Source organism: Pongo pygmaeus, chromosome 12, assembly GCF_028885625.2.
Source record: "Pongo pygmaeus isolate AG05252 chromosome 12, NHGRI_mPonPyg2-v2.0_pri, whole genome shotgun sequence".
NCBI lineage: Eukaryota > Metazoa > Chordata > Mammalia > Primates > Hominidae > Pongo > Pongo pygmaeus.
In genome coordinates this window covers 100,967,197-102,082,620 of record NC_072385.2, presented here as the reverse complement: position 1 = coordinate 102,082,620, position 1,115,424 = coordinate 100,967,197, and the positions used below count along the sequence as shown (strand labels likewise).

Below are 1,115,424 nucleotides of genomic sequence, written 5' to 3'. Positions count from 1 at the left end.
GATGCAAGTACCCCTGTGGCCACCACCACTGGGACTGTGCTGGGTCAGACCTGAAGCCAGCAATGCACTGGACCTTGTCCAAGGCTCTTTCCTTAAGGGTGGTAAGATCCCCCCAGGCTCCAGGTGTGTCCACAGATGCTGTTTGCGAGCAAAGGATTGGAGCGAAAAACTTTAGAAATTTATCTAACGTTCTATTCTACTGCAGCTAAGCTGGTACTCAAACCACAATAGAAAGTTCTTTGCTTTCCACAGAGGAAGCTTTCCCTGTGGCCATCACTACTACCAGTCCACAGGGGGTTCTGCCAGGCCACAGCTGATGTTTGTTTTAAGCCCAAGGGCTCCTCTGTCGGCTTGGGGTGAATGCTCCCAAGCCTGGAACACACCTTTCAGGGCAGTAGGCTCCCCTCTGACCCAGGGCAGGTCCAGAAATGGTGTCCACCTATAAAGACATACAGTCTTTAATAAAAGCTTTTATCAAACAGGAGTCTTTCACCATAGCCACCACAGCTGGGAATGTGCTGAGTCACCCCTTAAGTCAGCACATCTCAGAGCCCAATGCCCACAGTGTGGTCCCTGGGTATCACTGCTGGCTATTCAGGGCCCAAGGGCTCCTTAGTCAGCAGGTGATTAATCCTGCCAGGACTAGGTCCTTCCCTTCAAGGCAGCAGGTTCTTTTGCACCAGTGTGTGTCTCAAAATGTCATCTGGAAAGTAGGGCCTGGAATGAGGGCCTCAGGACTCTGCCCAGTGGCCTATCCTATGGTGGCTGAGCTGATATCCAAGATGCAAGGCATCGTCCTCTTAACTCTTCACTTTCCTATCCTTAAGCAGAAGAAAGGAGTCACTTTTGTTGCTGTCAGCACAAGTTCTCCCTTAGCCACGTCAGCTGATGTCTCCCTAGGTTACATGCCACCCAAGTCCACTGGCTCTAAGCCTGGGCTAGCACTAGGAGTTGCCTAGCAATTGCAGTCTTTGTGTTCTAAACTGCCTTTCAAGTTTACCTAGAACCCCCAGGGCACTTCAACCCACACTCCTAGAAATTCAAGTTCTGATCACTGGAATGGGCAGTTCCCCTCTGGCTAAGGGTGGTCCCAATGCTCTCTCCATGCACAGGCATTTGCTGAGCCCAGCATAGCTTTATTCTCCACTGTGACAGGTAGCACTAAGTTCAATGTAAAGTCCTCCAATTGCTGCACTCTCCCTCCCCAAAATGCACAGATTCTCTGTGCTGAGGAGATGAGATGGGGATGTGAGACGTGTGGCATTGGCAATTTAAGACAACTGTCTCTCCTGCCCTCGTCAATGACTCTTTCAGTGATATGAAGTTAAAGTATGGTACTCTGATTGCTCACCTGATATTTACTTCTTGTGATGGTGTTTTTCTCTATAGTTGTTAAATTTGGTGTTCCAGTGGTTGGGGGCAAGTGGTGTAGGCTTCTATTCCACCATCTTGCCACCATGCATCTAACTTTTTAAGTAACTCTCAAACTGGTTTACAAAGTGATTGTACCATTTTACATTTCTACCGGCAGTATATGAGATACTTAGTTCCTCCACATTCTCACCAACACTTGGTATGGTCAATCGTTTTAATTTTAATCATTTTTATAGGTATATAGTAGTATCTCATTGCAGTTTTTAATTTGCATTTCCCTAATGAGTAATGATATTGGGCAGCTTTTCATGCAATTACTTGTCACCTACATATCTTCTTTGGAGAAATGTCTGTTCAAATCTTTAGCCCGTATTTTAATTGGGTTATTTTTCTTATTGTTGAGTTTCAAGTGTTCAAGTCCTTTATCAAATATATTCTTGCCAAAGATTTTATCTCAATATGTGGCTTGTCTTTTCATTCTCTTAATAGTGTCTCTGAAAAATAGAAATTTTAAATTTTGATGAAGTCTAATTTATCAATTCATCCTTTTATTGGTTATGATTTTGGTGGGGTTTTTTTGTTTGTTTGTTTTTGAGACAGGATCTCACTCTTGCCCAGGCTGGAATGCAGTGGCACAATCTTGGCTCACTGCAACATCTGCCTCCCGGGTTCAGGCAATTATCGTGCCTCAGCCTCCCAAGTAGCTGGAGCTACAGGTGCATGCCACCACTTCCAGCTAATTTTTATATTTTTAGTAGAGACAGGGTTTCACCATGTTGGCCAGGCTAGTCTCCAACTCCTGACCTCAAGTGATCCACCTGCCTCGGCTTCCCAAATTGCTGGGATTATAGGTGTGAGCCACCATGCCTGGCCAATTTTGGTGTTTTATCTAAGAAATATCTGCTGAACCAAAGGTTACAAAGGTTTTCTCCCATGTTTTCTTCTAAGAGTTTAGGTTTTACATTGACATATATGATCTATTTTGAGTTAGTTTTTGTATATGTTGCATGGCATCAATCCAAGTTCTTTTATATACATATAGATAGAGATATGGATATCCAATTGTTCTGGCACCATTTGTTGAAAAAATCTACCCTGTTCCCATTGCATTACCTTTGTACCACTGTAAAAAAGTCATTGTCCATGTGTAGGTCTATTTCAGAGTTATCTATTCTGCTTCTTTAGTGTAATTGTCTATCTTCATGCCAATACCACCATGTTTTGATTATTATATTTTAATAATAATGGTTAAAATCCAATAGTATAGCCTTTCAACTTTGTTCTGTTTTTTTTCTTCTTCTTCTTCTTAAGTTGTGGTAGTTATTCTAGGTCCTTGGCATTCCCATACCAGCTTGCCAGTTCCCATTTTTTTTTAAGTCTGCTGAGATTTTGATTGGGATTATGTTGAATCTATAAATCAATGTGAGGAGAACTGATACCTTAAAAATATTGAGTCTTCCAGCCCATGCATAAGGTATATATCTTCATTTATTGAAGTTTTCTTTAACTTCTTTCAGCAACATTTTGTAGTTTCCAGTGTACAGATACATCTTTCATATATTTGGTCAGATTTATCCCTAAATATAATTTTTGATGCTTCTGTAAATGATATTTCTGTTTTAATTTCAATTTGCTGGTATATGAAAATATAATTTCCTATTTGAGAATTCAATGTATCTAAATATTCCATGTATATTAAAATTATTAAAATTTGGCAAGGAGTTTGGTGTGGAGTAACTTACAAAGCTAGTAATAAGATGCTCTTTGAAAAATACCAATCTAGGTAACAGAGAATTGTGCTATCATGTCATGTATCAGCCTCTTGAATACCCCCAAGTATTGCACTTGCTTGACTCACTTTGTGTCTTAGTCGGTTTTGTGCTGCTATAACAAAATACTCAAGACTGAGTCATTTATAAAGAAAAGAAATTTATTTCTCACAATTTGAAAGCTGAGAAGTCCAAGATAGGCATGGCATTTGGTCTGGTGAAGGACTTCTTGCCAAGTTCCCACATGGCTGAATATGGAAGGGCAAGCTGCATGAAGCCTTAATCCCATTGAGGGAGGCGTTCTCATGGCCTCATCACTTCTTAAATGCCACACCTCTGTGTCACATTGGCAACACCTGAATTTTGGAGGGGACGTATTCAACCCATAGAACCTTGTCTTCCAAGATTTAAGTAAATTGGCTCAAACCTACACGCCGTATATATTAGGTAACTTGGCATCCCTGAATATCTCTGGACAAATATCTCTAGGTGCTTGGAATCGGAGGTGGGAGGACGGGCAGGGGTGGTTACTTTTCAAAGCTGAGTTTCTGCTTTCACTAAATTCTTAGCAACTGTTCTTCATTGCATTTTCTACTTTGTATCAAGCTGATGGATCCTTCCTAATCCCCCTACTTTCAGGAACACTATCAACTCAAGACTGAAGGTCTAGGGCCATAGAGGGGGGTTGCAGAGCCAACAAAAACAAAAAATGAGGTTTAGACATCCCTGCTACTAAAAATGTTATCGACCATGCCTTTTCACAAGAAAGGTTCACTGGTTGTCTCTTGTATTCAACCTATATCTTCTTGTGTTTCTCAAGCCCCTTTGCCTCTTCATTGACTCGTCTTCTCTCCTGACTCACCCTAACCTCAACTATCTTTTTGTCTCACTTCTAAACTAGACAGGGCATGTATTCAAGATCAGTGTTTCTATAGTCATAATAGCTCATCAAAGGCAGTTTCTGATGTTTCTCCCCCCTAAGCATAACTTTGTCACCAGCACTGATTCTACAGGCCACCTTTTTCTATTACAGTTTGAAGGATACTAGAGCCACACTTCTCTATCTTCCATTCTTTTATTGGTATTATTATTATTATTATTATTATTATTATTTTAAAGACAGGGGACTTGCTCTGTCACCCAAGTTGGACTGGAGTGATGCAACCATAGCTCACTGTAACTTTGAACTCCTGGGCTCAAGTGATCTCCTGCTTCAGCCTCCCAAGTGGCTGGAACTACAGGCACATGCCACCACACTGGCTCTCATTCTCTTTCACCCTGATGTCTCCTGTATGCATCTCAAACGTTGCCTCTCTTCCCACATTCAACTTCCCCTCAGAGGAAGAATGTGATAAGGTCATTTGGTCCCTATCCTATATGGAGAGTCCCTATTAGGTGTCTTTTTCCTCAGGTACCTAATCCTCACTCATTCATCCTGGCCAAGGTCAAAACTCATAATCCACAATCCATAAAGAACTTCCCATTTTTCTCAAAAGGGGAGAGAGGGAAGAACCAGAAAGATTAACAGAAGCATAGAATTATATTGTTTATTGGCACGTTTTGGATAATTTAGTGTCTAAGTACCTTTAAGAAAAAGACAATGAGAGCCTAGGGAACATAGTGAGATCCTGTCTCTGCAAAAAAAATAAAAAAAATTAGCCAGGCACGGTGTCACACACCTTTAGTCCCAGCTACTGAAGAGGCTGAAGTAGGAGAGAGAGAGAGAGAGGGAGGGAGGGAGGGAGAGAGAGAGAGAACAATGCGGCAATGAGGACAGAGAGGTTAAGTAACATGTTCCAGGTCACACAGGAATTGGCAGAATATTGACCAGGACCAGGGTCTCATCACTCCATATCCACCCACAATGCCAGCCACCTGATAAACCAGTAGCTTTCATACTTCTTAAAACCACAACTCAGAGTAAGAAACATATTTTACATTAGAACATAGTGTGCACACACACACACACAGACACACACACATATATATCCCTTACTACACATGTGCGTATAAATAGGGTGTATGTATATGTGTATAGAAAGTGCCTTATAAATTACAAGCTGTTTACATGTGGTAGCTCATTTAATCCTCACAACATTCTGTAAGGTTATTAATATCTCGATTTTACAAATGAGTAACTTGAAGTGCTTAGTGACTTGTCCAAAGACAAGTAACCAGACCAGGATTTGAATACAGGCCCTGTGGCTCCAGAACCCATGCCCTTACTCACTTCACACACTGTCTCTCATGTTTTACATATGGACTAATATGTTTATGTATATACATGTGTGTGTATTGATGCATAAAATACTTACCTTTACTTTGTGTGGTGCACTCTATTTTCTATTTTATTGCACTTTTTAAAATTTACTGCAAACCACTAATTTTATATATAACCCATATTTTTAAAACACTTGAAAAACACTGCTATACTAACCAGGCTAGATTTCCTTTTTAGATTTTCTTTTTAGAAAAGAAGGATGCAAAGTTTAAAGACAGCTATAAATTGGTTATTAACTAAAAGGAAGAAAGCTCCAAGTTTCTGTCTCATAGGAAGACAGTTATCTATCACTTCAGAGAAAAGATGGAGAAATTACTCTTGTATAGTATTAGTAATATCTCTGCAACTCAGACATGGAGAAACCATTCTCTAAACCTCAAGTTCACCATAATAGCACAGCCATCACATTTATTATTATTCATTTGAAATATTTTTTCAAGTTTATTTTTTATTATACTTTAAGCTCTAAGATACATGTGCAAAACGTGCAGGTTTGTTACATAGGTATACATGTGCCATGGTGGTTTGTGGCACCCATCAACCCGTCATCTACATTAGGTATTTCTCCTAATGCTATCCCTCCCCTTGTCCCCCACGCCCTGACAGACCCCCGTGTGTGATGTTTCCCTCCCTGTGTCCACGTGTTCTCATTGTTCAAGTCCCACTTGTGAGTAAGAACATGTGAGGTTTGGTTTTCTGTTCTTGTTTTAGTTTGCTGAGAATGATGGTTTCCACCTTCATCCATGTCCCTGCAAAGGACATGAACTCATTCTTCTTTATGGCTGTGTAGTATTCAATAGTGTATAAGTGCCACATTTTCTTTATCCAGTCTATCATTGATGGGCATTTGGGTTGGTTCTAAGTCTTTGCTATTGTGGATAGTGCTGCAATAAACATATATGGGCATGTGTCTTTATAGTAGCATGATCTATAGTCCTTTGGATATATACCCAGTAATGGGATTGCTGGGTCAAATGCTATTTCTAGTTCTAGATCCTTGAGGAATCGCCACACTGTCTTCCACAATGGTTGAACTAATTTACACTCCCACCAACAGTGTAAAAGCGTTCCTATTTCTCCACATCCTCTCCAGCATCTGTTGTTTCCTGAGTTTTTAATGATCGCCGTTCTAACTGGCATGAGATGGTATCTCATTGTGGTTTTCATTTGCATTTCTGTAATGACCAGTGATGATGAGCTTTTTTTCATGTTTGTTGGCCACATAAATGTCTTCTTTTGAAAAATGTCTGTTCATATCCTTCACCCACTTTTTGATGGGGTTGTTTTCTTCTTGTAAATTTGTTTAGGCTCCTTGTAGATTCTGGATATTAGCCCTTTGTCAGATGGGTAGATTGCAAACTTTATCATGTAAATTTTATAATCTACATGATAGAATTTATATCAGTCTGATTTAGCCCATGATTACACTATAAACTCACTGAATAGATTCTACTGGAATAGACATCTTTTTATGTTATGGTGTCTGTATCATCATTTATATCTACTACTGCCACTAACATTAGCAATAATAGTCATTACAGTAGTTATATCATACAATTATAATAGTTATTATTATACACATGTATGTATATCTATCTCTACATGTATAAAGGTAAGTCTTAGTTGCCTATAAAGGTCTGGTTTTGTCCTTGCCCAAGAGATTTTCATAAGTGCAACCCAAAAACAGATCATGCAAGTTAACACTATCTTTCTGATACTCTCAGTAGGCATTTACAGAGCTGCTTCTACAGGTTGAATATCCTTTATCTGAAATGTTTGGGACCAGACATGTTTCAAATTTTGAATTTTTTTCAGATTATGGAATTTGCATAGACATAATGAGATATCCTGGGGATGGGATCCAAGACTAAACATAAAATTCATTCATGTTTTATATATACCTAATACATATAACCTGAAGGTAATTTTACATAATATTCTTAATAATTTTGTGCATGAAACAAAGTTTAGACTGCTTTTTAACTGTGACCTGTCACATGAGGTCTGGTGTGGAATTTCCTACTTGTGGTGTCATGTCATTGCTCAAACACTTTCAGATTTTGGAGCATTTCAATTTTTGGATTAAGGATTGTCAACTTTACTATTGCTTATGTCACTGAAGTAAAACTTGAAAATGTTAAAACTCCCCTTTTAATTTCTTGAGTCAGCCTGCAATCAAACCTTTGTAATTAAACCCTAAAAGAACCTGTTGAAATTATTCCAGACTAGTTCTTCTAAACCAGTTTTTACTCTCCTTTTCAAATGTCTAGTATATAATGGATTCTCAATGAATGTGATAGAGATATAACAGCTTAGTTCACATGCAAAATCATGAGAAAACCTATGAAAAACTTAAGGTCTATACCCAAAGAATGCTATATCAGGTATTATCCCACTCAGACCAAATATTCACCTATTAAATGATTGATAGTCTGTGTTAAGGAAGTTTAGAGGCTTTTTTTCATATTCACTCTAAGATTATCACTGTATACTATGAAATACATAGGATTGGCTGGGCACAGTGGTTCACGCCTGTAATCTCAGCACTTTGGGAGGTCAAGGTGAGTGGATCACTTGAGGCCAGGAGTTCAAGACTAGCCTGGCCAACATGATGAAACCCTGTCTCTACTAAAAAAAAAAAAAAATAGAAAAATTAGCTGGGCGTGGTGGCATACGACTGTAATCCTAGCTACTTGGGAGGCTGTGACACGAGAATTCCTTGAATCTGGGAGGCAGAGGTTATAGTGAGCCAACATCGCACCACTACACTCCATCCTGGGCTATAGAGACTCTGTCTCAAAAAAAAAAAAAAGAAAGAAAGAAAAAAGAAATACATAGGATTGTGTTTACTACACTGTGGATTAATCCCATTTTGGGATTGGGTCATAAACAGTATTTAAACAAGCTCAATCAGTTCATTCTGTTTCATTTAAGAGCAAATTATCTTTTCAAAAAATTGAGACTTCAGAGCAACTCAAGAATTCTGGGAAAAATCTTCCTCTCTCTACCTGTGTTGTTTGCCAACTGTACAGAATAATAATATTTTACATTTTAGTAAGCTGCTTTTCAAAATACACATTTTTCAGATGTCATTCTGATGACCCTATGGAGTAGGTAAAACAAATATTATCATCATCTACACAGCTAATAAGTAGTAAAGACAGGATTCAAACACAATTCTTCCTAGAAAATGACTCCAAGACTTAGAGCATAGATATGAGAAAAACGCTGGCATCCTAGACAAAGGTGAGATTAGTCTTAATTTCCATGCTGAGTCTATGGAGATGGCCGTAGACCAGTGGGGTAGGCAGCTCTTATTTTTAATAGATTGCAAGCTTTAAAAGATCATCAGTGTATGGTGTCCTAAGCCAGCACACTGTTATATCCTTTTGCAGTTTTAGAATTCTGACTTTCCCAGATCTGCTTAAGTATCTTTCTATTCTAAGCCAGTTCAACTTGGACACCTTCTAAATAAAATCAGAGTAGGCATTTTGTGCACTTCACGATTTGAAGCACAATGCTGACACCTAGTGTATTGACTGATTTTCTTTTCCTTCCCTCCCTCCCTTTTCTTTTTTTTTTTTCGAGACAGAGTTTCACTTTTGTTGCCCAGGCTGGAGTGCAATGGCACAATCTTGGCTAATCGCAACCTCCACCTCCCGGGTTCAAGCAATTCTCCTGCCTCAGCCTCCCGAGTAGCTGGGATTACAGGCATGCGCCACCATGCCTAGATAATTTTGTATTTTTGGTAGAGATGAGGTTTTTCCATGTTGGTCAGGCCAGTCTTGAACTCCTGACCTCAGGTGATCCACCCACCTCGGCCTCCCAAAAAGTTGGTATTACAGGCATGAGCCACCACACCCAGCTCCCTTTTTCTTTAAAGAATGGCTATTATAGTTTAATAATAGTAAAAATTTATTGAAAACTTGACAGGTTAGCATGTTAAGTATCATGCTAAGCACTTTAAATGTATCATCTCATTTACCTTCTTCAACTATGAACAATGTTTTATCATCATCTCTACTTCACAAACAAGGGAAAAGAAGCTTAAAAAGTTAAGTCAAATTTTATTACTGCAAAAGATGGAATTCAAATCCAGATCAGCTTGACTCTGGAGCCGAAGCTCTGAATCACTATTTATAAAGGAATCAAGTAGGACTGTGTTATGAAATAGGTTAGTTTATTTCTGTTCACTTGGAGGACATTTGCACACACTTCCTTCAAGACTACAGGTAAGCATTCAGGTAGAAAAGATGACAAATCTGCCCAGGTGCAGTGGCTCACGCCTGTAATCCCAGCACTTTGGGAGGCCAAGGCAGGTGGATCATTTGAGGTCAGGAGTTCAAGACTAGCCTGGCCAACATGGTGAAATGCCATCTGTACTACAAATACAAAAATTAGCCAGGTGTGGCTGTGCACGCCTGTAATCCCAGCTACTCAGGAGGCTGAGGCAGGAGACTCACTTGAACCCAGGAGGTGGAGATTGCGGTGAGCCAAGATCATGCCACTGCACTCCAGCCTGGACGACAGGTAAGATTCTGTCTAGAAAAAAAAAAAAAGAAAACACCAAAGAAAGAAAACCTAACAAATCTCACGTCTGCAGCTTTAAACCATGTGTCCTCTTGATTTTGTCTCTTTCTATGGCAAGATGTTAGCCCTAGAGTTATCCAATCCAAGTCTTTTACCTTCTCATTCTCCCTTTGAAGGCAGAGAGCAATCTCACTGAGTCTTCCAGGTCTGTTCCGGTAATGTCTTGGTATTTTAAAAACAACTGTTATCCTGTGAGCAATATATATTATAGTGTAGTTCTTCATGTGGTGAGCCTATCTTTCCTCAAATTATCTATTTGCGCTTCTAGATTAAATGCTCCAAGAAAGCACAGCTTGTGCCTTTCCCTTTTTTTTTTTTTTTTGAGACAGAGTCTTACTCTGTCGCCCAGGCTGGAGTGCAGTGGCGCAATCTCAGCTCACTGCAAGCTCCACCTCCCGGGTTCACACCGTTCTCCTGCCTCAGCCTCCCAAGTACCTGGGATTACAGGCGCCCGCCACCACGCCTGGCTATTTTTTTTTGTATTTTTAGTAGATGGGGTTTCACTGCATTAACCAGGATGGTCTTGATCTCCTGACCTCGTGATCCGTCCGCCTCGGCCTCCCAAAGTGCTGGGATTACAGGCGTGAGCCACCGTGCCCGGCCGCCTTTCCCATTTTTGAAGACAAAACACATGACATATAGTGGGTACTCAATAATGTGTTAAATACACTAATTAAAGACTGAGAATCTGTATTAGTTTTCTGAAGTTATTTTCTTTGCATCTTTTACTTAGAATACAAGTGTGAGTTCAGTTGCTTAATGCCTAGTGCCAAGAAGACTATGGTTGTTGAGTTCACTCCCCAAGTGGGCTTCTCAGATTCTGTGTGTGAAAAAAAAAAAAAAAAAAACATGGTCCCCTGATAGTATCTCCATTGTCTCCATCAAAGGGTTTTGTTTGTTTTTTTCTTTGAGACGCCACCTCACTCTGTCATCCAGGCTGGAGTGCAGTGGCATGATCTGGGCTCACTGCAACCTCCACCTCCTAGGCTCAAGCAATCCTCCCACCTCAGCCTCCTGAGTAGCTAGGACCCAGGCATGCGCCACCACGTCCAGCTAATTTTTGTATTTTTAGTAGAGATGGGGTTTTGTCATGTTGGCCAGGCTGGTCTTGAACTCCTGAGCTCAAGCGATCCACCCGCCTCAGCTTCCCAAAGTGCTGGGATTGCAGGCGTGAGCTACCATGCCCAGCCCCAAGGGCTCTTTTAAGAGAGACTTTTATTTCCCTTTATTCTTCTTCTACACCCTCACAGTGCCATTGTTTTATAATTTGATGTTAAAATCTATCAACTGCAGTGGGAATAAAACAGTTAAGATAGAAATAATACATAAAAGAGGTAACAAATGCAGTTCATGCTTTTAGTTCACTTGACAAAGCATGATTCAGCTGCTTTGAGGGATTCCTATTTAATTTTCTTGGGTCAGCTTGTAATTAAACCTTAAAAGAACCTGTCAAGGCCAGGCACAGTGGCTCATGCCTGTAATCCCAGCATTTTGGGAAGCCGGGGCGGATGGATCACTTGAGGTCAGGAGTTCCAGATCAGCCTGGCCAACATGGTGAAACCTCGTCTCCACTAAAAATACAAAAATTAGCCAGGTGTGGTGGTGCATGCCTGTAATCCCAGGCATGAGAATCACTTGAACCCCGGTAGTGGAGGTTGCAGTGAGTCCAGATCTCACCACCGCACTCCAGGAGGGGTGACACTGCAAGGCTCGTCTCAAAAAAAAAAAAAAAAAAAAAGAACTTGTCAAAACTATTCTAGACTAGTTGTTTTTGGTTTGTTTTTTGTTTTTTTTTGAGACAGAGTCTTGCTCTGTCGCCCAGGCTGGAGTGCAGTGGCACAATCTCGGCTCACTGCAACCTCCGCCTCCCGGGTTCAAGCGATTCTCCTCCCTCAGCCTCCCGAGTAGCTGGCACTACAGGTGCCCGCCACCATGCCTGGCTAATTTTTTGTACTTTTAGTAGAGACGGGATTTCACCATGTTAGCCAGGATGGTCTCGATCTCCTGATCTCATGATCCACCCACCTCGGCCTCCCAAAGCATTGGGATTACAGGCGTGAGCCACCACACCGGCTGACTAGTTCTTCTAGACTAGTTTTTACTCTCCATTTCCACTGGGTAGTATATAATGGATTCTCAATGAATGTGAACTTAATATTACAGAAACCAAAGGCTAACATTGATCAAATATTTGCCATAAGCAACTTCTTAGCTTGGCACAGCACACACAACTCATTTCACAATACAAAAATAAAACTGTTATTATTGTTTCAATTTTACAGATTATGACAGACTCGGAGAAATTAGGTAACTCCTCCAAGTTAGGCTCCAGGTTAATATCCGACTCTACAACCAACACTCTTCACAACTATGAATCCCAAGTCCAAAAATAAACTTTTACTCTTTTGGTTGAGAGAAGCCAAATCTTTTCTACGTGGTGTCACGCCTGGACTACAGTTCTCAAGACCCACTTGAAACTGGATTCAGGTAGTGTTGCCCTTTCAGCCTCAAAAATCTCTCCTCTCTATGCTAGATGCAGGGCATCCTACAGTCCCTCTCCTGGGAATCTCTGTAATAAATTAATTCAAACGAAAATGTATGTGGTTAATGCTGTGTTTGCTTGATTTATGGACCTTTTACATGAAGTAGGAAGATATTTAGAGTTGATTTAATACTGTATTATTTCTACAAAAGTTTGACAAGTCCATATTTAGAAATATGATCTCCTTTTACAGAAAATCAGGTATCACTGACGTACAGTCTGTTCCAAGGAAGTAAACTCCTTTGTCTGAAAACTGCCCATACTAAAGATATTTAATATCTGATGAGGTATTATAACATTAATTTCATCACACTCCCAACTGTACATTTTATAGTCACTTCAGTAGTTCTCAAGCTTCCTACAAACAGGAAGCTTACAAAGAGCTGGGATTCCCAGGCCATACTCAGAGAATTCTGATGCAATGGCTATGGTATTGGGCCTAGGAACCTACTGTTTAGTAAGCACCCTAGGTAATTCTGAACCACATTTTGAAAAATTGTATTTGAAATAAAAAATTCAAGTACATATTTTTAAAATATTCCACATTAATAACTCAAATAATATGGTCAAGAAGATGTAAATATTTAGGAAAACTAAGTGCATCATTGCCCTTTGGAACAGAGGCTGCTGTTTGTCACCTTGTTAAGTCTTTTGAAAGACTTGTCCATTTTTTTATCAAGCCATACAGCCAAGTTTGTATGCTCCCCAAGGCTTGGCAGAAACATTGGCCTAATTACGTATAAGTGACAAAAAATTAGAACAAAGATATCTTAAAATGGCTTTAAAAGATTAAAAAGCAAAAAAAGTAAAAAAGTCATTGCATAAAGATGCCTAATGCATCTTAAGGAATCTAAATTTGAGGGACATAGAAAAAGAGAGTAAAAGTCTCATTTTAAATCATGTCATTGAAACCTTGTGAGTCATGCATGTGCCTAACAATCTCTGCAGGCCCCGCAGCAGACTCAAATTCTCACATCTCAGTGATGAAACTTATCATTTTCCACTTTTTCATCAGATGCCCCACAAGGCAGCCATATATTATAGACAAAGGCTGGGGGGGGTATACAGCCAGATTAATTTAGGTGACATGTAGGTGGAATTAATTCATAAATCAACTCTTCAGGTAGAAATGCTAGGAGACTTCGAAGTAACAGTAGCAGATAGAAGAGAACTGACATCACAGGTAAAATTGATGGAACACATATTGGACACTGGGACATACAGTGGCTGATGTTATACAACAAAAGAATGTGATTGCTAAGAGGTTCCACCATGCCTTCCCTTTGGATCACCTTTGTTACCCAACATTTCTCAAACTTGCCTGATCATAACTCCTACCTGAGCAGGGTGGGAGGAAGAGGTGTTAAGTTCATATTCCCAGGCCCACCTTTGAGTGAAGAGAGGGCCTAGGAATCTATATTTCATGTAATTTTTAAAAACAGCATTCCATTTTACCTTGGTGTGTGAGAAGTTGCAGCAAATGTGGAACTAATTGGTTATAATCTTGACAACTGGTTTTCAGTTAAAAACTGGAAGGAAGACCTTAGAGATCCATCAAGCCTTGAACACTTCCCTTTGTGGCTTAAGAAGCGAAAACATGGAATATTATGCAGCTATAAAAAAGAATGAGTTCATGTCCTTTGCATGTACATGGATGAAGCTGGAAACCATCATTCTCGGCAAACTAAAACAGGAACAGAAAACCAAACACATGTTCTCACTAATAAATGGGACTTGAATAATGAGAACACATGGACACAAGGAGGGGAACATCACACACCAGGGCCTGTTGGGGGGTGCGCGGCAAGGGGAGGGATAGCATTAGGACAAATACCTAATGTAGATAATGGGTTGATGGGTGCAGCAAACCACCATGGCACATATATACCTATGTAACAAACCTGTAGGTTCTGCACATGTATCTTAGAACTTAAAGCATTTAAAAAAAAAAAAAAAAACCGCGAACACACAGAAACTCAGATCCACTGAACTTATTTGCCCTTTGCTATACACAAGCCACAGATGTTCTCAAAAAACCAGCACCTTCTCACTATATTCAAATTTCAGTGAAAAAATACACTGAATGTCTGATTCTGCATATTTCTGACATCTATTTATGATACAATAAAGACTAGTTTTTAAGAAACACTTTACTTTCCCATCATAACCAAATAATACATGTTCATTGAAGGAAATACAAATAAGCAAAAAAAAATTTTTTATTACCTATAACTCTACCATACTTGTTAACATCTTGTTAAATATATTTTCCTGTCCTTTACCTGTTTACATGTAAATAAGTGCCCATTTGGGGGAACAAAAATGAAATCATATTCTTCATACTGTTTTGTGCTATAGTTTCCTACTTATTAGTATGGTTGTCAGCATTTTCATATTATTTAATATTCTAGACCTTTATGGCAATATATTCTATTGCACAAATGTATCATTTATTTATCCATTCCTCTATTCTTAGACATTTAAAATGTCTTTTACAACTTCCTATAACAAGGTTTAGTAACAACCTTACAAAACATATATTTTAAAGTATCACAATTTCTTGGTGTCTAATCAAATATATCCACCAAAAAATGAATAAAAATAGTCGTTTAGCTCCCAAGCTATAGAATTCCAGTTCCTCCACTCTGCCCTCATATAACATGATCTTTCTACTCAGAAAGTCCACTAGTTAAGTTTCTTCAAACATCTTGCTCAGAAATTAACAAAGAAGCCAGGCACAGTGGCTTGTGCTGGTAATCCCAGCTACTCGGGAAGCTGAGGTGGGAGGATCACTTCAGCCAGGAGGTTGAGGCTGCAGTGAGCTACCACCCTGCTGCTGCACTCCAGCCTGAGCAACAGAGCAAGATCCTCCATCTTAAAAATAAATAAATAAATAAAATAAATAAAAAGAAAGAAGTCCAAATGTAGCAAAAGTCCAGGTCTACTGATGCCAGCCTGTATTATTATTACCCTTTTGACAGCTACATCATACTTGTGATGCTAAGTTAAGCATATTATTTTTTTAAATCACAAATCTTTTCATATGAGTTGCATTCAAACAAAGCTTATGCATTTATTTTTCACCTACAGGTGTGTGCACTGATTCTTCTTACACACACTTTTAATCATCCTTGTATCCATCTTCCTCATACCTATTCACTACCCTGGCAGAGCTCCAAGGGAAAAAGAGTATCTTAAGAAAGTCCTGACCTGAAGGATTTGATCACTTGCCTTCAGGTGACTGAGCATAAGGTACCAATACCAGTGTTCTTATGACAGTGCAGTATGTATTGACCATCACAAGAAGAAGCTGAGATAAACTGCTGCACCTCCTATTATGGTTTGCTGAGAAAGCAGTAGAACAAAACTAGCCAGCTTGCCCAGGTATTTGTGCTGAAAGACTGTGGGATTTTAGGTGCTCCCTGACTGTATCTCTTAAGCTGACAGGAATATAATAGATGAATAGTGGTACTAAATGTAGGCTGAACAACCCCTGGCACTGACCCTGAAAAGCAAAAATAAATTTTTTTTTAAAAATCAGCTTTATAGACGTATAATTTATGTAGAATAAAATTCATAAGTTGGGAGGATAGATGACTTCTGACAAAGATGGACAGTCGTGTAAGCATCACAAAAATGATATAGGGTATTTCTATTACCCCCAAAATTCCTCGCCACCTTGCCAGCGAATACTTTTTTTCTACCTGTGGCACCTAGTAACTACTAATCTGCTTTCTATCACTATAGTTTTGCCTTTTCAAAAACGTTGTGTAAGTAGAATTACACAGTAAGTAGCATTTTGAGGCTGACTTCTTTTACTTAGCAAAATTGTTTTGAGATTTATCCATGTTGTTGAGTGTATATTTTATCCTCTATATTATTAGTATTCCATTGTGAAGATGTACAAAAATTTGTTGATGCTTTCAACAGTTGATGTTTGAATTTCTTCCGGTTTGTGACTATTATAAGCTGCTATGAACATCTGTATACAGGTCTTGCTGTGATCATTTTCTCTTGGTTAAATATCTGCAAGTGGAAATGTTGGGTTGTGTAGTAAGGGTAACTTAATAAGAAAGTGTTAAAATGCAAAATAGCTCTACTATTTTATGTTCCCATCAGCTATCTATGATAGTTCCAGGTGCTTCACATTCTCACCATCATTTGGTATTACCAGTCATATCTTCCTGATACTGTCTGTTCAATTCTTTTACCCATTTATTTTATACTGTTGTCTTACTTTCTCAACAATTAGCTTTCTATTCCAGACACAAGTCCTTTATTGGATGTGTCTTTTGTAAATATTTTCTCCTAAGTCTGTGGCTCATTTTTTCTTCCTTTATTTTTTTGAGATGGAGTCTCACTGTTGCCCAGGCTGGAGTTCAGTGCCATGATCTCGGCCCACTACAACTTCCACCTCCCAGGTTCAAGTAGTTCTCCTGCCTCAGCCTCCCCAGTAGCTAGGATTACAGGTGCGCACCACCACGCCTGGCTAATTTTGTATTTTTAGTATAGACAGGGTTCCACCATGTTGGCCAGGCTGGTCTTGAACTCCTGACCTCAAGTGATCCACTCACCTCGGCCTTCCCAAAGTGCTGGGATTACAGGTGTGAGCCACCATGCCCAGGCCAGTTTTTCATTTTTTAAATGATATCTTTTAAAGATAAGTTTTTGGATGAAGTCCAATTTGTTTTTCATAGTGAATGCTTTTTATGTTCTATCTAAGAAATCTTTGCCTAACCAAGACAGAAGTTTTCTCTAAAATGTTTTATAGTTTTCACTGTAGCATTTAGATTTATATCAATTTTAGTATATAATGTGAGCTCAATTTTAGTATATAGTGTGGCCATCACAAGATGTTGAGATAAACCACTGCACCTCCTATCATGGTTTGCTGAGAAAGCAGTAGAACAAAACTAGCCAGATTGCCCAGATATTTGTGCTGAATATCTGCAGGATTTGAGGTACTCCCTGACTGTATCTCTCAAGCTGACAGGAAATAATAGATGAATAGTGGTACTAAATGTAGGCTGAACAACCCCTGGCACTGACCCTGAAAAGCAAAACTAAATTGTTTTTATAGTTTTTTAATTGTTTTTTATACTTTTATAAATTGTTTTTATAGTACGTTATACATTAAGTATAACATATATATATAAAGCTATATATGGCTGGGTGTGGTGGCTCGCCCCTGTAATCCCAGCACTTCGGAAGGCTGAGGCAGGAGGATCACTTGAAGTCAGATGTTCGAGACCAGCCTGGCCAACATGGTGATAACCCACCTCTACTTAAAAAAATAAAAATAAAAATAAAAAGTTAGCCAGGTGTGGTGGTGCATGCCTGTAATCCCAGCTACACTAGAGGCTGAGGCAGAAGAATCGCTTGAACCCAGAGGCAGAGGTTGCAGTGAGCTAAGATCATGCCACTGCACTCAACCTGTACGACACAGCAAGACTCCATCTAAAAAATGAATAAATAAAGCTATATATATGTATATATAAAGCTCAAGTTATTTTTTTCTTTTGCACATGAATGTCCAATTGATCCAGCAACAGTTATTGAAAAGACATCTGTTACCCCCATTAAATTGCCTTGGTACATTTATTGAAAACCAATTAAAGAGAAAGGTATAGGTCTTTTTCTAGACTCATTAATATATTCCACTAATCTATGTCTATCATTTTTTGTTTTTGTCTTTAGACAGGTTCTCACTCTGTTACCCAGGCTGGAGTACAGCAGTGCCATCATAGCTCATTGCAGCCTCGAACTCTTGACCTCAAGCAATCCTCCTACCTTGGTCTGCCAAAGAGCTGGAATTGTAAGTGTGAGTGTCTGTGATTGACCCCATGTCTATCCTTGTGGTAATACCACAGTGTCGACTAACGTAGTCTGAAAATCAAGTAATATAAGACCTCCATTCTTTGAAGTTAAAATTGTTTTGACAGCCAGGTGTGGTGGCTCACGCCTGTAATCTCAACACTTTGGGAGGCTGAGGCAGGAGGATGGCTTGAGGCCAGGAGTTCAAGATCAGCCTGGATGACACAGTGAGAACCCATGTCTCCAAAAACAAAAACAAAAAAATTTAAGTATCCAGATGGTGTGGTGCACACCTATAATCTTAGCTACTCAGGAGGCTCTAACCCATCTCTACAGGGAGGCAGAAGGATCACTTGAGCCCAAGAGTTCAAGGTTGCAGTGAGCTATGACTGCACTGCTGCGTACCAACCTGGGTGACAGAGTGGGCGCCTGTCTCCAAAATCAAAAAATAAAAAATAAAAAAATTTTAATAAATTTTAAAAAATATTTTGACTATTCGTTTTGATTTCTATATAAATGTTGGAACCACCCTGTCAATTTCTATTTTTAAGAACCTGCTAGGATATTGAGAATGCATTGAATCTATCATAAATGTGGGTAGAATAATATTTTATTGTCTTCCAATCCAGTAATATGCCAAATCTCCATTATTTCTGTCTTAACCACTAAGTATGACGTTAGCCGCAGGTTTTCTGTAGACATCCTTTATTGGGCTAAAGAAATTCCCTCTTATTTCTAGTTCAGGAAGAATACTGGTCTGTAGTTTCAATTTCTTGTAATAGGTTTTTCTGGGTTTTTGTTATCAGAGTAATGCTGGAATCATAAATTAAGTTGGGAAATGTCCCATCCTGTTCTATTTGATAAAAGAGTTTGTATAAACTTGGTATTCTCTCTTAATGTTTGGTAGAGTTTGCCATAGAACCCTTCTAGGCTAAGAATTTTTCCGGGTAAGAAGGTATTTAACAATTTCTTTTAAGAGATAAAAGGCTGTTTTCCAGTTCTGTATAATCTTGCATGACCTTTGGCACCTGTGTCTTTCAAAGAATTATCTATTTCATCTAAGTTGCCAAATGTATTGGTCTCATCTACGTATATTTTCTTATTATTTTGATACCTATAGAATTTGTGGTGATATCCCCTCATTCATTCCAGGTATTAGTTGTTTGAGCCTTCTCTCATTTTCTGGTGTAACTGGATAGGCATTTTTCAATTGCACTAATCTTTAACTAAATCAGCTTTGATTCCATTTATTTTGCTTTCTGTGTCATTAATTTCTGCTATTATCTTTGCATTCCATCTGCATAATTTGCTCATTTTCTAATTTCTGAGAGAAACTTAGATAATTAAAAATTTTTATTTCCTAAAATGAACATAGGCATTGCTTTAGCTACATCCCATGAATTTTTTTCTTTTCATTCATATTTCCTATTTGACTCATGGATTATTTTAAACTGTTTTTTGGCCAGGCACAGTGGCGCATGCCTGTAATCCCAGCACTTTGGGAGGCCAAGGTGGGTGGATCACCTGAGGTCAGGAATTCGAGACCAGCCTGGCCAACATGGCCCGTCTCTACTAAAAATACAAAGATTACCAGGTGTGGTGGCACACACCTATAGTCCCAGCTACTTGGGAGGCTGAGGCAAGAGAATTGCTTGAACTCAGGAGGCAGAGGTTGCAGTGAGCTGAGATTGCGACACGGCACTCCAGCCTGGGTGACTCCATCTCAAAAAATAATAATAAAATATGATTTTTACGGCTGGGCACAGTGGCTCACACCTGTAATCCCAGCACTTTGGGAGGTCAAAGCAGGCAGAACGCTTGAGCTCAGGAGGTTGAGACCAGCCTGGGAAACATGGGGAGACCCCATCTATACAATAAGTACAGAAATTAGCTGGGCATAGTGGTATATGCCTGTAGTCCCAGCTACTCAGGAGGGTGACTTGAGCCCAGCAGATCAAGGCTGCAGTGACCCATGATTGCATCACTACACTCCAGCCTGGGCAACACAGGGAGACCGTCTTGGGGGAAAAAAAGTTGTTTAACATCAGAATGTTAGACATTCATCCAGATAATTTTGTTATTAATTTTCATTATTTTGGTGTGATTACATAAAATACTTTAAATAATTTTGGCCTTCTTGAATTTGAGACTTGTTTTATGGCCCAGCATATTAGGTCTTTCTTCATGAACATTCCATGTAAGCTTGAAATGAATGTGTGTTCTATTGTTTGGCTAAACGAATTATGTCAATTAGATTAAGTTGTTAAAGTGTTCAGGGCTTCTAGACCCTAATTTTCTTTCAAATTATCAATTATAAGACTTTTGAAATATCCCACTGTGACTATAGATTTGTCTAATTCTCTTTTCCATTCTATCAGATTTTAATTTATGTGTTTTGAAGCCCTCTTATTAGGTATGTAAGAGTTAAAATTCTTATTTCCTCATGATGAGTTAATGAGATTGCCAACATGAAATGTCCTTCATTATTCCTGGTAATATTTGTTGATCTTGAATTATATTTTATGGAACTAATGTAGCCCCCTCTAGCTTTCTTTGGATTAATGTTGGCATATAATTAGGTATTCCTTTTTTATCCAATCTGATAATATCTACCTTTTGTGATGTTTAGACCATTTTCATAAATATAAATAAGGTTGGATTAAAATCTTACCTGCTTCCTTTTCTATTTTTGGATTCATTAAGTTCTGTCTTTTTAAAATTATTCCTGGCCAGGCGTGGTGGCTCACGCCTGTAATCCCAGCACTTTGGGAGGCCGGGCGGGGGGCGGGGGGAACAGATCACGAGGTCAGGAGTTCGAGACGAGCCTGACCAACATGGTGAAACCCCATCTCTACTAAAAATACAAAAAAATTAGCCTGGCGTGGTGGCGCATGCCTGTAATCCCAGCTACTTGGGAGGCTGAGGCAGGAGAATCGCTTGAACCTGGGAGGCAGAGGTTGCAATGAGCCGAGATCGTGCCATTGCACTCCAGCCTGGGCAACAAGAGTGAAACTCTGTCTCAAAAAAAAAAAAAAAAAAAAAAAAGATAATAATAATATACAGTAAATCTTCAAATAAGATTATGCTACTTCACATATGGCATTAAGAACATTGCAGGCCAGGCGCGGTGGCTCACGCCTGTAATCCCAACACTTTCGGAGGCTGAGGCAGGCGGATCATGAGATCAAGAGATCAAGACCATCCTGGCCAACATGGTGAAACCCTGTCTCTATTAAAAACACAAAAATTAGCTGGGCATGGTGGCGTGCACCTGCAGGGCTTTTTTTTCCCAGAGAGCAGTAAATTATGGCAAGAAGCCCCATGCCCAGCATGGTGCCAGAGAGATGGACTAAAGGGTCCAGATACAAAAGCTCACTCAGCTCAGCATAGTTAGGCAGCAAATAAGTTGATTTAGAATTGGCAGGAACACATCAGTGGATACAAAAAGCAATACAAATTCAGCAGATGGAGAGGCAAACATATGAGCAGGTATTTATAGAGAAAATGTCATATCCAAGGCCCAGCAGGGGCAAACAAGGACCAGACATACTTCTAACACTTAGCTGTTATGTCAATACTTTTGTATATTAGGTATCATGTAGAAAGAAAGAATGAATGGGACAGTCTCTGAGTTGACTGAGAACACTTTCTTGAGTTGACTGAGAAAACTTTGAATTGGCTATTTTTTCTAAAATAAGCCGACATCAGGAAAGAAAACCCAGATAAAAATTGAGTTTAGAAACCACAATAACAAAACTGTATACATGGTGGAATTCTACTTTAAAAAGATAGAAACACACACATCGTATGCTCAAAAAGTATTAACAGACCTACTGTACCAGCAAGATTAAAAAATAAAAATTTACAGTGATAATCTTTGGAGAATGAGACTATAAGTGACTTTTTTTCTATCCATTTAAAATAAAAACGTTATACTTGATTTCTTCCTGGAAGTTTTTTATTTTTATTTTAATGTATTTATGGGTTAGAATGTATTTATGGGTTAGAATATGGCCAAGGTGTGGATAAAATAAACTTCTGGGCTTACAGTATCAGCTAGCATTTGCCTGGTTGGTGGGGAAAGAAACAGTTTATTCTTAGTCTCAAAACCATCCTCCCTCCGCCGGCCCCAAGACGGAATCTCACTCTGTCGCCCAGGATGGAGTGGTGTGATCTCGGCTCACTGCAACCTCAGCTTCCCAGGTTCAAGTAATTCTCCTCTTTAGCCTCCAGAGTAGCTGGGGTTACAGGCGCACGGCACCATGCCCAGCTCATTTTTGTATTTGTAGTACAGAATGGCTTTCGCCATGTTGGCCAGGCTGGTCTGGCCTCAAGTGATCCGCCTGCCTCCGCCTCCCAAAGTGCTGGAATTACAGGCATGAGCCACCGTGCCCGGCTAATGCCTCAAAACTTTTTAATTTTTTTTCTCTTTATTTGACTTTTTTTGTGACTCTAGCCAAAGATAATGTCTCAAAACACTTGCTAAAGTGAATGCCTTGAATTAAATGGCCAAATGTTTACGTTCTCAGGAAGGAAAGGAGTATGGAGGGATTTGCAGGGGTCACCATTTCAAAGTATCCAGTACCAGACCACACTAAACCCGGCTAAAAGCATCAAGAGTAAGTCTTGTTTTATGCTCAGTCCATGTTCAGGGAAAAAACACAGTTATTATTGATTCTACTAAATGTCGAATGCAAGGCCAGCAACTATAGGAAGTATAAAAGCATTAAGCTTCTGTGTTGAGGAAATTTATAATCTAGTAGAGAAAATAACAGAGTACTAAAACTGCATGGGAAACAGGCTACAGAAATTCAGAGGAATATCAATTAAAGGAGGGTAGAGAAAGCAACAGAACTGGCAAATGATGTTTCAGGAATAATTTACCGTTCTCTGACACATATGGAAAGGCGAGGCATATGGAAAATAGGAGAGGAAAAAGTGGTATCTTCCTAGACAGCAAAATGAGGAAATATTGAACAGGAAATTTACCAGACTCACGAATTCCAAAAAGTTCAGGGAACAACTGAAATGATTGAAATGAACGTTGGTTTTGGAGCAAGTTAGGCTGGACTCAAATCCCAACTCTGCCTCCCTAATAGGTGAATGCCCTTGAATAAGATTACTCCCCGCTGAAATGTTTCTCCCAGTTTGTGACTTGTCTTCTCATTCTTGTCACTGTCTCTTGACATTGAGCATTAGTTGTAAATATTAATGAAGCCTAATTTCTTTCCTTTTTTTTAATGGATCAGCCTAACTGGCTGCTGAGCAGAAGCTCCCCTCAGTTCCTTGCTGTGTGGGCTTTCCCAACATGGTAATTTGCTTCATCAAAGCCAGCAAGGGAGAGAGTCTGCTAGCAAGAAGTGACATACCCATAATGATGATTAGAAGAAATTTACTCAAGGGGAAGGCATTACAAAATGTCATAAACATCAGGAGGCACAGGAGTCATCGGGGGTCATCTTAGAGGCATATTCTTTACACATTTTAAACAGACTAAGGTTTATTTCGGGGGACTGAGGGAACCTAGACCATCCAAGTTTTTGGCCATGAGTGTCTCCACAAGTATAGGAATTATTCTTGGTCAGAAATGGTTTCTAAGCCGTGAAAACATCTACCTAAAAATGGGATTATTGTAAGAATTAAATAACATAAAGTATAAGACTGAATCACACTAAGTTGCAGTTTGTATAAGTAAACAACAGTTAAATATCAGCAATTTCATATGGTTCTTAAAGAACATACAGTCTGTCATGTGGCAGGTACTCAATATTTGCTGAACTACACTACCTTATTCCATGAAGAAAATGAATTTCATTTAAAAAGAAAAATCTTACCAGAGGGCACCATGTTTTCTATACAGCTCTTAAAGATCTAAATTTATATACTGGCTCAGCCACTTATTAGTGGGGTGGCATCAAATCAGTTACTCAAACTTTCTAAAGTGTGTAAAGTGAGGATACTTTACACCTATTCTTTTTATGATTATTTTCAGGACTAAAACACTCTCCCAGAGTAGGTTATCAGATTGTAACTAGTATTAAGATTTGTAAGAAGTATGTGACATAAACCAATTAGAATAAAATCAAGAACACTAAACCAATTCTAAACTAAAACTTGAGGAAAATGCTGAGGTTGACAAAGAAGGTTCTCAAAACATATGAGCACAGTTGTACCAAATTTTCACAGTGGTCCTAAGGGATTCTAGTAGTTACCAAAAAAAAAATTTTAATTTTGCATTTTCAAAAGCTGTAGTTTTATATCACATCAGTTTTCACTGAACTGTCTAGGACTTTCACATATATAATCTCTAAGTATCTGTATAATTTGTATTGTATGTTACACGGCCTAAGCATCATCCATGAAGTTGACCACTCTGTTTATACATTTGAACTTAAGGTAATGATTCTAAAACTTTTATTCTGGGACATATTCTTTCTCGCTTTCCTCCCACACCCACAACATATATCACACAAAAGGGCTTGTGGTGTTACCTTTAATAATATATTCTACAATCCTACCTTGAGCTAAAAAAAAATTTGTAAAGATCACATAATCTCTGAAGAGTTTCCTGGGGAAGAATTTAGCTAAACAATTCCTGATGAACAGTGATCTCCCCTTTTCTTCACCAAAATTTCCCATGACTGTGTGATGTTATGTTCCTAAAGTTGCATAAGTTTTTTCCAAGGTCCAGACTCATTAATGTCTGTTTAAAACTATCTAATCTCTATCATCTATCTTTATATCTATCTATCTATCTATCTATCTAATGTCTGTTTAAAACTACCTAATCTCTATCATCTATCTTTATATCTATCTATCTATCTATCTATCTATCTATCTATCTATCTATCTATGTTTTTGTAGAGATGGGGTCTCACTTTGTTTTCCAGACTGGTCTCGAACTCCTGGCCTCAATCGATCCTCCCACCTCAGCCTCCTAAACTGTTGGTATTACAGGTTTAAGCCACTGCACTCAGCCTAAAACTATTGACCAACACAGAAAACAGCTCTTCACCATCACATAGAGCATGTTCCTTCTCAAATATAAAGATACAGTCAACTCTTTTAGATTCAACGTTTTTTACTTAACTTTTCCTCCAAATCCAATTTCCTCAAATTGACGTTCATGTCTGTCACTTACCTTGAACTTTTTCTCCTCTTTATGTTTGGGGTCCAAAATCAAGAACAATACTCTAGAAAGACTTACAATGATGAGTACAACGTGTGAGAATGCGGCAAAACACTGTTAGGATAAGCAATTCTCCTCCCCTCACATACTGTATGTATAATGCCGGATTATTACCCTCAGCAAGTACACGGCAGTAAGCAGAGTTTCTATTTCCAAGAGTTATTTATCATGAGAACTCACTGGTTTTCATGAATGAAAGTACATCATAGATAGAGATGACCAACCAATCATTAGTTTTTCAATAGTTTAGCAAATGCTGTTGGTCAACCATTCTACAGACCTAATTCATCCAAAAATAGTATTTAAAAAACAATGACTTTTTTCTTAAAAAGAGGGAAAAGACATTGGTTGAAAATAACAACAAAATGGAAGAAGCTGCAACCTTTCTGTTGACATCTGATTAAATAAACTCAGATTGAAGTTTTTTTTTTTAAGGCCTGCATAATTTGCCCTACTATAGACAAAGGAACCTCATTCAAGAAGAAACTAAAAAAAATTTTTTTTATTAACAGTTTGTTGGTGGCAAAGAAAACAATGTCTTTACATACATGTTTACAAAATATTTGCATAAAATAATTGTTTTCCTTTCCTTTTAAAGATTTTTTTTCATTTGGCAAAAGATTAAAACATTATTTACCACAAGCAATGAAACCCAGCACTTTTATATAAATGGTTTTATCTTCCCTTCACCCTTTTCCTTAAATTCAATACTCTTACAGGCTACCTAAATGGATAATGACATTTAGAAGGATGAACATGTAGTATGATTAATGGTAGAACTGTTGTGTTAGGCAATAATGCTAAAGTTATAAGTGCTACTTGAGAATATAAAGGATTTGGAGGATTTTTTAGGGGGTAGGAACATAAAGCATTCTAGAATATCACTACCCGGGGATAAAATGCCCAACACCATCCCTGCACTCAAATATGGGACTGCTAGGTCAGAGTATTCAATCAATTAAGCTATAGTCTCCCTTTTTAAGTCATGGCAAAGGATACTAGAGAATGAAGAGATTACTTGCTATCAGAAGCTAGAGACTTTATTAAGTCATGGCAAAGGATACTAGAGAATGAAGAGATTACTTGCTATCAGAAGCTACAGACTTAGAGCTAGCTTAAAAAGAGAAAACCCAAGTTCCTTTCAGGTAAGAAACGATTTGTCAAGACTATAAAAGCAGGCCTTTGTTATTGCTTCTAATACACAGAAGGGAAAATGCAAGAGAGAAAAGGAGGATGGAAACAGATTGGTGTCTTCTATCTTCATTAGTATCTTTTATCTTAGAGAAAATATCTTTTTAAATGATACCAGGTAATAAGTATTGCAGAATTTTAACCAGTAATACTACTATTGAAATATCTGTGCCCATTAACTTAAAACCGGGAGAGACAGGCAAGATATATCTTTGCATTTACTGCTATAGTTCCCAAATACACAGAGATCATTAAAATATATAGTATCTTTTCCCAGGGATAACCAATTTAATTTATGTTCAATAGTTTAGATTTTTTAAACGTATTTTGGCTATTCATATTTTTGTTTTATATATTCCCATTTATGAACCTCATTATTTTCATTTGACAGAACATTATTTTTCATTGAACATAACGAAATTCCCATGATCAAAAATTTCAATGTCTCTCTTTTTTTAAAACAACCCATCTGTTACTTTCTTGAGAGTGTTCCTCAGCTGATTTGCAAATAAGTACAAAACTTGGTAAAGGTCTGTAATTTTATTCTTTAATATTGAGCACTGCAAGCTCTGTTATGAGAGAAGTAAAGTATCCCCATCATAATACTTGTTCATCTTGGGCAGAAATACTAAAGTTTGTTGAAAATAACTCCACTTTCAAATATTACTTATCCTAAATTTGTAGAGACGGTGGTAGCAATGTTACCACTAAAAACAAGCGTCAGGGGTTGAGGAGGAAAAATTGGGTAGAAGCTGGCAAGAAAAGCTAAAGATTCTAACCGACAAGCTTTCTGTTACCAAGTATTATTGAAATTACTATAAAATTACTGCTAAAAAATATTTTTCTAAAGCCATTTTGTCACGTGAGTTGGGCACAGAAACCTCAAGCTATTATGTATGGACAAATGTTTCTTCGGTTTAAAAAGGTGAAATTCCAAGGAAAATCAAAAGAATATCTGGTTGTACCATATAAAAGCAGATATCACATATTGTACCAAAGTGCCTTTCTAGTAATAAACTAGTAATGACTTAAATACCACACATTTACCTACATTTCTATCATCTAAAAATTAATTTGTCTCCATTTAAAAAATAAGCATAAATGAATTGTGAAAATAAAGCTGTAAATAATGCAAAAATCTCTAAGTTACACATAAAATATAAATTAGAATTGGGCAATTTTGAATCTAATAATAGCTCTACTGTAAATACCTGAGTGAAACATGATATACTCAGTCCCCATACTGAGTCCCCAAACCTACATTTCAGCATAAATTCTTTTAGTACTAACAATTGGTTTAACTATCCCTAGTCAATAATGTAAACATTTAGTTAAAAATTGCTTGTTATTAAAAATAAATAAATGTGAAGATTTTTTAAATGGCACACACACACACACACACATCAGGGACTAGATTACCGCAAGGTATAGTATTTTTTCTAACACAAAAATAACAAAGAAAACCAGAAATTAGAAACTTACCTATAGCAATTATGGAGGTCTTTTTTAAATATAAATTTATAAACTATTTTAACTGTTAAAACACGCACCATGGTTTCATCCAAGTTAATTTTCTCTGACAAGTGTACCAAGTAGAGCTTCTAGGAATAGACTAACCTTGTTTGTTATTCATCAAAATAACAAATATCCACAGATACAACACTGTCAGCTGACATTAATAAAAGGAAGGAGGCACTTTTTAAACATAATAAAGATCTGGTTGTACTTCAATACTTAGTATAGAGGTATTGTATAAGTGGCCTGTGGTGATGAAATATTTGTAAAAGAATAGACTTTTTCAGGCTTGTTTTACAAGTTATCATAAGACTGTTCACATTTAATACATGGATTCAGCTTCCAGCTAAGACTTTAAGAGGAAATTCTATCTTAACACTCCTTATAGAAAATATTTAGTGTTCAGGCCGGGTGTGGTGGCTCATGCTTGTCTGTAATCCCCTGCCTTTGGGAGGCGGAGCGGGGCAGATCATTTTAGGCCAGGAGTTCCCTGGCCAATGTGGCAAAACCCCATGTCTACAAAAATTAGCCAGGCATGGTGGCACATGCCTATAGTCCCAGCTACTCGGGAGGCTGAGGCAGGTGAATCGCTTGAACCCAGGAGGCAGAGGTTGCAGTGAGCAGAGATTGCGCCACTGCACTCCAGCTTGGGCAACAGAGTGAGACTCCATCTCAAAAAAAAAAAAAAAAAAAAAAAAAAAGATTTAGTGTTCTGAGCTGGTTTTCTGAACACATTTTTTAAACTGTCTCTGGTTTTTACACAGATTTTCAATTTACCATACTGAGATATTTGAGATGTCAAGTAACTATGAATTTAGTAATAAATTAGGTAGTTATTTGGATATAACATGTCTAAAAAGCAACAAGATTAATTTTCGATAGTATAAGTGATATTAACAAAGTTACTTAGACTGTAAGTTTATTCCAATGTGCCACTGTGGCGCTTTGGGGTGGGGACATTTTAAAGCACATATGTCCCAGGAGAAAGGCAACTTAATTCTTTATAACTAACATATTCCTCCCTTAAACCTTATTATCCAATCTAATCACGCAGCTGATCTTTGACCATTTCTAACAAATACAACCTCAAAGGTCAAGAAATGTCCTGCCATATATTCAAGAGAACATAGCAGAACCTGAAGGTACAACGAGGTAACTAAATGGACTCTATCTACACCAATATATATCTATATACATAGATATATAGATATATATAATATAGAGAGCAAGATATGTTTAAAGATGTTACTTTATAACCAGGATAACTAATTATTATTATTATTTTTTTGAGACAGAGTCTCACACTGTTGCCCAGGCTGGAGTACAGTGGCGTGATTTTGATTCACTGCCAACTCTGCCTCCCAGGTTCAAGTGATTTTCCTGCCTCAGCCTCCCGAGTAGCTGGGATTACAGGTGCATGCCACAACAGCTGGCTAATTTTTGTATTTTTAGTAGAGACAGGGTTTTGTCATGTTGGCCAGGCTGGTCTTGAACTCCTCAGGTGATGTGCCCACCTCGGCCTCCCAAAGTGCTCAGATTACAGGCGTAAGCCACCGCGCCGAACCCAGGATAACTAATTAAATATATTCTTTAAATGATCTGTTGTTCTTATGGGAAAATGCTTGTGTACGCTAATCTTAGAGTGACTCTATAAATAGAGCTATAAGCTTCCTTAAATTTCATCTATGTTCCACCTCAAAAACCAAATAAATAAAAAATATACTTGAGACACTAAATCACAATTTTTACACAGGAAAAGAAATGAGAAAACTGATACACATTTCCCACATCAATTCTTAGAAAACATAAAAACCAGTATTTCCAATTTAAAAACATGCTATCAAAGCTGCAAGTAAGAAATGCAGACAAAAGCAACAAAAAATTCAAACAGAATACTCCATAGAGGAAACCAACTCAGAACTGACAGCATACCCTCCTCATTTTTTGAATTACAACAATGTAATCAATTTAGTGTAGAGCTTGTTCAATTTATAAATTCCATATTCCTTAATCTTTAATAAAATCACAAAAAGTTTTGCTTTAATAAAGATCACAGAATACTCTTTGATAAAATTATCCAGAAACTTAACTCATCCTTACAATCAATGTTAGGCAAGCCAAATCCTGCTCCCTGATGGTGAATAAGCAGGTCCTGGTAAGAAATGAGAAAGTTGGGTCCACTACCAAATAACCTACAATTTTGGTTGAATTAAATTCCATGTTTTAAATCAATTCAATGAAAATAGATAATCAGTTTTGTCCTTAAGTCACTTATATAACCACCCTATGGTTAAGTACTGTATGGTTATTAGAAATAAATCTTTCTACTAGATCTACTCTTTTAAAAAGTTAAATACTATACCATATTTTAAATACTCTACCATATTTAAAATACAAGTTGGTGGCTCATGCCTGTAATCCCAGCTTAAGGGAGGCGAGGTGGGTGGATCACTTGAGGCCAGGAGTTCAAGACCAGCCTGGCCAACATGACAAAACCCCATCTCTACTAAAAGCACAAAAATTAACTGGGCATGGTGGCGCACATCTGTAATCCCAGCTACTCTGTGTGCTAAGGCATGAGAATAGCTTCAACCTGGGAGGCAGAGGCTGCAGTGAGCCGAGATCACACCACTGCACTCCAGCATGGGTAATAGAGTAAGACTGTCTCAAAATAAATAAAATAAATCAGAAGAACTGAATGTTTATCCTATATCTGATACTAACTAGCTACATAAACAAAGTTATGAAATCTGCATGTGTCTCACATACTGTAACAGTAAAATTAAGGTAACAATGTCTGGCCTGTAATCCTTGAGATTAAGAGAGTGGGGGAAATGTTGTGAAACAGATTTAAAAATGTTAAAGTACAATACATTAAATAAATAAGGGGTTTTCATTCATGTCCTAAAAAGTCAAAGGTGGAAAGACCCTTAGAAGTAATATTATTCAATTCTAACTCACATTAATAAAGAAATAAACTCTAATCTAGAAAGGAAGAGTGATTCGTTCTAGCAAACCAGTAGCAACTCACCAGCAAAGTTGTAAACAGATTCTAGTCCAGAATTTCTAACACTCCATAAGTATCTTTTTACTTGAGAGTTGGCTGGACATGTCATTGGGCATGCAGCTAAAGCACATTTTATTTAACTTTTAAAAATTTTTCAACACCTTCAAGTAACGGTAAACACCATAGGACATTGCCAAATATGAGCTAGGAATCATGGGCCAACAGGTTCAATTGTACCAGATAACTTACATTACCATTTATTTCATTTAGCATCACATATAGAGCCTAGGAATATTGAATTCTACCCTACTTTAAAATTACTGAGGACAATGATTTCCATAATCATTGAAAATGAAAAAAGCCAATTAAAAGATGCTTCCAGTGAAAAGTTTTATGCTTTCCTGACCTTTAGAAAACACTTCACATGAAGATTATCTTTTGTTCTCCTTCCTTCAAAATTCAATTCATTGAAACTGAACAAACAGCAACTGAATATCTATTCTGTGCTAAATTCAAATTGATAATAATTTTTTTTTCTTGAGACAGTTCTCACTCTGTCACCCAGACTGGAGTCTGTGGTGATGCGATGTCAGTTCACAGCAACTTCCGCCTCTCGGGCTCAAGCAATCCTCTCACCTCAACCTCCTGAGTAGCTGAGAGTACAGGCGCATGCTACCACACCTGGCTCATTTTTTAATTTTAATTTTTATTTATTTATTTATTTATTTTTTGTAGAGACGAGGTCTCACTATATTGCTCAGGCTGGTCTCAAACTCCTGGACTCAAGCAGTCCTCCCACCTCAGCCTCCCAAAGTGCTGGGATTACAGGCATGAGCCACCGTGTCTGGCCAAATAAAAAATTTTAAATGAAAAAAAAATTCTCAGAAAAAAACTTTCATTTATAAAATAGTTAACAATACTTTTATTAAGTCAAATTCAAGTCTAAGGATTTAATGTTTAAAAACTCGCAAAACTTAGTATGATCTAATTTTTGTTTTCATCTTGTTTTACTACTTTCTACTAAAATGTAACATCACATTCACTAATTCAGAATATCATAGACAAACTTTTTCAGAAGTTTACAAAGACCAATTTAAAGATTAAAAATTTTAAATTTTATTAGATGTAGTCAAATTAAAAAATTTTTAAAGTTAAATAAAATGTGCTTTCGCTGCATGCCCAATGAATTCAATCCTGCTTATAGTTGCCTCTCTTGGCCTTCAATAGCTTAATAACGGTATTTAGATTATCTTTGGTTTCATTATTAGGATGACAGGGAAAAAATATGACTACATCTAATAAAATTACAAACTGAACTTTGCAGTGAGAAATGTTCATTTGAACATAATTTACAATTAATAATAAAAAACAACTGCATTATAGCATACCTTTCAAACTCAGACAAACTGGCTTTTAAAATTCTTTTCATTATTTTTATAGTGATTGCCAAAACTTTGCATTAGAATTAAATGCATGTGCGCGTGCACACACACACACACAGTACACACACGTACACACTAAATGTGATACATCCTGGATATAAACCACTCTGGAATAATCAGAGAACCCTAGAATAAATGACAAATCTGAAACTCCAAAGTTATTTACATAGTACTAATGAATACTTGAAGACAGGATGGGCAAACAAATCCATCCTCAACAGTGACTTTAAAGAGGTAGAGGTTCCAGTTATCAGCATTACTTGAGAGAGCTTTGTCAAAATGTATAGCATAACTACAGATAACAGTATGCCATACCACTCAGCTGTATGTACTGGTATGTGGTGGGGTACTAGAACAGGAAGTAGATAGGAAAATGTCTTATGTGACAGCTGCTCCAGGTTATCCTAATATTTTGACATTAATAGGTATAGAAAAACAGTCCTTCAAGTTCCTTTTCTGCCAGCTGATATGGCTGTGTTTTAAATTGAAAAAGCAGCTCTGTTTAATTGAGTCATTCATTCAAAGACCAACTTTATTTTAGGAAATGGTAGAACTCTGCCCTATATTTAAATGTTTTAACTAAAGCAGAATAGTTAATTATTCTAAGGTTCCCCCAGTAACTGGTGTACCAGTGTTACCCTAGTAACAATTAAGCAATAATCATCAATTTATAATCTCTGTGTTTAGTGTTAAATGATCAAAATCAATTTTGATTTAAAAATAACTTCTCAACAGTTTTATACAAATAAGTTCCATTTTATTTGTACACTATCTTTTTTTAGCTTGGTGATCATAATTACACATCTCCAGGTGATACTGATGTTGATAGTCCAGGGACCGTACTTCGATAATCACTGATCTAGCTTTTATCTGAATACTTCTAATGCTTTTATGAGGACAAAGTAAAATTCCCATTATTAGAAATTCTCATTATACAAGGCGAGTGGATCTCGAGCCCAGGAGTTTGAGACCAGCCTGGGCAACATGGTGAAACCCTGCCTTGAAAGAAAGAGACAGACAGAGAGAAAGGGGAGCGGGGGGAGATGGGGAGGGAGGAAGGGAGGGAGGGAGGGAGGGAAGAAGAAAAGAAAAGAGGGAAAAAGGAAGAAAGAAAGAAAAGAAAGGGAAAAAGGAGGAAAGAAAGAAAGAGGCTGGGCGCAGTGGCTCACACTTGTAATACTAGCACTTTGGGAGGCCAAGGCGGGCAGATCACCTGAGGTCAGGAGTTCAAGACCAGCCTGGCTAACAAGGCGAAACCCCGGTCTCTACTAAAAATACAAAAATTAGCCAGGTATGGTGGCAGGTGCCTGTAATCCCAGCTACTCAGGAGGCTGAGGCAGGAGAATTGCTTGAACCTGGGAGGCAGAGGTTGCAGTGAGCAGAGATCATGCCACTGCACTCCAGCCTGGGCAACAGAGGGAGACTGGGGGAGAGGTGGGGAAAGAGAGGGAGGGGAGGGGGAAGGGGACTGATAGGGAAGGGGGAGGGGAAGGGGAAGGGAGAGAAATGGGAGGGGAAAGGGAGGAAGGAAAAGGAAAGGAAGGAATTCTCATTAGAGAATATTCAACGTAAAACCAGAAGCTCCCATTTCTTATAATTTTTCTACCCAGAACAACACAGAACAAATACTGTTCTTTCTCATATATGAAGGTCACTCAATCTGAAGAAAACTCCCTATCTTTAAACTTACCTTCTCAAAAATAAGACTCACCAATTTCTTCAACCATATCTCACTCTCTAGACTATTGAAGCCTTTTATCATTCCTTATAGACACTATAGTTCTTAGTGTCCCCTTTAATACATGGCACTTACAGTTTAACACAATAAAAACATCTTAAATCTCAGTAACAGTGTACATGTGGCTTGTTAATCTACTAGTCAATATCAGCTTTGTAAGTACACTAGTTCTTTCAACAACTGTATTATAGCACTTCCCAAATGCCAGTCTATGGACTAATTAACTTGATAAATTTTTCAGTGATGCAGAGTAAATGAGAAAATACCAGTGCAGTAATTTTTTCATTAACTTAAAGTTACTCAAGTTAAATTACTCTATTACTCTGAGTTTAAGTCCTTCCTAAATACTGGGAGTCACTTTTAAAATAAAATGGTAATGGAAGATGGTAGTTGTCTTTTCAAAAGTCCTTACATGGCAAAATTAAGTTTTACATTTCACAGTCCTTTTTAAAAATGTTGGTCTAGTGTCCTAAAATACTCAGGTAAAAAGGTTCATCTGATCTAGCTTCTCCTATCATCTAGGTAGCCAAGCACTTAGAATAATTTAAAGAATGTGCAACAACCAATCACAAGCTCCACTGATCACTTTTTTGATTAGTTTATTGCAGCAAAGTAAACCTCCCAATGGGTTCCAGCAAATAAAAGGGCTTCAAAGTTATTCAACACTAATTTCCAAGACTTCTTAGTTTCCCATACCCATTTCCCACTTACCTTTATGATCCTAAATAACACTCCAACCAGTCAATCTGACTACATCAAATTAAGACAGGACTGTGATGGCAGAAACTTACCACCACTTTTTGCAGTTTAGATTATTTGTCAACTTTTGAACTACAAACGGCACCATCTATGACAGGAGACGGCAAATTATGGCCCACAGGCCAAATCCAGCTCACCATCTTTGTGTAAATAAACTTTTATTAGAACACATTCACATTCATTTGATTACACATTGTCTACGGTGGCTTTTGTGCTACAATTGCAGAGGAAAATAGTAAGGACAGACTATATGGCCTATGAAGCCCAAAATATTTACTATCTGGTCTTTTACAGAAACATGTACCAACCTGAAAACTAAGGGAATAAACTATTTGCTACCAAAGCAATATTTAAGATCTGTAACAATAACCATTTACTAGCTCAGAACACCAGCCATCTAAATGGGAATATCTAAATACTATCTTTATCCTACTCTGTATGAAGATTTGTTGCCCACCCAAGACAGAGCACTTACTTACCTGCTCAGTGAGCTAATCTTTAACATACATTTCTCAAGGATTCACTAGCGGAATAGTGAAGAATCCATGAATATGCTGCTCTGTGCAATCTAAGGTTAAAAAAAAAAAAGTTGCTACAAAACACTCAAAACTATATAATAAAGAAGCAACTGTATAGAGCTACATAAGAATTTCCTTTATATTTTAGATTCCAAATACAAAACTTTTAAAGGCACTTAAAGTAGAAAAGCTTAAGTTCAACATTTTAGGTAATATTAACTGCATTAAATAATGCAAATTAAATTTCCTTTTGTGTTAAATAACAAGACTTTCATTTCCATGTATGTGAAGTTGAAATCAAAAGATAGGATCTCTACATTATTCATGTAGCTATTAAAAATAAATGACACCAGAACCTCTAAAAAATAAAGTCACAATATCACAGTACTTTGAAACTAGAAAGCACTTAAGAGATCCCCTCCACATTTTACAAATCAGAACGTTTCAATATGACATGAAACACTTACGTTCAGAGAACTAATTAGTGGCAGAAATAGAACTAGAACCCAACACTCAATCATCAATTTGGAACTCTTTCTACTTCATGACCAGGTATGTTGATATTCTAGGAAAGTGTAGAGTGATGCTGAAATATTCTGCAGATTTGTTTGTTTGTTTAGAGGGTTTTGGGGGGCTCACTACATTGCCCAGGCTGGTCTCAAACTGTCAAGGGATCCTCCTGCCTCCACACTCAAAGTAGCTGGGACTACAGGTGCATACCATCGTGTCCAGCTTCTACAGTTTTAAAAGTGCAAGAACCATACTTGTACTATAGTCCACCCAACTTAGGCAACCCTCTTTTTAAAAATCAATCAACTATAAAATTATAGAAAGACAAAAATAATTAATTATAAAGCAACTCTTATTAGAATGGTCAAAGAAACAACCGATTATGTTGTTATGCTAACCAACTGTCAAAGATTAAAAAAATAATGATACTGGTGAAGAGGCAGAATGATGGGTACTCATACATTGTTAATTTAGTACAATCTTTCTAAAGGGTAATTTGGAAATATTTTAAAGAGCCTAAAAAGTTCTCACTGTCTAAACCACTTATTCCATGTACATGAGTATATCCTAAAGAAAGAGTCTAATATAGAGATCAAATTTTATAAACAAGGATGTCTATCCCACTATTATTTATAATGGTGAAAGATTAGAACAACCTAATATCCAAAGAGAGAAGTAGTTAAATTGTGGCATATTAATACAATAGAATATTAGGCAGCCATTTTTAAAAGTCACATTTTCAAAGACATGGGTAAATATTTATGAAGTCAGGTTATAAAAAACAGGGTACATAACTATATGGTCAGTATAATCTCAAGTTTGTTATTACACACACACACAAACACATGTATACACACTCATACACAGAAATAGCATAGACAAAGACTGAAAAGAAATACAGAAAAATATTAACAGGGTTATCTCTGGGTAGTGAGATTGCAGATAATTTTTTCTCTTCTTTATAACTTTTCAGTAATTTTCAAATTTTCTATAATAATCATGTATTAGTCTTATACTCAGAAAACATTATTTTAAAAATTCACTGTTGTCAATTTTAAAATTTTTATAGTTCATATTAACCAAGAAATAAATATTAATAGTACTCAAAAGTGTATCTAAATTATAGAAAATAAATCACTAATGTGTAAGAGTATAATTTCCACACATACATAGGTGGGTGACTTTGAATCTAAAAGGTAACATTATTTTATTTCACTCGAGTATAGAAAGTTGATATTTAATAAATAAGAAACATAAATCTTTAAATAAAATTGGTGCAAGGCATCTAAAAATTGTGCTACTCTGGCATAACACTGGAGATATAAACATTCTCTAATATAATGTAGACACTCAGTGTTAGGTTAAAATAGGTATAATGCAGTACATACATGGTGACTGAATTATTAACTGAATTATATCTTTTTTTTTTTTTTTGGCAAAAGTGACTAGAATTGGTCTATGCTAAAGAAAGAAAGTAATACAACACCATACCATTATTTTAGTTGGAAGAGCCGCACCAAAAATCATGACAAAAAAATTGTGTAACCATAAGAAAATCCAGTGGCTTGTTGTTGTTGATGATGTTAATGATCTCTTGCTAAAAATTCAAGTAAAAGAGTCAAACTGCTTAAAGCATTAAAAAAGCACAGCAGTGTAAGGTCTGCAATGATTTGAAAAACACTAAGAACACTCTTCAATGTTTCCTCATTTGCAGACTATCAAACATGATCTTTGAAGTCAAGGATTATATCTACGTTCTTTTACCAATCTTGAATATATATTCTGTTACAATATAGTAATGACACAAAGGGATGTCACAGACAAAAAGGCAAACTGCATGTAATTTAAAAAGTTAACTTTAAGATCATATGATTCTAATTTCTGATTTAAAAAATCATATAAATATATAAAATATAAAATACATCCTAATATATTTTTACATAAGAGCTGAGGTTTACCATTTTTAACAAAAATTCTGAGATGGAATTAATAAAAAACAATTTTCATATATACCACAGAGCAATAAGTTTAAATCAGACTATTTTGAGTTGTGTAGCCCTTTATTAGCAACTAAAATAGAAGGTATCTGTTGTACAACATGGGTAGTAATTGACTATAACTGGAGATTTATTATATTCTAATACAGATCATTTATAAATGCAATTTCTTTATTAAAAAGCTTCCACCTTTTTGTTTGTGTACAATTTGCAAAACTATTCTGAAAGCGGAATATATGTGCACAAGTCTGCAAAGAGTGCAAATTTAGGATATGGTAAATGCTTTACAAGTTACTTTCAAAAAACTGTCTGCCACAACTGAGCCTTTACATTGTCATCTTTTTTGATCAAAATATTTTGATGCCAGCCTTCCTTCCACTGCCCTAAACTATAAAGCATTTTTTAATGAGTTGAAATTAAGGAAGGACTACACCTACTAGAAAAAAAAGAGAAGAAAGTTCTATTAGTTTGAGGTTTCAGAATCCCCCCAAACCAGGACCAGTATCTTGGTAAAGGCTAGGCTGGGACCCCGGACAGAGTATGAGAATGTGCAGGTGGCATCCCTGAGGATTCAGAGCTTCAGTGGACCGTGAGTGCTCCAGCTGCATAACTCACTGAACTGTCTTGCCAGTTTCTACACTGGCTTGACTGGGCATAATTCAAAAACGAAAAACTCATATTCATTCCATTCTTCTGGAGCTCTGTGATAGCCTAGAAAAAAGAAAAATTTGGTTAGGATACACATCACATAAAAAAGTGGGCACTCAATGTGTTTGTGGTTTGACTTTGTCCACTTCACAGCTGAAGCCTAGATTATCTCTTTTGCTCTTTTGTTTCTTGAATTTCTCTTGTTGCATCATATTAAAATAGAAAAAAAAGAATTCCTTATCTTTCTCTCAAATAACTTCTAATCTTGTTTTTTGATAATTAAGTATCAGTCATCATTACCCTCCCTCTCCCTACAAATTAAAATCCAGATCTAAAAGGTATATACTAGGATTTTTACTTTAATTGTAGATTGGTTCAGCATTTACTTTATAATACAAATTTTATTTGATTCAATTTGATTTTAGGAAATTAGTACAGTTTATTCTATCTTCAATTTTCAAAAATTAGTTTAAGTTCTTGAAAAGCTTTTCTTTGAGTCAATCAATACAGCTTAGAAGAAAAACCCTTCTTAAAAACCCACAATATATTACCTTTCCAATCACATTAAAATAATACTGGACTTAAGGTCCTAACTTAGTCTATTCTGGACTACATTATCTTCTCCATTATTTCCCTGCCTCTCCAAATAAGCCCATTGTTACTTTCTCCTCCCATTCCTGAGTATACACTTTCTTCTTTCTTAATGAATGTCATATTTTCATTCAAGAAATTAATAGTTTTCATAATTAAAAGAAAAAAATGCTATTTCTTTTTCTAAAATCCAGCTAACTGAAACTTCTCTTACCATTCCTTAACTGAAATAAACATTATGTTTGTTTTAATGAGAAAAACACACATCATCTGTCTTGCTTTATTATATCGTGAACATTTAAAGTTTAAGAGCAGAATCTTCCACTTATTTTTTATAGAGTCTAGACCAGTAAATAAAACCAAAAAATTAATAAGACCATATCTCTTAAGAGGTCACTTTGGTTTGTATTTATAAAGAGCATATTGGAACTAAGAGTCAAGAGAAAATGTGGGTCTCTATTCTAAATAACTTTCTGTATTTAACAGAAAGTACTGAACTGTATTCCAATGATAAATAACTTTATTCAAGTAACCAAAAGCAATGGAACTCCAAATTATATTAAAGATACCAAAAAGAAACTTGACCATAGGTACATAAAACCAATGATGCCATCGTATCACAATGATAATGAGATATTTTGGAATATCATACGACCAAATGTTAAAAGTCAAGGCTTCCTAAGGATACTCACATTTAATAACACCCCAATGGGATGTCTTCCACATATAGTATTATGGTATTTCTTCAAGTAATTGCTAAAAGATACAGGGTCTAATTGTTCTATAATACTCATACCCTAAAAAAAAAAAAAAAACAAGAGGAAGAAAAAAATAAAAGAAGACAATATTTATTATTTCCTAATTATATTTTAAAACTGTTACTTAAACATAATTCTTCAATTAGAGAGAAAGAAAATAGATTAAATAAACCTTGTGAAACATCAAACTCGTTCATCAAAGCTATCACCATTATAGTCAACTCTCTATTAAAAGAAAACTTTTAATCCCCAGTTTATTTTCTCCAAACTCCGGGTATGTTTCTATACTACTTTAACCAGTTTTCATTTAGCTCACAATCCTCAAACATTTCATAATATTATATCTTTCTTCCATAGAAAGAATACACAAAAGTAAATCTGCTGTGAAAATTTGTGTATGAAACCTAAAATTTAATTTATTTTGTGGCTGTTTTCTCCATATCCATTATATTCTGCCTGCTATTGGCATGAAAAATCAAGAGATAATTTTAATTGAACTATTTCCATAACATATACTTAAATATCAACTGTGTAAGGTATTTTAAATCACCAGCATTAAATAATCTAGGTTTGTGGAAGAAAATGCCACAAACTAAGAAAAAAGTTAACATATTTTAATTAATTTAAAGCTGATAATAAAGGCAGGCTTAAGCAACACAGATCTCCTTTTTTTAGATGGAGTCTTGCTCCATCACCCAGGCTGGAGTGCAGTGGTGCGATCTCGGCTCACTGCAACCTCTGCCTCCTGGGTTCAAGCAATTTTCCTGCCTCAGCCTCCTGAGTAGCTGGGATTACAGACAACACACCACCACACCTAGCTAATTTTTGTATTTTTAGTAGAGACCAGGTTTCACCATGTTGGCCAGGCTGGTCTTGAACTCCTGACCTCAAGTGATCTGCCCACCTCAGCCTCCCAAAGTGCTGTGATTACAGGTATGAGTCACCGCACCCGGCCTACAACACAGATCTCTTATGAACAAGATTAATAATAAAGGAAAGCTTTTTATCTCTTTATTCTTTAAGCCAGAATGCCTTGTTTTCAACATCTTAATACAGAATAAAATTTGTTACACTATTGTTAAAACAACCACTATGACTTGAACATTAGTTTACACTAAATTCTACAATCTCCAAATACATTCAAATAACGTATTTACAACTCATTAATATAGAGCAACTTTAACTCACCAAGTCAGGGAAATAAATTATTGATTCTAGCTAATTATACATACACCAATTATATTATTTTCTTATTCAGTTAAAACACTTTATATTAAATAAACTGGATTCATACTCTGTGGGAGAAACGCAAATGGTGGTTTAACTAGGGACTTAACTGGTTATTCTTTGTTTTTGTTTTTGTTTTTATTTCACATTTTAACAAAACAGGTACAGTGTAAAAGCACCAAGAGTAATCAGATAAACATCCATTAAAAGTAAACGTCATCTGGAAAATGATAGTAATCAGTGGGTAACATAGAAATTTTACAGTGGCAGCATCAAAATTTAATTCTATAAAAAAACTTTCCTTCAGAATATTCAACTCCTTCACAAACATTATCAATATTCCATACACACACACACACACACACACACATACACACACACACATATATCTGAAACATAGACATATACATGTGCAATCAACTTTGAATTGCTTGCACATCAATTAGCCACTCTCAGATTGGTCCACAATCAGTTTGTAATGCTAAGTTGGTTGTCCCCTGCCAACCACAGGACTTCCAGGTCAACACTCTCCACCGACACTTGGTATATAAGCTCAGAGAAATACAAACTTAAAAGTTAAACCTAAGATGGGCCAGGTACAGTGGCTCATGCCTATAATCTCAGCACTTTGGGAGGCCGAGGCAGGTGGGTCACCTGAGGTCAGGAGTTTGAGACCAGCCTGGCCAACATGGTGAAACCCTATTTCCATTAAAAATACAAAAATTAGCCAGTCGTGGTGGCGCATGCCTATAATCCCAGCTACATGGGAGGCTGAGACAGGAGAATCGCTTGAACCTGGGAAGCAGAGGTTGCAGTGACCCGAGATTGTGCCACTGCACTCCAGCCTGGGCGACAGAGCAAGACTCCGTCTCAAAACACAAACACACACACACACACACACACACACACACACACAAAGTTAAACCTATATAAACTATATCATAATTCTGATGCCAAAAACATTACAGTACATTTCTAACCCAAGAATGGATTGTAGTAATGCAGAGATGGAATTATAAATCTCTTCCATAAATAATGGATGATCAAGATATAACTCCCCTAGAGATAAATGAACAGAGGCACAAAACAGGCAAAAGTCCTGATTCTAAATTTCTAATTGTAGGCTCTTTCTCACTGACTACTCTGATGTATTAAAGTATAACAAGACTCATATTAACAATTCTTTGAACACTTACATAGCTACAACTTGCATACACATTGTAGGTGAACTTTTAATGCTCCTGAATGAAGTCTATCTAGGACAGCTTACCTTAAATATAAATCCACTCATTAATAAATAATGTGACACTGAGATTCTAATGTACATTTTAATATTAAAATCTCAAAGCACATTCAGAACAAACATCACATTTATATACTGATATGAATTTAAACAGAAGAAAACTAATCACATTTCAGAAGACCAAGAATTCAAAGTAACTGGTCAAGAAAACCTAATATAGAAAAACAGGAGATTAAATGCAGAAGAAATACTACTAAGTAAACCGTTAAAAATGAAGATATACTGGTTAAATTACAAGAGAGAAAATACAAAATTGAGATGATGGGAGTTAAGAAATTAAATGTACAAAAATTTTAATTATTTAAAGTGGGCTATAAACTTACTAGTGTAAAAATTAATTCAATTATACTCAGCTGACACAAGTGATGGTTTAAGAGGTATGCCTCTTTATAAGGAAAGATGGGAAAACTAAGGCTTTTCTCATAAGTGAACCTCTCTAATTGAAAAATTCATGAAGTATGCAAACAAAAGCAATAATGATAAAATTTAGAAATTGAATATTATTAACTAATACAGGATACTGGCAAATACACTTTTAGATATACCTATGTTTTTATGTTAACAGCTATGAGATTACTATTAGGAAAATTCCAAAAGATAGAAATGCTAGTTCAATGCTGTCAGCAAAAGTCCAAGAAGATGAAAAAGAATATCCTTCCCCAATTATGCTGAATTAACTGTTTTATTTCTTAAAAGAGTAGAAGATATGATCAGTGAGTCTAAAGTCCAGGCAATGAGAGCTTCCTAAGGCCTAGTATAGTGAAAATTTGATTGTTTACATAAACTTAACCTAATGTGGAGGAGTGAAATGGGTCACTATACTACCCATTCAGCTCTAAGATATAAGGCAGACATTATAAACACCAAAAGCCCATCCATCAAGGATACAGGTTTCTGAGGAATTTAAGTTTCAGAAACAAATCCACAAATTGAAAGCTAACTAACTCCCTAAATTTAGGGGGTGAGCCAATCTATCATTGTGTTGACTCTTCAAGTAATCAGTGAATATTTGTGATGTCAAATTCCAAGTGGCAACCCTAAACTAAATAGGCAGTATTAACTGACAAAGCTCAGATTCAGGACTCTGATAAGACAACAAATTATCTTCCCTCTTTAAAAAAGTTTACCTACATTTAATAAAATGACAATCTAAAAATTATCACCCAGAAGGAAATCTCTCCCAAAAGTAACAAACACAAAGGAGTAGCAAAACATTTTAGAGGCACTTATGAAATAAAAACCAGAATCATATGTTTTAATTCCAACCACATAATTAACACCATATTATCGAATCATTAGATTTGTGGGTTTATAGTTTAAAGAATATACATTTATATTTGCAGATAAGTATATATTTAGTGATGTGGGGTAGGAAAAGGAAATATTCTAGTTTCTTTAAGAGGCATCAAGATAAAATAGTAACAGTGAAAGTTTTATGGAAAAAACTCACCTTAAAAATAGCAGTGCTAAGTAATGTACTAATAAATGGCTATCTTATAAGTGATGTTATAAAACTTACTAAGAAGCTATTGGCTTAGGTTCAAGAGAAAGAAGTATGAGGTGACAAAGGAACAATTTTCACTTTTAAAATAGTAGGAAGGAAGAAAAGTAGCTCACGTTCAAATTAAGTGAAGTAACTGATAAATTTAAAAGAAAAAGAAGTTATAACAGATGAATACAATGACATTTTCATATTATCCTTGCCGAATCATAATTTGCCAATGTCCATAATGAAACACTAGTCTACACCAAAAAAAGTAATATAATAAAAATGATAACCTATGACCATCTCATATGAATAACTATGACTAATATTTCAAGAAAGTAAAGTTTACAAGATCAGTATCTCCAACTAGGTTCTGCTTTAGTCACAGTAATTATTCACATTGCAAAGTACTAATTACCAAAAACATTGGTCTATAGCCAATAAAATTACAAGACTTTCAGAGTTTAGATATCCTATGCTACAGTTACATAGTTTTTCCCAACTACATTCGGTAATTTGTTCTCCTGTATTTTATGTGTTTTTTCACATAATTAATTTCTAAGATATTCAAGTGCTAGAAATATAAACATTTTGCAATAAGAATAGCTATTTTTCTTTTGCAACTTAGAAATGGTTTTATTTTCTAGCCTTGTAATAACTATATTTAGTAATAGTTTTCAGTTAAAAAGGACCAAAACTTAATTAACATGCTAATTTTGAACAGATGTAATCTAAAATTTTATACTTAGTTTCTTTTTACTCTATCAAACTTCCAAAATGTATATTATTGGAATTCAAAATTGTTAACATTTTTATAATGCTTATACAGAGAACCATCCAAGTACATTTTGTCTGAAAAGATCACATATGAAAACTAAGATATTGGTTCTCAAATGATTTAAATTATTTATAATACAAAATAATCTCTTAGAAAAGAAATATGCAAAAGTACATTCACCATCTGATTAATCAATTAAGACAATACAATATTTAAGTCTGCCTAACAGCAAGTGTACATATATATATAGGTAATATAAACACACCTAAGTTTATGTCTAGAGCTAACCATACATGGGTCTTATTATTTTGACCAATGTATTCTAACTCCCAGAATTGACTTGTAAGTTGAATCAACAGTATACTAATAAAATAGAACACTTATGAGCCATTTAAAAATTCTATATATAAATAAAAATATCTCAACAAATGGACCACAGAAATAAACTCCAAGTCCAAATGTTAAAATCAAATATTAAATTCAAGCATATTAATATGAAGCAAATACTCAATATTTATTCAGAAATCATATTCCAGGGTATTTAAATAAAATTTTTAAAATTATGTTCCAGCAATTTGGGATATCTAAAGTAAGATAAGTCAGATGCAAACTTAACTTAATATGAAGCAAATACTCAATATTTATTCAGAAATCATATTCCAGGGTATTTAAATAAAATTTTTAAAATTATGTTCCAGTAATTTGGGATATCTAAAGTAAGATAAGTCAAAGTCAACCTGGGCTAAGTGGTTCTACTGTACAATTTATTCTCTTTTTTCTTTTTTGAGACAGGGTCTCAGCAAATTTCAACAAAGTTCCACAAGTGAGTTCTGTTGTAATGACAAGGTTAATGATTACTATAGTAGGCAATCTCATCTCTGTCCTGGCTTTAATGATCTACTGAGACCTCCCAAACTTACATCTCTAGTCCGATTGAAAGCCTTCCTGAGCTCCAAACCAAAATAGTCAACCCATTAGCAAAGCCCTTTTGACTCTTATTTCTGAAAAGATCTGACCTCCATCCACTTCATTCTACCTCCACCAACATCACCACAGTCCAAGTTACTATCATCTCTCCCTCGAACTTCTGCCAATGGCCCATTGTTGCTACTTCCCTTTTTTTTTTTTTTTTTTTGTGAGACAGAGTCTCGGCTCTGTCCCCAGAGCTGGAGTGCAGTGGTGCGATCTCAGCTCGCTGTAACCTCCACCTACCGGGTTTAAGCAATTCTCCTGCCTCAGCCTCCCGAGTAGCTGGGACTACAGGCATGTACCACCATGCCCGGCTAATTTTTGTATTTTTAGGAGAAAGGTGGTTTCGTCATGTTGGCTAGGCTGGTCTCAAACTCCTGACCTCAAGTGATCTGCTCGCCTCAGCCCCCCAAACTGCTGGGATTACAGGCATGAGCCACCGCCCCCAGCCCCATTGTTGCTACTTCTGACCCTCCTGTGTAATCCATTTGCCACACAACTACCACAGTGACCTTAAAAATAATTCAAATTATATCATTTCACTTCCTATTGTAGTTATACAAAGTTCTTACCCTCAATTATTACCCTATATTATCAGCTCCCTGCCTCTTTTATACACACCACTCTTCTTACTCTTACACACCATACTCCCACAACACAGGCTTTTTCCTTTTCTTCTAACACACCAGCTTCTTTCCAATCTTAAGGTCTTTGCACTGGCAACTTCTCCTGTCTAAAATGCTCTTCCCGCTGATCTTTACTTGATTTGCTTTCTTATCATTCATAACTCACTTTAATTTTCATCCTCAAGGTAGTCTTTCTCAGACCACTCAATCCAAAACAGCCTCTAATCATTTACCATCATTTACCTTTTTAGGTATTTTCTGCACACATTACTACTTGAAACTAATTAATATATTTCCTTACCTTTTAAAATTAACATGTATCTCCTCCAATTAGAAGCTTTATGACAGCAAGAACCATGTTTGTTTACTGCTGTATCTCCACCAACGCCTCAGGATGTGTGTGTACTCAAAACTAATTGGCAAAATGAAAATCCAAATGTTTACCTAATTGACATCTCTACTTAGATGTCTTAAAGGCAACAGCAAACATAACATACCCCTAATAGAATTTATTATCTTCCTGCCCCCCTCAAAAACATTTTGGTCCTTATGGCCTAAATAAATAATGCAACCATCCAACCAGCGGCATAGCCAAAAATTTAGGAGTCATCCTTGACATTTCCTTGACCCCGCAAGCTCAATCCACCTCTAAGTCCCACCATCAATTTGTCTCCTAAATATACTGAATATAGACATTTCTGTCCCTCTCTTCTACCACCACCACCCCACCCACTGTCTGAATTACCATAGTTTCTCATCTGGACTACCTAACTGGTCTACACGTATCTCCTCCAGCCTCCTTCCAACCCATTTGCTACACTGCAGCCATATGATCTATTCAAATACAAAACCAACTTTATCACTTCCCTATGTAAGATCCTTCAAGATAGCTGTTCTAGAGTCTTCAAGTTTCATTTCTCACCACCCTCCCCCCATCCATTTATCCGTCACTCATTCAACAAATGTATATATTGCATGCCCACTGACAGGCACTGGGATGGAAAATGAACAAAGTCCCTGTTCTCATGAAGCTTATATAATCCAGTGAGGGAGATAACCCCAAGACAAATCAACAAACGAATAAGTCATGCAGTAACAAATACCTAGAATAAAAATACAGCAGGGTAAGGTCAATGAACAGCTGTTCATCCAAGGAGGCTAATGGAAAATGATGCATGCTTTTTGGCTGTCACAATAATTTGAAGATGCTATTGGGACTCAGTGGGATTCCAGGGATGCTGACACAAGACAGTTTCATACACAAAGACTGTTCTCCATCCATAAGACTACAGAATATCTACAGCCTTAATTATCTGTACATTAATTCCACTTCATATACAAACAGAAATAAGTTTTGCATTGATTTTAATATACAATGAGTTTCCCAGGAATAAAACTATCATGTAAAGTGAGGGAAGACTGTACTGGTTTTGTTTACAAGTTTACTAAGAATTGTTCACCATTTTGGAAAATCAAGTCACTAGCAATGGCACTTAGTAATTTCAGTCACTAATATATACATGTGTAAGTGTGTATTTGTAGCTGTTTTTACATTAATAATACTATTCATAAATATTTAAATACTTCATTGTACCTTCTAATTTAGTTGTGACTGGGCATTTACATTCTTAAATATATATTTATTATAAATTCCTTTTATTTCCTTTACATGTTACAGTTAGGAAAGTCATGTTTTTAAATTGCATACAGGAAGATTATATCCATTAATTTATTCATTTGAAAAATATGTATTGACCACCTACTTATATTCTAATCACTATTCTAGGCACTTTGTATACATCAGTGAACAAAACAAATATCCTGATTGACAGAAATGTAATTAAGTATTCAGTTTTTTAGAAGAAAAAGTGGAACAGGGTACGGTGAACTGGGAATGCTGCAAGGGTAGGATGTAGGATGCAAAATTAAATAGAGTAGTCAGAAGGCCCCACTGAGAAGGTAAGAGCTAAGCAAAACGGGCAAAAGCCCTAAGCTAGGCAGATACATGACATTATCAAGGCACAGTAAGGAGATTAGTGTGTCCACGGTAGAGTGAAGGAAGAGTAAAAGTAAGAAAATGGAGGGCTCTTAACATTTGGGGGCTGCAAATCATGTTGGTCCTTTTTGCCTACCCATTGTAAAGACACTGGCTTTTATTCTGACTGAAAGGGGGCAATTTTACAGGAGATATGGGGCAGAAGAGTAACATGATCTGATTTAGATTTTAAAATAATTGCTTTGGTTCCTACTTTAAGCCACCTGAGACTGAAGAATACCAGGGTAGGTCTAAGAAGACCAGTTAGGAAAGTGGAAGGATAGGACCACCATTATTTGAATTAAGAAAGTCTATGAGTAGAATAGGTAATCAGGAATTCCGTTTGGAATATGTTTAGTATGAGCTGTTTATAAGACATCCAAGTGGAAATTATGTATGGTGTTTGAGAACGTGGTTCTGGCAGGAGTTCTCTTACGTTTTTGGTGCAAAAAGCATTACTTTCATAAAATTTAGTACAAACTTGCTAAAGACCATGTCCAGGAAGACTTTATTTACTTTGAAAATTTTTAGTACTGAGGTGTCTTTCAAAATTATTTTCTGTATGGTTACCTAACCAAAAAAAGATAATTTTAATGACAGGGGAAAATTTACATGCATACCATTAATAATTTATATTTCACATATATACAGCCATTCCTCCTTATAGATTCTTTCCTAAATGAATAAAATGTAAGACAAGAAAGGTTAAACCGAGGAGAAACGAGAATCATATAGCTGATATAATCTTAAGTCAAATCTCTCCAAGACCTCAAATTAGGGATTAATGTTACTGGAAATTCTGAAGTAATCTCACAGTTTCCATCTTTAAAAACTCCTCCTGTGACTGTGTTTCCCTGGATCTCCCCATCTACCAAATCAGTTAACATTTAAACATTGTTCCTTTCTGTCATACTCAAACTAATAGAGAATAATTTTTCACATTTGGTTTTTGCCTCTTCATTCCAATTTAGATTCTAACCTGATTCCACTGAAACTGCTCTTGCAAGGTTCTTAATTCACCTCTGTGCAGCATTTGATACTCTTCCTCCCTCTTTGCTAAATAAAGCTCATCTTCTCTGTGATATTGCTCATTCTCAGTTCTCTCTAAGCAGAACTCTACTGGCTCTGCTTTATCTCCTCTTCCACTTAATGCTGGTATGTCCATCTGATCTAACTCCCCCTTTGTTCCTACTCCTTATACTCTCTCTGGAGATTGACTCTCTAAACAATGGCATTAACATCCTTTCTTCCCATCCACTCCTCATAGACCAATAATTTCAAAATGTTTATCTCCATCCAGACCTACCTTCATGTTCTAGACCAGTACTGTCCAATAAAAATATAATGCAGGCCATATATGTAATTTTAAAATTTATTGTAGCCATATTTACAAAATAAACAGGTAAAATTAATTTTAAGATATTTTATTAAACACAATCTGGCAGTATCATTTTATAATATAATCAAGATAGATTTCTGAGATATTTTTGTTCCTTTCATACATGTTCAAAATCCAGTGTATATTTTACACTTACAGTATATTTCAAGTTGTATAACCACACTTCAAGTACTCAATAAATACATGACTGGTGGCTACAGTATCAAAAAGTGCAGTTCTAAACATAACACAAAAGCCATGTATAAAACTGAACTCATCTTTTTCCTTAAATCTGTCCCTCTTATAGTCCCTGTATTAGTGAGTATCAGCATCTATGTACACATGGAAGCCAGAAATCATCCCGCATCCCACCATTCCCTTAACATGACACACCTAATTAATCCCTAAAGTCCTTTTCATTCTACCACCTACATGTCTCTCGGCTCTCTATATTGTAATGGCTTCTTTGTAAGTATGTCCAACCACTGGACTCCATTAAGTCACAGACTATGTTTTCTCTTCTTTATGTCCTCAATACTGCACAGAGTACCGGACGTATAGCAGATACCCATTAACCATTTGCTTTGACAATCAATCATTTGCTATATGGAGAAAGCCAGAAAAAGTTTTCTGAGGCAACTGAGAACTAAACCTCAGAATAAAAAGACTAGAAGTCAAAGGAGAGTTAATCAACTGAAATGAAAACATCAGGAAGCCAAAAGAGAAGGTAATACATTAAAATCCAAATAAAATTCTAAAGGTAAAAGTATTGGACAACAATTGGATTTAAAGTAGCAACTAAGGTAAGTTTAAATATGATAAACACACTAAGTAACCAAGTTTACATTCATTACATTTGGCTTTAATAAAATATACTACATGATATATTCTATTTATACATTCAAATCCAGATTCCTTACTAAAATATTTGATCTACTTTAGACCAAATAATCTTGTACTAAAACATATGCATAAGGCTTAACACATTGGTAGAGTTGATTTGAACAAACTGAAGACTTATAAGCTGACAGAATTTAAATTTAGAGACCATTTAGTCCAAGTCTATCTTCTTCCAGATAAGGAAATGAAAACTAGAGTATTAAAATAATCTGTCAATGATCATAGAGAGCAAGTTAGAGCTGTTCTGCTATATTTAGTACTATTTATGAGTAAATCCTAAAATTATTTGTGTTATTTAAAAAATTAAAATAAGTATCATCAGCTTAGACAACATGGCAAAACCCCGTCTCTAAAAAATAAAAATAAAAATAATTAGCCTGGCGTGGTGGTAAATGTCTATAGTCCCAGCTACTTGGGTGGCTGAAGTGGGAGGATTGTTTAAGCCCAGCAGGTTGAGGCTGCAGTGAGCTGTAATTGTGCCACTGCACTCCAGCCTGGGTGACAGAGGGAGACACTGTCTCACAAAAAAAAAAAAAAAAAAAAAAAGAAAAGAAAGAAAAGACGGAAAAGAAAAAATATTATGACTACCATAGCACTTCAAGAAAAAAAGACAGTAGGATCAATATCTATTGTACTCCTTAGCTAGGTAAGAATATAATTATATTTAAAAATTCTGTGTTTAGAACAACAAATTGAAATTCCTTTTAAGAAAAATCCAGGCCAGGTGCAGTGGCTCATGCCTGTAACCTCATCAGTTTGGGAAGCCAAGGAGGGTGGATCACTTGATCTCAAGAGTTCCAGACCAGTCTGGGCAACATGGCGAAACCTCGTCTCTACAAAAAACTACAAAAAAAAAATTAGCCAGGTGTGGTGGTATGCATCTGTGCTCCCGGCCACTCAGGAGACTGAGGTAGGAGGACTGCCTGAGCCTGGGAGGTTGAGGCAGCAGTGAGCCATGATGGTGCTACTACACTCCAGCCTAGGTGATAGAGTGAGAGCCTGTCTTAAAAAAAAAAAAAAACAGAAAAAGGGAAAAAATAAAAATCCAAATGGCCCAAAAACAAGATAATACACTAAGAATTCGTAAAAAGAGCAAAAAGACAAATGAAGAGAAAAAAACAAATTATTTGCATCTGTAAAAATAATTTTGTTTTCTTATGCTTTTTTTATAGCTCCTTTTAATAGATACCTGAAGGCTCCAGGCCATAAAGTTCAAGTCTTAATATGTGCCAAGTGCAGTGGCTCACGCCTGTAATCCCAGCACTCTGGGAGGCAGGAGGGTTGCTTGAAGCCAAGCGTTCAAAACTAGCCTGGGCAATAAAGCAAGACCTTGTCTCTACAAAAAAAGAAAAGAAAAGAAAAGAAGAAAGCTGGGTGCAGTGTCACATGCCTGTAATCCCAGGACTTTTGAGAGGCTGAGGCTGGCAGATCACTTCTGCTCAGGAGTCTGAGACCAGCCTGGGCAACATGGTGAAACCCTGTCTTTACAAAAAATACAAAAATTAGATGGGCTTGGTGGTAGGCGCCTGTGTCCCAGCTACTCGGGAGGTTGAGATGGGAGAATCTCTTGCGCCCGGGGAAGTAGAGGCTACAGTAAGCCAAGATCACACCACTGCACGCCAGCCTGGGCCACAGAGTGAGACCTTGTCTCTAAATAAATAAATAAATAAATAAATATTAGTTGGGTATGGTGGCATGTGCCTATAGTCCCAGCTACTCAGGAGGCTAAGGCAGGAGGATGGCTTAAGCCCAGGAATTCCAGGTTGCAGGGAGCTATGATGTGCCACTGCACTCCAGCCTTGGTAATGAGTCTCTGTCTCTTAAAAAAAGGAAAAAAGAAATGTCTTAATATGTATGCTTAAGATCAATGGGAAATGCAAATCAAAACAAAAATGAAATTAGATACATAAAAATCTGATTTACAGGATATTTTACAGAAATATATCAATGATGTGAGTTTACTATGTTTAAAATATTAATTCCATTGAATTTTAGATTTTGAGAGCTTCTAAAAATTTGAAGGAAAAAAAAGTAGATCCAAAATAAACATGCCGCTGTCAGGTCAAACTGCTGGTCCAAGGAAATAATAAAAATAAATTAACAAAACAAAACAAACATGCCTGAAATTTTAAATTTTAAAATAAAGTATATGTATAAATCCCTTCAGCATAGCAGACAAGATTCAAGTTAGCTACATTTTCCGTATATTGGAATTCCTGTATACTGTCATCGTAAGGCTATGATGTCTTTATTTCCAGAGGTAAAGGGGCAATAATTTAAAAAATAAAAGACTTTCAGTCTAAAATTTTCAGGTTATTTACTTCAAGTTTACATATAGCTCCTCCAACAGAATACAGATTTTTATTAGCTAATTCATAAAATCTTCATCATCACTTAAGAACAGTAATTTGGTCTGCTATCAAAACTAAAAATATGCTAAGTTATTTAATAAATTTTAAAAAACAACAATGCTGTTCAGAAGGAGTCAAAAGAAGGACTCAAAAGAAATATTTCAGGTAGTCGTGAAACAAATAGGAATTGGAGTCAAGGTATCCCCATCATCTGCTATGGTTATTACTGCTTAACAGTAAATAATGGTATTAGTATCCTATTGTCCCTAAAGCTAAAGTACCTCTCTAAAAAGTATTTTGAATCCGTATATATTATTCTTAAATATTCTCATTAATCAAACAAAATTATGATGACGGAAATTCCTACTAGAATAGGGATTATTCTTATAGTCAGTATTTATATGATGACACATTGCATTTTGTACATTTAAAGATAGGGAAAAATTATATTATTTCAACATGTTAAGTCTTGAATTACTAATCTGAAATTAAAGAAAAAGCCTTAGAGCATTAAAATCCCACACCTGAAAGACTTACCATTTTATCTAGATGTTCAATGGATCTATAAATCTCCCCCTGGGATTCATCATAGTAACTGTAACGGAACCTTTGACCTTGAAACAAATATCATGTACAAAATAAAATAGGGAAAAATTAGAAGCTAAAAAGAAAGCAAGCGCTTACCAAATAATTTCAGTTCTCATGAAAGGCAAAGCACAGCTTAAGCCTCTGAGAGAATCATTCCCAAGAGCCCTTGTACATAAAAATAAAAGGCGTATTTGGGAAGGTAATAAAGAAATGATATCACCAATGTTTTATGATGTTAAGAACTGTTTCAAATTGTAGAAACCTTAAAATCACCAGAAATACAAGATTAAGGAAACAAAATAGCTTAAAAGTTAGAAGCATTGTTAAACATTTTATCAGTCTATATTGGAAAGTAAACCCAAAGAATATTACTTAAGAATATTTGGTTTAAGAAAACTATCTTGGTATAACAAATCACTAAAAGCCTTAGCTTTTGCTGTACAAAGTTTTGATCTCCATTACAGGGAAAAAAAAAAAAAAAAAAACAAAAAAAAACATGAGGTCACAAATACTGTGACTTGTGTGACTTTTATGAAGCAAATTTTTTAAAAATTATCTCATTTTTGCATTACTTGGAAAAGGATCAATACAAGTGCCTTATGCAATGTGAACAGAATACACAAAAGGGTAAATATAATATAAATATAATAAATATTCCTACCCTGACATAAAATCTCAATAAGATTATAAGCATAGAACATTCAATGTTTTGGCTATTCTCCAAAGAACAGAGAGGGTAAAATGAAAGAAGCTTAAAGAGAAGACAGAAAACAAAAGTCTCAGAAAATAAATTCTGTTTCCTACTAGTTACATGAAAATCAAGTTAAAAATTTTCTTAACTAATTATGGGGAGTGTTACTCAACTGACTGCAACGTATTTCAGATACACCTAAATCTATCTTTCAGCAGTGCCTTTTTTCTAAGAACTCATTACTTTTGTATTTCCTTAATGTTAAAGATTGACCAAAATGCATTTCTAAAGGAATTAGACCATACAAATCAAGTACACACATCATGTGTCTTGTGCTTCATGTTTAGAGCAATATTGATATATCCAGTTACCATCCTCGCACCTGAAGACATGGAACTCTTCAGCTGGATAATTAAGATTTTTAAGTTTTCTGTTCATCTTACTAAAAAATTTATGTAAATGATGGGCAGTGCAAAATTATAAAACCCTCTTTGATGTACTTTTTCGAAAAACCACACATCACAGAACTGAAATACTTCATTCATTTGTTGATACCGATCACCTTTGATGGTCATCTTTCTAAAATATGTCATATTTCCTTAATGTTCACATTTTAACTTTTCGTATACAGTAATATAATTACTCAATGTAGCAGTCCTTATTCTCTCCCAAGAGCCATTATTCACTCAGTATTGCATCTTATAACTTAACTGATATCCTAGAATTGGGCAATAGGGTCTGAAATAATATCTGCTTCCTGAATAAAACAATAAAGATTACTGCATGTTACCTTAGCTATGAGATCAACTATAGTCTTTGAACTAAAAAAAAAAAATTCTTAAAACAATGAGAATTTATCGTTAATGCCTCTATATTGATAATTCATTAAACATTTCTTTTAAAATTTAGAGTAAGGTATAGCTTTATTTTTCTGTAAAGAATGTACATATTAGTACTTCATACATAACTAACAATGAGAATTATCTAATAACTATATAACTGACACTATTTTTCTTTTTTTTAAGATGGAGTCTCACCCTGTTGCCCAGGCTAGAGTGCAGTGGTGCAGTCTCGGCTCACTGCAACCTCTGCCTCCCGGGTTCAAGTGATTCTCCTGCCTCAACCTCCCGAGTAGCTGGGACTACAGGCATGTGCCACCACATCCAGCTAATTTTTGTATCTTTAGTAAAGATGGGGTTTCACCATGTTGGCCAGGCTGGTCTCAAACTCCTGACCTCAAGTGATCCACCTGACTTGGCCTCCCAAAGTGCTGGGATTACAGGCGTGAGCCACCGCGCCCAGCCTGACACTATTTTTCTCATTGCCAGGTGGCTGTGAGAAGGCTGCTCAGTGCCAAATCTAAAGTGCAGTTATAAAAATTTATCGATTCAATTCATTTGATACTAAATTTTTACTTCTATTTCAAAGTTATTTTGACAAAGCTGTCCAAAATCTTTCTGAAACAAATGAACACCTTAGACAAGAATATTCTGACTCACTCTCACTATAGTAAGAACAATATTCTTGGAGGAAATCAAGGTAGTATACACCTCAATTCTTTGAACCTGAACTGCTTTAGGTTTACACTAATACATTCTCTTTTCCCTGCTTCTGGAAATAGCTATTAGTTTTGGCTACTATCAGTAAGCCCTGAAACTGGGACATAATCTACAGCTACTCCCAGGTTCAGAGAAAAATGCATATACTTCATGATAGTCGTTTGCTACTCAAAAGTCTTTTCTGCTTAATTCCAAGTAAAGAGCTGTTCCAAATGGCTGAAGTTGGTCAACCCAGACTTAACAGTAAGTGAAAAGTCTATAATTTAAATTGCTATCTTGTTCATATGGACCATTTTCTATGTAACTTTCACTTTTTAAAAGCTGTTTCTGAAGGAAAAAAAGAGGAAATACTTTAAAATACTGGATTGGCATGGGATTTAATGAGAATGCAAAAATGCACAGAGAACCAATGGGAGTAAATGCTATCTACTTTTTGTTACTCTTTAGTAGCCACTTCATATTTAGTAACTGAAAAACTGACTATAAATATTTGAAGGACTCTAAAGAATGTTTCAATTAAGTAGCTAAATCCACACTACATATAACTACTACACTGAAAAAATATTTTAGTTGTAACAGCTCAAATTGTCTCATGGTAATTTTTTAAAATTATATAAACATTTAAAAATCACTTGAGCAATGTATTCTGGTCAATATACATACAGAAGGCATCTAATTTGAAGTAAATAGTTGCCATCATCATAGCCTATATGTATGTGTGTATTTACGTATGTTTGCATACACACACACAACTTTAGTCAATCATCACTTAGAAACTGAGTTTAAAATACCACTTTTTGGTTTTTATTATTTTAAAAGTGTCTCAAAATTTTATTTAATAATAAAGAAAATTATAGCACAAGCACAATAAACTGATCATAAATACACCTTTAACTAAAAATGTATTATTGACTTAAAATAAATTATAATTATATGTATCTCATGAGCAAATATATTTTATTTTTATAAGTTTTTGTGTTTCTGACATTCAGTAAAGGTTATGAATCTAAACTATAAACAAATACAATTGCCCATGTACCTGGAGAACTGGATTTTTGTACTTTATAAGTATGAATAAAGCATATCACATAGTAAGAGAAAATTACTTACCTGAAACTTATCCTTTCAGAAGGTACACTGGGAAAATGGATTCTTTGAGCCCCTGTTTCAACTCCAAGTATGAGCTTTCTAGCTTTAAGAGCCATTGACACTGCCCCTAGGGGCAGCACAAGCTTTGGAACTCCCCTAGTGAGTATGTCAGTAGTTTCTTCAGGTGCCTTCCCTCAGTTCTTTTCAAATTCAAAAGATGAGAGGAAAAATAACCCAAGAAAAAAATCCTGTAAAGCAGAAACCTTACTCTTTGAGGGAAGGAGGGTAGCTCATTTGTGAATCCATTCCAGAGCACGCTTTCTGAGAAAAAGAAATACAGGTAAGTAATTTTCCCATCTCCAAAGGTGACTGGTGATTAATGAGTGGATTCACAGAGTGTGGAGAATAAGCTCCAGGGATGTCTGTTTAACACACAACAATCAACCAATGAGGACAAACATAACAATGAATGGTACAAGAACCATTAAGTACCTTAAAACAAAAGGTAAAAGAATATTAAATACCTCAACATTAAGCTATGCACTGAACTGCAAAAATAAATAATGACCTTGGAAAGTTGATCTATAAAGCCCCCAAAAGATCAGTCGATAGATTTTCAGATACATAAAATAAAAGTTATACTGTCACACATTTACTTAATTACATTGTTTATATGTTAAACCACTTTCAAATATTTGAGTTAAACCTCACAACAACCTTGTGAGATAAATTATTAGGCCATTCTATACTAAGGACCCAACCTGGGGACATTCATAATTGAAATCACTACCAAAGAAAAAATGTATTTCATAAAGGAAATATTATGTAAGTAGCATCAAATAAGGTAATCTCTTTTAAAAGCTAAATACTATCATGTTTTCATTCTGAAGTCCTAGTTATAATGTATAATAAGTATTAGCCTTATCTCAACTCTGCAAAAAGTTAAAAACTAAATATGTAAAATCTGCATGTACAAATATTTGAGAAGACAAATATGATGACTTGGTTAAGGTATATTTTAAGAATTAGCTAACTTACACTCAAACCAATTTAACTATTTGGAAAATAGCAATAGCCTTATACCCAAGAGACTAACAGAAAGGAAGAGTATGCATGAATAATCACATTAATATACAGTAAAGAAGAAATCTGAATGTTATCAATTTCATAAATATTTAGGGGAATGCCACTTTTAATAAGTGGTATGTATTTATAAAAAGCTAGTTATGTAAACCAAAACAAATATAAATTTATGCATAAAAATTCAAAATTGCTGAAAAGACTATAGTAAACTTCTCATATTTAAAAAAATATATAATGTCGTAAATATTCACCAAGTAAAGTTATCTAAACTGATTTGAAAAACCACCACAAAAGGCAAATCAAATAAGCATGAGTCCACTTTTACTTTTTGTTTATTTTTTGTTAGAGATGAGGTCTCACTTGTTCTCCAGGCTAGATTCAAGTAATACTCCTGCCTCAGCCTCCCACATAGCTAGGACTATAGGCACAAACTACCATACCCGGTTCATGACTCCACTTTTGAAAAATCAATTTTCACTAAATCCAATTTCATTTAGAAACTTCTTAGAAGTTAAGTGAAAATTATGTTAATGAAAGCTGCCAACAATCTAAATTTAGAAACATAAATTTCAGGAAGGTCAAGAGAACACAAATATCAATCACATATATGAAGAAGGCCAAAACTGAAACTTGAGAAAACAGAATGAAAATTCTACTAACTGAAAAAATTAAAATAGGTCCAGACAAAATTCTCTCATACGGAGCCATCCTATAGGATATAGAACTTGATAAGCACAAAAAGTATTGGAACAATTTATTTAACCATGGTAAAGCACACAGACTAGTGGCAAATGTCTTTTCACTTAATCTACTTCCTGCTAGTAACAGAAAGGATGAAATGAGGTGAAACTATTTTAAGTGTTGCCTGAGAAATATAATCTGGCATTTCTATATGTACAAGACTAGTGATGCGATAAAAGGCAGGAACTGAAGTGCAGGGTTTCTTTTTGGGGAACTCAAATGAGGGGATTGAAAGAAGGGGGATAATGGAATCTCGGTTCCTGTCTCCCCCTTGGCTTACCTCAACTAGAAAGAAAACTTGAGAGTCCTTCAGTACGTCTACCTTTATTTCTCTAATGTCTCTTTTCAAGTCTAAATAAAAGCTACAAGGCATCTGAAAGATGAACATCTTTAAAGTAAAATAAATTTAAGAAAATAAATCATTTTTATAAAGAACATTGGCTAACAAATAAGGTCAACAAGAAAAATCTTTCCAATTTACAGACAGGAATCTGAAATGTCTCTATCACCAAGGTTTTCACTTCACTTTCTGCAAAAGGTAGGCACAATATAAAGAGAACCAATGACTAGAAATGAACAGTGTAGTCACTGCCAGTAATCTAATAATCAAAACAAATAAACTTCCACTGTGTGTAGCTGAGTAATTTTTCAAGTGTACTGTAATAATTTTTTTCCCAAAAAAAAATTCAGATATTTATAGTGTGTTAAGAGGAAACTCAATGAACCGTTTAAGACCTCTGCATGCGTGAGGAACTGAATCCCTCCTGTGAAATTTAGAAGTCAGTGTTATGATTGCTTCTATATGATAAAAATCAAGCTGTATAGTATCTCTTTAAAAAGAAAGAAAAACCATTAAGTATTACCTCCATGAGAAAAAGCTGAATTTTTGAGATGATAATATGGCACACTTACTAATTTAGGAAAGATACCCATCGCCACTACAGTATGAATGTGAGAAACATGAAACTTAATTATTTAGATAGCTTAACCCATAACTGGTCAATAATTCATAAAAACTTCAGTAAGCATGCAAAAGAGAAAATGTATCTCACTTTACAAGAATTACTGTGGTAGTGAAAAGACTATCAATTTTGGAATATTATCTATACCTTTCACTTATCCCCAGAACCCCAACATATTTCTCAGTAAGTAGTAGCACGGTGCTTTCCATAAGTACAAAGAAAACATTTAATGAGTATTATTAATGATGATGATACTAAAAAATGAACACTTGAAAAGCTCTACTACTTAAACACCAAACATAAATATAAAAAATGTTTTAGTCTCTGGATAATTCTTATAACTATTATTTATGAGTCTTTAAAATTTTTGAGCTCTTTTTTGTAACTATCACCTGGAAATCCTATCTTACAATTTAGATACTAAAATTTCCAAGAAATCAGGAGACAAAACAACCTCAATAATTTTCTAAGAATCTAGGTAGAAGGTAAAACAAATTTATTTTTCTCTCTCAGCCATTGTAGTTACATATAGCAGTGGACTAGGCTTTGGCTACTTTAGAATTCTTTATTAATGAGGTAAAAAGGATGATTCCACATAAAAGAGCAATATTGAGATGTTGTTTACTGACGTTTTATGTGAATTTATGTTACAGTTGCACAGGTTGCCAACCTAGTGAGAAAGCCCAGGTTCTAAAAAATAATATCAAGGGAACTAATTATGTAAATCAAGTGATTAATAAGAGCCTTAAAAATGAAGGAGGTATGGGCCACTTGCTTCAAGAATTTTAATTTTCAAAACATATAGACATGCTTTGTTACCAACACAAATTCACAATATTAAGGAAAATATGCTGTTTTGCAATAAGGATACTTAAGTTTTCAAGGTCACTTATTAAATTTCAAAATTCCACAGAAAGGAACTCCTTTTAAGCATCTACCTAGCCTTCAGATCTAAGTAGTATACTTATATCCATAAAATGTAACTTCTGCCAAAGGTAGCAAACCAGCTAACCAATCAAATCAGTAATTAAAGAACCCTGAATACGAAAAACAGATTTAAAAAAAGAAGAAGAACCCTGAGAGCTTCTCTGGGGGGTTGGAAAGGAAGTGCAACTACCTGCATATCCTAAAAATCTGGGTTTCCCAACCTCAGCACTGCTGACATTTTGGGCCTGGTAATTCTCTGATGTGGGAGCCATCCTGTGCCATTGTAGGATGTTTATTTAGCAGCTACCCTGGACTCTACTCATTAGATACCATTAGTATTGCCACCCTCCAAACCATATCCCAGTTGTGGTGATCAAAACTGTCTTCAGGAATTTTCAAATGCCCCTGAGAGTAAAATCACTCCTAGTTGAGGCTAAGTACCTTATGCAAAAAACTAATCTGTACTATTATGAAAGCTAGTTCTCTTGAACTGAGATCTCAACTTTGAAAAGGCCATTCAGAGATAGAAGCAAGAGAAGACACCAGCCCAAGCAGGCCAGATAAATGTTGAATCAATTCTGGCAATCAATGGGTAAGACATATAAAACGCCATGGCTCCCTATATTTCACTAAGGATGTTCTCCTGGCTATTCTAGCATTGTATCTTAAAAATTATGGTCTTACATTTTAGGTTTCCTTATAATCAAAGAAATAACTGATAAATGAACAGATATTGGCATCTTAAACCAATAAATTAATAGGTCAAAGAGATGTCCTAAAACGAACAAAACTTAGAAATATTCTGGGACAGTAATGGATAAAGGAAAGCAAACTGTATCCAAAGACTGTAGAAGCAACATTTACTATAAGAGGCATCCACAAACAGCTCACTTCTCTTACAATGTACTCACTGTGCAGCATCCTTACTCTTACTCACAATAATCAAAAAATCACTCAAGAGTCCTTACCCTTATAAAGCATTACCAATGATGACCACAGTGCTTAATAGCCAATATTTTATAATCTTTGGAGGGTAGCTTTAAACTGATGGCAATTGTGGGCAAAAACTAAGCACCAAAGGAAAAAAAAAAAACTAATTACAAAAAAGGAAATGTGGAAAAGGACTGGCACAGCACACAGTGCTCTTCTATATTCTAAAGAACATTGGATTTATCCACCAAAACTAACTTCAGAGAATCTACCATACACACCTACTTGGAAATGAGGTTAAAAGATCTTAACTCCCACTAAATAAGTGTCTAAACAAGGATGCCTTCACAGTGTGAATCCAATTATACCAGTCGCCTTTGGAAATGTACCCATAATCCACTATTGTAATCTGATCCTTTTTAAAGGATCAAAAGATTTTTTATTCACTTTTAAACATTGCTGCCAGAAGTAAAACTTTCCAAGGAAAGTGATAAAAAATTGAAAATCAGAGCTTGGAATGAAAAGATACCTTTAACCAGAAGTATATAACATCTACCATGATATGTTAAAATCTAGAACTTACCCCAATGGCAGAAATCAGAAGAAACCACAAAGAGATTACTAGGATCCGCTAGATATTTACTGAAGAGTTTTCCGAATTCCTGTTCTTTTGACTCACTCAGAGCTCCAACCAGTACAGGAATAATGGTAAACTCATCCTTATGGCTTAAAGAAAACAGAAAAAAAAAAATGTCATTTAAGATGCTTAAATGAAAGTAGTTTTCCAAATGTGTTGGCATTAGAAAGTGGAATATGTATTAATAGTGGTAAGGATAACATACGTAATATTATTGATGAATTCTTAAAATCCATAAATTAAATGTTTAAAGGGTACGAGGGTACGATTAAAAATATGAGTCATACAGAATACTAAAAATATCCATTTAATCTACAGAAATATATACTACTTCTTTACGTAAACAAAGCTATTTTACTACCAGATATAATAACATCTCAAAAAATAAAAACGAGCCCATCAGAAGAGCACCAACTCAATTCTTTTCAAGTACTCATCAAGGCTACAGTCATCTGCCAAACCCTTCTGTGATTATAAAAGAGCATTAAACTCTTCCTCACCTATTTTAATCCTATCCTATTATAAAAACCATCATTTCTGGCACTTGCTCTATAAACCTGCCAAGTGAGACCTACAAAACTTAATCTTGGCTCCCGTAAGATTTATCAACTGCACTTTTACACTGATCCTAATATTCAGATACAAGACAGTCTGAAATACAACTCAAATTTCATTGGCATCTAGAATAGACAAAGAATTAAAGGAAGTAAGTATTAATTTCTAGCAACAGAAAAAGACACCACACCCATCCACAATGTTTATGGCATATCCACAAGTCCCTTTTTCACTCTACAGATTGACAGATTTATGGAAAAGAAACAAAGTAGATTAATAAAGATTAACTATGATGAGCTATAGAAACAGATGTTCATTCAAAACCTTTTTTAAAAACGTTATTGTGAAATTTTACTTATATATATTCAATATTATTTATATTCTAAATGATCCCAGATTTGGTATTTTAGAAGCATGAATCATGTTTGTCTGATTTGTTCTCAACAGGACCTTTTTAAAAAAAAAAATCACCATTATAATAAATGCTTTTTAATATGATAATCTGGCACTTAACTGATGTAGGACAAACAAAATTCACAAAAGTTTTTAAAAATACTAAGTTTAAATAATCCCCAAATAAATGTTAGCCCAGCTGCATAAAGCTAAATTTAGGGCACCCAAGCACCTCCCCCATAAGGCCCCCTTACCCTGTCAATTGCGAAATAAACAGATCATACAGATCTCCAGTCCCTCTGCAATGCAGGGGCTTCTTGGGCAGAATCTGCATCTATGGAGTAAGAGAAAAAAAGGAAGCTGGCAGAGGAAGCTGCCACAGGATCTCTTTCTCTAACTGTTACCAGTTTGCTAAATAACTGCCTGACTGAATAGGGGCTCTTCAATTAGTTAAGACTGATTGTCAATTGAAAGAAATGAATTAATTATTCTAACCTCAACTACTACCTACATAAAAAAATACATTAAGATAATCAAAGTGTCTGTGAGTAATTATAATATGATTGGGAAGCAGTTATACAGAGTATAAAGAACAAGGAGAAACCAGAAGAAATGGGTTCAAGTGCCATCCCCACCACATACAAATGTTCAGAGCATAGGTAAGTTCCCGAATTGTAAATATATTTCCGTATCTGTAAAATGATCATAATTACAATACTTACTTCATAAAATTGTTATGAAGTGAAGAACACTATAGGAAAGGTACTTCGTCACAAGAGTTGGCTCACTCTGAATAAACAACACATGTCTACTCTCCACAAGAGCCATTAATCCCTTCAATTAACCTCAGTTTGAGCTTGCAAATCTATCTATAAGGAGGTATAAAACTCTGTCCTCTGTAGAAACCTAGGACTTGAATCGAGGCTCATTTATCCACCCCTCTGTCATCTCTCTTTTAAAAAATTACTTGTTCTCTATCTCCACAGACAAATACTCATGAATTAGAGAAAAGAGCATTTAGCTTTGAAATGTAATACTACTGGGATTTAAAATCCAAGTTCTGAAGTTGAACTTCCAGTGAAGGAATACAAAATCTCACCCCCAAAAAGCAATTATAAAACTAGATAAAAGCGTCAAAAACAACCATCTTTGTGCTATGGAAATCAACTAAAGGCAAAAACAATCAAGCAAACAAACAAAAACAATGAGAAGAGCATGTTCATGAAAAACTACAGAACTTCTTGGTAACAACAATGGAAACCTGGCATCTTACCAGGAGCTGCCTCCATCCCCTACCCTAGCTCCACTGAGGTATAAGTTCCATCAAGGAACCAGCACCTTCACTGCAAAAAGGGGATGACTTTGACTTGGAGCAGAGTGGAAAACCCACACTCAGTAGGAAACAGAAAAGCCTGCAGATTTCTTAGTCCGAGATTGCTGTTGTTGGGGTGAGCCAGAAACCTGAGGACTAGCTAGAAATTTAATAGACAGATCCTAGAAATGGCAAAGCCATAGAGAGACTTGATAAATTTTCCACATATCCTGAAGAGAGACCTATGCCCTCCACACAACACTGGCTGACTAGGAGGCTGCACGCATGTACAGGAGACTCCCATAACGTCCTAAGCTCCACACAGAACCCAGGCTAACTGAGAGACTGGCAGCGTATGCACGGGGGAAGCTGGAAACCTGAGAGACCTAGCTCTCCACACACGCCTGGCTAACAGAAAATCTGGGTACATGCACAGGGTCTTAGGCCTAAGACAACATAATAAAAAGTAAAAAAGACAAACATGAAAACAGACTATACTTAGCTGATTCTTTCTTTTAATTAGAAATGGGGTCTCACTATGCTGCCCAGGCTAGCTTCAAACTCTGAGCCCAAATAATCCTCCCTTCACAGCCTCCATACAATCTCCTAGCAGAGGGGACAGTCTTTCTGGCTCAAGGTGTTTAGGTACAGCCTTCAACCAATAATTAGCTAAGCACTAAATTAAGGAATTGCAGGTGGGAACCCTACAAAGCCAAGCTTAAAATTAAAAATTAAAAAGTTTTAAAAGCTGGGGACACACATAAGTGACCACACATAGTGGGAGAGACAGATTCTGAGGTTGAAGTCCATGAAAGTTCCTAATAAATAAATAAAAACAACCTGCAAGGGAAAAAAATGAATAAAAACCGAATCCAAAGTTACTATAACATACTACACAAAATGTCCAGTTCCAAAAGAAATTATAAGTCATGCAAAGAAACAGCAAACTATGACCCATATTCGGGGGGAAAAATAAGCAGCCAGCAGAAGTTGTATCTGAGTAAGAGCAGATATTGGATTTAGCAGACAAAAACTTCAAAAGAGTTATTATAAATCTATTCGAAGAATTACAGGAAGCCATGCTCAAAGTTATGATGACATAACTAAATAGGGAATATCAACAAAGAAATAAATGCAAACTATTAAAAAGAACCAAGTGGAAATTTTAGAGTTGAACAGTAACCAAAATAAAAAATTCAAATGAGTTCACCAGATGGTCTGAAGAGCAGATTTGATATTATATAGGAAACAGTCTGTGAAATTACAGATAAAGAAATTAACCAATCAGAACAGAGAAAAAGAACAGAGCATTGGAGACTTGTAAACAACATCAAGCATACCAGCATGTATATAATGGGAGCTCCAGAAAGGGAACAGTAAAAATATTACAAGAAATAACTGCTGAAAACGTTCCAAATTTCATGAAAAAACATTAACCTACAGATCTAAGAAATTCGACAAATCCAAAGTATGATAAGCACAAACAGATCCTCACCCAGATACTTCATAATCAAACAGCTGAAAACAAAACACAAGAAAAAAATCATTTTTTTTTTTTTTGAGACGGAGTCTTGCTGTCGCCCAGGCTGGAGTGCAGTGGCGCGATCTCGGCTCACTGCAGGCTCCGCCCCCCGGGGTTCACGCCATTCTCCTGCCTCAGCCTCCCGAGTAGCTGGACTACAGGCGCCCGCCACCTCGCCCGGCTAATTTTTTGTATTTTTGGTAGAGACGGGGTTTCACCGTGTTAGCCAGGATGGTCTCGATCTCCTGACCTCGTGATCTGCCCGCCTCGGCCTCCCAAAGTGCTGGGATTACAGGCCTGAGCCACCGCGCCCGGCAAGAAAAAAATCTTGAAAGCAGCCAGAAGAAAATAACTTCTAACATATAGGAGAGTTTTTAACAAATGGTACTAGGACAACTGCATATCCATACACCAAAATAAAAATAAAAATAATAATGAACTTGTCTCTTTGCCTCACACCATATGCAAAACTTAATTAAAATTGGTTCCTAGAACTGTTAAGAGCTAAAACTGTAACACTTCTAGAACAGGGGTTAGCAAACATTTTTGAAAGGGGTCATTAAGTATTTCAAGTTTTCTGGGCAATACAGTATAGCAACTACTCAACAGTTCAGGTAGACAGAAAGCAGGCATAGACAATATGTAAATACAGAAGTATGGCTATGTTTAAATAAAACTTTATTTACAAAAGTAGACTGTGGGCCAGATGGGGTTCACAGGCTATAATTTGCTGACTCTTGTTCAAGAAGAAAACAAAGGAAAAAATTTCTGTGACCTTGGAGGAGGCAAAGTTTTCTTAAATTTGATACCAGAAACAGAATCTATACAAGAAAAAAAGTTGATAACTGAATTTAACAAAATGAAAAACTTCTGCTCTTCATTAAGAAAATGAAAACTCAAGTCATACAACAGGAGATGATATTTGCAAATCATATATCTAATAAGGAATTTGTCTCCATAAATACTCTTATAACTCAATAAAACAATAAAACAATTTTTATTTTGCCCAAAATAAAAATTGGACAAAAATGTATGAATAGATATTTCACAAAAGAAGATACACAAATGGATAATCAGCACATAAAGTTGCTCAACAGTTTGTAGTTCTCCTTGAAGATGTCCTTCACATTCCTTGTAAGTTGGATTCCTAAGTATTTTATTCTCTTTGTAGCAATTGTGAATGGGAGTTCACTCATGATTTGGCTGTTTGTCTACTATTGGTGTATAGGAATGCTTGTGATTTTTGCACACTGATTTTGTATCCTGAGACTTCACTGAAGTTGCTTATCAGCTTAAGGAGATTTTAGGCAGAGACGATGGGATTTTCTAAATATACAATCATGTCATCTGCAAACAGAGACAATTTGACTTCCTCTCTTCCTATTTGAATACATTTTATTTCTTTCTGTTGCTTTATTGCACTGGACAGAATTTCTAATACTATGTTGAATAGGAGTGGTGAAAGAAGGCACACTTGTGCTGGTTTTCAAAGGGAATGTTTCCAGCTTTTGCCCATGCAGTATGATACTGGCTGTGGGTTTGTCATAAATAGCTCATTATTATGAGATACATTCCATCAATACCTAGTTTATTGAGAGATTTTAGCATGAAGTGGTGTTGAATTTTATCGAAGGCCTTTTCTGTATCTATTGAGACAATCATGTGGTTTTTGTCATTGGTTCCATTTATGTGATGGATTACATTTATCGATTTGCATATGTTGAACCAGCCTTGCATTCCAGGGATGAAGCCGACTTGATCTTGATGGATAAGCGTTTTGATGTGCTGCTGGATTTGGTTTGCCAGTATTTTATTGCAGATTTTTGCACTGATGTTCATCAGGGATATTGGCCTGAAATTTTCCTTTTTTGTGTCTCTGCCAGGTTTTAGTATCAGGATGATGCTGGCCTCATAAAATGAGTTAGGGAGGAACCCCTCTTTTTCCATTATTTGGAAAAGTTTCAGAAGGAATGGTACCAGCTCCTCTTTGTACCTCTGGTAGAATTCAGCTGTGAATCCATCTGGTCCTGGGCTTTTTGGTTGGTAGGCTATTAATTACTCCCTCAATTTCACAACTTGTTGTTGGTCTTTTCAGGGATTCGACTTCTTCCTGGTTTAGTCTTGGGAGGGTGTATGTGTCCAGGAATTTATCCATTTCTTCTAAATTTTCTAGTTTATTTGCGTAGAGGTATTTATAGTATTCCCTGTGACAGTTTGTATTTCTGTGGGATCAGTGGTGATATCCCCTTTATCATTTTTTATTGTGTCTCTTTGATTCTTCTCTCTTTTCTTCTTTATTAGTCTGGCTAGAGGTCTATCTATTTTGTTAATCTTTTGAAAAAAACAGCTCCTGGATTCACTGATTTTTTTGAAGGGTTTTTCGTGTCTCTGTCTCCTTCAGTTCTACTCTGATCTTAGTTATTTCCTGTCTTCTGCTAGCTTTTGAATTTGTTTCCTCTTGCTTCTCTAGTTCTTTTCATTGTGAGGTTAGGGTGTCGATTTTAGATCTTTCCCTCTTTCTCCTGTGGGCATTTAGTACTATAAATGTCCCTCTAAACACTGCTTTAGCTGTGTCCCAGAGATTCTGGTACATTGTGACTTTGTTCTCATTGGTTTCAAAGAACTTCTTTATTTCTGCCTTAATTTCGTTATTTACCCAGTAGTCATTCAGGAGTGGGTTGTTCAGTTTCCATGTAGTTGTGCGGTTTTGAGTGAGTTTCTTAATCCTAGGTTCTAATTTGACTGCACTGTGATCTGAGAGACTGTTATGATTTCTGTTGTTTTACAGTTGCTGAGGAGTGTTTTACTTCCAATTATGTGGTCAATTTTAGAATGAGTGCAATGTGGTGCTGAGAAGAATGCATATTCTGTTGACTTAGGGTAGAGAGTTCCCCAGATGTCTACTAGGTCTGCGTGGTCCAGAGCTGAGTTCAAGTCCTGAATATCCTTGTTAATTTTCTCTCTCACTGATCTATCTAATATTGATAGTGGGGCGGTAAGTCTCCGGCTATTGTTGCATGGGAGTTAAAGTCTCTTTGTAGGTCTCTAAGAACTTGCTTTATGAATCTGGGTGCTCCTGTATTGGGTACATATATATTTAGGATAGTTAACTCTTCTTGTTGCATTGATCCCTTTACCATTATGTAATGGCCTTCTTTGTCTTTTTTGATATTTGTTGGTTTAAAGTCTGTTTTATCAGAGACAAGGGAATAAGAGAGGACACAAACAAATGGAAAAACATTCCATGCTTATGGATAGGAAGAATCGATATTGTGAAAATAGCCTACCGCCCAAAGTAAGTTATAGATTCAATGCTATTCCCATCAAGCTACCATTGACTTTCTTCACAGAATTAGAAAAAACTACTTTAAATTTCATATGGAACCATAAAAGAGCCCGTATAGCCAAGACAATCCTAAGTAAAAAGAACAAAGCTGGAAGCATCACACTACCTGATTTCAAACTATACTGCAAGGCTACAGTAACCAACACAGCATGGTACTGGTACCAAAACAGATATATAGACCAATGGAACAGAACAGAGCCCTCAGAAATAATGCCACACATCTACAACCATCTGATCTTTGAAAAACCTGACAAAAACAAGCAATGGGGAAAGGATTCCCTACTTAATAAATGGTGTTGGGAAAACTGGCTAGCTATATGCAGAAAACTGAAACTGGACCCCTTCCTTACACCTTATACAAAAATTAACTCAAATGGATTAAAAACTTAAATGTAAGACCTAAAACCATAAAAACCCTAGAAGAAAACCTAGGCTATACCATTCAGGACATATGCATGGGCAAAGTCTTCAAGACTAAAACACCAAAACCAATAGCAATAGAAGCCAAAATTGACAAATGAGATCTAATCAAACTAAAGAGCTTCTGCACGGCAAAAGAAACTATCATCAGAGTGAACAGGCAACCTACAGAATGGGAGAAACTTTTGCAATCTATCCATCTGACAAAGGGCTAATATCTAGAATCTACAAAGAACTTAAACAAATTTACAAGAAAAAACAACCCCATCAAAAAGTGGGCTATGAACCCCATCAAAAAGTGGGATATGAACAGACGTGTCTCAAAAGAAGACATTTATGTGGCCAACAAATATATGAAAAAAAGCTCATCATCACTGGTCATTAGAGAAATGGAAATCAAAACCACAATGAGATACCATCTCACACCAGTTAGAATGGCAATCATTAAAAAGTCAGCAAACAACAGATGCTGGAGAGGATGTGGAGAAACACGAAAGCTTTTACACTGTTGATGAGAATGTGAATTAGTTCAACCATTGTGGAAGACAGTGTGGCGATTCCTCAAGGATCTAGAACCAGAAATACCACTTGACCCAGCAATCCCATTACTGGGTATATACCCAAAGGATTATAAATCATTCTATTATAAAGACACATGCACACTTATGTTTATAGTAGCACTGTTCACAACAGCAAAGACTTGGAACGAACCCAAATGTCTATCAATGATAGACTGGATTAAGAAAATGAGACACATATATACCATGGAATACTATGCAGCCATAAAAAAGGATTAGTTCACGTCCTTTGCAGGGACGTGGATGAAGCTGGAAACCATCATTGTCAGCAAACTAACACAGGAACAGAAAACCAAACACTGCATGTTCTCACTCATTAAGTGGGGCTTTAACAATGAGAACATATTGACACAGGGAGGGAAACATCACACACCGGGGCCTGTTGGAGAGTGGGGGACTAGGGGAGGGATAGCATTAGAAGAGATATCTAATGTAGATGATGGGCTGATGGGTGCAGCAAACCACCATGGCACATGTATAACTATGTAACAAACCTGCACGTTCTGCACTGTATCCCAGAATTTGAAGTACAATAATTAAAAAAAAAAAAGTTGCTCAACATCATTAGTCATTAAGGAGATGCAAATTAACAGCACAATGAGATTACACTAAATGTCCATCAGAATGGCTATAATCAAAAATACTGACAATAACAGATATTGGCCAGGATGTAAAGAAACTGCAAGCCTCATGCACTATTCCTAAAATATAAAATGATACAGTCACTTTGGAAAACACTTTGGTAGTTTCTGAAAGAATTAAAACATAGGCTTATCATATGACCCAACAGTTTCCTTTGACATAAAAATGTGTACAAGAATTTTTATGCCATTATTCATAATAGCCAAAAACTGGAAATGGTTCAATAGTTTATCAACTGGTAAATGGATAAAATGTGGTATAGTCATATAATGGAATAAGTATTTGGCAATAAAGAAGAATTAGCTGGGCGTGGTGGCTCATGCCTGTAACCCTAACATTCAGGGAAGCCAAGGTGGGCAGATCACTTTGAGCTCAGGAGTTCGAAACCAACCTGACCAACATGGCGAAACCCTGTCTCTACTAAAAACACAAAAATTAGCTGGGTGTGGTGGCACACGCTCGTCATCCCAGCTACTTGGGAGGCTGAGGCAGGAGAATCGCTTGAACCCGGGAGGTGGAGGTTGCAGTGAGCCAAGATCACACCACTGCACTCCAGCCTGAGTGACAGAGTGAGACTCCGTCTCAAAAAAAAAAAAAAAGAATTAACTACCAAGACATGTGACAACAGGGATGAATCTCAAAAACAGTATGCTAAGTGAAAAACAGACTACATTTTGTACAATTCCATTTATATGAAATTTCCAGAAAATGCAAATCTAGAAACAGAAAGCAAATCAGTAGTTGTCTGAGACTGAGAGTAGGAACAAGGATTGACCTCAAATGAACACCAGGTTTCTTCTTAGGGTGACGAAAATATGTCCTGGCTGGGTGTGGTGGCTCACGCCTGTAATCCCAACACTTTGGGAGGCTGAGGCGGGCAGATTGCCGAGGTCAGGACTTTGGGACCAGTCTGGCCAACATGGTGAAACCATGTCTCTACTAAAAATACAAAAAAATTAGGTGGGTGTGGTGGCGTGCACCTGTAATCCCAGCTACTCGGGAGGCTGAGGCAGGGGAATTGCTTGAACCAGGGAGGTAGAGGCTGCAGTGAGCCAAGATTGCACCACTGCACTCCAGCCTGGGTGACAGAGCAAGACTTCATCTCAAAAAAAAAAAGTTCTAAAACTAGATTGTGAGAATATTTACACAATTCTGTAAATTTACTAAAAAAACATTGAGTTGAGGCCTGGTGCTGTAGCACATGTTTGTAAGTCCCACCTACTCAGGAAGCTGAGGTGGGAGGATACTTTGAGCCCAGGAGTTCAGGAGTTCAAGTTCAGCCTTGACAACATAGCAAGACCCCTAATCTTAAAAAAATTTTTTTAGACCAGGTGTGGTGGCTCACACCTGTAATCCCAGCACTTTGGGAGGCAGAGGAGGGCGGATCACTTAAGGCCAGGAGTTAGAGACCAGCCTGGCCCACATGGTGAAACCCCATCTCTACTAAAAATAGTGATGTGTACCTGTAATCCCAGCTACTCAGGAGGCTGAGGCAGGAGAATCACTTGAACCTGGGAGGTGGAGGTTGCGCTGAGCCGAGATCATGCCACTGCACTCCAGCCTAGGCAACAGAGCAAGACTCTGCCTCAAAAAAAAAAAGTTAAATCATTGAACTCTTACATGAGTGAATTTTAGTGTGTAAATCATACCTGAGTAAAGCTGTTGTAGAAGAAAAAAAGAAAATCCATCCCTGCCACTCACAAGCTGCTACCTACAGCAGATTACTATCCTAAGCCTCAATTTTGCCATCTGAAAAAAACAGAAAAAAACAGAGTTAATAATACCTCACCAGGTTCTTGCTAATTCTTTAGTAACACAGAGGAACCTTTTAGCCCTTCTTTTTTTGTCTTATAGCTTAAACCATGCTGCAGGAAATTTATCAATCCAAGATAAAAGAGCTGAAATCCAAGAACCTCCCCCCACCTTTTTTGTTTATTTGTTTGTTTTGGTTTTTTTTGTTTAGACACAGGATCTTGCTCTGTCACCCAGGCGGGAGTGCATTGGTGCCATCACGGCTCACTGCAGCCTCAAACTCCTGGAGCCCCTCACTTTAAAACAAAAACAGAAACACTGTATTACCAATGCTCTTACTAAAACAGACTATGAAAATTCTAAATTCTAATTCTAACATAAAAAGATGAATTCTAATAAAAATAATACATGCGATAAGAAAACATTATAATTTAATTGAAAGTGGTTTATTAATTTGTGGTATATAAATAATTAAAATCTTAACATTTTAAATTTGTTTAAATATTAACAAATTTATGAAATATACAAATTAAATATTTACATATTTATGAAATATACAAATACTTATTTGCTTCATCTTCCCCTGCCATTAATTTGAACATTTCTCCTCTGTATAACATCGACAAATATGCAAATTTTCCTTCCTATACAAATTCTTCCAGTTTCCTAATGAGTCTAGAAGCAGTCCCACTATCTTAAGATGTGAGGAGAATTAAACCAACGGTAACAACTACAGTTAGCCAGTCAGAAGGGACAGGATCCTTATCCCTAAGGTGCCAAGGTTGTTGTCATAGTAATACCACTGTGATTTATTCTCCTCTCCCCTTTCAGTTTGAAAATACTCACAGAAAAAAATAAGGGGGGTCGGGGGGTACAAAAAGTTATGTGGGTAAATATAAAAAATCTTTAATATATTCTAATCTTCTCAAATGTCTTTTGCTACCTCCTCTTTATGCTTTTCGTGGTCATAGAAACTGAAACTATTCCATTACCACCAACAAAGAATGATTTCCTATTATTCCGGAGCTCATCCATGTTCTATACGTCTTAAAAATGCTCTTGCTGATAGGAGATAAGGTAACACTCAAAGGGAATCAACATACAGAAAAAGAGGAAACTGAGAAACATAAAGAAAAGTTACATTTGTTCTAAAAACCTCAGTAAATGCTCTAAAACCAAAAATAAAAAAATTTAACTGTAAGACATAAGCAGAAATATACAAATAACTGTAAATATAAAAGTCACAGAATAAGAAAACATTTGAAAAATGCCACTGCTCTTGTGACTGTCATTAAACTGGGCAGAGGAAGAGAATCTCTGGCTTCTTTTTATTCTATGTCCAGAGAGAAGCCATTCCATTCCTTAAAGACTACCTATATAAAAGCACATCTACTTTTCTCTATTTCTAACATTTGAAGACCTTCATTGAGGCCACAATCAGAAAGGAAAGTAAAAATCTTAAGATCCAGTGAAACCTAAGCTATAATAAAGGTTAAGATGGCATTTCAGAGAGTCAAAAATCCACAATGGCAATATGGTAGCCTGTAACTGGGAAAGAGGCATAGGAGCTTTACATGAGAGTTAACATAGCAGGCCTGATGCTACAATCTTTAGAAGGGCCTGTTTGTAAGACTGGTCCTTGGTTAGCATCTGTGAACTTGGTTTTTAGAATATTACTTATGTTGATAAGGCTGTTTTACCCACTTGGGACACTGGATTCTGCTATACCAGCTTGCTGAGATTGTTTGTAAACAATGTGATTACATACAGTAAACACTTTCCTTCTGAGAGCCTGGAATTTTGGTAGCTGTGGCTAGCTACACAGGCAGAATGCCTACATGACCAGTCTCCAATAAAAATCCTGGATTTTGAATGTTAAAGCAGCCTTCCTTGGGCAGAAATACTATGTACTTTCTATGCAGCCCACCTCTACAGAAGGAAGAACAGTAGACGCCTGCAACTGGATTCTAAAGCATGCAACCTAGATCCCTCACGTGTGCAGTTCACAATAGGGTTCACACTCCTATGACAACCTAATGCTGCCGCTGATCTCACAGGAGGCAGAACTCAGGTGGTAATGCACGCTGGCCCACCGTTCACGTCCTGTTGCACAGTCCAGTTCCTAACAGGCCACGGACCAATTGTGGACCCCTGCTCTAGAGAATCGCCAAATGTGAGGGTGGTTATGAAAGTTTCAAACAGGTGTTAAAGGCAAAGTGATATAAAAGAATCGTAACTGCAGTTTTAAAGAGTCCTATAAGGAAGAACTCTCATCTTTTTCTCTTGATCAAATTCACTTTCAGACCAAAGAGACATGCATATAGAATTTAAGCAGAATACTGTGATTCATGTAAGAAAAAATAAACTACAGAGATCCAGAAAACAGGCTGGGCGCAGTGGCTCATGCCTGTAATCCCAGCACTTTGGGAGGCCAAGGTGGGCAGATTTCTTGAGCCCAGGAGTTCAAGAAAAGCCTGGGCAACATGGCGAAAGCCCATCTCTACAAAAAATACAAAAATTGGCGAGGGGTGGGGGTGCACACCTGCAGTCCCAGCTATTTGGGAGGCTGAGGTGGGAGGATCACTTGAGCCTGGGAGGTAGAGGCTGTGGTGAGCTGTGAGCATGCCACTGGACTCCAGCCTGGGTAACAGAGTGAAATCCTGTCTCCAAAAAAGAAAAAAAAAAGATCCAGAAAACATCAGAGGCAAAGAACTGGGGAAAGAGGTAGAGGATAGGGGAAGAAGAAGGGTAAGCTAGCTGTCAATGACTTAACTAAAATTAACATTTAAGTCATTATAAACCTTTACTGTTTGATCAGTTAAATTAATGCAATGAGATTCCCAAAATTAATTTTTAAATCTTTCCAAATTTCCATTTAAATAGGCATGATGATAAGAAAGTTTTTCTAAGAAAGGGCATACTTCAGGTACTAGAGAGCCATTCTAAAGTCTATTTTTAAAACTCAACCATTTGAAGCTACTATGAAGCAACACAATTTTATAAACTGGCCTAGTTTGCTGTCAGAATCATAGAGAAATTCCTGTATGTTTTTAAAAACAAGTCAACATTTCCATACCCTACATTCTCTTAAACTTACACTCATTTCTGGCTTTACCATTTCTGATAATGGTAATATTATGAGGCCTTGAACTTCATATTCTCTTCAATTCATCTTAACTGTCACATAGGAACATTTCTATCTGCATAGAATTCTGTGATTCTAACCCTTAAACATGATTCTAACCCTCATGATTCTAACCCTTAAACATCTCCCACATCTGTTCGGTTTTGTTACCCCACCTGTCACTGCCTTGGTTCAAAGCCCCCATGATTTTTTTACTATACTATTTCTATTTATTTCTTCCAACTCAAATCCATCCTTCATATTGCCATCACACCATCAAGGAGAGCTATTCTTTTTTCTTTTTTGAGACGGAGTCTCACTCACACTGTCGCCCAGGCTGGAGTGCAATGGCGCGATCTCGGGCACTGCAACCTCTGCCTCCTGGGTTCACACGATTCTCCTGCCTCAGCCTCCTGAGTAGCTGGGATACAGGCACATACCCACATCCAGCTAATTTTTTTGTATCTTTAGTAGAGATGGGGTTTTACTATGTTGGCCAGACTTGTCTTGAACTCCTGACCTCGTGATCCGCCCGCCTCAGCCTCCCAAAGTGCTGGGATTACCGGCGTGAGCCACCGCACCCGGCCAAGGAGTGCTATTCTTTTTTTTTTTTTTTTTTGAGATAGAGTCTCTCCCTGTCACCCAGGCTGGAGTGCAATGGCACAATCTTGGCTCACTGCAACCTCCGCCTCCCAAGTTCAAGCGATTCTCCTTTCTCAACCTCCCAAGTAGCTTGGATTACAGGCACACGCCACCAAGCTTGGCTAAATTTCTGTATCTTTAGTAGAGATGGGGTTTCACCATGTTGGCCAGGATGGTCTTGAACTCCTGACCTCGTGATCGGCCCGCCTTGGCCTCCCAAAGTGCTGGGATTACAGGTGTAAGCCACCACGCCCGGCCTAGGAGTGCTATTCTTCTTCAGTCCCAATCATCGCTCCTTCCTTTGCTAAGAGCTTTTATTAGCTCTGTACCAGTCACAGAATAAAATACAAGTATTTTACAAAGACATTCAATTCCCTCCGTAATCTGGTTCGAATCTATTTTCAAATTCTCTAATTCTGCCCCTCTTACACTATATCTCTATAAGTCAGCTACTCAAATGCCTCCAGCCCCAGGTTGGTGTTACGTATGTGTGAAAAGGTAGAGAAGGTGTAAGATAATAGGGAATGGTAGGACCAATATCTAGCTATAAATATCTGTATAAAAAAATTTTTTTCTAACTATGCAACCCAGACAAAAAACATCCACAAACAGATCTCAGTTACTAGCCAAGCCTTTTACAACTCCTGCAAGTTAAGCCAAACAGTTTCCTGCTATTAAAAATAAGCCCTGGGCTTTCCTACTACTAAATACTTTGTATGTACATAACTCCCTTTCTCATTAAAACCTTATGCCTAATCCCATGAAAATTGTAGGCACCTTCAAAATCCATTCAAATGCCACCCCCTTAATGAAGCCTTTTCTGTGCTTCCCTAACTCAACTATTACTTTCCTCCCAAATCCCTACTCTCTGCTCCTGTAACTCTTTAATTATACTTAGTACACTTTGAATTATATTATAATCATTTATATTCATTTCTTATCTCTTCTACCAGGCTACAAGATGAGAAAACAAATAGGGTGTTTCCTTATTTTTGTATTCTCCATCCTTAAACATAGAGTAGTACAATTAGGTACATCTATTATATTTGAAAAATTCAGTTTAACCAAAATTTAAAAAATCTTAAAATGTTGACGGTAAATGTTATCTTAAAAACAACCCAATTTTTATAAAACATAACTAGTAAGTCCAGGCACAGTGGCTCACACCTGTAATCCCAGCATTTTAGGAGGCTGAGGCAGGCAGATTGCTTGAGCCCAGGAGTTCAAGACCAGCCTGGGCAACATGGCGAAACCCCCTCTACAAAAAATACAAAAATTAGCCAGGTGTGGTGTTGTGCACCTGTGTTCCCAGCTATTTGGGATGCTGAGGTAGGAAGATCACTTGAGCACAGGAGGTGGAGGTTGTGGTGAGCTGAGATCACACCACTGCACTCCAGCATGAGCAAGACCGTGTCTTTAAAAAACACACACACACATACACACACACACACATAGACACAACTAGTACAACTAGCAAACAGAAAGATGAAAAATTACCATTTGGGAGCCAAAATGAGTTTCATTAACCTATTTATTTACTCCCACATATAAAATGCATTATTCTTAATCTGTGGTAAAGAGACATCAGAAAAGAGTCTCTTATTCTGTGTATTCTTCAGAAGGAGGTAAAGTTAAGTGGTAAAAAAAATTCTTTTTACAACCACCACAAAATAGCAAATTTAAATAGTAAAATTAGAGCTATAAACTGGTATAATTTCTTTACATGGTACTTGGGTCATTCAATAATTTAGAGGAGTTTTCTTTAAAAAAAAAATGAAAGAAGCTCAGATTTGTAAATGTCTACCTTTTTTTCCTAAACATTCTTGACCCTTGACCCTCTCTTCCTAACTCCAGTCCTACCCACACACAGTGCTTAAAGTGACTGTCTACAGAATTCACTGAATCTTCCTTAAGAATGAAAACAGGTAGTGATATAAACAGGTGCTAGTTAAGATTTCAGGAAACTTCAGACTTCCTCCCATATGGTGAGAGTAAAAAAAAAACAATGAAAGAGATTTTCAGTTTCTAATCTAACATGTAAAGATTTTAGAAGGTATTACTCTTATCCTAACAGGAAAAAAAAAGGTGAACTAAAACCAATAACTCTTATCAGATCTATCTGAGAATTGAGGTGACAGAGCAAACCAATGCCCCAAAAACTGGAAGTATGGACAGAATCAGAGAATCTTAAACCACCCTTGGAGCTAATAGGAATACTTAAAGGGTAATGAACTAATTGCTGGAGACTAAATGTGGAGTACCCTGAGAGATACAAACTCCTGAGAGCCAAGGGATCAAGCTGTAGAAGGCTTTATGAAAGTTTTACTTCCAAGGGCCCCAACAAATACCTGCTTCACTGAGTATTCTGTTCTCTTTACAAAAATGCCTAACTGCAAGAGAAACTATTTTACCAGAGCCTAACAAAATTGGGCCTTACAAGAGTTTAACAGACTTGGAGTAAAAGTAATACCCAAATCCAGCCCCCTCCAGCCTTCTTGTCTGACCTAAAGTGGGGGAAAATCTGAGAAGAACTTGTTAAGTCACAGACCAGTGGCACAGGCTCACCAAAAGAATTACAACTGATCACAGAATTATAGAATGTGTCTCCTCTCCTCATCTTACCACTACATCAACAGGGCACCTGTGTAATAACAGGGGAAAGTAACTGAAAGAAATGCAGGACTCGGACCTCATCTAACAAGTCTCTTAACAAATTGGGTGTAGAAGGAACATACTTCAACATGATAAAGACCACATATGACAAACCCACAGCTAATATCACAATGAACAGGGAAAAACTGAAAGCCTTTCCACTAAGATCTGGAACAAGATAAGGATGCCCACTTTCACCACTCCTATTCAACATAGTACTGGAAGACCTAGCCAGAGCAATTAGTCAAGAGAAGAAATAAAGGACATCCAAATGTAAAGGAAAAAGTCAAATTATCCTTGTTTGCAGATGACATGGCCTTATATTTAGAAAAACCTGAAGTCTCCACCAAAAATCCTAAGATCTGATAAGCAAAATCAGTAAAGTTGCAGGATACAAAATCAACATAGAAAAATCAGTAGCATTTCTATATACAAACAGCAATCAAACTGAAAAAGAAATCAAGAAAGCAATCCCATTTACAATAACTACCAAAAACAAAACAAAATACCTAGGAATAAATTTAACCAAAGAAGTGTAAGAGCTATACCAGGAAAATTTTGAAACACTGATGAAAGGAATTGAAGAGGACATAAAAAACTGGACAGATATCCCATGTTCATGGATTGGAAGAATTAATATTGTTTAAATGTCCATACTACCCAACACAATTTAAATATTTAATGAAACCCCTATCAAAATACCAGTGACATTCTTCAAAGAAATTTTTTTAAAATCCTAAAATTTATAAAAGGTATAACACATATAAAATGGGAATAGCAGGAGAGAAAGAAATACAGTTATTACTGAGAAGTTTCCAAAATTAATAACAGACACCAAACCACAAATCCAGGAAGCTCAGAGAACTCCAAGAAGGATAAATACCAAGAAATTAACACTTAGGTATATTATATTAAAACTGCAAAAAACCAAAGACAAACAAAAGATCTTGAAAGAAACCAGAGGACAAAAACACTTTACTGATAGAGAAACATGGATAAAAATGATAAGAAACATAAAAATGATAAGAATTATGTAAGATTTCTCTTCAGAAACCATGCAAGAAGTGATAAAATAAAGTGCTGATAGCGAAAGAAAAACCCACTAATTCAGAATTCTATATCCAGGAAAAATTTCTTTCAAAATTAAGGAAGAAATAAAGCTTTTGTTAGTCTAACAAAAATTGAGGGAGTTTGTCAATTTAGACATTAGATCTGCCTTGCAAGAAATGTTAAACGAAGTCCTTTAGAGAAGAATAAGGATATAGGTCAGAAAACTGTATCCACATAAAGCAAGCAAGCAAGTACATTAGAGAAAGAACAAATGGGGGTAAAATAAAATATTTTATTTCATTTTTTTCTTGTTCTTAATCTAACAAATAATTTGTTCAAATTAATAAAGCAGCAATGTCTTTAGTGATTATAGCTTATGGATAAGTGAAAGAAATGACAGTAATGTCATAAGGGACAGGAGGGAGAAATTAGGAAGACCCTCAGATGATGCTTCTACTACCCATGAACCAGTATAGTGTTATTTGAAAGTTGTTAGCCGGGTGCAATGGGTCCTACCTGTAATCCTGTACTTTGGGAGGACAAGACAGGAGGATCACTTGAGCCCATGAGTTCAAGACCAGCCTGGGCAGGATAGTGAGACCCTGTCTCTACAAAAAATTTAAAAATTAGCCAGGCATGGTGGTGCATGTCTGTAGTCCCAGCTATTCGAGAGGCTGAGGTGGGAGGATCCCTTCAGCCCAGGAGGTGGAAGTGGCAGTAAGCCAAGATTGTGCACCCCTGCACTCCAGCCTAAATAAGAGTAAGAGCCTGTCTCAAAAAAATAAAAAATAAAGAAAGTTGTAAATTAGTTGTAAATGTATGCTGCAAACTCCATGGCAAAAACTAAAAGACAGTAATAAAAACAATATAAACATATATATGTATAAATGATATGTTGAGAGGAAAAAATTATAGTCATATAAAATGCACAATTAAAACCAGAGAAGGTAGGAAAAAAGTGGAAGACAAAAAAAAGGGGGGGAGAAGAAAGGCAATGATTAGAAAAGGATAATAAGTAAGGTACATATTAATTAAATATAGCAACAATCCTTCAGGAGGTGGAATGGACAAGCAAACTATGGTATATCCACAAAATGAAACATAAAATGAAATACTATTCAGTGATAAAGTGAAGTTACGAAGCTCTAAAAAGACATGGAGGAGTCTTGAAGGTATATTGTTAAATGAAAGCCAATTTGAAAGGCTATATACTGCATGATTCCCAACTGTAGTACATTCAAGAAAAGGCAAATCTATTAAGACAGTAAACTGATCAGTGGTTACTAGGCGCTCAGGGAGAGGGGAGAAGAAGGCAATGAATAGGTGAAGCACTGATTTTTAGGGCACTGAAACCATTCTGTATAGTATTATAACAACAGAGACATAATAGGCATTTGGTAAAAACCATAAGACTATCCAACACAAAGAGTGAATCCTAATTAAACTATGCACTTTAGTTAATATAATAATGTATCGATATTAGTTCATCAGTTGTAACAAATGTACCATACTAATTCAAGATGTTAAGAATAAGAAAAACTGCTTAGGTAGGAGTAGTATTTAATGCCATATAAAAGCATCTAATGTAGCATTCTCACTTAGGGAACTCAAAAATATCATCAATATGGATAAACATAACAGATGAACATAACTAGACCTTCCAGGCTGAAGTAATCCTCCCACCTCAGCCTCCCAAGTAGCTGGGACCACAGGTGTGCGCCACCTCATCCCGTTATTTTTTTTTACTTTTTGGAGAAAGGGGACTCACTTTGTTGCCCAGGCTGGTCTCGAACTCCTGGGTTCAAGAAATCCTCCTGCCTTAGCCTCCCAAAGTGCTGGGATTACAGGCCTCATGAGCAACCACGCCCAGCCTAATGCTGTTAATTTTGGAAGATACTAATTTTTTCTAGATGATTTCTATATATCCTAACTGAATCTTAATTGAACCTCCCTCAAGAGCAATTATAAAAAGCAATTATAGGCTGGGAGCGGTGGGTCACACCTATAATCCTAGCACTTTGGGAGGCCGAGGGTGGGTGGATCACTTGAGGTCAGGAGTTCAATACCAGCCTGGCTGACAGGGTGAAACCCTGTCTCTACTAAAAATACAAAAAAATTAGCTGGCGTGGTGGTGGGCGCCTGTAATCTCAGCTACTTGGGAGGCTGAGGCAGAAGAATCGCTTGAACCTGGGAGGTGGGGGTTGCAGCAGGCCAAGGTTGTGCTGTGCCACTGCACTCTAGCCTGGGCGACAGAGCAAGACTCTGCCTCAAGAAAAAAAAGTATTACAAAACTTAGCTGGGCATGGTGGCATGTGCCTGTAATCCCAGCCACTCAGGAGGCTGAGGCAGGAGAATCGCCTGAACCCAGGAGGTGGAGGTTGCAGCGAGCTGAGATCATGCCATTGCACTCCAGCCTGGAGGACAAGAATGAAACTCCGTCTCAAAAAAAAAAAAAAAGCAATTATAATAGTAAAATTTATTATGCATTTCAATATTAAAGATAATATATGGTGACATACAAAAGAAAGTAATCATAAGAAAAAAATGTTTTAATATATGCAAAAAAAACAGAACAAAGTGCATAAGATATGATCTCGTTTATATATTTTAACTCAAACATAAACATGTGTATGTATAAATTTTACATATATACACAAACTTACATATGCAAAAATATGTTAGTGTATACATAAAAACCTTTACTGGTAGTAAACACTGGCTGAGTAGAACCAGAATCTTCCACCATTCATTTTGTACTTCTTGATTCTATTTACGTTTTCCAACCATGCACGTATATTTTTTATGTCAGTAGAGTTAACTGAGCAATGAGATTGTAAGTCATTTTATGTTTTCTCCTTTAGACTACTATTTTTTAAAAAGCTCTAATGAATACAATTTTTTTTTTTTTTTATGAATACAATTTTTAAATCTATTAAAAACATACGGCCAGGCATGGTGGCTCATGCCTCTAATCCCAGCACTTTGGGAGGCCAAGGCGGGCGGATCACGAGGTCAAGAGATGGAGACCATCCTGGCCAACACGGTCTACTAAAAATACAAAAATTAGCTGGGCATGGTGGCAGGTGCCTGGAATCCCAACTACTTGGGAGGCTGAGGCAGGAGAATCACTTGAACCCAGGAGGCAGAGGAGGCAGTGAGCCATGATCGCGCCACTGCATTCCAGCCTGGTGACAGAGTGAGACTGTCTCAAAAAAAAAAGCAGAAATTTAAATAATATCTTAGACATCTATTTTTAAAAAAAATACAAAATGTGGTTTATAATAGTGAAAAATGGGGGGAAGCTTAAAAGCTAAATGGTCAAGAATTGATTAAAGCATTACAAGGATCTTTACTAGAAAGTCTCATGTATAGCCTATAAACTGGAGTAAAAAAATGACAGGGAAATACGTTCATGACAAGAAAAGCAGTTTAAAAAAGAGTATTTGTAGCCAAAGATGATTAAGAGGTTTTTATTTTTTGAAAATTAAAAAAAAATGTAATTTTTTTTTAAAAAAAAGAACATTTGATCCAGTTTTTGTAAAAATAATTAAAGTATTGAAAATGGCAAGACAGTTATTAATTCATTCAACAATCAATTACTGAAATCTTTTTGTGTACCCGGTACTGTGCTATGCATAGCAGATACGGTAAAGACTAGCTGCTCCAGGCAGAAAACAATATGGAACTACCATGGAAGGGACACAGACTTATATACAAATAATCCCTCAACTATTTAACCACAGTTTCTACAAATCCAATCACCAAAAATTCTTCCCACCTCTCAACGCTCAATGTCACTCCTCCCATCAAAAACAGCGTCCGTAGTTCCCTCTCCTTGAATTTAGCCTTATGATGCGGTTTGACCAGTAGAATGAGGCATAAGTGATGCTGTGCCAGTTCTAGACTTCGATATTAAGAGGGCTGGAAATTTCTACTTTTGCTCCATTGCTATCCTGCTAGAGAGGATTCACCACGTGAAAAGAGAAGTCCTGAAGCGTGAGTGTCAACAGGCAGAGATAGATGAGAACCAAGATGAAAACTGATGTGCCTCAAGAAGACAACCAGCACCACGGCCCAAGAGAGGAAGCTAGGGCATCTTGGAGTCTTTAGCCTAAGTCAAACTGCCTCAACTGGCAGCAGATGAAACAGAGACAAATTATCTCCACTGACCCTACCAAATTTCCAAACTATAGAATCGTAAGTGAAAAAAATACACATTTGTGGGACCTAAAAATCAAAACAATTGAATTCACAGATGTGGAGAGTAGAACAATGATTACCAGAGGCTGGGAAGAATAGTGGAGGGCTAGAGGGTAGGTGGGGATGGTTAATGGATACAAAACAAAATGAGTAAGAACTAGTATTTGGTAGCACAACAGGGTGACTATAGTCAATAACTCAACTGTACATTTTTAAGTAACTAAAAGAATATAATTGGATTGTCTGGAACACTAAGGATAAATGCTTGAAGTGATTAATATCCCATTCTCCATGATGTGATTATTTTACACTGCATGACCGTATCAAAACTTCTCATGTACCTCATCTATACACCATGTACCCACAAAAATTAAAAAATTTGTTTTTAATTTTTTTAAAAAAAGAAAAAAGTGCATACATTGAAGTGATTTGTTATGCTGCAATAGGTAACTAAGACATTACTTGGGAGGCTGAAGCAAGAAGCTCACTTGAGACCAGGAGGTCAAGATCAGCCTGAGGAATAAAGTAAGACCCCATCTCTTAAAAAAAAAGTTTTTAAAATTAGCCAGATATGGTAGTACGTACCTGTAGTGCCACTACTCTGAAAGCTGAGGTAGGAAGACCCCTTGAGCCTAGGAGTTCAAGGCTACAGTGAGTTATAATTGTGCCACTGCACTCCAGCTTGGGTGACAGAATGAGACCCTGTCTCTTTAAAAAAAAAAAAAAAAAAAAAAAAGAGGCCAAGCACAGTGGTTCATGCCTGTAATCCCATTGCTTTGGGAGGTTGAGGTGGGAAGATTGCTTGAGACCAGGAGGCAGAGGCTACAGTGAGCCATGATCATGCCACTGCACTCCAGCCTGGGCAACAGAGCTGAGACTCTTTCCCCCCACACCCCCTCTCCAAAAAAAGAGGAACCACACTCAAGGAGCCTCATTCACATCCTAACTTGATGGAGATCATAAGATAATAGATTTTGAGCCTAGGGTCATAGCAAATAAGACTTCTGAACATCCTGGGAGGGCTGGGTGTATATGACATGTTAAAGAGACATGAATTGTCCACCAGAGGAAGAACTGTAGTAGACTATCAGCAAAGACGGCTGTCAACAGTTTCTCTTATTCCTGTACACACATGCTACTCCTCCCATCAAGAGGAGCAATATATTGCTCTTTTCCTTAAATCTTGGCTGACACAGTGATCTTATTTGCTTCGAAAAACACAATTCACTGGAAATGTGCTATGTAGTTTCCAGCCTAGGACATAATAGGCCCAGAAACTTCTGGTTTTACTCTCTTGATCCAAAAACAGAAGGGGGAAAAAAAAAAAAAGAAGTCTAAAAGTCTAAGCTATTCTTCTAGAGAGTAGCACAAAAAAAAAAAAAAAAGTCCTACTTGAAGAACAAACAGGTCAGCTGGAGAAGAAATGAGGGGTCTCAACAGAGAGCCAGCACTAAGGCCCAAGACACAGGAGTGATGCTATCTGAGATACTGTAGCCCCATTTGAGCCACCTCAGTCAGTATCTTGTGGACCAGAGCAAGGCGTTCTCTGCCCCAATTCCTGGCCCCCAAATTTTAGGCAATAAACAGCTGTGATTTTAAGTCACAGTTTAAATCTAAGTTTTACTAAGTTACTTTTACTTAGTAAAAGATAACTAATATAGGTAATATTAAGTAAGAGTTTTTGTTACTTAATAATAAATAACTGACATAGGTAATGAGTCCAACTAATGCTACAAAGAAAAGACACAAAGTACTATCTAAGGGTCAATATTAGGGATCCTAATGTAATGTGGCAGTAGTTTATTTGACACTATTTAAAAGGGGGAATTATAAATAGGAATTTGGTTTGCTGGTTTTAGGTTTCTATTTTGCTAAATGTTCCACAATATACATGTTTTACTTTTAAAATAACAAGAAAAATGTTATTTTGTTATAACCTCCTTGAGGATATTGTCAGTTTATTGGTCTTATTGTTTTTTGGGTTTGTTTGTTTGTTTGTTTGAGACAGGGTCTCACTCTGTCACCTAGGCTGGAGTGCAGTGCCATAATCTTGGCTCACTGCAGTCTCAACCACCCAGGCTCAAGCAACCATCCCACCTCAGCCTCCCAAGTAGCTGGGACAACAAGCACCCGACACTACACACCGCTAATTTTTCTATTTTTACTAGAGACGGAGTTTTGCCACATTGCCCAGGCTAGTCTTGAACTTCTGGGCTCAAGTCATCTGCCCACCTCAGCCTCCCAAAGTGCTGGAATTACAGACAAGCGCCACTGCACCCAAAGTATTAGTATTTATTAAGTCTAAATTATATTTTCTCATGACAAAATATGCAAACACCTCAGTGAATAAAAATATTCAATTATCTTTTCCGGTTGAAGAAGAGAAAGTTCTGATTACAACAACAATTCAAGAAGTAATATATACGGTTTCACATTTCTGAAGAATTAGGATGTATTAAAAACCCTAAAATTATATTGCTTATAATGTAATATCACACTGATTTTTTGAAAATTCTTCAGATTTATATAATTCCTCATGGTTATCATTGTGAGCAGAAGCAGATAAAAGATTGAGAAAAGTAAATAATACTTTGAATACAGAATTAGAGTGGAAATAATCCAAAAAGACTGCAATAATGAACTAAACAAGAAAAACTAAACAGCAATAATTGAGAAGGCATACATATTTAGGGTTAAAAAGAAATAACCACACAAAAGTCTGAGAACAGAAAATAATCCATCTGAATATTATGAAAAGGCCTTGGGCTTTTGGCTGATCACAAGTACATTAGCCAACAGTAAGCTACATCAACATAAAAAATATAATGTTATCTTAGACTTTATTAGTACATTTAATTAATATTTACTGAGAGCCTACAGAGCATCATGTACTTTACTAAGAAAATATAATGAACAAATCCAGAAGGAATCATCTTACCATACTTAGAACTGCCAAACTAAATATGAAATATTAAGTCCATATATAGGAAATGGTTTTAAAAATTAGAGAAACCTACAAAAGAGAAGACCTCCTAATCCAAATGTTTCACTAAAAGAAGAAAATCCTTGAAATAATTTTTTTATTTTATCAAAATACATTAATAACCACTATGTGCTGGACACGTGCTAGGCGGTGGGGTATACAGTAGAGAACAAAATAGATATTGTCCCTGTCCTCGTTCGGCTCACAGTACAGTGAGTATCCCATCACAGGAAGACCTTTAGCAGGTACCATGTAACAGTCTGTCAAGCATACGATAAAAGAGATTCATGTACCTTGCACAAGGTTGAAATAAATGACCTCCAACATTAAATACAAGCCTAAAATTTTACGATTAATTATAGCATTATACCATAAAAGAATGTAATTATTATTCTGAGATAAAGAAATGTCGAATGAATAAAATACAAGCAAAGCAAGATATATACATACCCACAAACACTCACATACCCATGGGTTTTTTAATACTTCCATCTAATAAAACAATCATGTCAATTCGTATGTTCGGCCTTCATAGGCAAACTATTCAAAACCAACAATCCACCTTAAGACATTCTTGTCTCAATTTTTTATCTCATATCTTAATCTCCTTACCCTGATAATTATTAGGATTTACTAGTTTTAAATTACCAAAGAAATGAATGTCTATGATTTCCTGGGGATTTCTTATATCAATCAATATACCTTTCCATGGCTTTAGCTGTATAAGGCAAATGCATTTCAATACTGTGTTCATCTTCATCTGTCTGCAGAGACATGCGTTCAAACATTCCTGTCTTCCATAGTTCTCCGTAAACTAAAGAGATTTCAAAATACAGTAAAATAAATATATTAATATATATCCTTATCCTGTGAGATTCCACCCAGTAATACAAAACTACATGCTTTTTGGCAAGAGACAGAAACACCATATAATATTCTCATTTTTATTAAAACAAAACAAAACAATAGAAAGAAAGGAAAGGAAGGAGGGAGAGTAAGGAGAAAGAGAAAAAAACAACTAGTTTTTATGTAACAGGTAAAACAGTAATACATGTAAAGACTTACTCATCATTTGCATATGTTACATACTTATATAAAAAATGATAATTTAAATTCTTCATCAGTTCCTTTCATTATTTCTAAAATCACCTTCAGGTCTAGGCTTTTCCTTGACTTTAATCAGTACATGCCAGCAAGAACATAATTAGAATTCCTACTGAAATATGGAAAAACTACTAGTCTATTTAACTCATGAGGTCAAAAGCATAGTTTCTGAGTTTTGTTTTTTAATAAAATGTGTGGTATTACTTCACACCTCAGGTTTCTGCCATACCAAGAAGAGAAAATTCTCACTAATGCTATTTTCCTGAAAATTCAAAATTAAGCTTGTAGGATAGATCAAAATATAAATTCGCCACAATACCATCCCAACTTAAAAAGACCTAGTAATTCAGGCCTTTCTGATGAACTGTGCTTAAAATTGAATATTGTAGAACAAGAAAAAGATAAAAGTTAACATGTAAAAAGTATATATAAGAATATTTTTAGCATAGAATAGAACCAATTTTATAATTAGATCTTTAAATGGGTTTACCTGTATGTATCAAAGAAAGAAATAAATGGTTGTATGACCTCTTTTCTTGAAAAAATTCTCTATTTCTTCACTGGCAAGCTACTCAAAATTAAAATTTTCTGAATGCCCCAACAAGGTTTTAAAAGTAAAATGTGTTCCCTAAAACCCTCTCAGGAAGTAAGGTTAGAAATACTCATTTCATTAATAAGATGCATTAACAAACTGCTAATATTCTGTGATACCTAAAGCCTCAAATTATGAAAACTTATGCCAAAAATAAGAAAGAAGAATTTTTTCTTGCAAATGGACTCTTTTATTATTTATTTTTATATTTATTTATTTATTTTTGGAGACAGGGCTTCACCCTGTCACCCACGCCAGGCTGGAGTACAGCAAAATGATTCCAGCTCACTGAAACCTCTACCTCCTGAGCTCAAGCCATCCTCCTACCTCACTGCCCCACGCCCTCCCCCAACCTACAGCTACATGCCACCACGCCCAGCAGATTTTTGTATTTTTTTGTACAGATGGGGTTTTGCCACATTGCTCAGACTGGTCTCAAACTCCTGAGCTCAAGCAGTCTGCCCATCTCAGCCTCTCAAAGTGCTGGGATTTCAGACATGAACCACCACACTAGGCCTCGACTCTTTTATTCTATACAAGAAATTTTTGCAAAATTCTTTGAAACAATAGCACCCCTAACACACTTAAAAATATAATTTGAGGCCAGGTACAGTGGCTCACACTGATAATCCCAGCACTCTGGGAGGCCAAGATAGGAGAATTGCTTGAGACCATGAGTTCAAGATCAGCCTGGGCAACATAGCAAGACCCTACCTCTACAAAAAAAAAATATTTTTAATTAATTGGGTGTGGTGATGTGTGCCTGTAGTCTTAGCTACTTGGGAGGTTGAGGTAGGAGGATCACTTGAGCCCAGGAGTTTGAGGCTGCAGTGAACTATAATCATGCCACTGCACTCCAGCCTGGGCAACAGAGTGAGACCCCATCTCTAAAAACAAAAATATATATATATATGGGTCGGGGTGTGTGTGTGTGTGTTTATATATATACACACATATGGGCGTGTGTGTATATATATGCATATGTAAACATGCACACACACACACACGTGTGTCTGTGCACACGTGTGTGTGTGTGTGTGAATAATTTGACTAACTGAAAGAACATATATCCAGATCATGAAGGTGGTTACTTCTGGGAAGGTAAATTGGGTTCAGGATGAGCGAGAAATTCTGAATAAATTGTGGATGTTAAGTACATCAGTTAATTTCTTATACTATTCTTTATACTGTTCTATATTTTTAAAATTACTCCCCCCCAAAAGAAAAAATACCTTTATAAAATCAAAAGGTTTTTACTTTAGACATCTATTGTGTAAGAACTACTAAATAAAAATGTGACTCTGGACTCCTATGGAAAAAAATAAATCAACCAAAATTGCAGAGGCATGTTCAAAAATAAAATATATTTATCATTTATATAGCACCTTTCTTTCAGAGTCTCATAATTAAAGGCTCATTTTTTCCCATAAAAATCATTTGAAAGAAAATAAAGATATTATCAGCATTATCTATTTACAGTGAGAAAAGTGGCATTACATGGAAGTAAATTAACACGCCCAGAATCTTTTATGAAATTGGTATGGGTACTAATTTTTTGCCTCCTGGTACACTGAGTACATGCCATTTTTCTGAATATTAATGTAACCACTACAATCTGCACACTGGCGGATCTGACAGATTTCTGTTGCTAGCTGAAAAACACTAGTTGCCTTTTAGGGATATGGAAGAGTTTCTTTTTTTGCTGTTTTATGCAGATTAGTTATAACAAATTTTATTTTAAATATTGAGATATTACTTATGATACTCATAAGTTTTTTAATTAATTTACAAGTCCTGTTAAAAGAACATTAGCTATTTGAAAGCTATAATATTTCTGTATACTTACTCTTTTGGTCAATACGAAGGTCATACAGAGGTGTCCTATATATATCCACACTGGAAAGTGCACATCGAGAGAGGGGCACATGATGAGAAGGCCCAAGGATGAAAATTCTCCGGCTAGGAGATACACAACAAAAAAACACGGAACAATTGCACTTCTACACAGACCTTATTAAATAAAAGAGAAAAAAGTAATTCTTACAAATCACTTGTTTTCCTTCTTAATTACCAACTGTTAATGGCTGAACTGTGTTCCCCTCCAAAATTCACATGTTGAAGAACCAATCCCCAGTAGCACAGACTGTAGTGCTATTTAGAGATAAGGTCTTCAAAGAGGCGATTAAGTTCAAATGAGGCCATTAGGGTGGGGACCTAATCCAATGACTCTGGTGTCCTTATAGGAAAAAGAGGCACCAGAAGTATGCCTGCACAGAGATATGATCATGTCAGAAGGGGCAACAAGAGGGTGGTCATCTACAACAGGCCAAGGAGAAAGGCCTCAGGAGAAACCAACCCTGACAGAAACTTGATATTGAATTTCAAGCTTCCAGAATTGTTAAAAAATAAATTTGTGTTGTTTAAACCACCTAATCTGTGGTATTTTGTTATGACAGCCCTAGCAAACTAATAAACCTAATAATGACTTGCTCCTCAGTTAAGTTCAATTCCTTATTTCTGTCTTTGTTGGATGGCTTTTAAGAGAATCATATTCAATACTTGGAAATACCAGCTATCAATTAATACAGTAAACCAACCCACTATACATAAAATAATCTCTGTATTCTCAATGACAAGGATACAACAGGTATTCAGAAGCTGTATTTTATTAAATGGATTTTATGCATTTAAGCTATTAAAATTTCAAAATTCTAACACATTCTAAAATAACCTTCTAAGATCCACCATGATTTTAAAAAAATACATAATAGCATAAAATTCTAAATATCTATACAAAATATCCATTATAAAAAAGCATTCTGATAAAGTTATTTCCATATTTCTTCCATGGTAGGGTGAAAAAGGCATCTTGTTGAAAAGAATTCTATATAATAAGCTTTCTCTCTTCCCATTCAAGTAGAAGTCATTCTCAAAAACAAAGAAACTAGATTATGTGTTATTTGCACTGTAGTCTAAAGAAAAGAACTGAGCTGAAGTGTAGCTTAAATCTTTACAATCTCTTTATCTTGACATCAAGAGTAATGTTAATTTCCTCTCATTCTGTCAAATATCCAAACCTGCCCTACAATCTGAATTCCGAAACTATTAATTTTCTCTGTTCTCCAATATTCATATGAACCAACCTTCCCACATCACATACAAAACTTACAGACTCATAAAGCCAAAACTATGAGAAGAAAATATATGATATGCTATGTAGCTAGAAAAGTATTACTGATTGCTCAATTAATGAACAAAAGCTGAGAGATGAGCTAGTTCTTTTCTATCAAAAATTTGCAGGCCAGGGAATATGTGCTTTAGCAATGTATTTATTCTCATAAAATTCTATTACAGCTAAGAAAATTAACCAATTATTGGTTATATGTTACTTCATGAATTGCAGGGAGGAGATAAAGCTGTGGATATTAAGTTGTTCTGCTATGAAAAAAAAAAAAAAGTTGTGGGTAAGTGATTCTCAGTTTAGAGTCCCAAAACCTCCTTAAAACAGCACATACAGCAAACATAAGACTTCATCCACAGGCCATTTCTGGTCAGAAACAGATTATCCTTTTCTTTAACTTTTACTTTAAGTTCAAGGGTACCTGTACGGGTTTGTAATATAGGTAAATTACATGTTGCCAAGGTTTGGTGTACAGATTATTTGGACACCCAGGTAATAAACCTAGTATTCCATAAGTAGATTTTTTATCCTCATCCTCCTCCCACCTTCTACCCTCCAGTAGGTCTCGGTGTCTGTTGTTCTCTTCTTTATGTCCATAGGTACTCAATATTTAGCTTCTACTTGTGAGAACATGCAGTATTTGGTTTTCTGTTCCTATGGGAGTTTGCTTAGGATAATGGCCTCCAGCTCAATGTTGCTGCAAATGATATGATCTCATTCTTTTATAGAGCTGTGTAGTATTACATAGTGTATAAATGTACCACATTTTCTTTATCTAGTCTACCACTGATGGGCATTTATGTTGATTCCATGTCTTTACTATTGTGAACAGTGCTGCAGTGAACACATGTGTGCATATGTCTTTATTGCAGAACAATTTACATTCCTTCAGGTACATACCCAATAATGGGACTGCAGGGCCCAGAGTTACTTCTGTTTTAAGTTCTTTGAGAAATTGCCACACTGTTTTCCACAATGATTCAATCAATTTACACTCCTACCAACAATGTATAAACATTTATTCTTCACAACCTTGCCAGCATCTGTTAATTTTTTACTTTTCAATAACCGCCACTCTGACTATTATCAGGTGGTATCTCATTGTGGTTTTGATTTGCATCTCTCTAGTGATTAGTGATTATGATAATTTTTTCATATGCTTGTTGACCACGTATGTATCTTCTTTTGAAAAGTGTCTGTTCATGTCCTTTGCCCTCTTTTTAACTGGATTGTTTCTTGCTCGTTAATTTAAGTTCCTTATAGATGACAGAATCTTTCTACCTCTCTTCCTTCAATATGTAATTATTAGCACTGCTAATCCTCACTTCTTGTCATCACCTCTATCACCAATTCAAGAACCATTTCAAAAAAAAAAAGTCAAATCTATAGATTTATAAATGAAGAAAAACTAAAAGATAGCACTCTGGTCACCTATCTTAATAGCACATAAATAACATGACACTTTTTTTTAAATTAAAGGCTAATGTGGGCTATAGATAATGGTAACTCAGAAATGTTTAGGTAACCTGACTAGGGCCAGGTAGTATATGAACCAAGAATCAAATAATGAGAAAGGGCATTTTTCTGATTGAGGAAAACATGAAAAGACAGAGAGAAAGGATATTTAACATCAGAGCACTCCTGGAAAATCTGAAACACATAGTCAAAATATGAAGTGATTTTTAAAATAACAATCTAAATTCAAGGCATACATAAATTACCTAAGTAAGTGTAATAAGGTTCTAACAATAGCCAAAAGATACACTGCTCCAGAAATAAACACCAGAGGTCTGCTGGAAGCCTAATTAACTCTTCTGATACCTGACTACTTTCCTTGTTTGCCTTTTTGTCTGCCCCAATCTAGATGAAGGAAAAAAAGCCCCACCAATCTGAATTAACCAATTGTGTACTCTACAGATTCTTTCTGGTTTGGTAGAAAACTCGCCAATAGCCAAATCAAGTTCCATATTTGATTAAAAGAAATAATAAGAAAAAAAAGGTTTAAGTCCCCTCAATATAAAACCCTTAAAAGCAATATATCTAAAAACAAAACCAGAAAAAGCTAAATGTCATTGAAAGGAAAGTAAAACGGGGCATTTAAACCAGCAGTAATCTCAAAATGGGTCTCCTTGTTAGCTAAATGCTAACAAAAGAAAATGAATAGTGTACCTTGAAGTTCATGCATTTTCTTTGTTAGAATGCTAGATCCGTAAACACCAAGGCCACAGGAATATTTTGAAGAGAAATAAATAATAGAGGCATTAGAAGCAATGCCACTTTCTCTCCCTTTATTTGACTGCAAGGTGCTTTGTCTTTAAAGGCGTAACTTTTCAATATTAGCACATCATCGATACACAAGTTAAAAAAAAAAAAAAAACCTTTAACATGAAAAAATGGGGGGGAGGAGCAAGATCAGTAGGCATTCTCTTAGAAATAAATGTACTTCATATATAATAGCTATAATAGTGAATTCACATTTGCAACGATGGTCTGTGCAGCCAATGTATAAGCTGCCTGAGTGTGTACCCTCATGACTGTTTAATTCAGCTACTTAGTCCAAATAATGGAACATAAGTAATTTTGTAAAGGTGTTTCACAGGAAGTGAAGACATTTTAACCAAAGAATAAAATGTCATCTGGCCCCAAAAAGCACTCCTTTTTGCTCTTTTTCTGTCCTGCAAGGCTTGCTGAAAAATATGTATCAAAATCAAGTTACTACTACCTAAGGACATCCTGAATTCTGAGTTTTTAGAGTTTTAATAATAGTCAACTACCAATATGGAAAAGAACTAAAATGTATCATTTTTAAAATTCCTTAAACAGTCAAAGTGATTTTCTGGAAACATAGATCAAATCACTTTCCTTGCTTAAAGGCTTTCATGGCATTTCATGGTCACAGGATAAAATCTAGAATCCTTAAAATGGGCTCTACACTCTTAAATGCACTAGCAAATTAGCTATTACTCTTGCCCACCTTGATCATAATACTTGATGTATACTGGTCTTCTTGCAGTTCCTTGATAACACCAACAACTTTGCCTACTTCAAACTTTTCACCCATGCTATTGTTCCCCTTTGCTTGGCTAGCCTGGCTTAAAAAATGTGTTCCTCAGTTGGGTGCAGTGGCTCACGCCTGAAATTCCAGCACTTTGGGACGCTGAAGCAGGTGGATCATGAGGTCAGGAGATCAAGACCATCCTGGCTAACATGGTGAAACCCCATCTCTACTAAAAATACAAAAAATTAGCCAGGCGTGGTGGCACACACCTGTAATCCCAGCTACTCAGGAGGCTGAGGCAGGAGAATCATTTGAACCCGGAAGGCAGAGGTTGCAGTGAGCTGAGATTGCACCACTGCACCCCAGCCTGGGCGACAGAGCAAGACTCCGTCTCAAAAAAAAAAAAAAAATCTGTTCCCGGAGATACTTTCCCCAATACCTTTCCCACAATTTAAATCAAGTCACCCTCTTAAGATCTATCAAGTCACAATAGTTCTCAAACTGTGAACTCTGGATTCCTGGTTTTCCTCAAGACCCTATGCAACCGTCCATAAAATTAAAACTATTTTCATAAAAATGCAAGGAAGTTATTTACTTTTTTCATTTGCACTTATGGTGCAAAGGTGAGGGGAGCATAAAACCACTGGCCCATTAGAACAAAGATCAAAGCAGTATACTCAACATGCACTAGTAGTCCTATTTTTTAACCTTACACTAAGTTTAAAAGGGAGTTCCTAATTTCATTAAATATTGACTCTTGAGTAGGTATCTTTTTAATATTCTATATGACAAAATGTATTCAATCTGTGGTGATAAAACATTTCTGCTGCATATGGAAGTATGTCTCAGGAAAAAGCAGTTGTGTAGTTTTGAGTTGTAAGCTGAACCAGACATTTTCTTCATGGAACAAAATTTTTACTTCAAAAGACAACTGTAGATAAATTATGGCTATTCCAATTTAGGTAGCTGGCAGAAAATTTCCCCAAAGTGAATGGAAGTCAGGCACGGTGGTTCATGCCTGTAATCTCAGCACTTTGGGAGGCTGAGGTGGGAGGACAGCTTGAGGCCAGGAGTTCAAGACCAGCCTGAGCAACATAGTGAGACCACATCTCTACAAAAATAATTTTCAAAAAAATAGCCAGGCATGCTGGCACAGGCTGGCAGTCCTAGCTACTCAGAAGGCTGGAACAGGAGGATCACTTGAGCCTGGGAATTCAAAGCTGCGTGAGCTATGATCATGCCACTGACTCCAGCCTGGGTGACAGAGCGAGATCCTGTCTCAAAAGGGGAAAAAAAAAACAGAATCTAGTACTTTAAAGAAAATAATATACTTGTTGTCAATGATAAAATTGAGGTTTTCAAGTGAAAATTAGACTTTCATAAAACTTTTATCACTGTAAGCTTGATAGCCTCCAAAGAATTAATGATTTTTTCTGATAAAATACATGGTGACATTAAGAAATGTGATTTTTTTGCCAGGCACAGTGGCTCACGCATGTAATCCCAGCATTTTGGGAGGCCGAGGAGGGTGGATCACCTGAGGTCAGCAGTCTGAGACCAGTATGGCCAACATGGTGAAACTGTCTCTACTAAAAATACAAAAATTAGCAGGGCGTGGTGGCATATGCCTGTAATCCCACCTACTCGGGAGACTGAGGCAGGAGAATCCCTTGAACCCGGGAGGTGGAGGCTGCAGTGAGCTGAGATCGTGCCACTGCACTCCAGCTGGGCAACAAGCACGGAACTCTGCCTCAAAAAAAAAGAAAAATAAACAAAACAAAACAAAAAGTGATTTTTTAGTATCATATAATGAAATACCAGCATTGAAAATATCTGCATAACCCAATAAAAATTTTCCAAATGCTCCACACATGATGTTACAAAATCATGCAAGGGTAAAAGATCCATTCAAATTGTAAAATAGACAATGAATTTATACAAAGTACAAAAATTCGGCTGGGTGCGGTGGCTCACATCTATAATCCCCGCACTTTGGGAGGCCGAGGCAGGTCGATCACAAGGTCAAGAGATCGAGACCATCCTGGCCAACGTGGTGAAACCCTAAAAATTCAAAAATTAGCTGGGCGTGGTGGCGTGCACCTGTAGTCCCAGCTACTCGGGAGACTGAGGCAGGAGAATAACTTGAATCCGGGAGGTGGAGGTGGAGGTTGCGGTGAGCTGAGATAGCGCCACTGCACTCCAGCCTGGTGACAGAGCGAGACTTTGCCTCAAAAAAAAAAGTACAAAAATTGATTGATAGTAACTTCAGATTTCGCATTATAACTAACCTTTAAGAAAACACCATTTGTTGAGTTTTGGTGTAGTATTAAAGAAAAATATCCACAATTATCTGAAAAGGTAATTACACTACTCCTCTTCCTTTTCTAACTACATATCTGTGTGAGGTTTCTTCATATACGTCAACTAAAACAAATGATCACAACAGGGTGAATGCATAACCAGATATGAAAACATAGTTGTCTTTTATTAAGCCAAACATTAAAAGGAGATTTAATAACTAGTAAAAATGTAAGACATTTTTATATTTTGTTAAAAAAAAAGTAAAGCAATGCCACTTTTCCCACTATCTTCTATTAGAAAATGTATTTATTTCTCATTTTTAAAAATGTTATTTTTATTAACCTCTAATTTGTTTACTCTTTTAAATAATTTTTTAAGTATCTCATTTTCATTTTGAATGCATTCAACAAAGGTAGATGTGGTCTACATTTGGTGTCCTTAATAAGTTAAGGGTTCCTGAAACCAAGAAGTTTGAGAGCCACTGTATTTCACTTTCAGCTTTTTAATTAAATTTTTAGCTTTTAATAAGATATCTATATTCATTATCATATGCTTAATATCTATCTCACCTATCAATTTAGCAGCACAGGGCTAAAACCATGTCTGTTTTATTAATCACTGTGCCTCTAGCACTACCGCAATATCTGCATCATAGCAGTCACTTAATAAACTTTTAAAATAAATATGCTTTAATTTATTCATCCATTTCTCTTGGAAAGCAACACCGGAAAACCTTTGCTACCAATTCTTCATAAAACAGGCAAGTTTGTTTGTAAACAATCTTCGTTATCACCTCAAAAGCTGCCTTTCACACTCCCCATTAAGTTATCAACCCTGACAGTTACTGTGAAAAGAAAAATCTTGGCCAGAAACAGCGGCTCATGCCTGCAATCCCAACACTTTGGGAGGCCAAGGCAGGCAGATCACTTGTGGTCAGGTGTTCGAGACCAGCCTAGCCAACATGGTAAAACCTTGTCTCTACTAAAAATAAAAAAATTAGCCATGCCTGCCTGGTGGCATACACTTGTAATCCCAGCTACTTGGGAGGCTGAGGCAGGAGAATCACTTGAACTCAGGAGGCGGAGGTTGCAGTGAGCCGAGACTGCGCCACCGCACTCCAGCCTGGGTGACAAAGAGAGACTCCATCTCAAAAAAAAACAGAAGAAGAAAAAGAAAAATCTTATTAGACCCTGACCAGTCATATTATAAATCAAAGAATCATTCTGTCAGTTTAAGAATCATTAGTCCCCGCAACTTGTAATCATTTTTGCACAAATGCTTTTAAATTTTATATTTTTTACCGTAAAAATAATGTATCCATTTCTCATATAAGAAAACACATGCAAACTCTTGGCACCCGTTATAATAATTTATTTAACCTCATATAGTACATTCTCTTTTTTCCCAATTTTACACAATGTTATACCCTTTTTTTATTTAGTCAATGCACTATCGGAAACTTAGACTCTTTAAAAAACAATGCTGCTGTAGAAAACTTAACACATTTAACTTTTTCCATTTTGGGACTTATTAGGATAGAGCTTCCGAACGTGAATTTCTAAGCCAGTAACTAGATACATTTTCATGACTCTTACTATATATTATCAAATTGCTTTCCTAAAGTATTAACCCGATACAGTCCATTGAAATGCATTTTTTTATAAAAAACTAATTTTTCCATAATCTAGCCAGTTCTGGATTATAGGAATTACATAACTGTATTGTTCTTCAAACTGTTCATTTAAATTGGTACCTCACTACTGTTTTTATTTCCATTTTTTTTGAAAAATAAAACATATTTCCATTTTTATTTTTATTAATTACATTTACTTTTTGTAATTTCAGTTAATATTCTTTGATGACTTAGCCTCTAAGTACTATGATTTTTATTATTTTTGATACTATCCTTTGTCATTTTTTTTGCAAATATTTTTCCCATTGTGTTCATCACTTCCACTGGTTACATTATGACATGAGTTATTTTTTCATGTAATTTAATTTAATTATAATTTATCATGTTTTATACTCTTCCCAACAATGTCTCATAAACATTAAGACATATTGTGTTCCAAATTAGCTGTGGCTTGAAATTCCTCTCCAGATACGTTAATATCCTTATGTAACTAGTATTTACTTTGATGGATGGTGTTAGCAGAGGTTCTAAACCAATTTCTTTTTCCAAGCTGCTAGTCAGCATTCTATCATCAATTTTGGAATAATTTTTACCTGTTATTTGTAATGCCTTTTAAAATCATATTTGTACCCCCCATCCACTTTTAAATTCTGGAAAGTGACATGGTATCATTTACATTTTCAAAAGATGATCCTGGCTGAAATATAGAACGCAAATGGATTAATGTAGAAGGTAAGAATAGAAAGTGGTAGTATAGAATTTAATCTTTCTCATAAGGATGTTCTTTCTCTGCTTTCTCAAAGCACTCTAAAGACACTATAATTCCCAGACAGTGCCTCTTTCAAGAGAATTCAACTGTGACTGCCAATTACTAATTTTACACTTAGACCTTAAAATTTATTCATTCAGAATTCAATTATTATATACTAATTACAAAAAATAATTTGATCGGACTGGGCTCAGTGGCTCATGCCTGTAATCCCAGCACTTTGGGAGGCCGAGGTGGGCGGATCACCCGCAGTCAGGAGTTTGAAACCAGCCTGGCCAAAGCCAGGCGAAAGCCTGTCTCCACTAAAAATACAAAAAATTAACTCGGTGTGGTGGCATGCACCTGTAGTCCTAGCTACCTGGGAGGATGAGGCAGGAGAACTGACTGAACCTGGGGGCAGAAGTTGCAGTGAGCCAAGATTGCACCACTGCACTCCAGCATGGGTGACAGAGCCAGACTCTGTCTCAAAAATACTTAATTAATTAATTAAAATAAAATAATTTGATCACATAAGCCATCATTTGCCTCTCTTTCTACTCATCTTCTTAAATCTTCCTCTTCTTAGTCCTTGGCGCTCTTCCATTTTTTCCTCTTTCCTTTTGCCTTCTTTCTCACTTTCCATTAACCTATTTAACACATGCTTTCCACTTCTATGAACATAAACTCTATCTATACTCCTCTACAAATTCCTAAACCTAATTTAACTCTGGGGTGTCCCATCAGCACATGAATTTTATCAATAAAACTTCTGCCAAATAGAGAAGGTTTCAAAAAGAAAAGGCTGTTATATAAACTAACTTTTATTATAGCTGGTTTATAGGCCCAAGTCAAATGAAAGAAGCTTATAAAAAATATATATTTTTTTTTTGAAATGCAGTCTTGCTCTGTTGCCCAGCCAGAGTGAGGTGGCATGATCTCGGCTCACTGCAACCTCCGCCTTCCGGATTAAAGCGATTCCCCTGCCTAAGCCTCCTAAGTAGCTGGGACTACAGGCGTGTGCCACCACGCCTGGCAAATTTTTTTTTTTTTTTTTTTTTTTGTATTTTAGTAGAGACGGGGTTTCACCATATTGGCCAGGCTGGTCTCAAACTCCTGACCTCAGGTAATCGGCCCACCTCGGCCTCCCAAAGTGCTGGGATTACAGGTGTGAGCCACCAGGCCCAGACTAAAAAATCATTTCAATTTAACTTCTATTTGCTCTTATTCATGAAATTACTTATGATTATATATTAAACATGTATCAAGGAATAATTGTTAACAATGCTCCTCAAAACATCATAAATGAGACAGGGCTAGCCAAAACCTCACCAACTTAGAAATATTATTGCTTTATTTTTAGTAAAAACTTGCTAAAAATAATTTTCAATGAATTATAATACAATGTACAGAGAATGCTACATAAAAATTTGAAAGAACAGCTTTTTTGTTTTAAAACTTTGAATGAACTGCTCAAAGGCAAGTGGGCTGTGCATGATTTTCTTTACTAAACCATGGCTGCTACGAGCTATTTCTTTTGAATAACTATCCTACATCTCTACTAATTCAGACCTAACAATCAGTATTTGACAGAACTAAGATGATCACTTTACCTATCCACATAGCTTGTACATCTGGCAAAGAAGGGCCGGATATTGGTTCATATCTAGTAAATTAACTGTGTAAATAAAATGAGTGACTATTTCCAGCAAAACCTCTTGTAAGTTCACAAGTTTCTTACAGAGTAGTATACTATTAAAGGAGTCTCAAGTTCCCAGTAAGTTTTTTTTTTAAGCTAATTTCAGAGCTGTCATTGAATTATTAAGAGTTAATATGCCTCAAACACCATATTAAATTCACTGTCAGATTCTAAAATATTTCAAATACCTTATCCTGTCAACGAGAAATTATCCTTTCAGTAACCACAATTTTAACAAGTACAATAAAGAATTTTAAATTACAAAATGATTAAAACAGATCAGAGGGCTTTGCATTTTTCTTAAGAATGCTCATCTCTGGGTTTTCAAAGAAATATTAAAAAACAAAATATTTAACCTTCATAACTAAACATTTTACATGCCAAAGGGAAGGTAAAAATCAAATGTTCAAACAACAACAAAAAAGAAGTATTGAAGTTTTCAGTAACCTATATAAAGTATAGTAAAATTCATCAAAAGTCAAATCCCTCATGAAATTGAGTACATAATAACAATAAGTATAAAAAGCAAATTACTTCTGTAACAAAGCAATAAATTCTCAAGTTTCTCCGACTTAAAACAAAACTACATTACTTACGTAATAGACGGATCCACTTGTTTATAAGCATGGGCGGCACAAGACCCACAGTACGTATATCCTGCATGGCTACAAAACAAAATATTTTTAAACTTAATCATCAGATTCAAAATCAAGATATTCTAGAAAGAAAAACCTTGAAATAAATACAGTAACTATGGTAAACACAACAGAATTGAGAGCATATGTTAAATAACAATGTAGTTAATGATGCGACTTCTAGAAGAAATTAGGAAACACATGATCTATACTGTGTTCCAATTCTAAACTTTAAAAATACTTTGTAGTTTTTTTTTGTCTGAAAGACAAATTTAGAGGCGTTCAAGCTTTACTTGAAGTTGCTATGTAACACGATTATTGAGGTTGTTTTTTGTTTTTTGTTTTTGAGACAGAGTCTCACTTTGTCACCTAGGCTGCAATACAGTGGTGCAACCATGGCTCACTGCAGCCTCAACCTCCCAGGCTCAAGCAATCCTCTTGCCTCAGCTTTCTGAGTAGCTGAGACCATAGGCGCATGCCACCATATCTGGCTCATCTGTTATTTTTAACAGACCTGAGTTCTCTGTTGCTGAGGCTGGTCTTGAACTCCTGGGGTCAAGTGATCCTCCTGCCTTGGCCTTAAAAAGCACTGCAATTACAGGCATAAGCCACCACACTTGGCCTATAATTGAGTTTTTTTATACTCCTCTTCAGTAGCATTAGCAGACTATTACAGAAAAATGATAAACCAACAGAAGTCAAGTCAGACCAAAACAAATACCCTACAACTATTATAACAACTCACTTCCTTCTGTGTCTTTAGAGATAAAGATAAAGACAAAGATAATTATTCTCCTTTTCTCTCCATACTATTCTTCCCTTTCACACTCTGGTCTCTGAATTCAGTCAATTCTCTTATTACGCACAGAATGACTGTTTCCTGGTCTCAAAAGGTATATGAAAAAATAGAGATATATCCATACAATGGAATACTCTTCAGCAATAAAAAGAAGTGAACTACTGACACTCAAAATAATTATACTTTTTTTTAAGGGGGTAAAAATAAATATACTGAATGGAAGAAAGTCAAACAAAAATAGCTTATTCTGTGTGATTCCATTTAAATAAAATTCTAGAAAACAGCGAGGCATGGTGGCACATGCCTATAGTCCCAGCTACTCAAGAGGCTGAGGCAGGAGGATTGCTTAAGCCAAGTTCTATATTACCGTGAGCTATGATCATGCCCACACTCCAGCCTGGATGACAGAGCGAGATACCACCTCTTTAAAAAAAATAAATAAATAAATAAATAAATATATATATATATATATATATATATATATACATACACATACATAGAAAGGGGAAGAGAGGGGGAAAAAGAGGTACAGAAAGGAAGAATTATAAGTGAACACAAGGAAACTTTTGAGGGTGATGAATATGTTCGTTTTCTTGATTGTGATAGTTTTACCCTCATACATAGGTCAAACATCAAATTGTGTGCTTTAAATGTACACCAATCATATCACAACAAGGCTCTTTTTTAAAAATGGTCCTAATCTGAAGTAGCTTAAGATATGAATGGAGAAAATGAGACTCACAGCTGTCTACTACAGCAATACAAGATAGTAGTGGTGTTTAATTGGGAGCTCAGTAATATGGAACATACACTAAGCTCACTGAAATCAGTGAAGGCCTTAATTAATGGTAGTCACTCTAGCCCTATACCTCTGGTAAAGGAGCCTATCAAGTTGCCTCAAAACAGCAATATTCTCACAACCCAGTTCTGATCTTAGCCAGAAGGAAATTTAGTAGTCCTTTAGCTCAGCACACTCAGTTTTGATGTCATCCTGTGCTAATTTTGATACTAGAGCCTTATCAGGAGACCTATTTTATTCTGTTACAACTCCAATCTCTGAGTGCCTGAGACCTCACTACTCACTGCTTCAGATTCCTAACACCTGGTTCTTGATCTTAACTGGTTCTCTTACCAATTTAGAAGTATGCCATCTTGCCTGTCCATGTGGACCTTAAAACCAGCTGGTCTATCTGGATCTGCCCAGCTCTATCTCAAACCTTAGCAGCATCTCAGATATTCAACGCTCCCTAGAAATTTTGCTCTCAGTTGTCACTCATATACCATCCTTTCACTTCCTAATCCTTACACCTTAAACTGCTCCTTCCACCTTAGATCTGCTTTTCAGACTTTAGTTCCTCTTTGTCATTCTTAAATTTAAAGGCTCTAATCCCCAATCCATACTCTGATCTCTAAATCAACCTGTCTTTCTAGTCTGAGTCTCTCCCATTTCTACCAATCCTGTTCCTGACCAAGCTCAGTTCTTAACATCCAGAAAGCCTTCTTAGAAACACTGGATTCTTCCCATTACTGCACTCCACCTGGGTGACTGAGCAAGACTTTATTTCAAAATTAAAAAAAAAAAAACAAGAAAAGAAAGAATCATTGGATTCTTTATGTATGGCTAGGACAGAAATAATAAGAGTACAAAGGTAAGGACATTAAGGAAGGGCCTAAAGACTAAAGGAAGAACATGAGCAAATGTCCAAGTACATAAGTTGATGAGAAAATACAAGACAGGCCTGAGTAGAGGAAGAGAGTAATGATAAGCCAGAGTCAGGTAAGGGAATAGGGGCTTGACAAAACAAGATACTGAAAAATGCTGTGAGCTCTTGGGCAGAGGTGTGACAATATCAAACTGTTATTAGTCTAGTACTGAAAAGCACTGGCACAAACTAGCACTTAGAGGCAGGCGGGTGTTAATAGAAGCCCTCTTGAAAACTGTGGCAGTACTATACCCAAGCACAAGGTACTAATGTCATGGTCTGGAACTGTATCAGTGCTGGTGGGCAAAGAGAAGCAAATGTGATAGAGTCTAAAAAAGAAAAATTAACAAATCTCAGTGACCGAGCATGGGAGATGATGAAAAGGATAATGATAATAATAGTAACATTTACTGACTACTTACTATGTATCAGGCATCTTCTATGTACTTCAAAGTATTAAATCATTTAATCCCCACTCCAACTATATGAGGTAGGAATTATTATTATTCTCATTTTACAGATGAAGAAACTAAAATAGAGAGGTTAAGAAACTTGCTCAAGTTCACAGAGATAGCCAGTGACCAAGTCAGGACTTAAGCCAGGACTGCCTGGCTCTAGAATACATACTGTTACCCACTATAAGAGATCTTTACATGTTTGAAGGAAGAAAGGAAGGAGTCTGTGGCATAGGAAAAGCAATAAGCCTGAAAACGAGAATTCTTACAGAGCATATACCCTATAAAACTACACGAAAGGATGAAAGTTTTGAAAACACAATTAGCTAAGGTAAATACATGATTAATAACGGAATTCAGATTTCGTGGTTTCAGTCCACTCAGAAGCTGAAGACTTCCAAGTCTGCTTGAAGTAAAGACAAGACAGTTACAGGGAGAGAAGGAGAGTCTTAAGTTGAAAAGGTCTTAACTTCAAGGCTACACTGCAGAGTACTGAAAAAAAAAAAATCTGTCAGTGCACTGTGCCTCTTTACCCCACCACAAAGAACTCTACTTCATCAAAGGAGGAAGAAGATAATAATCAAAGAAGATAATTTCTTGTACTTTCCTTTATCCTCGCCCAGAAACATGGTAATGAAGAAAATCAGAATAATGACAATCAAATCACACTACAGATGCTCTTTTCCTAACCCTTCTCTTGCTAACAGAATCTACGATTCTACGTGTATGTGGAAACAACGTTTTATCAAGAGATCATTCATAATAAAGGAGGCTTCACTAAAGAAACGGCTAAAATTTTTTCTTTTGTGCATAACAGCCAAAACAATGAAAATTTAAGCTCTACAGATATTCTAATATGCACTGTAAAAGTGTGTCCCACTTAGTATTTTATTTTTTATTTTTATTTATTTATTATTTTTTTTTGAGACAGAGTCTCACTCTGTCACCCAGGCTGGAGTACAGTGGCCAGATCTCGGCTCAATGCAACCTCCACCTACCAGGTTCAAGCGATTCTCCTGCCTCAGCCTCCCGAGTAGCTGGGACTACAGGCATCCACCACCACACCTGGCTAATTTTCCTATTTTTAGTAGAGACGGGGTTTCACCATATTGGCCAGGCTGGTCTTGAACTCCTGACCTTGTGATCCACCTGCCTCGGCCTCCCAAAGTGCTGGGATTACAGGCATGAGCCACCACGCCTGGCCTGTCCCACTTAAGTCTTTTAAAAGCTCTTAAAGTCCTTAATGCAAAAAGCCATCCCCACTAGCTTCTCCAAGTCACTCTGATTCCCAACCTAACATATCATGAAGGCAAACACAAAATTATACTTAATACCTACAACATTTTATCAAGCTAAAACCTTGCCTCTAAAAATTGATCCTTCTTTTAACAGGGAGTGCTTTTGCTTCTCCCTTTGCTCCTACACAGTAGACCCTTTACATCGGAAAGTCCAGTTCCTGACACCAGAATTTCTGTTTTTCCCTGTGGAACTGCAATCAAGTGAGGACGCAAAGTCCATTCATTGCTCATGAACATTTACTGGTTAAGTGACAGTTTCCCACACAGCAACCTTCCAGTGTGGGTATAATTCAAATTCTTACCATAGAAAAATGACCAATTACTACAGGACATGGATTTTCACTTGTTCATTCTGAGACCTTCAAGGTCACAGGTGAATAGTATAAATTGTCAATGCCAAGAGTCTACCACACATTCTACATAAGGCTTTTCATCAAAGAGGATACAGGGAATAATAAAGGAATACTTAACTACGATGCAACAAAGTCAGGTCCAATAGTCCTAGTTCTACTTAATAGTAGCAAAATGCAAAATAAAAAGATTGAACTAGATGAAATGAGAAGACTGAACCAGACGAAATGGGAAGATCTCCTCCAACAATAGGAAAAGTCACAAGATCTACTTAAGCTAAGGTAAGATCTAAAAAGCTAGAAACTAAATTAGAAAACTCCTCTGAACAGATGGGATCAATTTGATTGACAACTGGCCCTATATAATTTGCAAATGCAGCAGCTTCCACATTGCCTCTCTCAATTTTATTTTGCTGTACCTAGTCTTTTATTCTTTTATTTTGTAGGCATTACTCAATGGCCCTCAAGATTCCTGTTTTAATTTAAAAAAATCAGTAGATAATTGTGCCCAAAAAAAGTCCAAGTTAGATAGTTATTATTCAGAATATTTTATTTTTACATAATAGAATCTCATAAATATTAAATAGTCTGAGCTAAGGAAAGTTATTAAAGTTATTGAAGTCAAATAAGAATGAACTAACCAGAATGTTGCATATCTAGATATTTTTTGTACTGTCATATAGGATTTGAGACTTTGACATGAATATCCTATGGCTTAGTACAAACAATAATTAGAGACAAATAAGCTGTGCATCCTCAGTAACTTGAAGAACTAAATAATGTATGAAGATTCATTGTCTCATGATATCCAGTGGTAGAGCACTGTACAGGTATGCTTCACTATATACAAACTTGTCTTCTATATACACGCTTTTTAGCATCTACATTTTTTAAACTAATTTTTATATTAAAAGTAATACATGCAAACAGTAAAAAAGTCAAACAATAAAGGGTACACAATGAAAAGTGAAAGTATCCTTTCTCCTATACTACTCCTACTAGGTTAACTAATATCAAGTCAAAGTCCTACTAGGTTAACTAATATCGAGTATTTTAAATGTATAAGGGGGGCTTCAATATTGAAAGTACCTGTTTTATAGTAAAAAAAATTAATGTTAACCAATTATTTGATTATGTTTTTATATTTAATAAGTTTCTTAAGTGATGCATATCTGTACAGCTTCATTCTAGGGGTTGCTGACATATTTCTGCATAGTGCAAGACAAGCAAGAAGATTGGTATGAAGATATCTGGAAGTCATGTAGAAAGGCTTTTCAGACTTTTAGCTCATGAGATCATTTCAATACTTATCTCTGGGACACATACTGTCTCCTACACATCAAGGTAAGGTAGTTCTGAAATCAACCACAGTACATTTCTAATCAAATTAATTTCCTTTAAATCCTCCAAATGTGCCTGCCTTATGTCACACAGATTAGAATTCATTAAGATAGAACAACCGTTGACAGGTCAATATTTATTCTTTAATGGTATTTATTCCATTTAATCTATATCAATATAAAAATGAACAATATTTTTAAGCACTTTCAAAAACTTGCCGTTTTCACACAGCCTAATTAGTAACAACTATATCCAGGTTCTGAGTTTATTTAAGGTTTCCATGATATGATTTATGCCTATAAAGGTAAAAAAAAAACTAAGAAGGCCAGGCACGGTGGCTCACACCTGTAATCCCAGCACTTTGGGAGGCCAAGGCGGGCGGATCACGAGGTCAGGAGATCGAGACCATCCTGGTTAACATGGTGAAACCACGTCTCTACTAAAAATGCAAAAAAAATTAGCCAGGCATGGTGGCAGGTGCCTGTAGTCCCAGCTACTCGGGAGGCTGAGGCAGGAGAATGGCGTGAACCCAGCAGGTGGAACTTGCAGTGAGCCGAGATCGCACCGCTGCACTCCAGCCTGGGCGACAGAGCAAGACTCCATCCCAAAATAAAAAAATAAATAAATAAAAAATAAGAAAAGCAAGTACTAGAGAGCTGACATTTATAAAACTTAAAGTAGGTTTTTGATTAATGTGATTTTTCTAATTATTAAATAGCATAAGACATAAGACCTTTTCATGCCATAGAACATTTTTTTTTTTTTTTTTTTTGAGACAGGGTCTCACTCCCATCACCCAGGCTGGGGTGCAGTGGTGCGATCTCAGCTCAGTGCAGCCCCAACCTCCCGGGCTCAAGCAATCCTCTCATCTCAGCTTCTGGAGTAGCTGGGGCTGCAGGCTCATGCCACCACACCCAGCTAATTTTTGTATTTTTTGTAGAGGGGGTTTCGCCATGTTGCCCAGGCTAGTCTCAAACGCCTGAGCTCAAGCTATCTTCTCACCTCAGGCTCCCAAAGTGCTGGGATTACAAGCATGAGCCACTGCACCCAGTAACAATGAAATATTTGTTTTCTACCTCAAAAAAAAAAAAGATAACCTTGGAAAGGAAAATAATTACTTCTGGAAACCATATAAGATAAAACTTGGCTATACTTAAAGTCTTCCTATGTTAACAAAATAGAAATTGCCTATGAATGCACATTTATATATGATTATTGTATGTTTACATTTATGTTTTTATGTTTATATGTTTATTATAACATTTATTATACGTTATATACAAAGTCAGTATGTAACAGAAACACACCAAGGCCAAAACTATTTTCAAATATCCATTTTAAAATCTGGGGTAACTTGGAAATCAACATATTTGTAATTTAGGCTAAAACATTCCATTTCCCAGGTTACTCCCAATTATTTCAATTTAAAATTAATTACAAAAAGGAAACAAGTCTGGCTACTTTTTTATGAATACTACTCAACTTAATTATATGTTGATTCAACTCAGCTCCCAAATTTAGAACAAGTTTTAACTGGAAAGGTAGCATACCATAATAGTCAAATACCAGCAAATTGATGAAATGAGAATGTCTCTCGTGAGTTACTATAAAGAAATTATTATTAATCCATTGTTTCTCACCTAATCAAGGATCTCACTTAGTTGAATGTCCCGTTATCCCTGCATCAATTTTTCTTCCTCTACTGACTCACTTCATATACAAACACTTTAAAATCTCACAAATGAAATAAAAATCCTCCTTACCATATAGATACTATCCTATTTCTCTGTTTTACAGCAAAATTCCTCAAAAAACTATCTATACTTACGTCTTCATCGCCCTCACCTCTCATTCTTTCCTGAACCTACTCCAATAACACTTTCATTTCCACCACCCCACAGAAACTTTTCTTCTCAAGGTCACCAGTGATTTCCACATTGCCAAATCCAATTATCAATCCTCAGTCCTCACTGGCAGCATTTGATACAGCTGATCACTTTCTCCCCCGACACATTTTTCATCCTTTGGCCTCTCAGAGACATCACTCACTCTTGATTTTCCTCCTTCCTCACTTATTCTCCCTTCATTATCTCCTTTGCAAATGTTCATCTTCATTCTAGCCTCTAAAAAGGTGGCTTGTCCAAGGGGCTAGTCCTTGAAACTCTTCTCCTGTTTATCTTTATTTTATTCCCTAGGCAACCATACCCTCTGTGATTATATATACTAATAAAGCCTTTATTTCTATCTCAAGTCTGGTCCCTCTTCTTTGTATTCCAGATTCATATAGCCAGCTGCCCATTCTAAATCTCCATTTGGATATCTAATAAGCACCTCAACATTAACAAGATCAAAACCAAAAACCTAGATTCTATACGAACACTTCAAAATCTACTCCATACTTCCACTTGTCTTCCCTTTATCAGTATAAAGGTAATTCCATCCTTCTAGTTTCACAGGACAAAACTTAAGAATCATTCAGTCATGATATTTTAAAACCATGTCTTTAAAAATATATTTAAAGACAGGGTATCTCACTGTTGCCCAAGCGGGAGTACAGTGGTGCAAACAGACCATAGCTCACTGTAGCCTCAAACCCCTGGGCTCAAGGGATCCTCCTGCCTCCATCTACCAAGTAGCTAGGACTACAGTTGCAACCCACCACACCCAGCTAATTTTTGTAGAGATGGAGTCTTGTTTTGTTGCCCAGGCTGATCTCAAACTCCTGGCCTCAAGCAATCCTCCTGCTTAGACCTCCCAAAGGGCTGGGATTACAGGCGTGAGCCACTGCCCCTAGCCAAGTGTCATTCTTGACTCTTCTTCTCTCTATCTTGTTGGTCCAACCTTTAAAACATATCCAGAATACACTACTTCTCATCATCTCCGCCTCAAGCCTCCAATCCAAGCCACTATGTCATCTCTTTTCTACAATTGTAATTGTAAAATAAGCCTCCTAAACTGGACTCCCTGTTCCCACACAATATAATATCCATACAGCAGCAAGAGTAATCCTTTTCAAACCTAAGTCAGATCATGTCATTCTACTGCTCAAAACTTGTCATGACTTGCCATATCACTCAGAATAAAAACCAAAGTCCTTATGACTACAAAGCCTCTTCATGATCTAGCCCTCTGCTGCCTATCTCATCTACCACTCTTCCCCTTATACTGCCACTCCAGCTGCACTGGCCTCCTTGCTTCTCCTCAAACACACTAAGCATACTCTTGTTCCAGAGCCTTTGTGCTCACTGTTCCTCAACCTGAAACCCTCTTCCCCCAGCTATCTGCACAGCTTGCTCTCTCACATCAGACTAAAATGTTACCTTACTAGGGAGTCCTTTTCTTACTAATCCTATATAAAACAGTAACTCCCTACCCATACTGTCACTCTCAATCCTCTATCTGCTTTATTTTTCTTCTTAGCACCCATCAGCACCTGACATAGAATATAATTATTTGTTTACTGCCTGTCTTCCCTAGTACCAAAATGCTAGTACCACAAGAGTAGCAATTTTGATTTACTCAAAATGCAGCACAAAGAAGAGCACTTGGCCTTTAGCCTGGTATGTAAATGACTAAATAAATAGTAGTAAGTCATTTGCTATAAGTTTTATAAAGATTAGTTCATTTAATCTTTTGTTAAAAGCGTTAAGGAAATACTATTATTATTCCACCTTTACCAATGAGGAGCTGAAATCCCAACAGATAAAAAAGTTGCATGTCATATAGCTTGTAAGTAGGAGTCAGGCTCCTGCACCCATTAAATGAGATCAAGTTAGATATACAAATAAGGCATTTAACAAAATATTTGGTATATAAAATGCCTACCATTAATAGTAGGGTCTTTATGTGTATTTACTATTTACTCATTTAATTCTGATATTAATTAAAAATGGTTATTATATATTGTCATCACTATTTACTATTTATCAGGGCACAAACCTTAACCCAATAGAAGTCACAAACAACATGCTATGAGACAAACGGCAAAGAGTAAACCTTCACTCTTCTCAGAAAAAATGTTACCATGTGTTTCAGACAATATGTTGTGAAGGTTAGCACTGGAAACCAAATCAAAATTAACTGAATTCATATCATACACGCACACATCATTAACTGTGTATGTGCTAGCTTGCAGTTCTAAAAAGCAAACTCTAAAATGCAAAGACAAAATAATCAGATTTTCTCAATTAAAAAAAGACACAATCTACTCCTCCTCAAAAATTAAGTTGCTGTTCCATGTTGCACCATACTATGCTTAATATATCTTTTTCATTGTAAATTAAAAATCACCGGGATTAAATTAGATCTCTTTAATATTTAAAATATAACTTATTCATTTATAGCAATGGCTACCGAAATTAGCAAGTTTACCTGATGTAAAAAAACCTTTTCTTTAAAAGTCAGTTTTATTATCAAAAATACATTTTGAAATTACTGCATCTGAGGAAATAAAGTAGCCAATTCTTTTTTTTTTCCTTTTTTTGAGATAGGGTCTCACTCTGTCACCCAGGCTGGAGTGTAGTGGCATGATTTGGCTCACCACAACCTCCGCCTCCCAAGCTTAAGCGATCCCCCACCTCAGAACCCCGCCACTGCCACCCCCAGTAGCTTAGCTGGGACTACAAGCGTACCATCACACCCAGCTAATTTTTGTATTTTTAGTAGAGATGGAGTCTCACCATGTTGCCCAGGCTGGTCTCAAACTCCTGGGCTCAAGCAATCCTCCCACGTTGGCCTCTCAAAGTGCTGGAATTACAGGCGTGAGCCACCACACCCAGCCAAAGTAGCCAATTCTTTTATCCTTAAGTTACAGTGAAAACCCACAAGAATTGTGAAAATTACTGAACACAATTTCTTCAGCTCAATATAGACTTTAGTTTTTAATTTTTAGTTCAATCTGTAGATACTCATTTACTAATAATAAACATACAAAAAAGATTTTAAGTAGACTCTTAAAACTTACGGTGCAGGCCAGGCGTGAGTGAGACCGAGGTGGGTGGATCATTTGAGGTCAGCAGTTTAAGACCAGCCTGGCCAACATGGTAAAACCCCGTCTCTACTAAAAATACAAAAATCGGCCAGGCGTGGTGGCACACGCCTGTAGTCCCAACTGCTTGGGAGGCTGAGGCAGGAGAGTCGCTTGAACCTGGGAGGCGGAGGTTGCAGTGAGCCGAGACCGTGCCACTGTACTTCAGCCTGGGCGACAGAGGGAGACTCCTCAAAAAACAAAACAAAAACAAAAACCAAAAAGACTTACGGGGCAATAATGGCTCTAGCAGGTCTTTTTGTAGACTGTACTTGTGAAAGCCAACCTTCTAGCTGTGCATTCAGCTGCGGTCCTATAAAAAGACAAAGACAAAATTAGAGTCAGCAAAGCAATGTACTACAGATAACCATATGTGGCATAAAGCCCTCACTGAACTTATGTGGGACTAAACTAGCTTAATGAGCAATAGGGTCATCAGTTGGGATGTTAATGTTTGAATTTACCAACTACACAGTCTCTAACAAGCCGTATGATAAGGCCAAATTCTGACTAAACAAAATTTGCTTTTATCGATTTACTTATTTACAGCTGTCTTCATTTCAGAGCAACACAATGTGATTTACAAGTTGAGGCAATATTTAAACAAAATAAAACAGGAAGCAGAAACTCTCAGTGTATGAAGAAGAAATAATTGAATATGTTATATAGAGCACCAAAATCTGCTCTACAGATTAATCACTGAAATGACATCCACAGAAGGTAATCACTTCCACACCCAATGATCTTTTCTTCCATCCCACTCCAGTCCCCTATTCTCATAATGAAATATCGATAACCAGTAACTACGGTATCTTAAAAATCTCAGTTTCAAGCATCTCAGCTCCTTTACTCAATATACTATACTTATTTTTCCAATTCACTACCAGAAACCTGTTAACTCCAACAGACCCTACAAATTTTTCCACTGTCCTTCGTCTCTCTTTACTTCTTACCTAGCCTGAGACTCAAAAATCCATCATCACAATCATTTCCTTGCCTGTGGCCTCACTCCTCTGCTCCTCTCTCCCTCCATCACAGTCAAAACATAGTTTAAAACCAACTTTCCACTTAACTCAGTACTTTTACCTGAATAGCTGAATGAGACTAAAGAGAAATACAACGATATAAACTTTAAAATAATAACCATAAATTTCAGCAGACCCCTGAAATGCTCAGAAATCCTATCACATTAACGTAGTGAATCTGCTCTCCTATCTTTAAGATAGAGAATTAACTCATGGCTTCTCTTTTCACCTTAAGCCTCAATACTTCCTTCATCCCCTTATCACTTCCAGAAGATAATAATCAGTGCTTTTCATTTTGTCAAGGAAAAACAATCAGAAGTTGGCCCAAGACTTTCCCAGTTTTAGCACTGGAATCGCTGCATTCTGAGAAACTGCTAAATCACAAGCAAACCTGGATGTTGGTCACCCTAAATTGAGAAGATAACTACTTCATCTTCCCACCACTTATTCTGCTTTCCCTCCTATTTCAACAAATTGCCCTTGTTCCTATCAAGAGCCAAACAGTATTTCTGTACTGGATCCCATTATTTTTTTCTTTCTCAAGGATTCTGCTCCCATAACTATTATAGGTCTCCTATACCAATTCTTCCCTTTTTTACTTTATCATTATTATTAGCATGCAAATGTGTCATACTAACACTGATTAATTTCCCTTCAACTACCTCTCCATTTCTTTGGTCCCCTTTACAACAAATTTTCTTGAAGAGTTGTCCTCATTTCCTTCCACTGCTTGCCATCCACTCTTTCTTTTAAAACTTTTAATCATTAAATATTTAAACATTACAAAAGAATCTAGGTAACAATATAACAAACACACACATACCCACTGCCTAAATAAATTAAATCTTAATATTCTACCTTATTTACTTAAGATTTTCCTTGGTTAAGAAATAAATTGATCCCTTGCTGATCCCTTTATACATCTCCCTCCTTAGAGGTAACCACTTCCTGATTTTGTGTTTATCATTCTATTCTACTTTCACTGTATATGTATCAATAAGCAATAAGTGGTATTGTTCTGCATGTTTTCAAATGTTGTATCAATATATTGTACATATCCTTCTGCAACTTGCTTTAGTAATTCAACATTGTTTTGAAAATTACTCAAGTTGATATATGTTGCCCTAAATCAATCATTTGCAAGGCTGTATAGTACTGCACTATACGAATATAGCAAAATTTATCTATTCACTTTCCTACTTACAAATACTTTGTTGCCAATGTTTCACTATTAATACATAATGCTACAAGTATCCTATGAACATGTGTTAACAGTTTCTCTAAAAGTAAAAGTGCTGAATCAGAGGGTGTACTCTTCTTCAACTCTACTACAGTATTGCTAACTTGCCCACTAAGGTAGCTGGATCAACTTATCCATCACATACAGGCAAATGAAACTTTAAAATAAGAGGCCTAATTCTACCTGCACTCCCCCACCCCCTTTTCTTAGAGGATTTTCTTTCAAAACCTGGTAAATTCTTTCTCTGCCTGCTTAGAGATGTACGTAAATCTTTGTAAAAACCTAGCCAGCAGCCCAAAACTGACTTTCTCAAGAACCTTATAACCATCTCTTTCAAATGAGATCATCAAGAGAGATGGCACCCTTATCTCCCAGTTTCTGTGGGAGGACAGGGTGCCTAACTTTGGCAGGCCATCTAGTTCCAAGTTGTAAAATTACATCCTGTCATAAAGATATGAGTTCATTTTTCCTTTAGAAAAAGCCAATTTGTTCACACAAAAGGTTGCTCCAATTACCAAGTGAATTTAGGATAAACTATGTGTGACAAATGATGGTATCAAGTCCTCTTACTTGAACACTATTTACTATTTATCTTGAGAACATGTATGTAATGGGTTGCATCCACTTGGCTAGATGTAAGGGTTAGCATTCTTTTGGTCTTTGCAATCTTTTAGCAGATTGCTTGTGATACACATGTCATTCTGGTTTAATACTTATTCAAAACTGAAATTGTTTCCTTTTTCTTCTACCTTTGAAGAGATGTTTTCTGGGGGAAGCAGATTTTGGTTTTAATTGTATTTCATCATTGCTAACACAAGTAATAGTTAAAGGTTCCCATTCCCATCGTTCCCAATATTTGATATTGTCAGAATTTTTCATTTTTGTCCATCTGGGTATGAAATGGTATGTATTCCTTGTTTTTATTTTTTATTTGTATTTCAATAACATGCACTGAAATTAAGCATCTACTGTCCTTCTGTATATATTTAGAATGCTACACATAAACAGGTCACGTTTAAAATGGACAGTAAATTTGTAAATTCCCAAAGTACAAAAAAAAGTCTGACTCAGTGATTAAACAATGGCGTTCATCTTAAAATTTGAATTTAAGAACAGTTACCAAAAAACTTATACAAAGTAATTTCATTATTAACTTAAGGAAAAATAAGTTACATGTCATATAATGACGTTTCAGTCAACAATGAACCGCATATTCCAGAGTGATCCAATAAGATGACAACACCAGGCCAGGCGCCGTGGCTCATGCCTGTAATCCCAGCACTTTGGGAGGCCAGCGTAGGTGGATCACCTGAGCTCAGTAGTTCAAGACCACCCTGGCCAACATGGTGACACCCCACCTCTACTAAAAATACAAAAAATTAACCAGGCATGGTGGGCCACGCCTGCAGTCCCAGCTACTTGGGAGGCTGAGGCACAGGAATCACTTGAGCCTGGGAGGCGGAGGTTGCAGAGATCACGCCCCTGAAGAGAGTGAGACTCCATTGCAAAAAAAAAAAGAAAAATTGCAATACGGTATTTTTACTCTACCTTTTCCCTTTTCTATGCTTACTATACACAAATATCATTTTGTTACAACTGCCTACAGTATTCCATACAGTAACATGCTGTATAGGTCTGTAGCCTAGGAACAACAGGCTATACCATCTAGCCTTGGTGTGTAGTAGGCTATACCATCTAGGTTGGCAAGTACACTGTTATGATGCTCAGACAACAACGAAATGGCCTAACCACTATTTCTCGAGTGCATCCCTGTGATTAAACAACACGACTGTATAACCCTAAAAACGTTCACAATGCAGGAAGTTTACAGAACCAATGTGAAAAACAGATAAAAGCAAGGAAAATATACCTGAATTCATCCACCCCACTGCCAACAACCTCATTGTTTTTAAGCACTAAACCAAGCTTTCATATGGCTACTTCTGTAAAAAGACCAATTTCTTCCCAAGGATGCTAAGGTAAGAGCCAAACTCCAAGTTTCTCACTTATCTTTGAATAAGATAATTAAGCATACCTATTTATTACGTATGATTGCTTAATTATCTATAAAGTGTCAAGTAAAAAGGTGAATCTGAGTTCTTTTACAGAGGCTAGCCGATACTTGGCAATCTGGTATCCTTGATACATGAAGGATGTAGAAATATGTGCTTTGGTTTTCAAATACCACTGGGTTTGAAGAAACACTGATAAATGGAAAAAGAAAAAGCATTGCTAAATCCTAGCAAAACTACTTAATGTTTGCGTGATCTTGCCCTTAAGAGGGATAAATGGGCATTTACTTTTTTGGATAAAATAGTAAAAGTAGGTTCCCAAAGAATTAAGCTGAAGTATTTCCTCAAGAAATAGATAATAAACAATGAGCTGTAGGAAATTCAGTAACACTTCTATTTAAATCCCACTTGACTCCAAGAATATTTTCCAAGTAAGTTTATTTGCATGGTGACAAAACCAGACACTAAATGCGCGCGCACACACACACACACACACCTGCTTTTCAAGAATTCCCTTGCAACTATTAGCAGAACCATTCTAAAATAAGCTAATGAACTAAGACAAATTGGTTTTCTATACTTCTCTATCGCTGTTTAGCCTGCTCCTCCTTACTCTAGACAAAAGTCATGTGTTCTCTTTTCAAATTTAATATGAATATGAACCACCTGAGAATCTTGTTGAAATGCTGATTCTGATCCTACAGTTATAGAGTAGGACTGAGATTCTGCATTTCTAATATGCTTCTCAGGTGATAGCAATATTGCTGGCCTATAGGCTATACTCCAGCAACCTGTCTAGATCAATGGTTGTCGTGGAATTCGCAAATCCATATGTATACTAAGTTTCCTCTAGAGATAAAATGAAGGTCTAGATAAAGAAAAGATCTATTTTAGATACCAGAACAAGCTGGTAAGAGAAACATTTCTCCACAAGGGAGCCTTCTGGTATTGCTCAAACTATTCTACATATGTAATTTAAAGAATGCCCAACTGCCACAACCTTTTTCCATTTTTTTAATAGATAATACCTGCCTATTAGCACAATAAACTCAATCCCACATGGTTGGGTATAAGGTAACAAGAAGCAACACATAAAAAGCCAAATAAAAGTAGGCTGTTGGCACCCAGTATTTCATGATTAATCATTCTGTGAAATATGTTGAAATCAAACTAAGAAATAAACTGATCTATGGTGAGAAATCTATAAATAATAAGATGAATAAGCCAGAGTTTTTTAAACAGTGGTTCCTGGATCTCTGATTTTCACAGGCCAATAAAATTACAAAAGAGGGCACAGTGGCTCACACTTGTAATCCCAGCATTTTGGGAGGCCGAAGCGGGTAGATCATTTGAGGTCAGCAGTTTGAGACTAGCCTGGTCAACGTGCCGAAACCCCATCTCTACTAAAAATACAAAATTTAGCCAGGCATAGTGGTGCACACCTGTAGTCCCAGCTACTCGGAAGGCTGAGGCAGGATTTTGAGATAATCTAAATCCTTTAAACTGAATAAATTAACCACATTTCATCAACTTCAAAATGCCATCAATAACCAGAATACACAAGGAGCTCAAACAACTCCACAGGAAAAAGCCTAATAATGGGATCAAAAATGGGCAAAAATCTTAATAGACATTTCTCAAAAGAAGATGTACAATGGCAAACAGGCATATGAAAAGGTGCTCAACATCACCGATGATCACAGAATGCAAATCAAAACTACACTGAGATATCATCTCACCCCAGTTAAAATGGCTTGTACCCAAAAGACAGGCAGTAACAAATGCTGGCAAAGAGATGGAAAAAAGGGAGCCCTTGTACACTGTTGGTGGGAATGTAAATTAGTACAACCACTATGGAGAACAGTTTGGAGGTTCCTCAAAAAATTGAAAATTGAGCTACCATAGGATCCAGCAATTTTCCTGCTGGGTATATACCCAAAAGAAAGGAAATCACTATATTGAAGAGATACCTGCACTCCTATGGTTGTTGCAGCACAGTTTACAATAGCTAAGATTGGATGCATCCTAAGTGTCCATCAACAGATGAATGGATAAAGAAACTGTGGTACATACACATAAGCCATAAAAAAGAATGAGATCCAGTCATCTGCAACAACATGGATAGAACTGGAGATCATTATGTTAAATGAAATAAGCCAGGCACCAGAAAGACAAACAATTGCATGTTCTCATTTATTTGTGGGATCTAAAAAAAACAACGGAACTCATGGACATAGTAGAAGGATGGTTACCAGAGGCTGGGAAGAGTATTGGAGGGTTGGATAGGAGGTGGAGATGGTTAATGGGTACAAAAAAAAACAGAAGGAAGGAACAGGAGTTACTGTTTGATAGCACAATAGGTTACCTACAGTCAGTAACTTAATTGCTCATTTTAAAATAATTTAGAGTATAATTGGATTGTTTGTAACTCAAAGGATAAATGATTGAGGGGATGGATACCCCATTCCCTTGCAACTATTAGCAGAACCATAATGTGCTTATTTCATATTGCATGCCTGTATCAAAACATCTCATGTACCTCCCATAAATATATATACCTACTATGTACCCGCAAAAAATAAAAATTAAAAATTAAAAAGATACCATCAATATTTGGGTGCACCATTATTTTAAGTACTACTAAGAAGGAAAAAAACCTCTCTCAAACTATGACATATGGTTTCTATTGCTTAGAATTATGTCATTTTACACTTATTGGCAGAGTTCTTTTAAACTTGTTCAGACATATATTATTGCCGGGCGCAGTGGCTCACGCCTGTAATCCCAACACTTTGAGAGGCCACGGCAGATGGATCACCTGAGGTCAGGAGTTTGAGACCAGCCTGGCCAACATGGCAAAACCCCATCTCTACCAAAAATACAAAAAGTAGCTGAGCGTGATGACAGGTGCCTGTAATTCCAGCTACTCAGGAGGCTGAGGCAGGAGAATCTCCTGAACCTGGAAGGCAGAGGTTGCAGTGAGCAGAGATCACAGCACTGAACTCCAGCCTGGGCGGCAGAGCAAGACTCTGTCAAAAAAAAAAAAAACCTATTAATGAACAAGCAATTAAAGGGTATTTCTTTGGCTGGGCACAGTGGCTCACAGCTGTAATCCCAGCACTTTAGGATGCCCAGGCAGGCAGATTACTTGAGGTCAGGAATTGAGACCAGCCTGGCCAACATGGTGAAACCCCATCTCTACTAAAAATACAAGAAAAAACTAGCCAGGCGTGGTGGCGCACACCTGTAATCCCAGATTTGGGAGGCTGAGGCATGAGAATCGCTTTAACCTGGGAAGCGGAGGTTGCAGTGAGCTGAGATAACATCACTGTACTCCAGCCTGGGTAACACAGTGAGACTCCATCTCAAAAAAAAAAAAAAAAAAAAAAAGAAAAGAAGAAAAATAAAACAATGGAAATAAAAAATTTAAAAAACAAAAAAATACTTATTCAGACAAATATTATCATATAACTCTTGTGCTTATAAAAAATACAAAAGCAAAATAAATAAGGTATTCTTAAAATTTTCCTCAACATTCACAATCTGATCATTAAATTGCATTTTACTCAGAGTCATCAGTAATCCTTGTTTTTCCATAGTATCACCCTTCATACCATTAAGAGAATTCATGATTCAACATTTTTTTAAAGTGTTTCTCTATTGCTTTGGGACTCTCTTCCAAGCTGCTGACATATATTGCCCAAGTCTCAATGCAGTCCCTTTCTTGATCTTACCAAAAGGTATCACTGAATGATGTAACAGACGGTTTCAGAAAACAACCCAGGGATGGTACACCTTCTGTAATTGGTATTTAACTAGTATGTTGACTGAAACATCAATGGGGTGACGTTGTGTAGTCAGTCATATCAGTAGGATTAACTACCAAACTCACATATGAACAGGCAGTGACAACTATTTTCCAAATGATAATTTTAAGTTGCCACTGATTGGAAAACACATCTCAATTTCAGAAATGAAAAAATGTGGGAAAACGTACATCTTAAAATTCATGAAATATATTACCACTATGAAAACTCCACTCACTATGATGTTCTGATATTCTTAATTTCAATGCAGAACAGTGAAAAATTCATCAAAAATCAGCATTTCGGAACCACTGCTTCTCACTACAATGAAAAGTGTTTCTGAGAAGCCTTACCAACCACAAAATCTCATTTAATGTTTTTTTTTTAATCTTTTTATTTTTTATTGAGACGGAGTCTCACTCTGTCACCCAGGCTGAAGTGCAGTGGCACGATCTCGGCTCACTGCAACCTCCACCTCCCAGGTTCAAGCTATTCTCCTGCCTCAGCCTCCTGAGTAGCTGGGATTATAGGCGCCTGCCACCACACCTGGCTAATTTTTGTACTTTAGTAGAGATGAGGTTTCACCATCTTGGCCAGGCTGGTCTTGAACTTTTGACCTCATGACCCAACCACCTCAGCATCCCAAAGTGCTGGGATTCCAGGCGTGAGCCACCACGCCCAGCCTCATTTGATTTTAAAAACAAATAACATTTCAGCAGCTTCCTCCAAATCCTTTCTCTCATTACTAATGCCCTACTATGATCACATACTTGGAATTTATTGCTATGCTTTTTACAAAATTCATATCCTATTTTTAGATATATCTCAAGGGATGTTGTTTGTTTTTATGTATCTGATAGGGCTCCTCACACAGAAAATAGCATGCCCTTGGTACAGCACCTTAGGGAGTGCAGGAATTGTCACGCCAAGTATGATCCAAAACCTATCCAGAGCAGTACTGTACCAAATCAAAACAAATTTTAAAAGTTAAAAATAAAATAAAAATCATACTGTGAAAAACACCGACTGTTCGCCTTTATATAAACCTCAAAGGTTAGGCCAAATCCAAATATCTTGGATTCCTTACTATCTACTAATTTATGTAAACATTTTAAGTATTTATTTACATTTTTGGCTACACTGTATTTCAGAATACAATAGCAGAGGGCAATTAACAACCCAATAAATAATCTTTAGTGTGTACCAACCACCTCTTAGATTTGGCCAACTGGAAATCACTTACTACTTTTCTGTCCGTTCATATATAGTCTCAAAATTTTCAGAGCTAAAACCAATTCCACTGGCATTTCATACCCAAAAGAGCTACAAATTTGGAGAATCACAGTATACTTCTTCCAGATCATTTACGAACACCTCATCTGAAAATGGGTTTAGCACTGATTCCTGTAACAGCCCATTAATTTGGATTCTCTCTTCCCACCCCTATTCACTGCTTATAAATCAATTTCCTAGCTCTGTCAAATGCCACTAAATACTTTGATAATATCTGATTATAGCATCTTATCTAAACTATTTTTAAGATCAAAATATTTATTTTTGCTTGCTATTTTTTCATTAGAAAAAAAGCATGCTCAGTACAGAAAATTTGAGGAATATGGATGAGGAGAACCACAATCCCATAATTACTAAAAAATCGCCAAAATTAATATTTTCCAAATTTCCTTCTAGTCTTTAAGATGATATATAATTCTGGAGCCTACTTTTATTTACATAACATTCTAGTATAAGCATTTCCCTGTATTATAAACTCTTCAAAGACACTGTATGATTAAATAATATTTCCTTGTGTGAATGGATCACTGTTTCCTTAAACACTAATATAAAATCATTGGGTTGTTTCCAATTTTTGTGTTATTACAAACAATTCTGTAATATGTATCTATACTTATAAAGCTTTTTCCATATTTAATATTATTTCTGGCCGGCACGGTGTCTCACACCTGTAATCCCAGCACTTTAGGAGGCCAAAGTGGGCGGATCATGAGGTCAGGAGTTCAAGACCAACCTGGCCAACATGGTGAAACCCCATCTCTACTGAAACTACGAAATTGACTGGGCGTGGTGGTCGCACACCTGTAATCCCAGCTACTCAGGAGGCTGAGGCGGGAGAATCGCTGGAACCCGGGAGGCAGAGGTTGCAGTGGGCTGAGATCATGCCATTGCACTCCAGCCTGGGCGATAGAGTGAAACTCGGTCTCAAAAAAAAAAAAACACAATTATTTCCTTTTGAGATTCTCAGAAATGGACTTACTATGTAAATCAGTATGAACTTTCATAAGATTTTTTTTTTCTTTTTTAGAGATGGAGACTCGCTCTGTCACCCAAGCTGGAGTGCAGAGGCACGATCTTGGCTCACTGCAACCTCCGCCTCCCGGGTTCAAGCGATTCTCCTGCCTCAGCCTCCCGAGTAGCTGAGATTACAGATGTGCACCACCATGTCCAGCTCATTTTTTGTATTTTTTAGTAGAGATGGGGTTTCATCATGTTGCTCTGGCTGGTCTTGAACTCCTGACCTCAAATGATCCGCCTGCCTTGGCGTCCCAAAGTGCTGGGATTACAGGTGTGAGCCACTGTGCCCGGCCCCTTTATAAGATTTTGATACATATATTCAAAATGTTATCCAAAACTGCATCCATTAAAAATGATGCATGACAAGGCCTACTTCGCCATAATCTCACTACTCTTCTTCAAATATTTTGAAAAATTAACTCATTTAACCCATGTTCCCATTTGCTAAAATTAAAATCTAATGTCCCACTCTTCATTGATATTTGGTATTTCAAAATAAATTAAATATTCTGATTTTTTAAAATCAAAGCCATCTTAAATTCTAAGACAAAAGTATTTTGACTTCTAAGATATTTATATGCTACTTGGGACACATATAGCCACAAGACTGTTGAGTCTTCTTGCCAGCCACAAGTTATCCATCACTAACACAGAGGGAACAACTAATATCTATCTATCAGTCTTCTCAGAAGACAAACCAATTTCAACACCAAGCTTACTGTGCTGCACTATGGTGTTATTTTAAATTACCCACAATCCTGAAAATGTTTACACACTCCTGCCTTTAAATCTTTTTAACTAATTGGGTATGATTTTTCATCCTTTTAGAAACCATAATTCTTGGCCAGGCTTTGTGGCTCATGCCTGTAATCCCAGCACTTTGGAAGGCCAAGGTGGGAGGATCACTTGAAGCCAGAAGTTCGTGACCAGCCTGGTCAACATAGTGAGACCCCTGTTTAACATACCAAGACCTTGTCTCTATTTTTGTAAAAATTAAATTTTTTAAAAAATCATAATTCTTACTCCTATAATAGTCAAAAAGTAGTCTACAGACCAGAATCACATAATGTGTTTATTTAAGAAAGATCCCAGCCAGGCACAGTGGCTCACACCTGTAATCCCAGCACTTTGGGAGGCTGAGGCAGGCGGATCATCTGAAGTCAGGAGTTCAAAATCAGCCTGACCAACATGGTGAAACTCCTTCTCTACTAAAAAGATAAAAAATTAGCTGAGCGTAGTGGCGCACGCTTGTAATCTCAGCTACTCAGGAGGCTGAGACAGGAGAATTGCTTGAACCCAGGAGGCGGAGGTTGCAGTAAGCTGAGATCGTGCCATTGCACTCCAGCCTGGGCAATAACAGCTAAACTCTGTCTTGAAAAAAAAAAAAAAAAAAGAAAGATCCCTAGGTTTTATCCCAGAGATGTGCCACTACAATCTCTGGGATGGCAACCAGGAATTTTTAACAACCTCTTCAGGAAACTCCGTTGCACATTAAAATGTGAGACTGGGCGCAGTGGCTCATGCCTGTAATCCCAGTACTTTGAAAGTCCAAAGAGGGAGGATCATTTGAGCTCAGGAGTTCAAGACCAGCCTGGGCAACATGGTGAAACCCCATCTCCACAAAAAAATACAAAAACTAGCCGGGTGTGGTGGCGCATGCCTGTAGTACTACTCCAGGGCTGAGGCAGGAAGATCGCTTGAGTCCAGGAGGTCAAATCTGCAGTGAGACCCTGTCTCAAAAAAAAAACAAAAAACAAACAAACAAATGAACGTGAGACCCACTGCCTTAAAGAAGTTTATTTGCACATGCTATATTCTCAGTGAATGCAGCTAAGACTCCTGGAAGGTTTATACCTGAGATTTTTCAGTGTAATTGAGAAATCACATAATCTATAAATTAGCAATAAATAAACACATTAATTTTACCTCCAAGCTACTTTGAAGCCTTAAGTAATCCCCTTGTTTCTTAGACTCACTTCAATTAATTCCTCTCCAGCTTTTCCAAATAACACTGATAAGGGAAGAAAATAAAACTCAGACTCTTAGACCCTAGGTGATACTTAAACTCAAAATTATCTTTTAAAATCTTCTGTTTTAGTCCAAAAATTCATGAGAATGTTCTAGTCTAATTGAAAAATATCCATGTTTATTTCTTTTTTGTGTGTGTGTGACAGAGTTTTGCTCTTGTTGCCCAGGCTGGAGTGCAATGGGGCGATCTCGGCTCACTGCAACCTCCACATTCAGGGTTCAAGTGATTCTCCTGCCTCAGCCTCCCCAGTAGCTGAGATTATAGGCATGCACCACTAGGCCCAACTAATTTTGTATTTTCAGTAAAGACAGGATTTTACCATGTTGGTCAGGCTTGTCTCAAACTCCTGACCTCAGGTGATCCACTAGCCTCAGCCTCCCAAGGTGCTGGTAATACAGGCGTGAGCCACCATGCTCGGCCATCCATGTTTATTTCAAAACTCCCCAATATTTCTCCATGCTCCTATTTCCAATTTAAATGAAGGCTTCAAAAACACCATGTTTACCCTCTGACAAAAGGGTCCAGTACTCTAATGAGGGAAATATAAATCTAGACCATAAAAAGCAACCACCTCAAGTGACACAAATGCTTGAAGTTGAGTCGACAGTACTTCCCTAAAACAGAGCTAAACAGAAATCATTATTTCCTTCCAAATTCAGCTAGCATATTTCTTTTTTCTTCATTTTTTGGAGTTTAATATTAGTCAGTAGTAGTAATCAGGATAATTCAGTACTCAAATCCTAAAACAAAAACATAATCTGTGGAAAAATAAAGTAAGTCTGCCTGACTGGAAAGAATCAGGACTAGGATAACACTTCCCACACAAGGTAGCACTTCTTATGCAATTTCTTTGGAAAAAAAAAAAAAAGAAGTTTCTTAGGAGAAAATGAAAAGTTAGAATTTTTATTTTTCATATATTTCTACCACAAAACAGATCTGTAAACATTAAGCACTGTCTCACCCTATTCAGTGTGATACAAATTTCCTTCTGTAAGAGCTTTCACTCACAGTTTGATCAGGAGAAGCAAATCAAGCCCAGTGGATGACACCATGTAAAATGTAGTAAGAGAGGCTGTAATGATTGCACATGGGTGAACTGACAGAACAAACAATCTGAAAATTGAATAGTCAAAAATAAACTAGTTAAATAAATTATGGCAGACTCATAAACCGGAATATTAAGCAACCAGAAAACAATGAAGCAAAATTTTATGAACCTCTATGGAACATCTTTTAATTGAGGGGGAAGAACAAGCATTATACACAACAGAAGGTACAATACGTTGCCATTTTTGTGTGTGCATATATATCATACATGATTATGTATTGGTTTGTATTTATGTAGAATATCTCTGGAGGAACACAAAAGAAATGTGTAGGCCAGGCACAGTGGCTCACGCCTCTAATCCCAGCACTTTGGGAGGCCGAGGCAGGCGGATCACAAGGTCAGGAGATTGAGACCATCCTGGCCAACATGGTGAAGCCCCATCTCCACTAAAAATACAAAAATTAGCTGGGTGTGGTAGCGCATGCCTGTAGTCCCAGCTACTCGGGAGGCTGAAGCAGGAGAATCACTTGAACCAGGGAGGTGGAGATTGCGGTGAACTGAAATCGTGCCATTGCACTCCAGCCTGGGCAACAAAAGCAAAACTCTGTCTCAAAAAAAAAAAAAAAAAAAAAAAAGAAAAGAAAGAAATGTGTAACAGTTACTGCCTCCTGAAAAGGGAACAAAGAGAGACACTTTGCTTTTCACTGTATACTCTTTCAGATCGTTTGTATTTTACACTACGTACATGTATTATCTATCAAAAAATTAAGTAATAAAAAATATGGTGCAATCATGTAACAGAATACTATGAAGTCATAAACAATGATGCTGTGGGATATGTTTACTGATGTGGAAAAAGGCCTCTGAATGCTAAACCTGGCTAAAAACAAATCATTGTTGAACCTAAGACAATAGCTACATTAACAATCTAGGTTAAAATGCATAAAACCAAACTTTTAAGAATTGTTATTTAACAAATAACATATAGTTTACAGTAATTAGACAAATGTGGGCCACTGTGACCAAGTTTCCCTATTAGCAAAAAGGAACTTCCTCCTTTTACTTTACTTTCCTAAGTACGATATCCATCACCAAATATCTGGTAGAAAGAAGCAGAGAACATGGAAATACTCTAGAAAAGAACCATCTAGAGAACAGTCAAGACATGAAACACCTTATTAATATCTTTCTTCATAATTCTTCTCTAATGAACAAAATTAACAGTTACAACAGTTTTATTTGTCTAGCAAGGGCTTGAGCTATTCTCCACTCTGACTTTGTCAGCATTTACAGATAATCTAGATAAGTTAAATTGCCTTCTGAAGTAATTAACTATAATGTGATACAATTTTTGGTTTTGCGCATTTGTTGTGGCATGTTGAGGTCTGTTTCCTTCTTTTACCAAGCACTAGTACTGCAAGTGCCAGCTCATCCATCTAAAAAGTTTCTGATTTAGCAACCATAAGATGCACAAAAAAGAATCCCAGCAACCTCTGCCCTTATAACTGGCCAAGAAACATGTCTACTGTTGACTGAGTGATGGGAAATGGGCATGCCAGGTTTCAGATGTGCAGGGGAATAAAAAAAGGTAATCAGATATAACACCCATCACAATAAAAGACTTTCCAGAGGGTTCTGATATTGATAAATTAGGGGGAAAACTAAGTTTGGAAACGAAAGGCACAGTCCATAAAAGTTGAGTTGTATGTGTGTATCCACTCTGCCAAACACTTTGCTTTTAAAGTTGTTGGTGCTTGAGCATGACTGAGGCTCTGACCTTTTCTGATATGATTTCCAGTTCATTCCCTTTGGAATGAACTGCCTGACGCTGAAGCAGATGTGTTAATGTAAAAAAGGTGCCTGGATTGAAGTGGTACCTCTCCAACTAACAGGAAATCATAACAGAAAAGGTCAGAGCCTGTCATGCCCAAGCACCAGCAACTTTAAAAGGATTCTACAATGCCATGGCACTTTCTTTTCAACCATAGTCCCCAAAAAACTTCTATTTAAGAAATAAGAACCTCCTCCTGCTCTTAGGCCAAATCAGCAAATGAATTAAGTAAATAACCAATCAACTAACCTCAATTTTGTAAAAACCACCATCCTCCAAACTGTGTGTGGTGTTTTGTTTTGTTTTGTTTCATTTTGTTTTGAGACAAGCTCTAGCTCTATCACCCTGGCCGGAGTGCAGTGGCACAATCTCAGCTCAGTGCAACCTCCGCCTCCCTGGCTCAAGCCATCCTTCTACCTCAGCCTCCTGAGTAGCTGGGACCACAGGTATGCTACACTACACCTGGTTAATTTTTTATTTTTGGTAAAGATGGGGTTTCACCATGTTGACCAAGCTGGTCTAAAACTTCTGGGCTCAACCAATCCATCTGCCTCAGCCTCACAAAGTGCTGGGATTACAGGCATGAGCCACCATGCCCAGCCCAAACTGTGTTAATCAAAGTTAGACTAGAACTGTGTGCCTAAATACATTGAAGGGGGATAAGAGAATCAATGATTATTAAAATGGGCCTAGATGAATAATAATACCAGTACCAATAACAAGATCAAGGAAGGCCATGAAGTTTGTTCTAAGATGAAGACTTTGATTTTGGACACACCAAAAGTTATAGGAGACAACAAGGCAACCAGGTGAAGATTCCCATTAGTAAGAGTAAGAGCCTTAAGTGCAGGAAAAGGGATCAAGAGATTTCAGAATCATTTAATTAAGGTGGTAAAGACAAAAGAATGCATAAGAGCCATCTGAACGTGAACTGACTGATGATGATGACAATAGAAATGTTAGAAAAAGTGAGTCCTGAGATACAGGTACTTGGGCATAGAAGTAAGAAGTTGGGCCAATAAGGAAGGGAAAAGAGGTGCAGCTCAAGAGATAAAGAGAAGATACAGTACAAGGAAAGCAAAGAGATGAGATCCTTCATGAAGATTAACAGAATCCAACTCTCTCTAATGAATAAGCACAATGAGAACTGAAAAAAAAAAAAAGCCAATCAATTGATTTTGGTGATTATGAGAAATTGGGAGCCTTTGAGCAGTTACTTTTCAGGGGTTGCAGGTAAAAGTTGCATTTACAAGTAGTTAACAGACAAGATGAGGTACAAGAAAATGGAGAAAGCAAATGAAAGCTACTCCAAAAAAAAATGAAGGTAGTTAAATTTCCTATTTCATCACCTCGAGGATCTCCCAATTTGAAGTCTACAGAACCTCAAATAAAATTCATTTACCTTATGAAACACAACCTTGGGCATCAGCAATTGTATTTTTATACCTCACAACAAAGAAAGCTATCTATTAATGTCACGGGAAAGTCAGTATTCAAGTATCTGACAACATGCTTCTGCAACTGCACTCAAATAACAAACAACCTGAATCTAAAAGTGCATTTTTTGAAAGATAAATGTTAATCATTTCTGGCCTGGTGTGGTGGCTCATGCCTATAATCCCAGCACTTTGGGAGTCCCAGGAGGGCGGATCACTTGAGGCCAGGAGTTCAAGACCAACCTCGCTAAAAATACAAAAATCAGCCGGGTGTGGCGGCGCATGCCTGTAGCCCCAGCTACATGGGAGGCTGAGGCATGAGAACTTCTTGGACCCAGGAGGCAGAAGTTGCAGTGAGTTGATATCACGCCACTGCACTGCAGCCTGGGTGATAGAGCAAGATCCTCTCTCAAAAAAAAAAAAAAAATTCTAAAATATTTTCTGCACATTCACATTAAACAATACAGGCTAAGAATCCTGGAGCTAGCACTACAGTACTCAAGCCATTATTTCAAATTAAAAAGGAGAATGATAATTAAAAATACTAGCATTTGGTGTTGGAAGCATAGCTTTTATCTAAGGACATCAAAGCAACTTTTGAACATCTATTAATTATAGCTTTCTAAACTATCCTGTTTACTGTAGCAAAACACAAGCATGAAAATAATTACACTGTACCCTGCTAACACACAAAATATGATTAAGAACTATTTGTAATTAATATTCAATAATTACAATAAATTAGGATATAATAACAAAAGTTACTTTGGATAAAGTACTTCAATATGAAAAGTAAAATCTTCTCTATTTATTTATTTATTTAGAGTCTCACTCTATTACCCAGGCTGGAGTGCAGTGGTGTGATCTCGGCTCACTGCAACCTCCACCTCCGGGGTTCAAGCAATTCTTGTGCCTCAGCCACCCAAGTAGCTGGGATTACAGGCACCCACCACCATACCCGGCTAATTTTTGTATTTTTAGTAGAGAAAGTGTTTCCCCATGTTGGTCAGACTGCTCTTGAGCTCCTGACCTCAAGTGATCTGCCCGCCTCAGCCTACCAAAGTGCTAGGATTACAGGTGTGAGCCACCAGGCCGGCCAAATCTTCTCAATTTAAATTTCAGTAACTGTCATCCAGAAAAATTCAGAAAACGACCAAATTTTTTTAGTCTATTAAGGAAAAAAGTTTGCTAAGCAAATACTATAAACAAAGTAACAAATATAAGAAAAGCATATTATTTTCAGCTAATTTAGATATATTTGATGTTAAATTCAAAAAGGAGGCAAGAGGCCAAGTGACTCACGCCTGTAATCCCAGCACTTTGGGAGGCCAAGGCGGACAGATCACTTGAGGTCAGGAGTTCGAGACCAGCCTGGCCAACATGGGGAATCCCCCTCTCTACTGAAAATACAAAAATTAGCTGGGTGTGGTGGCGAGTGCCTATAATCCCAGCTACTCAGGAGGCTGAGGCAGGAGAACTGCTTGAACCTGGGAGGCAGAGGTTGCAGTGAGCGAGATCACACCACTGCACTCTAGCCTGGTAAAAGGAAGGCTCCATCAAAAAAAAAAAAAAAAAAAGAGGCAACAATACGCCAGAAAAAAACTGCAATCTGGGAGGACATTAAAAAAACAAAATTTACAGTGTACCTACAATGTGTCAGGCACACTACTGGGTTCTTTAAAATATTTTATCTTGGGCCAGCCATGGTGGCTCACGCCTATAATCCCAGCACTTTGGGAGGCCTAGGCAGGCGAATTGCTTGAGCTCCAGATTTCAAGACCAGCCTGGGCAACATAGTGAGACTCTGTCTCTACAAAAAATTTAAAAAAAAAAAAAAAAAAAAAAAAACTACCTAGGCATGGTTACACACACCTATAGTCCCAGCTACTCAGGAGGCTGAGGTGGGAGGATCACTTGTGCCTGGGAGGCAGAGGGTGCAGTGAGCCAAGATCATGCTACCGTACTGCAGCCTGGGTGACAAAGTGAGACCCTGACTCAAAAAAAAAAAAAAAAAAGTTATCCTGGTTAACTGTCACAGTAATCCTATGACATAGTTATTATCTGTAGTTTATAAATAAACCAAAAAAAATCAAGTTTCCTCAAGGTCACATGACTAGTAAATGGCAATGCTAAGAATCTGAGCCATTTTAGTCTGGCTCTGAACTCCCACTATAGCATGCTGACGACTCTAAGACCAAGTCATCCCCAATAACTAGATCTGGCCCTCTATTTCCTTTTCTGTAAAAAAGAATGAAGAGGATAAACTCAATTGTGTCTGTAATTCTGTTGTTATACTAAGAGGTAAAATTGTTCAGGTTGATACAAAGAATGGCCAGGAATGGTGGTTTACACCTGTAATCCCACCATTCTGGGAGGCCGAGGCGAGAGGACTGAGTCCAGGAGGTCGAGACCAGCCTGGGCAACACAGTGGTGAAACCCCATCTCTACTAAAAACACAAAAAATTGGCTGAGTGTGGTGGCATGCACCTGTATCCCAGCTATTCAGAAGGCTGAGGTTGGAGAATCACCTGAGCCTAGGGAAGTCGAGGCTGCAGTGAGCCAAGATCATGCCACTGCACTCTAGCCTGAGCAACCAGAGTGAGACTCTGCCAAAAAAAACAAAAAGAAAAGAAACGAAGAGAGAGAGAGATAACTATAAGTCATGTGTATCCATTTTACTAGGTATGACTCTGTGCTATAAGTTTTAATTCTATGCTTCTCTCAAGCACTTTATCAGAAACAAACATCAATATGACAGTGACAGAGTGGACACCAAAAACCTCTTTCCCAAAAGTGAGAAAAGGCATCTAAAAATTAAGTATAAGATAATGTAATCACTTTTAAGAAATTACACCTTTCCAAATGAAAAAACACTAAAAGTAAAGCTTTGAAAAGTATGAACCTCAAAGTGTTTCCATCATCAAAAGTATCATCAAAGGGCATTCATTAATTGACAACAATATTTAGGGCAGGAAATGTACAAAATGAGCCTGGATGTGACAGTTAATTTTATGTGTTGACTTAACTGGACCAGAGGGTGCCCAGACATTTGGTCAAGCATTTTTCTGGATGTAACTGTGAGAGTATTTCTAGATAAGATTAACATTTCAATCAGTAGACTAAGTAAAGCAGATTATCCTCCCTAATGTGGGTAGGCCCCACCTCATCAGTTGAAGGCCTGCCTAAAACAAAAAGGTTGACCCTCCCCCAAGTAAGAGAGAACTAATTCCTCCTGACTAAGCCTTCAAGCAACAACATCAGATTTCTTCTGCCTTCAACTTCAAACTGAAATATTGGCTCTTCCTAGGTCTTGGGTCAACCAACCAATCCTCAGTCTCTAACTACACCATTAGCTCTCCCATTTCTTAGGGCTTCAGACTCAAAGTGAAACCGCACCGTCAGCTCTCCTGGGTCTCCAGCTTGCCGACTGCACATCTTGGCACTTGTCAGCCTCCATAATGGCATGAGTCAATTCCAAATAAATCTCTTTCTATTTTGAAGATAAACAGATCTACAGATAGGGATATAAATAGATATAGATACAAATATAGTTATAAAGGTGTAGACACACATACCCTACTGGTTCTGTTTCTCTGAAGGACACTGACTAATATTCCAAGAAGCAAGGAAAGCTAAAATATCTATGACAGCTGAAAACAAAATATTCCCCAGTTACTTTTGGACAATGGTAGGAAACAAATTCATTATTTGGAAAACTGGTAAATAAAAGAAAAAGGTCAAGCATTATTTATCCTTTTTCTATACGAACTGCGTAGGGTTTTTTGGCGGGTGACGGGGGTGTGACCAAATAGTCAAGGTTGGGAAGTATTCCTTTAGATAAGTATTATAGATAATAAATGAAGGTAGAAGGATAAAATATCACCACTTTGCAAGCCCTAATAAATCAATAGATAAAAACAATGTTCATGAATGGCTGCCAATAACACCACACCAAGAGAGTCAGGCATTCTCTGTTTCCTGACATAAAAACAAAAGGCCTGACTGATCAGTTCTCTAAATCTGTGCTGTTCAATACAGGAGTCACTAGCCACATACTGCTACTGGGTACTTGAAATGTGGCTAATACTGAGATGTGCTGTAAGTATAAAATACACACCAAATTTCTAAGATTCATACCAAAAAAAGAATGCAATATACTTCATTAATTTCGTTGATTATATGTTGAAATAATAACATTGTGGATATACTGGGTCAAATAAAAATATTATTCAAACTAATTTTACCGTTTCTTTTCACTTTTTAAAAAAGTATATATGGAAAAATTCAAATTATATATGGCTTAAGTTTATGGCTTACGTTATATTAGACAGTAATACTCTAAATCAAATTACCAAATTGTATAAAATACATGAGACAGAAAAATGTTGAACACCATCACAGTCTCCACGGTATGAGGATGTCTGAAAGTCAAAACCCAGTTTCTTTATACATACACATACATGTACACAAACACACACACAAACTTAGTTTTTTTTTTAATGCAAGAAGACGAGACAGTGAGATAGAGGTGAAATGTGTAGATTAAAGACTTAACAGACATACCAACTAATTAAAATGTATGGGGCCTTACATGAATCTCAAGCAGTTTAAAAAGAAATTATAAAAATCACCGAGTAGGCCGGGCACGGTGGCTCACACCTGTAATCCCAGAACTTTGGGAGGCCGAGGCGGGTGGATTACCTGAGGTCAGGAGTTCGAGACCAGCCTGACCAACATGGAGAAACCCCGTCTCTACTAAAAACACAAAAAAATTAGCCGGGTGTGGTGGCGCATGGCTGTAATCCCAGCTACTTGGGAGGCTGAGGCAAGAGAATCACTTGAACCTGGGAGGCGGAGGTTGTGGTGAGCCGAGATTCCGCCATTGCACTCTAGCCTGGGCAACAGCAGCGAAACTCTATCTCAAAAAACAAATAAATAAATAAATAATAAAAATAAAAATTAAAATTAAATAAAAATCACTGAGTAGACAGGAAGGAATTGTTGTTTTTACAGTGATAATAGTATTGTGGTTATGTTTTAACTTTTTACAAAATAGTTTCTTTTTTTATTTGTATTCCCTTCTTTTCACAGGTGTTGAAGTTTCTTTTAAAGCTATATACTGAAATGTCTGCAGATGAAATGACATGGTGAGGCTGGGTGCGGTGACTCACCCCTGTAATCCCAACACTTTGGGAGGTTGAGGTGGGTGGATCACTTGAAGTCAGGAATTTGAGACGAGTCTGGCCAACATAATGAAACCCTGTCTCTACTAAAAATACAAAATTAGTCGGGAGTGGTGGCACATGCTTATAATCCCAGCTACTTGGGAGGATGAGGCAGGAGAATCGCTTGAACCGGAGAGGCAGAGGTTTTAGTGAGCCGGGATCGCACCATTGCACTCCAGCCTGGGCAACAAGGGCAAAACTCCATCAAAAAAAGAAAGAAAGGAAAGAAAGGGAAGGAAGGGAAGAAAGGGAGGGAAAAAAGGGAGGGAAGGAAGGGAAGAGAAGGGAAGGGAAGGAGGGAAGGAGGGAAGGAGGGAAGGAGAGACGGAGGGAGGAAGGGAGGGAGGGAATGGTGAGTTCTGTGTCAAAGTAATGTGGTGGGAGAAACTAACGCTGGGAGGCAACTATAAAGGGGTACAGATGAAACAAGTCGGCCATAGGATAACAATCTTGTAAATGGGGTAAATGAGGGTTCATTACAGTGTTCTTTCCACTATTATAGAACCACAATTTTAGAGTTGGAAAGAATATTATAAATGAGAACAAAGTAAATGTAAGGGAAAGAAATGAAGATAAAGCCAGAAATACCTGGGTATGTGACCTAAACAAAACTCTTTTGAGTTTCAGTTTCCTCATCTATAAAAATGAGGATAAAAAGGAATGAGATTATGTCCTTTGCAGGGACATGGATGAAGCTGGACGCCATTATCCTCAGCAAACTAATGCAAGAACAGAAAACCAAACACTGCATGTTCTCACTTGTAAGTAGGAACTGAACAATGAGAACACATGGACACAGGGAGGGGAACACCACACACTGTGGCCTGTCAGGGGGTTGTGGGAGGGAGAGCATTAGGAAAAATAGCTAATGCATGCCAGGCTTAATACCGAGGTGATGGGTTGACAGGTGCAGCAAACCACCATGGCATACGTTTACAACAAACCTGCACATCCTACACATGTACCTTAGAACTTATAATAAAATAAAATTAAATTTTTTTAAATGAGGATAAAACACTTACTTTATATGGAGTGGTTAAGCATTAAATGGAATAACACATATTAAACATATGTTTGCTAAAAGCCAACTCTTTCCACCCTTTCCTAAAGTACTAAACAAACAAGAGCTCAACTGGCCCAATCTCCTCATTCAAAAAGTGAGAAAACTAGCAAAAATTCTCACAAGTCTACATGCAGTTAGCGCCTCTTTCCAAATACCATCCCTTCATTCCCACATAATACATTACAAAAATGGCTCTGTATACCTCCACTGTTTAAATAGAGACTTATTTTAGGATGAACAGAATTTTACTAAGTTCTCACTTACCAGCCAGTGTTAGTTACCACTACTGGTTATTCGGTGATCTGCCACCTTCTGAAAGACGAATAGTAAGTATGAACTCTGTCCTTAATAACTATTTGCCATTAAAACTAGGTCTGGCCAGGCGCGGTGGCTCACGCCTATAATCCTAGCCCTTTGGGAGGCCAAGGCAGGGGGATCACTTGAGGTCAGGAGTTCAAGACCATCCTGGCCAACATGAGGAAACCCCCTTTCTACCAAAAATAAAAAATTGGCCAGGCATGGTGGCACGCACCTGTAGTCCCAGCTACTTGGAAGGCTGAGGCAGGAAAATCACTTGAACTTCCGCTGAAGCGGAGGTGGCAGTGAGCCAAGATCGCACCACTGCACTCCAACCTGGGTAACAGAGCAAGACTCTGTCTCAAGAAAAAAATGAAAAAAATAAAAAGAGAGATAAAATAAAATCTTTGGAAATAATATTGTATTTATGTTGAAAACAACCTGAGTAAACACTGCCACATTTGTAAATGATGTACACCAACATGCTTTCAGTGATTATTCTGGGGTGTCAAATTACGAATACTTTCTTTCATCATCTCTATACGTTCAAGCTTTTTCTATAATAACCAAGTATTTTTATAATTTAAAAAAGCTTTGTATAAATATAGGATAATACAGGACTTTGTTCTATAAAGGACAGAAATAGTAATCCATACTAAACTGTTTTGTAGTTATTGACATAATTTCATTAAATAAAAATTGCTGTGTGAGAAATATTAATAGGTCCCAATCATTTACCAGTCAATAGTCAGTATTTTTTTTTTTTTTGGAGATGGAGTCTCGCTTTGTCGCCCAGGCTGGAGTGCAGTGGTGCCATCTCGGCTCACTGCAAGCTCCGCCTCCCTGGTTCACACCATTCTCCTGCCTCAGTCTCCCGAGCAGCTGGGATTACAGGCGCCCGCCACCACGCCCGGCTAATTTTTTTGTATTTTTTAGTAGAGACGGGGTTTCACCATATTAGCCAGGATGTCTCGATCTCCTGACCTAGTGATCCGCCCGCCTCAGCCTCCCAAAGTGCTGGGATTACAGGCCTGAGCCACCACTCCCGGCCAATAGTCAGTAACTATTTTTAATAAAAGTATAATTTTTTCTTTGAGACAGGGTCTTGCTGTGTCACCTGGCCTGGAGTGCAGTGGCATAATTACGACTCACTGCAGCCTTGACCTCCGGGCTCAAGCAATCCTCCCATGTCAGCCTTCTAAGTAGCTGGGGAATGCAGGCACACACCATCACACCTGGCTAATTATTTTTTGTAGAGACAAGGTTTCACGATGTTGCCCAAGCTGGTCTCAAACTCCTGGGCTCAAGTGATCCATCTAGCTTGGCCTCCAAAAGTGCTGGGACTACAGGGCATGAGCCACCATGCCCGGCCTAATAAACGTATAATTTCTTAGTAAAACTTAATAGATTTTTGAAAATGTGTGTTTGTGTTTAGTGGGAGGTTTTTTCCCCACTAAACAAAGATACGCATTTTTTTAAAATTGTTTATGTAAAGTACAGAAAGTAGTTATTGTGCAATTATTATGACCTCTATCTTCAAATATTATCTTGGAGAGTCATCTGAAGCCTTGGAAGAATGAGAGACTGACCAACATACTTAGATAATACGAATCAAAACTCACAATGATGGGTAAGCATTTTTCTGGAGAAAAAGAAAAATGGAAGTAAAAACTCACAATGGCCAACCAAAAGTCAGGAGTCCTACCTGTGTGTCTCAATCTGTAGTTCAAGAGCCAAACAGAACAGAATTAGCTGCTGTGCTTAATAAAAATTAAGACTCTCCAAAGGCTGACCCAGAAAGACTGAAGCAGAATTTCTGGGAGCATTCTCAAACCAATGAACATCTGTCTGAGCCAGTTTCCTCATCTATAAAAAAAGGAATGATGAAAATGCTTTGTAGGGGAAATATGGGAATAGGATGCATCTGCAGATCTGAGCTCCTTCTGGCTTCAACTAACACCAAGGGGCCCAAAGATGTCTACACCCAAGTGGGGCTGACTGCAAACACTTCCACCATGGAATGCTAGAACTATGTTCAGGAGCTCTCATGCTGATATCCTGACCCGGAATTCCCTAAATCCTGGACTATTTGCCACTACTAATAGTATGAGCAGATTTCCAGTATTATGGACACCTCCTGGTAGCAAACCCTCCAGTTAATTAATGTGCAGCCTCTGTTCTGTTAGTGACCAAACTACACAATGACAAGTCCCCCAAGAAGTGTCAGATTAATTACAAAGGAGGTCTCCTTTTCTTTCAATTGTTTCCCTGACAACAAAACTACTCTTCACTCCATATCCTTGCATTCCAATCTCCATGCTTTCCCAAAAATTCCTAACATATAAACTAAGTGTTCTATTTGTTTCACAATTCAATGTCTATTTTTTTTGTTTTCATTCAAATTTGTCATTGTTGTCCATCATAGATGGACATCACAGAATTTTAGATAGTAAATATGTTCTCTAAAGAGACATTTCCATTCCATTTTTAACTCTTTCTTCTCATAAACTAGAAAATACTTTAAAAGTCCTGATGCAGTTTACAGCATATTTATAAAATTGTTAATTTTAAAGTAAAAGTTTAAAAAATGGTTGATAAACTAAGAAGTTTAAAATACCAAACAAATAGGTAAGTAGACTACCGTATGTGCATAATATATATTATTAATACTAATAATGTGATTTTAAATAAATGATATGGACAAACCAATTTTCCCAATAATGTCTATTCCATACACAGGAAAATCTAGTCACTATATCCAGCTGGCCATTTGATAAATAAGACTATATTAAATACACAGGAAACTTTCGGGCAGGATTCCTAATCTCCAATATTTCAGCACCAAGTCTCATGTTAGACTTACTGGTAAGTGATTTAAGCAGGCTGCTTTATATATTATATACATGTATATACATGTGTGATATATGTGTATATATGTACACATTATACATGTGTGATACATGTGTGTATATATACACACATGTGTATATACACATATATATCACACATATATATGTATAATGATCTCATTTTTATAGACAGAAAAAAGTTTAAAAAAAGATTATATTAGGATAACAAGTGACTTATTTCAGCTTTATATTTATCTATACTTTCTAAATCTTTTCTAGGTGTGTGTGTGTGTGTGTGTGTGTTTGTGTTTAAGACAGGCTCTCTCTCTCTGTTGCCCAGGCTGGAGTGCAATGGCACAATTACTGTAACCTCAAACTCCTGGAAACAAGCAATCCTCCCACCTCAGCCTCCCAAGTACCTGGGACTACAGGCGTGCATCACTACACCCAACTAACTTTTTTTTTTTTTTAAGACAAGGGGTCTTGCTATATTGCCCAGTCTGGTCTCAAGCAATCCTCCCGCCTTGGCCCCCCAAAATGCTGGGATTATAGGCGTGAGCCACCGTGCCTGGCTGCGGTATTTTCTGAATTTTCTATAACGTACCTGAATTACTTTTGTAATAAATATAACACAAGTTCACTTTTCTCTTTTTTCTTGGCAGGGGATGGGGACAGAATCTTGCTCTGTTGCCCAGGCCAGAGTGCAGTGGTGCCATCTCGGCTCACAGTAACCTCCCCATCCCAGGTTCAAGCAAGTCTCCTGTCTCAGCCTCCTGAGTAGCTGGGATTACAGGCATGCACCATCACACCTTGCTAATTTTTGTATTTTTAGTAGAGATGGGGTTTCACCATGTTGGCCAGGCTGGTCTGAACTCCTGACCTCAAGCAATCCGCCACCTCGGCCTCCCAAAGTGCTGAGATTACAGGAATGAGCCACCGCACCCGGCCTCTCTTTCATAATTTTCAATAGCCCTCTCTCCAGAGGGACAATTCTGCCCCTGTGATCTCACAACACTTTTACATTTGCTACAGTAATCTTATTATGGTATTTGAAAATGTAGCTTGTTTAAAGGACATAATTCTAATTTAGTTGATCTCACCCTCGTTTATATTTTAGCCAACTACTCAAGCAGTTTCATGGTTTTTTATTGAATCAAACATTTATTAAACACCTATTCTATGTTAGACACTGTTATACAACCTGGCTTCCTGATGAGTCTCAGGTTTACTATCTGTTATCACCTTTTTCTTAACCAAACTGTATAGTTCTCATTGACACGCAAAATGCACTACCATTCCCACCAGGATGAAGCAAAAAAAAAAAAAAAATCACAAATGCATATGCAAAACACTTTTTATTAATACCACTGACCACTTTAACAACATTGCAGGTTCAAAGATATTCAGCCAGCACGGTGGCTCACGCCTGCAATCCCAGCACTTTGGGAGGCTGAGGTGGGGGGATCACTTGAGGTCAGGAGTTTGAGACCAGCCTGGCCAACATGCAAGCTCTACTAAAAATAGACCAATTAGCTGGACATGGTGGCAGGCACCTGAAATCCCAGCTACGTGGGAGGCTGAAACAGGAAAATCGCTTGAACCCAGAAGGTGGAGGTTGCAGTGAGCCAAGATCACACCACTGCACTCCAGCCTGGGTGACAGAGCGAGACTCCATCTCAAAATAAAACAAAGATATTTCACATAATTACCTACAAATTAGACCAAAAGAGTTTAACTCTCTCCAAAAGCCACCTTAATATTTTGCTGTTGCTACATTTTCAGACGTTTTAACTTACTCATTGATGCATTCATATGGATCTCTTACCATTTGCAGGATATGTTTGCTGTTAAATTATAAAGATTGCAGGCCCTCTTTCTTAGGCATAAACCTAACATAGGCACAGTCACCCAGAAAAATGTAAGCATAAACCTTTTTTTTGAAAAAGAGTCTTGCTCTGTTGCCCAAGCTGTTGTACAGTGGTGCAATCATAGCTTACTGCAGTCTCGACCTCCTGGGCTCAAGTGATCCTCCCAACTCAGCCTCCCAACTAGCTAGGACTACAGGCTTGCATCACCATGCCCAGATGATTTGGGTTTTTTTGTAGCCCAGGCTGGTCTTGCACTCCTGGACTCAAGAGATCCTCCTACTGTGGCCTCCCAAAGTGCTGGGATTATAGGCATGAGTCCCCGTGCCCAGCCTAAACCTTTTATTTTTTATTATTATTTTTAGAGACTGGGTCTTGCTATGTTGCCCAGGCTGAACTAGAACTCCTAGGCTCAAAAAAACCTTCCACCTCAGCCTTGCAAGTAGCTGGAACTACAGGCACAAAAACCTAATTTAAAGAAATACAACTAAGGCCGGGCAAGGTGGCTCACACCAGTAATCCCAGCACTTTGGGAGGCCGAGGTGGGAGGATTACCTGAGGTCAGGAGTTCAAGACCAGCCTGGCCAACATGGTAAAACTCCGTCTCTACTAAAAATATAAAACTTAGCCAGGCGTGGTGGCACACACCTATAATCCCAGCTACTCGGGAGGCTGAGGCAGGAGAATTGCTTGAGCCCGGGAGGCAGAGGTTGCAGTGAGCCAAGATCGTGCCACTGCACTCCAACCTGGCCGTCAGAGCGAGACTCTGTCTCAAAAAAAAAAAAAAAAAAAAACGAAAAGAAATATAACTAAAACCAAGCATGTGGAAGATTCAATAATATAAAATTATATCAAGTGCCTTATACTACAAGATTCAGAAAGGTGCAGACTAGGAACAGCACTACAAAAAATTATATGTGAAATACTTTTTTTTATAATAATCTCTCAAATGTTTCTATAACTGTTGTAGCAGAGAGATGGTCTGGTGGTCTGATGAACCTTTCTTTGAACTGATACACAGAAAATCCAGTACAAAGTAACTTTTGGATGTTGTATTACTCATTCGTTTTCAATTCCCCACCTTCTGAAGCAAGTGAAACAAAGTTGGCTGTGTCAAAAACATACCAAATTAAGAAATGATATAACAACAACAAAAAATTAAAAGCTCTACTTAAAAGCCAATTTAATAAAGACATTACCTTACAGAAAAGGATAAGAGAATAGTATGGGCCGAATGCAGTGGCTCACCCCTGTAATCCCAGCACTTTGGGAGGCTGAGGTGGGTGGATCACTTGAGGTCAGAAGTTCTAGACCAGCCTGCCCAACATGGTGAAACCCCTTCTCTACTAAACATACCAAAATTAGCCAGGCATAGTAGTGTGCACCTGTAGTCCCAGCTACTCAGGAGGCTGAGACAGGAGAACTGCTTGAGCCCAGAAGATGGAGGTTGCAGTGAGCCAAGATCGTGCTACTGCACTCCAGCCTAGGCGACAGAGTGAGACTCCATCTCAAAAAGAAAGCTAAGACAACCTACAGAATGGGAGGAAATACTTGCAAATCACATACAGGATTAATACCCAGAATATATACAGAACTCTTACAACTCAACAACAAAAGAGACAATCCAATTTTAAAAAGGGCATAGGACTTAAATAGACATTTCTCCAAGGAAGAAATACAATGACCAATAAGCACATGAAAAGATGATCATCCTCTTTAGCCATCATGGAAATGTAAATCAAACCACAATGAGCTACCACTTCATACCTACTAGGATGGCTATTTTTAAAAAAGGGAAAATGGCAAGTGACAGCTAAGAGACAGACTAGAATCCTCATATATCGCTGGTAGGACTCTAAAATGGTGCAGTCACTGTGGAAAAGTTGGTCGGTTCCTAAAGAAGTTGAACACAGAATTGCCACTGACCCACCAATTCCACTCTTAGGTATATATCTAAAAGAATTAAAAACAGGCTGGGCACAGTGGCTCATGCCTGTAATCCCAGCACTTTGGGAGGCCGAGGTGGGTAGATTACCTGAGGTCAGGAGTTCGAGACCAGCCTGGCCAACATGGTGAAACCCCGTCTCTACCAAAAATACAAAAATTAGCCGTGTGTGGTGGTGGGTGCCTGTAATCCCAGCTACTTGGGAGGCTGAGGCAAGAGAATTGCTTGAACCCGGGAGGCAGAGGTTGCAGTGAGCCAAGATCATGCCACTGCACTCCAGCCTCAGTGACAGAGCAAGACTCTGTCTCGGGAAGAAAAAAAAAAAAAAAAGAGTTAAAAGCAGGTATTTAAACAGAGATACCTGTACACAAATAGTGATGGCAGCACTATTCACAAAAGCCAAAAGGTGCAACAGTCTTTTGAAATGTCTGTCAGCAGATAAATGGATAAACAAAATTTGTTATATACATACAATAAAGTATTATTCAGTCATAAAAAAGAATGAAGTACTGATATATGCTACGATATGAATGAACCTTGAAAGTGCCATGCTAAGTGAAAGAAGCCAGACACAAGAAGTCACATACAGTACCATTTCATTTATGTAAAATATCCAAAATAGGTAAATCCATAGAGACAGAAAGCAGATTTGTGGTTTATGGGGGATAAGAGGAGGAAAAGGAGAGTGACTGCTTAATAGGGGTTTTCTTTTGGAGTTAGAAAAATGTTCTGAAACTTGATACACGTGGTAGTTGCACAACATTGTGAATGTATTAAATGTCAATGAAATACACACATTATAATTGCTAATTTGTATTATATGAATTTCACCTCAATAAAACCAACAAAGAAAAAAGACAATTTAGACAAATCTTCAGTTTACGGGAGTTCATAAGTATGATAAAAATAAAAAATTAGTTAAAGCAGAAACTGCTAATTGTTTCTCTCTTGCTCGCTCCCTCCCTCCCTCCCTCCCCCCTCCAATCTTTTGTAACAGTTTAATATCATGGATATTCACAAAACATGCTAACTTCCTCTGTAATACAAAAACAGAGGCACTTCCTTTATTCACCATGTTTTCGCCTGATAATCAACAAAGTTAGATCAATTTATGACATCATTTGCAGTTAATAATTTAAATGTGCAACACTTAATGCCAATTACTATAATATACTGGTTGGAAAATCACACTTTCAGTTTTACATTCAAAATATACTTATTTAAGAAAACCAAGGTACTTACCCCTGACAAGATGGTTTATGTAATGAATATTTAAGGTGTTATATACTTTTCCAATGACTCAAATTTGCTTCTAAGTAAAAATTAAAACATTTGCGGCCGGGCATGGTGACTCACGCCTGTAATCCCAGCATTCTTGGGGGGTTGAGGCAGGTGGATCACGAGGTCAACAGATGGAGACCATCCTGGCCAACATGGTGAAAACCTGTCTCTACTAAAAATACAAAAATTAGCCGGGAGTGGTGGTATGCGCCTGTAGTCCCAGCTACTTGGGACGCTGAGGAAGGAGAACCGCTTGAACCCGGGGGCGCCAGGGTTGGGGGGAGGCGCAGAGGTTGCAGTGAGCCAAGATCGCGCCATTGCACTCCAGCCTGGGCAACAAGAGCGAAAATACATCTCTAAAAATACCAAAAAACCAAACAAAAAAAAAAACTGGTAGTAAAATCATAAAAGTTCTAAGGGGTAATCTGCTGATTCTTTTCTTAAACCGTAAGAGAAATAACATGAAAATTTTTAAAAAATTGGTGGGGCGCAGCGGCTCATGCCTGTAATCCTTGCACTTTGAGAGACCAAGGCAAGTGGATCACCTGAGGTCAGGAGTTTGAGACCAGCTTGGCCAACATGATGAAACCCCATCTCTACTAAAAATACAAAAAATCAGCAGGACGTGGTGGCGGGCACCTGTAATCCCAGCTACTCGGGAGGCTGAGGCAGGAGAATCACTTGAAACTGGGAGGCAGAGGTTGCAGTGAGCCAAGATCATGCCACTGCACTCCAGCCTGGGTGACAAGAACAAAACTCCATCTCAAAAAAAAAAAACAAATAAATAAACAACGTTTATTCCTACTTAGTCTGCAAAAGGAAAGTAAAACTAATGTAAAAGAATTATTTAAAAAGAAATACACATGAACACCAGTTTGGTAAGTAGGATGACACCTAAATTATGTATTCTCCTGGGACAAAGCTCCTTTAGACAAAACTAGAGTTTGAAAAAAATTCTCATTTCCTGATCTTTGTGACAGTCAGGAGTCAGCCGGCAATATATAAACATTTTGGGACTTTTGGGGACCAGTTAAGTAAAAGCCCATACTCTCTTGAACCCATACTCTATCTCCTAGACACATGGAAGGTGCCACCCAGATCTCAAGAGTACAGCACTTAGCTTCTACATCCATTAGTGTGTACCTAGAAAAAAAGACAGTAGTGTCCTAGTTTCATTTCTTCCTAAGAAGCAGAACACTTTAATGATGAGCTAAGAAAGGAGTCTAAACTCTGATACATTTAAATGTGGCAAAAATCAAAAATGCTGAAAATGATGTCCAAATAAGCATTAGTGCTAACAAGTCATATTCCTAAAAATTACTAAAAAAATACACTCATATATTAAAAATATAGAGACAATTAAAAAAGAACCCACAATGTCCAGAGTTGGACTGTACATACAAATCACTTTCTCTTCAAGTGGCCCATAAATTATGAATATGAAATTTTAATTCCAACTAAGACTCTTAATATAGTAAATTTCCTTTTTCTTTTCTTTGCTTTTTTGAGACAGTCTGACTCTGTTACCCAGGCTGGAATACAGTGGCACAATCTCAGCTCACTGTAACCTCCATCTCCCAGATTCAAGTGATTCTTCTGCCTCAGCCTCCCGAGTAGCTAGGATTCCAGATGTGCACCACTATACCCAGCTAATTTAATTACAATTACTTTTAATAAACGTTTCCCTTGAGATTAGTACTCCACAGCTGAACAATGGATGAGGAAAAGATAAAGTATCAAATGGGGAAGCAAATTCTCACAGTTTAAAATTTTTAAATAGAGTTGGAAGTAGAAAAACAGTAACAGCACAAAAAAGCTAAACTTAAATGCTTTCTCCATGTACATTCCAAACTTAGAAAGTATAATTCACAACTATAAAGAATATATTTTCAGCCAGGCATGGTGGCTCACACCTGTAATCCCAGCACTTTGGAAAGCTGAGGAGGGCAGATGACTTGAGGCCAGGAGTTCGAAACCAGCCAGGCCAACATGGTGAAACTCCACCTCTACAAAAAATACAAAAATTAGCCAGGCGTGGTGGCACATGCCTGTAATCCCAGCTACTCAGGAGGCTGAGGCATGAAAATCACTTGAACCTGGGAGGCAGAGGTTGCAATGAGCTGAAATAACACCACTGGACTCCAGTCTGGGTGACAGAGCAAGACTGTCTCAAAAAAAAAAAAAAAGAAAGAATATATTTTCAGAACCAATATAAAGTAAGGATAATTAAATATCTCAACTGTCAAGAGAATATTCATTTCTAAAAATTCACATATTAATATGATTGTACATTTTTTGCTATTTTTGCTAATCAATACAAAATATAGTTTTTTTTCTTTTAGAGAGTCTTTCATTTCATGATGAAATTAAACACCAAAATATTTTAAGCAAGAATATATATTTTCAGATTATAAATGAGATTTATGAGACAGGATGAACAAAATGAAAATGTTAATTAAGCAACATTACTGAGACTGCATATATGGCTTATCCTCTTTACCAGCAAGCAATTATTGAGATCTTTGTGTATATGACACTAACTACAAAAAAGCACCAGCAACAGCCATTTCCATCAAAAGACCTATCTAGTTGGGTAAACAACTAAACAAAACAAGGTAGGATATACACAGCACCTAATGAAGGATTTAGAGTTCAGAAGAAGGAAAATGCTGGGAAGAAAAAGGGATAAACTAGAAAGCAGAAATAGAGAAGCAGAAGATGGCAGGGTATTTCAAACAGAAAGAAGCCATGAACAGAAGCACAGAAGTGGATATGACAAATTCAGTTCATGAAACAAAAACCTGCAGAGTTGAGAAAGGGAAAGCTGGAATAGCTGACCCCTTTAAAACCTAGGTTAAGCAGTTTGCTCATTTTCTGTATAGACAGTCAATGGGGAGCCACTGAAGGTTTAGGACTTCTCATGCTTGAAAAATGTTATTTACAAGAGTAACATTCAATCATGTGCACTGTATAGTTTAGGCAACATGCATGGCTAAAATCTTTAACCTTAAGTCACAATGATGTCTGCAGGAAAACAACATCTTTAATTTTACACATTAGAGAATTTTCTTAAAATTATCTTGCTTTTAATTTATTTATTTATTTATTTATTTTATTTATTTATTTTGAGAGAGGTTCTCACTCTGTCACCCAGGCTGGAGTACAGTGGCACAATCTCAGCTCACCACAACCTCTGCCTCCTAGGTACAAGCGATTCTCCTGCCTCAGCCTCCCAAGTAGCTGGGACTACAGGTGTGTGCCGCCACTGCCACCGCCACCATCACACCTGGCTAATTTCTGCATTTTGTGTTAGAGGCGGGATTTCACCATGTTGGCCAGGCTGGTCTCAAACTCTTGACCTCAAATGACCCACCCACCTCAGCCTCCCAAAATGCTGGGATTACAGGCATGAGCCACCATGCCCAGCATATCCTTGCTTTTATTTTACACTATGAAACTTCACAAAATAAAATATGTAGTATGAGTTAAATTATTTTCTAATATTTTATATTCAAATAAACATACATGGTTAATAATCTAGGATGTTGCTTTATTAAAACTTACGCTTTATTAAAACAAACAATATGACATGGTGATTAAGAGCTCCAACTGCAGAGTCAGCTGGTTGAAAAACCAGCACCAACTACATGACTTTGAACAACCCAAGATTCAGTTTCTTCATATCACTGCTGTATTAAAAGAGAAATGCAGCCAGGCACGGTGGCTCACACCTGTAATCCCAGCACTGTAGTAAGTCAAGGCGGGAGGATCATTTGAGGTCAGGAGTTCGAGACCAGCCTGGCCAACATGGTGAAACTCCATCTCTACTAAAAATACAAAAACTAGCTGGGCGTGGTGGTGGGCACCTGTAATCCCAGGTACTCAGGAGGCTGAGGCAGGAGAATCGCTTGAACCCGGGAGGAGGAGGTTGCAATGAGCCCGACATCCAGTCATTGCACTCCACCCTGAGCAAGACAGCAAGACTCTGTTTCAAAAAAAAAAAAAAGAGAGAGAAATGCAAGTGCAAATGCCTGGCATATAGCAAAGGTTCAAAAAATGTTGGCTATAATTATTAGAGAATCCAGAAACTTATGCTGGAGTGTAGTGACATGATCATCATAGCTCACTGGGCTTACACGATCCTCCCACCTCGGCTTCCCGAGTAGCTAGGACTACAGGCACCTGCCACCATGACCGGCTAGTTTTTTAATATTTGGTAGAGATGGCGACTTGCTATGTTGCCCATACCTGGCCTCAAGTGATCCTCCCACCTTGGCCTTCCAAAGTGCTGGGGCTGCAGGCTTAAGCCACCGTGCCTGGCCTAAAATGCATATTCTCATTTTGAGCAAAGCCCCAAACACTGGATACCATTAATTTGTCTCCTTGTTATTCAGTATCTTTTTTCTTTTGAAATATATTTTCCCAAGCAACATCTAATAATTTACTTCTATTATGGCCATCTTTACACATTAGGTATGTCTCAAAATTTTTTTCATAAGGCAATGTTTGCCTATGGAATCACATTTTCCCAGATTTTACCATTCTATGAAATGATTATCTATCCCCCCCAAAAAAAAGAGTCTTGATGTATTTCACACTGCTATAAAGATACCACTCAAGACTGGGTAATTTATAAAGAAAAGAGGTTTAATTGACTCACAGGTCCACATGGCTGGGGAGGCGGCAGAAGGTGAGGGCGAAGCAAGGACCTTCTTCATATGGCATCAAGAGAGAGAAAAGCCCAGAAGAGACTGCCATTTATAAAACCATCAGATCTTGTGAGAAATCCCTCACTACGATGAGAACAGCAGGGAGGAAACCAGACCTATGATCCAATCACCTCCCACCAGGTCTCTCCCTCAACACCTGGGGATTACAATTCAAGATAAGATTTGGGTGGGGACACAACGCTTAACTATATAACTTGATATTAAGATATTAACAATAATCACATATAGGAATCCTAACATTTAATGCAAGAGCTATCCCTAACATTCATTTTATTTTTCTTTGCTGTCTCTAAAAGTTAACTAATACTAAACTGATCTTTACATGAGGTTTCACACTTATTAATAATTACATATATTAAGTAAAATATATTTAATTCCTATTTTTCAGAAAATCATCAAAATTTGTGAATCTGCTATGGATAAACAGCAGTGGTGATAGCACAATGTCAATGTACTTAATGCCTTGAACTATACATTTAAAAATGGTTAATAAGGCAAATGTTATGTAATTTTAATCCCAATTTTTTAAAAATAAAAAATAAAGTATTAAAAAACTGTGAGTCTGAATTTTAAAAAACAAAAAGCAAGCTAAAAACACCATGGTACTGGAATGCCATGCCATTGCTTTAGTTGATGATTGTCAGAAAAACCATAATTTAAAGATAGATATTGATAACTTATAGTGTTGGCTCCTCTGAACTGTAGCAGGGGCTCGTTTGTACTTATTTTCTACTTCCCACAACTCCTTGTGAAATGTTACTATGTAATTAGTAAATAATTATTGATTGATATGTAGAAACTAGCCATTTATTAATATAACAGATAATGGACAAACTATAGATAGACTATATCCAAGTCCAAATCAGAAACTGTCTTAATTTAAAAAAAAAAAAAGAAACTGTCTTAACTCAGTTATCTAAAAACAGTACTTTTAAATTTAAAAAGAACAGAAACTAATGATTAAATTATACTGATGCCAAAGTTACATTAGCAAGGAAATTTTAAAATATTCTGCCAGGCATGGTGACTCACAACTGTAATCTCAATACTTTGAGGGGATGAGGCAGGAGGATTGCTTGAAGCCATGAGCTGGAGACCAGCCTGGGCAATAAAGCAAGACCCCCAACTCTACAAAAAAATTTAAAATTAGCTGGGTGTGGTGACAAACACCTGCATTCCCAGCTACTTGGAAGGCCAAGACAGGAGGATTGCTTGAACCCAGGAGTTGGAGGCTGCAATGAGCTATGATCACACCACTGCACTGCAGCAACTAGGTGACAGAATGAGACCCTGTCTATAAAAATAAATAATTTTTAGATTTTTTTATTTTTAAGTCATTGTTCTTCATTCAATGATTGCTCCATTATAACATTTTTAAATGCATGAGTCAAATTTCTTTATTTGAACTGTCATTTCACATGGCTTCCTATCATAATTAGAATAAAACACAAACTATTTTACCAATCCTATATAAGATTATATAGGATATAGTTTTAGCCTCCTTCTCCAACATTTTTCACTGTATTTCAGCCATACATTCCCTCTAAAAGGAAATCTCTCCCACTGAGAACGTCACGGCATTTGGGATGTCAATTTAACTTCTACCTGCACAGAAAAGCCACCTCTAAACCCATATCTATAGTAACTTCTAGTCACTTCTGCATTACTTGTTGACCACAGCCAAATGCAGAGGCAAGTAGTACCAAGCATAGTAATATAAGGCATAATATCACAGGACCCTTCCATCTAGCAACAGACAACTAAATCAGGAAGAGCCAGCAGCCAATACGGTAGTCTCAGTAGCAAGAGTTCTATACAAAGTAAACATGGTGACTAGATAAACTAATCAGTGTCCAACTCTTTCCCATCTCCCTCACACAGTTTAAATAGTCAATGGTACACCAATTCGGAAGAAACTGTCCTTGAATAACCTAATGTCAAAATAGTAGAGAAGAAGAGTTTATCAGAATCATATACAGAGTTTTAGAAGAAAATAGACAATCCCCATTACTAAAGAAGTCTGACTGATTGAACAGATCTGAAGGAGGGCCCCACAGACAATTCTTACTACAGTCTCTAGTTGAGAACCACAGCAGGAGTAGTTAAGAGTAGAGTAGTTAGAGCTCCCTGGTTTCCTCAGTGACTGCCCATTTCCTCAACCACTCTCTGTCTTTCTGACACCTTGTTATGGAGCAGTTGGGACTTTTATGTCACTTACCTTCCCATAATAAATCTCCACTACTTAAGGTAACTTAAACCTATCTCTCTGCCTTAAAACCTAAACAATATATTATCTGACTTGTGGCATGAAAGCCACGTATCCAGATGTTAAAAATAATCACCAAACAAATGTTCTTCCTTGCCACATTTGGCCTAATTTTTCTAAAACATTGTGATATTTATTAATCATATATTCAAACTTCAAATGAAACCACAAACAAGAACCAAGGGAGAAAAACATTTATTTGCCTTAACAAAATCAACATTTTAGTTAATACAAGGGAAACTCATGTATTTTACTCCCAAGAAAGTTCCCAAAAATTCAAGACTTAACTTCACTCAATTCCAATAAATTTATTTTCCAAACACCCAACCACAGGATCTTGTTTGAAAAGCAACAACCAGGGGGAAAGCAAGAGACTGCTACAAACAGGCATAATGACACCTAAAAGAAATTACCTATACATATACACGTTTTCAAAGAAAGAGACTTTTATGCATTTGTCAGACCCATATAACTGAAATCATAAATAATGAACTTTAATGTATGCAAGTTAACCAAACAAAAAAATTTACCAGTATGTCAGGATATCCTAGGATGAAATGTAGATAGTGACAAATGAATCTAACGGTATTACAAATACAAGATACAACTGGCCGGGTGCAGTGGCTCATGCCTGTAATCCCAACACTTTGGGAGACAGAGGTGGGTGGATCACAAGGTCAGGAGATCGAGACCATCCTGGCCAACATGGTGAAACCCCGTCTCTACTAAAAATACAAAAATTAGCTGGGCGTGGTGGTGGGTGCCTGTAATCCCAGCTACTCGGGAGGCTGAGTCAGGAGAATTGCTTGAACCCAGGAGGCGGAGGTTACAGTGAGCCAAGATCATGCCACTGCACTGCAGCCTGGTGACAGAGGAAGACTCTGTCTTCAAAAAAAAAAAAGGCCAGGCACGGTGGCTCATGCCTGTAATTCCAGCACTTTGGGAGGCCGAGGCGGGCGGATCACGAGGTCAGAAGTTTGAGACCAGCCTGACCAATGTGGTGAAACCCCGCCTCTACTAAAAATGCAAAAATTAGCTGGGCATGGAGGTGCACGCCTGTAATCCCAGCTACTCGGGAGGCTGGGGCAAGAGAATCGCTTGAACCCAGGAGGCGGAGGTTGCAGTGAGCGAGATCGCGCCACTGCTCTCCAGCCTGGGCGACAGGGCAAGACTCCGTCTCAAAAAAAAAAAAAAAAAAAAAAAAAAAAGATACGTATAAAGTTCAGGAACTTCCCAAAGTTACTTAACTTTGGGAAATGATGCTTTGATTAGAAATTGTAACGCTAAAGGCACAAAAGCTGTATAAAAACTTATACTCTAGCTGGTAAATTTGTTTCAAACAGAGGTATAGGTTAACAATTCTACACCTGCTTTTCATGTATACTGGCATTGAACAAATAGGTAAAATGAATAGTAGATGGTGGGTGGGAGCCAGGTTTCTCAATGTTGAGGAGGGAAGTTACAGATAAGTACAGGGAAAACAGTAAAACGAGCCCTGTGGTACTGGATTAGAGTTGGAGAAACGAGTACAAACTCATGTTAAGTTTAATATACATAGGCCAGGCGCAGTGGCTCACGCCTGTAATCCCAGCACTTTGGGAGGCGGAGGTGGGTGGATCACTTGATGCCAGGAGTTCAAGATCAGCCTCGCCAACATGGTGAAACCCCATCTCTACTAAAAAAAAAAAAAAAAAACACAAACCCACAAAAATTAGCTGGGTGTGGTGATGGTCGCCTGTAGTCCCAGGTACTCGAGAGGCTGAAGCAGGAGAATCGCTTGAACCCAGGAGGCGGAGGTTGCAGTGAGCCAAGATCGTGCCATTGCACTCCAGCCTGGGCAACAGAGCAAGACTCTGCCTAAAAAAAAATTTTTTAAAAGCTTAATATACATAAAAATGGATAGATACAGAAAGAAATATGCGTGTACATAAGTTACTATAAATAATTTCCTGTCTCTGTCCCCTGACAGGACTTAGAAGCAGTGACACCCAGTAGCCATTAACACATCCAATGCCCAAATCTTAGTTTCTTCTTTTTTTTTTTTTTCCTGAGACAGAGTTTCACTCTTGTTACCCAGGCCAGAGTGAGGGTGGCACAATCTCGGTTCACTGCGACATCCGCCTTCCGGGTTCAAGCGGTTCTCCTGCCTTAGCCTCCTGAGTAGCTGGGATTACAGGCATGCACCACCATACCCGACTAATTTTGTATTTTTAGTAGAGACGCAGTTTCTCCATGTTGGTCAGGCTGGTCTCGAACTCCTGACCGCAGGTGATCCGCCTGCCTCAGCCTCCCAAAATGCTGGGATTACAGGCGTGAGCCACTGCGCCCGGCCCCAAATCTTTGTTTCTAAATACCATTTCCCAATAAAAGAAAGCAAGACTCCTTGGAGAAATAGCACATTCTACCCACAGGGCAGGAAAATACAAGATGAGATTGAAGCATCTTGAAGAAAGCAAGAGAGTGCTTAAAAGTCCAAAGAATGGAACATGCCAAAAGGATTCAGGTACCAACCTAAAAATAATCCCAATAGCTAAGGCTGAAAAATTCTGAGCAACAAAATAGTGTGGGATTGGATTACCTTCCAAAGTACAAAATAAATATACATGAGTCCATACGGATATAAATAAGTTGAGTGGAGGAGGGGCAGAGACAAATCTTCCTTAGAGAAGAACTCAAGTAATGTATGTAGATATTTCCTCATCCAAAGTGTGGGTTGGACTTCAGCGACTCACATCCAAAGAACAGAATACGGAAAAAGGAAGATAGCAACTTTACAACAGAGAAACCTGGCAAACACTTACTACCTTAACCAAATGATCAAAGTTAACCTCACCAACATTAATTTAATGTAACCCCAATATACGATGAGGCCATTATACCTCTGTGGTATTCATCCCCAAAACCCATAACTCCAATCTAATTAAGAGGGGTGGGGAGGAAAAATCAGACAAATTCAAATGAAGGAACATTTCACAAAATGCCTGACAGTGTTTCTCAAAACTGTCTTGGTCATGAAAAACAAAGAAAAATTAACAATTTGTCACAGATCAGAGAAGACTAAAGACAGGCTCACTAAACACGATGTGGTAACCTGGATAAGATCCCAGAACAGAGAAAGGACATTAGTGGGCTGGGCACAGTGGCTCACACCTGTAATCTCAGCACTTTGGGAGGCCAAGGCGGGCGATTACGAGGTCAAGAGCCATCCTGGCTAACACAGTGAAACCCCGTCTCTACTAAAAACACAAACAAAAAAATTAGCGAGGCGTGGTGGCAGGCGCCTGTAGTCCTAGCCAGTCGGGAGGCTGAGGTAGGAGAATGGTGTGAACCCGGGAGGCAAAGCTTGCGGTGAGCCAAGATTGTGCCACTGCACTCCAGCCTGGGCGACAGAGCAAGACTCCATCTCAAACCAAAAAAGAAAAAGGAAAGAAAGGACATTAGTGTAAAAACAGGTGAAATCAAATAAAATAAAATCTGGAGTTAATTGTACTGACCAACTACTATTTTTAGTTTTAATAAATGTACCACTAAGAGTTAAGATGTTACTGTAAGATGTTAACAGTAGGGGAAAATGGGTGAGGAATATACAGAAATTCTGTACTATCTTTGTAACTTTTCAGTAAATCTAAAATCTTTCCAAACTAAAAGGTCATTAAAATAATAATAAACATGAATAGTACAGAAATCTGAGGTCATTTAAAGAGCAGGCAAATATCACCAAATTCCTCACTAAATCCTGACAGTGTCACTATTTTACAACACAGTAAAACATGGTCCCCACTGGTTTTTTAAGAAAATAAGAGATATGTATTCCCAAGTCCCTAAAATAAAAGCTATAAACGCTGAAAGTGTTTACCTAAAATAATTAACAAAATGATTCTTAGATAATTATAAACAGCAAGGATTTTAACCTTATTCATTTACACATTTACTTACTTATTTATTTATCGAGACGGAGTCTCGCTCTGTCACCAGGCTGGAGTGCAGTGGTGCAATCTTGGCTCATTGCAACCTCCACCTCCTGGGTTCAAGTGATTCTCTTGCCTCAGCCTCCAGAGTAGCTGGGATTACAGGCGAGCGTCACCATGCCCAGCTAATTTTTGTATTTTTAGTAGAGACAGGGTTTCACCATGTTGGCCAAGTTGGTTGTGAACTCCTGACCTCAAGTGATCCAGCCACCTAGGCCTCCCAAAGTGCTGGGATTACAGGCGTGAGCCACCACACCCGGCCTACGTACTTATTTCCCACCAAGAATTAGTGTTGCTCTCCTTTACATGGCTTTTAACAATTGTTTAGAATCACATTTATTCATTTATTAATAGAAAATGGTCATATTCCACAAGCAATTTCATACACCAGAAGCCCTCATATGTATGTAATGTTTAACTTAATAATCTAGCAGAACAAAGTTATTTATGCAAAATCTTTACTAATAAATATAACTGGCTTGGCCAGCCAGGCACAGTGGTTCAGACCTGTAATCCCAACACTTTAGGAGGCCAAGATGGGAGGACTGCTTGAGGCCAGGAGTTCAAGACCAGCCTGATCAACATGGCAAGAGCCCAACTCTATTAACTATATAAATATATATACTTATATAGCTTGTCTGTGAGTTATCTCAATAGATTATTCACAGTCAGTTACAGATTGAACTCCCTGTTCTATTCTTTCTTCCCTTCTCACTACTGCCTATTGTTTTTAAATTTAAAAATAATATAACTGTTGGCCAGCTGCGGTGGCTCACGCCTGTAATCCCAGCACTTTGGGAGGATGAGGCAGGCAGATCACGAGGTCAGGAGATCGAGACCATCCTGGCTAACACGGTGAAACCCGGTCTCTACTAAAAATACGAACAAAAAAATTAGCTGGGCGTGGTGGCAGGGGCCTGTAGTCCCAGCCAGTCAGGAGGCCGAGACAGGAGAATACAAACAAAAAAATTAGCCGGGCGTGGTGGCGGGGGCCTGTAGTCCCAGCCAGTCGGGAGGCTGAGACAAGAGAATGGCATCAACCCGGAAGGCGGAGCTTGCAGTGAGCCGAGGTCGCGCCACTGCACTGCAGCCTGGGCGAAAGTGCAAGACACTGTCTCAAAAAATAATAATAATAATAATATATAACTGTTACCTTCACTCATTATTTATTGTGTAACCAAAATAATTTTCTTTCATATATCGTTTTCACTCATTCATTCATCTATTTATAAACATATTTAATAAGTTTTGCAAAATACCTATTCAGTACGAGGACTATTTCTGATTATGAAGATAGAACAGTAAACAAGACAGGCAGGTCTACATTCTCATGGAGCATATATTCTAAAGGAGACAGGCAGACAGTAAGTAACAACTTAAGTAACTTCAAATTGTGATAAACACTATAAAAGAAACAAACAGTCAGGAAACAACAGGTGCTGGAGAGGATGTGGAGAAATAGGAACACTTTTACACTGTTGGTGGGACTGTAAACTAGTTCAACCCTTGTGGAAGTCAGTGTGGCAATTCCTCAGGGATCTAGAACTAGAAATTCCATTTGACTCAGCCATCCCATTACTGGGTATATACCCAAAGGACTATAAATCATGCTGCTATAAAGACACATGCACACGTATGTTTATTGCGGCATTATTCACAATAGCAAAGACTTGGAACCAACCCAAATGTCCAACAATGATAGACTGGATTAAGAAAATGTGGCACATATACACCATGGAATACTATGCAGCCATAAAAAATGATAAGTTCACGTCCTTTGTAGGGACATGGATGAAATTAGAAATCATCATTCTCAGTAAACTATCGCAAGAACAAAAAACCAAACACCGCATATTCTCACTCATAGGTGGGAATTGAACAATGAGAACACATGGACACAGGAAGGGGAACATCACACTTCGGGGACTGTTGTGGGGTGGGGGGAGGGGGGAGGGATAGCATTAGGAGATATACCTAATGCTAGATGACGAGTTGGTGGGTGCAGCGCACCAGCATGGCACATGTATACATATGTAACTTACCTGCACGTTGCGCACATGTACCATAGAGCCTAAAGTATAATAATAATAATAATAATAATAATAAAAAGAAAAAAAAGAAACAAACAGAAATATTTACTTCACTGCTATTCTATGTGCAGTAGAGGTAAACAGACTACTTCCAAAAAAACAGGAAAGGCACCTTTAAGTATGTGACAACTAAATTGTTATTTGAAGGATAAGAAAAGTCAACAAAAGAGCTGGGGAAAGAAATGTCTGGGAAGAGAGAATAGCAAATGCAATGGCCCTAAAGAGTGTAGCATGTTGCAACAATTAGAGAGAAAACAATGGCTGAAGTTTTCTGTTTTTGTTTGAGATAGGGTCTCACTCTGCCACCCAGGTTAGAGTGCACTGACAGGATCAAAGCTCACTGCAGCCTTGACTTACTGGGCTCATGCAATCCTCCCACCTCAGCCTCCCCAGCAACTGGGACTACAAGTGTGTACAATAACGCCTGGCTAATTTTTTACTTTTTCTAGAAATGGGGTCTATGTTGTCCTGGCTGGTCTCAAATGCCTGGCCTCAAACAATCCTCCCATCTCAGCCCCCCACACTGCTGGGATTACAGGTGTGAGCCACCTTGCCTGGACCAACGAATGTTTTGTTAATCCTAAAACACAGCAAACAAGGAGAATGACAAAAGACTAGGAAGGATAGGTAGGCACAGGCCAAATCACATGGGCTGAAATAAGAAGCTTACATACAATTAAAAAATCGTTAATGATTTTAACTAGTACAGTCACATTAACCAATATACATTTTTCAAAATTCTAAAACATACACTTGTAAATATAATACATAATGTAAGGCTAAATTTGTCATCATTCAATTTGGAAACCTGGTGTCAGACAAGTAACATTATAATCTAGTCATATTAGTCATTCAATCATTCATGAAGCATTTGGCCAGCTCCTGCCCTGTGCCAGATAGCTCTGGGTGTTGAAAATACAAAGATTATAGTGGTGATGTCACCTTCCACTTTGAGCAATAAATACAAAAATGATAATGATGACATCATCCTCTATTCTGAGCAATCTAGTTTTCTTCCTAAGGCCTCAAAGCTGTAGTTTTCTAACTCTGCTATATATTAAAACCACCTTCAGTGTATGGTAAAAAAAAAAAAAAAAAAAAAAAGCAGATAGGGTCCCAGCTAGCAGTAATTCTAATTCAGTAGGTTTCCAATCATCCTTCACCATACTTTGAGGTGAAGAACGAAAAATAAAATCACCTGTAATTTATAAATTACTTCATGATTCTTGAGAATCATGCCAAAATGAGCCACTGTAATTAATGGAAGGAGTATGCGCAGAGTGTGTTAGTAGGAAGGACTTGGAGGAGTCAGTATGTACAGAGAGATTAAGATTGATAACCAAGATTAAGATTAAGTTGATAAGAGTTCTTGGTTTCTTTTTTTGTTTTTCAATTGCCAAAAAAGAAGTAAGGATTTCTACATACCAGAAGTCTGCAGGACCTTTCAGAAGGTCCACCAGACCAAAACCACTTTGAGGATAATACTAAAATATTATTTGTTTCTTTCACTGTATTGGGATTTGCCCTGAAGTTTCAAAAGTAACATTGGGCCAGGCATGGTATCTCATGCCTGTAATCCCAGCACTTTGGGAGGCTGAAGCAGGAGGATCACTTGAGGTCAGGAGTTTGAGACCACCCTCGCCAACATGGTAAAACCCCGTCTCTACTGAAAATACAGAAATTAGCTGGGCGTGGTGGCACACGCCTGTAATCCCAGCTACTCAGGAGGCTGAGGTGGAAGAATCCCTTGAACCCAGGAGGCAGAGGTTGCAGTGAGCCAAGATGGGGCCACTGCACTCCAGCCTGGGCGACAAAGCAAGACTCTGTCTCGAAAAAAATAAAAAAAATTTAAAAAGTAACACTGGATAAAACTGCTGTTGTCTCATTAGCAGTAGCACCGAACTATAGTAGTCGTCGCTACATTCTTCATTACCACACACTCACCAAATTTTTTAAAACCAGTTTTACTTAAGAATGTCCTTGATATAGCTGCAAATATTACACATTAAATCTTTGCCCTTAAGTATACAACTTCTTAATATTCTGTGCACTTAAATGGGTAGAAAGATGGCTGTCTCAAGAAAAAGCATCTTATGAGAGTTGCAAGCTGAACTATGCTTTTTTACAGACCACCATTTCTCTTGAAAGAACAACTAGTTACTTACTCTTGGGTATCTGAAAGTTATTTCCTTGAAAATGAATAGTGGGCAGCCGGGCACGGTGGCTCACGCCTGTAATCCCAGCACTTTGAGAGGCCAAGGCAGGCGGATCACCTGAGGTCGGGAGTTTGAGACCAGCCTGACCAACATGCAGAAACCCCGTCTCTTCCAAAAATACAAAATTAGCCAGGCATGGTGGCATGCGCCTGGAATCCCAGCTACTCAGGAGGCTGAGGCAGGGGAATCGCTTGAACCCAGGAGGCAGAGGTTGTGGTGAGCCGAGCCAAAGGCTATGGTGAGCCAAGATCGCGCCATTGCACTCCAGCCTGGGCAACAAGAGCGAAACTCCGTCTCAAAAAAGAAAGAAAGAAAATGAATAGTGGGCTTGTCACATCAGGGAAAGTAACCAACAATATTAAACTTCGAAAAAATTCGAATTTTGCAAAACATGTTTCTACCACTATGGGCTTAACAACTTCCCAAGTCAAAAACACTTTTCTAAAGAGAATGGTGACGATATTAACAGGTGTGATTCTTTGACAACGAATAATGAAATGTGTAAACATTTAGAAGATCTGCATAACTCAATCAACAAATATTTTCCAAATGACTAATGCATGATGTTTAAAAATTCCTGCAAGGAAAAAAGATACAATCAAAGTGGTGGATAAACCAACTAGATTCATAGATCTTAATGAAAACACAACATGAAAACTTTACTGAGATGGTTTCAAATTCTATACCGCAATTAATCTTTAAGAAATTACCTTCAAAAGGTACATCTTGATTGTGTTGACTTTCACAGATATATTAAATATATGTAACTTATCAACTATATCTCAATAAAATGATTTTTTTAAAAAAGGAACTACCGCATGTTGAGTTTCAGTATAGCGTTAAATATGGCTATCCATAAGTATCTGGAAAGTCTATTAAATAATCTTGGCTGAGTGTGGTGGCTCACACCTGTAATCCCAGCACTTTGGGAAGCCGAGGTAGACAAGATCACTTGCACCCAGGAGATCAATACCAGCTTGGGCAACATGGTGAAACCCTGGCTCTACAAAAAATACAGAAATTAACCGGGCGTGGTGGCATACACCTATAGTGCCAGCTACTAGGAAAGTGAGTAGGAAGGATCGCTTGAGCCCAGGAGGTCAAGGCTGCAATGAGCCATGAGCATGCCACTGCACTCCAGCATGGACAACAGAGCAAGACCTTGTCTCAAAAAATTAAATAAAATACTCCTCCCTCTTCCAAATTTACATCTGGATGAGGCCAGATTTTCTCCATATGCTTCAAGCAAAACAACATATCACAACACTGAATGCAGTAGCAGATATGAGAATCCAGCTATTTTCTATTAAGCTAGACATTAAAGTTATTTGCAAAAATATAACAAATGCCACTCTTCTCATACTCTTCTTGTTCTGATAGTTATTTTCATTAAAAATGTCATTTATGTTAGCATGTAATGGGTTTATTATTGGTATTTTTAAATAAAAGTAAATAACTTTGTTTGGTTGGTTGGTTTTTGGTGTCTGGGGTTTTTTGGTTTCTTCTTTTTTTTGAGACAAGGTCTGGCTCTGTCACCCAGGCTCAAGCGCAGTGGCATGATCTCGGCTCACTACAAACTCTGCCTACCAGGCTCAAGCCATCTAATTTTTTTTTCTTTTTTTTTTGGTAGAGACAAATTTCGCCATGTTGCCCAGGCTGGTCTCGAACTGGTGAGCTCAAGTGATCTGCCCACTCAGCTCCCAAAGTGCTAAGATTACAGGTATGAGCAACCACGCCTAGCCAAAAGTAAGTAACTTTTATAGCTGCTCAGTTTTAGTTTCTAATTTGATATCTAATGATACACATAACCCACATAAATAAAAGCTCCTTAGGGTTATCAATAATTTTGAAGGATATAAAGAGATTCTGAGACTGACAAGGGACTAATACAAGAGCAAATGACATTTTGCTGAGACTAGCAAGAGAACAAATGACATATTATTTAGATATGTACTATATTGAATCACCTTAATGAATGTGTCATATCTTCCTCTGAAAAACCAGAATAAGGAGCCACCCAAAAAAGGTGGGTATCAAAAGCAAAATAATGACTATGTTATAACATGAAAAGATCTTCAATTATCAAATTTGTTAACTACAAAAAGGCCAAATATAAAATAACTATACAAGCTAGCTCTTGCTGAAAAAGAGAAAACGATGACTTATAGTCACATGTGTTTATATATGCATAAACAAACACTGGATAGACAGACACATTAGAGACTGATAAAAGCAACCACCTATAAGGGAAGGGGAACATCGAATACACAGGGACAATGCAGGAATGAGACTTCTCAATATTTTTGACTTTTAAAACACAGGAATGGGCCGGGCGCAGTGGCTCACCCCTGTAATCCCAGCACTTTGGGAGCCAAGGCGGGAGGATCATCTGAGGTCAGGAGGTCGAGACCAGCATGACCAACACGGAGAAACCCTGCCTCTACTAAAAATACAAAATTAGCTGGGTGTGGTGGCACATGCCTGTAATCCCAGCTACTCGGGAGACTAAGGCAGGAGAATCGTTTGAACCTGGGAGGTGGAGGTTGCAGTGAGCCAAGATCGCCCCATTGCATCCCAGCCTGGGCACCAAGAGCAAAACTCCATCTCAAAAAAAAAAAAAAAACACACACACAACACACAGGAATGTATACAAAAGTTTTTAATTTAAAATTTAATTTCAGTGTAAAATAATCCTAAACCAATATTAAGCCATAATTCAAACATATTTCCAATTTCTAAGTTGCTCTCATCTCAGAAAAACAAAAAATCTTACTCTTTTTATTGGCTCTGAGGCAAAACAGTGCTGTCAGCAACTAAACACTTGTACTAGAAGAGTAAGCACTGGTCAATCTGATTTCTAAGACACAGGAGGGAAATTTTTTTTTAAACCTATAAATGAATCCATCATCTATAGAAAAAACAAAATATTATTAAGTAATTAATAAGAAAATAGCCAGGTAAAATCAGCAGTTATTTTATTAACTCCCTTATACTTAAAAGTTGTCCTTTGCTTGAGCCTTCAGTCACAAGTAGCTCAACCTTCGCTTGCATCTCAGAGGAATATTCTGAAATTGTGAAAAGTTTCCAAATTTTATAGGAATATCAGCTTAACAAAAATTCTTAAATTATTTCTGTCACATTTCCTAATAGTCAACACAAAAAGGCACATTTCTTTCCACATGGATTAGTTGCTCTCCATAATTTCCAACAGAATTCTTAAGCCTAGGTCAGGGCTGAGGAAACAATCGGGAGGCCAAATCTGCTTCACCACCATTTTTTTATAGATCAAGTTTTATTGAAGCACAGCCAGTTATTCACTTATATATTAACTATAGCTGCTTTCACAATACAAGGGCAGAGTTGACCAGCTGCAAGGGCACAGATCATATGGCCCACAAAGCCTAAAATATTCACTATCTGATCCTTTACAGAGATAAGAGGTGTTATGGCAATAAACAAAAGTGGGTTCATATCTCAAATCTCATATTACAATACATTCCAAATGGATAAAAGACTGAAATGTCAAAAGTGAATTAATGGGCGGGGCACAGTGGCTCACACCTCTAATCCCAGCACTTTGGGAGGCCGAGGTGGGTGGATCACCTGAGGTCAGCAGTTCGAGACCAGCCTGGCCAACACGGCAAAACCCCATCTCTACTAAAAATACAAAAATTAGATGGGTGTGGTGGCGGGAGCCTGTAATCCCAGCTACTCGGGAAGCTGAGGCAGGAGAATCACTCGAACCCAGGAGATGGAGGTTGCAATGAGCCGAGATTGTGCCACTGCACTCCAGCCTGGGTGACAGAGTGAGACTCCGTCTCAAATTTAAAAAAAAAAAAAAGTGAATTAATAAAATAATAAGGAGCATTTATAGAGAATTAAATGGGGAACACCCAGATATGTCCAAAAAACACTAAAGATAATAAATATAAGCAATTAGAAGAAACAATTAACTAAAATACATATTTGAAAACTATGGAAAAAAATATCATCAGAAAATCAAAAGTCAAATGAGATACTGGGAAAAAAATGTTTTCAACTAATGTCACAGGAAATAAAGGTCAATTTTTCTACAAATAGTGGCACATGCTTCTAGTCCCAGCTATTCAGGAGGCAGATGCATGAGGATCACTGGAGCCAAGGAATTTGAGACTGCAGTGAGCTATGACTGTGCCACTGCATTCCAGCCTGGGCAACACAGTAAGACCCTGTCTCAAAAAAAAGAAAGAAAGATATGAAAACATGCTCAACCTCACTCACACTAAGAAAAATACAGGCTGATGCCTGTAATCCCAGTACTTTGGAAGACTGAGGTGGGCTGATCACCTGAGGTTGGGAGTTCAAGACCAACCTGGCCAACATGGTGAAACCCCATCTCTACTAAAAATACAAAAATTAGCCAGGCATGGTGGTACGTGTCTGCAGTCCCAGCTACTCAGGAGGCTGAGGCACAAGACATCACTTGAACCTGGGAGGTGGAGGTTGCAGTGAGCCGAGATTGCACCACTGCACTCCAACCTGGGTGACAGAGCCAGACTCTGTCTAAAAAAAAAATAATAATAATAATAATAATAGACATACGGCCAGGCACAGTGGCTCATGCCTATAATCCCAGCCTTTGGGAGTCCAAGGCAGGCGGATCACTTGAGCCCAGGAGTTGGAAACCAGACTGGGCAACATGGCAAAAACCTGTCTCTACCAAAAATACAAAAATTAGCTGGGCATGGTGGTGCACACCTGTAGTCCCAGCTACTCAGAAGGCTGAGGCAGGAGGATCAATTGAGCCCTGGAGGTCGAGGCTGCAGTGAGCTGTGATTGTGCCAAGGCACTCCTGCCTTGCGGTGGGGGTAGAGGTAGAGCAAGGGAGGGAGGGAGGAAAAGAGGGAGAGAGGAAGGGAGGAAGGGAGGGAGGAGGGAGGGAGGGAGAGAGGGAGGGAGGGAGGAAGGCAGGCAGGCAGGCAAACATGACCAATAAACAGGAAGAAAAATAATTCACTATACCCAGACCCAGAAATTATAGATTAAAAAAACAGCTATTGTAGAAATATTCAATATGCCCAAAAATCTAAATGACATGCACATATGAAAATAAGAGAATTGGCCAGGCACGGTGGCTCGCACCTGTAATCCCAGCACTTTGGGAGGCCGAGATGGGTGAATCACTTGAGATCAGGAGTTCAGGACCAGCCTGGCCAATATGGTGAAACCTCATCTCTACTAAAAATACAAAAATTAGCCGGGTGAGGTGGTGGGCGCCTGTAATCCCAGCTACTCGGGAGGCTGAGGCAGGCGGATCGCTTGAACCTGGGAGGTGGAAGTTGCAATGAGCCAAGATTGCACCACTGCACTCCAGCCTGGGCAAGAGTGAGATTTCATCTCAAAAAAAGAAAATAAGACAATCAAATGGAATACACAGATGAAAATTATAATATTTGATATAAAAGTTTCATTCATGGAATTAAAAGCAAAATTAGATACTGCAGAAGATCACTGAACTTGAGAACAAAGCAAAATAAATTATACAAAAGGAAACACAGAAAAAAGGGGGGAAACATTCTCAGTGAACTGTGGGAGAATATTAAGCTATCTAAGATATATGTGACTGGAGTGTCAGAAATACAAAAAGAGAAAAAAAAATACTCGAGAAGGTAATAATAAAGATGAAAAATTTCCAAATTTTCTTAAAACTATAATCCAGGCATCCAAGAATCATAGTTAGCCCCACGGGACAAATTCATAACTATTCAAAGATACATGATAACAGCAGGAAAATGGTAATAAGTAAGAAACTGTCAAGTGACCTGAAGAAAAGACACACTATATTCAGAGAAACAAATATAAAAAACATCATAGACTTCCAGAAGCTATGCTAAGCCAAAATACAATACAAAATTTATAAAGTGCTACAACACACCAAAAACTTAATACCTACCAAACTACCTTTCAATAAAGAAGGGCATAATGATAGAGTGAATTCATCAAGAAAACATATATTCCAATATGCACACCAAATAATATAAAATCAAAAATACATGAAACAGCCAGGCATGGTGGCTCATGCCTATAATCCTAGCACTTTCGGAGGGAGGAAGGGAGAGAGAGGGACAGAGAAAGAGAGAGGAAGAGAGTGAGAGAGAGAGACAGAGGGGGAGAGAGGGAGAAAAAGAGAGAGAAAGAAACAATGAATCAAGAAAACTAAAAGAGGCATGGCACGGTGGCTCACACCTGTAATCCCAGCACTTCGAGAGGCCAAGGCGGGCGGATCACTTGAGGTCAGAAGTTCGAGACCAGCCTGGACAACATGGTGAAACCCCATCTCTACTAAAAACAAAAATTAGCTGGGTGTGGTGGTGCACACCTGTAGTCCCAGCTGAGGGAGGCTAAGGCAGGAGAATCACTTGAACCTGGCAGGCAGAGGTTGCAGTGAGCTGAGATCGTGCCACTGCACTCCAGCCTGGGCAACAGAGCGACATCCTATCTCAAAAAAAAAGGAAACTAAAAGAAAAAATAAGACAAATCCCCATCTATAGATGGAAATTTCAACACTGCTCTTAAGAATTCATAGAAATAGTGAAAAGAAAATCAATAGGAATACAGAAGATTCAAATACAATAATCCAACTTAATCTAATTAACATTTATAGAGCATTCCACCCCACAACTACAGAAAACATACATACTCTTTAGGAGTCAAGGTCGTGCTCTGTCACCCATGCTGGAGTGCGGTCTTGTAATCATAGCTCAATGCAGCCTCGAACTCCTGGGCTCAAGCAATCATCCTGCCTCAGACTCCCAAATTGCTAGGATTACAGGTATGAACTACTATGCCCAGCAGAGAACACATATTACTTTCAAAGGAACATGGAACACTCACCAAGACTCAACACAGAACACTCACCAAGACAGATCTTGTAACGCACCACAAGTCTACTGTGAGCTGTCAGGACTCAAGGGAGAAAAACAGATGTAATAGTCCCTAAACTTATTTGACCATAAACCCTTTCTGCAAAAGGCATCTCCAGAGACTACTGTCTCCCAGAACATATTGAGGTCAGGGACCTCAATGAAAAAAATACTTGCGGTAATAACAAAGACAAAAAACTTCCAAATTTTCTGAAAATTATAACTCAGACATCCAAGAATCACAGTAAGCCCCAAACAGGATAAACTCAAAACTAATCAAAGGTACATGATAACAGCAGTAAAATGTAATAAGAAATCGTCAAGCAACCTGAAAAAAAGACACACTATATTCAGAGAAACAAATATTCAGAGAATATACACACTATATTCAGAAAAACACACTATATACAGAGAAACAAACCACCACGCCCAGCTAATTTTTATATTTTTAGTACAGATGGGGTTTCACCATGTTGGCCAGGCTGGTCTCAAACTTAATGCTTAATCTGTATTCCTTACAGATGTTGACCCATTTTCAACATCTCTTCCTTTCTCTCCTCCTGTGACTAACAAAATCAGGCAATCAATACAAATTTCCTTTCCTTGACCATCAGTCAGAATTAGTCAATCTTGTGAAGTATCTGAAAAAGTCCTAAAGCAGGAATAAGCTTGACATATTTGGGGAACAGCAAGGAGCCCAGAATGGCTGGAATAATGTGGTGAAAGGAAAAATGGTAGATAAAATGAGAAAGTTAAGCAGAGGTCATAGTATGTAAGACCTTGTAAGTTGTGGTAAGAAGTTGGAATGTGGTTATGTAATTGGGGGAAGGGAGGTTAAGAAAAGGATATTATCGAATCTACATTTTCAAAAAGATTTCTTTGCCTCTGTGTAAAGAACAGAATGGAAACTGGACAACCAGTAGGAAGCTCTCCCAGTAACATAAGAGATGGCTAAGACCAGAATGGCTTAGACCAGACTTACATGTATGTGTTTCACAGAAAAATGCCCAGGCAAATCTACATAAATTATGTTGAGATGTCTTCAACCTAAAGCTTTTTTTTGAGACAGAATCTCACTCTGTCACTCAAGCTGAAGTAGTGCAGTGGCATAATCACAGCTCACTGCAGCCTCAACCTCCCAGGCCCAAGCGATCATCCCACCTCAGCCTCCACAGTATATGGGACTATAGATAGGCATGTGCCAACCACACCTGGCTAATTTTTGTTATTTTTTGTAGAGACGGGGGTCTCACTATGTTGCTGGTCTTGAACTCCTGAGCTCAAGCAGTCCTCCCACCTCGGCCTCCCAAAGTGCTGGGATTACAGGCATGAGCCACCAAGCCTGGCCTGAAGTATTTTCTTTACTTGGCTCCCAGGATATCTCATTCTCCTCCTCATGAGATGCTTAATCTGTATTCCTTATAGGATCTCCCTCATCCCCCCAACCTCTTCATGTTGGAATGTTCTAAGGCTTGGTCACTGAACCTCTTTTGTCTAACTATTCTCATTCCCATGGTAATTTCATCCAGATACCTGGCTTTAAAAATCATTTATGGCTGGGCGCAGTGGCTCACGCCTGTAATCCCAGCACTTTGGGAGGACAAGGTGGGCAGATCATGAGGTCAGGAGTTCGAGACCAACCTGGCCGACACAGTGAAACCCCATCTCTACTAAAAATACAAAAATTCAGCTGGGCATGGTGATGGGCGCCTGTAATCCCAGCTACTCGGGAGGCTGAGACAGGAGAATCACTTGAACCTGGGAGGCGGACATTGCAGTGAGTAGAGATCATGCCATTGCACTCCAGCCCAGGAGACAGTGTGAGACTCCGTCTCAAAAAAAAAAAAAAAAAAAATCCTTTATATGATGCTAATCTCCACTTTTAAATCTCTAGTCTAGACCACTCCCCTAAACTACAGACTCATACATACACTTGACTGTACAGCGAACATCTCAAACTTAACAAAATTGAGCTCCTAACCTTCCCCCGCCAAACTTGTTCCTCTTAGGTCTTCCCTATCTCAGTATAATAGCAACTCCATCACTGCTATTGCTCAGGGATAAACCTTAAGAGATAACCATGACTCCTTTCTTTCTTTCACACCCCATACTTCAAGTATGTCAGCAAATCCTCTCAGCTCTATCTTCAAAATATATTCAACAACCAATCACTTCTCACCATCTCCACTGTTACTACTCAGTTCAAGCCACTATCATCTCACAGTTGGATTACTCCTTTCCTCCTAACTGGTCTCCCTGGTTCTGCCCTTGCCACTGCTTTCACCACTCCCCAACCTTCAACTATGCTCATCACAGCAGCCAAGTAATTATATTAAATCTAAATTAGATCATGCCATCAACTGCCCAAAACCTTCCAATGACCATCTGACTCAAGTAAAAGTCCTTTCTAGACTAGGCACAGTGGCTCATACCTGTAATCCCAGCACTCTGGGAGGCTGAGACAGGAAGATTGCTTCAGTCCACAAGTTTAAGACCAGCCTGAGCAATATAGTGAGACCCGCCCCCCCATCTCTACCAAAAATACAAAAATTTGCCAGGCACGCTGGTGCCTGCCTGGAGTCCCAGCTACTCAGGAGATTGAGGTGAGAAGATCGCTTGAGCACGGGAGGTTAAGGTTTCAATGAGCTATGATTGCACCACTGCACTCTAGCCTGGGCAACAGAGCAAGACCCTGTCTCAAAAAGTCTCCAGCCACCTCTTAACTCATATACTACTTCTCTGTTCCAGTTCACTTCATTTCAGCTGCAATGACCTTGCTTACTGTGTGTTCCTCAAATATTCCAGGCCTGCTCTAGCCTCAGAACCTTTGAATTTGCTGTACCCTCTGCCTAAAATCATCTATCCCCAGATAATGTACAATACAAGGCTTGTTCTTTCACCTACATCAGGCTTTTTCTTTTTTTTTTTTTTTTTGACAAATCCTCAATCTGTTACCCAGGCTGGAGCGTAGTGGTGCAAACATGGTTCACTGCAGCCTTAACCTCCTGGACTCAGGCAATCCTCCTGCCTCAGCCTCCTGTGTAGCTGGGACCACAAGCACACATCAGCACATCACTACAACCAGCTAATTTTTTTATTTTTTGTAGAGATGATAGTCTCACTTTTTTGTCCAGGCTGGTCTCCAACTCCTGGGTTCAAGCAATCCTCCCATCTCAGCCTCCCAAAGTGCTGGGATCACAGACCTGAGCCACAGCACCCAGCTCAAGTCTTTACTCAAATGTCATCTCAGTGAAGTCTTCCTTCTTTTTTTTTTTTTTGAGACGGAGTTTCACTCTTGTTGCCCAGGCTGGAGTGCAGTGACACGATCTCAGCACACTGCAACCTCCGCCTCCTAGGTTCAAGCGATTCTTCCACCTTAGCCTCCGGAATAGCTGGGATTACAGGCGCACCACCACCACACCCGGCTAATTTTTTGTATTTTTTTTTTTTTGAGGGGACGGAGTCTCGCTCTGTTGCCCAGACTGGAGTGCAGTGGTACGATCTCAGCTCACTGCAAGCTCCGCCTCCTGGATTCACTCCATTCTCTCACCTCAGCCTCCCGAGTAGCTGGGACTACAGGCGCCCGCCACCACGCCCGGCTAATTTTTTGTACTTTTAGTAGAGACGGGGTTTCACCGTGTTAGCCAGGATGGTCTCGATCTCCTGACCTCGTGATCCGCCTGCCTCGGCCTTCCAAAGTGCTGGGATTACAGGCGTGAGCCACCGTGCCCGGCCAATTTTTTGTATTTTTAGTAAAGACAGGGTTTCATCATGTTGGCCAGGCTGGTCTCAAACTCCTGACCTCAAGTGATCCACCCTCCTCGGCCTCCCAAAGTGCAGGGATTACAAGCGTGAGCCACCGCACCCGGCCGAAGTCTTCCCTTTCAATGTTACTTAATATTGCAGCCTCGACCCACAAGCCTTTAAACATTCCCTATGCACCAGCTGTGCTTTGTTACTCTCCATAGCACTTTCCTCTATCTAGCATACCATGTATTTTCTTTTTTTTTTCATGACATAGCCCTCAAGAGGTCCTGAGAACATGTACCCAATTTTCCTTACTTTATTCATCATCTGTCCCCCCAATTAAAATGTAAACTCCAGGAATTTTTGTCTGTTTCACCCCCTGCTATACACCTAGTCCCATCAGCAGTGCCTTTCACATAGCAGAAATTGATTCGTTCAATATTGAATTGCTGAATATTAAATAAAGCCTCTTCAGAAGTGCCACAAATTTTTATTTATTTATTTATTTTTGAGACAGGAGTCTCGCTCTGTCGCCCAGGCGGGAGTGCAGTGGCGCAATCTCGGCTCACTGCAAGCTCCGCCTCCCGGGTTCATGCCATTCTCCTGCCTCAGCCTCCCGTAGCTGGGACTACAGGCGCCCGTCACCACGCCAGGCTAATTTTTTTGTATTTTTAGTAGAGACGGGGTTTCACCGTGTTAGCCAGGATGGTCTCGATCTGCTGACCTCGTGATCCGCCCGCCTCGACCTCCCAAAGTGCTGGGATTACAGGCGTGAGCCATCTCACCCGGCAGAAGTGCCATAAATTTTGTTATGTCCAATTCAAATGTTAGGACTAGCCTAATTAAAATATACCAATTATTTTGTAATTATATATGTATTATATTTATATTATACTAAGCATTCGTTTTTAGTTATATGTTTATTATTTTTTAATGTACGATATTACTTGACAATTAAAAAGATGTTTACTGATTCCAAATAGTTCAACTTCTCACTCTGGCATAGCTATAAATGGAAAGAACAGTAGGCTTCAGCCAGAAGTCCTGGGTTCAAATCTTAGCTCTGCAGTTTACCAGTTACGATTCATGCAAGCCTCCTCCAAGTCTTAGTTTTTCTTCTTAACAGTAAGCTTTAGCCAGAAGTCCTGGGTTCAAAACCCAACTCTACTATTTACAAGTAATATGACTCAGAAGACGTAGCCTCCTCCAAGTCTTCGTTTCTCATCTATAAAATGGCAAGGTGAGGGTAGAATTAAAGACTTGCCTGCATTACCGACCCTATACCTAATCATAGGATTATTGTAACAATTAAAAATATACGGCCAGGCATGGTGGCTCACACCTGTAATCCCAGCACCTCGGGAGGCCGAGGCGGGCGGATCACGAGGTCAGGAGATCAAGACCATCCTGACCAACACAGTGAAACCCCGTCTCTACTAAAATACAAAAAATTAGTCGGGCGTGGTGGCACATGCCTGTAGACTCAGCTACTTGGGAGGCTGAGGCAGGGGAATCGCTTGAACCAGGAGGCAGAGCTTGCAGTGAGCTGAGATCTCGCCAGTGCCCTCCAGCCTGGGCGACACAGCGAGACTCTGTCTCAAAAAAAAAAAATATATATATATATATATACACACACACATATATATATACACACACATATATATACACACACATATATATGAGGAAATCCTTTATATAAGCCACAATATACATATATATATAATATACACGTATGAGTTAAATAATATACACATATACATAATATACATATATGAGTTAAATATTCATACTGTAGTTTGGGGAAAATGAAGTGGGACAGAGTAAGTTCAGTGTTTCGGGCAGCATATTTTCCATACCTTCCTGCCCCTAATACTAAACTCTAATTTTAGAGTCAGACTGGTTCTTCAACTTAATTGTTATACCTTAAACAAGTTACTCAACTTAGGTCATTGTTTCCACATCCATAAATGGAGATAATACCTACCTTGGAGGGTCCTTTTGAAGATTAGGGATTATATACATACATATGTAATATACCTATGAAATATACTTAATGAAAGTTTTTGTCATTTTCATCTTCTTTCAAATGGACAAAAACTCAAAAGCAGTTGACACGAACCATGCAGACAGAGAAGGAGATGATTTTGACTTGGAAACTGCATGTGAAAGGACAAGGAAACTGAAAACTAGAAGTAATCAGGCAATCACATCAACAGTTTGCCTGTTAAATTTGTTCTTTCCTTCGTGCCTTTCTGCAAGGTAAAATAATAGGATGGGATGCAAAGAAAAATCAGCATACAGAAAACAGTATTTAGTAACATAAAATAATTCACTTCGAAACTAAATTTTATTATATAGTCTTTCCAAAGAGAAATATTTTTATTATTCAGTTTTTCAATTTCCCACACACCAAGATGTATTATTTTGACACTCTATCTTTTTTTAATCCAATCAAACTTACAGCAAATATTTTACACTCCTAAACTTAAGGTACATGCCAAAAAAATTAAGCTGTAGTTTTCCAGCTATAGAACCCTGATATAATTTTATTAATTGTTTAAAAGCATAGTAGAATTAATGAAAATAAAAACTAAAACTGCATTTAAGATATATATCATAGAAATACTTCAAGAATGTTCTTTGAAATTATCAGATTTTGATATTTCCTCAATTCCATGACAGCCGTGATTGTAAGATGTACCATCAATAATATAACCACTATTTTCCAAGGGGAAAAAAGCAAAGAAATGTTCTATTTCTTAACACAGGGACTTGTTACATAGGGTATATGAAATCTGTGAATATCCACCAAGGTATATACTTGATTTGTATACTTTTTCAATATAGGTTTACTTCAACAAAAAAAATTTAATGTAATGTCCTGCTACTTCACAAACACAGCATACATATGCTCAAATCAACCAAATGAAGTATAGATCTAAATATGAAAGATAAAAAGAGAAAGCTCTTAGAAAAAAGCACAGGAGGGTAACTTCATGACATTCAGGTAGGTAGAGATTTCATAAACGGGAAACAAAAGCACTAACCAACTGATAAACTGGACTTCTTTAAAATTAAGAATTTGGCCAGGCATGATAGCTTATGCCTGTAATCCCAGCACTTTGGAAGGCCAAGGCAGGAGGACTGCTTGAGACCAGGAGTTTGAGACCAGCCTGGACAACAAAGTGAGACACCATCTCAACAAAAAATTTTAACAATTAGCCAAGCATGATGGCGCACACCTGTAGTTAGCTACCCAGGAAGCTGAGACAGGAGAATAGCTTGAGACCAGGAATTTGAGACCAGCCTCAACAAGAGTGAGACACCATCTCTACAAAAAATTTTAAAACATAGCCAGGCATGATAGTACATGCCTATAATCCTACTCGGGAAGCTGAGGCAGGGGGACGCTTGAGCCCAAGAGTTAGAGGCTGCAGTGAGTTGTGATCACACCATTGCCATCCAACTTGGGCAACAGAGCAAGACCCTGTCTCAAATAAATAAATAAGTAAATAAATAAGTAAAAGCTTTAATTCATTGACACACCAAGATTCTAAAAGGGCAGAAGATAGTTGCAATATGTATCTAACAAAGAAATGTAGCCAGAATAAGAACTAGAAGTCAATATGAAAAAAATAAACAGCCCAATAGAAAAAAAGGGCAAAAGATTTAACAGACACTTCACAAAAGCAGAAATCCAATGGCCAATAAACATGGGGTCCCTAACAAGAAAAAAATGCTCAACTTCATTAAGCATCAGGAAAATACGAATTAAAACTACACTACAATATCACTACATACCCTTCCAGAATAACTAAAAATAAAAAGACTGACAATACCAAGTGTTAGCAAAGATGAGAAGCAACTGGAGCTCTTACGCACTGCTGGTGGGAGTATAAATTTGTAAAACCAATTTGCAAAACTTTAGCAGAATCTACTAAAACTTATCACATGGGGCCAGGCACAGTGGCTCACACCTGTAATCCCAGTACTTTGGGAGGCTGAGGCGGGGGCGCAAATCACCTGAGGTCAGGAGTTCAAGACCAACCTGGCCAACATGGTGAAACCCCATCTCTACTAAAAACACAAAAATTAGCCGGGTGTGGTAGTGCATACCTGTAATCCCAGCTACTCGGGAGGCTGAGGCAGGAGAACTGCTTGAACCCGGGAGGCAGAGGTTGCAGTGAGCTGAGATCGTGCCACTGCACTCCAGCCTGGGCAACAGAGTTAGACTCCGTCTCAAAAAAAAAAAAAAAAATTACCATTTGCATAGACCATGATCTAATCACTCCACCCTAAGGCATATATCCATCAAAAATCACATGTACATTGACCAAAAAAAGGTATAAAAGTGTTCACAGCAGCAAAACTAAGAAACCCAAATGTCCATCAACAGAATAAACTGGAATTGTCACACAACAGAATGAACAAAGTACAATACAACATGCATTAATCTTACAAATGTAACACTGAGCAAAAGCTCAAAGGAGCCAGGTGCAGTGGCTCACACCTATAATCCCAACACTTAAGGAGGCTGAAGGAGGAAGACTGCTTGAGCCCAGGAAGTTGAGGCTGCAGTGTGCTATGATCGAGCCACGGCACTCTAGCCTGGGCGACAGAGAGACTCTGTCACCAAAAAAAAAAAAAAAAGAAGCTCAAAGAATACATACCATATAATTCCACTGATACAGAATTGGAAAACAGACAAAATTTTTCTATGTTCTTAAAATACAAGGAACATGGAATGGGGAAAGGGGCATTCGGTGGGAATTCCAGTACTGATGTGTTTCTTGAGTTGAATACTCATTATGTGAATGTACTTATTCATCTAGCTGAACTTGTTTAAAGTATGTCATACTTTAAAAATCTTACACTCACTGGATCCCTAACTGGCAGAACAGGATTGGTAATCCCTTCCTACCACCAAGATGCTTCATCTATACCATGATCAGAGACTTGAATGGCAGCAGTCTCACATCAGCCCCACCACTCTTCAGAATGTAAACATTTGTATCCCTGTCCATATATGCTACCAATACTTACCACTTGCTAATTATATGCCTACTATAGGCCAAGCACTTTCAACATTCAGTTAAATACTTATTGAGCATCTACTATGTACAAAACCTATGCTGAGTACTTCGGGTACAAAAAAATGAGTAAGGCATGGTACCTGCCTTACCTCATATACAGGTAACATCAAAAATCACGTTGGGGAGGCAAAGCACCAAGGTAGGTTTCTTGGAGGTGTTAACACTTGAGTCTTCAAAAGAGAAGTAGGAATTATCCCAACAAAGAATATTTCAACAGAGGGACCAGTTTGTGCAAGAGCACAGTGATAAGAAACAGCATGATGTATTTAAAGAAACAATGAACAACTATTAGATGTCACTTAAGGGGGTAAAACCAAAACTGGGTTGGGGTAGGGGAAAGCGGTCACAGAGATGGGAAGATGGCAAGTTATGAGGGGACTTAGACCTTAACCAAGAGGCAAGATAGATCAGTGAGGAAATGATCAAAGGAATGATTTGGCCAACATACTATTCAGGCAGCAGTACAGAAGATGGATTTAAACGGATAGGACTGGCAGAGGGAAGTCCAGTTCGGAGACAGTTGTAATTCTCCTGACAGAAGATAATAAGGGCCTAAAATAATGGAATGAAAGCGGTAGCAAATCTGGAGAAAACAGACTACATTTAGATTATGTTGCTGGTCCAGAGATCAAACTTTGACAACCACTAACCTACACTGGCTAGAGTTTGGCAAATTTTTTCTATGAAGAGCCAAAGAGTAAATACTTCAGACTTTGTGTGTCAAATACAGTCTCTACAGCATTTCATGTTTTTGTTTGTTTTTTAAACAACCCATTAAATATTAACAACCATTCTTAGCTACTGGACCTTACCAAAAAAACAAAAACAAAAAAAAAGGCTGCAGCTACATTTGCGGTATGGGCCACAGTTAGTTTGCTGATCCCCGCTACACACACATAAAGAAGTGAGAATGGGCTGGGTGTGGTGGCTCACGCCTGTAATCCCAGCACTTTGGGAGGCCAAGGCAGGCAGATCACAAGGTCAGGAGTTCAAGACCAGCCTGGCCAATATGGTGAAACCCCATCTCTACTAAAAATACAAAAATTAGCCAGGCGTGGTGGGCAGGGGCCTGCAGTCTCAGCAACTCAGGAGGCTGAGGCAGAGGGATCTCTTGAACCCGGGAGGTGGAGGCTGCAGTGAGCCAAGATCGTGCCATTGCACTCCACCTTGGGCAATAGAGCAAGATTCCATCTCAAAAAAAAAAGTGAGAATGAATCATCCTATGAGATTAATTTTCCTAAAATGCTATTTGCATCGTATTAGTCCCCTACTCAGAAACCTCCATTGGTCCTCACTCTCAACTGAGTAAGTCCAGTCCCAATGATGCCTAGCATTCATAGGCATCTGTACTCTAGGACCAGCCTACTACTCCAAGCTCATGAACTATGCCCCTGTGTACCTTCCATTCTTATTAAATTGAACTATTTACATTTACCTGCCTCTATATCTGTGTGGGGTTTCCCAATCCAATGTTCCTTCCTCCCTGCTCCAAACCTGTTCAAATACCCTTCCTTCAACGCATAATTCAAATCCTACCCCAAAATGATTCTACCCTCCTCAGTAGTCCTAAAAGCATATCTCAACTTACTTGATATTTATTTGCTGCCCTAAAAGTTATTACTTACTTCAAATAAACTGAAAATTCCTTGAGGGCAAGAAATAATTTATGTTACTCTCTATAAATGGATCTAGCATATAACAAGGGATAAACAAAAAGAAGATATATATGTGTGTATATATGTAATATTTATATATGTACACACACTTTTTTCTGAAATAGCTATATAACTAAAGCAAATGTGTTTTCACCCTTATTTACGTCGGTAATTAAACACATTAATTCTATGGACACAACTTGAATGCCGTAGGAACCACAGAATGACAATCCACAAACACCTCTCCATCTCCTATTACTCACACTTTTTTAGGACTAATATGCTAGAGAAATAACACAATACAAGTCCAATTTTTCCAACGGTCAATGTTATCAACGTAGGTACACTGACAAATATTAAAGACAGGCGTTACTAAACCCAGTCGAAGTTTACTTATCTGTAGTTGTACTTCATTTATTTTTAAAATACAAAATAAGCTTTTACAATTGAATTGCTTTAAATCTACCCTCAATTATTACTCAAGTTTAAAAAGTCCCACACTGACTCCCCCAAAAATTGTCACATATCTGGCCTTAATTTTAAGGTTCTCTGTGACAATGCACATTACCAAAAATGGCATTGATTTCACTCAAAATTTAGGGAAATAAGAATATACTTAGAATTTTTCAGAAAATAGTCCTCTTTAGTTCACTGTTGATAAATAGCAATAATCACAGAATGTTTTGAGCTGGATTAACGAATTCATCTTAGAATACCAAAGAAGTCTTTCCAAATCCAAGTGTAAGCTATGCCATGTAAGATTATCCAAAGAATTTTCAAGAATCTGTACAAATTCCTCCAGAATCACTTGCCCACATTCCAATGCAAACTACAACAAAAGTTTAAAACATTGAACTTCTGGCCTGGCACAGTGGCTCATGCCGGTAATCCCAGGACTTTGGGAGGCCCAGGCGGGCGGATCACGAAGTCGGGAGTTAGAGACCAGCACGGCCAACATGGTGAAACCTGTCTCTACTAAAAATACAAAAAATTAGCTGGGAGTGGTGGCGCGTGCCTGTAATCTCAGCTACTCAGGAGGCTGAGGCAGGAGAATCGCTTGAACTCAGGAGGCGGAGATTGCAGTGAGTCCAGATCGAGCCATTGTACTCCAGCCTGGGCGACAGAGCAAGACTCCGTCTAGAGAGGAAAAAACAAAAAACACTTCTCTACATGTTTCCCCATACGCTGAACAAGAATAATTTAACTAGCATTCTCAGGCTTTGAGGATGATTAGATGTTTATGAAGTACTTTAGGACCATGAATGGAAGCCACTGTAACCATAAAATGTCATATTTGCTTAATGCAAAACTATAGCTACCTGTTAGCTATAGCTGCAAATCCAATCCTCACCATTCTTTTGTGTCTCCCTAACACAGAAAATCTTCAGTGAGTCATGTATTTCAGTAAGGTACATGTATTTAATGAGCTAGTTTAGCAACCTCAGAGACATGAATTTTCTTCCAAACCTTTGCTTTCTCACAGGCCATGTCACTCTCCAAGCCAATTCTTTGCAAAGGGAAACATGAGCCGATTCACCTCGAGAAGTTAGGTCTAGTTATTGACAAGCCAATACCAAATGACTGAAGACTATGAGGAATCACAGTAGAACTTTCTTTGTTAACATACCAGAAATGTGACTCCTGAAAATAATCCCAGAAACAGGCATTCTAACAAGCGCTTTATTAAAGGGAAAGTCCCTACACTTTTACATAAAGAAGTCTAAAATGTTTTTAGACAGTGGAGACAGAAAACTCAACTCGCTCAAAGCTTAAACTTAATTCGTTAGGTAGTTCCAGCACCTGCCTGGTGTAGGGCGACCAGTGACTGGGGCGACTGCTCGAGAAAAGTGCTGATGCCATCTCCAGCTGCCCCTTTCGTGAATGACAGTAACAATGCAAACGCTGACAAAAAAGCTGGGAGTCCCCCCACCCCCAAGCCCCTACTTAGCAGTACTTCCACCCCAGCCCCAACATACAAAGTGACAAATCCCTGAAAGGCCCTCCTCTGACAGATCTCCCCATGCAGAGACCTCGTCTGTAGTCTGGTAACGTGTAAAAGTGCTACCCTTCACTCCCTGCAAGACAGCGGAGCCCCTTAAAGGTGCGGGAAAACGCTGCCTCCTTCTCCAGGACCAGAGGCACGGGGCGAGAAGACTTCCTCTCCGGCTGCGGGCCCGGGGGCTCGGGGGCAGACCAAGAGAACTCCCTCTGGGCGAGGGCACTCCCCGGACCGCCAGCGGGGAGGGCAGGGAAGACGGGAGAGGAAAGGAAAGGGTCCCTGGCTCGGCAAGAGGGCGGAGGGTCGCTGCCCTGCGGCGTGGAGAAGCGGGGCTCGGCGCCGGGCACACCGTCCTTCCCGGGGGTGGCAGCAGCCGGCCACACGCTCCTGCAAGCCAGAGGCGGCGACAAGTCGGCTCGGGTCCGGGAGCACGTTCCTTCCTCGAGCCTGGTCCTGAGGGAGGGCGCAGGCTGCCGAGGCGGCAACTCTCCCTCTCGCCCAACTCCGGCGAGCGTGAGGCCGGCCGGCCCCGGGCTGCCGGCGCGGGATGCCCGCCGCCCGGGTGGGGGAGGCGGCAAGGCCGGCCTCGGCTCGCTCCCTCCCCACGCGGTCCGCGCCCGGCGGCCCGTCCGCGCCCTCGTCCCCGCCCGCCGCCGCCGCGGGGCCGGGCCGCCGACCTCGGGCGGCCGGGCGTGGGGCCAGGCGGCGACGGCGGCGGGCGGGCCGGCGGCCTGGGGCCCTACCTGAGGCTGTGTACCAGCTCCCGGCGTGACTGGCTTCCCGGCAGACCACTCGGTTGGACATCTTGGTGCCTGTGCCGCCTATGGTGCACGAGGATGAATGAGGAGGCGGCGGCGGCGGCAGGAGCGGCTCCGCGAGGGGACGAGACACCGCGGGCCCAGCCCAGGAGGAGGCGGCAGCGGGGAGGGGATCAGCCCGGCCCAGGAGGAGGAGGAAGAAGAGGAGGCGGCGGCCCAGGAGGAGGAGATGGCAGCCGGGGCGGTGGCGGCGGCAGCAACAATCACCACAAACTCCGGCGACCGCCGGAAGATGGGGCCCACGGCGGCCTCACCGAAGCCCGGAAAGCCCTGGCCCCGGCCCCCGGCGTCCCCGCTGCTGCCCAGCCGGGGCTGGTTCCGCCGAGCCGCCCCCACGGCCCCCTCCCCTCCCAGCTGGCCTTCCCGAGCCACCGCGGGTGACCCCACCCCCGTGACTCCGCGCCCGCCCCCGCCCCCCACCCCCCGCGGGGCTCCCCGCACCCACCCCCACCCCCGGCAGGGCCCTCCAGCCCGGCCGCCCGTCGCCGGCCCCGCCCCGCTCCTCCTCCCGGCCGCGCGGCGAGGTTAACGGCGGAAACCGGACAGGCCTGACGGCATCTGGGGTCGGGCAGCCCCGCGAGGAGGCAGCGGCGGCTGCAGTTACGCGCACACAAAAGCCCAGGGCCGGGGCCTGAACCGGGGAAGGCAGACCCGGAGAAGAGCCAACGCTTCCTTACTCGCCACTCTAACGGGTCCTGCCCACTGAGCATGCCCAGCACCGCTGCCTAGCCCGCCGAGGAATCTCAACGTGCACGCTCCGCTCTCCGGGGTTTAGCGGCAGCAGAGGCTGGGAGCTGGGGGCAGGGCGCGGGGAGCAGGACGCAGCCGCAAGGCAAGCCCCCTCCCCCAGCCAACTTCCTCAAATGTAGAGCACCTAGGGCTCGCGGATGCGGCTTTCCACGAGGACAGTCCCGCGGGTATCCATCATATACAGGCATCTCTCATGGATTCGCACCCCCAAGGTCTCATTCCTAGGGTGGCACGCCGGGAAGTTCATCTGTAGAAGCAGGCGCGTGGTAAAGTGTGCCTGTGGTCATGCAAATGCTAGTTTTTGCTTCACAGGGTCACTCTTACCACCTAATGGTGGCTTTGACACTGTAACCATTTATCTTGTTTCATGTTGTATTTATGTAGGTGCATGTCATATCTCCCTAAGGTGTTTGATATAACTAGCCTCAGTTATCCTCAGCTGTAAAATGGGGACACTCAAGGAGTGTACCTAGGATTATAAGAGCTGTTGAATGTGAACAGCCTGACAGGGTAAGCCTGCAACAAATATTATTTTCACCTTTGTCATCTTATAAATCCCAGTATTCCACATAAATGTCAGGAACAAATAATTTTTTTACAATTGTATAAGAATCACAGCAAAGGAGGCTATCTTGGACCTCTGAGGAAGTGTTATTGTTACAAAGTACACCATTGCAAAAGTAGGAATATAGGAAGAGAAAGTTGCATACATCCAATGAAAGTTTTGGAGCAAACACTATAAAATATTTGTAACTGCATGGGCATAGTACCTCCTGCCTATAATCCCAGCACTTTGGGGGCCTGAGGCAGTAGGACTGCTTGAGGCCAGGAGTTCTAGACCAGCCTGGGGAACATAGGAGACCCTGTTTCTATAAATTTTTTATTTTTTAATTATCCGGGTGTGGTGGCTTCGCCCCTAGCTACTTGGTAGGCGGAGGAGGGAGGATCACTTGAGCCCAGGAGGTCGAGGCTACAGTGAGCCATGATCACGCCACCGCATTCCAACCTGGGCAACGTACGTAGCAAGACCCTGTCTCAAAAAAAAGAAAAAAAAATTATATCTGAGTTTCATACTAAACAAGCCCCTGACAGATTCCAGAGTAGATGACTGGCTGTCCAGTATTCAAGTTTACTTTTTAAAGTGCTATTCTGTTTCCTCTCCTCCTCCCACCTTCTCCAACTTTAGCGCCCAAGGATTTTGTGCAGTATCCCTGTCCTAAAGCCTAGTCAATTACTGGAACACTTCTGACTTTCATACCTTTTTCTAATTAGGCTAAAATCTCCACTGTATATTTGTTTACTCAAATTTTACCCTCTCCACCAACTTGCACAAAACATAATATGCAACAAAAAAAATGGACATACCATGTAGCCAAAACCTCTTTTTTTTTTTTTTTTTTTTGAGACAGACTCTCGCTCTGTCACCCAGGCTGGAGTGCAGTGGCTCGATCTCGGATCACTGCAACCTCCACCTCCCGAGTTCAAGCAATTCTCTTGCCTCAGCCTCCAGAGTAGCTGGGATTACGGGTGCCCACCACCATGCCCAGCTAATTTTTGTATTTTTAGTAGAGACGGGGTTTCACCATGTTGGCCAGGGTGGTCTTGAATTCCTAACCTCAGGTGATCCACCCACCTCGGCCTCCAAAGTGCTGGGATTACAGGCATGAGCCATCGCACCCGGCCGAAAGCTACTTTAGAGATAACAGAAAAAAGAAGGCTCGAGCTCAGATTACATGGTATTTACTGTTCTGACAGTACCAAAAGTCAGTGATCATTGATAAAATGGTAAACTTTTGTTGTAAGTTTCAAGAAAAGGAAACTGCCCTAAGTGCTTATATGATGATGGTTCTTATGGTTATTTATTGCTGATTTTGTTTCTACAGAAAAGAGGTGTGGGGTGTTGGGGGTGGGGGGTGGGGAGGGGATTGCATACAATTAAACAAAGAAAGCTTAGTATTTCAGGCCCTTCGAATTAGAAAGTCAGATTTGAGTCCTGGCCCTGTCACTCATCAGCTGTGTGACCATGGACATCTAGTAATTTAACCTTTTCTAGCCTCAGTGTTATCTGTCAAATGCAAACAGGAGTAATATCTAACTCATACGCTTGCTGTGAGAATTATTAAGGTATGTTAAAATGCTTCATAAGCTGTTCTTTATAAATATTTGTTCTTATTATTATCCTCTACTCCTAGCAACAATCATAGGTCTCATTCCAAACTAGTAATCTAATTTAAAATTCAGCTTTCTCCCTATTAAAATGCTCTACTGAAATTTTCTTGCTGGTCAAACTGAATAAAGACCACAATGCAATTGAACTGAAAGGTTAGCAGATAATTATGTTATCTCTAGGATGCTCTCAATATATGCCACAATTATTCCCCCTGTCCACCTTATTCTAGCTACCTTACTCAAGTATACCCTTGAAAGAGGTTGAAACTATTCATTTATTCACCTCCCCTAAATTAAGGAAAATTCATATAATGCAAAATACTTTGTATTTTAGGAGAAGCTTATCTGGCAATACTGTACAATTTTCATGTTATTATCAATAATTTCCATTATATCCACTAGTGATTTTGGTTTGACACTGCATAAGCATTATTCATAGTAGGGAGCAAGGAGGAAACTTTTATTAACAGATAATCCTTATGAAGCTCAGACTTCAAGAAATAAGAAGGCAGGCCGGGAGCGGTGGCTCCTGCCTGTAATCCCAGCACTTTGGGAGGCCAAGGCGGGCGGATCACGTGGTCAAGAGTTTGAGACCAGCCTGGCCAACAGGGCAAAACCCCGTCTCCACTAAAAATACAAAAATTAGCCAGGCGTGGTGGCAGGTGCCTGTAATCCCAACAACTCGGGAGGCTGAGGCAGGAGAATCACTTGAACCTGGGAGGCGGAGGTTGCTGTGAGCCAAGATCATGCCATTGCACTCCAGCCTAGGTGACAAGAGCAAGACTCTGAGAAAGAGAGAGAGAGAGAGAGACGGAGGGAGGAAGGGAAGGGAAGGAAGGCAGCATGTCCAATATTTACTGCAGCACTCAGTAGTAGCAAACGACTAGAAACAACCACAATATCCATCAATGTGAAACTTGTTAAACTGGGATATACATATGCACCCATTAAAAAGAATGAAGTGGCTGGGCACAGTGGCTCATGCCTGTAATCCCAGCACTTTGGAAGGCTGAGGCAGGAGGATCACTTGAGGCCAGGAGTTCGAGACCAGCCTGGACAACATAGCAAGACAAAAAAAAGCTAAAAATAAATTTTAAAACTTTGCCAGGCACAGTGGCGCTCGCCTATGGCCTCAGCTACTTGGGAGGCTGAAGTGGGAAGATTGCTTAAGCCCAGGAGTTTGAGACTGCAGTGAGCTATGATCACACCACTGCACTCCAGGCTGGGCAACAGAGTGAGATCCCATCTTTTTTTTTTTTTTTTTTTGAGACTGAGTCTCGCTCTGTTGCCCAGGCTGGAGTTCAGTGGCGCGATCTCGGCTCACTGCAAGCTCCGCCTCCCGGGTTCACGCCATTCTCCTGCCTCAGCGTCCCGCGTAGCTGGGACTACAGGCGCCCGCCACCACGCCCCACTAATTTTTTGTATTTTTAGTAGAGACAGGGTTTCACCATGTTAGCCAGGATGGTTTCGATCTCCTGACCTCATGATCCACCCTCCTCGGCCTCCCAAAGTGCTGAGGTTACAGGTGTGAGCCACCGTGCCTGGCCGAGACCCCATCTTTAAAAAAAAAAAAGAATGAAATAGCACTATATACTAGTATGGAAAGAGTTTCAAAAAAGTGAAAAAAGCAAATTACAGAATGTATAAAGTATGCTTCCATTTGTATAGAAATGAATACTTGTATTTTCATATACTTGCATATGCATGGAATACTTCTAGAAGGTAATAACTTCTAGAAGTAACTGGGTGGCTGAGGTGGAAGGACAGAAAAAGGATTTAACCTTTCCAATGTATATCTTTGTGTATCTTTTGTATTTTGTGTCATATACATATACTACATACCAAAAAAAAAAAAACCTCTATTTTTACATCTTTAGGCTTGATTTTGAATCTACATGGCAATATTAAACTGACCATTTTTAGATTCTACTTATCCACAACAGCTTTAGAAGCACCCTAACACTGAAAGCCCTATAGATCAGAAAAATATTTTACAATAGTAACACAGCATTTTGAACAAATCAAGAGAAGAGTTTAACACAGAGAGGGTCTTTTGATTTCAACTAAAACTGGTGTTCTAACCTAGTATCAGTCAACTTTGCCCCGTCTACCTTAGAAACCAAACATAATAAACAGTATTTATTAAATACTGTGTATCTGAACACTAGACTAAGTACATTAAATATTTAATAATTGCTGTAAGATAAAAATTTATTCATTTCCAATGTTTTGTAATACAATTTTTTACATAGAGCTTTTTTCCATATTTATTAATATTTAGGACTCTCAGAAATGGAATAACAGAGTCAAAAGATATAAGGAGCCAGGCACAGTGGCTCACACCTATAATCCCAAAATTTGGGGAGGCCAAGGCAGGAGAATCACTTCAGTTCAAGAGTTGAAGACCAGCCTGGGGCAACACAGCAAGATCTCATCTCTACTAAAAACAAATTAAACTGACATAGTAGCACGCCCCTGTAGTACCGCGCCCTGTAGTACCAGCTACTCGGGAGGCTGAGGCAGGAGGATTGCTTGAGCCCAGGAGTTCAAAGCTGCAGTGACCTATGATTGTGCCACTGCAATCCAGGCTGACAGAGCAAGACCCTGTCTTAAAAAAAAAAAAAAAAAAAATACAAAGCTTTGTCAAAGGCTGGCAAGGTTGATTTTGTTTTGAGACAGAGTCTTGCTCTGTTGCCCAGGGAGTGCATTGGCGCAATCTCGGCTCACTGCAGCCTCCACCGCCTCTCGGGATCCAGATCCAGCAATTCTCCTGCCTCAGCCTCCTGGGCAGCTGGGATTACAGGCATGCACCACCATGCCTGGCTAATTTTTGTATTTTTAGTAGAGATGGGATTTTACCATATTGGCCAGGCTGGTCTCGAACTCCTGACCTCTGGTGATCTGCCTGCCTCGGCCTTGCAAAGTGCTGGGATTACAAGTGTGAGCCACCGTGCCCGGCCAAAGGCTGGCAAGGTTTTTTAAAAAACAATTATTCATTACCAACTACCCCTTTTATCACTAGTGACCTATTTTCCACTATTTTATTACTTTTCTTCTTTGCTAATTTACACCCAGAGATTTTATTTTTTAATAAGTGGATTTTCTGTTATGGCCACTCACCGGTTTCATCTTTTGAGCCTCATTTTTCCAGTCTGATGATATGTCATCAGGCCTTCAATTGGTAATGCCATTTTGGAATCCAGTCCAGGAAAATACCTGGCTACAGTTTTGTATGCTCTTCCTAAAACGATTCTGTCGCTTCTAACAGGAAGTTATCTATCTTAAAATCCCACTGTACCTTCTCCTAAATGACATTTAAATAAAACTTCAATATTCTTCCTTTAGCTGCATCAGAACTAGGTAAATTGATCTTCTATCCAACCCACTCTCCTCCCTTTTTTTTTCAATTCAAGGTTTCTATTTCCTCCAGGAATCTATTCCTGATTCAATCTACTGATCCTCCCGACTAACCTACCCACCAACGTAATTCATGAACTCATTCTTAAGGGATACAGTAGGTTTTACTCAATTTTTATATTTATTTACTAAACAACATCTGCATTAAATGGTCAAAGGTTAGGAACTGTTTATATGATTTCCAGTTATATATAATATATGACACCAAAGTATAATAGTTTCTTTTTTGTTGTTGTTGTTTTTTTGAGACAGAGTGTCACTCTGTCACCCAGGCTGGAGTGCAATGGCACGATCTCGGTTCACTGAAGCCTCCGCCTCCCGGGTTCAAGCAATTCTCCTGCCTCAGCCCCCCGAGTAGCTGGGATTACAGGTGTCAACCACCACACCCGGCTAATTTTTGTATTTTTGGTAGAGACAGGGTTTCACCATGTTGGCCAGGCTGGTCTCAAACTCCTGACATCAGGTGATCCACCCACCTCGGCTTCCCAAAGTGTTGGGATTACAGGCGTGAGCCACGGCGCCCGGCCATATAGTAGTAACTTTCTAAACTGACTTCCATTTAACCAATTTATGAGAGTTTAAGTGATGCTCTCCATTACCTCAGTAAAATACACTGAATAATGCCCATGAATAAACTAAACTCCTAAAGCTACTGGGTTACACTCTTTAAGAAACTCTCAGCTGGGGGTGGTGGCTTACGCCTATAATCCCAGCACTTTGGGAGGCCGAGGCGGGCAGATCATCTGAGGTTAGGAGTTTGAGACCAGCCCAGCCAACATGGTGAAACCCAGTCTTTACTAAAAATACAAAAATTAGCCGGGCATGGTGGCAGGCATCTATAATCCCAGCTACTCGGGAGGCTGAGGCAGAAGCAGCTTGTACCCGGGAGGCGGAGGCTGCAGTAAGCCGAGATAATGCCATTGCACTCCAGCCTGGGCAAGAAGACCAAAACACCATCTCAAAAAAAAGAAAAAAGAAACTCTCACATTATGGCACTCTTTCTATATTTGTGTGTATGCCCAACAAGGATCAATTATGTTCTCCAACTTATTTATACCAGTTCTATTAGGTACTGCCATTACCTAATTTAATTAAACATTACATAAGCCAAAGAAATACAAATACCTAACACAAAAGGTGTGCTATGGTCTGAATGCTGTGTTCCCCCCAAATTCATATGTTGAAATCCTAACCACTAAGGCGATGGCATTATGAGTGGGGGATCTTTCAGAGGTAATTCAGTCATTTTATGAATGGATTAGTGGCCTTATAAGAGACCTCAGAGATCTAGCTAGTCCATGTCCACAATGTGAGGACAAAGCTAGAAGGTGCCATCTATGAACCAGAAAGTAGGCCCTCACTAGACAACTTTAATCTTGAACTTCCCAGATTCCAGAAGTGTGAGAAATAAATTGTTGTTTACAGGCCACCCAATCTATAGTATTTTGTTATAGCAGGCCAGAAGGACTAAGACACGATGTTTGTAGAAAAATTAGGTTGAATGTTTTAGAAAGATTAAATTAAAAAAAACTGTCAGAGGCAGACAAGATGAGTAAAGACTGATAAAACCAATCTAGCATTCTACAAATTAATTCTTAAATGTCTAAACCTTAAGATACTTTCAAAAAATTTGAAACTGAAATTTTTAGACCATGCATCATAGGTGTGCTTTGTGGAAGAAGGATGATACAGAATTACATGAAAGAACTCATACCCAAAGACAAGACTAAAATCAAAAAATTACCAAATTCATACAGAATATTTTTAAGTTTAAAAAAAAAATGTCGGCCAGGCACAGTGGCTCATGCCTGTAATCCCAGAACTTTGAGAGGCTTAGGCAGGTGGATCACGAGGTCAGGAAAGAAAGACCATCCTAGCTAACATGGTGAAACACCGTCTCTACTTAAAATATAAAAAATTAGCCGGGCATGGTGACACTCGCCTGTAGTCCCAGCTACTCAGGAGGCTGAGGCAGGAGAATCACTTGAACCCGGGAGGTGGAGGTTGCAGAGAGCACGCCATTGCACTCCAGCATGGGCGAGAGAGCGAGACTCCGTCTCAAAAAAAAAAAAAAATGTTTACAGCTAGGCATGGTGGCTCATTCCTGTAATCCCAGCACTTTGGGAGGCAAAGGCGGGCGATTGCTTGAGCCCAGGAGTTCAAGACAAGCCTGGGCAACATGGTGAAATCCTGTCTCTACGAAAAATACCAAAAAAGCAAATTAGCCAGACATGGTGGCAAGCACCTGTAGTCCCAGCTACTCAGGAGGCTGAGGTGGGAGGATCACTTGAGCCTAGGAGGTCAAGGCTGCAATGAGCCGAGATCATCCCACTACACTCCAACCTGGGTGATGGAGCAAGACTCTATCTCAAAAACAAACAAAAAAACTTTCTACAGTATGTATCATTTATGATTACCTACAGTGACTCACTTTTATTTATCTATTTATTTATTTTGAGACAGTCTCGCTCTATCGCCCAGGCTGGAGTGCAGTGGCACGATCTCAGCTCATTACAACCTCTGCTTCCAGGTTCAAGCGATTCTCCAGCCTCAGCCTCCTGAGTAGCTGGGACTACAGGCATGCACCACCGCACCCAGCTAATTGGTGACTCACTTTTTCATCTACTAGCTAGATCAGTGGGACTAGTTTTTCCATCAAAGAAAAATTTAGGCACACCTGAGAGGTAATAGGGTATTAAGCTAAAATTAGCCAGGTGTGGTGGTACATGCCTGTAGTCCTAGCTACTTAGGAGGCTAAGATGAGAGACTGGCTTGAGCCGAGGAGGCAGATTTCAGTGAGTCAAGATCATATCACTGCACTCCAGCCTGGGAAACACAGCCAGACGCTGTCTCAAAAAAATATATATACAGTATTGGCAGGGGGTGGTGGCTCACGCCTGTGAGCCACCATCCCAACACTTTGGAAGGCCGAGGCAGGTGGATTACTGGAGGTCAGGAGTTCGAGACCAGCCTGGCCAACATGGCAAAACCCGTCTCTACTAAAAATACAAAATTAGTTGGGTGTGGTGGTGTGCGCCTGTAATCCCAGCTACTAGGGAGGCTGAGGCAGGAGAATTGCTTGAACCCAGGAGGCAGAGGTTGCAGTGAGCCAAGATCATGCCATCACACTCCAGCCTGGGGAAAAAGAGCGAAACTCCGTCTCAAAAAAATATATATATATATACATATATATGTACACATATATATGTATATGTGTGTGTATATATATAAACATAAACATATACATATATTTGTACATATATGTATATGTAAAAACATATACATATATATATAATGTTAAGATGGGTTTGAATCCCTGCCAAAAACTTAATTCCTCTGTAACCTTAAGGAAATTATTCAAATGTTTCATCTATAAATGAAGTGTTAAACTAGCCGGGCATGGTGGTATGTGCCTGTAGTCCCACCTGCTCAGGAGGCTGATGCGAGAAGATGATTTGAGCCCAGGAGTAAGCTATGCTCTTACCACCGGGCTCCAGCCTGGGTGACAGAGCAAGACTCCGTCTCAAAAACAAATAGGCTGGGCACAGTGGCTCTCACAACTATAATCCCAGCACCGTGGGAAGTTCAGACAGGTAGATAGCTTGAGGCCAGGAGTTCGAGTTCAAGACTAGCCTGGTCAACACAGTGAGAACCCGTCTCTGCAAAAGCTTAAAATAAAAAAAAATTAGCCAGACTCAGCAGTATACCTATAGTCCTAGCTACTTGGAAGGCTAAGGCAAGAAGCTCACTTGAGCTTAGGGCTTCAAGGTTGCAGTGAGCTATGACCACGCCATTGCACTCCAACCTGGGTGACACAGCAAGACCTCATCTCTAAATAAATAAAGTATTAAAATTAAAATTAAACTTACCCCAAATTTTAAGGGGTGAGGAATATGTTTATGGCCTTGATGGTAGTTACGGTTTCAGTGATCTATAGTTATCTCCAAAGTAATCAAGTTGTATATATTAAATATATACAGCTTTTTGTTCAATTATACTCTGATAAAGTGATTTTTTAAGTAAAATTAAATAGGGATAAATTTTTTTAACTTAAATCCACCTCACAGGTTCAAGGATTAAATGACAACTCATGTAAATATTTAGCATGCTGCCTGGCACATAAATACTCAAGTAAGTATTATGTGGACTGGCAGGAAAAGACATTCCTTGCCAGGCACAGTGGCTCGCACCTGTAATCCCAGCACTTTGGGAGGTCAAGGCAGCCGGATCTCATGAGGTCAGGGGTTTGAGACCATCTGGGCAACATAGTGAGACCTCACCTCTTAAAAAAAAAAAAAAAAAAAAAAACATTGGCTGGGCGCGGTGGCTCACGCCTGTAATCCTAGCACGTTGGGAGGCCGAGGCAGACAGATTGCCTGAGCTCAGGAGTTCGCAACCAGCCTGGGCAACACGGTGAAACCCCCCTGTAAGAAAATACAAAAAATTAGCCGGGTGTGGTGGCGTGCGCCTGTAGTCCTAACTACTCGGGAGGCTGAGGCAGGAGAATTGCTTGAACCTGGGAGGCAGAGGTTGCAGTGAGCCACTGCACTCCAGCCTGGGCGACAGAGCAAGACTCCATCTAAAAAGCTTAATAAAAAGACGTTTCTACTCTCAGCCCTTACCACTAGGCCGAGTATTGCATATTTACACTTCCAAAACTAGAATATCTTCTGATCAGTCCTTAACCAGAGGTATCAGAATGCCTTAAACATTTTTGTCAGGCCGGACACGGTGGCTAACACCTATAATTCCAGCACTTTGGGAGGCTGAGGCGGGTGGATCACCTGAGGTCAGGAGTTCAAGACCAGCCTGGCCAACATGGTAAAACCCTATCTCTACTAAAACTACAAAAATTAGCCGGGCATGGTGGCACACACCTGTAATCCCAGCTACTGGGGGGTGCTGAGACAGGAGAATCGCTTGAACCCAGGAGGCGGAGGTTGCAGTGAGCTGAGATTGCGCCACTGCACTCCAGCCTGGGCAACCGAGCAAGACTCCATCTCAAAAAAAAAAAGCAACAACAAAAAAGGCTCTGTCCCATTGGGTCATGTTCACCAGGTGACAGCTTTAGAGGCCCCTTAACACATAAATAATACTTATATTATGTACAAAATTTGTATTTTTATATTGATTTTTATGTTTATATTGTTTATACTTATATTTATATTTGAAAAGTTCCCCCAAGTAGCTCTAATGAGAATCGTCAGTAAAGAACCACTGCTAGAAGATTATTGATCCCTTAATAAGATTACCCAATTATGGGCGTGGTGGCTCACGCCCATAATCCCAGCACTTTGGGAGGCTGAGGTGGGCAGATCACCCGAGGTCAGGAATTCGAGACCAGCCTGGCCACCATAGTGAAACTCCGTCTCTACTAAAAATACAAAAATTCGCTGGGGACAGTGGCATGCACCTGTAGTCTCAGCTACTCAGGAGGCTAACACAGGAGAATCACTTGAGCCTGGGAGCCAGAGGTTGCAGTGAGCCAAGATCACGCCATTGCACTCCAGCCTGGGTGACAGAGCGAGACCTTGTCTCAAAAGAAAAAAAATAATAATTATCCAATTACTACTCAAATGTTAAAAAAATCACTAAAAAGACTTGGGTGGATTAACTTATGAGTTAGTCAAATAACCAAAATAAATTTGATAGAATACTTATGAAAACTACTACATAAGAAGATCCCGGTATGTCCAGGTTTTTCCTATTCAAATATGTAGATTTGCAGATGTAAACCAAAAACACAGCACCTCCCATAAGTGTCAGTTCTACTAAAATAAGTATTTCCTGTATTAAAGAAAACTATAAGGCATACCTAATCAGCATTATTTATTTTTTTATTTTTTATTTATTTTTTTTTTTGAGACAGACTCTCACTCTGTCGCCCAGGCTGGAGTGCAGTGGCACGATCTCAGCTCATTGCAACCTCTGCCTCCCAGGTTTAAGCAAGTCTTCTGCCTCAGCCTCCCGAGTGGCTGGGACGACAGGCGCGTGCCACCACGCCTGGCTAATTTTTGTATTTTTAGTAGAGACAGGGTTTCACCATATTGGCCAGGATGGTCTCGAACTCCTGACCTTGTGATCCACCTGCCTCGGCCTCCCAAAGTGCTGGGATTACAGGCGTGAGCCACCGCGCGCAGCCAATCACATTAAATTTCTAACTTTGCAAAGGCCTTAACATGTTTAGCTTGGAGGCACACGACTTTAATAGGCTTCTAATGCAGGGTTTTTCAACTTTGGCACTGACATTTTAAGCTAGATAATTCTTGGGGAGGGAGAAGATGGGCATGCAGGCTGTCCTATTCATTGTTAAGATGTTTCAGCAGCATCTATACCCACTAGATGCCAGTAGAACCCCACCTAGCTGGGCACGGTGGCTCATGCCTGTAATCCCAGCACTTTGGGAGGCCAAGGCAGGTGGATCACAAGGTCAGGAGTTCAAGAACCCCACGTTATTCCAGTTGTGACAACCAAAATGTGTCCAGACATCAACAAATGTTCTCTGAGGAAGTGGGGGTGGGGAGAGATAATCATTCCTATTTGAGAACCACTGCTCTAGTGAATGTTTTTCCTGGCTCTCTTAAGGCAATTTCTCTATTTTCTGAGCTAGTAAGCTATCTCAATTTCTTCACAGGGGACAATGAGAATAGACCCCAAAAAGGACTGGCTGCTGCTTTTTATTGCAAAGAGAAGCAATGAAATTCAGCAACACATTGGTAGAACAGGATTTGAATTCCCATTCAAAAACTTACCAGCAGTGTTGTCTTGAGCATGTCACTTAACCTCTCCAAGTCTGTTTCCTCATCTGCAAAATGGGAATAATAATATCTACTTTGCAGAGCTGCTTATATCAGAGATCATTTAAGTAAAAATGTACTATGCCTGAAACTTAGTAGGAATGTAATAAATTATAGCTATTACTATAAATGCTGATAACATTAGAGGATATTGTATCCCCTTTGCAATGCTTTTATTAGTACTCCAACTTTATTGTACATTAGAATCACCTGTGATACTTGTTAAGCCATTGAAGATGCCCAGATCCCACCCTCAGAAAGGTCCAGAAACAATGCTGAAAAAAATTGGCTGAATTTTTTAAATTATACTTGACTGCTGTATTTTCTCTCTGTTGTAAAACTCTGCAGCATTTGAAGACAGAAGAAAAAGAGAAATTCATAAAACAATTCAGTCATGTAAAATATTTGTCATACAGAACAAAAACTACTTTAAAATAATGGTGTTTTGACAGTTTATTTTGAAGGTCATTTTAAAAACAAAGTTAAAGACAATCTGAGAAAAAATTGCACAGAATACACTCATTAAATAGGTATGGTTTATGGTGATTAAATCAAAATAAGGGAAATATGTTATCTTCTGCAATTCCAGAAATAGGTTCTGTTGTCCAGAAGGTTCTTATACATCCGAAAAGAGGGAATAATCATGGCAATTAAAGCTGCCTCTTAATCATGTAAATCTACAGTAGCAACTAAATTTTTCTGTTCTTCCCATTAAGTCAGTTTCGATCTTCAAACTGTGCCTTGTTTTTTAAAAGATAAGATGCTAGAAATTCAATGGGATTTGGTGGTCTGTAAGGGAAAAGAAATCCAAAGTTTAGAAATATATTTCCTAGATGTGTTAATTTAAACATATTGTTCCATAATGAAAACTCATCTTTTTAAGTTTAATTTTCATTTCACAGTCAAAGGACATTTGTAGTAAATAAAATAAATGAGATAAGCAAGCAAATTAATTAGCCAACAAAATAGTTTAATGAGACTGAAATTTTTGTATGGCTTAAATCTGGTTATGAACTCAATTTTAAAACATGTTTAAAAAATGTATTGACAATGGGATGATCATTACCCCAGAGAGAATAATGACTTGAAGGGGTCACATGGATGGCTTCTGAGATGCTGGCAGTATTCAGTTTCTTGATCTGACTGCAAGCTACACAGGTATGTTTAGTTTGTGAAAATTCATCAAGCTGTATACCTATGATATGTGTAATATTCTGTGTAATATCCTTCAATAAAAGAACAAAAATAATATAGGACAGTGGATGTAGCATCACTAAGACATGTAGATGAACTCAAGTGACTAGTCAAAGAAGTAACACTAATACAGATAAGTAGGTTATGTTTCTTTTCTGAAAGCTACTTCTTTCTTTCTTCAAATAATTTAAGTCAATAATTCTATTTAATACAACTACAGTACACCTAAGAAGATAAACACATTTATAAAACTAAGAGGAGATATTTGATATTAACACTTCTATGTAAATTATTCTTGCTGAGAATACAAGTCCAAAGTTGAAAAATTGGGGAGACATCTATTTTAAACTCTACTATGAAAAGGCATATTGAAAATGTGTTTACAATGATCTCAAAACATTCCCAGAGCACTTTAAACAGCCCTAAGAGCTGTCTACAAATAGACAAGATTTTTCACTTAGTATTTAGGGTTCACATGATGAATCACTTTACCAGAACTCTTTACTTAAAAAATGTATTTGGGGCCGGGCGCAGTGGCTCATGCCTGTAATCCCAGCATTTGGGAAGCCAAGGCGGGTGGATCATGAGGTCAGGAGTTCAAGACAATCCTGACCAACATGGTGAAACTCCCATCTCTACTAAAAATACAAAAATTAGCTGGCCATGGCGGTGCGCGCCTGTAATCCCAGCTACTCAGAAAGCTGAGGCAGGAGAATCACTTGAACCCAGGAGGTGGAGGTTGCAGTGAGCCGAGATCATGCCACTGTACTCCAGCCTGGGCGACAGAGCAAGATTCCGTCTCAAAAAAAAAATGTATTTGGCCGGGTACGGTGGCTCACGCCTGTAATCCTGGCACTTTAGGAGGCCAAGGCGGGCAGATCACGAGGTCAGGAGTTCGAGACCAGCCTGGCCAACACGGTGAAATCCTGTCTCCACTAAAAATACAAAAAATTAGCCGGGCGTGGTAGTACATGCCTGTAGTCCCAGCTACTCGAGAGGATGAGGCATGAGAATCACTTTAACCCCAAAGGCAGAGGTTGCAGTGAACCAAGATCGAGCCACTGCCCTCTAGCCTGCCGCAACAGAACAAGACTCCATCTTGGGAAAAAAAAAAAAAAAAACCATACTTGGGCTGGGGGGAGGGTGGGCAAACACCGTACTTGGGCTGGGCACAGTGGCTCACGCTCGTAATCCTCACACTTTGGGAGGCCAAGGCGGGCAGATAGCTTGAGCCCAAGAGTTCAAAATCAACCTAGGCAACATGACAAAACCCTGTCTCTACAGAAAATACAAAAAATCAGCCAGGCGTGGTGGCGCACACCTGTAGTCACAGCTACTCAGGAGGGTTAGGTGGAAAAATCGCTTGAGCCTGGGAGTTCGAGGCTTCAGTAAGCCATGATTGCTCCCACTGTATTCCAGCTGGGGCAACAGAGCAAGACTCCATGTCAAAAAAAAAAATTTGTGTTTTAACAAAAAATATATTTACTGGCCAGGTGCAGTGGCTCATGCCTGTCCAAGGAGGATCACTCCCAAGCCTGGGCAACATAGTAAGACCCCAACTCTTCAAAAAAGTTTAAAAATTAGCCTGGCATAGTGGCACACGCCTGTAGTCCCACCTACTCAGAAGGCTGAGGTGAGAGGATTGCTTAAGCCCAGAAGGCTGAAGCTGCAGTGAGTGGTGATCTTGCCACTGCACTCCAGCCTGGATGACAGAGCGAGACCTTGTCTCAAAAAAATTAACAATAAAAAAAATTTTTAATGTATTTACGAGCTTGAACTTAAAAATTTCTTCAAATGTTTTTCCAGCATTTAAAGTAATATTTGGAGGCCGAGCGTAATGGCTCATGCCTGTAATCCCAACACTTCAGGAGGCCGAGGCAGGCAGATCACCTGAAGTCAGGAGTTCCAGACCAGCCTGATCAACATGGTAAAACCACATCTCTACTAAAAATACAAAAATTAGCCAGGAATGATGGCAGGCGCCTGTAGTTCCAGCTACTCCGGAGGCTGAGGCAGGAGAATTTCTTGAACCAGGGAGGCAGAGGTTGCAGTGAGCTGACATCGTGCCACTGCACTCCACCCTGAGCAACATAGCATCCAGCCTGGGCAACATAGCAAGACTCTGTCTCAAAAAATAAATAAATAAATAAATACAGTAATATTTTAAATTTCTAATATATTTGTATTCCCTAGAAGAAAAACAAAAAAATAGAAAAGATATCCATTATTTTTTTCCTTTTTTCCCTTTTTTTTTTCTTAAGACTACTCAAGTGCAATAGTGAGAAGGGGGAAAAGAGTAGAATAGGGGAATAAGGGCTGGGCGCAGTGGCTCACGCCTATAATCCCAGCATTTTGGGAGGCCAATGAGGGTGGACCACCTGAGATCAGGAGTTAGAGACCAGCCTGGCCAACATGGTGAAACCCCGTCTCTACTGAAAATACAAAAATTAGCCACGTGTGGTGGCACACACCTGTAGTCCCAGGTATTCGGGAGGCTGAGGCAGGAAAATCATTTGAACTAAGAGTCAGAGACTGCAGTGACCCGAGACTGTGCCACTGCATTCGAGCCTGGGCAACAGAGACTCTGTCTCAAAAAAAAAAAAAAAAAAAAACCCGGCTGGGCACAGTGGATCACCTGAGGTCAGGAGTTCAAGACCAGCCTGGCCAACATGGTGAAACCCCATCTCTACTAAAAATACAAAAATTAGCTTTGTGTGCTAACAGGCACTTGTAATCCCAGCTACTCAGGAGGCTGAGGCAAGAGAACTGCTTGAACCCAGGAGGTGGAGGTTGCAGTGACCTGAGATCATGCCACTGCATTCCAGCCCCGGGTAACAAGAACAAAACTCTGTCTCAAAAAAAAAAAAAAAAGAATAGAATAAGGAGCTTGATCTGTAAGACTATCAACAATCGAGTTAACTCACTACCTTCAGACCAGCCAAGATGCCCATGTTTTTTTTTTTTTTTGAGACGGAGTCTCGCTCTGTCGCCCAGGCTGGACAGCAGTGGCGCAATCTCGGCTCACTGCAAGCTCCGCCTCCTGGGTTCACGCCATTCTCCTGCCTCAGCCTCCCGAGTAGCTGGGACTACAGGCACCTGCCACCACGCTCAGCTAATTTTTTGTGTTGTTAGTAGAGACGGGGTTTCACTGCATTAGCCAGGATGGTCTCGATCTCCTGACCTCGTGATCCGCCCACCTCGGCCTCCCAAAGTGCTGGGATTACAGGCGTGAGCCACCGCACCCGGCCCAAGATACCCATATTTTAATTGTTGATAGTAGAGCCAAGATATAGCTCAGTCATAAATGTAATTTACAAATATAGCCATCAAAAACAAATATTTACTGCTCATTCATATAGTTTTTATATAAACAAATTATCTATTCTAAGTTAATAACTCACTTTTACTATAAGAAAGGATATATTTCCTTTTTTTTTTTTTTGATGCAGGGTCTCACTCTGTCACCCAGGCTGGAGTGCAGTGGTGCGATCACAGCTCACTGCAGCCTCAAACTCCTGGGCCCAAGCCCAAGCAATCCTCCCACCTCGGCCTCCCAAGCAGTGTGGGCTAAGGCATACCCCACCACACCTGGCTGAGATGAGACATGGTTCCATCAAGTTCTTTATCAAGTTATGTCAGTTTGCTATTATAATGTTTATTATTATTCCTTGAATAAAAAATAATATGCACCTAATAAATGTTGACTAACTTGCAAAACCAATTTTCTTATTAGATTTGCTTACACAAAAAAGAATTTAGGTGAGAAATACTGGGGAAAACATGTTAAAGAAAGAGAAATAATTGTACTCTTGCTATTAAGAAAATTTAAGGCCAGGCTCAGTGGCTCACGCCTATAATCCCAGCACTTTGGGAGGCCGAGATGGGTGGATTACAAGGTCAAGAGATTGAGATCATTCTGGCCAATATGGTGAAACCCCATCACTACTAAAAATACAAAAACTAGCCAGGCGTGGTGGTGGGTGCCTGAGCTGCTCAGGAAGCTAAGGCAGAATCGCTTGAACTCATGAGGTGGAGGTTGCAGTGAGCCAAGATCATGCCACTGCACTCCAGCCTGGCGACAGAGTGAGACTCCAAACCCTGTCTCTACTAAAAATACAATAATCAGCCAGGCGTGGTGGCAGGTGCCTGTAATCCCAGCTAATCGGGAGACTGAGGTAGGAGAATCGCTTGAACCCGGCGAGGTGGAGGTTGCAGTGAGCCAGGGTTGCACCACTGCACTCCAGCCAGGGAGACAGAGCAAGACTCTGTCTCAAAAAATAATAATAATAATAATAGGCCAGGCGCAGTGGCTCATGCCTGTAATCCCAGCACTTTGGGAGGCTGAGGCGGGCAGATCACTTGAGGTTAGGACTTCAAGACCAGCCTGGCCAACACGGTGAAAACCCTTCTTTACTAAAAATACAAAAATTAGCCGAGCGTAGTGGCCCACGCCTATAGTCCCAGCTACCCAGGAGGCTGAGACACAAGAATCACTTGAAACCAGGAGGTAGAGGTTGCAGTGAACAGAGATCATACCACCGTCCTCCAGCCTGGGCAACAGAGCGAGATTCTGTCTCAAAATAACAATAATAATAATAAATTATAATCATGAAGACTATGGAGAGATACAGAAAAATGTTATGTCATAATAAATAAAAAGAAGATTCAAAAGTACATGTATATCATTATTACAAATCTTTACAAATATGCATATGATCTAAGACTGGTGGGAAAAAATTTAAATGTCTGAATTATGAGATTATGGCTGAGTACTTTCTTAAAAACTTTAACATCCATAAATCACACAGTAAAAAGTCGCTATACATAACTAATGATATTTCAGATAGGGGAATCTATTTTGCTTTCTTTACTAACTCCATTTGTGGACACAATTATCTTACCTTTCCTTTGCAAGCACAGCAAGTCCCTGTAATAAGATAGGCACAACTGTCTGATCCAGGTAGGCACGAGTTGGCAAAGACTGGAGATCTACCTTTTGCTTTGATGACTTTTCTGCATTAATCTTCTCATTTTCTACTATCCTCTAGTGAATTCAAAAAAACAGTGCATGAACATTTCAAATAACCAGGTTATTTTGAGTGCTAAACAAAACTAATGGAAATACGACACTAATGGAAAAGGCAAATCAATGACTAGAAAGATGGTACTAGACCACAAACTTCTCTGCCCAAAATAAATTCAGACCCATCTTTCAATCTCATTCAAGCTCTTCCTCTCCAAAAGCACCTATTATCTCATTCTTTTAATGTCATGTCTCAAGATCCTACTCTTTCTCCCTTTCCTTCTGACTTTGTAGGAGTAAATACAAATCCTTTTTCTCTTTTTCATGTGAGTATCTTCTTAGAGTGTGTTCCCAAAAAAAAATGGACATGACACCAAACAGCACCAAATCATAGTAAGAAAGCTGGTCACATCAGAGAGAGCAAGCTTCAGGGTCCAAGGCTTATACACTCAAGAGAATACAGCTAAAATTTATTACCATTGTCTTGTATTCACTGTTGTCATTTTTATGGTTACCCTCTATTTATCACAATGAGAATGTTTTTCCCTTTATGTTTCTTTTTTAAAGAAATATATACAGCCTGGACAACTGCAAAATCCAGTCTTTACCAAAAATACAAAAATCAGGCCTGGCACAGGGGCTCACGCCTGTAATCCCAGCACTTTGGGAGGCCGAGGCGGGTGGATCATGAGATCAGGAGATCAAGACCATCCTGGCTAACACAGTGAAACCCCATCTCTACTAAAAATACAAAAAATTCACCAGGCATGGTGGCAGGCGCCTGTAGTCCCAGTTACTCAGGAGGCTGAAGCAGGAGAATGGCGTGAACCCGGGAGGCGGAGCTTGCAGTGAGCCGAGATCGCGCCACTGCACTCCAGCCTGGGCAACAGAACGAGACTCAGTCTCAAAAAAAAAAAAAAAAATTATCCAGGCGTGGTAGTGCGTGCCTGTAGCCCCAGCTACTCAGGAGCCTGAGGTGGGAGGATCACTTGAGCCCAGGAGACGGAGGTTGCAGAGTGACGAGATCATGCCACTGCACTCTAGCCTGACCAACAAAGCAAGGCCCTATCTCTAAATAAATAAATAAATCCATGATTTTTAAAAATGAACAGGTTCAAGAAAATACATTATGTAAATAATAACCCCAAAATGAAGAGAATTATTAACAGAAAAAATCATTAATGTCACATTTAAATGAATGAAGTTTTCCCCATTCTGGCAGGTAACACTAAAAAACAATAATTATAATTAAAAATAAATGAAGTTTAAAAAATAACAAGTTATTTTTTAACAACAACTTCACAAGTTATATTTTCAACTTCACAACTTTTGGAGCTATCAAATAGATTTGACTGACATTCAGAGCATTAAAAAGTAACTTATTGCTTCCACCACACTCACATTTTTAAAACTAATGTATTAAAAAATTTTGCGGCCAGGCACGGTGGCTGACGCCTGTAAACCCAGCACTTTCGGAGGCCAAGGCAGGCTGACCACAAGGTCAGGAGTTCAAGACAGCCTGGCCAATATGGTGAAACCCCGTCTCTACTAATAATACAAAAATCAGGCGGGCGTGGTAGTGCGCACCTGTACTCCCAGCTACTCGGGAAGCTGAGGCAGAAGACTCGCTTGAACCCGGGAGGTGGAGGTTGCAATGAGCCGAGATCACACCACTACACTCCAGCCTGGGCGACAAAGACTCCGTCTCAAAAAAATAAATAAAAATAAAAATAAAAAATAAAAAAACTAGACGGGCATGGTGGTGCACACCTGTAATGCCAGCTACTTAAGAAGCTGAAACACGAAAATCACTTGTACCCAGGAGGCAGAGGTTGCAGTGAGCTGAGGTCATGCCACTGCACTCCAGCCTGGGTAACACAGCAAGATTCCGTCTCAAAAAGAAAAAACAAAGGCCGGGCACGGTGGCTCACACCTGTAATCCCAGCACTTTGGGAGGCCCAAGAGGGCGGATCACGCGGTCAGGTGTTCGATACCAGCCTGACCAACATGGTGGAACCCCGTCTCTACTAAAAATACAAAAATTAGCTGGGCGTAGTAGTGCGCACCTGTAATCCCACTTACTCAGGAGGCTGAGGCAGGAGAATCGCTTGATCCCGGGAGGCAGAGGTTGCAGTGAGCCAAGACTGCACCACTGCACTCCAGCCTGGGTGACAGAGCGAGACTCTGTCTCAAAAAAATAAAAAATAAAAAAATAAATGAAAGAGACAAAAAAAAATAAGAAATGGCTCTAAAAGGACAAAACAGTATTCTTAAGAGCACTTTCATTTAAATGAACTTTTGCTTCAATCATACTCAAACTAGATATAAAAGAGTCGACAAAGAAAAATTTTTCTACTTTTAATTTTATTTTGGTAAAAGTGAGAAAAAACCTTTAATCACATTATCTGTAACATATAGCATGGTTTCCAAAGACACTTCCCATAACTATGTCAGACAACTTCTGCTTATGATTTTTCAATCTAATTTTGGAATTAAAAGATAATTTTCTATTAAATACAAAGTTTTTTAATCTATAAAATACTATTCATTTGTCCATGGACTAAAAATTTTATTTTTCATTAGTAAATTTCAACAGATAATTAGCACACCATCATTTCAGAAATTCTAACTGAGCCTTTGTAAAAGTTCAGCTTTCCATTGCAGAAAACACTATACAACTTCATTATTTCTGAAAACTGACAGTATCATCTTGAATGAATTTTCATCCCCTAAATCAAAATCTCCTATGTTCAAAACTTCACATTGATCACAACAAAGACAATGCGGCAAACTTCAAAATCTCACAGTGTATTTCCTAAAAACAGTCCTAACTTCCAGTCACAGTATACGTATACAATAAAAACTACTCGGGGCCAGGCACAGTGGCTCACATCTGTAATCCCAGTACTTTGGGAAGCCAAGACAGGAGGACTGCTTGAGCACAGGAGTTTGAAACCAGCTTGAGCAACATAGTGAGACCCTGTTATCATTTTTTAAAAAATAATTTTAGGCCGGGCACAGTGGCTCACGCCTATAATCCCAGCACTTTAGGAGGCCGAGGCAGGTGGACCACGAGGTCAGGAGTTCGAGACCAGCCTGACCAATATGGTGAAACCCCGTCTCTACTAAAAATACAAAACTTATCTGGGCGTGGTGGCAGGCGCCTGTAATCCCAGCTATTCAGGAGGACGAAGCAGGAGAATTGCTTGAACCCTGGAGGCGGAGGTTGCAGTGAGCCAAGATTGCGCCACTGCACTGTAGCCTGGGCAACAGAGTGAGACTCCATCTCAAAAAAATAATAATAACTTTTTTTTAATTTTTGGCAGGGCGCGGAGGCTCATGCCTGTAATCCCAGTACTTTGGGAGGCCGAGGCAGGTGGATCACCTGAGGTCAGGAGTTCCAGACCAGCCTGCCCAACATGGTGAAACTCCGCCTCTACTAAAAATACAAAAATTAACCAGGCGTGGTGGCACGCACCTGTAATCCCAGGTACTCGGGAGGCTGAGGCAGGAGAATTGCTTGAACCTGGGAGATAGAGGTTGCAGTGAGCCGAGATCGCACCATTGCACTCCAGCCTGGGCGACAGAGAAAGGCTCTGTCTCAAAAAAGGAAAAACAATTTTAACTTGTGAGTTACATGACATTACAATGCCTACAATAGGAAAGCCAATAAGAAAGAGCAATGCGGCCGGGCGTGGTGGCTCACGCCTGTAATCCCAGCACTTTGGGAGGCCAAGGCAGGCGAATCATTTGGGGTTAGGAGTTCAAGAACAGCCTGACCAACATGGAGAAACCGCAACTCTATTAAAAATACAAAACTAGCCAGGCATGGTGGCACATGCCTGTAATCCCAGCTACTCGGGAGGCTAAGGCAGGAGAATCACTTGAACTTGGGAGGCAGAGGTTGCGGTGAGCCGAGATCGCACCACTGCACTCCAGCCCGGCAACAAGAGCAAAACTCCGTCTCAAAACAAACAAAAATAAAGAGCAATGCCTAAGCAACTCCTATAACTCCTGTAATAAATTTCTTAACCAAATCCTCCCGTTTATTTCATTTGAACATTTACAAATTATCTACTATGTGCCAATTGTGGTGCTCAATTTCACTTAAGTCAAAATCTTGAACTAACCTAAAAATAGATATATCCAAACTACCACAAACAAACAAGGAGCTGGTAAGACAGTGTAGAACAGTGATCACAAAAAGGGGAGAAATTAGGTGAGTACTATGACTGTCCCAGCTTATTGCTTTCTGCTTGGAGAACTTACAGGATGCAGTGTAGGGAGAGAGAACGTGAACAGAGCCTAGTAGTCTCCCTGAGTTGAGAAGACAGTTGAAAATTCTGGGAGACCAAAACAACTAAAATTTGCAAGGCAGAGCACTGAAGAGAAGAAAGGCGCATGAAGACAAGAACTACACAGAAAGAGACTAAAGATATTGCCTTCCAGTCTTCAGGTGAATACTTATCAATAGATGGATATAAGTCAACTACCCAAGGCCAGGGAAACAGCCATCTTGTGTTAGTCCATTTGCATTGCTATAAAGAAATACCTGAGGGTGGGTAATTTATAAAGAAAAGAGGTTTATTTGGCCACAGTTCTGCAAGCTACACAAGCATGGCGCCAGCATCTGCTTCTTGTGAGGGCTTCAGGGAGCAATGAATCGTGACAGAGAGGGAAGGGGAACTGGTGTGTCACATAACAAGAGAGGGAGCAAGAGAGAAAGGAGTAGGTGCCAGGCTCTTTTTAACAATCAGATCTCATGGTAACTAATAGAGTAAGAACTAACTCATTACCAAAAGATGGCACCATGCCATTCATGAGGTATTTGCCCCCATGACCCAAACACCTACCACTAGGCCCCACCTCCAACACTGGGGGTCACATTTCAACATGAGATTTGGAAGGGACAAATATCCAAACTATATTACACCAGGAGGAACAAACCTTGTAGCTCACACAGGCTGGAAACAGTTTGTGTTCCAGTGACAGAGGGGGAGAAAATCTCATAATACGCTGGCCGCAGTGACTCACACCTGTAATCCCAGCACTTTGGGAGGCCAAGGCAGGTGGATCACCTTAGGTCAGGAGTTTGAGACCATCCTGGCCAACATGGTAAAACCCCGTCTCTACTAAAAATACAAAAATTCGGCAGGCGTGGTGGCACATGCCTGTAATTCCAGCTACTTGGGAGGCTGAGGCAGGAGAGTCACTTGAACCCAGGAGGTGGAGGTTGCATTGACCCAAGATCGCGCCACTTCCAGCCTGGGCGACAAGAGCAAAACTCCATCTCAGAAAAGAAAAATAAAAAAAGGTAAATCGCTTGAACCCGGGAAGCAGAGGTTGCAGTGAGCCAAGAGCACGCCACTACACTCCAGCCTGGGCGACAGAGCGAGACTCCATCTCAAAAAAAAAAAAAAAAAAAAAAAAATTATAATGTATTCCTGCCAGGCATGGTGGCACACACCTCTAGTCCCAACTACTCAGGAGGCTGAAGTGGGAGGATCACTTAAGACCAGGAGTTTGAGGCTACAGTGAGCTATGATCATGCCACTGTACCCCAGCCTGGGTGAAAGAGCAAAACTCGGTCTTAAAAACAAAAATTAAATAAATAAATAAATAAATAAATAAACAAAAACATTTGGCCGGGCACGGTGGCTCACGCCTGTAATCCCAGCACTTTGGGAGGCCGAGGCGGGTGGATCACGAGGTCAGGAGATCAAGACCATCCTGGCCAACATGGTGAAACCTCATCTCCACTAAAATACAAAAAATTAGCCAGGTGTGGTGGCTCCCAGCTACTTGGGAGGCTGAGGCAGGGGAATTGCTTGAACCCAGGAGGCGGAGATTGTAGTGAGCCAAGATTGCGCCACTGCACACCAGCCTGGCGACAGAGCAAGACTTCATCTCATTGAAAAAAAAAAAAAACATTTATAATATATTCTATATGTTCACAATAGAAAAAAGCATAAGTAGGCCAGGTACAGTGGCTCACACCTGTAATCCCAGCACTTTGGGAGGCTGAGGCAGGCAGATTACTTAAGGCCAGCAGTTTGACAAACACAGTGAAACCCCGCCTCTACTAAAAATACAAAAATTAGCAGGGCACGGTAGCGGGTGCCTATAATCCCAGATACTTAGGAGGCTGAGACATGAGAATCACTTCAACCCGGAAGGCAGAGGTTACAGTAAGCCGAGATCACGCCATTGCACTCCAACCCGGCGACAGAGAAAGACTCAGTCTTGGAAAAAAAAAAAAAAAAAAAAAAAGAAAAGGAAAAAAGGATAAGTAAACTGATCTTTTTTTCTTTTCTGAGACAGGGTCTCACTCTGTCACCCACCCTGCAGTGCACTGGCATGATCCTGGTTCACTCCAGCCTTGGCCTCCCAGGCTCAAGCAATCCTCCCACCTCAGTCTCCTGAGTAGCTGGTACTATAGGCACACACCACCATACCCAGCTAATTTTTTTTTTTTAGATGGGGTCTCACTATGTTGCCTAGGCTGGTCTTAAACTCCTAGATTCAAGGAATCCTCCCACCTTGGCCTCCCAAAGGGCTGGGATTACAGGCATGAGTCACGTCCCATGGCAAAATATTTTTTTAAATAATGGCTGAAATTCTTCCAAATTTGATGAAAATTCTAAACCACAGATCCAAGAAGCTCAATGAATCCTAAGCAGAAGCATTAAAAGAAAAAAACTGGCCGGGCGCGGTGGCTCATGCCTGTAATCCCAGCACTCTGGGAGGCCAAGGTTGGCAGATCACGAGGTCAGGAGATCAAGACCATCCTGGCTAACATGGTGAAACCCAGTCTCTACTAAAAATACAAAAAAATTAGCCGGGCGTGGTGGTGGGTGCCTGTAGTCCCACCTACTCGGGAGGCTGAGGCAGGAGAATGGTGTGAACCCAGGAGACAGAGCTTGCAGTGAGCCGAGATTGCACCACTGCACTCTAGCCTGGGAGACAGAGCGAGACTCTGTCTCAAAAAAAAAGAAAAAAAACTACACCAAGACACACCACAACCAAATAACTTTAAAACACTGATATAAAGAAAATCTCACAAGTAGCAAGAGAGAAGACATTATTTATTGAGGAGCAAAGATAGGAACGATAGCAAGCTTCTTTTCAGAAACAATGTCTGCCAGAAGACTGTGAAGCAAATCTACAACTAGCAAAAATATCTTCTAAAAACAAGGGCAAAATAATGAGTTTTTCAGACATTCAGAAGCTGAATTTCTTACCAGCTGATGTGAACTACAAGAAATGTTCAAGGAAGCCCTTTGGGCAGGAGGAAAATGATACCTTTTGGAAAGATGAAAATCTAGACCTACACAAAAGAATGAAGATCTCCAGAAATGGTCAATATGTGGATAAATGTAAAATTCTCCTTTTTTTGTATTGTTTACATATCTTCAAAGTACATATCTTTTTTGCTTTTGAGACAAGTTCTCGCTGTCTCACTCAGGATGGTGTGCAGTGGTGCAATTAGGGCTCACTGCAGCTTCGGCCTCCCGGGCTCAAGTGATCCTCCCGCTTCAGCCTCCCAAGTAGCTGGGGACTGTAGGCACATACCGTCACACCCGGCTAATTTTTCTATTTTTTTGTAGAGACAGGGTTTGTAGGCTGGTTTCAAACTCCTGAGCTCAAGCAATTTACCAGCCACCATGCCCAGCCAACTTTTTTTTTTTTTTTTTTTTTTGAGACAGAGTCTCACTCTGTCACCCAGGCTGGAGTGCAGTGGCACAATCTCGGCTCACTGCAACCTCTGCCTCCGGGGTTCAAGCAATTCTCCTGCCTCAGCCTCCTGAGTAGCTGAGATTACAGGCGCTCGCCACCACGCCTGGCTAATTTTTGTATTTTTAGTAGAGACACGGTTTCACCATGTTGGCCAGGCTTGAATTCCTCACCTCAAGTGATCTACCCACCTCGGCCTCCCAAAGTGCTGGGATTACAAGCATGAGCCACCACGCCCAGCCTGTATGCTTTATTAAAAAAAAAACAAGACATGTGTGATTCAGTTTGAATAAATGGGAGTAACAGCATTTCTAAGCACAGTAATAATAGTAATAGCTGTTAATATTTTTTTAGCCTTGGCCAGGCGTGGTGGCTCACGCTTATAATCCCAGCACTTTGGGAGGCCAAGGTGGGCAGATCACGAGGTCAAGAGATAGAGACCATCTAGCTAACACAGTGAAACCCCGTCTCTACTAAAAAAAAAAAAAAATACAAAAAATTAGCCGGGCATGGTGGCAGGTGCCTGTAGTCCCAGCTACTCGGGAGGCTGAAGCACGAGTGAGCCGAGATCGCGCCACTGCACTCCAGCCTGGACGACAGATGGAGACTCCGTTTCAAAAAAAAAAAATATTCTAATATTTTACTATCTGCCACACACACTCTTAAGTAATTTGCCTGTATCTTCAGCCCCATAAGGCTCAGAGAAGTTCAGTAACTTGTTCAAGATCACCAGAAAGTATGTTGGGAGCTGTATTTTCAACCTAGGCAGGTTGAAATTTTTGCAGTAGAATTAAGTTGTATTGCTAATTTTCTTTTTTTTTTTTTTTTTTTTTTTTAACAAAGCCTCGCTCTATCACCCAGGATGGAGTGTGCAGTGGCATGATCTCGGCTCACTGCAACCTCCACCTCTCGGGTTCAAGCGATTCGAGATTCTCCTGCCTCAGCCTCCCGAGTAGCTGGGATTAGCAGAGACGAGGTTTCACCATGTTGGCGAGGCTGGTCTGGAACTCCCGACCTCAGGTGATCAGCTCGCCTTGGCCCTCAAAGTGCTGGAATTACAAGGGTGAGCCACCGCGTCCGGCCTTATTTGGGGGGGGGGGGGGGGCGGGGGGAGGGGAATACGGACAGGGTCACATGCTGACACCCAGGCTGGAGCGCAGTGGTGCAATCATAGCTCACTGCAGCCTCAACCTCCCCAGCTCCAGCAATCCTCTCACTTCAGCCCAGAAGTTACTGAACTCTAAAAAGAAATAAATATTTATTAAATGTTGACTCCACCAGCTCACTATTCTGCTACAAAGACCAACAGGTTTCCTAATTTTATTTTTTACATTTTTTTTTTTTTTTTTGAGACGGAGTCTCACTCTGCCGCCCAGGCTGTAGTGCAGTGGCGCGATCTCGGCTCACTGCAACCTCAGTCTTCCAGATTCAAGCGATTCTCTGGCCTCAGCCACCCGAACAGATAGGATTACAGTCATACACCATCATGCCCGGCTAATTTTTGTATTTTTAGTAGAGACGGGGTTTCACCATGTTGGTCAGGCTGGTCTGGAACTCCTGACCTCAGGTGATCCGCCAACCTTGGCGTCCCAAAGTGCTGGGATTACAGGCGTGGGCCATCGCGCCCGGCGAAGGGTTTCTTAACTTTAATATGCGGTTTTTAAGTAGCAACATCCCAAAAGATCGATTAAAAGCCACCAAGCAAAATGATTCAGACAGTATCCCTCAAGAATATATTTCGTAATAAAAGTTAAATCCTTTGACTCAAACCTAATTTGTACGTCTGTACACCAAGAAGCATTAGTACTGCTAATAAAACAAGCTACCCATAACTTGATACTATTCAGTTCACGATAACAAAGTTTTCCCTTGTGCATAGCAACCTAGTAAAAGCAGATCCCAAGTTTTCTCCAGTTCGCAAGAGACAACACAGATGAAGCATAGGAACTTGGCGAGTTACCTCAACGTTGTCTGTGAGACCGTACTCAGAGTGAGGATTTTCTGCAACCTAGAAAACAAAACACCGGTCACAGATATAAGTCCCCCCTTTCTCGCTGCCTCCCTGCACACCGCCACCCTGAATCCACGGCCTCCTGATACCTGCGTTTGTCCCTCCAGCATCTGCTCTGGCTCCATGGCGGACCCTGCAAGTCACAGTCCCCGGATACCAGTCTTGGAAAACAAGAAGAGCCGCGAGTTACCTAGGAGATTTCAACACGAAGACGCCAGGATGGAGTGCAGCCCAGCCCCCGACCCCGCCCCTCACCCCCACCTGGGCGCGGGAGCACCACAAGCAGTAGAGCAGCAGAGTGGGACAGTCCACGACTGGGCGCCTACATGGGGTCTGGAAACTCTACGACAGTCCCAAGTACCTAGAATAAGTGAGAAAGCGGGGGAAAGGGACCTGATTACCCGCGCCCAAGCCGTTCGTTCTTAAGAGCCCTGCACCGCGCCACCAGCTCCCAGCACAAACAGCTCCGGCCGTAAGTGACGGCTGTCGCACGACTGCCGCGCCTGCGCAGAACCTCCCGGCGGACAAGAGGCTGGGAGGCGCTCAGACCCGTCGTCAGTCCCCGAGGCTCTCTGCCGTCCGCGTGAGTCCTGGCCAAGGTCTGGCCTCGGAAGCTACGAGCTACAATCTTTCTTCATTCTACCCACCCACGAAGAGCGCCACCCCAGCTGCAGACGAAGTGACCAGCCCAGTTGGAAGGGGCTCGGCCGGATCAAACCTCGGTGCTTCCTCAAAGCATCTGCCGAAGCTCTTCCTCGACCAACTGAACTTCCTCACTGAGTGGTTCTTACTAGAAAATTATAAGCCCAGTTTGACAGTCTCTGAAAGAATGTCAGAGTTTTACTGTAAAGCCAAAGATGGGGGAAGAAGCAGTTTTGGGGGTTTCCTGATCAGCTTTTATTCAAGCCCTTAAATCTGTGAATTTGCGATGTTAATGCCACCTTACATTTGTATTAGATTAGCAGTATGCAACTGGCTTTCCAAACCGTGGTCCTACTGATAGTAATGTAGTTGTAAAACGTACATAGGATAATTTGCCTCCTACACAGTATGTAAATAGCAAAGAACATCTCTTTACTTGGATTTTTTAAAATTCCAATAAATTCAATTTATTTTAATGTAAACAAAAGTGATAACACGCAAACTTCCTGCCTTTGACACAATTCTATTTGTAATTGCACTTTGTAATATGAAAACTTGAAAACATTTGGAGTAAATGATGGCATAACAATATGGTGGAATATAAGCCATTAAAATTAAAAATTGTGACTACATATACAGAAATATGATATACCATTGAGTTTTACTTCCAGCTGGAGTTAGACTACAACTTAATATTGCTACTCTAAAAAATCACGGATACAGATCTAAAGTAAATAAAATTTGGTTAAGAGCTAGACATATAAGTAAGTTTTTAAAGTTTTGCAGTGTATACTTAAATAGTATTGTGATTGGTGACAGCTGTCATGTGGAACTTTGAAGATTTTTCATGTAATGCTGATGCAAACGTGTATGCATATGTGCAGGATGTATAAATTGCCTAGTAGATATATTAACTCAAATTAAGATTAAATGCTTTTCAAGAGTGTGAAATAAAAAGGGCATACATACAAGTAGAGAATGATTAGAGAATGATTGAGACTTTTTTTTTTTTTTTTTGAGACAGAGTCTCACTCTGTGGCCAGGCTGGAGTGCAGTGGCGTGATCCCGGCTCACTACAACCTCCGATTCCCTGGTTCAAGCGATTCCCCTGCCTCAGCTTCCTCCTGAGTAGCTGGGATTACAGGCACGCGCCACCACGCCTAGCTATTTTGTGTGTGTGGGCGTGTTTTGTTTTTGTTTTTGTTTCCAGACGGAGTCTCACTCTGTCGCCAGGCTAGAGTGCAGTGACCCTCTTTTTTTTTTATTTTTTTTTTGGCTCACTGCAACTTCCACCTCCCGGGTTCAAGCAATTCTCCTGCCTCAGCCTCCCAAGTAGCTGGGACTATAGACGCGCGCTACCACACCCAGCTAATTTTTGTATTTTTAGTAGGGACAGGGTTTCACCATGTTGGCCAGGATGGTCTCGATCTCTTGACCTCGTGATCCGCCTGCCTCGGACTCCCAAAGTGCTGGGATTACGGGCGTGAGACACCGCACCCGGCATATTTTTGTGTTTTTAATAGAGACAGGGTTTCACCATGTTGGTCAGGCTGGTCTCAAACTCCTGACCTCATGATCCGCCCACCTCAGCCTCCCAAAGTGCTGAGATAACAGGCATGAGCCACTGCGCCCAGCCCCTAATTTACATTTTCTAAGTACTGACAGTTTTGGTAAAGTAGTAAACTAGAAGAGCTCCTTCAGGGCAGGGGACCATGTCTTAGATACCTTTATACTTCACAACATGCTTAATACATTGTAGGTGCAGAATACATATTAAGTTGGGCTGGTTCATAGTCAAAATTTGATATTAATATATGCACTGATACTTCGAAAGCAAAAAGAGAAAAGACATAAAAATGTTTACTGAAGGGAGCAGCACAGAATAATTAGCTATCATCCAGGTTTCCATCTATCTAGGTAAGAGATACTGATGTGATTTACCAAAAAGCTTCACTGAAGTTTTTGCATTTAAAACTTACTAATTGATAGCGGGTCGTGATGCACATGCCTGTAGTTCCAGCTACTTGGAAGCTGAGGCAGGAGGATTGCTTGAGCCTGGGAGGTGGAGGCTGCAGTAAGCTGTGATGACAGACCAAGACCCTGTCTCAGAAAAAGAAATAGAGCTGGGTGTGATGGCTTACGCCTGTAATCCTAGTACTTTGGGAGGCCAAGGCCAGGAGTTCACAACGAATCTGACCAACATGGCAAGATCCCCGTCTGCAATTTTTTTTAATGATTAAAGAAATTATTTTTTAAACGAAGAAATAGGAAGTATAAAATTAATTGAAGATACTGCAGAATGCTGAGTTTTAATGTGAAATTATTCTAAAGATGACTTGGAAACATGATTGTAACAGAAATTTGCAGTAATGTGTACTGTCTGGAGAGGGGTAAATTAAAAGAATGAGAAGACAGCCTGGGCAATATAGTAAGAACTCGTCTCTACAAAAAAATTAAAAATCGTCTGAGTGTGGTGATGCATACCTGTAGTCCCAGCTACTCAGAGGCAAAGATTGGAGGATCACATGAACCCAGGGAGGTTGAGACATAAACTATAATCACACCACTGCACTCCAGCCTAGGCGACAGAGCAAGACCCTGTCTCAGAAGAAAATAGAAAATGAGAAGAACATTTAACTCTTATTTGGACTTCCACCAAATTTTGTTCAGGACTTCTTTCATCAGCTTCCTACACAGCCATTTATAGTACTTACCTCATTCTGCTTTATATTTTGCTTATGTGTAAACACAATTAGATTTTGAGTTGTTTAAAGGCAAAGACTTTATTCTTTTTTTTTTTTTTTTTTTTTGAGATAGAGTTTCACTCTGTCGTCCAGGCTGGAGTGCAGTGGCGTGATCTCAGCTCACTGCAAGCTCTGCCTCCTAGGTTCACGCCATTCTCCTGCCTCAGCCTCCCAAGTAGCTGGGACTACAGGTGCCTGCCACCACGCCTGGGTAATTTTTTGTATTTTTAGTAGAGATGGGGTTTCACTGTGTTAGCCAGGATGGTCTTGATCTCCTGACCTCGTGATCTGCGCATCTCGGCCTCCCAAAGTGCTGGGATTACAGGCATGAGCCACCGCGTCCGGCTATTCTTTATTTTTTTAATGATTCAAGGATTTATTAAGTCATACATACAAAAGATAGTGCTAATTGCATTACCAAAAGATTAATATAAAAACACTCCACAATTCTGCAACTGTCCATTTAAAACATTTTGTTCCTGACTGGGCGCGGTGGCTCATGCTTATAAGGCACTTGGGAGGCAGAGGCTAATGGATCACCTGAGGTCAGGAGTTCGAGACCAGCCTGGCCAATATGGTGAAACCTTGTCTCTACTAAAAATACAAAAAATTAGCTGGGTGTGGTGGCTCATGCCCATAATCTCAGCCACTCCGGAGGCTGAGGCAGGAGAATCCCGTGAGCCCGGGAGGCGGAGGTTGCGGTGAACCGAGATCATGCCACTGCACTTCAGTCTGGGCGACAGAGCAAGACTCCATCTCAAAAAAAAAAAAAAATTGTTCTAGTGGTTGAAAGGTCCAATGTTGTATTCTTGCCAGCGAGTTAAATTGTACAGAACAAGCCAGGCACAGTGGCTCCCATGTGGTAATCCCAACACCAAATCAGGTAAATTGTTTGAGTCCAGGAGTTTGAGACCAATCTGGAAAACATGGTGAAAACCCATCTCTACAGAAAAATACAAAAATTAGCCGGGTGTGGACCTGTAGTCCCAGCTACTTGGGACACTGAAGTGGGAAGATTGCATGAGCCCAGGAGGCGGAGGTTACAGTGAGCCAAGATCGCGCCATTGCACTCCAGCCTGGGCAACAGAGTGAGACCCTGTCTCAATTAAAAACATATATTTGTCCTACAGAAAATCATGAAGACTGCACAGTTTACAGAATCTTACAGACCCAAAGGGACATTGTCAGGCAAAACAACTACAGGAGGTGTGTATCCACGTGGGTGAGGTAAAGAGACGGTCAATATTAGTCAAATGACAGTGTCGGTAATCCAGCAACAGAGTGATGTTAAGAAAGTTCATAGTTTAATAACAATATCTAAAATATTTTGAAAACTGCAAAGCTGCAACACATGATTTTTACACCTAGTTACTACAAAACTCAGGAAAGTACTTACTAGCTTTGAATAAAGTAACACGGAAAGCACTTTTACTAAATTACAAAAAAAATTCTAACGCATTATCAGAAAGATTTTATAATACAAGGAGGCATATTGCTCAGTAAGAAAGGGCTCTATAAGAAAAGCAACGGCCAGGTGCGGTGGCTCACGCCTGTAATCCCAGCACTTTGGGAGGCCGAGGCGGGCAGATCACGGGGTCAAGAGATCGAGACCATCCTGGCTAACAAAAAATTAGCCGGGCATGGTGGCGGGTGCCTGTAGTCCCAGCTACTCAGGAGGCTGAGGCAGGAGAATGGCGTGAACCCAGGAGGCGGAGGTTGCAGTGAGCCGAGATTGTGTCACTGCACTCCAGCCTGGCGACAGAGTGAGACTCTGTCAAAAAAAAAAAAAAAAAAAAAATCACTATGAAATCAAAAAGACTCATCCAAAGAACTGAAATGTTACACCCAATCTATTGTGATATACAGTACCATGTTATGTCATGAACATGTGCTGATGAATTACTAGTGCTTTAAATGGCAATGTTTCATTAACCAGGCTGTTCTGCTTTACATATCTGAAAATTACTTACAAAGTATCTGTATCTCCTGGCCCAGTGCAGTGGCTCAGGCTGTAATCCTAGCATTTTGGGAGGCTGAGGCGGGTGGCCCACCAGAGGTCAGGAGTTCGAGACCAGCCTGGCCAACACAGCAAAACCCCGTCTCTACCAAAAATACGAAAGTTAGATGGCCATGGTGGCGTTCGCCTGTAATCCCAGCTACTCGGGAGACTTATGCAGGAGAATCACTTGAACCTGGGAGGCAGAGGTTGCAGTGAGCCAAGATCATGCCACCGCACTCCAGCCTGGGGGACAGAGGCGCCGTCTTAAATAAATAAATAATAAAACCTGGTTCCTTGTTTGCCATGTGGGATTAGGCAAATCTTTTAACTCCTCTGAGCTTCAGGGTTTTTGTTGTTGTTGTTGTTTGTTTTTGAGACGGAGTCTCACTCAATCACCCAGGCTGGAGTGCAGTGGCGCGATCTCGGCTCACTGCAATCTCCACCTCCCGGGTTCGAGCAATTCTCCTGTCTCAGCTTCCCAAGTAGCTGGGACTACAGGCACACACCACCGCAACCGGCATATTTTTGTATTTTTAATAGAGACAGGGTTCCACCATATTAATCAGGCTAATCTCAAACTCCTGACCTCAGGTGATCCACCTGCCTCGGCCTCCCAAAGTGCTGGCATTAAAGGCATGAGCCACCGTGCCCAGCCAAGCTTCAGGGTTTTTTTGCATGTAAAATTGGTATAATTTTTATTTCATAAGGAAGATCAAATGAAATAAGATAGAGGAAACTGAGCCAAGCGCAGTGGCTCATGCCTGTAATCCCAGCACTTTGGGAGGCCGAGGCAGGTGGATTGCTCGACTTCAGGAGTTCAAGACCAGCCTGGGCAACATGGGAAAAACCCATCTCTACTAAAAATATGAAAAATTGGATGGACATAGTAGTGCACGATTGTAGTCCCAGCTACTCAGGGGTGGAAGTGAGAGGATCGCTTGGGAGTCTAGGCTGCCCTGTTCACACCACTGTACTCTAGCCTGGGCAACACAGCGAGACCCTGTCTTGAGAAAAAAAAAAAAAATGAAACTGCTTTGTAAACTGAAGTTACACAAATGTAATTGAAATTCATTTTGTCTTATCTACATTACTTATCAAGCCACTTCATTAGCTTTTTTATTTTATTCATTTATTTATTTATTTTTGAGACAGGATCTCATTCTGTTGCCCAAGCTGGAATATAGTTGTGCAAACTTGGCTCACTGCAACCTTCACCTTCCAGGTTCAATCGATTCTCCTTCCTCAGCCTCTCAAGTAGCTGGGACTACAGGCGCATGCCACCACACCCAGCTGATTTTTGTATTTTTAGTAGAGAGGGGGTTTTCCCATGTTGGCCAGACTGATCTCAAACTCCTGGCCTCAAGCGATTTACCCACCTCGGCCTCCCAAAGTGCTGGGATTACAGCACTTTGTAAACCACCATGCCCGGCCCGTCATTAGCTTTTTACTTTGTTGTTTTAAAATAATTTGCAGGAAAGAAATTGTTCAGAAAAATTAAGAACTTGATCCAGCACCCACCCACACCCACCCATCCCTACCCCACCCCCCAACACTCACATACAAAAATGTATTTGCAAATAAATACCATAGAATTTATTGAGTGTAAATGGGCCCTCTGAGCACAATGTGTGGGGAGGGACACCCAACCACCTCTCAAGAAGACCTAGAAATATATGTTCCAGGTTAGGTAAGTCACTTTCCAGAGAAATAAGAGAAATATCTCTTTGTGGCTAATATTGGAAGGCAACTACTCTACCTGTAGCTCCCTTGTCTCTACTACCAAACAACATGCCCAACCAATCCTACCACCCATCTCAGAAATTTTGGTATATATGGCCAGGCGTGGTGGCTCACGCCTGTAATCCCAGCACTTTGGGAGGCGGAGGTGGGCGGATCACGAGATCAGGAGATCAAGACCATCTTGGCTAACACGGTGAAACCCCATTTCTATTAAAAATACAAAAAAAAAGTAGCCGGGAGTGGTGGCGGGCACCTGTAGTCCCAGCTACTTGGGAGGCTGAGGCAGGAGAATGGTGTGAACCTGGGACGCAGAGCTTGCAGTGAGTGAGATTGTGCCACTGCACTCCAGCCTGGGTGATAGAGCAAGACTCCATCTCAAAAAAAATAAATAAATAAATTTTGGTATATCAAGGAACATACCAAATGGGTTTTTGAAAGGCATGAATATAGTGTGTTCCTTTGATTTTTATGATACACAAGTGATCTCAACAATAAGAATAATAAAACCGGACGCGGTGGCTCACACCTATAATCCCATCGCTCTGGGAGGCCGAGACGGGTGGATCACCTGAGGTCAGGAGTTCCAGACCAGCGTGGCCAACATGGTGAAACCCTGTCTCTACTAAAAATACAAAAAAAAAAAATTGGCTGGGCGTGGCTGCATGCACCTGTAATACCAGTTGCTAAGGAGGCTGAGGCAGGAGAATCACTTGAACCTGGGAGGTGGAGGTTGCAGTGAGCCGAGATTGCAGCACTGCATTCCAGTCTGGGCAACAGAGCAAGACTACATCTCAAGGAAAAAAAAAAAAAAAAGAGAGAGGATAATAAGAATTAATGAAAAGGCAACCTTACTGGCATTTCAAATCCTTAAATTGCCAATTGTTTCTGCCACTTCTCATATGAGGTTACATTTAGATATTTTCCTAAAACGTCCTAATTTTCAGTCTTAATTTTTTAAATGTTTTTTCTATCTTTTTAGAGATGGGTTCTCCATACAATGTCCAGGCTGCAGTGCAATGACTATTCACAGGAGCAATCTTAGAACACTACAACCTGGAACTCCTGGCCTCAAGATATTCTCCTGCCTCAGTTTCGCAAATAGCTGGGACTATAGGTGCATGCCACAGTGGTGGTGATTTTCAGTTTTTAAATGTGTTGATTTTATACTTTCCTTTTCAATCCAAATTATTTATTATCACTTAAATTAATGTTCATAAATAGGTCATGGGTTATTAAGTGATAGGCAAAATACATAACTTTGATATCTCTTAATTTTAGGTTGCCCAAAGCCATTCCATATTAATTTAAATTGAAACCATTTCCCTTTTAAAAGACAAAGTCAGAGGCCAGGAACAGTGGCTCATGCCTCTGTAACCCTAGCACTTTGGGAGGCCAAGGTGGGAGAATTGCTTAAGCCCAATAGTTAGAGACCAGCCTGAGCACTATAGTGAGATCCCATGTCTTAAAAAAAAAAAAAAAAAAAAAGACAAAGTCAGACAGTAAAACGGAGATTAATAGTTATGCCACCTGGCCGGGCATGGTGGCTCATGCCTGTAATCCCAGCACTTTGGGAGGCCGAGGTGGGCGGATCACTGGAGGTCAGGAGTTCGAGAGCAACCTGGCCAACATGGTGAAACCCCGTCTCTACTTAAGCTACAAAAATTAGTTGGGCGTGGTGGCACACACCTGTAATCCCAGCTACTCGGGAGGCTGAGGCAGGAGAATCGCTAGAACCCAGGAGGTAGAGGTTGCAGTGAGCCACGATTGCATCACTGCACTCTAGCCTGGGCAACAGAGCAAAAACTCCGTCTCAAAAAAATTTTTTTTTAATGTTCTGCCATCCAATGTTAACACAAGACTGTTGTTTAAAATGTGTTCCCCTATAAGGCTGAGTCCAGTGGCTCATGCCTGTAATCTCAGCACTTTGAGAGGCCGAGGTGGGCAGGTCGCTTGAGGCCAGGAGCTCAAGACCAGCCTGGGCAACACGGCCCAGGAGTCAGAGACCAGCACGGGCCACAAAATGAGACTCCTTCTATACAAAAAATACAAAAAGTTATCTGGGCATGCTGGCACGGTCCTGTAGTCCTAGCTACTCGGGAGGCTGAGGTGGGAAGGTCACTTGAGCCCTGGGAGGTCAAGCCTGCAGTGAGCTGTCCTCACGCCACTGCACTCCAACCTGGGTGACAGAGTAAGACCCTGTCTCAAAAAAAAAAAAATGCCGGGCCTGGTGGCTCATGCTATAATCCTAGCACTTTGGGAGGCCGAGGCGGGTGGATCACATGAGGTCAGGAGTCTGAGACCAGCCTGGTCAACATGGTGAAACCCCATCTCTACTAAAAATACAAAAATTAGCCGACCATGGTGGCATGAGCCTGTAGTCTTAGCTACTCAGGAGGCTGAGGCAGGAGAATCGCTTGAGCCCGGGAGGCAGAGGTTTCAGTGAGCCGAGATTGCACCACTGCACGCCAGCCTGGGTGACAAGGCAAGACTCTCCAAAAATAAATAAACAAATAAAAATAAAATAAAAATAAATAAATACTTGATATCTATAATATCTATAATATATCTTGATATCTATAAGATCTCAATTGCCCAGATTTGAGCATTACACACTGTACACAAGTAAAGTATCAAAATATCACATATACCCCTCAGATATGTACAATATTATATATCAATAAATAGGATGAACTAAAATGAAATTTATTATTATTATTTTTAGAGATGGAGGAGTCTCGCTCTGTTGCCCAGGCTGGAGTGCAGTGGCGGCCATCTTGGCTCACTGCAACTTCCACTTCCCGGGTTCAAGCAATTCTCCTGCCTCAGCCTCCCGAGTAGCTGGGATTACAGGCGCACACCACCACGCCCGGCTAATTTTGTATTTTAGTAGAGACGGGGTTTTCACCATGTTGCCCAGGCTGGTCTTGAACTCCTGAGCTCAGGCAATCTGCCTGCCTCAGCCTCCCAAAGTGCTGGGATTACAGGCGTGAGCCACCGTACCCGGCCTATTATTTTTACTCTTTCTTCACAATCTGTTCCCAGAAATTTTTACTTTGATACAATAATTCTACTTCTAGAATTTTATCCTATGCAAATATGCAAAGATATAAATATATTTATTATACCTTTGCAAATATGCAAAGATATAAATATATTTGTTATACCATAGTTTTTATTTATATTTATGTATTTATTTATTTGAGAGGGAGTCTCGCTTTGTCACTCAGGCTGGAGTGTAGTGGCATGATCTATGCCCATTGCAACTTCCATCTTCCAGGTTCAAGCAATTCTCTCGCCTCAGCCTCCCAAGTAGCTGGGATTACAGGTGCATTCCACTATGCCTGGCTAATTTTGTATTTTTAGTAGAGATGGGGTTTCGCCATGTTGGCCAGGCTGGTCTCAAACTTCTGACCTCAACTGATTCACCTGCCTCAGCCTCCCAAAATGCTGGGATTACAGGTGTGAGCCACCTAGCCCGGACTATTTTTATTTTCTTAATTGACAAAAATTGTACATATTTATGGTGTACAGAATGATGTTTTGAAATACATATATGTTGAATAATGGCTAAATTAACCTAATTAACATATGTATTACCTCAAATATAATTTTTTGTGGTAAAAATACCTAAAATCTCTCTTAACAATTTTTAGGTATATAATACATTGTTATTAGCTATAGTCACCATGTTGTACCATAAATATATACCATAGATTTTAATAGAAAAAGATTAGGAATAGGTTAAATTGTATATCTCAATACAATGGAATACTGTGTAAGCATTGAAAAGAACAAGTAGATCAATAGATGAAAAGACATTTACAACATAATTTTATGTGAAAAATGGATCTTGTAAGAAAATCTTTTTTTTTTTTTTTTTTTTTTTGAGACGGAGTCTCACTCTTTTTGCCCAGGCTAAAGTGCAATGGCTCAATCTCAGCTCACTGCAACCTCTGCCTCCTGGGTTCAAGCCATTCTCCTGCCTCAGCCTCCTGAGTAGCTGGAATTACAGGTGCATGACACCACGCTGGCTAATTTTGTATTTTTAGTAGAGACAGAGTTTCACAATGTTGGCCAGGCTGGTCTCCAACTCCTGACCTCACGTGATCCGCCTGACTTGGCCTCCTAAAGTGCTGGGATTACAGGCATGAGTCACCACACCTGGCTAATTTTTTTGTATTTTTAGTAGAGACAGGGTTTGACCATGTTGGCCAGGCTGGTCTCAAACTCCTCACCTCAGGTGATCTACCTGCCTTGGCCTCCCAAAGTGCTGAAATTACAAGTGTGAGCCACCGCGCCAAGCCGAGATTATATTTTTGTACATATCTATTTGTATGTTCATAGAAAAAACTCTAAAATGATATATACCAAACTTTTTTTTTTTTTCTTTTTTGAGACACAGTTTCACCATGTTGCCAGGCTGGTCTCAAACTCCTGGGCTGATACAATCCACCCACCTCACCTTCCTAAAGTACTGGGATCACAGGTGTGTGCCACCAGTGCCTCGTCACACCAAAATACTAATAATGGTTAGCTGTGGAGAGGGAAAATGGGGAGCGGAAATCTGCTTTTTATAAAATTTAGATTGTTGAAACTGTTTTAAGCAAAAGCACAATTTGTTTTCAAATTAAAAGAGTAACAATATTTAGATAAATTTTCTTTAATTGGAAAATACGTAGTTTTTTTGTTTTGTTTTGTTTTTGTTTTGTTTTTTTTTTTTTGAGACGGAGTTTCTTTCTTGTTGCCCAGGCTAGAGTGCAATGGCGCGATCTCAGCTCACCGAAACCTCCGCCTCCCGGGTTCAAGCGATTCTCCTGCCTCAGTCTCCTGATTTGGGATTACAGGCCCGTGCCACTACACCAGACTAATTTTGTATTTTTAGTGGAGACGGAGTTTCTCCATGTTGGTCAGGCTGGTCAGAAACTCCCGACCTCAGGTGATCCGCCCGCCTCTGCCTCCCAAAGTGCTGGGATTACAGGCGTGAGCCACCGAGCCCAGCCAAATATGTAGATTTTTTAATTATAAGTAACACATAAATCAATGAGAATATTTATGTGAGTAATGGATCTAATTCATTGTATAATAGTATTAAAAAATATCTGGGCCGGGCGCGGTGGCTCATGCCTGTAATCCCAGCACTTTGGGACGCCAAGGCGGGCGGATCACGAGGTCAGGAAATCGAGACCGTCCTGGTTAACACAGTGAAACCCCGTCTCTACTAAAAATACAAAAAATTAGGTGGGCGTGTTGGTGGGCGCCTGTAGTCCCAGCTACTCGGGAGGCTGAGGCAGGAGAATGGCGTGAAGCCGAGAGGCGGAGCTTGCAGTGAGCCGAGATAGCGCCGCTGCACTCCAGCCTGGGCAACAGAGCGAGACTCCGTCTCAAAAAAAAAAAAAAAAAAAAAAAAAAAAATCAAATCTGGGCCGGGCGCAGTGGCTCACGCCTGTAATCCCAGCACTTTGGGAGGCCGAGGTGGGCAGATCACGAGGTCAGGAGTTCGAGACCTGCCTAACCAACATGGTGAAACCGCCCCGCCCACCACCCTCCCGCGCCCCCGCTCTACTGAAAATACAAAAAATTAGCTGGGTGTGGTGGCCGGCGCCTGTAATCCCAGCTACTCGGGAGGCTGAGGCAGGCGAATCGCTTGAACCCGGGAGGCGGAGCTTGCAGTGAGCCGAGATAGCGCCGCTGCACTCCAGCCTGGGCAACAGATCGAGACTCCGTCTCAAAAAAAAACAAAAAAAAACTCTGAGTTCAGTCTTTCTTCTTTCATTAAAGCATTTAGTAAGCATCTATTATTTGTTGAGATCTCATGGGGAGTGTGCAGAGAAGAGTTAACACAGCAAGCCTAAGACTGCTATCCTTGGAAAGGCCTGCTTGCAAAATTGGACCTTGGCTGCTAGTGTCTGAGAACTTTTTTTTTTTTTGAGACGGGGTCTTGCTCTGTTCCCCAGGCTGGAGTGCAATGGCCCAATTGCAGCTCACTGCAAGCTCCCCTTCCTGGGTTCACGCCATTCTCCTGCCTCAGCCTCCCCAGCAGCTGGGACTACAGGCGCCCGCCACCACGCCCGGCTATTTTTTTTGTATTTTTAGTAGAGACAGGGTTTCACCGTGTTAGCCAGGACAGTCTCAATCTCCTGACCTCATGACCCACCTGCCCCAGCCTCCCAAAGTGCTGGGATTACAGGCGTGAGCCACCGCGCCCATCCTGAGAACTTAAATAAGTTTCCCAGCACTTTGGGAGGCCGAGGCAGGTGGATCATGAGGTAAGGAGTTCAAGACCAGCCTGGCCAAGATGGTGAAACCCCATCTGTACTAAAAATACAAAAAAATTAGCCGGGCGTGGTGGCAGGCGCCTGTAATCCCAGCCACTCAGGAGGCTGAGGCAGGAGAATAGCTTGAACCCGGAAGGTGGAAGTTGCAGTGAGTCAAGATCGTGCCACTGCACTCCAGCTGGGGTGACAGAGTGAGACTCATCTCAAAAATAATAACAGTAATAGTTTCCTACAGTGATATAAAACTTTTCCTCCTTTTATTTATTTATTTATTTTTTTTGAGACAGTGTGTAACTCTGTTGCCCAGGTTGGAGTGAACTGGCATGATCTAGGCTCACTGCAGCCTCCACCTCCTGGGCTCAATCAATCCTCCCACCTCAGCCTCTCCAGCACCTGGGACTACACGCATGCCCCACAACACCTGGCTAATTTTTCTATCTTTTGTAGAGAAGTGGTTTTACCATGTTGCCCAGGCTGGTCTCAAACTCCTGGAATCAAGCGATCCACCCACCTCAGCCTCTCAAAGTTCTGGGATTACAGGTATAAGCCAAGGCGCCCAGCCAAAACTTTTCCTGAATAAGAGTAGCTCACTGTACCTAAGCTGTACAAACAATATGGTGTATGTTAAGCACCCGCCTTCCTTCTAGGAGTCTGGAATTTTGATAGGTGTTAGGCAGAGGGTGCCTATATGACTAGTCCCAACAAAAAGCCCAAGCACTGAGTTTCTGATGAGTGTTTCTGGAAGACCGCATTTTACCCACGTCCTCTGAACCTGTTGCTGGAGGAATTAAGCATATTCTTTGTTGACGCCACTGGGAGGACTCTTGGAAACTTGTTTGCACCTGGTTTCCTCCAGACTTTGTCCCATAAACCTTTCCTTTTGCTGATTTTGCTTTGTGTCCTTTTGCTGTACTAAATCATGCTGTCAGTATAAAATTAGCTGGGCACGGTGGCCGATGCCTGTAATCCCAGCATTTTGGGAGGCTGTGTCTAGCAGATCACTTGAGGTCAGGAGTTTGAGGCCAGCCTGACCAACATGCTGAAACCCTGTCTCTACTAAAAATACAAAAATTAGCCGGGCATGGTGATGCGTGCCTGTAGTTCCAGCTACTTGGGAGGCCAAGGCAGGAGGATGGCTTGAACCTGGGAGGCGGACGTTGCAGTGAGCGGAGATCGCGCCGTTGCACTCCAGCCTGGGTGACGGAGTGAAGCTCCATCTCAAAAAATAAATAAATACATTGAGTCCTGTGAGTACTCCCAGTGAAGTGAATCACCTAAGTGGAGGTGATGTTGAGGATCTTAAACTGTTGGGAAGTTTAGAGTAAATATAAATTGCAGTCCTTGCCCTCATAAACTTGTATTCTAGGTCAGCTACATCAGACATATACATGTGATTCATTTAAATAACAATACAAGATAGTAAGTGATTAAAGGTTAAGATGAATGACCCTAAAGTCTGAAGAAGTTCAGGCTGAGCATGGTGGCTCACACCCGTAATCTCAGCATTTTGGGAGGCTGAGGCAGGAGGATCACTTGAACTTAGGAGCTCTAGACCAGCCTCAGTAACGTCATGAGACCTCATCTCTACCAAAAACCAAAAAAAAAAAAAAAAAAAAAAAGTAGCCAGGCGTGGTGGCGAGTGCCTGTAGCCCCAGCTACTCGGGAGGCTGAGGTGACAGGATTGCTTGAACCCGGGAGGTAGAGGCTGCAGTGAGTTGTGATTGTGCTACTGCGCTCCAGCCTGGGTGACAGAGCGAGAGAGATCCTGTCTCAATTTTTTTTTTTTTTTGAGAGAGTCTCGCTCTGTCGCCAGGCTGGAGTGCAGGGGCACGATCTCGGCTCACTGCAACCTCTGCCTCCTGGGTTCAAGCCATTCTTCTGCCTCAGCCTCCCAAGTAATAGGTATCTTTTGAACAGTATTGAACCAACAATAAATTTTTAAGCAAAGCCTCAAAGGAAAAATCCTGTATGGGAGGGCTGGGGAACATGATACAAATGGAAACATTAACGAAGAGAGTAAGTGGAGAAACGTGTATCTGACAAGATAGAGGGTCTCAGAATAAAAGAGTCTTTTCTAAAACACTGCAGTTGCTAGCAACTACCTTTGAAAACAGACAACTCCTTTTATGTGTTCCAACATTTACCTGGTGCTAACATTTACTTTGCTTTTCATGCATGCTGGAGTCCAGTATAGATTTTTTTTTTTTTTTTTTTGAGACGGAGTTTCACTTTTGTTGCCCAGGGTGGAGTGCAATGGCACAGTCCCGGCTCACTGCAACCTCTGCCTCCCGGGTTCAAGTGATTCTCCTGCCTCAGCCTCCTGAGTAGCTGGGATTACAGGCATGTGCCACCATGCCCAGCTAATTTTGTATTTTTAGTAGAGATAGGGTTTCTCCATGTTGGTCAGGCTGGTCTCCAACTCTCGACCTCAGGTGATCCACCCACCTCGGCCTCCCAAAGTGCTGGGATTACAGGTGTGAGCCACCTCACCCAGCCCACTATAGATTTTCATGCGTGCTGGAGTCCACTATAAATATAGATATGTAAGATTATATTTATATACCTAAATATTTTATTTAGAAGGCCGACTGAATACACCCTCTGGTAATCTAGATTGCCATTCTAGGGCATTCATTTAAAGTTTCATACTAACTGACTCTGCTGTGTTTCCTTGGCATTATAGCTAATCCAACTGAGCAGTTCAGGTAACAGTTTATACTTACACCTACTATTTCAAAACCATGAGCTCATTCACATTTTCACTGAAGTAACAAATCTTCCATAAACTAGAAAATCTCAAACTGGTGACTCGGAGTTTTGGTTTTGTTTTTTTGTTGTTTTATTTTATTTTATTTTCGAGATGGAGTCTTGCTCTGTTGCCCAGGCTGGAATGCAATGGTGTGATCTCAGCTCACTGCAACCTCCACCTTTCGGGTTCAAGCAATCCTCCTGCCTCAATCTTCTGAGTAGCTGGGACTACAGGCATGAGCTGCCGCGCCTGGCCTGGTTTGTTTCTTTTTAAATTTTGAGGCCAGATGCAGTGGCCCATATCTGTGATCCCAGCACTTTGGGAGACCAAGGCAGGCCGATTACTTGAGGTCAGGAGTTCAAGACCAGCCAGGCCAACATGGTAAAACCATGTCGCTACTAAAAACACAAAAATTAGGCCGGGCACGGTGGCTCACATCTATAATCCCAGCACTTGGGAGGCCAAGGCGAGTGGATCACCTGAGGTCAGGAGGTCGAGACCAGCCTGGCCAACATGGTGAAACCCCGTCTCTATTAAAAATACAAAAATTAGCCGGGTGTGGTGGTGGGCACCTATAATCCCAGCTATTGGGGAGGCTGAGGCAGGAGAATCGCTTGAACCTGGGAGATGGAGGTTGCAGTGAGCCGAGATCGTGCCACTGTCCTCCAGCCTGGGCAATAAGAGCAAGACGCCATCTCAAAAATAAATAAATAAATAAATAAAAATACAAAAAGTAGCCGGGCTTTGTGGCAGGCACCTGTAGTCCCAGCTACTTAGGAGGCTGAGGCAGGAGAATTGCTTGAACCCAGGAGGCGGAGGTTGCAGTGAGCCAAGATTGTGCCACTGCGTCCCAGCCTGGGTGACAGAGCAAGACTCCGTCTCAAAAATAAATAAAATTTTGAGCTGGGCTTGAAAGCTGAGGCAGGAGGATCCCTTGAGCCCAGGAGTTTGAGACCCCAGTGAGCTATAATTCTGATAGTGCACTTCAGCCTGGCTGACAGAGGGAGACCATGTATCTAAAAAGAATAAAATAACAATGATTTTTGAGCCAATAACTCTTAGCCAATAGATTTCACATAAAAATTTAGAATTTTGGTTTCTCTTGAAAAATTTAAAAAATCTGGCAATGTTAAGCTTCACATTCCTGAAAGGGAAAAATCAGTGGAAGCTAGCTGGGTGCTGTGGCTCACACCTATAATCCCAGTGCTTTGGGAGGCTAGGGTAAGTGGATTGGTTGAGCCCAGGAGTTTGAGATCAGCCTGGCCAACACAGAAAAACCCCATTTCTACAAAACATACAAAAATTAGCTGGGCTATGGTGGTGTGCACTTGTGGTCCCAACTACTCAGGAGGCTGAGGCAGGAGGACCACTTGAGCCCTGGAGGTTGAGGGTGCAGTGAGCCATGATTGTGCCACTGCACTCCAGCCTGGACGACAGAGAGACATTGTCTCAAAAAGAAAAAAAAAATCAGCTCAGTGGGAGCTGAGTAACAGCTGTCCTGTTCAATTACAGGATGCAACTCTTTAGCTTCTCATAGTTTCCATCATTCACATCATACATGCATTTTTGCATGCCACACAACCCACACATGGAACCCATATATGTTATATGCCTGACCACTGTTGTTGCTATTGGAAGTTTTGGCCACTGCATTAAACTATAAACTCCATCTTATTAACCCTCACACCCCACTTATTGCCTGATGTATTGTCTGCTTCTTAATGTCTATTCATAGAACAAATGAATGAATAATATGTGCCACATTGTGGACTCAATTCAGAGAGATGACTAATCATTCACAATTATGTTTTTCCTTCTTAATACAGAGATTGGATAATAATTCCCCAATTGTTACTTCTCTCATCCCTCCCCTCCAACCATATCTTTTAATTTGTTTTTCTTATTTTAGGTTTTCTGCCTTTTTCAAAATCAGCCATTTCCTCACTGGACTCTACATGTGCCAATTTTTTTTTTTTTTTACTAATTTTTTTAGTTGAAAAGAGGTCCTTAATATCTGTCATTGGTCCATACTTCACATCTAGAATCTCTCGAATTGAAGGTTCGAAGAGTTCCTTAGAAGGCAAGCAGGGCCGAAATATCCAAAAAAAAACTATTTGATGGTAAGCACTGTGGTAAATAAATATGGGTTAAAGTGATAAAGTGACTGAATGCCTGGATTAGTTAGCACAGTACCTAGCTCCTTCTTTTTGTCCTTGTGAAACTGTCTCAGATTCCATTCAAGATTAAGTGTCCTGAAAGTTCTTACAATCTGAAAACTGGGAGGCTCTCACACTGTAGGTGGAATGGCTAGCAGGGTTGGGATCTCATCTAGGCACATTGTAAGACCAGGGTAATACTAAGACACTATTTTTTTTTCTTTCTTTACTTTTCTTCTTTTTTTTTAGAGACAGTGTCTCATTATGTAACCCAGGCTGGATTCCAATTCCTGAGCTCAAGTGATCCTCCTGAGTAGCTGGGACTTCAGGTGTGCACCACTGTGTCTGAAGGCACTGTTTTTTGTAGGGTTTTTTTTGACACAAATTTAGGAAGATGTTAATTCACAACAGTCTTGAGACTGAGATATAATTCCAAGGAGCAGAAGACGTGAGTTTAGAGCACTAAAAAATGAGATTCCAGTAGAGTCAGAAATCTGAAATGGCATTACAGATGTAAGAGACAAAAACAAAATGTATTGAGCTCTGTCATGTTGCAGGCATCATGATGGAGGTTTTAGATGTACTTTTTCATTTTGTAATTTTTATAGAGGAATTAACTAGAATAGCAACCCCAGTCCTACTAACTCTAAATCCCATATTTTTCACCATACAAAAAAAGAGCAAAAGTGCAGAAAACCACAGTCAATATTAAGTACAACCAGATAGCAGAGACTCAGTAAATGGGAGACCGGAGGCCCGAAACCCAACATGATGCCCATGAATGAAAGCCCATCACTTGTGCTTCAGGGGCTAACGATATACTTATTTCATAATTAAAATAGAAACAGACTATGTAAAAATATTATTCTTGAGATCCTAGATTTTTACCTTAAATTACTGAGGCAGTATGTGTAATTAACTAATATGTGATGTTGGGCAAAAAACAGACTCTTAGAGCCCCAAATTCTTTATTTTAAAAAACTGAGGCCAGACGAGGTGGCTCACACATGTAATCCCAGCACTGTGGGAGGCCAAAGCAGGCAGATCGCTTGAGCTTGAGCTTGGGAGTTTGAGATCAGCCTCGGCAACACAGTAAGACCTCATCTCTAAACAAAATACAAAAATTAGCCAAACATGGTGGTGTGCACCTGTGTTCCCAGCTACTCAGGAGGCTGAGGTGGAAGGATCACTTGAGCCCAAGAGGTTGAGGGTGCAGTGAGCCGTGATCTTGCCATTGCACTCTAACTCTAGTCTGGGTGACAGAGCGAGACTCTGTCTTGGGGGAAAACAAAAGAGACGATAATGCTTAATTGAAGTAGCAATATTTTAACAAGGCACTAAAAGTTCATCTGCTTAGTTCAGAATATGGGTTCGATAAATGTTAGCAAGTATTAGCAGTCATCATCATCACTGTCACTGCTGTTCTCTCCTTAAACTTAAGCATGTTTTTTGTTTTTTTGAGACAGAGTCTCACTCTGTCACCCAAGCTGGAGTGCAGTGGCATGATCTTGGCTCACTCCAACCTCTGCCTCCCAGGTTCAAGTGATTCTCCTGCCTCAGCCTCCCAAGTAGCTGGGACCACAGACACGTGCCACAACCACACTCAGATAATTTTTTGTATTTTTGGTAGAGGTGGGGTTTCACCATGTTGGCCAGGCTGGTCTTGAACTCCTGACCTCAAGTGATCCACCTGTCTCGGCCTCCCAAAGTGCTGGGATTACAGGAGTGAGCCACAGCATCCAGCCTTAAGCGCGTTAACTAAGTTTTTATAATTCAGCAAAATGGTTGGGAAATGCTGTCTTAAATGAGATGCTTAAGCTGCCATCTGACCATGAGGTAGAAGGAAATTCTACACATAATCACTGTGCTAAATTACTTGCAAAGATGGCCACAACAATTCCTCCTATCCTCATATATATGCCCCTTTGCAATGTGACTTTGCTACTTCTCTATCAAGATGTGGAGTTTATTTTCCCATATATTGCACTAGAGTTGGCCTTGTGACTTGCTTTGACAATGGAATGTAGTACAAATGACACTGTGCAACTTTGGATTTTAGGTTTCGAGAGAACTTACACCTTCCACTCACACTCTCTTGGAAACCAGATGCAATGTAAAGAAGTCAGGGCTATCCTGCTAGAGACATATATACCAGCTAATAGCCACAATCAACCTCTGAACATATGAATGAGGCTAGCTAGGCCATACAGCCATTCAGTCAAGCCATCAGATGACTACATCCACGGGAATGATCCACAGGCAAGGCCATCAGAAGAACCATCCAGCTGAACTTACCCCAAATTGCTGAGTCACAAAGTTGTGTGTAAATAAATGTCTGCTATCTTAAGCCAGTGAGTTTTGGAGTGGTATATTACATAGCATCAGAAATCTAACACAATCATTATGGTTGAATCGTTTTTCAAATTACTCATATTTATTAAATGAGTACCATAAGCAAGGTGTCAGGCTAGATGCAAAAAGTGAGGCAAAATGTATAAAGTGTGACCACTGCCTTCAGTAAGTTTACAATCTATATCAAGAGGTGATGAAGTGTTTAAATAAGCATACTGCAGGGCAATATAGTATAAGAGCCATAGACTAACACAACCATATTGTCATAACAACTGAAAAACAAGATCATTTCTGCTGGAGGTGATAATGGAATAATTTATCAAGAATATAACAGAGCTGGATGTGATGGCTCAGACCTGTAATCCCAGCACTTTGGGAGGCCAAGGCAGGTGGGTCACAAGGTCAGGAGTTCGAGACCATCCTGGCTAACACAGTGAACCCGTCTCTACTAAAAATACAAGAAATTAGCCGGGCATGGTGGCACGCGTCTGTAGTCGCAGCTACTCAGGAGGCTGAGGCAGGAGAACCGCTTGAACATGGGAGGCAGAGGTTGCAGTGAGCCGAGATCGTGCCATGGCATTTCAGCCTGGGTGACAGAGTGAGACTCAGTCTCAAAAAAAAAAAAAAAAAAAAAAGAATATAACATTAGAGGTAAGTCTTGAAGGACTTTGACAGTGGAAATAGGAGGAGAGGCCATTCTAAGTGAATGAAAAATGACAGGAGAGTAATTGTAGTCCTGGAAAAGAGCAAAGTAGGTACAGACCAATAGTCTATATTAGCTAGAGTATAGTGAAAGTGCAGAGGAAATGTTGGAGAACCATTCTTTATTCAAAAACTATCTTCCTCATGGCCAAGCATAGTGGCTCATGCCTGTAATCCCAGCATTTTGGGAGGTCAAGGTGAGCAGATCACTTGAGCTCAGGAATTCAAGACCATCTGGGGCAACATAGTGAGACCTCATCTCAACTAAAAAACAAAAAATTCAGACAGGTGCAGTGACTCACGCCTGTAATCCCAGAACTTTGGTAGGACGAGGCGGGCGGATCACAAGGTCAGGAGATCAAGACCCTCCCGGACAACATGGAGAAACCCCATCTCTATTAAAAATACAAAATTAGCTGGGCATGGTGGCACATCCCTGTAATCCCAGCTACTCGGGAGGCTGAGGCAGGAGAATCGCTTGAACCAGGGAGTCGGAGGTTGCAGTGAGCCGAGATTGCGCCACTGCACTCCAGTCTGGTGACAGAGCGAGACTCCATCTTAAAAAATAAATTAATTTAAAAAAAAGTTAACCCAGCACGGTGGTGCATGCCTGTAGTCCCAGTTACTCAGGAGGCTGAGGCAAGAGTGTGGTTCGAGCCAGGGAGGTCAAGGCTGCAGTGAGCTATGATGGCGCCACTGTACTCCAGCTTGGGTGACAGAGTGAGACCTTGTCTCAAAAACAAAAACAAAAAACCAACAAACCTCCTTGTTAGTATCATGGTGAGTAAAAAATAAAATAAAAATAGAAATAAACTGAACATGGTGGCTCATGCCTATAATCCTAGCACTTTGGAAGGCTGAAGTGGGAGGATTGCTTCAGGGCTGGAGTTCAAAACTTGCTTGGGCAATATGGTGAGAGAGACCTTGTCTCTACAAAAGAACTTTTAAAACAAAAAATAAATAATTAAAAAATATTTTTAAAAAAACAAAAAATAAAAAATAATCAAGTATCAACTTGATTCCAGGCACTGCTTACTACTCTAGTGTTATGCTGTAGATGTGGAAGCTGAATAACTCATCCAAGATCACCGAAAGTGATGGAACACAGATTTAAATGCAACTAGTCTGACTCCAGGACCATTTAACCATTTTACTATTGGGCCCTATCTTGGCTAAGTTAGAAAGTAAGTTACTTTCTTTAGTGATAAAGACCAGAGGGATAACAGGGAAGATAGTCACTTAAGAAAAAAAACTGGCACCAAACTAAATATCCATCAATAGTTGAACAGTAAAATAGGTTGTGGTAAATTCATATAATGGAATACTATATAACAGTGAAAATGTACCACAGTTATAGAAATCAACAGGGAGGAATTTCAACACTTAATTATTGAGTAGGTAGCCAGGCATAGCGGCTCATGCCTGTAATCCCAGCACTTTGGGAGACCAAGACAGGAGGATTACTTGAGCCCAGGGGTTCGAGACCAACCTGGGCAACAGTGAGACTCCATCTCTATTTTCTTAAAATAAAATAAATGAAATTTTAAAAATTTTGAGGAGGGAAAGCAAACAAGGGATACTTGAAATATGATTACATTTCCATAAAATCAAAGTGAGGCAAAATCATACAACACATTGTTTAGAAATACATAAATACACTGCAAACTAAAAATGAGACACTAGCATGATTAATATAAAATTCAGGATAGTGGCTTCCTCTAGAGGAAGAGACAAGACATTAAGATTAGGGAGGAGCTCACAGAGTGCTTTGAGGAGTTGGTTACATTCATTTTTCTTAAATGGAATGCTGCTTATTATTTTTCTTTAAATTGTACATTTAAATAATACACTTCTTGTTTACATGATATATGTATAAATGTAATTTTTTTTTTTTGAGATGGAGTTTCACTCTTGTTGCCCAGGCTGGAGTGCAATGGCACTATCTTGGCTCACTGCAACCTCCGCTTCCTGGGTTCAAGTGATTCTCCTGCCTCAGCCTCCCGAGTAGCTGGGATTACATGCATGCGCCACCACGCCCGGCTAATTTTGTATTTTTAATAGAGACAGGGTTTCTCCATGTTGGTCAGGCTGGTCTCGAACTCCTGACCTCAGGTGATCCGCCTGCCTTGGCCTCCCAAAGTGTTGGGATTACAGGTGTGAGCCACCGTGCCAGGCCCTGAATCAGATTTAAAAGAGGGCATTTCATTAAAAAGAATTTTTGTTGTTGTTTGCTTTTGAGACAGAGTCTCGCTCTGTTGCCCAGGCTGCAGTGCATTGGCATGATCTCTGCTCCCTGCAGCCTCAGCCTCCCAGGTTCAAGTGATTCTCCTGCCTCAGCCTCCCAGTAGTTGGGATTACAGGAATGCACCTGTCTAACTTTTGTATTTTTAGTATAGAGGGAGTTTTGCCATGTTAGCCAGGCTGGTCTTGAACTCCTGACCTCCGGTGATCTGCTCGCCTCGGCTCCCAAAGTTCTGGGATTATAGGCGTGAGCCACCGCACCCGGCCAAAAGAGGGCATTTCAGAATGAGGATCTAGCATAAGCACAGAGAAGGGGGAGCAATAAGAGGGAAACAGGTAGTAGGTCATTTTTGCAATAGCCTGTGACATTTGTAGGGCAGTATTGGCGGGGAATACTTTAGTAAAATTAGCTGGTGCTGTGGCTCATGCCTGTAATCCCAGCACTTTGGGAGGCCGAGGCGGGCAGATTGCTTGAGCCCAGGAATTCAAGACCAACGTGGGAAACATAGCAAGACGCTGTCTCAACAAAAAAGTAAAAAAATTAGCTGGGGGCGCAATGGGGTGGCTCATGCCTGTAATCCCAGCACTTTGGAAGGCTCAGGCAGGCGGATTGCTTGAGCCCAGGAGTTGGAGACCAGCCTGGGTAACATGATGAAACCCTGGCTCTATAAAGAATACAAAAATTAGTTGGGCCCAGTGGCGTGTGCCTGTGATCCCAGCTACTCGGGAGGCTGAGGTGGAAGGATCACCTGAGCCAGGGAGGTGGAGGTTGCAGTGAGTCATGTTGTTTGCGCCACTGTACCCCAGCCTGGGCAATAGAGTGAAACCCTGTCCAAAAAATAAAAAAATAAAGCTGTGGCAGAATGTGGAGATTCTTGGGAGCTGGAAGTTCTCATGGGGCATTTGTAAACCTCACATTGTAAATAACGGAGTCTTTCTATCAGTTTGGCTTCCTTAGTTTTAGAAAACAAGAAATAATTATGGCTAACTCAAGTAAAAAGAGAAAGAGAAGAGAAAAAAGACGTGGAGATAGGGAGAGAGAGGAAAAGACGTGGAGATAGAGAGGGAGAGAGAGGAAAAGACGAAAGGAAGGGGGAAAGGAGAGAGGAAGAGAGAAATAGAGAAACAGACTGATTAGTGTGTTGGATAGGTTACATAACCAAGTGACCAGTCAGGAACCCAGCAGCTCTGGGGGAGCTCAATGTGATGCGTTGATAAACCCGCTCTTAAGAGCACTCGATTCCAGTTACTTTCTATTCGGTGGGTCGCCAGCCAAGATTCCAGGTCCCAGGAGAGTCTAACTGACCTGGTGTTTGTTTCCACCTTTGCGGCCTGGGTTCTGTGCTTGCAGCTCATTAGAATACAGGGAGTAGAGACAAGCAGGTAGTTTCCCAAAGGAAGGGATGCTGAGTAGATTTAAAAAAAAAAAGTGTAGATTCTTCAGTAAACTATGGGATGTTTACTATGCAAAACTTAAGATTTCCCTTATTCAAATAAATTATCTTTCATGTTAGACATCTAAATATGCACTAATTTAGTTAAACCCCTGGGTTCGTTGATCTCATCACACTGAGCTAATATTTTTGTTGCTGTTGTTTGCAGTGACCTGAAGTTTCTACCTTCACAATTGCTTTCCTCTCAAATAATTCCCAGATTTTAAATTTTTATTTTATTTTTTCTGGAGACGGAGTCTCGCTCTGTCGCCCAGGCTGGAGTGCAGTGGCGCGATCTCAGCTCACTTGCAGCCTCTGCCTCCCGAGTTCAAGCGATTTTCCGGCCTCAGCCTTCCAACTAGCTGGGACTACAGGCGCGCGCCCCCACGCCCGGCTAATTTAATTCCCAGATTGATATCCATTGCTTCTGAGATGGGCCAATTATCCTTCGGAGAAGACTTAGGTCGCCTGGCAGAAAAAGATGAAAGAAATCTAAGAAAACGATGACACTGAGAGAGGAGCCTAGCGAACCAGCAGAGCGACCCCAAGCCGCAATTCCCCCTTGCGTGGATCGATTACCAAGGCTTCCTGGCAGGAGCTCTCGAGGGCTGCCGCGTGAGCCGAACTGCACATTGGGAACTGTAGTTGAGGGGGAAGGCCGAGAGGCGGGCGCCGCACACGGGTACATGGGCCCCGGTCAACAAAGACGCGCCGTGCGCGCGCGCGCGCTAGAGAAAAACAGGGGAAGACGTGCGCGTGCGCGGCCGCCGCTGGGAGCCACCAGGCGGCGGAGAGGACAGCGGCAGGAAGGGAGGGGCCCGAGCCACCGACTGCAGAAGGAGAAGGGGTTGTGCTCCTGGCCGAGGAAAGAGAAAGGGGCGGGGCCGGCGGGCAGCGTGCGGCGGTGCGGAGCTCTTGAGACCTACGGGCACACGGGGGTCTGTGGCCCCCGCCGTAGCAGTGGCTGCCGCCGTCGCTTGGTTCCCGTCGGTCTGCGGGAGGCGGGTTATGGCGGCGGCGGTAGTGAGAGCTGTGAATGAATTCTCCGGGTGGACGAGGGAAGAAGAAAGGCTCCGGCCGCGCCAGCAACCCGGTGCCTCCCAGGCCTCCGCCCCCTTGCCTGGCCCCCGCCCCTCCCGCCGCCGGGCCGGCCCCTCCGCCCGAGTCGCCGCATAAGCGAAACCTGTACTATTTCTCCTACCCGCTGTTTGTAGGCTTCGCGCTGCTGCGTTTGGTCGCCTTCCACCTGGGGCTCCTCTTCGTGTGGCTCTGCCAGCGCTTCTCCCGCGCCCTCATGGCAGCCAAGAGGAGCTCCGGGGCCGCGCCAGCACCGGCCTCGGCCTCGGCCCCGGCGCCGGTGCCGGGCGGCGAGGCCGAGCGCGTCCGAGTCTTCCACAAACAGGCCTTCGAGTACATCTCCATTGCCCTGCGCATCGATGAGGATGAGAAAGGTACCTAGGGCGCTGGGGGAGGGGGCGGCTGCGCCGGGAAGAAGGCGGTGGGGTCGCCGGGGGAGGGCAACACCTGCGTCCCTTTCCTGCGGGAGGGGACGGTGCACCCCCAGAATTGATATGCCCCGGGAGACTGGTTTCCCGTAGGTCAGAGCCTCATCTTCTAGTATTCTCAAAACCTCTCCCCTTTCAGGGCACCGTAGCTGTCGACTTTGTTTCAGACACCAGCCTTCCCCCACACTTCTGCATGACCCAAGTCACTGTGAGACACCCAGACGTGTTGATGACAGTGACATTTGTCCTAGAGTGAGCACACTGATCCTTTCTAGCACTATGAAGAGTGTGCAGCTTCCTCTGAACCAAGGTTTCCAAAAGGTTTTGATAGTGAAGAAGCAGTGCCTTGTTACTGGCTTTTAATGAAAGCAGAGTACTGTAGTGTCAGAAAAAAAGAACAAATGATGACAATTTTGGAAGAAATAGCTGCATATGACTGCAGTTGAATTTGCATCATTTTAATCAAGATAATCATTTTATCAGTACAACGATTCCTGAATACTTTTTCAATGAAGTTATATTTAGCATAAAACTTTTCCCCCGGTTGCTTTGATTTTAATTAAAACAGTATTCCAAAGTAGCCTTTAATTTCCAAGTTGAAATGTTTGATGAATGGATTGCATAAACTTAAACATACCACTTTACAATAAAACCTAAAACAACTATGTATGTTTCTGAATGAAAGCAAGGATACTACATCTTTCGGGTTTCTTTTAAGCTAACTTTTTTTTTTTTTTTTTTTTTGAGGCAGAGTCTCGCCCTGTCGCCCTGGCTGGAGTGCAATGGTGCAGTCGCGGCTCACTGCAACCTCCGACTCCCTGGTTCAGGCGATTCCTTTGCTTCAGCCTCCCGAGTAGCTGAGATTACAGGCACGCACCACCACGCCGGCTAATTTTTGTATTTTTAGTAGAGTGGGGATTTCACCATGTTGGCCAGGATGATCTCCATCTCCTGACCTCCTGATCGGCTCGCCTCGGCCTCCCAAAGTGCTGGTATTACAGGCATGAGCCACCGTGCCTGGCCTTAAGCTAACATTTTTTGTTATATGTGCCAGGCATTGTGCTATTAGCTTTGCATGTGTTATCTTTTTTCCTTTTTAAAAAAATAGCAACCATCCCAGACCATGAAAAGTGTTATTTAATCCTCACAATAACCTTGAGAGATGAAGGTATTATTGGTATCAGCATTTTAGAGATGAAGAAAATGAGGCTCAAAAGATAAAGCAGCTTATTCCAAACCTGTGCTAATAATGAAATTTGTTTTATGGAAAATAAGTGAAATTAGGAGAAGTCTAACTTTTACAATTCTCCCCTTTTATCCTTACTTCCAGTATGCTGAGATCTTGCTTCTCTCTCTGCCAAAAACACCCACTTTGCTACCACACCTCAATTAGATACTCACTTGCATTGTCCATTAGTGAAAACAGGAGCAATCTGCACTTCATTCATAGTGTCTCTCTCTACTACCAACTCCAAAAACTGTTCTAGAATTTCAATCGTGTTGAAACCTATTTCCTTTGTGGGGCCTGGGAGTGGGAAGTAGGATATAAGGAAAGAGGCAGGTATTCATTGTTTTGGACAGTAAGGAAAGAATGACGGTTAAGAGAGGTCAAGGAGGGTGTTAACATTTAAGAATACTATGTGTTTGTAGAAGGAAATTTTTTGTTAACTGCTCCATTCTTTTTTTTTTTTTTAATTTTTTTTTTTTGAGATGGAGTCTCCCTCTGTCACCCAGACTGGAGTGCAGTGGCGTGATCTCAGCTTACTGCAACCTCTGCCTCCCAGATGCAAGCGATTCTCCAGCCTCAGTCTCCCGAGTAGCTGGAACCACAGGTGCGCCCTACCACGGCTGGCTAATTTTTTGTATTTTTAGTAGAGACGGTATTTCACCATGTTGGCCAGATGGGTCACGAACTCCTGACCTCAGGTGATCCGCCTGCCTCGACCTTCCAAGTGCTTTGATTACAGGTGTCAGCCACTGCGCCCGCCCAGCAAGCTCCATTCTTTATCACCTCTTAAGAACATCCAGGATCCCTTGGGGAGAATGAAAACGGTTGCAAAGTTTTAGAATAGAGGAGCATGTTTAAGAGTAGATCATTTTTTGGGCCAGTCACGGTGGCTTACGCGTGTAATCCCAACACTTTGGGAGGCCGAGGAGGGTGGATCATGAGGTCAAGAGTTTGAGACCATCCTGGCCAACATGGTGAAATCCCGTCTCTAGTAAGAATACAAAAATTAGTGGGACATGGTGACACATGCCTGTAGTCCCAGCTACTCGGGAGGCTGAGGCAGGAGAATTGCTTGAACCTGGAAGGTGGAGGTTGCAGTGAGCCGAGATCATGCCACTACACTCCAGCCTGGGTGGCAGAGCAAGACTCCATCTTGGAAAAAAAAAAGTAGATCATTTTTTGCTGGGCACGGTGGCTCATGCCTGTAATTCCAGCACTTTGGGAGGCTCAGGTGGGTGGATCGCTTGAGCCCAGGAGTTTGAGACCAGCCTGGGCAACATAGTGAAACGAGGGGTCTTTGTGAAAAATACAAAAATTAGCTAGGCGCAGTGGCACATGCCTGTAGTCCCAGCTACTTGGGGGGCTGAGGTAGGAGGATCACTTGAGCTGAAATTGTTCAGGCTGCAGTGAGCCGAGATCGTGCAACTGCACTCCGAACTGGGTGACGGGAGTGAGACTGTCTCAAAAAAAAAACAACAAAAAAAAAACTGTTTTAATTGTTTTATTTAGGAGGAGAAAGTCAGAACATGGAAGGACATTTTATTTATTGATTGATTTTTGAGACGGAGTCTCGCTCAGTTGTCCAGGCTGGAGTGCAATGGTATGATCTTGGCTCACTGCAATCTTTGCCTCCCAGATTCAAGCGATTCTCCTGCCTCAGCCTCCTGAGCAGCTGGGATTACAGGTGTACGCCACCACACCCAGCTAATTTTTGTATTTTTAGTAGAGATGGTGTTCCACCATGTTGGCCAGGCTGGTTTCGAACTCCTGACCTCAAGTGAACCGCCCTCCTTGGCCTCCCAAAGTGCTGGGATTACAGGTGTGAGCCGCTGTGCCCCACTAAAAGGAAATTTTAGTTAACACTGTTGGTTGATTGGAGTTGGGAGGTAGGATAAAAGGAGAAATTAAGGAAAACCTAGGCATGAAAAATAAAAGACCCTGAGCTCTTAGATTTGAAGAAATAGCAGTTACATGTGAGGAATAAGTGGAAGAAATAGAATTCAGACCTCAGGTCTCAGGCTGGTGACTTAAATATTTGAGTATCACATATATGAATATATCTATTACACTTAAATCCTCCTAAACATTTGTATTTTTCAGTTGGATATATTAAATATATAAAAATAATTATTTTATTTAATTTATTTTAGAGACAGTGTTTCACTCTCTTACCCAAGCTGGAGTGGAATGTGATCATAGCTCACTGTAGCCTCAAGGCTCGTTCCTAGGCTCAAGTGATCCTCTTTTTTTTTTTTTTTTTTTTTTTTTTTGCTAGAGATAGGCTCTTGTTATGTTGGCCAGGCTGGAGAAATTTCAACAATATTTTCAGTGATCTGCGTAATGCATATTTCATACTCTTTCTACTGATAATGTTTCTGTTCACAACTTTTTCATTATATTTTGATTTTTTTTTCTTTTCTTTTTTTTTTTTTTTTTTTTTTTGAGACAGAGTCTCGCTTTGTCGCCCAGGCTAGAGTGCAGTGGTGCAATCTCAGCTCACTGCTAGCTCTGCCTCCTGGATTCATGCCATTCTCCTGCCTCAGCTTCCCGAGTAGCTGGGACTACAAGCGCCCGCCACCATGCCCAGCTAATTTTTTGTATTTTTAGTAGACACGGGGTTTCACCGTGTTAGCCAGGATGTTCTCGATCTCCTGACCTCGTGATCCGCCTGCCTCGGCCTCCCAAAGTGCTGGGATTACAGGCGTGAGCCACCGTGCCCGGTGCATATTTTGATTTCTAATGTGGACATCAGAATGGGCTGTTGACAGCTCTTTTTTTTTTTTTTTTGAGACAGAGTCTCGCTTCTTCACCCAGGCTGGAGTGCAATGGTGCGATCTCAGCTCACTGCAACCTCCACCTCCCAGGTTCAAGCGATTCTCCTGCCTCAGCCTCCCCAGTAACTAGGATTACAGGCATGTGCCACCCCACACCCGGCCAATTTTTGTATTTTTAGTAGAGACAGCATTTCGCCATGTTGGCCAGGCTGTTCTCAAGCTCCTGGCTTCAAGTGATCTGCTCGCCTTCGCCTCACAAACTGCTAGGATTACAGATGTGAGCCACCGTGCCCGGCCTGACAGGTCTTTAGTTTGATTTTAGTTCAACAACTGATGCCATAATATGCCAAATTAAATTAGTTCAGACTGAAACAGATTACTTACAGATTCATTTTCCTTTAAAAATGAAGTAAAACTTTAGCCCGATGTGGTGGCGGGTGTGTGTAATCCAAGCTACTCGGGAGGGTGAGGCAGGAGAATCGCTTGAACCCAGGAGGTGGAGGTTGCAGTGAGCTGAGATCTCACCATTGCACTCCTGCCTGAGTGAGAAGAGTGAGACTCCATCAAAAAAAAAAAAAAGGCTGGGTGTGGTGGCTCAAGCCGGGTGCAGTGGCCCGTGCCTGTAATCCCAGCACTTTGGGAGGCCGAGGCAGGCAGATCACTTATGGTCAGAAGTTCGCGACTAGCCTGGCCAACATATTAGTGAAACCCCATCTCTACTAAAAATACAAAAATTAGCTGGGCATACTGGTGCACACCTTTAGTCCCGGGTACTTGGGACGCTGAGGCAGGACAATTGCTTGCACTCCAGAGGTGGAGATTGCAATGGGCCAAGATCACGCCACTGCACTCCAGCCTGGGCGACAGAGCAAGACTCCATCTCTCAAAAAAAAAAGCTGAGTTTATATTGTTATGTTTCTTTTCTTAAATTTTTTCTTTAGGAGATTGAATATTTTTGTACTTTAGTCTTAATCCAGTGGTTGAAAGAGAGTGCACTTTTGAAGTCTGCCTCTTGGCCGTCCTTGACAACACAAACCTTAGTTCCAAGAGAATCTGATTCTTCCTCTTTCTCACTGCTCCAAAATATGTATGATCAAATAGAAACGAGTTGAATAGGCAGTCTCTTCAAAGGTTTCCTAACTCGGTGGTTAACTATTAAGGAGCTGGTGATATCATGCACTGCCATTCCCTTGGCAACATGACTTATCTTTTTTTTTCTTTTTTGAGACAGTCTCACTCTGTCACCCAGGCTGGGCAGTGGCGAGATCTCAGGTCACTGCAAGCTCCGCCTCCCAGGTTCACGCCATTCTCCTGCCTCAGCATCCCAAGTAGCTGGGACTACGGGCGCCCACCATCACGCCCAGCTAATTATTTTTGTATTTTATAGTAGAGATGGGGTTTCACCGTGTTAGCCAATACGGTCTCGATCTCCTGACCTCATGATCCACCTGCCTCGGCCTCCCAAAGTGTTGGGATAACAGGTGTGAGCCACCGCGCCTGGCCGACTTATCTTATGATTTAACTGAAAACCAATTTATTTGATTCAGTGAAATGGCGTCAAATTATAGTAGTGTTAATTAATTGAAATATTTGGTACCTTGAAATGTTAAATGCCAAATTAAATCTCATTTTAATGAAATCTTGTATAAATGTGGTTTATATGGTGACTATGTTTATTCTGAATTTTATTCTTATGGCATACTCAAAAAAAAAAAAATTTTTTTTTTTTTTTTTTTGAAATGGAGTCTCACTCTGTCGCCCACACTGGAGTGCAGTGGTGCAATCTCGGCTCACTGTAACCTCCACCTCCCAGGTTCAAGCAATTCTCCTGCCTCAGTCTCCCGAGTAGCTGGTACTACAGGCGCGCACCACTATGCCTGGCTAATATTTTTGTATTTTTAGGAGAGACAGGGTTTCACCATGTTGGTCAGGCTGATCTCGAACTCCTGACCTGAAGTGATCCGCCTGCCTCAGCCTCCCAAAGTGCTGGGATTACAGGTATGACCCACTGCACCCAACCCATACTCAAATTTGACACTGAATTTTCATAAGGGCCTTAATTTATCTGAAACCAAACTATTTCAAAAGAGAGAAATAGCACAGCAAATTCTATTGACTTAATAAAAGGATATGTGAGGTCTATTTATTAAAGCAAATATTAATTGGAGGCCAGTTAATTTGTACAGCTCTGCATTTTAGATATTTGAGAAATATTTACTTCCTCTCCAGTGAGATGTGTTAAAACATTTGTTATGTGATTAACGAATATGTGTACATATGTATATATGTGCATACACATTTTGAGACAGGGCCTCAGTCTGTTGTTCAGGCTGGAGTGCAATGACATGATCTTAGCTCACTGCAGCTTCAGCCTCCCAGGCTCAATCGATCCACCCACCTCAGCCTCCCTAGTAGCTGGGTCTACAGACGCATACCACCATGCTTGGCTAATTTGTAAATGTTTTGTAGAGATGGCGATCTTGCCATGTTGACTAAGTTGGTAAAAATTTTCTTTAGTTGTTGAACTTCCTTGGAAGACAGAAAACCTGTGATAGCCATTTTATATAAGGAGAAGCTGAAATTCAAAGAGTAGACTCATAGCAGAAACAAAAATAGAATTTAAGTGAATAGACTCAAAATATTGTACTTTTTACTTTATACTACAGGTTTTTATGTTGTAATGCTGGTAATGAGCTCCTTGGAATACTTGGAGGAAAAGAGAAGGTTGTAATAATGGTTCTTTGGATTAACTAGAACATAACATGTTCTGCATGGCTCCTGTGGGTAGACAAGCCTGAATCTCCTGGGTAACACAATGGTGGAGGTTCTTTAGGTGAGGTTTGATTTCTCAAGTATGTAGGACTAAACAGAAAAGGCCTAGTATGTTATATGAATGAGAGATCAAGTTTCTCAGGATATTGTAGGGCTAAAGGATCAGGCATCAAAGACAGAAATTGTCTAAATAAAATCTTTTTCTATTTATTCATAGTTTTAAAGGGCCAAAAGGTCAGGCATTGAAGACAGAAATTGTCTAAGTAAAATATTTTTCTATTCATAGTTTTAAGCTGTGTATATGTGCATGTGTGTATTTAAAATAACTTCGTCGATGAAAAGAGTCAAACTCTGTAAAATATTTGAAGAGATTTATTCTGAGCCAAATATGAGTGACCAGTGGCCCATGACACAGCCCCAGTAGATACTGAGAACATCTGTCCAAGGTGGTCAGGCTATAGCTTGATTTTATACACTTTAGGGAGACATAAGACGTCAGTTAAACATGTAAGATGTACATTGGTTCCATCTGGAAAGGCAGGAAAACTAGAAGTTGGGGAGGCTTCCAGGTCGTAGGCAGATTCAAAGATTTTCTGTTTGGCAATTGGTCAGAAGAGCTTATCTACAGTCCTGGAATCCATAGAAGGGAGTGTCTGGTTTAAAATAATAGGTTGTAGATACCAAGGTTTTTATTATACAGATGAAGCCTCCAGGTAGCAGGCTTCAGAGAGAATACGTTGTAAATGTTTCTTATGAGACTTGAAAAGGTGGCAGACTCTTAGTTAATTTTCTCCTGGTTCAGGTAAAAGACTTGGAAAGGGAAAGGATTCTCTACAGAATGTAAATTTTCCCCACAAGAGAAAGCTTTGCAGGGCCATTTCAGAATATGTCAAAGAAATATAATTTAGGGTAAAATACTTCAATTTCTTTTATTTATTTATTTATTTTTGAGACAGAGTCTCACTCTGTTGCCCAGGCTGGAGTGCAGTGGCGTGATCTCGGCTCACTGCAAGCTCCGCCTCCTGTGTTCACGCCGTTCTCCTGCCTCAGCCTCCCGAGTAGCTGGGACTATAAGCGCTGGCCACCATGCCTGGCTATTTTTTTGTATTTTTAGTAGAGACGGGGTTTCACCATGTTGGCCAGGATAGTCTCGATCTGTTGACCTCGTGATTCACCTGCCTCGGCCTCCCAAAGTGCTGGGATTACAGGCGTGAGCCACTGTGCCTGGCCTCAAAACACTTCAGTTTCTTTCATGGCCTGCTATCTGACGTGATGATGTACTAGAGTCAGGCTGGGAATTTGGCGTCTTACTGCTACAAAACATCTTAATATCTCTGTTTTAATGTTAATGCTGATCAGTTGTCCCTGAATTCCAAAGGGAAAAGGGTGTATGAGTCATGTCCAACCCCCACTTCTCATCATGGCCTGAACTAGTTTTTTAGGTTAACTTTGGAATGCCCTTGGCAAGGGGAGGGTCCATGAGTCTTAGAGTTTTATTTTTTGCTTACCAGTTTATAAAAAGTTAATGAAAATTATATTTCATAATTCTATATAATTCAATGTTGTACTTTATTTAAAACTCACGTATAAAATAGCTGTCCATATCTTTTCAGAAGATGAGGATGGAGGGTAGAAATCAGAAGTGTCAGATTTGGTAATTTTCTTATACTGCCGAAAACCTCTATACCTACCACTTTGAAAGGATTAATTTCAGACTTACTTTCTTTGGGCCTAATGATTCTACTTTAAGGTTTCCCTGATTAAACTAAGGAATAAATCTGATAAATGGACATTCAGATGATACCATACTTTTCCAAAAGATAACATTGCTTTTGATTACATATGCAATAAACATTTCACATTTTTTCTCGAGATTATTTACTGGCATCTGCACCAAAGACACAAAAAAGCAGCCACTGTGAAGGACTTTATCCCTTGTTCTGTTTTTAGCTGGTTTGTTGTTGTTGTATTTTTCCTCATGTTGAATACAGTTAAACCCTATTAAACTGGATTCCCAATATTACTGTTGTCCTGATGACAATTAAGAATAGTTAGTAAATGGATATTGAATCATTTTATTTTTTTAGTAGTGATGGGGTTTCGCTATGTTGGCCAGGTTGGTCTCGAACCCCTGGCCTCAAGTGATCTGCCTGCCTTGGCCTCTCAAAGTGTTAGGATTACAGGCGTGAGCCACTGCACCTGGCTGGATATTGAATTGTTGAAGAAGGGTGTTCCCTAACACTTCCTGCCTCTTTTCCGCTGTCTTACTCTCTCTGTTCCACCCAGTAGTAGTTGGGTTTTTGATGTCTGGCAAAGTATAGATTATCTACTCTTCTGTATTAGTTTTCTTCACGCTTTTTTTTTTTTAATTTTTTTAAAGCAAGATAGAGACAGGCTCTTGCCGTATTGCCCAGGCTGGTCTTGAACTCCTGAGCTCAAGTGATCCTCCCGTCTCACCCCATAAAGTGCGGAGATTACAGGCATGAGCCACCATGCCTGGCCAGTTTTCTTCAGTCTTGACCTATAATAGTTCTGCAAAGCCAGTGAAGCTGTTAATATGCTGACGTAGCCTTTTTTTTCCTCTCGTTTGTGAATTATTAACAATCGCTGATCTTACACATCATATACAATAAAACATCTTTGAACACAGTCACATCTCAGCAGCTCATTCTGGTTAATGAGGAAAGAAAAATGTCAAAATCTGTGATTTTCTTAGAGGTTATTAAATGTTTTACAGCTGTATAGATATTCTGTAGACTTGCTGTACTTACTTACATAACTTTTCTGCTCTTCTGCAGAGGGAGAGAATTAACTTCATAAGTGGGCTTTGTCAATGCCCTCCAGTCAACGATCTCCAGGAACAAACCTATCTATGGTTGAGCAAGTGGGGTTTATTACTCACTGTAGCCAGGGAGAACACACATATGTAATAACCATGGTATGTCATAGTAAAAGAGTGTTAGGAAGATCTTATAGGATTTGGGCTTGTTTATTTGGTGATTTTAAGGAATAATTCTATGAATAAATATCATAAAACCTATCTAGAAGAAAAGACTAGAATGAGGTCTAAAGCTGTAGTGGTTAAAAAGCAAAGGTCACTCATTAGCTGGAAAAGGGGAATATTTGGTATTTCATGGTTTAGACAGTGTTCAGTGTTCATGTTTTGTCTGTGTTTAGACATAATTGTAGAGTGGTCTTGTTCCACCGTGGTCACAGAGTGGCTTTATTTCATGCTGATATTCTGTAAGTGCCAGGTCAAATACCAAGGTGTAGCTGATAGTAGTAGGCCAGCTCCTGGATGTAATAAGCTGCTTTTCTCTTTCTCAGCTTTTTTTTTGTTTTTTGTTGAAATAGAGTCTCGCTCTGTGGCCCAGGCTGGAGTGCAGTGGGGCAATCTCAGCTCACTGCAACCTCTGCCTCCCGGATTCAAGCGACTCTCCTGCCTCAGCCTCCCAACTAGCTGGAATTACAGGTGCACGTCACTACACCCGGCTAATTTTTGTATTTTTAGTAGAGATGGGGTTTCGCCAGGTTGAGCAGGCTGGTCTCGAACTCCGAACCTCAAGCAATCCATCTGCCTCAGCCTCCCAAAGTGCTGAGATTACAGGCGTGAGCCACTGCACCTGGCCTCTTAGATTTGAGGGTCAAATTTTACCCTTTTTGAACTGTGGGGCTTCTTATCGAAATTGACATTTAAGTCCTGACCATATAGGATCTTGGGCAAGTTACTTAACTATGTATGCTGAGATGTTTTTTTAAATGCTTAGTGCTTGCACATAATAGGTACTCAGTAAATGAGAACTATTATTATAAAATCAATAGTACTTTTAAGATTAGAGCTAGAGGTTATGTTAGAACATTGTTAACTCTTCATACTAGTTTCTGTTACACTTTTTAGGATGCAGTAGCAGCATAAACGAGATTTGGGGAAGAATGAGAGGTATTTAAAGTGATATAGGCCGGGCGCGGTGGCTCACGCCTGTAATCCCAGCACTTTGGGAGGCTGAGGTGGGCAGATCACGAAGTCAGGAAATTGAGACCATCCTGGCTAACATGGTGAAACCCCGTCTCTACTAAAAATACAAAAACAAAATTAGCCGGGCATGGTAGTGGGCGCCTGTAATCCCAGCTATTCGGGAGGCTGAGGAAGGAGAATGGCGAGAACCTGGGAGGCAGAGCTTGCAGTGAGCTGAGATCATGCCACTGCACTCCAGCCTGGGTCACAGAGGGAGACTCTGTCTCAAAAAAAAAAAAAGTGATACAAAAATATTTGTGTTAATTGTGATGACAAAAAAATAATAATTAAAAAAAGAGATGGAAGTCTCTCCCTAATCTCACTCCTCATTTAGTGTCATGGCTTTTTTTTGAGACAAAGTCTTACTCTGTCGCCCAGGCTGGACTGCAGTGGTGCAATCTCAGCTCACTGCAGGCTCTGCCTCCCAGATTCAAGCAATTCTCCTGCCTCAGCCTCACGAGTAGATGGGACTACAGGCACATGGCACCATGCCCAGCTAATTTTTTGTGTAGTTTTTAGTAGAGACAGGGTTTCACTATGTTGGCCAGGCTGGTCTCGAACTCCTGAGCTCAAGTGATCCCTCCTCCTCGGCCTCCCAAAGTGCTGGGATTACAGGTGTGAGCCCTGCTCCCAGACTCCTGGCTTTTTTTTTTTTTAAATGAAAAATTCAAAACTTTTTTTTTTTTTTTTTTGAGACAGAGTCTCGCTCTGTCGCCCAGGCTGAAGTGCAGTGGTGTGATCTCGGCTCACTGCAACCTCTGCCTCCCAGGTTGAGGTGATTCTCCTGCCTGAACCTCTTGAACAGCTGAGATTACAGGTACGCGCCACCACGCCTGGCTAATTTTTGTATTTTTAATAGAGATGGGGTTTTGTCATGTTGTCCAGGCTGGCTTTGAACTCCTGGCCTCGTGTGATCCGCCTGCCTTGGCCTCCCAAAGTGCTAGGATTATAGGCGTGAGTCGCTGCACCTGGCCACAGAAATTTTTTGAAGAAGATAAATAAGGTGACATTTTTAAGGGTCAGAGAAAATGTCAAAAACTAGAATGATGTCTTTACGTAGGCTTTAAAACTTTCCAAATTAACAGGGAAAATAATTCTTTACCTTGAAAATAAATGTTTGCTAGTGAAAGCAAATATGATCTTTTTACTAAATGTTTTATTAAATTTTTTTTTCTTGTAGACACAGGGTCCTACTGTATTACCCAGGCTGGTCTTGAATGCCTGGCCTCAAGCAATCCTCCTACCTCAGTCTTCCAAAGTGCTGGGACTACAGACATGAGCCATCACACTGGGTCTTTTTTACCAAATTATAGTAGAAAGCACTCTTTCTGTAATAGTGAACTATGAGAGAATTAATCAGGGGTTGTTAGTAATTCATCCCTGAATTAATCAGTGATTATAATGCTTTGTGGTCCATGTAGTTTGCTGGGGATTAACACACCATGAAAGCCTACCAGGAGATTATTTTTTTTTTCTTTGAGAACAAGGGCCATAATCAGTAGTCCTTAAATGAAATGGACTATTCCCATTTCATTATATGTTGCCTAGGCTGGACTCAAACTCCTTGGCTTAAGTGATCTTCCCACTTCAGACTCTCAAGCAATTGGGACTATAGGTGTGTGCCACCATACCTGGCTTAATTGAGGTTTTGTTTGTTTTTTTTTTTTTTTTTGGTGACAGAGTCTCACTGTGTCGCCCAGGCTAGAGTGCAGTGGCACAATCTTGGCTCACTGCAACCTGTGTTTCCCAGGTTCAAGCGATTCTCCTGCCTCAGCCTCCCAAGTAGCTGGGATTACAGGCGCCTGCCACCATGCCTGGCTAATTTTTGTATTTTTAGTAGAGATGGGGTTTCACCATCTTGGCCAGGCTGGTCTCAAACTCCTGACCTCATGATCCACCCGCCTTGGCCTCCCAAAGTGCTGGGATGATAGGTGTGAGCCACTGTGCCCGGCTTTAATTGAGATTTTTAGGTATCTATCACTCTGCTAATTTTGTCACTTGCAAGTTGCCATCAGAAAATTGTAGGAAAATGGATATATTTGTTCCTTGGAATGGTTTGTGTGAGAATACTTCAGGATTAAATAGATAAATAAAACCGGTGGCCTTTGTATAACATCGATGAGCAAATGTCAGGAACATACAACTGTGCACACAGTTCAGGAGAAGGAGGATTTAAGTTAATCAACAAATTTACTAAGTATAATAAAGATACTATAAGTAGTGTTTCCATACCACTTTATTACTTAAAGTATCATCATATACCCTATTTTATATGATTTTTGCCACAACTCAGAGTTAGGTAAAAGAAATACTTTCTTTTCAGGTAAGGAGTCTGAAGCCCAGACAGATTAACTGACTTTTCCAAAATCATATTGCTATTAAATGAGGGAACAAGGACTTAAATCTTTGCCTTCTAACTCACATACTTGCAAACACATATCCTCTCACTCTACCCCAAGCTACCCATGTTTTGACCCTTCTTGTGGCAATCTGGGTCTCACTAATATTTGAAAGAAAATATACAGTAGATAATTTGCAAGTTAATCTGTTACGCATATCTCTTACCTCTATTTAAAGATGAATATCAGCATTTGTTGTTTCTACAGTAACATACTAGAAAATAATGCAGTCCAGGTGCAGTGGCTCACACCTGTAATCCTAGCACTTTTGGAAGTTGAGGCAGGAGGATCACTTGAGGCCAGGAGTTCGAGACTAGCCTGGGTATGCAAGACCCCATTTCTTTTTTACTGCAACCTCTGCCTCCCAGGTTCAAGCGATTCTCGTGCCTCAGCCTCCCAAGTAGCTTGAGATCACAGGCATGTGCCACCATGCCTGGCTAATTTTTGTATTTTTTGGTAGAGGTGGAGTTTCTGGCCAAGCTGGCCAGGCTGGTCTCAAACGCCTAGCCTCAAGTGATCTACCCTCCTCAGCCTCCCAAAGTGCTGGGATTACAGGGGTGAGCCACTGTGCCTGGCCCCATTTCTACAATTAAAAAATATTAGCCCAGTGTAGTGGTGCATGTCTCTAGTCCCAGCTACTCAGAAGGCTGAAGTGAAAGGATTGCTGGAGCCCAGAATTTCAAGGCTACAATGAGCTATGATGATGGCACTGCACTCCAGCTTGGGTGACAGAGTGAGACCCTGTCTCTAAAAAATGAAGTAAAATAGTGCACAAGTATAGAACTTGAAAATCTTCCTTAACCTTACCATAAGGGAAATGATTACTAATAAGTTTCTTAGCTTTTTGTACTTATATAAACATAAATATTCATCAGAGAAAAAAATATGCAAAACAATTTGCAATCTTTTTCACTTACCATGTTTTGGAGTTTTTTTCATTTCAATATATTTGATCTTCTTCGTGTTTTTTCAGTTTGTTTGTTTTTGTCACCCAGGTTGGAGTGAAGTGGTAAGAACATGGCTTATTGCAGCCTCAATCTCCTGCTCCCATTCAGCCCCTCAAGTAGCTGGGACTACAGGTGCATGTCACCATGCCCGGCTAATTTTTATTTTTATTTTGGTAGAGATGGGGTTTCACCATGTTGCCCAGGCTGATCTTGAATTCCTGGGCTCAAGTGACCCGCCCACCTCAGCCTCCCGAAGTGTTGAGATAACAGGTGTGAACCACCATGCTCTACCTCTTAGTCTTTACAATCTGCAAAACCTCATAAGTGGCTAATAGAGGAATATGGTAAAGCAAAGGGGGATATCACTGATTAGAACTGTGTTTTTAGGCTGGGTGCGGTGGCTTACGCCTGTAATCGCAACATTTTGGGAGGCTAAGTGGGAGTATCACTTGAGCCCGGGAGTTCGAGACCAGCCTGAGCAATATAATGAGAGAGCCTGTCTTTAGAAAAAAATTAATCAGGTGTGGTGGTGCACACCTGTGGTCCCAGCTATTCGAGAGGCTGAGGTGGGAGAATTGCTTAAGCCTGGGAGGCGGAGGTTGTAGTGAGATCATACCACTGATCTCTAGCATGGGTGACAGAGCGAGACCCAGTCAAAAAAAAAAAAAAAAAGGTATTTTTTCGTTTTTTTCCAACTCATGTACACCCACCACCTCACCCCTGCTTTTTTTTTTTTCTGACATTGGGTCTTGCTCTGTCACCCAGGCTAGAGTGCAGTAGCACAGTCTTGACTCACTGCAGCCTCCTATTCCTGGACTCAAGCAGTCCTCCCACCTCAGCCTCCCGAGTAGCTGGGACCACAGGCGTGCACCATCATGCCTGGCTAATTTTTGTATTTTGTGTAGAGATAGGGTTTCACCATGTGGTTCACCATCTCTAACTCCTGGGCTCAGTCAGTCCACTTTGCCTCGGCATGAGCCACTGTGTGCAGCCCACGTTTTTTATTAATGGATATTTGGATTGTTTCCATCTATTGTGAGTAATGTGGCTATGAACATTGGTGTAAATATCTGTTTAAGTCCCGGCTTTCAGTACTTTTGGATATACCTAGGAGTAGAATTACTGAATTATATGGTAACTTTGTGTTTAAATTTTTGAACTGCCAACCTGTTTTCCATAGGGGCTGCACCATTTTGCATTCCCACCAGCAGTGTACAAAGGTTCCAGTTTCTCCACATTTGTTATTTTTCATTTTTTAAAATAATAGTCATCCTAAAGGGTATGAAGTGGTATCTCGTTGTGATTTTGATTTGCATTTATTTTTCTAATGACTTATGATGCTCAGCATTTTGTCATGTGCTTATGTACCATTTGTGTATCTTCTTTGGAAAAATGTCTATTAATGTTCTTTTCCCATTTTTTAATTGGGTTGTTTTTATGTTTATCAATTTTGTAAACATTTTAAGCTCTGCATCATAACTACTCAACCCTGTCACATGGTAAGTATGACCCAGTAAAACTTTATGTACAAAAATAGGCAGCTTACTAGATTTAATCTTAGTCCATAATTTGCTAAGGCATGCCTTAGATAATGTAGTTACACTATTGGCTAATAATTTAGACTACAAGTGGTTGTAAGTTTCTTCCACCCAAATTCTTTCTTGATTTGATGTAGTCTGGTTGGTTGAATTTGAGTGTTATTTGGGGTGATAGAGTTAAAAGAGAAATGTCTATGAGAAACTAGGAACTGTTGGGAGCTAATGTTAAAGGATTTTGGAGGCCTTTTGTGCACTGGAGACCATTGGAAGATAGGATTTTCTGCTATAAATGTATCTAAAGGGTAATCAGTGTAAGTTATGGGCTGTAGTTTGCCAACCCCTACATTAAGGGATTGAAATAATTTGAATATGGGTTTCAGTTCTTGTATGGTCTGGCTCAGTTCTTTTTTTTTTTTTTTTTGAGATGGAGTCTCACTCTGTTGTCCAAGCTGTAATGCAATGGCACGATCTCAGCTCACTGCAACCTCCACCTCCTGGGTTCAAGTGATTCTCCTGCCTCAGCCTCCAGAGTAGCTAGGACTACAGGCACGTGCCACCACACCTGGCTAATTTTTTTTTTTTAAGACAGAGTTTCACTCTTGTCACCCAGCCTGGAATGCAATGGCACGATCTTGGCTCACCGCAGCCTCTGCCTCCCGGGTTCAAGTGATTCTCCTGCCTCAGCCTCCCAAATAGCTGAGGCAACAGGCATGCGCCACCAGGCCTAGCTAATTTTTCTATTTTTAGTAGAGATGGGGTTTCACCATCTTGGCCAGGCTTGTCTCGAACTCCTGACCCCAGGTGATCCGCCTGCCTCAGCCTTCCAAAGTGCTGGGATTACAGCCATGAGCCACCGCACCTGGCTGTAGTTCTCTTCTAATCTTACTATGGTAATCAAAATTTTAGTGCTGATGTTATAATCCAAGCCCAAATGGATATTCTTATACATTAAATGTTGGAATATCATGCTTGTTAAAAATCAGTTCTGCTGGGCACGGTGGCTCACGCCTGTTATCCTAGCACTTTGGGAGGCCGAGGCAGGTGGATCTCCTGAGATCAGGAGTTCGAGACCAGCCCAACCAACATGGAGAAACCCCATCTCTACTAAAAATACAAAATTAGCCGGGTGTGGTGGCACGTGCTACTTGGGAGGCTGAGGCAGAAGAATTGCTTGAACCTGTGAGGCGGAGGTTGCAGTGAGCTGTGATTGCACCATTGTACTCCAGCCTGGACAACAAGAGCGAAATTCCGTCTCAAAAAAAAAAAAAAAAAAAAAAGGCTGGGTGCAGTGGGTCAAGCCTGTTATCCCAGCACTTTGGGAGGCCGAGGCTGGCGGATCACGAGGTCAGGAGATCGAGACCATCCTGGCCAACATGGTGAAACCCTGTCTCTACTAAAAATACAAAAAAAAATTGGCTGGGCGTGGTGGCACACGCCTGTAGTCCCAGCTATTCAGGAGGCTGAGGCAAGAGAATCGCTTGAACCCAGGAGGTGGAGGTTGCAGTGAGCCGAGATTGCGCCAACGCACTCCAGCCTGGCGACAGAGTGAGACTCTGTCTCAAAAAAAAAAAAAAAAAAAAAATCAGATCTGTCCCTATGGTTTTATCTTCACTGCATGTAATATAAATGGAAGCATGTAGTATGTAGCCTTTTGTGTCTTGCTTCTCTCCCTTTGCATATTTTTGAGATTTATCCCTTTTCCTACATATGTCAGTAGTTTGTTTCTTTTTAGTGCTGAGTAGTATTCCATGTGTGGAGATACCACAATTTGTTACTCCATTCACTAAATGATTTGGGTTGTTTCCTGTTTTTTTTGTTGTTGTTGTTGTTGTTGTTTAATTTATTTTTTATTTATTTTTTTTGAGATGGAGTCTTGCTCTGTTGCCCAGGCTAGAGTGCAGTGGCACAATCACAGCTCACTGCAACCTCTCCCTCTCCGGTTCAAGTGATTCTCCTGCCTCAGCCTCCAGAGTAGCTGTGATTACAGGTGCCTGCCACCACAACCAGCTAATTTTTGTATTTTTAGTAGAGATGGGATTTCACCATGTTGGCCAGGCTGGTCTTGAACTCCGCCCTCCTTGGCCTCCCAAAATGCTGGGATTATAGGTGTGAGCCACCATGCCCATTCTCCTGTTTTTAACTTTTATGAATAAAGGTACTGTAAATTCATGTACAGGTCTTAGAAGTTTGCATTTTTCTTGGGTAAATATGTAGAAGAAGAGATTGTTAACTCATGTGGTAAATATATATTTAATGTCATAAGAAACTACCAAACTGTTTTTCCAACTGGGTACCATTTTGTTTCCTACCAGCAAACATAAATGAAAGGTCCATTACCCTTTGTCTTGTAATATTTTGGTATTTTTATGTTCTTTTGTTTTTTTGCCATTCAAAATTGGGGGCATTGTTGTATCTTTGGATTTTAATTTGTACTTCCCTAACAGCTAATGATGTGGAGCATCTTTTTATACGCTTACTTGCCAATTATGTCTCAATTCTTTGGCAATACTTATATTTGACTCTGCCTACTATATATATATAGAGTATATATATATTTTTATACTATATATAGAATATATATACATTTTTATACTATATATTTATATATATGTTATATATATATATATATATATTTTTTTTTTTTTTTTTTTTTTTTTTTTTTGAGATGAAGTCATACTCTGTTGACCAGGCTGGATGCAGTGGCATGATCTTGGCTTACCGCAACCTCAACCTCTGCCTCCCAGGTTCAAGCGATTCTCCTGCCTCAGCTTCCTGGGTAGCTGGGACTATAGACACATGCCACCATGCCCGGCTAATTTTTGTATTTTTAGTAGAGGTGGAGTTTCGCCATGTTGTCCAGGCTGGTCTTCAACTCCTGACCTCAGGTGATCCGCCTGCCTCAGCCTCCCAAAAGTAATGGGATGACAGGCATGACCCACCGTGCCCAGCTGGAATAAGCAATTTAAAAAGCAGTTTGTTGATTTCTGGTGAATAGAGAAAATGTGACAAACTATGACTCAATAGTTTTATTTCTTTTTTGTTTGTTTGTTTTTTTGAGACAGAGTCTTGCTCTGTCGCCCAGGCTGGCGTGCAGTGGCTCACTGCAAGCTCTGCTTCCCAGGTTCACGCCATTCTCCTGCCTCAGCCTCCGGAGTAGCTGGGACTACAGGCGCCCGCCACCATGCCTGGCTAATTTGTTTTTTGTATTTTTAGTAGAGACGGGGTTTCACTATGTTAGCCAGGATGGTCTCGATCTCCTGACCTCCTGATCCACCCGTCTTGGCCTCCCAAAGTGCTGGGATTACAGGCATGAGCCACCGCCCCTGGCCTACTTTTATTTCTTTTATTTCTTAAGCATATATCTTAAAGAAACTACAGGTATGCATTATTTCTTAAGCATATATCTTATGCATAATCTTAAGATAAGCATATATCTTAAGCATATATCTTATGCATAAATAAAATATGCTTTTATTTCTTAAGCATATATCTTAAAGAAACTACAGGTATGCATTAGGGGACAGGTAGAAGAATGTTTGAAATATTTGAAACAGCATTGTTTGAAATATTGAAAAACTGGAAACAACCTCAATATCTTAATAATAGAAAAAATGGTTGAGGCTGGGTGGTTCATGCCTGTAATCCCAGCACTTTTGGAGGCCGAGGCGGGCGGATCACCTGAGGTCGGGAGTTCAAGTCCAGCCTGGCCAACGTGGTGAAACCCTGTCTCTACTAAAAATACAAAAAATTAGGCAGGTGTGGTGGTGCACACCTGTAATCCCAGCTACTTGGGAGACTGAGGCACAAGAATCACTTGAGCCTGGGAAATGGAGGTTGTAGTGAGCCGAGATCATGCCTACTGCACTCCAGCCTGGGAGATAGAGTGAGACTCCTTCTCAAAAAAAAAGGAAAGAGCATGGGAATGGGAAGAGGCACTAAAAAAGGAACTTCTTTTGTATTTGTTACATTGTACTCATTTTGTTTTTAAAATGTTAAACCAAATATGACATTGTTAGCACTTTTGTTGCCACTCAGAATATAAATGCTATTACACTATTTTCTATAATTTTCCCTTTTTCAAATTAAAAAAAAAAATGTAAACAGGTGTTTTCTTTATGGAAAACCGGAAGGTGAGCATCCAAATAATTTTACTTAATTTATAACAAACTCTTAATGATTTCTTTTTCTTCTTCTTTTTTTTTTTGAGACAGGGTCTTGCTCTGTTGCTCAGGTTAGAGTGCAATGGTACAATCTGGTACAATCATATCTTAGTGCAACTTCTACCTCTTCAGCTCAAGTGACCTCTCTCCTCAGTCCCCCAAGTAGATGGGACCACAGATGTGTACCCCCAATCCTGATTAATTTTTAAATTTTTTGGTAGAGATAAAATCTCACCATGTTGCCCAAGCTGGGCTTGAGCTCCTGGGCTCAAGCAATCCTCCTGCCTTGGCCTCCCAAAGTGCTGGGATTATAGGCGTGAGCAAACTGTGCCCAGTCTTCATAAACTTTTCTTTACATGTCCTTATCAAGTACTTTTTGAGCACCTACTGTCAACCAGGCACAGTATGAAATACTGATAATTCTGTAACAAATAAGAAATTGACCTGTTTAAGGGGGTGAATCTGGTTAGTTATTTTCAGGGTGAAGAAACAGAAGAATCGGGGAGGTAGTACATACTCATAAGGAGACGGCATTTCTTAGTCACTTTGTGTGGTGTTTATAATAAGACTTCATCTGGCCAGGTGCGGTGGCTCGTGAGTGCCTGTAATCCCAGCACTTTGAGAAGCCGAGGTGGGAGGATCACAAGAAAGTCAAGAGATCGAGACCATCCTGACCAACATGGTGAAACCCCGTCTTTACTAAAAATACAAAAATTAGCTGGGTATGGTGGCACGTGCCTGTAACCCCAGCTACTCAGGAGGCTGAGGTAGGAGAATCGCTTGAACCAGGGAGTCGGAGGTTGCAGTGAACCAAGATGGCGCCACTGCACTCCAGCCTGGGCTACAGAGAGAGACTCCATCTCAAATAAATAAATAAATAAATAGACTTCATCTATTTCATCAGGAGTCATTGTATTATATTGATTTTGAAATTTCAAATAATAATAAGGAATAGTATGGAAATTTTTGTTTGATTAAATGGGGACATGAGACCAGGTGTGGTCACTCAAGCCTGTAATCCCAGCACTTTGGGAGACCAAAGCAGGAGGATTACTTGAGCCTAGGAGTTCAAGACCAGCCTGGGCAACATGGGAAGACCGTATCTCTACAAAAGAAATACACAAAAATTAGCTAAGTGTGGTGGCACATGCCTGTAGTTTTAGCTACTCGGGAGGCCAAGGGAAGAGGATCGATCACTTGAGCCCAGGAGTTGGAGGGTGCAGTGAGCTAGGATTGTGCCCCTGCACTCCAGTGTGGGTGACAGCAAGACTGTTCAAAAAAAAAAATGAGGCCGGGCGCGGTGGCTCACCTCTGTAATCTGAGCACTTTGAGAGGCCAAGGCGGGTGGATCACCTGAGTTCAAGATCAGCCTGGCCAACATGGTGAAAACCCCGTCTTTATACTTAAATTACAAAAATTAGCTGGGTGTGATGGTGCACACCTGTAACCCCAGCTACTCCAGAGGCTGAGACAGCAGAATCGCTTGAACCCGGGAGGTGGAGGTTGCAATGAGCCAAGATCACACCACTGCACTCTAGCCTAGGCGACAGAGCGAGACTCTGTCTCGAAAAGAAAAGAAAAAAAAGTCTAAGAAGTTAATTTTCATTCAGACAGATGTTCAAAAATAATAGAAATAAAACAAAAATTAAAATTAATTTTCAAATATAATGTGATTTGAGTATAACGATCACTTTACAGAAGTTATTCTACATACTTTTTGATTATGCTGAGTTTTTAGGTCCTTTTAAAGCTTAACTTGTATCAGGAATTAATGTTTTAAACTAGTTGTTGGGTTCAAAGAAAATAGAAATGTGTTATTAAATGCCACACTTGTAATCTCATATACCAGTTCTCATGATGCAATCAATTGTTAAATAAAAACTTCCTCTAGAGAGGAGGCACCCAACAATGAACACATTATATCAGATTTGAATATGAGATTAAACAATACTTTTTGTTTCATTGTTATTGAAATCATATTTGTATTTTTCAAAAGTATATATATTTAAAAATTCCTAAATAAAATGTCTTTTTGTAATACAGCATTTTAGTGGTTATAAGGATCAATACCATGAGCTGATAAGCAAAATAGGACTCACGGCCCTAAAATGTTGATAAACATCATGACCATATTCTCCATATTGGAGTTATATATACACATTACAATGATAAAAATACTAAGAAGTTATATAGTAATATTTCTCAGACTTACTTGTTTACAACCCAATTTTTGTGTATTATCTCTCAACAGCATGATTTGCAATATTTAGTGTACTCTTCATACGATCTATACAAATAATTTTTTATTTTAAAGCAGGACAGAAGGAGCAAGCTGTGGAATGGTATAAGAAAGGTATTGAAGAACTGGAAAAAGGAATAGCTGTTATAGTTACAGGACAAGGTAAGATTATATTTGTTTATAGCCATCCCAAATTATAATATATTCACATGATCGTCCAGATTTCAGATCTATTTATTTATGTATTTAATTTTCTTTCTTTTCTTTTCTTTTTCTTTTTTTTTTTTTTTTTGAGACAGGGTCTTGCCTCTGTTACCCAGGCTGGAGTGCAGTGATGTGATCATAGCTCACTGCAACCTCAAACTTCTGGGCTCAAGTGATCCTCCTGCCTCTGCTTCTCATGTAGCTGGGACCACAGGTGCACACTACCACACTTAGCTAATTATTATTACTATTTTTTGGGACAGAGTCTCACTTTGTTACCCAGGCTGTAGTGCAATGGTGCGATCTCGGCTCACTGCAATTTCCGCCTCCCGGATTCAGGCGATTCTCCTGCCTGAGCCTCCTGAGTAGCTGGGATTACAAGTGCGTGCCACCATGCCCAGCTAATTTTTGTATTTTTAGTGAAGATGGGGTTTCGCCATGTTGGCCAGGCTGGTTTTGAACTCCTGATCTCAAGTGATCTGCCCACTTCAGCCTCCCAAAGTGGTGGGAGTACAGGCATGAGCCACTGTGGGCCACACTTAGCTAATTAAAAAAAAATTTTTTGTAGAGACAGGGTCTCACTATGTTTCTGTGGCTGATCTTAAACTTCTGGCCTCAAGTGATCCTCCTGCCTCAGCTTTCCAAAGTTCTGGGATTATAGGCATGAGCCACTGTACCCAGCCAGATTGTATTTATCTTAATAAATGTATTTGGGCCAGGTGCAGTGGCTCATGCCTGTAATCCCAGCACTTTGGGAGGCCAAGGTGGGCGAGTCACCTGGTATCAGGAGTTCGAGACTAGCCTGATCAACATGGAGAAACCCTGTCTCTACTAAAAATTCAAAATTAGCCAGGCGTGGTGTCGCACACCTGTAATCCCAGCTACTTGGGAGGCTGAGGCAGGAGAATCGCTTGGACCCAGGAGGCGGAGGTTACGGTGAGCCAAGATCGCGCCATTGCACTCCAGCCTGGGCAACAAGAGTGAAACTCTGTCTCAGAAAGAAAGAAAAGAAAAACAGTATTTCATTGATTAAAAATGCCTTGTATTATACCAGTAAGAGTAAAAAACAATTTAATTAAAGTATGATATATGCTCTTTTCATCACTTAGAATTTTAATTTTAATTTTATTGAAGAAGCTGTTTTAGTTTTATTTAGACATAGATATAACAACAATATTAATATCTATGACCAAATTGGTACATGCATGGGCAATGAAAAACTAGATTGTGACTGCAGCCTGGTGGATAGCACTAGTAAGTTAGCATTGGTTGTAAAATGAATCCCAATTTCAAAGATTTTGAAACGTGGGGAAAAAATGTTTTAGACTCCATGAAATAAGACCTGAAATCTGTGAAATACCACAGTAGGTTGGAAACCATCATGAGAAACTGTAACTATTTTTTTTTTTTGTAGCTTTTATATGTATTCTTTGAGACAGGGTCTCACCCTGTTGCCCAGGCTGGAATGCTGTGATGTGGTCACCTCTCACTGCAATATCCACCTCCTGGGGCTGAAGTGATCCTCGCAACTCACCCTCCCATGCTCGGCTAATTTTTTTTTTTTTTTTTTTTTTAAAGTAGAGACCAGATCTCTTTATGTTGCCCAGGCTGGTCTTGAACTCCTGGGCTCAAGTGATTCTCCTGCTTTGTCTGCCCAAAGTGCTGGGATTACAGAAGTGAGCCACAACACCTGGCCTGAAGATAGTATTTTTAAAATTTCTTCTGTTTTCTTTCTTTTGGGTATATATTTTCTTCTTTTTTTTTTTTTTTTTTTAATTTCTGTATAAAGACTGTGACTCCCCATGAAAGTAGTTTGGGTGATAATTTATCTTGAAACAATATTAGTTGGGAAATGTAGATATTTTAATTAATTTTTTTCTTTTAGGTGAACAGTGTGAAAGAGCTAGACGCCTTCAAGCTAAAATGATGACTAATTTGGTTATGGCCAAGGACCGCTTACAACTTCTAGGTACCAATTAATGTATAATTTGATGTGGGATGTATTGGAAATGTGTGTTCAATGAAACTTTAATTTGTAGAAAGAAATAGATCAGTGATTGAAAATGTGGTCCAGGCTTTTTAACATAAAGAAAATGTATAACATATACAAAAACAGAAGAGCATAATGGACTTCTTTTTTTTTCTTTTTTTTTTTTTGAGACGGACTCTTGCTCTGTCGCCCAGGCTGGAGTGCAGTGGCGTGATCTTGGCTCACTGCAAGCTCCGCCTTCCAGGTTCACGCCATTCTCCTGCCTCAGCCTCCTGAGTAGCTGGGACTACAGGCACTCCCCACCACGCCCCGCTAATTTTTTTGTACCTTTAGTAGAGACGGGGTTTCACCATGTTAGCCAGAATGGTCTCGATCTCCTGACCTCGTGATCCACCCGCCTTGGCCTCCCAAAGTGCTGGGGTTACAGGCGTGAGCCAACGCGCCCCGCCGAGCATAATGAACTTCTAATTATTCTTCTCTCAGCTTTGGTAATTATCACCTCACTGTCAGTCTTGATTTATTTATACCAAGGGCTAGCAAACTGCAGCTGATGGGCCAGCCCAGCTCACTGCCTATTATTATAAATAATGTTTTATTGGCACACAGCCATTCCTTTCCTTTAGGTATTGTCTGTGGCTTTCATGCTACGGTGACAGAATTGAATAGTTAATACAGAGACAACACTGCCCTCAAACCCTAACATGTTTACTGTCTGGCCCTGAGAAAGCCTGCCATCTTCGCTTGACATCCCACTTCACTGTCCCCCAACTTCTTATTATTTTGAAACAAATTCTTGACTTTTTTTCCATTTATAAATATTTCATATTATACCTCTAAAAGATGAGGATGTCAAAATAAAATCACAGAAATACCATTATCGCACCTAAAAAGTAACTCCAAATTTCTTTTAACATTATCCAAAAAAACTGACCCCCCCAAAATGCTATTTCCAAATTTCTAATTTAATAATTTAATAATTTTTAATTTAATAATTTTTACTATTATTTAAAAAATTAATAATTTTTACTATTTTTAATAATTTGTTTGTATCAGGATCTTAAAAAGATCCATATGTCTCTTTTAATGTACAGGTGCATGTTTTTCATTTTCTTCCAGTTTATTTGTTGATGAAACCAGGTCTTTGTCACGTAGTATTTCCTACAGTCTGACTTTTGCTGCATGCGTCTTTTGTGGTATCTTTTAACATGTTCTTCTTTCCTCCCCCGTTAAATGATAGTTGGATATAGAACCTTGATCACATTGAAAGTTGATTTTTATTTTTTAATGATTAGACTACTTCCTAGGTGGTTGTGTTTGTGTGTGTTCAGCATTAGTTGTTCCATCTTGTGAGGTTAGCAGCAGTTAACTATGACTGATGCCCAGTGATACTTTAATTCTGTCGTTCTTTCAGCATTCATCAACTGTAATAGAAACTTTTACTTGTCTTCTGTTTGATGGCGTAGGTTTTAAAAATATATTAATAAGTTAAATCTACCACTCAAAAAAAGTAGAACAAAACCCACTACATATGAGTGACTCTACCATACATTGGTGGATGGAAATAGTAGATATTTGGTAAGCAAGTAAACCTTATTTATTTGTAGCCCTGTGACTTGGGGTAAGTTATTTTGCATGTCTGGGTCTTTTTTTATCTAATTTGTAATATGAAGCTATTATTATTATTATTATTATTATTATTTGAGATGGAGTCTTGCTTTGTTGCCCAGGCTGGAGTGCAGTGGTGCAATCTCGGCTCAATGCACCCTCCACCTCCTGGGTTCAAGCTATTCTCATGATTCAGTCTCCTGAGTAGCTGGGATTACAGGGGTCCACCACCACACCTAATTTTTGTATTTTTAGTAGGGTCGGGGTTTCACCATGTTGGCCAGGCTGGTCTCAAACTCCTGACTTCAAGTGATCTGTCCACCTCAGCCTCCTAAAGTGCTGGGATAGGCCGGGCACGGTGGCTCACACCTGTAATCCCAGCACTTTGGGAGGCCGAGGCGGGCGGATCACGAGGTCAGGAGATTGAGACCATCCTGGCTAACACGGCAAAACCCTGTCTCTACTAAAAAAAATACAAAAAATTAGCCGGAACACGGCGAAACCCCGTCTCTACTAAAAAAATACAAAAAATTAGCCAGGCGTGGTGGCGGGCGCCTGTAGTCTCAGCTACTTGGGAGGCTGAGGCAGGAGAATGGCGTGAACCCAGGAGGCGGAGCTTGCAGTGAGCCAAGATCATGCCACTGCACTCCAGGCTGGGTGAAAGAGCAAGACTGTGTCTCAAAAAAAAATAAATAAATAAAAATAATAATAATAAAGTGCTGGGATTACAGGCATGAGCCACCATGCCCAGCTGAAGCTAATATTATTAGCTAATAATAATATCTCATATTTTTGACCACTGAATTATTAAAGGAACCTAAACCATAGTAGTAAGTGCTTTAAAAATGTTGGTTTTTATTTATCTGTTTACCTGACTGTAATCACTTCCTTTGCTTAGGTAGAAAGATATATTCATATACACATACATATACATTTTATTCATTCTTTAATTCATTTACTCCTATATGGTCATTGTGTTTGTGGGATTTTTGCCTCCACATAGTTAAAAATGCAGCCGTTACTGCTTTCAAATGAGTAACAAGGTAGTGTTCCCTGGCTTCTGTGGCTGACAGGATTTGCCTTCTTCCTTGCTAAATGGAAGTTATTACTGTGTCAGATATAATTAAATAGTGTAGTAAAGTTTGTGGCAATAAAATGATGATTCTAATTGGTACTTTCTACATGTTTTATCTTTAAAGCTGTTCAGTGTATATATAAAGTATTGTATATATCATGCAGAATAAATTTGATTGTGGAGCATTTTGTAACATCTTTCAAAGTTAATAAGAGTTGGTTTTTATGTTTTGTTTGATGTTATGATATAGGACGTTAGAAGTATTAATATCAATTAGAGACTCATCTTTGAATGTGACTTTATACTTTATTTGTGTTAGTAGAGGAGAGAACAAAAAGAAGATATGTAATATAATATGAAACTAGGCATTTAAAGATTTAATGTTTTGGATATTTTAAAGTTGGTGTCTGTTTTCACCTTCAAATATGCTATTACCTATTTATGAAATATCTTACTTTAAAAGCGAGGAGTGGTAGATGGGAAAGGTGACATCGGCTGGGCGCGGTGGCTCACACCTGTAATCCCAGCACTTTGGGAGGCCAAGGCGGGCGGATCACCTGAGGTCAGGAGTTCAAGACCAGTCTGGTAACATGGTGAAACCTCGTCTCTACTAAAAATACAAAAAATTAGCCAGGCTGGTGGTGCGCACCTATAATCCCAGCTACTCAGGAGGCTGAGTCAGGAGAATGGCTTGAATCCAGAAAGTGGAGGTTGCAATGAGCCAAGATGGCACCACTGCACTCCAGACTGGGTGACAGAGAGAGACTCCGTCTCAAAAAAAAACAAAAAAAACAAAAAAACCACCGGGCACTGTGGCTCACGCCTGTAATCCCAGCACTTTGGGAGACTGAGGTGAGCAGATCACTTGAGGTCAGGAGTTCGAGACCAGCCTGGGTGCCTGGGCAACATAGTGAAACCCCGTCTCTGCTAAAAATACAAAAAATAGCCGGGCGTGGTGGCGGGCACCTGTAATCTCGCCTCCTTGGGAGGTTGAAGCAGGAGAATTGCTCGAGCCTGGGAGGCGGAGGTTGCAGTAAGCAGAGACCACACCACTGCACTGCAGCCTGGATGACAGAGTGAAACTTTGTCTCAAAACAAAAACAAACAAAAAAACCAAACCACCTCTTGTCCACTCCTAATTTCCCTTACTGTGTTTCACTTATTTTTTTCCCATATATTTATCACCTTCTAATAAACTGTGTAACTTATTTTTTATGTTTATTGTCTACTATCTGTCTTCTCCCTGTTGGAATATAAACTCTATGGAGGAGGGATCCTTATCTATATCCCAAGTGCCTACAACAGTGTCTAGCACATACTAGTTACCAAATAAATATTTGCTGAGTTAATAAGTTGTTTATAACCCTTGGCACTATACCTGATACAGTGTAGGGCCTTAATAAATGAATGTTAAATGAAGCTGTCTTAAAAAATATATATATATAACAGCCAGGTATACCAATTTGCTGACATCAAAATTAATCTTTTCATCTGTTGCAGGTTTTACAGTTAAGCTTTGCTCTAAGGTTCACTATCACGAAACCAAAAATAAATAATATATATGATCTTTTCCCATTTTTAACAGAGGCTACATCCTCTCAAACCAGTCTGTATTAGGAATTCCAAGGATCATTCTCTCCATTCTCCATCCTAATTAGATACCTATCTGACACCACATCTCTGAAAAGCTCCAATTTTTAACCAGCACATAATAAACAAATATGTTACTATTAATACACATTTGTACACAAGTCATTTTTATTGTCTTAGGTATATCCACTCCCAGACCTTTTGAGTTATTGAAAGACAGGAATATGTGATGTCACCTCTTTTTTCTTTTTTTTTGAGACAAAGTCTTGCCCTATCACCCAGGTCAGAGTGCAATGGCGCAATCTCGGCTCACTGCAACCTCTGCCTCCCGGGTTCAAGCGATTATCCTGCCTCATCCTCCTGAGTAGCTGGGATTACAGGTGGCCCTAGTTTGGGTTTTTGGTTTTAAACAGGATGGTCTCCTCTTTGAGAAGTTGCCATGAGTTAGCCATGATGATACCTGGGACAATAATAGTCCACAGAGAAGTAAGAGCCAATACAAAGCCTTAAGAGAATGTACCTGGTATGTTTGTGAAGCAGCAAAGAGGCCAGTGTGTCCCCGCAAGGAGATTATAGTAGAGATGAAGTCAGAGAACTCATGGGGAGAGGGATTGTCACAACACGCAGGGCTGTAAAGGCCACCATGAGGACTTGAGCTTTTACCGCCTGTGAAATGGGGAGCAGTTATAAAGATTTTTAAGAAAGCAGCCCGGTGCAGTGGCTCATGCCCGTAATCCCAGCTCTTTGGGAGGCTGAGGTGGGTGGATCACCTGAGGTCAGGAGTTCGAGACCAGCCTGGCCAACATGGCGAAACGTTGTCTTTACCAAAAATAGAAAAATTAGTTGCGTGTGGTGGGCATGCTTGTAATCCCAAATACTCGGGAGGCTGAGGCAGAAGAATCACTTGAAACTGGGAGGCAGAGGTTGCAGTGAGCCGAGATTGCGCCTACTGCCCTCCAGCCTGGGTAACAAAGCGAGACTCCGTCTCAAACAAAACCAGAAAAAAATATTTTTAGGAAAGGAATGAAGTACTCTGTCTTAAATTTTAGAAGGATCACTCTGGTTGCTATGTTGCATTATAGACTCTACAGGTAGAACCAGGGAGAGCAATTAGGATACTGTTACAGTAATCTAGGAGAAAAGTGATAGAGGCTTGCACCAGGGTAGTATCAGGAGAAAAGGTAACAAGTGGTTGGATTATGATTATACTTGAAGGTCGAACAACTAGATTTGCTGATAGATTGGATAAAATGGTCCTCTCTTTATGGATCTCATAATACAGTAGGAGAAACAGACACATAAATAGTCATCACTGCAGGATGGGGATTAGAAATATTTTATAAGGGTGTAAAAGGTGCTAAGAAAGCTTCCTTGTGTGACAAAGCTGGTTAAAAAAAGAAAAGAAAGCTTCCTAGAAGTGAAACCTGAAGTATACACTTAGATAAATGAATAAAAGTTACGAAAGAATGTGAGGGCTGGGCACAGTGGCTCATGCCTGTAATCCTAGCACTTTGGGAGGTTGAGTCGGGGGTATTGCTTGAGCCCAGGAGTTTGAAACCAGCCTGGACAACGTACTGAGACCCCATGTCTAAATTAAAAAAAAAAAAAAATAGCCAGGAGTGGTGATGTGCACCTGTAGTGCTAGTAGCTAGGGCTACTTACTTGGGAGGCTGAGGTAGGAGGATCGCTTGAGCTCAGGAGGTCGAGACTGCAGTGAGCCATGAGTACACCACTGCACTCTAGTCTGGGTGACAGAGTGAGACCCTATCTCAAAGAAAATAAAAAGAAAAGGAAAAGAATTTGAGAAAAGATATCTCAGGAAAACGTGATGGCATGAACAAATACTCAAAGGCGAGAAAAGCATGGTGAGTAGGGGAGGGTGCAGGTTGAGACATGAAGTTGGGATTGCCAAGGCATAAGAGGTATAGGCAGATCATGGATGGCCTGGTTTGTCATAGGAAGGAGCTTGGGCTCTTATCTGTGGGCAGTGGGAAGCCACTAAAGGGTTTTAAGTAGAAGAGTGTTATATGGTAAGATTTTCCTCTCCAGTAGATCACTCAGATGACTGTGAGGGTTGGATGTGAGGAGGTAAAGCAGCAAGGTTACTGCTTTAATTTAAATCATTGATTAATCTATACAATCCTAGTCATTCCAGAAAGAAACGTTAGTCCTTTAACAGAAGTGAATTGGGTCTGGGCGCGGTGGCTCACGCCTGTAATCCCAGTACTTTGGGAGCCCGAGGCGGGCGGATCACCTGAGGTCAGGAGTTTGAGACCAGTCTGGCCAACATGGGAAAACCTCATATCTACTAAAATTACAAAAATTAGCTGGGCGTGGGGGCACCCACCTGTAATCCCAGCTACTCGGGAGGCTGAGGCAGGAGACTCCCTTGAACCCGTAAGGCAGAGGTTGCCGTGAGCTGAGGTCGCACCACTGCACTCCAGCCTGGGCGACAGAGTGAGACTCCATCTCCCAAAAAAAAAAAAAAAAAAAAAAATCGGAGCAGATTCACAGAAGCTGTTTACTGTTATACTGTATGTGTCTATGACTCTGCCTCCAAGAAAAAATGAATTGGAGCAGGTTAACAGAAGCAATGTACTGTTACACTGTATGTGTCTGTTTCTACACATATAAATCTGAACTCTGTGTACACGAAAGGAAATCCTATAGCTTTTTATTCCTAGCTGTAAAAACTAAGAATATAATTTGTTTCTTTTTATTACATAATGAATAGTTCTGTTAACTTTTTGTTAAAATTTCATTGAGGAGAGTATTAATTCACATTTATGTACAAATGTCTACATTTATAAATCAGTGTATTTTCTGATTTATGCTTTTACTGAGATGAAGGGTTTCTGTCTCAGCATGGTCATTTAAAGAGTTTATCATTGAGAAAAATCAGATGACCAACCTTTTAGCTCAAAAAAAAAAAAAAAAACCCTCCGAGGTATATTGTATCAGCCAGTTCTAGGATACAAAAGCCATGCATTACTTTGTGTTTTGTGCAAAAAGGGTAGCTGCTATTTGACCTGTCCCAAAGGCATGTGTGGTTGTACCATAAACCAAGCATGGTACCTGTTTGTCAGACTTTAGAAGTGAAAGTTTAAGAGAGTTAATATATAGGTGCTGCATTTTTTCATGTATTCATTGACTTGCTGGTACAGAAGAAAAGAATCAATTATGATTCAGCACAATACTCCACTTGGGGAAGAGAGTGCAGCAGTAGTGTAGAGTGGCAGGGATCAAACTGCTACCTTCTCGGGCTTCAGTTGCTAGACTTAAGAGACCCAGATCTTGGGAGGGTTTTTTGTTGTTATTTGATGTGGGGGTAGGGTTGAAATACTCCCTTTTAATTGATTAATATGAAAAATAGGTAATGTAGACATATGTCACAAAATTTTAAAAAGTTTGAGTATGAAAAGCATCCATCCCGTTCTATGCCCCAGCTACCCATTTCCCCTCCCTAGAGGCAGCTGTTATTATCAGTTTCTCTGGGTCCTTTTTAGAGGTAATCTTTTTGTATGCAACTGTGCACATGTGTGTTTAAACAAATGGTAGGGTATTGTATATACATACAGTTACTGCAGTATGCTTATTTGACTTTGCTTTATTGCTTTTATTTTCTGCCTGACATATGTTAATGTGGCCAAATATGGCATTTCCCAGACACTCCTTATAGTTTCGTTCTGTGCTACTTTAAATGCTGTTCTCCTTTCCTGAAATGTCCTTTTTTTTTCTTCTTCTTTTTTTTTTTTTTTTTTGAGACAGAGTCTCGCTCTGTCACCCAGGCTGGAGTGCAGTGGCACAATCTCAGCTCACTGCAACCTCCACTCCCCGGTTTAAGCCATTCCCCTGCCTCAGCCTCCCGAGTAGTTGGGACTACAGGCGCGTGCCACCACGCCTGGCTAATTTTTTGTTTGTTTGTTTTCGTAGAGACGGGGTTTCACTGTGTTAGCCAGGATCGCCTCAATCTCCTGACCTCATGATCTGCCTGCCTCAGCCTCCCAAAGTGCTGAGATTACAGGCGTGAGCCACTGCGCCTGGCTGTCCTTTCTTTTAATCTTTTCAAATTCTAGCCAGTTCTTAGCCCACTTGCTCTGTAAAGCTTTTTCAGTGATCTTTCTTTTGTACTATGCAGTCTTTTAAAAAATATACAGTTTTATTATAAGTTGCCAATTATATTTAATAACTACCTAAATGGTAGAAACTGTGATTCATTTTTTAATCTCCATAGTGCCAGGAACTGTGGCTCATGCCTGTAATCTCCGCATTTGGGGAGGCTAAGGCGGGAGGATCGCTTAAGGCCAGGAGCTTGAGCCCAGCCTGTGGAACATATTGAGACCCTGTCTCTACAAAAAATAAATTAGCTGGGCACAGTGGTGTGTGTATGTAGTGTCAACTACTCAGGAGACTGAGGCAGAAGGATAACTTGAGCTCAGGGAGTTGAGGCCACAGTGAGCCATGATGGTGCCACTGTACTCCAGCCTGGGTGACAGAGCAAGACCAAGACCAATAATAATCTCCATGATATTTGTTTTGGATGTACTAGATATTCAGTAAATATTTTCTGGTGATGATAGTGATATCTAACTACCTCAGGTTACCTAACCTGAATAAGGCCTATTTTTAACATAGCCATTCACTTGTTAATTTCTGTTATTTTCCTGACTTCGTTTTTACTAATTATATTTTAAAACATAATTTTATGTAAATGCAAAAACTTTTTATCATGTAACAATCTGGTAACACCTTGAGTAATTTGTCATTTCACATGCACATTTTATTTGTTCATTATCGTTTTTCTTTTTGTTTATTTTTTCTTTGTTTTTTACCTTCTCTGTTGCATAGAGAAGATGCAACCAGTTTTGCCATTTTCCAAGTCACAAACGGACGTCTATAATGACAGTACTAACTTGGCATGCCGCAATGGACATCTCCAGTCAGGTGGGTTTAGGTTAACTAACATAAAATGATAAAGCTTGCATGCAAAATAAGAGTCTTACTTAACCTGATAATGTTGATTTGATTTTATAATGGTAGGTTTAATTGTTCATGTTTTCACAGGGCTATGTTGAAAATATAGTACCTTTATCATCATAGTATATAAATATGCAACAAATAAGGTATAGTCATTCTAAACTTGCTTTATTTGCATATTTTGCAACCTCTGATTTTTCAGATTATAAAATATGAAGGTGTACATTCCCGTAAGTGATTAAAATAATCTTTTTTTCTGTTGTGGCTTTTGTGTTTTTATACGGATAGCTATACTGATTTTTTTCATGAAATAGTGCTTTCTAAGACACATTTTAATTTTTTATGTATCAATTTTTATTGCATATCAATTTTCATATATAGTATATGTGAATGTTTTATAGTACTTGATAGAAGAAATTTGAAGCTTCACATAGTGAGGAGAAACATTACAGTATTATTTGCTATGGATTAACTCTGTTCTTCATAAACTTTTGGATATCAACTTCTACAGAAGATTAAATGTCTTTCTGTTTTGTTTTCTTTTGGTGGGGGACTCTCCATTTCTTAGGTTCTCTGACCTCTGAGCTAGCTTTTTATTTAATTAAAACTTTTTTTTAGTTGACAGATAATGTACATGTTCATGGGGTACACAGTGATGTTTTGATACATATAGTATATGGTGATTAGATCAAGGTAATTATCATTTCCATCATCCCAAACATTTATCATTCTTTGTGTTGGAAACATTCAGTATCTTCCTTCTAGCTATTTGAAATGATATAATATATTATATTGTTACCTATAATCATCCTGCAGTGGTGTAGAACAATGGAACTTACTCTTTCTATCTAGCTATACCTTTGTATCCTTTCCTTACCCTTCTCAGCCTCTAGTATCCTCTGTTCTACTTTTTATTTCTATGAGATTAACTTTTTAAAAATAATATTCTGTATATATATATAACACATTTTCTTTATTCGTCTGTTCTTGGACACCTAGGTTGATTCTGTATCTTGGCTGTTGTGAATAGTGCTGCAGTAAACATGGGGTGTAGATGTCTGTTTGATATAATGATTTTCTTTCCTTTGGATAAATTCCCAGTAGTGGGATTGGTGGGTCATATGGTAGTTGTATTTGTAGTTTTTGAGGAACCTCCATACTCTTCTCCATAGTAGCTGTACTAGTTTAGATTCCCAAAAGTACTGTATAAGAGTTCACTTTCTACACATCCTCACCAGCATTTGCTACTTTTTTTGTCTTTTTGATAATAGCCATCCTAACTGGGGTAAGATACCTTGTTGTGGTTTTGATTTGCATTTCCCTCATAATTAATGATGTTGAGCATTTTTTCATATCTTTGTTTTTGACAGTCCAGCTAGTTTTATTGGTGACTTTTTTCTTTTTTTTAGCAATAGTTTCATGTGCAGGGCTTAAATTATATTAAATATTACTTTGTTCAAATTATAGCGGAACAACCTTAGGTTAGGCTATAAAACAACTGCCTTCTTTTTCTTTTGGTGTAATAATTATATATATATTTTTTTAATTATACTTTAAGTTCTAGGGTACATGTGCACAACGTGCAGGTTTGTTACATATGTATACAAGGGCCATGTTGGTGTGCTGCACCCATTAACTTGTCATTTACATTAGGTATATCTCCTAATGCTATCCCTCCCCTCTCCCCTCATCCCACGACAAGCCCCAGTGTGTGATGTTCCCCACCTTGTGTCCAAGTATTCTCATTGTTCAATTCCCATCTATGAGTGAGAACATATGGTGTTTGGTTTTCTGTCCTTGTGATAGTTTGCTCAGAATGATGGTTTCCAACTTCATCCATGTCCCTACAAAGGACATGAACTCATCCTTTTTGATGGCTGCATAGTATTCCATGGTGTGTATGTGCCATATTTTCTTAATCCAGTCTAGCATTGATGGACATTTGCGTTGATTCCAAGTCTTTGCTATTGTGAATAGTGCCACAATAAACATACACGTGCATGTGTCTTTATAGCAGCATGATTTATAATCCTTTGGGTATATACCCAGTAATGGGATGGCTGGGTCAAATGGTATTTCTAGTTCTAGATCCTTGAGGAATCGCCACACTGTCTTCCACAATGGTTGAACTAGTTTACATTCCCATCAACAGTGTAAAAGTGTTCCTGTTTCTCCACATCCTCTCCAGCACCTGTTGTTTCCTGACTTTTTAATGATCGCCATTCTAACTGGTGTGAGATGGTATCTCATTGTGGTTTTGATTTGCATTTCTCTGATGGCCAGTGATGATGAGCATTTTTTTGTGTGTCTTTTGGCTGCATAAATGTCTTCTTTTGAGAAGTGTCTGTTCATATCCTTTGCCCACTTTTTGATGGGGTTGTTTGATTTTTTTCTTGTAAATTTGTTTAAGTTCTTTGTAGATTCTGGATATCAGCCATTTGTCAGATGGGTAGATTGCAAAAATTTTCTCCCATTCTATAGGTTGCCTGTTCACTCTGACGGTAGTTTCTTTTGCTGTGCAGAAGCTCTTTAGTTTAATGAGATCCCATTTGTCAATTTTGGCTTTTGTTGCCATTGCTTTTGGTGTTTTAGCCATGAAGTCCTTGCCCATGCCAGTGTCTTGAATAGTATTGCCTAGATTTTCTTCTAGGGTTTTTATAGTTTTAGAACTAACATTTAAGTCTTTAATCCATCTTGAATTAATTTTTGTATAAGGTGTAAGGACGGGATCCAGTTTCAGCTTTTTACATTTGGCTAGCCAGTTTTCCCAGCACCATTTATTAAATAGGAAATCCTTTCCCCATTTATTGTTTTTGTCAGGTTTTTCAAAGATCAGATGGTTGTAGATGTGTGGTATTATTTCTGAGGGCTCTGTTCTGTTCCACTGGTCTATATCTCTGTTTTGGTATCAGTACCATGCTGTTTTGATTACTGTAGCCTCGTAGTATAGTTTGAAGTCAGGTAGCGTGATGCCTCCAGCTTTGTTCTTTTGGCTTAGGATTGTCTTGGCAATGCAGGCTCTTTTTTTGGTTCCATATGAACTTTAAAGTAGTTTTTTCCAATTCTGTGAAGAAAGTCATTGGTAGCTTGATGGGGATGGCATTGAATCTATAAATTACCTTGGGCAGTGTGGCCATTTTCATGATATTGATTCTTCCTATCCATGAGCATGGAATGTTCTTCCATTTATCTGTGTCCTCTTTTATTTTGTTGAGCAGTGGTTTGTAGTTCTCCTTGAAGAGGTTCTTCACATCCCTTCTAAGTTGGATTCCTAGGTATTTTATTCTCTTTGAAGCAATTGTGAATAGGAGTTCACTCATGATTTGGCTCTCTGTTTGTCTGTTATTGGTGTATAGGAATGCTTGTGATTTTTGCACATTGATTTTGTATCCTGAGACTTTGCTGAAGTTGCTTATCAGCTTAAGGAGATTTTGGGCTGAGATGATGGGGTTTTCTAAATATACAATCATGTCATCTGCAAACAGGGACAATTTGACTTCCTCTTTTCCTAATTGAATACCCTTTATTTCTTTCTCCTGCCTGATTGCCTTGGCCAGAACTTCCAACACTTTGTTGAATAGGAGTGGTGAGAGAGGGCATCCCTGTCTTGTGCCAGCTTTCAAAGGGAATGCTTCCAGTTTTTGCCCATTCAGTATGATATTGGCTGTGGGTTTGTCATAAATAGCTCTTACTATTTTGAGATACATCCCATCAATACCTGTTTATTGAGAGTTTTTAGCATGAAGGGCTGTTGAATTTTGTTGAAGACCTTTTCTGCATCTATTGAGATAATCATGTGGTTTTTGTCTTTGGTTCTGTTTATATGATGGATTACGTTTATTGATTTGCGTATGTTGAACCAGCCTTGCATCCCAGGGATGAACCCAACTTGATCGTGTTGGATAAACTTTTTGATGTGCTGCTGGATTCAGTTTGCCAGTATTTTATTGAGGATTTTTGCGTTGATGTTCATCAGGGATATTGGTCTAAAATTCTCTTTGTTGTGTCTCTTGCCAGGCTTTGGTATCAGGATGACGCTGGCCTCATAAAATGAGTTAGGGAGGATTCCCTCTTTTTCTATTGATTGGAATCATTTCAGAAGGAATGGTACCAGCTCCTCTTTGTACCTCTGGTAGAATTCGGCTGTGAATCCTTCTGGTCCTGGACTTTTTTTGGTTAGTAGGCTATTAATTATTGCCTCAATTTCAGAGCCTGTTATTGGTCTATTCAGGGATTCAGCTTCTTCCTGGTTTAGTCTTGGGAGGCTGTATGTGTCCAGGAATTTATCCATTTCTTCTAGATTTTCTAGTTTATTTGAGTAGAGGTGTTTATAGTATTCTCTGATGGTAGTTTGCATTTCTGTGGGATCAGTGGGGATATGCCCTTTATCATTTCTTATTGCATCTATTTGATTCCTCTCTCTTTTCTTCTTTATTAGTCTTGGTAGCGGTCAATCAATTTTGTTGATCTTTTCGAAAAACCAGCTCCTGGATTCATTGATTATTTGAAAGGTTTTTTGTGTCTCTATCTCCTTCAGTTCTGCTCTGATCTTAGTTATTTCTTGCCTTCTGCTAGCTTTTGAATGTGTTTGCTCTTGCTTCTCTAGTTCTTTTAATGGTGATGTTAGGGTGTCAATTTTAGATCTTTCCTGTTTTCTCTTGTGATCATTTAGTGCTATAAATTTCCCTCTACACACTACTTTAGATGTGTCCAAAAGATTCTGATATGTTGTGTCTTTGTTCTCGTTGGTTTCAACGAACATCTTTATTTCTGCCTTCATTTCATTATGTACCCAGTAGTCATTCAGGAGCAGGTTGTTCAGTTTCCATGTAGTTGTGTGGTTTTGCGTGAGTTTCTTAATCCTGAGTTCTAGTTTGATTGCACTGTGGCCTGAGAGACAGTTTGTTATAATTTCTGTTCTTTTACATTTGCTGAGGAGTGCTTTACTTCCAACTATGTGTTCAATTTTGGAATAGGTGTGGTGTGGTGCTGAGAAAAATGTATATTCTGTTGATTTGGGGTTTAGAGTTCTGTAGATGTCTATTAGGTCCGCTTGGTGCAGAGCTGAGTTCAGTTCCTGGATCTGTCTTGTTGATCTGTCTAATATTGACAGTGGGGTGTTGAAGTCTCCCAATATTATTGTGTGGGAGTCTAAGTCTCTTTGTAGGTCTCTAGGGACTTGCTTTATGAATCTGGGTGCTCCTGTATTGGGTGCATATATATTTAGGATAGTTAGCTCTTCTTGTTGAATTGATCCCTTTAGCATTATGTGATGGCCTTCTTTGTCTCTTTTGGTCTTTGTTGGTTTATAGTCTGTTTTATCAGAGACTAGGATTGCAACCCCTGCTTTTTTTGTTTTCCATTTGCTTGGTAGATCTTCCTCCATCCCTTTATTTTGAGCCTATGTGTGTCTCTGCATGTGAGATGGGTCTCCTGAATACAGCACACTGGTGGGTCTTGACTGTTTATCCAGTTTGCTAGTCTTTGTCTTTTAATTGGAGCATTTAGCCCATTTACATTCAAGGTTAATATTGTTATGTGTGAATTTGATCCTGTCATTATGATGTTAGCTGGTTATTTTGCTCGTTAGTTGATGCAGTTTCTTCCTAGCCTTGATGGTCTTTACAATTTGGCATGTTTTTGCAGTGGCTTGTACCGGTTGTTCCTTTCCATGTTTAGTACTTCCTTCAGGAGCTCCTGTAAGGCAGGCCTGGTGGTGACAAAATCTGTCAGCATTTGCTTGTCTGTAAAGGATTTTATTTCTCCTTCACTTATAAAGCTTAGTTTGGCTGGATATGAAATTCTGTGTTGAAAATTCTTTTCTTTAAGAATGTTGAATATTGGCCCCCACTCTCTTCTGGCTTGTAGAGTTTCTGCCGAGAGATCAGCTGTTAGTCTGATGGGCTTCCCTTTGTGGGTAACCCGACCTTTCTCTCTGGCTGCCCTTAACATTTTTTCCTACATTTGAACTTTGGTGAATCTGACAATTATGTGTCGTGGAGTTGCTCTTCTCGAGTAGTATCTTTGTGGCATTCTCTGTATTTCCTGAATTTGAATGTTGGCCTGCCTTGCTAGGTTGGGGAAGTTCTCCTGGATAATATCTTGCAGAGTGTTTTCCAACTTGGTTCCATTCTCCCGTCACTTTCAGGTACACCAGTCAGACATAGATTTGGTCTTTTCACATAGTCCTATATTTCTTGGAGATTTTGTTCGTTTCCTTTTACTCTTTTTTCTCTAAACTTCTCTTCTTGCTTCATTTCATTCATTTGATCTTCAATCACTGATACCCTTTCTTCCACTTGATCGAATCGGCTACTGAAGCTTGTGCATGCATCACGTAGTTTTCGTGCCATGGTTTTCAGCTCCATCAGGCCATTTAAGGTCTTCTCCATGCTGTTTATTCTAGTTAGCCATTTGTCTAATCTTTTTTCAAGGTTTTTAGCTTCTTTGCAATGGTTTCGAACGTCCTCCTTTAGCTCGGAGAAGTTTGTTATTACCGATCGTCTGAGGCCTACTTCTGTCAGCTTGTCAAAGTTTTTCTCTGTCTAGCTTTGTTCCGTTGCTGGCGAGAAGCTGCGTTCCTTTGGAGGAGAAGAGGCGCTCTGAATTTTAGAATTTTCAGCTTTTCTGCTCTGGTTTCTCCCCATCTTTGTGGTTTTATCTACCTTTGGTCTTTGATGATGGTGACGTACAGATGGGGTTTTTGTGTGGATGTCCTTTCTGTTTGTTAGTTTTCCTTCTAACACTCAGGACCCTCAGCTGCAGGTGTGTTGGAGCTTGCTGGAGGTCCACTCCAGACCCTGTTTGCCTGGGTATCGCCAGCGGAGGCTGCAGAACAACAAATGTTGCTGCCTGATCCTTCCTCTGGAACCTTCGTCTCACAGGGGCACCCGGCTATATGAGGTGTCAGTCAGCCCATACGAGGAGGTGTCTCCCAGTTAGTCTACTTGGGGGTCAGAGACCCACTTGAGGAGGCAGTCTGTCCATTCTCCGATCTCAAACTCCATGCTGGGAGAACCACTACTCTCCTTAGAGCTGTCAGACAGGGACCTTTAAGTCTGCAGAAGTTTCTGCTGCCTTTTGTTCAGCTATCCCCTGTCCCCAGAGGTGGAGTCTACAGAGGCAGGCAGGCCTCCTTGAGCTGTGGTGGACTCCACCCAGTTCGAGCTTCCTGGCCGCTTTGTTTACCCACTCAAGCCTCAGCAATGGCAGACGACCCTCCTCCAGCCTCTCTGCCGCCTTGCAGTTCGATCTCAGCCTGCTGTGCTAGCAGTGAGTGAGGCTCCGTTGGCGTGGGACCCTCTGAGCCAGGCAGGGGATATAATCTCCTGGTGTGCCGTTTGGTAAGACCATTGGAAAAGCCAGTATTAGGGTGGGAGTCTCCCGATTTTCCAGGTAGCATCTGTCACGGCTTCCCTTGGCTAGGAGAGGGAATTCCCGAACCCCTTGCGCTTCCCGGGTGAGGCAATACCCCACACTGCTTCAGCTCACACTCTGTGGGCTGTACCCACTGTCCAACAATCCCCAGTGAGATGAACCCGCTACCTCAGTTGGAAATGCAGAAATCACCTGTCTTCTGCGTCACTCACACTGGGAGCTGCAGACTGGAGCTGTTCCTATTCAGCCATCTCGGAACCCTGCCTTCTTCATTCATATGTAATACAAAACTTCTAAGGTTTTAGTGGAGAAGAGATAGAGTAAAAGGATTTCTATGGACAGAAGAAACAGTTGGTCATCAACTCTTTCCCTTGTGGCTTCACATCTCCCCTAAGGACTTCTCATGTTGGTTTGGTCTTACAGTATAGTCAGTGGCAGTTTTCCTCTTCCCATTCCTTCCTATGTCTGATTTAAAATGCTGTTTCAAGTATCGATATAAGTATTTTGCCTGTTTCTTTTAGCATGGCTGTGAAGTGCTGACATTTTCAGAAGGCACTTACTGGAAAAAAAAAAAAAAAAAAAAAACAAAGAAATGTAAGAGTCCATCACACATAAATAGTTAAGTTTCTAAAATATGTATTTGAGATCCCAGTAATTCTACTAGGATAAATAGCAAAAATTCTCCAGCCCTGAAGAATTGGTCTGTTTTTCCTTTCCTTGTTATCTTGATTCTCTTTCATTTCATTTCACATGCTAGACCCCATCATGTTTTTCTGCTGCATTCCCCACCTCACCCTCCAAAGCAATGTTTTCTTCCTGCAGCCTGTTTGAAAAAATTGAACTTTGTCTTATTTCATATCCCTAGTACAAGTTGAATATCCCTAATATGAAATCTGAAATCCAAAATGCTCTAAAATTTAACTCTTTTTTTTTTTTTTTTTTTTTTTGAGACAAAGTCTTTCTCTGTCAGTTAGGCTGGAGTGCAGTGGTGCAATCTTGGCTCACTGCAACCTCCGCAGCCTCCCCCAACCCCGTCCCCGTGGGTTCAAGCGATTCTTCCACTTTAGCCTCCCAAGTGGCTGGGACTACAGGCACCTGCCACCACACCCAACTAATTTTTTGTATTTTTAGTAGAGATGAGGTTTCACCATGTTGGTCAAGCTGGTCTGAAACTCCTGACCTCAAGTGATCCACCTGCCCTGTCCTCCCGAAGTGTTGGGATTACAGTCATGAGCCACTGTGCCTAGCCAAATATCCAAAACTTTTTGAGCACTGACATGAGGCTCAAAGGAAATACTCACTGGAGTATTTTGCATTTTGGATTTTTGGGTTAAGGATGCTGAACCAGTAAGTATAATATAAACATTGAAAAATCCAAAAAAATGTAAAAACCCTAAGCAGTTCTGGTCCCAGGCATTTTGCATAAGGGATACTCAACCCATAATCTGTTCTTTTCTGTTTTCTGGTTGGAAGGGCATATATGTAATTTACACAGCATTGATGTTTAATACACAGTGAGTGCAAGTAGATCACTCAGACCTATTAATAGTTTATTAGTGTCGCTCACTTCTGGAACATTCTGTGATGTTTTACTTGGATGAGTTATTTCACCTCTCTTGGGAAATAGTCATACCAAAGTCTGCTTATTACTACAATGTGTTGTCTATTATACATTGTCCAATTTTCTACTCAAAATTACTAGACAGGCAAAGAAAAAGTAAAGTATAACCCTTACTCAAGAAAAAAAAGCAATCAGTAGAAACTGTGAGTGGGCCCAGATATAGGATTTAGCAGACAAAGACTTCAAAGCAGCTATTATAATATGTTTAAAGAATTGAAAGAAAATATGGCATCAATTATCAAACAGGAAATCTAAGTAGATGATATAAACTAGACAATAAAAATAATATTCTAAAGTTGAAAAGTGTAGTTACTGAAATTAAAAATTTACAGACAACAGCCTCAACAGCAGATTAGAGATAGCAAAAGAAAGATTCAGTGACTTTGAATGCAGCTCTGTAGAAATTACTAAATTGATGACTCTCACGTAGCAACCTTCACCTGTAGTTTGGTTTCATATACAATGTTTTAACTCTTTTTGCTATTTTTTTCTCTTACTTTCTATGATGGAAACATTTTGTGCTTTGATTTTAATGGGTATATCACAGTTATACACATCTGTACAAACTCATCAAATTGTATACTTTATTTATATATATATATTTTTTTGAGATACGGTCTGACTCTGTCTCCCAGGCTGGAGTACAGCTGAAATTAGTTGGGACTACAGGTGGGCACCACTGTGCCAGCTAATTTTTGTATTTTTGTGTAGAGATGGGGTTTCCCCATGTTGGCCAGTCTGGTCTCAAACTCCTGGGCTCAATCATTTCTGCCGCCTCAGACTCCCAGAGTGTTGGGATTATAGGTGTGAGCTGCTGAGCCTGGCTGGTATAGCCTTTTTTTTTTTTTTTTTTTTTTGTGACAGAGTCTCACTCTGTCGCCCAGGGTGGAGTGCAGTAGCACGATCTTGGCTCACTGCAACCTCTGCCTCCCGGGTTCAACCTATTCTCCTGCCTCAGCCTCCTGAGTAGCTGGGATTGCAGGTGCACGCCACCATACCCAGCTAATTTTTGTATTCTTAGTAGAAACAGAGTTTCACCATGTTGGCCAGGATGGTCTCGATCTCCTGACCTCGATCCACCCGCCTTGGCCTCCCACAGTGCTGGCATTACAGGCCTGAGCCACCATGCCTGGCTGTTGGTATACTTTAAATGGATATAATTCATTGCAGATTATACCTCAATAAATTTTTATTTAGTTTTTTGAGACTGAGTTGCTCTGTTGCCCAGGCTGGAGTGCAGTGGCATGATTTCAGCTCACTGCAACCTCTGCCTCCCGGGTTTAAGTGATTTTCCTGTCTCAGCCTCCCTGGTAGCTGGAATTACAGGTGTGTGCCACCATGATCAGATTATTTTTGTATTTTTAGTAAAGATGGGGTTTCACCATGTTGGCCAGGCTGGTCTCAAACTCCTGACCTCAGGTGATCCACCTGCCTCAGCCTCTCAAAGTGCTGGGATTACAGGTGTGAGCCACCACGCCTGGCCTTAATTTTTAAATACTGTAAGGCTTATAAAGAAAAGAATATTCCCTTTCTGTTTCTTTCCTCTCACGTAGCAACCTTCACCCTTAGTTTGGTTTCATATACAATGTTTTAACTCTTTTTGCTGTTTTTTCTCTTACTTTCTACTATATTTTCAAATACAATGCTTATATAACGATTCCTTTTTTTCTATCAGTTTTTGATATTTATTGACTCCTTATGGTCAAAGACTTAATTCCCTTCTGTCACTCTTCATATATTAATATAACTAGTATATATATGGTTTAGTTTTGATATAACTAAAAATAACTATATGTATATATAACTATATATGTATAAGCTATCTGTATATAGTTATATATGTATATATATACATATATAGTTATATATACATATTGTTAATTTTAGTTATATCAGAATAACTATATATATAGCTATATATGTATATATAAACTATATGTATATAGTTATATATGTATCTGTATATGTGTGTGTATATATATATAGTTGTGTTTTTTTTTTTTCCTTCTTTTTTTTTTTTGAGATGGAGTCTTGCCCTGTTGCCCAGGCTGGAATGCAGCGGTGCTATCTTGGCTTACTGCAACCTCTGCTTCCCAGGTTCAAGCAATTCTCCTGCTTCAGTCTCCCGAGTAGTTGGGATTACAGGCATGTGCCACCATGCCAGGCTAATTTTTTGTATCTTTAGTAGAAATGGGGTTTCACCATATTGGCCAGGCTGTTCTTAAACTCCTGACCTCGTGATCCACCCGCCTCGGCCTCCCAAAGTGCTGGGATTACAGGCGTGAGCCACCGTGCCTGGCCCCTATACATATATAGTTACATATACCTATAGTTATTTTTGGTTATATCAAAATAACTATATTATATGTAACTATATACATATAGTTATTTTTAGTAATATCAAAAAACCATAGCTAACATTTTTATGATTTAGCAAAATATTGTTTACCCTAAAGCCACGTATTACGTATTAATGATATTTTTTCCTTTTTGAGTTTTTCTTCCCCACAGGTTTTCTGATCTTTTTTTTTGTTCTCTAACTTTATATTATAGGTATATACTCCTTTCTCTGTTTAATTTGCTTTTTAAGTAGAAGACCTCCTTTAGTAGTTCTTTTAATGAATATCTGTGGTTAAACTCTTAGTCTTTCCAGTGTCTGAAATACCCTCATTTTAATGTGACAGGTCACTTTTCTCCCCTCAACATTTTAGACATACCTCATTTCCAACAAACATTTGTTACTTCTGATAGAGTGTCTGCTGTCATTCTCATACTTGTTCCTGTCTATATATAAAGTCTCAGAACTATATATTTTTAATATATATACATATATTTATTTATTTAAAAATGTATAATTAAGTTAGTAGTAGTAGTAGTAGTAGTAGTAGTAGTAGTAGTAGTAGTAGTAGTAGTAGTAGTTTTTTTTTTTTAGATGGAGCCTCCATCTCCCGGGTTCAATGATTCTCCTGCCTCAGCCTCCTGAGTAGCTGGGATTACAGGCACACACCACCATGCCTGGCTAATTTTTGTATTTTTAGTGGAGACGGGGTTTCACCATGTTGGCCAGGCTGGTCTTGAACTCCTGACCTCAGATGGTCCACCTGCTTTGGCCTCCCAAAGCGCTAGGATTACAGGCATGAACCACTGCGTCTGGCCTTAAGTTATTATTGACTATTGACACCCTGTTGCGCTATCAACTAGTAGGTCTTATTTATTCTAGAACCTCGTTTTAAGGTATCCTGAATGTGGCTTTTTTTTTTTTTTTTTTTTCCTAAGACGGAGTCTCACTCTGTTGCCCAGGCTGGAGTGCAATGGCGTGATCTTGGCTCACCGCAACCTCTGCCTCCTGGGTTCAAGCAATTCTCCTGCCTCAGCCTCCTGAGTAGCTGGGATTATAGGCTCACGCCACCACACCTGGCTAATTTTTGTATTTTTAGTAGAGACGGGGTTTCACCACATTGGTCAGGCTTGTCTCAAACTCCTGACCTTGTGATCCGCCCACCTTGGCCTCCGAAAGTTCTGGGATTACAGGCATAAGCCACCACACCCAGCCCAATGTGGATTTTGTTTTTTTTTTTTTACTTGAATTTTATTTATACTTCCTGATTTTATAATAGTTAACTTGTAGTACAAGTAAACTGGTTGTCTAAATAAATAAGCTGATTTCCTGTACTAGTTTAGAGTCTTTAGTTTTCTTAAACCATATTAAGAGATTTGATTACAAAAGTAAAATTGAGGCTTTTGTCTTTTTTTTTTTGGCCACTCTAATTTGCTGACTGACTTAACATTTGTCTTCACAGTAAACATTGTAAATAAACACTGATGTTTGTTGCATAGTATATAAAAATATTATTTAGGAGTGGTGAGATTTAAACATTTACAAACCTGTAATATATATAGTAGAGCAACACTGGACAAATAACCTTTTCATCTTAATCACAGGTGTTCTATAAATGTTCATTTGCATATATACAGCACATGTAATACTTGGCATATGTAAAAGCACATCTTTATACTCTTCCAATTAAAATTGATTATTATTATTATTATTTTCTTTTGGGATGGGGTTTCACCATGTTGGCCAGGCTGGTCTTGAACTCCCGACCTCAGGTGATCTGCCCGCCTCAGCCTCCCAAAATGCTGGGATTACAGGCGTGAGCTACCGCAGCCGGCGTAAAATTGATTAGTTTTTAAGACCCTCTTGCTGGGAACAGACTTTCATAGTATTTATAGTTATAATAGTTTGGAATCAAAGTAGTCGAGTGCTTTTTTTTCCTCTGTACATCCTATCCCTAATGCCTTTACTATATTTTGTTTCTTATTTGAGAGCTTTATTTGCTTCATAACTTTTTTTTTTTTTGAGACGGAGTTTCACTCTGTCACCCAGGCTGGAGTACAGTAGTGCAATCTCAGCTTACTGCAACCTCCATCTCCCGAGTTCAAGTGATTCTCCTGCCTCAGCCTCCGAAGTAGCTGGGATTACAGGCACCCACCACCACGTCTGGCTGATTTTTTGTATTTTTAGCAGAGACGAGCTTTCACCATGTTGGCCAGCTTGGTCTTGAACTACTGACGTCAGGTGATACGCCCACCTCGGTCTCCCAAAGTGCTGGGATTAAAGGCGTGAGCCATCGCGCCTGGCGCTTAACCTTTTTATATTGTCTTTCTGTTCCCCAAAATGAAGTAGTTTCTTCTTACAAATACTGTTTTTTTGTTTTGTTTTGTTTTGTTTTTATTTGAGATGGAGTCTCCCTCTGTCGCCAGGCTGGAGTGCAGTGGCACGATCTCGGCTCACTGCAACCTCTGACTCCTTGGTTCAAGCAATTCTCCTGCCTCAGCCTCCCAGGTAGCTGGGATTACAGGCACAAATACTGTTTTTAGTAAGAAAATTAGAATAGGGACAGGCACAATGGCTCATTCTTGTAATCCCAGCACTTTGGGAGGCCAAGGTGGGAGGAGTGCCTGAGCCCAGGAGTTTGAGACCAGCCTAGGCAACATAGTGAGTGAGACCCTGTTTCTATTAAAAAAAAATTTTTTTAATTAGTCCGGTCTGGTGGTGCACAACTGTTGTCCCAGCTACTTGGGAGTTTGAGATGGGAGGATGGATCACTTGAGCCCAGGAAGATTAAGGCCACAGTGAGCTGTGATCATGCCACTGCACTCCAGCCCAGGCCACAGGTTTCAAAAAAAGAGAGAAAATTCGAATATACGTTAGGGGGAAGAAACCTAATAACCATATTCCTGTCTACCTAGTGACCACCCCTGTGAAGACCCTGGTACATGTTCTCATTGAAATCTTATTTTGAAATATTTTTGAATTAAAAAAATATATTATTATCTTGGTTTTACAAATGTTTGCTTGTCTTTATGTTCAGCTACAATTTTCTAATCACAATGGTTTTACTTTTTCCTTGTCAGAAAGTGGAGCTGTTCCAAAAAGAAAAGACCCCTTAACACACACTAGTAATTCACTGCCTCGTTCAAAAACAGTTATGAAAACTGGATCTGCAGGCCTTTCAGGCCACCATAGAGCACCTAGTTACAGTGGTTTATCCATGGTTTCTGGAGTGAAACAGGGATCTGGTCCTGCTCCTACCACTCATAAGGTATGCTGGGACAGTAACTTTAATTGCTGTCTTTTTGCAAATAGAAAAATTTTTAAGATATTATGCCTGCTTAAGTTGATTATAAGTACTTTGTAATACTTTAGAGAATGGATAAGTTTCCATAAAGTTAATTTTTTTTTTTTTGAGACTCTTGTTTTCCAGGCTGGAGTGCAATGGTGCGATCTCGGCTCATTGCAACCTCCGCCTCCCAGGTTCAAGCGATTCTCCTGCCTCAGCTTCCCAAGTAGCTGGGATTACAGGCATGCACCACCACGTCCAGCTAATTTTGTATTTTTAGTAGAGACAGGGTTTCTCCATGTTGGTCAGGCTGGTCTCGAACTCCCAACCTCAGGTGATCCGCCTGCCTCAGCCTCCCAAAGTACTGGGATTACAGGCATGAGCCATCGTGCCCAAAGTTAATTTTTTTTTAAATCCACAGGGCAACGTGCTATAAAACTTTTTTTGGACCTCATTAGACATTTAATACCAAGTTTTGCTTACCCAGTCTGTTTTATATAATGCTGTATATTTCATTTTAAATTTATTTTTAAAATTATTTCAATCTGTGTAAATGTTTTATAGCAGTAACATACCTAGAGTTTTGTCATGATTCTAACAAAGGTTAAAATTTGTTTTTATTTTGTAAAAACTAAATCTCTGGATAAAATCCTCTATAACTGACTTAATGCCAAATATAGTTCTCTAGTGAATACAGTTTTACCTTCAGGTAAATAAATATACAATTTCTGGATTTTTATACCCTTTTTCCTATTTTTAAAGCTTGAATTCTGTGAACTTTAAGGTTAACTTATTTATGAAAAGTGTAAGTGTTAGTTTGTATTTTCATATTAAAATTTTGTATCCTTTAAGGGTACTCCGAAAACAAACAGGACAAATAAACCTTCTACCCCTACAACTGCTACTCGTAAGAAAAAAGACTTGAAGAATTTTAGGAATGTGGACAGCAACCTTGCTAACCTTATAATGAATGAAATTGTGGACAAGTAAGTTTTGCCATCTAAATGTTTTATTTTATAGTTTTTATGTTTTAATTTTACTTATAAAACGTGTCAGGAGTGAAACAGATAATAAATACCTTGTCTGGTTTACATACTTAATTTTTATGATAGTTTTCAATTATAAATGTAGAAAACCATTGCTTTACTGATTTAACTATAGTTTAACAGTTAACATAAAAATAACTATATGTCATAGGGCTTAGGCTTCATCTTGTAATAACTGGGCCCTGTTTGTATTGTAGAACTAACTGAGGTCTTGTTTCTTAGTGGAACAGCTGTTAAATTTGATGATATAGCTGGTCAAGACTTGGCAAAGCAAGCATTGCAAGAAATTGTTATTCTTCCTTCTCTGAGGCCTGAGGTAAGAACTTTATATTATCATTTTTCTATAATACCATCTGTTACTGAATCCATAGTAGTAGTAGTAAAGAAATATTTGAGCTGTACTAGAATAATTAATTCATATAAGGTAACAGTAGATTTAATGTTTTAAAAAAGATAAAACATTAACAATTGATGTTGAGAAGTTATTATAGAATAGGAAAATGGATATGAGTTCCTAATTTCCAATCCTTTTATATTTTTAGGAAAAGTGGGTAGTATGATATAACTTTGTTTTGTTTTGGAGACGGAGTCTCACTCATTGTGTCGCCCAGGCTGGAGTGCAGTGGCATGATCTTGGCTCACTGCAACCTCTGCCTCCCGGAATTCAAGTGATTCTCCTGCCTCAGCCTCCCAAGTAGCTGGGATTACAGGCATGTGCCACTACGCCCAGCTAATTTTTGTAATTTTAGTAGAGATGGGGTTTTTCTGTATTGGCCAGGCTGGTCTTTCATGCCTGATGTCAAGTTATCCACCCATTTCGGCCTCCCGAAGTGTTAGGATTACAAGTGTGAGCCACTACATCTGGCCAAATTTTGATACCAAGGTGAGAGAGATTTAAAATTAAGAGAAAGTACAAAAATTAGCCTAGTGTGGTGGCGCACACTTGTAATCCCAACTACTGGGGAGGCTGTGGCAGGAGAATTGCTTGAACCAGGAGGCAGAGGTTGCAGTGAGCCAAGACAGCACCACTGCACTCCAGCCTGGGCGACAGAGCGAGATGTCCTCTCAAAAACAAAATAGGCCGGGTGCAGTGGTTCACGCCTGTAATCCCAGCACTTTGGGAGGCTGAGGCGGGTAGATCACGAGGTCAAGAGATTGAGACCATCCTGGCCAATATGGTGAAACCCTGTCTTTACTAAAATTACAAAAATTAGCTGGGCTTGGTGGTGTGTAACCCCAGCTATTCAGGAGGCTGAGGCAGGAGAATCGCTTGAACCCAGGAGGCGGAGGTTGCAGTGAGCCGAGATCACGCCACTGCACTCCAGCCTGGACAGAGCGAGACTCTGTCTCAAAAAAATAAATAAAAATGTAAAAAGATAAATAAAAATAAATAAATAAATAAAATTAAGAGAAGGAAATCAGGCAGGTAGTGGCCCCTGACACAATGAGTTTTCCCAGAATTGGATTGCTTGGAAATGGAGCTCAAAAGAGTGTGGTAAACTCCATCGAAGGCTAAATACCAACATGACACACTAATAATAAGTACTTTATGGGAAAGTTTTTTTTTAATTATTTTTAAAAAGAGAGAAATTGTACTGGAGAATAATTTTTTTTTTTTTTTTTTTTTTTTTGAGATGGAGTTTTGCTCCTATTACCCAGGCTGGAGTGCAGTGGCTTGATCTTGGCTCACTGCAACCTCTGCCTTTGGGGTTCAAGTGATTCTCATGCCTCATCCTCCCGAGTAGCTGGGACTATAGGCATGCACCACCACACCTGGCTAATTTTTGTGTTTTTAGTAGAGACAGGGTTTTACCATGTTGGCCAGGCTGGTCTCAGACTCCTGGCCTCAGATGATCTGCCCACCTTGGCTTCCCAAAGTGCTGGGATTACAGGCAGAGGCCACTGTGCCTGGCCTGAAGAACAATTTTTTAAAGAATTACTTTTAAGGATATTAAGTCATCAAAGTAGATAGAGCCATTAAATGATGGGTAGAAACCTAATCTTCCATCCCATATTTTATGACTCATTAAGGAAGATAGGCAATCTTGCAGTTGATAATAAATATTTGGCTTTCCACACTTAGCACCGTTTTGAATTTTTCCAATTCACAGATGGTATATTTAGTGCTGTTCCAATAATATTGCAAAAAATAAATCTGAAGACTCACTTCTGGGTCACAGTTATTTCACTATTAACATTAAAATCTTATGGACCTACCTACAACATCTAGTGGAAATAAGTTGTGTGGCACATTGTGGTGGGTGCATTATTAAATAAATGTGCAAAGGTTTTATGGCTGTCTCAATTTTTCCATAGTCTGAGTCATTCACATACTGCCTTTATGGTGTTTATCACTTGTAAGTGAGTACCAACTGTACTAGAACTTACTGAATATTTTTCAAGTCTATTTTACTTATTACTCATTCTAAGTACATAAAATCACTGGTCTGATATGCTAGTTAGGTTTTCGCTAATACCCAGTAAAATAATTAGATAATTATTAAAATAGAAAGCATTTGTCATTATGTGAACTGGATTTATGTCGTGTACCACCTCAGGTCACACTTTGGGAAACGTAGCTTACGTATTGAGCTAACATTTTGCTGGAGTTATATAAGGTTAGTAAATGCTGTAGACTAAATATTGAAAAAAAAGCTTGCTTAAAGAGGATTTACATAATTATAGACCTGAAAAGGATCTTAGCAGTCTTTTGATCGATTCATTGATAAAGAAACTAGTCCTAAGAGCTAAAATGACTTGCTCAAGATTTTAGTTAAGTGGTAGACCTAGGAAATACCTTTCTAAGATTAGAGCTGCCTGGTTAGTGCTATAGCTGCCACCTAATTCTTATATTTATTTATTAAGGGACATGCTTTTTACGGTAGAAAAATATATCTAAAATTGTGAAGGTAATACCAAGGAAATATTTAGGCTAGACAAGAAAAGTCATTCAGCTTTTGCTTTACCCAGGCCTATAGAGAACATATCTAAAATAATAAGTAACATGTGAATTTGAATTTAGGCATATTTTCATGGTAGTGACATAATGTGCAATTAAGAAGCTATAATAATGTAATAATGCCAGTTGCAAGTTATTTCAAATAAAGTTGAATAACCTGACCTCAGGAGGGGCAGAAACCTTAGTAAACTTAGCAAATTGAGACCTAAGAAAGAGCAAGATCTGTGGTAGAGCCAGGTCTCAAGGTTTATATCCTGGTACAAACTTGTCTATACATCACCGCACCTGCCAAATGGAACTTTTTTTCCTTGTAGTTCAGATTTCCAAGAAAGGGAATATTATTGTCCTAGCTCAGCTTTTCACAATAGACTCACAAAATGAATCATGTTAAGCCTATGAATGGGTAAGACTTATCCCATAACACGCCTCCATTGTGTAAAAAAATCAGCTTTATTCCTAATTCCCCATAGTAGGAAGCTTGCATAGACCACAATAGAGACATTGTTAGATTATATCAAGAAGGTGAGTGGCAGGCATTCTTGAGTATACTGGAATTTTTATTTCATTGTAGAAACACAGAATCATAATTAGTCATCTAAAACTGGTTTTAAGGCGATAATACTAAAGATACTCACTTGAGATAGATTGTTCTCAGAATTACTTAAAATAAGTGCTTTAAATCTTGCTTATTCATGAAGCCATAGCCCTGGAAAGAGATATTGAAAAACTTCTCCATCTTCCTTCAATCCCATAGGACCATGTTTTTAATTGTATTTTAACATTAAACATTATTTTTGAAAGTTGCAAATATTAATCTTTGAAAAAAAACTCAAACTATATAGCAGAAAATAGAACATGCCCTCTCACCCAAAAGTAAGACTACATTTTAAAAGTGTATCACAGTGATCTGTCTAAATATTTTTCTCAAATATTTTACAAAGAAAGCGTATATTCTTCTGTCCTTATTTCATAGATCTCTTCCGTATCCTGTGCAGCTTGTCTATCATTTTGAGCTTTTGTATTTCTTATTTTGTTCTCCTGCTGCTTAAATGTGATTCTTTGAGATTTATAAAAGAATGTGATTGTTCTCCAGTTTTAAAAAGCTCTTCTCTATCTACTAAAATTTCCATGAATTTCTTCCTTTCTTTTTTTTTTTTTGATTGAGAGAGTCTCGCTGTGTTCTCCAGCGTGGCCTTAGGCTTAAGCGATCCTCCTGTCTCAGCCTCCCAAGTAGCTGAGATTACAGAAATTTCCATGAATTTCTAAATATGATGTTATCTTTCATATAAGCTTAAACATAAGCCTTTCTTCTTTCAAAAATATTAGAACTTACCTCTTTAAATAGTCTTATAGAGCCATTTCTTAATTTTTGTTTCCTTTTCGAATCTGTTAACTTGCATAACATAGTAAATGAACCCTTAGCTCCATAATACCACACACCTTCTACTCCTGTCCTCCCACTTTTTCTCACCCAGGCTGGAGTACAGTGAATATTTAGTGCTTTTAAATATTATTCATTACCAAGCCAAGTAGCGTACTATTTTTTCCTTGTACAGCCTTTTTTCCCCCTAAATAATTGTGTTATTTTTTCATTTGCTTCATTTTCATCTTATCGATTGATAATTCTTCTGTTCCATTTCAGTCTAATTTCCACATGGCGAAACCAATCTAAAAACCTGTTAACTCAGGTCTTTTTTTTTTTTCCAGAATACCCTTTCCTGGAACCACCTTCTTCTTTTCATTCAAGACCAAATGCTTTCCATGCCTGTGTCAAAGTGGTTGTTCTCTAATCTGTCTTTACTACCATCATAATTTCCTTTTCCTTTTTTCCTCTTTTTTATTATGTATCTCCTGTCTTTTAAATTCCATATTTTCCACTTTCATGATTTATTTTCTCATTTTGATGGCTATATCTTTCAGTAACTGAGAAAAGGTTTGTGTGAGGGAATATTTTGAGATGCTGTAGTTTTGAAAATATCTTTATTCTGCTGTTTTCTCTTATTAATAGTTTGACTGGATGTCAAGATTTCAATTGGGAACTATTTTCCATGAGTATTTTGAAGGCATTATCTATTGTCTTCTAGCTTCCAGTGCTACTTTGTAATTAGAGACAGGAGATCAGGAATCAGGATAGCATTGGACTTCTTATTTCTATTTCCCAAAGCTTTTTGGATCTTCTCTTTATTCTTCTCTTCTGATATTTTATAATGATGTGCTTGATGCATTTTCTTTTTCTTTTCTTCTTCCCTCTTGTACATTTCTTTCTTTCTTTTTTTTTGGCGGAGGGGGCAGTGGGGGAAGGAGTCTCACTCTTCTCGCCCAGGCTAGAGTGCAGTGGTGCAACCTCAGCTCACTGCAACCTCCACCTCTCGGGTTCAAGCGATTCTCCTGCCTCAGCCTCTCGAGTAGCTGGGATTACAGGCATCTGCCACCACACCCAGCTAATTTTTGTATTTTTAGTAGAGACAGGGTTTCAGGCTGATCTTGAACTCCTGACCTCAGGTGATCCGCCCTTCTCAGCCTCCCAAAGTGCTGGGATTAGAGGCATGAGCCACTGCGCCCAGCCCCTCTTGTACCTTTCTAGATATTCATCCTTCAATTCTGAGAAAGGTTCTATAATTCTTTAATTAAAAAAAATTTTTGTTGTTTCATCTTTCTCACTTTTTTTTTTTTTTAAGACAGAGTCTTGCTCTGTCACCCAGGCTGGAGTGCAGTGGTGCGATCTCAGCTCACTGCACCCTTTGCCTCCTGGGTTCGAGTGATTCTCCTGCCTCAGCCTCCCAAGCAGCTGGGATTACAGGTGCCCACCACCACCATGCCCGGCTGATTTTTGTATTTTTAGTAGAGACGGAGTTTCACCATGTTGGCCAGGCTGATTTCAAACTCCTGACCTCAGGTGATCTACCTGCTTTGGCCTCCCAGAGTGCCGGGATTACAGGCATGAGCCACTGTGCCCGGCCCTATTCTTATTTCATAGATGCAGTGTCTTCTTTTATGTCTCTGAGAGCTTTTGTCAAGTTTTCTTTTGTTTACTTTATTATCTGTTTCTTCCAGATTCCTCCTCTTTTCTTTTTGCCTTAAGCTTTTTCATATTGGAAGCTTCTCTCAAATGTCTGGTTATTCTGGTTGTCCACTTATATTATGTGGAACAATAAAAAAGTCGATTAGGACTCTATGCTGTAAGTAAGTAAATTGTTGATAGTGAGAGCCAATTAATCACAGGATGATCAAGCAGCAAGCCTCCTGTTTATTTGGGTTTCTCCAAATGGCTATAGCTGTGAATCTTTTTTTTCTGGGGTTATTTGGCTTCTCTAGAAAAGAATTTTCTAGTCTCTTGTCTGGAGAATACAAGCTTGACTATTGGTGTTCCAGAAAATGGGTGGGAAGAGAGGACTTTGTTTTCTGTTAGGTTGAGCCATGTGAAATTACTAGGTTTTGTTTTGTTTTTTGTTTTGTTTTGAGACAGAGTCTCACTCTGTTGCCCAGGCTGGAGTGCCTTGGCATGATCTTGGCTCACTGCGACCTCTGCCTCCCAGGTTCAAGCAATTCTCATGCCTCAGCCTCCCAAGTAGCTGGGATTATAGACATGCACCACCACGCCTGGCTAATTTTTGTATTTTTAGTAGAGAAGGGGTTTTGCCATGTTGACCAGTCTGGTCTTGAACTCCTGACCTCAGGTGATCCACCTGCCTTGGCCTCCCAAAGTGCTGGGATTACAGGTATGAGCCACCGCACCTGGGCTGAAGTTACTGGTTTTATAGGTCAAAAACAGTTGAGGGATAGGCATGGTGGCTTACACCTATAATCCCAGCAGTTTCAGAGGCCAAGGCAGGAAGACTGCTTAAGTCCAGGAGTTCGACACCAGCCTGGGCAATGTAGTGAGACCCCATCTGTATTAAAAAAAAAAATAGATGAATATCTTTGTTTGCAGATAACATGATTGCATATGTAGAAAATCCCAAAGAACCAACAAAAAGAGCTCCTAGAACTAATAAGTGATTATGACAAGGTGTAGAATACAAAGTTAATATACAAAGTCAATTGCTTTTTTATATACCAGCAGTGAACAACTGGAATTTGAAATTAAAACACAATACTGCCGGGCGCAGTGGCTCACACCTGTAATCCCAGCACTTTGGGAGGCCGAGGCGGGCAGATCACCTGATGTCAGGAGTTCAAGACCAGCCTGACCAATATGGTGAAACCCCCTCTTTACTAAAAATACAAAAATTAGCTGGGCATGGTGGCGGGTGCCTGTAATCTCAGCTATTCAGGAGGCTGAGGCAGGAGAATCGCTTGAACCCAGGAGGCAGAGGTTGCAGTGAGCCAAGATCGCACCATTGCACTCCAGCCTGGGGGACAGAGCAAGACTCCGTCTCAAAAAAAAAAAAAAAAACCACAATACCTTTCATATTAACACTAATAAAATGAAATACGTGTAGTTCTAACAAAGTTTGTTGTAGAAGATCTATATGAGAAGAATTATAGCACTCATGAAAGAAATCAAAGATCTAAGTAAACTGAGAGATATTCCATGTAAATGGACAGGGAGACTAAATATTATCGAGATGTCAGTTCTTCCCAAGTTCATATATCGATTCAGTGCAGTCCCAATCAAAACCCAGCCAGTTATTTTGTGGATAGTGGCAAACTAAAGTTGATATGAAAAGGCAAAAGACCTAGAACAGCCAACACAGTATTGAAGAAGAAAAAAGTCAGAGGACTGAAATTACCCAATTTCAAGACTTACTGTAAAGCTGCATTAATCAAGACAGCATGTCATTGGCAAAAGAATAGACAAATCAGTAGAACTGGACAGACAGCCTAGAAATCAACCCACACAGATAAAGTCAACTGATCTTTGGCAAAGGGACAAATACAATTCAGTGGAGAAAAGATAGCCTTTTCAACAAATGGTATAGGACAACTGGACATCCACATGCAAAAAAGTTAATTTAGACACAGACCTGACAACTTTCACAAAAATAAACTTAAATGGATCATAGACCTAAATGTAACATGCGAACTGAAACTTCTAGAGGATAACATAGGAGAAAATCTACGATAACATGAGAAAAATTTTTGGTTTGGCAGTGACTTCTGAGGTACAATACCAAAACAAGATCCTTGAAAAAAAAAATCAGTATGTTGAACTTTGTTTAAGTTATAAACTTCTGCTCTGTTAGGAGAATGAAAAGACATGCAGCAGAGTGGGAGACTTTACAAAATCCATTACTGATGAAGGACCAGTATCCAAAATATACAAAGAACTTTTAAAACTCAACAATAAGAAAATATACAACCCAGTTAATAAATGGGCAAAATATCTGAAATATCTGAACAGACACCTCACCAAGGAAGATAGATAGATGACAACAAGCATACGAATATATGCTCAACATCATGTCATTAGGGAAATTGCGCATTAAAACAACAACAAGATAGCCTACCACCCCTATTAGAATGGCTGAAATCTAAAACACTGACAACACCGAATTCTGGCAGGGATGTGGAGCAGCAGAAACTTTAATTCATTGCTGATGGAAATCTAAAATGGTAGAACCATTTTGGAAGATAGCTGGACAGTTTTTTACAGAACTAAAGACAGTTTGACAGTTTCTTACAAAACTCTTACCATATGGTCCAGCAGTTTTACTCCTTAGTATTTACCCAAATAAGTTTAAAATGTACATCCAATCAAAAAACTGCACATGAATATTTCTAGCAGCATTATTCATAGTTGCCAAAACTTGGAAGCAGCCAAGGCATCCATAAGTAGGTGAATGGATAAACAGACTTTGGTATATCATGTAATGGAGTATTATTCAGCAATAAAAAGAAATGATCTATCAAGCCACAAAAATATGTGGAGGAACCATAAATGCATATTGCTAAATGAAAGAAGCCAGTCTGAAGAGGCTACACTATAGGATTCTGACTATATGATGTTTTGGAAAAGGCAAAACTATGGAAACAGTAAATAGATCAGTGGTTGTCAGGGGAGGCAGGGAGAGATGAATAGGTGGAACATAGTGGATTTTTAAGGCAGTGAAACTGTTCTTTATGATAATCCAATGGTGGATACATGTCATTATAGCTTTGTCAAAACCCACAGAATGTAAAACATAAGACTGAACCCTAATGTAAAATATGGACTTCAGTTAATAATAATATATGAATATTTTTTCATTAGTTCTAACAAGTGTACTACACTAATATAAGATATTCAGAGTAGGAAATTGGAAAGGAATAAGAGGTTATATGGGAGCTCTGTACTTTCTGCTCAATTTTCTATAAACCTAAAATCACTAAAAAAAAAAAGTTTATTTTTATTTTTATTTTTTAAAAATTTTTTAATTTTTTGAGATGGAGTTTCACTCTTGTTGCCCAGGCTGGAGTACAATGGCACAATCTCGGCTCACTGAAACCTCCGCCTCCCAGGTTGAAGCGATTCTCATGCCTCAGCCTCCCGAGTAGCTGGGATTACAGGCATGTGCCACTATGCCCAGCTAATTTTGCAGTTTTAGTAGAGACGGCGTTTCTCCATGTTGGTCAGGCTGGTCTTGAACTCCTGATCTCAGGGGATCTGCCCACCTCAGCCTCCCAAAGTGCTGGGATTATAGGCGTGAGCCACTGCGCCCAGCAGAAGTTTTTTTTTTAAGTTGGATATTAGCCATTTCATATGATTCAACTTAAAAGTACATACACCTTCACTATTATTAAAATGTAGGTGAGATGTTTTCAGTCTGGAGCTCTACCCTTGACTCCTGCCAGCCTAGTGTCCTTGAGTCTGGAGACTCTGACTTATTTCTTTAGAGTATGAAACTCCTGCCTCCTGCTTTGGTGGTAGTTGGTACCTGCTTGACTGCCTTTGGTGGGGAGTTCCTCATACCAACTTTCAATCGGTTCCTGTGTTTGTTTATTTATTTATTTATTTATTTTTATTTATTTTTTTTGAGATGGAGTCTCGCTCTGTCGCCCGGGCTGGAGTGCAGTAGCACAATCTTGGCTCAATACAAGCTCCCCCTCCCGGGTTCACGCCATTTTCCTGCCTCAGCCTCCTGAGTAGCTGGGACGACAGGCACTTGCGACCATGCCCAGCTAATTTTTTTGTATTTTTAGTAGAGACGGGGTTTCATCGTGTTAGCCAGGATGGTCTTGATCTCCTGACCTCATGATCCGCCTGCCTCAGCCTCCCAAAGTGCTGGGATTACAGGCGTGAGCCACCGTGCCCGGCCAGTTCCTCTGTTTTTGACTGCCTACCTTACTACTGCTTTCTGTGGTGCCTGATACATCCAATTCCTGAACCTTCCCGGGATTTTTGTTCACGTCAGCGTGCTTCTTGTATCTAGGTATCCCTTCACAAGTAGGCATTTAGGTTTTAAGCTCTGCTAAATGATTTACCACACTTTATCAGTTCTCCATTTTGTGGAATTCATTGTGTTAATCTCCTTTTCTATTTTTGTTTGGAAGATTCATATATTTTTTATTCATTTAGTATTATTTTGGTGGGATTTCTAAGTAGAGAAACATACCTGTGTTCAATATGTTTTGTTTAAGCAGTCTGCTTTCATTTTTACCACTGAGGAGTTGGTTTTATTTCATTTTGTTTTTTTTTTTTTGAGACAGGGTCTCACTTTGTCAGCCAGGCTGGAGTACAGTGGCACAATCAAACTTACTGCACCTTTGGCCTCCCAAGCTCAAGTGATCCTCCTGCCTCAGCCTCCTGAATAGCTGGGAGCTCAGGCGATCCAGCACACCCAGCTAATTTTTTTTTTTTTTTTAATTTTTTGTAGAAGCAGAGTTTCCCTATGTTGCCAAAGCTGGTCTTGAACTGTTGGGCTCACGTAATCCTCCTGTCTTGGCCCCCTAAAGTCTGGGATTACAGGTGTGAGCCACCACATCCAGCTGTTTTTAATTATTACACTAATTTATGATTATGTGTTTCCTTTAAAGCTATGGGCAGCTCTGTTTGGGAAGATGCTACTGAAAAAAGGATGCTTTTTAGATGACAAAGAATACTTAAAATGTCTCTAGAATCATAGTTGCAAACTAAAGTATATATTTTTTAGTTGTTCACAGGGCTTAGAGCTCCTGCCAGAGGACTGTTACTCTTTGGTCCACCTGGGAATGGGAAGACAATGCTGGTAAGGGTTCTCTTCAAATTTGAGTTTTCTGTTGAGATATTTGGGATAATATGAAAAAAAGAAACTTTATCTTGTCCCTGAGTCTATTATTTATGACTTGCTTTTTGCTATTATACACTTTTGGTTTTTTTGTTTGTTTTATTTTTTTTGAGTGATCTTGGCTCACCGCAACCTCCGCCTCCTGGGTTCAAGTGATTTTCATGCCTCAGCCTCCCAAGTAGCTGGCATTACAGGCACACGCCACCACACCTGTCTAAGTTTTTTATTTTTGGCAGAGACAGGATTTCGCCATGTTGGCCAGGCTGGTCTCGAACTCCTGACCTCAAGCATTCCTCCTACCTGGGCCTCCTAAAGTGATGGGATTACAGGCATGAGCCACTGCACCTGGCTGATACACTTTTAAGTTTTTCAGCTACTTTTCAATGTAGAAGTAGATGGAAAACCATGTACGTTATCTTCAGTAGTGTGTTTTTGGTTGTTTAAATTTGACAGTATGATTGTCATTATTTTTTGTAAATTAAATTTTTACCTTGGAAGAGCTTACCTTACTATATTGAGTATCTTTCTAACCCCTGATTTTTGCTTCTACTATCATAATAACTTTATTTAAGTAATCAGTATGTTATAGCTTTTTTTTTTTTTTAAGTATTCTTTTGCCAGAAGTTTTTATCAGGCTCTGGATACCTCTTTCCTCTGCATAGTCCTCCTGGATGGAAAAAACAAAGAGGGAAAGAGTAACTTTTCCTTAGATGTTTGTCTTTCTCAAAGCAGTTATCTTTGTATATCTAAGAAGAGAGGAGAATAACACTGTCTCTCTTTTTTTTCAAATCTCTCTCTACTCATTCTCTCTCAGGAGGAGAGTAGAAAGAAGCACAGCTCTTCCTATAACCTGTCCTTATTACTGAGAAAGGAACACATTGATTGCCATGTATTGGGGATTGTATTATACCTTACATTTTTATTTTTATTTTTTATTAATTTTTTTTTTTTAGACAGAGTCTTACTCTATCACCCAAGCTGGAGTGCAGTGATGTGATCTCGGCTCACTACCATCTCTTCCTCCTGGGTTCAAGCAATTCTGCCACGTCAGCTTCCCGAGTAGCTGGGATTACAGGCATGCGCCACCACGCCTGACTAATTTTTGTATTTTTATTAGAGACGGGGTTTCACCGTGTTGGCCAGGCTGGTCTCAAACTCTTGGCCTCGAGTGATGCGCCTGCCTCGGCCTCCCAAAGTGCTGGGATTACAGGCATGAGCCACCACACCCGGCCTCATAGCTTACATTTTTAGAGAATCTTTTCTAGTACTTAAATCGGTAAATATGGTTATCTTTTAAATGTAATATATTGAACTAATTTAATATTTGCTCTTGTGATTTTTAAAGGCTAAAGCAGTAGCTGCAGAATCAAATGCAACCTTCTTTAATATAAGTGCTGCAAGTTTAACTTCAAAATACGTGAGTGCTCTGTTTCCAATATTGTTGTATTTTAAGTTATTGTCTAAATGTTACTGTGTTAACTAAATGGTAATAATACTTCATGAAAATATTTTTCTAGGAGTTTATTATTGTATCTTATTTACATATGATGAATATCAGTCTTCAGAGTAGAAAGTTATGTACATTTGTGTTGTCAAATACTGTATTAGTTTACTGGGCCATGTAATAAAATACCGTAAATTGGCTGGCTTAAACATCAGCAATTTATTGTCTCACAGTTGTGGAAGGTAGAAGTCCAAGATCAGTCAAAATGTTGGCAGGGTTGCTTCCTCCTGAGGGCTGTGAGGGAAAATGTATGTTGTGTGCCTCTCTCCTAGCTTCTGGTGGCTTGCTGGCAATCTTTTGTATTCCTTGGCTTGTAGATGCATCCCTCCTATCTCTGTCTTTATCTTCATGTGGCATTCTCCCTGTATCTGTCACCATGTCCAAATTTCCCCTGTGGATTAGGACCCACCCTAATGATCTCAATTTAAGTTTGTCATCAGCAACAATTCTATGTCCAAATAAGGTCACATTCATAGGTACTAGGGATAGGACTTCAACACGTTTTTGGAGAACACAGTTCAACCCATTAACAAATACTATCACTTTCCACTTAAGCTTCAAGTAAAGTGGATTTTATCTCAAGGAGCCACCAGATAGGAACACAGATCTGATGGCATAAACTGAGTATTTCTGGCCTTCTGATTCTGATCTAAAATATGACACAAGATTTTCCCTGTTTTATTTATTTATTTTTTTTGTAGTAGAGACACGGTCTTGCTATGTTGCCAGGCTACTTTCAAATTCCTGGGCTTAAGCAATCCTCCTACCTCGGACTCTCAAAGTGCTGGAATTACAAGTGTGAGCCACCACACTTGGCCAGTAGATTTTCCCTGCTTTCTTTTGATTGTTTATAATTTAGTTTTCTTTTTCCATTCACCCTCCGCTGACCCTATAGTATTATTCAAAGAAGTGTTCAGTCTAGTTTTGGGGTAGGGCAAGCATAACTACAGTGCTTAAAGAGAGTAATTTGTCTGGTGTGCAGAACTAGTGTGCAGATATAACTGGTACATTGCAAAACTGAAGTAGTTTCTGTCAAACCTCACACTGCTTTGTCTTTCTCCATCTCTCCCTTTCTCTTGGTTGCCCCCTCCCCCTCCCGATGATACCTTAGTCTCTGCTTGCCTTTATCAAAACCTTTACGATTGGCCAGGCACAGTGGCCCATGCCTGTAATCCTAGCATTTTGGGAGGCCGAGGCAGGAAGATCACCTGAGCCCAGAAGTTGGAGACCAGCCTAGGCAACATGGTGAAGCTCCATCTCTACCAAAAATAAAAAATTTAGCCAGGTGTGGTGGCAGGCACCTGTAGTCCCAGCTACTTGGGAAGCTGAGGCGAGAGGATCTCTTGAGCCTGAGAGGTTGAGGCTGCAGTGAACTGTGATCATGCCACTGCACTCCAGCCTGAGTGACAGTGTGAGACCCTGCCTCAAAGAAACAAAACAAGGGGGGGGCATGGTGTCTAACTCCTGTAATCCCAGTACTTTGGGAGACTGAGGCAGGAGGATTGCTTGAGGCCAGGAGTTCGATACCATCCTGGGCAACATAGTGAGACCCCCATCTCTACAAAAAATAAAAAATTTAGCTGGACATGCCAGCAAATACCTGGTCCCAGCGAATCAGGAGGCTGAGGTGGGAGAATCACTTGAGTTGAGGAGGTTGAGGTTGCATTGAGCCACGATCATGCCAATGCATTCCAACCTGGGCGTCAGAGCAAGACCACGTCTCAAAAACAAAACAAACTTTTATGGTTGAAAGTGTTTTGGCAACATACTTAAACTGAAATGTGAATCTCTGATGAAAGAACATGTTACCTGTAAAAGTTTGAAGTGTTGGCATTTGTTGCACTGAAATCCAGAGGTGAGGCCAGGCGGGTGGCTCATGCCTGTAATCCCAGCACTTTGGGAGGCCGAGGCTGGCAGATCACCTGAGGTCAGGAGTTCAAAACCAGCCTGGCCAACATTGCAAAACCCCGTCTCGACTAAAAATACAAAAATTAGCCAGACTTGGTGGTGTGCGCCTATAATCCCAGCTATTCGGGAGGCTGAGACACGAGAATTGCTCGAACCCAGGAGGCAGAGGTTGCAGTGAGCCGAGATGGCACCACTGCACTCCAGGCTGGGCAACTGAGTGAGACTCTGTCTCAAAAAAAAAAAAAAAAAAATCCAGAGGTGAATCCAGAGGTCATCATCACATGATATCCAGATAGCCTCTTTCCATGAGAGGCTCAAAGGATAATTTTACTGTCTACAGTTTTGCAGAGAGAGAAACTTGATTTTTTCAGTACACCAAGAGCAGATCTATGTCTTCGGAACAGACATGAGATCAGAATTGTCTAGCTGCTATGAACAACATGTTCTCTCCCTGTGCTTATAGACATGTATGGGAAACTTATTTGTAAGGTTGTATAATGAGCAGTGAGTTAAAGGCAAACTTGACATGTTGACCATAGTTGTTATGGCATTGGACTAAAGTAGCCTCCGTCACTATGATAGAGATAGCCTTGGTGTTGGACCCATAGTTTTTGAAGTCTGTTTGCTGAGACTCCCTCTTTTTTAGACAGTTCTTCAAATATTGTTATGCTTTTTCCTGTCATGGGATTCCTCTTCATGGAGTTTCCTTTCTCAGGAACACTATCTTCTCCTGGTTAATTTGTACTTATTCAGATACCAGTTGAAATGTTACAACCTTCCCTGACCCTCCAAACTATTCCCCCTTATTATTCTCCTAGCACCACTTGCACCTCATTTGCATACTCATTGGAGTTGCAATTCATATTCATTGATAGGATTATTTTAATTGTATCTGATATCACTGTCACCTCCACTAGAAGATGGTCTCCATGCGGGCAGAGACTATCACCATGTGTTCTTCACTTCGATTTTCAGTAGTTGGCTGTGAGTAGGTACTGAATAAATATTTGTGGAGTAATCATATGAGGTGTAGATATTATTCTCATACCTCTATTTTATTAATTAGGGAATTACAGAGTTCAGTGATCTGCTCAGGATCTCATAACCAGGAAGTGGGAAACTAGGATTTGAGCTCCAGTGAGTGTGGCCTTTCATTAAAAATATTACAGCAACCATTCTCTCTTTTTTTTTTTTTTTGAGATGGAGTCTTGCTCTGTCACCAGGCTGGAGTGCAGTGTCACGATCTCGGCTCACTGCAGCCTCCGCCTCCCGGATTCAAGCGATTCTCCTGCCTTAGCCTGCCAAGTAACTGGGACTACAGGCACCCACCACCACACCCAGCTAATTTTTGTATTTTAGTAGAGACGGGGTTTCACCATGTTGGCCAGGATGGTCTCAATCTCCTGACCTCGTGATCCGCCCGCATCTACCTCCCAAAGTGCTGGATTATAGGCGTAAGCCACCACACCCGGCCTACAGCAACCATTCTCTTTTATCCATACTTGTTTCAAGAGTACTCTGTTTCATCTTCATGTTTCCAGAAACAGCATAGCATTCATGATCTTAACCCCCAATTCTGATACTGCCTGAATATCTTGAAGTAAGTTTACTTTTAAGAAAGTTGAGGCTAAGTGTGGTGGCTCATGCCTGTAATCCCAGCACTTTGGGAGGCCAAGGCAGGTGGATCACTTGAGCTCAGGAGTTCAAGACCAGGCTGGGCAACATGGCGAAACCCTGTCTCTACCAGAAATACAAAAAATTAGTCGGGCCTGGTGGCGTGTGCCTGTGGTCCCAGCTGCTTGGGAGACTGAAGTGGGAGGATTTCTTGAGCCTGGGAGGTGGAGTTTGCTGTGAGCCGAGAGATCATGCCACTGCACTCCAGCCTGGGTGGCAGAGTGAGATCTCATCTCAAAAAAAGAAAAGAAAAAGAAAATTGAAATGTCTAGTCTATCATTTTGTCAGTTCTAGCTAATACAATTTTTTCCTTATGTCTAACTGAAATCTGCTTTTTCTAATTTTTACATACTTGATTTAGCAAAACTCAATCTTTTTTTTTCTATGAGACAGGCTTTCAAATATATAGGAACTTAATGTTATATCTGCTTCCCCCCCAGCCCCCAGAATAGTTACTATTTTAGTTGTCTTTCTATGGTCTCATGCCAGTTTGTCAGTCTGCCTAGATAAGAACTGAATATTTTACCTCAGATGTGACCTGACTTTGAAGACTTAAAAAGGAAGCATTGTGCCAGGAGCAGTGGCTCACACCTGTAATCCCAGCACTTTGGGAGGCCGAGGTGGGCGGGTCACCTGAGGTCAGGAGTTTGAGACCAGCCTGATCAACATGGAGAAACCCTGTCTCTACTAAAAATACAAAAGATGAGCCGGGCATTGTGGCACATGCCTGTAATCCCAGCTACTCGGGAGGCTGAGGCAGGAGAATCACTTGAGCCCAGGAGGCGGAGGTTGCAGTGAGCCGAGATTGCGCCATTCCACTCCAGCCTGGGCAACAAAAGTGAAACTCCATCTCAAAGAAAAAAAAAGAAGCAGCATTGTATAATATTATGTAGATGTTCTGTCTCATGATATATCCTGAGAAAGCTTTTGGTAGGAACTGCATCATAGTCATGGACAACATTTGTGTTATTAGAATATCTAGATTATTTTCCACAAAAAATCAGTTACATATGTATCTTAACATGTTGTATTATTGTTTAACCTTGTTTAGGGAATAACTTACATGTAGAAAAGTATTTATAGCAGAAGTATACAGCTGTATACAGCTCAGTGGATTACCACAAAGCGAATATACTTTCATAATCACCACCCAGGTCAAGAAATAAATTGTTACCTGTGGCCCTAAAATCCCTCCAGGCACTCCATCATCTTTATCCACTCACTCCTCTCCCTCAAAACCACTAGACTCCTAACATCATAGACAAAGCTAGCATGCCTTTGAACTTTATATAAATCTAATAATGTAGGATTTTGTGTGTATGTGTATTTGGCTTCTTTCATCAGCATTATATTTGTGAGATTTATCCAGGTTGTTGCAAGTAGTTGTAGTTGTGCTTTTTTACACAGATTTAATTTTTATATTTTTCTTATATGTTCAGACTGTTAACCTGCTTATTATTCAAAAACAAAACAAAACAAAAAACGAACATTCACATAGTTCTTGCCAGTTTACAGTGTTTTTCCACACAGTCTTCAAAATGTAAAGTTTGGTCTTCAGTACATCAGTATGCTGCTAGATTTAAATACTAGGAAAAAAAAATCAGAGAAGTTAATATTAACTGTCACCTCCACTAGAAGATGGTCTCCATGTGGGCAGTAATATTTCTCTTCTATTATTTGTGCTAATAAGTAAAATCTTCTGTAAGTTTCTTTAAATATTTTAATAAACCATAGTACTTAAAATGTTCTCAATATTCTAAAGTAGTTAAAAGTAACTATAAAATGGTACCTGTTTTCCTGATCACATTTTACTTCCTATGTGAAATTTTACAAGTCGTTATTCTACTTATTTATTAATTTATTTTTTGAGACAGGGTCTTGTTCTGTCGCCCAGGCTGGAGTACAGTGGCGTGATCATGGCTCATTGCAGCCTCAGCCTCCTGGGCTCAAGTGATCTTGCCACCTTAGCATCCCAACTAGCTGGGACTATAGGCACGTGCCACCATGCCCAGCTAATTTTAAAAAGTTCTGGGGGGCTGGATGCGGTGGCTCACGCCTGTAATCCCAGCACTTTGGGAGGCTGAGGCAGGCGAATCACAAGGTCAGGAGTTCGAGACCAGCCTGGCTAACATGGTGAAACCCTGTCTCTACTAAAAATACAAAAAATTAGTGGGGTGTGGTGGCAGGCGCCTGTAATCCCAATTACTCAGGAGGCTGAGGCAGGAGAGTTGCTTGAACCTGGGAGGCAGAGATTGCAGTGAGCCAAGACTCCATCTCAAAAAAAAATTTTTTTTTTGTAGCGACAAGGTGTCACTGTGTTGCCAGGGCTGGTCTCAAACTTCTGGGCTCAAATGTTCCTCCCATTTCGGCCTCCCAAAGTGCTAGGATCACAGGCATGAGTCACTGTGCCTGGTCTTCAAGTTGTTATTAAAGCATGTTTACCCACATTATGCACATGGTATAATGGAAAGTATTGTTGTGGAAGTTAGGAGATAGGGATTCTAGCCTAGCTTTTTATTTTTTTGGGACAAGGTCTCACTTTTTCGCCCCAGGCCGAAGTGCAGTGGTGCGATCTCGGCTCACTGCAACCTCCGACTCTCAGGTTTAAGCAATTCTCCCACCTCAGCCTCCCGAGTAGCTGGGATTTTCGGTATGCGCCCCAACGTCTGGCTAATTTTTGTATTTTTAGTAGACACAGGGTTTCACCATGTTGGCCAGGCTGTTCTTGAACTCCTGAACTCAGGTGATCCACCCACCTTGGCCTCCCAAAGTGCTGGGATTACAGGCATGAGCCACCGCACCCGGCCTCTAGCATAACTTTTACATCCTGAACTGGCCTTAAGAAAGTATAACTTTAGGCCTGTTTCATCTGTAAAATGTTAATGTCATAGGAGATGATCTTTTGAGATTTCTTTCAGCTCTGATAATTTTTTGTGTGTGTGTGTGAGACGGAGTCTTGCTCTGTTGCCCAGGCTGGAGTGCAGTGGTGCCATCTTGGCTCACTGCAAGCTCCACCTCCTGGGTTCACGCCATTCTCCTGCCTCAGCCTCCCGAGTAGCTGGGACTACAGGCACCCGCCACCACGCCTGGCTAATTTTTTGTATTTTTAGTAGAGGCGAGGTTTTACCGTGTTAGCCAGGATGGTCTCGATCTCCTGACCTCATGATCTGCCCGCCTCAGCCTCCCAAAGTGCTGGGATTACAGGTCTGAGCCGCCACGCCCGGCCCAGAATATTTGTTTTGATTATTCTAAATCTGGTGACATTTCTTTTGTTTTTAAGTTAAATCTTCAGTAAAAAGAATAAATGCCACCTAGAGGACAGAAAAATTTTTACAGTAGATTATCACAGACCTCATGACTCATTACTTTGGTGTATAAAATGGCCTTTGTATGGTGTCAGCACCTAGGAATGTCTCAAGGGGTGTTCATTGACCTTCTGGACTATCTGGAAATATTTTGATATTTATTGGCTGGGCGCGGTGGCTCACGCCTGTAATTCCAGCACTTCAGGAGGCCAAGTTAGGTGGATCACTTGAGGTCAGGAGTTTGAGATCAGCCTGGCCAACTAAGTTAGTTGACTATTTGTGAAATTTCCCTCTCCAAATAGGAAAGATATGATTGGAAACATTATTCAGAAGGAAGACGTTTTAAAGAAGGGCAAGCTTAAAGACTATCTAATGAATTTACCAATATGGTAAAACCCCGTCTTTACTAAAAATACAAAAATTAGCTAGGTGTGGTGGTGGGCGCCTGTAATCCCAGCTACCTGGGATGCTGAGGGATGAGAATCACTTGAACCCAGGAGGCAAAAGTCACAGTGAGCCGAGATTGCACCACTGCACTCCAGACTGGGCTATAGAGCAAAACTCTGTCTCAAAAAAAAAAGAAAAGAAATTTTGATATTTATGTGAGAATGACTTTTCACGGTGTTCTTAATAGCGCAAGTTTTGTTTAGGAGAGCACATTCCAACTTACTTGCTTCTATAAATATACCGTGTAATTTAGGGCTTAAAGAATATGTACAGTGTCTTTTTCTCTTCCCTAGTCTTCCCCTTTTCTCACTAGTTATATCCTTGACTGAATAGCTATTTCATTCTCAAGTCTTAGGAATGCAGGGTGAAGCAAAACAGATGAATTTTTAAAGCACTTACCAGGCTGTATGAAATCACAGTCTGTTGTCTAAAATTGTAAGGGACGGTTCAGTAGTACTCTCCCCTTTCTCAAACCAAATCTTTGGTTGTTTTAAGGAAGGGAAATTAAATTCCTGTGTGCTAGATTTTCAACATAAAATTTAAAAAACGGGAATAATGTTGCATTTTATGTGTATAACAGTATAATGCTTTGTTTTAGGTGGGAGAAGGAGAGAAATTGGTGAGGGCTCTTTTTGCTGTGGCTCGAGAACTTCAACCTTCTATAATTTTTATAGGTAAGAACGTATTTTCCAACTAAGTTATTGACTATTTGTGAAATTTCCCTCTCCAAATAGGAAAGATACGATTGGAAACATTATTCAGAAGGAAGAAGTTTTAAAGAAGGGCAAGCTTAAAGACTATCTAATGAATTTAATAGGACCCACTATATTAATAAGTAGTAAACTAGATTAATCTCAGATGACTCATATAGCTTGGTCTTTAATTAAAGTCTTATACTTGTATTTCCTCTAGATGAAGTTGATAGCCTTTTGTGTGAAAGAAGAGAAGGGGAGCACGATGCTAGTAGACGCCTAAAAACTGAATTTCTAATAGAATTTGATGGTGTAAGTGTTGATTATGATATTTTTAATGTGGCAGCATTTTAGTTATATATTTTCCTATTAAATGGCCAAGGTTAAAAATACAAATATCTTTATATTTGTTATTACTTTTCTAAATGAATTGAAAAAAGATTTTTTGCTTGTAGGTACAGTCTGCTGGAGATGACAGAGTACTTGTAATGGGTGCAACTAATAGGCCACAAGAGCTTGACGAGGCTGTTCTCAGGTAGGGAGATTTATATGGAAATACATGCATTTATTACAGACAATATTTACTCATGTGTCCATCTTACATATTATTTCCTTGCTCTCAGTTTTAAGACTAAATTCACTATTTTCTTCCAGTACTATCCCTAGCCTCTTGTTACCAACTACATAAGGATTTTGAGGTCAACAGCTTGATATCAGGAGAATTAGTCTAGTAAAGGTTTAGTTACGGTTTTAGGCAAATTGGTCAGTTCTTCTGGGTTGCATTAAATTATCTTTAAACTTCAAAATTGATTCTTACCGTCTTTTATTGGGCTTCATGAGAAGATGATCAAATCAGGGTTCATGGAAAATGTGTTTTCTGTTCTTGTGTGTTTGAGCCAGTTTATTCCCTTCATACTGGAAGGACGGTTTGGCTCAGCACAAAATTCTTGGGCATCCTTTCCCAAGGAATTTACAATATTGCTCCATTGTTTCTAGGATTGGCTGTAGTAGTGTAAAAGTCTGAATCCAAATTGATTTTTTAAAATTTGTAAATTAACTTGATTTTTTCTCTCTTTACTGGATGGGTTACGTGGGTATATTGCACCCAGGTAGTGAGCATAGGGTGCAGTAGGTAGTTTTTCAACCCACACCTCACTCCTTTCTTCCCCCAGGTAGTAGTCTGCAGTGTGTATTGTGCCCATGTTTATGTCCATGTGTACTCGATTTTTAGCTCCCACTTACGAGAACATGAGCTATTTGGTTTACTGTTCCCACGTTAATTGGCTTAGTATTAAGGCCTCCACCTCCATCCATGTTGCTGCAAAGGACATTATTTCATTATTTTTTATGGCTGCGTAGTACATAGTATTCCATGGTGTGTACATTCCACATTTTCTTTATCCAGTCCACCATTGATGGACACTTAGATTGGTTCTGTGTCTGCTGTCGTGAATAGTACAGCAATAAACATGAAATGCATGTCTTTTTGGTAAAATGATCTATTTTCCTTTGGGTATATACCCAGTAATGGGATTGCAGGGTCAAAGGTAGATCTGTTTTATGTTTTTTGAGAAATCTTCAAACTGCTTTCTACAATGACTGAACTGTACATTCCCACCAGCAGTACATATGCTCCACAACCTCACCAACATCTGTTATTTTTTTACTTTTTCCCGCCAATCTGTAGACAATATGGGATGTTTTTTGCCATTTTATTAATAGCCATTCTGACTGGTGTGAGATATCTCATTGTGATTTTGATTTGCATTTTTCTGATGGTTAGTGATGATGAGCATTTTTTCATGTTTGTTGTCCCCTCATATGTCTTTTGAGAAGTGTCTATTCATTTCCTTTTTACCCATTTTTTAATAGGGTTGTCTGTTTTTAGCTTGTTCAATTGTTTGAATTCCTTATAGATTCTGGATATCAGACCATTGTTAGATGCAGTTCTGTAGGTTGTCTGTTTACTCTGTTGATGGTTCTTTTTGCTGTGCAGAAGCTCTTTAATTAGGTCCCACTTGTCAATTTTTATTTTTGTTGCAGTTGTGTTTGGGGACTTAGCAAAAATTTTTTTCTGAGGCTGATGTCAAGAAGTGTATTTCCTAGTTTTCTTCTAGCATTTTTATACTTTGAGATCTTACATTTAAATCTTTAATCCACCTTGAGTTAACTTTTGTATATGGTGAAAAGTAAGGGTCCAGTTTCATTTTTCTACATATGGCTAGCCAGTAATCCCCATGCCATTTATTGAATAGGGAGTCCTTTTCCTCATTGCTTGTTTTTGTCAGTCTTATCAAAGATCAGATGGTTATAGGTGTATGGCTTTATTTCTCAATTTTCTATCCTGTTCCTTTGGTCTGTGTGTCTGTTTTTACACCAGAATTATGCTGTTTGGGCTGCTGTATAGTTCAGTTTAAAGTCAGGTAACGTGATACTTACAGCTTTGTTCTTTTTGCTTAGGATGCGTTGTCTATTTGGACTCTTTTTGGTTCCATATGAATTTTAGAATATTTTTTTCTAATTTTGTGAAAAATAACATTGATAGTTTGATAGAAATAGCATTGAATCTGTAAATTGCTTTGGGCAGTATGGTCATTTTACGACCAGAGAAATCAGGCAAGAGAAGGAAACAAAAGGCATCCAAATAGGAAAAGAAGTCATCATACTCTCTCTCTTCTTCACTGGCAATATGATTCCATACTTTGAAAACCCTAAAAATTCCGTCAAAGGGCTACTAGAACTGATAAATGATTTTACCCCAAGATTCAGGACACAAAATCAGTGTACAAAAAATTAGTACCATTTCTATACGCTAATAATGTCCAGGCTAAGAGTCAAATCAAGAACACAGTCCCATTTACAATAGCCACAAAGAAAATGAAATAATGGCTGGGCACGGTGGCTCATGCCTGTAATCCCAGCACTTTGGGAGGCTGAGGCAGGTGGATCACCTGAGGTCAGGAGTTCAAGACCAGCCTGACCAACATGATGAAACCCCGTCTCTACTAAAAATACAAAAAATTAGCCGGGCGTGGTGGTGGGCGCCTGTAATCCCATCTACTCGGGAGGCTGAGGCAGGAGAATCGCTTGAACCCAGGAGGCACAGGTTGCAGTGAGCCGAGATCATGCCACTGCACTGCAGCCTGGGTGTGAAAGAGCAAGAATCCGTTTCCAAAATTAAAAAAAAAAAAGAAAATGGAATACCTAGGAATACGGCTGATGAAGGAGGTGAAAGAATCTGTACGAGGAGAACTGTAAAGCACTGCTAAAATAAATCAGAGATGACACAAATAAATGGAAAAACACTCCATGCTCATGGATTGGAAGAATCAATATCGTTAAAATGGGAAATTTATCTTAAATTTTTTCCCTAGTTCATTTTTCTGTTTTCTTTTGCACATAAATTATGTGTTATGTTGCATCCTTTTGTTTTCCCTCTCTGTAATTTTCTTCTTAATCCTTTTAAACTCTTAGGTCTTTTGTAATTTTCTTCTTAACCCTTTTAAACTCTTAGGTCTTTTTGTTTTGTTCTGTTTTCCCAAGTCTGTTGCCTTTATTTCTTACTAGGTTAGTATCTAATCTCCTTTCTGCTATATCTTTTGTAACTCTTCTTTCCTTGGTGGTTTTCTATTCATTACTTTCCTGACATATGTTATTCTACTTTTCATCTTCTGTTTTATTTCTTTGAGCATCTGTATGTTATTTCCATAAGCTCTTACATTTCATTGGGCTCTTGTTTCATAGAAAACAATTTTTTTGGGAGGACAGACCACTTGAGGCCAAAAGTTTGAGACCAGCCTGGCCAACATAGTACAACCCTGTCTCTGCTAAAAATACAAAAAATTAGCTGGCTGTGGTCGCACACACCTGTAATCCCAGCTACTCAGGAGGCTGAGAATCACTTGAACCCAGGAGGCAGAGGTTGCAGTGAGCCAAGACGGCAGCACTGTACTCTAGCCTGGGGGACAGAGCAAGGCTCTGTCTCAAAAAAAAAAAAGAAAACAATTTTTTGGTCAGGCGTCATGGTGGGTCACACCTGTAATCCCAGCACTTTGGGAGGCCAGATCACTTGAGGCCAGGAATTCCAGACCAGCCTCACCAACGTGGCAAAACCACATATCTATAAAAAAAACTTAAGGATAAAAAAAATTAAATTATTTTATTTCGTGGAAAGATACTTGGTCATAATTTTAGTTTGCTCTATGGCACAATCTTCTCATGCATGTTGTTCATTTTATCTAGTTTATGTTTATTGTGTTTTGTTTGCTCTTTTTTGGGGGCAGGTTTTGTTGTTTTGTTTTTTGTTTTTTTTTAAAATGAGCCCTATCCTGGTTTTTCCTTTTTGCTTATTATTTTTCTTTGAATAAAAGGAGTTTTCTTGGAAAACCTAGTTTTGGAAGGATATTGTAGGGGAAGGGATAGGTATCTTGAGTAGTCCATGTATACACTAAACTAGCGTGCAGCCTCCCTCACTTACAGTGAAGCCCTACCTAATAATGAAGTATATGTGTGTGTAAATAAGAGATAGGGTTGATTTATTCTTCTACTAAAAAATATTGGTCACTGCAAGACATTGTCTTCCCGCCAGACTGTTAGATGCCTTCTTACAAAGATAATTCGTCTTAGAGTTTCTTTGTTCATTCTCACCTTCCTTGCCATTCCTATGCTATCAATTAGGGTTTACATGGTCTGCAGAGCCAGGCCTCATATGCTTGTTTAAATGTGGAGGGACTGGCCTTATTACCCTTTAGGGTGTGCTATCTCTTTTTGGGAGGAAAACTGTACTCTGACAGTCATGTCCATGATCTTTAGCGGCAGATCCTTTGTGTGTCTTCCTTTGTCAGTGTAATTTTCACTGCCCTAGGCAGTTCACCTTTATGTATTTTAGTTCCATAAATGTTACCTAGTTTGTTGATGAAGTGTATGTTTCTGTTTCTATTATCCTTGCTGATTTTAGTTTTTTTCAGATTCAAGAAGACAGGAGATCTACTTATATCAGATATTTTGTTTGTTTTAAAGCATTACTGCTATTAAAAACATATACATACATAAATGATTAATTCTAACAATACCGAATTAAGGATTTTAAACATGAACTAGTTTTAAAAGAGTAACAAAAATATTTTTACATTGATAACTACCAAAATGCATTCCAGTGCCTTGAATATTATATTTTATAAGCTTTTTCCTGTCATTTGCTGTTTCAGCTTTAAATTCAAAATTATATTTCTAAAAGTGCTGGATTTTTTTTTTTAGGCGTTTCATCAAACGGGTATATGTGTCTTTACCAAATGAGGAGGTATGTATCTGTGTCTGAATTTTTTTTGTTTTAGAGCAGAAAGAAGAACTACCATCTTGACAATATTAAGTCTTCCAATCCATGGTACAGCTACTTTGGAAAACAGTTTAGTGGCTTCTTAAAAAGATGTACATAAGCTTACTGTCAGACCCAGCAATTTCACTCCTAAGAATTTACCCAAGAGAAACAAAAATGTATGTCCACACAAAGACTTGTACAAGAATTTTTATAACAGCAATATTAATAATAGCCAGAACTACAAATGATCTAAAATGTTCATTTTGGTGAATAAACAAATGTGGTATATTCATTTAATGGATACTGTTATCCATTATACATGCTGCATACTCACTTCATATATTAAGTTTTATGAATGAAACTCCAAAACATTATAAGTGAAAGAAGCAAGATGATATATGTCGCATATCATATGATTCTGTTTATATGCAGAAAACGCAAATTTATTTTTTATTTATTTATTTTTTTGAGATGGAGTCTTGCTCTGTCGCTCAGGCTGGAGTGCAGTGGCGTGATCTCGGCTTACTGCATCCTTTACCTCCCGGGTTCAAGTGATTCTCCTGCCTCAGCCTCCCGAGTGGCTGGGACTGCAGGCATGTGCCACCACGCCTGGCTAATTTTTTGTATTTTTAGTAGAGACGGGTTTCACTGTGTTAGCCAGGATGGTCTTGATCTCCTGACCTCGTGATCTGCCCGCCTCAGCCTCCCAAAGTGCTGGGATTGATTACAGGCATGAGTCACCGCGCCCGGCCAGAAATCGCAAATTTCTAGAAACGTAAAGCAGATCAGTGGGTTGTCAGGGTGAGAGTTGGGAATGAGGATTAACTGCAAACAGGTATGAGTGAACTAAAAAGTGTTCTAAAACTGGATTGTGGTGATGATTGCACATCTCTATAAATGTATTAAAACTCATTGAATTATATACTTACAATGGGTGAAATTCATAGTAGATGAATTCATACCTCTATGAAACTGTTTTTTTGCAGCAAAATATTTATTGCTATGTTTTTATTCAAGTGTGGTGAATTATTGCTATGTTTTTATCCAGGTGTGGTGTCTCACGCCTATAATCCCAGCACTTTGGGAGGCTGAGATGGGAGGATCGCTTGAGCCAGGAATTCAAGACCAGCCTGGGCAACATAGGGAGACCCTGTCTCTACAAACAGTTTTTTAGAAATTAACCAGGCATGGTGGCACGTGCCTTTGGTCCCAATTACTCGGGAGGCTGAGATGGGAGGAGTGCTTGAACCCAGGATATTGAGGCTATAGTGAGCTATGATTGTGCCCTGCACTCCAGCCTGGGTAACAGCACCAGACCCTGTCTCAATATAAAAAAAGAAAAGAATCATTAATTCTGAAATTAGACTGAATGATCATTTTTTAATATTTTTCAGACAAGACTACTTTTGCTTAAAAATCTGTTATGTAAACAAGGAAGTCCATTGACCCAAAAAGAACTAGCACAACTTGCTAGGTGAGTAATTTGGATTTGGTTTATCTTACAGCTTTTATTTATTTTTTGTAAATAATTCTTTTTTTAGTTATTTAAAGTAATCTTAAGTATGAAATGAGTAATTCATTTATCAGAAGACTTTCTCTCATCCTTTACCTCCATTGCCTTTTTCTTACCTCTTATTCTTATATATATGTGGAATCTAAATTTCACTTACTATGTCCTCTGCAAGACATGACCTAAATATCTAATGATGATAGTATATTCTTTTTATAAATTTATTAAAACCTGTAAGTGGTATTAAAGTAATTTAAACATTTACACCCTGGGCAACATGGTAAAACCCCATCTCTACAAAAAATAAAATGAGTCAGGAATGGTGGCACATACCTGTAGTCCCAGCTACTTGGGAGGTTGAGGTGGGAGGATCGCTTCAGCCTAGGAGGTGGAATGGAGGTTGAGAGACAGTGAGACCCTGTCTCAAAAAAAATTTTAAACATTTCATATTGCACACTAACACAGATATTTTTATATAAACTTGTTCTTGGCATATGCTGAATACTTTTCAGCTCCTTTAATAATTTTATTTGATAATTTTAATAATTTTAATTTCAGCTATTTGAATAATCTTAAACTTTATGAACACTGTGAAGTAGAAACTGAGTATAGGAGATGCGCTCATGAATTTTATTCCCTGAAAAGTGTCATAAAGTAATTTAAAGTATTCAATGAATATGTGAGTATTGAATAATTTTAACAAGAACTCTGAGTTCCCAGATACCTATGACAAAAGAACAAATTACTTGGAAGTATCTTCTACTCCAGATCTTTCTGTCTATCCCCATATTAAAAAAAGTGTACATTGATTGTCCCTTATCCCATCAAGAGAGTGTTCTTTGCCAAGATAAACGCTAATTAGAGAAGTAATTGTGTTTATGTGTCAGTTGGCCACCAGTAGTTTGTAGATGTTACCTTTCCAGGTGACATGTTTACAATTTAATGAAGCCTCTGGAGATAGTATGCCTTAATCTAAAGGAATGGTTCTAATGATTAAAATTTGAGGCATTACTACATTTGTTTTCAACAAATGGGCCTTTCTATTCCCTTAAAATCAAACCCTCATAACTATGGGTTTGCTGACAAAGGGAAACTAGTTTTTACTGTTTTATTATATGGAGATTTTAAATCTGCAGAGATGAAAATAATTTGCTGTTTCAGCTGGGTGCGGTGGCTCACGCCTGTAATCCCAGTACTTTGGGAGGCTGTGGCGGGTGGATCACCTGAGGTCAGGAATTCGAGACCAGCCTGACCAACATGGTGAAACGCCATCTATACTAAATACAAAAAAAAAATTAGCCAGGTGCGGTGGCACATGCCTATAATCCCAGCTACCTGAGAGGCTGAGGTGGGAGAATCGCTTGAACCCAGGAGGTGGAGGTCACAGTGAGTCGAGATCATGCCATTGCACTCCAGCCTGGGCAACAAGAGCAAAACTCCGTCTCAAAAAAAAAAAAAAAGTGGGGGAAATAATTTGCTGTTTCTTCCTTCCCTTCCTCAGAATGACTGATGGATACTCAGGAAGTGACCTAACAGCTTTGGCTAAAGATGCAGCACTGGGTCCTATCCGAGGTAGGTATACAAGAGCTTAAAACATTTAGAACTATTTATTATATACCACCTTAGAAGTTTAAGAAGTCCAAAAAAATCTACCAAGAGATTTTTTTTCTTTTGGAGACAGGGTCTCACTGTCTTGCCCAGGCTGTAGTGCAGTGGCACAATCGTAGTTCACTGCAGCCTCGAACCCCCCAGGCTCAGGTGATTCTCCCACCCAGCCTTCCCAGTAGCTGAGACTATAGGCATGCACCATCATGCCCAGATAATTATTTTATTTTATTTTTTGTAGAGACAGGGTTTCACCATGTTGCGCAAGCTGGTCTTGAACTCCTGGGCTCAAGTGAGCAGCCTGCCTTGGCCTCCCAAAGTGCTGGGATTACAGGCATGAGCCACCATGCCCAGCCTTAAAACCATTCTTAGCTCACAGATCATACAAAAAACAGTCTATGAGCCAGTAGACTGTGACCCCTGTTCTAGGCAAGAGGTTTCATTTCTTGATAGTAAGTAAGCAGCAGAAAACTCAAAAAAAAAACTTTAAACAAAAAAGAATAATGTAAGGAAAATGTTCTTATCTGTTTTCTGGCTCTTCAATATTCTGACATCATTGGAAATTAATGTGTCTAAAGGAAATTATGTAAGGAAGTTTTCACTTTTTAAATTATATCTTTTGAGGAACTGCAGCAAAATATTTATTGCTATGTTTTTATTCAGGTTACTTGGTTGATTCTGAAATACCATGACCAATTCTTTTTAGGTTAGGTTAGGATAAACTCACACAGATATTTTCAGCTACATTTCCACAGCCAGCATGGGTAGTGGATGGTTGATGCTCTCAGGTGTGCACTCAGATTATTAGCTATGATGATAAAATAATCATAATAGCTCCATCCCTTTTCTCTCATTCAAGAAAGTACAATTGAATGTAGTTGTATGAGAAAGATGTTATCATAGTGTCTACTGTAATTTGCATTAAAAGCCTACATTATACAAAACCTTTTTGTTTTACTAGTTAAAAATTACCAGTAACACCTCCCGTAGTGAAATAGGGTACTGATTAAGAACTGCTACTTTGCAAAATAAAAAATGTAATCTTGAGAGTATATTTTGAAACTCTGGATGAACAAATTATCTTTCTGCTGGAGCTTAAATCTTGTTTAGATAGCGGATTTAGAAACAGTAGCTAATGCATAAATGAGTTGTATTTTCTTAGAACGTTTTGGCTGTTCTAAGGTAGACAAAATTTGGGTTTAAAAAAAGATTCGCATCCATTAAAGTACAGAAAATGGCCGGGTGCAGTGGCTCACGCCTATAATCCCAGCACTTTGGGAAGCCAAGGTGGGAGGATCGTGTGGGCCTAATAGTTTGAGACTAGACTGGGCAACATAGGGAGATTCTGTCTCTACAAAAAAACATAATAAAGTAACCGGGCCTGTTGGCATGCGCTTGTAATCCCAGGTACTCGGGAGGCTGAAGTAGGAGGATCACTTGAGCCTGGAAGGTCCAGGCAGCAGTGAACCATGGTCATGCCACTCACTGCACTCCAGCCTGGGTGGGTGACAGAGTGAGCTGCTGTCTTAAAAAGTAAATAAATAGGCCAGGCACGGTGGCTCACGCCTGTAATCCCAGCACTTTGGGAGGCTGAGATGGGTGGATCATGAAGTCAGGAGTTCGGGACCAGCTTGGCCAATATAGTGAAACCGCATCTCTACTGAAAATACAAAAATTAGCAAGGCGTGGTTGTGCGCGCTTGTAATCCCAGTTACTCAAGAGGCTGAGGCAGGAGTATCGCTTGAACCTGGGAGGCAAGGTTGCAGTAAGCCGAGCACTGCAGCCTGGGCAACAGAGCAAGACTCTGTCTCAAAAAAAAAAAAAAAAAAAGTAAATACATAAAGTGAGAGTAAAAACAAAAAAAGACTAATGCATTTTGTAAAGATCAAGTTGCATTCTTTTAAGTTCTCTTTCAAATTTGTGAACTATTGTTTTTGGGCAGTATGCAAGAAATTGAACACTTTCCAGTTATTCCTACGAAGGAATATTCTCTTCTAAGCATTTATAAATTGTATGTGCTCTCAAAGTTAACGTGTCTCTTTCTTTTAATATAATGATTTGTACTGAATAGATACATGTAGATCATTGTACTTGGTTTTGTCCTTCAACAATTTAAACTGCAAAATGTATATATTTTTAAGCGCCTGACTTTTATGTTTTACAGAACTAAAACCAGAACAGGTGAAGAATATGTCTGCCAGTGAGGTATAGTATTTTACAATGATATTTTCTTTGTCCTCTATATTGTAAGACATACATACATGAATGTGTGTGTGTGTGTGTGTGTGTGTGTTTTTGTTTTTTGTTTTTTTTTTTCTGAGACAGTCTGGCACGATATCGGCTCACTGCAACCTCCACTTCCTGGATTCAAGCTATTCTCCTGCCTCAGCCTCCTAAGTAGCTACAGTCATGTACCACCAAGCCCAGCTAATTTTTGTATTTTTAGTAGAGAGGGCGTTTCACCATATTGGCCAGTCTGGTCTCAGACTCGACCTCAAGTGATCCACCCAACTTGGCCTCCCAAAGTGCTGGAATTACAGGCTTGAGCTGCTGCATCTGGCTGTTTTTTTTGTTTGTTTGTTGGTTTTTTTTTGTTGTTTTTTGAGACGGAGTCTCACTCTGTCGCCCAGACTGGAGTGCAGTGGCACAATCTCGGCTCACTGCAAGCTCCGCCTCCCGGGTTCACGCCATTCTCCTGCCTCAGCCTCCCTAGTAGCTGGGACTACAGGCGCCCACCACCACACCTGGCTAATTTTTTGTACTTTTAGTAGAGACGGGGTTTCACTGTGTTAGCCAGGATGGTCTCTATCTCCTGATCTCATGATCTGCCTGCCTCAGCCTCCCAAAGTGTTGGGATTACAGGCATGAGCCACCATGCCCTGCCTTTTTTTTTTTTTTTTTTTTTTTTTTTTTTTGAGATACAGGGTCTTGCTCTGTTCCCAGGCTGGAGTGCAGTGGTGCAATCGTGGCTGACTGTAGCCTTGACCTCTTGGTCTCAAGCAGTCCTCTTGTCTCAAACTTTTTAGTAGCTGGGACTACAGGCAAGTGCCACAACACCCCACTAATTTTTAAATTTTCTGTAGAGATGGTGTCTCTCCCTGTTGCCCAGGGTGGCCTCAGACTCTTGGCCTCAAGTAATCCTCCTGCCTCAGCCTCTCAGAGTGCTTGGGACAAATTTTTTTTAATGGATTTTTCTAGTTGATTAGAAGCTAGAAAAAATTAACTTTGCTTCATTTCAAAATATGGAAACCTATGAAATAGTCTCAGTCAAATTTTTTTTTGGTAATAGACAAAACATATATACATAGACATTAAGTCATTTTCTATCAAATCATATTACGTAAATACCAACAGAAGAAAATTATAGGCCGGGTGCGGTGGCTGACGCCTGTAATCCCAGCACTTTGGGAAGCCGAGGTGGGCAGATCACTTGAGGTCAGGGGTTAAAGACCATCCTGGCCAACATGGCGAAACCCTGTCTCTATCAAAAATACAAAAAAATTAGGCTGGGGGCGGTGGCTCACACCTGTAATCCCAGCACTCTGGGAGGCCGAGGCGGGCGGATCACGAGGTCAGGAGATCGAGACCATCCTGGCTAACATGGTGAAACCCTGTCTCCACTAAAAAATACAAAAAAACTACCCAGTCGTGGTGGCAGGTGCCTGTATTCCCAGCTACTTGGGAGGCTGAGGCAGGAGAATGGCGTGAACCTGGGAGGTGGAGCTTGCAGTGAGCCGAGATCACGCCACTGCACTCCAGCCTGGGCGACAGAGCAAGACTCCGTCTCAAAAAAAAAAAAAAAAAAAAAAAATAGCTGGGCATGGTGGCATGTGCCTGTGGTCCTGGCTACTTGGGAAGCTGACGCAGGAGAATCACTTGAACTTGGCAGGCAGAGGTTGCAGTGAGCCAAGATTGCACCATTGCGCTCTAGCCTGGGCGACAGTGAGACCCTGTCTCAAAAAAAAAAAAAATTATATGAAACTTGTGGGGTTTTATACAATAAAAATAACCTATAACTATAGGTTAATCCTTTAAGAATGTTCTATTTGTTTTTCAATAATCTTTATTTTTTTAATTAATTAATTTTCTTTTTTTGAGAAGGACTCTCGCTCTGTCGCCCAGGCTGGAGTGCAGTGGCACGATCTTGGCTCACTGCAGCCTCCACCTCCCAGGTTCAAGCGATTCTCCTGCCTCAGCATCCTGCGTAGCTGGGATTACAGGCATGGGCCACCACGCCCGGCTAATTTTTTTTTTTTTTTTTTTTGTATTTTTAGTAGAGATGGGGTTTCACTATGTTGGCCAGGTGGGTCTCGAACTCCTGACCTCAGGCGATCGCCAGCCTCGGCCTCCCTAAGTGCTAGGATTACAGGCGTGAGCCACCGTGCCTGGCCAATTTATTACCGTTTCTTAATATGGAGGACCTCCTTATGAGATGCTGAAGCATTTCATTTGAAAAAAGTTGCATGTAAAATACAAAATTGGGTATGCAGAATGGTCATAACTCTGTGAGCAAAATTTTGAAATCAGGCTTGAATTACAGTCAGCCTTTCCTATCCGTGGATTCTGCATTCATGGATTCAGCCAACTGTAGATCAAAAATATTTGGGGAGAAAAAAGCATCTGTGTTGAACATGTACAGACTTTTATTCTTGTTATTATTCCCTAAACAATATAGTATAAAAACTATTTACATTGCGTTTACATTGTATTAGGTGTTATAAGTAATCTAGAGATGATTTAAAGTATACAGGAGGATTGTGTAGGTTGTATGCAAATACTGCACCATTTTATATACAGGACTTTAAGCGTTTGTGGATTTTGCTATCTATGGGGGAACCAATTTCCCAGAGATACCGAGGGACAGCTGTATATTTGTAACTTATTTTTTATTTCCCTAAGTTCAGCAGCTGTTGAGGGGACAGTGAACTGTTAACATAGATAATGAGTGTATTCAAGTACATTTTGGAGGTTTTTTTTTTTTTTTTCAGGCTTTTAGTTGCCTGTCGGATGAGGCATCATACGTGAATTTTTTTTTTAAAGAAAGCTTTTAGTTTTCTTTCTTTCTTTTTTTTTTTTTTTTTTTTTTTTTTTTGGTGAGATGGAGTCTTGCTCTGTTTCTAGGCTGGAGTGGAGTGCAGTGGTGTGATCTCAACTCACTGCAACCTCTGCCTACTGGGTTCAATTGATTCTTCTGCCTCAGCCTCCCGAGTAGCTGGGACTACAGGTGCATGCCACCACGCCCAGCTAATTTTTTTTTTTTTTGTATTTTTAGTAGAGACGGAGTTTCACCACGTTGGCCAGGATGGTCTTGATCTCCTGACCTTGGGATCCGCCCACCTTGGCCTCCCAAAGTGCTAGGGATTACAGGCGTGAGCCACCGCGCCTGGCTGAAAGCTTTTAGTTTTCTAACTTATTTAATTTAATTTCATTTATTTTTATTTTATTTTTTGGGACAGTGTCTCACTTGGTTGCCCAGGCTGGAGTGCAATGGTACAATCATGGCTCACTGCACCCTCTAGCTCCTGGGCTCAGGCGATCCTCCTGCCTCAGCCTTTTGAGTCACTGGGACTACAGGCATGTACCACCACACTCAGCTAATTTTTTAATTTTTTGTAGAGATGGGGTCTCACTATGTTGCCTAGGCTGGTCTCAGATTCCTCAAGCATTCCTCCCACTGCAACCTCCCAAAATGCTGGGATTACAGGTGTGAGCCACCGTGCCAGACTTGAAATTTTTAATCCCACACCTAAAAATATAATTTTGTCCACCATTTTTTAAAAGTCATAACATTATTTATTAAAAATTTAGATGGTAAAACTAAAAATTAAAGCTTAATAAAACTACTGAATGATTTACAAGGAAGAATATTACTGGTACCTTTTGTGAGCATCCCATTAATTATATATATTCAGGTTATATTGTTACAATATTTGGTTCTACTGTATACTTTTTTTTTTTTTTTTGAGACTGAGTTTCGCTCTTGTTGCCCAGGCTGGAGTGCAATGGTGCAATCTTGGCTCACTGTAACCTCCGCCTCCTGGGTTCAAGTGATTCTCCTGCCTCAGCCTCCCGAGTAGCTGGGATTACAGGCATGCGCCACTGTGCCTGGCTAATTTTGTGTTTTTGTAGAGACGGGGTTTCACTATGTTGGTCAGGCTGATCTGAAACTCCCAACCTCAGGAGATCCGCCCACTTCGGCCTCCCAAAGTGCTGGGATTACAGGTGTGAGCCACCACGCCTGGCTCTACTGTATACTTTCATTCAGTTGTTCCTTTTTAATCTAGTGGTTTTGGTATTAATAATTTGATAATGACCTTTAGCTGTTGTTGCTTACTTATGAGTGAATATTTATAAAGCACTTAAAGTAGCTGGCACGTAGTAAACACTATGTAAAGATCCATTAAATAACTTTAAAAAATATAAAACTGATAGTGGCATTTTATTATAGAGATTAAAGTAATCCATTCTGTCATTCCCATTTATGGGATGAGACGTAAACACAAGTAGTTTGCTCTCTAAAACTGTATACTAGAATTTTATATACCCATTATTTGGTGCAACTTTAATACCAAAGTGTATTGTCAGTTACCAGTGAATATATATATAAATTTAGATAAGAAAAACCCAACTTGGTCGCGCGCAGTGGCTCACGCCTGTAATCCTAGCACTTTGGGAGGCCGAGGCGGTTGGATCACCTGAGGTCATGAGTTCGAGACCAGCCTGGCCAACATGGTGAAACCCTGTCTCCACTAAAAATACAAAAATTAGCTGGGCGTGGTGGCACATGCCTGTAATCCCAGCTGCTCGGGAGGCTGAGGAAGGAGAATCACTTGAACCTGGGAGGTGGAGGTTGCAGTGAGCTGAGATCACACCACTGCACTCCAGTCTGTGCGACAGGAGCGAGGCTCCATGTCCAACAACAAAAAAAAAGAAAAACCCAACTTATCTTTTACAGTTTATAATAGTAGAAGTTCAAATAATTGGTTTGGAATTTCTGTGTTTTTAAAGGTTAGTACTAAAATTGTTGGTTATAAATTGGGGTACAATATACTTTGTTTTTTAAGTACCTTGTGTATCTAATTTAACTTTAACTCCTTTATTATTTTGTTTTGATAAGACAACTTTGCTACTTATTTCCCCCCTTAACTGAACCAACTACCAGCTGCTTTTTTCCTGTTGTATACATTAGTCTCTTATGTTAAAATATCATACAAGTTTCATGTATATACACATATCAAACTATAGACTTAAATTAGAATTACATCAACATCTTTTAAAACCTTAATTTCTGGCCAGGCGTGGTTGTTCATGCCTTTAATCCCAGCACTTTGGGAGGCTGAGGCCGTTGGATCCCTTGAGCTCAGGAATTCGAGACCAGCCTGGACAACATGGTGAAACCCTCATCTCTACAAAAGTTACAAAAAGTTAGCTGGGCGTGGTGGCGCACACCTATAGTCCTAGCTACTTGGGAGGATCTCTTAAGCCTGGAAGGCAGAGGTTGCAGTGAGCCGAGATCATGCCACTGCACTCCAGCCTGGGTAACAGTGAGACCCTGTCTCAAAACAAAAATATTAATTTCTATAACAAATAAATTTTATTTAGTAATATCATGTTTAATATCCATGTTACATTCATCATTCTTCTACACTTTGGCCTTTAGGAAGAGGCAGTGTGTGTTTTACAGTTAAACAGGAAACAAGCAGGGTTCATATAGTGCTTATGGGGTTTTCTTTGGTGGGGGGTTGCTGGGTTTTTGGGGGGTTTTTTTTTGAGACAGGGTATCACTCTGTCACCCAGGCTGAAGTGACATTGGCATGCTCATGGCTCACTGCAGCCTAACCTCCCAGACTCAAGTGATCCTCCCACCTCAGCTTCCCTAGTAGCTGAGACTACAGGCGTGCGCCACCATGCCTAGCTAAATTTTGTACATTTTGTAGAGATGAGGCTTTGCCATGTTACCCAGGCTGGTCTCTAACTCCTGGGCTCAAGTGATCCACTCGCTTCAGCCTCCCAAAGTTCTGGGATTACAGGTGTGAGCCACTGCAACCAGCCTATATTTTAACTATATGTTTTTTTCTTTTTGGCTAAAATTTTTCAGATTAGTTTACAAGTTACAAGTGTAGGTGATATCTCATGGAGATATCAAAGATGATATGAAGTTAGATTGGGTTTTTAAGAGTAATTTTTAAAATACAGATAAATACCAGTTGTTGAAGTTTTGTTTAAAGTTCTTTAACTTCTTATTTTTGGGCCAAAATACAGGTGTATGCTAGTAATGCTTTTTAACACAGGTCATTTATGCCAAACTGCATTTTGCCTTAATTTTTTTTTTTTTTTGAGAGGGAGTCTCGCTCGTTGCCCAAGCTGGAGTGCAATGGCATGATCTCGGCTCACTTACAACCTCCACCTCCCAGGTTCAAGCGATTCTCCTGCCTCAGCCTCCTGAGTAGCTGGGATTACAGGCACCCGCCTGGCTAATTTTTGTATGTTTAGTGGAGACGGGGTTTCACCATGTTGGCCAGGCTGGTCTCGAACTCCTGACCTCAGGTGATCCACCCGCCTTGGCCTCCCAAAGTGCTGGGATTACAGGTGTGAGCCACCGTGCTTGGCCAAAATTTTTATTAATTTTTCTATTGCCTGGACTCTGTGAACCTATCCATTTTGCCTTTTAAAAATACTCAGGTGTAAATATATATTCATTAACTCAGCATTGTTTTAATCTGTATTTCCAAAGGCAATTTAAAAGATCAGAAAATAAGACCAAATTAATATAAAAATGCATACTTTAGGTTGGGCACAGTGGCTCACGTCTGTAATCCCAGCACTTTGGGAGGCCAAGGTGGGCAGATCACCTGAGGTTAGGAGTTCAGGACCAACCTGGCTATCATGGCGAAACCCTGTCTCTACGAAAAATACAAAAATTAGCTGGGCATGGTGGCATGTGCCTGTAATCCCAGCTACTCAGGAGGCTGAGACAGAAGAATTGCTTGAACCTGGGAGGGGGAGGTTGCATATCTGAGTGGTGAAATTGTGATTCTTTTTTTCTCTTTGTCTATATTTTTGAACTTTTCTATAAATGATTGTGTTTTGTTTTTATATTGGAAAAATAGTATGCTTTCAAATGTTAATACCTATGAAACTAAACACATGTAATAAATACATTAGTATAGCATTTATTAAGGTTTCTTGTGTAGCAGATCAACATAGAAAATATATTTAAATGGCTGACATAATTTTCTAAGAATACATACACGTATATTTTTTATAACATTAATAAACAGCAGCATCATTACTTTAATCCATCATTTCATTAACCACTATATACCTGTTGATCATTTGTATTGTCATGTGCTTTTTAAAAATCTAGATGAGAAATATTCGATTATCTGACTTCACTGAATCCTTGAAAAAAATAAAACGCAGCGTCAGCCCTCAAACTTTAGAAGCATACATACGTTGGAACAAGGACTTTGGAGATACCACTGTTTAAGGAAATACCTTTGTAAACCTGCAGAACATTTTACTTAACAAAAGAGGAAACACAAGATCTTCAATGAACAGTCATCGGCTACAGAAACAGCCTAAGTTTACAGGACTTTTTAGAGTCTTACATATTTGTGCACCAAACTTGAAGATGAACCAGAAAACAAAACAAACTTAAACAAAATATACAATGCAAATGGAATTTTTTGTTGTTTAAGGCCTTGCCTTGATGGTCACAGTTACCCCAATGGACACTAAGTTAGAGCACAACAAAACCTGATTCTGGTCTTCTTTACCAATATAATCATAATGTAAATAATAATTTGTATATTGTGTTTCAGATGAAAGTATTCCAGAGATAGTGAATGGTAGAAGACACAAGAACATTTGGTTGTTTGTCTTCTGATGTTTTTTCTTAAAATAGTAATTTCTCCTACTTTTCTTTTCTACTGTTGTCTTAACTACGGGTGATTGGAATGCCAAACACTCTTATTTTCTTTTTTCGTTTTATAAATTCAGTGTGCCAAATGAAACTTTTTTCCTAAGTAACTGTAATAGGAAAAAGTTTATTTTGAGAGTTTCTTCTTCATAAATCTACAGACATTAAACAATTGTTGTGTTCTTTTTACCTTTTATTTTTCTATTACCTTGCTACCAAACAGTTTAGATAGCAATATAATAGCAACAAAGCAAATCTGGTAGAATAGAGAAGGTTTGAGTTACTCTGTCATATAACATGTAGATCAGTCTTCATGTGACCTGCAGTATTTTTTTTTCTAATGTATTTGTCAGAGATCTGTTGTAGACTGTTAACTTCTTCCTGATGGAATTTATTTTCTGCAAGAATTATTCTGATATTTAAGAGAGCCAATTTTAACTGCTGTGAAAATGTTTCCAGTGCAAGAGAAGGGAAATAACTAGGAACTAAGACATTTCTAATTTATTGCTTATTACTTTCTTAATGTTTACAGGATAATTATAAGCAAGTGGAACTACCATCTTTTATTCTTAATAATTATTAATCCCTTCAATGAAACTTTAAAAAAACTGAATTTTTATACATGGCATACATTTTTCTAGGTTCCTTCTGCTTGCTTTATTAACTCAAAAGTTCTAGTCTGTTGATCTGCCTTTTGTTCTCCCAAAATGTACAGTAATTCCATTTGTTTGTATAAATATGCCTGGATTTTCATTATAAAAATGTCATTGTAGGGAGTAGAGACTCATATCATGGCCTTTTAAATATTGTAATAAAGGCAAATAGATATTTGCCCTTAGTTTACTGGTTAAAAGTTTGTTTACAGAACTTTTCTCTGGTGCTTAAATGATGCTATGTAAAATGTCATGAGTGGAAAGAATATTTGTAGTAGTAACAAAAATTTTTCATTTAGGAAAGATTTCTTAGGTTTTGAAAGAATACATTAAAATAAAAAACTTGCCCCTACTAGGTAAGAACTTTATAATGAAGACATACATTCTTTTTAATTTTACTCTTGCTCTTGTTAAAGATTTGTTTGACTATAGAAGATACATGATTTCTGGGTTTTTTTTTTTTTTTTTTTTTTTTTTGAGACAGAGTTTCGCTCTTGTTGCCCAGGCTGGAGTGCAATGGCGCAATCTCAACTCACTGCAACCTCCGCCTCCCGGGTTCAAGTAATTCTTCTGCCTCAGCCTCCCGAGTAGCTGGGATTACAGGCATGCGCCACCACCCCAGCTAATTTTGTATTTTTAGTAGAGATGGGGTTTCTCCATGTTGGTCAGGCTGGTCTTGAACTCCCGACCTCAGGTGATCCGCCTGCCTCAGCCTCCCAAAGTGCTGGGATTACAGGCATAAGCCACTGCGCCCAGCCAGAAGATGCATGATTTCTTAGGATCATATGCTGTTTGTAGCCATAAGGTAAATCATGTCTCTTCAAATCATGACTTTGGAACTCCCTGAATAATAAAAATGAGAGTTGAGATAAATATGGGAAAAAAAAATTTTTTTAAGCCAGAGCTATGCATATGTTAGGTGATGGGTAGTATCCCCTTAAGGTCTCAAACATTACAGCATCAATTATGAAATACTGATAATGAAAGGTAGTAATGAAATATATATGATGAAAAGAATTGAGAAGTTCTAAATTAAGACATTTCAGTTAAGCTCATAAAAGTTACTGTTTTCATTTAAAAGGAGATTAACGTTATTGATACTTGGATAACTGGCTAATCATATTAAAGGACTATGTGGTTCCAGCTCAACTTTTAATATATTGTCTCCTTTAAAATTATCATGATTATAATTCTATTGGGAAAGATTTTTAGATAACAAAGATTTCAAATGTTAAAAGAGATAAAAGTCAGGTTAATACTATCTTAAACATTGAGTCAGGAAATCATTACTGTATAGAAGTTGCTTTCCTGATCAAGTCTGAACTTCAGCTAGTGCTAGAGAACTATTTTCTATGACTTAACTCTAACCAAGTTTTATTTTAAGCTGTTTCTTTGATAGAAGGGCCATGAAAATAGAGTAATGATATAGTAGGAGATAAGGGATTGGTTTGGTCTTTTTCAATAAAGATAGAAGTTGCTGAAGTTTTCTGAATTAATAATGACTTAGATTGTGACCTTTTAGATTCGGTGTTGAGCTCTGTATATTACTTCCTAAAAGATAATGCTTAAACATTAAGCATTAGTGTGCTCTTCATGTTAATATGGCAGAGTTTTGTAAACTAAATTAAAACTTACTGATATGTTGGACTTTGAGCCAAGGGAAAGAATGAGTACTATCTTTCCAGATATCTTAAGGGTAAAAGCTTATTCTAAGACAGTCTGTCCATTGAGAATATTAGATTTCTGACTTGCAAATATGTTTGTACTCCAGAAGAATTAGAGGAAAAGCAGATACTAGAATTCTAATTTAAGTACATATACAGCAGTCTTTGTTTATAGTGTAGAATTCTTTATATTTTGTACAAAAACTAATTCTTTTGGTAAAATGAACCATTTACAGTTCGGTTTTGGACTCTGAGTCAAAGGATTTTCCTTTAAATGCTTGTTTCAATTTTAGTCTGGTCTTTTGTACTTTTCTTCAGAAGAAATGAATTAAAGGGTACAGTTGCATAAAGTGGGTTTTTATCCTAATGTATTGGAAATAAATGATAAACTTTATTTTGTCTTTTTTACTTTAAAACTTGATATTTTAGGGGTTGCAGTCTGATAATGAAGGAGTTGTGTGTATTGGACTCTGTTAGTAACAGTTATAAACGTTTAACAAAATACAGAAAGCAATGATTGGGCGGCTCTGCAGAGCAATCAAAACAAGGTAGAAACTGCAAAGTCCTATATTGGAAGAGATTCAGGCTGGGTGCGGTGGCTCATGCCTGTTTGGGAGGCCAGTATGGGAGAATCGCTTACACCCAGGAATTCAAGACCAGCCTGGGGAATATAGGGAGACCCTGTTTCTGCCAAAAAAAAAAACAAAAAAAAAAACACTAAACTAAAAATTAGCCAGGTTTGGTGGCCTACACCTGTAGTCCCGGTTACTCAAGAGGCTAAGGTTAGAGGATCGCTTAAGCCCGGGAGGAGGAGGTTGCAGTGAGCCAAGATCACACCACTGCACACCAGCCCAGGTTACAGAGACCCTATCTCAAAAAATAAAAACTAAACAAGAGATTCACCTTAACCAGCTTTTACCCATAGGGCAATTTCCAGTTTGTGCAGTTCACTTGGATATAGAATTCAAGTAGAATGTGACAGTCTTGATAGGCTGAGGAATCATTTGGGACTTCTAGAACACCTGAAAATTAGAAATTTTGGGAAGGAGAGTGCCTCAGAAAGTAAGCTCTAAAATCTGCCTACATATTCCTTTCAAATCCTTGGTGGATTCCAAAATTGTGCTTGTGCAGTGTGATTATTTAAAGGAACCCAGGAGAAAGCAAGTTAAAGTCTAAAGAACTCAGCAGAGATTGCAGCTGCCCAAGGACAGAGAGTTTGAAATTCAAGTTCCACTAAGAAGGACTGAGTAAGTACTTGGTGTTTCCCATTGAACCCCCAAAATGCCATGCCTTAAGGAAGAATGACAGCATCCTAGAACTAAAGGCTGTGCTTTAGCACTAAGGATAAAATGGAAAGAAACTCACTGTAATGAAGCTTAAAATCAAATCTCACAGCATCAAGGTTATCCATTAGTAATTTAAAACCAGAACAAAACACAGCATTCTTAAGAAAACAATTCAGAGTCATCACAGCATATATCCAAAGCTCAGTACATAATAAACAGTTACTAAGCATAAGAAGAAAAATTATGTGATCCTTTTGACTCAACTTCCCTGATGGAAAAAAAAAAGTGGTCCATACCATACTCAACAGAAAATATATAGAAGCAGATGCACAAGTGACCTCTATGAGAGTGATTTTAAAATAGCGTTAAAATATGTTAAAAGAATTTACAAGAAGAGATCATGGGTGAATAGATTGGGAGTTTCAGCAGAAAAATAAGAATTAAAAACCCGAGAGAGGCCAGGCACCATGCCTCACGCCCGTAATCCCAGCACTTTGGGAGGCCAAGGCAGGTGGATCACCTAAGGTCAGGAGTTCGAGACCAGCCTGGCCAACATGGTGAAACTCAGTCTCTACTAAAAATACAAAATTAGCCTGGCATGGGTGGTGCATGCCCATAATCCTAGCTACTTGGGAGGCTGAAGCGGGAGAATCACTTGAACCCGGGAGGTAGAGGTTGCAGTGAACCAAGATCATGCCATTGCACTCCAGCCTGGGCAAGAAGAGCAAAACTCCATCTCAAAAAATAATAATAATAATTGGCTGGGCATGGTGGCTCACGCCTGTAATCCCAGCACTTTGGGAGGCCGAGACAGGCGGATCACAAGGTCAGGAGATTGAGACCATCCTAGCTAACATGGTGAAACCTCGTCTCTACTAAAAATGCAAAAAATTAGCCTGGCATGGTGGCGGGCGCCTGTAGTCCCAGCTGCTCGGGAGGCTGAAGCAGGAGAATGGCATGACCCCAGGAGGCGGAGCTTGCAGTGAGCCAAGATCGCGCCACTGCACTCCAGCCTGGGCAACCGTCTCAAAAATAATAATAATAATTAGAAAATAATAAAAACCTACTGGAAAGTCTTTGTAATGAAAACTACAGTATCTGAAATTAAAAATTTAAATGGATGGACTTAACAGTAAAATAGGCACAACAGGAAAGACTGAAAAAGACAAGCAAGTAAGTATCAAACCAAAGCACAGAGAGAAAGAAAAAAAAATAGCAGAGGTTTGAGACCTTTGGAACATTATCAGTTCCTGTAATTTGAAGTAGAGAAGGAAAGGAAGAGAATGGGGCAAGAGAAATCTTTGAAGCAATGATGCCTGAAATTTTCCCCAAAGTGTTGAAAGACATCAACGTACAGATCTCAGAAGTTCCCTGAACCCCCAAGCAGAATAAATACAACAAAGACTACATCTGGGTACATTACATTGCCCAAAAAAAAAAAAAAAAAAAAATCTTAAAAGCAACCAAGGTGGGGAGTGGGAAGGAATAGCATTACATTCAGATAAACAAGAGTGATGGCTAACCTCATCAGAAATGATGGAATTAAGAAAATGATGGAATGACATCTTTAAGGTGCAAAGATGAAACAAAGGTTAACTTAAAACTCTGTATCCAGTTAAAATATCCTTCAAGATGTTAAGGCAATGGCCAGGCTCAGTGGCTTATGCTTGTAATCCCAACACTCTGGGGGGCTGAGACAGGAGAATCCCTTGAGGCCATGAGTGACCAGCCTGGGCAACCTAGTGAGAACCCCATCAAAAAAATAAAATTAGCTGGGCATGGGCTGTGGTCGTGCTACTGCACTCCAGCCTGGGGGACAGAGTGAGTCCCTATCTCTTGAAAAACTTAAGACAAAATCTTTTCCAGAGGAAAACAGAATTTGTTGCTGGCAGACTGACTTTATACAGAATGCTTTAAGAAATTCTTCAGGCTGAAGTAAAATATAAATCTGAAGTGAAAAACGTAGTATCTGAAATTAAAATTTTCCTTGGATGGACTTATCAGTAAATGGATTTCCCAATGAGAACCTGTATCTCCAGGATGGAATTAAGAATTTTGAAATGATAAACATGTTGGTAAATAAGAAAGACATTTTTCTTTTTTATTTTTCTAAATATCATTGCTATTTAAAGCAAACAAAAATAGTATTGCAGTGTTTATAATATATGTATAAGTAAAATATAGGACAGAAATAGCATGAAGGGTCAGAGAGGGCAATAAATGTAATTATATTGAGATAATGTTACTACATTGTACACAAAATGAGATATCATTAGTGTAAGGTAGATTGTGATAAGAATGCATTTTGTAATCTCTCACCCCATCACTGGGGTGCAGTAGATCTAAAAAGCCATTAGAGAAGATAAAATGGGTCACTAAGAATTATGTGATTAGTCAAATGAAATCAAGGAAAGAAAAACAGCAAAGAACTGTAAGATAAAACAATGAGATGGTAGAGCTGAAATTAAGTAATGTCACTAAATTGCTTACCTTCCTCCTTCCTGAACTGTTGTAGATTTTTCAGGGGGTTGGGGGTTGTTTTTATTAGAGACAGAGTCTCTGTTGCCCCAGGCTGGACAGCAGTGGCGTAATCATACCTCCCTGTAGTCTCAAACTCCTGGGCTCAAGTGATCCTCCTGCCTCGGCCTCCCAAAGTGCCGGGATTACAGGCAGGCAGAGCCACCACACCCTGCTGGAACTATTGTTTTAAAGTCATTAGGTGGTTAAGCCCTCAAGACTATGTGCAAGTTTGATGATTCGTTAGGAGCACTCACAGGACTCAGCATATAGTCTTACTCCCAACAATGATTTATTAGAGCAAAAGGATATAAAGCAAATTCAGCAAAGGGAAAAAAGGAATTAAGTGAAGTCCAGAGGAAACCAAGCACCAGCTTCTAAGGGTTCTCTCTTTATGAAGTCACACAGATGTCACTCCAGCAACAAGTGACAGCATGTGAAAGTGTTACGCCTCACTGTTAGACATACTAAGCTTGTTAGGGAATAGAGGCTATCTCCCCTCAAATTCAAGTTCCCAGATGCCTGGCAAAGGCCAACCTTGCCAGCAGGCCTTTCTGGGGATAGCAGTCTCAGGCACGTGTTTGCACAGTGGTTCAGATCAATGTGCTTACATTGGGTAGAGGGGACCTATAGAAGCCCAAATTTGGGTGTCAGAGACCTAATAGGGTGAAGACAGTGTCTACAATGATGGACAGCTAGGTATGAGGTGTCAGGGACAGATTGAGGCAGTTATTCACATGGTGGATAGGGGCAACCTGGAATGAGGAATAAGATCAAGCACAGAAAGGAGTGTCCATATGGGGTAAGGGTGTCAGCAGAGATGGTAGATTGGTTGCACACCAAAGACTTGATTGAATAAAGTGAATATACTAACCACAGGATTAAATGAGCTAACACATAATCGTGCTTTTTTTTTTTTTTTTTTTTTGAGACAGTCTTGCACTGTCGCCTGGGCTGGAGTGCAATGGCACGATCTCGGCCGATTGCAACCTCTGCCTCCCAGGTCCAAGTGATTCTCCTGCCTCAGCCTCCTGAGTAGCTGGGATTACAGGCTCCTGCCACCACACCTGGCTATTTTCAATAGAGACGGGGTTTCACTTTGTTGGCCAGGCTAGTCTCAAAAACCTGACCTCGTGATCCACCCACCTTGGCCTCCCAAAGTGCTAGGATTACAGGCATGAGCCACTGTACCCAGCCTTTTTTTTTTTTTTTTTTTTTTTGAGATGGAGTCTCACTCTCACCCAGGCTCCATCTCAGCTCAGTGCAACCTCCGCCTCTTGGGTTCAAGCAATTCTCCTGCCTCAGCCTCCCGAGTAGCTGAGATTACAGGTGCCTGCCACCACACCCGGCTAAGTTTTGTATTTTTAGTAGAAACGGGGTTTTGCCATGTTGGCCAGGCTTCTCAAACTCTTGACCTCAAGTGATCTGCCTGCCTCCACCTCCCAAAGTGCTGGGATTACAGGCATAAGCCACTGTGCCTGGCCTCAAATTCTTAGAATACTGCCTACCACATATTGAATGCTCATTAAATCCTAGGTATAGGACAGGGGTGTTGGCTCATGCCTGTAATGCTAGCATTTTGGGAGGCTGAGGCAGGAGGATCACTTGAGCCCAGGAGTTCCAGACCAGCCTGGGCAACATAGCAAGACCTCTCCTCTACTAAAAAAGATTACTGCGGCTGCAGTGTGGAGAACAAATTGTAGATAGATGATAATACCTACGATTTTATTTATTTTTTATTTCTTATTTATTTTTTTGAGACGAAGTCTTGCACTGTTGCCCAGGCTGGAGAGCAGGGGCACGATCTCGGCTCACTGCAACCTTTGCCTCCCGGGTTCAAGCAATTCTCCTGCCTCGGCCTTCTTAGTAGCTGGGATTACAGGCGCCCGCCGCTATGCCCAGCTAATTTTTTGTATTTTTAGTACAGACAGGGTCTCACCATGTTGGCCAGGCTGGTCTCAAACTCCTGACCTCGTGATTCGCCCACCTAGGGCTCCCAAAGTGCTGGGATTACAGATGTGAGCACCACACCTACTCAGTTGTTCTGTATACCATTACATGTTCAGCATCCCTAATCCAACCATCTGAAATTAAAATGCTCCAAAATCAAAACTTTTTGATCTTCAACATGATGCCACAGTGGAAAATTCCACACCTGACCGCATGTGAAAAGTTGTAGTCAAAATTGTGTTTGATACACACACAATTTTTAAAACTGCATAAAGTTACCCTGAGGCTATGTGTATAAGGTGTATACGAAACATAAATGAATTTCAAGTTTAGACTCTGGCCCCTTCCCCAAGATAAGGAGCCAAAATCTGAAACAGTTCTGGTCCTAAGCATTTGGGATGAAGGATACTCAACCTGTACCCAGTTTTCTACACGACACTACTTATGAATATCTTTTAAAAATTTCTTTATCCCTACTTCTTTTCTGTCTTCCCTACCAGAATATAATTTTCACGAGACCAGTACCTGACAAACACACGTGCTACATATTCAATCTTTATCGAATGAATTTAATATTTTCCAAGTTTTCTCTAATTAACATTACTTCTATATTATTAATTTTATAGAGAATCCAAATAGCATTTTATTAAGCAGACCATTCAGTCGGTCCGAGTTCAAATTCTGCTACTACAGCAAACTATATGTAGGACTCAAGGCAAGTTTCTTTTTCTTTTGAGACGGAGTCTCGCGCTGTCGCCCAGGCTGGAGGGTAGTGGCGCGATCTCGGCTCACTGCAACCCCCGCCTCCTGGGTTCAAGCGATTCTCCTGCCTCAGCCTCCACAGTAGCTGGGATTACAAGCGCGCGCCACCACGCCCAGCTAATTTTTGCATTTTTAGTAGAGCCGGGGTTTCGCCATGTTGGCCAGGCTGGTCTCAAACTCCTGACCTCAAGTGATCCGCCTGCCTTGCCGCCGAAAGTGCTGGGATTACAGGAGTGAACCACCACGCCCGGCGAAGGCAAGTTTCTTAATCTTCTTTCCTCACTTGTAAAACTAGAATACTGTCTATTTTCATAAGGTTAAATCATACAGGTAAAAGCGCTTCATCACTCAACGAAATTTTTCCAACATAAGAAAAAGTCCTCGTTGCTCCTTGCCTTGCCCTTCACCTCAACGCTTCAGGTCCCGACCAATCCCTCGGAGAGCTCAGAAGGAGCCCTTCTAGCCGCCTACCGCCACGGAGTGCAGGGACAGCCGGGAAGGGGACGGAACCCGGAGGCCAGAGCACGCACTTCCTCCCACGCTTTCCTCACAGCCAATCGCCCACTGGTGCCCCACCCCTTCCGTTCTGGGAAAACTCGAGCACCCAGAACGGCTTCCGGCCGGAGCTGTGCAGCTCCTTATCATGGTGAGTTGGCTGTTGGGGTGAGGGTTTCGGCTGTAGCTGATTCGGTTTATCTTATTTGGTCCCGAAGCGGCCTTGAAATCCCTCAGCCACCCAGAGGAGGGGTCATTGGAGTTGAAGTCGGGCCCCTTTGGCAGGAGCGGCTGTCTCCCAAAATGTTCCCCTCAGAGTTCTGGCCCCTTTCGGTCCCTCACCTGTTCCGCAGGCGCTCACGATCTAGGCCCCGCTGCAGGCAGGGCTTTCAGCTCCTGGCGAGTTTCTGACTTCCCTCTGCCGAGATTTCTTTAATGTAATAAAAGTCTTTGCCAGCGTCAACAACTAGACCACCAACAAAAGATCTGAAAACAAGTCCACAGCAACAACTGTAATCGTGATTCTTAGACCAGTGGCGATAACGCCAGCAGAAAAAAAAGGTTAGTAATAGGGTTTTAAGGCAGACGCCTCACTCTGCAACTTGGCTTTACTAAATATTAAGTAGCCTGATTGCGGCAGCAAGTTTCATAAGCGCAATAACTACAGAAAGTCAAGGTGTTGGTAGGACATCTTATTGCTGCTTTATTTCTGGGTCTGTAGAAACTAATGGAAGACCCAGTAGACGTTATGGTTGTTGGGATATGGTGTTTTCTCTCAAATTTGTTAGAATTAGTCATTCTTTGCCTTTAGAGCTCGAATATATAGCTCTGAACTTTAAAGATAAGCAGTTGGTTGGGATTTCGAGTGTCCAAGTGGTGTGTGCCTTTTGAAAATGCATTTATTAGAAAAATTTATGGAGTGCTTATTGATAGCTTACGTATGAGAAAGAGACCACATTTCTGTGCCTAAGCTTTTGTCACTGTACTAAGTTTTTTACTTAAGTGGATATGGTCAGGAAAATGCCTTATTCACACACTTTATGTTTTGTAAATTTTCTGTAATCCTTTTGCACACAGAAAATGGGTAAAAGTTTACCCTTTTTGGCTGATGCTCAAATAGCCTTCAGTTACGCTCTTCTTCAAAACATTCACCATTGTGCAGCCTGTAGCCAGAGTTATATTTCTAAAATTTGACCACATCACTCCCTTACTCAAATTTTCTCCTTTTTTTTACTATAGCACTCAAGATAAAGTCTTGTTTAGCATGGCATACAAAGCCACTCATTATCAAGCTTCTTACTTTTACAGCCTCTTTTTTTGTTGTTGTTTTTGAGACGGAGTTCCGCTCTTGTTGCCCAGGCTGGAGTGCAATGGCGCGATCGCGGCTCACCACAACTTCCGCCTCCTGGGTTCAAGCGATTCTCCTGCCTCACCTTCCCGAGCAGCTGGGATTACAGGAATGCGCCACCACGCCTGGCTAATTTTGTATTTTTAGTAGAGACGGGGTTTCTCCATGTTGGTCAGGCTGATCGCGAACTCCTGACCTCAGGTGATCCTCACGCCTCTGCCTCCCAAAGTGCTGGGATTACAGGCGTGAGCCACGGTGCCCGGTCACAGCCTCTTTTTTTTTTTTTAATGCATACATGTTTGCAACATCCGTATTTCAGCCACAGTGAATAGCTTGCAAATCATGCTGTATGAATTGAGCCTTTGTACCTAATTTGCATATGCTCTTCCATCCCCAGAATTGTTCTCTGTCCTCTACCGGCTGTCCTTATCAGAATAACCCTTATATATCCTCAATTATTTTTCATGAGCCTTTCCCCCATGTTCCAGTATCCTGTTAGTTGCTTCTCCTTTGTGCTCTAGTGGTACCTTGTGCTTTTATACACACACACACACACACACACACACCAGTTATGTTACATAAAGCTGCACAAAACGAATACATACAATAGAAACTTGCCTATAATACTGATGATTTGAAGGGAGTTGAAGATAAAGGAATAAGAGACTTAAAATTCAGAGGTCTTTCAGATTATACACCTTCATTAACTCACAGCCCTAATTTAAGAAAGTAAAACTTGAATCTCTTGTGCTTTTTACCAGTAACATCTGTAATCCTTACAGACTATGTTAAAGTTGTGTATTATTTGTCTTTCTCACTTTTTAGACTGTAAGCTCATTGAGAGCAGGACCTATGTGTTTCACTCTAGTATTCCCAGAGCTCTTTGTACAGTGCCTGGCCCAGAGGAAGTTTTCAATAAACATCTGTTTCATAAGACACTGAAAACTTATGGCACTATATACCTTTATGCTTGAAACATTAGTATTAGTCATTCAGGGAAACAGTATTTAAGGTTTATTTTAAAGGATATTGAGAAAAGGTTTTGTGTTTATTAAGAACATGCTATGTGAAAACAGTACTTTCTTAGAAAATATAATGAAAAATACAAATAAAACGTCTGTTTTATAAAGCACTGAAAACCTATGGCACTATATCTTTATGCTTGAAACATTAGTATTAGTCATGCAGGGAAACAGTATTTAAGGTTTATTTTCTAAAATAAATATTTTAAAATAAGATAGTGAGAAAAAGGTTTTGTGTTTATTAACATGCTGTGTGAAAACAGTGCTTTCTTAGAAAATATAAATAATATATATAATATTAAAAATATAAGTATATAAAAACAAAATATAAAGAAAAATAGCCCTTGTCATTAGTGAAGTTACTAAAAAATTGCAAAGCAATGTAACAAGTTGAAGGCTTTACTTTGGTTAATGCAAAATAAGTGACATAAAAAACACTATAGTTTGGAATGATCTAGGAAGACTTCATTTAAGAAGTGAAACATGAAACTAAGTACTCTGTGCCCCACTCTAATACTCTTAATCTATTACTTGTTTGTCATTATATGAATAAGAGCTTGGGTTAGACAGATCTGGCCTTTTCACGCAAGAGTGGTCATGAGACAAAAGAGTAGACCAGTTTAACTGAAGTTGAGGGTTTCTATCTGGAGTAAGAGATAAGACTGGAAAGAAACAGGCTAAGTCATTGAAAACCTGGAAATTCAGGTTGTAAAGTTTGGAGTTTATTCTGATGGCAAAGGAGAGCCAATATAATTTTGGGAAGAGTGATATGACATTAGGATTTTTGTTTTATTTTCGTTGTCAGGATGGCATCAGAAGTGGCTTTCTGCCTCTTAGAAACCTTGTTGATTCTCTTAACCTGAAACTTAAAGTTGGCTAGGGTTAAACAGAAGATGTCCAAAATAACAGTATTAAGGAGAATTTTTTAAATCTTTGGAACCAAAATAACTCACACGTAATTCTTTAAGCAAAGAATATATATACATATGTACATACACAGATATATAATATTTATACATATGTACATTCATTTATTTATTTATTTATTTATTTAGAGATGGGGTCTGGCTCTGTTGCCCAGGCTGGAGTGAAGTGTGATCATGGCTCACTGCTTGACTTCCTGGGCTCACGTGATCCTTCCGCCTTGGTGTCCTGAGTAGCTGGGACTACAGGCATGTAACACCGTGCCTGGCTAATTTTTTTCTTTTCAATTTTTTTGTAGAGACAGGGTCTCAGTATTTATTTCCTAGGCTGGTCTTGAACTCCTGGGCTCAAATGATCCTCCTGACTCAGTCACCCAAAGTGGTGGAATTACAGGCGTGAGCCACCATGGCCAGCCAAGAAAAATATATATATATTTATTGGCTGGGCGCGGTGGCTTACGCCTATAATCCCAGCACTTTGGGAGGCCAAGGCGGGCAGATCACGAGGTCAGGAGATCAAGACCATCCTGGCTAACACGGTGAAACCCCGTCTCTACTAAAGATACAAAAAAAAATTAGCAGGGCGTGGTGGCAGGCACCTGTAGTCCCAGCTACTCCTTCGCCACAGGATGGGGCTGCAATAGAGTGAATATCGTGTTTGCCGTGTAGCCTATATTTAAAATCAGACTGTCCTCCTCAAAAGCAGCTGGAACTGAGGTTCAAGAGATGGATGTGACTGTGTATAGGGAGAGGCATACCATTTTTATTTTTAAAGTATCAACAGAAATCATGATTTCACATTAACAATACAAAGTTGCAAAAGCAAATGTGAATAATGAGCAGGTATTGATTTGGCCAGCTTTATAAATGTGTAACTTTTAAAACTGAGTTATTCATCTTTTTAAAAATAGTTTGTGGAAGCTCTTTGTGTATAGAGAAAATTGGCCTATTGTCTGTTATGAATTACAATTTTTTTTCAGTTTGACCTTCTTAAAGCTTTTTTCCCCCTTTAGGGTATTACATTCGCCCATGAAATTATATAGTAAAATCAATCAATTTTTTTCCTTTAGAGCTTCTTGGGTTTTATGCCCTATTAAGAAAGGCTTCCCCCAACTCCCAGATTATAAAATAATACATCTAGACTTTCTTCAGTCAAGTACTCTATAATTCTGGTTTTTTTTTTTTTTTTTTTTTTTTTTGAGACGGAGTCTCGCTGTGTCGCCCAGGCTGGAGTGCAGTGGCTCAATCTCGGCTCACTGCAAGCTCCGCCTCCCGGGTTCACGCCATTCTCCTGCCTCAGCCTCCTGAGTAGCTAGGACTACAGGCGCCCGCCACCGCACCCGGCTAATTTTTTGTATTTTTAATAGAGACGGGGTTTCACCGTGGTCTCGATCTCCTGACCTCGTGATCCGCCCGCCTCGGCCTCCCAAAGTGCTGGGATTACAGGCTTGAGCCACCGCACCCGGCCTCTGTATTTTATTTTTAAAAATAACAACAGAGTAAGGAGTATGGTAAGGGTGAAACATTACCTTGATCAAAATACCATTTATTGACTGGCTTATATTTTCTCCCACTGATATTGGATACTGCTTTTCTCATAAGTTAATTTCTCATATGTGTTTGAACTCTCCGTTCTGCTAAGGCTTTCCCATATGATTTCCTAAACTTGGGTGGTTAATCCCCTCTAGTTGCCACTTGGTCTCCTCTCTCATTGGTGAGCCCTATCTTTACTATCCCCAAACTGTATACTAGCAGGGGCCAGGGAGGCTAGCCAGGATGTCAGATACTTTGACTGAATGCCTAAGAGAGAATCTCAGGGGTTTTACTATAATAGTTTCCTGAACTTACTTTCTTTTTGAGACAGAGTCTCACTCTGTCACCCAGGCTAGAGTGCAGTGGCATGATCTTGGCTCACTGCAAACTCCACCTCCCAGGCTCAAGAGATTCTCATGCCTCAGCCTCCTGAGTAGCTGGTATTACAGGTGTGCACCACCACACCCAGCTAATTTTTATATTTTTAGTAGAGACGGTTTTTCCATGTTGGCCAGGCTGGTCTCAAACTCCTGGCCTCAAGTTATCCCTCTGCCTCGGCCTCCCAAAGTGCTGGGATTACAGGCATGAGCCCCAAGCACAACCACATATATAGCTTTAATTAGGTGAATTTTCAGTAGAAATTTCCAGTAGAGCTATTTGGCAAACTATGTCTTTTTCAGTTCAAGTTGCCTTATCCATTTAAAAATAAAGAGTGTGGTCTGGAGCTAAAAAGCCTGGGTTTGAATTTCTGCTCAGCCATTTACTAGCTCTGTGACTTTGGATGACTTACTAAAAGTTGTCTCCACCACATAGGTTTATTGTGAATATTAAATCCATAAATACACATAAAGTGTCTAGAATAAGTGCTTGGTGTATATTGAGTACTTAATAAATATTGGTTATTATTACCACTATCTCATACTATATCATAGGAACCACTATATCATATCATAGGAACTCTGAAGACGATTAAATACTTAAATGCTGATTTGTATATGTTTGTTTGAAAGGGGACAATTCATCTCTTTCGAAAACCACAAAGATCCTTTTTTGGCAAGTTGTTACGGGAATTTAGACTTGTAGCAGCTGACCGAAGGGTAAGTTATTCCTTAACCCCAATTTTAATTATTGCACAAACAACATTATAACATTGAAGAAAGATAATTTTTAAGGCCAATAGAAATCACTCCTGATCCCGCCACACTGTTTTCATTTTTCTATGTTGGAAAACTATTTTTTTAGTGTAAAATTGCAGTTGTTTGGTGTTAAATTGTTTTACTTTGGTAGGGAGCTTCTGTTAAAGTTTTGATTCTAATTCTGAAGTGTTTTAAAGAAAAATGGTTTTATGGTTGCTTTTTGTTATTAAGTTTTCAAAAAATTAAATGGATCCAGTCTAAAGCCATGTTTTCTCTTTTATTTATTTTTTTTGAGATGGAGTTTCACTCTTGTTGCCTAAGCTGGAGTGCAATGTCATGATCTTGGCTCACCGCAACCTCTGCCTCCCGGGTTCAAGCGATTCTCCTGCCTCAGTCTCCCAAGTAGCTGGGATTACAGGCATGGGCCACCACACCCGGCTAATTTTTTGTATTTTTAGTAGAGATGGGGTTTCACCATGTTGGTCAGGCTGATCTCGAACTCCCGACCTCAGGTGATCCGCCCGCCTCAGCCTCCCAAAGTGCTGGGATTACAGGCGTGAACCACCATGCCTGGCCCATGTTTTCTCATTTTTAATGTAGGGCAAGAAAAATATGTTTTGCGACTGTAAATAAAAAGATGTAATTGCCATCCTTTTAGGCCACCAATGTAAACCTTCTAGTTACTGTGTTTCATGCTTCTCATTGTTGTCTAAATGATAAACTCTCTGAGGGAAGTGACTGTCTCTATTTTGCTCACCTTTTTGTAGAAGTACAATACAAGCATTCAGTAAATATTTGGTGACTTTTAAGTAAAGCCAGCTTCAATGAAACAATAATAAGCAGTACCAATGGGCACTCCAATTGAAACTCTGCCATATTTTCACTATTTTTCAACTCCATTATCCTCATTTGCTTCCTTATCCAACTTAGATTCTATGCTTCATCATTATCATTTCCCTCCTTTTTGTTCTTTTTTTTGAGATGGAATCTTGCTAAATTATCCAGGCTGGTCTTGAACTCCTGGGCTCAAGGGATCCTCCTTCCTCAGCCTCTTGAGTAGCTGGGATTACAGGGGTACACCACCACTCCCAGCTAGTATCATTTTCTTTTATATGTTCTCAACTCTTTTGTGCTCCCCTTCCCTCTGTCTTAATTCTTGGAAAATCCTTAACCTTCATTAAGTTCACTTTCTTTCTACTCTGTACTTGCATCTAAGCAACTGAATGTAACCTGAGAGAAACAAAACCATGTGACTGGTCTCACTTTGAATTCATGATCAGACAGACCATTAGTGCTGCCTGTATTTCTTTCATTTTATATTTCCTTTGTTCATTCAATTTTCCAATTTCCTAGATGGCTGTTTCATACGATGTTCTTTCATTTCTATCCTCAAGCTTCTAATACCTTCTTCATCCTCACCCTAACCTGATGATCTTGCTTCCTGTTTCACCAAGGGAAAAGAAGTAATCAGAAGAAAACTTCTACATCCTATCATTAGCACATCAGCCATCACTCTGCCTTCCCTCCTATTTCTCTGGACAAGCTTTCAGTTCTCCTCTATAAAGCCAATCCTGTCACTTGTTGCCTACTGAAAGATGATGTCCCGATAATTGTTCTGTCTCTTGCATCGTTTTTCTTGCATCATGCATCATTCTCCTCTTTCTTGCATCGTAATTACATGTTATAAAGTTCCACTCTCAGGGCTGCTTCATTTCTCAGCTTCCTTTTATAGCAAACCTACTTGAAAGAATTATCAGTACACTGTGTTCACCTTCTCTTCTCCCCATCATTATTAAACACATACCAGTTAGGTACTTGTGCCCACTAATTCACATAAACAGCTTTTACAAGGTAACCAAAAACCTCTGTGTTGCCAAAATCAAGATTTTTCCTTATTTCTCACCTTACTTGGTTAATGTTGAACAGCCAAGGTCAGTACTTTTTTTTTTTTTTTTTTTTTCTGAGACAGAGTCACTCTGTCTCCCAGGCTGGAGTGCAGTGGCACAATCTCGTCTTACTGTAACCACTTCCCTGGTTCAAGCGATTCTCCTGCCTCAGCCTCCCAAGTAGGTGGAAATACAAGTGCCTGCCACCATGCCTGGCTGATTTTTTGTTTTAGTAGAGACGGGGTTTCACATTATTGACTAGGCTGATCTTGAACTCCTGACCTCCACCCGCCTCGACCTCCCAAAGTGCTGGGATTACAGGCGTGAGCCATTGCACCTGGACAAGATTAGTAACTTTTAGGAACATCATTGTGCACTTTATTCAGATTCACCAGTTGCTTATATTTGGCCCCATTTGCTTCATCATTGTCTCTATAATATGTACTTATAGAGACAAAATGATATGCATATGTATATATTTTTCTCAACTATTTGAGAATTTCTATGTCAGTATTTATTTTCTCTTAAACAACTCTCCTTCTGGAATTATTCTTTTAAACTTGTATACTATAATAACTTAGCTGATGACAATTTTGGTAGATGTAGAAAGTGTGACACAGACTTTTTGAAGGGAGTTATGTTTATTCCTTTGAATATCAGAGTATAAATTGTAGCAACTTGAACAGACCCCGTGAAATTTATCACTTCTGTACACATAAGAGTGATTTTTATTTTCACAGTCCTGGAAGATACTGCTCTTTGGTGTAATAAACTTGATATGTACTGGCTTCCTGCTTATGTGGTGCAGTTCTACTAATAGCATAGGTATGTCACCTTTGTATTTTTATGGAGTTGTTATTTTCACTTTTATTTTTCTCATTGGAAATAAAGGTATATCTTACATAGAATATATTATTCTGAAATGTATATAACTCAAATGATTTAAATAAGGGACTATATTTAAAACTTCCCTGTAAACTGTAAACTTTTGTTCATTTGTTAGGACTGTAATTTTTTTTTAAGTTTTTTTCCTTTTAAAATATATTTTAAAACAGAAATGGGTTCTCGCCATGTTGCCCAAGCTGGTCTCAAACTCCTGAGCTCAAACGATCTACCCACCTCAGCCTCCCAAAGTGCTGGGATTACAGGCGTAAGCCACAATGCCTGGCCATTTTCATTTTAAATAAGCTGTTATTTTTTTTAAATCATTAAATCTATTTGGATAATTTTTTTTTTTTTTTTTTTTGAGACGGAGTCTCACTCTGTCGCCAGGCTGGAGTGCAGTGGTGTGGTCTTGGCCCACTGCATCCTCCAACTCCCTAGTTCAAGCGATTCTCCTGCCTCAGCCTCCCAAGTAGCTGGGATTACAGGCACGTACCACCATACCTAGCAAATTTTTGTAGTTTTGGTAGAGACAGGGTTTCACCATGTTGGCCAGGATGATCTCGATCTCCTGACCTTATGATCCACCCGCCTCAGCCTCCCAAAGTGCTGGGATTACAGCTGTAAGCCACCGTGCCTGGCTGGAGATTTGTTTTTAATGTAATAGATTAAAACTTTAATTTATGCAGTTTGTAAGTTAGATTTTGAGGTTTCTTGGCTTTTCCTTAAAAAGGAAATTCTGTAATTTTTTTCTTGTATCTTAACTTTTTATGTTTTTTATTGCATTGTTCTTTTGTTCGGTTATTCAAGCAATACATTTGAAATAGTGCTGAGATTACAGAAGCAGGCAGAAAAATGGTAACAGGGCTTTTGAACGTTCATTGCTTCATTTTTCCTAATGGAGAAATCAGGTTGGGAAGTAAGCTTTTCTACCAACCAACTTTAGCTACATATATTTATCAAATTTACTAGATAACTGCCAATATATGAGGTTGGCCAGTGACTCAAAAGTTTTTTTGATAATGGATACCCCGGTAGAAATAATTTTGGTAACTTGCTGTATTTTTTTAGAGGGGTCAGTAATATTTTAATCATTTTTTTGTTGTTTTGCAGCTTTAACTGCCTATACTTACCTGACCATTTTTGATCTTTTTAGGTAAGTTTTTAGGAAATCTTAATGTTTTGGAGCCAATAAGGAACTTGGTAGAAATGTGGTATAGCCATACAATTCAGCAATAAAAACAGCAACTACTGGTATCGTACAAGAAAACAATAAAAACACTATGCTATGAAGACAGTCATAAAGGACCACATATTTTATGATTTTATTTATATGAAATGTCCATGGAGAGAATCTATGGAGAGAAAAATAGACTATGAAGAAGTTTTCTTTGCTTAAAAGAAACTAATCTACTAAATAAGTAAAATTATCAACATAGAACAAACACATAAACAACAATAATTAGAGACATAACAGTAATTAGAGGGCAGGTGGGGTGGCTCATGCCTGCAATTCCAGCACTTTGGGAGGCTGAGGCGGGTAGATCACTTGAGGTCAGGAGTTCGAGACCAGCCTGGCCAACATGGTGAAACCCCGTCTCTACTAAAAATACAAAATTAGCCAGGCATGGTGGCGTGTGCCTGTAGTCCCAGCTACTTGGGAGGGTGAGGCATAAGAAGTGCTTGGACCCAGGAGGCGGAGGTTGCAGTGAGCCGAGATTGTGCCACCACACTCCAGCCTGGGCAACGAGAGTGAAACTCAGTCTCAAAAAACAAAATATTTATAAATTTGATTATATTAAAGTTAAAAACTCTAAGTAGCAGATGTCACCATAAACAGAGAATAACCTGAGAAGATATTTGTAATTCATACCTCAAAGGGCTAATTTTGCTAACATTTAAAGGGCCCTACAATTTAAGACAAAGACCAAGAAAAAGAAAAGGAAGAAAAAAATTATAATTCATACAGAGGGTTTACAGAAAAGGAAATATAAATGACACTTATGAAAAGTTGCTTATCTTCACTAACAGTAAGAGAAATGCAAATTAAAATTACTCTGAGATGCTGTTTTGCCTGTCACGTTGGGAAAGCTTAAAAAATTTGAGTATACCTGTGTCGTTCAGTGTAATAGGGAAATGTGCTCTTTTGTTTTTTTAAAAATGGCTTTATTTGGCTGGGCTCAGTGGCTCACGCCTGTAACCCCAGCACTTTGGGAAGCTGAGGAGCGTGGATCACAAAGTCAGGAGTTCGAGACGAGCCTGGCCAATATGGTGAAACCCTGTCTCTACTAAAAATAACAAAAATTAGCCAGGCATGGTGGTGGGCATCTGTAGTCCCAGCTACTCGGGAGGCTGAGGCAGGACAAATTGCTTGAACCCGGGAGGCAGAGGTTGCAGTGAGCCGAGATTGCGGCACTGCACTCCAGCCTGGGCGACAGAGTGAGACTCCATCTCAAAAAAAAAAAAAAAAAAAGGCTTTATTGAGATATTTTAATTCATATGCCTTAAAATGACTTTTAGTCTCTTCATATATAGAGTTGTGCATTAATCACCGTAATCAACTTTACAATATTTTCTTTTTTTTTTTTTTTTTGAGACGAAATCTTACTCTGTCACCCAGGCTGGAGTGCAGTGGCATGATCTCAGCTCACTGCAACCTTCACCTCCCAGTTTCAAGCTATTCTCTTGCCTCAGCCTCCCAAGTAGCTGGGAATACAGTCATGCACCACCACGCCTGGCAAATTTTTGTATTTTTAGTGGAGACGGCGTGTCGCCGTGTTGGCCAGGCTGGTCTCGAACTCCTGACCTCAAGTGATCTGCCCACCTTGGCCTCCCAAAGTGTTGGGATTGCAGGCGTGAGCCACCACGCCTGACCTGCAATATTTTCCTTATCTCAAAAAGAGACCACTCCCCTTAGCTGTTACTCTCCAGTCATTCCATTCTCCCACTCATTCCATTCTCTTCTCCAGCCCTAGGCAACCACTAATCAGTTTTTTCTCTCGATAGATTTGCCTACTCTGGACATGTCATATAAGTGGAATCATACAATATACAGTCCTTTATGACTGTCTTCTTAGCACAATGCTTTTCTGTTTTGTTGTAGCATATATCAATAGTTACTCTTTCTTTTTTTTTTGAGTTAGGGTCTTACTCTGTCACCTAGGCTGGAGTGCAGTGGTGTGATCTTGGCTCAAGCGATTCTTTTGCCTCAGCCTCCCAAGTAGCTGGGACTACAGGCATGTACCACCATGCACGGCTAATTTTTTGTATTTTTATTAGAGCCGGGGTTTCACCATTTTGGCCAGGCTGGTCTCAAACTCCTGACCTCAAGTGGTCCACCCGCCTCGGCCTACCAAAGTGCTGGGATAACAGGCGTGAGCTACTGTGCCTGAGCAATAGGTATGTTTTCTTCTAAGAGTTTTATAGTTTTTGCTCTTACAATTAGGTCTTTGATTTTTTTTGTTGTTGTTTTTGTTTTTTTTAGATGGAGTCTCACTGTCACCCAGGCTGGAATGCATTGGCATGATCTTGGCTCACTGCAGCCTCAGCCTCCCAAAGTGCTGGGATTACAGGCATGAGCCACCACGCCCAATTAATTTTTGTATTTTTAGTAGAGACAGGGTTTTCCCATATTGAACAGGCTGGTCTCAAACTCCCAAACTCAAGTCATCTGCCTGCCTCCGCCTCCCAAAGTGCTAAGATTATGGGCGTGAGCCACTGTGCCCTTTGATCCATTTTGACTTATTTATTTATTTTTTTTTGAGATGGAATCTCCCTCTGTTGCCCAGGCTGGAGTGCAGTGGTGCGATCTCGGCTCACTACAATCTCCGCCTCCCAGGTTCACGCCATTCTCCTGCCTCAGCCTCCCGAGTAGCTGGGACTACAGGCACCCGCCACCACGCCCGGCTAATTTTTGGTATTTTTAGTAGAGACAGGGTTTCACCGTATTAGCCAGGATGGTCTCGATCTCCTGACCTTGTGATCCGCCCACCTCGGCCTCCCAAAGTGCTGGGATTACAGGTGTGAGCCACCGCACCCGGCCGAGTTAATTTTTTAAATGATGTGAGGTTGGGGGTTCAGATTCATTCTTTTGCATGTGGATAACCAGTTGTCCTATCATCATTTGTTGAAAAGACTACTTTCCCCATTGAATTGTCTTGGCACCCTTGTCAAAAACCAGTTCACGGGCCAAGTGTGGTGGCTCATGCCTGTAATCCCAGCATTTTGGGAGGCCAAGGCAGGTGGACCACCTGAGGTCAAGAGTTTGAGACCAGCCTGACTAATATGACAAAACCCCATCTCTACTAAAATACAAAAATTAGCCAGGCATGGTGCCATACACCTGTAGTCCCAGCTACTCAGGAGGCTGAGGCAGGAGAATCGCTTGAACCTGGGGGGCAGAGATTGCAGTGAGCGAGCCGGAATCGCGCCATTGCACTCCAGCATGGACAACAGAACCAGACTCCATCTCAAAAAACAAAACAACAACAACAAACACCAGTTCACTGTAAATGTGAATGTTTATTTTTGGATTCTCAGGTCTGTCACATTGATCTGTATGTCTGTCCTTTATGCCAGTACCATCAGTCTTGATTACTGCAGCTCTGTAGTAAGTTTTGAAATTGGAAAGTGTGAATATTCCAGCTTTGTTCTTTTTCAAGATTGTTTTGGCTAAACAGGCATTTTTTTTTTCTCAGGCTGGAGTGCAGTGGGTTGACCTCGGCTCACTGCGGTCTCAGCCTTTACCACCTAAGCTCAAATGATCCAGCTCAGCCTCCTGAGTGGATGGTACCACAGGCTTGTGCCACCACACCTGCCTAATTTTTTGATATTTTGTAGAAATGAGGTCTTCCTATGTTGCCCAGGCAAGTCTCAAATTTCTGGGCTCAAGTGATCCTCCTGCCTTTCCCTCCCAAAGTGTTGGGATTACAAACGTGAACTACCTGTCCCGGCTGGAAACAGGCATTTTTATACGTTGCTGGGGGGAATATAAATTGGTGCAGCATCTCAAGGGCAATTTGGCAATATCAATTAAATTTATAAATGCCCATAACCTTAAACGTAGCAGTTCCTTTTCTAGTAATTTATGCTGTAGATATATTCCTGTGGTTAAACATGAGTTGCATATGAGGTTATTGAGTCCAAAAGATTGGAAACAATCAGTATATGAATGATGAAATAATGGGGCATGTATACCCCATATTTTGGTACGTACATATCGTAGAATTCTCAAACTTGACCATACATCAGAATTACTTGGAAGGTCTTGTTAAAATACATGTTGCTTCATTTCCAGAGTTACTGATTCAGGAGGCCTAGGGTAGGACCCAAGAATTTGCATGTCTAGCAACAGATGAAACCGATCCTGCTGGGTATAGGGAACCCACTTATCTGTGTAATTAAATATTATGTAGCCTTAAACAATAAAGTCAAAGCATTTTATGGTTTAGAGGTCCTAATGAGGGGAAAAAGCAAGATACACAACAATGTATATAGTATGCTGCAATTTGTATTAAAAAGGGGGAAGAATAAGAATACACACATGTATACACATCCACACACCACACTCATTCATTTGCTTGTATTTGCGTAAATATACATAGGAAAGATAAACAAACTGATAATAATCGGTGTCTTTGAAGAGGAAGACTCTGGCAGGGAGACAAGTTTGAAATCTTCCCACTATGTATCTCTTTTGTAAATTTTGAATTTTAATTATATAAATAAAATGCCAATTTAAAAATAAATAAAAGCAGTTTAAATACGTTACCGCCAAAGAGTGGTGTCTCATGCCTGTAATCCCAGTGCTTTGGGAGGCTGAGGCAGGAGGACATTTGAGCCCAGGAGTTTGAGGCTGCAGAGAGCTATGATCTTAGCACTGTACTCCAGCCTCAGTGACAGAGAGGTACCCTATAGGCCAGGCACAGTGGTTCATGTCTGTAATCCCAGCACTTTGAGAAGCCAAGGTGAAAGGACCGCTTGAGCCCAGGAGTTCAAGACCAGCCTGGGCAATACAGTGAAATCTCTTCTCTACAAAAAAATTTAAAAATTAGCCGAGTGTGGTGGTACACACCTGTAATCCCAGCTACTCACTGAATAGTAGGCAGTAGGATCACTTGAGCCCAAAAGGTCAAGGCTGCAGTGAGCTATGATTGTACCACTGTACTCCAGTCTTGGGTCTTGGTGACAGACTGATACCCTGTCTCAAAAAAAAAAAAAAGGATTTTATTTATTTATTTTTGAGACAGGGTCTCATCCTGTCACCCAGGCTGGAGTGCAGTGGCACGATCTTGGCTCACTGCATGCAGCCTCCTCCGCCTCCCGGTCTCAAGCGATTCTCCTGTCTTAGTCTCCCGAGTAACTGGGATTACAGGCGCCCACCACCATGCCCGGCTAATTTTTGTATTTTTAGTAGAGATGGGGTTTCACCATGTTGGCCAGGCTGGTCTTGAACGCCTGACCTCAGGTGGTCCTCCCGCCTCAACCTCCCAAAGTGCTGGGATTACAGGCTTGAACCACTGTGCTCAGCCCATGCATATACTTTAAAAAGTTACTTTGGGGAATAGTTACTAATGTTACCAACCATATTTGATAACAATAAACTAATGGTAATAAAAATAGTAAAATTTTAAATCTAAAGTAATAATGTTTCCCTAATGTCTTAAGGTTCATAAGGAAAATCTTTTCATTTAATTTGAAGAAGTTTCTTTCTTTAGAGGCCCATAATCTGCCATATGAGTTAGCTATCGCTACATAACGTTTCAGATGAAAGGTGTGATTTAGATTCATTTAGAGCTTCACTAATATCCAAACACAGAAGAAAGTGGTTATCTGATTTTAGAATTTTAAGTGTTAATAAATGCTACTGTTTTACAAAGAGGTGTAGAAATATATTTTATTGGAGAACATTAATACCAAAGTGGTGTTATTAAACTATGGAAATTAAAATGATTTACGCATATAAATAAAATCAAACATATTGAATGATTTGTTAATAAATGGGTACTGATTTTTTAGATTTTTGTAGTAATGGGAAGTAAATTCGATCAGGGTACCATATTTCATCAAATATTAGATGCCAACAGTTTTAAGACAAATACTTATTTTATGTGTCCCCAAGAGAAAAGCTGCTAATTCAACTGTGATGTACTGTAAGACTAACCCTGATTTGAGGATTATTAAGATGTGAAGAAAATGTACTGCTTAAAATTGATGAACTATAGAAAAAGTTTCAGATTTTTATCCATTTTTAAGGGTAAAATTTTCAAAAGTTAATATTTAGACACTGAATTTTTCAGATTTCTTATTATTAACAAATCTTATCTATACAGTATTATTTACAAAGAAAAATTTTACAATTAATAATTGAAGCTTTGGCCAGGCGAGGTGGCTCACGCCTGTAATCCCAGCACTTTGGGAGGCCAAGGCTGGCAGATTCCCTGAGCTCAGGAGTTCGAAACCACCCTGGGCAACATGGTAAAAACCCATCTCTACTAAAATACCAAAAAATGAGTTGGGCATGGTGGCGCACTCTTGTAATCCCAGCTACTTGGAAAGCTGAGGTGGGAGAATCGCTTGAGCCCGAGAGGTAGAGGTTGCAGTGAGCCAGGATTGTGCCACTGCATTCCAACCTGGGCGACAAAGTGAGACTCCGTCTCAAAAAATAAATAAATAATAAATTAATGATTGAAGCTTCAATTGTATATTTCATTTTTCTTTTCTTTTCTTTTTTTTTTTTTTGAGACAGGATATTACTCTGTCACCCAGGCTGAGTACAGTGACATAGTCATGGCTCACTGCAGCTGCAATCTCCTGGGCTTAGGCGATCCTCCTACCTCAGCCTCTGGGGTAGCTGGGACTACAGGTGTTCACTACCACACCTGGCTAATTTTTGTATATTTTTGTGGTGACGGGGTCTCGACATGTTGCCTAGGCTGGTCTTGTACTCTTGGGCTTTCAAATGATCCACCTGCCCTGACCTCCCAAAGTGCTAGGATTACAGGCATGAGCCACCACGCCCGGCCTAATTGTATATTTCTGACTGCAGAAACTCATTTGGCTGCCTTTATGCGATGCAGTTTCAAAAATCATTCATCCATTCAAAACCAACCTAGATTATTTGCTTAACTTCAATGTAAATACCATATTCTTGCTGCGTACATGAATTGGAAGTGAGGTTAGCACACTATATGAACCCTGTCATGATTGTGAAGTACTCTCAAGGAGTTAGCCAGGGCTCTTTTGATTGCAGCCATCAGACTTCCACTGGAGCTATATTGGGGAAGCAAAGGTGTAGGATACTTAATTCTACAGATTCAGGGGTGTTAATGGAATCTGAGGGCAGAGGTTTAGCTGGGCCCCACTGTAAGAATCAAACTTCTCTTTATCTCTCATCTCTGTTCCCTGTACATGGACATGGTTGAGCTATTTTCTTCCTGTAGGTCAGCGTTCCCTACTCCCAAATTGAGGGATAGAAATACAAATACTACTCCAAATTTTCAAATGTGCATTTCCATCATTCAAGAAAGCAGCCAAATTAAGCCTGGAATGCCTTGGTTCCAGTTCCAAATCCTACTTCCAAATCCAGAGCAGCATTTTGTCGCAGCTTAGGTTACCTGCGTCAGGTGCCTATCTGTGGATGAGTCAGCTGTGGCCAGGGAGTAGGGTCATGTTAAGAACATACCAGTTCACAGCCAGGCACGATGCCTCACACCTGTAATCCCAGCACTTTGGGAGGCCGAGGTGGGTGGATCACAAGGTCAGGAGTTCCTGACCAGCCTGGCCAACATGGGGAAACCCCATCTCTACTAAAAATACAAAAATTAGCCGGGCATGGTGGTGCATGCCTGTAATCCCAGCTACTCAGGAGGCTGAGGCAGGAGAATCACTTGAACCCGGGAGGCAGAGGTTGCAGTGAGCCGAGATCGTGCCATTGCACTCCAGCCTGGGCGATAGAGTGAGACTCCATCTGAAAAAAGAACATACATCAGTTCCTGCTGTAATATAGATGGAGAAAAAAATGAAGGATAGTTAATAACTGAGAATTGAGGAATTGTGAGCTAGGGAGACAGACTGTTAGCTCCCTGCTTCATGGAGCCTTTCATATTTCCATTTAAGGATTACAAAATACTTTGATGTCTTCAAGATCCATGAGATAGGAGTATATTATAAGGATGGCTTTTTGGCCAGGCGCGGTGGCTCACGCCTGTAATCCCAGCACTTTGGGTGGCCAAGGCAGGTGGATCACTTGAGGCCGGGAGTTCAAGACCAGCCTGGCCAACATGGCGAAACCTCATCTCTACTAAAAAAATATATATAAAAATTAGCTGGGCATGGTGGTGCACGCCTGTAATCACAGCTACTTGGGAGGCTGAGGCAGGACAATCACTTGAACCCGGAAGGAAGAGGTTTCAGTGAGCCAAGATGGCACTACTGCACTCCAGCCTGGGCAACAGAGCGAGACTGTCTCAAAAAAAAAAAAAAAAAGGGATGCCTTTTATTAATCAGGTAACTAACATATTTAATTGGGTCTAACGCAGATAGTTGTTACCTCAATTTCATATATAACTTGTTTTAGAGTGAATCTACTATACTTGGAAAATGAACATAATTTTATCTCACTCAAAATGTTGTCAAGGTATTATTAATATTTATTTTAACTTTTAACAAAGATGAAATGAAGCGTATCAAAGTTAAAATTGATCATATGTGTCATTTTTTAGCATTTTCAGTTACTGAAACCATTTAGGGTGGATAACATTGTGTAGTGGAAGTATGAGTTTAGGTTCTACTTAACTGACTTGATGTATTATAACTTTATTCTGTTCCTTCACATGTTAAAATCTTCCAAGTATACCACATGTTCAGATGCTCACTGTGATTAGATGGTAAACTACTAGAATTAATTATCTTAATAAATTATTAAAATAATTTATTATTAATTTAGTCTGTGCAAACACAGATAACTTTCAACCACTTAGGAATTCTGAAAACTTAATTTATCTTCACATGTTCTCTTCTAGTTCTAATACTAAATTTATTTTTCTTTTTACTTAGTTTAATGACATGTTTAATAAGTTACTGGGTAACAATGAGGAAACCTAGCCCTGTCTATTCATTTGGGTAAGTTCAAATTATTTTATTTCCTGCTAACTTATGACTACTAAAATATTATTTATAGCAGACAATAAAGAGCTAGCTAGAGTATTTCTGGAAAATAAATGCTACGTACTTAGTGAAATGATGATCAGATAGTGAAAATAGATAGGCTGGGCACAGTGGCTCACGCCTGTAATCCCAGCACTTTGGGAGGCTGAGGCAGGCAGATCACCTGAGGTCAGGAGTTCGAGACCAGCCTGGCCAACATGGCAGACCCCTATCTCTACTAAAAATACAAAAATTAGCCAGGCGTGGTGGCATGCACCTGTAATTCCAGCTACCTGAGAGGCTGAGACAGGAGAATCGCTTGAACCCAGGAGGTGGAGGTTGCAGTGAGCCGAGATCGTGCCATTGCACTCCAGCCTGGGCAACAGAGCAAGACTCTGTCTCAAACAAAAGAAAATAGATAGAAAAGCATCTTCCAAGAAACATAAATATTTAAGGTATAAATCATATTAAAATAAAATGTTCACATTAGGTTTTTTATATTTTATAAAGCAAATATTTAAAAAAGTTCACATTAAGTTCTTTAATATTTTGGGAATTTATTTTAGCTAGAGCAAGTACAAAGGATTTTCATGTTAGTGTATCTTCTAGATGTTAAATAAATGTGATATAGTTTAATAATAGGCAGTGGTAAAGATGGATTTTCATCTGAAACTGGATTTGTGATAGCAATGGATCAACAAATAATTTGAGATTTGTTTCCATAATTTTAAAAATTACTGAGGCCAGATGTGGTGGCTCACGCCTGTAATCCTAGCACTTTGGTAGGTTGAGGCAGGAGGATTGCTTGAGTTAGAAGCCAGCCTGGGCAACATAGTGAGACCTGTCGCTACAAAAATTTTTTTTTAATTAGCTGGACATGGTGGTGTACACCTGTGGTCCCAGCTGCTTGGGAGGCTGAGGTGGGAGGATTGCTTAAGCCCAGGAGTTTGAGGCTGCAGTGAGCTATAATTGCATCACTGCATTACAGGTGGCAAGAGTAAGACCCTGTCTCAAAAAAAAAAAAAAAATTTACTGAAAGTTGAAAGGAAATAATCTTTTATATTAAAGGTTTAAAAATGTATTTAAACATGAGTTCCTTTTAGATTCTAGGAAACGACTTGAAAGAATTTTACTTCATTATTATTATTATTTTTTACCTGAAGAGGCATATCGACCAAGGAATTTTACTTTAGTAAAGAAACTTTTGGACCAAACTTAGTCTTCTTTTCCACCATACCATTCATTGGGACTATATTCTTTTGAACAAAATTAGGTTTTATTTACTTAAACAATTGGAAGAAGTAAACATAGAATTTTAATGCAAAATAAGGATTTTCATAAATCAATCATAAATCAAAATGAATTTTAAAAAAATATTTATTGTTTTTAATTTTATTTATTTTTTGAGACGGTTTCTCACTCTTTCACCCAGGCTGGAGTGCAGTGGTGTGATCTGGGCTCACTGCAGGCTCTGCCTTCTGGGTTCCAGCGATTCTTCTGCCTCAGCCTCCGGAGTACCTGGGATTACAGGCGTGTGCCACCACGCCTGGCTAAGTTTTTTTTTTTTGTATTTTTAGTAGAGATGGGGTTTCACCATGTTGGCCAGGCTGGTCTTGAACTCCTGACCTCAAATGATCCAGCTACCGCTGCCTCCCAAAGTGCTGGGATTACAGGTGTGATCCACCACACCTGGACTTTTTTTTTTTTTTTTTGACAGTTTTGCTGTGTTGCCTAGGCTGAAGTGCAGTGGTGTGATCTTGGCTTATTGCAACCTCCACCTACCAGATTCAAGCAATTCTCATGCCTCAACCTCCAGGGTATCTGGGATTACAGGTGTGCACCACCACACCCAGCTAATTTTTATGTTTTTAGTAGAGATGGAGTGTCACCATGTTGGCCAACCTGGTCTCCAGCTCCTGGTCTCAAAGTGCCAGGCCCAGCCTGTGTCACTGAAATTTGAGAGAGTTGCATTATCACTGTGATAATGAGTTGTAAGGTATAGATATATCCATATAAGGAAATTTGCCACTGCAAGTGACAGAAATCTAACTTAGTTTGGGGCCTGGTGCGGTGGCTCACGCCTATAATCCCAGGACTTCGGGAGGCCAAGGTGGGTGGATCACCTGAGGTCAGGAGTTTGAGAACAGGCTAGCCAACATGGCGAAACCCCATCTCTACTAAAAACACACACACAAAAATTAGCTGGGCGTGGTGGTGGGCACCTGTAATCCCAGCTGCTTGGGAGGCTGAGGCAGGAGAATCACTTGAACCTGGGAGGCAGAGGTTGCAGTGAGCCGAGATCGTGCCACTGCATGCCAGCCTGGGCAACGGAGCGAGACGCTGTCTCAAAAAAAAAAAAAAATTAGTTTGGGGAGTTGGATGCAGTGGCTCATGCCTGTAATCCCAGCATTTTGGGAGGCCCAGGTGGTCGATCACTTGAGTTTAGGAGTTTCAGACCATCCTGAGCAAAGAGCGAGACTCCGTCTCTACAAAAAAATACAAAAATATGCTGGGTGTGGTGGGGCGTGCCTGCATTCCCAGCTATTCAGGAGACTGAATTGGGAAGATGGCTTGAAGCTGGGAGGCAGAGGTTGCAGTGAGCTGAGACGGTGCCACCGCACTCCTGCCTGGGCGACAGAACCAGACCCTGTCTCCAAAAAAAAAAAGAAAAGAAAAAGAAAAATGAGTTTGGGGGAAAAAATGGGAGGACTTTTACAATTTATGTAACCAAACTGCTGTGGGAAGACAGTAACTGGCGCAGGCCCTAGACCACTGAGGACATTGTCATTTTTTTGCCTCCCAGGCCTGCTTTTCTCTGCATGTCCTGTTCAGTCTCTCAGACCACTTTTCTCCACCAATCTGGAATGATACTCCTAGCAAGACCTTAATTCACACCTTCTCACCTTCATCCGAGAGAGGAAATAATAAATTACTACTGTTAAAATAATATTTATGGTAGGCAATAAAGAGCTAGCTAGAGTATTTCTGGAAAATAAATGCTGCCTAGTTCAGAAAATCATGAGAACTGTTGCTTGGGCCAGCTTGCAACAGGCATCAGTCTTTATAGATCAGTTACTGTGGATAGAAGACAAGGTCATGTAAGGACGTGACGGCTCCCATTTTGGCTCACTTGCTTAGAGTGAACGGGAAAGAAAGGAGCAGTTAAGCAATAAAGTTAAACACTCAAATATATTTGCAATCGGTCACATAGCTGAAGTATCACATATATCTGGAGACTTCAAAATCCAGTTCTCTAGGCCTGAGAACTATCTAGAATTTCAGACTACCTTCTTGACAGCTTCACATGGATGTCTAATTGGTGTCTTAAACTTAGGAAAAAATTCTTGGTTTCTTCCCCAAAAACCTATTCCTTTGTAGTTTTCCCCATCTCAGTAAATACCATCAGCACTCTGTTGCTCAAACAAAAAATTCTGGGAATTTCTGTTGATTACTGTCTCTCATCACCCACATTTAATCTATTAGCAGATTAATTATGTCAAGGTAACCTACAAACACATCCAGAATTACCCCCAACCCCATTTCTATCTCCACTACTGCCATCCCAGACCAAGCTACTTTCATTTGCAGCCAGTGTTTTTCTTTTAAACCTATATCATATTATCCCTCTCCCCTTAAAACCATCCAGTTGTTTCCCATAATACTTAGAATAAAATCCTAACTCCTTTTTCTAATTTACAAAGCCCTTATATGATCAGGACCCTGCCTACTTTTCTTCAACTTAATCTTCTCATGGCCTCTATAGGATACTGACTTTCTTTTTGTTGTTTGAATGCTACTAACTCATTCCCATTTTAGAGCCTTTGTATAAGATCTGCCTGATATGCTCTTCACCTGATCTTTGCAAGGCTGGCTTCATCGTGTTATTCATATCTTAATATCACTAAATGCTAATTTCCATTAAGTGACTGAATGGCCCAATCAAAAATAGTCATCTGGTTAATCTCTTGTCACATCAGACTACTATAATTATCTGTACAGAATTTACCAAACAAAGTATTTGTTTTTCTGTCCCTACCCTTTAAAATGTAAATTTCAGAGCTGGGTGTGGTGGCTTATGCCTATAATCCCAGCACTTTGGGAGGCTGAGGTGGGAGGATCACCTCAGGTCAGGAGTTCGAGACCAGCCTAACCAACATGGTAAAACCTCATCTCTACTAAAAATACAAAAATTAGCCAGGTGTGGTGGTGCGAGCCTGTCGTCCCACCTACTCATGAGATTGAGGCAGGAGAATCACTTGAGACCGGGAGGCGGAGACTGCAGTGAGCCAAGATCGTGCCACTGTACTCCATCCTCTGTCTCAAAAAATAAAATAAAATAAGTAAATTTCATAGAAGTAAGGACCCTGTCTTGTTTTCTGTAATATCTTTGTGCAATTTGATGAATTTTAAGAAATGAATACATTTGTATAGTTACTATCTGGATCATGATATAAAACATTACAAGTCCCCCAAAACCTCCCTTCGTGTCCATTCAGACCCTACCAGAAGTAACTGGTAATCTGACCTCTAACATTGCATATTAGTTTTGCCTGTTTCTGAATATCCTTTAGATGGAATATAGTATGTACTATCTTGTTCATTCTTGTTCATTGCTGTCATATTCCATTATATGAATGTATCATAAATTGCTTAATTGTTAAGGACATTTAGATGACTTTCACTTTTTAGCTATTATAAATAAAACTACTTCTGAACATTCTTGTATATATCTTTTAGTGCACATGTGTACCCATTTATGTTGGGTATGTATCTTTGAGTGAAATTAGTTTGAATTTGCATGTTCATTATTAAAAAATAAGATAATACCAAACCGTTTTCCAGAGCAGTTTTACTAATTTATACTCCCACTGGTAGTGTTTGAGAGTTGCATTTGCTTCGTGTCCTTGCCAACAGTTGCTATTGTCTTTTTTTTTTTTTTCTTTTTTTTTTTTTGGAGGGAGCATCTCGCTTGGTTGCCCAGGCTGGAGTGCAGTGGTGCGACCTTGGCTCACTGCAACCTCCATCTCCCGGAGTTAAGCGATTCTTGTGCTTCAGCGTCCTGAGTAGCTGGGACTACAGGCATGCACCACCATGCCTGACTAATTTTTTTTATTTTTTTATTTTTAGTAGAAATGGGGTTCCACCATGTTGGCCAGGCTGGTCTTGAACTCCTGACCTCAAGTAATCCACCCACTTTGGCCTCCCAAAGTGCTGGGATTACAGGCATGAGCCACCGCACCCGGCCTTTTTTTTTTTTTTTTTTTTTTAAGGCAGGGTCTTACTCTGTCACCCATGTTGGAGTACAGTGGCATGATCATAGCTCATTGCAGCCTTCAATACCTGGGCTCAAGTGGCTCTCCTGCCTCAGCCTCCTGAGTTGCTAGGACTACAGGCACATCCCACCATGCCTGGCTAATTTTTAAAATATTTTTGGAGTCAGGGGTCTCACCATATTGCCCAGGCTGGTCTTGAACTGGCTTCAAGCGATCCTCCCACACCCCGAGTAGGTGAAATTACAGGTGTGGAGCCATCGTGCCCAGCTGTTATTGTCTTTTTTTATAAAGGCCATTCTGTGGTATGCAGTGGTATTTCATTGTGGTTTTAAGTTATTTTCCTTATGACTAATTGAGCACCTTTACATATGTTGATTAACCATTCAGATCACCTCTTTTTTAAAATGCTTGTTAAAATCTTTTAACAATTTCCCGTTTTTCTGTATTAATCTGTAACAGTTCTTTATATATAAGTATCTTCTCCTTCTCTTAGTTGCCCTTCTTTCTCTTAATGGTATCTTCTGATGAATAAAAGTTTTAAATTTTAGGCCGGGTGTGGTGGCTCACGCATGTAATCCTAGCACTTCGGGAGGGTGAGGTGGGCGGATCATTTGAGGTCAGGAATTGGAAACCAGCCTGACCAACATGGTGAAACCCCATCTCTACTAAAAATACTAAAATTAGCCACGCATGGTGGTGGGTGCCTGTAATCCCAGCTACTCAGGAGGCTGAGGCAGGAGAATCTCTTGAGCCCAGGAAGCGGAGGTTGCAGTGAGCCGATATCGCGTCATTGCTCTTCAGCCTGGGTGACAGAGTGAGACTCCGTCTCAAAAAAAAAAAAAAAAAAAGTTTTAAATTAAATTTATTTTTTTGGGTTGGTCCTTTTGTGTACTTGTTAAGAAATCTTGGCATACCCCCAGGTCATAAAGACACTTTGTTCTGTTATCACCTAGAAGCCTTACTGTTTGATTTTTCATATTTAATCCTACAATCCAGTTGGAATAGATTTTTTTGGTATGGTGTGAAGCAGGAGTAAAGGCAGTGGACTGCAGTGGCGCAATTCGGCTCACTCCAACCTCCATCTCCCAGGTTCAAGCAATTCTCGTGCCTCAGCCTCCCAGGCAGCTGGGATTACAGGCGCACCACCACGCCCAGCTAATTTTTTGTATTTTTAGTAGAGACAGGGTTTCGCCATGTTAGCCAGGCTGGTCTTGAACTCCTGGCCTCAAGTGATGTGCCTGCCTCGGCCTCACAAAGTGCTGGGATTGCATGTGTGAGCCACTGCGCGTGGCTCTTCTTTACTGCTTTTATGTGCCACCTTTTTCACAAATCAGATGACTATATGTATGTGTAGGTCTGTTTCTAGATTCTCTTTTCTGTACAATTTGGTGTATTTGTACTTGGATTAGTACTGCACTATGTCAATTATTACAGCTTTGAAATACCTATTGATATTGGTAGTATAAATTTTCCAGCTTCGTTCTTCTTCAAGGTTATCTTTGCTTTCTTTCACATTTTGCAGTTCCATATGCATTTTAATATCAGCTTCTCAACTTCCACAAATAACATTGGTGCATTTGCATACTGTTTTTTCCTGTTCTTTTTTATTTTTTCAGTAGCTGGAAAAAACACTTAATTTGTATTCTATCATAACCTACTTTTTTCACTCACCTTTTTCCATGTCAATAAATACTTTTTTTGTTTAACAATATATAATGTTCTATTGTTGATTCCAGCATTTTTCCTTTACAAATAACAATGTGATGTACGGTCTTAATTTTTTTGTCTTTTCTGTACCTCCATGATTATTTTCTTGAAAAATTTTAAGCATTTATACTTACCATAAATATTGAATACCATTAGACCATGTGTTGCAGGAAAAACTAAAACAACAGTTCCTGGCCTCTGGCTTATAGTCTAGGGATTATAAAATATACTCATAATTCACTGTAATTATGTATAGAAATGAGAGGCAGTATAATAAGTGGTTAAAATATGAATTCTAGAGTCAGAGTGTTTGAGTTTGAAAACCTTCTACTTGCTAGCTATATGACTCTAAACAGTTACTTTTCTTCTTCGTGTCCTAAATTTCTTATCTGTTTGGAAAAAAAAAAAAATGAGCCAAGTGTGGTGGCACATGCCTGTAGTCCCAGCTACTCGGGAGGCTGAGCAGCTGGGAGGATTACTTGAGCCTGGGAGTTCAGGGTCCAGCCTGGGCAACATAGCTAGACCCCCATCTCTTGTAAAAAAGAAAAAAGTGGATAAAGTAATTCTAATAAGGGGTTGGGAGGTTTAGATGAGGTAATATGTTAAGCACTCTGGTGTCTAACGCACAGTGGGTCAATTAAGTGCTATTATTATGATTGTGATTATTTCTAGAAAAATAAGGACTATAAGTGGGTCCTGGTAATTGTCTTTTTTTTTTTTTTTTTTTAATCATTTTAAAGTTTTTCTGGGAAGAGAAAGCCTCTGACATGGGCTGAAGGTGCTCTCTCTTCTGAGTCCTACGAATTGTACAAATAGGTACTCTTTGGAATCTGTGATTTTCATTGTTTATTATTATTCTAGAAACCCTAATCTGCTCTAACAGTGTTTGGCTCATAGTAGACAGCACATATGTGTATTAAGTGAGCAAATAAATGAATGTAAATGTGTTCTAGAGAGACTGGTTTGTGAATTGAAAGAATTGTGATGATCTAATTAATGTTTTGGTTTCAGGTTTGAAAGATTAGAAGTCCTGGCTGTATTTGCCTCCACAGTCTTGGCACAGTTGGGAGCTCTCTTTATATTAAAAGAAAGGTACATTTGTATATGATATTATTCTAAATCCCACCTGTGACACCTTTGGGAACATGAAATAAATCCGTCAGACACATTTGCTTTCAAGGGTATGAAAATTTAGATGAGCAGGGCTGGAGTTTTGATAGTACACTTTCTTTATGTTTCAGACTTTTTCTTCTGTTTCTTTTTTTTTTACTTCCTTCCTTAATGCTACTAAATTGAATCAGAAGTGGTTGTGAATGAAACAGATTCAGTCAGGCATGTTTGATGCTTATTACAAACCCATTGAAATAGGCTTGGCAGAGAAAGATTGACATTACATGTTAAGGATAATTTGTGAAAAAAGAAAACAACTAAAAAGGATAATTTGTGAGTCTCCTTGCCTCATGACTGCTAATAGTTAATAGTTGTAATATTAAAAGATTTTGTGAACTTTAAGGTGGGTTAATGATATATTTAATAAAGCTTTTTAACTTTATAATTTATAGGACTTATTTAATACATTTTTATTTCTTTTAGTGCAGAACGCTTTTTGGAACAGCCCGAGATACACACGTGAGATTTTATTTTCAATATATAATTTACTATTGATTCTTAATTATTAATTGATGTATTATTAAACAGTTGGCCAATGTCAGAGTTCAGACTGTAGCAACATAACGTTTTTGCTGGTATTTCACAAACAAAATTCCCTAATACCAAGACTCCATTTCTTTACTCTTAACAGTTCCCAAGTTCTAAATATTTTTATACTACACAGGAAGGCCTTTCTATCTTGGCTTCAGGCTTCTCATTATTTCCAGACCTAGGAAACACTAAGCCGGCTCCCCCTAGTCTTCTGTAATTTCAAATTTGACCTTCAAAATCTTGTCATAGCAACTATAGAAAAGAGAATTGGACCAGGCTCAGGGATTCAGTGTAATCCCAGCACTTTGGGAGGCTAAGGCAGGAGGATTGCTTGAGTCCAGGAGTTCAAGACCAACCTGGACAACAGAGTGAGACCCTGTCTCCAAAAAAAAGAAATGTATATATGTTTCATATGTATTGCAACTATGTGATTTTCATATACATATGAAAAGAGAATTGTATGTATCATATATATGAAAAAACAATTGTATTTCTCAACTGTATAGCTGCCAACTATATGGACCTTATCTATTCTGATCAGTTTAATTCCGCAAAGTCTGACTTGTCCAGTATATCGTAAAACAAATACCATCAATATTTATACAGATTTATAACAGCGTTTACCTGTAGGAAGATACTGTTAATGCTAAAAGTCCTCTCTTATCCTTTGTAAGATGGAGCAACAGTAGATGGGACATGGGTGATGGGGCTAGAAACGAAGTTCAGATTCTGTATCTGGAAACACCAAATCATTAAAGCAGACCACTTTACCTTCCCACCTCTTAGTCCCTCTACGTATTGAAATTACATACTGATAATACCAAGAACAAATTAAAGGTGAATGTTATCATTGTTCTTTTTAGGGGAAGATTATTAGTTGGTACTTTTGTGGCTCTTTCTTTCAACCTGTTCACGATGCTTTCTATTCGGAATAAACCTTTTGCTTATGTCTCAGAAGGTATGTTTTTTATTTACTATTAATTTAAAAGTCCAACTAATCTCTCATAAAAACAAGTCTTTTGTTTGTTTCATTCACTCAAATCAATGAGGAAGTATATTCTGAAGAGAAGAGAGAACTAGCCCAAATGTTCTCAAGTCTTTTTTAAGTGGAAAATTATAAAGCAAAATCTCATTAGTTCAAGCTTTAAAATAACAAATTATTTTAAAACAGGCAGGAGTGACCTGTAAATTAAATCATGTAGTGATGAAAAATTACATTTACCAAATAATGTGAGATTTTAAATGTGTAATCTATCTAAGAAAAGTCTATTGTAAGCATTTTAGAAGTATCAGTATACTTAGAATAGTTGATATGCTAATTGAAAATAATTGTATTCTGTTAATAAAGTAAGTTCCCAGGAACTTCTCTTTGGCAATGGTGGATGGGCATATATATTTGCAAGTAGCCAAACTTTATTTCTTTGGAAATATTCTTTTATTTTGAAGTGTTTACAACTTCAGACTGTTTTTTCACTTTTGCAGTCAAAATTATTTTCTTTTTTCAATAATTTAAGTGTTTTGGAATCCCACTAACCCACAAAAGAGTTAGCCACTAAGAGATGGAGAAGTGAGGTGAAAATAGAAATGGGATGTGTGCACAGACCCACACTTTGAAGTATAGAGAAGCACAGATAGGTGTGGATCTTTTTAGATCTCACTCTAGGACAGTCAAGAGAAGAAAGTTTTCTGAAATGCCCATTCAAGTTTAAACAACTTCATGAATGTTATGAAGATAAATTGTGTTTGTATGAGTTAAAGAAGTAGTGCATGAATTAGAAAATTAAATAATGATACTTAAGATCACCAGAATTTCTTGAAAAAAATTCATAATTTATAAAATACTATAACACTTACTCTAGAAATTTTTAAGATGGTGCAAAGATTTAGAAACACTATTTCCCTGTAAAGATCAGGAAGATACAAGAAGGAAATAAGACTACTGATAATCTTATGACCCACAGATAATATGTTAACATTTCTATGTTATTCATTCCACTTTTTTTATGCACACGTACATATAATTTTATGTGCTTACTTAGAATTGTATATATTACAATTTTATGCCTGGTTTTTTTTTTTTTTTTGAAATGGAGTCTCACTCTGTTGCCCAGGCTGGAGTGCAGTGGCGCAATCTTGGCTCACTGCAACCTCTGCCTCCTTGGTTCCAGGGGTTACAGGAATGTGCCACCACGCCTGGCTGATTTTCATATTTTTAGCAGAGACAGGATTTCCCCATGTTGGCCAGGCTGGTCTCGAACTCCTGACCTCAGGTGATCTGTCCATCTTGGCCTCCCACAGTGCTGGGATTACAGGTGTGAGCCACTGCGTCCGGCCATGTCTGGCTTTTTTGTTAGCATTATGTCTTCAGTATTGCTTCTCATTAAATACTCTTCGAATGTAAATGATTTTTTAATGCTTGCATAATATTGTTATGAATATTTTAAAATATTTTATACATTTCTAACTTTTCCTTTTATAAATAACTCTATAATCAGCCTCTTTAGATCAATTTTGTCTGAGTTTTTTATTCTTTCTGTAGGATAAATTCCCTGAGAAGGAATTATTTACTGGATTAAAAATACGGTATTTTTCAAAGGCTTTGTTGTATATTGCCAAATTTATTTCCAGAAAAGTTATCTAGTTTGTATTTGTATTATATTTTATTTTATTTATTTATTTATTTTTATTTATTTATTTTTTTATAGAGACAAAGTCCCCCTGTGTTACCCAGGCTGGTCTCAAACTCCTGGGCTCAAGCGGTCCTCTCACATCAACCTCCCAAAGTGCTGGGACAACAGGCATGAGCCACTGCTCCCAGCCTACTTTATATTTTCATTAGCTGGAAATGAAGGTTCCCAGAAACATCAAGATTTGTGACATTAGCTGGGCTTGGTAGCATGTGCCTCTAGTCCCAGCTACTCAGGAGGCTGAGGTGGTTGTATTGCTTGAGTTCAGGAGTTTGAGTCCAGCCTGGGAAACATAGCAAGACTCTGGCTTTAAAAAAAAATGAAGGCTGGGTGTGGTGGCTCACACCTGTAATCCCAGCAGTTTGGGAGACCAAGGCAGGCGGATCACAAGGTCAGCAGTTCGAGACCGGCCTGGCCAACATGGCAAAACTCTGTCTCTACTAAAAAATTATAAAAATTAGCCGGGCATGGTGGCAGGCGCCTGTGATCCCAGCTACTCGGGAGGCTGAGACAGGAGAATCCCTTGAACCTGGTAGGCGGAGGTTGCAGTGAGCCGAGATCACGTCATTGCACTCCTGCCTGGGTGACAGAAGTGAAACTCCATCTCAAAACAAAATAAAAGAAAAAAGTTTTGTGAAATTACTTGAAATTTGAGTGGAAAATAATATTAACTACTTTCTATATGCCAAGCACTGCTAAATACTTTACATAGAATAACCCATTTAATTCTAGCCAGGTAGGTACCCAGGTCCTCACCTGGCTTTTTTGAGAGTTGAGGGAATTAATTTGTATGTAGTTTGAATATCCCTTATCTGAAATGCTTGGGGCCAGAAGTGTTTCACATTTTAGGTTGTCGTAGATTTTGGAGTGTTTGCATTATATTTATGGATTGAGCATCCCAAACCTGAAAATTTTGAATTCGAAACGCTCCTATGAGCATTTCCTTTGAGTATCATGTTGGTGCTCAAAGTTGTGGATTTTTGGTTTTCAGATTTGGGATACTCAGCCTATACCTATGGCCCATTCTCAGCACACTAGTTAGGAAGCTCTGCTTAAAAGTATAAAGAACTGCCCGGTGCGGTGGCTTACACCTATAATCCCAGCACTTTGGGAGGCCGAGGCAGGTGGATCACCTGAGGTCAGGAGTTCAAGACCAGCCTGACCAACATGGTGAAACCCCGTCTCTACTAAAAATACAAAATTAGCCAGGTGTGGTGGCACGCACCTGTAATCCCAGCCACATGGGAGGCTGAGGCAGGAGAATTGCTTGAACGCAGGAGACAGAGGTTGCAGTGAGCCGAGATGGTACCACTGCACTCCAGCCTGGGCAAAAAGAGTGAAACTCCATCTCAAAAGAAAAAGTATAAAGAACCTTTAAAACTTTAAATTAATAGTAACAATGACATAAATTCCTTCAGGTCAACTGTATATTGTATAATAGTTGAAACTGCTTTTGACTTAGTGGCATAAGGGCATAAAAGGAAACATTTATAGATTTGAGGAGTAGCATGTTCTTTTGTAATGTTATTCAGTCACTGCCAAATTTATTTTTTTAAATTAAAGAACTCAAATATTTCGGGTAGTGGGTTTTTTTTCTTCTATATAGATAATTTAAGTATTTTCTTCTTAAAGCTGCTAGTACGAGCTGGCTTCAAGAGCATGTTGCAGATCTTAGTCGAAGGTAAGATGTTATGGAGTTTCATGATATGCATAATTTAAAGGAATACACAAGAAATGCATCTATCATGGGAACTTAAATTATTCATTGCTGAGGTTACTACATGAATCACACAGATCAAATTGTTATTCTCCCTTTACTTTTTAATTGACGATACAAAAGAGAACTTTATAAATGAAAGGGCTTTGTTCACAAATCCTCTTTGCTTTCTTTAAGAAGTACACTATGTGGTACCAAAATACAAGTTATCTTTTACAAGGCTGTCACCAGTTTTATGTGAGTTCTACTAATGGATACTCTTTTTGTTTTTTCTTAGCTTGTGTGGAATTATTCCAGGACTTAGCAGTATCTTCCTTCCCCGAATGAATCCATTTGTTTTGATTGATCTTGCTGGAGCATTTGCTCTTTGTATTACATATATGCTCATTGAAATTAAGTGAGTATTTTTTATTGTTGTCAAGTATGTTTTGATTTCTGGGGCCTTACTTTTAAGGGCATCAACAGGATGGATAGTGGTCAAGCTTCTAGCAGTTTTGCTTATGACCTGTGTAACTTAGATCACGTCTTTTCCTTAGGTGTCTTCATCCGAAAAATTAAGGGGATTGGGTTCAATAAGTATTTCTTACCACAATGTATAATGCAGACTGGAAAACAATTTAAATTCCCTACTGCTGACCTGATGAGTGAAACAGAAAAGAGAACAGTAAGAAAGAGATCTGAACCACCGCTGCTATTGCCGAGAGAGGGAGGAAAAGAGGACGTAGGTGTGAAACAATTTTTTAAAAATAAAGCCTTTTAGGAAATAGGCTTTACAGCTGCTTTAAGCTTAACATGTTATGGCATATGATTCTTTGGCTACTCATCTTTTAAATATTAGTCTTTACTAGAATTTGTCCTTATTGTTGTTGCTGTTTTATGTATTTTCCTTAAAAATCACATGCAAGTATTTGTTTTTGTTTGCTACTTCTGTGGGATTCCCAGATTTTTATTTCTAGCCCACATCTCTATTGAATTCCAAAAGGCGTATCTTCCTGACTTCTATATGTGTCTACTTTAACTGAACCTATTTTCCCTTAACTCTGAAACTGTTTTTTCTTCTATCTCCCATCTCAGTGAATGGGAGATACAAGAAAAATACTGTCATTTATGCCAATGCATTCTTATTTTAAATTGCATTAAAATATACATAATATAGAGTTGGCTTTTTTCTGAGATGGAGTTTCGCTCTTGGTGCCCAGGCTGGAGTGCAATGGCGTGATCTCAGCTCACTGCAGCTTCCACCTCCCGAGTTCAAGCAGTTCTCCTGCCTCAGCCTCCTGAGTAGCTGGGATTACAGGCACCTGCCACCACACCCGGCTAATTTTTGTATTTTTAATAGAGATGAGGTTTTGCCATGTTGGCCAGGCCGGTCTTGAACTCCTGACCTCAGGTGATCCACCTGCCTCGGTGGCTCATGACTGTAATCCCAACATAGAGTTTTTTATTTACATTGAGTGTACAATTTAGTGACATTGCATGCAACCATTACCACCATCCATCTCCAGAACCTTTTTCCTCCTTCCTTCCTTAAACTCCATGCTCATTAAACAGCTTTCCTTTTCCTCCTCCTCACAGCCCCTGGAAACCACCATTCTAATTTCTGTCTCTAGGAATTTGACTTATCTAAGTACTTCATAGAAATGAAATCATATAATATTTGTTCTTTTGTGTCTGCTTATTTCACTTAGCATAATGTCCTCAAGGTTCATCTATGTTGTAACATGTCAGAATTTCCTTCCTTTTTAATTGGAATGCTGAATCACATTTTCCAGTGCATAATGGGTAAACAACGCATTTTGTTTACTCATTTATCCATCAATGGATGTTTGAATTGGTTCCATTTCTTTGGCTATTGTGAATAATGCCACTGTGAACACGAGTGTACAAATATCTGAGTCCTTCCTTTCAGTTCTTGTGGGTATATACCCAGAAATGAAGTTACTGGGTCATGTGATATGATAATTCTGTATTTATCTAATTTATTTAATTTTTTATTTTTGTGGGCACATAGTAGGTATATATATTTATGGGGTACATGAGATATTTTGATACAGGCATACAGTGCATAATAATCACATCAGGGTAAATGGGGTATCCATCACCTCAAAGATGTATTTTTTCTTTGTGTTATAATCTAATTATGCTCTTGTTTATTTTAAAATGTACAATAAATTATTGTTGACTGTAGTAACCCTGTTTTGCTATCAAATAATAGATTTTATTTATTCTAACTATATTTTTATATCCATTAACCATCCCCCACATCCCCCCAATATTTTAGTTTTTTGAAGAACTCCAGTGCATCCTTAAATATCCACTTTTCCTCCCTCCTCCTCTCTCACCACTCCCTAAGCCATTTCTAATTCGTCTCCAAGCCTTGTGTAATTGTTTATTAATATTTATTTATTTGGCTGGGTGCAGTGACTTACACCTGTAGTCCCAGCACTTTGGGAAGCCGAGGCGGCCGGGTCGCCTGAAGTCAGGAGTTCAAGACCAGCCTGGCCAACGTGGCAAAACCCCGTCTCTGCTAAAAATACAAAAATTAGCTGGGCATGGTGATGCACACCTGTAATCCCAACCACCTGGGAGGCTGAAGCAGGAGAATCGCTTGAACCCAGGAAGTGGAGGAGGTTATATATATATGAGACATATATATACACACACACACACACACACACACACACATATATAAAATATATGTTGATATATATATAAAAACATATATATATGTTTATTTGTCCCCTCTTTCCCATTCTCATTGCTGCTGTCCCTATTAAGACCTTTATCATCATTTCTTTGGCCTAAGTAGAATAGCCTCTGGTCTTCTAGTTTTCATTCTCATCCATTGCTAGTTATCTTTTATTTTGTCACTAATGTGATCATTCAAAATTACTAGTTTGGACATAATATCTTCCTGTTTCAAAACCCTCCCCTTTGCATAGTTGCAAAAATTGAAGTTGTCAACACAGAGTCCTGTGTAATCAGGCCCCTACCAACCTTACTAACCATCCATCTATCTATTCCTGACCATTTGTGGTTTTATTGCTGGGTCGGGTTTTCATGCCCCTGCACATGCTGCTTTCACTTGCTCATCTTTGAAGTCTCTGCCCCACTGTCACCTTCTGGATTATCTCCACCCCAGGAGCCTTGTCACTCAATCTTTTGTGCGGCCATGGTACTCTGTAGACATTTCTGCCTTAGTGCCCAAAGTGCTTCATTATGTTTTTCACATGTGTATCTCCTGTTATTTCTAGGGCAAGGATTGTGTCTCATTCACATTTCTATTCCCAGCATGTGGGGAAAAGTAGAAAAGAGTACACAATCAGCTTGTAATTATTGGCATTTTGGTCTGTATTGTTGGTAGAACTTCAGCCAGTTTGAATTGCTGATGTTGACTACAGTGTTACCATAAAAAATTCCTGGAGAGTCTTACCTGGTGAAATTCCTGGGGAATTTGAAGTTTTATTGGAAATAATTATCGCTCACTGGAAACTTGATATAATTACTGATAGATTCCATTGGTCTTTCTGTATCAAAAATTACTAGTTGAGCGACGCACAGCCACAGCTGAGTGGCCGCCCTGCCCCTGCTTCCTTTCGCGTTTTCACTACATGTAGGTGGTTGTGGTCACTGTGCCCGGAGGGAGGCAGCAGTGGCCAGTAATGCCTGGGAAACTCCTCTGGGGGTACATTATGGAACTGGAAGCACCCTTGGAGGAGTCCGAGAGCCAGAAGAAGGAGAGGCAGAAGAGCTTTATGGATATCACAGTTTCGGCTAATGGATTATGGACCTGTACTTCCCTTATATGGTTGTTATGAAGATTTAAACAAGATAAGCTGAAAATACATTACACAGTGCTGGAGGGACAGAAGGAAGTCAAGGCACCATTATGACTCAGATGAGAAATCAGAAACAAGAGAAAATGGTGTTACAGATTACCTGGATGCTCCCAAGACCAAAAAAACTAAAATGAAAGAGGAGCTAAATGGAGACACTGAAGAAGGATTTAATAGACTTTCAGATGAATTCTGTAAATCTCATAAGTCAAGAAGAAAAGATCTACTGAATGAGATATTGATGAATATGAAAAAAAAAAAAGCAAGTATCATCCTTAGATAGTTCTACTCATAAATCAAGTGATAATAAACTAGAGGAGACCTTAATACGTGAACAGAAAGAAGGAACCTTCTCCAATTTTCGTATTTCTGAAGAGACTATAAAGCTTCTGAAAGGTTGAGGGGTAACATCTCTCTTTCCTGTTCAAGTTAAGACCTTTGGTCCTGTATATGAAGGAAAAGATTTAATAGCTCAACTACAGACGGGAACAGGAAAGAAAGACATTCTATTTTGCCATCGCTTTGATTGAAAGACTCCAAAGAAATCAAGAAACAGTTTTTTGTTTGTTTGTTTGTTTGTTTTTTGAGACGGAATCTCGCTCTGTCGCCCAGGCTAGATCTCGGCTCACTGCAAGCTCTACCGCCCGGGTTCACACCATTCTCCTGCCTCAGCCTCCTGAGTAGCTGGGACTTCAGGCGCCCGCCACCACCCCCGACTAATTTTTTTTATATTTTTAGTAGAGACGGGATTTCACCGTGTTAGCCAGGATGGTCTCAATCTCCTGACCTTGTGATCTGCCCATCTCGGCCTCCCAAAGTGCTGGGATTGCAGGCGTGAACCACTGTGCCCAGCTCCGATTAGATCTTTCTAAACTGTGCCATGTTGTGCTTGATGAAGTGGATCAAATGTTAGATTTAGGTTTTGCTGAACAAGTTGAAGATATTATTCATGAATTCTACAAAACTGATTCTGAAGACAATCCTCAGACTACTTTTTTCTGCAGCTTGCCCACAGTGGGTATGCAAAGTTGCAAAAAAATGTGTGAAATCCAGATATGAACAGATTGACGTTGTTGGAAAAATGACTCAAAAGGCTGCAGCTACTGTGGAACATTTGGCCATCCAGTGTCACTGGTCTCAGAGGCCCGCAGTTATTGGAGATGTCCTTCAAGTCTACAGTGGGTCTGAAGGGAGGGCTATTATTTTCTATGAGACCCAGAGGAGTGTAACTGAAATGACCATGAATCCACACCTAAAACAGAATGCCCAGTGTTTACATGGGGACATTGCACAGTCACAAAGAGAATTTACACTAAAAGGCTTCAGAGAAGGTAGTTTTAAAGTTTTGGTGGCAACCAACATGGCTGCCCGTGGTTTGGACATTCCTGAAGTTGACCTGGTGATTCAGAGTTCTCCTCCTTAGGATGTTGAGTCTATATCCATCGTTCTGGACACACAGGTAGAGCTGGACGGACAGGGATTTGTATATGTTTTTATCAACCAAGAGAAAGAGGTCAACTAAGATACGTGGAACAAAAAGCAGAAATTACTTTTAAATGTGTAGGTATTCCTTCTACAATGGATTTAGTTAAATCTGAAAGCATGGATGCCATAAGGTCTCTGGCTTCTGTTTCTTATACTGCTGTTGATTTTTTCCAACCATCAGCTCAGATACTGATAGAAGAGAAAGGGGTAGTGGATGCATTGGCTGCAGCTTTAGCCCACATTTCTGGTGCATCAAGCTTTGAACCACGATCTTTGATCATCTCTGATAAGGGATTTGTGACCATGACTCTGGAAAGTCTGGAGGAAATACAGGATGTCAGCTGTTCTTGGAAAGAACTTAACAGAAAGCTGAGTAGTCATGCAGTGTCTCAGATTACCAGAATGTGCCTCCTGAAAGGAAATGTGGGTGTTTGCTTTGATGTTCCCACAACTAAGTCAGAAAGGTTACAGGCAGAGTGGCATGATTCCGACTGGATATTCTCAGTGCCAGCCAAATTACCTGAAATTGAAGAATATTATGATGGAAACACATCTAATTCCAGACAGAGGAGTGGTTAGTCAAGTGGCCAGTCGGGCCGATCAAGTGGTCGATCTGGCAGCCGGTCAGTTAGACAGAGTCCACAAGGGAGTCGCTCAGGAAGTCGACGAGATGGTAGAAGATGAAGAGGGAATAGAAATTGATCAAGAAGTGGGAGCCACAAACGGAGTTTTGACTATTTGATAGTTAATCTACCAGTATGAACTTGCCTATTTCTGCCTAATCATGTACATTATCCACCAAAAATTAGGTCATCATAGTTGAGGTATGTGTCTGCTATTTGCAAAGAAATTGGTCATATTTTTTAAAAAAGTATTTCATAAGAATGGTTGTAAACAAATCTACTTAAGTTATACCTTTGAATTAAAAAACCTCTTTTTATTGTCTCTTTTCAAAAAAAAATTACTAGTTGAAGTTTTTTGTCTGTCTCAAGCAAATAAATATATTTCAGCTCTTTCTAGTTGACAGATAGTTTGACAAAAAAATGCCTGACGGGGAAATGTCCACATTTTTTTCATCATACCTCTTCCTACTAATTAACATAATTATTAGTTATTTTTCCACTAAATTTTGAAAGGAAAGAATTCTAAAAACTGGAGTTTTTTTCTTTGAAATGTTTCTTTGCAAGTAGTGGCCAATTGTGATAAAATTGTGTCCTGTTGCTCAGTCCTGTTGCTTTAGATAATTAATGTTCAGGAGATTTAATTGTAATATGCCCAGTGAGATATAAATTTAAAATTTAGAATTGTTTTTTCCTTTTAGTAATTATTTTGCCGTAGACACTGCCTCTGCTATAGCCATTGCCTTGATGACATTTGGCACTATGTATCCCATGAGTGTGTACAGTGGGAAAGTCTTACTCCAGGTAAGGTTCTTCTTCCAATGCGCGTGCTTAATATTAGCCATGTTCTTCTACCAGATTAAAAAGTTGTATGTGTTGTTCTACCAGATTGTGGAATTTTTATTTTTATTTTTTAATTTTAATTTTTTTTTTTTTTTTTTTAGAGACAGGGCCTTGCTCTGTCACCTAGACTGGAGTGCAGTGGTGGGATCTCGGGTCACTGCCACCTTGACCTCCCAGGCTCAAAGGACCCTCCCATCTCAGTCTCCTGAGCAGCGAGGACTACAGGCACACACCACCACACCCAGCTAATTTTTAAAAATATTTGTAGAGATGGGCTCTCACTATGTTGCCCAGGCTGATCTAAAACTCCTGGGCTTAAATAATCCTCTTGCCGTGGCCTCCCAAAGTGTTGGGACTATACGCGAGAGCCATTGTGCCCAGTCATAATTTTTAATTACAAAAAGTTTTTTGGCCAGGAGAGGTGGCTCACGCCTGTAATCTCAGCACTTTGGGAGGCCAAGGCGGGCAGATCACAAGGTCAGTAGTTCGAGACCAGCCTGGCCAACGTGGTGAAACCCTGTCTCTACTAAAAAAACACAAAAATTAGCTGGGCATGGTGGTGTGCGCCTGTAATCCCAGCTACTCGGGAGGCTGAGGCAGGAGAATTGCTTGAACCCGGGAGGCGGAGGTTGCACTGAGCTGACATTGTACCATTGCATCCAGCCTGGGCGACAGAGCAAGACTCCATCTCAAAAAAACAAAACAAAAATTTTTTTAATGCCCTCCCTTTAACAGTACAGATTGTGAAATTTTTAGTTACTGGAAGCCCCTGCTAGAAATGAAGTCAAACAATAATCTCTGAAATTCATATAGTAAGAACCTGATGAAAGTCCATTAGCCCATAAAATAGTCACAAATCTTCCTATATTTATAATGTGACAAAATCACAAATTTAAAACTATTATTATTTTTCAAGTGAAAACAATGTTACATAATTTTTTTTTTTTTTTTGAGACGGAGTCTCTCTCTCTTGCCCAGGCTGGAGTGCAGTGGCGCTACACTCAGGTCACTGCAACCTTCGCCTCCTGGGTTCAAGCGATTCTCCTACCTCAGCATCCCGAGTAGCAGGGACTACAGCAACGTGCCACCATGCCCGGCTAATTTTTGTATTTTTAGTAGAGCTGGGGTTTCACTACATTGACCAGGATGGTCTCAAATTCCTGACCTCAGGTGAGCCACCCGCCTTGGACCTCCTAAAGTGCTGGGATAACAGGCGTGAGCCACTGCGCCTGGCCTGAAATTTTTTTTAGATATTTATTTTTCCTCAGTAAATGCGCTTTGGCTTTTGTGTAATCCGGTTATGACTATTTTATTATTTCCTGCCACTGAATCAGTGAGACTTTAAAATTTCAAACTTAAAATTTTAAATGACACGTTGCTACTTACTGAAATGATAGGAACACCCTGAATATGAATAGAAAGGCAGTTTCCGGCCGGGCGTGGTGGCTCATGCCTATAATCCCAGCACTTTAGGAGGCCGAGGCGGTTGGATCACGAGGTCAGGAGATCAAGACCATCCTGGCTAACACGGTGAAACCCCATCTCTACTAAAAACACAAAAAATTAGCCGGGCATGGTGGCGAGTGCCTGTAGTCCCAGCTACTCAGGAGGCTGAGGCAGGAGAATGGCTTGAACCTGGGAGGTGGAGCTTGCAGTGAGCCAAGATCGCACCACTGCGCTCCAGCCTGGGCAACAGAGCGAGATTCCAAAAAAAGAAAGGCAGTTTCCGAGGGCTGGATGTGCATGTAAGCACTGTGGTTCCTTCTGTCTTACCCTTATGCCTTTTCCAAAACTTAGGGCAGTAGCTCCATCTCCAGAAACAATAAAAATAATAAGATAATAGTTGCATAGTGCTATGCCCTATACAAAATACAACCTTTGTAACCATTTCCCAAAGATTTTTTGTTGGTTGGTTGGTTGTTTAAGTGTTATTTATCTTTTTATTTTATCTTCAAGATAAAAAAACAGGTATGGGCCAGTTGATGATATTGCTCCACTAGTGGGGCCAGTTGAAACCTCTCATCTCTAAATCATGATAGGACACCAGTCAAAGCAAAGGCTGGCTTAAAATCCTTTTGGGGAGGGGGTTCAGGACCATTGTTCGCAAACATTTTTCCTTTCCCCGTTATTCATATTTTATTATATTTTTCCCCAGACAACACCACCCCATGTTATTGGTCAGTTGGACAAACTCATCAGAGAGGTAAGACGGAATAGTAAGTAAAATCATTTTATTTTATATCAGGGAATTGAAAAGGTGGAAACTTTTAATACTTTATTCAACTCTACCTAGAATTTTATTTGAGGGAAGTTCATGTTCTTCACAATAACATACTAGGAGCCATAATATAGTGGCAGATGTAGAAAAATATGAGGAATTGTTCAATTTGGCAATCAAATTCACTTGAAGTAAATGTGGAAGGTAATGGCCTAATGACCACCCTATTATAAATGCTGTGATTTTTATTTATTTTATTTAGTTATTTAGTTATTTTTTTTGAGACAGAGTGTTGCTCTGTTGCCAGGCTGGTGTGCAGTGGCGCAATCTCAGCTCACTGCAACCTCCACCTCCCGGGCTCAAGCGATTCTCCTTCCTCGGCCTCCTGAGTAGCTGATACTACAGGCGCGTGCCACCATGCCCAGCTAACTTTTTTTTTTTTCGAGACAGAGTCTTGCTCTGTCACCCAGGCTGGAGTGCAATGGCACCGTCTTGGCTCACTGAAACCTCCGTCCCCCAGGTTCAAACGATTCTCCTGCCTCAGCCTCCTGAGTAGCTGGGACTACAGATGCATGCCACCATACCCAGCTAATTTTTGTATTTTTAGTAGAGACAGGGTTTCACTATGTTGGCCAGGCTGGTCTTGAACTCCTGACGTTGTGATCCACCCGCCTCGGCCTCCCAAAGTGCTGGGATTACAGGCATGACCACAGTGCCTGGCCCGCCCAGCTAACTTTTGTTTTTTTTTTTTTTTTTGAGATGGAGTCTCGCTCTGTCGCCCCAGGCTGGAGTGCAGTGGCACAATCTTGGCTCACTGCAACCTCCGCCTCCCGGGTTCAAGTGATTCTTCTGCCTCAGCCTCCCAAGCAGTTGGGATTATAGGCGCCCACCACATGCCCGGCTAATTTTTGTATTTTTAGTAGAGACAGGGTTTCACCATCTTGACCAGGCTGGTCTTGAACTCCTGAACTCGTGATCCACCCACCTCGACCTCCCAAAGTGTTGGGGTTACAGGCATGAGCCACCACACCTGACCTAACTTTTGTATTTTTAGTAGAGACAGGGTTTCACCATGTTGGCCAAGATGGTCTCGATCTCTTGACCTCGTGATCCACCCGCCTCGGCCTCCCAGAATGCTGGGATTATAGGTGTGAGCCACCGTGCCCAGCCTGTTTTTTGTTTTTTTTGAGACTGAGTCTTGCTCTATCACCTAGGCTATAGTGCAGTGGCATGATCTCGGTTCAATGCAACCTCCGCCTCCTGGGTTCAAGCGATTCTCCTGCTTCAACCTCCTGAGTAGCTGGGATTACAGGCTCCCACCACCATGCCTGGCAAATTTTTGTATTTTTAGTAGAGCTGAGGTTTCACCATGTTGGCCAGGCTGTTCTCGAACTCCTGACCTCAAATGATCCGCCCCAAAATGCTGGGATTACAGGCATGAGCCACTGTGCCCAGCCTTTTGTTGTTTTTTTTAAATATATATATAAAAAGAGATGGGGTCTTGCTGTGTTGACCAGGCTGGTCTTGAACTCCTGCTCTCAAGCCATCCTCCCATCTTGGCCTTCCAAAGTGCTGGGATTACAGGCGTGAGCCACTGTGCCCGGTCAAATGCTGTGGTTTTTTGGTTTTTTTTTTTCCAGGTGGGACAGGGTCTTGCTCTGTCACCCGGTCTGGAGTGCAGTGCCGTGTTCTCTGCTCCCCACCCGCCAATTATACTTTTTTAGTAGAGGCAGGGTTTCGCCATGTTGGCCTGGCTGGACTCGAACTCCTGGCCTCAAGTGATCTGCCCACGTCAGCCTCCCAAAGTGCTGGAATTGCAGACATGAGCCACCGTGGCCAGCCTAGACTTTCTTTTAAGTTGTTACAAATTTCCACCTACTAACTAATGAAGAAATAAAATAATGAACTATTTTGATGTTGAAACTATTTTAAACCTTTGATTGTCAGTGTGATAGAGGCCACTTTTACCAATATAACTGGCTACTACTCTCAACTAGTGAAGCCTGGCCTTGAGTATGTGTCCTGTGCAACTATACCAGTGGGCTACACACTATATATATCTGGCCTTGGAATTTCTTCTAGACTCACATCCAAACAACATCCTGTGTTGTGCAGAGATTTGTTATAAGGGATTTCAGAGAAAGAAGTGATTGAGAAAACAAAAAAATTAAGTAAAAAATCTGATACCACAAAGTGCTAGATATAAATATATTCATATTGATATGAAAAGAACCATACACTGTTGAAGAAATTGGTGGGGGTAGGGGTTTAAAACTGAGCAGTGGGGACCTGATTCTAAAAGAATTGGGGCAAGCAAGAAACTAGGAAAGCAAGGTCTTGGGTCAGTATGGAACAAACAGGAATGGTATCTTGAATGGTCTGAGACTTCTCTTAGCTAATGAGTGTCCTTGTGCAGGATTTGGCTGTGTCATTCTTAAGTTTAAACTAAGTCCATAATGTGACTAAACTGCATTGGATATGTTAAGTACAGACAACTCTGATCACCTATTTCTGTTTTTGGTTAGGTATCTACCTTAGATGGAGTTTTAGAAGTCCGAAATGAACATTTTTGGACCCTAGGTTTTGGCTCATTGGTATGTTCTTTTATATATGACTTTAGTTCTAATTTAAAATATAGTCTTCCATTTTTAAAACTGAAAAAAAGTATTTCCTTAAAATTTTCATAGAGCGTTTGATTCCTAGTTATGTTAAGCAGAGTCTAAAATGTACATGAATTCAGTTACCTAACTGAGGGATTTTTTGTTGTTTAGAGACAGGGTCTCACTCTGTTGCCCAGGCTGGTGTCCAACTCCTGGCCTCAAGCAGTCCTCCCGCCTTAACCTCCCAAACAATAGAGGAATGTTTTTATTTTTTTTCCTTCAAACATGTTAATGATAATAATACAAGTGTCCAGATAAGACACTTTGTAGTCAGTGTAATTACCACATAAGAAAATGTTAAAAAAAAATTAAAAGTGCAATTGCTTTCTTTTTTAACTGTAGTTCTCATTTTGGAGAGTTTGCTGAATATTTTGAAGAACTACAGTAACACAACTTGCTTCAGCATAAAATTTCGTATTTTCTAATTCAGTTTGAACCTCAGTACCAGAGAGACTTTATTATGACACAGTTTTCCTCATACGTTAGGAATGATGAGGAAAATACAGAAAATGTAAAGCACTATAATATTATCATCTAAAGAAAACTGCTGTTGATATTTTGGTGTTCATACATTTATTTTCCTTAGAAAATGAGATCATGGGCTGGGCGCAGTAGCTCATGCCTGTAATACCAGCACTTTGGGAGGCCGAGGCGGGCAGATCACCTGAGGTTGGGAGTTTGAGACCAACTTGGCTAACATGGTGAAACCCCACCTCTGCTAAAAATACAAAATTAGCTGGGCATGGTGGTGTGGCACACGCCTGTAATTCCAGTTACTTGGGAGGCTGAGGCAGGAGAATCCCTTGAACCCGGGAGGCAGAGGTTGCAGTGAGCCAAGATCACGCCATTGCACTCTAGCCTGGGTGACAGAGTGAGACTCTGTCTCCAAAAAAAAAAAAAAAAAAAAAACAACAGAAAATGAGATCATGCTGTTTTATAATTAGCTCTTTTCATTTAATTAATTTATCATGAACAGTTTTCTATGTCATTAAATACTCTTCTACAGTATCATTTTAAAAAAAACAGATAGGGTTTGATTTTTCTAATATAACACAAATTTTATAGATAAACAGATCAAAGCTGGTCCAGCAGTTCAATGATGTTACCCACTTTGCAGTCTTTAGTTTCAGGCTATGCTTTTGTAGTGGGAAAATGGTTCCTTCACCTCCACCTTCCCCAGCTCTTTCCCTCTCTCATTATTTTGGATGTCTAAAACTTATTACAAGAAAAACTTGAGACTGTAACATCCCCTCCCTCCTTACTGGGAAGGTGCCAAGTGACCAAAGTGTCAAGAGACCAAAGAATGACTTGGACAGGTCCAGCACGGCCAGTAGGTGAGTTTATTAGGACTTACCTATGGGGCACTCCTGGGGAGCAGCAGGACAGCTTTAGAGATCTACCCACCTCCCATTTCTAAGCTGCTTTTAAGCTAATTTTCTCGCTCTTTGCCTGCTGTATGTGTGTAATGAGACTGTTTTCCTTGGTAGGGTCTCAGATGCTACCAAGGAAAATATATAAAATATATAAAATCTTTGGTTCTCAGGGTCGCTTGCTCCTCGACTGTGTACCATGGCTTTGGCTCACTGCCTGGCCTTCAGAGTTTGGGCAGCAGACATACACCCTCGAATAACCTAGTGGGGGACCCACCACACTACACTTCTTTAAATTCTTTAGAAGGGGCTGTTGGGAACAATATTCTCTAAATTCTTGAATGTTGAAAGCAGCTTGTGGACAGTATGATTAAAAATTAATTTGATTGGATATAAACTCTTCAGTACACATTTGTTTCAAGTTTCTTAAAAATACATTATCCCTTTTATTTCTGGCATGTAGCATTTCTGAGACAATGCCTAATGATAGTCTTAATTTTTTTCCTTTTATATGTCACTTGATCTTTTTGCCTGGATGCCCAAATGATTTTTTTTAAGTTCAGTACCTTTACTAGAATATGTCTTGGCATTGGTCATTCCGCATCAGTTATTTCAGATATGCAGTGCACCCTTTCTTCTTTTTTATTTTTATTTTTATTTTTTGAGACAGAGTCTCGCTCTGTCACCCAGGTGGGCATGCAGTAGTGCAATCTCGGCTCACTGCAGCCTCTGCCTCCAGGGTTCAAGCGATTCTCCTGCCTCAGCCTCCCGAGTAGCTGGGATTACAGGCATGCACCACCACGCCCAGCTAATTTTTGTTTTTTTTTTTAGTAGAGACGGGGTTTTACCATGTTGACCAAGCTGGTCTCAGACTCCTGACCTCAAGTGATCCTCCCACCTTGGCCTCCCAAAGTGTTGGGATTACAGGCGTGAGCTACTGCGCTCGGCCCACAGTGCACGCTTTCAATAATGCTGTTTCAAAAATAATTTCTTAAAACATCTAATTATATTTTGTAATATTTGTTCTATTTCTTTGGTTTTCTTTTGTGGAAACTTCTGTTATGTGCATGTTGAATATATTGGATCTTTGCCTTACTGTTATTTTCTCTCAAATTCTTATCTTTTAATTTCCTTTTGATTTGTTTTTTTAACCTTTTGTGTCTCTTAAAGTATACCTGTATGTTTCCTTGTTTGTATTTGTTCTGAGTAAGTCTTCATTTCTAAAGTGATCTTTTTTCTTGTAATACAATTGTCATCTCATTTCTAAGGTTTTCTAATTCTGATTTATGATCTTGTTTTATATCTTTTGATTGGTTTTTAAAAGGTAGGTTATAGTTTTTATCTGACATGTAGTTTTATCTGTCTGGTGATCTTTTATAATCTGTTTTATAGTCTCTTTTTCTTACATAACTTTGTGTGGGATTTGACCCTCTCTCCTTTTCTGTTGCTCATTTTTATGTGAAATTAGTTTTCCTGAACTTTAAAATTAGGAGTGGTTTAGGGTTGTGTGTACAAATTCATGGGTCTAGAGCTCCATCTTCTGATGATTTTGTGAAGAAAGTTTTTTATTCTGGCTCTGTTCCTCTCTGCCATTTTTACCCTTTTTTTTTTTTGAGACAGGGTCTCACTCTGTCGCCAGGCTAGGGTGAGTGCAATGGCGTGATCTCGGCTCACTGCAACCTCCGCCTCCCAGGTTCAAGCGATCCTTTCACCTCAGCCTCCCCAGTAGCTGGGACTACAGGTACATGCCACCATGCCCAGCTAATTTTTGAATTTTTTGGTAGAAACAGGGTTTCACCATGTTGACCAGGCTGGTCTCAAACTTCTGACCTCAGGTGATCTGCTCTTCTTGGCCTCCCAAAATGCTAAGATTACAGGAGTGAGCCACTGTGTCCAGCATTTTTTTTTTTTTTTTTTAAGGAGACAGCGTCCTGCCCTGTTACCCAGGCTGGAGTGAGTGGTACAGATATAGCTCACAGCAGTCTCAAATGTCTGTGCTCAAATGATCCTCCTACCTCAACCTTCCCAGTAGCTGGGATTACAGGTGCACACCACCATGCCCAGCTGATCTTTTTAATTTTTTTGTAGAAACTGAGTCTTGCTGTATTGCCTAGGCTGGTCTTGAACTCTTGGCCTTAAGCACTCCTACTGCCTTGGCCTCCCAAAGTGTTGGGATTACAGACACAAGCCACTGTGCCTGGCCCTGCCTTACATTTTTATCTGAACTTCTTCTGTCCTTTGTCTCAACTGTACTACTCAGTTTGGATTCTCTTGCCATTGTTTCTTTTTGATATGGGGCTTTTTTTTTTTTTGGAGGGGAGCTTTGCCTGGTTACTTTCGAGAACTCATAGGGCTCAGACTATTCCAGCCCTTATTGCAGACCCAGTGTATTTGCCCACTGTTGTAATGTGCAAAACTCCTCCCAGTTGCAGCTGCTTTTCTCATATTGGCTGTCCTAGATTTCCATTAAGTCTTGTTAGCCGCTTTGAGGATTTTAGGTCAGTCAGATGTGCTGTTGCTTCGTGCTGCACAGATTGTGTTACCTTGAAGGTCTTATACCTTGTATTTGAGTTTTCATAGGGGTACTGTGTTACTTTCTTTGTTTTAATGGAAACATTTGAGGCATTTCAAAAACTGCCACCACTGCTGCCATCTTGCAAGAATCCCAATATAATTTTAATTTTCTTAGTTTTACATTATCTAAATATGCCATAATTTATTTCATAAGTCCCTTAGTGAATATTTAGATTCTCTTCTATTTTTCCTATATTAACAGGTCTGGGATAAACTTTTTTTTTTTTTTTTTTTTTTTTTTGAGACGGAGTCTCACACTGTCGCCTGGGCTGGAGTGCAATGGCATGATCTTGGCTCACTGCAACCTCCACCTCCCGAGTTCAAGCAATTCTCCTGCCTCAGCCTCCCAAGTAGATAAAAACTAGAAAGAAGCTATCTGTGAAACTGCTTTGTGATGTGTAGATTCATCTCACAAGAGTTAAACCTTTTTATTGATTCAGGAGGTTGGAATCTCTCTTTTTGTAGAATCTGCGAAGAGACAGCCGGGATTACAGATGCCCGCCACCATGCCCCACGTCTGGCTAATTTTTTGGATTTTTAGTAGAGACAGGGTTTCACTGTGTTGGCCAGGCTGGTCTCGAACTCCTGATCTTGTGATCTGCCCACCTCGGCCTCCCAAAGTGCTGGGATTACAGGCATGAGGCACTGCGCCCAGCCTGGGATAAACATTTTTATGGGATAATCTTTGTAAATATCCATGATTATTTCTTAAGATTAATTTTTAGAAGTTTTTGTAAATCTGAAAATATTCACATTTTTTATGGCTTTTGATGCAAATTCCCAAATTGCCTTCTAGAATGCCTTTTAGAACTACACACTTTGAGTCTTATAGTTCATTTTCAACCATTCTTTCCTTTATTTTTTTAATTAATTTTTTAAAATATGGAACGCTTCATGAATTTGCATGTCATCTTTGCACAGAGGCCATGCTAATCTTCTCTGTATCGTTCCAATTTGAGTATATGTGCTGCCGAAGTGACCACTTAACCATTCTTTTAATTGCGTTAATGACATTGGATGGCTTATAAACACAAAGAATATAGTCATCAACTCAGAACTTGGCATCTAGAAACCACACCTATGAAGTCCCTGGTTAAGACCCAGGAATTTAATAAAACAAGCTTTTGAGCTGCTAAAAGTTAATATCACAAAAGCCACAGATGAACGCATGCACTGTAATTATAGGCGACTTTTCAAGTTCATACTCTGAAAATAGAGTTTCCTTATTTTAATTACTTTGATTTCCATATCAGACTGAAAGAGGATATGGCATCTTTAATACTTAGGTAGTGACAATTGTGAATGGTAGTGGCAAAGGAAAAGGGAAAAATCAGAGATGACTTGATTTCGAGACATGGCTTGTCTTAGCTAAAAGTAATAAACTAGAAGTCAAATTCAAGGAATATAGATATTTTCTCTGTCTCATGATTGACAATAACTCTCTTACTATTTTTCTGTATTTAGCGTTTCAAGTCATAGATTCAGATACATTGTTACTAAACAATTTGGCTAATTTATGTGCAGTTTATGTTTTGTAAGAATTTTTTTCTTTTTTGAAAATCTGTGTTTATTTAGAGACCGACATGGAGTGTCTGCTGGACATTTTATTTAATTTTATTTACTCTATTTTTTTGAGACTGGGTCTGGCTCTGTTGCCCAGCCTGGAGTGTAGTGGCATGATCTTGGCTCACTGCAACCTCTGCCTCATGGGCTCAAGCCATCCTCATGCCTCAGCCTCCCAAGTAGGTGTGACTATAGGCACGCACCACCACGCCCAGCTAATTTTTGTATTTTTTGTAGAGATGGGGTTTTGCCATGTTGTCCAGTCTGGTCTCAAACTCCTGAGCTCAAGCAATCCATCTACCTCAGCCTCACAAAGTGCTGGGATTACAGGCATGAGCTACCATGCCTGGCCATCTATGATATATTTTTATATATATATATATATTTTTTTAAGTTTTTATTAGGCAAATAGTACCCAATTGTTAAGAAAATAAAAACTTGTAACTAAGTCATAAAAAAGAGAGTAAATATCCTTAATAATTCTGCCATCTAGAGATAAATATTGTCATCCTTGATACTTGTCTCTATCCTTCTGTTTCTTTAACTTTTATTTTTCTTTGTTTGTGTCTTATTTTATTTTTTATTTATTGAGACAGGGTCTTGCTCTGTCACCCAGGCTAGAGTGCAGGGGTATAGTCATGGCTCACTGCAGCCTCAACCCTCTAGGCTCAAGCAGTCTTCCTGCCTCAGCCTTCCTCGTAGCTGGGACTGCATATGTGTGCCTGGCTAGTTTATTTTTTATAACGATAGAGTTGCTATGTGGCCCAGGCTGGTCTCGAACTCTTCCTTAAGCAATCCAACCTAGGTGCCCATCAGTCCTAGGTGTTATTGGGCACCTAGGTTGATGCCATGCCTTTGCTGTGTGAATAGTGCTGCGATGAACATCCAAGTACATGTGTCTTTTTGGTAGAAAGATTTATTTTCTTTTGGATATATACCCAGTTATGGGATTGCTGGGTCAAATGGTAGTTCTGTTTTAAGTTCTTTGAGAAATCTTCAAACTGCTTTTTAGAGTGGCTGAACTGATTTACATCCCCACCAACAATGTATAAACGTTCCCTTTTCTCTGCAGCCTCACCAGCATCTGTTGTTTTTTCACTTTTTAATAATAACCATTTGGCCGGGCGCGGTGGCTCATGCCTGTAATCCCAGCACTTTGGGAGGCTGAGGCAGGCAGATCACCTGAGGTCAGGAGTTCAAGACCAGCCTGGCCAACATAGCGAAATCCTGTCTTTACTAAAAATACTAAAATTAGCCGGGCATGGTGGCGTGGGCCTATAATCCCAGCTACTTGGGAGGCTGAGGCAGGAGAATTGCTTGAACCCGGGAGGTGGAGGTTGCTGTGAGCTGACATTGCACCACTGCACTCCAGCCTGGGCAAGAGAGCAAGACTCTGTCTCAAAATAAATAAATAAATAAATAATAATAATAATAATAGCCATTCTGACTAGTGTTGGATGGTATCTCATTGTGGTTTTGATTTGCATTTCTCTGCTGATTAGTCATGATGAGCATTTTTTTCATGCTTCTTGGCCACTTGTATGACTTCTTTTCAGAAGTATCTGTTCATGTTTTTTTCCCATTTTTTAATGGGGTTGTTTTTTGTTTGTTCAGTTTTTAAGTTCTATATAGATTCTGATATCAGACCTTTGTCTGATGCATACTCCCATTCTGTAGGTGTTTCTTGGTTGTCTCGCAAGATTCTTACAGTTTTGAGGTCTGTTTTTTTTTGAGATGAAGTCTAGCTCTGTCACCCAGGCTGGAGTGCAGTGGCATGATCTGAGCTCACTGCAACCTCTGCCTCCTGGGTTCAAGTGATTTTTCCTTGTCAGCCTCCCAGGTAGCTGCAACTACAGGTGTTTGCCGCCACACCCAGCTAATTTTTTTTTTTTTTTCATTTTTGTAGAAACAGGGTTTCACCATGTTGGTCAGGCTGGTCTTGAACTCCTGACCTCGGGTGATCTGTCTACCTCGGCCACCCAAAGTGCTGGGATTACAGGGCATGAGCCATAGCACCCTGCTGAGGTCTTAAATTGAAATCTTTAATCCTTCTTGAGTTAATCTTTTTATATGGTGAAAGTTAAGGTCCAGCTTCATTCTTCTGCATATGGCTAGCTAGCTATCCTAGTACCATTTATAGAATAGGTAGTCCTTTCCCCACTGCCTGTTTTTGTTGACTTTGTCAAAGATCAGATGGCTGTAGGTATGTGGCTTTATTTCTGGGTTCTCTATTCTGTTCCATTGGTCTATGTGTTTGTCTTTTTACCAGTACCATGCTGTTTTGGTTACTATAGCCTTATAGTTTGAATTCAGGTAATGTGATGCTTCCAGCTTTGTTCTTTCTGCTTAGAATTGCTTTGGCTATTTGGGCTCTTTTTTGGTTCCATATGTATTTTAAAATATTTTTTTCTACTTCTATGAAAAATGACATTGGTAGTTTGATAGTAATAGCATTGAATCTGTAGATTGCTTTGGACAATGTGGCCATTTTAATGATACTGATCTTCCAATCCATGAGCGTGGAATGTTTTTCCATTTGTTTGTATCATCTGTGATTTCTTTGAGCAGCGTTTCATAGTTCTCCTTGTAGAGATCTTTCACCTCCTTGGTTAGATGTATATCTAGGTATTTTATTTCTTTTGTGGATATTGTAAATGGGGTTGAAATCTTTTTTTTTTTTTTTCTTGATACAAGATCTCTCTGTCACCCAGGCTGGAGTGCAGTGGTGCAGCCACTGCAGCCTCGACCTCTCAGGTTCAATCAGTTCTCCCACTTCAGCCTCCTGAGTAGCTGAGTAGCTGGCACTACAGATGTGTGCCACCACACCCAGCTAATTTTTTTTATTTTTTGTAGAGATGGGGTTTCACCATGTTGCTCAGGCTGGGGGAGTGTGTGTGTGTGTGTGTTTGTGTTAATCAAAATAGGATCATTTGCTGATTATCTACTTTAAAAACATAATTTATGGACCGGGCATGGTGGCTCACGCCTATAATCCCAGCACTTTGGGAGGCTGAGGCAGGAGGATCGCTTGAACCTAGGAGTTCGAGACCAGCTTGGGCAACATGGTGAGACCTCATCTCTACAAAGAAAACAAAAAAACAAAACCAAAAAAAACCCATAATTTATGGTAAACACTTTTTCACGTTAACAAATATACTTCTAACTCTCATTGTAATGCCTGGTGCTCCCTATCCCTTAGAAGCCTTGATATCATCTTTGATGAGTCAATCTCCCTCATCCTTTACTTCCAGCTGGGTATCAAATCCTTCCATTTCTGCCCCTGGAATATGATATATCTGTCTGTCCCTCTCTGACCCCACTATTTTTGGCCTGGCTCAGCTCTCCTCTTCTGTTTTGTTTTGTTTTGTTTTGTTTTGAGACGGAGTCTTGTTTTCTTTCCCGGGCTGGAGTGCAGTGGCATGATCTCTGCTCCCTGCAACATCTGCCTCCTGAGTTCAAGTGATTCTCCTGCCTCAGCCTCCTGAGTAGTTGGGATTACAGGTGCATGCCACCATGCCCAGCTAATTTTTGTATTTTTAGTAGAGACAGGGTTTCGCCATGTTGGCCAGGCTGATCTCGAACTCCTGACCTCAGGTGATCTGCCTGCCTTGGCCTCCCAAAGTGCTGGGATTACAGGCATGAGCCACTGTACTTGGCAGCTCTCCTCATTTCTAATCTAGATTGTTGAAGTTTTTTTCCTACCTGATTTCCAGTCATCTATACCTACAATTTTTCTGAACTCTGATTATTTATTTCTGTTGGGTTGCTGATATTAAATCAAAATTCCTTATCATTTTAGAGTCCTCTGGTAGCCTCTTTTTAACCTTATTACCTACCTATCATTTTTCTTCCTTCCTTCTTCCCTTCTCTTTCCATGCTGGGAGTGCAATGGCGTGATCTCAGCTCACTGCAACCTCCACCTCCCAGGTTCAAGCAATTCTCCTGCCTCAGCCCCCTGAGCAGCTGGGATTATAGGCATGTACCACCACACCCGGCTAATTTTTGTATTTTTAGTAGAGGCGGGGTTTCACCATGTTGGTCAGGCTGGTCTCGATCTCCTGACGTCAGGGGTGATCCGCCCACCTCAGCCTCCCAAAGTGCTGGGATTACAGGCGTGAGCCACCGCACCCAGCCCCTTCCTCTGTTTCTCCTTCTTTCTTTCCTCTCTTCCTTCTCTCCCTCTCTTCTCTCTCCCTCCTCCTTCTTCTGCCCCCTGAAATACTTGGACTTCTTTTTTTTCTTTTTCAAGGTAGGATATCACTCTGTCACTCAGGCTGGAGTGCAGTGGTGCGATCTTGGCTCACTGCAACCTCCGCCTCCTGGGTTCAAGCTATTCTCCTTCCTTGGTCTGCCAAGTAGCTGGGATTACAGGCACACGCCACTATGCCTGGCTAATTTTTTGTATTTTTAGTGGAGTCGGGGTTTCACCATATTGGCCAGGCTGGTCTCGAACTCCTGACCTCAGGTAATCCACCCACGTAGGCCTCCCAAAGTGCTGGGATTACAGATGTGAGCCACTGCGCCCGGCCAGGACTTCTTTATACATTAGTATTATTGCTTATTCTTACCAAGTATGCCATACATTTTCATTGCTTTTCCCTCAGTGTGGAATGCCTCTCTACTTTTTGAAATTCTGTTTAGTCACCAACCCTAGATTAAATACCATCTTCTTTTGAAGTCCTCTTCAATTGGAATTAATACCTACCTTTTCGGCTCTTACATTTATTTTTCATATGTTTCATTTATATTCTTCCTTGTATTATAACATGCCTATCTTGTTCCTACATGGATATTTCTTTTTTTGTATTTTAAAGATTCACAAATTATTTAACTCATTACAATGATAATCACCAGCAAGTAGTCTTTAAGAAATATTAACATTAAGCGTTTTCTTTCAAAAAAAACTCCAGGAACTTACCAAATCATAAATAAAATGTTTTATCTAATGAAATTTTCGTTAGTATAATTCTAAGCAATCTCTTTGTTATGATTTTGCCCCTTTTAGGCTGGATCAGTGCATGTAAGAATTCGACGAGATGCCAATGAACAAATGGTTCTTGCTCATGTGACCAACAGGCTGTACACTCTAGTGTCTACTCTGACTGTTCAAATTTTCAAGGATGACTGGATTAGGCCTGCCTTATTGTCTGGGCCTGTTGCAGCCAATGTCCTAAACTTTTCAGATCATCACGTAATCCCAATGCCTCTTTTAAAGGGTACTGATGATTTGAACCCAGTTACATCAACTCCAGCTAAACCTAGTAGTCCACCTCCAGAATTTTCATTTAACACTCCTGGGAAAAATGTGAACCCAATTATTCTTCTAAACACACAAACAAGGCCTTATGGTTTTGGTCTCAATCATGGACACACACCTTACAGCAGCATGCTTAATCAAGGACTTGGAGTTCCAGGAATTGGAGCAACTCAAGGATTGAGGACTGGTTTTACAAATATACCAAGTAGATATGGAACTAATAATAGAATTGGACAACCAAGACCATGATAGACTCTAACTTATTTTTATGAGGAATATTGACTCCTTGGCTTCCAATTTATTTAGTAATCCAACTTTGCATTGACTGTTTAATCATTTACTCTAAATGTTAGATAATAGTAAGCTTGTTCACATTTCATGAAACCTATGAAACTATATTTTTGTAAAATTTATTTGTGACAGTGAAATCCTCATAAATGTTAAAGGCTTTAAATAGGCTTCCTTTAGAACATGTGTTTCTTTAAATTTGGATTTTGGTATCTTTGGTTTTGTAGTTGACTGCAGTGTGATGTGACCTTACCTTTATAAGAGCCACTTGATGGAATGGATCTGTCACATTACTAAGATACGATATTTCTTTTTTTTTCCGAGACGGAGTCTTGCTCTGCCACTGTGCCCAGCCAATACATTATTATTAACTTAGGGCTGTACTTTATTAAGGCTTCCTTAGTTTTTGTTTTGTTTTGTATTTTGAGATGGAGTCTCACTCTGTCGCCCAGGCTGGAATGCAGTGGCGTGATCTCAGCTCACTGCAACCTCTGCTTCCTGGGTTCAAATGATTCTCCTGCCTCAGCCTCCCGAGTAGCTGGGATTACAGGCACCTGCCACCACGCCCAGCTAATTTTTGTATTTTTAGTAAAGATGGGGGATTTCACCATGTTGGCCAGGCTGGTGTTGAACTCCTAACCTCATGATCCACCCACCTTAGCCTCCCAAAGTGCTGGGATTAGTTGTGAGCCACCAGGCCTGGCCGATGTTTTCTTTAGTGAGATTTATAAACATGCTTCTTGAATAATACACATTTTGGGAAAGGGAAAAATGTCTGTTCAAAAAGTAAAAGTCTCTTTTATAGCTTTTCCAAACTTAATTGCTAAATTTTTCTTTGAGGTTCTCCTGAATTATGTCTTACAAACTAAAAGCAAAAATTTTTAGCAGAAATTTTGGAATACATTCTATCTAGCACAATTTGAATTTTTAATTATCAAGATTTTTGTTAAAGTTTCTCTCCTTTAAAAATTTTAGTACATTTGTAAATAGTCCATGGTTCTCAGTGTTTTATTTTGATTAGGTGACTACCCAACTTTTGGTGATATGCAGTTAAAGAATCCTAATTTTCTATGTTACATTTAATCAAATACTGACATAATGAATTTATCTTTTCTGCCACATTTTCATTCATTCGCTTTTTAATTTCTTATTTTATTAACAAAATATATCAAATATATTACCAAAACACATGGAGTTCCATACATAACATGGAATTTGATGTCTTTTCAAGTTGCACAAAGAATTTGAGAATATATAATATAATTTTACCAAAGCATAATGGACCTTAGATTATAGAATACAGCATTGTTAGGTCTGCAGTGGGCAGTTTCTTTTTGTTTTGCTTTGTCAAAAATGGGAAATTGTTAACTGTGATGAAGTGTGAGAATTACATAGATTATGTTATTTTTTAGTTGTTTTCCAAATGCAGAGTTTAAGGACTTTCTAACATGGCTAGTATTACTTCCATAAAGTATAACAAGCAGCAGTCACACATGACCTAGGAGGGTTTTTTATTGTTTTATTTTATTATGCATTCCATAACAGTTTTAAAATGGGATTTTGAGAATGGACTTAACTTTCCTGGAATCCAGTGCTCCTGGAGATTTATGACTTTCCCAGCCATCAGCCAGCTATCTAGAGAAGATTTTTGTTTTTCTGGAATTTGCAACAGTTTCTTCAGTCAACTCATTCACTTTCAAATAGGAGCAGCACTTTGAAATCCTTTTTCTTCACTGTGGATTAAAAACATCCAAGAAGCCATCTCTGTCAAGCAGAATTGTCATCTGTGGTAATAAGTGACCATGTCCTAAATACCTTTTTCTTAGTGAGGAGTTGGTCATTGTCTTTGACATCTGCAACCCCTGTTCAGGCATGTTACCTGCTAAAGAAATACAGCCTATGCTACCTTGACTACTGGGGAAAATGATACTTTGTAAAATGTAATAAGGCAACCTGTTCCTTGGCCTTTATCTTATGTTTTCCAACTATTACTGTATCTGTTATTGGTCTACTATTACAGGATGATTCTTTTTCCTCCATTGATCTCAACTAAATGTGAATTAGGGTCATGCATGAAATCTGAACTGCCATGTCCTGAGTTATGGTTAAGAGGTATGTGCTGCCACCCCATGCATGTCTTCCCCGTCCCCATAGGATTTTAAAGTGTTCAGGTATCAGACACAGTTATGTGTGAGGTTTTATGCCTACTTCCTCAAAACCAATTCAGAGGCAACACCTGTGCATCTGTCCCACCAAAGGTGCTTTAATACCTACCTTCACTGTTTGAGAAAAGACACTCACAGTTGCCTGCGGTTTATGAAAGAATTGGCCCTACTTCCTGCATGTAAGATGTTACAGGGGACATTGGCCCATGCATTATTATATAGAGAAGTCTTATTTGCCAAGCTCTGACTAACTTCTGGATATGAAAATAAGGAACTCGCCCAGCATAGGCCTATAGGCAGCAGCCTTACTAGTAAATCTTGCCACAGAATCACTTGAAGCTAGACAGAGAAAGAAGTTCAATTTAAATATTTGTCCCATTGTTTGTGATTAAGATGTAAGCTCCGTGGAATGTAATTAACCCTGCTTTACGAAGTCACCGTATTATAATGGGAAAAACACTGCCTAGGAGGCAAGAGATCTGAATTCCAGTTCTGATGCTGCCACTGTGTAAGGAAGTAGTTTTATAACCCATGGGCAAATCATCTGAGCTTTCTCATCTGTAAAGTTAGAGAGAGGAATTAATTAGTTGATCTGTAAAATACCAGCTTCAAAACGTTCTGGCTAAATCTGTAGAATATGTGCCCAATTGCTAAACGGATGTTGTGCCCAGAATTTTATCTAGTGACTACCTCAACATACAGGCCAAGTGTTACCTACACCAACACCCAAGCCATTAATTTGAGGTGCCGTGAGAATAGGTGAACCACAGCCTAACACCATTTAGGTTTTTGTGTTTTTTTCAGGCTTGCCTCTACTTAAATATATTTAGATTGGAGAGTTTTCTTAGACTTCTTTCTTTGTAAGAAAGGGTTATTTGGGAAAGTGTTGGAAAAAAGATTAGGGCAGGGTACCCTTAGTTTATATAGGGTACAAAAGAATGCGAAACATCTTCCCTTTCTTCTTTAATCTCTGAAGTCATGTTTGGAATTACATATAATGTAGCAGGTACTCGAGAGGACCTGAATTTCAAGCCTCTGTTGTAGCTGTTTATAAACTTCCAAGTTTTGCTTGACTAAAGAATGCTGAACTTTTTTGGGAGTCTGATCTCCTTCTAATATCAGAAAGTGCTTTTTACATTCCAGATTGTTTGAATTAAACTGTTTGGATTAAAGAACATATATGGAGTTTCCTCTCTGATTTTAAATAATCTTTATTCAGTAGCTATTAATAATTTATCTCATATTCAGCGAATATTTGTTGAGAATATTGTTGAGAATCTGTTACATGCCAGGCACTATACTAAGTTAATATGCATTCAGTATACCAGTTGGTATGACCCAGACCAAAGGTAACACAAAGATGAATCAGAGTTCCTTCAAGGAGCCAATAATCCTAGCAGGAGAGCTAAGACACAAAACTGTTGCATGTTTTTAATCATCACATTAAACTTCTTTCCACTTCCTTATCTTCTTTGGCATCCTTTTGCAAGATTTTTTTTAACTACCAGGCTTAAAGTAATGAGGTCCCAGAGCACTTGCTGGCTTCAAGTACACTTTATTTAAGCAGTTACTAGTTTAAAAGCACCTTTAATAACACTGAGATCATCATCATCAAATTGCCACCCAACAAGCCTAGCTTCTTGCAGAAAAGTTAACTTGGATAACACATGGCCAAGTTTTCTGACTAGTGCTGCATCAGGTAGAAATTCTTTAGTACTAAAGTCAAAAAACACTAATTGCTTAAGATTCTCAAATACACCCATGAAGGCAAGCCATCCATCACTGCTCACACGATTTCCTGCCAAATTCAACTGCTGGAAGTTTTTCAGAGGGTTCTTTCCAAAAAATGCACCTGGGTAAAGAAATAAGTATATTAGTTGGAAGAAAAATATTTTTTTTAAAAAAGAAATAGGTTCTACATTTATTTTACATACTTTTTTTTCACTTTGAAATGGCCATGTTTGAACCAGTGCTTTGCCTCAGAAAGAAATTATTATGTAATTCTCTATAAAAATTACTATAATTCTCTATAAAAAATTATGTAATTCTCTATAGCTAGGGCAGTGATTGTGAATACGGTCTATTATATTTTTCCTAGAGTATAAGGGAATCTGATAAATAGTGATTCGTAGTGAGATAGCAACAATATATAAATGAATTGCATTTTTTTCCCTTTTCCTTACTCCTAGGAAATGGAAGGTTGCTTTAAAATTGATGTGTGAGAGATGCTATTAAATATTCAGTACTTGTTTTCGAAACTGGAGTCAATCTTTGGCAATATTAGGTCGTTTCCTCTTCTGAAAAAGTAAACACTACCTGTTGTTTCTTTGGGTATGTTCCTAACTGTAAACTTGAGTACGTGAGCCTCCTTCAGTATCTAAAGATTTGGGTGTTTTTTTTTACCTGTTTATGTATAACCCTCCCGAGCCTCTTCAGGAAGTTCCTCCATTCCTTACAGAATAGGGCACCTAAAGTATTTCCTACAGAGGATAGGTGGATATCCTGTCTTTCTGATACACAAAGAATGCACACATACACACACACATACATACAAAGGATGTGTGTGTGTGTGTGTGTGTGTGTGTATACACACACAAATAGTTTAGTGTTCATTCTTTATCCCATGTTACCAGTTTAGGTGGTACTGGAATCCAAATGAGTCTTGCAATAAGAAAAAATACCTTTCTTTCAGGTCATGTACCATTATACAGATTGGCCAGTATACAACATTAGGATTTCACAAAACTAGCTCTGTGTTAATTATGCATATTAAATTGTGCAAAGTGTTATCCCTACCCACCTACCTGGCCTTTTCTGGATGACTAAGTTCACCTTGAAGTACAGAGTGGACAGACAGGCAGACTGGACATGGGAACTCTGTTACATGTTTATACTCCAGAGTATCACACACAAATTGCAGAAGATGTATGCCTGGCTTATCAATCCACATTACTCGGCTCATCCGAGCTCATCTTAGTGTACCTCACCCAACTTTGGAGAGTTAATTTGTTGTATATTAAACTTGTATTTCTTGGGAGATGTGTAATATTAGATAATGTTCCAGAAACTGACCCTTTTAGAAATGAAGGTCCATGATTCAGTTTGGATTCCAAGTAGGAAAAGAGGTTTTAAAAGTTCCTTTCCATTGTCTCAGTGAGAAGACCACTAAAGAGTTCACGTTAAAGAAGGAAAGGTTCAGTGCCGTACAATCTTAAGGTAAGCAAGCAAAGACTAAAAGCTATCTGCTACCAGTAATGAGGGCTTAATGACAGAATTGGACAGTCTTGTCTGACCAGCTTACGTGGGTGAGGTCAACCTAGTTATGCACTGAAACTATACCCTTACCCACTTTCAGTAAAGGGGTTTACCAGCTCCATAGTGGGAGGAGATCTGTGAGTTTGGTGTCTGATGTCACTGCATGGCCTTGTGTAGTTTGTTCAGTGCAACTAAGTACATTCTAGAGTGTGTCCTTAGTCAATGTCAGCCATGCTTTCATCACCATCATAAGGTCTTGAGTTTTGAAAGCTCTTCAGGTTCTTCTTTACAGACACCTAAAGTGATTGACCCTGCCTGACCGTGGTCAAGATGCTAGTGGCTAAAGTGGGCAAATCCAGGTAAGGAGATGATTCACAGGGGTCTGCCTTCATGTCTCTTACCCATGGTCAGTGTCACTGACACCATCTTTGGGCCTTCTTTGCCACTTTTATTTATTTGAGAAGTGAGACAGAGGCCGGGTGCGGTGGCTCACACCTGTAATCCCAGCACTTTGGGAGGCCAAGGCGGGCGGATCACCTGAGGTCAGGAGTTTGAGACCAGCCTGACCAACATGGAGAAACCCCGTCTCTACTAAAAATACAAAATTAGCCAGGCGTGGTGGTGCATGCCTGTAATCCTAGCTATTCGGGAGGCTGAGGCAGGAGGATCACTTGAACCCAGGAGGCGGAGGTTGCGGTGAGCAGAGATCACACCATTGCACTCCAGCCTGGGTAACAAGAGTGAAACTCCATCTCAAAAAAAAAAAAAGAAGAAAAGTGAGACAGACTGCTAGTTGTTCCCAAAACTGACTCTCCTTATTCCATAGTTACAGAGTTTTATTTTGGCATATGGCGACTCATATCCCAGCCTCCCTTGCTGTTAGGTGTGGCTAAATTTTTGCCAAGGAAGTATAGGCAGAAGTGATGTGTGCAACTTCCATGTCACTTTTCCACTTTTCCCCTCTTCTACTAGGTTGAAATGATCACAGGGCAGTGACCTAGCTATGGCCATAAAGTCAAAAATAACACTCTAAGGAATAGAGGAGTAAAAAAAAAGTAGGGGTCTGGGCCTGAAAGACTGCACAGAGGAAAACCACCCCACCTGCCTGGACTGCTCATTTCTGGACTGTTACATGAGAGAGAATCAAGTTCTACCTTCTGTAAGCCATGGTATAGTTGGGTCTCTGTTATCGCAGCTTAGCCTGTGCCCAGCCCAAATAGTACATAGGTCCTCGCTTTCCCCTGCCTTCCACCTCCTCTGTTCCTTGGAGGATGGCTTTCTCCCTGCTCTCTCTTCCATCTCATGTTCATGTCCTTTCTGCCTTTGCCCCTTCTCCATATGCTTCCCAGCATGGCATGCACTCAGTCCAAATGCTGTTTGCCAGTTGTATGTCTATTTAAGGCTCCTTCCCCAAAGATCAACTTTTTTTCTCCTTCTCAGCTAGCAGAACATATTTTCACCACCTAAAAGGAATTTAAGAAGAATTTAAAGCCCATTCCACCCTCAGAGGGTGAGCAGTTTATACTGGTTATCTACTAAGGTATAAGGATCTTATCATCAATTTAAGAGAGTTTCTTAGATAATTATTGGAATGTGTGCTAGTGCAGGAACCAAGAACAAACAACATTTGTCATAAGCCAAGGGCATGCCTTTTGTTCATTTAATCTGCAGTGCTTATGTTATGAGGAGCAGACTAGATCCAAGAGAAACAGAATCCATGACATTTAGAGCCATAGGCTGTATGTGGGCTGTGGAGAGTGCAAATGGCTTGATTGGAATTCCAGGAAAAATCTCAAATGCCCTGGGTAAGAAGGGTTCTGATTCTTGGGGGTTCCTGTATCCCAAACACAACTCTCATTTGTGTTGTCCTATAGTTCACCTGAACCAGTACCAGAGCTCTCACTGTTTATTCATTCAGCAACATCTTTAGTGTTACTCTGTGCTGCTGATTATGCTGGGTGCTGGGGATATGTGCAAACGACAGACATGGTCCCTGTCTAAATGGGCTTACAAAATAGTGTGAAGACATGCATTATAAAGTAATTAGATGGGTGGTGGGTGCTATGGTAGGTCAGGGTACCCTGGGAGCACACAAAAGCAATAGGCTTTCCCACTCCACTTTGTTCCCAGAACACTTGCAATTGGGCTTATATGCTCCAGGAGGAAGACTGGAGGATTCTTCTTAGGAGAAATGGAACTGCCCCCCAGGAAAAGGCCCTACAAAGAAGGGGCCATTTTGCTTGCCCAATCACCCCCTAGTGAAGTTAGCCTATCAAAAAGTCACCTCCTCCCTTAGACACACAGAACTCCCTATCAACTTGTGTCTCACTCTAAAATGTGAAGAGGACAATACAGGATTATCAGACATTTGACAACAGCCTCGCACAAGGAAGACTGAGACTAAAAGCCAAACAACTCCCAAAGAAATCAGGCACTGTAGAAAACAAGAAAAATCAAACTCCAGAGACCTAAGTTTTTCAGAGATCCTAAGTTTTTCAGTAGACTGCATCTACTCAGCAACAATAAGATGTAAGAAAGAGCTTTTGGAAAATAAAATATGATAGCGGGATCTATACAGCAGAATGATTGGGCCCAGGATTTAACACAGAGCTTCTAGAACATGAATAGGGTCTGTGATGGCTTTTTTTTTTTTTTTTTTTTCTTTTTTTGAGACAGGTTCTGGCTCTGTTGCCCAGGCTGGAGTGCAGTGGTACGATCTCAGCTCACTGCAACCTCTGCCCCACTGGCTCAAGTAAGTGATCCTGCCAACTCAGCTGCCCGTGTAGCTGGGATTATAAGTATGTGCACTATGCCCAGCTAATTTTTGTATTTTCAGTAGAGACAGGGTTTCACCATGTTGGCCAGGCTAGTTTTGAACTCTTGACCTCAAGTGATCCACCCACCTCGGCCTCACAAAGTGCTGGGATTACAGGCATGAGCTCTCTTTGAGAACAGGCTGGATAGCAGAGTTCAGCTTCAAACATCCAAGTTGAAAGATGCCATTTAACAAAGGGTTTTGTTAGAGCAGGTGAAATTGGTCAGGCGTGGTGGCTCATGCCTGTAAGCCCAGCACTTTGGGAGGCCGAAGCAGGCAGATCACTTGAGGTCAGGAGTTTGAGACCAGCCTGGCCAACATGATGAAACCTCGTCTCTACTAAAAATACGAAAATTAACTGGTGTGGCGGCATGGACCTGTAATCCCAGCTAGTTGGGATGCTGAGGCATGAGAATCACTTGAGATTCGGAGAAGCGAATAGAGAACAGAGAATCCCGGGAAGTGGAGGTTGCAGTGAGCCAAGATCGCGCCACTGCCCTCCAGCCTGGAACAAAACAAACAAACAAAAAAACAGGTGAAATAGATACCTGAGCTAGCAATGATTTTTATGTTGTAGTCTCAGATTGCTGATGGGTAAGAAACAAAATTTTGGGAGTCAAGAGCAAAACATGGCAAAGCTTGGAGATCAAATGCAATCTCTGAGGAAGAAGAGCAGACAGTCTAGACCAAGCTTTAAGGAAAACTAGGAACATTTAGTATCTGGGTAGAGGAATCACCATTGAAAAGAAGACTGAGAAGTAGCCAAGGTGGCATGGAGGTCAAGAGAATGTTTTGAAAAGAAGGGAGTGCTCAGTGTCAACTCCTGCAGAGGAATCAAATAAATTAAACACTTCTGAAAGTGTCTATTGAAATTCAGCCACATGGAGGGGTGTGGAGAGTCAGATGCAATGAGTAGGAAGTAGCAGATGGTCAGGAAATGGAGATGTCATAAGGGTACATAAAATTTGTTTTAGAGCTTTTACCTTGAAGGAGAGGAGAGAGAGAATGATAACCAAAGGAGGAAGATAGGACTCAGGGAGAGTTTTATTTAAAATGGAAGAGATGTGAGCAACTTTAAAAACTGACAAGAGGGAGCCAGTAACAAGAGACACAATCAATAAAATGATGTCCCTGAACCGGAGTGAGGGCGAGGCTGGCATCTCAAGCACTGCTAAAGAGACTACGCTTAGGTGGGAGAAGAGAAACCTGCTATAAGCTCTACAGGAGAAGGAGAGAAAAAATAACAATCACATCCTCTGTGAAATAGGAGACGCTGAGTACTGATTGAAAAGAAAAAAGTGTGAAATAGTTTACGTACAGTGTTGAATACAGAAACACAGTAAGATTGCCAGGAAATATTAAGAGAGATTGTGTGTATTCACTGTTTTTTGTTTGTTAGTTTGTTTTGTCTCCCAGGCCGGAGTGCAGTGGTGCCATCCTGACCTCAGGTGACCCACCCGCCTTGGCCTCTCAAAGTGCTGGGATTACAAGTGTGAGCCACCGGGCCCAGCCCCTGCTATTTTTTTTTTTTTTTTTTTTTTTTTTTGGTAGAGTCTCACTCTCTCACCCAGGCTGGAGTGCAGTGGCGCGATCTTGGCTCACTGCAGCCTCCACCTTCTCAGTTCAAGAGAGTCTCCTGCCTCAGCCTCCCAAGTAGCTGGGATTACAGGCATGTGCCACCACACACAGCTAATTTTTTTCGTACTACATTTTTTAATTCATTCATTATTTGATGGACATTTGAGTTGTTTCCACTTTTGAGCTATTAAACATGCTATTACAAACATTAATATACACGTTTTTGTGTGGATATTGGTTTTCATTTATCTTGAGTACCTAGGAAAAGAGTTGCTGGGTCATATGACAACTCTATGTTTAGGTCATATGACAACTCTATGTTTAACATTTTGAACAACTTGCCAGAATGTTTTCCTCAGCAGCTGCATCATTTTACATTCTAACTACCAGCATATGAATTTCTCCATATCCTTGCCAACAACACTTGTTATTGTATGTCTTTTAATAAAAAATAATAACCATCCCTAGTGGGTCGCAGGTGGTGTCTCATTGTAGTTTTGGTTTACATTATTACCCTGATGGCTAATGATATTGATTATGTTTTCTGGTATTTATTTTGCTATTTAAATATCTTTCTTGGTGAAATGTCTGTTCAGATTCTTGCCCATTTTACAAATTGGGTTATTTGCATTTTTTATCAGTGAGTTGTAAGAGTTTTTTTTGTTTTGTTTTTTGTTTTTTTGAGACAGAGTCTCGCTCTGTCACCCAGGCTGGAGTGCAGTGGCACAATCTCGGCTCACTGCAACCTCCGCCTCCAGGATTCAAGCAATTCTTCTGCCTCAGCCTCCGGAGTAGCTGGGATTACAGGTATGTGCCACCACACCCGGCTAATTTTTTTGTATTTTTAGTAGAGACGGGATTTCACCATATTGGCCAGGCTGGTCTCGATCTCCTGACCTTGTGATCCACCTGCCTCAACCTCCCAAAGTGCTGGGATTACAGGTGTGAGCCACTGCGCCCGGCCATAAGAGTTTTTTTATATATTCAAGATAGAAGTCCTTTATCAGATAATGTGATCTGCAATTTTTTTTTCACCTTCCGTAGGTTGTATTTTCACTTTCCTTCTTTTTCTTTCTATTTTTTTTTTTTTTTTTTGCGGGGGGGAGGACTGGGTGTCACTCTGTCACCCAAGCTGCAATGCAATGGCATGATCACAGCTCGCTGCAGCCTCAACTTCCTGAACTCAAGCCATCCTCCCACCTTAGCCTCCCAGGTAGCTGGGACTACAGGCGTACGCTGCCACACCCAGCTAATTATTTGGAGATTGAGTTTTGCCATGTTGCTCAGACTGGGCTCGGACTCCTGGGCTCAAGCAATCTTCCCACTTCGGCCTCCCAGAGTGCTGGGATTACAGGCGTGAGCCACCACACCCAGCCTTAGTTTTGACCAAATGTCTTTTTTTCTGTTGCAGGAACTCATCCAGGATAGCACATTACGTTTCATTGTCATGTCTCTTTAGGTTCCTCATGCTTATGACGATTTCTCACAATCACCTTGTTTTTTATTTCCTTGACAGTTTCAAGGAATACTGGTCAGTTTTCTGTAGAAGTCCCTCAGGATTGTTTGATGTTTTTCTCATCATTAGATGGGGGATATGGATCTTTGGGGAGGAATATCATAGAGGTAAAGTACTAGTTTCGTCATGTCATATCTAGGTACATACTATCAACATGAATCACCACTGTTAATGTTGACCTTGTTCACCTGACTGAGGTAGTGTCAACAGCTTTCTCCACTGTAAAGTTACTCTTTTTTGCTGCCTTTTGCTGCATGCCACAAGTTTTGATATACAGCGTTTTCTTACCATTCACTTCTAAATATTTTCGTTGAAATTTGTCAGTATGAACTCGTATTTATCTCCCAAATTTTGCAGTTTTTCCCCAGTATCCTGAGTGTAGTTACAAAATTTTAAAAAGGGAAATTTAAGGACAATCCAGGCCTGGGGTTTTGTCAGGAAAGTATACCCCATCTACTGTATTTCATTTCATACCTCACATTCCACATCTCATGTTCTGCCTGCATCTCATTAGGTAGTCTTTCTTAAATTAGAGACTCCATCTCTCATTACACTCTTCATTTCACCGTTGCATCTATCACACACATCCATCACTCAAAGTCATTGCCTGAATTGACTCATGCTACTGTGGGCCATGAGAATTTCAGCTATTAAAGACAAGAACGTTTGCAGGGATGGAAGATGGAGTTGAAACTAGGTAGGAAGGCAAGTCAAAATAGAAAGGGCCTGAAAAATAGGTAGAAAGTAGCAGGATCAACAGACTGGAAGTCCCAGTGAAGTAAAAGAACTGGTGATTAGGAGTAGATAGAAATACAGGAGGTTATGGTTTGAGAATGGGATATCTGCATTTATTATTTTGCAGGTAGAACAATTTTAAGTGGCTTATCATAATCTAGTCATTGCATGCTCATAGAATGAATGGATGAAGGAGAGTGGAAGGGAAGGTCGTTGAAGAGGAAGGTCCATTAGCGGAGCATAGTGGCCTCTAGTCCCAGCTACTTGGGTGGTTGAGGAAGGAGGATCCCTTGAGCCCAGAAGTTCAAGGCTAGCGAGCTGTGATCACATCCCTGCACTCCAGCCTGGGCAACAGGGAGACCCTGTCTCAAAAGAAAGAAAGAGGGGTGGGGGAGGAAGGAAGGAAGGGAGGGAGGGAGGGAAGGAGGGGACGGGACATACTGCTTTCACTGTATCCCATAGGTTTCAGTATGTTGTGTTTACATTTTCATTTGTCTTAAGAAATTTTAAATAAATATATATGTATGTGTGTATATATATATATATATATATATATATTTTTTTTTTTTTTTTTTTTTTAAATTGTAGAGACAACATGTTACCATATTGCCCAGGCTGGTTTCAAACTTCTGGGCTCAAGCAGTCCTCCCGTCTTGGCCTCTCAAAGTGCTGGGATTATAGTCATGAGCCACCACACCCAGCCTATTTCAAGAAATTTTTCAGTTTCCTTCTGAATTTCTTCATTGGTACACTTGTCATTCCAGAGCATGTTGTTTAATTTCCATATGTTTGTATAGTTTCCAAAGTTCCTCTGGTTATTGGTTTCTAGTTTTATTCTATTATGGTCAGAGAAGATACTTGAATCAGATTTCAATTTTGGGGGATTTTTTAAGACTTATTTTGTGGCCTAACATGTGGTCTATCCTTGAGAATAATCCATGTGCTGAGGAGAAGAATGTGTATTCTGCAGCTGTTGGATGAAATGCTCTATAAATATATCATAGGTCCATTTGGTGTATAGTGCAGATTAAGTCTGATGTTTCTTTGTTGATTCTCTGTCTGGGAGATCTGTCCAATGCTGTATATGGGGTGTTGAGTCTCCAGCTATTGTTGTATTGGGTTCTATCTCTCTCTTTAGCTCTAACGATATTTGCTTTATATATCTATGTTCTCCAGTGTTGGGGACATATATAAGTGTGTATATATATATATATGTCTGTGTGAATATGGGGGGGGTGTGTGTGTGTGTGTGTGTATATATATATATATAAAATGATTATATCTTCTTACTGAATTGACTTTTTTTTTTTAAGAAACAGGGTCTTACTCTGTCACCCAGGCTGGAGTGCAGTGGCATGAGCATAGCTCACAACAACCTTAACCTCCTGGGCTTAAGGGATTGTCTCCCTCCTCAGCCTCCTAAATTGCTGGGACTACAGGCATGTGCCAACACGCCCAGCTAATTTTTTTTTTTTTTTTGAGACGGAGTTTCTCTCTGTCGCCCATGCTGGAGTGCAGTGGCATGATCTCGGCTCACTGCAAGCTCCGCCTCCCGGGTTCATGCCATTCTCCTGCCTCAGCCTCCTGAGTAGCTGGGCGCCTGGCTAATTTTTTGTGTAGTTAGTAGAGACAGGGTTTCACCATGTTAGCCAGGATGGTCTCGATCTCCTGACCCTGTGATCCACTCGCCTCGGCCTCCCAAAGTGCTGGGATTACAGGCATGAGCCACCACACCCGGCCTAATTCTTTAAAAAAGTATTTTGGCTCTTCCCTTTTGCGGCCATCACCGAAGCGGGAGCGGCCAAAATGAAGTTTAATCCCTTTGTGACTTCCGACCGAAGCAAGAATCGCAAAAGGCATTTCAATGCACCTTCCCACATTCGAAGGAAGATTATGTCTTCCCCTCTTTCCAAAGAGCTGAGACAAAAGTACAACGTGCGATCCATGCCCATCCGAAAGGATGATGAAGTTCAGGTTGTACGTGGACACTGTAAAGGTCAGCAAATTGGCAAAGTAGTCCAGGTTTACAGGAAGAAACATGTTATCTACATTGAACGGGTGCAGTGGGAAAAAGGCTAATGGCACAACTGTCCACGTAGGCATTCACCCCAGCAAGGTGGTTATCACTAGGCTAAAACTGGACAAAGACCGGAAAAAGATCCTTGAACGGAAAGCCAAATCTCGCCACGTAGGAAAGGAAAAGGTCAAATACAAGGAAGAAACAATTGAGAAGATGCAGGAATAAAGTAATCTTATATACAAGCTTTGATTAAAACTTGAAACAAAGAAAAAAAAAGTATTTTGTACAGATGGGGTCTGCCTATGTTGCTCAGGCTGCTCTTTAGCCCCTGGCCTCAAGCAATCCTCCCACCCCAGCCTCCCAAAGCACAGAGATTACAGGTGTAAGCTACTATGCCCGGTTCACAAATTCTTTTTTTAAAAAAACTGAAGGCCTGATGCAGCTCATGCCTGTAATCCCAGCACTTTGGGAGGCCGAGGCCGGTGGATCACTTGAGGTCAGGAGTTCGAGACCAGCCTAGCCAACATGGCAAAAGACAATCTCTACTAAAAATACAAAAATCAGCCGGGTGGTGGAGCATGCCTGTAATCCCAGCTACTCGGCTGAGGCTGAGGCAGGAGAATCACTTGAACCCAGGAGGCAGAGGTTGCAGTGAGCCAAGATCATGCCACTGTACTCCAGCCTGGGAGACAGAGCGAGACTCCGAGGTCTCAACAAATAAATAAAAATAAAGTCAAATTACCAATTATTGCCTAGCTCAGTTTTTATTTCATTAAGCACACCATCTCCTTCTCTGGTCTCAATGGCCAGCCTTGGGAGTGGACAAAGTAGGTAGCTACCTACTTAAAGATTTAAAGGATGCTAAAAGACCTCAACCTAAAAATGCCTCCCCAACATGAATTCTAAATCTATATATTCTTCAAGGGCCTCTTTGAAAAGACACATATTTTCCAACTCACTTAAGGTATGAGGTTACCTAAGAGAGCTTATTTATCAGCTAGCTAATTAGTCTGTCACAGAAGCCACCTGACTCTAATATAACCTAAAATAGAGGAAGGGCCTGAAAGAATGACACCAGGATGATGTGAGTTAATGGGTTGAGGGAGTGGATAGAAGTAAAGTTAGGAATTAAAGGAAGGAAAGATCCAGAACTTAAAGCACCATTAGGAAGGCACACCCTTGGGCAGCCTAAGGACTTAGGTACACATCTCCAGGAAAGAAGGTTCTAAAAAGAGCAGCGATGGGAGTTAATGTTTAATGGGTACAGAATTTTAGTTGGGGAAGATGAAGAAGCTTTGGAGATGGATGTTGTGATAGTGGCACAATAATATGAATGTACTTAATGCCACAAAGCTTTTACACTTAAAAACAGTTTAAATAGGGCCGGGTGCGGTGGCTCATGCCTTTAATCCCAGCACTTTGGGAGGCCAAGGCAGGCGGATCACAAGGTCAGGAGATCAAGACCATTCTGGCTAACACGGTGAAACCTTATCTCTACTAAAAATACAAAAAAAAAAAAAAAAAAAAATTAGCCAGGCGTGGTGGCGGGCGCCTGTGGTCCCAGCTACTCGGGAGGCTGAGGCAGGAGAATGGCATGAACCCGGGAGGCGGAGCGTGCAGCGAGCAAAGATCGCGCAACTGCACTCCAGCCTGGGTGACAGAGCAAGACTCCGTCTAAAAAAAAAACAAAAAACAAAAACAGTTTAATAAATTGTATGTTACGTAAACTAAACACATTTTAGACAATCTGTAAGAGAAATGAAGGCAATCGAGGCTGTTTTCACAAGTCCTTGGCTTTTGTATGATAGCCTCCAAGTTGAACCTGATGAGCCTGACCTCCTTGTATTAATATTTCCATATGCCGGATTGGAATAACTTGTGCAACCAGTGGGATATGTCAGAAGTGACCAGAAATGAGTGGGCTGCCATGTTGTGAGGACACTCACAGCCTGTGAAGAGGTCTAATGATGAGGAAGTGAGGCCTCCATCCAACAGTCAGTGTTAACTTGCCAACCATGTGAGAAGTTACCTTGGAAGGAGATCCTCCAGCAGCCCCTCTCATGAGAGAGGTCAAGCCAGAGCTAACCTACTAAACTCCCAAATTCCCGAACCACAGAAACTGTGAGATAATGGTTATTGCTTTAAGCCATTATGTTTTGAGGCCATATGTTATACAGAAATTGAAAACTAATACAGATAGTATGAGGGCTTCTTTCATCAACTGCCTGAGGTTGGTGGTGTCTTCAGTCATTTATATAGATCTATTTGTTTCTGGATAATATTACAGCTATTTGAAGATATTTTGTGGCTCTATTTAGATACAGCTACATTCACCTTTATATGTTTTGAATACCCAATAAGTAACTTGAAAATATTTCCTGATATTGGAGGGAGGGGCATTGCTGAATTTCAGAAAGTTAAGGCTAGTAAGAGCTATGACTAGTATAATACATCTTGTTGGATACTGTGAATGCTCTTCATTTAATTCTGTAGGTAAAGGGCTTACAACCTGAAGGAAGGCCAGTGTTTTAAGCCTTCTTACTCTAACATGAATGAATTCCTTAGACATATTTATATTTTTAAAAAAGAGGAAGCAAAATAAAATAAGGGGGCAAAATAAGCAAAGCCAACTTAAGAACTTTTTAAGGGCCAAATCCATTTATCTTGGCTCTGTATGTGTGTACCTACCTAAAATTCTAATCTCTGTATCTGTGAGTCTCCAGTTTTTCAACCCAAGCTTGACGAGTTGTGGGACCTCCTCCAAATGTTTCAACAGGCTGCTCAGGCTGCCTTGCACATCACAGCCCCAGGGCAGCATCAGCGCAGTGAGCTGTTCTAGCATGTTCAGCCTGTCAACTGGAAGAAACAAAGAGCAGTTCAGGGACTGGATGATCTCAAAACTGAGGAAGAACGAAGGGATGTTGGGGAAGGAATGATCTTTATGTTTGGTGGCTCTGCAGCCTACTCAATCTGTAATGAGAATCTACTTAATTTTTGGTTATTTTTTGGAAAGTATTCAAGCATATACAAACATTATGCAGAAGAATGTAATGAAACTGTATATACTAATAAGCCACCTTTCGAAAACATTAAATCATGGGCAATCTTGCTTAATCCTGACCTAATTCCTCCTGTATTATTCTAAAGCAAATCATGGACAATATGAATCAGTTATTTCCTTTTTTTTCTTTTAACCATAATCACGTATCACTATCACACCTAAAAAATCATATCACCAATTCCTTAAGCAAATTTGTCTTGCACATCAGCTACTCTTGACAGTTGCCTCCTCAAAGGAGGAAAGCAGGTGGGATCCCGCCTCAAAGTGCAGTGAGCATATGTAAACTGGTGACTTAAAAGACATGGGCCTGTGCTCCTTAAGGGCAGTTTAAGAAAGGCCTAAATGATTTTCCTAAGGAGGGTGCATCTAGTAAGGCACACATGGGTATAAAAGACCTCAGGACCCAGGCTATGTATTTTGACTACCCAGTACACATATTCGAGTATCTGATTTTGGCTGAATTGTCATTCTTACTCAGTTCATGTAGAGCTTCATTTCCGTCTTTTTCCAGGTAATTTTCTGATAAATCAAGAATGCTCAGTTTGACCAAATTGTGAAGATTCTGAGCTGGGGAAAAAAAGTAATCCAAAATAAAAAGATTTTCAGGTAAATATAAATGTATTTTGAAGTATCCTTAGAATAATTCTGAGTTCTTATCTTTTCTGCTAATGGTAATACAAACCATAACTTGCCTTGGTTATTTTAATTATTTCCAAAGGCACTGGCATAGGTGTAACCCCCAAATCCCATGGTTATGACCAAATGGGCAAATAGTCATTGGTCCTAAGTTCTGATTAATAAATTCCAGGTCACGTAGAGCCTAAAGCAGCATGGGATGTAGTTGTTATGTCATCATGGAAAAATCACTTGGTCTCTCTAAGCCTCAATGTCTTCCTCTATAGAATGAGGTAGTTGGACCAGATAAAATGTAAAGTTGCTTCAATTACAAAATGCCCTTAATCATGCAGGAGAAACAGGAACAACAACAACTAAAATGAAATGAGCTGGTTTTGTGTACCTCAACTTAGATGATTTTATTGACATAATAGTTGTGATGTTAATAATAAAAACATAGTAAAAAAATGGGTGAGAAAAAAAGAAAACAAATAGCAAAATGGCAGATTCAAATTTATCCATATCAACAATTACATTAAATCTTAATGGACTAAACACTCCAATTAAAAGGCAGAGATAATCAGATATTCAGAACTTTTTTTAAAGCAAGACCCAATTTTATGCTGTGTACAAAAGACGTATTTGAATGACAAAGACACAAATATGTTGAGGTAATGGAAAACTATTTTGCATGCAAACATTAATTATATAATGGTACCAGTCCAGCTAAGAATTGCTTAGTTCTTTTCTTCACATATTATCACTCTTGCTTAATCTAGCTGAAGTTTTTTCTGTCAGGGCTAGAAAAATCTCCTTTTTAAAAAAATCAGACAAGTTTTTCATGAATATGTAATCTTGTTATAATATTGGCTATTATTATTTTTAATCAATCATATGAGCCCTTTTCTTAAAGTATCTTCTGGGTTTTGTGCTCTACAATAAAAAACCTGCTGAACTTCTCTTTAAAAGAGTACATTTGCTATTTCCAGTTCTAAGCCTGTCTCTCCCCATCAGTAAGTAGAGAAATAAAGGCATGTGCTCATTGTTCTCATATTCCCAGTACTTATCTAGCCTTTTTCAACTGTGGGTTTCTCTAGCTGTAACTTTATATTAGTATACAAATGGCTTCCTTAGTTATCTTTAGAGACTCCCAGCAGTTATATAGTTTAACTTTAAAAAGATTATACCACTCTTTTCCAAAATCTAAATTTTAAAATATGTCTGAATTACACATGTATAGTTTATCCAGAAATATGCAGTAAGTTTCCCCATAGTTGATATGCATCCCTTTGGGAACTCAGAAGACTCAATTATCATATCAATGCATATTAACCTCACCTTAACAGGGCAATGGGTAGGAATTAGAGGCCTGAGATCACTTAAGAAAATCTTTATCTCTCACTTCTCAATCATTTATCCATTCATTTAAATGTTTATTAGGCAGTAAATTATATGACTGGTTGTGTGGCAAGTTTCAAGCACCTATTTCTTATTTTCTTCCTTTTCACTTTCTCTAAAAATTACATCTTCAATTATTCTGAAATTCTCTCCTATTATCCGTCAATAGTTGATTTTAATTCTAATATGGAGAAAAATCATTAAAAGCAATCTGCTTATTATCCAGAAGTTTTTATTATCTTTTCCAGTTTTCCTTAAAATTAAATTTCCATTTGAGACATTTAGTGTGAATTAGTATAATAGTATCACATGTTCTGTTATACTGTCCTCATTCAGTTAATGGAAGCAACAGTTACCTAGGATTTTCACTGCATTTGCAGACAAGCAGCAGGAGACTAATTGAATTTCTTCAAGGTCACAGGGTTCACTTGACAGAGACTTGACTATGTAATCCATTCCCTCTCCAATGTCAGACAAGTGGGTCAAACGAAATAAACACATCTTCTTCAGGTTTTTCAGGCCTTCAGCTGAAAAAAGAAAGGAATGCATTAGGATACCAAGTTAATTCGATTTAAGCATAGATTAATGAACTGAAAAGAAAGCAAAGAATAATTGTGCAGAGACCTTCCCATGTTCTTCCTGCAGCGACCTTAAGTTACAAAGAGTCAACGAGAGCTTTTTTTCTTTCAACTCTCACTTTCCAGTCTCTTGGACCACACAAAAATCACTTATATGGAGGTTATTCTCTTAGTAGCATGACAGAAACACTATAGTAAATTTGTAGTCTTTTTAATGGGCATCAATGTATACTCTTACCGTAATTCTTTACATGGATGAAGTCTTCTAGAGCACTCTCTTTTCAATCTTCTCAAAAATCTTAAACACTGGGGGGCTGAGTTCAGGGGGTTAGATGGGGACTTGGCTCCTTGGAGTGCTTCTAGTGCAACTGTCTACAGCCTCAAAAGCCTTGCCTGGGACTCATGATATGGGGCCTGCCTGAAGCTTTAGAATGAAGACCACATCCACTGCAGCATGTTTAACCAGAAGAAAGATTTACCTTATATCAACAGTACAATTGGAAACATTCTAAAATATCCCCCATTCTTAGGTCTAAAGCTAATGTGCAGTTTAGGATTGGTTAGGCCTCACTTTGTGTCATTAAAATATTGCCTTATCTTGATGGTACTGTAGCCTACAGGAAAGAAATATATGATTTTAATGAGCAGGCATGGTGGCTCACACCTGTAATCCCAGCACTATTGGAGGCAGTGATGGGCGGATCACCTGAGGTCAGGAGTTCGAGACCAGCCTGTCCAACATGGCGGAACCCCATCTCTACTAAAAATACAAAAATTAGCTGGGCGTGATGGTGCACACCTGTAATCTCAGCTACTTCGGAGGTTGAGGCATTAGAATCGCTTGAACCCAGGAGGCAGAGGTTGCAGTGAGCCGACATCTCGTCACTGCACTCCAGCCTGGGCGACAGAGCGAGACTCCGTCTCAAAAAAAAGAAAAGAAATAAAATATATGATTCTAATAATATCAATCTTGCAGAGCCTTCGGGAAGGTTGCAGATAATGTATGTAACATATTTAATGTGGTGCCTGGCACACAGTAAGTGCTCAATAAATGTTCATTGTTGTCATGGGAGTATATACAGGTTAGAGGTTGTGAGCATGAGCTTCACAGTCAGTTCCTGGATCCCCTACTTAATAATTATAAACTTGGGCAAGTTATTCAATCTTTTAGCTGAAGCTTTAGGGATCATTATATCTATGTACTAGGACTGTTGTGGGGATTCAATGGAATGAGGTATATAAAACTGCCGAGGCTAGTGTCTAATCTATAGCACAGTAACTCTTTAATAAAGAGTAAATTATTACTAATATAATTAGACTGGTTTAGTCAAGTTCACATTTTGATTCCTTAATAGCAGAAGCAGGCTATCCTAGAGAGGTACTTTTTGACCTCTTTCTACCAGTTGGTAAGATCTTGAGCAAGTCAATAAGCTATCTTAGGTTCCAGTGGAGTTTTCTGTGAAATGAATGAGTTGAATTAGATGCCCTCAATCCTCTTCCAGCTCTGATTTTCTGTGTAATTTATACACATGCAATAAATGTATATTGAACAGTGAATTAATTTGATTATTCTCACGTAGGCCATATAAGGAAAAGAAGTCAGCCATGTTTTGCCTTTGTTTTTGTTTTTGTTTCAAGATGGAGTCCCTCTCTGTCACCCAGGCTGGAGTGCAATGGAGCAACCTCAGCTCACTACAACCTCCTCCTCCTGAGTTCAAGTGATTATCCTTCCTCGGCCTCCCAAGTAGCTGGCATAACAGGTGCATACCACCATGCCCAGCTAATTTTTGTATTTTTAGTAGAGACAGGGTTTGACCATGTTGGCCAGGCTCATCTCGAACTCCTGAACTCAGGTGATCCATCCGCCTTGGCCTCCCAGAGTGCTGGAATTACAGGAGTGATCCACCGTGCCGAGGCTTCAGCCATGTTTTGATCATAGGCTAGAGTTGTCTTTTGGCAGGAAGCAGAATAAGAAAGAACAAGATGAAAGGAAGAGAGGAATATTTTAGTGAGGACTCAAGTAGGGAAAAAAAGAGCCAAAAAAAAAAAAAAAAAATTCCAACACATGAGAAAACAGGGACATTCAAGGAAAGCAGCTTTAACAGGAATCCTCCCTGGCCTGGAGGGCCTGGTTCCCTGTGGTAAGCCATGTGTTCTGCTTGTGTTCCTGAAGTTTCCTTTTCCTTTTCATTTTTTTGATTGGGGAAACACAACCTGCAGTGTAGAATGAAAGCATGCTTCCCCCAAAGTTTTCTTGATTCACATTGTTTCCTGTGTCCTATTTCATTTATGAAAATTTTTAACTATGAAACCATAGTATAAACTTTAAAATATTGTTTCTATGCAATTATGAAACTATACTATAAGCTTTAAAACATTGTTTCTATGCATTAAATAAAAACATAGCCAATAAGCCAGGGAGACAAAAGTTAAAAACATGTCATGGGCTCTCTTCCCAAAAGGGTTACCATCTAGTGTTGTACAATTTGAATAAACTGATGCTGAAGGATTGTAATGGCAGTAGGGAAAATGTCTAGGGAAACCAATGTAGCCAAAAGTACATAAAAACATCCTTGCCTTGTGCAGACAAAGCCAGTGTCAGAGCCTGAAGTTAACTCCTTTTATTATCAAACTTACATTAATACAAATATGAGAACAGAAATCTGACCTAGTTTTATAGCATCTTCTTCATTCATCTTAATGTTATCCATTATGAGCTTTGTAAGGTTCTTCAAATTACCCAAGCTGTCAGTCAGACCACCTGTCAAAAGAAAAAAGATTGGACTCTTTCAGCAGATATTTGCTATTTACTATGTCATTTACTATTACTGTCATTTTTGTTACCAATCAAAAGATTTTAATGATCACCCTGAGCCAAAAATGCTCATAAAATAGACATAAAAATATACTTTTTATAAGAGATGGGCATTGTACTTCACCGTAAGCATGTTCTCCAAATAATAGACTAGATACCAATTTCCCAGATAACAGGGAAATTTTTTTTTTTCTTTTTTATTTTTGAGACAGAGTCTTGCTCTGTCGCCCAGGCTAGAGTGCAGTGGTGCGATCTCGGCTCACTGCCAGCTGCACCTCCTGGGTTCACACCATTCTCCTGCCTCAGCCTCCCAAGTAGCTGGGACTACAGGCACCTGCCACCATGCCCGGCTAATTTTTTTTGTATTTTTAGTAGAGACGGGGTTTCACTATGTTAGCCAGGATGGTCTCGATCTCCTGACCTCGTGATCCGCCTGCCTCGGCCTCCCAAAGTGCTGGGATTACAAGTGTGAGCCACCGCGCCCGGCCGATAACAGGGAAATTTCTAAACACTTGGAAATTAAACAACACATTTTAAAATAATCATGCGTTAAAGAAGAAGTCTCAAGGAAAATTTGTTAATATTCTGAAAAATATAAAAATAAAAACAAAACTTCAAAATCTGCAGATCTCCCCTCACAAAGGGGTGAAAAGAAAAAAAATCTGCAGTTAACACAGTGCTTACAGGGACATTTACAGCATTGCATACTTATATTAGAAATGAGGAAAGGCCTCAAATCAATAACCTAGGCATACTACTTAAGAAATTACAGAAAAGAGAGCAAAATAAATGAAAGAAGAAAGAAAATAATAAAGATAAGGGTGGAAATCAAAATTATTATGCCTTTATTATAAAAATTAAAAACAGAGACAAGGTTTCACTGTGTTGCCCAGGCTGGTCTCGGACTCCTGAGCACAACTGATCCTTTGGCCTCAGCCTCCCAAAGTGCTAGGATTACAGGTGTGAGCCACCATGCCCAGCCCAGAAATCAAAATTATAAGCAGGTAAACAATAGAAAAATATCAATGAACCTAAAAGTTGGATCTTTGAAAAGATCAATAAAATTAAAAAATTTCTACCAAGGCTGACAAAGAAAAATAAGACACAAATTACCAATATCAGAAACAAAAAAGGGGATATCACTACACACACTGCAGATATTAAAAAGACAATTAGAGAATAATATAAACAAATCTACGCACATAAATTTGACAACATATATGAAATTGCCTAATTTTTTGAAAACCACAAACTACCAACACTCGTGATATGGAGTAGGTAACCGGAATAACCTTATAGCTATTAAAGAAATTGAATTTGTTATCTAAAATTTTCCAAAAAAGAAATCTGCAGGCACAGATATGTTCACTTGCAAATTCTGCCACACATTTATTTTCATTTTTTTCCTTCTTCAACTGCCTTCATATCTACCACACATTTAAAGAAGAAATAACACCGATTCTACACAATCACTTCCAGAAAATAGAAGTACAAAGAATAATTCCCAACTCATTTTATGAAGCCATCATTAACTTGATATGAAAACCAGAAAAAGACGTAGAAGAAAAAATTTTAGTCCAGGCACAGTGGCTCACTCCTATAATCCTCGTGCTTTGGGGAGCAGAGGTAGGAGGATCACTTGAGGCCAGGAGTTCGAGACCAGCCCGGGAAATATATCCAGACCCTATCCCTACAAAATATTTTTTAAATTACCCAGGTGTGGTGGCAGGTGTGAGTAGTCCTGGCTACTCAGGAGGCTGAGGCAAGAGAAACGCTTGAGCCCAGGAGTTCAAGATTGCAATGAACTGTGATCACATCACTGCACTCCAGCCTTGGTGACAGAATGAGACACTGTCTTTAATGAAAGAAAGAAAGAAAGAGAGAGAGAGAATAGAGAAAGAAAGGAGGGAGGGAAGGAGGGAAAAGAAAAGAAAGAAAATTGAGGCTGGGCGAGGTGGCTCACGCCTGTAATCCCAGCACTTTGGGAGGCCTAGGCAGGAAAATCTCTTGAGCACAGGAGTCCGAGACCAGCCTGAGCAACATAGTGAGAACTCATCTCTACAAAAAATTTAAAAATTAACCGTATGTGATAGTGCACACTTATGGTCCCAGCTAGTCAGGAGGCTGAGGTGGGTGGATCTGTTGAGCCCAGGAAGACAAGGCTACAGTGAGCTATGATCATGCCACTGCACTCCAGCCTGGGTGACAGAACAAGACCCTGCCTCAAAAATAATCTAAAAATAATTTAATAAAAACAATCCAACATCCATCCATGTAAAATTACATGATCATATAAATGGATACAGAAAACACATTTAGCACAATCCAACATCTATTCATGACAAAAAAAAAAAATTCTCAGCAGCTTGAGAAAAGACACCTACAAGAAGACTACATTTAACATTATACTTAAAGGTGAAAGTCTGAATGCTTTCTCCCTAAGGTCAGGAACAAGGCAAGATGTTCATTCATGTCACTATTCAACATTGTACTACAAGTCCTAGTCAGTGAAATAAGGCAAAAAAATAAAATAAAAGGAATACAGATTGGAAGGGAAGAATTTAAAATCATTATTTTCGAAGATAACATGATTGTCTATGATAAAAATGTCAAGGAATCTACAACACCCCCTTCTGCAAACCCCACAAAAAAAACCCTTCTAAAACTGGCTGGGTGCAGTGGCTCATACATATAATCCTAGCAGTTTGCGAGACTGCGGGGGAGGATCACTTGAGCCCAGGAGTTCAAGACTGGCCTCGGCAACATAGAGAGACCTCCTCTCTACAAAAAAGAAGGAGAAGGAGGAGGAGGAGGAGAGGGAGAGAGGGGGAGGGGGAAGCAGAGGGGAAGGGAGAGGAAGAAGAAGGAGGAGGAGGAGGAGGAGGAGGAGGAGGAAGAGGAGAAGGAGAAGGAGAAGGAGAAGAGAAAAAATTAGTGAGGTAGCGAGGTGTGGTGGCACATGTCAGTGGTCCCAGCTACTTAGGAGGCTGAGCATTATGTAGAAAATGGGATTATAGGCCGGGCACCGTGGCTCATGCCTGTAATCCCAGCAATTTGGATGGCTGAGGTGGGTGGATCACTTGAGGTCTGGCATTCGAGGCCAGCCTGGTCAACATGGTGAAACCCTGTCTCTATTAAAAAATACAAAAATTAGCCAGGCGTGTTATTGGGCGCCTGTAATCCCAGCTACTCAGGAGGCTGAGGTAAGAGAATCACTTGAACCTGAGAGGCAGAGTTTGCAGTGAGCCGAGATCACACCACTGCACTCCAGCCTGGGCGACAGAGTGAGACTCCTTCTAAAAAAAAAAAAAAAAAACAAACAGATGAATAGAGGTCATTATGGTAAGTGAAATAAGCCAGGCACAGAAAGACAGACATCACATATTCTCACTTATTTGTAGGATCTAAAAATCAAAACAATTGAACTCACAGAGAGAGAGTAGAAGGATGGTTACCAGAGGCTGGGAAGGGTAGTAGGGAGGAGGTGGAAATGGTTAATGGATACAAAAAAGTACTTAGAAGGGATAAATAAGATCTAGTATTTGATAGCACAACATAGTGTCTAAGTCAAAATAAGTTAATTGTATATTTAAAATAACTAACAGTACAATTGGATTGTTCTTAACACAAAACATAAATGGTTGAAGGGATGGATACCCCATTTTCCATGATGTGATTATTACACATTGCATGCCTGGATCAAAGCATCTCATGTACCCCATAAATATATATACCTACTATGTATCCACAAAAATGAAAAATAGAAAAAATTAACCTTATAGGGTTAAGGCATCTAAATGAGTTGATACACGAAATTTGCTTCAATAATATCTGTATGTGTTCAATAATGTTGGCTATCGTTATGTATACCTTTAAAAAATCAACAGGTTGGGGCCAGGTGTGGTGGCTCACACCTGTAATCCCAGCACTTTGGGAGGCCGAGGCGGGTGGATCACCTGAGGTTGGGAGTTTGAAACCAGCCTGGCCAACATGGTGAAACCCTGTCTGTACTAAAAATACAAAAATTAGCCAGGTGTGGTGGTGCACGCCTGTAATCCCAGCTACTTGGGATTCTGAGGCAGGAGACTTTCTTGAATCCAGGAGGTGGAGGTTGCAGTGAGCCAAGATTGTGCCACTGCACTCCAGCCTGGGCGACAGAGTGAGACCCTGTCTCAAAAAAAAAATAATTAAATAAAGTAAATAATTTTTTTAAATGGCAAACATTAACAAAGAATTCTAAACAACCATGTAGGCCAAATTCAGCACATAGGTGATCACTTTACAAAATCAGTATAAAAGAATAGTTGTCATGAGTAAATGGTGAGCTTCCTGACACAGAAGGTAGTCTAATACAGTCTTCGTGACATCCAGAATCTTACAGAAGGGATTCCCGCATTAGGGAGGAGGTTTCAAAGATTATCTGTACAAAAAATTCTAGAATCTTAAAATGATAGAAAATTTCTCTGTAGGGTGACAAGCAAGGCAGAGCTGGGTGGGAAATTGCTTGTGTTTGAAAACTAACCCCAGACTGCTACAGTTAAGTACAGCAAGATTCCTGCTTCCCATGGCTTCACACCACATAGCAGTTCCTGCTCTGGGCAACCAGGCTGGTCTACACAGATAGGGCAGACATTCTCCTTTAGTGTTATTTGGAATTTGGGGAAGTGTCCCCTTTACCCAGAAAGATTGCCCTTGCATATCTGTGTCTGAAATCTAAAATCTGAAATTTCATCATGTTAGACGATATTCCCCAAATCTTCTATCATTCTTTTTTTCTTTTCTTTTTGGAGATAGGGTCTTGCTCTGTTGCCCAGGCACTGGTATGATCATATCTTGCTGCAGCCTGAAAATTCCTGGGCTCAAGTGATCCTCCCACCTCAGCCTCTAGAGTATCTGGGATTACAGGCATGCACCATCACGCCCAGATGATTAATTTTTGGTAGAGACAGGGTCTTCCTATTGTGCCCAGGCTGATCTCAAGTAATCCTCCTGCCTTGGCCTCCCAAAGTGTTGGAATTACAGGTGTGAGTCACCTGGCCTGGCCCCAACCAAGTAAACAACAGTTAGGGTGGGAACGGAGCTGGGTATCTTCTACAATTTCCCAGATGAGAATCTTGTAACACAATTAGCTCCTAGCTCCTGCAGGTGATTAATTTACAGGCTGGATTTCCTCCAAGACTTGAAGTAGGGCAGGGTGCCACTTGGCAGGGAAGGACTGGGTATTGGGTAGAGATGGGGGTGCTCGCAGGAGAAGGATTTGCTGAAGACAAGCTTAACCTGCATATATATATTTTTTTAATTTTTTTTTTTTTGAGACAGAGTTTCACTCTTGTTGCCCAGGCTGGAGTACAATGATGGGATCTCAGCCCACCGCAACCTCCACCTCCCAGGTTCAAGTGATTCTCCTGCCTGAGCCTCCCAAGTAGCTGGGACTACAGGCATGTGCCACCACGCCTGGCTAATTTTGTGTTTTTAGTAGAGATGGGGTTTCTCCATGTTGGTCAGGCTGGTCTCGAACTCCCGACCTCAGGTGATCCACCTGCCTCAGCCTCCCAATATATTTTTTAATAAAAATATTTTAATATATTTATATTTTTAAGAAAAATAATTTTAATATATTTAAACACATACATATATGTATATATGTATGTATGTGTATATATCTATCTTTCCAATCAGACTACAGCTCTGGGAATCTTCCCTATGGCTGCCAATTTAACAGCTTTCCCCCAACATAGACCTCTCTCCACAGCCCTTCTACCTTCCTTTCAAGTCCTGACACCTGGTAGAAACTACTAGAAAATTTAAAACAAAACTAATAAAAATGAAATCATGTCTTTTGCAGCAACACTGATGGAACCGGAGGCCATTGTCTTAAGTGAAATAACTCAGAAACGGAAAATCAAATACCATATATACTCACTTACAAGTGGGAGCTAAATAATGTGTACACATGGAGATAGAAAGCAGAATAGACATGGAGACTTGGAAAGGTGGGAGGGTGACAGGGAAGCAATGGATGAGAAATAATCTGATAACGGTGGTTACACTAAAAGCTCAGATTTCACCACCAGGAAATATATTGATATAACAAAACTGCACTTGTACCCCCTATATCTATAAAAATAAATAATAAATAAATAAAGCAAAACTATATGACATCTAACATTTTCACAGTATTCCTGGCTAATATTTCCAGCCAGGCTTGATTATAGCTGTAAACTAAAAATCCTAAGCCCCCCCACCAACTGAATGCATCCCCTCTGGGCTAAGGGGACCCCAGAAAAAAACCTTAAACTAAGCTCCTGGCCATAACAGGATGGGAGGTCAAACACACATCATTATACTCCCTCTCTTGTATGGTTTGAACACAACTCATCAGCATTACTGTTAACACAGAGATCATAAGACTAACAGAACAGACTTTTTGTGGCAATAAAATACCAAGTTATAAAGAGGACATAAGACCATGCCAGGCAAAGGCTAAGTCATGCAGCTCTACACTTAAAGAATAAACTGTCCTAGGCTGGGCGTGGTGGCTCACACCTGTAATCCCAACAGTTTGGAAGGTGGAGGCAGTAGAATTGCTTGATCCCAGGAGTTCAAGACCAGCCTGGGCAACATAGTGAGACCTCATCTCTCCAAAAGAAATCAAACAATGAGGATCAATTGAGCCCAGGAGGTTGAGGCTGCAATGAGCTGTGATCGCACCACTGCACTCCCACCTGGGTGACAGAGCAAGACCCTACCTCGAAAAATAAAAAAAAAATTTAAAAAGAATAAACTGTGTCGTAACTGCCACAGATTTTTCTTCTTTGGTAGCTAAACAAGCATTGGTCTCAAGATAAGCAATATTGATAGTTGTGAATATTAAACAATTCGCAATTCATCCAGCTCACAAATGTTAACAATCCCTGTTCCATCTGCCATAACTACAGCTTTGATTGGAGAAGAGAGTGATTTCAGTAACTTTCTCCTGATCAGAGGACCACCAACCACAGACTGGTTCTGGCTGGTTTACAGAGATTGCGTACCTGCTTACCTTTGTGTTCTGAAAAGAACTTCTGAAGTATAGGCCTAATTGTAATACATTTAAATCATTTAAAGGGGTGTACAATCTTTTGGTTTCCCTGGGCCACATTGGAAGAAGAATTGTCTTGGGCTACACATAAAATACACTAATGCTAATGATAGCTGATGAGCTAAAAAAAAAAAAAAAATTTGCAAAAAAAAAACACCTCATAATGTTTTTTAAAAGTTTATGAATTTGTGCTGGGCCACATTCAAAGCCGTCTTGGGCCACATGCAGCCCGCGGGCTGCAGGTTGGATAAGCTTGATTTAAATGCTAAATCTCCACCCCAAAGTTTATATGGGTTGTATGTTACATGCATGTTTATTCAATATGCGTGTGTCAAGACCACCTTCATGAATATTCATAGCTCCTCCTGTAATCTGTTGAATATGTATGTTTAGCCAACCCATTCAACAGAAAGCGTCTACCCCAACCCCTCCTTCAAGGTGCCTGTCTCTGGTCTTGGTTGGAGGCATGTTTCTCAGCCTGTGGGATGGCCACCTTGCAGGCTGTAACCCTTTAGAAGAAATAAAGTCTCCTCTCTCCTTTTCCAAATTTATACACTGTTATTTTTTTTTAAGTGAACAAAGCACAAACCACTGATATTTACAATACCCGGCAGCTGTTGATTCTGTAGGTCATGAATACTCAAGGTTTTCAAGTTTGTTACAGATGTGATGTGCCGCTCATCTTCTATGGTGAGGGGACTGGCTTCCACCATGAGAGAACAAATGTTCTTACAGGTGCTGAGGACCAAACTGAGGCTTCCAGCCACACCGGCACATCTCTTTATTTGCAGCCTGAGGCTTGTGGCAGAGCTGAATATTTTCCCCAGATATTTGATATCTTGCTTATTCAACTTGCTGAAATCCCGGAGTGTGACCTCCAGAGTCCTGAATTCCTGCTTCCAGTTGAAGAACAAAGATACAGCCCTGCTGGGAATGTAGGTTTCTGGGGCCTCTTCCATGTGGATTCCGCCTGTGTCTTCTGCAGCCTTTTCCTGTGAAGCCATAGCTCCCCCATAAAAGTCCAGTTTAATGAAGTCTAGAGCACTTGCACAATTGGGCAAGTGTTCAAAGAAGTCAAATAAGTAATCGGGGATGTTCCCTGAGTTGATATATAAGCTTTTACCTTGAAAGAAAGCTTCAAATTCTTGGCTCAGGGCTGATTTGGATGTACTCTCTTGATATAAATGGATGCCACACTCTACAAAGGAATTGATGTTTATGGCTTTCAGAATTTCTTGCTCAGTGGTGTTTTTCACACTTTGCAAAGATTCCTGTCTCCAGAGAGGCCTCTTGGCGATTGAAAGCCCGAGAAGGCAGCCATGTTGATACACTGCTGCGAGGTGCTTCATAACAGCCCTGGTGGCTTCCACAGATGACCCACAGGTGTACCGGAGCAGGCTGCTATAAGTGGATGTAATGTCCGAAATGGAAACCATTTTCTGCAAGTAACCGTTCCCCTTGATCACCTCCTCTGGCTCACAAGACGTCAATAAACTGCTGAGTCTTCGTCCTGCTGTGTACTCCTGGAATGACTTGTGAAAGAATTTATACTTTGGCTTGAACCTTTGAGCTGTGTATTTACAGAGGAGCCCAGTTGTCAGCAGGACATCCTCATTCACGCTGGACACATCCTCCAGTTCGAAATCAAACTTGTGGGAGAACACACCCTCCAGAGCTAGGTCTCCACAGTGGTCCAGGCTCCGAACGAAGTCACTTGCAGCCACACCTTTATGTTTGTGTTTGTTTTTCTGTATCAACAGATCATAGAAGGTATGGAACAGCGTTGTTTGTGTGTGAGAATGGAACTCACTTTCACCCATCTGGATTGCACAAGTGATGACCACAAAGAGAGGGGTCTTCATGAGATTCCTCAAGCACCTGGATTTCTGAATTTGGAGCAACAAGCCTTCAGCAAGCTCCTTGATCAGCACTTCTCGGATGAGAGCCTGGGCACTGTCTTCTGTCATATCCCCCACCTCAGCAGTCAGGGCACCAAACTGCCGTATGTGCCTCAGGCACTCAGTGGTGGTGGTGACGATGACCATGTTCTTGAAGCGGTGGTTTTCCTTTATCAGGGCTTCGATTTCTGGGCAGTTCTGGGGCTTGAATTCATTGTAGCCATCAAGAAGGAAAAGAACCCTCTGCCGTAGCTTCAGCAGCATGGCCATGAATGTCTGCTTCCTGATTGTGCCAGGTATATCCAGGAGTTGCTCACAGAGGGTTTCAAAAAGTCCACCCTGGGCCCTGCTGAGACGGAGGAAGAAGACGAATTTGAACTTGGTCAGAGCCTTGCACTTTCCGGAGCCCCAGAGCATGGCAATTCGCTGCAGCAGAGTGGACTTCCCTTTGCCAGATTCCCCTTCAATGATGCAGGGGCTCTGAAGAGCCTGCAGGAGGCCATTCAGGGTCAGCTGCTCCACGCGATGATGGTGTTGGTCCTTCCTCCACAGGACAGGTTCTGTGAAGGTGCTTTTCAAGTTAAAAATAATGTCAATATCTTCACCAAGGGGATAGAAGTTCAGAAAAGATGGGGTATGGTACAAGTCCTTTAAATCCTGAGCCAAATCGTCCAAGTCTCCTTCTGATGTCTGATGAAAAAGACCTATTAGAGAAGAGGTGATGTTAAAGAGGACCCAATTCTGTGTCTCCTCAAAACCTAGAGTTCAGGAGGATGAATGGGGGGATGAGGCTGAGAATCTGCCATTGGTGAATGTAATGTCCTTTCCCAGTTCTGAGCTGGCACAAAGGGTTCTGTCTGCTCCCCCCTTTCCCCAGCATCCTTTACCCCACTCCCCTTTTTGCTTTCTGTTTCCTCCTTTCCACAACCAAATCTTATAGCAGCTGGTTGGAAAAGGGAGGAGCTTGTGTTTGGGTTAAGGAAAGTAAAGAATTGGGCAGAGAAAGATGGTTAGGGATAACTGTCAGCATATTAGGCCTTCACTCAAGTAAAATCTGTCGTGACCTTATTTACTAATTAAAAAAATAAAAACAATATTTTATGAAACATAGAATCATCGTCCTGTGTCAGTCAGGCTGTCTTTACCAGGAGGCCTGGACATGGAGTAGGTAGTTGGCTGGGCCTCTCTCCCATAGGTAGATCTCATCCAACCAGGGAATGCTGAGAACCACCGCTGCATTGGCAGCTTAACTAGTGTACTTATTGTCCAGTTTTATCTTGCAGTGAGACTATACTCAATCATTTATTCCCTGGCCCTGGGGTTATTTGTTTGGCTTCACCATCAATTGATCTACTATGAGTTTTTCTTAAAATCATCTAAGCTTTTCCTTAGCAGGAATCAAAGGCCACTGCCAGGTGATATGAAGAGAAGGAGAAGCAGAGGCTCTCGTATGGGGATGATGGATCTTTGTTATGGTCTATTGCAGAAACAGATGCAAAACTAACTGATACTTACTTTGTCCATTCAAGTCCTGAAATAGAGGATAGTTCCACTCCTCAAGGGATTTAAGAAAGAGGTTACAGGACTCTGAACCCTTTTTCAAAATCATGTGAATGATCCCTCTAGCAGCATCCTGCTCCACCTTCTCGCAGCAAATGATGTTTACTTCTTCGCAATTCAGAACATTCCATACAAATAGGTCATCTGTAATTTGCTTTATAACAGTCATTCCCATTCTTTGAATAAGGGCTTGGCTATTGTCCTTTATGAAATTCACTGAGGAGATGGGGAGAAATATACATATTTATTTATTTATATAAAATGTGCATATCCGGCCGGGCGTAGTGGCTCACGCCTGTAATCCCAGCACTTTGGGAGGCCGAGGCGGGTGGATCACAAGGTCAGGAGATCGAGACCATCCTGGCTAACACGGTGAAACCCCGTCTCTACTAAAAATACAAAAAATTAGCTGGGCACGGTGGCTGGTGCCTGTAGTCCCAGCTACTCGGGAGGCTGAGGCAGGAGAATAGCGCGAACCCAGGAGGCAGAGCTTGCAGTGAGCTGAGATAGCGCCACTGCACTCCGGCCTGGGCGAAAGAGCGAGACTCAGTCTAAAAAAAAAAAAAAAAAAAAAAAAAATTGTGCATATCAGCATCAGCATCTGTCTCCAGAGCATTAGGGCCATGCATTTTTTTCCTGTGGGCATCTCCTGAGTTATGGAGATGCCAAATACCTGAATTCCAGGCCTTCAAGAAATGCTCTGCAAAGCATTTTTTTTTTTTTGAGACAGAGTCTTGCTGTGTTGCCCAGGCTGGAGTGCAGTGACGCGATCTCGGCTCACTGCAAGCTCTGCCTCCTGGGTTCAAGCAATTCTCCTGCCTCAGCCTCCTGAGTAGCTGGGATTACAGGCACGCACCACCACGTCCGGCTAATTTCTGTATTATTTGTAGAGACGGGATTTCACCATTTTGGTCAGACTGGTCTCGAACTCCTGACCTTGTGATCCACCTGCCTTGGCCTCCCAAAGTGCTGGGATTACAGGCGTGAGCCACCGTGCCCGGCCTCTGCAAAGCATTTCTAACCCCAGAGTTACTGATGAGCAAGATGGTTTTGCTTTGGTGAAGAAGTAAGGTGAGTTATCTTGTCCCTCCGATATAAAGCAGTCCCCAGTGAGGTCGTAGTGGTAAGACCGTTGGCTTTAGAATAATGGCACTGGCCTAGGATCTGCCACTTGCTACCATCTGTGTGACCTTGGCAAGTCACTAAGCCTCTTTGAGTCTATTTCAATTACGTGCTGCTGGCTGGGCGCAGTGGCTCGCGCCTGTAATCCCAGCACTTTGGGAGGCCGAGGCGGGCGGATCGCCAGAGGTTGGGAGTTTGAGACCAGCCTGACCAACATGAAGAAACCCTGTCTCTACTGAAAATGCAAAATTAGCCAGGCGTGGTGGTACATGCCTGTAGTGTCAGCTACTCAGGAGGCTGAGGCAGGAGAATCTCTTGAACCTGGGAGGTGGAGGTTGCAGTGAGCCGAGATGGTGCCATTGCACTCCAGCCTGGGCAACAAGAGCAAAACTCCATCTCAAAAAAAAAAAAAAAAAAAAAAAGTATGTGCTGCTAAATGTTTCACAAACTGGCCCTCTGGAAGTAAAGGCCCTAATTTGTAGCATTCACCAATCCCCGTGGTATAAGTATTCCTACCGTGGCCTATTTCAAGCTAACAGCGTATGTTAACTGGCCAACAAAAATCCTGAAAATTCAATAATCAGGTTTCACATCACAGTAAGAACCAGCTCCAGCACACTGGGGATTCCTCATCTGTACAATGGTGTCAAGAACAGTATTTAACTTAGGAAGTTGTTACAATAATTCATGTATAGTATCTCATACAAAGTAATAACTCAATATATGTTAGCCTTTATTCAGGTGTCACCAGACAAAGGAAGAGCACATTGTATCTCCCACAGACTTTGGTCTTTTCTGAAGAGTATCACATCAAAACATTGGTTTTTATCCAATGTAAGCTCTTTCGCCTGGTCTTGAGGGTAGCTGTGTCCTTTTTGTGTCTGACTCTGCAAGGTCTAATTCTGAAATGTAGACCACACCGTACCCAGGCACTGTACCCACGCTATGTTTGTGACAGCTTGGAGAAATGTCTTCCTGGTTTTTAACTCTCGGACACCGTCTGCACTAGATTTCTTCCCGGGCTAGGCTAGTCCGGGTTTTTTTTTTTTTTTTTTTTTTCAGACGAAGTTTCACTCTTGCTGCCCAGGCTGGAGTGCAATGGCATGATCTCAGCTCACCGAAAACTCTGCCTCCCGGGTTCAAGCAATTCCCCTGCCTCAGCCTCCCAAGTAGCTGGGATTACAGGCATGCGCCACCACACCCAGCTAATTTTGTATGTTTAGTAGAGATGAGAGTTCTCTATGTTGGTCAGGCTGGTCTCGAACTCCCGACCTCAGGTGATCTGCCCGTCTCAGCCTCCCAAAGTGCTAGGATTACAGGCGTGAGCCACCACACCTGGCCGCTCCTGGCTTTCAAACCTGTGTCGACTGATCAGAGAGGGAATGCACTCCTCTCAAAGACCCTAGAACCTCTCTGGCCTGAAATGCACCATCAATCACTCCAAGCACCAGGACCCCACCCCAGCTGTCCTTTCTCACCACTGCAGAGCTCTACTGCTGACCTCAGCCGGAATATTCCCTGTCTACATGTCCTGCAAGAGAGTCCCATCTCTCTCCTTCTGGGTTCTCATCTGTTCTCTAGCTTCCACATCATCCCTACGGAAGTAACCTCTAAGTCTGTGTCCCATTGTGATCTTCAGTTTAGAGCTAAAGAAATACAGCCTCAGCCGGGCGCAGTGGCTCACGCCTGTAATCCCAGCACTTTGGAAGGCTGAGGTGGGCGGATTATCTGAGGTCGGGAGTTCGAGACTAGTCTGACCAACATGGAGAAACCCTGTCTCTACTAAAAATACAAAATTAGCCAGGCATGGTGGCACACGCCTGTAATCCCAGCTACTCAGGAGGCTGAGGCAGGCGAATCACTTGAACATGGGAGGCAGATGTTGCAGTGAGCTCAGATCGCGCCATTGTACTCCAGCCTGGGCAACAAGAGTAAAACTAAAAAAAAAAGAAATACAGCCCAGAAACGCTTAGAGACCCACACACACACAAGTTCACAGCCTAGCCTTCCTAAGACTACCTTTCTTCACCTATAAAATGAAGACACATTATTTAAAAGGCTGTAATTATTTAAAAGACTCATTATATTGAATAAGTCACATAACTCTCATACACAAAAATGTCTTAAAATTGGAAAAGTGGCTAGGCGTGATGGCTCACACCTGTAATCCCAGCATTTTGGGAGGCCGAGGTGGGTGGATCATGAGGTCGGAAGATCGAGATCATCCTGGCTAATATGGTGAAACCTCGTCTCTACTAAAAATACAAAAAATTAGCTGGGCACGGTGGCACGCGCCTGTGGTCCCAGCTACTCAGGAGGCTGAGGCAGAAGCATCGCTTGAACCCAGGAGGTGGAGGTTGCAGTGAGCCAAGATCACACCACTGCACTCCATCCTGGGCTACAGAGTGAGACTCCGTCTCACAAAAAAAAATTAAAATATATATATATATATATAAACAGTAAGATATTATTTTACTATGTTATATCTCCTTGTATGTAGACAATCATACTCCTTCCTTATCAAGTAATTAGGTGGAAAAAATGCTGCTCATTTATTCATTAATTATTCATTCTTTTCAGAATATCTCTTTGTCTAGACCAATGCTTTTCAATAGAACTTTCTGTGATAATGAACATGTTCTCTATCTGCATTATACAATATGGTAGTCATTAGCCACATGTGACTACTGAGTACTTGAAATCTGGCTACAGTGACTGTGCAACTGAAGTTTACATTTTATTTTATTTAAATTCACCTTTAAATAGCTACAGAGGGCTAGTGGCTGCTATTAATATACTAGATAGTGCAGGTCTACACCCAGTCATTTAAAGTGGAAGGAGCTACCTTTTGGTTGCCACTTAGATCTACACCATGTTTCTTCACAATGAGCTTGACATGTGTAGCTCTCTGCTGTCTGGCTGAACAGGTGATGAGAATTAACAGTTTAAAACATACACCTGGTCACTCTTTGTGTAAGTCCTATCCTATCTGTGGTTCTGCCTTTTATCACAGGTTACCATATTTGTAACTGAATTCCTACAACAACAGAAGAATATTTATTGGTAATTCCACATATGACTGGTCAGAGGAAGCCATGAACTGATTTTCCGTTTAACATCACCAGTATTTGGTAGCAGACTGTGTAACCAGGAAGATGTTATTTCTCATATACTTACTTGTTCTGAATGAAAGCTTCCCACCTTTCTATAACTCAATAGAAAATATTATTTCCAAATGGAAAGGTCAAAGGTGATCCCAATATTGTCCTCTTTTTTCTGTAAAACTACTCTTCATTCTGTAAAACAAACAAAACAGAACCAGAGACTATCAGGTGGAGGGGCTGGTGCAATTATCTAGGTAATGCCCCGCTTTTCATAGATGAGAAAATGGTGACCCAAACCAGATAAAAACTTGCTCAAAGCCCCTGGCTATTCATGGCCATGCCCTAAAGAGAACCCAGGCGTCTGCACTCCTGGCCTAGAGCTCTAAACTATGTTCAACTGGAACTTTGCCCTTCTCTTCAAAGTTTCTTCTCATTTCTGCTGTTCAGAGCCAAGAAGGCAACTTGGAATTAAATGTCAGAAGACAGTATAAGTGTCAACATGAATGGTGCAGAGGGTACGTTCTCTCCAGTATTTCTAGGAAAGAGTATATGAACTGGAATCATCCAGGGAGGAAGTTTTCATGGAGGAGACAGCACATGAACCAGGTCTTAAAGGATAACTAGGGCTGGGCGTGGTGGCTCACGCCTGTAATCCCTACACTTTGGGAGGCCGAGGCAGGCAGATCACCTGAGGTAGGGAGTTCGAGACCAGCCTGACCAACATGGTGAATCCCCGTCTCTATTAAAAATATAAAAATTAGCTGGGCGTGGTGGCACACGCCTGTAGTCCCAGCTGTTCGGGAGGCTGAGGCAGGAGAATCACTTGAGCCCGGGAGACGGAGGTTGCAGTGGGCCGAGATCGCGCCACTGCACCCCAGCCTGGCAGACAGAGCGAGACTCTGCCTCAAAAAGAAAAAAAAAATGGATAAGTAAGATGAGGCCAGGTAGTTGGGCTGGGGTGGAGGTGGAGGTGAGGATGTACAACGCCTTGCAGGTGAGAGGATGAGATCAGGGAGTATGCAAAGGGGAAAAGTTCTCTTGTCCTCTTCGCAGGGCGTGTGATGGGGGTGTGGCTCGCTTCTTCAGTGCCCGCTGCTCAAACCTCTAGGGGAGCATACAGATGGGCGGGCTGTGGGGTTCCAATCCCACGGCAGTGTCTAGTGGTGAATGTTTACAGCTCCTGAAGCCCCAGTGGGTGTGTGTTACAGGGTGCTCTTTTAGTTTAGCTGTCCGTAGGCGGCTTGTGTTAGCTCAATGCGACCCCTGCCTTATTGCAAGGACAGAGGGCTTTCTGTATTCCGGGGTTCTTGCCTTGGTGTACCGGAGGAATTGGATCACACGTGGTCTTGGAGAATGAGCGCAAGGTTTTATTGAGTGGAAGAAGCTCTCAGCAGATGGGGTTGCCAGAAGGGAGATGGTTTTTCCCCGGAGTCAGACCGCCACCAACTCTTCTCCAACCCTCCAGGCCAAACTCCGCGTCATTCCTCTGGTGGATGGCCCGCTGGCTCTTCTGCCAGCATTCTCCCTTCAACGTCCTCTCGATGTCCAGCTGCTTGTATCTTCTTCCGCCGATGTGTTCCTCTCGACGTCCAGGCGCTTGTGTGTCTGCCTGCAAGGGTCTCCGGGATTTTTATAAGCATAGGATGACGGTGTGGCAGGCCAGGGGGGTCTTGGGAAATGCAACATTTGGGCGCCAAGGCAGGAGTGCCTGTCCTCACCTAAGTCCGTGGGCACAGGCCTGGGGATGGAGCCCTTGCCAGGGACGCGCCCTTCTCTTCCCAGCACTTCCCTGCCCCCCTTCCCTATAAATATGAGTAATTGAGGAGACAGACAAAAGGAGTTATGCTTCCAAGGTACAAAGGCGAAAAACTATGGAAAGCCTTGTATGCCAAGATGAGGCATTTGTTCTTTATCCTATCAGCAACTGGGAGAGATTATGGTATGAGGAGTATGTTTAAAGTGATGTTTTAAGATAAGAAACGATTTCAATTTCCTGGTATGGTCCTGTCATTTCATCCTCCTAGATGCTTTAAAAGCAACTTCCTTTCTCCCTTTCCCCTCCACACACTCCGAAAAGCAGGTGCCCGGAAGCCTCTGAGACTGCTCTGTGTGCATTCCCAAACCAAGTCAGATGATTTACCCCGGCTCCTCATACACACATACACGACCCCCTGCATCAGGATGAAGATGCAAAGTCTGAATTAAAGACAGCATGAGAGGGCAGACAGGAAGAGAACTAGAATCACTGGGTGGAGAGAAACAAAATGGGAGCTATGTGAGTGTGATTGCGATATGTGAATGGAGTTGGTTTGGGAACTCATGTTATCCTAACATTAAAACTCTTTCTTTGAGACAGGGTCTCACTCTGTCACCCAGGCTGGAGTGCAGTGGCCCGATCATGGCTCACGGCATCCTTAACCTCCTGGGCTCAGGTGATCCTCCCACCTCAGCCTCCTGAGTAACTGGGACCACAGGTGTGTGCCACCATGCCTGGCTAATTTTTTTTTTTTTTAGAGATAGAGTTTTGCCATGTTGCCGAGGCTGGTCTCAAACTCCTGGGCTAAAGTGATCTGCCTGCCTCGGTCTCCCAAAATGCTGAGATCACAAGCATGAGCCACCGTGTCTGGCCATTACCCTAACATTTTATTATGAACATTTTCAAACATAGAGAAAATCCATCCCTCTATTCATTTATCAATCTATTTTACTTATTTTCTTGCACATTCAATATAAGTTGCAGACGTTAGTACATTTCTATGTCCATATAATTAACTAGAATTCAATATTGGTTTATTATTCTTTCTTAGGAAAAATTCACCTACAGTGAAAGCAGAGATCTTAACCGTACCCTTTGATGAGCTGAAAAATGCTACCTCAAACACCTATCAAGACAGAAAACATTGCCCTCTCCTTAGTATCCTACGCCCCTTCCCAGTCAAATTCCATCTCTGCCACACCCTCAAAGAAAATCACTATTCTGATTTTTTTAAACCGTAAATTAGCCTGTTGAAGAACTTCACATAAACGGAATCATACAGTATGTGCTACTCCTTTCATTCCACACAATGTCTGTGTAAGTCAATCATGCTGTTGCTTGTAGTATAAGTAGTTTGTAACATTTCATTGCTTAGTAGTATTCTACTGTATAAAATACTAGAGTGTATTGGCTGGGCACGGTGGCTCACGCCTGTAATCCCAGCACATTGGGAGGCCGAGGTGGGCGGATCACCTGAGGTCAGGAGTTCAAGACCAGCCTGGCCAACATGGCGAAACCCTGTCTCTACTAAAAATACAAAAACTACCCGGGCATGGTGGCTCATGCCTGTGATTCCAGCTACTTGGGAGGCTGAGGCAGGAGAATTGCTTGAACCCAGGAAGTGAAGGTTGCCCTGAGCCAAGATCGTGCCACCACACTCCAGCCTGGGCAACGACAAAAAAAAAAAAAAAAAACTAGAGTTTATTTATCTATTCTCCTGTTGATGGATGTTTGGGTTGTTTTCAGTTTGGGGCTATCATAAATACAGAACAATGAATAATTTTGTACAAGGGGGTCCTTCCCCACAAAAACTTCTCTAAGAATAGCTTACTTTGACTCTGATCTTTCTAATTTCACAAGCTCTTTGAATAAGGATCTCCTCAGTTTAAACTAGATGCTCACAGCCATGGCAAGTTTGCTGTGAATGTTCCTGTTGTGAGAGTGATAAGTGAGGGTAAGAAAGTCCTAGGTAAAGTTTCCTTTTTATAAAAAGCAGCCCCCAAATCATTTCTTTTCTAATAAAAAGCAGCCTGAAAAATTAAGCTGCAAGTATAGATAAGCTAAAAGCTTGCATTGGTAAATGCCAGTAGCTGTGCCCATAGAAAAAAGCCACCTGGGGGCCAGGCCTATTCAACATGGCGGATCCATCTTCCCTTTTCTTTTTCAACCATGTGTACAGTAGGAACAGACAACGTAGTGCCGGCCAGATAGAGACCCCATCTCCATAATAAAACATAAGGGTGGAATGGCCGGCTTCTTTGTGTGCTATGCAAACATTATACCTGTTCTGACCAATCTCTCAGTCCCTATGTATATCAGACACCACCTTCTCAAGTTCACCTATAAAACCCCATGCATTGGCTGGGCGCAGTGGCTCACCGCCTGTACTCCCAGCACTTTGGGAGGCCGAGGCAGGTGGATCACGAGGTCAGGAGATCGAGACCATCCTGGCTAACACAGTGAAACCCCGTCTCTACTAAAAAATTCAAAAAATTAGCCAGGCGTGGTGATGGGCGCCTGTAGTCCCAGCTACTCGGGAGGCTGAGGCAGGAGAATAGCATGAACCTGGGAGGCAGAGCTTGCAGTGAGCAGAGATCGCACCACTGCACTCCAGCCTGGGTGACAGAGCGAGGCTCCATCTGAAAAAACAAAACAAAACAAACAACAACAACAACAAAACCATGCATTTCACCACAAAACCACTCACTCAGGTTCCCCTCTCTCTCTACAGGAGAGAGAGCTATTCTCTTTTCTCTTTCTTTCGCCTATTAAGCCTCCACCTTTTTTTTTTTTTTGAGATGGAGCCTTGCTCTGTAGCCAGGCTGGAGTGCAGTGGTGCCACCTCAGCTCACGGCAACCTCTGCCATCTGGGTTCAAGCGATTCTCCTGCCTAAGCCTCCTGAGTAGCTGGGATTACAGGTGCATGCCTCTTCACCCAGCCAATTTTTGTATTTTTAGTAGAGATGAGGTTTCACCATGTTGGCCAGGATGGTCTCAATCTCCTGATCTTGTGATCTGCCCGCCTCGGCCTCCCAAAGTGCTGGGATTACAGGTGTGAGCCACCGTGCTTGGCCTAAACCTCCACTCTCAAACTCACTTCTTGTATGTCTGTGTCCTCGATTCCTTTGGCGTGAGACAACAAACATCAGGTATTTACCCCAGACAATGATGCTGCTTCAAAAGCATACCTATTTTCAGAAAATAAAATTTCCCTTTTATGTTAAAACTGATTCATTAACAATATAAAAAAAAAGTCATTGAAATTGGAGCAGCCAGGCACGGTGGCTCACGCTTGTAATCCCAGCACTTTGGGAGGCCGAGGCAGGTGGATCACGAGGTCAAGAGATCAAGACCATCCTGGCCAACACGGTGAAACCCCGTCTCTACTAAAAATACAAGAATTAGCCAGGCATGGTGGCAGGCGCCTGTACTCCCAGCTACTCGGGAGGCTGAGGCAGGAGAATCACTTGAACCAGGGAGGCGGAGGTTGCAGTGAGCCGAGATTGTGCCACTGCACTCCAGCCTGGTGACAGAGCGAGACTCTGTGTTAAAAAAAAAAGAAAAAGAAAGAAAGAAAAAGAAGAAAGAAAGAAAAAGAAAGAAAAGAAAAGAAATTGGGGCAGCTCAGGAGCTTAAGTAAGGGCACATTTTGGTGTCAGGATTACGTTCAAACTACAGCTCTACCACTGACACACTAAGAGTCCTCAATCAAGGGGTAGTGACTGGCACACAGGAAGGACTCAGTGAATGGCAGCAGCTGTAGATTCTTCTCTCCCTTTCTACTTCCCCAAAAAGGGGTGGGTTTGGGAAGAATCAGACCATCCCTGACTGGGTCAAAGTTTAAGTGAGAATAGAAAAAGAGGAAGAAGATAGAGGAAGGAGCTAAGACGTATAAAGTTTTTAATTGCTCTCAAGAACAAAATCAACCCATACACTGAAGCTCATGTAATTTTTCTCAGTTACCCACTGGCATAAAGAATAGGGCTGTGGACCAGGCGTGGTGGTTCACGCTTGTAATCCCAGTGCTTTGGGAGACCTAGGAGGGTGGATCACCTGAAGTCAGGAGTTTGAGACCAGCCTGGCCAACATGGTGAAACCCTGTCTTTGCTAAAAATACAAGAAATTAGCCAGGCGTGGAGGTGCACACCTGTAATCCCAGCTACTTGGGAAGCTGGGACAGGAGAGTTGCTTGAACCCAGGAGGTGGAGGTTTCAGTCATCCAAGATAGCACCATTGCACTCCAGTCTGGGTGACAGAGAGAGACTCCGTCTCAGAAAAAAAAAAAAAAGAATAGGACTGAGACCTGTGTACTCCCCTGGAATGTAGCTATGGCCCTGCAACCCCTCCCCGCAAGCTGTCCAGTGAATAACTGAATTAGGTGGAAGAAGTCCTTTCCCCACATTTGTACATTGGAAAATAATATATATTATATATATAATACATATAACACATATTATATATATAATACATATAACACATATTATATATAATATATATAACACATATATTATATATATAATATATATAACACATATATATAATATATATAACACATATATTATATATATCATATATATAACACATATATTATATATCATATATATAACACATATATATAATATATAACACATATATAATATATATAACACATATATCATATATATAATATATATAACACATATATCATATATATAATATATATAACACATATATCATATATATAATATATATAACACATATATCATATATATAATATATATAACACATATATCTATATATTATATATAACACATATATTATATATAATATATAACACATATATTATATATAATCTATATAACACATATATTATATATTATATATATAACACATATATTATATATAATATATATAACACATATATTATATATAATATATATAACACATATATTATATATTATATATAACACATATATTATATATAATATATCTAACACATATATATAATATATCTAACACATATATTATATATAATATATCTAACACATATATTATATATAATATATCTAACACATATATTATATATATAATATCTAACACATACATTATATATATTATATATAACACATATATTATATATATTATATATAACACATATATATAATATATAACACATATTATATATAATATATATAACACATATATTATATATAATATATATAACACATATATTATATATAATATATATAACACATATATTATATATAATATATATAACACATATATTATATATTATATATAACACATATATTATATATTATATATAAGACACATATTATATATTATATATATGACACATATTATATATATAATATATATGACACATATATTATATATAAATATATAACACATATATTATATATATATAACACATATATTATATATATAATATATATAACACATATATTATATATATAATATATATAACACATATATTATATATATTATATATAACACATATATTATATATAATATATATAACACATATATTATATATAATATATATAACACATATATTATATATATAATATATGTGACACATATATTATATATATATATATGCAGAGAGAGAGAGACAGAGAGAGAGAGATGGAGTCTCACTCTGTCTCCCAAGCTGGAGTGCAGTGGCACGATCTTGGCTCGCTGCAACCTTCGCCTTCCAGGTTCAAGCGATTCTCCAGCCTCAGCCTCCCGAGTAGCTGGGACTACAGGCGCACGCCACTATGCCTGGCTAATTTTTTGTATTTTAGTAGAGACGGGGTTTCACCATGTTGCCCAGTCTGGTCATGAACTCCTGAGCTCAGGCAATCTGCCTGCCTCGGCCTCCCAAAGTGCTGGGATTACAGGCATGAGCCACCGTGCCCGGCTGGAAAATAATATTTAGTACTAATTCTAAAATTGGCATTTTCTTACAAATGGTTACATGAGCTCCTCAGAGAACTGAAGTTTCTCTGGACCCATATAACCCACGTCTATGGGGTCATTCCCACACCTCACAGATAAAATAAGGGAAAGAGTACATATAATTAGGAGCAGACAGGAAGCACACGCAAATGGAAAATGTGTGTGGGCTTTGGCATTGCAGATCTGAATTCAAATCCTCACTCTGCACCTTATGAGGTAAGTATCCCTAGACATGTTACTTAGCCTTTCCAAATCTTGCTTTCCGAATCATGCATAATATCCACCTCCCTGAACTGTTGTGAAGATTAAACATGAAAGTAGTTGTGACAAAGATGGTCAGTGGTGTTATCTGTCTTCCTTTCTAGTAAAAAGGCTCTAGACTAGAATGTTCTTAGGTCTTTAATAGGCTTCAGCAATCTCACATGTTAATATTAGTGTTATGTGCTGAACTGGGCTTCCCCCAAATCCATATGTTGAAGCCCTGAACCTCAGAATGTGACTGTATTTGTAGACAGGGCCTTTAAAGAGGTCATTAAGCTCAAATGAGGCTGTTATGAGAAGAGGAAATTGGGACACACAAAGGGAGATACCAGGAATGTGCATACAGAGAGAAAAGGCCAAGGAGAGAGGCGTGGGGAGAAGCCAATCCTGCTGACACCTTGATCTCGGACTTGCAGCCTCCAGAACTGTGAGAATATAAATTTCTGTTGTGTAAGCCACCCAGTCTGTGGTATTTTAAACACATTAATACGACTAATATTATAAAAGTGTGTGAACAGTTAAGAAGTGTGCTGACCAGGTTCTATCCTAGTTTTGTAGACAATTAGCAGTGTGATGTAGGGCAGGACATTTAACTCCTCTCTACCACATTTTCCACTTCTCAAAGCCAGGCTGCAAGGATCAACTGAGATAATGTATGTAAAGACCCTATCACGAAATAGGTGTCCCATAAAGGGTGATTTCTTTCACTTCTGTCTCCAAATATCAGGTTTCTCATCAGTAACTTGGGACTGATGAGATGGATGGACTAAGTAGTCCACCTGGTTCCTTTCAGCTTTGATCGTCTGTGATTCTAACAACAGTCTTAGCAACAAGAGTGAGTTTCCTGGCCAGGCGCGGTGGCTCACACCTGTAATCCCAGCACTTTGGGAGGCCGAGGCGGGCAGATCACGAGATCAGGAGTCGAGACCAGTCTGACCCACATGGTGAAACCCTGTCTCTACTAAAAATACAAAAATTAGCTGGGGCGCGGTGCCGGGTGCCTGTAATCCCAGCTACTCAGGAGGCTGAGGCAGGAGAATTGCTTGAACCCAGGAGTCAGAGGTTGCAGTGAGCCAAGATTACGCCACTGCACTCCAGCCTGGGTGACAGAGCAAGACCCCGTCTCAAAAAAAAAAGAGTGAGTTTCCTTTCTGTAATGCCAAAAAGTGTTTCCAAAGTCCTTTCCATCTCACAGTAGTCCAAGGGGTACATGTAACCCTTGAATCTGATGAAGCCCCAGCAGACCCGATTAACCACCCCTAAAGGTTTCTTGGCAGGCAAAACCAGCCAGGCATGCAAACCACACTCGTCAGTGTTAAGGCTTTTGTACATCCCAGACACAAGCTTTAACTGAATGTAAACCCAGATTTTAATATTTGGGCCCCAGACCTTAAAAATCCCATTCTCTCTACCCACAGTACCTGGCTGAGCAATCCAATTGCCCTCTTCTTGGGGGACCAAGACATGTTTTTAAAATAAAGTTTCTTTGTATTTGCTTTCCGTTTCAGTGAGGCCTCGAGTTCTTGTAGACGAGATACCTTCTTGTTCTGTGAGAGGACAGTGTACAGAGAGGGGAACTGCTGAGCAGTTCCTTTTTTTTTTTTCAAAGCACAATAAAAGTGGTTTGGACACAAGTACTACCAGTTCAGAAAGGGAAGATGGGTGTAGGCAGGAGCAGCCAGGGAAGAAGTAGGACTTCAGAGTAAAAGATGCAAGAGCTAGAAATTCTGTCAAGAAAGGAATGACTCATTTGTTTCCTGTTTGTTCACAACATATGAATTCTATTGCTGTTGAGTTACTTATTCTATACCTTAAAATGAAACAAAGTCTTTTGAACATCCAACACAACATGTATTTTCTTTTCTTTTTCTTTATTCCTTTTTTTTTTTTTTTTTTTGAAACAGAGGAGTCTTGTTCTGTCACCCAGGCTGGAGTGCAGTGGCACATTCTCAGCTCACTGCAACCTCTGCCTCCCAGGTTCAAGCGTTCCTCCTGCCTCAGTCCTCCCAGTAGCTAAGACTACAGGCATGCACCACCATGCCCGGCTAATTTTTGTATTTTTAGTAGAGACAGGATTTCACCATGTTGGCCAGGCTGGTCTCGAACTCTTGACCTCAGGTAATCTGCCCACCTCAGCCTCCCAAAGTGCTGGGATTACAGGCGTGAACCACCAAGCCCAGCCCCAACATGTATTTTTAATGCTTAACCATGGGAGACAGAGCAGTAAATGAAATGAGCCAGCTTAGTTGGCTAAAGCACACTGCTACTGCATTCAAGGTCATGCTTACCCCTGTACCTTGAATCCCAGAGGACTTCCAGCAGATGTGCTCTCTCAGTCAGCAGGGTTCTGAGCAAGGTCACACAGGGCAAACAGATCACCAGTTTTGGTCCACTCCACCGATGACGCACGGGGACATCCTCCAGAGTATAAACAGCCAGGGGCTTGCACGCGCACACTCACATTGGACATTTGTGTTCACAGACCCCAGGAGGCCAGCTTATACTCAGCTGAGGACTGAAGAAATCTCTCTGCGCTTCTCTTGAGGATGACATTCTTGCTTACTCTTTCCTCTGTCTTTGCACAAGCTACCAGGAACATGTCTTTATGTTACATAACTTCTTATTTCAAAAAGAGCATTCTGACAGTAGCCTATCTGCCATAGAGGGATATCAAAGTTTCCCGGCAAATAAATGTCTACATCCTGGGTTTTCTAAGGGGGCATCAGTGTCAGTGTTTCCCAACTTGTGAGGTGGGTTTCTCTGAAGTGAGATTGAGGGCTACACTATCAGCTAGATTTTTACATTTTAATGAAGCCTATATATAAACATATGTTCAAGAGAAAAAACTGCAAAGACAGCCACCAAAACAGTAATGGTACTTATTGCTGGGGAATACAATTATAGGCAATTTTAAATTTCTTTCTTTGGCTTATCTGTATATTCTAATTTTATTTATTAACTAATTTATTTGTTTTTTATTTTATTTATTTATTTATTTATTTATTTATTTATTTGAGACAGAGTTTCGTTCTGTTGCCCAGGCTGGAGTGGAGTGCAGTGGCTCCATCTTGGCTCACTGCAACATCTGCCTTCCAGGCTCAAGCAATTCTTGTGCCTCAGCCTCTTGAGTAGCTGGGATTTCAGGTGTGGGCCACCACCACGGCTAATTTTTTGTATTTTTAGTAGAGACAGGGTTTTGCTATGTTGGCCAAGCTGGTCTTGAGCTCTTGGTCTCCAGTGATCCACCCGTGTTGTCTTCCTAAAGCAATGGGATTACAGGCGGGAGCCACCATGCCCAACCTGTATATTCTAATTCTTCATAGCAAACACCTATTACTTTTGTACTAATAAATTATGTAATATAGAATAAAAAGGGAAAATGTAGAAATATGGTTGTAGTAGGCTGAATAATGGCTACCCAAATATCCCAGATCCTAATCCCTGGGAACTGTAAATATTGTGTCTTTTCAGATGTGTTCCATTTAAGGCTCTGAAGATGGGGAGAGAATTTTGGATGATCCAGGTGGGCCCTTAATAATGGTCCTTATTAGAGAGAGCCAGAGGGAAATTTGAAACTGACAGGAGAAGTCAGTAAGACCATGAATGCGAGATTTGAGTAATACGGCTATGAGCCAAAAGATGCCAGTGGCCACCTGCAGCTGGAAGAGGCATAAATGGATTCTCCTCTAAAGCTCCCAGAAGGAGTGTGGCCCTGCTGACACCTTGATTTTAGCCCCATGATACTGATGTTGGACTGCTCCTCAGAACTGTGAAAGAATACATTTCTGTTGTTTTAAACCACCCAGTTTGTGATATTTTGTTACAGCAACCACAGTAGACTAATACAGTAGTATTTCATAGTAAAATAAGCAAAATTATATCCATATTTATTCAAGTACGTCTTCCAGGCTGCCTCACCAGTTTCCTTTGCGAGTGGATTTGCAGTCAGGTGTTTTCAGGGCATTTCAAATAGGTAATTAACTAGTAACTTCGGCATCCTATGTTCCAACAGTTATGTCCCCTGCCCTTATGCTCTTCCTCCCAGTCTCTCCCAATGCTTATTATCCTGGGAGTGTGGTAAAGTGGAAATGCCCAGAGCTCTGGAGCCAAATAGACCTGAGTTCAAGTCTGGGTTCCTCCCTGTGACTAATACAAGTCACTTTAGCTTCTTAGCGGTGCGAGGATGGTTCCCCAAGTTGCCCCAGGGTTGTTGTGAATATCAGCTGAGATGCCATCTGTGAAGTACCACATGGCACTAACTATTCTGTGACTTTAAGCATATGTAGCTACTCATGCTTTTCACTCCCAGTTTAATGCGGAGGGAAGGGAAAAGTCACGATACTTTTCTTCCTAGAGGCCTGTAACTCATAACTCCAAAAATAATTATTCCGGAATTCTGTTAGTCTTCTGCTTACATATTTAGTGGCAGAGAAGTCACTGGGCCAAATCAGGTGGGCAGCTTCCTAATATGCCTTAATAAAGAGGGGTCAATTTTTTTTGAGATGGATTCTCACTTTGTCACCCAGGCTGGAGAGCAGTGGCCGCAATCTCGGCTCACTGCAACCTCCACCTCCTGGGTTCAAGCGATTCTCCTGCCTCAGTCTCCCAAGTAGCTGGGATTACAGGCACACACCACTATGCACAGCTATTTTTTTTTTTTTTTTTTGACACAGTTTCATTCTTATCACCCAGGCTGGAGTGCAATGGTGTGATCTTGGCTCACTGCAGCCGCCGCCTCCTGGGTTCACGCCATTCTCCTGCTTCAGCCTCCCGAGCAGCTGTGCTTACAGACGTTTGACACCACGCCTGGCTAATTTTTGTATTTTTGTAGAGATGGGGTTTCACCATGTTGGCCAGGCTGGTCTCGAACTCCTGACCTCAGGTGATCTGCCCACCTCGGCCTCCCAAAGTGCTGGGATTACAGGTGTGAGCCACAGTGCCTGGCCAGGAGGGTTAAATCTTCTTGACTACCTCCTTTAGGAAATAGAAGTACATTGTGCCTATTATCCTCTGCCATATCTATATTTATATTATGTATAATATATTATTATCATTTATATATAAGTATATATTATACATATTACATATACATATATAAATATATCATTTATAAATATAAGTTATATAATATATTTACATATATTATATAAATAATATTTATATACAATATTATATAAATACATATTTATATACAATATTATATAAATACATATATTTATATGTAAGTATATAAATACAAATATTTATAAGTATATAAATATATATAATTCGCCATCCTCACCCCTTAAAATTGGACTAATAATTCAGATACTCTATGTAAAAGAGGCTTTGGTAGAATAAACTAAATGCTGGAGGACAGATTGACTCTCAAGGAGTCTGAAATCCTGTTCTAAAATTAACATTTGAAACAACTAGAGATATTTGGCAAGAAGAAGAAAGAATTTCAAGGAGGTTTGATAACTGTGTTATTTGTGGAGGCATGGCATAGGGAAGAGGGAACATGTTTCAGATGCCTATGACAAATGAAAATCATGTACAAGGAGTCAATTAATGATAAAATTACTTCTTTAGGGGAATTAGTCATGCTTTTTTTTTTGAGACAGAGTCTAACTCTGTCACCCAGGCTGGAGTGCAGTGGCATGATCTCAGTTCACTGCAATCTCCATCTCCCAGGTTCAAGCAATTCTCCTGCCTCAGCCTCCCGAGTAGCTGGGATTACAGGCATGCGCCACCATGCCTGGCTAATTTTTGTAATTTTTAGTAGAGACGGGTTTTTGCCTTGTTGGCCAGGCTGGTCTTAAACTCCTGGTGTAAAGCAATCTACCCGCCTCAGCCTCCCAAAGTGCTGGGATTACAGGCGTGAGCCACCACACATGGCCTCACCATTTTTTTAAGTGATTTGTGCCTTTTGTGTCCTATTTAAGACCTTTGTTATCCCAATGTGGCAAAGACTCCATCTGCAATCTTAATTCCCCTTTGCCATGTAACAAACATACATATTCATAGTGCTATGGTCTGCATGTTTATGTCCCCACAAAATTCATATGTTGAAATCCTCACCCCCAAAATATTAGGACGTAAGGCCTTTTGGGGGTGATTAGGTCATGGGTGAGAAGTCTTTATAAATGGGATTAGTGCTCTTATAAAAGAGGCCCAGGCCGGGCACGGTGGCTCAAGCCTGTAATCCCACCACTTTGGGAGGCCGAGGCGGGTGGATCACGAGGTCAGGAGATCGAGACCATCCTGGCTAACACAGCGAAACCCCGTCTCTACTAAAAATACAAAAAATTAGGTGGGCGTGGTGGCAGGCGCCTGTAGTCCCAGCTACTCGGGAGGCTGAGGCAGGAAAATGGTGTGCACCCGGGAGGCGGAGCTTGCAGTGAGCCGAGATTGTGCCACTGCACTCCAGCCTGGGCGACAGAGCAAGACTCTGTCTCAAAAAAAAAAAAAAAAAAAAAAAAGAGGCCCAACATGTAAGCCATAAATATATACACCAACTGTGTACCCATAAAAATTAAAAATTAGGCTACTCAAGAGGCTGAGGCAGGAGGATTGCTTGAGCCAAGGAGTTTGGGGTTATAGCGAGCTATGATTGTGCCACTGCACTCCAGTCTGACCAACAGAGCGAGGCACCCTGACTGGAAAAAAAAAAGAAAAAAAAAGGCCCGAGAGAGCCCCTCATCCCTTCCACCACGTGAGGATATAGTGACAAGATAGCCAACTATGAACCAGGAAATGAGCCACCAAATTTGCCACCACCTTGGTCTTAGACGTCCCAGCCTCCTTAACTGTGAGAAATAAATTTGTTGCTTACAAGCCATCCACTCTATGGTATTTTGTTATAGCAGCCCAAACAGACTAAGACATGTGGATTCTGGATTTTAGAATGTAGACATCTCTGGGGGGCCATTATGCTGCTTATCACATATACCCTTTATTAGAATGAGGAACTTGTGTTCCTAATTTGCTAAGTGTTTTTGTCATGACACATATTGTTTACTACGTGCCAACCACTCTAAGTGTTTTAAACATGTCATTTAACTCGCATCTATGAGATAATTATCACCCCTGCTTTACAGAGGAGTAACTTAGGCTTAAAGAAATTAACTTGCCTAGAGTAATATAGCAAAGTGGAAAAATAAGATTTGAACAGAAATATGTTAAAACCAAAGCTCAAACTTTTAGTAACTGTTGTTAAAATATACTGCAGATTGGATATTATTCACTTTCTGCATAAGGTCATTCACTTGTTTTTTTAACAGCTTTGTTGAGATATAATTCATATACCTTACAACTCATCCATTTAAAGTGTACAATTCAGTGGCTTATAGTATATTCACAGTGTTGTGCATCCATCACCATGATCAATTTTAGAACACTGACTGAGCAAAATGGCCCACTCCTATAATCCCAACATTCTGGGAGGCTGAGGTTGGGGGATTGCTTTAGCCCAGGAGTTCGAGACCAGCCTGGGCAATGTGGCAAAACCCCATCTCTACAAAAAATACAAAAATATTAGCCGGTCATAATGGCACGCGCCTGTAAGTCCCAGCCACTTGGGAGCCTGAGGTGGGAGGATCATTTCGGCCCGTGGAGTCTGAGGCTGAAGTGAGCCGTGATTGTGCCACTGCACTCCAGTCTGGATGACAGAGTGAGACCCTGTCTCAAAAAAAAATTTTTTTTAGAACATTTTTTGTTAGCCCCCAAAGAAAACCTGTCCTCCTTAGCTGTCGCCTTGATCTACTGTCTGTCTTTATGGACCTGCCTATTCTGGACATATCATATAAATGGAATAATAATATGTGGTCCTTTTTGATTGGCTTCTATCACTTAGCATAATGTTTTCAGGGTTCATCCAAATTTTAGTATGTATCAGTACTTCATTCATTTTTATTGCCAAATAATATTCCATTGTATGGATATACCAGTTTATTCACTTATCAACTGATAAACCTTTGAGTGGTTTCCACTTTTTGTCTATTATGAATATTGCTGCTATGAACATTAGTGTGCTTGTATCCACACGAATTTTTGTGTGGCCATATGTTTTCATTTCTCTAGGAGTGCAATTGCTAGATCTTATGGTACATATATGTTTAACCATTTGAGGAACTGCCAGACAGTGTTCTAAAACAGCAGCTACATTTTGTGTCACAAAGAGCAGTGTATAAGGGTTCCAATTTCTTCACATCCTTGCCAACACTTGTTATTTCTATCTTTTTAAAATTACAGCCATCTTAATGGGTGACATGCATCTCGTTGTGGTTTTGCATTCATTTATTCTTGTGTTTCTTCACTCCTCTAAAAAATAAGTGAGGTCGGGCGCAGTGGCTCATGCCTGTAACCCCAGCACTTTAGGAGGCTGAGGCAGGTGGATCACGAGGTCAGGAGTTCAAGACCAGCCTGATCAATATGTGAAACCCCATCTCTACTAAAAATACAAAAATTAGCCGGGTGTGGTGGCGCGTGCCTGTAGTCCCAGCTACTCGGCAGGCTGAGGCAGGAGAATCGCTTGAACCCAGGAGGTGGAGGTTGCAGTGAGCCAAGACTGTGGCACTGCACGCCAGCCTGGGTGACAGAGCAAGACTCTGTCTCAAAGATAAATAAATAAATAATAAGTTAGCAGATAAATAGCATAATGGCATATTTGTGATAAGTGCTAGGAAATACATAACTAGGGTACTATAATAGCGATTAATATGGTGGTCAAGGAAGCTAGGACGGTGACCTCACCTTATTTAAGCTGAGGTCTCATGGACGAATGGAACCAGCCCTGAAAGCGCAAAGGAACAACGTTCTAGTCAGAGAAGAGCAAACACAGAAGCCTTGAGGTGAGAAAGAGCTTAGCTAATTCTAAGAACTGAAAAAAGGCCAGGATGATTGATTACAAGCAGAAGAGCGGCATGAGATGAGGCTAGGGAAGCTGGCAGGAGAAGAGTTTAGATTTCACTCTAAAAGCAGTGGAAACCACTGAAAGTTTCTACACTGAGAGAGGAATAATGATGCTTGTGTTTTAAAGAATCACTTTAGCTGCTGCACTGTAAAACCAGTTAAGAAGTGATAGCTGTTTAGGTGAGATAATAGTAATTTCAATAAGAATAGTAGCCATAAAGATGAAGAGAAGTGCTCTCAAGTTCTATTTCAGAGACAGAACAAGCAAGATCGAAGGGGATTTGAGGTGAGTGAAAGGGAGGAGCCTGCAATGTAATTCAAATTTCTGGCTTTAACGACTAGGTGAATGAGGATACTATTTACCAAGATACAGAACCAACAAATTAAGAATGAATTGGCTGCCGGGCACGGTGGCTCACGCCTGTAATCCCAGCACTGTGGGAGGCCTAGGCGGGTGGATCACGAGGTCAGGAGTTCAAGACCAGCCTGGCCAAAATAGTGAAACTCCGTCTGTCCTAAAAATACAAAAAATTAGCAGAGCTCAGTGGCAGGTGCTTGTAATTCCAGCTACTCGGGAGGCTGAGGCATGAGAATCGCTTGAACTCAGTTGCAGTGAGCCGAGATCGTGGCACTGCACTCCAGCCTGGGCGACAGAGTGAGACTGTGTCTCAAAAAAAAATAAAAGAATGAATTGGCCAATGGTATGGCATACAATTCCTTATGTATTGACTCAACAATATGCTTAAATAAATCCTGGAAGCTTTCAATTCGGTTTTTCTGAGTTATTTCCCTTTCATCTAAGTGTGCACAACATCAAGTTCCTGGCTGTAAATATAATGTTAATCAAATGGGGTTTATTTACCTTCAAACTACAGTTTGTTACATTATATTTTTCTTTCACTAGTATCAATTCAAAACTGAAGACATTTCCTTTCATTCACGTCCAGTGTCTCTTCCACCCACTCAGGATTCTGTCCATTTTTCTAGTACTTAGAAATATCATCATTTAGTTAAAACAAATAACATGAAATTTAAAACAATAAAATATGTATCACCCATCAAATTGGCATGTTTTAAAAAACGGTTATATTCGGGCTGGGTGCGGTGGCTCACGCCAGTAATCCCAGCACTTTGGGAGGTCGAGGCAGGCAGACCACAAGGTCAGGAGATCAAGACTATCCTGACTAACATGGTGAAACCCCGTCTCTGCTAAAAATACAAAAAATGAGCTGGGCGTGGCGGCGGGCGCCTGTAGTCCCAGCTACTCGGGAGGCTGAGGCAGGAGAATGGCGTGAACGCGGGAGGCGGAGCTTGCAGTGAGCCGAGATCGCGCCACCGCACTCTCGCCTGGGCGACAGAGCGAGACTCCATCTCAAAGAAAAAGGTTATATTCAGTGTTAATAAGGGGAATGAGAGTAGGGAAAGAGATACTCCTACACTTGGCCAGTGGAGGCATAACTTGTTGGTACCTCTTGCAGGACAAGTTAGCAATGTGTATTTAAAAACCTGAGACATTTATTCCTCAGTTATTCCTCTTTAAAATTTGTATCCTAAGAAAATATATGTGAATATTTAAAAAGGTACAGCAACAAGGCTGTTCATCATGGTACTCTCTATAATTATAAAAAATTGGAAAGAAACTTAATGTCTAAAGATAAAGAGTTTGCTTTTACAAAAACTGTAATATATCCGTTATATGAAACAAAAGGCAACATTTAAAATGTTGTAGAAAAATATGATGCTGATTTCAAGAGTCTCTTAAAAAGAAGAAAAATATATAGTGACATTAGAAGATGCGTATGTTGGGCCGGGCGGAGTGGCTCACGCCTATAATCCCAGCACTTTGGGAGGCCAAGGCAGGCGGATCACTAGGTCAGGAGTTCGAGACCAGCCTGGCCAATATGGTGAAACCCCATCTCTACTAAAAATACAAAAATTAGCCTGGCATGGTGGCGCTAGTCACCAGTTGTAGTCCCAGCTACTTGGGAGGCTGAGGCAGAAGAATCACTTGAACTCTGGAGGCAGAGGTTGCAGTGAGCTAAGATCAAGCCAGTGTACTACAGCCTGAGCGACAGAGCAAGACTCCATCTCAGAAAAAAAGAAATGCTAATGTTGCTGGGCGCGGTGGCTCACGCTTGTAATCCCAGCGCTTTGGGAGGCCAAGGCAGGTGGATCATTTGAGGTCAGGAGTTCGAGACCAGCCTGGCCAATATGATGAAACCATGTCTCTACTAAAAATACAAAAATTAGCTGCACATGGTGGCGGGCGCCTGTAATTCCAGCTACTCGGGAGGCTGAGGCAGGAGAATTGTTTGAACCTGGGAGGCAGAAGTTGCAGTGAGCCGAGATCACGCCACTGCACTCCCACCTGGACGACAGAACAAGACTCCACCTCGGTGGATGGGGGGCGGGGAACAGGAAATTGCTAATGTTATAAAACAATGTGTATGTATAAAATGTATGTATAAAATGTATAAAACAATGTGCGGTGGCTCACGCCCGTAATCCCAGCACTTTGGGAGGCTGAGGCAGGCAGATCACGAGGTCAGGAGACTGAGACCATCCTGGCTAACACGGTGAAACCCCGTCTCTACCAAAAAATACAAAAAAATTAGCCAAGCATGGTGGCAGGTGCCTGTAATCCCAGCTACTCGAGAGGCTGAGGCAGGAGAATGGCGTGAACCCAGGAGGTGGAGCTTGCAGTGAGCCGAGATCGCGCCACTGCACTCCAGCCTGGGCGACAGAGTGAGACTGTCTCAAAAAAAAAAAAAAAAATGTGTATGAAAGAATATATATATTTTATGTATAAAATGCTTAGAAAATGGATTGTAAGGATTTATACCAAGATGTTAACAGTGGTTAACTCTATAGGTAATATAAGAGGGTGTTTTTGTACAATAAGTATGTATCAATTCTAAGACGAGAAAAAGTTATAGGCCAGGCGCGGTGGCTCACGCCTGTAATCCCAGCACTTTGGGAGGCTAAGGCAGGTGGATCACCTGAGGTCGGGAGTTTGAGACCAGCCTGACCAACATGCAGAAACCCCGTCTCTACTAAAAATACAAAATTAGCCGGGCATGGTGGCACATGCCTGTAATCCCAGCTACTCGGAAGGCTAAGGCAGGAGAATCGAGACTGTGCCATTGCACTCCAGCCTGGGCAACAAGAGCGAAACTCTGTCAAAAAAAGAAAAGAAAGAAAGAAAGAAGGAAGGGAGGGAGCGAGGCAGGGAGGGAGAGAGAGAGAGAAGGAAGGAAGGAAGGAAGGAAGGAGAGAGAAGTTATAAACATAAAAACAAAACAAAAGGAGCCATGGGTTTCCCACTTAGGTTTGAGGCATTTCAATGGTCATAGTTAAAGTCGCTTAGTATGAGTAAACTAGCCCACTTAAACAATATTTACAACATGAAAGTGAGATTGGCAAAATAAATATAGCATTTGTACCACTCCTTGAAAGTCAACAAACCCATTATTTAAAGAACCAAACAGGACATGAATTCCTGAAACAAGATTCCAGAAACAAGAATCATGGTCTGAAAATATCCTGAGCTTCCCAAAGTCTGGACTGAAAAAATGGATACCTAAAATGAGGATTATATTCTCAGTAACAGAATGATTAACGAGAGTGAAGCAGCACCAACATAAATAAATCAAAAACTGCTCTTTTGGCCAGGCGCAGTGGCTCAAGCCTGTAATCCCAGCACTTTGGAAGGCCGAGGTGGGCGGATCACCTGAGGTCAGAAGTTGGAGACCAGCCTAGCCAACATGGTGAAACCCCTCTCTACTAAAAATACAAAAATTAGCAGGGCGTGATGGCACATGCCTGTAATCCCAGCTACTTGGGAGGCTGAGGCAGGAGAATCTCTTGAACCTGGGAGGCAGAGGTTGCACTGAGTGGAGATCACGCCATTGCACTCAGCCTGGGCGACAGAGCGAGTCTCCCTCTCAAAACAAAACAAAACAGCTCTTTTACATTTTGTTGTGACTACTGCAAGTTAATTGCTAAGGTGTCAAATTCAGTTGACAACAAAAGCTGTGTAAAGTGACCCATTAACTTGTACAGAGGCAAAAAACAAGAAAAACCAACCCACAAAACAAAATTAGGCATTAAAGAGGGGAATAATGAACTCTGAAGAGTAGCAAAAAAACAATGAGGTTTTATAGCCTTGTGGTTGAGACTCTGGAATCAAATTACCGGGGTTCATGTGCTGGTTCTACCACTTAGTATCTCTGTGATCTTGAGCAAGTGGTTAACTTTTTTTCTGGTTCATGTTCCTTATTTGTAAGGTGGGAAAAATAACAGTACCTACTTCATGAGGTTGTCATGAGGATTAAATCAATTAATGTTAACCATTTACCACAGTGCCTGGCACAAAGTAAGTGCCATGCAAGTATTAGCTGTAAGTATTGTGTGTTACTTATTATTGTTACATATCTAATTGGAGTTTCAGAAAGAGGAGAGAGAAAATAGAGTAACAGAAAGGCTAGACGAGATAATAACTAAAAATTTAAAGAACTGAAGAAAGACAACGACCTTGAGGTTCAGGTTACCCAATTAATTTGAAGCAGTACGAACAAAAATTAATTCACACCAAACTTACTTCAGTATCCATACCCGGCATATAGAGAGGCAAAGAGATATTAAAAGTAACAAAAGAAGGCTGGGCACAGTGGCTTACGCCTGTAATCCCAACACTTTGGGAGGCAAAGGCGGGCAGATCACTTAAGGTCAGGAGTTCAAGACCAGCCTGACCAACATGCCAAAACCCTGTCTCTACTAAAAACACAAACATTAGCTGGGCGTGGTGGCAGGCGCCTGTAATCTCAGCTATTCAGGAGGCTGAGGCACGAGAATAGCTTGAACCCAGGAGGCGGAGGTGGCAGTAAGCTGAGATCAAGCCACTGTGCCACAGATCAAGACTGTCTCCAAAAAAAAAAAAAAAGTTACTTATAACTAATAAGAAAACAAAAATAAAAATAGAGGGTATAATTTCCAAACTAGTAAATGGAAAAAATAAAACGAGAGAAAATAATTGATGTAAAGAAATAAGAAAAAAAATCACAAAATTTAATTTAAAAGGCAGAACAAATGAAAAGCATAAAATGAAAAAAATAAATCCAATGTTTCCATGACTACAATGAATGTAAATGGACTCAAGGTTCAAGTTAAAAGGCTAAGATTTTAGAAAAAAACCCTACAAATCATTTAGAAAAAAACATGGAAAACTTTTCGAAAAAAAACAGTAGGACTGGGCGCAGTGACTCATGCATGTAATCCCAGCACTTTGGGAGGCAAAGGTGGGTGGGTCACCTGAGGTCAGGAGTTTGAGACCAGCCTGACCAACATGGTGAAACCCCGTCTCTACTAAAAAATAATTTAAAAAAAAGCGAGGCGTGGTGGCTCACGCCTGTAATCCCAGCACTTTGGGAGACCAAGGCAGGCGGATCGCAAGGTCAGGAGTTCAAGACCAGCCTGGCCAACATGGTGAAACCCCGTCTCTACTAAAAATACAAAGATTAGCCGGGCATGGTGGTGCACGCCTGTAATCCCAGCTACTCGAGAGGCTGGGGCAGGAGAATTGCTTGAACCTGGGAGGCAGAGGTTGCAGTGAGCCAAGATTGCGCCATTGCACTCCAGCCTGGGCAATAGAGACTCTGTCTCAAAAACACAAACAAACAAACAAACAAATTAGCCAAGCATGGTGGTGGGCACTTGTAGTCCCAACTACTCAGGAGGCTGAGGCAGGAGAATACCTCAAACCGGGGAAGCAGAGGTGGCAATGAGCCGAGATCACACTATTGCACTCCAGCCTGAACAACAGAGCGAGATTGTCTCAAAAAAAAAAAAGAATGAAAAGAAAAAAACAATAAAATGCTGTTTACAACAAGACATCTAGACTGTAAGGATATAGAAAGGTTAACATAAAAAGATGGGCGGATGGGAAAGAGGGTCTCCTTTCCTGATAATCCTATTTAAAATTGCAATTCATGCCATCTCCTTGCTGGCCAGTTCTTCCCGGATTGTCCCTTAAATGTTGGTTTTCCTGAGAGTTTCATTCTTGACACTTTTCTCTCACTCAGCACACTCTTCTTGGGCAATCTCACCCATATTAACAGAAGTAATTACCAACCATGCACTCATGACTATCATGCTATGATAGTTCAGAACCCTGCCTTGAGCACTGGATCTTTATAAGGCAAAGAATAACTAGATAGCTCAAGCTACATGTTCTTAAACTTATGATGCTCAAAACTTTTCCCTCCCACCAGACTAATGCCTCTTCTTCTATTTCTTCACTCGATTAATAGCAGTTTCAATCATCAAAGTAAGAAACATGAAGTCACCTTAGCCTCCTTTTCAGATTCTTCACTCTGAATCCCTTCCAACTAATCACTAAGTCCTGGGATTTTTAACCTTAATACCTCTAATATCACTTTCCTCTTTCCCATCCCCAGTGTTACAACTCTAGTCCAAGGCTTACTTTTTGGATGGAGTCTCGCTCTCTTGCCCAGGCTGGAGTGCAGTGGCCAAATTTTTTTTTTTTTTTTGAGGAGGTACGAAGTTTCGCTCTTGTTGCCCAGGTTGGAGTGCAATGGCGCAATCTGGCTCACCACAACCTCCGCCTCCCAGGTTCAAGCAATTCTTCTGCCTCAGCCTCCTGAGTAGCTGGGATTACAGGCATGCGCCACCACGCCCGGTTAATTTTGTATTTTTAGTAGAGACCAGATTTCTCCATGTTGGTCAGGCTGGTCTCAAACTCCCAATCTCAGGTGATCCGCCCACCTCTGCCTCCCAAAGTGCTGAGATTACAGGCGTGAGCCACCGCGCCTGGCCAACGATCTTGGCTCACTGCAAGCTCCACCTCCTGGGTTCAAGGGATTCTCCTGCCTCAGCCTCCTGAGTAGCTGGGACTACAGGCGCACACCACTATGCCTGGCTAATTTTTGTATTTTTAGTAGAGACGGGGTTTCATTCTGTTGGCCAGGCTGGTCTTGAACTCCTAATCTCAGGTGATCTGCCCGCCTCAGCCTCCCAAAGTGCTGGGATTACGGGCATAAGCCACTGTGCCTGGCCCAACGCTTACTTGTATATCTGATAAAGTCTTCATACAAGTCTCTGCTCTGCAAGTCAAAAATATCCATAGTATATTTTCAGTAATCATCCTAAGAGGTCTTTAATACTATGTCATAGTAATTCCTTTAACGGTCCTCCCATCATTTCCAGAAAAAGTCTAAATTCCATAGAATAGCATATGAAATATATATATACATATATACATATATGTATATATATATATTTTTTTTTTTTTTTTTTTTGAGATGGAGTCTCACTCTGTCGCCCAGGCTGGAGTGCAGTGGCACGATCTTGGCTCACTGCAACCTCCGCCCGCCCCGGTTCAAGTGATTGTCCTGCCTCAGCCTCCGGAGTAGCTGGGATTACAGGCACCTGCCACCACGCCCGGCTAATTTTTGTATTTTTAGTAGAGACGGGGTTTCACCATCTTGGCCAGGCTGGTCTTGAACTCCTGACCTCATGATCCACCTGCCTCAGCCTCCCAAAGTGTTGGGATTACAGGCGTGAGCCACCGCACCCGGCCATGAGATATTTCACAATCTCTTCTTTACCTATCTGTGGCAGGCTCATCTGTAGCCATTCTTTCCCATGAAAACTAAGCTCCAAGTAAACTTAATGACTTCCAGTTGCTCAAGTCCACTAAATGATCTCTGGAATGTTATGACCTGGGCTGCCAGCACTCATATCCCTTTGCTTTATTTTTACTCATGGCCCAAGGCCTGTAATCCCAGCCTTGGGTAGGCTGAGGCAGGAGGATTGCTTAAGGCCAGGAGTTCAAGACAAGTCTGAGCAATACAGCAAGACCTCTTCTCTACAAAAAATGTTTTAGAAAATTAGCCAAGCGACCAGGCACGGTGGCTCATGCCTGTAACCTGAGCACTTTGGGAGGCCGAGGCGGGTGGATCACAAGGTCAGGAGACCGAGACCATCCTGGCCAACATGGTGAAACCCTGACTCTACTAAAATTACAAAAATTAGCTAGGCGTGGTGGCGCTTGCCTGCAGTCCCAGCTACTTGGGTGGCTGAGGCAGGGGAATCGCTTGAACTCAGGAGGTGGAGGTTGCAGTGAGCCGAGATCGCGCCACTGCACTCCATCCTGGCGACAGAATGAGACTCCGTCTCAAAAAAAAAAAAAAAAAAAAATTAGCCAAGCATGGTGGCAGGGGGCTTGTAGTCCCAGCTACTTAGATAGCTGAGTTGGGAGGGCTGGCTGAGCCCAGGAGTGTGAGGTTACAAGGAGCTATTACTGCACCACTGCACTCCAGCCTGGGTAACAGAGCGACTTTGTCTCTAAAACAAACAAAACCACTACATTTACTCATCCTTTAAGTACCAACATGTTACCTCCTGTGAGACAATTTTCCAGAAATACCATTTAACACAGTAATAGACATGTCTCTCGATTGCTCTATTGCTGATCAATTGTGTATTTCTCCAAGTCGGCCTCCTAATATACCCCAACCCCTCTTTCTTCAAGTTGGAAGCCACATTTATGTAGCTTGAATATTAAAGTTACGTATGTAAACATTTAAAAGCAGGTGGGTTTGTAAACTTCGGCAAGCTTATCACCAGACAGGGCCTTCCAGTGAAAAGAGCACTTGACTAGAAATTAGGAGATTTAGGTACTGTCCTAAATCTGTTTCTGCCTTACTTTCTCTGGCCTCAGTTTCCTCCCTCATAAAGGAATGTATCTACAACCCTAGTCTCTCTGGGTGGCGATTTACGGCTTCTCTGCCTTTTATTTTCATTCTCCGATCCATCCCTCTTCATCTTACAGGTGAGGAAACTGCCACCCAGACATTATATATAACTTAGTCAAGATCCTACACTATTAATTAACGGCTAATGGCAATGGAATCTTGAGATCCCGTATGGAGACTGACCCATAAAACCTACCTAGTTCTAAAATTCTTTAACCCACCCACTTAACAAAAACGGAGGAAATAGGTAAACAAAACGCCAGGAAAGATGGCACTTAAAGGAATAAAAACACCCAAGGAGGAAAAAGAGTCCCGAGATTTTCACGAATTACAAGTGAACTTCCTTGATTCTGGGTAAACTTCCGGAATCAACAACAGGAAGACCCAATCAGAATCTTCCTCCGGGAGCCAATGGGAGAGCACATTACAAAGAGCCAATCCCAGCGCCGCTGTCACTGTTATGGTCCTGTCAGGGCGCCGGCGTCGTGGTGCTTGGGTGGTCGCCACCAAGAGGACTTTGGTGGGGCAGTCTTGGGGCAGTTCAGCGGCCCGCTGTGCCCGTCTCCGGCCTCGCTCCCAGCTTGCACGTCGAGACTCGTAGACCGCACCGTAGGGCGAGCGTGCGGGTCGGCGCCGCGGTCGCCTCGGGGTCTGGGCCCAGCCGCAGCCTCTTCTACCGCGGCCGGCTGGGAGGCGCCGCGAGATGCAGCCTCCGGGCCCGCCCCCGGCCTATGCCCCCACTAACGGGGACTTCACCTTTGTCTCCTCAGCAGACGCGGAAGGTGAGGCTGAGCCCCTGGAAGGGCTATCACCCGGAGGAAGCCAGGGCCCGACGCCGTAGGGTCTTGCTGGTGCCGAGGTGGTCGTGGCCGGGTGGGGACAGGCAGGAAGCTGACTGGTGACTGCAGCCCACCGCGCCTGCCGGGCCTTCCGAGAGGCCCCGAAGGACGGAGGGAGGAGTGTAGGGAGCTGCTTTTTAAAGCATCAAGTTACTCGGTCAGCCTCTAGCATTCCCCATACCGTCTGGTGGCTGGTTTTTCTGGGTGGCTTATTCTCTTCAAGTGGACCCACGATATCCTAAGGTTTTATTTCTGGAATTACTCGCCGTTACTCAGAAAAAGGACAGATTGGCCAAGGGAGATCTCAAAGAATGAGAAAAAGGAAGGAGGGCTGTTTTCTTCTGTTACGTATCAACAGATAACTTTTTTGGGGGGTCTGGGATCAGATTCGGCACTGCAAATACAAACTAAATGGTTTTTATTGAATTTGATGACTTGCCCGAGCCCCCGTTTTCCTCCCATTTTGTAATGTTTCACCTCAGTATTCAGAGAAATTGACCCAGGTATATTGGAAATTTAGTGTAAACCAACAATGTGTTTCCAGTAGCCTCTACAGATTTCCTTGTACTATTCTGAGGAAGAGATTGTGCTGGAGATACTTTCCCACAGCACAGGAGAATGTTTTCCTCCTTTTCTCAGTTCACTATCCAACTCATAACCTGGATATTATTCTGCTAGTCATTTTCAATTTTTTTTTTTTTTTTCTTGAGACGGAGTCTCGCTCTGTCGCCCAGGCTGGAGTGCAGTGGCACCATCTCGGCTCACTGCGAGCTCTGCCTCCCGGGTTCACGCCATTCTCCAGCCTCAGCCTCCTGTGTAGCTGGGACTACAGGCGGCCGCCACCACGCCCGGCTAATTTTTTTTTATTTATTTTTATTTTTTTAGTAGCGACGGGGTTTCATAGTGTTAGCCAGGGTGGTCTCGATCTCCTGATCTCGTGATCCATCCGCCTCGGCCTCCCAAAGTGCTGGGATTACAGGCGTGAGCTACCGCGCCCGGCCAAAAGAACCTAGATTTTCCTAAGAAATTTTATGGTGTGTCAGTATAGCTTGTTTTCCCTTTTGTTTTTCTTGTGCTGTTTGGCATTGTTTTTTAAAAATAGTACTGGTCATAATTTAAAATGTACAATAAAATTTTTGTCTATCAAAGGGAACATAGCTGAGACATTTATTTATTTTTTTCTCTTTTGTTCTTTTTTTTTTTTTTTTTTTTTTTGAGGTGTAGTCTCACTCTGTTGCCAGGCTGGAATGCAGTGGTTTGATCATAGCTTACTATAACCTCAAACTCCTGGGCTCCAGTGATCCTCCCGCTTCAGTCTCCTGAATAGCTGGAGACCGTCTGGTGGCTGGTTTTTCTGGGTGGCTTATTCTCTTCAAGTGGACCTACGAAACCCTAAGGTCTGCACCACCATGCCCACCTAATTTTTTTTTGTTTTTTTTTTTCTGAGGCGGAGTCCCACTCTGTCACCCAGGCTGGAGTGCAGTGGTGCAATCTCCGCTCACTGCAAGCTCCGCTTCCCGGGTTCACGCCATTCTCCTGCCTCAGCCTCCCGAGTAGCTGGAACTGCAGGCGCCCACCACCACGCCCAGCTAATTTTTTTGTATTTTTTTAGTAGAGACAGGGTTTCACTGTGTTAGCCAGGATGGTCTCGATCTCCTGACCTCGTGATCCGCCCAGCCAAATTTTTTTTTTTTTTTTTTTTTTTTTTTGAGACAGAGGCTCGGTCTGTCACCCGGGCTGGAGTGCGGTGGCGCAATCTCAGCTCACTGCAAGCTCCGCCTCCCGGGTTCACGCCATTCTCCTGCCTCAGCCTCCCGAATAGCTGGGACTACAGGCGCCCGCCACCACGCGCGGCAAATTTTTTTTGTGTTTTTAGTAGAGACGGGGTTTCACTGTGTTAGCCAGGATGGTCTCGATGTCTTGACCTCGTGATCCGCCCGCCTCGGCCTCCCAAAGTGCTGGGATTACAGGCGTGAGTCACCGCGCCCGGCCTAATTTTTAAACTTTTTGTAGATCTCACTAGGTTGCCTAGGCTTGTCTCAGATTCTTGGCCTCCCAAATTGCTGGGATTACAGATGTGAGCTACCAGCCGAGCCGTAAATTTCTTTTAAACTGAGATACAGCATCCCAAAATATTTCAATTTGTTTCATCTACATTTGGTAGCATGGTGCTTAGGGAGGAATATCAACTTTAATTTCCCAGGTTAAAAAAAATTGTTTAAGTATCAGAACATGATGTTTGTTCAAACTCATGTTTCCATGTATTTATTTTTTTCATTCCCCCTTCCCTCAGGAATTACTTTTCTTAAATATGCCTAAGAAATCTGACAGAATAATGTAAGTAGATAACCCATTGATTCCATATAGTAAGAAACCTGAAATAAGTAAAAATCCATGAAGTTTATTCAAACTTCTCCGTATTTCCTCAGGAGACATATAGGTCTGTATATCCAAGGAGCTATATGTATATGCATAATATCCTCACACAACGTTATATTGTATAGTTTAAATTTAGAGTATTGTAAGTATACTACTCATTTGATCTTTTTTTTTTTTTCCTTTTTTGAGACAGAGTTTCACTCCCCTCGCCTAGGGTGGAGTGCAGTGGCTTGATCTCAGCTCACTGCAATCAAGTGATTCTCCTGCCTCAGCCTCCTGAGTAGCTGGGATTACAGGTGTATGCCACCATGCCCGGTTAATTTTTGTATTTTTTGTAGAGACAGGGTTTCGCCATGTTTCACAGGCTGGTCTTGAACTCCTGGGCTCAAGTGATCCACCCACCTTGGCCTCCCAAAGTACTGGGATTACAGGCGTGAGCCACCACACCCAGCCTCATTTGTTCTTTATAAGACTCCCAGTGAGCTTTATTATTCCTGTATTCTATAAAGAAACTGAGGTGAGCTGGGTGTGGTGGCTCACACCTGTAATCCCAGCACTTTAGGCTGAGGTGGGCAGATGGCTTAAGTTTGAGAGTTTGATACCAGCCTGGGCAACATGGCAAAACCCCATCTCTACAGAACATACAAAAAATTACCCGGGCGTGGTGGCACGCACCTGCAATCCCAATCCCAGCTACCTAGGAGGCTGAGGCAGGAGAATCACTTGAACCTGGAAGACAGAGGTTGCAGTGAGCCAAGATCGCACCATCGCACTCCAGCCTGGGTGACAGGGCGAGACTCTGTCTCAAAAAAAAAAAAAAAAAAAAAAATTAGCCAACCATGGTAGTGCACACCTGTGGTCCCAGCTACCATGGGGTCAGCTACTCTGAGTCGCACTTGAGACCGGGAGGTCTAGGCTGCAGTGAGCTGTGATTGTGCCAGTGGGCTCCAGCCTAGGCAACAAAGCAAGACCCTGACTGAAAAAAAAAAAGAAAAAGAAAAAAAACTGAGGCTTAGAGAGGTTTAGCAACTTCCACATGATAGATCTGGAATTAAGAGCTAGTCTACAGCCAGGTGTGATAGCATGTGCCTGTAATCCCAGCTACTCAGGAGGCTGAAGCAAGGTGATTGCTTGAGCCCAGAAGTTTGAGGCCACCCAGGGGAACATAGTGAGACTCCATCTCAAAAAAACAAAACCAAAGAGCTAGTCTGCTATCTCCTTAAGTTTCTTTCTACTGTCTCTTACATTTTTCTAAATTGTGTATCTGAAGTATGGAAGAGTCCTGGATTTGCATCCTGGCTTTATCTATTACTGTCCATGTGATCTTGGGCAAGCTACGTACCTTTTTTTTTTTTTTTTTTTTTGAGAGGGAGTCTCGCCCTGTCGCTCAGGCTGGAGTGCAATGGTGCGATCTTGGCTCACTGCAACCTCTGCATCCCGGGTTCAAGCGATTCTCCTGCCTCAGCCTCCTAAGTAGCTGGGATTACAGACTCGCGCCACCACACCCAGCTAATGTTTTGTATCGTTAGTAGAGACGGGGTTTCACCACATTGGCCAAGCTGTTCTCGAACTCCTGACCTCATAATCCGCCCACCTCAGCTTCCCAAAGTGCTGGGATTACAGGTGTGAGCCACCGCGCCCAGCCAGTTTACCCTTTCTTAACCTCATTTTCCTAATATACAAATTGGGAATAAGAATACCCAAGTGCAGGCCAGGCGCGGTCGCTCACGCCTGTAATCCCAGAACTTTGGGAGGCCGAGGTGGGCGGATCACGAGGTCAGGAGATCAAGACCATCCTGGCTAACACGGTGAAACCCCATCTCTACTAAAAATACAAAAAAATTAGCCGGGCGTGGTGGCAGGCGCCTGTAGTCCCAGCTACTCTGGAGGCTGAGGCAGGAGAATGGTGTGAATCCGGGAGGCGGAGCTTGCAGTGAGCCGAGATCGCGCCACCGCACTCTCGCCTGGGTGACAGAGCGAGACTCCATCTCAAAAAAAAGAATACCCAAGTGCTCAAATATTTTGTAAATGTAAAGCATTTACTACTGTATCTGGCAGAGTTAAGTGTTCAACATGTGAGTAATGATGTTGCTGCTTGGGTTTCAGTGTTAACTGACCCCACACTTTTTTTTTTATTGTTTTCCAATATGAACATTTTACTGTACAACTGCAAGTCTTTTCCCTGGTTTCTACACGTCATATAAATTCTTGCTTCTCCCCTTCTTACACTGTTTTTCTAACCATGAGTATTTTCAACTTATAGATGTTTTCAGTGTATACCCTTCCTTCTAGATTCTGTCCAAATCCCTCATTCTTAATGATATCTATCCTTACTATTTGTCCACACTACCCTTTATTCTAAAATGTGCTTTGGTGTTTTGTCTCCATGTGTATGCAGATTCTGATCTTCATGCTTAGAATGTCTTTCTCCTCCTCGCCTCAAGTTAAAACCTAAGACTGAACTCAAATGCTCTTTCTTTGGTAAAACTTGCTTTAACTGTCCCTCACAAATGGAAACTTTCTAATATTTTCTATACCCCAGTACCTATGATAGAACCCATGGTATAAATATCACAAAAGAAATATTTGTTGAATAAATTATTTTTGCTTTCATTTATCTCATGTCTTTTTTTTTTTTTTGAGACAAGAGCCTCGCTGTGTTGCCCAGGCTGGAGTGCAATGGCGCAATCTTGGTTCATTGCAACCTCTGCCTCCCAGGTTCAAGCAATTCTCCTGCCGCAGCCTCCCAAGTAGCTGGGATTACAGGTGCCTGCCACCATGCTCGGCTAAATTTTGTATTTTTTTAGTAGAGACGGGGTTTTACCACGTTGGTTAGGCTGGTCTCAGACTCCTGACCTCAAGTGATGTGCCTGCCTCTGCCTTCCAAAGTGCTGGGATTGATTACAGGCGTGAGTCACCATGCCAGGCCTAATTATCACTTCTTAATTTAAGCTTTATTGTATTGTTTGCCCTTCCATCAATTAATTCATTCAATAAGCATGCACATTTGTTGATTGCCTACTATGGATCAGGCACTATTATAAGTACTGGGGATATATGTACCAAGACAAATGCCACCAAAAATCCCAAATAGTCTCTCCTTTCATAGATTTTATAAACATTAATCAAGTAATTACACAAATATATAATTATATATAGTGATAAATATCATGAAGGAAAAGTGGAGGGAACTATGAAAGGAACCTACATAGTCTAGTCTGCAGGATCAAGGAAAATTTGCTTAAGCAAGTGTAATGGTTTGGATTTGTGTCCCTGCCCAAATCTCATGTTGAATTGTAATCTTCAGTGTTGGAGGAGAGGCCTGGTAGGAGGTGCCTGGATCATGGGGGTGGACTTCCCCCTTGCTATTCTTGTCATAGTGAGTTCTCACAAGGTCTGGTTTTTTTAAAACGGTGTAGCACCTCCACTGTCTGTCTCTCCCTCCTCTGGCCGTGTAAAACTGCCTGCTTCCCCTTTGCAATCTGCTGTGATTGTAAGTTTCCTAAGGCATACCCAGCCATGCTTCCTGTAGAGCCTGTGGAACTGTGAGTCAAACCTCTTTTCTTTATAAATTACTCAGTCTCAGGTAGTTCTTTAGAGCAATGCAAGAATGGACTAATACAGCAAGTATATCTGAGAACTGAAGAATGGATGACATTTAATTATCTGAAGTTAGAGGAAACAGCCTGGCACAAGGTCCTTGAGACAAACAGAATCCAGGTTCATTCAAAGAAATGAGAGGCTTAGTGTGGCTAGGGTATAGAGTCCAGATTGGGAGGAGAGCAGGTAAGTGGGCCTGGATAAGAAGATAGGGCATGTAGAGATTATTGGACTTGAGCCAGAAAAGCAAATGGGGGAGGGAGATGAAGGATTCTAAACAGAAGAGTGAAATATTTGCATCTTAGAAAGAGTCTCCTGGGTACAGTGAAGAGTATGGATTGGAAGGAGACAAAAATGACTGAGGGGAGGGCAGTTCGTACACCATTATAATCATGCAGGCAGGAGTTGATGGTTTGCATGAGCTTGCTACTGGTGGTAGAAATGGTAAGTGGACAGATGTGGTTTAAAAATATTTAGAGGTAAAAGTGACAATTTAGTGGTGGTTTGGATGGAGAGGGAGCATGCAAATAAAGCAAACCATCAAGGATAAGCTTCTAGCTTACAATGCTGGATAGATTAGTAGTATCATTTAATGAAAAAAACGGAGGAAGACCTGAGATATCTCAGTTTTGGAATATTGAATTTTAGATGCCTTTGAGATAGATGCAAGGAAATGTTGACAATAGGTTATATAAATCTAGTGAAGAAAACTGGACTCAATATATTGCATTTCAACCTTGGCCTTCTTCAGTCTTTTTATCCCTATATAAAAATGATAATACCTACAGCTCACAATACAGTGATAAGTAAATTGTAGATAATTACTGTCAGTGTTCTTTTGAGTAAGTGATACTTTTCTGTCACTCTGTTATTGTGACCATTTAGCCTATTCTTTGTTTGAAATTCCCCCTTCCCAGAAAGGATGTCACCTCTAATACAAGTTAGTAATGTAGACAGAGGAATCTTTAGTTTTTCCTTTTTTTTTTTTTTTGGAGACGGAGTCTTGCTCTGTCACCCAGGCTAGAGTGCAGTGGTGTGATCTCGGCTCATTGCAACCTCCGCCTCCCAGGCTCAAGCAATTCTCCTGCCTCAGCCTCCCGAGTAGCTGGGATTACAGGCGCCCGCCACCGCACACGGCTAATTTTTGTATTTTTGGTGGAGATGGGGTTTCACCGTCTTGGCCAGGTTGGTCTCGAACTCTATGATTCCTACTTTATGAAAAATAATATCCATATAGGTCTAGTCTTATCACAAATATTTTCTATAAAATATGCTGGTGAAGTATGATATATAGTATGTAATGGGTGCAAGAATAACTTTTATTTCCTTTTTGAAAACTGAAAATGACATTTTAGCCAACCTTTCTTAGGGGAGTTAAACAAGGTTTACTTTTCTCATTAATTAATCTACTTACTTTCATGAGTTTTAAAACTCTTCAGGCATTACACAAATCTACAAATGTGATTAAATTGCATAGAACTATAAACACATATACACACACACAAATGAGTACATGTCAAACTGCTGAAATCTGAATAAGGTCTATGGATTGTACCAGTGTCAGTGTCCTGAATTTGATGGTTATGTGAGTTTATACTATTGGGAGAAACTGCGTAAAGGGTACATATGACCTCTCTTTTCTATTTTTGTAACTTTTTATGAATCTATAATTTTTCAAAATAATTTAAAGACATAAGACAAAAGAAATTTCATCTTTTTGTTAATCAGATAAATTACAGAATTTAATTATTTACAATATGAAAATTTACCTATAATATTTGATAGAAAAACTACTAAAACCATAAACCAGAACAACATGATTAAAAATATAACCTAAGACAAAAATTTATACAAGACTTTGAAAAAAACATTTTTTTTTGAGATGGAGTCGTGCTCTGTTGGCAGGCTGGAGTGCAGTGGCGCGATCTCGGCTCAGTGCAACCTCCACCTCCCGGGTTCAAGTGATTCTCCTGTGCCTCAGCCTCCCGAGTAGCTGGGACTACAGGCGCACGCCACCACACCCAGCTAATTTTTGCATTTTTAGTAGAGACAGGGTTTCACCACGTTGGCCAGGATGGTCTTGATCTCTTGACCTCGTGATCCGCCCACCTCGACTGGGATTACAGGCCTGAGCCACCACGCCCTGCCGAAAAAAACATTTTCTTACAGAGTAACGTGATCAAGCTCCAGTATAGGTCTAGCAGTTACAAAATTATGCACATGCATTAGTTTCTTGATTTCTTTCATAGGCCTATGTATACATTAAAATGGTATCCTTAGGCCAGGCACAGTGGCTCGTGTCTTTAATCCCAGCACTTTGGGAGGCCAAGGCAGGTGGATTACATGAGGCCAGGAGTTCAGGACCAGACTGGCCAACATATTGAAACCCCATCTCTACGAAAAATACAAAACTTAGCTGGGCGTGGTGGTGCACGCCTGTAATCCCAGCTACTCGAGAGGCTGAGGTAGTTGAATCGCTTGAACCTGGGAGGTGGAGATTGCAGTGAGTTATGATCATGCCACTGCACTCCAGCCTGGACAAGAGAGAGAGTCCGTCTCTAAAATAAATAAAATGGTATCCTTATAACTCAAATGAAATAATGAAATTTGTTAATATCTTTTAGTGCAAAAACATATGCTTGTTTTTGTTTCTGCTGCACAAATACACAACTCTGGGTCATACTGAAGCACACATAGACTTCATTTTCAAGTCTGAGATGAGATGAAACAAGATGATTTTTGTCCTTGCTCTTGTTGCTTATTAAATAAGGAAAAGCTTCTTTACATGTATAAAAATGTGTCAAGTGCCACAAAATGTTCATTGTTTATTGCAGGATACTCTTCTTTCACAGAAATCGGGAACTTGTCTAGGTGCGGATCAGTAGTAAATTTCATCTTTAGTGTACTATCACACGCACTGTGAGAATTTTTCAGATTCTCAGGCTGAGCAGAAGATTCAGAGAAAGGATCCCATGCCCAGTCATACATTTGAGTTGAAAGGGAAGAAAAATTCCTGTTAAATTTTGTTGTGTGGGTTTTCCAAAGGTGGCTTTCAATAAGACTTGAAATTTACTGATATTCTTCACTCTGAGCCAAAACAGCTGTAGAAACATTTTTAAAATTTCCTTTTACAATAGATTTTTTAAAAGATTGTTTCCTTTTAAATCCACTTTTATATTTATTATCCTTTACATTGTCTTTACTTAGAAAATGACAAAAATATTTTATATATGGTATAGTAAGGAGGAATTAACCTAAAATTCATGTTTTACTATCTGGACGACTATCCAAGAGCTGACAACCAAGCTAGCTCGTTCTTACTCTGGTTTAAATTAAATCAGCTATGCTCCTGGAGTGATTTTTAATTGTTTTTCTTGCTCTTTGACATCATTCTCCACTTGTTAATTTGATAACATGTTAAACTACTACCAATTTTTTGGACTTTCCTGTTCTTTCTCACTCACAATTATGTCTTGGGGGTCCTAGAGGAGGTGTCAAACTGCTATTGTTGGCATTCCTACATATGTCCTTGATATTTTTTCTACTTTACATGGAACAGAAAAAGTAATACAAAATTTGTAAGCTGAAGATGCCTTTTTGAGGTTCTTGCATCCATGCTATGACAAACTGCTAAACATGTACAGTTCTTGAGCACAACATTCCTTAGCACTATAATTTATATATCCTTTTTTGGTTTAGATTAAGGACTTAAGTGCAGTCCTTTCTAGAAACCAGGAAACAGTTGTTAAGGTCCTTTCCAGCCTTATAATTGCAAAACCTCTAATGTCACTGCTGTACTAATGATTTCTGGATCTAAATCTTCTTGTTAAATCAAGAAAAAACACTCTTGGCCTGGCGCGGTGGCTCACACCTGTATTCCCAGCACTTGGGGAAGGCCAGGGTGGGCGGATTATCTGAGGTCAGGAGTTCAAGACCAGCCTGGCCAACATGGCAAAACCCCATCTCTACTAAAAATACAAAAATTAGCCAGGCATGCTGGCACACGCCAGTAATCTCAGATACTCAGGAGGCCGAGGCAGGAGAATTACTTGAACCCAGGAGGTGGAGGTTGCAGTGAGCGATAGCAATAAATAAATAGATAAAAATTAGCTCGGCATGGTGGTGTGCACCTGTAATCCCAACTCAGGAGGCTGGGGCAGGAGAATGGCTTGAACCCAGGAGACGGAGGTTGCAGTGAGCCGAGATGATGCCACTGCACTCCAGCCTGGCAACAGAGTGAGGCTCTGATGCAAAAAAAAAAGAAGAAATAACACTCTTTGTATCTATTAGAAATAGACTTTTAAATTCCACCTCTCTCATTTCAACTTAGATAAAGAAGTAGCAAGCACTTATAAGAGAATATTTTCACTATGCAATTATATGATAACATGTACAGGGATTATTTTTAAACTTTAAGTGGTGAATTCAAATCTACTTATATTTTATCTCTGAGTGAGCTCCTTTATAAAAACTTTTTAGAATTATATAATGTTTAACCTGGAAAGAACTTTGAATAGGAAACTAGGGCCCAGAAAACATGAATGATTTGCTGTATTAGTTAGTAGCTAAGCTGGGACTTAGCTTCAGAATGTAAACGTTTGTCAAACTTAATTGCAGGAGTTGTCATAAGCTGACCAGGATGTGACTCATAGAGTATTGTGCAAATTAAGCTCTTTGTACTATATATGAAAAACGGTTTTTTGTTTTTTAAGGAAGCTAACTTTGGTATTGGTTGGACATGATCTCAAGAGAAGTATCTATCTGTGTTAGAGTATTCTGGTTTGCTGTTTCCAAAAGTATTTTTCTGAAATAATGCTATAAACATGTGACTTGCACCGACAGTATTGATGGTTGTTTATTAATGTATATTGTCTGGTCCTACAAATGTGCTTTTTCTTTTTAATCCCTATGTGATCTCAGGCAAATCCTTATCTATTTCCACTTTTTTAACTAGAAAAGATGGCATTAGTACTACCATGATTATCTGTAACCCCTGAGATACTGTGCAGACTCTACATGGAATTTATTTTTTAATGTTGATAACTGAATCTCTTCACCTCTTGTTAGAGCCGACCTAAAAAATAAAAACAAAAAGAAAACATAGCCTTTATTTATTTTTGCCAAAACTAAAGATGAATGATGTAATTATATGAAGGAAAGGGAAATTTTGGCTGAAATAACAGGGGACTCTTACTCATCAGACTTATCAAGAACTAAGCATTAATATATGAAACACTTAGCATAGATATGTTATGATTTAAATGAAAGACTATATGAATAAATAAATACATGAAAAGGTAGAGAAAAATTATCTACAAATTTTCCTTTAGCAAATAAATTGTCTAATAGTTTGTATATATACATATGTAATGCCTCTGAAAAGAATTTATTCAATTACTTTGTTCTGAGGCACATGATATGTGTAAGAATGAAGGAATCCAAAATGATGTCATGTAATATATTTTGCATATATTTTCCATGGAAATTTTAAGGAATTACTGTTGTTAAGTCTAGATTCTGGGACCAGTCTGGCTAATTAGCTGTGAAACCTTTTGTATGTTTTTTCACTTCTTTCATCTTTCATTTTATTCTTATAGAATAAATGATGGTTTTTAGATATCTATCAACTATAAAATTTGAAGATTATATGCAATAGCAGATGTTCTTAGAGATCTTCAAATGATAATTATTTTAGTTGAATATCTGCTCACTTTGGTTAAGATTCACATGTTGTGCCTTAGTTTATATAGTTTTGTCCTCTTTTCTCCTAAGATCTCAGTGGTTCAATAGCATCCCCAGATGTCAAATTAAATCTTGGTGGAGATTTTATCAAAGAATCTACAGCTACTACATTTCTGAGACAAAGAGGGTATGGCTGGCTTCTGGAAGTTGAAGATGATGATCCTGAAGATAACAAGCCACTCTTGTATGTAAAAATAATAATATATATTTTTTGGTTTTTAGAGCTAGTCTGTGGGATGATCATATTCTTTCTTGTTATTTAGAGAGAAAGCGTTAACCTTTTTTGGTCAAAAGCTATAGCGATTGTCAATTTTACTAGTAATTTAAAAAACTGAAATAATAATGAGAGAATATTTTTTAACCAATTAAAAGACAAAAATTAAAAGAATGGTAGTCGTGTATCTCACACACATGTATGTCCACTCCAGCTTACCTGAGTCTGTCAGCTATCTGAAGTAATCATGCAATTTAAAAAAGCAAGGCTCTTAGGTACTTGCTGTTGAAATTAAGGTTCGGACAAATTAAGATTTCCAAAAAGATTACCATTCCAAAATCTCTTCAATATAGAAATTCTAGAGCTGCCACTGGGAGGAGAGCTACATATAAAGAGGCTTTCACTTTCTTTTTTTTTTTTTTTTTTTTTGAGACGGAGTCTCGCTCTGTCGCCCAGGCTGGAGTGCTGTGGCGCGATCTCAGCTCACTGCAAGCTCCGCCTCCCAGGTTCACGCCATTCTCCTGCCTCAGCCTCTGGAGTAGCTGGGACTACAGGAGCCCGCCACCACGCCCGGCTAATTTTTTTGTATTTTTAGCAGAGACGGGGTTTCACCGTGTTAGCAAGGATGGTCTTGATTTCCTGGCCTCGTGATCCGCCCGCCTTGGCCTCCCAAAGTGCTGGGATTACAGGCGTGAGCCACCGCGCCCAGCCCCACTTTCTTTATAGTACCTGAAATTTTGTGGTTATCTGGAGAAAAAAGTAAAGAAATGAATAATTTTGAAAAGAAGAACCTATAGTTTTGTAAAATTGAGGCATTTCCAGATTCTTCTTTGTATTAATTATCAGTAGAGTAAGTACTGAAACATCCTATGTTTCTTAATGTTAATACACCATATATCGACCAGGCATAGTGGCCCACGCCAGTAATCCCAGCACTTTGGGAGGCTGAGGTGGGCGGATCACTTGAGATTAGGAGTTCAAGATGAGCCTGGCCAAAATGGCGAAACCCCATCTCTACTAAAAATACAAAAAAAAAAAAAAAAAAATTAGCCGGGCGTGGTGGCACAGGTCTGTAGTCCCAGCTGCTCGGGAGGCTGAGGCATGAGAATCACTTGAACCCAGGAGACGGAGGTTGCAGTGAGCCAAAATTGCGCCACCGCACTCCAGCCTGGGTGAAAAAGCAAGACTTTTGTCTCAAAAACAAACAAACCATATACCATCAAATCTAAGACACTATTGATTATAAGATGAAATTATTTTACATATTAATTAAACAGAAAAGTGCATAAGACAGCATAAAGCTGGGACATCAAAGGGCTATCTCTTTATTAGTGTAAGGAAGAATGAGAAATAACCCACAACACAAAGACAGCAAGGAAGTTTGCTTCAGTTTGGCAATGGATAAGATGTTGAAAGAAAGAATTTCCCCAGAGAATGTAAAACCCACACTGGTTCTCATATGGGTTTGCAATCTGAATTAGGCCCAAAAAGTCGGAAGCAGAAAATTTTACTTAAAAGTTTTCTTAAATTGATAGTGCTTCCAGGAGACTGGCAAAAGGAAAGGTAAATATTAGAAACACTTGGCATCACTCCAGGCTGACGATTCTAAGACACCAGTGATGGAGATATATCCCACATTTAGAGATGTTGGAATGTTAAAAATGTACACCTTGGAATTAGTGAAATGTGGCACTTCAAATGCAAATGTTTTGTTGACCTATGGAGATTATACTGTCTTATTTAAAGTTTTCTTAATTTTTTTTTGCAATTGTTTTAGTATTCAGAAATATGTGCCTTTTGAGAATTTTTATTTTAAAATTATAGGGAAGAATTGGACATCGATCTAAAGGATATTTACTACAAAATCCGATGTGTTTTGATGCCAATGCCATCACTTGGTTTTAACAGACAAGTGGTGAGAGACAATCCTGACTTTTGGGGTCCTCTGGCTGTTGTTCTTTTCTTTTCCATGATATCATTATATGGACAGTTTAGGGTAAGTACATCTTATTTTATACAAATTCTAAATATTTTGAGAGTTTCAAAAATTAAATATAATAAGATATTAACTGTAATATACCATATTATGTGTGAGAAATGCTTTACCCATTATTTCTCATTGGTTCATCCCTAAAACCGTTCCATAATTAAATAAATGACGAGTACCTTAGATTAATGCTTTCAAACTTTTCCACATCATGATTCACATAGAAAGTATTAGTATTTGTGGCCGGGTGTGGTGGCTCATGCCTGTAATCCCAGCACTTTGGGAGGCCGAGTTGGGCGGATCACGAGGTCAGGAGATTGAGACCATCCTGGCCAACATGGTGAAACCCTGTCTCTACTAAAACTACAAAAAAAGTATCTCGGTGTGGTGGTGCATGCCTGTAATCCCAGCTACTCGGGAAGCTGAGGCAGAAGAATCGCTTGAATCCGGGAGGTGGAGGTTGCAGTGAGCCAAGATCGCGCCACTGCACTCCAGGCTGGTGACAGAGTGAGACTCCATCTCAAAAAAAAAAAAAAGAAAAGAAAATATTAGTATTTGTATGGCACACTGGGGTAAATGGATAGAACCACTTCCAGCTGACCAGAAGTCACCAGAAGGGCTGCTCATGCACCTTCTGATTTTCCCAAGAGATGAACAGTTTGAAATGTAATACTCATATTCATATTTTCCTTTTATTCACTCATAATTCTGTTCTTAAAATGACCATTACTTTAAATGAATGATGAGAAGGATTCCATCAGTATTTGTTTTTATACTACTACTGGTATTTTAATCCCTTTGTCCTACTTTCAGATACTTTATCACCAAAACACAACATACATACATCACTCTCTCATCCCAAGTTTAAGGCTTTGAGGGGGTAAAAAGTTACTGTCTACCACAGGGATTTGGAAATGAATGAGTTTCTGATGGCTGCTCTAATAAACTGCTACAAGCTTAGTGGTTTTAAATAATACAGATTTATTATTTTACAGTTCTGGATGTTAGAAGTCCAAAATGAGTCTTAAAGGACTAAGATCAAAATGTCTACAGGGCTGGTTCCTGTGGAAGCTCCAGGGCAGAATCTGTTGCTTGTTTCTTTCACTTCCAGAGGCTGCCAGCATTCCTTGGCTTCTGGCTGCATCACTATGATCTCTGTTTCCATGATCACATTACCTTCCCCCTTCCCCTCTATTGTACTTAAGTCTCCCTCAGTTTCCATCTTTTTTTTTTTTTTTTTTTTTTTAAGACAGAGTTTCACTCTTGTTGCCCAGGCTGGAGTGCAATGGCACAGTCTCAGCTCACTGCACTCTCCGCCTCCCGGGTTCAAGTGATTCTTCTGCCTCAGCCTCCCAAATAGCTGGGATTACAGACATGTACCACCACCCCCAGCTAATTTTGTATTTTTAGTAGAGAGGGGGTTTCACCATGTTGGTCAGGCTGGTCTCAAACTCCTGACCTCAGGTGATCCACCTACCTTGGCCCCCCAAAATGCTGGGATTACAGGTGTGAACCACTGTGCCCAGCCTCAGTTTTCATCTTTTAAGGACAATTATTACTACATTTAGGGCCCATTAAGGTAATCCAGAATAATCTCTCCATCACAAGATACTTGATGCATTACTATACTAGTCCTATTAATATTTACACTAGATTAGTAGTTTATATCAGATATTATGTTAAAGTGTTGCAAAGACCATTGAAGAAGGTGAATGGGGACTCTTGTCTCCTACCTACCACTGGTTCTTCATCTAGAACATCTCTAATTGTATCTGTTTTGTATAATCTTTCATTTGAACAAAGGGTTCTAAGGTTAAAAACAGAAGATTACGGCTGGGCGTGGTGGCTCATGCCTACAGACCGAGGCGGATGGATCACGAGGTCAGGAGTTCAAGACCAGCCTGGCCAACATGGTGAAACCCCATCTCTCCTAAAAATACAAAAATTAGCTGGGCGTGGTGGTGGGCGCCTGTAATCCCAGCTACTCGGGAGGCTGAGGCAGAGAATTGCTTGAACCCGGGAGGTGGAGGTTGCATTGAGCCGAGATCACGCCACTGCACTCCAGCCTGGGCGACAGAGCGAGACTCAGTCTCAAAAAAAAAAAAGGAAAAAAAAAAAAACAGAAGATTACTATACCATCATAGAATGTCACTCATTTTGGATTTGCTTGATGTTTTCTCATGATTTGATTTGGATTATGCATTTTTGGCAAGAATATCACAGAAGTGACATTGTCCCGCTCTCTGTATACTAACAGGGAGTATCTGATACTGATATGTCTTACAACTGGTGATGTTAACCTTGATCACTTGGTTAGGTGATAGGGTAGTATCTGTTCAATTTCTCCAGTATAAAGTTACTATTTTTCTCTTTGTAATTAATAAATAGCTTATGGAGGTACTTTACAACTATGCAAATATCCTGTTTCTCATCTAACTGTAGCCTACTAATTTTAGCATCCATTGGTGGATCTTGCATGCAGTAATTATTACTATAATGTTTACAGAATGATGATTTTTCTGTTTCCCTCATTCATTTTATTTGAGTCATAATCCAGTACTGTCATAATTTATTTTATCGCTCAGATTTTTCAAGCTTTAACCATTGGGAGCTCCTTCAGCTTGCATTCTGTCTCGTTTCAACATATCCCATTCTTTTTTTGAGTACTTCCTTTCCTTCTTACTTCACACAGTGTTCTGGGCTAATCTTGTATTTTGCCTGCCCCAGCCTTGGAATCAACCATTCTTTTTTTTTTCCTTGAGATGGAGTTTCACTCTTGTCACTCAGGCTGGAGTGCAATGGTGCAATCTTGGCTCACCGCAACCTCTGCCTCCCAGGTTCAAGCAATTATCCAGCCTCAGCCTCCTGAATAACTGGGATTACAGGCATGCGCCACCATGCCTGGCTAATTTTGTATTTTTTTTTTAGTAGAGGCAGGGTTTCTCCATGTTGGTCAGGCTAGTCTTGAACTCCCAACCTCAGGTTATCTGCCTGCCTCAGCCTCCCAAAGTGCTGGAATGACAGGCGTGAGCCACTGTACCTGGCCAACCATTTCTTTAAGAAGTCCTACTTCCTTTAATTAGGAAATGATACTTAGAAACCAGTTTCTGGGGATGGTCATGGTGGCTCACTCCTGTAATCCCAGCACTTTGGGAGGCTGAAGTAGGAGGATCACTTGAGCTCAGGAGTTGGAGACCAGCCTGGGCAACATAGTGAGACCTGGTCTCTATTAAATAAATATGTCAATGAACAAATAACATAGCAAGACCTCGTCTCTATTAAATAAATACATAAATAATAAATAATAAAAGAAACCAGTATCTGGGCAATAAATGTGCTTATGTTGCTACTGGGGTATTATTTCTAGACCATTCCAGCAGACAGTTTCAAAATATAAATATATGTATGTATCATTACGCTAAGTTTGAGGAGTTAAAATTGTCTGAAATGGCTTCCATATTCCATTACTTGAATAAATATGTAATATAAATTTTAAAGACTTCCAGAGAAGATTGGTAACTTGCTTCAGAAATAAATTTTTCTTGTGGGATGCTGTAAGACAGGGGGTTGATAGTAAACACTTTTTTTTTTACGATAATCTTTTATCATAGATTTGGAAATACTGAGATTTCTTTAGGCAATTGATAATTGCTAAGATTTTAATTTGGATGTAAAATTGTATTACACATTGTATTCTTATTAAGTTTTGGAATAATACCTGAGAGCCCACATAACCTCTCTATGACCTGAAATTGGGCATGCTAAACTGTCATTTATGGCAGAGAATTGAGTTCCTGGAAAATTATCAGCTTATTTGGTATAAAAATATTAATTGCATGATTTTTCCCCCTAAGGTGGTCTCATGGATTATAACCATTTGGATATTTGGTTCACTAACAATTTTCTTACTGGCCAGAGTTCTTGGTGGAGAAGTAAGTAGTTTATTTTGAAAATAACCTTTCTTATTTATGGTGAGCTTAGTTTTTGATACTGCAGATATCATCATTAGCTATACAAGAAACTGTTTCTTGTCCCAGAATTGCTTTATGCTAGTTCCTTTAAGATGATCAGCATATTAGTATTGTGCTTACTCAATAAATGGTACAAGAAATAAGGAAAAAGAAAATATCCCATCCCATTTATGAAGTAATTGCAGCCTTTTAGGGAAGCATATAATTTATTTATTTTTTATTTATTTATTTGAAATGGAATCTTGCTTTGTCATCCTGCTGCAGTGCAGTGGGGCAATCTCGGCTTATTGCAACCTCTGCCTCCCGGGTTCAAGTGATTCTCCTGCCTTAGCCTCCCGAGTAGCTGGGATTACAAGCACCTGCCACCCTGCCCAACTAATTTTTGTATTTTTAGTAGAGATGGGGTTTCACCATGTTAGTCAAGGTGGTCTCGAACTCCCGATCTCAAGTGATCTGCCTCAGCCTCGCAAAGTGCTAGGATTACAGTTGTGAACCATTGTGTCCAGCCAGAATTTATTCTTACAGAGATTCTCAAACTTTTTGATCTTAGGTTGCCAAAGAGATTTGTAACAATAAACCAACTACATTTTAACATAAACAATACATTTAAAGAAAAATAACCATATTTTCCAAAACAAAAGAGTTAGAACAGTAGCATTATTTTACATTTTTGTAAGTAGCTTTAATGTCTGGCTGAATGGAAATTGGATTCTAATATATGCTTTTTCCATTCAATCTGTTAAGATATATTGTTTTGGCTAAAGTATCTGAAGAAAATAAGGCTTTATACAGGTATATAATTGAAAAGGGAGAGTATTTTAATAACCTTTTCAGATGATGGTGAATATTCTCTGATATCACACCAGAACTCAAGGGGGCTGGGCGCCGTGGCTCATACCTGAAGTCCCAGCACTTTGGGAGGCTGACGCAGGAGGATCACTTGTGCCCAGGAGTTCCAAGACCAGCCTGGGCAACATAGGGAGATCCTATCTCTTTAAAAATTATCCAGGCATAGTGGTGTGTGCCTGTGGTCCCAGCTACTAGGCACGGAGGCAGGAGACTTGCCTGAGGCTGAGGGGTTATGGCTGTGGTGAGCTGTGTTAGTGCCACTACACTCTAGCCTGGCTGACAGTGAAATCTTGTCTTAAAAATAAATAAATTAAATAAATAAGGAGTTTTGATCTGGGTGTGCTGGCGCATGCCTGTAGTCCCAGCTACTTGGGAGGCTGAGGCAGGAGGATCACTTGAGCCCAGGAGTAGTTTTTTTGTTTTTTGTTTTAGCCTGGCCAGTGTGGTGAAACCCCGTCTCTACTAAAAATACAAAAATTGCTGGGCACGGTAGCTCACGCCTGTCATTCCCAGCACTTTGGGAGGCCGAGGTGGGTGGATCACCTGAGGTTGGGAGTTTGAGACCAGCCTGTCCAACATGGAGAAACCCCATCTCTACTAAAAATACAAAATTAGCCGGATGTGGTGGTACATGCCTGCAATCCCAGCTACTCAGGAGGCTGAGGCAGGAGAATCGCTTGAACCCGGGAGGCGGAGGTTGCGGTGAGCCATGATCGCAACATTGCACTTTAGCCTGGGCAACAAGAGCGAAACTCCGTCTCAAAAAAAAATTAGCTGGGTGTGGTGGCACGCACCTGTAGTCCCAGCTACTCAGGAGGCCGAAGCAGAAGAATCTTTTGAACCTGGGAGGCAGAGGTTGCGGTGAGCCGAGATCGCGCCACTGCACTCCAGTCTGGGCGACAGAGGGAGACTCCATCTTAAAAAAAAAAAAGTTTCTTTTTTCCCTTCTATTTTCAGTTTCAGAAGTGAATGATATTAGAATATATATTCAATCGAGCATCTTAATAAAACTCTTGAATAAATTTAGAGTAACATCTGTGAAACCTTTTTACTCTGCATATGGAAATTTAAAATAATTCTAATAGACACTTAAAGTATATTTGTTTATATATTATTTCTTGTGTCCTAGACAAAACCTAGTATAATATTTATATGAAAATATATATCATTACTTTTTTTGGTAATTCAAGAATGTTGATGTAGGAGTTTAGGGGCCTAGATTTTAATTTGAACACTGACACCTTACTAGCTTTGCTTTCCTGAGCAAAGCACTGTTTCTAAGAATCAATTTCTTCACAATAGGGACAATAATGCCTATGTTTCATAGGGTTGTTATTTCACTTGCTCTCCACAGCATGTGAAGCCCTATCACAGAACTTGGCATAAAGTAGCCACTAAAAAATATTTTTCTCTTCAGTCTCTCCTGGCTACCTTCCCTTTCCTTCTGGTCTGCATTGGTAACATCTAGGTTCTCTAGACCTTGGATTTTTCATCTGAATGGGATGGTTGTAGTCCCTATAAATAATTCTACAATTTAAGGGAAGTAGTGACAAAACATAATGTAGAGATATACTGAAGATAGTATGAAACTCAAGAAAGAGGTAAATGCTGGAAATGTAGATTTGGATATTATCAGCAAATTTATTTTACTTGAAACCATGTTGGTTGGTGAGACTGCCCAGGAACATGGGAGACTATATGATATTTTGAAATAATGAGTATAATAGTTTATGATTTCTTCTTAATGCTCACATTTATTTGAATACAGCAAGGAATATATGGTGTTCAATTTTGATTAAAATGAGTGTCTTGATTTCAATGATATTTATTTGAAATTTTTAAAATTCACAGGTTGCATATGGCCAAGTCCTTGGAGTTATAGGATATTCATTACTTCCTCTCATTGTAATAGCCCCTATACTTTTGGTGGTTGGATCGTTTGAAGTGGTGTCTACACTTATAAAAGTAAGTTAAGGATTATGTATTACATAGTTTACTGTTTTCCAATGTCAAAAGTATACTAGGCCTCTAGCTAGGAATATTGTGATATAAAAGTCTTTATCAAACAGTTGGTAGTATTTTGGAAGTGACCTTCGTTACTGATTTTACCAGTTATATTTCTTTTATTTTTTTCCTTTTTAATCACCAGATATTACTGTTTGTCTGGGGGAAAAAACAAAGAGCAAATCAGGTTTCAGGATTTTATAGTCAGATTTTTTTTTCTTTTTTGGAGTCTCGCTCTGTCACCAAGGCTGGAGTGCCTCCCAGGTTCATGTGATTCTCCTGCCTCAGCCTCCCTAGTAGCTGGGACTACATGTGTGTGCCACCATGCCTGGCTAATTTTTTGTTTTTAGTAGAGATGGGGTTTCACCATGTTGGCCAGACTGGTCTTGAACTCCTGACCTCAGGTGATCTGCCTGCCTCGGCCTCCCAAAGTGCTGGGATTACAGGCATGAGCCACCACACCTGGCCTGGTCAGCATTTTTTTTTTTTTTTTGGAGACAGAGTCTTGCTCTGTCGCCCAGGCTGGAGTGCAGTGGCGTGATCTCAGCTCACTGTAACCTCCGCCTCCTGGGTTCAAGCCATTCTTCTGCCTCAGCCTGTCGTGTAGCTGGGACTACAGGTGCGCACCACCACACCTAGCTAATTTTTGTGTTTTTAGTAGAGATAGGGTTTCACCATATTGGCCAGGCTGGTCTCGAACTCCTGACCTTGTGATCCACCCGCCTCAGCCTCCCAAAGTGCTGGGATTACAAGCGTGAGCCACTGCTCCTGGCTGGTCAGCATTTTTTAAATGTTGGATTTAAAATTTATTTTCTATATTTATAATGTGAGTTCATCTGACGGATTTTGAGGGGGATATTTATTTAAAATGCCACTGGACATTTATTTAGTAACTGCTACTCCTGTTTGAATAGTAACTTTCCTGTCAAATATGATAGATGTGGTTCTACTAAATTGGATTTTCCGTAATGCGGAGATCTGGACTTCTTTGTGTTATTTATGTTAAATCAACATATGTACATACATTTAAAATATTTACTGATAAAAGTATTAATAGTAATGTAACTTAAACATTGGAATTTATTAATGTTGAACAACTTTGGGAAATAAATGACTGCTTTGACACATATATGTATATTACACAGTGAATATAATTTTGTTCTTTATGGAGAACAGAACTTCTAAAGACTGTGACTTTCAGAACTGCTGTTATGTAGCTTCCACATGAAAGTATTTGTTTTTAAGTAGCTGAGCCACTTGAAATTATTACTAATTTCAATATAAAAGAAATAATGATTCCTTTTAGAATTTGGAAACTATAAGCTGATACTAAGCATTGGGTATCAAAAGTGTGTGGTTTTTGGAACTAATCAGTTCTAAATTCAAACCCTGGTTCTGCCACTTACTTGCTGTCTGGTCTTCCAAGGTATCAACTTTTCTTACCCTCAATTTGTTCTTAACAATGGTAAACTTAACTATATTTTAGGGTTCATTACAAAGAGTTTATATATAATGCTGATCAGGCATGGTGTGTACTGCCTATAATCTCAGCACTTTGGGAGGCTGAGGCGGGTGGATTACTTGAGCTCAGGAGTTTGAGATCAAGCAGCCTGGGCAACGTGGCGAAACTCCATCTCTACAAAATTTAGCCAGGTGTGGTGGCGGGTACCTGTGGTCCCAGTTCCTTAGGAGGCTGACGTGGGAGGATTGCTTGGGCCCTTGAGGTCGTGGCTGTGGTGAGCCATGATTGCACCACTGCACTCCAGCCTGATGACAAAGTGAGACCCTGTCTCTGCCTAGTACAGTGCTTGGCACAGAGTAGGCACTCAAGCTGTTGTTATTACAAATATTATAAAATAGGCCAGGTATGGTGGCTTACTGTTGTAAATTCCAGCAGTTTGGCAGGCCGAGGCAGGTGGATCAGTTGAGCCCAGTTCGAGACTCAACCATTTCTCCAAAAATACAAAAATTAGCTGGGCATGGTGGCATGCACCTGTTAGTCCTAGCTATTCAGGAGGCTGAGATGGGAGGATTGCCTGAGCCCAAGAGGTCGAGGCTGCAGTGAGCGGTGATCGTGCCATTGTACTCCAGTGTAGGCGACAGTGAGACCTTGTCTCAATAAAAACCCAAATTATAATATTTTGAGATCATCTTTGTGTTTAAATACTTTAGAGACCAAAGATACCTTGTTTTCCTCTTCAGTATAACCCTAAAATCTTTTTTTGTAATTGGCATTATTAGAACTTAGTTTAAAGTCTTAACGTTGCAGCAGACATTTAATTATTCCTATTCCAGCCTTAGTAAACATACCACTCATTTACGATCATTTCCTGGTGTGTGTTTTTTCACTTGGGTTAAGCTTGTTTCTGAGACTACTCCCAAAATGGTTAAAACTATTGTTCTGTGGTCATTTTTAATCATATAGTTATCTTAAAGTTGGACCTTAATATTCTTTATACAACATATAAATGTATTATAAAATGGAAAACTCTTTTATATCATTAAAAATTTAGAGTAAAATTGTTTTTAAACTTCAGATTATTCTTTGCCAAAATTTTTTTCCTGATCACTTAATCTTCTGTGAGTAGTGAGCTATTTCACATTTCTTATTTCAGTCTGAGGTTTGTTGAGAAATATGATGCGAAACTAATCAGTAAACTCTAGCATTAGAGTATATAGTTTAAGTGCACTGATTTTATTTAACATTAAATCTCTGTAATACTTATCACTCTTTAACCATTTATAATGAAAAAAATCTAACCATGAAATACAAATGCAATTTGATCAAATTTTATTTTATATATTTCCCTGTACTTTTGTGTATGTTTGAATTATTTCGTAGGGTTACTTTTTTTTTTAAGTTCAACAAACCCAATGGAAAGCTGGACCAGACCAAATACATTTTTAATAAGTTTGCCAATATTTATTTTTTACCTGTATACCAGTGATTCTCAACTGAGGTTGATTTTGTCCCCCAGGGGACATTTGTCAACATCTGGAGGCATTTTTGAGGAGTGTTACTAGTATATAGTGCGTAGAGGGCAGGGATGCTGCTAACCATCCTACAATGCACAGGATAGCACCCCACAGCCAAGAAGTATGCAGCCTAAAATGTCAATATTGCAAGATTTAGAAACTCTGCCTTGTGCCAGGTCTGTTCCTATTAGAGTTTCCCTGATTTCCCTTGAAGTTTTTCCTTAATTTTATGCTATAAAATGTGTTAGGTGACTACATCAATAAGTATTGCATAAGTTTCCAGTAGAAATAATTTAAAAGTATGTATGTGTGTGATCCAAAAACTATAGTATACTTTATTTAAACTCCTGACAAAATGTGATCTTTTTATCTCCTTTTTATTCAACCCTGTATTTCCACCTATTCCTGGGAAAAAACTTAATAAATATTAAGACTTAATAAATATTGCATAAAACTTTTGCTTAATCGATTTTCTTATTTAGAAGGAAAAAAAGGAAAATTTCCTACTTTGCAGGAATTAGTTTTCTCACAGTAATTAGGTATAATAATAGTTTTTTCAAAAGTTGCCTAATCATAATCACCAGGGAACTTATTTAAAATACTGATAACTAGATCCTTCCCTTAGAAATTATAACTCAAAGAAAAAGAAATAAATAATAAGTTATAATTCAACAGAACTAGAGAGTCCCCCAAGTCTCTTTTTAATAGGCACCCCAAGTGATTCTTATGATTAGACAGGTTTGATAAGACCACATTTACGGAAGTCAAGGAGTAGAGCAAAGATGGACATTCTTAATAAGTTTTTAACATTTGTAACAAGTTTTACTATTTACCAAAATTGTTTGTTGATTTTTTAAAAATATTGTAAACACCATTTTTACTCTATGATATCCAAAAAGTTAATTGACTTGCTAATATGCTGCCTTTTGTCTTTTTTCCTTTTTTTAAAGCTGTTTGGTGTGTTTTGGGCTGCCTACAGTGCTGCTTCATTGTTAGTGGGTGAAGAATTCAAGACCAAAAAGCCTCTTCTGATTTATCCAATCTTTTTATTATACATTTATTTTTTGTCGTTATATACTGGTGTGTGATCCAAGTTGTACATGAATAGAAAAAGATTTGTGTGTAGGCTGGGAATTCTTGCTGAAGGAATTGGAGAAAACCTGTTGCTGGCAAAATTTTACATGTTCCAGATGGAAAGGGAAGTTTAAGTGCTTTTTAAAACAATTTTTTTTTTGTATTTAATTAAGCAATTGCAGTTATCTGGGATTTTTGGGTCAGAATTTTAAATTGTTTGATTCTCCATATTCCAGTGAATAAAATACAAAAGCATTGTGTTTTTAAGATTGTGTCGATATTCACCTAAAAACTTGTGCCAAAAGCACCTGGATTGGTAATTATATTTCACTTGAAGGGTAAATTTGACAATATCCTGATAATCAAAAGTGCAATTTTTTTCTTCAAAATGTTTTCTCCAGCATCACAGATCCTGCAGATATATATTTATATTTATACATATATATTTATGAAATAATTCTTACTCACAAAATATATTTCTGATAAACATTAAGATATTAAATCTGATGCACAAACTTTTTTTAATTTGGCCATTAATCTTTTTTATTTAAAAATTTAAATTTGTTGTTAAAATTGTATATAATTTTTAAAATCTCACACATGCTTCAATACTTCCTTGTTAAGAATTCTTAATAACTACTAAAACTGATTTTTAATAGTTGCTGATATATATTTGGTTTGTTTGGGTATACTTTTCAAAACCATTTTTGAATGTCCGAACATCTGATTTAAAGTTTCTGTTTATCTTTCTGACCAAAGGAGCAAGAGGTATAATGGATATGGCATTCATTAAAATCATTACTATGTACAAAAACAGTAATATTTACAGCATCAGTAAATATTTTTAAGTGGTACTTCTAAATCATAAAAGTTGCGGAAAGAGACCTTTAAAATCTTGTGGTCTTGAACAATGTTATATGAAGTAGAAAAAAATAAAATACTTCCCAGTTGTGTGTTTTGTTTTATAGCACCATGTCCTGTATTACTTGATATTTTCACAAGTATCAGGTACTCTCTAACAAATGTACAGTTTTTGCTAAGGGAAATATTAAGAAATTTTTATCAGTGAAATATTTGTTGCAAATAATTTCATAGGTTTTTAGATATACCTGTAGTTAATATTACTTTGTAAAGTAGGTAAATCATTTTATTTATGTCCATAAAATAGCAAATGTCTGTTAACTATTAGCAAATTATTGTATTATCCTTTCTGGTCTCACCTGGAAGAGTTTCCTGCTGTCCTCAGTATAACATGGCGACCTCTTGGTATGTATTTCTTTAGCAAACTTATCCATCAGGAAATATCCAGCACCTCTGAAGAAAACCTACAAATGAGCGTGTTATCAAGCCCACCCGTCTTCCTTTCCCCTAATCCCAAAAGGAAAGAAAGAAAAACTTATTTTAAGCTGCAGGAAAAAGTGTGGAGCACCTTTGAGCTAGAATAATGTAGAAAATTACATGTACTGATTTTTTAAAAAACAGATGAGAAGCAACAGAGGGATAGGACTTCTAGAAGTTAGTATAATATGAAGTAATCAGGAAATATCTATGCCTACAGAAGCAGCAACTGTAAGATAAACATTTGTTACACTTAAGAAATTGCTGAGGTTAATACTTTGTTATAATGGATTATAATATTTGACATTCATAGTGTTGACCCTGGAATCTTTCACAAAAAGTTTGGGGGTCAGGACCAGGAGGTAGAATTTTACAAGGCAATAAATGAAGGTATTTTAAGATCACCTCTATTAAAAAATGGTTTAATTTTTTAAAACTATCATTGCTTTAAGGTATGAATTTAAAAAATCACTTATATGGATCATGTTTACTCCTAATGATATAAGATAAAAGGTATTTTTGTTCTAAAAAGTATTTTAAAATAGCATTTAATCTTGGGAACTATCTTACTTAGGGTTTCTATAAATACAAATTACAATGTTTCAAACTCAACCAGTATCATTTTCGTGTGCTAATGAGCAAAGTAGTTAGAACAGATGGTCAGTTTAAAAACAGGATTTGTAGGCCAGGCACAGTGGCTCATGCCTGTAATCCCAGCACTTTGGGAGGCCAAAATGGATGAGCAGCTTGAGTCAGGAGTTTGAGACCAGCCTGGCCAACATGGCGAAACCCCGTCTCTACTAAAAATACAAAAATTAGCTGGGCTTGGTGGCAGGCGACTGTATAATCCCAGCTACTCAGGAGGCTGAGGCAGGGAGAATCGCTTGAACCCTTGGAGGTGGAGGTTGCAGTGAGCCAAGATTGTGTCATTGCACTCCAGCCTGGACAACAGAGCAAGACTCTCAAAAAAGAAACAAAAAAACCATGATTTGTAGGTGTGTGCAAGACACAGTACTGCTATGGCTAATAATGGTAAGATGACCCTAACAATGTCCTCTCCTTGAATTTTTATATAATAATATTTTCTGAGTCATAACTAATTTTTTAAATAATGATTTCCAACCTAATTATTAATTAGAATTTTGTTGTTGTTGTTTGAGATGGAGTCTCCCTCTGTTGCCCAAGCTGGAGTGCAATGGCATGATCTCGGCTCACTGCAAGCTCCGCCTCACGGGTTTGCACCATTCTCCTGCCTCAGCCTCCCAAGTAGCTGGGACTACAGGCACCCGCCACCACGCCTGGCTAATTTTTTGTATTTTTAGTAGAGATGGGGTTTCACCGTGTTAGCCAGGGTGGTCTCGATCTCCTGACCTTGTGATCCACCCGCCTTGGCTTCCCAAAGTGCTGGGATTACAGGCGTCAGCCACCGCACCAGGCCAGTTCATTGGAATTTTTAAAACAGGCTGGGCGTGGTGGCTCACGCCTGTAATCCCAGCAGTTTGGGAGGCCGAGGCAGGTGGATCACCTGAGGTCGGGAGTTTGAGACCAGCCTGACCAACATGGAGAAACCCCATCTCTACTAAGAATACAAAATTAGCCAGGCGTGGTGGTACATACCTGTAATCTCAGCTACTCGGGAAGCTGAGACAGGAGAATTGCTTGAACCCAGGAGGCAGAGGTTGCGGTGAGCTGAGATCGCGCTGTTGCACTCCAGCCTGGGCAACAGGAGTGAAACTCCATCTCAAGAAAAACACAAAATACAAAACAAAACAAAACAACAGAACTGGCCAGATAATCCTATGTCTCTTCTAGTTGTATGTGAGTAAATATGTGTGTTTTAAGTGTTAACGGGTTGTAGTACTCCTGATGAATGGTGATCCTCCAAAAAATAAGTAGGAGACATGCTTGCTTCTGTTTCAAGTTGACTGTAAAATAATTGAAATTTTGATTAAAAATCAAAGTCTGGCTGGGCGTGGTGGCTCACGCCTGTAATCCCAGCACTTTGGGAGGCTGAGGCAGATGGATCACAAGGTCAGGAGATCGAGACCATCCTGGCTAACACGGTGAAACCCCGGCTCTACTAAAAATACAAAAAATTAGCCGGGCATGGTGGCAGGCGCCTGTAGTCCCAGCTACTTGGGAGGCTGAGGCAGGAGAATCGCTTGAACCCGGGAGGCAGAGGTTGCAGTGAGCCAAGATCGTGCCACTGCACTCCAGCCTAGGTGACAGAGTGAGATTCTGTCTCAAAAAAAAAAAAAAAAAAAAAAAAAAAAAATCAAAGTCTATATAATTAAGCATTGTTTTTTAAAAAGTAGTTTAGGAAGATTTGTAAAGTTTATGAACCATTGTAAAACCTTATTTCTAAGGTCTGTAAGACAGTTTTATATGTAATAATGTGTCCATTTCCAGGAATTCCCCAAATACTCATATAGCCATTGAGCACCCCAATCCAAAATTCAGAATGCTCCAGATAAGAACATTTTTGAGTGCCGATGTGACACTTTAAAGGAAATGTTCATTGGAGCATTTTGCATTTCAGATTTTTGGATTAGGAAAGCTCAACCACTATGTATTTCTGCACATATTCCACAATCTGAAAAAGTCTGAAACCTGAGAAACTGGTCCCAAGCATTTTGGAAAGGGTATACTCAATCTGTATTAACATAGACTTCTAAATTAGTGAAAATTTGCATTGAATTAAAATATGAAGTAAATATTTTTGTTTAAATATTGTTTAAAATTTAGTCATTTAAAAATTTTTTGATGTAACAAAATATTGAATAAAATAATGCTTCTACAACTTAATAAAAATATTTTTCATAGTCAACAAAACTAGTTGAATACTTTTAAATATTCGTTTTTGTTAGTGCACATTTTAGCCAGTTTTAGGCTTTAGGGAATTGTGACCCTTTTTTTGTTTTTTTGGAGACGGAGTCTTGCTCTCTCGCCCAGGCTGGAGTGTGTGGCGCAATCTCAGCTCATTGCAACCTCTGATTCCTGGGTTCAAGCAATTCTCGTGTCTCAGCCTCCCTAGTAGCTAGGATTACCGGTGCCTGCCACCACGCCCAGCTAATTCTTTTTATTTTTAATGGAGACAGGGTTTCGCCATGTTGGCCAGGCTGGTCTTAAACTCCTGACCTCGGGTGATCCACCCGCCTTGACCTCCCAAAGTGCTGGGATTACAGGCTTAAGCCACCATGCCCGGCACTTTTGTTTTTAAAATAATATCTTAACTTTCATATGATTATTTCAGGCTGTGGTATGGCATTCTGAAACAAGTCTTAACAGAGCTAAAAATCACGCTTACTAGTTCTCTGCGCTGACATATGTACACAAAGTAATATTGTTTTATTATTCTCCTTCATAAATGGTTTCTTTAATTGAACCTTTGAGCCTTATACTATTTTTAAATTTCCCTTTAAAAATTGAATTATAGCCAGGCACGGTGGCTCATGCCTGTAATCCCAGAACTTTGGGAAGCCAAGGTAGGAGGATTGCTTGAACCCAGGAGCTGGAGACCAGCCTGGGCAAGATAGCGAGATCCTGCCTCTAAAAAAATCATAATAATACTTTAATTTAGAAAATACCCTGAATTAGAAGTGCTCCATTCCTTATTTGTATACAGCTGTTCCTCTGTATACGAAGGGATTTGGTACCAGAACCACTGCATACCAAATTCCACCCATACTCAAGTCCCACAGTCTTCCCTGCAGAATCCAAGTATACAAAAAGTAGGCCTATCATTTATATGGGTTTTGCATCCTGACAGTACTGTATTTTCAATCCTAGTTTGGGAAAAAAAAAATTGTTTGTATGCCTGGGTACAGTATCTCATACCTGTAATCCCAGCACATTGGAAGGCTGAGGCGGGAGGACTGTTTTGTGGCCAGGAGTTCAAAACCAGCCTGGTCAACATAGTAAGACCCCATCTCTACAAAAGAAAAATTAGCTGGGAATGTGGCACCTGCCTGTGGTCCCAGCTACTCAGGAGGCTGGGAGGCAGGAGGATTGCTTGAGCCTGGGAGGTTGAGGCTGCAGTGAGCCGTGATCACACCACTGCATGCCAGCCTGGGCGACAGAGTGAGACCCTGTCTCAAAAAAGAAAAAAAAATGTAAAAATTGCGTGTAAGTTGACCCGCACTATTCAAATTTGTGGTGTTCAAGGTTCAACTGTAATTTCCTAGCAGCATTTTGTGTGTTTGAGAATCTCTTGACACTCTTCAAGTAAATCCCTAAATTACAACTTTGACATCAAAAAAGCTAGACATTCTTACATTTTTTGCACTACAATACATCAAAACTCCCATGCTGATCGGTTGTGGGATCGTGCCTGTGAATAACCACTGCACTCCAGCCTGGGCAACATAGTAAGACCTTGTCTCTTAAAAAAAAATGCATTCTGAAGAAAGTTCTACTTATGAATATATTTTATTTATAACAAATTGGTGAAAATTTTAGACCAAACCATGTCTTTCTGGGTTGCAGTGACTAAAAAATGGTTAAGAGAATGTTCCCTATACAAGGCATATGTTATTAAACATGAAACTTAGGATTAGTTTTCTCCTTGAAAATTCTTTTGATATGCTGAGGTTGCAGTTTGGAGGTTACATTAGAGAAAGAATATAGGGAAGATGGCAGTAGTAAAACGTTTCCCTATTTTACATTTTATATGGGCAGTATCCTGGTTTCAACTTTCCTATTTTCAGCAAGATATATGCAACTTTTTACTTTGAAGATATTTGGTTTATAGTAGTCCATGCTATACTAATGCTGTTGCTGAGATAATGAAGTTAGATACTAATATGAAAAAGAATATTTGTGTAAAATATTTTGAAGTTGTAATTAGTGTATATACAAGTTAATACTTATGAAAAAAGGAAGCATTCCCACCTGTAATAATTTTGTTAACACTAGACTATCAGTAAATTAAGTTTATCAAGAATAAAAACCTTGGTTTTTCTGTAATATTTGCCACTGAGCAATTTTTATTAAAAACCAAACAAGTATTTACACAAGAGCAAGTGAAATTACACAAAATGATAATGGGGAGAAATTTCTCATCTGGTGATAAAGGGAAAAGATAATGTAAAAGCAGATTGCTGCTATTTGCATAATAAGCACTTGTTGAAGAATAAATGATTAAGTTCAATATTTTTGCTCTATTTTATACCTACTCACTTTGGTGGAATTAGTTCTCTATATAAAGTATCTTTTAAATAGTAAACACCATTTAATAATGAAACAACTCATATGTTTTGTAATCCTTATGGATAATTACTTCCTGTGATAATTATGGACTCTTCATGGAAAACATGAAATGCAGTGAGCCGAAATTGCGCCACTGCACTCCAGCCTGGGCGACAGAGCGAGACTCCGTCTCAAAAAAAAAAAAAAAAAAAATTTCAAAGGATTGTGCTAGTGGTGGCCTGAATAATAAAACATTGAGAAGAAACAGCATTTGAATTTGGCACCCTGAATGTGAAGGGACGATAGATATTAATCACATATTTATTAACCCCTTCCTGCATGAACCTAGTACTGTGCTGAGTGTAGGGATACAATAATACGCAAAAAAGACCCCTGATAGGCCGGGCGCAGTGGCTCACGCCTGCAATCCCAGCACTTTGGGAGGCCGAGGCGGGCGGATCACGAGGTCAGGAGATGAGACCATCCTGGCTAACACGGTGAAACCCCGTCTCTACTAAAAATACAAAAAATTAGCCGGGCGTGGTAGCAGGTGCCTATAGTCCCAGCTGCTCGGGAGGCTGAGGCAGGAGAATGGTGTGAACCCGGGAGGGGGAGCTTGCAGTGAGCCGAGATCGAGCCTGTCTCAAAAAAAAAAAGAAGACCCCCCACCCCCAATATACACACACCCTGACTTTAATGAGCTTATTTTGCTGGGGACTCAGCCAATTAATTTCACAAACTGTAAAACTATTGCAACAAATGAGAAAAAGAGGCCTGTGGTGGTAAGCAAGTATATAAAAGAAGCCTTCCTTGAAGCAACGATGCTTAAGCTGAAATCTTAGGGAAAAATAAAAGTTAACTAGGCAAAGAAGGTAGGGAAGACTCTTTCAGATAGAATCGCAGTTTGTGAGTGCGCTTGGGGAAAAAAATTAAAAAATATAAAAAGAAAACCAGTTTCAAGTTCAGTAGTTAATGAAATTGAACAGGTAAGTCAGCACCATACCTGACATTCTAGGCCATTCTTTCTTTGTCAGAGCTTTTTTGTTGAGATGGAGTCTCGCTGTGTCGCCCAGGCTGGAGTGCAGTGGTGCAATCTTGGCTCACTGCAACCTCTGCCTCCCAGGTTCAAGTGATTATCCTGCCTCAGCCTCCCAAGTAGCTGGGATTACAGGTGCCCATCACCACACCTGGCTAATTTTTTTGTTTTTAGTAAAGACAGGGTTTCTCCATGTTGGCCAAGCTGGTCTTGAACTCCCAACCTCAAGTGATCTGCCCATCCTTGGCCTCCCAAAGTGCTGGGATTACAGGCATGAGACACTGTGCCCAGCTTGTCAGAGCTTTTGAGTAGAAATACGGTGTAAGAAATGTGGTTTATTTTATTTTATTTTTTTAGACAAAGTCTTGCTCTGTTGCCAGGCTGGAGTGCAGTGGTGCGATCTTGGCTCACTGCAACCTCTGCCTTCTGGGTTCAAGCAATTCTCCTGCCTCAGCCTCCCAAGTAGCTGGGATTACAGGCACCCACTGCCACACTCGGCTAATTTTTGTATTTTTAGTAGAGACGGGATTTCACCATGTTGGTCTCGAACTGCTAACCTCAGGTGATCTGCCCACCTTGGCCTCCCAAAGTGCTGGGATTACAGGCATGAGCCACTGCGCCCAGCCAGAAATGTGCTTTTAATACTAAAGGCCAAGATATGCAATTATACTCTTGACATATATTCAACAGAAATGCATGTACATGTGCCATAAGAGACATATGTACAAGAATGTGCACAGTTAACATTATTCAAATAGACAAAAACAGAAACATGTCCATCAACACAGAATAGACAAATAAATTGGTATAATTATACAATGGAATCTTACGTAGCAATGAAAATAAATGAACTAAAGCCACATACAAAAACATGAAGAATTTCACAAGTATTATGTTGAGTGAAAGAGACAAAGAATTTGTACTGTATTACTTCATTTATATGAAGTTCAAACACAAGCAAAATTAAGCTATAGTGTTTAGGGATGCATACTGAAATACAGTCTTTTAAAACAGCTTTAGAATTCCTTGGCCAGGTGCAGTGGCTCACGCCTGTAATCCCAGCTCTTTGGGAGGCAGAGGCGGGCAGATCACCTGAGGTTGGGAGTTCGAGACCAGCCTGACCAACATGGAGAAACCCCGTCTCTACTAAAAATACAAAATTAGCTGGGCGTGGTGGCGCATGCCTGTAATCCCAGCTACTCTGGAGGCTGAGACAGGAGAATCTCTTGAACCTGGGAGGTGGAGATTGTGGTGAGCCGAGATGTCACCATTGCACTCCAGCCTGGGCAACAAGAGCAAAACTTCATCTCAAAAAAAAAAATAAATAAATAAATAAATAAGGCTCCAAGGGCTGTTGTGAGGGTTAAATGAACTAGATAATTAATGTAAAAAACATAGAATAGTTTTGGCATTCAACAAACATTGGCTGTTATTGTATTACCTATTAAAAATTTAAGTCATTTAGGTCAGTGAAACAGGAGGGTTTCCAGAATTATACCCAATTAATTATACATGGGAAGGTGATGAAGGTAGCATGTCAAATTGGTATAAAAAGATGGAATATTAAATAAGTGGGGATGCTGTATCAGATAGGAACATATTTGGTTGCAAGAAACAAAAATTCCTATGATTACTAGCTTCACTGTGAGTTTATTTTTTCACGTAATAAATCCAAGGTTACATAATCCATAACTGATACGGCAGTTTAACAGTGTTATTAAGAACTCAAGGTCCATTTATCGCTCTATTCTGCCATCTTTGGTGAGTAGCTTTCATCTTCATTGTCTCAGAAAAGTTATTTCACCTCTAAGTATTACATCTACATTTCAAGCAGGAAGAAGATGAAGCTTAAGAGACCAAATGGAGCATGTCAGTCAAAGGTGTCCTTATTTAAAATCTCTGGAAGCCCCACTCAGTGGCTTCCATCCATGTCTCATGGGACAGAACTGAATCACATAGCCACCCTTTGCTGTAAGAGAGTTGGGGAAAGTATTTTAAGCTGGGACATTCCAGCCCTGAGTGAAGTCAGAGATCTTTTAGGAAGAACGGATGCCAGGTAGGTAAATGGCAATGCCTGACAAAGACATGGTAGGTCAGTCTGAAAAATGTAAAGCTGGGCTGCGCGCGGTAGCTCATGCCTGTAATCCCAGCACTTTGGGAGGCCAAGGTGGGCGGATCATGAGGTCAGGAGATCGAGACCATCCTGGTTAACATGGTAAAACCCCGTCTCTACTAAAAATACAAAAAATTAGTCGGGCGTGGTGGCGGGCGCCTGTAGTCCCAGCTACTGAGGCAGGAGACTGGCGTGAACCCGGGAGGTGGAGATTGCAGTGAGCCGAGATCGCGCCACTGCACTCCAGCCTGGGTGACAAGGCAAGACTCCATCTCAAAAAAAAAAAAAAAAAAGAAAAATATAAAGCTGGATCTATACCTCACTCCTTATACCAAAGTACATTACCCTTGTATCAAATATTTTAAAAACTGGAATAAGCTTTTCATATGATCTTTGAGAAGATGGGGCTTTCAAAGCATTACATAAAACACAGAAGCCCTGGCTGGGCGCGGTGGCTCACGCCTGTAATCCCAGCTCTCAGGGAGGCAAGAGGCAGGAGGATAGCTTGAGCCCAGGCGTTCGAGACCTGCCTGGGCAATATAGCGAGACCCTGTTCTCCACAAAAAGGAAAAAAAAAAAAAAAAAGACCAAAAAAAAAAATAAGTGTAAAGCACAGAAGCCAAAGGAAAAGTGATCAAGACACTTGAAGACCTGTCATTTAAAATGATTCTACAGGAAGAAGATGAACTACAAATTGGGGAAAAATATTTGTAGGACTTACGTAGACAAAGGACTAATTTTCTTAATAACATTCATCAGTAAATTTAAATGGGCAAAGGAAATACATGGACAATCATATCATGTATGTAATATTAATATTTATAAATCAATAAAATGGGCTAGGGATATAAATCAGCAATTCAAGGGGAGGGTAAAAAGACCAACTAATATATGTAAAGATGCACAAATTCATTCATGATTAAATGTGAATTAACAACGTTGGCCTCTCAGATTCCCAAAACTTTAAAAGATTAATAATACCCAGTATTGGTTGGGATTATAAGCAGATATGATATTTCACTGATAGAGACCAGCATGACTGTCTCAATTGTTAAAATATTGAAATGCATCTGTGTCAATGGTAAATAGTATTATTGTAAGTACAACACTAAAATTAATAAATTGTGTAAATTCTAATATGGATTAATTTGTCTTTTGTGACAACTATTGATAACCTCTTTGTTGTAATGACACCTAAGAAACATTTGTAACATCTGCTAGCTTGGCCTGCATCTTGGTAAATAGTGTAGCTGCATTATATATTACCTATGAAGCATTCCTTGCTCTAACAGTTACTACTGCTTTTAAATACTTTTAGTCTAGTTTTTTTTTTTTTTCGAGACAGAGTCTCACTCTGTCGCCTGGGCTGGAGTGCAGTGATGTGATCTCGGCTCACTGCAACCTCCGCCTCCCGGGTTCAAGCGATTCTCCTACCTCAGCCTCCCGAGTAGCTGAGACTACAGGCTTGTGCCACCATGCCCGGCTAATTTTTGTATTTTTAGTAGAGACGGGGTTTCACCATGTTGGCCAGGTGGTCCTGTCTCTTGACCTCGTAATCTGCCCGCCTGGACCTCCCAAAGTGCTGGGATTACAGGCATGAGCCACCATGCCCGGCCTAGTCTAGTTTTTTATTTGGTTTTACTGTTAGTGCATTGTAATTCTTAGGTAAAAAGTAAGTAAAGTGGCTGGGCACAGTGGTTCATGCCTGTAATCCCAGCACTTTGGGAGGCCAAGGTACACCGATCATGAGGTCGGAGATTGAGACCATCCTGGCCAACATGGCGAAATCCCGTCTCTACTAAAATACAAAAAATTAGCCGGGCGTGGTGGTGTGCACCTGTAGTCCCAGCTACTCAAGAGGCTGAGGCAGAGAATTGCTTGAACCTGGGAGGCGGAGATTGCAGTGAGCCAAGATTGCGCCACTGCACTCCAGCTTGGCAACAGAGCAAGACTCCATCTCCAAAAAAATAAAAAAATAAAAAAGTAAAGCGTTTTCATATTTTAAAATTGAGGAATTTATAACAAATATTTTGAAAACGAACACCCCAAAACTATTTGACACTATTTTCTGTCAATGCTGAGTATATATACACCCTATAACCTGGCAACTCATATGTTTATCAAATCATGTATACAGTGCTGTGTAATGGAACTTTCTGCATTAATGGAAATATTCTATATTCTATGCTGTTCGTAAAGCCACTAGTCTCATGAGCACTTGAAATGTGGCTAATCCAACTGAGGAACTGATTTTCAATTTAATTTTACTTAAAGAGTCACATGTGGCTAATGGCTACTGTACCGACAGCAGTGAGTGTTCATAGCAGCACCATTCATAATTACAACCATTCATACCCCAAACTGGAAACCAACATAGACAAATTATGGTGTATTCACATAATACAATATGTGAAAGATGTATAGCTGCACATAAGAATATGAATGAATCTCACTTGCCCTGGCATGGTGGCTCATTTCTGTAATCCCAGCACTTGGGAAAGCCAAGGTGGGCAGATTGCTTACCCCAGGAGTTTGAGACCAGCTTGGGCAACATGGTGAAACCCCATCTCTACACATACAAAAAGGTTAGCCAGGCATGGTGGTGCATGCACCTGTGGTCCCAACTACTCGGGAGGCTGAGGTGGGAGGATCACCTGAGCCCGGGAGGTCGAGGCTGCAGTGAGCTGTGATCACACCACTGCACTACAGCCTGGGCCACATAGTGAGACCCTATCTCAAAAAAAAAAAAAAAAGCATATGGATGAATCTCAAAAACATAATATTGAACAGAAGACAGATACAAAAGAATATACTTTATGATTCTATTAATGTAAAGTACAAAAACAGGATGTTAGTTACCCTTGAGTGGGAAGGAAGTAACTGAAGGAGGGTACAGAGATTTGGGCTTCTAGGATGTTAGCATGTTCTATTTATTAATCTGATTGCTAGTTACATGGATGCAGTTAGTCTGAAAAATTTATCAAGCTGTAGACTTATGTACACCTTTCTGAATGGATATTGTGCTTGAATTGAAAGTTATAAGTTGGAGGTCGGATGCAGTGGCTCACACCTGTAATCCTAGCACTTTGGGAGGCTGAGGCTGGCAGATCACTTGAGGTCAAGACCAGCCTGGCCAACATAGTGAAACCTCATCCCTACAAAAAATACAGAAATTAGCCGGGCATGGTGGCACATGCCTGTAACGCCAGCTACTCGGGAGGCTGAGGCAGGAGAATCGCTTGAACCTGGGAGATGGAGGTGGTTGCAGTGAGCCAAGATTGCACCACTGCATTCCAGCTTGGGTGACATAGTAAGACCGCGTCTCAAAAACAGGGTATATGAGGCCAGCATCATCCTGATACCAAAGCCTGGCAGAGACACAACAAAAAAAGAGAATTTTAGACCAATATCCTTGATGAACATTGATGCAAAAATCCTCAATAAAATACTGGCAAACAGAATCCAGCAGCACATCAAAAAGCTTATCCACCATGATCAAGTGGGCTTCATCCCTGGGATGCAAGGCTGGTTCAATATACGCAAATCAATAAATGTAATCCAGCATATAAACAGAACCAAAGACAAAAACCACATGATTATCTCAATAGATGCAGAAAAGGCCTTTGACAAAATTCAACAACCCTTCATGCTAAAAACTCTCAATAAATTAGGAATTGATGGGACGTATCTCAAAATAATAAGAGCTATTTATGACAAACCCACAGCCGATATCATACTGAATGGGCAAAAACTGAAAGCATTCCCTTTGAAAACTGGCACAAGACAGGGATGCCCTCTCTCGCCACTTCTATTCAACATAGTGTTGGAAGTTCTGGCCAGGGCAATTAGGCAGGAGAAGGAAATCAAGGGTATTCAATTAGGAAAAGAGGAAGTCAAATTGTCCCTGTTTGCAGATGACATGATAGTATATCTAGAAAACCCCATTGTCTCAGCCCAAAATCTCCTTAAGCTGATAAGCAACTTCAGCAAAGTCTCAGGATACAAAATCAATGTGCAAAAATCACAAGCATTCTTATACATCAATAACAGACAAACAGAGAGCCAAATCATGAGTGAACTCCCATTCACAATTGCTTCAAAGAGAATAAAATACCTAGGAATCCAACTTACAAGGGATGTGAAAGACCTCTTCAAGGAGAACTACAAACCACTGCTCAAGGAAATAAAAGAGGATACAAACAAATGGAAGAACATTCCATGCTCATGGGTAGGAAGAATCAATATCATGAAAATGGCCATCCTTCCCAAGGTAATTTACAGATTCAATGCCATCCCCATCAAGCTACCAATGACTTTCTTCACAGAATTGGAAAAAACTACTTTAAAGTTCATATGGAACCAAAAAAGAGCCTGCATCGCCAAGTCAATCCTAAGCCAAAAGAACAAAGCTGGAGGCATCACGCTACCTGACTTCAAACTATACTACAAGGCTACAGTAACCAAAACAGCATGGTACTGGTACCAAAACAGAGATATAGATCAATGGAACAGAACAGAGCCGTCAGAAATAATGCCACATATCTACAACCATCTGATCTTTGACAAACCTGAGAAAAACAAGAAATGGGGAAAGGATTCCCTATTTAATAAATGGTGCTGGGAAAACTGGCTAGCCATATGTAGAAAGCTGAAACTGGATCCCTTCCTTACACCTTATACAAAAATCAATTCAAGATGGATTAAAGACTTAAATGTTAGACCTAAAACCATAAAAACCCTAGAAGAAAACCTAGGCAATACCATTCAGGACATAGGCATGGGCAAGGACTTCATGTCTAAAACACCAAAAGCAATGGCAACAAAAGCCAAAATTGACAAATGGGATCTAATTAAACTAAAGAGCTTCTGCACAGCAAAGGAAACTACCATCAGAGTGAACAGGCAACCTACAAAATGGGAGAAAATTTTCGCAACCTACTCATCTGACAAAGGGCTAATATCCAGAATCTACAATGAACTCCAACAAATTTACAAGAAAAAAACAAACAACCCCATCAAAAAGTGGGCGAAGGACATGAACAGACACTTCTCAAAAGAAGACATTTATGCAGCCAAAAGACACATGAAAAAATGCTCACCATCACTGGCCATCAGAGAAATGCAAATCAAAACCACAATGAGATACCATCTCACACCAGTTAGAATGGCGATCATTAAAAAGTCAGGAAACAACAGGTGCTGGAGAGGATGTGGAGAAATAGGAACACTTTTACACTGTTGGTGGGACTGTAAACTAGTTCAACGCTTGTGGAAGTCAGTGTGGCGATTCCTCAGGGATCTAGAACTAGAAATTCCATTCGACCCAGCCATCCCATTACTGGGTATATACCCAAAGGACTATAAATCATGCTGCTATAAAGACACATGCACACGTATGTTTATTGCCGCATTATTCACAAAAGCAAAGACTTGGAACCAACCCAAATGTCCAACAATGATAGACTGGATTAAGAAAATGTGGCACATCTACACCATGGAATACTATGCAGCCATAAGAAATGATGAGTTCATGTCCTTTGTAGGGACATGGATGAAATTGGAAATCATCATTCTCAGTAAACTATCGCAAGAACAAAAAACCAAACACCGCATATTCTCACTCATAGGTGGGAATTGAACAATGAGAACACATGGACACAGGAAGGGGAACATCACACTTCGGGGACTGTTGTGGGTTGGGGGGAGGGGGGAGGGATAACATTGGGAGATATACCTAATGCTAGATGACGAGTTGGTGGGTGCAGTGCACCAGCATGGCACATGTATACATATGTAACTTACTGCACATTGGGCACATGTACCATAAAACCTAAAGTATAATAATAATAATAATAATAATAATTACAATAAAAGAAAAAAAAAAAAAAAAAAAACAGGGTATAAGTTGGAAACACACAGAATGAAGTGTCAGCAAAGTGCTGATAAGTTTAGCGTTATTTTTAATGTTGTAAATGTTCATATTTTTATACTATGGAAGAACATGATAATGAACCATAGCTTGGATCATGTCTTGAAACATCCTGAAATCTCTTTTGATACTGTGCAAGAATTAATACAAATAAAACATGATTTTCATCTCTGAAATGAAAAACATGACATTGCGGCTGGGTGCAGTGGCTCACGCCTGTAATCCCAGCACTTTGGGAGGCAGAGGTGGGCAGATCACCTGAGGTCGGGAGTCTGAGACCAGCCTGACCAACATGGAGAAACCCCATCTCTACTAAAAATACAAAATTAGCCAGGCGTGGTGATGCATGCCTGTAATCCCAGCTACTTGGGAAGCTGAAGCAGGAGAATCGCTTGAACCCAGAAAGCGGAGGTTGCAGTGAGCTGAGATCGCACTATTGCACTCCAGCCTGGGCAACAAGAGCGAAACTCCGTCTCAAAAAAAAAGAAAGAAAAGAAAAAAGAAAAGAAAAACATGATATTGCAAGTGATGAAGTGAATGTTAAATGCTAGCAGTTATCAAAAATTGTGGTGTTGAAAGTGTTAAATGCGTTTTTCATCCAAAAAGCAATCATGTTCATTTAAAACTCATGCTTTAAACAAAGATTTGCAATCATCAGTGAGAAAATTAAGAGGATATATAAATGTTTCAACAATAAAGAATTTGAAATAGTGACTAAATAGCCTCCCAAAGTGCTAGGATTACAGGCATGAGCCACCTCATATGGCCAAAAATATTTTTAGAAATTTGGCCTTATGAAAATTATTTTAGCAAAATGTCAATACTTTGTTTAGGTTTTCAGGAGAATATGTTTTATTCATAAATGAATTTGACAAAAGCTAAAAGTGATTGAACATATAAAACTAAAAGCATGAAAAAAGCAATAATGATTTAAGGAAGTACAATATGGTATTTGAAATAAAATATAGAGCCAAATCCAAAGGAAGTTATTATTATCTAATAAAGTGTATGATAGCGTTTTGATATATTTCCTTTCTGTGATAGTTAATTTGTTTGTTTGTTTTTTTGAGACGGAGTCTCCCTTTTTCACCCAGTGCAGTGGCCTGATCGCAGCTCACTGCAAGCTCCACCTTCCCGGTTCATGCCATTCTCCTGCCTCAGCCTCCCCAGTAGCTGGGACTACAAGTGCCTGCCACCACGCCCGGCTAATTTTTTGTATTTTTAGTAGAGATGGGGTTTCACCGTGTTAGCCAGGATGGTCTCAATCTCCTGACCTTGTGATCCGCCCACCTCGGCCTCCCAAAGTACTGGGATTATAGGCGTGAGCCACCGCGCCCGGCCTTGTGATAGATAATTTTATGTGTAAACTTAACTGGGCCACGGATTGCCCATATATATGGTCAAACATTATTCTAGATATGTCTGTGAGAGCATTGTTGGATGAAATTAACATTCAAATTGGTGGCCGGGCGCGGTGGCTCACGCTTGTAATCCCAGCACTTTGGGAGGCCGAGGCGGGTGGATCACGAGGTCAGGAGATCAAGACCATCCTGACTAACACAGAGAAACCCCGTCTGTACTAAAAAATACAAAAAACATTAGCCGGGCATGGTGGCGGGCACCTGTAGTCCCAGCTACTCGGGAGGCTGGGGCAGGAGAATGGCGTGAACCCAGGAGGCGGAGCTTGCAGTGAGCAGAGATCGCACCGCTGCACTCCAGCCTGGGCAACAGAGCGAGACTCCGTCTCAAAACAAACAAACAAACAAAATTCAAATTGGTAGACAGAGTAGATTGGCCTCCCTAATGTGGGTGGCCCTAATCTAATCAGTTGAAGGCATAAATAAAACAAATAAAAAGCTAATTTACCTCCACGAGTAAGACAGAATGCCTCCTGCCTGACTGCCTTTGAGCTGATTTTTTTCCTACCTTCAGAGTAAACTGAAACATTAGCTCTTCCTGGATTTTGGACCTGTTGGTCTTCAGATTCACACTGAAGTTCTTGGGACTTGTCAGCCTCTATATTCAAGTAAGCCAATTCGGTATAATAAATCTCTTTCTTTGTTTATATATTCCATAGATTCTGTTTCCCTGGATTCACTTTGTCACTAATACACTTTCTATCCTTTTTTCCCTGGGCATAGTCTTAAAATATGGACATTTTTAGATGAGTGACTTTGGTACAATCTCATTGTAAGTATACTTTAGTGCATGTTGATTTTCAGAAACCTGTTTAAGAGAAAAATAGCTAATTTTAAAGTGAGATAACATGGATAGTCAAAATTATATTGCCCTAAGCATTAAAAATAACATAAAAATCTATAAAATTAGCCAGGCGTGGTGGCTCACACCTGTAATCCCAGCACTTTGGGAGGCTGAGGTGGATGGATCCCTTGAGGCCAGGAGTTTGAGACCAGCCTGGGCAACCTGGTGAAACCTCATCTCTACTAAAAATACAAACATTAGCCGGGTGTGGTGGCACACACCTGTAGTCCCAGCTACTTGGAAGGCTGAGGCAGGAGAATCACTTTAATGGGGGAGGTGGAGGGTGCAGTGAGCCGAGATCACACCACTGCACTCCAGCCTGGGCGACAGAGTGAGACTCTGTCTCCCAAAAAAAAAAAAGAAAGAAAATTTACCAAGGAGTAGAATTGCTGGGTCCTAGGCATGCACGTCAATATAAGTTGCCAAATTGCTCCAAAGTGAATACACCAACATCCCTCTTACTAGAAATTTCCTTTTGCTTGACCAATCCAATGACAATGCTTGGCATTCTCAGAATTCTTAACTTTTGCCAACATAATGGTATCTCATTGTGGTTTTGATGTCCCCAATTACCAATTAATTCGAGCATCTTTTTTTAAATTATTATTTAAAAAAATGTTTTTTCGAGACTGGGTCTCATTCTGTTGCCCAAGCTGGAGCACAGTGGTGTGTTTACACATCTGACAGCAACAGCTTAACTGAAGCATACCCGACCCTGTATGGCAGATGCGCCTGGCAGCAATAACAACCTAAGAAATTAGGGTTGCTATGTGGAGGTTGCTGGGGTGGAGGGTGCTAAGCAAAGGTGCTATATAAACTGCATGCTTTTTACAAGCAGTGGCAATTCTCCTGTCCAGCCCACTGCCGCTGCACTGTCCCTGTATGAAAGTTCCCCCTAGTTAAACCCTCTGTCTCCTTTGCTGGCTCTAGGTCTCTTTTTCAGCCTCTTGAACCTTGTGCTATCCCTACTGGAGTCAATAGGGGTCCAGCAGGACAGCATGACCATAACTCACCACACTATGGGCTCAAGCAGTCATCCCGCCTCAGCCTCCTACGTAGCTGGGACTACAGACTCATACCACCATGCCCAGCTAATTTTTTTTATTTTTTATTTTTTTGCAGAGACATGGTCTCACTATGTTGCTCAGGCTGGTCTCTAACTCCTGGGCTCAAATGATCCTCCTGCGTCAGCCTTCCGAAGTACTGGGATTGGCTGGGTGCGGTGGCTCACGCCTGTAATCCCAGCACTTTGGGAGGCTGAGGCAGGCGGATCACGAGGTCAGGAGATTGAGACCATCCTGGCTAACACAGTGAAACCGCATCTCTACTAAAAATACAAAAAAATTAGCAGGGCGTGGTGGCAGGCTCCTGTAGTCCCAGCTACTCGGGAGGCTGAGGCAAGAGAATGGCGTGAACCCCAGGGGGCGGAGCCTGCAGTGAGCCCAGATCTCATCACTGCACTCCAGCCTGGGCGACAGCGAGACTCCGTCTCAAAAAAAAAAAAAAAAAAAAACAAAGTGCTGGGCAAGAGCCACCATGCCCAGCCACATGAATTTTTTCATTTTCGTGATACCATTCCCAAAGTTAAGAATATATGTCTTAGGCCATGTGCAGTGGCTCACACCTGTAATCCCAGCACTTTGAGAGGCCGAGGCAGGTGGATCACCTGAGGTCAGGAGTTCGAGACCAGCCTGGCCAACATGGTGAAACCCTGTTTCTACTAAAAATACAAAAAAATTAGCCAGGTGTCATGGCACATGCTTGTAATTCCAGCTACTTGGGAGGCTGAGGCAGGAGAATGGCTTGAACCCAGGAGGCAGAGGTTGCGGTGAGCCAAGATCGTGCCATTGCACTCCAGCCTGGGCAACAAAAGTGAAACTCCATCTCAAAAAAAAAAAAAAAAAAGAAAGGAAAAAGAATATATGAATATATGTCTCAGGCCAGGTGCAGTGGATCATACCTGTAATCTCAGCACTTTGGGAGGCTGAGGCAGGCAGATCACTTGAGGTCAGGAGTTTGAGACCAGCCTGTCCAACATGGTGAAACACCATCTGTACTAAAAATACAAAAAATTATGTCTCATTTGTGTTCAGCTACTTCTTTCTGCTATTACAAAACCTTCCAAAGATAAATTCATACTGGTATCAGAGCAATGTAGTCTTCAGCAAGACAGCTGTTTTCCGTACAGATGGTATTAAAAACTTCCCAATATTTTACCATGAAGTATTTCTTAATTAATTTTAAAGTAATAAATTTTCTTTAGCCTTATCTAAAAATCCATGATCCTGTTTATCTTCCACTTAAAATAATATACCAATTCCCTTGCTTTGCATAAGTAGGTTGAAATTTGAATAAGCAGCAGGAGGTGGAGCCTCAGCTTAGCCTGAGGTGAACAATGAGCACATACAGTGGATTGCAGGGCAGACCCACCAGAAGCCTATTTCCTGAAAATAGACTGAAAATCCTTATAGGACTAAACTCATTCTTAGGGAATAGAGCCAGGCACAGCAAGTCTGGTGCAGTTGCAAACCTTTAGTCTTCCAAAGGGAAAAGCAATTCTGTGTGAAGTCTGTTACTTGGATTTTATATCCAGGCCAGCAGTACACCCTCAGCCCCTTCTTCTCTCCAGGTGGACCACGGACTAAGACATTAAGCTAAAGAACTCAATAGGATTCTTAGGTCATGTAGGATAAACTTCCTTCTCAACCCTTTTATCTTCAAATATTAATGCTAAGAGGGGAGCCTGGAGCTAGACTGCCCATCTTCCAATCTCAGCCTTACCACTTAACCAGGAGACCTTTGCCAAGTTATTTGCCAGGCAGCATTCTAAGCTCTTTTACGTATATTTAAAATTTTTAAATGTTTATTTTAGCTTAATTTCAGTCAGAAATTAACTTCTTCTGAGCCTCAAAACTGAGAACATGAGAACAATAAAAGTATTTACCTGAGGCCGGATGCGGTGGCTCACACCTGTAATCCCAGCACTTTGGGAGGCCGAGGCAGGTGGATCACGAAGTCAGGAGTTCAAGATCAGCCTGGCCAACATAGTGAAACCTTGTCTCTACTAAAAATACAAAAATTACACTTTGGGAGGCTGAGGCGGGTGGATCATCTGAGGTCAGGAGTTCGAGACCAGCCTGGCTAACATGGTGAAACCTCATCTCTACTAAAAATACAAAAAAGTAGCTGGGCGTGGTGGCACACACCTGTAATCCCAGCAACTCGGGAGGCTGAGGCAGGAGACTCACTTGAACCCGGGAGGCTGAGGTTGCAGTGAGCCGAGATCACACCATTGCACTCCAGCCTGGGCAACAAGAGCAAAACTCCATCTCAAATAAATAAATAAATAAATACAAAATACAAAAATTAGCCGGGCATGGTGGTGCATGCCTGTAGTCCCAGCTACTCAGGAGGCTGAGGCAGGAGAATCGCTTGAACCCGGGGGGCAGAGGGTGTGGTGAGCTGAGATCATGCCACTGCACTCAGGCTCGGGCAACAGAGCGAGATTCCGTCTCATAAAAAAGAAAAAATAATTACTTCGTAGGGTTGTAATGAAGACTAAATGTTAATGTATGTGTACTCATGCATGTGTGTCTGCACCTATGTATATAGGTGTAAAAATGTACAAATACATTTATTTCTCAGTTCTGTCCCCTCATAGGGCCCAGTAGCAATGAGAACAGGTAACATCCAGATCTTGGCTTCTAAATCCCTTCTCCCTTAAAAATAACCACGATTTGGACTGGCTCTAGCTCAGTATTCCTTTGACAAAAAACCGAGACTCCTTGAAGAAATGCTTAGTTCTAAGACTGGAGCAGGAAAAATACAAGATGAGCCTGGAACATCGCTTTGTGCCATGGCATAGGTCACAGAAGCCTATTTGAAGAGCCCCTCATTGGCCAAATCTGGGACCATTTGAACATCAAAATAAAAAATGAAGTCAAATAAATATATCCTATTGAGTAAAGAGCAAGACCACAGTGAGATGGATGGATGGATATATAGATAGAGCACATGAGAGTGAGTGACAGGAGATGTGGGAGGGGGTAGCAAATGTAGTAAAATGGTAACAATTGGTGAATCTGGGTGAAAAGTATCCAAGAGCTCTTTGTACTATTCTTGCAACTTTTCTGTCTGAAATTAAGCCAAAATAAAACAGTTAAATTTTTAAAATATATGTAAAAGAGCTTACAATGCTGCCTGGCACATAATAAGGAGTATATGTGTGTTTGCTGTTACTATATGGGTAACTTCCAACAAATGGTAGGTTGGAAGCCTAGGTTAGGTGAGGGTAAAGAAATTAAGGTACATGACATTTTCCTTAGATTTATCACAAGTCTCGGGACTTGTAATAGTTTAGTGTCTAATGTAGGCTGGATCTTTTTATTTTGAAAGAATCTAAAAGCATATGACCTTAAAGTGGAAAGTGAAAAATAGCTTTTTATTTGAAAAGAATGGAAAGATTTTGTGGGTAGATACAAGCATACCATCTGGTTAACTCAACAGAAATCCTAAGAGCTTAGATTTCTTTTTTCTTTCGTTTCTTTTTTTTTTTTTTTTTTTGAGACGGAGTCTCACTCTTGTCTCCCAAACTGGAGTGCAATGGCGTGATCTCGGCTCACTGCAAACTCCACCTCCCAAGTTCAAGCGATTCTCGTGCCTTAGCCTCCCAAGTACCTGGGATTATAGCTGTGCACCACCATGCCCGGCTAATTTTTGTATTTTTAGTAAAGACAGGGTTTCACCATGTTGGCTAGGCTGGTCTTGAACTCCTGACCTCAAGTGATCCACCTGCCGAAGTGCTAGGATTACAAGCGTGAGCCACCACTCCCGGCCAAGAGCTTAGATGTCATATTTTTATCAGCCACGTATGATTTAAGATAAACCACCATAACCTAAAAATACACAACTGTATTTATTCTGCAATTCATAAGTTATTTGGAAATGCCACTCAACTTAAAATCCCAATTATCTTTTCTGAGAATCAGACTCCATTGTAGTTTATATTTCTCAAGTTCAAATGTTCAAAGACATACAAGACAAATTCATCACATAAGAAATAGGCAAGGTTGGCATAGTAGTAGTATCTCTAAAATTAAATACACTTTAGTTCTTTAAAAATGTGATCACAATGATTCTCAACCAGGGACAGTTTTTACCCTTGGCAATTTTTTTTTTTTTTTTTTTTTTTTTGAGACGGAGTCTCGCTGTCTTGCCCAGGCTAGAGTGCAGTGACACGATCGCAGCTCACTGCAAGCTCCGCCTCCTGGGTTCACGCCATTCTCCTGTCCCAGCTTCCTGAGTAGCTGGGACTACAGGTGCCCGCCACCATGCCCAGCTAATTTTTTTGTATTTTTAGTAGAGACGGGGATTCACCATGTTAGCCAGGATGGTCTTGATCTCTTGACCTCGAGATCTGCCCACCTCAGCCTCCCAAAGTGCTGGGATTACAAGTGTGAGCCACCGTGCCCAGCCTACCCTTGGGACATTTCAAAATATCTGGAGACATTGTCACAACTGGGGAGGGAGGGTACGGGGGGAGGGGAGGTTACTGGCATCTAGTGGTAGAAATCAGGAAAGCTATAAATACCCTACAATGCTCAGGACAGCTCCCTACATCAAAGAACACTAAATGAACATATCTTCTAAAATTTCAAGCAGTGAAAGTACTACTAGGGATTGAATAATGCTTTTAGGCCTGTCTTTATACAGAGTATCACCATCTAGCCTAGTGCCTGGTACATAATATCTATTTAATTTTTACTAATTTAATTAATTAATGAAGAATTAATGCTACTCTTAGGCTGGGCACAGTGGCTCACACCTGTAATCCCAGCACTTTGGGAGGCCAAGGCAGGAGGATCACTTGAGGCCAGGAGTTTGAGACCAGCCTTGCCAACATGGCGAAACCCTGTCTCTACTAAAAAATACAAAAATTAGCTGGGCATGGTGGCACAAGACTGTATCCCAGCTACTCAGGAGGCTGAGGCAGGATAATCGCTTGAACCCGGGAGGTAGAGATTGCAGTGAGCCGAGATTGCGCCACTGCACTTCAGCCTGGGCAACAAAGCAAGATTCTGTCTCAAAAAAAAAAAAAAAAAAAAAAAAGAAAAGGAATTAATGCTACTCTTATTTTATGAGTATTTTTATTTTATGTTTTTCCCTTCATTTATATGTACCCTAAAACTGTACCAGAATCTGCTACTTGCTACCTTTGTCTCAAAATATGGCAAGGGAAGAACCTAGAGATAGATTTTTATATAAGAAAACACAGGCCAGAGCAGCTGGGATTACAGGCATGCACCACCACACCTGGCCTATTATATCTATTTTCTTTTTTGAGACAGTTTTGCTCTTGTTGCCCAGGCTGGAGTGCAATGGCGTGATCTCAGCTCACTGCAACCTCCATCCCCCGGGTTCAAGTGATTCTCTTGCCTCAGCCTCCCAAGTAGCTGGGATTACAGGTGTGTGCCACCACGCCCAGCTAATTTTTGTATTTTTGGTAGAAACAGGGTTTCATCATATTGGTCAGGCTGGTCTCGAACTCCTGACCTCAGGTAATCCGCCTCCCCTCAGCCTTCCAAAATGCTGGATTACAGGCATGAGCCACCGCATCCAGCCTCTATTTTCCTTTCTTTTCTTTCTTTTTGTTATTATTATTATTTTTTTTTTGAGACGGAGTCTGCTCTGTCGCCCAGGCTGGAGTGCAGTGGTGAGATCTTGGCTCACTGCAACCTTGCCTCCTGGGTTCAAGCAATTCCATGCCTCAGCTTCCTAGAGTAGCTGGGATTACAGGTATGCACCACTACACCTGGCCTATTATATCTATTTTCTTTTTTTTTTTTTGAGACTGAGTCTCACTCTGTTGGCCAGGCTGGAGTGCAGGGGTGCGGTCTTGGTTCACTGCAACCACCACCTCCCTGGCTCAAGTGATCCTCCTGCCTTATCCTCCCAAGTAGCTGGGATTACAAGCGTGAGCCACTACACCCGACCTATTATATCTATTTTCAGTTAACTTGGTCCTAATTTTTATTAGCTGTTTTAATCACACATAGTAAAAAATTAGCCAGTCTAGAAAGACATAATGAAATGCCACAGACCTCTCTTCATTCCTTCCATACTCCTCACCCTAGTGCTGCTTGGGGGCAAGTCATTTTATTTTTGTTTGCAGGTAGTCACTTTATAACTCTGAATAATATTTCTATGTTAATTTGTTTTGTTTTGTTTTGGAGACAAGGTCTCTAACTCTTCACTCTGTTGCAGTAGTGTGATCATGGTTCACTGAAGCCTCGAACTCCTGGGCTCAAGAGATCCTCCCACCTCAGCCTTCCCCGTAGCCAGAACTACAGATGCGTGCCACCACACCTGGCTAATTACAATTTTTTTTTTTTTTTTAATAAAAACGGAATCTTACTATGTTACCCAGGCTGGTTTCAAACTCCTGGCCTCGAGTCATCCTCCCGGCTCAGCCTCCCAAAGCACTGGGATTATAAATGTGAGCCACCACACCTAGCCTCCTATGTTAATATTTCTCCATGCATCAATTTTAGACCTGTATTTACTCCTACCATTGGAAGGTAAGGATTTAACTACCTAGGCCACTCTCTGTCCTCCCCAATTTATTTTATTTTATTTTTATATTTATTTATTTATTTATTTATTTTGAGATGGAGTCTGGCACTGTCGCCTGGGCTGGAGTGCAATGGTGGAATCTCAGCTTACTGCAACCTCCACCTCCCGGGTTCAAGTGATTCTCCTGCCTCAGCCTCCCAAGTAGCTGGGACTACAGGTGCCCACCACCATGCCCGGCTAATTTTTTGTACGTTTAGTAGAGATGGGGTTTCACTATGTTTGCCAGGCTGGTCTCAAACTCCTGACCTTGTGATCCACCCACCTCTGTCTCCCAAAGTGCTGGGATTACAGGCATGAGCCACCATGCCCGGCCTCCCCATTTTTAATAGTTATATTATCCTTAGGTATAATACTGAAAATTTTTATGACTTAAGATACTTAAACTCCTGCTTCTTGCTCATCAACTTTACAGCAGCTCTTGTCTACCCAGTATGTAAGATAAAGCCATTATCACTCCCTCCTTTCATTATCTTCTCCTCTTCTTCCACCCAACTTCTGTCAACTTCACTTTTGCTTTCTGTCTTTTCGTTTTATAACTTCAAGGTTAATGACAGCTACACCCTGTTCTGTAACTGTAAATAAATAGTCAGTGTTTTGTCTATAACTGATTCTAAACTTTGAACAGCAGTAAGCAGCATTTGCTTTATTATCACTATGTAAATATTACTCAAGGCAGACACAGGAGGCACACCAGGACATTTCCTCCTTCAGGGTCCACTTTTTGACACTTCTGTCACCTAAAAGAGAATATATCTTTCCTTAAATACTATCAATGTTAATAAAAAATGAATCCAGGAGGCTGGGCGCGGTGGCTCACACCTGTAATCCCAGCACTTTGAGAGGCCGAGTTGGGCGGATCACCTGAGGTCAGGAGTTCGAGACCAGCCTGACCAACATGGAGAAACCTCATATCTACTAAAAATACAAAATTAGCTGGGCGTGGTGGTGCATGCCTGTAATCCCAGCTACTCAGGAGGCTGAGGCAGGAGAATTGCTTGAACCCGGGATGCGGAGATAGAGGTGAGCCGAGATCATGCCACTGCACTCTAGCCTGGGCAACAAGAGTGAAACTCCGTCTCAAAAAAAAAAAAAAAAGAGAATCCAGGGTTGGGTGTGGTGGCTCACGCCTGTAATCCCAGCACTTTGGGAGGCCAGGGCAGGCGGATCACCTGAAGTCAGGAGTTTGAGACCAGCCTGGCCAATATGGTGAAACCCTGTCTCTACCAAAAATACAAAAATTAGCTGGGCGTGGTAGTGCACACCTGCAGTCCCAGCTACTCGGGAGGCTGAGGCACGAGAATCACTTGAACCCAGAAGGCAGAGGGTGCAGTGAGCCGAGATTGTGCCATTGCACTCCAGCCTGGGCGAGAGTGAGACTTTGTCTCAAAACAAAACAAAACAAAACAAAAAACGTGAAGCCAGATCTTAGTTTGTGTCATATCTGGACTGTGGCATTGTGAATTTTTTGGCTTTTCCTATAAATGTTAATCACCTTTCTTTTCCCTGCTGATAAGAAGAAATATGTGCCTCCTTTATCCATCTGCAACATGAAATCCATTCCATTCTCATTCTTGATTACATGCTCCTTGGAGTCCACTGACAATCTATGCACACAGATTGCTTTCCAGCTCTGCCACATCTTGACATTCCTCTTCACTGCATTCTTGGTTGGTTGCCATGTTTCTTGAATCCCATGTCTTCATCTTTCCTGATTTTTGCCTGAACACATCAATATGTTTTTACAAGGATTTCTTGTTTTCTATTTTAGAACATGTCCTTGATTCTCTTTTCTGAAAAAAAATTATGTGATATCCACCCATGTGAATTTCTTCTACTTTTAATGTTCTCCCCTTGTGAACTTATCTTCCAACTTTCTTCCTAGATTTCTTAGAAGAAAAGCACCAGTATTCTTCTTTAAAGGGTAGGCAAAGCTGGGCACAGTGGCTCACTCCTGCGATCCTAGCACTTTTGGAGGCCAAGGCAGACGGATTACTTGAGGTCAGGAGTTCGAGACCAGCCTGGCCAACATGGTGAAACCCCATCTCTACTAAAAATACAAGAACTAGCCAGGGGTGGCAGCGCATGCCTGTAGTCCCAGCTACTCAGGAGGCTAGGGGCAGGAGAATCGCTTGAACTGGGAGACAGAAGTTTCAGTGAGCTGAGATTGCACCACTGCACTCCATCCAGCCTGGGCAACAGAGTGACCCACCATGCCCGGCTCCTGGTAATGTTTTAACCATCTACATAGGAAGTTAGCCTCCAAGGTATTAGGCAAAAATCCAATCTTTAGAAACTGAGGCACAGCCAGGCATAGTGGCTCACACCTATAATCCCAGTACTTTGGGAGGCCAAGGCGGGCGGATCACGGGGTCAGGAGATCGAGACCATCCTGGCTAACATGGTGAAACCCCGTCGCTACTAAAAAAATACAAAAAATTAGCCAGACATTGTGGCGGGCGCCTGTGGTCCCAGCTACTGGGGAGGCTGAGGCAGAAGAATGGCGTGAACCCGGGAGGCAGAGCTTGCAGTGAGCCAAGATCGCTGCCACTGCACTCCAGCCTGGGCGACAGAGCGAGACCCTGTCTCAAAAAAAAAAAAAAAGAAGATAAAATAGAGGGAAAAAAAGATTCAGATTCAAGGAAAGAAAGAAATTGAGTCACTGGAGTAGAAACTCAGTTCCTGAAGGAAGGTTAAGCCAGATGCTGAGAAACTTAGAACAAAGGTCAAGTCAGGACAAACAGTAAAGCCAGAAGGCTCCTGAATTAGAGCTCTGCATACTTTATCAGCCTGGGACCAAGGTTGGGATCAGAGCGAAGGGCAGGCCAGGATCACTGCAGGGCGATTAGAATAACCTCAATTAGAACATGAGGCCTAGGTAGAATGTTTCACTATATAGATATAATTTTTCTCTGAAATCCTACTGAGTGTACCAGTCAGAGTTTGGTGCAAGAAACAGAAACCACTGGAAGTATTTTAAGCATGAAGGAATTTATTGTAGAGATGTATGCACTTAGAAAATCTTTGAAAGGGCCAAAGGAATAGATTCTAGGCAGGGCCTTTAGGAGTGAAACCTAGAACATTACTGAACCTGGCCGGGCGCGGTGGCTCACGCCTGTAATCCCAGCACTTTGGGAGGCTGAGGCGGGTGGATTACCTTAGGTCAGGAGTTTGAGACCAGCCTGGCCAACATGGTGAAACCCTGTCTCTACTAAAAATACCAAAAATTAGCTGGGCATGGTGGCAGGAACCTGTAATTCCAGCTACTCAGGAGGCTGAAGCAGAGAATTGCTTGAACCCAGGAGGTGGAGGTTGCAGTGAGCCGAGACAGCGACGCTGCACTCCAGCCTGGGCGACACAGCGAGACTCCATCTCAAAAATAAAAATAAAAGTAAAAAAAGAACAATACTGAACTGACTCACCACGGGAGCTGCCTCTGAGGCCACTACTTTGAGTGAGCTCAAGACCACAATATCATGGATGCATTCCAGGGTTCAATCCTGTTGCCACAGCAACTGCACCCAAACCCTCAGGAAGCTGGAAAAGGAACATTGAAGGAGGTGCTATAAAAAACAAAACCTCACATTTCCACGACCTCACCTGCAGTGGAAAGATAAGCAAAGGAACAGGAAAATAGCTTCCACCTCACTTATGTCTTCCAAATCTCAACCAAATATGTCTAATTGGTGGAAGCAATTCACATCCCAAACTGTACCTGCAAAGGAGCCAGAACTGTGGATTTTAGTCTTCTACTTCTGCAGTACAGGAAGCTATCGTGGAGGAGGGTAGAATGCAGGTTGAGGGAGCCAATTAATATTATCCACTAAAATAACATACAAATTTAAAGTGCAAAAAGATACACTGAGTAGGAACAGGAAAGACCACTGAAGGTATAGGCTAGAGGTCGGATGCCGTGCAGGGCTGTTAAATTCAAAATCAAACATTTTTCTATGACATTTATAATCACTGTGGTCTTGAGTTGCTTTTAACAGTCAGTACCAGACTGCGCCCTGGTGGCTCATGCCTGTAATTCCAGCACTTTGGGAGGCCAAGGCAGGCGGATCACTTGAGGTCATAAATTTGAGACCAGCCTGGCCAAGATGGCGAAACCCCATCTCTACTAAAAATACAAAAATTAGCCGGGCGTAGTGGCGCACACCTGTAGTCCCAACTACTCGGGAGACTGAGGCAGGAGAATTGCTTGAACCTGGGAGGCAGAGGTTGCAGTGAGCCGAGATTGTACCACTGCACTCCAGCCTGGGTGACAGAGTGAGACTCCATCTCAAAAAAAAAAAAAAAAGAATGAAGAACTTCGTACACTGATAAGGAAAGATGTAGAAACATTGAGCAAAAGAAGCAACGTGCAGATAACTATGTATGGTATACTTCCAATTGTGTAAAAATAAATAGAAGAGGCTGGACGTGGTGGCTCACGCCTGTAATCACAACACTTTGGGAGGCCGAGGTGGGTGGATCACTTGAGGTCAGGAGTTCGAGACCAGCCTGACCAACATGGAGAAACCCCATCTCTACTAAAAATACAAAATTAGCTGTGCGTGGTGGTTCACGCCTGTAATCCCAGCTACTCAGCAGGCTGAGGCAGGAGAATCACTTGAACCCGGGACACGGAGGTTGCGGTAAGCCGAGATGGTGCCATTGCACTCCAGCCTGGGCAACAGAGCTGTTCACACACACACACACACACACACACACACACACACACACACACACACAGAGTAATTGGGCTCTCTCTTTGCCTCTCAGTTCATTCTAGAAGACCTCAACCAACCAAAGGGAGGGTTTAAAGTGTGTGTGTGTGTGAACTTTTTATTTTGAAATAATTTTAGACTTACTCTAAAGTTGCAAAAATAATACAAAGAGTTCTTGAATACATATCACCCAGTTTCCCTGGTATTATCATATTACATAACTACAGTACATATATCAAAATCAGGAAATTAACATCTGTACAATACTATTAACTAAGTGATGTTCTTTTCAGTATGTCATAGCAGGGAGTATATGATGTCAATATGTAAAGTTTACTAACTAGAGTACAGAACTTGGTACAGTCCTTTTCTTCTTTAGCCTTACAGCACACAGTCACAATACTGTTTTCCAAAGTTACTTAGGTGTGGTTACATTATTTTTATTTATTTATTTATTTATTTGAGACAAGGCCTCACTCTGTTGCCCAAGCTAGAGTACAGTGGCATGATCATGACTCACTACAGCCTCAGTCTCCTGAATAGTTAGGATCACAAGTACATGCTACCATGCCAAGCTAATTGAAAAAAAATTTGGGGGCCAGGCGCAGTGGCTCACACCTGTAATCCCAGCATTTTGGGAAGCCAAGGCGGGCGGATTACGAGGTCAGGAGTTTGAGACCAGCCTGGCCAACATGGTGAAACCCCGTCTCTACTAAAAATACAAAAATTAGCCAGGTGCAGTGGTGGGCGCCTGTAATCCCAGCTACTCAGGAGGCTGAAGCAGGAGAATCGCTTGAACCCGGGAGGCGGAGGTTGCAGTGAGCTGAGATCGCACCATTACACTCCAGCCTGGCGACAGAGCGAGACTCCCACTCGGGAAAAGAAAAAAACCTGTAGAGGTGGAGTCTGACTGTGCTGCCCCCACCGATCTTAGACTCTTGGGCTCAAGCAATCCACCTGCCTCAACTTCCCAAAGTGCTGGGTTTACAGGCATGAGCCACTGCACCTGGCCTATGTTACAGTTAGGTTCACTTGTTATAATTTATATTCCATTTTAGGTTTATTTCATACCCTCATTGAAATTTTTAAATTTGTTTATTAAAGTTCTATTTTGTTTTATTATTTTATTTTATTTTATTTATTTTATTTTAATGAGAGATGGGGTCTTGCTATGTTGCCTAGGCTGACTTCAAACTCCTGGCCTGCAGTGATACTCTCTCTTCAGCTTCCCAAAGTGCTGGGATTACAGGCCCGAGCCACCATGCCCCGCCAAGTTGTGTTTTTAGACAAAGTATATTCTCTTTAGAATAAAGATTCTAGGCTGGGCGCGATGGCTCACGCTTGTAATCCCCGAACTTTGGGAGGCCGAGGCGGGCGGATCATGAGATCAGGAGATCGAGACCATCCTGGCTAACACAGTGAAACCCCGTCTCTACTAAAAAAACACAGAAAAATCACCCGGGCGCGGTGGCGGGCGCCTATAGCCCCAGCTATTCGGGGGCGGGGCGGGGGCGGGGAGGGGCGGGGCGGGGGCGGGGAGGGGCGGGGCGGGGGCGGGGAGGGGCGGGGCGGGGGCGGGGAGGGGCGGGGGGGGCGGGGGGGCGGGGGGGGCGGGGGGGCGGGGGGGCTGAGGCAAGAGAATGGCGAGAACCCGGGAGGCGGAGCTTGCAGTGGGCCGAGATCGCGCCACTGTACTCCAACCTGGGCGACAGAGAGACTCTATCTCAAAAAAATAATAATAATAATAAAAAAGAATAAAGATTCTATAGGCACTTCTTTTACAGCAGAGTTAAAAGAACCTGAGTTCTTTTGCCTGAGTTAGGCCCAAGGATGTAATTCATTCGTCCACACAAACTTTTTATTTTTATTTATTTTTATTTTTTTATTTTTGAGACAAGGTCTCGCTCTGTCGCCAGGCTGGAGTGCGGTGGCGCCATCTCGGCTCACTATAACCTCCACCTCCGGGGTTCAAGCGATTCTCCTGCCTCAGCCTCCCGAGTAGCTGGGACTACAGGCGCACGCCACCACGCCCAGTTAATTTTTGTGTTTTTAGTAGAGACAGGGTTTCACCATGTTGCCCAGGATGGTCTTGAGCTCCTGACCTCGTGATCTGCCCGCCTCGGTCTCCCAAAGTGCTGGGATTATAGGCGTGAGCCACCATGCCTGACATAAAGTTTATTTTTGAAACAGTTGAGAATTCTTTCCCAACATTTTAAAAATTTGGAGATTTTACATTTAATAAATCCAACCGACAGCTTTGCTTAAAAGAATCAGATCGATTTATGCTGGACCTGCCTTCGCATATGGTAACAACTCCAATTCAGTAGATCTGTTGCGTGACAAGGAAGTTCCCTTAGAGGCCTTCAGGGATTCTGCAACTGAGAGCTACTGCTCTGCTGTTAGAGGGGTACCGGGAAAAGACAGAACTAGAACCGGGGTCCTCAGACCTAAGCCTTCCTCTTACTACACCATGTTCCCTCTGAACATTAATACCAAATTAATAAAATTACACCTCTGAGGGGGAGTTCAGTGTAGTGGCTACAAGTCACACTATGAAGTCAGATAGGAGTTCAAAGTTCAAACCCTGACTTCTCCACTTACTAATGTCTGATTTTCCTTGTCCTTTTAACCCCTTGTTTAAATTCCTTAATCCCTTAGGATTTCAGGGGCATCAACCATAAAACAGGAAGTACCTTAAGGTTATTGTAAAGGATGTCTGAGACAATGTTCCTCCTTTAGTCTTCTCAAACTCTGTGCTATGGCAGGGTGCAGCGACTCACGCCTGCACTTTGGGAGGCCGAAGTGGGCAGATCACCTGAGGTCAGGAGTTCAAGACCAGCCTGGCCAATGATGAAACACCGTCTCTATTATTTAAAAAATAAATAAATAGACTGGGTGTGGTGGCTCACACCTGTAATCCCAGCACTTTGGGAGACTGAGGTGGGCGGATCACCTGAGGTCAGGAGTTCAAGACCAGCCTGTCCAACATGGCAAAACCCCATCTCTACTAAAAATACAAAAATTAGCCAGGCGCGGTTGTGGGCGCCTGTAATCTCAGCTATGTGGGAGGCTGAGGCAGGAGAATCGCTTGAACCCGGGAGGCAGAGGTTGCAATAAGCCGAGATTGCGCCATTGTACTCCAGCCTGGGCAACAGAGTGAGACCCTGTCTCAAAAATAAAATAAAAATAAAAAGTAGGCCAGGCGTGGTGGCTCACACATGTAATCCCAGCACTTTGGGAGGCCGAGGCGGGCGGATCACGAGGTCAGGAGATCGAGACCATCCTGGCTAACACAGTGAAACCCTGTCTTTACTAAAAATACAAAAAATTAGATGGGTATGGTTGCAGGCACCTGTAGTCCCAGCTACTTGGGAGGCTGAGGCAGGAGAATGGCATGAACCCGGGAAGCAGAGCTTGCAGTGAGCCGAGATCGCGCCACTGCACTCCAGCCTGGGCGACAGATTACGACTCCGTCTCAAATAAATAAATAAATAAACATAAAAAATAAAAATAAAAATAAAAAGTAGGCTGGGCCTGGTGGCTCACGCCTGTAATGTTAGTACTTTAGGAGGCCGAGGCGGGCAGATTGCCTGAGTTCAGGAGTTCGAGACCAGCCTGGGCAACACAGTGAAACCCTGTCTCTACTAAAATACAAAAAAATTAGCTGGGCGTGGCAACGTGTGCCTGTAGTCCCAGCTGCTCGGGAGGCTGAGGCAGGAGAATTTCTTGAACCCGGAAAGTGTAGGTTGCAGTGAGCCGAGATCATGCCACTGCACTCCAGCCTGGGCGACAGAGCAAGACTCCATCTCCAAAACAATAAATAAATAAACAATAAAAAAAAAATAAAAATAAAATATCACATTAAAATATAATTTACCTGGATTACGGAATATTTTTACAGCCCTTTAAAGTTTGCATCTGAGGTGAGTACCTTACTCCTCCCTCCCTAGTCCTGGCCCTACTTGCTGCCTTTAAATTTATTATTTGCACAGCAGCCAGAGCAAGCTCTTTGAAGGCAAATTGGATGATGTCACTCTATTATTAAATGGCTTTCTTTTGCACTTAATATAAAGTTGAAAATTCCTAGTGGCCCACACCTCTCAGTTCCCACATGAGCTGGCTCCTGCCCTCCTTCTGAACCTCATCTTGTGCCATTCTTCCCATTGCCTACTGAACTCCAGCTACACCAGCTGGAATAAGCCAAACAAATGCCCAGGACTTTCATAGAGAATATTCACTGCCTAGGATATTCTCTTTTCCAAGATATCCCCAAATGCTTTCCTCTTCAACTGGTATTTCCTTTTTTTTTAAACAGAGTCTTGCTCTGTTGCTCAGGCTGGAGTGGCATAATCTTGGCTTGCTGCAACCTCCACCTCCCAGGTTCAAGCCATTCTCCTGCCTCAGCCTCCCAAGTAGCTGGGATTACAGGCACCTGCCACCACACCCACCTAATTTTTAATATTTTTGGTAGAGATGGAGTTTCACCATGTTAGCCGGGCTGGTCTCAAACTCCTGACCTCAAATGATCTGCCGGCCTTGGCCTCCCAAAGCGCTGGGATTACAGGCGTGAGCCACTGCACCCGGCCTCAACTGGTATTTCCTTTTCAAGTTTTAAATGTTGGCTTGACTTCCACTTATGTTGAAAAGCCTGGCGTGACTCTCCGTTCTAAGGCAGTGTCCCTGTAACTTTTTCACAGCACTATACGTTTTTCCTCATACAGTTGTCACATTTGCAATCACATGTTTATTTTTCTGATGATTTGATTAACAACTGTCTGCTCACTTGATTGTAAACCCCAGGAGGGTTTATTTCTTTGTTTTATTTTTCTTGTCACCTTTGCTCTATTCCCAGTGTCTACTATATAGTAGGTGCTTAATAAATACATAACTGGCTAGGGGTAGTGGCTCATGCCTGACATCCTAGCACTTTGGGAGGCCAAGGCAGGAGGATCACTTGAAGCCAGGAGTTCGAGACCAGTCTGGGCAGCAAAGCAAGACCCTGTCTCTACAAAATAATAATAATAATAATAATAATAATAAAATAAAGTAAGTACATAACACAGGGACTGGGTCATAAAAAAATTCTCCATAAATGTTTGCAAAAATGTGATTAGAAATGTAAATGAGGTAGCATATGAAAGCAAGGAGGAAAGCAAATGAACTTTCCAAGCATTTTATTGAACTTCCAGTTAGTTACCACTGTTTTTTGTTTGTTTAGTCCATTACTCTGTCTTTAATCTCAGGCTGCAGTCTTGTGTTTACCCTTATCATAGCTATAGCTTCTGATTCTGATTAAGGTGTCTATTTTTAATCCAAAGTGGCCTGGTGATTTTTCTTCTGATTGCCTGAAAGCATCAAAGGTAAGTGAATCAGCTGGGCACAGTGGCTCATACTTGTAATCCCAGCACTTTGGGAGACCAAGGCAGATGGATCACTTGAGGTAGGGAGTTCGAGATAAGCCTGGCCAACATGGTGAAACCCCACCTCTACTAAAAATATAAACATTAGCTGGGCATGGTGGCGGGTGCCTGTAGTTCCAGCTACTTGAGAGGCTGAGGCAGGAGAATCGCTTGAACCTGGGAGGTGGAGGTTGCAGTGAGCAGAGATCGTGCCACTGCACTCCAGTCTGGGTGACAGATCGAGACTACATCTCAAAAAAAAAAAAAAAAGTAAGCGAATCACGTATTCAAGCCTTTCGACTAAACGCCATGTTGAAGCTTTTCTCCATAAATAATGGCTGCTCACACCAAAAAGGCACTAGACTTTTTCTTATAATTCTTCCATGTGAAATGAAGAAAGTGGAAGATGTTCAACATACTTTACTTTCTATGAATGTGGTTTGGCCAGGCAGGAAGAACTAAGCCCATGAAAGAATGGTGGGGTCCCTTGCTTTTGCTTCCTATCTTCCAGCTCTTTGCTTCTCAAAGTATGGTCTGGGCATCAGCAACATCAGCCTCAGAGCTGGGAACCTGTCAAAGGCAGAATATGAGGATTCCACTCCCAGAATCTATATTTTTACAAGATCCTAGGGCTTGAAAAATTTAAGAGCATGTGTTCTTGTAAAAACAAGTACTCACTGCAGAATGGAAAAAGACTATAGTCCAGGCGTTTCCAAACATGACTAGTATGAAAACTTCATAAGGTGCTTGTGTAAAAATAAAAATTCCTGTGTTACCCCTCCCAGGAAACTGTAATTTTATAGGTCTAGGGTGGGGCTCGAAAATGACTCTGAAGCTTCCAACACCTAAAATGACATTTGAAAACTGTTGTGTGTGTGTGTGTGTGTGTGCGCGCGTGTGAACCCCCATCACTATTTTTTTTATTGAATAAAAAAAAACTAAATACACAAAATTAAGGGCCACTCTGACCCTGAACAGGAGGACACACAATAAATTTATAGTATAATTTAAACATTACTGGCCGGTGCGGTGGCTCACGCCTGTAATCCCAGCACGCTGGGAGGCCAAGGCGGGCGGATCACAAGGTCAGGACATCAAGATCATCCTGGCTAACATGGTGAAACCCCGTCTCTACTAAAAATATAAAAAATTAGCCGGGCGTGGTGGCGGGTGCCTGTAGTCCCGGCTACTCGGGAGGCTGAGGCAGGAGAATGGCATGAACCCGGGAGACGGAGGTTAGTGAGCTGAGATTGCACCACTGCACTCCAGCCTGGGCTGGAGCAAGACTCCATCTCAAAAAAAAAAAAATTTAAACATTACTTATTTTTTATCATCAAAAATTATAAAAACCTGACAAGAACAGAAAATGTGTGTCATTGTAGGAGGAAAGAGGTGTTATTCAAAGCAGAAAGAAATGAGTTAAGTAATAAAGAAGTGACTCTAATCTACTTGAATGTAGAGACCATGTCTTAGTTAACTTTGTATCCCGGCACTGTGCCAGGCACTTGGTATTCAAAAGTTGTTTGTTCACTGAAGGATAATGATTCACACTTACATAGCGTCTATGTGCCAGGTTAAACCACATAATTCCTTTAATCTTACAGTAGCTTTAAGAGTTTTATATCATTGGTCTCTTTTACAGGTGAGGAAACTGAGGCACAGAATGGTTCAGATTATAATGATGGTGTCGAGGCTAAAGTAACTCCATCTTGGATGCTAATCCGCCATGTTGACTTCTGATTAATCCCTAGTTCTGGAAACCGTTGATTTTGTCCAGTTTTACAATTTAGCCTAGGAGGCAACACAGTTAGGAAGCTTCAGCAGCTTCCTCATTGTCACTAGAAAGTGACAAAACTGTACTGAAAAGTAATTCTTTTGAGGGAGTAGGAGAGAGATTATAAGTGTTTGATTTTATGTTTTCATTATGGTATATTTTAAATATTTCATGATTTTATTATTTCAAACACACAGAAAAGTTGAGAAACTTTTTGTAGTAAACATCTGTATACACACCTCTTAGATCCCATCATTAACATTTTACTATATTTGCTTTATCATTATCTACCCATTTCTATCCATCCCTCTATCCATCATCAGTCTCTCTTTTTTAATGCATTTCAAAGTAAATTCTAGCACACATCAGTTCATTCTTTTTTTTTTTTTTTTTTTGAGACAGAGTCTCACTTTGTTGCCCAGGCTGGAGTGCAGTGGCGCTGTCTTGGCTCACTGCAACCTCCGCCTCCTGGGTTCAAGCAATTCTTCTGCCTCAGCCTCCTGAGTAGGTGGGATTACAGGCGTGCACCACCATGCCCGGCTAATTTTTTTTTTTTTTTTTTTTTTTTGAGACGAAGTCTCGCTCTGTTGCCCAGGCTGGAGTGCAGTGGCGCTATCTCGGTTCACTGCAAGCTCTGCCTCCTGGGTTCAGGCCATTCTCCTGCCTCAGCTTCCCGAGTAGCTGGGACTCCAGGCACCTGTCACCACGCCAGGCTAATTTTTTTTTTTTTTTTTTGTATTTTTAGTACAGACTGGGTTTCACCCTGTTAACCAGGATGGTCTTGATCTCCTGACCTTGTGATCCACCCGCCTTGGCCTCCCAAAGTGCTAGGATTACAGGCATGAGCCACCGCGCCCGGCCACCCGGCTAATTTTTGTATTTTTTGTAGAGACGGGGTTTCACCATATTGGCCAGGCTGGTCTCAAACTCCTGACCTCATGATCCGCCTGCCACAGCCTCCCAAAGTGCTAGGTTTACAGGCGTGAGCCACCGTGCCCAGCCCAGTACATCCTTCAAAATGCTGCATCATGCCTATGAGATAATTCACTTGACTACTAATCTTTACACTATTTCATACACCTTCCATAAAAGGGGCAAGAAAACCATGAAGAGAACCAGAAATAAGAAAATATGGTCGGGTGCCATGACTCACGCCTGTAATCCCAGCACTTTGGGAGGCCATGCAGAGGCGGGTGGATCACCTGAGGTCAGGAGCTTGAGACCAGCCTGGCCAACATGGTGAAACCTCATCTCTACTAAAAATACAAAAATTAAACAGGCATGGTGGCACACGCCTGTAATCCCAGCTACTCAGGAGGCTGAGGTGGGAGAATTGCTTGACCCTAGGAGGTTGAGGTTGCGGTGAGCTGAGATCATGCCACTGGACTCCAGCCTGAGCAACAGAGAGAGACTACGGCTTAAAAATATATATATATATGGCTGGTTGTGGTGGTTCACGCCTGTAATCCCAGAACTTTGGGAGGCTGAGGCCGGTGGATCACTTGAGATAAGAGGTTCAAGACCAGCCTGGCCAACATGGTGAACCCGCCCCCCTCTACTAAAAATACAAAAGGTAGGCCGGGTGCGGTGGCTCACACCTGTAATCCCAGCACTTTGGGAGGCTGAGGCGGGTGGATCACGAGGTCAAGAGATAGTGACCATCCAGGCCAACATGGTGAAATGCATCTCTGCTAAAAATACAAAAATTAGCTGGGTGTCGTGGCGCATGACTGTAGTCTCAGCTACCCGGGAGGCTGAGGCAGGAGAATCGCTTGAACCCAGAGGTGGAGGTTACAGTGAGCCGAGATTGTGCCACTGCACTCCAGCCTGGTAACAGACCGAGACTCTGTCTCACAAATAAATAAATAAATAAATAAATAAATAATAAAAATTAGCTGGGCGTGGTGGCAGGCGCCTGTAATCCCAGGTATACTCAGGAGGCTAAGGCAGGAAAATTGCTTGAACCCAGGAGATGGAGGCTGCAGTGAGCTGAGATCGTGCCACTGCCCTCCAGCCTGGGTGACAGAGTGAAACTCTCTCTCAAAAAAAAATTAAAAATAAATAAATTAATTAATTAATTAAAGAAATGAGGCTAGGCGCAGTGGCTGATGCCTGTAATCCCAGCACTTTGGAAGGCCGAGGAGGGTGGATCACGAGGTCAGGAGATCAAGACTATCCTGGCTAACATAGTGAAACCCTGTCTCTACTAAAAATACAAAAAATTCTCCAGGAGTGGTGGCGGGCGCCTGTAGTCCCAGCTACTCCGGAGGCTGAGGCAGGAGAATGGCGTGAGGCCGGGAGGCAGAGCTTGCAGCGAGCCAAGATCGCAACACTGCACTCCAGCCTGGGTGACAGAGCGAGACTCCATCTCAAAAAAAAAAAGAAATGAGAAAATACGGTAAAAACATGTAAAAGAAGGAAGAGCAAGAAACACTGGCATATTTAAAGACGATTAACTTCAATTTCTGAAGTACAAAAAACCTTACACAAATCTAGTAAATTTATGGAAATTACTACAGAGGGTAATTTTTAAAAACAGTACCTTTTAGATCTATCTTAACTTCATGAAGTCTGATTCTTGGCACTAGATGTAATTTTGGAACTAACATGTTATTGTTCCCCTGGCAGCATTTCCCGTCTATAAATCATCATATTCACATCCCACATGTACATATCCTGTGACAGCCCTAGCTCTGGCCTCTTTCCAGGACACCAGGATACCACTAATGTGAAACACAACCGTATCTGGAAAAATTTGGAGAACTCTATTCCCCAGTGATGAGAAACAAATATGGACTGTGCACCTGTTTTCTCCTGTGGGTGAATATTTTAAAATCCTTTTTTAAAATATTGAGGTAAGGGCTGGGCGTGGTGGCTCCTGTCTGTAATCCCAACACTTTGGGAAGCCGAGGCAGGAGGATCACGGGTTCAGGAGATTGAGACCATCCTGGCCAACGTGGTTAAACTCCATCCCTACTAAAAAATACAAAAAATTAGCAGGGTGCGGTGGCATGCACCTGTAGTCCCAGCTACTCAGGAGGCTGAGGCAGGGGAATCTCTTGAACCTGGGAGGCAGAGGTTGCAGTGAGCCGAGATCATGCCACTGCACTCCAGCCTGGTAACAGAGCAAGACTCCATCTTAAAAAAAAGAAAAAAAAGAAAGAAAAAGAGGCTGGGTGCAGTGGCTCATGCTTGTAATCCCAGCACTTTGGGAGGCTGAGGTGGGCAGATCATGAGGTCAGGGGTTCGAGACCAGCCTGGCCAACACAGTGAAACCCCGTCTCTACTAAAAATACAAAAATTAGCTGGGCGTGGTGGTGGGCGCCTGTAATCCCAGCTACTCGGGAGGCTGAGGCAGGAGAATTGCTTGAACCCGGGAGGTGGAGGTTGCAGTGAGCCGAGATTGTGCCACTGCACTCCAGCCTGGGTGACAGAGCTAGACTCCATCTCAAAAAAAAAAAAAAAAAAAGGGCTGGGCGCAGTGGCTCACGCCTATAATCCCAGCACTTTGGGAGGCCGAGGTGGGCAGATCACGAGGTCAGGAGATCGAGACCATTCTGGCTAACATGGTGAAACCCCGTCTCTACTAAAAATACAAAAAATTAGCCAGGTGTCGTGGCAGGCGCCTGTAGTCCCAGCTACTGGGGAGGCTGAGGCAGGAGAATGGTGTGAACCTGGGAGGCGGAGCTTGCAGTGAGCTGAGATCGGCGCTACTGCACTCCAGCCTGGGCGACAGAGTGAGACTCCGTCTCAAAAAAAAAAAAAAAACAAACAAAAAAACCCCACAAAACTGGTGTAAAAAACACAGAACATAAAATTTATTATTTTAACCTTTAAAAAACTTAACAGACTGGCCAGGCGCAATGGTTCACACCTGTAATTCCAGCACTTTAGGAGGCTGAGGCTGGGGGATCGCTTGAGCCCAAGAATTCAAGACCAGCCTGGGCAACATTTTGAGACACCATCTCTACAAAACCCCAAAAAATTAGCTGGGTGTGGTGGCATGCACCTGTGGTCTCAGCTACTCAGGAGGCTGAGGTGGGAGGATCATTTGAGCCCAGGAGGAGGAGGTTGCAGTGAGCCAAGATTGCGCCACTGCACTATACCCTGGGTGACAGAGTGAGACCCTGTCTCAAAAAAATAAAATAAAACAAATAATAGACTTTCATTTTAAAAACAGTTTTAGATTTACAGAAAATCAGATAGTAGAATTTCCATATCCCCCTTCCCCTGCACTGCTTCTCGTATTATTAACATTTTGCATAAGTGTGGTATATTTTTTATAATAAATGAACCAAGACTGATACAAATAACTAACTAAAGTCTGATAGTTTACATGAAGATTCCCTCTTTGTGTTGTACAATTCTACTGGTTTCCACAAATGTATAAATGTTATGTATTCACCATTACAGTTTCACACAGAATAGTTTCAGCCTGAAAAATACTGTGTTCCACCCCTCTCCACTAACCCCAAACAGTTGGCAACCACTGATCTTTTTACAGTCTCCATAGTTTTGTCTTTTCTAAAATGCCATATAGTTAGAATCATACAGTATATAGCCTCTACAGATTGGTTTCTTTCATTAGGCAATATACGTTTAGTGTTCTTCCATGTCTTTTGTAGTTTGATAGCCCATTTCTTTTCTTTTCCTTTTCTTTTTATTTTTTGAGAAAGAATTTCACTCTGTCACCCAGGCTGGAGTACAGTGGCGGGACCTTGGCTCACCGCAACCTCTGCCTCCTGGGTTCAAGCAATTCTCCTGCCTCAGCCTCCCAAGTAGCTGGGATTACAGGTGCCTGCCACCATGCCTGACTAATTTTTTGTATTTTTAGTAGAGATGGGGTTTCACCATGTTGGCCAGGCTGGTCTCGAACTCCTGACCTCAGGTGACCTGTCTGCCTTGGCTTCCCAAAGTGCTAGGGATTTTATTTTTGAGGCAGGGCCTCACTCTGTCACCCAGTCTGGAGTGCAGTGGCATAATCATGGCTCACTCTAGCCTTGACCTCCCAGGCTCAGTGATCCTCCCTCCTCAGCCTCCCAAGTAGCTGGGACTACAGGCATGTGTCCCCACACCTGGCTAATTTTTGCATTTTTTTGCAGAGATGGGGTTTCACCATGTTGCTCAGGCTGGTCTCGAACTCCTAGGCTCAGGCCATCTGCCTGCCTTGACCTCCCAAAGTGCTAGGATTACAGACATGAGCCACCATGCCTGGCCCCCATTTATTTTTATCACTGAACACTTCCATTGGATGTACCACAGTTTGTTTATCAATTCATCTATTAAAGGGCATCTTAGTTGCTTCCAGTTTTGGGCAATTATGAATAAGCTGCTATAAATATTCATGTGCAGGTTCTGTGTGGACATAAGTTTTCAACTCAGTTGAGAAAATACCTAGGAGTGTGATTGCTGAATCATTTTGTAAGACTATGTTTAGCCTTGTAAAATACTGCCAAACTGTCTTCCGAAGTAATCTTACCATTTTGCATTCTTACCAGCAATGAATGAGAGTTCTTGTTGCTCCACATCCTTTTGAGTGTTTGGAATTGTCAGGTTTTTGGACTGTAGCCATTCTAAGTGGTGTGTAGAGGTACCATCTTAACCATTTTTAAGTGCACAGTTCAATGGCATTAAGTACATTCACATTGTTTTCCTATTGTCACCATCATCTATCCACAGAACTCTTTTCATTTTGCAAAACCAAAACTCTTACACCTATTAAACAATAATTCCCCATTTTCCCCCACCCTAACCACATTCTACATTGTGTCTTGGTTAATTTGACTACTCTAGGGACCTCATATAAGTTGAATCATACAGAATTTGTTCTTTTGTGTCTGCCTTACTTCATTTAGCCTAATATCCTCAAGGTGTATCCATGTTGTAGCATGTGTGAGAATTTCCTTCCTTTCTAAGGTTAATAATATTCTATCCCATGAATATTCCACATTTGGTTCCATCAGCCATCAATGGATACTTGGGTTGCTTTCACATGTTAGCTGTTACGAATAATGCTCCCATGAACATTGGTGTACAGATATCTCCTCAAGTTCCTACTTTCCATTTTTTTCAATATACACTCAGAAATGGAATTATTAGATCATATAGTAATTCTATTTTTAAGTTTTGGAAGAACTGTTATGCTGTTTTCCATAGTAGCTATACCATTTTACATTCCCTCCAATTGTGCACAAGGGTTCCAATTTTCCACATTACTATTTTCTTTTTGTTTTTTTCTTTTTTTTTTTGAGACAGAGTCTTACTCTGTCACCCAAGCTGGAGTGCAGTGGTGCGATCTCGGCTCACCACAACCTCTGCCTCCTAGGTTCAAGCGATTCTCGTGTCTCAGTTTCCCAAGTAGCTGGGATTACAGGTGCCCGCCACCATGCCCTGCTAATTTTTGTATTTTTAGTAGACAGGGTTTCTCCACGTTGCCCAGGCTAGTCTCAAACTCCTGACTTCAAGTGATCCACTGCCTTGGCCTCCCAAAGTGCTGGGATTACAGGTGGGAGCCGCCACACTTGGCCCACATTACCATTTTCTGTTTTGTTTTTTTTTTCTTCAATAGTACCCATTCTAATGAGTGTGTGAGGCGGTATCTCATTCTCATTGTGGCTTTGTCCTTAGGGTGAATTTTAATGATACATGTACTGGCTGTCAATACCAAGCCAGAGAGAAGGAATTCCCAAAGAGATCAACCTTTCTGTTATAAATCATTAGAATTTTATCATATTTTGCTTTGAGACAAAGCAAGTCCATCTGTAAACTTCAGCAAAGAGGTTAATTAATTTGGGTATTAGGGTGATGTGTTTTAATTTCTTTTTAGTTTAGAAATTTTAAAATTATCATTAATTTTTTTTTAGATTTAGAGATCCCCTTATTAACTTCAAACATTTGTATAGTGCAATGTTTCTTTTTTCTTTTTAAAATTTTTTTGATACAGGGTCTTGCTCTGTCTCCAGGCTGGAGTGCAGTGGTGCGATCATGGCTCACTGCAGCCTCAACTTCCTGGGCTGAAGTGATCCTCCCACCTCAGCCTCTAGAGTAGCTCTAGAGTAGCCACAGGCACATGCCACCACATCCAGCTAAGTTTTTGTGTGTGTGTGTATATATATATATATATATATATATATTTTTTTTTTTTTTTTTTTTTTTTTTTTTGAGACGGACTTTCACTCTTGTTGCCCAGGCTGGAATGCAATGGCACTATCTCGGCTCACCGCAACCTCTGCCTCCCAGGTTCAAGGGATTCTCCTACCTCAGCCTCCCGAGTAGCTGGGATTACAGGCATGCACCACCATACCCAGCTAATTTTGTGTTTTTAGTAGAGACGGGGTTTCTCCATGTTGGTTAGGCTGGTCTCAAACTCCTGACCTCAGGTGATCGCCTGCCTCCACCTCCTAAAGTTCTGGGATTATAGGCGTGAGCCACCATGCCTGGCCTTTGTATTTTTTAGTAGAGATAGGGTTTCACCATGTTGCCCAGGCTCTAACTCCTAGGCTCAAGTGATCCACCTGCCTTGGCCTCTCAAAGTGTTGGGATCACAGGTATGAGCAACCATTACCAGCCTAGTGCAATGTTTCCATATGGCTCAATAGTGTGCGTGTGCATATTGTGGGTTTTACAGCGTGGTATCAATGTGCCCAAATTCTGGCTCCCATGATATGACCTCAGCCACCCTTTCAGAGTCTTCCCTGGTATTTACAAGGGAATCTTCAGGGGGTGGTGCTTGTTCTTTAAGCTCCAAAATCAGTTGTGCTTTTTTCTCTCTGCTCCAGACACAGGCCTTCAGAGCCCTTTCCTACCACTCTGCCAATCACCATCAGCAGTTTTTCTTTTTAGGCCTCAGCACCTACTCTTCCTTCTAACTGCGTGACCCTCACCAGTACTCCACTAGGGGTGGAGAATGGGAGGTGAGAATCTCTGCTTGTTCTCTTTTTATGGTTTTTTTTTTTTTTTTTTTTTTTGTATTTTTAGTAGAGACGGGGTTTCACTGTATTTGCCAGAATGGTCTCCATCTCCTGACCTCGTGATCCGCCTACCTCAGCCTCCCAAAGTGCTGTGATTACAGTCATGAGCCACCGCACCTGGCTTTTATGTTTTTTAATTTTTTTTTTTGAGACAGAGTCTTGCTCTGTCGCCCAAGCTGGAGTGCAGTGGTGTGTGATCTTAGCTCACTGCAACCTCTGCTTCCCGGGTTCAAGCAATTCTCCTGCCTCAACCTCCTGAGTAGCTGGGATTACAGGCATGTGCCACCATGTCCAGCTAATTTTTGTATTTTTAGGAGAGACAGGGTTTCACCATGTTGGCCAGGCTGGTCTGGAACTCCTGACCTCGTGATCCGCCTGCCTGGGCCTCCCAAAGTGCCGAGATTACAGGTGTGAGCCACCGTGCCCGACTGCCCTCCCTCTCTTCCTTTTTTTTCTTTCTTTCTTTTCTTTTCTTTTCTTTTTTTTTTTTTTTTTGAGACGGAGTCTTGCTCTGTCACCCAGGCTGGAGTGCAGTGGTGCAATCTCAGCTCACTGCAAACTCCGCCTCCCAGGATCATGCCATTCTCCTGCCTCAGCCTCCCGAGTAGCTGGGACTACAGGTGCCTGCCACCACACCTGGCTAATTTTTTATATTTTTAGTAGAGACGGGGTTTCACTGTGTGAACCAGGATGGTCTTGATCTCCTGACCTTGTGATCTGCCCGCCTCGGCCTCCCAGAGTGCTGGGATTACAGGCGTGAGCCACTGTGCCTGGCCATCTTTCTTTTCTTTTCTTTTTTTTTTTTTTGAGATGGCGTCTTGCTCTGTCGCCCAGGCTGGAGAAATGAGTGTTGGATTTTTTTTTTCAAATGCTTTTCTGCTTCAATCAGACCTGCTTTCTGAGTCCATGTTTCTGATTTCAGCAAATTCCCCTTTCCGGAATGAGTGTCAATATGAAGGAATTTCTACTTCCCTTAAGGTGCTCACCACCTCTGCCCAAAATGGTTTGGCTGTGGTCCCTTAAAAGGCCATCACTTCAAAATAGACTAGCCATGAAAATCAGTACATTTCTCAATGTTGAGGGTATTTGCTCTCAAAACCATGTGCAGCAAGACATCAACAACACAGCTGATGGTGAATTTCACCCAGTCTTCCCCAATTCTATGTTTACAATCATTTATTTTTTATTTTTTGAGGCAGGGTCTCACTCTGCCACCAGGCTGAAGTGCAGTAGCATGACCACGTTTCCCTGAAGCCTCGACCTCCCAGGCTCAAACGATCCTCCAACCTCAGCCTCCTGAGTAGCTGGGACTACAGGCATGCACCACCATGTCCAAATAATTTTTTATTGTAAAGACAGGGTCTCGCTATGTTGCCCAAGCTGGTATTAAACTCCTGACCTCAAGTGATCCTCCTGCCTTGGCCTCCCAAAGTGCTGGGGTTACAGGTGTGAGTCACCACGCCTGGCCTTTACAAACACTTTATTTTTTTTAATTTTTTAAAATTTTATTTATTTATTTATATTTGAGATGGAGTCTAGCTCTGTCGCCCAGGCTGGAGTGCAGTGGCATGATCTCGGCTCACTGCAAGCTCCGCCTCCTGGGTTCATGCCATTCTCCTGCCTCAGCCTCCCAAGTAGCTGGGACTATAGGTGCCCGCCACCACGCCTGGCTAATTTTTTGTATTTTTTAGTAGAGACGAGGTTTCACCATGTTAGCCAGGATGGTCTCCATCTCCTGACCTCGTGATCCACCCGCCCTGGCCTCCCAGGAAGTGCTGGGATTACAGGCATGAGCCACCACGACTGGCCACGAATATGTATTTTTGTTTGAAAACTTGCTGAGACCTTAAAGACTACAGTTAAGAGATTCAGCACCCAGGCTCAGATTCCTTGAATTAAAGTGTTTGTAGGCCCAGGCTGGTCTCAAACTCCTGAGCTCAGGTGATCCACCTGCCTTGGCTTCCCAAAGTGCTGGGATTACAGGTGTGAGCCACGGCACCTGGCTAAGACCCTGTTTCAAAAAATAAAAATAAAAATAGGCCAGGTGCGGTGGCTCATGCCTGTAATCACAGCACTTTGGGAGGCCAAAGCGGGTGGATCACCTGAGGTCTGGAGTTCGAGACCAGCCTGGCCAACGTGGTGAAACCCCGTCTGTACTAAAATTACAAAAATCAGGCCAGGCGTGGTGGCTCACGCCTGTAATCCCAGCACTTTGGGAGGCTGAGGCGGGCAGATCATGAGGTCAAGAGATGGAGACCATCCTGGCCAACATGGTGAAACTCCGTCTCTACTAAAAAAAATACAAAACTTAGCTGGGTGTGGTGGCACGCCTGTAGTCCCAGCTACTAGGGAGGCTGAGACAGGAGAATCGCTTGAACCTGGAAGGTGGAGGTTGCAGTGAGCTGAGATCGTGCCGCTGCACTCCAGCCTGGCAACAGAGCGAGACTCTGTCTCGAAACAAAACAAAACAAAACAAAACAATCAGCAGGCATGGTGGCATGAGTTTATAATCCCTGCTACTCTGGAGGCTGAGGCAGGAGAAATCACCTGAACCCAGAAGGGGAGCTGAGATTATGCCAGTGCACTCCAGCCTGGGCAAAAAAGCAACACTCCATCTCAAAATAAATAAATAAATAGAAAAATTAATTAAAAAAATAGAAACAAATTAAAATGAGGGGCTTGACTTGCATTGGAGACTTATTCAGGGGGATCTTTTTTTTTTTTTTTGATGGAGTCTCACTCTGTTGCCTAGGCTGGAGTGCAATGGCACTATCTCGGTTCACTGCAGCATTCGCCTCCCAGGTTCAAGTGATTCTCCTGCCTCAGCCTCCTGAGTAGCTGGGATTACAGGCATGCACCACCATGCCTGGCTAATTTTTGTATTTTAATAGAGACAGGTTTTCATGATGTTGTTGGCCAGGATGGTCTCGAACTCCTCACCTTGCGGATCCACTCGTCTTGGCCTCTTAAAGTGCTGGGATTACAGGCCTGAGCCACCGAGCCCGGCTATTCAGGGGAATCTTTCAGATTAAAGAAAAAGATTGGCTAGATGGGATATTGAGAGATTAAAACTTTGAAATGGCAGTTTTTATGGTTTCTACTTATATCCTATTATTATTATTATTATTTTATTTTTATTTTTTGAGATGGAGTCTCGCTCTGTTTCCTAGGCTGAAGTGCAGTGGGGCGATCTCGGCTCATTGCAACCTCTGCCTCCCGGGTTCAAACGATTCTCATGCCGTAGTCTCCCAAGTAGCTGGAATTACAGGTGCCCAGCTAATTTCTGTGTTTTTAGTAGAGACGGGGTGTCTACTAAAAATACAAACCACTGAGCCCAGCTAAATTTTGTATTTTTAGTAGAGATGCGGTTTTGCTGTGTTGCCCAGGCTGGTCTTGAACTCCTGACCTCAGGTAATTCACCTGCCTCAGACTCCCAGAGTGCTTGAATTATGGGTGTGAGCCACCGTGTCTGGCCGCTACTTATATCCTAAAGATTTTTTTTTCTTGAGACAGAGTTTTGCTCTGTCACCCAGGCTGAAGTGCAGTGGCACAATCTTGGCTCACTGCAAGCTCCACCTCCCAGGTTCACACCATTCTCCTGCCTCAGCCTCCTGAGTAGCTGGGACTACAGGTACCCGCCACCACGCCCGGCTAATTTTTTTGTATTTTTAGTTGAGATGGGGTTTCACCGTGTTAGCCAGGATGGTCTCGAGCTGCTGACCTCGTGATCTGCCTGTCTCGGCCTCCCAAAGTGCTAGGATTACAGGCGTGAGCCTCTGCGCCCGGCTATATCCTAAAGATTTTATTTATTTTTATTTTGGAGACAGAGTCTCCTCTGTCACCCAGGCTTGCATGCAGTGGGGCCATCATGGCTCACTGCAACCTCTGCCTCCCGGGTTCAAGCAATTCTCCCGCCTCAGCCTCCCGAGGAGCTGGGATTACAGGCATGTGCCACCACACCCAGCTAATTTTTGTATTGTTAGTAGAGATGGGGTTTCACCATATTGGTCACGCTGGTCTTGAACTCCTGACCTCAGGTGATCCGCCTGCCTTAGTCTCCAAAAGTTCTGGGATTACAGACGTGAGCCACCACGCCCGGCCTATCCTAAAGATTTAAAAAACTGTTTTAGAATGACACCCCACTTATATTTAGATTTGGTTATTTACAGTCTTTCACCTCAAGGCCCTGAAGTTTTGAACAAGAGTGTTAAGTTAGGAGTACAAGTTCTCAAATCAAACTGCTGGAGTTCAAAATCCAGATTATTTCTACCCCAGCCCCAGAAACTGTGAGACCATGGAGAAGCCTTTTCACCTCTCTTGTGTTTCAATATTTATTTATTTTTTTGAGCTGGAGTCCCGCTCTGTCCCCCAGGCTGGAGTGCAGTGGCGCGATCTCGCCTCTTTGCAACCTCCACCTCCCGGGTTCAAGCGTTTCTTCTGCCTCAGCCTCCCCAGTAGTTGGGATTACAGGCGCCTGCCACCATTTCTGGCTAATTATTTTGTATTTTCTTCTTTTTTTTTTTTTTTTTTTTCAGATGGGGTCTTGCTCTGTGGCCAGGCTGGAGTGCAGTGGTACAATCTTGGCTCACTGCAACCTCTGCCTCAAGTTCAAGCGATTCTCCTGCCTCAGCCTCCAGAGTAGCTGGGACTACAGGCGCGTGCCACCATGCCCAGCTAACTTTTTGTAGTTTTAGTAGAGACAGGGTTTCACCATGTTGGCCGGGATGGTCTTGATCTCTTGACCTTGTGATCTGCCTGCCTTGGCCTCCCAAAGTGCTGGGATTACAGGCATGAGGCACTGCGCCCGGCCTATTTTGTATTTTCACTAGAGACAGAGTTTCACCGTTTTGACCAGGCTGGTCTCGAACATCTGACCTTAAGTAATCTGCCTGCCTCAACCTCCCAAAGTGCTGTGATTACAGGCGTGAGCCACCGTGCCTGGCCCTGTTTTTCAATTTTTACCATACTTTCAGAAGTACTCAGAACAAACCTAAATGACTAGGGCGAGAAATTTTATCATCTCCATTTGACACCTGGTGAAACAGTCTCAAAATGTATGACTAGCCGAAGTTCATAGAGGTGATCAATGATGCTACAGTATTGAAAATCAGATATTCATCCAGACTTTACTATGACAAAGATTCTTTGGCCAAACTTTAGTCAGACTTCTGAATCTTCTGCTAGGTCCATCTGTGCACTTCCTTGTAAAGTCCAGTTTTAGCAGAAAACTGAGCTAAGTCAGTTTAGCAAGAACCCCTCTTCCTCCATATCTGATCAGGCTCCTCATCCTCCACCATCTCCCAGGTGATGTCTGATCACTGTGGCCTGTCTTCAGCAAGAATCCTGTTAAACTGATTTGGCCAGAGTTTCACTTACCCCTGAGGTTTCCTCTTGGTAATTTTCTATCTACTGACCCCCTACATTGTTCCTTGGTGAATCAGATTCCTGAACCATTGCTCAAGACAAATCTCTGCCAAAGCTGGTAAGAACAGATGTGGATTCTTAAGGTATCAGTATACTCTGGCTGGGCTTGGTGGCTTGCACCTGTAATTCCAGCTACTTAGGAGGCTGAGGCAGGAGGATCACTTGAGCCCAGGAGTTTGAGGCTGCAGTGAGCTATGATCATGCCACTGACTCTGGCCTAGGTGACACGGCACGACGTTGTCTCTTAAAATGAGGAAAAAAAAAGGCCGGGCGTGGTGGCTCACGCCTGTAATCCCAGTACTTTGGGAGGCCGAGGCGGGTGGATCACGAGATCAGGAGACCGAGACCATGCTGGCTAACACGGTGAAACCCCATCTCTACTAAAAATACAAAAAATTAGCCAGGCGTAGTGGCGGGCGCCTATAATCCCAGCTACTCGGGAGGCTGAGGCAGGAGAATGGCATCAACCCGGGAGGCGGAGCCTGCAGTGAGCAGAGATCCGCCACTGCACTCCAGCCTGGGCTACTGAGGGAGACTTTGTCTCAAAAAAAAAAAAAAAAGGAAAAAAAGTATACTCTCTGAAACTATGTTACAGTCCCAGGCTTCTTTTGAAAGGCACCTTCTGGACTGGATGTTCTTTCTGGCTCTCTGTGAAGCCTCTGTATTCTCTCTATTGGATCTTGCTTCTCCCATGGGAAATTCTGTCACCTGAAACCCTTCTTCTCTGAAACCAGAAATCCCTACTGACTATATCCTTTGACAACTTTGTCCACCACTGCCAGATCCTTTCCCTTCTCACTCCAGCCCCACAGTCACTTGCACTTTAGGCTCCCTACCCTCCACTGGGGGCTCTGAAGGGACTGAGAGGACCCTCCAAATCAATCACTTGAGGCTGAAAAGAGAGAAAAAAATGAGACTGTTTTGAAACAGGGCAAATAAAAAAAAAAGTAAAAAGAATTTTCCACAAATATTAGTAAAAAGCTTTAGCCCTTACTAAGTAGGTAAACTCAACTTGTCCCATTTTCTTTTTTTTTTTCTGAGGCGGATTGTCGCTCTGTCGCCCAGGCTGGAGTGCAGTGGCACCAACTCTGCTCACTGCAACCTCCGCCTCCAGGGTTCAAGTGATTCTCCTGCCTCCGCCACCCTAGTAGCTGGGACTACAGGCGCCTGCCACCAGGCCTGGCTCATTTTTTTCTATTTTTAGTAGAGATGGAGTTTCACTATGTTGGCCAGGCTAGGCAAAGTGCTAGGATTACAGGTGTGAGTCACAGCACCCGGCCAAGTATTCCTATTTTTATGGCAATATAGTTATTTGCATAATTCTATAAAAATGTGTTCTCCTGTAACAAGACATAATTGGAGGCACTGGTTATATTAACCAGGTTTTGACTGGAATGTCATATTTTCAGATATGACCAGATGGTTTTAAGGAGCTATGGTTGACTTTATGGAGCCAATAAAGTCTTCGTTTGAAAAACTGGCCTGATTGTTCCCAAATTTACAGGTGAGTGGCCGGGCACGGGGGCTCACACCTGTAATCCCAGCACTTTGGGAGGCCAAGGCGGGTGGATCATGAGATCAGGAGTTCAATACCAACCTGGCCAAGACGATGAAACCCCGTCTCTACTAAAAATACGAAAAAAAAAAAAATTAGCCAGGCGTGGTGGTAGGCGCCTGTAATCCCAGCTATTCAGGAGGCTGAGGCAGAGAATTGCTTGAACCTAAGAGGCAGAGGTTGCAGTGAGCCGAGATCACGCCATTGCACTCCAGCCTGGGTGACGGAGTGAGACTCCGTCTCAATAAACAAACAAACAAACAAACAAAAAAAAGCCAAAAAAAAAAAAAAAAAAAAGAACCACAGATGAGTAAGGAATGTCACTCTCTGGCAGGCCCAGGAACTTCAGTGTATTTTAGGGACCCCCAAGAAGAGAGGAATACAGCCAAATCTCGAAGTGTTTCAGATGCAGCCTGATGGCTAATAGTTTAAGATGTAGTTGAGGTAATCCATGAAGATTTCCTGAAGGAAGTTCGCATGAATGTGAGAGGGCAATTAACTTTTATAATTGTTATTGAGCACCTGGTATATACTTGTCAGATGCTCTTCTACACATTTTACAAATGATTCTTAATCCTCACAACAGATCTTTGATTAGGTTTTTAAGGAAAACTAGTTCTTTCCAAAATAACCTAATGATCACAAAACATATAGAACATACAACTCTGCATCTTGACTATGGTACGTAGGTCTACATGTGATAAAATGACATTGAACTATAGACACTTCATACAACTATCAAATCCCTCCTTTTGAGATTGTACTAAAATTATGTAATATGCAACCATTGGGGGAAACTGGGTAAAGAGTAAATTGGATCTCTCTGTACTATCTTTGAGTAGTGTTTAGGTATTTTATAAAAATAATGTCCTACAGTTTGGGTTTGTCCAATCGTTTTCTCATAGTTAGATAGGGGTTATGGCTTTTGGAGAGAAAGACCACAGAGATCTGTAGTATATTTTCAACTGTAATCTATTTCAAAATGAAAAGTTAAAAAATTCTCCAAGGGGGGATGATTAGTAGATTGACTAGTCCTTTCTAGACCTCCAACACACCCCACCACACACTCACACAGACCCACACTCCTATTAATTCCCGTAACTCGGGTTGTTTGGAATGTGGATAGAGAAACTAAGCTTAACTATGCGCTTCCAGCACCTCGTATCTGGTACTTTTGTTCAACAGAAAGCCTTGGGAATGGGGAGGGCAGGCATGGTAAAAGGTACAGGTTTGGGAAGGTCGTTCGGTTCCTTCCAATCCAAAGGAGAGGCTTCTCAGACTTTATTCTCACATCAGAGACGTGGCCGAGACCCAGAGGTCCGCTTCCGGCCGCGGCCGAACAGCTGCACCGCGCGTACCGGGAACGGTCAGGGCGCAACTGGAACCGCTGCAAAAGGCCTCCGGGCGTACCGAACAGGTCGCAAGGGCGGGGGTCCCCACCTAGCGGAAATGCACGGAGGCCAACCCCTCCCCCTGCACCCGCGATGAGCGGGGTGGACTCGGCAGCCGCCACTCCCTAGGCTCACAGGAAGAAACCGGGACGTTGCGGACGCGGAGCTGGCCAGACCCGTGGCGCGTGGCACGCGCGAGCCCTCCCGCGCATGCTCCACCCGCCGGCCTCAAGCCCTTGCCCCGGGCCCCGCCTCCCTCCCTGCTTCTCCCCCTCCCCCGTCAGCCTCCCTCCGAGTTTGGCCCCTCCGGCCGGGCGATCGACGTTCCGCGTGCGTACGGGCGCCTGACTTCACTTCCGGCTAACGCGCTCCGCTTGCCCCCTGGCCCCGGATGGTGACTGGCGGTGGTGCTGCACCTCCCGGGACTGTCACTGAGCCGCTTCCCAGTGTGATTGTGCTGAGCGCAGGCCGGAAGATGGCGGCTGCGGCTGCGGCGGCCTCGGGCCCCGGCTGCTCCTCGGCGGCGGGGGCGGGGGCGGCCGGGGTCTCAGAGTGGCTGGTGCTGCGGGACGGCTGCATGCACTGCGACGCCGACGGGCTGCACAGCCTGTCCTATCACCCTGCGCTCAACGCCATCCTGGCCGTCACTAGCCGCGGGACCATCAAAGTCATCGACGGCACCTCGGGGGCCACACTGCAGGCCTCGGCGCTCAGTGGTGAGTCTGCCGCACGCCGGGCGGGCGCGAAGCCGGGGAAAGAAGCCGTCCAGCCCCGGGGCTCGGCCTCGCGACTCGGGGAAGCGAGGTGGCGAGAGGGCAGGGCTAGGGGTTCGGGCCCGGCCGTGAAGGGAGGCCCGGAAGCTGATGGAGGGGGACTTTAGGACTTGGCTTTTTCAGCGGCTGCAGCTGGGAGGAAAGACCGGCGAGTCAGGGAGTGGTGGGAGGGGAGTTGCCTTTCGGGCCTGGAGCGTCCGGTCTGGCTTGGTCCTCCGCGAGAGGTGAGGAGGCCTCGGAGCTTGACACCGGAGGAAGCGAGGCCCGGGTAGGCCCTGGAGAGGCTGTCGGTCCTGCGTCCGGTTAGATGAGAACGGAAGGCTGGAAGGGTTGACCCCGGGCGGAGAGGCTGGTGGCCGGAGGCGAGGGGCGGGGAGCGTCTGAGCCGGCACCCAAGCCCTCCCTTGTGGGAGAGGAGCCGGCGGTCTGCTGTTCTCAGGTCCCGCAGGTGCGGGGACAGACCGCGGGCTGTGAGCCCAGGGTGGGGGTGGGGGTGGGGGTGGGGGTGGGGGTGGGGGTGGGGTGGGCCGGGGTGGGGGTGGGGAGGGAAGTAGGCGGGCCAGCTGCCTGAACTGCTTGGTCGACGACTGTAGGACTCTGCGGACGCCGAAGACGACTAGACCTGGTCCCCTTGCTCGGGGCTTCCAACTTCTACGCCCCAGTGACGAGAAAGTCAGCACCTGTGATGTATAAAATAGATTCCTTTGGGTTTGTAACTTCAGGCCGTCTCTACTCTTTTTCCCACAGCGAGCCGAAAATTGGGATTTGAAGGTGTGTCTGAGTCTCACCATTGGAGGAGAGCACTTGTGGGTGGCGTAAACCTTGGTCCAGGGACGGGACTTTTAGATGCGTGAGGTGTATGCTCAGTGGACGGACTGGAGTGGTTTTGGAATGGTCTTGGCTGAGTTACATTTGGCGGAGATGACATTTCATTTGTGGTTAAATGATGGGTGGCTTAATTTGGATGTTGTAGGTTAAGATTGAAAAGTTAGTATATGAGTGAATTGGACTCCTGCATAGAGATATAATGTATACAACTGTCTGCGTTTAGCCAAGTGGAAGTGGTTATGTGGTCAACCAATTCACTTGTATTTTAACGTAGACAAACAAGGAAAAGTTTACTATGTGAGTAATAAGGCATTTGTAAGAGTAAATGGCAATTTAGGGATGCAAACGTGAAATTAGACATGTTAATTATTGTTGATGTGAGAGTTGTGAAAGAATTGGATTATGTATAGTTTCAGGTTATAAACCTGGAACATATCTAAGAGAAAGTTTTGGGAGGTGGGTTTGTAATTTTTTCTTTTCTTGGCTTAGGTAAATGATGGGGTGGCCCAGATGTAGCAGTGAACAGTTACTGCAACTTGGACATAATGGCTTGTCACTGTGTGTAAGAGGGAGATGCTCATTAGTAATTGGATGTCTTTCTTTTTAAAAGTCATTTAAAAATATTTCAAGTATGAAAAGGTATGAAGAGTAATTACAGTGAACACCATGCATCCCCAACTCAGGTTAAGAAATAAAACTTTACAAATAGAATTAAAATCTCAGCTGAATCTCTCCTGGACTGCATTCGTCCAATCCTCCCTCTTCATAAACGTTATCTTTAATTTGATTTTATCCTTTTCATACATGTCTACACTTTTTAGTACATGTTTCTATCTTGAAGATGTAGTATTTTTGTGATTTTTAACTTGGAATAAGTGGTATCATATGTACTAGGATTTCTAAAGAAAGTCATTAACAAAAGTATTCAAGTGTTTTGGATAGAAAGAGGAATTTTATGGGGTGCTTTTTATGTCTGGAGGCCATGTTTGAGAATAATAATGTGTGTCAGGATTTGTTGGTTGGGGAAATTGGACATATATTTATGTGCCTGTACATGAAAGGGAAGACAATATTCACTTTAGTGGTGGATTACTAAAGAGGAGGGTTTTAGGTGTATAACATGAAGGTGTAGGTAGATAAGTAAAACATAGCGTTGATTTGGGATAACAGGTTTTGTTGGGGCATTTGTTGATTAGAAGAGTTTGGGATTGGATACAATTGCAGGTCCCCATGCATGAAGATTGAGTATGTGAATTAAAATATGTAGAAGGGTTTATAGTGAACGGAATGAAGGATTACAGAAAAACTTTGAAAGTTAACAATGGATGCATTCTGAAACATTTTCATACATGAGAAGTGAAATTTCTTATTATTTGTAAAATTTATTTGTATTTGTAGAGATGGGGTTTTGCTGTGTTGCCCAGGCTGGTCTTGAACTTCTGGCCTCAAATGATCCTCCCACCTCAGCCTCTCAAAGTGCTGGTATTACAGGCATGAGCTGTCCCACCTGGCCAGAAGTTTGTTATTAATAATAGTTATCAGAGGTTGTATAGGGTCCTATTTGCCCCAGTTCAGATGATTGAGGAGGGAATGCTGCATTTTATGTTTTACTTGGAATCTGCAGGTATTTAGTAAGTTTGCTTTTAATGATTAATAGAGGGTGACAGCCCTATAAATAGAGTAGAGAGAAGATGCCAGTAGCGATCATGGTCCTAACATAATCCCTCTTTCCCGTTTATGGGCAATGGGCCACTTTCTTTTCTACCGCAGAGGAAAGACATCTGTGTCTGAGGGGATAAAGACTAGGTGATACAGTAATAGGTCTTATGGATGCCTGGGGTTCAGTTTATAGGGTTATGGGTTGCCTGTAGGTTTGAAGTTGAAGGATGGGAACAGGACTTGTATGTATATGTATTGAGTGGCAAAGACAGTGAATTTTTAACTGTGACTACTAGTATATGTCTTTATATTACCTGTATCTGATATAAAATGTTTATACAGTTTAACTGGATTAAGAGCTATCAGTATATACACAGGCTGGGTAAGTATTTGCTCCCTGTCATTATTTAAGAGTGAAGGTTTTTGAGGCGCTGAGCTGCACGATCTGGCCTTTACTAGTCTCTCTAGTCTTGTATCCTTATTTATAAGTTTTGTGAAATGGTCCATTTAATTCTCTTTCCTAACTACAGTAGTTTTGTTCTTTCTTGGAATGCACCAGTTCGCTCCAGTCATTTAGCTAAGTCTTAGTCATTTTCAAGACCTAGAGCGTATCTTAACTTCCTGATCCCTTTAGCCAGAAATGACTGAAGCCCTAAGCACACATTGTCCTATTAGTGTCCATTTTAGTAATCTGACAGCTTACTATTTTGTGGTATTTTTTCAACCATCTTGAACTATTTAAATTCCATTTCATTTAGCTTTTTGTAAATATATGAGGTCTGTCTCATATTTCAAGCTCCTTTTGGGGAGGTACTTTATTTGTTTATATATCCCTTCCCCAGGATGTCTAGTATACAGTGTGTGTGTATGTGTGTGTGTATGTATATATTTATTTATTATTATTGTTTCTTTGGCAGAGTGTCACTCTGTGGCCCAGGCTGGAGTGCAGTGATGCGATCTCGGCTCACTGTAACCTCTGCCTCCTGGGCTCAGGCGATCCTCCTGCCTCACCCTCCCGAATAGCTGGAATTACAGGTACACACCACCATACGTGGCTAATTTTTAAAAAAAAAAAATTTTTTTTTTAGTAGAGACAGGGTTTTACCATGTTGGCCAGGCTGGTCTCGAACTCGACCTCAAGTGATCTGCCCACCTTGGACTCCCAAAGTGTTGGGATTACAGGTGTGGGCCACTGTGCCCAGCCCTAATATATACAGTATAAACTCGAGTATTTTTGATTTGATGCATATATAACAATGAGTATATTAGTACTTCCTTATATACTAATTGCTAAATAAACACATTCCTTGACTTTTTTTTTTGTTTAAATATACGTTTCTTTTTTAGAGCAGTTTTAGGTTAACAACAAAAATTGAGCAGAAAGTACAGACAGTTCCCATATACCCTCTATCTCCATGCACATACAGCCTCCCACCCATCAGTATTCTGCACCAGAGTGGTATGTTACCATCCGTGAACTTAGCACTAACAGTCATCATCTCCCAAAGTCCATAGTTTACATTAGGATTTACTCTTGGTGTTGTACAATCTGTGGGTTTGGACAGTGTATAGTGACATGTATCCACCATTGTACTATCATAAAGAATAGTTTCACTACCCTAAAAATCCCCTGCTCTGCCTATTCATCCTTCCCTTCCTTTTCCCCCCAACTGTTCCCTCCCCTCTCCCTGCTGGCAACCACTGATCTTTTTACTGTCTTCATAGTGTTGCCTTATTCAGAATGTCATAGTTGTATTTGTACCGTTTGTAGACTTTTTAAATTGCCTTCTTTATCTATATGCATTTACAGTTCTTCCTTGTCTTTTCATGGCTTGATAGCTCATTCCTTTTTAGCGCTAAATAATATTCCATTGTCTGGATGTAGCACAGTTTATCCATTCACATACTGGAGGACATCTTGCTGGCTTCCATGTTTTGGCAATTATGAATAAACCTGCTGTAAACATGTGCAGGTTTTTGTGTAGACATAAGTTTTCAAATCATTTGGGTAAATACTAAGGAGCTCAATTGCTGGGTTGCATGTGAGAGTATGTTTACTTTTGTAAGAAACTGACAGACTCTTAGTGGTTGTGTACCATTTTGTATTCCCATCAGCAATGAATGTTCTACTTCCTCACCAGCATTTGGGGGTTTTATATTTTGGCCATTTTAGTAGTTGTGTAGTGGTATCTCCTTTTTTAAAATTGTAATTTCCTAATGACGTGATGTTGAGCATCTTTTCATGTGCTCATTTGTCTCTTTTTATATGTTTACTTGCTGACTTTGGTTTTTTTTTTTTGAGACAGAGTCTTGCTCTGTCGCCCAGGCTGGAGTGCAGTGGTGCGATCTTGGCTCACTGCAAGCTCTGCCTCCTGGGTTCATACCATTCTCCTGCCTCAGCCTCCCAACTAGCTGGGACTACAGGCGCCCGCCACCAGACCCGGCTAATTTTTTTTTTGTATTTTTAGTAGAGATGGGGTTTTACCATGTTAGCCAGGATGGTCTCGATCTCTTGACCTCGTGATCCGCCTGCCTTGGCCTCCCAAAGTGCTGGGATTACAGGCATGAGCTACCGCACCCGGCCTGACTTTGGGTTTTAAAAATAAAAAAGCTACACACCACTTGACCATACTGTTCATATTACTAGATATGTCCTTCACCCTAGCTATTGTTTGTTCATGAAATTTAGCATAATAGTTAGAAAGGAGCTTGGTTCTGGACACAGATAGCTTGGGTTAAGATCCCAGTGTCTTAAAAAAATTTTTTTTGAAAAATTCATCCCATTACACAGAATAATTTTTAAACACCTGTATAACCTTGACTAAATTATTTAATATTTCTGTTCTAGTTTCCTTATTTGCAAAATGAAGATAGTTGTACTAATTGTGAGGATTAAGTGGTTATGCATGTAAAGTGTTTGCAGCGGTGTACTTACCAGACAAGTGCCCCAAAAATGTCTTATCTACTTTAATTCTCTGTAAATATCTTGCTTTTGGCCTGGTGCTGTGGCTCATGCCTGGGGTCCCAGCACCTTGGGAGGCTGAGGCAGGAGGATCGCTTGAGCCCGGTAGTTGGAGACCAGCCTAGGCAACATAGTGAGACCTTGTCTCTAGAAAAAAATAAAAAAATTAGCTGGGCATGGTGGTGCACACCTGTAGTCCCAGATACCTGGGAGGCTGAGGTGGGAGGATTGCTTGAACCCGGGAGGTTGAGGCTTCAGCGAGCTGTGATTGTGCCAGCCTGGGCAACAGAGCAAGACTCTGTCTCAAACAAACAAACAAAAACAGCAAAACCTTGCTTTTTTTTTCTTTTTTACTTAAAGCTTTTTTATATTCAGTTTTTGAACTTAAACTGAACTTTGAACTTCCTAAGGTTTTTTTGTGATTTACCCCTTTCCACCATCCTGCAGAACCCATCTAGATTTTGCTTTTTTGTAAGAGTAAGATATTGTTAAGGTGTTCTCTTACTTAATTACTGAGGGTGATGATTTCTCTTACTTCCTGAAATAATGCCCCTCCCAAGTGTAGTACATTTTATACTGTTTGTCTTTTTTATAAGCTTTTTTGAGATTATGTGGAGAGAGCATATGCTTTATGTTAGGTAGTCCTGAATTTTGAATTTTAGTTCTTTTATGAACTCACTACTTAAACCTCCTGAACCTCAGCTTCCTCATCTGTAAATTAAGATTAATGTTTAATAGGATGGTGGGGAAGATTAAGTGGTCAAACACGTTAAAAGTGCCTAACAGTACATGACAAATGTGAAATAGGGGGTGCTCAGTGAATGCTAATTCCTTTGAGTCTCTTGGCTGCTTGGTCAATATTGCCACACTCCTCGCGATTACTTTAAAAAATGTTCACTAAATGTTTATACATAGAGGATAGGCAGATAACATTGAAATGTAGATGGAAATATAAATGTTTGTAACAAATATACAGTAATCTTTTGGATAAATATCTTTTAGTGTATTGGTGTGGCTAAATGTCAGAATGAAGTTAAGATAGTTGTATTACTAGTTCTGTGTGTATACAGATTTGTTTATGTAGTATATATACATAAGTAAGTGAAGGTATATGTTTGCGGGTATTAATCAATGGATATGGCAGTATATGGGTAGGAGAAAGTCATGTCTCTTTAGTTTCCGAAGTGAATTCCAGATCTGTGTTGCAGTGAAGAAGAAAAAACCTGCTCAATGTTTTTATTTTATTTAATTTATTTACTTATTGAGATGGAGTCTTGCTCTGTTGCCTAGGCTGGAGTGCAGTGGCGCAGTCTCTGCCTCCTGGGTTCAAGCGATTCTCCTGCCTCAGCCTCCTGAGTAGCTGGGATTACAGGTGTCCGCCACCATGCCCGGCTAATTTTTTTTCTATTTTTAGTAGAGATGAGGTTTCACCATGTTGGTCAGGCTGGTCTCGAACTCCTGACCTCGTGATCCGTCTGCTCTGGCCTCCCAAAGTGCTGGGATTGCTGGCGTGAGCCACTGCGCCCAGCCCTGCTCAGTGTTCTTAGACAAACACTCCAGTTTTACATTTCTTTGTATCTTTTTTCTTTTCCTATATAGATAGTGACTTTTTTTTTCACTAGGTTTTTAGAGTCAGTCCCTCAGTAATACAGATAATGACTTTGATTTGAGAAATTTGTATAGTGGTCATAAATAAGAGGAAGATCTTTGTACTTTACTGTAGCTTCAGTGAGGCTTAGATCGGGTGTTTGTTTTTTTTTTTCTTTCCTGATGTAAGAGCTTCTTGATCAAACTTCAGGCCCAGAGCTGCCTGCTCTGAGAAGTCATGGTGCCTGCATAGTCCTCAAGAAATAATTTTTTTTGGCTAAAATGTGCAGTCTCCCAGTGATAGAAACCGTAAATGATTCAAAACTGTTCTAATTCCTGGCTAACTTTGGTACATGCGGCATTCCTACTCTCAACTATTCTTTGAGAGATAAACATGATATAGAATTGGGATCTCAATAGTCCTAAAAGATAGTTGTCTTATGAATGCATCTGAGTTTTTATAAAAACTTAATTTAGCAGAATCTTTTTTGGGCTATGAATATGTACTTTGGCTCTGTTTCTGTTGACTGACTTTAGTGATATTAAGAAAGAATAGAATATTGGCTCTGGAGCCAGACCATTTAAGTTCCAGGTGTGACCTTATGCAAACTGCTTAACCTCTCTCTGTGCGTCATAATCAGTACTTAACTTACTGGGTTATTGTAAAGATTAAATAAACTGATACATACAGAATACTGCTTGACTCACCATAAGCAGTCAATAAATGTTTTTTTTTTTTTTGAGACGTAGTCTCGCCCTGTCGCCCAGGCTGGAGTGCGATGGCGTGATCTCAGCTCACTGTAACCTCCGCCTCTCGGGTTCAAGCGATTCTCCTGCCTCAGCCTCCTGAATAGTTGAGATTACAGGCGTGCGCTTCCACGCCCAGCTAATTTTTTGTATTTTTAGTAGAGACAGGGTTTCACCATGTTGACCAGGCTGGTCTCGAACTCCTGACCTCGTGATCCACCCGCCTTGGCCTCCCAAAGTGCTGGGATTACAGGTGTGAGCCACCGTGCCTGGCCCTACTTCTTGTTTTGGTGTCTTAAATTATATAGTTCAGTTCAACAAGTGTTTGTCTGCCTTATGTAGATAACAAGGTTAATTTGAACCACCTTGGCCATGATTCCCATATTTTAAAGTACAAGAACTCCCAGTTTAAGGTAAAAACTTAGGGCCCTATTATGATTGGAGCTTGGTTGCAGTATTAGTTAATTGAGAAAATATTGTAAAAAGCAACTGCTTTTAAGCAGTTTTATTTATTTATTTATTTTATTTTTTATTTTAATTTAATTTAATTTTTTTTTTTTTTTGAGATGAAGTCTTGCTCTGTTGCCCAGGCTGGAGTGCAGTGATGTGATCTTGGCTCACTGTAACCTCTGCCTCCTGGGTTCAAGTGATTCTCCTGCCTCAGCCTCCCAAGTAGCTGGGATTACAGGCGTGTGCCACCATGCCCAGGTAATTTTCGTATTTTTACTAGAGATGGGGTCAGGCTGGTCTTGGACTCCTGACCACAGGTGATCCACCTGCCTCGGTCTCCCAAAGTGCTGGGATTACAGGCATGAGCCACCATGCCCAGTCAGCAATTTTAATTATTAGACCTCTTTTACCTATGTATTTGAGAAAGAATACAACGTGAATGTTTTGGGCTTTCTTTCCCTGCTGGCTTAGCTTTAAGATTTTTGGGGAGGAGAGGAAACAGGTTAGTTAATGCTTTTCCATTTGCCCTCCAACTTCAAGAATTTTGTTGCTATTTTCTCTTCACTTGTTCTTTTTGTCTTTTTGGGTTTGTTCTATACCTTCTTTATTCCTTTACTGTTTTTTCAGTGGGATCTTGGGAGGGAGCAGAGGTAAATGTGAATGTATTATATATTTTTAAACTGAAAATCTCTAGTTGTAACTATACTTAAATTGTTAAACATTTAGTAGTCTGTCCTTAGGAATGTTGGCTATAACTATATATAGAACTTAAAAAAATAATAGATTTCTGTAATATAGTATGTAAGAACAGTGGGTACGCAAGCAGGAGTTACCTCTCTGATATGTGTGTTGTATTGCTGATGGCTTCATGAAAAGGGTGCCTTTGGCAAGATTCTTCTCTGAGATACCAACTTTAAAATGGGCTAATGGCCTGTAATCCCAGCACTTTGGGAGGCTTAGGTGGGAGGATTGTCTGAGGACAGGAGTTTGAGACCAGCCTGGGCAACATAGTGAGATCCTGTCTCTACAAAAAAATAAAAAATTAGTTGGGTGTGGTGGTGCATGCCTGTAGGCCCAGCCACTTGGGAGGCTGAAGCAGGAGTATCACTTGTGTCCAGCACTTCAGGCAGCAGTGAGCTGTGATTGTGCCACTGCACTCCAGCCTAGGGGAGAAAGGGGCTTTTAATACCCAGGCTGTTTCATCATCTGATAAGATAATGAACATAGAAATTTTTTGCAAACTGTAGAACTGTAGCACTTCAAATGTAAGGGATACAAAAAAGTTAAGATAAACTTGGGTGTAGAAGAGAAGATCATATAGAGATACAAATTGCAAAAAGAAGGAAATACAGACAGGAGATGATAGAGATACAAATAAAAAGAATACAGTAATTGCTTTATAAAACAGTCTGTGGCCTGGCATGGTGGCTCATGCCTGTAATCCCAGCACTTTGGGAGGCCAAGGCGGGTGGGTCACCTGAGGTAAGGAGTTCGAGACCAGCCTGACCAACATGGTGAAACTCTGTCTCTACTAAAAATACAAAATTGGCTTGGTGTGATGGTGCATGCCTGTAATCCCAGCTATTCGGGAGGCTGAGGCAGGAGAATCACTTGAACCTGGGAGGCAGAGGTTGCACTGAGCCGAGATTGCACCATTGCAATCCGGCCAGGGCAACAACAGTGAAACACCATCTCAAAAAAACACAAACCAAAAACAACAAAACAGTCTGTGGCTGGAACAGTGCTGTTAAAAAAAGTAATTATTAGGCTGGGCATGATGGCTCTCGCGTGTAATCCCAGCACTTGGGGGGCCAGGACAGGCAGATCAGTTCAGGAGTTTGAGACCAGCCTGGTCAACTTGGTGAAACCCCGTCTCTACTAAAAATACAAAAATTAGCTGGGTGTGGTGGTGTACACTTGTAATTCCAGCTACTCGGGAGGCTGAGGCAGGAGAATCGCTGGAACCCGGGAGGAAGAGGTTGCAGTCAGTCTAGATCACAGCACTGCACTCCAGTCTGGGCGAGAAGAGTGAGACTCTGTCTCCCTGCTGCCCCCACCTTCCCCCAAAAAGTAATTATCATCAGGTTTGAGTATGTTAAATCAGGGATGCATCTTAGAGGAGGTAAATATTATGTTTACTTTTTAGAGGAAGTGAATTTTTGAGTGGGGAAGATGGGAATGTCTTCAAGATTTATTGTGGGCACCAGGAATTTAAATCTTCATAATTTGTTTATGTACTTTTACTTTGATTTATGAAGTAGGAGAGACAGAAGACTGGGAGATGGCACAGGGCAGTGGTTCTCAACCTTTGTTGTTCATTTAGAATTGTCAGGGGAGCTTTTAAGAAAATACCTTGCTTGGGCCGCAGTATTCTGACTTAAGTGGCCTGGAGTGCAGCCCAGGCATACTGTTTTTTTTTTCTTCTTCTACTTAGAAGTGTGCCAGCCGGTTCTAATGTGCAGTTAGGTTTAGGAGTTCAAACTCCCTGGCCTGGCATGGTGGCTCATGCCTGTAATCCCAGCACTTTGGGAGGCCGAGGTGGATGGATCTCAAGGTCAGGAGTTGGAGACCAGCCTAGCCAACATGGTGAAACCCTGTCTCTACTAAAAATAAAAAAAATTAGCCGGGTGTGGTGGTGCGCCCCTGTAATCCCAGCTACTCAGGAGGCTGAGGCAGAAGAATCGCTTGAACCCAGGCGGCAGAGGTTGCAGTGAGCTGAAATCACAGCATCGCACTCCAGCCTAGGTGACATAGTGAGACACTGTCCCCCACACCAAATAAATAAATAAATAAAACAGGAGTTCAAACTCTCTAACTCTCTCGACTTTAGAGAACTTTGTTTAGTGTGTCTGGGATAAATGAGAGCTTCCCGCCGCCCCCCCTCCTTTTGAAACGGAGTCTCACTCTATCTCCCAGGCTGGAGTGCAGTGGTGTGATCTCAGCTCACTTCAACGTCTTCCTCCTGGGTTCAAATGATTCTCCTTCATCAGCTTCTTTAGCAGCTGGGATTACAGGTGTATACCACCATGCCCAACTAATTTTAGTACTTTTAATAGAGACAAGGTTTCACCGTGTTGGCCAGGCTGGTCTGGAACACCTGACCTCAAGTGACCTGCCCTCCTTGGCCCCCCAAAGTGCTGGGATTACAGGTGTGAGCCACCGTGTCATTACGGCATTAGTTACCTCTTGACATACTATAGTAATTAATGCCATAAGGAAATTTACACTGATATGAGGGTGATGGTATATTAAATTTGTGCTTTTAGGTAGTCTTGGGAAGGCCTCTTTGAGGTGGTGTTTGAGTAAAGATCTGCATGATGCAAGATAGCATCAGTGCAGATAACCAGGGGACATTTCGTTTGTCTGTTATATAATAGACAAAAACAGCTAGATAGATTTTCATATTTGGATGGAATTCGAGTTGGGCTGACTTAAAATGTAGGCTCTATAAGGAGTGATGAAGATGTCTGTGTGACGACCATTCAGGAGATATCTGGCATCTATATTAAACAGAAAACAGTAATTTCAAATATGAGCTCTAAATAGAAATTCACAGGGGCACACGTTCCAAACTGTAGGATTATTATATTGATTAGTAGCTGAGTTGCTTCTCACATTGGCACCTTTGTGCAGCAGTAGCAATTGATTTTTTTTTTTTTTTGAGATGGAGTCTGGCTCTGTTGCTCAGGCTGGAGTGCAGTAGTGTGATCTCGGCTCACTACAGCCTCCGCCTCCCGGGTTCAAGCGATTCTTCTGCTTCAGCCTCCCGAGTAGCTGGGACTACAGGCGCACACCACCATGCCTGGCTAATTTTTGTGTTTTTAGTAGAGACAGGGTTTCACCTTGGCCAGGCTGGTCTCGAACTCATGACCTCAAGTGATCCGCCCACCTCAGCTTCCCAAAGTGCTGGGATTATGGGCATGAGCCATCTCACCCGGCGCCATTGATTTACAGATGGTTAAGGGTTCTCTTGCCCAACATCAGCTGGGGAAGTTAGTCTTCAAATTTTACTTAACTATAGCAGTTTAGCCAGGTTGCACACCTGTAGTCCTAGCTACTTGGGAGACTGAGGTGAGAAGATTGCTTGAGACCAGGAGTTCCAGATTAGCCTGGGCAACACAGTGAGACCCTGTCTCTTAAAAAAAAAAATTATATATATATGTGTGTGTGTGTGTGTGTGTGTGTATATACATATACATATACACACACACAGAGAGAGAGAGAGAGAGAGAGAGAGGGCACGCACAGGTGTGCCAGGTCAGCATCCTAAAGGAATAATATAACTTATGTGTCCCAAGATGTTGAGAGATTTAACTATGATAAATCGAACAATGTGTATGAAGAAACCCCACAGCAAGTATCTTACAGGGAGTAGTAGGTCTTTAGAGATTGAGCCGTCTCCATGATAAATTTTTTGTGGTGATTATATTTTCAAAACAAATGATGTTAGATACTGAAGATTATAGCAAAATAAGAGTGGTCTGATGACACTTTTGGTTAATGTGAATGAAGAGAGTCATAACTTGGAACTCTTAATTCCAGTAATTTTGTATCTTTTGGAGAACCTCTTCTCTGCTTAAGTAGATGTTGGTTCTCTTGCCTGAAACAACGCTGTCCCTGCATTGTGTTTTATGTTGTGTTTTATCATGTGTTACCCTTTCTTCGTGGTGCAGTCACTGAACTTTCCCAAACTTGTTTTGCAGTGAGTTCTGCTTTATAGGAATACTCATTTTGGCTTTTAATACTATAGTGTTACTAACATTTTTTCTCTTATTAAATGATTTCATTTTTGGTTAATTATATCAAAAGCTTTGTGAGAACCTTACATTAATTTTGTACCTTTTTAAAAAATTTTAAAAATTCTTGTGGGTACATAGTAGGTGTATATATTTTTGGGTTACAGGAGATGTTCTGATACAGGCTTGTATCTTCTTTATTGACTTTGAATGATCTTTGCATATAGTACATTTTAATAGGCTGTTTTAAGCGTTGAAGTCTGATGAGATCTCAGTGGAAATGGAGTTTTACAGTGTATTGTCAGTTTGAAAAGATAATGTATTTCTTGTAACATTTTTGCAAGTTTTTTAGGGTTGTATACTATTTCTTAAAGTATTAGAATTGGTAACTAATTAAAAAAATTTCTTTCCTTTGAAATTTTCAATTTTGCCATCCTGGGCAACATGGCAAAACCCTGTCTCTACAAAAAAATACAGAAATTAGCCGGGCATGGTGTCACACACCTGTAGTCTCAGCTACTTGGGAGGCTGAGGGGGGAGGATTGCTTGAGCCTGGGAGGCAGAGGTTGCAGTGAGTCAAGATCGCGCCATTGCACTCCAGCCTGGGTTACAGAGTGAGACCCTGTCTCAAAAAAAAAAAAAAGGGAAATTTTCAATTTTAAAAGTGACATGCCTTATAGGATGTTAGATAGACTAAGGAAAAAGTAAGTACGTATAATTTCGTTACCTGGAGATGGGCATTGTTAACACTTTGGCATTTCTTTTTACTTTCTTCTATTATTATTTTTTTTTTGGAGACAGAGTCTCGCTCCGTTGCCCAGGCTGGAGTGCAGCGGTGCAGTCTCAGCTCACTGCAACCTCTGCCTTCTGGGTTCAAGCGATTCTCCTGCCTCAGCCTTCCGAGCAGCTGGGACTACAGGTTCATGCCGCCATGCCCGGCTAATTTTTTGTATTTTAGTAGAGACAAAATACAGGGGTTTCACCGTGTTAGTCAGGCTGCTCTCAAACTCCTGAGCTCAGGCAATCCGCCCGCCTTGGCCTCCCAAAGTGCTGGGATTACAGGCATGAGCCACCGTGCCTGGCCTCTTCTATTGCTTAATATATTTTTATAGAATTTGGATCATAGTGATGTGTTATGAACTACCCCCTCCTTAGTTAATAGCATAGTTAATAGGCTGTTGCCCCATGTGTATGTGTTTATTCTTTTTTTTTTTTTTTTGAGACAGAGTCTCACTCTGTCACCCAGGCTAGAGTGCAATGGCGCGATCTCGGCTCACTGCAACCTCCACCTCCCGGGTTCCAGTGATTCTCCTGCCTCAGCCTCCCGAGTAGCTGGGATTACAGGTGCCTGCCACCATGCCCGGTTATTTTTGTATTTTTAGTAGAGACGGGGTTTCACCAGGTTGGCCAGGCTGGTCTCGAACTCCTGACCTCAAGTGATCCACCCGCCTCGGCCTCTTGAAGTGCTGGGATTACAGGTGTGAAGGCATTGCGCTTGGGCGTGTTTATTCTTTTACAATATCATTGAAAAATTTTTATTTTTTATAGACTATAAAGTATAATTGCCTATTTTTTGTGTACTTGTAATACAGGTACACACATGCATAGATTGATGTAACCCACCATCACAGTCAGGATACAGACCAGTTTCAACATCTGAAAAAATTCCCTGTGGTATCACTTTGTAGTCACATCTTCCCTATACCACTAGTCTTTTGGGACCACTGATCTGTTCTCTATACTATGGAGTTTTGTGTTTTCTACATTGTTATTGAAATGTAATCATTCAGTATGTAACCTGTTGATACTAGCTGCTTGCACTTAGCATGATGCCCTTGAGATTCTCTCAAGTTTTTGCATGTATTAATAGTTCATTCCTTTTTTATTACTGGATAGTATTCCATTGTATTGATGTGTCATTATTTGTTTTGCCAGTCACTCTTTGAAATATGTTTGGGGCTGGGTGTGATGGCTTATTACTTCTGTAATCCCAGCACTTAGGGAGGCCTAGGTGGGCACATCACTTGAGACCAGGTTGGGCAACATGGCAAAACCTTGTATCTACAAAAAATACTAAAAATTAGCCAGACATCATGGTGTGCACCTGTAGTCCCAGCTACTTGGGAGGCGAAGGTGGGAGGATTACCTGAGCCCTGGAGGTCAAAGCTGTGGTGAGCAGTGATTTCGCCACTATATTCCAGCCTGAGTGACATAGTGAGACCTTGTCTCAAAAAAAAAAGACAAAGAAAAAGAAAAAAAACATTTGGGTGTTTTCAGTGTTTGATGATTATAAATAAAGCGACTATAAACTTCTGAGTACAGATTTTTGTGTGAACATAAGCTTTTATGTCTCCAGGGTAAATACACAGAAGTGGGATTACAGGGCCATTTGGTAAGTATGTGTTTAACTTTGTAAGAAACTGTCAAACCGGTGTGGCTGTACCATTTGTATTTCCTTTAGAAATGTATGAGAACTCCAGTTGTTCTGCATCTTTGCCAGAACTTCATACTATCTTTATGTTGTTAAGATATCTATACTGCCCCAATTTGCAGACTCATTGCAATTCCTATCAAAATCCCAATAACTTTTTTCTATTTCTGCAAAAAAAAAAAAAAAAAAAATCTGTTCTAAAATTCATATAGAATCTCAAGGGACCCTAAATATTTCAGTGTAATCTTGACAAAGAACATAGTTGGAAGATTAACACTTGATTTCAAAATTTAGTACGAAGCTACAGTAATCAAAATAGTAAAGTACCAGCATAAAGATGGACATATAGACTGATGGAATATAGAGCCCAGAAATAAACTATTGCATATATGGTCAAATGATTTTCAGCAAGGAGGCCAAGACCATTCATTGGGGGAAATGACAATCTTTTCAACAAATGATGCTGGGAAGACTGGATACTTACATGCAAAAAGTATAAAGTTGGACTTTAACACCATATACAAAATACAACAACAGAGAATAAGTGTTGGTGAGGATGTGGAGAAATTGGCACTCTTGTGCACTGCTGGTGGGAATATAAAATGGTGCAGCCATTATGGGAAATGGTGGAGTTTCCTCAGAAAATTAAGGAAAAAATAGAATTACCATATGATCGCTGTTCTGTTTCTGGGTGTGTACCTCAAAGAATTGAAAGCAGAGAATCAAGGAGATATTTGTACACCAGTGTTCATAGCAGCACTATTTGAAATAGCCAAAAGGCAGAAGCATCCTAAGTGTCTGTCCATTGATAGTTGAATGGATAAAAGGAAGGAAATTCTGACATAGGCTCTAATGTGGAGGAACCTTCAGGACATTATGCTAAGGGAAATAAGCCAGTCGCAAAAGGAAAAATACTATATGATTCCTTCCATTCGTGTGAGATACTTAGAGTAGTCAAATTCATGAAGACAGAAAGTAGCAAAGTGGTTGCCAGGCTTTGGGGAGAGGGGATAAAAGTCAGTTACTGTTTAAAGGGTACAGAGTTTCCCTTTATCCTGATGGATAAACAACAGCATGAATATACTTAATACCACTCAACTGTACACTTAAATGGTAAAATGGTAAATTTTATGTTTATTTTACCACAATTTAAAAAACTACATAATTGAAAAAATCCAGTGACCATGTTTATATAGTCATATCTCTTGACTCTATTTTGTTCCATTGAGCTATATGTCTGTCCTTTGCCAGTACCACACTTTCTTGCGGTACTGCCTTTTCAAATACATTTCAGTCAGTTTATTTATATGGCGCAATCATAGCTCACTGTAGCCTTGAACTCCTGGGCTCAAGTGATCCTCCCACCTCAGTGTCCGAGTAGCTAGAACTACAGGTGTGTGCCACTATGCCTGGCTAAATTTTTTAAATTTTTAAGATAGATACGGGGTCTGTCTCAGGCTGGTTTCAAACTCCTGGCTCAAGCGATCCTTCCGTGTAGGCCTCCCGAAGTGTTGTATTACGGGTGTGAGCCACCATGCTGACCCCACCTGGGATTTTGATTGAAATTCCGTTAAATCTGTAGATCCATTTGGGGAGTGTTGACGTTTTTACCAGATTGACTTGTTCAGTCCATGAACATGGTATTTATTTAGGCTTTTGATTTGTGTAATCAGCCTTTTATACTTTTAAGCATACATATACACCTTTTGTGTATATGTATGTCTAAGTATGTTTTAGAGCTATTGTAAACTGGTATTTTAAAAAATAAATTTCGGTTTTAGATTAATCAGTGCTAGTATAGAAAAGTATGATTGATTTTTATCTACATGGGTAATCGTATTTCTGTAAAAAGGGACAGTTTTATTTCTTTTTGATTTGTTTGCCTTTTATATCCTGTTTTTTTATTGCAGTGACTAGATCTTTTAGTATAGTATTGAATAGGAATGGTAAGAGCATACATCCTTGTCTTGTTCCTGATCTGTATGGGAAAGTATTCAGTCTTTTACCAATAAGTATGTTGACATGCCAGGCACAGTGGTGTGCTCCTGTAGTCCTAGCCACGCGGGAGGATTGCTTGAGCCCCAGGCGTTTGAGTTGCCCTGGACAACGTAGCGAGACCCTGTCTCTAAAAAAAAAAAAAAACCCCAAAAAACTCCAGACCTTGTGGTCTGCCCACCTCGGCCTCCCAAAGTGCTGAGATTACAGGCGTGAGCCACCATGCCGGGCCGAAAAAGCTGAATTGCTTGATATGTACCATAGACTGAGGTCTCCAGCTGTGGTTGCATGCCATTTCAGGCACAGGATTCATTTTGTAAACAGATGACATATATTTACCATATTGATAAGTGCAATATAGTGCCATAAATGTATTTTCTCTCTCTCTCTCTCTTTTTTTTTTTTTTTGCAATTCAGCTTTTTCTTGTAATCATATGACTTGTCCCTGCCTTTTGGGAACACTTCCAGCATCACTAGTGTTACCTTTTATGAGTTTCATGGTGTTGTTATTCAGGGTTTATGGTATTGCACTGAACCCGATGAAAATACATGAGATGGCTGGGTGCGGTGGCTTACGCCTGTAATCCCAGCTCTTTGGGAGGCCCAGGCGGGCAGATCGCGAGGTCAGGAGATCGAGACCATCCTGGCTAATACGGTGAAACCCCATCTTTACTAAAAATACAAAAAATTAGCCGGGTGAGGTGGCAGGCACCTGTAGTCCCAGCTACTCGGGAGGCTGAGGCAGGAGAATGGCATGAACCCGGGAGGCAGAGCTTGCAGTGAGCCGAGATCGTGCCATTGCACTCCAGCCTGGGGGACAGAGCAAGAGACTCCGTCTCAAAAAAAAAAAAAAAAAGGAAAAATACGTGAGAATCAGGAGAGATCACTTTTTACTGCGATTACCAATTAACAATTGAGAGATGAACTGCTCACCTCGATATGATTAGGGTCACATGGTGGTACTCATGACACTTGAACTCACTGCAATAGGAACAAAATTATCACAGTTTTATAATATATACTACAGTTAATTTTATGTAGTTATGATTTAATACTGTATTTTTTACATTTGTTTACATTTTTCTTGACTGGTACCATATACTATTTGTGTGCGTAAGTTTTGATAATTTTAACTTTATAGTAGATTTGTGTATATTTTATGTCAGTAAATGATCAAATAGACTAATATCTACGTATATTTTATGCATCAGTGACATACTGTTTTCTTAATTTTTTAGATATTTCTAGGCTATGTGTTTTGTCTGCATGTTTTTTAAATTGTCACAAATCTCTGAAATTTTTTTCAATATATGAATTGGAAAAAATTTATGTATGAGTGGTCTCATGCTGTTCAAACTTGTGTGGTTCAAGGGTTAGCTGGGTTTTCTTCTTATGCATACCTGTAATAAAGTTTAATTTAAAATGTAAGCATAGTGAGAGATTAACAACTAATAATAAAATAGAACAATTATAATATATTAGAAGTTATGTGAATGTGGTCTCTCTCAGAATATCTTATTGTACTATACTTAACTTTTGGACCTTTGATTGAAAATATCTTATTGTACTATACTTACCTGTTTTTGGACTTCTATTGACTGGGTAACTGAAACTGCACAAAGTGAAGGGCACTACTGTATCTAATAACTGTCCATGCTGTCTCTGTGCTTATTGAGTTTTGCAAAAAATGACATCCAGTAATTCATTTTTAAAAGTTTTGTTTTTGAACACTTTCATTTTGCACTTACAGAAAAATTGCAAGAATAGAATGTTACAAAGAACTTCCCTATATACCCTTTACCCAGCTCTACTAGTTTTAAACATTTTACTACATTTGCTTATTATTCCCTTATATATATGTGTGTGTGTGTGTGTGTATATATATACATCATATTTTTATTCCACTTGAGAGTTGGTTGCATATATCATGCTCATTTTCCCTATACTGTTGCTGTGTTTATTTCTCAGAACAATGATGTTCTTTTATAATAGCAATTTGGTTGTCAAATTTTGATAATTTCACATTGATGCTTTTATCTAATTTATGGTACATATTTGAATTTAATCCAGTTGGCCCAATAATGTTCTTTAGAGAAGTTTTTTCCAGCTTAAGATCCAATTCAGGATAATGTATTGTGTTTAGTCACTATGTGTAAAGATTTATTTTTAATAGACCATTGGCCTGAAAATCTTAAGTGTTGAATTTTTGTTCTTTTAACAGCTAAACCAGGTGGACAGGTGAAATGTCAGTATATTTCTGCTGTGGATAAAGTTATATTTGTGGATGATTATGCAGTAGGGTGTAGGAAGGACCTTAATGGAATCTTGTTGTTAGACACTGCTCTGCAAACTCCAGTTTCAAAGCAGGATGATGTGGTTCAGCTTGAATTACCCGTTACAGAGGTAAGTTGAAATAAGTATCAATGTGGTCCTCTACTTAATGTAATCTTAGACATATTAGATGTTAAATGAAATTAAGTCATCCTTTAAGGACGTTATTATATGTATTGCTATAAAAACAGAATTTACTTATTGAACACAACTTCATTTAAATATTAATACTCACCTTTTCTCTGCATAATTAATTCTTGTCGAAGTGGTATTTTTAGGTGTGAATGGTGCATCAGCACAGGTTAAACAGCTGTAACAGAGACCCAAAAAAACAATGGCTTAAACAGGATAGCTTGTTTCCAATAATAGTCCAGGGCTAAGTGTATGGCCAGCATTGCCAACCTCAACACTTGGGTTAGCTTGGGAGTTTAAGACAGCTGCTCTAGGTGTCATTATTTCCCAGTCACAGGGAAAGAGAGGGCAAGAGGCTAGAGGAGAGCACTCTGGCATCCCTCTCTTCTCTCCTTCCCTTTCCCTGTCCCTTAACCCCCAGCCCCCTCTCCTGCTTATTTGTTCTTGTTCTCTTTCTGCCTTTCACAACTCAAATACTCTCTCATATAGCCTCATATTTACCCCATGAGACAGAATTTAGTCACATGGCCAAGCTGAGAGGGAGACTGGGAAAGAGGTGGTTCTTTCTTTTTTTTTTTTTTAATATTTTAAAATGAGAGAGGAATAGACTCTGGTAAACACCAGTAATTTTTTTTTTTTGAGTCAGAGTCTTGCTCTGTCACCCAGGCTGGAGTGCAGTGGCTCGACCTTGGCTCACTGCAACCTTCATCTCCCGGGTTCAAGTGATTCTCTTGCCTCAGCCTCCCTAGTAGCTGGGATTACAGGCATGTGCCACCACACCCAGCTAATTTTTGTGTTTTTAGTAGAGATGGGTTTCACCATGTTGGCCAGACTGGTCTTGAGCTCCTGACTTCAATTGATCCGCCTGCCTCAGCCTCCCAAAGTGCTGGGATTACAGGCGCGAACCGCTGCACCCAGCCACACAACCAGTAATTTTTACTATGCATCATGTCTTTCAATAACTTGAGTTTTAAGTTTTAGCCATACATACTTTTCTGTAGTGTTAAATTTTCTTTACTTAATTTTTAAGTCTAGCCCAACTTAAATTCCTTTTGTGTGGGTTCATATCCTGCAGTTTGAAAGTACATTTTTCATAATTACTGGATTTTGCATCACCTTAAATAGAATGTAAAAGATTATGTTGTGTTCTCTAATAAAGTGAGATATTATTTCTGTGTTCATGCTGACTTGTTATGAAAGTTATCAAAAAAGTATGTCCAATAAAGTATATCCACTTAGATTTTACATTTAGTGTCATATAACAGTAGTCTATTATATGTTAATATTGAAAGCATGTTGCTGGAAGTTTGAGTTCCAAAAACAGAGAAGCTGTCTTTTTCTCATCAGAGTATTTGGGTCTGGAAGCATGTCTAAAATCTTTGGATAGAGAATTAATTAGTTCTACTTGATTCGAACAAATAGAAACTTTGAAAAACCGTTTGAAAAAATTGAACATATTTTCCTCCTAATTGAAGGAATATAAACCAGCTGATATCAGGATATATAATCAGCAGTGAAAAGACACTATCAAACTATGTTTAGGTTTAACAAACAATTAAAGAATTACAATAAAATAAATTAACTCTCAAGTCAGTGTTTTTCCTACTACAGTGAAATGCTGTTTAGCTTCTATCCCTTCCTCCACCTTGTTTGCTGTTAAATGTTTTTTTTCCTCTTTTTACTTTAATCACAGCTGTAACTGTTGTTCACATAATATTGTTTGTAGATCTTCCAGCATTCCAGGCTTCCTTTACTGCATCAGATTAGTTTGTCACTGTCTTCCCTAAAGTCTTAGGTTTGATTTGCTCAGTGTAGATATATTCTTTTCCTTATATTAACATATATCTTTATTACAGTAGTTCATTTTGAATATATGGATAACAATGCAAAGTGCTTTTTCATGTTACTTGCTGACTTAGTGTCCTCTATTATGACTTTGTGTAGCTTGAGTATTTAAAGCTCATTGGAGGACTTTAAGTTTGTCTCTTCAGATTTTTTCCTGTATTATTTTTGCTTATGGTTTCAGCTTGTCCATTTTTCTATCTTGATTTGGTTTATAATAACTACTTTGTGTTTAAACTTTACCATGTAGTACTTCTACACTGAATACATTGCTTTATCTCATTTAATTTTATAACAGCCTTTTAAATTACTGTTTAATTAAGTAGATTTGTTGAAAGGTAAGTTTAGTATAGTACCTGTCATAATCATTGCATATTAAAATATCTGAAAGAGGATCTGAATTTAATTTTTTGTTGTTCTTGCATTGAATTTTCTGTGATTTTTTTATTTTTTATTTTTTATTTAGGCACAGCAGCTCTTATCAGCGTGTTCAGAAAAGGTAGATATTTCTAGTACGGAGGGTTATGATTTGTTCATCACACAGCTCAAAGATGGTTTAAAAAATACATCTCATGAGACTGCAGCAAACCACAAAGTTGCTAAGGTAAGAAGTTAATAGATTGCCTCTTTTGGGGTTATATTACAATGGACACCTCCATTCTTTTGCTCTTTCCTTTCCTCTCCTTTTGGAAATGTTCTAATTCTAGATTTTTCTTTTAAAAAGCAGAATGTGCTTATAAGTCATCTTAAAGTTGAAACTGGCTGGGCACGGTGGCTCACACCTATAATCCCAGCTGAGGGAGGCTGAGGCGGGCAGATCGCCTGAGGTCAGGAGGTTGAGACCAGCCTGGCCAACATGGTGAAACCCCATCTCTACTAAAAATACTAAAATTAGCCAGGCGTGGTGGCAGGCACCTGTAATCCCCAGCTACTTGGAGGCTGAGGCATGAGAATCACTTGAACCCAGGAGGCAGAGGTTGCAGTTAGCTGAGATTGCAGAGATTGCGCCAATGCACTACAGCCTGGGGGAAAGAATGAGACTCTGTTGCCAAAAAAAAAAAAAAAGTTGAAACTTTGAAACTTCTTAATCGAAGCTTAACTTCAGTTTGTGGGAACTATTTTGCTTATTGTGTTTTCTAATGCTTCCTTAGATCTTTCTTAGTGCCTGACAGACCTGGAGTGGTCAAGAGGCTGATGAAAGAAGCTTCCTTGTTAGGTTGTGAGCTTGGATGCTTGGATAAGAATGGACTGTGTCTTTGGAAATTGAGCCATTTTGTGCTTTCTCTGAAATTTTTTGGCATACGGGGATGTATATGAGAGAGAATGCTTTCAATTAAATCGGGGATGTATATGAGAGAGAGTGCTTTCATTTAAATCCTTGGATATATTTTTATTAATTTCCTGCAGATTTTTCTTTTAAGACCTTTTCTAAGTTATACTGCTTATAAAACTTCCATATTATTGAAGGATATAAGGTAGAAGGTAAAAGCCATTTTCCTATAAGTAACTTGGGCATTTGCAAAGATTTTTCTCAAGTACAGTTGTAACTATACTAAAATATACTAATATTGTGTTGTGATATACCTTGCTTTTTTTCTTTTATTTTTTCTTTTGAGACTTTAGAGTTTTGCTCTCGTTTCCCAGGCTGCAGTGCAATGGCACAATCTCGGCTCACTGCAACCTCTGCCTCCCGGGTTCAAGTGATTCTCCTGCCTCAGTCTCCCGAGTAGCTGGGGTTACAGGCGTGCGCCCCCACGCCTGGCTAATTTTGTATTTTTTAGTAGAGACAGGGTTTTGCCATGTTGGTCAGGCAGGTCGCAAACTCCCGACCTCAGGTGATCTGCCTGCCTTAGCCTCCTAGAGTGCTGGGATTACAGGCGTGAGCCACTGCACCTGGCTCATTTTTTTTTTTGATTTGAGACAGAGTCTCGCTCTGTAACCTAGGCTGGAGTGCAGTGGTGTGATCTTAGCTCACTGCAACCTCCGCCTGGTGGGTTCAAGCTATTCTCCTGCCTCAGTCTCCCAAGTAGCTGGGATTATAGGCACATGCCACCATGCCCGGCTAATTTTTGTATTTTTAGTAGAAATGGGGTTTCACTGTGTTGGCCAGGCTTGTCTTCGAGCTCCTAACCTCGTGATTCGCCCATCTCGGCCTCCCAAAGTGTTGGGATTACAGGTGTGAGCCACCGTGCCTGGCCACCTTGCTTTTTTTCACTCAAGAATTTGTCTTGGATATCTTCTCATATCCTCAGAGATCATCTATGTTCTTCTTAATAGTTGCATTGAATTTTTTTTTTTGTAGATTTATCATGATTTTATTATACCTTACTCTATTGATGGGACATTTTATTTAGGAAAACAGAAACTGTTCTTTGAGTTTCAACAGAGATAGTTTATTGTAAGAAATTAACTGGTGTTTGAAAACTGAAAAAGTGAAAAGGAAATCCTGAGATAACAGAGATAACTATAGGAAGCAGTTTTCACTTAGGTCTCGAGGAACAAAGAGTAGAGATTAGGGGTTATCAGAACCTAAAACTTAGAGAATAGGCCCCGTGGATCTGGGACTAGGAACTGCTACCCAATTGGTAGCTCAGGAGCTTGGACGAGGGCCTTGCAAAACTGGGACTCAGATCTCTGAAGAGAGATGCTACTTGACTGATGGTAGTAACTCTGAGGGAGCTCTTTGAAACTGAATCTCGGAATGCTAAAACAGCCAAACCAAAACAAAATGCTGAAAACTGGAAGAATCAACTACTGCATCAGGTCCTTTGCTGAAACAGTACTGACGGCAATGGCCAGTTAATAAGAAGGAGCAAGTCTTTTTTCATCTTTCTTTCCAGTTTCCTTCTTGTGCTGTTGCTGGGAGAACCTAAAAACCAGGAAACTGGTTGAAAAGAGGAAATACAGTATGCAGAGTCCTAGCCCCAACCTGATAGAGCAGAGAATTAAAGGGTAGATTTGGAGCTCAGAGACAACAGTTTAATTAACTGCACAGTCTACCCCTTTGGCTACTCAGCATCTCCATTCACACTTTATATATTTGAATTTTCATGTAACAAAACTATTATGCTTTTTAAAAAATTTATTTTTATTTTTGGAGACGGAGTCTTGCGCTGTTGCCCAGGCTGGAGTGCAGTGGTGCGATCTTGGCTCACTGCAGCGTCCGCCTCCTGGGTTCAAGCAATTCTCCTGCCTCAGCCTCCTGAGCAGCTGGGATTACAGACGCGCGCCACCATGCCTGGCTACTTTTTGCATTTTTAATAGACATGGGGTTTCACCATGTTGGTCAGGCTGGTCTCGAACTCCTGACCTCATGATCCATCCACCTTGGCCTGCCAAAATGCTGGGGTTACAGGTGTGAGCCACCGCTCGTGGCCTAGTCCTCAGTTTATTTAATTTTTTAATTTAATTTTTTTTTCTTAGACGTAGTCTGTCTCTGTCACCTAGGCTGGAGTGCAGTGGTGTGATCTCGGCTCACTGCAACCTCCGCCTCCTGGGTTCAGGTGGTTCTCCTGCCTCAGCCTCCTGAGTAGCTGCGATTACAGGCGCGTGCCACCATGCCTGGCTAATTTTTGTGTTTTTAGTAGAGACAGGGTTTCACCATGTTGGTCAGGCTGGTCTTGAACTCCTGACCACGTGATCTGCCCACCTTGGCCTCCCAAAGTGGTGGGATTCCAGGCGTGAGCCACTGCGCCTGGCCTAGTCCTCAGTTTTTAATGGTAAAGAGGATATATTGGTCAAGAGGATGTATAATAGTCAAGAAGATATCTAATTTCTTTTTTTTCTATTACATATTCCTTATTAGCTCTGTCATCATTCAGCACCTCAACTGGTCAGGATTCTTTACGTACTGGAACAACCCATCTTCATTCCTGAAGAATCTGAATCCTCACTGGTTCTGTGTTTTTATATTATTTTATTTTTTGAGATGGAGTCTCACTTTGTCACCCAGGCCGGAGTGCAGTGATCTCAGCTCACTGCAACCTCCGCCTCCTGGGTTCAAGTCATTCTCCTGCCTCAGTCTCCCCAGTAGCTGGGACTATAGGCACGGGCTACCACACCTGGCTAATTTTTTGTATTTTAGTAGAGACGGGATTTCACCGTGTTGGCCAGGCTGGTCTCGAACTCCTGACCTCAGGTGATCCACCTGCCTTAGCCTCCCAAAGTGCTGGGATTACAGGTGTGAGCCACCAAGCCCGGCTGGTGCTGTATTTTCAGTTGTAATTGTTACTTCATCTTTACTGTTGGACTTGGAAGTACTAAGGGGGGCATCCTAGAGAATCTCCTGGGTTCTGCATAAGTTCTCCTTGTCCCTGTTACTTAGCATCAATCCAGGTTTCCCCTTGTCAGTTCCAGTCATACAAACTAGTAGAACTTCTTTGACTATTTATTCAGTGGCAAGAGGACCTCAAAGTTGCTGGGTAGCAATCTCAACACCCACTTCAATGGAAGTGTTGTTGTACTCCTGCTGGAACATTCCTCCCTTGGGAGTAAGACCTGTAGAGCTGAAAGCTTTAAAAAAAATCTGTGAATGGGTTTATTAAATATAATAGTGGGCATGCTCAGAGAAACTATATCATACATTTTTGGTTGATTGAAAGCATATGCTTCATCTTGTAAGGTAGAACTCCATAACCTTTCAGCATGTCTCTTTCAGTTAGCATTGAAAATGAGTCTTTAGTAGGCCATTGAGCTTTTCTGCCAGGCCGGCTTCATCAGGATGATACACAGTAAGACCAGTGGAAAAAGATTTTTTTTTTTTTTTTTTTGCTTTGAAATACTTTTCTTGATCAGAAGCAAAGTTTTCTACAATAGCGTGACATTCTGTCAGTCCACAGGCAATGGACTATATAATATTACAGCAGAAAACTATGGACAGAACAGGTAAATGCATACCCAGAATATATATTTGTTATGTTGAAGACAAATTGCTGCCTAGTCCATGACTAGGAATCCCATATAATCAACCTACCATCAGATAGCTGGCTGTTCCACCTGGGAAATGGCGTGATATTGGCCACCCAACTTTGGTAACTGCTGTTTGGCAGATTAGGCAATCAGCAACAGCTGTAGCCTGGTTAGTATTGGTACAGGGAAGTTTACATTTTTGGGCCTGTGCATAGCCTCCATATCGGTTGCCATGGTATTTTGCACACAGGTCCATTGAGCAAGCACTGGAGTGCCCATGGAGAGAGGCTTACTTCATGTATGTAATGTGTATAACTTCTCCCATTTCCTCTGAAATGCATGCCTTTTGGTCTGCATTGACATATTTCATACATATTTTTACCCTCTGAGAGTTCTATTCACAGACCTTGTTTTTGACCTCCTTGCTGCTAGTCTTCTAGTTCTGTTTCTTCCAAGTGCCTGACCATCTAGCTAACAAATTAGCAACTCTCTGTTAACTAGTGAGGATCTTTACTTCTAGCCAACTCTAAATCCATACAAGAACAGTCATATATACTGACTGAAGTTCTGTCTATTGAGAAGATTTACCTTCACCCCTCTCCTTGTGATTGGGGCTGTAATTCTGTAGCCATCCACTTCGGGGTAATACCAGCATATCATTGCAGAACCATCTGTAAATCAGGGCCAAGAGTATTTTCCCCTCATATTATTTCATCATAAGGAGTTCCCCATGAAGCTATTGATGTAGAACAAGGAGGAGACATTATAGTGGGAGTAGGTATTGAATTCTGAGCCACTTGTTTATTCAGTTTTTGCCTTTTGGACTTTGTCAAGACAGATCTTTTATAAAACACTTGAAGGATACTTGTTGCTTGTGCTCAATATTATGGTTGGTGTGTCAGATAACATTTGGACAGCTCTGAATTCGTTGGCATTAGTTTCGTAGATAGATATTAATCTCTATCTGGGACTAGTAAGGAACTAGGAGCTGTTTTTCAAAAGGAGAATGGTCATTTGCATGAGAGGGTGTGGCTTTGCTCCAAGACCCTAGCATTCTGCTGTGTGATTGTCCCAATGAGGTTGCCACAGGCTCCTTACAGCATCATTATTTGCTGTGGACTTCTAGTGTCAATGTCATTGAAAGTGCTCTTAAGGTAAAAGTGGCAGAGCATCTTGCAGTACAGTCTGGTCTTGTTGCAGAGTTTCTTGTTCTGCACCTTACTCAAAATTGGCAGCCTTATATATTTCTTGATACTTGGATTAGAGCACACATTCAAGTATGCTAAATATTGGCTCCCAAATCCAAGTAGGCCCACTAAGTACTGTGGCTTTTGTTTGTGTGGTTGGTGTTACAAGTTGGAGCAACTTGTCTTTCAGTCTGGAGGGAATATCCTGACATGACCAGACCTCTGGACCTCTGCAACTTAACCACGGTTGCAGAATCTTGAGTTTTTCTTACTCTTGTTCTCTGGTTTGCACCTTAGTAAGGCATTTAATTTCCTTGCTGTTTCCTTTTCATCTGGACCAATCAGCGTGCTGTCATGATGTAGTGGACCAGTATGTTGATCTGCAGGATGTTAGGATGATCAGGATTTCTAGAACGTGAGATGTGGTCTTAGGGAAAGACTGCAAAGATTTATTATTGTTCCTGCCAGGTTAAAGTGGACTTTTTGTATAGTCCTTAAAACTAAAGATAGAAAAATACTGGATAGAACTGTAACTATCTACCAGATATCAGGGGATTTGTTGATTTGCTTTAATAAAGATACCTCATCTGGAAAAGCAGCTGCAATGAAAGTCACCACCTGATAGTTTACCATCCACAGTCATTCTTCAAGATTCATTTACAACAGTCCAGTAAAGGGGACGAGGTCATTTGATTACCTCTGTATCTTTTAAGTCTCTCTCTCTCTCTTTTTTTTTTTCCAATACAGGGTCTTGCTCTGTCACTCAGGCTGGAGTACAGTGGTGTGATTTTGGCTTACTGTAGCCTTGCCCTCCTGGGCTCAAGTGATTTTCCCATCTCAAGGCTTCTGAGTAGCTGGGATGACAAGTGCATGCCATCACGCCTGGCTATTATTTTTTAGTAGAGATGAGATCTTGCTATGTTGACCAGGATGGTCTCAGACTTCTAGGCTCAAACGAACCTCCATCCTCAGTCTCAACAAAGTGCTAGTATTATAGGTATGAAGGCACTGTGCCCAGCCTCAAATCTTTTACAGTGGCATTAATCTAAAAAATTTCTTCAGGAATGTAGCATTGCTTTAGTTTAATATCTTTGTAGAGAAGGAAAGTTCTAAGGGCTTGTACTTGGTGTTTTCTATATTACTGGCCCACAGAGAAGAGCAGAGAGCTAATTTGGGCATTGTTTTCAGTTGCCTGTTTTATATTATGCATTCAGGAACCGGGGAAGTAACTATTATGCAATAAGGATTTACAGACCCATAGAACTCTCTGAGACAGCTTTGGGCCAAAACTTTATTAATCGCTTGACCATCCTACGTGCCCTCTTTCGTGGACCACAGTGATGTTTTAGGTCAGTTCAGTGCCATGTTTTTGTAATGCCTGAAAGATCTTTTCCCCCATGCACAGTCACTGTAGTGAATGCCCATAGGTCTTTTTGAGGGAAGATTTGGAGTATGATTCACAGTACTATGTATAGTTGGGGTATAGTAGGATCCTTTCTCAAGGGGAGTCATCCTCCCTTTCAATAAAAAGCTCTGATCTGTGAACAGATTAATTAGATCTAGAAGTTTTTATTCTCCCTCTTTTTTTTTTTTTTAGCAATTCAAGTCATATTTTTGTCCACAAGTTTTTCCAGTATTGTATAGATAAATAATAATTTACTAGGCTGCCTTGAGTGAACTAGACAAGAGTAGAAACCCTTCATGGGTGAACTGGAGACAGGATATAAAGATGAAATTACATTATAGACTTATTTCTCTGGGAGAATAGTACTTAGCATTTTTGTGGTCTAACTTCAGTAATTGTTGTAATATTAAATAATCATGGCTAACATTTATCAAATATTGCTGATGGGCGAAGCTGGGCTCAGAATCCAGATGTGTGACTATAAGGCCTATGTTTTTAGTTGCTATTGCTGGATTATGGTGACAACAGCAACAAAAACATGCATCTGCTAAGCTGAACTAAATCCTCATATACCCCAGTAATGGTAATTGTCTAAATATATTCTTATGGATGGAGGTATTTGAGTGCCTACTCTGTGCTTAACATTGTGCTGGATGAATAGGAAAAATGACAGATGATTTTAGTTGTCCTTAATTTTTGGTGATATATATAAGAACGTATGTTACTATCTGGTTCTGAACTGTCTTTTCCAGAATAGTTAGTTGAGGTTTCATTTAAAAAATTAAAAAATTTTCATAGACAAATAATAGTATATATTTATGGGGTATAATGTGATGTTGTAATATATGTATACATTATAGAAAGATTAAATTAAGCTAATTAACATATCTATCAACTCACCTACTTACCATTTCTTTGTGATGAGAATGTTTAAAATCTATTCTTTTAGCAATTTTGAAATATACAATACATGGGCCGGGCGCAATGGCTCATGCCTGTAATCCCAGCACTTTGGGAGGCCGAGGCGGGCAGATCATTAGATCAGGAGTTCGAGACCAGCCTGACCAACCTGGTGAAACCCTGTCTCTACTAAAAATACAAAAAAATTAGCTGGGGATGGTGGTGCATGCCTGTAATCCCAGCTACTCAAGGAGGCTGAGGCAGGAGAATCACTTGAACCCAGGAGGCAGAGGTTGCAGTGAGCTGAGATTGCGCCACTGTATTCCAGCCTGGCGACAGAGTAAGACAACGTCTCAAAAAAAAAAAAAAGAAATATACAATACATGATTAGTAACTGCAGTCACCACCAGATCACTAAAACTAATTCCTCCTAAGCTTCCCAAAGTGTTGGGATTACAGGCGTAAGCCACTGCACCTGGCCTTTACTGCACATTTTCTTTACCCAGTCACCCATTGATAGATACTTAGATTGGTTCCATATCTTGGCTTTTGTAAAATATTTTATTGTTTTTTTTATAACTGCAAGTTTCTGCTTTAAATGATAAACTAATGAAGAAAACTGACGAGTGTTCTTTATTTGATAATGGTTAAGTTATGATTTTGGTTAAAACTGTTGAGTACATTTTCCTTTGCTTATACTCCCATTTTCTTTCAGTGGGCCACAGTTACATTTCATCTTCCTCATCATGTGTTGAAGTCCATTGCCAGTGCCATTGTAAATGAACTCAAGAAAATAAATCAAAATGTTGCTGCCTTACCTGTGGCATCCTCAGTGATGGACAGATTGTCTTACCTCTTACCTAGTGCACGTCCGGAACTCGGAGTGGGGCCAGGCCGCTCTGTAGACAGGTATGAACCTTGCTAACAGAGAAAGGTGACAGTGAGGTAGAATTGATTAGTTTTTGCATTAAACAAGAATAACTAGAAAATCTGGTTATGATTTTTAAAAATTTCAAATTTCTAGCCTAATTTTGAAATTAAAAAAAATTCAATATGAATTAGAATCTGAAAACCAGATTTAAAGTAAACTACTACTTGAATTGCTATTTTTAAACACTATATTTTAGTACACTAAAGGTATTTGAAGGAATTATAAAGCCACATTTTGAAAATTCCAGTTTAGTACTTGCTTAGTAAATATTTTAGTCAAATTAAAATTACTATAATTATTCAATGAATAATAACTATTTTCCATTGATGACATTTTGTGACCTTTGAGATAAATTTTGCCTAATTTACCGTGCCCTAATGTGAGTATAAGGAAAGTGCTATCATTTTATAATGAAAAAAAATTTTTTTTTAAATAATAGGAATAATTTTGAGTTAACATTTTTTATGCTGCTCGCACTGGATTTAAACAGTATTACAAAAATCATACCTAAACCATCATTTTCTTTGGTAGAGGTTTTTTGAATGCCTATTTTGTTTAACTAATTAAAAAGCCAGTAACACATTCATTTAAAAACTTAAATGATTTGCTATATGAAATGACATTGAGGTTCTTACTAAAAGTACCGAGGTTTAGAAATGCTATACTGAAATATAATACCCAGCAATTTTGATTAGAATTTTGTTTGCCTTTTCATGTAGTATTTATTTATTTATTTTTGAGATGGAGTTTCACTCTTGTCGCCTAGGCTGGAGTGTAGTGGCGCGATCTCGGCTCACTGCAACCTCTGCCTCCCAGGTTCAAGAGATTCTCCTGCCTCAGCCTCCTGAGTAGCTGAAATTATAAGCGTCCACCACCATGCATGGCTGATTTTTTTTTTTTTTTTTTTTGAGATGGAGTTTCGTTCTTGTTGCCCAGGCTGGAGTGCAATGGCACGATCTCGGCTCACCGCAACCTCTGCCTCCCAGATTCAAGGGATTCTCCTTCCTCAGCCTCCTTAGTAGCTGGGATTACAGACATGTGCCACCATACCCGGCTAATTTTGTATTTTTAGTACAGACAGCGTTTCTCTGTGTTGGTCAGGCTGGTCTTGAACTCCCTACCTCAGGTGATCTGCCCGCCTTGGCCTCCCAAAGTGCTGGGATTACAGGCATGAGCCACTGCACCCAGCCAAATTTTCTTTTTTTATATTTTTGTTTTGAGATGGAGTCTTGCTCTCTTGCCCAGGCTGGAGTTCAGTGGCATGATCTTGGCTTACTGTGAGCTCTGCCTCCCATGTTCATGCCGTTCTCCTGCCTCAGCCTCCCGAGTAGCTGTGACTACAGGTGCCCGCCACCATGCCCAGCTAATTTTTTGTATTTTTAGTAGAGGTGGGGTTTCACCGTGTTAGCCAGGATGGTCTCGAGCTCCTGACCTTATGATCCGCCCACCTCGGCCGCCCAAAGTGCTGGGATTACAGGCGTGAGCCACTGCACCCGGCATGCCTGGCTCATTTTTTGTATTTTTAGTAGAGACAGGGTTTCACCATGTTGGCCACGCTGGTCTCGAACTCCTGACCTCAAGGTGATCTACCCATCTTGGCCTCCCAGAGTGCTGGGATTACAGGTGTGAGCCACTGTGCCCAGCTGTAGTATTTATATTTTTACATTTTCATTGGATGTGACTTGTAATTTCCTAAGCATCTTTCTGAAGTACATTTATAAATAGTATGTGCTGATGTTATCAAAGGCACTATTGAATAAATTCATTTTAAACTTTCTATTATTTTTAGTATGGCTCTTCTAGTTCAGTAGCAATATTTATTAATTTATCTTTTGGTAAACTGATTTCTGCTTAATCACTTACCCTCTTTTTGTTAGTTAAGTGATTTTGTTGTTACGTATATAACTTTTATTAGTTAACAATTGGGCCGAATTTTTATATTCTATAGTAGTAATCTCTTGGGCAACATGCAGACTATCATTTTTAATCAGATTATCTGGTGATATGTGCCATGGCTGTCATTAAAATATTCTTTGGGATATGTCTGAGATGGGAAAAAAAGAAAAATACGTAATTAGAACAAGTGCTTCTTGTCTGAGATCTGTGCCTATTTTGAGATTATAAAAGAGTCAGCTCTGCAGAGCTATTTTCTATGCAAACAGTTGCAGTGTTTCTAAAGAAATCAGTGCAAGCTGTGGTAAATGTTGTATTTTAGGAAATGCAGCCATTAGATGGGATATTCGATATTTTTAGAGGTGTTAAAAATGTCCCAAAATATTAATTTTGATACAGACTGTGGTGTTTGTTTCATTAAAAATCAATCTAGGAGCCTATGAAGGCTTTGATGAACTTAGGTCTATGGAAGGTTTGAGTTGGGGTCTATTGGATGCTACTGCTGTTTTGTTGGGTAATATAACAAAATGAGATAGGTGTTCTGTTCTAAGACTGATCCTAAAGACACATATAATGTGAAACTGAAAATGCTTTTCTAACCCAACAGCTATTTGTTTAAAAACTTGAATACAACTATGAGTAAACCTAAAGTTACTAGCAATTTTATAGAAAATCATGTGCTAATTTAAGTGAAGATTTTAGAAGAGTATTTTCCTGTTCTCTTTGTCATGACCTTTGCCACTTTTTCTTTCTGTTATCAGTTGTAATTTTATGTTAGGATGAATAAGCTTTGCTTATCAGTCCTTTCTTACTTAAAATCTTTTGGACTTTTCTAAAAGTTTACTATCATCCTTTAAAAAATTACTCTGGTACTTTCTGTTATAGTTTGACTCTTAGTGAGCTGATATATTTTAATATGAAAACATATGTAATCTACCCCTGGAATTGTTTATCAACTGCAGCCACCAATCAGGTTTTCTCCTTCCCTTTCTGTTTAAGGGAAATTCCCAAAAATTACCGTTTTTAGTTTAAAGTAAAAAATTGAACTTGATCATCAGACCATTTGCAGTTTTTGCTGATAACCCAGTAAAATTATTTTTTGCATTGTTAAATAGAAGTTTCACTGTGATTTGATGCTTAACTTCAATTACATAAAGTGTGTTTACTTTTAGATCACTGATGTATAGTGAAGCAAACAGACGGGAGACATTTACCTCATGGCCTCATGTAGGCTATAGGTGGGCACAACCAGATCCCATGGCTCAAGCTGGATTTTATCATCAGGTAAAAAAAGAATATAAAAAAATACTTTTCTCAGTATGCCTTTGTAGCCCTCAGCAAAATTATCACATTTTTTTTTACTTTTTCAGAAACTTATTTTGTGCAACTTGTATGCTTGCTTGTACGCATGTATGCTTGTTTTGTTTGCCCAGGCTGGAGTGCAGTGCCACAATGTTGGCTCACTGCAACCTCCGCCTCTCGGGTTCAAGTGATTCCTGTGCCTCAGCCTCCTTGAGTAGCTGGGATTACAGGTGTGCACCATCACTTACTGGCTAATTTTTGTATTTTTAGTAGAAATGGGGTTTCATCATGTTGCCAAGGCTGGTCTCAAACTCCTGACCTCAGGTGATCTGCCTGCCTCGGTCTCCCAAAGTGCTGGGATTACAGGCATGCCAGGCCAGGAAAAAAATTGTTTAAGCAATTAACTGAGTATTTTCCTTCAGATTAGATAAAACTTTTTTTAAAAACAATTATTTTTATTTTTTGTTTTTGAGACAGGGTCTCACTCTGTTGCCCAGGCTGGAGTACAGTGGCCTTATCACCACTCACTGCAGTCTCAACCTTCCCAGGCACAGGTAATCCGCCCACCTCAGCCTCCCTGAGTAGCTGAGACTACAGGTGTGTGCCACGGGGCCTGGCTAACTTTTGCACCAACCTAATTTTTTTTTTTTTTTTTTGTAGACACAGGGTTTCTGGTGTTGCCCAGACTGGTCTCGAACTCCTGCTCAAGTGATCTACGCACCTCATCCTCCCCAAAGTGTTGGGATTATAGGTGTGAGACACTGTGCTAGGCCATAATTTTTGAATAAAATCAACAAATAGTATTCTTCAGATTTGGTTTCTGACAAGTATTCTATTTTGATACATGTTTATTTCCAGTGTTTGACATCTGCATTCATAACACAGTAGTAGATGCTTAGGGTAATGCAATAAAAGCAGTTTTACAGTTTCAAAATTCTCATTTTAGTTGGGATACAAATTACCCATATACTAGATAACTACAGAAGCAGCATTACAGGTAGTGCATTGCAACTTGAATATCTGTGCATTAAAGAACTGATTAAGTTGCATAGGTAGAGGAAGAATTAGTCAAGAAAAACATAGTTTTGTGTAGGAAAAGAGGAGGGTATAAAGTGTAAGAATTAACATGATACAGAGGCATAAGAATGGGACATTATAAAAAGCTTTGCTGAATTAGAGGGAAGTTAAGAAAAATGATTTTAGCTAGATGTAATATGTTATTTAATAGGAAACTTAAACTGAGTGGTACAGACTGGCTTACCACTGTTTTACCACTGCTAAAAGAATCTAAGAAATCTAATACTTATATGTCAGTTTAAATAAAGCATGAACTTTATTTATTTATTTATTTGGGACAGGGTCTTGCTCTGTCACCCAAGTTGGAGTGCAGTGGCATGATCACAGCTCACTGCAGCGTCAGCTTCCAAACAGTTCTCCCACCTTAGCCCCTCAAGTAGCTGGGATTACAGGCATGTGCCACCATGCCCAGCTAATTCTGTTTATTTTTTGTAGAGATGAGATTTCACTATGTTGCCCAGGCTGGTTTCAAACTTCTGGGCTCAGGCAGTTTGCCTGCCTTAACCTTCTAAAGTATTGTGATTACAGGTGTAAGCCACTGTGCCTGGCCTAATTTAAGAATTCAAGTACATTTTGAAGTACGTTAAAGTAACTGTCATTTAGAATCTGAAGATTGATTATTCCTTCGTTATCTTCAAGTATTCTGAACATCTTTACTAAAATTAAACCAGAAAACTATATATATATATGTGTGAATATTTTATTCAAAGTTTGTCAGATTTCCTGTTACAGATAGGTAAGTTTGGACTGGCTAATATTAGAATCAGTGAAATAATTTCTCTAAACTAAGGATTAAACATGGACCATTTTTCTAGCAACTTATCTTTCTTTTAATTTGGTGTAATTTTCTAAGAGTCTCTGTTAAGTGATGCCTTGATTTTTTTTTTTTTCTTTCTCTTGAGTTATTGTTCATTATATTCTGTCTTTGCAGAAAGGTGAAATAATAGGTTTCCTAGAATCCTCTGATTCTAGGAAATGTTAAGGGCTGATTATTTGTAATCTTCTAAAATGTATAGTAAGTTTGCATCTATAAAGTAAATGTTCACAAATATTAATATTAGTTTTCAGGTATATTTCAGTTCAGGTTTTGAAAATATATACATATATATATAAATTGTGCCTGGCCCTTGAATTGAAATATATATAGCATTTTGTCCTATGTTGTATGAATTAGATTCCATATTATGTGAATTAGATTGACTACTTTGCTTTCCCTTTTTACTTGCCCTTCTTATATAGTTGTATGTGATTTAATATTTAATAATAAACCCATTGGCTGGTACAGTGGCTCACACTTGTAATCCCAGCACTTAGGGAGGCCAAGGCAGGAGGATCGCTTAAGCCCAGGAATTTGAGACCAGCCTGGATGCTGTAAGGAGACCGTGTCTCTACAAAAAAAAATAACAGAATTAGCTGGGTATTGTGAAACACTTCTGTAGTTCCAGCTGCTTGGGAGGCTGAGGTTGGAGGATCACTTGTGCCAACGAGTTCAGGGCTATAGTCAGCTATGATTGTGCCATTGCACTCCAGCCTGAGACTCTGTCTCTTTAAAAGAGACAGTTTTAAAGAGACTCTGTCTCTTTAAAAGAGACAGTTTTAAAGAGACTCTGTCTCTTTAAAAAACAATAAGAGGTCGGGTGCGGGGCTCACGCCTGTAATTCCAGCCCTCTGGGAGGCTGAGGGGGTGGATCACAGGGTTAGGAGATTGAGACCATCCTGGCTAACACGGTGAAACCCCATCTCTACTAAAAATACAAAAAAATTAGCTGGACGTGGTGGCAGGCGCCTGTAGTCCCAGCCACTCGGGAGGCTGAGGCAGGAGAACCGCTTGAACCCAGGGAGGCGGAGCTTGCAGTGAGCCGAGATTGTGCCACTGCACTCCAGCCTGGGTGACAGAGTGAGACTCCGTCTCAAAAACAACAACAACGACAACAACAACAGAAACAGTGTAAACCAGCCAGACTCTTTCTCTTATACTTAACGTTTCAGATACTTCAGTATAGCAATTAGAAAAGTACTAGATCAGGGATTTTGTATATGTGTACCTCTCTTTGATTTAGTGGTCATTTTCTGAATTTTCAAATAATGCAGGCAATTAATAAATATTTGGAGGTTTCAGTGTATTGTTGGACCTAATATTATAGGCTAATTTTCTTATTTTCAGTGTAGAATTTTACTTAAAATTATGAACTTTTAAAAATAACTTTTATTATAAAGCTATTTTAATAATGATTTACCTTTTCTGTCTCTTTTCTTTATAATTTTGCAGCCTGCCTCATCTGGAGATGATAGAGCCATGTGTTTTACTTGTAGTGTATGCCTCGTTTGTTGGGAACCTACTGATGAACCTTGGTGAGTCTTGATGTTTCTGGGCATAATAGGCTAAGTCAGTCATGTAAATAATGCTTCTAAATTTTACTTTTCTGTTTATGATATAATTTTTTGCCTTTTTGCTGCCTATATTTTTGTCATTGTCCTGAGAATGAGATAGCCCTGTCTGTACTCTGGCACACCACCTGGCATACAGTGTCTGTAAGTTTGACTTTCTAAAAATTGTACACGAGGGAAGTACCAAACAATAGAACCATGCTCTAACTGAAAATCGGAAAGCTGTGGTAAAGTGAACTCCAGTGTGAGCTTTAGCAGTTGAATCTTGGTCTGTTGAGAGCAGGTTGTCAGTAGAGAATCCATGGAGAGAGCCTTATAGTATACATTTCTAATTTTGAAGTAATTTTAGGGAGTCTTTGATGTCTCCGAATTTTAGTGCATGAAATTTTAGAACCTGGTTAAACATTAGAGATCATGTATTGAAACTTCATTTTTACAAATAACTATTCTGAGGTCTTATTAATAGAAATAATAGTATATTATTATAGCAAATATTTATATAAGATGGTATTTACTAGGTACCATTCTGAATACTTTATGTATTTTTAAATCATTTAATTTTCATGTTTCCCTGTGAAGTAGGTACTATTGTAATCTCCATTTTATAGGAGAGAACTAACTATGAATATTTTCCAGTTTAACCTTTACAGTCACTCTATGAGATGGGAGTTACTATCCCATTTTAAAATGAAAAGAATAAAATTTGCTGAAGAGCATATTCTTAGTGATAGAGCCAGGGTTTGGTTTTAGGATATGTTGCTTATTTTGTATGAAAATCAGTTTGAAGTCTCTGAATGTTAAATCAGCTGATGTGCATGGGGCAAACTTGCTAAAATGTATTGCAGTGTACCTATGGAGTTCAGACTGGAAAATACTGTATGAAAAATTCAAGTTGTATCTATCTGCAGGCAGAGAGTTGAATACAGTAGTCCCCCTTATTTGCAGGGCATGCATTCCAGGACCCATTGGATACCTGAAACAGCTGATGGTACTGGACCATATACATACTATATTTTTTTCCCTATACATCCATAACCTATGATAAAGTATAATTCATAAATTAAGCACAGGAAGAGATTAATAACAATAACTAATAAAATTGAACATTTTTTTTTCCTTCAGATGGAGTCTTGCTCTGTTGCCCAGACTGGAGTGCAGTGGCGCGATCTCGGCTCACTGCAACCTCTACCTCCCGGGTTCAGGCAATTCTCCTGCCTCAGCCTCCCGAGTAGCTGGGATTACAGGTGTGCACCACCACGCCCAGCTGATTTTTGTATTTTTAGTAGAGACGGGGTTTCACCACGTTTGCCAGGTTGGTCTCGAACTCCTGAGCTCAGGTGATCCACCCGCCTCGGCCTTCCGAAGTGCTGGGATTACAGGTGTGAGCCACTGCGCCTGGCCTAAAATTGAACAATTTTAACAATATACTGTAATAGAAGTTCTGTGACTGTGGTCAGTCTGTCTGTGTTTCTCTCTCTCAAAATATCTTACTGTACTGTACTCATCTATTTTGGGACCATGGTTGACCGTGAGTAACTGAAACCATAGAGAGTGAAGCTGTGGGCCAGGCATGGTGGCTCACGCCTGTAATCCCAGCACTTTGGGAGGCCGAGGCGGGTGGATCACCTGAGGTCAAGAGTTCAAGACCAGCCTGGCTAACATGGTGAAACCCCATCTCTACTAAAGATACGATAAATTATGTGGGCGTGGTGGTGTGCACCTGTAATTCCAGCTACTCGGGAGGGTGAGGCAGGAGAATCGCTTGAACTGGGGAGGCGGAGGTTGCAGTGAGCCGAGATTGTACCATTGCACTCCAGCTTGGGCAACAAGAGTGAAACTCCATCTCAAAAAAAAGAGTGACTAGCTGTGGATAAGAGGGGGACCTATTGTATGAGCAATTTTCAATTTAAGTTGAGTTTCTGTTTGGAATTGTCTTTCCCCATAAAGGCTATATTATATATATATATATATATATATATATATATATATATATATATACCATTTTAATGTGTATTTTTTAGGTCCCTAAGCAAATCCTAAAAAAGTTATTTAACCTATACCTGAAAAATTATACAGTATTATCAAATATTATCTTTGTAAATATTTTCTATGGAAAGTTGATTAAAATTTCCAACTTGGGCTACTCAAAACCCATGTTTTCTTGACATGGCCAGGGATTCAGGGAGTCTACCTCTTCTTTGCACCAGCATTTGGGATTCCTCAAACACTCAAGAAGTTGATTTGGTCTCTGAAGGCCTGGGGCAAGTCTTCCAAATGGGTAGAAGGGAAGAGGATTGATGGACGCTGGGGAACCTAGGCACCTTCTGAATTGTAAAGGGGAAAGGCAAAATTTGAAAGGGCGAATGGGACTCATATTTTGACTGTGTGAGTTGATAGAGTTACTTTGGAGGGAGGTTGAAGTTAAAAACATAAAAAAATGGACCATACCCTAGTAACTAGCAATTCCACTTCTATTTACGTATCCTAGGGAGTTAATTGCTTTTGTATGCACAGAGGCATAACGTGGATGGTCACTTCAGTTAAAAATCGGAATCCTTTTAAATGCCAATCAGGAGGGGAATAGCCAAATAGAATGTGATATGTTCATATAATAGACTGTGGTCCAACAGTTAAGGGGAATGAACAGTAAGATCTCTGTTAATCACCCTCAGTAACTTTCAGATATGTTCCTGTATCAAGAAATCTTTTGTATTAATAGAATGATAGATGATTGAATACATGATAAAATGTATATGTGTCATGTACAGTGACACCAATTGTTTAACAATTTAAGACCCTGTATTTTATTTTTAAAAATTTTTTTCATACATACTTCCACATCATATATTTTCTATATGTACATTTATGTATGTAAACTTATAAAAAATATTTTAGAAATGTATCACTTAAATTTATAATGGTGGTTTCCTGGAGGTGGGATTGGAAATTATTGGGATTAGGTTTTAAAATTGATGTGGGTCTTTAGCTTTATTTTATATAGCCGCGTGTAACTTGTATAAATAAAATTTTATTGAAAAAGTTAAAACTCAGGAAAGAGAGAGAGATGGAAAGGGGTAAAGTACACTAGATTTAGCTGGGAGGGAACCTGGCCCAAATGTCATTTGCTTGGAAGTGCACTGTAAAAGGATTTAGGAAAGACATCTGCATATTAAAAATTGCCCAGGATTTATAGATGGATTTGTATATGTAAGTTGTAGGTGCATTGTAAAAAGAAATACATACATTTTAGGGAGTAGCATGTTTTATGTGTAAAGTTCTTTCTTTGCCATGGAAATAAAACAATGAGTTTAAAAACAATGGTTCTTTAAGAAACATTTATTTTTAAAATTTTATTTATTTATTTATTTATTTTTTTGGAGACACAGTCTTACTTTGTCACCCAGGCTGGAGTGCAGTGGCGCGATCTTGGTTCACTGCAATGCCTGCCTCCCAGGTTCAAGAGAGTCTCGTGCCTCAGTTTCCCAGGTAGCTGGGACTACAGGTGTGTGCCACAATGCCTAGCTAATATATGTATTTTTAGTAGAGATGGGGTTTCCCCATGTTGGCCAGGCTGGTCTGGAACTCCTGACCTCAAGTGATGCACCCACCTCAGCCTCCCAAAGTGGTGGGATTACAGGCGTGAGCCACCACGCCCACCCTATTTTATTTTTTAGATACGGGGTCTTGCTATATTGTCCAGGCTGAAGTGCAATGGCTGTACACAGGTGTGATCATAGCTTACTGCAGCCTCATATTCTTGGGCTTAAGCAGTCCTCCTGTCTCAGCCTGCTGACTAACTGGGACTATATGCTTTACCATCACGCCTGACTCATGGTTTCTTATTTTGGTAGCAGGATCCTGACATTTCTAATGCCTTATAATTATAGCTAATAGAAATAAAAATAAGGAATAACCAGAAAGAAATATAAAGGAATCATAAAGTTGAGCAGATAGGTGCTAAGTTGATCCTGCTTACAATATTTGAGATAATTCTTAAAGTCATTATACCAGTCTTGATATGAGGTTCTAGTATTTTATATTTTAATTTAAATTTTTAAATTTTTTATTTTTTAGAGACAGGGTCTTGCTCTGTTGCTCAGGCTGGAGTGCAGTGGCACCATCTTAGCTCACTGCAGCCTTGAACTCCCAGGCTCAAGGGATCTTCCTACCTGAGTCTCCCGAGTAGCTGGGAATACAGGCACATGCTACCACACCCAGCTAATTATTTTTATTTTTATTTTTTGTAGCAATGAGGTCTCAGTATGTTGCCTAGGCTGGTCTCAATCTCCTGGCCTCAAGGATCCAACCACCTTGGCCCCCCGAAGTGCTGGGATTACAGGTGTGAGCCACGGTGCCCAACCTGTATTTTATATTTCTTAAACTTGTTATGTTTTTAATTTAACATTTCTTCTTGTTCAGTAAGCATTTATTTGAAAGAAGTAGTGTATAATTTATGAACTTTACATTCCTAAGGCTTTTAGGAAATAAATTTTATTTAAAAGTTATTTGTCTGATTTGATCCTATAGTGAATACATAAGGTATATTTGTGTGTTCTTAATATATATTATTTTATTCATACTAGAGATCTTTCTGCTTTCAGATCTTTTTTTTTTTTTTTGAGATGGAGTCTCGCTCTGTTGCCCAGGCTGGAGTGCAGTGGCGTGATCTCGGCTCACTGCAACCTCCGCCTCCTGGGTTCAAGCAGTTCTCCTGCCTCAGCCTCCTGAGTAGCTGGGATTACAGGCACCCACCGCCATGCCCAGCTAATTTTCGTATTTTTAGTAGAGATGGGGTTTCACCATGTTGGTCAGGCTGGCGTCGAACTCCTGACCTCATGATCCACCTGCCTCGGCCTCCCAAAGTGCTGGGATTACAGGCGTGAGCCACCACACCCGGCTGCTTTCAGATCTTTACTAAAAAACTTTTTAGTAAAATAATTTAGTAAAATATTTAGTAAAATAACTTTTTGTGTTATGAGTGGCATTTATCGAGTTTCAGCTGTATCATTTATAGTTGTGGCCCCTGATAGATATGGAGAGTTTTAAATTGAAACATAGTAGTTAATCATTCAAAGCTGTAGGGAACCAGTGTGAGGAAATAACAGGAGTTTAAACAATTTTGTAGTGTGTAATACAGCATTGTATTGGTTTTTCAGTTTTGTCTGAGATTGACTTTATAATCAGTTAAAGTGAGTAACAACTGCTATTGTTGAATGTTCGGACTATTGAATGTATGAATATTGTAAACGGTTGAACATGTTAGAGTGATCTTCATAAAACTGAATGATTTGGTTATATTAAGTCTTTAATGATGAATACTTTTAAGTTCAGTTAAAAAAAGATGATGATCCTGGAGTTCTGTTTTAATGTACAAACTGAACTGCTTTATTTTTAGTAAACTTTTCTTTTCTTAATCTATGTAAAGGTCTGAACACGAAAGACATTCCCCAAACTGCCCATTTGTGAAAGGTGAGCACACACAGAATGTGCCATTGTCAGTCACTCTTGCGACAAGTCCTGCACAGTTTCCTTGTACGGATGGAACTGACAGAATATCTTGCTTTGGGTCGGGGAGCTGCCCTCATTTTCTAGCTGCTGCAACTAAACGAGGAAAGATCTGCATATGGGATGTTTCCAAACTTATGAAGGTATGTTTGAATTTTGAAGTAACAAATTAGTAATTGAAAAAAGATCAGTTGTAAACTTAGGCTTTTCATTTGTTTAGGTGCACTTAAAGTTTGAAATTAATGCCTATGATCCAGCAATTGTACAACAGCTTATTCTATCAGGAGACCCAAGCTCAGGAGTTGATTCAAGGAGACCAACTTTGGCGTGGCTGGAGGACTCCTCTAGTTGCTCAGATATACCAAAATTGGAAGGAGATAGGTATGTGAGTTTGTTTTAGTAGTATTTAATAGATGTTAACATGTTTTCCTAAATTTTATATTCTCATAGTTCTAATAATTAAAGAGGAGGAAAAAAAAGTTATGCAGTTAAGAGATCAGAGAGTAAATGTTTGGTTACAAATCTGAAATCTGTGATTCTTGAAGAAAAATCTTCATTCAGAAACACCATAATTTATAAAATATGCTTAACTTTCTATCACAATCTATGTCAATTGGAAATAATTGCCACATTGAACAACAGATGATGAAAAGTCAACATTGAAAAGTCTAAATAATGAAATGAAATTCTATTGTAGTTTTACCTTCTACTAAATCTTTTCATGGAGCAGTTGAACTAGATGATTTCAGTTTCTGTTTTTTCATTAGCACCTCAAATTATGGCAGTGCTAATGAACAATAATAATGGGATGACCTGAGGTGAGGCAAGAGGATCTAATTGTTTAAAACAGTGTACCAGTAGTCAGCAGTGAGTTGAGATACCATAATTATTGCTATAGAAGTATTTTGGTAAAATTGCTGTTCTGGATTCTCCTTCACTCAACTTCTCTGAGAGATTCCTGATTTTTGTGGTGGGGTGGGAGAGTCAAAGTATCACCCTCCTTCACCCACTTGTTTCCTAAGAACCACTGTGGTTTTGACTGAACTGGGCTAGTAAGATTCTGTAGGTGGAGGGGAAGAAGATTCTGTAGGCAGCCATGTGAAATGGAGCTATTTAACTGAGATCAGATGTCTTGATAGACTGAGAATATCTGCCATTTCACTTCTAGGGGCTCCTTATGTTACTGACATGTGATAGGTGTTACTCTGTAGTCAGTGATTTATCATTTTACTTCACAACCCCTTTGGTGGGATGTACTTTCATTAAGGAGTAATGTAAAATTTTATTAATGGAAATTATTTCATTAATGGAATTAGTGGAAAATTTACAATATATGTGTTATTTCTGTCTAGTTCCTTTTGGTAATAGCATGTTGATTAAAGCCTTGTGGTTGTTCTATTAATATAAATCTCTCTGAAAGCTTAATGGGAAAGCAGCTTAACTGTTGTCTGAGTTTCTGACCATATTTTGCCAATAGGACTAGATATTAAGCATGCTTGATTTCTGTGATTTCTTAGAAGTTAGTGGAAAAGTAATAGAAGATAATGAAATTTATATGTCCTTCTAGGCACTTACTTTAATTTGAACTTTGTCTTGAAGTTGGGGATTAAAAATGGAATCAAAATATACTTCTAGGATTAGATACACCCATATACATATAGTCACACCCTCCTAGGTAAAATGTGCATTTTAGATAAACATGTATTCTGTATTATTAGTGGAAATACTCCTCAACATTATATAGGGTAATGTGCTTGAGTTGAGGTAATCTCTACTTGCTTTTAAGAAATTTACAATCTAGGGTCGAAGTTCAGTTTTCTCTGAAGAAAGTCTCAAACAAACAAATCATACAAAAACATTAAGTTGATGTGGTAGGAGGAAGCTGAAGAGGTGAAACTTCATCCCTAACCTTAAGCCCCCTCTCTTCACTTCCCCTCCCCAAGAAGTAGGAGCAGTCCTGTTGGAATTGATAGTGAATATAATGAGCCATGCTATCTCTGACTTTATGTGACACAAGATCCAATATATTTGGTTATAAAATATACTATGTGGGTTTCATTAGCTTGAAGAATAATTAATTAATTGGAAAAATCTAAGCTTATCCAAGAAGTTTAATTAGCAATATAGTTTGCTTAGAATAGTTTTTGTAAAATTTGTTTTTATTTCTTATTTACATTGAAGGACTAAGGAATTGTTTTTGACAGTTTTTTCTTAGAAGACAATATTTGTCTTCTGAATTAAGGAAGAAGATATGCTAATACATTTAATTTTAATGAATTAAGATTTCTTCTAGATGATTCACTTGTCATTTGTATATCAGGTCAAGTTGGTAAAAATTCCTTGAATGTAAATGAAATTATTTATGGGATTGCTGTAAACCAAGGTAACTCTTATAATATTAGTATGTCTGGTTTTCAGAAACACATATAATCTTAACTAAACATTTTTACTTTAACCATAATATTTATTTTGCATGTTTATTGCTTTGTAAAAGGTTTTGCAAAATGTAGAAGGCTTTAGTAAATACAGTGCCTATTATATAAATAGTGCATGCCTATTGCAGGAAAATGGGAAAATGCAGGAATGGAAATTGATGAAATATAGAATAGTCATAATCACACTATGGAATTATGGTAACATTTATATGTATTCTAGTTTCTTTTTAAAATGTATGTTTTTTTTTTTTTTTTTGGAGACAGAGTCTCACCCTGTCGCCCAGGTTAGAGTGCAGTGGTGCAATCTTGGCTCACTGCAACCTCTGCCTCCTGGGTTCAAACGATTTTTCTGCCTTAGCCTCCTGGAGTAGCTGGGACTACAGGTGCCCACCACCACTCCTGGCTAATTTTTTGTATTTTTAGTAGAGAAAGGGTTTCTCCATGTTGGCCAGGCTGTTCTCGAACTCCGGACCTCAGGTGATCCACCTGCCTTGGCCTCCCAGAGTGCTGGGATTACAGGCGTGAGCCACCACGCCCAGCTACATGTGATTTTTTAAAAAGTTTTATTGAAGTGTAATTTTCAAACCATAAAATTCATGTAAGTGTACGATTTAGTTATTTTATTCATATAATTTTTTTTCTTTTTTTTTGAGAGAGTCTTGCTGTTGCCCATGCTGGAGTGCAGTGGTGCGATCCTGGTTCACTGCAATCTCTGCCTCCCAAGTTCAAGTGATTCTTGTGCCTCAGTCTCCTGAGTAGCTGGGACTGACCCGCGCCACCATGCCCGGGTAAATTTTGTATTTTTAGTAGAGACAAGTTTCACCATGTTGGCCAGGCTGGTCTCAAACTCCTGGCCTCACGTGATCTGCTTGCTTCAGCCTCCCAAAGTGCTGGGATTATAGGTGTGAGCCACTGCACCTGGCCTTAGCCATAAAATATTTTTGTCACAAAATATTTTAAAAGAAGGTGATTTTACAAATATATATATATATAATTTTTTTCTTCTCTTGAAACAAGGTCTTGCTCTGTCACCCGGGCTCATGGCTCACTGCAGCCTTTACATCCTGGGCTCAAGACATCCTTCTACCTCAGCCTTCTAAGTAGCTGGGACTAAATGCATGTACCACCATGCCCAGCTAATTTTTTATTTTTTGTGGAAATGGGGTCTCACTATGTTGCCCAGGCTGGTCTCGAATTCCTGGGCTCAAGCAGTCCTCCCTCCTTGCCCTCCCAAAGTGCTGGGATTACAGGTGTGAGTCACTGCGCCTGTTCCCTGATTATATTTTGGAGAACTTTCAGAATAAAATATTCTTTACTAATTTAAAGCTTTTACCTGGCAACCCTCTTTGAAATACTAAGACACCTGAATTCCTTTAAAACATACTACTACTTAATTTTATTGTTCATCTTAGTACAGCAGGTTAATACTTGGTTATTTATTTTTCTTAATGTGCAGCCATTCTATACTTAAAACCTGTTTTCTTGGTTTGGACTTCTTCATTCTTGATAATTCCCAATTATTAATATGTCTTCTTGGGATTCATTTTTACACTTACCCTGTTTCTCTGAAACCAGCCAATTAGGCTAATGAATTAGCGGCTGATTTTAAACTTTTTTGCATTTTTTGCTTTTGTAAATTACAGCATTAAATTGGTTTGTGGGCAACTGTTATCACCTGAAAAAACGAAAACAGACAAACTTTTTCAAAAATATAAAAGTGAATTTCCCCCTAGCCGCCCCAAAATATTTCAAACATTGCCTTGGAGTGCAGTAATATCCTTAAGCATTTTCAATGCGGAATACCACTTCATATTCCGTAGAAAATAACATTGTAGGCCAGGCGCGGTGGCTTATGTCTGTAATCCCAGCACTTTGGGAGGCCGAGGCGGGTGGATCACAAGGTCAGCAGATAGAGGCAAGACTTTGTCTTGTCCTGATGACCCCCTATCTTCTGAGTTGTCATAGTTTTCCTATATGTAAAGGAGTTCTTAGCCTCTCCAAAACAAAATATAAAACAAAAATAAAATTGCATGTACATGTGAGTACACAAACATACACACGTGCTTAGGCTGTCCTGAATTCAGTAATAGAATAGTTCTTAATGTTTTACTACTGCAAGCTGGTGCTTGATTTTATTAGCTGCTGCTGTCTTTTATATTTTTGTTTGCCCAAACTGTCCTTAGTCACACAGTAGTCTTCAAATTCCTACAAATGTTATTATGGATTCTTAGAGGTTTCCACACCCTATTTCAGTTAGACATTTATTTAGTGATTTAAGAAGATTTTTGTCAGTGTTTATAATCAGTGATGATATCAAACTACTCTTTATATATCATTTAAGCCGATTTTAATTGTTTTTTATGTTTGAGATACGTAGTAGTGATTTTAACACTGTACTTTCAGGCTAGGCATAGTGGCTCATGCCTATAATTCCAGCACTTTGAGAGGTAGAGGTGGGAAGATTGCTTGAGTCCAAAGGTTCAAGACCAGCCTGGGCGACATGGTGAGACCCCGTCTCTGCAAAAATTCAAAAAAAAAGTAGCTGGGCATGGTGGCGTGTGCCTGTGGTCCCACCTACACGGGAGGCTGAGGCAGGAGCATTGGTTGAGGCCAGGAGGAGGTCAGGGCTGCAGTGAGCTGTGTTCCTGCCACTGTACTCCAGCCTGGATGACAGACTGAGACCCTGTCTCAATAAAAACCACAAAACCAACTGTTCTTTTTTCTTTGCTTTCTCATATGATGTATACTTTTTTTTGAAATTCAAATTGTTTACTTTGTTTTTTGATTTAAGTGATGATTTACTGGAGGATTCAGACAGTGAAGAGCATTCCAGATCAGATTCTGTGACAGGTATGTAAAAAGTATTAGATAATGTATTTAAAAAATTCTTTACACAGTTGTGTATACAGCTAACTACCACTTAATTCTGAATTTCTTAGCTAATGCTAACTCTAAATTTTTGCTAGTATACACAGAAGACTGAAATATTGTGTGTCAGAGATCTCAAATTAGTAGTATGTACATAGTGTTCCATATTTAAAATTTAAATGGTACCTATTTGAGCCAAAGGAATTACAGTGGATAGTTACATTAAAGTTTTGTTGCATATGTCAGGTAATTAAATGTTTTTATTTGTATAATGTATTCTGTTAACTAAAAGTAGTGTTTAAAGCTCTTTATTCATGTAGGTGAATAAAGAACTACATTTTAATGTGTGAAATTATAGACATTAAAACAACAAGTAAATGCTGCCTTACTAGCTTATAAAATATTAGGGCAAAATAATATACTTCGTATTTTAATGTTATTTTGTAGGAAAAGCTAATAGTATGTTTCAAAATAGTTTTACTATGTCAGAATTTAAATCCTAACTCTTCTAGTTAATATAGTCAGACTGCATTTCCTGATATATAGCATAGTGGTATTAAAGTCTGTTATTTAGAGTTTTAAGAATTAGGCTGGGCTTGGTGGCTTATGTCGCTAATCCCAGCACTTTGGGAGGCCACGGCAGGTGGATCACCTGAGATCACCTGAGACCAGCCTGGCCAACGTGGTGAAACCCCGTCTCTACTAAAAATAAAAAACAATTAGCCAGGCGTGGTGGCGCATGCCTATCCCAGCTACTCAGGAGGCTGAGGCAGGAGAATCGTTTGAACCCGGGAGGTGGAGATTAAGGTGAGCTGAGATTGTGCCATTGCACTCCAGCCTGGGCAACAAGAGAGAAACTCTGTTTCAAAAAAAAAGAATTAGATAAGATAAGTTCATATAAAGTGTGGTGCCTGGGAAGTACCCAGTATTTTTAAAAAGTGACTGTTATTAAATTGTGGCCATTGTTTAATGTCAGATGCTGTGTACTACGGACATATATAACTTAAATCTTTTTTAGAAGAGGAATGGATTTGTATATTACGGTTCAAAAAAATTATAGTTAGCATTTGGTAGTAAATATTCTTTATAATTTGTCATCAAATTTTTTTGAAAGGCACTAAATGGAACACTGGATAATTTTGGGTTAATCCTTAGCAGTCTTTTGAAGCGGTTCTAGCAATGAACAAAAAAAATCACCAAATAAGGCAGATAAATGCCCTTAAAAATGTACAAATGTGTAATTCGTTCTAGAAAAGTTAAAAATTGTTTTTTTTTTTTTTTTTAAAAAAAAACGTAGACCGAGGAAGCTAATGCTCTTTTCCTATTTTGTTCTTTTGCAAAAACATAAGAGGTTACCACTACATTTTGTTTGTTTGTTTGTTTCTTTTTTTTTTTTTTTTGAGACAGAGTCTTGCTCTGTTGCCCAGGCTGGAGTGCAGTGGTGTGATCTCAGCTCACTGCAGCCTCCGCCTCCCGAGTTCAAGGGATTCTCTTGCCTCAGCCTCGTGAGTAGTTGGGATTATAGGTGCCTGCCACCACACCTGGCTAATTTTTGTGTCTTTAGTAGAGATGGGGTTTCAACATGTTGGCCAGGATCGTCTTGAACTCCTGACCTCAGGTGATCTGCCCGCCTCGGCCTCATAAAGTGCTAGGATTACAGGCGTGAGCCACCGCGCCCGGCCAGACCTGGCTCTTTCTTTTGTTTTTTTGAGACGGAGTCTCCCTCTGTGGCCAGGCTGGTCTCGAACTGCTGACCTCAGTTGATCCACTTGCCTCAGCCTCCCAAAGTGCTGGGATTACAGATGTGAGCCACTGCGCCCGGCCAAGTTTTTGAACTCTTTCAAAAAATAACTCCTTGGTCTTGTTAAATTACTTAAACTGTGGACTTCGGTTTTTCCTTTGTAAAGTGTTTGCTGTTTTAAGTTATTTTTGATTGTCACTGGAACCTTTCCTTTGTGTGCCATAGTTTTGTTATTTTCCCTGGGTCTAAGGATCTCAGTACATGTTTTTGCAGTTATAATACTCGTATTTGGTCAATTTTCTTATCCTTTTTCTACCTTTATTCTTTTAATCTATGCCTGTTTGATTTTTCACACATTTTAAACATACTATAATCATGTTTACTTTAGCTCATAGTGTCTTGAAAATTATCATGTATTTTTGTTGACTACATATAACACTTCATTTAGGGGTTTAAAAATTGTCTTTATGTATTAAAAAGTAGCTATGGTAAGAGAAAATATCTTTCCAGTTCAAAATATTTAATTGCCTCATTTGAGGATTTGTAAGTAGCTTTTTCATTCACAGTAAAAGTATGTATCTTCTAAACGAATTTTGTTGTGTTGAAAGACCATTGGTGACTTTATGGAGGCTTATAGAGTAGTCATGTATATATATTTGATATTAATGATTGGTGTCTTCTCTTCCTGAAGTATCTAAAAAGTGATAAGGTACCATTTCAAACTTATCAGAGCATATCCAATTTGATGGAAATCACAGTTTTAAGTGATTTTCGTCAAACTGGATGATACGGTCTGAAGAATTATGAAATATATTTCTTTTCTGTTTTGTTTTTGTTTTTGAGATGGAGTCTCATTCTGTTGCCCAGGCTGGAGTGCAGTGGCACGGATCTTGGCTCACTGCAACCTCTGCCTCCTGGGTTCAAGCAATTCTACTGCCTCAGCCTCCCGAGTAGCTGGGATTAGAGGCGCCTACCACCACACCTAATTTTTGTATTTTTTTGTAGAGATAGGGCTTCACCATGTTGGCCAGGCTGGTCTTGAACTCCTGACCTCAAGTGATCCACTTCCCTCAGCCTCCCAAAGTGTTGGGATTACAGGTGTGAGCCACTGTGCCTGGCCTATTGAAATATATTTCTTAATTTCAAAAATGTGAGTGCAGATGAAGAGACATTTGTTTTTTAGTTGGAGGTTATGAGGTTTGAAGATATCTAAGAGGATTGCATAGAGAAAAGTTTGGTATTTGAACCACAGATCAGAATTAAGTATACATGGCTTCTTGTGAAGACTGAGAAGAATGTTTGGTAGGAAACTAAAGAAGGGTTCAAATTGAAATTTGAGTTTTAGAAGAGTGCCTAGATAAAACCTAATTGCTTACCTGAGGAAGTTTGGTTAACACTACCCAAATAAGCAGAATAGAGAAGGGTTTTTAAAATGATTGTCTGAAGAATATTATGCTGGTGCTCGTTTGTAGGTATTGTGTAAAAATCTATTTTGTGGCCTAGTAGGTTTTAGAAATTCTGAAATAGGTAGAGTTGACAAGTTTCTTTGCTGCAGGGCGTTTGTCAGTCATCAGTGTGCTTTGTCACCCTTCTGAGTAGAATGTGTAGTTTATGCTGCTTCCCACATGTTGAATAAATATTTGAGAAGCAGCAAAGTAATAATGCCACTTGTAATATTTTCCTTTTTAATAAAGTCTCACCTCACATACCATTTACTTTGAATATTGACTTAAATTTGTGTTAATATATGTAATTTATGGTTTATTTTGTCATAATATATACATAGACCAAAATTGTTTTTTCTTGGCAGTTTCCTACCATAGTTTAGAAAGAAAACATTTAAGTAAATTTGTCAGTTTAGTCCAGTTGAGCATCATCAGGATTTATTGTGGTATAGTACATGTTATAAAAATATCTCAGTTGATTGCGCCACTGCACTCCAGCCTGGGCGACAGAGCGAGACTCCGTCTCAAAAAAAAAACAAAAACCTCAGTCAGCCTTCAATTTCCAATCTGAATTGTAGAGAAAATATAAATGAATATTGAATGACAGAAAAAAGGCTGCATGTGACTATAGCCAAATGAGTATTTAAATAAGTGAACAGCTTCATTAATACAATTAAATCATGTTTATAATGAAAATTTTTTTCTGCTGTAGCTAGAAAATATTTCCGTTTTAGAGGGTAGTAGTCATGTTATGTGAAGTGACATCATCCCCAGATTATGGGAAATTCTAGATATGCCAGTGAGCATGTAGAAGAGATCATGAATAAAATAGTGTAAAATGGTGTAAACAGAGCTTTGAGTTACCCTAAGTGGTTCTTCATGAATCTCAGTTGCTTATTGCTCTACTTGGGCAACTTATTCTTTTTTTTTTTTTTGAGATAGAGTCTCGCTCTGTCGCCCAGGCTGGAGTGCAGTGGCGCGATCTCGGCTCACTGCAAGCTCCGCCTCCCGGGTTCACGCCATTCTCCTGCCTCAGCCTCCTGAGTAGCTGGGACTACAGGCGCCCGCCAGCACGCCCGGCTAAATTTTTGTATTTTTAATAGAGACGGGGTTTCGCTGTGTTAGCCAGGATGGTCTCGATCTCCTGACCTTGTGATCCACCCTCCTCGGCCTCCCAAAGTGCTGGGATTACAGGCGTGAGCCACCGCGCCCAGCCTATTTGGGTAACTTTCAAACCTTCATGGAGTCACCTTGAGTTCATTTTTTTTTTTTTTTTTTTAAAGACAGAATTTTGCTTTTTTGCCCAGGCTGGAGTGCAATGGCGTGATCTTGGCTCACTGCAACCTCCGCCTCCCGGGTTCAAATGATTCTCCTGCTTCACCCTCCCCAGTAGCTGGTATTACAGGCAATGCCACCATGCTTGGCTAATTTTGTATTTTTAGTAGAGACGGGAGTTCTGCCATGTTGACCAGTCTGGTCTCGAACTCCTGACCTCAGGTGATCCACCCTCCTCAGCCTGCCAAAGTGCTGGGATTACAGGTGTGAGCCTCCACGCCCAGCCTTGAGCACTTTTATATTTATTTCCTTTTCTCTGTTTTTCCAATCTAAATCATAAAGGCAATTTTATATATATATATATATATATGTGTATATATATATATTTTTTAATTTTTTGTATTTTCAAAAGTCACCTAGAGTGGTTTTTTCTTTTGAGACGGGATCTCACTCTGTCGTCCAGGCTGGAGTGCAGTGGCGTGATCTCAGCTCACTGCAACCTCTGCCTCCTGGGTTCAAGCAATTTCTCTTGCCTCAACCTCCTGAGCAGTGGGACTACAGGCATGTACCACCATGCCTGGCTACTTTTTGTGTTTTTGGTAGAGACGGGGTTTCACCATGTTGGAGAGGCTGTTCTCAAACTCCAGGGCTCAAGTGATCTGGCCTGCCTCGGCCTCCTAAAGTACTGGGATTACAGGCGTGGGCCACCGCGTCTGGCCTAACCTATAGTGGTCTTTATGTTATTATTGCTAATGATGTTGCTGCCTGACTGAAAGAAGTTTGTGCCATTGAGATAGAGACAGATCAGTGGAAAGAATTTTCAGTTTAGCGTCAAGAGATTATACTTGATTTGGGAGTTGACTGACATCTATTGTAAGATTTTCTTTCCTTTTTTTCTGTTTTCTGGAAACGGGGTTTTACTATGTTGCCGAGGCTGGTCTTGAACGGAACTCCTGATCTAAAAGGATCCTTCCACCTCAGCCTCCCAAATAGCTGGGATTACAGGCATGCACCACAACGCCTGGCTTTGTGATTAATATCACAGGTTTAAAGGTTGAGACTGAGAAACTCAGTCCTGTGTTTCATTATAGAAACTGAGTTCTGAGACTGTACTACTTTTAAGGGAATAGTTTAAAGAAGGCACAATAGAAAAAAGGTCGGCAGGGCATGGTGACTCACGTCTGTAATCCAAGCACTTTGGGAGGCCGAGGTGGGCAGATCACGAGGTCAGGAGTTCGACACTAGCCGTACCAACATGGTGAAAACCCATCTCTACTAAAAATACAAAAATTAGCCAGGTGTGGTGGCAGGTGCCTGTAATCCCAGCTACTCAGGAGGCTGAGGCAGGAGAACCTGGGTGGCGGAGGTTGCAATGAGCTGAGATTATGCCATTGCACTCCAGCCTGGGTGACAATAGTGAGACTTCGTCTCAAAAAAAAAAAAAAAAAAAAAAAAAAAGGCGAATAAGATGATATAATGTAGTTGTGTGACTTTAAATGAACTAAAAATTAGCAGATAATACAGAAGACACTGAATGTTTCACATAAAGATGATACAGTTTTGGAACTTTTTCTTCCTAGTTATTTATTTTTTTTCTAAACTGAGGTTAGAATTGTATTCTCTGACATTCCACTGATAATCAGCAGAGGATGGGGTGAGAGAGGGGAAATGGTGCTTATAACTCCTTCAGAGTGGTGAAAGAAAGGAAACTGAGATTACAATAATTTTTTAATGGATATTTTGCATAGTGCATAAATGACAGATGCATAAGTAGTATTCTGTCTTTGGTTTAGAATTGAAGTGCAGAAATTCTATTACTTTGATATTAATTTAAAGTTATGTATAAATAATATTTTTTAACTCTTTAATCACGTTACTTTTTTGAAAAAAGGTTTTGCTCACAAATTGCCAAGAGAATATATTTTGAATTGAAAAGACTTTTTTTTTTTTTTTTGGAGACAGTCTCACTCTTGTTGCCCAGACTAGAGAGTACAGTTGCGTGATCTAAGCTCACTGCAAGTTCTGTCTCCCAGGTTCAAGTGATTCTCGTGCCTCAGCCTCCTGAGTAGCTGGGACTATAGGCATGTGCTATCATGCCCGGCTAATTTTTTTTTTTTTTTTTTTTTTCTGGAGACATAGTCTCACTCTTGTTGCCCAGGCTGTGGTGCAATGGTGCGGTCTTGGCTCACCACAACCTCCGCCTTCTGGCTTCAAGCGATTTTCCAGCTCCAGCCTCCTGAGTAGCTAGGATTACAGGCATGCACCACCACACCCAGCTAATTTTGCATTTTTAGTAGAAATGGGGTTTCTCCGTGTTGGTCAGGCTGGTCTCAAACTCCTGACCTCAAGTGATCTGCCCACCTCAGCCTCCCAAAGTGCTGGGATTACAGGCACGAGCCATCGCGCCCAGCCTCTAATTTTTTGTATTTTTGGTAGAGACGGGGTTTTGCCGTGTTACCCAGGCTGGTCTCGAACTCCTGAGCTCAGGTAATCTGCCTACCTCAACCTCCCAAAGTGCTAGAATGACAGATGTGAGCCACCGTGCCTGGCCTAAGTTGAAAATAATACCTTTACGGTTTTTCTGAGTAAGCTCATCTTAGATTTGATTATGTTTAAAAAAAAAAAAAAAAAGAAACAAAACAACCTGGTATCTATGGGGGATTGGTTCCAGGACCCTCTCTAGATAATCAAAATCCAGATGTGCTCAAGTCCCTTGTATAAAATCGTATAGTTTTGCTTATAACCTATGCACATCTACATTTTCCTGTTACTTTAAATGATCTCTAGATTACTTATAATATCTAATGCAATGTAAATATTGAGTAAAAAGTTTTTATGCTCTATTGTTTATTGACAAAAAAGTTTGTACATGTTGTACATGTTTAGTAGAGATGCAACTATCCATTTAAAAAAAAAAAAAGTTTTCCGGCCAGGCGCGGTGGCTCATGCCTGTAATCCCAGCACTTTGGGAGGCCGAGGCGGGCGGATCACCTGAGGTCGGGAGTTTGAGACCAGCCTGACCAACATGGAGAAACCGCGTCTCTACTAAAAATAGAAAATTAGCTGGGTATGGCACAGCTATTCTTGTGGCTGAGGCAGGAGAATTGCTTGAACCTGGGAGGCGGAGGTTTTGGTGAGCCGAGATCACACCATTGCACTCCAGCCTAGGCAACAAGAGCAAAACTCCATCTCCAAAAAATAAATAAGTAAATAAAAAATGTTTTCCATCTGTAGTTAGTTGAATCCGTGGATGTAGAACCTGTGAATATGGAGGGCTGACTGCACTGTAAATTTTTTTAGGCCAGGTGTGGTGGCTAACGCCTGTAATCCCAGCACTTTGGGAGGCTGAGGTGGGCGGATCACCTGAGGTCAGGAGTTTGAGACCATCCTGGACAACATGGTGAAACCCAGGCTCTACTAAAAATAGAAAAATTAGCTGGGCGTGGTGGCGTGCACCTGTATTCCCAGCTACTTGGGAGGCTGAGGCACTAGAATCGCTTGAACTTGGGATGCAGAGGTTGTGGTGAGCCGAAATTGCACCACTGCACTCTAGCCTGGGTGACAGAGCAAGAATTTGTCTCAAAAATAAATAAATAAATAAATACTTTTACTTGTATATTCATAATGTACTGACTGGATGACTAGAAATGTATCTAATGAATATTGTTCCTTTTTAAAGGGCATACATCACAGAAGGAAGCCATGGAAGTAAGCCTTGATATAACAGCACTCAGCATTCTCCAACAGCCAGAAAAACTTCAGTGGGAGATTGTTGCAAATGTGCTTGAAGATACTGTTAAGGATCTTGAAGAACTTGGGGCAAATCCTTGTTTAACAAACTCTAAGAGTGAAAAGACAAAGGAAAAGCACCAGGAACAACACAACATTCCTTTTCCGTGTTTATTAGCTGGAGGTTTATTAACATACAAATCTCCTGCTACCTCACCCATTAGTAGTAATTCTCACAGGTCACTGGATGGTTTAAGCAGAACTCAGGGTGAAAGTATATCAGAACAAGGGTCAACTGACAATGAATCCTGCACTAATTCAGAACTAAATTCTCCTCTGGTAAGGAGGACTTTACCGGTTTTGCTTCTTTATAGCATCAAGGAATCTGATGAGAAAGCAGGAAAGATCTTTTCACAGATGAACAATATTATGAGTAAAAGTTTGCATGATGATGGTTTTACTGTTCCACAGATTATTGAAATGGAGCTGGATAGTCAGGAGCAGTTGTTATTGCAGGATCCTCCTGTGACTTACATTCAGCAATTTGCAGATGCAGCAGCCAACCTTACCTCTCCGGATTCTGAGAAGTGGAACTCTGTGTTTCCCAAGCCTGGGACTTTGGTTCAGTGCTTGAGGCTGCCAAAGTTTGCAGAGGAGGAGAATCTTTGTATAGACTCAATAACTCCTTGTGCTGACGGAATTCATTTGTTGGTAGGACTGCGGACATGCCCTGTTGAATCCTTGAGTGCAATAAATCAAGTAGAGGCCTTGAATAATTTAAATAAATTAAACTCTGCACTATGTAATAGACGGAAAGGTGAGCTGGAATCAAATCTTGCTGTAGTGAATGGTGCAAATATTAGTGTAATCCAACATGAATCACCAGCAGATGTACAGACTCCTTTGATAATTCAGCCTGAGCAGAGGAATGTTAGTGGTGGATATTTAGTGCTTTATAAAATGAATTATGCCACTCGGATAGTGACTTTAGAAGAGGAGCCAGTAAAAATACAACATATCAAAGATCCCCAGGACACAATTACCTCGCTCATTTTGCTTCCACCAGATATATTGGATAATCGAGAGGATGACTGTGAGGAACCTATTGAGGACATGCAGTTAACCTCAAAGAATGGTTTTGAGAGAGAAAAAACGTCTGACATTTCTACTCTTGGACACCTGGTAATAACCACTCAGGGAGGATATGTAAAAATACTAGATCTTTCAAACTTTGAAATTTTGGCCAAAGTGGAGCCTCCCAAAAAGGAGGGCACTGAGGAACAGGACACATTTGTTTCTGTGATTTACTGTTCTGGCACAGACAGGCTGTGTGCGTGCACCAAAGGTAAGTTGTTTGATTATGCTATAAATCTTATAAAATCCATGTATATATGGCATTTGTTTATGTGCATACCTAGTATGAATTTTAGGTTCAAATAGATGGAGAGGAATTAATTTTTTTGTAATGAAGTGGTAAATCCTTCTTTTTAAGCTGTTCTTAAAACTTTTTTCTACTGCCCTAGGTAAGGATTCTAACTGTAAATAAGTTAGTAAGTCACTTAGCAAGTATCTTCTGCTTTAACCTCAAGAAAATCATGTGTTTTTATTTCAGTGAGTCCCTGACTCTGCATCTGCTCAAATTTATGACCTTGGGCAAGTTACGTTAAATTCATTAAACCAGTTTTTATTTATTTATAAACTAGGATAAGAAAGTCTATTTCCTAGGCTTATTAGAATGAAATAATGTATGTAAAGTTTCTGGCACAGTTATTGGTCTTTATTTCCTTCTGAAATAAAAATACTTAGCAAACAATTTTTAGTTTTGCTAAATACACTTTTTTGTCTGATTTACTCCTGATCTTTGGCTAGTAGTGAATTCGTTTTGCAATTTTGAAGCACTATGTAGATTAAGATAGAGTGCAATTATTTTTTCTTTTTTTCTCCTTTCTTTTCCTTTTCCTTTCCCCTTTCCCCCTTTCTTTCCCCCTCCCCTCCTTTCTTTTCCTTTTTTTTTTGAGAGGAAGTTTCATTCTTGTTGCCCAAGCTGAAGTGCAATGGCCCAATCTCAGCTCACTGCAACATCCGCCTCCCAGGTTCAAGCAATTCTCCTGCCTCAGCCTCCCGAGTAGCTGGGATTACAGGCGCGTGGCACCATGCCCGGCTAATTTTTTGTATGTTTAGTAGAGACAGGGTTTCACCATGTTAGCCAGGCTGGTCTTGAACTCCTGACCTCAGGTGATCCACCCACCTCAGCCTCCCAAAGTGCTGGATTACAGGCATGAGCCACCATGCCAGGCCTTTTCTTTTCTTTCTCAGGGTCTCACTGTGTTGCCCAGGCTGGAGTGCAGTGGCATGATCTCAGCTCACTGCAGCCTCAACCTCCTGGGCACAAGCGGTCCTCTCGCCTTGGCCTCCTGAATAGCTGGGACTACAGTGCATAGCTGGGACTATGCACTACCATGTTCAGCTAATTTTTGTATTTTTTTGTAGAAATGGGATTTCGCCATGTTGCTCAGGCTGGTCTCAAACTCCTGAGTTCGAGTGATCTGCCTGCCTCGGCCTCCCAAAGTGCTGGGATTACAGGCGTGTGGCATTGTGCCTGGCCTATTTTTTTCTTTATATACATTTTAAGTTAGGGAGATAAAGCAGTTTTTGAAAAGGATTACTGACAATATCAGGCAAAATGAATAGTTCTATTGATTGTCTAGCAGAAATTTAGGACTAGGAGATAGTTGAAGCCTAAGTGACTATAACTAAGGTATGGCAGAGGAATTAGGATCTGAGCAGTTATGCATGCATCTCATCTGTGGTTCTGATAGTAATTAGACTGTTTTTCCTCTCTTTAAATAGATTTCAAGAGTTTAGCCAAGGAACATAATGGTGAATGTAGTGGTTAGATTGCCTTCTTTGAACTATATGTAGTGAAATTATTTTTTTATTTTTATTTTTTGTTTTTGAGACAGAGTCTCACCCTGTCAACAGGCTGGGGTGCAGTTATGCAATCTTTGGCTCACTGCAGCTTCTGCCTCCCAGGTTCAAGTGATTCTCCGGCCTTAGCCTCCAGAGTAGCTGGGACCACAGGTGCGCGTCACCACACTTGGCTAATTTTTGTATTTTTAGTAGTGATGAGGTTTCACTGTGTTGGCTAGTCTGGTCTCGAACTGCTGACCTCGAGCGATCCGTCTGCCTTGGCCTCCCAAAGTGATGGGGTTATAGGCATGATCCACTGCACCCAGTGAAATTTCTGTAATTTCTAGTGAAAGTATAATGGAAAAAAATCTTTGAATATCATAAAAATCCAACTAGATTAATTTAGAAAATGAGCAGTGTAGTCTGATAACTTTAGACTAATAAAACTTGGAATTACAGTTGAGAATTTCAGAATAACCCTTAAAATTCTGTGTGGTATCAGAGATAATTTGAATTTATTGATCGTATATGTGCCAGTTCATTGTTGTAAGAACTTTACCTGTGTTCATTTAGTCATCACACCAACTTTAATATACTATTATTGTCTCCATTTTGTAGATAAAGATACTGAAGGAAAGAAAGGTTAAGTAACTTATTAAGTAATAGAGCTAATAAATGTCAGAGCCAGCATTCAAACCTGGGAGTCTTTCATCAGAGCACTTTAAATGGCATTATACTGCCATAATACAACAAAAGATGAAGAATCTTACACTGAATTCTTTGCATTCTTTTAATCTGAAAGATTTAAAAATTGACAATTATTTAACTTGCTGTAGGTCATCCAAAATGGAGCTGGACTTGGAACTTAGGTGACATGGCACCCCGGTGCACATCTTTATAAGAAACTACTATTTTCCAGAAATGCAATAAGGGTTTTTAATGCTTTCAATTATTGGATGTGCTATGCTTTAGGTAACTCAGAAGAGAAATAGTATTTACACCTTAAATATTTAAGTTATTAAGTTTTTTAGCATTTAAATAAAAGTATTGGCCAGGTGTGGTGGTGCGTACCTGTAATCCCAGCTACTTGGGAGGCTGAGACAGGAGAATCACTTGAACCCAGGAGGAGAAGGTTGCAGTGGGCTGAGATCACGTCACTTCACTCCAGCCTAGGCGACTGAGCAAGACTCCATCTGAAACAAAACAAACAAACAAAAAAGTATTTAAAATAGATGGTGGTTTTCTTGGAGTTTGTACAGTCCGGAATTCCTAGAACATGATCTCATGTGATAGGGAATTTATCCAGATGATGAAAGATAAGAAAAACCTGAGAAGTTAGTTGCTTTCAAAATGATCTCCTAATTCTTCAGGGATTGACTGATGAAGGTGCATTTGAAAAGATAATAACAAAGGGGAAAGAAACGTTGATGTCTTAAAATGTATGTACATGTATGATTTTTAAAAAGCATCTCAGACTGAATCAAATGGATGTGACCCTGTCTTCTGAGTATATTCAAATAACATAAAACTCTTTTTCTTATGGAGAATCAAGTCTTTTCATAAAAATAAATCTATAGTTAATATATGTTTTAAGTTAATTTTATATAGGATTAATAATATACTAAATGTAGATTTGTTAAGCTATGTTTGATAATTCAGGAATAGAATATATACACACTACATATAAAATTTTGTAAAAGGCATAAAATAAAAAAGTGTGAATTTCAAAAATTTAGAGTTTAAAGTGAAAGATAAATTGGTATTCTGCTTGGTGCAAATACATTTAAAATCAATAGGAAAGACAAATGAGAAAGTAAGACTAAGATGTATCAGTGGAGTATAAGGATAGGGTGCAGTTATGATACCTGACAAAATATTAATGCTTAAAAATTAAAGTTTTTTAAAAGGCCACAATTAATAGGGAACATACCATGAAATATAACAATACTGAATATAAATATGACCCCAACAACATAAAGCCTATATACCTGTACTGATATTCAGAAGGAGAATAATAAGTTGAGCCATAATTGCTTTGAAAGTCTTTAATAATCTCACTATCTGGGATTATCAGACTGTATGGTCACATCCTTGTTTTGGTACTTGTTTCTTGTGTAAAACATTCCTTTAGTCTTCTGTTCCTGCTTTGCTAAGAGTTTCCAATAGGAATGAATGTCACATTTTGTCAAATACTTGTTTGCATCCATGGAGATCATTTGGTTGTTCTTTTTAGTTCAGTATGGTGAAATATATTGATTGACTTTTGGATATTAAATCAACTTTGCGTTCCTGGGATAAAACCCACTTGGTCATAATGCATTACCTTATATATTGTTGGATACAATTTGCTAAAATTTTGTTCATAATTTTTGCATATTGTTTATCAGGGATATTATATGTTCCTTGTAATCTTTCTTTTTTAGTTTTTGCTTTTTGTAATCTTTATCTGGTTTTGATATCAGTGTAATGCTTGCCTGATAGAATGAGTTGGGAAGTATTCTCTCTCCAATTTTGTGGTAAAGTTTGTGTAGAATTCGTCTTGTTTTTCCTTAAATATTTGGTAGAATTCACTAGTGAAGCTCTTTGGGCCCAGAGATTTTTTTTAGTGGGAAGATTTTGAATATACAAATTCAATTATGTTTATAGAGACTTCCTAAGGTTTTTTATTTTTTATTTTTTGTGAGTTCTGATAGTCTTTTTGTCAGTTTTTAACTTATGAAATTTTAGCGTAAAGAATTTCATAGTATTACCCACAATCCTTTTATTTACTTTTTATTTTTTTTGAGACAGAGTCTCGCTTTGTCACCCAGGCCGGAGTGCAGTGGTGCAGTTTTGGCTCACTGCAACCTCTGCCTCCTGGGTTCAAGTGATTCTCTCACCTCAGCCTCCCAAGTAGCTGGGACTACAGGTACACCACCATGCCTGGTTAATTTTTGTATTTTTAGTAGAGACGAGGTTTTGCTCTGTTGGCCAGGCTGGTCTTGAACTCCTGACCTCAAGTGATTCACCTGCATTGGCCTCCTAAAGTGCTGGAATTACAGGTGTGAGCTACCATGCCTGGCTCCTTACATTCCTTTTAATATTTGTAGACTCTTTAGTGATGTCACTGCTCTCATTTGTGATACTGATCGATGATTTGGTTTTTTTTTTCCTGCTTCATCTGTCTAGAGGTTTATCTGTTTTATTGATTTTTTTTTTTTCAGAACAACCTGCTTCTGATTTAAATGACATTTTTTTCTTTGTTATTTTTCTGTTTTCCCTTTTACTGGATTTCCATTTTAATGTTATTATTTCCTTCCTTCCGCTTGATTTGGGTTTATTTTGCTCTTCTCTAGTTTTTTTCTTTTCTTTTTTTTTTTTTTGACACAGAGTTTCACTCTGTCACCAGGCTGGAGTGCAGTGGCGCGATCTTGGCTCACTGCAACCTCTGCCTCCCAGATTCAAGTGATTCTCCTGCCTCAGCCTCCCGAGCAGCTGGGACTACAGGCCCGCGCCACCAAGCCCAGCTAATTTGTGTATTTTTGGAAGCCACAGGGTTTCACCATGTTGGCCAGGATGATACTGATCTCTTGACCTCGTGATCTGCCCGCCTCGACCTCCCAAAGTGCTGGGATAACAGGGCATGAGCCACCGCGCTGGCCTTCTTTAGTTTCTTAAAGTAGAAGCTTATTGGTTTGAGATCTTTTCTAATATAGGAAATTTAAAGCCATAAATATTTTTGGAAGCACTGTCTTAGTGATACCTCCAAAATTTTGATACATTGTGTTTTTCGTTTTTTTCATTTGGATCAAAATATGTTCTAATTTCCCTTGTGATTTCTTGTTTGGCCCAGAGGTTATTTAAAAGTGTTTTGTTTAGCCTCCAAATACTTGAGGTTTCTCTAGATTTCTTTCTGTTCTGGATCTCTAACTTATTTCCATTGCTGTCAGAGAATATAATTTATATGAAGTCAGTATTTTGAAATTTATTGAGACTTTTTCATGACCCAGCATCTGGTCTGTCCTGGAGAATGTTCTATGTGCACTTGAAAAGAATTTGTGTTGGGCACCCATGGGGTAGAGTGTCGTACAAATTTCACTTGTATACGTGTATGTTTTTGAGTTGTTAAAGTCTTCCTGATTTTATATTGAGCCTTCTTCTATCAATTTTGAGAGCAAGTATTGAAATCCCTAACTATGTTTTTGTTGAATTGTTCACTTTTAAGTCTGTTTTTGCTTCATTTGTCTTTTGGCTCTTTTGTTAGACTGTTTCATAATTGTTACATCTTTCTGATGTATTGGTCCTTTTGTCATTATGAAATATTCCTCTGTCTCTATTTTGTGTCATGCTAATAAAATCACTCTGGTTTTCTTATGGTTACAGTTTGCATTATGTATCTTTTCCACAATTTTACTTTCAACTAACTTGTGATTTTGAATCTGAAGTGGGTCTCTTAGATGCATATAATTAGGTCTTGCTTTTTTATACAGTTGGATAACCTGTGCCTTTTAAATTTGAATGACTTTACGCTTAAGGTAATTATTGCTATGGTTGCATTTATGTCTGCCATTTTGATTTTTTAAAATGTTTTTTACATTCCTTTGTTACTCCTTCACTGCATTCTTTTGTGTTGAATAAATATTTTTAGTGCACCATTTTAATCCCTCTGTTGATTTTTTTTTTAAGAAAAAAAATTTATATAACATTAGTGAAGAATAATTTGTTAGGGACACCCAGAGACCTACTGTCAAACCAAGAACTAAAGCAGTATGGGTATCTTGCATCTATGAATGTGTCCCTCCACCCCTCTCCCAAACTCTGCCCTTTTCCTGCAGATAACTGTTACTCAATAATTTTTATGTCTTTCCTTTTATAAAGAAAACTGGTTTTATGCTTCGGATGTGAATATTTCAACATATTTTATTGATGTTGCTTGTTTTTGCCCTTTATAAGAATGATACCAAACTCTAACTAGTTTTGGGGGACTTGATTTTCCTCTCTTATTATGTTTTAAGATTACCCATTTTGCTGCATGCCTTGTAGATCATTTAATTTTCACTTACACTTAGTACTCCAGTGTGCAAAAAACCCACAAATAATTTATCCATTTTCCTGTCAGTGGACATCTTGTTTATTTCTGTTTTTTCTGCTATAAACATCTTGTGTAAGTTCCTTGGTGCACATATGTGAGGGGCTCTCTATTCTTTTTTTTTTGAGACAGAGTCTCGCTCTGTTGCCAAGGCTGGAGTGCAGTGGCGCCGATCTCAGCTCACTGCAGCCTTCACCTCCCGGGTTCAAGTGATTCTCATGCCTCAGCCTCCCAAGGTTAGCTAGGATTACAGGCGTCTGGCTAATTTTTGTATTTTTACAAAACAGATGGGGTTTCCCCATATTGGCCAGGCTGGTCTCTAACTCCTGACCTTAAGTGCTCCACCTGCCTTGGCCTCCCAAAGTGATGAGATTACAGGCGTGACCCACTGTTGCCGGCCTGAGACTCTCAATTCTTAAGAGTAGAATTGTTGGGTCATGGGTTATAATCTTTTTTTTCTTTTTAATATATGTTAAATATACGTAATGAAGTTTACTATTTTAACTATTTTACAGCATATAATATAGTGGCTATAATATATTCACAATGTTGTATAACGACCAGTACTGATTTCCAGAACTTTCCCATCATCCTAAACAAAAACTCTGTAACCATTAAGCAGTAACTTCCCATTCATTCTACCCTCCGCCGCTGGTAACCTCAGTTCTACTTCTGTATGACTTTGCCTATTGTAGATACCTCATATAATTGGAATCATATATTTGTCCTTTTGTGTCTAGTTTCTTTCACTCAGCATATTTTTAATGTTTTTAATGTTCACCCATGTATCACATCTTTGTTCCTTTTTATGCCAAATAATATTCCATTACAGTAGGGCCCCTCCACCCCCCCCAGCCCCTGCCCGTTATCTGTGGTCAGCTTTGGTCTGGAAATATTAAATGGAAAATTTCAGAAACCAACAACTGATAATTATTAAATTACTCACCATTCTGAGTAGTGTAATAAAAATCTCTTCTTGTCCCACCCAGGACACAAATCATCATTTTGTCCAGCATCTCCATGCTGTATACACTACCTGTCTGTTAGTCACTTAGTAGCTGTCTTGGTTATCAGATTGTCTGTCACTGGTATCGCAGTGCTTGTGTTCAAGTAACCATTTTACTTAATAATGGCCCTAAAGTTCAAGAATAGTGATGCTAGCTATCGGATATGCCAAAGTGAAGCTGTTTTGAAGTTTTTTCTTTATGTTGAAAAGGTGAAAATTTTTGACTTGGAAAGAAAACAATTTTATGTGCAGGTTTCTAAGATTTATGGTAAGAACAAATCTTCTATTTGTGAAATTGTGAACAGTATATTGCTATCATTGTTCTATTTTGTTAGTTATTGTTCATCTCTTCCTGTGCCTAATTTATAAATTAATCATATGTGTGTGTGTATATATGAATATATATATATATATGAAAAAACAATATATATACATATTGGGTTTGATACTATCCACAGTTTCAGTCATCACTGCGAGGTCTTGGAACTGTGACTACTGTAAGGGGTGACTATTGTAACTCAGCATTTGGGTTGTTTCCACATTTTGGCTATTGTGAATAATGCCCCTATAAACATTGGTGTACAAATATTTGAGTCCCCGTTTTCAGTTGTTTTGGGTATATACCTAGGAGTGGAATTGTTGGGTCACATGGTAATTCTGTGTTCAACTTTTTTTTTTTTTTTTTTTTGAGATGGAGTTTCACGCTTGTTGCCCAGGCTGGAGTGCAGTGACGCGACCTCGGCTCACTGCAACCTTTGCCTCCCCAGCTCAAGTGAGTCTCCTGCCTCAGCCTCCCAAGTAGCTGGGATTAGGCACGCACCACCACGCCCGGCTATTTTTTGTATTTTTAGTAGAGACACTATTTTGCCATGTTGACCATGCTGGTCTCCAACTCCTGACCTCAGGTGATCCTCCCACCTCGCCCTCCCAAAGTGCTGGGATTACAGGTGTGAGTCACCACGTCTGGCCTATGTTTAACCTTTTGAGAATCACCAAGTTATTTTCCACAGAGTCTGCACCATTTTACATTTCCACAAGCAGTTTGGAAGGGTCCCAATTTTTCTACATCCTGGCCAACATTTGTTATTTTTGGTCTTTTTGATAATAGTCAACCTAGTGGTTGTGAAGTGGTATCTGTTGTGGTTTCGGTTTGCACTTTCCTAATGATTAGTGATGTTGAGCATTTCTTCATGTGTTTATTGGTGATTTGTATTTCTATAATAGACGTAGAAATGTCTATTCATGTCCTTGTCCACTTTTGAATTTTTTTTTTTTTTGGTTGAGTTGTAGGAACGTTTTTAGAAATTCAGGATTCATATCCTAATAGATATGATTTGCAAATACTTACTTTGTCACATTCTGTGTGTTTTCTTTTTACTTTCTTGATAGTGTCCTTTGATGCACAAAACATTGGCATTTTGAAAAAGTCCAGTTTATCTTTTTGTTGATAATCTTACGTTCAGACATCATTTTCCTGTTTTTCTTTAGTTTTTGTCCATTGTTCCCTTTAGCTAATTGGCTGTATAAAGAGAATTCATTTAACGTTTTTGACTAATAATTCCAATATCTGGGCTTTCTCAGGTATGCTTTCTGATAATTCTTCTTTTTCCTCCTGTAAATGGGCCATACTTTGCTATTTCTTTGAGTGCTTTGTAATTTTTTGTTGTAGTCAGAACTTTCTGAGTATTGTAATGTGGTACCTCTAGAAATCTTATTCTCTCACTCGGGGAGATTTTGCTTGTTTCCAGCTGCAGCCATCCATTTGTGACATTTTCAAACTATTTGTACAAAGGCTATAGAACCCTCTCCCCACTCTTATCCTTCCAAAAAAGAGTTCTATCTCTTTAAATCTTCCTGTAGATCCTGTTTCGGCTTTGTCCCCTTAAATCTTCTGGTGGCTGCTGCTTGGAGAAGCAGCTGCAGTCTCAGAAGGGTGAAACCCAGGCAAGAGTCTATTCTGGTCCCTTAGGGAACTGCTAGACCAACCAAAATGCCCAACCCTATATTTTGGGAAGAGAAGGTCCTTCCTGTCCGCCCTGGCACTAGCCAGCTGCTTCCAGCACATGTGCCACTTTCCCCCACAGCTGTGTCAGGGCTGAGGATGGAGGGGATGGTAGCTGGTAGGCCACCCTCTTACCAGGGATCAGTCTCCTCTGTTTGTTGTAGATATCCTGTTAGGTCCCATAGTTCTGAAATAGTTGATTCCAATCACACTTTCTAGTTCAGTGGTTGCTTTGGTGGAGGGACTGATCCCTAGAGCTTCCTACTCTGCCATTTGGCATGAAATCACTGGTCCCCGTGTTGATTCTGGTTTCTTTTTCTGATACTACTTTTTGTTGAGTTATATTTTGGTGGTTTAATTAATAATACAATCTACTTCAGAATAATACTTTATTCTAGTAAAATATGTAGGAACTTTGCTCTTATCTCTCCCTACCCCGTACATTACATTTAAGTATGTTATAAACCCAACAGAATGGCCGGGTGTGGTGGCTCACGCCTGTAATCCCAGCACTTTGGGAGGCCAAGGCAGGCAGATCACCTAAGGTCAGGAGTTCAAGACCAGCCTGGCCAACATGGCAAAACCCTGTCTCTACTAAAAATACAAAAATTAGCCGGGTGTGGTGGTGGGCACCTGTAATCGCAACTACTCAGGAGGCTGAGGCAGGGAGAATCACTTGAACCAGGGAGGCAGAGGTTGCAGTGAGCTGAGATCACGCCATTGTACTCCAGCCTGGGCAACAGAGCGAGACTCCGTCTTAAAACAAAAAACAAACAAAACCCAACAAAACATGTTACAATTATTTTATACAACCATTATCTTTTTTAAAAGTTGGCAAAGAAATGAGAAAAACATTTATTTATTATATTCACCTACTTACCATTTCTGTTCTTTATTTTTTCAGTGAACTTGAAGTTGCTTTCCTTCCTCTTAAAGGAGCTTTCTTTGGGGCTTTCTTTGTTACATATCATAAGGCAGGTTGCTAGCATAAAGTTCTCTCAGTCTTTGTTTTTCTGGAAATGTCTTCATTTCACATTCATTTTTGAGGATTAACGCTACGTAGAGAATCTGTTGACAGTTTCTTTTCTTTCTGTACTTTAAATGTCATTCCATTGCCTCTGGTCTCCACTGTTTCTCATAGTGATCTGTTAATTTGTGCTGTTGTTTTCATGTCTGATGAGTAATTTTTATCTCGCTGTCTTCATGATGTTCCCTTTGCCTTTGACTCTCAAGAGCTTATATATATGTGTGCTATTTCTTTATGTTTATCCTATTTCAGGGTCATTGAACTTGAGTGAATTTGTGGTTTTCTATCGGATTTGGTAAGTTTTTGCCCATTATTTTTTCAGGTGGAATTCTCTTCTTCATGGAATTCCCATTACATGTATGTTCTTAATATTTTATCTGTCCCATAGGTCTCCAAGCTTCTTTTAATTTTTATTTTATTTTTTTTGAGACAAAGTCTTGCTCTTGTAGCCCAGGCTGGAGTGCAGTGGCACGATCTCAGCTCACTGCAACCTCCGCCTCCCAGGTTCAAGCGATTCTCCTGCCTCAGCCTCCTGAGTAGCTCAGGGGATTATAGGCGCCTGCCACCACACCCGGCTAATTTTTGTATTTTTAGTAGAGATGGGGTTTCACCATGTTGGCCAGGCTGGTATCGAACTCCTGATCTCAGGTGATCTGCCCGCCTCTGTCTCCCAAAGTGCTGGGATTACGGGCGTGAGCCACTGCTCCCGGCCTTTAATTTTTTAAAAAATATTTTTATTTGTTGAGTCGTTTATACCATTATTTCCTCTAATCTCTATACCCCTGGTTTCCTCTTATTCTATAAAAATATTTACAATAGATCCTTGAAGTCTTTGCTAAATCTGAAGTCTGAGAAGACATTTTCAGGTGTGTGTGTGTGTGTGTGTGTGTTTTACATCTTGAATGTGGGTCTCTCTCTCTTTGCATGTCTTGTAATGTTTTATTTATTTACTGGACATTTAAAACAACACTATAGCAATCTGGATTCAGATCTCCCTATCTTTTGCCAGGTGGTTGTTGCTTTGTTTGTTGAATCTGTGAAATCTGAATCTGTGAAATCTCTTTTGTATTGTGCAGCTGCTGATTTCTGTCATTTATTCTGCCTAGTTTTAGTTTTTAAGACTTGTTTCTTATTTTGTTTCTTCTGTGGCAGCAGAGCTTAGTATTCAGCCAAAGATTGATAAGTGCAGTGTCCAAATACCTTTAGCCAGTAAGGCTGTGCTCAAGTGTGCCCTGGCCTTTATTTTCTGTTGTGCTTTCTCAGGTCTCTTTTGCATAGGCATAGAGGCTTAGTTGACTGAGGATGTAATAATGGCTTCGGCTCCCTCTGGTCTTTGCTGGACATGTGCACAGCCTCTGATCAAGGTGGGATTTGTGGAGAGTTTACCAGGCACCCTGTGCTTCTCTCACTACGTGTAATTCTGTGTTAAACCCCTGGTGTTTCTAGTGCTTTGCTTGCCCCAGACAGAATTGTGACCTCAAGTAGCAGACCTCCTTGTTTGTTTCCCACTGAAATCACCTCTTTAAACTGGAAGCTCTCCATCAATTGAGTCCCATCTGGAGATAGCAGTGAATGTGCTGGTTTTCACTGCTTACCTCACCCTCGTTAAATTACAGTTTTATCTAGCTTTATAGTTGCCTTTCAGGAAGGGGATTTATCATCTTCCTTCTTCTGCCATGCTGGAAGTGAATCTCCAAATTAGAATGTTAGAATATACTATTACCCATTAATTTTTTTGTCTTAATTAAAGCTAAATTTGCTGTCAGTTTTTTTCCTGTGACAGAGATTTTAAACTAGAAATTTGAGTTGCCTTCATTTCATTGTGAATGCTTTAAAAAATAAGAGTATTTGTTAAGTTTTGTTACTGTTGAGATTAAGAGATCTGGCTGTGGATTCCAGTATAGCTAGTGCCTCATCTGTAAAATGGCCACAGTAGTAGTTCTACCACAAGGGTTTTTGGTAAAGAGTAAATGAATTAATTAAAGCACTTAAAATACTGTCTCATAAAAGTAAGTACTAGATAAATACCTGTTTTCATGTATGTTTATGTATTTATCATTTTCTTCATAAAAATTTGGTTTCAATTTGTAATTCCTTGGCAATTAAATTTCTAAACTCTTGGAAATCACATTGGTAGCTTTCCTTATCTGCCTATGAAGTGACATTCAATTGTTTCCTAAGTAGTATTACATTTGAATATTTGAATGTTTATCCATTTTTTATGTATCTATGAAATTTACTACACTGTAGGTGGTGAGCTTCATTTTCTCCAAATTGGAGGAACCTGTGATGATATTGATGAAGCTGATATACTAGTGGATGGATCTCTTTCTAAAGGAATAGAACCATCTTCAGAAGGTTCCAAGCCTTTATCAAATCCTTCAAGTCCCGGCATTTCAGGTATGATATTAAATTTTTTAATGATTTTTAAAAAATGATTAGGTATTATTTATCATTTTTCTAGTTGTTGGAAGATGTAAACATTAAAGTAAGAAGTGATTCTCAACCTGTGTGGTATGTTACTCAATATTTGTGAGGTTATCTAAGAGGTTAAAACAAACATTTCAACCATTAATGAGCTTTTAGTCTAATTAGAGGAGGGAAAAATCATATAAAAGAGAATTCATTAAGTAAGAATAAAATTAGTAGACTGGCTCATATTATTAATATTACTACTGGAATTGAAAAGCTGAAAAAAGATACTGTCACTGAGTATATATTTAGGTGGTATATTCACACATACGTTGCCCCATCCTGAATCTCTTGATAGGTTTGTTTATATTTGTTTGTTGTTTTTGCCTTTTTTTCCCCATCCTTGACCCACATTGCCCTCCAGAGCTAATTTTTCAAAAGAAGTTTTGCTAGCATGCTACTCCCTGCCGAAAAATCATTATTTGCCTTGTAGACTTTTATGAAATCATTGTAGTCTGCTTCTCAATCTCCAGTTACTTGAGTTAACCAAGATGTCTTGGTTAAGTATACAACTTGGTATAAAAAGCTAAAATACTGAATATTCTCATATTTTATAGGTTATTGGTTGAATGGAGAAGATTTTTTATATAAAGTACAGAAAAATACTTTTTAGTAGAGGAAGGATGAATTTTGTAATGAAGAAATAAATAATGTAAAGAAAGGAGATTGACATGCTGTTAATATTTACAAACTAATCAGATTTAAAAGGGTGTAGACTTTGAGAAAAAGATGTGATTTGAATTAAACTTGTAATAATTTTATAGAACTGTCATTTTTTTCATTGTGAAAATACTCTAAACCTACCAGATTTTATATTTTAGTATTTCATTAATTTTTTAAAATGAGAACAACGGCTTCTCAGCGTTTTTTAATGTTATACATTTCACTGATGTGAGTGTATGTATAGCATTTGTAAAGAAACCTAATTAGTATGAAGCACGTTATTACTCTTATAATACTAGCATGTATGCAAGATTTTCTTAACTGCCACAGAAATAGAAAAAACAATTTAATTTTTCAGTTTGTAAGTATTTCTTTACCATATAGCTTTTGACTGTTTTAGTTTTTTATTCATATGTTATGTACTTGCTGATATCTAGCATTTTATTTTGTAAAAAACAGGGTCTAAAAGTTAATTATTGGTCTGATGTACATTGGCTTGCACTTTAGTAGCACTGCTTTTCTTGCCGTCCTTATTAGGGCTAAAGTTCAGTAAGCCCTTTTCTAACAGGTTGGGTTTGGGTTTCTTCAATAGCGAGTATTGTCTCTAATTTTAAATATTTAAGTTAGAATTTTCTTCTTTGCTATTATTTAGCCAGAGTTAGTTATCTTAGTTATATATAGATACCTGAGCCCACTTCATTAACTTTCAGAATATTTGGCAAGTGTTGCAATAGAAAACATAACCATGAATTAAAACTTCATTGTCTTCTTTTTTTTTTCTTTTACACCTATTTCAAATACTACTCTCACTAATGTTAAGGAGTTGATTTATTGGTGGACCAGCCATTCACCCTTGAAATCTTGACATCTCTAGTGGAGCTAACCCGCTTTGAGACTTTGACTCCAAGGTTTTCAGCGACTGTTCCTCCATGCTGGGTAGAAGTTCAACAAGAACAGCAGCAAAGGAGGCATCCTCAGCATTTGCATCAGCAACACCATGGTGATGCTGCTCAGCATACTCGAACTTGGAAACTACAGACCGACAGGTTAAAGATTTTCCCAAGATATTTAGTTTTAAGTTCATCTTGTATATTTGTTAGAGACAACTTAGAATTCCTAGGTATATTACTGTTTATCTTTTTTTTTTTTTTTTTTGAGACAGAGTCTCACTCTGTCACCCAGGCTGGAGTGCAGTGGCACAATCTCGGCTCACTGCAATCACTGCCTCCTGGGTTCAAGTGATTCTCCTGCCTCAGCCTCTCAAGTAGCTGGGACTACAGGCGCGCGTCACCACGTCCGGCTAATTTTTGTATTTTAGGTAGAGATGGGTTTCACTATGTTGGTCAGGCTGGTCTTGAACTCCTGATCTCAGGTGATCCACCCACCTCGGCCTCCCAAAGTGCTGGGATTATGGGCATGAGCCACCATGCCTAGCCTATTTGTCTTTTAAACTGTCTAAAAGATAAACAGTAATATACCTAGGAATTCTGTGTTGTCTCTAATAAATATTTAAGCTAATTTTTACACGTTGATGACTTTGTTCCTTCTGTTTGTCATATTGCTTTTGGAAATTGTTATATTCTTATTCTTAATTTTAGGATAAAATAATGAGAGTAATTTACTACTGTAATTAGTTTGGTCACTTAGTCCACAGATTTATTTAACAAATACTCAAATGCTTGTTTTGTATTTAATAAAAGCAGGCACTCTTATAGTCACTAGTAATATGGGTCTCATGGAATTTACCTCCTAATGGCAATAGAAAGTAAACAGATACATATACCATGCCATATGGGCATAAAAGCTATGAAGAATGTTAAAACAGAGTATGGCAATATTAGTTGTTGGATAGGTAATTGCATGTAAGTGTGAGAGAGTGAGAGAAAAAGAGAGACAATGTGTATGGTATTTTCAATATAAGGGGCCTAAGAAAGGCTTCCATGACAATAGAAATACAGAACCCTGAGGAGTATATTTTGTGAGTTCTAGGAAGAGAAATATGACCATTGTTGTTGGAGTGCTGTGAATATAAGGGAGAGTGGTAGGGAGGGAGATCCAAAGAGGTAGCTGGGTGCCAGTCATGGTCGCTCAAACCTGTAATCCTAGCACTTTGGGAAGCCAAGGCGGGTAAATCAGTTGAGGCCAGGAGTTTAAGACCAGCCTGGCCAACATGGTGAAACGCCGTCTCTACTAAAAATACAAAAAGTAGCTGGTGTGGTGGTGCGCACCTGTAATCCCAGCTACTCAGGAGGCTGAGGCAGAGAATTGCTTGATCCTGAGAGGCAGAGGCTGCAGTAAGCCAAGATTACGCTCCACTGCACTCCAGCCTGGGCTATAGAGCAAGACTCCATCTCAAAAAGAAAAAAAGAGGTAGAGGTACCTGGGAGCTGGATCATGAATGCCTTTATAAAAGGTCAGGCACGGTGGCTGACATCTGCAATCCTAGCATTTTGGGAGACTGACGCAGGAGGATCACTTGAGCCCAGGTGTTCAAGACCCACCTGGCCAATATAGGGAGACCTCGTCTCTATAAATAATAATAAAAAAATTAGCTTGACATGGTGGTATGTGCCTGTGGTCCCAGATACTTGGGAAACTGAGGTGGGAGAATCACTTGAGCCCAGGGAGTCGAGGCTGTAGTGAGCTGTGATTGTGCCACTGCACTCTGGCCTGGGTGGCAGAGTGAGACCCCATTTCGGGGGGGGAAGAAAAAAAGACTTTCATGCTACATGAGATGGGAAAGTGTTAGCAGGTTTGAATACAGGAGTGATGTGGTATAATTTATATTTTACAAAGATTACTTTGACTTTGTATTTAGAATGATGGTTGTGGTGGGGAGGGCAGTGATAGAATGGTTCTAGTTTGGTTGCTGTTGTGCTAATTCAGGAATGCTGATGGCAGCTTGGACCATTGTGATAGTGATGGAGGTAGTGAAAAGAGTGGTTAGATTCTGGATATAATTTGGAGGTACAAGGAATAGAATTTGCTGATGTATTGAACATACTGTGTGAGAGGGGAGAATAAAGGATAGCTTTCAGGTTTTGGCCTGAGTTCACTGAAAAATGAAGTTTCTGTTTACTGAGATTTGGAAGTGGGTTTTTTCATAATGAGTTTGAGATGTCTAGTAGACATTTGGATATGAGCCTTAAATTTAGTGGAGGAGTTTTGAGATTTTCATTTTCCAGCATATATATAGCATTTAAAACCCAAGAATGAGTATATATAAGAAATGCAATAAATTGTTATTTTGAAATGAAGATTCTGGGACCCTACTCATAGATCTAGGGTGGGTACCAGGAATTTGCAGGTAATTCACATTAAATCGTTCACACTTTGAGGAATAAGAATTTATTGGTATGTGCAAGTCTCAAGGCAGGTGTAGATTTCTAAAGTAAGATCATTCATTGCCCTTTGTTTAACCTTCTCCATTGGAGCTATTTTATCTCTTGATCCAATTGAGAAACACCAGATTTTGTTGGAAGCTGCAAAGCAAAAAGTAGGAAAGGTGACCTTAATGATAATATGGTTGTGGCTGAAGAAAGATTTTTGCTTTATTTAGCATTTTTCCCCTTATTTGACAGCAACAGCTGGGATGAACATGTATTTGAATTAGTACTACCTAAAGCTTGTATGGTTGGACATGTGGACTTCAAATTCGTTTTGAACTCAAACATCACCAATATTCCACAGATACAAGTGACACTGCTGAAAAATAAAGCTCCAGGATTAGGGAAAGTCAATGGTAAGAATGTATCAAAATTTATCGTTGAAGATTTTATTTTGTGGTTGATTTCTGAAAACTAATTTTCAACTTGGCTAAGTTTTGTGTCCCTTTCTGCCCCTCATTGCCATTTGCCTGCTCTACTTTTTGTGATTTTATTTAGAAAAGTAATTCAGAGAACATTTCAAAACTTTTCAGTGACCCAGTAATGTTCAGAATTGCATAAACTTGAATCATATAATTATGCTTTTTTGGAAGTGAGATTAGTTCTCTTGTAAATTAGTTTGACTTTTAGCATTACTAGCTTTATGTATTTCTTTTCCTAGGAGAAAACTTAATTGTGAATAGAACTGTTATGGAAGTTACTTTTAAGGTTATTAGTGAAGCCAGCCTTTCACGTAATGCTAAAAAATACACTCATTTTTATCTTTCTTACAAGTTCAGAATTTGTTGCACTGAGTTATTAAGGTAGATTATACACATTTAGCATGGTTAGAAACTAGGTGTTACTACTCAGTGTTTTCTCTTTAATAAGTTAAAGAGGCTGGGGATAATTTCACGGCAAAATGGCAACTTAACTCCAGTTTCAAACATTAAAACTTGAAAATTTTCCTTTTTGAAAAATTACATATACGTCTGGCACTCTCTGTCTGTGGGTTTCACATCCCAGGAGTCAACCAACCTCAGAAACAACCAATCATGGATTGAAAATACTATGGGGGGAAAAAATAAAAAAAATTACAACAATAAGAAAATATACAAATAAAAAGTAGTATTAGACCACATGTGGTGGCTCATGCCTATAATCCCAGCATTTTGAGAGGCCAAGGCAGGAGGATCACTTTAGCTCAGGAATTTGAGACCAGCCTGGGAAGTATAGCAAGCACATGTCTACAAAAATTTTTTTAAAAAATTAGTTGGGTGTGGTGGTGCACACCTGTGATGCTACTCAGGTGGCAGTACTCATGAGGCTGAGGCAGGAGGATCACTTGAGCCCAGGATTTGGAGGTTACAGTGAGCTATGACTGCACCACTGCACTCCAGCCTAGGTGACAGAGTGAGACTCATAAATAAATAGTATTTGCATGGCATTCACATTGTATTAGGTTTTATTAGTAAACTAAAGATGATTAAAAGTATACGGGAGGATATGAATAAGGTTATATACAAATATTATGCCATTTTATATAAGAGACTGGAACATCTGTGGATTTTGACATCTGTGGGGGTCCTGGAACTAATCCCCCACAGATACTGAGGGATGGATGATTATATGTGTGTCTGTGTATTTATGTGAGTCTGTGTGTATATGGATATGTTCATATGTGTTCAGCCTTTTGACAGATTTTGAATTAATTGGGTGGAGGACTCAGGATTTGTTAGTGTCAAAGCTCTGCAAGTGCTTGTACCATGCAGCCTAGGGTAAGAACTTTTAGTTTAGTTGCCAGCAGATTGTTTCTTTAGGCAAATATTTTATTACCATTAAAAGAGAGAAGAATGTATAAAACAATTGAATCAAAATTTTCCTCCAACCATTTTATAGCATCTGTGATGAAAATCACACAAGTTCCCAAGTTAACAGGAAATTTTAGATTTTTCAGGCACATAAATCATTGATATTAAAGAAAATTAAGCTTACTAATATTTTTATCCTCTAGAAACAGCAGTAGATAGGCAGATCACCTTTCCTTTGTCTCCAGCTCTTAACATTGAAGTGGAACAAAATGGGAAACCGTCCCTGGTTGATTTGAATGAAGAAATGCAGCACATGGATGTAGAGGAATCACAGTGTGAGTTAAATTATAGAGCTGTTGTCCATGACAGTAAAAGGAGTAGTGATCTGAATGCAACATGTTGGGCAAGATTTCCTTATGGCTTGCAAAAACTTGGTTTCAAGAACACAATTAAAAAATAACCTATAATTCTGCTTTGGCAATATGCTTTAACTTTCAGCTCATCTTTTGTGACCACAGCTGCGCTAATGCATTCTTGGTTTTTAATATCTTGGGATTTGAAATCAAGTCGTGGTTTATAATTTTTTTGAAAATAAAGGTGAACTGTAAAATAATATGGGAATGGAAAGCAACATAACAAATAATTGATTATAGTTCCTTAGCATGACAATTAATTCTTATTTTAACACATTCTAAGTATGATATTTTGTGTGGTGGTATTATATGTAAATGGGATATTTGCTTATTAAATATTACATTTTAAATGAATGAATCTAAAAGAAAAATATGTATTTTTCTTTTTAGGTCTTAGATTATGTCCATTTTTGGAGGATCATAAAGAAGACATTCTGTGTGGGCCAGTATGGCTTGCTAGTGGCCTTGATCTATCAGGGCATGCTGGAATGTTGACGTTAACAAGCCCCAAACTTGTTAAAGGTGAAGTAATATATTTTACAAAAGCAGAATTAATAATACCACAGTTGTAAAAAAGATGAAAAAAAAAACTGATCTCAAAAAAAATAAGATTGTTGTCTTTGGGACTTTCGTTCGAAATCTCATCAGTTTTCTGGTAGCTGAGGTCATTTCCTGTCGTAAAGTAACTATGGTTATCTGATCCTACTTTTTGTGTTTTAGAGGTCTCAGTGCTTTTTGAAAAAACGTTGAAGAAATGACTACAGGATGACTTAGTGTGACATAACAGAGCTCTTTTGAGTAAGCAGACATTATGTTCTGCCATTTTTACCCTTCCCATCACATCAGAGTCCCGTCTCTTCAGAGTTTTATTATATATTATTACAGTATCTTCCCTTAAAAGAGGTTTTTTGTTTGTTTTTGTTTTTTTGAGACAGTCTCATTCTGTCACCCAGGCTGGAGTGTAGTGGCGCGATCTTTGCTCACTGCAACCTCCACCTCCCAGGTTCAAGTGATTCTCTTGCTTCAGCTTTCCAAGTAGCAGGGATTACGCCCAGCTAATTTTTGTAGTTTTAGTAGAGATGGGGTTTCACCATGTTGGCCAAGCTGGTCTGGAACTCCTGACCTCAAATCATCGGCCCACCTTGGCCTCCCAAAGTGTTGGGATTACAGGCGTCAGCCACCGCACCTGGCCAAGAGAGGTTTTTGTTTTTTTTTTGGAGACAGAGTCTTGCTCTGTCACCCAGGTTGGAGTGCAGTGCTATGATCTCAGCTTGCTGCAACACCCACCTCCCAGGCTCAAGCAGTTCTCGTGCCTCAGCCTTCTGAGTAGCTGGGACTACAGGCATGTGCCACAACGCCTGGCTAATTTTTTGTTGTGTTAATGGAGGCGGGGTTTCATCATGTTGCCCAGGGTGGTCTCGAACTCTTGAGCCCAGCCAATCTGCCTGCCTCGGTCACCCAAAGTGTTAGGATTGCAGACGTGAGCCACCACTCCAGGCCAAAAGAGGATTTTTATTAGAAGAGCTTCGACAGTATCATATAAAATGATTTGAGTGTCATAAACAAATGCAGATTATAATGAATGTTTTAAGATAATAGGCTATCATGTTGATAATTTAGAAAAATCAGTAGTAGGACGTTTTCAGCTTTTGTATTCTGGGCGTGAATTTAAAAAAGCCAACACAAAATGACTAGTCCAATTGTTAAAGAAATTTGGGGTGGGGTGGGATGTAGAGATCCTTCTCCAACCCAAGAAAATAGCTGACCAACTATATATCAACTATTTACATTTGTGTACATTTGCTTCCTAATGTTTGTCCACATTCACACATAACCATTTAATTGCAGACATAGTACAGGTCAAGTATCCCTTATCTGAAATGCTTGGGACCAGAAGTGTTTCAGATTTCAGATTTTTTTTCTGGTTTTGGAATATTTGTGTTATACTTAACTAGTTCGGTATTCCTAATCCAAAAATCCAAAATATGAAATGTTCCAATGAGCATTTCCTTTTAGCATCATATCAGCTCTCAAAGAGTTTTGCATTTTGGAGCATTTTGGATTTTCAGATTAGGGATACTCAGCCTGTATATATGCAAGTTTTGTGCTTTCTTATTAGGTTTTCGAGATGTTATGTGTTAGGTTTCATGCTGGGATATAGTAGTGAACAAAAACTCATCTCAAATTGTTTAGATTATAAGTTTTGTTCAATGAGAGTGTGAATCTTAAATTTTTATGTGGAAATAGGAATATTGGTGTTTTTAAAAATTTTTTATTTTTAGAGACACAGTCTCCCTGTGTTGCCCAGGCTGGTCTCCAACTCCTGGGCTCAAGGGATCCCCCTACCTTGGCCTCCCAGAGTGTTAGGATTACAGGTGTGAGCCACCACGTCTGGTCAAAAATACTGATTTTGACAAAATGGAGTGTAGAATTACATGGCATGTGTTTGGAAAGTATTAATTTTCTTAGAATATACTAAGATATTTTTTTCCATAAAATTCTCCCCAACATCTTTGAAACTGAACAAGATAAGTGCTAAGTTTTTTTGGACGAGTAAAGGGGTAACGTTGGCCAAAGAAATTTTGAAACAGAATGTCAGATACCACAACATAGAGAATAGTACAGTAGTGTTAAGAAAAATGTAACAGTGTAGTGCTAGCACAGCAGGCAGGTAGCTAAGTAGAGTGATAGCATTTATAATCATGAAAGATTTAATACCTGGTAATGCAACAATAGACTGATAGTTTGCTGGCAGACGTAGTAATTTGATGATAATTAAGAAATGTATTTTATATATAGATTGTGTAGTATGATCCCAGTTTAGTTAATATCACATACTAGTGATAATAGTTATTTGAGTGTTGTTTTTTTTTTTCTTTTTGAGACGGAGTCTTGCTTGTCGCCCCGGCTGGAGTGCAATGGCGCCATCTTGGCTCACGGCAAGCTCCGCCTCCTGGGTTCACGCCATTCTCCTGCCTCAGCCTCCTGAGTAGCTGGGACTACAGGCGCCTGCCACCACGCCCCACTAATTTTTTTTGTATTTTTAGTAGAGACGGGGTTTCACTGTGTTAGCCAGGATGGTCTCGATCTCCTGACCTTGTGATCTGCCTGCCTCACCCTCCCAAAGTGCTGGGATTACAGGCGTGAGCCACCAGGCCCGGCCTATTTGAGTGCTTTCTTTGTGTCAAGCACAGTTAACAGTGGTTTAGTTAACTCTGAGGTAGGAACTATTAGTCTTATTTTACATTAGAAGAAACTGAGCCACAGAGAGGATAATTTGTCATGTGCCTAATAAATGGCAGAGCCATTATTCAAACCCAGATAGTGACACCAAAGCCTGCATGCACATTTTTAACTGTCATCACTATAATGCTATGTGTATATGTGCACATATATATGGATGTGTGTACATGTATGCATAAGAAGACTGGATGGATATACGTTCTGTAATTATCTGGATGATAGCTTAATGACAGTTGTGTGTGTGTGTGTGTGTGTAGTTTACAACATTTTTACCATTAAAATGAATAATATTGGGGAAAAAACATGCCAAATGTTTATCTCAGTTAGTCAAAGATAATGGTTTTATACTATTCATATCATTCCTTTGTTCGTTGTTTTTTGCTGACAGCATGTGAAGGTGGTTCAACTTTCTTCTGCTCAAACAGTATAATTTGAAAGTTCTGGCCTACTTTACTTTTTGTGGAGTTAGTTGTTGATCTTGTTCTATGAAGATGAAAAACAGTGGAATTTATTGGTGATTCAGTTATTTTCCCCATTCTACTCCACTTCTCTAGGTATGGCAGGAGGAAAATATCGTTCATTTTTAATCCATGTCAAGGCAGTGAATGAAAGAGGAACAGAAGAGATTTGTAATGGTGGTATGCGTCCTGTAGTAAGGCTTCCATCCCTAAAACACCACAGTAACAAGGGTTATTCACTTGCTTCACTTTTGGCTAAAGTTGCAGCAGGCAAGGTATGAAACTGTCATTTTGAATAATAACAATACAGTTTTAAACATTGTGGATCAGATTTAACACACTATTAGAAGTAGTGTGACCCTTCAGTGATGTTTTACTATACACTTGTTTTGTTTGTATTTTTTCTTTGGAGTGACTTAAATATATTTGGGAAGAAGAATGTTTTGAGTTAACTTTATTATTTCATTTTATTTATTTTAGAGTTTTGAGACGGGGTCTCACTCTTTCCCCTAGGCTGGAATGCAGTGGCGCAAACTCGGCTCACTGCAACCTCTGCCTCCCAGATTCAAGCCATCCTCCCACCTCAACTTCCCTAGTAGCTGGGATCACAGGCGTGTGCCACCACGCCCAGCTAATTTTTGTCTTTGTAGTAGCGACGGGGTTTCACCATACTGACCAGGCTGGTCTCAACTCCTAACCTCAGGTGATCTGCCCACCTTGGCCTCTCAAAGTGCTGGGCTTACAGGCATGAGCCACCGCACCCAGCCTGAATTAACTTTAGGCAAATTACCTAGCTTTTATAATGTATACTGAATAGGGAGTAATTGTTAGCAGATATTTCCCTTTATAATTATTTTAGACCATAATATTTATTTTGTTTGGTATTCTTTGTATGCCCTCTATTGGCAACTCGCAATCTTGTTTTTGGTGACTGTTTGGGAGTATACAGAAAGAGAAGTTGGGGAATAATTTTAAGACAGGTTCTAATCCTCATGGTTGATTTTCTGAAAGTAGCTGTGAACCGTGCAGCTGTTTACAATTGACTTATCTTGGATTTCCTGGAACTCAGGAAGGAGGTTTTGTTTATCATCATTATTTATAAGGAATCATACTGATACTGATCAGTAATACCAGTCATCTTACATATATATAGGTCTTCCAGTTTTTCAAGGATGTCTGTGTACTTTATCTGATGTAATCTTTGTTATAACTCTGAAGTAGGCATAGCAGGTTCTGTTACCTCCCTTTTTTAAATATTGAAAGTGAACCTTAGCGATTGGGGAGCCTGACATATCTCACGTAGTTATTTTATTTTATTGTATTTATTTATTTATTATTATTATTATTATTATTATTATTTTTGAGACAGAGTCTTGCTGTGTTGCCCAGGCTGGAGTGCAGTGATGTGATCTCAGCTCACTGCAGCCTCCACCCCCTGAGTTCAAGTGAATCTCTTGACTTAGCCTCCCAAGTAGCGGGATTAAAGGCACTTGCCACCATGCTTGGCTAACTTTTGTATTTTTTGGTAGAGATGGGGTTTCACTGTGTTGATCAGGCTGTTCTCGAACTCCTGAGTTCAAGTGATCTGTCTGCCTCGGCCTCCCAAAGCTCTGGGATTACAGGCCTGAGCCACCGCACCCAGCGGGAATTGGACTCAGGACTTTGGTTTTATCATCTGTAATCATTGGGTTATTGCCTTTAAAGTAGTGGCTGTGTCTTTCTTTTTTTCCCCTATTATAATTCTGGAGAAAATTAGTCATTTACTGAATATGATGGTACAAGCTATCATTTTAATTTGAGATTGATGTTTTGATGGCCACAATTCAGTTATCTTCCTTTATTTTATAACTTTAATAGTAAATGATTTTTAGTTTAGTTTATTTTTTAAAATTCATTATTATTTGTAATGTTTAGGAAAAATCGTCTAATGTTAAGAATGAAAATACAAGTGGCACCCGTAAATCTGAAAACCTCCGGGGCTGTGATTTACTTCAAGAGGTCTCAGTCACCATTCGAAGATTTAAGAAAACTTCAATTTCTAAGGAAAGGTAATTTCATTGCATTATCTTGCTATTCTTACAGTAATGAAAGTGCAAAACATACCAACACACACATACACAAATATAAAAATCTTTTACCTGAAAATTTTTTTTTGTCCGTTTTTCTTAAATAATTATAATCTTGATGAGAGTATGAGTTGTTTTTATACTTCATTGGTTTATCTCTATTGTGTGCACAGTGCTTGTTGTATAACAGGAATGGATGATAGTTATTAATTTGACACGTACTCGTCAGGCAAGGGAGCGTGTATCTATAGTCCCAGCTACTCAAGACGTCGGGGTAGGATGATCACTTGAACCCAGGAGTTTGAGTCCAGCCTGGACAACAGAGGGACACCAAATCTCTGGAGAAAAAAAACAAAACAAAAAGAAATTATACACATTCCATGTTACATTACAACACATTATTGTAAATGTAATTTTAAAAAAAAATTTCTACAAACGAAATACTTGACATATAGCTATTGATTGTTTTAAAATGTACTTGAGATGTTCATGATTTAAAATGAAATATTGCATTACCAGCCAGGTTGTGATAGCTTTAGTTGTTCTGTTTTGGTTGGTAATGTGTTTATATTTTCTTTTTTTGTAGAGTGCAACGATGTGCCATGTTACAGTTTTCAGAATTTCATGAGAAGCTTCTTAATACTCTTTGCAGAAAAACAGATGATGGCCAGATCACAGAACATGCCCAGAGCCTTGTGTTGGATACTCTCTGTTGGTTAGCTGGAGTTCATTCAAATGGACCTGGAAGGTTAATAATTAAAATTTTGCTTACCACTGTTGATTGCCATTTAGATGTTATGATTGCAAGTTCAGGATGAGTCTAAATGTCTGCTGTTGTTTTGCAGCTCAAAGGAAGGAAATGAGAGCCTACTTTCAAAAACACGAAAATGTCTGTCAGACATCGTACGTGTTTGCTTCTTTGAGGCAGGACGAAGTATAGCCCATAAGTGTGCCCGATTTCTAGCCTTGTGCATTAGGTTGGTATGTTTTTAAGTTGAAAGCGTACTTTCTAGGTACACCTGCAATTTAGTGGGTGATACCTTGTTTATAGTGTGATTTGATCCTTGTTTAATGTATGTATAATTTAAGAGAATTTCAAAAGTTGATGAACATTGTTGATAATCTTAACAAGAATTTTGGGTTTTTAGGGGAAATTGTCATGTTAAATAAGTCTATTTAACTTTTAAGAAAAGAAGTCTGCTGAGCTTCTCTGCCTGTTAGTAGCAGTTTGGAGAATTTGGCAACGGAACTTTTACACCCCTTTCACTCCTACTTTCCTTGGTTGTCTTTTCTTGCCCTAAAGTGTTTTCTCTGTTATGTAACAATCTTACCGACTTTTTTTTTGTAGCATTGTGCAGACCCTTTTTTTCTAAACCCTGAAACAAATTAGAACAGTCTGCCCTGATCCCCAGGGCGTGTGTCCCAAGACCCCTCCCCTCCCCAGTGGATACCTGAAACTGTAGCTAGTACTGAGCCATATATATAGTATTGTTTTTTCCTATATATACATACCTGCAGTAAAGTTTAATTTATAAACTAGGCATACTAAGAGATTAACAATAACTACTAATAAAATAGAACAGTTATAATAATATACTATGATAAAAGTTATATGAATGTGGTCTCTCAACATATCTTATTGTACTGTACTCACCTGTGTTTGGACCGCACTTGACCGTGTGTAACTGAAACTTTAGAAATTGAAACTGCATATACGGGTTCTTAATGTTTAAAGATTCCTACTTGCTACTGTATCTAGGAAGTGTCTAAGAGCTAATGGTCAGTATTGACTGTTGTAAAGATAATGGTTTAATGCATAAGAAAATATTTACAATGATTCTTAGTTATAATCAGTCCCCGCTATCTTTTGGTATTTTATATAGCTTTAAGGCAGGTTTTTCTTTTAATCGGTATAGAATACATTTTAAAGATTTTTAGGTACCACAGCAGGTTTGGGGTTGAATTTAGACCTTGAGTAATGTCTTTACAATTTTTCTTTTTAAAAATTTTTCAGTAATGGCAAATGTGACCCATGTCAACCAGCATTTGGATCTGTTCTTTTGAAGGCTTTACTTGATAATATGTCGTTTTTACCTGCAGCAGCAACTGGTGGTATGTAAAATTAATTTAATCACAAATAGTTATAGTCATATGGAGCATCTCATATGTATACTTAGGATTATTTCATAACTATTTTTTCTCTATTAAAGTTCACTTTTCTGTAGCTTATCTGTATTTTTTGAAGGGATCAATAGATTGTGGCTGGGTGGGCATATACTCCGTCAATAGTACTCCAAGGAAAAGGTTCATGGAGCAGTTACGTTAATATCAAGTCATCTCAATTCATAACTGTTTTTCTGTACTTCATTACAATCATTGAGTTGTTTGGTTGTTTACTGACTGTAACAGATCAGATGTCAGAAACTAGAATTCCAGCATGTGCCAGGGAGGTGACCTAAATAAGTAAAACGGTCCAGGTGTCATTGCACATGCATATGTTTTGTGTGATTGGTAGGGACTGTGGCAAACTGGAATTTCCTAAAAGGGGCCAGTGTTTTTTTTTGTTTTTTTTTTTTAAAGCACCTGAGGACTCTGTGGAAATGCCTTTGAAGAATGAATGTAATTGGAGGTAGAGAGTAGAATGATGGATACCAGAGTCTGGGAGGGTGAGTGGGATTTGAAGAGAGGTTGATAAATTAGTATGAATATATGGTTAGAAGAAATAAGTTCTAGTGTTTGATAGCATAGTAGGGTGACTGTAATTTGTGGTATATTTCAGAATAGTTAAAAGATTTAAAGATCTTTTATCTTCAAAATGCAGAGAGGTGACGGATATCCTAAATACCCTGATTTGATCATTGTGCATTGCATACATATTTCAAAACATCACATATACCCCCTATATATGTGCAATTATTATGTATCAAAAAAGAATGAATGTAGTTATCAAGTAGGAATTCATAAAGCAGTTCTCTAAAATAGCACATATATAAGGTAATGAAGATTTTTAAAGATTCTTACTGTTTTTGCTAGTACATGGTGTTACTGTGAAGGGCTACTAATTTGGTCTTTTAAGCCAAATTTTATGTATTGATAGACATTTTTCACCATCTATTTTATTAAAAAACAAACCATTCAGGCTGGGCACAGTGGCTGACACTTGTAATCCCAGCACTTTGGGAGGCCATGGAGGGAGGATTGCTTGAGGCCAGGAGTTTAAAAAAACAACCCATTCAACAAGTTACCTCAGTGAGTTATATATTTCATAAAGATTTCATCTTTGTGTTAAACAAAAAAAATGCTTGTTTAGAGTTGTTAAAAAGTTATATCATTTTCTTAATCTAGATAAAGCATGTTTATATTTACATTGAACATATTTTGGCTACAACCATTAACTATGGAGTAGAACATTTTGACTCAGTTGCTCATTACGATAGTCTCTAATGTTTAAAACCTTCTTAAGGATAATTTTAAAGTTAGGACGCTTAAGTTTTGGCATGTATGTAGCAGTTAATAAAAAAAAGTAAAAATACACTGTCATGATATCTTTTAAGCAATGTTGATCTGTACCTAACGCATTATAGAATAATTTTATTCCCCATTCATTTACTAAAATGGGCTGTTTGAAGCTTACTGCCATCCACTATTTTTAAAAGTTTAGTACAGAGAAACAGTATGTTGGTAAGGATGATTTGAAGGACCTGCAGTCTCCTCACTTTTTCAGCTATTTTGAAGTGTCCCTCAGAGGCATCTCACATTATTATACACCTAAATAAATACACATTATTATACACCTAAATGACTTTATAAAACTCTCCAGAAATATTTGAAATTCTTAGTGTAAGACTGTGCCTCAGTGTGTTGTTTATATTTTAAGTGTCCTCTTTGATCCCTCCAAGGAGTTATCTTTGTAAATTGCCCATAAGATTGTCTTTCCAGAAAAGGGAATATCTTTCTAGCAAAAGGAAGTATTCTGATAAATAGGTAATCTTAAATTCTCATTGTTAGAGGAAAAGGAGGAAAAAGAAACATTTATTTTGTTGTTGTTGTTTCCAGGTTCTGTCTATTGGTATTTTGTCTTACTGAATTATGTGAAAGATGAAGATCTGGCTGGGTGCAGTACAGCTTGTGCATCTTTGCTTACTGCAGTGTCCAGACAGTTACAGGACAGGCTAACACCAATGGAGGCTTTACTTCAGACAAGGTATTTTAGTATATCTAATGACTAATAATAGGCATCTCTGAGTATGATCCCGCTTTTGCAGAGAACTGTTATTTAATATATATATATATGCTGAAAACAGTCTTTTTCTTACAAAAATGTTTAGTTTATACCTTACTTTTTCCATATGATAATAGCCTGAGGTTTTACTTTCTTGTTTTCTCAGAAATTACTGTTTTGTTTTTTTTTTTTTTTTTTTTTTGGAGATGGTATTTTGTTCTTGTTGCCCAGGCTGGAGTGCAGTGGCATGATCTCGGCTCACCACAACCTCCGTCTCCCGGGTTCAAGCGATTCTCCTGCCTCAGCCTCCCGAGCAGCAGGGATTACAGGCATGCACCACCAGGCCTGGCTAATTTTGTATGTTTAGTAGAGACGGGGTTTCTCCATGTTGGTCAGGCTGTTCGTGAACTACCAACCTCAGTTGATCCGCCCGCCTCAGCCTCCCAAAGTGCTGGGATTACAGGCATGAGCCACCCTGCCTGGCCAGAAATTACTCTTTAACAGTTTGATAAATCCTTATGATGGTTATTCAGAGGGCTAATTTTATTTAATAATGAAAAGTGGTATTCCCTGCTAATGGAAGAAGAATGTAATGTGTCTGTTTCTCTGTGCACTTTATAGGTGGAATTATGTGAGTCACTTATTGTCCCATAACTAGTATTCTTCTACCTGCTACTTATATTTCAAAACTTTTAACATGATGAATTAAGCAATAGCAAAAGGTTAGATTTAAGTTCTTGCCTGATTGTCTACGTTTGAAGTAAGGCATTCCTTTATTTAGAGCAGTGATTTTATAATTTCCTAGGTTAGATGTTCTGATTTTGATGACATTTTACTCAAAGCCTTTGTACTTGAGGCTATGTCGTAGTGATTCAGGGGAGAGAATGGTGCCTGATATCCCTCGCTTCAATCTGCAGGTGGCAGTCTTAGTACCTTAGTTGCCAGCTTATTGGAATCACATTTGTTGAGTCTCTGGACAGTGTCTTTTAGAGTATAGATTGCAGGGAACATAGTTGAGATTCACTGAATTTGATGGGTCAAATCTAGTCAGCACTGTTAGTCAGACTGCTTTTAAAACTAAGTAAAGGTAATTTGTTAATTAGATGGCTGAAAGGAAAATTGTTAGTGCATTATTTTATTTTTCAGATATGGATTATATAGCTCACCATTTGATCCAGTCCTCTTTGATTTGGAGATGAGTGGCTCTTCTTGTAAAAATGTTTATAACAGCAGCATTGGTGTCCAGTCAGATGAAATTGATTTATCAGATGTCCTTTCAGGTAGTGATTTCTTTTATTAAAGGAAATTCTGAATGTTGTATCTTGGATTTAAGTTGCCATTTGACTTAATAGATTATAGTCATGATGTTTTGTCTTTAGAAAGCTAAAATTCCTTAGAACTTATCATATGAATTATTAAAATGTTTCCTAGAAGTTCTTAACTTCCTCTTTCCCTCTGAAGAAAATCCCAGTATATTAAAGTCATATTTGAAAGGGTTGTGACTTTAATTTTTTGTTTTTGTTAATGCATTTTATTTCAGTGTGATTTTAATGCTTATAAGAGACTATTTAAAATTTATTTGTTGTAGCCTTTTCAGTTTTATTTGATGTATCTTTGCTGCCTCTATAAAGTTAAAGAACATTTCCTATTTAAAAAATACAAAATTAGTAATATATACTTACTGTAATAAGTAAGGATGCACAAACAAAAGATAATTTTCTGCATCTGTCACTTTCTTGAGGTAAGCTTTGTATACATTACATATATCCTTTTATACTTTCTGAAGAATGTTTTTTGGATGTATGCATGACATTATTTGTATAATCTTTTTAAGTGCTAAAATTTGCGGTTTACTTTTGTTAGATAAAAGAGTGACTATTTCATTTTTTCCTTCCATCTAATTGCACTTATTGCAAATGTTGTTAGGATACAAAAATGTTAGAAAATTTGCAAACAGATAAAGGTAATAACCAGATACAAATAAATTTTGAGAGAGAAGTTCAATTTTATTGAAAAGTAACTTATGAGGTGTAATAAAAGCAAAATAAAAAAAAATCAAATACAAAAATATAAATGAAATGTAAAACGCCTCAACCCCAACCTTTCCACCCTCTTAGGTTACTATTGTTAACTGGATGTTTAGCTATTTAAACTTGTTTGCTACCCGTATTCGTTAATATAGTTTCTAATGAAAGATCATACTACACATACTGGTCTGTCACTTGCTTTTTAATTGCTTATGCTGCCTTGAATATATGTGTTATTGCTATTTGATGACTTAGGCTCTTGATTGCCTTACACGCATCTCACCATTTTCTGTCTTCTCTATCCAAGTGACGCATCAATTAGAACATTGCAATTTATGATTGAAACTAGTAGGAGAGACTAGAACTGGAGATACCGATGCCTTCAGTATACCAAAAGAAGCAGTGAAATCCGTTAGGGTGAAAGTGTAAGGGAAGGACTGTAAGGTTCATTCCAAGCTCTGAGGTCATCAGGTTTGCAAATGAGTAAAGAAGACTCAGAATAAGGGATTTAGAAATCATGATATGTCGGCCGGGCGCGGTGGCTCACGCCTGTAATCCCAGCACTTTGGGAGGCCGAGGTGGGCGGATCACGAGGTCAGGAGATCGAGACCATCCTGGCTAACACGGTGAAACCCCGTCTCTACTAAAAATGCAAAAAAATTAGCCAAACGTGGTGGCGGGCACCTGTAGTCCCAGCTACTCAGGAGGCTGAGGCAGGAGAATGGCATGAACCCGGGAGGCGGAGCTTACAGTGAGCCGAGATAGCGCCACTGCACTCCAGCCTGGGCGAAAGAGCGAGACTCCGCCTCAAAAAAAAAAAAGTCATGATGTGTCTCCACTTTAATGTTTCATCGTGTTGTTCCTCATTATTAGTCTCTGTACAGCATTTTTTGTTTTTGTTGTTAATGGCATCAGTGGCACAAGACAGAAATGTCAGTGTCATTCATGATACTTATATCTTTCTTATCACCCATATTGAGGATATCACCATATGGCACCTATTTTTCCACTAGTGTATGCAGTTGTTCCTCTCTATCCGTGGGGAATTGGTTCCAGGACTCCTCACAGACAACAAAATCTGTAGATACTCAAGTCCCTTATGAAAAATGATGTAGTGCAGTTTGTGTGTAACTTACACACATCCTGCTGTGTGCCTTAAATCATTTCTACATCACTTATAATACCTAATACGATGTTAATGCTACGTGAGTACTTGTTTTACTGTATTGTTTAGGGAATAATGACAAGAACAAAGGGCTGTAACAGACTCAGCCATTCATTTTTTTCCCCTGTATATTTTCTGTCTGTAGTTGGTTGAATCCATGGATGCCAAACCCACAGATACAGAGAGCTGAGTGTGTGTCAAGTTTGCTCACTCTCTTACCTCCCATGATCACAAGTTACAGTCATCTTGAACCCAGACTACAATAATAGCTTTCACACTGGTCTTCCTACATCTGTTCTTGCCTCACTTCAGTACATTCTCCACATTGCATTGAGTAGTATGATCTTTCAGTTACTTTACCTTTCTCCTTAGAATACTTTTCATGTCTTCCCATCTTCTGAAGTTCAAAGTTTCTAATACAGCATATAAAATCCTAAATGATTTGGCTTTCTTTTCCTTGCCACTTTATCTTGTGTCATTGCCCCGTTTAGTCTTCTTTGGCCCTGTGATTCTCAAAGTGTGTTTTATAGACCCCCAAAGAGTTCCTGAGATTATTAAGGGGATCTATATGGTCATAACTATTTTGATGATAGTAGAATGATGTTATTTGTCTTTTTGATTTCATTGACATTTTTATCGATTTTGAAAAAGCATGGTGTTATTCACTGTGCACTTGTAATAAAAATGTCAGTTTCATTTTAAAATGCCCTTGATGTTGCAGTAAAAATTATTAATTTTATTAAAATTTTAACCCATGAATACACATCTTTTATTCTGAGATGAATGATACATATGCATAGTGTACTTCTGTGGCGTGCCAAAGTACCATACTTGTTTCAGGGAAATGTGCAGTTGAGTTACAAGCTGAACTACTTGCTTGTTTCTTGGAATACCATTTTTATTTGCAGTAATGACTGACAGACAAACTACGCTCATTTACACTGCGTTATTTGACAGTTGTTTTTTGAAAAGTGAATGAGAAACATCTCCCATAGTGAGCTTGATAGCTTCCCAGTATGTAGACTTTTCTCATGGAATCTGATATTAGAGAGTGTAATTTTCCAATACTGGATAATGAAATGTGTCAGCATTTGGAATATTTGTATACAGTGGTGAACCAATATTTTCCAAATGATCAATGCATGATGTTTCACCATTATGCATGGGTAAAGTTCTTTAAAAGTATAAGATATATCAGTTGATCTTAATGTAACAGAGTTTGAGATGTTCATTGGTAAGATTTCAGATACCACATTGTAACCTTTAAGAAATTACCACTTGTCAAGTTTTTGAATATGCAAGTATTTTAAAATATTCTTTTTCCAACTACGTATTTGTGTTGGGCCAGATTTTTTCACTTACTTCTACTGAAACAACATATTATAACACGTCGAATACAGAGGCAGGTAGGAGAATCCAAGTATCCTCTGATACTTCACATTTTAAAGAGATTTTTAAATAGGTAAAACATTGTCACTTTTTCCATTAAATTATTTTTGCTTCAGAAAACAGTTTTCATCAAATTATGCTATTTTAACATTTAATGTGTTTATTATTAAATGAATTAATATTTAAATTTCACACCTTAAAATTTCTACTATGGTAAATACCAGTAAAACAATGGAAACAAAAGCTCTTCAGGGTGCTTAATATTTTAAAGATACGTAGAGGGATCTTAGAATTGAGAACTGTTCCTCTAGCCATACTGTTCTTTCAATTCCTTAAATGTGCCATGTTACTTTGCTGTGGGGTTTTCACTCATGTTCTTACTGCATGGCTTTTCTCCCACTTCAAGGGAGCAAATGTATGAAACTCTCTTATTCTTCCCATAAATCCCCTCATTTCGTCAGAGAAGCATTTTATTATCCCATGACTTAGGACTGATTGCCCCTTGACTTACTAGTCCTTTAAATTTCTCTTAAGTAAAACTTTGCAGCTTAAAAAAAAGTTAGGTTAATTCCTAATAACCACTAACATAGAATATAGTCTTCATGAGGACTGGGACTTACCTTTTATTCTTCTGTCTCCCAATTCTTGTATTGAGTAAGTGTGCAATAAGCATTTTTTGGAAGATGTGTCAGGCCCTATGCTGACCCCCAATAGGACATTGGAAAACAAGGTTATGACAGTTTATTCTTGTATTTGATAGTCCTTCAGCTGTTAATGACAGTTTTTATATCTCCCCATTCTTTTCATCTGTGAATTCTGTTTTGCTTTGTGATTTAAATAATTCTGTTTAAATGAGTGCTAATTCAAAAAAAAAAATTGGAAAGTAGTGAATATAATCCTTGCCTTCCCAAACTGCATACACAGTCCCTGTGAATTCATTTGTGTTCTTCCCTCTAGTCTTCTTGCTGTGGTTTTATTGGTCATATAGTTGTGGCTACATGGTTTTTTCTTTTAAAAACTACTTATGCTAGCTTAAACTATTTTTATGACTATGAAGTAGTGTGCCTCATTCTATAAAAATGATAATATGAACAAAATACAAGAGACAATGTGTAGATAAATCTTGTTAATATTTTGAAATGTTCATTCTTTGTTTTGTGTCTTATATTTATGCAGTTGACATCTTAGAATGTATTCTGATTTTACATATAGCCAACAGATTAGGTGATAGCTAATGTGAGTAGCTGATTTACTACTTTTTTCACCCCATTTGAGATTGAAATCAGTTGTTACTAAATGTAAGTTTCATGTTACAGGAAACTACCACTCATGTTTCTGTTAATTTGAAGAGCTACTAAGTTGCTTTTATCCAAATCTGCTTTTGTAGCAGGGAAACTGGTGCCTGCTGTTTTGTCAGTTTTCTTAATACCATGCCCATGATTCAAGCACTGTATAAGAGTTGTGTATTTATATGTTCTAATTAAAATTGAAGTTGCAGCTATAATTATTGTTATGACTATTGCTTTTTAAAAATTATCTTCACGTATTATAAAACTTATCTTTTGCCATTAGGAAATGGAAAGGTCAGTAGTTGCACAGCTGCTGAGGGTAGTTTCACATCTCTCACTGGACTTTTGGAAGTTGAACCTCTGCACTTTACTTGTGTGTCAACTAGTGATGGAACCAGAATAGAAAGGGATGATGCAAGTACGTTTACTGGTATATACCTTCTTTTATTATATACTTTATGCAGTAATAAAGTGATATTTATATATTTAAACATTAGTTCTAATTATGTAATTTTCATTGCTGTTACGTTAAGTGGAAATTTATTTGTGGGAGGGACATTTGGGGGAAATATAAATCGTTTTATATTCTTTCCTAAGTCAATTCACAGGGTTTTTTCCCCCTGTACCCACTTAGAACACTGTCTTAAATCATTCTGTTTTTATGTGTATGCACTTTCAGAAATTTTTTAATTTGAAAAATATCAATTATGGTGGATATGGAAGAGTAAAAATAGACTACATGTTTCTACTACTGAGTGATGTTTTTGAGAAGGTTGAGATGAGTAAAGAGGGCATACTGTTTTTCGAACTAGTTTAAAACAACCTTGAATATGTGAGGAACTATTTGGGTTTGTTGAATATGTGATGTTCTTGGTGTGTTAAATACCTTCACTTAAAAATTAAGTTTTTGACCATCAATCAGTGGAAACTTGTTTATTTTCTTTCTTGTTTTCTGTGATTTTTTTTCCTTCTCACATAGGAAGATTGGTATTTATTTACAGTTACTTCTATTGCAGCATAAATAATAGAAGTCTTTCAATTAAGATTGGTTTATGATTTTATATCTGTATTAGTCACTGAAGGGTTTGAATATTGTCTTAATGTGATTCTTCTGTTGATGGTTTTGTGTAATTGGGTACCATCTTAGTCTCCTCAACAGTTTAACAAAAAGCAAAAACGGTTTGCTAGAGAAGTCGTGAGAAATTTAATCTTAGCTGGTTCCAGAATAGCAAGAGGTTTTGAAAGGAATTTATCAGTTCTTTATTTGAGTGTCTTTTTGTTAGGAATTGCCTTATATATCCAATTGTGGAGGTAGCTACTAAGTGAAATTCACAGTTTATGTAGTGAATATGAGCTTTTTAGATAAAAACCTAATATTTCCTTTATATGGTGATTCTAGAAAGGTCAAAATTAGTTTGTATTTGTTTTCTTGGACTATATAGTCATTTTGTAGAAACTTTTACATTTACACTAGAATAGAAACATGCCATGACAAAAAGTTTGAACTTGCAGAAAATTATTTTATTATAAATCAGGACCTTTCGTGGAACTGTATTGAAATTAATTATCCTGGGCCTGGCGCGTGGCTCATGCCTATAATCCCAGCACTTTGGGAGGCCGAGGCGGGCGGGATCGAGACCATTCTGGCTAACACAGTGAAACTCCGTCTCTACTAAAAAATACAAAAAAAATTAGCTGGGCATGGTGGTGGTGCCTGTAGTCCCAGCTACTCAAGAGGCTGAGGCAGGAGAATGGCGTGAACCTGGGAGGCGGAGCTTGCAGTGAGCTGAGATCGTGCCACTGCATTCCAGCCTGGGCAAACAGCAAGACTCTGTCTCACAAAAAAAAAAAAAAAAAAAAAAAAAAAAATTAAGTATCCTGGTTTGAGACAAGCCTGGTCAACATGGCGAAACCCTGTCTTTACTAAAAACACAAAAAGTATGGCTGGGTGTGGTGGCAGGCGCCTGTAGTCCCAGCTACTTGGGAGGCTGAGGTACGAGAATTGCTTGAACCTGGGAGGCGGAGGTTGCAGTCAGCTGAGATTGTGCCACTGCACTCTAGCCTGGGTGACAGAGTGAGACTCTGTCTCAAAAGGAAAAAGAAAGTAAGTATCCTGGATTTTTATTTTATTTTACAAAAATTCATGTGTTTGCAAAAGGCACATAATTTTTAAAAGATAAAAGGTTAGGTTTGAAAAAGTTTTTATCCACACTCGCCACCCATTTTTCCCCCTGCAAAGCAAGCAATGGAACCAGTTTCTTGTCTTTACAGGGGTAGTCTATGTATATATATGCCATCACCTCTTTATTTCACCCAAAATGAAACTGCCTAAAGAGAGATTTTTATTAAATGTTGAGGCAGAGTGCTGACTAGTGATTATAAGGAGCTGAAAGATGATTGTAGTCTCTGAATCCTGTTTACTTTTTTGAAACATGTTAATATTAATATAATACCTATGCAGAAAAGTGCAGAAAATAATCGCATAGCTCGGCAGTTTATCATGATATACATTGTCTGTGTGATGACCAATAAGTAAAGAAAGAACATTTCCAGCACCCCAAAAGGTGTCTTCGTGACCACTTCCATTTGTTTCTTCCTCATTTTCTCCAGAAGCTAAACATCATCCTTTTAGAGTAGTTACTTCTTGGTTTTTGTTTATTTCTTTGAATAACCACTTAATGATACATTCTTGAACAGTGGTTGAGTAAGGTCTGTATAACATAGAATTGCACATGTATGTATATTTGGTTTGCCGTCTTTTTAATCCTATGATTATGACATTAATCTATATCATTGCATATAGACAGTCGGTTCTTTTTCATTGCTGTTTAGGATTCTGTTGTCCGAATACAACAAAATTTATGTATCCACTATTGGTTTGTATACTGCTGATAGACATTTGAGTTGTTTCATTGTGGAGCTAATAGTACTGATGGATATACTTTTGTCTTGAATATGAATGTGGAAGTTGATTCACTGCTTCATAGGGTATTCATATATTCAACTTCAGTAAGTAAGTAATCTTTTTGCTACTGGTTCCTATTTAAATACTGTGGAGTCAAATACTCAAGAGTATTGATCTTGCAAATTTGTTGAGAATTGTAGAGGGTCAAATTCTATAAATATTCCATCCATACTTAATAATGTTAACTCTGCACTTGTTGGTGAAGTGTACTCTATATATCCTTTTGGTCAAGTTTGCTAGTTGTGTTCTTCAAATTCTCTATTTTTATTGGTTATTTTACCTGTTTGTTTTTTAGTTAATGAGGCCAGTATGTTAAAAAATGGTAGATTTCTTTATTTTTTGTCATCAGTTTTTATACACTTTGAGACCAACATATACATTTAGAATGGTTGTGTCTTTCTTGGGAATTCTTCGATCATTATGAATTATCTTTTATTATTATTTTTTTGAGTTGGGGTCTTGCTATGTTGCCCAGGCTGGTCTTGGGCTCGAATGTCCCTCCTGCCCCTGTCTCGCAAGTACCTGGGATTGCAGGTACACACCACTGCACCTGGCATTAGTTATCTTTTTATCTTTAAGTTTGCTATTTCTCCGAGGATTTACCTCGTCTGATGTTTACTTAGCTAACACCAGCCTTCTTTGGCTGCTATTTGTATGGTATATATTTTTCCATCTTTTTACTTTCAACTTTTCAGTGTTTCCTTATGTTTTAGATATGCGTTTTATAAGTGGCATGTAGTTGCATTTATTAAAAATCCAGCCTGACATTTTTGTCTTTCAATGGAAGAATTTAATTCAGTTACATTTAATGTGATTAGTGATATATTCCTGTTTAAGTCTGCCGTGATTTTTTATATGTACTATTCTATTTCTCATTGTCCTGATGGTTGGTTACATGCTTCTTCTTCCTCCTTTTCTGTTTTTAGGGCTGATTATATTTTTTATTGGTCAATTTTTCCATTTTTTTCTTGAACCGTTCTTTTAGTAATTATATCATTGAGATCACAGTATGTACTCTGATTCCAGAAGTATATATTTTTTCCCATAATACGTTATTAATTCTCATAATCCAGAGTATATAGTCTGGATTCCAGAAGTATATATGAATTCCCATGATACATTATTATAATTTTTTATATTCAGTATTCACTTGGATTTACCTCATAATTCCATTTTCATTGATTTTTATTCCTTTGTCTTTGAGCTTTTATCTGGTATGATTTTTCTTAGGTCTGAAAAATACTCTTAAGATCTCTTTTTGTACTTATCTACTGATGACACATTCGATTAGGTTTTTTGGGAAAAAGTTCAAAGTTTTATGAATAATCAAATGAACAAACAACATAGCCATTATCCAAATTCCAATATCATTGTAATTTTTTCACATTTGTCTATTCTTTTTTTCTTTGCCAAAATACTTCAAAACAGATCTAATATCTGATAATTACCTAAATTAATTATAATTTATTGTGAAACCAGTGTTGTTGTAATCAATTAAATTAACAATCAGTTTTGTGGTGTCATCTGATTTTCAGTACATGATTAAACTTAATATAATATAGAATTCTATAGGGATTCTAAGTTACTATTTTTACTAGCGATTTAAAGGTAATCTTTCCTTGTCTTTTAGCTTAGTTTGTGTTTGTTAGAAGTCATCTGTCAGTCTTATTATTGCTTTTTAAAGGTCATTTCTCAAACTTTCTGAGATTGCCCTTTTGCCCTTTTTTTGCTTTCAGAATTTTTCTGTGATGTTCCTACATGTGGTTTCATTTGTGTTTATTCCGCTTCAGATTGATAGGACTTCCTGAATCTTTAGTTGATAGCTTCCTGAAGTTTTAGCTGATATCTTTCACAGCTTTAGGGAAATAGCCAGTTAACTCTTCAAATATTGCTTCTGCTCTATTTTGTCTCCTGTCTTTTTGAGTCTCCATTTTTATATATGTTGTATGTCATCATCATAACTGATAGAATTTTCAATTGTTCTATCTCTCCTTAGTTAATTATGGATATTTTCTTCTAATCCATCTTTTTTTTTATACTTGTTCTATCTTCTGCTATCTAATCATTTATGGGAAAACTACTCTGCTCCCACTTTACTGCAATGTTGCCTCTGTAGTAAGTATCTCATATATATATGGGTCTGTTTCTGTTTCATTGGTCATTTATTTGGCCTTTTGTTAATACTCTATTGCCTCTTTTTTTTTTTTTTTTTTTTTTTTTTTCTTGATATAGAGTGAGACGCTCTGTAGCCCAGGCTGAAGTGCAGTGGCTCAATCTTGGCTCACTGTAGCCTCACCTCCTGGGCTCAAGTGATTCTCCCACCTCAACCTCCTGATAGTTGGGATTATAGACATGCGCCACCATCAGTGAATTTTTTTATGTTTAGCATAAATGAGGTTTTGCCATGTTGGCTCAGCTGGTCTTGAACTCCTGATTTCAAGTGATTTGCCCGCCTTGGCCTCCCAAAATGCTGGGATTACAAGCATGAGCCACCGTGCCCAGCCTCTGTTGTCTTAGTGTAACTTTATGTTAAGTGTTTATATCTGATAGTAAAAATCTACCAACGTTCTTTTTAGGTAGGTTTTAAAAATTGATTTTCTAATTTTTTTTTTTAAATTAAACTCAACAATGTTATGCAGTTATCACCACTATCTAATTCTAGAACATTTCCATCACTACAGAAAGAAACCCTTCATCCATTAGCGTTTTCTCCCATTCTCCCCAAACCCTTCCAGTCACCTGGCAACCAGTAGATTGGAGTTACATCCATTTAGCCTGTATCAGTACATTACTCCTTTTTCTGGCTGAATATTCCATTTTGTTTAGGCATTCATCTATGGGTGAAGATTTCGGTGATTTTTCTTCTTTTTGGCTGTTATGTCTAATGCTGCTGTGAACATGTTTCTATAGGTTTTTGGTTTTTTTTTTTTTTGGGTCAATGTGTGTTTTCAGTTCTCTTGGGTATGTACCTACGATTACAGCCTACAAATATTCTTTTTCTTAAAGATTGTTGTTGCTATTCTAGGTCTTTTGTATTTCTGTTTGAATTTTAGACTTCGTTTGTCAATTTCTACACAAAATACTTGTTTTAAAAATTTAGGGCCTATATGTAAATCAGTTTAGGAGAATTGGCATCTTAATATTGACCTTTTAAATGCATTAACACGTGTGTGTGTGTGTGTGTTTCTGTCCCCTTAAATCCAGAATACACACTGGCGGTATATATTCTATAATATATTTAGGTCTTTGATTTCTCTTGGTTATGCTTTGTGGTTTTCAACATAGTTTTACATTTTTTTTTTTTAGATTCTTAGTTATATATTTAATTGTTATGTTGTTCTAAGTGATCTTCCTCTTAATCTTACATTCCATTCATTTGGTATTTGTGTATAAAACTATAATTGATTTGTATATATTACTGTCACATCTGGTGACAGTGCTATATTATTAATTTTAAAAGTAGTTTATAGATAGTTTGCAGTTTCTTGGAGAATTTTTAATATGTTGCAATCATGTTGTCTGTTAATAGTTTTACTTTTTTCTTTCTTATCATTTTATTGTTGTTTTTTCCTTGTGTTATTTTGTGCTTCCTAGGTCTTCCTATATGTTGTTGAATAGAAATGGTAATAGTAGTACTCATCCTGGTCTTGTTCAAATATATATTATATATATATATATATTTTTGAAATGGAGTCTCACTCTGTTGCCAGGCTGGAGTGCAATGGTGTGATCTCGGCTCACTGCAACCTCTGCCTCCCAGGTTCAAGTGATTCTCCTGCCTCAGCCTCCCGAGTAGCTGGGATTACAGGTGCCCACCACCACACCCAGCTAATTTTTGTAGTTTTAGTAGAGATGGGATTTTGCCATGTTGGTCAGGCTGGTCTCTAATTCCTGACCTCAGGTGATCCACCTGTCTTGGCCTCCCAAAGTGCTGGGATTGCAGGCATCAGCCACCGTTCCCGGCCCAGCCCTATATTTTTTTATAACTAGAGTTTTTGAGGCCCTTTGTAGTATAAAAATAGAAAAGGATATTGAAAACTCGGATTGTGCAAAAAATTTCTGATTAGTTCTATAGTATCAGGATGGCTTATTTTTCCTTGGATTGTTTACGTCTTCTGTTTGCTTGTAGTGATTCACTTAGTTTTCCCTGTGTTATTTGGGCATTAGATTTTAAAATCAGTTAAATGTAAATGTTCACAGTATTAAAAACCATATATATTACCCCAAAATACAAGCATGGTATGAATGATTTAGCAAGTCTAACAGTTTCCCCTTGACTGTTAGAATTAATAACTGTCGATTTGGTGTGGAACACTTGAAGGAGTAGATGAATTTTATTTTGGGACTACGCATGTTTTATGAGATGCAGTCCCTCCCCTCCCCTCCCCTCCCCTGCCCTCCCCTCCCCTCCCCTCCCCTCCCCTGCCCTCCCCTCCCCCACTCCATCACCCTCTCTCACTTCATCACCCAGACGAGTGCAGTGGCAGTATCTGAGCTCACTGCAGCCTACGCCTCCTGAGTTCAAGTGTTTCTCATGCCTCAGCCTCCTGAGTAGCTGGGATTACAGGCTTGTGCCACCATGCCTGGCTAATATGTGTGTGTGTGTGTGTGTTTAGTAGAGACAAGGTCTCACCATGTTGACCAAGCTGGTCTTGAACTACTTACCTCAAGTGATCCACCTACCTCAGCCTCCCAAAGTGTTAGGATTACAGGCGTGAGCCACCATGCCTAGCCAATTGCTCTTTGACCAAGCTTATAATGTTGAATTGGTGTCCACTAAATGAAGGGCACAGTATGACTGCACTGTAATCAGTGGTGGTTTTGTTTTTTTACATAAGGAAATTTAATTATGAGAGGATATGTACAGTTTTTGTTATTGGTATATTATGTATTTTAGCTTATTTTTTAATTTTATTAGAATACTGGCACAGTATAGCCGTTGTTTGCTTTTAAAAAGATGGGCTGTTAGATTGCCTGGATTTTCTCCTTTATCCATTACCTATGAGCAAATTACTTCCCTCAGCTTTAGTTTCATTATGTAGAAAATGGGATTATTTTAGTACCTCATATGTATAATAATAGCAACAAAAACTTTGCCTAGTTAATACTTAATACTTCTTGCCGAGATTAAATAAGCTGATGTAGCTTCCATGCGTAACACTATGCCCTTCATTGGCTTTGGCTTCACATACGCTTTGGTTCTGATCCTAGTTCTACTACTGTGAGTTTACAGGGTAATTTCTCTGAGCCTTCTTTACTTAATCAGCAAAAAAAAAAAAAAAAAGGGGGGAGGGGGGAATCATGATGCCTGGGCCATAAAGTTGCCCATAAAGTGAATTGTAGTTATTCTTTAAAACAATGCCACATGGTAATACATACTAAATATTTGCTATTCTTATAGCAGTTATCTTTTCCCCCAATGTAACTTTGTAGTAAAGGCCTGTTAGAAATATTTATGCTGTTATTAAACTTGGCAACTTCCTTTTTGTTTTGTGCTGACATATTGGATTAAGTTGTGAAATGAAGTTTTTAATCCCAGCTTTTCCAATATATTTCTCATAAATATTGGAAAACAATGCAGAAAGAATTATTTATAATGTTGTTTGAATAACAATGAAATGGAAAATCAAAGAAATCTCTTGTAGGATTTCATGGAACCTTTATTACTGATAATGTTCGTGGGTAAGAAGTGTGTGCTAGTTTTACTGTGTGTGGGATATGCCTCTCTCCATTTTGGTGTTCTGGGGTCCTTTTGGTAGGTGAAGTGGGGTGTGTTATTGCAGTAAGAAAACTTAGTAAAGCAGATTTATTTCTTATTCTCAAATTGTGTAATAAGATTACTTTCATTTTTAATGATCACTTTACTATAACAAAAATATTTGCAAACTCAAAAGTATACTGTCTCTGATTTTTCTTTGCTTTAAGAAGTCATTCCTCATTGCTGGGCTGGGCGTGGTGGCTCACACCTGTAATCCTAGCCTTTGGGAGGCCAAGGCTAGTGGATCACTTGAGGCCAGGAGTTCCAGACCAGCCTGGCCAATATGGCGAGACCCCATCTCTACTAAACATACAAAAATTAACCAAGCATGGTGGTGCACGCCTCTAATCCCAGCTACTCAGGAGGCTGAGGCACAAGAATCTCTTGAACTCAGAGGTGGAGGTTGCAGTGAACCAAGATCACGCCACTGCACTCCAGCCTGAGTGACGTAGTGAGACCCTGTCTCAAAAAAAAAAAAAAAGTCATTCCTGTATTTCTTAGATCTTGAGTGATAGTATTATCAATATACTTTATTTTACCATTAACGTTTCCTTATTTATACTTTCCAGATTTCTTTTTTAGAATGAAAATTAACTATAGTTCTAGCATCAAAATAGTGCCAAACTATTTGAACATGTTTTCTCTTTAACCTTTTCTTCATCCTGGTGTTTTTTGTTTTTGTTTTTACCCCTTGTCTTATGCCAGTGAGTTCCTTCGGGGTTACTCCTGCAGTAGGTGGACTATCATCTGGGACAGTTGGGGAAGCCTCGACAGCCCTGAGTTCAGCAGCCCAGGTAGCTTTGCAGTCTCTCTCTCATGCAATGGCTTCAGCCGAGCAACAGCTACAGGTGCTGCAAGAGAAACAGCAGCAGCTTTTGAAGCTTCAGCAACAGGTTGGAGACTATTTGGCTCTTTGTTCATGCTGTCTCTAAACTTCAAAAGCTGAAAAAGTACTTTAAAAATGACCATTGTTTTCATAAAGAAACGTAGGTTGACTGATCTGAGCTAATCATTTTCAACAAAAATTGAGGTAAAGTCTTTGTGATATTTGAATTGGTTAAAATTGTATGAATACATCTTATTTGATACAAATTTGAGGGAATATGATTGATATTTTTTGTGCAATCTTGAAGTAAATCCATTCTCTAAACACTCGATCAAAGAATATCCAGTAAATAGTAACTAGTAACTAGTACAGTTACTAGTTACTATTTATATGGAGTATAGTTCCTAAAACAAAAATTTATAGAACAGTTAAATTAATGTGACTTAAAATTCACTAATAATGACAGATGCTTCATAAATTTTATTGTGGCCTAAATTAGGGGTCTCCAATCCCTGGGCCATGGACCAGTACCAATAAATAGCCTTTTAGGAACTGGGCCGCACAGCAAGATGTGAGCGGTGGGCAAGCAAGCACCACCTGAGCTCCATCTCCTTTTAGATCAGCAGGGGCATTTGATTCTCATAGGAGCATGAACATTATTGTGAACTGTGTGTGTGAGGGATCTAGGTTGCATGTTCCTTATGAGAGTCTAATGCCTGATGATCTGAGGTGGAACAGTTTCATCCCAAAACCAGTCCCCTGCACCTCTGCCACATCTCCCCGCATCTGTGGAAAAAGTGTCTTCCATGAAACTGGTCCCTGGTCTCAAAAAGGTTGAGGACCGCTGGTTTAAATGAAATCTTTGGCAATTCCAGGTGACAAATCGTATTACATTAGTCAACATGAGAATTCACCTCCTTATAATATTTTGTTTTGAGCAGATATTCCTTATTTACATTAATTGTTCTGCTTCCTTTTCACCACTACCTTGAAAGAGTCCTAGTTCCCAAATGCACAGGAAATTTTGTGTTAAACATTTAAAGTGTATATAGCAAAGCAATGATCCATTTATATTGAGTCCAGTTTTGATTTAATTTCATCTTTAAGTATGATCAATTTAATCATGTTTATCTTCATAATATATGCCCATGTGGTATTCTGCCACAATTTAGGCAGGCAGGATTAGTCTATATATGTTGCTTTTACTTCTTTTGCAGAAAGCAAAGCTGGAAGCCAAGTTACATCAGACAACAGCTGCAGCAGCTGCAGCAGCATCAGCAGTAGGTCCTGTTCACAACTCTGTGCCTTCCAACCCAGTGGCTGCCCCTGGATTCTTCATTCATCCATCTGATGTTATTCCACCCACTCCAAAAACAACACCTCTTTTTATGACTCCACCACTCACTCCACCCAATGAAGCAGTTTCCGTTGTGATTAATGCCGAACTTGCACAGCTTTTCCCAGGCTCAGTCATTGATCCCCCAGCAGTCAGTCTTGCTGCACATAACAAAAATTCCAACAAGTCCAGAATGGTAAATTATGTTTTAAATAGGTGTTGGCTTAGATATTTAAAAATATGTTGAAATATACTCTAACTTTAGAAGGCAAAGTTTTTAATACCAACTTGATGTATCAAGTTATTTTCTTTTATAAAATATTACAGTACATACATTAAGAGAAGAAACTTATTAATTTGATATTATGGTTAGTAGTTTTTATAGAACTATAGTAATATCAGTATAAAGTTAGATTTTTTTTTTTTTCCTGCTCTAGAATCCACTTGGTTCTGGTCTAGCCCTTGCAATTTCTCATGCTTCACATTTTCTTCAACCTCCGCCTCACCAGTCCATTATTATAGAGCGAATGCATTCAGGTAATCTTTTACTTTCTTAAATTTTTTTTTTTTTTTTTTTTTGCTTAGTCTGCTGGCGTTTTAAAGACTCATTATTCTTCAGTTTGATTTTTTTTTTTTTGCAAATCGCATTTCCTCTTGGGTAAGTACATTTTATCAAGAATAAGCACTTACATGTTCAAGCTTTGTGCTCACCAGATTGCATAAAGAGTGCTGTTGAGTAGTGGATTTGATCTGTATATGAATCTTGCCTGCTGATATATTATTGACATAAATAATTTATTGTAGTTGGCCAAATCACCATTACACCAGAAATTACACTCAAAATATTCCTAAAACTAGCCTTCTTATAGTGGAACTCTTTCTTGAGAAGAGCAAACAGAACTACTGCTTACTGTAATAACTGGATAAGAATAATAACATATCCTAGGCTCTGAATAGTTTGAATGTTACCTGAGTTTGTCTTCTGCTTATATGCTACAGAACTGAGATTGGGATAGATGCTTTCAATCACAACATATTTGTGAATAAACTGTAGGCAACTTTTCTCTTAAAACAGTTGGTTTTAACTACCACCAACATTTGTGTGCTTTAGCGGCAGTAGAATTCAACAGAATCCTCAGGGAAGTAACATGGTTATAGTATACACTGTAGCATGTATCATTATATGAAGAATTAAATAATATTTGCGTTCTTGCAATGTGGTTGTTTGCTCTTTGTAAGAGGGAGTTTGAAAGCTAAAATAAAAGTCTTACCGTATTTTCTGCCCAACTAATTATTCATTGGTAACAACATAAGTGTTGATGACATTTAGAGTGGAAATTTGTTATTCTGCAGTCTTATGGGAGATGAGCAGTTGTTTACACTGTAGTTTGTTTTTTTATACATAGCAATGACTGTAGTACATAAGCCTCCTGAGGAGGATAACTATATTCTTTCTTTGTTTTTAATAATTTTTCTTTTTAGGGAAGTATTAGTAACTGCCTTGCTTTCTTTTAAACTAGCTCTGTCGAGAATAGCACTATTCCTAGAAGTTTAATTTAGTTGTTTTCCTTCACTATAAAATGTAGCTGGTAAAGTTACTAGCTGACCCACCCCAAAACAATAAAGAAGAAAAAGAATTATGACATTATTAATGATCTGCCTTCTGTTTTATTAATTGAACTTATTCTTGTAATATGGGTGAAATGAGGGATGTAAATCTGCTTTTTCTTTACCTATTTCATCTGGCATTGAGCTGAAGAGACTGGGATACGTCTATACTGGGAAAAAGCATTGTTTGAGATCCATTAGAGGACCTTCCCAAGGCCTTTTTCAGTGATAGTTTGATTATATATGATTGTAGTCCTGCTTTCACTTTGCATCTAAACCCCAATGAATGCAATATGCAACTTCACAGGAAGTTAAGCAGGGCTTAAGGAAACTAAATCAAATAATACTATTTGGTATTTAAATGCATCTAGTTGTGAAATTAAGAAAAAAAGTTGCCAATGGCTGATAGAAGAGCAGATTCATCCATTACAAAATTAACTAATATACTGCATTTGCTGATTTAATTTTTTAAAACTCTGATGTTTTAAAGAAGCTTGTTTGTATAGGGGTTGATTGCCTTAACTGCAACAGTAACAGTCTTACTGTTGTTTTTTTGTTTTGTTTTTTTTTTGTTGTTTTTTAAAGAGACAGGGGTGGCCAGGTGCGGTGGCTCACGCCTGTAATCCCAGCACTTTAGGAGGCCGAGGCGGGTGGATCACGAGGTCAGGAGATTGAGACCATCCTGGCTAACTTGGTGAAACCCTGTCTCTACTAAAACTACAAAAAATTAGCCGGGCATGGCGGGTGGGCGCCTGTAGTCCCAGCTACTTGGGATGCTGAGGCAGGAGAATGGCGTGAACCCAGGAAGCGGAGCTTGCAGTGACCAGAGATTGCGCCACTGCACTCCAGCCTGGGCGACAGAGCGAGACTCCGTCTCAAAAAAAAAAAAAAAAAAAAAAGAGGGGTTTCTCTGTATTGCCCAGTGTGGAGTACAGTGGCTATTCACAGGTGCAGTAGCAGTCTAGTATATTGCAGCCTGGAACTCCTCTGCTCAAGCAATTCTTCTGTCTCAGATCCCCCAGTAGCTGGGACTAGAGGCACCTGCCACTGTGTCCAGCTACTCTTAATTTTCTACTTATGTCTTGGGGTTCAAAACTAACACAACTGGGATTTCAGAAAATTTTTGAATCAATTGACAAGGCCATTTTTACATATTTACTTTTCCTCTTATTTGTAGTTTAGTGAGTTGATTTCATATTTTAAGATGAGTGCTCCAAACTATTTTTGAGTGTATCATTTGGTTAATTGATATATTTTTGGTCAACTGTTTCTTCTTTCTCTCATAGGAGCAAGGAGATTTGTGACCTTGGATTTTGGGAGGCCTATATTGTTGACTGATGTATTGATTCCCACTTGTGGAGACTTGGCCTCTTTGTCAATTGACATTTGGACATTAGGAGAAGAGGTGGATGGAAGGCGGTTGGTAGTGGCAACTGATATAAGCACCCATTCACTAATTCTTCATGACTTAATACCACCTCCCGTGTGCAGATTCATGAAGGTAAAGAACTTTAAGAAAGCAAATTGATACGCCTTCTATGTTTCTGACAAGTTATGAAAAATGAATACGTAATTAAAAAATATAACTATCTTTTTAAATACATTGCTCAGATTTTTATTGTGGCAGATGTGCATATATGTATATTTATAATTTTTCATTTCAGATCACTGTCATTGGACGTTATGGAAGTACAAATGCCAGAGCCAAAATCCCATTAGGATTTTACTATGGTCATACCTATATCTTGCCTTGGGAAAGTGAACTGAAGTTAATGCATGATCCTCTAAAGGGAGAGGGAGAATCTGCAAACCAGCCAGAAATTGACCAGCATTTAGCAATGATGGTTGCTCTACAGGAGGATATACAGTGCAGGTTAGTACAGAGTGCAAATTTTAATCTTATTGAAACTTTGTATTTTATATAATGTCTTGCTTATACTTCTGTCAAGAAATATCTTTTCATAGCTGTACAGATAAGAGCAAGAGGAAGTAGGAGATTAGCACGTTACAATAACTTAATGCATGAAAATATTGTGATTAATTAATGGGCTCCATTTATTAGTACCTATCAAGTGGGTAATTCTTTTTAATGGTTGTATGTTAACAGGTTTAAGAGATTTAATTCTTAGTATTTGTACATGTACATAAAGAGGACATTACAAGAATTACTTTGTTCAATCATTTTTTTTACTTCAGGTATAACTTGGCTTGTCATCGTCTGGAAACTCTTTTGCAAAGTATTGATCTTCCTCCTCTAAACAGTGCTAACAATGCACAGTACTTTTTACGAAAACCAGATAAGGCAGTTGAGGAAGACAGTAGGGTTTTTTCTGCTTATCAAGATTGTATTCAGCTACAGCTTCAACTAAATTTGGCTCATAATGCAGTGCAGAGGCTCAAAGTGGCGCTAGGTGCAAGCCGGAAGATGTTGAGTGAAACATCAAATCCAGAAGATTTAATTCAGACATCTTCCACAGAGCAGTTACGTACTATCATCAGATATTTACTGGACACTTTGCTCAGCCTGCTTCATGCTTCTAATGGTTTGTATTTGGCTTACATATTTTAAAGGCTGGGAATATACTTGATGTGATTTCGCTGCATGTTTTAGGATCTGTGTCAATATTTTCCATTGTAAATTTTGGTATTTTAAAAAATGTCAATATTTATGAAATGTCTCTTTAGGTTAATCCATTTCTCCCTGTTATTTTAAACATTTTTTAAATGAAGTTGTGTGTGTTTTTTTTGGGTTTCTGCTATTGACATGCACATCATTGTGCTACTGGGAAAGTATTAAGTATTGCATAGAAGTTCAACAGTGAAACTTTTCATAAATTGCTAACCTAATATAGAGCTATCATTTTCTAGCCAGGAGGTATTTTTGATCATTACACAAGCTCACACATTCACTGACACAGCCATCTAATACATCCAGCTCCATAGGCAAGAAATGTAATTTACTTAAGTGCTAAATATTTTTGTCTCCAAGTATCTAACAGATTTCTACATACAAGGAGTAAATACATTGCAAAATAAATAGAATATAATTATCTACTGATTACTAGAAAAGAGGAAAGTATATTTAGGCATGCTTATTTTAATATTATACAATACATTTAAATAGGAAAGTTTACTGTTTTCTTTCTTGTAATAGGACACTCTGTTCCTGCAGTTTTGCAGAGCACATTTCATGCCCAGGCCTGTGAAGAGCTCTTTAAACACTTGTGCATCAGTGGAACCCCAAAGATACGGTTACATACTGGTCTTCTGCTTGTTCAACTGTGTGGTGGTGAAAGATGGTGGGGTCAATTTCTTTCTAATGTCCTTCAGGAATTGTACAATTCAGAACAGCTTCTCATCTTTCCACAGGATAGGTAGGTCAGAAAATGTTGGAGGTATTTGTTATTAATGATTTGTACTTTTCACAGTTACTGGTTAGCTTTTGAAATCTTTGAAATGTGGATACTAAGTTGTGAATATGAAGCAGATCTCAGAGTTTGTGAAATGACCAGTGAAGAGCACCAGCACTATGTATCGAAGAAGATAATAAGTGATAATTAGGCTCTACTCTTTAGTTTTCTAATTGAACTTGTGGACTTCATAGATCTGTGTTTATAAGTATTTCTATTAGATTATGTTACTTTGTATGCTAAATGTGTTTGTTTGTGGCTAATAAAGTTCTCTCATTCACTAAGTGCTTGATTTCTTGTTAATAACAATAGTTATTCTAACTACTGTTTTCTAACAGTAGTTAGAAAAAAAACTAATTTTAACTTCATACCTCCAGATACAAATCTTGCTTTCCCAGTCTGAAATATGGTATGTTTTAAGAAAGCAAATATTCTCTCATTACTCTGTTAAATTTCTATGTAAATTATTTTAAAAATTGAATAATCGAATTGATTCTTATTCTTTTCTTTTTTGTTTGTTTTGTTTTTAGGGTCTTCATGTTACTTTCCTGCATTGGTCAAAGATCACTTAGTAATAGTGGAGTATTAGAAAGCTTACTTAATCTCCTGGATAATTTATTGTCACCTCTTCAGCCACAGTTACCCATGCATAGGAGGACAGAAGGTATTAAGAGAAAGCAGTGTTCTTTAGTAAAAACAATATTCCTGTAAATATTGCTTTTATAAAATATCTTCTCTGAAATACTTTAATATTACTTGCAGCACATTTAATATTTTTATGATGTAAGCTTTTAAGAATGAGCAACTCTCATGTGATTGACTGCCGTATAGTTAATACTTTTAAAATTTATTAGCTTTTCATTATTTGAACTTAGTATAGTATGTTTTTCCTGTACTATTATAACTAAAGTCAAACTCCCTTACATAAGTGTAAGCTTTAAGGCACAGTTGTTGTTCCAATCAACAATAATGAGTTTTGTTTGAGCAAATTTTTTTATAGGAATAAAAACATTAGAACACAGTTTAGTGCTATATGAATTATAAGTTGAGAGTTAGATGTTTTATTTCAGTTCCTGTGAATCTAAGAATAGTATCTTATACCTTGCTTTCTAGTTTATATATTCCATTTTGGATTCAGCCTACACTTAATCTGTTCTTATACCTTGAAGTCTTTGTCTTTCATTAAATTTGATATTCTACTCAGTTTCTGGCTGTTGGTGTCTATTTTTTAGACTTATTACATATAAATATTAGTGATGATATGATATGTTTTGGATTTATAGAATGTTTTGTTTCACTTATATTATCAGATCTAATTAGGAATCCTAAAGTCATCTGGATGTTTTTCCTTTACTGTCATCTCTCTCCAGGAGTACTAGATATTCCCATGATCAGTTGGGTTGTTATGCTGGTGTCCAGGTTGCTGGATTATGTGGCAACTGTTGAAGATGAAGCAGCAGCTGCAAAGAAACCTTTGAATGGTAAAGACAGGGAGAGGTTTCTGACAGGTATCAGAAGTTTATAATAATATGTTGGTGGGGATTTTGAGTGACTTCGCAGTTGTTCCAGAACTGGCTATTGGCCTGGAGCTACCAGCTGTATGTAATTTATGGAAAATACAAATGAACTTTACTGCAGTTCTGTTTAAAGATAACATTTATACTTGGTGGACTTTATAGACAGGCTCCTTTGTCTGGACATGACTTTTAGTTTCTAAATACAGCTATGACTTTTGCAAGGTGTCTTCCCTCAGGCTCATTTAAAGACTTTATAATAGCATGGATATAAATGAGTTATGAAAGGGAAATCAGAGAGTTTTTATTTTTTCTTAGTATGATGTGTCATTTCATTTAGCATTATTGGTATCTACTAATTAACTACAAATGGCCTGTATTTTTAAATACAGAAATTCTCAGATTTTGAGTTGTAAGCTTGCTTTATAGGTTCAAAGCACAGAAAAATTTAAAAATTAAAGGAAATCAACCTGCAAAATTATTTTATTACCCTCTTCCCAGTTAACAAGGCTTTTTATTTTTCTTTATTTTTATTTTTCCTCAGAGATTCTTGTTCTGAAAATAAGGGTTTTTAAATAAAGGATTTGAGATACCTGAATCCAGTATGTAAACCATGGAGATATGTAAGCCTACATATGCTTACATATGGCTTACATGTAGTATGTAAGCCATTGAAATCCATAAAATTTGGAATTCTGTACATTGTCAGGAACTCAGTATTTTTAAAAGTTCCCTTGAGATGTTATGGTGGAATCAGTTGTTTATAGTGCATATTATGTTTAGGAAGGTGATGGGGAATTCATATATATAAGGAATTTGCTTTATATTGATTTTTAAAAAATAATGTATATCTATGATTAGTTTACTCAGTTGTAGGATATAGAGGTAAGAAATACAATTAACATAAATAAAACTACATTCATATTGAGAAAGTCTTGTCTCGTTCTGTGGCCCAGGTTGAAGTTCAGTGGCACGATCTCAGCTCACTGCAACCCCCACCTCCTGGGTTCACAGGATTCTCCTGTCTCAGCCTCCCAAGTAGCTGGGATTATAGGCGTGTACCACCACGCCCGGCTAATTGTTTTGTATTTTTAGTAGAGACGAGGTTTCACCACGTTGGCCAGGCTGGTCTTGAACTCCTGACCTCAAGTGACCCACCTGCCTTGGCCTCCCAAAGTGCTGGGATTACAGATGTGAGCTACTGTGCCTGGCTGAGAAACAGTCTTGAAAAAAAGAAAAATATAAAATAAACTGTAATGTAATCTTGGAATATAACAGTATTGGGATTATGTTTATTTATACATGTGGATACTATGGAAACATTGGTGGAAGAGTTTTAGAGTTTGAAGAACTTGAACTAAGACTTGATAAATAGGTAGTAAAGAGAGAAAAATGTTTTTAGGATTAGGAAAAGATGTTTTGGGATTGGAGATGGGTAAAGTGTGGTATTGGGCCCAAATTGAATGAAACAGAATAGTCTGGACATATTCCAAAAAAGGAGAGTAAGTATAGGTAGACAGTTATGCGTTCTGAACAATTTAACCTTATTTTGGTAGTTATTAGTTAAATTATTGAGTATCCTTTTTTGTTTCCTGATTAAAAGCATCTGTGTTTGAAATAGGCAATAGTAGTATTTGTTGTTGAAATTGAATGACATCATCAAAGTTGTATAGAGATTAATCTTAATTGTGGAGGAAAATAGCTATTATCTAAATGAAAGATTGGAGACAGAGGGAACTCTGGTTTTAAAATGATTTAGGGTCTACATTAGATAATTAACAGTTATCCAATCTTTATAGAGTCGGATCTTCTAGCAATTTCTTTACAATGTTTTTCTTATTAAAACTGCTTTTCATGATTGGCACATGTATAACTGTGTTGTTTGTTTTCTGGGTAGGAAAGGTACTTTAAAATCACATTTAACAGAATTATTAATACAAGTTTTCCTTCGCCTGTAGGTAATCAGTGGAGTTTTATTAACAATAATCTACACACTCAGAGCTTAAATAGATCTTCTAAAGGCAGCAGTAGCCTTGATAGATTATATTCCAGAAAAATCAGAAAGCAGCTTGTTCATCATAAACAGGTAATTGTCAATATATTAAAAAATTTTTAACGTTTGAGAATATTGTTTTGGAGGTTACATGAGATAGATGTGCCATCAGATGCGAGGTATAACATTTAATGGGCTCTTAGCTTAGGAAAATTATCTAACACTTTTGGAGACTTCAATTTCCTTAATTGTTAAAATGACGACAATATATAGTTTACAGATTTTGTTGATGTTCCTTTAACATTTACTGTTATATATCTCTATTACTACTATTCTAAATGAGGTTGTCATTATCTTTTGCCTAGTCCAAAAACCTCTCTTCCTTTGTTCTGCTTTAATTCAATCCATTTTCCTTCATGTAATTCTCAGTGGCTTTTATTTGACCTTTGGATGAAGGTCAAACTCTTTAACATGGCTTCAGGATATTCATCTTCTGCCCCTCTATATAGCTTCCAGGTTTTAGTTTTGGTTTCTTTTTCCATTTCTTTTTTCTCCTTTTTTGTGTGTGTGTGTGTGTGTGTGTGTGTGTGTGTATTTTTTTTTTTTTTTTTTTTTTTTTTTTTTTTTTGAGACAGGGTCTCATTCTATTACCTAGGTTGGAGTGTAGTGGAACAATCATAGTTCACTGCAGTCTCCAAATTCCTGGGCTCAAGCAGTCCTCCCTCCTTAGCTTTCCGAGTAGCTGGGATTACAGCTGTGTGCCACAGTGCCAGGCTAATTTGTAAATTGTTTCTTGTAGAGATGGAGTCTTGCTTTGTTGCCCAGGCTGCTCTCAAACTCCTGGCTCTGGCGATTCTTCTACTTTGGCCTCCCAAAGTGTTGGGATTATAGGTCTGAGCCACTGTGTCTGGCCACAAAATATTTTTATTATTGCTTTAAGATGTAAGAAGATTCTATATGAAAATACTTAGCTCTGGCATGTTATGAAAGCTTTGGGCTTTTCAAATTTATTGTTTTATTTTTTATATTTTAAAACATTTTTGATTTATGGGCCTTTTTTTAAAGGTAGACTTGGCAATAAGTTTTTTGTTTTTCACTTCTAAGTTTTTCAACTATGAGCTAGTTCAATCCTTTGCAGGAAAAATGATGAGAAGCATTTTCCTCAATTAGCTTTTCTTTTTGAGACCTTTAACCAATTTTAGGTAGTAGTAATTTGTATCTTTTAATGTTTATACTCAGTGCATTTAATTAGGATACAAAACAAAACCTAGTGTGTCACTAAGTGAATATTTGTCTGTAAAATATCATTATTTGATTCTTCATTATGAATGACAGTATTGAGACAGTCGGCAAAACTTAAAAGGTGCCCTGAGGGATAATTGGTGGTCAGGTGTCAGTATTACTTCTCTGATTTTGATGGTTGTAACTGTGATTTGTAGAAGGTTTTTATTTCTAGGAATTATAAACGAAAGTAATCAGGGCGATTGGTCATCAGGTTACTAACTTACTGCCAAATGGCTTAGAAAACCAGTTGTATTTGTAGAATAATTAAAACTGGCTGTTTCAGAATAAATTAAAAATGATTTTTTTCTTGATTATGTTTCTTGCATGCGTTAATGGTAGAACTTTGGAAACTATTTTCTGAAAATACTGATTTGTAGAAATTCTCAGTTAATGTTTTAAAAATTGTGTACATGCTAGTTTTAATTTAGGATAGAGTTTTTTTCATCTATGGAGATAACAGCCAAGTGGATTTTTAAAAATAACATTAGTAATTTTTTTTTCCTGATACCAAAAACAGGTGTCAGGCAGGGCTCACTTTGGGAGGCTGAGGTGGGTGGATCAGTTGGCACCAGGAGTTCAAGACCGGCCTGGCCAATGTGGTGGCGTGTGCCTGTAGTCCCAGTTACTCAGGAGGATGAGGCAGGAGAATCACTTAAACCTGGGAGGCAGAGGTTGCAGTGAGCTGAGATCACACCACTAGTCCAGCCTGGGTGACAGCGAGAATGTCTCAAAAAAAAAAAAAAAAAAAAAAAGTGTCAATAGTAGTAATTTAGGAAGTGTTCTCTGAGAAGGAAGACTTAATAAGTTGCTAACTCAATTATTATTCATTTATAATTATGGCTATACCTTTCTAGTACTTTATATTTAAAGTAACTTTCTGTGTACACTGTGTACATTGCTGTATGGAGAACACAGTCAACAGATTGTAGGGTCTTTATGAACAGAGAGTTTTTTCTCTTCTTTGGTCTGTTTGTTCATTGTTGTCGACTGCTGATTGCCGTTGTTTAGGGATGGGGGAGATAGGGTAGGAGGGAAGTGTGGATATAGTTATAAAAGGATATGAGGGAACCTTGTGGTGGAATTGTTTGGTATTGACTGTTGTGGTGGATACATGAACACAATGTAGAAGTGTATCCAACTAAGTCCGTACACAGACAAACACAAATGAGTGCAACTAAAAGTGGAGAAATAAGGTTGGCGAATTCTGTCAGTGTCAATACCTTGTGATATTATCCTATAGTTTTTGCAAAATGTCATCATTAGAGAAAATTGGGTAAAGTGTACAAGAGATTTCTGTATTATTTCTTAATTTATTTATATATAGCTTAATTATTTCTTAAGCTACATTGTAGCAAGTAACTACAATGATCTCAATCCAAATTTTAATAAAAAATATAGACATACCAAAATGTGTATTACTCATGAGATTTCCATAAAAACAAAGCTAAGAAATAGTAAGCAATAAAATATTTTTCCCATTTATTTAATTAAAAATAAAGTTTTTTCTCTCTAGTAAAAAATATGTGTCGCTCAATTATGTTAGTGGCTTATATAAGAAAGTCTTCAGTTATTTCTTACTCCCATGGGTAAGGGAAATTTTAATGAAAACAGGGAGAGATCTTAAAGTCAGGATTTGAAATGATTTTTTAAAAAATTAGCAGAACAGTTAAAATTATACTACATCTTTCAACATAATGTGCATTCCATTAGTTTGATGTATGAATTCTGTGAGGAGTATAATAATTTTTTTGTTTTTAACGTTGTTAAAGATTAAGTTGTTTATTTGTTTTATAAAGCAACTTAACCTACTAAAAGCAAAGCAGAAGGCATTGGTAGAACAGATGGAAAAAGAAAAAATACAAAGTAACAAAGGATCGTCATATAAACTCCTGGTAGAACAAGCAAAACTAAAGCAGGCCACTTCAAAGGTATGATCTATACTTCTCAATATAGTTATGTCAGAAAAGTCAAGGAGTTATGATCTTTAATTACGATCAAGAAACTTAAATATATATTATTCTGCTTAACAGAGAAGCCAACCTACTCTGGACTTTTTTTTGGTGGGGTAGTTTAACTGAAGGAAATGTATGATAAATGTGGTATTTAAGTATTATTCTAATGTATTACCTTCAATGTGGATTGAGTTCCAGTAAATTGAAGATAAAGGACAGTGGAAAGTATAGTTTTGCTAATGTGGCATTGATAGAGCAGTTTATTTCCATTTTACAATACAAAATTATACAAGATGATTGCAAATATTATTGTATCAGCCTCACAAGTAAAATGTATATGTAAAGTGAAAAATGTGGCATTCTCTTTCCCCTTAGTATTGTTATTGGAATATTTTGGTGGCTGAGTTTAGAATTGAAACTTCTTTGGGTCCAGTGGTGCTCACAAGGCTCAAATGTAGTATGTCTTTTGTAAGTGAAAGTGAAGTTCAACTGATTTGTAAGTTTTAAAACCTTGATGTTTACTTTTTAAAATTTTGAGGGATACCGTGTATGTATCAAACAAGTTTGTAGTCTTTCTATAACGTGAAATTATGATTATTCCACCAGATTTTGAAGTAACTCGAATTAATATTTTGTACTTGATGTTATATTAGTTTTCTTTACCTTCAAGCTTTTACAAATGATGTTTAGGATGTTATGGTAATATTTATGTCATTAGATTTGACTTAATAATATATTATCTACAGTGAACGTCTGTAGAATTTCACTCTTCTGAAACTCTGTTATATATCTGATACTTTACTCCAAATAGGAAGTAAGGTATATTGGTCAGTTTAGCTTTTAATATTCTTACTTTAAAACTTACAGTGTATCTAAAAATTTTGCTCTTTAGAAGTTGTAATATGGAGTGAACATTTTCATTACATAAATCTATACTGAAAAAATTTTCATTAAGTAAACATTGATTTAAATACTATAAATTTTTGTGTGCAGCACTTTAAGGATTTAATTCGTTTACGTCGGACAGCAGAATGGTCCCGTTCTAATTTAGACACAGAAGTTACAACAACAAAAGAAAGTCCTGAGATAGAACCACTTCCATTTACTCTGGCCCATGAACGTTGTATCTCGGTAGTCCAGAAACTTGTTCTGTTTCTTCTCTCCATGGACTTTACATGTCATGCAGATCTCTTATTGTTTGTTTGTAAGGTATGTAAACTATAAGTATAGACTTACAGGGTTGGCCGGGTGCAGTGGCTCATGCCTGTAATCCCAGCACTTTGGGAGGCTGAGGTGGGTGGATTGTCTGAGTCTAGGAGTTCCATACCAGTGTGGGCAATGTGGCAAAACCCCATCTCTACAAAAAAAAAAAAATATATAGACTTATAGGATAATTAAAAACTAGCAAAGGATAATGTTTTTAGTCAATTTTGATTAAGAGAAATGATGCCTCTTTTGGTTTTGCTTTTTTGCAGTTAGTTTTTTTATTGGGTCTTAAAAGATGAAAAAAATTCTTTTCAAATTTTTTCTTAAGGAAACCTGATTTATATATAATTTATTTAAAACTTGATGGTTTGAAATGTAAGTAATGTGGATGTGTTTATCTCCAACCTGCCTTTCTTTATTAATTAAAATAGGAAATACACAAATAAGTGTCAAATTATATTAAAGAAGGACTTTTGGCTGGGTGTGGTGCTTCACACCTGTAATCCCAACACTTTGGGAGGTGGAGGGGCGGATCACAAGTTCAAGAGATCGAGACCATCATGGCCAACATGGTGAAACCCCATCCTTACTAAAAATACAAAAATTAGCTGGGTATGGTGGCATGCGCCTGTAGTCCCAGTTACTTGGGAGGCTGAGGCAGGAGAATTGCTTGAACCTGGGGGCGATGAGGTTGCAGTGACCCGAAATTGCGCCACTTCACACCAGCCTGGTGACAGATCGAGACTGTCTCAAAAAAATAAAAAAAGAAGGACTTTTAATGTCATGATTGCTTTTCTGTGGCATATGCACTGTTCATAGAGATTTAATTCTTAACTATACCATTAGATTTTAAACCAGATTTTAATATTTGATTCATGAAATTACATTCTTTTTTGCATTCCATCTCAAGCAACTTTTTTTGATACCAGACTCATACATCATTATTGAAACCTATTGTTCAGTGCTAAAGTATTGGTAGACTTCTGTTATTGTTTGAAAAAACATGTAATTGCTATTTAAGTGTATGATTTTATAAAATGTATTACAGGTTCTTGCACGCATTGCAAACGCCACGAGGCCAACTATTCATCTGTGTGAGATTGTGAACGAACCCCAGCTGGAAAGACTGCTGTTACTTTTGGTTGGAACTGACTTCAATAGAGGAGATATATCTTGGGGTGGTGCTTGGGCTCAGTATTCCTTAACTTGTATGCTACAAGATATTTTAGCAGGTGTGTTAGGATTTTTCTTCATAGAGTATGTCAAAATTACCTTGTCATTCCTCAACTAAGAATCTTCAAAGGGATCTTTAACCCCCAAAGGGATCTTTAACCCCCTAAAAGCATAAAGGTCTGTTTAATCGGTTTAATGTTATAGCGGTAGCAACCATTGAGAATTACTTTTGTATTTAAGTATGTTGATAGTCGTGATAAATGCAAGTCTTTAGAAAGGCGTTGGGTTGTTAAAGTGAATGAATATTGGAGCTAGCCTGCTTTATTATTAACATCAGTGGTATGCTGCTTACTGGGTGAGGAAATCGCTTTGCCTCAGTTTCTTCATATATAACATAAGGATAAGGATAATCTTTGTATAAGGTTGTTTTTATGAATAAGTGTGTTAATGTATGTAAAGTAATTAAAATAACTCTGTACATGTTATATGTTTACTGGATACTTGTCTCTAGCATTTGAAAGTAATGGAGTGAGTCCTAGCATTCCTTAGGTGGGTGGGAACTCATTTGCCTCAAGATTCTTTTATAGTTAGTAGAGCATTTATTCTGTCAGTGACTAAACTGGAGGAAAAAAATATGCTTTAATATGTTTCCGAAATCTGTATAAATTATTAAAACAGGACTATCCCCTTACATACAGGAGAACTACTGGCTCCAGTAGCCGCAGAAGCCATGGAGGAAGGAACAGTGGGTGATGATGTAGGTGCGACAGCTGGTGACTCTGATGACTCCCTTCAACAGTCCTCAGTTCAGTTGCTGGAAACTATAGATGAACCTTTGACACATGACGTAACAGGTAAATTTTTACATTATGTTTCTTCTTTATTCTATTAAATGGAAACGTTTCAAAATAAAGAAAGAGAAAAATAAAGTTGATTTTTATATTTTTCTATTAGTTCTTTGGCCTTATAAACTAGATCCATTATTTTCCTGGTAAATACATTTTATCTTGGTTCTCATTACAACAAAATGCTATCATTTCATAATATCCTAATTATGTTGATACAGTGTGATTTGGCAATGATGAAGAAAATGCAATGTAGAAAACATGTAAAGATACAAAGTGATGAAGACAGCAGTTTTAAAAGCTCTAATTCTTTAAGATCCAGCATGTGATTTTTTTTGGTGTATTTTTTTCTTACTTTTTCTTTTTTTTCCTGTTTAAAAAGTATCTTTATAAATTAGCATGCGTAATCCTTTATCATCTCCATACCCCTTACTTTTCAAAAATCTGTTTTGGGTACTAACCTGTATATGTCAGATGCTGCAGTCATTTTCAACCATTTGTCATTCCTTAATCTTATGTTTGCTCATGATTTTCTATTTTTTACTTGATATTCTCTTTATCTGGAGTAGATTTCCTGTGTGCACGATGAACACTTCATTATCCAAGGTTCACATAAAGCGTGCCTTTCTCTAAGAGGCTTTTTCTGTCATTCCCAGCAGAGTTGGGGACTTTGCCATCTGTACTTCCCTTGCGCTCTCAAATATCTCTGCTAGCACATATCATGTTGTAGTCAGTTTTAATTATAGTGCACCCCCACCTCTGAATTTCTCTTAATTTATTGGGTTGGAGAGTTTTATTAATCTTCATGTACTTATACTCAAACCCTCATACAGGCTGGCATTTACTAGGCATTCTATAAAGTTACATTGAATAAGAGGATGGGAATGATGGAAAAGTAAGAGTTATAAGGGGGTACTTATAAGGGTTATAAGAAAGCTACTTAAAAATTGGAGACATCTGAGAGAGAATAATTTCTAATTCATAACAGAAAAATAAGGTAAATGGCTTTTTTTTTTTTTTTTTTTTTTTGAGACGGAGTCTTGCTCTTGTCACCCAGGCTGGAGCACAATGGCGTGATCTCAGCTCACTGCAACCTCTGCCGCCTGGGTTCAAGCGATTCTCCTGCTTCAGCCCCTGGAATAGCTGGGAGTACAGGCAGCCAGCAACACACCCAGCTAATTTTTGTATTTTTTTGTAGAGACGGGGTTCTGCCATGTTGGCCAGGCTGGTCTCAAACTCCTGACCTTGTGATCTACCCGCCTCGGCCTCCCAAAGTGCTGGGATTACAGGTGGGAGCCACCATGCCTGGCTGGTAAATGGCATTCTTATAACTTCAGTCCTCTTTGCTTTTCTCTTTAATACTGGGTAACATTACCTGTAATAATGCATTACATGTTAGATGTAATGGAATGTATACTATTTAGTAATGTTGGTAATTATTTTAAATAGCAAAGTTTATGCAACTTACTTCAACAAGAGCTAATACTGTGGTCTTTTCTCTAGGAAAGCAAATATCAATGCATCTTTGTTTTTATTGTGTATTATGGAGCGAAATGTTTGCATACATAGTTTTTTTTTATTAGGTATATGTAACATGCAAGTAAAATAACTTTTTGTAACTAAAAGCATTATGTCATCTAAATTTTATGTGATACACTCCACCAGTAAGATCACTTTTAATTATTTGAAGGTGCACCTCCTCTGTCCTCTTTGGAAAAAGATAAAGAAATTGACCTTGAGTTACTTCAGGATCTAATGGAAGTTGACATTGATCCTTTAGATATTGATTTGGAAAAGGACCCTCTTGCAGCCAAGGTTTTTAAGGTATGATACATTAGAATATTCTTTGAAAGGAGGCCGGGCACAGTGGCTCATGCCTGTAATCCCAGCACTTTGGGAGGCCAAGGCGGGCAGATCACGAGGTCAAAAAATCGAGACCATCCTGGCCAACATAGTGAAACCCCGTCTCTACTAAAAATACAAAAAATCAGCCGGGCGTGGTGGCGGGCACCTGTAGTCCCAGCTACTTGGGAGGCTGAGGCAGGAGAATGGCATGAACCCTTGAGGCGGAGCTTGGAGTGAGCCGAGATCGTGCCACTGCACTCCAGCCTAGGTGACAGAGCGAGACTCTGTCTCAAAAAAAAAAAAAAAAATTCTTTGAAAGGGAAGTCTTCTGTCTCATACTTTTGGCTTAGTAATTACTTAAAAGAGGAAAATATACATACTTACCACTAATGCAACTCATTATTCACCATATTCAAAATCAAATTGCTATAGGTACTACTATTGTAGTTTAAAAAAATCAATGGAATAGTATAAAGAAAACTTACATTTTTATTAGTATAGCTACTCATAATTGTCATACAGTAATGAGAACTACATTTAAGTATACAAAAGTATAGTTATAGATCACCAACATTTCAGACAGCCATTCAAACTTCATCTGAGCTGCGTTCATTGCAGATTCTACTTGTATGTTAGCCTACTTCTTTTTTTTAAAGGAGAATCACCTGTAATGCTTTATGACGGTACAGTTCTTTGGTCCATAAGAGATTTTATTAGGGATGCTACTTTCAGTTTCTAAACATATAAGGTATTTTTAGATTTCGGCAGAAAGTGAGGAGAAAATTACTGGACCATTCTTATAAATCATTAAAATTATAAGGGGATTTGGGAAATTTAAAGGGTGGATAGAATATTTATTTTGTAGTTCTGTTTGGGTTTAGATAATGTAAATAACGTGTCATTCAGCCAAGAGGCAAAAATAAACCACAGTTTTTTTTTTCAATTCTTTTAAGCCAATAAGCAGTACATGGTATGATTATTGGGGTGCTGATTATGGGACCTACAATTACAACCCTTACATTGGAGGTCTGGGAATTCCTGTAGCAAAGCCACCAGCAAACACGGAGAAGAACGGATCACAGACAGTTAGCGTTTCAGTCTCTCAGGGTAAGTGTATGTTTATATTTTAAGGCATATGCTATTCTTAAAGCAAGTCTGTCATTTATGTATACTTTGTCCCTTGAGAAATTGAGCCTGGGTATATGCCAGTGGGTTATCACAGCTGTGCCGTGAGTACCATTCAGAGCTGTTTCTTTGTAGTCACTTTGGAGGAACTTCTATCTTTTTGGTTTTCTGTCAGAATAACACCTAGCAAGTGTTGTATGGGATTGGCAATGATTTTAATTAATTGTGCTGTATTTTAATTGTTGACTTTAATAGTAAACTTGTATTTTATTTATAAAGAGAATGAAACTACATTAAATAGTTAAGTATTATTTTTGCAGGTTTTTTTTGTTTTTGTTTTGAGACGGAGTCTTGCTCTGTTGCCCAGGCTGGGGTGTGGTGATGTGATCCCATCTCACTGCAACCGCTGCATCCCAGGTCCAGGGGCTTCTCTTGCCTCAGCCTCTTGAGTAGCTGGGAGTATAGGTGCATGCCACCAAGCCCAGCTATTTTTTGTATTTTTAGTAGAGACAGGGTTTCACCATGTTGGCCAGGCTGGTCTTGAACTCCTGACCTCAAATGATCTGCCTGCCTCGGCCTCCAAAAGTGCTTGGATTACAGGAGTGAGCCACCATGCCTGGCTTTATTTTTACACTTTTTTAGTCATGTAGAATATATGAGATGTGTTTAATTTTTTAATAAAATACATTTTTTCCCATTTCAACACTGCTCCTTCTGTTATAAAATATTTTTTAAAAATTTGAAACACACATTTACCAGAATGTTTCAAGTTCAATGCAGAGAATGTTTATTCTCTAGAACCATTTGAGAGTACATTGGTAATTTGATGTCATTTTTGTTTTGTTTTGTTTTAGAAATCAGGACATTCTTCCATATATACACATCAAGAAGTATATTCCCTCAAAATCAGGAAATTAACGTTACTGCTATCAAATACTGAGAGCCCGTTCAAATTATAGTGGTTATCAAAATAATGTTCCTTATGCACAAGAGCCCAGGGAAAGTAATGCATTGCATTTAATCGTCATGTCTCTTTAGTCTCATTCAGTCTGCAGTAGTTCCTCATAGTTGACCTTCATGACATTGATACTTTTGAAGATAGCAGGCCAGTTATTTTGTAGAATGGTCCTCAGTTTGTGTTTGTATGCTATTTCCTTGTGATTAGATTGAGTTAATGCATCTTCGAAGGAATATCCCACAAATAATGCTCCCCCCCCCCCCCCCCCACATTTCATTCAATTAGGGTGGCCCATGATTTTGATCTCTCTCACTATTGGTGATGTTAAGTTTAACCACTTGATGAATGAGTTGTCTGCTGGGCTTCTCCCTTGTAAAGTTACTCTTTTCCCCTCTGTAAAAATGTTTTGTTGTCGTTGGGTTTTTTGGGGGTACACACATGGTCTTGCTCTGTCACTCAGGCTGGAGTGTAATGGCATGATTTTCAGTTCCCTGCAGTCTCTGCCTCCTGGAATCAAGAAGCAGTTCTCCTACCCGAGTCTCTCAAGTAGCTGGGACTACAGACGTGCGCCACCACGCCTGGCTAATTTTTGTATTTTTGTAGACATGGGGTTTCGCCATTTTGACCAGGCTGTTCTCAAACTCCTGAGTTCAAGCAGTCCGCCCTCCTCAGCCTCCCAAATTGCTGGGCTTAAAGGTGTGAGCCACTGTGCCCGGCTGCTATAAAAAGTTTTTTGGGGGCTGGGGAGCAGAATGGTACTTGGAAACTATAACTATCCTGTTCCTCACAAAGTTTCTTTTTGAAAAAATTACTGGCCAGGTGCGGTAGCTCACGCCTGTAATCCCAGCACTTGGGAGGCTGAGGCGGGTGGATCACCTGAGGTCAAGAGTTTGGGACCAGCCTGGCCAACATGGTGAAACCCCATCTCTACTACAAATATAAAAAAATTAGCCGGACGTGGTGGCGGGCACCTGTAATCCTCGGGAGCTGAGGCTGAGGTAGGAGAATTGCTATAACCCTGGGGGCAGAGGTTGCAGTGAGCCAAGATCGTGCCACTGCAGTCCAGCCTGGACGATAGAGCAAGACTCCAACTCAAAAAAAAAAAGAAAAAGAAAGAAAGAAAAAATTACTATAATAATTTGTTTGTTCAGTTTTGAATGGACTCATGGTTGCCTTTTTTTATTCAGTGAATTATACCTTATTATCATTTTTTTAAATTGTGGAAAAATGTAAATAACATAAAATTCTTCTTTTTTATTTGTTGAGATAGGGTCTCACTATGTTGCCCAGGCTGATCTTGAACTCCTGGGTGAGCCCAGTCCTTCAACCTCAGCCTTTCAAGTAGCTGAGATTACAGCATGCTCTACCACACCTGGCAAATTTATTATTTTGACCATTTTTTGTGTGTGTATAGTTCACTGTTAATGAGTATATTCACAATATTGTCATCTGTTTTTTGATGTTCAGATTGTCTCAAATTTGACCGATAGGATCCCCCTTGAGATTTTCTCATCATTGTTTTAGCACTTCCTTGTTCTCTGGCAAAACGTGATAGCCCAGGCTCATCTTTTACTTTAATCTGCCCCATCCCGGGAATTAGTCACTTCTTAAAGGAGCATGGTATTTCAAAACCTTTTAAAGGAGAAATGTGGTTAACAAACCATGAATTCGTCATAGATATATGTGTTTCTATTTTGGGACTGTTTCCATTTCCTCGTGGTGGACAGAGCTAGGGAGTATGTGTTTATGTGTGCGTGTGAACACACACACTTGGCATCTATATTTCTGTATCTGTCTATCTATCTTGAATATGATGAATTCACATCAGTGTATCTGGATTTAATCTAACTCCATAGGGTTCATTTTAGCTTTCTTCTTTTCTGTATTTATAGCACTTTATTCTGACAGTGAGAAACCTGGTTCTCATTATCCTTAATGTCTTTGTTTCCATTATTGTTACTTCACTTATTTAATATTTCTGTCTCTGTATAACCAATCGCCTGTCTGCCCTCCTTTCCACAGATATTCTTCCCCTGCTGTGGCTCCGATACTGCATGTTAGGTGGCTGTTCTGTAAGAACACACTCCTCCTCATCCTCTCTTGGGTTCAGATGTCATCATTTTATTGTAGGAGGTAGGACATGAGTAATAATTGTCAATGTTTTCTTTTTTCTTTCAATTGCTTTTTGTAGCCCTGGATGCTCGCCTAGAAGTTGGACTTGAACAGCAAGCAGAACTCATGTTGAAAATGATGTCTACTCTGGAAGCAGATTCCATTTTACAGGCATTAACAAATACATCTCCTACGTGTAAGTAAAATTATCATTTTTAGAGTATTGCAGTGAATGATTCAGCTCTTCATCATTTTCAGGTGGATTCATCAAGGACAGATTTTTAAATTCCGTGATGTGAGTCTGAGGGGACTTAGTATGTAGCACTTTCCCGGCTCCCAGTTAGTAGCAAGTTGAAAACTAAGACAAAGGATTAACAAATGCAGGGAGTGTCATGCAAAATACCTCCATGTAATGCTCTCAGTTCAGTGCAGAAACCTCCATTGTGTTTTGTTTACTGTATTGTTCTAAGGTTAATAAAATTCCTACAGAAGCCTTTATACCTGCCTGTGAGTTCATTGCACTATTCCAAATTTATGATGAAGTAGATTTTTTGTAGTAACATCTTCATCATCCTTAAAGACTAGGATAGAGGATATAGTGTAGGATGACAGCCAAATAGGCCTGTTAACTGAAAGCCAGAATTGAGAGGATTTACTAACTAATAACCTACAGAAAAGAAAGGCCAACTTTTTCATAAAGGACTAATAGTAAATATTTTAGGCTTTGCTTGCCATATGGTGTGTATTGAAACTACTCAACTGACTTGGTTGCAGGAAAACAGCCATAGACAATATGTAAATGAATGGGTATGGCTGTGTTACAAGAAACAGGTAGCCTGCCAGAGCTGGCCATTACGTTATGGTTTGTTTTCCTTGATGAGGTCTACACAAGTCTGGAACTGGGTAGACCTCGGAGGAGTACAGTTGAAATAGCACGGTGTTTTTCAAGGACAGACTGGGGAGCTGTGCTTAGAAGAGGGTGCTGGTTTTTGTTTTCTTAGGCCTGCATATTGCTTCACCTTCTCTAGGTCAGAGTGAAGAAGGGGTAGAGATAGTAGAACCCAATAAAATTACAGATGCTTCTCTTATGGAGAGTTCACAACCCATTTCAATAGAGAAATTTGAGTTTTTATGTCTTCCTTATGTTAAATTGAATTCTTTCAGTCTGCAATCTTCATTTGTTTCTTGCTTTAGAAGGTATCAAAAGAAGGGAAAAAAGAAAAACAGAAGGAATGGTCTAGTGTTCTATAATCTTAGTATTGGTACACAAAATATTCTTGTATCTTATCTCCCAGGCAATATGGGGATCCCTTTTGTAGGGTCCAGTGTCTGCATGATTAGAGATAACTCGGTACTGCCCAAAGTAACCCTTTTCTTTGTTAGACATTTCTTATTTAAAACCACTTATTAGAATATCTTTTCGTAATTCTGAAAGGATATTTGAAAAAAAAAGAATAAAAAAGAAAATCTGTTTGAAATTGGTGTCTCCTCTTTATCTTTTGATTATCCTGCACACAGAGCTGTCTCTCTTTTTAGTATAATAATAAAATAAGGCTCTAAACATATGATAAAGCTGTTAGTGTCCTTGTATTTCTCTGGTTCCCATGAATATATTCTCATTTAATTAGTTTTGTGTGTAACCTGGGCATCAGAACTTCTGAAAGCTCCTCAGATGATTCTGATCTATAGTCAAGGTTAAAGATGAATGAACTAGAATCTAGATTATTCTAAAACTACCTTATCAATGATTAGTCAGGAGTCTTATTTCTTTCCCTTTACTTTCCCTCCTTTATTAATTGGAAAAAAAAATGCAAATAAAAATTGCTAGAAAAGTTCTTTGCCTTTTTTTATTGGTTGAGTCCTATGAATTTGGGAACTTCTCTCTTTGGTCATTGTCTTTTTTACTTTCAAGTAATGTTATAAAAACACGTTTTTCAAGTACTAAATATTGTTTTGAACCATTCTAAAGAATGCAGTTTTAATTTTTAAAAACAATTTAACCTATTTATACATATGAATAACCAATTAACACATATCCTGATACTTTATGTATAAAATTATACTTGTGTTTGATTTTCAGTATCACAGTCTCCCACTGGAACAGATGATTCACTTCTAGGGGGTTTACAAGCAGCAAACCAAACCAGCCAGCTTATTATACAGTTATCATCTGTCCCAATGTTAAATGTTTGTTTCAACAAACTTTTTTCCATGCTTCAAGTCCATCATGTTCAGGTATGACTTCAGGAGAAATGGTGTATTTTTACATATTATTATTAGCCTGGTAAAAGATGAAACTAATTGGGAAGTTCATTCTAATCCTGTCAGGGATGATTTCTTTATTATATTCAGTTGGAAGAATATTAGAAATACTTTGATTACCAAAGTAATCATAGTTTCTCAATGATGGACCATTGATAATTTTAATGATTTTAAGCTTCAGTACTTTAATTCCTACTACACATACACACACCTGTGATTTAGAGACTTGAATCACAGGGCATGGTGGCTTGAGTTTGTAGTCCTAGCTACTGAGGAGGCTGAGGCAGGAAGATTGCTTAAGGCCAGGAGTTCGAGACCAGCTTGGGCAACATAACACTAGATCCTGTCTCTAATAAAGTAAAAAAAATTAACCAGGTGCAGTAGCACATGCCTACAGTCCCAGCTACTCGGGAGGCTGAGGCGGGAGGATGGCTTGAGCCCAGGAGTTCAAGATATAGTAGACCTTGTCTCAAAGAAAAAAAAAAATGACTTGAATCACCTGTTTTAATTTAGAAGAATCTTTTTATGAGGTAATTTATAACTTTTAATTCAGGTAAATTTTGTTTCTTCAAGAATTTTAAGATGTGTTTGCTGATCAACTAATTTAATTAACTAGAAGATGCTTTTAAGTGTGAAGAAGTGTTTAATAGAAAAGGTTATTTACTCGTGACAAGAATTTAAACATAAGATTTTTGTTTAAATTGTATTTCATAATAGGTACATTTTTCTCCTGTTGATTTTCATTCTTTTTCAGTTGGAGTCACTTCTCCAATTGTGGCTCACACTGAGCCTGAATTCTAGTTCATCTGGAAACAAAGAAAATGGAGCAGACATATTTTTATATAATGCTAATAGGATACCTGTTATTTCATTAAATCAAGGTAAGATTTATTAGGAGAAAAATCATTATAGTCTAAATAGCAAGCTTAAAATGTAATTATTAGGTTAAAATATACCTAATCTTTGTCATTAGGGGTTATAACATTCTAGTGGGGAAAAAAACAATACTTTTTTAAAAAGATGCACTAACTTACTGATTAGCAGGAAAGATACAGGGAGACCTTGTGGAGAATAGAAGACTCTTACTCTCTGGTCTGTGGTATGCCTGTATGCAATTAAAATTTACAATGTTCTGTTACTCCTTTATATTTTCTTGAAGTTTTGTCTGATCTGTAAAAGCAGGTCGGTTTTTTATTTTTTTATTTTTTTTCATTTTTTAAAACTATGAGTTAGCCCCTGGAGGAGTTAGTCAGCTGGAGAAGGTTGTCAGTTTCCTGTAGAAGTTGTGTGTGTTTCTTGGCAAAATATGAGTGTGGGAATGGTGGTAGTAAAATAATACAACAGGAAAAGAATTAGCCTTCAGCTCTAGCTACAGGAATCTATTTTAGTTATATTTAAAGAAAAATAAAAATGAGAATCTGTTCCTGATGCTTTCTCCCTAGAGTGAGGCATCCTGTAGCTTGCTTGGCTCTTACACGGTGTATTTTCCAATGTTAGTGCCAGCTCCGCTGGGTCACGCACGGATTCTACTTATATCTGCACTGTCTCAGCACCAGCCATCCCTTCGTTAATTGATAGGTTTCCATCTCTTCGACTATATTATTATTATTATAAAATTTGTTTTCATCTGTTTTTAATTTTATTATGAAAAATATTAAATATATATAAAAAATAAAAGAGTAAAAAATAGTTATTCCTGGCTGGGCACAGTGGCTCACATCTGTAAAACCAGCACTTTGAGAGACCGAGGTGGGCAGATCCCTTGAGGGCAGGAGTTTTAGACCAGCCTGGCCAACATGGTGAAAAAAATACAAAAATTAGCCGGCTGTGTTGACGCGCACCTATAATACCAGTTTTTCCAGTATCCGTTACTGTTTTCAGTTGCCAGTTTTGTAGAGTGTGAGGATTTTTAGTAAATTGTATTGAAGTAGAAATGCCTGTAGTTTGGAAAGTACAACATACTGAGAGTGATAACATGTCATTTCAGGTGTAGTGGGCTGAGCTTTAAACCTTATCCTAAAATGTTACTGATTCTTAATGCATTAGTTGTATTTAATGAAGAATTCCTTTTATTTGCATGTTTTGAAGACACTAAAGAGCTGATTTAAAGAAATAGTGTCTTGTTTTTTAATTTATTCTTTTGACTTAATTCTTCATAAACATTGTTTTTCTGAAAAATATTTTTCCTTTCTCTTTTTTGCATAGCATCAATAACTAGCTTTCTCACAGTGTTAGCTTGGTATCCCAATACTTTGCTTCGGACATGGTGCCTTGTGCTTCATAGCCTAACACTCATGACAAACATGCAGCTTAATTGTAAGTTCATAAATTTATTCATTTAAATCTCTGACATGTACTTTAGTGTTCTACTATTGGATTCTTAAAACAAAATTTTCCAAGGAGTGGTATAATTGTCAAAGTAGTTGAGTTGGCCGGATGTGGTGGCTCACGCCTGTAAACCCAGCACTTTGGGAGGCCAACACGGGTGGATCACTTGAGGTCAGGAGCTCGAGAGCAGCCTGGCCAACATGATGAAACCTTATCTCTACTAAAAATACGAAAGTTAGCGGGCGCCTGTAGTCCCAGCTACTTGGGAGACTGACGCACGAAAATCACTTGAACCTGGAAGATGAAGTTTGCAGTGAGCTTAGATCACGCCACTGCACACCAGCCTAGGTGACAGAGTGAGACTCTGTCTCCAATAAAAGTGACTGAGTTTTTCTTTTAACATGTCTCTTCTGAGTTAGTTCTTATATATCCTTTGTGCTTGTTTACTTTGATAATATAGTCTCATATGTCTCGTTAAATGTTCAAATCATATTTTTACCTTTTAAAAACTTATTAAAAGAAAATTGATTGCTTTTAGAGTACCAAGGCAGGTTTTTACATTTCATCTAAGTTTTTATGTTATTCTTTTAAGATACCTTTGTACTTAAAAATGATTTATTCATTATTATATTCATAAACATGCATAACTAGATTCCTGGGTTTTGTTTAATAATTTAAATCATTGCTTAGCTTTAAAATGCTATTATCTTTTTTCATTTAGAATATATTTTCCAAAAATGAGATCAAAAGCATCACTATGATACTGAAGGTGGATTTCATGCAAAGGATATTTTATTCATCTCAGAAAACTGTTGTTACCTGTACGTTAGTTCACAGTTAACCTGTGTACAACTAACATGCAAAAAGGAATAATTTTGCTACAACTTATTTTAGAAAACTTGATTAAAGTTTACCTGAAAAGTAGATCTCTGACTGTTTCTGGAAGGGGGAGTTAGTTAGAATAGGCTTTCCAAATAAGAGTCAGGACCTAGTTATATCTTTTCTATTTGACTGTACTAAATAAGATGTACATTAAGCTCGAGGTGTTTTCAGAATCAGAAGGGGGCGGAGGAGATAGATGGTAGATAGAGAGGGAAGTCCTCCTTAGTCAATATAGTAGAAACTGAAACCCCTTTAATAAACTGTAATTACTAGGAATATATGAATTTTCCTTGGAACTAAAAGATGCTTTTAAATACTGCATTTCCATTATTTCATGGTCCATTTCTTAAGAGGTTTTTAAAAAATGTTTTATAGCTGGTTCCAGCAGTGCCATTGGAACTCAGGAGAGTACTGCTCATTTGTTGGTTTCAGATCCAAACCTAATTCATGTATTAGTGAAATTTCTTTCTGGCACCAGTCCACATGGAACAAATCAACACAGTCCACAGGTAATATGATGTTTAGCCTGGCATATGCCCAGACTATTCAATAAACAGTATTCGTAATGTAAAGCTATGTAACTTTTTTATTGCTAAAGTATTAATAGCCTTTTATGTATCAATATAATAAAAAGGTTTGTTATTTGTAATAATAGCTATACTGACACTAAATAATAGCAGGTGGTAAGTTAACCTCTTAGAACAGTGATACTAGGTTTTCATGTAGATACATATTTTTAGCATTAATTTTGGATAATTGGAAACATTCTGAGTACTGCAAAGGTAGAGAAGCATTTCAAAAATTTTGGAATCAAAATAAATTTTAATATGTCATATTTGATTACTTCTACTATCAAGATTATCAGTTCACCTTAATCATTTTATGATGTTAATGATTTTGGTTAGCAAAAAATAACAATATTGCTCAGGGCTTATAAACATTTTCTGTTTCACTGTAAATTTTCCTTTATATCAATTTAATTTCTTGTTATGTTGTACTGCTTCTGTGTAAATATTTGTACTTCATTATATTTCTTTTAAAGTAAAAATATATTTAGCATTTATAACATCTTTTAAAATCAAGGTTATTCAAGATTATCTTGCAAGTTTATCGTTTTAAAATTCTTGGATTTGCCATCAGATAAATTCTAATTTAGTTGTCCTCAACAGCCCAGTTTCCCCTATTAATTCATTTATTCAGTGTTTAGGAGGCTTCTGTGTGCTTGTTCTAGGTACTAGACATACAGTATTTACCAAGATCAAATATCTGCCTTCATAGAGCTTTAGTTAATATCTAATACTTAATATATTTTAATTTTACAGATCTTAATAAAATAAATGAGACAAGGAACAAGTAAGAGAGAAGAAACTAACTTACAGTTAGATTGGGACAGGGTTTTGGTAGGGGCAGAGACATGTTACCAAGTGATTATTGTACTTAAAGATTGATTGAATTTCAAACAGGAAGACTCCTCGGGATCACCAATTCTGACTTAATTATTTTACATGTAAGAAAACATGCATCAGCTACATTGCCCCAAATTACATAACTAGTTATCTGTATAGCTAGGTATCAGTGAACAAGGCATTGCAAAAAATAATATTTTCTTTCTGTTTTTGAATAAAAGAAAGGAAGAAATAACTTTTTAAAACTTCTTAAGTTATCGAAGATTGAGCTTTCCTACTGATATCTTGGTTTTATATAGGAAGTTCTGATAAGAAAGCTACGATTTGTATGCTCAGTATCAGAAATTAACTTTATTTAACTCTAAAATAGTTTGGAGGATTATATTGTATTTTATTTTTCCAGAACTCCACCAAGGTTTTATGAGTTGTTCAAGCCAAATTAGGATCAAATAAAATAATATGTAGAAGTGTTAGAGCACACTTCTACCTTAGTTTACTTAATGCAGTGTTCAGTATCATTTCTTTCATTGATGAATTAGAAGTTTGGGAAAGCAGCTTTTTTTTTTTTTTTTTTGACTTGGTATAAATTTATTTTTATTTAGTTTTTGTTTTGTTCTTCACTTAGCTTAATGCTTGCTTTGCTGGTTGTTAGAAACATGACCTTTTATGGATCATTTTACCTCTCTGCTCCTGAGTTATTTGATTTTGAAATGGGGTAATTAAGAAGGTTATTTGTGAAAATCTATGTTGAAGTTATTTATACTCTAAAAGCATTATAAAAGTATTTATTGTGTAATTCAGGTGAACTTTTTTTAGTATTCAGTTCAATAAACCTAATATAGTTGTGGTGTATAAACTATAATGAAAAAGTATTAACAGTATTTTTATTTGCAATTCAAAATAAATACATCAAGACCTAAAAAATTCATTTCCTGCTATCATTGTTAATACTTTTATTTTCCTCATATGAAAAGTTGCAGAGTATAGCTTTTGACTTTATACTTCATAATTTTTAAATGAATGATTTTTTGCATGTTACCAGTAAGCAGTTTTCAGTGAATATACATTTCTCTTCAGGTTGGTCCCACAGCTACACAAGCTATGCAAGAATTTCTTACTCGATTACAAGTGCATCTTTCTTCAACATGTCCTCAGATATTCAGTGAATTTTTGCTCAAGCTAATTCATATACTTTCAACTGAAAGGTAAATTTTTGTGTACTAATTTGTTCCTGATATAGAAGTAACATGTAATTCTCCAAATATACTTTTCTTTATCATTTGTTGGGAATTTATCTGTGAACAAATAAGCAGGAGAACAGTAGTAATTAAGGGGGAAGGATTTATTGGTGTGTTTCCTGATTGTTTCCATTTCATTTCATTATGGTTTTCCCAAGTCCTTCTACCTCTACTCTCTTTAATATAAAAGGAATACAGTTGACTTGCTTTTAATGGTTTTATAGATTAGTTATTATAAGCTTTTTAAAAGGTGAAATTTATTTTGAAGCTGTTTAAACTCTAAAGCTACCAGTGATTTTATATATAAGAAAACCTGAAAAATAGAGCTTATAAAAGAAAATTGTGTACTAATCTTGTGTAGAAATTCTAAATAAATTTATTAACAAAATCAGACTCCATGTTATAAGAATAAATTTTCACCATAATGGGTTGATTATTGTAATGCATGAATGCTTCAAGATCATATATCTCTTATTAATGTCATTTTTTATATTTATATTTCTTAAAATCCAACATTACTTTCTGATGAAAACTTTTGTGTTTTTTTTTTGTTTGTTTTGACTCGGAGTCTCGCTCTGTCGCCAGGCTGGAGTGCACTGGCGCAGTCTTGGCTCACTGCAACCTCCGCCTCCTGGGTTGAAGCGATTCTCGTGCCTCAGCCTCCCCAGTAGCTGGGATTACAGGCACGCACCACCACACCCAGCTAATTTTTGTATTTTTAGTAGAGACGGGGTTTCACTATGTTGGCCAGGATGGTCTCGATCTCCTGACCTCGTGATCCACCCACCTCAGCCTCCCAAAGTGCTGGGATTACAGGTGTGAGCCACTGTGCCTGGGCAAAAAGTTTTAATGAATTATAAAGTGTTATTTTGTTTTTGAAGTTACAATAAAACTGAGTATTTAAAAGAAAATCCCCATTAATATAAGGAATAGGTCTGGGCTCAGTGGCTCATGCCTGTAATCCCAGCACCTTGGGAGGCTGAGGCAGGGAGATCGCTTAAGCCCAGGAGTTTGAGAGCAGCCTGGGTCAGATGGTGGGATCCCTTCTCTAAAAAAAAAGAAAAAGAAAAAGAAATTAGCTAGGGTGTGGGTATACACCTGTAATCCCAGCTACTGTGGAGCCTGATGCAGGAGATTGATTGAACCAGTGAGCCCAGGAGGTGGAGGCTGCAGTGAGCCCTGATTGTGCCACTGCACTACAACCTGGGCGACAGAACAACACTCTTTCTCAAATAAATTAATGATCAGGAATAAGTCAGTAGTGACTATTGCCACTTTTTAATCTAATTTTATTCAAATAAACAATATTTATACACACTTTGTGAGGATTTTGTGAAATTTTGAATGACATAGTTAAAATCCCCCGAGGAGTAAAGATTAGTCGCCATTTGTTTAATTTTTCTTTTAACTAGGCTTTTTAATTTTAACGCTGCAGGCTTTAGCATAGTCCGATCCACAGAGTTCAGAACAGTGAAGATTTTCATACTAAACTTTTAATATATTTGCTGTAACATTTTCTAAAGGATTATTAATCTTGTTTGTAGTTTAGTCACATCTAATATTTAAGCAGAGATATTTTGAGGTTTATATGCCACAAAAACTGTTTAGGAATTTTCTCCACCTCACTTCACCGCACATATACCCTGTACATTTTTGTGGCCTAGTTTATTTAATAGGATCCACAAAGCTGTGGCCCAAGAAGGTTAGTTTATGTTTGTTTTTAATAAAGGCTCTGGTATTCTGTGAAAGATCCAGCAGCTCTTTAGTTAGATTAATGATATAATAATATACACTGAAAGAAATACTCTAGGTATAAAGAAGGCATTCAGTTTTATCAGATGAGTGTTTTGCAAATACTATCTATTGGTCTTTGGACTCTGTTTTCACTTTATTAAGTATCCTTCAAAAAGCAGAAGTTTTAAAATTCTAGATGTAACCTAAATTGTCAACTTCTACGTACCTTTTGTTGTTTCTTAAATACCCTCCTCACGCAAAGTCACACAGAATATTCTGTTTTCTTCTAGAAAGTTTACAATTTTATGTTTTATATTTAGGCTTGTTATTTTTTGCTTTCAGGATGAAGTTTTCTTTTTTTTTTTTTTCTTTTTTTTTTTTTTGCCTGTGGATGTCCAATTGTTCCTGTATCTTTGTTTCTTTTTTTGAGATGGAGTCTCTGTCACCCAGGCTGGAGTGCAGTGGTACGATCTCGGCTCACTGCAAGCTCCGCCTCCTGGGTTCACGCCATTCTCCCGCCTCAGCCTCCTGAGTAGCTGGGACTACAGGTGCCTGCCATCACGCCCTGCTAATTTTGTTTTTGTAGTTTTAGTAGAGACGGGGTTTCACCGTGTTAGCCAGGATGGTCTTGATCTCCTGACCTCGTGATCCGCCAGCCTCAGCCTGCCAAAGTGCTGGGATTACAGGCATGAGCCACCGCACCCCGCCTTCGTAGACCATTTTTTGAAAATACTTTCCTTTTTTCATTGGATTCCCTTTGTAGTTTTTCAAATATCAATGAATGATACTTGTTTTGATCTAATTCATGCACTTTTTTTTTTTGCGATAGCTTTGCTCTGTCACCCAGGATGGAGTGCTGTGGCGTGATCTTGACTCACTGCAACCTCCATCTCCTGGGTTCGTGCAATTCTCATACTTCAGCCTCCTGAGTAGCTGGGATTACAGACCCATCACCATGCCTGGCTAATTTTTGTATTTTCAGTAGAGACGGGGTTTTGCCATGTTGGCCAGGCTGGTCTCAAACTCCTGGCCTCAAGAGATCCACCTGCCTCCATTTCCCAAATTGCTGGGTTTACAATCGTGAGCCACCACACCCAGCCTCATTTGTTCATACAGTGTATTATATAGAATTTATGTTTTTGTCTATTTTTTATGCATTACCTCACTGTCTTAGTTCCCTTATAGTATTTTTTGAAATCTAGTAGTGTATTCTCTCCACCTTTGTTCTTTATTTTTAGAGTTATTTTGGCTGTTTTAATTCCATTCCTTTTCCTTATAAATTTTACCATCAGTGTATTGATTTTCTAGAAAAAAATCGTTTTGAGTGAGGTTGCATCATTCTGTAGATCAGTTTGGGCAGATGTATTGCTTGTTTAGCCGTATTGTCAGAGAATGCAGTTAGTTTTATTTCCTCCTTTCTTATGCATGTGTCTCATGGGTTCCCCTCTCCCCATCCAGTTGTACTTGTTCGGACTTCAAGTATGCTGTTGAGTACATATGGTAAAAGTTACTCTTCCTTCTTTTTCTCAATCGTAAGATCTTATGAAACATTGTCTTTCATAATTAGATATGTTACTAGCTGGAGCTCTTTTTTAGATACGTGATAGTAAGTTGAGGAAGTTTGTTTCTAACTTGCTAAGACATTAAAAAAATTATGAATGTCTCTGGATTTTGTTGGATGTTTCTCTGCATCTGTTGAAATGAACATAGGTTGTTTCTTCTTTTATCTGTTTATATGTTGAATTATATTGGTGTTTTCTAAAGAGATGAGATCTCACTATGTTGCCCAGGCTGGCTTTGAACTCCTGAGTTCAAGCAAGCTTTCAGTCTCATTCTGTTCTTAGCTGGCCCAATTGGCATATGCCACTACACCAAGTTTGATTTTTTTTGTTAAGTGCCAGTTAATGTGCATTCTCAGGATAGAGACCCTTGGTCATAACATATCAATCCATTTTATAACTTGCTGAATTTATTCTCTGGATTTATTTTGAAAGACGTTGTGTAATATGTGTATTGTCACTTAAATATTTGGTAGCATTTGCCATTGAAGCATCCTGTGGCTAGAGTTTTCTTTGCCCTCAAAAATTTCAGCTTATTTTCTAGGTCTTGGACTATTCAGGTTTTCTCTTCTTGAGTAAGCTTTGGTAATTATGTGAAGGAAGTTGTTCCTTTACATTGTTGTATTTGTTAGTGGAAATATATATGTATTAATGTTTATAGGATCTATAAGTTTCCTTCCTTTATTTCTGATGTTGGTAGTTTTTATCTTTTTTTGGGGTCATTCTGGCTAGAAGTTCATCAATATTATTTCAAAAAAAAGCAGTTTATAGATTATTTCTTCCTTTCTACTTTCTTTGAATTTAATTTGATCTTTCTGGCTTAGATAATTGATTTTAGACCTTTCTTTTCTAATACAAGCATTTGACAAAGTCAGAATTGGTCTATATAGATTATATAGACTACTTACATTTAATGTAATTATTGACATGCTGGATTAAAATTGATCATTTTGCTATTTTTCTATTTATTTCATCTATTTTTGATTCCTTTTAAGAAATCTTTTTCTGTTGACTTTTGAATTAAGCAACTTTTAAAATAATTCCATTTCCATTCTTATTTGTAACTGAATTTCTTATTTATTTATTTTTGAGACAGTGTGTGTTTGTTTTGTCGCACAAGTTGGAGCATAGTGGTGCGATCTTGGCTCTTTGCAACCTCCGCCTTCTGGGTTCACGTGATTTTCATGCCTTAACTTCCCGAATAGCTGGGATTACAGGCTTCTGCTATGCTACCACACACGGCTAATTTTTGTATATTTTGTAGACGGAGTTTCACCAGGTTGACCAGGCTAGTCTCGAACTCCTGAGCTCAAGCAGTCCACCCATGTCACTGGCATTATAGGCATGAGCCACTGTGCCCGGCCTATAACTGAAAATTTTTAATATTAGTTGTCCTAGTTTTACAAGATATACCTTTATTTAATCACATTCCACTTTAAAATATTATTCCACTCATGTATAATGCCAGAACTTAACAGTGTAGTTTCAGTTCCTTTCTTCCATCTTTTGTGACATAGTTGTCATGTTTTTACTGTTTATGCTATAAACACACAATACTGTGCAACCTTGTTTTTATTTTGTGTTTTTTTGCTTTAGGCAGTCTTTGTTTGTTTGTTTGTTTTTTGAAATAGACTTTCGCTCTGTCACCCAGGCGAGAGTGCAGTGGCGTGATCTCAACTCACTGCAACCTCCTCCTCCTGGGTTCATGCAATTCTCATGCTTCAGCCTCCTGAGTAGCTGGGATTACAGGCCTATCACCATGCCTGGCTAATTTTTGTATTTTCAGTAGAGATGGGTTTTCGCCATGTTGGCCAGGCTGGTCTCAAACTCAAAAGTATTCTTTTGCCTTAGTCTCCTGAGTAGCTGGAATTAACAGTCACATGCCATCATGCCCGGCTAATTTTTGTATTTTTAGTAACAATGAGGTTTCACCATGTTGGCCAGGCCGGTCTTGAACTTCTGGCCAAAAGTGATCTGCCCACCTGGGGCTCCCAAAGTGATGGGATTACAGGCATGAGCCACTGCACCTGGCCTAATTTACCTTTTTCTTGCTGTTAGACTTTTCAGCATTCTATATCTTAGGCATAAACAGAATTTGAAGAGCATTCAATTTTGATACTTGAGAATGATTTGATTGAATCTTAATTTTTATGTATCATTATCAGTAGGAAATGTTTACAGTAGCATTATTTGAGAATGGAAAAAATTAGAACTCATTTCATTATAAGAAGTGCCTTGTGATTTTGAAGTATTTTTGTCTGTAGCTTCAAAATCACTTCCGGATATACTTGTCCCTTAGTTTTGTATTTGGAAGGGAGGTTGTTTTTGAGTTTGTCTAAAATGGAGGCAAGAACAAGAATTCCAAAAGAGATGAAAACTATTAGCTACCTAATGAAATAGTGAATACCAAGAATTTGTTTAACTTTCTTGTACTGTGATAAGTTACTACTTTCAGAACTACTTAAAAGCGTTTAATTTTTAATCCTTTCTCTTGTTGTATCTCTCTCTCTCTCTCTCTCTCTCTTTTTCTGTCTCTCTCTCTCTCTGCAGGGGTGCTTTCCAGACCGGCCAAGGACCTCTCGATGCCCAAGTGAAGCTCTTAGAATTCACTCTGGAGCAGAATTTTGAAGTCGTTTCAGTTAGTACTATTTCTGCCGTGATAGAATCGGTTACATTTTTAGTGCACCACTATATCACTTGCTCAGACAAAGTAATGTCAAGAAGTGGATCAGATAGCTCCGTGGGTGCTCGAGCATGCTTTGGGGGACTCTTTGCCAATCTGATTCGTCCAGGTGATGCAAAAGCAGTTTGTGGCGAAATGACAAGAGATCAACTCATGTTTGATTTGTTAAAACTTGTTAACATTTTAGTGCAGCTGCCTCTTTCAGGCAATAGGGAATACAGTGCAAGAGTGTCTGTGACCACAAATACAACAGATAGTGTTTCAGATGAAGAAAAAGTCTCAGGAGGCAAAGATGGCAATGGAAGCAGTACCAGTGTTCAAGGATCGCCTGCATATGTTGCTGACTTAGTCTTAGCCAACCAACAAATTATGAGCCAGATTTTGTCTGCTCTGGGCCTGTGTAATAGCAGTGCCATGGCAATGATAATTGGTATGTATTGAGAATATTAATCTTACCATTGTCTCTGGTACTATAACTGTTTTTTTTTTAAAGCAATATATGGATTCATCTTCTTTTTACTTTATAGTGTAAAACTGCTTTAAGCTTTTCATGACTGATTTTTATTGGTGAGGACTTTTGTATGGGGCTTCAGTTAATGAATGAAAGTGAAATATTGAAAAATGTCATGTCAGTTTGGTTTGTTTTCTTTTTATTGGGATGCCTCCCAGGTTCAAGCAGTTCTCGTGCCTCAGCCACCCAAGTAGCTGGGACCATAGGTGCCTGCCACCACACCCGGCTAATTTTTTTTTTTTTTTTTACTCGGAGCCAGAGTCTTGCTTCCACGCTGGAGTACAATGGTGCGATCTCGACTCACTGTAAACTCCGCCTCCCAGATTCGAGTGATACTCTTGCCTCAGCCTACTGAGTAGCTGGGATTACAGGCGTGTGTGCCACCATGCCCCTGCTAGTTTTTTGTTTGTTTGTTTTTGTTTTTGTTTTTGTTTTTTGAGATGAAGTCTTGCTCTGTTGCCCAGGCTGAAGTGCAATGGTGTGATCTCGGTTCATTGCAACCTCCGCCCCCTTAGGTTCAAGCAATTCTCATGCCTCAGCCTCCCGAGTAGCTGGGATTACAGGCATGTGCCACCAGGCCTGGCTGATTTTTTGTATTTAGTAGAGATGGGGTTTTGCCATGTTGGGCAAGCTGGTCTCGAACTCCTGACCTCAGGTGATCTGACCACCTCAGCCTCCGAAAGTGCTAGGATTACAGGTGTGAGCCACTGCGCCCTGCCAATTTTTGTGTTTTTTTTTTTTTTTTTTTTTGGTAGAGACGGGATTTCACCATGTTAGCCAGGCTGGTCTTGAACTCTTATTTCATATCATTTTGTGTTAAAGACAAGTATTATTTGTTCACATTTGCTTTAAAAATAAAATGTAAAATTTTACTCATACTGTAACATTTTCTGTGACACATCAATGTTAAATTTATATTCTGTTGCTTAACTCTTTTACCTCTTTGAATGTTAATACATTACATTAAATTTTTAAAATAATTGAACATCTGTATACTGTGGCAAAATCCATTTCTAATATATTTTTGCCTGTTGGTATTTTTTTCTTTGTCAGTATATGGGAAACAGCCACATCTTCCTTTTGATTAGATTAAAAAGAATGGTTACATGCTGGTATCACTTATTTTTCTATTCATGTCCTCTCTTCTTGATGTATATAGCTAGTATGTAGAGTGATGTTCTCAGTCATATAACAGAACAACTTATTTTTATTGTTGGTGATATAGAGGTATCTCATGTAAGAAGATAGCCATAAACCGTGCTCTACTGAATATTGTCATTGATATTTTAATCTCTAGGAATCCATTCGGATTATGTGTAGAGGGTATAGACAGCTATTATGTATTCATTCTTCAGCAGTTTCGGAAAAAATGACTTTTCAGCTTCTATATTTTAATTATTATTTGTTTCACCATGTTGGCCAGGCTGGTTTTGAACTCCTGAAGTCAGGTGATCCACCTGCCTTGGCCTCCCAAAGTGTTGAGATTACAGGCGTGAGCCACTGTGCCTGGCTGGATATATATACTTTTAATGTGGAATCTTTTATTTTTCTTAGGAGCAAGTGGATTACATCTCACTAAACATGAAAACTTTCATGGTGGGTTGGATGCCATATCAGTTGGGGATGGATTATTTACCATACTGACAACCCTTAGTAAAAAAGCTTCTACAGTCCACATGATGCTGCAGCCAATTTTAACATACATGGCCTGTGGATATATGGGCAGACAAGTAAGTTCAAGCCAACAACAGTTGCAGTGATTCAAATAAATTTCTTGCAATGTAAGTGGAAAATTACAGGACAGAGATAAATAAGTATATTTATTATATATTGGACAATGAAAAGCATCAGTACAAGAGGGCTATGGATTATTAATAAAAGTTGGAGAATAAAGTTTCTTTGAAGTGGTATTTTCAGAGATGACCACAGTGATATAAGAGTAAAACATTTAATGTGTTCTTGAGTTTTAGATCTTTTAATATAGTCTCAAGAAGTTCTTCTCTTTTTCCTAAAAATAGCATAGTGTAATACAGAGGTGTTCTCCATAGATGTTATGTAAGAAGAAGTAATGTGAAATCTTTTGAAATTTATGTTGTGTATTCAGCCTTTTTTTTTTTTTCCATTAAAAGGGATTAGGCTAATTAAAGAAAATAGGTCACAAAATTTTTCCTTTTTGTATTTCATTTTTACAAATGAAATTATAGGAACCAGATTATTTTACTTTCTTGTCCATTTCCCATTTTGAAATGCAGATATTAGATAACAATTTCATATGTCTTTTATATAGCAGTGTATAATTATCATTTTTGTAAACATTTGTTGAATGTGTATATTTCTCTATTAGAAAATACAAAGGTACTTTAAATGGTTCAAATTTTAAATGAAATTGGTGTCTAAACGCATATTAAGGGAAAAGATAATAATGGATGAAGACACATGCCTTAAAAAATTCTCTGAGTTCAGGGAGATGGTTTTTTCTTATTCAGGTAAGATTTCTTATGTATTTTGGCAGACATTTTGTGTTTAGCATATTTAAGGCTGTCAGTTTACAAAAATTAACTAGGAAGGAATATTACATGCATTGAGTTTAGTTCTTATTCACAGGAATATATAAAGTCATAATATGCATATTTCATTTTTTAGGGCTCTCTTGCTACTTGCCAGTTATCTGAGCCATTATTGTGGTTCATTTTGAGAGTATTGGATACTAGTGATGCCTTGAAAGCATTTCATGATATGGGTAAGATAATGTTTCAATAACTATCATTTAAGTGTAGTTATGTGATAGTATGTTACATTTTCATTTTTATAGTCTTTTGTGGAAGTTTACTTTTGATGTTGAACCATCTGTCCTGAGATCGGTTTCATTTCATATTCTGTATAAATTTAGGTGGTGTTCAGCTCATATGCAATAATATGGTTACTAGTACAAGGGCTATTGTGAACACTGCAAGAAGTATGGTATCAACTATTATGAAATTTCTTGACTCTGGTCCAAATAAAGCTGTTGACAGCACATTGAAAACAAGAATACTAGCTTCTGAGCCTGACAATGCTGAAGGGATTCATAACTTTGCACCCCTCGGTAAGAAAAGTGTTACTAAATCTTACTTAATGTGAATTTATCTAGTTTATTAGCTGGTATGAAACAAAATTAGTTGAAGTCAGTTGATGATGTTATATATCGCTATTTTAATTACAGTTTATTTTAGAGGTAGTGGATATCTCGACATTCTACTTATGAGAGGGAATGCTTTTTTGTTTGTTTGTTTGTTTGTTTGTTTTGAGATGGAGTTTTGCTCTTGTTGCCCAAGCAGGAGTGCAATGGCGTGATCTCGGCTCACTGCAACCTCCGCCTCCTGGGTTCAAGCGATTCTCCTGCCTCAGCCTCCCGAGTAGCTGGGATTACAGGCACCTGCCACCACGCCCGGCTAATTTTTGTATTTTTAGTGGAGACAGGGTTTCACCATGTTGGCCAGGCTGGTCTCGAATGCCTGACCTCAGGTGATCCACCTGCCTTGGCCTCCCAAAGAGCTGGGATTACAGGCATGAGCCACCACACCTGGCCGAGAGGGAATGTTTTAACAGTTCTTTAGCAGTAAAGTTTGTTTTTATTTGTGAGTCTAAATAGAAGCACAATTTAAGAAACTAAATAGAGATTCTTCCGTAAGTTTTCTCTTTAAATGTTAATCAATTTTAAATCTCATTTTCCTTCTTAAAGTGGTACTGTGTTTTGTTTTGTTTTGAGAGAGTCTCACTCTCACCCAGGCTGGAGTGCAGTGGCATAGTGTCTCCCGGGTTCAGGCAATTCTTACGCCTCAGCCTCCTGAGTAGCTGAGATTACAGGCGTGTGCCACCACACTGGCTTTGTGTATGTGTGTGTGTGTGTGTGTGTTTAGTAGAGACAGGGTTTCACCGTGTTGTCCAGGCTGGTCTTGAACTCCTGGCCCCAAGTGATCCCTGACCTTGGCCTCCCAAAGTGTTAGGATCACAGGCATGAGCCACTGTGCCTGGCCTTAAAGTGGTACTATCTTTTTTAAAAGTTTTGAATTTAGGTATTTACTTTTTTATCTAGTTTACATAGTTTCTTTTAAATTTTTCTTTTTGTATTTCTAAATCATAGACATTGACATCTTAGAATAAAGATGATTATTTTGAAGGTGAAGGATATATTGGACATTGTTTTTTACTTAAAGAGTTTGAGGCCGGGCGCGGTGGCTCACGCCTGTAATCCCAGCACTTTGTGTGGCCGAGGCGGGTGGATCACGAGGTCAGGAGATCGAGACCGTCCCGGCTAACACGGTGAAACCCCGTCTCTACTAAAAATACAAAAAATTAGCCGGGTGTGGTTGCAGGCGCCTGTAGTCCCAGCTACTCGGGAGGCTGAGGCAGGAGAATGGCCTGAACCCGGGAGGTGGAGCTTGCAGTGAGCTGAGATCTCGCCACTGCACTCTAGCCTGGGCGACAGAGCAAGACTCCATCTCAAAAAAAAATAAATAAAATAAATAAATAAATAAAAAATAAAAAAAAGAGTTTGAAAATTATTGAGCTACGTTTATTACTGTGTCTTTAGTTTTCGTGTATCATATGAGTACAAAATAGACAGCAGTTAATAATGAACTTGTCACCTTTCCAGTTGACAGGATTTCCTAATGTTTTGTGAATACCTTTACAGTCATGCTTAGGATACTAAGTACATTACCAGCATCAATTGTTCATGTTTTCAATTAATTTTTCTAGTTTAATTTTATTTGTATAGATTTTAAAGCTTTATTAGGTTTCTTTTGCAAGTTCTTATTTTATGTAAAATATCTTCTCTAGGTACAATCACATCTAGCAGTCCTACTGCCCAACCAGCTGAAGTGCTATTGCAGTCCACACCTCCTCATAGAAGAGCTCGCTCTGCTGCTTGGTCCTACATCTTTCTTCCAGAGGAGGCTTGGTGTGACCTTACCATTCACCTTCCTGCAGCAGTGCTGCTTAAGGAGATACATATTCAGCCTCATCTTGCATCTCTTGCAAGTGAGTAATATTTTATAAAGAAGCATCATGAGAACAAACTTTAATTGAGAAATATTTGAAAATAAAAATATTTAGTAAGCAGAAATACACTTAGGTGTGATTACCAGAGAGTGTAACTTCTGAACAGTTTTTATTGAAATTATTAATACTACCAAGTCATTTTAGGGGAAATGACTGTTAACCTCAGACAAAAAGATTATGTGATGAAGTCTAAACAAATATGTTCCAGTTATATATTATTTTGCTTTCTCTTTTGTCTCATATTTACTAAGCTTCAGTATTAAACTGAAATGAGTTCATTACACACCCATTTTTTTTTTACCATGTTAGTTTTTTCAGTCCAGACCTCAGTCCTAGCCTTGTAATGTGAAATTAGCATAGATTTGTGTGCCTGCCCTCCAACTTCTTTAGAAGATAACTACCTTTTTGAATAATATATTTTGATTACTTCAGTGTGATTTTAAGATTCATACTGGGTTTATTGTAATATGTCAGTATGCTTGTAATATTGTATCATTCATTTGATGCATGTTCATTGAATACATTTTATTGAACTTTGTAAGGCAAATAATTCAAAACAACTTTTACAAAATATTATCACTTAAGAGCATGAACTCTTTCAAGTATTTATAAAGAATATGAAATACTCATTTGCTTTTTTTTTTTGAGGCAGGGTCTCACTCTGTTGCCCAGGCTGGAGTGCAGTTTTGATATCTCAGATCACTGTAGCCTTGACCTCTGAGGCTCAAATGATCCTTCCATCTCAGCCTCATGTATAGCTGGGACCACGGGCGTGTACCACCATGCCTGGCTAAATTTTTGTATTTTTTTGTAGAGACGGGGTTTTGTTATGATGCGTAGGCTACTTTCAAACGCCTGGGCTCAAGCGATCTACCCGCCTTGGCCTCCTAAAGTGCTGAGATTACAGGTGTGAGCTGCTGCACCCAGCCCATTTTGTGTTTTATATGGTTCACAAATGCTTTCAATATAGTTATAATTTTGCCAGAATTGTTTAAATTAATACACATGCTTACATTTATTGATTGATTCTCATTGCTATCAAATATCACTCAATAATTGCATGAGGAGCTGTGGGAAATTTTGTAGATTCCTGGCATCTTTGGAGAAAACAATTTTTTTCTACATATTTGCAAGATTAGACTGATATATCTTAATTACTTGTGGCATCCACACTCCTTAGATAAAAAACAGATAATATAAAGGTAGAAGGAAAATATGCTAATACACGGTGTTTTAGGATGTCAAAAATAACTATATTAAAAGGCAAATATAAGTCAGTGTAAGACTTAGGCTACCTCTAAAATTGGAAAGAGATTGCTTTTATTTGGAAAGCAAAGGAGTTGGTCATAAGTGGTGGCTTTTGAGGTTCAGCTGGATTTTGCATATGGGAATTGAAACAGGAAGCATATTATGAAGGGGGAACTCCTGTGAAAATTAATTGATTTAGGTGTTCCCTACTTAAGTATACTTGATTAAGAAATTTGGTTTTATTATTGGATTAGAGCAGAAGTTGAAAATATGTTGTGATACAGTGGAAATAACAGTCTTTAGAATCAAACATGGACTTGAATCTAAGATGTGACATTTCTTGTGGGAGCGTGGATTACTTAATCTCTTTTTGCTATGTCTGCTTGTGTAAAATGTAGGTAATACTTTCCTCAAAAGGTTTTGAAGTATAAATTTAAAAATTAATTTGACTGTCTAGTAATCAGTTTAAAGCTGGCATGTAATTCCTTCTTATTTTACCACTGAAATTAAAAATAAAACCAAGTTTCAAAAGTTTTAGTTGACATATATTTATTATATGGGGTTCCATGTTAAGCTAGAAATAAATAATTTTCCGATAGTTCATTGGGGACTCCTTAAATTTCAGCAAGAATTGATTTTTTAAAAAAAAATCCTGTGGATATTTGGTTTAATTTGAAAAGGAGGCTGGGCGCAGTGGGTCACACCTATAATCCCAACACTTTGGGAGGCTGAGGCAGGTGAATCACTTGAGGACAGGAGTTCAAGACCAGCCTGGCTAACATGGCAAAACCCTGTCTCTACCAAAAGTACAAAAATTACCTAGATGTAGTGGCACCTGCCCATAGTTCCAGCTACTCTGGAGGCTATGGCAGGAGAATCACTTGAACCTGGGAGGCGGAGGTTGCAGTGAGCTAAGATCGTGCCGTTGCACTCACTCCAGCCTGGACAACAGAGCAAGACTCTATCTCAGGAAAACAAAACAAATTTCTAAACTCAGCTGTGAGGTTAAACTCAATGTTTAAAAAATATCACAATCTAGTAGTAATAGAATAATTGGTAGATAAACAAGTTTTATTACATTTTTCCCCAAATTATTTAAAATAGTAAACCATAGCATATTAATCAAAGGTGGTTTCGTATTATTTGTGATAATTTTGAGTAAAGTAGAAATGATGACATAATTACCTATTTGGCTGGTTTTATTCATAGGGAGCATCAGGTACATGTGGATCACACATCTTTGGTTCCCCTTTATTTAGGTGAATATTAGACTGTTTAAGTATAATTTTTATTGTAGATCAAATATTTTGTGTTGAAAAGTAGCTCCAACATTAATTATGGTGAAAGTCATTGTCAAACTGTATTTTGTTGTATAAGTTTTCTTTTTACAAGTTCATGATGAATACAACTGTGAAAGCTGCTATTTTACTGGGATATTTTAATAAACTGTTCAATCTAGTTTACTTTGTCTTTTGTGATGATTCAATTTTCTCTTTTTATAGCCTGCCCTTCCTCAGTGTCTGTTGAAGTAAGTGCAGATGGGGTAAATATGCTACCTTTGTCCACTCCTGTTGTCACAAGTGGCCTCACCTACATAAAAATTCAGCTTGTAAAAGCCGAAGTAGCTTCTGCTGTTTGCCTTAGACTACATCGTCCACGGGATGCCAGCACATTAGGCCTTTCACAAATTAAATTACTGGGGCTCACTGCTTTTGGTACCACCTCTTCTGCGACAGTTAATAATCCATTCCTTCCATCTGAAGATCAGGTATCCAAAACAAGGTATGTTTTGTTTCCTGTTGTTTAAGAAAGCTTTCTGTCCTTTTTTGTTTTTGTTTTTGTTTTTTGGCAGGGTTGGGAGATAGGGGACTTAATTATTTTGTGGGTTTTTTCTTTTTTAGGTCTTAGGAAGGTCTTTGTTCCGTAGGTATCTGTATAATACAATTTTATTAGGTGTAATAGAGACAGTTTTGTGGAAACAGAATGCTGACACTGATTAAAATTAAGGTGTATATATGTTTAGTCTTTGAAATGATGATCTGTATGCTACATGTAGGTGTACATTCTAATTTTCTGGCTTGTAATTTTTTGTATCATACTCTGTTTCGGGAATTTGCGAATGCCTATGACCAGCCTATGACATCTGAACCATACCAACTGACCTTAGAAACAGGGACCTAGTCTTATATGGTAATTCCTAAATGTTAGTTAACAGAAGGATTATGTCTGAACCAAACTAACAAGGACCCGAATATATTTTTTAATCAACATTTTTCTGATAAATTTTGACAGCTGAATGTTTTATAGATGGATTTTATTGAAAACTTTGCCTGATAAAAATGAATTTAAGGCCTGGCTCAGTGGCTCACACCTGTAATTCCAGCACTTGGGGAGGCCAAGGCGGGTGGATGACGAGGTCAGGAGATCGAAACCATCCTAGCTAACAGGGTGAAACCCCGTCTCTACTAAAAATACCAAAAACTAGCTGGGCATGGCGGTGTGCTGCTCGGGAGGCTGAGGCAGGAGATTTGCTTGAACCCAGGAGGTAGAGGTTGCAGTGAGCCAAGATTCCGCCACTGCACTCCAGCCTGGGCGAGAGAGTGAAACTCTGTCTTTAAAAAAAAAAAAAGAATTTAGGATTTCTGTTTTCAAGGTGCTAAGACTACACAGTTTTAGAAGTCTATGATAGTAATCAGTTTATCAGTATATATAATTGCATGTAAAAGAAGGTTTCTGGATGATTTCCTAAAAAAGCAAACACGTGGTTTCTAAGTGCTATGAATACAAGTACTTTTGTATGTGATTTATCTTTCTGTTTGTTTTGAGACAGAGTCTGTCTCACCCTGTCGCCCAGGATGGAGTGCAGTGATGCAGTGATGCAGTGATGCAGTCTAGACTCACTGCAACTTCGCCTCCCGAGTTCAAACGATTCTCCTGCCCCACCCTCCTGAGTAGCTGGGATTACAGGCGCCCACCACCATGCCCAACTAATCTTTGTATTTTTAGTAGATAAGGGGTTTCACCAAGTTGGCCAGGATGGTCTCAAACTCCTGACCTTGTGATCTGCCTGCCTCGGTCTCCCAAAGTGCTGGGATTACAGGTGTGAGCCACCGTGCCCGGCCGTGATTTATCTTATAGGGGAAACTTACTGTCTGTTTACTAAATTTGCAGCATTCTAAAAAAACATGTCTTAGATTGGTTAATGCTATTTATGAAACACAATATGCTGATCTTTAAAAAGTTATGTTCTACCCCAAAGTGATTTGAGCAACTTATATTGATCATACAAGTCATTTTGTATTTTCAGTATTGGATGGTTACGGTTATTACATCATTGCCTTACTCACATAAGTGATCTAGAAGGAATGATGGCAAGTGCAGCTGCACCTACTGCTAATCTGCTGCAGACTTGTGCGGCCTTATTGATGTCACCTTACTGTGGAATGCATTCACCCAACATCGAGGTTGTGCTTGTAAAGATAGGACTGCAGTCTACTAGAATTGGCCTGAAGCTCATAGACATTCTCCTGAGAAATTGTGCAGCATCAGGCAGTGATCCTACAGGTGATAATTAACTTTGATATTTAAATGTTTACATGTCTGTAAAGTAACAGCAGTTGAACTGTGCGATCTTCGTGCTTAACTCTGTTTTGGGAATTATTTTTTCTTTTAGTTTATGTTTATCTCTTCTCTCTTCTCTGATGGAGTCTCACTCTGTTGCTCAGGCTGGAGTGCAGTGGTGCAATCTCGGCTCACTACAACCTCCACCTCCCTAGTAGCTGGGATTACTGGCATCTGCCACCACACCCGGCTAATTTTTGTATTTTTAGTAGAGATGGGGTTTCTCCATATTGATCAGGCTGGTTTTGAACTCCTGAGCTCAGGTGATTCACCCGCCTTGGCCTCCCAAAGTGCTGGGATTACAGGTGTGAACCACTGCACCCAGTCTAGTTTCATTATTTTTAGAGTTTGTTCTTTGTTGTTGGAATTTATGGAAGCCTCATTTTTAATGAATAACTTAATTAAATTAAGTAAATCTTCCCATGGTTAACTTGCTTATTTAGCAGACTTTTTCTTTGGATTCTTTGTTGCAAGATTTGAATAGTCCTTTACTTTTTGGAAGACTAAATGGACTCTCTTCTGACTCTACGATAGATATTCTTTACCAGCTTGGAACAACTCAGGATCCTGGTACAAAAGACAGGTATGATTTTATTTTTCATTTAATTAAGCACACACATGCACAGAATCATGCTATAGTAAATGTTTCTGACAGTTTTTCCTTAGATGTTCTCATAAAAGACAATACTGTGATATATTGTATGTTTACCATATGCCTCACAGGTTGTAACTTCCGCAAGTTTTCATGAACATTAGACATACATTTATATGTATTTGGACATACTTTAAGCAAATTTGAACTTAAATAGAATTCTTAGTTAATACTGCTTTTGAGGAATGGAATAAAACATATATTTTTAAGTTGGCTATGTGTGAAAGGAACCTTGTAAAGTGATGGTATCAGAGTCATACTATCTTAGGTAGTACTTAATACGTGTATATGAATGTAGGAATGTTGTGTCTGTAGTTGGTACTTCGACTGTTTTGATAATGGTTCTGTTTATTTATTATTGATTATCATATTCATTGAAATCTTTTCATTACTTTCTGCACTCTTTCTTGCTGTTTACAGAATGAAACAATATCATAACATGTAAATGACATTTGAACACGTTGGCTAAATATTTAGTGATTTTTTTCTTTTCTTTTCTTTTTTTTTTTTTTTTTACATTTAGGTAATTTTAAGGAGTTGTCCTAATGTCATTCTACCTTGATGTCTTTTACTTTCAAATTGATACCAACTTGAATTTTTGTTTGTTTTGTTTTGTTTTGTTTTGAGATGGAGTCTTGCTTATTGCCCAGGCTGGAGTGCAGTGGCGCAATCTTGGCTCACTGCAAGCTCCGCCTTCTGGGTTCATGCCATTCTCCTGCCTCAGCCTCCCGAGTAGCTGGGTCTACAGGCGTCCACCACTATGCCTGGCTGATTTTTTTTTTTCTTTGTATTTTTAGTAGAGACGGGGTTTTACCGTGTTAGCCAGGATGGTCTCAATCTCCTGACCTCATGATCCGCCCACCTCAGGCCTCCCAAAGTGCTGGGATTACAGGCATGAGCCACCGTGCCTGGCCAACTTGAAGTAGTTTTGAAACATATTTTTGTTGATAAATTTTTGAGCAAATATTTGGCATTCTTTGTTTTTATGTGTAGTATCCATATTAGAAAAACATAGATTTCTTCCTGATTTATGTTACTTTTTAATATTTTGATTATGTTTAAAATGAAGTCATTTGATGTTTTATTAATATCTTTATAAATTATTAAAATTATGGATTACATTTAAACATAGATTGCAATTGTTTTTGATAAAGTGAATAATAATTTGTGCCAAATTTGAATCATAATGGTTAGTAGTGGTTAAAATATATTTAAAATATCAGTGTTAAATATTTTTCCAGAACAGGTTACTTGAAATCTGTTAGGATTATTTAATTTTTAAATATTGTTGTGGCTTTTTAATAAGAAGAAAATTAAGCTTAATTCATTTTCTCTGCATAGTACTTTTTAAAACATGAATGTTTGTTATATAAAACTGACATTAATGACAAGGTTGTTAGACTGAGAAAAATGTCTTCCTTGTCTTCTGAATTCTCTTTATTCCCCATCATGTGAAATTGAAAGTCTTATCTTTCAGAATTAGTATTGTATACCTTCCTATCCCTGTTTCTTTTAGTCTGAAGCCAAGAATCTTATATTCTGAAATAGAAATTGAAGGAAAATAAACTAAATGTAAACACAGTGTTTTAAGAACTTGAGAAATCTAAAAGTCTTTTGCTCCCAGGTTGTGGTTCAAAGTTGGGTATATTTTACTGGTTCCCAGCTCCAGGGGGTTGGGATTAGTGGGGTTAGTTGACCTATAATCTTGTTATTAATGTTAGTTCTAAATGACAGATACCTGTATTTTTAAAAGTACTATGCAGAGAAAATAAATTAAGCTTAATTTCCATCTTATAAAAATTATACTTAAAAAAATATATGTAAGTATTGAGGGTGTATTCTGTTGTCAGAATGAATGAGTGTGGGTGGCTATTACTAGTATTTAATGCTAGGGTCCAGGGATATGAAACATGCTGTATTTCATGAGACTTTGCACAATGAAGAATTAGCCCCAGATCACTGTTCTAGTATGTTATCTCAAACCTTTTGATGGTTGAAATCAGTAAGGTTATTGGAAAATTGGAACTGGAACTAGTATGTCTTTGTTGCCAATAGATTTCCTTTTTTTCCTATTTTAGATTAAAATAATCAAAAACAGTTAGTATATTATTCTCATAAATACCCTACTCACCATGCAGAGATGGTATTTATCTATATGAAATGCCAATTGCGCTATAGTTGGTTATATGAATTCGTTTTCTTCGTTTAAGAATTCAGGCCTTGTTAAAATGGGTTAGTGATTCTGCAAGAGTGGCTGCTATGAAGAGAAGTGGCAGGATGAACTACATGTGTCCTAACTCCTCAACAATAGAGTATGGTCTTCTGATGCCATCTCCTTCTCATTTGCACTGTGTAGCAGCCATTCTGTGGCATAGTTATGAGCTGCTTGTAGAATATGACTTACCAGCACTCCTGGACCAAGAGCTCTTTGAGTAAGTATGATTTGTGAAGTCTTTTTTCCCCCCCCAGTACTAGATCAGTTAGTGTTCACTTGATAAAACAAAATATTTTACGTGTTTATTAGGAGAAACATAATATTTTGAAAGTAGCAAATATAATCAAGTATACTTTTGAAATGAATTGTCAAATATTAATTTATCTTTGTGTTTTAAGAAGATATGTTAGCAGTACTGCCTTCTTTTTTTTAACCTAAAATTATGCTTAATGTAGGTGTTGCTGTGGTTCATAGTGTTTATTCTCAGTTGCAAATTTTCCCACCAGATTATCTTTAATGTACAACTCTGGCAGGAAAGTACAGCTAGACAAGTTTGGGGCTGGGCGTGGTGGCTCACACCTGTAATCCCAGCACTTTGGAGGCCGAGGTGGGAAGATCGCTTGAGTCAGGAGTTCAAGACCAGCTTGGGCAACATGCAAAACGTCGTCTGTACAAAAATGCAGAAGTCAGAAAGCTGGGCACAGTGGCTCACGCCTGTAATCCCAGCACTTTGGGAGGCCGAGGTGGGCAGATCACGAGGTCAGGAGTTCGAGACCAGTCTGGCCAACATGGTGAAACCCTGTCTCTACTAAAAATAGAAAAACTAACCCGGCGTGGTGGCACGTGTCTGTAATCCCAGTTACTTGGGAGGCTGAGGCAGGAGGATCACTTGAACCTGGGAGGTGGAGGCTGCAGTGTGCCAAGATTGCACCATTGCACTCCAGCCTGGGCGACAAGAGCAAGACTCTGTCTCAAAAAAAAAAAAAAAGTCAGCCGGACACGGTGGTATGCACCTGTCATTCCAGCTACTTGGGAGGCTGAGGCACAAGAATTGTTTGAGTCTGCAGAAGTTGCAGTGAGCTGTGCTCACGCCACTGTACCCCAGCCTGGGCAACACAGCGAGACTCTGTCTCAAAAAAAATAACTTTGGGGAGCTGAGATGGGAGGATCACTTGAAACGAGGAGTTTGATGCCAGCCTGGCCAAAATAGAGAGACCAAATTTCTACAAAAAAATTAAAAATTAGCCAGGCATGGTGGCACGTTCCTCTAGCCCTAACTACTTGGGAGGCTGAGGTGGGAGGATCACTTGAACCCAGGAGTTAGAGGCCACATTGACCTATGATGATGGCAGCACTGGCACTGCAGCCAGGGCAACAGAGCAAGACGTCATCTCAAAAAAGAACAAAAATGTAAAGCTAGAAAATTTGAGACTTTTCTAGATTGTCCTTTTGACAAGTAGTTTTTATTTACCCACGTTTCTTCACCATATTTAGCTAAGTCTTTGCTGAACTTACTGATAGGTAACTATTAAGTCTGCAGCAGAATATATTTTTGAAGAGTTCCTGTGACACATAAAAAGTAGGCCTATTGTTCTCTAGTAGGTCATCATATTTGGCCTTAGCGGTTGGCATAATCCATGACTTAATTACTGAGCCTCACTGATAGTTTTTTATTTGCAAACATGAATTTAAGCCATTTGTCATGTGGAATTCAACGTAAACATTTGTTTGGCATGATCTTTTTTGTTTGTTTGTTTCTCTACATGACCTTTTTAGGTCACACAGAGAATGGTAGAACCATTTTAAAATAGCTTACTTGATTTTATGTACTCATTTACAAGTCTAACTCAACTTCCATTGTACCTACATTCTTCAATTTTAAATATAGATATGTGTATATATATATATATGCAGTCTTAAATCTTACAATGTTTTATTATTCAATGTCAAATGAAGTATATAATGTCAGAGTATAGATTGAAGTATAACAGGAATATTTGAAATAGTTTCTTCTAAAAATAAACTTGTATCATTAATATGATATCTTTTATTTTTCTAGGTTACTTTTTAATTGGTCCATGTCTCTTCCCTGCAATATGGTTTTGAAGAAAGCTGTTGACAGTCTACTTTGCTCAATGTGTCACGTACACCCAAACTATTTTTCTTTGCTCATGGGCTGGATGGGAATTACCCCTCCTCCAGTGCAGTGTCACCATAGACTGTCCATGACAGATGATAGCAAAAAGCAGGATCTTAGTTCATCTTTAACAGATGACTCTAAAAATGCACAAGCACCTCTCGCATTAACTGAATCACATTTGGCTACCCTTGCTTCCTCTTCTCAATCTCCTGAAGCTATTAAACAATTACTAGACTCAGGTTTGCCTTCTCTTCTTGTGAGGAGTCTGGCTAGTTTCTGCTTTAGCCACATTTCTAACTCAGAAAGCATTGCTCAGTCAATAGATATTTCCCAGGACAAACTCAGGCGCCATCATGTCCCACAACAATGTAATAAGATGCCTATCACGGCAGACCTAGTTGCTCCTATTCTTAGGTTTTTGACAGAAGTTGGCAGTAGCCATATTATGAAAGATTGGCTTGGTGGTTCTGAAGTCAATCCACTATGGACAGCACTTCTGTTTTTATTGTGTCACTCTGGGTCCACTTCTGGAAGCCATAATTTAGGTGCACAACAGACCAGTGCAAGATCAGCTTCTCTTTCTTCAGCTGCTACAACAGGATTGACTACTCAACAGCGCACAGCAATTGAGAATGCAACTGTTGCATTCTTTCTACAGTGCATTTCATGCCATCCTAATAATCAAAAGCTGATGGCACAGGTAAGACAAAAAATAACTTACATTTTAGTTGTTTTATTACATAAGAAAGGGCCATGTATAAAGGCCAGGTAATAATAAATTTAGTGAGGGTTGAGTGCTTTTAAGGATCTGAATTTATAAGGTACTGATATCTCCTTTCTCCACCTCAAAATATGCTGTCACTTGAATCACTTATTCTTTATAATGAGATGACTGGCAGATGCATTGGGAACCTAGCTAGATCATACAACCCTCATTTTAAAAAATTTCTGCAAACAAAAAGAAAAAGCCCCAAAAAAATTTCAGCTGCTGGAACAGTATTGACACTGATCACTGAGTACTGTATGTGCCTTGAGGTATTGTGTTTTTTTGTAACGAGATTGCCGTACTGATAATTTGCTTCTCTTTACATGGGCGTTAGATTAGGTTTCAGATAGGAGACTCCACATAAATCACATATAGAATGTGGAAGATAGGCCGGGTGTGGTGGCTCATGCCTGTAATCCCAGCACTTTGGGAGGCTGAGGCGGGCAGATTGCCTGAGGTCAGGAGTCCAAGACCAGTCTGGCCAACATGGTGAAACCCCATCTCTCCTAAAAATACAGAAAAATTAGCTGAGTGTGGTGGCATGCGCCTGGAATCCCAGCTACTTGGGAGGCTGAGGGGAATTGCTTGAACCAGAGAGGTGGAGGTTGCAGTGAGCTGAAATCTTACTACTGCACTCCAGCCTGGGCGACAAAGCAAGACTCTCTCAAAAAAAAAAAAAAATGTGGAAGATAATTTATCATACTGCACTCCAGTCGGGGCGACAGAGCGAGACTCCATCTCAAAAAAAAAAAAAAGTGGAAGACAATTTATCATATATTATGATAAATTATAATTTAATTTATTATAATAAATCCTGAAAGGTAGAATTATTTCAAGAGTAATTCTAGTTGGCTTTTTGCCAAATTTTGCTTTTGGTTACCTCATGTGACCTTGGGCATATTGGTTAATCTTATAAAATGGGGCTAGCAATACCTGCCTCAAGGATTTTTTGAGACAGTTAAATATTTTAATTTGTATAATGTACCTAGCATAGAGCCTATATGAGATACGGTAGACACTAGTAAATAACTTTTCTCCTTGTTATTTAATAGTGCTCATTCCAGTCAAACTTTAGTAGTACCTAGAAAAATAGATAATATAATTTTTATAAAATATTGAAGGAGTTAGTTTTATTAAGAAGAAGGGCAGGTCGGGTGCTGTGGCTTATAGCTATAATCCCAGCTGTTGCGGAAGGCAAGGCGGGTGGAACACTTGAGCTTAGAAGTTTGAGGCCAGTTTTGACAACATGGCAAAACCGCTTGTCTACCAAAAAAAGAAATCATAACCAAAATTAGCCGGGCATGGGGATATGTGCCTTTGGTCTCAGCTACTGGGGAGGCTTGAGGTAGGAGGATCACTTGAGCCTAGGAGGTTGAGGCTGTAGTGAGCTGAGATCACACCACTGCCCTCCAACCTGGGCGACAGAGCGAGACCCTGTCTCAACAAAAACCAAAACAAAACAGAGGAAGAAGAGAAAGATATTTTACTGCCTGTAGTAGTTAATTACTGGGAAAATATCTCTGCTAAATATGCATTAAAAGAAAATGCTTAAATTACCAACTTCACCCGAGGGCATGATTCTAGGTATTTGAAAATTCAGTTTGTGCTTCTGGGTAGCATGAACTCTTCGTGTCCCATTGATTTCTCTCTTGGTTTCTTATTAAGGCTTTATATACATTTTGGGGGTGAGGTGGGGCAGGATCTCTCTATGTTGCCCAGGCCTCTAGTGCGGTTGCACAATCACGGCTCACTGAAACTTTCGGGCTCAAGAAGTCCTGCCTCAGCCTCCCAAGTAGCTGGGACTGCTGGCACATGCCACCAAGCCCAGCTTTTTTTTTTTTGGTGGGAGGGTGGGTAGAGACGGAGTTTCACCACGTTGCCTAGGCTGGTCTGGAATTCCTGGGCTCAAATGATCTCTTAGTTTCCCAAAGTTCTGAGATTATCAGCATGACCTTGGCCTTGTTATATATTTTTAATATGCTTTTTCTCATAATTTTTATTTTAAGATAACCACACCAATATTGACTAAAGTTAATGGGAGTTCGTTATGCTAGGTATTCATTATGTGCAAACCATTTAGTACTAATTTTTTCTAACCCTGGATACGTTTCTTACGCTTTTATCTCCTTTGGTATTCATATATTTTAAGATAAAATCATTTCTTTCCTCCTTAAAAAAAAAAAACTTAACTACTAGACCCCCAGAGACATTTGTTCTTTAGTTGCTGATTTGATATGTTAAAATAAACTTATTAATTCATATTTTCTATTTCCTTTTTATCTTTCAAAATAAAAAGCTGCATATAAATCTTGCATTTAACTTTTTAAATATTTTGTCTTGCCAGGTTCTTTGTGAACTATTTCAGACATCTCCTCAAAGAGGGAACCTTCCAACATCTGGGAACATTTCAGGGTTTATTCGAAGATTATTTTTACAGTTGATGCTGGAAGATGAGAAAGTGACAATGTTTCTTCAGTCTCCATGTCCAGTGAGTATTTAACACTTAATCATTGGCTGTGTATAGATGTATTTTACAATTTCGTATCAGAGCCTGCAGTTATCTCCTATGTTCTAACTTCGAGTGTAGCAAAGTGAAACTAGCACAGCCTTTATACCTAATGACAGAACTTGACAGTTTCAGGATAGCACTCTCCCTCATGCCTAGGAATAACATAATTTTACCTTACCCTGAGAAGTATAGTTTGATTTGTGGAAAAAAATGAAAAAATAGTAGGTACAGAGTGATAATGCAAAAGTTGACCAACAAATCATGGCAAATATGCCATATCTAAATTAATTATATCTTATAGGATTTATTGAGTATTTTATTCTTAGATGCTTTTGAGATTATAACAATATGTATTCCAAAAAGTTACTTCCTGATTTCTTTGATTTCTTGATTTTCAGCTGTACAAAGGTAGAATTAATGCTACTAGCCACGTCATCCAGCATCCAATGTATGGAGCAGGCCACAAATTCCGTACTCTTCATTTGCCAGTCTCAACAACATTATCAGATGTTCTTGACAGAGTGTCAGGCAAGTCAGATTTAAGTATTAGTTTTTCTTTAACTTTATGTTTGATGTATATGGAGGTTTATTGTTTTTATAACTTTATTTTCTGCATCCACTTGGCAACCATTAATGACTAGGAAAGTTCAAGACATCTTTATAGTTTGAAGCATAAGAAGCCAGTCAAGTGGACAAAATATAAAATACATTTAGGCACCCCAAATTTTTTGGTTTAATGTGTCACAGTGACAAATGGGCAGCTAGAAATACAGACAAATAATTGATGACATGTTCTCACAATAAACCATCTGGTCATTTTATACTAGATTAATTGCAGGATATTAGGTTGAATAGCAAGATTCTAATTAATAAACATTTACCAAATTGAAGATGGTGATCAGTGATCAAGACATAAATGGAGTAGGTAGAATTGACTGGTCACCTTATTGTTTATTGTAGTCAATGAAGAAAGCAGAGAGAACATTTTCCCCTAGGTTCTTGCCTGTATTTTACAGGATGATACCTTTAAACAACATATGGGATACTTCTTTAAAAAGCAGTTTTTGATGGCAAAGGCATAGCAACTTTTTATTTTATTTATTTATTTAGTTTTGAGAGGGGGGTCTCTGTCACCCAGGCTGGAGTGCAGTGGAACGATCTTGGCTCACCACAACCTCTGCCTCCCACGTTCAAGCAATTCTCCTGCCTCAGCCTCCTGAGTAGCTGGCATTACAGGCATGTGCCACCACGCCCAGCTAATTTTTTCGTATGTTTAGTAGAGACTGAGTTTCACCATGTTGGCCAGGCTGGTCTCGAACTCCTAACCTCAAGTGATCTGCCCGCCTCGGCCTCCCAAATTGCTGGGATTACAGGTGTGAGCTACCACATCTGGCCCATATCAACTTTAGATAGTTGGAGTGTATTGCCGCTCTGAAATTCTGGTTAATCAGTGAGTGAATTTGTTGAGCATCTGCAAAGTGCAAGCACTATAATTTGTCCTAAGATTATAAACATGAACAAGACACACATTCCACCCCACAAGATAGTTGTGATCTTATGTCTGTTGTCAACTTCTAAGATAAACTAGAAATGTCTGTTTGCATTATAACATGAATATAAGAAGGTATATTTCTGTCTGTATACATAAGAAGGGACCTAAGTTTTTAATGGAAGCTGTGAACTGAAGCAAGAATAGGAGTATCTAAGAAAAAAGTTGGAAATGTCTATCAGTTAAAAATACAAATCTAAAGCCCAGAGTAAAAGAGAGAGTTGAAGAGATTTGGGAGTTGTTACCACACATAGATGGTAAGTGAAACCATGTGAATGGATATAATCATTATAGGTAGGAAAGATTGTTTTCTGCTTCACAATCGCTGTCTAATATGCATATGCATAAAATCATAATTCTTTCCTACCATTTTACAACTATACAATAGGTTGTTAGCATACTATTATAAATATTAAAAAAACTTATTTGAAAATGACTGCGTTATCTGTTACAGAGAAACTTCTTTGAAAATTTGATGTTAGAGGTTATTTTCTATCAGTTTCCTGAAATTGTCCATTCTACATGATGAAGAAAAATGAAAATTAAAAGTTAAATAAATGGGCCGGGCTTGTTGGCTCACACCTGTAATCCTAGCACTTTGCGAGGCCAAGGCAGGTGGATCACCTTAGGTCAGGAGTTTGAGACCAGCCCTGCCAAGATGGGAAAACACGTCTCTACTAAAAATACAAAAATTAGTTGGGCATGATGGCGCGCACCTGTAGTCCCGGCTATTTGGGGGACTGAGGTAGGAGAATCACTTGAACCCTAGAGGTGGAGGTTACGGTGAGCCGAGATTACACCACTGCACTCCAGCCTGGACGACAGAGCGAGACTCTCTCAAAACACATACAAACAAAATTAAATAAATGAAGAAAGTGGGGAAGAGCACTGCAGCTCAGTTATTGATGTTGATATTTCATATGTTTAACTTGAAGTGCAAAAGTAGACATTCTAATACAAAATAACTGAAAATTGAACGTTTTAATTAGTCTTTACTGTGGAAGAATGCTATTCTAAAACATTCTAGCATTCAAAATATTTTACAAAATAGTTTTCTGTATTGCACAAAAATAAAAGCTAATCGCTTTGGAAGTACATGACCTCAAAAGTTATATATGCTGAATGTAACCTATTTGGTGATTTTTTTTGGTTCTTTAAAGTGGATTTATACTCTTTAGCCATATTTTCTGATATATTTACTTGTATGTTTATATTAGATCAACATGTATAAGAATAAGTAATTCAGAAGTATTGCCTCAGTAAATTTACCTGCTATCTATAGCTTTTGACAGTATACTTTCTTTTTTTTGTTTGAGATGGAGTCTTTCTATGCATTACTTGAGCCCATGAGTTCCAGACCACCTGGGCAACATAGCAAGACCTCATCTCAAAAAAAAAAAAAAAAAAAGCAAAGACAACAAGAGAATATTAAAACTAGCCAAAAAGGAAGTGACCTATTATTTTTTCTCTCTCTCTGTTTTTTTTTTTTGTTTTTTGTTTTTTTTTTGAGACGGAGTCTCACTCTGTCTGCCAGGCTGTGCAGTGGCCTCCCAGGTTCAAGCAATTCTCCTGCCTCAGTCTTCAGAGTAGCTGGGATTATAGGCACGCGCCACCACACTCGGCTAATTTTTGTATTTTTTTTTTGTAGTAGAGATGGGGTTTTGTCATATTGGCCATGCTGATGTCGAACTCCTGACCTCAAGTGATCTGCCTTCCTCAGCCTCCCAAAGTGCTGAGATTACAGGCATGAGCCACCACATCAGGCCGACAATATTACTTTCAAATAATAACCTTTATGTATCAGTCTGTTTGCTTTTACAAATTTCTGTCACTGATTTTAAGCAATATGATGATTGTGTGCCTTACAATTTTTTCTTCACATTTCTTATGATTAGAGTTTGTTGAGTTTCTTGAATCTGTGTGTTTTAGATTTCACTAAATTTGGAAATATTTTGGCAATTATTTCTTCAATAATTGCCTCCCCTTTTTTTGTAATTACAGTTACTTATTAGGCTATGTGAAGTTGTTTGACACCTCCCCAAATCTGTGTTTCCTCTTTTACCCCCATCATTTTTTTTTTCTCTATTTTTAAATTTTGGATAATTTCCTGTGTCTGATCTGTTAGACGTTTTGTATCTCCTTGTCCTTACTTAAAGTGTATAGGTTTTCTTCAACTTTCTTGAACATAGTAGTCTGTTTGCATTATTCTTCTCTTCCTTATGGATTGTATGTTCTCACTTCTTTATTTGCCTGGAGAATTTTCTTGGATGCCAGACAATGTAAATTTTACTTTTTGGGGTGCTGAATATTTTGTATTCTAATATATATATTTTATTTTTTCATGAAATGTAATGACATTATTTGAAAACAATTTGTTGCTTTTAGGCTTGCTTTTAATCTTTGTAAGTAGGATCAGAGCAGCTTTTAATCTAAGGCAAGACACTGTAATTACTGGTAATTTTTATAAACCAATGTTGTCTAGTTTGGTAACTGTTAAGCACATGAAATGAGACTAAGAAACTAAATTTTTAGATTGAATTTTTAATTTTAATGAATTTTACCTTTAAATATGTACCTCATTAGAATAGAATTAAGGTACCAGGTTTGAAAATGCGGTTGTAAATCCCATTTGACCCCACTATTAAGGCTCTGTCCTTATGAGTACTCTGTTAGGAATTCACTAGATGTCTAAGAGCACAAAGCATTTTATTCCCTGAAACCCTGGGGTTGCTTGCCCTGCTACTTTTCGGTAGTACCTTTCCTGGCCTTCAGTGGTTTGTTCACATATGTTCGTCAGTACATGTTGAAGTCTTGAAGACCCTATATAGATCTCTGGAGTTCTAGGGATCTCCAGATCTCTAGATGCAAATCTGCATAGATGCAAATCTTTTCTTCCTGGATTTCTGGCTCTTACATCCTCATTCTAGGGTGACAACTAGGTTGTGCTGAGCTGTGGCCTAGGAATTCTTTTCCAGACAGCTCACACAATCCTAGGGGTCACCTCATTGGTTTCCACTCACCCAGGCATCACTGCCCTGCCCTGTCTGATGCTCAGTGTCTGAAAAGTATTGTTAATATATATTTCTAGTTAAGGTTATTTCAGGTGGGAGATGAACCTGATCCTTATAATTCCAGAAGTGGAATTCTAAAACAGAGCAGCTTTTTGCATACATTCAAGTACAGAGAAAAAAATAAAATAGAAATTTGTATTAAAAAATAAAAAAGTAAATTAATATTAGAAACCAGAACATTTTTAAAAGGAAGTTGACAAATTTTTTTTAAGTGTTTGCTTTTGAAATAAGGGTAGTAAATGAAAATTGGCTAAACTTCTAATTGCACTAAGTAAATTATTACCTAATATTCTTTATGTGCTTTTCTTACCTGATTATGCTATGAATTAATTTTGTGAATTTCTTATTATTTAAATGTTTCACTCTGACCTGTGTCAGTATGTTTGCCATTTTTAGTTGCTTGCTTGTTTTTGTTAGAAAGTAAAATGTATTGTTGCACCATGCATTTGTAATGTGTATAAAATTTTTTACTTCACAAAACTGTGTATAGGCAATTAGCAATTAGTATTAAGAAGTTGTATAAATTGAAATCACTTTCATATACTAAAAACTATAAAATGAGAGTTATTACAAAAGATGTTGTTTATTGTTTTATTGTCTCAACCTTTTTAACATAAAAGACTGGGTCATAATTGTGCTAAATTAGGGAAGTAAAAAGAGAATCGAGCTAGATGCAATGGCTCATGCCTGTAATCCCAGCACTTTAGTAGGCTGAGGCAGGCAGATGGCTTGAGCCCAGGATTTCGACAACAGTCTGCGCAACACGGCGAAACCTCGTCTCTCCTAAAAATACAGAAATTCATGGCATGTGCCTGTGGTCTCTGTTACTTGTGAGGCTGAGGTGAGATGATCACTTGAGCCTGGGATGTTGAGGTTGCAGTGAACTGCGATTACACCACTGCACTCCAGCTTGGGCAACAAAGCGAGACCTTGTCTAAAAAAAAAAAGAGAATTGGAGACTTGATAACAGTTATATAGTGAAAAAAATTAAAATTTCAAATCAATTCATTCAGCCTATAAATTTCTTAATAAATAAATCACATTATATGATCACCCATTTATTTTGTAGTTTTTAGTGGTGTGCTGTATGCCACAGTAATGAAAGAAATATTCAGAGTAATAACTATCTATGAAAGCCCTTAATACTCATTTTTTAAAGTGAAACACATTAAATTTTAAAACATAATACTTTGTTGTCTAAGATTCCTGTTTTTGTCCTGAATAAAAATCAACAGAACAGGAAATCTGTTACAGAAATTTGTTCTTTTATACTTTCATTTGTAGTATAAGCAGAAGGCTAGTTTAATGCTATAGACTGAATCTTGAGCTTGAGTCCCATATTTGCCATATACAGATTATATCAGTAGCCTTTCTAAGGCTGTTTCTTCATTTTGAAAATAACATTCAGTTGTATTGTGAGGACTGAATTAGATGCAGTTGCCAAGCACATTGAACTTTGGCTAAAATAAAGCAAGTTTTCATGCTACTGGTTTTTCATTGTTTCTGGAGGTGGTACCATTAAAATATTGTATATAATACTTTATAGAGATTAGAACTTAAATATTCTGGCTTAAGTACAGTGGTGAGTCTTCTTCATCAATGTCAGTAAAGATTGGGTATCAGGCCTTTTACCTCATACATTTCTCCTAATTTCTTTATATTGCCTTAGTATTAAGCATAATATTATCTTGCATAATCTTCCTCTGAAATATTTATTACTTCCCTTCTTAATGATTTGGAAAAGCAGTGTATTTTAGATAATATCTTCTTACAGATACTCCAAGTATCACAGCTAAATTAATTAGTGAACAAAAAGATGACAAAGAAAAGAAAAACCATGAAGAGAAAGAAAAAGTTAAAGCGGAAAATGGATTTCAAGACAATTACAGTGTTGTTGTTGCCTCTGGTATGCTTTCTGTGTTTTATAATCTTGATTTTGTTTGGGTTTCTATAAAATATTAGAATTTTAGTTACAGGAAATTTATGTAATACAGTGTACTAATATAAACAGCTGACTCGTAATGATGTTTTAATACTAGATTTTTATCTTTTTATTTTTATTTTTTTTCACTTTCCACTAAATGGATTGTCATCTGTATTTCAGAGATTATAGCAGCTAGCTACAGTTTTTACTTTTTAGGAAAATAGTTACAGATGCAATGCCAAAATTATTTATTTATTGTCATGAAGGACGAATAGAATAGGGAGATTAGATATTGGATTAGAAGGAACATTTCTGTCTTTTGATATTAGCTAGAATGCATGCCTTATTAAAATATTTTAGAAACACTGTTTTCCTTCATATTAGTGTGTTGACTATGTAGAATCTTACTGATCCTTTTCTTTTAGGGCTGAAGTCTCAATCTAAACGTGCTGTGTCAGCTACACCACCTCGACCACCATCCAGGAGGGGGAGGACAATACCTGATAAAATAGGAAGTACTTCAGGAGCAGAGGCTGCCAACAAAATAATTACTGTCCCAGTGTTTCACCTGTTTCACAAACTCTTGGCAGGTAATATTGCACAATGAATAAACATCAAAGAAATTTTAGTAGCCTTAAAACTATGTAAATCAGAGGTGCAATCACCAAAATCATTCTAATCAGGTGCCATTGATGAGATCAGTGAGTTAGTGAGACTTCTTCCATACAGTTCCTCCGAAGAGAAATGAGAGCAAAGAAGGAGTAATCTATTACATATCCTTTTTAACACTATCAAGTTATTTCTACTTTACTGGTTTTCTAAGTTTTTCTGTCAGTGTGCCATGAAATGATTGATGAAATAAACATTTAGAGAGTTCATGACAAGTTATTTAGGAAACACCGTGGGGCAAATTTGTAGGACTAGTTCAAGCAGTAGAACTCTTAGACCACTCGTAGTTAAGCCATATGTTCTTCCCAGATAAAACACATTTATTGAGCACTATCCTGTCTGTTGTTCAAGGTGATAACAGGTTGAGCATCCCTAATCCAAAAATTCAGTATCTGATACTTTTTGAGTGCTGACATGACAAGTGGAAAATTCCACATCCGACCTCATATGACGGTTGCAGTCTAAACACAGGCACACAACACACAGATTTTTCAGTGTCCACAAGAGGAAAAAGACCTTCCAGCCCCCTTCAGATATTTTTTGAGCATGCCCGATTCCTCCCTACATATCCACAGTGGGTAACAAAACTGCAAATGTGCATGCCAGACGTGCCAACAGCAGGTTTCCCACAATGCCCCACATGATGCCAAGATGTGTGTGCATTACTGTGTTTTTTTGCTCTGTGGTGTTGGAAATTTCAAAAAGGCCCCAGATACCCTTATGGGTCACAGTGATAAAAAAAAGGAAGTATTTATGTTTATCTGTAGCACAGAAAAACAAGCTATTGGAGAAACTGGACAGCAATGTAAGTGTGAAACGTCTTTCAAGAGAGTATGGTGTTGGAATGACCACCATACATGACCTGAACAAACAGAAAGATAAACCGTTGATTTTCTGTGCTGCAAATGGTGAATAGAGGTTAATGAAAAATAGAAGAAGCACTCCATAAAGCTAAAAATGAAGATATTGATTGTGTATTGAAATAGTGAATCCATCAGTGTTGGCAGTGAACACGTGCCTCTTAATGGTATGCTGATCATGAAACAAGTAACGATCTATCGTGATGAACTGAATGTTGAAAGGAACTGTGAATATTCAACACACTGGTTGCAGAAGTTTAAGAGAAGATATGACATTACATTTTTAAAGATTTGTGGTGATAAAGCATCTGATGATCATGAAGCAATGGAGAAGTTCGTTGATAAATTTGCCAAAGTCATTGCTGATGAAAATCTGCCAGAACAGTTTATAATGCTGATGAAATATATCACTGTTCTGGTGTTATTGTCTCAAAAAGACACTGGGCTACAGTTGATGGGACAGCCCCTCCAGGAATTAAGGATACCAAGGACAGAATAACTGTCCTGGGATGTGCTAATGCAACTGTCATACATAAGTACAAACACGCTCAGATAGGCAAAACCTTTCACACTTGTTGTTTTCAAGGAGTGAATTTCTTACCAGTCCATGGTTACGCTGACACAAAAGTATGGATCACCACAGACATCTTTTCTGATTGGTTTCACAAACACTTTGTACCAGTGGCTTGTATGTACTGCCCATAAGCTAGACTGGATGATGTAGGAGTTTTTTATTCCTTGATATCACCCAATTCATCCTCCAGCTAAAATTCTCAAAACTAATGTTTATGCTGTGTACTTTCCCTCAAGTGTGACTTCATTAATTCAGCCATGTGACCAGGGTATCTTTAGATCAATGAACAGAAAATATAAATCCACTTTCTTGAACAGCATGCTGGCAGTAGTGAACAGAGGCATGGGTGCAGAAAATTTTCAAATGGAGTTTAGTATAAAGAATGCCATATATGTTGTTGCCAATACTTGGAACACAGTGACAAAGACACAGTTGTGCATGCTGCCTGGCACAACCTCTGGCCTGCAACTGTGTTTGGTGATAATGATGAACTGTGTGTGACTTTGAAGGATTCTGTGTGTCAAGTGAAAAAAAATGATGTCTGACCTCCTTACATACGTAAAAAATAATACCTTCAGAGTTCAGCAGTAAGCTGGAAGAAGTAGATGTCAAAGAAGTTTTGAACTTTGATAATAATGCTTCAGTTATTCATTCATTGACTGGTGGTAAAATAGTGGAAATGGTTTTGAATCAGGGTTATGATAGTGATGAAGAAGGTCAAGTTAACACCACAGAAAAGGTGCTTATAGAAGAAGACATGGTGAAAATGTATGGTGGGCATATTGAAGGATTAGAGCAGCGTGCATTAACAACAGAATGAAAAACCGTGTCCGTTTTTAAAACTGAAGAGAGACTTCTGAGCTAAAAACCATGTTAATGAGGCAGATGACTCCGCAAGAAGCATTTTTAAAAGCCTTCCAGCAGAATGTCTCTTCATCCTCCATAGGATCCACTTCCTGGTCCCTCACCTGCTTCCGATGTTTCTTCTTACCTAAAAAACACAGTTTATAGTAACCTTTTAATAAAAACACAGCATCATAGGTGAAGACTGAAAGTCTGCTGTTGTTTGTGGCTGCTTTTCCCTTTTTTTTTTTTTTTTTGAGACGTAGTTTCACTCTCGTTGCCCAGGCTGGAGTGCAGTGGCGTGATCTCGGCTCACTGCAACCTCCACCTCCTGGGTTCAAGCAGTTCTCCTGCCTCAGCCTCCCGAGTAGCTGGGATTACAGGCGACCGCCACCACATCTGGCTAATTTTTGTATATTTGATAGAGACGGGGTTTCACCACGTTGACCAGGCTGGTCTTGAACTTCTGGCCTTAGGTGATCCACCTGCCTTGGCCTCCCAAAGTGCTGGGATTGCAGGCATGAGCCACTTCCCCCGGCTCTGTGGTTGGTTTTGTTTAATAGCTGAAACAGGTATCCTGATGATGCTACTATGCTGCTTAGTTGCCCTGACACATTATTTTTTCAGTGTTAATGGTATGTCATATTTTTACTGTTAAGTACTTAATGTGTGAATAAATGTAAGAAAACAATTGCCTATTGGTAGCGTGTAGATTAAGAGTCAAGAATGATAACTGTTGTTGACATGGGTGGCTGAGATAGTGACACCTTTGCTTTCTGATGGTTCAGGGTACACAAACTTTATTACAGGCATAAAATTATCAAAAATACTGTATAAAATTACCTTAAGGCTATGTATATAAGGGATGTGTGTATGTGTGTATACACACAAAAATAAATTTTGTGTTTCCACTTGGATCCCCTCCCTAAGATAACTCATTGTATACATGCAAATATTAGAAAATGCAAAAAAAAAAAAAAATCTGAAACAGTTCTAGTCTCAAGCATTTTGGATGAGGGATACCCATCCTCTATTTTATCACCATTTTCATGCTGTATTAAAATGAAATTGCCAACTCAGTTCAAAGGAATTTTTCTTCTTAGCTTTACATTGTTGATTCATGGTGGAGGTCAACAAACTATTGACTGGTGGGTTGGATACCTTTGTCCAGGGAGGTCCTTGTGACATATCTCATGGCCCATTACCTAGGTGATGTGAGTCATGCCTTCTGCCTGGAATAAAGTTTTGTTGGAATGCAGCTATGCCCATTTACTAGTGTATTGTCCATAGCTGCTTCTCTGCTACAACGTAGATTAGCAGTTGTAACAGAGACCATATGGCCCCCCTAGCTTAAAGTATTTATTAGCTGTCCTTTTATAGAAAAAAATGGCCCACATCAGATTTATGGAAATGTCTGTTCCTTTGTTTACGTTTTGCCCATGACTTTTTAACACTTTTACAGACATTATTGTTCATTATTATATGTCAGAAATAAACTCACTTTTTGTAAACTTTCCAATGGCTGTTGAATTTTTTAATTGTTTTGAAATTGGTTTCAGAATCAAACTCTTGCCTGTAATTTAGTAAAAGCAGATAATAATTAAACCAAGTAAATGTTTCTTTCTTGGTTTCCAGATTTAACTTAGTTATATCATTTTAGGCCAGCCATTGCCAGCTGAAATGACACTTGCCCAGCTTTTAACTCTCCTATATGACCGAAAACTTCCTCAGGGTTACCGCTCAATAGATCTGACTGTTAAATTGGGATCAAGAGTTATAACAGACCCCAGTCTATCAAAAACAGATTCTTATAAAAGACTACACCCTGAAAAAGGTATGTATGTAATACTACTTTAAATTACAGACTGTCATACAAAGAGGCAGAGATTTCTATAGCTAATGACTTAATTGACTTGCGTTTTTATTATATCAACATAAGATATAATTTTTTTATGACTGAATTTTTGTAAATATAAAAAATGGCCATTATTTCATTTGGAAACTAAGTTGCATTATTTCTAATAACATCATTTGTTTTATGAGCGCATGTACTTTAATTTCTGATATTTCTGTGAGAGCTATGTGAATTGTCGTTTTATAATAAAAATGAGAAACTCAACTTACAACTTAGTTATAATTTATATTGAGTGGCATTTCTTGCATATAAACATGTTTTCTCATATAATTGGGATCACATATTTTTGGTTTTTACTTATATATTCCATTAATTTTTTTTTTTTTTTTGAAACAGAGTCTTACTCTGTCTCCCAGGTCGGAGTGCAGAGGCGCGATCTCAGTTCACTGCAACCTCCGCCTCCCGAGTTCAAGTGATTTTCCTGCCTCAGCCTCCTGAGAAGCTGGGATTACAGGCACCCACCACCATGCCTGGCTAATTTTTGTATTTTTTGTGGAGACAAGGTTTCACCATGTTGGCCAGGCTAGTCTGTAACTCCTGACCTCAACTGATCTGCCTGCTTCAGCCTCACAAAGTGCTGGGATATAGGCATGAGCCACCGCCCCCGGCCCTTATATTCCATTAAATATTTTTGAATATCCATTTTTGAATTGGCTATTTTCTCATACAAATGTAAGAAGATTTATTTGTTCCCCAATCATTGAAACATTGTGGTTGTTTCCAATTTTTTACTCCTATAAATGCTATATAAGTAGTTTTCATAGTGTGAGTATGGTATGAACTTATTTAAACTTTCCATCTTTCTCATAACTAAAATTCAGTCTTTAGTTATTGGTCTTTTGTATTCTTCAGCAAATTTTGGTACATTTTCTTTGCCCAGTTTTTCAGCACGATTATTTCTCTCTTTTGTTTTAATGTTTAAAGGGTCTGGTTACGTGACCTTTTGGTTTTCTTTGGTGAGTAATTCAGAGTTAAACTAATACGGTATAATTTTTTGTTTTCAGTAAGAGAAGTCTTTGTCATTAATTTTTCTTAATAGGATACTTTAGAGCATATTATTTGCTATGAGAACTTTGAGAAATCATTTATTTTAACATAGGATATAAGTTACAAGTATACCCTAAAGGACATTGCTTCTCAAACTTCAGTATGCTTACAAATGACTGGCGTCATACTGTTAAAATGGAGATTCTTCATTTCAAACTAGCTTGCAGGTGATGCTCATGCTACTAGTCCATGAACCATTCTTCCAATAACAAGACTAAAGAAGGTAGTATCAGAAGTCATTTAAAGGTCATTGTAGCGTCTAGCCCTAATACAGCTATATCTAAATAAATGATGTTTTGTGCTCTTTTTTGAGTAGCAAGAAAGCATTAATACCTGCTTTTGTAAATGAAAGAATATTATAAAAATATACCCTTTCTTACCTATTCAGTTATTTGTAATTTATTGTCTAGATCATGGAGACTTACTTGCTAGCTGTCCAGAAGATGAGGCTCTCACTCCAGGTGATGAATGCATGGATGGGATATTGGATGAATCTTTGCTTGAAACCTGTCCAATTCAGTCACCATTACAAGTTTTTGCAGGAATGGGTGGACTGGCTCTTATTGCTGAAAGACTACCCATGCTATATCCAGAAGTAATTCAACAGGTAAGATAAGATTTCCTAATCGAGTATATCATTCCATAGCTAAGTCCTTCATTCTTTTTAATGTTTGTTTTTTAATGTACTTGGATTAATTTTGTAGAAATACCCTTTGCTTTATATTTTTTGAACATTATATAACTCTTTCAATGGTCAGTCTGTACAGAGCTTCATGACCTTTAGTAGGTATGGAAGAAATGTTGAAGATCAAGCACATTTGCCAAACTTACTACACTGTAGCATTTATCTTGATTTCATGGTTGTAACACTAGCATTCTCTTTTCTATGCTGCTTTAAGTGTGATATTTATTAGAGATATTATTGGAAATAGGAGAAGTAAAATAGCAGTGTATACTGCCACCAATATATGTCTTTTTGTTTACCTTTTATTCCTGTTTCAGGTGCCATTTCCATTTTTGGTGGTTTAAAAACATGACCTATTCCCATGTTCATTTACCAAACTGTCAGTGTCTGTGCTTTCCATGCTCTTGTATCAATCAGTAGGAAGTTTGGTGCATGGAGAATTGTAAAAACAAAACTTTATGTTTGTTGAATGAAGTAGGGTAATTATTCTCTTTGATTTCATGTCACGCACACGCTCGCACGTGTGTGTGTGTGTGTGTGTGTGTGGTTATTTTGGTATAGTAGCTCTAGACTCTATTATAGTTTCCTGAGCTGCTGTACCAAAATACCACAAACAGGCTGGCTTAAAACAACTGAAATTTATTCTCAACAGTTGAGGAGGCTGTAAGTCTGAAATCAAGATATCAGCAGGGCCATGCTCCCTCTGAATTCAAGCTGTAGGGAAGACTCCTTCCTTGTTTCTTCCTGGCTTCTACTGGTTGCCAGTAGTTCTTGCCGTTCATTGGTTTGTAGCTGAATCACTTTAATTTCTGCCTACGTCGTCATATGGCCATCTTTCCTGTGTGTCCTTGTATCTCTCTCTCCTTATAAGGACACCAGTCATTTAATGTAGGGTCCTGCAAACCATTATTTCCTCATCTTAACTTGATTACATCTGCAAAGGCCCCATTTCCAAATAAGGTCACCTTCATAGGTGCTAGGGGTTAGGACTTGAACATATCTTGGGAGGACAAAATGCAACCCACAATAATACTTATTCATGTTATTGCTTACCTACTATTCAAAAATATATGATAAGATGATATAACTATTTTATAAGGTGATTGACACAGAATGAGTAAAATTTTCTTACTAGACAATGACATAATTACGCAAAAGTCTGAAGCAGAAAAGACCCCAACATTTTCAGCATTATTATTGCTCAACATAAATGATTTTTTTCTAATTTAGTATTCAGTGTGGTTCACTATATTGATTAGTAACTGGAAATGGGGTCCTGGTAATACATACCTAAGAATGTGAAAGTGACTTTAGAATTGGGTACTTGGCAGAGTATGGAATAATTTTGAGTAGCATGATTTAAAAAAAAAATCTAGATTACCTTGAACAGATTGTTAGATAAAATGTGGATGATAAAGCTTCTGCCAGTGAGGGCCCAGAAGGAAGTAAGGATCATAGGGGAGAAAACGTACAGTGTCTTAGAGAATATCTGAATTGTCATAAGCAGACTTGGTAGACATACGGGTGTTTAAAGTGCTGACAAGGAGGTTTAGAAGGAAATGAGGAACATGTTACCAGAACCTGAAGGAAAAGGGATCTTTGTCATATAGAAGCGGAACTATTAACTCATTTGTGTCCTAAATATAGAAAGCAGCACTTGCATGTAATGAACTTGGATATTTAGCTGAGATTTCCACACAAAGTGGTGAAGGTACAACCTGTTTTTTTCTTGCTGCTTATAGTGAAATGTGCGAGGAAAGATATAAATTGAGAGAAGAACTGTTGAAAAACAAGCAATCAATGCTTGTCAAGTTGTGAAATTACCTATCGAGATCACAGAAGGTGCTAAAATTTAGAGATTCGCTATCAGAAAAGCATGCTCCAAAGTATAAGCCAAGGGTGAGGCTGGACAACCTTTTGCTAGTGCCTTAGAAACATCAAAAGTCAGAGTATTCAGTCACATAGAGTGCTCTTTGAAGAGATTAGGCATGTAACTCATGGATCTCCTCAGCCGTTTAAGCATAAGCCAGGAATAGAGGATATGATGTGGTGATGGAAGCACCCAAGAGCCATGGAACGTAAGTAGCCTCTGGAAGCTGGAAAAGGTGAGGAACTGTTATTTCCTAAGAGCCTGCAGAAGGAATGCATCCTTTGATTTTAGTCCCATAAGACCTATTTTGGATTTCTGACTTCTGGAATTTTAAAATAATAAATTTGTGCTCTTCCGAGCCACTGAGTTTGTGGCAGTGTGTTATAGCAGCAGTAGAAAACTAATACAGAGTTTGGTCTATAATTGTAATGCCTTTGTCTGGTTTTGGTGTCAGGATAATACTAGCTATATGGGATGGGTTGAGAATTTCTAATATATCAAATTAAGGACACTGTTAGGTGTGTTTAATAAGAGACACTGGCCAGGCATGGTGTAATCCCAGCCTGGAATCCTGTAATCACACTTGTAATCCCAGCGCTTTGGGAGGCCAAGGCAGGAGGGTCACCTGAGGTCAGGAGTTCGAGATTAGCCTGGCCAACATGTTGAAACCCCGTCTCTACTAAAAATAGAAAAATTAGCCCCGTGTGGTAGTGGGCGCCTGTAATCCCAGCCGTTCAGGAGGCTGAGGCAAGAGAATTGCTTGAACCCGGGAGGTGGAGGTTGCAGTGAGCCGAGATGGCTTCATTGCACTCCAGCCTGGGTGACAAGAATGAAACTCCATCTCAAAAAAAAAAAAAAAAAGAGACACTGCAGATTGCAACAGTAGTGAACTGGAAGATGTATCAAAAGAAATCCTTCGGCTTGGCACGGCAGCTAATGCCTGTAATCCCAGCACTTTGGGAGGCTGAGGCAGGTGGATCACCTCAGGTCAGGAGTTCGAGATCAGCCTGGCCAACATGGTGAAACCCCATCTCTACTAAAAGTACAAAAATTAGCTGGGCGTGGTGGTGGACGCTTGTAATCCCAGCTACTCGGGAGGCTGAGGCAGGAGAATTGCTTGAACCCGGGAGGCGGAGGCTGCAGTGAGCCGAGATCGCACAACTGCACTCCAGCCTGGGTGACAGAGCAAGACTCTGTCTCAAAAAAAAAAGAAATCGTTCAAACAGAAGCATAGAAAGTGTAAGGAATGAGAAGAACATAAGAGCTGTATGGACTGAAGTGAAAAATTCTAACATACATGAATTTATAGTCCCAGAAAAAGAGTTAGTTGAAACATGGACAGAACAGTATTGAGAAGAAGAAAAATTTCCCAAATAGATGTAAAACTTAAATCTCAATTCAACATGTAAGAAACTGTTAGCTTCATGCAGGATACGCATGCCTGGAACTGTCATGGTAAAAGTGGTTAAAAACAAAGACAGCTGGCCACTGCGGTGCATCCCTGAAATTCCAGCTACTCAGGAGACTGAAGCGGGAGGATTACTTGAGCCCACGGGTTCCAGACCACCTGGGCAACATAACAAGACCGCATACCCCCAAAAAAGCAAAAAAAAAAAAAAAAAAAAAGATAATGAGAGAATATTAAAACAAGCTATAAAGGAAGTGACGAAGTGACCTATATTTTCAAAACAGCAGCAATAACACTAACAACTGGCCTTTCAACAGAAACCATATGAGCCAGGGAATTACAACTTTATTTTATTATATTTTTTAAATTTTTTTATTTAAGTTTTAGGGTACATGTGCAAAATGTGCAGGTTTGTTACATATGTATACATGTGCTATGTTGGTGTGCTGCACCCATTAACTCGTCATTTAGCATTAGGTGTATCTCCTAATGCTATCCCTCTCCCCTCCCCCCACCCCACAACAGGCCCTGGTGTGTGATGTTCCCCTTCCTGTGTCCATGTGTTCTCATTGTTCAATTCCCACCTATGAGTGAGAACATGTGGTGTTTGGTTTTCTGTCCTTGCGATAGTTTGCTGAGAATGATGGTTTCCAGCTTCATCCATGTCCCTACAAAGTACATGAACTCATCATTTTTTATGGCTGCATAGTATTCCATGGTGTATATGTGCCACATTTTCTTAATCCAGTCTATCATTGTTGGACATTTGGGTTGGTTCCAAGTCTTTGCTATTGTGAATAGTGCCGCAATAAACATACCTGTGCATGTGTCTTTATAGCAGCATGATTTATAATCCTTTGGGTATATACCCAGTAATGGGATGGCTGGGTCAAATGGTATTTCTAGTTCTAGATCCCTGAGGAGTTGCCACACTGACTTCCACAATGGTTGAACTAGTTTACAGTCCCACCAACAATGTAAAAATGTTCCTATTTCTCCACATCCTCTCCAGCACCTGTTGTTTCCTGACTTTTTAATGATTGCCATTCTAACTGGTGTGAGATGGTATCTCATTGTGGTTTTGATTTGCATTTCTCTGATGGCCAGTGATGGTGAGCATTTTTTCATGTGTCTTTTGGCTGCACAAATGTCTTCTTTTGAGAAGCATCCGTTCATATCCTTCGCCTGCTTTTTGATGGAGTTGTTTTTTCCTTGTAAATTTGTTTGAGTTCATTGTAGATTCTGGATATTAGCCCTTTGTCAGATGAGTAGATTGCAAAAATTTTCTCCTATTTTGTAGGTTGCCTGTTCACTCTGATGGTAGTTTCTTTTGTTGTGCAGAAGCTCTTTAGTTTAATTAGATCCCATTTGTCAATTTTGGCTTTTGTTGCCATTGCTTTTGGTGTTTTAGACATGAAGTCCTTGCCCATGCCTATGTCCTGAATGGTATTGCCTAGGTTTTCTTCTAGGGTTTTTATGGTTTTAGGTCTAACGTTTAAGTCTTTAATGCATCTTGAATTAATTTTTGTATAAGTTATAAAGAAGGCATCCAGTTTCAGCTTTCTACATATGGCTAGCCAATTTTCCCAGCACCATTTATTAAATAGGGAATCCTTTCCCCATTTCTTGTTTTTCTCAGGTTTGTCAAAGATCAGATGGTTGTAGATGTGTGGCATTATTTCTGAGGGCTCTGTTCTGTTCCATTGGTCTATATGTCTGTTTTGGTACCAGTACCATGCTGTTTTGGTGATTGTAGGCTTGTAGTATAGTTTGAAGTCAGGTAGCATGATGCCTCCAGCTTTGTTCTTTTGGCTTAGGATTGACTTGGCAATGCGGGCTCTTTTTTGGTTCCTTGTGAACTTTAAAGTAGTTTTTTCCAATTCTGTGAAGAAAGTCATTGGTAGCTTGATGGGGATGGCATTGAATCTATAAATTACCTTGGGCAGTATAGCCATTTTCACGATATTGATTCTTCCTACGCATGAGCATGGAATGTTCTTCCATTTGTTTGTATGCTCTTTTATTTCCTTGAGCAGTGGTTTGTAGTTCTCCTTGAAGAGGTCTTTCACATCCCTTGTAAGTTGGATTCCTAGGTATTGTATTTTCTTTGAAGCAATTGTGAATGGGAGTTCACTCATGATTTGGCTCTCTGTTTGTCTGTTACTGGTGTATAAGAATGCTTGTGATTTTTACACACTGATTTTGTATCCTGAGACTTTGCTGAAGTTGCCTGTCAGCTTAAGGAGATTTTTGGCTGAGACAATGGGGTTTTCTAGATATACAATCTGTAACACCCCATTGTCAACATTAGACAGATCAGCGAGACAGAAAGTTAACAAGGATATCCAGGAATTGAACTCAGCTCTGCATCAAGCAGACCTAATAGAAATCAACAGAATATACATTCTTTTCAGCACCACACCACACCTATTCCAAAATTGACCACATAGTTGAAAGTAAAGCACTCCTCAGCAAATGTAAAAGAACAGAAGTAATAACAAACTGTCTCTCAGACCACAGTGCAATCAAACTAGAACTCAGGATTAAGAAACTCACTACAACTTAAAATGGTAGAAAACAACAAGCAACAAAATAAAGCAAAAAAATCTGTCATCCTAGAATTTTATACCCTTTGGAGAAAATTTTCTATAATTCTTCACCCATGTCGCCCATCGCCTCTCAAAAATCGGTGATGGCAGAATAAAAAGTATGGGATTAACTCTGTTGTCTCTATCTAGTTAAAAGCTCTAGGCAAAATATATTTTAAAACAATTATTTAGGCCGGGCGTGGTGGCTCACGCCTGTAATCCCAGCACTTTGGGAGGCCGAGGCGGGCGGATCACGAGGTCAGGAGATCGAGACCATCCTGGCTAACATGGTGAAACCCTGTCTCTACTAAAAATACAAAAAATTAGCTGGGTGGGGTGGCGGGCGCTTGTAGTTCCAGCTAGTCTGGAGGCTGAGGCAGAAGAATGGCCTGAACCCCAGGGGGTGGAGCCTGCAGTGAGCTGAGATTGCGCCACTGCACTCTAGCCTGGGTGACAGTGAGAGTCCGTCTCAAAAAAAAAAAAAAAACAACCAACCACAAAAACAATTATTTAAAGGCTTTGAAGAGCAAGTAGAAGCAGGCAGAAATTAGAGAGGATTTAAACACAATATTAATAGAATCACATTCAGTAATATTAGTGTCTATACTGCTTTTCTCTGGGGGTATTCCTCAGTCTTTGTGGGGTGGGACAGGTAGAACTCAGATTTAAGCCACAGTCATATTGGCTGGAGTTTGATTCTTCCATACTGGCTGGAAAATAGGAATTCAGAAAGGAGGAAGCTGAAGCTGAGGAGCTCCAAAATCTGCACGTCCATAGCTTGCTGCAGAATTATTAAACGTAGGCATTTTGAGAGCAGACATGAACTAGAATGCTGAAAAAGCTGTGCAGAGATTTCAGCTGCTGTCTGTCACCAAGAGGATACAATTTACAGTTTTAGTCCTGCTCAGAGATAAAAATCTTGGCTTTTCCATTGGAATTCCAAATGGCCCATATGTTAGGAGTAAAGGCTACATCCTAATAAAGATTCACTTGAGAAATAAGGGAAAAATCAAAATAAACTCTTCTAATAAATTACAAAAGCCTCTAAGTTCAGGTTGATCTACCAATAGTTTACGTATCTGCTAAACAAAACTAAACTAAACACAGTTCAAGGAAGATTTTAAAATCAAGAGTTGATACAACATCTCATCAACAATGTACAGTGTATGGCTGGGCATGGTGGCTCATGCCAGTAATCTCAGCACTTTGGGAGGCCGAGGCAGGCAGATCACCTGAGCTCAGGAGTTTAAGACCAGCCTGGCCAACATGGTGAAACCCCGCCTCTACTAAAAAATATGATAATTAGCCAGCAGTGGTGGCACACCTCTGTAATCCCAGCTACTTGAGAGGCTGAGGCAGGAGAATCGCTTGAACCTGGGAGGCAGAGGTTGCAGTGAGCTGAGATCGTGCCCCTGTACTCCAGCCTGGGTGACAGAGTGAGACTCCATCTCTATGATTAAACAAATAAATGAATGAATGAATGAATGAATGAATGTTAAGTGTATTAAATACCCCATTTGAAAAGCAAACATTTGTCAGAATAGAGGAAAAAGCAAAGCCCAAGTATATGCTGCCTAAAAGAGATGTGCTTGCAAGAAAAAAGCTGCTATCCCTATTTTTTAATGTATGACAAAGTTGAATTATAGACCACCTTATAAGAAATAAAGAGGATCATTAAATCACTATGAAAGTATTCAGAATAAGTCATAACAATCCTAAATTTGTGTGTATTTAATAGCTTCAAAGTACATGAATCAGAAATTTATAGAACTGAAGGAAGAATTAGATAAATCTACATTTCAGTAATAGATTATAACATTTACAGAGAGCTGTAAATGAAACAAAGTGAGGAAGTAGGAGATGTTGGGCGAAACACCCAAAACTTCTAGATGGACCTAACCAATATTTATGGAACAAAGCATTTACCAACTACAGGATGTACTTCTTTCCAAAGAAAGATAGACAGTATGCTGGCCTATACAAAACATCTCAGTAAATTTAAAAACATTAAAATAAAACCCAGTATGTTCTGTGACCACATCAGAATTAATTTGGAAATCAATAGCAGTAAGATCTAGAAAACCTCAAATATGTATAACCTAAGCAGTGTAGTTTTTAATAACACATGGATGAAAGAAGAAATCACAATAGATACTACAATATATTTCAAAACAATAATGCCAACATGACATGGTATATAGCTACAGCAGTCTGTAGATTTTATAGCTTTAAATGTGTATAATTAAAAGAGGAGATTTATCAATGATGTACACTCCCACCTCAAGAAACTAGAAAAACAGGAGTACAATTAACCAAAAATCAGAAGCAAGGAATTACTACAGTAAGAGCCAGAATCAATTAAGTATAAAACAAAAAAATCAAAGAGAAACAAGAAAGCCATACATTTTGACTTTTGAGACTTTTAGTAAAATTGTTAAACTATGAAAAATTTTCAAGAAAAAGGGAAAACCACACAAGTTGGATATCCACAAATGATAGCAAGCACATTATTATAATTTCTATAGAATAAAATAAGGTACTGTTATAACCAACTTTATGCCAACATATTTGATACTTAGATGTAATGGATAAATTCCTTGAAAAACACAACCAGAATCAATACAGGAAGTTCATGTATACGTTTGTATGTATACACTTATGCAGAATTGTAATCAAACATACAGAATTTTTAGTCTGTTTTCATTTTTAAGTACCATGGCTATGATTTTGAAATCATATTAATCCCATTTCTCCAATTTAAACTGAAACTCATTTTTTGTTCTTAAATTGGAGCATTTGACTACTTTAGAAAGTATCATGTCTTCTCAGTTTGCTGTGACATAATGAGTATCAGAATCAAAGACATCACATGGTTGGAATATCGTAATTCCTAAAAGCCTGTGATATAAATCATATCCTGTTCATCTAATTTAAAATAATTTATTTGTGTTTTAGACATTATTCAAAGTGAGCACGTCCTTTTTAGAGTCTTTTCTTTGGGAAATTGAGCTATTTTATCCTAGTGTATCAGAAATAAAATTTCTTTGTTGTTAAATGAGCAAAAAGCATGTTTTTATATACTTTTCAGTTTTGACTTTTAAAATGTGAAATAATACAAGTGAATATAATAGTTAAAAAATTAAATCCATCTTAATATTAATACCCTAAAACAGTTCTGTTTGAATCATTATACTTGTGACATTTATGTAAATATCAGTTTATATTCTACTGTTTGGTGCTTTTGCGGAACCTGTATTCTGAAATTAATCTTTGCTGATGCCTAAACCTGTGGTGGTCTCATTTGTATAGCTCTAGTATACTTGCTGTATATTTAACTATACCTTATTGTGTGTATTAGTCTTAATGTTGACTAGCATTTTTATTTCCAGTTATTAGCTATAATGAAAAAAGTTGTGAAGGATTGTATACATATCTAACATAAGACTTAAAAATTTGTATCTGTATAATGAGTGATGGGAAATATATGATAGTGGTTTTAATTTGCTCTTCTGATTTTCATGAAGTTGAGGGTCTTTCACTTGTTAAAGAATTTGAATGCTATAAATGAAGAGCTCTTTGGTATTGCTGTCTTTTTGCTTTCATTGCATTTGTTTTGTTTTGTGGCATCATATGAGAAATAGTCCTTTAAGAAAACAATTATGACGAGGTAAAGTTCTACTTCTGTAACAACGTTCTATTATGTAGGTACTTTTATATGAAACTATCTTTTGTGCAGCATAAAATAATAAATATAGAGGTACTTTAAAAATTTGCCTATAAAGGGTTTCAAAATGGTTTAGAAGTGAAAAGTGCCTCAAATTCCTATGTTCTTACAGTTAGGCTGTTTCATATTGTCATTCTGGCCTAAGCTTTAGTAGTCAAAATAAGCTGGCATCAAAATTGCCCCTGTTTTATTCAGTGTGCAGATGTATGTAGTGTAGCCGTAGATCAACTTAAGACTGATCTAAGCTGTAGATCAGCTTAAGACTTCTACATATATATGTAAAAGAAGGAAGAATTAGTGAACTAATCAGAGAGTTACCTCACTGTTCATTTAAAAATCACCCCACAGAGTTACCTGTCAGTCTGCTAAAGTCATACAGGAAGCTTAGGAATGATCCTGATGTTTGAAGTGAATAGTGAGCTAACTCTGTGATTAGGTCACTATTCATTTAATTATATGTTTGAGTGTGGAACTTCAAATTAATATTTAGTGAAGTGCATTATTCATGGCCAAGCAAGATAAGTAGAGTGTTTCTAAATGCAATGAGAAGTTTGTAGGGCAACCATGCTCAGAACTGGAGTTTTTCTTTGAATTATTAAGATTAAATTATAGACATGATGCTCCTTTATTCCTAAGTTCAGAAAACTTCTCTTGGATAACCACAGTACAATTATACAAATCAGAAGTTCACATTGACTCTGTACTATAAACTGCAAATCTTATTCAGCTTTTGCCTGTCCTTCTAATGTTCTTTAGGGCCAAAGAAAAAGAAATCAATTTTCTTTTGCATGGTTTGAGGACACTGGTAGTTCAGGGTCATATATTGCATTTTGTTGTCTTGTAGTCTTCCATATGTAACAATTCTGCTATCTTTATTTATCTTTCATGGCCTTGATGGCCTTGACAGTTTTGAAGAATACATGCTAGAAATTATGTCTATGTATCTATCTCTCTCTCTCTCTCTATATATATATATTTACACATATATACATACATGTATTTTCTAGGTATGTTTGCTGATAGGACCCAGAAGCAGACTCCCCCTAGTGATAAATGCATATATATCTCCCATATTGTCATTTTAAAAATTTCCTACTAAAAGAAATCAGGGCTCCTTGGAGAAATTCTAGTATTGAGGAAGAGTATGTAGAACATGAGCCTAGAATGTTTTGCTATGCTAGAAAGCAAGGAAATGCTCAAAGAACGATGGGGGACAAGTTAAAAGGAAGCAGGATCCTGCTTTAATGGGGTCTCAGAGACCAAATCTTATTCCCCTTAGGCATCAGAATTAATAATGATAGTAACAGTATACATATGTAATAAAGTTAGAATCTATACTGAAAAATTATTGGATAAGAAGGGAATATTTTTCCTTATAGCTTGGTGCCAACTAATAAATATAGAAAGAATGACAGAATTAGAAAGTTCTCCTTTTCATAACCACTGTAGTAATAATTGTTTCAGGCACAATTATAAAAATGCTAAGACTGACTGATCAAAAGTTTGGTGAGAAGTAAGATATTTAAATAGTCTCAAGAATCTGCATACAGATACTTAACTAATTATGAAGGTGGAAATAATAACTAATGTAGAGACACTTGGCAGACACTGCCATACTTCTGCTGTCATGTGCGTCTTGATGTTTGGAAGCTTGTTTTTATTTTTATTTATTTTTTTTGAGATAGTTTTGTTGCCCAGGCTGGAGTGCGGTGGTGTGATCTTGGCCCACTGTGCCTTCCACCTCCTGGGTTCAAGTGTTTCTCCTGCCTCAGCCTCCTGAGTAGCTGGGACTACAGGCGCGTGCCACCATGCCTGGCTAATTTTTGTGTTTTTTAGTAGAGATGGGGTTTCACCATGTTGGTCAGGCTGGTCTTGAGTTCCTGACCTCAAGTAATCCATGTGCCTCAGCCTCCCAAAGTGCTGGGATTACAGGCATGAGCCACTGCGCCCAGCTGGAAGCTTGTTTTTTAAAGCAAGCAGCTTTATTAATCCTTATAGTCCTATATTTTAAAGAGATCATTTAAAGTTCAGTCTTTACTTTGAATCTGATGTTGAAAATGTGAATGGCCAAGCAAACACTTTTCTTTTTCTTTAGGTGAGTGCTCCAGTTGTAACATCTACCACTCAGGAAAAGCCAAAGGATAGCGATCAGTTTGAATGGGTGACCATTGAACAGTCAGGGGAGTTAGTTTATGAAGCACCAGAAACTATTGCGGCTGAACCTCCACCTATCAAGTCAGCAGTACAGACCATGTCTCCCATACCTGCCCATTCTTTGGCTGCTTTTGGATTATTTCTTCGTCTTCCGGGCTATGCGGAAGTGCTACTGAAAGAGAGAAAACATGCCCAGTGCCTTCTTCGATTGGTATTGGGAGTGACAGATGATGGAGAAGGAAGTAAGTGTTTAGTATTAAATTTATCAACACATATGTGAATAGGTTGTGTAAAGGTATCCAGATCATTGCCTATTATTCATCATTTATTTCCTTCATAGTTAAGCTGTTAGATGATTTTTAAGTGGTAGCTCACTTCCAGTATTAGTTATACATAACAAATCCTAAAGAATCTTCATTTTCATCTCTGTATTCATTCAAAAATTATTTCCCTTGTGCTGACAAAACTGTTGGGCATCACTGGAGGGATTTAAACATGAAGCAGTTATTTAGAGCTACCTCCAAGTAGCTAATGTTCTCCAGTAATAGAAACAAGGGATGTACATAAACATGTAGACTTAGCAAGTTATAAAATCCCTTGAGTACTCTTGAATGCAGTATTATGGAGAAACACACATGTGAGATTATTTCTTTACTACTCAGCAATGTGAATGAAGTGGCATGGTACTTTTTAGTGAGGCCTTGAAGGACAGATTAGATTTAGGTTGGGATGAGTTATCTCAGAAAATAAATGGAATGAGCAGTGTTTTGAGGTTAAAATGTATGAGAGGGGATAAGTTAGCAGATGAAAATTTGCACAAACGGGAGCATTGTGACCATTTTAAAAGCTAGTATTGGTAACAGATCATGGAAAAACGTACTAAAAACTTTAGATTTTATTTTGAATAGCAATAAAAGTTTATTAAAATGTGTTAAGATTAGTGATGTGTTGAATATAGTTTTTTTCAGAAAATGAATCTGGTAGCAATACTTAGATTAAAGAGAACAGAATTAGGAAAATAATGCCATAATATGTATTAATGATAACATAGAATAATAAGAGAAAGCTGTGATGATTGTTTCCATTGGGTTGGCATTGTTATTTAATAGAAAGAAAAACTGAAGAATTACAGGATAGCCTCACAAGTAGATTTTCATTTGGGTGATGTCTGCATTTTCTTTTTTCTTTCTTCTTCTTCTTCTTCTTTTTTTTTTTTTTTGCATTTTCACTTACCATTTATTCTATTAATATTTATTAGAAAATTAATATTCCTTATGTTATTTTAAAATCACATGGTTTTGATTAGGGTTGATTTCATTCACATGCCATTTAGAAAGAATAAACTGTTAAGTTCTGTACTACAAAGTATATTTAATCTAATAAAACTATATGAATTTATTTGTAGATCTCAAAACTCTGAAGCTAACAAATATTCAAAGTAAATATTTTTTCCTTTATATTTTCCTAACAACAAAAATCCCTCATGAATGTCGGCATATAAGTGGGCCCATGTAGTTTAAACCTGTGTTATTCAGGTGTCAACTGTATTTATTTTAGTAGGTCAGGAATTTCTAATTACTTGATCTGATTTTTTTTTTAAGTAGATAGAGGGGTAAGAACCATATTTTTTATTGATACGTAATAGTTGTACATATTTATGTTATACATTTGATGTTTTGATAGACATAGAATGTGTAATAAGAACCATAGTATTTCAACACTCTGTTACTACAGAATGTTAAAGTAGGTGTAACCCTAAACAGAAAAGGAGAAAAAAATGCCTTTCTGTAATTTCACACTATTTTTAGTGCATATACAATGAATTTTTATTAAAAAGGATAGTTATGATATCTTTCTGTACTAATTATCTCGTGTACCATCCATGTAGCATTGCTTTCTTTGCATTTAATACCCCTTCCTGGTTAGAACACAGTAGAACACTGTTGGGAAAAAAATAGTTTTGCTTGTTCATTATCTGTTCATGGTTAAAGCTACTCCCAAGAAAAGCAGTTACTTTCTTACTGTTGTAAGATACTACTAATACTTCTTTTCTATTGTTCAGGTTTTAGTTTAAATTCTAGTTTGTAATAATTTTGACATAATCTATAGCTATGATCATACATACGTTTCCATTTTTTTGAGGTTTATGTATACTGTGTCTGACAGAGTTTTTCCTGATCCTTTTTTTTTTAAATTAAATTTTAAGATATTACTGTCGTATTTGTGGTATTTGGTTTTTTAAATAATTTAGTGATATACTTTTGTATTACAGTGTCATTATTAATTTATGACCCTGTATGTAGCTTCTTATATGTTTTTAACTGTTTTTAATCTTGAGTCCTCTTCTTTCTTCAATCTAGGTCATATTCTTCAATCTCCATCAGCCAATGTGCTTCCAACCCTTCCTTTCCACGTCCTTCGTAGCTTGTTTAGCACTACACCTTTGACAACTGATGATGGTGTACTTCTAAGGCGGATGGCATTGGAAATTGGAGCCTTACACCTCATTCTTGTCTGTCTCTCTGCTTTGAGCCACCATGCCCCACGAGTTCCAAACTCTAGTGTGAATCAAACTGAGGTAGGTTCACTTTTAATTATTTCAGTTATTAAAAAAAACTAGATTTAATTAGGGAGTACAGAATAAAGTTTTTTTCTGAATTAATCTTTCAGAGACTTGGGTGTTCCATTTTCACATCTAAAAGGATATTTAAAACAGAAATTATAAATTAATTGTTTTCTCTATTAGTCTTCTTCAGTAAACCAAAAAGAAACCTATCTACTTGAAAAGCAGAAAAGATTTAAGTGCTTAATAAGCTTTCCCATTTACCAAGATACACTGAATTTATATTGTGATCCTTCTTCTTTTTGAACTTTTAAGAATAATACCATAGAATGGGGGTTGTGGGTGGGGATCTAGCCAGTGCGGTAAGACAGGAAATTCAAGAAAGAAAGAAAAAAATTCCTCATTATTTCAATATGATTTAATTGTATTGTAGAACATACCAGAATAGGCTGGGTGAGGTGGCTCACGCCTGTAATCCCAGCACTTTGGGAGGCCGAGGTGGGTGGATAGCCTGAGGTCAGGAGTTCGAGACTAGCCTGGCTAACATGCTGAAACCCCATCTCTACTAAAAATGCAAAAATTTGCTGGACATGGTGGCGTGCGCCTGTAATCCTAGCTACTCGGGAGGCTGAGGTGGGAGAATCACTTGAACCCAGGAGGCGGAGGTTGCAGTGAGCCGAGATTGCGCCATTGCACTCCAGACTGGGCGACAAGAGTGAAACCGTGTCTCAAAAAGAAAAAAAAAATACCAAAATAATTAATGGCATAAGTGAGTTTATTAATAATACAACATGGGGTCAGTATATAAAAATTAGTTAATTTCTACATACTAGCAACAGACATAAAATGAGCTTTATAAAGATATATTTTAGAATAGCACCAAAAATAGAAAATATCTATGAGTAAATCTGAAAAATATGTATAATACCACTTTATGAAATTTTTGGCTGGTCATGGTAGCTCATGTCTGTAATCCCAGCACTTTGGGACGTGGAGGCAGGCAGATCACTTAAGGTCAGGATTTCGACACCACCCTGACCAGCATAGTGAAACTCCATCTCTGTTAAAATTACAAAAATTAGCCGGGCCTGGTGGCTTACACCTATATTCCTAGCTACTTGGGAGGCTAAGGCAGGTGAATCTGTCTGTGTTCATGTGTATCTTCAGTGGGTTAGATATGATAGTGCAATAACATTATTTCTTCCCAGATCAATCCTTAAGTTTGATACAATTCCAGGTTCATTTTGGAGGAAGTTTACAAGCCAATTATAAAATGTATATAAACATGCAAAGGGTCAGGAATAGTTGAGATACCCTTTTGCTATATTTATCCTAAAAAGATCTGCTCATATCTGTATTCTTTTCACTGTTTTCTCAATTCAGTTTTGAGTCATTGACTTTTTAGGCTCTAGGGTGGTTTATCCCTTCTTTTCTTGATAAATATTTGAAAATTTGTATTTATTTATGTATGTATTCATTCATTCATTCTTAAATATAAGCAGTTTCTTTCCATTTACCCCTTCCCCCAGCCCCTGGCAATTACCAATCTGCATTCTGTCTCCATGCATTTACCTATTTTGGATATTGCATATAAATTGAATCATGTAATGTGTTGTTCCTTGCGTCTGTCTTCTTTCATTTAGTATAATGTTTTCTAGGTTTATTCATGTAGCATATATCAGTACTTCATTTCTTCTTATGGCTCAATAAATATCCTATTTGTTGATCCATTCATCTGTTGGTTGGCATCTAGGCTATTTTCATCTTTTGTTTAAATGGTGCTGCTGTAAACGTGTCTATTTCAGTACCAGTTTTTATCTGTTTTAATACTAGAAGTAGAATTGCTGGGTCATACAGAAAATCTGTGTTCAATTTTTTTAAGCAGCCACCAAACTGTTTTCCATAGTAGCTTCATCATTTTACTTTCCCAGTGATAAATATTTTTGAAGATAAGCAAAAACAAATTGTAATGGATGTTCATTTTTTGTTATTTTAAGCCACAGGTGTCAAGCTCTCATAACCCTACATCAACAGAAGAACAACAGTTATATTGGGCCAAAGGGACTGGCTTTGGAACAGGCTCTACAGCTTCTGGGTGGGATGTGGAACAAGCCTTAACTAAGCAAAGGCTGGAAGAGGAACATGTTACCTGCCTTCTGCAGGTATATTTGTAAACTTGATATTGTTCGTGATAATGGTTTTTTTTTTTGTATTTATTTATTTTAAAATATTGATAACTAATCCACCTTTCCTCAGCTATGTTTATGCCCACTTGTGGTCCTTCTTCCCAGTGCATTCTAAGATACCACTGGATAAAGATTGTTCTTGCTTACTTGTAACTCTGTATTTCTTCCCTCTCAACTAGCTTCTTCACTGAGAGGAAAGTGGCAGGGATGAAATTCTCCAGTAGCCGGAAGATGCATCTTCCTACAGGCATTTTCTTGTTTAATGTGTTGTATCTGGACTTTTTTTTTTTAAGTGTTATTTATTTATACGCATTTTGGTTGCTTTTTTTTTTTTTGTGACGGAGTTCACTCTGTGGCCCAGGCTGGAGTGCAGTGGCGTGATCTCGGCTCACTGCAGCCTTCGCCTCCCAGGTTCATGGTTGCTTACATTTTTAAAAATAACTTTTCAGCCGGGCGCGGTGGCTCATGCCTGTAATCCCAGCACTTTGAGAAGCTGAGGTGGGTGGATCACCTGAGGTCAGGAGTTTGAGACCAGCCTGGCCAACATGGTGAAACCGTGCCTCTACTAATAAATAGAAAGATTAGCTGGGCTTGGTGGCATATGCCTGTAATCCCAGCTACTCAGGAGGCTGAGGCAGGAGAATTACTTAAACCCGGGAGGCAGAGGTCGCAGCGAGCCAAGATTGCGCCATTGCACTCCAGCCTGGGCGATAAGAGCGAAACTCCGTCTCAAAAAAATAAATAGATAAATAAATAACTTTTCTAGATTCAGGCAAGTTGGACAAGAATAGAAAGTCTTTATACCACAGAAATGTATAGGGGAAATACTTAATGAAAAGATTAGCTTTGCTTCCTGCATCAGCTAATCGAAGTTGGTCAATGCTTTGAATGTGTCTTCTGCAACTCTAGAATGCTCCTTCTAGTATAAAGTTCTAAGATTTTGTTACCCTCAAACTGTGAATTGAGTCTATTCAATAAAATATGTAAATAGTACAGAATTGCTACTACATTTTTTATGTTCGTAGTTGTATTGCTTTTATATGTCTAGTCATATGTAGTGTACCATCCTTTGTAAGCAACACTCTCAGACAAAACAGATCCTTCTCTTTTGAAAATTTAAACAAATAATTATTTTAAAACATAGTATAAGATACTGATTAAGTAGAAAATATGTACTCTTAGTATTCAGATTGAATTTCTAACCTACAATAAAAACTTTTGAAGTATGTGAAACTGAAATCCAAATTAATTTCAACAATTTTTAGGTTCTTGCCAGTTACATAAATCCTGTCAGTAGTGCGGTAAATGGAGAAGCTCAGTCATCTCATGAGACTAGAGGGCAGAACAGTAATGCCCTTCCTTCTGTACTTCTCGAGCTTCTCAGTCAGTCCTGCCTCATCCCAGCCATGTCATCTTATCTACGAAATGATTCAGGTAAATAATCCCTGTAAATGTCTCTGTGGATGAATAATTTTGTTTGCTTATTTTATCATTGTCTAATAGTAAGCTTCAATTGAAATAGTTGATGGATTTATTTCCTAAAAAGTATTCTGGAAATATTTAGTTGGTTTTTGGTGCCCTTAATTTGATACTGTGTCATCACTTACCATAGGACACAGAATAATAAAAGTTTCATTATTCCTTTGTCTTTATCTGTGAAAGGTGAAAGTACACTTTTTTTCCTTTTAATCATCTGTAACTGAAAATGATAGGACAAAGGCTAACAACTTCATGACATCATTCTGATCAGAATATGATCAAACTTCTATGGATTTTGAATATTTTTGTCAAACACTATTGCAGACAACAGTTATTTTTGAAGAAAGGCAGATACATAAATCAAGTCCATAGGTACTTGATAAGAAGATGATTAATTTCTTAAAATTCAATAATAAAAGTACTATAGCTACTTGTTTTGCCAGTATACAACTGATTATTGATTGAATAATATAGTTTATTATTTCCTTGGTTATGGAATTATCTAAGAAATGTGTTCTTTTCCTAAGAATAGAAAGCTACATGTTCAGAAATGTATAGATATTTCCAAGAGAAACAAGCAGTTAACATCTATTTCTTTCAGCCAAAACCTTTATTATTTATTGTTTCAACTCTGTTTTACTCATATTCTTCTCTGTCTTTATTTATCTTCTTATGAAAATTAACATGTATGTATTTCATTAATTTATTAAGGAAGAATAGATAAGGGAAACAATGGAAATGAATCTTGGAAGTCTATTTTGTGGTTGGTAGCGGCTAAGTGACACAGTTGGATGTCTGGTAAAAATATTAGTATTTGAAGGGATTATTGCCCATATTCCCCAGTATCAGGAAGATTGTTGTCCTTTAAAAATACACTGTTTCCCAGTCTGTCTCAAACTCCTTCATGAAAGTATTAGATTGATTTTTTTGTTTGTTTAGATTGACCTGTTTGATACATCAGACTGGTCTTTTTTAAAAAGTAGATGTCAAATGCATAATTTTTTTTTTATTAAAATGTTTGAGAGTATAAATTTTAATTTTAGATTATATAGAACAATTCAATAGGATGAGATAGGTTTCTTTTTATCTCACTTCTCTATTATTAAAGTATTATTTTCTTAATCCTTATACTGTGAAGATATGACCTACTAAAAATTTTAAATTTCTGTTTTGGTCTGAAATTGACTCTCTTATAACACTGAGCTTTTATCTTTATGGTTCATTGTCAAAAAGGAAATCCAGGATTATTTACATAATATTTACAGTAATTGCTGTTCATGTAAGTGCACTTCCTGGGAAGGTGTGTATGTTCAACTGATTTTTGGTAAATGTATAGAATTGCAGAGACTTAGATACTATATCTTGGAACTATTTTAGAAATTTAATGTGACAGATCAAAGTTTGACCTTTCTTTTATGGTTTATTATTTTCCTGGAAAAAAGAAATTTCTTTCATCAGGCTTTAGATGTTCTTGAATTTGCTAACTTGTCCAGTGGTTAATTCTAAATGATATATTTGGATGTGGTAACAAATACTTATTTTGAGATAATACCTTATATTAAGATAAAATGATGTAACTTGTAGTCAGTAGGTTAAACGGTAGCATGCCTCCTAAATGATATTAAATATGGATTGTTTTCAGGAAAACACAGCTTAATATTGTATAAGTAAATATAAGTGTATAAGTACATATATAATTATGTAAGTAAATGTAAATAAAAATATAAATATGTAATTAGTTATCAGTTTTGGTTAGAATAGTAATAATTTTTTAAGTGGCTACTATTTATTTATTTGAGACAGGGTTTCCCTCTGTCACCCATGCTGGAATGCAGTGGCACAATCTTGGCTTACTGCAGCCTCCACCTTTCAGGTTCAAGAAATTCTCCTGCCTCAGCCTCCTGAGTAGGTGGGATTACAGACATGCAGCAGCATGCCTGGCTAATTTTTGTATTTTGGGTAGAGATGGGGTTTCACCATGTTAGCCAGGCTGGTCTCAAATCCTGGCCCTATGTGATCTGCCCACCCAAAAGTGCTGGAATTACAGACCTGAGCCAACACACCCTGCCTTAAGTGGCATTTAAAAACCTGAACGAATTATGTAGCCAGAGTCTTCCTTAGACTTAGTAAAATTTCTATGTTGGAAAATTAGTCTAAAGTTTATTTTCCAATTTTTTCATTTGTGTATATAGTATTATTTTCGGCAATGTGGGAGTTGAGGTATGTGACAGGATCCACTCCACCATTTTTTACTTCATTTAGTTGTCATGTCCTTTTCTTCTGTAATCTGGAAGAGTTCCTAGCCTATCTTTATCTTTCATAATACTGATATTTTTACAGAATATAACCATTTATTTTATAGAATAGTCTACAGATTGGTTTGTAAGTGTGAGAGTAGTCCTCATAATTTTGCCTGAGACATTGTATTCAAGGGATGATTTGCTTATATTGCTAGCAGATGATATAAAAAAAAATGCAGGCCTAACGTAATAGCCTTTTCTGAGAACTTTAGTAAAATAATGCACATTTTCTTTCTATAACATGTTTTTAAATGATTGGTGAGCAAGACAAGAAAATATAGGAACACACTAATTTATGCCTTACTTTCAGTGCAGAGATTGGTCTGCCATTAATTTAAAATATCAATTGTGGTTTCTTATTACTGTCCCACACCCTTTTTGCCCTTATTTTCTGGCTACAGGTATACGTTAGATACTTTGTAATCTTTAAACTTTAATGTTTAATGACTGTTAAAGATTGAGATGAATACCAGAGTCTACTCCTCATTTTAATAAAACCTTCAAGTTTTCATATTAATGAGTTTACTATGTAGCTGGTTAGCTAAGTCTGTTTTATTTCAATAGAAGTTTAAAAACTGGCCTGAGTGTATTAAATGATAATACTAAGCTGACCATAAGGATCAACAATAATTGCACATAAAATTGATCTTCAGTTTTAGTTCTCAACATCTTTGCATCAAAGGTAAAAAGATAGTATTGTTAGTTGTAAAATTATTACCAGAATAGAGGGAGCATACAAACTCCTTAGGGGAAAGGACAACCTTTTTTCCATTACTAACTTGTCACAATTCTGTAACTGAGACACAGATCCTATTCTCCAGAGGTAGGCACTGATTATATTTAGTGATTTAATCATTAAGTATATTGTATTTAGTCATTAAATAATTGCCTAAGAACTTTTTACTTGCATAATAATGGCTATGCCATTATTTAAACAGTTTACTTTCAGATTGTTACTTTAATTTGTAAAATTTAAAATTATTAGATGCTATTGGGAACATGTATCCAGAGCTTTATACATTTAATATTCTTAAGATAAATTCCTGGCCAGGCATGGTGGCTCACACCTGTAATCCCAGCACTTTGGGAGGCCGAGGCAGGTGGATCACCTGAGGTTGGGAATTCAAGACCAGCCTGACCAACGTGGAGAAACTCCATCTTTACTAAAAAAAAAAAAAAAAAAAAAAATTAGCCAGGTGTGGTGGCACATGCCTGTAATCCCAGCTACTTGGGAGGCTGAGGCAGGAGAATCGCTTGAACCCAGGAGGCGGAGGTTGCGGTGAGCCGAGATGGCACCACTGCACTCCATCCAGCCTGGGCGACAAGAGTGAAACTCTGTCTCAAAAAAAAAAAAAAAGATAAATTCCTGATATTTCATCTTTTTGAATTCACTGTTTGTAGCATAAGATTTTTGTGACTTAACAGTAGTTTTCCTACTATTTTGACCTCTTTTTGTAGATCTTAAAATGGGTGGAGAGGAAAATTTAGATACGTAAATGAATGGAGACTTATTTTTTTATTTTTGAGACGGAGTCTCAGTCTGTCGCCCAGGCTGGAGTGCAGTGATATGATCTTGGCTCACAGCAACCTCCACCTCCCGGGTTCAAGCAATTCTCATGCCTCAGCCACCTGAGTAGCTGGGACTACAGGCACCCGCCACCCACCCTGCTAATTTTTTGTGTGTTTTTAGTAAAGACAGGGTTTCACCACGTTGGCCAGGCCAGTCTTGAACTCCTGACCTCAAGTGATCCACCCACCTCGGCCTCCCAAAGTGCTGAGATTACAGACAGGCGTGAGCCACCACGCCTGTAAATGAATGGAGACTTTTAAAAAAAAGCATTTGGTGCCATTACAGCAGAAACATAAATCTTCATATTTAGGTTAAATTAATCAGATTTATCAAAGGTTAACATCATGGTTCCAGTTACTCAAAATAGTAAGTTTGATGCTTTAATAATTTGTTTCTTATTGCTTACTAAAATAAAGACATCTGTTAGTGTTCTAGATAGGAAAATATATTAATTATTTGTTCATTTTAATTTCTTTCTCAATTTTCACTTCCACTTTTCATAACAAATGGTATTCTGGAAGTTGCATTTTGTAGGCCAGAATCATTTTTTCTCTAGCCCCTGTATAGTATGGAGTTACCCCACTGGCCACTAGATGGAGATCCTGTTTCATCTTAAGAAGTATTTGGTAATATTCAGATGTTAATGTTAACAGGCAGAATGTTACTTTAGAGACCCTCACCTATTTTAGAAAATAGTATGTTCCTTTTTTGAGAAAAGAGCATATTAAGTCTTAGCACACATTAAATTATTTGCCATTAACTTAGTGGGGTATGCTACAAATTCTTATTGAAATAAATCTTTACCTTTTTAATAGTGGTCTTATTATATGGGGATGAATATTCTTTCAGATTATCAAGGGAAATTGCTGTTATCCTGGTTAATCTGACAATTCACAGATTAGAAAAGAACAAATGAAATCTAGAGAAATGTATTCAGTTGCTCGTTTAACTGGTTAGTAACATGGTGATTATTAAACTCACTTATTTTCAAGTTTAAAAGCAAGATATAAATGGATTTTGTCAATATAAAAAAGAAAAATGAGTAAGTGATGTGTTAGAGTAAGGTAGACATGAGAGAGCAGGCACAGGACTTCATTGGGAAAATTATAAAGTATCTACTGATTTGGCTGGTTATCTTAGTTAAATGATGGTATATACTAGGATTAAAATTTTTAATTTCCCTAATATTGGTTTGACAGTTTTATAACAAACTATAATGTGTCAAAACCCATTACTGCATTTTGATATACCATCTGATTTTTCTCACAGTGTGTTTTGTGTGTTTAAAGCTCTTTTTATTATTTTATGTTACCTTTGGATATGTTTCTTTAAGAGTAGGTATTTAATTTCATGAGTATACTGTTTGAGAATAAGGTTAATTTTGTTATTATGACAAATGTCTTAATTTAAATATGACCATATTTATTAAATTCAAATTACTTAGTAGTTACATCAAAGTAAATGTGCAGTTGGAAACCTAGCCATCTTGCTAGGTCTCAGGGCTCTCCAAATTAAAAAGGACATAGAAATTGTATTAGTGCTCTTACAGGAAAAGATAAGGTTTGATACCAATAGAAAATACATAATTTTTATTATTTATAAAAATACTTTATTTTGTTGATATACACTGCCTGAGAAACAAATAATGAAAAATTATCGAGCTGTCGTAACGATACTTAACTGTATATCCTTATTTATAGTTTTCATGGTAATAGTTCATTTGAAACGTCAAATTATGCCATTTCTTTGTACTGTTTTAATAAAGAGTCTGGGAGCTGTGTTGGTGGTTCATCCCAAAGGCCATCCCTTTGGGAGGCCAAGATGAGAGGATTGCTTATGCTCAGGAGTTTGAGATCAGCCTGGGCAACACAGTGAGACTTCATCTCTATTAAAAAATAAAATAGGACGGGTGAAGTGGCTCATGCCTATAATCCCAGCACTTTGGGAGGCTGATGCGGGCAGATCATGAGGTCGGGACATCGAGACCAGCCTGACCAACATGGTGAAACCCCGTCTCTACTAAAAATACAAAAATAGCCGGGTGTGGTGGTGCGTGCTTATAATCCCAGCTACTCAGGAGGCCGAGGCAGGAGAATCGCTTGAAACCCTGGAGGCTGAGGTTGCAGTGAGCCACTACACTCCAGCCTGGGCAACAGAGCAAGACTCCATCTCAAAAAAAAAAATAATAATAATAAAATAATCTATCAGATTATTCTACTAATTAGAGTAGCAGGCCAGGTGTGGTGGCTCACACCTGCAATCCCAGCACTTTGGGAGGCTGAAGCGTGAGGATCACCAGCCTGGGCAACTTAGACCCTGTCTCTACAAAAAAACAAAAAATCAACACTCGCCTGTAGTCCCAACTACTCAGGAGGTGGGATCCCAGGAGGGCGAGGCTGCGGTGAGCCGTGATCACACCACTACACTCCAGCCTGGGTGTCAGAGTAGACCCTATCGCAAAAAAAAAAAAAAAAAAAAAAAGTAGAGTAACCTGCCACTTTATTTTTAGCCTAAAGTATATTTTAATAGTATTTTAATATGGCTCTAGTTTTTGTGACAATTAGCTGAGCAGTACCAATAAAATTTAAAACACTTGCCCATGTTTAATGTATTTATTTCTATATATGGTCACTAGCAAGGCATGTTGATAGCGACTCAGAGTATCTATGACATAAGTGCTTATCAACAAATGTTAATTCGTTTTATTTAGAGTTTTCATTTTTGTCAAGGGCATCCAATGTGGAAATAACTTTGGTACAGAATATATCACTCTATGTGTTAAATAATTATGACTAGTAAGTTTTATAAGGGGAGGACAGGTTGCTTAAATTAAAATTTAGATGGGTTTTGAATTGCTTTGATTTGTACAGATTTGTAAAGATAAAGTATTAGTTCACTTCTCAAACACTTCAGGGATACCATTCTTGACTACCCAGAGTAGTCCTTTCTTTCCTATGAGCTGCTCACGTACCTAATCCTTATATTGTCACCTTTCACACTGTAGTCCAGCTATTAAGAAAAGCTTAATCAGATTTCCACGTAACTACCTACCAGATTAGCCATAACTCTCCATTTCTCCTATGAAACATCCCAGTTAAGAGTGAGTTGTGTTTGTTTCCAGATTTGTTTATGCCAGTTGTATTTCCGCAATATAATTGTTATGCAAACTAGATGTTTTTATGGTAAATCATGAAATGCTTTTAAAAAGTCCTACAGGCCAGGCGCGGTGGCTCAAGCCTGTAATCCCAGCTCTTTGGGAGGCCGAGGTGGGTGGATCACCTGAGGTCAGGAGTTCGAGCCCAGCCTGGCCAACATGGCAAAACTAAAAATACAAAAATTAGCCGGTTGTGGTGGACGGGCACCTGTAGTCCCAGCTACTTGGGAGGTTGAGGCACGAGAATTGCTTGAACCCGGGAGGCAGAGGTTGCAGTGAGTCGAGAACAAGCCACTGCACTCCAACCTAAGTGACAGAGCAGGAGTCTATCTCAAAAAACAAAAAGAAAGAAAGAGTTACTCCAGTTTACTTAGAGAATATATTAAAATGTTAACAATGGTAGTTTTATTTTGTATTACCCACATTTATCAGGGAAATAATGTCAATACTTTATTGAAACAAGAAAGTTTCTTTTCTATGTAGTCTATTTTTCTATGTGGCCTTATCTTTACGACTGCTTAACTACCAAAAGTCATGCTAAGGCTCATTTCTTTTGAGTTACTAAAATATAATTTCCAAAGACAGTTTTTAAAATATTCAGTGTTCATTAATGCTAACTAAAACTTCATTTTTCTAAACATTTTCATGGTCTTCTTTCCCATACTGACTAAATTTCCCTTTCCTGTATTAAGTAGATTACTAGAGGCTTAAGGAAAACGCAAACCTAAATGCAGTTTTATTTTAATTAATATATATTTTATATGTACTCTTAGAAAAATGGTTGTGGCATTTTTGCTGTTGTGTCTCGTATACATTACTAAATCTTGTATGTTTTGGAGTACTTCATCTTCAATGTCCATATTCATTGCTTTGTCCTCTCTGTTTTTTTCCTCTGTGTAAAGTTAAAATTTGCCTATTTGCTTTGTTATAATTTTATTCCTCAAGCTGGAAGCATCATATAGTAATTGCTCTTAGAGCAAGGGAGTTACCCTGGGATGTATGTCTTAATATTCTGGAGGTGTGCTTTTAAAGGATAGTCTTCTAAATCTTTCTTGTTAGAGCCAAGTTTTGCCCTGAATGCAGTCCCTTGAACAAGACCTTCAGAGTGTGGCATGGATGTAGACAAAAACAATCACTAAGAGGTTAAGTACTGTTCCAGCTATACCTAACATGGTCAAGATAGATTCTTCTTTTTCTTGTCTTCTTGCTTCTTAACATCTTCTGCTGTAGTGATGACAGAAGTACCAGTTTTCCCAGAAAATGTCTTCATCTAGAGAAAAAGAGAATGATTGTGAAGCAAATTACTAGAAAATGTATTTATTAGAAATACTAGTACATACTAGAAAATTGCTAGAAAATACCAGAAAATTGCTAGAAAAGAAATACTAGCTAGTAAATACTAGAAAATTGCTAGAAAATGTATTTACTAGCAGAGAGTTAGTAAATGTATTTATTATACATGTTGCATTTCTTGCATAGTTTTTCAGTGTGCAGTCCTACTTTAGTCTGTTAACGTGTTGGGAAATGATAGTAAATGAGTGTATTTTAATAGAATTTAAAATATGTTGTTATTTTTAACATTTGGGCTGAAGAGCCGAAAATATAATGAAAATGTAGAAGTTAGATTCTGCCATTTATGTATTCTATATTTAGTAGCTACAAAGATACTTAAAAATTTTTACATATCTAACTAGGCTGATGTATTTAATGTGAACTGCAATTTATATACAAAAAACTGCACATAGTGTATACAATTCGGTAAGTTTAGAACATCAACTCCTTTTTAAAGCAACTCTTTTGGGGAGCAGCTGAGCAGAATAGGGATTTAAATCATTTTTTCCTTTGAAGATTAGAGGATCGTTGTGTCATTAATTTTATAATCTAGTATTGAAATTAATTCCATTTTACTAATATTTTGAAAAAGCAATTAATAGCAGAGTTTATCTCTTCTTAATAAAAGTTTTATTTCCACAGATTAAACACATCACATATTTAAGCTTAAAATAATGGAGTTACTAAATGTCAGAGTTTTAAAATAATTAAGAGAAGTGCTGCTTACCCTACATTGCATCAGGAGTAAAGTGTTACCAGATATGTTGCTTTAGTCCACAATAGTGATGAATGAACCTTTTCTTTTCATGGAGGGCTTCCGAACAAAACCTGAACAAGCTTCATATCAAAGATGGCAAATGTTTTCAGTATATCTTGAAGGGATGTATCTTCGCTGTTAGTAATCCGTGGTAAATTTCACTGTAACTATTTGATGTAAATTGCTAGCCTCTGCAAGTAATAAATCACACCGTAAATAGGCTCTATTTTTTAGTATTTTTAGGTTTTTGTATACGCTGAATCACATATTTCCTCCAAAATGCTAATGTTTATGGTTATTTTTCTTGAATTTTCTGTCTGATGAATCTTTAAACTGTTCTTTTTCTTTTCAGCTGTTTGAAGATACTTTTCCCCATTGAAATGTTTTAGTTCCAAATGCAGAAAGTGATTTTATTCCTCTCCCTACTACCAGTTACACTATAAAAATGAAAAAAATTGTTTATTGGCATAAGTTTTGTAATGTCACACACCCGCATCTGTAGCTGTTGATGATAATTCCAAGATAGTCTTCAAGCTATGCATAAATCAGCAAACAGGCCCTTTTGAGGATTGGAAGGATAGTGACTTGACTTGCCTGGTTGTAAGCTGTAACACTGATTAAACATGCATTTGGTGCTTGCTGAGTAAAGGAGCTGCAAGCTGCACTTGGAGACATGGTGTTGCATAACAGCATGTTGTGCCTCTGTTCTTTCTTTGTCAGGCAAGGCAGCACATTGAATCCTGTAATAACAATGAAGTATGTGTAAAGGAGCTAAATTTGAAGACACCTAAGGGTTTTCTGATGAAGCTCTTCATGGCAAAAATAGAATTAAAGAATTCAAGATTGAAGTAGTTTTTATGTTGTTTTGTGCTTTAACAGACAGGTTTTTATTAAGGGTTTATTATCTTTATCCATTCTTGTTGCTTGCTGACCACTGGTACACATTAATTTACAATAAAAGCACATGTCTTAAAAGGAGAGCATAAATCAGCTCTACATTAGTTTTCCAAGTTCTCCTCTTGGGTGGGGGGTCTTCAAAATCTTTTTAAAAATAATAATAAGGCCGGGCACAGTGGCTCACGCCTGTAATCCCAGCACTTCGGGAGGCCGAGGCGGGTGGATCACCTGAGGTCAAGCGTTTGCCTGGCCAACATGGTGAAACCCTGTCTCTACTAAAAATAGTGTAGTGGCGGGCGCCTGTAATCCCAGCTACTTGGAAGGCTGAGGCAGGAGAATTGCCTGAACCCGGCAGGCGGAGGTTGCAGTGAGCCGAGATCACGCCACTGCACTTCAGCCTGGGCAACAGAGTGAGACTTCATCTCAAAATAATAATAATAATAATAAATCCAATATAAATAACACCTCAGGTTCCAGACATAGTCATAGATTGTCATATGCATTAATATAGAATTTGACTTAAAAGCATACTTATGTAACTAATGGTTGTCAAGAAAAATACAGAAATACAAAAATCTTGATATTTTTAGTTTAAAATGAAGAAATTTGATATCTTGAGGTATTTTTTAAAGTACAGTAATGAAATTTGAAGTTCTTTTTAAAATTTTGAAGATTTTTGTAAAATAAACACACAATTTTATCTCTCACATTTTTTGGACTATTCCCAGTCTTTTGGGCCAATGCTTATTATTACCTTGTTTTGCTAGCTTTTGCCTTCATACTCCTTGATATGAAGAGACTATCTTCTTCTATTTCCATAATGTGAGATTCCCAGTTGGCCTCTCCTAATGCTAACTCAATAGAGTAAAATAGATATCAGTTAAATAAGAGGGAATAGCATGTTTCATTTATTTCAGAGGAGCTGTCTTGTTTTCTCTATGCTCTTTTGCTTACATGTGAATATAATTAACTATGTATTTTTTCTTTTTTCTTCTTCAGTCATAGTCTTCTCTGTCACCCAGGCTGGAGTGCAGTGGTGTGCTCATAGGTCACTGCAGCCTTCAACTCTTAGGCTCAAACGTCCTCCTCATTAGCTGGGACTACAGGCACCTGCCACCATGCCCAGCTAAGTTTTTAAATTTTTGGTAGAAATAGGTTCTCATTATGTTGCCCAGGCTAGTTTCAAAACTCCTGGCCTCAAGCAATCCTCTTGTCTCAGCCTCCTGAGTCACTGGGATTACATACATAAGCCACTGTGCCCGACTTTTTTTTTTTTTTTTTAATAGAACATCTTGTGCTTTATAAATTGACCTGCAAGTAGGCCGGGCACGGTGGCTCACACCTGTAATCCCAGCACTTTGGGAGGCCGAGGCGGGTGGATCACGAGGTCAGGAGTTCGAGACCAGCCTGGCCAACATAGTGAAACCCCATCTCTACTAAAAATACAAAAATTAGCTGGGTGTAGTGGCACGTGCCTGTATTCCCAGCTACTTGGGAGGCTGAGGCTGGAGAGTAACTTGAACCCGGGAGGCAGAGGTTGCAGTGAGCCGAGACCGTGCCATTGCACTGCAGCCTGGGTGACAGAGTGAGACTACATCTCAAAAAAAAAAAAAAAAAATTGACCTCCAAGTGACATACTTTTTTTTTTCTTTTTTCTTTTTTTGAGATGGAGTCTAGCTCTGTTGCCCAGGCTGGAGGACAGTGGCGCGATCTCGGCTCACTGCAACCTCCACTTCCCAAACTCAAGTGATTCTCCTGCCTCAGCCTCCTGAGTAGCTGGGTCTACAGGCGTGTCACCACGCCTGGTTAATTTTTCTATTTTTAGTAGAGGCGGGGTTTCACCATGTTAACCAGGCAGGTCTGAAATTTCTGACCTCAAATGATCTGCCCACCTCGGCCTCCCAAATATCTGGGATTACAGGCATGAGCCACTGTGCCCGCTCATGAGTGATATACTTTCTAAATAATATTCATTAATTATGAAATTTGAAATAGTTTGATTTCATTTTATTTTGATTTTTTTTAGTTGTAAATTATATTCAAGGTTTTTTTTGAACCTAAAGTTTTTTTAAAGTTTCTGGGATTATCTTTTGTGTTTATATGAAGAAATAATGCTTTAATCATATATATATATATAAAATTATTTCTAGATTTTCCTGGGGGCAGTGGCTCATGCCTGTAATCCCAGGGCTTTGGGAGGCTGAGGTGGGCGGATTACGAGGTCAGGAGTTCGAGACCAGCCTGGCCAACATGGTGAAACCCCGTCTTTACTAAAAATACAAAAATTAGCCAGGCGTGGTGGTGGGCACCTGTAATCCCAGCTACTCGGGAGGCTGAGGCAGGAGAATTGGTTGAACCCGGGAGGCGAAGGTTGCAGTGAGCCAAGATCATGCCATTGCACTCCAACCTGAGTGACAGAACGAGACTCCGACTTAAAAAAAATATAATTATTATTATTTCTAGATTTTAACAATTGGAATTATCAATTATATGTGTGCTTGCAAATTTGTGGGCTCTCTTTTTCCCCTTCTCTTCCTTATTGAACTTTAGCATGCTAGACTGTCTTCATTATTCATGTATGGAGAAGAAGATTCTCATTTTGTGATTTTGGTTGTTCTTGATACCTTCATAACAATTTAATTTTTAAAACATAAACATATCTTGTATTACTTGTATTCTTTTATAATTTTATCTGAATTGCTATTAAGTATTTTTAGGTTCACAGAAAATTGAGCAGATACTACAGAGTTCCCATATATGCAGTTGCTACTCACAGTTTACTTATTATTCATATATTGCATTAGTGTAGTACATATAATTGATGAACTAATAGTGGTATGTTATTTTTAGCTAAATTTATAGTTGAAATTCGAGTTCGCTCTTTATGTTCTACAGTTGTGTGGGTTTTGACAAATGCGCAATTTTATGTATTCCACCGTGACAGGATCACACAGAAGAGTTTACTGCCCTAAGAAATTCTATTAATCCTGCATCCCTTCCTAATCCCCAGACCTCTGGTAACCACTGTTCTTTGTACTGTCTCCATAGTTGTGCCTTTTTCAGAATGTCATATAGTCGTAATCATAAGATTTAGCCTTTTAGATTGGCTTCTTTCATTTAATAATATACATTTAAGTTTCGTCCATGTGTTTTCATGGCTTGGTGGCTACTTCATTTTTATCGCTGAAAAATATTCCATTGTATCAATATGTAAGTATGTTTATTCATTCACCTTTTGAAGAACATCTTGATTGCTTCCTTTTTTTGGCATTTATGAATAAAGCTGCTATAAACATTCACATACAGATTTTTATTCCCATTTTTGTTTCACTGATCTATTTGTTTATTCTTTCGTGAGTACCACATTGTCTTAATTGTCGCAGCATTATAGTCAGGTAGTCAAGTCATATAGTGTCAGTCCTCTGACTTTGTTCGTCAGTGTCGTGCTGGCTATTCTACATATTTTGCCTTTCCATATAAACTTAATCATTTGATTGATAGCCACAAAATAACTTGCTGGGGTTTTGGTTGGAACAATGTGTCCTCTGTTCTGGTTCTCTTTGTACGTTACATGAAGAGGGTTGAGAACGGTGAAATACTGTGTGCACTACTTTGCTAAATGAGTTTATAAAGCAGTGCAAGTGGTAATCTTCGGGTACTTGGCTATATTTATATCAGTATAAATTCTGATTTTTCAGGTATTTCGATGTAGACTGGAAAATCATTCAGAACTTCTGTGGATTCCATTCCAGCAGATGTAGCTAAAATGGGGGGGCAGGAGAAAACTGTGGAATAGGGAAGGTTTTTTCTAAGGCTTCATTATTGTGCCAGTCTCAAGTTGAAAAGAGGCTACATGATTGTACATTCAAGTCTTATATTTTCATATATTTGAAAAATAAAACAACATATTTATAAAATATATGCAATGTTTATTGGGTGCTTTTCCTCGTATTAGTGTTTTAAAGCAATTGAAGAAAATAAATATTTCAGTATAAAAAGGAGCAAATGTATATGAATAAGTACTTAAGAGAAAAAAATTTTAGTGACAACTTTAATGGTTGATAATTCAGTACCCTCCAGTTCACCCATTTAAAGTATACAATTCATTGATTTTTATTATATTCACAAATGTGTACAACTATTACCAAAGTGAATTTGATAACTTTTTTTATCACCTCATAAAGAACCCTGTACCCTTGGCCGGGCATGGTTGCTCATGCCTGTAATCCCAGCACTTTGGGAGGCCCAGGCGAGTGGATCACCTGAGGTCAGGAGTTCGAGACCAGCCTGGCCAACATGGTGAACCTCGTCTCTACTAAAAATAAAAAAATGAGCCAAGAGTGGCGGTGAGCGCCTGTAATCCCAGCTACTTGGAAGGCTAAGACAGGAGAATCGCTTGAACCCGGGAGGCGGAGGTTGCAGTGAGCTGAGACTGTGCCATTGCACTCCAGCCTGGGCAACAAGAATGAAACTCTGTCTCAAAAAACAAAAAACAAACAAAAAAACCCTGTACCCTTTAGTTATCATCTTCCATCCCCTCATCTTCTCTAGCACTAAGCGGCTGATAATCTACTTTCTATCCTTATATAGAGTTGCCTTTTCTGAATATTTTATGTAAATCGGATCATATAATATGTGGTCTTTTTAAATTGGCTTTTTCCATGCAGCGAAATATTTTCAGGGTTTATTGATGTTGAATGTATCAGTAGTTGATAACTTCTTAGGGCTGAACAATATTTCATTTTATGGCTGTGTACTACATTTTGCTTATCCATCAGTTGATGTCTATTTGTTTTTGCATTTTGGCAGTTGCAAAAATGTTGCAGTATTAGCATACAAATATCTATTGGTGTTTCTGCATTGAATTCCTTTGGTAATATACCTAGGAGTGGAATTGTTGAGTTACATGGATTACCTGACTTTTAAAATTACAATAATCTTACTGGGTGTGAGATGGTATCTCATTGTGGTTTTAATTTGCATTTCTTTGATGACTAATTATGTTAAGCATATTTTCATGTGTTCATTGACTATTCACCTGTCCTTTCCAGAAAAATATCTTTTCAAATTCTCTGCCCCATGAGTCGAGGCTGGCTAGAAGAGGGGATTGAATGTCAACTTCTCAGCCATGCGTACCTTCTAACTTAGCAGCAGGAGGTTGCTGTGGTAGGATGAGAAATGCTGACATCCTGCCCCTCACCCCGCTAGGAAGACAGGCTTTCAGCTCTGTACTAAGGCATAGCTTTCCAACTTGGACCTCTGGGAGAGGGAGGCCTGTGTTCTTGGCTGTAGCCAGCTGGAGTGGTTTTTCTTTCTCATTGAGCTGAGGGTGGGGATGAAAGGAGCAGCATCTTGATTCACATACCACAGACTCTTGCTTTTCTTACTGAGTTTTAGTGCATTTTCTTGAATAAATGTTTCTTCATTTGCTGCATACTCTTAGGACCACTTCCAGAGATTTTAGATAGTTGTGTTCTTTTAAAGAGTATGTATCAGTTTCACTAGGGATCTGATCTGCAGGGATCTTTCCTCTCATGCTGGCAAGAAAAATTGAGTTCTCATAAACCAAGTAAAATATTCAAGCTTTCCTACTAATTAAATGTTTTAGAACCTTACAGTGGAATATTTTGTATCCATCAAGTTCTTGAAAGTAGAAACCATCTATCTTGATATTGGGTAGAAAGAGGAAGTTAGACACTATGGAGTACCTAGTTTTTATAAAATTCAACACATTCCTAGATATACAATATCATGTACTTCTCCCCTGTAAGACATGTTTTATTAATTAAATTACATCAGGTTTTTCTTAAGTATTCTGTTCTCCACATTTTAAAATTCAAAAGCTTTAAGGTGGTATCTAATAAATAGCTGTTTTCCTGCCTCTGTCCTACCAATAACAGCTCATTAGGGATAAACTATAGTTATCCCTATACTAATCTAACTAATAGTACTAATAGTTACAGATAGTACTAACCGGTGCTACTAATTTCTTATATTTCTTTATAGGAAATCTATATATAACAAGTAAATATAAATACATATTAGTTCATTGTCACACTGCTATAAAGAACTGCCTGAGACTGGGTGAATTATAAAGGAAAGAGGTTTAATTGACTTATAGTTCTGCAGGGCTGGGGAGGCCTCAGGAGACTTACAATCATGGCAGAAGGGGAAGCAAACATGTCCTTCTTCACATGGCAGCAGCAAGGAAAAGTGCAGAGCAAAGCAGTGGGAGCCCCTTATAAAACCATCATATCTCGTGAGAACTCACTATTATGAGGACAGCATGGAGATAACCACCCCCATGATTCAGTTACCTCCCACCAGGTTCCTCCCATGACACATGGGGGTTATGAGAACTACAATGCATGATGAGTTTTGGGTGGAGACACAGCCAAACCATATCACATAGTCTCCCTCTTTTTATGTTTTTGTTATTTGTGTTTTGTTTTGTGTTTACCCAAATAATCATTTATTTTTATTAACATTTATGGGTTATGTTTACCATATAACCCATTTTTGTACCTTACTGTCCTATCCCCACCCCAAAATGACATTATAGTACTTGTGAATTTGCTCCAGTACAGCATAAAGCATATTCTAATTTTTTATGACTACATAATGGGCATTTAGTAATTAAAACAGTTGCATATTAATAAACATAAATAGGTTCTTTTTTGAGATAAGGTTTCACTCTGTCTCCCAGGCTAGAGTGCAGTGGCGTAATCATGACTAACTGCAGCTTACCATGCCCGGCTAATTTTTTAAATTTTATACAGACAGGATCTTGCCCAGGCTTGGAGTACAGTGGTGTGATCATGGCTCACTGCAGCCTCGACCTCCTGGACTCAAGCGATCCTGCCACTTCAGCCTCATGAGTAGCTGAGACTACTGGCGGGCACTACCACACCTGGCTAATTTTTAAAATTTTGTGTAGAGATTGGGTCTTTCTATATTGCCTAGGCTGGTCTTGAGCTCCTGGGCTCTAGCGATCCTTCTGCCCCAGCCTTCCAAATCCTGGGATTATAGGCATGAGCCACTGCATCCAGCTCACATATTTTTTAGTTGACATTTTTATTCTGTTGTATATGCCCATCGTAAATATGATATACCTGTTTATTGAGACTATCATCTCTGTCCTGCAGCATAGATATTTTCATCATAAGTTTTTTTATGTATTTTTGTTGTATTTCCTATTGTGCAGTTTCTCTATTTTGCAGTTGATTGTTACATGAAATTAACAGTATTCATTTATGTGAATTTTGCATCCACGTACTTCAGTATTCTAATAGTATTTCTGTGGATTTACCATATTTTCCAAATAGAGAATCAGTTTTCTGAGAATGAAGACATTACTCTTTTCCCACTTCTTTTTTTGTTTGTTTGTTTTGAGACAGAGTCTCTGTTACCCAGGCTAGAGTACGGTGGCATGATCTTGGCTCACTGCAACCTCTGCCTCCAGGGTTCAAGCGATTCTCCTGCGTCAGCCTCCCGATTAGCTGGGTTACAGGCGCACACCACCACACCTGGCTGTTTTTGTATTTTTAGTAGAGACGGTGTTTTGCCATGTTGGCTAGGCTGGTCTTGAACTCCTGACCTGAGGTGATCCACCTGCCTTGGCCTCCCAAACTGCTGGGATTACAGGCGTGAGCCACCGCACCTGGCCTACCCACTTCTTATGCTTTTTTTAAAAAATGTTTTTGTTTTGGGGAATCCCCATATCCACATACCTTTCCTGGCTTGTATTTATAAAACAGAATGTCAGGAATTTGTCTCTTGAAGATGATACTATCCAAAAGAATTTTTTGTTGTGATGAAAACACTCTGTATCTATGCCATTCATTAAGGACTTGTGTGGCTATTGGACACTTGAAATGTGGTTAGTGCAACTGAAGAACTGAATTCTTAGTTTTCTTACATTTTAGTTAAAATTTAGATAGCGTGTGGCCAGTAGCTGCCATACTGGACAGTTCGGGAAGTATCATGGGATAATGGGAAAAGCACTAAAGCTAAATTTACCAGGTTTTCACTGTTGGTCTTCTTACTTCCTATTTAGCTGCTTGTGCAATTTAGTAAATATTAGTTTCTCATACACACAGTGGGGATAATAATACCTAATCCACATAATAGTACATACAGAGAAACATCATCATATAGAAAATGGATTAGATGGATGTATACCAAAATGATGTACCTGGTAAAAGAGTGGGGAAGGAGGCCGGGCGTGGTGGCTCACGCCTGTAATCCCAACACTTTGGGAGGCTGAGGTGGGTGGATCACGAGGTCAGGAAATCGAGACCATCCTGGCTAACACAGTGAAAACCCATCTCTTCTAAAAATAAAAATAATAATTTAAAAATTAGCCAGGCATGGTGGTGGGCACCTGTATTCCCAGCTACTTGGGAGGCTGAGGCAGGAGAATGGCATGAACCTGGGAGGCGGAGCTTGCAGTGAGTCAAGATCACGCCACTGCACTCCAGACTGGGCGACAGAGCGAGACTTTGTCTCAAAAAATAAACAAGAATGGGGAAGGAGAGAAATGGTCAAAAGAAACTATAGCCTTATAAGGAAAGTTTTATCTTTTTTTTTTTTTTTTCAGGATAATCTATTTGAAATATTAATCACTGTAATTGTAACACGTTAGGAGGCCACGGCAGGTAGATTGCCTGAGCTTAGGAGTTCGAGACCAGCCTGGGCAACATGGTGAAACCCCAACTCTACGAAAAAATAGAAAAAATTAACTGGACATGGTGGCATGTGCCTGTAATCCCAGCTGCTCTGGAATGTGAGGCAGGAGGATCCTTGAGCCCAGGAGGTTGAGGCTACAAAGTGCAATGGTTATACCATTGCACTCCAGCCTGGGCAACAGAGTGAGACCTTGGCGCAAAAAAAAAAAAAAAAAAAAGGAAAAGAATATAAATATTAATGTAAAGTTATTTTTTAGAAGTTCACCTTTTTTGGCTGGGCGCAGTGGCTCATGCCTGTAATTTCAGCACTTTGAGAGTTTGAGGCGGGCAGTCACTTGAGATCTGTAGTTTGAGACCAGCCAAGCCAACATGGTGAAACACCATCTTGACCAAAAATACAAAAGTTAGTCCGGCATGGTAGCATGCACCTGTAATCCCAGCCACTTGGGAGGCTGAAGCAGGAGAATTGCTTGAACCCTGGAGACAGAGGTTGCAGTGAGCCGAGATTATGCCATAGCACTCCAGTCGGCAACAGGAGCAAAACTCAGTCTCAAAAAAAAAAAAGAAAGTACACATTTCTTGCACATAGTGTGAAGTCTGGGGTTTTAGTGTACCCATCACTGGAAGAGTAAACATTGTACCCAGTAGATATTTTTCAAACCCCACTTTTTGGAGGAGTCTCCCATGTCTTTTTTTTTTTTTTTTTTTTTTGAGATGGAGTCTCCCTCCGTTGCTCAGGCTGGAGTGCGAGTGCAGTGGTGCGATCTGGGCTCACTGCAACCTCTGCCTCCCAGGTTCAAGTGATTCTTGTGTCTCAGCCTACCAAGTAGCTGGGATTACAGACACCTACCACCAGGCCCAGGTAATTTTTGTATTTAGTAGAGATGGGGTTTCGCCGTGTTGGCCAGGCTAGTCTTGAACTTCTGGCCTCTAGTGATCTCCCCACCTCAGCCTCCCAAAGTGCCGAGATTATAGGTGTGAGCCACCACACTTGGCCTGTAGTTATTCTTAATAGAGACCTTTTACTTCCTTGGTTAAATATATTCCTAGGTATTTTGTTTTAGATTTTATTATTTTATCTTGTTTTTAATTTTATTTGACAGGGTCTTGCTCTGTCGCCCAGGCTAGAGTACAGTAGTACTATCAGAGCTCACTGTAGCCTCGACCTGGTAGGCTCAAGTGACTCTCCTGCCTCAGCTTCCCAAGTAGCTGGGACTACACAATGAGCCACCACACCTGACTAATTTCCTTTTTGGTTTTTGTAGAGATAAGGTCTTACTATGTTGTTCAGGCTGGTCTTAAGCCCTTGGACCCGAGCAGTCTTCCAGCCTGGACCTCCCAAAGTGCTGTGATTTCAGGCATGAGCCACCACACCTGTTCATTTTTTTTTTTTTCTGTAGCTATTGTAAATGAGATTGTTTTCTTGATTTAATCCTTGGCTAGATGATTATTGGTGTATAGAAACATTACTGGTTTTCATATATTAATCTTATATCCTGAATCTTTACTGAATTCATGTATTAAATCCAAGAGTTTCTGATGGAGTCTTTAGGGTTTTCTAGATCATATCCTCAGCAAACAGGGAAAATGCTGACTTCCTGCTTTTTGAGTTTGAATGCCTTTTTTTTTCCCTTGCTTGATTACTCTGGCAAGGATGTCCAGTACGATGTTGAATAAGAGTGGTGAAAATGAGAACTCTTGACTTGTTCCAGTTCTTAGCGGGAATGCTTTCAGCTTTTTCCCGTTAAGTATAGTGTTAGCTGTGGGTTTTTCATATATGGCCTTTATTATGTTGTGTGTTCCTTCTATGCCCAGTTTATTGGGGATTTATATCAATTTTATCACATGCTTTTTCTACATTTATTGAAATGACTATAGAGTTTTTGTCCTTTATTATGTTATTATGATGTGTCACATTTATGGATTTGTGTATGTTGAACCATCCTTGTATCCTTGGGATAAATCATACTTGATCATGATGTATTATCTTTTTTTTGTTGTTTATTTTTTAAAATTTATTTATTTATTTATTTTGAGATCAGCTTGTGAGACTGGCTAATTTTTTTATTTTGGGTAGACACAGGGTTTCACCATGTTGGTCAGGCTGGTCTCGAACTCCTTGCCTCAAGCAATTCACTCACCTTGGCCTCCCAAAGTGCTGGGATTACAGGTGTGAGCTACAGTTTGTTTGTTTGTTTTGAGATGGAGTCTCGCTCTGTCACCCAGGCTGGAGTGCAGTGGTGTGATCCTGGCTCACTGCAACCTCCACTTCCTGGGTTCAAGCGATTCTCCTGCCTCAGCACCCCCAAGTAGGTGGGACCACAGACTTGCGCCACAACACCCGGTTAATTTTTGTATTTTTAGTAGAGACGGGTTTCACCATGTTGGCCAGGCTGGTCTCGAACTCCTGACCTCAGGTTTTCCACCCACCTCGGCCTCCCGAAGTGCTGGAGTTACAGGTGTGAGCAATCATGCTTGGCCTGTTTGTTTATTTTTAAGGGATGGGGTCTTGCTCTGTTGCCCAGGCTGGAGTGCAGTGGTGTCATCCTAGCCCATTTTGGCCTCAAACTCCTGGTCTCAAGCAGTCCTCCCACCTTAGCCTCCCAAGTAGCTGGGAATACAGGTTTTTGCCATCACATCTGGCTAATTTTAAATTTTTATTTTTTTGTAGAGACAGGTTTTCTTGCTTTGTTGACCTTGCTTGTCTCGATCTTTTGGTCTCAAGTGATCCTCCTGCCTCAGCCTCCCAAAATGTTGGGATTACAGGCGTGAACCACCATGCCGTTATTGTATTATCTTTTTGATGTGCTGTTGGATTTGATTTCCTTGTTTTTTGTTTTGGATTTTTGTGTCTGACTTTATTAGGGATATTGGTCTGTAGTTTTCTTCTTTTATTATATCTTTGCCTGGTTTTGGTATCAGCATAATACCGGCCTCATAAAATGAGTTAGGGGGAATAAACTCCTCCTTAATTTTTTTTAATAGTTTTGGGAGGACCTGTATCAGTATGTTCTTTTTATATTTGGTAGAATTTGGCTGTGAATTCATGTGGTCCTGGGCTTTTTTTTTTTTTTGGTTGGGAGATGTTTTATTATGATTGAATCTCACTACTTGTTATTAGTTTGTTTAGAAATTCAGTTTGTTTCATGTTCAGTCTCAAGAGGTTGTGTGTTTCCAGGAATTTACTTGTTTCCTTTAGGTTTTCTAGGTTGTGAGTGTATAGTTGATCATAATAGTCCCTGATCTTTTTTATTTCTGTAGTATCAGTTGTATTCCTTTTTCATTTCTGATTCTGTTTATTTGGATCTTCTCTCTTCTTGGTTAGTCTAGCTAATAGTTTATCAGTTTTGTTTATCTTTTCAAAAACAAACTTTTCAGTTTGCTGATGCTTTGTATATTTTTGTTGGGGGGGGCTGTATTTCGTTTAGTTCTGTGTTATTTCTTCTAACTTTTGGGCGTGGTTTGTTCTTACTTTTCTAGTTCCTTGTGGTACATGTAAGGTTCTTGATTTGTTACCTTTCTACTTTTCTGATGCAGGCTTTTAAGGCTCTAAACTTCTCTCTCTCTGCACTGCATTTGCTATATCCCACAGTTTTTCTGATGTTGCGTTTCATTTTCATTCATTTCAAAAAAATTTTAAATTTGCCTTAATTTCTTTGTTGACCCAGTGATCATTCAGGATCATGCTGTTTAATTTCCATGTATTTGCACTGCTTCCAGTGTTCCTGTTGGTATTGTTTCCTGGCTTTATTCCACTGTGGTCTGAGAAGATACTTGATATGATTTCAGTTTTTAAAAATTTTGTTAAGACTCCTTTTATGGACTAACATGTGGTCTGTCTAGGAGAATGTTTCATGTGTTGGTGAAAAGAATGTATATACTGTCATTTTTGAGTAGACTGTCCTACGTCTGTTAAGTCCATTTAGTCCAAAGTCCAATTTAAGTCCAATGTTTTCTTTGTTAATTTTCTGTCTCAGTTATCTTTCTAGTGCTGTGAGTTGAGTGTTGAAGTCTCCCACTATTATTGTATTACTGTGAATGTTATTGTTTGATTATGGTATTATTGGTAGATCATTTCCAGCTTTCACTATTGAAAACAGTATTGTATTGAACATTTCTTTGTAGGGTAGACAGTAACAAGTGCTATTATTGAGTCGTAGAATATAGGCATTTAAAATTTTAATAGATAATGCCAATTGGCTATACCTATTTGCGCTTTTACCTATATATGAGTCTAGCTTTTCCACATCCTCACAAGTACTGACATTGTGTTTTATGCCTATCAGTTAGTAACTTTTGAATATAATTTTGATTTTCCTGAATAACATAGTATCTTATAATACTATAAAATTATAGTAAGTAGGATATTGTGACATTGTTCATGGGTTGGAAAATGGGCTTTCATACTCAAGTATATGTGGAAACAAGGGGAAACAAGGAAAGAATGGCAGTCATACTACTCTGTCCTCTGCATCATCACTGGAAGGTGTAAAATGACCTTCTCTTCCATCACTTTGAACATCACTCCAAATAGCCTCACTGTCATTAAGCTCTGATAGTCTCTATTTTACATCAGTTGTAGAGATCTCTTTCACATCAGTTACCATAGAAAGTACAGGATGCTAGGTGATGCCTCATCCTGTTACAACTTAATCCCCATATAGCTCTGTGGGCACTGAGGCAATTCCTACCTCTAGTTGGACTCCCACAATTCTCCTCCCCTGCTTTAGTTTTCTATATAGCATTCAGAATACTTACTAACTTCTGAAAAGAATGTAACTCATGTCCTTCGCCTAGAATGTTAGATACTTGATGGTAGAGATTTTTGTTTGTTTTCTTTACTGCTTATTCCCAGCCTGTCCAGCAACAGGTTTTCAGTAAATGTTTTTTGTTTGTTTGTTTTTGAGACTGTCTTGCTCTGTCACCCAGGCCGGAGTGCGGTATGTGATCTCAGCTCACTGCAGCCTCCGCCTCTTGAGTTCAAGCGATTCTCCTGCCTCAGTCTCCTGAGTAGCTGGGATTACAGACCTGCGCCGCTATGCCTAGCTAATTTTTGTATTTAGTAGAGATGGGGTTTCACCATGTTGGCCAGGCTGGTCTCGAACTCCTGACCTCAGGTGATCCATCAGCCTCAGTCTCTCAAAGTGGTGAAGTTACAGGTGTGAGCCACCGCGCCCTGCCAGTAAATGTTTATGGAATGGCTGGCTGTTCAGTAACTGTCATTGGAAGAGAGATGTTAGATCCTTATCTCACATTATTCACAAAAGTGAATACCAGTTGGTATACAACACAAAAACCAACAAAACAACTTATAAAAGCCTTAGAAGCAACGTGTGTTCCTCGAGTAAGGAATTCACTCTTAGATGCAAATGATTTTAATACAAAATTCATTTGATTTATAGCTAGTAATTGGAAGTTAACATAGGCAATATTTTCTTTTTTACTAAAAAGAAAATTGATTTATTGAAATAGACTATGGATAAATCGCAATTCTGTCATTCGTTTTTACAAAAGATAAAATAACTTCATTATTCAATTTAGTTTAAAAAAGTTTCCACTTCATACTGATAAATATATTTCCAGCCACAATATATTATCTGGGGTATTTAATCATTTCTATATGTAATATAACTAGATATTTAGTTACATTTCTTGTTCTCCCCTAAACTAGATACTTTACTTTTTTTTTGTTTTCCAAAAGTGCCTGTTATTATCGTTTGTATATTGGTGCTTCATAAATATCTGCTGCATTCTTCCATTTAGCAACTAACCTATTAAGTTGACCCTTGAATAATGCAAGTATTAAGGGTACCAACCCCCACATATTTGAGAATCCAAGTATAACTTTTTCTTTTTTTTTTTTGAGGCAGGATTTTGCCCTATCACCCAGTCTGGAGTGCAGTGGCATGTTCTTGTCCTCCCTAGTTGCAGGGACTACAGGTGTGCGCCACCACACCCAGCTAATTTTTTGTTATCTTTTTGTAGAGATGGGAGTTTTACCATGTTGTCCAGGCCAGTCTCAAACTCCCAGGCTCAAGTGATCCTCCCATCTCGGCCTCCCAAAGGTCTGGGATTATGGGCGTGAGTCACAGTGTCCAGCCCCAAGTATAACTCCTGACTCTTCCAGAACTTAGCTCCTAATAGCCTACTGTTGACTGGAAGCCTTACTGATAACATAATCAATTAACACATTTTGGATGTTGTATATATTATATACTGTAAGCTAAGGAAAAGAAAATATTAAGAAAAAAATCATAGAAAATATATTTAGTGTTCATTAAATGGAAGTGGATCATCATAAAAGTCTTCATACTCAGAGTCTTCATGTTGAGTAGCCTAATGAGGAAGAAGTGATGCGGTTGGTGTTGCTGTCTCAGGCTGGCAGAAAATCTGTATATAAGTGGACTAGTGCAGTTCAAACCTGTGTTGTTCAAGGGTCGGCTGTAATTTTTTTGAGACGGAGTTTTACTCTTATGGCCCAGGCTGGAGTGCGATGGCATGATCTTGGCTCACTGTAGTCTCCGCCTCCCGGGTTCAAACAATTCTCCTGCCTCAGCCTCCCAAGTAGCTGAGATTACAGGCATGTGCCATCTCACCTGGCTAATTTTTGTATTCTTAGTAGAGACAGGGTTTCTACATGTTGGTCAGGCTGGTCTCGAACTCCCAACCTCGGGTGATCTGCCTGCCTCGGCCTCAGAAAGTACTGAGATTATAGGCCTGAGCCAGTGCGCCCAGCCGGGTCAGCTGTGGACCTTGGTAAGATCCAGGTAAAAGCTACATTCCTGTGGACCTACTTTTATATTGTACATTTTCTCATTTTGTGCTTTTTCCTCTTCTCCTTATAGTTCTGGACATGGCAAGACATGTGCCACTCTATCGGGCACTGCTGGAATTGCTTCGGGCCATTGCTTCTTGTACTGCCATGGTGCCCCTATTGTTGCCCCTTTCTACAGAGAACGGTGAAGAGGAAGAAGAACAGTCAGAGTGTCAAACTTCTGTTGGTACATTGTTAGCCAAAATGAAGACCTGTGTTGATACCTATACCAACCGTTTAAGGTACTATACTATGTTCATTTCTCTTGAGTTTGCCTCTAACAATGTTTTTTAAATAACTCCATGGGTATTTTTGTTTTTCAGTGATATATGCTTTTTAAAAGCATATACACCCTCGGCTGGGTGCGGTGGCTCACACCTGTAATCCCAGCACTTTGGGAGGCCGAGGTGGGTGGATCACGAGGTCAGGAGATCAAGACTATCCTGGCTAACATGGTGAAACCCCATCTCTACTAAAAATACCAAAAAATTAGCTGGGCATGGTGGCGGGCACCTGTAGTCCCAGCTGCTCGGGAGGCTGAGGCAGGAGAATGGCGTGAGCCTGGGAGGCAGAGGTTGCAGTGAGCCGAGATCACGCCACTGTGCTCCAGCCTGGGTGACAGAGCGAGACTCCATCTCAAAAAAAAAAAGAAACATACACACCCTCACATACAAGCAATATATAAACATACAAAGAGAAAGTATCCACCCAAATTATACACTTAGAAACATTTATTCACAATTGCTTATTCAGTATCTCCCTGTGTGATCTTACAGCTATAGGTGTGAAGTTTTTCTTAAATGGTGTCCCATTGTACCTGTTAGACAAATAGATGCTAGTTTCTCACATAATGTTGATGTCAGAGACATCTTTCAGTGTCAATAAATATCATTGACATTGTTCTAAATACTTCGAATTCACCATTGTATTTAGGTGCTATATTTCATTTAACTATTTATTAGTAGATTTTAGGTTATTTTCAGTTCATAATAACCTCATACATACATCTTTTGGTGCTTGCAGAAATCTCTGCAGATAGACTCTTAGAAGTATAATTGTTAGGTTTATGGATTACTTCTGTTTTATTTTAGAAGTCGAAGGATTCAGTATTTGATGGAATTAAAATAAGTCTTAATGCTTATCTTTAAGGAAAATTGAATTGTTATTTTTAGTTTGTTTACACCTTAGTAGATTCAGAGGATGAGTTCTGTCAATAACTTTTTAAAATAACCTAGGAAACCTTTTCCTTTCCCTTGGCAGAATCTATTCAGTGACCTTTTCCTTTCTCATGGCAGAATCTGTTCAGTGATTGTCAGTTTATTTCTCCAAGATGGCCTAATTCTGAATTTTGAAGCATTTATACTGTTAATGGAAGTTTAGTCATTTGTCAGTTACCTTTTGAGTAAATTAATGTCGTTTACCATATTTACTGTATTTACTTTGCTTTTTCTCACTTATTTTTTAAGAACCTATGACTTAAGAAATAGTGTAGGTCAAAAGATCGTAGAGAATTGGTCACTGGAAGAATAATTCTTGTTAGTCTTTGCCTATGAGGGAAAAATCACCTTGTGAAGGAATTCTGACTTCGTTGGCTTAATGTGTTGTCATTATCACTTTATTCATTTATTTTAATAGCTTTTGGCATACAAATGGTTTTTTATTACATGGGTGAATTATATGGTGGTGATGGCTCATTGCCAGGCAGTGAGAATCATAAATTATAGAAAAGATGAAATGAAGAGCCAGTTGGTAGAGATAAAAAGCTGTGGAGTCATACAACTCTGTTACTAGTAATGGAAAATGTAAAGGTATATTTTCTTTGATAGTGTGATATTTTTTCTGTTGTAGAGAAGAGGATAGTGTTGTATTTGCTCCCCTCCTATCTTGTGGCCTCCCCCAGAATCTTTCTCACTGGTAACCAAGGAAGCTAGTGTAATAATATAACAATAGTGTGGTATCATAATTGAACTGAACATCTGATTGTCTCATTGAGTTAATGCCTCCTTGAGAAATGTCTACTAAATCATCTTATTCCCTTCCCTGGCCATCTGTGTTGCTTATTCTTGTAGAATAAACATAGTTTTCAGTAAATCAATATGTATAATATATACTGAGCTTTGAAACTGCTATCATGTCTTTTTAGGAGAATCTTGCCCTGTATGTCTGTACCTTATATTTCTGTGTTTTGAGATGACTCTGTTAGCTTTTAACTAAAATTGAAAATTTATAAAACCTTGAGTGTTTTTTACCCAGGTATATTTTGTCTTTTACATGAAAAATTACGTAATGATTTGGAATGTTGTTTTAGGTTTAGCCTTGATTAAAAACAGTATCACACATTTATAGTGTTACAAAGTGAAAATAAAACCAGTAAATAATATCCTTCTTTAAACTGTATATTTCCTTATGCTTTAATTTCTATTAGATCCTGCAAAAATTGAGTTATAGAGTATCGAATTCTAAGGTAATTATAGAATATTCTTATTGCAGGAAATTTGGACAGCTATAGTGCCTCTTTGGTGTATTTGCTTTTCTTAGCTTAATCTATTTCCTGTTCACATAACACACTGTATAATTTTTTGAGAAAGGAATCTTCTGTATGAAAATATACCAGTTAATTCACCATGAAAATTTAATTTCAGATAGAGGATAACTGAGTTTCAATTAACTGGAGCTCTTTATTTTTCTATTTGATTAACTGGATGAAATTATTCCATTTAAATTCTTTTATTCTTACTTCAGCCAGAGAACATTCTTCAGACTTATAAATTATGTACCAACAAAATATGCATGTGAAGATATAATGACTGTTCGTAAAGCTCATTTCATTAGATTATTTTATCTTTACAGTGACCCTGTGCAGTACATATTTTTAGTAATTCTTTTTACTGATAAACATTATTATATTTTGTATTAAGACTTGAATATACTTTTTAGTTGAAACCCTCATGGTCTCTGCTAATCTGTGCAGCCTCTGTTATAGGAAGAAACTGGTAAAGACTAATAATGTTACTACATCTCTACTTTCCTTTCAAGGTTTACCATATAGAGAATTCATTTTCAGCTTCACAGAGAGAGTAAAATCTATTCTTTTCCAGTTTTCACAACTTAAGATGTAATTTTTTTTCTAACAGAGTTCACAAAATAATCCATTTTTCCCTTAGAGTGTATACCCACAGAAAGTGGCCTTAGTTTAATTTTAACACTGACTCAAAGCTCCCCACCCCACCTGTCTGCCTCATTCCCAACTGTGTTTCACAAAAACCCTAGAATACTCTGAGAAGAGAATGATTCAGGAAAATATATTCTGTTAATATATCACTTTCAGGGTCTATTTTAGTGTTTTTTGAGGGTTTGGATCTGTAACTTTAAAAATGCTATGTATCACGGCCGGGTGCGGTGGCTCACGGCTGTAATCCCAACACTTTGGTAGGCTGACATGGGCTGATCACTTGAGGCCAGGAGTTCTAGACCAGCCTGTCCAACATGGCAAAACCCATCTCTACTAAAAATACAAAAATTTAGCTGGGTATGGTGGCGCATACCTGTAATCCCAGGAACTTGGGAGGCTAAGGCACGAGAATCACTTGAGCCTGGGAGGTGGGGGTTGCAGTGATCACACCATTACACTCCATTACACTCCAGTCTGGGCAACAGAGGGAAACTCTGTCTCAAAAAATAAATAAATACATACATACGTACATACTATGTATCACACACTCAGAAACATTTTACAATATTTTTGTCTCTATTACTGTGAAATCCAAGGGTGAATACAGTACATGTATTTGGTATAGTTCTTTTTTTAAGTAAGAGAAATAGTAGTTTACTACTTATTTTTGTAAACCTAGTATATTGCCTTGTTTTTTTTTCTTATTTCTCTTTTATCTTTGTTTTTAACAAGCATACACAAGACATGCAAATTTCTTTTCTTCAAATAAAATTGTATTTAACTCTTTGATCATCTTAGATAAAGAAAATAGATTCATTGTGTATTCTGCAGATCTCTAGGCAATGACTGTGGTTGCATATAATGATTTTCATTGAAATGATGTATATTTTGTATTTGTAATAGAATTTTTACCTTCCTTTTGGGGATGAGAGAAATTAAAGGAAAAGGTCAAGTATAAAGAGGATGTTAACTATTACTGCTGAGAATATCCTATCTATCTTGAAATCTATCCTGAGGCCACTGCCTAAACCCAATTAATTTTGATCTGATAATTCAAAGAATGGAGGAGATTCCATAGGTTTGTGCGCCCCCAAGCCCAAAACCCTTACAAGAGGAGATAAAAAGACATCATTAAGAAGCTGGATCCCAGTGCCAGCACTTTGGGAGGCTTAGGTGGGACAATCACTTGAAGCTGGGAGTTGAAGACCAGCCTTGGCAACATAGGGAGACGCTGTCTCTACAAAAAATAAAAATAAATTAGTCAGTATTGTGGGCTCCACCTGTAGTCCTAGCTGGTCAGGAGGTTGAGGTGGGAGGATCGCTTGAGACTAGGATTTTGAGGTTACAGTGAGCTATGATTATACCACTGCATTCTATCCTGGGCGACAGAGTGAGACCCACTCTGCATGTGTAAAAACAAAAATAAAGAAAAGAAAAAAGATAGAAAGCTGGAAAGGCTGATCGTTTACCTTACATTTATCTAATTTGTAACATATTCATGATTATAAGAAATTCATGATTAACACTGATAGGTGAGATCTGGCCTGGTCACAAAATCATTACTGATGCATTCACTTAACAGATTTTTTTTTTTAATGTCTATGGGCACATAACTAGAAAATTGGTCTTCTTTTTAAGGGGCTGACATATAAATGGGGGAAATAATAACCAGGCAGGTTTTTTTTTTTTTTTTTTGGACAGAGTCTCGCTCTCTCGGCCAGGCTGGAGTGCAGTGGCTTGATCTCGGCTCACTGCAACCTCTGTCTCCTGGGCTCAAGCAATTCTCCTGCCTCAGCCTCCCGAGTAGCCGGGATTACAGGCGTGTGTCACCACGCCCAGCTAATTTTTGTATTTTTAGTAGAGACGGGGTTTCACCATGTTGGCCAGGCTGGTCACAGACTCCTGACCTCAGGTAATCCGCCTGCCTCACCTCCCAAAGTGCTGGGAGTACATACAGGTGTGAGCCACTGCGCCGGGCCAACCTGGCAGTTGTAACAATATAGTATCTGACATATTAGTAGAAGTCAAGACACTACAGGAAAATCAATCCAGGTTTGGAGGCCTAAAGGATACATAGGAATTAACCAAGAATAGAGTACAAATGAAGAGGGGCAAGGGATTGGTGTCCCAGGGGTATGAAAACAATGTTAGCAGTGAAGGAAAGCATCACATATTCAGGGGACCCTGAAAAGTTTGGCATGCCTGAGTATAGTGTAGCTGGAAGGTAGTGGTGGGAGATGAGCCTGGCGTGGAAATCGGGCTAGAAGATAAACAGGAATATATCACAGAGTTACTTACCTTAAAAGTAATGTTGAGCCACTGAAAGGTTTTCAGCAGCTCTCATCAGGTTTGCGTTATAGAAAGATGGTCTTCCAGGTCTAGTTGAATGGTTGGAGGGGAAGTTGGAACAAGACCAAACTACCATGGAAGAGATTTTCATCTGTTTCATCTCAGCAGATAGAGCTGTATATGTCTTCTCCCTGTCCTACTGTTTTGGGGGACTGAGATTTTGGTACTCATCAGCACTCTTGCTCTCATATTATGGACTTAATAGATAGGTAGTTTCTAGGTAGAAATATATTCCATGCTCCAGATATTTGTCTTAAAAAGCAATCTGTGTTCATATTGGCAACTGCAGATTTATCTCTAGGGATCTCCTTCAATAGAGTACAAGTGCCATAGCATAAATGTATCTGGGAACATGACTTCCTTTGTTCTCATATACGAATCTGACGTCTACAATGCTAGGCAGAAATTTTCCAACACTAATCCTACTACTTGGTTATTTGATGGACTCAGGCAGAAAGCTATGATCCGTCAGTTGATAGAAGCTAAGTCATTAGGTCAAAAAGCATCTTAACTCTTTTGTATTAAGGTCCTGGAATGACAGGGTGAGACTCCATACATGTTCATGTCTTCCTGTTCCTCTACTGTTTGCTTAAAGCTGTCACCCAGCTAAAGTTGTAGACATGGAACACTTATACAACATTAAATTTTGTGTCCTATCTACCCAAATCTAAAAGAGAACTCATATGATGATGAGATATTATTAATTATATTAAATAAGTCAGTTTTCATGATTGAAAACTGAAGGAAATTTTCTTGGTAGAAATTCTTTGTTAGACTGCAGAACCTTGGCATTTGTGAGGAAGAACTTTTAGATGTTATACCACCTATGCTACTGTTTACTTAAATTTTCCTTAGCCTTTTTTTTTTTCTACTTAGAATTTTTCTTCAGATCAACTTAAAAAAACAACAAGTTTTTTTCAGGCTTTTAAAGAGGAAACTTCAAATTACCCCCATAGCGGATGGACCATTATCATTTTCCATAAATAGGAGATAGTGTAAACATGAGTGAACCATTTACTGTTAATAAAATAGTGTTTACTTATTAATCCTTGAAATATATTAGACCATGTGTGCAAAGCAGTACAATCAGGAATAATCATTCAGATTTTGTTTGTTAAATGAAACATTGGAAAAATAAATGCATGTCCGTCAAAAGGAGGATTGTTTATACTACAGGATATTCATACATGTAACATTGTGCAACAATGGAAAAGAAAAGTGATCTATATTTTATTTTATTTATTTATTTATTTTGAGATGGGTCTCACTCTGTCACCCAGGATGGAGAGCAGTGGTGCGATCTTGGCTCACTGCAAGCTCCGCCTCCTGGGTTCAAGCAATTCTCCTCAGCCTCGCCAGTAGCTGGGATCAGAGGCGCTTACCACCACACCTGGCTAATTTTTGTATTTTTAGTAGAGAGGGGGTTTCACCATGTTGGCCAAGCTGGTCTTGAACTCCTGACCTCAAGTGATCTGCCCCCCTCCGCCTCCCAAAGTGTTGGGATTACAGGTGTGAGCCACTGCGCCCGGCCTGATCTATAATTTAGATGTAAAAACAGCCAGTTCTTGGATGTATCATTGAATTTCGAAAAGGAAGCTGGGCCGGATATGGTGGCTCTTGTGTATAATCCCAGCACTTTGGGAGGCCAAGGTGGGAGGATGATTGCTAGAGCCCAGGAGTTCAAGACCAGCCTGGGCAACATGGTAAGTAAAGCCCTGATGTATTAGTTGAGTTGCTATGTACACTGTCCTCCTTTTAGGTGGTGTGCTGTGGAGTAGAGTAGGTAGAATCAATATTGCAGCCATATCACTGAACTTTCTGTTCATCCAAAGGTTTTGGTAAGAATGACTTTTTAGCTGGGCATGGTGGCTCACGCCTCTAATCTCAGCACTTTGAGAGGCCGAGGCGGGTGGGTCACCTGAGGTCAAGAGTTCAAGACCAGCCTGGTCAACATGGCGAAACCCATCTCTGTTAAAAATACAAAACAATTAGCTGGGTGTGGTGGCATGCACCCGTAATCCCAGCTACTCGGGGCAGCTGAGGCAGGAGAATCACTTGAACCCAGGAGGCAGAGGTTGCAGTGAGCCAAGATCCCACCAGTGCACTCTAGCCTGTGGGATAGAGCAAGACTCTGTCTCAAAAACAAACAACCAACCAGAATGACTGCTTAAAGAAGGAACTCGGGATTAACCCTGTGGGATTTTCTTTTATGTCTTGTAGTTCTCTTATTATAGAGTTTTCACTATTATATATAGTAATGTGTCAGGGTACATAATTATGTATAATATCTCTAATATATATACATACATTCTGAAAGGTAGCCTCTGAATTTTTATTTTTGAAATAGTAGACTTTAAGCCATGTTTTAAATTGTCCTCAATTACACCTTAATACTAAGTGATTAATCTCATGTAGTTTGGTGCGTGATAATTACAGTACTCTGATGGGATTGATATTTAGTGTAAACTAGCGCACTGCTCAAGGAATGAGTGTACTTTTAGTTAATTTCATCTTTTCTGACTTACCTGTTAGAGTAACCTATTGACACTGTAAGGTGGCAGCTAGGGGTGTTTCATTGTGATTTAGTCTGTGTTTTGAAAGTTGACAATTCCTTAGGCAGTTGTTGGGTATTCACTGTACAGATTGTTTTAAGAGCTTCATAAAGATGGTGTTTTAATATTTTTTGGTTCAGGGTTCTGTGTTTCTGTAATTTACTATCTTTCCTAATACCCCTTTCAAGAATCGTGATTTGTAATAACTGCATGGCGTTAAGTGTAAAAGTTAACACAGATAAACTGATGAATACTGATGTTGGCTGGTTTACTAATAACCAGAATTTGAATTAAGGCAATTTCTGAGATAACATTCCTTCTGGAGGAACAAAAGATTAGGCCAGTATGTTATGTCAAAATAGAGATTTTACATTCAACTCTTTGCATTTTTTGAACTAAAAGACAAGGTTAGAGTTAAGTATTCTCAGGATTTTCTTCAGAAATTAAAGGTGTTTTTTTAAGGAATATATGTGACATTTGGTACATTAGTTTAATAGCATTTTGAATGTATACTTTACCTACTTTACCCTTACCTATAATGCTAAAACGTAATGTAATTTTTTTCCCCCGAGACAGAGTCTCACTCTGCCGCCCAGGCTGGAGTGCAGTGGCATAATCTCGGCTCACTGCAGCCTCCACCTCCCGGGTTCAAGTGATTCTTCTACCTCAGCCTCCCAAGTTACTGGAACTACAGGCGCCCGCCACCACGCCCGGCTAATTTTTTTGTATTTTTTGTAGAGACGGAGGTTCGCCATGTTGGCCAGGCTGTTCACGAACTCCTGACCTCGGGCGATCTGCCCACCTCGGCCTCCCAAAGTGCTGGCATTACAGGCGCGAGCCACCTTGCCTGGCCTGTAAATTTTACTTAGACCATTCTTCTAATATCATCTATCACTTAAAACCTAAAGAATAGGCTGGGTGCGGTGGCTTACACCTGTAATCCCAGCATGTTGGGAGGTTGAGGTGAGAGGATTACTTGAGCCCAGGAGTTTAAGACAAGCCTGGGTAATATAACGAGACCCCATCTCTCTTCTTTAAAATAATATTTAAATTAAAAAAAAATTTTTGGCTGGGTGCAGTGGCTCTCGCCTTTAATCCCAGCCCTTTGGGAGGCCGAGGCGGACAAATTAACTGAGGTCATTAGTTCGAGACCAGCCGGGCCAACATGGTGAAACCCCATCTCTACTAAAAATACAAAAATTAGCTGCATGTGGTGGCGCATAGTGGTTGTAATCCCAGCTGCTTGGGAGGCTGAGGCAAGAGAATCGCTTCAACCGGGGAGGCGGAGGTTGTAGTGAGCCAAGATAGTGCCATTGCACTCCAGCCTGGGCTACAGAACGATACTCCGTCTCAAAAATAAATAAATAAATAAAGTAAAAAGTGTTTTAAAACCTAAACAATAAAAAGTGGAGCATATCAGGATGCTGGCATTGTATGTTTTTCTTGTTCAATTAAAATTATTTTTAATAATAGTTTGAATGAAAATGGTTGATTAAACCCTAAATATTGGTTCTTTTTAATTTATTTGCCTGGATAATGTTAAGTAGTTCTTTATTTTATTTCAGAGGAATTGTTTAAGAGCCTTATTTCCTCTACTTGCCTACTATCATATTAGGCAGAAGAAAAAAACTTAGTATTCACCCATCAAGGACTTGCACTCTAGGTGATATCCATTCCTTGGGCTAGTGTTTGAAAATTCTTGTTACCATAAACGTTTTATTTTTTTAGATGCCCTTAGGCTGGCAATATTGAACGCTTTGTGATTGAAACCCCTTTCTTTCTGGCAGAAAAAATTGTACCAGATTATCATTAATTCTATCCCCAAAGCCTTAGATTCTGGCTTACTTCTTTAGCTTTATAATTTAGTCATTTTTGTATGTAATATTTTTGGGGTTTAGGCCTATAAAGAGTGGGAGGAAATAGTTTCCTAAGGACCAAGACAGAAAAAGAGACTTGAAAAGTAGCAAAGGATATATATCAGGTGCAAGCAGTGTTGCACACGGGCCAAAGACAACCGGTGAAAAGATGTTTATTGATGCACAGACTCCAAGCCTCATTCCATACCAATTGTGAGGACTCAAAATATGGTGAAAATCAATTTTAGAAATGTTCTGATTGCTGACTTAGGCAGATACAAAACAAAATTATTTCATGCATTCCTTTTGTTCTACCAATTAAATTTTGATTAGTACAATATTTGGTTCTTTTTTTTTTTTTGTGAGACAAAGTCTCACTCTGTCACCCAGTCTAGAGTGCCGTGGCGTGATCTTGGCTCACTACAACCTCCGCCTCCCAGGTTCAAGTGATTCTTCTGCCTCAGACTCCTGAGTAGCTGGGACTATAGGCTCGTGCCACCACACCTGGCTAATTTTTGTATATTTAGTAGAGACAGGATTTTGCCATGTTGGCCAGGCTATTCTCGAACTCCTGACCTCAGGTGATCCACCCACCTCGGCCTCCCAGAGTGCTGGGATTACAGGTGTGAGCCACCGTGCCTGGCTGATTAGTACAGTATTTCTTTTCCAGCCTCTGTGCTTTCATTTTTTTCTCTTCTTGTTTCTTGAAAATAAGCCAATCTGCCCTAAATCAAGCATACGTTGTGATAAATACATAGTTGCGTATAGTTATATAAGAATATAAGGAGTTAATAATACAGCCCGAACTTTTATGTAGGATTTATAGTTTCTGAATTGCTTAGGTATATATTGATTTTTCTGCTCTATGTAGTAGGCAAGAAAGTATGTACTATTCTTATTTGACAGAAAATGAATCTGTTGCTTAGAATGTTACATTACAAACTTAGTAATAGGTAAGAAAGCTAAGATTTAGCTTCTAAGTCTCCTGTTACTGTTGATGTTCATCATGGAAAACAGTATTGATGAAGAAAGATAGTTTGATTGACCCATAGTCTAGCTACTTCTATTTTTATATACCACTACTACCCACTACCCAAATAGTTCATTGATCATTAGGATTCACGCTTGTATAATGGTTAAACTTAAGCCTTAATTGGTTGTTGGAAAACACTGATTAAATGCCCAAATACAACTTACTGTGTTACTTAAGTGATTTAAAAAAAAAAAAGACTTTAAAAAAATTATAAGTTGACTTAGTGTTTCTGCCTCAGAAGCATAACATAGTAGTATAAAATGATCACTTTATTCTTTATCAAATTGCATTGTATGAGCTTTATGTTTCACGACAGTTTTCACTGTATTATCTCAGACAAAATCTCAAGCAGTCCTTTTTTTTTTTTTTGAGACAGGGTTAAACTCTGTCACCCAGGCTATGTGGCACTATCTCGGCTCACTGCAACCTCCACCTCCCAGAGCGATCCTCCCACCTTGACCCAAGTAGCTGGGACTACAGATGTACGCCACCACTCCCGGCGAATTTTTGTGTTTATAGTAGAGATGGGGTTTCCCCTTGCTGCCCAGGCTGGTCTCGAACTCCTGAGCTCAAGCAATCCACCCGCCTCAGCCTCCTGAAGTCCTGGGATTACAAGTGTGAGCCACTACACCCGGCCAAAATTTCAACCAGTCTTAATTACTGAATTTGAAGTCTGTTGCTAAGTAAAATTTACTTCGTATCAAGTCTTTCTGGGCACATTACAATTAGTAACTTGTTCGTATTATCTATAGATTTTAGAGTTCGGGTAGTTCAAATTCCACCTTTTTATAAATGAGAAAAACAAAGTTCATACAGACTGTTATTTGTTCTCAGTTCTCTGATGGTTAGTGACATAGCTATGATAAGAACTCATACCTCCTAATGTCTCAAAAACATTTATCTGCTAAATTAAACTTAACTCCCAGATATAATTAGGTTTGTGCGTAAATGATTAATTAAAAATCAGAACATGGAGCTTCTGAGCTGGTTCTAATATTTAGGATATTTAAAAATTATTTTTAAGGGGCTGGGCATTGTGGCTTACGCCTGTAATCCCAGCACTTTGGGAGGCCATGGCATGCGGATCATGAGGTCAAGAGATCAAGACCAGCCTAGCCAACATGGTGAAACATTGTCTCTACTAAAAATACAAAAATTAGCTGGGAATGATGGTGCGCGCCTGTTGTCCCAGCTACTCGGGAGGCTGAGGCAGGAGAATCGTTTGAACCCGGGAGGTGGAGGTTACAGTGAGCCGAGATTTCGCCACTGCATTCCAATCTGGGTGACAGAACGAGACTCTGTCTCAAAAAAAAAATTATTTTTAAATGATGGCAATGAAATAAAATATTTTTAGTTGAAAAAAATCTGCTTTTGGGCTAAGTGTGGCGGTTCATGCCTGTAATTCCAGTGCTTTGGCAGGCCAAGGCAGGTGGATCACTTGAGACCAGCCTGGGCAACAAGGCAAAACCCTGTCTCTACTAATAATACAAAAATTAGCCGGGCGTGGTGGTGTGCACCTGTAATCCCAGCTACTCAGGAGGCTGAGGCATGAGAATCGCTTGAACCTGGGAGGTGAAGGTTGCAGTGAGCCGAGATCGTGCCACTGCACTCCATCCTGGGCGACAGGGCGAGACTCTATCTCAGAAAAATAAAAAGAGAAGAAAATAACCTGTTTTTGATAATTTAAAAAATATATAGAATAATGTGGATTTTACAGAATTTTCCTACTGTTTTCCTTTTACTCATGTGTTTTCACTCCCCTGAAGAATTTGTAATATCCTATGATAGGAGATTAAAGGGCAGCATATTTCACTAAGTATCCATAGTATTCTAGTCATGTCTAATTACTAGATTACCAAAGTAAACTGAGTCTCATTGTGTTTGGTTATCTCTCTAGTATGAGCAGGTAGCAACTTTATAATCACTTATATGAAGAGTAAGTCAGCTTTATCCGTCTGATGTTTTTCTTGCAGTATTAACTGAATAAGAATTAATAAGGCTGGGTGCGGTGGCTCACACCTGTAATCCCAGCACTTTGGGAGGCAGGTGGATCACATGAGGTCAGGAGTTCAAGACCAGCCTGGCCAACATGGTGAAACCCCATCTCTACTAAAGATACAAAAATCTAGCCAGGCGTAGTGGTGTAGGTGCCTGTAATCCCAGCTACTCAGGAGGCTTGAGGCAGGAGAATTGCTGGAACCTGGGAGGTGGAGGTTGCAGTGGGCCAGGATCTGCCATTGCACTCCAGCCTGGACAACAAGAGTGAAACTCCGTCTCAATAAATAAATAAATAAATAAGATTTTTCTGAAATTTTCTTAAATATTGATGGATGTACTTTTCTACTGTCTTTTCAAGATGATTTGGTATCCACTTTCGTAGATTAGGGCAATGTGTTGGTGATAAAATGGCATTGCCAAAAGAAGCCCCCTGCTCCCACACACAAACACAGTATTATTTTCCATTTCCTGCATTTTATTGTGGTTTAATGTACCCTATATTTCTAATATCTTTAGCTCCTTTGTCAAGAAGAGATGATTAAAGGATGTATGCAGCAGTACTTGATATTTAAAGAGTAAGCAAAAACACTCCCCATTTATGAGTATTGTTCAACATTTTATTTTAGACTGTTAGAAAAGACAGAACTTGAAAGTACCTCTCAGTTACCTCCACTAATAAAGGGATTTCTGGCGTGGATAACATAATACTTTAAATCTGTATATACATATTGTTTTTACTTGAATTTAAATATTATTATCTATTGTGAAAAATTCATTCTGTTACCCACAAAATAGTCACTCTGTGAAGATGGTACCCTTTAGCATTTACAAGTTAGTTCTGGTGAAATTCGTCTCCTGCTGGTCATTCCAGCTGGTATTATCTTAAGATGAAATTAAAATATAACCATAGTAGTTTTACTTTTGAATACATATGATACTTCATAGCTTCCTTCAAGCAGGAACAAAGACTTTTTTTAATATCTGATCTTCTGTGCAGACTTTTTCTGCTGTTCTCCAATAAGCAAAAATCATATTTAGTATAGTTGGTACTTGATGGTTTCACCAAAAATTTGAGAGATAAACTTATTGTGAATAAAAAAATCTTATTTGCTGTCAGGGCATGACACAAATGACTCTGTGTTCAGTGTAAAGTGTTCTGGATATTTAACTTCTCTTTGAACAGCATTGAAGCAAGCATCTTTTATTGCTGTTTTTCCTAGCTATCTCAAAGTTTCTTCCTAATGGAAAGTTGTTCATCATACTTTTAAATAACTGAACTCACTTGTAGAAGTACCCCACTTCCTTTTTATATACCTAAGCAATGGGAGATCACTTGATTTATGTCTTTCAAGGCATATTTTCTACCAGACTCTCTTATTTTAACCCCCATAAGCTGGATCTTCTAGCCCTTTAGTTGCTAGAAGTTCCAGCCCTCCTACTTTGATTTCTGTTGAAAAACACTCTTTTACCTCTGCTTCTCATACCTAAAAATGAAAAAGTCCTGATTTCTTAGCCAGGCAGCATTTGTTATACCCATATATTTCTTTAAACGTTTCTGTTTTTGATGGTGGTAAACAAGTTCGGTTGTTCATCAGTCTTTTTTCACACAGATAGGCAAATATTTATTTTAATATCTCTTCTTTGACTGGCTCAGTTGGGTTGTCCCTTGGTAAACGGCTGAAGCATATTATTTGTGGCAACTCTATTTAATGGTAGCATGCAGTACCTTCTGTATGTCTGGTGATGTTTAATTTGGCCTAAAAATTAGTATATTTGTGTCTAGTATAGAAATCAAAGTTTTATTTTTAAAGGCTTCTTATAACTATTTTAAGTATTCCCTTCTTTAATGCTCACTTATGCTACCAAAATATTTTTCTTTCAACATTCATTTAAATCATTCAAAATTAAACTGGTACTTCCACTTAGAGATTAAGTAAAAACAAAAGGGGATCATAGAGTTAAAAACTAAGCTTTAAATTAATCACTGAAAACATTTATTGTACAGAGATCTTTGCCCGTTTACTGGTGCATTTCAAGAATTATTTTTGTGCATCCTGGAGACACTAGAAGCAGTTTCCCACAGTAATATTTTTATTTACTCTTTCAGTTTACCTCTAATCTAAACTATAATTACTGTCAAAGAGCTTTAGAACTGAGGAGCACAATGTGATCAGTGCTTTTTGGTAAATGTAGAAGTTTCATTCTCTTATAGTTTTAGAATCTGCTTCTGCAGTGCTAATTCTTAATAGTTCTGAATCTACATTTCAGCATGTAGTCTCCAGATAACTTCTTCAAATGGCTCTCCTTTTTAAAATGTTTATTGCAACTTTGCAGTACATTTAGCTTAGATTTAGGAGTGCAAAGGGTTAAAGGGGTCTTGTTTTATCAAGGAAATAGCTGTATTAAGCTGTTTTCAGTTTATGCATTATAAAATACCATAATTCTGACATGGTGTATTTAGTCTTACTAATATTCAACTTTATTTGGGCAGTAGATACTGGTAGAGGCAGTTCAATATAATTGAATGTTGAGGTATGGGTTTGCTTTTTTGTTTTGTTTTAAGGAGAAAGATTTGCCCATTTTGCTCACATCCTACTTCAGATACGTGTCACAGAGCCAAAATTTGCTTAACTAATTAGCTATGTAGTTGGAATTCACAGCATAGTGGAAAATGTTTGCAGATAATTCTGTGCAATAGTAGAAACTTCAGTTGCTTCCTCGTATTTCTTCAGGGCAGTGATCACAACCAGATTCAACGTATGCACAAAGCAGCGGATACCATGGTAGCGGCCGTCGCTGATTGCTTTTACCATGTTGGATCCATTGTCAGTCTCAAAGACCTACTTCCAGCTAGGTGCCTTGAACTCAAATAGCTTTTCACACAGACTTCAGGATGTGAGCTAAGGTATGGCCTTTTTTCATGAGCTGGGCCTACATATGGGTTGACAGTAACCTGCAACTTTTATAGAAAAGAGACTACTGGCTATAGTTTAATGTCAGATAATGACTAGTTAGAATCATTGATAGGCAGGTAGTGTGTGTTCTTCATATATTCAAAGTATTCTCACCATTTAGAGATTTTCTTTTTTTCGGTGTGTTTTTGTCAGACTATTCAAGTAAAAATTTCTCATTAGAACCTGGTGCAAAGGTCTAATATATATCTGCTTTATGATTCAACCATTGTCTTCAATATTAAATATATATCATTTCTTTCACACATTTGGTGTAAAGAATTTTTTTAAACTTCTGAGGATTCTTGCACAATTATTTTTCTTTTACTTTTTCTTAATTACGGTAAAAAAATAAAATTTATCATCCTAACCTTGTGCACTATTTTAATAATCTCCTACTAATCTTCTTTTTAAAAGTGGATTTAGGAAATTGGCATGAATAGAGCTTGAGATTTAGAATCAGTAGTTCCAAGGGTAATCTACACACTGGGGTGGTAAATACAATAAAGACCTAAACTGGATTAATGCAGTTCACGCTCCATGCTAGAGATTCTTGTTTCATCAAAGAGAAAATAACCTTTCTGGAAAAAGCTTCACTTTCATATCTTCCTTCTCTGCAAGATATGTTTCTTTAAGTGAAATCTGTATTGAGAGTACAGTGGGTTAACTCATTGATTATAGGCTTAGGAAACTATATTTTATTATGGCTGTAATCATAACTGCTTTCTGAAACAACTTACTGTTGTTTTCTTATTCAGTGGCCCTGTTACTTAATAATTTGTCAAGACCTGGTAATAGAGAATCATTTACAACCGGGGAGGAAGAGTCCTTGTAAATTCAAAGTGGGTACTGTCAAGCAGCTTATGCACGTCTCTTCATTCTCAGTGTTTGACACTGATTGTTAATAGCTATTGACAAATGCAGAAGTTGGTAATCTGTTTGAGTTACTCTACCAGAATCATATCTTTATTAAGAAGTGACTCACTGTTAAACTACAGTCTCACCTTAATTTCATAGCTGTAAAAGACACAGTATAGTAGTTGACTCTAGCAGTAAAATTCTCTGATATTTCAGTCTTCAGACATACACTATACTCTCCTTATATATGCAAAAACATATATTCAGATACACGTACACAGACGACAGTTGATGACTGAAATGGTGTACAGTATAACATCTGCCAAGTCATTTCCTGAGTGGTAAAGGAAAGTGGTCATGTGTTGTCTGACTTCTTATAACTCAGGGAAGATAAGAAGAGAGCACAGGAAAAAAGGCAGCCATTCAGTGACATATTATACCTCTTCAGTTAAGTCAGGTGACATAAGTTTTTACCTTCTAGTTAAAGATAACTGTAGAAACTAGTTTTTGTTTACACATTGTAGGAACTAAATTCAAAACACATGCATGATACTGTTTTCATTTATTCTTCCTACCCACTTGAGTGGCTTCTTAGTTTACTGTTCATCTACCTTGAGTTAAGGATTGAATAGCTTCTGAGCAGATTTTTGTTTTTGTGACAAGGAAAGGTTCATTTGTATGTGGATGACATAGTATTATTTATTAAGGATTCTTCTTCTTCTTTTTTTTTTTTTTTTTTTTTTTGAGATGGAGTTTCACTCTTGTTGCCCAGGCTGGAGTGCAATGGCGTGATCTCGGCTCACTGCAACCTCCGCCTCCCGGGTTCAAGTGATTCTCCTGCCTCAGCCTCCCCAGTAGCTGGGATTATAGGCATGTGCCACCATGCCCAGCTAATTTTGCATTTTTAGTAGAGATGGGGTTTCTCCATGTTGTTCAGGGTGGTCTCGAACTCCCAACCTCAGGTGTTCCGCCCGCCTCGGCCTCCCAAAGTGCTGGGATTACAGGCATGAGCCACCATGCCTAGCCTATTTGTTAAGGATTCTTCTACTATCTGTTACTCTTTTTATAGTTCTCTAAGGCTCCATGACCACTTTGTGAGATAGTATTTTAATGTAATGACCAAGTCCCTTTTTAGGTAGGTATACAACTAAAAAAATAAGTGATGTATAGTTTAGATCATACCTTAGCATAAATATTTTAAACACTTTTATTTATATACAATTTTAGTTTGTTTCAAATGATCTATTTAAAGAATTATAAAGATGTAGATTTTTGAAATTCTAAGCAGTAGTGTAAAGATGTTTTATGATGTCAATAATGTGCTGAGAGTTGGAATAGAGAAAAGGAAATAATGTTTAGTTATGTTTTCAGTGACTCTTGTATTAAACTACTAGTACATTTATCTAGAAAATTTAAATAAAAATTTAATGTCCTATATACTTAAACCTTGCTGTAATATATTGTGATAACAATGTGAAATGAAATTGGGTACATTTTAGATCGTGATAGGAAATAACAGAATAATATCTTTAAAATGAATATGCCCTAAAACCTAGTGTTTCATTAAAAGATCCAGTGTATAGAAACACACTGTATTAAGACACCGGTAATGAATCTACATTTTACTCTAAAATATGGTTTTTTTTTCTTGGAAATTTAATTCGGAGTGAAATACAAATAGTATTAAAATTTAAAAACTGCTTGTGGTCCTTTAATTCTCAAATATTTTAGGTGTAGAAGTGATTGCTCTCTCTGAATATTTATAATTATGTGTGTTTTTAAAAGTGTGTCTCTGAGGACATTAGGTATCTGGGTCTTTTACAGTATGACATTTGTATAATGTCTGTCTCTTCTCTGATTTTATATTAGAAGGGAAAACCTACCCATAACTTTACTAGCCAGTGGCTTCAAAAGCAAGTTAATATAGATCATGTGTGTGACAAATGAAATGCACACACTCATTTGTATATTGATTTATGGAGGTGTTTTAGTCCTAAAATCTTAATTTTCCTTGCTTTTCTTTCCATATTAAAAAAATTCAGATCTAAAAGGGAAAATGTTAAAACAGGAGTAAAACCAGATGCGTCTGATCAAGAACCAGAAGGACTTACTCTTTTGGTACCAGACATCCAAAAGACTGCTGAGATAGTTTATGCAGCCACCACCAGTTTGCGGCAAGCAAATCAAGGTACAAAACTTTTCCTATTACACCACTTTTCGTTTGATTTAAAGATGTTTCATTTACTTACTGAAACCTGCCTTTGTCTTTTTGCTTTATGTTAATGATTTTAAAGCAAGTTCATTTACCTAAAAATTTTGTTCTCTGTTAGATTTTGTTCTTTGTCTGATTTCAATCATGTATAGTCTAATTTTAAAATATTTCTACTATATATGATTGCTAAATTTAGTAGGCTGAGAACATACATCATAAATATTTCTTCCCACTGAAATTCATGAAATTGAAAAATGCCTTTGTATTAGATAGAAAATAGTACATTAAGACTATGGGTGAGAATTTATTTTAAATTGATATTTTTGGCTGGCACAGTGACTCACGCCTTTAACCCCAGCACTTTGGGAGGACTAAGTGGGTAGATCACTTGAGCTCAGGAGTTCAAGGTTAGCTTGGGCAACATGGTGAAACCCCATCTCTACGAAATACAGGAAACATTAGGTGGGCATAATGGCGTGTGCCTGTGGTCCCGGCTACCTGGAAGGCTGAAGTGGGAGAATTACCTGAGCCTGGGAAGTTGAGGTTGCAGTTAGCTGTGATTGCACCACTGTACTCCAAGCCTGGGAGACAGAGTAATACTCTGTTTCCAGATAGATAGATAGATAGATAGATGGATGGATGGATGGATATTTTTCTATGTTAGCTGAAGAAAGTGATCTGAATTATCTATTGTTTCACTTCTGCTTTTCATAAAGATGATTATGTTTTTGCTTTATTGTTATGTTTATGTTATTGTTATGTTTATGTTGTTATTGTTATGTTTATGAAATAGAAATTTTTTATTCTCAGAGCGGTTGTAATAAGATAATTGTGAAGAAGTTGACAATTTTTTGGAATTCACAATTTAAACTCTAGAGGTGAATTGTTTTTAGTTTTATTTTTTAAAATGTATACTTATGTTATTTATCTTGAAATATTAAATAACAGAAAAAAAACTGGGTGAATACTCCAAGAAGGCGGCTATGAAACCCAAACCTTTGTCAGTATTAAAGTCACTTGAAGAAAAATATGTGGCTGTTATGAAGAAATTACAGTTTGGTAAGATGAAATTTTTGATTTGCTTAAGATCTCACTTTCCATTTTTTAACAGTGCTATTGAAATGTGTTTTAGCAAATTAAAGATTTTTAAAATTGCTTGTAACATGAATTTTACTTCATACATATCAACATTTTTTATCATCTTTGCCTCTTGAATTTATGTCTGTATTTTTAGTTATAAACTGTGACTTCAATAGAAGGCCTGTAAGAGCCTAGAAAAAATAAAATCCAAGCCAAGTGTCTACAAAACAGGCAGAAAATGTTTTTCCTTATTTACCTCTTCATTTCTGTACATCCTGGCCTGAAGGAAGCCAAGACCCAGAACTTTGAACTAAGTCTGTTAGTCTTGCCATTTTAGATTTCCTTGCAATTCACCTTTAGAAAATGTAGTTACACATAGTTCAGTTCTAGCTTTTCCCATTCCAAAACTCTTGACAAGTAAGAACTGGCAAAAAGATTATATCAGTATCCTTTATATGGTACTGATTTATGAGAAAACACATACCAAATTTTGATGACTATTATTAATTATTATTGTCTATGCTGCTTTTTCATCCTTGAGAAACAACCTAAAAATCTTGGACTATTTTTTTAAATGCTAAAGTAGGATTCAGAAAACAGATTTGTGTCATATTGTCTTTGAAACCTCATTATAAATCGTTTAGCTTTTGCTCTACTTACTTTCAGGTTTGTCATAAAGAGCACGAGATAATATATATGAAAGCGATTTATACTTTTGTTAAGAGTTTTGGTCAATGTCTAATGATATTACAGCCTTTTGCCTGACTCAGCTTGGCAATCTAGTCTGTTAACTTCACTCTAAGTAATAATATTAACTTGGTTGTTAAATAATAAATATTTTATTGAATTTATTATTTTATTGAAAATTCCTTTGTGTATTAAAGTACTGAAACCAAATACTTGATTTCATTTATATGAATTTAATTAACAATTACCAAGGTTTTTTATGGCTTGTTATTTTATCAAATAGTTCTATATTATATATTGTCACATAAATTACCCCTATAACTTATTTGCTTTAAAAAACTGACCTGGCCGGACATGGTGGCTCACACCTATAATCCAGCACTTTAGGAGGCCGAGGTGGGCGGTCACGAGGTCTGGAGTTTGAGACCAGCATGGCCAACATGGTGTAACTCCATCTCTATTAAAAATACAAAAATTAGCTGGGCGTGGTGGCAGGCGCCTGTAATCCCAGCTACTCAGGAAGCTGAGGCAGGATAATCATTTGAACCTGGAAGGTGGAGGTTGCAGTGAGCCGAGACACTCCAATCTGGGCGACAGAGCAAGTCTCCATCTCAAAAAAAAAAAAAAAAAACACACAAAAAACCTGACCTTTATTATCTCACTCTTTACATGGGTCAGGAATTCAGAAAAAGCCATAGTGCCTGTTAGTGCCTGTTATGACCTTGTCTTAGAAAGTGTACACCATCACTCACTAAGTCCAGCCAACACTCAAGGGGAGGGGAAGACTGTCAGAAAAGTTTCCAGACATATGTTTGTGTGTTTCTGTTGGACATAAATATTTTATTGGGCTTTAGATTTCATTCCACTTCCTGGATCATCAAAAATATGTCAGCTAATGGCTTTTAAAAATATATGGCAGTGTTCTTGTACTTGAAGGCATTTAGTCACATTTCATATCTACAAATTCTTTAACTAGTTCTTTCAATCCAGAAAGTTTCATTTCATGTATATGAATGTGTTTATGGATCCTTATGTGTGAGAGATTCTGGTTTAAAGTTACTACCTGTCAGAAATTTAGAATCATATGTCCAGACCCCTTCATTAATGTTAGCTAGCTAGAAGAGTTCTCTCATACTACATAAAATCATAAACTCTCCAAGTATGTGACTTTAAACATAATCAAGTTTGCTCCCCATTGGCTTTCAAAATAAGTCTGAAAACATACAAGTTTTCAGTTGATGCTTTTATAAGAAACTGCATTTTTAACCATATGTATCAAACATTTTCTAATATCATTCTTTTACAACTTGATACTTACTAACTGCCTGAAATTCCGTAATATGATTGGCTGCCATTTGTTTAACCAGTAAGTGGAACTTTAGATTGTTTCCAGTATTTAAATATCATATGCAGCATCTCAATGGCTTTCATTGCCTGTAAATATTTGTGCATATCCAGGATTAATTCTATAGGACAAATTAACAGAAGAGAAATTGTTGATTAAAACAGGCTGTGCGTGTTTTATCAGGTAGCCATTGTCTTTGATTGAATCATTTAATAAAATCTTTTGAGTTAATAGACCCTGTCCTCTATATGATATAAAATTTTCCCACTGGGCATAGTAATGGGCCCATTTCTTGCATCTGTTAGATTGTTTTTTATAAACGTTAAAGAAAATGTATCCCTATAGCATGTGAAAGACAAGAGTCCATCCCTCTAGCAGTGCTAATATATAGGTGTTATGTAAACATTTACACTTTTGCTATTCTTCCATGGTTGGAAGTTCTCTCCAGTTGAGTGGGAGAAGGACTATGATTGTTTGTGATTTTTGTCATTATAACAATTTTTTCCAGTTCTGGGTTTTATTTTTTCTTCTCCTTTTAGATACATTTGAAATGGTTTCTGAAGATGAAGATGGGAAATTGGGATTTAAAGTCAATTACCACTACATGTCTCAGGTGAAAAATGCTAATGATGCGAACAGTGCTGCCAGAGCTCGCCGCCTTGCCCAGGAAGCTGTGACACTTTCAACCTCACTGCCTCTGTCTTCATCCTCTAGTGTGTTTGTACGCTGTGATGAGGAACGACTTGACATCATGAAGGTAAAAAATAATGATAATAAAGCACTCTCCCTTATCTCCTTGGCTCATCTAATTACTCAAATATTTATACAAAACTAGAAATATTATACAAATAAATTATACAAAACACTAGAAATTTTGGTGACCATTTTTAGACGGCAGTGAAAGGAGCCTCCCCCACCCCCACTTCCTTTTTTTTTTTTTTTTTTGGTGACAGGGTCTCACTCTTGCCCAAGCTGGAGTACAGTGATGTGATCACAGCTCACTGCAGCCTCCAGAAAGAGCCTTTTCTAATGTTAGTTCAGAGTGTGTGGATCACACTGCTGTTGCAAAAAAAATTTTAGAAAATATCAAAAGAGCCATCGTCCTTGAGCAAAGATTGTGTGAAGCTGGTCACAATATCAAAGGATTTAATGCTGATCAGTTAAAAAATGTTACAGGATTTCCATTTTGTCGTCTAAGATACTTCTCTCATGTTTTTTAGTGTCACTCTTCAAAACTTACTCATTTTTTGTTTTTTCTAGGAAATTTATGTTTTTTAAAATTCCTAAGATCTGTGAATTATAGGTAATACAATAATATATAATCTCTACTTTTATGTTTAACACGTGATAATCCAGCCTTAAATTCTAAGAGTCTGCTGCATCAAGAAAATGTTAAACATTTAACCTGAAAAAGAAAACTTTCTTTATATTTATGATTTAATTCATGGCTTAAACATTCTGTCTTCCATAGATACACAGATAAAACTATTGGCCCATTGACTTGTGGAAAGTTTTATTTGTTTGCTTGATCCTTTTGATTTTTTGGATAGGCTCATGCCTGTAATCCCAGCACTTTGGGAGGCCGAGGTAGGCAGATCACTTGAGGTCAAGAGTTCCAGACCAGCCTGGCCAACATGGTGAAACCCCATCTCTACTAAAAATAAAAAAATTAGCTGGCTGTGGTGGCAGGCACCTATAATCCCAGTACTTGGCAGGCTGTGTCTGGGGAATTGCTTGAACCTGGGAGGTGGAGGTTACAGTGAGCTGAGATCTCACCACTGCACTCCAGCCTGGGCAGCGGAGTGAAACTCCATCTCATACAGGCATTTTGGGAGGCCAAGGTGGGCAGATCAGTTGAGGTCAGGAGTTCAAGAACAGCCTGGCTGATATGGTGAAACCTCATCTCTACTAAAAATACAAAAATTAGCTGGGCGTGGTGGTGCATGCCTGTAATCCCAGCTACTCGGGAGGCTGAGGCAGGAGAAATGCTTGAACCCAGGAGGTGGAGGTTGCAGTGAGCCGAGATCACACCACTGGACTCCAGCCTGGGCCACAGAGTGAGACTGTCTAAAAAAAAAAAGCTGGTCTTATTTTGGCCAGGCACAGTGGCTCAAACCTGTAATCCCAGCGCTTAGGGAGGCCTACGCAAGCGGATCACTTGAGGCTAGGAGTTTGAGACCTGCCTGGACAACATGGGGAAACCTGGTCTCTACTAAAAATACAAAAATTAACCAGGCATGTTCACAGGCGCCTGTGATCCCAGCTATTCAGGAGGCTGAGACAGGAGTATTGCTTGAACTCAGGAGGCGGAGGTTGCAGTGAGCCGAGATCGCGCCACTGCACTCCAGCCTGGGCGACAGGGTGGGACTCCATCTCCAAAAACGAAGGTTGTTCTTATTTCATGTTGGATTGTATTTTTCTAAATATCAGTGTTTAGGAATATTAACATAGACTTTTGTATGTTTATATATATCCAGGTTCTAATAACTGGTCCAGCGGACACCCCTTATGCAAATGGCTGCTTTGAGTTTGATGTGTATTTTCCTCAAGATTATCCCAGTTCACCCCCTCTTGTGAATCTAGAGACAACTGGTGGTCATAGCGTGCGATTCAATCCAAACCTTTATAATGATGGCAAGGTAATTTAATTGCAATTTTTTGTTTCAGATGCCAATGATTGTATACAAAGTTTCTTTGTAATTTGAAGAAAAATTTTGTTTTAGTTGTCTGCTAAGAGGGCATGGGTTTCTTTGTACTTCTCTTCCCTACATCCAGATTAGCTTAAGGAACAGAAGAGAAGGAACTGAAAAGAGCAGAAACAGTTAAGTGTTAATTAAGAAGCACTTACAGTCTTAAGAAGTTACTCAGGGACTTAACGTAAAGTTCTATGATACATGCTAATATGAACTTATTTTAAGGTGTACCTTATATTTAAGTGTTTTTACATTTTCTTGTATTAAAAGTAGGAAGATGCATTCCCATTTACAAAAAAGCTGACCAAAAGACATAATAAAAATCATCTCATATGACCATAAACCTTTTAAAATTAGATTTAAGAGAGTAATCTATTTTTCAGAGGTATTTTGGATACTTTGATAGAATTTCAATGGTAAATTCTGTGCTGAGTATTCAATGTTTTAAAATCTAGAAGAGAAGAATTTCAAAAGGTACAGCCTGCCTCAGATATGTGGTTGCAAATTATCATTAGCTCAAATCATAAAACTAGAATTAGTGTTTTGGATTTGTTGCAAAAGATTTGACCAGAGGCAGAACTTTCTTTGGAAGAACAAAGAACAGGTTTTCTATAACTGAGTAGGGATGAGGAAATAGTAACGTTGACTTTACTTGAGACACTGGAACTTGAATAGAGTGTAAGTGTAAAATATTAAGATGTATTTAAGAAAATAATTCTCAAGGCTTCATTGCATAGAGAAGAGGGTAAGGGCTTGGGAATCTTAAATTAATGGTCTTTTACCATCATACTTACCTATGTGTTCCATGATACATACAATTGTGGACTTATTTTTAAAGTTTACACACTGTTAGCATTTAACCTTAGGTCCTATATCTAGAGATAGGTATGAGGCTACATATCTGCCATTGTTAGTCCCAAGAATGCTCTAAAGCAGGGCTGTCCAATGTTTTGGCTTCCCTGGGCCACTTTGGAAGAAGAATAATTGTCTTGGGCCACACGAAAATTCGCTAACACAAACAATATAGCTAATGAGCTTTAAAAAAAAATAGCAAAAAAATCTCATAATATTTTTTAAAACTTTATGATTTTGTTTTCGGCTGCATTCAAAGCCATCCTGGGCTGCATGTGGCCTGCCGGTTGCACAAGCTTGCACTAAAGGTCAAATGGTATATGTATGACAGCACTTTGAATAATACACAAGACTTTACAGATACAACTCTTTTTAAATTATTAATCAACTACCTGTTGAATGAATTAACGTATTTTGCGTTCTTGCTTTCACAGAGCATTGAAAGAGTAGTAAGGAGACAGACCTTTCTGCATTTACAAGAACCACCTACGCCAGGCGTGGTGGCTCACGCCTATAATCCCAGCGCTTTGGGAGGCTGAGGCAGGTGGATCACCTGAGGTCGGGAGTTTTAGACCAGCCTGACCAACATGGAGAAACCCCATCTCTACTAAAAATACAAAATTAGCTGGGCGTGGTGGCACATGCCTGTAATCCCAGCTACTTGGGAGGCTGAGGCAGGAGAAGTGCTTGAACCCGGGAGGTGGAGGTTGCGGTGAGCCCAGATTGCGCCATTGCACTCCAGCCTGGGCTACGGGAGTGAAATTCTGTCTAAAAAAAAAAAAAAAAAAGAACCACCTATTATCCAAATCTGTTGGCCATTATATAAAATTATAAAATTATTAAAAGTGTACAAAATCTGATGAGTATATTTTATGTTGATAGAATATATGCCAGAAGAACACATGTGATATGGCCCGGTTTTATTTTTATTACAAGAGTAGTTACAGGTGCAGATTAAGTGTCCCCAGTTCTCTTCCTGCTAAGTGAGTAAGTATCTAATGTTATCTTTAAGTATATTTTGAGGAACCCTGGGAAGCCTGAATACTCTTTTAGGGGGTCTGTTTGTGTGAGGCTAGATTTGATCCATATACTTGAATCAAAGGAGTATATTGCAACTAGTTGAATGTAGAGGCAGATAATTAAATCAGGGTCTCTTCTGTTAAGCTATTTTGCATTTTCAGAATTTAGAAAGAAATACACAAAAATATAAAATAGTACCACTTTTATTAAAAATAGTTATTTTAGTAAAAATAGAACTAGCATATGATCTATCAGTCCCACTATTGAATATATATCCAAGGGAAATAAATCAGAATCTTGAAGAGATATTTGCACTGCTGTTTATTGCAGCACCGTACAGAATAGCCAAGATACAGAATCAACTTTGCGGTCATCAACAGGTGAATGGATAAAGAAAACGTGGTTATACACAGTGGAATACTATTCAGCCATGAAAAGGATGAGATCGTTTCTTTCATAGCAACATAGATGAGCCTGGTGGGACATTATGTTAAGTGAAATACATCAAACATTGAAAGATAAATACTGCATGTTCTCACTCATGTAGAAGCTTAAAAAATTGATCTCAATCAACGTGGAGAGTAGAATAGTGGTACTAAAGGCTGGGAAGGAAAGGTAGAGAGGAAGGAATAGGGAGAGGTTGGTTAATGGATACACAATTACAACTAGATAGGAGGAATAGGTTCTGTTGTTGTATAGCACAGTAGGGTGACTATAGTAAATAAAAATTGTATTTTGTCAAACAGCTAGAAGAGAGGTTGTTGAATGTTACCAACACTCAAAGGTTTGAGGTGATGGATACAATAATTACCCTATTTTGATCATTACACATTGTATACACATATTGAAATATCACACTGTACCCCATAAATATGTACAACTATATGCTAATTAAAAATATTTTGCTTTTAAAATAATTTAGTTTTCATTAAAATGTTATTTGTGTTGACATATAATAGGTGCTGGTCTGTTTTGCATTATGAAAAAGTTATAATGCCACACAAATTTGAATCACATCTGAAGATGCCAATTTGTTTTAACAGACAACCCTTAGGGTTTTGTCTGGGGGACATATAAAACTGAGATATTTTGACATGATAGCATTTTGTTTTTACTTCTCGTTATGACGGTTTGTTTTTAAGCACTCTTTTTTCAATTCTGTTTATGCTTTTTTCCTTCGTCAGGTTTGTTTAAGCATCTTAAACACGTGGCATGGAAGACCGGAAGAGAAGTGGAATCCTCAGACCTCAAGCTTTTTGCAAGTAAACAAAATTTCTCTGACATTTTCACTTGAGAAATAAAGAACTGTGTAGTATTTTTAAAAATTTTTAGTGACCAATAATAAATATAATAAACCTAAAAAAAGATAGATTACTAGGAAATGCATATTAAATAGCTTATAGGTGAGAAGTTAGCATAGTGGAGTCTCATCTTATACGTAATCTAAAATCTCCAGTTGGGGCATAAAACAAAAATTGAGTTTAGCCAAAACTCCCATCAAAAAAAATTCCAGGCCAGGCGCAGTGCCCACCGTTACCAGTGTTTCTTGATTTCTGTTCCTGAACAGATTATGAGAGCCTCTTACTGTTGTGCAGATGCTAACATGAAGCTAAAAAGGAGAGGGGGCACAGGTGTCTTGGCACAGCACTTTGGGAGGCTGAGATGGGTGGATCATTTGAGGTCAGGAGTTCGAGACCAGCATGGCCAACGTGGTAAGACCCCCATCTCTACTAAAAATACAAAATACAATTAGCCAGACGAGGTGGTGTGTGCCTATAATCCCAGCTACTAGGAGGCTGAGGTAGGAGAATCGCTGGAACCCGGGAGGAGGAGATTGCAGTGAGCCGAGATCACGGCACTGTACTCTAGCCTGGGTGACAAAGGGAGACTCTATCTAAAAAATAAAAATCAATACATAAAAATGAAAGGGACAGTAAATTTGGCTTGTGAATAAAAGTCTTTACTCTGAAAATATCAACAAATTGACTCAAATCAGTGAGCCTACATTATGGATTAAAAAAATTATTACATCAATATAAATATATGTATATATATCATATATACTGTATGTTTTTATGTTAATTACCAATTGATTTTCAACTCAGATTCTAAGGAAACACTTTAGCTTGGTATAAGTAAAATAAATACTACTTTTTGGTTTGATCCAAATAGCTTTTTAAGTGAAGTTCTGTTGATCAGACAGTTCATGCTGGCTGCTTTTTTGCATGCCTCTAATATATTTATAGAAATTATTTTTAGTGTAGAATTGATTTTGTTCCGTATTTTAAAGTTTATTTAATTCTCTCATTCATCCTGTAACACAAGTAGATCTTACGCCCCGTTTACAGATGATGAAAATATAGGTTCTAAATGTACAGATAACTTTACTGTGATCCCTATGACTTCACATACTGTACACTGTTTCTCAGGCCTAAAGTTTTATTTTATAATACTGAAAATCAGATTTTTTTAAAAGAGGAAATCCTTCATGCCAAGGGTTTACTGTTTCTCTGCTTATTTCCTGCCTACAGTAAAATGTAATGTGCATTAAAATGACTGTGTCCAGTTCAGACAATCCAGTGGTCCAGAAATTCCCTAAAATATGTATTATAGCTATTAAATAGCTAAGTTCACTATTGAAAAATAAAGTGGCATTTATACTCTTCCAAAAAGGTGATGTCTGCTGGGCCACCCAGTGGTAAGAGAACCCATGTCATAAAGTATTTTTTGAATTTAATTGCAGAAAGTATTGATCTCCGATAATGAATCTTTTGTTGTTATTCTTATCAAATACAAACTTTATATTTTTCTCTCTTAGCAGACAATAAATTATAGCCACATTTATTTCTCAGATGTAATTTTTTGTTTCTTTTTTCTGGTACACAAAACACTCATTCTTTTTTGTTTAACTTTTATTTTAGGTTCAGGGGTTCCACTGCCCGTTTGTTATATAGGTAAACTCACGTCACAAGGGTTTGCTATACAGATTATTTTGTCACCCTGGTACTAAGCGTAGTATGCAATAGTTATTTTTTTCTTTTTTCTTTTTCTTTTTCTTTTTCTTTTCTTTTCTTTTCTTTTTTTTTTTTTTTTTTTTTTGAGACAGGGTCTCACTCTGTGGCCCAGGCTGGGCACAACCTTGGCCTACTACAACCTCTGCGTCTCGGGTTCAAGCTGTCCTTCCACCTTAGCCTTCTGAGTAGCTGAGATCACAGACACGCACCACCACACCCGGCTAATTTTTGTATTTTTAGTAGAGACAGGGTTTCACCATGTTGACCAGGATGGCCTCGAGCCCCTGATCTCAAGTGATCTGTCTGCCTCAGCCTCCCAAAGTGTTAGGATTACAGGCGTTAGCCAACGTGCCCAGCCAGTAGTTATTTTTTCTGATCTTTTCCCTCTTCCCACCTTTCACCATCAAATAGGCCCCAGCGTCTGCAAAACATTTTATGCTTCCTTTAGTGGTTTTGCTTTGCTGTTTTAAACAAAATAGGCTGTGAATCTAAAGTAATTTTTAAATTACTATAACTGCCTGAGATCTATAAAACCATATTGTGTCTCAGAGGAGATGAGGTTAAATAAATAGAGTCTTTTTTAATAAATTTGTAATGAATATTTAATTTCTTTCTGTGCTTTGGTACAAAAATGCAATTATACCCTACTTATATTAACAGAAGAGGACAATTATTTAAAAGGGAAGAGGACAGTAACTAATAACTATGCCTTTGAAAGTTATCTCAGAAGTGTCAGTAAACGTGAGATGTCTGGCCGGGCGAGGTGACTCTTGCCTGTAATTTCAGCACTTTGGGAGGCAGGCAGATCACTTGAGGCCTGGAGTTCAACAACAGACTGGCCAATATGGAGATACCCCATCTCTACTAAAAATACAAAAATTAGCGGGATGGGGTCACGGGCACCTATAACCCCAGCTACTTGGGAGGCTAAGGCAGAAGAATCGCTTGAACCTGGGAGGCAGAGGTTGCAGTGAGCTGAGATCGCACCACTGCACTCCAGCCTGGGCAACAGAGCAAAAATAAATAAAAATTAAAAATATGAGATCTTTGTCTCAGAAATAATATGAATTAAAGTTTTTCCCATAGTTGACCTTGGCATCAGTATGGTCACTTTCTATTTTGGGTCAAATATGTTACTTTCAAGTACTCATTTTTAAAGTTCTCTTTAACTTTGACTTATAAGATGCATATCCATGGGACTGTTTAATCGTTGCGCCTAACAAAAGTGTAATTGCTGTTCTTTTTCATTTATGAATTGGGTAGATAATATCTGATGTTTTCCTGCTTTCAAAGATGTTACTTTATTGACTTCTATAGATATATTAACTGGAAATACTGTATTCGCTAGAAATCACCTCTCTTAATATATGTTACATCTGGGACAAGCCTTCTGGTAAATAAGTGGTGGTTTGGAAGTGGTCTTAGAACCATAAGACAATCTTGTCGATCAGAATTTCTGGCCGGGTATGATGGCTCAGACCTGTAATCTCAGCACTTTGGGAGGCCAAGGTGGGCGGATCACCTGAGGTCAGAAGTTCGAGACCAGCCTGGCCAACATGGCAAAATCCCATCTCTACTAAAAATTCAAAAAAAAGTTAGTCGGGCTTGGTGACGCAAGCCTATAGTCCCAGCTACTTGAGAGGCTGAGGAAGGAGAATCACTTGGACCCAGGAGACGGAGGTTGCAGTGAACCAAGATCGTACCATTGCACTGCAGCCTGGGCAACAGAGCAAGACTCCGTCTCAAAGAAATAAATAAGAATTTCTAATAAGGTTTTTGTGATACTGTAGCAGTTAATTGTCCTTGGAATAAAAATTTAAAATGGTCTCAAGCATAGTTTTTTTATAAGTGAGTATTGTTAAGAGTGCATGGCTAGGCCGGGCACGGTGGCTGACACCTGTAATCCCAGCACCTTGGGAGGCCGAGGCAGGCAGATCACCTGAAGTCAGGAGTTCAAAACCAGCCTGGCCAACATAATGAAACCCCGTCTCTACTAAAAATACAAAAACTAGTCGGGTGTGGTGGCAGGCATCTGTAATCCCAGCTACTCAGGAGGCTGAGACAGGAGAATCGCTTGAATCTGGGAGGCGGAGGTTGCAGGAAGCCAAGATCATGCCATTGTACTCCAGCCTGGGTGACAAGAGTGAAACTCAGTCTTATTAAAAAAAAAAAAAAAAAGAGTACATGGCTAGCTTTATGCTCCTTAAGAACAGTTTGAGCAGAATGTTGTTATGAGTTGTTTACAAACAAAATTTTTTTAGCATTTTTTGGAAATAGATTCTTCATATCTATTATTATTCAAGAATTCAAGAGTAAAAACAGATGTGTAAGTATTACTTATGGCTCTATCGTGCCTAATTTTATTTTGCTTTTATAATGAAATATTTCAATGTTATAATCATAAACGTTGATTTTATTGTGATAGAAATTTGTGGAAACACATATTAAAGAAGAGTCTTTGTGGATAAAGCAGGATATCAGTTAACCCACAGTAAAAATGTCCCATCATAGCTGTTCTTTTCCTTTATTCTTTAGGTGTTGGTGTCTGTCCAGTCCCTTATATTAGTAGCTGAGCCTTATTTTAATGAACCAGGATACGAACGGTCTAGAGGCACTCCCAGTGGCACACAGAGTTCTCGAGAATATGATGGAAACATTCGACAAGCAACAGTTAAGTGGGCAATGCTAGAACAAATCAGAAACCCTTCACCATGTTTTAAAGAGGTATGTTCAATAAAATTAGTGAAATACTTTGTTAAAGACATTTTACAATATAGGCTGGGCACGGTGGCTCATGCCTGTAATCTGAGCACTTTGGGAGGTCAAGGCAGGTGGATCACTTGAGATCAGGAGTTTGAGACCAGCCTGGCCAATATGGCGAAATCCCATTTCTACTTAAAAACAGAAAAAGATAAATTAGCCAGGCGTGGTGGCAGGTGCCTGTAATCTCAGCTACTTGGAACGTGAGGTTGAACCTGGGAGGCGGAAGTTGCAGAGCGCTGAGATTGCACCACTGCACTCCAGCCTGGGTGACAGCAGAGCAAGACTCCATCTCAAAAAAAAAAAAAAAAGACATTTTACAATATACTTTATTAGTATTATATTTGCCTTTATATGTATCTAGTATATGAAACTGTAGGTTTTACAGTTAATCCCAAAGATCATTAATAAGTCTGGACAATATAGCAAGACCCCATCTCTGCAAAAAGTTTAAAAATTTAGCTGGGCATGGTGACACCTGTAGTCTTAGATACTCAGTGGGCTAAGGCAGGAGGTTTGCCTGAGCCCACGAGTTTGAGGCTGCAGTAAGCTGTGTTCACATCACTGCACTCCAGCCTAGGTGACAGAGTCTCAGAAAAAAAAAAAAAAAATGGTAGTAGATAGTACAGATGAAGTATAAAACCATCTATATTCTAAAAGACATCTGACTAAATTTTTGAGAAGTTTTTTTCCTTTCCTTTTCCTCTCCTCTCCCTCCGCTCTCCTTTCCTTTCCTCCTGTCCCATCCCGTTTTGTTCTCATTGCCCAGGCTGTAGTGCAATGGCATGATCTTGGCTCGCTGCAACCTCCACCTCCCAAGTTCAAGCGATTCTCCTGCCTCAGCCTCCCAAGTAGCTGGGATTACAGGCATGTGGCACCACGCCTGGCTAATTTTTTTGTATTTTTAGTAGAGACGGGGTTTCACCATGTTGGCCAGGCTGGTCTCGAACTCCTGACCTCAGGTGATCCACCTGCCTTGGCCTCCCAAAGTGCTGGGACTACAAGCGTGAGCCACCGCCCCTGGCCTGTTCTTTATTTTTATTAGTTACCATTCTGCTAGCAAACTCTCTAAATATGTTTCTGAAATATTTCTCATAGAATTGTTTTTTATTGAAGATGGTTTCTAAATTTGTCTTGCAAATGGAAATTTTGCCCTTATTCTAATGTGTATATATAAGGAGAATGCCATTTCTTTTTTTTATTTTTTTGAGACAGGACTTGGCTCTGTTGCCCATGCTGGAATACAGTGGTGGAATCTCAGCTTACTGCACCCTCCGCCTCCCCGGTTCAAGTGATTCTGGTGCCTCAGCCTCCCGAGTAGCTGGGACTGTATGCGCATACCACCACAACTGGCTAATTTTTTTGTATTTTTTAGTAGAGACCAGTTTTCACCATGTTGGCCAGGCTGGTCTTGAATGCCTGACCTCAGGTGATCCGCCCGCCTCGGCCTTCCAGAGTGTTGGAATTACAGGTGTGAGCCACTGCGCCTGGCCATGTTTCCTTTTCTTTAGGAAAAAAATTGGATGATATGAGTTTCCAAAACTTGTGTTAATACACTGAAGTGGTTTTTTTCACGTCATCCTGAAATGTGGCTGTGGCTGTGTGTGTGTGTGTGTGTGTGTGTAGCTCTTTGCCTGTGATTAGTTGTCTCTCCATAGTATGCCTAAATAATTATACTTTTCACCTGCTATACCAAATGACGTTAGCATCACAACTTGCTGTGATTGTGTCCAGAAACATTTTTCTTTCTTAAAATTGTTTCACTTGATCATTAATTTCTTAAATTGTGCTGGAAAGTTAACATTTTAGAGGAAAAAATGGTATATTTACCTGATATAAAATTGATCTTTAATATAACTATGCAGATGTTCTGCATGAATACTGTGAAGCCACCTCCATCAGATAGCACTGATGAATATTTCTTTTTCTTTGGCTTTTGCTGTTACTGAGTAAATTTATATTCCAGTGTCCTTTGAATGACAAAGTTGGATACTTTACTTTTGCAAAGATCGCGCCATGGCACTCCAGCCTGGGCAGCACGGTGAGACTCTGTCTCAAAAAAAAAAAAAGTAATTTGTTTTATGCATATCATTTTTTTCAGGAAGGATAAACACAGGGAACTCAGAGAAGGGGATGACTTTTACAAAAAGCAAATATGTATAATTTGAGACAATCACCTTTCTCATTCTTTAGAACCTATCTTGCATTAAAGGGGCCACTCCTTGGCCATGTGTGCTTTCCCAGTTTTCCTAATCAAATGCCACTCGCTACTCTGAATGCCCTGGGCTTTTTGCTTTTGTTTATTGTTGTTCTTTAAAATATATTTTTCTGGTACACTCACCTCCCATCTGATTCTGTTGTTATCATTGTTCTTCATTTAAAGCTGTGTCATATTACTTCTGTATCCCAGAGGCTTCAAACCCAATAACTATTAAATGTGGTGGGATCGTATTGCTGTTTGACATTCATTCCCAGAGCTTTCTAGTGATTTTCCCTTTGTAGGTTTGATTGTCTGTTCTTTAGGGCAGACATGCTCCCTGGGCAATGCTCAACCAGAATACAGAGCAATGTTTCCAAATTGATAATTGTTTTCTAATTTAAATTTGTCAGAAATAGACTCTTACTACTATATGTTGGTAGAAATTTTACTCAGTTTTTCAAAGATAGAATTTAAAAATCGCAAATGTAAACCACAGTAATAATAAGGAAATTTAACTTCCTAAAATAAAATCCTATCTATAAATGAAACAGAAGATAAAATTAAGCAAGTAAGAATAAAATTAAGCAAGTAAGAATAGTGCCATTTCTGGAGGATCCATTTCTGGGGATTTCTGTGTGAATGCCTTTGGCATTTAGAATATACTTATCTAGGTGTTCTTTGAGTTATCTTTTAAAGGCAGAAATTTCTCTGTTGTCAATACTTTTTAAATCTTTTCTCCTGGTTACTTATTTATTAGCATTTGCCTTCTGAATATATTGTATCATATGTGTCTTGTGGTCTCTGGACAGGATTAATTTTCCAAGTGTCTGACCACAATTGTACACTCTTTTCTGCTATAAATTTCTTTTCTCTTTTTTCCCCTCCCCTCCCCTTCTCTCTTCTTTTCTTTTCTTTTTGATGGAGTCTTGCTCTGTCGCCCAGGCTGGAGTGCATTGGCGGGATCTCAGTTCACTGCAACCTCTGCCTCCTGGGTTCAAGCAATTCTCCTGCCTCAGCCTACCAAGTAGCTGGCACTATAGGTGCCTGCCACCATGCCCGGCTAATTTTTGTATTTTTAGTTTCACCATATTGGCCAGGCTGGTCTTGAACTCCTGACCTTGTGATTCGCCTGCCTCAACCTCCCAAAATGCTGGGATTACAGGCATGAGCCACCACACCGGGCCATAAATTTCATATATATGTATTTCAACACGTCATATCAAATCATGAGCTTGATTTTTCCCTGCTAATATTGTAGAGTTGATTAAATTGCCTTTTTTTTTTTTTTTTTTTTTTTTTTTTTGAGATGGAGTCTCGCTCTGTCGCCCAGGCTGGAGTGCAGTGGCACGACCTTGGCACTGCAAGCTCCGCCTCCCGGGTTCACGCCATTCTCCTGCCTCAGCCTCCCAAATTGAGTTTTACGGATAGAAAAACATGGCAATGTCTGTATATTTATTTCTTTAAATGTATTTGTAATAATATTCTATATAATAATTTAAATGTATTTATAGTATAAATTATTTAAATGTATTTATAATACATTTTACTTCTTTGTAATGTCATTTACTGTGTCTTTTAAATTTGACTGTAAACACTGCTTGTTCTCCTGTTTACTTTTTCTCAAGGTAATACACAAACATTTTTACTTGAAAAGAGTTGAGATAATGGCCCAATGTGAGGAGTGGATTGCGGATATCCAGCAGTACAGCAGTGATAAGCGGGTAGGCAGGACTATGTCTCACCATGCAGCAGCTCTCAAGGTGAGTAAGCCTTTCTAACAGGAGCCTTGTTGCTTTAAGAGTTGTGTAATTATTGACAGAACCATGCCTACCAGAAGATAACAGGAGGGACCGAATTAAAGAAACATAACATGTATTTTCAGTTCAGAGGAATAAATTGTTACTCAGAAGTCTATAGAAAAGTATATTTTGTTTTTTGGTAGTAGATTGACAGTTCCTAAAATAAAAAGTGGGTCCAAGGACTGAGTCAACAGAGTTTTGTAAAGTTCCTTGAAGATAATGATGACAAGATGTGCTCCATGAATGCCTTTTCCTTTTTCTTTTTTTCTTTTGAGACTGGATTTCACTCTGTTGTCCCAGCCTAGAGTGCAGTGGTGGCATCATGACTCTCTGTAACCTTGAACTCCTGGGCTCAAGCAGTCGTCCCACCTCAAGCTTCCCATGTAGCTAAGACTACAGGTAGCTGCCACAGTGCCCAGCTAAATTTTTTTATTTTCAGTTTTGTAGAGATGGGGTCTCACCCTGTTTCCTAGGCTAGGCTCAAGTGATCCTTCCACCTCAGCCACCCAAATCACTGGGATTATAGGCATGAGCAACCATGCCAGACTTGAAGGACTTCTTTTATTCCCTTAGTCTTTCCGTAGGCCTCCTGCCTTCCAGAATTTTATTACTTGGAGTGATGAGGGAGATGTGAGTTACAGATTCTCCCTCAGCTGATGGTGGCAGTGGCTGTGTTAGGGGAGACAAGCAGTTGTTTTCAGTTTGGACGTTCATAGAATGGAAGTGTGAAATGTGACTGATTTGGAAGATTTTGTGTCTACTCACAGAGATCTTTCTTTGTAACAGCCTTCCTTTTTTCCTGCATCTGAATGTCTTTACTCATTTCATCCTCCACCAGTATCCTCCCTTTCTCTATCTTCAGGTTTTTCCATTTCTACTGGCTTGTTATCTTCTAACTTTAAAGCTGTCTTCCCTTCAAACAACTAGTTGATGATAAGGATTTGTTAGTTTTTTAGGTGTGATTTTTAAAAAGATCCCTGTCTTTTCAGGACATGTACAGAAATATTTGTGAATGACAAAGCGTATGATGTCTGGGATTTACTTCAAAATAAAATGACAAGGGGAAAGTGTGGGAATATAGATGAAAGAAGATGGGCCATGAGTTGATAATGGTTGAAGCTGTGTGATAGATTCATGGGACTTCATTGTACTCTTCTGCCCACTTCTGCATATGTTTGAATTTTTTCATTATAAAAATGTTTTGAAAAAGAGAGAAAAACACTTGCAGAAAATTTTCCTAAGCTAGTTCTATTTTGCCCCTATTATTATGAAACAGATTGTCTTCTTTCACCGTCAGACTATAGCAGTTGACACTTCTTGCCTCCATTTTTTAACCTTTGTCTCACTGATCAACCTTATGCAGTTTGACTTCTATTTTACCAAAGTTACCATCTCTCCAGTTCTCAAAGCCAGTGACCCTGGCTCACTACTCCATTCACTTCATCTGCTCTCCCTCCTCCAGGCCTTTACACATGGTTTCCATTTTCCTCTACTTTTCAGCTCTTCTGCTTGCTCACCTCCATTTATATTTCAGCTTAAATTTCACTTCATGGAACCCTGCCTTGACTGGTTTGTTTGTTTGTTTGTTTGTTTTTGAGACACTGTCTCTCTTTGCCACTCAGGCGTGATCTTGGCTCACTGCATCTTCCGCCTCCCTTGTTCAAGCGAGTCATCTGCCTCAGCCTCCTGAGTAGCTGGGATTACAGGCATGCACCACCAGACCCGGCTAATTTTTGTATTTTTATTTTCATTATTTATTTATTTATTTTATTTATTTATTTTTTTTAGATGTAATCTTGCTCTGTTGCTCAGCCTGGAGTGCAGTGGCTTGATCTCGGCTCACTGCAACCTTCACCTCCTGGGTTCAAGCTATTCTCTTGTCTCAGCCTCCTGAGTAGCTAGGATTACAGTCGCCTGCCATCATGCCCAGCTAATTTTTGCATTTTTAGTAGAGACGGGGTTTCACCATGTTGGCCAGGCTGGTCTCGAACTCCAGGCTGGTCTTGAACTCCTGACCTCAAGTGAGCCACCGCACCCCGCCCGACTGATAGACTATTAGATCATTTCAGTATAAGCATTTCTAACTCTCTGCGCCTACCTGTTAAAACACTCATAACATTTGTCTAATGTTTGTCTTTTGTACTATACTTTTCATCTGTAGACTATCTTGGCTTTTCTGCTTACACTTAATTCTTTCAGTGTGTTTTCCTTTTTCTCTTTTCCTGAGCGATTGTTTACCTGAAGGCTTACTTTTTGGCCTTCAGAACTATTTTTTTCTGTCTTTCTGTTTTTCCTTCATTGTATCTGTAACCCTGACTTTGGCCATTTACTCTCTAAAAGTGACACTTCAAACTGTTGTCAGCTGTTAGCTTTCTCTTGAGTTGTATTACTGACATTTTTTACATAGATGCCCTGTCATCATCTCCTTAAAGGAGATTTTCCTCAAATCAAGTTTTCTAGTTTTCTATTTACTTAATTTTACTTGATTTTAAACCATTTTTCTCTGTCTTAGAATCTTCAAGTGTTATGTATCTCATCCTTCATCCAGCATCCCTGGTCAGTACTAGGTCCTGTCAGTGTTGCTTCATGAGGGGACTGTCCTCTCCCCAACCCATGATTTCTGTTGAGTTCCCACAGCTTTGTCTGTTTGTCCAGCTTCCTTGTACCAGGTTCTCTCCCTTTCAGTTCCTTCTTTAGTGCATTACCAGGCTGATCTTCCCCAAATATGTCTTTAGATATGTTTTTCACTGACACAAAACTGGCTCAAGTCCAGCTTCTTTTCATTCAGTGTCTTGCTTATATCCATATTCCTTTATTTCTCCTGTGTCACTGTCACCTGGAATTTTCCATCTCTGAATTAATCCAAATTTATATCATTTTAATTGTACATTTGCTGTTGAGTGCTACACAAGAAAAATACACAATTGGCCAGGAGCAGTGACTCACGCCTATAATCCCAACACTTTGGGAGGCCAAGGCGGGCAGATCACTTGTGGTCAGGAGTTCAAGACCAGCCTGGCCAACATGGTGAAACCCCAACTCCATTAAAAAAAAAAAAATACAAAAATTAGTCAAGTATAGTGGCTCATGCCTGTAGTCCCAGCTGCTGGGGAGGCTGAGGCAGGAAAATCACCTGAACCAGGGAGGTGGCGGTTGCAGTGAGCTGAGATTGCGCCATTGCTCTCCAGCCTGGGCAACAAGAGTGCAAAATTCTGTCTTAAAAAATAAATGAAAAGTATGTAGTTGTTTAGCTTGACTCCACAATAAAATCATAGTATCCCTGTATTAGACTGTTCTTTCTTTGCTATAAAGAAATCCTTGAGACTGGGTAATTTATAACAAAAAGACATTCAATGGGCCCATGGTTCTGTAGGCTGTACAGGAAGCATGGAGCTGGCATTTACTCTGCTTCTGTAGAGGCCTCAAGGACCTTATACTCATGGTGGAAGATGAAGCGGAATCAAGAAGGAGTAGGGGCATGGGAGGTGCCACACTTTACAACAACCAGATCTCGTGATAATTCACTCACTATCTCAGGACAGCACCAATCCATGAGGAAACTGTCCCCATGATCCCCATTTCTCTTACCTCCAACACGGGGATTACATTTCAACGTGAGATTTGGGCAGGGACAAATATCCAAACTAGATCAATCCCCAACCTTAACTGGATCCTCATGATTGCCAGATTTTTCTTTCTCTTTCCCTGGTTAGTGTTTTTCACCTGTTGTCCACAGTGGAAGGAAAATCAAGGCTAGGGAAATTTTCACTTACCGGCATGTAAATGTGCTTTGAAACTTTGCAAATAGCTGCAAGGTAGAGTTGTTTTTTCCTATTTATGTGTCTTATGATTTCAGCCAGAATTTTAGACTCCATAAGCTTAAAGATTTTATCCTCATTCTGCTTATTGCCTTTATGTTGTTGGTATTTAACACAGTGCCTCATACATAAAAATTGTTCTATAAATAAATGTTGTTTAGCTAATTTTCAGTCAGCTGTTGACACTATTTTTATTTTTTATTTAATTTAATTTAATTTTTATTTTATTTTATTTTATCTTATTTTATCTTATTTTATTTTTGAGATGGAGTGTCGCTCTGTTGCCAGGGTAGAGTGCAGTGGTGTGATCTCGGCTCACTGCAACCTCTGCCTCCCTGGTTCAAGCGATGCTCCCGCCTCAGCCTCCCAAGTACCTGGGACTACAGGCGCACACCACCACACCCAGCTAATTTTTGTATTTTTTGTAGAGACGGGGTTTCACCATGTTGGCCAGGATGGTCTCGATCTTTTGACCTCGTGATCTGCCCGCCATGGCCTCTGAAAGCGCTGGGATTACAGGTGTGAGCCATCAGGCCCGGCCGACACAATTTTAAAAGCCTTTGGTGTGATTATTTAAGGTCATTTGTCTCTCACCAGAAAATTATGAACCAAATCTTTGCATGTGTAGACAACCAGCTACTCCCAATTAACATGCCTATATCCTTACGTAAATTGCAATGTAGAACAAAGTTTATTTAATCTCTATAGATCTTCTTTTTAACTTAATTTTTTAAAAAGTTCTAATGATAGGCTGGGTGCAGTGGTTCATACCTGTAATCCCAGCACTTTGGGAGTCCGAGGCAGGTGGATTGCTTGAGATTAGGAGTTCGAGACCAGCCTGGCCAAGAAGGCAAAACCCTGTCTCTACCAAAAACAAAAAAAATTAGCTGGGCATGGCGGTGCATGCCTGTAATAGCAGTTGCTCGGGAGGCTGAGGCATGAGAATTGCTTGCGTCTGGGAGGTGGAGTTTGCAGTGAGCTGAGATTGTGCCTCTGCACTCTAGCCTGGGTGACACAGTGAGACCTTGTCTCAAAAAAAAAAAAAAAATTCTAATGATACAATTATTTCTAAGGTTTATTCTGAGCATTAAGTGGGAAAATTAGTGTGAACATTTGCAGACATTTTACATACGGCCTACTACCTGATAAATATTTTTTCATTTGCTAAAGTATCAGTGGATTTATTTTAATTTATGGACTTGTCTTTCTCTCAAAAACATTAAGCCAGAGTCAGCATATGTGACAAATCAAGGGATTACGGTGTTTAATTTGAAAGAGTGTATAGGCTGGGCACAGTGGATAACACCTGCAATCCCAGCTCTTTGGGAGGCCAAGGCAGGTGGATCACTTGAGACCAGGAGTTTGAGACCAGCTTGGGCAAAATGGCGAAACCCCATCTGTGTAAAAAATTAGCTAGGCATGGTGCTTCATTCCTGTAGTCCCAACTACTTGAGAGGCTGAGGTGGGAGGATTGCTTAAGCCCAGGAGGTTGAGGCTGCATGAGCTGTGATTGTGCTGCTGCTCTCCAGCCTGGATGACAAAGCAAAGCTATCTTAAAACAAAATAAAAGAATATATGTATGTAGGCTGGGTGCATTGGCTCACGCCTGTAATCCCAGCACTTTGGGAGGCCGGGGCAGCTGGATGACAAGGTCAAGAGATTGAGACCAACCTGGCCAACATAGTGAAATCCCATCTCTTCTAAAAATACAAAAAATTAGCTGGTTGTGGTGGCGCACGCCTGTAGTCCCAGCTACTCGGAAGGCTGATGCAGAAGAATCACTTGAACCCAGAAGGCAGAGGTTGCAATGAGCTGAGATCACACCAGTGCACTCCAGCCTGGGCAACAGAGCGAGACTCCGTCTCAAATAAAAAAAGAGTATATGTATCTAATAATGTCCTTTAAGTTGTCAGTAATGCTGTTTCTGTGACAGCTTGGGAGCATGGGTAGGATCTACTGGTAGGTTACTGAGGTCTTTTCAGCAACATCGGTTACTTTGAGGTTAAGGATTCTTGTCAGTTTTGCTTACTACCTACTATATCAAGTGCCTGTAACAGTAGCTTGCACAAGGAGGGGCTCAGTAAATATTTGTAGGCTTAATGCTTTGGGCTTTGTTAAAATTCAGTTCCTGCCTCAAATGATGTTGTGCTAGAGGGTTTACAGTTCTAACATTAGTCCTTTTCTCCTGCATAGCGTCACACTGCTCAGCTCCGTGAAGAGTTGCTAAAACTTCCCTGCCCTGAAGGCTTGGATCCTGACACTGATGATGCCCCAGAGGTGTGCAGAGCCACAGCAGTTGCTGAGGAGACTCTAATGCATGATCAGGTTAAACCCAGCAGCAGCAAAGAACTCCCCAGTGACTTCCAGTTATGAGCTTCATTGATGTGGACTTCATAGACACAAAGGCTTCGAAGCACAAGCCAAATATGTCAATATTTGTATGTAAGAAACTAATTATGTAATAGGTAATGAAACTGAAACTATACTATGCCCTTAAGGAGATCCAGTTTAATTCAAGGTGATCTTTTATTTACCTGTACAGGAGTGTAAACTTTTTTGTGCTTTTATTTTTCAATTGTGAGAACCACTGATTGGTATGTTCAACAAATTTGTGTATACAAAGAAATGGATAAATCACTGCTATATAAGGGAAACTACCTTAGGAAAGAATGTTTACTGAATGTTTATTTTATTTTTTTTTTTACTGTAGAGTGAGGGGTTGTTAACAAAGAATATATATTGGTCATTCTTACAACTACTATTTAAAGTCAGCAACTTTTCACTGAATTTGATAGATTTTATGTTTGGCCATATCTTCATGCTCACATTTGATTTCTGAAGACCTCCTACATACACTTCAATAAAAGTTAAATGGACATACTCCCTCTTTTTTGATTTACTGGTACATTTTTTAAATAATAAATCTGCCATAAAATGCATTATATCTGGAGACTTGCACTTGTATGGATGAATTTATTACATTCAACATATTTAATTTTATGCCTTCTAATTCTAAGATGCAGAAAAAAATAAATGAACATGATTTTATTCTATGCCAACATTTGGGCCTCTGAATGTATCTGTTATTTGAATTTAAGTATTTGAAAAGGAATGGTCAATTTGAAAGTCATTCTAAACTGATTTTTTTTTCCTAAAGGGCTCCTTTTTTCCTGGACTATGTGGTTTTATGACTAAAGTCACATGTATGTATTAAACATTGAGGCTCTGTAGAGGAGAGAGGATGTACCTCTCTGGTGCTGTTACAGTACATTCTGTACCTGCCATACAGGCTCATTTTCATGCAAATTCTTCCTAGAGCCAAATAAATAAAGACTTAGGTGAATTAGTATGTCTTGTTTCTAAACCCCTTTGCCATGGTGTGAAATGCTATTTCTATAAAGAATTGAACACTTTCAAGACTTAAGCATGGGAAAACAAAGCATGTTTTTCCAAGACCAGTTGCCGCAGGGGAAAAGCTAAGGTGATTCTTTGACAGTATTTTTATAAAAGTGGCGGCTGTGCGCAGTGGCTCACGCCTGTAATCCCAGCACTTTGGGAGGCCGAGGCAGGCGGATCTCCTGAGGTCAGGAGTTCGAGACAAGCCTGGCCAATGTGATGAAATCATGTCTCTATAAAAATACAAAAATTAGCCAGGCATAGTGGTAGGTGCCTGTAATCCCAGCTACTCAGGAGGCTGAGGCAGGAACTGGAGCTGACGCCTGAATCTGGAGCTGACCAGGGGAAGCTGTATTCTGAAAGGCGAATTGCTCTCTGATGAAAAAGGGGATCTTGGGGAAATAATACTCTCTTCTGTACAAAGTATAAAGATCCTTCAGCATGGAAGAAGGAGAAACGAATAGTATTTGGACACGAAATCAAAGATTCTAAAACACATAGTGTTAGGTCTGGTGGGTAGTGAGCTACACCGAGAATGACAAAATAGTGGCAGTTTACAAGAAGAAAAAAATTATGTCACCCACAGACATGCCAGCTAAAATCTAAGTATAAAATTATCAGCAATAATAAAGGACAGTCATTAATCCTTTAGGCTATTTTTTGTTGTTTTTGTTTGTTTTTGGACTGTGAGTGCTGGATGATAAAAGCTATATCAAATGTATTGTTTGTCTTCCATGTAAAATGAAAGTAACAATACCAGTACTGTAAGGTCCAGTTCATATTTTTTAAAAACCAAAGTCCAGATACCTAAATTGGAACCAATTACATTAAAACATTCCATTTGAGATCCAGACTTTATGTCAACAAACATTTGAGCACTCATTTTTTACTAGTTGCAAGTTCCTGCACTTGAGGAGTGAATGACAGACATGAAAACATGTCAGTGCCATCTGGTAAGTTCTCTGGTAGAGTTATTTACAGGGTAATATTGGGAGCACAGAGGAGAATCCTTATCTCAGGCAAAACGTTGGGTGGGCACTGAGGTGATAATGGTCTGGAAAAGCTTCCTAAGTGCAGACTGATTCTTGAAGGATGAGGATAAAGAAGTTAGGCAGAAACAAGATAATCCAGACACAGGAGAGCAAAAGGAGAGCTCAGGTTGATGGCACCATATTAGATGTTACTGGATTTTTAACAGGCAAAGTGAGGGTAGTCAAATGGGATGGGAGGCAGTGGTTTTGGAAAGAGAGGAGGGGTCAGTTCATCCCAGGCCTTTGCTTGCCCTGTTAAGGAGCTTTGACTTCCTGTAGGTGAAGGAGAGCTCACAAGTAGCTCTAAGGAAGCAACCTGATTAGTCTGTTTCAGGAAGATCATTCTGCAAGCTGTTGGGAAGCGAGGAGATCAGTTAAAAGCCTGCTCACATCCAAGCAATAGGTCATAAACTAGGGCACATAAACTGTGGAGATTGAGACAATTGACAGGACTTTGGGAATACATACATTTTGTTACGAGAATAACTTCAGCATGTTTTCAGGCTGGGGAGCCAGGGGAGAAGTCCTTGGGGAAGGATGGAGCAAAGCCTAACATAAATGACCTGGGTCCAAGAGCACATGCAGAGAACTTGAAGAGATGTGAAAATCAGTAAAGTGAATTGGTCTATTTGTGCAACTTTTAACTATATAAAGTTTTTATCTTAATGAAAAGTAAAAAAACAAAAAGTAAAACTGCTTAAATACTTTCCTAGCATTAAGACAAAAATCTCCAAAGTCAGACAAATGTAAAATGTACTGTAGGCTGGGCATGATGGCCCACACCTGTAATCCCAGCACTTTGGGAGGCCGAGGCGGAATGATTGCTTGAACTCAGGAGTTTGAGACCAGCCTGGGCAACATGGCAAAACCCCGTCTCTACAAAAAATAGCAAAATTAGCTGGGCATGGTGGCACATGCCTGTGGTCCCAGCTACTCGGGAGGCTGAGGTGGGAGGATTGCTTGAGCCCAGGACATGGAGGCTGTAGTGAGCCTAGATCACGTGACTGCACTCCACTGTGGGCAACAGCAAGACCCTGTCTTAAAAAGAAAATTAATGGATGTTTTTAACCCATCTCTTACTATTGGACAGTTTGGAATTGCTTTTGTCTCTGCTTTTCTGATTATAACTAATGCTGTGATGAGCATGGTCTTATCTTTATTTTCTTATGATAAATCCTAGAAGTAGAATTCCTAGGTCAAAGGTTTTGATATATAATGACCGCTTTCCCGAGAGGTACTGATTCACACTTGGAAAATCATTTAGTGTTGCCATGCGTTGGCCAGCATTGGAGATTATAATTTTTTGATCTGATATTTGTATTATCATCAAACATGTTTTAATCTGCATTGAACATTGTTTATATTACCCATTTGAATTTCTACTTTTGTCAGTTATCAGTTTATACCTTTTCCCTATTTTGTGTATTTTCTTAGAGTCTTTTAATATGTATCAGCTACTTATAGTAGAATATTAGCTTTTGTCAAACTTCTATGTATTTGTCCAGATGGCCTTTTAATTTTTGTTTAATTTTTCTCATAGAAGTTTTAAACTGTGGGACCGGGTGCGATGGCTCACTCCTGTAATCCCAGCACTTTGGGAGACTGAGGCGGGTGGATCACGAGGTCAAGAGATTGATACCATCCTGGCCAACATGGTGAAACCCCATCTCTACTAAAAACACAAAAATTAGCTGGGCATGGTGGCGGGCGCCTGTAGTCCCAGGTACTTGGGAGGCTGAGGCAGGAGATTTGCTTGAACCCAGGAGGCAGAGGTTGCAGTGAGCCCAGATCGCGCCACTGCACTCCAGCCTTGTGACAGAGCGAGACTCCGTCTCAAAAAAAAAAAAAATTTAAATCGTGAAGTCATCTATTGATCTGTTCCTTTCTGATTTTAATTGTATTTTATTCTTTTGAAGTTATTCCCTATGCAAAGACAAAAAAAGGCTATATATTTTCTAACTGAGATTGATTTTTGGTATTGTTATAGGCTTGGCTGCAACTGAATTGCAACAGGCTTGAGCTGCTTCCCATCTCACACCCTGCAGAGGCAGGTATGGTGGTGACAAGCCAGAGTCCACATGTGGATGGAAGACACAAGCCATGTTGAAAGGAAGCTCCATCCTGCTTTCTCTTTCCTCTTCAAACTCTGCCCAGTTTCTAGCAGCCATCCAAGCCTCCTTTGTCTCAGCTTCTAGCCTCCTGATGCTTCAAGCTCTAAAGGGGCTGACGTGAACCCTGTGAGCCTATACATTTCCTGTATAGAAGAGGCATTCTCTGGCCTTCTTTCTCCCTTAGTTCCTGGATGTGATCTCGTAGTGCTCCCATGAGCTCCACCAAAAGTCTGCTTTCCATTGCTTCCTTCATGTGTGTCCCTCTTCAGGTTGCACCAGCTGTTTTCCTATGCAGGAAGAGACTGCAGCCCACCACCATTTTAATTGTTTTCAGTTTTATTCACGTCTCACTTTTCCAGGGAGGGATTACCCAGTCCAATCATGTCAGCTGCAGGCTGCCCTGGGCCGCTGGGAGACTTACGGCCTCAGGTTAGACACTTCTGCCTGCTGGGGTCCCCAGGATACTGCTCCTCCCCACCTCCCTGTACTCCTCTGGGTCACAAGGTAGACATGCATTTCCCTCGTTCTTACTCCTACCACTTCTGTTCCTTGCTGTTGCTTTCCCCCAGCCTTTCTGTAGGTTTTGTTCTTTGGTTTATTCCTTCCCTTTTTCACCTTGCTGTCTGCAAAGTCAGCAAATGCAGCCATAGAGTGCCTTCCAGCTCTGGAGCTTTTCTCATCTTTAGAGGAACCAGCTAGAGCTCCTTTAACCTGTCTGTGCCCCGTTTCTGGGAGCTGCTATTTTTGTTATTGCCCTTCTTGCCAGATAAGTATGAGATTTCCCAAGCCTGGCCAATTTTCAAATATTTGTCCTGTTGGGTTTTTTTTTTTTTTTCCTCTTTTTATAAGACTTTGTCAGAATTTTTTGATATAAATTCACAAATGAGAAAAAATATTTTTTCAAGCCCAAATCACTCATATGGTAGTCTTGGTTAAAAAAAAAAAAAAATCTTCCCCCTGGTTTTCTCTATACCCCAAAGGTAGCAGTTACTTCCTGAAGCAAGGCAAATACTTCCTTTGACCCAAAGGGCAAAGTTAATCTCCCAAAGGAGTTTAGCAAGGGAGGGCTCAGAAAGGCCTGAAGCTCACCTACCCTTAGGTGTGATTTGTAAATGCCTCTTTACCAAGGAAAGATAGTGCCTTAATTTGTTCTGAGCACTTGTAACCTGCTCTGCAACGTGCTGGATTCTTGGGATAAAATGTCATATAAGAGTCTAACCCTACCCCCAGGAAGCTGTCAGTCTAATGAAATAAGTAAATAATATTCATCATTTCAATTGTATTTTGGGAGTCTTCCAGTTATCACCAATTTCATTCTCTGAGCCGAAGCGATCACCTTGGATTGTGAGCCAAGGAAGGACAGATCCCTGAGAAGACTTCATGCAGCTCTAGGAAAAGCTTATACTCTTCAATCATCTGGCTTCTGATTTCACAATGAGAAAACTATACCCTTGTCTGCCTCAAAGGAGGAACCCCTAATACTTAGCTAATAAGTGCTAACATTTTTTGGTATCTATGTCCTAGACCCTATGTTTAGTACTTGATAATCTCATTATCAGTTGGTCTCAATTTGCCAACTGCTAGGGAAAAAGCATCACACTGTGGAGATACGGAAGCATACCGACTACCCCTCCCTTCAATCAGCCTGCCCTTGCTTCTAGCAGGTGACCCCCACCTCACCCCATCTTCTATTTTTCTTTTCTTTTCTTTTTTTTTTTGACAGTCTTGCTCTGTCGCCTAGGCTGGAGTGCAGTGGTGGGATCTCGGCTCACTACAAGCTCCACCTCCCGGGTTCACGCCATTCTTCTGCCTCAGCCTTCCAAGTAGCTGGGACTACAGGTGCCCGCCACCACGCCCGGCTACTTTTTTGTATTTTTAATAGAGGTGGGGTTTCACCATGTTAGCCAGGATGGTCTCCATCTCCTGACCTCGTGATCTGCCCATCTCGGCCTCCTGAAGTGCTGGGATTACAGGTGTGAGCCACCATGCCCAGCCCTCAGTATACTCAAACAATAGTTCCCCTCTTCTGTTAGTATCTATTAGCACCTATGGGACTTAAGACGTAAAACTTTTTTTCTGAGACAGAGTCTCGGCTCTGTCGCCCAGGCTGGAGTGCGGTGGCATGATTTCAACTCACTGCAACCCCTGCCTCCCTGCTTCAAGCGATTCTCATGCCTAAGCCTCCCGAGTAGCTGGGATTATAGGTGTGCACCACCACACCCAGCTGGGTCTTGCTTTGTCGCCCAGGCTGGAGTGCAGTGGTGCAATCTCGGCTCAATGCAACCTCCACCTCCCGGGTTCAAGCAATCCTCCCACCTCAGCCTCCCTAGTAGCTGGGATTACAGGCGTGTGCCATCACGTGTAGCTAATTTTTTTTATTAGAGACGGGGTTTCACCATCTTGGCCAGGCTGGTCTCGAACTTCTGACCTCAGGTGATCCACCCACCTTGACCTCACAAAGTGCTGGGATTACAGAAGTGAGCCACCACACCCAGCCATGTGTTTGAACTAATTCTGTCTCATGTCTTTTTAAGTGGTGAAAGGGAGGCTGGATTTGTCATTAGCTCAAGCATAAGGAAGTCAGGATTGAGAATAGCATTTCATGACCCTTCCATCTCCTTTCATATTCATTAACAGACCTCACATTTAATAATAATTTTAACAGTGTTTGCAAATGTTTGTGGCAGCTTTATTTGAAGTAGCCAAAAACCGGAAACAGCTTCAACATCCCTCCACAGATGAATAAACATGTTGTGATGTATTCATACAATACATACTCTTCAGTTATATTTTTTAAATGAACATTGATATATACTATATAAGAATATCAAAATAATTATGCTAAGTGAAAGAAGCCAGAAAAAAAGTATATACTGTATGATTCCATTATATAAATCTAGAAATTGCAAACTCATCAATAGTGACAGCAGATCAGTGGTTGCTTGGGGTGTAGGGGATGGGGACGGCAAGAGGGCCGGATTATAAAGAGGAACAAGGAAACTTTGAGGAGTGATGGATATGTTCACCGTCTTGATTGTGGCGGTGGTTCATGGGTACATACCTATATTAAAACCTAACAAATTGTACAGTTAAAATATGTGCACTTTATGCCAATTATACCTGAATAATGCTTTTTATAAAATTGTTGTATGAAGCTTAAAATCTGGTCTCCCAAGACCAATATTCTCCAGAAGCCTTCTCCTGACATAACAATTCTTCCTTCTTCTGACACCGCTGGTCCCCTGCTCTTTCCAAACCCTGTGTCCCTCGGAACAATGGCCCTGCGACCACCGCTTTCCCTCAGAGAGTGAGCCAATCCTTGCCCTGTGCTTCCTTCTAGTCAGTCAGACTGATCTGGTCCTCCTTGACCCCTCTGATGCTCCCATGGCGCCATTATTTTCTCCAATCTCCTAGCCTCTTGCAATACTTGTTGAATTTACATTTCCAGCCATCCTCCTTCCTATTTTTTCTCCTTTTGGAAGAAAAGATGCAAAACCTTGTTTCCTTGTCACACAGTATTCCAAAATAGAGGTGTTATAATTGTTTTTATTTTTTACTGTAGACCAAATGTTACTATAAACATTTAGCTAGAATCACTAGTTTAGAGAAGATGAGATTTTGTAATAGGTTGGGAACTATTTGACATAAGAGACGAGAAAGGAAACAAATTAACATGGATTAGAGGCATAAAATAAGCCAAGGATAGTGCTAAATTCTGTTAAAAGTATCTCTCACTTACCTCATTCTTGGTCTTGAATATGGAGACTTCTGGCTTTCTATCTCCACTGGGCCCTGGAACTGTGGCAGCCAGAGCCTCACCTTGCAGGTAGGAGATTTAAAGAGTCTTTTGGAGAAATCTGGCCAGCCCAAGAAAAAAAGACTTTTAGATAGTGACATACAGGTTCCCAACAGACTCCTCAGCCAAGGCATTCTATACTGAATCCTACAGTAGGTTATCTCATTGCCTGCTCAATTTCCACTCACTATGTACATATTTTTAATCGAGACCATATTCCCCACCTACTTTATTACTGGAATTCACTTTGCTTGAAGGGAGATTAGGCAGACTTCAGTCACCATCATCATCTAGCATACCACATTTAAAACAAACCAACCTTGAATTTAACTGAAAGTTGCAAGTTTACTATGTGGATTAATGGGGTGCTACATACAGGTGAGGAACTTTGGCGGAGTGGCCAGTGTGTTTCTACAGACATTCATCTTTAACAATTATCAAATTGGTTTAGACAGTGCTGGCTTTTGTACTTAAGGAAATGAACAGACAACCTGGTCAAGTATCATTTTCTAGAAAAATAGTGGGTTTTTTGTTTGTTTGTTTGTTTTTTTGAGACGGAGTCTCGCTCTGCTGCCCAGGCTGGAGTGCAGTGGCGCGATCTTGGCTCACTGCAACCTCCGCCTCCCGGGTTCAGGCCATTCTCCTGTGGCAGCCTCCTGAGCACCTGGGACTATAGGCGCCCGCCACCACGCCCGGCTAATTTAAAAAAAATATATTTTTAGTAGAGACAGGGTTTCACCGTGTTAGGCAGGATGGTCTCGATCTCCTGACCTCATGATCCGCCCGCCTCGGCCTTCCAAAGTGCTGGGATTACAGGCGTGAGCCACCGCGCCCAGCCTGAAAAATAGTTTTTAATTACTTCTCAGTGGGAGGACATTTTAGGGCATCCGCTCTTCTCCAATCACAGTCAGGTCCGGCTTCCTTTGGTATCTGCCGGCAGTGGCTGAAATGAGCTGAGCTGAGTTCCTCCCCCTTCACATTCTGAAGTGGCTCTTTACTGAGTAAGAAAGTGAATTAACATTTATTTAGCTTCTTCCTTGGAGCTGGGTACCGGGTCAGCCTCTTTTCAGAGAGCTTTTGCTCTTGTGGTCAGAATTACCCTGCAGTTTTCTCCTGGCTCTTACATGACATATCTCAGTACAGGTGTCAAGCCAATGGGTCAAAGCCATGGTCCTGTTTTCCTTCCCTCCCTCCCTCCCTTCCGTCCTTCTTCCCTTCCTCCCTCCCTCTTTCCTATTGCCCAGGCTGGAGTGCAGTGGCACCATCTCAGCTCACTGAAACCTCCGCCTCCCGGGTTCAAGCAATTCTCCCACCTCACCCTCCCGAGTAGCTGGGTTTACAAGGGTGCGCCACTACGTCCGGCTAATTTTTGTATTTTTAGTAGAGACGGGGTTTCACCATGTTGGCCAGGCTGGTCTCGAACTCCTGACCTCAGGTGATCCACCCGTTTCATTCTCCCAAAGTGCTGAGATTATAGGCGTGAGCTACCGCGCCCGCCCTCTAGCTGTTTCTTTGGAGTGCTGCTAGGAAGATTCAAAGAAGTGCAAATAAGGTACCAGCGGAGGCTGGTTTGTCCCCTTGCAATTTCTTTGTGATCACCCCTGGGATCACTCTTCTACAGTGTTCCGACAGTGTTCCAAAAACTTCCCTGCACCAGCGGCAGGGGCAGATTTCCCACCCGGCCATGATTCATGTAGAGCAGTGTCAAAACCAGATCCTTTCCTTACACGCTCATTCGCCGAAAGACCCGTGCTATGCTGACGGGGTTCCAACCTGGGCTTCACCGACTCCACGTCAGAGGGTCTGTGATTCCCTGAGAGAGCACCCTTAGGCTGAGAGCAAGGGCCCACCTGCACTCTGCGCGAAGGACTGTGGTTTTCATCGGGTTGTCAAGAGCGTTCTGACCCAAAATGGTTTAAGAGTCACAACTCCAGCCCTTCTAATCAAACCGCTTTGGCCAAGACGTCCGTTTTGAGTTGCTTTTGAACCCTAGCCCTCGGTGGGAGGCACACTCACTTCCATGTTCGCAGTTCTTGGAAGCGGTCCCATTAGGGGCGGGGCTGAGCGCGACCGCGCCCTCAACTCCGCCTATTGCCCGCCCCGGGGTGGGGCATAACCACCCAACAGGCTCCTTACTCAAGCTCCGGTTCTTCTCCTAGGCGGAAGACAGAGCAGAGAGCGTGCGTGTTTTTCCCAGGGTGCCCCGCGCTGCTGTTATGGCCGCCTCCTTGCGGTAGTATCCGCACATGGAGTTCTGGGGCCGCAGGTGTATTTACGGTAACTGTCGCCACTAGATTTCAGCGCCTTTGGACTCTCCTCTTTTCACTTTCTCTTGTTGACTCCCGTGTGGCCCTCGTGGGAGCCTGTTTTGGCTGCAGCGGTGTCTGGGGTGATGTGGACCCCGGAGCTGGCAATTCTGAGGGGATTCCCCACTGAGGCTGAGCGGCAGCAATGGAAACAGGAGGGGGTCGTCGGTTCAGGTGAGAGGCGCACCTACCAGGGCCTTAGGCTATCGTGGGAACTGTGAGGAAAAGGGATGGCAGCGACTGATTCTCATCCCTCCCTTCATTTTTCCCTAACACAATCTAGCTGATTCCTTGAGGCTTTGGGTCGTTGAGTCTTTGGCATGGTGGGCGTGGTCCTCGCTTTCTTTGCCCAGAACTTCTTATCGCCCGGGTTCAATAATAATAACAATGGCAATGTCAGTTATTTTTCTAAGCCCTTAACATGTACTCAGTCATTTAATGCTTATAGTAGATGCTTAAGGTAGATTCCATTTTTAATCCCACTTTGCGGTGAAGACCTGTAAATACAGTTTGGTTAAGTAATTTTATTTTATTTTAATTAATTAATTAATTAATTAATTTTTTGAGACAGAGTTTTGCTTTTTGCCCAGGCTGGAGTGCAAGGGTTCAAGTGATTCTCCTGCCTCAGCCTCCAGGGTAGCTGGGATTACAGGCGCGCGTCACCACGCCCGGCTAATTTTGTATTTTTAGTAGAGTTGAGGTTTCACCATGTTGGCCTAGCTGGTCTCGAACTCTTGACCTCAGATGATTCGCCTGCCTCAGCCTCCCAAAGTGCTGGGATTACAAGCCTGAGCCACCGCGCCCGGGTCTGGTTAAGTAATTTATTTAAGGTCACACAGTTGGTAAGCACAGGAGCTAAAATGAGGCAGCAAAGTTGTTTTTTTTTTTGAGATGGAGTCTCCCTCTTGTTGCTCTGGCTGGAGTGCAGTGGTGCCATCTCAGCTCACTGCAACCTCCGCTTCCCCGGTTCAAGCGATTCTCCTGCCTCAGCCTCCCAAGTAGCTGGGACTACAGGCATGCACCACCATGCCTGGCTAATTTTGTGTTTTTAGTAGAGATGGCTTTCATCATGTTGGTCAGGCTGGTCTGGAACTCCTGACCTCAGGTGATCCACCCGCCTTGGCCTCCCAAAGTGCTGGGATTACAGCCATGAGCCACCATGCACGGCCTAGGCGGCAAAGATTTATTTTTTTGGCCTAGGCGGCAAAGATTTATTTTTTTATTTTTTTGAGACAGAGTCTCGCTCTGTCACCTAGGCTGGAGTGCAGTGGTGCGATCTCGGCTCACTGCAAGCTTACCTCCCAGGTTCACGCCATTCTCCTGCCTCGGCCTCCCGAGTCGCTGGGACTAAAGGTGCCCACCACCACGCCCAGCTAATTTTTTTTTTGTATTTTTAGTAGAGATGGGGTTTCACTGTGTTAGCCAGGATGGTCTCGATCTCCTGACATCATGATCCACCCACCTCGGCCTCCCAAAGTGCTGGGATTAGAGGCATGAGCCACTGCGCCCGGCCTAGGCGGCAAAGATTAATTCTTGTGAGCAATGAATATTTACCAGAGAGATAAAGAGTTAAAAGGCACATGCACTGGCACATCTGGTTGTGGGATTTAGGCTGGACCCAGAAGAGTAATAATGAACAGTGTAGTGTGTAAGTACTCTGTGTGTATGTGTGTGTGTGGGCACTTGTGTGACACAGTAGGTGTTTCCAGTGACAGGAAGTTTGAAGTTTGGTGGCCTGGAAAACTTTCCTAGAAGTTAGACTTGAGCTGATTTTGGATTAAAGGGTAAGACTAACAAGTGGAGAAGAGTTCAACGGCGAAATCACAAGTGCAAAGTGTGGAGGCAGGAATACGCATGGGACATTAGGGAAACAATGAGTAAACCAGCATTCTTGGAGTGACTTTTCAAGAAGAGAAAATAATGGAGGTAGAAGGAGCCAGATTGTGAAAAGTTTTAGAACCTTGACTAAGGAAACTTTTGTGTTGTCAGTAGGAATCTTTGTGAATTTCCCAGCAAAAGACTAAATACCTATTAATGAGGAATATTATTTCTGGGGCTGACTTCCACTTTGGGGCTCATAGTCAGTATGAGTGAGCTGCTAATTCTAGGAGAGAGAATGTTTGTAGAATGATGGAGATTTACTGAGTGCCTTGTGACTGACATACAGTAAGCATTCTAAGTCTATAGATTGTTTTTGCACACGAAAATGGTAGCTTTACCTAATAGTGTTATCCTTTATGGTATGAAAAATAATTTTTTTGGATTACTGCACTAATTTTTTATATTACAGAGAGTGGATCTTTCCTACAATTGCTGCTGGAAGGGAACTATGAAGCCATATTCTTAAATTCAATGACTCAAAATATTTTTAGTTCAACAACAACCGCTGAAGAAAAGATTGATAGCTACCTGGAGAAGCAGGTAGTAACATTCCTGGATTACTCAACAGATTTGGACACAACGGAAAGGTATAATTTTATTTGAAATTTTCATAGAGGAACAGAGCGAATACATTTAATAGCACCTTGACAGGGTAAGGCCCTGATTTTAGCAGTTGAGAAAACTTGCCTTACATTTTACTCAAGACTCATGATGTACCAAGTAATCTATGTAAAAACTCTTATCCAGAAGTCCGTCCAGAATGAAAAAGTAAAGTGGTGCAGGATAAAATGGTTTCATATATGAGACTGGCACATATTTTGGTGTTAACTGCAAATGCTTAGGTCTGGTCGGCTTTACCCACCGGCAAAACTTCAGACCTTATTTCCTTTAACTTAAAAACATACTTTCAGGCTGGGTGCAGTGCCTCACGCCTGTAGTCCCAGTACTTTCGGAGGCCGAGGCGGGCGGATCACATGAGGTCAGGAGTTTAAGACCAGCCTGGCAAACATGGTGAAACCCTGTCTATACAAAAATACAAAAATTAACCAGGCGTGGTGGCATGCGCCTGTAATCCCAGCTGCTAGGGAGGCTGAGGCCGAAGAATCACTTGAACCTGGGAGGTAGAGGTTGTAGTGAGCCAATATCCTGCCATTGCACTCTAGCCGGGCGACAGAATGAGACTCTGTCTCAAAAAAAATACCAAAAAACAAAAAACATACTTTCAGTCTTGTTATTTCTGCATAGCTGAGTGCTAATTTGTAACTATTTATTATGTTTTAGATTATTATCTTTATAGAGCTCAGAGAACTTAATGTTTTTGTAACGAAGCCCTTGGTTTACCTTCTTCCATTAAAGTTTGTGTAATTTTATAGAGTTAAGTATAGCAGATAGTTACACAGCAGGGAAACCTAAGCTTTTCAGTGGCTTATATTTCACTGTTACAAATTTGATACCTCTATCTTTCGTCTACTATCTGTGGCAAGCATGTCAAGCTTTAATTATCTTATAAATGCATGCAATTTTATTTTACCATTATTTCTAGGAAATAGCTTCATTTAGTCCTTCAACAAATAAACTATTGTAGTAGATGTGGAGGTTCTGAAGATGAATAAAGCATAACCCATATTCGTAAGGAGTTTGCAAGAGAATGCTACTACAGGCTTTTAATTTTATTTTGAAAATTAATATTATTCATTTTCTTTTTTTTTTTTTTTGGATGAAGTATCACTCTGTTGCCCAGGCTGGAGTGCAGAGGCGTGATCTCGGCTCACTGCAACCTCCGCCTCCCAAGTTCAAGTGATTCTCTTCCCTCAGGTTCCCATGTAGCTGGGATTACAGGCCTGCGCCACACCTGGCTAATTTTTTTTGTATGTTTAGTAGAGATGGAGTTTCACCATGTTGGCCAGGCTGGTCTTGAACTCCTGACCTCAGGTGATCTGCCCACCTCGGCCTCCCAAAGTGCCGGGATTACAGACATGAGCCACTTCGCCCAGCCTCCATTTAATGTTTTTAGTTTACTGGTAGTTATGTTCCTTTGGTGTCATTCTTTTTTTTTTTTTTTTTTAGTTCCTTTTTGTACAGATGGTGTCTTGATATGTTGCTCAGGCTGGTCTCAAACTCCTGGGCTCAAGCAATCCTCACCTCTGCCTCACTAAGTGTGGGGATTATAGGCATGAGTCACTCCGCCCGGCCAGATTCTCATTGCTTTCTTATATGTGTGCAATCTCATAGCAACTAGCCTTGTGGCACCCATTAAAACAACACATTCACACAAATGCATTATTCACTGATATACCAGATTTCTGTCTTGTCACATAAAGCTAAAAAGAGACATTGCAGTTGACTCATTTTCAGACATTTGAAAGTTAAAGTGTATTCTCAGTTCACCTTATGGATTTTGTTTTTTGATTAGGACAATTTATTAAGGCTGTTTTCTCCAAATTTCCAAACTTCTGATTGCAAACCAGCTCTTTTGTTATCTTTTTTCTCTAATGCTGCTTATTTGCATTGCATCCAGAGTTTTATATTTTTGCTACCATAGGCTTGTATGTTTGATTTTTTTTTTTCTTTTTCTCAAAGACTCTTCCTTTTAAGGAAGGGCCTAGGGGCTGTGGGGAAAAAAGTGACTACTAATACTTTCTCTTCAGAATGAAACTCCAGGATTCCCTGGCTGTTATTTGCTAGAGTTGAATCTGTACCTATTTAGATCCTAATTTAGGGTTTGGCACATTATGGCTGGCAGGCTAACTAAGTGGCTAAGAATTAATGGTTTTTACATTTTTAAAGGGTTGGAAAAAAACAAACATGATATGCAAAGCCTAAAATATTTCATATCTGTCCCTTTAGAAAAAGTTTGCCTATCCCTGTCTCACATCACAGCAAGACTGAAAAATAGAGGTTTCACTAAAATGTCTACGTTTTGTTGTTGTTGTTGTTCTAGCATTTGGTGATATGGGATTGGTAAACAATTAGCAACAACTTTATATCATCACTTTTCTTTTGTATAAAGTCAGTTTTCTATACATCTTGCAATGTCAGAGCTGTTAAAGGGAATGCAAGAAAAACTTACAGATGTCTGATCAGAACCTAAATCAACACTGTTCAAGATAATTTTCTGTGGAGATAGAAGTACTCTCTATCTTCATTGCCCAGATGGTAGCCACTAGCCATACTAAACTATTGAGCACTTGAAGTACGGAAAGTATGACTAAGGAACTGAGTTATAAATTTTATTAATTTTAACTAATGTAAATTTAGACCATGTGTGGCTCATGGCTATAATACTGGATATTGTAGACCTAATTTCTTTTTGTTTTAAGAGAGACAGGGTCTTGCTTTGTCATCCAGGCTGGAGTACAGTGCTATGATCAAAGCTTACTACAGCCTCAAACTCCTGGGCTGCAAGCAATCCTCATTCATCAGCCTCTTGAGTAGCTGGGATGTACCACCATGCTGGCTAACTTTTAAATTTTTTGTAGCGACAGGGTCTCACTATGTTTCTCAGGCTGGTTTTGAACTCCTGGGTTCAAACGATCCTCCTACCGTGGCCTTCCAAAGTGCTGGAATTACAGGCATGAGCCACTGTGCCTAGCTAACCTAAATTGTTTTAAGTTTTAGAAATTTTTTTTTTTAGTTATACTCTAGGATATTCTCAATAAATGTTGATAGATATTATTTTCTTAATAAAACTGAAATGGAATAGTGTGTTTGAGATTATACAAATGATAGTAGTTCATATTTATTTCTTTAACCATTCTTATATGCAGACAACGGTTGATATTTCTACTTGGTGTGAGCAGTTTGCAACTTTTTGTTCAGAGCAACTGGACGGGGCCCCCTGTTGACTTACACCCTCAGGACTTTTTGTCATCTGTTTTGTTCCAGCAATTCAGTGAGGTATGCTTCTTGAAAATGTTGTATGTAATTATTATTGTGTTATTTGTTTTTTATAAGCAGGTCTTTGTAAACTGGAACTAATAGTAGGTAGGAAAGAAACATGACTTTATGGTTTGCACAAAATTACTAAGAATGCTTGTTCATTGATCAGATTTTCACAGATTTCTGGAAGTTCCATTGTCAAACTCCTCTTCATACACACTCCATTTTATGGAGCTGTGTTAGCTGTGTTTTTTAATGAAAGTACAGACAGCTGCACCAGTTGTTTAGTTGGTTGTATCACCTCAGTTACATAAAGTTTTTTTTTTTTTGAGGTGGTATCTCACTCAGTCATCCAGGCTGTTGTACAGTGGCTAGATTACAGCTCACTGCACCCTCAACCTACTCAGGCTCAGGTGATCTTCCCACCTCAGCCTCCCAAGTAGTTGGGACTACAGTTGCATGCCACCATGTCCAGCTAATTTTTTTGTAGAGGTGGAGTTTTGCCATGTTGCCCAGGCTGGTCTGAAACTCCTGGGCTCAAGTGGTCTGCCTGCTTCAGCCTCCCAAAGTGCTAGGATTATAGGTGTGAGTGCTGTACATAAAGATCTTTAATGGCAAAGCAGCAAATCTGGAAATCTGTTTAATTTTATTTCAGGTAAGTTTTTAACTAATTAATTAATTTATTTTTTTTGAGACAGAGTCTTGCTCTGTCACCCAGGCTGGAGTACAGTGGCGCGATCTCAGCTCACTGCAACCTCTGCCCCATGGGTTCAAGCAATTCTTCTGCTTCAGCCTCCCTAGTAGCTGGGATTACGGGCGTATGCTACCACACTTGGCTAATTTTTGTATTTTTAGTAGAGTTGCGGTTTCACCATGATGGCCAGGCTGGTCTCAAACTCCTGACCTCAAGTGATCCACCCACCTCAGCCTCCCAAAGTGCTGGGTTTACAGGTGTGAGCCACCATTCCCGGCTTGCAGGTAAGTTTTGATACTGTACTTAAGAATGGCTCCCAGGAGTGGTTTGCTCCCAGGGGTGGCTTTAAATTACAAATACTTTATTCAAGTTTCTGGCACAGCATTGCTTCATGGTGATTATTATCCATTGTGAAGATAATATTATTGATCTGTGCCAGTGTGTCATCAATAGAGCTTGCAGTTTGAGTTCCTCAGGAATCTTGAGCTCCTGTATAGAGGGTCTGCCTAGTATGAGATGATCTACAAAAGAAGTATGGTTTAAATCAAAGTAAGAACTTTGATTTATCCAGCCACTTTGGTGATTTTGAATGTGGCTATCCACCACTCAGCCTGGAAAAAGCTGAGTGATTGATAGCTATGTTCAAAATCACCAAATTGTATCCAGAACTTATGCAGCAAAACGGACCTAGTGTTACCTGGTTTCTCAGAATTAGGTGTAGCAAATAGGCCGGGCACAGTGGCTCACGCCTGTAATCCCAGCACTTTGGAAGGCCAAGGCGGGCGGATCACGAGGTCAGGAGTTCAAGACCAGCCTGACCGACATGGTGAAACCCCGTCTCTACTAAAAATACAAAAATTAGCTGAGTGTGGTGGTGCACGCCTGTAATCCCAGCTTCTCAGGAGGCTGAGGCAGGAGAATTGCTTGAACCCGGGAGGCGGAGGTTGCAGTGAGCCAAGATCGCGCCACTGCACTCCAGCCTGGGTGACAGAGTAAGACTCCGTTTCAAAAAAAGAAAAAAGAAAAAAAGAATTAGGTGTAGCAAGTAAACGTGGAATAGAGTTATTAGAGATACGTGTTAATAATTTGATGGGGGGGTGGAAAGAGAAGTGCAAAAACAAGCATAATGTGAAAACCACAATAATTAACTCTTTGCATATCAGCTTAGTGAGTCACTATATATACTTCATTAGAGTAATTTTAATTCATAATGCTGATCCTAATTATAACTGAAAGGTTAAAAGATGTTTTGTGTCTTATGTCTATGAAGGGAATTTATAATTTATATTCTACAGAGGTTTTCACCCAAAATGGAGATAAAAAAACCCCAAACCCTAAATGATTGTAGCACTTAAAGAGATAAGCTTCAGTTATCTAGAAGTGTACTTATGAAACATCTCATTCCCTCTCTTATTATATATGAATCAGTTTCTGGCTTCTATGGCCCTATAGTATAGATTAGAAATCCACCAAACAGCCAAAGCCATAAATATCTCCTGAGCACTGACGTGTGGTTTGAATGGTGCTTAATTCACATTTCTTTTTTTTTTTTTTTTTTTTTGAGATGGAGTCTCACTCTGTCGCCCAGGCTGGAGTGCAGTGGTGCGATCTCGGCTCACTGCAGTCTCTGCCTCCCGGGTTCAAATGATTCTCCCACCTTAGTCTCCCAAACAGCTGGGACTACAGGTGCTCACCACCACGCCCGGCTAATTTTTGTATTTTTAGTAGAGACAGGGTTTCACCATGTTGGCCAGGGTGGTCTCAAACTCCTGACCTCAGGTGATCCACCCGCCTCGGCCTCCCAAAGTGTTAGGATTACTGTGTGAGCCACTGCGCCTGGCCTTAATTCACATTTCTTGTGTCAATTTGGTCCTTACAGATTTGAGGTAATCTATAGGTGAAAAGACTGAAGCTCAGAGTGGTAAAAGAATCTTGTCAGAGATCTTTAGCTGGGGCACTGGAATCCACATTTTCTGGTTCCAAATCCAGTACTCTTCTATACTAGTGTAGAAGCACCGGTAAATTCAGGTAGCAAATCAAAACAATATGAAAATGAGTTTCATGAGAAGTTCAGACCATAAGAAATATTGCCATTAACAAAGAGATTTGTGGAAGCTGGATTTTATCAAAGAAGACCTTTTAGTTGGAAGTGGACTTTGAGCTAGAACCTGAAGGATGGTTAGAAAATGGACAGAGAAGAGGAAAATATCCATTCTAGGTGCAGTCATATGAGCAGGAATTTAGAGGAGAGGAGAGCATAGTGTTTGTGAGAAAAGGATGCTTTGAGCTTGCCGCTTTTAGCAGTGAATAATCAGACTTGATGGAGGTCATTTGGAGTTGTAGGAAACTTTGACTAAGTCTTTGATTTTAACTTTTTTATTGGAACTACCGCCAACACTTAAAAGAGCATATGAAATGTATACAATTTAAATAATAAATCTCCTTTGTACTCACAACCTAGCTTGAGTGTCACAGGTAATGCTCTCCAGGTAGTATACCATGTGCTGTCTCCCTGTATAATTTTTATTTGTTGCTCTGTTAAATTACTTGCTTGTTCTTTATATTTAGGGATTCATTTAGAAGATAATGACCCGAAATTTGTGGTAGAACAGGCAGACATATTTCTTGTCTCAGAGTGATTAGGAGAAGGATTCTTTTTCTTTTTTTTTTTTTCAGACGGAGTCTCACTCTGTTGCCCAGGCTGGAGTGCAGTGGCGCAATCTCGGCTCACTGCAACCTCCGCCTCCCGGGTTCAAGTGATTCTCCTGCCTCAGCCTGCTGAGTAGCTGGGACTACAGGCGCCTGCCACCGTGCCTGGCTAATTTTTGTATTTTTTAATAGAGATGGGGTTTCACCATATTGGCCAGGCTGCTCTCAAGCTCTTGACCTTGTGATCTGCCTCCCAAAGTGCTGAGATTCCAGGTGTGAGCCACCGGGCCTGGCCAGGATTCTCTTTCTTAAAGACATTCCTTATTATCTTCTTGTGCTTTACCAGTTTGGCTTGGGCTTTAGGAAGTAAGCTTGTTATATCTACTTGAATTTACAATATGATTCGATGAGGCTGCAGGTCTAGTTTGGGCACTTTAGGCAGGTTCTTCTGAGTTCTCAAGTCAGTATATTCACTGTACATTCAGTACCTCCAGTCGGGGTTCTCACAGAATACCTCATTTCTTCATCATGTCCAAGAATGAACTCATGATGAAGGTCTTCTCTTTTTGTGTCTGTATTTCAGTTACCCACGCCACCATGGTGTAGTGCCAGTCAGAAGGCTAAAAGTTATCCTGGCCGTGTCCTTGAGGCTCTCCAAATGCTTAGCATAGCCCTAGGCCTTCCTGAGGGGCAGGAAGAGGTAGAGAGATCTGTTTCCAGTTCCCAAACCAATATTCTTTCTGCCAGCATGGGCTGGTTTGGGAATTGATTTGGGAATTGGAAACATGGGCTTCACTTAATTTTTGTGGATCTGTTTCCTCACCTCTAAAATTGAGGCAGTGGTAATAACTTGATAATATTTCATTAATTATTGAAGTTTTTTTTTTAATAATTCCTTGTATGCTTAGCAGAGATAACAGTAGGCTTTGTTGTTGTGGAGGTAATTCATATTAAATCTTTATTCCTCTATTACACTCTTGAATGATGATGAAAATAGGACAGAAGATGAGCTCACAGTTATTTCCTTCTTTCTCTTTTATTTATTGTTTTTTATTTTTTTCTAAGACAGTCTCGCTCTGTTGCCCAGGCTGGAGTGCAGTAGTGCGATCACGGCTCACTGCAACCTCCGCCTCCCAGGTTCAAGCGATTCTCCTGCTTCAGTCTCCTGAGTAGTTGGGATTACAGGCATGTGCCACCATGCCCGGCTACTTTTTGTATTTTTAGTAGAGACGGGGTTTCACCATGTTAGCCAGGCTCTTCTCGAACTCCTGACCTCAGGTGATCCACCTGCGTGGCCTTCCAAAGTGCTGGGATTACAGGCATGAGCCGCTGTGCCCGGCCCTCCTTCTTTCTTCTATTGAATACTTTAAACAATATTCAAAATATTCAGTATTCAAATATTTAGTATTCAAAATACTCAGTATTGAGCCAGGGAGTGGCATTACTTGGATTGTTTAGTTTAATCCTTACAAGAACCCTCTGAGGTATAGGTTCAGTTATTTCATTTTTTTTTTTTTTTGACACGGAGTCTTGCTCTGTCACCCAGCCTGGAGTGCAGTGGCACAATCTGGGCTCACTGCAAGCTCCGCCTCCCGGGTTCACAACATTCTTCTGCCTCAGCCTCCCAAGCAGCTGGGACTACAGGCGCCCGCCACCACGCCCGGCTAATTTTTTGTACTTTTAGTAGAGACAGGGTTTCACCATGTTAGCCAGGATGGTCTTGATCTCCTGACCTCGTGATCCGCCTGCCTCAGCCTCCCAAAGTGCTGGGATTACATATGTGAGCCACCGTGCCCGGCCCAGTTATTTCATTTCATAATTGATGAAACTGAGGCTTCATCAGGAAAACAACTGTGGGAAAAATTTACATGTGCTCACAAACTAATGAGAAGCAGAGAAAGGACACTGTCCTCTGCGTTTGACATTGGAACCCATGTTCTTGATGGGTGAGGATTCTTGCTCGCTATTTTATGGAGCTGTTAAAATTCTGCCATCCAAATTTTAACAACCTTGTCCATTGTAAAAAAATCTCTGTACAACAGGGGAGTGCATTTTTCAAAGGCATCCTTTTTTTTTGGAGCCTTCTGCTCACTCTGGTGTGTGGTCATGTGCCCATTCTGCATTTGATGGATGAGACCTTGTTGATTGTTTGGCTTGATAGAAATTATGGAGTAGAGACTTACTTCATAATGACATTTTCCAGGTATTGAAGCTTAAGTGAAATGTAGGTGTTTAATATAAATATCAAATATACTATTTAGTATAAATACTTTAATATAGGGATGCTTTTCATTGAGATAATATTTTGTTGTAAGTAAATTTATGAAGTGATGATATCTCTTCAATGCTAGCATTTTTTTTGAGTTCCTTGATTCTCTAAAGTTTGAACATGCCAGGTACAGAAGCTTTCACCTGTAATCCCAGCACTTTGGGAGACCGAGGCAGGGGATCACTTAACGTCAGGAATTCAAGACCAGCCTGGCCAACATGGTGAAACCCCATCTCTACTTAAAATACAAAAACTTAGCTGGATGTGGTGGTGCATGCCTGGAGTCCCAGCTATTCGCCTAGGCGGGAGGATCACTTGAGCCTGGGAGACGGAGGTTGCAGTGAGCCAAGATCACGCCACTGCACTCCAGCCTGGGCAACAGAGTGAGACTCCCATCTAAAAAAAAAACAAAAACAAAAAACCAAAAACCTAAAAAATCAAGTTTGATCAGATGGGTGGCCATCCATCAGGGCAGGCTGGATTTATAGATGTCTAAGGGCATTTGCAGTGTTATAATTCTGTCCAGTGCCAATTGCTGTGTAATATATTAATGCTTTTGTTTCAAAGCTGAGTTGACTGGAAAATCTTTGTATTATTACAAGACATATAAAGATTAATATTTTGTTAAATTATATCATCTTAGTTTATAATCCTTTTTTTAGGTTAAAGGACTGGATGCATTTGTTCTGAGCCTGCTCACTCTAGATGGTGAATCAATCTACAGCCTGACCTCAAAGCCTATACTACTGTTATTAGCACGCATTATCCTAGTGAATGTAAGACATAAACTGACAGCTATTCAGGTAAGGAAAGGATCCATGAGATTCATACGCTGGTATGACTTTTGTGCTTATTAACACCAGACTGTAGATGTGTTGCTGACAATGTCTTGGTCTATTTTGTTTTCTGAGTCTTTTAGGTGTGTAATTTAAAAATCTGATGAAAATAAGCAAAAACTTTTCTTCCCTCATGAGATTGATCTAGTTTAGAATGAGATTATGTTGCACCTCCTTAATAGGATTTATGTATGTACCGTATAGATATAAATGTTCATTTGCAGAAATCTTAAATATTGATTTAAAAATATACCTTGGGCTGGGCATGGTGGCTCACGCCTGTAATGCCAGCACTTTGAGTGGCTGAGGTGGGCGGGTCACCTGAGGTCAGGAGTTCGAGACCAGCCTGGCTAACATGGTGAAACCCCATCTCTACTAAAAATACAAAATTAGCTGGGCGCGGTGGCATGCACCTGTAATCCCAGCTACTTGGGAGGCTGAGGCAGGAGAATTGCTTGAACCTGGGAGGTGGAGGTTGCAGTGAGCCATGATTGCGTCATTGCACTCCAGCCTGGGCAACAGAGCGAGACTCTGTCTCAAAAAAAACAAAACAACAACAACAACAAAAACAAAAACAAAACACAAAAAGACATACCTCACAGTCTTTTATGAATTTCATGTAGGATAATGAGCAGTGACCAAAATTTAATGGGTCTTAATTTCTGTTTTCTGGCTCACATTCTATGTTATGTCATTATTTGGGTTGGATTTAGTAAAGCATTTGTTAAATATCTATTATATGGTTTCTTCACATAAACTAGTGAGGACAAATATACACACAGAATACTAATATGCAGAAAGAAAAGACAGTCTTTGGAGGTTTAGTGGAGGTTGTCAGTCACGCAGTGTGCCGTCTGTGTTGCTGCTATTCAGCTCTGCTGCATTGTAGTGTTAGAGCAGCTGTAGACAATGTTTCATTAAATGGACATGAGTGTCTTCCAATAAAGTTTTATTTGTGGACACTGAAACTTACATTTTCTATACTTCTCACATTCACAAAATATTATTCTTGATTTTTCCCAGTGATATAAAAATGTAAAAACGATTTTCAGTTCTTGGACTATACGGAAACCAGTAGTGGGCTGGATTTGCACACAGGCTGTGCCTGGCTGACCCCTGCTCCATCTGATTGTTGCATCCTGGTGTGCTGCAGACCCCATAGTGTCAGAAATAGTACATCTAAATTTTGTGTGAAATCTCCCAGTTTTGGCTGAAAATTTTTAAGAAATGCAATAGTTCTTTCTTTTTTTCTTCGAGATGGAGTTTCACTCTTGTTGCCCAGGCTGGAGTGCAATGGTGCGATCTCGGCTCACCACAACCCCCACCTCCTGGGTTCAAGCGATTCTGCTGCCTCAGCCTCCCAAGTAGCTGGGATTACAGGCATGCATCACCATGTCTGGCTAATTTTGTATTTTTATTTATTTATTTTTTTGAGACAGAGTCTCGCTCTGTCGCCCAGGCTGGAGTGCAGTGGCGTGATCTTGACTCACTGCAATCTCCGCCTCCCGAGTTCAGGCGATTCTCCTGCCTCAGCCTCCCAAGTAGCTGGGACTACAGGCGGCCGCCACGATGCCAGCTCATCTTTTGTATTTTTAGTAGAGATGGGATTTCTCCACGTTGGTCAGGCTGGTCTCGAACTCCCGACCTCAGGTGATCTGCCTACCTCGGCCTCCCAAAGTGCTGGGATTACAGGTGTGAGCCACTGTGCCCGGCCCAAGCATCACAATATTTCTTGGTCTATGTGACCAAGTCAATGTAGACTTGGTCTGTGCTGTGTAAGGGCTTACTTTCCTAAGCATTTAAGTTTACACACTAAATTTTTTTTTTTTTTTTTTTTTTTTGAGATGGAGTCTCACTCTGTCACACAGACTGGAGTATAGTAGTGTGATCTCGGCTCACTGCAACCTCCGCCTCACAGGTTCAAGCAATTCTCATGCCTCAGCCTCCTGAGTCGCTGGGATTACAGGCGCCCACCATCACGTTTGGCTAATTTTTTGTATTTTTAGTAGAGACATGGTTTCGCCATGTTGGCCGTGTTGGTTTCAAACTCCTAGCCTCAAGTAACCTGCCTGCCTTGGCCTCCCAAAGTGCTGGGATCACAGGCATGAGCCACCGCACCTGGCCTAAATTTGTTTTGAAAGAAGAGGTAAGAAGGGAAGTGATGCCTCTATTTGCAACTCTCATGAGAGCCAGAGGATTTGGAATCCATTGTACTAGAGGGTGTTTTTTGTTTGTTTGTTTGTTTTGTTTTGTTTTTAAGACAGGGTCTGGCCCCACTGCCCAGGCTGGAGTGCAGTGGCATGATCTCAGCTCACTGCAACCTCCGCCTCCTGGGCTGAAGCCATCCTCCCACCTCAGCCTCCAAAGTAACTTGGACTACAAGCATGTGCCACCACACCCGGTTAATTTTTGTATTTTTTATAGAGACAGGGTTTCACCTTGTTGCCCAGGCTGGTCTTGAACTTGTGGGCTCAAGTGATTCACCTGCCTCCGTCTCCCCTAAGTTCTGAGATTATAAGCATAAGCCACCATTCCCAGACTAGAAAGGTTTTTGTTTTTGAGACAGCGTCTTGCTCTGTCGCCCAGGCTGGAGTACAGTGGTGCGATCTTGGCTCTCTGCAATCTGCGCCTCCCAGGTTCAAGTGATTTTCGCACCTCAGCCTTCCAAGTAGCTGGAATTACAGGTGTGCACCACCATGCCTGGCTAATTGAAGGGTTTTTAATACACGGATTTCAACATGTCTTAGCGTATATGAGGCTTCATCTTTTGAGCTCTTAGTGACAGTAGCTTGAGTAAAAAATTTTTCCCCTAAGTAAGTTGATCTGAGTTAAATGGTCTTGTAGACTGACTATTACTTTGCTCTATTGTTTTATTTATTTACTTATTTATTTTTTGAGACAGAGTCTCACTCTGTTGCCCAGGCTGAAGTGCAGTGGCGTGATCTTGGCTCACTGCAACCTCTGCCTTCTGGTTTCAAGCGATTCTCCTGCCTCAGCCTCCCTAGTAGCTTGGATTACAGGCACGTGCCACCATGCCTTGCTAATTTTTTTGTACTTTTAGTAGAAATGGGGTTTTACTATGTTGGCCAACTGGTCTCGAACTCCTGACCTCAAGTGATCCACCCACCTCGGCCTTCCAAAGTGCTGGGATTACAGGCGTGAGCCACTGTGCCCGGCCACTTTACTCTAGGTAAAGTATCACCAAGCCATGAGGCTGCCAAATGGCATTATTTTCTTTCTAGTGAGAACTTATGGTCACTAATGAATGAGTGAGATGGTTTTTAAGTTGCTCAAAAGTTTTCTTCATCAAGAATGTTAAGCGTTGTCCAGGCGCAGTGGCTCTCGCCTGTAATACCAGCACTTTGGGAGGCCGAGGCTGGTGGATCACCTGAGGTCAGGAGTTCGATACCAGTCTGGCCAACATGGCGACACCCTGTCTCTACTAAAAATACAAAAATTAGCCAGGCATCTCTGGGCATGGTGGTTCATGCCTGTAATCCTAGCACTTTGGGAGGCCGAGGCAGGTGGATCACCTGAGGTCAGGAGTTTGAGTCCAAGCTGGCCAACACAGTGAAACCCCGTTTCTGTTAAAAATACAAAAATTAGCTAGGTGTAATGGTGGGTGCCTGTAATCTCAGCTACTTGGAAGGCTGAGGCAGGAGAATCGCTTGAACCCAGGAGGCGGAGTTTGCAGTGAACCGAGATCGTTCCACTGCACTCCAGCCTGAACAACACAGCGAGACTCTGTCTCAAAAAAAAAAAAAAAAAAAATTAGCCAGGCATGGTGGTGCATGCCTGTAATCCCAGCTACTCAAGAGGCTGAGGCAGGAATATTGCTTGAACATGGAAGGTGGAGGTTGCAGCGAGCCAAGATCGCGCACTGCACTCTAGCCCAGGTGACAGAGTGAGACTCTGTCTCCAAAAAAAAAAAAAAGTATGTTAAGCATCATTTGAAAAATAATATATATACTGTCAACAACTTAGGAGAATTAATAAATATGTGGAATACTAGTTGTAGATGTCATTCTTGTAGGGTTGCAGAGGCAAGTTACCTTAATTTCTTGGCAGATGTAAACAACTTTTGACTTCTGCTTAAAAACCTGTTTTTCTGTAGTATATCACTATGTATACATCATTTTGTGCTGAAATTTTGCCTTTCTTTTTCTTTTTCTTTTTTTTGAGATGGGAGACAGGGTCTCACTGTGTTGCCCAGGCTGATCTTGAACTCCTGGCCCCAAGTGATCCTCCCACCTCAGCCTCCTGAGTAGCTGGAACTTCAGGAGCACACCATCCTGCCTGGCTTTTCTTGCCATGCAATTGAAGCATTATTCTTTCTATATGGATTTTTCCTGTGGGTCTTTACTATATCATTCTTTTTTCCCTCCCTCCCTTCGTCCCTCCCTCCTTTCCTTCCTTCCTTTCTTCTTTCCTTCCTTCCTGCTTTTTTTTTTTTTTTTTTGGAGATGTTGTCTTGCTATGTTGTCCAGGATGGCCTTCAACTTGTGGACTCAAGTGATCCTCCTGCTCCAGCCTCCTGAGCAGCTAGGACTATAGGCACCTGGGTTATATCTTTCTCTTAATGGTGTTATTAAAAATGGCTGATTTGATGAATTAAGATAAAATAGTAAAGAAACATTACATACTTATCCAAGTTAATTTTAACCTTTTAAATTAATTTTTGAGTAACCTGACTCCTAAGAAGTGTATCAAGTTATTTATGATGATATTATTTTTGTGAAACTATAGAAGAAGCAGATTTTCCCACAACCCCTAATCTGTGAAGTATATAGACTAGAATTAGTACTATGTAAGTGGTTGAGTAAAATGAGTCTTGGTTTTGAAATCAACAGCTATGTGACCTTATGCTAGTTAATTTCTCTGAATATCAGTTTCCATTTATAAAATGGGATAAACTGGCAAATATTTATTTGGTGCCTTGTGAGTATACTACTGCTCCCTGCTGTCTGGGAGGTTCTAAACTATTGTGACTTCTCAATCAGACCATTCTGTAATAAGTGTTATTTTACAGATAAAATCTAGAAATTATCTAAAGCAAGACTTCAAGTTCGCTTTTTTATTAATGCCTCAATTTTTTCTTTTTTTAAAAAATTTTATTATTATTATGCTTTAAGTTTTAGGGTACATGTGCACAATGTGCAGGTTTGTTACATATGTATACATGTGCCATGTTGGTGTGCTGCACCCATTAACTCGTCATTTAGCATTAGGTATATCTCCTAATGCTTCCCCCCCACCCCCCAATTTTTTCTTTCTTTTTTTATTTTTTTGAGACAGAGTTTTACTCTGTCGCCCAGGCTGGAGTGCAGTGGCGTGATCTCAGCTCAGTGCAACCTCTGCCTCCCAGGTTCAAGCGATTCTCCTGCCTCAGCCTCCCAAGTAGCTGGGACTACAGGCATGCACCACCATGCCTGGCTAATTTTTTTTGTAATTTTAGGAGGGATGGATTTTCACCATGTTGGTCAGGCTGGTCTTGAACTCCTGACCTCAATGATCTGCTTGCCTCAGCCTCCCAAAGTGCTGGGATTACAGGTGTGAGCCACAGTGCCCGGCCTCAATTTTCAATTTTTATTTTTATTTTTTGAGATGGAGTCTCGCTCTGTCACCCAGGCTGGAGTGCAGTGGCGTGATCTTGGCTCACTGCAACCTCTGCCTCCTGGGTTCACGCGATTCTCCTGCCTCAGCCTCCCGAGTAGCTGGGACTACTGGCGCCCACCACCACGTCCAGCTAATTTTTTGTATTTTTAGTAGAGACGGGGTTTCACCATGTTAGCCCGGATGGTCTCGATCTCCTGACCTCGTGATCCACCCGCCTTGGCCTCCCAAAGTGCTGGGATTACAGGTGTGAGCCACTATGCCTGGCTCAATTTTTCAAGTTTCATTTTTGTAGAGATGGGATCTCACTGCATTGCCCAGGCTTGTCTGAAACTCGTGGCTTCAAGTGATCTTCCTACCTTGGCTTCCCAAAGTGCTGGAATTACAGGCATGAGCTACTGTGCCAGCCCTCTATTTTTATAGTAAGCAATTCTTGACAAACTGAAAAGGTCTGTTACGCTGACTAGTAGAAAAATAGGCTATGCTTTCTATATTGGTTTTTTGTTGTTGTTGTTTTTTTGAGACTGAATCGCGCTCTGTCTCCCAGGCTGGAGTGCAGTGGTGTGATCTCTGCTCACTGCAAGCTCCACCTCCGGGGTTCATGCCGTTCTCCTGCCTCAGCCTCCCAAGTAGCTGGGACTACAGGCTCTCGCCACCACACCCGGCTAATTTTTTGTATTATTGGTAGAGACGGGGTTTCATTGTGTTGGCTAGGAAGGTCTCTATCTCCTGACCTTGTGATCCGCCCGCCTCGGCCTCCCAAAGTGCTGAGATTACAGGCATGAGCCACCGTGCCCAGCCTCTATATTTGTTTTATTCTTCCCTCCCCGATATAAAGATTTTTGGTTTGAGAGTTAATTTATAGATCTGATTTTTGAGAGTTCAGCATATTATATGTTTTTTTTTTTTTTTTTTTTAGAGTCAGAGTCTCTTCTCTGTTGCCCAACCTGGAGTATAGTGGTGTGATCACAGCTGACTATAACCTTAAACTCCTGAGTAGCTAGGATTACAGATATGCACCATCACGCTCAACTACCTAAAAAAAAATTTTTGTAGAAATGGGGTCTCACTGTGTTGCCCAGGCTGGTCTTGAATTTATGGCCTCAAGTGAGCTTCCTGCTACCCGAAGTGCTGGGATTGCAAGTTTGAGCCACTGTGCCTGGCCTTTTATTATGTGTTTTCTTAAAAGTGAAATCTTTTTGACTGGATGTATCTAAATTCCCATGTCTAGAAAAGTAAAAGAATAAGCTGCCAGACCTGACTCACTTATTGCTGACAGCAGATAAGGGACAGATAATTGAAATGCAAACTGACTTCATGCTATAGTGATAGGAAAAGAATGAAAATGAGGCAACACCTCAGGGAATTCAGTTAAAAACTGTCTGAAATTTCTTTGCTATTAGATAATTTTATATTTTCTTACATGGACTGAGGAAACAGTATTAATTCGAAAGGATTTTGTCATGGAGTCAAAATTCATTTGTGGTTGCATCACGGTTGTAGTAGTTGTGGTGTATAACACTTTAGAAGCGAACCAGGCTATGGTGTGTAGCAGTTTAGAAGGGGACCTCTTAGTCAAATGAAGAAATTAAGTTCAAGCAAAAAAGTTCTTTGGAGCCAGGTGCTGTGGCATATACCTGTCATCCCAGGTACTTGGAAGTCTGAGGCAGGAGGATGGCTTGAGTCCAGGAGTTCAAAGCTGCAGTGTGCTATGATGACTCCTGTAAATAGCCACTGCACTCCAACCTGGACAGTGTAGTGAGACCCCATCTCAAAAAAAAGCTTTTTGGTAATTGTCATCTCATATTTGCAGGTAACTAAAAGGAAAACTAATTCTTAGACTTTCATGTAATATAATATAAAGTAATATAGTTACAAATAATTTATAATGAGCTTATCAAAATTACTTATCATAACTTGTACATATGTACATATACACACATGCACATACACAGAGGAAGCTCTGGAGGAATATAAACCTTTGTCACTGATTTTTTTCTGCTGGAGGAGGATGATATTGGGGCTGTGGAAGAGAGATTTTCACTCTTCACCATATATACTTTTTTTTTTTTGAGACGGAGTTTCACTCTTGTTGCCCAAGCTGGAGTGCAATGGTGCAATCTTGGCTCACTGCAACCTCCGCCTCCCGGGTTCAAGTGATTCTCCTGCCTCAGCCTCCCGAGTAGCTGGGATTACAGGCACGTGCCACCACGCCTGGCTAATTTTTTGTATTTTTAGTAGGAACGGGGTTTCATCATGTTAGCCAGGCTGCTCTTGAACTCCTGACCTCAGGTGATCTGCCCACCTCGGCCTCCCAAAGTGCTGGGACTACAGGCGTGAACCACTGCACCTGGCCTCCTTTTTTTTTTTTTTTTTTTTTTTTTTTTTTTAAAGAGACTTAGTCTTACAGTGTTGCCCACCTGGTCTCAAACTCCTAGCCTCGAGTGATCTTCTCATTTCAACCTCCTGAGTAGCTGGGATTATAGGTGTGAGTTACCATACCTGGCCATACTTTTATATTGGCTTGTTGTTTCTTGTTTTTATTCTTTTTTTTTTAAAGTAAATATATGTTGATCAAGTAAGAAAAAGCATCACTGAATAAAAGAAAAAGCTACTATATGCTCAGCTTGTACATTAGTCAAGACAATGTATAAAATCCAGTTTCCTACTGGGTGCAGTGCCTCACATCTGTAATCCCAGCACTTTGGGAGGCCAAGGCGGGTGGATCACTTGAGCCCAGGAGTTGGAGACCAACCTGGGCAACATGGCAAAACCCCATCTCTACCAAAAAATACAATAATTAGCTGGGCATGGTGACATGGCAGTAGTCCTAGCAACTCAGGAAGCTGAAGTGGGAGGATCACCTGAGCCTGAGGAGGTCCAGGCTGCAGTGAGCTGTGATCATGCCACTGCACTCCAGCCTGGGCGACAGAGTGAGATCTTGCCTCAAAAAAAAAAAAAAAAGAAAAGCAGTTTCTGCCCTCAGAAATATATGGCTCAGGTACAGTTATAAACTTGAAAAACAAGTGCTGTCCAATATGATGCCAACTTCTAGGAACAGTGTAGAAGTTCAAAGAAGTAAAAGATCAGTATGTGCCACACTAGCAGGAGAAGACTGTAAGGAAGACGTTTCATACAGGTGTGGAAGCAATCTTCTCAGATTGGGGGAACATCTGAATCCAAGGTATTTCTTACTGTGTAGATTATGTAAAATACATTGCTTTGAGGAGGAATAGAGATGAATCAGACATGATTTCTTACCTTGTTGGGTAGTAGACGGTGAACAACATTGGAACCTGAGATGACATACATAAAATACAATGGAATGTGTTTGCAAGGGAATTACAGATAATGTGCTGGAAGTTCAGGTGATGGAAAAATCACCCCCACAGGGGGTTCTTGTGGGGCCTCTGAAGGAGTTGGTACCCGGATTAAAGTGGTGATAGAGTGCCACAGAGCAGGATGAATACAACATTTTTTTTTTTTTTTTGAGACAGGGTCTCGCTGTGTTGCCCAGGCTAGAGTGCAATGGTGCATCCTCGGCTCACTGCAACCTCTGCCTCCCAGGTTTAAGCAATTCTCCTGCCTCAAGCCTCCCGAGTAGCTGGGACTACAGGCGCCTGCCACCACACCCAGCTAATTTTTGTATTTTTAGTAGAGACAGGGTTTCACCATGTTGGCCAGGCTGGTCTTGAACTCCTGACCTTGTGATCTGCCCGTCTCGGCCTCCCAAAGTGTTGGGATTACAGGTATGAGCCATTGCACCCGGCCACAACATATATTTTAAAGGAGGAGATGGTAAGTTCAAAATGGCATAAGGAAGTCCAAGTGGCTAAAAAAAAAATACAGGGTTTGAGAGGATGGAGGTGAGGTGTTATTCTTATGGAAGACACAGATGTGGGTTTTGGTATTATTACTGAAGAGAGTAGTGGATGGGTAATCTTATTGAGGAATAAATTTAATTTTATGAATGTAAAAAAATTCTAAAAATTAATCTCAGTTAATGTAAAAAGAGTTTTCTAAAGTATCGTTTTATTTCAGCTTATGTGGTGTTTTTTTCCTAGAGCTTGCCATGGTGGACTTTGAGATGTGTGAATATTCATCAGCATTTGCTTGAGGAACGCTCACCTCTGCTTTTCACTCTTGCCGAAAACTGTATCGATCAAGGTATGTAGCAGATTTTTGTTTGATATGGGCATGTAGCTCCCTTCTAATTACTTGGCTGAGATACTCCTTTTTAGTTTGTTTTTTGTCCGGTAGTAGTGCCTTTTTGTTTGGAGTTGTTTCCTTTTTTGATGTAGAATATCACAAGTTGTTATGTTGTCAGATTGTAGAGTTCCTTTTAGTCTTTTTAGTTTAAAAAAGATAACTACTTTCACTTACTTTACCTGCTTAGAAAGGGTGATTTGCTGTATGTAGGTCACCATGATTTTATCTCAAATTGTTTAAAGATATTTTAATATTTTCTCTGTTCTTTAAGAAGCCTCACTGGAAACAAATGTACTCTCCTTAGTTCTTTTTTTAAAAAAAGTCCTTAACTAACTTGAGCTGGAGTAAATTATGTTAAATTACACAAAGAATAAGAAAGAATCCTATATCCTATTGAGTACATCAAGAAAAGCGTAAGAAAACAGTTGATAGAAAATAAGTTTCACTGAAGTTAACAATGGGTAGGGAGGCTATTTTGCATTTCATTTTATTAGTATTTTTCGTAATATATAATATACATGCAGAAAAATACCTAAAACCTAAATGAAAAATTTGCCAAATAATTATAAGCCAAACATCCATGTAAATGCCTCCTGCTGCCTTTGTTGCAGATATTCCTCCTGTATCCTAGGGAAAGACTTTGAAAAAGAGGAGAATCTTAGGTGCCTTAACACTGGGTTTCCAATCTTCCTGGTTTTGGGGATGATTTTTTTTGGCAAAAGTTGCCACACAAAACAAAAACAAAAACAGATTCTCTTGTGGTGAAGGAATATGTGAATGTAAATGAACTTGGACTTGACCGTGAGTTTTTGAGTTACGGAGATGGGATTTGATTTTAGCTGTGTCTGGTTCCAAAGCCCTGACTCCTTTCAGATCCAAGAGTATGGAATGAATATGTATGTGTGTGTCCAAGGGACATGAAGAGTGGCAGTTAGCATCATTCTGTGTGGAGAAAAGTGATCTGTACTTGATGGAGGTAGCACATTCATGAAGGTATAACATAACTCTCATGTGTGTGCATGTATAATATAAGAGGCTCTTGTACCTTTTGGGGGTCTGTTTCCTTCAATAGTTATTTCTGAGACAGAGTTTCACTCTGTCACCCAGGCTGGAGTGCAATGGCACTATCTCAGCTCACTGCAACCTCCGCCTCCCGGGTTCGAACAATTCTCCTGCCTCAGCCTCCTGAGTAGCTGGGATTACAGGCATGTGCCACCATGCCTGGCTAATTTTGTATTTTTAGTAGAGATGGGGTTTCTCCATGTTGGTCAGGCTGGTCTCGAACTCCCGACCTTAGGTGATCAGCCCGCCTTGGCCTCCCAGAGTGTTGGGATTACAGGCTCGAGCCACTGTGCCCGGAGTCCTTCAAGAGTTTTTACAGTAACAAGCTAGGCCAGAATACAGTGGAGAGGACTATAGCTTGTTTAGTCATAAATATTCCTAAGCCAGGTGAGTGGTTGAAACTAATTTCTCAGTTTTTATTTTATTCTAGGACAGAAATACATGAACATATGCTAATCTTAGATAAAATGACCATCTATACATAATTCAAATAGAGATAATAATGAAAGTATTATTCAATCAGTATAATAATTGATTCATTTATGTTGTTTGTTCCAGGACTTAGTTTATATTCTTTCAACATTTTTAGGTAACATAAGGCTGGGGGTCTAGCAGGGGGCCTGTTAGATGTGAGCATAAACATTGTAAGTCATCCCTTGGTATCCAAGGGGGATTGGTTCTGGAACCTGACCCTCTCATACCAATATCCTTGTATGCTTACGTATCTTTTTAAAAGGTAGGAGCCGGGCCAGGCGCGGTGGCTCACGCCTGTAATCCCAGCACTTTGGGAGGCCGAGGCAGGTAGATCATGAGGTCAGGAGTTCGAGATCAGTCTGGCCAACATGGTGAAACCCTGTCTGTACTAAAATACAAAAATTAGCTGGGCATGGTGGCGGGCACCTGTAATCTCAGCTACTCAGGAGGCTGAGGCAGGAGAATGGTGTGAACCCAGGAGGCGGAGGTTGCAGTGAGCTGAGATCGCATCATTGCACTCCGGCCTGGGCGACAGGGCGAGACTCCATCTCAAAAAAATATATAAATAAATAAATAAAAATAAAATAAAAGGTAGGAACCATATGGTATATTTTGGAGAGGATTCTATTTTATGAGTTAAAATTAAGTTCCAAACCAGAAATTAAGATAGCTGGAAAATGTGACTCTAAGTGACTCATTCCCCAAGAGGTCTCAGTTCTTTTCTATATTATATTTCAGCATGTCATTTGCTTTGCCTTGCAACTAAGAATTTTTTATGTTGCTGTTCTAGGCTAATCAATGGCACTTTTCAGTTTATCTAGTCATAAAATGGTCCATTTTGGCTAGGTCTAAATAGATTCGTAGATAGTGCTGAATTATAACCTTTCATGAACGATTTCATTTTTAGAATGTTTTGTTCTGGGATTTGATCCAAATGTTGACCAAACAGTCACTTATAACTGAAATACGATTCAGTGTCCAGAGAAGGGTATTATATTTGAAATGTTGCCCTTGAAGGATCATCAGAAAGTTGGCAGGAATTTTTTTTTTTCATTCTATGAAATATAGGCAAAGGATTTTATGAACAACTATGATATTTAGGTTTTTATCCAGACATGTTACACCAGTATAATACAGTGGAATGGAGTCTATCATAATGTCAGCATAACTTTGCTGGGCTGATTACATCTATAATAGGAGTAGGTCAGAATCTATTCCTCAGTACAGTCTAAAGCATTCTTTTGGATGTCACACTAAATGAAGGCATGATTCTCTAAAGACTATTCAGGGCATACAACAATTGATCATGGCATCCAGTGCTGAAAACATGTTATGTATAGTGCATGAGATGTAATATTGCACTTTAGCTGTTTGAAGATGACCTCATGAAGTCGCTAAGAGAAACTAGGTTAAAATACTTTGTCATCAAGTCCTGCTGTGACATTTCAGGCAGCTCTGTGACTCTGGGATTAGGTTGTTCCCACATTGAAAGAGTTTTCAAAAAAACAGTCTCCACGGTGGCTCACGCCTGTGATCCCAGCACTTTGGGCTGACGCAGTGGATCACCTGAGGTCAAGAGTTCAAGACCAGCCTGGCCAACATGGTGAAACCCCGTCTCTACTAAAAACATAAAAATTAGCCGGACATTGTGGTGTGTGCCTGTAATCCCAGCTACTCAGGAGGCCGAGGTAGGAGAATCTCTTGAACCTGGGAGGTAGAGGTTGCAGTGAGCCGAGATCACACCACTGCACTCCAGCCTGGATGACAGAGTGAGACTCCATCTCAAAAAAAAAAAAAAAAAACACAAAACAGTCTTTTGGTGACTGATGCATACGTGCATTCGTTGATTTCTTTTCATAAATTTGATACTTTGGAATAAATGTTATTGAATGTACTAAATGTCATTGTCTGTAATTATAATTGTCCATTAAGGATTTCATTTTAGCATAGCATTTAAATAATCTCGTGAGAAGAGATTTTGGTTTTAGCATACATTTTAAGTGTGGGTAACATTTTGATCCAGAAGGTCACAAATATTCATTTCCAGGGAGAACCTCCTGATTTATTAAAATAATAATATATGCCTATTGGGTCAACACGCTCCTTTTTGAATGTAAACCTTGAGTTATCTATCTTCAAAGCTCAAAACTTTGCTTCCATTGTTGACTCATTGTTTTCCACCATTCTGCGTTTCTAGCCAGTTCTTAAATCTTACCAGTTCTTCCCCAAGGATCCCATATTGATCTGTCCTTTCCATATCTACGGCTTTTATCTTAATCTGAAATCTTTAGTTTGGAAAGCCCTTTAGAGATAATCTTGTCTAGCTAAATCATTTTACGAAGAATTGAGACTTACAGAAGTTGCCCAAGAACCAGCACAATGATGTGGAGTTTCTGACTCCAAGTCCTGCTGACACTTTCTCTTGCTTTTTCCAAGCTGGTCAGTAAGGCAGAATTCTAGTAACTAATGATAATGCAGCTAACATTTCTATAGTGTATACACCATATCAAGCACTCTCTGAAGTCTTTAATTATATTAACAAGCTTATTCCTAACAACTATGAGGTAGAGCTGAAGATGGTATGGTAGTGGATATAGTGTGCCTTTTAAAAAACAGCTTTTTTTTTTTTAAAGTTTAATTAAACTATAATAAGATCTCATATTTAAGGTGTACAATTTGTGACATTTTGTATATGCATACACCTGTGAAATAATCACAATTAAGATGATTAACAGGGTATAGCATTTCATGTTGTTATTTTTTTGAGGCAGGGTCTTGCTCTGTCATCCGTGCTGGAGTGCAGTGATGCGATCTAGGCTCACTGCAACTTTGAAATCCTGGGCTCAAGTGATCCTCCTACCTTAGCCTTCTGAATAGGTGGAACTATAGGCACGTGCCACCATACATGGCTAATTTTTTTTTTTTTTTTTTTTTTTTGAGATGGAGTCTCGCTCTGTTGCCCAGGCTGGAGTGCAATGGCGTGATCTCGGCTCACTGCAACCTCTGCCTCCCGGGTTCATGAGATTCTCCTTCCTCAGCCTCCCAAGTAGCTGAGATCACAGGTGCCCACCACCATGCCTGGCTAATTTTTGTATTTTTAGTAGAGATGGGGTTTCACCATGTTGGCTAGGCTGGTCTCCAACTCCTGACCTCAAATGATCCATCCTCCTCAGCCCTCCAAAGTGCTGGGATTACAGGCATGGGCCACTGCGTCTGGCTTTTGTTTTTTTTTTTTTTTTGAGACAGAGCTTCACTCTGTCACCCAGGCTGGAGTGCAACGGCGTGACCTCGGCTCAACGCAACCTCCGCCTCCTGGGTTCAAGTGATTCTCCTACCTCAGCCTCACAAGCAGCTGGGACCAATGGTGCCTGCCACCATGTCTGGCCAATTTCTTTTTTGTATTTTTAGTAGAGATGAGGTTTCACCATGTTGGCCAGGCTGGTCTTGAAGTCCTGATCTCAGGTGATCTGCTTGCCTTGGCCTTCCAAAGTGCTGGTATTACAGGAGTGAGCCACTGTGCCTGGCCCGCCTGGCTAATTTTTAAATTTTTCTGTAGAGAAATTTAAAATTCAGAAGTCTCATTATATTGCTTAGGCTGGTCTTGAACTCCTGGCATCAAGGGATCTTCTCACCTCGGCCTCCCAGAGTGCTGGAATTAAAGGCATGAGCCACCATGCCCAGCCTGACATAGCATTTTAAAATCTAGCTTTTAGTTCCTGATTCCCTGTGTGAACTCAAGCAGTTCACTTGACTTCCAAACCAAGATTCACTTCCTTATAAAATAATCTTTGAATTCTTTCCAGGTATAAAATAATGTGACGTTTTGTAGTCCAGCTTCTCACTCATACTAATGGTGGACTCTTGGAAGTTTGCGTCTAAAAAATTATCCCCTTTTTTGTTGGACAGTTTCAGAGATACTTTGAGAAGGAGCTCATTTCATTGTTAGGATTAATAATTGCTACAAAGTATTTTTTTTTTTTTTTTTGAGAGACAGAGTCTCGCTCTGTCACCCAGTACTTTTAAAATTAATTACAAAATCTTATATTATGTCACTTTCATGCAGTATTTCTGCTAACTAGAGCTGTACTATTCAATATGGTAGCCACTAGCCATGTATGGCTACTTAAATTCAAATAAAGTAAAATAGATGAAATTGCAAATTCAGTTCCTCAGTTTCACTAGCCACATTTCAGGTGCTTAGAAGCCACATGTAGCTAACGGCTACCATCTGGACAAGCAGCTGTAGACTGCTCAACAACATCAGGGAAAGTTGCATTGAACAACACTGCTATTGAGTACTGGCTTGAGTTTTCTAAATGCCAATTTCATAATGTCTTTTTTTTTAATGAGGAAATTTTTAATTAGTCCCAGTTTTATCTTTGGCCTTCTATCTCCTGCTGAATTTGATATTTAATTTAATAAACTCTTGAGTGCTTGCTGTGTTCCAAACACTGCGCTGGGTGCTCTGGATATCAGTGAACTTAGTGAGATAAGGACTAAAATACAGGTAGGACAAACAGGTAATGCAGAGTAAGGAATGAGGGAGAGAATGTGATTGTTCTGAACCGGGAGGTCAGAGAAACCTTCACCAAGTGGCGGATACTTGCACTGAATCTTAAAGAATGGTGGGAATTTTTTGGGTAGAGAACTTGGAAAGGACATGTACTATGTGCAAGAGAGGCACAGAGACTTGGAACATCTTTGTGAATTTGGGAATTCCAGTAGTTTGGAATGCCTGGAGCAGAGTGTGAAGGGTGTGTGTCTCAGCTGATGAGGTTTACAGGTGGGGAGGAGCTAGATCACGAAGACGCTGGATTTTCATCTCCTTGGTGATCACCATGAAAGGGTTTTTAGAATATTTGCTCACTCCGAGGATATTATTTGAGCTGTGATAGGTGCTGGGCCTATACCAGTGGATGAGACACACATGGACCCCTCCTTGGTAAACCTTACAAACTTGATGTGTGAGGTTGTAGCCAAATTCTACCCATCTTTTAAGGCCCCACCCTTCTGATAAGGTTCGTTCAATTATCCAGTCTTTATGGGTTTCCCCTCTGCTACGTTTGGTCAATGGCACACAATTTAGGATCAAACTAGCTGCATATTGAATCATTCAGTAATGATTGTGTGTCTTCTCTTCTTAGCTACCTAGCTCTTCCTACCCCACCCCATTTTTAGGGAAGAATGGAACTTAAACCTTGCAGTAAGATCTAGCACAATTCTTTTTTTCTTTTTTGAGACGGAATCTTGCTCTGTTGCCCAGGCTGGAGTGCAGTGGCGCGATCTCGGCTCACTGCCAGCTCTGCCTCCCGGGTTCACACCATTCTCCTGCCTCAGCCTCCTGAGTAGCTGGGACTACAGGCGCCCACCACCATGCCCAGCTAATTTTTTGTATTTTCAGTAGAGTCGGGGTTTCACCGTGTTAGCCAGGATGGTCTCGATCTCCTGACCTCGTGGTCCGCCCACCTCGGCCTCCCAAAGTGCTGGGATTACAGGTGTGAGCCACCTCGCCCGGCCTGATCTAGCATAATTCTAAGAATTGCTAATAACTCAATCGATAGTGATGAAAGGTTATACGACGGAAGAGAGGGAGATAGTTGGGAAGCGAGAGAGGCAGGAGAACAATGGAAAAATTAGAGGGGTCCGCAATAGGAAATGAAGCTTGCAAAGTATAGAGGTCAGCAGGAAGAGGATTTTTTAGAGGAAATGAATTGGAGTTAGCAAGCACTTTCCTATTTAGACAAGATAGGCCATGTTCCTCCCTGGTTTTCATGGCTTATCAAGAAAACTCTTGGAACAATTAAAATTTGAAACACTCACAAACTTTTTTTTTTTGAGAGAGAGAGTCTTGCTCTGTTGCCCAGGCTGGAGTGTAGTGGCGCAATCTTGGCTCACTGCAACCTCCACCTCCCAGGTTCAAGCGATTCTCCTGACTCCGCCTCCCAAGTAGCTGGGATTACAGGCATCTGCCACCAAGCCCAGCTAATTTTTGTATTTTTAGTAGAGATGGGGTTTCACCATGTTGGCCAGACTGGTCTCAAACTCCTGACCTCAAGTGATCTGCTTGCCTTGGCCTCACAAAGTGCTGGGATTACAGGCATGAGCCACTTTGCCCAGCCCCTACTTATATTCTAATCCAGAGTTATCAGCTGTAACTTTTCCTTACTTTGCAGGTTCAGATATATTTCTTTTGTTTTTCTTTCTTTCCTTTTTTTTTTTTTTTTTTGAGATGGAGTCTTGCTCTGTCACCCAGGCTGGAGTGCAATGGCGTGATCTTTGCTCACTGCAACCTCTGCCTCCCGGGTTCAAGTGATTCTCCTGCCTCAGCCTCCCGAGTAGCTGGGACTATAGGCACCCGCCACCAAGCACAGCTAATTTTTTTGTATTTTTAGTAGAGATGGAGTTTCACCATGTTTGCCAGGCTGGTTTCGAAATCCTGACATCAAGTGATCTGCCTGCCTCAGCCTCCCAAAGTTCTGGGATTACAGGTGTGAGCCTCTGTGCCTGGCCTAGGTTCAGATATATTTCAAGCCATCATCTTTCATGCTACTATTATTTCTAAATCTGTATCTCTATGCAGGAATTACCTGGAGACATTATTTGTTTTTCTTTATGCTTGTTTTTCTTTATGCTGGAGTGCAGTGGTGTGATCTTGGCTCACTGCAACCTCCACCTCCCAGGCTCAAGTAATTCTCCCACCTCAGCCTCCTGAGTGGCTGAGACTACAAGGTGCACACCACCTTGCCCGGCTAATTTTTGTATGTTTGGTAGAAACGAGGTTTCACCCTGTTGGCCGGGCTGGTCTCGAATTCCTGAGCTCAGGTGACCCACCCGCCTCGGCCTCCCAGAGTGCTAAGATTACAAGCATGAGCCACCATGCCCTAGCTCCCCTACTTTATTTATCCAACATTTGGTCTCTGAACATATAAGATAATGCAGAGAAAGCACAGAAGTACAAGAATAAAGCCAATTATACTGATAGTACATACATCTGTACATATGTATAGATAGGTGGGCAGAAAAGCTGGTAGGTAGATAGGAGGGAAGATAGATACATACAACCAACTTTGGGCATTTGTGTGACTTACTTATGTATTCTTAGTACAGTTTAAATTTGATAATAGACCTACCTGAACTATCACAACTTAGTAAGCCTTATTAAATGCAGTAAATGTCCTTTCTTTGATACTTGAGAGAAGATTTTTAAGAACCTTGGCCAACCCTTATGTCCCTTGATTTTTGCATCCAGAACATTTTGGGAAGATTACTGTCATTGGCAGCCAAGCAAAATTGTGTCACTTGTGAATTGTACTAAGGTCATAGAAGGTTATTATATTTCTGAGAGTAATGACTAGACACTCAGGAATAATGGGCAGACAAAAGGAGAACATTTAAACAACAACAAAAAAAGAAGAATCGGTCATCAAGAGCATTAAGTATTATTAGATCCAGCTTTTCCTGGGTTTGGTTTGCATGGATGAAATCTACTCAGGGGTTTTCACAGTGAAGTTAACGTTAGGATGCCTATGTGCCTTCTGAGGTGAGATATGTACATCTTGACTTACTCTCTTTGAGTCCAGAGAATCTCTTAAATGGATGGTAGAAAAACACTGTCTTTCCGTTTTTTTTTTTTGTTTTTTTTTTTTTTTGGGACGGAGTCTCTCTCTGTCGCCCACGCTGGAGTGCAGTGGCGCGATCTTGGCTCACTGCAAGCTCCGCCTCCTAGGCTCACGCCATTCTCCTGCCTCAGCCTCCCGAGCAGCTGGGACTACAGGCGCCTGCCACCATGCCCGGCTAATTTTTGTATTTTTAGTAGAGACAGGGTTTCACCGAAACACTTTCTTTTTCAGACCCATTTAAATTTCAGCTCACGTAAAGATAAAGGGGTACCTGTTTGTTAGCTGTAGGTGTTTCTGCCAGATTTTAGGTAATAAAGTAGATTGGACTTTTATAGCATCAGCTCTGCACCTTTATCCTTCCCCTGAAAACTTTTTCATACCCCTTTCCCTTACAAGCTTGAATTCACATCCTGGCATTGCCACTTAATGAGGTGACCAGTCAGTAAGCTGAGCTCAATTTTCTTTTCTTTTTTAAATTTAAATTAAAAAAAATTTTTTTTTGAGACGGAGTTTCACTCTTTTTTTGCTAAGGCTGGAGTGCAATGGCACTATCTCAGCTCACTGCAGCCTCCACCTTCGGGGTTCAAGTGATTCTTCAGCCTCAGCCTCTCAAGAAGCTGGCATTACAGGCACGTGCCAGCACGCCCAGCTAATTTTGTATTTTTGGTAGAGACAGGGTTTCACCATGTTGGCCAGACTGGTCTCGATCTACCAGTGGTAGAGATCAGGTGATCTACCACCTCGGCCTCCCAAAGGGCTGGGATTACAGACATGAGCCACTGCACCCGGCCCTATTTAAAATTTTTTTTTAGAGACTGCTCTGTTGCTTAGGCTGGAGTGCAGTGGTGTAATAATATCTCACTGCAACCTCAACCTCCTGTGCTCAAGCGATCCTCCCACTTCAGCCTCTGCAGTATCTGGGACTACAGGAGCATATTACCATGCTTGGCTAATTTATTGTGGAGATGTGGTCTTGCTATGTTGCACAGTCTGGTCTTGAATTCCTGGCTTCAAGTGATCCTCTGACCTCAGCCTCCCCAAATGCTGGAAATATAGGTGTGAGGCTCTGTGCCCAGCCTGAGCTCAATTTTATAATGAATTAAGTGGAGATAATGTCAGCCTCCAATACATCATTGTGAGAATTAAATAACGCAACATGTAAAATACCCATTGCTAGGCAGAGTTAGATATTCAGTAAAAATAACTTCTTTTTCAGCTTGAATGATGGGAAAACTGTCATCAGCCTTTGTGTTCCATTCATTCATTATATATTCGTTCTGGTAGGCTGTTTTGTGAAATGCTGGCTAACACATATTGGAAACATTTGTGAGAGATAGTTTGTCAGCGATATTATAGAAGGGAATTCTGTTGTGGGGGATCAATTGGATAAGGGTGCCTGTTAGACACCCTTGTTACTTAGTGTATGTGAACTAGCCTGTCTTTATATGTAGTTAATTTTGACAGTCATTTTATTTCAGATGCTGTTTTACTAGGTTATTATCCTCCATTCTTTTCATCTTAGATATTTAGTGAAATAAATTAGAATCTGACTGCCAAGCCAATATTCACTTATTCTTTATTTGATGTTCATATTGTATTAGATATATGGATATATATCTTTTTCTCCTTTTCTTTTATTTTTGGAGACAGGGTCTCAGTCTGTCACCTAGACTGGAGGGCAGTGGCATGATCATAACTCACTGCAGCCTTGAACTTTTGGGTTCAAATGATCCTCCCGTCTCAGCCTCCTGAGTACCTGGAATTACAGGCATGCTCCACCATGCCTGACTGATATTTTTATTTTTTTGTTGCGATGAGTCCGCTTTATGTTGCTCAGGCTTGTCTTGAACTCCTGGCTTCAAGCAGTCTTTCCACCTAGGTCTTCCTAAGCACTTGGATTATAGCATGAGCCACAATGCCCAGCCCCTCCTTTTCTTTTAAGGGAGAAATTCTACATTCTCTATGAAGAAAACTTGTAAACTGATATCCTCTTCCTCAGATTTTCGGTGTTGCCTCTTTTTTTTTTTTCTTTTTTTTAAGGATCTCATTGAAGTACAACTCTATTTTTTCTTTATCTTACCAATTTAATATTTGGTTCTAACCAGTTTCTTCAATGTGTTTTCACATCATAAAAATATGTTTCACACCATAAAATTTTCACACCATAAAAATTTGTTTAACTGTTGTAGATTCATGGTACTTTGTCAACACCTTATGTTGCCATGTTTTTAATTTTTATTTTATTATACTTTAAGTTCTGGGATACATGTGCAGAACGTGCAGGTTTGTTAAGTAGGTATGCACGTGCCATGGTGGTTTGCTGCATCCATCAACCTATCATCTACATTAGGTATTTCTCCTAATGCTATCCCTCCCCTAGTCCCCCACCCTGCATGATGTTCTCCTCCCTGTGTCCATGTGTTCTCATTGTTCAACTCCTACTTATGAGTGAGAACATGCAGTGTTTGGTTTTCTGTTCCTGTGTTAGTTTGCTGAGAATGATGGTTTTCAGCTTCAACCACGTCCCTGCAAAGGACATGAACTCCTCCTTTTTTATAGCTGCATGGTATTCCATGGTGTATATGTGCCACATTTTCTTTATCCAGTCTATCATTGATGGGCATTTGGGTTGACTCCAAGTCTTTGCTATTGTGAACAGTGCTGCAGTAAACATAGGTGTGCATGTGTTTTTATAGCAGAATGATTTATAATCCTTTGGGTATATACCCAGTAATGGGATTGCTAGGTCAAATGGTAATTCTGGTTCTAGATCATTGAAGAATCGCCACACTGTCTTCCACAATGGTTGAACTAATTTACATTCCCACCAACAGTGTAAAAGTGTTCCTACTTCACATCTTCTCCAGCATCTGTTGTTTCCTGACTTTTTAATGATCGCCATTCTAACTGGCATGAGATGGTATCTCGTTGTGGTTTGGATTTGCATTTCTCTAATGACCAGTGATGATGAGCTTTTTTTCGTATGTTTATTGGCCTCATAAATGTCTTTTGTTGAGAAATGTCTGCTCATATCCTTCAACCCAAATGCCCATCAATGATAGACTGGATAAAGAAAATTTGGCACATATACACCATGGAATACCATGCGGCTATAAAAAAGGATGAGTTCATGTCCTTTGCAGGGACGTGGATGAAGCTTAACCATCATTCTCAGCAAACTAACACAGGAACAGAAAACCAAACACTGCATGTTCTCACTCATAAGTAGGAGTTGAACAATGAGAACACATGGACACAGGGAGGGGAACATCATGGGGGGGTGGGGGACTAGGGGACACTTTTTGATGGAGTTGTGTTTTTCTTGTAAATTTGTTTAAGTTCTTTGTAGATTCTGGATATTAGCCCTTTGTCAGATGGGTAGATTGCAAAACTTTTCTTCCATTCTGTAGGTTGCCTGTTCGCTCTGATGATAGTTTCTTTTGCTGTACAGAAGCTCTTTAGTTTAATTAGATCTCATTTGTCAATTTTGGCTTTTGTTGCCATTGCTTTTGGTGTTTTAGACATTAAGTCTTTGCCCATGCCTATGTCCTGAATGGTATTGCCTAGGTTTTCTTCTAGGATTTTTATGGTTTTAAGTCTTACATTTAAGTCTTTAATCCATCTTGAGTTAATTTTTGTATAAGATGTAAGGAAGGGGTCCAGTTTCAGTTTTCTGCATATGGCTAGCCAATTTTCCCAACACCATTTATTAAATAGGGAATCCTTTCCCTGTTGCTTGTTTTTGTCATGTTTGTCAAAGATCAAATGATTGTAGATGTTTGGTGTTATTTCTGAGGCCTCTACTCTGTTTCATTGGTCTATATATCTGTTTTGATACCAGTACAATGCTGTTTTGGTTACTGTAGCGTTGTAGTATAGTTTGAAGTCGGGTAGTGTGATGCCTCCAGCTTTGTTGTTTTTGCTTAGGATTGTCTTGGCTATACGGGCTCTTTTTGGTTCCATATGAAGTTTAAAGTAGTTTTTTTTCTAATTCTATGAAGAAAGTCAATGGTAGCTTGATGCGGATAGCATTGAATCTATAAATTACCTTGGGCAGTATGGCCATTTTCACGATATTGATTCTTCCCATCTATGAGCATGGAATGTTTTTCCATTTGTTTGTGCCATCTCATTTCCTTGAGCAGTGGTTTGTAATTCTCCTTGAAGAGGTCCTTTACATCCCTTGAAAGTTGTATTCCTAGGTATTTTATTCTCTTTGTAGCAATTTTGAATGGGAGTTCACTCATGATTTGGCTCTCCGTTTGTCTGTTATTGGTGTATAGGAATATGTGATTTTTGTAGATTGATTTTGTATCCTGAGACTTTGCTGAAGTTGCTTATCAGCTTAAGGAGATTTTGGGCTGAGACGATGGGATTTTCTAAATATATGATAATGTCATGTGCAAACAGAGACAATTTGACTTCCTGTCTTCCTATTTGAATACCCTTTATTTCTTTCTCTTGACTGATTGCCCTGGCCAAAACTTCTAATACTATGTTGAATAGGAGTGGTGAGAGAGGGCATCCTTGTCTTGTGCCAGTGTTCAAAGGAAAAGCTTCCAGCTTTGCCCATTCAGTGTGATATTGGCTGTGGGTTTGTCATAAATATCTCTTATTATTTTGAGATTTGTTCCATCAATACCTAGTTTATTGAGAGTTTTTAGCATGAAGGGGTGTTTAAGTTTGTTGAAGGCCTTTTCTGCATCTATTGAGATAATCATGTGGTTTTTGTCATGCTTCTGTTTATGTGATGGATTATGTTTATTAATTTGCATATGTTGAACCAGCCTTGCATCCTGGGGATGAAGCCAACTTCAGTGTGGTGGATAAGCTTTTTGATGTGCTGCTGGATTCAGTTTGCCAGTATTTTATTGAGGATTTTTGCATCAATGTTCATCAGGCATATTGGCCTGAAATTTTCTTTTTTGTGTGTGTGTCTCTGCCAGGTTTTGGTATCAGGATGATGCTGGCCTCATAAAATGAGTTAGGGAGGATTCCCTCTTTTTCTATTGATTGGAATAGTTTCAGAAGGAATGGTACCAGCTCCTCTTTGTACCTCTGGTAGAATTCAGCTGTGAATCTGTCTGGTCCTGGGCTTTTTTTGGTTGGTAGGCTATAAATTACTGCCTCAATTTCAGAAATTGTTATTGGTCTATTCAGGGATTTGACTTCTTACTGGTTTAGTCTTGGGAGGGTGTATGTGTCCAGGAATTTATCCATTTCTTCTAGATTTTCTAGTTTATTTGCGTAGAGGTGTTTGTAGTATTCTCTGATGGTAGTTTGTATTTCTGTGGGATCAGTGGTGATTATCCCCTTTATCATTTTTTAGTGCATCTATTTGATTCTTCTCTCTTTTCTTCTTTATTAGTCTGGCTAGTGGTCTATCTACTTTGTTAACCTTTTCAAAAAACCAGCTCTTGGATTCATTTATTTTTTTTTTGATGGGTTTTTTGTGTCTCTGTCTCCTTCAGTTCTGCTGTGATTTTAGATATTTCTTGCCTTCTGCTAGCCTTTGAATTTGTTTGCTCTTGCTTCTCTAGTTCTTTCAATTGTGATGTTAGGGTGTCGATTTTAGATATTTCCTGCTTTCTCTTACGAGCATTTAGTGTTATAAATTTCTCTCTAAACACTGCTTTAGCTGTGTCCCAGAGATTCTTTGTTTACACTGTGTGGGAAAAACCACCTACTGAAGCCTCACTAATGGTGGACGCCCCTGTCCCCACCAAGCTCGAGCATCCCAGGTTGACCAGACTGCTGTGCTGGCAGTGAGAATTTCAAGCCAGTGGATCATAGCTTGCTGGGCTTCGTGGGGGGTGGGATCAGCTGAGCTAGACCACTTGGTTCCCTGGCTTCAGGCCCCTTTCCAGGGGAGTGAATGGTTCTGTCTTGCTGGCATTCCAGGAGCCATTGGGATATGAAAAAGAACTTCTGCAGCTAGCTTCATGTCTGCCCAAATGGCTGCCCAGTTTTGTGCTTGAAACCCAGGGCCCTGGTGGTGTAGGCACCCAAGGGAATCTCCTGGCCTGCAGGTTGCGAAGACGGGAAAAGCTTAGTATCTGGGTCAGAATGCACCATTTCTCATGGCACAGTCCCTCAGGACTTCCTTTGGCTAGGGGAGGGAGTTCCACAACCCCTTGTGCTTCCTGGGTGAGGTGATGCCTCACCCTGCTTTGGCCTGCCCTCCATGGGCTGCACCCAGTGTCTAACCAGTCCCAGTGAGATGAGCCTGGTACCCCAGTTGGAAATGCAGAAATCACCCACCTTCTGCCTCGATTTTGCTGGGAGCTGGAGACCGGAACTGTTCCTATTGGCCATCTTGACAGCCATCCCCCATTTATTTATTTATTTATTTATTTGGAGATGGGTTCTTGCTCTGTCACTGAGGCTGGAGTGCAGTGGTGCAATCTCAGCTCACTGCAATCTCTGCCTCCCGGGTTTGAGCGATTCTCTTGCCTCAGCCTCCTGAGTAGCTGGGACTACAGGCGCATGCCACCATGCCCTGCTGATTTTTGTATCTTTAGGAGAGATGGGGTTTCACCATGTTGGTCAGGCTGGTCTCGAACTCCTGACCTCGTGATCCGCCCGCCCCGGCCTCGCAAAGTACTGGGATTACAGGCGTGAGCCACTGTGCCCGTCCCCCTACTATTTTTTTTTGGCATGGTTAAGACAAACCCACTGAGAAAGAGCAAGGTTATGAATCATATCTCCCAGGACTGTGTGGAATAAAGGAGATAATGTACATAATGTCCTTAGCTCATGTCTGGAGCATGTAAGTGCTCAGATAATGCTGGCTGGTAACTATTAGTGTTACTGTATTCTTCAGGTTTTATGTTTAAAATTATTTAACAACAGAGACTATGTACTATATACTTTATGTATTATAGACTCTATTTTACACATTAATATATTTTTCTTCTCATCATAATTTTTAATGTTTTCTTTTGTCTTGCAGTGATGAAACTACAGAATCTGTTTGTAGATGATTCAGGTCGATATTTGGCTATTCAATTCCATCTGGAATGTGCATATGTGTTTTTATATTATTATGAGTACAGAAAAGCAAAAGATCAGTTGGATATTGCTAAGGACATCAGCCAATTACAAACTGATTTGACAGGTGAGGCTTTTATTTTTTGTGGATAATTGATTTTATTTTTATGATAAAACTATATACATTGGCAGTTTGTATTGTATGTTGGTATTAGATTTTCTATATCCTATTTGCTTTACAAAAGTAGATTTTAAAGGTTTTATTTACAAATTTATAGTTTATAACAAATTTGAAATGATATATTTTCCTTATTTCTAGAGTTTTCCATTTATTGCGCTGATCTGTTTAGACGTGTTAGTAATAGATAGCAGGCAGGCAGTACACAAACACTTTTGAGCCTTTGGGGAATGGGCCCATAGGGGCATTTCCTGACCAAGTTTGGCCTTTCTGCATTGCCCTTTCTTGTAAATACCCACCTATTCCTTCCATCTTGCTTTTTTTTTTTTGAGACCGAGTCTTGCTCTGTCACCCAGGCTGGAGTGCCATGGCGCGATCTTGGCTCACTGCAACCTTGGCCTCCTGGGTTCAAGCAATTCTCCTGCCTGAGCCTCCCTAGTAGCTAGGATTATGGGTGCTCACGACCACGCCTGGCTAATTTTTTTTTTTTTTTTTTTTTTTTTGTATTTTTGGTAGAGATGTGGTTTCACCATGTTGGCCAGGCTGGTTTTGAACTCCTGACCTCAAGTGATCCGCCTGCCTTGGCCTCCCAAAGTGCTGGGATTACAGATGTGAGCCACCATGCCCGGCCCACATTCTGTGCTTCTTATAGAGCTAGTTCTATCAGTAAAATCCTTCCAATATATTATGAATAAATATGATTTTGTGGGCTTGTCTTGGATCTTAGCTACCTTTTGTTACATTGCATGTGTGGGCAAAACTGTACAAACTACCATCAGAGAATACTACAAACACCTCTACGCAAATAAACTAGGAAATCTAGAAGAAATGGATAAATTCCTCGACACATACACCCTCCCAAGACTAAACCAGGAAGAAGTTGACTCTCTGAATAGACCAATAACAGGATCTGAAATTGTGGCAATAATCAATAGCTTACCAACCAAAAAGAGTCCAGGACCAGATGGATTCACAGCCAAATTCTACCAGAGGTACAAGGAGGACCTGGTACCATTCCTTCTGAAACTATTCCAATCAATAGAAAAAGAGGGAATCCTCCCTAACTCATTTTATGAGGCCAGCATCATCCTGATACCAAAGCCTGGCAGAGACACAACAAAAAAAGAGAATTTTAGACCAATATCCTTGATGAACATTGATGCAAAAATCCTCAATAAAATACTGGCAAACCGAATCCAGCAGCACATCAAAAAGCTTATCCACCATGATCAAGTGGGCTTCATCCCTGGGATGCAAGGCTGGTTCAATATATGCAAATCAATAAATGTAATCCAGCATATAAACAGAACCAAAGACAAAAACCACATGATTATCTCAAGAGATGCAGAAAAGGCCTTTGACAAACTTAAACACCCCTTCATGCTAAAAACTCTCAATAAATTAGGTATTGATGGGATGTATCTCAAAATAATAAGAGCTATCTATGAGAAACCCACAGCCAATATCATACTGAATGGGCAAAAACTGGAAGCATTCCCTTTGAAAACTGGCACAAGACAGGGATGCCCTCTCTCACCACTCCTATTCAACATAGTGTTGGAAGTTCTGGCCAGGGCAATTAGGCAGGAGAAGGAAATAAAGGGTATTCAATTAGGAAAAGAGGAAGTCAAATTGTCTCTGTTTGCAGATGACATGATTGTATATCTAGAAAACCCCATTGTCTCAGCCCAAAATCTCCTTAAGCTGATAAGCAACTTCAGCAAAGTCTCAGGATACAAAATCAATGTACAAAAATCACAAGCATTCTTATACACCAATAACAGACAAACAGAGAGCCAAATCGTGAGTGAACTCCCGTTCACAATTGCTTCAAAGAGAATAAAATACCTAGGAATCCAACTTACAAGGGACGTGAAGGACCTCTTCAAGGAGAACTACAAACCACTGCTCAAGGAAATAAAAGAGGATACAAACAAATGGAAGAACATTCCATGCTCATGGGTAGGAAGAATCAATATCGTGAAAATGGCCATGCTGCCCAAGGTAATTTATAGATTCAATGCCATCCCTATCAAGCTACCAATGACTTTCTTCACAGAATTGGAGAAAACTAAAGTTCATATGGAACCAAAAAAGAGCCCGCATCGCCAAGTCAATCCTAAGCCAAAAGAACAAAGCTGGAGGCATCACGCTACCTGACTTCAACCTATACTACAAGTCTACAATAACCAAAGCAGCATGGTACTGGTACCAAAACAGAGATATAGATCAATGGAACAGAACAGAGCCCTCAGAAATAACACCACATATCTACAACTATCTGATCTTTGACAAACCTGAGGAAAACAAGCAATGGGGAAAGGATTCCCTATTTAATAAATGGTGCTGGGAAAACTGGCTAGCCATATGTAGAAAGCTGAAACTGGATCCTTCCTTACACCTTATACAAAAATTAATTCAAGATGGATTAAAACTTAAATGTTAGACCTAAAACCATAAAAACCCTAGAAGAAAACCTAGGCATTACTATTCAGGACATAGGCATGGGCAAGGACTTCATGTCTAAAACACCAAAAGCAATGGCAACAAAAGCCAAAATTGACAAATGGGATCTAATTAAACTAAAGAGCTTCTGCACAGCAAAAGAAACTACCATGAGAGTGAACAGGCAACCTACAAAATGAGAGAAAATTTTCGCAACCTACTCATCTGACAGAGGGCTAATATCCAGAGTCTACAATGAACTCAAACAAATTTACAAGAAAAAAACAAACAACCCCATCAAAAAGTGGGCGAAGGACATGAACAGACACTTCTCAAAAGAAGACATTTATGCAGCCAAAAAACACATGAAAAAATGCTCACCATCACTGGCCATCAGAGAAATGCAAATCAAAACCACAGTGAGATACCATCTCACACCATTTAGAATGGCAATCATTAAAAAGTCAGGAAACAACAGGTGCTGGAGAGGATGTGGAGAAATAGGAACACTTTTACACTGTTGGTGGGACTGTAAAGTAGTTCAACCATTGTGGAAGTCAGTGTGGCAATTCCTCAGGGACCTAGAACTAGAAATACCATTTGACCCAGCCATCCCATTACTGGGTATATACCCAAAGGATTATAAATCATGCTGCTATAAAGACACATGCACACGTATGTTTATTGCAGCACTATTCACAATAGCAAAGACTTGGAACCAACCCAAATGTCCAATAATGATAGACTGGATTAAGAAAATGTGGCACATATACACCATGGAATACTATGCAGCCATAAAAAATGATGAGTTCATGTCCTTTGTAGGAACATGGATGAAATTGGAAATCATCATTCTCAGTAAACTATCACAAGGACAAAAAACCAAACACCACATATTCTCACTCATAGGTGGGAATTGAACAATGAGAACACATGGACACAGGAAGGGGAACATCACACTCTGGGGACTGTTGTGGAGTAGGGGGAGGAGGGAGGGATAGCATTAGGAGATATACCTAATGCTAAATGACGAGTTAATGAGTGCAGCACACCAACATGGCACATGTATACATATGTAACTAACCTGCACATTGTGCACATGTACCCTAAAACTTAAAGTATAATAATAATAAAATAAAAATAAAAATAAAAATTAAAAAAAAGCAAAATTGTTTAATACCCAGCTTATAACTTGGAACAATGGCCATGTATAAGCTGGAACAATGGCCATGTGTAAGTTGTCTGTATATGAAAATATATGTAATGTATCTTGTGAGGTTAGTTTCAGAAGTTATGTTTTTAAGTATTTTGATTCTAGGAGGCTTTATTGGGACTATTGATGGCATAATACTTAATTCTTGGTATATTTATTTACTAGCTAATTCTTCATATTTTGTTTTCTAAGTTAGAGTTGAAGAACTTAGAAATACAAATGTGGTGTTCACAAATATGAGAATCAGGTTATTCTTTTTTTCCACTCATCTATAGCCTTCCTATACAAAATAAGCTGTGGCCGGGTGCTGTGACTCACGCCTGTAATCCCAGCACTTTGGGAGGCTGAGGCGGGCAGATCATGAGGTCAGGAGATCGAGACCATCCTGGCCAACATGGCAAAACCCCTTCTCACTAAAAATACAAAAATTAGCTGGGTGTGGTGGTGCGTGCCTGTAATCCCAGCTACTCTGGAGGCTGAGGCAGGAGATTCGCTTGAACCAGGGAGTCGGAGGCTGCAGTGAGCCGAGATCACGCCACTGCACTACAGCCTGGTGACAGAGCAGGACTCCATCTCATAAAAAAATAAAATAAAATAAAAAAGTAAGCTGTATCGAACAATTTCAGTGGCTATCTTCAGCATAACATATTTAAAAGGTTAATGTATGACTTAGAGCCAGACTCATAACAGGATAAAATCCAGACTTCCTAGACTGGTCTTTGTAATCAAGGATCTTTGTAATCTGACCTTGTCCAGAGAGTGAATGTTGGAACTTTTGCTTCTCTTAAAGTGGTTTGAAAACAGCTATTCTGCCGCAAGTTATTTCAGAGACATAATGAAAAAATTTTGGTCTTACATGAAGTCAGATAGTGTAATAAACTGTCGATTTAGAACCAAAAGATCCTGGCTTTAAGCTCTGGTTCTGATGCTGAGAAGCCCTGTGATCGTGAACAAATGACTGTATTCTTCAGAACTTTTGTTTTTGTCATCTGTGAAAAAGAGATAATAATAGTTCTTCTACCTACAACACTCAATGTGTTACTTTTTTTTTTTTTTTTTTAAAGGGTGGTAGTTTGATGCAAAAATTAGTATGTGGACTTTAGTGGCAGAAATCCTGGGTTTGAGTCCTGGTACCAGAGCTTATTGGCTTTCTAATTTTATAAGTCATTTAAAACCTGAGGCTGGGCCTCAGGACTTTCTTATGTGAAATGGAGAAAATACCTTGTAAACTCTTTTTTTTTTGAGACGGAGTCTCGCTCTGTCGCCCAGGCTGGAGTGCAGTGGCGCAATCTCGGCTCACTGCGAGCTCCGCCTCCCGGGTTCACGCCATTCTCCTGCCTCAGCCTCCCGAGTAGCTGGGACTACCGGCGCCCGCCACCGTGCCCGACTAATTTTTTGTATTTTTAGTAGAGACGGGGTTTCACTGTGTTAGTCAGGATGGTCTCGATTTCCTGACCTCGTGATCCGCCCGCCTCTGCCTCCCAAAGTGCTGGGATTACAGGCGTGAGCCACCGCGCCTGGCCCCTTGTAAACTCTAAAGCGCTCTGAAAATATTACTCCTCATGATTGTACAGTAGATCTCATGGGTAAGTCAGTAGATATAATTTTATTGTTTTTTCAGGTGCTTTGGGAAAAAGAACACGGTTCCAGGAAAATTATGTGGCACAACTGATTCTAGATGTAAGAAGGGAAGGGGATGTCCTTTCAAATTGCGAATTCACTCCAGCACCCACTCCTCAGGAACATTTAACCAAGGCAAGTAGGACGGCAAGTTATTAAATTCAATTAACACCTAAGTCTAACAATTTCAATAGGTGAGTACCATAGAAACACTGAATGGGTTGGACACAGACTTCATTTTATTCTTTCTTTTGCCTTTTAAAGGTTGCTGAGTCAGGGAGAACTGGTGTTTAAACCTTTTTTATTCCTAACCCGTATATAGAGATAAATAGTGCTTTTCTTCTAGGATTCAATAACTGTGAATTAATAATGCAGTTAGTTATGTATTACCCCTCTTGAAGAAATAACAAAAGGCAGACTGGGTGTAGACCAATTTTTCTATCTGCTATCATATTTGTTTCCTTATGTTTGTCTTCTCTTGGAATCTCTTAGGTTTTTTCTAAATATATAAACAGATTATCAGAATTCCTTTTTGCTAGTTTTATGATCAGACTTTTGTTTCTCTGTCATTATTGGGGGGTGGTTGCCTTAATATGTTTATTTGACATGTCTAATGAATTCTCTTTAGTTTGAATTATGACTCTTGGTCAGTTTACCTAAATCAGCTGCTTCCATGAAGCCCTTTAGTATTTATGCATGTGTTTTCTGATCCCAGAAACCCCCAACTACTTTTTTTTTTTTTTTTTTTTTTTTGAGATGGAGTCTCACTCTGTTGCCCAGACTGGAGTGTAGTGATGCGATCTCAGCTCAATGCAACCTCTGCCTCTGGAGTTCAAGCGATTCTCCTGCCTTAGCCTCCCGAGTAGCTGGGATTACAGGCATGCACCACCATGCCTGGCTAATTTTGTATTTTTAGTAGAGACAGGGTTTCTCCATGTTGGTCAGGCTGGTCTCGAACTCACAACCTCAGGTGATCCGCCCGTCTCGGCCTCCCAAAGTGCTGGGATTACAGGCGTGAGCCACCGCGCCTGTCTGTGTTTGTTGTTTCTTAATGTGGAGTTGTCCTATAGAAAATTGTCTCCCAGTGATTGGCCTGGCATGGTGGCTCATGCCTGTAATCTTAGTACTTTGGGAGGCTGAGGTGGGTGGATCACTTGAGGTCAGGAGTTCGAGCCAAGTCTGACCAAAATGGTGAAACCCTGTCTCTATTAAAAATACAAAATTAGGCCGGGTGCAGTGGCTCACGCCTGTAATCCCAGCACTTTGGGAGGCCAAGGTGGGTGCACGAGGTCAAGAGATTGAGACCATCCTGGCTAACATGGTGAAACCCTGTCTCTATTAAAAATACAAAAAAAAAAATTAACCGGGCGTGGTGGCAGGTGCCTGTAGTCCCAGCTACTCAGGAGGCTGAGGCAGGAGAATGGCGTGAATCTGGGAGGCGGAGCTTGCAGTGAGCCGAGATCATGCCACTGCACTCCAGCCTGGGCGACAGAGCAAGACTCCGTCTCAAAAAAAAAGAAAATAAACAAAAAAACAAAATTAGCCGGTTGTGGTGGCACGTGTCTGTAATCCCAGCTACTTGGGAGGTTGAGGCAGGAGAATTGCTTGAACCCAGGAGGTGGAGGTTGCAATAAGCAATGAGTGCAATTGCATTATTGAACTCCAGTCTGGGCAACAAGAGCAAAACTCTCTTTGAAAAAAAAGAAAAGGAAAAAAGAAAATTATCTCCTGGTGATAAATAGGATATGATGAGTATTATGAGCAATGTATGAAAATGGTGTACAATTTAATACAGAATTTAATCTTTTTTTTGCTTGTTCTTTTCTTTTCTTTTCTGTTCTTTCTTTCATTTTTAAATGGGATGAGGTCTCACTATATTGCCCAGGTTTGTTTCAAACTCCTGGGCTCAAGCAATCTTCTTGCCTCAACCTCCCAAAGTGCTGGGATTAACCCTGTAACACATGTTACAGGGTTAATGTGGTTAACATTTTTAACATATTACCTGTGACTATCATAAATTGTTTCAGAATTATTTTATTTTATTTTAAAAATTTTGGCTGGGCGCAGTGGCTCACGCCTGTAATCCCAGCGCTTTGGGAGGCCGAGGTGGGCGGATCACGAGGTCAGGAGATTGAGACCATCCTGGCTAACACAGTGAAACCCCGTCTCTACTAAAAATACAAAGAATTGGGAGTGGTGGCGGGCGCCTGTAGTCCCAGCTACTCGGGAGGCTGAGGCAGGAGAATGGCGTGAACCCGGGAGGCGGAGCTTGCAGTGAGCTGAGATTGTGCCACTGCATTCCAGGCTGGGTGACAGAGTGAGATTCCATCTCAAAAAAAAAAAAAAAAAAAAAAAAAAATTTTTACCTGTTTGTCTATTTAGAGACCAGGTTATGAGACTGGCTAATTTTTGTATTTTTGGTAGAGATGGGGTTTCACCATGTTGCCCAGGCTGGTCTCGAACTTCTGGGCTCAAGCCATCCACTTTCCTCAGCCTCCCAAAACTGTTGGGATTATAGCCATGAGCCACTGCACCGGCCAGAATTTAATCTTTTGTATGTGAAATAGAATACATTCAGATAATCTTGTGGTCTTTGTTAATTACTACTTGAAGATGGAGAGTACAAGTTGTATGCTGTAGGTGTGAATTAGATAGAAACTTGGCTTTATTCTAATGGGTGGAAGAGAATTGTTAAGTTGGTTATATATCATATTACCTTGTGTCAAACACATTATTAGATTGTAATATACACCATCTGTTTAATAACCATTTTTCAGGAAAAGGAAAGGAACACTACTATACCATTTATAGTGATTACAAAATATATCCTGATTGGAAATGTTACAACATGGCCTGGTGTGGTGGCTCACGCCTGTAGTCCCAGCACTTTGGAAGGCCGAGGTGGGAGGATCACTTGAGGTCAGGAGTTCGAGACCAACCTGGCCAACATCCCGAAACCCCATCTCTACTAAAAATAGAAAAGATTATCTGGGCATGGTGGTGTGTGCCTGTAATTCCAGCTACTTGGGAGGCTGAGGCAGGAGAATCGCTTGAACCCAGGAGGTGGAGGTTGCAGTGAGCTGAGATCACGCCACTGCACTCCAGCCCGGGCGACTGAGACTTTCTCAAAAAAAAAAAAAAAAAAAAAAAAAGAAATGTTACAATGTGAAAATATATATTTTAATTTTTTTTATTTTTTATTTTTTTTGAGATGGTGTCTCATTCTGTAGCCTGCCTTAGACTCCAAGTAGCTGAGACTACAGCCACATGCCACTACGCCCGGATAGTTGTATTTTTAGTAGAGACGGGGCTTCACCATGCTGGCCAGGCTGGTCTCGAACTCCTGACGTCGAGTGATCCGCCTGCCTCAGCCTCTCAAAGTGCTGGGATTACAGGCATGAGCCATGGCACCTGGCTTCTGTCTAGCTTCAGTTGGCTCCTAAAGTCTTCCTTTTTTTTTTTTTGTTGAATTAGAAAAAAATTTAACCCAAGATTATTGAGGAATAATTTATATAAAATATACCTATTTTAAATCATAGTTTGTTGAGATTTAACAATTAGACGCATGTAACCACCACCACAATGAAAAAAAGTTTCTCCAAAGAGTGCCGTCATAGTTCTTTGCACTTAGTTGCTGTCATAGATTAGATCTGTCTTTTCTAGAATTTCCAATAAATGGAATCATACAGTATATAATCTTTTGGTCTGGCTTAATGGTTTCAAGATTCATCCATGTTGAAATACCAGTGTGAACTGTTGGTGGACATTTAAGTTATTTCTAGCAGCTATTACTAATAAACCTGCCTAGAAAATATGTGTGTAAGTCTTTGTGTGAACATAAGTTTTTTTTTTCCTCTTCTTTTTTTATTTTTGAAATGGAATCTCGCTCTATTGCCCAGGCTGGAGTGCAGTGGCACGATCTCAGCTTACTGCAACCTCCACCTCCCGCGTTCAAGTGTTTCTCCTGCCTCAGCCTCTCGAGTAGCTGGGAGTACAGGTATGCGCCACCATGCCTGGCTAATTTTTGTATTTTTGGTAGAGATGGGGTTTTTGCCATGTTTACCAGGCTGGTCTCGAACTCCTGACATCAAGTGATCCACCCACCTTGGCCTCCTAAAGTGCTGGGATTACAGGCATGAGCCACCATGCCTGGCCTCTCTTGCCCATTTTTAATTTGAGTTGTTTGTCTTCCTATTGAGTTCTAAGAGTTCTCCATATTCTGGATGCAAGTCCCTTTTCAGATATATGTTTTGTCAGTATATTTGGATTTGGAGCTTGACTTTTTGTCTTCTTAACAATGTTTTCAGAGAACAGAAGTTTTTAATTTGATGAAGTCCAATTTATGAAGTTTTTCTCTTATAATTCATACTTTTTGTGTCCTAATTAAGGACTGACTGCCTTTCCATCTCAAGGTTACAAAGATTTTTTAAAAAATGTTTTCTTCTAGAAGTTTTTTTAGCTTTAGCTTGTGTATTAAGGTCTGTGATTAATTTTGATTTAATTTTTGTGTATGATTGAGATAAAAGTGAAGGGTCATTTTTTTTTTTTCCAAATGGATATGCAGTTGTTCTGACAGCATTTACTTACTTATTTTTTGGAGAGACAGGGTCTTGCTGTGTTGCTCAGGCTGATCTCGAACTCCTGGCCTCAAGCTTCCTCCCCCCCTTGGCCTCCCAAAGTTCTCTAATGTCATTTATTGAAAGGCTTTACCTGTTGAACCACCTAGTTAGCTTTATTGAAAATCAATCCATCATATATGCACGGGTCTAAAATTTTGGACTGTATTCTGTTCCATTCACTTTATATGTCTGTCTTTATGCCAGTACTATACTGTCTGGGCTTTATAGTAATTCTTGAAATCAAGTACTTCCTCATATTTTATTCTTTTAAAAATTGTTTTGGTTATTGTCGATCATTTGCATTTCCATATAAATTTTAGAATGAACTTGTCACAGTTTGGCATTTCCATCATTGATAATAAGCTATTTGTGAGAAATTTCTCAACTGATCACACTATATTGCTGAGACACAGAGTTGGGAAGTTGATGTTTTTGATTAGAATTTAGAGGCAGAATAGAAAGATCAAGTTTTGAATCCTGATGCTGTCACATGACTTTGAGTGTGATCTTGGATGAGCTTCAAGTATCTGATTCTTTGTTTTTTCATCAATAAATAGGGATAGAAATGCCTATTGTCTATGATTATTGTGAGGATGAATTTGAAAAATGTCTGTAAAATTATCTGCAGAGGGGCTTTTGCATACTTGGCTCAATCAGTGATAGCTGTTATTCCCTATTATTGTCATTGTTAGTGCGTTCTTGAGGTGTAGATGGCACATCTTTCATTTCTGGAAGGTAAATTGTTTCCAAATATGTGTTTCACAAGAAACAGCCTATTGACCATATGTCGAACAGGTAAGTTAACTTTATCCTTTCTAGCAATCTATTACATGCCATTCTGGTAAGTGAATAAAATTTAATTTTTGGTCTAAGTATTTTCTTTTGTATTCTACTAGAATCTTGAGCTCAATGATGACACCATTCTGAATGACATAAAGTTAGCAGATTGTGAACAGTTCCAGATGCCGGATCTGTGTGCTGAAGAGCTCGCTATTATCCTTGGAATCTGGTAAGTTAATGACTGACTTGGCTGCTTTGAACACTTTGCATATTGATTCTCTTATGTGTGGAGAATCTTTATTCAAGGAGGTTCCAAGAGTTCTGGATGAATAGGGAATTTTGTAGAGCTTATGGAGATCAAGAGGAAATACTTGGAGAGCCAATTAAAGGGTTAGACATTACGAATCACCAATGAGTTGGTATATCTATTCTTCTGTTTCCTTTATAAGCACAATTTCTTTGGTTAGCTTTAGCTAGGACTAGATTATTAATAAAATATTAAAGACAAATGAGAATGACTATTTTGAGATTTGAGGATATTTACATTTCAAAGGATAGGATTATTTTTTAATACTGTGGAACCTTATCTGTGGTGGAAATAGTTTTAACTTTTTTTTCTGATAGAAATAATTTCAAATTTGTGAAAAATGTTTAAGGGCAGGATGATACATATAACTTTTAAGAATAAGTTTCCAACATGATACTGTATCATTCCTGAATAATTTAGTGTATATTTCCAACAAATAATGTTATTTTTGTACATAGTCACAATACAGCTATCAAAATCAGAAAATTAACATTCGTACTTTGCTATCATTTAATTCTCAGACCCCATTCAAATTTTGCTAGTTGTCCAGATACTCTCTTTTAGAAAAGATCCAGTCTAGAATATATGTGTCACATTTAGTTGTCGTGTCTCTTTAGTCTTTGTCAGTCTGGAATAGTTCCTCGTTTTTGCTTGACTTGCATGATCTTGACACTTGAAATTTACAAGTCCATTACTTTTAGACTTTCCTTCAATTTGAGTTTGTCTGATTTTTTTTTTTAATAGTTGGATTCACCTTATGCATTTTTTTTTTTTCCTGAGACGGAGTTTTGCTATTGTTGCCTAGGCTGGAGTGCAATGGCACAATCTTGGCTCATTGCAACCTCCGCCCCATGGGCTCAAGCGATTCTCTTGCCTCAGCCTCCTGAGTAGCTGGGATTACAGGCGCGCACCACCACGCCCGGCTAATTTTTTTGTATTTTTAGTAGAGATGGGGTTTTGCTGTGTTTTCCAGGCTGGTCTCGAACTCCTGACCTCAGCTGATCCGCCCGCCTCTGCCTCCCAGAATGCTGGGATTACAGGCATGAGCCACCACACCTGGCCACCTTATGTGTTTTTAGCTGGGATGTCAGAGAAATGAAGTTTTGTTATTCTCATTGCATCCTAGCAGGTAGAATATGATTTGGGTTTGCCCCACTACTGTTGATGTTAACTTCGATCACATGATTAAAGTGGTGTTTGCTAGGCTTCTCCAAAGTTATTCTTTTATTTTGTAATTAACATTTTATTGACCAGGTGCGGTGTCTTATGCCTGTAACGCCAGCACTTTGGGAAGCCGAAGCGGGTGGATCACCCAAGGTCAGGAGTTTGAGACCAGCCTGGCCAACATAGTGAAATCCCGTCTCTACTAAAAATACAAAAATTAGCCGGGTATGGTGGCAGGCACCTGTAATCCCAGCTACTTGGGAGGTTGAGGCAGGAGAATCGCTTGAACCTAGGAGGTGGAGATTGCAGTGAGCTGAGATCATGCCACTGCACTCCACCTGGGTAACAGAGTGAAACTCTGTCTCAAAAAAAAAAAAAAAAAAAAATTCTTTGAAAGGTAGTTTTAGACTAAATGAATATCCCATTTGTCATCAAGAGATTTATTAATGTTCAAAATAGAATCCCTCACAAAGCTATAATATTGATACCAGTTAAATTAGTAATAGGCAACTTAAGAAAGGGAGCATTTGAAAAAATCTTTTTTTTTTTTTTTTGAGACAGAGTCTTGCACTGTCGCCCAGGCTGGAGTACAGTGGCACGATCTTGGCTCACTGCAACCTCCGCCTCCCAGGTTCAAGCAATTCTCCTGCTTCAGCCTCCCAAGTAGCTAGGATTACAGGCATGTGCCACCACACCTGGCTAATTTTTGTATTTTTAGTAGAGACGGGGTTTCACCATGTTGACCAGTCTGGTCTTGAACTCCTGACCTCAGGTGATCCGTCCGCCTCAGCCTCCCAAAGTGCTAGGATTATGGCGGTGAGCCACCGTGCCCAGCCAAAATCTTATTCTTTTGATTCAGTAGAACTCACCCTTTGGTGTTCACCTCATAGCATTTTACTTCATATATGCAACAGTAAGTTTTCTTTTATATAAAAGTTGAATTCAGTTCTACAGTTCCTTTTTATTTTAAAATGGATCACACATACAGAGTTCTGTTTCTAAATCCTAAGCAATTTTCCTGTAACATTATTTATTCCAGTGACACAATTTTTTTTTTTTTTTTGAGACAGAGTCTCCCTGTGTCACCCCAGGCTGGAGTGCAGTGGTGCGATCTTGGCTCACTGCAAGCTCTACCTCCTGGGTTCATGCCATTCTTCTGCCTCAGCCTCCTGAGTAGCTGGGACTACAAGCGCCCACCACCACAGCTGGCTAATTTTGTTTTGTGTATTTGGTAGATATGGGGTTTCACTGTGTTAGCCAGGATGGTCTCGATCTCCTGACCTCGTAATCCACCCACCTCGGCCTCCCAAAGTGCTGGGATTACAGGCGTGAGCCACCGCACCTGGCCTTCCAGTGACAGAATTTATGTTTACTGCATAAAAAATACTTGTTCAATCCAATAATATGAATAGCAACCATTTATCAACAATAGTATGTGGTAGGCATTATACCATGTACTTTCACATTAACCCTCATTAATAGTCTAACAACACTAAGCGTTGTTATTTGTCTCAATTCTTCAGGTGGGAAAACAAGGTTCAAATGGCTAAATGACTTGTTCAGAATTACAGAGTGGCAACTGGGATCTGAATCTAAGTTTTACTGACCCCAAATTCTGAGTTCTTTTTTATGTTACTTAAGAAAATGTTATTTTGGCAAATTCATAATTGTCATCTCATCAGGAAATTAAACTATGCCAAATAAATGTATTCCCAGGCATTATGTCAGCTGAACTATAGCTATATTGAGGTAAACTTTACATTTAAGAGAGGACTAAAAATCCAGAAAATGCTCATCTTTTCTGGATACTTGTTTTTCCCAAAGGAAGATCTCAGTGGAATTTCAATATATAGAGCAGATAAAAGCACAGAACTGACTTCACCGGCAGTTTAACTCTTCATTGTTTGGTAGAAACCACTTGCTTATTTTCTGAATCTTAGTGCATCTGATGCAGTTTATAAACCTCTGGGTTAGAATAGTAGTGAATTTATGATTTGCATATACTAAGTTACTGTGGGGTTTTTAAATAGTGATTTTCTTATATTGCCTGATCTCTGTCTGATCCCTGTGGTCGCTAACCCCCGTGAAGAGGTGACTTAGACATTGTGTTAGGCTGGTTTGGTTTGGAAAGGAGACTTAGAGAAGGTGAAGTCTTTTTTTTTGTTTTGTTTTTTTGAGACGGAGTTTCACTCTTGTCGGCCAGGCTAGAGTGCAATGGTGCAATCTTGACTCACTGCAACCTCCGACTCCCAGGTTCAAGCGATTTTCTTGCCTCAGCCTCCTGAGTAGCTGGGATTACAGGCGCCCACCACCATGCTCAGCTAATTTTTGTATTTTTAGTAGAGATAGGGTTTCACCATGTTGGCCAAGCTGGTCTCGAACTCCTGATCTCAGGTGATCTACCTGCCTCAGCCTCCCAAAGTGCTGAGATTACAGCCGTGAGCCACTGTGCCTAGCCTGAGAAGGTCAATTCTTATACATTGTAGATTGGCACAACAGTGGGGTTAGCTTCAGGCTCCTTCCCTGGACTCTTGCTGTTCACTGGCCTCCTGCTTGAGTTGGATTTTTACCTGACGACCAATGCTGGAACTTGCCCCACCTCTGTTATACCTCATTCTACCTGACTGCTTGTATGCATTCATGTGTGTTTGTCTTGTAGGTGTTTTTAATAAAATCGTTTCATAGTTCTTTCCTCTTCCATTCATTGATTTTTTTCTTTTCCAACAGTAAAAATTGGTTCATTTAAAAATTATTATATAAACAATTTATGGTCATTATAAAATCCTTAAACAGTATTGAAAATTATAAGGATACGTTATATTTTATAAGACAGTGTTTTCTTTTCATTCTGTTTTTTTTTTTTTTTAGATGGATTCTTGCTCTGTTGCCCAGGCTGGAATGCAGTGGCATGATCTTGGCTCACTGCAGCCTCTGCCTCCTGGGTTCAAGCAGTTCTCTGCCTCAGTCTCCCGAGTAGCTGGGATTATAGGCACCTAGCACCATGCCCAGCTAATTTTTGTATTTTTAGTAGTGACGGGGTTTCACCATCTTGGCCAGGCTGGTCTTGAACTCCTAACCTCTTGATCCACCTGCCTCGGCCTCCCTAAGTGCTGGGATTATATGCATTAGCCACTGCGCCCAGCCTCTTTTCATTCTTAATATATGAAATGTTTATATATATTATATGCCCTTTAAAATTTGTTAAATTAATATATGAAATATTTGGAATTACATTCCATATATATATCCACTTATATATATTCCATATATATTATAATTATATGTGGAATATTTCATATATTCCATATGTTAAGAATATTTAATATTCCATTTGGAATAGTCTAATAATAAAAAACACTGGTGAAAAGTTAACTGTTATCCTGAATCTCATGTTTGCCATTTTCTTGCCTTTTTAAAAAAATTTTAATTTCATGTTTTGTATGCTTGTAAGTCAGTTGCTTAAATTTGCTTGTTTTTGAGCTTTATAAAAGTAGTATCTTATAATAAATATATAGTCCTCTGTGATTTGCTTGTTTTCTCTCATTATTGTATTCCTGTGATTCATGTTGTTATATGTAGCCGCAATTTACTTTGCAGTATAGCATTCTGTTGGATGAATATACAACAATTTGTCGTTTTCCTTTTGGGCATTTGGATTGTTTCCAGATTTTTTCCTATTATACACAATATTGCTGTGGATATTTATGTATCTCATTCTTGATATATCTGTTCAAGAATTCCTCTGGTCTCTATATCTAGGATGGAAGTACTGAGTTGAGGATATGTGAATGTTCACAAAAAATAGTGCCAGATTGTTTTCTTTTTTTTTTTTGAGATGGAGTCTTGCTCTGTCACTCAGGCTGGAGTGCAATGGCGCAATCTTGGCTCACTGCAACCTCCGCCTCGCAAGTTCAAGCAATCCTCCTGCCTCAGCCTCCCAAGTAGCTGGGACTACAGGCGTGCGCCACCACCTCCAGTTAATTTTTTGTATTTTTAGTAGAGATGTGGTTTCACCATGTTGGCCAGGATGGTCTCGATCTCTTGACCTCATGATTCATTCGCCTGCCTCAGCCTCCCAAAGTGCTGGGATTACACGCATGAGCCACTGTGCCCGGCCCAAATTGTTTTCTAAAATGATCCTACCAATAATGTAATTGATCCTGGATCAGCAAGATCTGAGAATGCCTGTTGTTCTGCCTCCTTGACAGCTGTTATAAAAACATTTTTGTTTTTTTGGCATAAGTTTAATAAATAAGACTTGGTGTCATAATAGCTCTTTTCATTTTCTTTGCTGAGTAGCACATGTTGAATTTCTTTTTTCCTAGGAGGGTAAATTATGTTGGCTGCATAGTGGCCCATGCCTGTAATCCGAACACTTTGGGAAGCTGAGGTGGGCAATCACTTGAGCCCAGGAGTTCAAGACCAGCCTGGACAACACAGTGAAACTCTGTTTCTACAAAAATAGAAAAATCAGCTGGGAATGGTGGTGTACGCCTGTAGTCCCAGTTACTCAGGAGGCTGAGCTGGGAGGATCCCTTGAACTCAGGAGGTGGAGGTTGCAATGAGCCAAGTGTGTGCCACTGCACTGCAGCCTGGGTGACACAGTGAGCCCTGTCTCAAAAAAAAAGAAAAAAAAAAGATAAATTATGTGGACATTTAGTACACCAATCGCATTTTATTTGTCAGCATTTTATTTTTATACCTATCTTTGACAAACTCTACATTTGTATATAATACCATAGTATTTATTTATTTATTTGTTTGTTTTGTTTTGTTTTGTTTTTTTGAGACAGAGTCTCGCTCTGTTGCCCAGGCTGGAGTGCAGTGGCACGATCTCGGCTCACTGCGAGCTCCGCTTCCTGGGTTCACGCCATTCTCCTGCTTCAGCCTCCCGAGTATCTGGGACTACAGGTGCTTGCCACCATGCCCGGCTAATTTTTTGTATTTTTAGTAGAGACGAGGTTTCAGCTTGTTAGCCAGGATGGTCTCGATCTCCTGACCTTGTGATCTGCCTGCCTCAGCCGCCCAAAGTGTTGGGATCACAGGTGTGAGCCACTGTGCCCGGCGCCCATAATATTTAAATATCTGTTTTCAAATATATAAAATATAGCAATTTACTTTGCTTTTTAAAAATTATATTTCATTAGCTACAACTTGCATCTTATAATTAATTTACCTTTTTTCTTAATTTAAAGCACTAATTTTCAAAAGAATAACCCAGTGCACACATTAACTGAAGAGGAGCTTCTGGCATTTACATCAGTGAGTAATGTCTTTTTCTCTTCCATTTCATTTTTTTCCTGGTAAATTACTTCCTCTGGTATGGCCTTGCCTTGGATTGTTTATGGTGAAACACTGCCACCTAAGGAAATAAAGTGGAGAAAAATCTTATCACTTTAGTTTCTAAGTCACATGTATCTTGCTGCTGATTTAAGAGTCTGCAACTCTTAAATTGAGTGCTATGCCTACATGGTCGCGGTGAAAAAGAGAGCTAGGAGCAGGACCAGGAGACCATGGGTTAGAAAGATGTCAAGAGCGTGGTGTGCTCATCAGTGTTCAACAGTCTAGAGCAGTCCGGAGATAAATGTGGACAGAGAAGAGACCACTGGATTGGACAATTAGGAGTGCATTGGTTACTTCTAGGACAGTTTCAGTGGACTCTCTGGACAGTTCCCTCATTACAGAGAATTCAGAGGGACTATGGTATAAGGAAATAAAGTTAATAGATAAAGATCACAGTTGGAGAGGAATAGCAGTGAAAGGGAAAGATGGAGTAATAGATATTTGAGGATTTTAGATCAAGAAGGGCTTTTAAGAAGAGAAAAGTCACAGACGAAGGGGTCAGTCAGTATATTTTGGCTTTATGGATAAAGGAAGATACGTATGTTCTTTAATGAATACAAGTTGCTTAAGATATATCATTTTTTCAAAGGCATTTTCATTATCTTAGTTGGGAATCCAGTTAGAATTCTGTTGTTTTCTTCCTTTGTTGTTTTTCGGATAAGGCAAAATAAAGTACTTTTACTGGCTAGAAAGAAAAGCTAGATTGTGGCTGGGCGAGGTGGCTCATGCCTGTAATCCCAGCACTTTGAGAGGCCGAGGCAGGTGGATCACTTGAGATCAGGAGTTCGGACCAGCCTGGCCGACATGGTGGAACCCTGTCTCTACCAAAAATACAAAAATTACCTGGGCTTGGTGGTACATGTCTGTAACCCCAGCTACTCTGGAGGCTGAGAAGGAGAACCACCTCAACCCGGAAGGCGGAGGTTGCGGTGAGTCACACTGCACTTCAGCCTGGGTGACAGAGAGCAAGACTCCGCCTCAAACACAAAACAAAACAAAACACAACAAAACAAAAAAAGCTAGCTTATTTTGTACTGTAATATAAATTTTTCACATTACTATTTCCTACACACCCTGTTTGAACTGGTTAGGTGTTAGTCGTTTGAGTCCTCTGGTTGCGTGCTTTATTTTCCCACATCAGTATTCTCAGAAATCTTTGGTGTGTATCATCATATTATGTGTGTTTTAGGTAACTGTGGAAATGTTCCTCATTATTTATTACATGTGCTATAAAGGAATTGACAAAGTGTTAACAAATTTTAAAGGGCATATAAAAAACATATTATGTACTTTTCATTTATTCATTCAGCTAATATGTATCTACTAAATAATATATACGGGTATGGTACTAGTCATTGGGGATATAGCAGTAAACAAAGCCTTTTTTGTTCTGGAGTTTATGTCAAATACAGAGTAGACAAAGAGAGAACCAGCTATTTCACAGAAGTGCTGAGGAGAAATATAAAGCAGGTTAAGAGAATAAGAATGGGATGGGCACAGCTGTTTTAGACAAGGTGGTCAGGGAAGGTCTCAGTGGGAAGGTGACATTGAACATAGATCTGGTGAAATGAGGGGTGGGGGAAGGATAGGGAAGGTCTGGAATGGCTGTGAGCTTGAGTCAGGGTAGGGACTGGATGGCGACAAGTGTCTAGGTGATAAATGGTGACCTGGATGCTTGGCTTTCTCTGATGATGGAAGTAAACAGGGATGTGGCATATGACAGGAAATGTTCCTGCTGGCCAGAAGTACCAGTTTCTTGGGATTGGTCTCATAAGCAGTTTATTGCAGCATATATATTACCACAGTTATCCTGAAAAGACAGGAACACACTCTTTTTACGTTCAGACAGTTAATTTTTTAACATTTCTTGTGTGTGTGTGTGGAGGGGGGGGGGTTCCCTTTCTTTAAAACTTTTCCTTTCTTTAACCTATTCTCATTCCCTTGCACTGTGGGGTACCTGTGAAGTAATTAACTCTAGTAACTTCTGATGGTGGGTAACTCTTCACTCCTAGCTTGCAGGGAAGGTCATAAATTCAGGTTTTATACTTCTCCCCTCCGGCCTTTATGCTGTGTAATTTTTCTGCTCTCCTCCCACGCTCTTTCAAATCAGAACCGTCCTGAAGACCGACTTCTTTTTGGAGGAATGCTGTTTAATTACAATGACTCACAGTGCTAGGCCTAACTCTTCTAAAGAGATGAGTTAATCCCGAGTAAATCTTTAATTGGTGAGAAGTAGGGCAAGAAACTTCTATGTGAGGAGGACTTTTAAGAGCCCCACACATACTTTGGGCTTTGCACTGTCCCCCCGACCTTTTTTTTAATCCCAAATGAAACATACAAAATAAACCAGAAAAACCTGTCAGACCTCATCAGCTCTTCATCTATCAGTCCTTCCTTCTGCCCTTCTTTGTGCATGATACTGAAGTGGATAAGATGATGAATTAAAAGTGAATTAATTAAAATTAATGAAGAAATAAACTTTATTTAAATCCTATGTAACTCCAAAAGAGTACAAACATCCCCCAACTTACGATAGTTTGAAAATTTTTTGAATTTGCAATGGTGTGCAAATGATATTCATTCAAGTAGAAACCATACTTTGAATACCTATACAACCATTCTGTTTTTCACTTTCAGTACAGTATTCAATAAATTACATGAGATATTCAGTGTTTTTTTAATAAAATGGGCTCGGTGTTAGATGATGTTTCCCAACTGTAGGCTAACGTATTTAAGGCAGGCTAAGTTAAGCTATGATGTTTGGTAGGACAGGTGTTATTAAATGCATTTTGACTTAGGACATTTACAACTCATGATGGATTTATCAGGATGTAACTCCATCATATGTTGAGGAGCATTTGTATTTGAGACAAGAGGGACCGCTTTTAGGTGCTACCCCACTTCTGACTCTTGAACAATTATTTGTGCCTCTCTTTTTGCAAGGTTCATATTTTGGCTTATATTATAATTATGTATATATATTTGTATATGTGTATGTGTGTGTATATATATATATATGTATTTTCCTTGCAAGACTAGGCTCTGTTCTTTTCTAGGCTCTCTACAAGGGTTGTGACAGTGCTTCAATGCTTTACTCATAGTTGTTGTGAATAAATGCATGCAGAATAAGAAAATGAATGAAATATATATCCTACACCCTGGAATAGGGTTGATTTCTATTCAAGAGCTGCATCACTTACTTAGTTCCATAATTTAGGTAGTACTACATGATACTAGGAATAACCATCTGTTTCATCTTTCTCTTCTATAAAATGGGGGAAAGAGTAAAATGCCCCTATCCCAACACAGAAGACTTTACTTGAGGATCATATTGCAGAACATCTATGAAAGTACTGCAGAGTAGGTAGAGGCTGGTACACTCATAGCATTCAGTGATGCTAGTTTGTAGTAGAGCATTCCTATTTTCAAGCAGGCTAAATGGATAAGATCTGCTTGGAAGTGGCCATAGATATGGAAGAGAAGGGAACAGAGAGGAAAGAACAGCATGGGTTTTTCTTGCTGGGCATCCATTTCCCTGCTCTAGCAGCAGCTTGGTGGCCTGGGACTAGGGCTGTGAACTATTGAGGCTACAAGATGTCTTCCTCTGTTGATAGAAGAGCAAGTATAATAGAATTCTTTTTTCTTTTTTTTTTTTTTCAAAATGGAGTTTTGCTCTTGTCACCCAGGCTGGAATGCAATAGCGTGATCTCAACTCACTGCAACCTCTGCCTCCTGGGTTCAAGCAATTCTCCTGCCTCAGCTTCCCGAGTAGCTGGGACTACAGGCACGGGCCACCACACCTGGGTAATTTTTTTTTTTTTTTTTTTTTTTTGAGACGGAGTCTTGCTCTGTAACCCCAGACTGAAATGCAGTGGTGCAATCTCGGCTCACTGCAAGCTCCGCCTCCCGGGTTCACGCCATTCTCCTGCCTCAGCCTCCTGAGTAGCTGGGACTACAAGCGCCCGCCACCACACCCGGCTAACTTTTTTGTGTTTTTCAGTAGAGATGGGGTTTCACCGTGTTAGCTAGGATGGTCTCGATCTCCTGACCTTGTGATCCACCCGCCTCAGTCTCCCAAAGTGCTGAGATTACAGGCGTGAGCCACTGTGCCAGGCCAATTTTTGTATTTTTAGTAGAGATGGGGTTTCACCATGTTGGCGAGACTGGTCTCGAACTCCTGACCTCAGGTGATGCACCCACCCAGCCTCCCAAAATGCTGGATTTACAGGGGTGAGCCCCTGCGCCCGGCCAATAGAAGTCTTAATACTCCTACCAGAAGTCTGTAAGCACTTGGAGAGATAGGGACAGTGGTTATTTGGTGTTTGGTAAATATTTATTGAATAAACAAATGAATGGCTCTTGGTCCTGAATTTTGTTCAGTTTTGATTAACTGTCCCAAAGTTTACTAGAATGATGGTGAAATCTCTTTTTTGGAGAAATTTTTCCAGTGTTTTCATTTTGGTGCAGCAGGTTGAAATATATATGAAATATGCTGGGAAAATGTTTTAATTTAGCAAAGTCAGAAACTTTTCCTAAGAGGAATAGCTTTACTTGTTTAAGGTTGCTGTTACGTGGTGCTATTTCTGAGATTATATCTCCATGTTTCAGGAAAGCTGAGTCAGAGTAAAAATAACCCATATTGTTTTAGAGAGCCATTTATGTTGTATCAGCTTGATAATTTAAAATTAGCTGTGTTATCTACATTATTTCCCTTCAGATGAGCCACGTCAGTGACATTCAGTAATGTTTTAAATTTCCTTTTATTGTTGAAAATGGGAACAATTTAGTTAGTTCATACAGGTTTTTCAGTTTTCCTTGGCAAAGGTTTGTTTAGGCTGGGCGGGGTAGCTCACGCCTGTAATCCCAGCACTTTGGGAGGCCGAGGTGGGCAGATCACAAGGTCAGTAGTTTATGACCAGCCTGGCCAACATGATGAAACCCTGTCTCTACTAAAAATACAAAAATTAGCTGGGCGTGGTGGTGCACGCCTATAATCCCAGCTACTCAGGAGGCTGATGCAGGATAATCGCTTGAACCCGGGAGGCGGAAGTTTCAGTGAGTTGAGATCACGCCACTGCACCCCAGCCTGGACATCAGAGTGAGACTCTGACTTGAGGGGGAAGACAAAAAGTTTGTTTAAGTGAATGTGAATTGATACTGGCAGCTTGCCTTTTGACTCTACCTGAAGCCCCTAGGTCTCTGTAAATGAAAGAAGGAAAAAGATCTTTGGAAGTTAACACATTGTATTTTATGTATTTTCTTTTTCTGCTATTGACTTTAAAGCTATTTAATAAATACTGATCTACGATCATAATATAGTTTGCTAATCCATTTTACAGATGAAAATGATTACCCATTTTTCTTCTAGGGAATTACTCATTTATTAATTGTAATTTATTAAGATAGGAAATATAACTGTTAGTGCTTGTACTTTTGATAGTTTGTTACTAGAGTTAATTACTTCAGAATTACCTCACAGTATATAGGAACAAGCACAGTGAGACTTAAGCAAAATAAAACGAACAAAACTGTACTTACATATGTCATAGTCAGCCTGGTGAAAAGAAAACATAAAGAGAATGTCTCGATAGCAACCAAAAAAAAAAAAAAGACATTGCATAAGAGGAAACAACTGCAGATACCTTCACCTTCTCATTGAAACTAATTGCTCTGCTTTGCTTTTCCTTTTTTTTTTTTTTTTTTTTTTTTTATTAGATGGAGTCTTGCTCTGTCCCCCAGGGTGGAGTGCAGTGGCACAATCTTGGCTTGCTGCAACCTCTGCCTCCCAGTTCAAGTGATTCTCTTGCCTTAGCCTCCCGAGTAGCTGGGATTACAGGCATGCACCACCACACCCAGCCAATTTTTGTATTTTTAGTACAGATGGGGTTTAACCATGTTGGCCAGGCAGTTCTGGAACTCCTGGCCTCAGGTGATCTGCACTTCTTGGCCTCCCAAAGTGCTGGGATTGCAGGCATGAGCCACTACACCCAGCCTGCCTGTTCCTTAAGTTCTCTTACAAATTAGAAATGACCTGGGGACTGATTGCTTTTCTTTTGTCTTCTACAGTTAACCATGTCTTGAGGTTAATGCTTATTAGAATTTCCCTTCTGGTCCACTGTTACTGGACTTTAATTCCCATTGTCAACAACTATAAAATTGGATAATATATCATGACCAAATAGTGTTTACCCCGGGAATACAAAATTGGTTTAATATGAAACAATGCAACTCACCTCATTAATAGAGCAAAGGAGAAAAACCAGATGATTATCTTAATAGAAACAGAAAAGCCTTTGACAAAATTCAACACCTTTCATTATAAAAACTCTTAGTAAACTAGGAATAGAAGAGAATATCAACCTGATTAAGTGCATCTAGCTAAAATCATTATTGGTGAAAAGTAGTCTTTCCCCCGTAAGCTCAGAAAAAAGGGAAGATTGTCTGCTTTCTTCACTTCTCTTCTTGTTGAACTAGAATCCCAGTAGTGCAATAGATAAGAAGAAGATATGAAGAAATAAAAGGTATACAGATTGGAAATTAGGATATAAACTACCTTTATGCATAGATGACATGTTTATATCATAGAAAAACTCTTAAGAATGAGCATGAAAGCTACTAGAACTAACAAGCAAGTTCTTAGAATACAAGGTCAACATAAAAAAGTCAATTATACTTATATTTGCTAGCAATACTTGGGAAAAGAATTTTAAAATCATTTGCAATAGCCTTAAATAAATCAAATTATTTACAAATAATTACAACTAAAATGCAAGACCTCTATGCTGAAAATGACAAAGAATACTGAGAGAAATTAAAGATTATCTAAATAAATGGATTTACCATATCTGTGGGTTGGAAGGCTCAATATGTTGAATTCACAATTCTTGTAAAATTGAGCTTCAAATTAAATCTGTAGCAATCAGAATCCCCATAGGCGTTTTTTTTTTTTTGTTTGCAGAAATTGACATGCTGATTCTAAAATTCATTTGGAGGACTTCTGCTTCTGTAGTGGTTCCTTTTTTCTGAGTAAAATTCATTTGGAGGACTTCTGCTTCTGTAGTGGTTCTTTTTTTCTGAGATGTAGTCTCACTCTGTCACCCAGGCTGGAGTGCAAAGGCACAATCTCAGCTTACCTCTGTCTCCTGGGCTCAAGCGTTTGTGCTGCCTCAGCCTTCCGAGTAGCTGAGACTACAGGCGTGAACCACCATGTCTGGCTAATTTTTTTGTGTTTTGGTAGAGACGGAGTTTTACCATATTGCTCAGGGTGGTCTTGAACTCCCAGGCTCAAGTGATCTGCCCACCTCAGCCTCCCAAAGTGCTGGAGTTACAGGTGTGAGCCACCATGCCCGGCTGCTTCTGTAGTAGTTCTGATTGGAACTATCCTTCTGCAGAAAGAAATTACCAACTGTGGGCAAGATGCAAAAACAAAAAATCCAACTACCTGGTGATACTGGGGAATGGTCAAAGGCAGAAAGATTCTGGAGATGACTTTTTTGCTTGGAGGAAGGGAATGACATTGGGTGATTTTATTTTTAGGTTTCTTCTGTGTGTGTGTGTGAGATGGAGTCTCACTCTGTCGCCCAGGCTGGAGTTCAATGGCGCAATCTTGACTCACTACAACCTCTGCCTCCTGGGTTCAAGCAATTCCTGTGCCTCAGCCCCCCGAGTAGCTGGGATTACAAGCATGCACCACTACACCCAGCTAGTTTTTGTACTTTTAGTAGAGATGGGGTTTCACTGTGTTGGCCAGGCTGGTTTCAAACTCCTGACCTCAGGTGATCCGCCTACCTTGGCCTCCCAAAGTCTGAGATTACAGGCATGAGCCACTTCACCTGTCATTTCTTGGTATTTTCTAACATATTTAGAAGGCATGCAAGGGTGAACAAGTGATCCTATATGGTTGCAAAGTTTCTACATTTTATGTGAAGGATTACACTATTGATTTTCCACTATTATAGGTTGTGAAAAATTAAAGATTTTATTATTCTAGAGCAACCACTTAAAAATGCAAAGGCATCTGGCTAAAAATCCAGTAAGAAGTCAAGGTGGCAACCTAAAATATATTCAGATTATTTAAAAAGAAGGCAGGAAAAGCAGCATAATGAAACAACAACAAAAAAGGGTAAAATGGTATATTTAAACTAAACCCAGCTATATGAATAATTATGTTAAATGGTAATGGATAAATACTCCAAATAAAAGTCAAAGATTGATAATGGAATTAAAAAGCAAGACACAACTATATGCTTCCTAGAAGAGATGTACTTTAAATGTAAAGACTCAGGTGGGTTCATAATAATGGATGGAAAATATTATCCCATGAAAACAGTTAAGTATAACAAGGCTAAATTTGCTAAATTATTATAAAGTAAAATGGGCTTCATTACAAAGAATATTTCCAGAGACAGAGAGGATGACTTTATAATAATAAAGGGATTATTTATCAGGAAGACATAGTAATTATAAATGTGTATGTATCTAATAATGACTATACAGTACATGAAACAAAAATGGATAGAACTAAATTGAAAAACAGGCAATGTCACAATCATAGTTGAATATTTTAACACCCCTCTGTCAGCAATTGTTAGAACAACTTGGCAAACAGCAAGTAAATACATAGATAAATGGCAACACTATCAGCCATTTTGACTGAATTGATGTTTATGGAATACACTTGGAATACGTGGTCTTTTCAAATGCATGTGGTAAGTGCAGCAAGACCATATACTGCGACATAAAACAAATCTCCAGAAATGAAAGAATGAATGAATAAATTAAGAAATTGATTACATATAGTACATAGTTTTTTCCATAATTGAATTAAATGACATAAATAACTATTGCATATCTAGAAAAACCCCAGATGTTTGTAAACCAAACAATTAAACTGCATATTTTATCCATGGACCACAGAAGATAACAGAGAAGAAATTTATATGTGAAGGTCAGTCATGAAGTTAAATCATTGATCTCAATGTTACAAAATTTTCCTTCTATGTTTTCTTCAAGTAAAATTGTTATAACATTGGGTAGTGAAGAAATTTGAGCTAGGACAGAAAGTGCATGAACCATAAAAGAAAAAGAGTGATAAATTGGACTTTATTAACATTAAAACCTTCTGCTTTTTGAAGACAGCATTAAGAAAATGAAAACACCAGCCATAGACTAGGAGAAAATGTTTACACTGCATGTATCTCACAAAAGACTTTTACTTAGGATAAAGACCCCTTTCAACTCAATAGTAGAAACCAACCAATTAAATATGGATAAAATATTTGAACAGACACTTGAACAAAGATACATGCATGGCCAAAAGGAGCTTGAAAGATGTGTCATTAGTCATCAGAGAAATGCAAGTTAAAACCACAACAAGATACCACTATACATTACTGAAAAGACTTATGTAACGCTATGTGGGGTGGTTAGAACTCTCATACAATGCTGGTGGTAATGTAAAATGTCACAACTGCTTTGGAACACAGTTTGGCATTTTCTTATAAAACTAGTCATCAATTGCTTCTCCAGGTATTTAGCCATGAGAAATGAAAGTATATGTCCTCACAAAGAGTTGTACACAAATACTCGTGGCTGTTTTATCCATAATAGCTTAAAACTGGAAACAACTCAAATGTCCATCAAAACAAATGAATGATAAACTGCCGTGTATCCCTCTGATGAAATAATACCCAATAATAAAAAGTTATGAAATACTGATAAATGCAACAGCATGGATGAATCTCAGACACATTATTATGAGTTAAAGAAGCCAGGCTGTATGATTCCATTTAATGAAAATTCTAGAATAGCAAAACTACGTTGTAATGACAGAAAGTAGATCACAGATTGATTACAAAATGTTGCAAGGGAATATTTTAGAATGATGAGCAATTTCTATAATTTGATTTAATAGTGATTATATAGGTTTATGCATTTGTCAAAACAGGTCACAATACTGAATATGGATTTTATTTATCTGTCATATACTTCACTAAAGGGAAGAATGCACATGAACAGATTTATTTAGAGCTATACTATTTAAGATTATCAATATAGATCTGGGTTTCAATACTGATTATTCTATGCCACCACTTTCAGAAGTACAACACAAACTATTCAATTTACCTAATTATTAAGTGGAAAAAATGTAGGAGAACAAATTCCCAATAGGAAATTGCTTAGTGTTCACATTCATTATGAAGTTTACTGCTTTTTCGAAGCAAAATCAAGCTAGTTTTCCCCATATATTTTTGGAAACCTGCATGTGAAAGAAATCCCAAATTTAATGGGGGGAATACACTGTTTAGAGCTCAAGTTGGGGGTACTTTTGACCCTTTACATTTAACACAGATTATTAATATTGAAAAGATATTTGTTGAATTGAAATTTTTTCCCCTTTGTGATTGAGTCAACAGAAATAACAACTAGAAAGCTAGGATGAGTGTAAAATCTTAACATTTCTTAGCACATGAGACTTGTATATAGAATAGCATAGGTAATTGAAATAAAGTGAAGTATTAATATATGATTTCTAGCAACTTGTGTTAATCGATATAAAAATAGGTAATTAGTAGAATTTATTTTAAGTCTGTAAATACTGTTTTAAGTAGAATCTATATCTGGTATGGAAAGTAAACTATTGGTCATGTGGCAAAACATTAACATTTGGGGAACTGGGTGAAGGATATACAGCTTAAGGTCATCATGAATAGGTTTTTGGAAACTGACTTGAATCAAGACAGTGTACAACAGGTCCTCGAGTAACATTGCTTGCTTTAACAATGATAAAGAAAAAAACATGGTTTTGTTATAGAACATTTTGCTTAAAGTCTCCTGAATGCAGAGGTTTTTCTTTTTTGAAGAAGTCAAGTGACCAACAGATTGATCACTGGTGTCTTTGCTATCTATATGAAAATTTGCATAGCAGAGAGAGTTTTAAAAGCTTAATGGCAGAAGATCCAGAGTCTCAAAATTTGTCAAGCATGCTACTAGATGTTGTGGAAAAAATAAAGGCATAAAGCATGGGACTTGCCTTCATGGAATTTTTAATTTAGCCCAGGTCAGAGAAATTTATGAAACTGTACTTAGCAATACTAGGCCCTTTAAACTACAAATTGATAGCACAGATAAAGATATCCTCTAGTTGCTAAGAAAGGAAGACAATATTTAGGACTGAGCAGTCAAAGAAGGCTTTGTTCACTAAGGGAGGACTTGAGTTGGAACTTGAACAACAGATACGGTTTAGATGGAGTGATATAGCATAAGCAAAGGCAAGGAGATGGGAGAATATAAGTTGTATTTGGGTCCTTTTGTTGAGGGTAATAGTGAGACGTAGGGAAAAGTAGATTTGAAAAAGTTTTTAAATGACCTACCTAGCAAGGATAGGGGATTTGGACTGCGCTTCCACTTCTACTGGGAATTATTTATAGATAAATTTGGAATTTTAAACTTATTGTCATTTGGTACTGATTTCAAAAATGAATGGTCTTTTAAGTAGATGATTAAAAAGTGGGAATAGTTCTGCTTTTTATAGTATTTCTTTGTTCCTTGCTTTGGAAGATCAGCATGACCTGGGTGGGCATTGTTCGATTTGGCTTTTGTGTAGCCAAACAATCATGCACAAGGAGAGCTCTGAGCTGGCTTTGATTTATGTATGGAAAAAGCAGCTATCTGAAAGCGCCTTCAGTATTTAAAGGAGTAGCCTGGTTGTGTGTCATCTAAAGGGATCCTAGTGACCTTTGGAAGAAGATTATTTGAAACGTGCAGTGATAAGAATGAGAAGGAAATTTGTTTTTAATAGAAATGACACTCTAGATCCTCTTTGATGATGGTACAGAATTTTCTTTGCTACTTTTCTGGGGCATGAGGGAAATGCCCATACAGTGGGAAATTGCTAGCTGAATAAAAGAATAAGTCCTTCTTATGTACATATATAGCTTGTCATCATATGAATATTTACTTTTTTTTTTTTTTTTTTTTGAGACAGAGTCTTTCTCTGCCCAGGCTGGAGTGGAATGGCACAATCTCAGCTCACTGCAACCTCCACCTCCCAGGTTCAAGTGATTCTCCTGCCTCAGTCTTCCAAGTAGCTGGGATTACAGGCACACGCCAACGTGCCCAGCTAATTTTTGTATTTTTAGTAGAGACAGGGTTTCATCATGTTGCCCAGGCTGGTCTTGAACTCCTGACCTCAGGTGATCAATCTACCTCAGCCTCCCAAAGCACGGGGATTACAGGCATGAGCCACCGCGCCTGGCCTGCATCTCTTAATCTTTAATGAATACTTCTCTTTTGTTCTCAAAATATCCTCTTACACACCTTGTCAACAATTGCTGAAGAGAATTGATTCTTTAATTTATAAAACATTAAAACTGTAAATAAAGTAAATATTACTAGAGTTTATTTCACTATTCACAACAGTCATAAAAATATTAAAAGTATATGAAAAATTACATATTTGTAAAAGTTTACTGGCTCAATGAGTCACCTTTTATAGATTTTGGTCAATGAGAGGTAAGAAATGAGAGAACTTTTCTTAAGACAGGCACACAAATGTTATTTGTAAGTGGTTTCTGGCCTTTGTTTTGATGTGTAAAAGTGGTGGAAATTCCATCTCATAGATAAGTACATGGTTGCAAATGGCATGAGGTTCTTCAGCAGTGTGCTAATTCTGAATGTGGAGATTTTCTTTTTTAATTTTTTAGTTTTTTTTTTTTTTTTTTTTTTTTGTAGAGACAGGTCTCCCCATGTTGCTCAGGCTGGTCTTGAACTCATGGGCTCAAATGTTCTGCCTGTCTCGGCCTCCCAAAGTGCTGGGATTACAGGCGTGAGCCACCACACCCAGCCATGAAAGCGGGGATTTTTGAATCCACCAACTTTCTGAGGGCTGTTTTTCAAACTCATTTTGATTTTTAACCGAATACTTATAACTTAGTGAGCTGATACTTCATCAAATTACCACAGTTAATAGAATCCATGGTTAAAAATAAGACAGCATTTACAACTATGTAATTCCACATGAAGTACCTAGGGTAGCCAAAATTCATAGAACCAAAAAGCAGAACAGGTTACCAGGGGTTGGGGGAAGGGGGATTGGGAGTTGTTTAATGGGTATAGAGTTTCAGCTGCAAGATGAAAGGAGTTCTGGAGACTGGTTGTACAACAATGTGAATGTACTTAACATTACTGAACTATGTTTAAAAATTGTTAAAATGGTATATTTTATGTTATATGTATTTTACCACAGTTTTTAAAAATTAAAAAGAGAAAAGCATTTGTAATAGTGTCAAAAAACATCAAATTCCTAGGAATAAACCTATCAAAAGATTTATAAGATCTCTTTACTAAAAATCTGGTGGGGCACGGTGGCTTACACCTGTAATCCCAGCACTTTGGGAGGCCAAGGTGAGCAGATCACTTGAGGTCAGGAATTCAAGACCAGCGTGGCCAACATGGTAAAATCTTGTCTCTGCTAAAAATACAAAAAAAAGTTAGCCAGGCATCATGGTGAACGCCTGTAATCCCAGCTACTTGGGAGGCTGAGGCAGGAGAATCGTGTGAACCCAGGAAGCGGAGGTTGCAGTGGGCTGAGATCGCACCACTGTACTCCAGCCTGGGTAACAGAGTGAGACTCTGTCTCAAAAAAAAAAAAAAAAAAAAAAAAAATCTATAAAACATAATTAAGATAAATTAATGAAGATGTAAATAAATGGAGTGATATGTCTTGTTCATGAGGATTTCATGTTTTAAAATTTCAAGTCTTTCCAAATTAACCTACATAATTAATACAATCCTTAAGAAAGTCCCAGAACTTTCAATTTGTTGTTTTTATTGTTTCTGTTGTTTTTTCGTGAAGCTAAAGCTGACTTTGAAATTCATATGGAAATGCAGAGGACTAAGGATATAGCTCAGGCAGTCTTGAAGAACAGAGCTGGAGGGGAGGACTTCTGTTGTCAGATAGCAAGACCTATTTTAAGACAGTGCTCATCAAATTGGGGTCCCTGGACCAGCAGCATCAGCGTCACCTGGGAGCTTGTTAGAAATGGAATTTCTCCGGCTCCACCCTAAACCCTGTTCAGTCAGAACCTTTGAGGTTGGTGCCAAGAACTCTGTGTTTTAACAAGCTCTTGAAGTTATTTTTATGCTCTTTAAAAACACAGAATTAAGACATTTTGACACAAGGAAATATAAATCAACCAGTAGTCTAGAAACAGATCCATACATATACAGTTCATGTGATTTATGGCAAAGGTGGAGTTGTAATACAGTGAGAAACGATAGACTTTTCAATAAATATTACTAGATAATTTATATACCTATAGGAAAAATGGGCATCTTACCCCTATATCATACTGTATATAAAACATAATTCCAGATAGATCAAATATATAAAAGTGAAAAGCAAAACTATAAAGCTCTTAGAGGATGAATGTAGGAGAACATCTTTGAGACCTTAGGACAGTCAAACAGGACAGTAAAGCTCTAATAAAACAAAAAACGGTATGCTGGACCATAGTTAGCACTTCTTTTTATGAAAAGATACCATTGCTGTTGTAAAGCACTTAGACTAGTGCCTGACCAGCACATAGGATGTGTTATATAAGTGTTTATTAAATAAAACTAATAAATAAATAACAAAACAGCAAAAACAGGAAACTTGTATCCAGAATAAAGAAAATTCTGGTTAGAACCACCATTGTAGAGGCTTTTGCAGTTGAGTAGTTACTGCATTTTTCTCAGAACAAGAGGCTAACTCTCTAGTTGTCAGCCTTTTGGTAATCTCTGTTATTTAGGACCAGTTTTAGAGCAAACTGTTCAGAAATTTTCTTAGCATTTCTAAGAAATGAGTATGAATTATTGGAATAAAAATATGAATTATAAGAATTAACAACATGTAGTATTTTATATCTTCATAAAAATGTGTCCTTTGGGAGAAATAAATAATTAAAATTAAATTGTTTACTATAATAAACTATACAGAAACATATCAGAGCCTTCTCATGTGCTAAAATAACCCAGCTTTTGGGAAAAAAATTCTGAAATTTGGGAGCATTGTATATATGCATACTGGATGCTTCATACAAAATATTATTAGTAGCCAGGCCTAGTGGCTCATGCCTGTAATCCTGGCACGTTGGGAGGCCAAGACAGGAGGATCACTTGAGGCCAGGAGTTTGAGACCAACCTGGGTAACATTGTAAGATTCATCTCTATTAAAAAAAATAAGAACTTATTAGTGACTTAAAAAAAGTAATGAAATATTACTTTGGGTATAATTATATTTCTGTCTTTATATGTTCTGTTTATGTTTTTGCAATACAAAATTTGAATGTAAGATTGCTATTTTTTTTTTTTTTTTTTTTTTTTTTTTTTTTTTTACAAGGTGTTGCTCTGTTGCCCAAGCTGAAGTGCACTGGTATGAACACAGCTCACTGCAGCCTGGACCTCCCAGGCTCAAGTGATCTTCCTGCCTCAGCCTGTCACGTAGCTGGTACCAGAGGTGTGCACTGCCACACCAGGTTTATTTTTTTTATTTTTTATTTTTTCTAGAGACAGGGTCTTGCTGTGTTGCTTAGGCTGATCTCAAACTCCTGGGCTCAAGCAATCCTCCTGTCTTGGCCTCCCAAAGTGCTGGGATTACAGGCGTGAGCCACTACGCCCAGCCTGCTCTGTCTTTTTAAGGATTTTAACAGTAGTGGTTTTGTAAAATACATATTTTTTTATATACATAACACAAAATGTACCATCTTAACCATTTTTAAGGGTACAGTTCAGTGGCATTAAGTACATTCACAGTGTTGTGCAACCATCAGTATTATCAATATGCAGAACTTTTTCAGCTTTCCAAACTCTGTATCCATTAAACAATAACTCCCTTTCTCCCCTCCCTTTAGCCCTTGCAACTACCATTCTACTTTCTAGCCCTATGAGTTTGACTACTCTAGGTACCTTGTTTAAGGGGAATCATAAAATATTTGTTCTTTTATAGGCCAAGCGTGGTGGCTTATGCCTGTAATCTCAACACTTTGGGAGGCCAAGGCGGGTGGATCACCTGAGGTCAGGAGTTCAAAACCAGCCTGGCCAACATGGTGAAATGCCATCTCTACTAAAAATATAAAAAATTAGGCCAGGCGCGGTGGCTCACGCCTGTAATCTCAGCGATTTGGGAGGCCGAGGCGGGCAGATCACGAGGTCAGGAGTTCAAGACCAGCCTGGCCAATATGGTGAAACCCTGTCTCTACTAAAAATACAAAAAGTAGCCGTGCATGGTGGTGCGCGCCTGTAGTCCCAGCTACTCAGGAGGCTGAGGCAGAAGAATCACTTAAACCCTGGAGGCGGAGGTTGCAGTGAGCCGAGATTGCGCCACCACACTCTAGCCTGGGTGACAGAGCAAGGCTCTATCTCAAAAAAAAAAAAAAAAAAATAGCCGGATGTGGTGGCGGGTACCTGTAGTCCCAGCTACTTGGTAGGCTGAGGCAGGACCATCGCTTGAACCCTTGAACCCAGGAGGTGGAGGTTGCAGTGAACTGAGATGGCGCCATTGCACTCTAGCCTGGGCAACAAGAGCAAAACTCCATCTCAAAAACTAAACTAAACTAAACTAAACTAAATTAAACTAAACTATAAACTAAACTAAACTAAACTAAACTTAAATAAAATAAAATAAAATAAAATAATAAAAAAATACAAAAATAAAATAAGCCAGTCGTGGTGGCATACAGCTGTGATCCCAGCTACTTGGGAGACTGAGGCAGGAGCATTGCTTGAACCTGGGAGGCAGAGGTTGCAGTGAGCCAAGATTGCACTACTGCACTCCAGCCTGGGTGACAGAGCGAGACTCTACCTCAAAAAAAAAAAAATTTTCTTTTGTGACTGACTTCACTCAGCATGGTGTCCTCAAAGTTCATCTGTGTTGTGTATATCAGAATGCTATTCCTTTTTAAAGCAGATTGATACTCTGTTGTTTCTATACCACATTTTTGTTTATTTTATTTTATTTATTTTTTATTTTCTGAGACAGAGTCTCGCTCTGTCGCCCAGACTGGAGTGCAGTGGTGCGATCTCGGCTCACTGCAACCTCCGCCTCCTGGGTTCAAGCAATTCTCCTGCCTCAGCCTCCCGAGTAGCTGGGATTCCAGGCGCCCACCATCATGCCCAGCTAATTTTTTTGTGTGTTTTTAGTAGAGACTGGGTTTTACCATGTTGCCCAGGCTGGTTTCAAACTACTGACCTTAAGTGTTCCACCTGCCTCGGCCTCCGAAAGTACTAGGATTACAGGCGTGAGCCACCACGCCCAGCCTATACCACATTTTATGATCCATTCCTTCACAAACATTTGAGTTGTTTTTGCCTTTTGGCTATGTGTATAATGCTGCCATGAATATTGGTATGCAAATATCTGACTTCAGTTCTTTCAGGCATGACCCAGAAATGGAATTGCTAAATCATGTGGAATACTATATTTAATTTGGAGATAATTTTTTCGAATGCCTAGATTTACTTTTTTCATACAAAGATAGCATAAAGTATCTTCTACAGAATATAGAGCAGTCACTAAAAGTTTTACAGTTCCTGTTATTCGTTGATGTATTTTGTTTTCCACTCAGAGGATTAGTGAGTATCCGACGGGTGTGGTGGCTCACACCTGTAATCCTAGCACTTGGAGAGGCCAAGGTGGGCTCATTGCTTGAGCCCAGGAGTTCGAGACCAGCCTGGGTGAAACCCTGTCTCTACAGAAAATTAAAATAATTAGCCAGGTGTGGTGGCAAGTGCCTGTAGCCCCAGTTACCCAGGAGGCTGAGGCAGGAGAATCACTTGAGCCGGGGAGGCGGAGGTTGCAGTAAGCCGAGACTGCACCACTGCACTCTAGCTTGGGCAATAGAGTGAGACCCTGTCTCAAAAACAAACAAACAAACAAACAAAAAGAAATAGTGGGTAGCTAGAATTCTATGGTAATAGCAAATTATATCAGCTTATATTTAGGTCCATGTATTCAGTTACTCATTGCCTCTTATTATCAAGGCTGAAACTCTGTGCTTATTTAATCTCTCAGTATGTAAGACACCATTCCAAATCTGATGAGTCACAATTTGGTGTTTTCAACATCTTCTTTTATCTTTACCAATTTTTGGCATCTGAGCAGTTTAGCTGTTTTCAAGTACTTCTTTCTTACACTTTTACTGAACACTAAAGAAATGTGTTTATAAGATATTTCAGTAAATGTGAAGTTTGTAATAATTGCATTTAGCTTAATGTTAAAATAGAAAATAACCAAAATTCAACAAAGATGAACTTATTTTCCCTTCATTACTACAGAATTTTGGAGGTGGTTGGTCAACTTTTAGTCTACATTTTTCTCTTTATGGATAAGACATCTTTAGTCCCACAGAGCTTAACCTGCTTATTCAAGGGCACATAGATAATGGCTGGAATGGTAGAGGAATTCAAGCTAGTTTAGGAAAGAAATAATTTTTTTTTTGTTTTGGAGATAGTCTCACTCCGTCACTCAGGCTGGAGTGCAGTGGAATGATGTTGGCACACTGCTACCTCTGCCTCCTGGGTTCAAACGATTCTCATGCCTCAGCCTCCTGAGTAGCTGGAATTGTAGGTGTGCACTACCAAGCCCAGCTAATTTTTGTTATTTTTAATAGAGACGGGGTTTCACTATGTTGGCCAGGCTGGTCTTGAATTCCTGACCTCAAGTGATCCGCCTGCCTCAGCCCCAAAAGTGGCCACTGTGCCTGGCCAGTAATAATTAATCTTAATTTGTAGATTTTTACAAAGCATGATAGCACATTATGTTGGTACCTTATTATATTATTACTTGTTATGAAGCAAATGGAATATTATGATTATTATTTTTGATACAGGGTCTCACTCTGTTCAGCCCAGACTGGAGTGCAGTAGTGTGATCATGGCTCACTGCAGCCTTGACCGGACTCAAATGATCCTTCCACTTCAGCCTCCTGAGTAGTTGGAACTACCTGCACATGCCACCACACCCAGCAAATTTGATAAATTTTTTTGTAGAGACAGGGGCTTGCTATGCTGCCCAGACTGATTTCAAACTCCTGGTCTCAAGTGATTCTCCCACTTCAGCCTCCCGAAGTGCTGGGATTGTAGTTGAGCTGTCTCACCCAGCCATAAAGTTATTATTATTTTTTTTAGCATTTGGAACGTGTTGTCTTTTTTTTTTTTTTTTTTGAGACACAGTCTCGCTCTGTCATGCAGCCTGGAGTGCAGTGGCCGATCTCAGTTCACTGCAAGCTCCGCCTCCCAGGTTCACACCATTCTCCTGCCTCAGCCTCCCGAGTAGCTGGGACTACAGGTGCCTGCCACCAAGCCCGGCTAATTTTTTTGTATTTTTAGTAGAGACGGGGTTTCACCATGTTAGTCAGGATGGTCTCGATCTCCTGACCTCGTGATCCGCCTGTCTCGGCCTCCCCAAGTGCTGGGGTTACAGGCGTGAGCCACTGTGCCCAGCCAAGGAATGTGTTGTCTTAAAGAAAAAATATTTTAAGTAGTGTTTAAGTTTCTGAGCTGCCTTACAAAAGCCTATATAAACCCCAGATTGCCTAGGTCACAGTAATAAAAGTATTATGTCATGATACCTAGTTATTATTTACAATATTGTGTCCTTGGGAGCATATGTTCCCAATTCTATCTAGGGAATGCTCAAGAAAAGAATCTATTAGGTGGATTTTCACGAGCACCAGTCACTGTTAGTTTTCATTTCTGTTTCAGAAGAACCACCTTTGTATGCCCTTGTCCCTTTGTAAAAGAAGACAGAAGAAATGTCTCTTTCTTTGTCCCTCTTTTTATCCCTTTCTTGCAGTGTACCAGACAGTATGTAAGGCACTAGGAATCAAATAGCTGGGACTTCTGCCCTGGAGGAACCAAACTAGATGCAGTTATAAAGAATCACTGGATAGAGATGGAGTCACTTAGATGAGGTGGTTGAGAAGGCTCCCTCACAAAGTGGCATTAAGGCCAAGACCTAAATGAGACAGAGCCAGCCTTGTAGGCATTGGGGTGATCACTTCTCAAGTTCTAAATGGAATGGAATTAAGAGCAGTAACCCCCTATTGGGGGGCGTGGTGAAGACTCTGAATTAACTCTATCCAGATGTTTGTGTAGATTATGGCTTGAGCTCTCACCAGCTGGTGTTGGTCTGCTGCTTAGGTAGGTTGGATTGGTGTTCTCTCCATTGCATTTGGTTGCTGAAATTTTTTTTAAATGCCATTTTCTAATAAGTCAATAGAGCTTCATAAATCAACATATTTCCTGTTTAGTTTTCTTCTTACTTACCCAATGTCCCATGTTATGATCAATTCTTACCTCATGGGCAGCAGTGTTTTATAAAATATATTGAATATAGCCTATGTGCAATCGCTTCCTTTCAGAAAGACTTTCTCAAGTCTTTATATCTCCCAGCCAAATAGACATCATTACATTCTTCAGTGATGCTATTATCCAGTTAGTTCCTTCTTTAAAGCTTTTCAAATGTCTGTCAGATTGTATCTTATTTTCAGTGTTCAGTGAGAATGTTTTGGTTGACCTTCAAATAAAAATCTTAGGCAAGCCTCTTGTTCTCATACCAGTGTAGAAAACAGTGTGTCTTTGTTATCTAAGGAAGATATTTCATCCCTTTGCTGTGCAAGCGTTTGGGACAACCTTTTTAAAGGTGGGTTTTAACTCTGACAAGCCCATGGGCTGAGATGGTCTGTGCACTGCACCATTGTTGCTGGCGGAATGATCAGTGTGGTTGGAAGGTGAGCACCGTTGCCCATGCCCACTCCGGAGAGGGATTTTCTGTTAAGGGTGAGTGTAAACGCTGGAGGAGGAGAGCTCCTGGAGGGGCCAGATGTGCTTTTCAGTGGGAACTCTCATAGGCTCCATTAAGCTTCACTTATTCTTACTTACTTAATGCTCCCAACTCTGTGAGAGATGGGAATGCTACTCCAATTTTAGAGAGGAGGAAAGCGAGACACCCAGGGAGGTCAAGTAACTTCCCCAGGTCACTTGGGGCTGGGATGCCTCTCAATCTTTCACTCTGCAGACTTTTCCCACTGTTTTACAGAGCCTTTTCCTCAGTACTCTTCCATTTTGTTGTCATGGGATTATAGATGATAATCCCTTTAATAAGATGAAAAGAAAATGAAGACAGTGATGTGACCCATTGTGGGTAGTGGAATCAGTTTTGCAGATTTACCTAATGAGAAAAGTCCTTTCCTTTGAATTTTTTTTTTTTTTTTTTTTTTTGACATAGTTTTGCTCTTGTTGCCTAGATTGAAGTGCAATGGCACAATCTCGGCTCACTGCAACCTCCACCTCCCAGGTTCAAGCGATTCTTCTGCCTCAGCCTCCTGAGTAGCTGGTATCACAGGCACCTGCCACCATGCCCGGCTAATTTTTTGTATTTTTATTAAAGACTGGGTTTCATCACGTTGGCCAGGTTGGTCTCTAACTGCTGACCTCAGGTGATCCACCCGCCTCAGCCTCCCAAAGTGCTTAGATTACAAGCATGAGCCATCACGCCCTGCCTGAAAATTCTTGAGATCACATTTTATAATAAAATCTGACAAGTAGTGTTGTACATTTTAAAGAATTAGTTTTTTTAATGTCTTCTCTTTCATATTTTTATGGGGCCATATGCACCTATTTATGTTGGTAAATTCATTCTTTTTGTAAATTTAAGTTAATGGAAGCCAACGAGATAAGGTTATACATTAAATCTTGTAAACTGTATTTCAAGGGGATGAAAATATTTTAATTTGCAAAGTTAATTATAGAAGAATAAGATTAGAATATATATTGTATGGGGGCAGGGATCCTGTCTGTTTTGTTTGCTATTCTGTCCTTAGGGCCTAGTATACACTGCCATGTAGGGAGTAGGTGCTCAAGTGAGTTAATGAACAAATTTCACTAAGGTTCTGTTCTTTTGATTCTTCTCTCTTATTCTCTTAAAGGAGTACTCTTATTCTCTTAAAAGAGTATTCTTTATGTACTCCTCTTCCTTCACCATCTCCAAGTCCTCTTTTTACATCACTCTACTTTCTAATGTTTCTTTGGTAGTATCATCCATGTCCAGGAAGTAGTCATATCTTCATTTAGCTATTTAAATGAGCACAAGTTTATTTAGAGAAAATGTTATAAAATAATATAAAGGTGTTCTGGGACTTAGGATACTAAGTGTTAGTACCAGCTTTTGCTATTAATAGAGGTGTGAGATTGAGCAGGTAATTTAACCTGTCGGTGCTTCATTTTCCTCTTAATTGTAAGGGGGTTGGTCTATATTAGAGGTTAGTTGGTCTAGATTAGAGGTTAAAAATTCAAGTGCCTATAGGAGTCAGGCAGGTAATAAAAATGAGTGAAATGAACTGTAAGGAGTCATAGGCGGAAGGACTTCTTGCTAACCTTTAATGAGAGTTTGGAGTTATGAATGAGTTTGATAAAAGACAAATACTTACCTTATCGTAGCCTAATAGTTCTTAAAGTTGGCTATGCTTGAGAATTACCTGGGGGGTAGTTTAAAAAACACTGATGCCAGCCTGGGCAACATAGGGAGATCCTGTCTCTACAAAAAATAAAATAAAATAAATTAGCTGGGCATGGTGGTACAGGCCTGCCATCCAAGCTACTCAGGTAGCTGAGGTGGGAAGATTGCGTGAGCTCAGGAAGCTGAAGCTGTAGCTTGCCGTGATCATGCCACTGCACTCCAGCCTCAGTGACAGAGTGAGATCCTGTCGCAAAAAAAAAAAACAAACAAAAAACAGTTACCAAAACTGACACCCACATCCTGCTCTCAGAGATCTGATATACTTTTAGAATACCAAGCTTCCCAGGTACTTCTAATGAGTAGCTAGATTTTCAGTGATTAATTGTACTCTAAGATGTTTTCCAAACCTGACTTTTTGAAACAAGAGAAGGACCAAGGGTGGCATCAACTTTCAGATAAATAAACAGGTCTTTCTCCTTTATTTGTAGTAATCTTTACTGAAAGTAATTGTTGTGAATGATCACCCAGAGACAATATCAGATTCCAAGTTGTCATCAAAGAGAATTTAAATTGTGCTCATTATACCAAGGAGTCAGTGTTTATCATAGTACATTTTGTCCCTGTTTTCACTTATCCAGTACTTTCACTTTGTTTCCCACTACATTTGTGATCATATTGGATGATTTCTACTATATTCTCTGAGTAATGGTGGTCACAGCTTTCTCTGGGGTTAGGTTTCAGTGTGTGCATATTCAGTTTTGATATAGGCCAGTCTTTGTTAAATGCCCCTTCTAGGAATGCATTTTCATTAAAATTGGAGACTCCCTACCCTATCAAATGCCAGAAAGCATTCTCATATTTTTAGAATGATTTCTGTAATACAAATTGAGAAAAAGAGAACTTTTTGTTAACTGGGAAGATTTTCAAATCTGTGTTTAACTATACCCTGATATTTTGGAAGAATTAATTTTGTCTTATTCAGAATGAGATCACCTAGCTTATCTCTTTTCTATGTTTTTTTTCCTCCCGCTTCTGTCAGTGTTTGCTTTCACAACCAAAGTTCTGGGCCATTCAGACATCAGCCTTGATCCTCCGGACAAAACTTGAGAAAGGAAGTACACGCCGAGTGGAACGGGCAATGAGGCAGACACAGGTAAGAATTAATGTGGCAATTTGTGTGCTTCTTCCAACTCTCTATTGCTATCAATAAGCATACATGTTTGCTATGAATGAAAGAATGAAATGGCTTACATTTCACTCAAATAATTTGTTACTGTTTAGAGAATAAGTTCTATAATTCAACTTCTTGGTTCCAAAGCCCAGCTCTGTGACTTAGTAGCTCTGTGAACTCGGTATTTAACCTCTCCAAACCTCATTTTCATCATCTGTAAAAGAGGTTAATAATAATAACAGCACTTAGGCTGGGCGTGGTGGCTCACGCCTGTAATCCCACCACTTTGGGAGGCCAAGGCAGGTGGATCATGAGGTGAGGAGTTCGAGACCAGCCTGGCCAACATGGTGAAACCCCGTCTCTACTAAAAATACAAAAATTAGCCAGGTGTGGTGGTGGGTGCCTGTAATCCCAGCCACTCGGGAGGCTGAGGCAGGAGAATCGCTTGAACCCTGGAGGCAGAGGTTGCAGTGAGCTGAGATCGTGCCATTGCACTCCGGCCTGGGCGACAAGAGCAAGACTCCGTCTCAAATAATAATAATAATAATAATAGCACTTACAGGTTTATAGTGAGCATTAAAAGACAATATAAGAATTAATAAATAAAGATATGCAGCCCCATAGGTATGGGTTGTATAAAGAAATAAAATTCATCCTGATGCAAAATATGTTCACTAATGAACTAACCACATGTAAGATTAATCCATATTCAGGTACCGTTCTTCATTTAATGCTAATGTTTATTCCTATCCAGTGAGTCAATAGCATTTAGTCTCTTTTACACATTTTCTCATAAACTATCCATGATGCAAATTTATTACCAAGAAAAATGGAAAATCTTACGATAGATGTAGGATTTCGTAACGTCAATGTCTTAGTCTGTTTGTGCTGCTACAACAATATACCTGAGACTAGGTAATTTATAAAGTACTGAAATTCATGTTCTCACAGTTCTAAAGGCTGGAAAGTCTAAGATCAAGGTGCTGGCAGATTCGGTGTCTGGTAAAGCTCATTGCTCATGGATGGCACTGTCTGGGTGTTCTCATATGACAGAAGAGTGGAAGAGAGTGAACCCATCCTTTTACACCATTTTATAAGGGCCATAGTCCTGCTTATGAGGGCTCTGCCCTCAGGACTTAATAATTTCCTAAACATCCTACTGCCCAATACTTTCATATTGGCCATTAAGTTTCAACATATATATTTTGGAGGACACATTCGGACTATAGTAATTAATGAAAGTGATTTTTTTGTTACTTTTTTTTGACACAGGGTCTTACTCTGTTGCCCAGGTTGGAGTCCAGTGGCACAATCTGGGCTCGCTGCAACCTCTGCCTCTGGGGTTCAAGCAGTTCTTATGCCTCAGCCTTCTGAGTAGCTGGGATTACAGGCGTACACCACCATGCCTGGCTAATTTTTGTATTTTTAGTAGAGATGGAGGTTTCACCATGTTGGTCAGGCTGGTCTTGAACTCCTGGCCTCCAGTAATCTGCCGCCTCTGCCTCCCAAAGTGCTAGGATTACAGGCGTGAGCCGCTGTGCCCGGCCAAAAATTTATTTTTATTTTATAAAAATTTCAAACCTACGTAAAAGTCATAAGAACAGTACGAAGAATTCCCATATACCCTTCACCGTGAGATTCCGTTTAGGCTTTATCAACTTGTCCTCATAACGTCCTTTGTAGCACAGGGATCCAAGCCTGGCATTTCATTGTCATGTCCTCTTAGGCTCCTTTATTCCAGAACAATTCCTAGTCCTTTTTTGACCTTGATGGGTTTGATGCTTTTGAAGATTATGGGCTAGTTATTTTGGAGACTGCCCTTCAGTTTGAGTTTGTCTGATGCTTCCTCATGATTTGATTCAGGTCACAGAATTTTGGCTGTCATATTATAGAAATGATGTAGTACTCTTCTCCCCTCAGGAGGCACATGATGTTCACTTATCCTGTCACTGGGGATGTTATTTGATCATTCAGTAAGCTTGTGTTTGTGAGATTTCTCCACAAGTAAAGTTACTCTTTTCCCATTGTAATTAATAAACATTTTCAGGAAGTGGTATAGTTTGAGCATTTGTCCCCTCCATGTCTATTGTTGAAATGTGATTCCCGTTGTTGGAGATGGGGACTGGTGAAGGGTGTTAGGGTCACGGGAGCAGACCCCTCATGAATGTCCTAGTGCCCTCACCACAGTAATAAGTGTCTTCTCCCTCTGTTAGTTCATGTGAGAGCTTGTTTGAGAGAGCCTGGCATCTCTTTTGTTTCCTTTCTCGCCATGTGATCCACTTGCTTCCCTTCCCTTCTGCCATGACTATAAGCTTCCTGAGGCTTCATCAGTAGCTGAGGTACCATGCTTGTACAGCCTGCAGAACCATGAGCCAAATAAACATCTTTTCTTTATAAATTACCAAGCCTCAGGTATTCCTTTACAGCAACACAAAACAGATTAACACAGGAAGTTACTTTGAGACCATCTGGTTTGTCATCTAACTTTCATCCGTAGGTTTTAGCATTTATTCTTTTGTTTTTACATTTATATTTATTTTTTTTTTTTTACTTGCCACTATACTAATGAGGAGGTTTTAGCATTTTAAAAAAATGTATGTATTTATTCATTTATTTCTTCTTAGAGACAGGGTCTTGCTCTGTTGCCGAGGTTGGAGTGCAGTGGTGTGATCATCGCTCTCTTCAGCCTTTGCCTCCTGTGCTCCAGTATTCCTCCTGTCTCAGCCCTCAGCCTTACCACTAGTTAGGGCTACAGGTGCATGCAACTGTGCCTGGATAGTTTTTAAATTTGTCCTACGAGGTCTTACTATGTTGTCCAGGCTGGTCTCGAACTCCTGACTTCCAGCAATCCTCCTGCCTTGGCCTCCCAAAGTGCTGGGATTATAGGTGGGAACCACTGTGCCTAGCCTGGTTTTATTATTTATTGATGTATCTTCTCTGCATAAGTTAGTGTTATGTATTGCCAAGTGGTCATTTTCTAATTCCATGATTATTTAATGATTTTTTAAATTGGTATTCTACTGTAAGGAAGAGCTTTCTCTTCTCATTTATTTTTCCATGTATTTATTTACTTGATTGTGGACTCATGGATTCCTGTTTTATTTTATGGGGTGTAATCTTACATTATCATTACTTATTTACCTTACTCTTTTTTTTCTTTTTTTTTTTTGAGACAGAGTCTCGCTTTGTCACCCAGACTGGAGTGCTGTGACATGATCTCGGCTCACTGCAACCTCTGCTCCCTGGGTTCAAGCGATTCTCCTGCCTTAGCCTCCCGAGTAGCTGGGATTACAGGCGCCGGTCACCATACCCAGCTAATTTTTGTATTTTTAGTAGAGATGGGGTTTCACCATGTTGGCCAGGCTGGTCTCGAACTCCTGACCTCAAGTTATCTGCCCGCCTCGGCCTCCCAAAATGTTGGGATTACAGGCGTGAGCCACCACGCCCGGCGTATCTTATTCTTAATTTATTATTTTGACAAAATTTTAGCCTATTTGAATAAGTATTAAGCATATTATTTGTTGCTGTACTAAAAATAAATCCACAGACAGAATGTTGTGATAAAAACAGAAGTGGGTTTTCTCTGTCAGAGAATGCTAATTTTAGAACCTCAATATCCATTCTCCCTGCTCCCCCGCCTTTTTGTTTTTGAGACAGAGTTTCACTCTTGTCGCCCAGGCTGGAGTGCAGTGGTGCAATCTTGGCTCACTGCAACTTCCGCCTCCCAGATTCAAGCGATTCTCATGCCTCAGCCTCCTGAGTAGCTGGTATTACAAGCACGCGCCACCATGCCCAGCTAATTTTGTATTTTTAGTAGAGACAGGGTTTCACCATGTTGGCTAGGCTGGTCTTGAACTCCTGACCTCAGGTGATCCACCTGCCTCGACCTCTCTAAGTGTTGGATTACAGGCGTGAGCCACTGCGCCTGGCCCACTTCTTTATTTTAGTAATAGAACCTCCTGAATTTTATCCAGGCACATGACTTCCTGTCCTCTTTTGCAGGTTGGAGAGGCCAGGTGACTAAGTTGTGAACAGTAGGATGTGGATGAAGTGATATGTACCACTTCTGGGTCATACCCTTAAAAGGGAATGTGTGCTCTCCTGGCACTTTGTCCATTCCCGTTGGTTGGGAAATCAGGAGAACTGGGCCGCCAGCTTAGACCAGAGATGTTTTGAAGGTGGCTGAGCCCTTTTAGCAGTTCTGAGCCATTCATTGTTTTAGTCTATTTTCTGCTGTGATAACAGGGTAACACAGACTGGGTAATTTATAAAGAAAAGAAATTTATTTCTTACAGTTCTGGAGACTTGGGAAGCCCAAGAGCATGGTGTCAGGATGTGGTGAGGGTCATCCCCTGGCAGAAGGGTAGAAGGTAAAAGGAAGTACATGCAAGAGAGCTCCCTTTTATAACAAAGCCACTTCCATGGTAATTAACCCACTCCCATGGTAACAGCATTAATCCATTCATGAGGATAGAGCCCCCACCTCCCACCACTGTTGCATTGGGCACCAAGTTGCCAACACATGAACTTTTAGAGGACACATTCAAACTATAGCACTGTTGAATTTGTAAATGAAAGAGAAACAGAATTCTGTCTTGCTCAAGTCTACTTTTTGATCTTTTTGTTATAGCAGTTTAGTCTATATCCTAATTAATATTCCCTTATTCCAAAGTTAAAAAAAATACTAATGAAGTATATTTTATTAATTTCTAGAACTAAAAATATTTCTGATGGCCACCTCACTAAGTTTAGGGCACTCTTGATGCTTCTTAGAAATACAAATATTATTCCTTACGATTATATATTCCATAGCTCTGTCCACTGAGAGGGTCTAGAAGCGTTTACAGCTCAGTAGCAACAAGCACATCTAGTGCCATATTTTATTTTTTAAGTATCATTCTTCAATAATAGGTAGCAGAGCTCCTTGGATAGATGGCTGGTTTTAGGATTGGGGCAGCTGGGGCAGGGAAAATGATGAGCCTGGAACATCTTGTAGTACCAGGAAGTAAGGTAGTACTTAACAAAAAAAAAAAAAAAAAAAAAAATTGAGGCATGTCAAAAGGACGTAGTAGCTAATCTAAAGGGAACCCAGTGGTCAAAGCTAGAACAATTTGAGTAGCAAATTAAATAGTACAGTTGACCCTTGAACAACACTGCTTTGAACTGTACAGGTTCGCTTATATGTGGGTTTTCTTCTGCCTCTGCCTTCCATGAGACAGCAAGACCAATTCCTCCTTTTGCTCCTCCTCCTCAGCCTACTCAGTGTTAAGACATTAAGGAGGAAGACCTTTATGGTGATCTACTTCCAGTTAATGAATAGTAAATAGATTTTCTCTTTTTTTTCTTAATAGCATTTTCTTTTCTCTACCTTGTGTTTGTTTGTTTGTTTGTTTGTTTGTTTTTGTTTTTTTTTTTTATGAGATGGAGTCTCATTCTGTTGCCCAGGCTGGAGTACAGTGGCACAATCTTGGCTCACTACCTCCTCCGCCTCCTGGGTTCAAGCGATTCTCTTGCCTCAGCCTTCTGAGTAGCTGGGACTACAGGTGTGTGCCACCACAACCAGCTAATTTTTGTATTTTTAGTAGAGACACATTTACCATATTGGTCAGGCTGGTCTTGAACTCCTGACCTCATGATCCGCCTGCCTCAGCCTCCCGAAGTGCTGGGATTACAGGTGTGAGCCACTGTGCCCGGCCTCTTTTTTTATTTTTCTAGCTTACTTTATTGTAAGAATGCAGTATATTAAGCTTGTGCAACCCACCTTACTTTGTTGTTGTTGTTGTTGTGTTTTGTTGTTTTAGGCTTTTAGCAGCCTGAAACCATGTTTTTTTAGTTTCTGTCTCTAATGATAAGTGGAAAAAGGGGATGAGGAAGGGGCTTTCTCCTGGCTTAACCAGAAATAGAAACTAAGAACCCGTGACTCTATCTGCTCCCTTGGATACCTCTGCTGGGTATATAATACATATAACATACAAAATATGTGTTAATTGGCTATTTATATTATCAGTAATGCTTCTAGTCAACAGTAGACTATTAGTTAAGTTTTTAGGGAGTCAAAAGTCATATGCTTATTTGTGACTGCGTGGTGGGGTTGGCATCCCAAACCCCACGTTGTTCAAGAGTCAACTGTATTTGATTATAACTCAAAGTATAAGATAAATATACATGAGTCCATATTGTTATAAATGAATGATAAACATTGATGAATGATAAATTTTGGATAAATGGAGGAGAGGGGACAAATCTTCCTTACAGTAGAATTCTAAATAATTTATGTAAATATATGCCCCTCCAAGAGGTAGAGATTAATACCCCTTAACTGTGAGCTGGACTTAATGACTCGCTTCTAAAATATAGAGTATGGAAAGGGAAAGATGTCAGTTTTACAGTGGAAAAAACTAGCAAACACTACCGTAACCTTGTGATTATGGTTCATATCACTGGTGATAAAACTGTTGATACAGGTTCAGGCTCCCTTATCTGAAATGCTTGGGACCAGAAATCTTTTGGATTTTGGATTGTTTTCAGACTTTGAAATATTTGCATATACATAATGAGATATTTTGGGGATGGGACCCAAATCTAAACACAAATTCATATTACTAGGGTGCAACACCTGTTGACAAGAAATAGAAAGAAGCAGAAAAAAATGTCAATCCGAGGTGTTGGCTCAGTAGAGCCTACAGTATTTCCCACTTTGCTGTCTCCTTGGGCTGAAATGGCTGGACCTGTCCTCTGCCTTCTCTTCCCTATCACTGGATATGGGCAGCCTCAGGGGCATGACCTCAGGCTAGGTGCTCTGTAGCTGAGGTGATGCTGAAAAAGCTGATAGTCCGAGACAGTCTGTTGTACCCACTCCCACAGCTGGGCCCCACTGTGTAGAGCAAAGAGGGAAGGTGAAGATGTAGTTGATTAGCATCTTCAATTATGGTGGATTATACCGTTGTTTTAAAGTTTATTAAAAATTCAGTTTACACTAAAACTGTAAAATGTTGAAATGGCTAAAATATAGTTTATTTAAGGAAATACACATAATACTTTTTTTACATTATGGAAAAAGTTTAAGTGTCTGTTGTTGTTAAAGCTTCAGCCTTCTTTTTTTGTTTGTTTGTATTTGAGATAGGAGGTCTCGTTCTCTCACCCACTCTGGAGTGTGGTGGCGTGATCTCGGCTCACTGAAACCTCTGTGTCTTGAGTTCAAGTGATTCTCCCATCTCAGCCTCCCGAGTAGCTGGGACTACAGGCATGCACCGCCGGCTTAATTTTTTGTAATTTTAGTAGGGTTGGGGTTTCGCCATGTTCGTCAGGCTAGTTTTGGCCTTCTTAATAGAAATAGTGCTAGACTACATTCACATATTGATGAAGGACATACTGACCTAGAAATAATTTGCCTTTTAGCCATCTCTTTCAGTAACTTTGGCAAATAAAATAACTAGATCAGCATTCATTTTTCTTTTATAGCAGCAAATTAAACTAAAAAAGTAATCTTTTATGTGTTTATAAGTAAGTATATATCTTTTTTTTTTTTTTTCCTCTGAGACAGAGTCTTGCTCTGTCACCCAGGCTAGAGTGCAGTGGCATGATCTCAGCTCGCTGCAACCTCTGCCCTCCTGGGTTCAACCAGTTCTCCTACCTCAGCCTCCCGAGTAGCTTGGGTTACAGGCACATGCCACCATGCCCGGCTAATTTTGGTATTTTTAGTAGAGATGGGTGTTACCATGTTGGCCAGGCTGGTGTTGAACTCCTGACCTCAAGGGATCCGCCCGCCTCAGCATCCCAAAGTGCTGGGATTACAGGCGTGAGCCACCACGCCCAGCCTGTGTATACCTTTTCAATTCTAAACCTGCATTTGTGAAGATTATGTTTTTAGATATCAAATAACAAGAATGTGTTTTGAGTGGGAAACATAGATTTAAAAGAAGGCTGGGAGCAGTTGCTCACATCTGTAATCCTAGCACTTTGGGAGGCCAAGGCAGGTGGATCACTTGAGGTCGGGAGTTTGAAACCAGCCTGGCCAACATGGTGAGACCCCCATCTCTACTAAAAATACAAAACAATTAGCTAGGCATGGTGGTGGGTGCCTGTAATCCCTGCTACTCGAGAGGCTGAGGCAGAAGAATGGCTTGAACCCAGGAGGCAGAGGTTGCAGTGAGCCAAGATTGTGCCACTGCACTCTAGCCTGGGCGACAGACCAAGACTCTGTCTCAAAAAAAAAAAGAAGAAGAAGAAGAAGAGAAGAGTCAAATCACTGTGCTCTGGCATTTTACCTTTGCATTGGCCTTACTATATTTGGGGTCCATTCATTTTGCCATTCAAATGCTGCATTATCAAGAGAGTTGCGTAGCCCACTACCTGTAGAACAGAATTAGAGTGTTACTTCTGCCTTTGCAGGGTAGTACTGTAGAAAATTCTCTTTACTTCCCCAACGCAGAAATCTTGGAAATTAGTCAGATCACGTGACAGGATGAATGCACAATTTGTCTAAGTTTCTGTCAATGTTGAGGCATTTAGCTCATAATCTGAACTTCTGCCAATTCCCCTGATTCAGAACTTGATATTACTTTGTTTGTTGAAGTTACTGCATCCCTGAGGAATAAGAGGAAAATGATTTTAAAATTACATGTATATATTAAGACGGTGTTGTGTTTTTTTAATTCTGTTTTAGTTTCTTTGAAAATCTGTTCCCTTCCACAGCAGTGTAAAGTGATAAAATGGTAAACTTAAAACCTGAGGAGAAGGCTGGGCGCGGTGGCTCATGCCTGTAATCACAGCACTTTGGGAGGCTGAGGCGGGTGGATCACCTGAGGTCAGGAGTTCAAGACCAGCCTGGCCAAAATGGTGAAACCTTGTCTCTACTAAAAATACAAAAATTAGCTGGGTATGGTGGCGGGCACCTGTAATCCCAGCTGCTCAGGAAGCTGAGGCAGGATAATCACTTGAACCCATGATGCGCAGGTTGCGGTGAGCCAAGATTGCGCCACTGCACTCCAGCCTGGTGACAGAGTGAGACTCTGTCTCAAAAAGAAAAAAAAAAAGACTTGAGGAAAAATAAGCTAGAAAGGACCCCCTTAGGAAAAAGTTTAATCTTGTTCTATTATGTGTTGAGGAAATGCAGGTGTGATGAAGTCAGGTAACCTTGCCCCAGTTTGTCTGGCTAGTTAGTGACAGTCTGGACTACACAGACTTACACGGTTGCAGGCAGTTACACTGAAGGCTTCAACGGCAAGTCCTAAGGAATGTCAGATTTGGAAGAGATCTCTAAGTGAGACATGCCAAACTTGAAAAGAAACTGTTTAATCACACCTAAAGGTAAATAAATCATGATTATAAGATCCACAGAAGAAGAAGGAACTCCAAGTTGAGGACAATCTATTAAAAACACCCTGTCTTCTGAAATTATTTCAGGCTGCAATTTTTTATTGCATGTTCAAGGCAGTGGTGATGTTAGTGACAATGAAGAAAATAATGTTTATGGAAACTATTTTAATGGCTATGATTCAGAAGCTGCTTGAAATAAAATAAGATTATATTCTTCAGTAATCATTTATACCCTGCTTTTCTACCAGTGGAATATAAAATAGTTTTCTCTATCGTCATTTCGCCTTTCCTTCCCCATCTGATCTAAATTCTTTTTTTTCTTTTCTTTTTTTTTTTAAATGAGACAGAGTCTCACTTTGTCACCCAGGCTGGAGTGCAATGGCATGATCTCGGGACTGCAATCTCCACCTCCTGGGCTCACCTGATTCTCCTGCCTTAGCCTCCCAACTACAGGTGTGCGCCACCACATCTGTCAATTTTTGTATTTTTTATAGAGACAAGGTTTCACCACATTACCCAGGCTGGTCTTGAACTCCTGGGCTTAAGCTGTTCACCTTCCTTCGCCTCCCACAGTGTTGGGATTACAGGCATGAGACACTGCACCCAGCCTTAAATTCTTATATTCAACATTTTATCAGAAGATCACATCCTTTTCTTTTATATGCTGTGGTTTATGTGCATCTCCCAAAGTTGATGTGTTGGAAACTTAATCCCCAATGCAGAAGTATTGAGAGATGGCACCTTTAAGAGGTGGTTAGGTCATTAATGGATTAATGCCAGTATTTCAGGGGTTAGGTTCCTGATAAAAGAATGAGTTTGGCTTCCCTCCCTCTCTCTCTTGCTCTCACTCTCCCTCTTGTGCCTCTGCCATGGGATGATGCAGCAAGAGATCTTTTCCAGATGCAGGCCCTTCCATCTTAGACTTCCCCATCTCCAGAACTATAAGAAATAAAATCTCTGCTCGTTATAGGTGACCCAATCCTAATATTCTGTTACAGCAACACAAAGGGGCTAAAACATTTTATAATCCAAATGTGAAACAAATTAATGGAAACTACATACATTCAAAGGGACCATCTTATTTATGTCCAAAACAAAACATTTTTTTAAAAAAAATTGTGCAAACCAAATTTGTCATTGTCTTCTTTCATATCAAACTCCTTTCACTTGGTGTTAGATAAACTTAGTTCAGTCTTTGGAGATCAGTGTTAGATTGTTTTATGTTTATTACTGAAATAATCTTGATAATGAATTTTAATTACTTGGTTACCTCTTATACCTGTTAATTTAAGTCGTGAAGTTCTGTCCCTGTCCAAGCCGTTGTGCCTCTGAAGATGTTTGTCCAACAGGAATATTTTTCTTCTTCCTTGGATTTCCGGGAGGACATTGCATTGAATTGGAAATTTGAGATTATTGCAGTTTTCTGTCCCTGAAGTCTGTTTATACTGCAATTTGACTGTCTTAACTGTGTTAATTAAGTCAGATTTCACAATTTTTACATGACTTTTTTCCTGGAATATTTGTTCTTCTTTTTGACTTTTAACTTAGGCTCAGGGGTACATGTGCAGGTTTGTTAGGTAGGTAAATTGTGTGTCTCAGGGTTTTGGTGTACAGATTATTTCGTCACTCAGGTAATAACCATAGTACCTGATAAGTAATTTTTCAATTCTTAGCTCCTTCCACTCTCCACCCTCAAGTAGGCCTCAATGTCTGTTGTTTCCTTCTTTGTATCCATGTGTATCCAACGTTTAGCTCCCAATTATAAGTGAGAGTATGCACTATTTGGTTTTCTGTCCCTGCATTAGTTTGCTTAAGTTAATGGCCTCTGGCTCCATCTTTGTTGCTGCAAAGAACATAATCTTGTTCTTTTTTAGGGTTGCATAGTATTCCATGGTGTATATGCACCACCTCCACCTTTTTTTTTTTTTGAGATGGAGCCTCGCTCTGTCGTCCAGGCTGGAGTGCAGTGGCGCGATCTCGGCTCACTGCAAGCTCCACCTCCCCGGTTCATGCCATTCTCCTGCCTCAGTCTCCCGAGTAGCTGGCACTACAGGCACCTGCCACCATGCCTGGCTAATTTTTTGTATTTTTAGTAGAGGCAGGGTTTCACCATGTTAGCCAGGATGGTCTCGATCTCCCGACCTCGTGATCTGCTTGCCTTGGCCTCTCAAAGTGCTGGGATTACAGGCGTGAGCCACTGCACCTGGCCAGGCCTACCCCATTTTCTTTATTCAGTCTACTGTTGATGGGAATTTAGGTTGAGTCCATGCCTTTGCTATTGTGAATAGTGCTGTAATGAACATACACACACATGTGTCTTTATGGTAGACTGATTTATAATCCTTTGGGTATATAAACAGTAATGAGATTGCTGAGTCTAATGGTAGTTCTGTTTTAAGTTCTTTGAGAAATTGCCAAGCTGCTTTCCACAATGGCTGAACTAATTTACATTCCCATCAACAGTATATAAGTGTTCCCTTTTTTCCACAACCTCTTTAGCATGTTATTTTGTGACTTTTTAATACTCATTCTGACTATTGTGAGATGGTATCTCATGGTAGTTTTGATTTATATTTCTCTAATGATTAGTGATGTTAAGCATTTTTTTATATGCTTGTTGGCTGTGCATATGTCTTCTTTTGAAAAGTGACTGTTCATGTCCTTTGCCCACTTTTTAATGGGATTGTTTTTTGTTTAAGTTCCTTATAGATTATGGATATCAGACCTTTTTCGGATGCATTGGCAAATATTTTCTCTCATTCTGTAGGTTGTCTCTTTACTCTGTTGATTGTTTGTTTTGTTGTGCAAAAGCTCTTTTGTTTAATTTGGTTCCATTTGTCAATTTTTGTTTTTGTTGAAATTGCTTTTGGCATCTTTATCATGGAATCTTTGCCAGTCCCTACATTCAGAATAGTACTTTCTAGGTTATCTTCCAGGGATTTTATAGTTTTTGGTTTTACATTTAAGTCTTTAATCCATCTTGAGTTGATTTTTGCATATGGGGTAAGAAAGGGGTCCAGTTTCAGTCTTCTGCATGTGGTTGGCCAGTTATCCCAGCACCATTTGTTGAATAAGGAGTCCTTTCCCCATTGTTTGTTTTTGTCAACTTTCTCAAAGATCAGATGTTGTAGGTGTGCGGCTTTGTTCCTGGGCTCTCTATTCTGTTCCATTGGTCTGTGTGTCTGTTTTTTGTACCAGTACCATGCTATTTTGGTTTCTGTGGCCTTGTGGTACAGTTTGAAGTATGGTAATGTGATTCCTCCAGCTTTAGAACATCTGTTCTTGATACTGTGTAGTTGCATTCATGCTTTGAAGGAGTGGGGATTTTTATCATAGTTAATTATGGAGGGAGGAAGACCCAAAATACCATGTTTGTTACCATTGTAGAGATTATTGCTCCTGTGTGGGCTGAAACATTTCCGTTTAAAGTTGGTAGTCCTTTCTTTATATGGCCCTCATGACCTAGAATCTCATTAATTTCTAGTAATGATTAAGGGCATGTCATAATGAAATCCTTGATTGGAGGAATATTAGTCACAGTAATGTACTGTCAGGATTTGTTACACTGAGGCTTGTACTTGTGTTTGAATAATTTGAAAAAGAGGTCCTTTATGTTTTTTTTTTTAATACTGATGGAATTACCACACTCTGCAGGAATTAGATGTAACACCTGGACCAAGTCCACGGTCAGTAGTCGTGAAGTGTGTTTTGTTTTTTTAAACTATGTCACTGTTCTTAATTGTTTTAATTATATAAATGATACTGCTCATTATAAAAATATAAGCAATATAGAAGTGGAAAGTAAAAAACAACAGCTTTCTTTTCCTCTTGCTTGCCTTCCAGTCTCAACAGTTTGTACCTTCTAAACCTCTTTCTATGCGTAAACATAAATACACTTTGACATAAGGGGGATCATCCAGTCTTCATTGCTTTAAACCTTTTTCCCTCTAAACATGACAGCTTGATCAGCTCTGCATGCCAGTACTTGTGAATCTAGCTCATTCATTCCAGCTGCCATATGTCACTCTTTTAAATAGAAGTGCTACAACTTATTTAACCAATCCTCTATTTTTGAAAGTGTCCTTTAATTAATATTTTATTTTTAAACTGCATATTACAAATTTTAGTACTGCGTATAATAAAAAAATCAGTTCACTCAGGAAGATTTTAAATGAAAGATATAAATTCTTCCCCAATTCTGAGTTCATTTTTAGCTATTTCTTTTTTAGTTGTTATTCTAGTGGTTTCCATTATAACTTTAAATATTTTCATTTCTTTAATACTTCTGTCTCTTGATTTGTCAACTTTTTAGATAGAATCTGTTGATTCCACACTATGACTAAGGAAGAAATCAGCACGCATTTCATCTCCTCTTCCATTTTTATGTTATTTTTCAATTGTTGGGGATTGTTACTTTATATTCTATTGGGTAATTTTTGTCATGTATGTTTGTTCTATATGTTTTTTTTTTTCTTTCAGAGACAGGGTCTTGCTCTGTTTTCCAGGCTGGAGTGCAGTGGTACAAACATGGCTCACTGTGCAGCCTTGACCTCTTGGACTCAAGTGATCCTCCCACCTCAGCCTCCTCAGTAGCTAGGATCATAGACACCCACCACCATGCTAGGCTAATTTTTAAGTTTTTTGTAGAGGCAGAGTCTTGCCATGTTGCCCAAGCTGGCCTCAGACTTCTAGGCTCAAGCAATCCTCCAGACTTAACCTACCAAAGTTTTGGGATTACAAGTGTGAGCCACTACACCTGGCTCAGATTTTTTTTAAATTTTTTTTTTTTGAGACAGAGTCTTACTCTGTCACCCAGGCTGGAGTGCAGTGGCATGATCACAGCTCACTACAATCTTGAACTCTTGGGCTCAAGTGATCCTCCTGTTTCAGCCCCCCACGCCCAACTAATTTGTACTATTTTTTTTGAGACAGGGTCCTACGACATTGCCCAGTCTGATCTCAAACTTCTGACCTCAAGTGATACTCCCACCTCAGCCTCCCAAAGTGCTGGGATTACAGGCGTGAGCCACTGTGTCTGGCCTATATGTTGATTTTTTTAAAACTTCAACCCAATCTTACAGCATTGTAATGATGATGCTGTGAGTGTACTGATTATTGATTATACACCAAATGGTGTGATTGGACCCATGGAGAAGGAAATGCAGTGCTCCGAGTCTAAGTGTTTGCCACTTGAAGGAAGCTGTCACAAGAATCAAGGTCCAGGGGATTCTCCATTGATTTCTTTTTTGCTCTTTGCTGTAGGTCATGGTCAGCTACCACTGCTTCTTTCCTGTTAGTTATTATCTTTCTTGTTTCCTTTTTTGTTTTTTTGTATTGCCTCATTGTGTAACTTTTTCACATGAAGAACAAATGTAGTTAAATTTGTGTCTTTGTGAAAAGTATTTTTCCATCATAATTCAGTAGTTTGGGTGTATAGAATTCTAGTTGCAAAATCATTTTTCTTCAGGACTTTAAATGAAGTCATTACCTTAATATTGTCTGTCATCCAAGTTTGCTAATAAGTATGGCAGTCTGATTTTTGTCTTGTTTTAAGTTCTTTCTTTTCTTCTTGTTTTGAAATTTTTTAGAATTTTCTCTTTATTTTTGGAATTCTGGATGTATCTAAATTTGACCATGGGCTCTGGAGTCATACTGCCTGGTTTCCAATCCCAGCGCTACCATATATTATACCTGCTTATACCTTGGACAAGCTACTGAACCTCTCTATGCCTCATTTGCCTCACATAAATAATGGAATAAGTGGAGTTTTTATGAGCATTGTATGAGTTAATATTTAGATCAGCATCTCAGGCTGGAAGTGCTTAATAAATGTTAGTTGCCATAATTATTATTTCTCTTGCTGGATTATATATTGGGTTATTTAAATATAAGCAATTATGGCTCTATAGATGAAACAATTTAATTATACTTTAATTAATTATACTTTTTTCTTCATTCTTTAAAAGGCTTCTTTATCCAATTCAGTTCTGAATTTGGAATTTTAGTAGAACTATGTGGAGACCTCCCAGATCTATCTTCTGTGCCTCTTCTAAGCTGTTTGTCTTTTTGATTGATGTTATAGGAGATTTCTTCCATCTTTTCTCCTGTATTACTAATTTTGACCATAAGACCAATTAATAATATTTAGTCCATTCATAAAATTTTTTATTTTGACAATTATTTTTAATTTCCAGTAAATCTGTATTTTTCTGATTGTCCTTTTTCATGATAGTCTTTTGTGTTTTATAGATACAATATCTTATTTAAATTTATTTGTGCATTATTAATTAGAATTTTAAAAATTATTCCTGTGAATTATCTGTCCTCAGGTATGACCTGTCTTATATGTTCCTCTTGGCCTTTCTTTTTCATGGGTACTGCTTTTTCTTAAATGGCTGATGATTGCCAAAGCTGATTGTGTTGATAGTTAGCATGAGTCCCCTCTGTAGCAGTGTGGGTCTCATTGTCTTAGAGGCTTTTCCACTGAATGCAGGGCTGACTGCAGACTGTGCACTGTGACCAGAGTGTGGCTAACTAGCAGGCTTCTGTAGGATTGGCATGGGTCTTCCCTCTAAATCTTCCCCTAAGGCTCTGAACTGGGAATCTGAGGCAACTGGGCACTCTTGCTGTTATAACAAAGATGCTTCTCTTTTAAAATAAGCCTCATACCTCCTGTTGCTTCATTCTTTCATTCCTTTCCTTCTGAACAGACATGTGAGGTATCTCCTAAGTGGTGCAAGAAGGCAGTGTGCTTGACCAAGCCTAGGGGGCAGAGGAGGCATCCAGAGGAGCTGGTAGCAGGATCAAGATCCCAAGTGAAGAGCCACAAACAAAGGATAGAGACCCAGTGAGGAGAACCTCCTCTCAGTATGGTGTCTGAAGCATTGGCCAGTGGTTTTGAGCTACGGAAGTCATAGTCTGGAATACAGGGTCACCCTCACCAGAGTGACATCCAACAGATGAAGCTGTGCATAGAGCAGTGAACTAAACAATGTATGAGATATCCTTAGATGGTGCCCTCAGGGAGGCTGCAAAAGATACAAAAGGCTTTGCAGTGATTAGGAGAGGCACCTAGTCATCAAGAAAAAAGGCCAAAATGTTTAAAGGATGGAATAGCAGGGTCAGAAAGAGATGCAACAACCCAGATAACAGGTATTGAGGTTGACTATATGGGAAACTTATATTAGCTCTGCATCAAATATATTTACACAGGGCCTCCCTTTTATGCCCCTAGACCAGAGCAAGATCTCAGGTCAAAGCAGCTCATCAGAATTGCCTTCTGCATGTGGTCATAAAGAAGAACATTGGGCAGGAATGCAGTAGTTTGGGGCAGAGAGCTAGCTTATGAAGATCATCTTAACTTGAGAATAATTAAGTAAGTGTGTGGTTCTCAAAGGGGTGAGATTATGATTGCAAGAAAGAAGCTAACAGACACAACCACAGGAGGTAATATTTAGTTACTCTAAGCTGGAGACAATATAGCATGGTCTCAGATGCAGATCTGGGTTTCCCAGTACCCCAGAGTTTCCCATGAAGACATCCAGGGATAGAGGATGCCTCCCTGTGGAGGCACAGTACCAGAAGCTCCCCTTGGTATTCTCACAGGGGGAAAGGATGGTTTATGCCCACCTGCCACCTCCCATCACCCAGCCAAATATTGATCATGAGGGTAAGTCTCCCTCAGCAGCCCAGGCTTCTGACCTGTCTTAGCTCCATTCTAAATTTTATGAGAGAAGTCTTTCAGAAGTCTAGTTTTATCCTGTAGCTATAATAGTAACATAATATGTGAATTATGTTACTTTAGGATCTTCACTTCTTAGGTAGACTGCTTCAACACTGCTTACTTTCTCTCCTTACCGCTGACTGGCCTCTCCCCATTCTTATTGGCACCTTCATAGAAAAATCAACTGACTGTATGTGTATGGTTTATTTTTGGACTTTGTGTTGTCATAGCTGTGTTTTAGCATTTATTAATTATATTATGCTCTAGTTGGAAACCTTTCGTTCATAACAGCTAGAGTGTGAGCTTCTTGAGGGGTCAGTTTCTATATTTTACTTACTTTTACATTCTCAAAATGAATACTCAATGGGTGTTTGCTAAATGATGAATTAGAAAAATAGAATTTTGAATTACTTGCTTATTAGCAGGACTAATTGAGAGTTAGCTAAGTTAAAGACTGTGTTTTCATCTGGCACTTCAATAATCTGAGAGCTGTAGAGACCAGCCTTTATGATATCATTCCAGTCCAAATTTTTAGTGTAGTAACAAGCCCCAATGCCAAAGCTAACAGGAACAGAATAGTCACTGTGATTACACTGAGGTCAACATAGGGTAGTAATTCAGCTTGGTTGGTTGTATTTTTCTAAGGGAAGGGAAAAGAGATGAAGCCATGACAGTTTTTCTTATTGGGTTTCCTAAAAAATAGTGAATTAATGCATAATTCAGTACCCTATGTGCTCCTAAGAAGTAATAAGAGCCTGAAGTTCAAATTAACTCCTTAATTTACTGGAAATATGTTCACTCTGTATTTTTTTAGCATACCAGAAGACAAAGCTTTCCTTTATATTATGAACCAGTCATTTATTCTGTATTAAAGACTTCTCTCTCATGTGTTAGCATCTCAGAATATTCGTGTGCTCTATTGTATTTTTGCATATCTTCTTCACAGAAGTCCGTTCACGTGCATTATGCTTGGCAGACTTGGTATTGCCCTTGATGTGTAACTATTTGTGTGAGTAGAGAATCTCCAGCTGCCATTATGGAGTCATTAAAGAAGGACTGGGAAGTGGAGTGCAGCACATGATGTAGTCATTTAAGCTGACCATGGCTGTATTTGGTTTGCCTAATGAGTGGGTATGGCTTCAAAATTTGAAAAATTACATTTGATTTTATGCTTATTTTCATGCTTATTTTAAATCCCCCTAAATGTAAGGTGCTTATAATGGACAAATAGAATTTAGAGCTTTTCATGACTCTTGACCTTCTGTCTCAGTAAAATTTAAGAATTTTTAAGAACAGGTCGCAATGAGGAGTCATGTAGTTGTAAGGGACAGAAACCCAATTCAAACTGGCCATAGAAAAGGAAATAAATTGGCTATTATAACTGAAAGTTCTAGTGATATCCCAGTCTCGGAGATAGCTGGATTCAGGGATTCAAAGAGATCATCAGGCCTTTCTTTTTCTCACTTTTCCCATCCTCATTCTCATATCTTTGCTTTTCTCTACCTTCTACAGTATCAGGAAGGTTGTTGTCACAATAGCACCAGATTTCATTATCCATAGACTTCACAATCCAAGAGGAAGAGAAATCATAAACTGCTATGGCCAAGATTGTTATGCTTCCTCACCTCATGTGGGCTTCACTTTTCTTTCTCTCTCTCTCTTTTTTTTTTTTTTTGTCTTTTAGAGGCAGGGTCTTGCTGTGTCACCCAGGCTGGAGTAAAGTGGAATGATTATAACTCACTGGAGCCTTAAGCTCTGAGGCTCAAGCCATCCTCCTGCCTTTGCCTCCCAAATAGTTGGGACTATAGGCACACACAACCATGCCTGGCTAATTTTTTCATTTTTTGTAGAGATGAGATATTGTTATATTGCCCAGGTTGGTCTTGAACTCCTGGCACCAGCTTCCCAAAGCACTGGGATTCTAGGTATAAGTCACCGTGCCTAGCAGTGCTTCACTTTGCTTATTGGTAGAGTGGGGATGGCTGTCAAGCCTACCTCATACTGATGGTGATACTTGTGAAATGCCTGGAATAGTGCTTGGTACATAGTCAATCTTCAATAAACGTTGACTCTTATTATCATCTTCACTTTATAGGAGGGGAAGTTTAGGTACAAGAATAAGAAAACTGCTGTTCCTTCATAACTGATTAAAAGCAGTCATTACTACCTGGGAAACCTGAACAACATTGAGATAATTACAGTGCCTCATGTATAGTGTGCTGGGTCATGCCGTCAAGATTATCACATATCTGAGATATGAACATGTGTCTTTCATTCTAGCTCTGTATTTCATCTGCTTTAATAACTATGTGCATTTGAAAGTTATTGAAAAGTAATATTAGGAGTTGCTCGTGTGATTGTAGCTGTGGTTTTATTTGTTGGAATAATTATAGTTGCTACTGTTTATACAGAGCTGTGTGTAGTTACTACCATTTAATTAACTGTGTATTGTTACTTCCTTTACTGAACACTCATATGCCAGATGGTAACTAATCCCAGGGAGGAGGCATTATCTACATTTTTACGGATGAAGAAACTGAGGCACAGAAAGTTTAAATTACTTACCCAAGGTCTCATAGCTGAACTAGAGTTCACCCCAGGTCCACCTGATTTAGAAGTCCATGCTTTTATCCACCATGCCCTACTTTCTAAGGAAGCTATGAGAACTGGCTTACAAAGGAAACATGATATCAGTAGAAGACTGGCATCCTCTGGAGGAAAGGAGTGGAATGACCATAGGCAGGAAGAAGTTAATCAAGACTTTTGTGAGAAAGGTTTAGGTTGCAGAACTCAGTGTCTTAAGGCCTACAATTAAGGTTGAAGGGGAGGGAAATGGAGGGCACACAATCTCAGGATATGGTTCTGTGTGGGAAAAGAACATGCAAATGGATGAATGAAATTGGCTTCTGATAAGGCCAAGAAAGGGGGCTGCCCAGAGCGACACTGATGGGCTGAATCCAGGATATGAGCTTCCTGAGAATAGAGGGGTAAAAAATATGCAACAAGTAGCTTATAGGTAAGTGGGATAAGAGTGGGACAAGTAACACACAATATAAAGTAACCTTTACTAGTGATACTAAAAAAAGCCCTAGAAAGTTACAGAAAAGTGAAAAGTAGGTAATAATAAAGGAATGTATTAATGGGATGAAGTAAAATATACTCGCTTAAAGCACAATTTCAGAGGCACTAAATAATGACTTTAGTCAGATTCCCAAGGAGGAACAAACTTAAGTTCTTTGGACAAGGTCAGATTATGGTGATTGAATTCATGCTTTAGTTTTCCCCAAGATAACACTCTGCGTACATCTTAACATCCTTACGCAGCATTTTCCAAATTTGCTGAACATATATGTATCAGCTCTTGGTGGGGGAGGTTAAAATATAGATCTTCAGCCTAGCCCACAGAGATTCAGGGTTAGAGAGTTGGTGGTGATTATGGGCATGTTTGGGAAAGGCTGCCTTAAGTAGAGGTGGCCTGTTGTTCTTTAGCATCTCCAGATGTTTTTCTTTCTCCCCAAGTACACATAGAACAGAGGCCAAACAGGTACAGTGCACCAAGCTCTGGGGTACAGTGCTATGATTTAATGGGATTAATGCCAGCAGAAACCTTTAAGGTGTTATTGAGGGCCAACTATCTGGGACCAGTTGAAATTGAGCTCACTTAGAACAGGTGCCTTGCATTTGGCTGACACTTACTCAGGAAAGTAGTAGCTAATTATTATTAGACTCAGCTCCTTCCTTCCTCCCTCCCTCCCTCCCTCCCTCCTTCCTTCCTCCCTCCCTCCCTCCTTCCTTCCTCCCTCCCTCCCTCCCTCCTTCCTTCCTCCCTCCCTCCCTCCCTCCTTCCTTCCTTCCATCCTTCCTTCCTTCCCTCCCTCTCTCTTACTCTCTTTCTCTCTTTCTTTCTTTGTCTTGCTCTATCACTCAGGCTGGAGTGCAGTGGCATAATCATAGCTCACTGCATCCTCAACCTCCTGGCCTCAAGTGATCCTTCTGCCTTGGCCTCCCAAAGTGTTACGATTAAAGGCGTGAGCCACCAGCTGGCATACATAAGCTTTTTTTTTTTTTTTTTAGAAAGGATAATACTAATAGTTTAAAACATTCACTCAGGTTTTAATAATCAATAAATATTTGTTATTCTTTGCCCTTATAAAATTTGCAGATTGTAAACAGGGCGACTTGGGCTTTCATTAAGACACTAATGTCTTAAGACACTAAGCAGGGTCCCCTGGAGAAGTTTTGGGAGAAAATTGGAGGTAGATGGGCTGTTGGGAAGGTGTAAGAGCTTGTACTTTTACTAATCCTAAGGCAGCAGTTATCAAATAATGGCTTGTGGATCCCTGGGAGTCCTTAGGCCATTTCAGAGTGTCCATAGGTCAAAACCATCTTCATCATAAGGGCACTGAGATATTGTTTGCCTTTTTGCTGTGTTGATATTTGCATATTGGTCCAGAAGCAGTGGAAGGGTAGGGGAGTCAAACTCCTGGCCCCTTTGTCAAAATCAAGGTGGGGGCACCAGACTATGGGTACCAGACTGTACTAGTAGTCACTGAATGCTTCACCACCCACAGTTTTGTTTTGTTTTTTTTAAGACAGTTGTGTTTACAAATGTCTTTGATGAAGCAGTAAATATTATTTTGTCATCTTTACCCTCAAGAACATGCCTTTTTAAAATTCTATGTGACAAAATGGAAAGTACTTACAAAAAACTTGTGCCACTTGCTAAAGTACAGTGGTTGTCTCAGGTAGAAACTTTTTCCCGTGGAACATCATTTTTGCTTGAAAGGACTATTGACAGATGAACTAGTTATTCAGACTTGGGTATTTGGTGGAAATTCCCCAAAAAATAAATGAAGTAAGTGCATCACTTCAAGGAAAATAATTGACAATATTTGTTACTGTATTAGTCCGTTTTCATGCTGCTGATACAGACATAGCCAAGACTGGGTAATTTATACAGGAAAAAGGGTATAATAGACTTAGAGTTCCATGTGGCCAAGGAGGCCTCACAATCATGGTGGAAGGCGAGGAGCCTTCTTACGTGGATGGCAGCAGACAAAGAAAGAGCTAGTGCAGGGAAACTTCTCTTTATAAAACCATCAGATCTTGTGAAACTTACTCACTATCATGAGAACAGCACAGGAAAGAGTTGCCCCCATGATTCAGTTACCTCCCACTGGGTCCCTCCCACAACATATGGGAATTCAAGATGAGATTTGAGTGGGGACACAGACAAACCATATTATTTCACCTCTGGCCCCTTCAAATCTCATGTCCTCACATTTTAAAATCAATCATGCTGTCCCAACAGTCCCCCAAAGTCTTAACTCATTTCAGCATTAACTCAAAAGTCCACAATCCGAAGTCTTATCCAAGACAAGGCAAGACCCTTTTGCCTATGAGCCTGTAAAATCAAAAACAAGTTAGTTACATCCTAGATGCAATTGGGGTACAGGCATTGGGTAAATACAGCCATTCCAAATGGGAGAAATTGGCCAAAAAATCCAGCAGGGCAATCAAATCTGAAAGCTCCAAAATGATCTCCTTTGACTCTGTGTCACACATCCAGGTCATCCTAATGGAAGAGGTGGGTTCCCATGGTCTTGGACAGCTCTACCCCTTTGGCTTTGCAGGGTACAGCTTCCCTCCTGGCTGCTTTCATGGGCTGACCTTGAGAGTCTACAGCTTTTCCAGGCACACGGTGCAAGATGTCAGTGGATCTACCATTCTGGGGTCTGGAGGATGGTGGCCCTCTTCTCACAGCTCCACTAGGCAGTGCCTCAGTAGGGACTCTGTGTGGTGGCTCCGACCCCACATTTCCCTTCTGCACTGCCCTAGCTGAGGTTCTTCATGACAGCCTGCCCCTGCAGCAAACTTCTGCCTGGACACACAGGCATTTCCACACATCCTCTGAAATCTAGGCAGAGGTTCTCAAACCCAAGTTCTTGACTTCTGTGCCCTGGCAGGCTCAACAGCAACAGAAGCTGCCAAGGCTTGAGGCTTGAGGCTTGCACCCTCTGAAGCCATGGCTCAAGCTCTACATTGGCCTCTTTCAGCCACAGCTGGAATGGCTGGGACACAGGACACCAAGTCCCTAGGCTGCACACAGAGCAGGGACCCTGGGCCTGGCCCACAAAACCACTTTTTCCTCCTAGGCCTCCAGACCTGTTATTGGAGAGGCTGCTGTGAAGACCCCTGACACCCTGGAGACATTTTCCCCGTTGTCTTGGGGATTAACATTTGGCTCCTGCTTACTTATGCAAATTTCTGCAGCCGGCTTGAATTTCTCTTCAGAAACTGGGATTTTCTTTTCTATCGCATTGCCAGGCTGCAAATTTTCCAAACTCTTATGCTCTGCTTCCCTTATAAAACTGAATGCCTTTAACAGCATCCAAGTCACCTCTTGAATGCTTTGCTGTTTAGAAGTTTCTTCCACCAGCTACCCTAAATCATCTCTCTCAAGTTCAAAGTTCCACACATCTCTAGGGCAGGGGCAAAATGCCTCTAGTCTCTGTGCTAAAACATAACAAGAGTCACCTTTGCTCTAGTTCCCAACAAGTTCCTCATCTCCATCTGAGACCACCTCAGCCTGGATTTAATTGTCCATATCATTATCAGCATTTTGGTCAAAGCCATTCAACAAGTCTGTAGGGAGTTCCAAACTTTCCCACATTTTCCTGTCTTCTTCTAAGCCCTCCAGATTGTTCCAACTCCTGCCTGTTGCCCAGTTCCAAAGTTGCTTCCACATTTTTGTGTATCTTTCCAGCAGCACCCCACTCTACTGGTACCAATTTACTATATTAGTCCATTTTCACGCTGCTGATAAAGACATGCCCAAGACTGGGTAATTTACATAGGAAAACGGGGTTTAATGGATTTACAGTTTCACGTGGCTGGAAAGGCCTAACAATCATGGTGGAAGGCAAGGAGCAGCAAGTCACATCTTACATGGATGGCAGCAGGCAAAGAAAGAGAGCTTTTGAAGGGGAACTCCACTTTATAAAATCAACAGATCTTGTGAGATTTATTCACTGTTTCAAGAACATCACAGAAAAGACTTGCCCCCATGATTCAGTTACCTCCCACCGGGTCCCTCCCACAACATGTGGGAATTCAAGATGAGATTTGGGTGGGGATGCAGCCAAACCATATCAGTTACCAATGATAAAATTTTGAACTTCCAAGAAAAAAATGAGAGTTTTGGAAAACCTCTATCTGCAACTATGAACTTCATAGCTTCCTAATATTTCAAATATTGAGACAAGATTTTTCTGATGAGATTGGTGGTGATATTAATGCATGTAGTTTTAAAATTTTTTGTGAAATATGTCCACATTGGGAAGGTCAGCTCATTTTCCAAAAAACTAGTGCATGATGTTACACAATCAGTATTCAAAGTCGAGATTGACCAGTGAGTACTTTTTTGTTTGTTTTTATACCAGTGGATTTTAGTATAACAGAGTATTTAATGTAACAGAGAAAGGTTCATTGATAGGATTTCAAATTCCACATTACAAATAACCTTTAAGAAACCAGCATCTGTTGAATTTTGGTGTAGTATCAAATAATAATATCCACAATTAACGGAGAAAGCTACTAACATACTCTTCCCCTTTTCAATTACCTATCTGTGTGAGGACAGATTTCCTCCATAAACTTCAAACAAAATATTATATTGCAATAGATTGACTGCAGAAGCAGATCTGAGAATCTAGCTATCATCTATTATGCCATACATTAAAGAGATTTGCAGAATTGTTAAGACAGTGCCACTCTTTTCAAGACTTTTTGTTTTGTTTTGTTTTGGAAAAGGTAGTTATTTTTTATAAAAGCATGCTATTTTTGTTAATGTCATAGATTTTTCTTTTTAAATGAATTAATGAACATTTAAATTTTCCTGTTTTTATTTCTAATATGATAAATATTGATGGATTATAACTCACAGAAAGAAAAGCTTCGAGTCCCTCAATAATTTATAAGAGTTTAAAGGGGTCTTGGAAACAGAGGGTTGAACTGCTCACCCAAAGTGTGACTGATTAAGGGGATGGCTGCATGATAGCCATCTGGGCCTCCTGAGAGGACTGCCTCTTTTTTTTTTTTTTTTTTTTTTTTGAGACAGTCTCGCTGTTGCCCAGGCTGGAGTGCAGTGGCATGATCTCTGCTCACTGCAAGCTCCACCTCCCGGGTTCACACCATTCTCCTGCCTCAGCCTCCGGAGTAGCTGGGACTACAGGCGCCCGTCACCATGCCCAGCTAATTTTTTGGTATTTTTAGTAGAGACAGGGCTTCACCCTTTTAGCCAGGATGGTCTCGATCTCCTGAACTCGTAATCCGCCGGCCTCGGCCTCCCAAAGTACTGGGATTACAGGCGTGAGCCACCGCGCCCAGCCAGGACTGTCTCTTAAAGTTCATCTTTTCAGCCTATAATCACAAAAAGGGGATCTAGGTTCTCCCATCTCCCATTAGTAGACCCAGTAACTACCAACCCACACCCTAAAGTCTGTCGTTGCTGGGGCAGAAGCAATAACTGAGCATCTCCTTGATCAGGCCACAGCCTGTCTCCCATATTTTTGGATTTATGTGTAAATAAGACAGTTAAATAGAGTCCTCAGTATTTTTCCAATGAGAAGCTGCTTTCAATTTTCACATATCTGACACTGATCACATAGTTTTACAGAAGGTTTTAATAAAGTTGCCAACTGTGGTCTTTGGAGTCTGACAGGCTCACCTGTTTCATGGCCTTATGACTTTGGGCAAGTCATTTTTATCTCTCAGAGCAACAGTGTTCTATGTATGAGGAAAGGCTGGGTTCACAATAAGTTTAATGATGGTGTTGATACTTACTAGGTATGTTAACAGTTTTAATTGTTATTCTCCCTGTTCCCATTGGCAATTTCCTTGGGCTTGGAGATTTGAGATGGCAATGAGCTTGACTAGTCTATTTGTAAATCACAGCTGAATTGACTGCAGACCCCTGTTAGAGAAAGCTATTCAGCTCAACTGTTGGATTATATACGTATTTTTTAATAAATTCCATCTTCCTATACACATACACACACACACACACACACACACACTTACAAAGATTGCACAGCAAAGCCAGTATAAAGTGATTTGGCATATGATCAGTCATAACTTTTAGATTATCAGCTAATTTCTACCTGACTCTTCAAAAAGCCAATGAACATGTAGATGTCATGCTAGTGAGAATGAATAGCTTTCAGGAAAAGGGTAGGTCCTTTGGGACTATCTCTATTCTTTTGAAAACGTGTGCCATACTTTTAGATGAGAACACATAAATAAGTCTAAATCATACCAGACATTATTCAGAATTGTCCTTTTATACTAAATCATTCTCCATATGCTAATTTTAAAATGTAGTTTTGATCTTTTCTAGTTTTTCTGGGAAATCCCTTCTCTGTTGAAAACAGAGCATTGAAAGGAGAGGGGACGTCATTGCTTTCTTGGGTTTTATTCCCCATTCCATAGAGATATCCCTTGACCTGTGATACTGTGGCTCCTGGAAGATTTGGGAATTGTTATTGCATGGGGTTAGTGGGTCTTTATGCACAAATACATATTCTCAAAGGACACTGAAAGTATAAATGCCTTTAGGTGGAGTTAGGGAGTAAATGGTATTAAAAGGGAATCTTAAAACTTGAAAACAGTCTCATGTCACAGTAGTCCATGCAACATGAAGTCACCTCTGGTATATCCAGCCCCTACTTCTGGACCATGCCCCAGGGGGCTCCTCACTCTTTGCTTGTTACCTTTTCCGTTTATTCACATCTCTTCAGTCATCCACCTAGAGTAGACTGTCTTGCTTCAAACTGCCCTTACTGATTGGTTTAGGGTATATTTGCTTCTTCTCCCCCTCTCTCCATTTTTGACATTATCATCTTTCCTTAAAGACCACCTCCTCATACCACTTTTTACTTATGACTAAGCTCTGTGACTTTCATGTATAAAATTAATGAAATTTAGAAACCGGAAAGAGAAAATGGGTAAGTGCAAGGGTAGGACACACTGCTTTGGAGACCATTTACCTAAATTTCTAGGTGTGTGTGAAAGCTTGTGAGGTACTTCTTTCTCATGGAGCACATTGTTTATGTTCACATTCATGCACATAAATACCTCAATAGTAGTGAGGCTTCACTTGCATTCAGTCCCATTCTCACAGTACCTGACATTCTTCCATTGTCTTCTTCCAGGCTATTTGGGCACATGGTTTGCTTCTAATGAATGTGCCTAATACTTGTGTTCGGCTTAAAATTAATCAACAAACCTTCTGAAATGCTTGAAGTGAAACAAAGTACTCTTTTGATAAAGCCATACTCCTAGACCATTGAAAATACAAGTGTTGTTTAAAAAATCATCTCATAGATAAATGCCATTGTAGTTAAACTACTTGCTTGCTGGGGGCAGAACAAGGACATAATCCAAGTGGCTTCACTGGCCATCACTGATTTTCTTCCATTTATTGTGCCTGTAAAGGACTTCAGTTTGGTTGAATATGATGGAATTATTTCAGATTGAGTTGCTAGAAATAATCCTGCTCTGAAAAACCTAGAGATGCACTATAACAATGTCCCTGTCTTTTTAGTAAATTAGCAAATAAAAAAAAGAGTACTTTGGATCCAGTAGAGGAAGTAGGTAAGTAAACAGTACACCTATCAAGACTTCTTACTTTTTTGTTTTTTTTTTCTTGAGACAGAGTCTCACTCTGTCACCCAGGCTGGAGTGCAGTGGCGTGATCTTGACTCACTGCAACCTCTGCCTCCTGGGTTCAAGAAATTCTCCTGCCTCAGCCTCCCAAGTAGCTGGGATTACAGGCCTGTGCCACCACACCCGGCTGATTTTTGTATTTTTAGTAGAGATGGGGTTTCACCATGTTGGCCAGGTTGGTCTAGAGCACCTCACCTTAAGTGATCCTCCCACCTCGGCCTCCCAAAGTGCTGGGATTACAGGCATGAGCCATCGCGCCCGGCAAAGCCTTAACTTTTGTATATTGATTTAATGTTCTTGGTTTTCGTTGATAGTTAAATTTTATGTAGATGGTTGTCATGCATAAGGTAGGAAGAAGTATTTTCTGTGCAGGAGTGAAAATAGGCTAGAGTTCCGTTTTGTGTGTATGTGTGGGTTTTTTTTGCATTTTTGTTCCTTTGTTTGTTTTTTGAGACAGAGTCTCACTCTGTTGCCTAGGTTGCAGTGCATTGGCTCACTGCAATCACGGCTCACTGCAACCTCCGCTTCCTGGGCTCAGGTGATTCTCGTGCCTCAGCCTCAGCTGGGTTTACAGGCATGCACCAACATGCCCGGCTAATTTTTGTATATTTAGTAGATACGGGGTTTCAGCATGTTGACCAGGCTGGTCTCGAATTCCTGATCCGCCTGCCTCAGCCTCCCAAAATGCTGGGATTACAGGTGTGAGCCACTGTACCTGGCCCCTTTTTTTTCTTCTGAGACAGGGCTTGGTCTGTCACCCAGGCAGGAGTGCAGTGGCACAAACATAGCTCACTGCAGCCTTGACCTCCTTGGGCTCAAGTGATCCTCCTGCTTCAGCCTCCTAAATAGCTGGGCCCATGGGCACATGCCACCAACCCTGGCTATTTTTTAATGACTTTTTTGTGGAGATGTGGTCTTACCATGTTGCCCAGGCTGGTCTTGAACTCCAGGGCTCAAGTGATCCTCCTACTTTGGCCTCCCAAAGTGCTTGGGGTGGCACCCAACCTAGAGTTCTGTTTTTGATCTTTATCATGCATATAGCTTAATCAGGTTTTTGTATGGGGGCTTATTCATGGCATTCAGATCAAATGAGTGTTGGTTCTCTGCACTGTCTAGTGGTCTTTGCCATTTTGGAGAGTATCCAAGAGTTGTAAGAGACACTTAAATACTCCGAAAGTATCTGAGAATATCTGAAATACATAATAAATGTGTTTATTAGTAAATGAAGAAATATTTACTGAGTACCTAATATGCTTTAGCTAGTTTTATAACTACAGCCAACAACCATGAGTTTTTTGAAAATAAATTTTTTGCACGTTATTAGGTGTTAGTAACAGTAAATTTTACAATGTTGCTTTTATTTTTATTATTAATGGAGAGCATTAGTTATTTTTTCTTTCCAAAAAAACTGTATTGATAAAAAAGTATCCCTTCTCTATGAAGTAATTTGTTTCCCTTTCATGAAGTAACTCAGTGATCTCTTTATTTATGTATTGTAACCATATGTATGCAGCCAGAAGTTATTCTTCTCTACCCTCCCTCCCACAACTAAACAGCTTTGGGCAGCAGCATGCAATCTTTTTGCTATTAAGTTTCTGTGAAGTAAGGCCAGAAAGCTTTAAACATATTTTGACCAAGATGGTTTAGGAGTCTGGTTATGTCTCAGTTTGCTCTGACTGACTTGACTGAATAACATCTTCGATTGTCAACGAAGTGTTGAGTAATGTGTGTTTCCTCACACTTGAGCTCATACTACAAGATATTCTTAGGCTAATAAATATATCTCCCACCCAGTGTAAAATAGAGAACTTTCAATTTAGGAGAAGCCTCCCTGCTCAGAAACTGGTCTCCCTGTCTTAGATTTTTACGAGGACATGGTAGATTCCTGTCCTTTTTTTTCTCCTGAGGCTTGGACTTGCTACCTTTTTTACTATTTTTTGAAATTTTCCATTTAAAAAATTAATTTTTTAAAAATTTTAAACAGTTTCCAAGTTACCAAAAAGTTGCAAGAACAGTGCGACTGTCTTTTACATTCTGAAGGTTTGGAGAGTAAGTTGCCAACATGGTGCTTCATCATCCTCAAATATGACAAGGACATTCTCCTACATAACCCAGCATGTATAATAAAATCAGAAAATTTACATTGACTTTTTACTCCCATCTAATCCTCATAAGAGAGGTCTGTGAAAACTAGTCAACTGGCAAAAAAAGAAAATTTGAGTACTGCATTGTAGAAAAAAGATCATGATAATTCTCAGTTGAGAGTAGGTATAAGTGTATAATATCAGAAAAATATGTACACTTAATGTAAACTGAATGGCAAATGAAGAGGCAGCAGAAAATGATCATGATAATGGGGCTGCTGTCCACATGTTTCTCTAGCAATCCCACAATGTGTCTTCATTCACTTTGATGCTGAATACATGAGCTCTTCTATGACGGATCACTTGACCGCTGGATAGCGCCAGCCTTTGACTTTGCAGTTGGCCCTGGTACCTTGTGTCAAAGTCATCTATTTTGGTCTTGTTGGTCTGCTTCTTGATGTAGCTTCTGAGAGTTTAGTTATTCAGTACCATTGTAGAAATTTCAGTACATCAGAGGGATTCTTTCATGTATGTGGGTTGCAGCTGCCCACTGCACTATATAGATGGTCTCACATGAGTGAATGTCCAGCCTTATTGCTCTGTTGCTGAAGAGTTAGAGAACTTGCTCTCTGTGATCAAATAGGCTACTTTTTCCTTTCATTTTATTCCTGAGCAAATAATCCTGAATAGAGTTCTTCATATAATTTTTCTCTGATTTATATTATAAAGTGCCATTGTCAAAGTGGCATTATGTTGTGAAATAGGTAAGCTAAAGAACAGTTCTTCATAGAAGAAGTAAAAAGGCTTATCAATAAGGCTAGTTCTTTGAAAGAACTATTATAGGAAATTAAAACTTTTTCTGGTAAGTTTTTAATGTACATGTTTATGTATATGTGGATTAGGTTTAAAGTTTTTTGAACATTTAAAGAAATTCATGAAAAAATTCACGCATCCTATCACCTTATCAAAATGACTTAAGTTCTTTATTGTTTATATGTGCATTTGTATAACTATTACAGTAAGGACTTATTTATATTACAAGTTATACATATAGATTCTGATTGTGATATATGTCCTTTAAGGCTCTTGCAGACCAATTTGAAGATAAAACTACATCTGTATTGGAACGCCTGAAGATTTTCTATTGCTGTCAAGTACCACCTCACTGGGCCATTCAGGTATTTTTGTTGTTTGTCATTGGGTATGGAAATTACTTGGCATTAGAAAGGTAAATACATTATAAATTGATTATTTCAATTTATGTTTGAATTTTCAAATATTTTGCTAAAGATAATAAATGTATCTACCTGGGAATTGCTAACTACTTCAAATTGCTATTTTGATTAAAGTGATATTAGACTCATAAAACATTTTTAAAATAATTTAAAACCTTATGAAATAGAATCCTAGAAATTAAATAATAGGAGAATCATAAATGCTTGCATTTTCAAAGTAACTTCTTTTTTTTTAAAGGGATGAGGTCTTGCTTTATTGTCCGGGTTGGAGTGCTATGGCGATTCACAGGTGTGATCATTGTGTATTACAGCCTTGAACCCCTGGGCTTAAGCAATCACTCCTGCCTCAGCCTCCTGAGCAGCTGGGACTACAGATGTGCGCTACCATGCCTGGCTTTGAAATAATTTCTTATATTAAAATTATTTTAAGGACTTTCTGGCAAAGAAGGAACCTTTTAAACAAGTTGTTTACAAAAAGCAAAAGAAAGCATTTATTTGGTATACTTTAAGTTGTGAGATACACATGACTACTCTCCTCTTCCTGAGGCTATGAGAATAACTACTGTAGCTCCTAATGGCACATGGTGGGGTGGGGATTCTGGCCCCTTGCCTACATGGTTCTCCTGTATTATAGGTGTAGTTCTCTATTTTGTAAAATTTTAGCACTGAAAATAATTTAGACACCTGACCCAGTTTCTTAATGTTACAGAGGAGAAATTGAGGCTCAGTGCAATTAGCTTTCCAGTGTTGATCACGCAAGTGTACATGAACTAGGTTTCTAGTTTCCTCACTTTTAGTCTACCTCTTTTCCTTAGGTTTTCATTGGGTTGAAATTATACCAGCTAATAACAACCAACTTTTACTGCGTACTTAGTATGATGCATACGTTTTATTCTGCATTCCACACATATTCTCTTATTTTATTGCAACAATTTTTAAAAATATCTGTTTTACACGTGAGGTAGCTAAGTCACAGAGAGATTAAGTGGAGTCAGATGGAGCCAGCCAGGGAATTACAGATGATTTATCTACTATTGTCATTTTAATCAGTTTTCTGTCCTCTCTTTCATGGATCATACACATAGGTAGTGAGTTAGAAACATAAATGCCAACCCACCATCCAATTGTTTAAAATCCCCATTATAAGACTTCTTAAAGTAGGTTATATTCTTAAACACAGGGTGAACTAGGAGGTTTATTATGCATTGCAGTTTATATATTGAAGGAATTTATATATTGAAGGAGTTTAAATTGAATATTGAAAATATTCAATATTTATATATTGAAGGAGTTTATATATTGAAGGAATCTCAATAAAACATACGCAAGTAAAAAAGCTTTATGATAGCTCAAAAGGAATAGCTTCTTCATCAAGAATGTGTTAACAGCTGGAATTTTTTAGTGTGTTTTTGACTCTGATCTGTGAAATTTGTTAGGTGCTTTATATTATGTGGTTTGGTGGATAAACATTTCAGACTGAGCTGTTATGACAAAATGTGTCTATCGAGGGTGTTGCTTTTTATCTTTTTCTGAACAGAAACATTAGGGAACAAATACTGTTCAAACTGAATTTAGGCCAAATGCTTATCTGCCTAGGAAGCTGTGGATTTCAGGATCTTCAGGCAGTTAGATAAGGATCCTTTTTCATTAAGACGTTAATTACTTTTTCTTGCATTGTGGGGACTATCTTTGTGTATTATTTTAAAGATTGAGAAATAACAGAACAGTTTATTATAAAAAGAGAATTAGTCTCTACTTTGCTACTAACTAGCCATATCATCTTGGATGTCATCAACTTTCTTCATCTGTTAAATGAAGATATTTTACTGCTCACTGCATAAGCACTAAGATTTATTCCAGCTCTCACATGCCATGGGCAGTTTTTGAAAATGTCCAGTTATATTCTGTAAAATAGCCAAATTCTCCTGTATTCCATGGGTTACTGATGTATTGGACCATTCTCATTATTTATTTTGATAATCTGTAGCTTATAATTTTTAGGTATATTTCTGATATTGTCAGTCCTGGATTTTCTGGACATAAATCTTAAATATGTATTGAATTTTCAGAGTAGTAAAAGTATACTTAAGAGAGAACAACACAGCTCTCTCTAATATGAAACTACACCTTATTCTACACCTTATTCCAACCTTACCTACTTTTTTAAACCTTTAATTTTTTTTTTCCATTTGTGCAGGTGTTAACACTTATAAACCACAATATATTTATTTTTAAATATGTTTAACTTTCACTGACCTTAACTCAGTTTGCTCTTTTTTTTGTCTGCCAGGGACTGAGAAATTAGGTAGCTAAGTTTGTTAGAATGTGCTTGAAATAAATCTAAGTAGTTTTGCGTGAGAAAGAGCTAGATATGCCCTTCTGAATAAAATTCAGCAGGGCTAATGCATAGATTTTATGTCATCTCTATTGACTGCTCAGAGTTTTAAAAATTAATTTATTGAATCTCAGCCTCATAAATTAGAGATTGTTGTATACAGACTGTCTAGGTAAAAAAGACATATTGATTTTTGCTTTTTAAGTTCTTAGAAAAAAATTGTATATATTTAGTATTTTCAACAGTTTCTATATTGTTCTTTAATTCCTTATACCCTATAAAGAGGCTTGTTTTCTAAAGTAAAGTTATGTATTGAATTATTACAAACTTCTAAATAGTAGAGATTGTAGAATTTATACATTTATTACAATAAGCAGTCCCCTAAAAAGGCAGATTAGATATACCTGCAAGTAAAACAGGAATCTCTTTTTACACCAAGACGTATTAATTATTTTAACTTGATTTTTCTAGCGCCAACTTGCAAGTTTGCTCTTTGAGTTGGGATGTACCAGTTCAGCCCTTCAGATATTTGAAAAGCTAGAAATGTGGGAAGATGTTGTCATTTGTTATGAAAGAGCCGGGCAGCATGGAAAGGTACGTAATAGTCAAATTTGATGTACTGGTGAGAGCCTTGCCTCTGGGAGCATCTTCTCACTTGTTTTATTTTTCAAGCCCACTTTTGCCAATATTCACTTATATTCCTTTTTTCATTTTTTTCCAGAGAACTTTTAAATGTTTTCTCTGATTTCCATTGGGGCAGATTATTTTGTGTGTATGCGTGAGTATGTGTATATAGAAGACGAAAGTGGACTGAGATTGGGATTTGACATTTAAGAAAGACTAACAAGAGCTTTGAAGACGTGGGATTTTGATTTCTTTCCTTTACTCACCTTCTCCCTTAGGATGACTTCAAAGTGAAATATTTGGAATTATTTTAATGATCACTGGGTTGCCTGATGATCAGTTGCTGTGGGCCTCAATGGAGATTCCCTAGGAGAGAGAGTGAGAGCAGCTGGCTTGGTCTGTAAAAGAAAATCCAAAGGGTATGATGACACCTCTTGAGGCAGAAGAGTTGTCAAGTGTGTAATGCACATTTAATTCCACCCTTAAATTGGGTCAGGAGGGAAAATGTTACAATATTTGCATCTGTTATTAGTCTGTGGTTTTTTTCCCCTTATACATGAACAGAATTTTAAGAAGAATAAGGGGCTCTGCATTGTAGCTCACTTTAAAAACTGACACATTGAAATCATATGTTAAATTTTGGATTAAAAATTTAAAAGACTTAAGTTGAGTACACAAGCAAGCAGAGTAAAGCCCACAAATTGGATCATTTATACCTACAGTCAGCCTTTTGCCATCACCCTAAAAAAGAGCAATAGTGGTTCAATCATGTGTTTTTCTTAAATACCTTCCTAAGTATGTCTATTTCAGATTAATAGTGAAAGTTGCATTTCTTTCACTAATCAATTAATGGCAGTGAAGGTCTTTGAATTGTATTGACTTAAGGAGAAACCAGAATAAGAACAAAGTTTTACTGTGGAAGATTATCAACTGGGCATGGTGGTTCACACTTGTAATCCTAACACCTTGAGAAGCTGAGGTGGGAAGATCGCTTGAGCCCAGGAGTTCAAGACCAGCCTGGGCAACCGAGTAAGACCCCATCTCTACAAAAAAACAAAATTAAAAAATAAAAAATTAGCTGGGTGTGGTGATGCATGCCTGTAATTCTAGTTACTTGGGAGACTGAGGGAGGATGATCACTTGAGCCTGGGAGGTTAAGGCTACAGTGAGTTGTGATCACGCCACTGCACTGCAGCCTAGACGACAGAGTGAGAACCTATCTCAAAAAAAATATTGATAGTTATAATATTTTTATCCTGGAAAAGAACCCCATAAACATCCATTCTAGCTCCCTCCTTTTGTACATAAGGAAAGGTTTCCCTTATGATTTGCTTCCGATCACAAGCTGGTTATTGACTATTTACTTGCGAGGTAGTATGGCATGGTGGCTAAAAGCATAGCCTCTGGTCTCAGGCTGCCGGTAGTCAAATGCCAGCCTTGCTTCATGCTAGCTTTGTGATGTTGGGCAAATTGCTTTAATCTTCCTTGTCTTAGTTCCCTCATCTGGAAGCACTTAATCTATTTGCCTTACAGGTTTTTATGAGATAATATATGTAAAGTACATACACTGGTGTTTACCTCATAATGTGACATGAGTGCTTGCTGCCATTACTTGCTGTGATTCTATGAGATGTTTTTTCTTCATATTTCAATATCTCTAAAATTGGAATGTATTTAACAGTTGATGGCATCTTCCATTTGCTCTAAGTCAGGTGGCTCTCCTGTCAGGTTGTCCATACCTGTGCATGTGAAAGCTAATTATAGCTACATTTAGGCCACCATTTCAGTTGAGCTGTGGACACAGTGTCAGCACTACGTATGTTGTGTTTAATCTCCATTTAAAATATCTTCAAGAGGATTTCATTATGATTTGGCACTGAAACAAAAAGTTATTGAATACAGAGAAAAAGACAGAACTAAAGTAGAGAAATGAAAATTTAGTATTACTGAAATAAACATTTGCCATCAGATAAATCATCACGATTCCATTTACTTTTCTTTAAAAGCAGCAACCAAGTGCTTTATCGGAGTCAAGAAAGGATACCCAAAAGTAGATGAAGCTTTGTTTTGTACTGAGATGTATAAAGAAAGGTTGTCATTTAAAATGTCAAGCAACGTATTGAAGGCAGGAAGAACTGCCAAATTTTTCTGAATAGATTGAAAAGAATCAAAGCAAACAAGAGGCATTGGATTATAATTAAAAGCATTTTTTCTTTCTTTAACAGAGTTTGTCTTACAACTGATAGCATCTCAAATTTGATGAAATATATTCATGTATTTCTTCGGCGACTTAAATATCTTTTTAGTGCCCGTTGTCTGACACTAAAGTAGTACTCAGATGTTTGTTTAACAAAGGAATGAATGGATGAATGAATATCTTGACTTCCAGTCTGATGTAGTTCCCATTGCATCATTCTTTACTGTGCTAGTCTTTTTACATTGGCCAAGAAATAAGTAATAACTTTATATAAAAATATGGTAGTTTTTGAAATAGTAATATTTGAAATAAGCAAGCTGGTAAATCACAAATACTCAAAGCATATTTTAGAATATTTATTTAATTATTTTTAGAAAGTATGGAAATATAAGACTTTCCTTAATTGCAGGAGAAAAAACATAATGAATCCATCCCCTTCAGAGAAGGGATTTGACTATGTCCCCCTAAGTAGTTGTGATGATTATTATTTTTTTAAATGTGCACATGACCTTGTAAGAATTGTCTGTAATAATGACAAATGCTTCTGTTTCTAAATCCTCTAGAAAATGTGCATATTTAAAATTTTAGAAATGTATAGTCATTTACTTTGTCTTAAGTTTTTTGTGAGTTTTAGCCAAACACCCCCCAAAATCTTGATCTTAAAAGTTGATTTTAGTATTTTATTTAACCCATAAAAGACCTCTTTTACCTGTTTTTCTTATGCTATATTTGCAGATTTTTTAAACCATAGGTCCTAAAAAGTTTTGCTGCAATTTAGAAGCAAATGCTTTATTTCTAAAACAGCTGATATTCTTGTGGTATTTGGTCATGTGCCAGTAGCTGTCGCCACATTTTGATTTAACTAGAAGTCTGTGAGATTTTAATCCTTGCATTTAATGCTTAATTGGCATAATTTATTTTTAAAAGGCAAATCTGGAGAAATGTTTAATTCTAATTATTGTGTTCTGGTGCTCATGTTTACACCCAGCTGTTGTAGGGTCTCAGAAATTCTAGCTTAGAAACTACCGGCATACATTCTTGTTATTTAATGACCATAGGCAAAATAGCTAAGATTAATTTTGCTCGACCTTGGTATCAGAACTGGTTCTCATCTGTTAGCATTTAGTATTTAAAGGTTTATCTGACCCACTTATAGCAATTTCCCCTAGCTGATAGATGTATTCTTATTTTGTTGAGCAAATTTGATTCCTAAATGAGAGACAAAGACTGAGGGTGAGGGGTTAGGGATAGATAAGGGTTGGGACCTCTCTTGTTTTCTCTTGCTTCAAGGAAGCAAGGCTTCCCTGAGATTACATGGTCCTATCTTTTATTATGCTACATTTGCAGATCATTGTAATCATGGACTCTTAAAAAGTTTTCCTTTAAATTGTAAGTTAATGTTGTATTTCTAAAACAGCTAAGACTTTTTTTAGCAGTTGGTTTGGATTTCCTGTTTTGGGGGCTTTTTTTTTTTTCTATCATAGAGATTCTTTATACAGTTTAAAAGATTTTCCCAGAAGTTCTTTCCCCACACTATAGCCAGAATAGTCTTCCTAAAGACAAATCTGCCATTCTCACCCCAAGTAACTTCTCTCTGTTTTCAGGGTTAAGTCTGAGCTGTTTCGAATGAGTGGCTTACGGACAACTTTATTTATTTATTTACTTACTTACTTATTTAGAGACGGAGTTTCGCTCTTGTCGCCCAGGCTGGGGTGCAGTGGCACGATCTTAGCTCACTGCAACCTCCACCTCCTGGGTTCGAGCGATTCTCTTGCCTCAGCCTCCCAAGTAGCTGGGATTACAGGCGTGCAGCACCTCGCCTGGCTGATTTTTGTATTTTTAGTAGAGATGAGGGTTCACCATATTGGCCAGGCTGGTCTTGAACTCCTGACCTCAGGTGATCCGCCTGCCTCAGCCTCCCAAAGTGCTGGGATTACAGGCATGAACCACCGCGCCCAGCCTCACTTTATGATCTGTCTCCTGTTTCCATTGCCAACTGCATTTTCTCCTTCCTCTTTTACCCCCCTTCATACCTACTCTGTCATCCAGGTTGCACCTGAAGTTCCAGCAGAACTTTAATAGCTTGAATTAAAGTACTTGTAAGTTCGTGATTTTGTAGCACCATCTCACTTCAGACCTTTGTAATTGTTGTCTGTCTAGAACGTTTGTCTTCTTTCAGCTAACTGCTACTTATTCTTTAGGAGATTGCTTTCTACAGAGAGCCTTCCCGGATACTTTCCTCCCACATTTGGTTTTACCGTCCACCTGTGTACTCCTATAGCACCCAAACTACTCTGGTACCCCATTTGTTGGCTCATCTGATCTACTAAATGTAAGCTGCTTAAGAACCACACCTGTGTCAACAGCTGTTGGCCAGGCGTGGTGGCTCACGCCTGTAATCCCAGCACATTGGTAGGCTGAGGCGGGCAGATCACAAGGTCAGGAGATGGAGGCCATCCTGGCTAACATGGTGAAACTCCATCTCTACTAAACATACAAAAAAAAAAAAAAAAAAATAGCCAAGCGTGGTGGTGCATGCCTGTAGTCCCAGCTACTCGGGAGGCTGAGGCAGGAGAATCACTTGAACCTGGGAGGTGGAGGTTGCAGTGAGCCGAGATCTCACCACTGCGCTCCAGCCTGGGTGACAGAGTGATAATCCATTAAAAAAAAACAAAAAACAAAACAACAACAACAAAAAAAACAGCTGTTGCCTCAGAACCTAGCAAAGTTCTGGCATGTAGCAAGAAGTCAATCATATTTGCTGCATGAGTAACTAGTAAGTGATCACTCAATAGTTATCTCATTGAAGCAGTCTCCATGTAGGACACTCCTTATGGATGACTGCATGTGGCAGAAGATACCCCTCCAACGACTGCCTTACTCTTCTCTCTCCAAAAAAAATTATGAGATTCCCCCGCTCCCATTTGAACCTTCTAACTTTAGGAGTAGAAATAGGAACAAACCTTAAAGAATTTTGATTCTTGGCTCTGTAAATGCTAAGGACACTGTGAGCATATTATTATGTAATGCTATATTTTGAGGGCCTTATATGTACTGCATTCTTTATATAATTATTTTATAATTGTCATATGCTATTCATAACAACCCACAAAATATGGATTGTTTTTGTCACTTTACTGATTAGCATTACTAAGTGGCAGTTTTGGAATATGAGCTCAGACCTTTATTTCCTTTAAAGCCAGCACCCGTTTCCCCACACCTGCCTCCCATCATGGTTATTGTTAATCCCTTAAAAATTGGATATTAGCTTTGTAAGTTAAAACCTGTTGTGCTCACTTGATTGAGAAAAATAAGCAAAATAATTGAAAATACTCTATAAATTGGTAATGCAAATAAGAGATGATCAACTAATTGAATAATAAGGCCTGTTTTTAATTACTTTGTTTCATCTTGGACCTGGAGTATTTATGTTGGCAAGTAACCTTTAAAAGAATCAAGCCAGAGCATGGTGTTGTCACACATATAACTGTGAAAAACAAGTAGTGAACATTTCGCTCCATGAGAGAGTAAGTAGGAGTAGACACCACTACACAGAAGTGCAGCTGGGAGTGTCTCATGGGTGGGGCAAAGTGTTTTGCACTTGTCACCTCTTAGGTGCTGCTCATAGAATAAGAATTTAGACTAGGAGTAAATTGCCATTCTGCTAAAAGGGTTGTTCTTGGTGAGAGTGAAACATGCTTTGGAGTTCTGTCAGCTGTGTCCCTGTCGTCTTTATGTACTGTATTGAGGACGTAGAGCACCGTTCAGTGGTCAGTCCCTGTCATTGAGAAACAGCCTCTACAATAGAATCAGAATCCACTTTTTGCTCTCTGCTTCAAGGTAGAAGGCTAGAATTAGACTATGGCCAATGTTTTGTGAGTCCCATGTGTGTGTGCGCACACACTTTTTTTAAATTTTTTTAAATCCTAAAGCTATTGTCAAGAGGCCAAATCTGGCTAATTGGAGAACCTTAAATTCTTAGCCTGCTTTTTCTCCATTCCCTTGGAGCAAACCTGTATTTATTAAGTCTAATTTTGCTCTTCATGTAGTCCTCAAAGATACTCTTCATAGTTGGTGCCATCTCTGGGTCCAGAGCTTATTTTTTTCCCCTTCATTTTTTACGTGGGGGGCTTCCTATAGTTGTTGGTCTGCCAATTTCCCTTCCTAATATACTGACCAGATGCAAGGTCAGATAAGAACCACTCTTATCACACATTAGAATTTTAATTCTTTCCATTAATTCACAAAATTTCCGCTAATTCACAAAGTTAAGACACAGATCACAGCCAAAAAGGGTAGTTTCATTCCTTCTCACTCAAGTATGAATAACTTTCCTGAAATATTTTGTCTACCTTTTCACTGGAGGCTCAACTTAATTTTTCACCCATATTCTTTACCCCAAACCCAAGGCTTCATCCCTGAAAGAGTGCTTCCTGGAATCCTGGTGGTGCTTAGGGTAGGATCTTCCCTCCCGCAAATCTCAAATTTCCCGTATAACAACTTGCAGAAAAACCATATCATCATAAATATAAATGAGCCCCAATATAGCAGGTTTTCAATATATTAGTTCCTTTGCTTTCACATATCTGAAATTCTCAGTTCTCAACACTGGACTGTTTGATCGCAAAATACACCATCAGGATGGGGAACCCCTCAAATACCCAAAATCCCCTTTCAGGCCATCAGTTTTGCTCCTCTGTGTTTATAGTCCTAAGAAGAGTTGCTTCCTAGTTCTTATCATTTGGTTAGAAGGGCGTGTGAAATTCAGATTCTGCTATATGACCTCTCTATTCACTAGGGTAAATTTTTGTTAGATCTGTCCTAATTTAGTCATATAGTGATACTCAGTATTGATTTCAGTTAGAGTGTGTCACTTAAAGGAGTTCTCCTGTCGTTCCCAAATGTGAAGGCTCTTTTATGTTTCTGTTTAGAATCTGAAGGACCTGAGAAAATACCATTAGCCCTTTGTGACTTTAGTATTAGTTCCAGTTGAGTTCATCCAATGTTTATAGACTACCTACTGTTTGCTGGGTAAGAATATTCCAAAGATGACTAATAGACAAACTTACTACAAACACAGTTATAGTCTGATACGATAGATACACATGAGCGAATATTTTAGTATGACAGTGCTAAGATAAAAGTATGTACAGATTCCAAATTCTATGTGGCTCTCATATTTACAGCTACATATTTCTTTCTCTGCTGTCCTGCTCTAAAGCAATGATCCTCTTGGTTTGTATCTTGCATAGATTCCTTTCTGAGATTTCTAGGACTCCTGTGATTTTCCACACTTTTAATAAAAAATCCAATGTTTGGTGGAAATTAGCCTTATATGGAAAAATTTAGTTTTGATCTTCTACTATCAGTAATTTTTTTCTCTTTGACCTCACCTTCTTGGTTCTTCTTGGCTAAGTTCTGTAATCATCTATTTAATAGTTGACAACAGCAATTTTTCTGTTTTTGGAGAAACTACACAGTTGACCAGTGTGATTATTTATGGAAAATATTAATGTTTCTAGAAGCTCTTTCAAGTCCCCTCTTCCTAGAGGTAGGGCAGCCTCAAGTGTCTTGCTTTCCAGTCGGGTTTTCTAATGGAAGGAGTTGAGGAAGAAGATAAACAGTTTAGGGCTTACTGCTTCTTTCAACCTCTCTGAGGTAGGTAAGCCAAAAATGAAGAACAAACTCTCAAAATGTTAGTTTAGCTTGTTCATGGTCATTCATTTAGTAAGTAGATTTGACATTTGAAATATCTGATTAAAAGCACATACATCCATGGCCGGGCACGGTGGCTCCTGCCTGTAATCCCAGCACTTTGAGAGGCCTAGGCAGGCAGATCACAACGTCAGGAGTTCGAGACCAGCTCGCCAGCGTGGTGAAACCCCATCTCTACTAAAAATACAAAAATTAGCTGGGCATGGTGGTGGGCACCTGTAATCCCAGCTACTCAGGAGGCTGAGTCAGGAGAATCCTTTGAGCCCGGGAGGTGGAGTTTGCAGTGGGCCAAGATCACGCCACTGCACTCCAGGCTGCCAGCCTGGGCAACAGAGTGAACTCTGTCTCAAAAAAAAAAAAAAAAAAGCACATATATCCTCACATATCTTCTTGTAGTTGGAAGTCTATAGACTAGATTATGCAACACAATTTTTTAGTAATATGTTAAAACTATTTTGGTTGTAAAATAATTAACACATACTAGCTTAGGCAAAAAAGGATATTTTATTGGTTCTTGCAACTGAAAATTCTAGTAGACTTCGCATGAGAGCTCTTGCAGGGGCTCAGATGATATCATCAGGACTTTGTAGCTCTCTCCCTGAGGCAGACATGATGGCCACAGGAAGCCCAAGTTTAGTAATCTCAGTGGAAAAATATAGTCAATTCCACATCTCTAAAGAATGATTCAGTGGAGGACCGAAGGGCTTGAGTCGTGTGCCTTCTGCCATCTCATCAGATGGGAACTAACTGGACCACACATGGAGTGGGTATTCCTCAGGGAAGAGGAGTTTAATTTTCAGAAGATCAAGGAAGGGATGCTGAGCAGGAAAAAAGCAACTGTGATGTCCCCTGTGGGGTGGGAGTTTAATGACCTAAATCTGAAGTTGCAAACTGGCAGCTTATGGGTGAATATAGGCCAGAGAGGCAGTTTTTTTTTGCCTTACACAGTGTTTTGAAAAATAAATAAATAAATAAATAAATATTTTAAGGATATTTCATCTAAAAAAATCTAGACTTCTTGGCCTCTCTTAAAGAATTGAAAGATGTGGAAACACTGAGTGGGCAGAGTCCCATGTTGGTGTCCTAACTGGCTGGAGCTAAGCAGTGGCTCTTTCCTTTGGATGCTCATCTACTAGCCCACTATATTCATCTCAAAAATTGGCAAGCATCTCTGGGCAATTTAGGGTATGACCCTTGCTCTAAATAGTGCAGGTTTCCCTGGTCAAGTAAACAGCGTGTTATTCCGGTTATAATTACAAGTTCTGCTTGAGTCTTGGCCAACTTAGTTTTATGCTGAGGTAGTCATTGCCAAAAAAAAGTATTAAAATTAATAATTAGTTGTGTGGAATTACTATAGATTGTTGAAACAGCTTAGATTTGTATGTATGTGGAGGGGGGGTAATGATCTTTGGGGTTTGCATCTGACAAGATTCTTGCAAGCGCTGCAGGTTCATTGCAACCAGTTGCTCACTTAAATGTTTTTGTTTGTTTGGGGAATGTATTTTTATTATTTTTAATAGACATTTAGATGGAAAGTTTCTTGCATCCTATAAGAATGCACATCTGGCTGGGCACAGTGGCTCACGCCTGTAATCCCAACACTTTGAGAGGCCGAGGTGGGTGGATTACCTGAGGTCAGGAGTTTGAAACCAGCCTGGCCAACATGGTGAAACCCCAACTCTACTAAGAATACAAAAAATTAGCCAGGCGTGGTGGCACATGCCTGTAATCCCAGCTACCTGGGAGGCTGAGGCAGGAGAATTGCTTGAACCTGGAAGGCGGAGGTTGCAGTGAGCTGAGATTGCGCCATTGCACTCCAGCCTTGGCAACAAGAGTGAAACTCCGTCTCCAAAAAAAAAAAAAAAAAAAAAAAAAAAAGAATGCATGTCTATATATTCCCATGGGGAAATAGTAACCCGTAGCCAGAAATTCTAAAGCTTTTGCATTCTGTGAAGATTTATGGCTATTCACATTTTGATATTGCAGAAGTGATGTTATATAGGCCCTGGTACTTTATTTGTGTTCACTGGGCACATCTTTTGTAGCTCATTATTTGGTAATAAATTACGTAAATTGAGTGGATAAGTGGAGGAAGACAGAGAAAACAGAACATTTTGGAAAGAGTGAAGAAGACTGAGGAATGCAATATGACTAGCTGAAGAAAGGAAATACTGCCAGCATTGCCCTTGGGAAAGATAATTTTGTTGGCAGAACGAAGAGGTATAAAATCTCAAGGAGAAAGAATTAACTTATCTAACACAAAAATGTGGGATAGAATTTGAGGAAAGAAGAGGTCAGTTCAGACCAAGCAGGGTGACTGCTCTAGTGTTTCTCACCTTCTCTGGAAAGTTACACACTCTGGCCCTTCAGACCCATCTTGCAGTGAATAGAATATCCAGAACTGATGCTGGGTAGCAACAAGTTACACACCATCCACTATGTTCCTCATTCTTAAAAGAGTTGTGGTGGGTGGGAGTTGGTGGAGGAAATATATGAAATCCTGAGTACCCTAGCATTTCCAAATGTGAAGATTTTCCTGATTATGATTTCATTTTTCATTTGTATACAGATGCTTCTTTACTTACAATGGGGTTACCTCCCAACAAACCCATCGTAAGTTGAAAATAATTGTAAATCTAAAATGCATTTAATACGCCTAACTTACTGAACGTCATAGTTTAGCCTATTCTACCTTAAATGTGCTCCAAACACATTAGCTTAAAGTTGAGCAAAATAATGTAACACAAAACCTATCTCGTAATAAAGTGTTCTGTATCTTATACAGTTTAAAGTGAAAAGCAGAATGATTATATAGGTACTTGATGTACAGTTTCTACCAAATGTGTATTGCTATTGTACCATTGTAAATTTAAAAAATTGTATGTCAGACCATCGTAAGTTGGGAGCTGTTTATATTTATTTTGTCTTCTTTGCAATGGTTGCAGAATACTAGGTATTAAACTCTGGTAAATCTTCACAATCTATACTATAGTATAGTTTGAAGTAGAATAAATATTTGTAGAATGATGTTTTTAACCAAGCAGGTTCTTTGAGAATATGATTTGATGTCTGAGGCCTTGGATCCTGTTTTTGGCGTAGGGTACCTGGGGAATATAGTATTTCCCTGTAATCCTTTTTATTTCTGTAAGATTGGTAGTAATGTCTCCTCTTTTCTTTCTAATTTTAGTAATTTGATTTTAAAGATTTAACTTTTGGTTTTTTGATTTCCTCTATTATTTTTTGATCCTCTGTTTTTTAAATTTATACCCTAATTTTTATTTCCTTTCTTCTGCTTGCTTTGGGTTTAGTTTCCTGTTCTTTTTCTAGTCACTTTTGGTGGAAGGTTAGATTATTGATTTGAGAACTTTTTTTTCAATATAGGCATTTATAGGTATAAATTTCCATTGAATCAGGCTTTTGCTACATCCCGTAAGTTTCAGCATATTTTGGTTTTGTTTTTATTAATCTCAAAGTGTTTTTAATTTTGTTGTAATTTCTTCATGTCATTGATTATTTAAGAGTATATTGTTTAATTTCCACAAAATTCCTTTTGTTATTAATTTTGAATTTTATCCCAATTGTGGCTGGAGAACATACTTTGTATGACTTCAGTCTTTCACATTTGTTGAGACTTATTTTGTGGCCTGTCATATAGTATATCCTGGAGAATGTTTATGTGCACTTGAGAAGAATGTGTATTCTGCTGTTGGCTGGAGTGTTCTTTAAATGTCTGTTAGGTCTAGTTGGTTTATAGCATTATTCAAGTCTACTTACATCTTTTGTGTAGTTATTCTGTCCATTTTTAAAAGTTAGGTATTGACATTTCCAAATATTATTGTTCAATTATTTGTTTTTCTCTTTAGTTCTTTCAGTTTTTGCTTCATGCAATTTGGAGTTATTTTAGCTGCACATATATTTGTGATTGTTATATCTTTCTTGATGGAGTGAACATTTTATCATAAAAATGTGCCTTTGTTCTAACAATTCTTTTTTTTTTGAGATAGAGTCTCGCCGTGTTGCCCAGGCTGGAGTGCAGTGGCGTGATCTCGGCTCACTGCAGCCTCTGCCTCCTGGGTTTCAGCAATTCTCCTGCCTCAGCATCCTGGGTAGCTGGGATTACAGGTTTACACCACCATGCCTGGCTAATTTTTGTATTTTTAGTAGAGATGGGGTTTCACCATGTTGGCTAGACTGGTCACGAACTCCTGACCTCAGGAGATCCGCCCGCCTCAGCTTCCCAAAGTGCTGGGATTACAGGCGTGAGCCACCATGCCCGGCCTGAGTTATATTCTTAATGCCCGTACTGGGGATTACTTAAAATAGTTGATTTTAAGGCTTTGTTTAGTAAGTCTAATATCTGGGTATCCTCAGGGATAGTTTCTGCTGATTGCCTTTTCCCTGTATAAACATACTTTCTTGTTTCTTTGCATTTGTTTGCCCCAACTGTTATTTACCACCTCAGGCAGCTGCAAAATTAATCAGTCATTTCTAGTTGTTTTTTGAAAGACTTTTCACTGAACAAGCTTAGAATTAGGTCAAATAAAGAGAGTCTTGCAAGTGAGCTTTTCCAGGGAATCACTAGACTGGGCATATGATGACAGTTTTCCGGAAATGCAGCTTTAAAGGTGTTTCAAACCCATTCTGCCCCCTCCAGTGGCTGCCAGGCCACTAGTTTTCACGATGATTGCAGGCTCTTGGTTTTCAAGGCTACTACAGAACTGGAGAAGAGGTGATTGGAATGGTACAAGTTAAAATGCCATGAAGCTTGCTCTTCTTACCAAGATTTAGCCATTTCTCTTGAATAAATGCTTCCTGTATTATTGCAAGTCTTTGGTTAATTTTCAGAGTTCTGAAAAAGTTGGTTCTGACACTTTTGGCCAATTTTCTGGTTATTTTATAGTGGAGGGAATTTTCCGATGTCCTTATACCGTTGCATTTGCTACTGTCTGCCTGTGGAATAATGTTGAACCTAGAATCAAGTTCCTGCTTTTTAACTTAGTGTTTCTTGGGTTTTGGGTGACCAATTGACAAGAAATCTAAGCTTTTATTTCCTTCTCTCAAAAATGGGCATGTTAATATATACTACCTGGAATTATTGTAGGGATTACATGAGATCATGCATTTAAGAATAAACTGGATAAAAACTAACCTATATATTACTACCAAATGGAAGGATACATAAGTTTAAAAGGTAGAAATGGGAAAAAAAAGATTTTATCACTTAGGCCTGTTTTATGGAAGCAGAGCCAATTTGAGTATTTTAGAGAATAAGGGGTTTACTAAAGGAGTTTAATCTTAACACAAATGTGAGAAGAGCTGGGGAAATGAAGGTATGGAAGAGGGAATCCGAAGATCAAGGCAAGAATCATTGATTAGTCCACTTGAAACATTGGCACAAGTGGCTAAGTCAGAACTTAAGGGAAATCCAAGGAACCAAATACTTTCAGCCATTGAAATGGGACCATGAAGCAGGGGCTTGTGGAGGGATCTATGGAAAACCATTATATCTATATAGCTATTAACCCTGTGAGTCCACACAACAAATGTCTCATGGGGCCTGGGGTTGCTGTAGGTCAGCAGAGCCAGCGGTTAGAAGGGCAAGGTAGACACACAGAGCATGGGTTCTAGGATCTGCAGAGCATCTCCACATCTTGTTTGTTACCATATTAGACCATGACAACTTTCCAAGAGTAAAGGCTGTTGCTTCACTTCTGCCTTTCAAATCCTTGATAGGTTCTCCTATGATGAACTCTAACATGAAATCAGAAGGAAAAGGGATTTTAGGAAACAGTTTCCAGTTTAAGCAAGTTGACATAGCATAATCCAGTACATATGACTATGCAAGGGTTTAGTTGTTTAACTTGGGAATTTACTTATTTGGAAAGTAGCAACATACTAGCAGGTACAGATTATTCCATAGATTGTGTTACATAAAGAAGAGTTTCTAACGTGGGGAAACTTTTTAAAAGTTTCTTCAGACGGGGGTTTAGATATTGAAACATTCTTACAACATATAAAGTTAAATATTTAATTTAACAAACCTTGATTTATTTAATAGATGAGTTCCTTAGAGGTGATACATCAAATGGATTTTTATAAACTCAACATTTCCCTAATAACAAGTATTCATATCAGCTATATGATAATTTTTAATTGGTTTTCAGTTGACATTGGCACAGAAGTTTTTTAAATCTTAGTTTGTGTTTTGTTAGCATGATGTCGTCAAGGCCATGGGTTGGTGAGACAATCAAGGTCCTTGCAGATTAAATTATATCATAAAGTCCATGTAGTTCTGAGGCAAGATAGGACAAGTGTACTTCTCTCTGTGCTGGTAAAAGGCTGCTATATCTGGTGTTGTCTGGTTGTTGTGTAGAGAAAAGCACATTTGCTGTATCAGTACCCTGCTTCCCATGTAATGATTTATTCCAGCAGAGATTATGTCCAGAACAGTAGCTGTAATCAGAGCCACCACTATGTTAAGTTTATCATAATCCATGACATTTTCCAGGACCCATTTTTGTTCTGCTCAGTTTAAATGGGTAGGTTAAACCACACACCCACACACACACACACACACACACACATACACACAAGTTTTTGATAATTACACCAACCTCTGGTTTACTAGATATGCAGTGTTGCTTTGAGTTTACTCTTTTAATGAGAAGAGTATGTATGCTTCAGGGGCTTTTGCTTGGCCCTTTATACTGTAGTAGCACTTACTAGAGGATCTGCTGGTTGCTCAATATATCTAATTCACTGTACATTCGCAGTGAAGGGAAGAGAAGGGAACTAGAGAAATCACCACTAGATAGATTCAGGCCCAGATTACTGGGCCTACCATGGGATGGACAGACTTTCATTAACCCAACCACTCATCACGATGTTCTGAGTCCCAAAGGGTTAACATTAAAGAGCTAATCCTAAGAAGATGGGGTATTTCTATTTTCCCAGGATACAATTACTTGGCAAATATTTATGTTTACTTCTTTGGGAAATACTAGGGAAGAGCTATGATATATCCTTGTTATGTTATTCCAGAGTCCTTCCTGAATGGTATTGGCTTCTTGTTTATTTTTATGTAAAAGGCTGTGAGTCTTTGAAGTGATTCAAAGATAGGAACTGGGTGAGAGACAATGTCTTAGCATGGAGACTCAGGTCAGGCATCTAGTCTCCAAACCTAGAAATTTTTTTCTTTAATGTTATACATATCAAGTTTGAACTTCATCAGCTGCCCATCTAGTTTGGAACTGAAGTTTCAGGATCAGTCAGTCACTACTTAAGATCCATGCTAGTCCAACCTAATTATCTAATTATCACTCTGGCCATGCTTATTGCAAATAACTATGCTCATCATGCTTCCACGTTCAGTGCTATCAGCAAGTCTCTCCCACCCTGGGTTCTAACCACCCCCATTAAAATCAGGAAGCCCATTTCAACAAAAGGACCTCCAAGCTTTTCCCCAGCTTACATGGAACATCTACCATAGCACTTTTCAAAAATGCTGGTTCTCCCATTTAAAATGTAAAAGGAGTATCCTCTGGGCCCTGTTGGGGACGTAGTTAAGGGGTAGATGAGCAGGTTGCAAGTGATAAATTAACAACAGCCTTTTTGTTCTAAGTTATTGGATGCCTTCCTGTACATTACACAAAGGAATTTCTGGCATCTCAACTTTGTTTAGTTTTGGCCACATTTGAGTCCAGATTTTAGTCGAGCAGTTGAGCAAATAAATTAGAACTATCCCCAGCTGCTTGAGTTAGCACTGCGAATCAAAAATTTCTGATGAATATCTTAATTCAGCCTAATTTAAATTATGATCCTTTTTCTCTCTGGTCTAGCATGGTTAGAATCTCTTTTACCATGTGGTCCCAAGGTTTTCCCCTGTAAATTAACAAAATCAACTGTTCTTTTTGCATGTTGGTTTATTTTTATGTCTGAAGGCAATGAGGGATGGAAGGGTACAGTCATTATGGTGTCTTTAAGCAAAGTAGTGCTAGTCTTATCAGATATACTCTGCTGGTATAGGAAATTTAGTAGATTTGGAGAACTTCTGTTATTTAAATCCTCCCAAATGTTCTCCATTTAAATTCTTGGATCCTGCTCTTTCATAATCAGTGCCCTCTTCTGCTCCTGGCCAGGATGAAGTAACTGGTACTAGACTTACCCTCTTTCTTTAAACAATGGTTGCAGTTCCTATTGCTGTGTAACAAACCTACTTAAAATTTAGTGGCTTAAAACAACAACAATCATTTGTTTCCCTCTCATGGTTTCTGTAGAACAGGAATTTAGGGAGGGTTTGACTGAGCAGTGGTCTGGCATCACTCACGTAGTTGCAGTCAGATGGTGGCGGGTCTTGGACACTTGGGGACTGGCTAGGCAACTCTCTTCATCTAATCTCAGGGCCTCTCAGTGGGATTTCTCCACATGAATTAGCTTGGGCTTCTTCACAGCATGGTGACTATAGGGAGTAGGACTACTTACCTGGCAGCTCAGGACTCCAAGCGAGGATTCCAAGAGAACCACACAGAGGCTGACTGGCCTATTATGCCCCAGCTTTGAAAGTTGCATAGTGTCACTTTTACCATAGTCCCAAGCCCACCCAGAGCAATCGCTAAAGAATATAAAATGATATATAACTGAAAGCCAATAGAGAAAATAAAATGGAAGACTAAAGCATACTCGATTAATTCAATCAAATGCCCTAACTTTTTTTTTTTTTTTTTTTTTGGTGACAGAGTCTCTCTCTGTCACCCAGGCTGGAGTGCAGTGGCTTGATCACAGGTAACTGCAACCTTCGCCTCCCACTCTGCCTCCCAGGCTCAAGTGATTCTCCTGCCTCAGCCTCCTGAGTAGCTGGGATTACAGGTGTGTGCCACCACGCCCAGCTAATTTCTGTATCTTTAGTAGAGATGGGGTTTCACTATGGTGGCCAGGCTGGTCTCGAACTCCTGGCCTCAAGTAATCCACCCACATTGGCCTCCCAAAGTGTTGGGATTACAGGCTTAAACCACCACGTCGAGCCCAAATGCCCTAACATTCACATAGAACTAGTGAAACTGGGCCAGGCACGGTGGCTCACACCTGTAATCCCAGCACTCTGAGAGGCCGAGGTGGGCAGATCACTTGAGGTCAGGAGTTCGAGACCAGCCTGGCCAACATGGCGAAACTCTCTCTACTGAAAAATACAAAAATTAGCTGGGCGTGGTGGTACATGCCTGTAATTCCAGCTACTTGGGAGGCTTAGGCTGGAGAATCACTTGAACCCAGGAGGCGGAGGTTGCAGTGAGCCGAGGTCGTGCCACTGCACTCCAGCCTGGGCGACAGAAGCGAGGCTCTGTCTCAAAAATAAAAATAAAATAAAATAAAAAAGAACTGGTAAAGCTGAATTCATTATACATTGTAATTCAGCTATCCTATAGGAGCAGTATCTACCTACCTTTGATTTTGGCTATACCAGGTTGGTAGCTACAGGGGAAAACAAATTCTTTTAGATAATCTTAGAAATTCCCGGATTCTCTGACCTGGGGGATTTAAAACACTGAATGTCATTTGCTTTCTTTGAGCTGTCTAGTGAACTTGGAAACAGCCAACTTACCTCACAGTTGTATTCCCTCATAATCTCCTATCACTCAATACACAAAGCTGTGCATTAGGTAAGTGTCTTAGTTCTGTTACCACACATAATAATTTAAGTAATTCTTTCATGGGATGTCATGGACTACCAGTGTTTCACCCCATCATGATCACTGCAGCCTCTCTGTCTTCAAACCCAACCAGATCAGATACCAATCATGTTTCCATTTCCTCCAGGAGTACATTGCCTGAAATCATTTCTATACACAGTTACTATAATGGTCATTGTTTAATTACAGACCACTACAGTATACTGTAACTGGCTAAAGCAGAAAGGAATTTATTAGGTGAATTGGCCTCCAGAATTTCTGGGGTGATGTGGGTACCATACCGTCAATGCCAGGCTGTCAAGAGAAATACCTTCAATCACATGGTAAGATGATTTCAGCAAAAATTCTGCTGCGGCTACAGTCTGATGTTGCGGGAAGTCAGGGACCCCAAACGGAGGGACCAGCTCACAATCCCCAAACGGCAGAAGAACGTGGATTGTGAAGATTTCATGGACATTTATTAGTTCCCCAAATTAATACTTTTATAATTTCTTATGCCTGTCTTTACTGCAATCTCTAAACATAAATTGTGAAGATTTCATGGACACTTACCACTTCCCCAATCAATACCCTTGTGATTTCCTATGCCTGCGTTTACTTTAATTTCTTAATCCTGTCAGCTGAGGAAGATGTATGTCACCTCAGAACCATGTGATAATTGCGTTAACTGCACAAATTGTAGAGCATGTGTGTTTGAACAAATATGAAATCTGGGCACCTTGAAAAAAAGAACAGGATAACAGCAATTGTTCAGGGAATAAGAGAGGTAACCTTAAACTCTGACCGCCGATGAGCTGGGCGGAACAGAGCCATATTTCTCTTCTTTCAAAAGCAAATGGGAGAAATATCGCTGAATTATTTTTCTCAGCAAGGAACATCCCTGGGAAAGAGAATACGTGCCTGGGGGTATAGGTCTATAGACGGCCACCCTTGGCGTGCACGTCTTTTATGGTCTGTAGACTGTAGGGGTGAAATAGACCCCAGTCTCCCATAGCGCTCCCAGGCTTATTAGGCAGAGGAAATTCCCGCCTAATAAATTTTGGTCAGACCGGTTGCTCTCAAAACCCTGTCTCCTGATAAGATGTTATCAATGACAATGGTGCCCAAAACTTCATTAGCAATTTTAATTTCGCCCCGGTCCTGTGGTCTTGTGATCTCGCCCTGCCTCCACTTGCCTTGTGATATTCTAGTACCTTGTGAAGTACTTGATGTCTGTGACCCACACCTATTCGCACACTCCCTCCCCTTTTGAAAATCCCTAATAAAAACTTGCTGGTTTTTGCGGCTTGTGGGGCATCACGGAACCTACCGACATGTGATGTCTTCCCTGGACACCCAGCTTTAAAATTTCTCTCTTTTGTACTCTGTCCCTTTTTTTCTCAAGCCGGCCAATGCTTAGGGAAAATAGAAAAGAACCTACGTGACTATCGGGGCAGGTTCCTCGATAGTCTGTGGTTGAATACATCTCTTTATAGGTGATTAGAGTTATAGTTAGATACTTTAATAGCTATTGTATTATGTTTAAAGAGAGGAATTACATGGATTATATTCTAAAACTTTATGTTTATTTTGACTATTTGGGACTTAAAAGTATTTTTTCTTAGAAACTGTTTTATAAATTCCAGTTTCACCTTCAGATTAGGTCTAATAGCATACATAACCCGTACTATATCAGAAATGCAGAGGAACCAACATCAAAAGACACTTTTAGAAGCACAGTCTTCTTTTAAAAGATTTTACAAAAATTAGATTGCTTAAGGAGTATAGATATGCCCAACATAAAGAAAATCAAATATACAGACTTTCGGATTGCCAACTGATGTATGTTAGGGGCTTTAAAGTCTCATTTTAGCTGCTAAAGGATGGCTTTCCTGGATATGTACATCCATTTTGGCAATGGCTATCTTAGCGTCCTTGGCAGCACCACTGCTGTTTACATGAAGACGTGTGCGTGAGGATGCAAAGTAGAGCTACTACTGTGCTTCTTGCTCTATGTTGAAGTTTATCAGAAATGGGGTGGTGGACATGGCGGTGGGAGGGAGTTGAGGAGTGGTGGCAACAAGTACACAATTAGCCTGAGTGATGAGGTAGCTCCAAACTGTGGACATGTGAGAATAATGCCGAAGTCTGTGCAATGTATTGAGGATGATTTTTAATTTCTAAAGTGAATGAGCTGTCTGGAATCAGATAGGTCTAGTATGAGCAAGTTTTATCTGTGAGGTAGGATGTAGTTTGATTAAGAGGTAGGTTTTAAGCAATGCCTATTAAGTTGTATGTAAATTTATATTTACATACAACTTAATTTAATATATTGAATTAGACATTGCTAAAAACCCCTCCTTTATAAATTCCTCAGTGATCCCAGGCTCGCCAACCATACCATTTTGAAAAAGGAAAAACATGCTTTTCATTGCCTTTGGGTAGAGGTGAATGAAAGATACTGCTCTAAGATATGGTCACAGTGTCGACACCTGGAGCAGGTAATGAGTCCACCTGATATCATTAAGTAAACCTCTCTTCGGTGCCTTTCCTTGAGGACCCCAGAGGGCCAGTGAAGAAGTGTTCCCCTTTTATTCCCTGTTCCTTTCTTTTACTTGCACCTTAGAGGCATACCTCTTTTTATTACACTTCACTTTATAGCACCTCACAGATACTGCGCCTTTTACAGATGGAAGGTTTGTGACAACCCTGTGTCAAACAAGTCTGTCAGCACCATTTTTCGAACCACATGTGCTTACTTCATATCTCTGTGTTAGCATTTTTTTAGCAATTAAGCTGTGCACATTTTTTTTTTTAGACAAAATGCTATTGCATGCTTAATAGACTACCGTATAGTGTAAAAACAACTTTTTTTTTTTTTTTTGAGTCAGAGTTTCACTCTTGTTGTCCAGGCTGGAGTGCAATGACTCAGTCTTGGCTCACTGCAACCTCCGCCTCCTGGGTTCAAGCGATTTCTCCTGCCTCAGCCTCCCACCCAAGAAGTTGGGATTACAGGCAGGCACCTGCCACCACGCCCGGCTAATTTTTGTATTTTTAGTAGAGACGGGGTTTCACCATGTTGGCCAGGCTGGTCTTGAACTCCTGACCTCAGGCGATCCACGCGCCTCAGCTTCCCAAAGTGCTGGGATTCCAGGCGTGAGCCACCACGTCTGGCGAAGAACAACTTTTATGTGTGCTAGAAACCAAAAACTTTGTGACTTGCTTTATTGCAATATTCACTGTATTGCAGTGGTCTGGAACCAAACCCGCAATATCTCTGAGGTATGCCTGTATTTATTTTGTATTGGTCCTCTTACTCAACCTGTGTCCTTGATGTGTGAAATAAGAAATCTCAAATGTTGAAAATAAAAATTTGGATTGTGTGAGATTAAAGATGTATATGTGCTAAAAAAAAAAAAAAAAGCAGTTAATCACTCTTAAGCAATTTCATTATTTCTGTTGTTTCTAGGCAGAAGAAATCCTTAGACAAGAGCTGGAGAAAAAACAAACGCCAAGTTTATACTGCTTGCTTGGAGATGTCCTTGGAGACCATTCTTGCTATGACAAGGCCTGGGAGTTGTCCCGGTACCGCAGTGCTCGTGCGCAGCGCTCCAAAGCCCTCCTTCATCTTCGGAACAAGGAGTTTCAAGAGTGTGTAGAGTGCTTCGAACGCTCGGTTAAGATCAATCCCATGCAGGTTAGACAACTCATAACCCCCTGCTGCTCTCAGCGCTTGTGCTGTTCTTTGGATTTGATCTTACAGAATAAGTACCCATTTTCTAACCTGATAACCAGTGAGTTTGTTTTTGACAGCTAAGAACTTAGTCTCTAATACAATTTTTGCTTGTTGCAAACTTGCTTGTTGCAAAAAGTGGATAGGTAGGTTTTTTAAATTCACTTTCTATTACTTTAACTTTCTGTTTCCTTTTGTTATTTTTTTCGCTTATCTGTCCTTAACTGACATACAACTATTAAAATTAGGTACAATTTTGAGCAGATATGTTAGGAAGAAAATGAACAAGAGCCAAAATTGCAGACAGCATAGGACTTTGCAAGTATTTGCTGAAATCAGTAATGAAAGAAATGAAAGAAAAACCTTTATATAAATAGGATAGCATATAGAAGGGATTCTTGATCATTTTAAGAAAAACGTGTATTTATATACACACAAATAAATTTAAATGTTTAAAAGTTTTTAAATGTTTGAAAAAAATAATACAAAAGGGTCTGGATCTTTAAACTAAGTGACATGATAAATCCATAGCAGTGGACCTAATTTTGAGGGAAAAGAGATTAACCTTATTTTGTACTTAATGATATTCAGTTATCAGAATGTTTTATTATTAGAAATGGTCATTTTCTACCAAACTTTATTTATAACTGCCTTCCCATTTCACCAATCAAAGGCACGTATAACTGTCAGTCATGGCTCTTGAAAAACATGCACACTGATTTGCTGTAATCACCAGTTAAAATACTAACTTATAATTAGTGACTAATGTTCAACAAGCACTTACTATGAGCCAGGTAACTCATTAAGCATTTTGCTAGTATTCGAATGGTCTGATTCCAGAGCCTACACTGTCTTTTTTTCTTTAATTGCGGTAAAAAAACATAGAAAAATTACCATCTTAACCATTTTTAAAAGTACAGTTCGGGGCCAGGCATGGTGGCTTACATCTATAATCCCAGCACTTTGGGAGGCCGAGGGATCACTTGAGCTCAGGAGTTTGAGACCAGCCTGGGCAACTCAGTGAGACCTCATCTCTGAAAAAAATATATAAATAAAATTAAATGAAAGTACAGTTCAATAGTGTTAAGTACATTCCCATTGTTGGGCGACCAATCTCCAGAACTTTTTTCATCCTGTAAAACCAAAACTCTATACTCATTAAACAACTCCCTATTTCCCCTTCGTTCCCCATCCTGGCACCTGCAACCACCGTTTACTTTCTGTCTTATGATTTTAACTGGGTAACTGTCTTATGATTTTTACTAGGTAACTCGTAAAAGTGGAATCATGCAATATTTGTCCTTTTGTGACTGACTTATCTCACTTAGCATAATGTCCTGAAGGTTACTTCATGTTGTAGCATGTGTCAGAACCTCCTGCCTTTTTAAGGCTGAATAATATTCCATTCTGTATACATACTTCTTTTTGTTTACCCATTCATCTGTTGATGGATACTCGGCTTGCTTCCACCTCTTGACTACTGTGAGTAGTGCTGCTGTGAACATGGGTGTGCAGAAATTGTCATTTTTGAACTGGATAACTGAGGGAATGCGTTTTACATTGAAAAAAATCAGAAGTGCATTTTTTAATGATGGATTGAGCTAATTGCTTACTTTCTGAACTCTGGATGGTGAATATAATTAGAACTTTCCAAATCAGGTAAAAAGCCTGGAGAAGAGATTAGGACAGGTGTAAGTACAGAATATCAGCAGAAACTAATGGGTGTATTTGACAGCAAGGATGCTTAGAGTATACTAAGGAATTGGTTTTTGTTGACAGTTTGCTCTAACTCAGTGGTTGTCAACTGGGGATGATTTTGTCCCCCAGAGGACGTTTGGCAACTTACGTAGTCATTTTTGGTTTTGACAATGGGGACATGTGGGGATATGCTACTGACAACTAGTGGGTAGAGACCAGGGATGCTGCTAAACATCCCATAATATGCAGCACAGCCCCCTACAATAAAAATTATCTGGTCTGTCATGTCACTAGTGCCATGGTTGAGAAACCCTCCTCTAACTTGATTATCACTCTATTTTTTTGGGGAGGGAGGGGTTAGTTTTTGTTTTTTGGTAGAAGGGAGAACTCACTCAATATTGTTTTTAAAATTTTACTTTTCTGAAAAACTGTATCATGTCCTTGCATATCTTGGAATCTTCTGCCTAAAGTTTACCCTAACTGCAGTTGCCTTATGAGTGCGGTAAGTGAGTTCCCTCCCTTAGCCTCCCACAATCTCAAGTTAAATCAGTGCCAGGTGCCTCACAGACATGAATTGTTCTCTGCAGCGCACAGTCTGTTCTCAACACATTAGCATTATCCTTTTCCTTCTGCCTTGCTGGCAGCTCCTTCTCAGGCTCCCTTGCTGGTTCCTAGGGGTGCCCTAAAGGCTTAGTCCTTGGACCTTGTCTTTGTCTGCACTTACTTCCTTGATTTCATGTAGTGCTGGAGCTTTAAGTTCCAACTATACACTGACAACTTCCCAGGTTTTATTTTCACTCCTGTCTTCTCCCCGAACTCGACGCCAGTACTTAACTGCTTACCTGATCTCGCCATTCCTCACTCCAGCCTAATATTTCCAGTATCTGAAGTGTTCTCCCCATTCCTAATCCCTCTCCCTCCCAAGCTTATCCTCATCCCTATAAATAGCAACCCCATCCAACCTTGGAGTCATGCTTAATTCCTCTTACCTTTATACCCCACATCTAATCGATCAGCAAGTCCTAGCAGATCTGCCTTCAAAATATGTCCAGAATCAGACTGCTTCTTACCACCTCCTGTCATCCTGGTCCAAATCCCCATTGTCTTGCACCTGATTAATTATGTTACCTCCTTATTGGTCTTCCTGCCTTTCTCCTTGCCCATCTGCCTGTTCTCAAAGGACATCCACATTTATCTTTCAAACTCAGGTCAGATATGGTAATACCCAGTCTCTTAATGGCTCTCAAGACTTTCCCCAGTATCTAGCTCCCGGCACTTCTTCCTCCTTCCTCCAATTCTCCCCTTTTCTCACCCCACATTGCCCTCTTTGTTCTCTGAATATGCCAGGCACATTCGTGCCTCAGGGTCTTCCTCTTGCTCTTCCTCTGCCTAGAATGTCCTTCTTCCAGATATCTCATTCAAGTCTGCTCCAAGGTCACTTTCTCAGAGGGGCCTTCCATGATCATTCTATTTAAAATCGTACCCCTACCTTATACTCCTAATTTTCCTTCCCTGCTTTATTTTTTTTCCATACCACTTATGTATAGCTTACTTTTTAAAAAAAGTTCTGTTTTGTCTTCACTAGAATGCAAGGCCTATAAAAGTGCCTTGTACATATCAGATATTCAATAAATATTTGTTAAATGGGTGAATAAATAGTATCTTCAACTACTTTTTTTCAGTCAAATATATACTAATTGTCTGCCCTGCACATAGCACTGAACCAAAGAATGAAGACATAGCAGCAGGTCAGCAGATAGTCCCATTTGTACCATGGCAATCTAGTGAAGCAAACACAGACAGAACTAGCTAACAATATGATGCATCAAAGAAATACCTAGCAATTTATATGTAAAGCACCAGTTATATAGAGGCCAAAGAGAACATTTCTACTTTTGGTAGACAATGAAGAGAGGATGTTGGAGTTGGCTTTGAAAGACAGGTAGGACTTAAATAGGCAAAGGAAGGGCAGTGGTGGGGGCATTCTAGGCAGGTGAAGAGTATGAGCAAAGCTCTAGAAACAGAGGTGTGACATGCACATGTATGTTTATTGCGGCATTATTCACAATAGCAAAGACTTGGAACCAACCCAAATGTCCAACAATGATAGGCTGGATTAAGAAAATGTGGCACATATACACCATGGAATACTATGCAGCCATAAAAAATGATGAGTTCACGTCCTTTGTAGGGACATGGATGAAATTGGAAATCATCATTCTCAGTAAACTATCGCAAGAACAAAAAACCAAACACCGCATATTCTCACTCATAGGTGGGAATTGAACAATGAGAACACATGGACACAGGAAGGGGAACATCACACTCTGGGGACTGTTGTGGGGTGGGGGGAGGGGGGAGGGATAGCATTGGGAGATATACCTAATGCGAGATGACGAGTTGGTGGGTGCAGCGCACCAGCATGGCACATGTATACATATGTAACTTACCTGCACATTGTGCACATGTACCATAAAACCTAAAGTATAATAATAATAATAATAATAATAATAAAAGAAAAAAAAAAGAAACAGAGGTGTGTGTGTGTGTGTGTGTGTGTGTGTGTATTGGGGGAACAGAGGTTTGGTGAAGAGGTTAGTTTTTTAGGGTAGAAGGAAATAGGGCAGTTATAGTGGGAAACCTAGACTGGAGCCAGGTTGTGAAACGTCTTCAATGTGAGGCTAAACCGTTGGGTTTTTTATTTGACAGATAGCCATTAAAGGGTTGATTTCTTTGGAGCTTTGTTTTAAATGAAGGAATGTGGTGTGTAAAGAGGTAATTCAGGAATATTGTTTTGGCAACACTGGCTGTAGGAGATTCTAGATGGAGGCTGAGTTAAGAGACTGTAGCAGTAGTTTAGTTTTTTGGTTTTTTTTTTTTTGAGACGGAGTCTAGCTCTGTTGCCCAGGCTGGAGTGCAGTGGCGTGATCTCGGCTTCTCAGCTTACTGCAACCTCTGCCTCTCAGGTTCAAGCGATTCTCCTGCCTCAGCCTCCCAAGTAGCTGGGATTACAGGCACGTGGCACCATGCCCAGCTAATTTTTGTATTTTTAGTAGAGACGGGGTTTCACCATGTTGGTCAGGCTGGTCTTGAACTCCTGACCTTGTGATCCACCCACCTTGGCCTCTCAAAGTGCTGGGATTACAGGCGTGAGCCACCACGCCCAGCCCAATAGCCTAGTTTTTAGCCATGGCAATTATCAGTGTGGGAGGGGCAATAGGAAGGAAGGGATGAAGTGAGGGAAGTCACAGGGGAGAACTTGACAGGGCTTTCTGGTCTCATTATATAATTTAGAATTAATTATTTGAATAGACAAAGAAATGACAATTGCTCAAAGCAGAGTCACAGTATAAATAGATGTTATGTGAGATATTTTGGAGCTTCTCATATGGATCCAATTCAGGCAGGTGGTAAACCATGCCAAAATATGCAGGCATTGGATGCTATAATTGTACAGAACTACTACAAGATGCAAACTTGAACACTATAGACTTATTTTAAGTGTGAACCAAGTTTGAACTGTCTGGAGGGAGAACGCCTATATGCTATGTTGTCTCCTTTAAGACCTGCAATAAAGGGAAAATAGAAAAATGGAATTTAAAAAAATTCTATCCTCTTTTTTTAGACGTATCCAAAGAATTAGGTTAAAAAACAAAATTTAGGCAAACCAAAAGTGGAATCTGAATGGCTTTTGCACATCTTAATAACTTTCTGAAGTCAAATTGGTGTAAGAATAGTTGTATCTGGAAAGGGTTGGGGGAAAAAGGCTATTAACCACATCTTTCATATTTAAGTGCATTTTAAAGTGAAAGCTTAAATAAAAACAAATAACTTCTATAAAGTGAGTGAGAGCTCAAGTTTAAAAAATGAGAGCTCCTATACAAAATAGACAGATTTGGTCTTATATCAGGGATGGGATGCAAAACTAAATACATTGTCTATGGTGCATTCATTAGAGAACCAAAAGACATGTACCACTTATATTTATGCTTTGGAGATTGCTAGCTATTGTTCACTTATACCCACTTGTTTCATTTTTGCAAGTGACTCTTCTGAAACTACTTAAATTCAACCTTAGACTTCTGAGGTTTGTGGGGTAGTGAAAGCTGAAGAAAATGGGAGGAAAATCTGACCAAATCTCCCAGGCACAATTTCCCAGGCAGAAGTTAGAATTAAAATATACATTCTTATTCCTATTCTTAGGTAGTTATTATTCCTTACACTCTACTTTTATGCAAAAACGTAAAAACCGAAGAAATTGCTCAGCTATCAAACCAGTGTATGTAGCACTGAAAAAGAGAAATATTATGTCCTGTCAGTTTTTCCATCTCCCACTTAACACACATACATTTTTCCTTTACTTTTGTCAGTCTCTTCTACCTTTTTAAAAATTTATTTTCCTTAACCTCCTCCTCAGTCAACCAGTCACTCACCTTTGTGAGATTATATGACATTGTGGACAGTATATGTACAAGCATACCACAGAGATAATGTAGATTCAGTTCCAGGCCACCGCAGTAAAGCAAGTATTGTAATAAAGCAAGTCATCCAATTTTTTGGTTTCCCAGGCACATAAAAGTTGAGTTTATGCTGTAGTCTATTAAGTGTGCAATACCATTATGTCTAAAATAACAACAACAACAAAAAAACCTACATACCTTAATTTAAACCTACTTTATTGCCAAAAAAAATGCTAATGATTATCTGAGCCTTCAGTGAGTTATCATCTTTTTGCTGGTGGAAGGTCTTGTCTCAGTGTCGATGGCTGCTGACTGATCAGTGTGATGGTTACTAAAGGCTAGAGTAGCTGTGGCAATTCCTTAAAATAAGACAACAGTGAAGTTTGCTGCATAGATTGACTCTTCCTTTCATGCCAGATTTCTCTGTAGCATATAATGGTGTTTGATAGCTCTTTAGCCACAGTAGAACTTCTTTCAAAATTGGAGTCAGTCTTCTCTAACCCTGCTGCTACTTTATCAATCAAGTTTATGTAATATTCTAAATCCTTGTCATTTCAACAATGTTTACAACATCTTAACAAGGAACAAATTCCATCTCAAGAAACCACTTTCTTTATTCGTGCATAAGAGGCAACTTCTCATTTCTTCAAGTTTTATCATGAGATTATGGCAGTTCAACCACATCTTCAGGCTCCCTTCTAATTATAGTTCTCTTTCTATTTCTGCCACACATGTAGTGACTGTCTCCACTGAAATCTCGAACCCCTTAAAGTCATCCATGAAAGTTGGAATCAGCTTCTTCCAAACTCCTATTAATGTCGATGTTCTGACCTCCTCTCATGAATCAGGAATGTTCTTAATGGTGAATCCTTTCCAGAAGATTTTCAATTTGCTTTGCCCAGATCCATCAGAGGAATCACTATGTATGGTGGCTATATACCCTTATGAAATATATTTCTCAAATAATAAAACTTGAAAGTCTAAATTACTCCTTGTTCCTAGGGCTGCAGAGTGGTTGTTGTGTTAGCAAGCATGAAAACATTAATCTTGTACATCTTCATCAGAGCTCTTGTGTGACCAGGTGCTATGTCAATGATCAGTAATATTTTGAAAGGAATCCTTTTTTTTTTTTTTTTTTTTTTTTAGCAGTAAGTCTCCACAATGGGCTTGAACTATTCAGTAAACCATGCTGTAAACAGAAGTATTGTCTTCTGGGCTTCCTTGTTCCACTTACAGTCCTCAGGCAGAGTAGGTTTAGCCTAATTCTTTAGGGCTGTGGGATTTTCAGATGGTGAATGAGCATTGGCTTCAGCCTAAAGTCACCAGGTGTATTAGCCCCTAATAGGAGAGTCAGCCTGTCCTTTGAAGTCAGGCATTGACTTCTCTAGCTATGAAAGTCCTAGATGACATCTTCTTCTAAAAGAAGGTTGTTTTGTCTTCCTAGAAAATCTGTTTAGTGTAGCCACCTTCATCAATGATCTTAGCCAGATCTTCTGGATAACTTGCTGCAGTTTCTCCATCAGTACTTGCTATTTCATTGTGCACTTTTATGTTATGGGGATGGCTTCTTTCCTTAAACCTCATGAACCATCTCTACTAGATTCAAACTTTCTTCTGCAGCTTCTCCACCTTTCTCAGCCTTCACAGAATTGAAGAGAGTTAGGGCCTAGCTCTGAATTAGGCTTTGACTGAAGAGAATGTTATGGCTGGTTTGATCTATCTAGACCACTCAGACTTTCTCCGTATCAGCAATAAGGCCATTTTGCTTTCTTATCACTTGTGTATTCCCTGGAGGAGCACTTTTAATTTCCTTCAAGAACTTTTCCTTTGCATTCATCACTTGGTGAACAGTTTGGTACAGGAGGCCCAGCTTTTGGCCTATCTCAGCTTTCGACATGCCTTTCTCACTAAACTTAATCATTTCTAGCTTTCTTTTCAATTGATACATTGTAATTATACATTATTTACAGAGTACAATTTTCTGTTTCAATACAGGTATATGTTGTATTATGATCAAATCAGGGTATTTAGCATGATGATCACCTTATACATTTATCATTTCTTTTTGGTAAGGACATTCAAAGGCCTCTCTTCTAGTTCTTTTGTGATCCACAGTCCCTAATCATTTCTAGCTTTTGATTTAAAGTAGGGTATGTGTGACTCTTCCTTTTACTTGAACACTGAGAGGCACTGTGGGGTTATTAATTGTCTAATTTCAATATTGTTGTGTCTCAGGGAAGCGGGAGGCCTGAGGAGAGGGAGAAGATAGGAGAGTAGCTGGTCAGTGGAGCAGTCAGAACATACACAGCATTTATCAGTTAAGTTCACTGTCCTATATGTGTGCAGTTTGTGGTGCCCCCAAACAATTGCAATAGTAGCATCAAAGATTACTGTTTGCAGATCACCATAACAAATGTAATAATAATGAAAAGGTTTGAAATATTGTGAGAGTTACCAAAATGTGACAGACACGAAGTAAGCACACAGTGTTTGAAAAATGGCTGATCTTGTTTTACTTGTATTTCCCTACTTCACCTCATATTGCTTTATTATTTATTTATTTATTTATGTATATATTTTTGCAACAGGGTCTGACTCTGTCACTCAGGCTGGAGTGCAGTGGTGCGATCTCTGCTCACTGCAGCCTTCATCTCCTGGGTTCAAGCAATCCTGCTGCCTCAGCCACCTGAGAAGCTAGGACTATAGGCATGCACCACCACGACCGGCTAATTTTTGTATTTTTTGTAGAGACAAAGTTTCAGTATGTTACTCAGGCTTCTTTTGAACTCCTGGCCTCAAATGATCTGCCCCCGCTTGACCTTCCAAAGTGTTGGGATTATAGGCGTGAGCCACCATGCGTGGCTTCATACCATTAAAGCAAATCCCATACATCAAAGCATTTCATTAAAAAATTTTTGAGTATATTTTTCTAAGAAATAGGGTATTTTTTAAAACTGTAATACCATTGCACTTAAAACATCAGTAATAATTTGTAAGAAACTTTTGATTGAGTTTCTGATTTTAATTGAATAAATTTATATCCTTTACTAGAACAGACTGTAATAGAGGCCTGTAATTTAGCAGCATCTAAATCTGGTGAAACATTACAAAAATCATAAATAGAGACAGCATATTTGATACATTGTGTCTTGTTAAAAATATTTGTTGAAGAAAAGTACCCTAAATGGAAGCCAAAAGATACTAAGCGAATATTTATAAGTTTTAATATTAACAAAGCTAGAATTAAGAATATGTTCTATTTAGCAGAAGTTGATCTGAGCTTACCAGGTACATCAGTATACTTTGAAATAATATTTTCAGTTAAAATTATTGTGTCCCCTAGAAAAGAGTCAATAAAAGCTTTCAACAATTTTAAATGTATAAACAATGAATCTGACAATTAACAATAAAGAACAACTTTGAAGTAGCAGGTAATCTTAGGAAAAAATAAAAAATACTGAGATCATATTGAAAAAATATATTCATTAGTAAAATATCAATGACATGGTATTAGCATAAAATATGACTAAAACACTGATTAAAACATATGAATGTCTACTCAGAATAATTAATTTTAATTCTGTAATAGATTATGGAAATGTACAAAAGTATAATTGTACAGCTTGATTAATGCTCCTTTTTTTTTTTAATGTTCACATAATCAGCATTAAAATTTTTTACTTTAATATAGTTTTATTTTTCAATAATTTTGTTTTTGAAAATAATTTTTGAATAGAATCATCTTATAAGTCCTCAGATGGAGTAAAACCAATTTATTGATCAACAGTTTGTTGGTTGATAAATATGTTTATTTAAAACGTATAATTTAAATTATTTTCTTTAGTGCTCTGGTTCACTTTCAAAAGTGTTGCAGTTTGTATATTATATTATGCCGTTGCCTAACTAAGCATTATCAAGTACTTGTATATCAGATATGGATGTGGTTATGAATTGTGCTATGTCAACCTATCAACAGAGAACAAGAGAGTTTCTGCCAGGAAATGATAATGGAGAGAACTACTTTCCAAAGGGCCTTAAATGCCCTGTATCAAGAGTATCTAACCCTGTAGATGTGGGAGCCTATTGTGGTTTTGAATAAAAAAGTGATATGACAAAAGTGGTATTATGGGAAGTTTAAATAAGGAATGAATATCATGGGTGAGTTATCAGTGGCTTGAGTGGTAAGCATGGAAAAGATAGAATGACTGAAGCCTCATTACAGAGGAAATTTTCTGGGACTTACACATTGGGCTGGCAGTATTGAGGGAGACGTTGGAATCAGAGAGGAGGCCAGTTTTCTCAGTTGTCTGATTAAAAAGGAAAATGTCTGTATTGATAGCCATAGGGAATTTAGGAGGAAGGGAAAATATCTTTTGCCAGCAAGGTGATGTGGTTTTGGATCTTGAATATGAGGAGATGGTGCTGTATTGTAGCAGAGATGGTTGCTAGTCCGTTGGAGATAAAAGCCCTAGTGAATCCCAACAGTGAGGCCTGAGCATGCAGATGGGGCTTTTCTGTGGAAGTTACTTGAAGCCATGTAAGTGAGTTCTTCACAGAAAACTGTGTTGGAAGAGAATAACAGGCAATGTCCTGAGCTTTGGGCATCTCCTGCAGTTGGAAGAAGAGAGGAAAAATGGCACCAGTGAAATAGGACTCAGAGTACATCGGAGTCTTGGTCAGAGGGATAGAAGGAAACCCAGCAAGGGGTTCATGGCACCTAAAACAAGAGCAAATGTCAGTGAGTTATGTCACATGTAGTGATAAAGTGCAGAGGGCTATGAAGAGGTCATTGGATTTTGAGCTCACTGATGACATTCAAAAACAGATTCAGGAGATTAAAGGGTGAGTGATAGATGAAGAAATGGAGATACAATCTATAGACTGTTCATTTTAGGAGCACATCAGAGAGATGAGAGACAAATGTAGAGTGTTGTACTCAGAGGAGCAGAAAAGTCAGGTAAATCATTTCACGATACTGGAGACCTTTACATGGAGGAAGGCGGAAATGAAAGACTCCAGTGGATAAAGGAGAGATTGAATGTTGTAAGGAGAGAGGGGAGATAAATAGGGAATATCATTCTAGGGGAGAGTGGAATGAGGAGAAGAAATGAAGGTATTAGCTTTGGAAATAAGGAATAGTATTAAAAATGAGACTGGAAAATGAGAACATTAACATTATAATAGCTATTTCTATTCATTAAGCATCTATATTCTAAGCTCTTATGTAAGTATGAACTCTTTGTAAACCATTGAGGTATTGAGGGGGATACAGGAGAATTGTGTTAAGACACAGACTCCTGCCCTCCAGGGGTTTATATAGGTTAAATGGAGAGAGGAGGCATGAATAGCATTGTGTGTAGCCAAGGAGTTGAGTGAATAGGCAACGTGCTTTGGGTGCCTGGCAATGCTTTTGGGTGGCCTTGTAAATAAGGATGTGAATGGTCAGAAAAAGCCTGATGGAAGTGAATATTGGTGTGAACTACCAGGAATGGTTGGGATTTGGATAGGTGGAAAAAATTGGGAAAATATGTTTCAAGGAGGGAGACTAGCAGATGTAAAAACCAACCCTGCAGAGAGCAGTTTCTTGGTAACTATCAGTTTTGGTGGTTTATATTTTATTCAGTTATAATAATGAGAATAGCAACTAATGCTGAGTATTTACTCAGTGCCAGGTACTGTTCTAGAAGCATTTTCCATATATTTTTAATTTTCTGCAGTCACTTAGGTACTTGTTTTTACCCTACTTTCATAAATGAAGAAATAGAGGGGTAAGTAATTTGTACTAGATTTTACAGTTTATGAGGGATGGGGCTGGGATTTCAACCTGAGCTTTCTGATTCCAGAGCTCTTGCTCTTAACCTTTTCACAATTTTGCCCTCGAGGATATCATAGTATGCTAGGAAGTAATGGCAGATTTGGTTGAGGTCGAGTTATAAAAAGCCCTGAATACCAGGCTGTCAGGTTTGAACTTTTTTCATCCTTTAATGAAGAGCCATTGGGGCTTTCATCAGAAGCAAAGTGAGGTTGTAAGATTGATGTTTGGGAACCATCCAGCACGTGTTAGTGAGTGACTCTCTTTGAGACCAGGGATTTAACTGAGCCGACCTTTCCAAGGCCATTGTTATACATAAGACCAGACTTCTACGATACAGTACTCTGACATTTTAATCATCTTGGCGGTTGGTACATGCTGCTCTTCCTTGATTTAACTTTTTCTTTCATTTTAGCTTTTGAAAGGATAAAACATTTTTATTTGAAATGGATTTATATGGTTTCTGTTTTGAACTTATGTTATTTGTGGTGGGAAGACTCAAGGACGTTGGAACTCACATTCCAATAGGGAGGACAGGATGAACATGTGTGAATAATATGTACAGAAAAAAGACATTCTTTCCTTTTTATTTTTCCCTTCTAATATTGGTAAGCAGTACAGAATGAAAGCCTTAAGGTGTAACTTGCATAACTGCCAAGAAATGTGAATACTGTGGTAATATTTGGGCTGTAGCTGTGACTGATGCATAGTGGGGAGGCCGAAAGCTTTGCTACCATAGACCTGATTCTGAATTCTGGTAATCCCGAGGAAGATAACAAAGGCAAATCTCTTCATCTTTCTGAGCTTTTAAATAATGGGGTTTATAATCTCTACCTGGATTTGCTGCTGAGAAAATTAGAAGCAATATATGTTAGGTGTCTAACATATTTCCTGGCCCATAGTAAGTTCCCAATAATAGATGTTACATAGTCGTTCTTTTCTTTTCTGCCTGTTGCACTGTAGAAAAACCCTTGTTGCCCCATTATCCGTAGCCTAAAATTAGGGAGATATATCTAACAGGAGAATCTCACATACAGATGACATATAAAAACCTGTGTTACTTTGCATTGTGAATTATTTGAAAAGACTCGGCAAATATAAAGACCAGTGGTAACCAAATCTAGGACAAGAATTAAGAGAAGGGCATTCAGTAATTAGTAGCCTATAGTAAAAGAAAAGTATGTATAAAATTTAGTTGATCCTTTAGTTTAAGGGAAGATACTGAAATAGAAGAAATTATTCCTTTGGAGAGATCAGGAAGCTGGTAGGTTAAGATTTATATTTCCTCATGGCAGGAGAACTTAGAATTTAGTAAATGAGAAACTTGGCTATGAAAGAGTTGGCAGTGCACATTAGGAAAAAAATGAGCATCAAGCATCACTTTAGAAAAAGCTACTATCAGACACCATTGACGTCACTCTTGGTTTTCACTTCGGTCATTTCCTGTTTAATGATACCACATTCAACAACTCATCTGTGTTTGAGGTCACAGAAATGAGGCAGGGGTACAGAAAGAGTGGAGAGTGTGGTGTGGCTTTAGGATTAGATTATTCTACATTAACCTTTATTATATGTGACAGAAAAATTCAAAACAGTTGATCATATGAGGGAAATTAGCCAAAAGTGTGAATACTGATTATCAATGATGTGGAAACTTTCAGGAGGAAGGGAGTTTGAGTAGTAGGTTCATAAGCGGTACCCATTGCAGATGTGTCTTAAATACTCTTGTAAAAATTAACTTTTTAATTATAAAAGTTATCTACGCCAGTTGTCTAGTGGTGCTTAGTCTTTGCTAGCCCTCAGGGTAACAAACTTTAATTTTTATTTTAATTATTAAGGTTTAATAAGTATTAAAGTCACTGTCTTCAGCACACATATTTCACACTTGGGTTGAGGAACCATTGTGTGGCTTTAAGCCAGTTATTTCCTTTGTAAGCATCATTTTCCTCTAGATCTCTTTTGAACTGATTTCTAAGGTCTCTAATTGAATTGATTCCCTTCTAGTTCTTCAAACCTGCTAATTCTAAATACCAGACGATCCCTGACTTACGATAGTTCCACTTAATAACTTTTTGACTTTATGATGGTGCAAAAATGATACACATTCAGTAGAAACTATGCTTAGAATACCCATACATCTATTCTGTTGATAACTTTCAGTATAGTAGTCAATAAATTCCATGAGATACTCCACACTTTTTAAAAAATAAAGTCGGCTTTGTGCTAGATGATTTTCTCCATCTGTAGTCTAATGTAAGTGTTATGAGCATGTTTAAGGTATGCTAGATGAAGCTATTAGGTTCAGCAGATCAAGTGAATTTGATGCATTTTTGACTTAACAATATTTTCAATTTATGATGGATTTATCAGGACATACATAATCCTATAAGTTCAAGTGCTTCTGTATTCCATTCTATTGTCAATGTCCTTATTTTGCCACTAGATGGCAATAGTGTACCTTCGAACCCAGTCCCCTCTGGGTTTTCAGAATCTGGGGCGTCTGAAGAACTCAGAAATTTTAGCCTAGTCCATCCTTGCTTATTTCACACTTGGGGAACTGAGACTCGCAGGTTAAGTGACATAGCCAGGGTCGTAACAGTTACTCAGAGCCACTTGAATCCCAGTCATCTTTCTCCTCTATCACATTCTAGGGAGCTTTGTCAGGGAAATTCAGAGAAACCATGCTCTCAACCTTTTGAGTTCTTTGTGAATTATTTTTAAAATAATTTAAAGCCATTGGTTAAGTACAGGTATTATCACATTCAAAATAAAAAGTTGGCCTGCTTTTGTGTTTCTCTGTTGGCTCCCTGAGAGACAAACGCTGGACAGTCAGCTTTTAAAGGTTATTGCCTGCCTACAGCCAGCTTGTCTTCACGATTTGCCTTGGAAATAAGCTCTGCAGAAATCTCAACCAGGGCCTCTCTATCAGGTGATTATCTCCCTCCATCCTTGCCCCGTCCTGTGGCCACCCATTTTTCTATGTCTTCTTTCGTCCACCTGACTAGCCCAATCAAGAGAGCGTTTGTGGGGGAGGAGATATGCTCCTGGTTCTTAAAGAATTATCTTTTGGGTTTTCCCAGCGCATGTTAACTGCCCTGTTTTCCCCTCTCTCTTTATTGGTGACAAGGATGGTATTGCCATAAATCATGGCTTGTGTATAGGCAGAATGGTGTTGTCAGAGGCAGAGAGGACGCGGTCTTTGGAGTCACACTGACTGGGTCGAACCTCTCCTCTGTCTGTGACTGACTGAGTCTTTGTCGCCTCTCTTAGGAGAGTGAGATTGACCACCTTGCAGGGTGGGTGTGAGGAACTAGAGTAATGTGTGGAAAGCTCATGGTGTCAGTGCTTGGCACACATAGCAGATGCTCATGAAGAGCTAATTATTTTGGTTGTTATTGTAAAGAGAGGAACAGGAGTAACTATAATATATGAAAGAAGCTCAAGGGAGGGTCTCAGCCAAAGGACCTAGCTTTTTATTGAAGAAAGAAGGGAAGGATGCAAGGTATTCCAGGGCCTATGTCAGTGTTTTAGAGAAATAGTGTAACTGTATTAATAATGGTAGCCACTAGCCATGTGTGACAATGGACACTTGAAATGTGACTAGTTGAAATTGATCCATGCTGTGTTGAATTCACATCAAATTTCAAAGACTTGGTGTGAAAAAGTGGATATAAAATATCTCAATAACTTTGTATAGTAATAATATATTGAAGTAATCGCATATTGGATATGTAGAGTTAAATAAAATGTTATTAAAATAAATTTCACCCTTCCTTTTACTTTGTTTTTTTTTTTTGAGACAGAGTCTCATTTTTTAGACCAGGCCAGAGTGCAGTGGCGTGATTGTGGCTCACTGCAACCTCCGCCTCCCGGTTCAAGTGATTCTCCCACCTCAGTCTCCCGAGTAGCTGGGATTACAGACGCATGCCTGCTAATTTTTTTTGTATCTTTAGTAGAGACAGGGTTTTACCATTTTGGCCAGGCTGGTCTTGAACTCCTGACCTCAAGTGATCTGCCCACCTCAGCCTCCCAAAGTGCAGGTATTACAGGCGTGGACCACCTTCCTTTGACTTTTTGAAACGTGGAAAATATAATGAGGCTACTAGCATGATACTTTTATGTGATAGCACTGGACTAGAAGATAGAGATTTGTACCCAAACATATACAACTATGTTCTGAGGAATCGAGAGAGGTTTTTTTTGAAGCTTCTTTTGATTTTGTTTTTCTTTTATGATGTTCTGTTCTTAAGAGTATGACTATTCTGAGCTGAGATGCCAGTCACTATTGGTAATAGCAGTTTAAGTAATAGTTTAAAAAGAAAAAAGTAAAAGAGGCACCAAATATGCTCTGTAGTCCCCCAAATTCTGAAGACCTCAAAAAAGAAAAGCCACTGGATGATTTCAAAGAACACCACTGTGTGCAAAGCTCATCTCCCTTCTTGTTATCAGTAGATAAAACCTAGCAGTTAACGATCCTAGGATTTTTCCTTCAAATGCAAAGTATTAAAACACTGCAAAAATAACCAAGAGTGAAAAGAAAAGAGAACCATAATACTTTATGTTAAATTAAGTCATCTGTCTGATTTTCATTAAATTTGTTTTGGTTTTAAAGACATTGGTTACAAACCATTCAGTAGTTTTAAAAATTAAAAATGAAAGATAACCTCATCACCAGTCTGTTTTAGAGCTAGAAGGTAATTGCTAATTTTGGACATTTGCAACCCTTATAAATCTTCTTAGATGGATTGAAAAATGAAGTTTTTATTTAGATTTTGAATTTACATGTGTTTTTGTTTGTTTCTTTGTTTTTGAGATGGAGTCTCGCTCTGTCACCCGGGCTGGAGTGCAGTGGCGCCATCTCAGCTCACTGCAAGCTCCACCTCCTGGGTTCACGCCATTCTGTTGCCTCAGCCTCCCAAGTACCTGGGACTACAGGTGCCCGCCACCACGCCTGGCTAATTTTTTTGTATTTTTAGTAGAGATGGGGTTTCACCGTGTTAGCCAGGATGGTCTTGATCTCCTGACCTCATGATCCACCCGCCTTGGCCTCCCAAAGTGCTGGGATTACAGATGTGAGCCACTTTGCCTGGCCACACATGTGGTTTTTATAACAACACATGGGAAATAGTATCTGTTCTTTGCTGATGCAGAAAACAAGCAGAGCACATGCATTTTGAGGACCTTGAGGTCAGTTCTCATTGTTCTTGATTTAGTCTCAAAATAAGAATCCCTTATTCCAAGTAAACTTGGTATCATAATTCTTTGTATCTAAGATGCCATCAGTTGTAAGAAGTACCTTTAAGTACCACTTTGTATAGAAAAAAAATGTTGCCAATAAAACTGACAAGCTATTGGTTTTTCAGATGCATCTCTATTTCAGAAATGTTAAATGGCAGGGAAAAAAGTATACTTTAACATTGATGAAATATAATACACAGATTTTGAAACTTTTTACTTGGAGTTTAGAGAGCTTATTTTACATGTTAGCATCAGACTTTAGGTTCTCTCAGAATGTATCATGTTCAGCAAGTGTGGTTTGGTGCATTGAAGCTCTTTTCATTTAATTTTATTAAAAAACAGATGAAAGCAAAGTGGTGAGCTCATTTTTAGGTTGTTGAAAGTCCCATGATTCAGAAAAGTGAACTTCTAACTTTTAGTTTCAACCTAGTACCTCTGCTTCTGCCCCCTCCCAGTAGACATATATCCATCCTCTTTTCAGTCATTACCTGTCCCTCTAACAAAATCTGTTCTCCATAAAGGCTCCTGATAACAGTTATTTATAGCCTCTTGTGAATTCATGGCAAAGTGTTAAATGGCCCAAGTCTGCTTGCTTTCTAAGCTTTATCTCTAATTACTGGCTAAAAATCTTTATCTGCTTGAAGAACTTTCAGGCCTCTGCTAGCCATATGGAACAAGTTTTGTGGGAATGGCTGAAGGAGGAGTGATGTAGAGGCAGCCTCCTACTCTGCCTCTATGGAAGGCTGTGGATAGATAACAGAGTACCTCATTTTCTTTCCTACCCTAAACTGTCCAAGTAAATCTGACAGCTGGTTCAGTGCCTTTCTGGAAGTCGGTAAGAAAGGAGACTTCAATCTGCTTATAAAGTTGGCTTTGCTGACTGTCTGGAAGGAAAACAACTCATAATAGCTGCATTTCTGACTAATTCCACTGAATTTTTGTTAGTTTTTTGTATTTTTGTTTTTGTTTTGTTTTGTTTTGTTTGAGATGGAGTCTCGCTGTGTCGCCCAGGCTGGAATGCAGTGGCGCAATCTCAGGTCACTGCAGCCTCCACCTCCTAGGTTCAAGCGATTCTCCTGCCTCAGCCTCCCGAGTAGCTGGGATTACAGGTGCACACCATCATGTCCGGCTAATTTTTGTATTTTTAGTTGAGATGGGGCTTCACTATGTTGGTCAGGCTGGTTTTGAACTCCTGACCTCAAGTGATCCGCCCACCTCGGCCTCCCAAAGTGCTGGAATTACAGGTGTGAGCCACCACACCCAGCTGAATTTTTGTTAGTTTTATCTCCCTTTTGACAGAGGCTATTGAATTTTAAGGAAATCTTATGATGTACAGATTTTTTTTTTTGTAATCTGAATAGCTACTTCCTATTTTATCTGTTTTCTAAATCTCAGTGTTTACAAATCTAATTGGCTTAGGTCATACTTTACATTTTGAGTAACTATTTGATAATCCAGATTCTGAACCTCCTTTTTCTAAATTATTTTCAGGCATGCCTAAAGCAGATATATGCTAGGGCAGTTTGGCTCTTGGTTAAGCTGCAGAAGTTCTTGTGGTCTAGTTTGAAGATGAAAACAGAAATTTCTTTTTTTTGAGTTTGTAATACATTCATCAGTTGTGAGTCTGCTGATACTTTTTATATGGTGGTCCCTCAGAATGCATGGGGGATTGCTTCCAGGCATCACCCCCCCAACCCCAATACCAAAATCCATGATGCTCAAGTCCATTGTATAAAATGCTGTAGTATTTGCATATGACTTATGTACATCCTCCTGTCATCTCTTGATTACTTGTGGTACCTAACACAGTGCAAATGCTATGTAATTTGTATTGTTTAGGGAATAATGACAAGAAAAAAATGTTTGTACATGTTCAGTAGAGATGCAACCATCCAGTTTTTTTTCCTCCAATATTTTCACTCTGCAGCTGATTGAACCCACAGCCAACATGCCCAGTAAGGAGTTTGGTTAACACAAAGTATGGACTTTTTCCGCAAAACATATGCAATAATAGCATGTTTTCAGTGTTAGCATTGAAAATTATATGGAAAAATTTACCTCCATTGCTAAATATTCTACATTTAAACTAAATGTAAGGCAAATATTTATTATATAGCTCTGCATTCTTTCTAGGAGTGTGTTTGTTGATAGCATCTTAATAATTTTCAGATTACATTCTGTAAATGTTTCTGTGTGTTTGAATGACTTTGACTTTTGGTCTTTGCAGCTCGGGGTGTGGTTTTCTCTCGGTTGTGCCTATTTGGCCTTGGAAGACTATCAAGGTTCAGCAAAGGCATTTCAGCGCTGTGTGACTCTAGAACCCGATGTAAGTTTGTTTGATCTTCTGTCCTTACATGGCTCTTTACTCTCTAAGTTGTTGAAATTGTACTGTGCGGTTCAGAACAGCAATTCCTTTTGTGTTGGAGGAAAGTGTACATTTGAGGGAAGGTCATACCTCAAGGTATAGGATTTATAAATCTGGAAATAAGTTAATATTTCATGGTTTCATTTAGGAAATAATTTTGATAAAACAATTTTCTTGTTAAAAATATATTTCACTGAATGTATAGCAAAGTATCATGTGTATTTTGTCATTCACTAGTATGTCCTGCCTATGTTAATTGCATTACTAGAAAGTTATTTTAGGGTGGAGTCTTTTTATATTTGATAGTTTTATGAGATAATAATTCATATACCATACAATTCACCTATTTAATACATACAGTTCAATGATTTTTAGTATAGTTAGAATTGTGCAACTGTCAACTACAATTAGCTTTAGATCATCTTTATTACCCTAAAGAGAAACCCCTGTACCCATTAGTTGTCACTCCCTATTTCTCTCCAAACACCCTCCCCTTCAGCCCTAGGCAAACACTAATGTGCATTTTGTCTCTATAGATTCACCTATTATGAACATTTCATATAAATGGATTCATACATTTTGTGGGCTCTTGTGACTGGCTTCTTTCTTAATGTTTTCAAGATTCATGCATGGTTATAGCATGCTTCAGTACTTTGTTCCTTTTTATGACCAAATAATATTCCATTGTGTGGGTATATCACATGTTATTTATCCATTCATGAGTTGGTAGACATTTGGATTGTTTCCACTTTTTGGCTATTATAAATATCACTACTATAAACATTTGTTTATAAGTTTGAGACCAACATATGTTTCCATTTCTCTTGGTTATATACCCAGTAATAGAGTTGCTGGATCGTATGGTAGCTCTATGTTCAGAATTTTGAGGATCTGCCAGACTGTTTTCCAAAGTACCATTTTAGGCTGGGTGTGGTGGCTCACGCCTGTAATCCCAACACTTTGGGAGGCCAAGGCGGGTGGATCACTTGAGGCCAGGAGTTCGAGACCAGCCTGGCCAACATGGTAAAACCCCATGTCTTCTAAAAATACAAAAATTAGCTGGGCATGATGACTCATGCTGTGGTCCCAGCTACTCAGAAGGCTGAGGCGGGAGAATCACTTGAACCTGGGAGGCGGAGGTTGCAGTGAGCAGAGATTGTGCCACTTTACTCCAGCCTGGGTGGCAGAGCAAGACTCTGTCTCAAAAAAAAAAACAACAACAAAAAAAAAAACCAACTAAAAAACAAAGTACCATTATATAGTCCTACTAGCAATGTATGAGGGTTCCAGTTTCTCAACATCCTTGACAACACTTGTTGCTAGCTGTCTTTTTTATTTTAGCCATTCTAGTGGGTAGCATCTCATTGTGGTTCAATTTGCATGTTTTGGGTGGCTAATGATGTTGAGCATCTTTCCACATGCTTCTTGGCCATTTGTGTATCCTCTTTGGAAATGTCTGTTCACATCCTTACCAATTTTTAAAATTGGGTCATGTATCCTTTTATCATTGAGTTGTAAGAGTTCTTTCTATATTCTAGCTTCAAGTCCCTTGTCAGACAAATGATTGCAAATATTTTCTCCCGTTCTGTTAAGTTTTTTTTTTCTCTCTATTGATTGTGCACTTTGAAGCACAAAAGCCTAATATTGATGAGGTCCAACTTACCTGTTTTTTCTTTTGTTGCTTATACTTTTGGTACAATATCTAAGAATCCATTGCCAAATCCAAAGTCACAAAGATGTACTCCTATCTTTTCTGCTAAGAGTTTTATATTTTAACTCTTACATTAAGGTCTAGGGACTATTTTAAGTTAATTTTATTTATGATATAAGGAAGGGGTCCAACTTCATTCTTTTACATGTAGATATCCAGTTGTCTCAAAACTTTGTTGAAAAGACTATTCTTTTCCTATTAATAGTCTTGTCACTCTGGTCAAAAATCAGTTTATTGTAAATGTAAGTGGTCAAAAATTAATTGACTGTGATGTAAGGATGTATTTGTGGTCCATCAATCACATTTCATTGACTATATGTCACATTTCATTGACTATATGTCTGTGCATATTCCACTGTCTTGTTTATGGAAACTTTGTAGTAAGTTTTGAAAATGGTGTGATTACTCCAACTTTGTTCTTCTTTTACAAGATAGTTTTGGCTATTCGGCATTCCTTGAATTTTCCTGTGGGATTTTTAGCTTTGTAAATTTTCCCAAAGGACCTTATATTGAATCTGCAGGTGAATAAGGGGAGTACTGCCATCTTAATAATATTAAGTCTTTCGATCCATGAACGTGGAATGTCTTTACATTTTTCTAGGTTTCTTTCATTTCTTTTAATATTTTATAGTTTTCAGAGTGTAAGTCTTACACCTCTTTTGTTAAGTTATTCCAAAGTGTTTTATCCTTTTTCATACTATTATAAATGGAATTATTTTCTTAATTTTATTTTTTATTTTTTTGAGACAGAATCTTGCTCTGTTGCTCAGGCTGAAGTGCAGTGGTGCAATCTCGGCCTACGGCAACCTCCGCCTCCCAGGTTCAAGCAATTCTTCTGCCTCAGCCTCCTGATTAGCTGGGATTACAGGTGTGCAGCACCACGCCTGACAAATTTTTGTATTTGTAGTAGAGATGAGGTTTCTCCATGTTGGCCAGACTAGTCTCAAACTCCTGACCTCAGGTGATCTACCCGCCTCAGCCTCCCAAAGTGATGGGATTACAGATGTGAGCCACTGTGCCTGGTCTAAATTTTATTTTTGGATTGCCTATTGTTAGTAGGCAACACAATAGGCACAATTGTAGGCAACACAATAGAAACACAATTGATTTTTATATATTAATTATATCTTGCAACCTTGCTGAGCTCATTTAGTACTTCTAGTAGGTGTTTTTTTTTTTTTTTTTTGTGGACTCCTTAAAATTTTCTATATAAAAGATCTAAATTTAATGTTTTATTTGAGAAGAAAGAATTGCAATTTGGGGCGTATATGCGTGCCAGGTAGTCTTTGAATGTCTGAAGAACAAGGAGAAGGTTAGAAGTTTTATTAAAAGGAGAAATGTTACATACTGCTCTTTGAGAAATTCATTGGCACTTACAGTAAGGGTTTGGGGAGCTGGCAAGCTTCCATTGATGAGGGATGGCAGAGGGCAAAATTAGTCCCAGAGTTTCAGCAAATTATCTCAGAAGCTGCAGATAAAACTGGTTTCAGGTTACAACAAGCAGTTCCAGCAGTCAGGCTGCTTTCATTTGGATATTTTAACAGCTTTAATGTCTCTACTAACATTCCTCCAAACATTCTCTCATTATGTTCATGTTTTCCTTTAAATCTTTGGACATGTTTATAATAACTGCTTTGAAATCCTATGCTTATTTCAACGTCTCTTTCATTTCTGGTAGTGTTTCTTATTAACTGATTTTTTTCTCCCCTTTGGTTATGAAGGAAATTTTCCTGCTTCTTCCCATGTCCACCATTTTTTAAAAAAATTGTATTCTACACATTGTGGATGCTGTGTTTTTGTGCTTCTTGGTTTTATTCTGTTCTCTTAAGGAAGATTGAGTTTTATTTTGGCATTCAGTTAAATTACTCCTAAATCAGCTTGTTTTTAAGCTTGTTAAAGTGGGTCTGGAGTTGTCCTTATTGTCTCATAACCCTTTAAAAAAAAATCAGTAGAGATGGAGCCTTGCTCTCTTGACCAGGCTAGTCTCAAACTCCTGGCCTCAAGTGATCATCCCATCTTGGCCTCCCAAAGTGCTGGGATTACAGATGTGAACCACTGCGCCCAGACCTCTAATAACCTTTTCTTAAGGTATAACCTCTCTGGGATTGAATTTAATGCCATGGGCAATCAATAAGAACTCTCCAGTTTTGCTAGTTTAGAACTCGAATAACTTCTAGCACAGTGTGACCTCCAAAATCTCCATTCAGCTCACAGCTTTCTGGTAGTTATTCTTTGCCAGACTTCAAAAAGTTACGAATTTTGCCATGTTTGGAAGTGGAGGTCCACTGCCACTTAATTTTTGAATCATATGTATGGCACTTGAGAACGATATATACTATATTAGATGAAAAGTGGAACAAAGAGAAATAGATAATTTATATCATTCTTGTTCGAATCAACATTTGTATAAATTCAACCTGATTAAGCTGATTTAAAAAAACATTCATTTTTGCTTTATTTTTGTCGTTGGGTAGAGGAATAGGTAGAGAAATATGTTTGATGGATGAAATACTTAGTAGTAACATTGGAGAACAGATTTTTTCTTAACCCCACTATCCGGTGAAGAAGGATGACAGTATAATGGCAAAAACTTTTAAGATAGGAAAAAACAGTATACTTCATTGCCTTTTCTGTAATAAATCTATGTACTATATAGAGTATGTTGTAAATTAGCTATTTTGTAAGTCTAAATTTGAAAATAAAATCTTAACTGAATTGCTAATTGGTACAATAATAGTTATATTGCATGGTTGATTGTTTTAACCTTTTTCTAAATTATAAAAGTTCAGTTCAATTTAATTTTGCCATATACCTTTAAACACACTCTTACTGAAAATTGTGGTTTTAAAGAGCATATATTGGACTAGGAGAGTGTGTTGTACTTTTGGTTTAAGCAATAATTTTACCTAAATGAGAAGAGTTAATTAACTGTGTTCTCTATTATTTCAGAATGCTGAAGCTTGGAACAATTTATCAACTTCCTATATCCGATTAAAACAAAAGTAAGTACATCAGACAAATATGAAGAAATTTGCTTCCCAAATAAATGAATGAGATTTTCTACAACTGAACATTGTTTCAATGTTTCTCCTTGTTTTACCTTTCTCGCCCATGTATATGAAATAGAATAACTTAAGTAGAATAACTTAATTCAAACTAAATTAACTTGAATTCTAAATATACAGTTTATTTCTTAAAAACATTTCGTATGTAATAAAGTAAGAAATGTTACTTGAAATCTTTATTTAGTACTGAAGTTTTACATTCTACATTTTATTACATGATAAAAGCAAACATATGTTTAGTTGGTCAACTCAGTTGACAGTTATTTTTATTCATTGCTTGCTTTGTACTAGATATTATTGAGAAATATAAATAAATATGAACCAATGTCTTTAGGGAATGTAGGTTTAAAAAATAAAATACCATGCCATCTTATTTAAAAAATTGATCAGTATATAAGCTATCTGTGGCAAATACCAAGTGAGAATACAAAGAGGGCTAAAATAATCATACATGATATTTGTAGCACACTTATTATGTGCAAGCCACTCATTTAGTCTTGTGAGGATCAAAGAAGAGAGAAACCATGTCATCCTGGATCAGAAATGCTTCTGAGAGAATGTTGGACTCAAGCAGAAATTTGAAGGATGGATAGAAGGGACAGAGGGGAGCCTCTTAGGCAAGAGAAATGATGTGACCAAATGCAGAATGACAGGAATGAATGTAGTATTTTAGGAGATAGGAAGCTATGAAGTAATGTGAAATATACGGTGAGAGATAAGATTAGAAAGGTAGGTTGAAGTAAAATTGCTGCATCTTCTGATTATTTGACCAATGAGTTGAGACTGTCCTGCTGAGAATAGGAAGCCAGAGATTTCAGTGTGGTAATCTCATGAAGAAAGAAGCTTTTGGGGAAGATTTATCTGGTGGCAGTATGTGAGGCCGACTAGAGGGAACTGGAGGCTGGGAAACCCGTTAGGACACAGCTGTTGTAACAATTCAGGCATGAGATAACTAGAGTGGAAAAAGAAGGGGCAGATGCCAAACTCTTTATAAAGGAGAAAACCAACTAACTGGGCTTATTGACTGGCTACGAAAAGCGAAGGAGAGGGAGGAGACAGGGACTGCTGTTGCCAGAACTCTAATAAATTAAAGGATGGATATATTTTCATTTTTATTTGGCCTTACTTTGAAACTTAATTTAATTTTTCTTGGTGGAATTACAAGATAATTTCTGAAGACATCATTAAATCCATGTTACGTAGAGATCATGAAATGCTGCCTCTGCTCTTGGATGACATAAATAAAGTCTATCTGTTCTACCATTCTCTTCAGAAGATAATATTATGTTCTTGATTGCAACTGATAGTGCTAAAACTCTCTGGAGACCTTTTTGGTTTAAAGCAACAGGCTCGGAAGTCCCTGTCATAGTTGTAGAATGATCTCAGTGAGTTTTTCTGGCAACCCGGATAAGTTTGTACGTAGTGAAGCTCTTGATAACTTGTCTTCCAGCCCAATCATGTTAGGAATTCTGCTTTCTCTCTTAGGGGTTCTTGCATATTGTTTCTCTACTTTCTTACCTCTTGCAGCTCCACAAATAGGTTTTTGTGCAAAGGTGGAGTTGTAAGGTCTGAGATAAATCATTTCTTTATTCTTTCCTGTTTACTCTTTTCTTTCTTTGCTAAGGCTCCAGACAAAGCTAATGGGATTGTTACTTCTGAGGTAATTATTAATACTTCTCTCAGAAGATCCTATTCATGCCTTAAAATGGCCCATTAAACTTTCTTTTATCCTTTTGTGGTCACAAGATTCTTCACTAAAGTGCTCTCTTTGCTGTTTCATCTGATTCCCCTCGATACCATGTTCCTATCAGTCCCATGTAAAAATATCTATCTTCGGATGTAATTTTAACGGTGCAGTATCTCTACTATAGAGGGGTTTTGATAAGTGAATCCTGAAATGAAGCACCTTACAAAGAAGCTATATTTACCAAAAAGGAAAAAAGGATTCATGGAACAATTTTGAGGCTAGGAAATTATGATTAGGGGGATCATAAGGGAGGACATATAGGAAAAAGGATAATCCTCATGGCGTGGATTTTTACTTGTTGAGTTCACCCCCAACCCCTGTGGATGGGAGAGCTGGCGAGTCTTCGTCCAACACTGTTGGAGGCAGTTGTTATTAGATGGAGGTGGTGATGTGGTACAGTAGAGAAAGGAAAAAAAGAAAAAAATATTCTATGGAAACAATTTATGACTGAAATTGAAGACATGTTTCCTTTCTTTTTGAGTTCTCTTGTATTTTTACAAGAAGGAATCCCTTAGATAGTTCTCTTAGAGTCAATAGACGGTAAACACTGTTAACCGTTGTGTATCTAAAAATGTTTCATTTTGCATTTACTCTTGAGTGGTAAGTTTAGCTGATGATAAAATTTTGGCTGACAGTTATTTTCACTCAGCACTTTAAAAGTAATATTCTTTTGTCTTCTGTTGTCTTACTGCTGATGAAATATCTGTCGTCACTTCTTTGTAGATTTTAGGAATATCTTTCCTAAATTTCACACAATATTTCTAGGTGTTCATTTATCTTTACTTATAATGCTCAGTATGTGAAATACACTTTTGATCATAGAATTTATGTTCAAAAATTTTTTTGAAATTTTTTCATTTCTGGAAAATTCTCTGCTTTTATCTTTTGATATCCTGCCATGCTCTGCATTTGTTTACTGTAAAATCTCTATCAGATGTATGTTTGAGTCTTACCTCTCATTCTTTCCTCTGTCTCTTTCCAGCTTTTATTTTATAATTTGAATTCTGTGTAAACTCCTTACTATTATCTTCCAATGCATCAGTTTCTCCTTGACTATGTGTATTCTAGTTTTTGTTAGCTATTGAGGGTTTTATTTTTGTTTTTTGTTTTTTGAGACAGAGTCTCACTCTGTTGCCCAGGCTGGAGTGCAGTGGCACGATCTCAGCTCACTGCAACCTCCGCCTCCCAGGTTCAAGCGACTCTCCTGCCTCAGCCTCCCAAGTAGCTGGGACTACAGGCATGTGCCACTATGTCCAGCTAATTTTTGTATTTTTAGTAGAGACAGGGTTTCATCATGTTGGTCAGGATGGTCTTGATCTTCTGACCTTGTGATCCACCCTCCTTAGCCTCCCAAAGTGCTGGGATTACAGTTGTGAGCCACTGTGCCTGACCTGTTGTTGTTTTATTGCCTCTTTCAATACTGAAATTTCCAGTTAGTTTTTGTTCACATCTCCTTGTTCTTATTTCATTTCTCCCTGTTTTTGTTTCACAATTTTCTGTTCCTTTTCAATGTAAATTATTTCTTTGTCTCTTTCAGTATTCTAAACAAATTTATTTAAAGACTTGACAAATTGTTACTTAAACAATTAAGAAAAACTTTTTTTCACTCCTCCCTCTCCCCCTTAAAATCATTTTTTTTTTTTTTTTAACATGGAGTCTTGCTCTGTTGCCCAGGCTTGAGTGCAGGGGTGTGATCTTGGCTCACTGCAACCACGGCTTCCCAGGTTCAAGTGATTCTTGTGCCTCAGCCTCCTGAGTAGCTGGGATTACAGGCATGTGCCACCATGCCCAGCTGCTGTTTTTGTTTCTTTGTTTTTGTATTTTTTTATTAGAGATGGGGTTACCCTCTGATGGCCAGGCTGATCTCGAACTCCTGACCTCAGGTGATCCACCCACCTAAGCCACTCAAAAAGTGCTGGGATTATAGATGTGAGCCACCATGCCTGGCCACCTTAAAATTTTATCTTTAGTAAATTTATGTCCTGTTGATTAGTTTTGTTGACTGAGGTTTTTTCTCACAGGGTGTAGAATTTTGGTTTGCAGCATTGTGGTTGCAGATTCATCAGGAGTGTGTTGTTTTGTTTTGACTTCCTTGCCTCTGATCCCTCCACTACTGTCTGCACCTTTTGTCTTACAGGTTTGCAATTGTACTTGCTTGGCCACTCTGACTCCAGATTTGGAACTTGAGTGTGCCTTCTCCTGAGGTGATACTGGGATTGATACCTAGTTTTAAAATAATATCCTTGTTACCAGTAAATAGATTAGGAAAGGAGTATCTCTGTATGTATGCTACATATGCCATAGGGTCTGTCACTGAATTTTGTAGGGAAGTTTGAGTTGGTTTTGTGTTGTTTGGGTCTCTAATTCTGTTTGTTTATATGAACGAATAAGGACTGACAGTCCACATTAGCATTTTATACATTTAGCTATGCTTTATTCTAATAAAAAAAAGAGTTCATTATTGCTCTCTTTAAAATTTGACCTTCAATAGAGTAAAAGCTTTTAGAACTTTACAAGAAGCTCTCAAGTGTAACTATGAACACTGGCAGATTTGGGAAAACTACATCCTCACCAGCACTGACGTTGGGGAATTTTCAGAAGCCATTAAAGCTTATCACCGGCTCTTGGACTTACGTGACAAATACAAAGATGTTCAGGTAAGATATTCATATTCCGTTATTTCAGTTTGTGTTTGATACTAATCCTTGATCATATGGTATAAATTATTTCCTTGAATATGCACAGGAAAATTTTGTTAAACACTTGTAACATATGAAAAGGACATTTTTTTCTAGTCAAATATGCTTCATGATATATAGAATTCTGCTATTCTAATGTCAAATTTGTTTTTACAGTCATAAACTGAATATTACTGTGACTCAGTTATGAAAATCTGATCTGTGGGTTACATATATAGTCACTTTGCAGAAACTAAGTAAAACACTGTGTTACTTAGTACTTTGGGTATCTCAGTGTATTCTCTGACTTGTGGTAGCTGGAATAAATCCTATACTCATTTGTTCATTCATTTAACAAGCATTTACTGCATACCGTCAGATGGTATGAACAATGTAGAGAGGATGGCTAACATTTTCTTTGCAATGTTTCGTGAGATGGTGCTGTATTTGGTGGAATAAAGTTATCCCTCCAGAAAGTATGGGAGATTCAAAGCTGTTGTGTCATCCAAAAGATTAAATAAAAAAGACCTTTTTGGTTTAATTGTAGTTGAAGACAATATGCTGTTTTCAGTGTAAAGTGATACTCTAAGATCATGCCACTGCACTCCAGCCTGGGTGACAGAGCAAAACTCTGTCTCTAAATAAATAAATAAATAAATAAATAAATAAACAAAACTGAATGGAATGATAGCCAAGTGAATGGAGAGATAGCAGAGTTTTACATCCCTAGAAAGGGTAGGGGCTCTAGTGAATCTGTTTGCATAGTCCCCTGACAGTCAGTAGTTGTCCTGTTAACACTGCTGAAATTTTCCATTGAGATAATTCTTCCTTTTCTACACTTAGCACCTTGGCAAAGGGCACTGATGAGACTCTGAACAGATCTCAGTATATTGTGACTGCTGAAGATAGTGCATATCTCTTGTTTACTGCAAATGTGATTTTTAAGATCTTTCTTTACTAGGAAAGATTTCTGAAACCTGTTCCTAAAATCTCAAGGAGAATGTGAATTATTTATATTGGTAGTATATTCCATCTTTCAGTTGAAAGAAATTCTGTTGTTTTCTTTCATATTAAAAAAAATGTACATGAAACATTCAAATCCAACACTCCTCATTTAGACATGGCTGCTGGCTCAATTCCAGCATTCTTTAGAATCACACACTGTCAGAGCAAAAAGGGACCTTAGAAGTCCTCTAGGGCCAGGCTGAATAAGTTTACACACCAAGTCAGAAAGGAGTATGAAGCTCCCCTCCTTCCTGATAAGCTAGACAGGGGGCTTCTTCAAGCTGTCAGTCTGCTTTTCTATCCTCTTGGTATTGCTGCTGATAACTTGGCTGTGTCATCTCTTTCTTAATTGTCTTAGAATTGGCTTCCTTAGTCAGTCTGATCCTGTTAATCTGTCCTGTGCCTCTATTTTCTAACTAATCTGCTTGTCTTTCTGTTGTGAGTGGGATTTCCCCTCTAAATCTATACTTTAACCCCAGTAATCTCCTTCATATCTGCTAAGGATTAGTAACAACTGGCTCACCAGGTTGGCTTTTTGGATCTTGAGAAAATCCCGGTCATCCTTTCATGCTTGGCACCAGTAGGAGTTGTTTTATATAAAGTACCCAAATACTCTCTCCTCCAATAAGAGACAGACTTACTATATGTATGCATGAAAGGAAGTGGCTTTTCTATTTGCTCTTTTATTCTCCTTCGCTTCCCAAGGCACATAGAGCAGGTCAAAGTGGTGTGTGGTAAAATAACAATAATTAATATTTACTGAGGGCTTGCTGTGTATCTGAAACTATCCTAAGCACTTCACATGTATTAGCTCATTTAATTCTCACCACAGCTGTGGGGGATAGGATTATACTGTCATAAGCTATGTCTAACTCTGGATGGATGGATGGATCTCCCCACCCGCTTGTTTTAAGGAAATTAAAAATATCAGACAAAATGACTGTTCAAAGATTGTTTGGAAAAGCTGTTACTTGTACATCATAGAGTTATAAAGTCATCAAGATAATGCTGATTTTAGTTAACTTAGATGAATTAAGTATGGCAAATCTTGCTAACTCATGTATTCTAAAAGAAAGGCAAGAAAAAGCGAAGCAGAAGCAGTTACAATAGCTGAAAAGGTATTGAAAAATTTTACTTAAATTTCTCTTTTCTTACCACCCCTATCACCCCAAGATTAGGAGTATCTTTCTCTCTCAGGATGAAAAAGCATTCTTGCTAATGTTTAGATGATACTTCTGTATTTGAGTATCTGTAAATGTGTAGGGAGAGAGGTGATATTTAGAATAATCTATTGGTAGTAACAGTGGTATTATAGATACCAAAGGATAGAATTTTGGTAAAAATAACCTGAGTATGTAGACAGTTGATTCTGATAAAACTTTCAGTTGTGATTTGCCCTGTTGGATGCCAAATCAAAATCATTGGAATTTTAAGAACATTTGCTTAGAAATCTTTCAGCCAGCTGGGCACAGTGGCTTCTACCTGTAATCCCAGCATTTTGGGAGGCCAAGGCGGGAAAATTACTTGAGCCCAGGGGTTTGAGACCAGCCTGCACAGCATTGTGAAACCCTTTCTCTACAAAAAAAATACAAAAAAAATTCAGCTGGGCTTGTAATATGTACCTGTAGCTACTCGGGAGGCTGAGGTGGGAGGATCCCTTGAGGCTGGAGAGGTTGAAGCTGCAGTGAGCCATGATCACACCACTGTACTCCAGCCTGGGTGACAGAGCAAGACCCTGTCTCCAAAAAAAAAAAAAAAAAAAAGAAGTCTTTCAGGAGCCTTCCCTAAGAAAGAATAAAAGGACCCAAAACGCATAGAGATGCATTTGAGCATTTTTCAGAAAAGAAAAAAAAAATCTAAAAAAAAATATAGCTATATTTTCCTAGTATGAATTCAGATAACGTGATTTAACTTTTATCTGAAATAGATTTTTTCAAACATATTTTAGTGGTCATAGTCTTAGCTTCTTACTCCTGTAATCATGGGGAATTTTCAATATAGCAAAATTGTGTTCTGGTTCCAAATGTAATATGTTCTAATCCTGTACCTGTTTTTTTCTATTTTATGGATGTGGATTATTGCCATTAAATTTTTTTCGTGTGTGTGTGTGTGTGTGTGTGTATAAATTCGTGTTTATTTTAATACAGACATAGGGTAAATTAGCCTCAAATTTTTCTGTTTTTTCCTCACTATTTGTAATTGAAGAATGAGTGGATATACTACCTTTATCATTTTCTTTCTTTTTTATCCATTTTATAATTTTATTAATAATATTTTAATTGGCAAACTCTAATTGTACACATTTATGGAGTACCATGTGATGTTTTCATATGTGTATGCAATGTGGAATGATTAGATCAGGCTAATTAACATACCCATCACCTTGTTTAGCTATCTTTTTATGGTGACATATTTGACATTTTACTCAGGTATTTTGAAATATACATTATCATTGACTGTAGTCACTGTGCTGTGCAGAAGATCTCAAACTTAATCCTCTGTCTGAAACTTTGTATCCTTTCTCCAACAATTCCCCATTTCCTCCCCACCCCACCTCCACCCCACCCTGACGCTAGTGACCATCATTCCTTTCTGTATAGTTTGTTATTAGTATTATAGATATGCTACTGATGTTTGTATGTTGATTTTGTATCTGAATTTATTTCATCAGTTCTAACAGTTTTTACATGGACTCTTTAGGGTTTTCACTAAGATCATATTGTCAGCAAATAGAGACAATTTTGCTTAGTCCTTACCTATTAGAATATCTCTTATTTCTTTTTTCTTGCCTAATTGCTCTGTCTAGGACTTCCAGTACTATGTTGAAAAAAACCTTTGTCCTAATTTTGATTAATGTATAGTTTGGTAAAACCCAGGAATGCTTTTCTATAATAGCACTTATTTGTATTTATTCCTAGATTATACATATTTTTATTCATCTGTCATAAAACTGATTTTCATGTTCCTACATAATTAGTTCCTGTTCAGTTTTCCAGTTTTTGACTATTATAAATAATGTCATGAATATCCTTGCAGCCATACTTCTTTCCCCAAGGTAAATTCTGATGTTGATTTGTTGGGATATTTTTCCTTTTCTTCCTTTTTTCTTTTTCTGGATACCTTGGGCAACATTTTGGGAAAATAATTTAAGTATTGCATTATTGACATTCATTTGCTGTTTATATGTGGAAGAGGAAGGAAAGGGGATTAAAATATATTGAGTACTTACTATGTTTCTGCCACTTAACACAGGTTGTCTTTTATTGGGCATACAGTATGTGAGGTGGATACTGAATACTCCTCATTTTATAGTTGATTAATATGAAACCCAGAGAGCTTATATAACTTGAGCAGTCATTTGGCTAGTAGGAACCGAAGACAGAAATCACAGGTAGGCATGTCTTATTTTTTTCTTTTTCACGCCTTGAAGTCTGTGGGGGAAGATTTATGTCAAAAGCACATTTTCCCATCATATTAATGTGCTTGTGAACTATATCTAACAAAGATTTTTAAAAATTCAGACATAATATGCAGATAATAAGCCAGGCATGGTGGCATGTGCCTACAGCCCCAGCTACTTGTGAGGCTACAGCAGGAGGATTGCTTAAGCCCAGGAGTTTGAGGTTTCAGTGAGCTATGATCGTGCCACCACACTCCAGCCTGGGCAACAGAGCGAAACCCCATCTCAAAAAAATATGAAATAAAATAACAAAATAAAAAAATAATTTGCAGATAATTTTAACTACTATGTATTCTTATGTAATCACCACCCCAAACAGTTATGGAACATTTTCATTACTACAGAAAGTTCTCTTACATGCATTTCCAGTCAGTTGAAACACCACCTCTTTCCCCCATGAGGCAACTACTTTCTGATTTCCGTCTCCACAGTTCAGTTTTGCTTTTTCTTGAATACCATGTAGATAGAATCATACAGTATGTATTCTTGCATATTGAGGTTGTCCTTTGTGTGTATTTTTATTTGATGCTTTCTTTGGGGACAGGAGAAGATGGTATTGATGTGCAGTGGGGCAAGTTGCCAATGAAATTGAAGTCCTGGGACACTTGCTGGCTGTGCATTACCTGAAAGTAAAGAGAAGAGGAGAGAATGGATATATGTTATACAAATTATAGCTTTGGAAAATAGGTATTCTCCCCATTTAACTGTTGAGGTACCTGAGGCTCAGCACAGTGCATTAATAAGGTTGATTTCTTATAGCTAGTGCGTAGTAAAGCTAAGGCTTGACATCTGGCGTATTTAACCTAAAGCCCTTTCCACAGTCTAAGAACTGTTTTTTGTTTTGTTTTGTTTTTTGGGTTTTTTTCTGAAGGACTGAAAAAGACAATGCTAAACTGCCTATCTCTCTCTCTGATAACCGAGGTTTGGGGAAGCCAAAGGTCAGGGTTATCAGACCAGGAAACAGAACAAGTACTTAGAGAGCTCCAAGTGGAGCAGGGAGCTAGCCAAGCAGCGGAGGTGGGAAATTGCTTCATTCTTGGCCTGGAGCCCTGCTGGTAGTTTTTGTAATGGGTTAAGGCAGTCCTGTTCCTTCCTGCTTTGAGGACCTCCAGGATTCAAAGGGCCAGTGCCTTGCACTTTAGGCCAAGACTTTGATGAGACTAGCCCAAGGAAGTCAAGGTTAGTGTTGGGAAACGAATAGTTAATACATTTCTCTTTGTGGAGATTCTTCTACATTTATGTTGGAATTGCCGCTCCTCTATGTGAGAGGCCTTCAACTCTCTTCACAGGCTAGTGTTAGTTTCCCAGTCATTCTCTGCTTGCTGTATTCCCTAAGTGTGTTTCCTGATGGAGGTGAGAAATAGAATTGGGACAGAGAATGAAACATAAGTTCTACTATTACGTAAATAAAATCAAGATGTGGGTAAGGGATTTAAAGGCCATTATATGAACTCAGTGGCATGGTATTGGTTTGGGTGGGATATGAGGGCTATAGAGCTGTTTATACTGATTAAAATGAAATCTGTCACATACAAAGAATCCTCAATGAGATTATCAGCAGATTTCTCATCATAAACTTTGGAGGCCAGCAGGCAGTGGACTGATATATTCAAAATGCTAAAAGAGAAAAACTGTCAATCAAGAATCCTTTATCTGGCAAAACTGCCTTTCAAAAGTGAGGGAGAAATTAAGGCATTCCCAGATAAACAAAAGTTAAGGAAGTTCATTACCACTAGAACTGCCCTGCAAGAAATGCTCAAGGGGGTCCTGCAGGGTGAAAAGAAAGAACACTAGACAATAACTCAAAGCTGGATAAAGAAATAAAAATCTCAATAAAGATAAATATGCGAACAATTATAAAAGCTAATATTATCGTAACAATGTTTGTTGTTGTTGTTGTTGTTGTTTGAGATGGAGTCTCGCCCTGTCGCCCAGGCTGGAGTGCAATGGCGTGATCTCGGCTCACTGCAACCTCTGCTTCCTGGGTTCAAGTGATTCTCCTGCCTCAGCCTCCTGAGTAGCTAGGATTATAGATGCCTGCCACCACGCCCGGCTAATTTTTGTATTTTTAGTAGAGACGGGGTTTCACCATGTTGGCCAGGCTGGTCTTGAACTCCTGACCTCAGGTGATCCATCCATGTCGGCCTCCCAAAGTACTGGGATTACAGGCGTGAGCCACCATACCCGGCCTGTTACAATGTTTTTTTTAACTGTACTCTTTGTTTTCCACATGATTTAAGAGACTAATACTTTAAAAATTAAACAGCTATTAGTCTGCAAGCTAGTAGTATTGTAACTTTGGTTTGTAGATACATATTTTGCTTTCTATATAATTTAAGAGACTAATGCATTAAATATATCAGTGTATGTTTTGGGGCACACCATTTATAAAAATGTAATTTTGTGACATCAACAACCAAAAGGGGTGAGTATGGCTCTGTTAGAGAAGCAGAGATTTTGTATGTTAATGAATTTTATAATAGACATATATAAAACATTCTACCCAACAACAGCGTACGTATTCTTCCCAAGTGCACATGGGACATTATCTAGGAGAGACAATATAATAGATCGCAAATTAAGTCTCAGTAGATTCAAAAAGATAGATGTCATGGAAAGTATCTTTGACTACCCCAGGATGAAATTACAAATCAATAACAGAAGTAAAACTAGAAAATTCACAAAATTATGGAAAATAAACAACACACTCTTCATCAATGGATCAAAAAAGAAATCACAAGAGAAATTAGAAAATACTTAGAGATGAATGAAAATGAAAATACAGCATACCAAAACTTGTAGGATACAGCGAAAGCATTGCTAAGGAAGAAATTTGTAACTCTAAATGCTTACCTTAAAACACAAGAAATATTTCAAGTCAATAAGTTAACTTTACAACTTAAAAAGCAAACTAAACCCAAGGCTAGCAGAAGGAAGAAAATAAAGGTTAGAATAGAGATAAATGAAATAGAAAGTAGAGAAATAATAAAGAAAAATCAATGAAACTAAAAATTAGGTCTTTGAAAAGATTAATAAAATGGACAAACCTTTAGATAGATGGACTAAGAAAGAAAAAAGAAGATTCGGATTACTGAAATCAGAAATGAAAATGGGGACATTACTACTGATTCTACAGAAATAAAGAGATTATAAGAGAATATTGTGAACAAGTATATGTCAACAAAGTAGATAACCTAGATGAAATAGACAAATTCCTAGAAACACAAAACCTACCAAGACGAAATCATAAAGAAATAAGAAATCTGAATAGTTGTATAACTAGTAAGGAGACAGAATCAGGAATCAAAAATCTCTCAACAAAGAAAAGCCCTGGACCTGATGGATTCACTGGTAAATTGTATTAAACATTTAAAGAAGTCACAACAATCTTTCTCAAACTTTTCCAAAAATTTGAAGGGGAAGGAACACCTCTCGGCTCATGCTATGAGACCAGCATTACCCTGATACCAAAGCCAGACAAAGACACTACAAGAAAAAAAAAAAACACAGACCAAAATCTCTTATGAACATTGATTCAAAAACCCTTAACAAAATACTAGCAAATTGATTCACTAGCATATTAAAAGGATTATACACTATGACCAAGTGGGCTCTATTCCTGGAATTTGAGGATGATTCAACATATGAAATAGATCAATGTAATATACTACATTAACAGAATGAGGGGGAAAAAATCTCACCTGATTATCTCAATTAATGTTGAAAAAGCATTTGAAAAAATTCAGCACACATTCCTGATTTAAAAAACACTCAACAAGCTAGGAATAGAAGGAAGCAGCCTCGACATAATAAAAGCCAGATATGAAAAACCCACAGCAAACATCATACTTAATGGTGAAAGACTGAAAGCTTTTCTTTTTTATTTATTTATTTTTTTTGAGACAAAGTCTTGCTCTGTCGCCTAGACTGGAGTGCAGTGGCACAATCTCCGCTCACTGCAACCTCCACCTCCCAGGCTCAAGCGATTCTCCTGTCAGTCTCCCAAGTAGCTGGGACTACGGGCACGTGCCACCATGCCCGGCTAATTTTTGTATTATTATCATTATTTTTAGTAGAGATGGGGTCTCACCATGTTGGCCAGGCTGGTCTTGAACTCCTGATCTTAGGTGATCTGCCCACCTCGACCTTCCAGAGTGCTGGGATTATAGGCGTAGCCATCGCTCCCAGCCTGAAAGCTTCTTTTCTAAGATCGGAAACAATGCAAGGATGCTTGCTTTCACTTCTGTTCATCACAGCACTGGAGGTTCAAGGCAGAGCAATTATACAAGAAAAAGAAGTAAAAGACATCCAAATTGGTAAGAAATAAAATTATCTGTTTGCAGATGATGTGATCTTGTATGTAGAAAATGCTAAAGATTCCACGAAAAAGCTCTTAGAACTAATAAATTAATTCAGCATAGTAGCAGGATGCAAAGTCAGCACACAAAAATCAGCTGCATTTCTGTACACTAACAGTGAGCAATCCCAAAAGGAAATTATGAAAACAATCCCATTTACAATAGCATAAAAAATACTTTGGAATTAAGTTAACTAAGGAAGTAAAAATCTTGGAGCACAAAAACTAGAAAACATGATGAAAGAGATTAAAGAAGATATAAATAAATGGAAACACATCTCATGTTCATAGATTGAAAGACTTAACGTTGTCAATACTACTCAAAGTGATGTCTGGATTTCAGTGCAGAGACTGCACTAAAAAAATAAAGAGGAGACTCAAATTACTGAAATCAGAAATGAAAATGGGGGCATTACTACTGATTCTACAGAAATAAAAAGATTATAAGAGAGTATTGTGAACAAGTGTATGCCAACAAAGTGGATAACTTAGATGAAATAGACAAATTCCTAGAAACTCAAAACCTACCAAGACTAAATCATGAAGAAATAGGAAATCTGAATGGATTGGTTTTTCTCAGAAATAGAAAAATCTATCCTAAAATTCAAATGGAATCTCAAGAGACCCTGGATGGCCCAAACAACTTTTAAAAAGAACAACAAAGCTAGAGGACTCATGCTTCCTGATTTCAAAACTTACCACAAAACTGTAGTAGTCAAAACTGTGGTACTGGCATAAAGACAGACATGTAGACCAATAGAATTGAACTAAGAGCCCAGAAATCTGTGTATATGGTCAAATGATTTTTTTTTCTTTTTTTAAGAGACATTGTCTCGGCTGGGCACGGTGGCTCATGCCTGTAATCCCAGCACTTTGGGAGGATGAGGCAGGCAGATCACCTGAGGTCAGGACTTGGAGACCAGCCTGGCCAACATGGTGAAACCCCATCTCTACAAAAAAAATACAAAAATTAGCTGGGCATGGTGGTGCACGCCTGTGGTCCCAGCTACTGGGGAGGCTGAGGCAGGAGAATTGTTTGAACCTGGGAGGCAGAGGTTGCAGTGAGCTGAGATTGTGCCACTGCATTTCATCCTGGGAGACAGAGTGAGACTCTGTCTCAAAAAAAAAAAAAAAAAAAAAAGACAGTGTCTCACGCTGTCGAACAGGCTGGAGTGCAGTGGCATGATCATAGCTTACTGCCACTGCAGCTTTGAACTCCTGGGCTCATAGCTTACTGCCACTGCAGCTTTGAACTCCTGGGCTCAAGCAGCCCTCTTGCCTCAGCTTCCTAAGTAACTAGGACCACAGGAGCATGCCACCACATCTAACTAAATTTTTTTTTTCCTGTGGAGACAGCGTTTTGCTATGTTGCCAAGGTTGGTCTCCATCCCCTGGGCTCAAGCAGCCTGCCCACCTCTGCCTCCCAAAGTGCTGGAATTACAGGCATGAGCTTCTGCGCCTGATTCAAATGATTTTTGACAAGGGTGCCAAGACCATTCAATGGGGAAATTTCAACAAATTGTCCTGGGAAAACTGCATATCCACATGCAAAAGAATAAAGTTGGACCCTTACCTAACACTGTATACACATGCTAACTCAAAATGAATCAAATACTTAAATTTAAGAGCTACAACTATAAAACTCTTAAAAGTAAACATAGGGCAAGAACTTTATAATGGTAGATTTGGCAATGATTTCTTGGATATGACACCAAAAGCACAGGCAATAAAAAGAAAAAACAGACAAATTGGACTTTGTGAAAATTTAAAAATTTTGTGCACCAAAAGCAGTATCAATGGAGTAAAAAGGCAACTCACAGAATGGAAGAAAATATTTGCAAGTAATATATCTGATAAGGGAATAATATCCAGAATATATAGAGGACTCCTAAAATTCAACAACAACAAAACCCCCCAAACAGCCCAATTAAAAAATGTGCAAAGGAGTTGAATAGACATTTCTCCAGAGAAGATAAACAAATGAACAATAAGCATATGAAAAGATGCTCAGCACCACTAATCATTAAGGAAATGCAAATCAAATGAGATACCACCTTACACCCACTAGGATGGCTACTAGCAAAAAATAAAAAATAAAAAAAAAAATAGAAAATAGGCCAGGTGCGGTGGCTCACACCTGTAATCCCAGCACTTTCGGAGGCAGAGGCAGGCAGATCATGAGGTCAGGAGATTGAGACCATCCTGGCTAACACGGTGAAACCTCGTCTCTACTAAAAATACAGAAAATTAGTGGTGGCGGGCGCCTGTAGTCCCAGCTATTTGGGAGGCTGAGGCAGGAGAATGGAGTGGACCCAGGAGGTGGAGCTTGCAGTGAGCCAAGATGGCGCCACTGCACTCCAGCCTGGGCAACAGAGCGCAACTCCATCTCAAAAAAAAAAGAAAATGGCTGGACGTGGTGGCTCACGCCTGTAATCCCAGCAATTTGGGAGGCTGAGGCGGGCGGATCACGAGGTCAGGAGGTTGAGACCATCCTGGCTAACATGGTGAAACCCTGTCTCTACTAAAAATACAACAAAAATTAGCTAGGCGTGGTGGTGTGCGCCTGTGGTCCCAGCTACTGGGGAGGCTGAGGCAGGAGAATGGTGTGAACCTGGGAGGTGGAGCTTGCAGTGAGCCAAGATTGCGCCACTGCACTCCAGCCTGGGCGACAGAGCGAGACTCCATCTCAAAAAAAAAAAAAAAAAAAGAAAAAGAAAATAATAAGTGTTGACAAGGACATGGAGAAATTGGAATCCTTGTGCGCTGTTGGTGGGAATGTGAAACAGTACAGCTGCTGTGGAAAACAGTACGGTAGTTGCTTTAAAAATCAAAAATGGAATTACCATATGGTCCAGCACTTTTACTTCTGGGTATATACCCCAAAGAATTTAAAGCAGGATCTCAAAGAGAAATGTGTATACTTACATTCATAGCAGTGTTATTCACAATAGCTAAAACGTGGAAGCAAACCAAATTTCCATGAATGGATACACAAAATGTGGTATGTACATACAATGGAATATTAGTCTTAGGAAGGAAATTGTGACATATGCTACAAAATGGATGAACCTGGAGGAGGAGGTGTATGTTAAGTGAAGTAAACCAGTCACAAAAAGACAAATACTGTATGATTCCACTTATATGAAGTACTTAGAGTAGTCAAAATCATAGACACAGAAAGTAGAATGGTCATTGGGGCTGAAGAGAGGAGGAATGAAGAGTTATGGTTTAATGGAGTAGAGTTTCAGTTTTACAAGGTGAAATAGTTCTGGAGATGGATGCTGGTGATGGTTGTACAACATTATGAATGTATTTAATACTGATGAATTGTACATTTAAAAGTGGTTAAGATTCTAAATTGTATGTATATTTTACTAAAATGAGAAAGAATAGAGGAAAAAAATCTCTCTAAGCATCCAGGTCTAAAAAGTTTATCAGATTAGTTTATGATACAACAAACAAACTCCAGATAGACTAAATCTATGCTAAATATTTTTTAATCTCATAGTTAAATTAGGAATAGGGAATAGAAGTAGATGCTGATAAAAGTTCTTGAACTCTGAAGCAGTAAAAGAAAGCTGGAAGGAATTTTTATGATCACATTAAAAAAATATGTGACAAGATATTTGTAACAAATAAGAAAGATAAAAAGCTAATAATATACTTATTATATAAAGAGTTAACATCTGCTGCAGGAATGAAATGGAACAGAATAGAGAATTCAGAAACAGATTCAAGTAGGAATGAGAATTTAGTACGTAATAATGATGGCATTTTAAATCTGTGGTATAAAAATAGGATATTTACTATGTATTGAAATAGCTGGCCAAACATTTAGGACCAAAAGCTTGAAACCAAAATAAATTCAGTTAAATAAAATATTTAAATTGGAATTTCTTGAGAAGCAAGATGTGTTGTAGGGAAGAGCACGTACTCTGGAGTTAGGCAGCCCATTTCTGCCAGTCACTGGCTGCGTCGCCTTGGGCAAGTTACTTAACCACTTTGTGCCTCAGTTTCATGAAATAGGGATGATAGCGATACCTGCCTAGTAGGATTCTTGTGAGGATTAAATGAGTTAATAGACTATTAAGAGGAGTAAATGAGTTAATATATGTAAAGGGCTGGGAACAGTACCTGGCAGATACATACAAGTGCTGTTTTTTGTTTTTGTTTTTTTTGAGACAGTCTCTCCCTGTCACCCAGGCTGGAGTGCAATGGCATGATCTCAGCTCACTGCAACCTCCACCTCCCAGGTTCAAGTGATTCTCCTGCCTCAGCCTCTTAAGTAGCTGGCCAGGCATGCTACCATGCCTGGCTAATTTTTTGTATTTTTAGTAGAGATGGGGTTTCACCATGTTGGCCAGGCTGGTCTCAAACTCCTGACCCCATGATCTGCCCGCCTTGGCCTCTCAAAGTGCTGGGATTACAGGCGTGAGCCACTGTACCTGATCCTTTATTTTTATTGTATTTTTATCATTTTTTTTTGAGACAGAGTGTCGCTCTGTCACCCAGGCTGGAGTGCAGTGGCACAATCTGCTCTCTGCAACCTTTGCCACCTGGGTTCAAGCGATTCTCCTGCCTCAGCCTCCCAGGTGGCTAGGATTACAGGCATGTGCCACTATGCCCAGCTAATTTTTGTATTTTTTTAGTAGAGATGGGGTTTCACCATGTTGGCCAGGATGATCTCGAACTCCTGACCTCAAGTGATCCACCTGCCTTGGCCTCCCAAAGTGCTGGGATTACAGGCGTGAGTCACCGTGCCTGGTCACAAGTACTGTTTAAATGTAGCTGCTCTCATCATCATTGTCATCATTGAAAATGTGACACCGTAAAAGCACTAAAAGAAAGTATGGCAAATATTTTTATTCACTTAGTGATGAAAAAAACATCTTTTACCATGACAAAAAGCCATACTTCTAAGGAAAAGATCAAGAGATTTGATATTTAAAACTTACTCACGTGCAAAAATAAGGACTTCTGGCCAGTGAGTGGGGTCCTGTAGGTCACTAGTCATAGTAAGGGTAGGCTGTGACAGTGACGTTCATATGTTTATTGCTTTCTGAACTAAAACCAGAAAATGATTTCCAGAAGCCAGGAGAGTGCCCTCGGAAGAGTTTTTCTCAGTGTTTTAACTGTCTTAGTCTTTCTGCTTAAAAATGCAGTGTTAGTTTTCTAGGGCTACAATAACAAATTACCACAAACTTGCTGCCTTAAAACAACAGAAGTTTGTTCTCCCCACTGAGTTCCAGAGACCAGAAGTCAGGTTCAAAATCAAGGTGTTGACTTGGCCATGTTCCTCTGCAGATGCTAGGGAATAGTCTTTCTGCACCTCTTCCAGCTTCTTGTGGCTCCTGGCGTTCCTCGGCTGTGGCAGCCTAACTCCAATCACTGCTTCCATTTTCACCTCCTCTCTTCTGTGTGTTCCCTTCTTCTGAGGAAGAAGTCATTGGAATTAGGCCAACCCTAGTCCAGAATGACACCTCATCTTAACTAGTTACATTGCAAAGACCCTATTTCAGGTCAGATTCTGAGGTTCTGGGTGCACATGAATTTTGGGGGAATGTTATTCAGCCCACCACAGCTTTTGTGTGCTATATTTCAGGAAGAAAACAGCTGTAGCAGTAGGATTGGGAATAGCGGTGTTCATGAAGAGGGGAGTAGATCCAATACCTCACTGGGAGCTGTTAGTGGTAGCAGAGGTGACAGGCACAGAGTTACACCAAGGGAAGACCAGAAAGACCTCAACCACTCCTATGAAAGTCTTGCCTTTAGTGAACACCACCAGAGATTTGAACATCTGGAAGTGACAAAAGAGCTGATGAGACTAGGAAGGGAGTTGATGGAAAACTAATAACACTTTTCAAAAGAGACAGAAACTTAGTCATATACAATATTGGGAGATAAGACTGGAATCCCAGGTCATGTGGGACAAATTAGGATTTGTGAGAAGTTTCTGTTTTTAGTCTTCAGCAGATTATGACATTCCCTGACATACCCTGAAAGAATTTGTGTATATGGATATATGCATATTCTAGAAAGAGGTTGGAAAACTCTCATTAGATCCGCAAGGGTGTCCAGAACCCTAAGGAAAAAAAAAACAGAGATTAAAGAATTATCTTTGGAGTAGACTGTTAGATTTAGTTTTCAGATGAAAAGGCAAGTGGGCCTTTCCTTATAAACATCATGGATTAAAATTTACCCTTATAACTTGTTACAGTACAAAGGGGAAAATATCACTAAATGCATTTATTTAGTTTTTTAAAGTTACCAATTTTTTAAACTTTTTAAAAGTTACCTAGTTTTTAAAAGTTTTTAAAAGTTACCTAGTTTTTAAAAGTTACCAATGTTTTAAACTATGTATAAATAATTTTTAAAACTTACTTTTCTTCTATCATTACCCCCATTTCTCTGGTGCTCTTTTTGTAGTCAATGCCTCAAGACAGGCATCTCTCCACATTAATTCTGCTTCCTCTCCTCATTCTCTTTGGAACTTACGCCATTGCAGTTTTATCTCCCCTAGTCCACTTAGAGTGCTGTTGTCAAGTTCTGGCTTGCCACATCCAGTGGACAGTTGCTGGTTCTCAGGTTTCCAGCAATGTTAAACACCATTGCTTTCTCCTTTCTTCTCTGTTGGCTTCCAGAATTCCACACTTCTTATCATACCAGCTGCTGCATCCTAATCTTCTTTGCAGACTCATCCTCATCTTCCTTTCTCTGTGAGAACAACCCCAAGTTCAGTCCTCACATTATTTTTCTTCCCTATATATATTGCTACCCAAGGGGGCTCATCTATTCCCTTGGTTTTCTTCTCACCTTCCTGAGAATACATATTATAAAAACAAGTTACAAGATTTTCTGCACATGACCCTTTAACTCTTTTTCACATAGGCTGTTCAATTTGTTTATTTTATCATGGTTGTACTTTTGGAAGTCTTAATTTTTTTCCTGTTGGCTCATATTTCCCTGGGGTATTGTCTGTTCAACTGGTAATATGTACTTGATGGGAGGGGCTAAAGCCCAGGACCTAACTTGTGACCTTCCTGGTGAGGCTGGGCCATAGGGGGAGCTCACCCGTTGGATACATTTTGCCACTGCCACCTCCCACCACCACCAAGTGGCCTGGTTCCTCAGGAAACCTCCCTTACCTTCACTAGACATTGCTCTTTTCCAATGCCCATCTTCCTGAGTAGTTATCTAACCTCAGTGAGTGGAGGGCAAAGTAGAAGGGCACCCTTAGGCGCCGGCCAGGCTGCCCAATCCCTTGCTGTCTGCTCTCCACCCTATCCTGGTCTTCTGCTTTGATGTGCACGTATGGTCCCTGCCTTGCACTGGGCTGGCACTGCTGTTTCAGTCTCTCTATGCTGATGGTAAATGTCATGGATAGTAGGATGTGGAAGAAAAAGGGACAGATAAACACTTTTCTTAGCCCATCTGTGAACCTTGGCACCTAGTACTTTTCCACCTGAGCTATGTTCTCCACCGTATTAGGATCCAACCCACTTCTGTCTCCCCAGGGTTTCTCACATGTTTTACTGTACTTTTTCAGATCGTTAACTTTCTCTTTTTTCAAGCAAGGTTGATGTTGTGCAAGGTTAGGATTCAGAAGGAGTTGGCAACTTGTGTTCGTTTATAATGAAGATTAACAATAAAACTTCACACTGGGGAAAAACGAGTTCAGTACAAAATAAGAAAAAAATGTAGGCCGGACACGGTGGCTCATGCCTGTAATCCCAGCACTTTGGGAGGCTAAGATTGGTGGATCACCTGAGGTCAGGAATAACCAGCCTGGCCAACATGACGAAAACCCATCTCTACTAAAAATACGAAGAATTAGCCGGGCGTGGTGGCATGTATCTCTAGTCCCAGCTACTCGGGAGGCTGAGGCATGAGAATCGCTTGAACTCTGGCAGTGGAAGTTGCAGTGAGCCGAGATTGTGCCACTGCACTCCAGCCTGGGCAACAGAGCGAGACTCCATCTCAATTAAAAAAAAAAAAAAAGAAAAAAATGTAAATTTCTTAGAAAGGAAATATATTTAGTCCATAAACATTTGGAAATGTTTAAGGAAATGGAAAAGTTTAACTTAACTAATAATGAAAGAAACATAGTTCAGAATAATGGCTGCATATACCTTTTGTAGAGTAAAATATCAAAGATTAAAAAATATTTATATACTCAGTGCTGGTAATATGCAATTAAATGACATTTTCATACACAGTACTATTCATTGGCACCTAATTTGATTTAGCCCTTTTAGAGAATACCTCATTTATCTCGAGTCTTAAAATATTTATTCTCTTAACTCCATAATTCCGTTCCTGGAATTCTAACCTAAGGAAAGGTTCGGTATGAAAAAAGTCTTTAGGCACAAAGATATGCACTAAAGTGTTTTATTTATACTGCTACTGATAACGGTGGCAGCACATGGAAACAGCCTAGTGATCTAAGCGCAGGGGAATTGCTAAATAGATTATGGTCTATCAACCCAGTGGAATATCTTGAATCTATCAAAATACTATACTTAAAGGGTATGTGGAAAACATGAAAAAAATTCTATAGCCTAATGTTACAGTGAAAAAGGAAGATAAAACAGTTTACGTAATATTATATTATGAAACTTACACATAATAAAAAGATTCGAAAGAAATTTACTCTGTTAGTAATGTTTGTGATTGGCCGATGGACCCAATAAGCATAATGTTACAGTGAAAAAGGAGATAAAACAGTTTATATGGTATTATAAAACTTACACATAATAAAAAGATTAGAAAGAAATTTATTCTAATGTTAGTAGTGTTTGTGATTGGCCGATGAACCCAATAAGAATTTTCTTTTTTAAATTTTGTATTAGCTCTGACATGGGGGAAATTCTAATTAAAAAAAAAAATTACAAAAACAAAACCCATTCTGGTTCTGGTTGATTCGAGATTTAGCAAAGAAATGATAAAAGTTACCAGCATACATATTTCATAAAAGAGAAACCTTTCCAATGTAAAAGAACATAATAGAAAGGAAGAAAGAGGAGAGGGGAACTGTGCTTTGTAAATTAATGTAGCAAATGCTTGATAACAGGATCCAGGACTCAGACTGAATTCACATTCAAGCCTGAAGCCTGCTTTCCCTAGGTATGACCTGGGAGAGGTTCTTCAGCTCCTCTGTGCTCCAGTTTATCTGCACAATGCACATAAAAATAGCATCATCCTCGTAGGGTTGTTGGGTGGGTTACATGTGCTCATAGAGCATGTGGCACATAGGAAGGGCTATATATGTAAGAGGTGTTATCTACCTCATTGTTTTCATCTCCTCATCCTTATCTAAGCTCAGGAGTCACAGGTCACTGGTGATCAGAATCCAGCTTCATGACTCACTTGCTGTGTAACCATGAGAAAGTTTGTTTTACCTCTTTAAGCCTCAGGTTTTTTATTTGTAAAGTAGGGGTAATAAAGTACCTTCTTCCTAGGGTTATTGTGAGAATTTAATGAAATCAGGTAGGTCACGTGCTTAGCACAGGGCTTGGCACAAAGCGAGTGCTCACAGCAGAAGTAGTAGGGAGGTATCAAGGGCTGACACCATGGTGGTGAATTCTGTTTGGGTTCTGTTTTGAACCATAAGGAAACATGGAAGTGAGCTAACGGGCAGGGCAGTACAGTGAGTGAGCCGGCAATGTGGGTGTTATTGTCCACTTCCAACAGAGTAAGGTAGTTGAGGATCAATGATAATCATAATAGCTTATGTGTTTATATTGCTTCACACTTTTCAAACCTCTTACCTATATATTGGCCCCTTTGATGGAACAGTTCTGTAATGTAGTGGACAGAAAGCCTGTGCTCATTACTGCTATTTACCAGGCTCCTAGTCCCTTCCCCATGTTCATGATGTACTTCAGCAACTATGTATCCTCCTCTCCATTCTAGATCTAGCTGATCTTGATACTTGGTGTTTAGGCAGATAATATCTCCAGTACTTTGGACATAACAGAGGCCTTAGTCTTTATTTCAGTGACAGCCCATCCCTGTGGCTATATCTTGGGTCCTGTTTCCCCAAGAGTCATTCCACCTCTAAAATCTTAAACTTCAATTTTCTACTCTTGAGCCACTTATTACATATGTAGTAATTTATAGTTTTGACTTGTTGCTCATAGGTTAATTACTCATAACAATTTACATGTAACAATGGATAAAAACATTCACCTATTTAAATTTTTTTTTCACTTTTGATGAGGCAAAGGGTGTAGTGCTGGTAAATTTGTAGACTACCCAAGAGGAAATTGTACTCATGGGTGATTCATTTAATCAAAGAAATACTATCGTAACACTCTTTACTCCTTTTAATCTCAAATATCTATTTTCTAAAGAAAGGTTATATATATGTTACATTAAAAGTTACTGCTTTTGCGGTCAGTCTGGATAACCAGAATTTGAATTTTCTGACTTAATGAGAATAAAAATGATAATATTAGCCAGTAAGTTATACAATTACTGTAATGGTTTTTAAAAATAATTGTTATCAGAGGCTGAGGTGGGCAGATCACGAGGTCAGGAGATCAAGACCATCCTGGCTAACATGGTGAAACCCCATCTCTACTAAAAATACAGAAAAAATTAGCTGGGCATGGTGGCACGCGCCTGTAGTCCCAGCTACTCAGGAGAGGCAGGAGAATCGCTTGAACCGAGAGGCGGAGGTTGCAGTGAGCCGAGATCGCGCCACTGCACTCCAGCTTGACCGACAGCAAGACTTTGTCTCAAAAAAAAAAAAATTGATATCACTCTAGAACCACTTTTTAAGATTGAATATTAGCTTCATTTATTAATGTACTTAAATAACACTACATATTTTTACTTTATGAGGTTTTCTTAAGTACAGGGAATAATTTTAAATTAATTTTTATTGAAATGTAGTGTACGTACAGAAAAGTATACAAATCATAAGTAAACATAAGAATTTTTTTTTTCTTGAAGAGAAAATACCTGTGTAACCAGGTGAGTCAGAGCATTACCAGCACTCCCCATATTTCCCAAACCCTCCCGTCCTTCTTTTAGTCACCACCACCCCCAAATACCCTCAGGGTAATCACCACTATGGGACATTAAAGGCAAGTCTAATAAATGAATATTCATGTGTGTCATCATGTTTTTCTTCTTCTTTGCCAATCTTTGAATGCATTTATGTCTGCTTTTTCTCTGTTTTTAAATGTATATTAAAATAACAGGTATATAGTTTTACAAGCCAAATAATAGTAAAAGCCTCAGTACGAAGTATACCAATTTCCTTCTTTACCCCTCCTTACTCTTCAAAATCCTTCTCCCAAAAAAGGAGAAACCCTTTAGCATCTCTTCTGCTACTTGCACATTTCCATATTTCATATTAATAGTTATTATATTGCTGCTTTTTTTAATTAAACAAAACGAGGCATTATTTGTTGACTTCTTATCTTCTTATAATAAATAAGAACTGTCATACTGGCACTTCCACTACTTCTCTTTCTCATCATCCTAATATATTTATGTTAACAATTTTGGTTAAACAAATACACTAAATGCCTATGCAAAGGATATTGAAAATTAGTATTATAGGATACTATGATTATGGGGGGGTTTCTCTTCATTTTTTGTGATGTTAATAATCGTCTTGGTTTTTATGTTTTTTCTTTCTTTTTAAGCCTCTTGTCTGAAATCATGATCTCTCCTGCCTTGCTTGTTCTGGCTTTGGTTCTGGATTATGGTCACTCACCCTTAATGATTGCCAAATCCGGTGGAATCTTCCATTCCTGATCCTTTGTAGATCTACTTTCCTTGTAACTTTCTCCTTCCTTGGTTTCCATGACATCAGTTTCTTACCTTTCTGGCCACTCCTTTTCAGTTTGATGAGTGAGTTCTCTACTTCTACTTGCCCTCTTTTCCTCTTTTTTTTTTGGAGACAGAGTTTCACTCTTGTTATCCAGGCTGGCATGTAGTGGCGTAATCTCGGCTCACTGCAACCTCCACCTCCTGGGTTCAAGTGATTCTCCTGCCTCAGCCTCCGGAGTAGCTGGGATTACAGGTACCCACCACCACACCCTGCTAATTTTTTTGTATTTTTAGTAGAGACAGGGTTTCACCATGTTGGCCAGGCTGGTCTTGAACCCCTGACCTCAGGTGATCCGCCCGCCTCTGCCTCCCAAAGTGCTGGGATTACAGGTGTGAGCCACTATGCCCAGCCTACTTGCCCTCTTCTTAAATGTTGTGTTCTTTAAGATTCTATCCTCAGCCTTATTCTTGCCCAACACAGTCTCTTTAGGCAATATCTGCCATGACCCTCAATGACTGTCGTTATCTATTCCTCCAATGTGGAACTCTTTTCTAAGCTCCAGGCCTAGCTATTTCACTGGCCATTGAACATGCAGATGGGGAGCGTGAAACAAATTAGTTATTGCCTCCCTCCTCTCTCTTCTGGTGGTATCTGCATATGAACTGGGCAGAGGCATTCAGTATCTGCCCTACCTACAGTTCCATCCCCTGTCTACCCCCCACGACAGACAGATGCTTCACCTCCCTGCCCTTCTGCAGTTCCCTTCATGCCCCTGCAAACACACACACATACACAGAGGAGGCACACACTCACTTGACCAACTTTTTCCCTCCTTAATGCCAGCACTACAGCTCTTCATTTTTATTGGCAAGAACACCAAAAGCTTTCTCTCCCCACATCGTCTCCCCAGTAGGCTAAAGTGAAGGGATAGGATGTTGAGCCAACTGTGGGATTCCAGAAGAAGCAAAGTATCACTCATTAGTGTGTTTCATTTGTACATGTTAGTAACTATTTTAATAGACCATCTTTTTCAAAACATGTTAATACCTGACATTCTTATGGAATGATCACTTGAAACAAGCAGTACTGTTTCTTCTGCATTGTTACTTTCAGATTTAAAACACCAGTGGGATTGTAATATGAATTTCATTACTTTCAGAGTCAAAAGTACACATGTGGGATTGTAATGTGAATTTACAGACAGAGATGATGTACCTTGTCCAAACAAGAAAAAAAAAAGCACAACTGAATTTTCTGTCTTCTTTTATCACTGTATATAATTAGGACCATGAGTCTGAGTTCACATTCCTAAAAGTATCCATGTTCCAGAGGAGCCCCTACTCCTCAGCCACATCTCGTACACGGATCAGAATGTTCTAGGAGGAGACAGCAAGATCTCACACTGGTTGCATTTCTCTCAGCTACGCTTTCTGAAAGAGGTGTATTCATTCAGTCTTTCAGGCACAATTATTTATTGAGTCAGTGCAATTGCAATATGCCAGGCACTATATTAAACACTGGTGATACAAAATGATAAAATGCCATCCTCCCCCTGCAGTTCGCGGTAAAAATAAAGATGTGGGCAGCTGTCTCTTGGAGCCTTGCTTCTCAAAGTGTGCCCTACAGACCGTCAACATCAGCATCACCTGGGAGCTTGTTGGAAATGCAGAATCTTGGTCCAAGATGGATCAGCATTGTTATCCAGGATTCTGCATTTCTAACAAGCTCTGATGCCAGTGCTGTCGGTCCATGGACTGCACTGACTAGCATGGTGTTATAGTACTTTCCTCAGGCTGGTTCTTTTGGTGTCCCACCATCAAAGGAGTGGAAGATTGAGGTTGTGTGTTCTGTGCCTTCAGATACACAGCCTAATGTAGATATGACAGATGTGCCTTTTTATAATATAACCTGCTGCAGACTGCAATTTAATCCATCTCTTAGCATTCAAAGCATCTGGGATAGAATGTGTAAAGGCTGACTGATGATAATAAGATAGCCAAGAAGTTAGGCCGGGCACAGTGTCTCATGCTTGTAATCCAGCACTTTGGGAGGCCAAGGCAGGCGGGTTACGAGGTCAGGAGTTCAAGACCAGCCTGGCCAACATAGTGAAACCCCATCTCTACTAAAAATACAAAAATTAGCCAGGCATGGTGGTGCTCACCTATAGTCCCAGCTACTTGGGAGGCTGAGGCAGGAGAATCAGTTGAGCCTGGGAGGCGGAAGTTGTGGTGAGCTGAGATCACACCCACTGCGCTCCAGCCTGGGCAACAGAGTAAGACTCCATCTCAAAAAAAAAAAAAAAAAAAAAAAAAAATGGTGAGCCAACCTGAGGTAGTTGGAAAGAGAAGAGATACTTGCTAGATACTTCGCATGCCTAATGCAAATGCACTAGCAGTTTATCATTTAGTAATTAGGAGCGGCTAGGACCTCTTTAAGCAGAGTTAGAAGGTTATTATAGCAGCCCAGATTGAAGTTAATGAGGCCTGAACTAAGGTAGGAGAAGCTGTATTTAGGATTGTTTTCAACAATGTTGTTTTCATTGTTGTCCTAAATGGGACATTAGGAATGTTGAAAACATTGGGAAGGTTGAAAATCAAACAAATCAACATTAGGAATGTTGAAAATCAAATTAGTAGTTGTGGCAGAAGTGGGAGAGAATCTAGGTTGATGCTCAGGTTATTGGCTTTGGGAACTGTGTGGATAGGCTCACCTAGAGATTACAGGGAGAAGAGCAATTTGAGATCTGTGTTTCACTTTGGATAGGTGGAGAGGGATGTCGGTGTAACCTGTCTGGTAGGTATTGAGGTGCACAGTCCTGGAGCTCCAGAGGGGAATCTGGCTGGAGCTGCATAGACACTAGTGAAGCCAACTCAGCAATATATATGAAGCTGTAGGTGTGGATCCAATCATTCAGAGAGAATGTCCCAGTTGAGAAGAGCCAAGCACCAAACATGGGGCCCTTTGAATGAAAGAAGAACCCTCTCCAGAAGCTTTTGAAGGGACATCAGAGAGGTAGTCACCATGAGATCCTAGAGAGTGCTTCAGGATTGAATTTTATTTTGATTTTCAAAAGCTTAAAGGTGATACTCTTAACAAGTTTCATAAGGTTTTTCATTGTCATTGTCTTTGATGCTGGTGAGATAGCTCTTTGTTTTTGTTATTGTTTGTTGGTTTCTAAATTACCAGTTTCTTCTGTGCATTTTTAAGGTCCTTAAAATTCTAGTCAGGGCAGTGATTGATGGGATGACTGATCGAAGTGGAGATGTCGCAACTGGCCTCAAAGGAAAGCTGCAGGAGTTATTTGGCAGAGTGACTTCAAGAGTGACAAATGATGGAGAAATCTGGAGGCTGTATGCCCACGTATATGGAAATGGGCAGAGTGAAAAGCCTGATGAAAATGAAAAGGCAAGTCCTTCGTTCCTCCTGAGTCCTTGCCTTTTGTTTGAACATGTGTGTAGTAGATCTACTTTTTTGATGGGTGGAGGAAGAGTTTAACAATCTGAAAGATAAGATTAGTATGCTTGAGTTCAGTTCTGATTCAGAGTCTTTAACCTACGTACTTTGAATTGTGGGCTGGTTAAAACTTGTAACATTCATCTTTTTATTTTCCATGAAGTTTTCTTACATAGTTGTTCCCTGTTTCCTGCAAAAGGGCCTCTTGAAATGGCCACCCCTACTAAATCTGCAGCAAAGAGTTGGCTTTTGTTATTTACTCTGTACTCGTTTCTGCAGGCACATTGCTAAAGACTATGGTAGATGGGTACAAGGACAGAAGGAGTGTTTAGATCTGATATGGGGACTAGGAAAAGAAAAGAGAAAAAGGAACAAGATAAAGATCTTGGAAGAGAACTTTTAAGTCAAAACATATAATACTTTTACAAAGGTTGCCCTGCCCTTTCTCACAAGTGTGATAGAACACCAGTTCCACTCAAGTTACGCCTTTAGCCTCTTATCTTAGAACTTAAAGGAGCCTGCAGAGTTTCCAAGGTTGGAATAATTGTTTTATGTTTCTTTTCAAAACACCCACAACAAATCAAATGTACTCCTTTCGTGGGTTTGGAATTAGCCACGCACAGCTAATCTGTGGGATTCTTAGCCATTCTCTCCTCCCTCAATCCACACAGCTGGCTTCCACCGTGGCCTTGTCAGCCCAGGGAACATGTATCACCTGCACACATGCACACCCTACTTTCATATCCTTCCATTTGTCCTTGAATTATGGACTTTCTTGCATATATGGAATTAAGAGTACCCAGAATTCTCTGACCTGTGACTTCTCCCTCAAGGATTTGAAAGAGGGTGCATTAAACATCTGTGAGATTACATATATCTACCAGCAATTTCATTGTTTTAACCAAGTTCATGCCTCATTCTCTAAACAGGTTTTTTAAACTGATGGCTACAAATGCTGAGAAAATCTGTACATTTACAGATTTCCAAACCTGGCCTTTATATTTTTCTGGTTACAGGGAAGTGTCTCAATCCAGGTACATCCATTTGATTTCTTGCCACGGCTTGTTGCCGTTGAGTGTGCATTTCCACCCCTTCTTTGATGAGAGTAATAGACACTGTGCTGTACAACCCAGATGCTGTTTTTTCACATTGGAATTAGTTCCATATGACTTCCAGGAAACAGAGTTTGAAATGTGAATTCTACTTGTTATTCTGAATGTTGTTCTTTCTCTTTCCTCAGGCATTCCAGTGCCTCTCAAAGGCATACAAGTGTGACACCCAGTCCAATTGTTGGGAGAAAGATATTACATCATTTAAGGAAGTTGTTCAAAGAGCCTTAGGACTTGCACATGGTATTTGATGTAACATTTGATATCCATGGAATGTTTTGACTTATTTTCTACTGACAAAAAACAGTGTTGGTCAAAAGTAAAGTTCCATTATAAATAATATCAAATTATTTCATTATATTGACATTGTTTTATTTAATTCAGCAAACATTCATAGACCACCTACTATGTAATAGGCATTTTGAAATAATAAGAAGAAACAGGATAGAGGCTTATATTCTGTTGGAGTAAGTAACAGAAATTAGAAACTTTTTTAGAGATGTGAAACATCTTTACAACTTTGTATAACCTTCATTCCACACTGAGTCTCATTGTGTTGATTACATAGCATTAAGGAAATCTGTTAATTTTAACTTGACTCACACATAGATCTCTGGGGTACATAGCAATATGCAAAGAGCTATAGCATATACAAAAGAAATATAAAATATAAGCCTTATCTTTGGGAAATGGTAGAGGATATTGTTTGAGGAGAGGTTTAACCTTACATATAAAATTATATGCCTGTTGGGTAAATACAGTCCAAATAAGCATTGCTTTTAGTTATTAATTTTTAAAAATGCCAGTTAAATTTGTTAATGCATTTTTATATTTATATTTGAATATGGGTGTGTGATGCAGTTCCAATAAAATAATGATGCCCCCAATGTTAAGAACTGAATCACAAGGACTTTAAACCAATCCTAAAGTTCTCCTCCTACTTCCCTGCCTAACTAACTTCCTTGCTGCCACCAATAATTACAACAAATAGGGAGCAAACAAGGAAGAATGCAAATGGCAGAGCTTTAGAATCAGGGAGACCTAAGCTCCAGGACCAGCTCTACCACATGCTTGCTAGTTGACCTTGGGTAAATAATTTAACTTCTCTGAGCCTTACTTTCCTCATCAGTAGAATAGGATAATAACTACCCATGAAGAATAAATGAAAACATTCAAACACTTAGCAGTATTTCACACATGGTTTAGATGTTAATACCCTACCCTCTCACCACCACCCTCTTCCTTCCAAAGTAGAGGACTTGAGCTATAGATGATAAGGGACTCAAAACTAAAAAGAGAAAAATTAAGAACACGGATAAACTTTGGCTTGCTTATAAAGAAGTCACAGAACATTCAAACAATTTAGAAATTAGCTTAGTCGTTGATAATTCTACTTTTAACCTTTGATATCTTTGACCTAAAGGATATAAATATCTAATTTCCTGGGTCACCTAGCACTTGGCAGAGAAGGTAGAAGTGCTGAGCTCTATGTAGCTGAATGTCAATGTAGAAAATTTGGGGTAATTGCTAATAGAGCCGTAGAAGGATGTTTTGGGGGTGGTTAGAATTCATGTGGCTTCTGCTGACCTCAGGGTGGGCGGGATCAGATGGGATCCAGTCCTTATGCTTTTGGTCTTTGTGGATATAGTATGATATTTGGGGAAACCCACACTGATGTATTAGGTACATAATTAGCAGGATGGGATTTACTTTGAAAAATTAATCTTACCTACTTCAACTTGCCAACTCTAAGCATTTCTATGAACTGCTGGTCTGTAACAGTCAAAGCCACGATATTTTCTGTACTCACCAAGTAATGGTATTAGACCTGTCAAAGAGAGATATGCAGGTTAAAGAGATACTCTAGGAAAAATCTTTATTTTGCATCTTAAAGTTGGGTTTAAACTATTATTGGCATTATTTTCTCCATCAGGTCAATACTTGGAAGAAAAACAAGTGTCCATTCTTTTAAGTTCTCCTTTGACATCATTGAATTATGTGTTCATGCTTCTACAACATTTTAAGCATATTTGAGTGCATGCCCAGCTTTCGTTTCTAATGATATTTTCATTTACAAAGATAAATCTTAATCATTTCCTTGTTACTTTTGTACATTAGTGCACAAAGAATAAGCTGGATTTCTCTGTGTATGAGTCTCTTCAAAACATTGTTCCTCCACCCCACCCAATTATGAAAAGGAAATACAGTCAAGCATCCCATAGCAACATTTTGGTGACCAGTGGACCCACATATATGACAGTAGCCCCATAATATTATAAAACCATATTTTTACTGTACCTTCCCAATGTTTAGATAGATAAATACTTACCATTGTATTCTGATTGCCTGCAGTGTTCAGTACAGTCACATGCTGTACAGGGTTGTAGCCTAGGAGTAGTAGGCTATATACCATGTAGCCAGGTGCATAGTAGGCTATACCATCTAGTTTTGTGTAAGTACACCCTATGATGTTCTCACAACAACAAAATTGCCTAACCACACATTTCTTACACCGTATCCCCATCATTAAGCAATGCATGACTGCATAACATTTTTAAAAATCTCCACATGGTTTACTCCTTGGGTTGCTATCATTAAGGTAGCCATGCACTTCAGAAAGCTTGATAAGATATTGTGACCTTGACATAGTATTTGAGGCCTCCCTATGACAATGTCGTCATTGTGTGCTCATTTGTATTGTCTGGAAGGTATACATTTATAGTTTCTGCTATTTTATTTTCTGGGAAAGGGTGGGCTAAAGTGTTTTAGCTTTTTGCCATCCAGGAGTTTTTAAAATAAGAGTTAATGCATTTTAACTGCAGTCTACATAGAGGAGGCACTGCTGCTTCAGATTTTCTGATGATCTGAAACAGCAAGTTATTTCTCTGCCTCTAGCTGTCTCTCTCTATCTCAGTCTATAATGCCTTTTGGAAATGGGATTGAGTAGGAAAACTAATAGAGTATATCTGTCTTTTTGCTTTACTTTTGTTTTTGTCAGAATGAAAATAAGGGATTAAAAAAGAAATACAGCAGTTTCTGATCTAAACTGCTGGGTACTAAACAGCTTGAATACCGCTGCCATGGTGATTACAACTTCCCTCTACTAAGAGAAACAGACTAATAATCCCCACTATCTCTGGGCTAACTCTGCCTTTTGAAACTGGGCTTAACATTGCCAATTGCTATGCATCCTTTCACCCTTTAATGAGAAATGTCAAAGTCTAATTATTATTCCTTATTATTACTCTAAAATAGGAATGTCAAACCTAGTTCTTGCTGGCCTTGGAAGATATTAATTAATGACAGAACTCTGTTTTGCCAGGCACAGGCAGCCTCTACCGATTGATTAGTGTTTGCATGCAAAAAGAAATCTGTTGGGCTGGGTATGGTGTCTCATGCCTATAATTGGGAGGCTGAGGTAGGTGGATCACTTGAGCCCAGGAGTTCAAGCCTGAGCAACATAGTGAGACCCCATCTCTACCAAAAAATTAAAAAATTAAAACATTAGCTGGTTGTGGTGGCATGCACCTGTGGTCGCAGCTACTTGAGAGGCTGAGGTAGGAGAATCACTTGAATCCTGGAGGTTGAGGCTGCAGTGAGCCATGATTGTGTCACTGCACTCCAGCCTGGGTGACAGAGTGAGACCTTGGCTCAAAAAAAAAGTTGATTTTCTATCCTTGGTCTACAATCTAGAGTATAAAGTAGACTTTAATCCTTGCACTGTTTAGTGTCATTTTAAAGGAGTATCTGATTATTGGTCTGTTTGAATTTAGTGAGCATAATTTGGGGAACAAAACCAAGAACAAGTCAGTGGGGAAATATTGGGCATTATGTTTGTACAAAGCTCTTCACTTGTTCTCATAAAGCATTAATAGCCAGGCCTTCTACCAGGAAGAACGATGCCTTCTTCGTAATTTCAAGTTTTGGGAAAATGGGTTCCCCAGAATGCTGGGAGCAGAGTTGTGATTCACTCTTCCCCATTCCCTGCTGATACCAAGCCTTGCTCAGGAACTTAAGAACCTGGTTGTGGTCGCGTTCTCTAAATGAAGACACATGGGTTGCTGTCAGTGCTTCCTGAATGGTGCTTCAAACCCTGATTATGAAAATGCAGTAAGAATTGAGCTGTACAGATCTGGCATGTCACTTCCTTGGGCTTGTGTCATCAGCAGTTGTGAAGTCCCCATTGGGGACTTGGTAGCATGGAAAGCCACACAAAGATGTGCTGCATCTGTTTTTGTCTGTGTGGGTACTTTGTTTTCAATAATATTTTGTCTCCTTGCCTAATTTTATTTGTCTATGCACATGTGTGCGTGTGTGTGCTCAAATGCATGCATGTATAGGTGTTTAGGGTCTCTTCCCAGTGATCTGTAACTCACCAAAAATCACCTGTTTTTCCCAAAATTCCCTGGAGCAGTAAATTATCATTCTTAAAGAAGGATAGAGAAAGGCCAGGTGCAATGGCTGACACCTGTAATCTCAGTGCTTTGGGAGGCTGCAGCAGGAGGCTAGCTTGAGGCCAGTAGTTCAAGGCTGTATGCCACACCTCCAGCCTGAGCGACAGGGTGAGACCCTGTATCTTAAAAAAAAAAAAAAAAAGAAGAAGAAGAAGACGGATAAAGGGAAAAGCTATGTACATAATTATTATTCTTTTTCAAAAATAAAAACTTTCCAGGTAGAAGTGTTTCTAAAGTCTGTTACTATAAAATTCTAATTAAATAATTGGCTTTTGTACCTGTGAATTATTATTAACACTTTTTAATGGATGTTTCTCTCCATATTTATCTTCCAGTGGCCATAAAATGCAGTAAAAACAAATCCAGTCCCCAAGAAGCTGTACAAATGCTTTCTTCAGTTCGACTCAATTTACGGGGCTTGTTATCTAAAGCAAAGGTGAGAGTGACATGTGAGTTAACTGGAATTGTCATATAGAAAAAGGTCATTAGTATCAGCTTATTGCTGTTAAATCTTCTTTTACATCAGTGATAATTTTAGGTGCATGTTTTATTTTATATAGCAGCCCCCTCATGGTTGGTTGTGTTGTGAGGATACTATTGGCCTAATGGCTAGACCCCTCTAAATGTGTATGACTTAAGAGTCTTTGAAATTGGCTGGGTGCAGTGGCTCATGCCTGTAATCCCAGCACTTTGGGAGGCCAAGGCGGGCAGATCATTTGAGGTTGGGAGTTTGAGACCAGCGTGACCAACATGGTGAAACCCCATCTCTACTAAAAAATACAGAAATTAGCTGGGCATGGTTGCGGGTGCCTGTAATCCCAGCCACTCAGGAGGCTGAGGCAGGAGAATCTCTTGAACCCGGGAGGCAGAGGTTGCAGTGAGCCGAAATTGTACCACTGCACTTCAGTCTGGGTGACAGAGTGAGATACCATCTCCCAAAAAAAAAAAAAAGTCTTTGAAACTAATGTTTACAATTCATCCCTTAATGCTTTCCTTAAATTAAAATAAAACAATGCTCTTGTATTTATTGTCATTTTCCCCCAAAGTGTGGCATATATGCCACTGGTAAACTTCTGGTTTAAATATATATTCATTTCAGTACATATTAGAAAAAAAGTAGACTAGCTCATCAAGCCTATAATTTCATGAATATTATTGCTTATTTTGTATTTAAAGTAGCAATGTAATGTTTCCTTTTAGAAAGACTCTTAAGTAAAAAAACTGACTTAGATAAAAATATTAAGTAGGTGGTATATGGATTTGAGCAAAATTGTTAAGGTAGATGGAGATTGAGGTTTGACAACTGAAATACGCCATTAGTTCACAAAAACTAACTTGTGGACCAGTACTGGGCCAGAGATGCCTAAGAATCACTTAGGGAGCTTTATTGAAGACTGGATTGTTTCTTGGGCTCTATCTGTGACTGATGTAGATTCAGGTCTGGGATGGACCCAGGAAATCTGTTGAATTTCCTATGTGATTTTACTGTGCAGCCAGGTTTGGATTATACCTCTGGAAGCAAAATTTGGACAAATATAACTTCTAGCACAATTTAGCACTTACTTTTCTAGCCTTTACTTGCTTTCACTATTGCATCTTGGGTTGCAAAGTAATTTTGACTTCTTTTTTTTTTTTTTTTTAATACTTTAAGTTTTAGGGTACATGTGCACAATGTGCAGGTTAGTTACATATGTATACATGTGCCATGCTGGTGTGCTTCTGAGAGTAAGTCTCTGGCACAGGGAGGCCACTTCTGAATACGTTTTTACTCTGTAACCACCTTTCTGAGTATTTTTTTGTTCTTATTAATTGTTTGATCTTTTCAGATCAAGGCATCATTTTTGCCCCTTTAAATAATTAACTTACTTCACTTTTCCTATTTATCTGCATGACCCAGGAGAACTATATTTCCTCCTAGCTTGGCAGCACAACTTCAAAATTGTGTGTCTTAGAAATCTACAGGAGCTCCCTCAAAGTCAGAGCAGCAGGGTTTTTTCCTGTGACTTTCCTTCCCAAAGTGGGAGCGTTGTTTCCTACTTTTGATCAGTGATCTAATCAAAGTAGTTTACTTCTACTGCTGCCACAGGAGTTTACTTCTTCAGGGTATACTGTGGCTTCCTTTTGTCTGTGCAAAGCTTTTTCTTATAAATTACTACTTTATGTAATCTATACTTGCATGACTTGAATAGTATTGTCTGTGCAGGTACTGTACACCTTCCCATATTATGGTAGATTCCCAAATAATGAAAATGCAGCCCCAGAACATCATCTGTGTTTAGATTTTCATTCTCATTAGATGCCAACTGGATTCTCCAAAAATGGGAAAAATTACTTCCCAGTGCCTCCTCTGAAGCATATTTCACATATATTTGGGAGTCTCTGGTTTTGTAGATCTTATGCCTTTTCTATTTAATGAATTAGGTTTGTCAAACTGAATTGCATTCCAAAAAAGTCACTTTTTTAGAATACTTTAAAAAGTGAAAATGAAGATTGAAAATGAATGACAATAACTGTGTTAAATTGCTTGCAGCTTATGTTAAATAGGCTTAATTGAATGAATCTCAGGTCTTTTCTTGCCAGGCCAGGGACTTCCTGGAAATAAGCTCCTAGTACCTAGAGGCTCACCTAACAAATCATCCAGTCCATGCTCTCCCAGGACAGAGTGACTCCCCTGCCCATTCGCACCCTGTCCTTGTACAGGTTTGCTGCCAAGTGTGGCCTGAAGGGGCTGTTCATGAGAGTGCTGGAGAGCCTGGACACAGAACAGATTTGACCCCTTACAGTCTTTGGGACTCTCAGCAAATTATTCACTTTTTTCTAAGCCTCAGTTTCTCCATGCTTCCTCCTTACCCCACAGGGAAGTGATGCCAATTGATTATGATTTGCAAGCACTGTAATTCTTAGTTTAAAAACACCCACACACAAAACAAAAAAACTATGTGAGGCTAGATTATTTTCCTAAAAGGTGTTTTCTCTACTGATGACATTGGAGCGGTTCCTACTTCATTTTATTATGAAATGCTGTACAAATCGTATAGTCAAATCCAATGAAACAGATATTTGGCAAGCTACATAAATGATATTTCTGAATAAAACATATACACAGTCGCATGTACATACCTGCACACGTGTGCACACATACACATACAATGGGGTCATAAAATCCTGAAGTTGATTTTCTTGGGGGCCTATGTTGGCTCAGCAGGCAGTTCCTGGAGAGGCATTTCCAAATGTTTTCAGCTATGGTAGCATTATTGAAATATAAACCTCCCAAGGCAATTCCTTTTTCAGGGAGAGGACACAGTTATTTTTATTTTGCTGGACTTTTTTGCTAGGATAATCTTTGTGGTCTCTGAGGCCTAAGCGAAATTAATTTTCAAATAAGTAGCATAAAGGGTACGATTTATATGAATTTGAATATAGAATATATTTGTTTTGCTTGCATACACAATAAATAAACTCATTTTGTTTGGTTGAATTATGTCTGTTCATTCAAAAACCATCCTATAACATTGAAATGAATAATCAGAATTTAGGCAAATGCTTTGAAGAGCAGAGCTCATTTGAATTTATAAGTTCAGGCATGTTGTTTTGATTCGCCCTTTAATTATTTTAGCTTGTACATTTCTAGGCTAGTGAACAGAAAAAGATGCTACCATTGCTATTATAATTGTATAGTATTATTATGCAAAAGGTTTTTTAACTCTATACTCTGTATCTATTTTATTTTAAAGAAATTTGTGTTGTTTTAATACTTCTGCTTTGTTTTTTATATTACAGCAACTTTTTACAGATGTGGCAACTGGAGAAATGTCCAGGGAATTAGCTGATGACATAACAGCTATGGACACCTTAGTGACAGAGCTCCAAGACCTAAGCAACCAGTTTCGAAATCAGTATTGATTCTGCTGGAAGCAGATTCTGGAAAAGGTGCTTTCACCTTCTGGTAAAAGATACATCTGTATATCTGAAATGCAAGATATTGATTTTTAAAATAAATTTGTTTTATGACAACATTCTTGGTTTTGTGATGTTTTCAATTTTATATGCTTTCTGAAGTACATTAAATTTTTAAAACTCCCTATTTCGTTAGGTCTAATTATAGTTGAGTTCAGTATTTTTATTCTTGAGGTATTTTGGCACAAAGAGCAAATAAATTAATTTTGTTTTTAATATAGGGTTTATTCTCTTTCAGCCTAACATTAATTGGATCATACTTTGGAAAACCTTTTGTCTAAACAGGTGAAAATCACATACTACAAGTTTGTGAAATCATTAGATTGACTGCTTTATTTTTCAAAAGTGATAAAAGAGTAGATTTGGAGGTAGAAACATTTGTGCTTCTTGAGATTTTGTGCTTGTTTCAGAAAGATACAGACTTGGCGAAATTGGAAATGTGAGCATGGTTTAACTTCTAAATCAAGAAAATGCAAGAAAAAAATGGCATAACCTAAATTTTTACTTAGTTACTAGGAACTAGGCTGTTGCCCCTTCATTATGTATACGACCGGCCCCGAAGATAGTTGTTTAATTAGGGTATTACGGGTGAAGACAGCTATTAATGGTGCCATATTACAGAAATGCCAAAGTAAAATGCTTTCAATGTCTATGGAACCAAATATTGAAGGCAGCAGCTGAGCTTAATAATCTTAGTACAAAAGTCATAGTGAGGAATTCTAAGTCCTGGCTTGGGTTGCTACATTTTGGGTCCCATGTATAAATCACTTGGCCCTTTTTCTTTTTCCATGTTCTTATATATAAGATGTAAGTAATTTCTACTCGTAGCCTCTTTGTGAGTTTCAACTGCCTTTGGAAACTTAAAAATTCACAATCTATTAAGTATCCTGAACATTTAAAAACCATCTTTAAAAAACTCTTTCATTAGTGAATTTTGGTTATGAATGCTTACCAGTGCTAAATGCTCTCATTTCTGAACCACCTGCTTCTTTTCTATTAGCATATTGCCTTAAAAAAAAGTTGGCATATGCCCCAAAGCAGTTTCTCTTGTAGCAGAGACAATACCTGTGAGAAAGACCAATAAAATGAGTTAACATTAAGGGTCTACTTAAACCTTTTATAGAAGTCATTGAGGAATAGATGGGTGAATGGATGGGTGGATGCTTGAATGGGTGGATGGAACAAGATTTTAAGATTAATTTTTATTAGTATCAAGCTGTGAACCCTAATAGAAAGTGGACAGAAAATAAATACTGAAAAGGACAATCATTTCAGCAATCAAGTAGAAGACTGAAGTAGAGCATCAAAGTTGTAGAAGTTTTTGGTCTTCAGTTTGCTTTCCTTGGGTTCAAGGTAGAAAGGCATCAGTGATTGTGAGAAGTCACAAACCAAGTCACAGAAGAGCTATCTCCTTGCAGTCATGGTCTCCAATGCTATGCTGGACAAAATCAAAGTAATATTATTATATATATTACTCTTTTATCTTGGAGTGATCTCACAAAAGTGAGAGCTACTAGATGTTTTCTTTAAAGGCATAGACCTATTATTATTATTATTTTTTAATCTTACTTATGTGAGTGTTTAAGATAATTGAAGAAAATATGTGGGGAGGTGAAGTAGGGAAAGCTTGGGGTTTTCTAATTAAAGCCTCATTTCTGCTACCTAACATTTAATATTTAATTTAGCTACTTGGTTTTTTCATCTGACAAATGAGTGTGGTGATAATAGTACTTTTTATCAAGTTGTTCCTATCTCTTAAAAAACATTTTCACCTAGCCTCAGAGTTAGTGATACAGAATCTGTATATACTCCAGCCTGGGTGACAGAGCAAGACTTTGTTTCAAAAAACAAAAAGCAAAAAACCTGAAAACAATGCTGTATTATTTATTATACGGTCTTTGGTGCTTTGTGTTGATATATTATGGTTAAATGCTTGTGTTTCCAAATGCCTTATGTTTTATAAGTTTCACTTTGGTTTCCAATTATTAACACTTTTGCTTTCAGAATTATTCTTTCGCTTTTTCAATTAGAAAAATAGAAAGGATGTGATCCTCTGATCTTACTGCCTTCCCAGAGTGTGAATAATAATTATAATAGCTACAAGTTATTGAGTTCTCACTATATACCAGGCATTTCACCTAGCATCATCTTTGACCATCAAAAGAGCCCTGCTAGGTCTGTTCGTGATATCACTAGAAAACTAACGGTCACAAACTCTAGAAAGAGAAAGAGCCAGGATTTGAAGACTACTAAAGCCCGCATTGTTTCTGCTTTTGCTGAAGCTTCCAGTTGACCACTGATTTCAATCTTCTCTTTCTAATAATGGGATCTGGACAGTTTGCCCAGCATCATTTATAAAGTTCTCCAAGAGAAATTCTGTGAGGTCTCTGTTAATAATAGCCTGTGGTTTGTTACGATTATTTACTCTTGGCCGGGCATGGTGGCTCATGCCTGTAATCCCAGCACTTTGGGAGGCCGGGGCGGGTGAATCACCTGAGGTCAGGAGTTTGAGACCAGCCTGGCCAACATGGTGAAACCCTGTCTCTACTAAAAATACAAAAAAATTAGCCAAGCATGGCAGTGGGTGCCTGTAATCCCAGCTACTCAGGAGGCTGAGGCAGGAGAATCGCTTGAACCTGGGAGGCGGAGGTTGCAGTGAGCCGAGATTACGCCACTACACTCCAGTCTGGGCAACAAGAGCAAAACTCCATTTCCAAAAAAAAAAAAAAAGAAAAAAATATATATATATGTAATTTACTCTTTTTAAATAAAGTTTTAATAAATTCCTCACTAGCTTTTCCCCAGAGGTAGCATAATAAGCATAGTAAATGGGGCCCCTAACTGCAAAAGAGAGAAGATAGGCTTCAGTGGAATACCTAAATGCAAACTCAAGAAGCTTGCAGAGATGGTACTGAGACTGGAAGGCAGAGCAGTGGCCGTGTGTTGAGAGGTGGGAGCAGGTGGGCCTCAGAGCTCAGATTCCCAGAGTGGATGTTGAGGTTCCCATTTAGGGGTGGAAGGCTTGGACCCACCTAGGATGGAGCCTTAGCACAGATGAGGACCACACCCATTGAAAGCATCGACTTATTTGACTGTGTTATCAAGACTATTCTTATGCTGTACTTGTTTCTCTTGGGCATGCCATTAGTGTGGTATTCATAAGCAGAAATGTAAAAAAGAAATGACAAGAAGTATGTGTAGTAAATCCACCTACTTTCCAGACTTAGTTCAAAGATTATGACCTAAGCAGAGGTCTGGTTAGTTTAGGCTTTGTGAACATTTGTCCGAATTATAGTAGGTTTACTAAGCTAAAAACCCTGGGTGAGTCTGATGAAAAGTATTTCTTTTTTTCCATTGCTGTTTTTGTAACATCCACATCAATCTAAATTGCTGTTTAGATAAGGTAACTCTACTTTACTGGCCAAGAGTGAGGAATAAAATCTGTTAAGTGGATGCAACACACTTCCTTTCTGCCTGTTCATTCAACAGGCCCTATAGTGAAATGGCAAAGAGCCTTTATTCAAATGGTGGGTGCCATGCTGTGGTAATACAGATGGATTTTTCACAACATGCAGAAGTGCTTATAAATAGATACGTTTCAATCAACAAGTAGCTTATTCAGGCATGTGCTCAAATATAGTAGCTGCATTCATTAGACAGACATTTCCACTAATCCCAAGACTATACTAATAAAAGAGTAATCCCTTATGGGCTAAAGGTGGTGCTGGTTTGCTTTTAACTCTTAGAGTCCTTCACACACCAAGGCCTAATAATAATTGTAGCTGTATTTGTTTTTCACCAAGTGAACTTAACCCATTTATGCCGGAGGTTGCAATTTTTAAAATTTTTGCAATCAGAGCTTGGTGATGACCTTGAGCAGTAGAATATAAATAACTCTCACGCGCTTAGCGTTCCGATAATGGAACACTAAGCATAAATGGGTTAAAAGCTGAGCTTATCTTGGAATTTTTCTATTCTTATTTTTTTAAATTGCAGGAGCTTAGTGAAGAAAGAGGTGCTTTTTACTCTAGATACATAGCTTGCAGCAAAGCCAATTCAAAAATCAATTTGTGTGTGTGTATGTTTTCTCAATACTTTATCATAAAGCACTTCTCTCTTTCACCTTGGTTCATAGAAGTGTTCGCTTGAGCAGAGAAAACTGTTTTGTTCTTTGATGTTAGGATAAATAACAAGTTAATGGTCAATTTTGAGAGCACTTGCAAGCTCTCACTACAGTGGTTTGCCTTTTTCCGTGGACTTTTTCCCCTTCAATAGCTCTTTGCTCCTCCTATGTTATTCAGAGCTAGCTGTAATCCGTTTGCTTAGCACAACACCAAAATTTTTCCCTTGCCAGTGATGTCAAATCTGCCTTCCTTTTTATTATTCTGACTTATAAACTGCAGTGACCGCTGAGTCAACTTCGCCATCTCTTGGCCCTGTGCCAACATTGTGTTCTGTGAAAAGAGTCCTGTCAAGGGCTATGAGGCAGAAAAGTGGTATTATTAAAGTGGTCTTCTGAACAGTAAGTATCAGCCATTTTCTAATCTTTTGTGATGTTATTGCCAGAAAGGGGGAGGGGGAGGTAAATCATGTTAATGTTGTTAAGGATCTAACCCATGCATTGCTAACCTTTTCCAGATTGAGGGCTCAGATGCACATCAGTATCTATAGGCACACAGAAATTATTGCACAGCGCTGTTCACAGACAGATGTGCTTCTTGAAGACTCTATTACTGTGAGACTCGAAGTTTCTTAATCTCTGAGCCTCATTTCCATTATCTGTAGCCTGTTGGTGATCCATATTGTACAGGGCTGTTATATACGATACCAATTGAGAAGATGCATATAAGGTGCTTTAAAAATAAATAATATAGAAACATGATGCAAGCAAGAGTGTCTTCGAAACCATTTGATTATTAACAATGACAACCTTTTCTGTGCCCCACTCAGGAGCCTGATGACATTCAGTGCTGCTGGGCTGTGATACCAAAATGTTTATTAGCACTTTCATTCTGTAGCAACCTTTTCCCCATTTCTGGGTGGCAAGTGGTGATAAGGGAAGGGATAAAGAAGAAGGGATAAAGGAGAACATGATGGATTTTTATGAAGTAAACGAGAAAGAACCAAGTTCCCATTATTAGGATTTCTCAGGTTGGTGCTAAGAAAAGGAAAGGAAAAGAGGATGGGGAGGAACAGGCAAAAGCAAAACAAAAAACTGATGAAATGGGGAAGTGGCTGACTAGGATGAAGTCAGAGGATTAGAAGACCTGGATGAAGTCTCAGCTTTACCACCACCTAACTGTGACCACACCTGAGCTCCTGAACCTCTCAGCCCCAATTTCCTCAGCTATAAAAATGCAAATACCCATCCTACAGACCAGACTGAATTTATCAGATGATGTATGTGAAGTACTTTGTGAGCAACTGTGTACAATTAGTTATTGTTATGATCAAGAGAAAGGGGCATTGTGGATGGTCTATCAGTTCCCAGGGGCTGGTGGAGTCCCTGGATAGGAGTATGCAGCAACCTGGCTCCAGTTTCTGTAATCCCATGGGGGTCATAACCCTGGGGTTTGAGAAACAATGCTGCAGAATATCTTTCAGTCTTGCCCTTCATCACTCTTTACTCAATCAATTTGGCCTAGAGGATATCTGGTGCCAGGGTTGATAAAAGCTGTCTTGGTATTTTTACAGCTGTCTGGTCAGAAGACATGCTTATGCCATAACAGCTCCAGCTCCTTCTCTCACTCTCTCTCTCTGTCTCACTCTCTCTCTCTCTCTCTGTCTCACACACACACACACACACACACACACACACACACACACGAACAGCACTAGAATGTGCTTTACATATGAAGTTGATTCCCCTGATCATTATCAGTAGGACATAGGGTGATTTCTTCAGATAGGTATGCCCTGATTAATGTTCACCCTCCTCCTTTAATAAATTGCAGAAGTGTTCCATGTTTATCGCCAAAAAATTAGAAAATACAAATAAGCAAGAAGAAAAAAAATCATCCAAAATCCCACCCCTGTAGAAGATAACCCTGTTAACTTTTTTGTATATCCTTCCAGACTATTTCTTATATAAATAAATACACATATATCTGAGAGATATTGGCTTTTTGTTTGTTTTTACTTAATTAAGCTTTTCAGTAAAACACATGGAAGCAGGCCCTTCATTAACATTTGTGGAGCTCCAGGCCAGAGTATATATAGAGGCCTGCTTACTATATATCTAAATATTTCAAAGTTAAAAATCAAGCAAAGAAATGGTGAAATAAAATTTGTTTTATGCTTTGATCTTGACAGATATTCCTTTATAATGACTTGGAAGGCCATATTTTAATTTGGAGTTCTCAAACATCTCAGAACTCAACCAAAAAGGGGTGCAGAGAGAGTCAGCTCCCTTCCCCTATCCTGCTTTGCAGGGTCCCAAGTACACATGTGGACACGCCGGCTGCAGGTGTCAGGCATGTCTTCAGCACCCACAAACAGCTCTGCATGGCTACCAGTCAGACCTGGGAGTGCACAGACCAGACACCACTCCACCCTCAGGAACATGGGCACAGAAGAGAGGCACATGCAGCTTCTGGATGCAGGTTTTGGGCCTGTGGGCAGGGAACTCCTGGGGTCCCAGTTACCTGAGAGTGGTCTAGAAGGTGGGGCTAATACAGGCTCGAGGCATGAGCAAAAAGTGTCTGGAGGAGGGACAGAAACAGAAAGTCCCAAAGCATAGGGATTCCTTGCCTTGGTTTAAGGGTGGTACTGATGGGAAAATGGTGTCAGATACAGGAGTTGTTGGGAAGAACACCTATTCTTCTTTCCTTAATATTCCTTGAAAGAGAGAAAATTTCTGTTCCACAAGGTAGGAAGCAAAAGAAAAGGAGCCTCTCTCTACTCCATATTTATTCCAAGGGAGGAGGAACAACTTAAGGAACTAAGGAACTAGACAAATCCAACTCTCTCTCTGTGTGTGTGTGTGTGTGTGTGTGTGTGTGTGTGTGTGTGTATCTCTTTTGTGTCTCTCTCAAGATAGGTAAAACGAAGGTCTGTCACCCTTGACACTGTTGGCATTTGGGCTGGATAATTCTTTGTTGTTGGGAGCTGTCCTGTGAATTTTTATTTTTTATTTATTTATTTTTTTTATTATTATTTTTTTTTGAGATGGAGTCTCGTTCTGTTACCCAGGCTAGAGTGCAGTGGTGCAATCCCCACTCACCGTAACCTCCACCTCCTGGGTTCAAGCGATTTTCCTGCCTCAGCCTCCCAAGTAGCTAAGACTACAGGCATGCGCCACCATGCCCAGCTAATTTTTGTATTTTTAGTAGAGATGGGGTTTCACCATGTTGGCCAGGATGGTCTCAATCTCCTGAACTCGTGATCCATCTCAGCAGATCACGACACCCCAAGTGTCTCCTGGGGGACAAAATCACCCTCTTTTGAGAACCAGTAAGTTAAACAACAGATTAGACAGATAAGGAGAGAATTAGTGAAGGGAAGGATAGCTCTAGAGATAATTCAGCACATTCTACATCAGACAGGGAGAGAAATAAAAGTAGGTAAGAGACACAGAGGATAGATTTCCAGAAGAATATATCTAATCAGAATTTCAGAAGGATACGAAAGAGAATTGGGAAGAAGTATTTGAAGAGTTAATGGCTGACAATTCTTCAGAATTGATGAAAATTATTCTCAAATTCAGAATATCCACACAGACTTTAAAATCACCTCTCAATTTACACATACACATAGCCTACAGGATTTTTAAAAGGAAAAAGTTTTAAATTATACCATTTATAATAGCATGAAAAATTCAGATACTTTGCAATAAATATTTTTAAAGATTGATAAAGGCACATATATCAGCAGGAAAAAACATTTTCAGGCAGACTATACATTATATGTGTTGAAACATCACTATAGCCCATAAATATCTGCATGTTATTATATGTCAATTAAAAAATAAAATAACTTTTAAAAAGTCCTAAATTTAAAAATGGTGGGAAATACCATGCTGATGAATTGGTAAACTCAATATAGTAAAGATGTTTTTCCTCAAATTGATCTATATATTCAATAGAGTCTTAATAAAAATTCCAGTCTACTTTTTTGTGGAAATTAAAAATATGATTCTAAAACATACAGGTTGAGCATCCCAAACTCTGTATCCAGAAAACCCTATAGTCCTTCCTTCAGCTGATAAACAACTTCAGCAAAGTTTCAGGATATAAAATTAATGTACAAAAATCTGTAACATTCCTATATACCAACAACCAGCCAAGCTGAGAACCAAATCAGAAACACCATCCCATTCACAATTGCCCCAAAAAGAATAAAATACCAAGGAATACAGCTAACCAGGGAGGTGAAAGATCTCTGCAATGAGAGTACAAAACACTGCTCAAAGAAACCGAAGATAACATGAACAAATGGAAAAACATCCCATGTTCATGGATAGGAAGAATCAATATCATTAAAATGGCGATACTGCCCAAAACAATTTATAGATTCAATGCTATTTGTGTCAAACTACCAATGACATTCTTCAAAAACTAGAAAAAACTATTTTAAAATTCATATGGAACCAAAAAAGAGCCCAAATAGCCAAGGCAATCCTAAGCAAAAAGAACAAAGCTGGAGACATCATGTTACCCAACTTCAAACTATACTACATGGCTACAGGAGCAAAAACAGCATGGTATTTGTATAAAAACAACACATAAACCAATGGAACAGAATAGAGTGCCCAGAAATAAGGCTGCACACCTACAACCATCTGATCTTCAACACAGCTGACAAAAGCAATGGGGAAAGGAATCCTTATTCAATGAATGATGCTGGGATAACTGGTTAGCCATATGCAGAAGATTGAAACTGGACCCCTTCCTTATACCATATAAAAAAAATCAACTCAAGTTGGATTACAGATTTAAATGTAAACCCCAAAACTATAAAAACCCTGGAAGACAACCTAGGCTATACCATCCTGGACATAAGAACAGGCAAAGATTTCATGACAAAGACACCAAAAGCAATCGCAACAAAAGCAAAAATGGACAAATGGGACCTAATTAAGAGCATCTGCACAGCAAAAGAAACTATCAACAGAGTAAAGAGAAAACCTACAGATAGGGAGAAAATTTTTGCAAACTATGCATCTGACAAAGGTCTAATATCCAGCAGCTATAAGGAACTTAAACAAATTTACAAGAAAAAAAAAACATTAAAAAGTGAACAAAGGACATGAACAGACACTTTTCTAAAGAAGACATGCATGCAGCCAACAAGCATATGAAAAGAAGTTCAATATCACTGATCATTAGAGAAATGCAAATCAATACAATGAGATGCCATCTCAAACCCAGAGTGGCTGTTATTACAGAGTCAAAAAATAAGATGCTGGTGAGACTGCAGAGAAAAGGGAACACTTAATACACTGCTGGTGGCGGTATAAATTCGTTCAATCATTGTGGAAAGCAGTATGGTAATTTTCCTAAAGACAGAAAATCCATTCAACCCAGCAATCTCATGACTAGGTGTATACCTAGAAGAATATAAATCATTCTACCATAAAGACACATGCACATGAATGTTCATTGCAGCACTATTCAAGTATCAAAAACATGGAATCAACCTAAATGCCCGTCAACGACAGAGTGGATAAAGAGAATGTGGTACATATACAGCATGGAATACTGTGCAGCCACAAGAAAAAATGAGATCATATCTTTTGTGGGAACATGGATGGAGCTGAAGGTCACTATCCTTAGCAAACTAATGCAGGAACAGAAAGCCAAATACCGCGTGTTCTCACTTATAAGTGAGAGCTAAATGATGAGAACGCATAGACACGAAGGGAACAACACACACTGGGGCCTACTTGAGGATAGAGACTGGGAGGAGGGAGAGGAGCAGAAAAAATAACTATTGGGAACTAGGCTTAGTACCTGGGTGATGAAATAATCTGAACAACAAACCCCCCCTCCACGACACAAGTTTACCTATCTAACAAACCTGCACATATACCCCTGAACCTAAAAGAAAAGTTTAAAAATGTAAAAACTATAAATCAATAAGAAAAAAATCAAGTGGGGAAAAAACAAGTATTTTGCAAAAGAGGATAATATCCAAAGAAAAATACAAAAATAGACTCAGTCATCAGAGAAATGCAAATTAAAATAAAGAGATAGGACCACATACTCAAAAGAATGGCTAACGTTAAAATGACTCTGCATACCAAGTGTTAGGATGTGGAGTAGGAGTAACTCTTAACAATGCTAATGGGAGCACCACTTGATAGAAACACTCCGGAAAACAGCTGGGCAATATCTGCTAACTTCGAAGATATGCATACTCTATGGCTGAACAGTTTTACTCCTGGGGTGCACACACATACCCAAGCACAAATGTTGGCACCAAAACTCTCATACAAAAATGCTTATAGCAGCATTATCTATAATAGTCCCCAAATTGAGAAAATCTAGATATCTACCAACAGTAAAATAGATGCATAAATGGTGGGATATTCATGCAATGGTGTGGTCTGCATCAGTGAAAGTGAATGTTCTAGCCACATCATGGCAATAACATGAGTGAATCTCTCCAACACTATGTTCAGCAAAGGAAGCCAGATGTTAAAAACGTTAAAAATTTAAAAAGTGCATGCTGCATATTTCCACATATATAATAAGTTCAAAAAGCAGATTAAATTAAACTGTGTTATTTAGTGATGCATGCTTAGTATAAAAACTATAAAGGAAAGCAAGGAAGTGATCACCACCAAAGACAGGCTAATGGCTACTCTTGTGGGTATAAATGGGTGGTGGATGAATGGCACTAAAGGACTTCCGGGGAGCTGGCAGTATCATAGTTATTAACTTGGCTCATGGCTAACATGGTTCTTCTGCCAAATCATCAAGTTATACATTTTTGTTTTGTGCAGTCTTCCCAAATGTGTGTTGTGCTTCACAGTAAAAAGCTTTAAGATATTAGGAAGAGTGCAGTCAACTCTTAATGTGAACCTGAATGTCTGCCTTCTCCTCTCCAAGTTTTTGCACTTTTCTACCTCTTTATCTTTTCCTTCTTTTTGAGGAGACCTGAGCTCTTTCCTCAAGTAATTTTTCTCACAACTCATAAAATTGACTTTTGAAAAATCATACTGCATTTTGAGGTGAAACTTGGCAACACAAACCCAAACTTAACTCCATGTAACTTTAACTCCCCACCCACCCCCACTACCAAACACCTCCTTAAACAAAATATAACAACATTTTACAACTATAAGGTGGTTTTACCCTAAGGCAAAAATGTGGATAATTTGACATTGCACTCTAAATTCTTTATTTCTTTTGTCTAATACAGTTAAGATCCTATGCTGTCCGGATAAATGGGGGGTACTAACCTAAGGCAACCCAGGCCAGCATAGGCAGTGATTGAGTGTGGTCATCTTGGTGACCAAAGCCAGCTTCTCACATTTCTTCTTGAAAAGCATGGTGCTGACATGTTTAATATCCTATGGCATTTCCTTTGGGCTCTGTAGACTGATGGAAAAGGCCCCTGTTAACATCTGATGGCCAAGTTGAATAGCACAGCCTTGAGACCCTCCACTTCACAGCTCCGGTTACGGGGGTGATTTCTCACCAAGTTGTAGTAGAAATACCGATAGTCATATACTGGCAGGAGCCACACACCACCGATTATAGGGAGAACACTTATGTGTGCCTGGATGGTTTTGGACAAATAAAGGTGAAATCTCACCCACAACTTCATAGGGAATGATAAATCAAAATCCAGCACACTACAAAAAAGAAAATGATAAAGCTAAGGTTTGAAGTTTTTCTGGAAGAATTCCAAAAATGCATATTTCAAGGGAAAGTCTCAGGGCAACCCTAAATAGACTGGTGACCTATAGATCAAAGACACTGTATTTTATTAGCCGTCTCCTGACCCAGCCAATCCGACTGTCCTTCCCTAACTGTTAATGCATCCAGATAAACCCTCCCCTGTCTGTCTTTACTTTCTTCCTCCGAGAATCACAAATCAACCCTGACAACATTTGGTTTCTCATCTTAAGGAATGTTGCTGGTGCATTCTTTATGTGAAAGAGGCAATCCCAGGAAGGGGTATGAACCAGACTGAATGAAGAGTATCTTATTTCATCTGCACAGAACAAAAGAGTGTCTTTCCTTTCCCAGTGCCTGCAAGAGTCTAAGGACTTGAATGAAAGCAGACTGGCTGAGCTTAGTCCTAAGGATGGATACAAGGCTGGCAGGGAAGAGGGGTTCTCTGGGGTCTGGGGGGTGACTTTCCTTCCTCCATGATTGTTCTTATAATGGAGTCCTGTCTTGCTAAGGGGAACAGTGACTGACAGGGTTATTTATCCTTGACTGCTTCCCCACACTGATCCCACGTTCTTTTTTTTTTTTGGAGACAGAGTTTTGCTCTTGTTGCCCAGGCTGGAGTGCAATGGCGCGATCTTGCTCACTGCAAACTCTGCCTCCTGGGTTCAATCGATTCTCCTGCCTCGGTCTCCCAAGTAGCTGGGATTACAGGCATGCACCACCATGCCCAACTAATTTTGTATTTTTAGTAGAGACGGGGTTTCACCATGTTGATCGCAAGTTCTAGAGGTACAGTTGGGATATAATTATTTTGAAATATTATGATTGTTTCATAAGTTTACTCTGACCTGGGAATTTTGTGAAGTGTCAATGTGGCAGGCAGTCTGAAAGATGATCCCCAATGATCTCTGGCTCCTGGTGTTCTCAGCCTTGTGGAATCCCCATCCCTGGAGTGCCTTGTGTCTATATAAAATATTGACAACATTGAAAGGATGTCATTTCTATGAGTAGGTTACATAAGACAGTGACTTCTTGCAAGCAGAAACACTTCCTGGCTGCCTTTGATAAAGCAAGCCACCATTCTGGAGAGGACCATGTGGTCAGGAACTAGGGATGGCCTTGGGCCAACTGTCCCCATGGCCCTGAAGGAAGCAAGGAGCTGAGGAAGTCAGGTGGCCCAGCAACACTAAAGGAACCAAATCCTGCCAACAAACACCTGAGCTTGGGGGCAAACCCAGATGGGCCTTCAGATGAGACCTTAGCCCAGGCTGACATCTTGACTGCAGCTCTGTGATAGACCCTGAAGTTAGGCCTGGCTCATCTGTGCCTGGATTCCTCTCCCTCAGAAACCATGAGATAATAAATGTGTGTGGTTTTTAAGTTGCTAACGGTATCATAGCACTGCATTATAAAGCAGTAGGTAATTAATACAGTAGATTTCACTTAGTCACTAACTATTACAAAATATATTTCTGCATATATTTTATCATTTCAAAGATAATAGACTGACAAAATAATTAAACTGGATATGCTTTCACTCTATGTCACATTGTGTCAAAATAAGTCATCTCCTTAGAGAATTATTTGTAAACTAACAGATCATATAAGGGCAGGCATTAAGAAGCCTCTGTGGTCTAAAATGTGACTCCTCTGATTAAAGACCTTCTGGAGTTCTGCATGAAATACATACTCTTTGCTGTGACATTCATAATGTGACTCCAAACCACCTTCCCAAGATTCCTCCCCATCACACCACTCCTTGTTGGTACCTTATGCCCAAGGAGTGGTTCCTGACCGCCCTTTCCACACTGCAGCCTGCCCTCCCCATCTGTCTTTTCTCCTGCTGCCCTTCTGGTGCTCTCCCTGCTTTACTCTACCTCACATCTGCTGTGGAAATCCTGCCTCCTCAAGACCACCCCTTCGTGAGATTTCTTACAGGTCCCACATCCACCTCTAAGCCAGGTACTCTGCATCTTCCCCTTACACTGCAACACCACTTTTGGCCTTGCTTAGGGTATTTGCATGCTCTTCCCTTCATCCTGGTTTGTCCTCTGTCTCTTCTCTGATTCAGCCTCTTCTGATTTCCCATGTGAGACCAAAAGCTACATGAGGGCAGAAACTGTCCCTCATTCTTGGTGGCCATTCCTACAACCTAGAACATCTCCTTCGGCATAGTGAAGAGATGGTCACGCAGTGTTTGCAGAATTGAATTTCATGAAGGGCAGATCGTGATGTGGTGCAGCATTACCCAGATGGTGTTAACAGCATTTCTACTAACAAGAGACTCTATGGCCAAAGTAGTGTGAGAAACCAAGTGCGCTCTGTCCCTTTGCTATGGTTTGGATAATTGTCCCCAGCAAATCTCATTGTGAAATTTGATCCAAATGTTGGAGGTGGAACCTAATGGGAGGTGTTTGGGTCATGGCAGTGGATCCCTCCTAAATAGATTAATGGCCTCCCTCAGGGGTGAGTGAGTTCTCACTCTGTTAGTTCCCAAGAGAGCTGTTGTTTAGAAAGAGCCTGGCACCTCCCCTCTCTCTTTTGCTTTCTCTCTCACCACATGTTCTCTTCACACACAGGCTCCCCTTCACTTTCTTTTTTTCTTTCTTTTTTTTTTTTTAAACAGACAGGGTTTCACTTTGTTGCCCAGGCTGGTCTCAAATTCCTGGGCTCAAATAATTCACCCACCTTGGCCTCCCAAAGTGCTGGGATTACAGGAGTGAGCCACCGTGCCTGTCCCCCTTTGCTTTCCATCACGAGTAGAAGCAGCCTAAAGTCCTCACCAGATGCATATGCCAGTGCCATGCTTCCTGTACAGCCTGCAGAACTGCAGAGGCAAATAAACTCCTTTTTGTTATGAATCACCCAGCCTCAGGTGTTTCTTTATAGCAACACAAAATGGACTAAGACACCCTCCATGAAGAGCCGCCCTGGGCTTTAGATAACTAAAGTCTCCAAGAAGCCCTGCAGTAAAGAAACAGGCAGAGCCCAACATTCAGCTCTGGCTTTCTGTAATGCTGTGATTTGGGCAGAAGGTGTGGAAGCTGCCTACTTACCTCTCTCTACAGGAACTCTGCCCATGTAGAGCTCACCTCAGAGCGGATGCTGTATGTTTTGTTTTGTTCTTTTCTCTCAATAAGGCTGTGAGTTTATCACACTTTATAGTCTATACTCATTTCCCTTGTTTAGTCACAGGTGATTCCAGGGCGATTTCAACTGATGATGCTTTGAATGGATACTCAACTCCTAAAAATACACAAATCCCGGTGTTAGGAACTAAGCCAGTTCTATTGCATTTAGAACCATATTTGACAACTAGTTTGACATGGTGATTTCTGTCCTCAAGGGACTTTTTGCTCAAGCATGCAGTGACTACAGATTTCAGATATTAGACACCCACTTTTTCACCAGTCTTTGCCAGATTTAATTCTATTTAATGGATGTTGAATAAGCCTTTCCCATGTGTCAGGCACTATGCTAGGGTACAAAACGTAATAATAAACTGTTCCTGCCCTAAAGAATGTCTATTCTGACTCAGAGAATAACATATTATTTTAATACAATTCTGCGAGTGCTGAAACTCTGTTATCACCTGCAGATAAGCAGGAGATGGGGAGGCACCAGTTGAAGGCGCTTAGCCGAGAGGAAAGGGGGAACCTGGGATGAGAGTTAGTTGAAAGATGCAGAAAAGTTACCCTGAGAAAAAGGTAGCAGAAAGAAAATCTAGTTTGACTTTTTTTTTCTTTTAATATACTCTCTGCCAGCAACTCTTTCTGCAAGGTCCTAAGGGTTCTAAGTTGAATAACACCCACTCCCTCCCTTCCAGGACTTTAGCTGAGGTTGGTTGGGGCAGAAGTTGGGCAAGACTCATAGGAACAGATTAACAGAGACAGAATCCAGAGGCAACGGGATGAATTCCAAGTATAGGTAATACTTCTAATTTTAATTTAATCATTTATTTCCTCTAAGCTTTATTTATTTATTTATTAAGAGCTAGCATCATTCCTCTGGGTGTCTTGAGCCTGTAGACTCTACAGCTGTGAATTGAAGAATTTCTGTCTGGTCCCTGGTCACCTTTTCCCTGCTGGAAACACTGTCCCTCCCTTCTGTCTCTTCTTGTGCTTCACTTCCATGAAGGAGGGCATTAGAAGAAAGGAAAAGGAAAAGTGCTTCCCTCCCTCTGTGCTCCTGTCACCTCTAATGCTAGGATCTGTTTTGGAGGACTTGCTGTAAAGCGATGGCAGTAGCCACGTCTGGAACCTAGGTCCATGGCTGAAAGAGCCACAGGCTCTGCCATCAGGAGACCTGTGTTAGTTTTGTCTCTGCTATTCACTGATTGTGTGTGCCTGGCATGTTAACTAAGGCTCTGTGTGTTTACCTTATCTTCAAGATGGGGTAAAAAGATATTCACAGGGCTGTGTGCAGATTACTGCTTATGCGCTGAGCACACTGTCCAAAAGGCTATTTTAGGTGTAATTCCCTTCCTCTTTTTCTTTAAATCAGAAAAGACACACTTGGTCTGAGGGTATGTTTCAGCTCAGGCATGCTGCCATCAGGACCACGTAAAGCTGGATTTTTCTACGCTAGTCCGTTTCATGTAAGCTCTTCCCTTCTCCTCCAAAGTACAATTGTTATACCTAGTAGTTGGGAAAATTGTGTCATTGTGTTTGTACCTAACACAGATGACTTAGGAATTTTTTTCTACCCCTTGGATTTATCTTCTCATTTTCTCTGGGTTACCTTGAGAAAGGCAAGAAGCTGGTGTTTATATTGGCATGCAGGATTGAGAGAGAACATAAAAATGGGTGGGATATATATATGCCGTGATGGATGGAGACGTGAACACTTTTGGCTTAAAAATCAAATTTCCTTTGCTATTATACTCAGGCCAAGAAAGCACCAATTACTTCTGGTCTTTCCTGGAGTAATTAATTCACCTATAATGCCTTCCTCTCCTCCCTTCCTGTTATCCCTTCCCAGTAGCTTGTTTTTCTTTATTCAAAGAACATATACTGAGGGCTCTTAGGGACACACACTGTACTAGGGGCAGAGCTCCCAGGAAAAGGCAGCAGGGGCAGGAGGAAATTGCGGGGAGAGGCACACAGGCACTCACAGCCCCCATCCTTGTCTGCGTCTGACACATCTGTCCTGGGTGGCTCTTGAGGAGCTCCACAGATGCAGTAATAAGAGAAAGGGGTCAGGAAAGGGCCCTGGGCTCCAAGGATCAAAAGGGGAGAACTCAAAGAGATGGAGTGAGTGGGCACAGGCCCCACAGGATGAACTGTGCAGAGAGGACTGAGGGGGCATCTGCAGAACCAGCCTGGCTGGTGGTGATGGGGACAGCCCAGGCCAATGGGGGTGACTTGCGGAAGAGTGGAGAGAAACCAGCAGGTGCGTGGCCATCGGTGGGGCCTGTTCTCCTCGCTCTTCTCCGCAGGTCTGACCCCTTTCATTTTAGCTCCAGATAATGAGTTTCCATCACTTCATTTAGGAAAGCACCAAATGGGTCGGGCCCTGTTTTGGGACTGGGGATGCAAACACAAGCAGGACCCTGTCACTGCTCCCAGGGAGCCCGCCGCGTGGTGCTGCGGTTCCTGTTCAGGGCCGCGTAGCAGAATCACCCCGGGGAGCTTTTAAAACACACACCATCCGGAGATTCAGATTCAGCAGGACAGGGTGGGGCTGCCATTTCCCTATCTGCTGGTGAACCTCGAGCTAATGAAAATAGAAGAGAAGGACGAGGAGGTCAACACCCCTGTTTTCCAGGCAGTGTGCTAAGTGCTTTATATAAGAGGAAGTGAAATATAGGAACAGTGGTGTGCTTCTGCTGGCTCACACCAGCCTAGAGGGGTCAACTCTGTACCTTTCTTCTCAACTTGACATTCAGTGACATCACACTAGTACTTTGAAATGAGCCCTGGTGGGAATGTTACAGCATGGAAATGGACAAATACTAAACACCGGGGCATTTTCCCCTCTAGAAAGCCAGTTGTTAAACATTTACCAGAACACTACTGTGTGTATGTATGTTTCTTATTTAGTGTAATCTTCATAATAAACCCAGATATTATCCATGGACTAACACTTGACAGCTTTCAAATCACTTTTAAATACGTTGCCCTACTCTTGCAATACCCCATGAGGTATCCTTGTCCCCATTTTAAAGAAACATTGGCTCCAAGAGGTCACACGGCCAGGAAGGGACAGACCTGACATGAAAGGCCAAGCTTGCCTCCTATCAATCAGCCCTGTTCCTGCTATGGCAGGCCCAGCAGGCAGATTTCTGGTTCTGAGCCAGGGTCCTTGTCACAAGGGCTGGAGGGACTAGGCCTGACCCCGTTCTCAGATGTCTGATAACAGGAAGTTTCCCCCAACACTGGGAGGCTTAGCTTAATAAACGAGTTTCCTGTTCTGCTTATTTGCGTACATTGAGTATTCTCATGCTACATTTGGGCCTACATAGGCAGGCTTCCAGGGGCCTCCAATCCAGGGGCTTGCTTTTTCCAGGGGGACCGGCTGTGCCAGGGAAATGTGCCCTTGGCTGCCATGGAAAGAAGGGAATCTAGAACTTTTTAAAACCCGCCCTTTCAAGGTCTTGGCCAAGGCCATGGGAATTTCCAAATATTTCACTTGTCCCAATTGAGGTAGCAATGAGGACGCTTTGCTAGAACGAGGCTTAGAGATTTATGTCCCCATGGAAAATCCCCAGAAGTGAGGGAAACTCATTCTAAAATGTCGAAAATAGCAGCAAACCGAACCAGCCCTCACAGATATCGCCTCTGTAGAAACAGAGTGTCCTGAGGAAGAAGGCAAGAAGAAATTCCTAATTCCCAGGGTCTCTCTCCCCATAATTTAGGTTTTGTCAGGACCTACTGGTATCTGTTGGGACAGACAACTGAGTGAAAATCTGGTCGCGTCATGGAAAAATCACAGTGAAAGATCTTTTTAAGACAATTTTCCTTCATGTTAGGGGTTTGGGCAGCTGGGGCTATTCCACTCACACGATGCGCACTCTGATTGCCACACTCAGAATTCTCAGTTTGTCTCTCATACTCGGTCGCCACTACCTGGAGTTTCCGCAGAGGGTGTCAAAGGTGACCTCCCTTACATTCTGAAGGATGTCCTGTCTGAGGGATGGGCTCCCAGAGGGCACTAGATGGGAAGAGTGGTTTGTAGTGCTGAGGACCCCAGAGGTTTTAGAACGGAAGGACTTGACGCCATGCGCTTGCTGGTGGGAGGTGGATGATCCCTTACCAAGCTGTGGCCTCACACCCTCCTATGCTCCCGACCACCCCCAGCGCTGGCTTGACTCCAGGGTGAATCTTTCTTTTCTTTTGAATCCTAAACACACCTCCCCTGAAGTGTTTCAGACAGGCAGGATCAGCAGCAACCCTAGCAGTGTTTGTGCAGAACCCCCAGAGCTGACACTGGTGACTGGGACATGTGACCTGGCACCCCCAGGTGGGTGGGCCCCAGGTGAGTCCACCCGGGCTGCAGCCGAGGAACCTACCTCCGGAATTCGGAGGCTGTGATGCATGGTACCGACGGACTCTGAATTCCAGACTCGGGACACAAGGGAAGATGGAAGGCAACTGTGTAAACCAAAGAGGCGGTAGCAGGAAGGACCCAGCGAAAGCAGATCCACTGGCCAGAATTCCCCAAAGCCTCTCTGCAGTGTGGTTCTCAGACCAGCAGCATCAACTCACTTGGGGACTTGTTAGAAATGAATCTGCCTGTCAGTGAGAGGCCCAGGGGTTCCCGTGCTTGACGGCACTGCACTAAACAAAGCTGAGCCTTTGCTAACTCCTCTAGGTCTCTACCCACTGGCTAAGACTCAGTCAAGGGCACATCTGGGGCTGGAGTATTATACAGTGAGCAGAAGACGTATGCAACTTAAAGAATAATGTTAAGGAGCGGGGGAACGCTGATTTTTTTTCTCTGCCTCTCTTGTATATTCTATCATAAAGGATCTGGACTCAGAAGAGATTTAAGTTTCAAATCTGGCTTTGTCAGTTAATGCTTGTGGGATCTCAACTAAGTCACTGACTTCTCTGAATATGCTTCCATATTTCTACAAAGGAAACAATAGGTGACTCTGCTGAGTTGAGCACTTGTGAGTACCAAGCAGTAAGTATTTTACACCTATTTACTCATTTAATCCGCCTGACAATCCATGTGACACCTGTGATGTTATTACCCCCATTTGACAGGTGAGGACCTGAGGCACAGATGCTAACCAGCTTGCTGGAGATCACACACTCATGAGTGGCAGAGTGGGGCTCGGAACCGCGCAGCCTGGCTCTGGAGCCCTCACTCCATCCACACACCATGCTGGGACCCAGTGGAGTGACCAGCAGACCGGTTGTGTGGGTTAGGTGGAATGGTGGATATAAACCACACAGCCATCTCCTGACCCATGCTGGGCCCTCAGTAAGTTACTACTTTCATTATTATACATGCGTAGATGAAAGTTGGGTGGTAATAGTGATTTTCCCTAAGATGATGGAACTTTAGGTGCCTTTGCCTTTTCTTACCTGTATATTCCTGAAATCAACAGGTTCTGCTTTTGTCACAAGAAGAGAGGAAATAATTGTACTTTTTTTTTTTTGAGATGGAGTCTCGCTCTGTCGCCCAGGCTGGGGTGCAGTGGCGCAATCTCAGCTCACTGCAACCTCCGCCTCCCGGGTTCACGCCATTCTCCTGCCTCAGCCACCCGAGTAGGTGGGACTACAGGCTCCCACCACCCCGCCCGGCTAATTTTTTGTATTTTTTTAGTAGAGACGGGGTTTCACCGTGTTAGCCCCTTGATATGGTTAGGCCTTGTGTCCCCACCCAAATCTCGTCTTGAATTATAATCCCCATAATTCTCATAAGCTCCACATGTCAAGGGAGAGACCAGGTGGAGGTAATTGAATCATGGGGGTGGTTTTCCCATGCTCTTCTTGTGATAGTGAGTTCTCATGAGATCTGATGATTTTATAAGTGTTTGGTAGTTCCTCCTGAATTCCTTCTCATTCCTGCCGCCTTCTGAAGAAAGTACCTTGCTTCCCCTTCGCCTTCTGCCATGATTGTAACTTTCCTGAGGCCTCCCCAACCATGCTGAACTGTGAGTCAATTAAAACTCTTCCCTTTATGAATTATCCAGTCTCAGGCAGTTCTTTATAGCAGCGTGAAAAGGGACTAATACACCCTTCTTGACTTGCTTATGTGACTTGCTCATTTCCAGCATGAGGGAGGAAAGGATAGAAGCCTTTCAGAGCCTGAGCCAAGCTCTTCCTCATAGAAGCACAGAGGATACTTACTCCATCTCTGAAAAAGCTGCCCACACCCCACCTCCATCCAGCCTTCCAAAAGCCACCACGAATGACCCGTAGGAGGGAGGAGCAGAGTGTGCCACTTGCTAGGGACCAGAACCTCTGGGGAGCGGGGATCATCTCTGTGTCTCTCTGCTTCAACTGCATTTAAAATGAACGTTCTTAATGATAAACCTTTCCGTGTGTAAAGAAGGGCGTGGAAAAATGTATGTACTGGAGACTCGGGTAATGACTTTCTAAGTGTGGAAAATTTTCCCCCAAAGTGTTTCCAAATATAGAAAAGTCACATAATAAATGATGAGGTTCATAAACCTTTCTGGCAGCAGTTGCAGGGGTCAGAACAAGGAAGAAGGAATTCCCAGCTCCCAGGGCCCCGCATCCCACACTGTCTTCTGGGCTACTGTGCAACCAATGGTTCCATATCTGTACATACCCAGGGGCTCCTTAGATAAATAATTGAAGTGAAATATCAAACGTATTACTGTTTTTTTAATGTCACTGATAAAGCCCCTAAAATAGACTGCATTTCTCCCCGCTCTTCTGAACCAGGAGTGTTTGGGAAGTTGACAATGTCACTGGTCACATTGTTCCTTTCTCTTGTGTCTCTAAAGGGTTTTGTTGTTTTAGGTTTGTTAATGGTTGTCAAACACATGCCTCAGACATTTTTAACCTCCTGGAAGCCTACTGGACTCAACACACTGAAACCAGCCCTGATTCTCTGCTGACTGCATTTACCAAGATTGAGTCCTATAATTGTCAGGTTGCTGCCAAAGCCAAAGCCCTGCCCCACCTGCCCCGCCCCGCCGCCCACAGCCTTCCCTGCGAACCATCTTCAATTTCTTGGCAGCTGTGACTCTCCTCACCCCTATGGGTGGAGGAAACCAGTAGAGGTGCAGAAGATCAGGGGGTTGTGGAAACCTGCATCTTCTTCATGCTCCCCAAACCTTTCTTCCTTGAAGCAAGGAAGGGCCTAGCTCTGTCACAGAAAGGATACTCAAAGACATAACAGAAATGCCCAACCAAATGGAGATTATGAGTGAATGTGGTCACTGGGATCACAGCTGGCCCTAACAGGTCTATCTAACTATTCTAACTCTGGTGAGCCCCCAAAGAATGAGGGACCCCCTCAGACGCTCCCAATATATCACTTCAAAAATCTTCAAAGAGTTCCCAGAGAAACCCTGGACCTTACACAGGCCTCCAGAACAAGGCAGGAGTTTTGGTCCTGGACAGATAACCTTGTCAGAGCATCAGAGACACGGGCACCGTGTTGGGTATGAGCAAGTCCCTCTTGACCACCCTCTCCCCTCATTTTATGAACAGAGAAAGTAGCTCTCATGTCCGGAGAGACTACCGAGAAGCCCTGGGCACGTATTTTGACTCAGAAAGTCCTAGAAGAGTAGAGAGAAAGGTCACCATGTTATTTTAAACCCAAACTTGATACTTGGATGTATTCATGGCCTGGCATATAAGAGTTGAGAAATACCTCCCCACTCCACTTGTCACAGCTCAAGGCCTCACCCATGTATCAGTTTGAGGTTTGGGCTCTAGGTTTTGAGGTAGAATGAAGTATCCAAAGAGATACCAAGAAGATGGAAAAATATGATACAAAAAGAAAGGATGAAGATTAAGCCTATGCATTCATTCAAAGTTCTTGTGACCCATGGAAAAAATAAAAATAAAACCCAAGCAGAATGCTTAAATGTGTTGTGACTCCTAAGCTTGGGAAGAAAAAGCCACAGGATGATAAAATCTCTGTGTTTAAGTAAAAGAAGGAGACTGGTTATCTGAAGAGTGCCGATCTGTTTTCTATTGTCGGCTAATTCCGTGATTTTATTGCCACTCTCCCCTGAGTTTCTGTCATGGGCAGTGTAGGCATTGAATCAGAGAATCTTCTACAGGAAAACTCAGAGTTCAGTTCAGGGGAGTGACGCCGAGGGACAGTTATCTCCATGGCTCAAGCAAACAAGGGCTTCTCAGGTATTAGTAGTACTTTTTAAGCCTACCCAGTGACAACACATGGTGGAGAATCAGGGTTCCATTCTAGAGAGGAGGCTTGAAATACATGTTGGCTAAGATAAAAGTAAGGAAATACATCATCTCCAGGTTACTCAATGATATGGTTTGGCTGTGTCCCCACTCTAATCTCATCTTGAGTTCCCACGTGTTGTGGGAGGGACCCGGTGGGAGGTAATTGAATCATGGGGGCAAATCTTTCCCATGCTGTTCTTGTGATAGGGAATAGGTCTCATGAGATCAGATGGTTTCATAAAGAGGAGTTTCTCTGCACAAGCTTTCTCTCTTAATCTGCTGCCATCCATGTAAGAAATGACATGCTTCTCCTGGCCTTCTGCCATTATTGTGAGTCCTCCCCAGCCATGTGGCACTGTAAGTCCATTAAACCTCTTTCTTTTGTAAATTGTCCATTCTTGGGTATGTCTTTATCAGCAGCAAGAAAACAGACTAATACAGTAAATTTTTGGTACCAGTAGAGTGGAGTACTGCTGAAAAGATACCCAAAAATGTGGAAATGGACTTTGGAACTGGGCAATGGGGAGAGGCTGGAACAGTTTGGAGGGCTCAGAAGAAGACAGGAAAATGTGGGAAAGTTTGGAACTTCCTAGAGGCTTGTTGAATGGCTTTGACCAAAATGCTGATAACGATATGACAATGAAATCCAGGCTAAGGTGGTCTCAGATGGAGAGGAGGAACTTGTTGGGAACTGGAGCAAAAGTGACTCTTGTTATGTTTTAGCAAAGCGACTGGTAGCATTTTGCCCCTGCCCTAGAGATTTGTGAAATTTTGAACTTGAGAGTATCTGGCGGAAGAAATTTCTTTTTTTCTTTCTTTTTTTTTTTGAGACCAAGTCTTGCTCTGTTGCCAGGCTGGAGTGCAGTGGCATGATCTTGGCTCACTGCAACCTTTGGCGGAAGAAATTTCTAAGCAGCAAAGCATTCGAGAGGTGACTTGGGTGCTGTTAAAGGCATTGAGTTTTAAAAGGGAACCAGAGCATAAAAGTTCAGAAAATTTGCAGCCTGACAATGCGATAGAAAAGAAAATCCCATTTTTCTGAGGAGAAATTCACGCCGGCTGCAGAAATTTGCATAAGTAATGAGAAGCCAAAGGTTAATCCCCAAGACAATGGGGAAATGTCTCCAGGGCATGTCAGAGGTCTTCACAGCAGCACCTCCCATCACAGGCCTGGAGGCCTAGGAGGAAAAAGTGGGTTTGTAGGCTGGGCCCAGCATCTCCATGCTGTGTGCAGCCTAAGGACTTGGTGCCCTATGTCCCAGCTGCTGCAGCTGTGGCTGAAAGGGGCCAACATAGAGCTCAACCCATGGCTTCAGAGACTGCAATCCCCAGCCCTTGGCAGCTTCCATGTGGTGTTGAGCCTGCAAGTGCACAGAAGTCAAGAATTGGGGTTTGGGAACCTCCACCTAGATTTCAGAAGATGTATGGAAATGCCTGGATGCTCAGGCAGAAGTTTGCTGCAGGGGTGGGACCACCATGGAGAATCTCTGGTGGGGCAGTGCAGAAGGGAAATATGGGGTCAGAGCCCCCATACAGAGTCCCCACTGGGGCTGTAAGAGGGCTACCATCCTCCACACCCCAGAATGGTAGATTCACCAATAGCTTGCACTGTTTGCCTGGAAAAGATGCAGTCACTCAATGCCAGCCCATGAAAGCAGCCAGGAGGGAGGCTGTACCCTGCAAAGCCACAGGGGTGGAGCTGCCCAAGACCATGGGAACCCACCTCTTGCATTGGCATGACCTGGATTTGAGATATGGAGTCAAAGGAGATCATTTTGTAGCTTTAAGATCTGACTGCCCCGCTGGATTTTGGACTTGCATGGGTACTGTAGCCTCTTTGTTTTGGCCAATCTCTCCCATTTGGAATGGGTGTATTTACCCACTGCCTATATCCCCATTGTATTTAGGAAGTAACTAACTCATTTTTTATTTTACAGACTGATAGGTGGAAGGGACTTGCCTTCCCTCAGATGAGACTTTGTGGACTTTTGAGTTAATGCTAAAATGAGTTAAGACTTTGGGGAACTGTTAGGACAGCATGATTGGTTTTGAAATGTGAGGACATGAGATTTGGGATGTGCCAGGGGCAGAATGATATGGTTTGTCTGTGTCCCCACCCAAATCTCATCTTGAATCCCCACGGGTTGTGGGAGGGACCCCATGGGAGGTAACTGAATCATGGGGGGAAGTATTTACCGTGCTGTTCTCGTGATAGTGAACAAGTCTCATGACATCTGATGGTTTTATAAAGAGGAGTTCCCCTACACAAGCTCTCTGTCTTTGCCTGCTACCATCCATGTAAGATGTGACTTGCTCCTCCTTGCCTTCCACCATGATTGTGAGTCCTCCCTAGCCATGAGGAAGTATAAGTCCATTAAATCTCTTTCTTTTGTAAATTGCCCAGTCTCGGTTATGTCTTTATCAGCAGTGTGAAATTGGACTAATACACTTAAATATTGAATAAAGGCTATGAAAGAAACAGTAGGGGTTTTCTTCGGGGATCTTAAGGATGATACCCACATTCCTTGTTTAAGAATCCTGTTGCCTGGGGACAAAGGGCTCCACTTATTTTTAGGTATCTGCAGTGTAATAGAACTCTGAGGACAGAAATCCAACTCTGATTATCTTTGGCAAAGGGGCAGATATTTGAGGCTCACATAACCAGTCTCCAAGGGGGTAGGGATGTGGTTGATCTGGGGACATCTAGAACCAGGGACTGGCATGCCACTAGCACTCTGTCTCACCTCTCCCTTTCTCTATGTGTTGGCATCAGATTTTTGTTTTTATTTTTCATACACTGCCTTTAATTCTCAATCTTTGCTATCAAAGAGGAGCTGCATCTCTTTCCTTAGTTGCACACCAAAACATTCTACAGAAGGGCTGTGTATTAGTCAGGATTCTCTTAGAGGGACAGAACTAATAGGAAATATATATATGTGTATATATATATGTGTATATATATATACATATATGTGTGTGTGTATATATATGTGTGTGTGTGTGTATATATATATATACTCATATATATATGAGTTTAAGCAAGCAAATTAAAGGAGGGGTTATTAAGTATTAACTTACCCAACCACAAGGTCCCATGATAGGCTGCAAGCTGAGGAGCAAGGAGAGCCAGTCCAAGTCCCAAAACTGAAGAACTTGGAGTCCGATGTTCGAGGGCAGGAAGGATCCAGGATGGGAGAAAGATGTAGGCTGGGAGGCTCGGCCCATCTCTCCTTTTCATGTTTTTCTGTCTGCTTTATATTCTCTGAAAGCTGGTTAGATAGTGCCCACCAGATTGAGGGTGGATCTGCCTTCCCCAGCCCACTGACTCAAATGTTAATCTCCTTTGGCAACACCCACATAGACACACCCAGGATTAATATTTTGTATCCCTCAGTCCAATCAAGTTGACACTCAGTATTAACCATCACAAGCTGGGTCAAGTGTGCACCTCTGAGGGCAGATGGCCAGGGTCCTCACTGGAACCATGTGGCTGGAGCGGACAGAGAAGCAGATCCCAGCAAGAAGGACTGAGCAGACACAGCCACAATGTCCAGCATGGCACTGCACAAGATGCCAAATTCTGTGTATGAGGTGGGTCATGGAGCTGGTGGAGAAAAAAAGAAGAGAAATAGATCTTGAGAGTAGGGGTGGAGTAGGGTCAGGAGAGGGGTATCCTGCGTCATAAGCAAGTGAATTGAAAGGACATTCAGTTCTGCTCTTGAACAAGGATGCCTCAGGTCATATACATTTCTTGCCAGTTTCCTCTCAAGCTTAACTAATAACTTTTCCTCCTTAAATTCTGTCTGAGCTAGTTGGCAAAGTGAAATAACATTTTCTGTTTATTTGTGCTTGGTATCGCTGGAGATTCCTATGAAGTTGTGGAGTTTTTTTTCCCCCTCATCATTTTGTTTGTAAATTTCTACTCAACATAAGCCATTTCTTAATAGGCTACCTGGGAACTGTGAGATGTACTAGTATTTGTCAGTAGTAGCTACATCTTTCTACTTGGTGGAATCTGCCTTCCAGCTATGAACTCTAGCTGTGAGTGTGATGGAAGCTGATATGGTTTGGCGGTGTCCCCACCCAAATCTCATCTTGAATTGTAGCTCCCACAATTCCCATCTGTCATGGGAGGGACTTGGTAGGAGGTAACTGAATCATGGGGGTAGGTCTTTCCCGTGCTGTTCTCATGGTAGTGAATAAGTCTCATGAGATCTGATGGTTTTATGAAGGCAGTTCCCCTGCACATGCTCTTTCTTGCCTGCTGCCATGTAAGCCGTGCCTTTGCTTCTTTTTTCCTTCTGCCATGATGAAGCCTCCCCAGCTGTGTGAAACTGTGAGTCTATTAAAGCTCTTTCCTTAATTAATTACCCAGTCTTGGATATGTCTTTATTAACAGTGTGAGAACAGACTAATATAGAAGCATACTTGCAGTTGAAGGTGGACAGAATGACAGGATCTTAGCTTTCCCAGAATGGGTCACCAACCTGACAGTGGTGGTAACAAGGACATGCAGTGGAGATGATCAGGACTTTGGAGCCAGAAAGACTAGGATTTAGATCCAGGCTGTAAAATGAATAAGGACTGTTATGGAGGATGGGGCACACTGCCCAGATGCCCCTTCTTGATCATGATATTCATTGCCCTAGCTGTTGAGGGTATTGACTGTGATGGCTTAAAACTGAGGCCTTTCCTGGGTGCTGCCATGGCTGAGGGACCTACCTCACCCAAGGTTACATACGTCCCCAGAGTGCCTGAGCTGATTCAAGGATTCAAAGGCTCAACAGTCTCATCTCAGGTCAGGGCAATTCTGAAGTTATCCCAGCTCTAGAGCTTCTGTGGGATCTGTTGTGACCTTTGTTGTGACTGCACAGGTGTTCAACCTCTCTCTCTGCCCCATCCTGTTTTTGTTTTTGTTTTGTTTTTTACAGTGTTGTTTTAGAGAGCATTCCCAATAAACTTCCTACATGCAAATGTTCATTTCAGCATCTAAGACAGGTAAATTCTACATTTACCTTGTAGGATTTTTTCTACCAGGATTAAAGTCAATGTATGTATTAAGCAAATGCTCATTGTAATGCTTTAAAAGCCATGATCTACATAGTTCAGTCCTAGAATTAAGCCAGAATTAAAATACAGTATATTCAAACAGAGTAAGTCCAAAATAACTTGAGTTCTTTACTTATCCTATTAGGAGCAAGACTCTTGCTTGTAAGTTACAAGAAAGCCAACTAAGACTTATTTAAGGAAAACACAGGCATATCTACTTATACATATGGTTGGTGGGGACCATTCATGAACCTATAGGGTCCAGGGGTAGACTTTCATAAACATCTGGATCCAGCGGACATTAGCTATAGGCAGAGTCATCTAGAGGCTCAACTAGAACACCAGCATATCTGGGTCTTTTCCCTCTCCATGCAGTGGTGGATTCTCTTCTTCCCCTTGTGCTCTGTCAGCAGGCTAGCTAGACTTCTGGTATGGTCACTCAGGACTCCTAAACGTGCAATAGTCACTGCTGTGTTATGATATGCAGCTTCCTGTTGTGTGCCATGCCATCTTAATGTTTGGTTCAAAAATCCCAGAATGTCACTCTAACACCTCCTGAATTAGGGTTGGGTTCTCAAGAAAAATCCCTGAATGTCCCTCTAACACCTTCTGAATTAGGATTCTTAAGAGAAACAGGACCAATAGTGAGTGTGTGTGTGTGTGTGTGTGTGTGTGTGTGTGTGTGTGTTGCAAGGAATTGGCTCACATGATTATGTAAGCTGAAAAGTTTCAAGATCTGCAGTCAGCAAGCTGGAGACCCAGGAGAGACAATGCTGTAGTTCCAGTTTGAGCCCAAAGGCCTGAGCTCCAGGAGAGTCAAATTACGTAAGTTACAATCTGAACATCAGCAGGCTTGAGACCCAAGAGCCAGTGTTTCAGTTCAAGCTCAACGGCAGGAAAAGACCAATATCCTAGCTGGAACACTCAGGCAGAAGGAGTTCCCTCTTACTCGGCCTTTTTGTTCTAGTCAGGTCTTCACATCTTCTATCGGTTACATCAAATCATGGGCCAGAACAACTACACAGAAAACCAATGAGGAAATAGAAGACTTGAACTACACTATCATCTGTTAGATACAACATACATCTATAGAACACTTAACAACAGCAGAATATATTATTCTCAAGTATACATGGAACATTTTTCAGGATAAATCATTCACTAGATCATAAGACAACCCTCAATAAGTGTAAAAGAACTGAAATCAAACAAAGTATGCTCTCCACAGGCCAGCCCTGTGGGACTACACAGGACTACACAAGAGTGAGAATACCAGGTGTTCACTGGGGGTCATCATTAGGGACCAGCTCCCAAAGGCTACCTGGGCAAAATCTACTTACAGACAAAAAGGAAACAGTTTTGGGCATGTAGCTGGCTGCTCCCTGAAACTCCTTTGGTTTTCCATGTTCAGGCTTTGGATCTTGATAAATACAAAAGTCCTTTGGAGGACTAACACACCAAACTTGTATCAGTCACTTATATCTTTGTAAAACCAAAGATCTTCAATGATGTGATAAAGGAAGGATATATATGAAAGCCCTGGGACTCAAGATGGGAATAAAGGAGCTTTACTGAAAGATGCGTGGGGCAGGCTGGATGGCAAAATCAGATTCAGAAACTGACCTCACTCACTTTTATAGTTTCCATAGTGCCAGGCCTGCTTAGGTCCTTCATAGGAAGTAATAGCCAAGTGTCTCTCCTCCAGGGCATCTTTAATAGGAATGTCAGCCCAAGTCCAAAGCCATGCAGCTACAATAGCACAATTTTGGATAGGTACCAAAATTGGGAAGGAATGGGGTTGGGGCATTAGAGCCTTCCTAGAGCCACCAAAATCAGAAACTAACTGCAGTCTGTTGATAGCTTTTTAATGGACATCGAGATATACTTACTAGAACAAAGGTTCTGTCTTTTTCCCTTAAGATGATGCCTCTCTTAGGGATTGGAGAGCAATCCTAATTTACAAATCAGTTTTTGGAAACTGGTTTGTAAATATTGACATCATAGTTAGTTTGACCTCAGTAACCCAAAGCTACCAACAATGGCAGAAGAGCCAAAGGGTTCAGCGTGATTGGCCAGTCTGATCGTTTTTCTCTTTGATTTCAGAAGGCAATGATTCCTCAAGTGTGCTTGGAATGGAAATTATAAACAAGTCATTGCTTTCTTCTTATGTGGAGGTCTGCCATGTGAGCCCCATATTTCGAGTCTTACCTGCACCTAGCCTTTGGCATGAAATGTGTCATTGAATCAATTAATGCTTTTAAATGGCTTACTTTACTACATTTTTCTGCATACATACAGTTACCTAATTCTGTTAGCAAAGGCTGTTGATGGGTCTAAGAAAAACTGAAGGCATTCACCTCTGGCAAAGATTCGTAATTTGTGATGTTGGTGGTTACTGCACCTAAGGTTTCCAACTTAATTGGGAACAGTGGGAAGTAATTAAGTTGTGACTGTTTCTCTAGCTGTTAATTTAGCTGATTTTCATTCTATTAAGGCTTTAAGGGAAACAATTCCAAATTAATTAGCCAGAACTTCCATTCGGTAGTACAGTAGTCAGTTATAGGTAGGACATGCTAGGTGTTTCACTTGTCCAGGCTTCTTATGGTAAACTCTGCAAGGGTGCCCACCCTCAGCTCTGGATACATTTGGCATCTAGAGACAGATCTTCAAAACTGCTGGTGTTTATAATTAAAACCAGAGTCTGTTCGGTGACCAAACACTAAAACTGCTTGAGTTTTGTTTTTCTAGCTGAATTTCCAATGACAAAATATCACAGGCGTTTTGTTTATTGGCTCTTCCCAGGAGAACTGCTGCTAAGATAATATCTAAAGCTTACAACATTGTTTAAAAAGAGAAGTAAGCATTGTGACTTCTCTTTAAAAAAGATAAATACTTTCCACTTCATTATTTTATTAAGACTTTAGTGATTTTGAAAATCTGATATTTTTGTCTGCTAACGCTTGTGAACTAACTGTGGTTTTTCTAAGTTTTCCACAGGACTGTTCAAGCAGATGAGGCACCCCCATGTTCTGAGATCTTTACAAGGCACAGAGAATGATCCAGCTCACTTAGTCGTTTTCCAAGGCCAGGAATGGGGCTCAGCCCAGTTCTGCAGGGACAGACCTGAGCACCAATGATCCCTGCGTCAGGTAGTTCTAGCAGCTGTCTTTCCTTCTTGCACAGGTAATTCTATGCTACACAGCCCCAAAACAAAAGCTTCCTCAGTGGGGTCATGGTAAAAAAGACTGTCTTTTTTTTTTTTTTTTTAAGACAGAGTCTTGCTCTGTCTCCCAGGTTGGAGTACAGTGGCACGATCTTGGCTCACTGCAACCTCCACCTCCTGGGTTCAAGCAATTCTCCTGCCTCAGCCTCCTGAGTAGCTGGGATTAGAGGTGCCCACCACCACACCCGACTAATTTTTGTATTTTTAGTTGAGACAGAGTTTCACCATGTTGGCCAGGTTGGTCTCAAACTCCTGACCTCAAGTGATCTGCCCACCTTGGCTTCCCAAAGTGCTGGGATTACAGCCACTACACCCAGCCCCAGACCGTCGATTTTAAGCTGCAAATTAGGTTTGGCAAATTTGGCCAAAATGAGAGAAATCTGATCGCATTTCTCCCACCTGCACCATCCGCCACTCCCTTTGCAGCTGAGTCTGGTAGGTGCTCCTCCTTCCCTACCAAGGACACACTCCACTGCTTCCTAATTGCCTGAGTTTTCAGTGGCAGCTTAGATGTTGGCCAGGCTTTAATCAGTCTGGGAAACAGAGTCTTCCGTCAGCACGTTTGCCACTGAGGCCTGACGGGAATGTGTGTGACTACACAGCAACAAAACGGATTTTACCAGCCACATCGGGAAACCAGCCTCATTACTTCAGAGTCACGTCACATGGCCTCCTTGGGCCAGCAACCGCTCTTCTTAATTACTGCTTTCATCAGGCCATTCGTCTTAAACTACATGCTTGTCTCATCTCAAAATTCAGTGTTTAGCTTACATACAGTGGAGACCTGAGGATTAACACATCACGGCACTGAGGGGAAATGACTTGTTCTCATTCACTCATTATTCAGCAACCATTTATGAATGTCTGTTCAGCCGTTAGATAGTCTAGATTTTCCAAGATAGCTCTGTTTAAGGAAATTTTGAGGCCGGGTGTGGTGGCTCACACCTGTAATACTAGCAGTTTGGGAGGCCGAGGCGGGCAGATTGCCAGGAGTTCCAGACCAGCCTGGGTAACATGGTGAAACCCCGTCTCTACTAAAACACAAAAAATTAGCCGGGCAATGATGGCGCATGCCTGTAATCCCAGCTACTTAGGAGGCTGAGGCATGAGAATCGTTTGGACCCAGGAGGCAGAGGTTGCAGTGATAATCAACCTCAGCTATCAGAGCTGAGATAGCACCACTGCACTCTAGCCTGGGCAACAGAGTGAGACTCTGTCTCCAAAAAATAAAATAAAGAAATTTTGATATTTTACATAAAAGCAATTTATTAACTATATATTAAATATGGTCTTAATACTTGAGGTGTAGCATCACAATTCTGAGAAAATTCTTACCACAACTGAATGACAGAATCCATAAACAGAGCCAAACTGAGTCTTAAGACAAAAAGTGCCCTTCCAAAAAGGTAACCTTACACCTTCTCTAGGGGAGAAGAGTTCCTGGTGAATAAAAGGACAGGGTCCATTCTGTGTTATGAAACAGGACTTTGCAAAGCCTTTTCACAGATAGCTCGTTTCTAGTTTTTAAAGCTGCCCCTTGTTTGGAAACAACAGCCACTTCTTGCAGAAAGAAGACACATGTGACTATGTTTATATCTCTGAAGACAGAGGCAGGATTAAGGTAGTCTGTAAAATCTGACTTTTTACAGGAAGAATAACTCTTATAAATACACAAAATAGGAAAACAAGGGGAGAGGTTGAATGATGTGCCCCAAATTTGCGATTTGACTTGCTGTATGTTAGTTATCTTTGTTAGGAGCAAAGATGGATAAGCCGTAATTCCTGCTTTAAATGTGTTCACTGTAGCAGGGGACAGGAGGTGTATATACCAATAGTTCTAATAGGAGTTGGAAAGGGACAAGTGTTACAAGGAAGAAAACACGGGCACTGCCGAGAAGGACATTACCTTCTGCCGGAAAGGCCACTTAGAGGAAGCATTTTAGCCAGTGTTGAAGGACCCCAAAGCTTTGCAACAGCAGAGGTGTGTGGTCGGGTGTTGAAGGCAGACAAAATGTGTGAGCAAAAATTTGCCAAGAAGGGTAATGGAGTCTAGGTCGTGGGAGGACAGTGCAGTGAGATGAAGAGGGAGTGACAAATTGATCAATACATCTCAGGTTAGCGAGCCTGGACATCATTTAGCAAGTAATGGGGGAAGGGTAAACCTGAAAGTTATTAAGGTTGGGAGTCGGGGGCGGGGCATGATCGGAGACGCTAATACGGAGGTCTTGAGTAGAATGAGGGGAGACAGTATAGGACAAGAGGAATGCAGGGGACTGAGAAGGCAGATGGGACCTTCCACAGTGTGCAGGAAATGGTCAGGCCCCCTGTGCAGGAGGAAGAGGACTGTTGATGGAAACCTGTGGCCACAGAAGCTTCTGGCATCTCACAAAGCCTTTGGTGTCAGTCTGGCAAAACACTCTGGCCAGGAACAAGGGATGCTGGGTGAGTGAGAGCAGTGCCTCTCAAACTTTAATGTATGCACAAACCACTTGGGGATCTTGTAAAAATGTGGATTCTGTAGGTCTGGGTGGGGCCTGAGAGAGTGTACACATTTTCAACAACTCCCAGGTGAAGCTCATGCTGCCGGTCCAGGGACCACCCTTTGAGTAGCAAGGAGCTAGAACTACTCGTATTTGCTAATTTTAGGCAGTGATTTACAACAGCTGGAAGATCTGTGCGACAGTGACCCAATTGTGTCTAACTGTTATTATTTCTTTAAATCTCACTCTAAATGTGGCAGGAAGCTGGCACATGATTAAATTTGCATTTGTTTCTTAGATTCTAATTTGACCCATGGAAACTGCGGTCCTCTCCCCGGGAGAGTGTGTGTGGACAGCCTTTCTGGGTGTAGAAGTTGTAAGCAACCCCTCAGGACAATCTGCTTCCCCATGTATGGGGGAATGGGAGGATGCCGAAAAGGGGAAAGAGACCCCTCCATCGTCCCAGAAGCCTCCCTTCTGTATTAGGGGGCCTATAGGAGCAGCTTCGGGACCTTGCAGAAGTCAAGGGAGGAAGAATCCAGAAATGATGGATACTCGAGCCCATCCTGACCCAGTGTTTGGAGTCAGTTTGCAGCCTGGAAGAGGCTGAGGATTACCTCGAGGTAATAGTCTATGGTGGGAGGCTGATGACCAAAATGGCAGCAGGAAAGCAGGAATGCCACGTTTGGGGTGGGCACTCGCAGGCTGATGGTGTCTAGAGCTGCTCTTCACAGCTCCAAAAAGTCCTGCCAGCTTGTTCCCTGTTAGTCTATGGGGCCCTTTATTTCTGGGAGACCAACTGTATCTTCACATCAGCGCTCCTGGAGCAGAGGACCCTGGCCTTTGTGTGAGTCAAGAGGACTGGCTTTGAGCTTCTCTTGGAGCTGGATAAGGGGTGTGCATGCCCGTGAATGTATTTTGAGTTGTCTGCTTATAAATATAGGATAACTGTTTGGCCCTCTTAGGCCATATTTCTCTTAATGATCTACTTGGACCATTTTGGGGTCATCCTGTTTTCCTCTCCTGGGATGGCCATGCCAGGCTGCTTATTTGCATAATTTGGCCCTGGTCCCTTCTAACCTCACTTCTGAGGTCAGATTTCCAGCTGGACCCAGTAAGCCTGGAGGACCGGACACTGCCCTGGACAGTGAGGCTCAAGGCTCCCATGCAGAACCCATGCCCAAGCAATCATCAATTGTTCTAATAATTAGAGGTGTGGTGTAACATGTGGGGGCTCTGAACTTGAACAGCAAGGGTCCAAATCCTGGCTCTGCCAAATAGTTACATGGCCTGCTTCTCAAGGACCTGTACTTTGGGGCCAGCCTAACCGGGATCTCTATATTGAATCCTTGCCTTCTCCTTGTGAGACCTTGGGCAGGTCACACGATCACTCTTGAGCATAGGTTTCCTCGGCCATAAAGCAGAGATGATGACACTGTCTCCCTCATAGGGTTGTGGTAAGAATTGAGTTATGGAATGGGTGGGAAGCATCTCACACGGTGTGTGGCACAGGGGAAGCACCCAATAAATAGTAGCTATTACCATGAAATGATACTTAGTTAATAAGTAAGGAGTTGTAGTTGTGGGTTTTATTAGAAACAAAGTAGGTATGTCTGCTTGTTAGTCCCCCATCCCTCTGGGAAGCCAGACCACGAGCTCGTAAATGCTTAGCATGGCATCCACCTGGTGTCCGCATCCCCAAATCTCTCATCAAAAACCTGGAGGAAATGAAAAGGCTTGTAATTTATAAACCAAGGCTTCTCATGGGGGCGAGGGGAGGAGAGGGGAGGGCAAGCACACACTCTGGGGCCTTGGTGGGGGCCACGCAGGCAGCTCGAAAACAAAGCAGCACTTTGTCCCGGGGCCTGGCTTTGCTTTTTGTCATAATATTTAATTAATTTTGAAATTTCAAATAACACTAAAGTGTGAGATATTTACAGCTGCTAAAGAAGGGAACATAGGTTAAAAAGGTTGAGAAATCATCTATAACCTATAAAACACATCAAAGCCCCCAGGAATGTGACAGGTACAGGGAGGCATCAGGCTCAGCACCTTCTGCCCCCTCTGCCCAGCGCCCACCTATCCCCAGGGTGGCAGGGGGTGGTAGAGCCCGTGCAGTCCAGCAAGCTGCCTAATTGGAAAAAGCTGGCACTTCTGTGTTCTGGTCATTTCCTTTTGCTTTGTAATGCAAATGAGTGAAACTTGAAAAAATGTTCTTTAAAAACCATTTGAAACATGATGCCTGTTCATCCTTGAGTTTTCATTATTCTTCCACTTATTTATGCCTTAGGATGTGGGGCATACATCCTTTATTCACCTTGAGAAGCCCATTTGCCACCCTGGCTAAATACAACCCCTTTGTGACTCTTTTATTCACTCTTTTAATTTTTTTTTACACCACAGGCTTAATAAAATTTAAAAAGTCAATAAAAGTTAAAAAATATACTTGGAGGAGAGTGCACAAGTATATGGCTTTTTGAATTGTTGCAACGTGAATTTGACGAATCACAAAACAGAGCATTGCCACCGCCACCCCCAGAGGGTGAGCACAGTCCTGGCTTAGAACGGCACAGAATCGCTGTGCTTGGTTTTGAGCTTTATGCTGTAAATGGAATCTCACAGGATGTACTGTGTTGTACAGGATGTATGATGTTAGGGACACACATCATCCATGTTGCTGGGTGTTGTTATAGACCCTTCATTCTTGTTGTATAGTGTCCATGGTGTGGTTCTCCATGGTTGGAGATGTACTCAGTGGATGTGGGCATGTGTCCCCTGACAGGATCGGTCCCAGGTATTGGCATGTGACCTAGGTCGGCCCACTGGGATTTCCCAAATTGGAAGGGAAATTGGATAGGTATCTCTCTTCCTCATGAGAAAGGGTATATCATAGCAGATTGGAGTCAGGCCATCTGTGTCCAATCCTGGCTGTGTCACTTACTAGGTGTGGGATCTGGTATGAGTTATTACACCTCTGTGTTTCCTGTGTTAATTTCCTCTTCTGTAAAAGGAGATAATAACAGCATTTACTCCATAGGGTGATTTCAAAGATTAAAAGAGTGTGTAGAACCATGCCAGGCACAAATTAAGTGCTGATAAGTGGACTTTTATTCCTGGATGGTGAACTGTGAAGGTGTGAGGCTGGGCTGTGGTGGTCACTGAGCTGTTTGCAGTAAGAACATTGATTTCCCTGAGGTTCCCCATGCACACTGTGTCTGTCATGCCTCTAAGCCTTTGCACATGCTCTTCCCTCTGCCCAGCTTATCAGCTTCCCTTTCATTCCCACAGAAAACTTCCATTCCTCTTCCCTGTCTCAACTCAAAGGGATGGGCCAGTCCTGCAGGCATCCTTCTCACATTCTCCCAAGCAAATGCTATCCCCATCCCTGCTTTCGTTGTTGTGCCACAGCAGTTCTCGAAGTATGGTCTACAAACCCCTTTTAAAATAAAATTTTAAATAAAAAATTAAAAATTAATAAAAGTAAAAAATATACTGCAGAGAAGTGAACAAGTGTATGGCTTTTTGAATTGTTGCAAAGTGAATTCAACCAATCACGAAGCAGAACATTACCACTACCACCCCTGGGAGGGTGAGCACAACCCTAAGAGGTGATTTGCCTTGTTCACTGTGTTGACATTTGCATTGATGATGCAAAAGCATTGCTGAATGAATGTAACTGCATTCGCATAAATCAAGTGGCACCTGGCCGGGTGCGGTGGCTCACGCCTGTAATCCCAGCACTTTGGGAGGCCAAGGCGGGTGGATCACCCGAGGCTAGGGTGTTTGGAATTTATTCCTTCTGGTGGGTTCTTGGTCTTGCTGACTTCAAGAATGAAGCTGCGGACCTTCACAGCTCTTAAAGGTGTGTGGACCCAAAGAGTGAGCAGTAGCAAGATTTATTGTGAATAGCAAAAGAACAAAGCTTCCACAGCATGGAAGGGACTCAAGTGGGTTGCCGCTGCTGGCTTGGGTGGCCAGCTTTTTTTCCCTTATTTGGCCCCACCCACGTCCTGCTGATTGGTCCATTTTACAGAGTGCTGATTAGTGCATTTACAACCCTTTAGCTAGACACCGAGTGCTGATTGGTGGGTTTTTACAGAGTGCTAATTAGTGGGTTTATAATCCTTTAGCTAGAAATAGAGCGCTAATTGCTATATTTTTACAGAGTGCTGATTGGTGCATTTACAATCCTTTAGCTAGATACAGAGCACTGATTGGTGCACTTTTACAGAGTGCTGATTGGTGCATTTACAATCCTTTAGCTAGACAGAAAAGTTCTCCAAGTCTCCACTCGACCCAGGAAGTCCAGCTGGCTTCACCTCTCATTAGGACTTTGAGACCAGCCTGCCAACATGACAAAACCCCGTCTCTACTAAAAATACAAAACTTAGCTGGGCGGGGTGGCAGGCATCCATAATCCCAGCTACTTAAGAGGCTGAGGCAGGAGTATCGCATGAACCCGGGAGGCAGAGGTTGCAGTGAGCCAAGATTGCGCCATTGCATTCCAGCCTGGGTGACAGCGTTAAGACTCTGTCTCAAAAAAAAAAAAAAAAAAAAAAATCAAGTGGCACCAAACTGTACTAGCAGTCATTGGACTTTCATCATCATGTACTCATTGTAAAGAAAGGAAAAAGAAAAGCCAGTTTCGTTTAAGAATGTCTTTGATGAGGCAGTAAAAATTGTTAAATTTTGACCCTTGAGTGCATGAACATGTATTTTTAAATATTCTGTGTAATGGAATAGGAAGTATGCATGAAACACTTCTGCATACTGAAATAGGATGGCTGTCTCAGGTAAAAACACCTGTGTGAATGAGTTACAAGCTGAATTGGCTGCCTTTTCTGTGGGACACCATTTTTACTTGAAGGAAGAAGTGGCAGACTATAGTTATTCAGACTTGGATATCTGGCAGAGATTTCCTCAAAAATGAATAAAGAGAGCCTGTCACATCAAGAAAAATAATTGTCAGTACTTGGTGCCAAAGATCAAAGTTGAACTTTCAAATACAAATTAAAACTTTGGAAAATATATAAATGCCACCATGAGTTTAAAAGTGTCCCATACTTAAAAACTTTTCTGGTGAGATACATGGCGATATTCATGAATGGGACTGAGCCAGAATCTTACCATGCACTCTTTAAAATAATTAATTAAGGAGACAAATAATAATTGTATATATTTATGGGATACAATGTGGTTTTGATATGTACATTTCTACATTGTAGAAAGATTAAATTAACCTAATTAACACAGCCATCACCTCACCTACTTATTCTTTTGTGGTGAGAATGTTTAAAATCTACTCTTCTAGCAATTTTGAAATATACAATATATTATTATGGATTATGGTCACCGCGCTGTGCAAGATCAGAACTTATTCTTCCTAACTGAAACTTTGTATCCTTTGACTAACATCTCCCCTTTCCTCAACCCTGCCCAGCCTCACTGCCCCTTGTAACTGCCATTCTGTTTCTAACAACTTGTTTAGACTACACAGATAAGTGAGATCATTTGGAATTTATCTTTTTGTGCCTGGCTCATTTCACTTAGTATAATGGTCTCCAGGTTTATCTATGTTACCACGAATGACAGAATTTCCTCCTTTTAAAGGCCAGATAGTATTCTATCATGTGTATATATCAATTTGCTTTATCCATTTATCTGTTGATAGACAGGTTGTTTTCATATCTTTGCTATTGTGAATGATGCTGAAATGAACATGAGGATCTATGTATCTTTTTGACGTACTGATTTCAATTCCTTTGGGTATATACCCAGAGTGAGATTGCTGGATCATATGGTAGTTCTATTTTTAGCTTCTTAAGGAAACTCCATACTGTTTTCCAAAATGGCTACACCAGCTGGATGTGGTAGCTCGTACCTGTAACCCCAGCTACTTGGGAGGCTGAGGTGAGAGGACTGCTTGAGGCCAGGGGTTCGAATCTAGCCTGGGCAACATAGTGAGACCCCATCTCTAGAAATAGATGGATAGATGGATAAATAACCAAAATGGCCATACTAATTTATATTCCTACCAACAGTATACCAGGGTTCCCTTTTCTCTACAACCTGGCCAACACTTACTTTTTTCTTTTTGATAATAGCCATTTAAACAGGTGTAAGGAAATATTGTGATTTTAATTTGCATTTCCCTGGATTAGAGATGTTGAGCATTTTTCTTGTTGTTTATCTATTGGCCATTTGTATATCTTGTTTTGAGAAATGTCGTTCTGATCCTTTGCCATTTTTAAGTTGGTTTTTAAATTTTCTTACTATTTACTTGTTTGAGTTCCTTATACATTTTGTGGGGGTTTTATTTTGTTTTATTTTTCTTAGAGCCAAGGTCTCTGACACCCAGGCTAGAGTGCAGTGGTGTGATCATAGCTCACTGCAGCCTTGACCTCCTGGGCTCAAGCAATCGTCTCACATCAGCCTTCCTAATAGCTGGGACCACAGGCACATGCCACCATATGCAGCTGATTTTTTTTTTTTTTAACTTTTTGTATAGACAGAGTCTTGCTATATTGCCCAGGCTGGCCTTGCACTCTTGGCTTCAAGCAATCCTCCTGCCTCGGCCTCCCAAAGTTCTAGGATTACAGGTGTGAGCCACTGCGCTTAACCCCTGAGTTCCTTTTTGGATATTAGCCTCTTATCAGATGTATGGTTGCAAATATTTTCTCCAAATCCATGGGTTGTCTCTTCAGACTTAACTGTTTCCTTCACTGTGCAGAGGATTTTTTAGTTTGATATCTATTTGTCCATTTTTGCTTTTGTTGCCTGTGGTTCTGTTATCATATCCAAGAAATCATTACCCAGTTTTGTTCCACTCTTTGTACATACCTTCCCCTCTCCAGGTTGTGGCAGTCCTCCTCCTAATACCAATGCCATACCATCCACCATCTTCCTCCCCTCCAGTTACTCTTCTGCACTTCACCCCTCAGACATACTGTGCCACTATGATTGACAGAAGAATTAACCCAGGGAGGAGCTGGGCTGACTTCCAGGACAGCAGCCCCTGGACCTTAGCCTTGGGAGGATGACACCTGCTCTTTGGTCAGCCCCTTTGCTTGGAGGTCCAGGAGGGATTTTAATTCCAGTAGTGGGAGGCTAAAGCCAGCCCATGGGAAGAGGCTAGTGCCTTGGAGGCTGACAAGAGAGAATGGTGGGGACAGGCTCCCATTACAAGCCCTTGTACTCACATCCTTGCTTCTGCCTAGAAGTCCATGTTGGGGCCGAGTGCGGTGGTTCGTGACTGTAATCCCAGCACTTTGGGAGGCTGAAGCGGGCGGATCATGAGGTCAGGAGATCAAGACCATCCTGGCCAACATGGTGAAACCTTGTCTCTACTAAAAATACAAAAATTAGCTGGGCGTGGTGGCGCGTGCCTGTAGTCCCAGCTACTCGGGAGGCTGAGGCGGGGAGAATTGCTTGAACTGGGGAGGCAGAGGTTGCAGTGAGCCGAGATCGCGCCATTGCACTCTAGCCTGGCAACAGAGTGAAACTCAGTCACAAAACAAATCAAATCAAAACGAAACAAAGAAGTCCATGTTGGGAAGCAGTTGTGAAAGGGGGAGGGTAACTGGTGCATTCTCTTCCACTTTTTTAGGAAATGGGCAAGGATATTGTCCAGCATGTCTTTATTTGAAACTGCAAGTAGGAAGGAAACTTCAGAGTCACCAAAATCTCACCTCTTTAGTCTACAGGGAAAAAGACTCTCTTAACCTTCAGTAATCAGAGAAAAGCATTGATATTAAGTATTTATTGATAACTAATATTACAGTTTGGCAATTATTATGATATACCTTTTAAAATCCCTTTTGAAGATTATTTTTCTGAAGACATCAGGATCTCTGATGTATTATTCCTTTTTTGTTTTAAACTTTTTAACATTATTTTGAAATATAATTTGACACTCAAAAGAAGGTGCGAAAATAGTACAGTGAGTAATTTCCTTCATATTTGTCACCCAGCTTTCCCCAATGATAATGTCTTACATGATCATAGCACATTATCCAAACCAGGAAACTGACATTTGTACAATACTATTAACTAAACTATAGACCTTATTTGTTCTATTGCCACAAAAAAATTATCTTGTGCTACCCCTTTGTAGTTGTGTTCCATTAGTCTTTGTGTGTGTGTGTGTGTGTGTGTGTGTGTGTGTGTGACAGAGTCTCACTCTGTTACCCAGGCTGGAGTGCATGGCACGATTTCAGCTCACTGCAACCTCCGCCTCCCAGGTTCAAGCGATTCTCCTGCCTCAGCCTCCCAAGTAGCTGGAATTACAGGCATGCAAAACCACGCCCGGCTAATTTTTGTATTTTTAGTAGAGACAAGGTTTCACCATGTTGGCCAGGTTGGTCTGGAACTACTGGCCTCAAGTGATCCATCTGCCTCTGCCCCCCAAAGTGCTGGGATTACAGGTGTGAGCTACCACCCCCGGCCCATTAGTCTTTAAAATACTGTTTTTCCTTATTTTAGTGAAAGTTATACTTTATATAAAATATATGTGATTAGAATCAATGGAGTCTAGTGTAGTTCCATGCATGTAGCAAATTGTGTGGAATTTAAGGCTGAAGAACTAGGGAGGCCTTCTGCAAATATTGACTTGACAGCCCAGGGGCTGTGTGATTTTAGGCAAGGAATGCAACTTCTCTGAGCTTCAGTTTTATCTGTAAAACACAGTTAATGACTCCCACTTTGTAGAGATGCTGAGCAGGTTAGATATGAAGATCCTGGGACGTCCCAGTTTTCCTGTTTGTGTACAATGTCTTAAGTCAGTTTGCCCAGGAAGCCAACTCTGAGATGGAGAAGTGTATGCAGGTCATTTGTTTGGAGAGTGCTTGCAGGATTAACGCCTAAGAGCTGGGAGGGACACAGGATTGGACAGAGGGAGAAGTTGAACTATGATGCAGTTGCCACACAAGGCCTCTGAAGATGCTCCAGGGAGCTGGGATGGCCCTCCAAAATTGTCCAGGCCTCTGTACCCCGGCACCAACCAGCTGTTGTATTGTGGGCTGCTCTTGGGGAGGGACGAAATCTTGAGCAGGTCAGCTCCCTTCAGCTGAGCGCAAGACCTGAAGACACAGAACTGTGAGCCTTCGGCATCTAATGTTCCCAGCAGCTGGAGGCTGGGCTCCTTAGTACTGAACAGGAACCCGGGAGCGAGTCACAGCTGCTACTGCAGTCATTATTACCATGATGGGTTTGAGGAAGGAGGACTCAAATGGGGAGACAATTGATCATAGATTTTTCATCCTCCCCACATGTTAGCCACGTTAAACCCAGGCAACTGAATGGCTTGATAACTCCACAAAAAGCTGTTTCCTTTTCTGTTTTAGGGCATTAGAAAGGATCTGTTTACATCTTTAGGAAGAGCTATTTTAGAGGAGGGGGAAAAAAAGCAATGAGTCTCACTCTTCTTTATAGCTGCTAATGGGAATTTCCTAAATTTCTCTTTGCCAGCTCTATAAAAGAACCCCATCGAGTGCAATCCTCCCCTATATAAGGACTGCCTAGAAATGAGTTCTGAAATCAGACTTTTAATGACTTTTCAAGAAATCCCTTCTCAGACTGCCAAGGACGAGTTGGTATCAGAAATATGCAGTAATTGTGTTTATTTAGTAATAGTTGGACGTCTACCAGAAGGCTCTGAGCTAAGGCCACTGGGGAATACCAAAGAAGAGAGGCTAATCCTCCAACCAGAAGGTTCCATTTTGTGCCTTCTCTCAATACATGGCCAATTTGTGATAGAGTAAATAAGGGAATTTTGAAAGCACCAAATTGAGTACTTAGTAGATGTATCATACCTATGTACTGATTATGATCCTTATGGTTCATATTTAAATTTGATTTGGTGTAATCTGTAAACATCAGGATGTCATGATCCCTTTTCTAAGGGAAAGATCTTACATGCTAGAGTAAAGCACATCTCTTCTGTGCAACATCATGAGTTTTGGAATGGAATAAGTTTTCATGAGTTTTCCTGATTTGTTAGTCTCTCTGGAGCAAATTCCTTCAGCCAGTTATTCAAGCAACTATGCGCCTTTATTTGTTTATAAGATACAGTCCACAGCACATACTAATAGTGAAATGATAACATCCAAGAATTTTCAGCCAGCCACAGTGGCTCATACCTGTAATTCCAGCACTTTGGGAGGCTGCAACGGAAGGATCATTTATGACCAGGAGTTTGAAACCAGCCTGGGCAACATAGCGAAACCTCATCTCTACAAAAAATTAAAAAAGTAGCTGGGCATTGGGGCACACACCTATAGTCCCAGCTACTTGGAAGACTGAGGCAGGAGGATCACTTGAGCCCAGGAGTTTGAGGCTGTAGTCAGCTATGATCCTACAACTGCACAGTAGCCTAGGTGACGGAGCAAGACCCTGTTTCTAAGAAAAGGGGAGGGGGTGGATTCTTCTGCCAGAAGGGTTGATAAACACTTTTATTCTTTCTCTAACATTCATACTGGGTATTATAGGGTAGATGTCTTCATTAGCACATAGTGTCGTATCTGTGACAAAGGTATAAGACCTCATGCTGCAGGTCACTGTCTTCGTCTCTCCCTCTGTCTGCCTCTCTCTCTGTTTCTCAACCAGAGGAGAGCCCCTGCAAGATGGAGGAAGGTGACATTACCCTGGGGGGATTTAAGTGGCACATGTCACCACTTACTTCCTCACTCAAGGAAAAGTCTGGGGAGCAGGAGCAAGATCTGTTGTCCATTTGTAAGCCCACAGGGACTTGCACAAATACAGTTAGTGATTAATAACTGTTGGAGACTGAACAGACTTTTCTGTGACCCCTTATTAGCAGTGCCAGGATGCGAAGATAGCTCATCAGCCATGGTGAGCACCACAAATTAGTCATGTTTGGAGGCAGCAGGTTTCTGATGGTTACATCAGAGATCTGGGCTCATTTCTAGAAACATCACTGGGCAATTTTCCTTTTTAAATCAGAATCCATGGTGAACTTATCTAATAGATCAGTTAAAATGTCCCGGTCTGAGAGTCAGACAAGGCCTGGGTTTAGAGGCTTGTGAAGCCACATGACCTTAGATAAGTGGCCAAACCACCTAAAGGTACACTTTTCTTATCAGTTAAGTTGGTTGATACTAACGTTACTGCCCTCATAGGCTTGTTTAATGAGTCAGATGAGCTAATACCTGCAAAGTGTTGGGCTCACAACAAATGCTTAATAAATGTTGGCTATTATTATCATTATTAGGGTAACCGTATGTTATCCAAATCAAGATACTTTGACAGTTAAGGAGGGCATAAAAATTAGAATGTTAACTTTTCTAAAAGATTTATTTCTTGACCAATAAATTGGTTTATATTAGTGGACATATAAAATAGTTCTATTCAAAAACTATTTTCAAAGATAAAATACTTTCAAAGAAATAAAATAGCAGGAAGTCCTAGCCAGAGTAATCAGGCAAGAGAAAGGAATAAAAGGCATCCAAATAGGAAAAGAAGAAGATAAATTATCTTTCTTCACTGACAATATGATTCTATATCTAGAAAACCCTAAAGACTCCACCAAAATGCTCCTAGACCTGATAAATGACTTCAATAACGTTTCAGGATACAACAATGTACAAAAATCAGCTGCACTTTCTATACACAAATAATGTTCAAGCTGAGAGCCAAATCAAGAACACAATCCCACAAAAAAGATAAAATACCTAGGAATACATCTAACAAAGGAAATGAAAGATCTCTACAAGGAGAACTACAAAACACTGCTGAAAGAAATCAGAGATGACACAAACAAATGGCTAAATATTCCATGCTCATGGATAGGAAGAATCACTATTGTTAAAATGGCCATACTGCCCAAAGCAATCTACACATTCAACACTATTCCTATCAAACTACCAATGTCACTTTTCACAGAATTAGGAAAAAACTATCATAAAATTCATATGGAACCAAAAAAGAACCTAAATGGCCAAGATAATCCTAAGCAAAAAGAACAATGCCAGAGGTATGACATTACCTGACTTCAAACTATGCTATCAGACTACAAGAACCAAAAGAGCATGGTACTTGTACAAAAACAGACACATAGACCAATGGAACAGATTAGAGAGCCCAGAAATAAAGCTGCACACCTATAACCATCTGATCTTTGACAAAGTTGACAAAAATAAGCAATGGGAAAAGGACTTCTTATGTAATAAATGATGTTGGGATAACTAGCTAGCCATATGCAGAAGAATGAAACTGAACCCCAACCTTTCACCATACATAAAAGTTAACTTAAAATGGATTGATGATGTAAATGTAAGACCTCAAACTATAAAAACTTTAGAAGAAAACCCAGGAAATGCCATTATGGACATTGGCCTTGGCGAAGAATTTACGATTAAGTCCTCAACAACAATTGCAACAAAAACAAAAATTGATAAGAGGAACCTAATTAAATGAAAGAGGTTTTGTGCAGCCAAAGGAACCATCAACAGCATAAACAGACAACCCACAGAATTGGAGAAAATATTTGCCAACTATGCACCCAACGAAGGTCTAATATCCAGAATTTATAGGGAACTTAAAGCAAAAACAACCCCATTAAATAGTGGGCAAAGGACATGAACAGACACTTCTCAAAAGAAGACAAACAAGTGGACAACAAACATAAAAAATTTCATCACTAATCATTAGAGAAATGCAAATCAAAACCACAATGAGATACCATCTCTCACCATCAGAATGGCTATTATTAAAAAGACAAAAAATAGGGCCAGATGTGGTGGCTCATGCCTGTAATGCCAGCACTTTGGGAGGCCGAGGTGGGTGAATCATCTGAGGTCAGGAGTTCAAGACCAGTCTGGCCAACATGGTGAAACCCTGTCTCTACTAAAAATACAAAAATTAGCCTGGCATGGTGGTACACACCTGTAATTCCAGCTACTAAGGAGACTGAGGCAGGAGAATCGCTTGAACCAAGGAGGCGGAGGTTGTAGTGAGCTGAGATTGCGTCACTGCACTCCAGCCTGGGTGACGAGTGAAACTTCATCTCAAAAAAAATAAATAAATAAAAATAAAAATTAAAAAAATAGAAAGACAAAAAATAACAGATGCTGACAAGGCTGCTAGGGAAAGAAAATGCTTATACACTGTTGGTGGGAATGTAAATTAGTTCAGGCACCGTGGAAAGCAGTTTGGAGATTTCTCAAAGAACTAAAAACAGAACTACCATTCAACCCTGCAATCCCATTACTGGGCATATATCCAAAGGAAAATAAATCATTCCACAAAAAAGACACATATATGTTAATCACAGCACTATTCACAGTAGCAAAGACATGGAATCAATCTATGTGCCCATCAACAGTGGGTGGATAAAGAAAATGTGGTACCTATATACCATGGAATACTACATAGCCACAAAAAAAGAACGAAATCATGTCCTTTGCAGCAACATAGATGAAGCTGGACACCATTATCCTGAGTGAATTAATGCAGGAACGGAAAATCAAATTCTGCATGTTCCCACTTATAAGTGGGAGCCAAATATTGGGTACATATGGACATAAAGATGGGAAAAATAGACACTGGAGACTTTTAGAGGGGAGAGATGGGGAGGGGACAAGGGCTAAAAAACTATTGGGTACTACACTCACTACATGGGTGACAGGATAATTTGTGCCCCAGACCTCAGTGTCACACAGTATATCCATGTAACAAACCTTCACATGTAACCCTTAATCTACAATAAAAGTTGAAATTATTATTATTATTATTATTATTATTTGAGACAGAGTCTTGCTCTGTCACCCAGGCTGGAGTGCGATGGCGCCATCTTGGCTCACTGCAACCTCCGCCTCCCAGGTTCAAGTGTGTCTCCTGCCTCAGCCTCCCAAGTAGCTGGAACTGCAGGCGCTCGCCACCATGCCCAGCTAATTTTTGTATTTTTAGTAGAGACGGGGTTTCACTATGTTGGCCAGGCTGGTCTTGAACTCCTGACCTCAGGTGATCCTCCTGCCTCTGCATCCCAGAGTGCTAGGATTACAGGCATGAGCCACCGCGCCCAGCCAAAATTATTTTTTAAAAAGAAAATGGTGTATATTTGTGTTCATTAAAGCAAATTTGAAAATTTATGTTACCTGAAAATTTAAAAATTTAAAATAATAACTCAATACATTTTACATATTTTAATTTCTTGGTCTATCTGTCATGGTATTTTTATGCAGAGGGTATTTTTTAGTAGTTTTACTATTTCTAACTTTTTTTCATAAAATTATCTGCATTTGGGGCTTAAAAACTTTGAAATGAATACTTGCAATTGATTCTTCCTTATATATAAAACCACAATATATTTAATTGAAAAAATTTCTCCATAGAAGTGATGGTGCCTTGTAAGTTGAAAACTATTCTGCTAAATAAAGACCATTCTCAATTCTAATTTTTAAAAATATTAAATGTGTGACCAAGCGCGATGGCCCACACCTGTAATCCCAGCACTTTGGGAGGCCAAGGCGGGCGGATCACGAGGTCAGGAGATTGAGACCATCCTGGCTAACACGGTGAAACCCTGTCTCTATTACAAATACAAAAAAATTAGCCAGGCATGGTGGCGGGCGCCTGTAGTCCCAGCTACTCAGGAGGCTGAGGCAGGAGAATGGCATGAACCCGGGAGGTGGAGCTTGCAGTGAGCTGAGATAGCACCACTGCACTCCAGCCTGGGCGACAGAGCAAGACTCCGTCTCAAAAAAAAAAAAAAAAAAATTAAATGTGTGACTAATCTAGTTTAAATATTCTCTTAGGTACTTTTGACCTCTATTCAGAGAGCCTTTCATTGACACAACTTGTCAAATAGGTTGTCTCTATTTATGATTCTTTTGAATGGTTCACCAAGTTTAGGTGGTTCAAAATTGTAAACCTTCTCAATTACATTCTATTCTGGGACAGAATCTAAATCCAAATAAAAATAGAGGCTCCATCAAAATATTCTTCTCACAAGTTGAGATAGTCCAGTGTACAATTATAGCATTTCCAAATTTGTACTTTATTAGAGCTGTCATAAACCCCCCTCCCCTGCTAGCTTTGAGGGACACATTCCATTGTCTTCCTTTGCAGAGCTGGCTTGATGGGCTTATGAACCGCGCAGCCACACGGAACCCAGTGCTTAGAAGGACCCCGCAATGGGTTTCATGTTCTGCTGCCACCATCTTGAAATTCTTAATTTTATCTATTTAGGAGACAGAGTATCTCTCTGTCGCCCAGGCTGGAGTACAGTGGCGTGATCTCAGCTCACTGCAACTTCTGCTTCCCAGGTACAAGTGATTCTCCTGCTTCAGCATCCCAAGTAGCTGGGCCTACAGGTGCCTACCACAACGCCTGGCTAATTTTTGTATTTTTAGTAGAGACGGGGTTTCACCGTGTTGGCCAGGCTGGTCTCGAACTCCTCAACTCAAGTGATCCACCCTCCTCGGCCTCCCAAAGGGCTGGGATTACAGATGTGAGCCACCATACCAGCCAATTCTTAATTTTTGACCAAGGGATCCTACAATTTCAGTTTTACTCTGGGTCCTGCCAATTATGTAGCTGATTCTGCCTATTTGTCAATTTGGTTTTCAGTAATTGTAATTCTCTAAAATTTTCAAGCTCAAAAGCTGAAGGTTTAAAAAGAACCCGTTTGCTCAATACATTAATTCCCGTTTAGAAAAAAAAAAAAGTGCAGCTTGCTGCCAGTGCTCATTTAATTTTACATAAACACACTCTTTGAGGCTAAAGCAAATCTGACTGATTTTCAATGTGAAAATAAAATATAAAAACTGCTTCTTGGAGTTATTTCTAAACAGAACTAACATCAGAATTGCCTATCTCGGAAAAATCAGATTCATCAAATGACTCTTTGGCCAATAACTGTTCGAGAACAATGTTAACATCAGGCATAGGAGTGCTACATTTTCTAAAATTTGACATTTTCAGTGATCGAGAATTACTACATTTTGTAAATGGAAATACCACTACTAAAATCGGATGCTGTAAATAAAATGATATCTTTTGTTTCCAAAATCGATATACTTGAGCAATGCGAAAGGAATAATAAAAGCAAGATATTTTGTGGCAAAGTTATCTCAGGGTAAACGCTGCAGCTGCAAGCGCTGCCGGCAAGTATTCTCAGGGCAAACGGAGAAAGGGTTAAAAACTTCCAAATTATTTTGAACAAAATGCAACCAAAATTCGGAGCATTGTAGAACATTTAGGGTGATTTTAATAAAGTAGTTTATCATAAAGGCTTTGCTATTTCTAAGTCAATGGGTAGGCAGCAGGGAGAATTTTGTGATCCGTGTGTGTGTGTGTGTGTGTGTGTGTAAAAATTTGACAATTCAGCTTTCATTTCCATTGGCAGGCCACCACAGCTTGTTTGTACAATGTGCTAATTATACACATTCCACTGCAGTCCAAGTACATTTCTGCTCCACAGGCTTTTGATTTAGTAAGAATACTGTTTCCCCCAGGATTCTGGCCACTAAAACTTATTACCTCAACAGCAAACTTTCTCTTCAATGATGAAACTTTGAAACTGGATTTATAATAGCAGTCAGAATGATGACAGATTTTTTACCCAAAGGTAAAAACAGAATGAACTTTCCAAAATTTTAATTTTATTTAATACATTCATTTTTTAAAAGAACTATTATTACAATGGACTGATTTCTCATTGGAAGCAGCTGATGACCCTGATATAAACTGGTGTCATACCTGTTAGCATGGCTATAATTAAAAAGATGAGATAATGTGTGTTCATGAGGTTGTGGAGGAAAGGGAACCCTTGTACACTGTTGGTGGGAATATAAATTAGTACAGTCATTACTGAAAACAGCATGGAGGTTCTGCAAAAAATTAAAAATAGGACTATCATATGGCCCAGCAATCCCTCCGCCAGGTATTTATCCAAAGAGATGAAGTCAGGCCGGGTGCAATGGCTCACGCCTGTAATCCCAGCACTGTGGGAGGCCGAGGCGGGCAGATCACTGGAGGTCAGAAGTTAAGACCAGCCTGGCCAACATGGTGAAACCCCCGTCTACTAAAAATACAAAAATTAGCCAGGTGTGGTGGTGTACGCCTGTAATTCCAGCTACTTAGGAGGCTGAGGCAGGAGAATCGTTTGAACCGAGGAGACGGAGGTTGCAGTGAGCTGAGATTGTGCCACTGGACTCCAGCCTGGGTGACAGAGTGAAATTCTGTCTCAAACAAAAAAAAAAACAAAAAAAACCCCAACAAAACACACAAATAACCAAAGAAATGAAGTCAACACCTCATCAAGATATCTGCACTCGCTTGTTCATTGCAGCATTATTCACAATAGCCAAGATATGGAATCAACCCAAATGTCTATCCAATGGAGGAATGGATAAAGAAACGGTGGTATCTGTATCTCTCTATATAGATCAATACAATGCAATATTATTTGGCTTTAAAAAAGAAGATCTTTCCAATGATGACAGCATGGATGCTAAGTGAAATAAGGCAGACACAGAAAGAAAAATGTGCATGATCTCTTTTATACATGGAATATTTTTTAAAAGTTGAATACGTAGAAACAGTAGATTGACAGTTACTAGAGGTGAAGTGGGCGCAGGGGGTGCAGAATGGAGAGCTGTAGATCAAAGCGCACAGAGTTGCAGTTATGTGTTAATAGGATGAATAAATCTAGAGAGTGGAAGTACATCATAATGATTGTAGCTAATAATATTGTACTACATACTGGAAATTTTCTATGAGTAGATTTTACATGCTCTTACCACACACACAAAGAAGGATAACTGTGAGATGATAGATATATTAATTGACTTGACTGTAGTAATCACTTCATATATCACTTCAAAACATTGTTACATATTTATAACATAAATATATTCAATCAAATTGAAATAAAACTGGTGTCATGTCACTATTTACACAATTCTCATTCTGCTAAAGGAGACTCATTTGCAGCTAATACTTAATTTTTCAGGCATGCACCAGAAAATTGGGAGTGGAAAATGAATGAAATTATTTTAGAACAGTTATTGCATCTATGTGAAAAATTAAGCTTCACAGAATAATATAAAAACACACCTCATGCAGCTGTGTGTGCTATAATAATCTTTGGGCATGATCTATTTAAGGTAACTACTGACTTTTGAAGTAAATTCTGATGCTTCTTCAGAAAATTCATGTTTTCTGGTTTTCAGATGGCCAGTGTTATCATTATGACATCCCAGCAGTGGATGCCAGATATCAACAAATATTTTATGCAAGTTACACATTCATCTACAGCCCAATATTTTAATTTTTCACTAAAAATGTACTTTGACCTTTTCAACCTGATTGATTGCTGCCAAGGGGCTTATTGCAAAAGAAATGTATGTTACCAAACAATGCAATAAATAAAGGTTGTAGATAAATTGTAAGTGACAAAACCACTGTACACAAGAACATTCGAATTACAGTTTCTGTGCTCTGTGATGGGCTACTCAGCCTCCATTTCCTGCACATATTTCACTTCACCTAAACTATACTTTCTCACATTTCCCACTGACCCTGCTGACATGTAGCCAGGCAGCTTCATGGACCTCCCAGGCTACAGCAGGCACTAGTGAAAGGTGGCTGGCAGCAGGGTAAGTACATCTCCCAATGCCACTGAGTCCCTGGAAACTTGTAACTGAACACACTGTAATTTATCCAGCTGTCTTTCAGAGACCATGTTAATTGCACCTTATCAGGGAATGGTTGAGAAAAGAGAGAAGGGTATTAGAGCTGGTCATCCTTAGATTTTTATCAGGAGTTAAAGTGAGAACTCAGTTTACTGCACAGGTCTCATCACTATTGTTCAAGACTGGTGGCAACTGAGAATGCCAAGGAGAGAGCTACTAGCCCCACCCCAGCTTGTCGAATTCCACTGTTATTAATGTTTTTCTAAAAATGAAGTGCCTGATAGACGTCAACTGCCTGGGACTGTCTTGAGAAAACCTGAATGTACAGTCACCCCAATTGTGATCCATTGCTCTGCTTATCCTACAACTTCCTGATGAAACATCATCTTGCACTAATTTTACAAACAACCTCTATGTACTAAAAATGACCTTTCATTTAAATGTAAAGGAAAGGGTGAGGCTGCAGTCAAAAATGAGACAATGTGAAGCTAAAAGACGGATGGCAACTCAGTGGGCGCGTTCAGATATCACAGCTAACCTCTCCTGGAAGCCAAATCCCAGGGACAATTTCTGGTCATTTTCTTGCTGGAGCTATTTTCAGCTACAGCAGGCTGAATCCTCCAGGGGGAGAGGAAAACTGGGTAATTTATCTTACTTTTGCTTCCTCAGTCCAAGGCCTACATAAGTTTGGGCCTATAGGACTGAAATCCCCTTTGAACTGTGCCCCGAGTGAACTGTCAGGAAACCACTGCTTTTTTCTGGTGGGGGAAAGGGTGTTGTAGGTCCAAAGTCGTATTGGAGACCAGCTGTATACAAGTCGTGTAAACTTTATTGTCTGAGGACTTCATCACCTGTAAAAAGGCCCTCACAGCATGGGCTGCCAACACATCTGGGTCAGAACAGCTGGGAACAATTTTTAGTTGGAAAAATAACTTATGTGGAAAAGGAGCATACACTTTCATCATATATTGGCTGGTTGTAAACTAAGGCCATGGCAAGGAGAAATGGGGATGGCTTGTTTTTCTATTTGGTTAGAGTCAGCTATTTCTGGGGCACATACGGCACACAGTTCTTAGGTGACAAGACCCTGTCATAAAATGAACTGGTCACCTTATTAGCTTTTCTGAGTCCTTCACTAGCGGATTTTGGAAAACAGATGCTAAATGTTTAACAAAATCCACATACAGTTTATTAAGGCTTTTCCACAGTTACCCAATCTACACAATATGCCAGTAGGAAAAAGCATTTCAAAGTAAACAAGGATGAATTAACACAGATTAAAATTGTATTTCTTAATATCAAATAATGCCATGTGGACTTAGGAGATCAGATGACTGACTGGAGATGGCCAGACAGGAGAAGATAGCAGAGAGGGTCCTGTCCAGAGGCAGAGGAAAACCATATTGTAAATTTGGAATCACTGACTGTTTTAATCATCAGACAGCTTGCTCTTTTCCTGGTGGAGAAAGCAAAAAGCACGAGGCAGCCTCAATCCACAGGGTGTCTGAGAAATAGAACTACCCATGGTACTTGGAAACTTGATCTTGTCAACTCCGAAAGTGCCATTTGCCCAAAAGCCATGATAAATGGTTAGTTTTTTTTAAATTTCACTTGACCTGCTATTCAAGTATTCTTTAGATATTTTAATGTTTCTAATCTAAAGAATTTTTTATTGTGGTAAAATATACGTAACATTTACCATTTTCACCACTTTTAACTGTACAACTCACTGGCATTAAGCACTTTCATGATATTGTTTAACCATCACCATTATCTATTTCCATAACTTGATTTCTGATTTTTCGAGCTTCTCCAAGATACAATATGTGTGCCCAAAGAGAGAAAGATGCATGATTTTGCTGGGATCAATAAGCAATTATTGGTTTGCATTCTTCTGGCTAGGCATGTAGACTATTACAGAGACCAGCTCTTGTTAGGAATGCCTGTATCTGTCAACATGTTGTACTTTACCCTTTTTTGAACTTTGCTTTTATTCTAGGATGATTGTAAACTAGGGAAATGCAACAAAAATCTATAAATGCCCTAAAACATTTTCAACAGGACTACATGGCTGGCATGGGAGCTGTGGGGACTTTATTATGTTCATATTTGGAAAAAGTCATTTAAGCCCTGCAATGATTAGATGTGACTGTGTGGGTTAATTATGTAGGAGAAGAGATAGTTTCGTTTTAAATTTCTGCAATTCAAATTGTGTATAAATATCATTTAAAATGAAGATCCAAATCATCCTGGAGAAAAACTCACTGGCCAACAGAGAAATGCAAATCAAAACCACAATGAGATACCATCTCACACCAGTTAGAATGGCAATCATTAAAAAGTCAGGAAACAACAGGTGCTGGAGAGGATGTGGAGAAATAGGAACACTTTTACACTGTTGTGGGAGTGTAAGATAGTTCAACCATTGTGGAAGACAGTGTGGCAATTCCTCAAGGATCTAGAACTAGAAATACCATTTGACCCAGCCATCCCATTACTGGGTATATACCCAAAGGATTATAAATCATGCTGCTATAAAGACACATGCACATGTATGTTTATTGAGGCACTATTCACAATAGCAAAGACTTGGAACCAACCCAAATGTCCGTCAATGATGGACTGGATTAAGAAAATGTGGCACATATATACCATGGAATACTATGCAGCCATAAAAAAGGATGAGCTCATGTCCTTTGTAGAGACATGGATGAAGCTGGAAGCCATCATTCTGAGCAAACTATCGCAAGGACAGGAAACCAAACACCGCATGTTCTCACTCATAGGTGAGAATTGAACAATCAGAACACTTGGACACAGGATGGGGAACATCATACACTGGGACCTGTCATGGGGTGGGGGAGGGGGGAGGGATAGTATTAGGAGAAATGCCTAATGTAAATGACGAGTTAATGGGTGCAGCACACCAACATGGCACATGTATACATACGTAACAAAACTGCACGTTGTGCCTATGTACCCTAGAACTTAAAGTATAAAAAAAATGTGGTAAAGCTTTAGGCTGTTCCAGTTACCATTGCAAACATGAAAGAACTCATAGTGGAGAAAAACTATAAATGTAAGAAATATGGGAAAATATTTAATTTTCCCAGTTTTCCTCAAAGATGTGAAAGCAATCAAACTGGAGAAAGAAAACCTATAACTAAGAAACATGATTTGATTTGAAAAAAGTGAAAGGACTCACACTGAAGAAAAGCCTTATGGTATAAGAAATGTGGTCAGGCATTTAGTTCTTTTATTTGTTTGTTTTTGGTTTTTTTGAGACGGAGTCTCACTGTCTCACCCAGGCTGGATTACAGCGGCGCGATCTCAGCTCACTGCAACCCCTGCTTCCTGGGTTCAAGCAATTCTCCTGTCTCAGCCTCCCGAGTAGCTGGGACTACAGGCACATACCACCGTGCCTGGAGAATTTTTATATTTTTATTAGAGATGGAGTTTCACCACATTGGTCAGGCTGGTCTCAAACTCCTGACCTCAGGTAATCTACCCGTCTCAGCTTCCCAAAGTGCTGGGATTACAGGCATGAGCCACCATGCCCGGCCCATTTAGTTCTTTTAGTTGCATTTGCTGACTTAAAATATCTCGTTCTGGAGAGAAGCTCTATGAATGTATGAGATGTGGGAATGCCTTTGTTTTTCCCATATCCTTTCATAGACGCATGATCATGCACACAAGATGGACCCTATAAACAGGAGAATCACACCTGACTGGATCCCGAGTAGTATGGAAAATACAGAAAAGTTCTCAATTTTAACAATTACTTTCAAAGTCATGTGAAAACTCCTACTGGAATGAAATCTTGTAAATAATATTGAAAACCTGTTGCAAATTCATTATTGTATAATGCTTGAAAAAAATTTACAACATGAAAGAAATGTTATATGAATTATATATATATAATATATATATATAGATTTCCACTGTTTTTGCGATAAAAGATTGAGGTGAAAATTCTGTAGGTACCTTTTAAGTGATAATTGTTTAATTAATCTATGATTAATAGGCCTTTGAAAAATAAGTCTTTGTTAATTGTTGAAATTTTTCTTACTTTATGGGACAGGTTTTGGACAGCCTCACCCGTTGTATATATTCCAACTTTTTTTTTTTTTTGAGATGGAGTCTTGCTCTGTCACCCAGGCTGGAGGGCAGTGGTGCAATCTCAGCTCACTGCAACCTCCACCTCCCAGGTTCAAGTGATCCTCCCGCCTCAGCCTCCAAAGTAGCTGGGACTACAGACATGCACCACCATGCCCAGCTAATTTTTTTTTTTTTTTTTTTTTTTAGGAGAGATGAGGTTTCGCCATAATGGCCAGGCTTGTCTCAGACTCCTGACCTCAGGTGATCCACCCGCCTTGGCCTCCCAAAGTGCTGGGATTATAGGTGTGAGCTAGTGTGCCCGGCCTATATTCCAACTTTTTATTATTATGGAAAAAACTTTTCTTTTTTGTTATAAAAAAAGGTTTTTTTAATAAAGAGTTGATGTCAGTTTGTAAAATAGTAAAAAATCAAAATAAAATGAAGATTATTGTAAAATGAAATGTCAGAATATGTGTGCATTGAACGAAATCAACAAAACACAGACCTGAGTAACTTTAGAATTTTAATCTCCATGAAGCTCAAGATGTTCAGATCTAACAACTTTGGTGCTTACAGAACATTTATATCTTCTAACTGTCCCATGTGAATATCCCACATAGACTCTTATCAGCCATGACCCAACTCCAGGTAGCAACAAAGGCTTGTTGAAGTCCCATTTGGAGCATTTATGGTCTATTCCCGGCCCCTACTCTTCTATTCTGAAATCACGGTTGCAAAAGGCTCAGAATTTAAAGGCTTAATTATAAATGTCCCTTAAAGAGAAAAATGGAAAGGGGACTAGTTTAATGGAACAATTCATTTTATGAGTCAAATAGTGATATCCATCATTAATTACATGTGATGCAAATATGGCCAAATGTTAGCATTCGTTAAATCATTATGGCTACTATATGGGTATTGTTTTTATTATTTTCTGTACTTTCTGGACCTACCATTCCAAAAATGAAAAAATGTAATTTATAGAATTGACAAAGCAGAGAACATTTTCCTCCTGGGTTAAGCAAGGAAAATTTCAACATTATATTATTTTTGAATTGACTGGACTTCCTACTCCTAAGCAATCTTACCTGCACATCTTTTGAAATAGACTTAATTGCTGCCTAGAGCTCATAGACCCATCTCACAGCACTGCTCCAGGGCACTGAAGCTTACAGTGAAAGCACATGTTCAGCAAGTACTGAAGATTGTCTCCACATTGGCTGGTTTGAAACTGTGGTGAGTGAATTCAGAAAATAAATTGTGTTGATTCTTTAGAGCTTCGAGGCTTTGAAGAAAATAATAACCCGTAGTAATTAACATGCTTGTTTGTTTTTAGATCTTTTGAACGTAATCAAGGCAAGGAATGGAATGGAAAGAAGTGTTCAGAAGGCTCCCAGAAGCATTCTGGCACTCACCAAAGCAGCCGAACGATGAATAACACAGCGGGGATAGATGGCTAAGTGGGTCCTATTTATGTGTTATTCATCGACACTAGAAAACATGCTTTAATTCAAAGCATTGTTTTCTCTTCAAGTGTCTCCAGTCAGCATCACATAGCTTTACTAAATGCTTTTGGTAATGCTAGAGTTATTTCAGCATACCAAGTGTCTTTGAGTAGTCCCTTAAGGAAATAAAGCTAAGAAAAAGAAGAGGGCAGACAGAGGGCATTTGACCACAAAGACTGAGAATTTCATTGGCTTGTAGAAGAATCTTTCTTGGAAATGGAATAGTTTATAGCAGAGATTCCCAGGCACATGTGTTCTTAAGAACAGAGGGGCCTTTGGAATGCTATATCAGTGAGGATGCTTTTAGCTGCAAGTAACCACAGATCCAACTCAAGATTGGTTAAGCCAAGAGGAGATTTATTATCTTGTGTAACAAATGCTTAAGTAGCCGTGCTCCACCCAAGGCACACCAGGCTGCTGGTTCCACTTCTCTGTGGCTTCTGGATTTGTCCTCTTCTCTTTGTGGGCTTCATCCTGCAGCAGCTCTGAGCATCACATCCATTCACAACAGAGTCTTGTGGTCTGTTTGGTCCCAGCCTTGCCTGGATGTATGTTCATTAGGGAGTTCTGACTCTTCTCAATGAGGAGGTCCTGGAACCAGCTGCCAGTGAGGACAGCAGAGGTTGAAAAGACTGAGAGATACTAGAAAAGTAAGAAAGGAATGTATAATTGTAAATAGGTCAACCCCAGCTCTTGAGGAGGACGTGCCTACCTTCAGTCACCTTTTTCTGACATCTGGGATAAAACAACCAGCAAATCAAGTGAGAGCAATACTGCACTCCACAGATTACTGCTGGCATAACCCCTTAAAAGAAGAAAAAAAACTTAAGTGATAGTAAATGAAAGAGGCTACTCTAAGCAGAGACACATGTTTTCCAAGTTAAGGCAAGAGCAATAGCATTATTGCCTTATATTTGTTTTTGTTTGTTTGGTTGGTTTTATTTTTCCCTTGAGACAAGGTCTCGCTCTGTTGCCCAGGCTGGAGTGCAGTGGAACCATCTCGGCTCACTGCAGCCTTGACTTCCTGGGCTCAAGCAATCCTCCTGCCTCAGCCTCCTGAGTAGCTGGGATCACAGTGGGGTCTTGCCATGTTGCCCAGGCTGGTCTTGAACTCCTGGCCTCAAGCAATCCTCCAGACTCTCCAAGTGCTGGGATTATAGGTGTGGGCCACTGTGCCCAGCCTTTTTATTTTTATTTTTTAAGATATGGGGTTTCATTCTGTTGCCCAGACTGGAGTGCAGTAGCACAATTACAGCTCACAGCAGTCTCCAACTCTTGGCCTCATGGGATCCTCCCACTTCAGCCTCCTCAGTAGCCAGTATTACAGGCGCATGCCATCATGCCCTACCTTTATATTTGTTAATATAAGCATTTTGACAGCAGAATTTGTTTTTCTTATTCACTACTGGATCTGCAGTGATTAGACCAATGAATAACACACCGTACATTCTCAATAAATATCTGTCAAATGAATGAGTCATGGTGTGGGCAGTTTAATAGTTTAAAAAGACTCAGAAAGAGACAGAGAGAGATCTGGGTTACAGTGCCAACTATATCATTTACTAGCTGTAGAATCTTTTTTTTTGTTGTTTGTTTGTTTGTTTTGAGACAGGGTCTCACTCTGTCGCCCAGGCTGGAGTGCGGTGGTGTGATCTCAGCTCATTGCAACCTCGACCTCCCAGACTCAGGTGATTCTTCCGCCTCAGCCTCCCAAGTAGTTGGGACTACAGGCATGCACCACCATGCTTGGCTAATTTTATATATATATATATTTATTTATTTATTTATTTATTTATTTTTATTTTTTTTTTAAGAGATGGGTTTTTGCCATGTTGCCCAGGCTGATCTTGAACTCCTTGGCTAAAGTGATCAACCTGCCTCAGCCTCCCAAATTGTTGGGATTTACAGGCATGAGCCACCATGCCCAGCCTGTAGAATCCTTTTTGTGCCTCAATTTCCTCTTCTGTAAAATGGGGATAATAGAAACCTGCTTCATCAGGTTGTTGTGAGAATTAAATTAATCAGTACATGTAAAGTGCTTAGAACAGTGCCAGGCCCATAGTAAGCCCTCAGGAATTGTTGATTGTTCATTATCATTGCTAGCCCTTACTAAGTTTTTGACTTATATAAGCCTCAGTTTCCTCACTTGTAAAATGGGAATAATAAAAGGTACCTCATTTTGAGGATGAAATGAGACATTGTTTATTCTTTCCTCACAACATCAGGCATGGGATTAGGAACAACTTGGCCAAAGGTCACTATAATTCCTTATCTATTCTCAGTGCTTTTTATTTACAAACTTATTTTTATTCCCATAATATATTTGATTCCCACAAAAACTTAATGAGAGAACAGGTCAACTATATGCCCCTTTTACAGGTGGAGAAACTGACACATGGAGCAGCTAAATGCCTGTTAAGACTCACTTTATAGACAGATAGTAGAGCCAGAAGTCAACACAGCAGCCACCTGATGCTTCTCATTGCAGATCTTCCACATTCTAACACAATTTTTAAGCAGAGACTTCACAGCTGGAGAGTGACTTTATTGAGCAAATGTACAATATTGGCTCAGAAATGGAGGACTTATAAAAACTATTTCTAGGTGGGATTGTGTCCGGAATTGGTGGGTTCTTGGTCTCACTGACTTCAAGAATAAAGCTGTGGACACTAGTGGTGAGTGTTACAGTTCTTAAAGATGGTGTGTCTGGAGTTTGTTCCTTCTGATGTTCAGACGTGTTCGGAGTTTCTTCCTTCTGGTGGGTTCGTGGTCTTGCTGGTTCAGGAGTGAAGCTGCAGACCTTCGCGGTGAGTGTTACAGCTCTTAAGGCGGTGCATCTGGAGTTGTTCGTTCCTCCTGTCTGGAGTTGTTCTTTCCTCCCGGCAGGTTCGTGGTCTCACTGGCCTCAGGAGTGAAGCTGCAGACCTTTGCGGTGAGTGTCACAGCTCATAAAGACAGTGTGGACCCAAAGAGTGAGCAGCAGCAAGATTTATTGCAAAGAGTGAAACAACAAAGCTCCCACGGTGTGGAAGGGGATCTGAGCAGGTTGCCACTGCTAGCTCAGGCAGCCTGCTTTTATTCCCTTATCTGACCCCACCCACATCCTGCTGACTGGCCCATTTTACAGAGAGCTGATTGGTTCGTTTTGACAGGGTGCTGATTGGTGTGTTTACAATCCCTGAGGTAGACACAGAGTGCTGATTGGTGTATTTACAATCCTCTAGCTAGAGGTAAAAGTTCTCCAAGTCCCCACCAGATTAGCTAGACACAGAGCACTGATTGGTGCATTTACAAACCTTGAGCTAGACACAGGGTGCTGATTGGTGTGTTTACAAACCTTGAGCTAGACACAGAGTGCTGATTGGTACATTTACAATCCTTTAGCTAGACATAAAAGTTCTCCAAGTCCCCAACCCACTCAGGAGCCCAGCTGGCTTCCCCTAGTGGATCCCACGCTGGGGCCACGGGTGGAGCTGCCCGCCAGTCCCACACCGAGCGCCCGCACTCCTCAGCCCTTGGAGCATGGGGCGGCACCTGTCGGGGAGGCTCGGGCCATGCAGGAACCCACTGGGGAGGGGGCTTGGGCATGGCGGGCTGCAGGTCCCGAACCCTGCCCCACGGGAAGGCGGCTGAGGCCCAGCAAGAATTTGAGCGTGTTGTAGGTGGGCCGGCAGTGCTGGGGGACCTGGTGTACCCTCCACAGCTGCTGGCCTGGGTGCTAAGCCCCTCACTGCCTGCGGCCAGCAGCACCGGCTGGCTGCTTCAAGTGCGGGCCCACTGAGCCCACGCCCACCCAGAACTCGCGCTGGCCAGCGAGTACTGCACGCAGCCCTGGTTCCCGCCTGTGCCTCTCTCTCCACCCCTCTCCACAAGCAGAGGGAGCCGACTCCAGCCTTGGCCAGCCCAGAGAGAGGCTCCCACAGTGCAGCGGCAGGCTGAAGAGCTCCTCAAGCCTGGCCAGAGTGGATGCCGAGGCCGAGGAGGTGCTGAGAGTGAGCAAGGGCTGCTAGCATGTTGTCACCTCTCAGGATGATGTAGGAGACGGAGGGAGGAAGTGACCCGGACAGGAAGTAACATTTCACAAGAAGTGCTCTTAAGGGAGGAAGGTTAGAATGATCCATGTGGTACTGGATTAGAGTTAGAGACATCAGAATGAACTCATGAATTTAGCTTAATATAGCTACAGATGGTTACAAATAGATATTTGCAGATATGTATTGATTCATGGATTAGTATGTATAGATACATACATTTTATTGCTCTGTCAGCTAAAAGGGCCTAGAAACCACAACACCCCAGTAGTAATGAGCACCCCTAGCACCCAGATCTTGGTTTCTAATACCATTCTCTAGTAAAAGAAACCAGGAATCACTGGAGAAATGGCTGATTCTAGGGCTGCACTAATAACATACAAAAGGAAACTGTAGTGCCAGAAAGTAAGGAAGTGCTGGGGAAAAAAAGATAGGGGTATGTCAAAGGGATGCAAGAGCCAACTGAAAAGGTTACCAATGGCCAAAGCTTGAACAATTTGAGCAACAAAGTAAATAATGTAGTACTGGCTGATAACCCAAAGTATAAAATAAATGTTAATCCACCTAACAGAAATACATGATAGTATGAATAAATAAATGGGGGAGAAGAGATAAATCTCCCTTGCAGAAGAATTCCAAATAATTTATGTAGATACTCCCCCATCAAGGAGGTGGAAGATATTCTTACCCCTTAAGTGGGGGCTGCATATAATGACTTCTTTCCAAAGAGTCCAGGAAGGAAAGAAGGGAGAAAAGAGTAACTTTACAGTGGAGAAGTCTGATAAACACTACCTCAATCAGAAGATCAAGTTAATATCAATAGTGATAAGTCAACTTGATAGTAGGTACCCTTGAGGTGATGGCATGAGAATGGTACTTTATCTCAGTGGTCTTCCTTCCAAAAACCCATAACCCCTATCTAGCCATGAGAAAAATGCCAGACAAACTCAAAGTGAAGAATATTCTATAAAATGCCTGACACCTGACCAGTATTTCTCAAAACTATTAAGGTCATCAAAAATAAGGAAATTCTGAGAAACAGTCACAGCCAAGAGGAGCTTAAGCAGACATGACAACTAAATGTAACATTGTATCCTGGATGAAATCCTGGGGCAGAAGAGAGATGCTTGGTTAAAACTAAAGAAATTTGAATTAACTAAGGACTGTAATTAAGAACACATCAATATTTTTTAGTTTTGATAAATATGCCATATGAATGTGAGATGTTAATAAGAGAAACCAAGAATGGAATATTCAGGAACTTTCTGTACTATATTTTCTTTTCTGTAAATCTAAAACTATTCTAAAATTTAAAGTTTGTCAAAAATTAATCAGGCTGCTAGGACAGCAACAACAACAACAAAAAAGACATGGAAAACAAAAAGCAGATGGGAAAATAGAAAACAAACAGCAAAATGATGAATGTGTGCTCGAGCATATAAATATGTTCATTGTAAGTGGTCTAAACACTGCAATTAAAAGCCAGATATTGTCAGAGAATTTTAAAAATACAATATCCAGGCTGAGTGTGGTGGCTCATGCCTGTAATCCCAGCACTTTGGGAAGCCAAGGCAGGCAGATCACTTGAGGTCAGGAGTTTGAGACCAGCCTGGCCAACATGGTAAAACCCCATCTCTACTAAAAATACAAAAATTAGCTGGGTGTGGTAGGACATGTGCCTGTAATCTTAGCTACCGCAGGAGGCTGAAGAAGGAGAATCCCTTGAACCTGGGAGGTGGAGGCTGCAGTGAGCCAAGATCTCACCATTGCACTCTAGCCTGGGTGACAGAGCAAGACTCCATCTCAAAAAAAAAAAAAAAAAAGCAATATTCAGTGTATGCTGTCTATGCAAGAAACCACTTTAAATATAAAGATACAGATAGATTAAAATAAAAGATGGAGATACATATACCAATCAAGCAATAATCAAGAGAAAGCTGGAGTAGATACAAAGTAGAGTTCATAACAAGGAATAGGATCATAGCTAAAGAGGACATTTCATAATAATAAAGGCGTTATTTCATTAAGAAGACAACAATCCTAATGTGTATGTACTTAATAACGGAGCTTTGAAATATACACAACAAAAACTGATAGAACTGAAAGGAGAATAGAGTAAGAGTTTTCGTTGGAGATTTCAATACTCTTCTCTCAGTAATGATAGAACAAGTAGAAAAGAGAAAATAAGAATACAAAGTAAGTGAGGATAAAGACTTGAACAAATTCCCCCCCAAAACATCAGAATAAATTACACGTTTTTTACATAGCACATTGATGGCTGTCCCTTTTCAATCCAGTCTAAAAATCTATACTTTTTAATTTCAGTGTTTAATCTCTTACATTTGATTGATGTAATTTCTGATGGTGTGAGTTTATGAATCATGTTGCTTTGTTTTCCATGTGTTCTTTCTTTGTTCCTTCTTGACTGCCTTCTCTTAGATTATTTTCGTATTCTTTTTATCTTCTTTATTGCTTCTTACCTATGTCTCTTTGAGTTTTTTTTTAAAATAATGATGGCTCTAGTGATTTCAATATGCAACCTTAATTTATCATTGTCTACATTGAATAAATATTATAGTACTTCATGGACAGAATAATGACTTAAAACACTATAATTCCATTTACAGCCTTTATCCCTTTGTGCTATTTTGTTATGTGTTTCACTTCTACATATGTTATAAACCCCACAACACTTGCTATTATTTTTATCTGAACACTGAAACATCTTTTCAAAATTAAAAAAATAAAAACTAGTCTTTTATATTTACCCACATATTTACCTTTTTTAGTGCTTTTCATTCCTTCCTGTAGATTCCACCTGAAATCTGGCTTCCATCTGGGATAACTTCCCTTTAGCTGAAAAAACTTCTAGAGATTTTAGTGATATAAACATATAAACAAAATGGCCCATTTCTTGTAGTTTGGGTCTGTTGGTAACACATTCTCTGAGCTTTTTTTTTTTCCATTAAAAGTGTCTTTATTTCCCCTTCATTCTGAAGTTTATTTTCACAGGATGTAGAATTCTAGGTTGATAATTGTTATGTATTTTTAAAACATTTGGCCAGGCACGGTGGCTCACGCTTGTAATCCTAGCACTTTGGGAAGCCGAGGCGGATGGATTGCCTGAGCTCAGGAGATTGAGACCAGCCTGGGCAACATGGTGAAACTCGTCTCTACTAAAATACAAAAAAAAAAAAAAAAAAACATTAGCTGGCATGGCGGTGTGTGCCTGTAGTCCCAGCTACTCAGGAGGCTGAGGCGGGAGAATTGCTTGAACCCAGGAGGCAGAAGTTGCAGTGGCTGAGATTGTGCCACTGTACTCCAGCCTGGTGACAGAGTGAGATTCCATCTCAAAAAATAAAAACAAACAAACAAAAAACCATTTCATTGATATGGTTTTACTCTCTTCTGAATTCTGTTATTTCTGATGAAAAGTCAGTTGTCATCCATGTCTCTCCTCCCACATTCCAAACCCCCTCTTTCTCCCAAATATAAAGTGTATTTTTTTCTTTGACTTTTTTTTTTTTTTTTTTTTTTTGGAGACAGGGCTGCAGTTCTGTCCTAGGTTAGAATGCAGTGAGTTTTGTTTTTGCCACAACTCACTGCAGCCTTGACCTCCCAGGCTCAAGTAATCCTCTTGCCTCAGCCTCCTGAGTAGCTAAGGCCACACACCACCATGCCTGGCTAATTTTTTATTTTTTGTAGAGACGAGGTATCACTGTGTTACCCAGGATGGTCACAAACTCCTGGACACAAGCAATCTGCTCACCTTACCCTCCCAAAATGCTAGGATTATATACCTTTCAACATTTATTTTATCAAATTTTCTTTGTCCTTGCTTTCTGGGACTCCAATTCTACGTATATTAGACTATTTGATATTGTCGCCCCAAATTAATGTTTTTATTTTTAATCTTTTTCTTCTCTGTGCTTCTGTTAAGATAATTTCTATTCACTTGTCTTTAAATTTTCCAATTGCTTTTTCCCCCTGTGTCCAGTATTCTTAGGAATTTAGTTCACATATCCTCCTTTTCATTGTTCACTGGCTTTAAAAAGTAGACAGACAGATATTTTTTCCTTTGGCATGAGTAACAGTCTTTTGCAACTGTCTACATTTTAATCGGAAATAGAACCTTGAGTGGGTCTTAAGCAGTCTTATGTCATACAAAGAACATGCTAAAAATGTAGTATTTCTGAGAAATACTATCAGACATCAGACAATATCTAGGATATTAAAAAAATTCCTTAGGTGATTCTAATGCAGGAGTCCCCACACACCCTTAGAGAAACACGAATTTGATGTTAAAAGCTGAAGTCAAAATAAGTAGTTGGCAGTCAAAAAATGCAAATCAGTTTCAATCGAGGCCTCAGGAAGACCATCAACAAAGCTATCAGATTGCTTTACTAAATTCAACTTTCAAAAACTTGTAGCCATTATGAAAACCAGTGTGGATGTTCCTCAAAAAATTAAAAATATAACTACCATATGATCCAGATTAGTACCTTCACCTATGAGCAGACTTCTGGGTATATGTCCAAAGGAACTGAAATCAGCATCTTGCAGAGATATCTAACCTATCATGTTCACTGCCGCATTATTCACAATAGCCACGATATGGAATCATCCCAAGTGTCCACTGATTGATGAATAAATAAAGAAAATGTAGTATAGGCACACAGCGGAATACTATTCAGCCTTGAAAAGAAGAAAATCCTGTCATCTGTGACAACATGGATTAACCTGGAAGACATTATGCTAAGTAAAATAAGCCAGGCACAGAAAGATAAATACTGCACGATCTCATTTATATGTGGAATCTACAAAAGTCAAACTCATAGAGGCAGAGTGTAGAATGGTGGTTGCTAGGGGCTGGGGAGTAGTGGGGTGGTAGAGTGGGGGTGGGGAGATGTTGGTCAAAGGGTACAAAGTTTCAATTAGACAGAATAAATAAGTTTTGGAGATTTATTGTATACCATGGTGACTATAGTTAATGATAATGTTTTGTATACTTGAAAATTGCTAAGAGAATAGATCTTAAATGTTCCAACCACAAAAAAAGGATAAGTATGTGAGGTGATAGATATGTTATTAGCTTGATATAATCATTTCACAATGTATATGTAAGAACATCAGGTTGCACACCATAAACATACACAATATTTATTTGTCAATTATACCTTAATAAAGCTGGTGGAGGGACAACTTAATTTAAATAAACTGGTAAATATGGAAACAGACATGGCCTGTAATTTCAAAAAGCCATGTAGTTACTCCATTTCATTTGTTCTTGATTTTATGCTGGGCTGTAGCTCCTCAGTGAACCAACTAAAGTCATAATTAGACAGTTTTAAGAGACAAGAATGTCTTCAGTGATGTGTATAGGCAGGCTTGTATAACTCTTTGAAAGATCTCCAAAGAGGAATATGAATGATTGAGAACACCTAGATCTGCTATTTACCAATTAATCCTAAGGTTCCATGGCCTGGAACAATTACCAAGAGCTAAAGACGTTAACTTGGATATTATGTGGCTATCAAGAAAGGGATCTAATTTTTGAACAAATATACCAAAAATTACGCACTCAAATGAGTGCTGTTCTATTCAACAGGCAAAAGGAAATTGAGTATCAACCCTGCTTCATTGGTTTCACTCCCTAGAGAGTTGCATTGGGGATTCTAAGGTAGAATATAGCTCAGCAGGAAAGAGTCAGCTATGAGCATGGTCTGCCATGAACATGGCTAGGGTCCATGGCAACACAAGTGGTACATAATTGCCCTTCCTGGGTTAATGGTAAGAGCCTTGGGTTTGAAGACTTGAGCATAAATTTGGCTCTGCCATCTACTAACTGTGAGATCTTGTGAAAACACATTCTCTGAGTCTCAATTTATTTTTTTAATGGTAATTGGTCACAAAAAATTTCCACTTTCTATTTCATAGGTATACATGTGATATCCCCTTTGAAACTTAACAGTGCACTAATAGCAAGTTATTCTTCAAGGAGGTCACTTTGGTAGGCTATGATCTTATTTACAACAATTCTGTCATTGCACATTCTTTGGGAGTGCATTTATAAACAGTTTGAGCGATTTGGGAGAAGCACTTTTACATGTCCCTGTGATGCCTAATTTTATGCATCAATTTGGCTATGTTAAGGGATACCCAGAAAACGAAAAAAAAAAAAATTTCTGGGTGTGTCTGGAAGGGTATTTTCAGAAGATATTAGCATTTGAATCAGTAGAGTGAGTAAAAAAGATTACCTCTCACCAGTGTGGGCAGGTATCATCAAATCCATCAAGGGCCCAAATAGAATAAAAGGCAGAGGGGGGCGAATTCTCTCTCTTTTTCTTGAGCTGGATGTCCATCTTCTCCTGCTCTTGGACATTAGAAGTACTGGTTCTTGTGCCTTTGGATTCTAGGACTTATACCAGTAGCCCTCTTGCCTCAAACTGGGAGTTACACCATTGGCTCCCATGGTTCTCAGGCCTTTGGATTTGGACTGAACCATGGGAATTGGCTCACAGAATTATGGAGGCCAGGAAGTCCCGTGATATGCCATTTGCAAACTGGAGAACCAGCATCATGGGATTTCTTGGCTTCCATAATTGTGTGAGCTAATTCCCATAGTACATCTCCTCTTATGTATCCATAATTATTCTATTTGTTCTGTTTCTCCAGGGAATCCTGACTAATACATGGTGTTTTGATAATTCAGCTAGATCACCTACAAATTGATCAGGAACTTTGGATTCAAATGATACCATTGTTGCCAAAAGTCGAATTCACTATTAGTGGATGAAGATTTGTTACTACTGGGTTATTAAAAAGCGTAGGCCACAGGCTTTTGAAGATTCTTCCCAAAGAGGAATTCCAAAAATGATTTATGCAATTGCAACTCACTTGAATGTGTAACCTTCTCTTAGCTTGTTTAATTAGTCGGTCATTTTGCATTAGAATCTCATGGATGTATAGCAGAGTTACCATACTTTGAATCAGAATGATGGTCACAGACTGATCCTGCAGTAATCTCTACAAATATAAACAAGGTAGCCGAGATGAACTTGCAGCCTCTGATAGAGAGGGAATTGGAGCTTTCTGGCGCTTACTGATAACGTAACAAGAATGTCTTCAGTGATGTGTATAGGCAGGCCTGTATAACTCTTTGGAAGACCTCCAAAGAGGAATATGAATGATAAGTCTCCAAGCAAACAACTATTTGTAACCTCAGAATTATAAAATATAGATGTAATACAGTTGTGAAAATCCTTTCTGTTTGGGCCAGGCGCAGTGGCTCATGCCTGTGAATCACTTTGGGAGGCCAAGATGGGAGGCTTGCTTGAGCCCAGGAGTTCAAGACCAGCCTGGGCAACATAGTGAGACCCTGTCTCTACAAAAAATTTAACAATTAGCCAGTTGTGGTAGCACATGCCTGTGGTCTCAGCTGCTTTGGAGGCTGAGATGGAGGATTGCTTGAGCCCAGGAGGTTGAAACTGCAGTGAGCCATATTTATACAACAGTACTCCTGCCACTCCAGTTTTGGGGACAGAGCGAGACCCTGTCTCAAGAATTAAAAAAAAAATAGGAATGAAAAAAGAAAATCCTGTTTGTTCAAAAGTAACTACTATGGTTAGGCAAAGGCAGGAAATGTTAGAAGAAATGCAGTGAGCAGTCCTTGGAAGGAGTATATTTCAGCATTGGAGTCTGGGCTACGTGAAGGAGATGTTGACACAGATCCAATCCTAAACTGTTAGGGAAGGTGCAGTATCTCTCTGAGACTGTGTCATGAGGGATCTCTGCCCTTTGCCTGAGCTTTAGGGGGTCATACTCTAGACTTTTTCTCTCTATGAGAAGAGGAGTCCACGGGCTAAAGGGATGTGCCCCCCCTTAAGCCCACTGTGGTAGAAGGAATTCTAAGATGGCACCCAGGATTCACGCATTCTCTATCTTCCCCCTCTCTGAGTGTTGGTGTGACCTATAAATCACACTCTATGATTAGGTTACATTATATGGCAAAAGTGGAGGGGTTTGCAGATATAATTATAATTTCTCATCAGTTAACTATAAGTTAACAAAAAAAGATTGTCCTGGATGGACCTTACTTAGTAAGGTGAAATCCTTTAAAAGAGGGCTGAACCCTTCATGAAAAGAGAGATTCTGCTGGTCTTGAAGAATCAAGTTGCCATTAGTTCAATAGCCACAAGGAAATGAATTCTGCCAATGACCACGTGAGCTTGAAAGAGGACTCTGAACCTCAGATGACACTGCAGCCCTGGTTGACACCTTGACTGCAGTCCAGTGACACCCTGAGCAGAGGACCCAGTTGAGCCACACTCAGACTCTTGACCCAAGGAAATCATGAGATAATGGACATGTGTTGTTGTAAGCCATTAAGTTGGTGGTGATTTGAGATGCAGCATAGAACACGAATTCACCCATGCCTCATCTTCTAGTCTAATGGCATGCAAAGTGTGATCTGTTTATACTGGTCCAGGATGAGCTAAGTATAGAAAGTGAGAGTAAGTGGTACTTTCTATGGCAATTTAACACTGCAGAAACATTTAAATTATATTTTACAAAAATGTGGATCCACAGCAGAGTGAACTTTTTTTAAAAAATCGTTTTTCACCGGATAAGTACTGTTCTAGTTCATGATCTGCCTTCTTAGAATTCTGAATTCTCTGCCCAACTGACCCTGAAAGAGGAATGAATCAGCTCTCCAAGGGCCTGTTCAGTCCTCTTTCTTTGGTCTGCCTGTCTAAGGGCAGACAGTGCTGCTGCTGAACTAACCCCTAGCCCTGACAGTTGGCCAAGAAACAGCTCTTTATGGGGGTTGAAGATGGCGCTTCAGATGTGTGGGTTGGCATGTTCACACATGACTATGAGCCCCTGAAAGTGCTGGATAGAAAGAGGGGAAGAGAAGAGAGGAATAGCCAGGGGCCAGAAGCTATGGATGGCTGTTCATATGTAACCTCAAAATTCCCTGCTAAAACATGGGAAATCCCAAAATTTTAAGTTCAAATACAGCTTTCAGGTCGTTGTGGAGGTCTATTGGCCAAAGTAGGAGAGAATGTATTTTATTTAATATTATGCTAGCTTGGCTTATGTTTTTAAACATTCTAGACATATGCTATGCCAGCCTTCATTTGTTCTCTTGCACTGGCCTTGTAAATATGCGAAGAGTGGGCCTGGAGAGTGGTCTTTTCTCCTGGAACACTTCCATCTACTTCTCTGAGAGATTGCAAACCTAGAATCTGGAGCTGCTTAAGTGGAAGGGTTTTGTTCTTTTTTGTTGTTGTTTTTAGTGATGCCTCACCATAATTAACACAAAAAGGTTTTCTGCACTAATGATGCTTAGATTTTTTTAACCCATTTTTCCCTAACTGCATGATGGTAGGTGCTATGGTTTGAGTACCTCTCAAAATCCGATGTTGGAAACTTAATCTTCAGGCAGCATTGTTGGGAGTTGGGGCCTAATGAGAGGTGATTAGGCCATAAGGGGGAAATAAATGGATTAAAACCCATTTATGCCTAGTGTTCCATTATTGGAACACTAAGCATGTGGGAGTTATTTATATCTACTGCTCAAGGTCTGATTGCAAAAATTCAAAAAATTGCAACCTCAGGCAGAAATGGGTTAATACTGTTATCATGGAAATGAGTTTGTTATAAAAGGGTGTGTTTGGCCCCCTTTTATCTCTCTTTCTTTTGCCCTTCCACCTTCCACCTTGGGATGGCACAGCAAGAAGCCCCTCTCCAGATGCCGGCCCCTCTTGGACTTCCCAGCTTCCAGAATTGTGAGCCAGTCAATTTCTGTTCATTATAAATTACCCAGTCTCAGGTATTCTGTTATAGCAGCACAAAACAGACTAAGACAGTGGGTTATTCTAAATCCATACTATGCCGGCAAGAACAAAGGGGTGTAGCATATTTCCTGAGCAGTGTTTCAGATCCCCAGCAGAAGGTAAATGCTGTAAATTACTGTGCATTTGCCACAGTGTAGTAGACTGAATAGTGGCCACCAAAGATATCCAGGTCCTAATCCCTAACACCTGTGAATACTAACATACGTGTCAAAAGAGGCTTTGTAGATGTGATTAAGTTAAGGAATTTTTGATGGAGAGAGTATCCTAGATTAACTTGGTGGGACCTAAATGAAATCACAAATGACCTTATAAGAGAGGCAGAGGGAGACTTGACACCAAATAAGGAAATAGGACATTAAGGCAAGAGGCTGAGCTATTGGCTTTGAAGATGGAGGAGGGGGCCACAAGCCAAGGAATGCAAAGAGTACAGCTCTAGAAGCTCAAAATATAAGAAAAAGGATTCTCCCCAAAAGCCTCCAGAAGGAGTGCAGCCCTACTGATGCCATGATCTTGGGCCAATGTAACTGATTTTACATTCTGACCCCAGAACCATTGGAGAATAAAAGTGTGTTATTTGAAGCCACCAAGTCTGTGGTAATTTGTCACAGCAGGTAAAGTAAACTAATATACACAGCAAACAATGAGACTATTTTTAAAATCTGAATTAAAAGTCTGGGATTTTGGTGTGTGTGCAACCACTACCAGTTTTCTAGATACTCTTCTAGAGACAAGGTTTTGTGAAACAGACAATATAAGTGAGAATGGAAGAGAGTAACACAGGCCCAAAGGGCATGCTTCAAAAGCCACGTGGGAGGCCAGATCCCAGCTGACACACCACTTTAGAATAAGAGTGTTTCCTCAAAATAACTGCAAGAAGGCCAAGAAGGGCTATAGATGTGTTCAGCTTTATTCCCACAGTTGACATTTGTAATGTATCAGTCCCTGTTAATAGTTCAACTGACAGACAATCAAAGGATGTGTGGGACTCATAAATAGTCCCAAGCACACCCAAGAGGGAGCATTTGTAATGCAGCCTTCAGAGACTAGGTAGAAAGGAAAGGAAGGGAGCAAAGGAAAACTCAGGGAGGAATTTAAGGGACAAATGTTCCTGACCAAAATGTCAGAACCTGGACTAAGCTCTTGATCACAAAGAAATGGTGAGAAGCCCCGTAGCTGAAATTACTGTGAGAGCCCGTTGGAGTCACAGGAAGTATTTGTGGTGGGATTATAAGGAAACTTTTCCACTTCTTGTCTCCACATAACCCCCAGGTTAGTCCCAAAGGACTGTGGATGCTGTTGAGGCTTAGTGAACACCCAGTAATGGGAGAAGAAGAGACTCGCTTTCAGTACCATATTCCCTTGGGTACAGAGAAAAAGCTCAGGCCATTTTGAAAACAGCTGCTGCACTTTTCCCAAATGACCTTTCTTTGTTCCCTTCAGCTCCAAGCCCTTGGACTCATTCTCCATTTTTCTCTTTATGCAGGTGTATGTTTAAGCTCAGGCTGGAAAAGGATCGCTGAAAGTCACTTGGATGGTGTCTCATGTGTCTGTGATGAGCTTGCTGTTGCTTTCTTTCTTCTTGACAGGTGAGTTTATTTCTTACGGAATCAGACCTTTTGGCTACAGTGTTCTCTAAACAGCTGTAATACCATCTCACTCAATTAATCTAACTTTGGATCTGATGTACATCAGAATAAAACCTATAGAGAATACAGCTGACTACCCCAAATCCATGTGCCTCCACTAACCCCCCAGGAGTTTAGTGTGGCTGGTTGTGAATGACAGTGATCTCCGTGATGAGAAGTAATCCCTCCTCTAGAAATACTTTACCTGTTTTCTTTGGTGCTTAACACCCTTTGCATGAGACTTACTGCTCTATGTGCTTTCATCTCTCCTGTGACAAAGGACACATCTTTCTCATTTCCACATTCCCTCCTCTTGCTTCTCCCCCACGCCACCTCCCCTTTGTCCCTCTACCAACACATAGGTACCTGCCTCAGTTAGGCACCTGCTCTACAGCCCATGGAACAAATAAAGCTTTCAAACATTAGTTATTTAATCAATGGGTCAAAAAAACCAGTATCTGAATATGCACAGCGCCTAACCTTTTTGATGGGCTTTTGAATCTAGTGCCTCATTTTGTCTCTTCAACATCCCCCTGAACTCAGTATAACAAGTAGTAATAGCCCCATTGAACATATAAAAAAAACTGACGTCTGGGAAAGTTTTAACTTAGAAAAAGGTCACATTGCAGATTATTGGCAGAGTTCACATTAGAATCTGTTTCTTACTCTGTTGTCCTCACCACTATACTATGGTGCTTTTGTTCATTGAGTTGACCTATGGTAAAGTTATAAGCCTTGTTATTTTTGCAAGTGGGGAGACTGGGACTTGGGCATCTGAATTTTGACCTGGAGGTTAATGGCGTCAATAGGAATGTAACTGCATGCAGTCTCTTGGATGGGTGGTAAGAAAACCTTTACTTTCTATATAACCCCAGAAGACAATTCTGTCATTCTAAACTACAAATATCAACTATGTTTTTTTGGGGGAATATTTATTATTTAATTTTAAAAAATTATTTTTGATACAAAGTCTTGTGCTGTTGCCCAGGCTGGAGTGCAGTGGCGCCATCTTGACTTATGCAGTCTCCTCCTCCCAGGCTCAAGCAATCCTCCTGCCTCAGACTCCTGAGTAGCTGGGACTACAGGTGTGCACCACCACACCTGACTAATTTTTATATTTTTTGTAGAGACGGGTTTCACCATGTTGCCCAGGCTGGTCTCAAACTCTTGGGCTCAAGCAATCCTCCCGCCTCTGCCTCCAAGTGTTGGGATTGCAGGTGTGAGCCACTGCATCCGGCCAATTTTTTTTTTAAGTTTTTTGTGGGTACCCTGTAGGTGTATATATTTGTGGAGTACATGAGATGTTTTGATACAGGTCTGCAGTGTGTAATAATCACATCATGGAGACTGGGGTATCCCTTCTCTCAAGCACCTACCCTTTGTGTTACTATGTATTTATTTTTAAATGAACTCTCTTATTTATGTGAGATGACTTTGTTAAGGGTGAGGACAGGGACAGATACTTGCTTCCTTATCTGCCATGTCACTGCGAGTCCATATTAGAGCCCACTCTGGAGGCTAATGAATTTTTCTTCTCTCTGTGTTCCGTCAGCCCCAGTCCCCTCTGCCCATTGGACCCACTCTTCCCAGGACCCCGGGTTCACAGCTAATGGCTTTCAGTCAGAGGCAGGAGTAGATTCTTTAGTTTCTTCCCAGAGAAACTCCCCACAGCCCAAACCACATTTATCCTGCAAATATTAACTACATTTCATAGCAGTGCATCCATGAGTTATTATGCTAACAGCTGCCTCTGCTTCATTGTGCAAAAGATATTTTCCCAGCAAAGGGTGGGGACACAGGGCAGAGGAAGGTGAGAAGGGAGGAAAATCCCACCCTGTCACGCTCATTTAAAGTTATCATGTGCCGCCCGCCCCCCATTCATTCAACACACATTTACCTTCTGGCAGCAACTGTGTTATGAGATATAAATATGAATAGAATGCAATGCTCTACCTAAGGGAATTCATGGCTAAGTAAAAGAAATAGACACAAACAGGTTTGTTGTAAAGTGAAGAGGAATTAGAGCAGGCCCAGCAAAGAAAGGCAGCAGGGACAAGGGACAGGCATTCCAGGCAGCAGGGCAGGGTGAGCCGAGGCATGGCGGTGGGAAACAGCTCGCTGTGTGTGTCGTATCTCTCCAGGCAAAGCTCCCTGAAAGAGGAAAGAGCCAGGGAAGTGACAAGCAGAGCCCAGAGGGGCTTGCAAGCCATGTTAAGGAGCTTAGGGGTGGGGTGGGAACTGAAGGGTTTCAAGCAGGGGAATGATGGCAGATGTGCAGTTGCGTGGATGGTAGATGGGAGGATGCATCAGATCAGGGCAAAACTGAAAGCAGGGACCAGCCACAAGAGGAACTTCATTCCGGGGAGAGATGTTGAGGGTCTGAACTGAGGCAGTGCAGTGGGAAGAGAAGGATGAATTAGAAAACAGTTCCAGAGGGACTTGGGAGGTCATGGGAGCTAAATGGGGATGAAGGCTGAGGGAGAAGTAGCAGTCTGGAGGGGTCTTTGAGTAGGGCTGGAACCCCTCTCTGGGAGTCTCTGCTCAGTGCCCAGAGAACCTCACAGGAGATAAGAAGATGGACACACAGGGTTGATGACTGCTCTAGACATTGTCCCCTCCCCTACAATCCCTCGTTCAAAGCTGGTGAGGAGTATGGCCAAGCAGCCTGACCCCAGGACTGTGGTCCTCAGCAGCGCGAGGGTGGGGAGGATTTCGAAAGTGGGAGACCAGAGTGAAGCAAGAGGCTGTCAGCGGAAGGACTGCAAGGGCCAGGCCCACGTGGTCACGTGTTTGCAGCTTTAGCTCATTCATCCTCCCAACGTCTCTATGAGGGTGACACAGTTATTGCCCCCTTTTACAGGGGAGAAAATTGAGGCTCAGCAGGTAATCTGCGGCCAAGTTACAGATCACAGTGCTGGCGCGTGGAGGGCATTTCCTCCAGCTCAGCATGACTGGTATAGGAGAAAGACTGGCTTCACCACAGCAAGCCCCACAGGGCCATCAGAGTGGACCAGGGAATAGTGCAGCCGGGGAGACCTAAGCAGAACTTCCAGTGACAAGGAGAGGATTCTCTGGAGACAGCTGGGAGGGGCCCAGGAGACACCTTTGGGCATTCACAAAATGTGTGAGGGCTTTGGGATCCCAGCAGATTTCCTCAGGGTGGGGTAGGGTAGAGGTAGGGAAGGAGGCTGAAAAAGATCATGATTTTGTTGCAATTTTGTTAACTGTCTTTCTTAGTTTTTACCTGCATTTATATGCAGGCTAACAGCCCCTGAAAGAGTTCACAAACTCAGCCTCTGAATGTGTCCCATCATCCCCGCAAGCATCCTGGGAAAGAGAGTCTTTTCATTTTCTCTGTCTCTGTCTCTCTCTCAACAGATGAGAAAACAGTGGCTTCAAAGGTTAAACAACTTGTCTTCGATTAATCGCACAGCTAACAAGAGGTAAAACTGGAATTTGAATCGTGGTACTGTGCTTCAGAGGCCAGGTTCGTAGCTGCTACACTAACACAGAGACCAGAAGAAGCCTTGACATTAGCATCAAACTACAGACATGTGACACAAGGCCAGGAAGAAGGAGGCTTGGGGGCGTATTAGCTGAAATATATTGATCACCTTTTCACAGCTTTCTCTTATTATCCTCCCAGTGTCTCTATGAGGACAGTATAGTCATCACCCCATTCTAGAGATGAGGAAACTGAAGCTCAGAGGTGTTAAGAAACTTGTTCCAGGTCACACAGCTAGTAATGCTTGGGATCAGGATTTGAATTTAGATTTGTCATACTCCAAAGTTTACCTATAGTCTCAGCTACTAGGGAGGCTAAGGCAGGAGAATTGCTTGAGCCCAGGAGTTTGATTTCAGATTGAGCAACATAGTAAGATCCCATCTCAAAAAAGAAAAATAAACAGGTGAAATTAATTTCAACGATATACTTTACCTAACCAATATATGCAAAATATTATATTTCAACATGTAATCAATATTTTCAAAGTTAATAACAAATACCAGAAATAACATGTGCTAATAACACGTACACTACAACACTAATATCTTACTTGATACAACAGTTAAAATCAAGTCCCACCAGAGCAATAAAGTTGTGCCTACCAGAAAAATATTTTACACTGCTTCCATTTTTAAATTTACATTTAAATTAATTGATATTAAGTAACATTTAAAACTCAGTTCCTCAGTCACAGTGGCTACATTTTAAGTGTGCAACAACCACATATGGTTAATGGCTACAGTGGTGCTGGTTAATGAGCACAGCTCTAAGCCTTCCTTGTGTGTTTTTTTAAAAATTCAATTCAATTAAACTTTCACTTCCATTGTTTGCTTTTTTAACCTTAAAATCTGCATGTTTTAACAGACCTGTGTTTAAACCTTATAAGTCCCATCACAAAGTGTCAGTGGTTTGAAGAGAGGTTCTAGAACGTTCTCTTTGTAACATTATCACAAATCTGTGGTTGTTAGGCTGCTCTTGGTTTATGTTTGAGTTAAACACTTTGTGTGGTGTCAGACCTTTTCAGGCTTATGTTTTCCCTGGAGAGAGGAATAAGCTGCTATTTTGGACCCTGTCATGATCCCTGCCCAGAGTCAAAAGTAATTCCCAAGCAGACTGATTTTTACAGGGTCATGCTCCTCTGATCTTTTCTCCAGGAGTGTGATTTTCAACGGGATAGAGAAAGGCAAACTCCTGAGGAAAAATTTCTCTGGGAAAGCTCAGGCTGAAGTCGAGGAGGGAAGAGGAACAAAGGCTGAAGGGGCTGCTGTCTCTGAGGGAGATCCACTCCCACACCTCAGGAGGCATTGTGGGATGGTCAAAGTGGGGAGGAAGAAAGGGGATCTTTGAAAGAAACTTGGGGCAGGGCACAGTGGCTCACGCCTGTAATCCCAGCACTTTGGGAGACTGAGATGAGTGGATCACGAGGTCAGGAGTTCGAGACCAGCCTGGTCTGGTCAACATGGTGAAACCCCGTCTCTACTGAAAATACAAAAATTGGACGGGCTCAGTGGCTCATGCCTGTAATCCTAGCACTTTGGGAGGCCGAGTCAGGCGGATCACTTGAGGTCAGGCGTTCGATACCAGCATGACCAACATGGAGAAGCCCCATCTCTACTAAAAATACAAAAAAAAAAAAATTAGCCAGGCATAGTGGCACATACCTGTAATCCCAGCTACTTGGGAGGCTGAGGCAGGAGAATTGCTTGAGCCCAGGATGCAGAGGTTGCGGTGAGCCGAGATTTCACCATTGCACTCTGGCCTGGGCAACAAGAGCAAAACTCTGTCTCAAAAAAAAAAAAAAAAAAAAAAAAAAAAAAAATTATCCGGGTGTGATGGCATGCACCTGTAATCCTAGCTACTTAAGATGCTGAGGTAGGAGAATTGCTTGAACCCGGGAGGCAGAGATTGCAGTGAGCAGAAATCGCACCACTGCATCCCAGCTTGGGTGACAGAGCAAGACTCTGTCTCGGAAAAAAAAAAGAAAAAAAGAAAGAAACTTAGGCAGAAAAGTTTAAATGGACACACAACAGCAAACTCAAGGACTTCCACAGCTACTGGGAACCAGCACAGGGCTGGCACCTCCACTGACCTCTCTTTGCTATTCTAGAATATTTTAATAAGGAGACACACCCAAAACATGTTTAGCATCATGCCACCTGCTGCTTCTCATGGCCAGCATTATTTGTTATCAAATCTTATCCCAATGTTTGCCATATTATTGGATATCCTGTGAAATAGAATCTAAAAATATACATTTTTTCCCTCTAAATCGGTCCTAACCTTACAGCTAGGGTTGCAACTGTAACATTGTTGTCTGTTTCATTTTACTTTCCGGGATTAGGTAATAATATTAAATTCCCCATCTCATGTTAGTCTCTGTTTGAACTTGGCCTGGTATTTGAAGAATATATTTAGAAGTTAAAGCGTGCTACTTTTTATCCCATGCAAGCCAGTTATGGGTTCATAGATTTGTGGTATCTCATAACATTTTCTGTCCTAAACTGAACACATCCAGTCTCTCCAAATTGAAGTTCCTCAGCTGAGGTTATTTTCATCTGGGAGAATTTCTTGAGAGTTGTTTCTGTTATAGAGGATAAAGGGATAGATGAGTCACAGCTGCCTAAAGTCAGTGCCTCTTTAAATACAGGCCTTCCTTGCCTCCAGAACTTGATGTCTTCCTTTAGTGGAGGGCAGCTCCTCAATTGAAAAGGGCGGGATTGAGGGAGCAGTTGAAGCAGCAGGTTCGCCTGGGCTCATGCTTTTCTCTTGTGTGGCTGCTGTTACAGGGACCTTCAGGCACGTTCTAGGAAAGCCAATTAAAGCAGAAAAGGCCCTTAGAACCAAATCGATTGCCCCCAGTATAGCTGTTAAACTTTGAGAGAGCAGCTGGGTGATTCTTGTGGCCCTGATAGTGCCAGATTGTTCATGCTGCCTTAGGCTTTCCTGCAACATTTTTGAAAACCCTTGTTATATCTAGTTTAGTGACATGTATTGATCAGAACAAAAAGGGCTGAGGTACTGACTCCAGGATCAACTCACAGAGAGAACCATACATTTCTATTTTTTAGATTCTGCAAAGCACCCAAGTCAAACATAGGATTATTCCCAGGGTCATGACCATACAGCATTTTATCTGTGAAGAACAGATAGTTTAAGTCCTTTATTTCCATTTGATTTCAAATGTGGATAAAGAAACAACTAATTTATTTTCAGAAATGTACATCACCTCTGACTCTTAAATTAGCACCTGATTTTCTTCTTATTTTCACTTTGTAACTGCTGTGTGCTATTTTGATACTCTAGAAAGAGTTAAACTTCTCATAGACGTTAAACCCAAGTGGAAATAGTTGGCCCAAGGCCTAAACTTGTTCTTTATGAGAAATACAAGACTCGAAGGGATTCTAGCCTTTTTAGAATTATCACAGAATGTGTACAGGAAGCATGACATTGGCAGAAAGGGAACATAGGTGCCTTTTACCATGTTTATATGGACATGGATTCTGGGTTTTACAGATGGGGAAATATTGTACGAGTCCACGGGGATATGTAGTGAAATGGAGAGGGAGATGGAGAGGGAGAGGGAGAGAGAGAGAGCAAGAGAGAGAGAGAGAGAGAAAGAGAAAGAGATATTCTTTTATACTTTCAGACTGAGCAGTTTACCCAAGTCAGAGAAGCAAGGGTATACAGGTAAAGTACAGAATAGTCTGGAATAATGTCATTATTGTTTGGTCTCTTTACTTCTTCATAGGGCATCTCAGAGAGAGAACACAGTTTCTCAAAGTGGCTGGAAGGTGTATTAAAAGTTTTTAACCCAGAATAACCAAAACAATCTTGAAAATGAACAAAATTAAAGAGTCATACTTCCTGATTTCAAAATTTACTACAAAGCTTAAGTAAACAAGACAGTGTAGTGCTGGCATAGACTAGGCATAGAGATCAATGGAGCAGAATTGAGATTCTAAAAATAAACCCATACATCTATGATAACTGATTTTCAACTAGAATATCAAGCCCATTCAATAGGATAAGAATGTTTCTTTTGAACAATTGGTGCTGGTACAACTGCTCGTCCACAGGCAAACAAATGAATCTGGAACCCTACCTCACACCATATACAAGAAATAGAATGGATCAAAAGACCCAAGTGTAAAAGCTAAAAGTGTAAAACCCTTAGAAGCAAACATAGGTATATATCTTTGCGACCTTGGATTTAGCAATTTTGTTTTTGTTTTGAGACAGAATCCTGCTCTGTCACCCAGGCTGGAGTGCAGTGGTGTGATCTTGGCTCCCTGCAACCTCTGCCTTCCAGGTTCAAGAGATTCTCCTGCCTCAGTCTCCTGAGTGGCTGGGACCACAGGTGTGGGCCACCACACACAGCCAATTTTTTTATTTTTAGTCAAGATGGAGTTTCACCATGTTGGACATGCTGGTCTTGAACTCCTGACCTCAAGTAATCCGCCTGCCACAGCCTCCCAAAGTGCTGGGATTATAGGCATGAGCGACCGCACCTGGCTGGCAATGGTTTTTTAGTTATGATGTTGAAAGCACAAACAACTAAAAAAAGAGAGAAAAATCAGACTTAATCAAAATTAAACATTTTTGTGTGTTGAAAGAGACCATCAAGAAAGTAAAAAAACAACCTACAGAATGGGAGAAAATATATGCACATCTTATATTTGGTAAGGGTCTAGTATCTAAAATATATGAAGGACTCTTACTATTCAACAATAAAGAGACAAATAGCTCAACTTAAAAGTGGTCAAAACATGTGAATAGACACTTCTCTAATATACGAATGGCCAATACACATGTGAAAATATACTCTACATAATTAGCCATCAGGGAGGTAAAAATCAAAACCACATTAGATACCACTTCACACTCATTAGGATGCTATAATAAATTTCTTTTAAATGGAAAATAACAAGCGTTGGCATGGCTGTGGAGATTGGAACCTTCATATATTGTTAGAGGGAATATAAAATTGTGCAGCCACTTTGGAAAACAGTTTCACAGTACCTCAAAAAGTTAAACATAAAGTTACCATATGACCCAGCTCCACTCCTAGGTATATACCCAAGAGAATTGAAGGCATATGTTTATACAAAAACTTATACATGAATGGTCATATCGCATTATTAATAATAGCCCAAAAGCAAAAACAACCCAATTGTCCATCAACTGATGATTGAGAAACACAATGTGACATATTAATACTAGACAATTAAATAAAAGAAAACTTTTTTTTTTTTTTGAGACAGGATCAGGATCTCTCTCTGTCACCCAGGCTGCAGTGCAGTGGCATGGTCTTGGCTTGTTGCAGCCTTGGCCTCCCAGACTGAAGCTATCCTTCCACCTCCCTCCCAGAGCCCGCTTCCCCCACCAATAGCTGGGATTATCAGCGTGCACCACCACATCCAGCTAATTTTAGTATTTTTTATAGAGACAGGGTTTCCCCATCTTGCCCAGGCCCACCTGTCTCATCCTCCCAAAGTGCTGGGATTACAGACGTGCACCTCTGCACCCAGCCCAGAAAACTTCTTACACATTAGCACCCACTCCCTATTCAGCACTGCCCACAGCCATTGGCAACCACGCATCTACTTTCTGTCTCTATGGATTTGCCAATTCTGGACATTTCATATAAATAGAATCATACAGTATGTGGCCTTGTGTGTGTGTGTGTGTGTGTGTGCACGAGTGTGTTTGTGTGTGTGTCTGGCTTCTTTCATTAGTATACTGTTTTCAAGGTTCACACATGTTGTAGTATGTACCAACACACTTTGTTTCCTTTTATTGCCAAATAATACTACATTGTCTAAAGCAAGTCTAACTTAAAGAAAAAAAATATATATATATATATTTCATTGTATGATTATATCACATTTTGTTCATCCATTCATCAATTGATGGACATTTTTGGGTTATTTCCACATTTTGGGCTCTTATGAAGAATGCTGATATAAGCATTCATGAACAAATTTTTGTGTGGTCTGTGGTCATGTTTTCACTTCTCTTGGGTTTTTGTATATATTTTAAAGGCTGTAAAAACTTTCCTGACTTAGATAATAATGATTCCTTTATTGACAAATATAAAGCTTTCTCATCAAAAGATAGAAAACTGACTCCATTTTTTATCACAGTACCACATCCTTAGAACATTGAGAGCTCAAAAGGAACTCAGACACCTGCTGGGTGAGACCCTGATTCTATTGACAAGGCCTAGAGAGGTGGGGTGACCACTGCAGGTAAGACAGCCAGTGAATGACAGAGACAGACACAGAACCATGGTCTCCCAACCTACATCCCCTTCCCATCTAGATGGACATCATCTTTAACCCCATGACTCTTACCCAGAGTGAACCATCAGTCTTTCCAGAGTCTGTGAGGGGAACGTTTCCATGGTGAAGATGACTTCCCAGAGTGGGACCTTAGGGGGTAGTAGACATCCCCTACCTCCCCCAAACCATTCCCTTTCTCCATAACTTGCTACAGTACTTGCAGTTTCACCGGCAGCCAATCCACTGGATGAATGGAAGGCTCACAAATGAATGGCCTATGGGGGCCAGAGAGTAATGAAACAATGGATTGGGCAGGCTGGCAAGCTGGAAAGCACATGCCCCCCACAAAACAGCTCAGGACAAAAGCTGCAGGATCTGTGTTCATGAAACATCTTGGAGGCTTGGGGTTGAGCAAGTGGCTTCTGAGCCCAGGGTGCAAGATTTGGCATGTGGGCCATGCTAGCCTCCCTGATCCACGGAATAGCGCTGGCATTCTGAAATCTCAGAGATGCTGCTACAGAGGAAAGCCAGGCATTGCAGGGGAAGGCTCTCACAGTGGCCGCCAGCACCTCACGGTGGCACGAAACTTGAGCAGGAGAGGAAGGGTGGGCTTGTTCCTGAGCACCAGAAGCTGCAGCTACCCTGGCACCCTTTTGTTAACTGGGGAGAACCTTTGAGGAGATGCTGGTGAACGTTCCATGTAGGGGCTGAGAACCGTCATAATTTGGCCCATAATACTGCAAACAAAGGCCAGCAAGCCTAGGAAATGTAGGATTCATCTCTAAAACAGTATTCTCTGTTTAGCAGCATATAGAATATTTTATAATCCAAATGAGTTGATTGCCTCTTGGCTTGCGTTAGTGAGATGCTATCATTGCAATAAGCAGAAATCTCAACTCTGTTAGCTTAGGCAAACCATACAACTCATTGGGGATTCAGATTGCTATTCCTTGGTCTTGCTGTTTGCCTTGCTACGTGCGTATGAATGTGCAGATGACAAGAACAGATGCCAGGGCCCCTGGAAGATCAAAGTGCTGGTGCTGCCTTAGAAAATCTGCTCATGCCACATCCCTAAATCTGCAGGAAGGCTATAGTAAATATGCAATAGATATTTGTTCCATTGAATGAACTCTAAAGCAAACCTATTCTTAACCATTCCTATGTAAGACCAAAGCACATGTGTAGGCGGCTGGGACCAAAAACAAGGAGTAGTACTTTTGGGGACACAATTGTCACTGCCGGTTCCCCACCATCTTAGCATTCGGCCATTTCCCCAATATCCAGATTAATTTGCTGCAAAGAAAATTTCCTCTCTTTTGTATTAAAACTACCCTAACATTATTTTCATGGTAATTTTTCCAAAACTGGAAATAAGAACACATTGTTTCTAGATTGTGGACAGTGGTTCCAGAGAAGGGAAAACCAGAAGGGTTTTATGACTCAGGAAGAAAGAGCTCCCAGAGGGGCCCAGGTGGTTTTTCTTCCATCCTCCCCTTTACCATACTCTGAATATCTTTTTTTTTTTTGAGACACAGTCTTGCTCTGTCACCCAGACAAGCGCAGTGGCACAATCTCTGCTTACCGCAGCCTCTGCCTCCTAGGTTTAAGCGATTCTGCTACCTCAGACTCCCAAGAAGCTGGGATTAAAGGCACCCACCACCACTCCCGGCTAATTTTTGTATTTTTAGTGGAGACAGGATTTCACCATGTTGGCCAGGCTGGTCTCAAACTCCTGACTTCAAGTGATCCGCCCACCTCGGCCTCCCAAAGTGATGGGATTATAGGTGTGAGCCACTGCGCCTGGCCTGAATATATTTTTAAAAATTATTTTGGAAGGTTTTCTGACTTGCCCTTCCACATTTCTAGCCTTCCCTTTCTGGCCCCCAACATTAATCTCCCGCAAGTCTCTTCTCCGTTGATTCTCTGCTTCGGCAGGCCCATATTTTTGTGTGGCTTCTCTCTCCAGTTTACTCAAAAGCTCATAATTACTTTTCTCTTGTGGCTAAAAATAAGCAGAATGCCAGTAGTATGATTTTTAAAAAGAGAAGCTGCCCAGATGCCTACTCCTGACCGCATGGAATCATTCTGATGACAGCATGCTTAATCAATCGACCCTGCATTGTCTGCAAGGCTTGGTTCAACTGGCTGACTCCATTATCCTGTAAACTGTGCAGTTTTCTCTAAAGACATTTCACCAGCACAACTGCATCAAACAAATGTTGAATGGGAAAAAAATCAAAAGTAGATATTTTTTAAGACATCCTAACATCATTAAGGTTTTTTCCGCCGAAACCTGCATCTGCTAGTAAAATCTTTCTTTTCCAGACATTGTTTTCTCCAAAGCATCATTCAAAAAGTTGCTACCGTATGAAAACTCTTTAGCCATTTACATTTTGTGGGTTTTAACAAGCGTGTCTTCCAGGCTGACTCTGGCTGGTAGAGGTTATCACCCATTCCTCAATGGGCACCAGAATTCTGATAAGTTCATGACATTCAGTTTAAGAAATTACCTGGGGCCAAAGATCTTGATTGGCAAGGTTAGCACATTTTGCCATATGTTATGTGCTATCTCTGTCCCCAAATATGCAACTCTTATGGTGTGACAAATTGTTTGTGGGACAACACACATTGCAGCCCAGACAGTTAGACAAAACACCCCATCAGAACTAAAACCGCAGGCTAGGTCTCTGAATAAGAAATATGCAAAACCACACCTGCTGGCCAACATTGCTGCTTATTTCTTGCTCCTCTTTTTTTTCTTACCACAAAGAAAATTAAATGTAAAATCAATTTAATGTTGAGAAAAGGACCCAGGGTGAGGTTCCCACGTACACTTAATTGAGTCAGTGATATTTTGTGTGGCCTAGTTATAGCTTGAGTGGTACAGCTGAGTGTAAGCTGTTTGTGATTTGGAGTTTAAATCCTATGTTTAATTATTGCCGGTATCATATAGGATACAGTGGCTGACAACACAACAGAGTTAGACTTAACAGTTGTCTGTGGTTTGGGCCTGGTTATCTGTTTAAGATCAATATATTCTAACAAAAATTCTTGCCATGGTTAAATCCTCATGTGTTCTGCTATTAGGACTCAATATTTATGATACTTGAGGGCAGGAATTTTTTCATAATGGAAAGTGATATTCTTGGGAGTGGTAGAGATTCGTTTTTGAAATCCATTCTGACATGGAAACGTCTTAAGGTCATTGAATTTCAAAAACTTGTCTTTTAAGGGATAGTTTTCTTCTGATGATATAACGAGATGAGAATGTTGTGCTATCTTGAGTAAAATGTGTGGTATTTGTGTCTGTTGGGTATTAATGTGTATTATGTACATTGGAATCATGCGTGCCTTCTATATTTTAAGTAATGAGAAAAGGTCCACAATTTTATAAGCTGTGCATGTGTGTGTGTGTGTGATCTGTCTATCATCTATCTATCTATCTATCTATCTATCTATCTATCTATCTATCTATCTATCTGTCATCTATCTATCTTTATTTATATATAGTAAAGTATATATACAACTTTGCCACTGGGAGCACTGTAAGTTTCTATTACCACTTACAGTTTAAGAATTGTGCCAAATTGGCTGGGCATGGTGGCTCATGCCTGTAATCCCAGCACTTTCGGAGGCTGAGGCAGGCAGATTACCTGAGGTCAGGAGTTCAAGACCAGGCTGGTCAACATGTTATGGTGAGACCCCCGTCTCTACTACAAATACAAAAATCAGCTGGGCATGGTGGCACATGCCTGTAATCCCAGTTACTTGGGAGGCTGAGGCAGGATAATTTTTTTTTTTTTAACGGAGTCTCACTCTGTCGCCCAGGCTGGAGTGCAGTGGCGCCATCTTGGCTCACTGCAAGCTCCACGTCCCGGGTTCACACCATTCTCCTGCCTTAGCCTCCCAAGTAGCTAGGACTACAGGCACCTGCCACCACGCCTGGCTAATTTTTTGTATTTTTAGTAGAGACGGGGTTTCATTGTGTTAGCCAGGATGGTCTCGATCTCCTGACTTCGTGATCTGCCCACCTCAGCCTTGCAAAGTACTGGGATTACAGGTGTGAGCCACTGTGCCTGGCCAGGAGAATTGTTTGAACCTGGGAGGCGGAGGTTGCAGTGAGCCGAGATCGTGCCACTGCACTCCAGCCTGGGCAACAGAGTGAGACTCTGTCTCAAAAAAAAAAAAAAAAAAAAAAAAAAGAATTGTGTCAAATCAAAGGCTGGTTCTTTGGAGGTTTTGTAGATCTGCAGCACCAAGTAGGTGCTTGACACATATTTTCAGGAGTTCTGTTGTCATCACTGAATCAAATGCAACCTTAGTCTTTCCAGCCCATTCTGTCAGCCTAGTCCCAGGTTCCTTTTTGTAGTGTCCTCTCAGGTGGCCATTCAGTGCCTGTCATCCAAGTCCATTTTTGGATCCTTGAGTCATTTTTCTTCTAATCTCTCAAACTCTATATTCAACTCATCAGTAAATTCTTTCTCTGGTATCTCAAAAGCATTTTCAATTAACTCTCAATTTATGATGCTCCTCAATTTATGCTGGTGTTATCTCCTGATACACCCATCACAAATCGAAAATATCTTAAGTTGAAAATGCATTCGATACCTCTAATCTACTGAACAACATAGGTTAGATTAGCCCACCTTACATTAGTCTATAGTTGGGCAAAGTCATCTAATACAAAGCCTATTTTATAATAAGGTGTCAAATATCTCATGTAATTTATTGAATACTGTACTGAAAGTGAAAAACAGAATGGTTGTATGGGTACTTGAAGTATGGTTTCTACTGAATGTGTATTGCTTTTGCACCACCATAGAGGTGAAATATTGCAAGTTGATCTATTGTAAGTTGGAGATTGCCTGCACTGCCATCTCTCATCTAGAAACTACAGTAGCCTCCTGAATACGCTCCCTGCTTCCCCTCTGGTCCCTCACTGATCCTTGATCACAGAGCAGCTGGAATGACCATCAAAACACATGCATCAGATCATCTGACTTTTCTTCTCAAAACTTTGGATGACTTCCCACATCTCTTAGAAGACATCCTAAATTCCTTAGGATGGCAACATCTTATTCCCTGCTTCTTGTGTCTCTCTTCAACCTTATCTCATAATCTCACTTTCCCCCTTCCTTTCTTGAGAAAGGAACCCATCTCTGATCCTGGTTCGTTTCAGTTCTGGGAACAAGTCAAATTCTTTCCAGTCTGAGGGCCTTTGCACCTGTTGATCTCTCTGACCCAAAGTGTTACATAACCCCACCCTTGTTGCATGTAGGTTTTGGCACAAATGTCACCCCTCAGAGAGGTTTTTCCTCACCATTTTATTTTATTTTATTTATAGTTTTTGAGACAGAGTTTCACTCTTGTTGCCCAGGCTGGAGTGCAATGGTGCCATCTTGGCTCATCGCAATCTCTGCCATCCAGGTTCAAGAAATTCTCCTGCCTCAGCCTCCCGAGAAGCTGGGATTACAGACATGCACCACCACACCCAGCTAATGTTTGTATTTTTAGTAGAGATAGGGTTTCACCATGTTGGCCAGGCTGGTCTTGAACTCCTGACCTCAAGTGATCTGCCCACCTTGGCCTCCCAAAGTGCTGGGATTACAGGCGTGAGCCACCACATCCAGTCATCCCTCGCCATTTTAAAAGTAGACACTTCCTGTTATTCTCCATTCATTCCCTATTCTTTCCTTCCTGGTTTCTGCTACCATCTGTGATTATGTTGCTTATTTACTTGTTTATTATTTGTTTTCCCCCGTAATACTGTAAATCCCATGAAAGTAGGAACCCTATCTATCATGCACCCTCAGTGCCTAGTGCAGTTTTTGGCACAAAGGAAGTGCTCAATAAATTTGTTGAATGAATGAACGAACAGAAAATCCTTTCAAATACTGAGGAAAAAAATCTGCTTACTTAAAATTTCTACAGTTGGTTCTAATTTTGTTTCTACTATTGATTCCAATTCTAAGGCAACATACAGTAATTCTGCAGCTTCATACAAATGATCACATTTCAGATCTTTGATACCCTTTTTTTTTTGAGACAGAGTTTTGCTCTTGTTGCCCAGACTGGAGTGCGATGGTGTGATCTTGGCTCACCTCACTGCAACCTCCACCTCCCAGGTTCAAGCAATTCTCCTGCCTCAGCCTCCTGGGCAGTTGGGATTACAGGCACCCACCACCATGCCTGGGTAATTTTTGTATCTTTAGTAGAGATGAGGTTTCACCATGTTGGCCAGGGTGGTCTCAAACTCCTGACCTCAGGTGATCCACCGACCTCGGCCTCTCAATGTGCTGGGATTACAGGTGTGAGCAACCATATGTGGCCAGATCTTTGATACCCTTCTTAGGCATCTTACATCTGTGCTATTTATACCGCTCAACCTTCCTTTGTATGGCATGGTTTCTGACTTTCTCATGGCAGTAATCACTCTCTGTTGGAAGACTTTAGTTTGACAACATCCCTTACTAACAACAACAACAAAAAAAAATGGAAAAGCCAGCGTGGTGGCTCATGCCTGTAATCCCAGCACTTTGGGAGGCCGAGGTGGGCAGATCACGAGGTCAGGAGATCGAGACCATCCTGGCTAACACGGTGAAACCCCTTCTCTACTAAAAATACAAAAAAATTAGCCGGGTGTGGTGGCAGGTGCCTGTAGTCCCAGCTACTCAGGAGGCTGAGGCAGGAGAATGGCATAAACCCGGGAGGCGGAGCTTGCAGTGAGCGGAGATAGCACCACTGCACTCCAACCTGGGCGATAGAGCGAGACTCCATCTCACACACACACAAAAAAAGTGTTGTGACCACTGCAAGGTCTAATAGCACTCATTCTCCTTGATTAGAATCCCATCAGACTTATGGTCTGTAGCTTCCAGGATCTATTGTTTTTGTTTTGTTTTTTTCCCAACGTATATTGCAAAACAGAACATTCCCCAAGGTTTCTGGCGTTTTTCCCATTCTCCATGATTTCTCAGACTTACCGCTAGTGGCTCTGCGATTCTATCTGCAAATTTCTTTTGTACTCTGGAATATAATTTGTTTGGACCCAGAGATTTAAAATCTTGCCTAAATTTTATATATTTTATTTTAAAATATACCTATATTTTTCCTTGTTCTCTAACTTACTGTAGGCTCCATTTTTCCCTTTTCATCATTTACTTTGCTGCACAGTTAGAAATCAGAATCCATTCTCCTCACTCCAGAAGATGGAATTTGAGTATTTGGTAGTTTGTACTTTTTGTCACCTGTTAACATTTCACCATCTTCTTGGACCTTCACTTCCTTCTTCGTCTTCTCTTCCTTATCCTCTTCCTCCTTCTTCCCTTCTTTAATCTTTCTTCTTTTGTTCTCTCCTCCTTCCCTCCCTCCCTCCTTCCCTCCCTCCCTCCTTCCTTCCTTCCCTCCCTCTCTCCTTCTTACCTTCCCTCCTTCCTTCTTTCCTTCTTCTCTCCTTTCTCCTTCTTTCCTTCCCTCCTTCCTCCCTCCCTTCCTCCTTCCTTCTTGCTCTACTTCCCTCCCTCCCTCTCTCTTTCCTTTCCTTCCTTCCCTCCTTCCTTCTTTCCTTCTTTTCTTCCTCCCTCTTCCTTCCCTCCTTCCTTCCCTCCCTTCCCTCCTTCCTTCTTTCCTTCTTTTCTTCCTCCCTCCCCCTTCCCTCCTTCCTTCCTTCCCTCTCTCCCTCCCTTCCTTCTTTCCTTCCTTCCTTCCATCCATCCCTCCCTCCCTCCCTCCTTCCTTCCTTCCTTCTCTCCCACCCCATTCTCTCTGAACTGAATCTATCATGGAACACCTTTTTAATCTCACTTGTTTCTGAGATTGCCCACTAGCTAAGGCTTTAGCCTTCCTAAAAGTCTTCTCTCTTCTTTTATTTTTTGTATTGGTCTTGGATATGGGTCCCTTATTATTGCTTGTGAACATGTCTTTAAAAAAAAAACATGAGTTCATGAGAAAGTTTTCTGAGTGGCCACACTGGCTTATAAGTTTACTTATCCCTTCCCTATTTACAGGATTGTTCGTTATTCCATTGCCTTGGAATTTATGTAATGCTCTCTTTCTTTGCTATTATGGACTCCCAAAAGACATGGTCACGTTCTCCCAAGGTCTCTATAATTTCCATATAGAAACCGGTTCTTTCTCTTTGGTTAAAATTGCATGCAGAATACCAGTTTCTCCTTTGATCTGAGAGCTGAAATTGTTAGCTAGGAATGTCTCAAAATTTTTATAAGCTGCTCTACTTTAGCAAAACATGACCTCCAACAGACATAAAGACATTTCAAGTTCCTATTCCTATGACTGCTTGCTTGTAGTTATGTGGTCTGCTTTCAGGAAGACTCTTCCATGCCTCGGCACCCAACCTAAGCCCTCACCCTCGAAGGAATCCTGTTTATGTTTTGCCTGTAATTCCTGGCTGCTTCCATTCTTACTGAGTGACTTTCTGTACAGAAACGGGCCATCTTTTTGCATCCTCTTTTCAGATATAAGGCTGCTTCTTCCTGCCTCTCTCAAAACAATGACTCTTTCTATTGCTGTATTTCAGGCAGGAGTCCCATCACATCTATGTGAGAATGGCTGTGCTTCTTATGTTAACATAAGTTAATTTCTTTCTTTGCATCTCATCCTCTGTGACTCAGTGTCAGAGATATTTTCGTGTTTCAGGGATTTTTTTTTTGATGAGTTTCTCTCAGTTTTAACAAAAACTGACGTATGAGTACCATCTACAAGACTCCAGCGGTTTCCCTGGGATCCCATTCTTCTCACATTTGACTCTCATTCTCCCTCATCCCCTGAGAAGATTTTTCCCTCTAATTTTCTAGTGTTCCATCCCTTTAAAATTCTCCCTTGGCTGGATGTGATGGCTCACGCCTGTAATCCCAGTACTTTGGGAGGCTGAGGCGGGTGGATCACGAGGTCAGGAACTCAAGACCAGCCTGGCCAGCGTGGTGAAACCCCATCTCTACTAAAGATACAAAAATTAGCTGGGCGTGGTGGCAGATGCCTGTAATCCCAGCTACTCAGGAGGCTGAGGCAGAGAATTGCTTGAACCCAGGAAGCAGAGGTTGCAGTGAACCGAGATCATGCCACTGCACTCCAGCCTGGGCGACAGAGCGAGACTCCATCTCAAAAAAAAAAAAAAAAAGTCTTTCTTAAATTTTTTTTTTTTTTTTTTTGAGATAGAGTCTCACTCTGTCACCCAGGCTGGAGTACAGTAGTGTGATCTCGGCTCACTGCAACCTCCACCTCCCAGGTTCAAGTGATTCTCCTGCCTCAGCCTCCCAACTAGCTGGGATTATAGGCATGCGCCACCACGCCTGGCTAATTTTTGTATTGTTTTTAGTAGAGACAGGGTTTCACCATGTGGGCCAGGCTGGTCTTGAACTTCTGACCTCAGGTGAACCACCCGCCCTAGGCCTCCCAGATTGCTGGGATTACAGGCGTGAGCCACCACACCTGGCCCTTAATTTTTTCATTGAGCGAATACTCTTGTGTATGGAAAGGCATTTCTCTTGGACTTTGCCTACTCCTCTGCCAGCTAATCATCACAGTAACTGGTGGTCACCCCAGGAACCAGGGGCGTTATAGATATAGAAGATACCCTGCACAAACTGGCAGGAAAATGATTTCTAAATCTCAATTTAGCTGACCACGTGATTCTGATGAAGAACCATATGAGAAGCATAGATACAGGAACACAACTTGTAGAAGTGGCCCCATGCAGACTGCAAAGCAATGCCCTTTGTGATACAAAAAGAAGTGTCTCCTTTTCCCTTGGAGTAGGGGAAGGGGCTGTGAGCAAGGGAGAAGGCGGTTCTTGGAAGCAGGTGGGATTGGAAGAGGGAGGGGGGCTTTGGAGAGGGGAGAGGTCTGCAGGATTTGGCCTTCCCTCCCCTTCTTTCCATCAGACAAACCATTCTGTCCCTCTGGCTCCCCTGAGACTAGGAGGAAGCCCCTTGCCATTGTTTTCTGTCACTGCCTCTTTTCTTCCTACAGGATTGTGTCCCACCTAAACAATCCCCATTTCCTGCACTGCCTGCCCTGGTGGCTTCTCCCAGGACCTCAGGGAAGCAGGCAGCTTTATCTCCAAGTCGCCCAGGCCTGTGGCCTCACCTCACCACTCCCACCCTCACCTCCTTTGCCACCCCAGGAGTTCTCTCTGGCATTCATGCCTGCCCTACCTTGCCCCAGACACTGTACCTGAGGATGCAGATCTGGGAGGTTGCATGTACTCCTGGGCTGTAGTTTAAGGCTTATTCAAAGGCCTGTTTGTAGGCAGTATGGTATAAGCAGTCGAAACTAGATAAAGGCAGATTTGGGTTCAAATCCAAATTTTGCTACCTTCCAACCAGTTGAGTTATTTAATCATTTTGAATCTCAGGGACCCCATGTATAAAATATGGATAGTAATCCTAGTAATGCACACAGATATTTGTGCACACACACACACATATTCACACACATATTTCCTGGCATATATGTTCAACTGATGTATCAATGTTTCCCCATCTATGAAATGGATAAAATAAATAAATGACATCTACTTTTTTTTGAGACAGAGTTTCACTCTTGTTGCTTAGGCTGGAGTGCGGTGGTCTCAGCTCACTGCAACCTCTGCCTCCTGGGTTCAAGCTATTCTCCTGCCTCAGCCTCCTGAGTAGCTGGCATTACAGGCACCCACCACCATGCCTGGCTAATTTTTGTATCTTTAGTAGAGACGAGGTTTCACCATGTTGGCCAGGGTGGTCTCAAACTCCTGACCTCAGGCAATCCACCCGCCTCGGCCTCCCAAAGTGTTGGGATTATAGGCATGAGCCACTGCGCCTGGCCTTTATTTTTTTTTTTGAGACCGAGTCTTGCTCTTTGCCCAGGCTGGAGTGCAGTGACCTGATCTTGGCTCAATGTAACCTCTGCCACCAGGCTCAAGCAATTCTCATGCCTCAGCCTCCCAAGAAGCTGGGATTACAGGCATGCACCACCACACCTGGCTAATTTTTATATTTTTATAGAGATGAGGTTTTACCACATTGGCCGGGCTTGTCTCGAATTCCTGGCCTCAAGCAATCCGCCTGCCTCGGCCTCCCAAAGTGCTAGGATTACAGGCATGAGCCACTGTTCCTGGCCAGATGGCATCTACTTTTAGTGTTTATTTTGAGTCAAGATAAAGGAGGAAAATAAGTACAATAAATTGTATCCATAATTAATAGGTATTGTGGAGAGGTGTGTGGGCTACTGGCAAGGGTGATTACTTTAGAGTCAGATTAAGTTTGAGAGCTAGTTCTGCCACTAACTAGCTGTGTGATGGGCAGGATAGTTAACCTTTCTAAGTCTCATTTTCCCCAACTATAAAATAGCAACTGTATTAGTCAATTTTCATGCTGCTGATAAAGACATACCTGAGACTGGGCAATTCACAAAAAAAAAGAGGTTTATTGGACTTACAGTTCCACATGGCTGGGGAGGCCTCACAATCATAGTGGAAGGTGAAAGGCAGGTCTTACATGGCGGCAGCAAGAGAGAGAACTTGTGCAGGGGAACGCCTCTTTTTAAAACCATCACATCTTGTGAGACTTATCCCCTATCACAAAAAGAGCATGGGAAGGACCTGCCCCTATGATTCAATTACCTCCCACCTGGTCCCTCCCACAGCATGTGGGAATTCAAGATGAGATTTGGGTGGGGACATAGCCAAACCATATCAGCAACAATTATAGAACCCACACTGTAGAACTGTCATAATGAAACACGATAATCCACAGATAGCATCCAGTCCTGCACTTGGTGCTCAGTGAGGGCTTCACAAGTTGCTGCTGTTACTGTTACTAGTTGTATTGGTTATTTCCTTCTCCCTGCTGCCCTCCCTAGCTCTGGACCAGGAGTCACTTCTGTTGCCTTGTGGGGAAGGAGAGGAGGACAATGAGCAAAAGAACTCAGAAGGCACAAAATCCAGCCCTCTGGAGAGAGGAAAGTGGAAGGCAGGAGCAGCTGAAAAGGACAAATTCAGAGAGGATGTGGGTTTAGTGGGGATAAGCACCTGGCGCTTTGTTGCTTTTATTCTTGTCTTATGCCTTTTCCATCATTTTTATGGGCTGGTGTGCAGACATTTGTTGAAAGGACTCTTCCACCTGGATCTCATTGAAATCATGCAGCCTTTCTCTTCACTGAATATTTTTCTATCCCAGTAACTATATAAATGTTCCATTTGTGATGTAATTGTTCTGTTTCAGATTTTCTTTCCTAAACTAAAAATGAGAGTTACCCCAAACATTCGAGACAATGGCTTGAATGTAATGCTTTGAATGATGAACTTTTTATTTCCAATGGTTTACATTTATTTTTTCTATTTAGTGGTCTACCCTCTGGCGCTAGGTGGAGGCTCCAAAGGGCAAGGGTTACATTGAAAGGAGGTTGGAACTGCGGAGACTTACTTTTGATATAAAAATTTCCACTTTTTAGAGAGAAGCATGAGCTAAACAGAGGCAGCTTTTACTTGTTTGGAAATGCAATCAGGGTCGTTATTTTAGTTGCTTAATATTTCTACAGCAAACAACCAGCTTCTGCCAAAATCACTTTTACAAAGAAAATACTCGGTTGCATTAACGGCCCATGGCAGTGACTTTTTCTTGAAGCGAATGAACTGTCATCCTACTTCTTGGCTCTGCCAAATAACCATGCATGGGAGGAGGAAGAAGAATCAGGAACGGGCCAGAGTTTCACTTTGGCATTTTAAAACATAGAAGATGGACCACATCTCGTTCAATGAGGAGGTGACGCTGACTGTTAAGTTGTTTAGTTGTGTAGCGTGAAAGGAGGAGGGCTTCAAGTGGGTCAAGCCCCATTTCTCCTATCCACTTATTTATATGGGCTGTAAATCTCGATTTTATTTGCCGTAAAATGGGAAGATAATGCCTAGATAGCGGGGCTGGCTGAAGCTTAGCAGAAATTAGGTGTGTGCACAAGTAACCCTTCTCTCAAGCCATTTGTGCGAATGTGATAATATGTATGAGGAATTTTCTTTTTTCACTGGAGGATAAAGGGGAGTTTCTATAATAGGTGCCTTTAAATGTAGGGTGCCAAGAGATGGCAGGAGGAAAATGGAAGGGTGGTATGACAACTGTGTCCCATGCCTTGTCCCTTATCCTGGGCATAAGTTTCCCTGTTCCTGACTCCCCCACCTCTGGCCTAATGGAGTAGGGATTGGAGGACAGCATAGCCTTGAAGCCTAGGTGGCCAGGCGTAGTGGCTCACGCCTGTTATCCCGATACTTTGGGAGGCTGAGGCAGGTGGATCACCTGAGGTCGGGAGTTCAAGACCAGCCTGACCAACATGGAGAAACCCCGTCTGTACTAAAAATACAAAATTAGCCGGGCACGGTGGCTCACTCCTGTAATCCCTACACTTTGGGAAGCTGAAGCAGGTGGATCATCTGAGCTTGGGAGTTCGAGACCAACTTGACAAACATGGAGAAACCCCATCTCTATTAAAAATACAAAATTAGCCAGGCGTGGTGGCGCATGCCTGTAATCCCAGCTACTCAGGAGGCTGAGGCAGGAGAATCACTTGAACCCAGGAGGCGGAGATTGCAGTTAGCCAAGATCGTGCTATTGCGCTCCAGCTTGGGCAACAAGAGTGAAACTCCATCTCAAAAAAAAAAAAAAAAAAAAAAAAGAAGTCTAGAAGTCTAGGTGACAAAAGTCTCACCTGAAAATGGAGCAGAGCCACTGTTGCTCATTCCACCAAAAGTCTGTTGCACCCTAAGGGCTCAGGACAAACACCAGCAGCAAAGTGCTGCTCTCAAATGGCTTGAAGGCCATGAGTGAGCAACTTTGAGGACCCGGAGAGTAGAGGGGTGTGTGTACTTATTCATGAGCCAACCTGAGACAGCTTCTAGGACACCTAGAAGGCAATAAAGGAGACTTCAAGTGATGAGGGTGTGGGGGAATCAGGGCTATTGAGGGCTTGTAGGTCTACAGATGGAGGCTTCATTGTAATGGGAGCTCACAAGTTGGTGAGGCCTGGGGACATGTGAAATAGTTGTCCTAGATAACATTTCAGTGTGAATTTAAAAAGAGAAAGAGAAAGGCCATGTGAAAGCACTTTGCAAATTTTAAAGTGTTATAGAAAAGTGCAGAATTGGTATTACAAAGAAGACATTCTGGGATCGAGCACAGCCCCTGTTAGGGTGGCTCTGCCAAGGCCAGACTCAGGTGAGAGGCATCAGGTAACAGGGATACCAAAATGCTCCCCAAAGGCCAGGCGCGGTGGCTCACGCCTGTAATCCCAGCACTTTGCAAGGCCGAGGCGGGTGGATCACCTGAAGTCAGGAGTTTGAGACCAGCCTGGCCAATATGGTGAAACCCTGTCTCTACTAAAAATACAAAAATTAACCGGGCATGGTGGCGTGCACCTGTAGTCCCAGCTACTTGGGAGGCTGAGGCAGAAGAATCATTTGAACCCAGGAGGTGGAGGCTGCGGTGAGTGGAGATTGCACCACTACACTCCAGCCTGGGCGATAGAGTGAGACTCTGTCTCATTGAAAAAAAAAAAAAAAAGAAAGAAATGCTCCTTGCGGCAACACATGGGAATTTTGTTGAGCACCTGCCATGTCCTCAGAATTCTTTTATCTGCTTAGGATTCAAATATAATTAATTCTCAGTCTCTGTTCTTCAGCAGCTCACTGTCCAAAGGGAGTCTGTCTCCCTGGTCCACATGCTGAGGCTTGCTCCAGAGTGAATGTGTGTACTGGAAAGAACCCACACAGGCCCCCTGAGAGCTGTCAGCCTTGCCAGGCTTCTGTAGATCCCTGGGTCCGAGTAGCCAAGCTGGGAGGAGCACCATTTGCCCACTGACTCTTGGGCAAGGCTGCAGCCTGCATCCCAGCTGGCAGAAGGCAGGTGGTATCACAGCTGAGTTTACAGCCACTGAAGGGCCCACTGTATGCTTTTAGTAGATAATATGTTTTCTCTGCTTCAGATCCTTATTTTGATTGCTTAAAATTTCTGCAGAAAACAAACAGCTTCTGCCAAAATTGGCTCACAAAATTAGTTTACTAGTATAATCAGTTGTATAGCAAGTATTTACTGAGTAGCTCTTGGAAGGCAGTCAACACAAGAGGGATGGATCATTCTTCCAGTTCATCACACGTGGGTTGGACATGCTAACAGTCCCCGACAGCTATCAGGCAAGTATATGGATGATCACACAAAGGCAGAGGCATCGCAGAAGGATGCTAACTAGATGTCATGAGTCAAGGATACTATAGAAGGATCTCTTTGCTGACAAGGAGGGTACCTCTAAGGTTCCTTCAGATGGGATGGTTCTCTGTTCACCGTGATCACTACTATGCAAAGGCCTGTGGGCCATTTAGGAGAAAAGCATTCAGTCCAATGCTACAGACACAGTGAGGATGTAATATGCCCTGGGCATATATGAGTGGATCCAAGGAGGAAATACTCAGTCAGTACTGTCAAGAACTCATGACCTGCTGCAAGGTTGCCAAACTATGGCTTGTGGGCCAATCTGGCTCACCACCTATTTTTGTAAATAATGTTTTACTGGAATCCAGACACACTTGTTTGATTACATATCGTCTATGGCTGCTGAGCACCCACTATAAGGGCAAAGTTGAGTAGATAGAGACTTTATCACCCACAAAACCTAAAATATTTGACTGGATGGCCCTCTGCAGAAAAAGCCTGCCAGCCTCTGGTCTTGTGGGAGGACACTGCCGGGCACAGTTAACTCTAATTCTTGGCTGTAGCATCCTGAATAGGGTGGCAGTCCCTGGCTGCTGAGGGGGACAGCTGGCTGGCTGCCTCCCAGGGGCATTTCCATGACTTGCAGGCCCAGAAACTAGACTTGGGCATGACCACAGAGTTTGTGATGGACTGAAGATGCCCAAACCACAGACTGACTTATAGGCTAGAAACGAACATGTGGGGTGGAATAGTCCTTTCGGGGACTAGAATAATTTCTAGAGAGCCACCCTTTCTACATGATACAGCACACATTCAAGTGTGGCTACTTACGCTGAGACTTTCTGATGAGCACGACTAGACAGCAGGGGGCCGCCAGGATAGTTTGTTCAGCTCAAGGTAAGACGAGAGGAGAAACTAGCCCTGTCCCTTGCTGGACACCACCACTCCAGTGCCTGAAATCCAACCTCCCCACCCCCATCAGCATTCCTCCCCTGGAAAAGATTGGAAAATGCAAGAATGTGCTCCTTTGACTCTGGCCTTCCTCTAACAGCCCTGCTTCTGTTAACACAGACTTTCTGCAGCTTCCTTAACGTCATTGGCTACAGGCTACAGCTGTTGCTAGTCAAAGGCATTGTTCCTTTGAGCTAGCAGGCACTTTGTTCTTTCCCATGACACATTGTTTTAGGAGCTCACTCTAGAGGAGAAACATTCTATCCCGGTGCTCAAGTTCTTCAGGAGCACCTCAGTGTCTCCCTCTGCCCACCCACCTGCACCTGACAACTGTGGGCTGTGCTCTCATGGAGGCACCGTCGGACGCTACCAGACTACAGAGGTGAGCGCCCTTAATCCTGACTGAAGGTTTGGGAAAAGGCTTCTCAGAAGAGGTGATACTTGATACGGGCCCTGGAGGAGGAAGAACAGTTTGAGAAGACAGCAGTGAGAGATGGCATCCGGGCAGGCGAGAAATGTCAGTCGTCATGGAGGCAGCAGGAAGGGAGTGTTGGCTGCAGAAACCTGGCAAGGCTCTTAGAGACAGAGACGAAGAGGGAGATGGGGATGGAGATGGAGATGATAGAGACAGACAGATTGAAGATGGCAGAGTGGGGGCTATGGGGAAGGGTGATGAAGCAGGAAAGATAGATCAAACGAGACTGCGAGGAGCCTGTGTGCCTGGGCTTTATTTTGGAGGCAATGAGAAACAGAAAGGGTTTTTGAGCATGATGGGACAATGAGGAGTTCTGTGGTTTAGGAAACCCGGCAGTCATGGGAAGTGCAGATTCAAAGTAAGGAAACGTCCCAGGGTTTGGTGATGATCTTGGTGAGAAGTGACACAGGGGTAGTGGGGATGGAATTGAAAGAAAGGATGAACTTCCAGAGTATGGCTGTGCTCAGTAGACAGGAATCAGGGAGGGCAGGAGGAGAGTAAAAGGGTTCTCTGAGCTTAAATCCAGATGTTGAGGAGATGGTGGTACTATCAATGGAGGTGGAGCTCTTAAGAGGAAGAAAGATGGGGAAGAAAAGGATGAGGTTTTTGACAAGTTGAATATGGGGTGAGCATGGGTCCAACTGAAAGCAGTGGAAATACAGATGTGAAAAATAGATGCGGTAGAGTTGAAAAGTTGGGGATCATTTTCACCTGAATGTTACCTAAGGCAAAGGGAAGAGAGGTCATCCAGGACAAAAGTACAGAATTAAAAGAAAAAGCAACTAAGCACGAAATCTTGGAGAATGTCCTCATTGAAGGGTGAGCAGATGAAGAGGAGCCCACAAAAGAGACTGAGGAATTGTCTTCATTCACTCATTCATGCATGCATTCATTTGGTCAACAAATATTTTTTGGCACCTCCCATGGACAGGTCCTGAGCACCAAGGGAACAGTCAGAAATGATGAGTCCAGAAATGATGCCCTCCAGAACTTCCGGTGAGGAAGGCACTCAGGAAAATGCAGCACCCTATGGAGGCCCAGGAAGGAGGGCATTCAGGAAGAACACAGTCTGATGGTGTCAAGTGCAGTGGAAGCTAAGAGGTAGGGAGGAAAAGATGGGAAAAGGAGAGAACTGGGGAGGCAAGAGGGACAAATGAGGGAGAAGAGAAGGGAGAGGAAAGACGACAGAGGCACAGAGTGGGGATTTGTCTGATTCAAGAATCCTAGGCGGGCTGTGGTGGCTCACGCTTGTAATCCCAGCACTTTGGGAGGCCAAGGTGGGTGGATCGCCTGAGGTTGGGAGTTCGAGACCAGCCTGGCCAACATGGTGAAACCCTGTCTCTACTAAAATACAAAATTAGCTGGGCATGGTGGGGCGGGTGCCCATAGACCCAGCTACTTGGGAGGCTGAGGCAGGAGAATTGCTTGAACCCAGGAGGCAGAGGTTGCAGTGAGCCAAGATTGCCCCATGGCACTCCAGCCTGGGTGACAGAGTGAGACTCCATCTAAAAAATAAAAGAAAAAAGAATCCTATGTTCTTTCCCCTGGCCTTACCTTAGAAAGCAGAGTGAATGCCGACCTAATCAGGTTTACCTCCATTGCCATAGCAACCTCTGGGACTCACTTTGCTGCACATTCTTGAGACCTGAAGTGAAGAAGTCACTTTATATCAAGTTACCTACCAATTAGGCTAGCGATTTCTCTGTCTCTTAAAACATTCTTTTAAAGTCTTGTCATGTTTCGTCTTTCTAGAATTCATTTTTCACATCTTCATTCACTGGGATTCTGGACCATAATATATGTAAACACATAAAATACTACAGATTGAAAATAAAATTATTCTGTTATCTGATTATTAAAGTGGTCATTGTTAAAAAAAAAAAAAGCCTTGGAAAATACAATATAAAGTAGAAAATACAAATCACTAATTTCCCCACCACTCTTAGTATTCTGTTGTTTTTCTTCCCAATCCTGTTTCTAGACACATTTGATGACATTTAAACATATTTTTATTGTTAATCTACAGTTTCATATACGGTTTTGTTTGCTAACTATATCATGGACATTTCCCCATGCCACTAAAATAACTATAAAATCATTTCATTATTCATAAGCCTCACATTTTAGCCCTTCCTCTATTTTAATGCAGCAATTGTCCACCTTTATACATAAATACTTGTTCCTGAATCTTAAAAGTAGTCAAATTCGCTCACACTTCAAAATTATTTTTGTATTTACTTTTTCTTAGATTCTTTGTGTTTAATGTCTCATTCATTTCAAAGAGCAATATTAATATGATTGAAAGTGATCACAGCATCTTTTGTTTCCAAAAGCAAGTTATTTTGAAATGTGATCTGATTTTATTTTGTAAACTCCATTATTAAGAAATTTGGCCCAACTTTGAGAAATGATACATTTACTCTTGACTCATGCCATTCAGCCCCAGGTTTCCATCAATGCTTGTTTGAATTCCATGGGTATAGCACTGGTGGAACTGCTTTTTCAGATTTTTAGATTTGTCAGAGAATATTAATCCTTAACCTAAGTTTTTTTTCCCTTATTTCTCTCCTTACATTTATTTCTTTTCTTAGTTTCATTATGATATATGAAACTAACATATCCTTTGTATGAGGATTCAGTGGTTACATCTGAAAGCAAACAGGAAGTTATTATTTTACTTGTTGGAAAAATTCACTTCCCTTAATGTAGCTTTTCTCATTATTTTACTCTCAAACATTTGGTGTACTTCTGTTTTACATGTGTTTCTTGTAAGAAGAATATGGTTGGATTTTTAAAAATTAACTATCTTTTAGCTGACAAGTATAATTCTTTTTTATTTAATTATGATCATTGATATATTTGGATTTATTTTCATCATCTTTTTACACTTTCTATTTGGTGAAATTCCTACTCCATTTTTTTTCTCCTCCAATATTTTGGAATGTATAGATTCTAATTTTCATAGTTAAAGTTATTAATTAGATTCACCCTCCTTCTAAAACCTAGAGTATTTTAACTCTTTCTCAGCTTATAAGCTAGTGTTGTCCAGTATTTTATTTCTGTTAAAAAGTCTTGTGAAATGTATCATATATAGAAAAGTTTACAACACGCATGTATGTGTATGCGTGTTTGCGCGCGTGCACACACACACACACACACACACACAATCATATATTTACCATTTTAAGAAATAGACTATGACCTCTGCTTTAGAAGCTCATCTCTCCCAACCTCTGACTTTTATAACTTCACAAATTAGATTCATTAGTGTTGATATTTATTTAGATGTATCCATGTGACTACAAATGTCTTTGATCACATGGTTGTCTTTCTTACAACTTACAGCTCACATCTCCTTTCTGGGGAAGTATATATATCCTTCTTTCCAAGGTATATATATCCTCAAGAAGTTCCTTTACTAAGAATCTGTCCATAGTAAATTATCTTGGCTTTTGTTCACCTAAATATATTCTATTGCATCCTCATGAAAGATAAGTTTTACTGGATATCCAATTGTAAATTGAAACATTTTTCCCAGCACTTTGAAGACATCATCTTGTAATCTTTTGGTTTCTGCTCTGTTCATAAGAAGTTAGATGTAAAACAGGAAAGCTGTCTTTTTCTCTAGCTGTTTTTAAGCTATTAAATTTGTCTTTAATGTTCTTTCATTTCACCAGGATAAGTCTGGGTGTGAATATTTTTTAGAATTTTTTGTACTTCCCAAATATAAGGAACCATACAAATTATTGAATATTGTTTCCATCTCATTTTCTCTGATCACTCTTTCTGGAACTTTCATTAGATGAATGTTAACACTTCTTAAACTTTCATGTCTATATCATGATATCCTTCTCTTTCTCTCTCTCAACTGTATTCTAAGTAGTTTTGTCTTATCCAACTTTCAATTTATTAATTATACATTTCATTTCTAATTCGTTAGTCAATTAATATGTTGAATTTTAAAATTCAACTATTTTACTTTCAGAAGTTAATCTTTTTTGATGTTTATAAGAGTATTTTGTTCCTTGCTCATGTTTTAAAGTTTTTTTAAATATTGAAAACATTTATTTATAAGGTATGGTTTTCTGGCACACTCTCGGTTTTCATAAATATAGTTTTATTAAAACACAGGCAAGCCCATTCATTTGCATACTGCCCATGGCTGCTTTTACACTAGAATAGCAAGGCTGAGTCTTTTTGACAGAGACTGTATGGCTTGCAAAGCCTAAAATGTATACTATCTGGCCTTTTAGAGAAAAGTTTGCTAACCTTGCTCTACGTGATAATTCCAACCCAAAGCCTGAATGTCTGATTCTCCTGTTTGATGTTTCTAACCCTGTCTGATGATGTCTTACTACATGGGTGGTCTAGTGATTTTTTTAAAAATTGTGAGCTCATTTTTGTTGAGGCACTAGCTGTGAGAATTTTATGAGGCTTGAATTGGAGAACATTCCTTCTATTTGTGTTTAACTTTGCCAAGTGCCTCGTCATTCTAAATTTTTTTTTTGGTTTGTTTGTTTAAAATATAGTTTCAGAATAGGTACACAGAGTGAATTTGAACCCAGGCTTGAGGCCTGACTGGTGATTATTTGTAATTTCTGGTAGGGGGTAGGAACTTTTATTTTTTCTTCCAACCAAAATCAAGGCTAAGATGCAAAATTTTCTTTGCTATTTCCTTTGCATGGCAAATATTTTCTAATTCACTATTTTATTGGGAATGTGGGCCTTTCAGGACTCATTCCAAAGTCTCCATGCTGACACTGCACTGCTTTGTCGCCTGCCTCTCCTGTCCCCTTTCCTCCGACATGGATGACATGGATGTAAAAACTGAAAGCTCTAATTTACAAAACACTGGCAAATGCCTTCAGGGTCTGATGCCTGCTCCAGTGAATATTTACCATGCTCATTCTGAATTCTGGCTTCTACTTCATTTTTGGCCTCTGGGGATTAAGATACTTTAATTTCTTGCCAAGTTAGCTACTCATTTTATCCAGCATTTTAAAGGTGATTTTTGGGGGAGAATTTTCAGGATATCTGTCATATTGCTGGAAGTAAACATCAGGAAATTTTTAAATGAAAAAACACACGATTAGGAAAATGGAAATAGAAAAGTTTCATAACATTCCAACAGGGTTCCAAGCCTACCTAATGTTTATTTATATCTGAGTTATGAGTGTTGTCTCTGGAGTCAGACAACCTGGGTTTGGAATCAGGCTCTGCCACTTACTACTGCTAGAGGTGAGGGTGGGCAAAATTTTCTGTAAAGGGCTAGATAGTAAGTACAGTTGTCCCTCAATATGCATAGGGGATTCATTCCAGGACACCCCATGGATAACAACATCCATGGATGCTCAAGTCCTTGATATAAAATGGCCTAGTATTAGCATATAACCTATGCACATCCTCTCGTATACTTTAAATCGTCTCTAGATTACTTATAATACCTAATACAATATAAATGCTACGCAAAGAGTTATTGTGTTGTATTGTTTTTAATTTATATTATTTTTACTGTATGGCTTTTTTATTTTGTTTTCAAATATTTTTGATCCTTGGTTGGTTGAATCCACAAATGTGGAGCCCTCACATATGGAGGGCCGACTGTATTTTGAGCTTTGCGAGCCATATGCAACTACTCAACTCAGCCACTGTATCATGAAAACAGCCATAATTATGTAATATGTAATGAATGGGCATGGCTGTGTTCCAACAAAACTTTATTTACAAAAGCAGGCACTTAGCTGGACTTGAACTTCAGGCTATAGATTGCACACCCCTGGCCTTGTACAAGTTAATAAATCTCTTTAAGCATCAGTTGTTTCATCTCTAAAATGGAGAAAATAATAATACCTGTGTCATCCATAGGTTGTTTGAGCATTAAATTAGTGAATTCGTCAGAGGCATTTGAACCATAGCAATTCCATCTTAAATAGGGGTAAAATGAGACTGAGACCTGCTGGGCTGCATTCCCAGGATACCAGGCATTCTTAGTCACAGGATGAAATAGGAGATCAGCACAAGATACAGGTCACAAAGGCCCTGCTGATAAAACGGAATGTCACAAGAAAGCCCGCCAAAACCCACCAAAACCAAAATGGTGATGAAAGTGACCTCTAGTTGTCCTTACTGCTCATTATATGTGAATTATAATGTATTAGCATACTAAAAGACGCTCCCACCAGTACTGTGACAATTTACAAATGCCATGGCAACGTTTGGGAGTTACCCTACATAGTCTAAAAAGGGGAGGGACTCTCAGTTCCAAGAAATCTCCACCCCTTTCCTCGGCAAGCTTATGAATAATCCACCCCTTGTTTAGCATATAGTTGAGAAATAACTATATTTAGTCAAGCAGCCCATGCCACGTCTCTGCCTATAGGGTAGCCATTCTTTTGTTTATTTCTCGAATAAACTTGCTTTCACTTTACTCTATGGACTTGCCCTGAATTCTTTCTTTCTCAAGGTCCAAGAGCTCTCTCTTCAGGTCTGGATCAGGACTCCTTTCCAGTAACAAATTCATGTAAGTGCTAACGTTAGCTATGATGTCGCTGCTGGAAGTGATGGTGATGATTTGAAACCAGTTTCTTGATTTTTTAAGATCATAAGGTGTCTCATCTTCAAATCATTTAAATACATCCAATGTAGCTTCCTGTGCTGCTACTGATGACACACAGTTGAAAGCTAACAATACTGCAGTAACAAACGACCCCCAATCTCAGTGGCTTTAAAGAACTCAGATTTAAGTTTTGCTCATACTACATTCCATCACACAGGCTGATGAGGGGTTCTCCTCATTGTCATTCCTCTGGGGCCCAGGCTTATCGAGCAGCCACCATTTTGAAATTACTGGTCACTACAGGAGAAAGGAGCTTTGGAGGGTCTTTAAACAATAATTAAATGCTTGGTCTGCAAGTGAAATGTTATTTCTGTGTGCAGTTCACAGTCAGAGTTGGTCACGTCTTTCTCTCCCACTAGCTTATTGCTTGGGTTGCTAGGCGTGTTGTCACAGACAAGCTTCATCTGTTGGCTCCTCCAAGGAGTGCCTAGAAGTGCAGAGCTACTCACCCAAGGCCATATGCTTCCCAGGGCAGCCCATATCCAGGGAATGCTTCCTGTGTGGGTAGAAAGGCCCAGCCCTTTCAGCCTAATGTGGGACAATTTTGGGATTTGGCTCAGCCTGTTGTTTGGCAACTTGACTTCTCCCTCTGCCCAGTCCTGCTTTCCTCTTTTCCTTTCTACAGGGATTGTTCCCAAGGATACTCGTTAATAAGCATCCTGTACACTAAACTCCATCTCAGCGTTCTTCTCCAAAAACCCAATCTGTGACATTCACCATGTGCCCGAGAGAGAAGGCTGGACTATCTCCTGAGGAACACCAAGGACTACCTCACTCACTAAAGTGAACACAGTTAGCCCTTATAGATGGGAGAGACTAAGATCACAACCATATAATAACTAATATTTATTGAGTACTTACCTGCCGCATGCTGCACTAAAATACATTACTTGGATTTGCTCATTTAATCTTCATAGTGCCCTATGTATTAAAACGGGATTAGACTAGGGAATGACAAGCTACGGCCTGCAGACCAAATCTGCCCACGCCTATGCCTTATGCATTGTCTATGGCTACTTTCATGCTATAACTGCATAGCTGAGTTGTTGTGACAGACACTGCATGACCCACAAAGTTGAAAATATTTACTCTCTAGTGCTTTTCAGAAAAAGCTTGCTGAATCCCGTTTTAGGTATTATTTCCATTTTATAGATAGCAAAATTTAAGCTTGCAGAAGTATGTGGTTTATTAAATCACAGAATGTCAATTTTTAGTCATATAGATCAAAGATAAAATTCTAAGTCCCCCAACCAACTGAATGGACCCCTTCTCCCAGCCAAGGACATTCCAAAGTTAATCTGAAAAACTAGTTCAGGCCATGATGGGAAGGGGGCAGTCAGATACACCTCATTATACCATCCTTCCTTAGGAATTCAGGCACAACTGACCAGCATCAACATTAAAACGGGCCAGGCATGGTGGCTCACACCTGTAATCCCAGCACTTTGGGAGGCCGAGGTGGTTGGATCGCCTGAGGTCAGGAGTTTGAGACCAGCGTGACCAACATGGCAAAACCCCATCTCTACTAAAAATTCAAAATTAGCCGGTCATGGTGGTGCACGCCTGTAATCCCAGCTACTCGGGAGGCCTGAGGCAGGAGAATCGCTTGAACCTGGGAGGTGGAGGTTGCAGTGAGCCAAGATTGAGCCATTGCATTCCAGCCTGGGCAACAAGAGTGAAACTCTGTCTCAAAAGCAAACAAACCAACAAACATTAAAACAGAGACTTAAGACTGACAAAACAGACTCTTTGCAGTAATAAGATACCAACATGACAGAGAGCAGACCCTGAAAGAAACTGAAGGATATTTTTTTTACATATTCTGAAATGGCCCTGCAAACCCGTCTCTTGTGGGGAAAATCTACATTCTGTAGAGAATCCCCTTCTCTTTCCAGGTCTTTTCCTTGATCCAGGATATAATTACCTGAGTCTGGCATCTTTTTAAATCTAATAAGAAACATTTACAATCTATTTTCTCTGAAGCCTGCTACCTGGAGGCATTATCTGTATCAGAAAATCTTTGAATTCACCTATGACCTGAAAACCCCCTGCCCCACCCCACTTTGTGTTGTCCCACCTTTCCAGACTGAACCCATCTACACCTTACCTGTATTGATTGATGTCTTATGTCTCCCTAAAATGTATAAAACCAGGCTGCATCCCCACTACCTTTGGCACATGTTCTCAGGGCCACTGGGGCTGTATCATGGGTCATGGTCCTAATATTCGGCTCAGAATAAATCTCTTTAAATATTTTACAGTTTGACTCTTTTTGTCAATAGTCATGAAGACAAACATTTAAACAGCAGCCTCCTTCTGTGATGGCAGGTGCAGACTCCCCCCCACCCTCCATGCCATTGATGGGCCTTTGTAAGTGCTCAGTGAATGATTATGAATGATTTTCTTTTTTTTTTCTCTTTTTTTTATTATACTTTAAGTTCTAGGGTACATGTGTACAACATGCAGGTTTGTTACATATGTATGCATGTGCCATGTTGGTGTGCTGCACCCATTAACTCATCATTTACATTAGGTATATCTCCTAATTCTATCCTTCCCCACTCCCCTCACCCCACAACAGGCCCCAGTGTGCGATTTTCCCTTCCTGTGTCCAAGTGTTCTCATTGTTCAATTCCCACCTATGAGTGAGAACTATGAATGATTTTCTTCCCTTCTCTTCTTCCCACCATCCTTCTTTGTAAAATCGAGGCCTCCTCCTCCATCTTTGCTCTAACTCCCCTCCCAGACAAGTTCTATTTTCTAGAGACAAGCGTATCTGAAATTGCAACCCTGTGGCTTCTCTCCACCAAGTGAAAAACACAAGAGATGCATCAGTTTTTGGTACCTTTGGCTATAAAACCTCTGGAGGAAGTTCTGTTTTTCTGAAAATGGTTTTCTTTTACTGGAAGAGTTAGGGTGGTCAATCTGTAGAGCCTGAGCTGGCTACCAGGAAACACTTCATGATGGCTGAGAAATTATTCCGCATGCTGAATCTTAAAGTGATAACATAAAATGGCAGTCTTGACCGACCCCTTAGAATCTAAGGCTGAGATTATCTGTTTCCAACTGCTTCCAGCTGAGAAGTGGCTCTCAGGGCAGCACTGAGTACTCGAAAGCATTCCCTCATAGAAGCGATTGTTCAAGGGGGATTCAAGAGTTTAATTCCTTAATGCCCATCCAGCTGCTTCCTAGATTCTCTCAGAACATGGGCCTTATGCCCCTAAATTCACTCCCATACTTAGAAACAGAACTGGGAACTGAGCCCAGGTTGTTTGATACCAAAATTTGTGCCCTTAACCATGCACTTCACTCCCTTCTGGTACACAAATATCCAGCATCATGTATTTACTTTCTACAGATACGTTATATGTGCTCATGTAGATCGTCTGGCAATTAGCTGCAAGAGGATTATAGGAAGAGATTCTACCTATCCATCTCTTTACACCATGCCTTCTGAAGAGAATGTCCGTGACGTTCAGAGAGAATCCTTGGATTTAGTCAGGAATATTAGATCCCTAAATAAAAATGTCTAAAATCCTTTCCCCATTCTTTGTTGTTGTTGTTTTCGAGATAGGGTCTCACTCTGTCACCCAGGCTGGAGTGGTGGTGGTGTGATCACAGCTCACTGCAGCCTCGACCTCGCAGGCTCAGGTGATCCTCCCACCTTAGCCTCCCAGTACACCTGGCTAAGTCTTTGTATTTTTGGTAGAGATGGGGTTTCACCATGTTGCCCAGGTTGGTCTTGAACTCTTGAGCTCAAGTGATCCACCTGCCTTGGCCTCCCAAAGTGCTGGGATTACAGACATGAGCCACCGTGCCCAGCCTGTTTTTTATTTGTATAAATTTAAGGGGCAAAACTGCAGTTTTGTTACATGGGTATATCGGGTAGTGGTGGAGTCTGGGCTTTTAGTGTGGCCATCACCTGAATAGTATATGTTATAACCATTAAGTAATTTCTCATCCTCATTCTTGGTTCATTAAAAAACAACTGGCCCTCAAAAATGTCTAGGGAATGGTGCACAAATGAACAAATGAGTCAATGGATGAATGAATTAATCAATCTCCAGACCCTTGACAACTTAAGGATCTTGGGCACAGTTTATGCTCATGATAAACAAAAAAAGACAGTCAGTTTTCTTATTGCTGACGTAGGCATCAGAAGGTACACAATCATTCATTTAACAAACACTGAACCTTCACTACAAATTGCACACCTTGTTAGGCACGGAGGACATGACACGCAAGGTCTCTGTCCTCAGCACAGGCAGGCCTCCAGAGATGAGGCTGAAGCATGGAACGTAGTGTGGCTACAGGAAGCTTCACCTGGGGCTTTGGCCAGTTGCTCGTATGTAAGGAATAGAACATAGGGAGGCATACATAGATAGAAGATACCCTTTCTAGGAAGTGAAATGGGAGTGCAACATCCAGGTGGAGGATTGGGAAGAGTTAAGTGTAAGGTTCTCTGGCAGCTGGGAGATGTAACCTGATCCGTCTCAGCAGTAGCTTTTTAAACCTGAGCTTTAAAACCAGGAAACCTGGAGGAATCACAGACACTGGGCTGGTTTTACTGGTCTCCCCTCTCTGTTTAGAAAGACAACTCTTGCCTTGTATAGCCAATGTTTCTTCGGTGGTGATAGGGACTTCTGTATATTGCTCAGTTAATCCATATTGTGATGATTTGTACTAGTTGCAATTCTCAGAGTATGTCCTGGTCTCCAGAAACAGAGGAAGTTGAGAAGACAACAAAAGAGAGATGTTTTAAAAGCACTGACTATTTTAATGACATAATTCTGTCAATATTACAGTGTTTAGACACAAATATAACAGGATTCTTTCTACAGAACTTTTCAAAACCATTAATTTAGGATTAGGAAACTCCCCTCACTCCCCCTAGGGCCACTGCTTGATTTGGTTAAAGCAACTTAATTCAAGTTTGGGTAAAATTTAAGCAAACTCCATTGCTCAGCAAAATGCTGCCTGAAAACAGCTAAAGACAGGTCAGAATGTCCCTAACCAAACCTCAGGCATTATTAACCAAGACCTGCCTTAATTCTGGTTTATCTCATGATGACCAAGGAGAAAAAAGTCTTCTCCTGCTAGAAGTATTCTATGTTTATTACAAAGCATGGATTGTGTGTTCAATGGCCATAAGAGAATGGATAATATACATAAGAGTTTAGAAGAGAGAGTAAACTGAAGTTAAGGGCATTTCAAAGGGCTTCATGGATGAAAGGATCTCGCATTCTAATTGAAGGAGAAGGAAGGCAGTTGAGGAGGTGAGAGAATTTCAGAATGATATGAAGGGAGGCTTGGAAGCAGGAATTTGGGTGTCATATTTCCACAGACTAGTGACTGATCAGGGTCTTTTTTTTTCCTTCCAAAGAGTGAGAAGAAAAATATTAGGTTGGTGCAAAAGTAATTGGGGTTTTGCAAAGTAATGGTGAAAACTGCAATTACTTTTGCACCAACCTAAATAGGTAGATAAATGTAGTTGGAACGGAAGGTTTATTTGAGGATGTAGCCCAAGATTAGGTTGAAAAATTAAGAAGGAGGCAATCTGTGATGGGCCTTAGGTTTTAGAAGAGCAGACAAGGCCAGGAATTGATATGTAGAAGTGGAATAGTATTTTTTCTCCTAGTTTTCTTCTGTTTCTAGATTGCTTTGGTCACTATATAACGTCTTTCTCAGTTTGATGGCAGACAGAAAGATTATTGGGAAAAAAATTAGGATCAAGTGTTAAACTCAGGCAGCATTATGTTCTAGTGCTATTGGGTAAAAATTCTAATGTAGACAAACGATATAACAATTTTAATAACTTCCTGAAATTTAAGTAAAGAAGCAATTCTAGGCCAGGCACAGTGGCTCATGCCTGTAATCCCAGCACTTTGGGATGCCGAGGTGGGTGGATCATCTGAGATCAGGAGTTGGAGACCAGCCTGGCCGACATGGTGAAACCCCGTCTCTACTAAAAATACAAAAATTAGCCAGTCATGGTGGTGTGTGCCTGTAGTCCCAGCTACTTGGGTGGCTGAGGCAGAAGAATCACTTGAACCCGAGAGGTGGAGGTTGCAGTGAGCCGAGATTGCACCACTGCACTCCAGGCTGGGAGACAGAGTGAGACTCCATCTCAAAAAAAAATATATATATAATAAAAGAAGCAATTCTAGCAACTCATCAACATGAAAGACACTGAAGTCGAAGCAAAGCAGGAGGTTCCTTTTAAAACTGGATCACGATTTATAAATAGCTGTATCCAAATGGAGAGAACATTATTGCCATCCAGCACTCAAACAACCTTACAGGTGTCTGGGCACCTTTGAACTGAAATTTAAGCAGGGAAGTTCCAATGACTGAATGGAACGTCAAAGAAGTGTTTGAAACTGAAATACCAAAGTAAAATAAAACTTGGAGGCCTTTTGGTGATCCAAAGGCAAGTATTTCATAGATTTCTCTGTTGAGATGCATCTCATTTTGATGTGCGTCCAAGTGTTTTCCAAGATGCAAACTCCTTGAGAGCAGGAACGTATTTCCTTTATGCCTCATTGAATGCAGGCCAACCAGTGGCCTGATGAGGTTTGGAGGGTGTGAATGACAAGTGTAAATAAAATTGTGTTGACAGCTATTTAATTATCATGTAGTTTCATGTTTAATGTTCAAAAGTTCTGAATAAATGAGCATCACAAATCTCAGTGAAAGCTAAATTAATTGACACATTTTGGCTAGCTGCAGAGAGCCATTTTGCTGTCTTCAGGAGTCCCCACGGTGTGATACTCATCTTGATTATGTAAGGCAAGTGAGGAAGGGAAAGGAAAACTTTATTTTTAGTGTGTTCCCTTTTTGTTGATTGACTCCTCTAAATTTGTAGCAAGGCAGACCATACCCCTGACCCATTTTCTTCTGATGGGTCTTGTTTCCCACCCTGTAGTTCCTTTCTTTTTTCTTTTTCTTTTTTTTTTTTTGAGATAGAGTCTTGCCCTGTCACCCAGGCTGGAGTGCAATGGCATGATCTTGACTCACTACAACCTCCGCCTCCTGGGTTCAAACAATTCTCCTGCCTCAGCCTCCCGAATAGCTGGGATTACAGGCGCCCACCACCACGCCCGGCTAATTTTTGCAGTTTTAGTAGAGACAGGGTTTCACCATGTTGGCCAGGCTGGTCTCAAACTCCTGACCTTGTGATCCGCCCGCCTCGGCCTCCCAAAGTGTTGGGATTACAGGAGTGAGCCACCACGCCTGGCCTGTAATTCCTTTTTAATACCTGCTTCACATGCGATGATTTGTTCAGGATCTATTTACCCCAGGAGGCTGCCTGCTCCCAGTGGACAGGGTCTGTATTGCCATGGCCAGGCACTGAGGGCCAGCACAAGGGCACTTGCTGGTCCAGGGGCAACTTTGGGTTGCAATCTAACAACATATTAATTCTAACTTCTCCTTCTAAAATGGAAATCTGTTCTGAATTTACTCTAAGTTTCTTTGGAAGCTAGCTGAGGACCCTATAGTTGTTCAATAAATGTTTGTTATATGAAAACAAAAGGGAAGGGAAGGGAAACGCTGGGGTAAACCTCAGTTCTACTTGTTGCTCTATTCCTGGGGGTACATCATCTTTTTCTGCAAAGCAGACCTGTTTCTACCTTGCTCACACAGCTTGGTAGACAGACAGTAACATTTTCATCACATGAGCCCATATGAGCCTCTGCTTTAATTCTGCATTTGTAAAGCTTCATGTTTTTTTCTCATGGAAGTAGGGTCATAAATGGAGGAGGTCACACATTTCTAAACTTCCTCACCCCTACTTTTTTTTTTTTTTATATGGAGTCTTGCTCTGTCACCCAGGCTGGAGTGCAGTGGCGAGATCTCGACTTATTGCAACCTCTGCCTCCCAGGTTCGAGTGATTCTCCTGCTTCAGCCTCTCAAGTAGCTGGGAGGACAGGCGCCCACCACGACATCCGGCCTCATTTTTCTATTTTATTTTATTTTTTTTTAGTAGAGACAGGGTTTCACCATGTTGGCCAGGCTAGTCTCGAACTCCTGACCTCAAGTGATCCACCTGCCTCCGCCTCCCAAAGTGTTGGGATTACAGGTGTGAGCCACCGCGCCTGGCCCCCCACCCCCACCTTTTGATGAAATGGTTAAAAATACAAAACAGGACTGTGTGAGTGAATAAGCTACCTATTTCTGAGCTGTCATGAGGTGAAGATTCCATTCTTGGCCTGCTGCTTGTGTAGGAGAACACGGGACTTCCTGTACCTACCACTTTGTGTGAGGTGTGGGGCAGCCAGCCACACTGTGCTAGCACCTAATAAGGTTGCAGATTTAATTCTAGCCCAAATCTGGACAAACTGATGTTCAGGTTAGAGCTAGCTGATGTTCAGAAAAGGCTGCCAGAATCCTAATGAGCAGCCTGAGGAAATGGAGCCATAGATTCTGTTTAAAATTCTTCTCTCCTTTCATTTTTTCATTTTCTCCGTCTACATCTCTGTCTGCTCCTTTTCTCACTCATTGCTTTCTGCTTCCTTCCCCCTTTCTCCCTTCATTCCTCTTCCTCCTTTGCCTCTATCCATCTTTCTGCCTTTCTTTCTGTCTTTCTGCCTGTGTTTCCCTTCTCACCCTCTCTCTCCTGCTTCCTCTCCTCTCACTTTCCTTTCCCTCAGTCTCTCTCTTGCTCTTTCTCTCTCTTCCTTTTATCTACAGCCTATTGGCTTCTGATTTCTTTTCCTTCTCCCCTCCCATTTTCTTTCTAAGAATTTCTTGATGAAACTAAAAGAGGACTAAAAGGAGCTCCGTGAAATGCTTGCCTGGAAGAAAACATGGGTGGATGCTCTTCTGATCATAGGCAGCCACTAAATTTGATTTGTAGCTGATCTTAAATGTAGGAAAAGATTTTCAATTACAAAACTCATAAAGTGTAAAGATGAGGGAACCTGGCCGCGTTTTGAGTTTGACTAATGGTCTCAAAGCGCTTTAAAATGTTTGGCATTTGCCAGCCTTTCTTTCTTCTCCTAATCCTCAAACTCATGAGTTTTTATGGGAAACATAATCCTCTTTTCTGATTCATTTACACTTAGCTCATCTGAGTATTGTTTTGTAAAAACCATCTGAAGTCCAAGAAGTTTTATGAGATCTTTAAAGGCTTGTTTTTTGAACCAGGAAGTTGTGTACTGCCAATATAAATGGACCTTGAACTCTAGGGGGGTTTGAGTCCAGCATCTATAGCATTAAACTGGGTCTAGAATTGGCAAAGGCCCATCCTCATGGCTGACAGAAACTGGGCTTTCACCTTCAGAATAATAGTGAGTTCAGTGTTTGGGATGAGTGACCATCTCAGATGATAGTACATGGGGTGCATAACAGGTTTTTCAAGGATTATCTTGCTAGTTACGTAAATAGCAAGAGACTTATGTGGAAAACTGATTTTGCTGGAGTCTCCCAACTACAGAGTGGGGCTGCTTGCACATGTGTATATTTCCATATTAATTGCGTGTATACATACATTTACACTAATGTGTAGACGGATGGTGTTAACATTCACACTAGAGATTTATTTTTGCATTTAAAAAATTTTTTTCGTTTTAGTTTTATTATTTTTTTGAGATGGAGTCTCGCTTCATCGCCCAGGCTGGAGTACAGCGACACAATCTTGACTCACTGCAACTTCCACCTGCAGGGTTCAAGTGATTCTCCTGCTTTAGCCCCCCAAGTAGCTGGGATTACAGGCGTGCGCTACCATGCCCGGCTAATTTTCATATTTTTAGTAGAGACAAGGTTTCACCATGTTGGCCAGGCTGTTCTCAAACTCCTGACCTCAAGTAATCTGCCTGCCTTGGCCTCCCAAAGTGCTGGGATTACAGGTGTGAGCCACTGCACCTGGCCTTTTTTTTTTTTCCCAGAGTTGGGGTTTCACCATGTTGCCCAGGCTGGTCTCAAACTCCTGACCTCAAGTAATCTGCCTGCCTTGGCCTCCCAAAGTGCTGGGATTACAGGCGTGAGCCACGGTGCCCAGCCTCACACTAGAGGTTTTTTTTTTTTTTTCCCCCTGTGGTTTTGTTTCAGAGATGATCTGATTGTGATATATCCAAATCTGTCATAAGGCAGGTTGTAATTGGGTTGAAGATTGGTGTGAAATGCCCACCTCTCTATTGCTGTGGGTTGAGAGGAAAACTGCATTATGCATTTTTTAATGGTTAAAAAACATTTTTCTGCAGAACCAAAGGGCATGGTTAAGGTCATTTCTCCCCCAAATACTAGGATCTCAGGCAGAGTCCCAGGTCTTCTGGAAACTGAAGCTCAGAGAGGTGAAATGACTTGCTCAAGTTTCCTTGGGAAGTTGATATGGTTTGGCTGCATCCCCTCTGAAATCTCATCTTGGATTGTAATCCATGTGTAGTGGGAGGGAGCCGGTGGGAGGTAATTAAATCATGGGGGCGGTTACCCTCATGCTGTTCTCCTGATAGTGAGCTCTCAGGAGATCAGATGGTTTTTTAAGGGGCTTTCCCCTCTTTTGCTTCGGCACTTCTCCTTGCTGCCTCCATGTGAAGAAGGATGTGTTTGCCTTCCCCTTCTGCCATGATTGTAAGTTTCCTGAGGCCTCCCCAGCCCTGTGGAACTGTGAGTCGATTAAACTTCTTTCCATTAGAAATTAACCAGTCTTGGGTATGTATTAGCAGTGTGAGAACATATTAATACAGAAGTAAAGCAGCAAGTAGAGCCCAGCCCCCTAGAGTCTCCATCCAGGCTGTGCCCTCCACAGGTAGCTGCCACTTAATGCCCAAAGGCAGCTTTAGTGCTTGCCATCTGTCCATCTGGGGCCTGGGAGTGACCACCACTGAAGACAGGTAGAGGCTGGTCCTGTTGGGGATGCTGTCCTTTACTCTTTCCTGAGCTTTCCCCTGTCTGACATCTCTCCTCTCCTGTCCTGGCTCTGCAGAATGTCGTAGCTATGCTAATCACCCTCCTCCCCACCTCCAACCATTTCATCTGCTGTTACATGATCCCTACCTGAGAGGTAAGAGCTCTGTGAACTGATCTGAGTTGCAGGTAGGAAGTATTTTCCCTACACGTTGGTGAATTTTCCATAAGATGACAAAGAATTCTGGGCTATACTATGATACAGGCATCATACAAATCAGGTCCTCCCTTGTGAGAGGTCTACCATGATCTCAAAGTGTTGCTTCATTAAGTTGTTGTTTATCGTTTTTAAGCTTTCATTTACATCTTCTCTCCCTAACAAGACACGAAGTTTCTTAAAGACAAGGGCTTTATGCCTTGTGATCCTTTGTATTTCCACAGCCTCAGTGCCTCCTTCAGAGATGGGGTGGATATTAGCTTCTGTTGTATCCTTCATACAGAACCTGATGCTGAGAGACAGCTGCTTCTTCTTTTTTTTTCTTTAAACTTTTCTTAAGACTAGTCAAGTACAGTATCAAGAAGAGGGGAAAGAGTAGAACAAGGAATTGGATCCGTAACTGACAGTGAACAATCAATTGAGGTAACTCATTGACTTCGAACCAACCTGGGAGGCAGCCTTGTGACTCACCTCAATCCTCAATCTCAGCTAGTTCACTTTGGCCTGGCTCAGGGGCTGACCTAGAATGATCCTGTCCAGAAGGACCCTGGATGTTCTTAGAGACACAGACTGCTAGGGCTGGCAGGGTCTTTTCATCCAATTCCTCTGTGACAGAGAAGGAAGTGGAGGTTCAGAAGGAGAGGTGAGCTGCCTGTGGTCCTTCAGCTTACTAATGGCAGTGTTAGGACTGGACCTGAGGGCTCTTCCCTCCAGTCCGGCGCTATTTATTCCATGACAGTGCCTCTCAAACTGTGTTCTCACAAGCAGCTAGTGCTCAGGCAGCTGGACTGAGGCCCTGCCTGCCAAATCAAATATTGGAGGTCTTTCTCCAATGTGCAGGAAAAAAAAATTAATTAATGGGTTAAGTTTCCTTAGGGTTAAATGATTTTTCCATTAATGCTTCTTAAACCATTGACACCTGCTACCAATTGTCTACTAGCCAATGCATGCCGGCAACAAAACAAAAGGATAAGCCACAAGTAAATAAGAACAAGAACAACCAAAGCCTTGGAAACACACCATCATTCTTAAGTCAAAGGCTTTTAAAAAAAAATAAAAATAGAAGAAGACTGCTATAACTATGGACTTTCTATTGCATTCACATAATAAAATCATGCGACATTGTTTTGAATTCAAATGCTAAAAGTAAATATGTCATTATTTCATGGTTTTCCCCAAAGAGCACTATGAACCCCCAGGATTCTATCCCTGGAACATTCTGCCATCTCTCTTAATGGGTCAGGTAATCTCCGAGTTGGGTGACCCGGTCGGATTACGGTCCGGTGAACTGATTCGTCTTTATTAAAAACAATAATGGCTTAGGGTTTTCAGGGATCCTGAACTCTAGTCCTACCCTAAAGGCCCAGGGTCAGCGCTGTCTCTGCGGTTGTCCCTGGGCGGTTCTCCCCGTCCCACGCGGGCGCCCTCTGCTGCCCGCCCTGCACTCCCATCCCTGTCAAGCAAAGAGTAGGGTACCAGAGGCTGCAGACCGAGAAGCAGCCACCGGGACTTTACAGCCCCATAGGGAGCCACCTAAACGGTTTCCGATGGAGACCTCAGCGCGCCCCGACAGCCCTTTCTGGGGCCCGATTTGGTATCTGAATTCAACCCCGCAGCAAGTATCCCAGCAAACACGGATAAGAAAATGCCGGGGCTTCCAAACAATATCAAACGCATGGGGCTTCTGAAAGGACAGGACCGTTCAGTAACTTTGCTGAGCCCTTTGTCCTCTC

General features: G+C 39.6%; 8 protein-coding genes, 3 long non-coding RNA genes, 1 other non-coding gene and 2 pseudogenes across 57 annotated transcripts; 9 read left to right on the top strand and 5 right to left on the bottom strand.

The window, feature by feature from the left end:
- Nucleotides 1-38,280: 38,280 nt before the first annotated feature.
- On the bottom strand, nucleotides 38,281-181,038 carry MEMO1 (mediator of cell motility 1). 3 transcript variants are annotated; one of them, XM_054473278.2, is made up of 10 exons: nucleotides 180,948-181,038; nucleotides 180,196-180,273; nucleotides 113,756-113,837; nucleotides 102,514-102,582; nucleotides 91,207-91,319; nucleotides 88,367-88,478; nucleotides 62,440-62,582; nucleotides 53,824-53,900; nucleotides 40,168-40,272; nucleotides 38,281-38,947 (listed from the first exon to the last, which is right to left on the bottom strand). In XM_054473278.2, exons 2-10 carry the CDS (start codon nucleotides 180,254-180,256, stop codon nucleotides 38,816-38,818), a joined length of 894 nt encoding a protein of 297 aa, XP_054329253.1. In that variant the 5' UTR covers nucleotides 180,257-180,273; nucleotides 180,948-181,038; the 3' UTR covers nucleotides 38,281-38,815. The 3 variants fall into 3 exon arrangements, with proteins under 3 accessions (XP_054329253.1, XP_063504919.1, XP_054329255.1); XM_063648849.1 differs by having other exon boundaries at nucleotides 180,819-181,016; XM_054473280.2 differs by lacking the exons at nucleotides 62,440-62,582; nucleotides 180,948-181,038 and having other exon boundaries at nucleotides 180,196-180,254.
- A 614-nt stretch (nucleotides 181,039-181,652) lies between these two features.
- On the bottom strand, nucleotides 181,653-209,885 carry DPY30 (dpy-30 histone methyltransferase complex regulatory subunit). Of its 4 annotated transcripts, XM_063648851.1 has the most exons (6): nucleotides 209,767-209,885; nucleotides 209,455-209,526; nucleotides 209,315-209,362; nucleotides 199,499-199,641; nucleotides 193,359-193,411; nucleotides 181,653-182,050 (listed from the first exon to the last, which is right to left on the bottom strand). In XM_063648851.1, exons 2-5 carry the CDS (start codon nucleotides 209,488-209,490, stop codon nucleotides 193,408-193,410), a joined length of 231 nt encoding a protein of 76 aa, XP_063504921.1. In that variant the 5' UTR covers nucleotides 209,491-209,526; nucleotides 209,767-209,885; the 3' UTR covers nucleotides 181,653-182,050; nucleotides 193,359-193,407. The 4 variants fall into 4 exon arrangements, with proteins under 4 accessions (XP_063504921.1, XP_054329260.1, XP_054329262.1 ...); XM_054473285.2 differs by lacking the exons at nucleotides 181,653-182,050; nucleotides 193,359-193,411 and adding an exon at nucleotides 193,842-194,192 and having other exon boundaries at nucleotides 209,767-209,884; XM_054473287.2 differs by lacking the exons at nucleotides 181,653-182,050; nucleotides 193,359-193,411 and adding an exon at nucleotides 193,842-194,192 and having other exon boundaries at nucleotides 209,455-209,555; nucleotides 209,767-209,852.
- A 25,243-nt stretch (nucleotides 209,886-235,128) lies between these two features.
- Nucleotides 235,129-324,966, top strand: SPAST (spastin). 6 transcript variants are annotated; one of them, XM_054473270.2, is made up of 17 exons: nucleotides 235,129-235,849; nucleotides 258,051-258,137; nucleotides 260,065-260,148; nucleotides 269,288-269,383; nucleotides 283,833-284,020; nucleotides 284,891-285,024; nucleotides 285,307-285,400; nucleotides 296,116-296,190; nucleotides 297,575-297,646; nucleotides 305,666-305,741; nucleotides 305,980-306,071; nucleotides 306,215-306,294; nucleotides 311,016-311,058; nucleotides 312,471-312,550; nucleotides 314,088-314,158; nucleotides 316,356-316,396; nucleotides 323,559-324,966. In XM_054473270.2, the coding sequence occupies exons 1-17, from the start codon at nucleotides 235,435-235,437 to the stop codon at nucleotides 323,679-323,681; spliced, it is 1,851 nt and encodes a 616-aa protein (XP_054329245.1). In that variant the 5' UTR covers nucleotides 235,129-235,434; the 3' UTR covers nucleotides 323,682-324,966. The 6 variants fall into 6 exon arrangements, with proteins under 6 accessions (XP_054329245.1, XP_054329248.1, XP_054329247.1 ...); XM_054473272.2 differs by having other exon boundaries at nucleotides 235,159-235,849; nucleotides 258,054-258,137; XM_054473273.2 differs by lacking the exon at nucleotides 269,288-269,383 and having other exon boundaries at nucleotides 235,131-235,849.
- A 7,100-nt stretch (nucleotides 324,967-332,066) lies between these two features.
- On the top strand, nucleotides 332,067-391,457 carry SLC30A6 (solute carrier family 30 member 6). Of its 9 annotated transcripts, XM_063648848.1 has the most exons (15): nucleotides 333,498-333,591; nucleotides 339,277-339,363; nucleotides 342,029-342,113; nucleotides 343,284-343,326; nucleotides 345,450-345,569; nucleotides 352,227-352,292; nucleotides 360,308-360,388; nucleotides 360,890-360,925; nucleotides 361,861-361,955; nucleotides 365,317-365,365; nucleotides 365,679-365,798; nucleotides 372,044-372,146; nucleotides 374,341-374,388; nucleotides 376,929-376,997; nucleotides 387,576-391,457. In XM_063648848.1, exons 1-15 carry the CDS (start codon nucleotides 333,589-333,591, stop codon nucleotides 388,074-388,076), a joined length of 1,506 nt encoding a protein of 501 aa, XP_063504918.1. In that variant the 5' UTR covers nucleotides 333,498-333,588; the 3' UTR covers nucleotides 388,077-391,457. The 9 variants fall into 9 exon arrangements, with proteins under 9 accessions (XP_054331605.1, XP_063504918.1, XP_054331606.1 ...); XM_054475630.2 differs by lacking the exon at nucleotides 345,450-345,569 and having other exon boundaries at nucleotides 332,067-333,591; XM_054475632.2 differs by lacking the exon at nucleotides 345,450-345,569 and having other exon boundaries at nucleotides 333,564-334,001.
- Nucleotides 366,164-371,996, top strand: LOC134737812 (ATP-dependent RNA helicase DDX50-like; annotated as a pseudogene).
- On the bottom strand, nucleotides 381,884-381,990 carry LOC129031048 (U6 spliceosomal RNA). The gene has a single exon (XR_008500925.1). It is a non-coding gene; the product is annotated as a U6 spliceosomal RNA (small nuclear RNA).
- A 361-nt stretch (nucleotides 391,458-391,818) lies between the features above and the next one.
- On the bottom strand, nucleotides 391,819-434,961 carry NLRC4 (NLR family CARD domain containing 4). Its single transcript, XM_054475629.1, has 9 exons — nucleotides 434,813-434,961; nucleotides 425,505-425,623; nucleotides 421,161-421,421; nucleotides 418,355-420,349; nucleotides 410,520-410,612; nucleotides 407,630-407,800; nucleotides 405,735-405,827; nucleotides 404,888-405,055; nucleotides 391,819-392,132 (listed from the first exon to the last, which is right to left on the bottom strand). Coding segments are annotated over exons 2-9 (3,075 nt in total). The 5' UTR covers nucleotides 425,506-425,623; nucleotides 434,813-434,961; the 3' UTR covers nucleotides 391,819-391,839.
- On the top strand, nucleotides 401,940-402,568 carry LOC129030365 (large ribosomal subunit protein uL24-like; annotated as a pseudogene).
- A 16,522-nt stretch (nucleotides 434,962-451,483) lies between the features above and the next one.
- On the top strand, nucleotides 451,484-477,659 carry YIPF4 (Yip1 domain family member 4). Of its 2 annotated transcripts, XM_054475626.2 has the most exons (6): nucleotides 451,484-451,839; nucleotides 463,648-463,801; nucleotides 465,656-465,827; nucleotides 469,673-469,750; nucleotides 472,490-472,603; nucleotides 476,569-477,659. In XM_054475626.2, exons 1-6 carry the CDS (start codon nucleotides 451,761-451,763, stop codon nucleotides 476,704-476,706), a joined length of 735 nt encoding a protein of 244 aa, XP_054331601.1. In that variant the 5' UTR covers nucleotides 451,484-451,760; the 3' UTR covers nucleotides 476,707-477,659. The 2 variants fall into 2 exon arrangements, with proteins under 2 accessions (XP_054331601.1, XP_054331602.1); XM_054475627.2 differs by lacking the exon at nucleotides 469,673-469,750.
- A 53,068-nt stretch (nucleotides 477,660-530,727) lies between these two features.
- Nucleotides 530,728-789,385, top strand: BIRC6 (baculoviral IAP repeat containing 6). 25 transcript variants are annotated; one of them, XM_063648841.1, is made up of 74 exons: nucleotides 530,732-531,124; nucleotides 550,798-550,979; nucleotides 553,348-553,485; nucleotides 561,997-562,190; nucleotides 565,278-565,389; nucleotides 568,754-568,836; nucleotides 574,298-574,520; nucleotides 574,598-574,758; nucleotides 579,604-579,662; nucleotides 587,821-589,215; nucleotides 602,134-602,283; nucleotides 603,839-604,064; nucleotides 606,600-606,760; nucleotides 608,440-608,529; nucleotides 608,998-609,129; nucleotides 612,405-612,583; nucleotides 614,223-614,356; nucleotides 614,961-615,122; nucleotides 615,220-615,351; nucleotides 616,389-616,486; nucleotides 618,431-618,578; nucleotides 619,743-619,876; nucleotides 624,750-624,884; nucleotides 633,895-633,983; nucleotides 635,233-635,547; nucleotides 635,789-635,888; nucleotides 638,246-638,460; nucleotides 638,624-638,832; nucleotides 639,156-639,502; nucleotides 640,114-640,333; nucleotides 640,900-641,033; nucleotides 641,740-641,877; nucleotides 643,842-643,969; nucleotides 646,957-647,088; nucleotides 648,106-648,321; nucleotides 649,367-649,550; nucleotides 650,190-650,345; nucleotides 652,027-652,160; nucleotides 653,135-653,288; nucleotides 656,456-656,572; nucleotides 658,457-658,611; nucleotides 659,393-659,519; nucleotides 660,844-660,954; nucleotides 662,224-662,357; nucleotides 664,332-664,459; nucleotides 670,336-670,898; nucleotides 672,534-672,709; nucleotides 673,623-673,719; nucleotides 673,870-674,064; nucleotides 675,801-676,001; nucleotides 678,773-679,052; nucleotides 680,578-680,834; nucleotides 681,366-681,474; nucleotides 683,754-683,975; nucleotides 685,818-686,598; nucleotides 689,009-689,152; nucleotides 689,572-689,701; nucleotides 695,568-695,699; nucleotides 696,143-696,307; nucleotides 700,324-700,497; nucleotides 702,036-702,232; nucleotides 713,996-714,296; nucleotides 716,415-716,632; nucleotides 718,615-718,779; nucleotides 720,069-720,237; nucleotides 745,825-746,035; nucleotides 764,605-764,750; nucleotides 765,723-765,833; nucleotides 768,426-768,643; nucleotides 770,364-770,525; nucleotides 773,636-773,713; nucleotides 778,001-778,189; nucleotides 782,051-782,185; nucleotides 788,236-789,385. In XM_063648841.1, exons 1-74 carry the CDS (start codon nucleotides 530,800-530,802, stop codon nucleotides 788,413-788,415), a joined length of 14,502 nt encoding a protein of 4,833 aa, XP_063504911.1. In that variant the 5' UTR covers nucleotides 530,732-530,799; the 3' UTR covers nucleotides 788,416-789,385. The 25 variants fall into 25 exon arrangements, 23 of the variants coding, with proteins under 23 accessions (XP_063504911.1, XP_063504906.1, XP_054331597.1 ...); XM_063648836.1 differs by having other exon boundaries at nucleotides 633,895-634,082; nucleotides 640,132-640,333; XM_054475622.2 differs by having other exon boundaries at nucleotides 633,895-634,082; nucleotides 641,740-641,850.
- On the bottom strand, nucleotides 770,514-798,537 carry LOC129030361 (uncharacterized). Its single transcript, XR_008500631.1, has 4 exons — nucleotides 798,227-798,537; nucleotides 796,320-796,437; nucleotides 780,056-780,274; nucleotides 770,514-770,689 (listed from the first exon to the last, which is right to left on the bottom strand). It is a non-coding gene; the product is annotated as an uncharacterized LOC129030361 (long non-coding RNA).
- Nucleotides 798,311-995,959, top strand: TTC27 (tetratricopeptide repeat domain 27). 2 transcript variants are annotated; one of them, XM_054475625.1, is made up of 20 exons: nucleotides 798,311-798,856; nucleotides 800,973-801,150; nucleotides 804,331-804,460; nucleotides 810,717-810,857; nucleotides 820,568-820,670; nucleotides 836,820-836,984; nucleotides 842,315-842,448; nucleotides 847,829-847,941; nucleotides 854,379-854,445; nucleotides 878,064-878,177; nucleotides 909,128-909,223; nucleotides 912,087-912,209; nucleotides 933,283-933,510; nucleotides 952,982-953,080; nucleotides 957,780-957,832; nucleotides 962,134-962,299; nucleotides 986,135-986,332; nucleotides 987,621-987,732; nucleotides 992,279-992,379; nucleotides 995,724-995,959. In XM_054475625.1, the coding sequence occupies exons 1-20, from the start codon at nucleotides 798,769-798,771 to the stop codon at nucleotides 995,844-995,846; spliced, it is 2,532 nt and encodes an 843-aa protein (XP_054331600.1). In that variant the 5' UTR covers nucleotides 798,311-798,768; the 3' UTR covers nucleotides 995,847-995,959. The 2 variants fall into 2 exon arrangements, with proteins under 2 accessions (XP_054331600.1, XP_063504914.1); XM_063648844.1 differs by lacking the exon at nucleotides 952,982-953,080 and having other exon boundaries at nucleotides 798,513-798,856.
- A 4,395-nt stretch (nucleotides 995,960-1,000,354) lies between these two features.
- Nucleotides 1,000,355-1,017,531, top strand: LOC129030723 (uncharacterized). 2 transcript variants are annotated; one of them, XR_008500739.1, is made up of 7 exons: nucleotides 1,000,355-1,000,422; nucleotides 1,011,570-1,011,670; nucleotides 1,012,247-1,012,340; nucleotides 1,015,711-1,015,870; nucleotides 1,015,954-1,016,173; nucleotides 1,016,737-1,016,849; nucleotides 1,016,970-1,017,531. It is a non-coding gene; the product is annotated as an uncharacterized LOC129030723 (long non-coding RNA). The 2 variants fall into 2 exon arrangements; XR_008500738.1 differs by having other exon boundaries at nucleotides 1,011,508-1,011,670.
- Nucleotides 1,017,532-1,095,794: 78,263 nt separating this feature from the next.
- Nucleotides 1,095,795-1,106,168, top strand: LOC129030703 (uncharacterized). The gene is made up of 3 exons (XR_008500735.1): nucleotides 1,095,795-1,096,054; nucleotides 1,096,740-1,097,113; nucleotides 1,105,987-1,106,168. It is a non-coding gene; the product is annotated as an uncharacterized LOC129030703 (long non-coding RNA).
- Nucleotides 1,106,169-1,115,424: the final 9,256 nt, after the last annotated feature.

Excerpts from the sequence above, each read along its gene's own strand:
- YIPF4 (XM_054475626.2), top strand. The coding sequence starts at position 451,761 with ATGCAGCCTCCGGGCCCGCCCCCGGCCTATGCCCCCACTAACGGGGAC. Across the intron at positions 465,828-469,672 it reads CATTATATGGACAGTTTAGG|GTGGTCTCATGGATTATAAC; the intron begins GTAAGTACATCT and ends TTTCCCCCTAAG. Across the intron at positions 469,751-472,489 it reads CCAGAGTTCTTGGTGGAGAA|GTTGCATATGGCCAAGTCCT; the intron begins GTAAGTAGTTTA and ends TAAAATTCACAG.
- SLC30A6 (XM_063648848.1), top strand. Across the intron at positions 372,147-374,340 it reads GTGGGAAAGTCTTACTCCAG|ACAACACCACCCCATGTTAT; the intron begins GTAAGGTTCTTC and ends ATTTTTCCCCAG. Across the intron at positions 376,998-387,575 it reads CCCTAGGTTTTGGCTCATTG|GCTGGATCAGTGCATGTAAG; the intron begins GTATGTTCTTTT and ends TGCCCCTTTTAG.
- BIRC6 (XM_054475611.2), top strand. The coding sequence starts at position 530,800 with ATGGTGACTGGCGGTGGTGCTGCACCTCCCGGGACTGTCACTGAGCCG. Across the intron at positions 634,083-635,232 it reads TTTTGAAGCTTCAGCAACAG|AAAGCAAAGCTGGAAGCCAA; the intron begins GTTGGAGACTAT and ends CTTCTTTTGCAG. Across the intron at positions 696,308-700,323 it reads GTTTCACAAACTCTTGGCAG|GCCAGCCATTGCCAGCTGAA; the intron begins GTAATATTGCAC and ends ATATCATTTTAG.
- SPAST (XM_054473270.2), top strand. The coding sequence starts at position 235,435 with ATGAATTCTCCGGGTGGACGAGGGAAGAAGAAAGGCTCCGGCCGCGCC. Across the intron at positions 269,384-283,832 it reads CAATGGACATCTCCAGTCAG|AAAGTGGAGCTGTTCCAAAA; the intron begins GTGGGTTTAGGT and ends TTTCCTTGTCAG. Across the intron at positions 316,397-323,558 it reads AGAATATGTCTGCCAGTGAG|ATGAGAAATATTCGATTATC; the intron begins GTATAGTATTTT and ends TTAAAAATCTAG.
- NLRC4 (XM_054475629.1), bottom strand. Across the intron at positions 405,056-405,734 it reads TGAAGCTCTACATGAACTGA|TTGACAGGCTGAACATGCTA; the intron begins GTAAGAATGACA and ends TGTTTCTTCCAG. Across the intron at positions 392,133-404,887 it reads TACAGAGATTAGAATTTTAG|GTGCATTTTTTGGAAAGAAC; the intron begins GTAGGTACACAC and ends TTCTTTACCCAG.
- TTC27 (XM_054475625.1), top strand. The coding sequence starts at position 798,769 with ATGTGGACCCCGGAGCTGGCAATTCTGAGGGGATTCCCCACTGAGGCT. Across the intron at positions 801,151-804,330 it reads GATTTGGACACAACGGAAAG|ACAACGGTTGATATTTCTAC; the intron begins GTATAATTTTAT and ends TCTTATATGCAG. Across the intron at positions 933,511-952,981 it reads TTAAGATCAATCCCATGCAG|CTCGGGGTGTGGTTTTCTCT; the intron begins GTTAGACAACTC and ends TGGTCTTTGCAG.
- DPY30 (XM_054473285.2), bottom strand. The coding sequence starts at position 209,490 with ATGGAGCCAGAGCAGATGCTGGAGGGACAAACGCAG. Across the intron at positions 209,363-209,454 it reads TGCTGGAGGGACAAACGCAG|GTTGCAGAAAATCCTCACTC; the intron begins GTATCAGGAGGC and ends TTTGTTTTCTAG. Across the intron at positions 194,193-199,498 it reads GCTGTGCTTGCAAAGGAAAG|ACCACCAAATCCCATTGAAT; the intron begins GTAAGATAATTG and ends TTTCCCTTACAG.
- MEMO1 (XM_063648849.1), bottom strand. Across the intron at positions 113,838-180,195 it reads GAGCTGGTACACAGCCTCAG|GACCGCAGCTGAATGCACAG; the intron begins GTAGGGCCCCAG and ends GTCTTTTTATAG. Across the intron at positions 40,273-53,823 it reads TTGAACATCTAGATAAAATG|GGTATGAGTATTATAGAACA; the intron begins GTAAGTCTTTCA and ends TTTTTTTTTTAG.